Source organism: Homo sapiens, chromosome 19, assembly GCF_000001405.40.
Source record: "Homo sapiens chromosome 19, GRCh38.p14 Primary Assembly".
Lineage (NCBI taxonomy): Eukaryota > Metazoa > Chordata > Mammalia > Primates > Hominidae > Homo > Homo sapiens.
In genome coordinates, this window is record NC_000019.10 from 47,798,904 (window position 1) to 48,875,207 (window position 1,076,304).

At 50.3% G+C, this 1,076,304-nt stretch overlaps 40 protein-coding genes, 12 long non-coding RNA genes, 10 other non-coding genes and 3 pseudogenes across 191 annotated transcripts in view, besides 208 other annotated features; 36 read left to right on the plus strand and 29 right to left on the minus strand.

Moving 5' to 3' along the window:
- Positions 1-2,328: 2,328 nt before the first annotated feature.
- On the minus strand, positions 2,329-20,148 carry TPRX1 (tetrapeptide repeat homeobox 1). Of its 2 annotated transcripts, NM_198479.3 has the most exons (4): positions 20,069-20,148; positions 19,565-19,635; positions 4,601-4,770; positions 2,329-4,077 (listed from the first exon to the last, which is right to left on the minus strand). In NM_198479.3, exons 1-4 carry the CDS (start codon positions 20,146-20,148, stop codon positions 2,872-2,874), a joined length of 1,527 nt encoding a protein of 508 aa, NP_940881.3. In that variant the 3' UTR covers positions 2,329-2,871. The 2 variants fall into 2 exon arrangements, with proteins under 2 accessions (NP_940881.3, NP_001384275.1); NM_001397346.1 differs by lacking the exons at positions 19,565-19,635; positions 20,069-20,148 and adding an exon at positions 5,612-5,648.
- Positions 23,034-44,421, plus strand: CRX (cone-rod homeobox). The gene is made up of 4 exons (NM_000554.6): positions 23,034-23,107; positions 35,506-35,640; positions 37,340-37,491; positions 40,417-44,421. The coding sequence occupies exons 2-4, from the start codon at positions 35,541-35,543 to the stop codon at positions 41,062-41,064; spliced, it is 900 nt and encodes a 299-aa protein (NP_000545.1). The 5' UTR covers positions 23,034-23,107; positions 35,506-35,540; the 3' UTR covers positions 41,065-44,421.
- Positions 40,652-41,177: an enhancer, noted in NCBI's record as "H3K27ac-H3K4me1 hESC enhancer chr19:48342812-48343337 (GRCh37/hg19 assembly coordinates)". NCBI's record gives its function as "activates a minimal SCP1, AML or CMV promoter by ChIP-STARR-seq in primed H9 embryonic stem cells {active_cell/tissue: H9 hESC(primed)}" and the evidence as "EXISTENCE:reporter gene assay evidence [ECO:0000049][PMID:30033119]".
- Positions 50,194-50,996: an enhancer, noted in NCBI's record as "OCT4-NANOG-H3K27ac hESC enhancer chr19:48352354-48353156 (GRCh37/hg19 assembly coordinates)". NCBI's record gives its function as "activates a minimal SCP1, AML or CMV promoter by ChIP-STARR-seq in naive and primed H9 embryonic stem cells {active_cell/tissue: H9 hESC(naive and primed)}" and the evidence as "EXISTENCE:reporter gene assay evidence [ECO:0000049][PMID:30033119]".
- Positions 50,997-51,800: an enhancer, noted in NCBI's record as "OCT4-NANOG-H3K27ac hESC enhancer chr19:48353157-48353960 (GRCh37/hg19 assembly coordinates)". NCBI's record gives its function as "activates a minimal SCP1, AML or CMV promoter by ChIP-STARR-seq in naive and primed H9 embryonic stem cells {active_cell/tissue: H9 hESC(naive and primed)}" and the evidence as "EXISTENCE:reporter gene assay evidence [ECO:0000049][PMID:30033119]".
- On the plus strand, positions 60,332-62,818 carry TPRX2 (tetrapeptide repeat homeobox 2). Of its 3 annotated transcripts, none has more exons than NM_001397347.2 (3): positions 60,332-60,368; positions 61,210-61,379; positions 61,899-62,818. In NM_001397347.2, exons 1-3 carry the CDS (start codon positions 60,344-60,346, stop codon positions 62,607-62,609), a joined length of 906 nt encoding a protein of 301 aa, NP_001384276.1. In that variant the 5' UTR covers positions 60,332-60,343; the 3' UTR covers positions 62,610-62,818. The 3 variants fall into 3 exon arrangements, with proteins under 3 accessions (NP_001384276.1, NP_001384278.1, NP_001384277.1); NM_001397349.2 differs by having other exon boundaries at positions 62,503-62,818; NM_001397348.2 differs by having other exon boundaries at positions 61,305-61,379.
- Positions 62,819-64,386: 1,568 nt separating this feature from the next.
- LINC01595 (long intergenic non-protein coding RNA 1595) lies at positions 64,387-70,458 on the minus strand. Of its 2 annotated transcripts, XR_936006.3 has the most exons (4): positions 70,137-70,458; positions 66,368-66,552; positions 65,502-65,604; positions 64,387-65,123 (listed from the first exon to the last, which is right to left on the minus strand). It is a non-coding gene; the product is annotated as a long intergenic non-protein coding RNA 1595 (long non-coding RNA). The 2 variants fall into 2 exon arrangements; XR_936005.3 differs by lacking the exon at positions 65,502-65,604.
- Positions 64,773-65,274: an enhancer, noted in NCBI's record as "H3K4me1 hESC enhancer chr19:48366933-48367434 (GRCh37/hg19 assembly coordinates)". NCBI's record gives its function as "activates a minimal SCP1, AML or CMV promoter by ChIP-STARR-seq in primed H9 embryonic stem cells {active_cell/tissue: H9 hESC(primed)}" and the evidence as "EXISTENCE:reporter gene assay evidence [ECO:0000049][PMID:30033119]".
- Positions 65,275-65,774: an enhancer, noted in NCBI's record as "H3K4me1 hESC enhancer chr19:48367435-48367934 (GRCh37/hg19 assembly coordinates)". NCBI's record gives its function as "activates a minimal SCP1, AML or CMV promoter by ChIP-STARR-seq in primed H9 embryonic stem cells {active_cell/tissue: H9 hESC(primed)}" and the evidence as "EXISTENCE:reporter gene assay evidence [ECO:0000049][PMID:30033119]".
- On the minus strand, positions 71,564-87,412 carry SULT2A1 (sulfotransferase family 2A member 1). The gene is made up of 6 exons (NM_003167.4): positions 87,219-87,412; positions 84,674-84,882; positions 83,181-83,307; positions 80,133-80,227; positions 75,754-75,931; positions 71,564-72,664 (listed from the first exon to the last, which is right to left on the minus strand). The coding sequence occupies exons 1-6, from the start codon at positions 87,352-87,354 to the stop codon at positions 72,552-72,554; spliced, it is 858 nt and encodes a 285-aa protein (NP_003158.2). The 5' UTR covers positions 87,355-87,412; the 3' UTR covers positions 71,564-72,551.
- Positions 97,969-98,263: an enhancer, noted in NCBI's record as "tiled region #10552; HepG2 Activating DNase matched - State 5:Enh". NCBI's record gives its function as "activates a minimal TATA promoter and a strong SV40 promoter by Sharpr-MPRA in HepG2 cells {active_cell/tissue: HepG2}" and the evidence as "EXISTENCE:reporter gene assay evidence [ECO:0000049][PMID:27701403]".
- Positions 97,969-98,263: a silencer, noted in NCBI's record as "tiled region #10552; K562 Repressive non-DNase unmatched - State 23:Low". NCBI's record gives its function as "represses a minimal TATA promoter and a strong SV40 promoter by Sharpr-MPRA in K562 cells {active_cell/tissue: K562}" and the evidence as "EXISTENCE:reporter gene assay evidence [ECO:0000049][PMID:27701403]".
- On the plus strand, positions 108,775-108,896 carry SNAR-A12 (small NF90 (ILF3) associated RNA A12). Its single transcript, NR_004437.1, has one exon. It is a non-coding gene; the product is annotated as a small NF90 (ILF3) associated RNA A12 (small nuclear RNA).
- Positions 110,155-110,755: an enhancer, noted in NCBI's record as "OCT4-H3K27ac hESC enhancer chr19:48412315-48412915 (GRCh37/hg19 assembly coordinates)". NCBI's record gives its function as "activates a minimal SCP1, AML or CMV promoter by ChIP-STARR-seq in naive H9 embryonic stem cells {active_cell/tissue: H9 hESC(naive)}" and the evidence as "EXISTENCE:reporter gene assay evidence [ECO:0000049][PMID:30033119]".
- On the plus strand, positions 114,148-114,267 carry SNAR-C5 (small NF90 (ILF3) associated RNA C5). Its single transcript, NR_024219.1, has one exon. It is a non-coding gene; the product is annotated as a small NF90 (ILF3) associated RNA C5 (small nuclear RNA).
- A 5,258-nt stretch (positions 114,268-119,525) lies between these two features.
- On the plus strand, positions 119,526-119,647 carry SNAR-A1 (small NF90 (ILF3) associated RNA A1). The gene has a single exon (NR_004435.1). It is a non-coding gene; the product is annotated as a small NF90 (ILF3) associated RNA A1 (small nuclear RNA).
- Positions 119,648-124,875: 5,228 nt separating this feature from the next.
- SNAR-A3 (small NF90 (ILF3) associated RNA A3) lies at positions 124,876-124,996 on the plus strand. Its single transcript, NR_024214.1, has one exon. It is a non-coding gene; the product is annotated as a small NF90 (ILF3) associated RNA A3 (small nuclear RNA).
- A 4,918-nt stretch (positions 124,997-129,914) lies between these two features.
- Positions 129,915-130,034, plus strand: SNAR-C2 (small NF90 (ILF3) associated RNA C2). Its single transcript, NR_024217.1, has one exon. It is a non-coding gene; the product is annotated as a small NF90 (ILF3) associated RNA C2 (small nuclear RNA).
- A 5,243-nt stretch (positions 130,035-135,277) lies between these two features.
- Positions 135,278-135,399, plus strand: SNAR-A2 (small NF90 (ILF3) associated RNA A2). The gene has a single exon (NR_004436.1). It is a non-coding gene; the product is annotated as a small NF90 (ILF3) associated RNA A2 (small nuclear RNA).
- Positions 135,400-140,637: 5,238 nt separating this feature from the next.
- Positions 140,638-140,757, plus strand: SNAR-C4 (small NF90 (ILF3) associated RNA C4). Its single transcript, NR_024218.1, has one exon. It is a non-coding gene; the product is annotated as a small NF90 (ILF3) associated RNA C4 (small nuclear RNA).
- Positions 140,758-146,018: 5,261 nt separating this feature from the next.
- SNAR-A13 (small NF90 (ILF3) associated RNA A13) lies at positions 146,019-146,140 on the plus strand. Its single transcript, NR_024216.1, has one exon. It is a non-coding gene; the product is annotated as a small NF90 (ILF3) associated RNA A13 (small nuclear RNA).
- A 5,252-nt stretch (positions 146,141-151,392) lies between these two features.
- On the plus strand, positions 151,393-151,511 carry SNAR-C3 (small NF90 (ILF3) associated RNA C3). Its single transcript, NR_024221.1, has one exon. It is a non-coding gene; the product is annotated as a small NF90 (ILF3) associated RNA C3 (small nuclear RNA).
- A 5,267-nt stretch (positions 151,512-156,778) lies between these two features.
- SNAR-C1 (small NF90 (ILF3) associated RNA C1) lies at positions 156,779-156,898 on the plus strand. Its single transcript, NR_024220.1, has one exon. It is a non-coding gene; the product is annotated as a small NF90 (ILF3) associated RNA C1 (small nuclear RNA).
- An 11,456-nt stretch (positions 156,899-168,354) lies between these two features.
- Positions 168,355-193,267, minus strand: BSPH1 (binder of sperm protein homolog 1). Of its 2 annotated transcripts, XM_017026118.1 has the most exons (7): positions 193,106-193,267; positions 182,018-182,038; positions 180,667-180,696; positions 178,470-178,601; positions 177,807-177,951; positions 169,209-169,306; positions 168,355-168,499 (listed from the first exon to the last, which is right to left on the minus strand). In XM_017026118.1, exons 1-5 carry the CDS (start codon positions 193,176-193,178, stop codon positions 177,809-177,811), a joined length of 399 nt encoding a protein of 132 aa, XP_016881607.1. In that variant the 5' UTR covers positions 193,179-193,267; the 3' UTR covers positions 168,355-168,499; positions 169,209-169,306; positions 177,807-177,808. The 2 variants fall into 2 exon arrangements, with proteins under 2 accessions (XP_016881607.1, NP_001121798.1); NM_001128326.2 differs by lacking the exon at positions 168,355-168,499 and having other exon boundaries at positions 169,143-169,306.
- A 2,461-nt stretch (positions 193,268-195,728) lies between these two features.
- ELSPBP1 (epididymal sperm binding protein 1) lies at positions 195,729-226,251 on the plus strand. 3 transcript variants are annotated; one of them, NM_022142.5, is made up of 7 exons: positions 195,729-195,908; positions 209,748-209,834; positions 215,268-215,405; positions 216,990-217,136; positions 220,816-220,974; positions 223,267-223,431; positions 226,049-226,251. In NM_022142.5, the coding sequence occupies exons 2-6, from the start codon at positions 209,765-209,767 to the stop codon at positions 223,422-223,424; spliced, it is 672 nt and encodes a 223-aa protein (NP_071425.3). In that variant the 5' UTR covers positions 195,729-195,908; positions 209,748-209,764; the 3' UTR covers positions 223,425-223,431; positions 226,049-226,251. The 3 variants fall into 3 exon arrangements, with proteins under 3 accessions (NP_071425.3, XP_016882619.1, XP_047295169.1); XM_017027130.2 differs by lacking the exon at positions 195,729-195,908 and adding an exon at positions 208,179-208,438; XM_047439213.1 differs by lacking the exons at positions 195,729-195,908; positions 226,049-226,251 and adding an exon at positions 208,179-208,438 and having other exon boundaries at positions 223,267-223,473.
- Positions 219,844-221,043: an enhancer, noted in NCBI's record as "CDK7 strongly-dependent group 2 enhancer chr19:48522004-48523203 (GRCh37/hg19 assembly coordinates)". NCBI's record gives its function as "activates an origin of replication core promoter dependent on BRD2, BRD4, P300/CBP, MED14 and CDK7 cofactors, with strong dependence on CDK7, by STARR-seq in HCT116 cells {active_cell/tissue: HCT116}" and the evidence as "EXISTENCE:reporter gene assay evidence [ECO:0000049][PMID:35650434]".
- A 4,228-nt stretch (positions 226,252-230,479) lies between the features above and the next one.
- CABP5 (calcium binding protein 5) lies at positions 230,480-245,176 on the minus strand. The gene is made up of 6 exons (NM_019855.5): positions 244,957-245,176; positions 242,670-242,700; positions 241,702-241,845; positions 240,305-240,414; positions 235,312-235,459; positions 230,480-231,679 (listed from the first exon to the last, which is right to left on the minus strand). Exons 1-6 carry the CDS (start codon positions 245,017-245,019, stop codon positions 231,654-231,656), a joined length of 522 nt encoding a protein of 173 aa, NP_062829.1. The 5' UTR covers positions 245,020-245,176; the 3' UTR covers positions 230,480-231,653.
- Positions 248,943-311,914, minus strand: PLA2G4C (phospholipase A2 group IVC). Of its 8 annotated transcripts, none has more exons than NM_001159322.2 (17): positions 311,584-311,914; positions 307,619-307,658; positions 306,430-306,510; positions 305,685-305,821; positions 300,768-300,957; positions 299,236-299,356; positions 296,561-296,701; positions 291,461-291,514; positions 289,783-289,809; positions 286,156-286,209; positions 278,868-278,921; positions 275,864-275,971; positions 268,888-268,983; positions 263,095-263,249; positions 255,975-256,146; positions 254,094-254,244; positions 248,943-249,485 (listed from the first exon to the last, which is right to left on the minus strand). In NM_001159322.2, the coding sequence occupies exons 1-17, from the start codon at positions 311,610-311,612 to the stop codon at positions 249,440-249,442; spliced, it is 1,656 nt and encodes a 551-aa protein (NP_001152794.1). In that variant the 5' UTR covers positions 311,613-311,914; the 3' UTR covers positions 248,943-249,439. The 8 variants fall into 8 exon arrangements, with proteins under 8 accessions (NP_001152794.1, NP_003697.2, NP_001152795.1 ...); NM_003706.3 differs by having other exon boundaries at positions 306,430-306,541; NM_001159323.2 differs by having other exon boundaries at positions 254,051-254,244; positions 306,430-306,541.
- Positions 262,450-263,043: an enhancer, noted in NCBI's record as "OCT4-NANOG-H3K27ac-H3K4me1 hESC enhancer chr19:48564610-48565203 (GRCh37/hg19 assembly coordinates)". NCBI's record gives its function as "activates a minimal SCP1, AML or CMV promoter by ChIP-STARR-seq in primed H9 embryonic stem cells {active_cell/tissue: H9 hESC(primed)}" and the evidence as "EXISTENCE:reporter gene assay evidence [ECO:0000049][PMID:30033119]".
- On the plus strand, positions 262,468-266,042 carry PLA2G4C-AS1 (PLA2G4C antisense RNA 1). Of its 3 annotated transcripts, NR_132363.1 has the most exons (5): positions 262,468-262,575; positions 262,715-262,785; positions 262,981-263,136; positions 264,927-265,020; positions 265,847-266,042. It is a non-coding gene; the product is annotated as a PLA2G4C antisense RNA 1 (long non-coding RNA). The 3 variants fall into 3 exon arrangements; NR_132364.1 differs by lacking the exons at positions 264,927-265,020; positions 265,847-266,042 and having other exon boundaries at positions 263,010-263,352; NR_132365.1 differs by lacking the exons at positions 264,927-265,020; positions 265,847-266,042 and having other exon boundaries at positions 262,683-262,785; positions 263,010-263,319.
- Positions 263,044-263,636: an enhancer, noted in NCBI's record as "OCT4-NANOG-H3K27ac-H3K4me1 hESC enhancer chr19:48565204-48565796 (GRCh37/hg19 assembly coordinates)". NCBI's record gives its function as "activates a minimal SCP1, AML or CMV promoter by ChIP-STARR-seq in naive and primed H9 embryonic stem cells {active_cell/tissue: H9 hESC(naive and primed)}" and the evidence as "EXISTENCE:reporter gene assay evidence [ECO:0000049][PMID:30033119]".
- Positions 263,637-264,229: an enhancer, noted in NCBI's record as "H3K27ac hESC enhancer chr19:48565797-48566389 (GRCh37/hg19 assembly coordinates)". NCBI's record gives its function as "activates a minimal SCP1, AML or CMV promoter by ChIP-STARR-seq in primed H9 embryonic stem cells {active_cell/tissue: H9 hESC(primed)}" and the evidence as "EXISTENCE:reporter gene assay evidence [ECO:0000049][PMID:30033119]".
- Positions 311,730-311,889: an enhancer, noted in NCBI's record as "active region_14871". NCBI's record gives its function as "activates an Ori minimal core promoter by ATAC-STARR-seq in GM12878 lymphoblastoid cells {active_cell/tissue: GM12878}" and the evidence as "EXISTENCE:reporter gene assay evidence [ECO:0000049][PMID:35858748]".
- On the minus strand, positions 316,542-371,441 carry LIG1 (DNA ligase 1). Of its 13 annotated transcripts, none has more exons than NR_135500.2 (28): positions 371,338-371,441; positions 366,647-366,720; positions 362,469-362,604; positions 358,111-358,237; positions 354,969-355,064; positions 352,565-352,831; positions 352,329-352,436; positions 351,185-351,307; positions 350,860-350,938; positions 344,980-345,060; positions 344,640-344,696; positions 341,068-341,240; positions 338,619-338,785; positions 338,105-338,181; positions 337,131-337,222; positions 336,777-336,876; positions 335,078-335,163; positions 334,079-334,194; positions 332,173-332,268; positions 329,007-329,117; positions 328,374-328,445; positions 324,271-324,415; positions 324,031-324,113; positions 321,264-322,419; positions 320,234-320,287; positions 318,735-318,878; positions 316,970-317,062; positions 316,542-316,829 (listed from the first exon to the last, which is right to left on the minus strand). NR_135500.2 is itself a non-coding variant. In NM_001320970.2 (28 exons), the coding sequence occupies exons 2-28, from the start codon at positions 366,661-366,663 to the stop codon at positions 316,746-316,748; spliced, it is 2,757 nt and encodes a 918-aa protein (NP_001307899.1). In that variant the 5' UTR covers positions 366,664-366,720; positions 371,338-371,441; the 3' UTR covers positions 316,542-316,745. The 13 variants fall into 13 exon arrangements, 7 of the variants coding, with proteins under 7 accessions (NP_001307899.1, NP_000225.1, NP_001275992.1 ...); NR_110296.2 differs by lacking the exon at positions 352,565-352,831 and adding an exon at positions 363,359-363,448 and having other exon boundaries at positions 352,329-352,433; NR_135497.2 differs by lacking the exon at positions 352,565-352,831 and adding an exon at positions 363,359-363,448.
- Positions 323,064-323,253: a silencer, noted in NCBI's record as "silent region_10871". NCBI's record gives its function as "represses an Ori minimal core promoter by ATAC-STARR-seq in GM12878 lymphoblastoid cells {active_cell/tissue: GM12878}" and the evidence as "EXISTENCE:reporter gene assay evidence [ECO:0000049][PMID:35858748]".
- On the plus strand, positions 346,954-356,522 carry LIG1-AS1 (LIG1 antisense RNA 1). Of its 2 annotated transcripts, none has more exons than XR_007067281.1 (3): positions 346,954-346,979; positions 347,065-347,215; positions 356,439-356,522. It is a non-coding gene; the product is annotated as an LIG1 antisense RNA 1 (long non-coding RNA). The 2 variants fall into 2 exon arrangements; XR_007067280.1 differs by lacking the exon at positions 356,439-356,522 and adding an exon at positions 348,363-348,508.
- Positions 370,880-370,949: a silencer, noted in NCBI's record as "silent region_10872". NCBI's record gives its function as "represses an Ori minimal core promoter by ATAC-STARR-seq in GM12878 lymphoblastoid cells {active_cell/tissue: GM12878}" and the evidence as "EXISTENCE:reporter gene assay evidence [ECO:0000049][PMID:35858748]".
- Positions 370,880-371,582: a biological region, named in NCBI's record as "H3K27ac hESC enhancer GRCh37_chr19:48673083-48673742".
- Positions 370,923-371,582: an enhancer, noted in NCBI's record as "H3K27ac hESC enhancer chr19:48673083-48673742 (GRCh37/hg19 assembly coordinates)". NCBI's record gives its function as "activates a minimal SCP1, AML or CMV promoter by ChIP-STARR-seq in primed H9 embryonic stem cells {active_cell/tissue: H9 hESC(primed)}" and the evidence as "EXISTENCE:reporter gene assay evidence [ECO:0000049][PMID:30033119]".
- Positions 370,980-371,029: a silencer, noted in NCBI's record as "silent region_10873". NCBI's record gives its function as "represses an Ori minimal core promoter by ATAC-STARR-seq in GM12878 lymphoblastoid cells {active_cell/tissue: GM12878}" and the evidence as "EXISTENCE:reporter gene assay evidence [ECO:0000049][PMID:35858748]".
- On the plus strand, positions 371,777-398,717 carry ZSWIM9 (zinc finger SWIM-type containing 9). 6 transcript variants are annotated; one of them, XM_005259449.4, is made up of 4 exons: positions 371,777-372,492; positions 372,891-373,174; positions 383,552-383,864; positions 395,750-398,717. In XM_005259449.4, exons 1-4 carry the CDS (start codon positions 372,463-372,465, stop codon positions 397,922-397,924), a joined length of 2,802 nt encoding a protein of 933 aa, XP_005259506.1. In that variant the 5' UTR covers positions 371,777-372,462; the 3' UTR covers positions 397,925-398,717. The 6 variants fall into 6 exon arrangements, with proteins under 6 accessions (XP_005259506.1, XP_006723267.1, NP_955373.3 ...); XM_006723204.4 differs by having other exon boundaries at positions 371,777-372,125; NM_199341.4 differs by having other exon boundaries at positions 371,777-371,811.
- Positions 371,830-371,969: a silencer, noted in NCBI's record as "silent region_10874". NCBI's record gives its function as "represses an Ori minimal core promoter by ATAC-STARR-seq in GM12878 lymphoblastoid cells {active_cell/tissue: GM12878}" and the evidence as "EXISTENCE:reporter gene assay evidence [ECO:0000049][PMID:35858748]".
- Positions 387,840-387,899: an enhancer, noted in NCBI's record as "active region_14872". NCBI's record gives its function as "activates an Ori minimal core promoter by ATAC-STARR-seq in GM12878 lymphoblastoid cells {active_cell/tissue: GM12878}" and the evidence as "EXISTENCE:reporter gene assay evidence [ECO:0000049][PMID:35858748]".
- Positions 389,493-389,725: a silencer, noted in NCBI's record as "fragment chr19:48691653-48691885 (GRCh37/hg19 assembly coordinates)". NCBI's record gives its function as "represses an EF-1alpha promoter that drives an FKBP-Casp9 reporter gene in an ReSE screen in HepG2 liver carcinoma cells {active_cell/tissue: HepG2}" and the evidence as "EXISTENCE:reporter gene assay evidence [ECO:0000049][PMID:32094911]".
- Positions 397,611-398,123: an enhancer, noted in NCBI's record as "H3K4me1 hESC enhancer chr19:48699771-48700283 (GRCh37/hg19 assembly coordinates)". NCBI's record gives its function as "activates a minimal SCP1, AML or CMV promoter by ChIP-STARR-seq in primed H9 embryonic stem cells {active_cell/tissue: H9 hESC(primed)}" and the evidence as "EXISTENCE:reporter gene assay evidence [ECO:0000049][PMID:30033119]".
- Positions 404,245-457,043, minus strand: CARD8 (caspase recruitment domain family member 8). 21 transcript variants are annotated; one of them, NM_001351782.2, is made up of 15 exons: positions 456,889-457,009; positions 450,848-450,944; positions 450,620-450,730; positions 447,172-447,478; positions 442,059-442,160; positions 439,480-439,629; positions 435,500-435,640; positions 433,550-433,590; positions 432,757-432,907; positions 431,874-432,103; positions 431,535-431,797; positions 422,827-422,952; positions 419,968-420,109; positions 416,437-416,481; positions 409,183-413,072 (listed from the first exon to the last, which is right to left on the minus strand). In NM_001351782.2, exons 5-15 carry the CDS (start codon positions 442,115-442,117, stop codon positions 412,807-412,809), a joined length of 1,614 nt encoding a protein of 537 aa, NP_001338711.1. In that variant the 5' UTR covers positions 442,118-442,160; positions 447,172-447,478; positions 450,620-450,730; positions 450,848-450,944; positions 456,889-457,009; the 3' UTR covers positions 409,183-412,806. The 21 variants fall into 21 exon arrangements, 17 of the variants coding, with proteins under 17 accessions (NP_001338716.1, NP_001338711.1, NP_001171829.1 ...); NM_001184900.3 differs by lacking the exon at positions 447,172-447,478; NM_001351786.2 differs by lacking the exons at positions 439,480-439,629; positions 447,172-447,478; positions 450,620-450,730 and adding an exon at positions 434,926-435,077.
- Positions 405,187-405,356: an enhancer, noted in NCBI's record as "active region_14873". NCBI's record gives its function as "activates an Ori minimal core promoter by ATAC-STARR-seq in GM12878 lymphoblastoid cells {active_cell/tissue: GM12878}" and the evidence as "EXISTENCE:reporter gene assay evidence [ECO:0000049][PMID:35858748]".
- On the plus strand, positions 405,258-408,372 carry LOC124904734 (uncharacterized). Its single transcript, XR_007067282.1, has 2 exons — positions 405,258-405,319; positions 408,282-408,372. It is a non-coding gene; the product is annotated as an uncharacterized LOC124904734 (long non-coding RNA).
- On the plus strand, positions 452,852-453,199 carry VN1R97P (vomeronasal 1 receptor 97 pseudogene; annotated as a pseudogene).
- On the plus strand, positions 456,772-459,291 carry CARD8-AS1 (CARD8 antisense RNA 1). The gene is made up of 2 exons (NR_040599.1): positions 456,772-456,891; positions 457,448-459,291. It is a non-coding gene; the product is annotated as a CARD8 antisense RNA 1 (long non-coding RNA).
- Positions 456,878-457,117: an enhancer, noted in NCBI's record as "active region_14874". NCBI's record gives its function as "activates an Ori minimal core promoter by ATAC-STARR-seq in GM12878 lymphoblastoid cells {active_cell/tissue: GM12878}" and the evidence as "EXISTENCE:reporter gene assay evidence [ECO:0000049][PMID:35858748]".
- Positions 461,032-461,231: an enhancer, noted in NCBI's record as "active region_14875". NCBI's record gives its function as "activates an Ori minimal core promoter by ATAC-STARR-seq in GM12878 lymphoblastoid cells {active_cell/tissue: GM12878}" and the evidence as "EXISTENCE:reporter gene assay evidence [ECO:0000049][PMID:35858748]".
- Positions 461,204-461,384: a silencer, noted in NCBI's record as "fragment chr19:48763364-48763544 (GRCh37/hg19 assembly coordinates)". NCBI's record gives its function as "represses an EF-1alpha promoter that drives an FKBP-Casp9 reporter gene in an ReSE screen in phorbol 12-myristate 13-acetate-treated (for megakaryocytic differentiation) K562 erythroleukemia cells {active_cell/tissue: K562(+PMA)}" and the evidence as "EXISTENCE:reporter gene assay evidence [ECO:0000049][PMID:32094911]".
- ZNF114-AS1 (ZNF114 antisense RNA 1) lies at positions 463,997-472,929 on the minus strand. 2 transcript variants are annotated; one of them, XR_936008.4, is made up of 3 exons: positions 472,713-472,929; positions 471,242-471,330; positions 463,997-464,281 (listed from the first exon to the last, which is right to left on the minus strand). It is a non-coding gene; the product is annotated as a ZNF114 antisense RNA 1 (long non-coding RNA). The 2 variants fall into 2 exon arrangements; XR_936009.3 differs by lacking the exon at positions 472,713-472,929 and adding an exon at positions 472,318-472,480.
- Positions 468,190-468,239: an enhancer, noted in NCBI's record as "active region_14876". NCBI's record gives its function as "activates an Ori minimal core promoter by ATAC-STARR-seq in GM12878 lymphoblastoid cells {active_cell/tissue: GM12878}" and the evidence as "EXISTENCE:reporter gene assay evidence [ECO:0000049][PMID:35858748]".
- On the plus strand, positions 471,178-488,705 carry ZNF114 (zinc finger protein 114). 6 transcript variants are annotated; one of them, NM_153608.4, is made up of 6 exons: positions 471,178-471,316; positions 472,342-472,546; positions 472,824-472,925; positions 480,828-480,905; positions 483,468-483,594; positions 486,858-488,705. In NM_153608.4, the coding sequence occupies exons 4-6, from the start codon at positions 480,897-480,899 to the stop codon at positions 487,973-487,975; spliced, it is 1,254 nt and encodes a 417-aa protein (NP_705836.1). In that variant the 5' UTR covers positions 471,178-471,316; positions 472,342-472,546; positions 472,824-472,925; positions 480,828-480,896; the 3' UTR covers positions 487,976-488,705. The 6 variants fall into 6 exon arrangements, with proteins under 6 accessions (NP_705836.1, NP_001356740.1, NP_001318026.1 ...); NM_001369811.1 differs by having other exon boundaries at positions 472,384-472,546; NM_001331097.1 differs by lacking the exon at positions 471,178-471,316 and adding an exon at positions 472,000-472,212 and having other exon boundaries at positions 472,846-472,925.
- Positions 472,419-472,925: an enhancer, noted in NCBI's record as "H3K27ac-H3K4me1 hESC enhancer chr19:48774579-48775085 (GRCh37/hg19 assembly coordinates)". NCBI's record gives its function as "activates a minimal SCP1, AML or CMV promoter by ChIP-STARR-seq in naive H9 embryonic stem cells {active_cell/tissue: H9 hESC(naive)}" and the evidence as "EXISTENCE:reporter gene assay evidence [ECO:0000049][PMID:30033119]".
- Positions 472,926-473,431: an enhancer, noted in NCBI's record as "H3K27ac-H3K4me1 hESC enhancer chr19:48775086-48775591 (GRCh37/hg19 assembly coordinates)". NCBI's record gives its function as "activates a minimal SCP1, AML or CMV promoter by ChIP-STARR-seq in naive H9 embryonic stem cells {active_cell/tissue: H9 hESC(naive)}" and the evidence as "EXISTENCE:reporter gene assay evidence [ECO:0000049][PMID:30033119]".
- Positions 492,234-492,283: an enhancer, noted in NCBI's record as "active region_14877". NCBI's record gives its function as "activates an Ori minimal core promoter by ATAC-STARR-seq in GM12878 lymphoblastoid cells {active_cell/tissue: GM12878}" and the evidence as "EXISTENCE:reporter gene assay evidence [ECO:0000049][PMID:35858748]".
- Positions 492,304-492,353: an enhancer, noted in NCBI's record as "active region_14878". NCBI's record gives its function as "activates an Ori minimal core promoter by ATAC-STARR-seq in GM12878 lymphoblastoid cells {active_cell/tissue: GM12878}" and the evidence as "EXISTENCE:reporter gene assay evidence [ECO:0000049][PMID:35858748]".
- Positions 492,471-493,119: an enhancer, noted in NCBI's record as "H3K27ac-H3K4me1 hESC enhancer chr19:48794631-48795279 (GRCh37/hg19 assembly coordinates)". NCBI's record gives its function as "activates a minimal SCP1, AML or CMV promoter by ChIP-STARR-seq in naive and primed H9 embryonic stem cells {active_cell/tissue: H9 hESC(naive and primed)}" and the evidence as "EXISTENCE:reporter gene assay evidence [ECO:0000049][PMID:30033119]".
- Positions 496,399-496,900: an enhancer, noted in NCBI's record as "H3K4me1 hESC enhancer chr19:48798559-48799060 (GRCh37/hg19 assembly coordinates)". NCBI's record gives its function as "activates a minimal SCP1, AML or CMV promoter by ChIP-STARR-seq in primed H9 embryonic stem cells {active_cell/tissue: H9 hESC(primed)}" and the evidence as "EXISTENCE:reporter gene assay evidence [ECO:0000049][PMID:30033119]".
- Positions 496,901-497,400: an enhancer, noted in NCBI's record as "H3K4me1 hESC enhancer chr19:48799061-48799560 (GRCh37/hg19 assembly coordinates)". NCBI's record gives its function as "activates a minimal SCP1, AML or CMV promoter by ChIP-STARR-seq in primed H9 embryonic stem cells {active_cell/tissue: H9 hESC(primed)}" and the evidence as "EXISTENCE:reporter gene assay evidence [ECO:0000049][PMID:30033119]".
- On the minus strand, positions 497,549-523,068 carry ODAD1 (outer dynein arm docking complex subunit 1). 2 transcript variants are annotated; one of them, NM_001364171.2, is made up of 16 exons: positions 522,775-523,068; positions 521,869-521,908; positions 521,396-521,488; positions 519,810-519,909; positions 519,484-519,673; positions 513,091-513,213; positions 512,650-512,763; positions 507,353-507,420; positions 505,050-505,237; positions 504,747-504,881; positions 504,110-504,192; positions 503,791-503,959; positions 499,274-499,437; positions 499,097-499,194; positions 498,687-498,765; positions 497,559-498,615 (listed from the first exon to the last, which is right to left on the minus strand). In NM_001364171.2, the coding sequence occupies exons 3-16, from the start codon at positions 521,463-521,465 to the stop codon at positions 498,073-498,075; spliced, it is 2,124 nt and encodes a 707-aa protein (NP_001351100.1). In that variant the 5' UTR covers positions 521,466-521,488; positions 521,869-521,908; positions 522,775-523,068; the 3' UTR covers positions 497,559-498,072. The 2 variants fall into 2 exon arrangements, with proteins under 2 accessions (NP_653178.3, NP_001351100.1); NM_144577.4 differs by lacking the exons at positions 521,396-521,488; positions 521,869-521,908; positions 522,775-523,068 and adding an exon at positions 520,531-520,596 and having other exon boundaries at positions 497,549-498,615.
- Positions 498,237-498,754: an enhancer, noted in NCBI's record as "H3K27ac-H3K4me1 hESC enhancer chr19:48800397-48800914 (GRCh37/hg19 assembly coordinates)". NCBI's record gives its function as "activates a minimal SCP1, AML or CMV promoter by ChIP-STARR-seq in primed H9 embryonic stem cells {active_cell/tissue: H9 hESC(primed)}" and the evidence as "EXISTENCE:reporter gene assay evidence [ECO:0000049][PMID:30033119]".
- Positions 504,421-504,945: an enhancer, noted in NCBI's record as "H3K4me1 hESC enhancer chr19:48806581-48807105 (GRCh37/hg19 assembly coordinates)". NCBI's record gives its function as "activates a minimal SCP1, AML or CMV promoter by ChIP-STARR-seq in naive H9 embryonic stem cells {active_cell/tissue: H9 hESC(naive)}" and the evidence as "EXISTENCE:reporter gene assay evidence [ECO:0000049][PMID:30033119]".
- Positions 504,946-505,469: an enhancer, noted in NCBI's record as "H3K4me1 hESC enhancer chr19:48807106-48807629 (GRCh37/hg19 assembly coordinates)". NCBI's record gives its function as "activates a minimal SCP1, AML or CMV promoter by ChIP-STARR-seq in naive H9 embryonic stem cells {active_cell/tissue: H9 hESC(naive)}" and the evidence as "EXISTENCE:reporter gene assay evidence [ECO:0000049][PMID:30033119]".
- Positions 509,448-510,138: an enhancer, noted in NCBI's record as "H3K4me1 hESC enhancer chr19:48811608-48812298 (GRCh37/hg19 assembly coordinates)". NCBI's record gives its function as "activates a minimal SCP1, AML or CMV promoter by ChIP-STARR-seq in naive H9 embryonic stem cells {active_cell/tissue: H9 hESC(naive)}" and the evidence as "EXISTENCE:reporter gene assay evidence [ECO:0000049][PMID:30033119]".
- Positions 510,139-510,828: an enhancer, noted in NCBI's record as "H3K4me1 hESC enhancer chr19:48812299-48812988 (GRCh37/hg19 assembly coordinates)". NCBI's record gives its function as "activates a minimal SCP1, AML or CMV promoter by ChIP-STARR-seq in primed H9 embryonic stem cells {active_cell/tissue: H9 hESC(primed)}" and the evidence as "EXISTENCE:reporter gene assay evidence [ECO:0000049][PMID:30033119]".
- Positions 521,109-521,403: an enhancer, noted in NCBI's record as "tiled region #8297; K562 Activating DNase unmatched - State 5:Enh". NCBI's record gives its function as "activates a minimal TATA promoter and a strong SV40 promoter by Sharpr-MPRA in K562 cells {active_cell/tissue: K562}" and the evidence as "EXISTENCE:reporter gene assay evidence [ECO:0000049][PMID:27701403]".
- Positions 522,453-522,572: a silencer, noted in NCBI's record as "silent region_10875". NCBI's record gives its function as "represses an Ori minimal core promoter by ATAC-STARR-seq in GM12878 lymphoblastoid cells {active_cell/tissue: GM12878}" and the evidence as "EXISTENCE:reporter gene assay evidence [ECO:0000049][PMID:35858748]".
- On the plus strand, positions 522,565-524,619 carry LOC124904735 (uncharacterized). Its single transcript, XR_007067284.1, has 2 exons — positions 522,565-523,074; positions 523,887-524,619. It is a non-coding gene; the product is annotated as an uncharacterized LOC124904735 (long non-coding RNA).
- Positions 522,683-522,922: an enhancer, noted in NCBI's record as "active region_14879". NCBI's record gives its function as "activates an Ori minimal core promoter by ATAC-STARR-seq in GM12878 lymphoblastoid cells {active_cell/tissue: GM12878}" and the evidence as "EXISTENCE:reporter gene assay evidence [ECO:0000049][PMID:35858748]".
- Positions 522,929-523,223: an enhancer, noted in NCBI's record as "tiled region #73; HepG2 Activating non-DNase unmatched - State 8:EnhW, and K562 Activating non-DNase unmatched - State 1:Tss". NCBI's record gives its function as "activates a minimal TATA promoter and a strong SV40 promoter by Sharpr-MPRA in HepG2 and K562 cells {active_cell/tissue: HepG2 | K562}" and the evidence as "EXISTENCE:reporter gene assay evidence [ECO:0000049][PMID:27701403]".
- Positions 522,929-523,332: a biological region, named in NCBI's record as "Sharpr-MPRA regulatory region 73".
- Positions 523,043-523,332: a silencer, noted in NCBI's record as "silent region_10876". NCBI's record gives its function as "represses an Ori minimal core promoter by ATAC-STARR-seq in GM12878 lymphoblastoid cells {active_cell/tissue: GM12878}" and the evidence as "EXISTENCE:reporter gene assay evidence [ECO:0000049][PMID:35858748]".
- Positions 523,443-523,502: an enhancer, noted in NCBI's record as "active region_14880". NCBI's record gives its function as "activates an Ori minimal core promoter by ATAC-STARR-seq in GM12878 lymphoblastoid cells {active_cell/tissue: GM12878}" and the evidence as "EXISTENCE:reporter gene assay evidence [ECO:0000049][PMID:35858748]".
- Positions 523,513-523,572: an enhancer, noted in NCBI's record as "active region_14881". NCBI's record gives its function as "activates an Ori minimal core promoter by ATAC-STARR-seq in GM12878 lymphoblastoid cells {active_cell/tissue: GM12878}" and the evidence as "EXISTENCE:reporter gene assay evidence [ECO:0000049][PMID:35858748]".
- Positions 525,664-525,895: a silencer, noted in NCBI's record as "fragment chr19:48827824-48828055 (GRCh37/hg19 assembly coordinates)". NCBI's record gives its function as "represses an EF-1alpha promoter that drives an FKBP-Casp9 reporter gene in an ReSE screen in K562 erythroleukemia cells {active_cell/tissue: K562}" and the evidence as "EXISTENCE:reporter gene assay evidence [ECO:0000049][PMID:32094911]".
- Positions 526,473-526,522: an enhancer, noted in NCBI's record as "active region_14882". NCBI's record gives its function as "activates an Ori minimal core promoter by ATAC-STARR-seq in GM12878 lymphoblastoid cells {active_cell/tissue: GM12878}" and the evidence as "EXISTENCE:reporter gene assay evidence [ECO:0000049][PMID:35858748]".
- On the plus strand, positions 526,649-531,650 carry EMP3 (epithelial membrane protein 3 (MAM blood group)). Of its 3 annotated transcripts, XM_011526605.4 has the most exons (6): positions 526,649-526,707; positions 527,088-527,150; positions 527,927-528,019; positions 528,618-528,720; positions 530,449-530,589; positions 531,398-531,650. In XM_011526605.4, exons 3-6 carry the CDS (start codon positions 527,942-527,944, stop codon positions 531,565-531,567), a joined length of 492 nt encoding a protein of 163 aa, XP_011524907.1. In that variant the 5' UTR covers positions 526,649-526,707; positions 527,088-527,150; positions 527,927-527,941; the 3' UTR covers positions 531,568-531,650. The 3 variants fall into 3 exon arrangements, with proteins under 3 accessions (XP_011524907.1, NP_001416.1, NP_001300834.1); NM_001425.3 differs by lacking the exon at positions 527,088-527,150; NM_001313905.1 differs by lacking the exon at positions 526,649-526,707 and having other exon boundaries at positions 527,096-527,150.
- Positions 527,123-527,172: an enhancer, noted in NCBI's record as "active region_14883". NCBI's record gives its function as "activates an Ori minimal core promoter by ATAC-STARR-seq in GM12878 lymphoblastoid cells {active_cell/tissue: GM12878}" and the evidence as "EXISTENCE:reporter gene assay evidence [ECO:0000049][PMID:35858748]".
- Positions 527,463-527,532: an enhancer, noted in NCBI's record as "active region_14884". NCBI's record gives its function as "activates an Ori minimal core promoter by ATAC-STARR-seq in GM12878 lymphoblastoid cells {active_cell/tissue: GM12878}" and the evidence as "EXISTENCE:reporter gene assay evidence [ECO:0000049][PMID:35858748]".
- Positions 530,499-530,648: an enhancer, noted in NCBI's record as "active region_14885". NCBI's record gives its function as "activates an Ori minimal core promoter by ATAC-STARR-seq in GM12878 lymphoblastoid cells {active_cell/tissue: GM12878}" and the evidence as "EXISTENCE:reporter gene assay evidence [ECO:0000049][PMID:35858748]".
- Positions 531,651-533,452: 1,802 nt separating the features above from the next.
- Positions 533,453-565,037, minus strand: TMEM143 (transmembrane protein 143). Of its 5 annotated transcripts, NM_018273.4 has the most exons (8): positions 564,995-565,037; positions 564,388-564,628; positions 561,169-561,273; positions 546,257-546,451; positions 544,418-544,548; positions 543,627-543,906; positions 535,105-535,294; positions 533,453-534,530 (listed from the first exon to the last, which is right to left on the minus strand). In NM_018273.4, exons 1-8 carry the CDS (start codon positions 565,015-565,017, stop codon positions 534,316-534,318), a joined length of 1,380 nt encoding a protein of 459 aa, NP_060743.2. In that variant the 5' UTR covers positions 565,018-565,037; the 3' UTR covers positions 533,453-534,315. The 5 variants fall into 5 exon arrangements, 4 of the variants coding, with proteins under 4 accessions (NP_060743.2, NP_001290467.1, NP_001290468.1 ...); NM_001303538.2 differs by lacking the exon at positions 561,169-561,273; NM_001303539.2 differs by lacking the exon at positions 546,257-546,451.
- Positions 534,355-535,090: an enhancer, noted in NCBI's record as "H3K4me1 hESC enhancer chr19:48836515-48837250 (GRCh37/hg19 assembly coordinates)". NCBI's record gives its function as "activates a minimal SCP1, AML or CMV promoter by ChIP-STARR-seq in naive H9 embryonic stem cells {active_cell/tissue: H9 hESC(naive)}" and the evidence as "EXISTENCE:reporter gene assay evidence [ECO:0000049][PMID:30033119]".
- Positions 534,355-535,490: a biological region, named in NCBI's record as "H3K4me1 hESC enhancer GRCh37_chr19:48836515-48837250".
- Positions 534,481-534,570: an enhancer, noted in NCBI's record as "active region_14886". NCBI's record gives its function as "activates an Ori minimal core promoter by ATAC-STARR-seq in GM12878 lymphoblastoid cells {active_cell/tissue: GM12878}" and the evidence as "EXISTENCE:reporter gene assay evidence [ECO:0000049][PMID:35858748]".
- Positions 534,581-534,630: an enhancer, noted in NCBI's record as "active region_14887". NCBI's record gives its function as "activates an Ori minimal core promoter by ATAC-STARR-seq in GM12878 lymphoblastoid cells {active_cell/tissue: GM12878}" and the evidence as "EXISTENCE:reporter gene assay evidence [ECO:0000049][PMID:35858748]".
- Positions 534,971-535,490: a silencer, noted in NCBI's record as "silent region_10877". NCBI's record gives its function as "represses an Ori minimal core promoter by ATAC-STARR-seq in GM12878 lymphoblastoid cells {active_cell/tissue: GM12878}" and the evidence as "EXISTENCE:reporter gene assay evidence [ECO:0000049][PMID:35858748]".
- Positions 540,168-541,105: an enhancer, noted in NCBI's record as "H3K4me1 hESC enhancer chr19:48842328-48843265 (GRCh37/hg19 assembly coordinates)". NCBI's record gives its function as "activates a minimal SCP1, AML or CMV promoter by ChIP-STARR-seq in naive and primed H9 embryonic stem cells {active_cell/tissue: H9 hESC(naive and primed)}" and the evidence as "EXISTENCE:reporter gene assay evidence [ECO:0000049][PMID:30033119]".
- Positions 543,254-543,754: an enhancer, noted in NCBI's record as "H3K4me1 hESC enhancer chr19:48845414-48845914 (GRCh37/hg19 assembly coordinates)". NCBI's record gives its function as "activates a minimal SCP1, AML or CMV promoter by ChIP-STARR-seq in naive H9 embryonic stem cells {active_cell/tissue: H9 hESC(naive)}" and the evidence as "EXISTENCE:reporter gene assay evidence [ECO:0000049][PMID:30033119]".
- Positions 543,755-544,255: an enhancer, noted in NCBI's record as "H3K4me1 hESC enhancer chr19:48845915-48846415 (GRCh37/hg19 assembly coordinates)". NCBI's record gives its function as "activates a minimal SCP1, AML or CMV promoter by ChIP-STARR-seq in naive H9 embryonic stem cells {active_cell/tissue: H9 hESC(naive)}" and the evidence as "EXISTENCE:reporter gene assay evidence [ECO:0000049][PMID:30033119]".
- Positions 564,589-564,638: an enhancer, noted in NCBI's record as "active region_14888". NCBI's record gives its function as "activates an Ori minimal core promoter by ATAC-STARR-seq in GM12878 lymphoblastoid cells {active_cell/tissue: GM12878}" and the evidence as "EXISTENCE:reporter gene assay evidence [ECO:0000049][PMID:35858748]".
- Positions 565,119-565,238: an enhancer, noted in NCBI's record as "active region_14889". NCBI's record gives its function as "activates an Ori minimal core promoter by ATAC-STARR-seq in GM12878 lymphoblastoid cells {active_cell/tissue: GM12878}" and the evidence as "EXISTENCE:reporter gene assay evidence [ECO:0000049][PMID:35858748]".
- Positions 565,365-577,474, plus strand: SYNGR4 (synaptogyrin 4). Of its 4 annotated transcripts, none has more exons than XM_005258693.4 (5): positions 565,365-565,466; positions 566,833-567,032; positions 574,614-574,851; positions 576,710-576,849; positions 577,182-577,474. In XM_005258693.4, the coding sequence occupies exons 2-5, from the start codon at positions 566,940-566,942 to the stop codon at positions 577,413-577,415; spliced, it is 705 nt and encodes a 234-aa protein (XP_005258750.1). In that variant the 5' UTR covers positions 565,365-565,466; positions 566,833-566,939; the 3' UTR covers positions 577,416-577,474. The 4 variants fall into 4 exon arrangements, with proteins under 4 accessions (XP_005258750.1, NP_036583.2, XP_005258751.1 ...); NM_012451.4 differs by having other exon boundaries at positions 565,464-565,634; XM_005258694.2 differs by lacking the exon at positions 565,365-565,466 and adding an exon at positions 565,620-565,709.
- Positions 565,609-565,758: an enhancer, noted in NCBI's record as "active region_14890". NCBI's record gives its function as "activates an Ori minimal core promoter by ATAC-STARR-seq in GM12878 lymphoblastoid cells {active_cell/tissue: GM12878}" and the evidence as "EXISTENCE:reporter gene assay evidence [ECO:0000049][PMID:35858748]".
- Positions 574,222-574,722: an enhancer, noted in NCBI's record as "H3K4me1 hESC enhancer chr19:48876382-48876882 (GRCh37/hg19 assembly coordinates)". NCBI's record gives its function as "activates a minimal SCP1, AML or CMV promoter by ChIP-STARR-seq in primed H9 embryonic stem cells {active_cell/tissue: H9 hESC(primed)}" and the evidence as "EXISTENCE:reporter gene assay evidence [ECO:0000049][PMID:30033119]".
- Positions 574,723-575,223: an enhancer, noted in NCBI's record as "H3K4me1 hESC enhancer chr19:48876883-48877383 (GRCh37/hg19 assembly coordinates)". NCBI's record gives its function as "activates a minimal SCP1, AML or CMV promoter by ChIP-STARR-seq in naive H9 embryonic stem cells {active_cell/tissue: H9 hESC(naive)}" and the evidence as "EXISTENCE:reporter gene assay evidence [ECO:0000049][PMID:30033119]".
- A 6,197-nt stretch (positions 577,475-583,671) lies between the features above and the next one.
- On the minus strand, positions 583,672-598,509 carry KDELR1 (KDEL endoplasmic reticulum protein retention receptor 1). Of its 2 annotated transcripts, XM_047438095.1 has the most exons (6): positions 598,489-598,509; positions 595,152-595,221; positions 591,521-591,621; positions 590,650-590,808; positions 585,327-585,579; positions 583,672-584,424 (listed from the first exon to the last, which is right to left on the minus strand). In XM_047438095.1, the coding sequence occupies exons 1-6, from the start codon at positions 598,492-598,494 to the stop codon at positions 584,390-584,392; spliced, it is 624 nt and encodes a 207-aa protein (XP_047294051.1). In that variant the 5' UTR covers positions 598,495-598,509; the 3' UTR covers positions 583,672-584,389. The 2 variants fall into 2 exon arrangements, with proteins under 2 accessions (XP_047294051.1, NP_006792.1); NM_006801.3 differs by lacking the exons at positions 595,152-595,221; positions 598,489-598,509 and adding an exon at positions 592,365-592,648.
- Positions 591,475-591,614: an enhancer, noted in NCBI's record as "active region_14891". NCBI's record gives its function as "activates an Ori minimal core promoter by ATAC-STARR-seq in GM12878 lymphoblastoid cells {active_cell/tissue: GM12878}" and the evidence as "EXISTENCE:reporter gene assay evidence [ECO:0000049][PMID:35858748]".
- Positions 592,485-592,804: a silencer, noted in NCBI's record as "silent region_10878". NCBI's record gives its function as "represses an Ori minimal core promoter by ATAC-STARR-seq in GM12878 lymphoblastoid cells {active_cell/tissue: GM12878}" and the evidence as "EXISTENCE:reporter gene assay evidence [ECO:0000049][PMID:35858748]".
- Positions 594,765-646,028, plus strand: GRIN2D (glutamate ionotropic receptor NMDA type subunit 2D). Of its 2 annotated transcripts, NM_000836.4 has the most exons (14): positions 594,765-594,965; positions 595,755-596,033; positions 599,464-599,954; positions 605,831-606,450; positions 615,088-615,202; positions 615,470-615,681; positions 615,961-616,129; positions 617,099-617,252; positions 620,331-620,456; positions 620,682-620,911; positions 622,882-623,042; positions 642,866-643,053; positions 643,247-643,479; positions 643,697-646,028. In NM_000836.4, exons 3-14 carry the CDS (start codon positions 599,490-599,492, stop codon positions 645,032-645,034), a joined length of 4,011 nt encoding a protein of 1,336 aa, NP_000827.2. In that variant the 5' UTR covers positions 594,765-594,965; positions 595,755-596,033; positions 599,464-599,489; the 3' UTR covers positions 645,035-646,028. The 2 variants fall into 2 exon arrangements, with proteins under 2 accessions (NP_000827.2, XP_011525174.1); XM_011526872.2 differs by lacking the exons at positions 594,765-594,965; positions 595,755-596,033 and having other exon boundaries at positions 598,767-599,954.
- Positions 597,153-597,336: a silencer, noted in NCBI's record as "fragment chr19:48899313-48899496 (GRCh37/hg19 assembly coordinates)". NCBI's record gives its function as "represses an EF-1alpha promoter that drives an FKBP-Casp9 reporter gene in an ReSE screen in HepG2 liver carcinoma cells {active_cell/tissue: HepG2}" and the evidence as "EXISTENCE:reporter gene assay evidence [ECO:0000049][PMID:32094911]".
- Positions 599,592-599,691: a silencer, noted in NCBI's record as "silent region_10879". NCBI's record gives its function as "represses an Ori minimal core promoter by ATAC-STARR-seq in GM12878 lymphoblastoid cells {active_cell/tissue: GM12878}" and the evidence as "EXISTENCE:reporter gene assay evidence [ECO:0000049][PMID:35858748]".
- Positions 599,852-600,071: a silencer, noted in NCBI's record as "silent region_10880". NCBI's record gives its function as "represses an Ori minimal core promoter by ATAC-STARR-seq in GM12878 lymphoblastoid cells {active_cell/tissue: GM12878}" and the evidence as "EXISTENCE:reporter gene assay evidence [ECO:0000049][PMID:35858748]".
- Positions 601,781-602,322: an enhancer, noted in NCBI's record as "OCT4-H3K27ac-H3K4me1 hESC enhancer chr19:48903941-48904482 (GRCh37/hg19 assembly coordinates)". NCBI's record gives its function as "activates a minimal SCP1, AML or CMV promoter by ChIP-STARR-seq in naive H9 embryonic stem cells {active_cell/tissue: H9 hESC(naive)}" and the evidence as "EXISTENCE:reporter gene assay evidence [ECO:0000049][PMID:30033119]".
- Positions 604,729-605,023: an enhancer, noted in NCBI's record as "tiled region #12315; HepG2 Activating DNase unmatched - State 8:EnhW, and K562 Activating DNase matched - State 5:Enh". NCBI's record gives its function as "activates a minimal TATA promoter and a strong SV40 promoter by Sharpr-MPRA in HepG2 and K562 cells {active_cell/tissue: HepG2 | K562}" and the evidence as "EXISTENCE:reporter gene assay evidence [ECO:0000049][PMID:27701403]".
- Positions 615,485-616,206: an enhancer, noted in NCBI's record as "H3K27ac-H3K4me1 hESC enhancer chr19:48917645-48918366 (GRCh37/hg19 assembly coordinates)". NCBI's record gives its function as "activates a minimal SCP1, AML or CMV promoter by ChIP-STARR-seq in primed H9 embryonic stem cells {active_cell/tissue: H9 hESC(primed)}" and the evidence as "EXISTENCE:reporter gene assay evidence [ECO:0000049][PMID:30033119]".
- Positions 615,912-616,051: an enhancer, noted in NCBI's record as "active region_14892". NCBI's record gives its function as "activates an Ori minimal core promoter by ATAC-STARR-seq in GM12878 lymphoblastoid cells {active_cell/tissue: GM12878}" and the evidence as "EXISTENCE:reporter gene assay evidence [ECO:0000049][PMID:35858748]".
- Positions 619,764-620,530: an enhancer, noted in NCBI's record as "H3K4me1 hESC enhancer chr19:48921924-48922690 (GRCh37/hg19 assembly coordinates)". NCBI's record gives its function as "activates a minimal SCP1, AML or CMV promoter by ChIP-STARR-seq in naive H9 embryonic stem cells {active_cell/tissue: H9 hESC(naive)}" and the evidence as "EXISTENCE:reporter gene assay evidence [ECO:0000049][PMID:30033119]".
- Positions 620,281-620,520: an enhancer, noted in NCBI's record as "active region_14893". NCBI's record gives its function as "activates an Ori minimal core promoter by ATAC-STARR-seq in GM12878 lymphoblastoid cells {active_cell/tissue: GM12878}" and the evidence as "EXISTENCE:reporter gene assay evidence [ECO:0000049][PMID:35858748]".
- Positions 620,581-620,820: an enhancer, noted in NCBI's record as "active region_14894". NCBI's record gives its function as "activates an Ori minimal core promoter by ATAC-STARR-seq in GM12878 lymphoblastoid cells {active_cell/tissue: GM12878}" and the evidence as "EXISTENCE:reporter gene assay evidence [ECO:0000049][PMID:35858748]".
- Positions 625,909-626,203: an enhancer, noted in NCBI's record as "tiled region #8588; HepG2 Activating non-DNase unmatched - State 10:DNaseD, and K562 Activating DNase unmatched - State 5:Enh". NCBI's record gives its function as "activates a minimal TATA promoter and a strong SV40 promoter by Sharpr-MPRA in HepG2 and K562 cells {active_cell/tissue: HepG2 | K562}" and the evidence as "EXISTENCE:reporter gene assay evidence [ECO:0000049][PMID:27701403]".
- Positions 644,967-645,658: an enhancer, noted in NCBI's record as "H3K4me1 hESC enhancer chr19:48947127-48947818 (GRCh37/hg19 assembly coordinates)". NCBI's record gives its function as "activates a minimal SCP1, AML or CMV promoter by ChIP-STARR-seq in naive H9 embryonic stem cells {active_cell/tissue: H9 hESC(naive)}" and the evidence as "EXISTENCE:reporter gene assay evidence [ECO:0000049][PMID:30033119]".
- Positions 646,831-646,910: an enhancer, noted in NCBI's record as "active region_14895". NCBI's record gives its function as "activates an Ori minimal core promoter by ATAC-STARR-seq in GM12878 lymphoblastoid cells {active_cell/tissue: GM12878}" and the evidence as "EXISTENCE:reporter gene assay evidence [ECO:0000049][PMID:35858748]".
- Positions 647,071-647,160: an enhancer, noted in NCBI's record as "active region_14896". NCBI's record gives its function as "activates an Ori minimal core promoter by ATAC-STARR-seq in GM12878 lymphoblastoid cells {active_cell/tissue: GM12878}" and the evidence as "EXISTENCE:reporter gene assay evidence [ECO:0000049][PMID:35858748]".
- On the plus strand, positions 647,080-658,119 carry GRWD1 (glutamate rich WD repeat containing 1). The gene is made up of 7 exons (NM_031485.4): positions 647,080-647,289; positions 647,482-647,599; positions 647,778-647,940; positions 651,410-651,623; positions 651,763-651,905; positions 652,131-652,328; positions 653,805-658,119. The coding sequence occupies exons 1-7, from the start codon at positions 647,103-647,105 to the stop codon at positions 654,120-654,122; spliced, it is 1,341 nt and encodes a 446-aa protein (NP_113673.3). The 5' UTR covers positions 647,080-647,102; the 3' UTR covers positions 654,123-658,119.
- On the plus strand, positions 656,671-668,077 carry KCNJ14 (potassium inwardly rectifying channel subfamily J member 14). Its single transcript, NM_013348.4, has 3 exons — positions 656,671-656,955; positions 662,767-663,535; positions 665,278-668,077. Exons 2-3 carry the CDS (start codon positions 662,822-662,824, stop codon positions 665,872-665,874), a joined length of 1,311 nt encoding a protein of 436 aa, NP_037480.1. The 5' UTR covers positions 656,671-656,955; positions 662,767-662,821; the 3' UTR covers positions 665,875-668,077.
- Positions 662,686-663,644: an enhancer, noted in NCBI's record as "H3K27ac-H3K4me1 hESC enhancer chr19:48964846-48965804 (GRCh37/hg19 assembly coordinates)". NCBI's record gives its function as "activates a minimal SCP1, AML or CMV promoter by ChIP-STARR-seq in primed H9 embryonic stem cells {active_cell/tissue: H9 hESC(primed)}" and the evidence as "EXISTENCE:reporter gene assay evidence [ECO:0000049][PMID:30033119]".
- Positions 666,508-670,630, minus strand: LOC105372430 (uncharacterized). Its single transcript, NR_186576.1, has 3 exons — positions 670,108-670,630; positions 667,666-667,704; positions 666,508-667,035 (listed from the first exon to the last, which is right to left on the minus strand). It is a non-coding gene; the product is annotated as an uncharacterized LOC105372430 (long non-coding RNA).
- Positions 669,567-670,067: an enhancer, noted in NCBI's record as "H3K4me1 hESC enhancer chr19:48971727-48972227 (GRCh37/hg19 assembly coordinates)". NCBI's record gives its function as "activates a minimal SCP1, AML or CMV promoter by ChIP-STARR-seq in primed H9 embryonic stem cells {active_cell/tissue: H9 hESC(primed)}" and the evidence as "EXISTENCE:reporter gene assay evidence [ECO:0000049][PMID:30033119]".
- Positions 669,772-669,931: an enhancer, noted in NCBI's record as "active region_14897". NCBI's record gives its function as "activates an Ori minimal core promoter by ATAC-STARR-seq in GM12878 lymphoblastoid cells {active_cell/tissue: GM12878}" and the evidence as "EXISTENCE:reporter gene assay evidence [ECO:0000049][PMID:35858748]".
- Positions 670,125-671,118: an enhancer, noted in NCBI's record as "H3K27ac-H3K4me1 hESC enhancer chr19:48972285-48973278 (GRCh37/hg19 assembly coordinates)". NCBI's record gives its function as "activates a minimal SCP1, AML or CMV promoter by ChIP-STARR-seq in primed H9 embryonic stem cells {active_cell/tissue: H9 hESC(primed)}" and the evidence as "EXISTENCE:reporter gene assay evidence [ECO:0000049][PMID:30033119]".
- On the plus strand, positions 670,466-683,411 carry CYTH2 (cytohesin 2). 5 transcript variants are annotated; one of them, NM_017457.6, is made up of 13 exons: positions 670,466-670,623; positions 671,450-671,597; positions 671,700-671,766; positions 673,422-673,540; positions 674,395-674,475; positions 675,002-675,114; positions 675,279-675,427; positions 675,935-676,046; positions 678,814-678,816; positions 679,166-679,242; positions 679,372-679,443; positions 679,535-679,689; positions 680,220-683,411. In NM_017457.6, exons 1-13 carry the CDS (start codon positions 670,605-670,607, stop codon positions 680,305-680,307), a joined length of 1,203 nt encoding a protein of 400 aa, NP_059431.1. In that variant the 5' UTR covers positions 670,466-670,604; the 3' UTR covers positions 680,308-683,411. The 5 variants fall into 5 exon arrangements, with proteins under 5 accessions (NP_059431.1, XP_047295639.1, NP_004219.3 ...); XM_047439683.1 differs by lacking the exon at positions 678,814-678,816 and having other exon boundaries at positions 680,220-681,185; positions 681,847-683,411; XM_047439682.1 differs by lacking the exons at positions 670,466-670,623; positions 678,814-678,816 and adding an exon at positions 670,736-671,140 and having other exon boundaries at positions 680,220-681,185; positions 681,847-683,411.
- Positions 670,482-670,671: a silencer, noted in NCBI's record as "silent region_10881". NCBI's record gives its function as "represses an Ori minimal core promoter by ATAC-STARR-seq in GM12878 lymphoblastoid cells {active_cell/tissue: GM12878}" and the evidence as "EXISTENCE:reporter gene assay evidence [ECO:0000049][PMID:35858748]".
- Positions 674,716-674,916: a silencer, noted in NCBI's record as "peak3539 fragment used in MPRA reporter construct". NCBI's record gives its function as "represses an SCP1 promoter by STARR-seq MPRAs in K562 erythroleukemia cells {active_cell/tissue: K562}" and the evidence as "EXISTENCE:reporter gene assay evidence [ECO:0000049][PMID:32103011]".
- Positions 683,412-686,367: 2,956 nt separating the features above from the next.
- On the minus strand, positions 686,368-714,777 carry LMTK3 (lemur tyrosine kinase 3). Of its 4 annotated transcripts, none has more exons than XM_011526412.3 (16): positions 714,676-714,777; positions 712,598-712,710; positions 711,556-711,689; positions 711,120-711,270; positions 710,534-710,610; positions 709,948-710,066; positions 704,006-704,093; positions 703,530-703,678; positions 702,575-702,659; positions 702,380-702,501; positions 702,093-702,242; positions 698,490-701,014; positions 694,791-695,206; positions 692,501-692,636; positions 692,205-692,342; positions 686,368-686,886 (listed from the first exon to the last, which is right to left on the minus strand). In XM_011526412.3, exons 1-16 carry the CDS (start codon positions 714,681-714,683, stop codon positions 686,870-686,872), a joined length of 4,428 nt encoding a protein of 1,475 aa, XP_011524714.1. In that variant the 5' UTR covers positions 714,684-714,777; the 3' UTR covers positions 686,368-686,869. The 4 variants fall into 4 exon arrangements, with proteins under 4 accessions (XP_011524714.1, XP_011524713.1, NP_001073903.2 ...); XM_011526411.3 differs by having other exon boundaries at positions 714,643-714,777; NM_001080434.2 differs by lacking the exon at positions 714,676-714,777 and adding an exon at positions 714,237-714,259.
- Positions 691,065-691,636: an enhancer, noted in NCBI's record as "H3K4me1 hESC enhancer chr19:48993225-48993796 (GRCh37/hg19 assembly coordinates)". NCBI's record gives its function as "activates a minimal SCP1, AML or CMV promoter by ChIP-STARR-seq in naive H9 embryonic stem cells {active_cell/tissue: H9 hESC(naive)}" and the evidence as "EXISTENCE:reporter gene assay evidence [ECO:0000049][PMID:30033119]".
- Positions 692,152-692,331: a silencer, noted in NCBI's record as "silent region_10882". NCBI's record gives its function as "represses an Ori minimal core promoter by ATAC-STARR-seq in GM12878 lymphoblastoid cells {active_cell/tissue: GM12878}" and the evidence as "EXISTENCE:reporter gene assay evidence [ECO:0000049][PMID:35858748]".
- Positions 692,392-692,471: a silencer, noted in NCBI's record as "silent region_10883". NCBI's record gives its function as "represses an Ori minimal core promoter by ATAC-STARR-seq in GM12878 lymphoblastoid cells {active_cell/tissue: GM12878}" and the evidence as "EXISTENCE:reporter gene assay evidence [ECO:0000049][PMID:35858748]".
- Positions 694,051-694,260: a silencer, noted in NCBI's record as "silent region_10884". NCBI's record gives its function as "represses an Ori minimal core promoter by ATAC-STARR-seq in GM12878 lymphoblastoid cells {active_cell/tissue: GM12878}" and the evidence as "EXISTENCE:reporter gene assay evidence [ECO:0000049][PMID:35858748]".
- Positions 694,260-694,451: a silencer, noted in NCBI's record as "fragment chr19:48996420-48996611 (GRCh37/hg19 assembly coordinates)". NCBI's record gives its function as "represses an EF-1alpha promoter that drives an FKBP-Casp9 reporter gene in an ReSE screen in K562 erythroleukemia cells {active_cell/tissue: K562}" and the evidence as "EXISTENCE:reporter gene assay evidence [ECO:0000049][PMID:32094911]".
- Positions 694,260-694,760: a biological region, named in NCBI's record as "ReSE screen-validated silencer GRCh37_chr19:48996420-48996611".
- Positions 694,281-694,760: a silencer, noted in NCBI's record as "silent region_10885". NCBI's record gives its function as "represses an Ori minimal core promoter by ATAC-STARR-seq in GM12878 lymphoblastoid cells {active_cell/tissue: GM12878}" and the evidence as "EXISTENCE:reporter gene assay evidence [ECO:0000049][PMID:35858748]".
- Positions 694,951-695,000: a silencer, noted in NCBI's record as "silent region_10886". NCBI's record gives its function as "represses an Ori minimal core promoter by ATAC-STARR-seq in GM12878 lymphoblastoid cells {active_cell/tissue: GM12878}" and the evidence as "EXISTENCE:reporter gene assay evidence [ECO:0000049][PMID:35858748]".
- Positions 695,013-695,513: an enhancer, noted in NCBI's record as "H3K27ac hESC enhancer chr19:48997173-48997673 (GRCh37/hg19 assembly coordinates)". NCBI's record gives its function as "activates a minimal SCP1, AML or CMV promoter by ChIP-STARR-seq in naive H9 embryonic stem cells {active_cell/tissue: H9 hESC(naive)}" and the evidence as "EXISTENCE:reporter gene assay evidence [ECO:0000049][PMID:30033119]".
- Positions 702,664-702,773: a silencer, noted in NCBI's record as "silent region_10887". NCBI's record gives its function as "represses an Ori minimal core promoter by ATAC-STARR-seq in GM12878 lymphoblastoid cells {active_cell/tissue: GM12878}" and the evidence as "EXISTENCE:reporter gene assay evidence [ECO:0000049][PMID:35858748]".
- Positions 703,004-703,533: a silencer, noted in NCBI's record as "silent region_10888". NCBI's record gives its function as "represses an Ori minimal core promoter by ATAC-STARR-seq in GM12878 lymphoblastoid cells {active_cell/tissue: GM12878}" and the evidence as "EXISTENCE:reporter gene assay evidence [ECO:0000049][PMID:35858748]".
- Positions 715,473-715,619: a silencer, noted in NCBI's record as "fragment chr19:49017633-49017779 (GRCh37/hg19 assembly coordinates)". NCBI's record gives its function as "represses an EF-1alpha promoter that drives an FKBP-Casp9 reporter gene in an ReSE screen in phorbol 12-myristate 13-acetate-treated (for megakaryocytic differentiation) K562 erythroleukemia cells {active_cell/tissue: K562(+PMA)}" and the evidence as "EXISTENCE:reporter gene assay evidence [ECO:0000049][PMID:32094911]".
- Positions 744,665-745,204: an enhancer, noted in NCBI's record as "H3K27ac-H3K4me1 hESC enhancer chr19:49046825-49047364 (GRCh37/hg19 assembly coordinates)". NCBI's record gives its function as "activates a minimal SCP1, AML or CMV promoter by ChIP-STARR-seq in naive H9 embryonic stem cells {active_cell/tissue: H9 hESC(naive)}" and the evidence as "EXISTENCE:reporter gene assay evidence [ECO:0000049][PMID:30033119]".
- Positions 746,591-747,534: an enhancer, noted in NCBI's record as "H3K27ac-H3K4me1 hESC enhancer chr19:49048751-49049694 (GRCh37/hg19 assembly coordinates)". NCBI's record gives its function as "activates a minimal SCP1, AML or CMV promoter by ChIP-STARR-seq in naive and primed H9 embryonic stem cells {active_cell/tissue: H9 hESC(naive and primed)}" and the evidence as "EXISTENCE:reporter gene assay evidence [ECO:0000049][PMID:30033119]".
- Positions 752,689-753,213: an enhancer, noted in NCBI's record as "H3K27ac-H3K4me1 hESC enhancer chr19:49054849-49055373 (GRCh37/hg19 assembly coordinates)". NCBI's record gives its function as "activates a minimal SCP1, AML or CMV promoter by ChIP-STARR-seq in naive H9 embryonic stem cells {active_cell/tissue: H9 hESC(naive)}" and the evidence as "EXISTENCE:reporter gene assay evidence [ECO:0000049][PMID:30033119]".
- On the plus strand, positions 753,269-800,524 carry SULT2B1 (sulfotransferase family 2B member 1). 2 transcript variants are annotated; one of them, NM_177973.2, is made up of 7 exons: positions 753,269-753,420; positions 777,038-777,180; positions 788,326-788,534; positions 792,706-792,832; positions 793,819-793,913; positions 797,836-798,016; positions 800,232-800,520. In NM_177973.2, the coding sequence occupies exons 1-7, from the start codon at positions 753,350-753,352 to the stop codon at positions 800,501-800,503; spliced, it is 1,098 nt and encodes a 365-aa protein (NP_814444.1). In that variant the 5' UTR covers positions 753,269-753,349; the 3' UTR covers positions 800,504-800,520. The 2 variants fall into 2 exon arrangements, with proteins under 2 accessions (NP_814444.1, NP_004596.2); NM_004605.2 differs by lacking the exon at positions 753,269-753,420 and having other exon boundaries at positions 776,833-777,180; positions 800,232-800,524.
- Positions 755,002-755,940: an enhancer, noted in NCBI's record as "H3K27ac-H3K4me1 hESC enhancer chr19:49057162-49058100 (GRCh37/hg19 assembly coordinates)". NCBI's record gives its function as "activates a minimal SCP1, AML or CMV promoter by ChIP-STARR-seq in primed H9 embryonic stem cells {active_cell/tissue: H9 hESC(primed)}" and the evidence as "EXISTENCE:reporter gene assay evidence [ECO:0000049][PMID:30033119]".
- Positions 755,129-755,423: a silencer, noted in NCBI's record as "tiled region #788; HepG2 Repressive non-DNase unmatched - State 4:PromP". NCBI's record gives its function as "represses a minimal TATA promoter and a strong SV40 promoter by Sharpr-MPRA in HepG2 cells {active_cell/tissue: HepG2}" and the evidence as "EXISTENCE:reporter gene assay evidence [ECO:0000049][PMID:27701403]".
- Positions 764,489-764,783: an enhancer, noted in NCBI's record as "tiled region #10218; HepG2 Activating DNase matched - State 5:Enh, and K562 Activating DNase unmatched - State 5:Enh". NCBI's record gives its function as "activates a minimal TATA promoter and a strong SV40 promoter by Sharpr-MPRA in HepG2 and K562 cells {active_cell/tissue: HepG2 | K562}" and the evidence as "EXISTENCE:reporter gene assay evidence [ECO:0000049][PMID:27701403]".
- Positions 764,489-764,803: a biological region, named in NCBI's record as "Sharpr-MPRA regulatory regions 10218 and 12364".
- Positions 764,509-764,803: an enhancer, noted in NCBI's record as "tiled region #12364; HepG2 Activating DNase unmatched - State 5:Enh, and K562 Activating DNase matched - State 5:Enh". NCBI's record gives its function as "activates a minimal TATA promoter and a strong SV40 promoter by Sharpr-MPRA in HepG2 and K562 cells {active_cell/tissue: HepG2 | K562}" and the evidence as "EXISTENCE:reporter gene assay evidence [ECO:0000049][PMID:27701403]".
- Positions 790,265-790,314: an enhancer, noted in NCBI's record as "active region_14898". NCBI's record gives its function as "activates an Ori minimal core promoter by ATAC-STARR-seq in GM12878 lymphoblastoid cells {active_cell/tissue: GM12878}" and the evidence as "EXISTENCE:reporter gene assay evidence [ECO:0000049][PMID:35858748]".
- Positions 801,058-816,173, minus strand: FAM83E (family with sequence similarity 83 member E). 2 transcript variants are annotated; one of them, XM_024451561.2, is made up of 7 exons: positions 816,034-816,173; positions 815,809-815,936; positions 814,005-815,724; positions 811,777-811,944; positions 810,973-811,097; positions 804,591-805,008; positions 801,058-802,466 (listed from the first exon to the last, which is right to left on the minus strand). In XM_024451561.2, the coding sequence occupies exons 3-7, from the start codon at positions 814,467-814,469 to the stop codon at positions 802,206-802,208; spliced, it is 1,437 nt and encodes a 478-aa protein (XP_024307329.1). In that variant the 5' UTR covers positions 814,470-815,724; positions 815,809-815,936; positions 816,034-816,173; the 3' UTR covers positions 801,058-802,205. The 2 variants fall into 2 exon arrangements, with proteins under 2 accessions (XP_024307329.1, NP_060178.2); NM_017708.4 differs by having other exon boundaries at positions 815,805-815,936.
- Positions 807,839-808,811, plus strand: SPACA4 (sperm acrosome associated 4). The gene has a single exon (NM_133498.3). The coding sequence runs from the start codon at positions 808,076-808,078 to the stop codon at positions 808,448-808,450; it is 375 nt and encodes a 124-aa protein (NP_598005.1). The 5' UTR covers positions 807,839-808,075; the 3' UTR covers positions 808,451-808,811.
- Positions 815,108-815,284: a silencer, noted in NCBI's record as "fragment chr19:49117268-49117444 (GRCh37/hg19 assembly coordinates)". NCBI's record gives its function as "represses an EF-1alpha promoter that drives an FKBP-Casp9 reporter gene in an ReSE screen in HepG2 liver carcinoma cells {active_cell/tissue: HepG2}" and the evidence as "EXISTENCE:reporter gene assay evidence [ECO:0000049][PMID:32094911]".
- Positions 815,589-816,420: an enhancer, noted in NCBI's record as "H3K27ac-H3K4me1 hESC enhancer chr19:49117749-49118580 (GRCh37/hg19 assembly coordinates)". NCBI's record gives its function as "activates a minimal SCP1, AML or CMV promoter by ChIP-STARR-seq in primed H9 embryonic stem cells {active_cell/tissue: H9 hESC(primed)}" and the evidence as "EXISTENCE:reporter gene assay evidence [ECO:0000049][PMID:30033119]".
- Positions 815,657-815,706: an enhancer, noted in NCBI's record as "active region_14899". NCBI's record gives its function as "activates an Ori minimal core promoter by ATAC-STARR-seq in GM12878 lymphoblastoid cells {active_cell/tissue: GM12878}" and the evidence as "EXISTENCE:reporter gene assay evidence [ECO:0000049][PMID:35858748]".
- Positions 815,727-815,826: an enhancer, noted in NCBI's record as "active region_14900". NCBI's record gives its function as "activates an Ori minimal core promoter by ATAC-STARR-seq in GM12878 lymphoblastoid cells {active_cell/tissue: GM12878}" and the evidence as "EXISTENCE:reporter gene assay evidence [ECO:0000049][PMID:35858748]".
- Positions 815,857-815,916: an enhancer, noted in NCBI's record as "active region_14901". NCBI's record gives its function as "activates an Ori minimal core promoter by ATAC-STARR-seq in GM12878 lymphoblastoid cells {active_cell/tissue: GM12878}" and the evidence as "EXISTENCE:reporter gene assay evidence [ECO:0000049][PMID:35858748]".
- Positions 816,421-817,252: an enhancer, noted in NCBI's record as "H3K27ac-H3K4me1 hESC enhancer chr19:49118581-49119412 (GRCh37/hg19 assembly coordinates)". NCBI's record gives its function as "activates a minimal SCP1, AML or CMV promoter by ChIP-STARR-seq in naive and primed H9 embryonic stem cells {active_cell/tissue: H9 hESC(naive and primed)}" and the evidence as "EXISTENCE:reporter gene assay evidence [ECO:0000049][PMID:30033119]".
- On the minus strand, positions 816,428-820,275 carry RPL18 (ribosomal protein L18). Of its 3 annotated transcripts, none has more exons than NR_073022.2 (7): positions 820,238-820,275; positions 818,888-818,974; positions 818,413-818,512; positions 817,823-817,921; positions 817,176-817,299; positions 816,974-817,043; positions 816,428-816,544 (listed from the first exon to the last, which is right to left on the minus strand). NR_073022.2 is itself a non-coding variant. In NM_000979.4 (7 exons), the coding sequence occupies exons 1-7, from the start codon at positions 820,238-820,240 to the stop codon at positions 816,469-816,471; spliced, it is 567 nt and encodes a 188-aa protein (NP_000970.1). In that variant the 5' UTR covers positions 820,241-820,275; the 3' UTR covers positions 816,428-816,468. The 3 variants fall into 3 exon arrangements, 2 of the variants coding, with proteins under 2 accessions (NP_000970.1, NP_001257419.1); NM_000979.4 differs by having other exon boundaries at positions 818,413-818,520; NM_001270490.2 differs by lacking the exon at positions 818,888-818,974 and having other exon boundaries at positions 818,413-818,520.
- Positions 817,253-818,083: an enhancer, noted in NCBI's record as "H3K27ac-H3K4me1 hESC enhancer chr19:49119413-49120243 (GRCh37/hg19 assembly coordinates)". NCBI's record gives its function as "activates a minimal SCP1, AML or CMV promoter by ChIP-STARR-seq in naive and primed H9 embryonic stem cells {active_cell/tissue: H9 hESC(naive and primed)}" and the evidence as "EXISTENCE:reporter gene assay evidence [ECO:0000049][PMID:30033119]".
- Positions 818,916-819,746: an enhancer, noted in NCBI's record as "H3K27ac hESC enhancer chr19:49121076-49121906 (GRCh37/hg19 assembly coordinates)". NCBI's record gives its function as "activates a minimal SCP1, AML or CMV promoter by ChIP-STARR-seq in naive H9 embryonic stem cells {active_cell/tissue: H9 hESC(naive)}" and the evidence as "EXISTENCE:reporter gene assay evidence [ECO:0000049][PMID:30033119]".
- Positions 820,017-820,696: an enhancer, noted in NCBI's record as "active region_14902". NCBI's record gives its function as "activates an Ori minimal core promoter by ATAC-STARR-seq in GM12878 lymphoblastoid cells {active_cell/tissue: GM12878}" and the evidence as "EXISTENCE:reporter gene assay evidence [ECO:0000049][PMID:35858748]".
- Positions 820,603-831,502, plus strand: SPHK2 (sphingosine kinase 2). Of its 5 annotated transcripts, none has more exons than NM_001204159.3 (7): positions 820,603-820,786; positions 821,499-821,650; positions 826,988-827,459; positions 828,789-828,938; positions 829,072-829,166; positions 829,259-829,374; positions 829,778-831,502. In NM_001204159.3, exons 2-7 carry the CDS (start codon positions 821,612-821,614, stop codon positions 830,868-830,870), a joined length of 1,965 nt encoding a protein of 654 aa, NP_001191088.1. In that variant the 5' UTR covers positions 820,603-820,786; positions 821,499-821,611; the 3' UTR covers positions 830,871-831,502. The 5 variants fall into 5 exon arrangements, with proteins under 5 accessions (NP_001191088.1, NP_064511.2, NP_001191087.1 ...); NM_020126.5 differs by having other exon boundaries at positions 820,603-820,640; NM_001204158.3 differs by having other exon boundaries at positions 820,603-820,640; positions 827,165-827,459.
- Positions 820,857-820,946: an enhancer, noted in NCBI's record as "active region_14903". NCBI's record gives its function as "activates an Ori minimal core promoter by ATAC-STARR-seq in GM12878 lymphoblastoid cells {active_cell/tissue: GM12878}" and the evidence as "EXISTENCE:reporter gene assay evidence [ECO:0000049][PMID:35858748]".
- Positions 825,261-825,500: a silencer, noted in NCBI's record as "silent region_10889". NCBI's record gives its function as "represses an Ori minimal core promoter by ATAC-STARR-seq in GM12878 lymphoblastoid cells {active_cell/tissue: GM12878}" and the evidence as "EXISTENCE:reporter gene assay evidence [ECO:0000049][PMID:35858748]".
- Positions 828,429-828,723: a silencer, noted in NCBI's record as "tiled region #2382; K562 Repressive non-DNase unmatched - State 18:Pol2". NCBI's record gives its function as "represses a minimal TATA promoter and a strong SV40 promoter by Sharpr-MPRA in K562 cells {active_cell/tissue: K562}" and the evidence as "EXISTENCE:reporter gene assay evidence [ECO:0000049][PMID:27701403]".
- Positions 828,783-829,283: an enhancer, noted in NCBI's record as "H3K4me1 hESC enhancer chr19:49130943-49131443 (GRCh37/hg19 assembly coordinates)". NCBI's record gives its function as "activates a minimal SCP1, AML or CMV promoter by ChIP-STARR-seq in naive H9 embryonic stem cells {active_cell/tissue: H9 hESC(naive)}" and the evidence as "EXISTENCE:reporter gene assay evidence [ECO:0000049][PMID:30033119]".
- DBP (D-box binding PAR bZIP transcription factor) lies at positions 831,127-838,476 on the minus strand. Its single transcript, NM_001352.5, has 4 exons — positions 837,953-838,476; positions 836,677-837,087; positions 834,541-834,752; positions 831,127-832,149 (listed from the first exon to the last, which is right to left on the minus strand). Exons 1-4 carry the CDS (start codon positions 838,089-838,091, stop codon positions 831,934-831,936), a joined length of 978 nt encoding a protein of 325 aa, NP_001343.2. The 5' UTR covers positions 838,092-838,476; the 3' UTR covers positions 831,127-831,933.
- Positions 835,648-835,827: a silencer, noted in NCBI's record as "silent region_10890". NCBI's record gives its function as "represses an Ori minimal core promoter by ATAC-STARR-seq in GM12878 lymphoblastoid cells {active_cell/tissue: GM12878}" and the evidence as "EXISTENCE:reporter gene assay evidence [ECO:0000049][PMID:35858748]".
- Positions 836,538-836,847: a silencer, noted in NCBI's record as "silent region_10891". NCBI's record gives its function as "represses an Ori minimal core promoter by ATAC-STARR-seq in GM12878 lymphoblastoid cells {active_cell/tissue: GM12878}" and the evidence as "EXISTENCE:reporter gene assay evidence [ECO:0000049][PMID:35858748]".
- Positions 836,968-837,027: a silencer, noted in NCBI's record as "silent region_10892". NCBI's record gives its function as "represses an Ori minimal core promoter by ATAC-STARR-seq in GM12878 lymphoblastoid cells {active_cell/tissue: GM12878}" and the evidence as "EXISTENCE:reporter gene assay evidence [ECO:0000049][PMID:35858748]".
- Positions 838,064-838,183: a silencer, noted in NCBI's record as "silent region_10893". NCBI's record gives its function as "represses an Ori minimal core promoter by ATAC-STARR-seq in GM12878 lymphoblastoid cells {active_cell/tissue: GM12878}" and the evidence as "EXISTENCE:reporter gene assay evidence [ECO:0000049][PMID:35858748]".
- Positions 838,414-838,523: a silencer, noted in NCBI's record as "silent region_10894". NCBI's record gives its function as "represses an Ori minimal core promoter by ATAC-STARR-seq in GM12878 lymphoblastoid cells {active_cell/tissue: GM12878}" and the evidence as "EXISTENCE:reporter gene assay evidence [ECO:0000049][PMID:35858748]".
- Positions 838,694-838,913: a silencer, noted in NCBI's record as "silent region_10895". NCBI's record gives its function as "represses an Ori minimal core promoter by ATAC-STARR-seq in GM12878 lymphoblastoid cells {active_cell/tissue: GM12878}" and the evidence as "EXISTENCE:reporter gene assay evidence [ECO:0000049][PMID:35858748]".
- On the minus strand, positions 839,043-847,284 carry CA11 (carbonic anhydrase 11). 2 transcript variants are annotated; one of them, NR_136241.2, is made up of 9 exons: positions 846,663-847,284; positions 846,500-846,574; positions 845,524-845,666; positions 841,192-841,377; positions 840,885-840,980; positions 840,646-840,718; positions 840,402-840,556; positions 839,337-840,150; positions 839,043-839,241 (listed from the first exon to the last, which is right to left on the minus strand). NR_136241.2 is itself a non-coding variant. In NM_001217.5 (9 exons), the coding sequence occupies exons 1-9, from the start codon at positions 846,727-846,729 to the stop codon at positions 839,216-839,218; spliced, it is 987 nt and encodes a 328-aa protein (NP_001208.2). In that variant the 5' UTR covers positions 846,730-847,284; the 3' UTR covers positions 839,043-839,215. The 2 variants fall into 2 exon arrangements, 1 of the variants encoding a protein (NP_001208.2); NM_001217.5 differs by having other exon boundaries at positions 839,985-840,150.
- Positions 839,136-883,342, plus strand: SEC1P (secretory blood group 1, pseudogene; annotated as a pseudogene). The gene is made up of 5 exons (NR_004401.2): positions 839,136-839,243; positions 864,294-864,364; positions 868,424-868,560; positions 874,253-874,364; positions 881,122-883,342. The product of NR_004401.2 is annotated as a secretory blood group 1, pseudogene (transcript).
- Positions 839,524-839,693: an enhancer, noted in NCBI's record as "active region_14904". NCBI's record gives its function as "activates an Ori minimal core promoter by ATAC-STARR-seq in GM12878 lymphoblastoid cells {active_cell/tissue: GM12878}" and the evidence as "EXISTENCE:reporter gene assay evidence [ECO:0000049][PMID:35858748]".
- Positions 845,212-845,913: an enhancer, noted in NCBI's record as "NANOG-H3K4me1 hESC enhancer chr19:49147372-49148073 (GRCh37/hg19 assembly coordinates)". NCBI's record gives its function as "activates a minimal SCP1, AML or CMV promoter by ChIP-STARR-seq in naive H9 embryonic stem cells {active_cell/tissue: H9 hESC(naive)}" and the evidence as "EXISTENCE:reporter gene assay evidence [ECO:0000049][PMID:30033119]".
- Positions 845,914-846,614: an enhancer, noted in NCBI's record as "NANOG-H3K27ac-H3K4me1 hESC enhancer chr19:49148074-49148774 (GRCh37/hg19 assembly coordinates)". NCBI's record gives its function as "activates a minimal SCP1, AML or CMV promoter by ChIP-STARR-seq in primed H9 embryonic stem cells {active_cell/tissue: H9 hESC(primed)}" and the evidence as "EXISTENCE:reporter gene assay evidence [ECO:0000049][PMID:30033119]".
- Positions 846,615-847,315: an enhancer, noted in NCBI's record as "H3K27ac-H3K4me1 hESC enhancer chr19:49148775-49149475 (GRCh37/hg19 assembly coordinates)". NCBI's record gives its function as "activates a minimal SCP1, AML or CMV promoter by ChIP-STARR-seq in primed H9 embryonic stem cells {active_cell/tissue: H9 hESC(primed)}" and the evidence as "EXISTENCE:reporter gene assay evidence [ECO:0000049][PMID:30033119]".
- Positions 847,273-847,462: a silencer, noted in NCBI's record as "silent region_10896". NCBI's record gives its function as "represses an Ori minimal core promoter by ATAC-STARR-seq in GM12878 lymphoblastoid cells {active_cell/tissue: GM12878}" and the evidence as "EXISTENCE:reporter gene assay evidence [ECO:0000049][PMID:35858748]".
- Positions 847,493-847,902: a silencer, noted in NCBI's record as "silent region_10897". NCBI's record gives its function as "represses an Ori minimal core promoter by ATAC-STARR-seq in GM12878 lymphoblastoid cells {active_cell/tissue: GM12878}" and the evidence as "EXISTENCE:reporter gene assay evidence [ECO:0000049][PMID:35858748]".
- On the minus strand, positions 862,504-874,114 carry NTN5 (netrin 5). Of its 2 annotated transcripts, NM_145807.4 has the most exons (7): positions 874,029-874,114; positions 871,453-872,103; positions 865,676-865,864; positions 865,240-865,389; positions 864,858-864,911; positions 864,560-864,640; positions 862,504-863,138 (listed from the first exon to the last, which is right to left on the minus strand). In NM_145807.4, exons 2-7 carry the CDS (start codon positions 872,081-872,083, stop codon positions 862,774-862,776), a joined length of 1,470 nt encoding a protein of 489 aa, NP_665806.1. In that variant the 5' UTR covers positions 872,084-872,103; positions 874,029-874,114; the 3' UTR covers positions 862,504-862,773. The 2 variants fall into 2 exon arrangements, with proteins under 2 accessions (NP_665806.1, XP_011524745.1); XM_011526443.4 differs by lacking the exon at positions 874,029-874,114 and having other exon boundaries at positions 863,081-864,323; positions 871,453-872,894.
- Positions 864,761-865,262: an enhancer, noted in NCBI's record as "H3K4me1 hESC enhancer chr19:49166921-49167422 (GRCh37/hg19 assembly coordinates)". NCBI's record gives its function as "activates a minimal SCP1, AML or CMV promoter by ChIP-STARR-seq in naive H9 embryonic stem cells {active_cell/tissue: H9 hESC(naive)}" and the evidence as "EXISTENCE:reporter gene assay evidence [ECO:0000049][PMID:30033119]".
- Positions 865,263-865,762: an enhancer, noted in NCBI's record as "H3K4me1 hESC enhancer chr19:49167423-49167922 (GRCh37/hg19 assembly coordinates)". NCBI's record gives its function as "activates a minimal SCP1, AML or CMV promoter by ChIP-STARR-seq in naive H9 embryonic stem cells {active_cell/tissue: H9 hESC(naive)}" and the evidence as "EXISTENCE:reporter gene assay evidence [ECO:0000049][PMID:30033119]".
- Positions 874,243-878,675, minus strand: LOC105372431 (uncharacterized). Of its 4 annotated transcripts, none has more exons than XR_936016.3 (3): positions 878,124-878,675; positions 876,338-876,728; positions 874,243-874,884 (listed from the first exon to the last, which is right to left on the minus strand). It is a non-coding gene; the product is annotated as an uncharacterized LOC105372431 (long non-coding RNA). The 4 variants fall into 4 exon arrangements; XR_936015.3 differs by having other exon boundaries at positions 875,637-876,728; XR_936013.3 differs by having other exon boundaries at positions 874,243-874,638; positions 874,784-876,728.
- Positions 875,671-876,319: an enhancer, noted in NCBI's record as "OCT4-NANOG-H3K4me1 hESC enhancer chr19:49177831-49178479 (GRCh37/hg19 assembly coordinates)". NCBI's record gives its function as "activates a minimal SCP1, AML or CMV promoter by ChIP-STARR-seq in primed H9 embryonic stem cells {active_cell/tissue: H9 hESC(primed)}" and the evidence as "EXISTENCE:reporter gene assay evidence [ECO:0000049][PMID:30033119]".
- Positions 876,320-876,967: an enhancer, noted in NCBI's record as "H3K4me1 hESC enhancer chr19:49178480-49179127 (GRCh37/hg19 assembly coordinates)". NCBI's record gives its function as "activates a minimal SCP1, AML or CMV promoter by ChIP-STARR-seq in primed H9 embryonic stem cells {active_cell/tissue: H9 hESC(primed)}" and the evidence as "EXISTENCE:reporter gene assay evidence [ECO:0000049][PMID:30033119]".
- Positions 876,593-876,742: a silencer, noted in NCBI's record as "silent region_10898". NCBI's record gives its function as "represses an Ori minimal core promoter by ATAC-STARR-seq in GM12878 lymphoblastoid cells {active_cell/tissue: GM12878}" and the evidence as "EXISTENCE:reporter gene assay evidence [ECO:0000049][PMID:35858748]".
- Positions 883,807-884,081: a silencer, noted in NCBI's record as "fragment chr19:49185967-49186241 (GRCh37/hg19 assembly coordinates)". NCBI's record gives its function as "represses an EF-1alpha promoter that drives an FKBP-Casp9 reporter gene in an ReSE screen in K562 erythroleukemia cells {active_cell/tissue: K562}" and the evidence as "EXISTENCE:reporter gene assay evidence [ECO:0000049][PMID:32094911]".
- Positions 896,339-896,902: an enhancer, noted in NCBI's record as "H3K4me1 hESC enhancer chr19:49198499-49199062 (GRCh37/hg19 assembly coordinates)". NCBI's record gives its function as "activates a minimal SCP1, AML or CMV promoter by ChIP-STARR-seq in primed H9 embryonic stem cells {active_cell/tissue: H9 hESC(primed)}" and the evidence as "EXISTENCE:reporter gene assay evidence [ECO:0000049][PMID:30033119]".
- Positions 897,068-907,048, plus strand: FUT2 (fucosyltransferase 2 (H blood group)). 2 transcript variants are annotated; one of them, NM_000511.6, is made up of 2 exons: positions 897,068-897,186; positions 904,052-907,048. In NM_000511.6, exon 2 carries the CDS (start codon positions 904,054-904,056, stop codon positions 905,083-905,085), a length of 1,032 nt encoding a protein of 343 aa, NP_000502.4. In that variant the 5' UTR covers positions 897,068-897,186; positions 904,052-904,053; the 3' UTR covers positions 905,086-907,048. The 2 variants fall into 2 exon arrangements, with proteins under 2 accessions (NP_000502.4, NP_001091107.1); NM_001097638.3 differs by having other exon boundaries at positions 897,068-897,176.
- Positions 897,467-898,030: an enhancer, noted in NCBI's record as "H3K4me1 hESC enhancer chr19:49199627-49200190 (GRCh37/hg19 assembly coordinates)". NCBI's record gives its function as "activates a minimal SCP1, AML or CMV promoter by ChIP-STARR-seq in naive H9 embryonic stem cells {active_cell/tissue: H9 hESC(naive)}" and the evidence as "EXISTENCE:reporter gene assay evidence [ECO:0000049][PMID:30033119]".
- LOC105447645 (uncharacterized) lies at positions 903,547-904,945 on the minus strand. Its single transcript, NR_131188.1, has one exon. It is a non-coding gene; the product is annotated as an uncharacterized LOC105447645 (long non-coding RNA).
- On the minus strand, positions 906,815-920,822 carry MAMSTR (MEF2 activating motif and SAP domain containing transcriptional regulator). Of its 15 annotated transcripts, none has more exons than NM_001130915.2 (10): positions 920,776-920,822; positions 920,071-920,149; positions 917,802-917,840; positions 916,722-916,864; positions 916,359-916,543; positions 915,903-916,005; positions 915,463-915,657; positions 914,957-915,142; positions 914,813-914,867; positions 913,822-914,647 (listed from the first exon to the last, which is right to left on the minus strand). In NM_001130915.2, the coding sequence occupies exons 2-10, from the start codon at positions 920,126-920,128 to the stop codon at positions 914,364-914,366; spliced, it is 1,248 nt and encodes a 415-aa protein (NP_001124387.1). In that variant the 5' UTR covers positions 920,129-920,149; positions 920,776-920,822; the 3' UTR covers positions 913,822-914,363. The 15 variants fall into 15 exon arrangements, with proteins under 15 accessions (XP_047294596.1, NP_001124387.1, XP_047294597.1 ...); XM_047438641.1 differs by having other exon boundaries at positions 916,722-916,894; XM_011526808.3 differs by having other exon boundaries at positions 916,722-917,053.
- Positions 915,425-915,714: a silencer, noted in NCBI's record as "silent region_10899". NCBI's record gives its function as "represses an Ori minimal core promoter by ATAC-STARR-seq in GM12878 lymphoblastoid cells {active_cell/tissue: GM12878}" and the evidence as "EXISTENCE:reporter gene assay evidence [ECO:0000049][PMID:35858748]".
- Positions 921,463-922,408: an enhancer, noted in NCBI's record as "H3K27ac-H3K4me1 hESC enhancer chr19:49223623-49224568 (GRCh37/hg19 assembly coordinates)". NCBI's record gives its function as "activates a minimal SCP1, AML or CMV promoter by ChIP-STARR-seq in primed H9 embryonic stem cells {active_cell/tissue: H9 hESC(primed)}" and the evidence as "EXISTENCE:reporter gene assay evidence [ECO:0000049][PMID:30033119]".
- Positions 921,605-922,145: a transcriptional cis regulatory region, noted in NCBI's record as "genic|chr19:49223765-49224305 region (GRCh37/hg19 assembly coordinates) targeted for CRISPR interference". NCBI's record gives its function as "positively regulates FUT1 gene expression in K562 cells {active_cell/tissue: K562}" and the evidence as "EXISTENCE:mutant phenotype evidence [ECO:0000015][PMID:31784727]".
- On the minus strand, positions 921,682-941,707 carry RASIP1 (Ras interacting protein 1). The gene is made up of 12 exons (NM_017805.3): positions 941,618-941,707; positions 941,243-941,383; positions 940,057-940,742; positions 936,293-936,648; positions 930,034-930,687; positions 928,490-928,527; positions 928,104-928,255; positions 927,882-927,985; positions 925,814-926,057; positions 925,434-925,606; positions 922,951-923,098; positions 921,682-922,094 (listed from the first exon to the last, which is right to left on the minus strand). Exons 2-12 carry the CDS (start codon positions 941,377-941,379, stop codon positions 921,895-921,897), a joined length of 2,892 nt encoding a protein of 963 aa, NP_060275.2. The 5' UTR covers positions 941,380-941,383; positions 941,618-941,707; the 3' UTR covers positions 921,682-921,894.
- Positions 922,113-922,162: an enhancer, noted in NCBI's record as "active region_14905". NCBI's record gives its function as "activates an Ori minimal core promoter by ATAC-STARR-seq in GM12878 lymphoblastoid cells {active_cell/tissue: GM12878}" and the evidence as "EXISTENCE:reporter gene assay evidence [ECO:0000049][PMID:35858748]".
- Positions 929,241-932,612, plus strand: LOC124904737 (uncharacterized). The gene is made up of 2 exons (XR_007067286.1): positions 929,241-929,465; positions 932,363-932,612. It is a non-coding gene; the product is annotated as an uncharacterized LOC124904737 (long non-coding RNA).
- Positions 939,923-940,442: a silencer, noted in NCBI's record as "silent region_10900". NCBI's record gives its function as "represses an Ori minimal core promoter by ATAC-STARR-seq in GM12878 lymphoblastoid cells {active_cell/tissue: GM12878}" and the evidence as "EXISTENCE:reporter gene assay evidence [ECO:0000049][PMID:35858748]".
- Positions 939,923-940,499: a biological region, named in NCBI's record as "H3K27ac-H3K4me1 hESC enhancer GRCh37_chr19:49242120-49242659".
- Positions 939,960-940,499: an enhancer, noted in NCBI's record as "H3K27ac-H3K4me1 hESC enhancer chr19:49242120-49242659 (GRCh37/hg19 assembly coordinates)". NCBI's record gives its function as "activates a minimal SCP1, AML or CMV promoter by ChIP-STARR-seq in naive and primed H9 embryonic stem cells {active_cell/tissue: H9 hESC(naive and primed)}" and the evidence as "EXISTENCE:reporter gene assay evidence [ECO:0000049][PMID:30033119]".
- Positions 941,560-942,985: a transcriptional cis regulatory region, noted in NCBI's record as "promoter|chr19:49243720-49245145 region (GRCh37/hg19 assembly coordinates) targeted for CRISPR interference". NCBI's record gives its function as "positively regulates FUT1 gene expression in K562 cells {active_cell/tissue: K562}" and the evidence as "EXISTENCE:mutant phenotype evidence [ECO:0000015][PMID:31784727]".
- IZUMO1 (izumo sperm-oocyte fusion 1) lies at positions 941,949-948,006 on the minus strand. Of its 4 annotated transcripts, NM_182575.3 has the most exons (10): positions 947,532-948,006; positions 946,722-947,029; positions 946,311-946,385; positions 945,550-945,636; positions 945,272-945,292; positions 944,542-944,622; positions 943,306-943,406; positions 942,886-943,039; positions 942,398-942,575; positions 941,949-942,125 (listed from the first exon to the last, which is right to left on the minus strand). In NM_182575.3, exons 2-10 carry the CDS (start codon positions 946,954-946,956, stop codon positions 942,005-942,007), a joined length of 1,053 nt encoding a protein of 350 aa, NP_872381.2. In that variant the 5' UTR covers positions 946,957-947,029; positions 947,532-948,006; the 3' UTR covers positions 941,949-942,004. The 4 variants fall into 4 exon arrangements, 3 of the variants coding, with proteins under 3 accessions (NP_872381.2, NP_001308793.1, NP_001308794.1); NR_135832.1 differs by lacking the exon at positions 947,532-948,006 and having other exon boundaries at positions 941,985-942,125; positions 942,886-943,069; positions 946,789-947,029; NM_001321864.1 differs by lacking the exon at positions 946,722-947,029 and having other exon boundaries at positions 941,985-942,125; positions 947,825-948,006.
- Positions 946,205-946,725: a transcriptional cis regulatory region, noted in NCBI's record as "promoter|chr19:49248365-49248885 region (GRCh37/hg19 assembly coordinates) targeted for CRISPR interference". NCBI's record gives its function as "positively regulates FUT1 gene expression in K562 cells {active_cell/tissue: K562}" and the evidence as "EXISTENCE:mutant phenotype evidence [ECO:0000015][PMID:31784727]".
- Positions 947,501-948,286: an enhancer, noted in NCBI's record as "H3K27ac-H3K4me1 hESC enhancer chr19:49249661-49250446 (GRCh37/hg19 assembly coordinates)". NCBI's record gives its function as "activates a minimal SCP1, AML or CMV promoter by ChIP-STARR-seq in naive H9 embryonic stem cells {active_cell/tissue: H9 hESC(naive)}" and the evidence as "EXISTENCE:reporter gene assay evidence [ECO:0000049][PMID:30033119]".
- Positions 948,287-949,072: an enhancer, noted in NCBI's record as "H3K27ac-H3K4me1 hESC enhancer chr19:49250447-49251232 (GRCh37/hg19 assembly coordinates)". NCBI's record gives its function as "activates a minimal SCP1, AML or CMV promoter by ChIP-STARR-seq in naive H9 embryonic stem cells {active_cell/tissue: H9 hESC(naive)}" and the evidence as "EXISTENCE:reporter gene assay evidence [ECO:0000049][PMID:30033119]".
- On the minus strand, positions 949,108-956,455 carry FUT1 (fucosyltransferase 1 (H blood group)). Of its 3 annotated transcripts, NM_001329877.1 has the most exons (5): positions 954,745-954,757; positions 954,422-954,660; positions 953,989-954,219; positions 953,587-953,822; positions 949,108-952,380 (listed from the first exon to the last, which is right to left on the minus strand). In NM_001329877.1, the coding sequence occupies exon 5, from the start codon at positions 952,376-952,378 to the stop codon at positions 951,281-951,283; it is 1,098 nt and encodes a 365-aa protein (NP_001316806.1). In that variant the 5' UTR covers positions 952,379-952,380; positions 953,587-953,822; positions 953,989-954,219; positions 954,422-954,660; positions 954,745-954,757; the 3' UTR covers positions 949,108-951,280. The 3 variants fall into 3 exon arrangements, with proteins under 3 accessions (NP_001316806.1, NP_000139.1, NP_001371288.1); NM_000148.4 differs by lacking the exon at positions 954,745-954,757 and adding an exon at positions 956,387-956,455 and having other exon boundaries at positions 953,587-954,219; NM_001384359.1 differs by lacking the exons at positions 953,989-954,219; positions 954,422-954,660; positions 954,745-954,757 and having other exon boundaries at positions 953,587-953,738.
- Positions 952,095-952,734: an enhancer, noted in NCBI's record as "H3K4me1 hESC enhancer chr19:49254255-49254894 (GRCh37/hg19 assembly coordinates)". NCBI's record gives its function as "activates a minimal SCP1, AML or CMV promoter by ChIP-STARR-seq in primed H9 embryonic stem cells {active_cell/tissue: H9 hESC(primed)}" and the evidence as "EXISTENCE:reporter gene assay evidence [ECO:0000049][PMID:30033119]".
- Positions 953,775-953,824: a silencer, noted in NCBI's record as "silent region_10901". NCBI's record gives its function as "represses an Ori minimal core promoter by ATAC-STARR-seq in GM12878 lymphoblastoid cells {active_cell/tissue: GM12878}" and the evidence as "EXISTENCE:reporter gene assay evidence [ECO:0000049][PMID:35858748]".
- Positions 953,940-954,526: an enhancer, noted in NCBI's record as "H3K4me1 hESC enhancer chr19:49256100-49256686 (GRCh37/hg19 assembly coordinates)". NCBI's record gives its function as "activates a minimal SCP1, AML or CMV promoter by ChIP-STARR-seq in naive H9 embryonic stem cells {active_cell/tissue: H9 hESC(naive)}" and the evidence as "EXISTENCE:reporter gene assay evidence [ECO:0000049][PMID:30033119]".
- Positions 955,843-956,708: an enhancer, noted in NCBI's record as "H3K27ac-H3K4me1 hESC enhancer chr19:49258003-49258868 (GRCh37/hg19 assembly coordinates)". NCBI's record gives its function as "activates a minimal SCP1, AML or CMV promoter by ChIP-STARR-seq in primed H9 embryonic stem cells {active_cell/tissue: H9 hESC(primed)}" and the evidence as "EXISTENCE:reporter gene assay evidence [ECO:0000049][PMID:30033119]".
- Positions 955,843-959,763: a biological region, named in NCBI's record as "FGF21/FUT1 promoter region". NCBI's record gives its function as "regulatory_interactions: FGF21 | FUT1".
- Positions 956,224-959,763: a promoter, noted in NCBI's record as "3 kb promoter fragment in the pGL4-FUT1 construct". NCBI's record gives its function as "drives FUT1 transcription by reporter assays with c-Jun cotransfection in HEK293 embryonic kidney cells and SKOV3, OVCAT3 and HO8910 ovarian cancer cells {active_cell/tissue: HEK293(+c-Jun) | SKOV3(+c-Jun) | OVCAT3(+c-Jun) | HO8910(+c-Jun)}" and the evidence as "EXISTENCE:reporter gene assay evidence [ECO:0000049][PMID:25239830]".
- Positions 956,333-957,301: a promoter, noted in NCBI's record as "fragment used in the FGF21(-850/+117) promoter construct". NCBI's record gives its function as "drives FGF21 transcription stimulated by retinoic acid in reporter assays in HepG2 cells {active_cell/tissue: HepG2(+retinoic acid)}" and the evidence as "EXISTENCE:reporter gene assay evidence [ECO:0000049][PMID:23430257]".
- Positions 956,345-956,905: a transcriptional cis regulatory region, noted in NCBI's record as "promoter|chr19:49258505-49259065 region (GRCh37/hg19 assembly coordinates) targeted for CRISPR interference". NCBI's record gives its function as "positively regulates FUT1 gene expression in K562 cells {active_cell/tissue: K562}" and the evidence as "EXISTENCE:mutant phenotype evidence [ECO:0000015][PMID:31784727]".
- Positions 956,459-957,065: a promoter, noted in NCBI's record as "-521 to +86 exon 1 fragment used in the reporter construct". NCBI's record gives its function as "drives FUT1 transcription in reporter assays in K562 cells, with weaker activity in HEL cells {active_cell/tissue: HEL | K562}" and the evidence as "EXISTENCE:reporter gene assay evidence [ECO:0000049][PMID:9760178]".
- Positions 956,497-956,588: a promoter, noted in NCBI's record as "-90 to +1 fragment used in the pGL4.11/-90_+1 reporter construct". NCBI's record gives its function as "drives transcription of FUT1 in transfected DLD-1 cells {active_cell/tissue: DLD-1}" and the evidence as "EXISTENCE:reporter gene assay evidence [ECO:0000049][PMID:23533340]".
- Positions 956,534-957,301: a promoter, noted in NCBI's record as "fragment used in the FGF21(-650/+117) promoter construct". NCBI's record gives its function as "drives FGF21 transcription stimulated by retinoic acid in reporter assays in HepG2 cells {active_cell/tissue: HepG2(+retinoic acid)}" and the evidence as "EXISTENCE:reporter gene assay evidence [ECO:0000049][PMID:23430257]".
- Positions 956,540-956,552: a transcriptional cis regulatory region, noted in NCBI's record as "RARE sequence mutated in the mutRARE construct". NCBI's record gives its function as "mediates induction of the -650/+117 FGF21 promoter by retinoic acid {active_cell/tissue: HepG2(+retinoic acid)}" and the evidence as "EXISTENCE:site-directed mutagenesis evidence [ECO:0005528][PMID:23430257]".
- Positions 956,550-956,589: a protein binding site, noted in NCBI's record as "AARE1 probe that binds both ATF4 and C/EBP-beta". NCBI's record gives its function as "positive regulation of FGF21" and the evidence as "EXISTENCE:protein binding evidence [ECO:0000024][PMID:22233381]".
- Positions 956,550-956,589: a protein binding site, noted in NCBI's record as "AARE1 probe that binds both ATF4 and C/EBP-beta". NCBI's record gives its function as "positive regulation of FGF21" and the evidence as "EXISTENCE:protein binding evidence [ECO:0000024][PMID:22233381]".
- Positions 956,580-956,588: a transcriptional cis regulatory region, noted in NCBI's record as "region of the active -90_+1 promoter fragment that is missing in the inactive -81_+1 promoter fragment". NCBI's record gives its function as "important for activity of the -90 to +1 FUT1 promoter in transfected DLD-1 cells {active_cell/tissue: DLD-1}" and the evidence as "EXISTENCE:reporter gene assay evidence [ECO:0000049][PMID:23533340]".
- Positions 956,621-959,427, plus strand: FGF21 (fibroblast growth factor 21). Its single transcript, NM_019113.4, has 4 exons — positions 956,621-956,881; positions 956,988-957,568; positions 958,023-958,126; positions 959,027-959,427. The coding sequence occupies exons 2-4, from the start codon at positions 957,334-957,336 to the stop codon at positions 959,315-959,317; spliced, it is 630 nt and encodes a 209-aa protein (NP_061986.1). The 5' UTR covers positions 956,621-956,881; positions 956,988-957,333; the 3' UTR covers positions 959,318-959,427.
- Positions 956,709-957,572: an enhancer, noted in NCBI's record as "H3K27ac-H3K4me1 hESC enhancer chr19:49258869-49259732 (GRCh37/hg19 assembly coordinates)". NCBI's record gives its function as "activates a minimal SCP1, AML or CMV promoter by ChIP-STARR-seq in primed H9 embryonic stem cells {active_cell/tissue: H9 hESC(primed)}" and the evidence as "EXISTENCE:reporter gene assay evidence [ECO:0000049][PMID:30033119]".
- Positions 957,008-957,046: a protein binding site, noted in NCBI's record as "AARE2 probe that binds both ATF4 and C/EBP-beta". NCBI's record gives its function as "positive regulation of FGF21" and the evidence as "EXISTENCE:protein binding evidence [ECO:0000024][PMID:22233381]".
- Positions 957,008-957,046: a protein binding site, noted in NCBI's record as "AARE2 probe that binds both ATF4 and C/EBP-beta". NCBI's record gives its function as "positive regulation of FGF21" and the evidence as "EXISTENCE:protein binding evidence [ECO:0000024][PMID:22233381]".
- Positions 957,113-957,133: a protein binding site, noted in NCBI's record as "SP1 binding probe". NCBI's record gives the evidence for it as "EXISTENCE:protein binding evidence [ECO:0000024][PMID:23018034]".
- Positions 958,388-958,410: a protein binding site, noted in NCBI's record as "AP-1 binding probe". NCBI's record gives the evidence for it as "EXISTENCE:protein binding evidence [ECO:0000024][PMID:25239830]".
- Positions 958,396-958,402: a transcriptional cis regulatory region, noted in NCBI's record as "region mutated in the pGL4-FUT1-M construct". NCBI's record gives its function as "necessary for c-Jun activation of the 3 kb FUT1 promoter in HEK293 embryonic kidney cells and SKOV3, OVCAT3 and HO8910 ovarian cancer cells {active_cell/tissue: HEK293(+c-Jun) | SKOV3(+c-Jun) | OVCAT3(+c-Jun) | HO8910(+c-Jun)}" and the evidence as "EXISTENCE:site-directed mutagenesis evidence [ECO:0005528][PMID:25239830]".
- Positions 981,885-982,525: a transcriptional cis regulatory region, noted in NCBI's record as "intergenic|chr19:49284045-49284685 region (GRCh37/hg19 assembly coordinates) targeted for CRISPR interference". NCBI's record gives its function as "positively regulates FUT1 gene expression in K562 cells {active_cell/tissue: K562}" and the evidence as "EXISTENCE:mutant phenotype evidence [ECO:0000015][PMID:31784727]".
- RNU6-317P (RNA, U6 small nuclear 317, pseudogene) lies at positions 994,250-994,355 on the minus strand (annotated as a pseudogene).
- Positions 994,597-995,097: an enhancer, noted in NCBI's record as "H3K27ac hESC enhancer chr19:49296757-49297257 (GRCh37/hg19 assembly coordinates)". NCBI's record gives its function as "activates a minimal SCP1, AML or CMV promoter by ChIP-STARR-seq in naive H9 embryonic stem cells {active_cell/tissue: H9 hESC(naive)}" and the evidence as "EXISTENCE:reporter gene assay evidence [ECO:0000049][PMID:30033119]".
- BCAT2 (branched chain amino acid transaminase 2) lies at positions 996,161-1,012,126 on the minus strand. Of its 3 annotated transcripts, NM_001284325.2 has the most exons (12): positions 1,012,081-1,012,126; positions 1,008,853-1,009,333; positions 1,008,097-1,008,171; positions 1,007,614-1,007,814; positions 1,001,284-1,001,394; positions 1,001,078-1,001,197; positions 1,000,772-1,000,935; positions 998,288-998,430; positions 998,034-998,119; positions 997,675-997,815; positions 997,525-997,599; positions 996,161-996,561 (listed from the first exon to the last, which is right to left on the minus strand). In NM_001284325.2, exons 4-12 carry the CDS (start codon positions 1,007,791-1,007,793, stop codon positions 996,523-996,525), a joined length of 1,059 nt encoding a protein of 352 aa, NP_001271254.1. In that variant the 5' UTR covers positions 1,007,794-1,007,814; positions 1,008,097-1,008,171; positions 1,008,853-1,009,333; positions 1,012,081-1,012,126; the 3' UTR covers positions 996,161-996,522. The 3 variants fall into 3 exon arrangements, with proteins under 3 accessions (NP_001271254.1, NP_001181.2, NP_001158245.1); NM_001190.4 differs by lacking the exon at positions 1,008,853-1,009,333; NM_001164773.2 differs by lacking the exons at positions 1,007,614-1,007,814; positions 1,008,097-1,008,171; positions 1,008,853-1,009,333.
- Positions 996,330-996,399: an enhancer, noted in NCBI's record as "active region_14906". NCBI's record gives its function as "activates an Ori minimal core promoter by ATAC-STARR-seq in GM12878 lymphoblastoid cells {active_cell/tissue: GM12878}" and the evidence as "EXISTENCE:reporter gene assay evidence [ECO:0000049][PMID:35858748]".
- Positions 996,440-996,619: an enhancer, noted in NCBI's record as "active region_14907". NCBI's record gives its function as "activates an Ori minimal core promoter by ATAC-STARR-seq in GM12878 lymphoblastoid cells {active_cell/tissue: GM12878}" and the evidence as "EXISTENCE:reporter gene assay evidence [ECO:0000049][PMID:35858748]".
- Positions 997,217-997,852: an enhancer, noted in NCBI's record as "H3K27ac hESC enhancer chr19:49299377-49300012 (GRCh37/hg19 assembly coordinates)". NCBI's record gives its function as "activates a minimal SCP1, AML or CMV promoter by ChIP-STARR-seq in naive H9 embryonic stem cells {active_cell/tissue: H9 hESC(naive)}" and the evidence as "EXISTENCE:reporter gene assay evidence [ECO:0000049][PMID:30033119]".
- Positions 999,665-1,000,273: an enhancer, noted in NCBI's record as "H3K27ac-H3K4me1 hESC enhancer chr19:49301825-49302433 (GRCh37/hg19 assembly coordinates)". NCBI's record gives its function as "activates a minimal SCP1, AML or CMV promoter by ChIP-STARR-seq in primed H9 embryonic stem cells {active_cell/tissue: H9 hESC(primed)}" and the evidence as "EXISTENCE:reporter gene assay evidence [ECO:0000049][PMID:30033119]".
- Positions 1,000,274-1,000,882: an enhancer, noted in NCBI's record as "H3K27ac-H3K4me1 hESC enhancer chr19:49302434-49303042 (GRCh37/hg19 assembly coordinates)". NCBI's record gives its function as "activates a minimal SCP1, AML or CMV promoter by ChIP-STARR-seq in primed H9 embryonic stem cells {active_cell/tissue: H9 hESC(primed)}" and the evidence as "EXISTENCE:reporter gene assay evidence [ECO:0000049][PMID:30033119]".
- Positions 1,007,589-1,008,260: an enhancer, noted in NCBI's record as "H3K27ac-H3K4me1 hESC enhancer chr19:49309749-49310420 (GRCh37/hg19 assembly coordinates)". NCBI's record gives its function as "activates a minimal SCP1, AML or CMV promoter by ChIP-STARR-seq in naive H9 embryonic stem cells {active_cell/tissue: H9 hESC(naive)}" and the evidence as "EXISTENCE:reporter gene assay evidence [ECO:0000049][PMID:30033119]".
- Positions 1,008,466-1,011,934, plus strand: LOC105372432 (uncharacterized). 2 transcript variants are annotated; one of them, XR_936017.4, is made up of 3 exons: positions 1,008,466-1,008,496; positions 1,009,066-1,009,196; positions 1,011,441-1,011,934. It is a non-coding gene; the product is annotated as an uncharacterized LOC105372432 (long non-coding RNA). The 2 variants fall into 2 exon arrangements; XR_007067287.1 differs by having other exon boundaries at positions 1,008,466-1,009,196.
- Positions 1,011,706-1,011,775: an enhancer, noted in NCBI's record as "active region_14908". NCBI's record gives its function as "activates an Ori minimal core promoter by ATAC-STARR-seq in GM12878 lymphoblastoid cells {active_cell/tissue: GM12878}" and the evidence as "EXISTENCE:reporter gene assay evidence [ECO:0000049][PMID:35858748]".
- Positions 1,012,049-1,012,343: an enhancer, noted in NCBI's record as "tiled region #11839; HepG2 Activating non-DNase unmatched - State 18:Pol2, and K562 Activating DNase matched - State 1:Tss". NCBI's record gives its function as "activates a minimal TATA promoter and a strong SV40 promoter by Sharpr-MPRA in HepG2 and K562 cells {active_cell/tissue: HepG2 | K562}" and the evidence as "EXISTENCE:reporter gene assay evidence [ECO:0000049][PMID:27701403]".
- Positions 1,012,096-1,012,315: a silencer, noted in NCBI's record as "silent region_10902". NCBI's record gives its function as "represses an Ori minimal core promoter by ATAC-STARR-seq in GM12878 lymphoblastoid cells {active_cell/tissue: GM12878}" and the evidence as "EXISTENCE:reporter gene assay evidence [ECO:0000049][PMID:35858748]".
- Positions 1,013,205-1,013,745: a transcriptional cis regulatory region, noted in NCBI's record as "intergenic|chr19:49315365-49315905 region (GRCh37/hg19 assembly coordinates) targeted for CRISPR interference". NCBI's record gives its function as "positively regulates BCAT2 gene expression in K562 cells {active_cell/tissue: K562}" and the evidence as "EXISTENCE:mutant phenotype evidence [ECO:0000015][PMID:31784727]".
- Positions 1,013,392-1,013,701: a silencer, noted in NCBI's record as "silent region_10903". NCBI's record gives its function as "represses an Ori minimal core promoter by ATAC-STARR-seq in GM12878 lymphoblastoid cells {active_cell/tissue: GM12878}" and the evidence as "EXISTENCE:reporter gene assay evidence [ECO:0000049][PMID:35858748]".
- On the minus strand, positions 1,014,115-1,037,588 carry HSD17B14 (hydroxysteroid 17-beta dehydrogenase 14). Of its 3 annotated transcripts, NM_016246.3 has the most exons (9): positions 1,037,421-1,037,588; positions 1,036,902-1,036,940; positions 1,035,373-1,035,455; positions 1,033,763-1,033,829; positions 1,032,765-1,032,856; positions 1,016,134-1,016,238; positions 1,014,760-1,014,827; positions 1,014,553-1,014,649; positions 1,014,115-1,014,445 (listed from the first exon to the last, which is right to left on the minus strand). In NM_016246.3, exons 1-9 carry the CDS (start codon positions 1,037,506-1,037,508, stop codon positions 1,014,272-1,014,274), a joined length of 813 nt encoding a protein of 270 aa, NP_057330.2. In that variant the 5' UTR covers positions 1,037,509-1,037,588; the 3' UTR covers positions 1,014,115-1,014,271. The 3 variants fall into 3 exon arrangements, with proteins under 3 accessions (NP_057330.2, XP_005259026.1, XP_047294853.1); XM_005258969.5 differs by lacking the exon at positions 1,014,553-1,014,649; XM_047438897.1 differs by lacking the exons at positions 1,014,115-1,014,445; positions 1,032,765-1,032,856 and having other exon boundaries at positions 1,014,557-1,014,649.
- Positions 1,014,357-1,014,968: an enhancer, noted in NCBI's record as "H3K4me1 hESC enhancer chr19:49316517-49317128 (GRCh37/hg19 assembly coordinates)". NCBI's record gives its function as "activates a minimal SCP1, AML or CMV promoter by ChIP-STARR-seq in primed H9 embryonic stem cells {active_cell/tissue: H9 hESC(primed)}" and the evidence as "EXISTENCE:reporter gene assay evidence [ECO:0000049][PMID:30033119]".
- Positions 1,020,525-1,021,045: a transcriptional cis regulatory region, noted in NCBI's record as "genic|chr19:49322685-49323205 region (GRCh37/hg19 assembly coordinates) targeted for CRISPR interference". NCBI's record gives its function as "negatively regulates FTL gene expression in K562 cells {active_cell/tissue: K562}" and the evidence as "EXISTENCE:mutant phenotype evidence [ECO:0000015][PMID:31784727]".
- Positions 1,038,194-1,069,714, minus strand: PLEKHA4 (pleckstrin homology domain containing A4). 12 transcript variants are annotated; one of them, NM_020904.3, is made up of 20 exons: positions 1,069,180-1,069,714; positions 1,068,634-1,068,723; positions 1,066,600-1,066,707; positions 1,062,717-1,062,789; positions 1,062,498-1,062,598; positions 1,061,447-1,061,556; positions 1,060,566-1,060,781; positions 1,059,957-1,060,236; positions 1,058,519-1,058,593; positions 1,055,314-1,055,361; positions 1,055,104-1,055,184; positions 1,054,779-1,054,928; positions 1,053,325-1,053,423; positions 1,048,997-1,049,137; positions 1,046,614-1,046,713; positions 1,046,467-1,046,543; positions 1,042,246-1,042,407; positions 1,040,302-1,040,360; positions 1,039,114-1,039,226; positions 1,038,194-1,038,648 (listed from the first exon to the last, which is right to left on the minus strand). In NM_020904.3, exons 2-20 carry the CDS (start codon positions 1,068,715-1,068,717, stop codon positions 1,038,386-1,038,388), a joined length of 2,340 nt encoding a protein of 779 aa, NP_065955.2. In that variant the 5' UTR covers positions 1,068,718-1,068,723; positions 1,069,180-1,069,714; the 3' UTR covers positions 1,038,194-1,038,385. The 12 variants fall into 12 exon arrangements, with proteins under 12 accessions (NP_065955.2, NP_001425235.1, NP_001425237.1 ...); NM_001438306.1 differs by having other exon boundaries at positions 1,059,945-1,060,236; NM_001438308.1 differs by lacking the exon at positions 1,066,600-1,066,707.
- Positions 1,038,496-1,038,565: a silencer, noted in NCBI's record as "silent region_10904". NCBI's record gives its function as "represses an Ori minimal core promoter by ATAC-STARR-seq in GM12878 lymphoblastoid cells {active_cell/tissue: GM12878}" and the evidence as "EXISTENCE:reporter gene assay evidence [ECO:0000049][PMID:35858748]".
- Positions 1,039,955-1,040,155: a silencer, noted in NCBI's record as "peak3541 fragment used in MPRA reporter construct". NCBI's record gives its function as "represses an SCP1 promoter by STARR-seq MPRAs in K562 erythroleukemia cells {active_cell/tissue: K562}" and the evidence as "EXISTENCE:reporter gene assay evidence [ECO:0000049][PMID:32103011]".
- Positions 1,043,829-1,044,123: a silencer, noted in NCBI's record as "tiled region #3566; K562 Repressive non-DNase unmatched - State 5:Enh". NCBI's record gives its function as "represses a minimal TATA promoter and a strong SV40 promoter by Sharpr-MPRA in K562 cells {active_cell/tissue: K562}" and the evidence as "EXISTENCE:reporter gene assay evidence [ECO:0000049][PMID:27701403]".
- Positions 1,060,627-1,060,706: a silencer, noted in NCBI's record as "silent region_10905". NCBI's record gives its function as "represses an Ori minimal core promoter by ATAC-STARR-seq in GM12878 lymphoblastoid cells {active_cell/tissue: GM12878}" and the evidence as "EXISTENCE:reporter gene assay evidence [ECO:0000049][PMID:35858748]".
- Positions 1,072,463-1,073,075: an enhancer, noted in NCBI's record as "H3K27ac-H3K4me1 hESC enhancer chr19:49374623-49375235 (GRCh37/hg19 assembly coordinates)". NCBI's record gives its function as "activates a minimal SCP1, AML or CMV promoter by ChIP-STARR-seq in primed H9 embryonic stem cells {active_cell/tissue: H9 hESC(primed)}" and the evidence as "EXISTENCE:reporter gene assay evidence [ECO:0000049][PMID:30033119]".
- Positions 1,073,076-1,073,687: an enhancer, noted in NCBI's record as "NANOG-H3K27ac-H3K4me1 hESC enhancer chr19:49375236-49375847 (GRCh37/hg19 assembly coordinates)". NCBI's record gives its function as "activates a minimal SCP1, AML or CMV promoter by ChIP-STARR-seq in primed H9 embryonic stem cells {active_cell/tissue: H9 hESC(primed)}" and the evidence as "EXISTENCE:reporter gene assay evidence [ECO:0000049][PMID:30033119]".
- Positions 1,073,076-1,073,738: a biological region, named in NCBI's record as "NANOG-H3K27ac-H3K4me1 hESC enhancer GRCh37_chr19:49375236-49375847". NCBI's record gives its function as "regulatory_interactions: FTL | NUCB1".
- Positions 1,073,165-1,073,738: a transcriptional cis regulatory region, noted in NCBI's record as "promoter|chr19:49375325-49375898 region (GRCh37/hg19 assembly coordinates) targeted for CRISPR interference". NCBI's record gives its function as "negatively regulates FTL and NUCB1 gene expression in K562 cells {active_cell/tissue: K562}" and the evidence as "EXISTENCE:mutant phenotype evidence [ECO:0000015][PMID:31784727]".
- Positions 1,073,346-1,073,405: an enhancer, noted in NCBI's record as "active region_14909". NCBI's record gives its function as "activates an Ori minimal core promoter by ATAC-STARR-seq in GM12878 lymphoblastoid cells {active_cell/tissue: GM12878}" and the evidence as "EXISTENCE:reporter gene assay evidence [ECO:0000049][PMID:35858748]".
- Positions 1,073,516-1,073,625: an enhancer, noted in NCBI's record as "active region_14910". NCBI's record gives its function as "activates an Ori minimal core promoter by ATAC-STARR-seq in GM12878 lymphoblastoid cells {active_cell/tissue: GM12878}" and the evidence as "EXISTENCE:reporter gene assay evidence [ECO:0000049][PMID:35858748]".
- PPP1R15A (protein phosphatase 1 regulatory subunit 15A) overlaps positions 1,073,518-1,076,304 on the plus strand; it is a 3,638-nt gene continuing 851 nt past the window's right edge. Inside the window, exons 1-2 of the mRNA NM_014330.5 lie at positions 1,073,518-1,073,748; positions 1,074,322-1,075,995. Of these exons, the coding sequence (NP_055145.3) occupies positions 1,074,331-1,075,995 (1,665 nt within the window). The 5' untranslated portion in view covers positions 1,073,518-1,073,748; positions 1,074,322-1,074,330. The remainder of the gene's footprint in view (positions 1,073,749-1,074,321; positions 1,075,996-1,076,304) is intronic.
- Positions 1,073,925-1,074,425: a transcriptional cis regulatory region, noted in NCBI's record as "promoter|chr19:49376085-49376585 region (GRCh37/hg19 assembly coordinates) targeted for CRISPR interference". NCBI's record gives its function as "negatively regulates BAX, FTL and NUCB1 gene expression in K562 cells {active_cell/tissue: K562}" and the evidence as "EXISTENCE:mutant phenotype evidence [ECO:0000015][PMID:31784727]".
- Positions 1,073,925-1,075,524: a biological region, named in NCBI's record as "CRISPRi-FlowFISH-validated BAX, FTL and NUCB1 regulatory elements". NCBI's record gives its function as "regulatory_interactions: BAX | FTL | NUCB1".
- Positions 1,074,286-1,074,375: an enhancer, noted in NCBI's record as "active region_14911". NCBI's record gives its function as "activates an Ori minimal core promoter by ATAC-STARR-seq in GM12878 lymphoblastoid cells {active_cell/tissue: GM12878}" and the evidence as "EXISTENCE:reporter gene assay evidence [ECO:0000049][PMID:35858748]".
- Positions 1,074,301-1,074,911: an enhancer, noted in NCBI's record as "H3K27ac-H3K4me1 hESC enhancer chr19:49376461-49377071 (GRCh37/hg19 assembly coordinates)". NCBI's record gives its function as "activates a minimal SCP1, AML or CMV promoter by ChIP-STARR-seq in naive H9 embryonic stem cells {active_cell/tissue: H9 hESC(naive)}" and the evidence as "EXISTENCE:reporter gene assay evidence [ECO:0000049][PMID:30033119]".
- Positions 1,074,585-1,075,085: a transcriptional cis regulatory region, noted in NCBI's record as "genic|chr19:49376745-49377245 region (GRCh37/hg19 assembly coordinates) targeted for CRISPR interference". NCBI's record gives its function as "negatively regulates BAX, FTL and NUCB1 gene expression in K562 cells {active_cell/tissue: K562}" and the evidence as "EXISTENCE:mutant phenotype evidence [ECO:0000015][PMID:31784727]".
- Positions 1,074,756-1,074,805: an enhancer, noted in NCBI's record as "active region_14912". NCBI's record gives its function as "activates an Ori minimal core promoter by ATAC-STARR-seq in GM12878 lymphoblastoid cells {active_cell/tissue: GM12878}" and the evidence as "EXISTENCE:reporter gene assay evidence [ECO:0000049][PMID:35858748]".
- Positions 1,074,912-1,075,524: an enhancer, noted in NCBI's record as "H3K27ac-H3K4me1 hESC enhancer chr19:49377072-49377684 (GRCh37/hg19 assembly coordinates)". NCBI's record gives its function as "activates a minimal SCP1, AML or CMV promoter by ChIP-STARR-seq in naive H9 embryonic stem cells {active_cell/tissue: H9 hESC(naive)}" and the evidence as "EXISTENCE:reporter gene assay evidence [ECO:0000049][PMID:30033119]".
- Positions 1,075,465-1,075,985: a transcriptional cis regulatory region, noted in NCBI's record as "genic|chr19:49377625-49378145 region (GRCh37/hg19 assembly coordinates) targeted for CRISPR interference". NCBI's record gives its function as "negatively regulates FTL and NUCB1 gene expression in K562 cells {active_cell/tissue: K562}" and the evidence as "EXISTENCE:mutant phenotype evidence [ECO:0000015][PMID:31784727]".
- Positions 1,076,014-1,076,063: an enhancer, noted in NCBI's record as "active region_14913". NCBI's record gives its function as "activates an Ori minimal core promoter by ATAC-STARR-seq in GM12878 lymphoblastoid cells {active_cell/tissue: GM12878}" and the evidence as "EXISTENCE:reporter gene assay evidence [ECO:0000049][PMID:35858748]".
- Positions 1,076,274-1,076,304: part of an enhancer, noted in NCBI's record as "active region_14914", that runs on past the window's edge. NCBI's record gives its function as "activates an Ori minimal core promoter by ATAC-STARR-seq in GM12878 lymphoblastoid cells {active_cell/tissue: GM12878}" and the evidence as "EXISTENCE:reporter gene assay evidence [ECO:0000049][PMID:35858748]".

A 1,076,304-nucleotide genomic window follows, 5' to 3' on the forward strand; every position in this document is an offset into this window, starting at 1 on the left:
CCCCCTCAGTCTCTCCCTTTTCCCATCGCTCTGCCTCCCTTGGGACAGTCTCAGTGTGGTTTTCTGTGTACATCCCTCTCAGGGTCTCTCTGAGGAGCAGGAGCATTTTTCATTATATCCCGGCAGTCTGTCCCCACCTCCAACCACAGCCTGTCACATGTTTCCCCCAAATCCGCGCTAATTCTCCCTATGTTTTGCTGAGGCTGGCCTGACTTAAGAGGATTGAAGCATTTGCTAAATGAGACTGGGACAGGGTCAGAGAACTAGCTGTGGGAAGACACAGGGGCCAGGATGGCCACAAGGTGATGGCAGAAGAAGCAGGAGAGGAGAGGACAGAGGCAAAGGGTGGCATGCTATTGGTGCAAGGATATAGAGACCAAGAACCCAATAGAGACTTTCCGTAGAGCCAGTCATTGTGGCTCACACCCGTAATCCCAGCAATTTGGGAGGCCAAGGTGGGAGGATCACTTGAACCAGGAATTCAAGACCAGCCTGGGCAACATGGTGAGACCTTGTTTCTGCAAAAAGTAAAAGGAAATTAGCCAGGCATGGTGGTGTGTGCCTGTGGTCCCAGCTACTCAGAAGGCTGAGGTGGGAGGATCAGTTGAGCCTGGGAGGTTGAGGTTGTAGTGAGCTGTGATTGTGTCACTGCACTCTAGCCTGGGCAACAGAGTAAGATACTGTCTCAAAAAAAAAAAAAAAAAAAAAAAAAAGCCAGGTGTGGTGACACATACCTGTAATCCCAGCACTTTGGGAGACTGAGGCTAGCGGATCAATGAGGCCAGGAGTTCAAGACCAACGTAGCCAACATGGCTAAACCCTGTCTCTACTAAAAATACAAAAAATTAGCTGGGCATGGTGGTGCACGCCTGTAAAACCAGCTACTCAGGATGCTGAGGCATGAGAATCACTTGAACCTGGGAGGCAGTGGTTGCAGTGAGCTGAGATGATGCCATTGCACTCCAGCCTGGGCAACAGAGTGAAACTGTCTCCAAAAAAAAAAACAAAAAATAAAATACAAAAAAGTTTGTAGATACAGACTCATACATTAATGAACCCTTGATTTATGACAAAATACAAAATAAATTGCAAGCTTCTCAATAAATTGACAATTAGAAATCCATGAGAAAAGAAAAATCCTTACCTCACACCATAAACAGTCAATTATACATGTATTAAAGACCTAAATATGAAAGGTAAAACTATAAAAATTTAGAGAAAAAAATGGAATACCTTCATCATCATGTGATAATGCAAGATTTCTTTTTTTCCTGCTGTTTACCTGATCTTGGGGAAAGTTTTTTTTTTTTTTTTTTGGAGATGGAGTCTCACTCTGTCACCCAGGCTGGAGTGCAGTGGCACGATCTCGGCTCACCGCAACCTCCGCCTCCTGGGTTCAAGCGATTCTTCTGCCTCAGCCTCCTGAGTAGCTGGGATTACAGGCATGTGCCATCACACCCGGCTAATTTTTGTACTTTTAGTAGAGGTGGGGTTTCACCATGTTGGCCAGGCTGGTCTCAAACTCCTGGCCTCAGGTGATCCACCCTCCTCGGCCTCCCAAAGTGCTGGGATTACAGGCGTGAGCCACTGTGCCCGGCCTGGAGAAAGACATTTTAGACAAGCTATTAAAAAAAAAAAAAAGCATTACTCTTAGAAGGCAAAAGTGAGAAAATGTAGCAATTTTCGAAGCAGTAAGCTGGACACCTCAGACTGGTGCCACCTGTGGGCTTTGTCTCCAATTAGTAACAATTAGTAACAGAGGACTTTTAGAAACACCAGCTTTTAGAAGTTTTTCTGTCAATTTGAAAATACAGATATATTGAGATATTTTGTAAAAGTCATTTTATTTTATTTGATTATTTTATATTTTTTAGACAAGGTCTCAGTCTGTACTCCAGGCTGGAGTACAGTGATACGATCTCAGCTCACTGCAACATCCACCTCCTAGGTTCAAGTGATTCTCCTGCTTTAGCCTCCCAAGTAGCTGGGACTACAGGCACCTGCCAGCATGCCCGGCTAATTTTTGTATTATTATTATTTTTTTAGTGAAGATGGGGTTTCACCATGTTGGCCAGGCTGGTCTCAAACTCTTAACTTCAAGTGATCCACCTGTTTTGGCCTCCCAAAGTGTTGGGATTACAGGCATGAGCCACCGTGCCTGGCCCATTTTAATTTTTATTAATAACTTCATTGTGTTTTACAACATTATCAGTCTGCCACTGATGGAAATGAAAAATAAAACAAGACAAAACTGGTCCAAAACAATAGGTAATTTGAAAAGCAGTGAAATAGACAACATTAAAATCAAGAAATACTAATGAAACAAAATGCAAATAGGAAAGGTGTCTGCAGAACTTTAATTGCCAAGAGAATATAAGAATACATTCAAATAAATGAAGGAAAAGGGGTAAACAAATACACATTATGAAGATATCTAAGGTTCAATTAACATGTGAGGGTTTAACTTCTCAATCATCAGGGAAATGGATATTACAACCACAACAAAACCACAAGTCATTGGATCGACAAACATTAAAAAGTCTCACAATCCTAAGTGTTGGGGAAGATGCTGACCATCAGAAGCCCTGGGAAAAGCCCTTTAGAAAGCTCTCGAGCAGCATCCACTAATGCCAGATATCCCAGTGAGCAGCGACTCCAATCCCAGCAGAGAAACGCTCAGGCTCAATTCAAATGACAGGCAGGCACATTCACAGCAGAGCCACCTGTGATAGCTGCACAGTGAAGACAGCAAATGTCCACCTGCAGCAGGGTGGGTAAAGGGTGATGCATTCACTGCAGAAAGTCACCAGCAGTGTAGATCAGCCACTCCAGGCCCTCTGGGATCTGAAGAACTTTGCAGGCACAGGCCCCCTATAAATCCAGTAATAACCTGGGGCCTGAGTGATTTTCATTCACAGAGCCACCCTCCTCTTGGGGCTGAGACCCTGAGTGTTTTTTGCCCATAGAGTCATCCCCTTCTTGGTACTGAGAGGTCATGGTGGAGACTGAGGATCCCTCCAAGGGGTCTAGGGGTAGGAGCAGCTCTGTGAAGTGAGGGAATAACTGGGTGTCTGGCAAGAAGTCGGAGGCATCGGGGCTCTGAGGCCATAAGGGGGCTGGGGCTGGGAGTGATCCTGGGCCTGGGATTGGAGCTGGGACTGAGCCTGAGCCTGGGCCTGAGCCTGGGCCTAAAATCGGGGCTAGGCCTGGAAGTGAGCCAGGGCTTCGCATCCGGCCAGGACTTAAGATGGGACCTGGGCCTTGGAGTCTGCCTGGGCCTGGGATCTGGGCTGGGCTGGGAATCGGGCCTATAATTGGGCCTGGGCCTGAGATTGGGCCTGGGATTGGGCCTGGGATCAGGCCTGGGTTCGGGCCTGAGATTGGGCCTGGGATCGGGCCTGGGTTCGGGCCTGAGATTGGGCCTGGGATTGGGCCTGGGATCGGGCCTGGGTTTGGGCCTGAGATTGGGCCTGAGATTGGGCCTGGGATCGGGCCTGGGATCGGGACTGAGATTGGGCCTGGGATCGGGCCTGAGATTGGGCCTGGGATCGGGCCTGGGTTTGGGCCTGGGATCGGGCCTGGGTTTGGGCCTGAGAATGGGCCTGAGATTGGGCCTGGGATCGGGGCTGGGCCTGAAATTGGGCCTGGGATTGGGCCACGGAATGGGCCTGGGATCTGGACTGGGCCTGAAATTGGGCCTGGGATTGGGGCTGGGATCGGGCTTGGGATCTGAGCTGGGCCTGGAATTGGGCCTGGAATTGAGCCAGGGAGTGGGCCTGGGATCTGGGCTGGGCCTGGGATTGGGGCAGGGATCGGGCCAGGGCCTGGACTCAGGGCAGCTGGGATGCCCTTCTGGGCTCTGCACCCAGGGCCACCCCAGGCCTGGTGGAGGCTGCAGATCGTGGGTTCCGCCGCTGGAAGGATTCCCGAGGGGCCCCGCTGAGGTGCGGAGGCAGAGGCTGCAGGGACTAGGGGCGCAGCGCGGGCTCCTCGGCCTCTCTGCCCAGGGACGCGCTGGGGCTGCTGCTGGAGCCGCCGCTCCCGAGCTAGTTTGGCGCGGCGATTCTTGAACCACACCTGGGGGGCAGAGGGGACAGGGAGAAGGTGTGAAGGAGGGGCTCGCGCGGCCCAGTGAGCCTTTTGGGGTCGGGGCCAGCCTGAAGCCTCTCCCTGTGCTCAACAGCCCCCCATCCCCCACCCCACCAAAAGAGGGCCCCGGCTCCAAGGCCTGGAGAATGGAGGGAAGAGGGAGGGAAAAGTAGGGGGAGGAGGGTGGGGTGGGATGGGAGGAGCGGGGTCTGCCGCCCAGGTGCCCGGGGGGCCAGGGAGGGTTCGAGGGGAGGGACCGCGGGTTCTCACGGGTGCCTGAGGTCCGGGCACCGGGAGACCCCGTGGGGGACAGCCTGGGCCGATCATGTGGGCGAGTTTGGGCTAGCATAGAGTTGGAACAGGACTCAGGATGCAGCCCTGGTCTACACTGGCGGGACCCCTTGCGTGGCAGGGCGGGAGGTGGTCGGGCGGGCCAGGCCCCGGTGAGTGACAGCGGTGGGGAGGCTCCTTGGGGTGACTGGGGCGGGCAGGGTGGGGGTGGGGGTCAGACCTGCAGCTGTTGCTCCCTGAGGCTGAGCATCTCCGCCAGATTCAGTCGCTGGTCGTAGTTCGGGTACTGGTCCTTCTGAAAGTAAAATTCTAGCACTTTCTGCTGGCTTTCAGTGTAGACCGTGCGCTCCTGCCGCTGTCTCCTTGGAGGGTCCAGGGCCAGGGGAGGGCCTGGGGGTGGGAGGGAAACAGGTCACAGAAACCCCCAGGCAGCCCCCAGCCCCCCTAGGGACCCCGTCCCCTGCACCAGGCCAGGAGCCCAGGCAGTGTGGGCTGGGGCGGCACCGCGGATAGCAGCCTGGTATCCAGACCAGACCTTGCACCTCTCTGGGCCTCAGGGTCCACATCTAGGAAATAGGCGCGATAACAGCTCCTGGGAAGGCAGGCAGCGTAGGCGCCTCACCTCGGAGCAGACGGGGCTGCCTCAGGCCTGCTCAACCCTCCCCAGCTGCCCCGTCCCCTCCCATCCAAGGGTTATAGGGACCCTGACACTTGCAGGGGAGCCGCCACCTGCCCAGTCCTCTGCTCCACTCAACTGCATGGTTTAATTTCTTTCCTTCTTTCTTTTTCTTGGAGGGGATCTCGCTCTGTCACCCAGGCTGGAGTGCAGTGATGTGATCACGGCTCAAGTCAGCCTCCACTTCCTGGGCTCAAGGAACCCCCCGCCTTAGTCTCCCGAGTAGCTGGGACCACAGGTGTGCACCACGACCCCTGGGTAATTTTTGTATTTTTGCTAAAGACGGGTCTCCACTATGTTGGCTCGGCTGGTTTCAGAGTCCCGGGCTCAAGTGATCCTCCCACCTTGGCTTCCCAAAGAGCTGGGATCACAGGCGTGAGACGCTACACCCAGCTGCATGATTTTTCATTTCCCAGACACCACTAAGTTCTCCCCCGTCTGCAGGACAGGAAGCCGCCCGCACAGGCCCAGCCCTTCTCTGGCTGCCCAGATTTGCACTCTGCAGCCTCAGCCACAGGATCAGCCCAGACCCCTCACACCTCTGTCCCCGCTCACCTTGGAGATGACCAGGGTCTTGCATCCTGAGTCCTGATCTGTTCCCAAACACAAGTGTGTACTGACAAGGGCTTGGCTCTTAAATCACTTCTCTGCTGTGCCCACCCTGGCCCACCCTGCCGGGACCCTCCCTTTCCCACCCTGCCCTGCAGTCCCGCCCCCTGGAGGAGTTGAATGATGGATTAATCCTTCATCACTGATCAGGTACTGCCTGCTGAGCTGTGCTAGGAGCTGGAGAACCTCAGTGGACAACACAGCCTTGGTTTCACCCTCATGGGCCCTAGCCCAGGTGAGGTGGCATTCCATGCGGGTTTGGTTGGGGGAGTCAACATCGTGACCTGTGGTTGGGGTCCCCATCTCAGGAGAGGCACCGCCAGCCAGCCCCCAGGAGTCATCCTTGTTCCTTCCCAGGGCTGGGGCCCCGAGTGACCAATGCCGGTGAGTCTACCCACTCCTCCTGGCTCCTGGGCTGCCTGCCTTGTCCAGCCACTATCCCTCCTTCCTGGATGACCTTGCAACCTCCTCTTTGGTACCTCAAGGCCACTCTGGCCCCTACTATCCATTCCAAAAATTGCTCCCTAGGTGCCTATAGGTGTAAGCAGAGCTTAGTACACATTGGCCCTGCTGATAATGGTTTGGTTTCTGTAGTGGATTTGCCTATGGGGTGAAGTTCTGATAGGCATTCACATAGACCTCTGTTGGTTTCTCCTGGAGAGTAAATGACCTCAGTGCTGGTTTATTCCAGTTTATATACGGGGCTCGTGTGCTGGGTTCACATGAGCCCAGCCTCTCCAAGCTGCATAGACCTGTATCAGGAGGGGGCACAGGTCTGATGGACGTGCCCATGGACCGCTGCTGGTCTGCCCTTGTGAGTGAATGAACCTACTGCTGATGATACAGGGGACCCATGACCTTGGTCTACAGAGATCGGATCCCTCAGAGATGCGTCTTCTCTGTCAGACACCTGGCTGTCCTCATTTCCCCATGGCAGGACCCACGTGGGTTCAGGGATTAGAGAGATTGACAAGGCTCATGGTGCAGGGAACTAGAAATGACTCATGCAATCAATTTCAAAATTCAATAAAACGTAGACATTGTTACCACGGGCCTCGCTCATTGTTTTCACCTGCTACTTAGAGTTCTGCTGTAGAAAGCAGCATCCCCAGCAATGATTCCTCATCGCACACATTGTCCGGCTTCATCTACAGGACATGCTGGGAACACAGTAGTGACCACAGAGATTTTGCACCATGGCTATTTATTTGGTCAATAAAGACATAAACAGATGAACAAGCTCACTGGTACTATTTTGTGAAAATAGACATTTAAATATAAGCAAGTTCACGGCAGCATGATTCACTATCGCCCAAAAGGAGAAAATGCTGAAAACATCGATCCACTGATGCATGGATAAATAAAATGCTGCATGGCCAGGCGCGGTGGCTCACGCCTGTAATCCCAGCACTTTGGGAGGCTGAGGCAGGCAGATCACCTGAGGTCAGGAGTTTAAGACCAGCCTGGCCAACATGGCGAAACCCTGTCTACTAAAAATACAAAAATTAGCTGGGCGTGGTGGCCAGCACCTGAATTTCAGCTACTTGGGAGGCTGAGGCGGGGGAATTGGTTGAACCCGGGAGGCGGAGGCTACAGGGAGTGGAGATTGTGCCACTGTACTCCAGCCTGGGCAACAGAGTGAGACTCCATCTCAAAATAAATAAAAGTGGCTGGGCACGGTGGCTCACGCCTGTAATCCCAGCACTTTGGGAGGCTGAGGTGGACGAATCACTTGAGGTCAGGAGTTTGAGGCCAGCTTGGTCGACATGGTGAAAATCCGTCTCTACTAAAAATACAAAAAATTAGCCAAGCATGGTGGCGGGAGCCTGTAATCCCAGCTACTTGTTAGGCTGAGGTAGGAGAATCACTTGAACCCGGGAGGCAGAGGTTGCAGGGAGCTGAGATGGTGCCACTGAACTCCAGCCTGGGTGACAGAGGGAGACTCTGCCTCAAAAAACAAAACAACATCCCCCAAAAAAACCCACAAAAAATAGAAACCCAAAATGTCATATATTTACACAATGGGATATTACTCAACCATGAAAAGGAATAAAGCTCTGATACGTGCTACAACATGGATGAACCTTGCCAACATGATGCCGAGTGAAAGACGCCAGACTCAAAAGCACATATACGATTCTATTTATACAAAGTGTCCAGAATAGGCAAATCCATAGAGACAGAAAGCAGATTAGTGGTTGCTACGGGTTGGGGAGAAGGGAAAATTGGGACCAACTGGGAATAGCTATGGAGATAGCTATTGGGGACGGTGAAAAATGTTCTAAAATTGACTGTAGTGAAGGAGGCACAACTCTGCAAACAGACTAAAGACGATTTAATTTTTTTTTTTTGAGATGGCGTCTTGCCCTGTCACCCAGGCTGGAGTGCAGTAGTGGTGTGATCTCGGCTTGCTGCAACCTCCATCTCCCGGGTTCAAGTGATACTCCTGCCTCAGTCGCCCAAGTAGCTGGGATTACAGGCATGCACCACCACGCCCAGCTAACTTTTTGTATTTTTAGTAGAGAATGGGTTTCACCATGTTGGCCAGGCTGGCCTCGAATGCCTGACCTCAAGTGATCCACCCATCTCGGCCTCCCAAAGTGCTGGGATTACAGGTGTGAAACACCGCGCCCGGCCAAAACCATTTCATTTTGTACTTTATGATTATTCTTTTCTTTTTGTTTTGCCGTGTTGCCCAGTCTCGTCTCGAACTCCTGAGTTTAAACAACCAGCCCACCTTGCCTCCCAAAGTACTGATATTACAGGCGTGAACCAGCGTGCCCGGCCTGAATTGTATACTTTATTTAATTAAATTTATTTATGTATTTGTTTTGAGACAGAGTCTCTGTTGCCCAGGCTGCAGTGCAGTGGATTGATCTCAGCTCTGCCTCCTGGGTTCAAGTGATTCTCATGCCTCAGCCTCCTGAGTAGCTGGGATTACAGGTGTGTGTTACCACACCCAGTAAAAAATTTTTTCTATTTTTAGTAGAGATGGGGTTTCACCATGTTAGCCAGGCTAGTCTCGAACTCCTGGCCTCAAGTAATTCGCTCTCCTTAGCTTCTCAAAGTGCTGGGATTACAGGCATGAACCATGGCACCCAGCCCTGAATTGTATACTTTAAGTGGGTACTTTTATATTACGTGGATGACATATCAATAAAAAATATAAATTAATGCAAAACTCAGCATATTGCCCTGTGGATTGGCCAAGATCAAAGAGATGGATCAAGTGTAGACCCAGAGAATGTGGTTTTCTCTTGCCATTGATGAAGTGTAGGTTGGTAAAATATTTTTGGAGGTTTTTTTTTGAAATTGACTCTGTGACATCTATTAAAGGATGAAATGTGTATAGTACCCTTTGACTCAATGATTTTTTTTGAGACAGGGTCTTGCTCTGTTGCCCAGATTGGAGTGCAGTGGAGTCAATCGAAACTCACTGCAACCTCGAACTCTGGGGTTTAAGCGATCCTGCAACCTCAGCCTCCTGAGTAGGTGGGACTACAGGCAAGTACCACCATGTCCGGGTAATTTTCTTATTTTATTTTATTTTCTTTATTTGTTTTGAGATGGAATTTCACTCTTCTTGCCCAGGCTGGAGTGCAATGGCGCGATCTCAGCTCACTGCAACCTCCGCCTCCCAGGTTCAAGCAATTCTCCTGCCTCAGCCTCCTGAGTAGCTGGGATTACAGGCACCCACCATGATGTCTGGCTAATTTTTGTATTTTTAGTAGAGACGGGGTTTCACTGTGTTGTCCAGGCTGGTCTTGAACTCCTGACCTCAGGTGATCCACCCGCCTCAGCCTCCCAAAGTTCTGGGATTACAGGTGTGAGCCACCATGCCTGGCCAATTTTCTTATTTTATTTATTTATTTATTGAGACCGAGTCTCGATCTGTCACCCAGACTAAAGTGCAGTGGCTCTGCACTTTAATGCAGATATCGGCTCACTGCAACCTCTGCCTCCTGGGTTCAAGTGATTCTCCTGCCTTCCGAGTAGCTGGGACTACAGGCGCCTGCCACCACATCTGGCTAATTTTTAAATTTTTATTTAATTTTTATTTTATTTTTAGTAGAGATGGGGTTTCACCATGTTGGCCAGGCTGGTCTTGAACTCCTGACCTCAAGTGATCCGCGCACCTTGGCCTCCCAAAATGCTGGGATTACAGGTGTGAGCCACCGTGCCTGGCCTCAATGTTTTATTGTAAGAGACTTATCCTGGGAAAATACTTGCTCCGCTGTGAATAAGCGCAGATATCAGTGTTCAGTGTAACATTTCTTTGAAATATCAACTGAGTTAATTGGATTAATTCACGCCCACAAATTAGAAGATGATTAATTTGTGGCAGCCTCAGACTATGGAATGCTAATGAAAGTTTAAGAAAGGGATGAAGTGGTAACCAATTAGTAAGAAATGATGATCTTTAATGTATTTGTTGTTTTGTTTGCCTGGTGGATGTCTGCTTGCTGTTTGCTGAAATAAATGTGTCTTGAACACAGAGACTTTGTTGGGCTTTTTTTTCCCTCCCAAATCCCCATGTCTGTAATAGGAAAAGCTCAAAGGTGCTGAGTAATAATGTACTAAATGATTGAGTTTGTGTTTTCCATATCAAATGCTGTCTCAGGCACATTGTTTATTTTGAAGAATGTACACATTTAATAAGCACATACAAAAAATATATATTATACATATACATATTCTTTTTTCTTTTCTTTTTCTTTCCTTTTTTTTTGGAGACAGGGTCTCTCTCTATCACCCAGGCTGCGTTGCACTGTCATGATCTCGGCTCACTGCAACCTCTCCCTCCTTGGCTCAAGCCATTCTCCCACCTCAGCCTCCCAAGTAGCTGAGAGGACAGGCGCATGTGCCACCACATCTGGCTAATTTTTGTATTTTTTGTAGAGACGGGGTTTTGCCATGTTACCCAGGCTGACCTCTAACTCCTGACCTCAAGTGATCCATCCATGTTGGCCTCCCAAAGTGCTGAGATTACGGGTGTGAGCACAATATATTTGAATGAACAATAAATAACAACAAAGATAAAAACTCCTGCAAAAGTAATTACCCAGAGATGACGCGGAATGTCTATTTTCTCTATTTCCTGCTGTTTATAATTATTATTTTTTAATGGACAACCTGGAAAACAAGAAGCATTTCTGGCCTTGAATGCCACCCTAGGACTCGTCAACACCCTGCCCACAGAAGTCCCCATGCCTTTTCTCGTCCTGATGTGTCTTCAGGGTTGGATGGAATTTCTGGAGATTCCTCCTGGGGCTCCCCAGGCAATGGCCAAATTCCTAGAGTCAGGTGGATGGAGGGAGGTCTTCTGAAGCCTGGGGCAAGAGTGATGTAAGTGGGAATGAAGTCGGTGGAAAAGTGTGAAGAAGGGATTATGAAATCCATTCTTGGCCAGACGCAATGACTCACACCTGTAATCCCAGCACTTTGGGAGGCCGAGGTGGGCGGATCACCTGAGGTCAGGAGTTCAAGATCAGCCTGGCCAACATGGCGAAACCCTGTCTCTACTAGAAATACAAAAATGAGCTGGGTGTGGTGGAGGGCGCCTGTAATCCCAGCTACTTGGGAGGCTGAGTTAGGAGAATCACTTGAACCCCTGAGGCAGAGGTTGCCGTGAGCTGAGATTGTGCCACTGCACTCCAGCCCCGGCGACAGAGTGAGACTCCATCTCAAAAAAAAAAAAAAAAAAAAAAAAAAATCTATTCTTATTTGATTCCTTCAGAACAGAAACAGAAACAATGGCTCTCTCCTTATCCATCAATTTTTTTTTTTTTTTTTTTTTTGAGACAGAGTCTCGCTCTGTCGCCCAGGCTGGAGTGCAGTGGCCGGATCTTGGCTCACTGCAACCTCTGCCTCTCAGGTTCAAACCCTTCTCCTGCCTCAGCCTCCTGAGTAGCTGGGATTACAGGCGCCCACCACCACGCCCGGCTAATTTTTGTATTTTCAGTAGAGACAGCATTTCACCATATTGGCCAGACTGGTCTTGAACTCCTGACCCTGTGGTCTGCCCGCCTCAGCCTCCCAAAGTGCTGGGATTACAGGCGCGTCCAGCCTTCCATCAATTCTTCAATCTCCTCTTTTACCCTATGCCTGTGGGCTCTGATGGGGTTGACCTCTTGGTGGGGTTGACTCATCTTTGCTCCTGCCCCCAAGAGGCCCACAGACACCTCCCCATCCTCTGCATTGTGAGGGTATCTCTTGGTGCAGGGGGAGGGGGTTCAGGAGGGGCACATGGGCAACAAGGAGTTGTTTGGGCTTTGAAGACAATATTGGGGCAGATCAGAGTGGGGGTGACAAAGGCATGAGGTTGGCCTTTGCTTTCTAGAATCTTGTTGTTCAATGTCTTTCTGACATTGGGGTTCCTCTCGGTGTCTGGACATTCATTCTTGAAACACTGTCCTTGCTCTCTGTTTTTTTTTTTTTTTAATTTTATTTTTTGAGACAGGATCTCTCTCTGTCACCCAGGCTGGACCGCAGTGGAGTGATCTCAGGTCACTGCAACTTCTGCCTCCCGGGTTCAAGGGATTCTCCTTCCTCAGCCTCCAGAGTAGCTGGGATTACAGGCGCCCGCCACCATGCTTGGCTAATTTTTGTATTTTTAGTAGAGACAGGGTTTCACCATGTTGGCCAGGATGGTCTCAAACTCCTGACCTCAGGTGGTCAGCCCTCCTCAGCCTCCCACAGTGCTAAAATTACAGGTGTGAGCCACCGCACCTGGCCGGCCCTGAGTTTAATTTGAATGAATCAACAACATATATTCAATAAGGTGTCTTTAAACCGAAACACGCATGAACCAGGGTGAGGTATTGATCGATTGATGACAATAGTGTGAGCAGAGCCTTGTGGGACCCCAAATCTGTATTTCCCCTGGGAGCAGGGGTTCCTTATTGGCTGAGACCATGTTCATGGCAACTTTTTTTTTTTTTTTTTTTTGAGACAGCGTCTCACTCTGTTGCCCCGGCTAGAGTACAGTGGCGCGATCTCGGCTCACTGCAACCTCCGCCTCCCGGATTCAAGCGATTCTCCTGCCTCAGCCTCCTGAGTAGCTGGGACTACAGTCATGCGCCACCACGCCCAGCTAATTTTTGTATTTATAGTAGAGATGGGGTTTCACCATATTGGCCAGGCTGGTCTCGAACTTCTGACCTCGTGATCCGCCCACCTCAGCCTCCCAAAGTGCTGGGATTACAGGCGTGAGCCACCGCGCCCGGCTAATGGCAACTTCACAGAACATAACAAGTAAGAATGAGGAGAACTGCCTGTATTTATTTATTTTTAATTTCTTTTATATATATTTTTTGAGACGGAGTTTCGCTCTTGTTGCCCAGGCTGGAGTGCAATGGTGCAATCTCAGCTCCCTGCAACCTCTGCCTCCTGGGCTCAAGCAATTCTCCTGCCTCAGCCTCCCAAGTAGCTGGGATTACAGGCACCTGCCACCACGCCCGGCTAATTTTGTATTTTTAGTAGAGATGGAGTTTCTCCATGTTGGTCAGGCTGGTCTTGAACTCCTGACCTCAGGTGATCCGCCCACCTCGGCCTCCCAATGTGCTGGGATTACAGGAGTGAGCCACCCGTGCCCGGCCTGAGAACTGTCTGTATTTATTAAGTGCTCAGTACATTCAAGGGACTGATCTAGGCACCTCCAGAGAGTTAACGGGTGCAGTCCTTGTTCTCAGGGAACTCGTTGTTCAAGTGGGGGAAGGCAGGCGTTACTCAAAGAATCACAGAATAGGCTGGGCGCTATGGCTCATGCCTGTAATCCCAGCACCTTGGGAGGCTGAGGTGGGTGGATTGCTTGAGGCCAGGAGTTCGAGACCAGCCTGGGCAACATAGCGAGATCTTGTCTCTCTTAAAAAATATAAAGAAATGGCCAACCATGGTGGCTCATGCCTGTAATCCCAGCACTTTGGGAGGCCGAGTCAGGAGGATCAATTGAGGTGAGGGGTTCGAGACCGGCCTGGCCAATATGGTGAAACTCTGTCTCTACTAAAAGTACAAAAAATTAGTCGGGCATGGTGGTGTGTGCCTGTAGTCCCAGCTACTTGGGAGGCTGAGGCAGGAGAATCGCTTGAACCCAGGAGGGGAGATTGCAGTGAGCCAAGATCACACTGAGACAGAAATTAAAAGAGAGAAACAGAATAAAGCAAAGGTTAAGTGAGAAACACTGCACTTCATCCTGGGCCACAGAGTGAGACTCCATCTCAAAAAAACCCCCCAAAACCAAAAACTAAACAAAAAAAGCCTGGGCCTGGTGGCTCACGCCTGTAATCCTAGCGCTTTGGGAGGCCGAGGCGGGTGGATCACTTGAGGTCAGGAGTTCAAGACCAGTCTGGCCAACATGGTGAAACCCCGTCTGTACTAAAAATACAAAAAATTAGCCAGGTATGGTGGCACGCGCCTGTAATCCTAGCTACTCAGGAGGTTGAAGCAGGAGAATCGCTTGAACCCAGGAGGTGGAGGTTACAGTGAGATGAGCTCACACCACTGCACTCCAGCCTGGGCGACAGAGTGAGACTGTGTCTCAAAAATAAATAAATAAATAAATAAATAAATAAATAATAATAAATAAAACAACCCCCCCCACCCCGCCAAAATTAGCCAGGCGGAGTGGCGTGCTCCTGTAGTCCCAGCTACTTGGGAGGCTGAGGTGGGAGGATCGCTGGAGTCTGGGAGGTTGAGGCTGCAATGAGCAGTGATTCCCCGACCTGCACTCCAGCCTGGGCAACAGGGTGAGACCCTGTCTCAACAAACAAACAACAAACAAAACTCCCCAAAAGCCCACGACCCCCCCAAAACACACAAAAAACAAAAAGCCACATGCCAAGAATTAATAAGTAACTCTGGATGAGGGAATCGGGTCCTTGTAGAGAGGGGAGTTGTTCCAGAATTGCAGGTGGAGGCACTAGGCACTCCGGTGACCGTGGCGGCGAGAGTCAAGCTGGGAAGACACTTTCCAGGCGCGGGGAGCAAGATCTCTCAGCCTCCAGGTGCCCTCTCTGCCCCTTGGCATTCCCCCACCCTGCCCCTCTGTCTCCCCCTTTCTCTGTTCCTCAGTTTCCCCTCCTCGTTGTCCCTTGTGGGGTCCCAGTGTGTGAGTTGCTTTGTGTCTACCCCCTTCCAGGGTCTGACAAGCAGAAGGAGTTTTCATTATATCCTGGCAGTCTGTCCCCCAACCCCCAAATCGGATCTAATTCTGCTCTGCTGAGGCTGGCCTGGCCTGGCCTAAGAGGATTGGAACATTTGCTAAATGGGACTAGGACAGGGTGAGAGAGGCGTCGCTGGGGAGACCCAGGTGCCAGGACGGCCACCAGGGGGCGGCAGAGGACGAGGGAGACCAGAAGACAGAGGGGACAGAGAAGGGCGTGGTGGGGGCGGGGTGGGGGTGGGGTGGGGAGAGGCAGGGAGTGGATACAGGCATATTCCCTGGCTGTTTAGGGAACCACATTTAAGGGGTTAGAAGGGTGCCAACATTGCTGATTTTTTTTTTTTTTGAGACAGAGTCCTGCTCTGTCAGCCAGGCTGGAGTGCAGTGGTGTGATCTCGGCTGACTGAAACCTCTGCCTCCTGGGTTCAAAGGATTCTCCTGTCTCAGCCTCCCAATAGCTGGGAATACAGGCACCCACCACTACGCAGAGCATATTTTCGTATTTCAGTAGAGGCGGGGTTTCACCGTGTTGGCCAGGCTGGTCTCGAACTCCTGAACTTAAGTGATCTGTTCACCTCGACCTCCCAAAGTGTTGGGATTACAGGTGTGAGCCACAGTGCCCAGTCAACATTGTTGATTTTTAAGGTTTATTATGCGCTGTGGCTCACGCCTGTAATCCCAGCACTTTGGGAAGCTAAAGCAGGAGGATCATTTGAGCCCAGGAGCTTGAGACCAGCCTAGGCAACATAGCGAGACCCTGTCTTAAAAAATAAGAATAAAGTTTATCATTAACCTCTACCCTGACTTTCTACTCACTCTCCCCTCTCTGTTCCTTTAGGGATAATGGGGGCCTGGAGAGTGGGAAGGGGAGTGCAAGCATGGGGGTCTGGAGGTGTCTGATCAACGACCTCAGAGATGACCTGAGGTTTCCTGAGCTGGGAATGTTTTGGAAGGGTCTGAACTGCAAGGAATCTTTGCAGAGTCCTGGGGTCTACCTCTGATGTGAAGCATCTTGCATTTTGGAGCTGTCCAAGTAAAACATGAAAAAGAATTTGATACAGAATTAAAAATACATTTTTGTTTTTTCTGAGACTGAGTTTCGCTCTTGTCGCCCAGGCTGGAGTGCAATGGTGTGATCTTGGCTCACTGCAACCTCTGCCTCCTGGACTCAAGCAATTCTCCTGCCTCAGCCTCCCAAGTAGCTGGGATTACAGGCATGTGCCACCATGCCTGGCTAATTTTGTATTTTTAGCAGAGAGGGAGTTTCACTATGTTGGCCAGGCTGGCCTTGAACTCCTGACCACAAGTGATCTGCCCGTCTTGGCCTCCCAAAGTGCTGGGATTACAGGTGTGAGTCATTGTGCTTAGCTCAATAAATAGATAAATTATATATATATATATATATATATATATATGCAAATATATATATATATATTTTTTTTTTTTGAGACAGTCTTGCTATGTTGCCTAGGCTGGAGTGCAGTGGTGTGAGTTCGGCTCACTGCAACCTCCGCCTCCCGGGTTCAAGCGATTGTCCTGCCTCAGCCTCCTGAGTAGTTGGGATTACAGGCGTGCAACACCATGCCCGGCTAAGTTTTGTAGTTTTAGTAGAGATGGGTTTTTACCATGTTGGTCAGGCTGGTCTCGAACTCCTGACCTCGTGATCCACCCACCTTGGCCTCCCAAAGTGCTGGGATTACAGGCATGAGCCACCGCACCTGGCTCAAAGAATACTTTAAGTAAAATTCAAAATCTTCAAAAGTGTTTTTAAAATTCCACGCTTTTAATTTCTACTTCATGCCAGGCCCAGTGGCTCATGCCTGTAATCCCAGCACTTTGGGAGGCCCAGGCAGGAGGATCACTTGAGATCAGGAGGTTGAGACCAGCCTGGGCAACATAATGAGACCCCCGTCTCTACAAAAAAAAAAAAAAAAAAAAGCAGGTGTGGTGGTGTGCACCTGTAGTTCCAGCTACTCAGGAGGCTGAGACGAGAGGATCATTTGAGCCCAGGAGGTTGAGGCTTCAGTCAGCCGAGATCACGTCACTGCACTTCAGCCTGGGCAACAGAGCAAGACCCTGTCTCAAAAAAAAAATGTAAAAGAAATAATTTCCAATACAGTAAGTAGCAATAGATATATAGTCAATATCAACAAAAGCTCTTTGAGCCTTCGGTTACTTTAAATTTCAAGAGCTGGAGAGGACCCTGGAGTGTTTCTTTGGGACTTGGGACAAGTCTTATTTAGACTCTGGGTCATGTGTAGCGGGGTAGTTGAGGGCACGGTTTTGAGAGGCAAACACGGCTGACCCAAATATTGTTTTTCTGTTTATTTATTTATATTTATATATATATTTTTGAGACAGGATCTTGCTCTGTTGCCCAGGCTGGCATGCAGTGGTGTGGTGAGTCTCGGCTCACTGCATCCTCCGCCTCGCGGGTTCAAGCAATTCTCATGCCTCAGCCTCCTGAGTAGCTGGGATTATAGGCGCACACCACCATACAGCTAATTTTTTGTATTTTTAGTAGAGACGGGGTTTTGCCATGTGGGCCAGGCTGGTCTTGAACTCCTGAGCTCAAGCGATCCTCCCACCTTGGCTTCCCAAAGTGCTGGGATTACAGGTGTGAACCACTGTGCCTGGCCTTCTTTTTAATTTTTTAAAATTATATTTTTTTGGCCTCCTTCCCCTCCTAATATATTTTATTTTGTAGAGATAGGGTCTCACTATGTTGCCCAGGCTGGCCTCAGTCTCTAATCCATAGCCTCAAATGATCCTCCTGCCTTGGCCTCCCAAACCCCTGGGAATTTTTTTTTTTTTTTTTTTTTGAGATGGAGTCTCACGCCGTCGCCCAGGCTGGAGTGCGGTGGCACAATCTCGGCTCACTGCAAGCAACGCCTCCCAGGTTCATGCCATTCTCCTACCTCAGCCTCCCGAGTAGCTGGGACTACAGGCGCCCGCCACCACGCCCGGCTATTTTTTGTATTTTTTAGTAGAGATGGGGTTTCACCATGTTAGCCAGGATGGTCTCGATCTCCTGACCTCGTGATCTGCCCGCCTTGGCCTCCCAAAGTGCTGGGATTACAGGCGTGAGCCACCACGCCCAGCCCACTGTGAGCTTTTCTTTTGCATTTCCCTGATGATCAATGAATGTGAGCCCAGTTTTATACACTGGTGGATTATTTGCTATTCTCACTTTTGAAATGCCTGTATAAGTCTTCTGCAACCTGGTTGAATATCAGGCATTGATGTTTTATGATCTCAAATGGTGGAACAAGGGAGATCAGTGTCCTTGCCCTGGGGATCAGCCTGGGAGGCCCAAGGCTAGTTCTCAGAGCTGTGGAGTTCGGCACCCACTGGGTCCCAGGTTCCCACCTGAGCAGTTGTTCTCACAGGTAAGGCCTGAATGCTCACAGCCACCTTGTGGTGCAGACACACAGATAACTCCATTCTACAGGCAGGGAGACTGAGCCTGGGAAGGAGGGAGGTGCCCACAGGTCCCAGCTTCTCACACACTGCATGAACCACAGACCTTGGGAACAAGATCTCAGGGAACAATAACTCCATGGAAACTTCCTCCCAGGCGGCTTCTGGTATCATCCCCACTTTACAGAGGAGGAAACTGAGGCTGAGAGAAGTGTAGTCTCCAGTTCTGTCTCCCACGTCAGCGGCAGAGCCAGAGCTGGGCCAGCACCTGCCCCGGAGCCTGTGCCCTCCTGATCACCAGGTGATATGGCCTCTTAGGATGCTCGCCACAGCCCCACGGAGCTCAGAGGTCCCTTTCTCAGAGGAGGAAACTGAGGCTGAGAGAGGTTTCGTCAATTTCCGAGGTCACACAGGTGATGAGTGGAAGAACCAGGGGTAGAATTTAAATCTCTTTGGCCCCCGAGCCCCGCTCTTCACCCCCGAGTCTGCCTGGGATTCCTAGAAGATGGATGAGGTCAGCTTCCTCCCCTGCTCCCATGGGATTCCCAGGGCTCATTGTGACAGCTTGTCACTGTATCCACTTTGCAGAGGAGGAAACTGAGGCCCAGGAGCCCATATGAAGGGCCCAAGGCCACGCAGTGAGAAAACAACAGGATTTAAACCCAAACTCATGTGGCTCCATGCCAGCTCTTGGCAAGACCCTCCCGACTCAGCCATGTTCAGGGCCCTCCCTTGTTGGCCCTGCCAGCCTCTCTCTGCCGCATCCGTAGGCTCCTCTGTCCAGTGAGGACAAGGAGCTGAGTGGATGCACCCACTACCAGGCATGGGACCTGGTAGAAGCAGGGATTCATGGCACAGTTAGAGCCTGAATGAATTAACTCAGGAACAATATGATCCCTGAAGCATCCAGAGATTCAAACACTAGTGGGCAGCCCCACAGTCTGACCTCACAGTGCTGCAATCACAGACCCTTGGTCCTTTTGGGAAAACATCACACCACTTCTCTGTGCCAGTGTCTCTACCTGGTTCTGCCCCACCATCCATCCATCCATCCATCCATCACCCATCCATCCATCCATCCATCCACCCATCCATCACCCATCCATCCATCCATCCATCCATCCATCCATCACCCATCCATCCATCCATCCACCCATCCATCACCCATCCATCCATCCATCCATCCATCCATCATCCATCCATCCATCCATCCATCCATCATCCATCACCCATCCATCCCTCCATCCATCCATCCATCCATCCATCCCTCCGTCCATCCATCCATCCATTTCTTTCACATTTATTGAACACACACTTACTGCTGTGTGTCTGGGACAGTCCTAGGTACTGGGAATACAGCTGAGAACAAGACAGACAGGGCCCCATCCTCCTGACAAGGGCAGACAAGAAACAAGATGTCAGTAAGAGTTTTGCAAAAGATTAAATAGGATGAATGTGTTAGGGAGCTAAGGGGGTGCAGGTATGAGGAGCACCCCCATCCTGCAGTAGAGCCTGGAGTGAAACTCATCAACAACCTGATCCAAGGATCCTCCAGTATTCCATACATCTTCAGACTGTCCCCAGAATTTAACCCCACTTTTTTTGTTTATTATACTTTAAGTTCTAGGGTACATGTGCACAACGTGCAGGTTTGTTACATATGGATACATGTGCCATGTTGGTTTGCTGCACCCATTAACTCATCATTTACATTAGGTATTTCTCCTAATGCTATTCCTCCCCCTGCCCCCCACCCCACAACAGGCCCCTGTGTGTGATGTTCCCCACCCTGTGTCCAAGTGTTCTCATTGTTCAATTCTCACCTATGAGCGAGAGCATGCGGTGTTTGGTTTTCTGTCCTTGTGATAGTTTGCTCAGAATGATGGTTTCCAGCTTCATCCATGTCCCTGCATAGGACATGAACTCATCCTTTTTTATGGCTGCATAGTATTCCATGGTGTATATGTGCCACATTTTCTTAATCCTTAACCCCACTTTTTCCAGCTGCAATCATGTGCATTACAATAAGTCTCAAAGTCAGGTAGCGTAAGTTCTCCAACTCGTTTTATTTTTCCAAGACTGCTTTGATTATTCTAGATCATTTATATTCCATAGCAACTTCAGAATCAGTTTGACAATCAATTTCTACAGAAAAATCCTGATGAGATTCTGATTGGGATTGCAGTAAATCTAAAGATTAGTTTGAGAAGAATTGACCTCTTAATAACATTGAGTCTTCTAAACCATGAACATGGTATAGTTCACTATTGACTTGAGTCTCCTTTAATTTCTTCCAGCAGTGCTTTATATTGTTTCAGTAGGATAATGATCTGATAGAAGAGATGACAGGACTTATGGATGGATTGGATGTAAGTGGTGAGGAGAAAGGGGTTAGGGGCCAGGCTGAGTGCCCAGATTTCTGCCTGAGCCACTGGGTGGAGATGAGAAGGAAAGCAAGTTGCCTCAGAAGACCTAGCTCAGAGAAGAAGTGCTTGGATTTGATTTCAGCTTACTTGATCCCAGGGCCATGTGCAGGACCAGCTGAAACCCACCTCTCTGTACCCCCACCCCTGGAAGGACTCTGGATCCAGGAGCCAACCAGTACCCAGATTCCCCAGGGCAGGTGATTTAAGAGTTGCTGACACCTTCTCTGTCCCGCTGGAAGTTATTTTCTCCTCCCTCTCCCTGTACAGCTGACCTTCCTTCCCTGCTGCAGGGCCAGGGGGTCTGTTCCAGGACTGGATTCTCCCATCAGGAGCCTCTGGACTGGTCGCCGAGGGTCAGACGGCCCCTCCCTCTCTTGCTGTCATCCCTGGCTCTTCAAGCTAATGAGACCTGTCCTGATTCCTCAGCCAGGCCTGTAGCCTTAATCTCTCCTAGCAGGGGGTTTGGGGGAGGGAGGAGGAGAAAGAAAGGGCCCCTTATGGCTGAGACACAATGACCCAGCCACAAGGAGGGATTACCGGGCGTGTGTGTGTGTGTGTGTGTGTGTGCTTGCGTGCGTGTTTGGGTGCACGGGGAAGTGAAACAGACCCGTGTGGGACCCAGGAGCTCAGGGACATATTAATATCTAGAGAGACAGACGAGAGGAGAGAGACACAAAGAGGGCCAGAGACCAGGAAAATCAGAAATACAGAGCAACAGAGGTACCAAGACAGGGAGAAGGACAGAAATGAAAGGAAATCCTCCCAGCTACTCGGGAGGCTGAGGCAGGAGAATTGCTTGAACCGGGGAGGTGGAGGTTGCAGTGAGCCGAGATGGTGCCACTGCACTCCAGCCTGGGTGACAGAGCAAGACTCTGTCTCCAAACAAAAACAAAACAAAACAGAAATGAAGGGCAATCCAGGGAGAGGGGAAGCAAGAATCAGAGAGAGAGAGAGAGAGAGAGAGAGACAGGGAAAAAGAGAAGGAGGAACAGAGATTGGAGCTGCAGAGGATAAGCGAGGACAGAGGGACAGAGATGAGGCTGGAGTTACAGGGACAGGTGGACAGGCAGAAAGACAGCAAAGGGAGGGACAGACAGACAGGAACAGAAGGACATGGAGGCTGAGGGAGAGGGGAGAAAGAGCAAGATAGACAGGGAGACACAGAGAAAAAGAATAAGAGAGACCAAGGGGATAATGCAGGTTTATCAACAGAGACAGGGACGGAGAGGAGCAGATGGAGAATGAAAGAGTGGTATTCAGGAAAGTAGGCAGAAATGCCACAGCCTAAGGCCCACAGGAAAAGAAACTGAGGTACAGAGAAGCCAGACAAAGACCAATGGTGTGTAGAGAGATGGTGAGTGCTGGGTTTGTTGGCTCACGCCTGCAATCCCAGCACTTTGGGAGGCCGAGGTGGGAGGATTGCTTGAGGCCAGGAGTTTGAAGCCAGCCTGGGCAACATAGAGCGACTCCATCTCTACGAAAATAAAAAAATTAGCTGGGCATCGTGGTATGTGCCTGTAAAGTCTCAGCTACTGGGGAGGCTGAGGAGGGAGGATCCCTTGAGCACAGGAGGTCAAGGCTGCAGTGAGCTGTGATCATGCCACTGCACTCCAGCCTGGGCGACAGAGTGAGACCCTGTCTCAACCAAAAAAAAAAAAAAGGAAAAAAAAAAGAAAAAAATCCCAAACCCCAAACTCCACCAAAAACAGAAAAACAAAACACCCTTTCTAATAAGTCTGCCTATTTTCAGTGCTGGAAGCAGCCCCTGCCACCTCCGCCCCCAAAAAGAGGAGAATATCATGTCTGACAACACAGAGACAGAGAGGCCACAGACAAGACTTGACCAAGTCAAAGAGAGAGAAACAGGGGAAACTGAGGCAGAAACCGAGACCAATGAGGCACTACAGAGATAAACTAGCTGTCGGACAGACTGTTGTGGAGAGAAAGGGGGACCCAGGAGAGGGATCCCGAAAGCTCCGTGCCTCTCTTTTTTCAGACGATCTCTCAGGACCATCTGACAGTGCTCTCCTTCCTCTTTGATGCCTCTCTCTTGGGATACTAGCTGAAGCTGGAGAGACACCAGTTAGACCTAAGGAAGGACTTCCCTGAGGAGTAGGGGCTTATGGTCACCGGCAGGAGCTGGGGCCTCCCTTCCCCATCAGCCCTAATTGCCAAGATGTCATGGGGGGAAGAGGAGGGGATTAAGCAGACGGGTGCCCCTCCCCCTCCCAGCCAATGTCACCTCCTGGTGCCCAGTCGAGTCCCCCACCTTGGCCGGGATTACCCTCCGAGTTCCAGGCCATGACAAATGACATCACTCCCGGCCCAGGCTTAAAATCTCCCCATGTGAGGGGATGTGTTTCCTTCAGCCTCTGCTGTCTGGCCGCTCTGTCTAGGTCCTGGGCCACGGGAGAGCCCCGTCCCTCCTTTCTGAAGGTGAGCGTCTGCAGGAGAGGCGGAGGGGACCGAGGAGGGGAGAAAAAAGAGAGGGGAGAAGTTGGGTTTATCTTATTCGTGGCTGTGTTTGCCGTGCTCTGCAGGTGATGTTTGCTGAATAGTCACACACAAAACAGAGGTGCCGTCCTGGCATTTGTGGAAACGGGGCTAGGCTGTGATTGCAGCAGGAGGGAGTAAGGTTAGACAGCAGGGACTGGCTGATGGCACTCGGGGCATTGGGAGGATTCAGGGTGGCTTGTGGGCAAGGGGGTCCCCTCAAGCCCTGACGGCATCCGGGGTTGGGGGCTTCTCACCGTGGTTCTAAGGCAACTCCTCAGCATACCGCTCTGTTGGATGTTCTTTAAAACTCTTAGCACTGCCTGAAATTTTCATTTGCGCGATGATCCACAAATGGCCTGTCTCCCTCCCTTGTTGAGCACTGATTTTTCCCCAGTGCCCAGCGTGTGGTTGGGATTTGCCTAAATATGTGTTGCATAGATGGATGGATGAATGACAGACAAGGGACGGAACAGACATATACGCAGAGAGCCCAGGTCTGTGGCTGCAACAGGAAGAACTCCGGGTGGACTTGGGCCTGCCCGAGAGAGCCAGGAATGTGATGACTGGGGATCACTGTGCTGGTGAATTGATCACTTAGGGCCTCAATGCACCCAGAGGCTCTGGCTTTCAGCCCAGGCTCTACTTCGGGACTGGGGAATCCTCACGCCCCCGCCCTCTTAGCTTCCAGCACAGTCACTCTCTCTGATCTTCTTTCTGCAAAGTTTTTTTTTGTTTGTTTTTGAGATGGAGTCTTGCTCTGTTGCCCAAGCTGGAGTGCAGTGCCACGATCTCCACTCACTGCAACCTCTACCTCCTAGGTCCAAGGAGTCCATCCACCTCAGCCTCTTGAGTAGCTGGAATTACAGGCGCGTGCCCCCATGCCCAGCTATTTTTTGTATTTTTAGTAGAGATGGGGGGTCTCTCCATGTTGTCCAGGCTGGTCTCGAACTCCTGACCTCAAGTGATCAGCCCGCCTGAGCCTCCCAAAGTGCTGGGATTATGGGTATGAGCCTCTGCGCCCAGCCGGTCTCCTGCAAAACTCTTGATTGACACCTTGTTTCCCGTCTGCCCCTGTCAGGAGGGCTGAGGCCTTGTCTGTCTTGCTCTCGGCTGTATTCCCAGTGCTTGGGTCAGTCCTAGACACACAGTGAGTGCTCAGTGAATATGCAGGGAATGAATGAATGAATGAAGGGCAGAAGGGTAGAAGCAGGTAGACAGACTGCCACAGAGAGGAGGTGTGATGCGGTTTTCCCAAAAGGAACGAGCGAGGGCTGTGATTGCCACAGAGTGAGGTCCGACTTCAGGGCTGCCCACTGTGTGTGAATTTCTGGATGCTTCAGGGATCACATTGTTGATCACGGAGTTGATTTGCTCAGGCTCTAACTGTGCCGTGGATCCCAGCTTCCCCCAGGTCTCATGGCCGGCAGTGGGTGCATCCACCCAGCTCCTTGTCCCCGCTGGACAGAGGAGCCAACAGAGGCTGCAGAGAGAGGCTGGAGTGGCTGACAAGGGAGGGCCCTGAATGTGGCTGAGCTGGGAGGGTCTTGCCAAGGGCTGGCATGAAGCCACATGAGTCTGGTTTTTTTTTTTTTTTTTTGAGACGGAGTCTCACTCTGTGGCCCAGGCTGGAGTGCAGTGGCATGACCTCAGCTCAGTGCAACCTCCACCTCCCAGGTTCAAGCGATTCTCCTGCCTCAGCCTCTCAAGTATCTGGGATTACAGGCGTGCACCACCATGCCTGGCTTATTTTTGTATTTTTAGTAGAGATGGGGTTTCACCTTGTTAGCCAGGCTGGTCTCAAACTCCTGACCTCAGGTGATCCACCTGCCTCGGCCTCCCAAAGTGCTGGGATTACAGGCGTGAGCCACCACACCCGGCCGAGTCTGCGTTTAAATCTTGTTCTTTTCTCACTGTGTGGCCTTGGACCCCTCATGTGGGCTCTCTGGGCCTTGGTTGCCTCCTCTGCAAAGTGGGGACAATGATAAGCTGTCACCATGATCCAGCCAGATGAGCCATATTGCAGGCCTGGCCTGCAGTGGGAGCAGGGCAGGAGACCAGCCTCATTCTGTTTCTAGGGTCCCTAGGTAGACTTGGGGGTGAAGAGCGGGGCTCGGGGGCCAAAGAGATTTAAATTTTACCCCTGGTTCTTCCACTCATCACCTGTGTGACCTCGGGAATTGACGAAACCTCTTTCAGCCTCAGTTTCCTCCTCTGAGAAAGGGACCTCTGAGCTCCGTGGGGCTGTGGGGAGCATCCTAAGAGGCCATATCGCCGGGTGATCAGGAGGGCACCGGCTCCGGGGCAGGTGCTGGCCCAGCTCTGGCTCTGCCGCTGACGTGCGAGACAGAACTGGAGACTACACTTCTCTCAGCCTCAGTTTCCTTCTCTGTAAAGTGGGGATGATACCAGAAGCCGCCTGGGAGGAAGTTTCCATGGAGTTACTGTTGCCTGAGATCTTGTTCCCAAGGTCCATGGTGCATGCAGTGTGTGAGAAGCTGGGGCCCCCTGGAGGTCCTTAAGGTCATCAGCCACCTGAACTGTGGGCACCTCCCTCCCTCCCAGGCTCAGTCTCCCCCGCTGTAGAATGGAGTTATCTGCATGTCTGCCCCACCAGGTGGCTGTGAGCATTCAGACCTCACCTGTGGGAACAACTGCTCAGCTGGGAACCTGGGACCCAGTGAGTGCCGAACCCCACAGCTCTGAGAATCAGCCTGGGGCCTCCCAGGTTGATCCCCAGGGCAGAGACACTGATATTCTTTGTTCCACCCCTTGAAATCATAAAACATCAGTGTCTGGAAATTGTTGTCATTGTGAGATCTTGTATATAAAGCCTGGGCCAAGTGTCTGCCGAGTGATGAATTCCTGGACATTCTTTTTTTTTTTTCCTCCCCAGGAGACAGGTCCTCTTTCGATTGATTGATTTTTTTTTTTTTTTTTTGGGATGGAGTCGTGCTCTGTCGCCCAGGTTGGAATGCAGTGGTGCAATCTCAGCTCACTGCAGCCTCCGCCTCCCGAGTTCAAGAGATTTTTGTACCTCAGCCTCCCCAGAAGCTGGGACAACACCATGCCCGGCTAATTTTTGTATTTTTAGTAGACGGGGTTTCACCACGTTGGCCAGGCTGGCCTTGAACTCCTGACCTCAAGTGATCCGCCTGCTTCAGCCTCCCAAAGTGCTGAGCCACTGGCCTGGCCTGTTTTGTTTTGTTTTGAGAGAGGATCTTGCTCTGTTGCCCAGGCTGGAGTGCAGTGGCTGGATCATAGCTCACTGCAGCCTCCAACTCCTGGGCTCAAGCGATCTTCCCACCTCAGCCTCCCAGAGTGCTGGGATTACAGGTACGTGCCACCACGCCCAGCCCTCACTGGAGGCCCTTCTGTCATCAGCTGCCTCAGGTTGCTGCCAAACCCAGGGAAAGATTTCAGTGGATGTTCAATATTATTATTGTTATTATTCTCTGCTGACATCTTGTCTAGGCAGCACTTTATCATTATTATCAGCTGTTTGATCTGGGGCCCACACTTTCCTCCTGCTGAGCCTCCTCTCCCCTATCCGTTAAAAGGGATGATCCTGGCCAGGCACTGTGGCCCACGCCTGTGATTCCAGCACTTAGGGAGGCCGAGGTGGGCGGATCACCTGAGGTCAGAAGTTTGAGACCAGCCTGGCCAACATGGAGAAACCCAATCTCTACTAAAAATACAAAAAAAAAATTAGCCAGGCATGATGGCACATGCCTGTTGTCCCAGGTTGGGAGGCTGAGGCAGAAGAATCGCTTGAATCCGGGAGGTGGAGGTTGCAGTGAGCCAAGATTGCGCCACTGCACTCCAGCATGGGTGACAGAGACTCCGTCTCAAAATAACAACAACAACAAAAACAAAAACCCAGAAAGTGGTGATCGTAAATGTGAGCTTTCTTGGCTTTCCTGGAAGGTTAACTGCTTAGCCAGGCAATCTGACTCAGATTTGACGGCGAAGACAATGAAAGTGTGTGCTTTTGTTCCAGGCCCTGCAAATGGTCCCCAGTGGGGCAGGTTCACCAGTTTCCTTGTCTCCACTCTCTGGAGGTTCATATTTAACATTATTGGTTTTTGGAGAAGTGGGAGAGGACAGAGGGAACCCAGGTTAGGGGGCTGGGGGAATAGGACCTTCAGGAATTACTCTAGCCTTGAAATCCTGGATTCTCCACTGCCAGCCTGTGTGTGATCCCGGGTAAGTCACACTTTCGAGCCTGAAGATGTTCTCTAAACTGTAAGCATCAGGCAAAAGCAGTGTCTCATGCCTGTAATCTCAGCAATTTGGGAGGCTGAGGCAGGAGGATCTGCTCAGGCCAGGAGTTCAAGACCAGCCTGGGCAACATGGCAAGACACCTCTCTCTACACAAAAATTTAAAAAATTAGCTAGGCGTTGTGGCACACCTGTAGTCCCAGCTACTTGGGAGGCTGAGGTGGGAGGATGGCTTGAGCTCAGGAGGTCGAGGCTGCAGTGAGCTATGATTGTGCCACTGCACTCCAGCCTGGGTGACAGAGTGACATGCTGTCCCTAAGACCAAAACCAAAACCAAAATGTAAGCATCATAGTAATACAGTCTCTACCTCCCAAGGTTGTGCTGGGGATTTAATGACTACCTGTATAGAGAAGGCTTGTGTATTAGTTAACTATTGCTGGGTAACACTTATCCTAAAATTGAGCAGCTTCAAACAATAAACATTTCTGATCTCTTATAGTTTCCAAGGGACAGGAATCCAAGAGTGGCTTAACTGGATTATTCCGGCTCAGGGTGTTCCATGTGGTTGTGGTCAGATGTCGGCCAGGACTGAAGTCACTTAATGGCTTGGCTGAGGCTGGGGAACTAACCTCCATGGTAGCTTACTCTCATAGCTGTTGGCAGGAGGCCTCATTTCTTTGCCACATAGACCTCTCCGTGGGATGGCTTGAGCATCCTCACAACATGGCGGCTGGCTTTCCTTAGAGCTAGCCTTGGAAGCCACGCTCTGTCATTTCTGCAATATCCTGTTGGTTACACACGTCAGCCAGCTTGTTAGTAGGGACTACACAGGGCATGAATATCAGGGGGTAAGGATTATTGGGAGTTACCTTGGAGGCAGTTTGATTTTGGGGATTTAATGTAGCTGCTTTTGATTTTATTGTCAGCACTGAGCCTTCTCGTGACATTCCTACCAGGTTTTACTTGTTCTTTCTGCTTTTCTCCATGATCAATCTGCTATGGTCACACAGGGTGCCTTGTTTCTTCTCCAACAAGACCAAGTTGGAGACCCTGTCTTGCTCAGGGTGACGGTGTGAGATTCCAGCCTCCAAGCCTTTGCACCTGCTGTTTTTTTAATTTTTTTTTTTTGCCTGGAAATCTCTATTCCAGATCCACACAAATTCCTAGATGCCTCACCCACCCCAAATGCCTTCACTCTCATAACAACCTGTTTTATTTTCCTGGGAGTTCTTGAAACTTTCTGAAGGCTTTTTTTTTTTTTTTTTTTTTGACAGAGTCTTGCTCTGTTGCCCAGGCTGGAGTGCAGTAGTGCCATCTCAGCTCACTGCAACCTCCGCCTCCCGGGTTCAAGCGATTCTCAAGTAGTTGGGATTACAGGCACCCATCATCATGTCTGGCTAATTTTTGTATTTTAGTAGAGATGGGGTTTCACCATGTTGGCCAGGCTGATCTCAAACTCCTGACCTCAAGTGATCCTCATAACTCAGCCTCCCAAAGTGTTGGGATTACAGGCAAGAGCCCCTGCTCCTGGCCATGGCATCTTTATTAAAAAAAAAAAAAAAAAAAAAAAAAAAAAAAAAAAGGCAGGGCGTGGTGGCTCACGCCTGTAATCCCAGCACTTTGGGAGGCCGAGGCGGGTGGATCACATGAGGTCAGGAGTTCGAGACCAGCCTGGCCAACATGGTGAAACCCCATCTCTACTAAAAATACAAAAATTAGCCAGGTATGGTGGCAGGCCCCTGTAGTCTCAGCTACTTGGGAGGCTGAGGCAGGAGAATCACTTGACCCTGGGAGGCAGAGGCTGCAGTGAGCCGAGATCAAGCCATTGCACTCCAGCCTGGGGGACAAGAGTGAGACTTCATCTCAAAAAAAAAAAATTTTTTTTTCCTTGTTTGTTATTGGTTTCTCTAGGAACGGAACCAAGAAGTTCAATTCTATGAGAACAGAGAAGCTGCGGTCTTATTTCTTCCTATATTCCTAGTTCCTAGAGCAGGGAAGGCATTCAAAAAATATTTACTGAATGAACAGTAGAATCTCAACTTAAAATAAACAGAATCTGTCCCCCTCCTCATGTGAGGGATGAGAAGGAAAGGACAGTGAGAGGAACGGAAGAGTGGGAGCTCACAATAAACACCATCCATTTTTAATTCTTTTTCTTATGTTTCAAATATTTATTGGGGGTGCTGGGGACATGGCAGGAACCGAGATATTACCAGTCCCTGAACTCAGGTAACTGATAGAATTTGAGGGAGAGAGATAGATAAACAAACATATAAATATGTCGTTTAATACAAGCTGTGTCTTGAAGAAAAGGAGGTAGGGAGCGTGTGTGTGTGTGTGTAAAATCCAGTTTAGGGGCGTAGGTTGCTTTCTCTGGGGAAAGTAGCTGAGCTGAGACGTGGAGGAGAAGGGGTTAGCTGGTGAGAGGGGCTTTGGGGTGGGGGAGAGGCGTTCCTAGCCCAGGAAACGGCTTATGCAAATAGCTGTGGAGGGTGAGAGGTTTTCTGAGTCCATCCTAATGAGGGCAATGAGGAACCCTCAGAGGGTTTTCATGTTCTGTTTGCTTTTTTGAAGATTTTATTGTTGTTTTTGCTTTTGACAAGAACACACACACACACACACACACACACACACACACACACACACACACACAATTAAAAAGTAATCCAAACTATAGAGACAAGATATGGCTTTAGCATTCCTTCCCAGAGGCAGTCACTGGTGCCAGTAGCTTGCTTCCTTCCTGGGAATTTTCTACGCATATACAAGTGTATATTCTACACATGAGTAAAATCAATGCCTCATTTTGTTTATTAATTCATAATTATAATACTTATTATTTTTGAGATGGAGTCTCACTCTGCCTCCCAGGCTGGAGTGCACTGGCATAATCTCGGCTCACTGCAACCTCCACCTCCCAGGTTCCAGAGGGTCTCCTGCCTCCGCTTCCCAAGTAGCTGGGATTACAGGCATGCACCACCATGCCTGGCTAATTTTTGTATTTTTATTTTATTGTATTTTTATTTTTAAATTTACTTTATTATTATGACTCTTTTTTTGAGATGGAGTTTCGCTCTTGTTGCCCAGGCTGGAGTGCAATGGCGTGATCTCGGCTCACTGCAACCTCTGCCTCCCGGGTTCAAGTGATTCTCCTGCCTCAGCCTCTGGAGTAGCTGGGATTACAGGCGCCCACCACCACGCCTGCCTAATTTTGTATTTTTAGTAGAGACAGGGTTTTGCCATGTTGGCCAGGCTGGTCTTGAACTCTTGACCTCAGGTGATCCATCTGCCTCGGCCTCCCAAAGTGCTGGCATTACAGGCGTGAGCAACTGCACCTGGCCTATTTATTGTTATTATTGAGACAAGGTCTTCCTCTATTGCCTAGGCTGGTGTGCGGTGGCATGCTCATAGCTCACTGCAGTCTCCAAATCCTGGGCTCCAGTGATCCTCCTGCCTCAGCCTCCTGAGTAGCTGAGACTACAGGTGCGGACCACCATGCCTGACCAATTTTTGTATTTTTTTTTTTGTGGAGACAGCGTTTTGCCATGTTACCCAGGCTGGTCTCGAACTCCTGGGCTCAAGCAATCTGCCCACCTTGACCTCCCAAAGTGCTGAGATTATAGGTGTGAGACACAGCACCTGGCCATCTGCATTGTTTTAAAAATCACAAATGGTTGCGAGGTATACATACTGCCCAGCACCATACTTGTTTCCTTTGAATATATAAATATTATAATTTTATAATATTTATAATATATAATAACACAAATAATAATAAATATATATGGTTTGGTCATATACAATATATAAAATAACATTCACAAACACTTATTGTCAAAGTGCAATTAAATGGGAAAAAAAGAAAAACATTTGGCCAGGTGTGGTGGCTCATGTCTGTAGTCCTAGCACTTTGGGAGGCTGAGGTGGGAAGATCACTTGAGCCCAGGAGTTGGAGGCTGCAGTGAGCTATGGCAACGCCGCTGCACTCCGGCCTGGATGACAGAGGGAGACCTTGTCTCTTAAAAAACCCCAAAAAACAAATCTGATTCTCTGACGCATATATAATAAGCACAGGTCAAAGATTTATTTAAGTCATGAATGAAGGAACCAGCTGTTTCAAAGGAGAATTTGGGCCGGGTGCAGTGGCTCACGCCTGTAATCCCAGCACTTTGGGAGGCTGAGGTGGGTGGATCACGAGGTCAAGAGATTGAGACCATCCTGGCCAACATGGTGAAACCCCGACTCTACTAAAAATACAAAAATTAGCTGGGCGTGGTGGCGGGTGCCTGAGGTCAGGAGTTCGAGACCAGCTTGGCTAACAATGGTGAAACCTTGTCTTTACTAAGAATACAAAAAATTAGCTGGGTGTGGTGGCTCATGCCTGTAATCCCAGCTACTTGGGAAGCTGAGGCAGGAGAATAACTTGAACCCAGGAGGTGGAGTTTGCAGCAAGCCGAGATTGTGCCACTGCACTCCAGCCTGGGCGACAGAACAAGACTCCATTAAAAAAAAAAAAAAGGAGAATTTGATGAACAGAAGTTGATAGGTTTAGTCAGGAAAGACGGGCTGGAGAAAATTTGCCAGGTTAGATACAAAACTGGTTAAAGACCTACAGGACAATACAACTGTAACCTTTGAGGTTACCTTTTCTACCAGAGAGAAATCATTTGCAACCAAACTTCCTGGGGTTACCATTTACCTTGTCGAAGTCTAGACTCTAATCAATAATGAATAACAGACCGGGTGTAGTGGCTGACGCCTGTAATCCCAGCACTTTGGGAAGCCGAGGCAGGCGGATCACGAGGTCAGGAGTTCGAGACCAGCCTGGCCAACATGGTGAAACCCCGTCTCTACTAAAAATACAAAAATTAGCCGGGCATGGTGGCGCATGCCTGTAATCCCAGCTCCTCAGGAGGCTGAGGCAGGAGAATCGCTTGAACCCAGGAGGCAGAAGTTGCAGTGAGCCGAGATCGCGCCACTGCACTTTAGCCTGGGCGACAGAGCAAGACTCTGTCTCAAAAAAAAAAAAAAAAAAAAAGAATAGTAAATCAAATACAGGTACAGTCCCTTAGAATAGGGTCCCCAACCCCCGGTTTGTAGTCTGTTAGGCATGGGGTTGCACAGCTGGTGAGCAAGCATTACTGCCTGAGCCCCGCCTCCTGTCAGATCAGCGGTGGCTCTAGACTCTCACAGGAACGTGAACCCTATTGTGAACTGCACGTGCGAGAGATCTAGGTTGTACACTCCTTATGAAAATCTAAGGCACTGCCCACTCCCATCCATGGAAAAATTATCTTCTACGAAACCAGTTTTTGGTGCCAAAAAGGTTGAGGACTGCTGCCTTGGAATATGAAGCAAACTTTGGGTGGGTCTGTTAGACAAGACTCCCAGATGACTTGGAAATGGCATGCTGTCAGCTTTTTTTGTCTTATTGCCGAGCCTAGAACTTTTTTTAATTTTTATTTTTTTTGAGATGAAGTCTTGCTCTTGTCTCCCAGGCTGGAGTGCAGTGGCACGATCTGGGCTCACTGCAACCTCTGCCTCCCGGGCTCAAGCGATTCTCCTGCCTCAGCCTCCAGAGTAGCTGGGATTACAGGCGCCTGCCACCACGCCCGGATAATTTTTGTATTTTAGTTGAGACGTTTCACCATGTTGGCCAGGCTGGTCTCGAACTCCCGACCTCAGGTGATCCGCCTGCTTTGGCCTCCCAAAGTGCTGGGATTGCAGATGTGAGCCACCACACCTGGCCCCTAGAACAATTTTTTAAAACTATATAATGGAGATCTTTTAAAATCAGTTCAGAGAGCAGCCTTATGTTTTTTTTTTTTTTTTTTGAGACGGAGTCTCGCTCTGTCGCCCAAGCTGGAGTGCAGTGGCTTGATCTTGGCTCATTGCAACTTCTGCCTCCCGGGTTCAAGCGATTCTCCTGCCTCAGCCTCCCGAGTAGCTGGGATTACAGGCACGCGCCACCATGCCCGGCTAATTTTTGTATTTTCTGCAGAGACGGGGTTTCACCATGTTGGCCAGGCTGGTCTCGAACTTCTGACCTCTGGTGATCTGCCTGCCTTGGCCTCCCAAAGTGCTGAAATTACAGGCATGAGCCACTGCGCCCAGGCTTACTTTAAAAAAAAAATTAATTTTTTGTAGAGACAGGAGAGTTTCGCTATGTTGCCACCTGAACATAAATGCTATTTTCTTTTTCTTTTCTTTTCTTTTTTTTGAGACGGAGTCCGTAGCCCAGGCTGGGGTGTGGTGGCACCATTTTGGCTCACTACAGCCTCCGCCTCCCAGGTTCAAGCGATTCTCCTGCCTCAGCCTCCCAAGTAGCTGGGACTACAGGCGTGCACCCCTGTGCCCAGCTAATTTTTGTATTTTTAGTAGAGACGGGGTTTCACCATGTTGACCAGGCTAATCTCAAACTCCTGACCTCAAGTGATCTGCCTGCCTTGGTCTCCCAAAGTGCTGGGATTACAGGTGTGAGCCACTGCGCCTGGCCCATAAATGCGATTTTCATTCCCATTTTCCAACAAGGCGACTGAGGTATACATTGAAGGTGAATTACTAGGACAAAAGAAAGATGGCATTTTACTTCAATAACAGTTTGTTACAACCTGTACTGCTACCTATCTGCCATGGGAGTGTGCCTTTCCCCACACTGACACCAGTGCTGGAAGTTATCAACCTCCTTCATCTTTGCCAACCTGATAGGTCAAAAGTGATCATGGAAGATCCACACTCGCTTTTTTTTTTTTTTTTTTTTTGAGATAGGGGTCTATTTCTTTTTCTTTTTTCAGAGATGGGGGGTCTCACTATTTCTTTTTCTTTTTTTCAGAGATGGGGGTCTCACTATGTTGCCTAGGCTGGTTTTGAACTTCTGGGCTCAAGTGATTCTCCTGCCTTGACCTCCCAAAGTGCTGGGATTACAGGTGTGAGCCGCCTTGCTTAGCCCTTACTGTCGTTTTTTTGTTTGTTTTTGTTTTTGTTTTTTTGTTTTGTTTTGTTTTGTTTTTGAGACAGAGTCTCGCTCTGTCGCCCAGGCTGGAGTGCGGTGGTGCGATCTTGGCTCACTGCAACCTCTGCCTCCCGGGTTCCAGTGATTCTCCTGCCTCAGCCTCCCAAGTAGCTGGGATTACAGGCACCCGCCACCACACCTGGCTAATTTTTGTATTTTTAATAGAGATGGGGTTTCACCATGTTGGCCAGGCTGGTCTTGAACTTCTGACCTTAGGTGATCCATCCATCTCAGCCTCCCAAAGTGCTGGGATTACAGGCGTGAGCCACCTTGCCTGGCCCTTACTGTTGGTTTAATGCCACTCTCCCTTAGGGTGACCAACCAATCCAGTTTGCCTGGGACCATTCTGGCTCTAGCACTGAAAGTCCTGTGTTCCAAGAAACACCCACCTCTCCTCCAACCTGGGCAAAGAGGGACGGTTGGTCAACCTGCAGTCCTGGGTTATAAGTGAGGCTGAGCGTGTTTGCCCATGGTCAAGAAAGAAGGGATCTTGGATGAGGGTGTGTAACAGGATCAGATTTGTTTTGTTTTTTTCTTAGAGTCTTGCTGTGTCACCCAGGCTGGAGTGCAATGGCCTGAACACAGCTCACTGCAGCCCCAAACTCCTGGGCTCAAGTGATCCTCCCACCTCAGCCTCCTGGGTAGCTGGGATTACAGGCATGCATCACCACACCCAGTTAACTTTTTAAAGAACACTTTTTTTTTTTTTTTAAGAGACAGGGTCTTGCTATGTTGCTCAGGCTGGTCTCAAACTCCTGGGCTCAAGTGATCCTCCCGCCTTGGCCTCCCAAAGTGCTGGGATGACAGATGTGAGCCATTGTGCCTAGCCAGGACGAGATTTTTAGAGGGTAGAGTAGGAATAAGAGCTTGCACTTATGAGGCACATGATGGCTTCAGCTGTCTGCTTTGCAGAGTCTCAAGAAAGCTCTGAGAACCTTAAGCAGAGGCCATTTTACATGTGAGGACACAGAGGTACAGAGAGGTGAGATAAATGGCCAAGGTCACATACCTAAGAGGAGAAGGAGGCAGGATTTGAATCGCAGCCTGCACGTCACCCCATGGTGAGTAACTGGTAAGTGAGTGAGCATCCCTCCTCTTCTCTTGCAGGCCCCCTGACTTGGGCCTCAGTGTCCCCGAAGATCATGATGGCGTATATGAACCCGGGGCCCCACTATTCTGTCAACGCCTTGGCCCTAAGTGGCCCCAGTGTGGATCTGATGCACCAGGCTGTGCCCTACCCAAGTGAGTACAGTCGTTTCTCTTGGCACCCCAGGCTGGCCTCATCTCTTGGAGGACCTCTGGGGTCCCTTTGCCCCCAGGAAGAAGGCAATCACAGGGGCGACTTCAGGGCCATACACCAGCCCTCTGGGTTCATCTGAAATGTATGTCACTTAGAAAAACATTAGCAGTCCTAGAAATTCAGGACAGAGGTTCCTTTTGGGGTGAGGAAGAGGGGATGTAATCTGGAAGGGGAATCAAGAGGAATTTTCATCTGTTACCAAAACTTTATTATTTATTTATTTTTCAGAGACAAGGTCTCACACTCTGTCACCCAGGCTGGAGTGCAGTGGTGGTGGTCACGGCTCACTGCAGCCTCGAACTCCTGGGCTCAAGCAATCCTCCCACCTCAGCCTCCTGAGTAGCTGGGACTGCAGGTGTGAGCCATTGTGCCTAGGCCCGGGGGGCACTTTTTTTTTTTAATTTTATTTTTGAGACAGGGTCTCACTCTGTTGCCCACTCTGAAGTGCAATGGTGCAATCACAGCTCACTACAGCCTCGAACTCCTGGGCTCAAGCGATCCTTTTGCCTTGGCCTCCCAAATAGCTAGGATTACAGGTGCACGCCACCATGCCTGGCTAACTTTTTTAAGTTTTTGTAGATTTTGCAGGATCTGGATTATACAAAACATAGAAAAAATTATTATTATTTTTTTTTTTGTAGAGATTGGGTCTCCCTATGTTGCCCAGGCTGGTCTCAAACTCTTGGGTCCAAATAATCCGCCTGACTCAGCCTCCCAAAGTGCTGGGATTACAGGCATGAGCCACTGCACCTGGCCTGCAAAGCCTTATTTCTTTTTCTTTTTTTTTCTTTCGAGACACAGTTTAGACGGAGTTTCGCTCCTGCCCAGGCTGGAGTGCAATGGCGCGATCTTGGCTCTTTGCAACTTTTGCCTCCCAGGTTCAAGTGATTCTCCTGCCTCAGCCTCCCAAGTAGCTGGGATTACAGGCGCACACCACCATGCCCGGCCAATTTTTGTAAAGCCTTATTTTTAAGAGAAGTGAGTACTCAGTTATTTGTAGCATTATTCTTTAGCTCTTGTTTTTTTTTTTTTTTTTTTCAAGACCGAGCCTTGTTCTGTTACCAGGCTGGAGTGCAGTGGCATAATCTTGGCTCACTGCAACCTCTGCCTTCTGGGTTCAAGCGATTCTCCTCCCTCAGCCTCCCGAGTAGCTGGGACTACAGGCATGCACCACCACACCTGGCTAATTTTTTGTATTTTTAGTAGAGACAGGGGTTCCCCATGTTGGCCAGGATAGTCTCAATTTCTTGACCTTGTGATCTGCCTGCCTCAGCCTCCCAAAGTGCTGGGATTATAGGCGTGAGCCACCGCACCCAGCCCAGACTTGCTACTTTTATAGGCTAGAAACGGTTGAATGTCAGCAATGTCATGCTTCAACTGATTATGTCTTAGTGCATAAGAAAGTTTAGAAGAGGGAAAAACGACTCGCACACCTCCTTGTTGAGCTAAAGCCTTGGGGTCAGGCATGAGCCACAGAGTGCCAGGCACACAGTGAGGTGTAGAAGGGCAGGGAATGTGTATTCCATCCTTAGTTTAGGCAGATGGCAACCAGGATGGAATTCTTGGCATCCCACCCAGCCTCAGGGCCTCACACCAGCCCATGTGGATGACCTGAGGGTCCTGTTTCCCATCCCACCCCAGGCGCCCCCAGGAAGCAGCGGCGGGAGCGCACCACCTTCACCCGGAGCCAACTGGAGGAGCTGGAGGCACTGTTTGCCAAGACCCAGTACCCAGACGTCTATGCCCGTGAGGAGGTGGCTCTGAAGATCAATCTGCCTGAGTCCAGGGTTCAGGTGGGGTGGTGGGTCCCTGGACCCCTCCCGACACTTCCTGTGATCTCAGGAGGCCTGCCCGGAACAAAGAGTGATGGGAGGAGGGAGAGATCACAGAGTGACAGCCAAAGTTATAAAGGGGACAATAATCCCTCTCCCCACCATCCCACTGACCGCCTCATGGCTCTCATTGCCCCTCGCTCCTCTCCAGCTGCGCTGGCCCTGACCTGCCTGCCAAGCACCCTCCTGCCTTGGGCCTTTGCACTCAGTTTCCTCTATCTGGAATGCTTATTTCCAGATAACCACACAGCAGGCCCCATCGCCTTGTTCGAGTCTTTGCTTATCCATCAGTGAGACCCACACTGAACACAGCATTTAAAATTGCATATGATTTACATATGGTATCTCAGAGTCTGTTTATTTAGACTCTGTCTCTCCCAACTAGAATGTCAATTCCACTGACGGACACTCAGAGTAGTAGAAAATGGTTAATACATGTTTATTAACTGACTGAATAGACGGATGGATGGATGGGTGGGTGGATGCATAGATGAATGTATGTATGTGTGACTGTAGGTGTGCGTGTGCATGTATGACTGGAAGCATGGATGAGTGTATGTATGTGTATATATGAGTGTCTGTGTGTATGATGGGATGGATACATGTATATATGTGTGTTTGCATGAACGCACATAGGTATGATTAGATAGATGATGAATGTATGCATGCATGATATATGTATACGTGGTGTATGTGCACATGTATGTATACATGCTTGCATGATTGGATGGATGGGTATATTTATTTATTTGAAATGGAGTCTCGCTCTGTCGCCCAGGCTGGAGTGCAGTGGCATGATCTTGGCTCACTGCAACCTCCGCCTCCTGGGTTCAAGTGATTCTCCTGCCTCAGCCTCCTGTGTAGCTGGGATTACAGGCGTGTGCCACCACACCGGGCTAATTTTTGTATTTTTAGTAGAGATGGGGTTTCACCATGTTGGCCAGGCTGGTCTCAAACTCCTGACCTCAGGCAATCCTACTGCCTCGGCCTTCCAGAGCGCTGGGATTACAGGCGTGAGCCACCGCGCCCGGCCGGATGGGTGTATTTATGTATATATGAGTGTATGCATGTATATATGATTGGACTGATAAATAAAATGTGTGTGTTAGTATGATTGTATATAGGTATGACTGGATGGATTAATGTATATGTATGCATGATGTATGTGTGTATGATGTATGGGTGTATAATTGTATATTTGTATGTTTGTATAATCAGATGGATGGATGAACATGCATATGATGTATGTATGATTAGATAGATCCATTAATGCATGTATGATGTATGTGTGTATGACCTATGTTTATATAATTATATGTATAAGATGGATGAATCTATGTATGATGTATGTGTGTACAATTGTATGTATCATCAGATGGATAAGTCTATGTATGATGTATGTATGATCAGATGGACTGGTGAATGTGTGTATGACATATATATGTGTGAGGTATGTATATATGATCAGATGGATGTCTACATAATGTATGTGTGTATGGTGTATGTATGTATAATTGTATGCGTGTATGTTTGTATGCTGTAGGTATGATGTTACATATATGTGCATACACACGTGTGTATGATTGGAAGGATAAATGAAATATGTATGTTTGTGTGATTGTATGCACATATGATTAGATAGATTAGTGTGTAGCTATGTATGCTGTATGTGTGTACAATGTATGTGCCTATAATTGTATGTTTGTATGTCTGTATGATCAGATGGATGAATATGTATATGATGTATGTATGATCAGATAGCTGGATAAATGTATGCATGATGCATGTGTGTATGGTGTATGCATGTATAATTGTATGTATGTTTGCATTAGATGGATAAATGCCTGTAGGTATCATGTATGTACGCATACATGCATGATTGGATGACTGGATGGGTTTATTTGTGTATATATGAGTGTACGCATGTATATATAATTAGATGGATAAATGAAATGTGTGTCTGCATGATTGTATGTATGGATTAATGTGTATATATGTATGATGTATGTGTGTACAATGTATGTATGTATAATTGTATGTTTGTATGATCAGATGGATGGATGAATGTGTATGATGTATATATGTATGATCAGATGGCTCCATTAATGCATGTATGATGTATGCGTGTATGATGCATGTACACTTGCATGTATGATCAGATGAGCCAGTGAATGTATGTATGATGTATATGTGTATGATGTATGTATGTATGATCAGATAGATGGGTAAACGTATGCATGATGTATGTGCGTATGGTGTATGTATGTATAATTGTATGTGTGCATGTTTGTATTAGATGGGTGGATGAATATGTGTATGATGTATGTATGATCATATAGATGGGTAAATGCAGGCATGATGTATGTGTGTATGGTGTATGTATGTATAATTGTATGTGTGCATGTTTGTATTAGATGGATGGATGAAAATGTGTATGATGTACGTATGATCATATAGATGGGTAAATGTATGCATGATATATGTGCGTATGGTGTATATATGTATAACTGTACGTGTGCATGTTTGTATTAGATGGGTGGATGAATATGTGTATGATGTATGTATGATCATATCGATGGGTAAATGCAGGCATGATGTATGTGCGTATGGTGTATGCATGTATAATTGTACGTGTGCATGTTTGCATTAGACGGATGGGATGAATGCACATGGGTATGATGTATGCATGTGTTCATGCACACATGCAGGTATGATTGGATGGATAGATGGATGGATGGGTGAATAGACGCCCCACAGCTGGATGCAAAGTAGACAGATGTGAACCCAGCACCTCTCACCAATAAGTGTCCTCATCCCCGGGCACCCTGCGGCTCTCCTGGGCCTCTTCCCCACTTACCCACCCCCATCTCCGCTCTTATCCCCCAGGTTTGGTTCAAGAACCGGAGGGCTAAATGCAGGCAGCAGCGACAGCAGCAGAAACAGCAGCAGCAGCCCCCAGGGGGCCAGGCCAAGGCCCGGCCTGCCAAGAGGAAGGCGGGCACGTCCCCAAGACCCTCCACAGATGTGTGTCCAGACCCTCTGGGCATCTCAGATTCCTACAGTCCCCCTCTGCCCGGCCCCTCAGGCTCCCCAACCACGGCAGTGGCCACTGTGTCCATCTGGAGCCCAGCCTCAGAGTCCCCTTTGCCTGAGGCGCAGCGGGCTGGGCTGGTGGCCTCAGGGCCGTCTCTGACCTCCGCCCCCTATGCCATGACCTACGCCCCGGCCTCCGCTTTCTGCTCTTCCCCCTCCGCCTATGGGTCTCCGAGCTCCTATTTCAGCGGCCTAGACCCCTACCTTTCTCCCATGGTGCCCCAGCTAGGGGGCCCGGCTCTTAGCCCCCTCTCTGGCCCCTCCGTGGGACCTTCCCTGGCCCAGTCCCCCACCTCCCTATCAGGCCAGAGCTATGGCGCCTACAGCCCCGTGGATAGCTTGGAATTCAAGGACCCCACGGGCACCTGGAAATTCACCTACAATCCCATGGACCCTCTGGACTACAAGGATCAGAGTGCCTGGAAGTTTCAGATCTTGTAGAGGACGCAGTCTCCATCTCTCTCCATCGGGCCTCGGGACCCTTTCTCTTCTGAATCTGCTTCCCTGCAGTTTAGATCCCGGGATGGCATTCCTGAGAAAGCAACCCGAACCAGCTGTCCTTCTGACAGCTCGGTGTTCAGCTTACAGAGACCACCCCTTTCCTCCACAGGGAGAGGCTCCTCCCTCTCCTGGGACAGCTCACAGGTCCTAGTGATTCTCTCAACCCTAACACCGTCTGGCACGATTGTGACCGCTGAAGTACACCACGAGCTCCAGGCTTCAGAAAGTGGTGCTGAGAACTTGCTCCAAGAAGAAGTCAAACCAAACTTGCAGTTGATTTGGGGTCATGTTTAGGTCAGAATCACCGTGCCCTTGAACAAGCAGGTAGGGGGGCTTGATAACTTAACTTTCCACGTGGACAGAATTTTTTTTTTTGTTTTGTTTTTGTTTTGCAGACACAGTCTAGCTCTGTCGCCCAGGCTGGAGTGCAGTGGCACGATCTCAGCTCACTGCAAGCTCTACCTCCCGGGTTCACGCCATTCTCCTGCCTCAGCCTCCCGAGTAGCTGGGACTACAGATGCCCACCACCAGGCCCGGCTAATTTTTTTTGTATTTTTAGTAGAGACGGGGTTTCACCGTGTTAGCCAGGATGGTCTCGATCTCCTGACCTCGTGATCCGCCCGCCTCGGCCTCCCAAAGTGCTAGGATTACAGGCGTGAGCCACCGCGCCCGGCCCTTTTTTTTTTTTTTTTTTTTAATTGAGACGGAGTCTCACTCTTTTGCTTAGGCTGGAGTGCAGTGGTGTGATCTCAGCTCACTGACTGCAACCTCCACCTCCCGGGTTGAAGCGTTGCTCCTGCCTCAATCTCCCAATTAGCTGGGATTACAGGTGTGCTCCATCATGCCCGGCTAATTTTTCTATTATTAGTAGAGACAGGGTTTTACCATGTTGGCCAGGCTGGTCTGGAACCCCTGACCTCAAGTGATCCGCCTGCCTCGGCCTCCCAAAGTGCTGGGATTACAGGCATGAGCCATTGTGCCTGGCCCTACACGTGGACACTTCTTTAGCATATGGTTAGGGACCTTTCTAGAAATTCCAAAGACAGACTTTAAGAAGCCCCGTCGGGAAACCTTAGGCCAATGATGTGGTTACATTAAAAATAAATTATCTGGGAATTTCACAGACTTCACAAATGTCAGGCTTACATGGTAGGTTTAGGGGACCGTTTGAGAGACAAAGATCTACATTCATATATGTAGCTATACATATATGTACTTTTTCTTCTTAGTTTCTTTTTAAAGACATTTTATCACTCATTCGCTCATTAGCACATTGGGAATGTGTGTATTTGGTAGGGAAATGAAAGGCACCTTGCCTGTTCCATCTCTACTCCTTTTTTCTTTTGTTTTAGGATTTTCTAAAGGTGAGACACTGGTGGAACTGGGGTAGCTGCTTGGGACGTACCACCTATAGTTGTGGCTATTTCACAGAGAAGCAGCAGCTAGACAGACTCCCATCTGTAAATAAACAAGAGATAGGAAGAGGGGGAAATAGATTTGGAGGAGGCAGCCCTACATTTCAAACATACATTCCCTTTTTTAGATTTTTTTTTTTTTTTTTTTGGTTTTCAGTTTTGATGGTGGGATTGGAAAATAGAGCTTGGCTTGAGGACATTTTCCTGGGGTGGCACCATTATTTCTTGAAATAGAATCTTACTTATGGTGACACTGGCAAGCACTTGTGAGAACCTGAAGACGGATTGAGGTCATTTGATGCTCAGAAGTTGGGTGCTGGGTCCCTGCCTTCTCAGTCCGAGTTCTCCTTTCATTTTTGGGTGGGGAGGCGGGTTCCAAGAGCCCTTCATTGGTGGAGTTCACAAGGCAAGGTGTAAAAAAAAAAGTAGGGCAGGAAGACAGTGGTGTGCTGGCAGAGGTCTAACAATGGGCTCTCCAAGGAAGAGGAAAAGGTTGGTTGTGGAGTGTTTGTCAGTTTCCGTGGTGTAAATACTCCCACCACGGCTGACTTCAAGCTAGCAACCGGAGGTCACTGAACTAAGAGTTGGGAAGAGATAGGGCACAATATATGCTTACGAGTTGGTACACACCGTCAGCAGCAGCCAGGGTCAGGAGAAAGGCGAGATGTGAAGAGAGGCCGGGAGGTATCAGATGACGTTTCCAGCACTAGACCAGAAGAGGTGCACACAGCCTAGACCCCCTGAGGGGTACACCCTGATCTCTAGAGCCCACAAAGAGGTTTTTATTCAACATAAAACGTGTTCATCTCTCATAGGCCTGAGTCATGCTGGGTTCTGGGACATTAAGCCCAGGAGTGGGCCGGGTGCGGTGGCTCACGCCTGTAATCCCAGCACTTTGGGAGGCCGAGGCGGGTGGATCACCTGAGGTCAGGAGTTCGAGACCAGCCTGGCCAACATGGTGAAACCCTGTCTCTACTAATAATACAAAAATTAGCCGGGCATGGTGGCACGCGCCTGTAATCCCAGCTACTCGGGAGGCTGAGGCAGGAGAATTGCTGGAACCCGGGAGGCGGAGGTTGAAGAGAGCAGAGATTGTGCCACTGTGCTCTAGCCTGGGTCACAAGAGCGAAACTCCGTCTCAATAATAACAACAACAAAAATAACCCAGGAGTGGCTCAAGAGTCCAGTGTGGGATGAAAATATAAACAGAGGAAGACAACATATGTCACTGGGGAGGCTGGGGGAGCTAGACAAAATTCACACGGGAGGGGCAGGGATGAGACAATATTGTGCCCTGGGTCTGTGCAAACGTTGGGACCAGAATCCACTATAAGTTTCATTCTTCGGAGACACGGAAGCTCTGCACTGGAGGCCGGGACTCAGGCGTGGAAGAGAATCTTCTCCTTATTCACCGGGGAGGCTGTGTCTTGTGCAAACAAGTCATAGAAACTTGATGGGAGTTGGGGAGGGACTGAAGGATGCATGCAAGGTTCTGGGAAGGAGTGAGAAGTAGTGAAGGCCAAGGGGCCCCCATCACAGGCCGATGGGGTAAGACTTCGAGAGAGCCTGATCCTGGGGTCTTCTGAGACTCCACCAGGAGCCGGAGAGGGCAGGGAGCCAAATCCAGCTAGGAGGTTACAGATTGCTTTTCCTGGGCTGGGCTCCTGAGTGTTGGTTCTTCCAGCTGTGCACAGGGGATTTCAAACGTTCTACGTCCTAAAGCCAGGAAGAGTGACAAGGCAGGTGGGGACAGAAGGAAGAAGCCAGGAGCCTCCCTGAGAAGGTGTCACCTTATCTGTCCTCCTCTTCCCCACACACTGGCCTCTGGGTCCCCCTTCTCTGTCCACCCACAGAGTGAAACCAATTAAAATGTTGGATCTCATTTAAAGTCTGGGTGATTCTTTAGTTTCCGTGTTTTCTCCAGGAGGGGCAGGTAGAAACAGGAACTACTCTGTTCCTTCTGTCTGTGGGGCCTGGGTCCCTCCATGTGTTTCCTGTCTCATCACCCTCCTTTCCTTGACATCTCTCTAAAGCCAATTTATGAAGGATCAGGGGCTGGGTGCAGTGGCTCACGCATGTAATCCAGTGCTCTGAGAAGCTGAGGAGGGAAGATTGATTAAGGCCAGGAGTTTGAGACCAGCCCAGGCAACATAGCGAGATCTCTGTCTCTACAAAAAATTAAAAAAATCAACCGGGTGTGGTGATGTGTGCCTGTGGTCCCAGCTACTCGGGAGGCTGAGATGAGAGGATCGGTTGAGCCCAGGAGTTTGAGGCTGCAGGGAGCTATGATTGCACCACTGCACTCCAGCCTGGGTGATGCAACAAGAGACCCTGTCTCCAAAAACAAAAAATAAAAAAAAAAAAAAAAGAAGGAGGAGGAGGAACAGGGGTCCCCAGGGCCAGCCCCAGCCCCACCCATCTGTAACCTTCCAATGCCCCTCCCGAAAAAACAGGGGGGTGACGAGAATGCTCCCTGCCTCAGTGGCAGGATGTGAAGCTTAACGCCAGCATTTAGAGCCACGCGCAGCCTCTGGCCCGCCTTCCCTCTCAGCATCCAGCCTTCTGCAGCTTCAGCTCTTCCACCCCTTTGCTTTCCATCTCTTCCCCCGGATGCTTTTCAGTTTCTCAATCTCACCCTTGCTCTGTCATCTCTTCTCCTCTCTCTCTTTCCATTCTTCCTCTTGCCTTTCAGACTCCCAGCTCCTCATTTCATTTGGATGGATTTTCACCTTTTTCTTTCTTTCCTTCCCTCTTGTCTCTTTTTCTTTGCTGCTTACTTTTTTCTGACTTTCTTTCTTTCTTTCTTTTTTTTTTTGAGACAGGGTCTCCCTCTCTCACCCAGGCTCAAGTGCAGCAGCGTGATCTTGAATCCCTCCAGCCTCTGCCTCTTGGGTTCAAGCGATCCTGTTGTATCAGCCTCCCGAGTAGCTGGGACTACAGGTGCCTGCCACTACACCTGGCTAATTTTCGTATTTTTAGTAGAGACAAGGTTTTGCCATGCAGCCCAGGCTGGTGTCAAACTCCTGGGCTCAAGCAATCCACCTGTCTCGGCCTCTCAAAGTGCTGGGATTATAGGTGTGAACCACCATGACTGGCCCACCTCTGAGTTCTTGTTTTTCCAGCTCTAGGTCATTTTTTTTTTTTTTTTTGGAGACAGTGTCTCGCTCTGTCACCTAGGCTAGAGTGCAGTGGCTCGATCTCAGCTCACTGCAACCTCTGCCTCCTGGGCTCAAGCGATTCTCCTGCCTCAGCTTCCCAAGTAGCTGAGACTTACAGGCGTCCACCACCACGCCTGGCTAATTTTTGTATTTTTTAGTAGAGACGAAGTTTCACCATGTTTGCCAGGCTGGTCTCAAACTCCTGACCTCAAGTGATCCACCCCCCTCAGCCTCTGCAAGTGCTGGGATTATAGGCCTGAGCCACCGCTCCTGGCCTCTAGGTCATCTCTCTCTGCCTGTATTCCTCTCAGTTGCTGAATCCCAGGTTAAGATTTTTGTTGGGGGATGACTGGGAGTTATATACAGGAGGGAGGGTCAGGCAGACTTGCTGTCCGAGCTTGGCTTAGCCTCTTCTGGTCGTCTGACCTCGGGTGATTCATTTCTCCCAGCCTCAATTTCCCCACCTGTAGCATGGAGCATCTAAGGAGACCCATCTCAAGAGAACAAAATGATGTTATTCTATTAATTATGGACCTGAAGCCGGGTCCAGGGTAAGAGCTCAATAAATATTTATCTATTTTGTGGTAAAATACACATACTATAAAATGTACCACTTTTCCCATTGCATGATTCTTAATTCATTTTTTCCATTTTAAGTTACTTAATTCAGTGGCATTAAGTACATTCACAGAAGAAGCCAGACACAAAGACCATATATTGTATTATCCTAATTATATGAAATATTCAGAATAGGCAAATCCAGCCAGGCACAGTGGCTCATGCCTGTAATCCCAGCATTTTGAGAGGCTGAGGTGGGTGGATCACTTGAGGCCAGGAGTTTGAGACCAGCCTGGCCAACATGGTGAAACTCCATCTCTACTAAAATACAAAAATTAGCTGGGTGTGGTGGTGTGTGGCTGTAACCCAAGGTACTCGGGAGGCCGAGGCAGGAGAATCACTTGAACCTGAGAGGTGGAGGTTGCAGTGAGCTGAGATCGCAGCACTGCACTCCAGCCTGGCAGCCTGGGCAACAGAGTGAGACTCTGGCTCAAAAAAAAAAAAAAAAAAAGAAAAGGCAAATCCGTAGAGACAGAAAACGTAGTGGCTGCCAGGGGCTGGGGTGAGGGGTGCTGTGTGGTGGAATGGGGAGTGACTGCTTAATGAATATGGGGTTTCCTTTTGGGATGACGAAAATGTTCTGGAGCAATATAGTGACCTTACAATTCTGCTCTGAAGTATATGCCGCAAAGAACGGAAAGCAGGTGTTCAGACAAAAACTTGTACGCTCAAATTTATAGCAGGATGATTCACAATGGCCAAAAGATGAAGCAATTCAAATGTCTGTCCACAGAAACAAATGAGGTCTACCCATGCAAGGGAATATTGCTCAGCCATGAAAAGGAAGAAGCACTGATAAACACAACTTGGATGACCTTGAAATCATCATGCTAAATATTTATCTTTCTTTTTTTTTTTTTTTTTGAGACAGAGTCTCACTCTGTCACCAGGCTAGAGTGCAGTGGCGCGATCTCGGCTCACTGCAACCTCCACCTCCCAGGTTCAAGCAATTCTCCTGCCTCAGCCTCCCGAGTAGCTGGGACTACAGGCATGCACCACCACGCCCAGCTAATTTTTGTGTTTTTTAGTGGAGACGGGGTTTCACCATGTTGGCCAGGATGGTCTCCATCTCTTGACCTCCTGATCCACCCGCCTCAACCTCCCAAAGTGCTGGGATTACAGGTGTGAGCCACCACGCCCGGCTGCTAAACGTTTATCTTAACCTATTATTATTATTATTTTGAGATGGAGTCTTGCTGTGCTGCCCAGGCTGGAGTGCAGTGGCGCGATCTCTGCTCACTGCAACCTCTGCCTCCCAGGTTCAAGTGATTCTCCTGTCTCAGCCTCCCGAGTAGCTGGGATTACAGACGCGTGCCACCATGCCCAGCTAATTTTTGTATTTTTAGTAGAGACGGGGTTTCACCATGTTGGCCAGGTACTTGGGTCTTTATTATTATTATTTTTACTCAACTCGTACTTATGCTATTCCTGGCAGCTTTAGTCATAATGGCCCCAAGCTGAAAACTATCCAGACGTCCATCAGCAGGTGAAGGCAGAAACAAACCCTGATGCATCCATACAAAAGGATACCCTGAGCCAGGCACGATGGCTCACACCTGTAATCCCAGTACTTTGGGAGGCCTAGGTGGGCGGATCGCTTGAGGTCAGGAGTTCGAGACCAGCCTGGCCAGCATGGAAAAACCCTGTCTCTACTAAAAACACAAAAATTAGCTGAGCGTGGTGGCACGTGCCTGTAATCCCAGCTACTTGGGAGGCTGAGGCATAAGAATCGCTTGAACCCAGGAGGCAGATATTGCAGTGAGCTGAGATTGCGCAACTACACTCCAGCCTGGGCGGCAGAGCAAGACTCTGTCTCAAAAAAAAAAAAAAAAAAGATATTCCTCACTGATGAAAAGGAATGAACTCCCAGTAGTCAATACCCCAGGAAAAGAAACTAGGGCTGGGCACAGTGATTCACACCTGAAACTCCAGCACTTTGGAAGACTGAGGTGGAAGGATTGCTTGAGCTCAGGAGTTCAAGACCAGCCTGGGCAACAGAGTGAGACCCCATGTCTTTAAAAAAAAAAAAAAAAAAAAGAAAGACAGACAATTAAATCCAGGCTGGGCACGGTGGCTCACCCCTGTAACCCCAGCACTTTGGGAGGCCGAGGTGGGAGGAGGATCGCTTTAGCCTGGGAGTTCCAGACCAGCCTGGGCAACATAGTGAGACCGTGTCTCTACTAAAAAAATTCAAAAAATTAGCTGGGTATGGTGGCACATGCCTATAGACCCAGCTACTTGGGGTGCTAAGGTGGGAGGATCGCTTGAGCCCCTGAAGTTGGGACTGGAGTGAGCTGAGATTGCACCAATGTACTCCAGCCTGGGCAACAGAGTGAGACCCTGTCTAAAAAAAAAAAAAAAAAGAAAGAAACGAAACCAGAAACAAAGAAGCAAATACTGCTGAAATAAATAAATAAAAATAAAATTTTTTAAAAAAGAAGCAAATATTGTACAATTCCATGCCTATGAGATTCTAGAAAAGATAAAACTTATACAGGGCAGAGAGCAGATAGTGCTTGCCAGGACCTAGGGAGCAGCTGGTGAGATTTACTGCAAAGGAACAAATGAGGATCTTTTGGGGGTGCTAGAAATGTGCCCTATCTTGATTATGGTGATGGTTCTGGGACTGTATATAATTCCCCAAACTTATAACACCCTAGAAAACAAATGTATTTCAATAAGAGAGTGAACAGGGAGTCAGGTAGGCTGGGTGCGGTGGCTCATGCCTGTAATCCCAGCACATTGGGAGGCCGAGGAGGGCGGATCACCTGAGGTCAGAAGTTCGAGACCAGCCTGGACAACATGGTGAAACCCCGTCTCTACTAAAAATATAAAAATTAGCTGGATGTGGTCACGGGTGTCTGTAATCCCAGCTACTTGGAGGGCAGAGGTGGGAGAATCACTTGAACCTGGGAGGCAGAGGTTGCAGTGAGCCGAGAATGTGCCACTGCACTCCAGCCTGGGCGACACTGAGACTCTTATCTCAAAAAAAAAAAAAAAAAAAAAAAAAAAAGAGAGTTGGGGAAAAAACAGAATGGATTTTATAGGACATAAATTATACCTTAGTAAATCAGAAGGAAAAGAAAATAAAATTATTGAGCAGGCAGTGGTGTAAGCCGGTTCTAACTCTTTTAATCCTCAGAATGATACTATTTTTATGATCCCTATTTCACAGATGAGGAAACTGAGGCAGAGGGCGGCTGGGTGACCTGCCCAAGGTCCCAAGCTAGGAGGGGATGGACCCAGTCTTGATATTCATCTTGTCAGGTGGCCAGCCTCCTTGCTGGTCTCTGTCCCCTCCATTTTCTGTCCTTCATTTTATTCCTGTTCTCGAATTTTTATTTATGCATTTGTAGAGATGGGGTCTTGCTATGTTGCCCAGTCTGGCTTTGAACTCCTGGGCTGTAAATGATCCTCCTGCCTCGGCCTCTCAAAGCGCTGGGATTACAGGGGCAAGCCACTGCGCCTGACCGCCACTCGTGTTCTCTTCTCTCTTGTTTTCCCCTTCCTAGGTCTCAACGGTGAGTGATTCTCTCCCCTCGTTCCCTCTCTCCGTCTCTTCCCTCACCCCCGTATGTGTCTGTCCCTCCTGGTCTCCAAACACCCTCCCTTCCCCCAGCTGTTTCCTCTGCCCCTGACCAGGACTAATTTAGCAAATGCTCCAATCCTCTTATGGCAACAGCCCAGCCTCAGCAGAATGGCAGGGGAATTAGCGAGGATTAGGTTCAGACGCATGACCCGTGGGGGAGGGGACTTTGGGGAGTTTTAACGAAACGATGCCCCCTCCTCCTCCCCTCCTATCCCCTCCATGGAAAAGCACTCGTGCCTGGGGCACACAATGATGATAAAATCACGGCTAAACCCTTCACGGTGCGCCTCCTATGTGCCAGGCACTGTTAAGCCCCTTCACTCATTGAAACGTCGGTGCAGCTCCCTGAGGGAGGGGCCGTGCCCCTCCCTGGATTTAAGGATCAGGAGAGGTTAATTAACTTTCCTGAGGCAAATGGGATCCAATCTCAGCCTTCTTGGTGCTTCTCAGGTTAAAGATGAAAAAACACTGGAGGGAAGTAAACTGAATGGGCCTGGGGGTCACACCGCAAGGGGGCGCAGCTTCTGTTTGGGTAACTTCGGGACGATTTTTTATTTATTTATTTTTTTTGAGACGGAGTCTTGCTCTGTAATGGCGAAATCCTGCAACTTCCGCCTCCCGGGTTAAAGCGATTCTCTTGCCTCAGCCTACCGAGTAGCTGGGATTACAGGTGTCTGCCACCACGCCCGGCTAATTTTTGTATTTTTTAGTAGAGACGGGGTTTTGCCATGTTGGCCACGCTGATCTCGAACTCTTGACCTCAGGTGATCCACCCGCCTTGGCCTCCCAAAGTTTTAGCCTCCGTAAAGTGTGGAAGAGAGAAGAGAGAGAGAGAGAGAGAGAGAGAGAGAGAGAGAGAGAGAGAGAGAGAGAGAGAAAGAAAATGCATTTCAGAGGAGAAACGGAAAGCAGGGTGGAGGAAGAGATTAGGTGGGAACAGAACAGACAAAACAGACGCCAGGAGGAGCTGAAGGACGTTATCCACCGGCCACATTCATACCTCACTGTGCAATTTGCAATACAAAGGACACCATGGGAATCCAGCTCCTGACATGCACCTGGGGCGCTGGGAAAGACAATGACTGTGAGGGAGGGATAATTAAGGACAGAGTGAGGGGACGGGTGGGCACGGAGGCCGACACCTGTCATCTCAGCACTTTGGGAGGCCAGGCAGGAGGATCGCTTGAGGCCAGGAGTCTGAAGCTGCAGTGAGTCATGATCGCGCCACTGCCCTCCAGCCTGTGCGACAGAGCGAGATCCTGCATCTAAAAAAATAACAAAAAACCTCACTGTCAACAGAGTAAAGAGGCAAGTCACAGAATAGGAGAAAACATTTGGAAATCACACATTTTTTAAGGGATTGATAATCAGAATATACCCACTCCTAAAACTCAACAGTAAAAAAAACAAAAAACCCTGATTTAAAAATGGGCAAAGGACTTGAACTGACAGTGCTCCGAGAAGATATATAAATGGTGAATAAACACTCAACAGTCTGGCCAGGCACGGTGGCTCAAGCCTGTAATCCCAGCACTCTGGGAGGCTGAGGCGGGCAGATCACTTGAGGCCAGGAGTTTGAGACCAGCTTGGCCAACAGGGTGAAAACCCGTCTCTACTAAAAATACAAAAATTAGCCAGGCACGGTGGCGGGCACCTGTAATCCCAGCTACTTGGAGGGCTGAGGTGGGAGAATCGCTTGAACCTGGGAGGCGGAGGTTGCAGTGAGACGAGACTGCACCACTGCACTCCTGCCTAGGTGACAGAGCAAGACTCTGTCCCCCTCCCCACCCCCAACCCCTGGCAAAAACAAACAAACAAACAACAACATCAACAACAAAAACACACACAAAAAAAGACAGACCATGCCAAGTTTTGGTGAGGATATGGAGTAACTGAAAATGTAAACTGGTAAAACCGATTTGGAAATCTGTTCAGCGTTATCTATAAAATTTGAACAAATGGCTTCTCTGTGACCCCAAAATTCTACTTCTAGTATTGTACTAACAGAAATGCATACATGGCTGGGTGCGGTGGCTCACGCCTGTAATCCCAACACTTTGGGAGGCTGAGGAGAGTGGATTGCTTGAGTCCAGGAGTTTGAGACCAACCTGAGCGACATAGGGAGAGCTTATCTCAAAAAAAAGAGAGAGAGAGAGAAAGGGAGGGAGGGAAGGAAGGAAGGAAGGACACACCTGTGTAATCACTACCCAGAGTGAGAAACAGAATATTCCCAGCAACACCAAGCTGTATGAGCCGTGACTGCACCACTACACTTGGTTTGTGAAGTTTCCTCAACCAATGTTTTACTTCAGTGCCCCTATAGGTGGGCCAGAAAGGAGACATTTTCCAGAGAAAACCTGAGGCCCAGAGCAGTAGAGGAAAAAGCGGCTATTTTCTATGAATTTGGGAAAAAGAAACTCCATTCCCAAGACAAAGGGAATGTGGTCTAGAGAGATCAGAGAAAGGAACCAATTTTCTAAAAACAGGATAGACCTTATTTTATTTTATTACTTTTTTTTTTTTAGATGGAGTCTCATTCTGTTACCAAGGCTGGAGTGCAGTGGCACGATCAGGACTCACTACAACCTCTGCCTCCTGGGTTCAAGTGATTCCCCTCCCTCAGCCACCCAAGTAGCTGGGACTACAGGTGCACGTCACCACGTGTAGCTAATTTTTGTATTTTTAGCGCAGACAGGATTTCGCCTTGTTGGCCAGGCTGGTCTCAAACTCCTGACCTCAAGCGATCCGCCCACCTTGGCCTCCCAAAGTGCTGGGATTACAGGCATGAGCCACTGCGCCTGGCCTATTTTACTTATATTTTGCATCGTTAAAAACCCTGCACCGTGGGGAATTCACAGTGCATGCCATGAAAATTGTCCCCAGCCCCATGGCGGCCCTTCCATGGGGCTACCATTCTCAGCAGCTTCCTGTGTGTCACCCTTCATGCCTGCTGTGCATTTGGGAGCAAAACTGCCTATGTCTTGTTTTCCAATTTCTACACTTTCATATTATGTTTATTTTTATTTTTATTTTTTTGAGACAGAGTCTCGCTCTGTCACCCAGGCTGGAGGGCAATGGCGTGGTCTCGGCTCACTGCAACCTCTGCCTCTCGGGTTCAAGAGATCCTCCTGCCTCAGCCTCCTGAGTAGTTGGGATTACAGGCGTGTGCCACCACACCCGGCTAATTTTTGTATTTTTAGTAGAGACGGGGTTTCGCCATGTTGGCCAGGCTGGTCTCAAACTCCTGACCTCAGGTGATCTGCCCTCCTCGGCCTCCCAAAGTGCTGGTATCACAGGCGTGAGCCACTGCACCCGGCTCAGTTTCTACACTTTCTTATCTCTTTACTTTGTTCCTCAAGCATGGTTCAAGAAACTTCTGTGCTTTCTATTTTTATTTTTTTAATTTTTTGAGACAGGTTCTTGCTGAGTTGCCCTGGCTGGAGTGCAGTGATGCCACCACAGCTTACTGCAGCCTTGACCTCCCACACTCAAATGGTCCTCCCACCTCAGCCTCCCGAGTAGCTGGGACTATAGGCATGCACCACCACGCCCGGCTAATTTTTGTGTTTCTGGTAGAGATGGGGTCTCACTTTGTTGCCCAGGCTGGTCTCAAACTCCTGGGCTCAAGCGATCCCCACAACCCCCTGCCTCAGCCTCCCAAAGTGCTGGGATTACAGGTGTGAGGCATTGCGCCTGGCCTCCCTTTCTTTCTTTTCCTTCTTTTCTTTCTCTTCTCTTTTCTTCTCTTTCTTTCTCTCTCTGTTTCTTTCTTTTACTTTCTTTCTCTCTCTCCCTTCCTTCCTTCCTTCCATCCTTCCTTTCTCTCTCCCTCTCTTTCTTTCTTTCTTTTTTTAAATAGAGTCTCATTCTGTCACTTAGGCTGGAATGCAATGGCACGATCTCAGCTCACTGCCACCTCCGCCTCCCACGTTCAAGTGATTCTCCTGCCTCAGCCTCCCGAGTAGCTGAGATTACAGGCACCTGCTACCCACGCCAGACTAATTTTTGTATTTTTAGTAGAGATGGGGTTTCACCATGTTGGCCGGGCTGGTCTCAAACTCCTGACCTTGTGATCTGCCTGCCTTGGCCTCCCAAAGTGTTGGGATTACAGGCGTTAGCTACCGTGCCTGTCTTCCTATTTTTTTTTCTTCTCCCCGCTGCGCCCCCCCGCGACGCCCGGCTTCCCAAGCTCATGATGTCTTCCTACTTCTGCACCTCTCTCTTATTTTGTTTTCTGGGAATAACATTTGAGCTCCTCCAAGGTCTGATGCCATCCGGCCCTGGCTCAAGTCTCCATCCTTCCTGCCCTGGCTTGCCGCCCTCTTCCTGTCCCTAAACAAGGCAAGCTCTGAGACAGAGGCCAGGTGTGGGGCTGAGGTGGATAGAGAGGCTTGCCGCTGAGCTGACCATAGCCACTCTCAAAGTGTGGTTCCTGCTGCTTCTCAGTGGCGTCAGCATCACCTGCTAATCAGAAACTGAAATTCTAGGGGTGAGACCCAGGGATCTGGGTTTTAAGGAGCTCTTCAGGGGATTCTAATGCCAACTAGACCTTGAAAATTGCTGGCTTATGGCTGGGCGCAGTGGCTCATTCCTGTAACCCCAGCACTTTGGGAGGCTGAGGTGGGCAGATCACCTGAGGTCAGGAGTTTGAGACCAGCTTGGCCAATGTGGTGAAATCCTATCTCTACTAAAAATACAAAAATTTGCCAGGCATGGTGGTGGCCGCCTGTAATCCCAGGTACTCGGGAGGCTAAGGCAGGAGAATGGCTTGAACTCAGGAGGCGGAAGTTGCAGTGAGCTGAGATTGCGCCACTGCACTCCAGCCTGGGCAAGAGAGGGAGACTCTGTCTCAAAAAACCAAGAAACAGAAAACAAAAAATTAAAAAAGAAGATTGCTGGCTTAAACTTGGTGCATTGGTGGGGGCTGGGGAGGAGGCTGGTTTTCAAGGTAATAACGTTTGATCAGTATCTCTTGCAGGGAGGAGGTGAGGTGAGGCAGGGCCACTAGTGACATTGCCCTGGGGACAAACTTGCAGGGACTGGGGAGGATTCTCCAAACCAGGGGAGCCAGGGGAGGGATTAGGGAGAGTTCTCTGTTCCAGGTCCCCTCCTGAGCAGATGTCATGATAAGAGATGCCTGAATCCACCCAGGCCCATTGTATAGGTGGGGAAACTGATCCTGGAGGGAGGAAGGCTTTTGCCCAAGGTCAGACAGCTGATAATGATGAGGACCTCCAGGGCTTCCCAGCTGCTCTGAGACACTGTGCCCAGAATGTTCAGTACAAGGGAGTTGGTGAAATATCAGAAAGAGAAAAGCAGCCCCCAATGGCCAGGGGCTGGCCTTGCACTCACAGCCAGGCCTCCATGCTCTCTCTTTGGATAGAAGGGACTTCAGGCCGGGTGTGGTGGCTCATGCCTGTAATCCCAGTACGTTGGGAGGCTGAGGCGTGCGGATCACCTGAGGCTGGGAGTTCGAGACCAGCCTGGCCAACATGGCGAAACCCCATCTCTACTAAAAATACAAAAATTAGCCGGGCGTGGTGGCGGGTGCGTGTAATCCCAGCTACTCGGGAGGCTGAGGCAGGAGAATCGCTTGAACCCAGGAGACAGAGGTTGCAGTGAGCCAAGATCGCACCACTGGACTCCAGCCTGGGTGACAAGAGTGAAACTCCATCTCAATAAATAAATAAATAAGTAAACAGATAAACATTATTAAAAAGAGAGGATTTCATAAAACACAATGCATGGTGCAAGAACTGGATTTAAACAAAGAAACAAGGACAAACGGACAAGGTTATTCTTTGTGTTGCCCTGAGCTCTCTGTAATCATGTCTGAACCCAGAGAGTTCAAACCACAAAAACATGTTGTTCAAACCACAAAAGAGATCCGTGTCCTCCTATTCTGTCGAATACAAGTGACACTGTTTCTAGACAAAAACCCTAGTTCTGGGCACTCCTCATCCTCCTCACTTTCAAGGTAAGAGAATCAGAGTGACCCTCTTTTCCTGACAGCATCGAACCCAGAGCAAAACCACTTTTCTTATTTGTTAAAACTGCAGTAAAATAGGCATAACATACAATTTACCATCCTAACCTTTATTTATTTACTTTTATGTTTTTAGAGACAGGATCTCGCTCTGTCGCCCAGGCTGGAGTGCAGTGGTGCTACCTTGGCTCACTGCAACCTCTACCTCCCGGGCTCAAGTGATCCTTCTGCCTCAGCCTCCCGAGTAGCTGGGATTACAGGTGCCCGCCACCACGCCTGGCTAATTTTTGTATTTTTAGTAGAGACGGAGTTTCACCATGTTGCCCAGGTTGGTCTGGAACTCCTGGGCAAGCAATCCACTCGCCTCAGCTTCCCAAAGTGCTGGGATTACAGGCGTGAGCCAGGGCACCCGGCCCCAAACTGAAACTTTGTACCTATCAAATATTGAACTCCTCATTCTCCCCATCCCCAGCCCTTGGGAACCTCTAACTTATTTTCTGTCTCTATGAATTTGTCTATGTTAGATATTTCTTGGGAGTGGACTCATACAATATTTGTCCTGGCTTATTTCATTTAGCATAAATACTCTCTAGGTTCATGGAGGTTGTAGCCTGTGCCAGAACTTCTTTCTTAAGGCTGAAGAATATTCCATTGCATGGATAGACCACATTTTGTTCATTCATTTGATAGACATTTGGGTTGTTTCAGCCTTTTGGCTATTGTAAAAGATGCTGCTATGAACATTAGTGCACAAATATTTGTTCACTTCCCTGATTTAAATTCTTTTTTTTTTCCTGTTTTTAAACATTTTTTTTAGTTTGCATTCTTTTAGGTATAAAAGTCACTCTGTTTTGAATCCTTTCCAAAATTATCAAACAAGCTCAAATCCTATAACATTTGCCATTAAAAGCAAGGGCAGCCGGGCGCGGTGGCTCATGCCTGTAATCCCAGCACCTTGGGAGGCCAAGGTGGGCGGATCACTTGAGGTCAGGAGTTTGAAACCAGCCTAGTCAATATGGCAAAACCCCATCTCTACTAAAAATACAAAAATTAGCTTGGTGTGGTGGTGGGCGCCTGTAATCCCAGCTACTCGGGAGGCTGAGGTAGGAGAATCGCTTGAATCCGGGAGGCAGAGGCTGCAATGAGCCAAGATCGCGCCGGCAACAGAGCCAGACACCGTCTCAAAAAAAAAAAAAAAAAAAAAAAGCAAGGGCAAAAGCCACAATTCCTTTCACATCAATCTAAAACATCCTTTCAAACACCCTCTTACTGAGAGGCCCCAAAGGTTCCCTTTGTGTTCCTCCTTCTTGCAACAAGACAATAAACCCAACTTTGCTTGACTACTGGTGTCCCTCTGATGGTCTTCAGCTGATCAACATTGACAGGTTTCACCAAGTCAGTCTTAAAAACCAACCACCTGGGCATGGTGGTTCACACTTACAATCCCAGCAATTTGGGAGGTTGAGGCAGGAGGATCGCCTGAGCCTGGGAGCTGGAGATCAGGCTGGGCAACAGAGCAAAACCCTGTCTCTACAAAAAATAAAAGAAATTAGCCGGGCATGGTGGTGGGTGCCTGTAGTCCCAGCAACTTGGGAGGCTGAGGTGGGAGGATTGCTTGAGCCCATGAGGTCAAGGCTGCAGTGACCTTGACCTGTTGCCACTGTACTCCAGTCTGGGCAACAGAGCAGGACCCTGTCTCAAAACCAAAAATACAAAACAAAAACAAAAACAAACAACAACCTATGCTCCAAAACCATTTCTGGGGAAATAATCAGATTCCCTACCCGTTCACCTACGAAGCCCAGCTAGAGTCTCTCGTCTTAATCTTTGCCAATCGAATACACAAAGTTTTTTTTTTTTTTTTTTCACAGAGTCTCGAATTGTCGCCTGGGCTGGAGTGCAATGCTGTGATCTCCACTCACTGCAAGCTCTGCCTCCTGGGTTCAAGCAACTCTCCTGCCTCTGCCTCCCAAGTAGCTGGGGTTACAGGCGCCCGCCACCACGCCCAGCTAATTTTTTTGTATTTTTTTGTAGAGATGGGGTTTCACTATGTTGGCCAGGCTGGTCTCAAACTCCTGACCTCTTGATCCGCCCGCCTCAGCCTCCCAAAGTGCTGGGATTACAATCACGAGCCACCACGCCTGGCCTCAAATATGCAAAGTTTTACATTTAATTTATTTTAGAAATTATAGAGAGGGGGACCATCTACTCACATCTTATAGACCAAGAAAACTGTGAGATCATTCCTGTTGACAGCAGGGCCATCATCTGCTTTGGTGAATAATGTGTTCCCAGCCACCTAAAAGCCGAACAAAATGTGCAATTATGGTAAAATGTTTCCAGAAAGGAAGCAGAATATAGATACAATGATGGAAGAATGCCACAGTGAGATACTAAGCAACCTTTTAAGAGCGTGCAGGGAACTTGTAAACATACCATCTATTTGTTTTATAATTTATTTATTTATCTATTTCCAAGACAGGGTCTCTACTCTGTCGCCCAGGCTGGAGTGCAGTGGTTTGATCATGGCTCACTGCAGCCTCGAATTCCTGGGCTCAAGCGATCCACCCCCCTCAGCAGCCCAAGTAGCTGGGACTACAGGTGCATACCACCACACCTGGCTAGTTTTTTGTTTTTTTTTAAAATATATTTTGTAGCGATAAGGTCTCGCTATGTTGCCCAGGCTGGTCTCGAACTCCTGGCCTCAAGTGATCTTCCCCCCTTGACTCCCAAAGCCCTGGGATTACATGCATGAGCCACCATGCCCAGCCACTATTTGTTTTGTTTCAGTTTATATTTATTTATTTATTTATTTTGAGACAGAGTTTCACTATTGTTACCCAGGCTGGGGTGCAATGGCACGATCTTGGCTCATCACAACCTCCACCTCCTGGGTTCAAGCAATTCTCCTGCCTCAGCCTCCCGAGTAGCTGGGATTACAGGCATGTGCCACCATGCCCAGCTAATTTTGTATATTTAGTAGAGATGGGGTTTGTCTATGTTGGTCAGGCTGGTCTCGAACTCCCTACCTCAGGTGATCCACCCACCTCGGCCTTCCAAAGTGCTGGGATTACAAGCGTGAGCCACTGCGCCCGGCAGAACTTTCTTATATTTAAATGTCTATCTTCACAAAATAGTACCAGTGAGCTTGTTCATCTGCTTATGTCTTTATTGGCCAAATAAATAGCCACGGTGCAAAATCTCTGTGGTCACTACTGTGTTCCCAGCATGTCCTGTAGATGAAGCCGGACAATGTGTGCAATGAGGAATCATTGCTGGGGATGCTGCTTTCTACAATAGAACTCTAAGTAGCAGGTGAAAACAATGAGCGAGGCCCGTGGTAACAATGTCTACGTTTTATTGAATTTTGAAATTGGTTGCATGAGTCATTTCTTTTTCTTTTTTTTTGGGAGGGGGCCGGAGTCTCCCTCTGTCACCCAGGCTGCACTGCAACCTCTGCCTCTCAGGTTCAAGTGATTCTCTTGTCTCAACCTCCCAAGTAGCTGGGATTACAGGTGCCTGCCACCAGGCCCGGCTATTCTTTTTGTAGTTTTAGTAGAGACGGCGTTCTGCCATGTTAGCCAGGCTGGTCTCAAACTCCTGACCTCAGGCGATCTGCCCGCCTCGGCCTCCCAAAGTGCTAGGATTACAGGCGTGAGTCACCGCGCCCAGCCTTGCATGAGTCATTTTTAGCTCCCTGGATCATGAGCCTTGTCAATCTCCTTGACCCCTGAACCCATGTGGGTCCTGCTATGAGGAGATGAGGGCAGCCAGGGGTCTGACACAGCAGATGCATCTCTGAGGGACCTGACTTGTGTGAACCAAGGTAATGGGTCCCCTGCATACATCAGTAGCAGTCCATGGAAATGTCCATCAGACCTGTGTCCCCTCCTGGTTGGGGGAGCAGGAAACTTCAAGAATGACTAGTAGGGGCCAGAGTGGCCTCAAAGGACCAAAGAGGAGGCTGTGGGGTCATCCAGGAGAGAGGGATGGTGACTGGACAAGGCGGGCAGCCCGGGAGCCGGGAGGAGTGGGTAGACTCGCTGGCATTGATCATGTGGGGCCCCAGCCCTGGGAAGGAATAAGGATGACTCCTGGGGGCTGGCTGGCGGTGCCTCTCCTGAGATGGGGACCCCAACCACAGGTCATGATGTTGACTCCCCCGATCCCATGTGGAATACCACCTCGCCTGGGCTAGGGCCCATGAGGGTGAAACCAAGGCTGTGTTGTCCACTGAGGTTCCCCAGCTCCTAGCACAGCTCAGCAGGCAGTACCTGATCAGTGATGAGGGATTAATCCACCATTCAACTCCTCCAGGGGGCGGGACTGCAGGGCAGGGTGGGAAACGGAGGGTCCTGGCAGGGTGGGCCAGGGTGGGCACAGCAGAGAAGTGATTTAAGAGCCAAGCCCTTGTCAGTACACACTTGTGTTTGGGAACAGATCAGGACTCAGGATGCAAGACCCTGGTCATCTCCAAGGTGAGCAGGGACAGAGGTGTGAGGGGCCTGGGCTGATCCTGTGGCTGAGGCTGCAGAGTGCAAATCTGGGCAGCCAGAGAAGGGCTGGGCCTGTGCGGGCGGCTTCCTGTCCTGCAGACGGGGGAGAACTTAGTGGTGTCTGGGAAATGAAAAATCATGCAGCTGGGCGCAGAGTCTCACGCCTGTGATCCCAGCTCTTTGGGAAGCCAAGGTGGGAGGATCACTTGAGCCCGGGACTCTGAAACCAGCCGAGCCAACATAGTGGAGACCCGTCTTTAGCAAAAATACAAAAATTACCCAGGGGTCGTGGTGCACACCTGTGGTCCCAGCTACTCGGGAGACTAAGGCGGGGGGTTCCTTGAGCCCAGGAAGTGGAGGCTGACTTGAGCCGTGATCACATCACTGCACTCCAGCCTGGGTGACAGAGCGAGATCCCCTCCAAGAAAAAGAAAGAAGGAAAGAAATTAAACCATGCAGTTGAGTGGAGCAGAGGACTGGGCAGGTGGCGGCTCCCCTGCAAGTGTCAGGGTCCCTATAACCCTTGGATGGGAGGGGACGGGGCAGCTGGGGAGGGCTGAGCAGGCCTGAGGCAGCCCCGTCTGCTCCGAGGTGAGGCGCCTACGCTGCCTGCCTTCCCAGGAGCTGTTATCGCGCCCATTTCCTAGATGTGGACCCTGAGGCCCAGAGAGGTGCAAGGTCTGGTCTGGATACCAGGCTGCTATCCGCGGTGCCGCCCCAGCCCACACTGCCTGGGCTCCTGGCCTGGCGCAGGGGACGGGGTCCCTAGGGGGGCTGGGGGCTGCCTGGGGGTTTCTGTGACCTGTTTCCCTCCCACCCCCAGGCCCTCCCCTGGCCCTGGACCCTCCAAGGAGACAGCGGCAGGAGCGCACGGTCTACACTGAAAGCCAGCAGAAAGTGCTAGAATTTTACTTTCAGAAGGACCAGTACCCGAACTACGACCAGCGACTGAATCTGGCGGAGATGCTCAGCCTCAGGGAGCAACAGCTGCAGGTCTGACCCCCACCCCCACCCCGCCCGCCCCAGTCACCCCAAGGAGCCTCCCCACCGCTGTCACTCACCGGGGCCTGGCCCGCCCGACCACCTCCCGCCCTGCCACGCAAGGGGTCCCGCCAGTGTAGACCCGGGCTGCATCCTGAGTCCTGTTCCAACTCTATGCTAGCCCAAACTCGCCCACATGATCGGCCCAGGCTGTCCCCCACGGGGTCTCCCGGTGCCCGGACCTCAGGCACCCGTGAGAACCCGCGGTCCCTCCCCTGGAACCCTCCCTGGCCCCCCGGGCACCTGGGCGGCAGACCCGGCTCCTCCCCTCCCACCCCACCCTCCTCCCCCTACTTTCCCCTCCCTCTTCCCTCCCTTCTCCAGGCCTGGGAGCCGGGGGCCCTCATATGGTGGGTGCGGGGTGGGGGTGAACACCGGGAGAGTTTTGAGGCCGGCGCCGCCCCCGAGCGGCTCACCCGGGCCGCGCGAGTCCCTCCTTCACACCTTCTCCCTGTCCCCTCTGCCCCCCAGGTGTGGTTCAAGAATCGCCGCGCCAAACTAGCTCGGGAGCGGCGGCTCCAGCAGCAGCCCCAGCGCGTCCCTGGGCAGAGAGGCCGAGGAGCCCGCGCTGCGCCCCTAGTCCCTGTAGCCGCTGCCTCCTTCCCTGGGGGTCCTGAGTTCCCGCAGGGCAGGGGTTCCTGGATCTCCCCTCAGCCGGGCCCCTGGGGAGTCCTCCCAGCAGCAGAACCGAAGATCTACAGCCTCCCCCGGACCTGGGGTGGCCCTGAGTGTGGAACACAGGAGGGCCTCAAGGCTGTCCCGGCTCCAGGCCCTGGCCCAATCCCAGCCCCTATCCCAGGCCCAGCCCAGATCCCAGGCCCAGTCCCAGGCCCAGCCCCGAATTTAGGCCCAATGTCAGGCCCACTGTCAGTCTCGATCCCCGGTCCAATACCAGCCCCCATCTCTTGCCCAGGCCCAATCCCAGACCCAGTCCTAGGCCGAACCCTGATGCCAGGCCCAGGATCACTCCCAACCCCAGCCCCAGGCGCCTTGTGGCCTCAGAGCCCCTATGCCTCCAACTTGTCGCCAGACACCCAGTTATACCCTGACTTCACCAAGCTGCTCCCGCTCCTAGACCGGTTCGAGGAATCCTCACTCTCCACCACGACGTCTCAGTACAAAGAGGAGGATGGCTTCGTGGACAAAAATCACTCAGTCCCCAGGTCATTACTGGATTTATAGGGGGCCTGTGCCTGCAAAGTTCTTCAGATCCCAGAGGGCCTGGAGTGGCTGATCTACACTGCTGGTGACTTTCTGCAGTGAATGCATCACCCTTTACCCACCCTGCTGCAGGTGGACATTTGCTGTCTTCACTGTGCAGCCATCACAGGTGGCTCTGCTGTGAATGTGCCTGCCTGTCATTTGAATTGAGCCTGAGCGTTTCTCTGCTGAGACTGGAGTCGCTGCTCACTGGGATGTTTGGCATTAGTGGATGCCGCTTGAGAGCTTTGTTAAGGGCTTTTCCCAGCCCTCCTTCTGGTCAATGTCCTCCCCAACACTGAGGCTTGTGAGACTTTTTAATGTTTGTCGATCCAGTGACTTGTGGTTTTGTTGTGGTTGTAATATCCATTTCCCTGATGATTGAGAGATTGAGAAATTCTCATATGGGTATTAGGCATTTTCAAATAGTGACTATTTTTCGTTTTTTTTTTTGAATATTTTCTCATTTTTATTAAATAGTGACTATTCATGGTCTTTTTGGCCCATTTTTTGTAGTTGATTTCTTTACAAATGTTTATAATTTTTTTTTTTTGAGTCAAAGCCTTGCTCTGCCACCCAGGCTATCGTGCAGTGGCACGATCTTGGCTCACTGCGGCCTCTGCTTCCTGGGTTCAAGTGATTCTCTAGAGTCTCAGCCTCCTGAGTAGCTGGGACTACAGGTGCCCACCACCGTGCCTGGCTAATTGTTGTATTTTTAGTAGAGATGGGGTTTCATCATGTTGGCCAGGCTGGTCTTGAACTCCTGACCTCAAAGTGTTCCGCCTGCCTCAGCCTCCCAAAGTGCTGGGATTACAGGTGTGAGCCACTGTACCCGGCCACGATGTTTTAAAATAAAACTCCATTGGGAGTTAATATTCTGCGAGGATCTCCTATTATGTGGTTCGTCTTCTTGCTTTTGTTAAGTAGATCACTGTGCATAGCATTCAAAACATTCATCAGCAGATTCATTCTTCAGTAGAAGAAAAAACTCAATTTAAAAATCAGACTTGATGGACAAAAACTGTTATAAAAGTTTATTTTTTTTTTGAGACAGGGTCTCACTCTGTCATCCATGCTGGAGTGCAGTGGTGCCATCTTGGCTCACTGCAACCTCCGCCTCCCACGTTCAAGTGATTCTCCTACTTCAGCCTCCTGACTTGCTGGAACTACAGGTGTGGGCCACCACACCTGGCTAATTTTTGTATTTTTTGTAGAGACAAGGTTTCTCCATGTTGCCCAGACTTGAGCTTTCAAGTTTCTTCAAGAAAATTGTTGGAATTTTAATTGGAATGACATGAAATTTAGAAGTGTTTTTGGGAGAAATTGAAATTTTTACAAAGTCTAGTCGACCTAGTACTTATTTATATTCATTCAATCGGTGTTTTACAAAGGTTCTTCATGAAATGTTGTTATTGTTATTATTATTATTATTTTTCTGACAGAGTCTCGCTCTGTCGCCCAGGCTGGAGTGCAGTGGTGCAATCTTGGCTCACTGCAACCTCTACCTCCTGGGTTCAAGTGATTATCTTGCCCCGGCCTCCTGAGTAGCTGGGCTTACTGGGATTACAGTAGCACACCACCACGCCCGGCTAATTTTTGTATTTTTAGTAGAGATGGGGTTTCACCATGTTGGCCAGGCTGGTCTTGAACTCCTGACCTCAGGTGATCCACCCCCGTCGGCCTCCCAAAGTGCTGAGATTACAGGCGCGAGCCACCGTGCCTGGCTGAAATGTTATTATTTAATCACAGAGCTCTTGCATGCATCTTTCTGTAGATTTATTTCTTGCACTTCATTTTTATTATTGTCTGATATTTTACATGGTATTTTAAATTTCTTATTTTAAAAAAATGTTTGTCTTGCACATAGAATTCAGTTGATCTGTTTATTTTGTTTCCAGGAACCTAGTTCAATTCTTTTGAATTCTCATAACTTAGCTGGACATTGTAAATTTAAAAATGAATAAAACTTCATGGTTACTTTGTGGACATTGATTGCTGCTAAGCCGACGAGTGCCTCTCCTCAGCACTCCACACCCCTCTCCGCGTCTCGCTTCCTCTGCCGCCCCCTAGTGGCCATCCTGGCCCTGGGTCTCCCCACAGCGGGTTCTCTGACCCTGCCTGTCCTGGTCCCGTTTAGCAAATGCTCTAATCCTCTTAGGCCAGGCCAGCCTCAGCAAAGCAGAGAGAGAATTAGATCAGATGTTGGGGGAAGGGAGGACGGCTGTGCGTGTGTGCGGGGGACAGACTTCCAGGATGTAATGAAAGCTCCTCCTTATCTAGCCGACCCTGGTAGTAAAATACACACAAAAACACCGGAACTTCACACCAGTCAGACTCTGACAGTGTGGGAAGAGTAGGGAGGAATCTAATCCATCTATTGTAGGCGAGGGAGCCCCTGTGGACATTCTGGGGGCATGGGGGAGAGGTGGTCCAGTCTGACTGTAGATTCAGAATCACATCCTGGGCCTAGGGGAGGGACGGTGGTGCTCCAGGGCCCTGCAGGCATATCAATGAATGGAAAATGGATTAGTTTATTAATGAAGATGGAATTTGCATGTGCCCTGATTAGCTGAATAGAAAGTGAATGGATTAAGTAGAACAGAATTCCTCTCTTTTTCATCTCCTCAATTCTTCTTTTTTTTGGATACAGGATTTCACTCTGTCACCCAGGCTGGAGTTCAGTGACGCGATGTCAGCTCACTGCAACCTCTGCCTCCCCGGTTCAAGCGATTCTCCTGCCCCAGCCTCCCGAGGAGCTGGGATTACAGGTGCCCGCCACCACGCCCGGCTAATTTTTATATTTTTAGTAGAGATGGGGTTTCACTATGTTTGCCAGGCTGGTCTGGAACTCCTGACCTCAGGTGATCCACCTACCTCGGCCTCCCAAAGTGCTGGGATTACAAGCATGAGTCACCAGGCCGGGCCACGGATTAGTTTGTTAATGAATGAAGATGGAGTTTGCACATGCCCTGATTAGCTGAACAGAAAGTGAATGGATTAAGTAGAACAGAATTCCTCTCTTTTTAATCTCCTCAATTCTTCTTGTTTTTGGAGACAGGGTCTCGCTCTGTTGCCCAGGCTGGACTGCAGTGATGCAATCTCGGCTCACTGCAACCTCCACCTCCCAGGTTCAGGCTATTTTCCTGCCTTACCCTCCCTAGTAGCTGGGATTATAGGGGCTAGCCACCACGCCCAGCTAATTTTTGTATTTTTAGTAGAGATGGGGTTTTACCATGTTGGCCAGGCTGGTCTTGAACTCCTGACCTCAGATGATCCACCCACCTCAGCCTCCCAAAGTGTTGGGATTACAGGCATGAGCCACTGCTCCTGGCCTCAATTCTTTTTTTTTTTTTTTTTTTTGGAGACAGGGTTTTGCTCTGTCACCCAGGCTGGAGTGCAGTGGTGTGATCTCGGTTCACTGCAACCTCCGCCTCCCAGTTTCAAGCAATTCTCCCACCTCAGCCTCCTGAGTAGCTGGGACTACAGGTGCATGCCACTGTGCCTGGCTATTTTTTTTTTTTTTTTTTTGATAAAGACAGGGTTTCTCCATGTTGCTGAAGCTGGTCTCGAACTCCTGAGCTCAGGCAATCCTCCAGCCCATGTCTCCCAAAGTGCTGGGACCACAGGCAGGAGCCACTGCCCCCGGCTATATCTTCTCCATTCAATTTCCCTCCTTTTTCACCCAAGCAAGCAGCCCCCTTCACTCCCTTTGGAAACCGAAAATTCCAAGGGAATTTTACCATCTCCTAGGAAGCTCTCCCGCCTCTCCTCATCATCCCAGGCTGTGTTCTGGGCATCCCCAAGGGAAGCATCTGGACTTCTCACTGGACCAAGGAAGAGGGGACGAGGTGACGTTCAGAAGGCGGGCCTTCGAAATTCCCCATGTCTGTCTTGGCAAGAGCAAGAATTTCTCTTGTTTTCCTGCCTGTAGCCAAAAAGCATAACAAGAAAGGATTCAGGGTACGTATGAGAACAGTTCATTGTACCTTCGACAAATGGGTCAAGTTCAAGCTAATACTGCCCTGCATGCTCCGGGATGGAGATGGAGGCAGTGCAGGTAGAAATGTCATTGTCTTGTAAGGATCAGAGAGAGGGGGAAAAGGGCCAATTTTTTTTTTTTTTGTAGAGGGAGTCTCACTCTGTCTCCCAGGCTGGAGTGCAGTGGCTCGATCTTGGCTCACTGCAACCTCTGCCTCCCGGATTCAAGCGATTCCCCTGCATCAGCCTCCTGAGTAGCTGGGACTACAGGCGCCTGCCACCACCAAACCCAGCTAATTTTTTTATTTTTATTTTTATTTTTTGAGATGGAGTCTCGCTCTGTCACCCAGGCTGGAGTGAAGTGGCGTAATCTCGGCTCACTGCAACCTCCACCTCCCGGGTTCACGCCATTCTCCTGTCTCAGCCTCCCTAGTAGCTGGGACTACAGGCGCCCGCCACCACGCCCGCTAATTTTTTGTATTTTTAGTAGAGACGGGGTTTCACCGTGTTAGCCAGGATGGTCACGATCTCCTGACCTTGTGATCCACCCGCCTCAGCCTCCCAAAGTGCTGGGATTACAGGCATAAGCCACCAAGCCTGGCATTTTTGTATATTTTGTAGAGACAGGGTTTCACCATGTTTTCCAGGCTGGTTTTGAACTCCTGATCTCATGTGATCCTCCTGCCTCAGCCTCTCAAAGTGCTGGGATTACAAAGTGTGTGAGCCACTGTGCCAGGCCAGAACCTCTTGCTTTAACACCCTGCTTCATCCTAGGTCTCTGGATCTAGTTTCTGATTTTCTTTTTTTTTTTTCGAGATGGAGTTTTGCTCTTTTTGCCCAGGCTGGAGTGCAATGGCACGGTCTAGGCTCACTGCAGCCTCCACCTCCTGGGTTGAAGTGATTCTCCTGCCTCAGCCTCCCGAGTAGCTTGGATTACAGGCGCCTGCCACCACGCCCAGCTCATTTTTTTTTTTTGTAATTTTAGTAGAGCAGGGTTTCACCATGTTGGCCAGACTGGTCTCGAACTCCTGACCTCACCTGACCTCAGGTGATTTGCCCGCCTCGGCCTCCCAAAGTAGTGGGATTACAGGCGTGAGCCACCGCACCTGGCCTGATTTTTTTCTTTTTTTCTTTTTTTGAGATGGGGTCTCACTCTGTCACCCAGGCTGGTGTACAGTGGTGTGATCATAGCTCACTGCAACCCTGAACTCTTAGGCTCAAGCAGTCTTCTCATCCCAGCCTCCCTAGTGGCTGTGCCTACAGCCATGTGCCACCAAGCCAGGCTAATTTTTAATTTTTTTCCTGTAGAGATGGGGTCTTGCTATGTTGCCTGGGTTGGTCTCGAACTCCTGGGCTCAAGCTATCCTCCCATCTAGCTTCCTAAAGCATTGGGATTACAGGTTTGAGCCACAGCACCTGGCCTGCCCCATCTCTTAAAAAAAAAAAAAAATAGTGAGGTTGGTGGGGTGGGGCACCAGTATGTTTTAAAGCTCTGAGGCAATTCCAGTGTGCAAAGCTTGAGTACTGCTGTTCTCAGTCAAATCCCTGCCATGGAGTAGACAGACTCCTGGGAGTTGATGCCTAACTGTCATTATTAAGAAGACACCAAAGCCAGCTGTGGTGGCTCATGCCTGGCATCCCAGCACTTTGGGAGGCCGAGGTGGGTGGATCACCTAAGTTCAGGAGTTTGAGACCAGCCTGGCCAACATGATGAAACCCCCTCTCTACTAAAAATAAAAAAATTAGCAGAGCATGATGGCGGGTGCCTGTAATCCCAGCTACTCAGGAGGCTGAGGCATGAGAATCGCTTGAACTGGGGAGGTGGAGGCTGCAGTGAGCCAAGATTGCGCCACTGCGCTCCAGCCTGGGTGACAGAGCGAGACTGTCTCAAAAACAAACAAACAAACAAACAAAACTATTTTAGTAAAAGAAAACTCAAAATTGCCTTATCTGATTGTCCCTTTCACAGAAATCCACCTAGATAAAATCAAATGCCATAAAGAGAAAGATGTGAATGGTCATTATTTTATTTATTATTTATTTATTTATTTTTGAGATGGAGTTTTGCTGTTGTTGCCCAGGCTGGAGTGCAGTGGCTTGATCTTGGCTCACCGCAACCTCCACCTCCCGGTTCAAGTGATTCTCCTGCCTCCGCCTCTCGAGTAGCTGAGATTACAGGCATGAGCCACCATGCCCAGCTAATTTTTGTATTTTCAGTAGAGACGGGGTTTCTCCATGTTGGTCAGGCTGGTCTCCAACTCCCGACCTCAGGTTATCTGCCTGCCTCGGCTCCCAAAGTGCTGGGATTACAGGCATGAGCCACTGTGCCCAGCCTGCGAATGGTCATTATTTTTATACCAAATAAATATAGTAGCCACCAGTAAATTCATTAGTTAAAAAGGGTTTTCAGCTGGGCATGGTGGTTCACGCCTGCAATCCCAGCACTTTGGGAGGCCTAGGTGGGTGGATTACGAGGTCGGGAGATCAAGACCATCCTGGCTAACACGGTGAAACCCCGTCTCTACTAAAAATGCAAAAAATTAGCCAGGCATGGTGGCGGGCGCCTGTAGTCCCAGCTACTTGGGAGGCTGAAGGAGGAGAATGGCGTGAACCCGGGAGGTGGAGGTTGCAGTGAGCCGAGATTGTGCCACTTCACTCCAGCCTGGGTGACAGAAATTCTGTCTTAAAAAAAAAAAAGGGTTTTCAAGGCCAGGTAAGGAGGTGGCTCACGCTTTCTAATCTCGGGAAGCCGAGGTGGAAGGATGGACTGAACCCAGAAGTTCGAGACTGGCCTGGGCAACATAGTAAGACCCCGTCTCTACAAAAAATTAAAAATTTGGCCAGGTGTGGTGGCACTACCTGTGGTCTCAGCTACTTGGAAGGCTGAGGCAGGAGGGAGGATCACTTGAGCCTGGGAGGTGGAAGCTGCAGTGAGCTGTGGTGGTAGCACTGCACTCCAGACTGGATGACACAGCAAGACCCCGTCTCAAAAAAAATTTTTTTCCAGACTCCCATTTTAACAGACTGTTTCTGCCGGGTGCAGTGGCTCACGCCTGTATTCACAACACTTTCGGAGGCCGAGGAGGGTGGATCACTTAAGGTCAGGGGTTTGAGACCAGCCTGGCCAACATGGTGAAAACCCGTCTCTACTAAAAATACAAAAATTAGCCTGGCATGGTGGCTGGCGCCTGTAGTCCCAGTTACTCAGGAGGCTGAGGCAGGAGGATCGCTTGAATCCGGGAGGCAGAGGTTGCAATGAGCTGAGATCGTGCCACTGCACTCCAGCTTGTACGACAGAGCAAGACTCCATCTCAAGAATATCCCCCAAAAACAACAAAAAACCTCAGACTGCTTCCCTGAAATTCTTCTAAAGAAAATGCCTGACAGGAAATAACTTAAGGATATTGTGGGTTTTTATTGTTGCTACTTCGAGATGCAGTTGTATCTCTAGAGACACAGTGGGGTCAGATCAGAGATGGGGTTCATTCAGGGGCACCCCCAGAACTGGGAGAGTCCTCGGCTTCCACATACCCGTTATGGTGCTCCGTGGCCACCAGGGGGCAACAATACGTCACTGTTCCAGCCCAGGGAGCGGCCAACCAGAGCTTGGACCTGGGGTGTCCCAGGAGCCACCTAGACCGGCTGGTTCCTTCCATACAAAAGACCTCCAGGTGGGATGGGGGAGAGACACCCCACATTCGAGTGGGAGAAAAACATGGAAAAGACACAGAGGCAACATTATATTTCTTTCCACTTGTGTAATTTAAGCTAAAGCCAAACAGCTAGAAAATATACTTTTTTTTTTTTTTTTTTTGGAGACAGTCTTGCTCTGTTGCTCAGGCTGGAGTGCAGTGATAGGATCATAACTCACTGCAAGCTCCGCCTCCCGGGTTCAAGCCATTCTCCTGCCTCAGCCTCCCAAGTAGCTGGGACTACAGGCACCCGCCACCACGCCTGGCTAATTTTTGTATTTTTAGTAGAGACAGGGTTTCACCATGTTGGCCAGGCTGGTCTCAAACTCCTGAGCTCAAGTGATCCACCTACCTTGGCCTCTCAAAGTGCTGGGATCATAGGCGTGAGCCACCTTACCCGGCCTTCTTGTTGTGGTTTTAATTTATATTTCTCTAGAGGCAAATGATGCAAAACATCGTTTCATGTGCTGATTTGCCATCCCTGTGTCCTCTTTGGTGAAATGTTTGTTCAAATCTTTTATTCTTTTTTTTCTTTTAAAAGATTATTTGTTTAATGCTGGGTTTTAGGAGTTCTTTATGTATTCTAGAAACAAGTCCATTGCCAGATATGAGATTTACAAGTACTTCCTCTCCATCTCTGGTTTGTCTTCTTGTTTTCTCATTTTGTTTTGAGATGGAGTCTCACTTTGTTGCCCAGGCTGGAATGTAGTGGCACAATCTCGGCTCACTGCAACCTCCGCCAACACATCTGGCTAATTTTTCTATTTTTAGTAGAGACAGGGTTTTACCATGTTGGCCAGACTTGTCTTGAACTCCTGAGCTCAAGTGATCCACCTGCCTCGGCCTCCGAAAGTGCTGGGATTACAGGCATGAGCCACCGCACCTGGCCTATCTTTTCATTCTCTTTATAGGTTCTTTGGTTCTTTTGCGGAACAAGACTTTAGTTTTTTTATTTTTTATTTTTGAGATGGAGTCTCCCTCTGTTGCCCAGGCTGGAGTGCAATGGTATGATCTCAGCTCACTGCAACCTCCATCTCCTAGGTTCAAGCAATTCTCATGCCTCAGCCTCCCGAGTAGCTGGGATTACAGACATGTGCCATCATGCCCAGCTAATTTTTGTATTTTTAGTAGAGACAGAGTTTCACTATGTTGGCCAGGCTGGTCTCAAACTCCTGACCTCAAGTGATCCGCCCTCCTTGGCCTCCCAAAGTGCTGGGATTACAGGTGTGAGCCACCGCACCTGGCCTTATGAAAGTTTTAGAAGCCTCCATAAACACCGTTTATTGTATATGGTTTAACAACACAGAGTAAGAGGATAAAATTAGATTGCAAATTACACTCCTTAAGATCAGAGCAATAATAAATTGTGGAGATACATGTGATGAAAAGAAATGGAACCTTAATTGCTCCTGTAATTTTATTTCTTATTTTTATTACTAATTTTTGCTCTAAAATCTGTCACTGTAGCTATTTCTTATTTTTATTAACAAACATTTAGACATCCTTTTAGGTAGTACGTACATTATTCTTGTAGCATTCTGTAAACGGGAAACATTGCAAACATTTAAAAAAGTCTGGGATCCCATGACTCAACTCACTGCAACCTTTGCATCCCTGGGCTTTGAACCCTGGTTCTCTGAACCCTAGTCACTTCTTTCTTTTTGAGACGGTCTCGCTCTGTCACCCAGGCTGGAGTGCAGTGGCGCGATCTTGGCTCATTGCAACCTCTGCCTCCTGAGTTCAAACGATTCTCCTACCTCAGCCTCCCGAGTAGCTGGGACTATAGGCGTGCACCACCATGCCCGGCTAATTTTTGTATTTTTAGTAGAGATAGGGTTTCATCATGTTGGCCAGGATGGTCTCGATCTCCTGACCCCGTGATCCTCCCCCACCCCCCCGACCTCCCAAAGTGCTGGGATTACAGACATGAGCCAATGCGCCTGGCTAATTTTTTTTGGTTTTTGTATTTTTAGTAGAGATGGGGTTTCACCGTGTTAGCCAGGATGGTCTCAGTCTCCTGACCTCGTGATCCGCCCGTCTCGGCCTCCCATAGTGCTGGGATTACAGGCATGAACCACCGTGCCTGGCCAACCCTGGTAACTTTTAACAAGGAAGGGATCAGAGATGCAGAGGTTTGATATTTAAGGTTTCAGGATAAAATAATAAGTCTTACACAATGACCCCAGTCAGGTACATGTACAAGGACAGGAGAATCAATGTCATTCTCCATATAAGATCCAGAGTGTTTTGGACGTTATTCCCATGGGAACAGCTCTCGAGGAAGATCTGCCATCTTCTCTTGGAACAATTTATCAAAGTCTTCAGCTTGGGCCACTGTGAAGTGATTTTTCCAGTCCCCAGATACACCTGGAAACAAGAAGCAGAAACTCAGGTCAGACCACACATCTCCTTGACCTGTCTCCACCAGGCACCTGACATGGACATTGTAGCTAACATAGCAGAATGGCCGATGGTTCGTGGTGGGCCTTTATCCTGCCTGGTCACATAGTTATTCACCTAGCTGGAAACAATTTCCTATTTTCTCCTTTCTCCCATCCATCCTGTGTACAATTCCTCAGCAATAACGCCAGTATATCATCTGATATGTCCAGAATCAAGTCACGTCTCACCACCTCTGTTTCTACCACGTTGACTCAAGCCAACATCATTTTTCACCTGGATTATTAGAGTACACTTGTAACTGGTCTCTGCTTTTTTTTCTTTTTTTTTTTGTAGAGACGGAGTCTTGCTCTATCCCTCAGGCTGGAGTGCAGTAGCGCGATCTTGGCTCACTGCAACCTCTGCCTCCCGAGTTCAAGCAGTTCTCGTGCCTCAGCCTCCCGAATAGCTGGGATTACAGGTGCCTACCACCACGCCTGGCTAATTTTTGTATTTTTAGTAGAGATGGGGTTTTGCCATGTTGGCCAGGCTGGTCTCAAACTTCTGACCTCAGGTGATCCGCCCGCCTTGGCCTCCCAAAGTGCTGGGATTACAGGCGTGAGCCACCACACCCGGCCTGGCCTCTGCTTTCATAAGTTCTCTTTCATAAGTTAGTCTCAGCATGGCAGCCCTCATGATCCCAGATCATGCCACTTCTCTGCTCAGATTTTCCGAGGACTCTAGGTTTCACTCAAGTACAAGTGCTGGAGGCGCTTACAGGGCTCCAGGTGATCCAGCCCCTGTGGCTTCTCTGAGCTCATCCCCTAAAACTACCCTCTCCGTCACTCTACTCACACGGGGACTTCTGATTCTGCCTCAAACGTGGCAGGCATCCCCACTCCTCAGACTATTGGCGTCCCACGCTCCTTCTCCTTGGAACGCTGCTCTCTCAGATTGGCCCATGACTTGCCTATTTGCCTCTTTCAAGTCTTTATTCCAATTCAAGTTTCTCAGCGAGGTTCTCTCTCACCACCCAATTTAGAGGTCACTCCCCATCCTTGCTGTATTTCGCCTCATAACACATATCATGTAGGACAGGTTCTGTGTATTTTCTTTCTGTGGTGTATGTGTATGGTATGTATCCCTAATATAGATAAGTTATACAAAGTCTCAGCATTTATCTTTTTTTTTTTTTTTGAGATGGAGTCTTGCTCTGTCTCCCAGGCAGGAGTACAGTGTTGTAATCTCGGCTCACTGCAACCTCTGCCTCCTGGGTTCAAGCGATTCTCATGTCTCAGCCCCACCCCAAGTAGCTGGGACTACAGGTGGGCGCCACCACACATGGCTAATTTTTGTATTTTTAGTAGAAACAGAGTTTCACCATGTTGCCCAGGCTGGTCTCGAACTCCTGAGCTCAAGTGATACACTTGCCTTGGTCTCTCAAAGTGCTGGGATTACAGGCGTGAGCCACCGTACCCGGCCAACGTTTACTTTTACGATTGCCCAAGACTCTGGGTCTTTTGAAGGATTTAATTCTTTTCTTCCACGGAGGACTGTCCCAGATGTATTAGAACTGTAGGATTTTGGAAAAATGGATTTTTGTTTTGAGCCGGAGTTTCACTCTTGTTGCCCAGGCTGGAGTGCAAATGGCAGGATCTCGGCTCACTGCAGCCTCCTCCTCCCAGGTTCAAGTGATTCTCCTGCCTCAGCCTCCCGAGTAGCTGGGATTACAGGCGCCCACCACCACACTTGGCTAATTTTTTGTATTTTTAGTAGAGATGGGCTTTCTCCGTGTTAGCCAGGCTGGTCTTGAACTCCTGACCTCAGGTGATCCACCCGCCTTGGCCTCCCAAAGTGCTGGGATTACAAGCATGAGCCACCACGCCTGGCCCTGGAAAAATGGATTCTTTCACCCCATGCAATAGACATTTCCATTCATCTTGGCACCTTACAGCGTGTGATAGCAAAGTCTCTCTTCTCTCCCTTTTCCAGGTGAGGCATTCCTTCACACATTTCTTCATCCAGGACAGATCTCTTTTTTTTTTTTTTTTTTTTTTTTTTTGAGACGGAGTCTTGCTCTGTCGCCCAGGCTGGAGTGCAGTGGCACGATCTTGGCTCACTGCAAGCTCCGCCTCCTGGGTTCACACCATTCTCCTGCTTCAGCCTCCCGAGTAGCTGGGACCACAGGCACCCGCCACCATGCCCGGCTAATTTTTTGTATTTTTAGTGGAGATGGGGTTTCACCATGTTAGCCAGGATGGTCTTGATCTCCTGACCTTGTGATCCGCCCGCCTCGGCTTCCCAAAGTGCTGGGATTACAGGCATGAGCCACCGCACCCGGCCCATCCAGGACAGATCTCTATGCTAACTCACCAGTGGGGCAGCTGCACTGTGGCCATCCCCAACCCCGTCCTTGTCCTCATTTCTCAGGTGAATCACAGCTTGTAGGTCTAGCAAGGGTTGCTAGTTAACCTGCTCACTGTCTGTAGAATGGATAATGCTCATGTCACATTCTGAGGAAAGAGAATCTGAATGACCTCACGTAAGTCAGATAACCTTCCCGGGCGGAACCAATTTTCCCCACCCACCTACAGCCCACATCAGTACCACAAGAAGAGGCTCCCTGCTGAGGCCACGGGAGAAGTGTTCTGGGCGATGAGCAATTAAAGCTGATAAATTGGCCGGGCGCCGTGGCTCATGCCTGTAATCCCAGCACTTTGGGAGGCCGAGGTGGGCGGATCACAAGGTCAGGAGATCGAGACCAGCCTAGCTAAGATGGTGAAACCATGTCTTTACTAAAGATACAAAAATTAGCTGGGTGTGGTGGCGTGTGCCTGTAATTTCCAGCTACTCGGGAGGCTGAGGCAGAAGAATCACTTGAATCCTGGAGGCGGACGTTGCAGTGAGCTGAGATCGCACCACTGCACTCCAGCCTGGGTGATAGAGCAAGACTTCATCTCGGAAAAAAAAAAAAAAAAAAAGCACTCTTTCATCTCAACTGTTAGCGCCCAGTTGTGACCATAGGCATGCATGCCGTGTATTCTGGTATATTTGGAAACCAGAGGATTTTCTTTTACCTTTTCTCAGAAGTTGTGCTTTGTCCACTACATAATCAACACTCAGGAGGGAATAATTGGACATCTTGTTTTCTTTCATGCTCTGAAAGGAGCTGTTCTTGAGAATTAAGTTCAGTTCTTCGGGTTCTAACGTCTTTCCCAGGAATTGACAGATCTTCTCTATGGTTCTTCCTGTGTCCTAAAAAAGAAAAATCAAGAGAGAGGATACGAAAGAGAAAGACAAGGCTGGGCGTGGTGGTTCACGCCTGTAATCCCAGCACTCTGGGAGGCTGAGGCGGTTGGATCACTTGAGATCAGGAGTTCGAGACTAGCCTGGCCAACGTGGTGAAACCCCATCTCTACTAAAAATACAAAAATTGGCAGGGTGTGGTGGTGGGCGCCGGTAATCCCAGCTACTCGGGAGGTTGGGGGAGGAGAGTTGCTTGAACCCAGGAGGTGGAGGGTGCAGTGAGCTGAGATCACGCCACTGCACTCCAGCCTGGTGACAGAGTGAGACCTTGTCAAAAAAAAAAAAAAAAAAAAAAAAAGACAATAGAAAAAAGTAAGATGAGAAGGAGGGAACCGCAGAATGAGGAGGAGGAGGAAGAAGAGAGGAACAACATGCAGATGTGAGAAGGGATTGAGTTGAATGCAATTAGGAGAAAGAAAGAAAAAAGGTAAAGAAGAGAGGGCATGAAGTATGTAAAAGATGCAAGGATGGGTTGGGCGCCGTGGCTCCTGCCTGTAATTCCAGCACTTTGGGAGGCTGAGGCAGGCGGATCACTTGAGTCCGGGAGTTTTAGACCAGCCTGGGCGATATAGTGAGACCCTGTCTCTACAAAAAATACAAAAATTAGCCAGGCATGGTGGCGCACAGCTGTGGTACCAGCTACTTGGGAGGCTGAGGTGGGAGGATCACCTGAACCCAGGAAGTTGAGGCTGCAGTGAGCTGTGATTGCACCACTGTACTCCAGCCTGGGCGTTGGAGTGAGACCCTGTCTCAAAAACAAAACAAAGCAAAACAAAACAAAACAAAACCAACCAGAAAACCACAAAAGATGCAAGGATCATCGTGGATTTTCCCGTATGGTAGAGTTTAGGACAACTTAACAGTAAAACACAGAGCCTCGGGTTTCCTAAGAGACGTTTAGAGAGGCTTCTAGACAGTAATTAGGGTTAGCAAGGAGAGGTTCAGGGAGAATCTGATGGAGATTGAAGGCTTGATTTCAAATCCTGGCTGTACTGTCAGATAGTACTGTTTCCCATAACTAGCTTTTGAATAACACACAGAGTTTTACAATATCTTCTTATATTTCATCTCAATAATTAGGACTAGGTACATGATCCTGGGAGATTAATAGATTTTTATTTTTAAAATTTTATTTATGTATTTATTTAGAGACAAGATCTCACTCTGTCGCCCAGGCTGGAGTGCAGTGGCATGATCTCAGCTCACTGCAACCTCCGCCTCCCAGGCTCAAGCAATTCTCCTGTCTCAACCTCCCGAGTAGCTGGGGTTACAGGCGTGCGCCACCACTCCCGGCTAATTTACGTATTTTTAGTAGAGAGGGAGTATCACCATGTTGGCCAAGCTGGGTTCCAACTCCTGAGCTCAGGTGATCTGCCCACCTCAGCCTCCCAAAGTGCTGGGATTATGGATGTGAACCACCGCACCTGGCCAACAAAATGGATTATTGTAACCAGAAGGACTTTGCTTTGAATCATAGGCCTTACTCTTAGATCTATAATGCTTTAATTTTTTCCTCTATTTCATAAACCTTGGTTATCTAATAAGAAGATGTACAACTATGGAAATAACTAAAATAAGTTCATTGTGTGATCCGAAAGGAAGATCCCAGGAAGGTATGGGATCGTGTATCTGAGGTAGCCAACCAAACTTGTTACAAAGGGCTTCTTAACAGAAATGAAATTCATTCCAGCTTGGTCAACGTGGTGAAACCCCATCTGTACCAAAGATACAAAAATTAGCCAGGTGTTGTAGTGCATGCCTGTAATCCTAGCTACTTGGGAGGCTGAGGCACGAGAATCACTTGAACCGGAGAGGTGGAGATTGCAATGAACTGAGATTGCGCCACTGCACTCCAGCCTGGGTGACAGAGCAAGACTCTGTCTAAAAAAAAAAAAAAAAAAAAAGATGGCCGGGCGCGGTGGCTCATGCCTGTAATCCTAGCACTTTGGGAGGCCTACGGGAGGATTGCCTGAGCTCAGGAGTTCGAGACCAGCCTGGGCAACATGGTGAAACCCTGTCTCTACTAAAAATACAAAAAAAAATTAGCTGGGCATGGCGGCGTGCATCTGTAGTCCCAGCTACTCAGGAGGCTGAGGCAGAAGAATCGCTTGAACCCGAGAGGCGGAGGTTGCAGTGAGCCGAGATCGTGCCACTGCACTCCAGCCTGGGCGACAGAGCAAGACTCCACCTCATAAAAAAAAAAAAAAAAGAAATTCATGCCCAGACCATAGGCCATAGAGGATTGGAGAGGATGAGCCAGAGGAAGGTGTTGGGACGTGACGTTTCCCAGGTGGTACAAAATCCAATGTTGGTGTTATTTTCTCTTTTATGTGAGATATCACTAATAGGTCAAGTTCTTTTTTTTTTTTGAGATGGAGTCTTGCTCTGTTGCCCAGGCTGGAGTGCAATGGCATGATCTCGGCTCACTGCAACCTCCGCCTCCTGGGTTCAAGCGATTCTCCTGAGTAGCTGGGTCCTGAGTAGCTGGGACTACAGGTGCACAACACCACGCCTGGCTAATTTTTTATATTTTTGGTAGAGATGGGATTTCGCCATGTTGCCCAGGCTGGTATCGAACTCCTGACCTCAAGTGATCCCCCTACTTTGGCCTCCCAAAGTGCTGGGATTACAGGTGTGAGACACCGTGCCCAGCCTTCTTTTTCTTTCTTTTTTTTTTTTTTTGAGACAGGGTCTCATTCTGTTGCCCAGCCTAGAGTGCAGTGGTGTGATCTCGGCTCACTGCAACCTCTTCCTCCTGGGTTCAAGTGATTCTCCTACCTCAGCCTCCCAAGTAGCTGGGACTACAGGTGCCTGCCACCATGCCCGGCTAATTTTTTGTATTTTTAGTAGAGATGGGGTCTTGCTATGTTGGCCAGGCTGGTCTCGAACTCCTGGACTCAAGCCATCCACCTGCCTTCACCTCCCCAGTGCTGGGATTACAGGCGTGAGCCACTGAGCTTGGCCTCAAGTTGTTCTTTCAATACTTGCTGGTTCTGAGTATCATCGGACAGCTTTTCCTCTCCGTCACTATTCACTCCAGTACTTGGATCTCAGAATAGTGAGATAAATTGATTACATGCCTTCATTTCTGTTCATACCAGCCAAGCTGAGATGTCAGACACTCGGAACCATCTCAGGAACTAAATCACTTCTACCCAGTCCCATCCTCTCTTCCAGCGCCCTCTCAACGCTTGGTTATCAGCAGCACCATAGGTCTCACCCAGAGAAATGTTTACATACACCAGTGCTAGCAGGAGACATCACACTCTGCCTCAATGCATGGAATATGCTCCTTATTTTTATTTTTAGAGCCGGCGTCTTGCTCTGCTGCCCCAGGCTGGAGTGCAGTGGTGTGATCATAGCTCACTGCAGCCTTGAATTCATGGGCTCAAGTAATTCCCCTGGCCTCGGCTTCCCGAGTAGCTGGAATTAGAGGTGTGCACCCCCCACATCTGGCTAATTTTTTTTTTCCTTTGTAGACTGGAGTCTTGCTGTTTCGTAGACTGGAGTCTTGCTGGTCTCAAACTCCCAGCCTCAAGTGATTCTCCCACCTCGGCCTTCCAAAGTGCTGGGATTACAAGTGTGAGCCACTGCACCCGGTGCCAAAAAACCTCTCTAGATTTTTTTTTTTTTTTTTTTTTGAGACAGAGTCGTGCTCTATCGCCCAGGCTAGAGTGCAGTGGCATGATCTTGGCATATCGGCTCACTGCAAACTCCACCTCCCAGGTTCAAGCGATTCTCCTGCCTCAGCCTCCCGAGTAGCTGGGATTACAGGCGCTCGCCACTGCACCCGGCTAATTTTTGTATTTGTAGTAGAGATGGGGTTTTATCATCTTGTCCAGGCTGGCCTTGAACTCCTGACCTTGTGATCCACCCACCTCGGCCTCCCAAAGTGCTGGGATTACAGGCGCCAGCCAACGTGCCTGGCTTAGATGTTTTAAGATAAAATAAGGAGCGTGAAGCTTGGGCAAGGGTCAACCAGAAACAGGGCAATGAAGACCAGGGAGTTAATCCTGCTCTTTGTGACTCTTCACCAGGCTCCACTTTAACTGAGAGGGTGGAATGAAGACACAGCGGGATGGAGGGAATTTAAGGAAAGTAAGGATGGTGGTGAGAGGGTGTGCACTGACTCTAAAAATGATGGGATTACCTGTTTCAGCTCCTCATAACTCAGTAACAGGAAGTTTTTCTCCTCTCTCATGGGCATCCAGCCATGAATGTGGTCAAACCATGACCCATATAGCACTGCATGGGGTGGCAGAAAAAGTGATAGGTTACAAATTTTATGAGAGCAGGCATCCAGTCTATTATGTTCATCCCCCCACCGGCTTGTTAACGTATGATTGACAAATAAAACTTGAATGAAACTTGGTCGAAGGGGACCAACAAATGGTATATATTTACAGTATATAACAGATGTTTTGATGTACGCATACACTATGGAATGACAGTGTATTAGTCAGTTTTCACACTGCTGTGAAGAACTGCCCAAGACTGGGTAATTCACAAAGGAAAGTGGCCTAATTGACTCACAGTTCAGTGTGGCTGGGGGAGCCTCAGGAAACTCACAATCATGGAGGAAGGGGAAGCAAGGCAACTTCCTCACAAGGCGGCAGGAGGGAGGAGTGAGTGCCAGCAGGGGAAATGCCAGCCACTTATAATACCATCAGATCTCAAATGTGGCATGTATACACCATGGAATACAATGCAGCCATGAAAAAGGATGAGTTCATATCCTTTGTAGGGACATGGATGAAGCGGGAAACCATCATTCTGAGCAAACTATCGCAAGGACAGAAAACCAAACACCACATATTCTCACTCATAGGTGGGAATTGAACAATGAGAACACTTGGACACAGGGTGGGGAACATCACACACCGGGGCCTGTCATGGGGCGGGGGGAGGGGGAGGGATAGCATTAGGAGATATACCTAATGTAAATGACGAGTTAATGGGTGCAGCACACCAACATAGCACATGTATACATATGTAACAAACCTGTACGTTGTGCACATGTACCCTAGAACTTAAAGTATAACAATAAAAAAAATTAAAAAAAAAACCTAGGCCAGGTACGGTGGCTCACACCTGTAATCCCAGCACTTTGGGAGGCCGAGGCGGGCGGATCACGAGGTCAGGAGATCGAGACCATCCTGGCTAACACAGTGAAACCCTGTCTCTACTAAAAACACAAAAAAATTAGCCGGGTGTGATGGCGGGCGCCTGTAGTCCCAGCTACTCGGGAGGCTGAGGCGGGAGAATGGTGTGAACCTGGGAGGCGGAGCTTGCAGTGAGCTGAGATCGCGCCACTGCACTCCAGACTAGGTGACAGAGCAAGACTCTGTCTCAAAAAAAAAAAAAAAAAAAAAACCTGAAGCTGTAATAAATAAATAAAACCATCAGATCTCGTGAAAACTCACTCACTGTCATGAGAACAGCATGGGGGAAACCACTACTATGATCCAATCACTTCCCACCAGGTCCCTCCTACAACACGTGGGGATTATGGGGATTACAATTCGAGATGAGATTTGGGTGGGGACACAAAGCCTAACCATATCAGACAGAATCAAGCTAATTAACATATTCATTTCCTCATATACTTACCATTTTTTGTCGGGGCGGTGAGAACATTTAAGATGGTCTCTCTTAGCAATTGTCAAGTATGGAATACATTATTATTATTATTATTATTATTATTATTATTATTATTATTGACACAGAGTCTCACTCTGTCACCCAGGCTGTAGTGCCATGGAGTGATCTCGGCTCGCTGCAACCTCTGCCTCCTAGATTCAAGCGATTCTCCTGCCTTAGCCTTCCAAGTAGCTGAGACTACGGGCACATGCCACCACACTCGGCTAATTTTTTGTATTTTTAATAGAGATAGGGCTTTGCCATGTTGGCCAGGCTGGTCTTGAACTCCTGACCTCAGGTGATCCGCCTGCCTCGGCCTCCCAAAGTGCTGAGACCAGAATGAAGATATTAATCAAGATGGTAGGACTTAATTAATAATTAGAGATAGGAAAGTGGTGAGGGGCCTAGGGGAGTGGGATGGGAAAAGAGAATGCTTATGAAATATTAGACTCATGCTAGTCTTTGCATGAGGGGTGGAGTAAGATAAACCCCACGCAGTTAAGAAAGGTGTTCAAATGTTTTTATTTGAGATGGAGTTTTGATTTTGTTGCCCAGGCTGGGGTGCAGTGGCGTGATCTTGGCTCACTGCCACCTCTACCTCCTGGGTTCAAGCAATTCTCGTGCCTCAGCCTCCTGAGTAGCTGGGATTACAGGCACCCACCACCACGGCCAGCTAATTTTTCTGTATTTTTAGTAGAGACAGTTTCATTATGTTGGCCAGGCTGGTCTCGAACTCCTGACCCCAGGTGATCCACCTGCCTTGGCCTCCCAAAGTGTTGGGATTACAGGTGTGAGCCACCATGGCCGGCTAATTTTTTGTATTTTTAGTAGAGACGGGGTTTCGTTATGTTGGCCAGGTTGGTCTCGAACTCCTGACCTCAGGTGATCCACCCGCCTCGGCCTCCCATAGTGTTGGGATTACATGTGTGAGCCACCGCGCCCAGCCAGAAAGGTGTTCAAATTTGAGTGTACTGAATTAGAGGCATTGGTGGCTCTCTCTAATGGAGGTATCTGTAGCTGGTGTATTGCAGAGAGACACATCACAGCTGAGATAGAGGCTCATAGAGTTTTGAGATCAATTGCAAAATGGAAAGTACTGAAAAAGCCCAGGAATTCTGCATAACTAAATATATAGCGATCCTAGAGTCATGCAATCAGTTCTGAGACAGATAGAAACAGAATATTAAGAGGGTTTTGGAAAGAGGCATCAGAAAAAAATGGCGGAAGGTCAGGATTGTGTTGTCCCGGAAGCCAGTGAAAAGCTAACTTCCAGACATCTAGCATTAGGAGACTAGAGGAGAATATAAGTTTCCTGTGCTAGTATTGGAGGCTCTAGAGACTTAGAAAATAGCTAGGATGGTTTATCATGGGGCAAGCTGAGGGGCCGGCTAGAGTTCTGCTGCTATGCGGGAGAGTAAGCGAACTTAGCAGGTTTGGCCTCCAGGGGTGGTGGAGCCTTTCAACCCATGGGTTGGTGAGATGTAGAGATGTGAGGCTGGGTGTCAAAAGAGGTCGGCTAGAAGACTCCAAGCACCCCCATATTTTGTGAAACACTCACCAGTTCCTTGACAAAACCATTCAAAATATTCTTCCCATGACTTTGGTTTCTTAATAAACTTCATGTTTTTCCAGAAAAAATAACCAGACACCAAAACATCTCTGGGATTTCTCATGAGATAAATCACCTTAAATGGAAAAACGGGAGAATGAAAAATCAATACAGTCAATCCTCACTCTTTTTGATCTTCACAAAAATGGAGAAAAAGCCAATTCCTGGATAATGCCTAATAATATCAATGGATTCTTTTAACAAATTACTTACTGCACTCACTAATCAAATTTGATGTGCCTATGAAGTAGTCACTGCACTAGGAATATATCAATGGAAGAAGGAAGCATCGTTCCTTCCCTCTGGGATATTACAGTCTGCTCACAATGGGAAGAACATGGAAGGTTTCCAAAGGTGAGTGATGTATATTTGTGTACTATGGTTTAAAGATCATTAACAGGAGAATGAATTCATAAATTAAGCTACATTCATAGATATATAGCAATATTATCCATATACAACACCCAAGATCATGGACACATTTCAGAGACATTACTTTGTCCTTTGGGCCAGGCATGGTGGCTCATGCCTGTAATCCTAGCACTTTGGGAGGCTGAATCACTCGAGGTCAGGAGTTCGAGACCAGCCTGGCCAACATAGTGAAACCCTGTGTCTACTAAAAATACAAAAATTAGCCAGGCATGGTGGCGCACACCTCTAGTCCTAGCTACTCAGGAGGCTGGAGCAGGAGAATCACTTGAACCTGGGGAGGTGGAGGTTGCAGTGAGCCAAGATCGCACCAATGCACTCCAGCCTGGGTGACAGAATGAGACTGTGTCTCAAAATAATAATAATAATAATAATTCACACACCTATAAACACCTTCCAGGAAAGTACAATTCTAGAAGCAGTCTGAGCCATGCAAGGTCCTGGATATGCCTTGTCCCTCTTGTGATCACCCCTCTGCCCCATGGGAGATGCATGTGGCTGCTGATATCAACACATATTTACACACAGTAAGACGAAGTGTGTACAGAGCCCAGTCCTGGCCCCGGGGCAGTCAACCTGGATACAGGCATTGATTGATGAACATGCTGCTTCCCATAGGAACACCTCTGTGTCTTTTCTGTGGCAGGAGGCATTTGTTGAATTCAGATTGGCTAATTATTTTTTAGGGCAACCAAAGGCGGTTATCTAGTATATAATATGGCTATACATTCTGATTGCACTTAGAACCTAGTTTTCTAAGATTCTGGGTTAGTGTTTTCACCCTATCCCTGGTTTAAATCTGGCTGGGGTAATCTGTGGAATGGTCTATATCCTTGAACTCAAGGACAGTTCTGGGAGCAGCCACATAGGTGTCACCTAATACGGAATCTCAGGTCTCAACAACACAGACCTGTTGAAGGAGAATGCATTTCAGCAAGATCTCCAGATGACTTATAGGCATATCAGTGTTTGAAAGGCACTGATCAAACACGTCTTAACCATTATGCACTGACCTTGGCCTTGGAACTGAAGAAAGACTTGGGGAATAACTGGATGGGGAGGTGGGAGGAGAATAAACGTGGACTCTCCGTTTCACTGAGTGCTGTATACCCAATCTCACTCTCTACCCAGGGTGATCGCTCCCAGATGGGCACAGATTGGATCCACTTGGCATCCCCCTTGGAGTGCATCAGGCAGAGAATCTCAGCCAACCAGTTTGTTCCTGGAAAAAGAAGGAAAAAAATATATAAAATGTACCATCTCAGCCGGACATGGTGGCTCACGCCTGTAATCCCAGCACTTTGGGAGGCTGAGGCAAGTGATCATGAGGTCAGGGGTTCCAGAATAGCCTGGCCAAGATGGTGAAACCCCGTCTCTACTAAAAATACAAAAATTAGCCAGGTATGGTGGCGGGCGCCTAAAATCCCAGCTACTTGGGAGGCTGAGGCAGAGAATTGCTTGAACCTGGGAGGCGGAGGTTGCGGTGAGCCGAGATCGTGCCATGGCACTCCAGCCTGGGCAACAGAGTGAGACTCAGTCTCAAAAAAAAAAACAAAAACAAAAACAAAAAAAAGTACCATCTCAACCTTAATTTTTTTATTATTTATTTATTTATTTATTTATTTTGAGACAGAGTCTTGCTCTGTCACCCAGGCTGGAGTGCAATGGCACGATCTCAGTTCACTGCAAGCTGTGCATCCCGGGTTCATGCCATTCTCCTGCCTCAGCCTCCCAAGTAGCTGGGACTACAGGCGCCCACCACCACGTCTGGCTAATTTTTTTTTTAATATATTTTTAGTAGAGATGGGGTTTCACCATGTTAGCCAGGATGGTCTCGATCTCCTGACCTCATGATCTGCCTGCCTCGGCCTCCCCAAGTGCTGGGATTACAGGCGTGAGCCACTGCGCCTGGCTTTTTTTTTTTTTTTTTTTAGCGATGAGGTCTCCCTCTGTAGCCCAGGCTAGAGTGCAGTGGTGCAATTATAGCCCACTGCAGCCTTGAACTCGGGCTCAAGTGATCCTTGTACTTCGGCCTCCTGCTTCAGCCTCGCAAGTATCTGAGACCTCAGGCATGTGCCATCGCGCTGGGCTAATTTTTTGAAAAAATTTTATTGTAGAGATCAGGCCTTGCTATGTTGCCCAGGCTGGTCTTGAACGCTTGACCTCAAGCAATCTGCCTATCTTGCCCTCCCAAAGCACTGGGACTGTAGGCGTGAGCCACTGCAGCCAGCTCTCAACCACTTTTTTTTTTTTTTTTTTTTTTTTTTGAGACAGAGTCTTGCTCTGTCACCCAGGCTGGAGTGCAGTGGCATGATCTTGGCTCACTGCCACCTCCATCTCCTGGGTTCAAGTGATTCTCTTGGTCAGCCTCCCGAGTAGCTGGAACTACAGACGTGCGCCACAGCGCCTGGCTAATTTTTTATTTTTAGTAGAGACGGGGTTTTGCCATGTTGGCCAGGCTGGTGTCGAACTCCTGACCTCAGGCAATCCACCTGCCTTGACCTCCCAAAGTGCTGGGATTACAGGTATGAGCCACCATGCCCAGCCTGTCAACCACTTTTAAGCCTACGGTTTCGTAGTGTTAAGTGTTAAGTATATTCCCAGTGCTGCTCAACCAATCTCCAGAGGATTTTTGTGTTGCAAAACCGAAACTCTATGCAGAGCCAGCACCGACTCCCCATTTACCCTTCTCTTCAGCCCCTGGCAGCCGCCAGTGTACTTTCTGTTTCTATGGACTTGATGACTCCAGGTACCTTATGTAAGTGGAATCACACACTATTTGTATTTTTGTGACTGGCTTATTTCATTTAGCATAATGTCCTTGATGTTTATCTCTGTTGTATCATGCATCAGAATTTTCTTCCTTCTCAAGGATGAATAACATTCCATTATAGCTATATACCACATTTTGTTTATTCACTCACCTGTCAGTGGATATCTGGGTTGCTTCCATCTTTTGGCTATTTGCTGAAATCCCTCTTATTATGTTCCCATTGCTCTTGGCCTCTCAGGGCCATGCCACTTCCAATGTCTTCAGCCTCAATCCTCACCGCATCCGCAGTGCTCTTACCGCCCTCCACCCACAGCCCCACTCCCAGAGACATATGATCCTCATCTTTCAGCCCCTTGAGATTGCCTGGCTCTTTTGTGGTTCCTGGCCATTGCCCTGATGATTCTCCTATCTGAAAATAGCCCTCCCCCCAAGTAATTTCATACTCATTCTTTGCATTTCCATTTAAATGCTATTTCTTCTTTCAGGACATCATTGGTCATCCTCAGCCATCCTCCCTCCCACTGCCACCAAACAAACACCTGAATTTGCCTTGGGATTCACTCCTGTGGATTCTCCTAATACCTTAGATTACCCCTCTGAACACTCATCCTACTGTGTAATTTCCTGACTAAATCCTTTTCTCTGATTGTCAATGGTATTAGGCATTCCTCTCTTCCCCTTAAAGCATTGTACACTGTCTGACATAAAGGAAGAACTCCAATCATGCACTGAATGGACAGGAACACAACCACAGCCTTTCTCAGTTCACGATTCTGCCTCCTTACCTGATTTGGGGTAAGTCAATATTATTACATCTTCATCCCTTATCACGAACTCATCACGTACTTTTCTTAAGGTTTCGGATCTGAAACCCATAGTAGGGAAAGCTATGCCTTCAAACCATAAGAAATCGTCCGACATGATGATGACCTCTTCCTGCGTGGTGTGAGGGTTTCAACTGTAGCCACCGCTGGAGGCTGTGGCAGCTACAGGCAGATCAGCTTTTACAGCAAGGATAAAACGATCTTTAACCTTGTCCCAGCATGTCACATGTTTGTTGTAAAGTTTACTTGCTGATAAAGAGAGGTATAATGTGACCCATACTCAAAAGATTGAAGATGTTGAGCAATCATGAACTTATCTAGAGACCATTTTAGGGGTCATCTGAGCTTGCGTTCCTGAGAGTGAACTGCAAGATCGAATAACAAACACGAGGACAAATATTTTTTTTGATAATATGGGTGAATTTATTTCTTAAGGTTTGAGTGCAAACTTAAAAACAAGAACAAAGCTTTTCATCAAGCATAAACACAAAATCTAAATAATCCTGCAATCGTGCATTTTAACAGAAAGTACAAATATGAATACATTATAATTTGTAACTGCATTTAAAAATTAAAATATGTCTCTCCAAATCCAAAAGACCACACAGTCTTTATCTGTTCTCATCTTGTTACCTTAGAAACATTTGTCATATGCTCTCAGGAAAATATAGGCAAGAATTACTAATCAGTTATTCACGATCAAAGAAACATTATTCTCCCTGAGACTTTTTGAATCATTTATCTGTATTTCTGAAGTATCACACAATTATACCTCCACTCTAGAGAAAAAAAGAGTAAGTACAAATATTAGCAGTGTATATATTGTAGTAAATTTTTAAAGTACAACTTTAGTTGATGGCTGACGTGTATGTAATAATTGTGAACAATTTAAACGGTATAAAAATGTGAGATGAAAATCTTTAGACTCAAATACTTGAAAAGTCACTATGAATATGGAAAGATTTGTTTGCATAAACATGTATGTTTTTAGATGGAAAATCAAGAGGTAGTGGCATCTCCCTGTTTCCTTAATAATATTTGGATTTTCACAAAGAATTGGCAGCACCCAACCTTAAGTGTTAATTATGTGTTTGTTTGTTTTTTTTTTTTTTTTGAGATGGAGTCTCACTCTGTCGTCCAGGCTGGAGTGTAGTGGCGCGATCTCGGCTTGCTGCAAGCTCTGCCTACTGGGTTCATGCCATTCTCCTGCCTCAGCCTCCAGAGTAGCTGGGACTACAGGTGCCCGCCACCACGCCCAGCTAATTTTTTGTATTTTTAGTAGAGACGGGGTTTCACCGTGTTAGCCAGGATGGTTTCAATCTCCTGACCTTGTGATCCGCCACGCCCAGCCTAATTATGTGTTTCTAAAGGACCTATACAACAGATCAGTTGGCAGTGTTCTAGCTTTAGGGAGATGGGGGTGGATTGGGGGTGCAAATATCTGAGATAAGATAATGCATGCACTCACACATTTAAAATCACCATTCTAAATGGGAAAAAAAAATCACATATTGGGAAAGTCCAAGAAACTCATTCTTAAGGGATAAACAGCAGGGCAGGAGCAAAAGCTGAATAGAAGTCTACTTGATAATAATGTTTTTTCACTCTTCAAAGGCAAGTTGGGAAGAATGAGAATACTCACATACACATAACTTCAGGGAAAACGTGCCTAGAATTTTACCTTGCAAAACACTGAACAGAAATCTTTACAAAAACCTTCATTCTTGGTCTGGGCACGGTGTGGTGGCTCACGCCTGTAATCCCAGCACTTTGGGAGGCCGAGGCGGGCGGATCACGAGGTCAGGAGATCGAGACCATCCTGGCTAACACGGTGAAACCCCGTCTCTACTAAAAATACAAAAAATTAGCCGGGCGTGGTGGCGGGTGCCTGTAGTCCCAGCTACTCAGGAGGCTGAGGCAGGAGAATGGCATGAACCCGGGAGGCGGAGCTTGCAGTGAGCCGAGATCTCGCCACTGCACTCCAGCCTGGGCGACAGAGCGAGACTCCGTCTCAAAAAAAAAAAAAAAAAAAAGGAAAGAAAAAAAGCCTTCATTCTTGTTTATAATACTTGATTTTTCCCTTATTACCACCCTGTACATCACATTTAAGTATTTTCTTTATAAATATTTTAGAGCAAAAAGAATTTATTTTGTTGCAATGGTGGCCCACATCTGTACAAAACAACCTAAACAAGATATATATGTATATATATATGCATATATATATGCGCATATATATATGCATATATATAAAATGATTAAGAAAAAGTGCAAAGAATAACAGTATTAAGAATTTTTGCATTTTATAGTAACTGTGGTTCAAGCGTGAATATCTATCAGCGATATATAATCCCAGGTTTTACTTTTTAATTTTATTTATTTATTTATTGTTTTGAGATGGACTCTTGCTCTTGTCACCCAGGTTAGAGTGCAATGGCATGATCTCGGGCTCACTGCAACCTCCGCCTGCTGGGTCCAAGCGATTCTCTTGCCTCAGCCTCCTGAGTAGCTGGGATTACAGGCGCCCACCACCACGCCTGGCTAATTTTTGTACTTTTAGTAGACATGGGGTTTCACCATGTTGGCCAGGCTGGTCTCAAACTCCTGACCTCGTGATCCACCCGCCTCGGCCTCCAAAAGTGCTGGGATTACAGGTGTGAGCTACTGCGCCCGGCCAATCCCAGGATTTAATTAAAGATTCAAAAACAAACCACACTCCAAATTACTGCACAAACATCGGTCCCTTATCAAGCAAGTCTGCCCTTCTCCTGAATCTAGTATTTCCAGTTTCTAAACTCTTCCCAAACAGGAAAAAAATATTTTTAATACGCCTCATTTTTTAGGGCACTTTTAGACTTACAGAAAAATTGCAAAGAGAGTACAGAGAGTTCCCATAGTCCATACTTAATTTGGATTTCCTTAGTTTTTATCTCATGCTCGTGTTTTTTTTTTTTTTTTTTGACAGAGTTCTCTCTTTGTTGCCCAGGCTGAAGTGCAGTGGCATGATCCTGGCTCACTGTCTCATGCCCTTTTTTTGCCCCAAAATCCCATCCTGTATAGTACATGACATACACTCATCCTGTCTCCTTGGGCTCCTCTTGGCTGTGACAGTTGTTGCTCAGACTTTCCTCATTTTTTTTTTTTTTGAGATGGAGTCTTGCTCTGCTGCCCAGGCTGGAGTGCAGTGGCACAATCTTGGCTCACTGCAGCCTCTGCCTCCCCAGTTCAAGTGATTCTCCTGCCTCAGCCTCACGAGTAGCTGGGATTACAGGCACGCGCCACTACACCCGGCTAATTTTTGCATTTTTAGTAGAAACGGGGTTTCACCATATTGGCCAGGCTGGTCTCGAACTCCTGACCTCAGGTGATCCGCCCACTTTGGCCTCCCAAAGTACTGGGATTACAGGTGCGAACCACTGCGCCTGGCCGACTTTCCTCATTTTTGATGACCTTGATGGTTTTGAAGAACACTGGTGAGGCATTTTGTACAATGTTCCTCCTTTGGGATTTATTGCAGGTTTTCTCATCCAACAAATGAGTTCATGGGTTTTGGAGAGGAAGGTCACAGAGGTAAAATACCATGATCATCACACCATATCAAGGGGACTTATTAGCAACATGACCTGGCACTAATGATGTTGACCTTGGTCACCAGAGGTCACTTGACTTTTCTCCCTCTTCCCTTTCTATGTGGCCATATTTTAAACATAAACTCTAGGCCTGAATATATTAGTGAGATAACATTATATGAACCCCAAATGAGGGACAGTCTGCAAAATGACGGGCCTGTACTTTTTAAATTGTGAAAAAATTTTTTTTTTTTGAAACGGAGTCTCGTGCTCAGTTGCCCAGGCTGGAGTGCAGTGGCACGATCTCAGCTCGCTGCAAGCTCTATACCTCCTGGGTTCACGCCATTCTCCTGCCTCAGCCTCCCGAGTACCTGAGACTACAGGTGCCAGCCACCATGCCCGGCTAATTTTGTGTATTTTTTTAGTAGAGACGGGGTTTCACCGTGTTAGCCAGGATGGTCTCGATCTCCTGACCTCGTGATCCGCCCTCCTCGGCCTCCCGAAGTACTGGGATTACAGGCATGCGCCACTGCGCCTGGCCTATTATTTATTTTATTTTATTTTGAGATGGAGTCTCACTCTGTTGCCCAGGCTGGAGTGCAGTGGTGCAATCTCAGCTCACTGCAACTTCCGCCTCTCCAGTTCAAGTGAACCTCTTGCCTCAGCCTCCTGAGCAGCTGGGATTACAAAGGTGTGCCACCATGCCCAGCTAAGTTTTGTACTTTTAGTAGAGATGGGGTTTCACCATGTTGGCCAGGCAGGTCTTGAACTCCTGATCTCAGGTGATCCACCTGCCTTGACCTCCCAAAGAATTACAGGCATGAGCCGCCACGCCTGGCCATACTTATATCTTTTTTAAAAAGACAAAGGATATTATTATTTGACAGAAAAGGGAAATAAAAGGACCATTAAACCATACAATTGATTATTAATCATACCTGTAATCAGGGAAATACAAATCAAAATCACAGTAATGCATGTAGGTTGTCACTTCTTATACGTTAGAAGAAAAAAATGGGATGATACTACCTGTTGGTCAGGCCGTTCGAATTTGGGGGATCTGTTCATTTGCATGGTGGTATTGGAGGAGAGTTTCAGAAAGTAACTGGAGTTGAAACTTGCAGAGATATATGTCCTTGGAGACATTTTCATACATGGACAAGGAAACTCGAAAAAAAAATGTGTATTTCAACATTGCAACCGTGAAAAATGGGAAACCAGTTGAATTTGGGGATGAATGATTAATTTAAAACACAGGATAAGTTATAGAATATGTGGAAGATGACACTATAGTTGAATGAATGAATGAATGAATGAATGAATGGGACTTACATCTGTCAGCCTGCACACACTCAGCACAGAATGTTAGAGGAACAGGCAGATTCCTAATTATGAAGAGATGGTGCTCAGGCCACGTTCACAGGCACAGAGCAGTGGGGAGAGGTGCCATGATCGTAAACACCACGGGCAGGAAGTTGCAGAACAATTTCACCTCTGGAAAGGGGAGCAGAGCAGCAGACTCAGGAAAGACTTTAGAAGAAGCCTCAATTGTGTTTTGACTTTCTCACTGGAGTCTTTATCTGAAGCCATAGGGCAAAATGATAGCCTTAAAGAGTTTTGTTGACATGCTTTTCTTTTCTTTTTTTTTTTTGAGACAGAGTCTTACTCTGTTTTTCAGGCTGGAGTGCAATGGCGTGATCTCGGCTCACTGCAACCTCCACCTTCTGGGTTCAAGTGATTCTCCTGCCTCAGCCTCCTGAGTAGCTGGGATTACAGGTAGGCACCACCATACCTGGCTAATTTTTGTATCTTTAGTAGAGATGGGGTTTTGCCATATTGGCCAAGCTGGTCTCAAACCCCTGACCTCAAGTGATCTGCTTGCCTCAGCCTCCCAAAGTGCTGGGATTACAGGCCTGAGCCACCGTGCCCAGCCTGTTTACCTGCTTTTCTATATGTGTGAGACATTTCATTATAAAATGAATAGATAAAACCTAAACATGGCTCCACGTGGGCACTGGCAGATTGGCTGGGATGAGCTCCTGAGATCTTATCTCCAGCATCTGGTTTGGGTTCTTTCCATGTCTGGCAGTAATCTCTGGAGCTGGAAGAATCACTTCAGCTGTGGCCCAGAGTGAGGCCTCTGAGGAGCTGATCTGGGAGAAGATGTCAATGTCCCCCCAGGGCTGAGATCAGGGCTGTGGATAGTGAGAGAGGAGGTAGGAAGAAAGTGGTCAGACAGGCAGTTAGGGTGAGTCCTTGGTAAAACTCCTTCAAACGAAGAACAGCCTGAAAATCCAGCTGCAGGCCCCAGATAAGAAAGAGCTCACATCAGCAAAATTTCTTCAAATCAAGAACAGCCTGAATATCAAGCTACAGGCCCTAGATAAGAAACAGCCCGCGTCCTTGAATGGAAATGCCTGCTCTGTGAACCTAGATAAACAAATTCCACTCCTTTTTTGGACACATTTTCCTCCCTTTGATGCATGTTTGTCTCATTTCACATGCTTCCTCTGGATTGATCCTTACCTTTCACCTATTTTACATATACTTATCTTTCTGTGATTGGCCGTGGGCAAAATCCTCATTTGCATAAAGTGTAACATCACTCCAGCCCCTAATTGGTTGCAGGCCAAGCCTTCACCTCAGCCTCTAATTGGCTCTTTTCACTGTTGTGTGTCTTTCTGAGTGGCCCACAGACCAGTCAAGCACACTCCTCCCACTTCCCAGTCCATAAAACCACTGAACTTAGCCCTGCAGCCAGCAACTCTTTGTCGGGTCACCTCTCTTTGTTGAGAGCTTTTCTGTCACTTTCGCTTGATAAATCCCACTCTGTCCTACTCAGTCTCCAGTGTCAACGTTTCTTATTCTTCTTGGTTGTGGGACAAGAACCTGGAGCTTGCTGGTGGTGGGAGTAAAAGAACTACAACACTCCCTCCCATTCACTGAACATCAGTAGTGAAAAAGCTGCAACAGGGCTGGGTGTAGTGGCTCACGCCTGTAATCCCAGCACTTTGGGAGGCCAAGGTGGGTCAGGAGTTTGAGACCAGTTTGGCCAACATGGTGAAACTCCGTCTCTACTAAAAATACAAAAAATTAGCTAGGCGTGGTGGCGGGTGCCTGTAATCTCAGCTACTTGGGAGGCTGAGGCAGGAGAAACACTTGAACCCGGGAGGCAGAGGTTGCGGTGAACTGAGATCATGCCACTGCACTCCAGCCTGGGCGACAGAGTGATACCCTGTCTCAAAAAAAAAAAAAAAAATTGCCCCTAGTTGAGAACCACTGTCTTAGATGTAAAAGCTGTTATTCAGACAAAGAGGACGGGTGAATGCTGGTGTCATCAGCAGAGAGAAGGGTAGAGTTCATCTCCTGGAGGCACATTTAGAATAGATGCCATCTTTCACATGGGCACATACTTCCATTTCACATTCATTCTTTCTAAAAGAACTAGATTATAGGCCAGGCGCGGTGGCTCACACCTGTAATCCCAGAACTTTGGGAGGCCGAGGCAGGCAGATCATGAGGTCAGGAGATCGAGACCATCCTGGCTAACATGGTGAAACCCTGTCTCTACTAAAAATACAAAAAATTAGCCGGGTGTGGTGGCGGGTGCCTGTAGTCCCAGCTACTCAGGGGGCTGAGGCGGGAGAATGGCATGAACCCGGGAGGCGGGGCTTGCAGTTAGCTGAGATCACGCCACTGCATTCCAGCCTGGGTGACAGAGCAAGACTACGTCTCAAAACAAACAAACAAAAAACTAGATTATAAAATTCTAAAAGCAATCATATAAGCAATCATGTATTTTAAAGACAATTATAATAATACTGCCAACAACAAGATTATGTTATTTAGTTTTCACAGTGACCATGGGAAGGGTAAGAAATTATTTTACTTTATTTTACAGATGATGAAACTGAGACACACAGATCTTAAAGGATACTTTTGAACTTTTAAAGTCAGTATTTCTTTTGTTTTCTTTTTTTGTTTTTTTGAGACAGAGTTTCACTCTGTCTCCGAGGCTGGGGTACAGCGATGCGATCTCGGCTCACTGCAACCTCCACTTCCTGGTTCAAACCATTCTTGTGCTTCAGCCTCCCAAGCAACTGGGATTACAGCCCCCCACCATCATGCCTGGCTAATTTTTGTATTTTTGGTAGACATGGGGTTTCAACCATGTTGGCCAGGCTGGTCTCGAACTCCTTACCTCAGGTGATCTGCCTGCCTTGGCCATCCAAAGTGCTGGGACTACAAGGGTGAGCCACCACACCCGGTCTAAAGTCAGTATTTTTTCTTTTCTTTTCTTTTTTTTTTTTTTTTTTTTGAGATGGAGTCTTGCTCTGTCACCCAGACTGGAGTGCAGTGGCGTGAACCTGGCTCACTGCAAGCTCTGCCTCCCGGGTTCACGCCATTCTCCTGCCTCAGCCTCCTGAGTAGCTGGGACTACAGGCGCCCGCCACCCACGCCTGGCTAATTTTTTTGTATTTTTAGTAGAGACGGGGTTTCACCATGTTGGCCAGGATGGTCTCGAACTCCTGACCTCGTGATCCGCCCACCTCGGCCTCCCAAAGTGCTGGTATTACAGGCGTGAGCCACCGCGCCCGGCCATAAAGTCAGTATTTTTTCATCCATAAACATTTAGATGAAGATTATTTCGTGCCAGACATTCTAAGTACTTTACAAAACATTAAATGATTTGAATGTTTCTAAGAACTCTATGAAGCAGTTAATTTTTTTTTTTGAGACAGAGTCTCGCTCTGTCTCTCAGGCTGGAGTGCAGTGGCGCGATCTCAGCTCACTGCAAGCTTCACCTCCTGGATTTTACGCCATTCTCCTGCCTCAGCCTCCCAAGTAGCTGAGACTACAGGCGTGCACCACCTATGCCCGGCTAATTTTTTTTTTTTTTTGTATTTTTAGTAGAGACGGGGTTTCACCGTGTTAGCCAGGATGGTCTCAAACTCCTGACCTCGTGATCCTCCCGCCTCGGCCTCCCAAAGTGCTGGGATTACAGGTGTGAGCCACCGTGCCCAGCAGCAGTTAATAATATTTTCCTCATTTTACAGATGCAGGATCTGAACCACAGAGAGGTTAGGTTGTGGGCTCAAGAACACACAGCAAACAAGTTCCCACCTCAAACTGAAACCCAGAACATGTGCTCTTAATCACAACACTGTTAGGCTCCCTTTTCTCCCGCAGGAAAAAAATGATTAATTAACTCATCCTTAGTTACAGAGTTAGTGACCCAGCTGTGGCTGGGCATGTTGGCTCATGCTTGTAATCCCAGCACTTTGGGAGGCCGAGGCGGGCGGATCACCTGAGTTCGAGACCAGCGTGGTCAACATGGTGAAACCCTGTCTCTGCTCAAAATACAAAAATTAGCCGGGCATGGTGGTGCTGCACACCTGTAGTCTCAGCTATTCGGGAGGCTGAGGCAGGAGAATCGCTTGAACCTGGGAGGCGGAGGTTGCAGTGAGCCGAGATCGTGCCATTGCACTCCAGCCTGGGCACAGAGTGAGACTCTGTCTCAAAAAAAAGAAAGTGACCTAGTTGTGATTCAAACTCAGGTTTAGTCCTTTGAATTTGTGCTGAGTCATCATTCTGCTAATGGAATTGGAAAACTTAGAACATTTGTTCCAGGAAGGAATGTTAGGAAAGAAACAAGTGGTCCTGGCAACATTTTATAGTACTTAGTTTAGAAATCAATTTTTCAGTATCCTTCAGTTGCAAAATACAGATTGTGAAATTATTAATGTTCTGTTTTCTTTACTAGTACCTAACAAACCACCCCCAAACTTAGTGGCTTAAAGTAGAGATTTGGCAAACTTTTTTTTGTTTGTTTGTTTTTGGTGGAGGGAGGGAGTGAGGTGGCTCCCTGACCCAAGGTCTTCCATGGTCCAACCTCCCTCACCGCCATCCCACCTGCAAAGGGAGGGCACAGAACTGTTTTCTGTTCTATGACTCCATAGGGCAGACTTTTTTTTTTTTTTTTTTTTGAGAAGGGCTAGAGAATGAATATTTTCAGCTTTGAAGGCCATGTTTCTACTACTCTGCCATTACAGCATGAAAACATTATGGACAATACATCCATGAATGAGTGTGGCCGTGTGCCAACAAAACTTTGCTTACCAAACAAGGTAGTGGGCCCGATTTGGTTTGTATATGGTAGTTTGCTGACTCCTGGCTTAAAACACAATTCTGTGGTTCTAGGGCTTTACTGGGCTCAGCTGAGTGGTTCTAATTTGGAGTCTGTCATGATACTGCAGCCAGATAATATCTAGGGCTGGGATTGTTTGAAGACTTCTTCACTCACATGGCTTGCACCTGGGCTCTGAAGGTTGGAACAGCTTCGGGCTGGTTGGACATCTGTATCTTAAAGATGCCTCTCATACTCCTATTCCAATTTCTTTTATTCCCCCCATTCCGATTTCTAAAAATAAAAGAAAAAAATTAAAAGATGCCTCTCTGTGTGACTAGCTTGGGCTTCCTTACAGCATGGCCGTCTCCCAGTGAGGATGCTCCAAGAGACTTAAGGTGATACTTTCAATGTTTCTTAGGATCTGACTTTAGGAGTCACAGGCATCACTTCTGCTTTATTCTATTGGTTAAAACCTAGTCATAGGTCCAGTCCTGATTCAAGGGGAAGGAATGACACAGGGAATAAATACTGGTAGATCGCTCTTTGGGTACCATCTTTGGGAACAAGCCACCAGTTTGATTTTTCAGAGAACTTGCTGACTTCCAGATGCTAATATTCTTGTGGCCCAGTAAAGATCACACAAACCCAAATAACATGGCCAGGATGGAAATACATACCTTTATGTGATAACTGTTCATAGCAGAAGGTTTTATACCCTCCCTTTGGTAGACAGTTTACTGGAGAAATCTGAAAAGAATGCTATTGATAAAAATTCACTTTGACTGTAAGAATTGTGGTTATTTGATAGGTTTTTGGATGCTCACGTTGAAACAGAGTGGAGAGTTGATATGTAGGTTGAGAAATAAACATTTAGTCTGGACAATGTGTGTGCATTATGGGAAGATGTGTTAAGCCCTGGCCAGGCCTGCTAGCTTCAGAGAGCTAGCTCATGGGTCAACTTCAGACTCTGGAAGAAGGACTTTCACCCCACTTTCCATCTGCACGCTATGTCAAGTCAGGGGTCCCTGATATCTGTGGTCCAAGCTCTACAAATGCGTGTGTTCACTGTACAGCAGGGGAAGTGTGCCTTTGAGTTTCTGCTAAATAGGCTTAATTCCACCTGCCACAAGCTGACAAAGACCTGAGATCAGGGCTTCATGCTATCTAGTTATCTCCCTGTGTACCTTTGCCCTTTCCATTTACCTATAAACGGCATGCCTGGGCAACGCACCAGGATCTACTTCCATCAGGTTGGTGGAAAAGTAATTGCGGTTTTTGCCATTACATTTATGACATTGCAATTACTTTTTTTTTTTTTTTTTTTTGAGACGGAGTCTCACTCTGTTGACCGGGCTGGAGTGCAGTGGCATGATCTCGGCTCACTACAACCTCTGCCTCCCAGGTTCAAGCAATTCTCTGCCTCAGCCTCCCGAGTAGCTGGGATTACAGGCACCTGCCACCATGCCCAGCTGATGTTTGTATATTTAGTAGAGATGGGGTTTTCACCATGTTGCCCAGGCTGGTCTTGAACTCCTGACCTCGTGATTCACCCGTCTCGGCTTCCCAAGGTGTTGGGATTACAGGCGTGAGCCACCATGCCCGGCCTTTTTATTTTTATTGATTTTTTTTTTTTAGGTGGGGTCTCACTTTGTCATCCAGGCTGGAGTGCAGTGGCACGATCTTAGCTCACTGCAACCTCCGCTTCCCAGGTTCAAGCGATTCTTCTGCCTCAGCCTCCTGAGTAGCTGGGATTACAGGCATGTGCCACCATGCCTGGCTAATTTTTGTATTTTTAGTAGAGATGGGATTTCACCATGCAACCCCAGCTCACTGTAACCTCTGCCTCCCAGGTTCAAGCAATTCTCTGCCTCAGCCTCCCGAGTACCTGGGATTACAGGCACCCGCTGCCATGCCCAGCTAATTTTTATATTTTTAGTAGAGACAGGGTTTCACCATTTTGGCCAGGCTGGTCTGGAACTCCTGACCTCAGGTGATCCACCCATCTCAGCCTCCCAAAGTGGTGGGATTACAGACGTGAGGCACTGCACCCAGCCAAGAAACCGCAGTTACTTTTGCACCAACCTAATAGGAGCCATTCCTGGACATTGGTCCCGTTTTTATTTTATGATCCAGGGGCTCCATCTGGATTTGCAGGAAGAGAGAACAGAAGTTTCACACTGATTCCAGGCCAAAGCCTTGAGCGCTAGCACCCGTTGGCAGAGGACTCCTGCATTTGCAGGATATTTAGGAACGCCCTGGCAACAACAGAAGTGGAACATTCCTCATTTTTCACTGCCCTTCTGACGCTGTGCACGTAATTTTTTTGTAGAAGGAAATAGATCAAATTGTAGGAGTTAGGAAGCAAATGCCTGAGGTTGAATGCGCTCTGTATTTGGTATCTGCTGGATGATAGGAAATGGGTTTTTTTGTTTTGTTTTGTTTTTGTTTTTGTTTTTTTTTTGAGACAGAGTTTTGCTCTTGCTGCCCAGGCTGGAGTGCAATGACGCGATCTCGACTCACTGCGACCTCCGCTTCCCGGGTTCAAGCGATTCTCCTGCCTCAGCCTCCTGCGTAGCTGGGATTACAGGCATGCGCGACCATGCGTGGCTAATTTGGTATTTTTAGTAGAGACGGGGTTTCTGCATGTCGGTCGGGCTGGTCTCAAACTCCCGACCTCAGGTGATCCACCTGACTCAGGCCTCCCAAAGTGCTGGGATTACAGGCATGAGCCACCTCGCCCAGCCAGGAAATGGTTTTATTGTGGACTTCTATTTTAGTCCCCCACCCCCAGGAAGTATAATCCCTCTAACTGCCTGGATGGCTCCCATCCTGTTTATAAGACTCCAGGGAGGGAATCATCAGTCTCGTTTCAATCTATAGATTGGTGCAAAAGTAACTGTGGTTTTGGCCATTACTTTCAATGGCAAATCTGCAATTACTTTTGCACCAACCTTAATAGGGTTCCTAATTGTTAGGATGTATTGCAAGACACTATAGTGGCATAGCCCAGATGGGGCAAACAGAATATGTATGGTTTGTTTCCTGACTCTGAGCAGTCAGCAGTCGATGCACAGAACTCTGCACGCCCCTCCCCCCACAGTGTCTATTCCGGTTCAAGCATGCCTACTGAAACACTAATTTAAGTCCTTTAATTTCTACCGGTTGACCCTGATGATGTCTGTGATGTTTAGACTTTTGTGTCAGCTTGGCTAGCCTGCAGTACGCAGTTTTTTGTTTTTTTTTAACAGAATCTTGCCCTGTCGTCCAGGCTGGAGTGCAGTGGCACAATCTCAGCTCACTGCAACCTCTGCCACCCGGGTTCAAGCAATTCTCCTGCCTCAGCCTCCTGAGTAGCTGGGATTACAGGTGCCCGCCACCACACCCGGCTAATTTTTGTATTTTTAGTAGAGACGGGGTTTCACCATGTTGGCCAGGCTGGTCCTGAACTCCTGACCTCAGGTGATCCACCTGCCTCAGCCTCCCAGGCATGAGCCACTGTGCCCGGCCCAGTACCCACTTGTTTAATCAAATGCTAGCCTAGGTGTTGCTGTGACAGTATTTCGTAGACACAGTTAACATCTACAATCAGTTGATTTTAAATAAAGGAGATGAATGGCGATAACCTGGGTGGGCCCAAGCTAATCAGTTGAAGGCCTTAAGAACATAAAGAGGTTTCCTGTAGAAGAAATTCTGCCTGAAGACTGCAGCATCAAATCCTCTCTAAGCTTCCAAACTTCCAGCGTGCCCTACAGATTTTGGACTTGCCAGCCTCTACAACTGCATGAGTCAATTTCGTCAATTTCTTTACTCCTCCCTGCCGTGTTTTTTTTTTTTTTGAAACAGAGTCTCGCTCTGTCGCCCAGGCTAGAGTGCAGTGGCACGATCTCAGCTCACTGCAACCTCCGCCTTCTGGGTTCAAGCGATTCTTGTGCCTCAGCCTCCCAAGTAGCTGGGATTACAGGCGTGCGCCACCATGCCCAGCTAATTTTTGTGTTTTTAGTAGAGACGGGGTTTCCCCATACTGGCCAGGCTGGTCTTGAACTCTTGACCTCATGCAATCCACCCACCTCTGCCTCCTAAAGTGTTGGGATTACAGGCATGAGCCGCCGTACCCAGCCCAATTTCTTGAAATCAATCACTTTCCTGTTGATTCTGTTTCCCTGGAGAGTGCTAACTGTCCCCTTATCCTATGCCACAGATTTACTCTTCTGATCCTTTCATTTATTTGATACTCGGTGAATTATACGAACACTAACTATGGGCTGGGCCCCATCTTGTCCAATAATTTCCCCTCTGCATATAAGCCCAGACTCAATTTAAGATCCCTAAAACATGCACCAGTGCCCAGATGTCCTTAATGGAGCTAAGGTTTCAGGCTATTGAAGATGTTAGGAAGGGAGGACAGAAACCAAACACAGTAAGTTCTCAACACAGAATTCAGAATTTCTCTCTTATTCTATATGATTGTTCTTCTGACTACATATATACCTTTTGTGACAAAATACGAACACCTTTGGAGATTAAGTGCTTAACCAGTGGGATTGCTTCATATATCATTATCTGTAGCCTCACTCCCTCAATTATTTCTTTCTTTTTTTTTTTTTTTTTTTTTTGAGACAGGGTGTTGCTCTGTCACCCAGGCTGGAGTGCAGTGGCAGGATCTCGGCTCACTGCAACCTCTGCCTCCCGGGTTCAAGCGATTCTCCTGCCTCAACCTCCCGAGTAGCTGGGACTACGGGCATACGCCACCATGCCCGGCTAATTTTTTTTTTTTTTTGTAAAAAGAGAGGGGGTTTCACCATGTTGGCCAGGTTGGTCTTGAACTCCTGACCTCAAATGATCTGCCTGCCTCGGCCTCCCAAAGTGCTGAGGTTACAGGCGTGAGCCACCGTGCCCAGCCATCTACTCTTAAGTTTGGTTGAAGTTTGTTTATATATTGTTAGGTTACAGTTTGCCACATAAGGAGGCAGCTTTAGGCCAAATTTCACTTAATTTAAACAACTGGTTTTCTCAATGCTGCAGTGAGGTGAGGGCAGAAAGGCTTGAGCGCTTGATGTGTCGGGAGGGAAATATCTTCACTAACATAGAACAACCTGAAATTTCAATGGATCACATCTGAGAAATGAATCTGAGGTTGAGTTGAAATCAAATATATAAAGTCAGGTAGGAGTGAGGACAAAATGCCAATACTTGATGTTTCATAAATGCTTTCATACATACCAGGGAACTATTATTATCTCTATTTTAGAGTTAAAAAAGGGGGTGTTCAGAGTGGTTAATCATTTTACGAAGTCATGTAGCTCCTAAGTGGCAGAGCTGGGATTTGATCCCAGGCACTTTCATTCCAAGTCTGTGTTTGTAATCTGTGACTTATGGTCCCCAAAAGATACGTTCACGTCCCAACCTCTGGAACCTACCAATGTGACCTTATTTGGAAAAAGGGTCTTTGCAGATGGCATCAAGTGAAGAATCTCAAGATGAGAGTATCATTAATTACCTGGTGGGCCTTAAATCCAATAACAAGTATCCTTATGAGATAAAAAAGAGGAGAAGACACAGGCACACAGAGTAGAAGGCCACATGAAGTTGGAGGCAGAGACTGGAGTGTTGCAGCCATAAGCCACCGAAGGTCTGCAGCCACCAGGCGCTGGAAGAGACCAGGAAGGATCCTTCCCCAGAGCCTCCAGAGGGAATGTGGCCTGACCGATACCTTGATTTTGGACTTCTGGCCTCCAGCACTGTGAGAGAATAACCCACGATAGTGTGGTGGTTTGCTCTGGCAGGCACAGGAAGCTAATACAGTGCTCTTTAGTTCTACATGGCCCCGCTTCCTCCAGAGCTACGTGGGCCTTCCCTATTAGTTGATGTTCATCAGTTCTATTGCACAAAGCTGAAGATGTCCAACAACGGTACTCAAATCCCACACATCCTTGGGGACCTTGAGGGTTCTAGGCTCTCTAAGGTAAGGTGCCTGTTAGGGAGGACAGAATCCAGAAACAGTGAGTTCGTTTTTTTTTCTTTTCTTTTTCTGTTTTTTTTGAGAGGGAGTTTCACTCTTATTGCCTGGCTGGAGTGCAATGGCAAGATCTCGGCTCACTGCAACCTCCGCCTTCCGGGTTCAAGCAATTCTCCTGCCTCAGCCTCCCGAGTAGCTGGAATTACAGGCATGTGTCACCACTCCAGGCTAATTTTGTATTTTTAGTAGAGATGGGGTTTCACCATGTTGGCCAGGCTGGTCTCCAACTCCTGACCTCAGGTGATCCAACTGCCTCGGCCTCCCAAAGTGCTGGGATTACAGGCGTGAACCACTGCGCCCAGCCAACAGTGAGTTTTTAATACAGAACCCAGAACTTCTCTCCCATTCTGTACTCTTCTCTAACCATATAAACAAAAATTAATAAGCCAAACGTTTGTGGTGGGGCATGGTAGCTCACGCCTGTAATCCCAGCACTTTGGGAGGCCGAGGCGGGTGGATCACGAGGCCAGGAGTTCAAGACCAGCCTGGCCAAGATGGTGAAACCCCGTCTCTACTGAAAATACAGAAATTAGCTGGGCGTGGTGGCAGGCTCCTGTAATCCCAGCTACTCCAGAGGCTGAGGCAGGAGAATTGCTTGAACTCGGAGGGCGGAGGTTGAAGTGAGCCGAGATTGTGCCACTGCAATCCAGCCTGGGTGACAGAGTGAGACTCTGTTACACACACAAAAAAAAACAAAAAACAAAACAACAAACAAACGTTTGCATCTGAAAGAAATCTGCATACTTTTGTATCATTTTCGTTGATATTTCTCTCAGGTTCATCAATCTTGCCAGAAGATCTGCAGAATCTGCAGATATTCTTACTAGAGAAGCCGCAGTGAGTGTGAACATTTCAGCCGGGGATGGGAGGAAGGAAAAGCAGTCCTGGGGACATTTTTTGCTCCAGGGGACCAGTGATGCTCCATTAAGTGGCACTTGCAGATCAAGTTCTGTTTCTGCTTTGAACAGAATGTTCAGGCACCCGAGAGATAGAACAAAGTGCTGAACTCCGTTCTTCACGTCATTAACCTTAATGACCTTCAGACAGTTCCCATCCATACACAGAGTCCTACAGATTTTTGAGATCCAAAAGGTTATTTTACTATTGTCTTACCAAATTTCTAGGGGACTTGTCTTTAGAATTAGGTAGCGGCTATGTGAATCTTCCAGGGGTAAAGGTCCTCTGCTTCCTCACAGGGATTCTCCCACAATCCCTTCCTGCATGCCACAAACACAGCATGTCCCTTTCCCCTCAATCCCTGCACCTTCCAGGCAACATTTAATGCACCTTTTTTTTTTTTTGAGACAGAGTCTCACCCAGGCTGGAGTGCAGTGGTGCGATCTCGGCTCACTGCAACCTCCGCCTCCTGGGTACAAGTGATTCTTCTGCCTCAGCCTCTTGAGTAGCTGGGACTATAGGCACATGCCACCACGCCTGGCTAATTTTTCTATTTTTAGTAGAGACGGGGTTTCACCACATTGGCCAGGCTGGTCTACAACTCCTAACCCCATGATCTGCCCACCTTGCCCTCCCAAAGTGCTGGGATTACAGGCATGAGACACCGCGCCTGGCCTTTTTTTTTTTTTTTTTCTTTTTTTTTAGGACAGAGTCTCACCCAGGTTGGAGTGCAGTGACACGATCTCTGTTCACTGCAACCTCCGCCTCCCGGGTTCAAGCGATTCCCCTGCCTCAGCCTCCTGAACAGCTGGGATTACAGGCACCCGTCCCCATGCCCGGGTAATTTTTGTATATTTAGTAGAGATGGGGTTTCACCATGTTGGCCAGGCTGGTCTCGAACTCCTTACCTCAAGTGATCCATCCGCCTCAGCCTCCCAAAGTGCTGGGATTACAGGCGTGAGCCAGTGCGCCCGGCTTCTTGAATTAGTTTCTAGGAGAAGCCAAGAACCCCCCCGGGCTAAGCCTCAATTTTGGGGCTCGCCTGTGCTGCATCAGCTTCACACCTAGAGAAGAGAGTGAAAGAGAAGGGAGAGCCGTCCTTTTGGGCTGCCTTGAAATAAAGGTTGACCCATGGGTTCATGTATTGTCATTCATTCTCATTTTCTCTTCCTCTCTTTCTCTCTCTCCCCTGCCCCTTAAGTTAGCTTTTCTAAACCCTACCTGGATAAGGATAAGAAATAGAAGGAGGGGACACTTTAGGATGCTACAAAATAAAATACAACAACAACAACAATAACAGCAGCAGCAACAACAAAACAGCAACAAAAGGGGAAGAAACAAATCTGGCCACTGCACATTCCTCCTTGGCAACAAAAAGCCGTGGATGCAAAAAGCTGCCCTTCACTGCATAGACAGAACAGGGCGCGCTCGAGCTATGAATCTCGGAAATTACTCAAACCATCAGCCTCTGCAAGAAGCAAAGTGGACGGCCGGGCGCGGTGGCTCACTCCTGGAATCCCAGCACTTTGGGAGCCCGAGGTGGGCGGATCACGAGGTCAGGAGATCGAGACTGTTCTGGCTAAACCAGTGAAACCCCCTCTCTACTAAAAAAATAAGAAAAGCGAAGTGCATCTCCCATAAACGAGGTACTGCAGGAAGAAAGCAGAAAATGAGACCCGAGTACACACATGCACGCGGGCGCGCGCACACACACACCAGAAGAAATGAACCAAGAGGAAAGGAAACATTTTCAAATAAGCATTTGGAGATGGGAAAAACACGTTGAAACAGAAATTCATAAAGCACAGAATTTTTTTTTAAGTTAAAAAAGGAACAATAATAGACAGAAAATGAATGAAAAATTAAATGTCATATCAGAAGTGAAGATAAATTAAAAGTGGTCAAGGGAGAAGAGATCTAAATGCAAACTTAAGAAGGGGCAATTTTTTTTTTTTTTTTTTTTTTGAGACGCAGCCTCACTCTGTCGCCCGGGCTGGAGTGCAGTGGCGTGATCTTGGCTCACTGAAACCTCTGCCTCCTGGATTCAAGCGATTCTCCTGCCTCAGCCTCCCAAGTGGCTGGGATTACAGGCATGAGCCACCATGCCCGGCCTAGAGTCATCATGGAAATTAAACAACCTGCTTCCAAATGACTTTTGGGTAAAGACTGAAATTAAGGCAGAAATAAAAAAATTATCTGAAACTAATGAAAACAAACATACAACATCCCAGAATCTCTGGGACACAGCTAGAACAGTGCTCAAAGGAAGTTTCTAGTGCTAAAGGGCTACACTAAGAAGCTAGAAAGATCTCAAATGAACCGCCTAACATCACACCTAGAGGAATTAGAAAAACAAGAGCAAATCAACCCCAAAGCTAGCAGAAGAAAAAAAAAAACCAACATCGGAGCTGACCTGAATGAAATGGAGACGTAAAAAACCATACAAAAGATCAATGAAACCCAAAGTTGATTTTTTAAAAAAATTATTTATTTATTATTTATTCCATAAATTATTGGGGTACAGGTGGTGTGTGGTTACATAAGCTCTTTAGTGGTGATTTGTGATTTTGGTGCACCCATCACCTGAGCAGTATACACTACACCCTACTTGTTGTATTTTATCCCTCGCCCCCGCCAACTCGTCCCCCTAAGTCCCCAAAGTCCATTGTATCATTCTTACGCCTTTGCGTCCTCATAGCTTAGCTCCCACATATCAGTGAGAACATACGATGTTTGGTTTTCCATTCCTGAGTTACTTCACTTAGAATAACAGTCTCCGGTCTCATCCAGGTCACGGCAAATGCTGTTAATTCATACAAAGTTGATATTTTTGAAAGCATAAATAACATGGGAAGACCACTAGCTAGATTAATAAAGAAAAAAAGACAAGATCCAAATAAACACAATCAGAAATGACAAAGGTGACATTACCACTGACCCACAGATATACAAGAAACCCTGAGACTATTCCACATGCCTCTATGCACACAAACTAGAAAACTAGAAGAAATAGAGAAATTCCTGGAAACATAAAACCTCTCAAGATTGAACCAGGAAGAAATGGAAACCCTGAACAAACCAACGATGAGTTCCAAAATTGAGTTAGTCATACAAAACCTACCAACCAGCACAAAAAACCTTAGACTAGACGGATTCACAGTCGAATCCTACCAGATGTGTAAAGAAAAGCCGGCACCAATCCTACTGAAATTATTCCACACAATTGAGGAGGAGCAACTGCTCTCTAACTCATTCTATGAGGTCAGAGTCATTCTGATACTGAAACCTGGCAGAGACACAACGAAAAAAGGAAAATAGGTAAAGTAATACATATGTTAATGATCTTGATTTAGCCATTCTACGGTATATACATATTTCAAAACAATATGTACATGATAAATATGTACAATTTGTCAATTAAAAATATATAAAAGGAATAGGAAAAAATTCAAATGGCACAGAATTTGAAAGGAGAAGATACAGAACAAACTCCGGTGTCTTCTTTATTCAACTATATATACACACATTCAATGGACTGGGAGCAGTGGCTCAAGCCTGTAATCACAGCACTTTGGGAGGTCAAGGCGGGCAGATCACCTGAGGTCGGGAGTTCGAGACCAGCCTGACCAACAGGGAGAAACCCCAGCTCTACTAAAAATACAAAATTAGCCGGGCATGGTGGCGCATGCCTGTAATCCCAGCTACTCGGAAGGCTGAGGCAGGAGAATCGCTTGAACTCAAGAGGTGGAGGTTGTGGTGAGCCGAGATGGCACCATTGCACTCCAGCCTGGGCAACAAGAGCGAAACTCAGTCTCAAAAAAAGAAAAAAAAGGATTTAATGAATGAATGATGAGACTGTTGGTTACATCTCCCACCTTCTCCCTCTCACTCCACTGCAGCCACACGGGGCTCCTCACTGTTCCCGTAGCAGCAGGCATGTGCCCCCACTGGGCCTCTGTACTGGCTGTTCCCACTGCCCGAACACCCTCATGCACCATCTGCACTGTCCAATATGGCCGCCTCTGGCCACACATGGCTACTGAGCAGTTGAACATGGCTGGTCCAAACCAACATTTCCAAGACGTCGTATGGTAAAAAATAACATAAAATCTTGCAAAAATGTTTCTATTGATTATGTTAAAATTATGATGTTTTAGGTATATTAGGTTAAATCAGCTATTTTATCCAAATGAATCTCGCCTGTTTGTTTTTGCTTTTTTTTTTTTTTTTTTTTTTGAGATGGAGGCTCGCTCTGTCGCCCAGGCTAGAGTACAATGGCGTGGTCTCGGCTCACTGCATCACTGCAACCTCTACCTCCCAGGTTCAAGCGATTCTCCTACCTCACCCTCCCAAGTGGCTGGGATTACAGGCGTGTGCCACCACACCCAGCTAATTTTTGTATTTTTAGTAGAGACAGGGTTTCACCATGTTGGCCAGGCTGGTCTCGAACTGCTGACCTCGTGATCTACCTGCCTCGGCCTCCCAAAGTCCTGGGATTACAGGTGTGGGCCACTGCGCCGGCCATGTTTCTCGACTTCTGCTGGCAAGCATGTTCCAGTATTTGCATGGCTCCTAGCCCTCATCTCCATTTCTCTGCACAGATGTTACCTTCCCCATGAGGTCTGCCTTATACATGAGGCCTGTATTATAAACTGCAACTCCGCATTCCCCAACCCCGTTGTTTCTTCTCTCCAGAACACTAGGCACCATCTGATCTCCTATGCCTTTTCCTTATTGTCAGATACTGAACTCTCAGATACAGTTCCCCTTCCTCCCTCCAGGGGGCGCCATGGAACGCAGGGCCCTCACTGGCCCTGGGGACTGGGTGACGACAGGGGGGAGCCTCTGGTGATTGGCTCCCTCACCCTGCGTAAGATCAAAGGGACTAAAGGACAGCCCCGACACCCGGAGCCATTGTGGCTCAGGCAGGTTGCGCCTGCCCTCGGGCCCTCACGGAGGCGGGGGTTCCAGGGCACGAGTTCGAGGCCAGCCTGGTCCACATGGGTCGGAAAAAAGGACTTTTTTTTATCGTTCCCAATATAACGACAAAACATAAAGGGAGGACGCCTTGATAGGAAGAAATGACATCTTCCTAAGTGTTTTTAAATTACTTCCATGTGTCTTTTTTTTTTTTTTTTTTGGGAGACCGAGCCTTGCTCTGTTGCCCAGGCTGGAGTGCAGTGGTGTGATCTTCGCTCACTGCAACCTCCGCCTCGTCGGTTCAAGGGAGTCTCCTATCTAAGCCTCCTGAGTAGCTGGGATTACAGTCGCCTGCCAAGAGATGGGGTTTCGCCATGTTGACCAGGCTGGTCTTGAACACCTGGCCTCAAATGATCCACTCGCCTTGGTCTCCCAAAGTGGTAGGATGACAGGCGTGAGCCACCGCGCCCAGCCTCTTCTATTCTTTTAGAGACAGGTTCTCACTGTGTTGCCCAGGCTGGAGTGCATTGATGTGATGTGTGATCATAGCTCATTGCAGCCCTGACCATCCGAGCTCAAGCAATCCTTCTGCCTCAGCCTCCTGAGTAGCTGGGGCCGCAGATGTGCACCACTGCACCTGGCTAATTTTTAACATTTTTGTGGAGCCAGAGTCTGTATAAAATAAAGTGTAAATAGTACCATAAATAAAGAATACATAGTACCATTTTATAGTAGTATAAAACGGACATTAGAAACTCTGAACTTAAAGGTTAAAAAAATACACAAAAGTAGTTCTCAAGTTCTAGAGACTTGGAGAATCCAGGAATCAACAATGTCGTGGAACTCCTACAGCCTTTCATAAAGAATGGCCCTCGAGGAAAGTGGAATTGTCAGTGGGCATTGTGTTCGTGCCTCAGCTAAACACGGCAGGAATTTATTTATAACCTAGTGTAACATCCTCGAGGCACTGTTCAATTAGTCAAGCAATTGTAAAATTCTCCCAGTCTTAGAAAAGATACAGGTGTGTGTCCCTCTGCTGTGGCTGTGCACTGACGCTTCAGTAAAAGTTGCCGTCTAAAACCACCGGCCTGCCCTTGAATTGTTTTGTTTTGTTTTGTTTTGTTTTGTTTTTTTGATTCGCAGCCTCACTCTATCACCCAGGCTGGAGTGCAGTGACACGATCTCTGTTCACTGCAACCTCCGCCTCCCGGGTTCAAGCGATTCCCCTGCCTCAGCCTCCTGAACAGCTGGGATTACAGGCACCCGTCCCCATGCCCGGGTAATTTTTGTATATTTAGTAGAGATGGGGTTTCACCATTTTGGCCAGGCTGGTCTCGAACTCCTTACCTCAAGTGATCCATCCGCCTCAGCCTCCCAAAGTGCTGGGATTACAGGCGTGAGCCAGTGCGCCCGGCTTCTTGAATTAGTTTCTAGGAGAAGCCAAGAACCCCCCCGGGCTAAGCCTCAATTTTGGGGCTCGCCTGTGCTGCATCAGCTTCACACCTAGAGAAGAGAGTGAAAGAGAAGGGAGAGCCGTCCTTTTGGGCTGCCTTGAAATAAAGGTTGACCCATGGGTTCATGTATTGTCATTCATTCTCATTTTCTCTTCCTCTCTTTCTCTCTCTCCCCTGCCCCTTAAGTTAGCTTTTCTACACCCTACCTGGATAAGGATAAGAAATAGAAGGAGGGGACACTTTAGGATGCTACAAAATAAAATACAACAACAACAACAATAACAGCAGCAGCAACAACAACAACAGCAACAAAAGGGGAAGAAACAAATCTGGCCACTGCACATTCCTCCTTGGCAACAAAAAGCCGTGGATGCAAAAAGCTGCCCTTCACTGCATAGACAGAAGAGGGCGCGCTCGAGCTATGAATCTCGGAAATTACTCAAGCCATCAGCCTCTGCAAGAAGCAAAGTGGACGGCCGGGCGCGGCGGCTCACTCCTGGAATCCCAGCACTTTGGGAGCCCGAGGTGGGCGGATCACGAGGTCAGGAGATCGAGACTGTTCTGGCTAAACCAGTGAAACCCCCTCTCTACTAAAAAAATAACAAAAGCGAAGTGCATCTCCCATAAACGAGGTACTGCAGGAAGAAAGCAGAAAATGAGACCCGAGTACACACATGCACGCGGGCGTGCGCACACACACACCAGAAGAAATGAACCAAGAGGAAAGGAAATATTTTCAAGTAAGCATTTGGAGATGGGAAAAACACCTTGAAACAGAAATTCATAAAGTACACACATGTTTTTTTTTTTAAGTTAAAAGAGGAACAATAATAAACAGGCAGAAAATGAATAAAAAATAAAATGTCATATCAGAAGTGAAGATAAATTAAAAGTGGTCAAAGGAGAAGAGATCTAAATGCAAACTTAAGAAGGGGCAATTTTTTTTTTTTTTTTTTTTGAGACGCAGCCTCACTCTGTCGCCCGGGCTGGAGTGCAGTGGCGTGATCTTGGCTCACTGAAACCTCTGCCTCCTGGATTCAAGCGATTCTCCTGCCTCAGCCTCCCAAGTGGCTGGGATTACAGGCATGAGCCACCATGCCCGGCCTAGAGTCATCATGGAAATTAAACAACCTGCTTCCAAATGACTTTTGGGTAAAGACTGAAATTAAGGCAGAAATAAAAAAATTATTTGAAACTAATGAAAACAAACATACAACATCCCAGAATCTCTGGGACACAGCTACAACAGTGCTCAGAGGAAGTTTCTAGTGCTATATGGCTACATTAAGAAGCTAGAAAGATCTCAAATGAACCGCCTAACATCACACCTAGAGGAATTAGAAAAACAAGAGCAAATCAACCCCAAAGCTAGCAGAAGAAAAAAAAAAAACAAAATCAGAGCTGAGCTGAATGAAATTGAGATGTAAAATACCATACAAAAGATCAATGAAACCCAAAGTTGATTTTTTAAAAAAATTATTTATTTATTATTTATTCCATAAATTATTGGGGTACAGGTGGTATGTGGTTACATAAGCTCTTTAGTGGTGATTTGTGATTTTGGTGCACCCATCACCTGAGCAGTATACACTACCCCCTATTTGTTGTCTTTTATCCCTCGCCCTCGCCAACTCGTCCCCCTAAGTCCCCAAAGTCCATTGTATCATTCTTATGCCTTTGTGTCCTCATAGCTTAGGTCCCACATATCAGTGAGAACATACGATGTTTGGTTTTCCATTCCTGAGTTACTTCACTTAGAATAATACTCTCCGGTCTCATCCAGGTCACTGCAAATGCTGTTAATTCATACAAAGTTGATATTTTTGGAAGCATAAATAACATGGAAAGACCACTAGCTAGATTAATAAAGAAAAAAAGACAAGATCCAAATAAACACAATCAGAAATGACAGAGGTGACATTACCACTGACCCACAGACATACAAGAAACCCTGAGACTATTCCAAATGCCTCTATGCACAAAAACTAGAAAACTAGAAGAAATAGAGAAATTCCTGGAAACATAAAACCTCTCAAGATTGAACCAGGAAGAAATGGAAACCCTGAACAAACCAACGATGAGTTCCAAAATTGAGTTAGTCATACAAGACCTACCAACCAGCGCAAAAAACCTTAGACTAGACGGATTCACAGTCGAATTCTACCAGATGTGTAAAGAAAAGCCGGCACCAATCCTACTGAAATTATTCCACACAATTGAGGAGGAGCAACTGCTCTCTAACTCATTCTATGAGGTCAGAGTCATTCTGATACCGAAACCTGGCAGAGACACAACGAAAAAAGGAAAATAGGTAAAGTAATACATATGTTAATGATCTTGATTTAGCCATTCTACGGTATATACATATTTCAAAACAATATGTACATGATAAATATGTACAATTTGTCAATTAAAAATATATAAAAGGAAGAGGAAAAAATTCAAATGGCGTAGAATTTGAAAGGAGAAGATACAGAACAAACTCCAGTGTCTTATTATTCAACTATATATACACACGTTCAATGGACCGGGAGCAGTGGCTCAAGCCTGTAATCACAGCACTTTGGGAGGTCAAGGCGGGCAGATCACCTGAGGTCGGGAGTTCGAGACCAGCCTGACCAACAGAGAGAAACCCCAGCTCTACTAAAAATACAAAATTAGCCGGGCATGGTGACGCATGCCTGTAATCCCAGCTACTCGGGAGGGTGAGGCAGGAGAATCGCTTGAACTCAAGAGGTGGAGGTTGTGGTGAGCCGAGATGGCACCATTGCACTCCAGCCTGGGCAACAAGAGCGAAACTCAGTCTCAAAAAAAAAAAAAAAAAAAAGAAAAAGGATTTAATGAATGAATGATGAGACCGTTGGTGACATCTCCCACCTTCTCCCTCTCACTCCACTGCAGCCACACGGGGCTCCTCACTGTTCCCGTAGCAGCAGGCATGTGCCCCCACAGGGCCTCTGTACTGGCTGTTCCCACTGCCCGAACACCCTCATGCACCATCTGCACTGTCCAATACGGCCGCCTCTGGCCACACATGGCTACTGAGCAGTTGAACATGGCTGGTCCAAACCAAGATTTCCAAGACGTCGTGTGGTAAAAAAAACAACATAAAATTTTGCAAAAATGTTTCTATTGATTATGTTAAAATTATGATGTTTTAGGTATATTAGGTTAAATCAGCTATTTTATCAAAATGAATCTCGCCTGTTTGTTTTTGCTTTTTTTTTTTTTTTTTTGAGATGGAGTCTCGCTCTGTCGCCCAGGCTAGAGTACAATGGCGTGGTCTCAGCTCACTGCATCACTGCAACCTCTACCTCCCAGGTTCAAGCGATTCTCCTACCTCACCCTCCCAAGTGGCTGGGATTACAGGCGTGTGCCACCACACCCAGCTAATTTTTGTATTTTTGTAGAGACAGGGTTTCACCATGTTGGCCAGGCTGGTCTCGAACTGCTGACCTCGTGATCTACCTGCCTCGGCCTCCCAAAGTCCTGGGATTACAGGTGTGGGCCACTGCGCCGGCCATGTTTCTCGACTTCTGCTGGCAAGCATGTTCCAGTATTTGCATGGCTCCTAGCCCTCATCTCCATTTCTCTGCACAGATGTTATCTTCCCCATGAGGTCTGCCTTATACATGAGGCCTGTATTATAAAGTGCAACTGCCAATTCGCCAACCCCGTTGTTTCTTCTCTCCAGAACACTAGGCACCATCTGATCTCCTATGCCTTTTCCTTATTGTCAGATACTGAACTCTCAGATACAGTTCCCCTTCCTCCCTCCAGGGGGCGCCATGGAACGCAGGGCCCTCACTGGCCCTGGGGACTGGGTGACGTCAGGGGTGAGCCTCTGGTGATTGGCTCCCTCACCCTGCGTAAGATCAAAGGGCCTAAAGGTCAGCCCCGACACCCGGAGCTATTGTGGCTCCGGCCGGTTGCGCGGGCCCTCGGACCCTCAGAGAGGCGAGGGTTCGAGGGCTCGAGTTCGAGGCCAACCTGGTCCACATGGGTTGAAAAAAAAATTTTTTTTATCGTTCCCAATATAACGACAAAACATAAAGGGAGGACGCCTTGATAGGAAGAAATGACATCTTCCTAAGTGTTTTTAAATTACTTCAATGTATCTTTCTTTTTTTTTTTTTTTTTGGGAGACCGAGGCTTGCTCTGTTGCCCAGGCTGGAGTGCAGTGGTGTGATCTTGGCTCACTGCAACCTCTGCCTCGTCGGTTCAAGGGAGTCTCCTATCTCAGCCTCCTGAGTAGCTGGGATTACAGTCGCCTGCCAAGAGATGGGGTTTCGCCATGTTGACCAGGCTGGTCTTGAACACCTGGCCTCAAATGATCCACTCGCCTTGGTCTCCCAAAGTGGTAGGATGACAGGCGTGAGCCACCGCGCCCAGCCTCTTCTATTCTTTTAGAGACAGCGTCTCACTCTGTTGCCCAGGCTGGAGTGCATTGATGTGATGTGTGATCATAGCTCATTGCAGCCCTGACCATCCGAGCTCAAGCAATCCTTCTGCCTCAGCCTCCTGAGTAGCTGGGGCCGCAGATGTGCACCACTGCACCTGGCTAATTTTTAACATTTTTTGTGGAGCCAGAGTCTGTATAAAATAAAGTGTAAATAGTACCATAAATAAAGAATACATAGTACCATTTTATAGTAGTATAAAACGGACATTAGAAACTCTGGACTTAAAGTTTAAAAAAATACACAAAAGTAGTTCTCAAGTTCTAGAGACTTGGAGAATCCAGGAATCAACAATGTCGTGGAACTCCTACAGCCTTTCATAAAGAATGGCCCTCGAGGAAAGTGGAATTGTCAGTGGGCATTGTGTTCGTGCCTCAGCTAAACACGGCAGGAATTTATTTATAACCTAGTGTAACATCCTCGAGGCACTGTTCAATTAGTCAAGCAATTGTAAAATTCTCCCAGTCTTAGAAAAGATACAGGTGTGTGTCCCTCTGCTGTGGCTGTGCACTGACGCTTCAGTAAAAGTTGCCGTCTAAAACCACCGGCCTGCCCTTGAATTGTTTTGTTTTGTTTTGTTTTGTTTTGTTTTGTTTTGTTTTGTTTTTTTGATTCGCAGCCTCACTCTATCACCCAGGCTGGAGTGCAGTGACACGATCTCTGTTCACTGCAACCTCCGCCTCCCGGGTTCAAGCGATTCCCCTGCCTCAGCCTCCTGAACAGCTGGGATTACAGGCACCCGTCCCCATGCCCGGGTAATTTTTGTATATTTAGTAGAGATGGGGTTTCACCATGTTGGCCAGGCTGGTCTCGAACTCCTTACCTCAAGTGATCCATCCGCCTCAGCCTCCCAAAGTGCTGGGATTACAGGCGTGAGCCAGTGCGCCCGGCTTCTTGAATTAGTTTCTAGGAGAAGCCAAGAACCCCCCCGGGCTAAGCCTCAATTTTGGGGCTCGCCTGTGCTGCATCAGCTTCACACCTAGAGAAGAGAGTGAAAGAGAAGGGAGAGCCGTCCTTTTGGGCTGCCTTGAAATAAAGGTTGACCCATGGGTTCATGTATTGTCATTCATTCTCATTTTCTCTTCCTCTCTTTCTCTCTCTCCCCTGCCCCTTAAGTTAGCTTTTCTACACCCTACCTGGATAAGGATAAGAAATAGAAGGAGGGGACACTTTAGGATGCTACAAAATAAAATACAACAACAACAACAATAACAGCAGCAGCAACAACAACAACAGCAACAAAAGGGGAAGAAACAAATCTGGCCACTGCACATTCCTCCTTGCCAACAAAAAGCCGCGGATGCAAAAAGCTGCCCTTCACTGCATAGACAGAAGAGGGCGCGCTCGAGCTATGAATCTCGAAAATTACTCAAACCATCAGCCTCTGCAAGAAGCAAAGTGGACGGCCGGGCGCGGCGGCTCACTCCTGGAATCCCAGCACTTTGGGAGCCCGAGGTGGGCGGATCACGAGGTCAGGAGATCGAGACTGTTCTGGCTAAACCAGTGAAACCCCCTCTCTACTAAAAAAATAAGAAAAGCGAAGTGCATCTCCCATAAACGAGGTACTGCAGGAAGAAAGCAGAAAATGAGACCCGAGTACACACATGCACGCGGGCGCGCGCACACACACACCAGAAGAAATGAACCAAGAGGAAAGGAAACATTTTCAAATAAGCATTTGGAGATGGGAAAAACACCTTGAAACAGAAATTCATAAAGCACAGAATTTTTTTTTAAGTTAAAAAAGGAACAATAATAGACAGAAAATGAATGAAAAATTAAATGTCATATCAGAAGTGAAGATAAATTAAAAGTGGTCAAAGGAGAAGAGATCTAAATGCAAACTTAAGAAGGGGCAATTTTTTTTTTTTTTTTTTTTTGAGACGCAGCCTCACTCTGTCGCCCAGGCTGGAGTGCAGTGGCGTGATCTTGGCTCACTGAAACCTCTGCCTCCTGGATTCAAGCGATTCTCCTGCCTCAGCCTCCCAAGTGGCTGGGATTACAGGCATGAGCCACCATGCCCGGCCTAGAGTCATCATGGAAATTAAACAACCTGCTTCCAAATGACTTTTGGGTAAAGACTGAATTTAAGGCAGAAATAAAAAAATTATTTGAAACTAATGAAAACAAACATACAACATCCCAGAATCTCTGGGACACAGCTAGAACAGTGCTCAAAGGAAGTTTCTAGTGCTATATGGCTACACTAAGAAGCTAGAAAGATCTCAAATGAACCGCCTAACATCACACCTAGAGGAATTAGAAAAACAAGAGCAAATCAACCCCAAAGCTAGCAGAAGAAAAAAAGAAAACCAACATCGGAGCTGACCTGAATGAAATGGAGACGTAAAAAACCATACAAAAGATCAATGAAACCCAAAGTTGATTTTTTAAAAAAATTATTTATTTATTATTTATTCCATAAATTATTGGGGTACAGGTGGTGTGTGGTTACATAAGCTCTTTAGTGGTGATTTGTGATTTTGGTGCACCCATCACCTGAGCAGTATACACTACACCCTACTTGTTGTATTTTATCCCTCGCCCCCGCCAACTCGTCCCCCTAAGTCCCCAAAGTCCATTGTATCATTCTTACGCCTTTGCGTCCTCATAGCTTAGCTCCCACATATCAGTGAGAACATACGATGTTTGGTTTTCCATTCCTGAGTTACTTCAGTTAGAATAACAGTCTCCGGTCTCATCCAGGTCACGGCAAATGCTGTTAATTCATACAAGGTTGATATTTTTGAAAGCATAAATAACATGGGAAGACCACTAGCTAGATTAATAAAGAAAAAAAGACAAGATCCAAATAAACACAATCAGAAATGACAAAGGTGACATTACCACTGACCCACAGATATACAAGAAACCCTGAGACTATTCCACATGCCTCTATGCACACAAACTAGAAAACTAGAAGAAATAGAGAAATTCCTGGAAACATAAAACCTCTCAAGATTGAACCAGGAAGAAATGGAAACCCTGAACAAACCAACGATGAGTTCCAAAATTGAGTTAGTCATACAAAACCTACCAACCAGCACAAAAAACCTTAGACTAGACGGATTCACAGTCGAATCCTACCAGATGTGTAAAGAAAAGCCGGCACCAATCCTACTGAAATTATTCCACACAATTGAGGAGGAGCAACTGCTCTCTAACTCATTCTATGAGGTCAGAGTCATTCTGATACCGAAACCTGGCAGAGACACAACGAAAAAAGGAAAATAGGTAAAGTAATACATATGTTAATGATCTTGATTTAGCCATTCTACGGTATATACATATTTCAAAACAATATGTACATGATAAATATGTACAATTTGTCAATTAAAAATATATAAAAGGAATAGGAAAAAATTCAAATGGCACAGAATTTGAAAGGAGAAGATACAGAACAAACTCCGGTGTCTTCTTTATTCAACTATATATACACACATTCAATGGACTGGGAGCAGTGGCTCAAGCCTGTAATCACAGCACTTTGGGAGGTCAAGGCGGGCAGATCACCTGAGGTCGGGAGTTCGAGACCAGCCTGACCAACAGGGAGAAACCCCAGCTCTACTAAAAATACAAAATTAGCCGGGCATGGTGGCGCATGCCTGTAATCCCAGCTACTCGGAGGCTGAGGCAGGAGAATCGCTTGAACTCAAGAGGTGGAGGTTGTGGTGAGCCGAGATGGCACCATTGCACTCCAGCCTGGGCAACAAGAGCGAAACTCAGTCTCAAAAAAAGAAAAAAAAGGATTTAATGAATGAATGATGAGACTGTTGGTTACATCTCCCACCTTCTCCCTCTCACTCCACTGCAGCCACACGGGGCTCCTCACTGTTCCCGTAGCAGCAGGCATGTGCCCCCACTGGGCCTCTGTACTGGCTGTTCCCACTGCCCGAACACCCTCATGCACCATCTGCACTGTCCAATACGGCCGCCTCTGGCCACACATGGCTACTGAGCAGTTGAACATGGCTGGTCCAAACCAAGATTTCCAAGACGTCGTATGGTAAAAAATAACATAAAATCTTGCAAAAATGTTTCTATTGATTATGTTAAAATTATGATGTTTTAGGTATATTAGGTTAAATCAGCTATTTTATCCAAATGAATCTCGCCTGTTTGTTTTTGCTTTTTTTTTTTTTTTTTTTTTTTTGAGATGGAGGCTCGCTCTGTCGCCCAGGCTAGAGTACAATGGCGTGGTCTCGGCTCACTGCATCACTGCAACCTCTACCTCCCAGGTTCAAGCGATTCTCCTACCTCACCCTCCCAAGTGGCTGGGATTACAGGCGTGTGCCACCACACCCAGCTAATTTTTGTATTTTTAGTAGAGACAGGGTTTCACCATGTTGGCCAGGCTGGTCTCGAACTGCTGACCTCGTGATCTACCTGCCTCGGCCTCCCAAAGTCCTGGGATTACAGGTGTGGGCCACTGCGCCAGCCATGTTTCTCGACTTCTGCTGGCAAGCATGTTCCAGTATTTGCATGGCTCCTAGCCCTCATCTCCATTTCTCTGCACAGATGTTACCTTCCCCATGAGGTCTGCCTTATACATGAGGCCTGTATTATAAACTGCAACTCCGCATTCCCCAACCCCGTTGTTTCTTCTCTCCAGAACACTAGGCACCATCTGATCTCCTATGCCTTTTCCTTATTGTCAGATACTGAACTCTCAGATACAGTTCCCCTTCCTCCCTCCAGGGGGCGCCATGGAACGCAGGGCCCTCACTGGCCCTGGGGACTGGGTGACGACAGGGGGGAGCCTCTGGTGATTGGCTCCCTCACCCTGCGTAAGATCAAAGGGACTAAAGGACAGCCCCGACACCCGGAGCCATTGTGGCTCAGGCCGGTTGCGCCTGCCCTCGGGCCCTCACGGAGGCGGGGGTTCCAGGGCACGAGTTCGAGGCCAGCCTGGTCCACATGGGTCGGAAAAAAGGACTTTTTTTTATCGTTCCCAATATAACGACAAAACATAAAGGGAGGACGCCTTGATAGGAAGAAATGACATCTTCCTAAGTGTTTTTAAATTACTTCCATGTGTCTTTTTTTTTTTTTTTTTTGGGAGACCGAGCCTTGCTCTGTTGCCCAGGCTGGAGTGCAGTGGTGTGATCTTCGCTCACTGCAAACTCCGCCTCGTCGGTTCAAGGGAGTCTCCTATCTAAGCCTCCTGAGTAGCTGGGATTACAGTCGCCTGCCAAGAGATGGGGTTTCGCCATGTTGACCAGGCTGGTCTTGAACACCTGGCCTCAAATGATCCACTCGCCTTGGTCTCCCAAAGTGGTAGGATGACAGGCGTGAGCCACCGCGCCCAGCCTCTTCTATTCTTTTAGAGACAGGGTCTCACTGTGTTGCCCAGGCTGGAGTGCATTGATGTGATGTGTGATCATAGCTCATTGCAGCCCTGACCATCCGAGCTCAAGCAATCCTTCTGCCTCAGCCTCCTGAGTAGCTGGGGCCGCAGATGTGCACCACTGCACCTGGCTAATTTTTAACATTTTTGTGGAGCCAGAGTCTGTATAAAATAAAGTGTAAATAGTACCATAAATAAAGAATACATAGTACCATTTTATAGTAGTATAAAACGGACATTAGAAACTCTGAACTTAAAGGTTAAAAAAATACACAAAAGTAGTTCTCAAGTTCTAGAGACTTGGAGAATCCAGGAATCAACAATGTCGTGGAACTCCTACAGCCTTTCATAAAGAATGGCCCTCGAGGAAAGTGGAATTGTCAGTGGGCATTGTGTTCGTGCCTCAGCTAAACACGGCAGGAATTTATTTATAACCTAGTGTAACATCCTCGAGGCACTGTTCAATTAGTCAAGCAATTGTAAAATTCTCCCAGTCTTAGAAAAGATACAGGTGTGTGTCCCTCTGCTGTGGCTGTGCACTGAGGCTTCGGTAAAGGTTGCCGTCTAAAACCACCGGCGTGCCCTTGAATTCTTTTTTTTTTTTTTTTCTTTTTCAGACGGAGTCGCACTCTATCACCCAGGCTGGAGTGCAGTGACACGATCTCTGTTCACTGCAACCTCCGCCTCCCGGGTTCAAGCGATTCCCCTGCCTCAGCCTCCTGAACAGCTGGGATTACAGGCACCCGTCCCCATGCCCGGGTAATTTTTGTATATTTAGTAGAGATGGGGTTTTCAGCATGTTGGCCAGGCTAGTCTCGAACTCCTTACCTCAAGTGATCCATCCGCCTCAGCCTCCCAAAGTGCTGGGATTACAGGCGTGAGCCACTGCGCCCGGCTTCTTGAATTAGTTTCTAGGAGAAGCCAAGAACCCCCCCGGGCTAAGCCTCAATTTTGGGGCTCGCCTGTGCTGCATCAGCTTCACACCTAGAGAAGAGAGTGAAAGAGAAGGGAGAGCCGTCCTTTTGGGCTGCCTTGAAATAAAGGTTGACCCATGGGTTCATGTATTGTCATTCATTCTCATTTTCTCTTCCTCTCTTTCTCTCTCTCCCCTGCCCCTTAAGTTAGCTTTTCTAAACCCTACCTGGATAAGGATAAGAAATAGAAGGAGGGGACACTTTAGGATGCTACAAAATAAAATACAACAACAACAACAATAACAGCAGCAGCAACAACAACAACAGCAACAAAAGGGGAAGAAACAAATCTGGCCACTGCACATTCCTCCTTGCCAACAAAAAGCCGCGGATGCAAAAAGCTGCCCTTCACTGCATAGACAGAAGAGGGCGCGCTCGAGCTATGAATCTCGGAAATTACTCAAACCATCAGCCTCTGCAAGAAGCAAAGTGGACGGCCGGGCGCGGTGGCTCACTCCTGGAATCCCAGCACTTTGGGAGCCCGAGGTGGGCGGATCACGAGGTCAGGAGATCGAGACTGTTCTGGCTAAACCAGTGAAACCCCCTCTCTACTAAAAAAATAACAAAAGCGAAGTGCATCTCCCATAAACGAGGTACTGCAGGAAGAAAGCAGAAAATGAGACCCGAGTACACACATGCACGCGGGCGCGCGCACACACACACCAGAAGAAATGAACCAAGAGGAAAGGAAACATTTTCAAATAAGCATTTGGAGATGGGAAAAACACCTTGAAACAGAAATTCATAAAGCACAGAATTTTTTTTTAAGTTAAAAAAGGAACAATAATAGACAGAAAATGAACGAAAAATTAAATGTCATATCAGAAGTGAAGATAAATTAAAAGTGGTCAAAGGAGAAGAGATCTAAATGCAAACTTAAGAAGGGGCAATTTTTTTTTTTTTTTTTTTTGAGACGCAGCCTCACTCTGTCGCCCGGGCTGGAGTGCAGTGGCGTGATCTTGGCTCACTGAAACCTCTGCCTCCTGGATTCAAGCGATTCTCCTGCCTCAGCCTCCCAAGTGGCTGGGATTACAGGCATGAGCCACCATGCCCGGCCTAGAGTCATCATGGAAATTAAACAACCTGCTTCCAAATGACTTTTGGGTAAAGACTGAATTTAAGGCAGAAATAAAAAAATTATTTGAAACTAATGAAAACAAACATACAACATCCCAGAATCTCTGGGACACAGCTAGAACAGTGCTCAAAGGAAGTTTCTAGTGCTATATGGCTACACTAAGAAGCTAGAAAGATCTCAAATGAACCGCCTAACATCACACCTAGAGGAATTAGAAAAACAAGAGCAAATCAACCCCAAAGCTAGCAGAAGAAAAAAAAAAACCAACATCGGAGCTGACCTGAATGAAATGGAGACGTAAAAAACCATACAAAAGATCAATGAAACCCAAAGTTGATTTTTTAAAAAAATTATTTATTTATTATTTATTCCATAAATTATTGGGGTACAGGTGGTGTGTGGTTACATAAGCTCTTTAGTGATGATTTGTGATTTTGGTGCACCCATCACCTGGGCAGTATACACTACACCCTACTTGTTGTATTTTATCCCTCGCCCCCGCCAACTCGTCCCCCTAAGTCCCCAAAGTCCATTGTATCATTCTTACGCCTTTGCGTCCTCATAGCTTAGCTCCCACATATCAGTGAGAACATACGATGTTTGGTTTTCCATTCCTGAGTTACTTCACTTAGAATAACAGTCTCCGGTCTCATCCAGGTCACGGCAAATGCTGTTAATTCATACAAAGTTGATATTTTTGAAAGCATAAATAACATGGGAAGACCACTAGCTAGATTAATAAAGAAAAAAAGACAAGATCCAAATAAACACAATCAGAAATGACAAAGGTGACATTACCACTGACCCACAGATATACAAGAAACCCTGAGACTATTCCACATGCCTCTATGCACACAAACTAGAAAACTAGAAGAAATAGAGAAATTCCTGGAAACATAAAACCTCTCAAGATTGAACCAGGAAGAAATGGAAACCCTGAACAAACCAACGATGAGTTCCAAAATTGAGTTAGTCATACAAAACCTACCAACCAGCACAAAAAACCTTAGACTAGACGGATTCACAGTCGAATCCTACCAGATGTGTAAAGAAAAGCCGGCACCAATCCTACTGAAATTATTCCACACAATTGAGGAGGAGCAACTGCTCTCTAACTCATTCTATGAGGTCAGAGTCATTCTGATACCGAAACCTGGCAGAGACACAACGAAAAAAGGAAAATAGGTAAAGTAATACATATGTTAATGATCTTGATTTAGCCATTCTACGGTATATACATATTTCAAAACAATATGTACATGATAAATATGTACAATTTGTCAATTAAAAATATATAAAAGGAATAGGAAAAAATTCAAATGGCACAGAATTTGAAAGGAGAAGATACAGAACAAACTCCGGTGTCTTCTTTATTCAACTATATATACACACATTCAATGGACTGGGAGCAGTGGCTCAAGCCTGTAATCACAGCACTTTGGGAGGTCAAGGCGGGCAGATCACCTGAGGTCGGGAGTTCGAGACCAGCCTGACCAACAGGGAGAAACCCCAGCTCTACTAAAAATACAAAATTAGCCGGGCATGGTGGCGCATGCCTGTAATCCCAGCTACTCGGAAGGCTGAGGCAGGAGAATCGCTTGAACTCAAGAGGTGGAGGTTGTGGTGAGCCGAGATGGCACCATTGCACTCCAGCCTGGGCAACAAGAGCGAAACTCAGTCTCAAAAAAAGAAAAAAAAGGATTTAATGAATGAATGATGAGACTGTTGGTTACATCTCCCACCTTCTCCCTCTCACTCCACTGCAGCCACACGGGGCTCCTCACTGTTCCCGTAGCAGCAGGCATGTGCCCCCACTGGGCCTCTGTACTGGCTGTTCCCACTGCCCGAACACCCTCATGCACCATCTGCACTGTCCAATACGGCCGCCTCTGGCCACACATGGCTACTGAGCAGTTGAACATGGCTGGTCCAAACCAACATTTCCAAGACGTCGTATGGTAAAAAATAACATAAAATCTTGCAAAAATGTTTCTATTGATTATGTTAAAATTATGATGTTTTAGGTATATTAGGTTAAATCAGCTATTTTATCCAAATGAATCTCGCCTGTTTGTTTTTGCTTTTTTTTTTTTTTTTTTTTTTTGAGATGGAGGCTCGCTCTGTCGCCCAGGCTAGAGTACAATGGCGTGGTCTCGGCTCACTGCATCACTGCAACCTCTATCTCCCAGGTTCAAGCGATTCTCCTACCTCACCCTCCCAAGTGGCTGGGATTACAGGCGTGTGCCACCACACCCAGCTAATTTTTGTATTTTTAGTAGAGACAGGGTTTCACCATGTTGGCCAGGCTGGTCTCGAACTGCTGACCTCGTGATCTACCTGCCTCGGCCTCCCAAAGTCCTGGGATTACAGGTGTGGGCCACTGCGCCGGCCATGTTTCTCGACTTCTGCTGGCAAGCATGTTCCAGTATTTGCATGGCTCCTAGCCCTCATCTCCATTTCTCTGCACAGATGTTACCTTCCCCATGAGGTCTGCCTTATACATGAGGCCTGTATTATAAAGTGCAACTCCGCATTCCCCAACCCCGTTGTTTCTTCTCTCCAGAACACTAGGCACCATCTGATCTCCTATGCCTTTTCCTTATTGTCAGATACTGAACTCTCAGATACAGTTCCCCTTCCTCCCTCCAGGGGGCGCCATGGAACGCAGGGCCCTCACTGGCCCTGGGGACTGGGTGACGACAGGGGGGAGCCTCTGGTGATTGGCTCCCTCACCCTGCGTAAGATCAAAGGGACTAAAGGACAGCCCCGACACCCGGAGCCATTGTGGCTCAGGCCGGTTGCGCCTGCCCTCGGGCCCTCACGGAGGCGGGGGTTCCAGGGCACGAGTTCGAGGCCAGCCTGGTCCACATGGGTCGGAAAAAAGGATTTTTTTTATCGTTCCCAATATAACGACAAAACGTAAAGGGAGGACGCCTTGATAGGAAGAAATGACATCTTCCTAAGTGTTTTTAAATTACTTCCATGTGTCTTTTTTTTTTTTTTTTTTTGGGAGACCGAGCCTTGCTCTGTTGCCCAGGCTGGAGTGCAGTGGTGTGATCTTCGCTCACTGCAACCTCCGCCTCGTCGGTTCAAGGGAGTCTCCTATCTAAGCCTCCTGAGTAGCTGGGATTACAGTCGCCTGCCAAGAGATGGGGTTTCGCCATGTTGACCAGGCTGGTCTTGAACACCTGGCCTCAAATGATCCACTCGCCTTGGTCTCCCAAAGTGGTAGGATGACAGGCGTGAGCCACCGCGCCCAGCCTCTTCTATTCTTTTAGAGACAGCGTCTCACTCTGTTGCCCAGGCTGGAGTGCATTGATGTGATGTGTGATCATAGCTCATTGCAGCCCTGACCATCCGAGCTCAAGCAATCCTTCTGCCTCAGCCTCCTGAGTAGCTGGGGCCGCAGATGTGCACCACTGCACCTGGCTAATTTTTAACATTTTTGTGGAGCCAGAGTCTGTATAAAATAAAGTGTAAATAGTACCATAAATAAAGAATACATAGTACCATTTTATAGTAGTATAAAACGGACATTAGAAACTCAGAACTTAAAGGTTAAAAAAATACACAAAAGTAGTTCTCAAGTTCTAGAGACTTGGAGAATCCAGGAATCAACAATGTCGTGGAACTCCTACAGCCTTTCATAAAGAATGGCCCTCGAGGAAAGTGGAATTGTCAGTGGGCATTGTGTTCGTGCCTCAGCTAAACACGGCAGGAATTTATTTATAACCTAGTGTAACATCCTCGAGGCACTGTTCAATTAGTCAAGCAATTGTAAAATTCTCCCAGTCTTAGAAAAGATACAGGTGTGTGTCCCTCTGCTGTGGCTGTGCACTGAGGCTTCGGTAAAGGTTGCCGTCTAAAACCACCGGCGTGCCCTTGAATTCTTTTTTTTTTTTTTTTTCTTTTTCAGACGGAGTCGCACTCTATCACCCAGGCTGGAGTGCAGTGACACGATCTCTGTTCACTGCAACCTCCGCCTCCCGGGTTCAAGCGATTCCCCTGCCTCAGCCTCCTGAACAGCTGGGATTACAGGCACCCGTCCCCATGCCCGGGTAATTTTTGTATATTTAGTAGAGATGGGGTTTCACCATGTTGGCCAGGCTGGTCTCGAACTCCTTACCTCAAGTGATCCATCCGCCTCAGCCTCCCAAAGTGCTGGGATTACAGGCGTGAGCCAGTGCGCCCGGCTTCTTGAATTAGTTTCTAGGAGAAGCCAAGAACCCCCCCGAGCTAAGCCTCAATTTTGGGGCTCGCCTGTGCTGCATCAGCTTCACACCTAGAGAAGAGAGTGAAAGAGAAGGGAGAGCCGTCCTTTTGGGCTGCCTTGAAATAAAGGTTGACCCATGGGTTCATGTATTGTCATTCATTCTCATTTTCTCTTCCTCTCTTTCTCTCTCTCCCCTGCCCCTTAAGTTAGCTTTTCTACACCCTACCTGGATAAGGATAAGAAATAGAAGGAGGGGACACTTTAGGATGCTACAAAATAAAATACAACAACAACAACAATAACAGCAGCAGCAACAACAACAACAGCAACAAAAGGGGAAGAAACAAATCTGGCCACTGCACATTCCTCCTTGGCAACAAAAAGCCGTGGATGCAAAAAGCTGCCCTTCACTGCATAGACAGAACAGGGCGCGCTCGAGCTATGAATCTCGGAAATTACTCAAGCCATCAGCCTCTGCAAGAAGCAAAGTGGACGGCCGGGCGCGGCGGCTCACTCCTGGAATCCCAGCACTTTGGGAGCCCGAGGTGGGCGGATCACGAGGTCAGGAGATCGAGACTGTTCTGGCTAAACCAGTGAAACCCCCTCTCTACTAAAAAAATAACAAAAGCGAAGTGCATCTCCCATAAACGAGGTACTGCAGGAAGAAAGCAGAAAATGAGACCCGAGTACACACATGCACGCGGGCGTGCGCACACACACACCAGAAGAAATGAACCAAGAGGAAAGGAAATATTTTCAAGTAAGCATTTGGAGATGGGAAAAACACCTTGAAACAGAAATTCATAAAGTACACACATGTTTTTTTTTTTAAGTTAAAAGAGGAACAATAATAAACAGGCAGAAAATGAATAAAAAATAAAATGTCATATCAGAAGTGAAGATAAATTAAAAGTGGTCAAAGGAGAAGAGATCTAAATGCAAACTTAAGAAGGGGCAATTTTTTTTTTTTTTTTTTGAGACGCAGCCTCACTCTGTCGCCCGGGCTGGAGTGCAGTGGCGTGATCTTGGCTCACTGAAACCTCTGCCTCCTGGATTCAAGCGATTCTCCTGCCTCAGCCTCCCAAGTGGCTGGGATTACAGGCATGAGCCACCATGCCCGGCCTAGAGTCATCATGGAAATTAAACAATGAAACCCAAAGTTGATTTTTTAAAAAAATTATTTATTATTTATTCCATAAATTATTGGGGTACAGGTGGTATGTGGTTACATAAGCTCTTTAGTGGTGATTTGTGATTTTGGTGCACCCATCACCTGAGCAGTATACACTACCCCCTATTTGTTGTCTTTTATCCCTCGCCCTCGCCAACTCGTCCCCCTAAGTCCCCAAAGTCCATTGTATCATTCTTATGCCTTTGTGTCCTCATAGCTTAGGTCCCACATATCAGTGAGAACATACGATGTTTGGTTTTCCATTCCTGAGTTACTTCACTTAGAATAATACTCTCCGGTCTCATCCAGGTCACTGCAAATGCTGTTAATTCATACAAAGTTGATATTTTTGGAAGCATAAATAACATGGAAAGACCACTAGCTAGATTAATAAAGAAAAAAAGACAAGATCCAAATAAACACAATCAGAAATGACAGAGGTGACATTACCACTGACCCACAGACATACAAGAAACCCTGAGACTATTCCACATGCCTCTATGCACAAAAACTAGAAAACTAGAAGAAATAGATAAATTCCTGGAAACATAAAACCTCTCAAGATTGAACCAGGAAGAAATGGAAACCCTGAACAAACCAACGATGAGTTCCAAAATTGAGTTAGTCATACAAGACCTACCAACCAGCGCAAAAAACCTTAGACTAGACGGATTCACAGTCGAATTCTACCAGATGTGTAAAGAAAAGCCGGCACCAATCCTACTGAAATTATTCCACACAATTGAGGAGGAGCAACTGCTCTCTAACTCATTCTATGAGGTCAGAGTCATTCTGATACCGAAACCTGGCAGAGACACAACGAAAAAAGGAAAATAGGTAAAGTAATACATATGTTAATGATCTTGATTTAGCCATTCTACGGTATATACATATTTCAAAACAATATGTACATGATAAATATGTACAATTTGTCAATTAAAAATATATAAAAGGAAGAGGAAAAAATTCAAATGGCGTAGAATTTGAAAGGAGAAGATACAGAACAAACTCCAGTGTCTTATTATTCAACTATATATACACACGTTCAATGGACCGGGAGCAGTGGCTCAAGCCTGTAATCACAGCACTTTGGGAGGTCAAGGCGGGCAGATCACCTGAGGTCGGGAGTTCGAGACCAGCCTGACCAACAGAGAGAAACCCCAGCTCTACTAAAAATACAAAATTAGCCGGGCATGGTGACGCATGCCTGTAATCCCAGCTACTCGGGAGGGTGAGGCAGGAGAATCGCTTGAACTCAAGAGGTGGAGGTTGTGGTGAGCCGAGATGGCACCATTGCACTCCAGCCTGGGCAACAAGAGCGAAACTCAGTCTCAAAAAAAAAAAAAAAAAAAGAAAAAGGATTTAATGAATGAATGATGAGACCGTTGGTGACATCTCCCACCTTCTCCCTCTCACTCCACTGCAGCCACACGGGGCTCCTCACTGTTCCCGTAGAAGCAGGCATGTGCCCCCACAGGGCCTCTGTACTGGCTGTTCCCACTGCCCGAACACCCTCATGCACCATCTGCACTGTCCAATACGGCCGCCTCTGGCCACACATGGCTACTGAGCAGTTGAACATGGCTGGTCCAAACCAAGATTTCCAAGACGTCGTGTGGTAAAAAAAACAACATAAAATTTTGCAAAAATGTTTCTATTGATTATGTTAAAATTATGATGTTTTAGGTATATTAGGTTAAATCAGCTATTTTATCAAAATGAATCTCGCCTGTTTGTTTTTGCTTTTTTTTTTTTTTTTTGAGATGGAGTCTCGCTCTGTCGCCCAGGCTAGAGTACAATGGCGTGGTCTCAGCTCACTGCATCACTGCAACCTCTACCTCCCAGGTTCAAGCGATTCTCCTACCTCACCCTCCCAAGTGGCTGGGATTACAGGCGTGTGCCACCACACCCAGCTAATTTTTGTATTTTTGTAGAGACAGGGTTTCACCATGTTGGCCAGGCTGGTCTCGAACTGCTGACCTCGTGATCTACCTGCCTCGGCCTCCCAAAGTCCTGGGATTACAGGTGTGGGCCACTGCGCCGGCCATGTTTCTCGACTTCTGCTGGCAAGCATGTTCCAGTATTTGCATGGCTCCTAGCCCTCATCTCCATTTCTCTGCACAGATGTTATCTTCCCCATGAGGTCTGCCTTATACATGAGGCCTGTATTATAAAGTGCAACTGCCAATTCGCCAACCCCGTTGTTTCTTCTCTCCAGAACACTAGGCACCATCTGATCTCCTATGCCTTTTCCTTATTGTCAGATACTGAACTCTCAGATACAGTTCCCCTTCCTCCCTCCAGGGGGCGCCATGGAACGCAGGGCCCTCACTGGCCCTGGGGACTGGGTGACGTCAGGGGTGAGCCTCTGGTGATTGGCTCCCTCACCGTGCGTAAGATCAAAGGGCCTAAAGGTCAGCCCCGACACCCGGAGCTATTGTGGCTCCGGCCGGTTGCGCGGGCCCTCGGACCCTCAGAGAGGCGAGGGTTCGAGGGCTCGAGTTCGAGGCCAACCTGGTCCACATGGGTTGAAAAAAAAATTTTTTTTATCGTTCCCAATATAACGACAAAACATAAAGGGAGGACGCCTTGATAGGAAGAAATGACATCTTCCTAAGTGTTTTTAAATTACTTCAATGTATCTTTCTTTTTTTTTTTTTTTTTGGGAGACCGAGGCTTGCTCTGTTGCCCAGGCTGGAGTGCAGTGGTGTGATCTTGGCTCACTGCAACCTCTGCCTCGTCGGTTCAAGGGAGTCTCCTATCTCAGCCTCCTGAGTAGCTGGGATTACAGTCGCCTGCCAAGAGATGGGGTTTCGCCATGTTGACCAGGCTGGTCTTGAACACCTGGCCTCAAATGATCCACTCGCCTTGGTCTCCCAAAGTGGTAGGATGACAGGCGTGAGCCACCGCGCCCAGCCTCTTCTATTCTTTTAGAGACAGCGTCTCACTCTGTTGCCCAGGCTGGAGTGCATTGATGTGATGTGTGATCATAGCTCATTGCAGCCCTGACCATCCGAGCTCAAGCAATCCTTCTGCCTCAGCCTCCTGAGTAGCTGGGGCCGCAGATGTGCACCACTGCACCTGGCTAATTTTTAACATTTTTTGTGGAGCCAGAGTCTGTATAAAATAAAGTGTAAATAGTACCATAAATAAAGAATACATAGTACCATTTTATAGTAGTATAAAACGGACATTAGAAACTCTGGACTTAAAGTTTAAAAAAATACACAAAAGTAGTTCTCAAGTTCTAGAGACTTGGAGAATCCAGGAATCAACAATGTCGTGGAACTCCTACAGCCTTTCATAAAGAATGGCCCTCGAGGAAAGTGGAATTGTCAGTGGGCATTGTGTTCGTGCCTCAGCTAAACACGGCAGGAATTTATTTATAACCTAGTGTAACATCCTCGAGGCACTGTTCAATTAGTCAAGCAATTGTAAAATTCTCCCAGTCTTAGAAAAGATACAGGTGTGTGTCCCTCTGCTGTGGCTGTGCACTGACGCTTCAGTAAAAGTTGCCGTCTAAAACCACCGGCCTGCCCTTGAATTGTTTTGTTTTGTTTTGTTTTGTTTTGTTTTTTTGATTCGCAGCCTCACTCTATCACCCAGGCTGGAGTGCAGTGACACGATCTCTGTTCACTGCAACCTCCGCCTCCCGGGTTCAAGCGATTCCCCTGCCTCAGCCTCCTGAACAGCTGGGATTACAGGCACCCGTCCCCATGCCCGGGTAATTTTTGTATATTTAGTAGAGATGGGGTTTCACCATGTTGGCCAGGCTGGTCTCGAACTCCTTACCTCAAGTGATCCATCCGCCTCAGCCTCCCAAAGTGCTGGGATTACAGGCGTGAGCCAGTGCGCCCGGCTTCTTGAATTAGTTTCTAGGAGAAGCCAAGAACCCCCCCGGGCTAAGCCTCAATTTTGGGGCTCGCCTGTGCTGCATCAGCTTCACACCTAGAGAAGAGAGTGAAAGAGAAGGGAGAGCCGTCCTTTTGGGCTGCCTTGAAATAAAGGTTGACCCATGGGTTCATGTATTGTCATTCATTCTCATTTTCTCTTCCTCTCTTTCTCTCTCTCCCCTGCCCCTTAAGTTAGCTTTTCTACACCCTACCTGGATAAGGATAAGAAATAGAAGGAGGGGACACTTTAGGATGCTACACAATAAAATACAACAACAACAACAATAACAGCAGCAGCAACAACAACAACAGCAACAAAAGGGGAAGAAACAAATCTGGCCACTGCACATTCCTCCTTGCCAACAAAAAGCCGCGGATGCAAAAAGCTGCCCTTCACTGCATAGACAGAAGAGGGCGCGCTCGAGCTATGAATCTCGAAAATTACTCAAACCATCAGCCTCTGCAAGAAGCAAAGTGGACGGCCGGGCGCGGCGGCTCACTCCTGGAATCCCAGCACTTTGGGAGCCCGAGGTGGGCGGATCACGAGGTCAGGAGATCGAGACTGTTCTGGCTAAACCAGTGAAACCCCCTCTCTACTAAAAAAATAAGAAAAGCGAAGTGCATCTCCCATAAACGAGGTACTGCAGGAAGAAAGCAGAAAATGAGACCCGAGTACACACATGCACGCGGGCGCGCGCACACACACACCAGAAGAAATGAACCAAGAGGAAAGGAAACATTTTCAAATAAGCATTTGGAGATGGGAAAAACACCTTGAAACAGAAATTCATAAAGCACAGAATTTTTTTTTAAGTTAAAAAAGGAACAATAATAGACAGAAAATGAATGAAAAATTAAATGTCATATCAGAAGTGAAGATAAATTAAAAGTGGTCAAAGGAGAAGAGATCTAAATGCAAACTTAAGAAGGGGCAATTTTTTTTTTTTTTTTTTTTTGAGACGCAGCCTCACTCTGTCGCCCAGGCTGGAGTGCAGTGGCGTGATCTTGGCTCACTGAAACCTCTGCCTCCTGGATTCAAGCGATTCTCCTGCCTCAGCCTCCCAAGTGGCTGGGATTACAGGCATGAGCCACCATGCCCGGCCTAGAGTCATCATGGAAATTAAACAACCTGCTTCCAAATGACTTTTGGGTAAAGACTGAATTTAAGGCAGAAATAAAAAAATTATTTGAAACTAATGAAAACAAACATACAACATCCCAGAATCTCTGGGACACAGCTAGAACAGTGCTCAAAGGAAGTTTCTAGTGCTATATGGCTACACTAAGAAGCTAGAAAGATCTCAAATGAACCGCCTAACATCACACCTAGAGGAATTAGAAAAACAAGAGCAAATCAACCCCAAAGCTAGCAGAAGAAAAAAAGAAAACCAACATCGGAGCTGACCTGAATGAAATGGAGACGTAAAAAACCATACAAAAGATCAATGAAACCCAAAGTTGATTTTTTAAAAAAATTATTTATTTATTATTTATTCCATAAATTATTGGGGTACAGGTGGTGTGTGGTTACATAAGCTCTTTAGTGGTGATTTGTGATTTTGGTGCACCCATCACCTGAGCAGTATACACTACACCCTACTTGTTGTATTTTATCCCTCGCCCCCGCCAACTCGTCCCCCTAAGTCCCCAAAGTCCATTGTATCATTCTTACGCCTTTGCGTCCTCATAGCTTAGCTCCCACATATCAGTGAGAACATACGATGTTTGGTTTTCCATTCCTGAGTTACTTCAGTTAGAATAACAGTCTCCGGTCTCATCCAGGTCACGGCAAATGCTGTTAATTCATACAAGGTTGATATTTTTGAAAGCATAAATAACATGGGAAGACCACTAGCTAGATTAATAAAGAAAAAAAGACAAGATCCAAATAAACACAATCAGAAATGACAAAGGTGACATTACCACTGACCCACAGATATACAAGAAACCCTGAGACTATTCCACATGCCTCTATGCACACAAACTAGAAAACTAGAAGAAATAGAGAAATTCCTGGAAACATAAAACCTCTCAAGATTGAACCAGGAAGAAATGGAAACCCTGAACAAACCAACGATGAGTTCCAAAATTGAGTTAGTCATACAAAACCTACCAACCAGCACAAAAAACCTTAGACTAGACGGATTCACAGTCGAATCCTACCAGATGTGTAAAGAAAAGCCGGCACCAATCCTACTGAAATTATTCCACACAATTGAGGAGGAGCAACTGCTCTCTAACTCATTCTATGAGGTCAGAGTCATTCTGATACCGAAACCTGGCAGAGACACAACGAAAAAAGGAAAATAGGTAAAGTAATACATATGTTAATGATCTTGATTTAGCCATTCTACGGTATATACATATTTCAAAACAATATGTACATGATAAATATGTACAATTTGTCAATTAAAAATATATAAAAGGAATAGGAAAAAATTCAAATGGCACAGAATTTGAAAGGAGAAGATACAGAACAAACTCCGGTGTCTTCTTTATTCAACTATATATACACACATTCAATGGACTGGGAGCAGTGGCTCAAGCCTGTAATCACAGCACTTTGGGAGGTCAAGGCGGGCAGATCACCTGAGGTCGGGAGTTCGAGACCAGCCTGACCAACAGGGAGAAACCCCAGCTCTACTAAAAATACAAAATTAGCCGGGCATGGTGGCGCATGCCTGTAATCCCAGCTACTCGGAAGGCTGAGGCAGGAGAATCGCTTGAACTCAAGAGGTGGAGGTTGTGGTGAGCCGAGATGGCACCATTGCACTCCAGCCTGGGCAACAAGAGCGAAACTCAGTCTCAAAAAAAGAAAAAAAAGGATTTAATGAATGAATGATGAGACTGTTGGTTACATCTCCCACCTTCTCCCTCTCACTCCACTGCAGCCACACGGGGCTCCTCACTGTTCCCGTAGCAGCAGGCATGTGCCCCCACTGGGCCTCTGTACTGGCTGTTCCCACTGCCCGAACACCCTCATGCACCATCTGCACTGTCCAATACGGCCGCCTCTGGCCACACATGGCTACTGAGCAGTTGAACATGGCTGGTCCAAACCAACATTTCCAAGACGTCGTATGGTAAAAAATAACATAAAATCTTGCAAAAATGTTTCTATTGATTATGTTAAAATTATGATGTTTTAGGTATATTAGGTTAAATCAGCTATTTTATCCAAATGAATCTCGCCTGTTTGTTTTTGCTTTTTTTTTTTTTTTTTTTTTTTGAGATGGAGGCTCGCTCTGTCGCCCAGGCTAGAGTACAATGGCGTGGTCTCGGCTCACTGCATCACTGCAACCTCTACCTCCCAGGTTCAAGCGATTCTCCTACCTCACCCTCCCAAGTGGCTGGGATTACAGGCGTGTGCCACCACACCCAGCTAATTTTTGTATTTTTAGTAGAGACAGGGTTTCACCATGTTGGCCAGGCTGGTCTCGAACTGCTGACCTCGTGATCTACCTGCCTCGGCCTCCCAAAGTCCTGGGATTACAGGTGTGGGCCACTGCGCCAGCCATGTTTCTCGACTTCTGCTGGCAAGCATGTTCCAGTATTTGCATGGCTCCTAGCCCTCATCTCCATTTCTCTGCACAGATGTTACCTTCCCCATGAGGTCTGCCTTATACATGAGGCCTGTATTATAAACTGCAACTCCGCATTCCCCAACCCCGTTGTTTCTTCTCTCCAGAACACTAGGCACCATCTGATCTCCTATGCCTTTTCCTTATTGTCAGATACTGAACTCTCAGATACAGTTCCCCTTCCTCCCTCCAGGGGGCGCCATGGAACGCAGGGCCCTCACTGGCCCTGGGGACTGGGTGACGACAGGGGGGAGCCTCTGGTGATTGGCTCCCTCACCCTGCGTAAGATCAAAGGGACTAAAGGACAGCCCCGACACCCGGAGCCATTGTGGCTCAGGCCGGTTGCGCCTGCCCTCGGGCCCTCACGGAGGCGGGGGTTCCAGGGCACGAGTTCGAGGCCAGCCTGGTCCACATGGGTCGGAAAAAAGGACTTTTTTTTATCGTTCCCAATATAACGACAAAACATAAAGGGAGGACGCCTTGATAGGAAGAAATGACATCTTCCTAAGTGTTTTTAAATTACTTCCATGTGTCTTTTTTTTTTTTTTTTTTGGGAGACCGAGCCTTGCCCTGTTGCCCAGGCTGGAGTGCAGTGGTGTGATCTTCGCTCACTGCAACCTCCGCCTCGTCGGTTCAAGGGAGTCTCCTATCTAAGCCTCCTGAGTAGCTGGGATTACAGTCGCCTGCCAAGAGATGGGGTTTCGCCATGTTGACCAGGCTGGTCTTGAACACCTGGCCTCAAATGATCCACTCGCCTTGGTCTCCCAAAGTGGTAGGATGACAGGCGTGAGCCACCGCGCCCAGCCTCTTCTATTCTTTTAGAGACAGGGTCTCACTGTGTTGCCCAGGCTGGAGTGCATTGATGTGATGTGTGATCATAGCTCATTGCAGCCCTGACCATCCGAGCTCAAGCAATCCTTCTGCCTCAGCCTCCTGAGTAGCTGGGGCCGCAGATGTGCACCACTGCACCTGGCTAATTTTTAACATTTTTGTGGAGCCAGAGTCTGTATAAAATAAAGTGTAAATAGTACCATAAATAAAGAATACATAGTACCATTTTATAGTAGTATAAAACGGACATTAGAAACTCTGAACTTAAAGGTTAAAAAAATACACAAAAGTAGTTCTCAAGTTCTAGAGACTTGGAGAATCCAGGAATCAACAATGTCGTGGAACTCCTACAGCCTTTCATAAAGAATGGCCCTCGAGGAAAGTGGAATTGTCAGTGGGCATTGTGTTCGTGCCTCAGCTAAACACGGCAGGAATTTATTTATAACCTAGTGTAACATCCTCGAGGCACTGTTCAATTAGTCAAGCAATTGTAAAATTCTCCCAGTCTTAGAAAAGATACAGGTGTGTGTCCCTCTGCTGTGGCTGTGCACTGAGGCTTCGGTAAAGGTTGCCGTCTAAAACCACCGGCGTGCCCTTGAATTCTTTTTTTTTTTTTTTTCTTTTTCAGACGGAGTCGCACTCTATCACCCAGGCTGGAGTGCAGTGACACGATCTCTGTTCACTGCAACCTCCGCCTCCCGGGTTCAAGCGATTCCCCTGCCTCAGCCTCCTGAACAGCTGGGATTACAGGCACCCGTCCCCATGCCCGGGTAATTTTTGTATATTTAGTAGAGATGGGGTTTCACCATGTTGGCCAGGCTGGTCTCGAACTCCTTACCTCAAGTGATCCATCCGCCTCAGCCTCCCAAAGTGCTGGGATTACAGGCGTGAGCCAGTGCGCCCGGCTTCTTGAATTAGTTTCTAGGAGAAGCCAAGAACCCCCCCGGGCTAAGCCTCAATTTTGGGGCTCGCCTGTGCTGCATCAGCTTCACACCTAGAGAAGAGAGTGAAAGAGAAGGGAGAGCCGTCCTTTTGGGCTGCCTTGAAATAAAGGTTGACCCATGGGTTCATGTATTGTCATTCATTCTCATTTTCTCTTCCTCTCTTTCTCTCTCTCCCCTGCCCCTTAAGTTAGCTTTTCTACACCCTACCTGGATAAGGATAAGAAATAGAAGGAGGGGACACTTTAGGATGCTACACAATAAAATACAACAACAACAACAATAACAGCAGCAGCAACAACAACAACAGCAACAAAAGGGGAAGAAACAAATCTGGCCACTGCACATTCCTCCTTGCCAACAAAAAGCCGCGGATGCAAAAAGCTGCCCTTCACTGCATAGACAGAACAGGGCGCGCTCGAGCTATGAATCTCGAAAATTACTCAAACCATCAGCCTCTGCAAGAAGCAAAGTGGACGGCCGGGCGCGGCGGCTCACTCCTGGAATCCCAGCACTTTGGGAGCCCGAGGTGGGCGGATCACGAGGTCAGGAGATCGAGACTGTTCTGGCTAAACCAGTGAAACCCCCTCTCTACTAAAAAAATAAGAAAAGCGAAGTGCATCTCCCATAAACGAGGTACTGCAGGAAGAAAGCAGAAAATGAGACCCGAGTACACACATGCACGCGGGCGCGCGCACACACACACCAGAAGAAATGAACCAAGAGGAAAGGAAACATTTTCAAATAAGCATTTGGAGATGGGAAAAACACCTTGAAACAGAAATTCATAAAGCACAGAATTTTTTTTTAAGTTAAAAAAGGAACAATAATAGACAGAAAATGAATGAAAAATTAAATGTCATATCAGAAGTGAAGATAAATTAAAAGTGGTCAAAGGAGAAGAGATCTAAATGCAAACTTAAGAAGGGGCAATTTTTTTTTTTTTTTTTTTGAGACGCAGCCTCACTCTGTCGCCCAGGCTGGAGTGCAGTGGCGTGATCTTGGCTCACTGAAACCTCTGCCTCCTGGATTCAAGCGATTCTCCTGCCTCAGCCTCCCAAGTGGCTGGGATTACAGGCATGAGCCACCATGCCCGGCCTAGAGTCATCATGGAAATTAAACAACCTGCTTCCAAATGACTTTTGGGTAAAGACTGAATTTAAGGCAGAAATAAAAAAATTATTTGAAACTAATGAAAACAAACATACAACATCCCAGAATCTCTGGGACACAGCTAGAACAGTGCTCAAAGGAAGTTTCTAGTGCTATATGGCTACACTAAGAAGCTAGAAAGATCTCAAATGAACCGCCTAACATCACACCTAGAGGAATTAGAAAAACAAGAGCAAATCAACCCCAAAGCTAGCAGAAGAAAAAAAGAAAACCAACATCGGAGCTGACCTGAATGAAATGGAGACGTAAAAAACCATACAAAAGATCAATGAAACCCAAAGTTGATTTTTTAAAAAAATTATTTATTTATTATTTATTCCATAAATTATTGGGGTACAGGTGGTGTGTGGTTACATAAGCTCTTTAGTGGTGATTTGTGATTTTGGTGCACCCATCACCTGAGCAGTATACACTACACCCTACTTGTTGTATTTTATCCCTCGCCCCCGCCAACTCGTCCCCCTAAGTCCCCAAAGTCCATTGTATCATTCTTACGCCTTTGCGTCCTCATAGCTTAGCTCCCACATATCAGTGAGAACATACGATGTTTGGTTTTCCATTCCTGAGTTACTTCAGTTAGAATAACAGTCTCCGGTCTCATCCAGGTCACGGCAAATGCTGTTAATTCATACAAAGTTGATATTTTTGAAAGCATAAATAACATGGGAAGACCACTAGCTAGATTAATAAAGAAAAAAAGACAAGATCCAAATAAACACAATCAGAAATGACAAAGGTGACATTACCACTGACCCACAGATATACAAGAAACCCTGAGACTATTCCACATGCCTCTATGCACACAAACTAGAAAACTAGAAGAAATAGAGAAATTCCTGGAAACATAAAACCTCTCAAGATTGAACCAGGAAGAAATGGAAACCCTGAACAAACCAACGATGAGTTCCAAAATTGAGTTAGTCATACAAAACCTACCAACCAGCACAAAAAACCTTAGACTAGACGGATTCACAGTCGAATCCTACCAGATGTGTAAAGAAAAGGCGGCACCAATCCTACTGAAATTATTCCACACAATTGAGGAGGAGCAACTGCTCTCTAACTCATTCTATGAGGTCAGAGTCATTCTGATACCGAAACCTGGCAGAGACACAACGAAAAAAGGAAAATAGGTAAAGTAATACATATGTTAATGATCTTGATTTAGCCATTCTACGGTATATACATATTTCAAAACAATATGTACATGATAAATATGTACAATTTGTCAATTAAAAATATATAAAAGGAAGAGGAAAAAATTCAAATGGCGTAGAATTTGAAAGGAGAAGATACAGAACAAACTCCAGTGTCTTATTATTCAACTATATATACACACGTTCAATGGACCGGGAGCAGTGGCTCAAGCCTGTAATCACAGCACTTTGGGAGGTCAAGGCGGGCAGATCACCTGAGGTCGGGAGTTCGAGACCAGCCTGACCAACAGAGAGAAACCCCAGCTCTACTAAAAATACAAAATTAGCCGGGCATGGTGACGCATGCCTGTAATCCCAGCTACTCGGGAGGGTGAGGCAGGAGAATCGCTTGAACTCAAGAGGTGGAGGTTGTGGTGAGCCGAGATGGCACCATTGCACTCCAGCCTGGGCAACAAGAGCGAAACTCAGTCTCAAAAAAAAAAAAAAAAAGAAAAAGGATTTAATGAATGAATGATGAGACCGTTGGTGACATCTCCCACCTTCTCCCTCTCACTCCACTGCAGCCACACGGGGCTCCTCACTGTTCCCGTAGCAGCAGGCATGTGCCCCCACAGGGCCTCTGTACTGGCTGTTCCCACTGCCCGAACACCCTCATGCACCATCTGCACTGTCCAATACGGCCGCCTCTGGCCACACATGGCTACTGAGCAGTTGAACATGGCTGGTCCAAACCAAGATTTCCAAGACGTCGTGTGGTAAAAAAAACAACATAAAATTTTGCAAAAATGTTTCTATTGATTATGTTAAAATTATGATGTTTTAGGTATATTAGGTTAAATCAGCTATTTTATAAAAATGAATCTCGCCTGTTTGTTTTTGCTTTTTTTTTTTTTTTTTTTTTTTTTTTGAGATGGAGTCTCGCTCTGTCGCCCAGGCTAGAGTACAATGGCGTGGTCTCAGCTCACTGCATCACTGCAACCTCTACCTCCCAGGTTCAAGCGATTCTCCTACCTCACCCTCCCAAGTGGGTGGGATTACAGGCGTGTGCCACCACACCCAGCTAATTTTTGTATTTTTGTAGAGACAGGGTTTCACCATGTTGGCCAGGCTGGTCTCGAACTGCTGACCTCGTGATCTACCTGCCTCGGCCTCCCAAAGTCCTGGGATTACAGGTGTGGGCCACTGCGCCGGCCATGTTTCTCGACTTCTGCTGGCAAGCATGTTCCAGTATTTGCATGGCTCCTAGCCCTCATCTCCATTTCTCTGCACAGATGTTATCTTCCCCATGAGGTCTGCCTTATACATGAGGCCTGTATTATAAAGTGCAACTGCCAATTCGCCAACCCCGTTGTTTCTTCTCTCCAGAACACTAGGCACCATCTGATCTCCTATGCCTTTTCCTTATTGTCAGATACTGAACTCTCAGATACAGTTCCCCTTCATCCCTCCAGGGGGCGCCATGGAACGCAGGGCCCTCACTGGCCCTGGGGACTGGGTGACGTCAGGGGTGAGCCTCTGGTGATTGGCTCCCTCACCCTGCGTAAGATCAAAGGGCCTAAAGGTCAGCCCCGACACCCGGAGCTATTGTGGCTCCGGCCGGTTGCGCGGGCCCTCGGACCCTCAGAGAGGCGAGGGTTCGAGGGCACGAGTTCGAGGCCAACCTGGTCCACATGGGTTGAAAAAAAAATTTTTTTTATCGTTCCCAATATAACAACAAAACATAAAGGGAGGACGCCTTGATAGGAAGAAATGACATCTTCCTAAGTGTTTTTAAATTACTTCAATGTATCTTTCTTTTTTTTTTTTTTTTTTTGGGAGACCGAGGCTTGCTCTGTTGCCCAGGCTGGAGTGCAGTGGTGTGATCTTGGCTCACTGCAACCTCTGCCTCGTCGGTTCAAGGGAGTCTCCTATCTCAGCCTCCTGAGTAGCTGGGATTACAGTCGCCTGCCAAGAGATGGGGTTTCGCCATGTTGACCAGGCTGGTCTTGAACACCTGGCCTCAAATGATCCACTCGCCTTGGTCTCCCAAAGTGGTAGGATGACAGGCGTGAGCCACCGCGCCCAGCCTCTTCTATTCTTTTAGAGACAGCGTCTCACTCTGTTGCCCAGGCTGGAGTGCATTGATGTGATGTGTGATCATAGCTCATTGCAGCCCTGACCATCCGAGCTCAAGCAATCCTTCTGCCTCAGCCTCCTGAGTAGCTGGGGCCGCAGATGTGCACCACTGCACCTGGCTAATTTTTAACATTTTTTGTGGAGCCAGAGTCTGTATAAAATAAAGTGTAAATAGTACCATAAATAAAGAATACATAGTACCATTTTATAGTAGTATAAAACGGACATTAGAAACTCTGGACTTAAAGTTTAAAAAAATACACAAAAGTAGTTCTCAAGTTCTAGAGACTTGGAGAATCCAGGAATCAACAATGTCGTGGAACTCCTACAGCCTTTCATAAAGAATGGCCCTCGAGGAAAGTGGAATTGTCAGTGGGCATTGTGTTCGTGCCTCAGCTAAACACGGCAGGAATTTATTTATAACCTAGTGTAACATCCTCGAGGCACTGTTCAATTAGTCAAGCAATTGTAAAATTCTCCCAGTCTTAGAAAAGATACAGGTGTGTGTCCCTCTGCTGTGGCTGTGCACTGACGCTTCAGTAAAAGTTGCCGTCTAAAACCACCGGCCTGCCCTTGAATTGTTTTGTTTTGTTTTGTTTTGTTTTGTTTTGTTTTGTTTTGTTTTTTTGATTCGCAGCCTCACTCTATCACCCAGGCTGGAGTGCAGTGACACGATCTCTGTTCACTGCAACCTCCGCCTCCCGGGTTCAAGCGATTCCCCTGCCTCAGCCTCCTGAACAGCTGGGATTACAGGCACCCGTCCCCATGCCCGGGTAATTTTTGTATATTTAGTAGAGATGGGGTTTCACCATGTTGGCCAGGCTGGTCTCGAACTCCTTACCTCAAGTGATCCATCCGCCTCAGCCTCCCAAAGTGCTGGGATTACAGGCGTGAGCCACTGCGCCCGGCTTCTTGAATTAGTTTCTAGGAGAAGCCAAGAACCCCCCCGGGCTAAGCCTCAATTTTGGGGCTCGCCTGTGCTGCATCAGCTTCACACCTAGAGAAGAGAGTGAAAGAGAAGGGAGAGCCGTCCTTTTGGGCTGCCTTGAAATAAAGGTTGACCCATGGGTTCATGTATTGTCATTCATTCTCATTTTCTCTTCCTCTCTTTCTCTCTCTCCCCTGCCCCTTAAGTTAGCTTTTCTACACCCTACCTGGATAAGGATAAGAAATAGAAGGAGGGGACACTTTAGGATGCTACAAAATAAAATACAACAACAACAACAATAACAGCAGCAGCAACAACAACAACAGCAACAAAAGGGGAAGAAACAAATCTGGCCACTGCACATTCCTCCTTGGCAACAAAAAGCCGCGGATGCAAAAAGCTGCCCTTCACTGCATAGACAGAACAGGGCGCGCTCGAGCTATGAATCTCGGAAATTACTCAAACCATCAGCCTCTGCAAGAAGCAAAGTGGACGGCCGGGCGCGGTGGCTCACTCCTGGAATCCCAGCACTTTGGGAGCCCGAGGTGGGCGGATCACGAGGTCAGGAGATCGAGACTGTTCTGGCTAAACCAGTGAAACCCCCTCTCTACTAAAAAAATAACAAAAGCGAAGTGCATCTCCCATAAACGAGGTACTGCAGGAAGAAAGCAGAAAATGAGACCCGAGTACACACATGCACGCGGGCGCGCGCACACACACACCAGAAGAAATGAACCAAGAGGAAAGGAAACATTTTCAAATAAGCATTTGGAGATGGGAAAAACACCTTGAAACAGAAATTCATAAAGCACAGAATTTTTTTTTAAGTTAAAAAAGGAACAATAATAGACAGAAAATGAACGAAAAATTAAATGTCATATCAGAAGTGAAGATAAATTAAAAGTGGTCAAAGGAGAAGAGATCTAAATGCAAACTTAAGAAGGGGCAATTTTTTTTTTTTTTTTTTTTTTTGAGACGCAGCCTCACTCTGTCGCCCGGGCTGGAGTGCAGTGGCGTGATCTTGGCTCACTGAAACCTCTGCCTCCTGGATTCAAGCGATTCTCCTGCCTCAGCCTCCCAAGTGGCTGGGATTACAGGCATGAGCCACCATGCCCGGCCTAGAGTCATCATGGAAATTAAACAACCTGCTTCCAAATGACTTTTGGGTAAAGACTGAATTTAAGGCAGAAATAAAAAAATTATTTGAAACTAATGAAAACAAACATACAACATCCCAGAATCTCTGGGACACAGCTAGAACAGTGCTCAAAGGAAGTTTCTAGTGCTATATGGCTACACTAAGAAGCTAGAAAGATCTCAAATGAACCGCCTAACATCACACCTAGAGGAATTAGAAAAACAAGAGCAAATCAACCCCAAAGCTAGCAGAAGAAAAAAAAAAACCAACATCGGAGCTGACCTGAATGAAATGGAGACGTAAAAAACCATACAAAAGATCAATGAAACCCAAAGTTGATTTTTTAAAAAAATTATTTATTTATTATTTATTCCATAAATTATTGGGGTACAGGTGGTGTGTGGTTACATAAGCTCTTTAGTGGTGATTTGTGATTTTGGTGCACCCATCACCTGAGCAGTATACACTACACCCTACTTGTTGTATTTTATCCCTCGCCCCCGCCAACTCGTCCCCCTAAGTCCCCAAAGTCCATTGTATCATTCTTACGCCTTTGCGTCCTCATAGCTTAGCTCCCACATATCAGTGAGAACATACGATGTTTGGTTTTCCATTCCTGAGTTACTTCAGTTAGAATAACAGTCTCCGGTCTCATCCAGGTCACGGCAAATGCTGTTAATTCATACAAAGTTGATATTTTTGAAAGCATAAATAACATGGGAAGACCACTAGCTAGATTAATAAAGAAAAAAAGACAAGATCCAAATAAACACAATCAGAAATGACAAAGGTGACATTACCACTGACCCACAGATATACAAGAAACCCTGAGACTATTCCACATGCCTCTATGCACACAAACTAGAAAACTAGAAGAAATAGAGAAATTCCTGGAAACATAAAACCTCTCAAGATTGAACCAGGAAGAAATGGAAACCCTGAACAAACCAACGATGAGTTCCAAAATTGAGTTAGTCATACAAAACCTACCAACCAGCACAAAAAACCTTAGACTAGACGGATTCACAGTCGAATCCTACCAGATGTGTAAAGAAAAGGCGGCACCAATCCTACTGAAATTATTCCACACAATTGAGGAGGAGCAACTGCTCTCTAACTCATTCTATGAGGTCAGAGTCATTCTGATACCGAAACCTGGCAGAGACACAACGAAAAAAGGAAAATAGGTAAAGTAATACATATGTTAATGATCTTGATTTAGCCATTCTACGGTATATACATATTTCAAAACAATATGTACATGATAAATATGTACAATTTGTCAATTAAAAATATATAAAAGGAATAGGAAAAAATTCAAATGGCACAGAATTTGAAAGGAGAAGATACAGAACAAACTCCGGTGTCTTCTTTATTCAACTATATATACACACATTCAATGGACTGGGAGCAGTGGCTCAAGCCTGTAATCACAGCACTTTGGGAGGTCAAGGCGGGCAGATCACCTGAGGTCGGGAGTTCGAGACCAGCCTGACCAACAGGGAGAAACCCCAGCTCTACTAAAAATACAAAATTAGCCGGGCATGGTGGCGCATGCCTGTAATCCCAGCTACTCGGAAGGCTGAGGCAGGAGAATCGCTTGAACTCAAGAGGTGGAGGTTGTGGTGAGCCGAGATGGCACCATTGCACTCCAGCCTGGGCAACAAGAGCGAAACTCAGTCTCAAAAAAAGAAAAAAAAGGATTTAATGAATGAATGATGAGACTGTTGGTTACATCTCCCACCTTCTCCCTCTCACTCCACTGCAGCCACACGGGGCTCCTCACTGTTCCCGTAGCAGCAGGCATGTGCCCCCACTGGGCCTCTGTACTGGCTGTTCCCACTGCCCGAACACCCTCATGCACCATCTGCACTGTCCAATACGGCCGCCTCTGGCCACACATGGCTACTGAGCAGTTGAACATGGCTGGTCCAAACCAACATTTCCAAGACGTCGTATGGTAAAAAATAACATAAAATCTTGCAAAAATGTTTCTATTGATTATGTTAAAATTATGATGTTTTAGGTATATTAGGTTAAATCAGCTATTTTATCCAAATGAATCTCGCCTGTTTGTTTTTGCTTTTTTTTTTTTTTTTTTTTTTTGAGATGGAGGCTCGCTCTGTCGCCCAGGCTAGAGTACAATGGCGTGGTCTCGGCTCACTGCATCACTGCAACCTCTACCTCCCAGGTTCAAGCGATTCTCCTACCTCACCCTCCCAAGTGGCTGGGATTACAGGCGTGTGCCACCACACCCAGCTAATTTTTGTATTTTTAGTAGAGACAGGGTTTCACCATGTTGGCCAGGCTGGTCTCGAACTGCTGACCTCGTGATCTACCTGCCTCGGCCTCCCAAAGTCCTGGGATTACAGGTGTGGGCCACTGCGCCAGCCATGTTTCTCGACTTCTGCTGGCAAGCATGTTCCAGTATTTGCATGGCTCCTAGCCCTCATCTCCATTTCTCTGCACAGATGTTACCTTCCCCATGAGGTCTGCCTTATACATGAGGCCTGTATTATAAACTGCAACTCCGCATTCCCCAACCCCGTTGTTTCTTCTCTCCAGAACACTAGGCACCATCTGATCTCCTATGCCTTTTCCTTATTGTCAGATACTGAACTCTCAGATACAGTTCCCCTTCCTCCCTCCAGGGGGCGCCATGGAACGCAGGGCCCTCACTGGCCCTGGGGACTGGGTGACGACAGGGGGGAGCCTCTGGTGATTGGCTCCCTCACCCTGCGTAAGATCAAAGGGACTAAAGGACAGCCCCGACACCCGGAGCCATTGTGGCTCAGGCAGGTTGCGCCTGCCCTCGGGCCCTCACGGAGGCGGGGGTTCCAGGGCACGAGTTCGAGGCCAGCCTGGTCCACATGGGTCGGAAAAAAGGACTTTTTTTTATCGTTCCCAATATAACGACAAAACATAAAGGGAGGACGCCTTGATAGGAAGAAATGACATCTTCCTAAGTGTTTTTAAATTACTTCCATGTGTCTTTTTTTTTTTTTTTTTTGGGAGACCGAGCCTTGCTCTGTTGCCCAGGCTGGAGTGCAGTGGTGTGATCTTCGCTCACTGCAACCTCCGCCTCGTCGGTTCAAGGGAGTCTCCTATCTAAGCCTCCTGAGTAGCTGGGATTACAGTCGCCTGCCAAGAGATGGGGTTTCGCCATGTTGACCAGGCTGGTCTTGAACACCTGGCCTCAAATGATCCACTCGCCTTGGTCTCCCAAAGTGGTAGGATGACAGGCGTGAGCCACCGCGCCCAGCCTCTTCTATTCTTTTAGAGACAGGGTCTCACTGTGTTGCCCAGGCTGGAGTGCATTGATGTGATGTGTGATCATAGCTCATTGCAGCCCTGACCATCCGAGCTCAAGCAATCCTTCTGCCTCAGCCTCCTGAGTAGCTGGGGCCGCAGATGTGCACCACTGCACCTGGCTAATTTTTAACATTTTTTGTGGAGCCAGAGTCTGTATAAAATAAAGTGTAAATAGTACCATAAATAAAGAATACATAGTACCATTTTATAGTAGTATAAAACGGACATTAGAAACTCTGGACTTAAAGTTTAAAAAAATACACAAAAGTAGTTCTCAAGTTCTAGAGACTTGGAGAATCCAGGAATCAACAATGTCGTGGAACTCCTACAGCCTTTCATAAAGAATGGCCCTCGAGGAAAGTGGAATTGTCAGTGGGCATTGTGTTCGTGCCTCAGCTAAACACGACAGGAATTTATTTATAACCTAGTGTAACATCCTCGAGGCACTGTTCAATTAGTCAAGCAATTGTAAAATTCTCCCAGTCTTAGAAAAGATACAGGTGTGTGTCCCTCTGCTGTGGCTGTGCACTGACGCTTCAGTAAAAGTTGCCGTCTAAAACCACCGGCCTGCCCTTGAATTGTTTTGTTTTGTTTTGTTTTGTTTTTTTGATTCGCAGCCTCACTCTATCACCCAGGCTGGAGTGCAGTGACACGATCTCTGTTCACTGCAACCTCCGCCTCCCGGGTTCAAGCGATTCCCCTGCCTCAGCCTCCTGAACAGCTGGGATTACAGGCACCCGTCCCCATGCCCGGGTAATTTTTGTATATTTAGTAGAGATGGGGTTTCACCATGTTGGCCAGGCTGGTCTCGAACTCCTTACCTCAAGTGATCCATCCGCCTCAGCCTCCCAAAGTGCTGGGATTACAGGCGTGAGCCACTGCGCCCGGCTTCTTGAATTAGTTTCTAGGAGAAGCCAAGAACCCCCCCGGGCTAAGCCTCAATTTTGGGGCTCGCCTGTGCTGCATCAGCTTCACACCTAGAGAAGAGAGTGAAAGAGAAGGGAGAGCCGTCCTTTTGGGCTGCCTTGAAATAAAGGTTGACCCATGGGTTCATGTATTGTCATTCATTCTCATTTTCTCTTCCTCTCTTTCTCTCTCTCCCCTGCCCCTTAAGTTAGCTTTTCTACACCCTACCTGGATAAGGATAAGAAATAGAAGGAGGGGACACTTTAGGATGCTACAAAATAAAATACAACAACAACAATAACAGCAGCAGCAACAACAACAACAGCAACAAAAGGGGAAGAAACAAATCTGGCCACTGCACATTCCTCCTTGCCAACAAAAAGCCGCGGATGCAAAAAGCTGCCCTTCACTGCATAGACAGAACAGGGCGCGCTCGAGCTATGAATCTCGGAAATTACTCAAACCATCAGCCTCTGCAAGAAGCAAAGTGGACGGCCGGGCGCGGTGGCTCACTCCTGGAATCCCAGCACTTTGGGAGCCCGAGGTGGGCGGATCACGAGGTCAGGAGATCGAGACTGTTCTGGCTAAACCAGTGAAACCCCCTCTCTACTAAAAAAATAACAAAAGCGAAGTGCATCTCCCATAAACGAGGTACTGCAGGAAGAAAGCAGAAAATGAGACCCGAGTACACACATGCACGCGGGCGTGCGCACACACACACCAGAAGAAATGAACCAAGAGGAAAGGAAATATTTTCAAGTAAGCATTTGGAGATGGGAAAAACACCTTGAAACAGAAATTCATAAAGTACACACATGTTTTTTTTTTAAGTTAAAAGAGGAACAATAATAAACAGGCAGAAAATGAATAAAAAATAAAATGTCATATCAGAAGTGAAGATAAATTAAAAGTGGTCAAAGGAGAAGAGATCTAAATGCAAACTTAAGAAGGGGCAATTTTTTTTTTTTTTTTTTTGAGACGCAGCCTCACTCTGTCGCCCGGGCTGGAGTGCAGTGGCGTGATCTTGGCTCACTGAAACCTCTGCCTCCTGGATTCAAGCGATTCTCCTGCCTCAGCCTCCCAAGTGGCTGGGATTACAGGCATGAGCCACCATGCCCGGCCTAGAGTCATCATGGAAATTAAACAACCTGCTTCCAAATGACTTTTGGGTAAAGACTGAAATTAAGGCAGAAATAAAAAAATTATTTGAAACTAATGAAAACAAACATACAACATCCCAGAATCTCTGGGACACAGCTAGAACAGTGCTCAGAGGAAGTTTCTAGTGCTATATGGCTACATTAAGAAGCTAGAAAGATCTCAAATGAACCGCCTAACATCACACCTAGAGGAATTAGAAAAACAAGAGCAAATCAACCCCAAAGCTAGCAGAAGAAAAAAAAAAAAAACAAAATCAGAGCTGAGCTGAATGAAATTGAGATGTAAAATACCATACAAAAGATCAATGAAACCCAAAGTTGATTTTTTAAAAAAATTATTTATTTATTATTTATTCCATAAATTATTGGGGTACAGGTGGTATGTGGTTACATAAGCTCTTTAGTGGTGATTTGTGATTTTGGTGCACCCATCACCTGAGCAGTATACACTACCCCCTATTTGTTGTCTTTTATCCCTCGCCCTCGCCAACTCGTCCCCCTAAGTCCCCAAAGTCCATTGTATCATTCTTATGCCTTTGTGTCCTCATAGCTTAGGTCCCACATATCAGTGAGAACATACGATGTTTGGTTTTCCATTCCTGAGTTACTTCACTTAGAATAATACTCTCCGGTCTCATCCAGGTCACTGCAAATGCTGTTAATTCATACAAAGTTGATATTTTTGGAAGCATAAATAACATGGAAAGACCACTAGCTAGATTAATAAAGAAAAAAAGACAAGATCCAAATAAACACAATCAGAAATGACAGAGGTGACATTACCACTGACCCACAGACATACAAGAAACCCTGAGACTATTCCACATGCCTCTATGCACAAAAGCTAGAAAACTAGAAGAAATAGAGAAATTCCTGGAAACATAAAACCTCTCAAGATTGAACCAGGAAGAAATGGAAACCCTGAACAAACCAACGATGAGTTCCAAAATTGAGTTAGTCATACAAGACCTACCAACCAGCGCAAAAAACCTTAGACTAGACGGATTCACAGTCGAATTCTACCAGATGTGTAAAGAAAAGCCGGCACCAATCCTACTGAAATTATTCCACACAATTGAGGAGGAGCAACTGCTCTCTAACTCATTCTATGAGGTCAGAGTCATTCTGATACCGAAACCTGGCAGAGACACAACGAAAAAAGGAAAATAGGTAAAGTAATACATATGTTAATGATCTTGATTTAGCCATTCTACGGTATATACATATTTCAAAACAATATGTACATGATAAATATGTACAATTTGTCAATTAAAAATATATAAAAGGAAGAGGAAAAAATTCAAATGGCGTAGAATTTGAAAGGAGAAGATACAGAACAAACTCCAGTGTCTTCTTTATTCAACTATATATACACACGTTCAATGGACCGGGAGCAGTGGCTCAAGCCTGTAATCACAGCACTTTGGGAGGTCAAGGCGGGCAGATCACCTGAGGTCGGGAGTTCGAGACCAGCCTGACCAACAGAGAGAAACCCCAGGTCTACTAAAAATACAAAATTAGCCGGGCATGGTGACGCATGCCTGTAATCCCAGCTACTCGGGAGGGTGAGGCAGGAGAATCGCTTGAACTCAAGAGGTGGAGGTTGTGGTGAGCCGAGATGGCACCATTGCACTCCAGCCTGGGCAACAAGAGCGAAACTCAGTCTCAAAAAAAAAAAAAAAAAAAAAAAAAAGGATTTAATGAATGAATGATGAGACCGTTGGTGACATCTCCCACCTTCTCCCTCTCACTCCACTGCAGCCACACGGGGCTCCTCACTGTTCCCGTAGCAGCAGGCATGTGCCCCCACAGGGCCTCTGTACTGGCTGTTCCCACTGCCCGAACACCCTCATGCACCATCTGCACTGTCCAATACGGCCGCCTCTGGCCACACATGGCTACTGAGCAGTTGAACATGGCTGGTCCAAACCAAGATTTCCAAGACGTCGTGTGGTAAAAAAAACAACATAAAGTTTTGCAAAAATGTTTCTATTGATTATGTTAAAATTATGATGTTTTAGGTATATTAGGTTAAATCAGCTATTTTATCAAAATGAATCTCGCCTGTTTGTTTTTGCTTTTTTTTTTTTTTTTTTTTTTTTTGAGATGGAGTCTCGCTCTGTCGCCCAGGCTAGAGTACAATGGCGTGGTCTCAGCTCACTGCATCACTGCAACCTCTACCTCCCAGGTTCAAGCGATTCTCCTACCTCACCCTCCCAAGTGGCTGGGATTACAGGCGTGTGCCACCACACCCAGCTAATTTTTGTATTTTTGTAGAGACAGGGTTTCACCACGTTGGCCAGGCTGGTCTCGAACTGCTGACCTCGTGATCTACCTGCCTCGGCCTCCCAAAGTCCTGGGATTACAGGTGTGGGCCACTGCGCCGGCCATGTTTCTCGACTTCTGCTGGCAAGCATGTTCCAGTATTTGCATGGCTCCTAGCCCTCATCTCCATTTCTCTGCACAGATGTTATCTTCCCCATGAGGTCTGCCTTATACATGAGGCGTGTATTATAAAGTGCAACTGCCAATTCGCCAACCCCGTTGTTTCTTCTCTCCAGAACACTAGGCACCATCTGATCTCCTATGCCTTTTCCTTATTGTCAGATACTGAACTCTCAGATACAGTTCCCCTTCCTCCCTCCAGGGGGCGCCATGGAACGCAGGGCCCTCACTGGCCCTGGGGACTGGGTGACGTCAGGGGTGAGCCTCTGGTGATTGGCTCCCTCACCCTGCGTAAGATCAAAGGGCCTAAAGGTCAGCCCCGACACCCGGAGCCATTGTGGCTCCGGCCGGTTGCGCGGGCCCTCGGACCCTCAGAGAGGCGAGGGTTCGAGGGCACGAGTTCGAGGCCAACCTGGTCCACATGGGTTGAAAAAAAAATTTTTTTATCGTTCCCAATATAACAACAAAACATAAAGGGAGGACGTCTTGATAGGAAGAAATGACATCTTCCTAAGTGTTTTTAAATTACTTCAATGTATCTTTCTTTTTTTTTTTTTTTTGGGAGACCGAGGCTTGCTCTGTTGCCCAGGCTGGAGTGCAGTGGTGTGATCTTGGCTCACTGCAACCTCTGCCTCGTCGGTTCAAGGGAGTCTCCTATCTCAGCCTCCTGAGTAGCTGGGATTACAGTCGCCTGCCAAGAGATGGGGTTTCGCCATGTTGACCAGGCTGGTCTTGAACACCTGGCCTCAAATGATCCACTCGCCTTGGTCTCCCAAAGTGCTAGGATGACAGGCGTGAGCCACCGCGCCCAGCCTCTTCTATTCTTTTAGAGACAGGGTCTCACTCTGTTGCCCAGGCTGGAGTGCATTGATGTGATGTGTGATCATAGCTCATTGCAGCCCTGACCATCCGAGCTCAAGCAATCCTTCTGCCTCAGCCTCCTGAGTAGCTGGGGCCGCAGATGTGCACCACTGCACCTGGCTAATTTTTAACATTTTTTGTGGAGCCAGAGTCTGTATAAAATAAAGTGTAAATAGTACCATAAATAAAGAATACATAGTACCATTTTATAGTAGTATAAAACGGACATTAGAAACTCTGGACTTAAAGTTTAAAAAAATACACAAAAGTAGTTCTCAAGTTCTAGAGACTTGGAGAATCCAGGAATCAACAATGTCGTGGAACTCCTACAGCCTTTCATAAAGAATGGCCCTCGAGGAAAGTGGAATTGTCAGTGGGCATTGTGTTCGTGCCTCAGCTAAACACGGCAGGAATTTATTTATAACCTAGTGTAACATCCTCGAGGCACTGTTCAATTAGTCAAGCAATTGTAAAATTCTCCCAGTCTTAGAAAAGATACAGGTGTGTGTCCCTCTGCTGTGGCTGTGCACTGACGCTTCAGTAAAAGTTGCCGTCTAAAACCACCGGCCTGCCCTTGAATTGTTTTGTTTTGTTTTGTTTTGTTTTGTTTTGTTTTGTTTTTTTGATTCGCAGCCTCACTCTATCACCCAGGCTGGAGTGCAGTGACACGATCTCTGTTCACTGCAACCTCCGCCTCCCGGGTTCAAGCGATTCCCCTGCCTCAGCCTCCTGAACAGCTGGGATTACAGGCACCCGTCCCCATGCCCGGGTAATTTTTGTATATTTAGTAGAGATGGGGTTTCACCATGTTGGCCAGGCTGGTCTCGAACTCCTTACCTCAAGTGATCCATCCGCCTCAGCCTCCCAAAGTGCTGGGATTACAGGCGTGAGCCACTGCGCCCGGCTTCTTGAATTAGTTTCTAGGAGAAGCCAAGAACCCCCCCGGGCTAAGCCTCAATTTTGGGGCTCGCCTGTGCTGCATCAGCTTCACACCTAGAGAAGAGAGTGAAAGAGAAGGGAGAGCCGTCCTTTTGGGCTGCCTTGAAATAAAGGTTGACCCATGGGTTCATGTATTGTCATTCATTCTCATTTTCTCTTCCTCTCTTTCTCTCTCTCCCCTGCCCCTTAAGTTAGCTTTTCTACACCCTACCTGGATAAGGATAAGAAATAGAAGGAGGGGACACTTTAGGATGCTACAAAATAAAATACAACAACAACAACAATAACAGCAGCAGCAACAACAACAACAGCAACAAAAGGGGAAGAAACAAATCTGGCCACTGCACATTCCTCCTTGCCAACAAAAAGCCGCGGATGCAAAAAGCTGCCCTTCACTGCATAGACAGAACAGGGCGCGCTCGAGCTATGAATCTCGGAAATTACTCAAACCATCAGCCTCTGCAAGAAGCAAAGTGGACGGCCGGGCGCGGTGGCTCACTCCTGGAATCCCAGCACTTTGGGAGCCCGAGGTGGGCGGATCACGAGGTCAGGAGATCGAGACTGTTCTGGCTAAGCCAGTGAAACCCCCTCTCTACTAAAAAAATAACAAAAGCGAAGTGCATCTCCCATAAACGAGGTACTGCAGGAAGAAAGCAGAAAATGAGACCCGAGTACACACATGCACGCGGGCGTGCGCACACACACACCAGAAGAAATGAACCAAGAGGAAAGGAAATATTTTCAAGTAAGCATTTGGAGATGGGAAAAACACCTTGAAACAGAAATTCATAAAGTACACACATGTTTTTTTTTTAAGTTAAAAGAGGAACAATAATAAACAGGCAGAAAATGAATAAAAAATAAAATGTCATATCAGAAGTGAAGATAAATTAAAAGTGGTCAAAGGAGAAGAGATCTAAATGCAAACTTAAGAAGGGGCAATTTTTTTTTTTTTTTTTTTGAGACGCAGCCTCACTCTGTCGCCCGGGCTGGAGTGCAGTGGCGTGATCTTGGCTCACTGAAACCTCTGCCTCCTGGATTCAAGCGATTCTCCTGCCTCAGCCTCCCAAGTGGCTGGGATTACAGGCATGAGCCACCATGCCCGGCCTAGAGTCATCATGGAAATTAAACAACCTGCTTCCAAATGACTTTTGGGTAAAGACTGAAATTAAGGCAGAAATAAAAAAATTATTTGAAACTAATGAAAACAAACATACAACATCCCAGAATCTCTGGGACACAGCTAGAACAGTGCTCAGAGGAAGTTTCTAGTGCTATATGGCTACATTAAGAAGCTAGAAAGATCTCAAATGAACCGCCTAACATCACACCTAGAGGAATTAGAAAAACAAGAGCAAATCAACCCCAAAGCTAGCAGAAGAAAAAAAAAAAACAAAATCAGAGCTGAGCTGAATGAAATTGAGATGTAAAATACCATACAAAAGATCAATGAAACCCAAAGTTGATTTTTTAAAAAAATTATTTATTTATTATTTATTCCATAAATTATTGGGGTACAGGTGGTATGTGGTTACATAAGCTCTTTAGTGGTGATTTGTGATTTTGGTGCACCCATCACCTGAGCAGTATACACTACCCCCTATTTGTTGTCTTTTATCCCTCGCCCTCGCCAACTCGTCCCCCTAAGTCCCCAAAGTCCATTGTATCATTCTTATGCCTTTGTGTCCTCATAGCTTAGGCCCCACATATCAGTGAGAACATACGATGTTTGGTTTTCCATTCCTGAGTTACTTCACTTAGAATAATACTCTCCGGTCTCATCCAGGTCACTGCAAATGCTGTTAATTCATACAAAGTTGATATTTTTGGAAGCATAAATAACATGGAAAGACCACTAGCTAGATTAATAAAGAAAAAAAGACAAGATCCAAATAAACACAATCAGAAATGACAGAGGTGACATTACCACTGACCCACAGACATACAAGAAACCCTGAGACTATTCCACATGCCTCTATGCACAAAAACTAGAAAACTAGAAGAAATAGAGAAATTCCTGGAAACATAAAACCTCTCAAGATTGAACCAGGAAGAAATGGAAACCCTGAACAAACCAACGATGAGTTCCAAAATTGAGTTAGTCATACAAGACCTACCAACCAGCGCAAAAAACCTTAGACTAGACGGATTCACAGTCGAATTCTACCAGATGTGTAAAGAAAAGCCGGCACCAATCCTACTGAAATTATTCCACACAATTGAGGAGGAGCAACTGCTCTCTAACTCATTCTATGAGGTCAGAGTCATTCTGATACCGAAACCTGGCAGAGACACAACGAAAAAAGGAAAATAGGTAAAGTAATACATATGTTAATGATCTTGATTTAGCCATTCTACGGTATATACATATTTCAAAACAATATGTACATGATAAATATGTACAATTTGTCAATTAAAAATATATAAAAGGAAGAGGAAAAAATTCAAATGGCGTAGAATTTGAAAGGAGAAGATACAGAACAAACTCCAGTGTCTTCTTTATTCAACTATATATACACACGTTCAATGGACCGGGAGCAGTGGCTCAAGCCTGTAATCACAGCACTTTGGGAGGTCAAGGCGGGCAGATCACCTGAGGTCGGGAGTTCGAGACCAGCCTGACCAACAGAGAGAAACCCCAGCTCTACTAAAAATACAAAATTAGCCGGGCATGGTGACGCATGCCTGTAATCCCAGCTACTCGGGAGGGTGAGGCAGGAGAATCGCTTGAACTCAAGAGGTGGAGGTTGTGGTGAGCCGAGATGGCACCATTGCACTCCAGCCTGGGCAACAAGAGCGAAACTCAGTCTCAAAAAAAAAAAAAAAAAAAAAAAAAGGATTTAATGAATGAATGATGAGACCGTTGGTGACATCTCCCACCTTCTCCCTCTCACTCCACTGCAGCCACACGGGGCTCCTCACTGTTCCCGTAGCAGCAGGCATGTGCCCCCACAGGGCCTCTGTACTGGCTGTTCCCACTGCCCGAACACCCTCATGCACCATCTGCACTGTCCAATACGGCCGCCTCTGGCCACACATGGCTACTGAGCAGTTGAACATGGCTGGTCCAAACCAAGATTTCCAAGACGTCGTGTGGTAAAAAAAACAACATAAAATTTTGCAAAAATGTTTCTATTGATTATGTTAAAATTATGATGTTTTAGGTATATTAGGTTAAATCAGCTATTTTATCAAAATGAATCTCGCCTGTTTGTTTTTGCTTTTTTTTTTTTTTTTTTTTTTTGAGATGGAGTCTCGCTCTGTCGCCCAGGCTAGAGTACAATGGCGTGGTCTCAGCTCACTGCATCACTGCAACCTCTACCTCCCAGGTTCAAGCGATTCTCCTACCTCACCCTCCCAAGTGGCTGGGATTAAAGGCGTGTGCCACCACACCCAGCTAATTTTTGTATTTTTGTAGAGACAGGGTTTCACCATGTTGGCCAGGCTGGTCTCAAACTGCTGACCTCGTGATCTACCTGCCTCGGCCTCCCAAAGTCCTGGGATTACAGGTGTGGGCCACTGCGCCGGCCATGTTTCTCGACTTCTGCTGGCAAGCATGTTCCAGTATTTGCATGGCTCCTAGCCCTCATCTCCATTTCTCTGCACAGATGTTATCTTCCCCATGAGGTCTGCCTTATACATGAGGCCTGTATTATAAAGTGCAACTGCCAATTCGCCAACCCCGTTGTTTCTTCTCTCCAGAACACTAGGCACCATCTGATCTCCTATGCCTTTTCCTTATTGTCAGATACTGAACTCTCAGATACAGTTCCCCTTCCTCCCTCCAGGGGGCGCCATGGAACGCAGGGCCCTCACTGGCCCTGGGGACTGGGTGACGTCAGGGGTGAGCCTCTGGTGATTGGCTCCCTCACCCTGCGTAAGATCAAAGGGCCTAAAGGTCAGCCCCGACACCCGGAGCTATTGTGGCTCCGGCCGGTTGCGCGGGCCCTCGGACCCTCAGAGAGGCGAGGGTTCGAGGGCTCGAGTTCGAGGCCAACCTGGTCCACATGGGTTGAAAAAAAAATTTTTTTTATCGTTCCCAATATAACAACAAAACATAAAGGGAGGACGCCTTGATAGGAAGAAATGACATCTTCCTAAGTGTTTTTAAATTACTTCAATGTATCTTTCTTTTTTTTTTTTTTTTTGGGAGACCGAGGCTTGCTCTGTTGCCCAGGCTGGAGTGCAGTGGTGTGATCTTGGCTCACTGCAACCTCTGCCTCGTCGGTTCAAGGGAGTCTCCTATCTCAGCCTCCTGAGTAGCTGGGATTACAGTCGCCTGCCAAGAGATGGGGTTTCGCCATGTTGACCAGGCTGGTCTTGAACACCTGGCCTCAAATGATCCACTCGCCTTGGTCTCCCAAACTGGTAGGATGACAGGCGTGAGCCACCGCGCCCAGCCTCTTCTATTCTTTTAGAGACAGCGTCTCACTCTGTTGCCCAGGCTGGAGTGCATTGATGTGATGTGTGATCATAGCTCATTGCAGCCCTGACCATCCGAGCTCAAGCAATCCTTCTGCCTCAGCCTCCTGAGTAGCTGGGGCCGCAGATGTGCACCACTGCACCTGGCTAATTTTTAACATTTTTTGTGGAGCCAGAGTCTGTATAAAATAAAGTGTAAATAGTACCATAAATAAAGAATACATAGTACCATTTTATAGTAGTATAAAACGGACATTAGAAACTCTGGACTTAAAGTTTAAAAAAATACACAAAAGTAGTTCTCAAGTTCTAGAGACTTGGAGAATCCAGGAATCAACAATGTCGTGGAACTCCTACAGCCTTTCATAAAGAATGGCCCTCGAGGAAAGTGGAATTGTCAGTGGGCATTGTGTTCGTGCCTCAGCTAAACACGGCAGGAATTTATTTATAACCTAGTGTAACATCCTCGAGGCACTGTTCAATTATTCAAGCAATTGTAAAATTCTCCCAGTCTTAGAAAAGATACATGTGTGTGTCCCTCTGCTGTGGCTGTGCACTGACGCTTCAGTAAAAGTTGCCGTCTAAAACCACCGGCCTGCCCTTGAATTGTTTTGTTTTGTTTTGTTTTGTTTTGTTTTGTTTTTTTGATTCGCAGCCTCACTCTATCACCCAGGCTGGAGTGCAGTGACACGATCTCTGTTCACTGCAACCTCCGCCTCCCGGGTTCAAGCGATTCCCCTGCCTCAGCCTCCTGAACAGCTGGGATTACAGGCACCCGTCCCCATGCCCGGGTAATTTTTGTATATTTAGTAGAGATGGGGTTTCACCATGTTGGCCAGGCTGGTCTCGAACTCCTTACCTCAAGTGATCCATCCGCCTCAGCCTCCCAAAGTGCTGGGATTACAGGCGTGAGCCACTGCGCCCGGCTTCTTGAATTAGTTTCTAGGAGAAGCCAAGAACCCCCCCGGGCTAAGCCTCAATTTTGGGGCTCGCCTGTGCTGCATCAGCTTCACACCTAGAGAAGAGAGTGAAAGAGAAGGGAGAGCCGTCCTTTTGGGCTGCCTTGAAATAAAGGTTGACCCATGGGTTCATGTATTGTCATTCATTCTCATTTTCTCTTCCTCTCTTTCTCTCTCTCCCCTGCCCCTTAAGTTAGCTTTTCTACACCCTACCTGGATAAGGATAAGAAATAGAAGGAGGGGACACTTTAGGATGCTACAAAATAAAATACAACAACAACAACAATAACAGCAGCAGCAACAACAACAACAGCAACAAAAGGGGAAGAAACAAATCTGGCCACTGCACATTCCTCCTTGGCAACAAAAAGCCGTGGATGCAAAAAGCTGCCCTTCACTGCATAGACAGAACAGGGCGCGCTCGAGCTATGAATCTCGGAAATTACTCAAACCATCAGCCTCTGCAAGAAGCAAAGTGGACGGCCGGGCGCGGTGGCTCACTCCTGGAATCCCAGCACTTTGGGAGCCCGAGGTGGGCGGATCACGAGGTCAGGAGATCGAGACTGTTCTGGCTAAACCAGTGAAACCCCCTCTCTACTAAAAAAATAACAAAAGCGAAGTGCATCTCCCATAAACGAGGTACTGCAGGAAGAAAGCAGAAAATGATACCCGAGTACATACATGCACGCGGGCGTGCGCACACACACACCAGAAGAAATGAACCAAGAGGAAAGGAAATATTTTCAAGTAAGCATTTGGAGATGGGAAAAACACCTTGAAACAGAAATTCATAAAGTACACACATGTTTTTTTTTTAAGTTAAAAGAGGAACCATAATAAACAGGCAGAAAATGAATAAAAAATAAAATGTCATATCAGAAGTGAAGATAAATTAAAAGTGGTCAAAGGAGAAGAGATCTAAATGCAAACTTAAGAAGGGGCAATTTTTTTTTTTTTTTTGAGACGCAGCCTCACTCTGTCGCCCGTGCTGGAGTGCAGTGGCGTGATCTTGGCTCACTGAAACCTCTGCCTCCTGGATTCAAGCGATTCTCCTGCCTCAGCCTCCCAAGTGGCTGGGATTACAGGCATGAGCCACCATGCCCGGCCTAGAGTCATCATGGAAATTAAACAACCTACTTCCAAATGACTTTTGGGTAAAGACTGAAATTAAGGCAGAAATAAAAAAATTATTTGAAACTAATGAAAACAAACATACAACATCCCAGAATCTCTGGGACACAGCTAGAACAGTGCTCAGAGGAAGTTTCTAGTGCTATATGGCTACATTAAGAAGCTAGAAAGATCTCAAATGAACCGCCTAACATCACACCTAGAGGAATTAGAAAAACAAGAGCAAATCAACCCCAAAGCTAGCAGAAGAAAAAAAAAAAACAAAATCAGAGCTGAGCTGAATGAAATTGAGATGTAAAATACCATACAAAAGATCAATGAAACCCAAAGTTGATTTTTTAAAAAAATTATTTATTTATTATTTATTCCATAAATTATTGGGGTACAGGTGGTATGTGGTTACATAAGCTCTTTAGTGGTGATTTGTGATTTTGGTGCACCCATCACCTGAGCAGTATACACTACCCCCTATTTGTTGTCTTTTATCCCTCGCCCTCGCCAACTCGTCCCCCTAAGTCCCCAAAGTCCATTGCATCATTCTTACGCCTTTGTGTCCTCATAGCTTAGGTCCCACATATCAGTGAGAATATACGATGTTTGGTTTTCCATTCCTGAGTTACTTCACTTAGAATAATACTCTCCGGTCTCATCCAGGTCACTGCAAATGCTGTTAATTCATACAAAGTTGATATTTTTGGAAGCATAAATAACACGGAAAGACCACTAGCTAGATTAATAAAGAAAAAAAGACAAGATCCAAACAAACACAATCAGAAATGACAAAGGTGACATTACCACTGACCCACAGACATACAAGAAACCCTGAGACTATTTCGCATGCCTCTATGCACACAAACTAGAAAACTAGAAGAAATAGATAAATTCCTGGAAACATAAAACCTCTCAAGATTGAACCAGGAAGAAATGGAAACCCTGAACAAACCAACGATGAGTTCCAAAATTGAGTTAGTCATACAAAACCTACCAACCAGCACAAAAAACCTTAGACTAGACGGATTCACAGTCGAATCCTACCAGATGTGTAAAGAAAAGCCGGCACCAATCCTACTGAAATTATTCCACACAATTGAGGAAGAGCAACTGCTCTCTAACTCATTTTATGAGGTCAGAGTCATTCTGATACCGAAACCTGGCAGAGACACAACGAAAAAAGAAAAATAGGTAAAGTAATACATATGTTAATGATCTTGATTTAGCCATTCTACGGTATATACATATTTCAAAACAATATGTACCTGATAAATATGTACAATTTGTCAATTAAAAATATATAAAAGGAATAGGAAAAAATTCAAATGGCGCAGAATTTGAAAGGAGAAGATACAGAACAAACTCCAGTGTCTTCTTTATTCAACTAACTGAAGCACTTATTTAAATAATTAACTTGTTTAATTTATTTTAATTAAGTTAATTATTTAAATTATTTAAACAAGTGTTGAATTGCTTTAGTTTCTGCTAATTGTTCTAAATAAACAGACATAGAATACAAAAATCACAAAATGTCAGAATAAAATTTCTTTTCACAAACATACAACAAAAACTTAGCAATAATTAATGTAGTAACATAGACTGGTTTGGTGTCTTACATGTGTGAAGAACTTGTGAACAGAATTTGATTCCTCAGTTGAATATTGGTTCTAGAATTTGAGGATCATTATTCATTCTGAGCAATCAAAGTTTAACCTAAAATTAAACAGAAAAATATTTAACTTAAAGCTAGTCCCAGAATAGCACAGCTAACATCACACTGAACTGTGAAACCTTTTCCTCTAAGATCAGGAAGAAGACAAGGATGTCCACTTTTGCCACTACTGTTTAACAGAATAGTGGAAGCCCTTGCCAGAGCAATTAGGCAAGAAAAAATAGTAAGAGGCAACCAAACTGGAAAGGAAGAAATAAATTATCTCTGTTCACAGAAAACATGATCTTGTGTATAGGAAACTCTAAAGATTCTACATACAAAATGTGTTAGAACTAATACATGAATTCAGCAAAGTTGCAGGATATGAAATCAACTCATAAAAATCAGTTGCATTTATATACTAACAACGAAGAATCCAAAAAAGAAACAATTCCATTTATAATAACACCAAAACCTCCCAAAGCTTAGGAATAAATTTAACCAAGGAGGTAAAAGACTTGAAGTTAAATAAGATATAAATAAATTAAAAGACATTCCGTGTTCATGGACTGGAAGATTTAATACTATTAAGATGTCAGTATGGACCCAAAGCAATCTACCAATTCAATGCAATTCCTACAAAAGTTATAAAGGTTCTTTGCTTTGTTTTGTTTTCGCAGAAATAGACAAATCTATCCTAAAATTCATACGGAATCTCAAGAGACTCAGAATAGCCAAAACAGGCTGGGCATGGTGGCTCATACCATGTAATCCCAGCACTTTGGGAGGCTGAGGCAGGCAGATCACCTGAGGTCAGGAGTTCAAAATCAGTCTAGCCAACACGGTGAAACCCTGTCTCTACCAAAAATACAAAAATTAGCCAGGCATGGTGGCACATGCTTGTAGTCCCAGCTACTTGGGAGGCTGAGGCAGGATAATTGCTTGAATCCAGGAGACAGAGGTTGCAGTGAGCTGAGATGGCGCCACTGCACTCCAGCCTGGGTGACAGAGTAAGACTTTGTCTAAAACAAACAAAAAAATGAATAGGCAAAACAATCTTGAAAAATAAGAACAAAGTTGGAGGCTTCACATTTCCTAATTTCAAAACTTAATACAAAACCACAGTAATTAAAACAGTGCGGCGCTGGCATAAAGACAGCCACATAGACCAATGGAATAGAATACATTGAAATTTTCTAAAGGACAATTTTTTCAATTTCCAACTTTTATGTGGTTTAACATTCGTAAGCAAGTTTGTGTTCTTTGAATCACTGAGAGCTTTTGAGCATGTAGCAATATCCTGCACAAATTTTGCATGAGTGTGTTAAAGACGGGTAAGTATTAAATGTCTCATGCAGCCGGATGCAGTGACTCACACCTATAACCCCAGCACTTTGGGAGGCCAAGGCAGGTGGATGAGTTGAGGTCAGGAGTTCGAGACCAGCCTGGCCAACATGGTGAAACCCCGTCTCTGTTAAGAATACAAAAATTAGCTGGATGTGGTGGTGGGGGCCTGTAATCCCAGGTACTTGGGAGTCTGAGGCAGGGGAATCACTTGAATCCGGGAGGCAGAGGTTGCAGTGAGCCGAGATTGCACCACCGCACTCCAGCTTGGGTGACAGAGCAAGACTCCGACTCAAAAAAAAAAAAAAAAGGTCTCATGGAGGAAGTCAGTTCTGTAGAATGACCCCACTGCAAGATGCTCTTCCAGTGCCAGGAAGTGGATTATGTTCTAGGAGCCATGAAGGAGAGTTTACAGAAGCCCATTCTCCGCTTCATCATCATTGTAACACAATGAAAGCTGATGACATGGCTGCTTGGCTACACTGTGTTTATCAGCTTCTCCTGCATTTAGAATGGGGGCATGTAACTACACACTCTAAGTAGGTGCTTACCCAGGTCCAGAGTCTCCAGGAATAAGATCAATGTAGAAGAGCAGCTACAGAAGGAGTCGGTTGACTTGAATGACATAAAAATAAATCATGGTAATTGCTTAAGCCTCAGCATTTTTTTTGTACTGTCCCATTTAGATAAATGAATAGAGTTTGACAACAGTCTTTCATGTCTTTGTTGGTGCCACCAAGCTCTGAAATTCCCAAGGAACATAATGTTTCTTCACGCGCTCCATTCTCGTAGGAGGCTAACTACGATGACGTGCAATGTGACTTTTCCCTATCTTAATAGCTGGGCCCAAGGGTCTGGGAACCGATGTGAGTCATACGCCTTTCTGAAAATATTTTTTTCAAACTGTATTACTCCTGGGCCCTGCGGAAATCATTGCAGAAAGTATTTGGTATCACACTGAGCTAACAGAGAAGTGAACCTAACTCAGGACTCTGTCTCATGTTCCTATAATCTTCCACTCTAATCACTGGATATCAGTGGTATTCCTAGTCCTTGAAAACTAATCTTTGCTCAAAACCAGTATTCAGTAGGCTCTGGAAAGTTTATGTATTTACCTTTGTAATTTCTTTCTTTCTTTCTTTCTTTCTTTCTTTCTTTCTTTCTTTCTTTCTTTCTTTTTTCTTTCTTTCTTTCTTTTTTCTTTCTTTCTTTCTTTCTTTCTTTTTTTTCTGAGAGACTAGAGTTTCGCTCTAGTCTCTCACGCTGGAGTGCAATGGCGCGATCTCAGTTCACTGCAACCTCCGCCTCCCAGGCTCAAGCGATTCTCCTGCCTCAGCCTCCCGAGTAGCTGGGATTACAGGAATGCGCCACCATGCTCAGCTAATTTTTGTATTTTTAGTAGAGATGGGGTTTCACCATGTTGGCCAGGCTGGTCTCGAACTCCTGACCTCAGGGGATCCACCCCCCTCGGCCTCCCAAAGTGCTGGGATTACAGGCGTGAGCCACCGTGCCTGGTCCCTTTGCATTTTCTTACTGTGTCTGCCTATGGCCTTATAGCAGTGCCTGGTTACCCAGCCTTGCCTTCACTCAAGGGGCATTGAGTTGGTGAACTGTCTTGTGCCTGGAACTGGGAGAAAAGCCATGACTCTAGCGCGATGGTTCCAGTCTGGCTGTTATACTGTGGATCTTCTGTGCAATGAACGTCTTTTTTTTTTTTTTTTTTTTGAGACAGAGTCTTGCTCTGTCACCAGGCTGGAGTGCAGTGGTGCAATCTCAGCTCACTGAAACCGCCCCCTCCCGGGTTCAAGCAATTCCCCTGCCTCAGCCTCCCAAGTTGCTGGGGCTACAGGTGTGTGCCACCATGCCAGGCTAATTTTTTGTATTTTAGTAGAGACGGGGTTTCACCATGTTGGCCAGGATGGTCTCGATCTCATGACCTCGTGATCTGCCCGCCTCGGCCTCCCAAAGTGCTGGGATTACAGGCATGAAGCACTGCACCTGGCCACAATGAATGTCTTTAAGTGAACTGTCAGTTGAATTCATTTCTGAAAAAAACCTATGATTATCACCACCAGATGTCGCTCTTGCACCAGCCATTCTCTATGATCTGATTAGTAATTATACCCTGTTGCCTGGTATCACTTTGCTTCTTAGGGATTAATTGCCACCACCTGGGCTCAATCACACCAGGCTCTGCCTGTCTCCACTGGAACCCTGAAGCTCACTTCAAAAAGCATGGCTTTCTGCTAGCATTCCTAGAGCGGAAAAGCAAGTCAGCCATATTCTTTACAAAAGATTTCCTATGCTTTGTGAAAGATTAAGATGAGATTTATGGGTTCACAAAGACAATGTTTCCGTTTTTTTAACCATAATCTATAGAAAGAATAGACTTTAAAATATGAGCTGACTTCTATCTATCCATCATCTATATCTTTCTATTTAGGCATCCCTATCTATCTATACAATCTCTAAACCTTTTTAGAAATAACTCATGCCATACACATGAAACACTCTGTGTTTTTCCATCCACGTTTGCAGTATTTTTAATTTAAACAATGCTGGTTGTGCTTTGATAAATGGAAGATTATGACTCACCATTTGAAAAGAGCTGGCCTAAGTGTGTGTCTTTCTTTTCTTTTCTTTTCTTTTCTTTTCTTTTCTTTTCTTTTCTTTTCTTTTCTTTTCTTTTCTTTCTTTTTTTGATGGAGTCTCACTCTGTCGCCCAGGCTGGAGTGCAGTGTTGCTATCTCGGCTCGCTGCAGCCTCAGCCTCCCGGATTCAAGCGATCCTCCTGCCTCAGCCTCCTGAGTAGCTGGGATTACAGGCGCCTGCCACCACACCTGGCTAATTTTTGTATTGTTAGTAGAGATGGGGTTTCACCATGCTGGCCGGGCTGGTCTCAAACTCCTGACCTCAGGTGATCCACCCGCCTTGGCCTCCCAGTGTTGGGATTACAGGCTTGGACCACCGTGCCTGGCCCTAAGTGTTTTCTAACATAAGCATGGATAGGTTTAAGAGTGGAGGGTGGGCGTTTGTGTGTGTGTGTGTGTGTGTGTGTGTGTGTTTGTGTGTGTGTGTGTGTGTGGTCACAGGGCCTCTGGACATTGCCATCCCCCTTCACCTCTGCACCTGCCTAATTGTCATTAAACTATCGGGACCCAGCCTGGTTGTTGTCCCTTGTCCCTTCCTAGAAGTGATCCCTGATCCTGCAGGCTGAGCAAGGGTCCCGTTCTCTGGCCTCCTCTTACCCCTGGAGTCTCTGGTTTTTTTTTTTTTAAATTAGTTAATTAATTAATGTATTTTTGAGACGGAGTTTCACTCTGTCTCCCAGGCTGGAGTGCAGTGGTGCAATCTCAGCTCACTGCAACCTCCACCTCCCGGGTTCAAGTGATTCTCCTGCCTCAGCCTCCTGAGTAGCTGGGATTACAGGCAGGCACCACCACACCCAGCTAATTTTTGTATTTTTAGTAGAGACAGGGTTTCGCCATGTTGGCCAGGCTGGTCTCGAACTGCTGACCTCAGGCGATCCACCTGCCTCAGCTTCCCAAAGTGCTGGGATTACAGGCATTAGCTGCTGTGCCCAGGCATATACTCACTGTTTTCTTGGCCATTCATGAACACGTGAACAGCAGGGAAGAACTGGAGTTGTTCAATGCCCTCATGCCCTGCTGAGGTTGAACAAGGTGATGCTCCACCTTCTTGTTTCGGCTTTCAGTGTATACAAGGGTCCTTCAGGCTGGGCGTGGTGGTTCACAACTGTGATCCCAGCACTTTGGGATGCCGACACGGGCGGATCACCTGAGGTCGGGAGTTCGAGACCAGCCTGACCAACATGGGGAAACCTCGTCTCTACTAAAAAATACAAAATTAGCTGAGTGTAGTGGTGCATGCCTGTAGTCCCAGCTATTTGGAAGGCTGAGGCAGCAGAATTGCTTGAACCCGGGAGGCGGAGGTTGCAGTGAGCTGATATCTCGCCATTGCACTCCAGCCTGGGCAACAAGAGTGAAACTCTGTCTCAAAACCAACCAACCAACCAACCAACAAACAAAACACACACACACACACACAAACAAAACAAAAAATAAACAAGTGTCCTTGTGATCTATTTAGTCTCATGTTTTTCCCATTTTTGTATTTTTTCTTGGCGATGTCACTGTTTAAATGACTCCCAAGTGTAGTCCTAAAAGCAAGGGGTTATGGCGCACCTTATGGAGAAAATATGTGTATTAGAGAAGCTTCATTCAGACCTGCATTCAGCCCTGTTGGTCTTGAGTTCAGTGCTAATGAATCGACATTATGTATTAAATGAAACATCTTTAAACAGAAACACATATAAAAGAAGGTTATGTATTAGTCAGTTAACAAAAACATTGTGACCAGAGGCTCTCAAGAAACTAACCTTCTATTTCCCCTAAAAGCACCAGCTCGGTATTCACTAATTCAGTGTACATGGCTACTTTCTAGAACACATTTACCACATACAGCAAGAATTGACTGCATCAGCTTATTTTAGATTCACAAAGACCTATGAGACTTCTATCTCCACTTTACAGATGAGGAAACTGAGTCTTAAGAGAGATCAAGAAACTTGCCCTTCATCAATGATGCAGCCTGGATAGCAAACATATCCTTTGTCCTGTTGCTCAAAGAATACTCAAGAAAGGCCAGGCGTGGTGGCTCACGCCTGTAATCCCAGCACTTTGGGAGGCCGAGGGAGGGTGGATCACTTGAGGTCAGGAGTTCGAGACCAGCCTGGCCAAATCCCCATCTTTACTGAAAATACAAAAATTAGCTGGGCGTGGTGGCATGTGCCTATAGTCCTAGCTACTTGGGAGGCTGAGGCAGAACAATCGCTTGAACCCAGGAGGCGGAGGTTGCAGTGAGCCGAGATCACGCCACAGCACTCTAGCCTGGGCTACAGAATGAGACTCTGTCAAAAAACAAAAACAAAAAACAAAACAAAATAAACAAAAAAACTTAAGGAAGCTCACAAAGCTCATAGGTGTTTAGAAAATAAACGTCCTCTGCCACGTTAAAAAAAAAAAAAAAAGGTATACTGGCAGCTGGAGTAGGAGACAACCTGCAGGGGAAGTACCTGAGCATACTGTTCTCTTCTTGGGATGTACGAATGGGGTCGATCAAGGGGACTCGAGCTGGGGTACACACTGAGGTCACCAGGGGAGCTTTATTTAGAAGGTGTGATGCCTGGGCGCCACCCTAGGACTTTCTGAATGAATTGATATGGGCAGCATACTGGCCATGGAGACTTTTTAAAGTTCTACCGTTGAATGTAAACTAGATCAAAGTTCAGAAGCACTGGGGCCAGGCACGGTGGCTCATGCCTATAATCCCAGCACTTTGGGAGGCTGAGGCGGGCAGATCACTTGAGGTCAGGAGTTCGAGACCAGCCTGGCCAACATAGTGAAACCCTGTGTCTACTAAAAATACAAAAAAATTAGCCTGGCACGGTGGTGCACCCCTGTAATCCCAGCTACTCGGGATGCTGAGGTGGGAGGACTGCTTGAACTTGGGAGTTAGAGGCTGCAGTGACCCGAGATCATGCCACTGCGCTCCAGCCTGGGTGATAGAGTGAGACTCCATCTCAAAAGAAAAAAAAAGAAAAAAAAAAAAGCACTGGGATAAGCCTAGGGCTCAAGAGACCAGGCATTTCATTTCTTTCTTTCTTTTTTTGACTCGATGGATGTTTAATGATTTAAAATTTAATTTAACTTAATTTTAGATTCAGGGGATACGTGTGCAGGTTTGTGACATAGATATATTGCATGATGCTGAGATTTGGGCTTCAATGGATGCCGTCACCCAAATAGTGAACATAGCACCCCACAGGTAATTTTTCAACCCTTTCCTCGCACCTTCCCCCCGCTTTTGGGGTCCCCTGTGTCTATTGTTCCCATCTTTTATGTTCATGAGGTTTGTTTAGCAACCTCTTATAAGTGAAAACACGCAGTATTTGGTTTTCTGTTTCTGCATTAATTCACTTAGATGGCCTCCAGCTGCAATTATGTTGCTGCAAAGGATACGATTTCATTCTTTGTTATAGGAGACTGGCCATTTCTAGTAAGCTGCATGCTGCTGTCTTCTTTCTCCTTTGTCTTCTGTATTAGTTTGCTGGGGCTGCCATAAAAAAGTAACACAGATGGGGTGGCTTAAACGACAGAGATTTATTTTCTCACTGTTCTGGAGGGTAGAAGTACAGGATCAAGGTGACATCAAGGTTGGTTTCCTCAAAGCGTCTCTCCTTGCCTTGCAGATGGCCACCCCCTTAGTCCTCACAAGGGCTCCCCTCTGTGCACACACATCCCTGGCATCTCTCTGTCTGTCCAAATTTTCTCTTCTTATAAGGACACCAGTCATATTGGATTAGTGCCTACTCTGAATACCTCATCTTAGCTTAATTGCCTCTCTAAACACCCTTTCTCCAAAAACAGTTGCATTCCGAGGTCCTGGGGGTTGGGGCTTCAACATATGAATTTTGGAAAGGACACAGTTCAGCCCATAACAACATCTCTAGCCAATTCTGAGGTATTGTTTGAACATTACAGCCTACTTCCATCTGTGTTGCTTGGAAATAGAAGTTATATGTCAACCCATAGAAAGGATATTGAAGGGGAAGTCATTGATTCCTGTGGCCACCATGTTGGTAGGAACCACAGTGAATGTGAGGTGCCCGAAGGAAGATGCATCTTAGTGGATGGATGCCTGGACTCTGATGTCCACTCATCACTCTCCCTGCAAAGATTTCCCTTTTGCTAGAAATGCTGGAGAAAAAGAGTTTTATTTTATTAAGAAAATTGGGGGTTACTGTATATCAGACCATTCTGACCTGCTGAAGAATCCATGGCTTTCAGGAAGAAGATTATTACTGCTGGATGCATCGATCATGTTTTGTCTGTATCTGATAGCCAGCAGATGCAAGCAAACCTAACCCAAAGAACAGAAGCAGAAATCAGAAAGCAGACACAGATTGCCCCAACATTTCCTGCTCATTCTCTGCCAGGTACTAAAACATCTGATCTGGAGTCTGTGGAGACACACATCTTTTCTGCATATAAAATCAGTCTCTCTCTCTTTTTTCTTTTTTTTTTTTTTTTGAGACAGAGTATCTGTCTCCCACACTGGAATGTAGTGCTGCAATCTCAGCTCATTGCAACCTCTGCTTCCCGCGTTCAAATGATTCTCCTGCCTCAGCCTCCTGTGTAGCTGGAACTGCAGGCACGTTCCACCATGCCCAGCTAATTTTTGTGGCCTCAGCTACTTAGGAGGCTGAGGTGGGAGGATGACTTGAGCTTAGGAGTTTGAGGCTGCAGTGAGCTATGATGGCACCACTGCACTGCAGTGGCATGATCATAACTCACTGCACTCCAGCCTGAGTGACAGAGCAAGACCCTGTCTTAAAAAAAAAAAAAAAAAAAAAAGAAATCACTGATGGACCAGGCACAGTGGCTCATGCCTATAATCCCAGCACTTTGGGAGGCTGAGGTGGGCGGATTGTCTGAGCTCAGGAGCTCATGACCAACCTGGGCAACACTGTGAAACCCCGTCTCTACTAAAATACAAAAAATTAGTTGGGCATGGTGGCGTGCACCTGTAGTCCCAGCTACTCAAGAGGCTGAGGCAGGAGAATTGCTTGAACATGGGAGGCGGAGGTTGCAGTGAGCCGAGATCACACCATTGCACTCCAGCCTGGGCGACAGAGCGAGACCCTATCTCAGATTAAAAAAAAAAAAAAAAAAAGAAATCACTGACGGCTGCCTGGAGGGTGGATTTTAGGAGGATGTGAGTGGTAACAGTAAAAGTAGCCTGGAGACTATTGTTGTTGGGGCTGGTGCTGGTGACACCAGTGCACCTGCAGACAAGTAGATGGATTTGGCACGTTTTTTGAAGACAGTCTTGGTAAAACTTGTAAATTAGTTGGACGTGGTAGACATGGGAAAGAGAAGAGTAAAAACAGACTCTTAGGTTTGGGGCTGGGCAAATGGGTGGATGGTCATGAGATGGGAAGATTATCAGAGTTCCTGGCCTGGGGATATGAAGCAGAATTGAGATTCTATTTTGTTTTGCATGATTATTCAACATCCAAGTAAACAGATCCTTTATCCAGTTTGATATATGCTTTTGGGGTTTAGGAGATAACTCAGGACTGGAAATAGAAATTTGTGTGTCAATGATGTATGGGGGATATTCAAGTCATGAGGCTTTATAAGATTCCTGTGTCATTCAGGATTCAGTCAGGAGACAGAAACGACACCTGTAATTCAAATGGAGAAAAATGTAATATAAGGATATATTATAAATGGTGAAAGGGTATTAACTAGAAGGGATAAAGAGAATCTTAAGAACCCTAAGGAACAGCAGATTGTAGGAAGAAGCCACTACCTGTAAGGCAGGGAGAGGGGGAGAGAGAGAGAGAGAGAGAGAGAGAGAGAGAGAGAGAGAGACTTTAGAATGTATGTGTGTGTGTGAGAGAGAGAGACTTTAGAATTTATTTGTGTGTGTGTGTGAGAGAGACTTCAGAATTTATTTGTGTGTGTGTGAGAGAGAGACTTTAGAATTTATGTTTGTGTAAGAGACAGAGAGAGACTTTAGAATTTATTTTTGTGTGTGTGAGAGAGAGACTTTAGAATTTATGTTTGTGAGAGAGAGACTTTAGAATTTATGTTTCTGAGAGAGACTTTTAGAATTTATGTTTGTGAGAGAGAGACTTTAGAATTTATGTTTGTGTGTGTGTGAGAGAGAGAGAGAGACTTTAGAATTTATTTTTGTTTTATTTTATTTTTATTTTATTTTTGAGATGGAGTCTCACTCTGTCACTCAGGCTGGAGTGCAGTGGCACGATCTTGGCTCACTGCAACCTCCGCCTCCTGGGTTCAAGTGGTTCTCCTACCTCAGCCTCTGGAGTAGCTGAGATCACAAGTGCGCACTAACACACCCAGCTAATTTTCGTATTTTTAGTAGAGACTGGGCTTCACCATGTTGTCCAGGCTGGTCTCAAACTCCTGACCTCAAGTGATCCACCTACGTCAGCCTCCCGAAGTGCTGGGATCACAGGCATGAACGACTGCGCCTGGTCAACTTTAGAATTTATGAGACCAGTGTCTTATTCTTCTCTTTTTCAGATATGTGGGTTGGTTGTTGTTATCCTATTTCTGTCCCAACATTGTATCATGATATGTTGGGGAAAAGGACTAAAATGTGTATTTTTAGTTCAGAAGTCTCCAAATAAGGATAGTACAAAGGTTGACTTGATGCGGATCGCAAGATCCTAATGCTGTGTCCCGATGAGATTTGGGCACTCTTGGGATGTTGGCTAGATTGACTTGCATGTGGAATAAACATGAATAATAGTGATGAACAGGTGGGCTGTGATTATTTTGGTTATTGTTTACCAAATACCCTTCTCCTCTTCCTACCATGAGCAGAATTTACTTCCCTGTCCTATTAATAGTGGACCTGTTCATGTGCCGTGATGTGGCAATGGGATGTTAGCAGGATGGATACAAGCGGTCATTTTAAATGTGTTTCTTCAGTCTTTGTGCTTCTGCCTTTAGTCATGAGAAGAGGATGGCTCAGGTAGTCGCTCCTTATGGGAGGATGAAAAATCTGCATCTCAGAGCCGAACTAAGCCTAAATCAGACAAATCCTAGCTGACCCATGAATGCATGGTTACAAAAATAATGCTTATTATTTTGAGGGTGGTTTGTTATGCAGCAGCATTGTGAATAGCTAACTGATACAGGGAGAAAAATATGGTGGTGGCACCAATGGATTCAGCAGTGGCAACTTCCTGACTTCTGAACCACAGCCATGGTGTTGGGATCTCTAAAGCATTATCACTGGGACCGTCCCTGCTTTGGCTCTTCCTACCTTTCCAGCGATTTTGTGAGCCACTAATTCTCTGTATTTTATCGTTTAATTAATTAATTAATTATTTTTGAGATGGGGTCTTGCTCTATCTTCCAGGCTGGAGTGCAGTGGCATGATCTCTCGGCTCACTGCAACTTCCGCCTTTTGGGTTCGAGCGATTCTCCTGCCTCAGCCTCCGGAGTAGCTGGGATTACAGGCGCATGCCACCAAGCCCAGCTAGTTTTCGTATTTTTAGTAGAGATGGGGTTTCACCATGTTGGCCAGGCTGGTCTCGAATTTCTGACCTCAGGTGATCTGCCCGCCTCGGCCTCCCAAAGTGCTGGGATGACAGGCGTGAGGCACCGCACCCAGCCTGTATTCTGTCTTTTAAAATAAAGAGATTTTATTGTCTGCACAGACTCATCAAAGGTCTTCTTTGACCGAATCCCTCTCATTTTTTATAGTATAGCCATATTTCTCTTGTTCTAGTCCTCAATATGCCACACCTGTTCCTGCATTAGGAACTTTGACTTGATGTTCTCACTGTCCCCAGATAACCTTTCACTGGATCTTCACATAGCTGGCCTACCAATCTGAAACAGACTGTCTGTCACTTAATATTTTATTGCCCTAATTTTTAGCATAGCATCCATTCATACTAAATTCCTTCTTTATTAATTGAGAGCACTCCTAAGAACACGCGTCTTGTTTTATTGTGCAAGAAGGAGATTTATAATAACATTAATATCTGTTACCAATGTGTCTTGTTCATTGTCAAAGCCTTGGAAATATAATTTGAATAAAAAGGTTTTGGAATACTGAAAAGTCTTTAGAAATTTTTGTTCTGTCCTATGTTCATAGTCTTTGAAGAAAAAGTTATTCTGACTGTTTTTCATACTTGTTCATCTGCTTCGCTGGTTGTAATTGATGTCTCTGCATTCCTAAACAAGATAAATACCTGGGGTTTGCTCTATTAAATCGGAAGATAATTGGCACTTTCCTCGTCTTCAACATGTGTAAACGGTGAGTGGAATCTAAAATCTGCTAGATTTCACAATTTAACAAGGGAGTGGTGTTGAAAGTCTTACCTCATTGAGGTTGGCAGACTGAATGCTTGATTCCAGTTGTCCCATGCTAACCTTGATATTCTTTTTTTTTTTTTTTTTTAACTTTTAGGTTCAGGATACATGTGCAGGTTTATTATACAGGTAAATTGTGTGTCACAGGGCTTTGGCGCACATATTATTTCATCACCAACATAATAAACATAGTGCTTTATAGGTAATTTTTGTATCATCTCCCTCCTCCCACTCTCCACCATCCAGTGGGCCCTGGTGTCTGTTGTCCTTTTCTTTTCTCCATGTGTTCTCAATGCTCAGCTCCCACTTATAAGTGACAGCATGCAGTATTTGGTATTCTGTTCCTGCATTAGTTTGCTTATAACCTTGATATAGTTACGTGAACCAAATATCTTACTGTATTCTTTAAGGTAGTTATATAGAGCTGGATTTTAAATAGAAATTGGAAATAGAAAATTCTTCACAATGGTTACCTCGGATGTGTGGAATTAGAATATTGAAGCTGAGGTGGAGAGAGTGTTTATTTTAATATATTAAAATAGCATAGTATTTCTTTTTAATGTAATTTTTAAAAAATTAAAAAATTCCCAGTTTTATTTCCTTCCTATATATGCGTGTGTGTGTGTGTGTATACCCACACACACATCCCCACCCCCACCCCCACACGTACGTAATTGAGAGCATATCCAGATTTGGTAAATAAGTCTTCCTATAATAATGTAGGCGGCCGGGCGCGGTGGCTCACGCCTGTAATCCCAGCACTTTGGGAGGCCGAGGCGGGTGGATCACGAGGTCAGGAGATCGAGACCATCCTGGCTAACACGGTGAAACCCCGTCTCTTCTAAAAATACAAAAAATTAGCCTGGCGTGGTGGCGGGCGCCTGTAGTCCCAGCTTCTCGGGAGGCTGAGGCAGGAGAATGGTGTGAACCTGGGAGGCGGAGCTTGCAGTGAGCCGAGATCGCGCCACTGCACTCCAGCCTGGGTGTCAGAGCGAGACTCCGTCTCAAAATAATAATAATAATAATAATAATAATAATAATAATAATAATAATGTAGGCAGTAACATGCCAGAGACAGTAGTTTTTACATGATTCTGTGTTTTTCATAAAAGATTTGGAATATTTTACTCACTTCTAGGGAACAGTCTCCTGTCATTTTATTGGTACCATCTCATCAATCACCAGCACGCTCAATTAATTCATTTTAGGACAACTCATCCATCTCTGTGGTCCTTCCACCTCCATGGGGATCCATATGTGTGCACACAAACACATACACTTTTCATTCATAACGACAATAAAAAGTACAGCTCCCATTTTATTCTGCAAATATTTTGAGGTTAAGAGAAAGGGGAAGCTGGTTGAAATTCTGGTTCAACATTTGAGAGTTGCTGGTTGCTACAACAGTTGGTTGTTGAGAGATTGGACCCTTCCTTTCAGCCAGAAAAGAAAGATAATGTTTGCCTGGATATTATTGGGTATTACAAGAGAAATAAGCAAGCCAAGTACACGCGGGGAGGGCGCCATCTTGTTCTTGTTCCCGCCACTGCTCTGACGCAGCAAGAAGAAGTCAAAATCAGTTGGAGCTTCCAATCTACTGAGCCTCTACCTGCTTCTCCTTTCATTCACTGCCATCTTTTCTTTGCTGTTTGTTCACTTCTGGCTCCACGTTTATCCTTATGATCTTTCTTTTGCACATACTCTATCCTTAGCACTCTGTTCTTCTCCCACACCCACCAAACACCCACTTGGAAATAAACCCAAACATCGCCCTTCTCAGTGTGATCCCATGAGCAGGTATAGCTGTGGTGAAATCTCATAATTTAGTTTGGTGGGATTACAAACTCATGTTCCCCAGCCATGCTGAGTGCTATCTGCATGCACCTCCCGGCTCTCTCTCCACCCCTCATTCTGCTCTGAGCTCCTTTCCCTTTGCTTTCTACTTGGGCTTGACCAATGGGATGCACTGGCAGGAGATTAAAGGGAAGAAGGTTGAGGTATTAATTCCCTTGGCTCCCATGGATTGGTCACTTCCACAGCCACTTTCTCTCTCTCTCTCTTTTTTTTTTTTTTTTTTGAGATGGAGTCTTGCTCTGTCACCCAGGCTGGAGTGCAATGGCACGATCTCGGCTCAATGCAACCTCCACCTCCCGGGTTCAAGCGATTCTCCTGCCTCAGCCTCCCAAGTAGCTGGGATTATAGGTGCCGGCCACCACGCCTGGCTAACTGTTGTATTTTTAGTAGAGACAGGGTTTCGCCGTGTTGGCTGGCCTGGTCTCAAACTCCTTACCTCAGGTGATCCTCCTGCCTCAGCTTCCCAAAGTGCTGGGATTACAGGCGTGAGCCACTGTGCCCGGCCTCTCTCTTTTCTACCCGACCCTCTCTCCTCCCTCCTTTCCATTCTCTCCTATTCTGTCTCTCGCTTGCTCTCCATCTCTGTCCTTTTTCTTCCTCCCTTGCTCTCCCACGCTCTCAATTCCAGGAATTTCTCTTCCCCTCACTGTTTAGGTATTGCTCTTACTATCCCTGAATACTGCACTATTATCTATAGTTTCCAGTTTCCTCTAACTACCCAATTTGAGCGTGCAGTAAGCTTCCTGACTGACGCATTAACCTCAACCAAACCCCCTACACTAGCCAGACGTCTTCCAACATTTCTCTGGTCACCTCACTCTCCACTCTCTTCAATGACCATGACACACCTACCCCACTATACCCATCCCTCTCATTGTCACAAGATTACTTTTCCTACTACTTTCCTGATAAAATACAATTAAAAAAAACTCTCTCACATATGAATCCCCTCAAATCTACAAATCTGCTTATATCCACATGCACTTACATTTTCTTATACCTCGTAACAATGGAAGACCAGTTTCTACCGAAGGTGACTCCACTCCCTCCTCCTGGGATCATCCCATCTCTTCCTTTTTTCTCTGGGCCTTCTATCAGATATTTCCTCTCTACTATTCTTTGTTATTTCCTTTCATGTTTTTTTCCTTTTGAGATGAGGTCTTGCTATGTTGCCCAGGCTAGTCTCGAACTCCAGGGCTCAAGCAATCCTTCTGCCTCTGCCTCCCAAAGTGCTGGGATTACAGGCGTCAGCCACCGCTCCTGGCCTCTATAATCAAATTGGATTGTATCCAGATTCTGCTTACCGAACGATGCTCTGTGGCTTCTCTTTGGACTTAGCCAGCTCTCAAGTGCTGGCTTGCCCACTGCCTGGCTCCCAGGGCACTCACCATGGACCAGCCCCAGTGGCTTTCCCTCACTTTGTACAGCGCACCCATCTTTGTTGCCCTTGTTCGTGTGGTTCATATCTGACCCTTTTTAAACCTCACTCTGGTACTTTATCTCCACACCTGTATTCCTACCTCAGGTATCACCTCAGTTATCACTTTTTTTCTGTTTTAGAAATATTCTTTATTAAGGTAATGCATTTTTTTTTTTTTTTTTTTTTTTTGAGACGGAGTCTCGCTCTGACACCCAGGCTGGAGTGCAGTGGTGCGATCTCGGCTCACTGCAAGCTCCGCCTCCCGTGTTCACGCCATTCTCCTGCCTCAGCCTCCTGAGTAGCTGGGACTACAGGCACCCGCCACCACGCCCGGCTAATTTTTTGTATTTTTAGAAGAGACGGGGTTTCACCGTGTTAGCCAGGACGGTCTCGATCTCCTGACCTCGTGATCCACCCGCCTCGACCTCCCAAAGTGCTGGGATTACAGGCGTGAGCCACCGTGCCCGGCCAAGGTAATGCATTTTTAATACACGTTATTTTTTAGAGCAGTTTTAAGTCACAGAAAAATTGAGTAGTAGGTATAAAAATTTCCATGTACACATAGCCACTGTGTTATCAATATCCTCCACCAGAGTGGAACATTTGTTGCAATTGATGAATCTACATTGACACATCACTATCACCCAAAATCCATAAGCTTATTTTACTTCATTTATTTTATTTTAGAGGTGGGTCTCTCTTTCATCACAACTCAATGCAACCTTGAACTCTTGAACTCAGGTGATTCTCCTGCCTCAGCTTCCCGAGTAGCTGAGACTACAAGTGTGTGCCACCATGCCTAGTTACATTTTTAAATTTTTTCTTTTGTAGAAACGGGGTCTTGCTATGTTGGTCCAGGCTGGTCTTGAACTCCTGGCCTCAAGCAGTCCTTCCTTTTTGGCCTCCCAAAGCGCTGGGATTATGGGCATAAGCCACCACGCCTACCCCATAGACTTAATTTTTAAAAGGGACTAATTTTACACAGTTAGCAATTAAAGTGCTGAGGCTAAACTACAGATTTCCATATTAAAACCCCATAATCCTGAATCGAAAACCTCTAGTTATTTATAGTTAGATCACCTTCAACTCACATCCCAGAAAAAAAAAAAAAACAAAAAAAAACCCTCTCTAATGAGAAAGGGTTCTCCTCTGCCAACAAAAACTCTAGGTTCTTTCCAAGGAGAATGATTAAACGTCTTCATCCCCCTCCCCTGGTAAATCTCACCATCATTCACAGTATTTCCAAATTCGGTCCTTGTTAAAATTCTTGGTCAGTGAACACCATTTTTTCCCAAATGCTTCCCCATCATCAGTACACTCCCAGTAGATCAAGCGTCTGTACCAGAAGGGAAATACACAGTTTGCAAAATCTGCAGAGGAGGAAGAGGAAGAAGCAGAGTAAGAAACCTTTCTAATTTGCACCCACCTCCACCACACCATGCACACACATGCACACATATGCACACATGTGCATGCACGTGAACAAATGTGCACACATACACATGCACACTCACACAGACATACATGTATGCACACTGGTGCGCTCACACACACACGCGCAAATACACACTTTTGCTTCCTATTCAGTATCATCTGCTCTGCCCTATTTCACCAAAGGCACATGGGAACAATATTGGTGGGGGATTCAGATCCCACATCACTTTGCTGTTCTATTAAAAAGATTCTTTTCAAAATAATGTGGTTGAAATGCTCATAACATATCTATGGTGCAATGTGATTTTTATATCGTCAGAAATCGAACATCCTTTATTTTCACAACTTAATTGGCTATGGATTCTATTTTCAGAACCCTCTTGTGTTTTGCCTCAGATCCCAGCCTCAGAGACCAAGATTACTGCTCTGAGGTATTTAGAGACAGGACACTCACCTTCTGCACTGCAAAACTTCCAGTATCCTTCGTAGGTCTTGTTTAACGAGCACCACTTGTGTCTTGCCTTGGACTTGATGCAGTCATAATATGTTCCATTTTTATAGTGGAATGGAAAGACACACTCCCCATCTAGAGAAAACAAAATTCTTCCTCTGTTTCTGGGTGTGTTAGGAGAGAGGTTATCAAGCGACTGTCTTCCTAGGCGCTGTTGCCCTTTGAAATCAGAGTCATTGGCTGTGGCTGTAGTAAATGTTATTGTGCTACTCAATAGCAGAGCTTTGGCTCTCTAATGACAAAGCTCTTTTGTTTTATATTCCTGCCCCTGCCCTACTTCTTTTCCAGGTTATAAACAGTCTCAAAATTTTGCTTAGCATTTGCCCCAGTTTCAGAAATCTCTCCTAAGCGTAGAAATATAAATGTGGGCATTTATCTACCCAACAATTCTTCCCCCCTGCCCCTGGATCTCTTATTTTTACCTCTTTCCGTCATCTCTCTTTCTCTCCCTCTCCCATGCAACTATACATGTGTGTATGTGTGTCACCTGGGTATATCTGTGTTGTATGGTTTTATATATATACTTATATATGTTATATGGTTTTGTATATATGCTGTATGGTTAATACAGGATATATATATATATATATATATATATATAGTTATAGGTGCATACACACATACAGGCACACATACATAATTTTTTGCTACCCTTCAAAATGAATCATATTTTATACTTGAGTTTCCGACTTAACACATCACAGAAATCTTCTTAAAGTGATTGTGTAGCCCTAACTTCTTCATGGTTCACTGCAGCCTTATCCTCCTGGGCTCAAGCAATCCTCCCACCTCAACCTCTGGAGTAGCTGGGACTGCAGGTGCGTGCTACCATGCCCAGTTAATTTTTAAATTTTTTGTAGAGATGAGATCTCACTATGTTGGCCAGGGTGGTCTCAAACTCCTGAGCTCAAGCATCTTCCTGCCTCGGCTTCCAAAAATGCTGGGATTACAGTCATGAGCCACTGAGTCCGGCCTTAACTTCTTTCTAATGCTGATTCATGTTCTGTGATATGGATTCAACACAATTTATTCAGTATTTCCACATTCAGATTTTTCCTACTGTAAATACAGCTGTAGTAAACATTTCACATATTTAAGTCCTTATGTATTGAAGCATTTGTTTCTATAGAATCCCCAAAGCAAGGTTGCAAGGACACAATGTATATACAATTTTAACATTGATGAATATTGCTTTGTCAAAGGAAAATGGCAATTAGTCTTTCCCACCAATTGTGCTCCTTTACCTGAATTTTCATTAGCACGAAGCATTTACACACTTTAAAAATGTTTACCTGTATTACAGAAGATTTCTGCCTTGCTTTAAAAGATCTACTGGTCTTTAGGCCATACATATATTTTCCATTTTCTTCTTAAATTAAACAATTTTGTTCCTTTTACATTTAAAATTTGATTAAGCTAGAATTTAGTTTTGTATATGATGCCAAAGGGCAATGCAACTTTATTTTCTTTCAAACATATTTAGTAATGACAGATCGATGATGAAATAAATCACCTGTACATTTAAACAATCATGTTTAAAACCATGGATTATTCTAATATATCCTGGGATCCATTCTATATTTTCTATAAAGTTTCTTGAAATTATTAGAGAGGTAAGGAAGCATGGTGGTAAAATGAGCAGGCTCTGGAGCCAGCAAGCATCACAAAATATTTCTTCTTTTCTTCTCTCCTCTTCCTTCTCCTCCTCCTTCTTCTTCTTCCTCTTCTTCTTCCTTCCTCCCTCCTCCTCCTCCTCTTCCATTTTTCTAGGCTGATTCCATGTTGCTTATATTACAATATTTTAGTATGTCTACATATCTGATGAGACAAAATATTTCTCTACTACAGCACTTTGTTCATACTTCTAATTATTATTGGATGTTTTTCTATATAAATTTTAAAATCTATTATTTCCTGTTAGATTGGCAGAAATTAAAGAGTAGACACATTTAGTGCTGATGAAAGTTCAGAGTGACTTCTATACCTCTGTTTTCTTTATCTGTTTATGAGGCACTTATGTTACATTTTATATAAGGAGAAAAAATGATTTTTTTTACTGGAAAAACATTACTGATTTCCTCACTTTTACAAAATTAAAAGAAAATATACATTAATAATCAAAGTTTTCTGATCGACTTACCTGTAACTTCTGGAAAATGAGTTATAGTTTCTGAAAAATAAAATTTAGAGCTGACATTTATTTCACTATTATTAGGCTTTAAAATGGGCTCTTACGTAAAATAAAATTAAATAAAAATGTTAGTTTAGGAAAAAGTGATATTGTTATGGCATTATGTTTTCCATCCAAGAACATGGCATCTGCTCTTTTTCAAAATGTATTTTTTTGCTCTTCAATATGATTTTCTTATTTATTCTATATAAATCCTACACATTTCTCACAAATTTAATTCCAAAGTGCTTTTTTTTGGTCACTGATGTTAAACAGAATGTTTTCCATTTCCATCAATGTCCAGTTGGTTCTTATCAGTATAGAGAAAAACTATTGACTGTTGTATGTTTATCTTGCATCCAGCCACATAGCCATATTACTTTATTAAAACTAATAATTTTTATTCATGTTCTTAGGGATTTAAGGTATACAATCATAAAATAATTTTGCCTGTTATTTTATATAGAGTTTGTCCTTTCTACAATATCACTTATGTTAGAACCTAAAATAGTGTTAATGTAACACCCCTGTGCTTTCCTAGTTTTAATTGGTATGACACTTAGATTAAGAATGTTTATTTCAGCATGATTAGTATTAGATTAAAAATAATAATTAAAAAATATTCATCCCTGAGGGAATTTTAAAATGAAATTGGCTTTATAATATCAAGTAGGCATTAATAAAGATGAGTATATAAATAGATACGGAAAAATTTGTACTTCATTTTTAGGTGGCAAAAGGCATTTTCTATTTCCTTCTTTTCCAGAATACTTGATTTTTGCTAAAAATCACATTATGAAGTTACATGTAATGACATGTTTAATCACCCAAAAGTAAAATTAACAGTAAAATTATGATTTATCTCCTCTTCTTCTTTCTTTTTTTTTTTTTTTTTTTTTGAGACTGTCACCCAGGCTGGAGTGCAGTGGCGTGATCTCGGCTCACTGCAAGCTCCGCCTCCTAGGTTCACGCCATTCTCTTGCCTCAGCCTCGGGAGTAGCTGGGACTACAGGCGCCCGCCACCATGCCCAGTTAATTTTTTGTAGTTTTTTAGTAGAGACGGGGTTTCACCTTGTTAGCCAGGATGGTCTCGATCTCCTGACCTCGTGATCCCCCTGCCTCGGCCTCCCAAAGTGCTGGGACTCTTCTTCTTTTTTCTTAACATTTTTAACATGAAATTTACTTTATATATAAGTACATAAAATAGTAATCTTTAATGAAAAGTATGATTTCTTACCAGGAAAGGGAATACTCAATGGTTTCACATTTTATTGCAAAAATTTGAAAAGAAACGCTAATAAAAGTTTTTTGATCAACTCACCCACAGTTGATGATAATTCATCTGAAAAACACAATTTTGAACAAATATTTATGTCACTTTAAAATAAAAGAGATGAAAGGATTTCACCAATTTCTATTCTAGTAAGAATAATACTATTTTGAAAGTTAGACATCAAAGTTCAATAGAGCTTATTTTTAGTAGTGTGATTGTGGGTGATTTCTTACTTTCCTTTTGCTTTAATTGTATTTTTCAAATATTATTAAAGGATAGGAATGATTAAAATTATTTTTAAAACAAAAAATTCAGCAGGCAAAGGAAATGATTTACTTTTCTCACATTTTTCTATAAAATAAACCACTTCATCATAGGTTTCTGATATGAACACTATAGGTTTTTATTTCTGTCACCACTTCTCACTGAATACCTGAATTCTACTATTAGAGATTCATGTCTTTGGAGTTGCCACTTTCAAAATGGAAACCTCTTCCTCTAGGAGGGAAAAATAAGAATGATACCTCTGAGGTATGTAGGAAATGCAAATAAATGCTCTGAACGTCTTCTCTATCCTGGGCACTATATTTTATTTAACTTATCAGAACAATTTTGTGAGGCAGGCATTGTTTCCATCATCTTAGAGATAAAGTTCAGAAATGTTAGGTTCCATTAAATTAAAAAAGTTAAGCATATGGCAATTCAATTTGAATCCCCCCGGAGGGGTTGGTTCAGTAGGAAGTAACGGCCCAAACCCTGGCACAGGCTCAACCACTTACCAACCATCTGCCCTCAGTTTACTCTGCTGTAAAATGGAGAGAGAACATTAGGATGTCAAGTCCTCCCCAGTTTGAATATCCTAATATTCTTGGAATGAAGGAAACTGCCTGATAGCTTTACTTTTTTTTTTTCTTAAAGCAGCATTTTTCAACCATTGTTCCTTCATGAGCCATTCAACCTGTAATATTTACCTCCCCCTCCTTAGAACTTGAATTTTTTGTTTTGTTACTTTGCATGGTTCCTGATGAAGTGATTTTAGGCAAAGGCTATTTGATTTAAAACCAGCATGTTTTAGTTAAATATTACATAACTGTTACAAAGTTCATTTAATTGAGGCTTTAAGAACAGTCATAACTTTAGGATGAAATACAACATAGAATGAATTGTAGAATAAATATAGAGTGAAAAATTTGATTTTTTCCCAAATAGCCCGTAATAGATGATGCTTAATAACCATTAAGATGATGTCAGATAGAAAAGCACAATTTACCAACAAGTAAATTTACAAATGTCATGTTTGGTTAAGAGAACATCCACGTATTATAATGTAATTAGCAGATATCTCTCATATTAAAGCATTATAACTCGACATATTCTGTGTTCATAACTAGTTCATCAAATTTGTGGATTACACTTGAAAGAGCAATGACTTAATTTTTTATTTTTTGAAAAGATTTTTGCAAAAGCAATGATTTTAATTCTGAATTTGTTGTGTATATTTCATTTATTACTGACGATTTTGCTATTTGCTCGTGTTTATTCATTCCACAAGTTTGTTTTTCAGCTAAATTGTCCTGGCTGCCATTGTGGCTTGAAATTAAAACGTTTTTCCTTAGGCACATCTTATTTAAGAAATAGTCATAATGGACCAGCACAATGGTTCACAAGCTTTGTTGCATATTAGAATCACCAGCTGAGTTTTTAAAAACCCAGATCCCTTCCACTTCTGGGTATATATACAAAATAATTGAAAGCAGAGACTCAAACAAATATTTGTAAACCCATGTTCATGGTAGCATTATTCATAATAGCCAAAAGGTGGAAAGAACCCACATGTCCGTGAGCAAATGAGTAAATAAAGAAAATATGGTAGACACATACAATGGAGTATTATTCAGCATTAAAAAGGAACAAAATTTGAATAGATGCCACCACATGGATGCACTTTGAAAATACTAGGTTAAGTAAAATAAGCCAGACACAAAAAGACAAATATTATATGATTCTACTTATATGAGGTAACTAGAATAGTCAAATACATAGAGACAAAAAGCAGAATGGTGGTTGTTAGGAGCTGGAGGGAGGGAGGAATGGGGAGTTATTATTTAATGGGTGCAGAGTTTCAGTTTGGGACAATGAAAAGGCTCTGGAGATAGATTGCACAATTTGAATGCATTGAATGCCACTGAACTGTGCACTGGTTCCAGTATATAGGGAAGATCTCACGATGAAGGGATCTGCATTTATTCAGCCAGTCCATCAACCCACTCATGTAGACAACAAATATGGATTGAATGCCTACTATGTGCCCAGCCTAGTGCTAGGTTCTGGGCTACCCAAAAAGGGAGTGGCTGAAATGGTAGACTCTGGACTACAGAAACCATGAGATTCAGGTGGGAATCCAAGATCAATGGACTCATCAGGAGTTAAGCTTGTCTTTCTCTGAAATATGGGGATTATAATTGTTTCTACTTCCTGGATTTGTTGGGTTCATTCAGTATGCATTCCATAGTGAAACTATTAGGAAATGGATTTTGGTTTTGAGGATCATGATAGGCCTGATTTCATGAATGGGGAGATACAGACGAGTGATTCCAACATAGCCTGTCTGCTAAGCACTATGATCTTAGAACAGGTATCACCAGGTAAGCATCAGAATGCAACATCCCCATATCATAAACACAGTGCACCATCCTCGGTGCTATAAAATTATGAGTCCCCACTCAAACGTCCCACTCTGATTAACACCAGAAATTCTGCCATCCACCTGGTGGATCATTTGTTGTGAATGTTGGGATGTTATGTTTCAAAAAATACCTTGCAAGTACAATGCAACTGCAAAGCAAGTGGACTACAAAATGAAGCCGGTCACTTTGTGAAAGATGCAAGAATGTATGAATTTAATGACAGTGATACAACAAAGTTAAAAAGAGCACATATTGTAACTCCATAAGGGCTTTGAAGAGAAATTTTTTTTTTTTTGACACGGAGTCTCACTCTGTCACCCAGGCTGGAGTGTAGTGGCACGATCTCGGCTCACTGCAACCTCTGCCTCCTGGGTTCCAGGGAGTCTTCTGCCTCTGCCTCCCAAGTAGCTGGGACTACAGGTGTGCACCACCACCTGTATTTTTACTTGGCTAATTCTTGTATTTTTAGTAGAGACAGGGTTTTGCCATGTTGGTCAGGCTGGTCCCAAACTCCTGACCTCAGGTGATCCACCCACCTCGGCCTCCCAAAGTGCTGGGATTACAGGTGTAAGCCACCATGCCTGGCTTGAAGAAAAAAAAAAAAATATATATATATATATAATATAAATATATATAATATGTATATTATACATAAAATATAAATATATATATTATATATTTTTAAATTCAAAGGATTAAGAAGGGCCCCTAAAAATTAATATAGTCCTAGAATTAGTCTTAGAATACTTATACAAAACTGGCTTTCTTTATGACCCTTTGAGGAAAGTGTAGAATGGAAGAAGACAAAGCTATGCACTGGAAAATCGTAACAATTTTGTCAGGAAAGTCCTGCATCCCAATTCTTTTCATTCTCAAGAATTCACCTTTGGTCATAATTCAAGCTAAATTCTGTTATAATATATAAGGTTTTAAAAATACCCTTATTTGAAATAAAAATGAGTCTCATTTTTTCAGTTAAACCCAAATCGAAATTGTTTTATGCAGCCATAACAAAGAACAAAATCATGTCCTTTTTAGCAACATGGATGCAGCTGGAGGCCATTAGCCTAAGCAAATTAGTGCAGAAACAGAAAACCAAATACCACATGTTCTCACTTATAAGTGGGAACTAAACATTGGGTGCACAGGGACACAAAGATGGGAACAATAGGCACTGGGGATTACAAAAGTGGGGAGGTAAGGAGGGGACCCAGGCTTGGAAACCAACTATTGATGGCCGGGTGCAGTGGCTCATGCCTGTAATCCCAGCACTTTGGGAAGCTGAGGTGGACTGATCATGAGGTCAGGAGTTCAAGACCAGCCTGGCCAACATGATGAAATCCCGTCTCTACTAAAAATTAGCCGGACATGGTGGTGGGCGCCTGTAATCCCAGCTACTCAGGAGGCTGAGGCAGGAGAATCGCTTGAACCTGGGAGGCAGAGGTTGCAGTGAGCCAAGATCGCACCACTGCACTCCAGTCTGGGCAATACAAGACTCTGTCTGAAAAAAAAAAAAAAAGAAAGAAAAAGAAAAAGAAAACTGCCTACTGGGCACTATGTTCATTATTTGGGTAATGGCTTCAATTGAATCCCAAACCTCACCATTTATGCAACATACTCATGTAACAAATCTGCACATGTACCTCCTGCATCTAAAATAAAATTTTTTAAAAGAAAAATCTTTTGAAAGAAGCCAGAGGGGGAAAAATACCTTACCTACAGAGAAGCAAAGATAAGAATTATGTCCAACTTCTTTCCAGAAACCATGAAGATAAGAATGAAGCATTTACAGTGTTGAGAGAAAAAAAAGTCTTCAATCTAGAATTCTGTACCCTGCAAAATTATTCTTCAGAAGTGAAGGAGAAAGAAAGACAAAGATTCTCAGACAAACAAACATTGAGGGAATTTGCTACCAGAAAACCTGCCTTGAAAGAAATGTTAAAAGTTCTTCAGAGATATAAAGAGAGGAAGCACATTAGAAAAAGAGTAAGTAGGCCCGGCATGGTGGCTCACACCTGTAATCCCAGCACTATGGGAGGCCGAGGCGGGCAGATCACCTGAGGTCAGGAGTTCGAGACCAGCCTGGCCAACATGGTGAAACCCTGTCTCTACTAAAAATACAAAAATTAGCTGGGCATGGTGGTGTGCGCCTATAATCCCAGCTACTGAGGCAGCTGAGGCAGGAGAATCACTTGAACCTGGGACGTGGAGGTTGCAGTGAGCTGAGATCACACCACTACACTCCAGCCTGAGTGACAGGGCAAGACTTTGTCTAGAAAAAAAAAAAAGGAAAAGAATAAGTGAATGTAAATAAAATGAAAGCATGTGAAATGTGTTCAGGAGCTTATGAAGTCCCCTGAACCCGATCACTTTTCCAGAGGATGAGCAGTGAATTTCAGCATCGTCAACAGCATATATTGGCATTCTTGCAGTTGCCCGCAGGAGGATATAGTTTATCAGACTTTATTCTTCCAAGCTACGGAGCCCCAGAGGAGGGAGGAGTCTGGGGAAGCTGGTCGAACAGACTAGGGAAAAAAAGCTGCAGTGGCCTCCCTATCGTGGGGAATTGCTGTAGCCTGCTACATGGTAGTCCTACGATCCTAACTTGGCCAAGATTCTTGTTTGGGTTCAAGAGCTGGGTCAGGAGTCTTCCCAAAGTGCTGCACTTGCTGTTCCATTCTATGTTCAATGGAATACAGCACAAGATAGAAGACAAAACTTACGAATCTAGAGAATGTCAGAAGGCCTGGAAGAGCACTGGTGAAGAGCAATAACAATGAATGGGGAGGAGTTGGGGTCCTTGGGTACCAAACCATGGGAGGCTCATCCCCCAGACAGGAGAGCCGCGTGGCCTCTGTGATTGCTTCTTCCTTGGTTTTGTGCTGTAGAATTTTACTGGTCAGGCATGGTGATTTACGCTTGTAATCCCAGCACTTTTGGAGGCTGAGCCAGGAGGACTGCTTGAACCCAGGAGTTCGAGACCAGCCTGGGCAACATAGCAAGACCCCATCTCTGCAATAAATAAAGACACAAAAATTAGCTGGGCATGGTGGCGTGCACCTGTAGTCCCAGCTACTTGGGAGGCTGAGGCAAGAGGATCACTTGAGCCTGGGAGGTCAAGACTGCAGTGAGCCGTGATTGTGCCACTGCACTCCAGCCTGGGTGACAGAATGAGACCCTATCTAAAAATAAAATAAAATAAAATAAAAATAAAAAAAATCTAGACAAAGTACCATAGACTGTTTGGTCTAGAGCAATAGACATTTATTGTCTCACAGATCTGGAGGCCAGAAGGCCAAAATGCCAGGGTTGGTTCCTTCTTAGGAGCTCAGAGGCAGAAACTATTCCATGCCTCTCTCCTTGCTTTTGGTGGCTGCTGGCAAGCTGTGGCATTCTGTGACTTGTGGCAGCATCACTTTAATCTTTTCTTGTGACTATGCGTGCTTGTCTTCCCTGTGTGTGTCTGTTTCCTCTTCTTATAAAGATACCAGTCATTGGATTAGGGCCAACCCGTATCCATTGTGACTACATCTTAATTACCGACATCTGCAAGGACCTATTTCAAATACAGTCATATTCACAGATCTCTGGTAAACATGAATTCTGGAAGGACACTATGCAATGCAACCCCAGACAGTGAGGATGAAGACGAAGAATTTGAGTGTCACTAGACAATCCAGTTTGTGGAGGCTAAAACACCTCTGTCTTGGGTGCTAATTCGCCGTGTTGGTTTCTGATTAACCCCGTCCTCGGAATGTCCCTACAATTTCTATTTTATCTACTGTTCTTTGTGTAAGAACACGTACTACATGTACTTAGTACTTACTTTTTTTTTTTTTTTTTGGAGACAGAATCTCACTCTGTCACCCAGGTTGGAGTACAGTGGCGCTGTCATAGCTCACTGCAGGCTTGACTTCCCAGGCTCAAGTGATTCTCTTGCCTCAGCCTCCCAAGTAGCTGGAACTACAGGCACACACTACCATAGCTGGCTAATTTTCAAAAGTTGCTGTAGAGACTAGGTCCCACTATGTTTCCCAGGCTGGTCTCGAATTCCTGGGCTCAAGCAATCCTCCCACCTTGAACTATGCATGGCCAGAGCTTGTCTTTACTATTGATCCTGCCCTTAGGTCAAAACAACCTTGATCAAAGAACCTTTAGGCAGGGCTGGGTGTGGTGGCTCACAGCACTTTGGAAGGCGGAGGTGGGCAGATCGCTTGAGCTCAGGAGTTTGAGACCTGCCTGGGCAACTTGGCGAAATCTTATCTCTACCAAAATTACAAAAAAATTAGCTGGGCATGGTGGTGTGCTCCTGTGGTTCCCGTACTGGGAGGCTGAGTTGGAGGATTAATTACTTCAGTCCCGGGAGGCGGAGGTTGCAGTGTGCTGAGATCACACCACTGCACTCCAGCCTGGGTGACAGAGTGAGCCCTTGTCTCAAAAACAAATAAAATAAAATAAAAATAAAAATTACAAAATCAGAAAAATTTTAAAAATTAAAAAAAGAGAAAATCCTGCCGTTTTCAGTAACATGGATGAACCTGGAGGACATTATGCTAAGTGAACCAAACCATTCACAGAAGGACAAATATTGCACGATTCCACTTGTATGAGAAGTTTAAAGTAGTTAAACTCACTCTGTGAGTATCGACTACTAAATCCAAACCCTTATCCTGCCTCTTTAATACTGTAATAGTACTTTTGGTACTATAATAGTAGTAATAATGACTTAATGATAACAGTTCTGTTCTGAGCGTCACGCATGCTAACCCATTTAATCTTCCAGCAACCCTGGGAGTCAGCAAGAATCACGATCCTCCTGTTTCAGATGTGGGAACTCACAGACATCCAGGACTCAAAGTCTTGCTTGAGGCCACAGGCTAAGCTTGGTTGGAACCCGGAGATGCTGGAGGGAAAACTGGTCTCCTGAGCTTGCCAGGAGCAGAGTTGAGTGGGACAGAGGAGGCGAGAGGAGCCTTCAGTTCTTGGTGAGTGGGGGTGCATGAGAGCTCTTAGCCATGGTTCCTCCTCATCCTCTTTAAATAATAATGGCTCTTGCAATGCAAGATTCACATTTTAGCACAAACGTTTGTTGACATCAAACGATCGGTTGGTGGGCAGTCCTACCGCACCAAAGCCTGAACTGGCAAAAGTGAAAACCCCAGAGTTCTGGGTGCACGAAGCATGTCCGGGTCTACACACCTGGACAGTTCTCCCCGCAAGGGACCCCACTCCCATGTAATCCCTTAGGCAACCCATCAAGTTGGAATAGTAATTACATGTTGGACATGGCAAATTCCTAGCCCTGGAACAAGATCACTCAATCAAGTCCTTTGTGAAGTCTTGCCAATTCAATTATTTTTTCTTTTTCAGGCTAGGCGTATAGCTGATTTAGCATGTGCCATACACATGGTCTGTTTCCTCTTCTGTCTTCCCACTAGATCGTGCACTAGTGGGAAGAGGTGGGGGTGCATATCACATGCTCATGAGTGGAGATGCTCATGCTATTTAGTCTCTGCATCTGTGCATCCAGCAAACCTATCAAGTCACCGTTTTATTATTATTATTATTATTATTATTATTATTATTATTATTATTATTATTTTGAGATGGAGTCTTGCTCTTGTTGCCCAGGCTGGAGTGCAATGGCATGATCTCAGGTCACTGCAACCTCCGCCTCTTGGGTTCAAGTGATTCTCCTGCCTCAGCCTCCTGAGTAGCTGGGATTATAGGCACCTGCCACCATGCCCGGCTAATTGTTGTATTTTTAGTAGAGACGGGGTTTCACCATGTTGGCCAGGCTGGTCTTGAACTCCTGACCTTGTGATCCGCCCGCCTCGGCCTCCCAAAGTGCTGGGATTACAGGTGTGAGCCACCGCACCCAGTCTGTCACTGCTTCTAAAACACCAAAATGTAGTGCTCCTCTGATGAGGATGAGGAGGAACCATAGCTGAGAGCTCTCATACATCCCCACTCATCAAGAACTGGGACTCCCTTCACCTCCTCTGTCCCACTTGACTGCTCCTGGCAAGCTCAGGAGTCCAGATTTCCCTCCAGCATCTCTGGGTTCCAACGAAGCTTAGCCTATGGCCTCCAGCAAGACTTTGAGCCCTAGATGTCTATGAGTTCCCACCTTCCGCTTATTTGTGACGACATCTTATTATCTGCAAGCCGGATTGCTGTGGGGACCCAGCTGTTATTGTCTGTATTGAATTCGACCAGCATCAAAAACTTGCAGTTTGCTACTCAGTAGCTCAAAAGAAACTCTTAAGAGACAATAGGCTGTGTGCGGTGGCTCCTGCCTATAATCCCAGCACTTTGGGAGGCTGAGGTGGGTGAATCACCGAAGATCAGGAGTTCGAGACCAGCCTGGCCAACATGGTGGAACCTGGTCTCTACTAAAAATACAAAAATTAGCTGGGCATGGTGGCACGTGCCTTTAGTCCCAGCTACTCGGGAGGCTGAGGCAGGAGAATTGCTCGAATCTGGGAGGCTGAGGTTGCGGTGAGCCGAGATCATGCCACAGCACTCCAGTCTGGGTGACAGAGCAAGACTCCATCTCAAAAAAAAAAAAAAAAAAAAAAAGAGACAATAAGTCCAGGAGGCAGATGCTTGCAAGGGAGAGAGAGGGAGATAGTGAATAGGCAACAGTTCTGCAGATCAAAAGTAGACTAGCACCACATCATTTAAAATACAGGCTAACGAGCCCGGGGCCCATGAGTTTTTATTCTCTGATGCATTATTAAAAGAAATGCTTCATCAGTAAGGCTCTGAATAGCACAAGTATTATGTGGAAAAATATGACATCCATAAATTAGGAGACCAGACATTGACAGCGGAGAAGCTTTAGGATCGTCTTAATTTGCCTTTTTCCACTTATCTATATTCCTTTTTATGTATCTACAAACATGATGTCTGATTTAAAAAAAAAACCTGTGGCCAAGTACAGTGTTATTTTTCAGTAAGTATAAAATAATTCTAGTGGATAAGAAAGCAGTGGTCATAGTTACATTGGGAGTATATTTTCTTTTCTGTTCTTTAAAAAAAAATAGCAAGCAGTGTTATTTTTTTTTAATGCAAAGATGTCCTGAAGAATACTTAAAAGAAATATCTGCAAGATCATTCTTCTTGGTCATTCCATAAAAAATTGTTTTTGAAACTATGCTTAGTCCTCATCAAACGTTGTCAGATGCATCCATAGTGAATTCCCTTCTTATTTTTCTATTTCGCTTCATAATTGTTACAGGCAACACGACTTTGGAAAAGGAATAAAATCGACTTTATGAAAATTAGTCTCATTTTCAAAACCTCTGCAGGAGGCATTTAAAATCTCCTAGCATGAAGGGAGGAGACACATGGTTTTCAAGTAACATGTCACTAGGATTTTCCAATTTACATTCTTAGTCTTTCATTATTTTATTAGCCGAACTTTCTTATTTTTTAAAAAATCTTTACCTATGGATTGTGTTTCTGACATGGAAGGGAGAGTATCTTTTTCTTTCTTAAGGTACCTAAAGCAAGGGAGACTGTTGCCCTCCATGGCGACTGGGATTTGATTACATACAGCAGCCGATGTGCAGGACTCCGTCCCAGCCAGGGTCACCTGTCTCCTCACCTTCTTCCAGAACGTTAAATACAGCGCCGACCACACCACCGACCACACCGCGAATCAGGCAGACCCAAACCAGCAGGAGCCCCATGTGCCGGGCCATGCTCCTGTCAGACACTCGTGGTCGACCAGCTGATGTCCAAGATTTTATAGCCCCTGGAACTAACCACAACCACTTCCCCTCCCTGTCCCTCCTCTCTTTCCCTCCTCCCCACTTCTTCCTTGTCCCTCTCCTTTTTCACCTTCTCCTCCTCCTCATTCTTTTTCTCCCTTCTCCTTCTCCTCTCCTCCTCCTCCTTCCTTTCCTCCTCCTTCTTCTTCTCTTCCTTCTCCTCCTCCTCCCCCTCCTTTTCCTCCCCTCCTCCTTTTCTTCTTTCTTCCCCTCCTCCCGGTCATCCTCCTCCTCCCTCTCTTTCCCCTCTGTCTCCCCCTCCTCCTCCTCCCCCTCTTCCTCCTCTTCCCTCCTCCTCCTCCTTCCCCTCCTCCTCCGTCTGCTCCTCCTCCCCCTCCTCCTCTTCCTTCTCTTTCTCCCCTCCTCCTCTCCTCCTCCTTCTTCCTACTCTCCCTCATTCCCCTCCTTCTCTCCCTCCTCCTCTTCCTTCTTCACCTCCTCCCCCCTTCTCCCCCCTTTCCCTCTTTCTCCCCTCCTCCTCCTTCCTCTCTTCCTCCTCTTCCCTCTTCCACCTCCTTCCCTGCCTCTTCTCCTTCCTCCTCCTTCCCCTCTTCCCCTTCCTCCTCTTCTTTCATCTTTCATCCCCACCTTCTCCCTCCTTCCTTGCTCTCACTCTGCTCCAAAGTTAAGCTATCTACCTTGCATAGGAAGAAATATAGAAAAAGAAATACTTAAAATAACAGGGAAGATGCAAGCTGAGGAATTTCGCGTCGTTTCCACGAAGAGAAGCATCAGGGAGCCCATGGGCAGTCACAGGCTTCCCGGTATCTCAGATCTTCCTGGTCTTTGTCAGCCAGGGCTCAAGAATCCCCTGGAGAGGCCCAGGGAGGCTTCTTGGAAAAGCAGGTTTGCTTCCCTAATATAAGCACCTTTGTTGATGCTCCACAAACCTTCAGTGTGGGCCACTGTTCTCTGGAGGCCCTTGGTGATTAACCTAATGGGCTGCAGATGGCTTTGAAGTTCTGAGGAACAAGTGGTGCAGCCTTATGGACACCTACATTTCCAACTATGAAATAAATAAATAAATAAATAAAAGTATTTAAAAAAGAAAAATCAGATTAATCCTGAATTCTGAAACCCAACGTGTTCTTAGTTACTGTTCCTTTTTTTTTTGAGACAGAATTTTGCTCTTGTTGCCTAGGCTGTAGTGCAATGGTGCAATCTTGGCTCACTGCAACCTCCGACTCATAGGTTCGAGCGATTCTCCTGCCTCACCCTCCCGAGTAAATGGGATTACAGAAGCCTGCCACTACATCTGGCTAATTTTTGTATTTTTAGTAGAGACAGAGTTTCACCATGTTGGTCAGGCTGATCTCAAACAAGGTGATCCACCTGCCTTGGCCTCCCAAAGTGCTGGGATTACAGGCGTGAGCCACCACGCCTGGCCCTTAGTTACTATTCTTAGAAGAGGGGCTGGGCACAGCGGCTCACGTCTGCAATCCCAGTGCTTTGGGAGGTTAAGGTAGGGGGATCGTTTGCAACCAGGAGTTTGAGACCAGCCTGGGAAACATAATGAGACCCCCCATCTCTACAAAAAAAAAATTGACGAATTAGCCGAGCATGGTGGCATGTGCCTGTTGTCCCAGCACTTTGGGAGGTTGAGGTAGGAGGATCGTTTGCAACCAGGAGTTTGAGACCAGCCTGGGAAACATAATGAGACCCCCCATCTCTACAAAAAAAAAATTGACGAATTAGCCGAGCATGGTGGCATGTGCCTGTTGTCCCAGCACTTTGGGAGGTTGAGGTAGGAGGATCGTTTGAGCCCAGGAGTTTGAGGCTGCCAGGAGCTATCATCGCACCACTGCACTCTAGCCTGGGCAACAGAGTGAGACCCTGTCTCAGAAAAAAATTGTGGAAAACGGGCTATCTTTTCATCTCCATTTTTTTTTCTCAGTAAGATGGAATCTCCTTTGGAAAAAAGTGTCAAAAGAAAGCCCTCCCCCCAACTAAACTGTCAAAAATGTCAGCAACTATCAAATTAGAAACTCTTATGAAATAAAAGCCTATCCAAGACTTTAAAAATACCTTTGAGGAATCCTAGTTTTTGGAAATGACTGTTGCCTTCACTTATTTCTAACATTTCTTTTTTCTTTTCTTTTTTTTTCTTTCTTTTCTTTTTTTTTTTTTTTTACATGGAGTCTCACTCTGTTTCCCAGGCTGGAGTGCGGTAGCGTGATCTTGGCTCACTGAAACCTCCACCTCCTGAGTTCAAGCGATTCTCCTGCCTCAGCCTCCCAAGCAGCTGGGACCAGAGGCGTGTGCCAGCAGACCCAGCTAATTTTTGTATTTTTACAAAAATACAAAAATTTTATTTTTGGGGTGTGCTGGGGTGTGCCAGCAGACCCCAGCAGAGATGGGGTTTCACCATGTTGGCCAGGCTGGTCTTGAATTCCTGACCTCAGGTGATCCACCGGCCTCGGCCTCCCAAAGTGCTGGGATTACAGGCATGAGCCACTGTGCCTGGCACCTCTTTCCTTCTTGTTTGAACATCTTTTACAGATCTTGATTATATTCTACAACATAATGGGTGGTCTCTGGCACACTGCCTTTTTGCTATTATTATTGATACTTTATGAAGACCAAGTGTGCTAAGACATTGTACATTTGCGGAGCCACCCATTCTCCCCTTTAACATCTTTGTTTCATGTCACTCTTCACTGCATTGCATGTCATCAGTTTCCCATTCTGCAAGTATTTCTTCAATCAGTTTCCCTTTATTATTAGCCATACGAGATCCAAAAATCCCTTAGCAGGTTAATGTGGACTGGGTGCAGTGGCTCATGCCTGTAATCCCAGCACTTTAGGAGGCCAAGGTGGGTAGATCACCTGAGGCCAGGAATTTGACACTAGCCTGGCCAACCTGGTGAAACCCTGTCTCTCCTAAAAAATACAAAAATTAGCTGGGTGTGGTGGCATGTGTCTGTGGTCCCAGCTACTTGGGAGGCTGAGGCAGGAGAAAGGCTTGAACCCGGGAGGTGGAGGTTGTGGTAAGCCAAGATCATACCATTGCACTCCAGCCTGGGCAACAGAGCAAAATTCTATCTAAAAAAAAAAAGAAAGAAAGAAAAGAAAAGAAAATAGTAGGGCTTTTTCATTGTTCAGCTGAAACCTCTCCAGCTCCTCATAGCTGAATTTCTGGGAACGTTCCCTCCTCTGTTCATTGATATTCTTGTCCCTGACCCCAGCCCCCGCAAGGCCCCTTCTGTGTACACTTGACTGAATTTTATGGGCCTCGTGGATATGCATGGGCTTATCTCCAGACATCATAAATTAACCACAGCTGATCTCATCCAGACTGCCTTCTGACAGTAACCACTGATGAAGAACCCTCCTTTGAGAAGCTGCCTTTGTGTCCTACAGACAGGCTGGGGCCAAAGCCATTCAACCAATCCCCAGATAATCCAGAGCTCTTGGGAGCAGAACCTTAAAGAGAGATCGTGGAGAGAGCCAGGGCCCAGAAGAACTCTCTCAAAGGTACATTTTGACCCGGAAACTTGGGAGGGTGTGACAAGTGGGGTCTTAGGGCCCCCATAGCAAAGAAGGAAGGTCTAGAGCATCATGGTGCACTAGAAATATAATACGAGCCACATAAATCATTGTAAGTTTTATAGCAGAAGCACTTTAAAAAACTAAGAAGAGTGCAATTTATTTTAATAACATGTTCTGTGGAATCCATGTATATCTAAACGATTATCATTTCAACACATAATGAATACAAATAATTATTAATGAGATACTTTACATTTTTTCCCTATACTTTGTCTTCAGAATCAATAGGTATCTTACACTTACAACATAGAACAATTTGAACTTTCCCATTTCAAGTGCTCAAGAACCAGAAGTAGCTGGTGGCTGCCATATTGGTTCTGGAAGGGGACAGCCAGAGAAAGTAGGGAAGGTGGTCTTGTGGGTGAGGTCCTTTCTCTGTTAATAAACTCAAAGAAATGGGTTAAACCAGATTCTATGAATGATGTAATGCTAAGGAAGGTTGCCTGAATCCCAAGCTTAGGGAAGAAACTGAAGAAAAGGGAACAAGTTACCTGTTAAGAGACTGGGTGAATTACTTATTAAATTCTTGGTAGTGGATTAAAATCTTCATGGTTCTGTCAATGTTTGGACCATTTCTCCAAGGTAAGGCTTACTCTCCCTATTTTAGGAAAAAGAAAGTTGAGATTCAAAAAGAGCTTACTGAGATCCTGTTGCTTCTCCCTCCAAAGGCAGCCTAAATATGTAATAGAAGAGGTGTGTGTGTGCGCCTAGAGGTGGAGGGAAGGCTTACACTGAAGTTTTGTTTCAGATCTGGGGTCATTTGCTGCTGAGAAGCAGAAGGACTCATTATTTTGAAGGTACACTATACTTCAGTGACTTTACAGCCCCATGTGTGCCTGTAATTATTCACAATGGCTTCTATAGTTTAGGTTTTATCTCCACTAAACAGATAGGAATACTGACTTGGAGTTCAGAGAGGTGAAATGACCTTCCCAAGGCCACCCAGTTGAAACATGGGAGAGGTAGGATTTGAACCCTGGTTGGTTGGGTGCTATTATCTTCTCACCGCTCCACTGTGAAATTATTTTGGCTTAAGAGAACGAGAGGGCAGAGGCTGTGGGCTAAGCTGCCTCTTGGGCACCCTATCAGGGCCTTAATACTACCAGTTGTATCTGCCATTATTTTCCATGTTGGGTGGTAGATATTGGTGCCAATGTCTTATCTATAGCTGTTTGAAGACAGCTATCATATCTGGTTCCTCTTGGTACCCACCACATTTCCTTATAGATGATAGGGTTCTTGAATACTCATTGGATGGGTGGTGGATTGAAGGAAGATTAAAGAATGAAAGGAAGGATGGGTGGATAGAAGAATGGATGAACAGTGAAAGAATGGATGGATGGAAGGATGGATGAGAAGTGGATGAATAAACTGAAGGATGGATGAAACGATTTATCTCTGATTGTTGAAGGCAGAAATCATGTATGGTTCCTCTTGGTACTTGACACAGTTTCTTATGGATGGTGGGTTTCTTAAATACTTATTTGATGAATGATTGATGGATGGATGATAAGAGGATGGATTCAATGAATAATGGATGAATAGAAGGATAAATGAATGGACAGATGAGTGGATAGATAGATGGCTGGTGAAAGATGGGCAAAAGGATGGGAGAATTGATAGACAGATGGAAGAATGGGTGGAAGGATGAATGGGTGGATGAATTGATGGATGGATGTATGGATGATGGAAGAAGATAGATGAAAAGATGGATAGATGGAGGAATGGATGTAAGAATGGGTGGAAGGATACATGGGTGGATGGGTGGATGGATGGATGATGAAAGAAGAGTTGGTAAAGGGATGGTTGATGGATGGATGGATGAGGGAATATTAACAATGAAGAGTATCATTAAGCAGAGAAAAAATTTCTCAGAAGGTAATATTTTCAGGAAAGTTTGAAAGCCAATAAATAACAAAAGTAAAAGAAGAGAATTAGAACATTCTCAAAATGTTTGCTTAATTAATTAATTACTGCCGGTCTAGCATGGTGAATGAATGTTATCATCATCATCATCGTCATCATTAATGGCCAACATTTATTGTGAGTTATCTCTATAGCACGCATTGTCTTAAGCATTTTGTATCTTTCATCTAATTCAATCCTCCCAACAACTCTATGAAGTAGAACTGTTTATTAGCATCCCCATTTTATAGAGGGGTAAGCTGTGAAGTACCTTATTAAATGTCACTCTGCTAGGCACCACTGAAACATCCACACAGGTTTTTAATTACTGGCATGCCAGTGGAATTGGAATGCCAACACCAAGAGGCCCCGGCACAGCGCTTTGCTCTATAGATGTTCAATAAATTTGGTAAGTCAATAACTACCTCATAAAATTAATCCATTCCTAAGACAGCCATCTCATTGTTGCAGATTTTTCATTTTGTGATTTTAAACTGCCTCCTATTGCTTTACTCAGGGTGTTCTATCTTTTTTAAAAACCATTTTAACTCTGCATGTTTTCATGTGAGCATATGTGCATGCATATACCTGTATATGTGCACATATGATGTGTGTATATTACACATGCCTGTATACATATATACACATCTATAATGTATACAGGCATGTGCACGTATATGTATATACACATTATGTATGTGCATATACATGTATAATTACTGTTTCTAAAATGTTTTATTGATACACAACAATTGTATATATTTATTGAGGTACGCGTGATTTTTTTTCTTTTCCTTATTTATTTATTTAATAGACATGGTGTCCCACTCTGTTGTCCAGGCTGGTCTCAAATTCCTGGTCTCAAGTGATCCTCCCACCTCAGCCTCCCAAAGTGCTGGGATTACAGGTGTGAGCCACTGATGTGATATTTTGATACATGCAGACAGTAATGATCAAATCAGGGTATTTAGGATATCCATTACTTTCAACATTTATCATTTCTTTGTGTTGGGAATATTGCAACTCTTCTCTTCTAGGTATATACATAATTAAATTGTTTTTAAAGACATAAGTCACACATCTGTGATAAAAACTTAATTGGAAAGAAGTCTCCTATTTACCCCTGGTTCCCACTTCCAGAGGTGATTGATATCAGTGGCTTCTCACATGCCCGCTCAGGAAAACACTCTGTACATGTATGTGCATGGGGAACACAGATGCAGTGTCTTGCTGAGAACTACAAGGCTCTGACCTAGGTTTGCTAGTGTCACCATCTTTTCGTTCCTCTGCACTTACTCCAAAATTGGTAGTCAGCAGCTTCCAGTAAAATCTCAAGGATGGCCTGGGCGCGGTAGCTCAATCCTGTAATCCCAGCACTTAGGGGGGCTGAGGTGTGTGGATCATGAGGTCTGGAGTTCAAGATCAGCCTGGCCAAGATGGTGAAACCCCGTCTCTACTAAAAATACAAAAATTAGCCGGGTGCAGTGGCAGGCGCCTGTAATACCAGCTACTCGGGAGGCTGAGGCAGGAGAATCGCTTGAACCGGGGGACAGAGGTTGCAGTGAGCTTAGATCGTGCCACTACACTCTAGCCTGAGTGACAGAGTGAGACTCCATCTCAAAAAAAAGAAAAAAAATCAATCAATCAATCAATCAATCTCAGGGATTGGGCTAATGAGCCCGGGCATGCGCATTAAGAGACAAAATGGCAGAGTCCGGGGCGCGGTGGCTCACGCCTGTAATCCCAGCACTTTGGGAGGCCGAGGCGGGCGGATCACGAGGTCAGGAGATCGAGACCATCCTGGCTAACACAGTGAAACCCCGTCTTTACTAAAAATACAAAAAAATCAGCCGAGCGTGGTGGTGGGCGCCTGTAGTCCCAGCTACGCGGGAGGCTGAGGCAGGAGAATGGCGTGGACCCGGGAGGCGGAGCTTGCAGTGAGCCGAGATCGCGCCACTGCATTCCAGCCTGGGTGACAGAGCCAGACTCCGTCTCAAAAAAAAAAAAAAAAAAAATGCAGAGTCCAACCTTTTGGGGGACATTTCACTGGAAAGGGAAGAAAGTCTCAGACGAGCTTGTGTACAAGTCCAGTAAACACACCGCGCATGCTCACTTCCCAAGCCTAAAGGAGGCACTGCGCATGCGGGAGGCCCACCCTAAGGGGAAAAATGAAGGGTCCAGCCATGTGGCCCTCCCTTCTGTGCGTCAGAACATGTCACATTGTTTCCCACATCAGCAGCTTTGCCCTCACTGATCCCTGTGCCTGGAATGCTTGTTCCTCACACTGTGTGTGGCTGACTCTAGGTTTTGGTTCAAACATCACCTGCTCAGAGAGGCCTTCCCTGACCACCAAAGGAGACATCTGTCAGGCATGATTGTTTACATTCCCCTGTTTATTATTTTTTTTCATTGCACTTTTCATATTCTGAAATGATTTTGGTTTTGGTTACTGTGGTAGAATACACATAAGATTATGATTTTAACTATTTTAAAGTGCACAATTTAGTGGCGACAAGCACATTCACAATGTTGCACCATCATCACCATTATCTATTTCCAGGAACTTGTCACCACCCCATACTGAAAGCCTCATTTCTTTTTTTTTTTTTTTTTTTGAGAAAGAGTCTCGCTCTGCCACCCAGGCTGGAATGCAGTGGTGTGATCTCGGCTCACAGCAACCTCCACTTCCTGGCTTCAAACAATTCTGGTGCCTTAGCCTATGGAATAGTTGGGATTACAGGCATGTGTCACCACGCCTGGCTAATTTTTGTATTTTTAGTAGAGATGGGGTTCAACATGTTGGCCAGGCTGGTCTTGAACTCCTGGCCTCAAGTGATCCACCCACCTCGGCCTCCCAAAGTGCTGGGATTACAGGCGTGAGCCACCACCCTGGTCAGAAAACCTCATTTGTATTTTGTCTTTCCCACCCTAGTAAAATATTAGCCTCATGCAAGAAGGAATTTCACCTGTCCAGTCTACCGACAACTCCACATAGTAGGAGGAACACAACAAATATTTATCACATACGTGATTTTTTTTTTTTTTTTAGGAAATGGGGTCTCGCTCTGTCATTCAGGCTGGAGTGCAGTGGTGCAATCATAGCTCACTGCAGCCTCAATATCCTGGGCTCAAGTGATCCTTCCCCCTCAGCCTCCTGAGTAGCTGGGACTACAGGTGTGCACCATCTTGCTCAACTAATTTTTAATATTTTGTAGAGAAGGAGGGGGTCTCACTACGTTGCACAAGCTGGTCTTGAACTCCTGAACACAAGTGATCCTCCCACCTTGGCCTCCCAAAGTGCTGGGATTACAGGCCTGAGCCCGCACGCCCAGCCTATGTTTACCATGATTATTTGTTGAGCACTCAGCATGTGCCAAGAACTCTGCTTACATTGTATCATTTCATTCTTCCCCCACCCCGGCCGCCCCCCAAAAATCCTGCCCCCTCCCCCATCCCCCATAGATGGAGTCTCACTCTGCCCAGGCTGTAATGCAGTGAGCCAAGACTGGCACGATCTTGGCTCAGTGCAACCTCTGCCTCCTGGGTTCAAGCAATTCTCCTGCCTCAGTCTCCTGAGTAGCTGGGATTACAAGTGCGTGCCACCACGCCCAGCTAATTTTTGTATTTTTAGTAGAGACGTGGTTTCACTATGTTGGTCAAGCTGGTCTCTAACTCATGACCTTGTGATTCGCCCTCCTCGGCCTCCCAAAGTGCCGGGATTACATTCATTTCATTATTAAACAGTCCTACGGGATAGATTTCAGTTGTCTCATATATAGAAAAGAAAGCTGAGAGTCAAATACATTCCATAACACTCTGAAGGTCACACGGATGAGCAGAAATTCGTATACAGGCTACCCTTTTCCGAAGCCACAACCACTTACGTATTTCTCCATTGTGGAGATGAGGACTCCGAGCTGTGCGTGTGTCCATGGAGCCACACAGCTGGCTTGAGAGGGAGCCTAAGGTTAGACACCTTTGCTCCGTACCTGTTCCAGGATGGCTGATTCAAATGGGACAGAGATAATGAAAATGATAACGATTAATATTTACAAAGCACGTTTTATGTGGCAGGCAGGGTTTTCAGCCCCCTGTGTGTGCATTAGTTTTCTGCAGTGGCTGTAACAAATCCCCACACACCTAACCGACTTGACACACATTTGTTCTCTTACAGTTCTGTGAGTCAGTCTCACTGGGGCTAAGATCAGGGTACCAGCCAGGCTGCATTCCTTCTGGAGGCTGTAGGGAAGAATCCGCTTCCTGGCTTCTTCCAGCTTCTAAAGGTCGCCTGCATTCTTTGGCTCGTGGCCTCTTCCTGGCATAACTCTAACCTCTGCTTTCTGTTGTCACACCTGGTTTTCTGACTCTCCTGCCTCTCTCTCTGTTTTTTTTTTTTTTGACACAGAGTCTCGCTCTGTTGACAGGCTGGAGTGTGGTGGTGCAATCTTGGCTCACTGCAACCTCTAACTCCCTGGTTCAAGAGATTCTCCTGCCTCAGCCTCCTGAGTAGCTGGGATTACAGCTGAGTAGCTGGGATTACACCACACCCAGCTAATTTTTTTTTTTTTTGTAGTAGAGACGTGGTTTCACCATGTTGGCCAGCATGGTCTCAATCTCCTGACCTCATGATCCTTGTGATCCACCCGCCTCGGCATCCCACCACCTCTCTTTTATAAGGGCCCTTGTGATGACATTGGGTCCATCTGGGGAATCCCGGATCATCTTCCCATCTCAAGATCCTTAGCTTTATGACATCTGCAAAGTCTTCCACACTCCTTTTTTTGAGACAGGGTCTGGCTCTGTCACCCAGGCTGGATCATAGCTCACTGCAGCCTCAAAACCCTGGGTGCAAGTGATCCTCCTGCCTCAGCCTCTTGAGTAGACAGGACTACAGGCATGTGCCACCATGCTAGTTTTCTTTCTTTTTTTTTTTAAGATTGTTTGTAGATAGGGGTCTCACTGTGTTACCTAGGCTGATCTCGACCTCCTGGGCTCAACCAGTCCTCCCACCTCAGCCTCTCGAATAGCTAGGACTGCAGGCATGTGCCACCATGCTGGCTGTTTTTTTTTAATTTTAAGATTTTTTGTAGATACGAGGTCTCACTATGTTGCCCAGGCTGATCTCAAACTCCTGGGCTTGAGTGATCCTCCTGCGTCAGCTTCCTGAAGTGCTGGGATGACAATTATGAGTTACCATGACTGGCCCGCAAAATCCACTGTGCCATGCAACCTAGCATATTCGTGGACTCTAGGAATTAGGACGTGGACAGATTTGTGTTGGGTGGGTATTATTCTACCCACCAAGCGTCTATGAACGACACTAACATTCTGTAGCAGCAACAGTGATCACCATCCCTTCCACTGTGCGGATGAGGACTGAGACCCAGGAAACTCAGTACTTTGTTGGGGTCACAAAGGTAGTAAGAGGCAAAGCATGGAAACCCAGGTGGTTGGGCTCCAGGGCAGGCTCTTTCTGGCATTATAACCTTCTGCCTGTCTGGATCTTAGCATCTAAGCCAAAAATTATTCATTTGAATCTTGAGGAGAAGGGTCAAAATGAAAGCTTGAGGTTAATGAACCAATTAAGGTGTAGGAATTGGGGTTTTGGGCCAGGCAGGAATATAAGCATGACACTGCAGGTAGTCAAGGGTTTAGAGGAGGTGGCAAAATTTGTCTCTCCCCCATCTCCATAAATAGTAATTAAAACATCTCGCTTGGGCCGGGCGCAGTGGCTCATGCCTGTAATCCCAGCACTTTGGGAGGCCCAGGTAAGCAGATCACTTGGGGTCAGGAGTTCAAAACCAACCTGGCCAACACGGTGAAACCGTGTCTCTACTAAAAAGACAAAAAAATAGCTGAGCGTGATGGCTCGTGCCTGTAATCCCAGTGACTCAGGAGGCCGAGGCAAGAGAATTGCTTGAACCGGGGAGGCGGAGGTTGCAGTGAGCTAAGATCGTGCCACTGCACTCCAGCTTGGGGTGCAGAGCAAGACTTCATCTCAAAAACAAACAAAAATTCTGGCTTGTATGCTGTCTTCATAAATAGTAATGAAAATATCTGGCTTGTATGCCCCCTCTGACATTTACACAGTGCTTTCCAGCATCTGCTGCATGTATAAGATCCCAAGGTGGAGTTTATTCTCCCTCATTTGATGATTGGAAAAACTATCCCCATATTTTCCTGTGGTTTGACTCCATAGCCACAGCAACCCTTTTTCCGACCAGCCAAGAAACAGCAGCGGTGGCAGGATGCTGGTCCCAACCACCCCGGGGCTCAGGACAGAGGGTTCTCCAAGCATCTGAACCTGCCAGTGCCCAAAGCATAACTTGGTCCTCACCTGGATGTTCCAGACGAGACATGGGTGTCTGGCTATTAGGGCTTGTTTTACAGTTGAATAATTATTTTGAATGGCCCCTAAAATATTTTCTATGAATATCCATAACTTGGTCTGTGCAGAGTCATAAACCTTCCAGACCATCAGTTGCTACCAATTCTTCGAATTTGCACAGAACTCTTTATTGCACAAAGAAGCAAGCCATGCAAATAGCTGGGGTCAAGGGATCATCCCAGGCAAAGAGAAGAGCGAGTGCAAAGGCCTTGAGGTGGCTTCTGCAGGAAACAACTAAAAGGCAGATCGAGGGAGGGGAAGGAAGATAAGAAATGAGTTTGAGGGAAGGCACAGTATGGACTAGGGATTGTATTCTAAAGGTGATGGAGGATTTTGAATGAATAAATGCCACCCCTGCTCTTTTTTTTTTTTTTTTTGATGGAGTCTTGCTCTGTCACCCAGGCTGGAGTGCAGTGGCACGATCTCGGCTCACTGCAACCTCCGCCTCCTGGGTTCAAGTGATTCTCCTTCCTCAGCCTCCTGAGTAGCTGGGACTACAGGCACCTGCTACCACGCCCAGCTAATTTTTTTTTTTTTTGTATTTTTAGTAGAGATGGAGTTTCACCATGTTGGCCAGGCTGGTCTCGAACACCTGACCTCAGACGATCTGCCCACCTCATCCTCCCAAAGTGCTGGAATTATAGGCATGAGCTACCGTGTCCGGCCCACTCCTCCTCACTTTAACCCCTCCCGTGGCTTCTGGTTGCTTCTATTCTATTCTATTCTATTCTATTCTATTCTATTCTATTCTATTCTATTCTATTCTATTCTATTCTATTCTTTTGAGACAGTCTTCCTCTGTTGCCCAGGCTGGAGTGCAGTGGTATGATCTCGGCTCACAGCAACCTCTGCCTCCTGGGTTCAAGCGATTTTCCTGGCTCAGCCTCCCGAGTAGCTGGAATTACAGGCACGCACCATCATGTGGAGGGAATTTTTGTACTTTTAGTAGAGATGAGGTTTTACCATGTTGACCAGGCTGGTCATGAACTCCTGACCTCAGATGATCTGCCCGCCTCGGCCTCCCAAGGTGCTGGGATTACAGGCATGAGCCACCACACCTGGCCTTCTGGTTGCATTTAGAATCTGAGGGAGGCTCTACAGGGTCCGGTCCCATCCATCTCACCATGCATCTCTGTGGCCTTGCTCCTCCTCACTTGTTGTAGAGACGAGGTGTCACTGTGTGGCCCAGGCTGGTCTCAAACTCCTAAGCTTAAGCCATCCTCCTGCTCAGCCTCCCAAAACACTGGGATTATAGGCATGAGCCACTGTGCCCAGCCTGGGCCTTAGCCATGCGGGTCCCACTTGCTCCTTGAGCACATCTAGCTTTTTCCATCTCAGGCAGTTTCCACGTCGGCTTCTCCTGCCTGGATGTATCCCCCACCCCCATACCTCCAGCTCCTCTCACGTCTCCCTCCTCCATCTGTTCCTCCAGGTGTCAGCTTACCTGTCATTTCTCAGAGCACCCTCCCCTCACCTCTCAATCAAAAGTGACCTTGTCCTAGTTGTTCCTGAGACTCGTCCACAGCAATGATCACAGCGAAGAGTTGTATTTGTTTCTGGTTTCTTCGCTTCATATCTGTCTCCTTGGTTGACTCTCAGCCCCACGAAGGCAGGGCCTATGCCTGCTTTACCCACTGCTGCATACTCATCGTGTAGCCCTGGCCCCACATCTTTTAAATGCTCAATAAATACTCATTCCTGAGTGGATGCATAAAGCATGCATCAGGAAAGGGCCCATACTGGGCACAGTGGCTCTTGCCTGTAATCCCAGTGCTTAGGAGGCTACGCAGGAGGATGGCTTGGGCTCAGGAGTTTGAGACCAGCCTGGGCAACATAGCAAGACCTCGTCTCTACAAACAATAATAATAGTTTAAAAATTAGCTGGGTGTGGTGATGCGTGCCTGTAGTCCCAGCCACTTGGGAGGCTGAGGTGGGAGGATCACTTGATGGGAGATGGAGGCTGTAGTGAGCCATGATGGCGCCACTGCACTGCAGCCTGGGTGACAGAGCAAGACCCTGTCTCAAAAAAAAAAAGAAAAGAAAAAAGAAAAAAACAAAAAGAGAAAAAGAGCTCAGCCTTGTAGAGGAGAGAGGCTGGAGGCTGCATATCAGTGAGGCAACAGGACAACAGTTGAATAGTTGAGAAGAGAAATGAAAAAGGCCTTCCTTTAGTCTTTAACAGCAGAGGCAGGAAAAGCGGATAGATTCAGGAGCTCCAGAAAGTAGAACCAACTGACTGATAGAACACAGCAAGAGACAGGGACAGCAGATCTACACTGGGGGCTACAACTCAGGTGGTTGAGAAGAACATAGTGCAATTAAATGAAGTAACATGGGGGAAGGATAGCATATTTTGGGCTGTATCTCAACAGCCAAAGCTTGGAATTTGAGATGCTTGAAGGACATCTAGGTGGACATGTCTGGGAGGCAGTTGAAAATACAGTTCTGGCTCTCAGAAGTGAAACAATACTATATGAACAATACTATTTTGGATGATATTTATGAGTTCTTAGCACATGTCCGGTCCCATGTTAAGCCTAGAGGCAGCATCGTACATTGGTTAAGAGCTCAATTACTCTGAACTGAGTCAGATTGTTGGAGTTCACTTGCAAGTTCTCCAACTTGCATGATCTGTAACCCTCAGCAAGGTGCTTAAGCTTACTGTGCCCCATCTGTGCATATCTGGGGTAGTAATGGTACCTACCACGTTGGGCTACTTCCTATCAGGATTACAGTGAATTTAGAATAGTGTGTAGCACTCAATGAGTTTTATCTGTTTTTTGTTTTGTTTTGTGTTTTGAGACAGAGCCTTGCTGTGTCGCCCAGGCTGGAGTGCAGTGGTGCGATCATAGTGCACTGCAGCCTCGACCTCCTGGGCTCCAGTGATCCTCCCACCTCAGCTTCCTGAGTAGCTGGGACTACAGGCATGCACCACCATGCAAGGCTATTTTTTTTATTTTTGTAGAGATGAGGTCTCACTATGTTGTCCAGGCTGATCTCAAACTCCTGGCCTCAAGCAATCCTCCCATCTTGGCCTCCCAAATCTGTCATATTTTTATGATTGTCGTTAATCATCATAACAAGGCTGAGTGGTAGATAGGATTAGCATCCTCATGTTTTGACACGACGAAACTGAGGCTTAGAAAATTTAAGGTTGGGCCCAGTGGCTCACGCCTGTAACACTAGCACTTTAAGAGGCCGAGGCGGGTGGATCATTTGAGGTCAGGAGTTCAAGACCAGCCTGGCCAACGTGGTGAAACCCTGTCTCTACTAAAAATACAGAAATTAGCCAGGCGTGGTGGCACGTGCCTGTAATCCCAGCTACTTGGGAGGCTGAGGCAGGAGAATCGCTTGAGCCTGGCAGATGGAGGTTGCCGTGAGCTGAGGTGGTGCCACTGCACTCCAGTCTGGGCGTCTGGGCGACAGAGTGAGACCCTGTCTCAAAAAAAAAAAAAAAAAAAAAAAAAAGAAAAGAAAAAGAAAATTTAAGTAATTTCCCTGAAGTCACCCAGCTGGTAAACGGTGGAGCTGGGATTTGAATCTGACTCATTCATCCTGCATTGTCAGGTCTAAGTCCTGACTGAGCCACTAGCCAAAGAGAATGAGAGTCCTTCACAAGTAGTGAATGAGACATCACTCAGAAAAAGCCTGTTTGAGGCATGGTGCTGGGGTTAAGAGTAAAAGGCTTCAAGGAAGAACGACAAGAAAAAGGGAGAAAGACACTTTGATGTGTAGCGGGAGAGCCAAGCACTGTTGGGAGAGGAAAAAAGTTTGGGGCGTGTTGTGTGGCTCAGATACTCAGTGGTGCCACCTACCTGTGGGAGGACTTAAATCAGTAACTTTGGGATTTTGATTCCTGGCGGTATCTGGGTTTCTTGCTAAAAGTTGGTTCCATCTGATGCCTTCCCGAGCTATCCTGACCTTGGCTTTAATAATTCATAAATGCCACTAACGATCTACAAGTGAAAAGCATTTTCACATCAAGGTCTAATTGGACCCTCGTGGCCACCCGGAGACACAGGAACGACTAAATACATTCTGCAGATGAGGAAACAAAGGCTCATAGAGGGGAAGGGGTTTACGTTGCCTAAGAACTCTGACACTAGTATAGACAGGCCCGCACTGACTCTGAGATACATCACGTACCAGCTGTGGTCCTTTGGTAAGTTACTTAACCTCCCAAGCCTCAGTTTCCCTTTTCTGTGAAGTGGAGATGATCATGCCTGCCCTTAGATTTTCAGGAGCAAATTGGATTGTGGATACAAAGCTTAGGACATCCGGTATACAGTAAGCAGTCAATAATTGGGAGCCAGCCGTAGAAGTGGTGATAGTAGCTGAGACTCAAGTCAAATCCAGACCACCAATTCCAAACTGTGGGTTCTTGTTGCTGCTGAGAATGGCATGGTCATCTGTCATCAAGGAAACGGCACGAAGGAAAATAGAGCTAGTAATAACTATGGTTAATGAGGACGGTAAATGCTAATCACTGAAGGACTTTCGTCTCCAGCTAAGGAGATGAGTGTGATTCATGGGGAGGATTTAAGGCTATTGTTAAGGTTCCAACAATGAGAAGGGCCCTTGCAGCCATTAATATGGGTTAGAACCCAGACCCTGCCCTTTCCTCCCTGGGTGACCAATCCAGGTCTGAGTGTTAGTTTCTGCATCTATAAAATGGGGGTTAAAACATGTATTACTTGATTTATGAAAGCCAAGTGACATAAAGTGTGTTGAACATCGAGCCTGGAGTACAGTAAGTGTTCAACAAGTGTTTCATTTTTTTCTTTCCATCACACTTTCCTAAGGACAGTACATGACAGTAGAGTTATGCATCAGGAATACAGTCTGAGAAGTGCATTGTTAGGCAATGTCGTCCTTGTGTGAGCATCATAGAGTGTACTCACACGAACCTAGATGGTAGTGCCTGCTACACACCTGGGCTATATGATACAGCCTGTGCTTCCAGGCTACAAACCTGTACATACACACATGTAGAAACACACACACATATCACACACACATATGTAGAAACATATGTGTGTGTGTGGTATATGTGTGTGTATGTGTGTATTTAGAGATAGGGTCTCACTCTGTTACTGAGGCTATAGTACAGTGGCACAATCATAGCTCACTGCAGCCTTGACCTCCTGGGCTCAAGTGATCCTCTTGCCTCAGCCTCCTGAATAGCTGGGACCACAGGCATACACCACCATGCCTGGCTAATTTAAATGAAAATTTTGTAGAGGTGGGGTCTCACTATGTTGTCCAGGCTGGTCTTGAACTTCTGGCTTTAAGCGATCCTTTGTCTTGGTCTCCCAAAATGCTGGGATTACAGGTGTGAGCTACCATGCCTGGTCTATTTTTTAAATTACTGTGGATGGAAAGAAAAATGGCATGTATGACGTCAAATCTAGGAGGTAATGGGAAGAGGAAGGGGACGTGTGGGATGAAAATTTTTGTCTTCTTTTCCACAGAGAAGAGGGCAGCCAAGATGACCCGATGGTCCAGTTACCTGTTGGGATGGACAACCTTCCTTCTCTATTCCTATGAGTCAAGTGGAGGTAAGGACACTCAAAGCAACAGGGAGGATTTAGAAGCTGGAGAAGAATGAATGGGGCAAAGCAAAGATTCCTGGAACTAAGTAGGCAGGAGATGGCTTAGCAAAAATCTCAGAAGAAGCTGGGCGCGGTGGCTGACACCTGTAATCCCAGCACTTTGCAGGGCTGAGGCAGGCAGATCACTTGAGGTCAGGAGTTCCAGAGCAGCCTGCCCAACATGGTGAAACCCCATCTCTACTAAAAATACAAAAATTAGCCAGGCATGGTGGTGAGCGCCTGTAATCCCAGCTACTTGGGAGGCTGAGGCAGGAGAATCGCTTGAACCCAGGAGGTGGAGGTTGCAGTGAGCCGAGATCGTACCACTGAACTCCAGACTGGGAGACAAGAGCAAAACTCCCTCTCAAAAAAAAAAAAAAAAAATCTCAGAAGACCTGGGGTTTGGACCCTGGATCTGCCACTTCTTTTCTTGGTAACTTTGGTCAAGCAACATAAGCTCTCTGAAGTCAATTTCCAGACTGTAAAAGAGAAGTAACGGCATTTATCTCACGGGGTTATTTTGAAGATCAAATAAAATAATGGGCACCAGCATCTTTCATAATGCTCAGCACATGGTGGGGGTAAAAGGCAGGCTATATAATTCCAGTGAACAGAACCTTCAGACCCCAACCTGGACAACCTAATTATATCTTAATATATCTCAGAATCTAAATTAACCACTAAAAGACTGTAAGGTAAGCATGGAAACAGAACAAGAGGAAACCTTGCTTACATGTCATTCACTCAAGCCTTGGTGAGTCATTCTTCACAATTAGAATCCTTTTCTGCCTGATAAATCGTTCTCCTCTGGATAAGGCTCAGGAACCATTTGCATATTGATGCACCTTGATCCCACATTCTTTATTCCAGAGATTCCTAACCTGGGGTCATTGAGTGAGGATTAGAGTCCATGAAAACTGGAATTTACGTTTTAAAAAAAGTGTGTATTTATGAGGGTAGTGAGAATAGCTATTGTAACAAACAAAATCCAAACTATCAGCTGCTTGACACAATAACATTTTTTTTTTCTTGGTTCTGCAAAATCCCAGAAGGGTGCATCTGGTCAGGAAACAATGCTCCACATGGTCATTCAGGGATCCAAGCTTCTTACATCCTGGAGCCCCAACATCCCCTACGGTTTCAGAGTCTGCTGAGGTTTCTTTGCTTTTAGCTTGTAGACAAGTATCAAGAGAGTCTGGAGGACCTTGGAGGAGAGGGTTTTTTGTTTGTTTGTTTTCTTTTGGCCAGGACAGGAAGTGACATTCATCCCTTTCTCCTGCTTCCACTGGCCAAAACTGATATGGCTCTTAACTGCAAGCAAGTCTGGGAGATGCAGTGTAGCAGTGCATTTGGGAGGAAAGTGAAACTGATTTCGGTGAACACACAGCCATCTCAACCATAAGGGCATATGAATATTCTCCTAGAGAGAAGTTCTGGGTTCTCAAAGAACTGACAAATTCCTGAAAGTTTAGGAACTCACAGTTTATTCAGACAAGGAACAATGTACTTGATGGGGTATCCACTTTTCTAGTTATAATCTCATTTTTGTCATGCCTCCCTGAGACCACACCCACATACTTGTGGTGAAACTCAGTATTCCAAGTTCCCTTTGCGTGTATTTACAGATAAATTATTCAGTATACACTTACTGAGTGATCTTTAAGTTCCAGACATTGTGTTATGGACCAGAAGTGCAGAAATAAACAAAACCTAAACCCTCCACTCAGAGAGTTCACAGTAATCGGGAGTTATAGACACATAAATGAATTATTTTTAAAAAATTGGCAACTGCATTCATTTATAGAGATTGACTCTGAGTATTATAAGTGTGAGGAAGAGTATTGACCCAGACTGAGCCAAGTCTTCATGGATGAATAGCAGGGACTAAAGCTGGGAAGAGAGGAAAGGCATTCAGGACAGGGTGAAGGGCAGGACCAAAATCTCAAAGACGAGAAAGAACATGGAATAAGGTCAAGGGAATGTTAATCAGGGAGTGAGAACAGGCAGGTCAGCAGGGTCTGGATTATAGAGGATTGTAACTCAGTTAAGAAGATTAGGCCATCTGCTGGATTACTTTGCAGATGGCTAATAGTATTCATTATGTGCTGATTCTTACTAACGACTCCCAAAGATAACCTTAATTCCACCTACAGGGGCATCTGCCCTCTCCCTCAACACAGTATCCTATATACTCAGTGGTGTTCGTGACTGAGGCAAAGCATTGATAATGACAATAATGACAGTGAAGATGACAATGATAATGATGAGGATGATGATGATATGACGATGATGACAATGATGACGGTAATGATGACAACAATAATAGCGACAATGACAATGATGATGGTGACAGTGATGATGATGACGATGATGATAATGATTATGACAATGATGTGATGAGGAGGAAAATAATGATTACAATAATGATGACAATGATGATGAGAATGACAATAATGGGGTTGATGATGATGATGACAATGATTGATAATGATGATGACAATGACGATGATGATCACCATGATAATGACAATAATGAGGTTGATAATGATGGTGACAATGACTGATGATGATGACAATTATGACGATGATGATGATGATGGTGACAATGATGATGACGATGATAATGATGATGTCAATAATGATGTGATGAGGAGGAGAATAATGATCACGATGACAGTGATGATGATGACAATGACAATAATGAGGTTGATGATAATGACAATGACTGATAATGATGATGACAATGATGATGACAATGACTGATAATGATGACAATGATGATGATGACAATGATGATCATCATCACATGATAATGACAATAATGAGGTGGATTATGATGACAATGATGATGACAACGATGATGATGATCATCATCCTGATGACAATGACAATAATGAGACTGATGATGGTGACAATGACTGATGATGATGATCATGACAATGATGATGAGCATTATGATGATGCCAATGACAATAGCGTGGAGAATGATGATGATGACAGTGATGGTAATGATGATGATGATGACAATGATAATCATAGCTAATATTTATTAAGCAGCAGCCATGCTCCAGGTACTCTTCTAAGCACTTTCCAGATTTAAACTGGTTTAAGTTTCACAAAAATAAATACCAAACAGTTCTGAGAAACAAGGTGAAAAATGCAATGAACTAACAGTTGAGCAAGTTGAGCTCTCATCCCAGGTCTACAAAAAAAAAGCAATCAACTTTAATTAGTCCTTATTGTACGTGGGTTTTCATGTAATGAGGAATTTGGGATAGAATAGCATTTCTTTCTTTTTTCAAAAAAATTTACACATCAAAATTCTGCAGAACACCGTTTTTGTTTTTTGTTTTGTTCTGTTTTGTTTTGTTTTCAGACAGGGTCTCACTCTGTCACCCAGGCTGGAGTACAGTGGTGCAATCATGGCTCACTGTGGCCTCAACTACTCAGGCTCAAAGGGTCTTCCCCTCAGCCTCCCAAGTAGCTGGGATTACAGGGGCACACCACCATGCCCGGCTAATCTTGTTTGTTTGTTTTTTTGTAGAGATGGGGGTCTCACTTTGTTGCTCAGGCGGGTCTTGAAGCGATCCGCCCACCTCAGCCTCCCAAAGTGCTGGGATTACAGGCATGGAGCATTGTGCCTGGCCGAGAACAGCATTTTTTGATATATTTCAGGGACCATTAGTCTCTAGTGCCATTGAATTTTGAAAAAAAAGAAGGACAACTCGATATACTGTATTCATCAATTCTCATTTTCATATTAACTTTTCTGTTGAGTCCTTCATTAAAGAAACCTGTTTAACTTTATTTCACGTGGCATTTTTCCAAACTTATTTTATTGTTTCTGTTGTTTCTTGAGCAAATAATTATTCTAGGTTCTGTAGATACACTGCACAAAAAACAAAGTTCCTGTACTCATTGAGAAGAATAAGGACGTCGAAAGTTGTCCCCTCAATATTTGCCACATCTGGGTACCACCAGTACTATTATTTACTCAACATTTTTCTTTAAATTTGCTTACTTTTCTTCACTTTAAAAAATTCATTTTGGGAGATTGGTTAACATCAGTATTATAATATAAAAAAGCACTACCACTTTCCATAAATAGGAAGTACGACCAAAAAGAAATACTGTACTATGAAAACAAAATCCCATTATTAAATTCTGCTAGACTATCGTCCGAATAAAGCTTTGAGTTTGAGTCCTGCTCCCCACCCCCCTCTCTTTTTTGTTAAAATGGGAGATTATTAAGTATTAGAGATGCAGTAGAGAAATACTACTATTAAATTGAAGCTTTCTCTTTTGCGTAAGCAGAAGGACTAAAAGGACCACTGGAAAATGATTTTTTTCTAGTCTATATTTCAAAATTATTTAATGTGTGTCCTTACATAACCTAATGTGATCTTGTGATCCACCAAAAAGTATTTTGTGTAATGTCATTGGCCCCCCATTTTATGCTCTGAGAAACAGTGGTCTCAAGGAACAACACACCACGGTTGTCTTGGTTGTGTATGAAACTCTTCCCCAGTGCTCCTGGCCCCAACATGAACTGGATATGCTCTGACATGTCATTAGGAAATTGGATGCTAAGCCTAGGTGTGTAGCCTTCAGGCCACCATGAGAACTGTCTCAGTCCATTTGGGTTGCCATAACAAAATACCACAGGCCAGGCATGGTGGCTTACGCCTGTAATCCCAGCACTGTGGGAGGCCAAGGTGGGAGGATCACCTGAGGTTAGGAGTTTGAGACCAGCCTGGCCAACATGGCAAAACCCCGTCTCTACTAAAAATACAAAAATTTGCTAGGTGTGGTGGCGGGCACCTGTAATCCCAGCTACTTTAGAGGCTGAGGCAGGAGAATCTCTTGAACCCAGGAGGTGGAGGTTGCAGTGAGCTGAGACCAGACTACTGCACTCCAGCCTGGGTGACAGAGTAAGACTTCATCTCAAAAAAAAAAAAAGTAAATAAAATAAAATTTAAAAAGTACCATTGACTGCGTAGCTTATAAACAATATAAATTTCTGTCTCCCAGTTCTGGAGGCTGAGAAGTCCAAGGGCAAGTCACCAGCAGTTTCAGTTGCTGGTGAGGGCCTGCCTCCTGGTTCACAGATGGTGCCTTCTTGCTGTATCCTCACATCGTAGAAGGGGCTAGCTAGCTCTCTGGGGTCTCTTATAAGGGTTCTTATCTCAGTCATGAAGGCTCTGCCCTTACGACCTAATCACCTTCCAAAGGCCCCTCGTACCATGACCGTGGGGGTTAGGATTTTAACATATGAATTTTGCGGCGGGGGCAGGGAGGGAACACGGACATTCATATTAAAGCAAGAGCCAAACCAAGACTCATCCTTTGCTAATTCATCGTGATTCTTCCCCACTCCTGTTTTCTCCTTCTGCCCTTCAGGGATGCATGAGGAATGTGTCTTTCCTTTCACCTACAAGGGATCTGTTTACTTCACTTGCACCCATATTCATAGCTTATCCCCTTGGTGTGCCACCAGAGCCGTGTACAACGGCCAGTGGAAGTACTGCCAGAGTGAAGGTGAGTGGTATCACATTGTCCCTGCCAGTGGCCTTTGAATAGGGTGGATCACAAAAGAGAATGTGTGACTGTCTATGACATGATCACATTTTTGCAGACAAACGGTAATACGTATGCGTGCGTAGAAAAGGCTCTGGGTTTTAATGATCGCCATTCTAACTTGTGTGAGAACACATGGACACAGGAAGGGGAACATCACACACCGGGGACTGTTGTGGGGTGGGGGGCGGGGGGAGGGATAGCATTAGGAGATATACCTAATGCTAAAGACGAGTTAATGGGTGCAGCACACCAGCATGGCACATGTATACATATGTAACAAACCTGCACATTGTGCACATGTACCCTAAAACTTAAATTATAATAATAATAAAATTTAAAAAAATCAGTGATAATGTAATGGGTAATAAATGATATATAATTACTGTTTTTAATTTCCACAAATAAAAAAAAAAGAAAAAGAAAAGGCTCTGGGATGCCTGACAATGAATGCTAATAATGGGTAATAATGTTAATAATGCTAGTGTTAAAAATAGTGCTCTCTGGATGAGGGTCTTGTGATACTGTAAGACTAGTTGACCCAATAGAACCATCCCATCTTTATGCCTTTCTTAATTTTCTAAGTTAATAAGGAAAAAGGAAACGAAGTGTAAGAAACGGGATTTGAGGCTGGGCGAGGTGGCTCATGCCTGTAATCCCAGCAAAACTTAACTACTAATAGCCTGCTATTGACGAGACGGCTTACCAGTAACATAAACTGTCAATTAACACATATGTTTTATGTCTTATGTATTATATACCGTATCTCATAATAAAGGAAACTAGAGAAAAGAAAATGTTAATAAGAAAATGGTAAAAAGGAGGAAATATGTTTGCTATCCATTAAGTGGGAATGGATCAGCATAAAGGTCATTAGCATCATCTTCATGTTGAGGAGGAGGAGGAAGAGGAAGGGTTGGTCTCACCATCTTGGGATGACAGAGGCAGAAGCAATGGAGGAGGTGGAAGGGGAGGCAGGAGAGACAGACACATTCAACATAACTTTTTTTGAAAAACACCCATGCCCACTGGGCACAGTGGCTCATGCCTGTAATCCCAGCACTTTGGGAGGCCGAGGCGGGTGGATCACCTGAGGCCAGGAGTTCGAGACCAGCCTGGGCAACATGGCGACACCCCATCTCTACTAAAAATTAAAAAAAATTAGCTGGGTGTGGTGGCAGGCATCTGTAATCCCAGCTACTCGGGAGGCTGAGGCAGGAGAATTGCTTGAACCCAAGAGGCAGAGGTTGCAGTGAGCCAAGATCTCGCTATTGCACTCTAATCTGGGCAACAGAGTGAGACTCTGTCTCGAAAAAAAGAAAAGAAAAGAAAAGAAACTCACATATAAGTGGACCCGAGTTCAAACTTGTGTTGTTCAAGAATCAGATGTATATGGCATAGGCAAATGCTTGATGAAATAATGCATAAAGTCTCTTCTGAACCTTATGTCTGTCCTGTCCTATGATGGTTGATTGATGATTAAATGACTCTGTCCTGTGAACGACTAGAGGAAGTTAAGACACTCACGAACTCTGTTCCTAACAGATTACCCACGCTGTATCTTCCCTTTCATCTATCGAGGAAAGGCTTATAACAGCTGCATCTCCCAGGGCAGCTTCTTAGGCAGTCTGTGGTGCTCAGTCACCTCTGTCTTCGATGAGAAACAGCAGTGGAAATTCTGTGAAACGAATGGTGAGCCCCTGTAGCAGGGATGGGATGTGTGGTGGGAGGGAGAGTGGACAGCATGGATCCTCCTGAGGGGAGGCTGGGCAAGGTAGAGACCAGAGCACCCAGGGGGAAGTACTTACAGGAGCCAAGTGTCTGCTCAGAGAGTTCGCTATGACAACGACAGACAGGGGTATCCCGAGGCCATTCGCCCAGTCCCCAGTCCAGCATGAAAAGACAGGAGTCCTGAGAACTGAAACAATGAGCTGAAGTCCTGATATTGGCTTCTGAGTATTTCTGTTTCTAGAACTGACAATAGTGAGATTCACCCACTGATGGACCCAAACTGCCTTTTCTTTCCTTCCTTCCTTCCTTGCTTCCTTCCTTCCTTTCCTTTCTTTCCTTTCCTCCCTCCCTTCCTCCCTCCCTCCCTTTTCTCTTTCTTTTCTTTCCTTCTTTCTTTCTTTCTTTCTTTCTTTCTTTCTTTCTTTCTTTCTTTCTTTCTTTCTTTCTTTCTTCCTTCCTTCCTTCCTTCCTTCCTTCCTTCCTTCCTTCCTCCCTTCATCTCTCTCTTTCTTTCTTTTTCTCTTTCTTTCTTCTGTTTTTTACAGGGTCTTGCTCTGTCACTCAGGCTGGAGTGCAGTGGAATGATCTCAGGTCACTGCAACCTCTGCCTCCCAGGTTCAAAGGATTCTCCTGCCTCAGCCTCCTGAGTAGCTGGGATTGCAGGCGCCCACCACCACACCCAGCTAATTTTTGTATTTTTAGCAGGCACGGGGTTTCACCATGTTGGCCAGGCTGGTCTTGAACTCCTGGTCTCAGGTGATCCATCCGCCTCGGCCTCCCAAAATGCTAGGATTACAGGCATGAGGCACTGTGCCTGGCCCTGACCTGCATTTCAATGCAGCCTAACATCATATTAAGTCTACACATAATCTTAGGTGAATAATGACCAAAATTCATTGAATGTCCTCTCTGTCCTACACTGATCCAAGAGCTTTGTATACAATATCCTGTTGAATCTTTCCATAGCAGCTCTATGAGCTGCTGCTCGCCACCACCTGTTCAATAAATGGTCCCAGTATAACTGAGCCCTTCCCAAGGTCACAGTCCTACACTATATTAGAATTAGAGCTTGAGTTCTAGTCCATATAGTTCCAAAGCCCATGCTCTCTCCTTAAGCATTGTTGCGTCCACAGAGACAAAGATGTGTGAAGGCAGTTATTCGTAGGCATGCTTACTCTTGCGTAAAAATCTTAATTCTGTTGTTCCCTTAGCACTCAACAAATCCTAATTCCATCTAAACCTTAATTTTATTCTAGCCCTAATCATCCACCATTTGTGTTCTTTACTATAAACAAAACTTAACCTTAAATCTCACTATAGCTTTGTCCTAGTAGTTAACCTAATCTTTCATCCCAAGTCCAACTCTTTCTCCATTTCCATTCCTAACTCTAAATTGTATCATTAATACATACATTCCATCATTAATAAATACATTAATAATATACTCTGTCATTAATACATCATTAATTCATAACCTTAGCCATTTCTTAACCCTAAACCAAATAGATGAATTAGGAAAGGTATCAGTGAGACCAGGCTCAGTGGCTCATGCCTGTAATCCCAAAAGGGATTGGGAGGCTGAGGCAGGAGAATTGCCTGAGGCCAGGAATTTGAGACCAGCCTAGGCAACATAGGAAGACCCGCTCTGTAAAAACAAGAATTAAAAAATTAACTGATCATGGTGGTGCGTGCCTGTAGTCCCAGCTACTTGGGGAGGCTGAGGTGGGAGGATTCCTTGAGCCCAGGAGTTTGAGGCTGCAGTGAGCTATGATCACATCATGGCATTCCAGCCTGGGCAACAGAGTGAGATCTTGTCTCAAAAAAAAAAAAAAAAAAAAAAAAGGAGGAAAAGAAACATCACTTTTGTGGTAATATAACCTTAATATCTAAGCTCCTGTTTATCCTTAAAACTATCCAATCTCCTTAGACCCAGTTTTGATGGAGTAACAGATTCAAATTTGCATAAATCACCAAACGGATGTCCAAGAAGAGATACCTTTTAGCTTTGGCTTCCCCATTAGGTTAAGAAAGTTGTTGATTATTTCCTTTCTATGGATAAGTGAGAACCAAGACCACCCATGGCTGCATGCTACTGTCTCCATGAACATAGCTTTACCGCTTCACAGTCATCATCAACTTGACTCTACTAACCCAGGAAATTCGTGCCTGGGAAGTCACTTTTATTATCTGCAAAATGAGAATGCTAAGGCTGGCATCACAGGGTTTTTGTAAAGACTGGAGTTTATTTTCATGCAGGATTGATGGTGATGCCATACCAGGTACCCAAGAAATGTGAGCTTTCTTCTGCTATCATCTGAGACACTAGGCAAAAAAATGGGCTTTGAAGTTAGACCCGAGTTGGAATTCTGTTGTTTCCCTTACCATCTATGTGATCTTGGACACATTAGATCATAGAAGTAATAATTATCATAACATAATGAACTTTTAATAAGCATTTTCTATGTGCCAGGCAGTATTTTAAGTGCTTCACATGAAATAACTCATCTATTCCATACAATAATCTCTATCAGGTAAATGTGATTATTAGCCCAGTTTTACACATGGACAAACTGAGGTTAATAGAAGCAAAGCTGTGATTTTGATCCCAGGAAGTCTAACCTTCAGAATTTGTGCTCTTAATCACCAGTCATTACTGCCTGAAAACCCCAACCCCTTAGTCAAATTCTAGCTCCCCATGAAAGACCACCAAAGGAAATTAAAAAAAAAAGCCTGCTAATTAGGCAAGACTGAGTTTATTGCTCACTTCCTTGACAGCATCTTAATAACGTCTTGGGCTGGGCGTGGTGGCTCATGCCTGTAATCCCAGCACTGTGGGAGGCCGAGGCAGGTGAATCACCTGAGGTCAGGAGTTCAAGACCTGCCTGGCCAACATGGTGAAACCCCTTCTCTAATAAAAATAGAAAAATTAGCGACGCATGGTGGTGCATGCCTGTAATCTCAGCTACTCGGGAGGCTGAGGCAGAAGAATCTCTTGAACCCGGGAAGTGGAGGTTGCAGTGAGCCGAGATCGTACCACTGCACTCCAGCCTGGTTGACAGAGAAAGACTCCATCTAAAAAAATAAAAAATAACGTCTCGAAGTGGGGAGGGAAAACTCAGCATATTGATGGGGTCTTGGAGTCTCGTCTAAGGTGGGTCTTTCAATGGGGGATGTGATTTGGATTGTGTAAGGATCATGATATAATAGTTAGGATTGGTGTTCACAGCAAGGTGAAATGACCAAAGATGGGGTTTTAAAGAGTCTAGGAGAGTAAATAGTGTTTTGACACAATCGATATTTATGTAACTAGCTTTTCTGGAGGCTTCTGGAATGAATAATAGGGCTATTCGCAACTCTTATCTTCCTGGGCAAGAATTTCCTAGCTTAGTAGAGTCAAGGTGATGGCGACCGCAGAACCGTGAAGTCGTGTTAATAGAGACAGTAAGCTGTGCACGAGTTGATAGTTTTGGTTCTCACTTATCCGTAACATTGGGATAATAACGTCATCCGGAAGTTGCTTGGAGAATCCAATGTGACGTTGCCTTTAATGGGATAAAGCGTGGCACAGTTTGTGTGTCATAAATGGAAGCTCTTTTCATCTCCTCTTCTTGACCCGTAACCTTTCCATAATCCTTTTCAGAGTATGGGGGAAATTCTCTCAGGAAGCCCTGCATCTTCCCCTCCATCTACAGAAATAATGTGGTCTCTGATTGCATGGAGGATGAAAGCAACAAGCTCTGGTGCCCAACCACAGAGAACATGGATAAGGATGGAAAGTGGAGTTTCTGTGCCGACACCAGTAATCTGGGGATGGGGGTTGGGTGGGTGTGGGTGGAGTCTTTCTTTCATTTGCTCAACAAACACCTCCTGAAACCCCACTGTGAGCCAGGCACTGAGTTGGGCACTGAGGATCTGGTGATGAATCCGGCAGACAGAGTTCTGGCTCACGAATAATGTCAATGATGTGATATGCCACAGGCTTTAAAATCCAAGAGAAAGGTGCCAAAATGAAATGCTCAAAATGTTAAACACCTAACCATGATGCAAATACAGAGTAAACACACGCCAGGGTTTTTAAAAACCCCAGTGTGAGCCACGAATGGTGGCTCACGCCTATAATCCCAGAACTTTGGGAGGCTGAGATGGGAGGATCACTTGAGCCTGGGAGGTTGAGGCTGCAGTGAGCTGTGATCACACCTCTGTACTCCAGCCTGGGTGACAGAGTGAGACCTTGCGTCTAAAATAAATAAATAAGCAAACAGTGAAATCACCCAACAAAAGGCTCAAACATTTGGAAAACATAATACTATACTGCTAAAGTGCACCTGTTCACAGTACAAGAGCTGAAGTGAGCCAAAAGAGCATCCCCTTGTTCCCCCTTGGGTGAGAACATGTGTGTTGGGAGACTCAGACTCAAATTTCCTCTCCTGTGTGTGTCCACAAATGACCACAGAAGCGTCATGAGTGTCGATTTCATCAGTGACAAAGTTTAGCGAGTTGACGCATTTGCACCTGTGGAATCCATGAAAGATGAGGACACTGGAATTAGTCCTCTGAGACAAATCCTCCATCCACCAGGTGCTCCTGGTGACCAGCATTCTCCTTCTCCCTCCTTCCTCCAGGGCCCTCTGTGCTTCCACTCTGCCCTTCTTCCCTATTCCAGTGCCTGCCCTATCTTCCAGCCTTTCTCATGTCCTACACTCTTGATAGCTTCTGAGGGAAGAAAATACCCAAGACCCAGTGGAAAGGAAAGGGAAGTCCTTGGGCAAAGAGGAACTAGAAGGAGTTATATTTCTGCGCCACTCCGGGCAAGGGGTCAGTCCGAATAGCTGTGGGTGGGGGGGTGTGTTGTTCCAACAACTTGGGACTTTCCTAAATAAAATAAATTATTTCTCAGCTGGTCATGGGAGATGTGACAGCAAAAATTGAGACCCATTTACCCTCTGTTGCCTCAAGCTGCTGTGGATAGAGGCTTCCAGTTTGTACTATTTATGGGGTCATCTTTCATGAGGACATCATTTACGTCCTCATCTTTCATGGATTCCACAGGTGCAAATGTGCCTACTCGCTAAACTTTGTCACTCAGAAAATTGATACTTGTGGTGCTTCTGTGGTCATTTGTGGACACACACAGAGTTAGGAAGTTTGAGTTTGAGTCTCCCAACACTCATGTTCTCAGCCAAGGGGGAACAAGGGGGTGCTCTTTCGGCTCATTTCAGCTCTTGTACTGTGAACAAAATTCTTCTTTGGCTTAGGTTTAGGTCGGCATTCTGAGCAGTGCCCAGGCAGTGTCTTCATGTGTAGGGTTTACCCAGATTTTATTTTTTAGTTTTTTTTTTTTTTTACTTTTTATATTTTGTTTTATTTTATTTTATTTTTGAGACGGAATCTCACTCTGTCGCCCAGGCTGGAGTGCAGTGGCGTGATCTCGGCTCACTGCAACCTCCGCCTCCTGGGTTCAAGCGATTCTTCTGCCTCAGCCTCCCAAGTAGCTGGGATTACAGGCGCTTGGCACCACACCTAGCTAATTTTTGTATATATGTATTTTTTTAGTAGAGATGGGGTTTCACCACGTTGGCCAGGCTGGTCTCAAACTCCTGACCTCAAGTCATCTGCCTGCCTCAGCCTCCCAAAGTGTTGGGATTACAGGCATGAGCCACAAAGCGCAGCCACATTTTATATTTTAGAGACCGGATCTCCATCTGTCACCTAGGCTACAGTGCAGTGGTGCAATCATGGCTCAATGCCGCCTCGACCTCCCAGGCTCCAGCAATCCTCCTGCCTCAACCTCCCGAGTAGCTGGGACTACAGGCATACACCACACCCAACTAATTAAAAAAATTTTTTTTGTAGGGACGGGGTTTCACTATGTTGCCCAGGCTGGTATTGAACTCCTGGCTTCACATGATCCTCCTGGCTCAGCCTCACAACTGAGCTGGGATTAAATGCGCGCGATTAAATGCTGGGATTAAAGGCGCGAACCACCACACTCAGCCCCAATTTGAAATCTAGGGTGGGCCTGAAGCCCACGCCTCTACGACAGTGTGAAGCCTGAGGAGTAACCTTTGTTTTATCCCCTTCTGCTTCCTAGGAATTTCCGCGTTGGTCCCTGGCTTTCCTTGTCACTTTCCGTTCAACTATAAAAACAAGAATTATTTTAACTGCACTAACGAAGGATCAAAGGAGAACCTTGTGTGGTGTGCAACTTCTTACAACTACGACCAAGACCACACCTGGGTGTATTGCTGATGCTGAGGTGAGAGCAGGGACCAACAGTGGTCATTTCACGGATGCAGAGGTGAGACAGGTGCACAACTGGTGTGTCACTGATGCGAAGGCGAGATCTGCTTTTTCAAGCGTGTCTGATTAGCGTCGCTGATGTGAAGGCGAGATCTGTTGCTTTTCCAGCATGTCTGATTAGCTGAGGTTCCCAGCAATGCGGGCTCCTGTTGTCAAAGATAAGGTGGAGTTGGGGAAGACTGGAACAACTCCCCAGATTAGAAGGATGAAAGAAATTGGGATTTCCCCCAGAAGCAGGAGAGCAGAGGGGGATTGGCAAACTTTTTCAGACCCAGGAAGGTATCATTCCAAGTTTCAAGTCTGGGAGGCTTTGGCTGTTGATGATTAGAAAAGTGGAATTTCTCAAAGTGGAGCATGGTATGAAAAAACAACCCAGAAAAGGGGATAACTGACCAGCTGTGGTGACTCACACCTGTAATCCTAGTGCTTTGGGAGGCCAAGGCAGGAGGATCAGTTGAGGCCAGGAGTTTGAGACCACCCTGGGCAATGTAGCAAGACCCTGTCTCTACAAAAAAAAAAAAAATTAGTTGGGTGTGATAGCACACATCTGTAGTCCCAGCTACTCAGGAGGCTGAGGTCAGAGGATCCCTTGAACTCAGGAGTTGCAGTGAGCTATGATTACACCACTGTACCCCAGCCTGGGGAACAGAGTGAGACCTTGTCTAAGAAAGAAAAAGAGAAAGATGGACGAAAGGAAGGAAAGAAGGAAGAAAGATGAAGGAAGGAAGGAAAGAGAGAGGGAGGAAAAGAGAGAGGAAGGGAAGAAAGGAGGGAGGGAGGGAAGGAAGGAGGAAGGGAGGGAAGAAAGAACGGAGGGGAAAGGAAGGAAGGAGGGAAGGAAGGAGGGAGGGAAGGAAGAAAGAGGAAAGAAAGGAGGTAGAGAGAGGGAGGAAAGAAGAAAGGAGGGAGGAAAGGAAGGAAGGAGAGAAGAAAGGAAGGAGAGAGGGAAAGAAGGAAGGGAGGGAGGAAGGAAAGAAGGAAGGGAGGAAGGAAGAGAGGAAAGGAGGGAGGAGGGAGGGAGGAAGTGAGGGAGGAGGGAGGGAGGGAAGGAGGAAGGGAGAAAGTAGGAAAGGGAGGAGGGAAGGAATGGAGGAAGGGAGGAGGGAAGGGAGGGAGGGAAGGAAAAGAGGAAGGAAATAAGGAAGGAAGGGAGGAAGGAAAGAAGGAAGAAAAGGGAAGGGAAAGGAAGGGAAGGAAGGGAGGGAGGAAGGAAGGAAGGGAGGGAGGGAGGGAAGAAAGGGAAGGAGGGAAGGAAGCAAGGAAAGGAAGGATAACCCAGAAGCCAAGACACCATGGTGTGCATCCATTGCCCCCATCACTGAGTAGCTGACCAAGGGAAAAATGGGGTTTATTTCTCTTCCTTCACCATTTGGGCCTCCTGCCCCACCTCAGCCCGCTGGTCATCAAGTACCTCCACAGAACCAACTTTATCCCTCTTTTCTTTTTTTCTTTTTTCTTTCTTCTTTCTTTATTTTTTTCTTTTTCTTTATTTTATTTATTTATTTTTTTTGAGACGGGGTCTCACTCTGTCGCCCAGGCTGGAGTGCAGTGGTGCAATCTCAGCTCACTGCAGCCTCTGCCTCCTGGGTTCAAGAAATTCTCCCACCTCAGCCTCCTGAGTAGCTGGGATTACAGGGGTGTGCCACCATGCCCAGCAATTTTTTTTTTTTTTTTTTTGTATTTTTAGTAGAGACGGGGTTTCACCATGTTGGCCAGGCTGGTCTCAAACTCCTGACCTCAGGTGATCCATCCAACTCGGCCTCCCAAAGTGCTGGGATTACAGGCGTGAGTCACTGTACCTGGCCTATCCCTCCTTTTCTTCTAGTCTTTTCCTCTCTCTACATTCTTCACAAAGGACCAGCTGATTGAAGCAGGTGGTGCAGAGGGTATTTCTAAAGGTGGTTATTTAAGCTTGAAAGATGTTCTCCAGCCTGTAGAAATGGTCTCTAAATCTCCCGCATGGATCAACTGACCTCACTGCTCTGTGACTTCTGGAATCTAAATAAAAAAAGAGAAGCCCTTTCATCAGATGTGTAGACAAAACCCCATCCCTCCTCCCTTTGGGGTGGAAAACCCTGGTGGTTCTAGCAATGTCTGTCCTTACAATGCATGTGGCTTATGGATGACACTAAATTAGCGGGCCCTTCCTGAATTTTGCCTTGGTAATGAAAATCATCTTCCTGGAATAGAGGAGAGGGAAAGGAGGGGGTTTGGAACTCTGGGCACCATCTTAACAGGGTAGATATTAAAAAACACCCACAGTGGCGTTCAGTCTGTGGCTAGGACTAGGAACAGCGTCCAGCCTCTGACTTCTGTCCATCACAGCAGAACTGGCACTTTGCAGGTCCCCTTCCCCTTAGCATAGAGGTGAGATTGAGGAGCTCATTGTTCATTGATCTCCTTGCTCCTATGAGCTAGGCAGGGATGTGGGGGTGGGGGCGTCTGATTCCTCTCAGCTCAGCTGCTTCCGACTAAGTCTGGAAAACCAATACAAAGTCATTTTTAATTCACCTTCCTCTTTGAGTCAATGCCTACTTATTCATTAAACTCAGATCTTTGCTTCTATTTTCAAGGAAAGGAGAAATATCTTCAGAGGAAGACTGCCGCCATACTGAGGCTGAGCACAGATTTGTCTTTTTCATTGCATCTGTCAAGCTTAAATAACCACCTTTAGAAATACCCTCTGCACCACCTGCTTCAATCAGCTGGTCCTTTGTGAAGAACGTAGAGAGAATGCGGCATAACCACCAATAAAGGAGTCTTGATTTAACCCTGGGATCTGCCTTTTCTGCTTCCTAAGATGAGACCGATGGTGAATGTGTGGGGAAGGAAAGATTGGTAGCCAGGCTGTCGAGTCTCATAGTGTGGAGAGGTCAGACTCTCAGGCCAGGGACCTCTAGGAGTCATTACAGCCTGCTCTGTCTTCTGAGGGAAATCACAGATTTGGGTGGGGTGTTTGTAGATACATATTAAATTATTAATGAATAAATTAGGAAGTAAACAGAGGGTAGAAAATTCACCACAAGACTGCCTCAACCATTCCCTCCCTGTGCCCATGGCAGATATCAAGAACTGATTACAGAATCTGATTCCCTCTCAGCCCAGATGGAAATTCACATTGTTGTTCTTGTTCTTTCTTCTTCTTCCTTTCACTCTTCTTCTCCCTCTCCTCCTCCTCCATCTTCTCCTCCTTCTCCTCCATGTCTCCTCTTACTCCTCTCCTACTCCCTCTTGTCCTCCTTCTTCTACTCCTCCCTCTTCTCCTCCTCCCTCTCCACCTCCTTCTCCTCCTCCCTCTCCTTCTCCTCCTCCTTCTCCTCCTCCCTCTCCTTCTCCTTTTCCCTCTTCACCTCCTCCTTCTCCTCCTCCCTCTCCTTCTCCCTCTCCTCCTCCTCCCCCCGCCTCCGTGTCTTCCTTGTGCTGGAATTCTCTTACCCCTTGTCTTCCTGCAGTCTCCTCCTCCCTTCACTCATTGTCCGTGGAATTGCCCCTGTGATGGAGATAGACGTGGGCTTCCTAGATCCCCCTTCAAGAAAGGACTTGCTGCCCAGCTCCAGTGAGTGCTGTCTGCAGGCAGCCTTTGGTGTTCAGCCCAAATCAGAGATGGTCTCAGCTTCAAAATGGCCTCCCTCGCCCAAACCATGCCCTTCCCAGGGTAGGCCACAACTAACGAATGACCAATGCTGGGTTTAAAGGCCTGGCTATTCCAGTCCAAGTGAGATAACTCAAAAAGAGCTACATCCAGAGCTCCCGTCTGTTCCGCTGAGGTTGTAGAGCCTGCACCGTGGCTCAACCTCTCCCTCTGTCCAATCCCAGTTCCTTCCCTTCCCTTCCATAACTGATCCCAAGGAAACTCCCTGATAAGCCTCCTGCCTGCTGTCTCTGCTCTTGGACAGAGGAGGAGCCCTGGGGAACCCAACCTGAGACAGCTCATCTTTAAGAGATGCCCATTCTGGCAGGGCATGGTGACTCATGCCTGTAACCCCAGCACTTTGGGAGGCCAAGGCAGGAGGATCACTGGAGGCCAGGAGTTTGAGACCAGCTTGGGCAACATAGCAACACTCTATCTCCACAAAAAAATACAAAAATCAGCTGGGTTTGGTGGCTCACACCTGTAGTTCCAGCTACTTGGGAGACTAAGGCAGGAGGATTGCTTTAGTCCAGGAGTTTGAGGCTGCAGTGAGCTGTGATTGCACCACTGCACTCCAGCCTGGGTGACAGAGCAAGACTCTGTCTGAAGAAAAAAATAGAGAGATGTCCCTTCTGACCACTCTGATTAAGCCCCTTCCCCAAATTATCTTTGTATCCAACCATCCCAATTTATCCTCAAAGTATTTGTCCCAATCTGAGCTGCTTCTGATGGATTTAATTTTTTACTCCCCTGGCACTGGAATGTAGCCTGCAAGAAACCAAAAGACCTTATTGCTGGGCACATTCCAGGACCTAGAATAATCCCAGGCATATAACATGAAATTGTGATGTCCAATATAGTAGCCACTAGCCATAAGGAGCTAGTTACATTTAACTTAAGTAATTAATAACATTCCTTACCGATATGGTTTGGCTATGTCCCCAACCAAATCTCATCTTGAATGATAGCTCCCACAATTCTCATTCCATCTACACATTCACCCATCTTCCCCTTCATTTCTTCAGTCACCCATTCAAAAAAGATTTTCTAAGTACCTGGTCTATGCCTGGCATTGTTCCAGGTAATGGAAATAGAGCAAGGACAAGGTATTTGGCCTCAACAAGCTTATATTTTGAAACATGCAATTCAATAGAATCTTCTGCGAGGATGGAAATATGGTTTGGCCATGTCCCCACCCAAATCTCATCTTGAATTGTAGCTCCCATAATTCCCATGTTACCTATTGATGTGGTTTGGCTGTGTCCCCACCCAAATCTCATCTTGAATCATAGCTCCCGTAATTCCCACATGTTGTGGGAGAAACCTGGTGGAAGATAATGGAATTATGGGGGAAGTTTCCTTCATACTGTTCTCATGGTAGTGAATAAGTCTCACAAGAGCTGATGGTTTTATAGGGGGAAACCCCTTTCTCTTGGCTCTTATTCTATCTTGCCTGCTGCTGTGTAAGACGTGCCTTTCACCTTCCGCCATGATTGTGAGGCCTCCCCAGCCACGTGGAACTGTGAGGCCATTATACCTTTTTTTCTTTTTCTTTTTCTTTTTTTTTTTTTTTGAGATGGAGTTTTGCTCTTTCACTCAGGCTGGAGTGAAGTGGCATGATCTCGGCTCACTGCAACCTCCACCCCCTCAAGTTCAAGTGATTCTCCTGCCTCAGCCTCCTGAGTAGCTGGGATTACAGGCATGCACCACCACACCCGGCTAATTTTTTTATTTTTAGTAGAGATAGGGTTTCACCATGTTGATCAGGTTGGTCTTGACCTCCTGACCTGAGATGATCCACCCACCTCGGCCTCTGAAAGTGCTAGGATTACAAGCATGAGCCACCATGCCTGGCCTCTTTTTCTTTATAAATTATCCAGTCTCGGGTATGTCTTTATCAGCATCATGAAAACAGACTAATGCACTTATGTATTCATTAATAAAACTGTTCTCACTTGATAAAAATAAAATAAAATTTAGTTTCTCAGCCTTGCTCACACATTTAATACTCAGTAGTCACATGTGGCTACCATAATAAACAGCGCGGGTCTGGAATATTTCTATCCTCGCAGAAGATTCTATTGAATTGCATGGTTCTAAAATATGAGACTGTTGAGGCCAAATACCTTGTCCTTGCTCTATTTCCATTACCTGAAACAATGTCAGGCATAGACCAGGTACTTAGAAAATCTTTTTTGAATGGGTGACTGAAGAAATGAAGGGGCGGATGGGTGCATGTGTGGATGGAATGGGATGGAGCTGAGGAAAGAGCTTGAGATTAGGAAATAACATTATTCTGCTTCCACTTTTTCTTTTTTAGAGACAGGGACTCACTCTGTCACCCAGGCTGAGTGCAGGGTGCCATCTTGGTTCACTGTAACCTTGACTTCTGAGTTCAAGCTTTCCTCCTGCCTCAGTCTCTTGAGTAGCTGGGATCACAGGCACACACTGCCATGCCTGGCTATTTTTTTTTTCTTTTCTTTCTTTCTTTTTTTTTTTTTTTTTTTTTGTAGAGATAGGGTCTCATGTTGCCAGGCTGGTTGTGAACTCCCAGCCTCAAGTGACCCTCCCTCCTCGGCTTCCCCAAGGGCTCCACTTTTTCTTAATTTTTTTATTTTATAAAACAAAGCTATTGGCTGGGTGTGGTGGCTCACACCTGTAATCTCAGCACTTTGGGGGAGCTGAAAAGGGTGGATAGCTTGAGCCCAGGAGTTTGCAACCAGCCTGGGCAACATGGCAAAACCCTGTCTTTACAAAAAAAAAAATACAAAAATTAACCAGGCATGGTGGCATGCACCTATGGTCCCAGCTGAGGAGGGTGAGGCTGAGGTGGGTGGATGGCTTGAGCCCGGGAGGTAGACGTTGCAGTGAGGTGAGATCACTCCAGCCTGGACAACAGAGTGAGACCCTGTCTCAAAAATAAATACATAAATAGGCTGGGTGCAGTGGCTCACGTCTGTAATCTTAGCACTTTGGGAGGCTGAGGCAGGCAGATCACATGAGGTCAGTTCAAGACAGCCTGGCCAACATGGTGAAACCCCATCTCTACTTAAAAAAAAAAAAAAATTAGCTAGGCATAGTGGCACACGAGTGCACGCCTGTAATCCCAGCTACTCTGGAGGCTGAGGCGTAAGAATCGCTTGAACCCAGAAGGCGGAGGTTGCAGTGAGCCGAATTCGCGCCACTGCACTCCAGTCTGGGTGACAGAGTGAGACTCTGTCTCAAAAATAAATAAATAAATGCATGCATACATACATAATACATAAATACAAAAATAAAATAAAATAAAATAAAACAAAGCTATTGAACCAGATGACTCATTTTAAACATCTAATTCATGGACTTCAAAGCAAGAAAAAGTTGGAGGAAGGCATGAAGTTAATTCTTTATTTTGACTTTTATTTTAACCTTTGCATTGCTGGAGTGTCTTGCTTTGGGCGGAGGTCAGGAGGAATCTCTCTTTTCTGTTTCATGGCACAGATCGATGTCAGGACGTGAGGGACGGAACAGACGACCCATCTAACAGAGACACAGCCTCTGGGTGGTCCAGGACAGACCAGCGCGGAGGTAGGAGGCTTCTAGGAAAGACTTTGCAACAACCTGGCTGAACTGGGGATTTGGGGGATCCTGTCATCTCTCTCTTTGCATGATGACATTTTTTCAGGGGATTAATTCCCCAAGGATCAGCTAGCTCTAAACCTTGATAATCCAGATTTGTGGTTTAATTCAGTCCCCTGAGTATCTTACACAAAGGAAGGGATGTGGGAGGGGAGACAGAGACAGACAGACAGAGAGAGAGAGAGAGAGAGAGAGAGAGAGAGAGAGAGAAACCAGACAGTGCTTCCAGGAAATCAGGAAAAGGAAGGAGTTGACTTTGAATGCCACTTGCACGAGCCATTTCCAAGCCCAGCCTCAACAACAACTCTGTTTCCAGCTCTGTGACTGATTTGCATCCTTTTTATTTCATTTTGTATTTCTATAGATTTAGGGAGTACAAGTGCGGTTTTGTTACATGGATATATTGCGTAGTGGTGAAGTCTGGGCTGTTCATGTAACCATCACCTGAATAAAGTATAATTTGTCCCCTTACCGGGAGAGAGAAACGGGATTTGCAACAGTTGATGCAGGCAGGGGAAGAGTAGAGACTACGTTCTGAACCTTTTGATACCCAACAGGAGAAGAGACTATTTTCACCCAAGGGGAAGCTGGGGAAGAGACTCTGGCAGGTCACAGGGACTTAGGACTACGTGAAGTGAAAAGATGTCAAGAATCATTGGAATTTTTGGGGGTGGCAACTGGACCCTCCCACGCTTCCTATTTCCATCCACAGACTCTTCCTTCTTAATCTAGTTCTGCAGACGCCCCCATCCTGGCAAAGATACCGCTCTGGGTCTCACCCCATGCACAGCGCCGCATGCCAATGCCCTCCCTCCCGCCTGCCCTCCCTCTCTGCTTTAAGGGGATCTGGGGCTTTTGGGCTTTGGTTCTCCACAAGCGCTTGCTCCATGTTGACCAGGTGGAGAGGGTCTGGAGCTTCCAGGACCTCCTCAGCGAGACATCATCTTCACAAACTCTGCAAAGAAAAAAAAAAATCCCCAGTAAGGCATCTCGTTGTAAAAGCCCCCAACATTATTTTTTGAGCCCTTCCTATGTGGCAGGCACTGCTGGTGATCCCTGGGAAATTACTTAATCCCTCTATGCTTCCATTTCTCCATCTATGAAATGGGAATCAGATCTCTGTGGCAAGTTACTTAACCCTGTGCCTCAGTTTCTCATCTGTCAAGTTGGCATGTTTAATAGATCTACCTCATGAGGTTGAGATAAAATTGGCTTACAGGCTGGGCTCGGTGGCTCACGCCTGTAATCCCAGAACTTTGGGAGGCCGAGGTGGGCAGATCGCTTGAGCCCAGGAGTTCGAGACCAGCCTGGGCAACATAGCGACACCCCCAACTCTACAAAAAAATTAAAAAATTAAATAGGTAAATAAAATTTGCTCAGAACCGTGCCTGCCATCACAGTCACCCCATGTAAACTACTGTGGTTATTATTATGCTCCTACTTCTGAAAGACTAATTTCAGTATGTTGCAGTTTCTTCATTTCTGTTATGAAAATAATCTTGCATGTAAATAAAACATTAAATTTAAAAAATGGGAATCCTAGTATTGCTATTTCCTTATATGGTTTTTAAGACCATTAATGGCATAATGCTCACAAAACAGATTAAGTATCCCATAAACAGCTATTGTTGGCCGGGCGCGGTGGCTCATAACTGTAATCCCAGCACTTTGGGACGTCAGGGAGGGTGGATCACTTGAGGTCAAGAGTTTGAGACTGGCCTGGCTAACATGGTGAAACCCCGTCTCTACTAAAAATACAAAAATTAGCTAGGCGTGGTGGCGGGCGCCTGTAATCCCAGCTACTCCACAGGCTGAGGCAGGAGAATTGCTTGAACCCAGGAGGTGGAGGTTGCAGTGAGCCAAGGTTGCACCACTGTAGTGCAGCCTGGGTGACGGAGTGAGACTCCATCTAAAAAACAAAACCCAAAAAACCTGTGATTGTCACTATGAGATTTCATCATCTCAACCATCCTGGAGGGATAAGTGTCACTTTACAGATAAGGAAACTTACGCCAGCGAGGGTCACCAACATACCTGAGGCCACGTGGATAGTGAATGGTGAACCCTGGAAGGAATGCAGGTTGCACCTGACTTTGCTGTGGCTCAAGACGATCTTGCTGCCCACCCGGGTCTTGAGGTCATCCTGACCTTCCCTTGCCTTTGGTTGGCCTGAGGATCATCTCCCACCCCCACCCCACCTTCTCCAGATGTCACTTGATGTCCACTGCACACCTAATCCTGGCTAGATCTAGCAGGTGTCCAACCAGCCTCTACTGTGTTTCCATACTGGGACATACAGCATATATGGTTTAGAGAATGGCCCTTCCTCCTCTCTATCTAGGATGGAGGCCTTGGAAGCTAATACAACTCAACACAGCAAGGTCTGCTGTGATAACTTCCATGGAGAGGAACAGAAAAACTTCTGTAAGACTTCACAGCTGGGAGGAAGACATGAGGGAAGGATGGAGAGAAGCTTCCTGACAAAGGTTGCCTTGATGTGAGTTCCTGAGGGATGGATGAGACTGAAAGATGTGGTAAGTGGACGGAGCATCTGATGCCTAGGAACGGAGGTTGGAGAACATAAAGCAGGCACCAAGTTTGTGCCAGAACTTAAAAGTTCAGAGAATAGCTACAGAAGATACAGGCTGGGTGGGTGGGCGAGGCCAGATGATGGATAGACTTGCATATCAGACAAATAATTTTGGACTTTTTTTTTTTTTTTCTGGAGACGGAGTCTCGCTCTGTCACCCAGGCTGGAGTGCAGTGGGGCGATCTCACTGCAACCTCCGCCTCCCAAGTTCAAGCAATTCTCCTGCCTCAGCCTCCCAAGTAGCTGGGACTACAGGCACATGCCACCACCCCTGGCTAACTTTTTGTATTTCAGTAGAGATGGGTTTCACGGTGTTGCCCAGTCTGGTCTTGAACTCCTGAGCTCAGGCAATCTGCCTGCCTTAGCTTCACAAAGTGCTAGGATTACAGGTGTGAGCCACGCGCCTGGCCTTTTTTTCTTTTTTTCTTTTTTTGAGATGGAGTCTCACTGTTGCCCGGGCTGGAGTGCAGTGGTGTGACCTCGGCTCACTGCAGCCTCCACCTCCTGGGTTCAAGCAATTCTCCTGCCTCAGCCCCCGTATAGCCTGGGACTACAGGCGTGCACTGTCACTCCTAGCTAATTTGTATATTTTTAGTAGAGATGGGGTTTCACCACGTTGGCCCCCCTGGTCTCGAACTCCTGACCTCAGGTGATCCGCCAACCTTGGCTTCCCAAAGTGCTGAAATTACAGGCATGAGCCACTGAGCCCGGCCAGAATTTTGGATTTTTGTCCATAAGCAGCAGATAGGTGCTGAGATCTTTGAACCAAAGAATGTCACAATTAGAACTTGACATGCTTTTTTTTTTTTTTTTTTGGACGGAGTGTTGCTCTGGAGTGCAATGGCGCGATCTCAGCTCACTGCAACCTCCGCCCCCAGCGTTCTAGCAATTCTCCTGTCTCAGCCTCCCAAGTAGCTGGGATTACAGGCACCTGCCACCACTTCCGGCTAATTTTTTTGTATTCGTAGTAGAGACAGGATTTCGCCATGTTGGCCAGGCTGGTCTCAAACTACTAACCTCAGGTGATCCACTCGCCTCGGCCTCCCAAAGTGCTGGGATTACAGGCGTGAGCCACCATGTCCGGCCGACATGCCTTCCTATGCCTCACATAAAAAAGAACCCCACGTCTCATCCATGTAGAACCCCAATCCTTTTCACTTATTCAGTGATCCAATATACTCATGCTGGGCTCAGTGCTAGGATTTGGGGATATAGTGATGATGAAGGAATTGGTCCATGGTCTCAGAAGGAAATAGGCAATAAACTCTAGAGATGCCACGAATCCGTATTACTGCAGAAGCAAGCGGGAGGTATTACTGGGGAGCCAGCAGAGGGACACGGAGCCCAGTAAGAGAGGTGGGAGGTACCTTCCAGGAACATAACTAGGAGTTAGCCAGGGGAGAGGGGAAAGGGTATTCCAGACGGAAGGACAACTTGAGCAAAGACAGGGAAGGAAAATTTAAAAATACAGTGGTGCTTTGTGCATGATTTCTTTTAGTTTTCTCCAAAAGGTGTCATCATCCACCTCATTTTACAGATGGGAAAACTGACCCTTAAAGAGAAAAAGGGAGTAGCATAAGCCACATGCTGAGTCAGCGATGATCCTGAATTTGAAGCCCCTGAACCTGACCCCAGAGCTCCAGCTGCTAGCCAGTCCAGTCTCTTTCTGATGGGACAAGTTCTTCCTAGGATAAAAGGTGCCCTGCAAACTAACAAGGAATGGGCAAGGCGGAAGGGCGTCCTGAGCATGGGAAGGAAAGGGCCTTGGCTGAGGTGTTCCTCGGAGCCACCAGAAGTGAGCGACACCCAGCTCTTTGAAATGAATAGCCTGGGAAGAAAGGGACAGAACAAATGCTTCCAAAACCTGCCACCCGCTTCCATTCTCAAACTTGGAGAGGAGTGAGAAGGAGTGGCCAACTTGGAAAATCTGACAGTGAGTTGGAAGTGGATTCCTGCGGTGGCTGCCCCCGCTCCCCACCACGCCCCGTCAATGTCACCTTCAAAGTCAACTGTGCCGTCTCCATTAACATCAGCCTCCCGGACAACCTCAGAGATCTCCCGGGGGGTGAGCCGCTCCCCCAGGAGTCTCTGCATGGCCTGCTGTAGCTCCACCAGGGTGATCTCCCCATCTCCATTCGTGTCAAACTGAATAGAAGCAGAAATAGATTATATCAGCAATGACAATGATGATAGCCACGAGATGATGGAGTTTACCTATCGCTTACTGTGGGTCAAGCACTGAGATAAAAGCTTTGGGAATGTGAGCCACTAGAACGTCAGCTCCAAAAGACAGTTTTGTTCTGTTTTTTTTTTTCTTTTTTTCTTTCTTTTTTTTTTTTTTTTTATTTGAGACAGTCTCACCCTGTCACCCAGGCTGAAGTGCAGTGGTGCAATCTCAGCTCACTGCAGCCTTCACCTCCTGGATTCAAGCGATTCTCGTCCCTCAGCCTCCCGAGTAGCTGGGATTACAGGCGCGCACCACCAAACCTGTTTAATATTTGTATTTTTAGTAGAGACAGGGTTTCACCATGTTGGCCAGGCTGATCTTGAACTCCTGACCTCAGTTGATCCACCTGCCTCAGCCTCCTAAAGTGCTGAGATTACAGGCTTGAGCCACTGTGCCCGGCCGAAACTTTTTTTTAATGAGACGGGGTCTCACTATTTTGGCCAGGTTGGTCTTAAAATCTTGGCCTTAAGCAACCCTTCCACCTTGTCCTTCCAAAGTGCTAGGCTTACAGTCCTGAGCCAAAGTGCCCAGCGATACATTTAAAACTTACTTTTTAGGTGATTTTTGAAACATACATTATTATTTACTATAGTTATCCTGCTGTGCAATAGATCTCAAAAGTTATTCCTCCTGTCTAACCAAAACTTTGTACCCTTTGACAAGCAACTGTCCATTCCTTCTCTGTGGCTCCCCAGCCTCTGCTAACCACCTTTCTTTTTATTTGCATGAGTTCAATTTTTTAAGATTCTGCATGTAACATCATGTGGTATTTGTCCTTTTGTGCCTGGCTTATATAGCTTAGAATAATGTGCTTCATGTTTATTCATGTTGTTGTAAATGATAGAGTTTCCTTCTTTTTAAAAGCTGAATATGCCGGACTCAGTGGCTCATGCCTGTAATCCCAGCACTTTGGGAGGCCAAGGCGGGTGGATCACCTGAGGTCAGGAGTTCGAGACCAGCCTGACCAACATGGAGAAACTCCGTCTTTACTAAAAATACAAAATTAGCCAGGCGTGGTGGCGCATGCCTGTAGTCCCGGCTACTCGAGAGGCTGAGGCAGGAGAATCGCTTGAACCTGGGAGGTGGAGGTTGTGGTGAGCCAAGATTGTGCCATTCTACTCCAGCCTGGGCAACAAGAGCAAAACTGTCTCAAAAAAAGAGAAAGAAAATTTTAAATGACCCATGCTGCTTACATTGTATTTATTTTGGATGACACAGCTGTAGGCTGAGGAAGCTGCAAGTTAACAAGTGCCGTAAGGCAGGAAGGTGTACTTGAGGAAGAGGCAGAAGTGGGGAGTGTTTAGGGAGGCGTGAGCTGGGGAGAAATGAGCATGAAATAGACAAGGTCTCAGTGTTGCAGAAGGCAGGGCCCAAGTACGTAGGGGCTTGTGTGTCATGGGACGTTGTCAGGATTTGGTTCTGAGTAAGACAAGAAGCCACTGGAGAATTTTAAGCAGGGGAGTGACCAGATCTGATATACATTTTAAAAGAATGTGAGCATGAAACCCTGTTGTGTAGAGAACAGACCACAGTAGGACCACGATGGGAGCCAGGAAACCAATTAGAGGGCCGCCATGATCATCCTGGTAGGAGATGGTTGTGGTTTGAGCCAGTTAGCACCAGCAGAGCTCAAGAAGGAGAGTTCACTCCCCGATGTTTTGGAAATTGAACGTACTAGACTTTCTGGTAGACTAGTTAAGGGTGTGCAGGGCAGAGCTTTGGAGGCAGTTCATTAATTCAACACATATGTATCCATATTGCTAAAAAAAAATGTGTCAGTAGTGCCCATGTGGAAGGCACCGTTCTTGGGACTGAGCACGGAGCAGCAAGCAAGACACTTAGAAATACTTGTCTTCTGTACCTGGCTTATTTCACCCAGCATACTGTCCTCCAGGTTCATTTGTGTTGTTGTGTGGGGCAGGATTTCCTTCTTTTGTAAGGCTGAATATTGCATTTAAATATATACCACGCAGAAGGAGAAATACTGCATGATTCCACTTACATATGAAGTACTTAAAATAACCACACTCATAGAAGCAGAGAGTAGAAGGATAGTTGCTGGGGGTTAGGAGGACAGGGAAATGGGGAGATATTGTACCATGGGTATAAAGTTTCAGTTACGCAAGATAGGTTCTAGAGATCTGCTGTGTGGCATTGTGCCTATAATTAATAATACTGCATAATGACAAATATTGCTTTTAATGGCAAAATCACAATTACTTTTGCATCAATCTAATAACTATGGGCAAAAGACGTGAACAGCCATCTCTCTAAAGAGGACAAATGGGCAAAAGACGTGAACAGCCATCTCTCTAAAGAAGACAAATGGGCAAAAGACGTGAACAGCTATCTCTCTAAAGAAGACAGACAAATGGCAAACAAGTTCGTGAAAAAAATGCTCAGCATCACTAATCATTTGGGAAATTTAAATTAAAACCACAATGAAATATCACCTCACATCTGTTAGGATGGCTACTGTTAAAAAGATGAATAATAACAAGTGTTGGTGAGGATGTGGATAAAAGGGAACCCTGGTACACTTTTGCTGGGTATGGAAATTAGCACAGCTATTATGGAAAATGGTATGGAGGTTCCTTAGAAAATTAAACCTAGAGCTGCCATATGACCCAGCAATACCACTTCTGGGTATGTATCTAAAGTAATTGAAATCAGTATATCAAAGGGATGTTTGCACTCCCCTGCTCATGGCAGCACTATTCACAATAGCCAAGGTATGGAAGCAACCTGTGTCCATCAAAACAGAAGAGTGGATAAAGAAAACATGGCATAAGTACACAATGGAATACTATTCAGCTTTTTTTTTTTTTTTTTTTTTTTTTTGAGGTGGAGTTTCGCTCTTTTTACCCAGGCTGGAGTGCAGTGGTGCGATCTTGGCTCACTGCAACCTCTGCCTCCCGGGTTCAAGCGATTCTTCTGCCTCAGCCTCCTGAGTACTTGGGATTACACGCATGTACCACCACGCCTAGCTAATTTTGTATTTTTAGTAGAGACGGGGTTTCTCCATGTTGGTCAGGCTGGTCTCAAACTCCCGACCTCAGGTGATCCACCCACCTCAGCCTCCCAAAGTGCTGGGATTACAGGCATGAGCCACTGCACCTGGCCTTAAAATTTTCTAGTAGTGACGTTTAAAAAAATGTTAAAAGGAACAAATGAAACTAATTTTTAATATTCTCTTTTATTTGACACAATATATCTAAAGTGTTATCCTTTCATCATGTAATCCACTTAAAAATTATTAATTTAGCTATGTAAGTAGCATTCTTTTTATACACACTGGATTTCATAAGGCAGTAAGTTCTAAGTTCTTAGTAGGTGCTTAGCATGCTTAATTAGGATACTTAGCCTAGAAGTTTACTTAAGTATACAAGTACGTTATGCTAATTATATTAGCATACTAAGTCTTAATACAGTGTTCACGTTACACTTACAGCACTTCTCAATCCAGACAACTTTTTCTTTTTGTTTTGAGATGGAGTTTCACTCTTATAACCCAGGCTGGAATGCAATGGTGCGATCTCAGCTCACTGCAACCTCTGCCTCCCAGGTTCAAGCAATTCCCTGCCTCAGCCTCCCAAGTAGCTGGGATTACAGGCGCCCACCACCATGTCTGGCTAAATTTTTTTGCATTTTTAGTAGAGACGGGGTTTCAGCATCTTGGCCAGGCTGGTCTTAAAGTCCTGACCTTGTGATCCACCTGCATCGGCCTCCCAAAGTGCTGGGATTATGGGTGTGAGCCACTGAGCCCGGCCAGCTGTAGATCTTTATAAGAAGCTGGGGGAGGCACTTGCACAGCCAATAGGTGGAGGCCTCCTAGGATTTGAACCCATGTTTGCCTGGTTCCAAATCCTTTGCTCCCAAACACTCTACTACTCTTTATTTTCACCTTGTGTTGCTGAAAGCTCTCAGAACGAGAAGGTATTTTATCAGGGGATATAAGCAAGTCTGTTATTCTCACTGGGTCTGATATTTTTTAGTATGTCTGCAGCAAGTGGTTCGTACCAGATGACCACTTTGCATTCCCTTCTGGGATCTCAAATTCTTGGATTCTTCCTGTTACAGGCACTAAGAATAGAGGCCCTGGCCAGGCACGGTGGCTCATGCCTGTAATCCCAGCACTTTGGGAGACCGAGGCAGGTGGATCACTTGAGGTCAGGAGTTCGAGACCAGCCTGGTCAACATGGTGAAACCCCGTCTCTACGAAAAATACAAAAATTAGCTGGGTGTGGTATCGCGCACCTGTAATCCCAGTTACTTAGGAGGCTGAGACAGGAGACTGGCTTGAACCCGGGAGGCAGAGGTTGTAGTGAGCCGAGATTGCACCATTGCACTCCAGCCTGGGGACAACAGTGAAACCCCGTCTCAAAAAAAAAAAGTCCTAACATTTATTCTAGAGATGGCAGGATCTTGGATAAGATTTATAATCTTCATGAGCCTCACTTTTCTCATCTGTTTAATTGGGATACATGACTGCTTGCTTACTCCTAATGTGTTTGTGTGCGTGTTTTTGTTTTTGTTTGTTTGTTTTTTTGAGGATTAAATCAGATAAAGTATACAGAGGCATTGATCCATTGCAGGTGTTTGGAATACGTTATTTTTCTTCCCTATTTATTGATCCCACCATGGCTGGAAAAAAAAAGGTGGGGGCCTGGTTGGTGGGTGCTGTCCATGGCATTGGCTAATTACAGGCAGACCTCAGAGGGTCTGCCTCTACCATCACCAGCACCATGACACTGTTAACTCACCTCCTTGAAGGCATCCCGCATCTCCTGGACACCGATCATCCCAGCTGTTTCTGCAAGCAATTTGGGGGTCATCAGCTCCACAAAGTCATCAAAGTCTACACGGCCACCCACTGAGGAAGATGGCACAGGATTAGCGAGACCCCACAAGCCCTGGCCTTCCATTACCTCACTTTGTGCTTCGAGTCAGTTAGATCAGCTCCCTTCTCCCTGCCCTATAAGAGCCGTCTTTGACTTCCTCCCTCCAGCAGCTAACTCCAAGCTCCAAACTCATGTCCCTCTAGCCTGAACAGGAGTGGATAGGGTGTGGTATGGTGGAAGTAACTGCCTGTGTGACTTTCAGACAGTTGGTTAAGATGTTTCTCCTCCTCTGTAGACCTGTACAAAGAGGAGCATGAATTAAATGAGCATACAATTTTTTTTTCAGATATGAATACTATCATTACCTTGAATTCAACCTTGTTTAGTTCGTTACATGCCCAGAAGCAAACCCAATAGCTTTTTTTTTTTTTTTTTTTTTTTTTTTTGAGACAGAGTCCCACTCTGTTGCCAAGGCTGGAGTGCAATGGTGCGATCTCGGCTCACTGCAACCTCTGCCTCCCGGGTTCAAGCGATTCTCGTACCTTAGCCTCCCGAGTAGCTGGGATTACAGGTGCACGCCATCACGCCTGGCTAATTTTTTGTATTTTTAGTAGAGACGGGGTGTCACCATGTTGCCCATGCTGTTCACAAACCCCTAACCTCAGGTGATCTGCCCACCTCAGCCTCCCAGAGTGCTGGAATTACAGGTTACAGGTGTGAGACACTGCGCCCAGCCTCAATAGGAATTTTATTCTAGCTAAAATCTAAAAATCAGTTATGATCTCCATCCAAAAATCCATCCATCCTTTTTGCAGCTGTATTCACCAACATTAGCTCCAGCTCCAAGTTTGTTTCCAACATCCAATACAGCTCCAATCTCGTGCTCCACTGATGAATCTTAGTGGTGATAGTAATAACTACCTTTAATAAGAATTTACTGGAGGCTAAGACTTTAACTGCATCAGCATCTTTATCTCTTCCTTCTCTTCCTTTCCACAGTCCCATGAGGTAAGGAGAGAGGCATCTTCCTCTATAGATGAGGAAATGGAAACTGAAGAGTAGCGGATAACTTCACTTTTCAAAATGACTGTAATTAGTAAATAATAGAACTGAGATTTGAACCCAGACCTATCTCTAAAAGCTTTTAACCACTTCAAATGCTGCCTTCCTGAGTCGAATCTGACCTGTTTTCTTCCAGACTTCTAGTCCCTCTCATCCTCCTCTCCACCCCCAACTCTACTCTTAACCTCTACATCCTTCCCAATTCTGCCCTGATCCCTTCCCTAACCCCGGCCATCCCTCCCATTCCCTGGACTCACGGTTCATGCGGATTTGCTGGCCGAGCTCAATCAGTTCCATCTCCGTGGGCATGTAACCCATCGTCCTCATGAGATTCCCCAGATCCTTACAAGAGATGAACCCATCTCGGTCCTTATCGAACTCAAGAAATGCTTCCCGCAGCTCTGAAAGTTAAGAGAGAACTTTGGGGGAACTTGAAGCAGTCAGTGGGGAAGAGTGGCATCTCTTGAAGCTATCAATGAGGCTCCAACTAGAGACTCCTTAAAGGAGCGTACATTAGAAACAAAACAAAACAAAACAAAAAAACCAAGGCCGGATGTGGTGGCTCATGGCTGTAATCCCAGCACTTTGGGAGGTCGAGGTGGGTGGATCACCTGAGGTGAGGAGTTTGAGGCCAGACTGACCAACATGGCAGAACCCCATCTCTACTAAATACAAAAAAATTAGCTGGGCATGGTGGCTCATGCCTTTGATCCCAGCTACTAGGGAGGCTGCCTCAGCCAAGGCAGAAGAATCGCTTGAACCTGGGAGGCGGAGGTAGCAGTGAGAGGAGATCGTGCCATTGCACTCCAGCCTGGCAACAAGAGCAAAACTCTGTCTCAAAAAAGAAAAAAAAATTCAAAAAGGAGTGATGTATGAAATGTGTTAGCAAAAGAGGCATCATTCCTGAGACCACTAAATGAGAGCACTGGCGTCCTTCAGATTCCTGGATGAAGTTATGGGGAACCTCAAAGTCACCAAGAGAGAAACTCATTTGTTTTCACTCCTGAGTCTTGGAGATACTTGAGGATGGATATGCCTTCGAAATACTTTGGGAAGTCCTTCAACTGCCACGAGAAAGAGTTCTACAAAATTACAGTTGAGTGGGAAGAGAGAGGGATTGTAAAAATTCCATGTAATGGAATTTATACGGAAATGCACAAAGGGACTGAGGGCAGGTCAGGTGGGTGGATGGCAACGTGGAAGCAACTGGGGAAGACGGTGTTACCTTCAATCTCATCTTGTCCCAGTGGTCTTTCCTGGAAAGGAATGCAGATGAGAGGGAATTTGGAGAGAGGGTCACCCATTCTCCAAAGGGTCTCCTTGTTCTCCCAAGCTCCTCCCCACGCTCTCGTGGTTCTCTTTCCATTCTCTCTCTCCTCCTCCATCCCTCCCATTCCTTTTCCCATCTCCTGACTCCTGTTCCACAGTTCTTGGCTCCCCACCCCCCTCTCGATGTCTCTCTCCCACCCACGAATCCCAATCTCCCTTTTTCTCCCTTTCTGAGACAAACACCCATCACATTGTGTCAAAGGGGGTCTTAAACACTGGGGAGTCCAATCTCCAGATGAAAAAAGTGAGACTTCACAACCACAGCTAACTCATTCAGAGTGGTGACTCTGTGCCAGGCAGTTTCCACAATCATTTCATTTAAACCTCAGTACTGCTCTGTGATGCAGATCTACATCTCGTTTCCATCTTACCCATGAGAAAGCTGAGGAACAGAGAGGTTAAGGAACCTGCACAAGGTCACACAGCTCACAAGCAGCAGATCCCCTCCCAAGGGAGGAAGGCATTCACCTGCTCCCTGGAGGTCATGGGGCAAGTCAGACACAGTATTGGGATTTGAATTCAGGGCTCCTGACTCCCAAGTCAGAATTCTTCACACTAGCCCCCATTCACTCCTTTCTCACCTGCCTCCAATCTTCCTGCCAAAGGTTAGAATCTCTGTGCATGGAAACAGCATTCAATGGCTTTCAGGCAGGAGGGTCAGTGCCAGCATGACCAGTTCCTAAACACTCTGAGAATGTCCAGTTATTGCTGCCCCACCTACTCCTGCACATACCTGAAGGGTTGGGCTTACATATACATGGCATGTTAACAAGGAAATTCTACTGACCTCTGGTCTCTTTAGCCTTCCCATCTCCCTTTATCCCTGGAGCCTTTCCCTCAGCTTCTCTTTCATCTGATCCCCTCCTTGCGGTCCCTTATCACCCTTTTTTTCATTCTCTCTCTCTTTTTTTTTTTTGAGACACAGTCTCGCTCTGTCACCCAAGCTGGAGTGCAGTGGCACGAACTCGGCTCACTGCAACCTCTGCCTCCCGGGTTCAAGCGATTCTCCTGCCTCAGCCTCCCGAGTAGCTGGGATTACAGGCGCCTGCCACTGCACCCGGCTAATTTTTGTATTTCTAATAGAGACAGGGTTTCACCATCTTGGCCAGGCTGGTCTTGACCTCCTGACCTCGTGATCCACCTGCTTTGGCCTCCCAAAGGGCTGGGATCACAGGCGTGAGCCACTGCCTGGCCTTTTTTATTCTCTTTTTTTGGTGATCTTAAAGCCTAACAATGAAAAGTATGCCCACATATCTGGACAAGTTGGTATATATGGAAAAATAAAAAAATTTTAAAAAGCATGCCCACAGGAATCAAGCAAACCCGACCCTGCCACTTACTTTTTTTTAACGAGACAAAGTCTCACTTTGTTGCCCAGGCTGGAGTGCAGTGGCATAATCAGGGCTCACTGCAGCCTCCACTTCCTGGGCTCAAGCGATCCTCCTGCCTCAGCCACCTGAGTAGCTGGGACTGCAGATGCATGCCACCATGCTGAGCTATTTTTTTGTATTTTTAGTAGAGATGGGGTCTTGTGTTTCCCAGGCTGGTCTCAAACTCCTGGACATAAGTGATCCTCCCGCCTCTGCCTCCCAAGATGCTGCGATTCAGGCATGAGCCACTATACTTGGCCGACCCTGCCACTTACTAACTGTGTAAGCTTAAGGCAAATGACTTCATGACTCAGAGCTTCACTTTCCTCACCTGTAAAATGGGAATGAAAGTCACTGACCTCATGAGTTGTTCTGAGGTGTAAATAACATCAGGTGTGCAAATCCCTTTGCACAGGGCTGGGCACAGAACAATGACTTAATAAGTGGCAGCTATTGTTATTAACGTCATCATTATCATCACCACCACCACCATCATCACCACCATTATCACAATGAGCATCCATAGAAAAGAATGATGGTAATCTCAACAATGACATCATCCCACTTTCCCTTTTCATTTTTCTTCCTTTTCTCTCCTTCTCTTTGCTCCTGACTTTTGATTTTACCCCCACCCATTTATCTCACTGGCTTACATGACCCCACCAGGGTCCTTGGAATTTCTTATACCTTCTCAGCTCCTGCTCTATCCACCTGTTCCCCTGGTTCTGTGGCACCATCATGTCCCCTTCTTTGTCCCACACCCCTGCTCCCTTTGCCCCGCCCACCGCCCTTCCCCCTCACTCCCCACCTCACCCGCTGTTTCTCAGCAATGCCTTTCCTCAAGAAGATGCAGGCGGGGCCCATGGGGAACTGCATGGAGGGGTGGGGTGGAGCTCGCAGGGCACCAGTCTCAAGATGGCCCCTCCTCCCTGCTCCCTGTCGGAGCTCAGCCTCCTTATCTTCTCCAGCACTCCTTTGCCACCTCTTCCTGCCTCTCTTGGCTTCTCCTTCGGTCCCGGTGTCTTAGAGCTGTGACAGCTGGGCTGGAAATCTCTACCCGGGTTGGGGAGGGACCAGAGCTGTCCCTGCCTCCCCATCTGGCTTGAATGATATGGGTGGGGAAATGCAGAGTCAGGTTCTGTGACGCCTTTATCCCCAGAGTGGAATTGGAAAGTGCATTTTATAAATGGGGATTAGAGGCTGGATGTGGTGCTCATGTCTGTAGTCCCAGCGCTTTGGGAGGCTGAGGTGGGAGGATTGCTTGAGCCCAGGAGTTTGAGACCAGCTGAGCAACATACGGAGAGGCTGTCTTTACAAAAAATAAAAAAATTAGCCGTGCATGGTGGCACACACCTGTAGTCCCAGCTGCTCCAAAGGCAGAGATGGGAGGATTGCTTGAGCCCAGGAGTTCAAGGCTGCAGTGAGCTATGATTGTACCATTGCACTCCAGGCTGCAGTGAACTACGATTGCACCATTGTACTCCAGCCTGGCTGACATAGTGAGACCCTGTCTCGAAAAAAAGAAAAAAAAAGAAAAAAAAGAAAAGAAAATGGAGGATTAGAGCAGACGGCATCATTTATTCAATGTTCCAACAAGCATGTGAAGGGTCACTCCAACACTGGCCTCTGGGCAGTGAGATGGAGAGCTCAGCACCCCTGGCCTCAGGGAGTTTTCCTGGGTGAGTCGGGAATGTGTGAGAGTGAGCAGGATGCAAGCATGGACTTCAGGAAGTGGGCGTACACGGTGACTAAGAGCATGGCATTTGCTCTTCCTCTGTTCATCTCTTTCCTTCTGTCTTTCCTGAATGATTTAGAGGGAAAAAGCAAGGTGGGGGTGTCAGGGAGGGTGTGAAGTTATGGTGGTGTCAAAGCCCAAAGGGGTTTTGCGACTCCACACTAGGTAGGGTTAGGGGAGGAGGGGGCTGGGGGCCATCTGGCGTGGAGAGCCAGCATTCCAGTGGGGTAGTGGGGTGAGGAGAAGTCCACATAGAGGGGCAGCATGACCCAGGGTGTTGGGGCTGGAGATGGTGGGGATAAATCCACAGATGGGCAGCTTGGTGTGCAGTGTTGGAACATGAGCTGAGTGGGGCGGGGGCATTTATATGCAGGCATTGTCTGGGGTGGAGGTTTGCACTGTAAGGCAATTAGGAAGGAGGCCACATAGAGGGGATCTGGCATGGGTTGTCATAACCCAAGCAGAGAGAGAAATGTCCACTCATGGGAATAGCATGGTGTATGGTGTTGAAGCCAGACTAGGCTGGGAAAGACATCCCCACAGGGGTGAAATGGCAAAGGAAAAGGGAAATTGGCTACACACAGTGAGTAAGGGGAATGGGGGCCAGGTCTCCTACTGTTGGAAAAGGGAGTTACTAAGACAGAAAGGAGGAAAGTCGAATGAGCCCTGTGGTGTTGGACTATAACTGGAGGCGTTGGTATGTCCTCATGGATCTCAATTATACATAGAGAGATAAAAATAAACACATAGTTTCAGTGTGTATAGGAACATTTGTACACATATTCTCTAGCTCTCTCCACTAAGAGAACATAGAAACAATGATGGCCCATATGAATGAGCACCACTAGCATCCAAATCTTGACTTCTATATACCATTCTCCACCAAATGGAACCAGAGTGCCTAGGAAATTTGGCTGATTCCATGTCTAGAGCAAAAAAAGAACAAGATGAGCCTACAAACGTCCTATGCTTAAAGCAAGAAATTGCTCAAAGTGTTGTGAGAACATGTGGAAAGAACACAGGAGTCTGCTTGAAGAAGCTCCATTGGCCATACTGGGCAGTTTGAGAGTCAAAATAAATAATGATAGTAACAAATTATACAGGACCACAGAAGAAACCAGGAGTCCATACTCAGATAAATAAAAAGCTAAGTGAGAAGTTTGATATTTACAGAGCTCAAAATACCTCCCTACAAAATACCAATTTCAAAGGAGTTACGTTATAGTGGAGAAACGTGGCAAACACCATCTTAGTCAATGAAAGTGGACATCATCAGTAATGTGACAAGTTGGAATTTCACACCACCTGACAGGATGTCACGAGAACAGCATCGCTTCTGTAAGATTCCTGAATCTCATCATAATCAGACGTCAGACGAACCCACATGGAGGGATGGTTTACAAAATAACTGGCCTGTAAGCTTCAAAAATGTCAAGGTCATGAAAATCAAGGAAAGATTGAGGAACCGTTCGAGATTGGAGGAGACTAAGAAGACATGGCCGAGGCTGGGCGCGATGGCTCACACCTGTAATCCCAGCAATTTGGGAGGCTGAGGTGGGCAGATCACCTGAGGTCAGGAGTTCGAGACCAGCCTAACCAACGTGGAGAAACCCCGTCTCTACTAAAAATACAAAAAAATTAGCCCGGCATGGTGGCACATGCCTGTAATCCCTGCTACTCGGGAGGCTGAGGCAGCAGAATCGCTTAAACCCAGGAGGCGGAGGTTGCAGTGAGCCCAAGATCGTGCCATTGCACTCCAGCCTGGGCAACAAGAGCAAAACTCTGTCCAAAAAAAAAAAAAAAAAAAAAAAAAAGCTACGACTGAATGCAACACAGAATTCTGAACAGGATCCTTCTGCTATCAAGGTCTTCTTTCGGATGACTGGTGGTTTGCTGGCAATAGTTTGGCGGCCCTTGGTCAGTAGAGCCTCACCCCAATCCCTGCTTCCATGTTCACATGGTTTCCTCTCTGTATACATGCCTGTCTCTGTCTTTAAATCCCCCCCCCTTTTTTAAAAGAATTTTATTTCAAATCTGGGATACATGTGCTGAACATGCAGGTTTATTACATAGGTATACATGTGCCATGCTGGTTTGCTGCACCAATCAACCCGTCACCTAGGTATTAAGCCCTGCATGCATTAGGTATTTGTCATAATGCTCTCCCTCCCCTAAATCCCCCCTTTTCTTTCCTTTTTTTTTTTTTTTTTTTTTTTTTTTTGAGACAGAGTCTTCACTCTGTCACCAGGCTGGAGTGCAGTGGCATGATTTGGCTCACTGCAAGCTCCACCTCCTGGGTTCAAGCGGTTCTCCTGCCTCAGCCTCCCGAGTAGCTGGGACTATAGGTGTGTGCCACCATGCCCAGCTAATTTTTGTATTTTTAGTAGAGATGAGGTTTCACCATGTTGGTCAGGATGGTATCAATCTCTTGACTTTGTGATCCACCTGCCTCGGCCTCCCAAAGTGCTGGGAGTACAGGCGTGAGCCACTGCGCCCGGCGAAATCTCTCCTTTTCATAAGGACACTAGTCATTGTGGATTAGGGTCCACACGAGTGACCTCATCTTCACTTGATGACATTGGTAAAGACCTTATTTCCATGCAAGGTCACATTCACAGGCACTGGGGGTTACAATGGCCACATCTTTTGGTGGGGGTGGGACACACAATTCATCCCATAACAGTCCTGCTTTAATTCTGGAAAGCCTGTATGAATAATAATTGCTCTGGAACTCCGTCGGTGCCAGACTAACTATTCTAAGGTCTTGAGACTCATGAACTCATTTAAGCCTTTCTAGGATACAGGCTCCGTGATGGTCTATTCTACAGACGATGGAACTGGGGCATGGAGGCGAAGGCTCTTGCCCATGTTCTCATGGTAAGCAGATAACAGAAGTAAGATCCAAACCCAGCTGTGGAACCACCATGCTTAATTGCTGAGATATAGATGGAAGAAGATGGAAAGGAAAGGGGGAAGGGAAGAAAGGAACAAGTAAAGGGTACACAGAGGGTGAAAAGGGCCGCAGCAGGGGTGGTGGCAGACCAAGACACACACACACAGCTAATCCATCAGTCAATCAGCAAGCATTTATTGAGCACTTGTTGTATTCTCAGAGCTCCACTTGGCTGTGGAGAGATAGCCCATGATTTAAGCCCAAGTTCTTACTTCTACAGAGCTAACTTGTGCAGAGCTACTGGCTAGAAGTGCAGTCATAAAGGAGCAGTGGAAGGCATTGGTCTGAACTATCACATTCATTCTGGCCATCTGGACATTGGACATGATGCTTCTGATTGTCAGACACTCATGCTCCAGCTCCAGGATCTCCCGAGGGACCTGCAGGACAAATTTCACCACCTTCAGCTCCTTGGACGCCTTCTTCTGAATGACGCTATCAAAATCACAGTCTAGCTGGTCACTGGTGATTGGCCCTGTTAGGACAGCCAAGGTGAACTCAAGGCCATGAAGCGTGTGGCTGAAGGGAGTGAAGAACAGGAAGGCCAGGTGGACATCAGGGCCCTAGTAGACCAACAGGCCCACAGTGCCCTGGAAGCTGAGGCTCATCTATGCCAAGCAGCAACTTCGGGCACTATCCTTCGGGTAGTAGAGCCTGGGGAGAAAGGAAAGTTAGAAGTTACCACTGTGCTTTGTAGGCAGTGTTGCACACTGGATAAGATTAGAAGACCTGGAAGCCTCTACAGGTCATACATGACTTAGGAGAAAGACATTCATCCATTCTTTCATTCATTGAGAAGACCTGGAGCTCCACCACCTCCTCCTGTGGAGCTCTTGTGATCTACTTTTACCACGTAAACGTTTATTTATCCAACACTACGCTTATTAAGCATGTATCAGGAGCTGGGCTAGGAGGTAACTCTTTGGCCTACATCGAATGTCATGATACCTGCCAGAATTCACAAGATCTGATCTCTGTCCATCTCTCCAATCACATTTCATTCCGTGCTTCCCCTACCCTGATCCAGCAATAACAGCTTTCCTTCTGTTCCTCGAATAGACTGATATAGTTTGGAAATTCGTCCCCTCCAAATCTCATGTTGAAATGTGATCCCCAGTGTTGGAGGTGGGGCCCAGAGGGAGATGTTTGGATCATGGGAGTGGATCCTTCATGAATGGGTTGGTGCCTTCCCTGCGGTAATGAGTGAGTTCTTGCTCTATTAGTTCACTTGAGATCTGGTTGTTAAAAGGAAACTGGTGCTTTCCTCCCTTCTCTCTCTCTTGCTCTCTCTCACCATGTAACACGCCAGCCCCCCTTCCCCTTCCACCAGGATTGGATGCTCTCTGAAGCCTTCACCAGAAGTAGATACAGGCGCCATGCTTCTTGCACAGCCTACAGAACCATGAGCCAAATAAACCTCTTTCCTTTATAAATTACCGAGCCTCAGATATGCCTTTATATTAGTACAGAATGTTATAGACATAGGTAAGACACAGATCAAGGTCTTTCCCACTCCAGACACTTTGCATTTACTTTTCCTTTGCACAGAATTCTGTTCCCCAAGACTTCCTCATGGCCACCCCTTCTCAGTATTCAGCCCCAGGTGAAAGGTCTCTCCCTCAGGATGCCTTCCCAGACCCCCAGACCCTTTCCTAAAAAGCTTTCACTTTACTCCTCAGCACACCGCACGTTCGGTCGTCTCCATGGCACTTACTCTCCATGGCCATCCTGTTGACTTCTTTGTTTACCTGTTTATGTCATGTTGCCCCCCGGGAGGAGGTACATTCTACAAGAGCAAGAGCCTCATCTGACCTGTATGCAGCCACGGCTGCAGGACCTGGGCGGACTGGATCTAGCAGGCATCCAGGAAATGTTTGTGGAATCAATGAATGAAAGAATGAACACCATGGTGAGCAAAGTGATGTGGTTCCTGACCCCACACTGCTGCACACCTTATTATGAGGAGAGAGAGTCAACAAATAAGCATAAATAAGCCCTGAGTTCTACAGGTGAGAAGGTGGGGAGTGGACAGGCACAGAGGAAAATCATGTGTAGACACAGGGAGGCACCATCTGCAAGCCAAGGAGAGAGGTCTCAGGAGAAACCACCCCTGTTCACACCTTGATCTTGGACTTCCAGCCTCCAGAACTGTGAGACAATAAGTGTCGGTTGTTTAAGCCACCTGATCTGTGGTACTTTTTTCTTTGAGACGGAATCTCCCTCTGTCAGCAGGCTGGAGTGCAGTGGCATGATCTGGGCTCACTGCAACCTCCACCTTCTGGGTTCAAGCGATTCTCCTGCCTCAGCCTCCCAAGTAACTGGGACTACAAGTGTGCACTACCATGCCCATCTAAGTTTTGTATTTTTAGTAGAAATGGGGCTTCACCATGTTGGCCAGGTTGGTCTCGAACTCCTGACCTCATGATCTGCCCACCTCGGCCTCCCAAAGTGCTGGGATTACAGGTGTGAACCACCATGCCCGGCCTCTGTGGTACTTTTTAATGGCAGCCCCAGCAAACTAATATACAACCCCTCATTAGAAGACAGATGAGCAGCAAATAACCGCCCTGCCCCATGCCAGGCAGGGCTTTTGGGGAAACTCTCTGGGGAACATAGACTGGTCCAGAGGCCCAGAATGGCTTTCTCTTCCCTCTACCTTGCGACCCTGAGGTCATTGACCCAAACTGCTCCTCAGGGTGCTAATTATCTCACCTAGGGACCAACCGCACAGGAGCTAGGGTGGGCCTTTGAAAAGGTGACTCAGATAAAGCTACTTCCCTGCTCAAAACTTAACAGCAGCTTCCCACCATATTCAGAATAATATTCCAACTCTTCCCCTGGCTTCTGTCATCTGGTTGTGTCTGTGTCTTTGTGGCAGGTTGAATAATGTCTCCTAATGATGTCCCTATCCTAATCCCTAGAGCCTGTGAGTATGTGACTTTTTTTTTTTTTTTTTTTGAGACAGGGTCTCGCTCTGTCATCGAAGCTGGAGTGCAGTGGTGTGATCTGGGCTCACTGCAACCTCTGCTCCCCAGGGTTCAGCAATCCTCCTACCTCAGCCTCCTAAGGAGCTGGGACCACAGGCATACACCACCATGCCTTGCTATTTTTTTGTACTTTTAGTAGAGATGGTGTCTTGCCATGTTGCCCAGGCTGGTCTGAACTCCTGAGCTCAAGAGATCTGCCTGCCTTAGCCTCCCAAAGTGCTGGGATTACAGGTGTGAGCCACGGCTCCTGGCCAGTACATGACTTTCCATGGCAAAAGGGACTCTGCAGATGAGATTAATCTAAGGATCCTGAGATGAGGAGAGGATCCTGGGTATCTGGGTGGGCCCAGTGGAATCCCATGGATCTTTCCTTATAAGAGCAAGGCGGGAGGTCAGAGCAAGGAGGAGATGAGATGATAGAAGCAAGAGGCTGAAGGAGGGGCCATGAGCCAAGGAATGCGGGTGGCCCCTAGAAGCTGAAAAAGGCAAGGAACAGCTTCTCCCCTGGAGCCTCCGCAGGAGTTGGCCCTGCTAACGCTTTGGGTTTTGCTCCATAACACTCGTTTCAGATTTCTGACTTCTAGAACTGTATGAGTCCATTCTCACACTGCGATAAAGACACTGCCTGAGACTGGGTAACGTATAAACAAAAGAAGTTTAACTGACTCACAGTTCCATGTGGCTGGGGAGGCCTCAGGAAACTTATCAGGTTGGCGCAAAAGTAGTTGTGGTTTTTGCCATTACTTTTAGTTGCAAAACCGCAATTACTTTTGCACCAACCTAATACAGTCATGGTGGAAGCAGGGCACCTTCTTCACAGGGTGGCAGGAGAGATGAGAGAGAGAGATCGAGAGAGAGAGAGCAGGGGAAACTGCCACTTAAAAACCATCAGATCTCGTGAGAACTCCCTCACTCTCACGAGAACAGCATAAGGGAAGCCACCCCCAAGATCCAATCACCTCCCACCAGGTCCCTCTCTTGACATGTGGGGATTACAATTCGAGATGAGATTTGGGTGGGGACACAGAGCCAAACCATATCGATAGAGTAAGTTACCTGTGGAGATATCTGTGGCCTTTTATCTGTGGCTTAGGAACAAAAGGAAAGACAGTTTCTTGCATGACTCAGCTTAATTAAGCTTTCAGCTTAATTTTTTTTTTTTTTTTTTTTTTTTTAGAGGCAAGGTCTTGCTCTGTCGCCCAGCCTGGAGTGGGGTGGTACCATCATAGCTCACTGCAGCCTCAAACTCCTGGGCTCCGGCAATCCTCCCACCTCAGCCTCCTGAGTAGCTGAGACTATAGGCTTGTGCTACCACACCCAGCTAATTTTTAAAATTATTTGTAGAGACTTGGTCTCACTATGTTGCCCAGGCAGATCTTGAACTCCTGGGCTCAAGCGATCCTCCTGTCTTGGCTTCCCAAAGTGCTGGGATTACAGACATGAGCCACAGTGCCCAGCCACAGCTTAAGTTTTTCCTTTTGGCATAGTGAATTGGGGTCCTGAGATTTCATTTTCCTTTCACAGAGATATGGTTTGGCTCTGTGTCCCCACCCAAATCTCATCTCAAATTGTAATTCCCATGTGTTGGGGTAGGGGCCTGGTGAGAGGTGATTGATGGGAGCGTACTTCCCCCTTGCTGTTCTTGTGATAGTGACGGAGTTCTCATGAAATCCGGTTGTTTGAAAGTGTGTAGCACTTCCCGCTTTGCTCTCTCTCTCTCCTTCTCTGCCATGGTAAAGATGTGCTTGCTCCCCCTTCACCTTCCACCATGATTGTAAGTTTCCTGAGGCCTCCCACCCATGCTTCCTGTTAAGCCTTCGGAACTGTGAGTCAATTAAACCTCTTTTCTTCATCAATTACCCAGTCTCAGGTAGTTCTTTACAGCAGTGTGAAAACGGACCAATATACACGGAGACAAGCGTGGAACAAATTCTCCCTCACAGATCCCAGAAGGAACCAGCGCTGCTGATACCATGAATTCACACTTCCAGCCCCCAGCACCATGAGACCATCAATTTCTGTGAAGCCACCCAGCTAGTGGTATTTTGTTACAGCAGCCCTAGCAAACGAACACAGCCTGCTTCACTCTTCAGAAAACCATTCACTCCTGACCCTGTTCATGGTCTGTCCCCTGCTGAGACGCAAGCTCAAGTAGGGGAGACACTGCCTATCTTTTTTCACCCATGCAACCCTCCTGCCTGTTGCAGAGAAAGTTCTCCAACAGATACTTACTGAACGAGCATAGGCATCAGAGCGACTATGGTCTCCCACCTACCCGGCCACGTTCATCAACTCTCTAAGGATCTTCTTCTTGTTTTCCCTGACATTCTTCTTGGCTAATGCCAAGAGTAGCACCACCACATCTAGAGTGTAGGTGTCAGCAAGCTTGAATGTGTCGTATGTGTCACTCCATGCCTCAATATCACCTGAAGCATAACCAAACCAACAAAGAAAAGGCATCATGAGTTTGGACAATTAATTCTGCAGATTTTTGTCTATTTACATCAGGGCTTGGCAAACTACAGTTGTGGACCAAATCCAGTCGGCCCACTACTTTGGCTTTATAAATAAAGTTTTATTGACACATGAGGTTATGGATTTATCTATATTTTTATGATCCATGCCCCTTCCGGTCCTTTTTTCTTTTTTTTTTTTTTTTTTTTTTGAGACAGAGGCTCGCTCTTGTCTCCCAGGCTGGAGTCCAATGGCACAATCTTGGGTGACTGTAACCTCCACCTCCTAGATTCAAGCGATTCTCCTGCCTCAGCCTCCCAAGTAGCTAGGATTACAGGCGTGCATCACCACGCTTGGCTAATTTTTTGTATTTTTTAATAGAGACGGGGTTTCACCCTGTTGGCCAAGCTGGCCTTAAACTCCTGATCTCAGGTGATCTGCCCCGGCTTGGCGTCCCAAAGTGCTGGGATTACAGGCGTGAGCCACCGCGCCTGGCCCCCTGCTTCCTGTCTTCTTTACTACTCTAGCCTGCCTCTCCTGGAACCATGGCTGATGCAGCATAGGTAACCAATAAATGTTCGTTAAATGAAGGAAGAAAACAGACACAATTTATCCCTAATGGGAGTCTCATCGCAGGAGACACGATTGACAAGCTAAAAGGAGCCCACTGTGGGAAGTGGCACAATCAGGCCCCGGAGGACCACCCATCCTGGATGCTAGGCCTTCCAAGCAGCTGCTCACCTGAGACTGGATGAGGAATGTGGGATGCCCAGGTGGAAGGGGTTGGATATTCAGGTAGGACAAGAAGGCTGCAGAGAGAGGCAGCAACATGCATAAACATGCAAGACCGAGAGAGGCAGCCTGGCATCCTCCAGGCCCAAGGGTGGACAGGATGACTCACTCAACCATCAGATGTTGGAGCGTAACAAGATGTCCCCAGGGCACAGCACAGCTCCATTCGGCCTGGCCTGGTGGTGATATGGTTTGGCTGTGTCCCCACCCAAATCTCATCTTGAATTGTAGTTCCCATAATCCCCAAGTGTCGTGGGAGGTAATTGAAGCATGGAAGTGGTTACCCTCATGCTGTTCTCGTGACAGTGAGTTGAGTTCTCACGAGACCTGATGGTATGTATTTATTTATTTATTTGAGAAGGAGTCTTGCTCTGTCCCCAGGCTGGAGTGCAGGAGCGCGATCTCAGCTCACTGCAACCTCCGCCTCCCAGGTTCAAGCGATTCTCCTGCCTCAGCCTCCTGAGTAGCTGGGATTACAGGCACGCACCACCAAGCCCAGCAATTTATTTTTTTTTGTTGTTGTATTTTTAGTAGAGATGGGGTTTCACTGTGTTAGCCAGGATGGTCTCAATCTCCTGACCTTGTGATCCGCCCGCCTCAGCCTCCCAAAGTGCTGGGATTACAGGCATGAGCCACCGCGCCCGGCTGATCTGATGATTTTATAAGCATCTGGCAATTGCCCTGCTGGCACTCACTTCTCCTTCCTGCCGCCTTGTGAAGAAGGTGACTTGCTTGGCCTTCGCTTTCCACCATGACTGTAAGTTTCCTGAGGCCTCTCAATCCATGCTGAACTGTGAGTCAATTAAACCTTCTTCCTTTGTAAATTACCCAGTCTCAGGTATGTTTTTATTAGCAGTGTGAGCATGGACTAATACAGGTGGCTTCTCACCTGCTCCTCCCCTGCACCTACCTCCACAGGCATCTATGTTGAACAGGGGAAAATGCATCACCACTGGTCCAGTTTCTCCTTTCAGGATGTAGCAGCTGGCGGGGGCCTTGGACCACAAATCCAGCTCAGCCTCTTCTACTTGGGGAAAGGGGATCTTGTGGCGGCGGCAGTAGTCAGTGGTAGCCCGGATGGTCTGAGAAGGAGGCAATAAGAAATGGTTGCAAGACCTCTCCAGAAGACCCCTCCAGAAGACCCCTGGGGCCTGGAGACCCAATGGGACCTCAGCTAACAGCCCAGACACACAACAGAGCAAGGGTCAGCTTGGACAGGGACAACATCTTCTGTAAGGGAAAGAGTAAGCCTCTGCCATCACCCGCACTCCCCAGCCCACCTAGAGACAACATTCGCGAGGTTAGAGAGTAACCTTTGGGGCTGGGGGCTGCGGGACTCAGAGGGCAAGGAAAATGGTGCCTAGATGAGGCTTTGAATCCCAGCTCTGCCACAGAAAGATGTTGGAGACCTCATCTCTACAGTATATATATATATATATATATTTCAATTAGCCAGGCATGGGGGCGTGCACCTGTAGCCCTAGCTACTCAGGAAGCTGAGATGGGAAGATCATTTGAGCCCAGGAGCCCAACGAGATATGTGGTATGGGTGCATCTCATCACCTCTGCAAAGGATCTCTGTAATAGCCACCTCACAGGGGTATTTGGAAGATAAATGAGATATTCTCCATCATCACTGTGTAACAGAAATATAATGTCACCGTGAAGGTACTTTTCTTTTCTTATTTTTGAGGCAGAGTTTCACTCTTGTTGCCCAGGCTGGAGTGCAATGGCATGATCTCAGCTCACTGCAACCTCCGCCTCCCTGGTCCAAGCGATTCTCCTGCCTCCCGAGTAGCTGGGATTACAGACATGCTCCACCACGCCCGGCTAATTTCATATATTTAGTAGAGACAGGGTTTCTCCATGTTGGTCAGGTTGGTGATCCTCAGGTGATCCGCTCGTCTCAGTCTCCCAAAGTGCTGGGATTACAGGCATGAGCCACCGCGCCCGGCCGTAAAGGTACTTTTCAATTGTCTACTTGCTGCACTTGAAGAAAGTAAAAAGAAGTAGGAGAAATTAATTTTAAAAATAAATATTAAATAAAGGTGACACCATGGGGAAACTTAATGAGAAGTAGTTTCTCAGTTGTAACAAGTTTCATTTATTCTCTTTCCTGTGGCCTCCTTCCGTGCTGTCCTGAACCAGAGCAAAAGGACACTGCATGTCTCATTACTGTAGCACTGAGGTTACTAAACTTACATAAAACACATCTCAGTCTCTGTGTCTTAGAAAGGCATCTGTTAAGTCCTGCAAGCTGACTGACAAAACTAAGCAAGGAGAATTAAGATCAATGCGGGCCAGGCGTGGTGGCTCATGTCTGTAATCCCAGCACTTTGGGAGGCCAAGGCGGGCAGATCACCTGAGGTCAGGAGTTTGAGACCAACCTGGCCAACATGGTGAAACCCCGTCTCTACTAAAAATACAAAAATTAGCCAGGCATGTTAGCAGGTGCCTGTAATCCCAGCTACTTGGGAGGCTGAGACAGGAGAATCGCTTGAACCCGGGAGGCAGAGGTTGCAGTGAGCCCAGATAGCGCCATTGCACTCCAACCTGGGTGACAAGAGCAAGAAAGAGGCTGGGCATGGTGGCTCATGGCTCATGCCTATAATCCCAGCACTTTGGGAGGCTGAGGTGGGTGGATCACGAGGTCAGGAGATCGAGACCATCCTGGCTAACACAGTGAAACCCCATCTCTACTAAAATTACAAAAAATTAGCCGGGCATGGTGGCACATGCCTGTAGTCCTAGCTACTTGGGAGGCTGAGACAGGAGAATCGCTTGAACATGGGAGGCAGAGATTGCAGTGAGCCCAGATAGCACCACTGCACTCCAGCCTGGGCAACAAGAACGAGACTCTGTCTCAAAAAAAAAAAAAAAAAAAAAGATAAATGTATAAATGTGTTTCCAGGAACAGAAAACCAAATACTGCATGTTCTCACTTCTAAGTGGGAGCTGAATGATGAGAACACATGGACACACAGAGGAGAACAACACACACTGGGGCCTAGTGTTGGGTGGAGAGCGGGAGGAAGGAGAGGGTCAGCAGAAATAACTAATGGGTACTAGGCTTAATACTGGGGCGATGAAATAATCGGTACAACAAATCCCCAGGACACAAGTTTACCTATGGAACAAACCTGTACTTGAACCCCTGAACTTAAAAGTTAAAAAAAGATCAGTGTGTTTGTGTTTTGCACACAAATGCAGAAGTTGCATAAGCATATGACTTCATAGTTGTGATCTCAAGAAAAAGGGCATTTCTCCTTTATCTTGTTCTTGCAGTTAACGTAAGAATATTTTAAATTTCTAAGTTTCTGAAGTGTTAGAGGAAGAGATGGCCCAGTAGAGATGTCGGAGTAATGTCTTATCCTTTTAACATGTGGTTATTTTTCCTTATGTACTCAAAGGTGGCTTCTTTATTCAGAGGAGTGATATTACAACTAGAAACCACTCATTAGCAAAAGGAGATGCAGTCTCAACAAGTGTTTCTTCTTCTTCTTCTTCTTCTTCTTCTTTTTTTTTTTTTTTTTTTTTTTTTTGACAGAGTCTCGCTCTGTTGCCCAGGCTGGAGTGCAGTGGCGGGATCTTGGCTCATTGCAACCTCCGCCTCCCAGATTCAAGCGATTCTCCTGCCTCAGCCCCACTAGCAGCTGGGATTACAGGCACGTGCCACCATGCCTGGCTAATTTTTGTATTTTTAGTAGAGACAGGGTTTCGCCATGTTGGCCAGGCTGGTCTCAAACACCTGACCTCAGGTGATCCACCTGCCTCTACCTCCCAAAGTGCTGGGATTACAGGTGTGAGCCACCGCACCCGGCTTCTTCTTATTTTATATTGAGTTGAATATTTGAGTCTAACAGTTTTCTACATATACTTATCTTTAGAGACAGGATCTTGCTGTGTCGCCCAGGCTGGAGTGCAGTGGTGCAATCATGGCTCACTGCAGCCTCAAGCTCCTAGACTCAGGTTATCCCATCTCAACCTCCTAAGTAGCTGGGACTACAGGCGTGAGCCACCATGCCCAGCTAATCAAAAAAAATTTTTTTGGCCGGGTGTGGTGGCTCACGCCTGTAATCCCAGCACTTTGGGAGGCTGAGGTGGGCAGATCACCTGAGGTCGGGAGTTCAAGACCAGCCTGACCAACATGGAGCAATCCCATCTCTACTAAAAATACAAAAATTAGCTGGGTGTGGTGGCGCATGCCTGTAATCCTAGCTACTTGTGAGGCTGAGGCAGGAGAATCGCTTGAACCTGGAAGGTGGAGGTTGTGGCAAGCCGATATCGTGCCATTGCACTCCAGCCCGGGCAACAAGAGCGAAACTCCGTCTCAAAAAAAAAAAAAATTTGTGTGGAGATGGGGTCTTGCTATGTTGCCCAGGCTGGTCTCAAATTGCTGATCTCAAGTGATCCTCCCACCTTGGCCTCCCAAAGCACTGAGATTACAGGAGTGAGCCACCGTACCCAGCCACTTTTCTACACATAAAACAGAAATATCATGAAGGTGCTTCATACCTGTATTACAGAGGAATTTACTGTCATAAGTACCTTCTAAAGATTTGACATTCAGCTGGGCACAGTGGCTCATGCCTATAATCCCAGCACTTTGGAAGGCTGAGGTGGGCGGATCACCTGAGGTCAGGAGTTCAAGACCAGCCTGGCCAAAATGGCAAAACCCCGTCTCTACTAAAAATACAGAAATTAGCCGGGCATGGTGGCGGGCGCCTGTAATCCCAGCTACTCAGGAGGCTGAGGCAAGAGAATCACTTGAACCCGGGAGGCGAAGGTTGCAGTGAGCCAAGATCGCACCACAGCACACCAGCCTGGGCGACACAGAAGACTCCATCTCAAAAAAAAAAAAAAGATTTGACATTCAACTATAGTAGCTACATGTTGGTTAGTTTCCTTATAAGCCCCATCATGGAAAGAATTAAAGATGAATTTGAGAAAAATGAAAAAAAACTTAGACAATCAGGTTCTGTTAAATTGTTACAGATATGTCTTGCTTAAATTTCTGTTTATTGGCCGGGCGTGGTGGCTCACGCCTGTAATCCCTGCACTTTGGGAGGCCGAGGCGGGCAGATCACAAGGTCAGGAGTTCAAGACCAGCCTGGCCAACATGGTGAAACCCCGTCTCTACTAAAAATACAAAAATTAGCTGGGTGTGGTGGCGCATGCCTGTAATCTCAGCTACTCGGGAGGCTGAGGCAGGAGAATTGCTTGAACCCAGGAGGTGGAGGTTGCAGTGAGCCGAGATTGTGCCACTGCACTCCAGCCTATGTGATAGAGCGAGACTCTGTCTCAAAAAAAAAAAAAAAATTCTGTTTATTACTTTGTAACCACCCAATTTGTAGGAAAAAGTTTCATCTCATGCAATATGTCAAAAGTGTGATTGCCTCGATGTGTAATCAATTGTGATGGTGAATATTAGGTGTCGACTTGATTGAAGGGTGCCTGGAAAGCTGGTATTGTTTCCGGATGTGTCTCTGAGGGTGCTGTCAGAGGAGATGAACATTTGAGTCAGTGGACTAGGAGAGGAAGACTCACCCACAGTGTGGGCGGACACCCTCCAATTGGCTGCCAGTGTGACTAGAACAAAGCAGACAGAAGAAGGTGGGAGAAGCTGGCTTGCTGGGTCCTCTGGCTTTCATCTTTCTCCTGTGCTGGATACTTCCTGCCCTTGAACATCACACTCCAGGTTTTTTGGCCTTTGGACCCTTAGACTTACACCAGTGGCTCGCCAGGGGCTCTACGGCCTTTGGCTACAGACTGAAGGCTGCACTGTGGGCTTCCCTACTTTTTTTTTTTTTTTTTTTTTGAGATGGAATTTTGCTCTTGTTCACCAGGCTGGAGTGCAATGGCACAATCTTGGTTCACTGCAACCTCCGCCTCCTGGGTTCAAGTGATTCTCCTGCCTCAGCCTCCCGAGTAGCTGGGATTACAGGCACCTGCCACCACGCCCAGCTAATTTTTTTGTATTTTTAGTAGAGACGGGATTTCACCAGGTTGACCAGGCTGGTCTCGAACTCCTGATCTTCTGATCCACCCGCCTCGGCCTCCCAAAATGCTGAGATTACAGGCGTGAGCCACCAGGCCTGGCTGGGCTTCCCTACTTTTGAGGCTTTCGGACTCGGACTGAGCCACTATTGGTTTGTTTCTTCCTCAGCTCGCAGACGGCCTATTGTAGGACTCCACCTTGTGATCCTGAAACTCCCTTTCATCTAGACATAGATCCTATTGGTTCTGTCCCTCTGGAGAGCCCTGCCTAGTATGTCAATATACCAATTACGAATAAGGTCTTTGACATGCATTTTCCATACTCGGTCATTAAAATCCGAGGTGTATTTTATCTTCATAGCACACTTCAACTTGGGCCAGGCACATTTCAAGTCCTCAAGTGCCACATGTGGCCGGCAACCACTGTAGTGGACAGCTTAGGTCTCTGAAGTCGTCTTTGATTGAAGTTTAACAAATGCTGCCGGTTTTCTTCCTATTACTCTTGCTATTCTCATCATCACCAGATAAGCATTGTTGTTAATCCAGAACACCAGCTATGGACCAGGCATGGTGCAGAGACTCTGCAGATCTCCTGCGAGCCAGATGATGTGATTCCCATTTTCAGGATGAGAAAACTGAGGTTCAGAGGTTAAGCCTATCGCTCGGGGTCATGCAGCAGAGATTTGGCAGAAAAGGACTCCCAAGACCTTGATATCTCATTCCACCTTTATCATATTGTCTTGGGATATTTATTTCAGCAGAAATCCTAAGACCAGAAAGCCTGGGTATTCCTGGGCCAAGGGTCTAGAAAGATGGTGACAAGTTGGTTCTGGATCATGGTATGGGGAGGAGGATGGATGTTCCTAATTCATATTACAGAATGTAAACTGATAGAAGTGTGTGAATATAAATATATATTACATTACACATAAATATAATAGATGATATGTTTTACCATGATTATTTTATATATACTACTATGTATTGGTATGTATCATGTAATAGATATAGTTATATATTATGTAGGTGTATATATTTTTTAATAAAATAGCTGGGCAGGGCGGCTTGTGCCTGTAATCCTAGCCTTGGGTGGTGGGAGAATCGCTTGAGGCCAGGAGTTCAAGACCAGCCTGGGCAACATAGCAAGACCCTGTCTCTAAAACAATTTAGAAAACTAGCCTGGTGTGGTGGTGTGTGCCTGCAGTCCCAGCTACTTGGGAGGGTGAGGTGGGAGGATCGCTTGAGCCCAGGAGGTTGAGGCTGCAGTGAGCTATGATCACACCATAAGACCCAGTCTCGAAAGGAGGCCATGAGGGGAGGGGAAGGGAGGGGAGGAAAATGTTTATAAACCCCACAGTAAGTGGCAGATACTGTGCTAAGCACTTCACATGTATTAACAAGTATTAATTTAATCCACAGAACAACTCCTGGTGGAGCCATCGTTAGCCCAATTTTACAGCTGAGGAAACCGACATGCACAGAAGTTACGCACATTGGATCAGGCCACACAGCTGGTAAGTGGCAGAGCTGGGATATGAAGGCAGGGAGAACGGATCCTAGTGGCCACTGGGAAGGTGCAATATGTACTAAGACAAATATACTTGCATATGTTCTCACTCAGCAAACATTTATTGAGGGCCACTATTTGCCCAGGAAACCCAGATGAGCAGGAAGACACGCGCTCGGGGCTGGAGACGTGCACACCCGGGGAAGGAGGTGCACAGGTGAGGAGCTAGGCTGTTGCAGTTCAAACTGGTATGAATGGGCAGGCAGGACGCAGAAGCGGGGAGAGTCATCTGCCAGGAAGAGGGGCCCGGGAAGGTCTGGGATGGCTTTGGATCAGAAGTTCGTTGGATGTGGCCGACCGCGGGTGCTTCGGGAGCGATGGGTGAGTTGATTTGGCTCTCTGGACTTCCCAGCCAGCACCTCCCCATTGCCCGCTTCCCAGCCCGCGTCCTCAGTTCCTCCGCAAAGTCAGCTTCGCCGCAGCCCACCTCCCACCCAGGACCGGCCCCAAAGCCCTTCTCGATTACCTCGAAAGGATCTCCGGCACTGAAGTCGAAGGAGAGGATGAGGTGAACCTCCCGCGTCGGGGGCAGCACGAGTGGGAAGGGAGTGTTGATGGCTAAACCAGCATCCACCAGGTGGAGGTGCTTCCGGCTGCTCATTATCTTGTCCCGGATGCCACCTGTGGTGCCCAGGAAGAAAGAGGATCAGCTGCTTCTGGGGACTGAAAGCAAGACTTGGAAATGGAAGGCAGAGAGGGGGATGGGAAAATGATCGTTGTCAGTGTAGACAGCAGTTGTGAGGTTGCCAACTAGGAGCTGACTTCTCTCTCTTCCCAGATTCATATGTTGAAGCCCTGGCTGGGTGCGGTGCCTCACACCTGAAATCCCAGCACTTTGGGGGCTGAGGCAGGTGGATCACTTGAGGTCAGGAGTTCAAGATCAGCCTGGCCAACACAGTGAAACCCTGTCTCTACTAAAAATATCAAAATTAGCCAGGCGTGGTGGCGGGTGCCTGTAATCACAGCTACTTGGGAGGCTGAGGCAGGAGGATCACTTGAACCCATGAGCCGGAGGTTGCAGTGAGCTGAGATCGCGCCACTGCACTCCAGCCTGGGTGACAGAGCGAGACTCTATCTCAAATAAATAAACAAATAAACAGACAAACACATGTTGAAGCTCTTACCTCCAGTACCTCAGAATGTGACTGTATTTGGAGACAGGGTCTTTAAAGAGGTAATTAAGGTAAAATGGGGTTTTTGGCGTGAAGTTCCAAATGAAGCTGCCTTCTCAGCAGCAATATGTGAGAGTGTTGTTAACCCAATGTTTCTGAGACAGGTCTCGGTCAGTGTAGAAAGTTTATTTTGCCAAGGTTAAGGATGCACAACCGTGACACAGCCTCAGGAGGTCATGATGACATGTGCCCAAGGCGGTTGGGGCACAGCTTGGTTTAGACATTTTAGGAAGACCCGAGATGTCAATATATGTAAGATGAACACTGGTTCGGTCTGGAAAGGTGGGACAACTCAAAGCAGGGAGGGGGCTTCCAGGTCACAGGTAGATAAGAAGTGAATGGTTGCATTCTTTTTTTTTGAGAAGGAGTCTCGTTCTGTTGCCCAGGCGGGAGTGCAGTGGCGCAATCTCCACTCACTGCAACCTCCACCTCCTGGCTTCAAGTGATTCTCTGCCTCAGCCTCCCAAGTAGCTGGGATTACAGGCACCCGCCACCATGCTGAGCTAATTTTTGTATTTCTAGTAGAGACAAGGTTTCCCCATCTTGGCAAGGCTGGTCTTGAACTCCTGACCTCGTGATCTACCCGCTTCTGCCTCCCAAAGTGCTGGCATTACAGGCGTGAGCCACGGGCCGGCCAACATTCTTTAGAGTTTCCATTAGCCTTTCCAACTGGAGGCAATCAGATACGCATTTATCTCAGTGAGCAGAGGGTGACTTTGAATAGAATGGGAGGCAGGTTTGCCCTGGGCAGTTCCCAGCTTGACTTTTCCCTTTAACTTGGTGATTTTGGGGTCCCGAGATTTATTTTCCTTTCACAGCGTAAACCAAAAATAAAATGATAAGCCCCTCCCCCCCACCCCCATCCCTCCCGTCCCCCCGCCAACACCCTCCCCAACTCCTACCCCCCCACAACACCACCCCAACCATCTGAATGAACCCTTCCTCTTGGCCAGGGCACCCCAGAGTTAACCTGAAAACCTAGTTCTGGCCGTGACAGGAAGGGAGGGTCAGACATGCCTCACGATGCCCTCCTCCCTTTGGGGATTTAAGGAAAGCTGACCAGCATTTAATATCCACCCAGAGCTTAAGTCTGACAAGAATCATTTACAATCTATTCTCTCTGAAGCTTGCTACCTGGAGCCTTCATCAGTTACTGGAAAGGGGTCCTGATCCAGACCCCAAGAAAGGGTTCTTGGATCTCATACAAGAAAGAATTCAGGGTGAGTCCACAGTGCAAAGCGAAAGCAAGTCTGTTAAGAAAGCAAAGGGGTGAAAGAATCGTTACTCCACAGAGTAGGGTGTTACGGAAAGTAAGAGGAGAAATGCAACCACCTCCTCCTTTTGTTATATATAGGAAAACAACAACAACAAAAAAACATGGGGAGATGTGCTCTGCTACAAGTATTTGTGATAAAGGATTAATTTTCATAATTACTCTATTTTGGCCGGGCACGGTGGCTCACGCCTGTAATCCCAGCACTTTGGGAGGCCAAGGTGGGTGGATCACCTGAGGTCAGGAGTTCAAGACCAGCCTGACCAACATGGTGAAATCCTGTCTCTACTAAAAACACAAAAATTAGCCAGGCGTGGTGGCACCTGCCTGTAATCTCAGCTACTCGGGAGGCTGAGGCAGGAGAATCGCTTGAACCCGGGAGGCGGAGGTTGCAGTAATCTGAGATTGTGCCACTGCACTCTAGCCTGGGCAACAAAGAGCAAAACTCTGTCTCAAAAAAAAAAAAAACCAAAAACCATAATTACTATATTTTACAAGAACTTATATTATTATTTTTAAAGCAAAATTAGGAATGCGTCTGTTCTCAAGATATCAGGATATCAGGACATTCCTGGGTCTGAGTCTGTTTAGTAAACATTATGAATCTGTTCCCTTAACCATAACCATCTAGAGGCTAGGAATGCCTAACTTCCTGGGGATACAGCCCAGCAAGGCTGAGCCTCATTTTTCCTAGCCCTCATTCAAGATAGAGTCACTCTGGTTCCAATGCCTCTCACACATCTGCATGATAAAACTTTGAAACATTCCAATAGAATGACTAGTGCTCTTCTAAGAAGAGGGGATTAGAACAGAGACACACATGGAGCAAAGACCATACGAGGATATGAGAAGGTGGCTGTCTGCAAATCACAGAGAGAGTCCTCAGAAAGAACTCACCCCACAGACAACTTGATTTTGGACTTCCAGCCTTGAGAACTGTGAGAAAATAAATGTCTGTCGTTTAAGTCACCCAGTCTGTGGGATTTTGTCACAGCAGCCTGAGCAGACTAAGACAGTACCTCTGGGAATGGTTCCTCTTGCTGATGAAAAGAGTCAAACTCTGGAAAATATTTGAAGAGGTTTATTCTGAGCCAAATGTGAGTGACCAATGGCCCGTGACACAGTCCTCAGGAGATCCTGAGAACATGTGGCCTAGGTGGTTGGGGCACAGCCTAGGTTTATACATTTTAGGGAGATATGAGACATCAATCAAATATATCTAAGATATACCTTGGTTCGGTCCAGAAAGGTGAGACGACTTGAAGTCATGGAGGGGTAGAGGTGAGGGGTGAGGAGGGGTCGGGGGGGGGCTTCCAGGTTATAGGTAGATTTAAAGTTTTCTGATTGACGGTTGGGCACAGTGGCTCACACCTGTGCACCTATAATCCCAGCACTTTGGGAGGCCAAGGTGGGCAGATCATTTGAGGTTAGGAGTTTGAGACCAGCCTAGCCAATGTGGTGAAACCCTGTCTCTACTAAAAATACAAAAATCAGTTGAGCATGGTGACATGTGCCTGTAATCCCAGCTACTCAGGAGGCTGAGGTGGTGGTTGCAGTGAGCCAAGATTGTACCACTGTACTGCAGCCTGGGTGACAGAGCGAGACTCCATCGCAAAATAAATAAATAAATAAATAAAAATAATTAATAAATAAATATATGGAAAATAAAATAAAAATATCTGATTGGCTATTGGTTTAAAGAGTTATTAGCAATAGAAAGGAATGTCTGGGTTATGACAAGGGGTTGTGGAGACCAAAGTTTTATCACGTATATGATGCCTCCAGGTAGCAGGCTTCAGAGAGAACAGAATGTAAATGTTTCTTATCAGACTTAAAATCTGTGTTGAGGTGGCTCACGCCTGTAATCCCAACACTTTGGGAGGCCAAGGTGGGTAGATCACGAGGTCAGGAGTTTGAGACCAGCCTGACCAACATGGAGAAACCCTGTCTCTACTAAAAATACAAAATTAGCCAGGCGTGGTGGCGCATGCCTGTAATCCCAGCTACTCGGGAGGCAGGAGAATCGCTTAAACCCAGGAGGCGGAGGTTGCGGTGAGCTGAGATCGCGCCATTGCACTCCAGCCTGGGCAAAAAGAGCAAAACTCCATCTCAAAAAAAAAAAAAAAAATTTGTGTTGACATGACTGCTAGTCAGCTTTTCCTGAATTCCAAAAGGGAGGAGGGTATAAGGAGGCATGTCCGACCCCCACTTCCCATCAGGGACTGAACCCATTTTTCAGGTTAACTTTGGAGTGCCCTGGCTGACAGGAGAGGTCTATTCAGATGGTTGGGTGGTGGGGGGCTTAGAATTTTATTTTTGGTTTACACTCTCATATATTGCTACTGAGAAAGCGACTTCATCCAACCCCTTCAGGGAGAAATTTGATGCTAAAACACTCATCGCCATGATCCAGTGACTTGATGCTTGATGGTGTATTCCGAGGCCATAAGACCCGGCAGCTGCATGGCATGGTGCGCAGACACAGCTGAAGTCCTGTGTGCCTTGTAGGAAGCACCCCAGGAGAGGTGAGCAGGACTGACATCCAGCCAGGGTTCCCTTCCCAGGCCACACACAGCCCTGGCCAGGGGGGCACATTTTGGAATTCACCCCCCTGGAAGATGCACCTTTTCTCGATTTGCACAAGGGCAACAGGACCACAAACATAAAGATGTTCACGATAGTCTTGTAACAAAAGAGTGGGGAAGGCCAGGTGTGGGGTGGCTCACACCTGTAATCCCAGCACTTTGGGAGGCTGAGGTGGGAGGATCGCTTGAGCCCAGGGGTTCAAGATCAGTCTGGGCAACATAGTGAGACCCCATCTCTATGAAAAAGAAAAAGAAAAATTAGCCAGGCATGGTGCTGTGTGCCTGTGTTCCCAGCTATTCGGGAGGCTGAAATGGGAGGATTGCTTGAGCTGGGGAGGCTGAGGCTGCAGTGAGCCATGATTGCACCACTGCATTCCCACCTGGGCAACAGAGCAAGACACACACACACACACACACACACACACACATACACATACATGAGTGGTGCAGGGATTGGCATGGTCATAGGAGAGGATCTCCACCAGCTATGAACATTGGAGCTTATGGAGACTATTAAATGGCCTCAGTGTGAGTTCCCAGGAGTCTGACATCAATTCCACCTGAATGAGAGGGTCAGTCCCCTGAAGGGAAAACCCATACAAATGTGTGTTGTTTTTTTTTTTTTTAGATGGTGTCTCGCTCTGTTGCCAGGCTGGAGTGCAGTGGGATGATCGCGGCTCACTGCAACCTCTGCCTCCTGGGTTCAAACGATTCTCCTGCCTCAGCCTCCTGAGTAGCTGGGACTACAGGCACCCGCCACCCTGTCCGGCTAATTTTTGTATTTTTAGTAGGGACAGGGTTTTACCATGTTGGCCAAGCTAGTCTTGAACTCCTGACCTCAAGTGATCCGCCCGCCTCAGCCTCCCAAAGTGCTGGGATTACAGGCATGAGCCACTGCGCCCAGCCCATACAAGTGTTTTTGAAGACCAGGTCCTAGGACTAGCTGACAAGAAATTAGGGTTTTTTGCATTTTTGCAAAACCAGAGAAAGCCATCAGTGAGGCTTTTCACGATGACTGGGACTCGCAGCGAGGCCACACATTTTTCAGTATGGACCACACCACTGAGCGAAAGTTCCCCTAATCAGATCCCTGGGCCCTTTGACACCACCCCCCTCCAAAGCTCTGGGGAAGGACCAGCCTGGGATTGTTTCAGGCCCACCCCCTTCCCCTACTCCAGCCCATTCACACGCAAGGACAGACCAGGGCGGTGGGAAGAGGGTCTTCTCACCGTGTTTGTACAGGAAGTTGTGAGTGGTCCCCCATTCCCACTTTGAAGCGCAAATGCCTGTTTTCTTCACAAAATCCATCAAGTTACTGAGTGAGCCTAGGGAAAGAAGCCGAGACAGCCAAGGTGAGTTCAGGAGACTGAGTGGTTTCTGCCCCCACCAAAGTCATATGTGGAAGCCCTCATCCCCCATGGGGTTGTATCTGGAGACAGGACTTTTAAAGAGGTCATTCAGGGCCGGCGCGTTGGCTCACGCCAGTCATCCCAGCACTTTGGGAGGCCGAGGCAGAAGGATCACCATATCAAGAGATCGAGACCATCCTGGCCAACATGGTGAAACCCTGTCTCTACTAAAAATACAAAAATTAGCTGGGCGTGGTGGTGGCGCATGCCTGTAGTCCCAGCTACTGGGGAGGCTGAGGCAGGAGAATCGCTTGAACCTGGGAGGCAGAGGCTGAAGTGAGCCGAGATCGTGCCACTGAACTCCAGCCTGATGACGGAGCGAGACTCCATCTCAAAAAAAAAAAAAAAAAAAAAAGTGGGGGGGTCATTCAGGATAACTGAGGTCATGAGAGTGGGATCCTAATTCAATAGGACTGGGGTCTTTATGAGAAGAGAAAGAGTGCCAGGCACCAGAGTAATCCCAGGACTTAGGGAAGCCGAGGTGGGAGGATTGCTTGAGCCCAGAAGTTTGAGACCAGCTTGGGCAAGAGAGCGAGACCACATCTTTACAAAAATAAAATAAAATAAACAAATTAGCTGGGCATATTAATGCATGCCTGTGGTCCCAGCTATTCAGAAGGCTGAGGCAGGAGGATCACTTGAACCCAGTAGTTCAAGGCTGAAGTGAACTATGTATGATTGTGCCACTGCACTCCAGCCTGGGCATTCCAGCCTCACTTGTATCACTCAGATCATTTAGATACAAGGGAGACCTTGTATCTAAAAAAAAAAAAAAAAGAAAAAAAGGAAGACACCAAGAATACCAAGAATGCGTGTGCACTGAGGAAAGGCTGGGCTGAGAGGATGCGGTGAGAAGGCGGCCATCCCTCTGCAAGCCATGGAGAGAGGCCTCAGGAGAAACTGACCCCACTGGCACCTTGATCTTGGACTTCCTGCCTGCAGAATTGTAAGAAAATAAGGCTGGGCACAGTGACTCACATCTGTAATTCCAGCACTCTGGGAGGCCCAGGTGGGTGGGTCACTTGAGGTCAGGGGTTCGAGACCAGCCTGGGCAACATGGTGAAACCCCATCTCAAAAAAAAAAAAAAAAACGGTGAGGAAATAAAAGCCTATAGTTGAAGCCACCCCACTTCAACTTTTGTTAGGGCAGCAGAGCTGACAAATCTGGTGAGCTGGGAAAGGTTGGCATACAGGGGCCTGGGGGTCCTGGCCGTCAGATCCAGCATCTATCATTGAGCCACAGGTGAGATGACTTTGAGCCATTGGGGTTGGGGGAGTTGGCAAGGAAAAGATGGCGATTTAATGACTGTATGATCACCTGTGTATCTGGGGAAATGAGCTTGTTCTCTTTAGGTTCATGGGGGAGAACGACGCAGAATGTTCCAGGAGCTGTTCCAAAATGCCCAGCACACTTTCCCGTGCTCCCTTCCCCAGCCCAAGAGGCTGCCAAGTCAGTCAGGGATAAACCAGGTCATTATCCCAGACGCCTGCCTCTTCCTCACCCTCACCCTGGACTATCACCAAGACCTGCCAATTCCACCTCCTCTTCAGTGTCTCTGCTCCTCCCAATCTCATCTGCCAGTACCTTATGCAGCATCTTTTCCATCCAGGATGCAACACTGCCTCCCCCTCTGATTTCCCTCTTCCTGGTTTTTCAGCTCCAATCCTTTCTCTGAACAGCAGGGGCAGAGTGGCAAGAGAGCAAAGCTAGTAGGGAGGTGGGTGCTTGAGCTAGATGCTGATTTGAATTTGACTTCATCACTCATTAGCTGTGTGACCCTGAGCAAGTTACTTTTATTTATTTATTTTTTCTTGAGACAGTCTTGCTCTGTCACCCAGGCTGTAGTGCAGTGGTGCAATCTCGGCTCACTGCAACCTCCGCCTCCTGCGCTCAAGTGATTCTCCTGCCTCAGCCTCCCAAATAGCTAGGACCACAGGCACCCACCACTACGCCCGGCTAAATATTTTTTTGTATTTGTAGTAGAGACGGGGTTTCGCTATGTTGGTCAGGCTGGTCTCGAACTCCTGACCTCAGGTGATTCACCCACTTCGGCCTCCCAAAGTGCTAGGATTACAAACATGAGCCACTGCACCGGGCCCCTGAGCAAGTTACTTAACATCTCTGTTCTCATCTGTAAAACCAGGAAGAGAGTAACACCTATCCCTTATAGATTTATGAGGAATAAGTAAGAGCCTGCCTATAGCACTTAGGATGTTGGGAGGATGGTTTAACATGTCAACTAGGCTGGGCCACAGTAACCAGTTATTTAATCAAACACTAGCCTAGATGTGGCTGTGAAGGTATTTTGTAGATGTGGTTGACAGCTAAAATCAGTTGACTTCAAGAAGATTATTCTCAGTAATGTGGGTGGGTCTCATCTACTCAGTTGAAGGCTTTGAGGGCAAAACAGTTTCTAGAGAAGAAGAAATTCTACCTCCAGACTGGAGCGTCAAATTCTGCCTCATGCATGCGTATGCTCATTGCAGCACTATTCACAATAGCAAAGACATGGAATCAACCAAATATACCCATCAATGGTAGACTGGATAAGGAAAATGTGGCACATATACACCATGGAATACTATGCAGCCAGAAAAAGGAACAAGATCATGTCCTTTGCAGGGACAGGGATGGAGCTGGAAGCCATTATCCTCAGCAAACTAATGCAGGAACAGAAAACCAAACACCACATGTTCTCACTTATAAGTGGCAGCTGAATGATGAGAATATATGGACACAGGGAGGGGAACAACACACACTGGGGCCTGTTGAGGGGGCGGTGGGAGGGAAAACATCAGGGTAAACAGCTAATGCATGTGGGGCTTAATATCTAGGTGATGGGTTGATAAGTGCAGCAAACCACCATGGCATACGTTTACCTGGGTAACAAACCTGCATGTCCTGCACATGTATCCTCAAACTTTAAATTAAATTAAATTTTAAAAAATCCTGTCTCGGTTTCCGCCTGTTGGCCTGCCCCATGGATTTTGGACTTGTCATCTTCACAATCCCATGAGCCAATTTGTTAAAATAAATATCTCTAGTTAGATAGATAGAGATAGATAGCTATAAATACATAGATATAGATGCATAGATTTGGGCAGACAGAGACATAGATAGGTAGATATAGATAGATAGATATCTTATTGGCTCTGTTTCTCTGAAGAAACCTAACACATCCAGCAAATAGTAGGCACTTAATAAATATTAACTTCTACAAGAGTTTAGCAGCAGAAAAGCAAATCACACCTACATTGCTTTGATAGCCCTTTAATATTTAACATGTTAAAGAAAACTAAATGTGGCCTGAGGACTCCATACTTCTTCTTTTTTTTTGAGACAGAGTTTCACTCTTGTTGCCCAGGCTGGAGTGCAATGGCGTGATCTCAGCTCACTGCAACCTCCGCCTCCCGGGTTCAAGCGATTCTCCTGCCTCAGCCTCCCAAGTAGCTAGGATTACAGGCATGTGCCACCACGCCCGGCGAATTTTGTATTTTTGCATTTTTAGTAGAGACAGAGTTTGCCATGTTGGCCAGGCTGGTCTCAAGCTCCTGACCTCAAGCGATCCGCCCACCTTGGCCTCTCAAAGTGCTGGGATTAAAGCCATGAGCCACCACACCCGGCCATTCTATCTTATATTTTTATTTATTTATTTTAGAGAGGAGGTCTCACTACGTTGCCCAGGCTTGCTGGTCTTGAACTCCTGGCCTCAAGCGACCCTCCCGCCTCAGCCTCCTGAGTAGCTGGGACTACAGGCGTGAGCCATCACACCTGGCTTTTTTAAATGTTTTATCTATTTATTAATTTTGTTTAAAAAAGATGAGGTCTCACAGTGTTTTCCAGGCTAGTCTTGAATACCTGGGCTCAAGTATATCTTATAGTAAGTTAAGAATTGGCCGGGCACAGTGGCTCACATCTGTAATCCCAGCACTTTGGGAGCCTGAGGTGGGCGGATCACAAGGTCAGGAGTTCAAGACCAGCCTGGCCAATATGATGAAACCCTGTCTCTACTAAAATTACAAAAATTAGCCGGGTGTGGTGGTGCATGCCTGTGGTCCCAGCTACTCGGGAGGCTGAGGCAGGAGAATCGCTTGAACCCGGGAGGCAGAGGTTGCAGTGAGCCAAGATTGCACCACCGCACTCCAGCTTGGGTGACAGAGCGAGACTCCATCTCAAACAAACAAACAAAAACAAAAAACAAAACAAAAAAAAGTACGTTTTTTAAAAGAAAACTTTTTAAGGGATGGGGGTCTCACTCTGAGTGCAGTGGTGCATTCATAGCTCACTGCAGCCTCCAACTCCTGGGCTTAAGGAATCCTCCCACCTCAGCCTCCCCGAATAGCTGGGACTACAGGTGCACGCACCACCATGGCCGGCTAGGATGCATGTTCTCATTTCAGCACAGGAGCCAGGCATTATAGAAAGTCATAGTGAGGCTTCGTGTGGCACATTCCATCTCTCTCCATTACCCACCGGAGGGGTAAACCCAAGCCTCTCATCTGCCAGACTGAAGTCAGTAGATGAACTCTGGCTGACTTTCCCCACATTTCCACTTGGTAGGCTCATTGTCACTCATTCTTCAAGTTGCTTCTGAGCTATCACCTTGGAAAAGGAGGCTTCTTCATTAATCCCATCTAAGGGGAGCTTGGCCAACAATAGCTCAGAGACATCAAGTTAATAGTCGGCTCCCTCTTTAAATTGTAGACAAAGGAAACCAGAGAATAGACTGATTTCATCCAACAGAGATAAAAACAGGAATTTATGTAACATGAATAAAAGGAGGAGGAAGGGAAATCTAGAGTCTGAAGAGAGTACACCTTGATTTCCTTTCCTTGGTGAGCTGCTGATGAGCTGGTCAGGAGGACTCTGGGTGTGTCTGTGCCTGGACACCGGGTCATCACAGAGGTGAGAGGTTGGATGTCTGGGGGTGAGACTGGCTGTACCTGGGTCATCTCAGGAAGGCAGTGGCTTCAGCGACCAACTGTCTTCATTGTCCCTCATCCACGCTACTTCACTCTCAGAATTTTTCACCGGATACCTGCTCTCGCCTCTCCTTGTCTCTCCATATAATTTACTTATTTATTATTTTTTCGAGACAGGGTCTTGCTCTGTCACCCAGGCTGGAATGCAGTGGCACAATCATAGTTCACTACAGCCTCGACCTCTTGGGCTCAAGTGATCCTCCTGCCTCAGCCTCCTGAGTAGCTGGGACCATGGGAACGCACTACCATGTCCAGCTAATTTTTTACAAAAAATTTTGTAGAGATGGGGTCTTGCTATGTTGCCCAAGCTGGTTTTGAACTCCTGGGCTCAAGTGATCTTCCTGCCTCAGCCTCCCAAAGTGCTGGGATTACAGGTGTGAGCCACTGCACCCAGCCCTCTCCATAGAAATTAGCCCAGTCGGGGATGGACTTGCCTGTGGTTGGCTTACCTGTCTATTCTCCATCTCGTCCTCTAGACCATGAGTCCTCCAGGCAGGCACTTGGTCTGACATTTCCCCTTTGTCACCCCTACCCCCAGCCTGCTAGTAGGAGAGTTATTATTTCATGCTAATGACTCAAGACATCCTAGATGGATGGATGGCCGGTTGGGTGGATAGAGGGTGGGCGTATCAGTCCATTCTTGCATTACTATAAAGAAGTACCTGAGGTTGGATAATTTATAAAGAAAAGAGGTTTAATTGTCTCACAGTTCTGGATGCTGTACAGGAAGCGTGGTGCTGGCATCTGCTTCTGGTGGGGCCTCAGGAAGCTTCCAATCATGATGGAAAGTGAATGGGGAGCAGGCACATCACTTGCCGAGAGCAGGAGCAAGAGAGCGAGGGGGAAGGTGCCACACACTTCTAAACAACCGTATCTCACATGAACTCAGAGCAAGCACTTACTAATCACCAAGAGGATGACGCTAAGCCATTCATGAGGGATCCGCCCCCATGATCCAATCACCTCCCACCAGGCCCCACCTCCAACACTGGGGATTACATTTCTTTTTCTTTTAATTTAATTTAATTTAATTTAATTTTAAGTTCCGGGACACATGTGCAGGACGTGTAGATTTGTTACACAGGTAAACATGTGCCATGGCGGTTTGCTGCACCTATCAACCCATCACATAGGTATTAAGCCCCACATGCATTAGCTAATTTTCCTGGTGCTCTTCTTCTCCCCACCCGCCCCCAACAGGCCCCAGTGTGTGTTGTTCCCCTCCCTGCGTCCATGTGTTCTCATCATTCAGCTCCCACTTATAAGTGAGAACATGTGGTGTTTGGTTTTCTGTTCCTGCAATAGTTTGCTGAGGATAATGACTTCCAGCTCCACCCATATCCCTGCAGAGGACATGATCTTGTTCCTTTTTCTGGCTGCATAGTATTCCATGGTGTATATGTACCACATTTTCTTTATCCAGTCTATCACTGATGGGCATTTGGGTTGATTCCATGTCTTTGATATTGTGAATAGTGCTGCAGTGAACATACATGTGCCTGTATCTTTCTAACAGAATGATTTACATTCCTTTGGGCATATACCCAGTAATGGGATTGCTGGGCCAAATAGTATTTCTGGATCTAGATCCTTGAGGAATTCCACACTGTCTCCTACAATGGTTGAACTAATTTACATTGGGGGATTACATTCCAACATGAGATGTGGAAGGGAACAAATATCCAAACTGTACCAGTGGGACATCTGGTCATGTCCCCTGCAGGACTGGCCCACAGGGGTGGGGAAGAGCAAGAGGGGGGAGAAGGTTGGTGGCACTTACTGTTGATGACACTTATCACACTACACATGGTACCTTTCCTTTCGGGGTCCTCATGGGGCTGCTCCTGCTTTTCCAGGGAGGTCCTGGTCCAATTCTCGAGCATCTCAGTCAGCCAGGTGTGTTCAGGCTCACCGCCTTCATCTACGTCAAGAAATCCAGGTGGTCTCAGACACTGTCCAAGTACCCTACCAAGAACATCACAGACCCTGCTCTGCCTCATCTTCTGCAATGCCCTGCGGTTCCTCCTGAGGTGACCTCCTTCTCCAGGTGACCCTCTCTCCCCTTGCCTTCTGCTGACCCCCATGTTACCTCACTCTCTCTGACTTTCTGGCCTCTTTTTTCTAGCTCCTTCATCTCTGCCTCCACCTCTACTCATCTTTTGCACGCTTATTTTCTTCAGGGTTGGAGGCAAAGTCTCCCATTTATTTATTTATTTATTTATTTATTTATTTATTTATTTATTTATTTGAGACAGAGTATTGCTCTGTTGCCCAGGCTGGAGTGCAATGGGGCAATCTCAGCTCACTGCAACCTCTGCCTCCCAGTTTCAAGAAATTCCCCTGGCTCAGCCTCTGGAGTATCTGGGACTACAGGCACGCACCACCACCAGGCCCGGCTAATTTTTGTATTTTTAGTACTGATGGGGTTTTACCATGTTGGCCAGGCTGGTCTCGAACTCCTGACCTCAAGTGATCCACCCCCCTCAGCCTCCCAAAGTGCTGGGATTACAGGCATTGAGCTATCATGCCTGGCATCCCCTCTTATTTTTATCCACACTCATGAATTAGATGATGTTCAACTCTCTCTCTCTCACACACACACACTGATAATAGCTCTGCTCACGTTTGCTGAGAACGTCACCTGCCAGGCTCATCTTGGCATTTTGCATAAATTCTACACTTCAACCTTCACCGCATTCCTTGGAGTGAGCTCTCTGAGGCTTCTTTTATAAGGGATTAATCCAAATCAAGAGGGCTCCACCCTCATGGTCTCAACACCTCCCAAAGGCCCCATCTCTTAATACCATCACCTTGGGGTTGCCATTTCTTTTTTGTTGTTGTTGTTGTTGAGACAGGTTGTCGCTCTGTCACCAGGCTGGAGTGCAGTGGTACAATCACCAGCCTACCATCCCACAACATTAGTTAGCCATTTGCAGGTTGGAGATAGATTCTCCTTCCAGACTTGTCTATAACCAGCATATGGTGAATGCTGATGTCAAAAAACAACATTAAAGCCCGCCATGTGGCAAGAAGTTGGCTCTCTGCAACCCAGAAGAGGGTTCCCCAGAATCCAACCCTACTGGTACTCTGATCTTGGGCTTCCAGCCTCCAGAACTGAGAAATTAATCTCTGTTGTTGCTAAGCCAGCCAGCCTATGTATGGCACTTTGTTCTGGCAGCCTTCACAACTAAAACAGGGAGGGAGGCATGAAGTGGATGAAGGGCTGTGCTCAGGACCTACCTTCACTCTGTACCTGACTGTTGACCTGTGAAAAAGCCACACTTGCATCTTCCACAACTGGAAGGAAGACCATCTTTGTCAGCCTCTGCTGTAGTTAGGTTGGGGCCATGTGACTGATCCTGGCCAACAGGAGGTGTGTGGAGCTGGTGCCCAATACTTCCAGGCCTGGCTACAAAAGGCCTTCTGTGGCACTCCAGCTCTCTCCTCTCATGGAACAGACAAGGAGACCTTGTGCCAAGAGGAGAAGCAACGAGATGCAAGCAGCTTGGCCCAGCGCGGTGGCTCACACCTGTAATCCCAGCACTTTGGGAGGCCCAGGCAGGCAGATCACTTGAGGTCAGGAGTTCGAGAGTAGCCTGGGTAATGTAGTGAAAACTCGTCTCTACTAAAAATACAAAAATTAGCCAGGTGTGGTGGCAGTTGCCTGTAATCCCAGCTATTCAGGAGTCTGGGGCAGGAGAATAGCTTGAACCTGGAAGGCAGAGGTTGCAGTGAGCTGAGATTATGCCACTGCACTCTAGCCTGGGTGACACGGCTAGACTCTGTCTCCAAAAAAAAAAAAGAAAAAAGAAAAGGAAAGGAAAAAAAAGACGCAAACAGCTTGGATGCCTAAGTCCCCACATGGAGCCAAGTTGCCCTGGAGGAACACTCAACCCATATCGCTTTTTGGGTAAGCAAAATATAAACCCTTTGTGTCTTAAGCTATAGCAATTTGTGGTTTCTTTGCGCAGCATAGCCTCTCCTGAACAAATATAGTCTCCTCCATAATATAATCTAACTTCTCCATACAGAATTCATCTGATACTTTGTTCTTGTTCTCCGTACTCCCACCATGGGTCAAGTCTGATTCCTTCATGACTCCCAACCTATGTAGTTTTGGGAAGTATTTTTCCTCTCAATTTGCTAATTGCCTCAGGCTGTTCCCATTTTCTGCCTCTGACACTTGGATCCTAGGCATACCTAGGGTATATCTGACGACTATGTACATGGATCCTATGGTTAGACTCATCCAAAAAGCTCCTAGGTCTAATGAATGAATTCAGTAGAGTTTCAGGATACAAAATCAATGTACACAAATCAGTAGCACTGCTATACACCAACAATGACCAAGCTGAGATTCAAATCAAGAACTCAACCCCTTTTACAACAGCTGCAAAAAAATAAAATAAAGTACTCAGGAATATACCTAACCAAGGAGGTGAAAGACTGCTACAAGGAAAACTACAAAACACTGCTGAAAGAAATCATAGATGACACAAACAAATGGAAACACATCCCATGCTCATGGATGGGTAGAATCAATATTGTGAAAATGACCATACTGCCAAAAGCAATCTACAAGTCCAGTGTAATTCCTATCAAAATACTATCATTTTTCACAGAGTGTCAGTTTGAACTCCGATCCTGCCCCTCCTGGCTGCGTGGCCTCAGGCACCTGGGAGAGTCCATGCTCCTCTCCATTCCCAAAGGAGCACCACATGAATCAGACACGTAAAGTTTTTAGGACAATGGCTGGCTTCAAGCCAGTGTGCAGTCCACACTATCATTAGGGATTCATGGCAAAGTAGGATGCTTACCTTCTGGGGGAGGATGTTCCCCTTGTGAACTTTCTTGCAGCCTCAGTAATCGGGCTGCAAAAGAGCAGAGGCAGGGGGAATGTTTAACTGTAAAGTCACTAGTTATAGAAAATACAGATTACCTGCAGCGACGTCTCTTTAATAGAAATGGCAGCCATGGGTTGGAGTCTGTTGATACGGGTTCTGGAGAGCTAATTTTGTACCCGTCTTCCAACTCTGTGCTCGCTGACCTCATGTTGGTAGCTTGAAATTTGCCATGATGTGATCAAGTGGGTTTCATACTAGGAATGCAGGGATGGCTTAACATATGCAAGTCAACAAATGTGATATATCACAGAAACAGAATTAAAAACAAAAATCATAGGAGATGCAGAAGCATTTCACAAAATCCCACATCCCTTTATGATTAAAGCCCTCAACAAAATCGGTATACAAGAGACATACTTCAATGTAATAAAAGCCATCTATGACAAACCCACAGCCAACATTACACTGAACAGGGAAAAGTTTAAAGCATTCCCCCTGAGAACTGCAATAAGACAAGAATGCCCACTCTTATCACTTGTATTCAACATAGTACTGGAAGTCCTAGCCACAGCCATCAGACAAGAGAAAGAAATGAAGGGTATCCAAACCAGTAAAGAGGAAGTCAAACTGTTAGTGTTCACTGATGATATGATTGTACACCTAGAAAACCCTAAAGACTCATCCAAAAAGCTCCTAGGTCTGATGAATGAATTCAGTAGAGTTTCAGGATACAAAATCAATGTACACAAACAGTAGCACTGCTATACACCAACAATGACCAAGCTGAGATTCAAATCAAGAACTCAACCCCTTTTACAACAGCTGCAAAAAAATAAAATAAAATACTCAGGAATATACCTAACCAAGGAGGTGAAAGACTGCTACAAGGAAAACTACAAAACACTGCTGAAAGAAATCATAGATGACACAAACAAATGGAAACACATCCCATGCTCATGGATGGGTAGAATCAATATTGTGAAAATGACCATACTGCCAAAAGCAATCTACAAGTCCAGTGTAATTCCCATCAAAATACTATCATTTTTCACAGAACAAAAAATCCTAAAATCCTTTTTTTTTTTTTTTTGAGACTTAGTCTCGCTCTGTTGCCCAGGCTGGAGTGCAATGGCCAATTTTGGCTCACTGCAACCTCTGCTTCCCAAGTTCAAGCGATTCTCCTGTCTCAGCCTCCCAAGTAGCTGGGATTACAGGCGCATGCACCATGCCTGGCTAATTTTTGTATTTGTAGTAGAGATGGGGTTTCGCCATGTTGGCCAGGCTGGTCTCAAACTCCTGACCTCAGGTGATCCACCCGCCTTGGCCTCCCAAAGTGCTGGGATTACAGACGTGAGCTACCATGCCCAGCCACAATCCCAAAATCCATATGAACCAAAAAAGAGCCCTCATAGCCAAAGCAAAGACTAAGCAAAAAGAACAAATCTGGAGGCATCACATTACCCAATCAAATTATACTACAAGCCTATAGTTACCAAAACAGCACGGTACTGGTATAAAATTAGGCATGTAGAACAATGGAACAGAATAGAGAGCCCAGAAATAAAGCCAAATACTTATAGCCAAGTGATCTTCGACAAAGCAAACAAAAACATAAAGTGGGGGAAAGGACACCTTATTCAACAAATGGTGCTGGGATAACTGGCAAGCCACATGTAGGAGAATGAAACTCGATCCTTATTTCTCACCTTATACAAAAATCAACTCACAAATTCAATGTGAATTTGCATCAAAGACTTAAATATAAGACCAGAAACCATAAAAATTCTAGAAGATAACATCAAAAAAACTCTTCTAGATGTTGGCTTAGGCAACGAGTTCATGACCAAGAGCCCAAAAGCAAATGCAACAAAAACAAAAATAAACATATGGATATATGGGAACGATGGCTCACGCCTGTAATCCTGGCACTCTGGGAGGCCCAGCTGGGCGGATCTTCAGGTCAGGAGTTCCAGACCAACATGACGAAACCCCATCTCTATTAAAAATACAAAAATTGGCCAGGTATGGTGTTGGATGCCTGTAATCCCAGCTACTCAGGAGGCTGAGGCAGGAGAATTGCTTGAGTCTGGGAGGCGGAGATTGCAGTGAGCCGAGATCGTGCTGCTGCACTGAAGCCTGGGTGATGGAGTGAGACTCCGTCTCAAAAATAAACAAATATATGGGACCTGAGTAAATTAAAAAGCTTCTGTACAGCAAAGGAAGTAATTATCAGAGTAAACACACAACCCACTGAATGCGAGCAAATATTTGCAAACTAGGCATCCACAAAAGACGATTATACAGAACCTATAAGGAACTCAAAGAAATCAGCAAGAAAACGAATAATCCCACCGAAAAGCATCCCAATGATATGAATAGACATTTCTCAAAAGAAGATATTCCAGTGGCCAAGAAACATATGAAAAAAATGGTCAGCATCACTAATCATTAAAGAAACGCAAATGAAAGCCACAATGAGATACCATCTTACTCCCACAAGAATGGCCATTGATAAAAATTCAAAAAAAACCATAGACGTTGGTGTGGATGCGGTGCAAATGGAACACTCACACACTGCTGGTGGGAATGTAAATTAGTACAACCTCTATGGAAAACAGTATGGAGAGTCCTCAGAGAACTAAAAGTAGATCTACCGTTCGATCCAGCAATCCCACTACTGGGTATCTACCCAAAGGAAAGGCAGCCATTATATGAAAAAGACACTTGTGGGCTGGGTGCAGTGGCTCACGCCTGTAATCCCAACACTTTGGGAGGCTGAGGAGGGGAGATCACTCGAGGTCAGGCGTTCAAGACCAGCCTGGCCAACATGGTGAAACCCCATCTCTACTAAAAATACAAAAATTAGCTGGATGCGGTGGTGCACATCTGTAGTCCCAGCTACTTGGGAGGCTGAGGCAGGAGAATCACTTGAACCCACGAGTTGGAGGTTGCAGTGAGATTGCACCACTGCATTCCAGCCTGGGCAACAGAGCGAGACTCTGCCTCAAAAAAAAAAAAAAAAGACACATGCACATGTATGTTTATAGCAGCACAATTCACAATTGAAAGATATGGAACCAGCCGAGCATGGTGGCTCATGCCTGTAATCCCAGCACTTTGGGAGGCTGAGGCGGGTGGATCATGAGGTCAGGAGATCGAGACTATCCTGGCTAACACCGGTCTCTACTAAAAATACAAAAAAAAAAAAAAAAAAAAAATTAGCTGGGCGCAGTGGTGGGTGCCTGTAGTCCCAGCTACTCAGGAGGCTGGGCCAGGAGAATGGCGTGAACCTGGGAGGCGGAGCTTGCGGTGAGCCGAGATCGCGCCACTGCACTCCAGCTTGGGTGACAGAGTGAGACTGTCTCAAAAAAAAAAAAAGATATGAACCCACCTAAGTGCCCATTGACAAATGAGTGGATACAGAATATGTGGTATATAAACACCATGGAATATGACTCAGCCATAAAAAAGAATAAAATAATGTCTTTTGCAGAAACTTGGATGGAGGCCATCATTCTAAGTAAAGTAACTCAGGAATGTAAAACCAAAAACCATATGTTCTCACTTATAAGTGGGAGCTAAGCTATGGGTACGCAAAGGCATACAGAGTGGCATAACGGACTTCAGAGATTCAGAAAGAGGAGGGTAGGGAGGTGGGGATAAAAAACTACACATTGGGGCCAGGAGTGGTGGGTCATGCCTGTAATCCCGGCACTTTGGGAGGCCGAGGCAGGTGGATCACCTGAGGTCAGGAGTTCGAGACCAGTCTGAGCAACATGGAGAAACCCTGTCTGTACTAAAAAAATACAAAATTAGCCAGGCATGGTGGTGCATGCCTGTAATCCCAGCTACTCGGGAGGTTGAGGCAGGAGAATGGCTTGAACCCAGGAGGTGGAGGTTGCGGTGAGCAGAGATCGCTCCATTGCACTCCAGCCTGGGCAACAAGAGTGAAATTCCGTCTCAAAAAACAAGAACAAAAACAAAAAAACACTACACATTGGGGCCAGGTGTGGTGGCTCATGCCTGTAATCCCAGCACTTTGGGAGGCTGAGGCGGGCAGATTGCTTGAGCTCAGAAGTTCGAGACCAGCCTGACCAACATGGCAAAACCTCATCTCTACTAAAAATATAAAAATTAGCCGGGCATGGTGGTACGTGCCTGTAATTCCACCTACTAGGGAGGCTGAGGCAGGAGAAGCACTTGAACCCAGGATACAGAGGTTGCAGTGAGACGAGATCTTGCTACTGCACTCCAGCCTGGGCAACAGAGTGAGACTGTCACAAAAAACAAAACCAAAAAACTACATATTGAATGCAACATACTCTAAAACATACACTGATGGGTGGACTACAGTCTCAGAATTTACTACTACATAATTCATCGTGTAACAGAAACCACTTGTACCCCAAAAGCTATTGAAGTAAAAATTCAAAAAAAAACAAAAAAATCTTAATATTTAAAAATATTATTACCTAATAGTAGCAGTGTTGATCCTTATAATTAAAATATTGTACATGTTATAACTTTTTACTTGAGACCAAATCAAAATTCAATTTTTCCACATGTGCTGAAAATGCGATAGAAAGCTAAGTCCTGATACACGTCGGTTAGGTCAAGCTTCTGCTTCATCTTTTTCAAATTTTTGAATTGTCAATAAATAAATTTTGTCTGCTTTTTTTTCTTTTTCTTTCTTTCTTTCTTTTTTTTTTTTTTTTTTTTGAGACACAGTCTCGATCTGTTGCCCAGCCTGGAGTATAGTGGTGCGATCTCGGCTCACTGCAACCCCTGCCTCCCGGGTTCGAGCAATTCCCCTGCTTCAGCCTCCCGAGTAGCTGGGGTTACAGGCGCCCGCCACCATGCCCAGTTAATTTTTATATTTTTAGTAGAAACGAGGTTTCACCATGTTGGCTGGGCTGGTCTCGGACTCCTGACCTCAAGTGATCCACCCACCTCAACCTCCCAAAGTGCTGGGATTACAGGCGTGAGCCACTGTGCCCGGCTTGCTTTTTCTTTCTTTCTTTTTTTTTTTTTTTTGAGACGGAGTCTCGCTCTGTCGCCCAGGCTGGAGTGCAGTGGCTCGATCTTGGCTCACCGCAAACTCTGCCTCCCAGGTTCACGCCATTCTCCTGCCTCAGCCTCCCGAGTAGCTGGGACTACAGGCGCCCGCCACTACGCCCGGCTAATTTTTTGTATTTTTTAGTAGAGACGGAGTTTCACCATGTTAGCCAGGATGGTCTCGATCTCCTGACCTGGTGATCCACCCGCCTCGGCCCCCACAAAGTGCTGGGATTACAGGCGTGAGCCACCGCGCCTGGCCCTGGCTTGCTTTTTCTAACAATACAAGACATAATAAAAATAATATTGACATTTAAGAGGACACTCCCATGTGTCAAGCTTTGCTCTAAGTACTTTACATACATGAGGTCATTTAAACCCCACATCAAATAGTACATAGTCCCAATCTTGTATATTTGATGTATATTTACATTTATTTGATATAAATATACAAGATTGGGGCTATGCACTATTGTATCCATTTTACAAAGGAGAAATTGGGTCACAGAGAATTTTGTTGTTGTTGTTGATTTTCTTTTCTTTTTTTTTTTTTTTTTGTTTGTTTCATTTCTTTTTTTTCTTTTTCTTTTTCTTTTTTCTTTTTTTTTTTTTGAGACTGTGTTTCACTCTTGTTGCCCAGGCTGGAGTGCAATGGTGTGATCTCAGCTCACTGCAACCTCCACCTCCTGGGTTCAAGCGATTCTCCTGCCTCAGCTTCCCGTGTAGCTGGGATTACAGGCATGTACCACCACGCCCGGCTAATTTTGTATTTTTAGTAGAGATGGGGTTTCTCCACGTTGGTCAGGCTGGTCTCAAACTCCTGACCTCAGGTGATCTGCCCACCTCAGCCTCCCAAAGTGCTGAGATTACAGGTGTGAGCCACTGCGCCCGGCCCCTCATTTCTTTATTTTTTAATTTTTTTCACAGAGAATTTAAGCAGCTTTCTAGGGTCACTAACGCATGAGAGGTGGAGCTGGGATGTGGATTCAGGCAGACAGGCTTTGGATCAGAACCACCATACGATTCCCCTATAGATCCCTGTGTCTGCACTCACCAACCAGTTACATAGGTGAGTCACGCATCCTTTCCATGACCCGGTGGCTCTCAGCAAAATGGAGGGGACAACAGCATCCACTTCTTCAGGTCATTCAAAGGGTTAAATGATGAACAGGTAACGAATGCCAATTTTGTGTGTGTGTGTGTGTGTGTGTGTGTGTGTGTGTGTGTGATGGAGTCTTGCTCTGTTGCCCAGACTGGACTGTAGTGGTGTGATCTTAGCTCACTGCAGCCTTTGCCTCCTGGTTTCAAGCGATTCTTGTGCCTCAACCTCCTGAGTAGCTGGGATCACAGGCGTGCACCACCATACTTGGCTAATTTTTGTATTTTTAGTAGAGACGCATTTTCACCATGTTACCCAGCTTGCACTCGAACCCCTGACCTCAAGTGATCTGTCCGCCTGGGCCTCCCAAAGTGCTGGGATTACAGGCATGAGCCACTGCGCCGGGCCAGGCTGCTTGCATCTTGTTGCCCAGGCTGGAGTGCAATGGTGTGATCTCAGCTCACTGCAACCTCCGCCTCCTGGGTTTAAGAGCTTCTCCTCTTGGCACAAGGTCTCCTTGTCTGTTCCATGAGAGGAGAGAGCTGGAGAGCCACAGAAGGCCTTTTGTAGCCAGGCCTGGAAGTAGCAGGCACCAGCTCCACACACCTGTTGGCCAGGATCAGAAACCTGAACTCCTGGCCTCAAATGATCCGCCCGCCTTAGCCTCCCAAGTGTTGCGATTACGGGTGTCAGCCACTGCATCCAGCCAGATTGCTAATGTTTACTGAGTGCCTTTATCTACCAGACACTGTCCTATGTGCTTTTGATGAATTAACTCATTTAATCCTCATAACTACTATTATTATCACCCACATGGCACAGAGGCAGAAACTGAGGCACAGAGAGGTTAGGTAACTTTTCAGAGGTCACAAAGCTCACATGTACCACAGCAACATTCCTTCCAAGGGTGTCTGTACTCTCATCCACTCTGTGGTCTTCCTGGCTGCCCATAATCAATGTTCAGTGTATGAGAATAAATGTCAGGAAATGTGGTTGTTAGAACCATTATACACAGGCCTCTTTTCTGCCACATGCAGGAAAAGTACTGTGAATCTCCTTGCATAAAATATCTCTAGGCTTTGACCTTTCTGTTCCCCAAATACTCACCAAAAATAAGGTGTCCAATGCTTTTAGCATTAGCAACAGCCCTTCTCCATAAACCTGCCAAGAAAATAGCAATAAAATTCAAACATTCTCCATCACATGACTGTCATGTTTGATATTCAAAGCACCAGCAGACTGGCATAAAGCACTGCAGGGATCTGCAGCAGGAAGAAAGATCATTCTTCCATTCCATAAATATTTATGAAGCAATCAGTGGGCACCCGGCACTCTTCTGACTGTTGGAATAGAGCAGTAAACAAGACAGATTTGTCCTCAGGAACCTTCTATGGGTGGAGCCAGCCGGGCACTGTAGACTGGCTACCCCAAGGCCATTTCAAGCTCCCTTCCATGCCAACGTTTCTCAGCCCACAGGCAGGAAGGGCAAATATTTCCCAGCCTCCCTTGCAGCTAGAGGGAGGTCAAGCTCTGGCCCATGCAGATTTATGGGGGCACTTCTGGAAAGTCCTAGCTGTCCTACTATGAAAGAGCAGGACAGCAAACATGTTGGATTAGAGGCATTGCTGGCATACCCCTCCCACTTGGAAGGACAAAACACTGTGTAGAGATTCACACTGTGAACTTTTTTTTCAAGAAGTGATTCAGGAATTAGACAGGAAATCTGAAGGAATCCACAGTCCCTTTGAAGGAAGTGACGGGCTGCAGCCTATACTGTGACTCAAGTGAAGGGCTGCGAGTCCCCAGGGTGTGAGATGGGGAAAGACTGTTTGCAGGACACACGCCCCCACCACACCAGGGAGCCTGAAAGTCCAGTCTCTGGGGTAAGGCCTTAACCCTATTCAGTGCAGGATATGACTTGGGGAGGTTCGTGGAATATAAGTAGGAGCTGTGGGAAGAACCCTGCATGCACTCCCAGATCCCAGTATGGACCCAGGGAAGCCATTCCTTATTGTTCCTCACAGGGCACCCTGCAGTGGTCAGCCAAAAAGTTCAGGTGGGTGGTCGCAGGTTGAAAGAAGCCCCCAGCTGGGTTTCATGAGATAACTGTGGGTGGAGGTGAACTTCTCCACCCACATGGGGTGAATGAAAAGCAAGCTGCAGACACGTGTGCAGGACCCTGGCACATGGCTAGGTGGGATAGATGGGGAGGGGCATGGCCTGAGAGCAGTGGTTGCTATCTCTGCAGGGAAAGCTTATGACTTGGGGGCATTTGCAAGTTCTGAGCACAGGCTGCCTGGAACTTAGCTCACCACTGCCAGTGGAACAGGGTGGGAGGGGATCTGCCTCGCCAAGTGTGTGGGATCCGCGTGGGGCTTACTGCCACCTGCCACTCCCCACTCCCTACACAAACTCTTCTGTGCAGCAGAGGCAGAAACATTCCTCTCTGGATTATCAGCACATGGGTCTGAAAACCACCCCCACCCCCTGATACCCACAGGAGCTGCTGCTTGCCCTGCACAGGGAGAGTTAGAGCACAAAACTGCCTGACCCAGCCCACACCTGGCTTTGCCCTGCCACCCGCCCTGGTGGCTTTAATACAAAGGACGGAAACTTTTGGGAACTCTGTGGCTCTGCCCATTGCCTGAGAAACAAGAGTAGCCACCCTGGGCAACATAGGGCAAGTGAATATCCCACTGCTACTACTGCAGCTGGTGCTCCACCTGCTGGGTGGAGGCCAACCAACACAGTCCATGACAGCATCTCCTGGTAGGATAACACTGGGCCCAGGAAGGAGAAAATGGCTCTATGTCCTCAGCTATCACCACTGCATGCACCACTCTGGCTAACCAGGAGGTCCTGAGTCTGTCCACATGATCAGTTCATTACTACTATAACTAGCATTCAAGGAAGCCAACCTACTAAGGCTGTCCATCAGCAAGGAATCTCACAGAGCCTGTGTCTCTCTCCTGCCACCCCCATTAGAGCTGGTGCTGCTTCCCATTGCTGGGAGTCTCGAGGACAGGGGACATTACCGGATTCCTTGGAGACATTCCCAAGAACCAGCCTGAAGTGTGGCAGCTTCACTGGGTGGCTAGACCCAGAGGAACAATAACACTCACTGTAGTCTGGTGCTCAGTGACTCCTATCCTAGGGGAATGGGGAGTGCACCACATCAAGGGAACACCCCATGGGACAAAAGAATCTGGACAGCAGGACTTGAAAATCAGATCTTTCTGCTGGTGGGAAGTTTCTTTCAGCAGGGACACAGTTTCAGTGCTGGGCTCAGCACGGAAAGCCCACAGCTCTAACCCAACCATCAGACAGCCCTGGTGTGCATGAAGGGTCTTGGATAAGGGGATGTCTTTCCCCTCTCTTCCACTGCCACAGGCACAGTTGGGGTTTCTCCCATGGGAGCTCAGCATGGGTACAACTATAGACAGCCTTTCTGGAACATATCAGGGCGACTGCATCCCCACAGGAGGAGCCCCTCTAGGTTTAGGCTTGCATAAGAGACAGATTCACAGTTCCTCTCTACTCAGAACACCAACATTCCTACAGATGAAAAGAGGTGCCCGTCTGATCTGAATAGCTGGAGCACTGGATCACGAGTGTGTCTGAGAGATGGATGGCTTTCTGGCTGACCTGGCAGGGGAGCTGAGGTGGCTCCAACCCTTCTGCCTGATAAGACCACGGTGCACAGCCAGGCATGGTGGCTCACGGCTGTAATCCCAGCACTTTGGGAGGCCGAGGTGGGCGGATCACCTGAGGTTGGGAGATCGAGACCAGCCTGACCAACACGGAGAAACCCCATCTCTACTAAAAATACAAAATTAGCTGGGCATGGTGGCAAGTGCCTGCAATCCCAGCTACTCAGGAGGCTGCGGCAGGAGAATTCCTTGAACCTGGGAGGCGGAGGTTGTGGGGTGAGCTGAGATCATGCCATTGTATTCCAGCCTGGGCAACAAGAGCCAAACTCTGTCTCAAAAAAAAAAAAAAAAAATCTCGATGCAACTCACTGAGAGCTCCTCCAGCCACCTCTGTCAAGGCTGGGACCTTTGCTCACCATTGGGTGTTGCATTTACTCACATGTTTTGGCCACAATCACTTCCTATGCACTCCCCTACAGACCTGAAGCCTGAACCATCAAACCAGTCAATAAAATACTGGGGAAAAAATTGCATGCCTTGTGGGGAATGAGTTAAGCTTCAAGAGTCTTCTACCATTCCAGCCCTGTAGGCAACAGTGAACTTGCTCACACAGTGAGCACATCGCTTCTACAACCAGCATATGAGAAAGCCATCACACGAAGACTCCCTATATCCAAGGAACTCTTACAATCTTCACCCCTGAAAGCACCAAGGACCAAATTAGGCTATAATTAGCTAGGGACATTAAAGTCACATCCTTAAGCGGAAAAAAGAAAAAAAAAACACAGTCAAATCCAACATAAATTCAAGAATAATTAAAAGAAATAGTCTACTCAAATGAGAAGGAATCAGAAAAGTAACTTTGGTAATATGACAAAACATGGTTCTACAGCACCCCCAAAAGATCACACTACCTCTCCAGCAACAGATCCAAATCAAGATGAAATCTTTGAAATACCAGATAAAGAATTCAAATGGGCACCAAATGAATCATACATGTAATGTTCCTAGGACAATGGCTGGCCTCAAGCAAGTGTGCGGTCCCCATTATCATCAGGGATTCATGATGAAGTAGGATGCTTACCTTTCAGGGTCAGATTCCTTAACTGGTCTGCAAAAGAGTAGAAGCAGGAGGAATGTTTATCTGTACAACAAAGTCCCTAGTTATAATATAAAAAATACAGATGACCTGCAGGGATATTTCATTAATAGAAATGGCAGCCATGGGCTCCAATGGCAGCCAATGGCTCTCGAGAGCCAATTTTGCACCTCTCTTCCAACTCTGTGCTCAGTGACCTCATGTTGGTAGCCTGAAGTTGGCCACGGTGGGAACATTTACACCACAGGAATTGGCAAACACTACATATCAGGAATTTTGTTTTTGTTTTTTAGAGAGAAAGCTTAGCAGACCCACTGGAGAAGTAACACTCAGACCCATCTCACACCTTTAGTTAGCCATTTGGAGGTTGGATATAGATAGATTCCCTTTTTAGTTTTGTTTTTAACCAAGCTATGGTGAACACCAATGTCAAAGAACAACATCAGCCCGGGCGTGGTGGTTTATGCCTGTAATCCTAGCACACTGGGAGGCTGAGGCAGTGAATCACTTGAGGTCAGGAGTTCAAGACCAGCCTGGCCAACATGGTGAAATCCTGTCTCTACCAAAAATACAAAAATTAGCCAGGCACGGTGGTGCGCGCCTGTAGTCCCAGTTACTCGGGAGGAGAGTTGCTTAAGCCTGGGAGGTGGAGGTTGCAGTGAACTGAGATCATACCACTGCACTCCAGCCTGGGCAACAGAGCAAAACTCTGTCTCAAAAAAACAAACAACAAAAAAAGTCAAAGTGTAAGAACTAGGACAGTGCCTGGCACACAGGAGGTCCCATGAATATACATTAAATGAATGACGAGTGGTTTAGGGTGTGAACTCAGTAATGATCCTAAAAATAAGATTAACATGTAATGAAACACTCCCATGTGTCAGGCTTGGCTCTAAGCATTTTACATACATGAGGTCATTTAAACCCCACATCAAATATACGAGACTGCGACTACGTACTATTGTCTCCATTTTAGGAAGGGGAAATTGGGTCACAGAGAATTTAAGCAGCTTTCCAGAGTGAGCAGTGCAGGAGAAGCAGAGCCGGGATGTGGATCCAGGCAGACAGGCTTTGGATCAGAACCACCACACTATTCCCCTAGAGATCCACCACCCAGTTCTCCTATAGATCCCCGCGTCTGCACTCACTGACCAGCAGTGTGGGTGAGTCACGCATCCTTCCCACGACTTGGTGGATCTCAGCAAAATGGAAGGGACAAAAGCGTCTGCCTCTTAGGGTATTAAAGGGGTTAAATGTTAAATGAGGGACCAGGTAATGATTGCTAATGTTTACTGAGTGCCGTTATCTACCAGGCACTGTCCTACAAGCTTTCAATGAATTAACTCATCAAATATTCATAACTACTGTTATTATCACCCGCATGGCACAGAGGCAGAAACCGAGGCACAGAGAGGTTAAGTAACTTTTCGGAGGTCACAAAGCTTACATGTACCAGAGCAACATTCCTTCCAAGGGAGTCTGTACTCTCATCCACTCTGTGGTCATCCTGGCTGCCCAATTATATGAGAATAAATGTCAGGAAAAGCAGTTGCTAGAACAATTACACACAGGTCTCTCTTCTGCCATGAGTAGGAAAAGTACTGTGAATCTCCTTGCATAAAATATCTCTAGGGTTTGACCTTTCTGTTCCCCAAATACTCACCAAAAATGTATTCCCTAATGACTTCAGTGTTACCAAGAGCACTTCCCCATAAACCTGCCAAGAAAAGAGCAATAAAATTCAAACATTCTCCATCACGTGACTGTCATGTTTGATATTCAAAGCACCAGCAGACTGGCATAAAGCACTGCAGGGATCTGCAGCAGGAAGAAAGATCTTTCTTCCATTCCATAAATATTTATGAAGCAATTAGTGGGCACCCGGCACTCTTCTGGCTGTTGGAATAGAGCAGTAAACAAGACAGATAAAGTCCTTGTCCTCACGAACCTTCTATGGGTGGAGCCAGCCGGGCACTGTAGACTGGCTACCCCAAGGCCATTTCAAGCTCCTGTCCATGCCAACCCTTCTCAGCACACAGGCAGGAAGGGCAAATATTTCCCAGCCTCCCTTGCAGCTAGGGGACGGTCAAGCTCTGGTCCATGCACACTGCTGGGGGGACTTCTGCAAAGTGCTTGTTCTCCTTCTCAGAAGGAGCAGGCCAGGTATGGTGGCATGCAACTCTAGTCTCAGCTACTTGGGAGGCTGAGGCAGGAAGATCACTTGAGGCCAGGAGTTCAAGACCTGTATTGGGCTATGACTGTGCTTTTGCACGGCAGCTTGAGTGACAGAGAGAGACCCTGACTTCAAAAAAAAAAAAAAAAGTTGCAGCTTCATTGGATGCAGCCGCCATCCCGTGGTGTGGAGGAGTTCAGCATGAGGGTGACTTAATATGCTAAGGATGGAGGAGCAGAAAATCTAGAATAAACCTGGGTCCTTCTGCTTAATGTTGCACAGCTAAACCAATGTCACCAGCCACCTAACTTTGTATTATTTATTTATTTTGAGATGGGATCTCGCTCTGTTGCCCAGGCTGGAGTGCAGTGGTGTGATCTCGGCTCACTGCAACCTCTGCCTCCCAGATTCAAGTGATTCTCCTGCTTCAGCCTCCCGACTAGCTGGGATTACAGGCATGCACCACCACGCCCTGCTAATTTTTGTATTTTTTAAGTAGAGACGGGGTTTCACCATGTTGGCCCGTCTGGTCTTGAACTCTTGACCTCAAGTGATCTGCCCGCCTCGGCCTCCCACAGTGCTGGGATTTCAGCTGTGAGTCACGGTGCTCAGTCTGTCTTTTTCTTTTGTAAGAAAATTAATCCCACATGTCCTCGGGGCACTGTGGTTGGTTAGTGACTTTTAGCCAAACACATTTGTATATGATACAGGGAGACATAAAAAATGAATAATCAGCCAGGCACGGTGGCTCACGCCTGTAATGCTAACACTTTGGGAGACTGAGGTGGGCGGATCAATTGAAGTCAGGAGTTTAAAGTCAGCCTGGCTAACATGGTGAAACCCTATCTCTACTAAAAAATACAAAAATTAGCCAGGCCTGGTGGTATGCACCTATAGTCCCAGCTACTTGGGAGGCTGAGGCAGGGGAATAACTTGAACCTGGGAGGTTGCAGTGAGCAGAGATCACACAACTGCACTCCAGCCTGGGAGACAGAGTGAGACTCCATCTCAAAAAAAAAAAAAAAAAAAAAAAAAATAGACACACCCATTAGGATGGCTGGTATCCAAAAAACCCCAGAAAACAATAAGTGTTGATGAGGACGTGGAGAAATTGGAAACCTGGGACACCATTGGGCAGAATATAAAATGGTACAGCCACTGTGGAAAATGGTATGGTCGTTCCTCAAAAAAAAAATTTTTTTTTTTTTTGAGATAGCCCAGGCTGGAGCGCAATGGCGCGATCTCCGCTCACTGCAGCTTCCGCCTCTCGAGATCAAGAGATTCTCCTGCCTCAGCCTCCTGAGTAACTGGAATTACAGGCATGCACCACCATGCCCGGCTAATTTTGTATTTTTTGTAGAGATGGGGTTTCACCATGTTGGTCAGGCTGGTCTCCAACTCCCAACCTCAGGTGATCCACCCGCCTCGGCCTCCCAAAGTGCTGGGATTACAGGCATTAGCCACCACACCTGGCCTCAAAATTTTAAAAGTAGAATTACCACATACATGATCCAGCAATTCTACCTCTGAGTATATACCCAAAAGAATTGAAAGCAGGGTCTCAAAGAGATATTCATAGACCCATGTGCATGGCAGGTTCCTTCACAACAGCCAAAAGGTGAAAGCAATCCATGTGTCCATCGATGGATGAATTGATAAGCAAAATGTGGTATATTCGTACAATGGAATATGATTCAGCCATAAAAAGAAAGGAAATTCAGACACATGGTACAACATGGATGAACTTCGAAGTCATTTTCCTCAGTGAAATCAGACAGACACAAAAAGACAAGCACTGCATGATTCCATTTACATGTCATACTCAGAGTAGTCAAAATCGTAGAGGCAGAAGGTAGCATTGTGGTTGTCAGGGGCTAAGGGAGGGGGTGACAGGGACTTAGTATTCAATGGGCGTAGAGTTCCAGTTTTACAAGATGAAAAGTGTTATGGAGATGGATGGCAGTGATGGTTGCACAACATTATGAATGTATTGTATTTATACCACTGTACTTGACACTTTAAAATGGTTAAAATGGCAAATTTTATGTTATGTTTATTTTATAATAATAAATAAAAAGCACCCTGGTGTGTGAGGGGAGGGATAAAATACACGTACAGAATCCCTTCAGTAGGTGATACATACATCTAAGGAAATAATAATGTTATAGGGAGTACCTGGGAGTGACAATTTCAAAATCTCTGATGCCCAAGACCAGATTTAGCAAAGAGATGGTGGGGATAGGAGACAGGAGCCAGGCTTGGCAATGTGAAGGACCCCGTCTGTCCAGACCAGAGAAAAGGGGAAGATCCCCTTCATCCTACCTTGTTCTCCTCCCCTGAGAACACCCCTCCATCTACCAGGTTGCAGAAGCTGGAACCTTTGATGTCATCTCTGATTCTCCTTACTCTCCACATCCAATCCAGGTGTAATTCTTCTTCATCCATCTCCAGGTTTCCAGAGTCCATCCACTTCCCTCCCATATCCATTCTGGTACCCAACCTTAAACTGCCATTATCTGTCACCAGGACCATTAGCTTCTCAACTGCTCCCAACTTCTAAGTTTACACACCCACCCCTAATCCATGCTCAGAGAGAGAGAGAGAGAGTGAGATGTTTTACCATATAAACTGAATCGGTCACCACCCTAATTAAACTGCCTCCCTGGCTCTCCTATCGCACTTGGAATCCAAACTAAACTTCATCTGTGTCCTTCAGGGTCCCATATGATCTGGACCCTGCCTACCTCTCTAGCCCTCTCTCTCAGCCTCATTCAGGAGGCTCCAGCCTCACTGGTCTTCTCATTGGTTCTAGAGTAAGACAAACTTGGTCCTGGCTTAGGGTCTGATATGGTTAAGCTTTATGTCCCCACCCAAATCTCTCGAGTTGTAATCCCCAGATGTTGAGGGAGAGACCTGGTGGGAGGTAATCAGATCATGGGGGCAGATCCCCCCATGCTGTACTCGTGATAGCGAGTGAGTTCTCACGAGATCTGATGGTTTGATAAGTGTTGGGCAGCTCTTCTTTGGCTTGCTCTTCTCTCTCCTGCTACCACTTGAAGAAGGTTCTTTCTTCCCTTTCACCTTCTGCCATGATTGTAAGTTTCCTGAGGCCTCCCCAGCCATGTGAAACTGTGAGTCAATTAAACCTCCTTTGTCTACAAATTACCCAGTCTCGGGTAGTATCTTTATAGTAGTATGAAAACGGACTAATACAGGGTCTCTGCATTTGCTCTTCCCTCTGTCCATGATGCTTTTCCTCTAAGATATCTGCATGGCTTCACTTTTCATCAGGTCCATGCTCAAAGGCCATCTCCTGTCAGAAGCTCTGACCACCAATTAAAAATAATACTGTAGTCACTCTCCAGTCCCTTACCATGAATTATTTTTCAAGATAGCATTTACTATGATCTGACATTATAATACATACTTATTTTTGTGTGTGTTCATTCATCATCTCCTTCCCTGGAGTGCAAACTTCATTAGGGAATGAGCCTTCACTGTCCTGCTCATGACTGAATCCCCTGCATTTAAAATAGTATCAGGCTCCTAGTGTGTCTCAAAAGTGTATGCTAAAATCATGGAGAGTCAACCATCCTTAATTTCCTACCATGTGCTGGACACTGGGCTGAGTGTTTTATTTGTGGATCATACCTAACTCTCACACCCACATTTTGAGGTAAGTACTTTCCCTATGAGAAAAACGAGGCTCAGGTAACATTAATGACTTTCTCAAGCTGGCATGGTTGGTCCTATGTAGGGGAGCTGTCTGCCCAGCAGGGTAATGCCTTCAGACCCTGAATGCTGAGAAGATTATGAAGCCACAACTAAAAGTGATACCAGTGTGTAAGCTACAGTCAAGGACATTTAATCAAGTTCTGATTTTACTCACTATGACTGTTTTGTTTTTGGTTTTTGTTGTAATTTTTTCTGGAAATACCCCATTTAAAAAAAATTGTATGCCCCTTGCTTTGCTGGTGCCCAAAACACATTCTAGTTTTTTGTTTGTTTGTTTGTTTGTTTGTTTGTTTTGAGACAAGATCTTTCTCTGTCATCCAGGCTGGAGTGCAGTGGGGCGATCATAACTCACTGCAGCCTTGAACTCCCATGCTGAAGTGATCCTTCCACTGCCTCAGCCTCCTGAGTAGCTGGGACCACAGGCACATGCCACAATGCCTGGCTAATTTTTAAATCTTGTGTAGAGACACAGTGTTGCTATGTTGCCGAGGTTGGTCTCAAACTCCCAGTCTCAAGGGATCCTCCCAGGTCAGCCTCCCAAAGCACCATGTAATCCCAAACACATTCTGAATCTGCTTATTGGAAGCCACAGCCCTGGACTTGAGCCCCTCTATTAAGCTCCCTCTCCTGGATTGTTTGATAGGATATCAGGTATCTGCCGCATTAAGGAGACCTTTGAGAGACACTGAAGACTCAGCAGAAGGAATACACCATTCCTCTTTCTGGAAGCCTACCAAGTCCTTTTCTTTCCCCCAAGAAATTTAAGAGCTGGGCAAACTAGACCCTCAGAAGGAAAATTCTTGCCTCTCCTCCACTTCCCACCCCCTTTTAATCCCCTCTGACCCCAGCGCTGACCTCTCAGGAAAGTCAGGTCTCTCTCAGGGTGAGTTCTGACCAGTCTTCCCTTCTTGAATTTGCTTCCGAAGTGGGTTATGGAAACAAAGGCCCCCAGTGCAGAGAAGCCAGCGTGGTGAGGGGTGAACTCGAACCAGGTCTCTGCAGAGGAAATACAACGGCAAGTGAGTCCCAGCACAGAACCAGGAATGTAGCAGGTATGCAGGAAAAAGAAATCTATTAATGAGGAATTACAACCATGACAGGAGAATGTTAGAGATGGACTGTGTGGTATCAGAAACCACTGGGGATCTCATCCTCAGACCTGAGTCTACGCTGCTGGTGGCAGCTCATAACTTCCACAGCAGCCTGTTTCCAATATTTTCCAGAGCTTGAACCCTCAGCCCTGCCTCTCTCTTCCATCTCATTGTGGCTGCAACTCCATGGAATCCTGGAGTGCAAGGGAAGAGTGTAGCCACACGATTGCATGGAGGATTGTCTGTGGGCATAAATCTAATGCATGATTCCAATGTGAGTCATTAGAATATTCCAGGGAAGAAAATGACATGATCAGATTTTCATCCTGGAAACTTCCATCAGGTAGCCAGGGAAGGAGGTGGACAGCTTGGGATGGGCGGGCCAGTGAGGAACTAATTACAAGAGTCTCCCAGGAGACTGGGAGACCTGGTCTGGGGATGATGTAGAAGAGCACAAAGGATGAAAATGAGGAGGGGGTGATTTCTAGGTCTGGGAATGACTGAATTTGTGGGGCTTATGGAAAGGACGGAGTCAGCTGTATCTGCTCTGGTGAGAAAACAGCACAAGGATCCACACCGAGGAGAGAGATAAAACATTCATGGCCGGGCGTGGTGGCTCACGTCTGTAATCCCAGCACTTTGGGAGGCGGAGGTGAGTGGATCACCTAAGGTCAGGAGTTCGAGACCAGCCTGATTAACATGGTGACACCCCATCCCTACTAAAAATACAAAAATTAGCCAGGCGTGGTGGTGCATGCCTATAATCCCAGCTACTTGGGAGGCTGAGGCAGGAGAATCACTTGAACCTGGGAGGCAGAGGTTGCAGTGAGCCGAGATCGTGCCATTACACTCCAGCCTGGGCAACAAGAGCAAAACTCTGTCTCAAACAAACAAACAGACAAACACCATTCACACTGGGGGCTTCTGAGCCTTGAGATGCCAGGAGACGCCCAACCACAGGTAACTGGTAACATTGCCTGATGTATCGTGAGAACTTACCAGGACACAGTTGCTGAACAAGTGAGTGCATTTTATGCTTAGGAAATAGGGTAAGGAGGTCTGGATCTCAGGAGAGAGATGAGCTCAAAAGAGAAACTGGAATGTCTGGAGAGCTGCCAGCATTTGGGTGATAATCGGACCTATGGAGAAGGAAGACATCTAAAAAGTGAGAGATGGCCGGGTGCGGTGGCTCATGCCTGTAATCCCAGCACTTTGGGAGGCCGAGGCGGGTGGATCACCTGAGGTCAGGAGTTCGAGACCAGCCTGACCAACAGGGAGAAACCACGTCTCTACTAAAAATACAAAATTCGCTGGGCGTGATGGCGCATGCCTGTAATCCCAGCTACTCGGGAGGCTGGGGCAGGAGAATCGCTTGAACCTGGGAGGCGGAGGTTGTGGTGAGCCGAGATCGTGCCATTGCACTCTAACCTGGGCAACAAGAGAGAAACTCCGTCTCAAAAAAAAAAAAAAAAGTGAGAGACAGCCCCACCCACCCACCCCGCCATCCTTCAAACATCCCTTATTACAGTTTTCTTTACTTTTTTCTTTTTTCTTTTTTTTTTTTTTTTTTTGAGACGGAGTCTTGCTCTGTCGCCCAGGCTGGAGTGCTGTGGCGCGATCTCAGCTCACTGCAACCTCCGCCTCCCGGGTTCACGCCATTCTCCTGCCTCAGCCTCCCGAGCAGCTGGGACTACAGGCGCCCGCCGCCACGCCCAGCTAATTTTTTGTATTTTTAGTAGAGACGGGGTTTCACTGTGTTAGTCAGGATGGTCTTGATCTCCTGACCTCGTGATCCACCCGCCTCGGCCTCCCAAAGTCCTGGGATTACAGGCGTGAGCCACTGCGCCCGGCCCCTTTTTGTCTTTTGTCCCTCCTCTCCTCTGTTTTCTTTTTTCTTTCTTCTTTTTGGGGGGACAGGGTCTCACTTTGTCACTCAGGCTGTAGTACAATGGTGCAATCACAGCTCACCGAAGCCTTGAATTCCTGGGCTCCAGTGATCCTCCTGCCCCAGTCTCCTGGGTAGATTCTTCAGGTTCCTGCCACCATGCTTGGCTAATTTATTGTGTTTTTTTGTTTTGTTTTGTTTTTTAATGTTGTTGTTTTGAGATGGGATCTCACTATGTTGCCCAGGGTGGTCTCCAACTTCTGGTTTCAGGCGATCCTCCCACCTCAGCCTCCCAAACCACTGGGATTACAAGCGTGAGCCACCATGTTGGCCTCTTAAAGGTTTTCTTGATCCATGCAAAGCAAGTGCATGTCCTCTGGTCACTTCTGGGACTTCCCTCTTCTCTCGTCTAAGCTGAGCACCCTGTTTTCTGCAATCCTGAGCCCTTCCCTCTTCCTGGGCTCCCCAAGGGGAGGGCAGGGAAACATTCTTCCATTCCACTCCGTGCTGTTCCATCCCTTACTACCTCTCCCTCCCTCTAAATGTTTGCTTACCTGGTGCTCTTGCCTCCTGCCAGGAAGGTTGCAGGTCATTGTCAATGGCTGCAAATATTGGGTAGGGTAGTGTCCCTTCTTCCACGGGCTTCTTCATATTGGACAAATGAGACTCCGGCAGCTTTGGGAGAAGGTGCCAAGACAGTGTGAGGGAGGCATGTGGGTCCCACAGGGTGGAACCTCTGCACGTAGGCCACATTTTTTTTTAGAGGGGTCTCAGTCTGTCACCCAGGCTGGAGTGCAGTGGTACAATAATGGGCCACTACAGCCTCAACCTCCTGGGCTCAAGCAATCCACCCACCTCAACCTCCCAAGTAGCTGGGACTACAGATGCATGTCACCATGCCCGGCTAATTTATTTTTTGATAGAGACAGGCTTTTGCTATGTTGCCCAGGCTGGTCTCGAACTCATGGCTTCAAGCAATCCTCCCGCCTCAGCCACCCAAAGTGCTTGGATAGGCTAGGTGCTGTGGCTCATACCCATAATCCCAGCACTTTGGGAGGCTGAGGTGGAAGGATCACTTGAGCCCAGGATTTGGAGACCACCCCGAGCAAAAAAGCGAAACCCTATCTCTAAAAAAAAAAAAAAAAAAAAAAAAAAAAAAAAAAAAAAATTTGTCAGGCCCAGTGGTGCGTGCCTGTAGTCCCAGCTACTTGGGAGGCTGAGCTGAGAGGATTGCTTGAGCCCAGGAGGTCAAGGCTGCAGTGAGCTGTGATTGCACCACTGCACTCCAGCCTGGACGACAGAGTGAAACCCTGTCTCAAGAATAAACAAAACAAACAAAAAACAACAAAAACCCGATGTGTTAGGATAGGCTGGATGCAGTGGCTCATACACGTAATCCCAGCACTTCGGGAGGCTGAGATAGGAGGATCACTTGAACCCAGTAGTTGGAGGATTGCTTGAGCTCAGGAGTTTGAGACCAGCCTGGGCAATATAGCAAGATCCCTGTCTCTACAAAAAAAAAAATAATTAAAAATTAGCCAGGCACGATGGTGCATGCCTGTTGCCCCAGCTTACTCAAAAGGCTGAGGCAAGAGGATTGCTTGAGCCCAGGAGGTCGAAGCTGCAGTGAGCCATGATCTCGCCACTGCACTCCAGCCTGGGTGACAGAGCAAGACCCTGTCTCAAAAATAAAATGAAATAAAATAAAATAGTGAATTCAAGACATCAAATGGCCAAGCAGAGATGGAGAGGAAAGTTGTCTTGGGTCTGACACTTTCCCTATTTCTGCCTTATTCCATCATAAGTCCTCATTGTTCTTCTTGCCCTGGATGTCTGTGTATCTTTCTAGTAAATCATATCACTTTATTTGTTGCATAAACGAATCAGAGTCAATTTCTGTCACTTGCAACCACAGTAATCCTGATATACTTTAGTTTTGAGGCATCAACCGAAGTGCCCAGATTTTGATGACTTGAAAATCCTGAAGGACTTAAAAGGTGGTGCTGGTCAGCATCTTTGGTAACCCCACACCCTGAGACCCCTTGCTCCTACCCCCACCCCAGGTCCCCAGCTGGGAATGACTTACTTCTCTGGTTTGCTTAGAGATAACCATGTAGGCCCAGAAGTCGGTCAGAGAGTAATTCTCAGACCTCGCTGCTTGGATGGTTTTCTGTAGGCTCTTAGCCAAGTCCCACTCCTGTCGGGTAAATCGATGTTTCAGGTCAGCCTCGAGAGCTTCCATGTCACCATCATTGGTGTAGAGAGAAGATATTGCCCTGGAGGACAGAGGAAGAGAGTGAGTTGGGCATTTTAAGTGTGGACGATGAAGACTGGGGAAAGATGTGTGCAAGGAGGTCCTTCACAGGAACACCTGCCTCATGGAGAGGGCGACACACAGAGGAAACGGAAAATTTCCATTAAATAAATACAACTGCAGAACGATCAAGTTCGAAGGAGGACTCAAAATCATCTGGGACAATCCTTCCATTTCACAGGCAGGAAAATGAGAGCACGATGGGAGAAAGGCCTCATCAGAGTCAAATGTTTTTTGCAGCCAGCACTTATTAAAAGGTTTATATGTGACAGCAACAAACTGTCTTTAGTCTTTTATACCTATTAACTCACATAATCCTAGAAAATCAATGAACGGGGCCAGGTGTGGTGGTTCATGCATGTAATCCCAGCACTTTGGGAGGACGAGGCGGGAGGATTGCCTGAGGTCAGGAGTTCGAGACCAGCCTGGCCAACATGGTGAAACCCCGTCTCCACTAAAAATACAGAAAAATTAGCCAGGCGTGGTGGCATGCGTGGTGGTGGGTACCTCTAGTGCCGGATACTCAGGAAACCCTGTCTCTACTAAAAACACAAAAATTAGCCAGGCATGGTGGCACACGCCTGTGGTCCCAGCTGCTCAGGAGGCTGAAGCAGAGGAATCGCTTGAACCCGGGAGGTGGAGGTTGCAGTGAGCTGAGATTGTGCCACTGCACTCCAGCCTGGGCGACAGAGCGTGACTCCATCTAAAAAAAAAAAAAAAAAAAAAAAAAGCTGGGCGTGGTGGCTTACGCCTGTGATCCTAGCACTTTGGGAGGCCAAGGTGTGCGGATCACGAGGTCAGGAGATCGAGACCATCCTGGCTAACATGGTGAAACCCCGTCTCTACTAAAAATACAAAAAATTAGCTGGGTGTGGTTGCAGACCCAGCTACTATAGTCCTAGCTACTCGAGAGGCTGAGGCAGGAGAATGGCGTGAACCCGGGAGGCTGAGCTTGCAGTGAGCCGAGATCGCGCCACTGCACTCCAGCCTGGGCAACAGAGCAAGACTCTATCTCAAAAAGAAAAAAAAAAAGAAAAAAAAGACTTTATATTCATTTGTTCACTCAATAAATATATATTATATATATTAATTTATAAAGAAAAGAGGTTTATTTAGCTCACAGTTCTGCAGGCTGTACAAGAAGCATGGTGCAAAAAGCTTCTACTCATGGCAGAAGGCAAGGGAGCTGGTGTGTCACATAGAGTCTATATATATATATATATATATATTTTTTTTTTTTTTTTTGAGACAGGTCTTGCTCTGTTGCCCAGACTAGAGTGCAGTGGCATGATCTTGGCTCACTGCAGTCTCAAACCCCCAGGCTCAAATGATCCTCCCACCTCAGCCTCCCAAGTAGCTGGGACCACTACCCACCAGGTGCATCACCATGCCCTGCTCATTTTTAAATTTATTTTCTGTAGAGATGGAGTCTCACTATGTTGCCCACGCTGGTCTCAAACTTGTGGCCTGAAGCAATCCTCCCACCTCAGCTTCCCAAAATGCTGGGATTATAGGTGTGAGCCACCGTGCCCGGGCTCAATAAAAATTTTTGATGTTCTTAATGCTGCTTATCGGGTGCTATCTACCCTCACACCATCCAATGTATTAAACATACATCATAGCTCTTGAGCCCCTGAAGTGTGGCTAGCATGATTTAAAATATTTATTTCATTTTAATTAGCTTAAATTTAAACACTGGTACTCCATTCAGTTATTGGGAAACTCTGAAGTATGTTTGGAACAAGCTGGGTATGAAAAGTTCTTTCCTTTAATATCTTTTTTTTTTTTTTTTTGAGATGGAGTTTCACTCTTGTCACCCAGGCTGAAGTACAGTGGTTCGAGCTCGGCTCACTGCAACCTCTGCCTCCCGGATTCAAGTGATTCTCCTTCCTCAGCCTCCCAAGTAGCTGGGATTACAGGTGCGTGCCACCACACCCAGCTAATTTTTGTATTTTTAGTAGAGACAGGGTTTCACCGTGTTGGCCAGGCTGGTCTCAAACTCCTGACCTCAGGTGATCCACCTGCCTCGGCCTCTTGAAGTGCTGGGATTACAGGTGTGAGCCACTGCCCCGGGCCTCCTTTAACATCTAATGAGACTTCTGCATCCAACTTGGAATGCGCTCAGTATAAAACGCCCAGCAGCTTTCAAAGACCTAGTCTGACAAAAGGAATGTCAAATATCTCATTAACAATTTTTTTCTTAACGATGTGTCAAAATGCTAATGTTTTGGATATATTGGGTTAAAGAAAATGGATCATTTCACTGTTTCTTTTTACCTTCTTGAAGAGGCTACTAGAAAATTTAAAATGGGCCGGACATGGTGGCTTACACCTGTAATTCCAGCACTTTGGGAAGCCAGGGCAGGCAGATCACCTGAGGTCAGAAGTTTGAGACCAGCCTGGCCAACACGGGGAAACTCCGTCTCTACTAAAAATACAAAAATTAGCTGGGCATGGTGGCACGCGTCTGTAATCCCAGCTAACTGGGAGGCTGAGGCAGGAGAATCACTTGAACCTGGGAAGTAGAGGTTGCAATGAGCCAAGATCGCGCCACTGCACTCCAGCCTGGGCGACAAGAGCAAGACTGTGTCTCCAGAAGAAAAAAAGAAAAGAAAAGAAAGAAAGAAAATTTAAAATGATAGAATAGATGTGGCTCATGTTACATAGCTCTACTTGATAGCTCAGGTTGGGACGATTTGCATGTGTTTCATCATTTAATTCTCAAACAGCCCTGTGAGATCAGCACAGTTTGTTGCTGTCACATGTAAACCTTTAATAAATGCTGGCTGCAAAAAACATTTGACTCTGATGAGGCCTTTCTCCCATCGTGCTCTCATTTTCCTGCCTGTGAAATGGAAGGACTGTCCCAGATGATTTTGAGTGCTCCTTTGAACTTGACCGTTCTGCAGTTATATTTATTTCATGTAAATTTTCCATTTCCTCTGTGTGTCGCCCTCTCCATGAGGCAGGCGTTCCTGTGAAGGACCTCCTCACACACATCCTTTCCCAGTCTTCATCGTCCACACTTACAATGCTCAACAGCGGAGGAAACCAAGGCACAAAGAAGTATGTCTGGGCTCGTAACAGCCCACAAAGGACAGCTCCAGGAACTAACCCAAAGCTGTTGAAATATAAGGCTTTCGTTGTTGTTGTTTGTAGAGATGGGGTCTTGCTATGTTGCCCAGGCTGGTCTTGAACTCCTGGGCTCAAGAGATCCTCCCACCTCGACCTCCCAAAGTACTGGGATTACAGGTGTGAGTCCCTGTGTCCAGCCAGGCCTGCCTTTTTAACCACAGCAGTCTCGGAAAGATTCCAGAAGAAATCATGGGGTTCCTATCTCAATAGCGCCCCCTGGAGTTCTGCAATGTGCAGTACAGCTAAACCCCCACGCCATGTCACTCAACATGTTAGATGAGCCTTGGAGGAATAGAGGGGTCCGGTGTGACTCTGCAGGACCTTTCCCACTCCCAAGCTCTGCAGCTCTGCTCTTCATGCTGTCGCCTCCAGGAACCTCATCCTCCACATCCAGCTCAGAACCCAGCTCCAGATCAAACTTTGAGCACAGAAATGAAAACAAATCAGGCCAGCCAGGCTCAACATTCATGCCTCTGCCCTGCCTATCTCACACTCGAGCCTCTGCTGCTCTGCCTAGCCTTACCTCCTGCTCTGAAAATGTGCCAAGATCGATTAGTCATGTCTGCCCTGGGCTTGGCAACAAACATGCAGACATGAGTGTTTCATACCTGCCATCTGGGGCCTCCTGAATGAGACAGTCCTACACGGATTAATGCAATACTTTATCATAGAGGCTGATAAGTTAAAAGGGCTGTATTCTATCCACCTGCAGTGTGAAAAGTGCACCTGAACATGTAAATCCTCCTTTAATGTCAGAAGGTAGTATTATTATGCTTTGTCCATGGCTTTGTGTAGCAAAGAAAGATACTTGGTGTTTTCCCCTGCTTCCTGGTGCAGAGTTCCTAAAACCCTTGGAATTTTCTTTTTTAGAAAAAAAAAATTTTTTTTTTGAGACAGGGTCTCTCTGTCACCCAGGCTGGTGTGCAGTGGTGTGATTGTAGCTCAATGCAGCCTCAGCCTCCCAGGCTAAAGCAATCCTCCTGCCTCAACTTCCTGAGTAGCTGGGACCATAGGCATGCACCACCACGCCTGGCTAATTTTTTCACTTTTTGTAGAGATGGGGTCTTGCTATGTTGCCCCGCCTGGGTCTCAAACTCCTAGACTCAAGCGATCTTCCTGCCTCAGCCTCCCAAAGTTCTGGGATTACAGGCGTGAGCCACCACACCTGGCCCATCTTTTGTAATACACCAGCAATTGTAAGTAAAGTGTGTTCCTGAGTTCTGTGAGCTATTCCAGTAAATTATTGAACATGAGGCGGAAGCTGTGGGAAACCCCAAACTATTGCCAGTCGGTCAGAAGCACCAGCGGCTAGGTAATTGCAACTCGTGTCTGAAGTGGGAGCAGTTTTTTGGGACTGAGCCCCTTTCACCTGTGGAATCTGATGTGAACTCCAGGTAGCCAGCGTCAGAATTGCTCAGAATTGTAGGACACCCAGCTAGTACCAGAGAGCTCGAGAAGCAGCGTTGGAAAAAACCACACACATTTGGTGTCAGGAGGAAAAAAATAATCCCATTTATGTGTCAGAAAGCAATCTGAAACATGAGTGATGCTTACCAAGTGGATCCAGAGACCCCTGCGAGGTACGTGACGGCATCCAACAGGCCCTGTTCTTTCATCTCACTCAGGACCCCAAGGCAGGCAATGTGAGCCCGCAGTCCTCCGCCTGAGCCCAGCACAGCAACAACTGGGGCCTAGGCATTGGGGAGAAAATCGATCAGAGGTTTAGAGCCTGAGGATGGAGGTGGGAACAAGAAGAAGGGTACCTGGGGCCGGGCACCGTGGCTCACGCCTGTAATCCCAGCACATTGGGAGGCCGAGGCAGGTGGATCACTTGAGGTCAGGAGTTCAAGACCAACCTGGTCAATGTGGTAAAACCCCATCTCTACTAAAAATACAAAAATTAGCTGGGTGTGGTGGCACACACCTGTAATCCCAGCTGCTCAGCAGGCTGATGCAGGGGAATAGCTTGAACCTGGGAGGTGGAGGTTGCAGTGAGCCAAGATCATGCCACTGCATTCCAGCCTGGGTGACAGAGCGAGACGTTGTCTCAAAAAAAAAAAAAAAAAAAAAAGAAAGAAAAGAAAAGAAAAAGAAAGGAGGAGGAGGAGAAGGAGGAGACCTAGGATCTCCCTTAGGCAGGGGCAATGCCTGTCCCATAGAAGTTCATATCCTTCTATTTCTATCCCATAGAAGTTCATATCCTTCGGTCCAGCTCTCCCTGGCTGAGTTGGGCCCTGGACACTGGGCACAGAGGGGGCGATTCTGGGATCTCTGGGGCCACCCTCCTCCCCTCACTTACCTCATCAGCCTCAATCCTTAGCTTCTTCAGAGCTTTCAGCACATGAAGTCTTCGTCTCTCCACGGCCGCCTTTTCTTCTTTCTGGAGCCCAGGAATTATGGAAACTTCAGAGCTTCCCAGGAGAAAACACAAAGAAGTCCAGAAAATTCACAGGGAAAAGGGATAAAACACAGAATTTGACCTAGAACTGGGCTGTCCAAGCAGGTAGCCACCAGCCCACGGGTACATGGTTTCCTTTTGGGGTGAGGAAAATATTCTGAAACTAGATAGAGGTGATGGTTGTACAACACTGTGAATGCATTGAATGCCAGTCAATTATTCACTTTTCAAAATGGTTAATTTTGGGGCCAGACGCGGTGGCTCACACCTGTAATCCCAGCACTTTGGGAGGGTGAGGTGGGTGGATCACTTGAGCCCAGGAGTTCAAGACCAGCCTGGCCAACATGGTGACATACCTCCCTCCCTCCCTCCCTCCCTCCCCTTCCCTCCCCTCCCTCCCTCCCTCCCTTCCTTCCATCCTTCCTTCCTTCCTCCTTCCTTCCTTCCCTCCTTCTTTCCCTCCCTCCCTCCCTCCCTCCCTCCCTCCCTCCCTCCCTCCCTCCCTCCCTCCCTCCCTTCTTTCTTTCTTTCTTTCTTTCTTTCTTTCTTTCTTTCTTTCTTTCTCTTTCTCTCTCTCTTTTTTGAGACAGAGTCTCGCTCTGTTGCCCAGGCTGGAGTGCAGTGGCGCAATCTCAGTTCACTGCAACCTCCACCTCCCCGGTTCAACAATAAGACAGGGTCTTGCTCTGTTGCCCACCACCAGTGCGGTGGTGCAATCATAGCTTACTGCAGCCTTGAACACCGGGACTCAAGTGATCCTCATGTCTCAGCCTCCTAAGTAGCTTGGACTACAGGTGTGTACCACTATGCTTGGCTAATTTTTAAAAATATTTTCTTTTATTGTAGAGATAGGGTTTCACCATGTTGCCCAGGCTAGTCTCGAACTCTGGGGCTCAAGAGATCTTCTTGCCTCGGCCACCAAAAGTGCTGGGGTTACAGGCATGGGCCACCATGCCCAACCTTCAGCTCTTTCCATCTATCTCCACCAAGCGAGAGGAACTGTCACAGCCCTCACCTCTTGACACTCACTATGCATTCCATTACACAAATGCTCTGCTTCCCCATAGTGGTCAGCTCTAAGAGGACTTACCTTCCCATGGTGCACTGCGGTCAGAAAATTCTCAGTCCTCCTGCCAAAGAAATGGCTCTTCTTAGTCCTGTGCCCACTGTTGGGCTTAGCAAAGACAGTGGGGGAGGGCTGGGACTGTCACGGGCTCATGGGTTCTCCTTGTCCACTGCCCAGACAAAACCAATGCGAACAGCAGGTGTTGCAGCAAAGAGAGAGAGTTTAATAATCTCAGGGGCGGCCAAGCGAGGAGAATGGGAGAAATATTTCAAGCGCGTCTCTCTGAAAATTTGGAGGCTAGGGTTTTTCCTCGCTCTTTCTCTTTCTCTGCCTCTGTCTCTGTCTCTGTCTGTCTCTCTCTCTTTAGATGAAGTTTCCCTCTTGTTGACCAGGCTGGAGTGCATTGGCATGATCTCGGCTCACTGCATCCTCCGCCTCCCGGGTTCAAGCGATTCTCCTGCCTCAGCCTCCTGAGTATCTGGGATTACAGGCATGCACCACCATGCCCGGCTAATTTTTGTATTTTTAGTAGAGATGGGGTTTCTCCATGTTGGCCAGGCTGGGCTTGAACTCCCGACCTCAGGTGATCCACCCGCCTTGGCCTCCCAAAGTGCTGGGATTACAGGCACGAGCCACCGCGTCCGACCTGAGACTAGGGTTTTTTAAGGAAACTTTGGTGGGCAAGGGGCTGAGGGAACAATTGATCGGCTATGGATGAAATCACAGGTGTGTCCAAAACTATCTTTGTATAGCTGAGTCAGTTCCTGGGAGCGGGTCTCAGGACCAGGTGGTAGCTCTTGGTCTGCCAAAATGCTCACTCTGAAAACTATCTCAAAGACAATTTCTTTTTTTTAAAACAAAAACAAAACGAAACATTATTGCCAGGAGCAGTGGCTCATGCCTGTAATCCCAGCACTTTGGGAGGCCGAGGCAGTCAGATCACTTGAGGTCAAGAGTGACCAGAAGACAAGTGTGAGCCCTCTGTCATGCCCGAATAGGGCCACTAGAGGGCCCCTTGGTCTTGGGGTAACGCCAGCGTCTGGGAAGATGCCCATTGCCTAGCGGACCTTGGTCTAGCGGTTGCGTCAGTGCCTAGAGACCAGGAAAGGGAGTCTCCCTTTCCCCGGGGGAGTTAGGGAAGACTCTGCTCCACCGCCTCCTGTGGAGGGCCTGAGTGATGTCAGGCCCGCCCGCAGTTATCCAGAGGCCTGACCATCTCCCTGTGATGCTGTGCTTCAGTGGTCACACTCCTGTTTCACTTTCCTGTTCCACTCTGTATACCTGGCTGCACCCTCTAGATAGCAGTAGCAGAATTAGTGAAAGTATTAAAATATTAAAGTCTTTGATCTTTCTGAAAAGAACATAAAAGAAATAATGACATAAGCTATCCTCTCTCTCTACGCCTTGGCTACCTAACATAGAAGGGCTCCCTGTCCAGTGGACACGTGACTCACATGACCTTATCAATCATTGGAGATGACTCACACTCCTTACTCTGCCCCTTATTATCCAATAAATAACAGCGCAGCCAGGCATTTGGGGCCACTATCGGTCTCTGCGTCTTGGTGGTAGTGGTCCCCCAGGCCCAGCTGTCTTTTCTTCTATCTCTTTGTCTTGTGTTTTTATTTCTACGATCTCTCGTCTCCGCACATGGGGAGAAAGACCCACAGACCCTGCAGGGCTGGTCCCTACAGTGGCGCAATCATAGCTCACTGCAGCCTCCAACTCTTGGGCTCAAGCAATCCTCCTGCCTTGGCCTCCTGGGTTGCTGGGACTACAGGCATGCACCACCACGTCTGGCAAAGTTTTAATTTTTTTGTAGAGATTGAGGTCTCACTATGTTGCCCAGGCTGGTCTCATTCTCCCGGGCTCATGCAATCCTCCTGCCTCAGCCTCCCAAGAAGTGGGGATTACAGGTGTTAGCTACCACACCCCACTAAAAAGCTGAGTTCTGTGTTTCACGACAGTGATATTATTTATAGAAGTAGCTGGGGAAGTTATAAATCATGCGACCCCTGGTTACGTGACTCTGGAGCACATATAGAAAAGGAAGCTAAGGGATGGCAGGTCATTCTTCAACCCACGACTGTTCTTTAGCAAAGTTCCAGCACCTTCATGATTCTAACCTTGTCTTATGAATGTGACTTCAGGCCAGGCACAGTGGCTCATGGCTGTAATCCCAGCACCTTAAGAGGCCGAGGTGGGAGGATCACTTGAGGTCAGGAGTTGGAGACCAGCCTGGCCAACATGGTGAAACCTTATCTCTACTAAAAGTACAAAAGTCACCTGGGCATGATGGCGGGCGCCTGTAATCCCAGCTACTCAGGAGGCTGAGGGAGGAGAATCACTTGAACTCAGGAGGTGGAGGTGCCAGTGAGCAGAGATCATGCCATTGCACTCCAGTCTGGGCAACAAGAGTGAAACTCTGTCTCAAAACTAAATAAATAAATAAAAAGTAAATGAATGTGGCTTCAATCTCTCAACAAGGACTGGGGGTCAGTTTTCTTTGTCTCAAAGTTTAACTATGAATTAAATTCCTCTCATGGTAATTTTGGCCTCTGCACTAGAATAAGAAAAAAAAATCTAGCCTGTGAGGTTAGAAACAAGATGGTCAGTCATGTTAGCTTTCTCTCATTACTTACATTTCTGCGAAGGCAGTTTCAAGACCCCCCTTATGAAATTAATCAGCTTCCCCCCACCACCTCCAAATTCATATGTTGGACTTGTAACCCCCAGAACCTCAGAATGTGACTGTATTTGGACATAGGATTCTTTTTCGTTGTTTGCTTTTTGAGACAGGGTCTTGCTTTGTCACCCAGGCTGGAGTGCAGTGGTGTGATCGTGGCTCACTGCAGCCTCAGCCTCCTGGGCTCAAGCGAGCCTCTCACCTCAGCCTCCCGAGTAGCTGGAAGTGCAGGTACATGCTACCATCTCCAGCTAAATTTTTTATGTTTTGTAGAGATCAGGTCTTGTTATGTCACCCAGGCTGGTCTTGAACTCCTAGGCTCAAGAGAGCTTTCCACCTTGGCTTCCCAAAACGCTGGGATTATAGGCATGAGTCATCGCACTCGGCCAGACATAGGCTCTTAAAGGGGTGACTAAGTTAAAGTGGGGTCCTGAGGGTGGCCTGGAATTTGGTTTGATTGGTTTATTTTATTTTATTTTTTTTTGAGATGGAGTCTCGCTTTGTGCCCTAGGCTGGAGTGCAGTGGCGCAGTCTCGGCTCACTGCAAGCTCCGCCTTCCGGGCTCACGCCATTCTCCTGCCTCAGCCTCCGGAGTAGCTGGGACTACAGGCGCCCGCCACCACGCCCAGCTAATTTTTTGTATTTTTAGTTGAGACGGGGTTTCACTGTGTTAGCCAGGATGATCTCGATCTCCTGACCTCAGGATCCGCCCGCCTCGTCTTCCCAAAGGGCTGGGATTACAGGCGTGAGCCACCGCGCCCAGCCTGATTGGTTTTATAAGGAGAGATTAGGGCCTCTGCAAGAGGCTTCAGGAGAAACCAACCCTGCCAACACCTTGATCTTGGACTTCTAGCTTCCAGAAGTGTTAGAAAATAAATTCCTAGCCGGGCGCGGTGGCTCACGCCTGTAATCCCAGCACTTTGGAAGGCCGAGTGGGGTGGATCACGAGTTCAGGAGTTTGAGACCAGCCTGGCCAACATGGTGAAACCCCATCTCTACTAAAAATACAAAAATTAGCCGGGTGTGGTGGTGTGCGCCTGTAATCCCAGCTACTCGGGAGGTTGAGGCAGGAGAATCGCTTGAACCCCGGAGGCGGAGCTTGCCGTGAGCCGAGATCGCGTCACTGCACTCCAGCCTAGGCGACAGAGCGAGATGCTGTCTCAAAAAAAAATAAATAAATAAATAAAATAAAATAAAATAAAAAAGAAAAAGAAATCCTGTTATTTAATTGCACCCAATCCCTGGTACTTGGTTATGGCCGCCCCAGCGGGATGAAACAGCCCTCCCTGCCCCCACGGCTTGCCTGAGCCTGGGTCTGGGGCGTGTGCGCATGCGCGGTGGAGCTTGTGCTCCGGAATCCGGTGCGGAGGCTTGGGCTCCCTGCGCTTAGCGGTGTAGTCGCTGGACAGCTCCTTCAGCCGGAATCTCCGCGGGTGAAGACTGCGGGGATCCTCGGTGCCAAAGCTTCTGTGGTCCTCCTGCTTTCCTTTTCCCCCTGTGGGAGGAGGTCGCGGGCTGGAGGTGTTTCCTCCTGGTCCTGAGCAGGGCCAACCTGGAGGTAAAATGGCCCCTGCGCCTTTAAACAGCCCTCCTCGGCTTGTAGGCCCTGCTTGGTTGCTCCAGCTTTTTCAGCTGTTCCAGAGCTCACCCGGAGCTATTTTCATCCGTGGGATCACGTGGAGGGCTGGGACTTTCCAGGCTTCCTTAGTGATGTCACCCTTCTGTCATTAGGCACCCGAGACCAGTATTCAAAAAAAGAATGTTGTCGTTATATAACTATATTGGAGATAAGTATTCCTCAAAACAGATTAGCTAATCCTCCTATGCATCTGGCTGTCTAATAACCATCATATATAATATCATACTCAAATACCCAGAAAAAGAAATATTGAGGCCAGGCGTGGTGGCTTACGCCTGTAATCCTAGCACTTTGGGAGGCTGAGGCAGGCGGATCATGTGAAGTCAGGAGTTCGAGACCAGCCTGGCCAACATGGTGAAACACCTTCTCTACTAAAAATACAAAAATTAGCTCGGTATGGTGGCGTGTGCCTGTAATCCCAGCTACTACTCGGGAGGCTGAGGCAGGTGCTTCATCCTGGGAGGTGGAGGTTGCAGTGAGCCAGATCCTTAGGGCCAACTCTGGTTCATTTAATGTCCATTTTTAGAAAACCTGTGAGCTCCATTCACAGTGAAGGTTTGAAGCCCAGAAGTGGCCTCCCAACAGGGTACCACATTTCCCAGCACCTTTGCAGCTAGGTGTGGTCATGTGAGCGAGTTATGTGGTCATGTGACCGAGTTCCAGTCAGTGCAATCGGGCATCTGTGGGGAGCACCGCTTCCAAGAGTGGCTCCTAGAAACCTCCCATACTACCCTCCTGCCTACTCTTCCTGAAGCCCAGCACTAAGCGTCATCCCAACTCGATGGGTTTTGAATTTTTTTTTTTTTTTTTTGAGATGGAGTCTTACTCTTTGTCGCCCAGGCTGGTGTGCAGTGGTGCAATCTCGGCTCACTGCAACCTCCGTCTCCTGGGTTCAAGCGATTCTCCTACCTCAGCCTCCCGAGTAGCTGGGAACATAGGCATCTGCCACCACGCCCGGCTAATTATTTTTGTATTTTTAGTAGAGACAGGGTTTCACCATGTTGGCCAGGCTGGCTCGAACTGCTGAACTCAAGTGATCCACCTGCCTCGGCTTCCCAAAGTGCTGGGATTACAGTTGCGAGCCACCGCACCCAGCTTGAATTCTTATTTTTTAAAAATAGATATGAGGCCATAATCCTAGCACTTTGGGAGGCCAAGGCAGGAGTATCACCAATTTTAGAACAGGATTTCACCAGGGGGAAGATGGTCTCCCCTGCTCCCCCTAACGCCAGGCTCACCTCTTCAGTGCCCGCAACTCCAACCATCGCAGGATCTTTTCACTCCTAGACCTGACCATGCCACTGCCCCGCCTGCGGGATAAGGTTCTACACCTCGCAGGAGCTCATGAGGCTCTCCACAGTATAGTTAGTAGTTATAGATGCAGGGTCAAGGAGCTGACAGCATGGACCAAACCCTGGCCCACCACTTCCTAGATAGTGGACCTAGGGAAGGTAACTTACATCCCTGTGCCCCTCAGTGTCCTCACCTGTTAAATGGGGAGAATAAAAGTACCTACCTGGTGGAGCCATCATGAGGGTCACTGAGGAGTGAGGATGACCCTGACTAGCTTCAGCAGAGGGACATGGCGGCCGTGTGTGGCAGATGTGTTCCTGGGGCCCTGCACTGGTGCAGGGAGGAAGAGCCAAGCCCAAAGGAACCATGGTCTCCACACAAAGCCAGTAATGTGGGGATCCCCTGACATACAACATTTACTTTTTTTTTTTGCCTTAAACATTTTATTTGAAATTGAAACACAAATGCACACTAATTTGCCAGTTCTTTAAGGCAGAGCTGTATCAGGAACTCTTAGCTATGAGAAACAAGTCTTTTTTTTTTTTTTTTTTTTTTTTGAGACGGAGTTTTGCTCTTGTTGCCCAGGCTGGAGTGCAATGGCTCGATCTCGGCTCACTGCAACCTCCTCCTCCCGGGTTCAAGCGATTCTCCTGCCTCAACCTCCTGAGTAGCTGGGAGTAACAGGCATGTGCCACTACGCCCGGCTAATTTTGTATTTTTAGTGGAGACGGGGTTTCTCCATGTTGGTCAGGCTGGTCTTGAACTCCCGACCTCAGGTGATCTGCCCGCCTCGGCCTCCCGAAGTGCTGGGATGACAGGCATGAGCCACTGTGCCCGGCTGAAAGCCATGTTTTAGAGTGGCATAATCGCCCTGGGGCTTATTCTTCCCCTACTCCCATGAACAAAAGCCCACAGTTAGGCAGCTGCTGCCCTAGGTTCGCCGGTTTAGGGTCGTCAGGAGAGTTTGTTACTCTTTTTCCTCATCATTACAAGGTGGTGACTTGGCTCCAGCCATCATCTCTAGTCAAGGCAGGAGGAGGGGAGGAGCTGCCACAACCAGGGCTGTCCTTTTTGGTCAGGAAAGATGTTTCTCCAGAAGTCCCCAGCAGCCCCTGTGCTTATGTCCCCTGGGTCTGCCCACACAGGGCTACAGGGCCACTGCTAGCCCCAAGGAGACTCGGAAGGCAATGTTGTCTTCTTGGGCTACAACAAATAGAAACAGAATGCCCAAGAGATTGTGTGCACAAGAGACCATGATGGAGACACAGGAAGAGAGACAGGGAGGCTGAGTCACAGTGACAGACAGCAAAGTAAGCCTGGCACAGACTTGCACGGCAGAGAGCAAAGCCTCGCAGATAGAGAAGGAAGGGGAGAGAGGGCGGGTGGGAGACAAGGGCAGAGGAACCTGATGAGAGAGAAGGGAAGGAGGGAGGGCAGATGTGAGAGGCAGAAACAGAGTGTGAGGGGCAGGGGACAGCTGGGAGCCCTGTGTCCCCCCTGCGGGAGTATCAGGACACCCTGACACTCTCATGCCCGGAAGCTCCTGTTCCACGCTGGGCCCCGGGGTTAGAGGCCTCCTGCTCTGGAAGACCCGAGCCTGGGCCCCGCTCCGCGTGCAGCCGTTTTCCCCAAGCCAGCCCCGTGGTGCCCAGGGCTGGGTGGGTGTTCCAGGCATCCTGCTTGCCTTGTCTGACCATTTCCCGATGGTTTTCCTCTAACATATCATCCCATGTGGGGTGGCTGCAATAATAACAGCCCCCATAGATATCCAGGTCTTAATCGCTGAAACCTTTGATGTGACCTATTTTTTTTTTTTTTTTGAGATGGAGTCTCGCTCTGTCGCCCAGGCTGGAATGCAGTGGCACGATCTCGGGTCACTGCAACCTGTCTCCCAGATTCAAGTGATCCTCCTGCCTCACCCCACTAGTAGCTGGGATTACAGGCACGCGCCACCATGCCCAGCTAATTTTTGTATTTTTAGTAGAGACGGGGTTTTGCCATGTTGGCCAGGCTGGTCTCGAACTCCTGACCTCAGGTGATCCACCTGCCTCAGCCTCCCAAAGTGCTGGGATTACATGCGTGAGCCACCGCGCCTGGCCCTTTTACATTTTTATTAATTTTATTAATAAAATTAGAGGAGATGAAGTCTGGCTGTGTTGGACAAGCTAGTCTTGAACTCCTGGCTTCAAGTGATCCTCCCACCTCAGCCTCCCCAAGTCCTCCCCAAGGCGTGAGCCACTGTGCCTGGCCTCTGTGAATGTGTGATCTTATGTGACTAAAGGGACTTTGGGATTGAGTTAGGATCCTGAAATGAGATTATCCTGGATCATCCAGGGGGCCCTAAATGTAACCACTTGAGTACTTGGAAGAGAGAAACAGAGATCTGATGGAGGAGAGGACGTGACCTGATGACCTCAGGAGAGAGATTTGCAGGTGCGATGCTGCTGGCTTTGAGGACGGAGGAAGAAGCCATGAGCCTAGGAACCAGGTGGCCTCTGGAAGCTGGAAAAAGGACACAGTTTCTCTCCTGGAGCTCCCAGAAGGAACCGGCCCTGCCACCACTTTGATGTTAGCCCAGTAAAACTGATTTTGAACTTCTGACCTCCGAAACTGTTTAGGGAATACATCTGTGTTATTTTAAGACACTGCATTTGTCTTCCTTAACAGGGCTCACGATGGTGCCTCCCTGTGGGATGGCTGGAAGGTTAAACAAGTTAAAAAATATATGTATGTAAAGATTTTAGACTACTGCTGTCCAATACAATTAAATAAAATATTTGGTATGGCTGGGTGTGGTGGCTCACGCCTGTAATCCCAGCACTTAGGGGGGCTGAGGAGGGTGGATCGCTTGAGGCCAAGAGTTCAAGATCAGCCTGGCCAACATGGCGAAACCCCATCTCTACTAAAAATACAAAAATTAGCCAGGCGTGGTGTCACATTCCTGTAATCCCAGCTACATGGGAGGCTGAGGCAAGAGAATCACTTGAACCCGGAAGGTGGAGGTTGCAGTGAGCTGAGATCTCATCATCGCACTCCAGCCTGGGCAACAGAGCGAGACTCTGTCTCAAAACAAAATCAAAACAAAACAAAACAAAACAAATTCGCATCCTCTGTCATGCTGGCCACCTGTCAAGGGCTCGGGCATTGCAGGTGGCCAGTGGCGGTCACACTGCACAGAGCAGATAGAGAAGACGCCCACCACTGCAGGCAGTTCCATGGCTGGCACTGGCTCTGGCAGTTCCTAGGCCATGGCTACATGGCTACATGCTATGCAGGTGACACCCATGACAGCTTTGCCCCCAGAGCCCAGCACAGACCCTGTCACAAAGTAGCTATCCAATAATTATTTATTGAAAGAAATGACGGGATGAATCCCAGACTCCGGAGTAAGCCACCCCCTCACACACACACCCCTCCCCTGACTCTCAAAATCCACAGCCTGCCACAGCAGATTTGCTAAAAAGCAAAGGCAATAATAACCCTGGGGTCCGTCCAACTCATGCCCTGTACCCAGGCCCTAGGAGGGCGAGGGCTTAGTAGGTATCTTCAGGGTCAGAGCCTGAGTCCTCGCCTTGTTGGTTCTGAATCTGACTTTGCTTCCGGTACAAACAGGCCACCTGCGGAGAGAGGGTGGGACGGGGTGGTCAGAAGCTCCCTGGCTGCTCCCACCTCCACAAGGTTCCAGAGAGGCCACCACGCTAAAAAGCTGGTAGGGCCAAGCAGCTGGGCGGCCCACCCCTGCTTCCCAGGACCTCACCTGAGCACTGGTGGTGGCCTGCTCCGGCTGCTTGTCTTCACGGACTCGAATAAACCGAGGGAAGCGAAGGGAGATGCCCTTGTCACTATCCACCTGCGGAAGCGGGATGGAGACTCCTGCGGTCCAGCCCCAGCGACCCCCTGCTCAGTCTCCTCCCTCCTCCACTCTGGACTGTTTCCTGATCCACATGACGGGGCCGAACGATGGGTTGTCATAAGGATTAAACAAGTTGACAAAGTGCTTGGAACAGTACCCGGGCACAGTAAGTGCTCAAGAAATGCTGCCTGTTGGCCGGGTGCGGTGGCTCACCCCTGTAATCCCAGCACTTTGGGAGGCCGAGGCGGGTGGATCACGAGGTCAGGAGATGGAGACTATCCTGGCTAACACGGTGAAACCCCGCCTCTACTAAAAATACAAAAAGAAATTAGCCAGGTGTGGTGGCGGGCGCCTGTAGTCCCAGCTACTCAGGAAGCTGAGGCAGGAGAATGGCGTGAATCCGGGAGGTGGGGAGCTTGCAGTGAGCTGAGATTGCGCCACTGTACTCCAGCCTGGGTGACAGAGCGAGACTCCAACTCAAAAAAAAAAAAAAAAAAATGCCACCTGCTACAGCCGTTACGATAATGACGGTAATTCGGGCTGAGAGGCTGAACTACGGCGCCAGGGTATGGGTTCTAGAATCTGACTGTGGGATTCCAATCCCAGCTCCCAACTCTCAGGAGCCGCGTGATGCAGGGGCAGTTACTCAGGCTCTCTAGGGCTCTACATCCTCACCGTAAAATGGAGATGTTTGTGTCACTACGTCTTACGGATTTTGAGAGGATTAAATGAGTGTCTATGAGTGACACGCTGATGACCACACAGTGCCCACTGCACAGCAAGGGCTGGATACACACCGGCTCCTGTGCCTTGTTACTAAGGGTCCCTGGCTGTCTAACGTGCAGCATGGTAAAACATTTTTAAAAATTAGATCAAAAATGTAAGTTCTTGGCTGGGCATGGTGGCCCACACCTGTAATCCCAGCACTTTGGGAGGCCGAGGTGGGCGGATTGAGGCCAGGTGTTTGTGACCAGCCTAGTCAACATGGTGAAACCCCGTCTCTACAGGCACGGGTCACCATACCCAGCTAATTTTTCTATTTTTTGGTAGAGGTGGGGTTTCACCGTGTTGGTCAGGCTGGTCTTGAACTCCTGACCTCAAGTGATCTGCCTGCCTCGGCCTCCCAAAGTGCTGGGATTACAGGCATGAGCCACTGTGCTTGCCCTGGGAATTCTTTTATTTAAGAAAAGAATTTTCTTTTCTTTTTTTGAGACAGAGTCTTGCTTTGTCACCCAGGATGGAGTACAGTGGTGTGATCTCGGCTCACTGCAACCTCCGCCTCCCAGGTTCAAGCGATTCTCCTGCCTCAGCCTCCTGGGTAGCTGGGACTACAGGCACCCGCCATCACACATGGCTAATTTTTGTATTTTTGGTAGAGATGGGGTTTCACCATGTTGGCCAGGCTGGCCTTGAACTCCTGACCTCAAGTGATCTGCCTGCCTCGGTCTCCCAAAGTGCTGGGATTACAGGCACGAGCCCCCATGCCCGGCCCATTTTTAAAGAAAAAATGTTTTGATCTTTTTATCTGACACTCAAATAAAATGCAAGCTCATCTTCCTGATCCTTACCTGGAAGAGCAGATGTGAGCCAAGGTCCCCTCCCTACTCTGCTCTCTGTGTGCCCGCCCAGAATCCCACACAGGGCCACGGCCAGGTCCTCTGCCACTCACCAGGCCCCGCGCAGCAGGGTAGATGGGAGAGAGGGAGAGGTCAGCGCACTTCACCTCCCACACAGCGCTGGGGTCCAGCCAGTGGTCGGGAATCACAGCGCCATCTATCCGCACGTAAGGGCGTGGGCTGGGCAGCACCAGCGCCTGCAGTGAGCAGAGGAAGAGAGGAACAGAGGGTCTGGAATCTCAAAGTCAAGGCCAAGTGTTGGAGGGCTGGGGAGAGGGAGGAAGGGAAAAAAACAGGCACCCCCTTGAAGTAAACAGAAATAGGAAGTGAAATAAGGGAAAAGAAACAAGACACCCCCTTGAAGTAAACAGAAATAGAAAGAGAAACAGAAAGTGAAAGAAGGGAAAAGAAACAAGACCCCCTTGAAGTAAAAAGTTGAGAAAGGTGGGAGTTGGGAGGAATGGGAGATGGAAAGAAATGAAAGGCCCTGGGGGCTGAGGCAGGACATTAAAGACAAAAAGAGGCAGAGAAAGGGCCAGAGACCTGGAGGAAGGAGACAGAGACACAGTGGGACAGGGACAGAGATGTAGAGAGAGAGGGCAATGGAGAGAGAGAACCAAAGAGTGGGACAGAGATGGTGTCAGGGTCCGTGTGTCCCCACCCACATCTTGTCTTGAATCATAGCTCCCAAAATCCCCATGTGTCGTGGAGGGACCTGGTGGGAGGTAACTGAACGATGGGGGCAGGTTTTTCCCGTGCTGTTCTCGTGATAGTGAGGAAGTCTCACGAGATCTGACGGCTTTATAAAGGGCAGTTCCCCTGCACACGCTCTCTTGCCTGGCGCCATGTAAGATGTGCCTTTGCTCCTCTTTCGCCTTCTGCCATGACTGTGAGGCCTCCCCAGCCGTGTGGAACTGTGAGTCCAGGAAACCTCTCTTTATAAATGATCCTTTTTTTTTTTTTTTTTTTTTTGAGACAGAGTCTCACTCTGTTTCCCAGGCTGGAGTGCAATGGCATGATTTCAGCTCACTGCAACCTCTGCATCCTGGGTTCAAGCAATTCTTCTGCCTCAGCCTCCCAAGTAGCTGGGACCACAGGCATGCGCCACCACGCCCGGCAAGTCTTGGGTTATTTCTTCATAGCAGTATGAGTATGAAAATAAACTAATACAGATCCAATATGTAGGACAGACACTCATGCCTGAAATGCCTGTGACCATGACAACATTCATTCACATTGATCAGGGCTCACAGGCACTTCACAAGGAGCAGCTATGGCACCTGCTGTGTCCTTTGGCTAACCCCTGGTGTGAATGAGGCACAGGGCTTGGGGAGGTGAGGCTGCTTGAGCAGGGTCACCAGCTAGTAGCCGGCAGTGCTGAGACATGAACCTGGAGATGCTGGACTCCAAAGCCAGCTCCACTGCCTGCTGCCCTCCTGCCCACACCTGGAGCCCCAAGATGGTGGAAGCCAAGAGCCCTGCATGGAAGGACTGTGCTGTCAGGGGCAGGGGGGAGAGGGGTGGAGGCTGAGGCGCAGCCGCCATGGCTCACCTTGAGGCTCTGGTGATGCTCCTCCAGCTCCTCATCACTGAAGCCAGTTCCAAGCTGCAGGGAGGAAGCGGGAGGTCAGAGGCTCAGCCAGCCACAGGCCCAGCACTTGCTCCTGCCATCTAAAGCTGTGTACACTCATGGCCCCCACCCCACTCTGGTCTACGCAGTATCCACAGAAAACCAGGGAAGTAGGGAGCTGGGGGTGCGGAGCATCCATCCAGAGACTCCCGGGTGGGAATGTTCTCCCAGCAGGCCTGCCGTGAACCACTCCCTGTCTTCTGCTTTATGGAGAAACTCTTGCTGCTTCCACTGTCTCCCTGGCCCCAGGAAGTCACTCCCTTATGCTCACCCACATCCTCACTGCCCAGTAACTGGCTGTCCTCACTTCCAGTCTTTTTTTTTTTTTTTTTTTTTTTTTTTGAGACAGGGTGTAGCTCTGTTATCCAGGCTGGAGTGCAGTGGTGCAATCTTGGCTCACTGCAACCTCCACCTCCTGGGCTCAAGCAATCCTCCTGCCTCAGCCTCCCAAGTAGCTGGGACCACAGGCATGCACCACCACGCCTGGCTAATTTTTTAAAAAAGTTTTTGTAGAGGTGGGGTCTCACTATGTTGCCCAGGCTGGTCCCGAACTCCTGGGCTCAAGTGATCCTCCCACCTCAGCCTCCCAAAGTGCTGGGATTACAGGCGTGAGTGGCCATGCCCAGCCCATCTCCAATGTTAACACTGCCAAGAGCTTCTTTCACCTACCAAAATAGGAAAGGCTAAAAATTAGCAGTAATGCTGGATGCTGGCAGATACGCAGCAAGTGGGCAATAATCACCAATATAAACGTCACCTGGAAAGCCCCTTTTGCATTGAGAGTCTTAAGGATTCTTTTTGCCTTTTGTCCTGACAATAGCTCATTTAAAAATCTATTCTAAATAATGCAAAATGGTGACAATGTAGATTGGTGGCCAAAACATTTGTGATTTATAAAAGTCACTTCTGTCACTGATCGTTTAGGTTAACGGACACTAAGTAATCACATTACCCATCAGAACAAAGCCGGCAACAACTTCCCCACACAGCCACGGGGAGCTGGTTCAGGACACAGCACTATGTGCTATGGGGCACAGCACTTGAAAACTCTTGTGCGGGCATTCAGGTCCTGTTGCCATATTGCTTAAGGGCATATACAACACTGAAAACAAAGTACTTCCAGGGTAAAAAGGCAGAAAAGAAAATTACTCATAGAGAAGGATCACAACTTTGCAAAAATGTAAATAAAACATTCCCTCAAATGTCACTACTGCGTGTCTCTGGGTGGTACGATTCTAGGTGATATTTTGTTCTGTTTCTGTGGCAAAAGACCCAAATTTGTTGGAGAGGGGAATATAGGAAATACGTAAGAAAATCTAGTCCAAAATGTGCACAGCTTTAAGAAAAACTTTAACTTGAAAAAAAGTAAATCACTTTACATTTCCCAGAATTCCTTGCAGCTAGGGGTGAGCCATGGAGCAAAGTGATGAGCAACAGAACTTGAGCAGAAGGTGTTCACTGGCTGAGGCTGACTCAGGGTCCAACCCCCTTTGCTCTTCCCTGGTGCGTGGAGCAGGCATGGCCATGAGGGCTGGAACTCCTGCAGCCACATTGTGATGATGAGGCCAGAGGCACATGGCAGAAAAAAAAAATGTGGGGACAAAAAAAAATGTGGGGAGAGGAGGAACCTGAATCCCTAATGGCATCAGACTGCCCCCTCCACACTTCTCATTTCATAACAAAAAAATTCTTTTCTTATGTGAGCCACCACTATTTGTAGCTAATCTCAATCTCTCACTGACACACATTCCTGACATCTTTCTATCCCAGCCTGTTTTTCTATATGAAGCAAGAGTTGCTCATAGAACCAGAAAAAGTAAATAAAAACTGGGGAGAACGGATCCTTCACAGGGGGATGTGAGCACCCCTCGGTCTGGGTTGTGCAATAGGAAATACCCCCGGGAGTCTAATCTCCTTCCCTCCTGCTTCTGCCATCAGCCCCAGTTCCCCAGGACCTTGCATATGGCCTGCAGCTCCTCACTGTCCTCGTCGTAGGAGGCCAGCAGGAAGCCCCCGTACCGGCCGGCCCGCTTCCCCCGGCCCAGGTAGGCGCCGATCACCACCAGGTCCAGGGTGTCACCCACGCCATCAAGGTAGTCCTTCTTCAGCTGGGAGAAGGGGAGGCAAGAGATGAGAAGGGGGAGCGCCCAAGGCGGGGCCCTCACTGCTGGGGAGGGGCTCCTCAGTGGACTGAGGAGGGACTAGAAGTAAGTCTGAAGGGAACTTCCAGAAGGAACCCCAAGGATGGCCCCTGGGAAGAGACTGGACATGGGAAGGGTTTCTAGGTTTAAATAAGAACAAATGGGGCCGGGCACGGTGGCTCATGCCTGTAATCCCAGCATTTTGGGAGGCCGAGGCGGGTGGATCACCTGAGGTCGGGAGTTCGAGACCAGTCTGACCAACATGGAGAAACCCCGTCTCTATTAAAAATACAAAATTAGCCGGGCGTGGTGGCGTGTGCCTGTAATCCCAGCTACTTGGGAGGCTGAGGCAGGGGAATCGCTTGAACCCGGGAGGCGGAGGTTGCAGTGAGCCAAGATCGTGCCATTGCACTCCAGCCTGGGCAATGAGAGTGAAACTCCGTCTTAAAATAAATAAATAAATAAATAAGAACAAATGGGAAACGCAGGCGGGATCGATGGGACCTCAGGAGTCAGCCTTGCCGCCGTCTTTCCCTCAGGACAGAGACGTGGCCAACTCACTCTGGCCACTCCTCCAAAGGGAGAGCATTTTCCCATTCGTTCAGAAACGTTCACTAAGTGCTAACCATGTGCCAGGCAGAAGCTCAGCCCTGGGGGCACAACAGTGCTATTTCCTGAGACAGGAAAGGTCTGTGCTGGAGGGAAACCAGCCACAGACAGACATAAGTACACAGGAAGAGCTAGTCAGCAGGCCTGGCCGGCTCAGTGCCACAATGCCTCCCGCTCCAGTCCCCTTGTCCACCCCTCACTGCCCCTCTCCACTCAAACATCCATCAACTCTTACTGATGACAGGCTCCTGCTCGCTGGCCCTCAACACACCCGTCCTCCACTCGAGGGGAAACCCCAGGAGCTTCGCACAATGACAACCTGTGACTCCCGGCACGGAACCCCCACTGACTTCCTGAAACCTTCAAGAGGAAGATCCAGTTTTATCTCACAGTGGCCCCAGGTGCTGCCTCATCTGGGGCCTGCTCCCCACTCTGAGCTCACCTCCCGCCTCGCCTGCCCTTGCTCCCTGCACACGCAGAGGCTGCTCCTCCCTCAGGGTCTCTGCACCGGGGGTTTTCCTCCCTAGTGCTCTGTCCCTCACTTTGGGAAAGACTCTTCCTGATCATCCGGGGCACTCCCAGCCCCGCCTTGCTGGCCCGGAGCTGACTTGCTTTTCTTCATGGCGCCCACTCCTGCCTGACTTTCTCTTATTCATGTCCTGGCTTAATTCCTGCCCAAGAGCCTGGCCCGACACGGGCGGCAGGCTCAGGAGAGAGACACCTCATCACGCTGCACCTCGTGGGATGTGCGGTGCTTGGGCTGGGGCTGTTCTCCATCAGAACTCGTGAGCAAGGGCTCGCAGCAGGGAGAAGGTCTGAACTCAGTTGCAGCAGGGGGCTGGGGTGGGATTGTGAAAAGGGGCCCTGAGCTCAGACAGGGTACACAGTGGAGGCTCGAAATCCACTGCCTAGCTGGGACAGACCTCCAGACCCGGGGTGGAGAAGGCCCAGTTGGGGGTCGAGAATCACCTTGAGCCAGTTGTGCGATCTCTTGGCGATCTCGTAGGTGGCATCAACATCCAGGGTCTTCACCATCAGCCCCTCGCAGGAGTCTGAGGGAGACACAGAAGCGTGGTCCTTGGGAAGCCCTGGCTCACAAGCGCCGGAGCAGGCAGGATTCTGGTCAAACGGTCCAGGACTGGGGACAGGCTGGGAGGCCGGGGTCAGCGCAAGCTGCAGACCTCAGGAGAGAAAAGTGAGCACCCTCACCTTTCACTGACTGCTCCAGGAACTCGGCGATCTGCTCGATGTCCTTGGTGTCCAGGGAGGTGGCGAAGACAAACTCGCCCTCTGTCTCCACAAAGTTCTCCCGGAGCAGCTGCCGGCGCCGGGAAAGGGGCTCACGTACCAGGGACTGCAGGGCCGGCAGGGAGAAGAGAGATGAGACATCTTTGTGAGAATAAAGACAATAAGCCCTAAATGTGAGGCGAACAGGACATGTGCGGGTCACAACTAGTGACAGGGTTCGTGGAAAGCCTTGAGAGGGAAGAACCCTGATGTCAGAAGGATTCTGAGAGCTTAAAGCATGGGGCTAGTCACTGGCAAGAGGGCCCGACACCATTTAGAGTCGGTGACTTCAGGAGCATCAGACGGGGGGCTGCGGCCTTGCTGGAGCTTGAATTAACACTTTACGGGCATCTCATCAGTTTTGTTTTTTGTTTTTGTTTTTTTGAGACGGAATCTCGCTCTGTCGCCCAGGCTGGAGTGCGGTGGTGCGATCTTGGCTGACTGCAGCCTCCGCCTCCTGAATTCAAGCGACTGTCTTGCGTCGGCCTCCCGAGTAGCTGGGACTACAGGTGCACATCACAAGAGATCCACCCACCTCAGCCTCCCAAAGTGTTGGGATTACAGGCGTGAGCCACTGCATCCAGCCTCATCCCCAAGATAATTAAAAAAAAAAAAAAAAGTCCTCCTTTCCTTAGAATTCCAAAAGTTTTCACTGAGTTTTTCCAGCACATTTACAGTTTTGTGTTTTGCTTTGAAATCAGTTCCAGCTGGACCTTGCAAGAGTGTGTGTCAGAGAGGAAGGAGGTGATCTGAGTGTTTTTAAACAAAGGACAAAGCAGTTGTCTCCACATGTCAACACTGACTAATCCGTCTTGTGGCTTTGAATTGCTTTTCTCTTTTGTTCGATCGGTCCCCACCCACGCGCAGTGTTTCTGGTCTGCCCTTTGCTCAGGGCTTCTCTGTGATGATGTTAAACTACCTTCACCACTTGCCCTCCAGGGGGACATTCACGTGTTTTCCATGGACAGCTTTTTTCTGTTGTAAAATTGTGCTCATGAACATTTTGTATGAAAAGATGAGAGAGAGGAGCCACAAGGGTTAAGCAGGTACAATTTATCTGGGGTCAGACCATTTCAGGTTTACATCCCAGCCACACGCTTCCTAGCTGGTGACTTCAGGCAAGCGTTTCCCTCTGTGTACCTCAGAGCTCCCATCTGTAAAATGCAGCAATACCTACTCAGGGCACGTCTGGGAAGATCAGCTGAGCCCGTGCTACCCAGTGTAGCCGCCACCAGCCATGTGTAGCAATTGAGCCCTTGAAATGTAGCAAGTTCAATCGGAGATGTGCCAAGGGCAAAACAGTCACTGGCTTTAGAAGACTTAATCCAAGAAAAGAGTGTAAAATTCCATGTTAATAATTTCTTATATTCATCACACATTGAAAGGATAATATCTTAGACATTGGATTAAAGAAAATATGATTTTATCTGTTTCTTCTTACCTTTTAATATGGCTACTAGAAGCTCTAAAATTAGAAATGTAGGCTACTGCAGTGGCTCATGCCTGTAATCTCAGCGCTTTGGAAAGCGGAGGTGGGTGGATCACCTGAGGTCAGGAGTTCAACATCAGCCTGGCCAACATGGTGAAACCCCGACTCTACTAAAAATGCACAAATTAGCTGGGTGTGGTGGTGGGTGCCTGTAATCCCAGCTACTTGGGAGGCTGACGCAGGAGAATCACTTGAACGCCAGAGGCGGAGGCTGCAGTGAGCCAAGATCACACCACTGCACTCCAGCCTGGGCGACAGAGACTGTGTCTCAAAAAAAAAAAAAAAATCATGGGGATGAGGACACATTAAACAGAAAAAAAATGATATACTTGACTACATAAAAATAGTTCATCCATGTTCAACTACTACTAATAAAAAAATTTGTAAAAGTAATAGCTCAAACAAGTCCTATACAACAAAATAGGCCATCAATAAATTTTAAAGAAGGAATATTTGAAGGAATGAGAAGAAATATTTGAAATGCTCATGGGAGACAAAGGAACCAGCTGAGCAGGGATGATCAAATCCTGCAGAAAAACCCACAAAGTATCCAGTGTTTGGAAAGCACCTGATACTTGACTTTCCTCTCCCCAGACATCACGGGAAACAAAAATCAGACTCTGACTGTCTTCCTACAGTAATTTCATGTAGTGAAACATCAGTCTGCATCATGAAATTGGGGGTTTGAGCATCAAAGGCATCTCTGCATTAGAACCACTACCAGCTCCACCTGTCCCGGCGAAGGACAGATGGGCCTAACGGAGAAAAAACGTTTACAGACCAGGAAGACATGAGTGAGAACCCACCAGACAGGCAGGCAAAAGACACGCGGAGGCAAGTCACGGAACAAATGCACGCGGCCAACAAACCTGAAAAGATGATTGATCATCAATATCCATTAATAAGACAGAAGTGACCAAGTTACCACAAGATCGTGGTTCATCTACCAGATGATCATCTGGGATGGGCCGGGCGTGGTGGCTCACGCCTGTAAATCCCAGCACTTTGGGAGGCTGAGGTGGGCAGATCACGATGTCAGGAGATCAAGACCATCCTGGCCAACATGGTGAAACACCGTCTCTACTAAAATACAAAAAATTCGCCAGGCGTGGTGGTGCACGCCTGTAATCCCAGCTACTCGGGAGGCTGAGGCAGGGGAATCGCTTGACCCCAGGAGGCGGAGGTTGCAGTGAGCTGAGATCATGCCACTGCACTCCAGCCTGGGCAACAGAGTGAGACTCCATCTCAAAAAAAAAAAAAAAAAAAGATTATCTGGGATATTGATGATTGCAGCTAATTTTTTTTGAGAGCTTCCATGTACTAACTACTGAGTTCCACACCCCTATCCCACTGTTTAGCCCTCACCCTAACAGATAAAGCACCTGCCACTGTTAGCTCCTTACTGTAGATCAAGAAACTGACACACAGAGAGGCTGAGTCATTCATCTGTAGCCATGCCGCTAGGAAGGTTAGGGCTGGGATATGACGGCATGTGGCCTGGCTCCAGATTCCTGACATCCTAAAGCAAGCTGTTCTCAAACTGTTGTCTTGAGGCCTCTTTAACACTCTTAAAAATTATTCAAGGCCAGGCGTGGTGGTTCACGCCTGTAATCCCAGCACTTCAGGAGGCCAAGGTGGGCAGATCACCTGAGGTCAAGAGTTCGAGACCAGCCTGGCCAACATGGTGAAACCCCGTCTCTACTAAAAATACAAAAATTAGCTGGACCTGGTGGTGCACATCTGTAATCCCAGCTACTTGGGAGGCTGAGGCAGGAGAATCACTTGAACCTGGGAGGAGGCAGTTGTAGTGAGCTGAGATCTCACCACTGCACTCCAGCCTGGGTGACTGAGCAAGACTCTTATCTCAAAAAAAAAAAAAAAAATTCAAGACTCACTCCATAGAGCTTGTTCATGTGGGTTACATAATATTATAGTTACACCTATTAGAAATTTAAAATGAGAAATTAAAAAAATAAATCCAATATGCTCACCCAAATAATATTAATTTTTTTTTTTTTTTTGAATAGACACAAGGTCTTTTCTATATTGCCCAGGCTGGTCTTGAACTACTGGGCTCAAGCGATCCTCCCACCTCCCAAAGTGCTCTGATTACAGGCGTGAACCACAGTGCCTGGCTCTAAATAACATATTTTGATGAAACATAACCCAAGTTTTGAGAAAGTGGTGAGACTAGAGGCATTATTTTACACTTTTGCAAATCCTCTAATATCTGGCTTAACAGAGGCTGGATTCTCCTGCGTGCTTCTACGACACACTCTTCTCGTTGCAGGACCTGAGGAAGATCCACCTCACGCCAATGTGGAGTTGGAAAGAGAGGGACCTTGAAGATGTCCTTGAAAGAATCTTAAGGAACCTCAGGGGTCCTCAGACCACACTTTGAGAACTGCTGCCCAAGTGTGGCTTCCTGGCCATGTGAAGTGGCAGAGTCGGAAATGGAAGTCAGAGGGGCAGCTGCCAGGCTCACACCCCACCCCGTCACCCCTCAGCTGCCCCTGGACAGGAAGCTGGAACTCACCTCTCCATTGAGGTAGATGAGGTCGAAGGCGTACAAACACACCTGCACCTGGATCTCAGACGCATCCACCTCCTGGGTTGGGGCACAACGGAGTTCGTGAGTGCAGGAAGGTGAGACGGGGCACTGTGCCTGAGGCCGACAGCATTCATCTACCGGTCTCCCTCTCGCCCCACCTAACTGGCTGCCCATCTGTGAGGGCGGCCATGCTGCTGGCTCCAGGTGCTGGATCGTTAACGGCTCTCAGCTAATTCCGACAACCTCATTCCCCTTCACCAGATATTTGCTCTCCTAGACTTTTCTGCAGCTAATGGCAGTGACATGGCACAGTTCTGGCCAATGAGATGGAAAAGGGGAAACCTGTGGGGTGCAGGTTGTGGGGTTTTCCAGAACAGATCTTCTTTCATAGTAAAACAACAGAGATGCCCGAAAAGGGCCCTTCCCCTCTTCCTACTTGGGATGCTGGGATGAGAATGCGATGGCTGGAGCTGTGGCAGCCATTCTGCAGAAGGCTGAGAGAAGTGCATCCAGACTGACACTCTGCCCTTCTGGGCACTGGGCAGGACCCACAGCCAGGACTGGGTGGAAGATGAGGAAGTACGGGGCCTTGGCAGGCAGTGGAGCGGGTGATGCTACCTTGCGTTTGCGGGTGGTGAGCACTTGGAATGGCTGGATCTGCTTCTTTTCCCGGTCCCAAGCCACGGCTTCGGTGTCCAGGATGAAGGATGTGACCGATGGGAGTTTAATCTGAAAAGTGAAGGGAGAGACCCAGGGCCTGAGAGAGGTGGAAGATGAGGTGGAAAGACAAACACGGGGAGATAAATTCCCTTTTCCTTCTGCAGCTCTCAAGATGCACTAACAAAGAGGCAGGTGCACACAGATGCTTTTCTTTTATTCCCCACCAAGAGGAGACAGAAACTAATGTCTCTGAGAATGTAATATTTGGTCTCACAAGCTGGAAACCTAGGAGCTCTTGTCATCTCCCTCCTCCTGTCACCCACATTCAGTTCCTCAGTGAACCTGATGATTTCCTAAGCCGTCCACTTCCCACCAACTCCCTGCTCAGCCTCGCCTACTGGGCTTCCCTGTCCTGCACCGATCCCCTCCAATCCAGCTTCCCCATAGCAGCCAGGGTGACACTGGCAAGCCCCAAATCCGATCACAGCACCTCCCTGCTAAAAACCATCCCCATGATTCCCCAAAGCTGGGGGGACTCTCCCGGGTCAGCCTGGGTCGTCCCTCGCCTCACCTGGCCCCCTGAGCCTCTCTTCACCCCAGCACGTGAGCCTCTCTGTTTCTCAAATAAGTGGGCAATGCCTCTTCCACTACTGGGCCTTTGCATGTGCCGTTCCCTCTAGAACCCCTGCCCCTGTCTGTCTCCTCCACTGGCAAGCCTTCTTTTCCCTCAAGGGAACACTGTTGCCCAAGCCGGGGGCAGCATTCATGTTGTATCCTGGAGCCAGGTAGCTTCCCTGACACCAAGTCTAAGCCACACCTATTTCTTTTTGAGTCAGAGTCTAGCTCTGTCGCCCAGGCTGCAGTGCAGTGGTGCGATCTTGGCTCACTGCAACCTCTGCCTCCCAGGCTCAAGCAATTCTCCTGCCTCAGCCTCCCGAGTAGCTGGGATTACAGGCACATGCCACCATGCCTGGATAAATTTTGTATTTTAGTAGAAACGGTTTCACCATGTTGGCCAGGCTGGTCTCGAACTCCTGACCGCAAGTGATCTGCCTGCTTTGGCCTCCCAAAGTGCTGGGATTATAGGCGTGAGCCACCACGCCTGGCCTCTTTTCTTTTTTGAGACAGTCTCCCACTGTTGTCCAGCCTGGCGTGCAGTGGTGCAATCTCCGCTCAGTGCAGCCTCTGCCTCCCACGTTCAAGTGATTCTCCTGCCTCAGCCTCCCAAGTAGCTGGGACTACAAGAGCACGCCACCACATCCAGCTAATTTCTGTATTTTTAGTAGTCAGGGTTTCACCATGTTGGCCAGGCTGGTCTCGAACTCCTAACCTCAAGTGATTCACCCGCCTTGCCCTCCCAAAGTGCTGGGATTACAGGAGCCACTGTCACCGGCCAGGCCTGTTTGTTACATAGGCTCACAGAATGCTGGTCCTTTCCTGTGGAGCCCGGATCTCCACATATAATTTACAGAGCCAGCTGCAGGACTCTCTGGTGAAGGTCTGCCTGCTCTGCTGGGCTGTGAGCTCAGTGAGGGCAGAGACCATGGCAGGCCTGTTACACTCCCAGCCTCCAGCATGGGGCCTAGCTCGGAGCAGATGCCCAGTAAATACTTGCTGAACGAATGAGCAAAAGCAGCCAGATGCAAGAGACTAGTGCCATATTATACCACCAACAGGAAGCTCTAGAACAGGTAAAACCAACCTGTGGCGACCAAAAAGCAGACCTGGGGTTGCCTCTGGTGGATGCATGGTGTTGGACAGAGGAGGGGGCCTTGCTTGGCCAGGGACACAAGGAAATATTTGATTTTTTATTTTTATTTTTTTGAGATGGAGTCTTACTGTCACCCAGGCTAGAGTACAGTGGCCCGATCTCAGCTCACTGCAACCTCCGCCTCCTGGGTACAAACGATTCTCGTGCCTCAGCCTCCCAAGTAGCTGGGACTACAGGTGCGTGCCACCACACCCAGCTAATTTTTGTATTTTTAGTAGAGATGGGATTTCACCATGTCAGCCAGGCTGGTCTTGAACTCCTGACCTCAGGTGATCCACCCGCCTCAGCCTCCCAAAGTGCTGGGATTACAGGCGTGGGCCACTGCGCCCAGCGGAAATATGTTAGAATGATGAGAATGTGGAAATATTTTATACATTCATTGGGGTGTCGGTTACTTGGGTGTATGAACTTTTCAAAACTCATCAAACAGCATAGTGCACACTGAAAATCACTAACTTTTAGGGAAATTACATCTTAAGAAAATTGATTTAAAGAACAGTGCTTGGCACGGAACAGGAGCTCCCCTAACACGTGCACTGAACTGTGCCTCTCTCTGTCACTGTCTCTAACAGGCAGAATGATGGGCACCGTGCCCCCTGCTTTCTTAAATAACTTATTTCCTATTTAATTAGGGGCAGGCAAAGAGAAAGGCTCTTTGATAGGGGACTCCTCGAACAGGCACGAGACCCCTACTGGGTGCAGAGAAGTCCCCAACTCTGGGGCCTGTGAGGCCCAGCCCTGTATGACTCTGAGCTGCTATTTCTGAGGCTTGGGGCCTATCCACAGGCTGGCCCCCTCCAAACTCGTCCTGACTCCTCCTCCCCGCGTTCCTGGCTGGAGAGGCTGCAGAGTTAGACTCTGGCTTTCCGAGGCTTTGTTGCACTAGGGTGGCCATGGAACCCAGTGCTGGACAGTGACTCCCAGCTGCAGTCCACGGCGGGGGAGGGGTTGTGGGTGGGAGGTGTCCAGGAAAGTGTTAACTCAAGCTAGAATCCCTTTTCCCTCTTTCTGTCTGGAAGAATGACATCTGTTTGGGAAACTCTAAGGGGACAAGCATTGGCACTAAAAGCCAACCAGCCAAGGACAGCAGGGGATAGAGGTAGCGATAAGCTTGGTTCAGGGGGACATCAGTGCTCAGCCAAGTCGGTGCTGGGGTGCCCACCTCTAGATGTGAGAAAAAATCATATGGGCTTACACCACGCAGGACTGAGTGCTCTGTCATTTGCAGCCAAACGCAACCTGATCTCCTCCCAATAAACCCCGCACTGTGCCACACTGGCCTAGATGGGCCTCAGGCCTTTGCACCCCTGACCACAGACCCTGGCAGAGTGCAAGTGTGTGGCAGACGCCCACCTTGGGGATGCGGCTGATGATGTCCGGGTACTTCCCAGTGTTGTCTTCCTGATTCCTGCTGAAGATCTTCACCTCCCCGCCTTCCAGGGCGTGGATCTGTCACGATGGGAGAAGGGAGGGGAAATCAGCTGAGTCCCCTCATGTGGCCTCAGCTTTCTCTTCTGACCCCACCTGCACTGGTAGAAGGTTCTGGAAGCTCTGGAGGAGGAACTGGTGCAGAGACTTGAGCGAATCATCTCCTCAGTTCCAACAGCACCTCCCAGCCCTGCTCTGGAAGGCCCTACCATCATTTTCTTCTTCATTTCCAATCCCTACACCTCTCCCCATGTAGGCACATGCACCTTGCTGCATGTGGGTGCTGATTTGTTTAAATGTCATTATGCTCTAGATCTCATTCTGATTTTTTTTTGAGGCGGAGTCTCGCCCAGGCTGGAGAGCAGTGGTGCAATCTCTGCTCAATGCAACCTCCACCTCCCGGGTTCAAGAGAGCCTTCCGCCTCAGCCTCCCAAGGAGCTGGGATTACAGGCGCCCACCACCACACCTGGCTAATTTTTGTATTTTTAGTAGAGCCAGGCTGGTCTTGAACTTTCGACCTCAGGTGATCCGCCCACCTTAGCCTCCCAAAGTGCTGGGATTACAGGCGTGAGCCACTGCGCCCAGCCTCTATGTCTATTTATTTTAAGACAGTCCGGTCACAGCCCTTGAGCAGGGCGGCATATATAGCATCTTATATGTTTGTTATTATTTCCAGGAACAGTTGTCAAGAAATCATTGTCACTATCGTAAATCATCTTGTGTCTTTTTTCTCAACACTATTTTGGAGATCCATCTCTGATCCTGTGTCTGTTGGATCCACCCTTTTTTTTTTTTTTTTTTTAAAAGATGGAGTCTCACTCTTATCGTGGAGGCTGTAGTGTAGTGGCACGATCTTGGCTCACTGCACCCTCTGCCTCCTGGGTTCAAGCAATTCTCCTGCCTCAGCCTCCCGAGTAGCTGGGACTACAGGCACACGCCACCACACTGGCTCATTTTTGTGGTTTTAGTAGAGATGGGGTTTCACCATGTTGGCCAGGCTGGTCTCCTCAGGGGTCCACTTCCTGTAACTGCCCCGAGCCCTGTGGCTCCCACCCACTTTGCCTGCTTACCTATCCCCAGGTGAGAAGGCCCCACACTTGCCAGGACAGAAGAGACACAACACATTCTTACAGACCCCAGGACCAAGGACGCCTGAGGCCCTGGATCACAGGACACACATGCACGTCACGGCATGAAGGGGTCATGTAGGCACCTCCCAGAACGGCTGTTAAAATGAACACACCCACCAGCAGCATCAGCGGAGCCCACGTTTCATGAGCTCCCACTATCATCGGTCAGGACTCTGGAGGATTGTAGCTTCGGATAAGCTGGTGAGGTAGTTAAGACCACACCCTAGAGGCCAGGCACGATGGTTCATGCCTGTAATCCCAGCACTTTGGGAGGCTGAGGTGGGTGGATCATGAGGTCAAGAGATCGAGACCATCTTGGCCAACATGGTGAAACCTCGTCTCTACTAAAAATACAAAAAATTAGCCGGGCACGGTAGCGGGCGCCTGTAGTCCCAGCTACTTGGGAGGCTGAGGCAGGAGAATCACTTGAAGCCAGGAGGTGGAGGTTACAGTGAGCCAAGATCATGCCAATGCACTCCAGCCTGGATGACAGAGTGAGACTCTGTCTCAAAAAAAAAAAAAAAAAAAAAAAAAAAGAACACACTCACTGCATGGAGGTGGATGCTGAAGCCCAGAGAGATGAGCGAGGGCTCGGCAGTCTGTGGCGCAGGCCGGCTTGAAGCTCAGGCCTCAGTGACCCCACACCCCTGCTCTTTGACGTTTTCCTGTCTGTGGAAGGGACATGTCCCACTCCCCATACCTGTGCCCTCTGCCCGTCATATTTGTATTCGCAGGTGAAAGCTGCCTCCTCAAAGCGTTTCAGGACCTCGCTGATGCCCCGGGTGGGATGGGCCAACATTGGTTTCAGGGGAATCCCTGGGAAAGGAGGAGAGTGAGTTAGAGGAGAGGGAAGGCAATGGATTAGAGGGGGAACATGGAGAGGAGAACTGCTAATGGGCCCCAGGACCATTCTGCTTTCTTGCTATTCAGTCACGAAGCCTCCCACGTTTTAGAAGGGGACCTAGCCTCCCACTGGGGACTACAGCCCCCGGCCTTCCTTCCAGGTGGGAAAGGCCATGTGATTGGAACCCACGCAGCATGTGCAATGTCTGGCTCACATCCTTGCAAGGAATCTGGTTGCCTCCCCTCCCTCCTCTGCGTCCCTCCTCCCACAATTAGAACAGGGAAGTGAGCCACATTTGATCACAGACATTGGGGTGACAACCTTTGGAGGGCAGAGGGACACAGGAACCTGGGTCCCCGGGTCATCCCTGGGACACAGCTGCACACCTGTACCTTCCCTGGCCACCTCCCTTGCTCTGGACACTTCTGTGTGACAGAAAGAAATTCTATCTGGCCTGACCCACTGCCTTCTGGCCCATTTTTATTTACTTATTTATTGTCTCACTCTGTCGCCCAGCTGGAGTGCAGTAGCGCGATGACGGCTCACTGCAGCCTTGAACTCCTGGGCTCAAGCGATCCTCCCACCTCAGCCTCCCGAGTAGCTGGGATCACAGGCACACGCCACCACGCCCGGCTCCTGTTTATCACAGCAGTGTCACCTACACCCTATCTACTCCACAAGGGGAAATTCCAAGGAGAAAAGCAGTGGGTTTCAGCACCAGGGAGGAGCATTTGGTTTTGGTGGGGGAGAGGACTCTGCAAGTTCTGAGAGGGGCGCCTACGATGGCCACCCTCACGCCGACTCAGGAGGGAGCAGGGCTGCTGCCAGGCTGGTGAGCGCCCCTGGGGCCTGTACCTGGGCTCAGCTTGCAGTGCTCCGGGAGACGTTCCAGGCCGTGCTCCAGCAGCACGGGGATAATTCGGTCCAGGTCGGGAACCTCGCTGGGGTGGCGGGTGAGAACAAGATAGGGGAAGCCTTTCTAGAACTCACACAGTTTGGAAAGAGAGCTCGGCCTGCTCCCAGAAGCCTGGGCTCCTGGATGCCTCTGCCCACTGAGTCACCACCTGCCAAGCTCCTCTTGCCACCCTGTCTCTGTGCTCTCCCTTCGTGTCACTATCTGTTGCTTTGTCTCCCTTAGTCTGGCCTTGCCCCTGTTCCCTATCTGTCACCACGAGACCAGCGATTCTCTACTCGGCTACACAGGAGACCACTCAAGAATACAGTTTTTAAAAAAAGGTTTTTGGCCGGGCATGGTGGCTCATGCCTACAGGCATGTAATCCCAGCACTTTGGGAGGCCGAGGTGGGTGCATCACTTGAGCCCAGGAGTTCAAGACCAGCCTAGCCAACATGGTGAAATCCCATCTTTACTAAAAATATAAAAGTTAGCTGGGGGTGGTGGCACGCGCCTGTAGTCCCAGCTACTCAGGAGACTGAGGCAGGAGAATCACTTGAACCCTGGAGGCGGAAGTTGCAGTGAGCTGAGATTGTGCTGCTGCACTCCAGCCTGGATGACAGGGCGAGACTCCGTCTCAAACAAAATAAAAATAGACAAAGGTTTTCAAGGCTAGGTTCCACCTACAAAGATTTTGATGTAGCTGGTGTGGGGTAGGCCTGAGGTCAGCAGCTGATAGAGCCCCACGTGCAGGCAGAGTTGAGCTTGCTGCCCGGGCCTGTTCACCACTCTCTGCTCAGCACCCAGTGGGGGGCCCTGGCCCAGAGCAGGTGCTCTGAGGCCATCTGTGGAACTGCCATCGGCCCTCCTGCCTCTGACATCCTCTCTGGGGCAGTCATGATCTTGGAGTCACCAGCCCTGGGTCAGCTGCTGGCCTAGGTCCCTCCACATGGCTCTCTCTGGAGCCCTCGTGGCCGCTCCACGGATGTCCTCTCCATGACTGTCAAGACCCTTCACCATGTGTCAGTCACCTGCTCCTCTCTGGGTCCCTTAAGGCCTTTCTGCATGCACAGCCCTGTCTGGCACTCAGAAACCTCATGTTGCCGGCTGCCCTCCCTTGCTGTCAGCGTCTTTCTTTTTTTTAAGACAGTCTCACTCTGTTGCCCAGGCTGGAACGCAGTGGCGTGATCTCAGCTCACTGCAGCCTCCAACTCCTGGGTTCAAATGATTCTTGTGCCTCAGTTTCCCAAGTAGCTGGGATTACAGGCTAATTTTTGTATTTTTAGTAGAGACAGGGTTTCACCATGTTGGCCAGGCTGGTCTCAAACTCCTGACCTCAAGTGATCTGCCTGCTTCAGGCTCCCAAGTGCTGGGATTACAGGCGTGAGCCACTGTGCCTGGCCGCTGCCAGCGTCTTTCTATACCTCTCCTGGGGTCACTGACCCTTCACTGTTTGCCACCTTCCTGATCTTTGTCACCATCCTTGTGTCAAGCACCAGCCTTGTCTAGATCACCACCTCTGCTCTCAGTCACCCCGTGACCGGCACTCGTGATGCCTGTCCGTCACTTCACTGGCCCCACCCACTGCTCCTCTGGCTCCACCCCCACCCTGGCACTCTGCCCACAGCCCCTGGCAACTCCACCCACTGCCCAGCTCTCACCAGAACGTCTGCTTCAGGATCATGCCTTGCTCCTCCAGCCACGTCTTTCTGGCCTCTGCTGTCTTGCCCTTCCCAGCATCCACCATGGCTGGTGGGAATTCTAAGAAAAGACCCACCAGAGGCTTTGGAAGGCACCCACATCCTTGGCTACACCAGGGTGCAGTGGGTGGTTTGCTGTATGGCAAGGAATGCAGATGCCGCGGCCCAAGACGCCCCCTCCCCCCCACCCAGGAGAGAGGAGCCTGGTATGGCAGGGGCCCGCTGGGGAAGGGGCGGGCATGGGCCTCTGAAGAGGAGGGGGGAAGCCTGAGGTAACTCCAGCGAGGGATGCAGAGACGGGCCACAGGAGCTCACCTTGGCCCGGGGGCGTGAGGCTCACTGCCTGGGAGAGGGCAGCCAGCACCGACTGCTCTGCCAGCCCAAGGCGCAGCCGTCCGCTCAGGGACCTGGGGAGAGAGCAGGCCAGGGAAGGGGGCTTGTCTGCACCTCCCCAATCTTGCCTCCTCCCTTCTCTGATCTCCTCGACCTTGATGTATGTAGACCCTCTCCTCAAAAACCAGAAGAATCTTCAGAGCCTGGAAGGGACCCCAGATATCACACAGCCCCATGTGACAGATGAGGAAACTGAGCCAGGCAGTAATGATCCTGCCCACTAGCATAGACTGGGGAGGGGCACAAGTAGGTGCACCAGCACCTCCCATCTCAGCTGCCCTGAGGGGTTGGCGAGGCTTGAGGAGGATGAGTCAGGGAGAGAACTGAGCCTGGCGCCCGCCCTGGTGACTGTAATGGTCAGGACCCCAGCATGGTCCTTGCTTTGAGCCAGTGGCAGGAGACAAGTGGCTTAGTTTGCCTCCCCATGTCTCCATTTCCCCTTCTATAAACTGGAGGTGAGGGTAACAAGACCAGTCTCACAGAGTTGCTGGTAGGAACTGATGAGGTAAGGCACGGGGCACAGGGCAGGGCTCCCAAGAAATGCTCCATGATGTGAGCCCTCAATGGATTTGCTCTCACTGTCATGGCAAACAAACCCTGGCTTCCTGCTGCAGGGCCCGCGCCCAAGCCGAGGCAGACCTCACCAATCAATCACAGCATGCTTCACCCACAGGGGCCCAGGGGCCTTCTCTAGACAGCACTACCAAGGGACAGAAGCTGGCCTGTGAAAGGAAATGGTGTCCCTTCCCACTCTTTAGGGGCTGGGCCTCCTGCTCATGCTTTTCTCATCCAAGGATGGTCAGGGCATTTGTGATGATTCCAGCTGCCAGTCCCTCCCTCCTTTCACCTCCGAGCCTGCAGTCCCCCTCTGTAGCCTCACAGGCCCACACGCTTACCTAGCGATGAACCGGGCTTCTGAGTGGCGGCAGGCCACAAAGAGGCCTTTGATGATGTCTATCTTCTTGGCTGTGGACTGGAGAGTCAGGGGAAGAGCCGTCAGTGCCTGGTGAAGGCAGGGACCACACCTCCACCCCACCAGCCGTGCTGCTGCCCTGCATTTTGGAATACCTGCCCTCCTTCCCTCACCCCATCCCCATGTCCCAGCTCCCATGGCCGCCCACTCTTAGGGCAGTAAGAACGAGCTAGCTCTCCTCCTTGCCTCCCTCTCCCTTTATCCAGGAAGTATTTACTGAGTCCTGTCATGTGGCAGCCATGGCATTAGGTCTGCTAGACTCTGAAGAGGAGACTCCCCTAGGATTGGGTGCAGGAAGGAGGAGAGGAAGCTGTGCACCCCATGAGAAGGACTGATGCGACCCAGCTGATGGTCTACCCAGAAGCCTTCCTGACACACGCGTGGCCTCAGGTCCCCAAGATGTCTGGGGTCCGGGATGAGCGGCCCGCCCCACTCACAGCACTGCCAGTGAGCCTGGCGATGTCGCGGAACTTGCTGAAGACCCCGGAGGCAGTGAGCGGAGGTGGTGGCAGCATGAGCCTCTGGGTGCTGCGGCTGTTCTCGGCCACCAGCCCCACGTCGCCTTTCTCGGCTGCCTCAGCCCGGACGGACTCCAGCTGCCGACCTTCAGGGGAGAGCGCGGGTGGGGGTGTCGAGGGTGACAGTTGTGGCTGCGTGTCTCCCTTCTCTCGCGGCCTGGATGAATTTTCTCCAGCTGTGTGTGCTTGTGGCGAGTCCCTGCACCTCCCTGTGTCTAACGCTCACCCACTTGGTAGAAATGGCTTGGGGAACGTGCCCCCAGCCACGCTGGCTGTAGGAAGTCAGCAAACATGCACGTGGAGCCAGGAAAGCGGTGGATGAACGAGCATGACCACACTCAGGGGAGACATCTGGGCCGGTGTCATCAGGGCGCGGATGGGATTTAAAGCCACAGGCGGGACAAGGTCACTAGGGAAGTGAGTGTGGACAGAGCAGAGAAGGCCAAGGGACCCTTTCCTCTGGCGGGTCATGAACATCTCTGGCAGTGACCAAAGACCCTTCGGCTTGTTTTGGAGCCACCAGCTTACACACGTGGGATGTGCTCTGGCCCCACTTACTGTCCAGAGCTGGGTCCCATGGGCGCCTGGGTGTAAGAGCTGGGGAGATGGAGCCTCAAGTCACGGTGACAGCTGTGACAAGCAGCTCTCAACCTATCAGAACCAACACACCCTTGTCACCAGATACTGTGTGTCACCTCTTTTCTGGTCTGAAATAAAATGTGGAGATAACATAACCTGCCTACACCTATCGAGATAACGCCCTAACCCTAACACAGAAAAGAATGAAAGGGAAAGCAATCCGTAATGAACGAACAAGTGCGCGTTTCAGTCCACAGATGCTCAGCCGCGGCACAGAGCACATGAAGGTGGGCCTCGCGCCTGAAGCGAAACTGCCACAAATGGGAGAGCCGACAGTGTGAGCCTCACCAATGGGATGTTATCGAATCACACATCAAAGGGGACGGGATTCTCCAAAGTGGCCAACAACTCACAACAAACCCGGGACTTGGACAGCCACGGGGGCCACAAGGCGGCACGGAGAGCAGTGTGAGTGTGAACACGACCCATCAAGGGTGGAGGCATGAGACAGTGGAAGAGGCCCCAGCTGCCATGGATTGTTGGGCAGGAAAGCCAGCATCTGCAACTTCTTTTGTGAGAAAAACAGATCCTTCTTTGTCCAAGCCAATGTAGTTGGGTTTTCTGTTACCTGCAGCTCAGAGTATTCTTAACCGACCCCGTGTGTGCTGGGTCTGGTATGACGTCAGTGCTCCCGAAACACATCTTGAGTGAATGAGTGAGAAAATCTTGAGTCTCATCTCCTCTGGCTCCCATAAGCCCGTAACTCTTTCCTGATCCAAGTCAACCTTTCTCAGTCCCTCTGTCCTCTCATGAAAGCCTGAAACCCCTGCCTTCCCTAAATGTTGGTGCCCATGGCCCTAAGCCAGCTCCAGTGCTCCCAGCACATCCTCTCCCCAGGCGGATGAGAACCCACCAGTGGGTGGTCATCCCTCCTACACTGACCAGCCCGAACCCTGGGCTCTGAGCCAGACCTGGTGAGCCTCAGACCCGTTTCCAAACTTCCTGGATGGCCCTGGGGGCCCACAGATAGAGGTTGCTCATGCCTGCCCCACGCTGGGGTGATTAATGCCCCCTGCAGGTGCCTGCCCCTCACCAGGGTCCCAAGCTGCCGACGGCTTTGTCATCCATCCAGTCACCCAGGGAGATCCTGGAGGCATTCCTCCTGCCTCCTCACCCTGACATCCACTGTCTGCCAGATCTCTCCTGCCCTCTTCTCTCTTCTCTACAGCTGGGGTCCAGCTCCTCTTCCCCCTGGATGCTGCCCCTTGCCTGCTCACAATCCTTCCATGGCTCCCCAGTGTCCTCATGATAAGCACCGAGCACTCCAGGCCCTTGGCAGGCGGGCCATCCGCATCACCAGCCTTTCCACCCAGCACTGGCGGCTGGGCCCCTTCAGGCTGCTGGCCCCCCACACACCATGTTCTTTCCTCCCACTCCTTCCAATCCCTCCAGTCAAAGTCCTTTCAGACCTCTCTAAGCCCCAACCTTCCATCTCAGCCCCCAAATCCTGCTGTCTCTGCCTCCAGCATCTTTCCCCAGCCCTCCCCTTCCCTGCACCCCACACCCCCTGTCCCAGCACATGCCTGGTCCTCCCTCACCTGAACTGCTGCCCCTGTGTTCTCTCCCACACCCCTGCAAATCTGTCCCCATCAGGCTCTCCTCCCTCTCAGCCTTCTCCTCAACCCTGTTTCACAGCCTCTCTCCACCATCTCTCCGATCCACCTGACCTCTGCATTTTCTCTGGCTGAGCTCCTGTCCTTCTGGTCCCTCCAACCACAGTCCCCCTTACCTGTGGCCTGGGCCACTGCCTTGAGAAGGACACCATCACCCACGCCAAGCTCCAGGCCCTGCTGGGGTGGCCCAAGGTGGTTGAGGCTGAGGTAGAGGACAGGGAGGAGGTCTGGAGGCGACAGGGCCACCACGGAGCGCAGCAAGTTGCTCAGCGTCTCCACCATCCGGAGCCTGGAGGAGGGGACGGGGGTATGAACACGTGGTTCCTCAAGGTCAAAGTGTGGTGTCGGGGTGGGGTGGGTTTAAGGGGGTGGACACTAGAAAGAAATGGAGAAAGAAGAGGAAAGGGCTCAGAACAGTCCCAGGCTCTGGGGCCTGGAGCCATGAGGACAATCACAGATTGCTGGAGGTGAAACCGCCTTTGCAAAACCGTAACTGAGGAAATTATGACAGTGGAAAGAAATCACACCTAACCGATTCCATCTTGCTTCTAACCTTTAAGCTGTCCTTGTTCAGTCCTGGGCATAGGCAGAACTAACTTTGGGAAGGAATTTGGTTCGTGGCTTGACTCTGAAACGAAATTGGTAATAGCCCTTTCTGGAAAAGACCCCTTTTTGCCTAAGGACCTGCCTTCGCAAGACTCACAAATTAGCTACAAGATTAGAAATTTAGGTTTAGGGGTCACGCAGCCTCTGGCTTCCCCGATTGCTCCTGGGGATAACATCACTACTGTAAAACCTAAGATGAGTGCTTAAGATAGTTTGCAGACCCTGCACTCAGTCTGACGCCACCCAGACTGTAATCTGGCTCAACAAGTTCTGCCATCCCACCCAGGAACAGAAGACAGCAAGAAAACCTCCCTTCGACCCCCTGTGAGTCCATCTTCAACCTGACCAATCAGCACTCCCCACTTACCAAGCCCCTACACGCCAAATTATCTTTAAAAACTCTGCTCCCCACATGCTCAGGGAGACTGATTTGAGTAAAAATGAAACTCCGGTCTCCCGCACAGCCAGCTCTGCGGGAATGACTCTTTCTCCACTGCAGTTCCCCCGTCTAGATAAATCGGCTCTGTCTAGGCAGCGGGCAAGGTGAACCCACCGGACGGTTACAGTGGGGGAGTAACTTGGTGTGACGGTAACAATGATGAAGATGGTGATGATCAGCCCAGAGAAACGACAGCTGATGCTACGGAGCATTTTCTAAATTCAGGAGCTGGCTTTGAGCACTTTGCACCTTTTTTTTGAGACGGAGTCTCGCTCCATCGCCCAAGGTAGAGTGCAGTGGCACGATCTCGGCTCGCTGCAACCTCCACCTTGTGGGTTCAGGTGATTCTCCTCCGGAGTAGCCGGGACTACCGGTGCGCACCACCATGCCCGGCTAATTTTTTTTAATTTTTAGTAGAGACGGGGTTTCAACGTGTTGGTCAGGCTGGTCTCGAACTCCTGACCTCAAATGATCCGCCCGCCTCGGCCTCCCAAAGTGCTGGGATTACAGGCGTGAGCCAACACGGCCAGCCCTTTGCACCTTTTAACTCATAGAATCTTCACAGCTCCCCTCTGAGGTAGGTACCATTATTATTTCCATTTTACGGATAAAGAAACAGAGGCACCGAAAGAGTCCGTGGCTTGCCCAAGGTCACAGAGCGAGTAAGTATGAAGCTGAGATGTACACCAAGGCCGTGTGCCTGAGGACTGTGCTCCCAGCCACCAAGCTGCACCACCTCTAAAACGAAAACCGTGTTTCTGTCTAAAACTTCAAAGCTGGAAAGAATGGCTTTGTTACTGAAAAACTTAGGGGGCCTCATTAGAAACAGAAGCTGGGTTTTTCCTACAGAAGTCTCATTACCGAGGTTTTTAAGGTGCAGAGAAGAAATACAAAAACCAACATCAGGGAAATCCCTCAGTAATCATTGTAGGCAAAAGCCACCATTGGATGGTGCAGTGGATGGAACAGCCCCCCCAAAATTCAGGTCCACTCAGAGCCTCACAACATGACCTCATTTGGAAAGAAGGTCTTTGCGGATGTACCTGTAGATTAAGATGAGAGCATAGTGAATGAAGGTAGGCTCTGAATCCAAAAAGCATCCTTACAAAATACAGAAGAGGGCCGGGTGTGGTGGCTCAGGCCTGTAATCCCAGCATTTTGGGAGGCCGAGGCGGGCCGATCACTTGAGGTCAGGAGTTCAAGACCAGCCTGGCCAACATAGTGAAACCCCATCTCTATTACAAATACAAAATTAGGGCCGGGCGCGGTGGCTCACACCTGTAATCCCAGCACTTTGGGAGGCGGAGGTGGGCGGATCACGAGGTCAGGAGATCAAGATCTTCCTGGCTAACACAGTGAAACCCCATCTCTACTAAAAACACACACACAAAAAATTAGTTGGGCATGGTGGCAGGTGCCTGTAGTCCCAGCTACTCGGGAGGCTGAGGCAGGAGAATGGTGTGAACCTGGGAGGCGGAGCTGCAAGTGAGCCGAGATTGCGCCACTGCACTCCAGCCTGGGCAACAGAGCAAGACTCCATCTCAAAAAAAAAAAAAAACAGAGTGCTGGGAACAGCCTGAAATGCTCCACTCATGTTGGGGAACTGAGAAATGGCATGTGCCATGTGAGAACGAAGGGACACTACAGAGCAGTCACAACAGGCTCGAACCACTCAACCAACATGGACACATGTGGAAACGGGTTTGATAGTGAAGGCAAGCAGAATGAGCCGTACCCATGATAATTTTGTTTGTTTGTTTTTGAGACAGAGTCTCACTCTGTCACCCAGGCTGGAGTGTAATAGCGTGATCTCGGCTCACTGCAATCTCTGCCTCCTGGGTTCAAGTGATTCTCGTACCTCAGCCTCCTGAGTAGCCGGGATTACAGGCACCCGCCACCATGCTGGGCTAATTTTGTGTTTTTAGTAGAGATGGGGTTTCACCATGTTGGCCAGGCTGGTCTTGAACTCCTGACCTCAGGTGATCCACCCACCTTGGCCTCCCGATGTGCTGGAATTAAGGCATGAGCCACTGCACCCAGCCTCCATGATAATATTTATATAAACTAAATACACAGGGGCGAGTGCTGGGGGTGAGGAGGACAAGGAGAGAAGAGGAAATGGGGACAGAGAAGGGGGCTGGCAGGGACCAGCGATGCTAACATGCTGCTGAGAAGGACCAGGGTGGGGCAGTGCTATGCACTGGGCATCACTGGGGTGGGACGCTCTGCAGGGAACCTCTGTGAATGAGTAGGGGGTCCTCGCTATAACTGAGACCTCACCTTCTTTTGTGAATATGGAGACATGTAAGCAAGACTGAAGTCACTTTTGATGACTCAGGGTGGACTAGAAGTAATCACGGACTGTGTGCAATGGTGCCAGTCATCCCGAGATGGAGCCTGTCTCCTTACCCTGCACATCTGGGCTCGCCCCTTGTGTCTTGCTCTGACCATGAGAATGAGGCAGAAAGTCAAGAGGACCTGCAGCCGCTTTTGTGACCATGTCTGACATCCATGATCATACGCCCGAGCGGGGTCAGAGGCCAAGTTGACAGGGTTTGGCGGAACAAGGCAGCACAGACCGCCATGCAGAGGACAGACCCAGAAGCGACCCCGCCCCCCACCCAGGCAGTCCTCATTAGTTACCGAGCAGACACCTCCTCGATCTTCTCAAACGTCCGGGCCACAGCCAGGTAAGGAACCCTAGGGAAGGAAAAGAGACGCAAGAGTGACAGTGGTGCAGGCTATACCATGCTGCCCGTCTGCACCCTTGCTTCCTCACGCCTCCTCGGGACACCCTTGCCAATACCCAAATGCATGAGCTCACTTCCCAGGGCTGTCTCTCTGTCCCTTTCAATGCTGCTGATTGTCGCCAAAACACAGGAGGGAGAGACTTGACCATTTCTCCCAACCAAGACTCTGCTTAGAGAGCCTCCGGTGGCAACAGGGACCGGAGGGGGACAGTCTGAAAAGGGAGAAACCTCACTTCTGGCCCGGTTTCCAGCAGGCATCTTCCACGGGATGATAGTTGTTCTTGGCAGGATTGTAACCAGATGGATCCAGGGGTCTACGGAGGCAAAACGGAGATTGAATTGCATAGAGCCCTGGGTCAAAGCAAAGTCATTCCTTCCAACTGTGATGTGCCAGGCTCTGTTCAAGGCACACGGTGCAGAGCTGGATGAAAACAAAGTTTGCTAACCTGGAGCTCACATTCCAGCAGGAGAGTCAGAGGAAAGTGGGCAAAAAGCCCCCACATAAACACATCATTAATTTTAGGTGTTAAAAAAATCTTTCAGAAAACAAAAGAAAGCCGAGTAGAGGAAGAGGATGAGATGAGGGTGCTGCTTCACAGGGTGGTCAGGGAAGGCCGGAGACATCTGGGCAGAATGAGGGAGGGGTTAGCACAGTGGGCAGCAGGGGACGAGCATTCCAGGCAGAGAGAATAGCGTGTGCAAAGGCGCTGAGGTGCAGACAAACTTGAGAAACAGAAAAGGGATTGCGTAGCTGAGCTGGGACAGAGGGAGGTGCGTATAGTCCCGGGTGTCGCAAAGTGCCAGGTGCCATGCTAACACCACATCGATTAACAATCAGACATGGGAGGAAGGGACCTTTCCTTTTTTCTTGAGACAGAGTCTCACTCTGTTGCCCAGGCTGGAGTGCAGTGGCATGATCTCGGCTCGCTGCAACCTCTGCCTCCTGGCTTCAAGTGATTCTTCTGCCTCAGCCTCCCAAGTAACTGGGATTACAGGCGTACACGACCACACCTGGCTGATTTTTTTGTATTTTCAGAAGAGACGAGGTTTCACCATGTTCGCTAGGCTGATTTTGAACTCCTGACCTCAAATGATCTGCCTGCCTTGGCCTCCCAAAGTGCTAGGATTATAGGCGTGAGCCACCGTGCCTGGCCAGAAGGGACCTTTCTAACTTCCTTTTCCGGATAAGGAAACTGGGGCACAGAGTGATTAACTCACCCATGGCCACACAGCTGGTAAGCAGCGCAGCTCTAGAGACAGTTCCCAACCTCTATTTTTTTTTGAGACAGGGTCTCACTGTCGCCCAGGCTAGAGTGCAGTGGAGCAATGCGCACTGCAGCCTCAACCTCCAGGGCTCAAGGGATTCTCCTACCTCAGCTTCTTGAGTAGCTAGGACTACAGGTGCAAGCAACCATGCCCGACTGATCTTTGTAGAGATGGGGTTTTGCCGTGTTGCACACGCTGGTGTCTCACTCCTGGACTTAAGCGATCCTCCCACCTCGACCTCCCAAAGTCCTGGGATTATAGGCATGAGCCACTGCGCCCGGCCTCAACCTTTATATCGTAAGTAGCTCACACTGACCCCAGCCAAACTCTGCATTCAGACTCATCTGGGTTCCAATCTGCTCTGCCCCGGCCAGCTGTACCTGCTGAGGAAGCAGCTTCCCCTCTCTGAACCACAGCATCTCCATCTGTCTGGGGAGCTAAGGGGTCCCTACTATGACAGGTTGTCCTGAAGGTTACATAAAAAATGACAGTGAGGGTTCCCACTCCTGGGTGCACTTCATGGAACAATGAGGACTCCCCAGCCCCAGGCCTACATCTGTACCAAAATGGGGACAAGGGTTGGGGGGGAGAAAGAGACCTCAGGATATTTTTCAGCTCTTCAGCTGATTCTGATGCTCACACAGGGCATGGATGGCCAAGACAGATAGTGCCACTGCAGGGCTGTGCATGGCCTTTGGTATGAACTTGGGGTTTAACAAGCGGTGGCCGGCATTACAATGAGGCAGCAGAGTGTGGTGGGCAGGGGAGTCTAGAGCCAGTCAGCCTGGCTAGAACCACAATGCTGCCACTCCCCACCTGTGTGGCCTGAGCATGGCATTAAAAACAAATAAGAATAGTAGCAGCAGTTACCGTGACAACATGCTGGTCATAATCAAGGCCAGACCCTGGGCTAAGTGTTTCACATCCTCAGAAGAGAGACACAGAAAGGCTAAGTCACTTCCTCAAGGTCACACAGCTGAGAGAGGTGGAGCTGGGATTCCTAGCCAGTCCTCAATACTGTCCCACCTCCCCGCTTTACTTTTCTCACCCAGGAAACCAGGATAACAACAGAATCTACTCCCAGCAGTGTTGTGAGGATTTGGAGCATTGCGTCAGGGAAAGCCCGTTGCTGAGTGCCTGGCACGTGGGGAAGAGTGGGTGGAAGAACATGCTTCCTCTCATCACTGTGCCCCCATCTGAGAGGTGAGGAAATTGGAGAGTGGGAAAGTTTGCCTGTCTCTTGGAGGCAGCCATTGGAGACAGAGGGGAAGTGACCAGGCTAGGAATGGTGCAAGAAAAGCAGTCATGCCTGGCGTGGTGGCTCACGCCTGTAATCCCAGCACTTTGGGAGGCCGAGGCAGGCAGATCACTGAGGTCGGGAGTTTGAGACCAACCTGGCCAACATGGAGAAATTAAAGGGGTTTGGAATAATCCCTGCTGTTCAGCAGAAAGGACAGGTGGGTTAAAAAGTATGACGCAGTGAGTCCAAAATCTCTTTGATGTCATGCCTCTACAAATGAAACAGATAACGACAAGAAATTCTTTCAGCTTTAACATTTCATGATTAAAGTTTAAGTCTAACAAAAAAGTGTCTGTCTCTATTAAAAATACAAAAGTAGCCGGGCATGGTGGCGCATGCCTGTAATCCCAGCTACCTGGGAGGCTGAGGCAGGAGAATCACTTGAACCCGGGAGGTGGAGGTCGCGGTGAGCTGAAATCGTGCCACTGCACTCCAGCCTGGGCAGCAAGAGCAAAACTCCGTCTCAAAAGAAAGAAAAGCAGTCGTAGTATCACTTGAAATAGAAAACAGAACTTTATATACAGTAGGACACTGATTTTATTTGGAAAACATATTTATAAATACACAAACACGGACACACACTCAGGAGGCACGATATGGCAATGGGGAAGAAATAACTGCTAGGAATCAAAAACATTCCTTAGGGTCCCAGGCCTGGCCCTACCCCCACCTCCCTGTGTGACCTGGCGAGGCCCGACCTAACCTCTCTGGGCTAATCATGTCAATGTGTGTAAAATGGCTAAAGTGCTCCCTTCCTCCACAGGAATACTGCAGAGAGGACGTTAACGTGCTATTTAACCTCCTTGATAAGGTCTCAATTGGGGGTACAAAATTGATGTCAAGAATCCTCCGAACACTTTTTTGTTAGACTTAAACTGTAATCATGAAATGTTAAAGCTGAAAGAATTTCTTGTCGTTATCTGTTTCATTTGTAGAGGCGTGACATCAAAGAGATTTTGGACTCACTGCGTCATACTTTTTAACCCACCTGTCCTTTCTGCTGAACAGCAGGGATTATTCCAAACCCCTTTTCCGTTAATTTTTTTTTAGCTTTCAGGACATCAAGAATTCAAGAGGGGATGAAGTCCACGCTGCTAACACCATCACATTGTATTTGAAAACACAATCTTTAGAGGAAAAAAATAACTTCAGATGGATATATGATTATGTAAGAAATCAGGCTGGCCGTGGTGGCTCATGCATGTAATTCCAGCATTCTGGGAGGCTGAGGTGGGAGGATCACTTGAGTCCAGGAGCTCGACCTGGGCAATGTAGTAGGACCCCATCTCTACAAAAAGTAAACAAAAATTAGCCCGGCATGGTGGTACATGCCTGTAGTTCCAGCTACTTGAGAGGCTGAGGTGGGAGGATCCCGAGCCCAGGAGCACCACTGCACTCCAGCCTGGGTAACAGAGCAAGACCCTGTCTTTAAAAAAAAAAACAAGAAACAAAAAACAAAAAACCCAAAAAACCTAAGTTCTATAAAGAGGAATTTTTGTCTGATTTGTTTCCTACCAGATCTCAGGCACCTAAAATCCAGTAGCTAACACGTAATCAGTCCTTTGTAAATACTTACTGAGTAAATAAATGAGTCCATGATTGACTAGTGAAAAAAAAAAATCTGAAAGTGCTCATTTAAATTTCTTTCATGGCAGATTTCCTGGGCTTCCTAGGGGCCAGCCCCAGTGCTGGGAGCTAGGCAAGAAGACTAAGAAGGCTGGGACCTCCCACAGCCCTGGCTCTGTGGGAAGGAGCTTATGTCTGGTTAGGGAGGCTCTTTACCATGTGACAAGACATAAAAGACAGTCTGACTCAAGTGCTGGGGACACGCACCTCCTCTCACACATGAAGGGAGAGGCACCCGGCTTCCCTAAGCAGGTGCAATAGGAGTTGGGGCCTGAGGGAAGCCTGCTGGGCAGGGTGGGTTAGGGACAGTGTTGTAGGCCGGGGTCAAGCATGTTCAGAAGCAGGGAGGAGGCTGGGTGTGGTGGCTCACGCCTGTAATCCCAGCACTTTGAGAGGCTGAGGCGGCCAGAACACCTGAGATTAGGAGTTCGAGACCAGCCTGGCCAACATGGTGAAACCCGGTCTCTACTAAAAATACAAAAATTAGCCAGGCTTGGTGGCGAGGCACCTGTAATTCTGGCTACTTGGGATGTGGAGGCAGAAGAATCGCTTGAACCTGGGAAGTTGAAGGTGCAATGAGCTGAGATCGTGCCACTGCACTCCAGCCTGGGCAACAGAGTGAGATTCCATCTCAAAAAAAAAAAAAAAAAGCAGGGAGGAATGACAGCACGTGGGGACATGGTGTGCAGAGGGAGCAGGAAAAGGCTGCAGATGCCAGGAGGCTGCAATGTAAGGTGGACAGGGCTGGCTCATGAGGGCACTGGGAAGCCCAGCATATCCTCTATGCTGGGGAGAATCGCAGATGGGTTTTGAGCATGGCAGAGATGGGGGGGTGACCTCATTACTTTATAGGATATTTATCCACCCACGCATCCAATCATCCATTCAGCCAGTCTTCAGTGCGGCCTCCTGTGTGCATGTTAGATGTCGTGGGAATCAGCCCAGACATCTCTTCAAATAATTAACAAAATTACAGTGAAGCAATTAATTGCTTAACAACCTATTCAGTGTCCCACAGCCCCAGCACACTAAGCACATCACGAGGGCTGGGGCAGGGCGGCCGGCTCTCTATGGTTCATCCTCGTGGGCCGCCCAGGGCTGGCAAAGAAGGGGTGTTCAGTGAATTTTAAGGCAGAGTAGACGCGCCTGCAGGCTTCCAGCACATACACTAAATCTGGTGAGTTCAGGCCAGGTGTACTGGCTCACGCCTGTAATCCCAGCACTTTGGGAGGCCGAGGTGGGTGGGTCACCTGAGGCTAGGAGTTCAAGACCAGCCTGACCAATACGGTGAAACTGTGTCTCTACTGAAAATACAAAAATTATCTGGGTGTGGTGGCATGCACCTGTAATCCCAGCTACCTGGGAGAATCGCTTGAACCTGGGAGGTGGAGGCTGTGGTGAGCTGAGACAGCACCACTGCACTGCAGGCTAGGCGACAGAGCAAGACTCTGTCTCAAAAATAAAAAATCTGGTGAGTTCAGAGCCAGAGGAACAGAGAGGTAGGAAGTGAGGCCAGAGAGGGAGGTGGCAGCCAGTGGCCAAATGGGCTTAGATTTTCTCCTGACGGCTCTGGGGAACCCTAGAGGGGCAGAGTCAACTCTGGGTGTTAGAAAGATCCCCCAGGCTCTACGGGGATCAGACTGAGGATGAAAGACTGGAGGCAGGGTCAGAGGGTGGCTGGGGCCACGGTCAGCAAACTCCGACCCTGGACCGTTTCTACAGGTTCTGGGATCTAAGAATGGTTTTGCAACAGGGGCCAAATGTGTCCCATAAAGCCTAAAATATTTACTCTCTGGCTCTTTATAGAAAAGGTTTGCCAAGTCCTGCAAGAGGAGGAAGCCTGAGCTGGGGGTGGGGCTGTCGGAATGCAGAGAAGGGAACACATCCCGAAGAACCTTTCCAGACCTGGACACTGACTCACCCCTCAGCAGCTCCCTCCTTTCCTGGAGCCCCTGGCTCCTCTTCCTTCACTTCTTTTTTGACTGCTGGCTTCCGGGGGGCTAGGAATGAAGACAGAAAACAGTGGGTCTTTTCTCCTTCCGGTAGCCCCCACCTCCCATCCATTCTGCACCCAGCACCACCCCAGTGCTCAGGGAGATGGGAGACAGGCTGGTAGAGACAAGGCCGACTTTCCAACCAGCAGGAAAGGAAGAAGGGTCTTCGCAGCATCTCAGGCCTCTGGAGAGAGGCTCACCAGCCTCCTGCCTGTACAACCCCGGGAGGTGGGGTGAGCAAGGGAAACTCACTGAAGAAGCTGCTGAGCGTCTTGGGAGCTCTGCGGGGAGGCTTGGTCTGCTCTTCCTCCTCCTGCAGTTCCTGCTTCGTGGCCACCTCAGGCTCTGAAACGCTTTCCGTCGGGGTCTCTGCTTCTGCGGTGAGAGAGCTCAGACGGTGATGCAAACTCTTTGACCCTGAGACTTTTTTTTTCTTTTTTTTTACCCCCAAGATCATTCTGACCCTGCAGATGGAAGATATAACTACACCTACCCTTTTCCTTTCTGTTAGCTTTGAGCTGAGATCTCAGGCCTGCTGTCTACTCCTCAGTGCTAACTAGCGGAATTCTAGCACTTGGCCTGAAATAGGAGACTTAGGAATAGTGGTAAAAAGAAATCTCATCGTCATGAGAAGAAAATATTCCCACTCCTCCCAGCAGCTGCAGAAAATCAGATACAACTCTGTATCCCTAAAATTCTCCCGGCAAGTGTTGTTTCTAACACAGGGGCCTCATGGACACTTGGACCACCCTGAGAGGGTAACTTCAGCCTCTAAAATCCTGTAACTCAGTTTGGTTGTCTAACTTAATTAATAACATTTAATTTACACCTATGACTTCTGAAAGCTATGAATACTTTTTATCTTTTACTTTGTCTGAGGCGGGGGAGTTCTTGCTCTGTGGCCAAGGCTGGAGTGCAGTGGTGCGACCATAGGTCACTGCAACCTCCACCTCCTGGGCTCAAGCGATCCTCCCACCTCAGCCTCCCAAGTAGCTGGAACTACAGGTACGTGCCACCACACCCAGGTCATTTTTGTATTTTTTTTGGTAGAAATGGGGTTTCGCCATGTTGCCCAGGCTGGTCTTGAACTCCTGGGCTCAAGTAGTCCACCCACCTCAGCCTCCCAAAGAGCTAGGATTACAGGTGTGAGGCACCGTACCCGGCCTAGGAAGATTTTTTAAAGAATGGCTGGCTCTTTCCTCCTTTCCCACATGCATGGGGAAAAATAATAATTAAAAAAAAAAACCCGAGTAATAAAAACTATTATTCTTCTAGATTCGGCATTTAAGCAATAAGTTTGAGAATCTATGCCTTGTTTAAATTAATCATCCTCCAAAGACTTCTGACCCCAAAATCAGGAGGTGGGGCAGGGCGGAGGAGAGGACCAGAAACTCACTGGAGGTCTTTAGGGGCTTGGGAGGCGTGGTGGGCTGGTCCCCGTCTTCTCCTTCCTTCTCTGTGGCCACTTCAGCCTCTGTGAGGCTTTCTTTCGGGGTCTCCTCTTCTGACGATAGACAGAACGGTCAGATGGCAAAAAAATCCCATTGAACCTACAAGGGCATTTTGACTCTGGAGACAGTCTGCCCTCATCTGTCATCTGTTCTTTTTTTTGAGACAGAGTTTCGTTCTTACCGCCCAGGCTGGAGTGCAATGGTGTGATCTTGGCTCACTGCAACCTCTGCCTCCTGGGTTCATGCGATTCTCCTGCCTCAGCCTCCCGAGTAGCTGGGATGACAGGCGCCCACCACCACATCCAGCTATTTTTTTGTATTTTTAGTAGAGATGGGATTTCACCATGTTGGCCAGGCTGGTCTTGAACTACTGACCTCAGGTGAGCCACCCGCCTTGGCCTCCCAAAGTGCAGGTCTTACAGTTCTATCTTGTGCCAATCCAATGTGCCTGTAAAGCAGTGGGCCACGTAAGACCCTGCTCCTTGTCAACCCCAAGCAAGGCAGCGACCTTGAGGGGGTCCAGCCCGTTTGCCTATGTAGCCGAGACATAAATGGTGTGTCTTTCCTTACCAATGATTCCTTTAGTGTTATTCACCCCAAAATAGAATCTGAAAGGGTTAAAAATGCAAATGACAGCCTGTTATAGACAAAAATAAAAATCTTCAAAGTTAAAAAAAAAATCTTACCTCTAGGGTCACAATACAAACTACAAAAACCAACTTGGGAAAAATCTGCCTTAGTAGAAAGAGGCCACCCCCGCCACCCCTCACTGGACACTGACAGTGGCTAAAAGTGTAGTTTACAATAAAATTTGTACTAAAAATTGTCAATAAGAAATCAAATCTTTTTTTTTTGAGACACAGTCTCCCTCTGTCGCCCAGGCTAGAGTGCAGTGGCACAATCTCGGCTCACTGCAACCTCCACCTCCCAGTTTCAAGGGATTCTCATGCCTCAGCCTCCTGAGTAGCTGGGACTACAGGCGCATGCCACCATACCCAGCTAATTTTTATAATTTTGGTAGGGATGGGGTTTCACCATGTTGGCCAGGCTGGTCTCCAACTCCCGACCTCAAGTGATCCACCCGCTTCGGCCTCCCAAACTGCTGGGAGTACAGGCGTGAGCCACTGCACCTGGCCAAGAAATCAGATCTTAACCAAATTTAAATCTGCCCTGGAAAATGGACCTTTTATTTGTTTGCAGAAACAAAAAACCAAATGACGTTAAAGGCTGCAATTGGTGTAATCTCATGCAGGCCCCAGATGATCAATCGATCAGATCTTTATGGCTGTTTTCGGTGGGTTCACCAACATGCAGGGAACTCACTGGGCGCTGCAAGATATTTTAGATTTTTCAAAGGAAACCCAGCGACACCTGCTGGCCAGTGTGTGAACTACTAGTTCGAGGTATTTCAGTTTTCAGTATTAAATCACATTCCTTGCAATGACATTGCATCTCTGCAAAGCTGGGTTTTCATAGGTTGCTGCTATAAAAATCAAGTACTGTACAAAAATCAACATAGAACAGGAAATGACGTTGGCAGTTTTCAATTGAATTCCACTGTTTAAGATGTTACAGAGTATCCAAGGCATTTCCCACAAGTAATTATGGTTATTTAAGAACAAAATACAGGCTGGGCGCAGTGGCTCACGCCTGTAATCCCAGGGCTTTGTGAGGCCGAGGTGGGCAGATCATGTGAGCTCAGGAGTTCGAGACCAGCTTGGTCAACATAGTGAAACCCTGTCTCTACTAAAAATACAAAAATTAGCTGGGCGTGGTGGTGTGTCTGTAATCCCAGCTACTCGGGAAGCTGAGGTGGGAGAATCGCTTGAGCCTGGGAGGTGGAGACTGCAGTGAGCCCAAACTGTGCCACTGCACTGTAGCCTGAGCGACACAGTGAGACTGTCTCAAAAAAAAAAAAAAAAAAAAAGCACAAATATTACTTTTTTTCCAATGTATGTATAGTATCTAATAGTTGTTTGGACATAACTACTTAATAGAACTGATAAGGTATTGGCCTAGGAGCATCATAAAAAAATTACTAAGACATCAAGGGTGCTGTGAACTAAGAATGTTTGGGAACTGCAACTTTATGGTAAAATTTACAAGGAAAAGGAAATCATTTAGAGGAAAAATAGTTTCCATTAAATAAATATAAAAATAGCAAATAAAAATGGGAAACTGTGCCTGAATTATTACTAAATTAAGATGTCCAAACAAATATATCCCACAATGTTTTCAGAACAAAAGTTCCCATATTGGTAGGTGGAATTCCTGGATGCCTGGACACAGGCATCAAATCGGCAGGGTCCAAACATCCTGAGCTCTCAGGCCCCTGCCCTTGCAGATCCAAAACACACACACACACACACACACACACACACACACACACACACACACACACACACCTCTCCTTCTGGGGGCTCACCTTCCTCCTCCTCCTTCCTCTTGGCTTCACACACACACACACACACACACACACACACACACCTCTCCTTCTGGGGGCTCACCTTCCTCCTCCTCCTTCCTCTTGGCTTCACACACACACACACACACACACACACACTTCTCTCCTTCTGGGGGCTCACCTTCCTCCTCCTTCTTCCTCTTGGCTTCTCTGTCCTCGTCCTCACTCTGCTCTTCCAGGACTTCCTGAATGGTCCGTTTCGGGAGCTGCTTCCGAGCTGGGGAGGCAAAGGGCTTGGTGTATCTGACCTCGCTGGCTCGTGTGCTCCCATCCCGGAGAGCTCACACCCACTGATGTAGCCTCTGGAAGGCTCTGGGCCCTCTCCCCTTCTCTGCCTGCACACAGTCACTGCCCCAGTGCAGGCCGCACCCTTCAATCCCTCCTGCTTCCTGGCTGTGTGACCTTGGGCAGGTTACTTAATTTCTCTGTGCTTTGCTCTCTCACGACTGCAGAATAGAAATAATCCCCACGAGTAAACAATGATGTAATGTACTTGGCACAGTACCGATTCCAGCAGGTCCCCTGAGCTCCCCACTGCTCCCCTCAGATCTTAACTGCCTCCAAGTGTTCCAGACAGCTTCCCCGGAACCTCAGAAGTCTGGAAGTGGCAGGGAATAAACTAGCCCCAGGAGAGGCCCTCACCCCACGATCGGCAGGAGTTGGTGTATAAATACCCCAGCTGCCTCGCATCTCGGGGGTCACTCTGGAGCATTTACACCGTTCCCCAGAGAATCCCACAAAACTAAGCTCCAGCTGCCCAACACATAGCAGACCCAACAGCACATCCTGTGTTGGCTGCTCCCCTGTCCTGAATCACCCTCTGTTCCCTGCACCTCCTAAACAAACCACTTGCACTTGAATCCCTGTTTCAGAGCTTCAGAACCTGCTTCTAAAAGCCTCTAAACTCAGATACTAACCCATGATGAAGAGCTCACACAAAGGCAGTTGTACCCATCTTCACTGTTATATCTCATGTTGGCCATTGCGCCACCTGGTCCCCGGTCTCCCGGCCCCCAGTGGCTCCTTCACGTGGCCCCAGAGGGACCTTCTATCAGCATGGCTGGCACTGTCTCTCCCTGCTCAAAACCCTTCCATGACTCCACATTCTCTGCTTTATCCAGGATAAAGTCTTTTGATGTCTACCCCGATCCTACCTAATCTCTCTCCATCTGACCTTCTAACCCTTCCCACACCACATACTCCACCTTCTTTTATATCACTGCTAAACTGGGGTGTTTCCAGACACACCAAGCTGTGTCACCCCTCCAGGCCTCAGCATGTGAGGTTTGGGACATAGCTCAATGTTGCTCCCTCTGAACAAGATCCCCTGACACACCCCCAGGGCCAACCTCAGCGTCCACCTGGAGCTCCCAGCATGCCCTCAGCCACACTGTGACTTCCTTATGGCCACCTTTCATTCAGGGATGAACCTGCCTCCCCACCTCACAGCCCTTCCATGGCTCCCAGGACCCACAGCACGAAGCCCAGGCTCCTTAGCTGGGAGTGCAAGACCTTTTGAGATCCAGCCCCCACTCTCCTCTCTAGCTCACCTCTCACCACGTGCTATCCTCAAACTCTCCCTGCTTCCCAGGTCGCATCCGATTCTCCAGAAACAAGGAAGTAGATGAGAGGCCCCAAACATCCCATGCTGTTCCCATCTCGAGGCCTCTGCACGTGCCCTTCTTGTCTGAAATGCATGCATCTGTCCTTTCTCAACATGGCCAACCCCAACCCATCTTCTAAGACTCGGCTCAGCCATCACCTCCCCTGGGCTGCTTGACTTCTGAGCTCCCAGAGTACCCTGCGTCACCCAGCATCGTCCGATGGAAAGATCTGGCAAGCCACGTATGTAACCTTAAACTTTCTTGCAGCCACGTTAATAAAAAGGGGGAAAAAACCAGGTTGAACTTGGTTTGAAGAGTCTATTTTGCTCAATACATCTAAAACAGTATGATTCCAACATTCTGTTTTCATGCTAGGTCTTCAAAATCCAATGAACTCACTGCACATCTCAAGTTGGACACCAGATTTTCATCGGCAACATGATCTGTGTAGGTTTCATAAAATGTACAGCTATTCACATACCAAAGCTGTTCCAAAATGATGTGGAAAAAGTGCAAAGTCTTTACGCACTGAATCACATATTAGCTTTCAAATGTAAATTCAACTGAAAGGATCTAACATGAAAGATTCAGCTCCCCTGTCACACTCACCACGCTAAAGCGCTCAATAGGCTAGACCGGACGGCAAGGGCTCACACTGCCCCGCATTACGAATGGGTCTCTCGCCCTGTTCTTACCCCACAGCAAACATTCCAAGTCCCCCTTAGGACAAAGACGCTGTTCCCCAAGCTGGTTTTCCAGGACCTTCTCACCTCATTGCTCACCATCCCCAATCCTGCGCTCTACACGCCAGCACACCAGGCCCTCAGCAGCCCCCAGGCCTTCTCAATTTCTATGTTCCCCTTGCCTAGCATGCTCCCCTCCTCCTTTGCTTGTTGCCTCTTCTTTGTCCTAAAGGGCTCAGCTTGGTTAGCCTCTCTTCTGGAAGTCTCCCTTGAGCCATGGCCCCGCGCTTGTGTTCCCACATGAGCTGTGAGGCCTCCATCTCAGCGCATAACTACAGTCACAATGACCCACAATGACTGAGCCCCGACTGAGGGCTGGGCCCAGTTCTGAGCAGCGTACACGTGTTATCTTCTAACTCAGATATTTCTGTGCGGTAGGTGCTATCATTATCATCATCTCTACAGATAAAGCAACCTAAGCTCAGAGAAGGTCAGTCATTTGTCCCAGGTCATACAGCCAGTGGATGGTGGACCCGTGCTCTTAACCACAACACTAAGACCAGAGCTGTTGTAAGGATGACTACCTTGGATGGGAATCCAAGTGGGGAGAAAGGCAGGCGACTGGCTGGGTGCGGTGGCTCACGCCTGTAATCCCAGCACTTTGGGAGGCTGAGGCAGGCGGATCACGAGGTCAGGAGTTTGAGACCAGCCTGGCCAACATAGTGAAACCCCGTCTCTACTAAAAATACAAAAATTAGCCAGGCATGGTGGCGGGCTCCTGTAGTCCCAGCTACTCAGGAGGCTAAGGCAGGAGAATCGTTTGAACCCGGGAGGCGGAGGTCAGTGAGCCGAGATCATGCCACTGCACTCCAGCCTAGGCAACAGAGCGAGACTATGTCTCAAAAAAAAAAAAAAAAAAAAAAAAGAGAAAAAGAAAGGCAGGCGACTGAAGGGGCAGGGGCCCGTGTGTTCTCACCTGTGCGACGCTTCGGAATCCCTGATGGGGAACTGTCCATGGGAGAGGTGTCAGAGAGGGAAGCATTGTTCTCAGGAGATGTGGCAGGACGGGGCGGGGAGACCTGTGAGCAGTCCAGGGCAGGCTTCTGGAAGAGGAAAGAACAGTTCTAGAGTGAGCGGGGGAAGGAGGGACTCCATTTTCCAAAAGTTGAGAGTAGAGGGGACTGAAACCTCTCTGTCTACCCTCCTTTCTGACCCTATGGTCTCAGCCCTAACTCAGGGGTGGCCTCTTCTCACCTGGGCCATCATCCCGCCCTCCAGTGCAGGATCATGGTCCCATCAAGGACCCCCATAGCTCTTCTGTTTTCTACAGTAACAGAATCTTCGATTCTCCTGCTTCAGCCTCCCAAGTAGCTGGGACTACAGGCCTGCACTACCATGCCTGGCTAATTTTTGTATTTTTAGTAGAGACGGGGTTTCACTATGTTGGCCAGCTCTACACAATGGGATGTCAGGGGAAATGATGTACACCTCTTCGTATAGTTTTATTTTTATTTATTTATTTATTGAGACAGGGTGTCATTCTGTCGCCCAGGCTGGAGTGCAGTGGCGCGATCTCGGCTCACTGCAACCTCTGCCTCCCAGGTTCAAGCAATTCTCCTGCCTCAGCCTCCCGAGCAACTGGGATAACAGGCGCCCGCCACCACGCCCAGCTAATTTTTGTATTTTTTTTATAGAGATGGGGCTTCACCACGTTGGCCAGGCTGGTCTCGAACTCCTGAGCTCAAGCGATCCTCCCGCCTTGGCCTCCAGAGCACTGAGAATACAGGCGTGAGCCCCCGTGCCCAGCCTTCTCTCCATACAGTTTAGATGTTTGTTCCCTCCAGATCGCATGTTGCAATTTGGTCTCCAATGTTGGAGGTATGACCTGGCGGGAGGCATTCAGGTCACGTGGGCAGATCCCTCATGAATGGCTTGTACCCTCCTTGTGGTAGGAACCGAGTTCTTCCTCTCCTGGTTCACATGAGAGCTGGTTGTTTAAAATTCCTCTCTTGCCATGTGACACACCTGCTCCTCCTTCACCTTCCACCATGACTGGAAGCATCCTGAGGCTCTCACCAGAAGCAGATGCTGGCACTATACTTCTTGTATAGCCTGCAGGACCGTGGGCCAAAATAAACCTCTTTTCTTTATAAATTAACTGGTCTGAAGTATTCCTTTATAGCAATGCAAAATGGACTAACATGCATTTCCTGGTTCAAATAACATCCACTTAATGTTGAGTGGGGTGCCCTCCTCTTCCTGTTGGCAGAATATGGATGTTCACAGGGACAAGGGCATCTACAGAGAGCAAACGACAGCACAGAGGAAGCCTGGGCCTCTGACCCTGTGAGACGGTCACATGAATCCCGGACTCTGCACTCAGGAGAGAGAAAAATAAGTTTGCGTCTTGCCTAAGCCACTGCTACCGTGTCTCGGTTTCAACCACTCACTTATCTTCTTACAGGGCCCTGTGCCAGTTATTAAGTGATTTTCTCTCAGCTCCAAACCTGTCACTGTCCAGTCTCCTTCATGCTGCCAGGACCGGGACTCCACAAATCTTCTTCTTGCTCTGGCGCCACCTGGGCATCAGGCAGTGCCAATGGAGGGAAGCAGAGGGCACTGCATGACTGGAGGCACAGCCGGCTTGCCGGGGGCAGCTGCTGGATCCCACTGACAGTTTTTTCTAACATTCACGGGGCTTGCCACGTGGTACCTGATCAGAGACCCTGGCATCTCCCACCCAGTGCTCCCTTCCTGAAAGATCAGAGTTGCAGGCTCTCGGGGCACCTTCTCTAAGCTCAGAGACCTGCCAGCAGTCCCACCACAGAGGTGTGAATTTCAGCTCAAAAGCCACAGGGATGGTCACTGCACCCCACAGTTGCTACCTCCATGATGCCTTAGAGTTAGTTCTCTTTTTAGCCCTTCAGTTACCTATTTAACAACTGCATACCTAGTGACCATCCTTTAAACTCCCTCTGTTCAAATCACTGGTATGGTTTCTGTCTCCCATTGAGACCCTGATGGAGATACAGGTCTCAGATAATTTTTTTTTTTTTTTGAGATGGAGTCTTGCCCTGTTGTTCAGGCTGGAGTGCAATGGCACGATCTCGGCTCACCACAACCTCCATCTCCCAGGTTCAAGCAATTCTCCTGCCTCAGCCTCCCAAGTAGCTGGGACTACAGGCCCGTGCCACCATGCCCGGCTAACTTTTGTAGCAGAGATGAGGTTTCACTATGTTGGCCTGGCTGCTCTCGAACTTCTGACCTCGTGATCCACCCGCCTTGGCCTCCCAAAGTGTTGGGATTACAGGCGTGAGCCATCATGCCTGGCCAGATGAATATTTTAAACACTGCCCAGGACTAAATGATCTCTGCCTCTCTTCTGCCCAAAACTCTTCCTAGCTCCCCAGAAGCCTCAGGGTAAAGTCTAAGCTCCAAAAGAGATCTCTATTCTAATACCTGGAACCTGGGAATATGTTAGGTTACATGGCAAAGGGTAATTGAGGTTGCTAATCAGCTGACCTTCCGATAGTGGGATTACCCTGGACTATCCAGGTGGGCCTGATATAGTCACAGGGGCCTTCAAAGTGGAAGAGGGTGGCAGGAGAGGAAAGTCAGGGTGAGATGTGGCCACAGAAGAAAGGCACAGAAGGAGGCAATGCCACTTGCTTATTTATTTATTTATTTATTTATTTTTTGAGACAGAGTCTTGCTCTGTCACCCAGGCTGGAGTGCAGTGGCACGATCTTGGCTCACTGCAAGCTCCGCCTCCCGGGTTCACGCCATTCTCCTGCCTCATCCTCCCGAGTAGCTGGGACTACAGGCGCCCGCCACCACGCCCAGCTAATTTTTTGTATTTTTGATAGAGACATGGTTTCACCATGTTAGCCAGGATGGTCTCAATCTCCGGACCTTGTGATCTGCCTGCCTCGGCCTCCCAAAGTGCTGGGATTACAGGCGTGAGCCACCACACCCAGCCACTTGCTTTGAAAACGGAGAAAAGGGGATCTCTAGCAGCTGGAAAAGGCAATTCCTGGATTCTCCCCCAGAGCCCCCAGAAATGAACGCAGACCTGCTGACACCTTGAGTTTAGCCCAGTGCAACCCATTTGAGACTCACGACTCCCAAACTGTAAGACAATAAACTGACACTGTTTTAAGCCACTGCGTTTGTGGTCAATTGTTATGGCAGCAAATGGGAAGCTAACATAGGTGGTGAGGAAAGTTTCGCTGAGGAAGTGATATCTGAGCAAAGCATGGAAGAAAGCAGGGGACTGAGCCAGGCGTGTATCTGGGAAAGAGAGTTTTAGGCTGGGAAAGAAGGTAGTGGCCCAGAGGTGGAAGTGCACCTGGTGGGTGTGGGAAGCCAGGATGGAGCGAGCTGAGGAGGAGCTGTGGATGCGGCTGCAGATGTGATGGGCGGGGGAAGAGAGGAGCAGCAGGAGGGGCCTGGGAGGTTTCCACAAGGCCTGGCTTTGGCCTGTGGTGGTAATACCAGGGGGTTTGGGCAGGGAGTCACAGGACCTGACCTCACCACTGACAGAATAAGCAGCACCACGCTTTGGACATCATCCACAAAGCAATGAACAAGCATTAAATGACTTAAACAGGGGAAGAGAGTGGTCCAATGTATTTGGAGAAGTTAAAAAGCCCTCTGACCACAGGAGAGGCTAGATATACTTTTGAACCCTTATTTTTTTGCTTTTTTTTTTTTGAAGCAAGGTCTTGCTCTGTCACCCCGGCTGGAGTACAGTGGTACAATCACAGTTCACTGCAGCCTTGAACACCCGGGCTCAAGCGATCCTCCTGCCTCAGCCTCTCAAGGAGATAGCACCACAGGCATGCACCACCACACCTGGCTAATTTTTAAAACATTTTTTTGTAGAGATGGGGTCTCGCTATGTTGCCCAGCCTGGTCTCGAACTCCTGGCCTCAAGTGATCCTCCCACGTTGGCCTCCCAACGTGCTGGGATTACAGACGTAAGCCATTGTGCTGGGCCTTGAGCCCTTGTTTTACCATCAGGCATTATTCTCAGATCTGTATGTAAATCGACTCATTTCATCTTCCCAGTCACCCTATGAGGAAGGTGTTACCAGGAGCTGCATGTTACAGTTGAGGCATCCAAGACCTAACGTGGTGAAGGAGCCCACCCGAGGTCCTAGGGCAGGGGCAATTAGGACCAGGTTGTGTCTGCCCCCGACACAACCAGGAAACACATCTACCTCTCCCGGGCAATTTCTCCAGAATTCTCCTGAACAGCTGCTGCACTCTGTTCCAAAGGTTAATGGGAATTAGTTTCTTCTGGTAAAAATGGGCAGGGTGATGGGGACCTACCTGGCCTTTAGCAGGGCTAAGGGCTTCATCCTCCTCTTCCCCTTCGCTGCCCAGGACCCGGGCCGCCTTCCTCCCTGGCCTCTTCACCGGAGAGTCACTCTCGGACACCACTCCATTCCACTCCTTCAGTGCCGCCCTGGAAGGTGGGGAAATGGGGGTGTAAAGGGGCGACTACAGCAGGCAGAGTGGGGGCACTGCCCGCAAACACTTTGGTTTCTTTGCTGTTTCCTTCCCTTCCTTTCAAGCATCCAATGAACATTTTCTGGTTGTCTCCTCAGCAAATCTCATCATTTCATCCATCAGTGCATTAATCCACCCGCCCACTCATCCACTCACCCACCCATCACACATCTCTGGAAGTCTCCAGAGTGCCTGCCCTGTGATGGGTGATGCTGAGGAGCAAATGGAGTCCCTGCCTAAGGTTGCCATTGGTCTCCAGCATCTATTGGGATGCCTTTTTTTTTTTTTTTTTGAGATGGAATCTTGCTCTGTCGCCCAGGCTGGAGTGCAGTGGGCCGAGATCACACCATTGCACTCCAGCCTGGGTGAGAGTGAGACTCCATTTCAAAAAAAAAAGAGTACTGTTGTCTTCTACTTAGATGAGACAGCATCAAGACGTGGCCAGTGGCCAGCGGCCAGCTTCTCTGCATTATGGAGAATGTCTGGTTCTAGAACGAGGCCAAGACCTGCAGAAACAGAGACGTACAGACAACTCCGAGGCCCTGGATCCAGCTGTGCCTGCAGCTGCTCTTGCTCTTGGACTTCTGGCCACCTGGCTGAAAAAGTTTTTTGGGCCCCAAGACATTTTGCATTAGGTTTGAACACTTGCAACCAAGACAATCCTGACTGCTAAAGGAAAAAATTCACCATATCCCAGCCCTGTGACATACTTTGGAGGGGGCTCCGTCTCTCTGCTGCTATTGGATGCCTCCTTCTCAGGCTTCTTTGCTTTACCCTCTTTCTTGGGGTGGAAAAATGACCTAGAGGAGCATAAAAGGGGGTAAAAAAAGGAGAATAACAGCACCAATACCCTGCCTATCTATGCTGTATCCTATAACTTCCTTTTTTTTTTTTTTTTTTGAGACAGAGTCTCGCTCTGTAGCCCAGGCTGGAGTGCAATGGCGCAATCTCAGCTCACTGCAAGCTCCGCCTCCTGGGTGCATGCCATTCTCCTGCCTCAGCCTCCCAAGTAGCTGGAACTACAGGCACCCGCCACCATGCCCAGCTAATTTTTTGTATTTTTAGTAGAGATGGGGTATCACCGTGTTAGCCAGGATGGTCTCGATCTCCTGACCTTGTGATCTGCTTGGCCTCCCAATGTGCTGGGATTACAGGCATAAGCCACCGCGCCCGGCCGCATCCTATAACTTCTAACACCATTTCCATCTCAGCACATAACAGAGAATTTCAAATAAGCCCTTTAACTTAACTGATAAGGAAACTCAGACTCAGACAAAGGAGGCAACACTAATTTTTCTGCCCTAACGCACCTGCAAGATATGATACATCCCAAGTTTTATTCAACAAATATTAACTATGCACTTTTTAAATCTTTTTTTTTTAGACAGACTCTCGCTCTGTTGCCCAGGCTAGAGTGCAATGGTGTGATCTCGGCTCACTGCAACTTCTGCCTCCCAGGTTCAAGCGATTCTCCTGCCTCAGCCTCCCGAGTAGCTGGGATTACAGGTGCCCACCACAACGCCCAGCTAATTTTTTTTGTATTTTTGGTAGACACGGGTTTTCTCCATGTTGGCCAGGCCAGTCTCAAACTCCTGACCTTAGGTGATCCACCCACCCTGGCCTCCCAAAGTGTTGGGATTACAGGCATGTGCCCCCGCGCCCAGCCTAAAAAAATTTTTTTTTTTGAGATGGAGTTTTCACTCTTGTTGCCCAAGGGTGGAGTGCAATGGTGCAATCTCGGCTCACTGCAACCTCGGCCTCCCAGTTTCAAGTGTTTCTCCTGCCTCAGCCTCCTGAGTAGCTGAGATTACAGGTGGCCGCCACCACGCCCGGCTAATTTTTTTCATTTAGTAGAGAAGGGGTTTCACCATGTTGGTCAGGCTGGTCTCGAACTCCTGATCTCAGGTGATCCTCCTGCCTCCCAAAGTGCTGGGATTACAGGTGTGAGCCACTGCGCCCGGCCTACCTAAGCACTTATTATGTGCCAGGGCCTGTTCTGGGCCTGAGGGGTTTGGCAGTGACCCAGACACACGAAGTTCCTGCCTTCAAGAAGCTAACACTCTGGTGAAGGGCAGAAATATTAAGCAAACAACTAAATATAAAATGTTGGGGCCTGGCATGGTGGCTCACACCTGTAATCCCAACACTTTGGGAGGCCGAGGTGGGCGGATCACGAGGTCAGGAGATCAAGACCATCCTGGCTAACACGGTGAAACCCTGCTTCTACTAAAAATACAAAAAAAATTAGCTGGGTGTGGTGGCAGGCGCCTGTAGTCCCAGCTACTCAGGAGGCTGAGGCAGGGGAATGGCCTGAACCTGGGAGGCAGAGCTTACAGTGAGCCAAGATCGCGCCACTGCACTCCAGCCTGGGCGACAGAGCAAGACTCTGTCTCAAAAAAAAAAAAAAAAAAAATGTTGGAAGGCGTGAACATTAAAAAAAAAATCTGGTGAAATCTGAATAATAAAGTATGGAGTTCAGTTAAGAGTAATGTACTGACATTAGTATCTCAGTGGTGAGAAACGGATCATAGTAATGTATGATATTGACAATGGAAACTGGCCAAGGGTATACAGGACCTCTCTGTACTGTCTTTGCAACTTTCCTGTACCTCTAAAATTATTCCAGAATAAGAGGTTTATTTAATCTTCAAAAAGAAAAGGAAAAATCATGCAAAAGCCAGTGGACAGAAAGCAATCGAAGGCACCATCAGCCCTGGAGAGACAATCCCCAGATTCCTCATCACGGGAGAAAAACGGAACCCAGCATTTGTGTAAGCCACTACCGCCCAGGTTTCTGGGATGGATGCCCTTGTCTGGGTCTCTCTACCATCCATTTTTTCCTCCTGGTAACAGCCCCTCCGTTTTCCTCTTGGGATGCTTCTTACCCCACATTCTCTCAGTACACACGATTTGAGTGGGCTGGCCCTTTTGCCTGTGACCAGGGGTGGACACGTGATCCAGGCTGCATCCCTGTGGCTGGTTCAGGGATAGGTATGTGGCCCAGGCTGGGCCAGTGAAACTGGGCTCTAACACCCTCTTTCCAAGGGGACCGCTAAGAGGGGAGAGCCCGCCTGAGGGTGAGGACAACCTCAAGGACAGTAGAGCTGAACAATGGAGAGAGACAGATTCCCAGGGAGGAAGTTTTGGCAACTGGATCGAACCAAGCCTGAGGCTGTTTACTCCAGCAGGTTTCAATGATATAAGTCAAGTCATGCCCTTTCTTGTCTTCCTGAAGCCGGACTGCATTAACACGAGGTTTCTCAACCTAGACACTATTGACATGTTGGGCCTGATGGTTCTGTGTTGTTGGGGGGGCTGTCCTATGAATTGAAGGATGTTTAGCAGCATGCCTGGCTTTTAGCCACTAGATGCCAATGGCAAACCCTCTGTCCCTAGGTTGTAACAACCAAAAATATCTCCAGACACTGGCCGGGCGCCGTGGCTCACGCCTGAAATCCCAGCACTCTGGGAGGCCGAGGTGGGCGGATCACGAGGTCAGGAGTTTGAGACCAGCCTGACCAACGTGGTGAAACCCCGTCTCTACTAAAAATACAAAAATTAGCCAGGCGTGGTGGCACGTGCCTATAATCCCAGCTACTCAGGAGGCTGAGGCAGGAGAATCACTTGAACTCATGAGGCGGAGGTTGCAGTGAGCCGAGATTGCGCCACTGTACTCCAGCCTGGGTGACAGAGCAAGACTCCAACTCAAAAAAAAAAAATCTCCAGACGCTGCCAGATGTTCCCTGGGGAGCAAAATTGCTGCTGACTGAGAACCACTGCGTTAGGGTTTCTGCTCCTTGCAACTAAAAACTGTTGTTCAATACACTGTCTTCCATATCCCACGGCTCATTTTCCATACTACTTGACTCCTGGAAATTCCAACTCAAAATCTAACGTAAGAGTTTTTGTTTGTTTGTTTGTTTTTTTAAGTACAGATTTAGAGAAAGAAACAGAGGACTTGGAGAAGGAAAGACTCAGGGGCAAGGGAGGGTGCTCACATGATACTTCGCTGCATGTTGGCGTCAGAATTCTCCCTTCCTGTCCAGCACTTTTCTTCGTCTGTCAGCTGCTCCTGGAACAGAAATCCAAACACTTGTTGAGGTGATTGGTTGTGCAGAGATCTAAACACACATAAAACCCTTTCTTTAAGAAAGAAAGAAAAAAAAAAACAGAAACATGAATTTCCCCTTCAAAAAGAAACTCCTGTTTTTATGAACCAAAATAATTTGCTGGTGAGATTTACTGGTGCAGAATAAAAGCTCCAAATCAGAGAAAAAGATAAGAGGCCTCCTTTACCATAAGAAGACTGTTTTTCATCTAATATGAGGAATAGACTGAGGACCTGAAATGGGTTTTTTTGGAGTTAAGTTTAAAGGTTAGTGAAAAATTGTTTTAAGGTGATGACATAATTCCGTGAAACAACTGTGGAAGCTTATAAAATTGTACCCGCTGGTCTACATAAATTAGCTCTTGGGCAGTTTCTAAGGTATGCTGTTATTTCAAACAAAGGGCAGAATATCACAGAGTGTGTGCTACTGAACTGTGTAAAAGAGAAAGGCTATAGGTCAGGCACAGTAGCTCACGCCTGTCATCCCAGCACTTTGGGAGGCCGAGGTGGGTGGATCACTTGAGGTCAGGAGTTCAAGACCAGCCTGGCTAACATGGCAAAACCCTGTCTCTACTAAAAATACAAAAATTAGCCAGGTGCGGTGGCACGCGCCTGTATTCCCAGCTACTCTGGAGGCTGAGGCAGGAGAATCGCTTGAACCCGGGAGGTAGAGGCTGCAGTGACCCGAGATTGTGCTACTGCACTCCAGCCTGGACAAGAGTGAAACTCCATCTCAAAAAACAAAAACAAAAGAAAGACTATAAATGTATCCACATATCTTGTATATGTACAGAACATCTCAGTTGGAAGACAAAAAACTGGTAATGCTGTCGCCTCAGGAGGGACAGACGCTGGAGGGAGATTTTTTAATATGCATGCTTTTGCAGGCAGAACAATTGGAATACGTTACCCCTTCACAATATATTTTTAAAAATTAAATACTTTTTTAAAAAGTCTGTTATTTAATGAAATCAATAACAGTCACTGGGGCTTCCACAGTTTAGAGTAACTCTAATGAAAGGGTTCCTAGGCCGGGCGTGGTGGCTGCTGCCCATAATCCCAGCATTTTGGGAGGCCGAAGCGGGTGGATCGCCTGAGGTCAGGAGTTCGAGACCAGCCTGGCCAGCATGGTGAAACCTCATCTCTACTAAAAATACAAAAATTAGCCAGGTATGGTGGTGCACACCTGTAATCCCAGCTAGTGGGGAGGCTGAGGCAGGAGAATCACTTGAACCCAGGAAGTGGAGGTTGCAGTGAGATCATGCACTCTAGCCTGGGCAACAGAGTAACACTCTGTCTCAAAAAAAAAAAAAAAGAAAGAAAAAGAAAGAAAAAGAAAAAGAAAAGAAAGGGTTCTTAATCTGGGGTCCACAAAACCCAGGAGTCCAAGAGCAGAACTCAAGTGGTCTATGAAATTTGACAGGAAAGAAATTACGACTTTATTCTTGTAAACTTCTAATTGGAACTGAGCCTTTCCTTCCATTATAAATATTAAAGATATAAAAAATTATAAATTTTCTATATCTTTAATATTTATAATGGAAGAAAATAAATTACACATTATAATTATGTAATTATAATTATTTACATTATATTTCCTTCCACTATGAATATATTTTTTAAAAAAGGACTAGCAGGACCTCTGCGTGGATTGCTTGAGTTGAGACCAGCTCAGACCAGCCTGGGCAACAGAAATGGTTTTCTTTGACTTTCCCTTCCTTTGCACAGAAATCTTCTTCAACCCATGGGGTCCCCTTTCGTTTTCTGGAATCAGTACTCTCTGTCCCGCACCACACGCCTCTAAGTCTCCACTACTCTCTACAGCCTTGGCCGCCACATGTTGGCACCACAACTCAAACTCAATTTTGGAATCAAAAAACTCAGTAGGCCGGCACTGTGGCTCACGCCTGTACTCCCAGCACTTTGGAAGGCTGAGACAGGCGGATCACGAGGTCAGGAGTTCAAGACCAGCCTGGCCCGCATGGTGAAACCCCATCTCTACTAAAAATGCAAAAAATTAGCCAGGCATGGTGGTGCCAGCCTGTAATCCCAACTACTCAGGAGGCTGAGGCAGGAGAATCACTTGATCCCAGGAGGCAGAGGTTGCAGTGAGCTGAGACTGCACCACTGGACTCCAGCCTGGGCGACAGAGCGAGACCCCGTCTTAAAAAAAAAAAAAAAAAAAAAAAAACAAACAAAAAAGAAACTCAGCAATTTCCAAACAGAGTTTCTCAGGGCCAGTTGGGGAGCAGGAAGTAAGCAATGCTTCAACCAAACAGTTCACACAGAAAGCAGGTTAGGGACTTAGCCACCAAAATCCTGAGGGCAAAGGAGAAAACTATTACGATCCCTCCTGAGTGCTCAACTGCCTAGGTACTTGACATTCTCAATTATACTGACTCTCCACAACAACTCTGTTACAGAAACTAAGGCACAGAGGGGTTTTCAAAGGAACTTAACCTGCATCTATAGTACGTTCCACCCCAGGTCGGCCTGCTCCACAGCTCACCTCTTAACCACCAGACTGAGTTGCAAGGGAAGGAGAAATACATAAGCGTTTACTGGGAAGCCTACTCTATGCCTGACAGGCTGATCACATTCTCAAATACCCTCAATCCTCAAGTCAGCCCTCCAAGACAGGTGAGATCATCCCCACTTTATAGATGAAGGTAATGAGGACAGAGGAACATAGCTGGGGTTCAGGCAAGGCTTCAAAACCCGGTGTGGCTGGCTCCAAAGCCCACGTTCCTTTCTCCTTACCACGGTACTCAAGGCTGGCTTCTCAACTCTGTGTACTGCTGAGTTGGGGGGAACAAACTGGTTGATGCCTCTGGAGGACCACCTGGCGTCTCTATCGGAACGGCAACCCCACTTCTGTGTATTTGGCCCACAGAGACCCTCACAGGTGGACCAAGTGAGGCACAAAGTTACCTGCTGCAGCACTAACTGTAATGAGAGAAGACTGGAAACTGGTGGAATGTCTACCCTTAGGGAACTGGTTCCCTCATTACTGGAATACCATATGGTAGAATATTGTTCAGGGTTAAAATTAAATGAATGATGGATAAAAGGTATAGGAGTTTTTTGGGGGGATGATAAAAATATCCTAAAATCGATTATGGTAATAACTGCACAACTCAGCGCATACACTGAAAACCACTGACTTGTACACTTTAAATGGGCACTTTAAATACACTGAAATACACTTTAAATACACTGAAAACCGCTGACTTGTACATTTTAAATGGGCAAAATTGTACACTTTAAATGGGCAAACTGTATAATTGTGAATTATATCTCAATAAAGCGGTTACCAAAATGAAGAGATAATGACAGGAAAAATATCAAGTAAGGATGAAACAGTACTCAGTAATAAAAAGAAACGAAGCACTGATACAAGCAACAACTTGGGTGGACCTCCAGGGCATTGTGCAGAGTAGAAAAAAGGTAACATCCTAATAATATATGATTCCATTTACATAACAATCTCCGAATGACAAAACTAGAGATGGTGAACACATTAGCGGTTGCCAGGGGCCTGGGGAGGAGTTCTTATGTGGAGAGGGAACTGTTCTATATCACAATTACGATGGGGGTTACACAAATCTATACAAGGAATCAAGCTGCACGGGCACACAGATGCACAATCACACTCACACCACACAAACTGGTGAAAACTGAACAAGGTCTGTAATCTAGTTAACAGAACTGTATTGATGTCAATTTCCTGGTTTCGATATTGGGACTACATAAGATGTCACCATTAGGGGAAGATGGATATACTCTTTTCACAACTTCCTTGAATCTATAATTATTTCAAAATAAAAAGTAAAAACAAGAGGTAAGCTCCATCCCTTTATCAAGCATACATTAGGCCAGACGTCTCCCCATTCAGATGATTCTCCATCTTTTACGAGCCCTTTACCTAGACCTGGACCTTACCACTGACCTCTCCCTGACACCACCCATCTCCCTCCAGTAGGGCCCACTCCTTCCAGGTGATGCTGCTGCCCGCGATTTACCTTCTTCTAGCCCCGCCCCCTCAGCACTTCCAGGTGGCCCCCGCCCCCTCAGCACTTCCGGTTCCCAGCCAGCCCCACCCTTGGCACCTCCCCCTTCCAGGTGGCCCCGCCCACACGCAATCTTTTCCCCGGCCCCGCCCCTTAGCTCCCTTCAGCCCCTCCCCCTCCCAGATAGCCCCGCCCCCTCGGGGGGCCTTCCGATTTCCAGCTGGCCCCGCCCACACAGTTTTCCCCCCCCCGGCCCCGCCCCTCAGTTCCATTTGGCCTCTCCCCTTTCCAGGTGAACTCGCACCTCAAGGCCTCTTCTCAGAGGACCTGTCCAACTGTCTCTGTCTCTCGTCTACCCTCTACCTGGCCCCCCTCCCTCTGGGAGACACCTCTCTGCACTCTCCGGCGGCCCGCAGCCCGCGCTCTTCCGTCTCCACCGCGCTCTCGGCAGCCTCAGCGTCCCCACGCCCACTCCTCTGCAGACACCCCGACATGGCGAAGCATAGGCCCCAAGCATTCGGCGCACCCGCCGCCCTCCGCCTCCCATCTGCTTGCGGACGGCCCCACTTGCCTTGCGTTGGTCCCGCGCGCCGCTGCCCGGGCAACACACTCAGATCCGCCAGGCGCGCCTCTGCAGTCCCAAGTTCGCGCCACGGCATTCGCGCGCAGACGTCTGCGGGCGGGGGCGGGGCAGAGCCTAGGGGCGGGACCTGGGCACCGTCCGCACCGCCGCCGTCGCGCGGAGGACACTGGGAGTCGTAGTCTCCCGAATGGGAGGAGGGCGGGAAAAGGGGTGAAGTGGGGCGAGCCCTCCCGCAGAGCACACTGGGAAAATGCCCGCGCTTTCCCTCGCCCTGGATGAGCGGGTGTGGCTGAGGGTCTGAGGAGTGACTGGCAGGGAAAGAGGAGGAATCGGTGGAAGCGCCCCCGCGAGGCACGGCGGGAAGAGAGGCGGGAGACCGCGCGGGGCATCCCGGGAGCAAGGGCCGGGCCAGGCCTGGGCGCGGGGCATTGTGGGAGGTGGACGCCGCTCCGGGGCGGGTAGGTGAGTGGGGAGGGGCGGGAAGGGTGCACATCTTGGGGAGGGGAGAGGCACAGCTAGGTGGGACGGCGGGGCTGGAAGGTGCCGCAGCGGGCGGGGAGGGGGGGAGTAGGAGGGTCGGGAGCGGGCTGGATGGGGCTGCTCGAGGGGAGACGCGCAGCTGGACGTGGGGGGAGCATCTGGGGTGAAGGAGCCCATCCGAGGACGAGGGGCCATGTCTAGAACGAAGATGCATATTGCGGGGGATGGTGGATGTAACTGGGAGGAGGGGCCCACAGCTGGACTGGGGGCCGCATCTGAGGAGGAGGGGACCACAGGTGAATACTGGTGACACTTCCGAGGAGAACTAGCCACAAGTGGGGCACACACCTGTAGGCGAAGCGTGGATAACTGCATGTGGGGAGTACATCTGGAGATGAGAGTGTCTCAGGGAAGCCCCAGCTACAGCTGCATGTGGCGAGCCATAGGGTCATAATCGGGGGAAGGGGCAACAGCTGCACGCCAGAGGCACATCTGGGGAGTGCGGAGCCACAGGTGCATGAAGCATGTGACCGGGTGAGGGGTCCGTGGCCTGGATGTGGGAGCACATCTGGAGATGGAGCGTCTTTGGAGGGGTTACAGCCAACTGTTGGCACATGGAAGGAGGAGTTCCAGATGAATACGAGAGTTAGAAGTTACTCTTGGGTGAGAGACACAGCTGGAAGGGGAGGAGGTTTTAGCTGGAATTTGAGAACACATTTGAGGAGATGTCCTTAAGGGACATCTGAGCTTAAGGGTCGTATTTTGGGAGGAGAGATTCCAACTGTACCTAAGGGTCACATCTGCGGAGGAGGAGACGAGTTGGAATTAGGAATCAAGATGACAGGCTCCAAGTGAACCAGGGATAAGGCGGTGGGAGGAGGCCAAAGATAGGATGGAGGTTGATATTTATATATTTGGAGAAAAACAGGCACGTCCGACCCCGGGCTACCCACCTCGATAGAGGCACCAGCAACCGACGGGGCAGGCCAAGAATGGAGTAGATGAGATACCCCGGGTGGGAATGGGTCTGATATCCACCTGTTCTCCCCTCCTCCACGCAGGCCCCCAGGATGGAGCGGCCGGAGCCCCCACCCGGCACGGCTGCGGGGCAGGAGGAGCAGGAGCTGCGGGAGCGGGCCTTCTTCTCGTGGGCCGAGTTCAGCCGCTTCTTCGACGCGTGGTGCCAGCAGCGGCTGGCGCTCTTCTTCGTCAAGAGCTCCATGCACCTGGCGCGCTGCCGCTGGGCCAGTGCGCCCCCGCTCTACACGCTCATCGACGTGCTCAAGTACAGCTACGTGCGGCTTGTGTGCAAGGACGTGCGTGCGCCCAGCCGGCCCGCCGTGGGGTGCGTGAACCTGAGCCGCTGTCCTGCTGGGGGGAAGGGGAGCACCGGGGGTGGGTGTGGGTGGGAGACGGGCAGAGAACACCCCACCCAGAGATGCAGAGGGGGAGAGGCCAACTGAGGCAGCCAAATACACCTTGCAGAGAGGCGGGAGTCAAGGAGGGACATGTACTGAGAGAAGAAGAGGAGCTAGAGAGACAAAGATACTCACGGAGCAAGAGATGGTGTGGGCCCGACTTACAGACTTTTTTTTTTTTTTCGAGATGGAGTCTCGCTCTGTCGCCCAGGCTTGAGTGCAGTGGTGCCATCTGCAGCCTCCACCTCCTAGGTTCAAGTGATTCTCCCGCCTCAGCCTCCCGAGTAGCTAGGACTACAGGCACCTGCCATCATGCCCGGCTAATTTTTGTGTGGTTTTTTGTTTTTGTTTTTGTTTTGTTTTGCTTTGTGTTGTTTTTTTGAGACAGAGTCTTGCTCTGTCACTCAGGCTGGAGTGCAATGGCACAATCTCGGCTCACTGCAACCTCCACCTCCCGAGTTCAAGCGTTGTTTCTCCTGCCTCAACCTCCTGAGTAGCTGGGATTACAGGCACGCGCCACCACGCCTGGCCAATTTTTGGATTTTTGTAGAGATGGGGTTTCACCATGTTGGCCAGGCTGGTCTCAAACTCATGACCTCAGGTGATCTGCCCGTCTTGCCTCCCAAAGTGCTGGGATTACAGCCGCGAGCCACTGTGCCCGGCCTGACTTACAGAATGTAATAGAGACTTCGAGAGGCAGAGCGTAAAACACACACACCCCAAGAGGAGAAAATAGTCACGGAAAATTCCAGAAACATGGAGACATGGAGGCAGAGACACCAGAGACAGCCAGGGAAACAGAAGAGCCAGGTTTTGTACACGTGACAAAGACTGGGAGACAGAGACTGGGAGACTGAACTGCAGAGAAGCCGCAGGATAAAGAAAAGGATCCATCTATTCAGTGAATAAGGGGCCAGGTCCCATGCTGTGGGCTGGGGATATTCTAGTTGGAGCGATGGAGTTGGGCAAGAGACAAAAATCCCTGCCCTTCTGGTACTTTCTGACTGGACAGAAAGATTGACGTTAAAAGAACAAGCTCACAGGTAGTTCCCTACAACTGTGCAAAGAGGGGCAGGTGAGAAATCCAGGAGAGCCAGAATCACACCCAGGTGGCCAGGGGTATTTTAATGGACCCCAATTGTATTTTATTTAGTCTTTATTTTTTTGAGACAGGGTCTTACTCTGTTGCCCAGGCTGGAGAGCAGTAGTGCGATCTTGGCTCCCTGCAACCTCCAACTCCTGGGTTCAAGAGATTCCCCCACCTCAGCCTCCCAAGTAGCTGGGACTACAGGTGTGTGCCACTATGCCCACCTAATTTTTGTATTTGTAGTAGAGATGGGGTGTCACCATGTTGGCCAGGCTGGTCTCGAACTCCTGACCTCAAGGAGGCTGAGGTGATCTGCCCACCTCGGCCTCCCAGAATGCTGGGATTACAGGCATGAGCCACCACACCCAGCCAAATTGACCCCAATTTTATTTTACTTTATTTTATTTTATTTTATTTGAGACGGAGTCTTGCTCTGCCATCCACACTGGAGTGCAGTGGCACAATCTCCACTCACTGCAACCTCAGCCTCCTGGGCTCAAGCAATTCTCCTGCCTTAGCCTCCCCAGTAGCTGGGATTACAGGCATGCGCCACCATGCCCAGCTAATTTTTGTATTTTTAGGGTTTCACCATGTTGGCCAGGCTGGTCTTGAACTCCCGACCTCAGGTGATCTGCCTGCCTTGGCCTCCCAAAGTGCTGGGATTACAGGTGTGAGCCACGGTGCCTGGTCTGACCCCAGTTTTAAACAGGGGTTGTTCCCCACACAGTTAGGTTTCCAGCTTCCACTGGAACACCGGAAGAGGTGAGCCCATGTTTCCATTGGCAGACGGCCACCCCTCTTGGATGGGGCTTTGCTGCCCAGGTTTGCCCCAAACCCTGCCACTCTCTGCTGCCTCATCCCTAGCACTGTCTTTTGCTTGTTTTGCCTGCCTGGTCCCAGTAGGTGTGTGAGTTTGAGACCCTTGGTTGGGGAGCTGTAGACAAGAACAGAGTGCTTAAGAACACAGGCTCTGCCTTTAGGCTGCCTGAGACATGCTCCACGACTTCCTGGATGGGTGACTTTGGGCAATGGACTTCACATCTCCAAGCCTCAGTTTTCTCATCCTTTGAAATGGGGTTATCACGATACCCGCCTCATGGGGCCATTGTGAGGATACTGTGAGATCATACATGAGAAAAACACATAACCCTGGTGCCTGGAACATGGGGTGGCTGGTTAAGTGATAGCTGTTACAGGATTCGAGAGCATGGACTCTGGGCCATTGTGCTGCTGATGCTTGGTGGATGCTGTTGAGTGAGTGACTTCACCTTTCTGTGGCCTCAGTTTCCTCATGTGGAAAATGGGAGACATAATAGTGTCTATCTCATAGGTAAATTATTCAGAAAGGCATCCAGCACAGAGTAAGCACACTCTTAACAGCTCTTTCACCGGTAGTTATTTAAACATGTATTGTGAAATACATTCTTGCAACTTCTTTCTCACTACTTATTCTAGAAACAGAGACTCGGAGATCTGAAAGTGGAACAGCATCAAACACACACATCACCCAGAAACCTAGAACGTTAGAGCTTGCAAGAAGCTCAAAGAAGCTCAGGCCTAATCTGAAACCTATTAACAGAACCCAGTTCCAATGTAACAAATGCTTATTGAGCACCTACTATGTGCATGCCCTTCACTGGACGTTTAGAATCCGAGACTGATCTCGGCTCTTGAACAGTTCAGAACTTAATGGGGTAGACAAAGACCAAAAAACAAAAAAAAATTATAGATAGTGGCCCATAGTAGTGAGAGTGAGATTGAGGGGGAGATGAGAGGAGGATACAAAGGGAGTGGTCAGCTCCACCTGAAAGCTTACTGGGTGGTTCTGGAAGGCTTCCTGGAAGAGGTAACCAGTAAGCAGAACCTTGAAGAATTTTGTTGATATGTTTATGTATGTATAGTATGTGAGCTAACAGACACACTAGGTTTACTATGTGCAGGTACTGTCCCAAGTGCTCTACAAATATCAGAGACAGCCAAGGAGCAGGAGAGACAGGACTATGGAGGGGGCGAGGACAGGGCCCTGGGTACACTCCTGGGACTGGGTAGATGATGAGATGGTCTCTGAATGGGGAGTGCGGGAGCAGGTGGTTGATGAGCCGGTTCAGGAACGATATCTTGGAGCCGTCATGTCTAGCTCCCTCACTCTCTCGAGCTGCTCAAAGCAGAGCCTCTCCAGTGCCACAGCCCAGGGACAGCCCATGGGCCGAGGTCAGGCTGGAGAAGTTAGTGTGTAAGGAAAGGCAGGACATGAGGCTGCAGTGGTGTCAAGGGCTGGATCTGGCAGGGCTGAGTACAGGAGTTGGGACTTTATCTGGGGGTGGTGGGAGCCCTAGAAGGCTGTGAGTAGGGTCAGTTCTGGGTGGAGGAAGATCCCTCTGGGGCCGTGTGGGAGACGATGTGGGGGAGAGAGAAGGGATATGAAGGAGGAGGCTGGGGCTGAGGGTGCAAGGAACCAGACAAGAACTTTCTTCCTGTCCACTCCTTCCCCCTTGCCAGAGGTTACACAGTGACTCTCTTGAAGTCACCACTGCTGCAGCTTCAGCTCTCCAGCTCCAGTTCCTCCCCCATCCCTCTCTCTCAGCACTTCCCTCCCTGGAACAGAATTGCTCAGCCTTTCTCAATACACACCGGCCGTTGAAAACATAAAGATCTTGAAAACCTGAACGATCAAGAATAAATGGGTAGTCGGGTGCGGTGGCTCTCGCCTGTAATCCCAACACTTTGGGAGGCCGAGGCGGGCAGATCACTTGAAGTCAGGAGTTTGAGACCAGCCTGGCCAACAGGGTGAAACCCTGTCTGTACTAAAAATACAAAAATTAGCCGGGCCTGGTGGCAGGTGCCTGTAATCCCAGCTACTCGGGAAGCTGAGGCAGGAGAATCACTTGAACCCAGGAGGCGAAGGTTGCAGTGAGCTAAGATTGTGCCACTGCATTCCAGCCTGGGCAACAGAGCGAGACTCTATCTCAAAAAAATGAATAAATGGGTAAGTGGAAGGCAAATCAAAGCAAAGCAACGGGTCCTTGAAAAAAAGTTTAAAAAAATAGCAGGTACTATTTCTGCATTGTTTACTATGCACTAGCCCATTTCTAACCACTTTACATAATTTAATCCTCTTATTTAGCCCTCTCTACAAGCCTGAGAGACTAGTATTACTATTGGCCCCACTTTCCAGGTGAGAAAACTGAGGCACAGAATGCTTAAAGATTGTTCCCAGGATAACACAGCAGCTAAGAGGGAAAACCAGGGTCTGGACCCTCATTCTGGTTACTAAGCCCATGATTTTAATTACCACCCTCCCGCCTTTCTTTCTCACTTTCTCTTTCTCTCTCCTTCCCTCATCTTTATTTCAATCATTCAACCCTCAGTGTGAGGGTTGACCGTGCCATGGATCCCCTAAAGATGTGTTGTTTCTGGGCACCAGCCTATCCATCCCTTCACCCAAGAGGTTTTTGGGAGCCCCTGCAATGTGCAAGGTGGTGGTTTTAGATGCTGGGATTTCTGTGGGGAGCGTACATTACAGATGGACATAAATAAAAATCCCAGCCGGGTGCGGTGGCTCACACCTGTAATCCTAGCACTTTGGGAGGCCGAGGTGGGTGGATTGCCTGAGCTCAGGAGTTTGAGACCAGCCTGGGCAACATGGTGAAACTCCGTCTCTACTAAAATAAAAATTAAAAAAAAAAAATTAGCTGGGTGTGGCGGCGTGTACCTGTAATCTCAGCTATTCAGGAGGCTGAGGCAGGAGAATTGCTTGATCCTGGGAGGCGGAGGTTGCAGTGAGCCAAGATTGTGCCACTGGGGACAGAGTGAGACTCCGTCTCCAAAAAAATAAATAAATAAAAATTAAAAAAAAATAAAATTCCCTACATGTGATGGACCATGCCCTAGCCAGGATATGGTCAGGGAAGACTTCCTGGAGGAGGCGATGCTGGCTGTGAGGCCTGAAAGATGAGTAGGAGTTGACTAGGTGAAAAGGGAGAGGAATGTTTTATGAAGGAGGGAAGAACTTACGATAGGTTGTGGCAATGGAAAAAATGTGGATGGGTAGGACGTGGTGATGGATGGTTTTGGTGGAATGGAGACCATATCCCAGAGTAGGTGTGCCAGGGTTTGTAGGTTACATCGTGGGATTTAGTCACTGAATCATCACACACTTACTGAATACCTCCAGACGCCAGGTACTATTCTAGGTGCTGAGGATACAGAGATAAACAAAATAGACAAAAATTCCTATCCATGTGGAATTTACATTTAGCGGGGGGATGACATTATTCCTCCAGACAGGTGGAGAGAAATTGGAAAAATGGCGTGTTGAAGCACCAGTAGGTGGTTATGTGAGATTCTGGGCCCCTGCAGAGGAGATGCCCTATTCTCTGGCAAGATTCATGGCTTCACAGAAGAGGTGACCTACCCGGAGCAAGGGGCTGTCCTAGGGCCTGAAACACCTAGGCTGAAGGAAGTCAGACAAGGGTTTCACAAAAGCCCACGAATTATTCTAGAAAAATGTACGGGGTGGCATACCGTGAACTTGCAATCTTGATAAATCAAACATGGCTGCACGCGGGGATTTCCTTTGCTTCCACCTGATACCACATGGTGGCTGTATGTTTATTTTATTCATATTTATTTGTACATTGAATAATTTTCTAAATGTGCATTATTTTTGTATTTTTTGAGATGGAGCTTCGCTCTTGTCGCCCAGGCTGGAGTGCAATGGTGTAGTCTCAGCTCACTACAACCTCCATCTCCCAGGTTCAAGCGATTCTCCTGGCTCAGCCTCCTGAGTAGCTGGGATTACAGGTGCCCGCCACCACGCTCAGCTAATTTTTGTATTTTTAGTAGAGATGGGGTTTGCCTATGTTGGCCAGGCTGGTCTCGAACTCCTGACCTCAAGTGATCCGCCCGCCTTGGCCTCCCAAAGTGCTGGGATTATAGGCGTGAGCCACCGTGCCCGGCCTTGTTACTTTAAATGAGGCATAAAGTCTCAAACTCTGTATGTTGATTCTTAAAATCTAGCAGGCTCCTGCGTTTTTCTTCACCTCGTGCATGTAGGAAAAAAGGGGTGTGTCAAGGATGCCCTTCTGGTTTAACAAAGAAAATTTTTAAGCATTTATACTGGTGGATTTAAGCATTTCTCTGGGTGGATCCTGGGGAGAATCACCCAGTTGGGGGGCCATTTGGAAAAAGCATAGGAGGGCTTTTAGGGGGTGTGTTACTGGGGTATTTACTACCTGGGAGCCAGGGTTTCTTAACTACATACCAGGCCCCGGGCAGTCTGTGTTACAAGGGTCAGCAAACTAGGAAGCCCTTGGACCAATCCCAACCTGCAGCCTACTTTTTTTTTTCTTCTTCTTGAGACAGAGTCTCGCTCTGTCGCCCAGGCTGGAGTGCAGTGGCGCGATCTCGGCTCACTGCAACCTCCACCTCCTGGGTTCAAGCGATCTCCTGCCTCAGCCTCCTGAGTAGCTGGGACTATGGGCGTGTGCCACCGCACCTGGCTAATTTTTGTATTTTTAGTAGAGACAGGGTTTCCCCACGTTGGTCAGACTGGTCTCGAACTCTTGACCTCGTGATCTGGCCACCTCAGCCTCCCAAAGTGCTAGAATTACAGGCGTCAGCCACCACGCCCAGCCTGTAGCCTATTTTTATAAATGAAGTTTTATTGGAACATAGCCATGCCTGGTCATTTACATACGTCTATGGCTTCGTTTGCAATATAGCAACAGAATATATTAAACATTTACTACCTGGCCCTTTGCAGAAAATGTTTGACAGCTCCTGCTGTATAAACATAAAATCTGCCAAAAAATGCTGATATTACCCCACATGGAGAAACACTGAACCCCTCTTCAGAAATCAGATGCCAATTTAAATATTACTATCAGAGAAATACACTCTGATTTTTTTTTCCTATTCCCTTTCTTTTATTTTCTTTTTTGAGACAAGGTCTTGCTCCGTTGCCCAGGCTGGAATATGATGGTGCCATCATAGCTCACTATAACCTCGGATTCCTGGGCTCAAGTGATCCTCTTGCCTCAGCCTCCCAGAATAGCTAGGACTATGGGTGTGTGCCACAATGCCTGACTACTTTTTTATGTTTTAATTTTTTGTAGAGAAGGGCTCTTGCTATGTTGCCCAGGCTGGTCTTGAACTCCTGGACTCAGGTGAAGTGATCCTCCTGCCTCAGCCTCCCAAAGTGCTGGGATGACAGGTGCTAGCCACTGCACCCGGCCCTATTTCATTTTCTACAGTGTTGGTTGCAACTCTCTACATTAATTTCATGTAATGGGCTATGCTGTGCAGTCTGAGAACCGCTGTCCTAGACAAACTCTTGCTCACACACATAAAGAGATGTATAAGAGAGTGTTGTATCACACGTTGGGGTGATTGAAGCATCATTCGTAACAGAGGAGAACTGGAAACACCATCATAGATGGCAGAGCCGTGGAGTGGAACATTCGGCAGCAGTAAAAGGAATGAAACTGAACAGTTTTGAAAATCCGAGTGAAAAGCCAGCTGCAAAGGCATCTGTAAGGTGGGATGATTGTCTTAGTCTCAATTGATGTAACAAACTACCACAAATATGGTGGCTTAAAACAATACCAATTTATTTATCTCACAGTTCTGGAGGTCAGGCGGCCAATATGGGTCTCAGGGCTAAAATCAAGACATTGGCAGTGCTGTGTTCTGGAGGCTCTAAGGAGAATCTGCTTCCTTATCCTTCCAGCTTCTAGAGACCACCCATGCTCTTTGGCTTGGAGCCTCTTCCTCCATTTGTTTTATTTATTTATTCTAGACGGAGTTTTGCTCCTGTTGCCCAGGCTGGAGTGCAGTGGTGCGATCTCGGCTCACCGCAACGTCCGCCTCCTGGGTTCAAGCGATTCTCCTGCCTCAGCCTCCCAAGTAGCTGGGATTACAGGCATGCACCACCACGCCTGGCTAATTTTGTATTTTTAGTAGAGACCGCGTTTCTCCATGTTGGTCAGGCTGGTCTTGAATTCCCAACCTCAGGTGATCCGCCCACCTCGGCCTCCCAGAGTTCTGGGATTACAGGCATGAGCCACCGCGCCAGGCCATTCTTCCAATTTTTTTTTTTTTTTTGAGAGGTAGGGGTCTCACTAGTCTCACTATGTTGCCCAGGCTGAACTCAAATGATCCTCCCAGCTCAGCCTCCTGAGTAACTGGGACTATAAGCAAGTGCCACTGTGCCTGGCTCTTCCTCCATCTTTAAAGCTAGAAGGTAGCATCTTTCAATCTCTCTCTGACTTTGATCCTCTTACTTCCCTCTTTCCCTTATAAGAACCTTTGTGATGACATTTGGGCCTACCTGGGTAATCCAGACTCTCCCCATCTCAAGACCCTTAATTTCATCACACCCGCAAAGGTCCTCTTGCCATGGAAGGCAGCATATGCACAGTTTCAGTGACTATGATGTGAATATTTTGGGGAACCATGATTCTTGCTACCGCAATGCTCGGAAACAAAGAGTTTTCTTTTTCTTTTTTTCTTTTTTCTTTTTTTTTTTTTTTGCTTTGAGACAGGGTCTCGCTCTGTCACCCCAGGCTGGAGTGCAGTAGTGCGATCTCGGCTCACTGCAATCTCTGCCTCCCGGGTTAAAGCCATTCTCCTTCCTCAGCCTCCCAAGTAGCTGGAATTACAGGTGTAATCCCATTAGCCTATTATTAGCCAGCACGCCTGGCTAATATATATATATATATATTTTTTTAGTAGAGACAGGGTTTCACCATGTTGGCCAGGCTGGTCTCAAACTCCTGATCTCAGGTGATCCGTCCCCCCTCAGCCTCCCAAAGTGCTGGGATTACAGGCGTGAGCCACCATGCCTGGCCAAAAACAAAGTTTTTTCGAAGTAGACTTTTAAAAAATGTAACACACATCCAGAAAAGTACACACATCATATGTGTGAAACTGAATGAATTTTCCCAAAAAAAAAATCAGAGGTAACCAGCACCCAGAACAAGAAACAGAATATGTCCAGTCCCAAGAAACCTCCTGGTGCCCCCTCACAGGGTTAACCACTTAAGGGTAACCACTATCTAGCCTCCTAACGATAGAGGTTAACTTTGCCTGCTGTTGAACTTTATATAAATGGGAATTATATCAGTTTCTCTTTCATGTCTGGCTTCTTTCACTTGGTAGGTTTGTGAGATTCATCCGTGTTGTTGGAGGTTGTAATGGTGTGTTCATTCTTGGTGCTGATTAGTGTTTTATTTTAGGAATATACCACAACTTATTTTCTCACTCTATTGTTGGATATTTAGGTTTCAAGTATTTGGCGAATACACATAGTGCTGCTATGAACATTCTCGTACACAGCTTTAGATGCCCATTTGTCTTGAGTGGCACCACTGGGTCACAGGAGAGACATAAAATTTGCTTTAGTAGATACTGCCATGAAGTTTTCCAAAGTGCTTGTGCCATTTCACGTTCCCATCAGTGATGGGTGAGAGTTCCAGTTGCTCCACGTCCTCATCAACACTTGATGTTATCAGTCTCTTTTGTTTGACCATTCTGCTGATGTGTAGTGGCATTTCCTTAGGGTTTTAATTTGTTATGTCTTTGATGACTAATGAGTTTGAGTCCTTTTTCACGTATACAATGCTTTTAACACACAGAAACATACCTCCCATTGTTTATGGGTGCATAAAAATATACATGGAATGCTAATAGATAATTTTGATAGTGGCTGCCTCTGGGGACAGAGGGAAGGAAGATAATCTGTTAGGGCAGCGTTCACAGAAGGCCTCAACTTTTGATGTTATTGCTAAACCAGAAGCAGATACAGGACTATCTGAAATTTTTTATTTCTAAAAAAAGTTAAGGTAAATACAATAAAACATTCACTCACTTTTGACAGAACTAAGGGTGGTAGGTATAGAATTTTAGTGAACACTTACTGCTTGCCATATTCCAGACACTGTGTAGGTGCTTTACCTATATTAACTCTTTTCATGCTCATGACGATCCTATGAGGAAGGTATGATGAGTAGGACCTTCCTTGTAACCTATGAGGAAACTGAGGCATAGAGACTTGAAGTGACTTGCCCCAGGTCACACAGCTGGCATATTCTTAGGGCCCTCTACTCTTCTCTATGCCTGAAACAATTCTTAGTTTAAAAAAAAAAAAAAGGTGAGTGGAAAGGAAGAAGAGGGCAGCAGAGTGATGTGACCAGGGCGGTGGTGGTTCCTCCCACAGGCCTCCCCAGCCCGGCTGCCCCGCCTTCATCATCGTCAAGCTGAGCCCGCTGCGGGACCGCCTCGTGGTGACGGAGTGCCAGCTGACCCACTCACACCCGGCCTGCCCGCTGGAGTTCGCCTACTACTTCCGCCCGGGCCACCTGCTGGCCAACGCCTGCCTGCCGGTGCGCACCACCAACAAGATCTCCAAGCAGTTCGTGGCCCCAGCCGACGTGCGCCGCCTGCTGTCCTACTGCAAGGGCCGCGACCACGGCGTCCTGGACGCCCTGCACGTGCTCGAGGGCCTCTTCCGCACCGACCCCGAGGCCAAGGTGGGGTCTCGAGAGAGGCAGGCCGGGGGAGGGGGCGGGGGAAAGCCGCGCTGAAGACTCGTGGGTCATTCATGCCTTCATCCGCCCTCTCATCCCTTCACTCCTTTCCTCCATTCATCCGTTCATTCATTCAATAAGTACTTACCGAGGCATTGGGGATGCAGCAGCAAACCAGACCCACGTGGTCTCTGTCCGCAGAGAGCTTACCTTCTAGGGTAGTGCTGCCCAGTAGAACTTTCTTCCAGGATGGAAACGTTCTGTGATTCTGCACCCCCAGCCACAAGTGGCTACTGAGCACTTGAAATGTGTCCAGTACACTGAGGAACTGAATTAATTAATTAATTAATTAATTTTTTTGAGACGGAGTCTCACTCTGTCACCCAGGCTGGAGTGCTCTATCACCCAGGCTGGAGTGCAGTGGTGCGATCTGGGTTCACTGCAACCTCCGCCTCCCGGGTTCAAGCGATTCTCCTGTCTCAGCCTTCCGAGTACCTGGGACTACAGGGCGTGCCACCACGCCGGCTAATTTTTTTGTATTTTTAGTAGAGACGGGGTTTCACCATGTTAGCCAGGATGGTCTCGATCTCCTGACCTTGTGATCCGCCCGCCTCGGCCTCCCAAAGTGCTAGGATTACAGGCGAGAGCCACCACGCCCGGCCTGAATTTATTCTAATTAATTGAAATTTAAATAGCCACCTATGGCTATTGGCTGCCTTGCAGAGGTAACTGCCAGAACGCCCCTGCAGTTCTGGCGGGAAAAACCAACAACTGACAAACATGTCCAAATATGATGTAACATCACTAGGGGCTGGCTGGGTGCTAGCAAGAAGGGGAGCCACAGTGATGACAAATGCTATGTAAGTTTTTTTTTTTTAATCTTTTTTTTTTTTGAGACAGGATCTCACTGTCACCCAGGCTGAGTGCAGTGGTGCAGTCATGGCTCACTGCACCCTCGATGTCCCAGGCTCAAGCAATCCTCCCACCTCATTCTCCCGAGCAGCTGGGACAACAGGCGTGCACCACCACACCCAGCTAATTTTTTAGTTTTTGTAGAGATGTTTGGCGGGGGGGGGTCTCCCTATGTTGCCCAGGCTAGTCTTGAACTCCCAGACTGAAGCAGTCCTGCTTCGGCCTCCCAAAGTGCTGGGATTACAGGCATGAGCCACCACGCCAGGCCTACTTAAATTTTTTTTTTTTTAATTGAACTGCACAAACAGAAAATGCACAAATGATAAATACTTAGTTTGATGAATGTTCTCAAGGGGAGAACACACCTGAACCCACCATGCAGATGGAGAATTAGGAGAAGGAAGAGTGCTATGTCCTGTAATGTGATGGAGCGATAAGTTATCATCAAGGAGAAAAAGGCCGGGGCCTGGAGCGGGACAGTTCTAAGGGTGCTGTTTGAATTGGTCAGGGAAGGTCTCTTTAGCAAATGATGGTGAAGCAGAGGAGATGGAACAGAGGCAAGGGACCCTCATTCTGTCATCAGAGGGAAGAGAATTCTAGGCAGAAGGAACAGCCAGTGCAAAGGCCCAGAGGCACGAGCAAGCTTGTGTTGGAGGAACAGTGAGGATGGCTGCTGCTCCATAAGGAATCTCTGCGGCTTTAATCCAACTTCAAGTTTGGGGTGAACTTGAAGTTTAAAGAGGAAAGAAAGATGAGAAAGTAGGGGAAGAACTGGTTTCTCCTCCTGGCTGTGCCTTTGTCTCCCTTGTGTGTGGAAGAGGTCCCAAGGCAGGGTAAAGTCGAGATTCAGCTCTGGCACACTCTTCCTGTCTTCATCTCATGCCCAGTAAGAAGCCCTGATTCAAGCCACCAGCCCAAGCCCAGGCCTCTGTCCCGACATAATAATAATTTTAGCTAATGTTTATCAAGCACTTACTATATGCCAGGCACTACCCTAAGTGCTTTACATACTATAACTCATTTTCATCTCACCTGAGCCCTATGAGGAAATAGTCCACCATTCTCATCCCCATTTTACAGACAAGGAAACTGAAGCACAGAGAAGTCAAGTAACTGGCTCAAAGTCACACAGCTATTTAGTGACAGAGCTGGGCTTCGGACCCACACAGCCTGGATCCAGACCCATGACCTTCACCATGGGGACAAACACACATGCACTTCCTACTCCACTGGTCTTTGCTGATCTAGTAACTCTCCTCCACTACCCACCATGACATAAATAAGCCTCAGCTGTTCTTCCCTGAACCCACCCTCTGCAGGATTGTCCCTGTGCAGAACAGCTCATTCATAGATCAGAGCCTTCCCTGGAAGGGGAGTTGTCTTTTCATTTTGAAGGCTGTCTTGGAATCTCGGCTAAACCACGGTTGGCTCCTGCGTCTGTGTTTTGACCTGCTTTCATACTTTTTTTTTTTTTTTTTTTGAGACGGAGTTTCGCTCTTGTCACCCAGGCTGGAGTGCAATGGCGGAATCTTGGCTCACCGCAACCTCCGCCTCCCGGGTTCAAACGATTCTCCTGCCTCAGCCTCCTGAGTAGCTGGGATTACAGGCATGCGCCACCATGCTAATTTTTGTGTTTTTAGAAGAGACGGGGTTTCTCCATGTTGGTCAGGCTGGTCTTGAACTCCTGACCTCAGGTGATCCCCCCGCCTTGGCCTCCCAAAGTGCTGGGATTACAGGCATGAGCCACCGTGCCCAGCCCCTTAATGCTCTTGAAAGAAAGGAGGAAGAAGTTCTAGGACAGGAGAGACAGATTAGTGAAGCAACATTTAAATATTTACTTTTTGAATATGTCATACATTCACATGGTTCTAAAAAAGGTATGTGGTGAAAAGTCTTATCACATCCTGTCCCCCAGGTCCCCTCCCCTGCAGAGTTATTAGCAGCTTATAAATCATATCTCGCTTTCTATCCTATGGACCAGCACTGCCCGGTGGAACTTTCTACAATGATAGAAATGTTCCTTATCCAGGCTAGGCATGGTTACTCACACCTGTAATCCCAGCACTTTGGGACTCTGAGGCAGATGGATCACCTGATGGCAGGAGTTCGAGACCAGCATGGCCAACATGGCAAAACCTGATCTCTACTAAAAATTCAAAATTAGCCAGGCATGGTGGCAGGTGCCTGTAATCTCAGCTACTCGGGAGGCTGAGGCACAAGAATCGCTTGAACCCAGGAGGCAGAGGTTGCAGTGAGCTGAGATTATGCCACTGTACTCTGGCCTAGGTAACAGAGTGACACTCTTGTCTAAAAAAATAAAAAGAAAGAAAATGGTTCTTATCTGTACTGTCCAATCCAGAGGCCACTGGCCACACATGGCTACAGAATGCTTAATGAGGCCAGTATGACTGAGGAACTGAATTTGTCATTTAATTTATCGAAATGTAAACAACCTAATGTAGCTAGTGGCTTCTGGATTGGACAGCGCAGCTCTGCACATATACAGGTCAATTTGCATGTCTGTATGTTTAACTTTAATTTTTAACTTTATTTCCTCTTTCTGCCCCGCCACCCCCCACCCCCAGCAAGCAGGGCAGCCTAGTGTACACGCTGTTTTTGTTTGTTTGTTTGTTTGTTCTTTGAGACAGGGTTTCACTCCTGTCACCCAGGCTGGAGTGCAGTGGCACGCTGTTGGCTCACTATAACCTCCACCTCCTGGGCTCAAGTGATTCTCCTGCCTCAGCCTCCTGAGTAACTGGGACTATAGGCATGCACCACCATGCCTGGCTAATTTTTGTATTTTTAGTAGAGACGAGGTTTCACCATGTTGGCCAAGCTGGTCTCAAACTCCTGACCTCAAGTGATCCACTCACCTTGGCCTCCTGAAGTGCTGGGATTACAGGTCGGGGCCACCACACCCGGCCTGTACATGCTGTTTTGCATCTTGCTTTATACGTTGGGGAGTGCCAGATGTCACCATCTTTCGTTCTTCCTCTGGGGCTGGTCAAATCCCCCTGAGAAAACTCCTCTGGCCTCCTGGCGGGGGGTGAAGGCCAGGCTGCCAGGGCCAGGCTGCCAGCTTCTGGGAGCTGCAGGGGCAGAGGCAGGGAGCTGTCAGGCATTCAGCCAGCAAGACGCACTCAGTACCCACTTGGGGTTCAGAATCCCCCTCCCTCATCTTCAGATGGGCCAGATGTCCCCAAAGCCAGCGGCCCCTTTCTGTTTCACCCTGTCTACAGAATAAACCCCCAGTCACTGGGGGTGGGGGAAGAGTAAGGGGAGAGGGGAAACGAGATTTGGAGGTCTAGCTGCTGCTGAAACAGCCCTCAGTTCGTCTTTATTTTGCCTTCTGCAAAACTGGCCTGGTGTTGCCAGCTCCTTTTGAGGACTTTGCTACCGGTTCTCAGCATCCCTCAATTGCTGGCTTAGGATTCATGGGTTTTTAGGGGTGGGGTGGGATTAGCATGTCCAGCTGCTTTCCAGTTTCCAAAGTTCTGTCCCTATCATATTGCCTCTGATTTAAAAAAAAAAAAAAGCCATTTTAAAAAAAAGATGTAATTGAGGTTCAAGAGAGAGTGAAACTAGAGAGGTGTTCAATCCATCACTTTTACACAGAAATTTCACCTTTTTTTCACTTATAAAATCTAATGAAAGAGTTCTATATTATTATGTTAATAATACAGTAGTAATATAACAGTATAATGTAATAATTAATATATTATATTAATTATATATTATAATTATATATTATATTATATTATATATATTATATATTATATATTAATTATATATATTATATATATTATATATTATATTATAATATATTATATTATATTATATATATTATATATTATATTATTATTATATTATATTATATATATTATATATAATATTATATATATTATATATTATATAATATAATATTATATATTATATTAATATTATAATATGTAACGCATAACATGTAATATTGATAATATAATAGGTGCGATGGCTCACACCTGTAATCTCAGCACTTTGGGAGGCCGAAGCGAGAGGATCACTTGAGCCCAGGAGTTCAAGACCAGCCTGGCCAACATAACGAGCACCTGTCTCTACAAAAAATTAAAAAAAAAAAAATTAGGCATGGTGGCATGCATCTGTAGTCCCAGCTACTCAAGAGGCTGAGGCACGAGGGTTGCTTGAGCCCAGGAGCTTCAGGCTGCAGTAAGCTATGATCACACCACTGTACTCCAGCCTTGACAACAGAGTGAGACCCTTTAAATAGATAGATAGATAGATAGATAGATAGATAGATAGATAGATAGATAGACAGACAGACAGCAAGCTTTAAATTTTCATCCCAAGCCTAGGTCAAGCAACAATCAGTCTTTCCACTTCCCAGCAGTCTTCCAAAGGAAGGATTATTTGTAAAAAGTGCCTGCACTTCCTGAGTTGGGTTGCTCTCTTGATCTTTGGAGGGGATCAGACAAGAAGGATGCGCCCAAAGCCACAAGGCATGATTTAAGGGCAAGACTGGGGGGCGACTTCACCCAGGGAGGTGTTAATACCTTTTTTTTTTTTTGAGATGGAGTCTCGCTCTGTCTCCCAGGCTGGAGTGCAGTGGCGCAATCTTGGCTCAGCACGACCTCCATCTCCCAGGTTCAGGTGATTCTTGTGCCTCAGCCTCTTGAGTAGCTGGGACTACAGGCGTGCGCCACCAGGCCTGGCTAATTTTGTGTGTGTGTGTTTTAGTAGAGATGGGGTTTCATCATGTTGGCCAGAATGGTCTCGATCTCCTGGCCTGGTGATCTGCCTGCCTCGGCCTCCCAAAGTGCTGGGATTACAGGCGTGAGCCACCGCACCCAACCTTTAACACCTTTTATCACCTGCCCTGCCTGATGATGATGGGCTTTGGGGTCCAGTCACATCTCCATTCCCTCACTTGTGGCAGGCACCAGGGTAACCAGCAAGCAAGCCCTGAAAAGAGAGACCTTGCCCGGAAACGTTGCAGCGTTCTCTTACGTGTATGCTTTGCCTTCTGAGAATGGCGAGCATTGATGCAAGTGTATCCCTTTTAAGAATACTCAATGGGGCCAGGCGTGATGGCTCACACCTGTAAGCCCAGCACTTTGGGAGGCTGAGGCGGGTGGATCACGAGGTCAGGAGATCGAGACCAGCCTGGCTAACATGGTGAAACCCCGTCTCTACTAAAAATACAAAAAATTAGCCAGGTGTGGTGGCAGGCGCCTGTAGTCCCAGCTACTTGGGAGGCTGAGGCAGGAGAATGGCGTGAACCCGGAAGGCGGAGCTTGCAGTGAGCTGAGCTCACACCACTGTACTCCAGCCTGGGTGACAGAGCGAGACTCCATCTCAAAAAAAAAGAATACTCCATGGGAAGCTGGTATGATCTCAGTGGAGGGCAATTTAGCAATATCTATCAAAATGACAAGAACACTCACCCTTAGGCTCACAATCCCACTACTGGTGATTTATCCTGCAGATGTAGTTGCACAGCTGTGGAAGGACTTACTTACAAGGTTAATCATTGTTGTTTGTGAAAGCAGCAGATTAGAAACAACCCAGACTCCACCAACGGGTAATGGTTACATAACTTGTGGTATATCCATCCATGGATTACTACACAGCACTAAAAAAGAATGAGAACTTTGGGAAGCCGAGGCGGGCAGATCACAAGGTCAGGAGATCAAGACCATCCTGGCTCACATGGTGAAACCCTGTCACTACTAAAAATACAAAAAATTAGCCAGGCATGGTGGCAGGCACCTGTAGTCCCAGCTACTCGGGAGGCTGAGGCAGGAGAATGGTGTGAACTCAGGAGGCGTAGCTTGCAGCGAGCCAAGATCGTGCTACTGCACTCCAGCCTGGGCGACAGAGTGAGACTCCATCCTAAACAAACAAAAAAAAAAGAATAAGAACAAGTCTAGGAACTATTTTGAAAGATCTCTCAAACACATTTTTAAGTTAAAAAAGCAAAATGCAAAACTGTACATAATATGCTGTATTATCTATAAAATAGAGCAAATAAGAATTATAGGTATGCTTACTTGTACTCATATAAAGAAACTCTAGAAGAATACCAAGAACTGTGGATGAGGGTAGAATAGTGAATGGAAACTGACTGATTAGACTAAAGAGGTGGGAGTAAGACCTTTTATGTATCGCTTTACATTATTTGACTTTAGGACCATGTGGATGTTTGCATATTCAAATAATTAATTCTTAAAAAGAAGATGAAAATAGAAGGTGGGCGCAGTGGCTCACACCTGTAATCCCAGCACTTCGAGAGGCTGAGGTGGGTGGATCACTTGAGGTCAAGAGTTTGAGACCAGCTTGGCCAACATGGTGAAACCCCGTCTCTACTAAAAATACATAAATTAGCCAGGCATGCTCGTGGGTGCCTGTAGTCCCAGCTACTCGGGAGACTGAGGCAGAAGAATCACTTAAACCTGGGGTGGCGGAGGTCGCAGTGAGCCGAGATCATGCCACTGTACTCCAGCCTGGGTGACAGATTGAGACTCCATCTCAAAAAAAAAAAAAAGAAAGAAAATTAAGCAATAGTCCCAACATACTAAACGCATTTGTTTCTCTCCTCAAAGGAAAAATTAGAGGGCGAGTTATAGAGGGTCTTGAGGTTGTGTGAGTCAGGATGGCCTAGGTTTTGCTGTAATAATGAACAGCCCTCAAATCTCAGTGGCTGAACTCATTGAATTTTATTTCTTGCTCACTTACACAGCCACCACGGGATGTTGGGGGAGTACTGTTTATCTGAGTCATTCTGGGACCCAGGAGGATGGGCATTCAGCCCAACGTAATTACCATATCTGGCAGCGGTGGCTGCGAAGGCTTCTCCTTGGATGCGATGCCGCAGCTCCCTCCCACTCACACTTGATTGGCCAAAGCAAGTCACATGACACTGCTTACCTGCAAGGGGGCAGGGAGGTGCAACGCTACTAAGTGCCCGGGAGAGGGAGAACTGCAATTTCTTGGCAAGCGGCAAAAGATAACCACAGGGTACTGTTTCATCAAGGGCCGCCCAAAGCCCTGTCTGAATATGGGGCTCGTGTTTCCCCTGCTATGTAGTTACACAGGCCTCCTGCAGCTTAGTTTCAGCTTTTCTAGTTTTTCATGGCTCCCAGAGGGAATATTTTCTATGCCGTATAGCCTGTTTTCACATGAAGCCATTTTGGGGTGTTATAGTAACAGCTGGTGACTTGATTTTATTTATGTTGCTATGTGCTGAAAGCTTTATGAATGTTCTGGCTGTGCCAGTTACTAGCTGTGGGACATGGAACAAGTTATGAACAACCTATTTACCTTCTCCAACCCTTAGTTCATTTATCTGTAAAATGGGGATAATACTATCTTATAGGGCTGTTGGGGTTGTTGTGTGAGAAAGTGCAGTGTGTATGTGTATGTGTGTGTGTGTGTGTGTGTGTGTGTGTGTGTGCAGAATGGGTAGAACCGTGCCCAGAAGTAGGAAGCCCTGCATATGTTCAATATTTAGCTATTATTTTGTTGTTGTTGTTTGTTTGTTTGTTTTTTTGAGATGGAGTCTCTCTCTGTCGCCCAGGCTGGAGTACAGTGGCACAATCTCGGCTCACTGCAGCCTCCGCCTCCCGGGTTCAAGCAATTCTCCTGTCTCAGCCTCCCAAGTAGCTGAGATTACAGGCGCGCACCACCACGCCCAGCTAATTTTTGTATTTTTAATAGAGGTGGGGTTTCACCATGTTGGTCAGGCTGGTCTTGAACTCCTGACCTCAGGTGATCCACCTGCCTCGGCTTCCCAAAGTGCTGGGATTACAGGCGTAAGCCACTGTGCCCAGCCTTAGCTATTATTTTTATTCCTTCAATTTTTTCTTTGGGGCAGTCTGGAGAACAGTTTCATGTGAACATTCTGATCACATGGAAAAGGGAAGGTTTACTCACGTGTCGGAAGAGGTGTGAATGGAAAGTAGTAAAGGCATGGTTTCTGATGTTCATGTTTGTGGAATCTGTCGTCTATGGCAGATGCTTCCCCGTGCTACCAATTTGTGTGTCTGAAAGGACACCCGTACATTCATCTGCATCCTCAAAATCTGTTCCTCCGTGGGTTTCTCCATCTCTGCAAAATGCACTGCTGTCCACTGTGTGCCTAAGCCAGCCCTGTTTGGTCAATTTTTTGAAGGCTGTAGGGTAGAGTGGTCAGGAACAAGAAGCCCTGGACCCAAGCTGTCAGGGTTCAAATCCCAGCTCACCTGGTATTGCAAATCGCATGGGTGACTCCAGGCAAGCAACTGAAGCCGTGTGTGCCTCGGTGTCCTCATCTGAAAAAGGGGAATGAGAATCATAGTATCTATCTTACAGGGATATTGTAAGGATGAAAGATTAGCTGTTGGAACTGTGCCTGGTGCAGAGAAACTACTTCATGTGTGCTTTGCACACCCGAAACCTTCTTTTTTATATTTATTTATCCTTGGCCTGGGGGCTGTCTCCTCTCACTCAGTGGTGTGTCTCATTTGTTCTCCTCTGTGCCTGAGCCAGCACATGGCACATCATATTTTCTCAGTAAATATCTGGCAGAAAAATGTATTCATCAGCCTGGCCAACATGGTGAAACCCCATCTCTACTAATAATACAAAAATTAGCCAGGCGTGGTGGCGGGCACCTGTAATCCCAACTACTTGGGAGGCTGAGGAGGAAGAATCGCTTGAACCCGGGAGGCAGAGGTTGCAGTGAGCCAAGATCACGCCACTGCACTCCAGCCAGGGCGACAGAGTGAGACTCTGTCTCAAAAAAAAAAAAAAAAAAAAAAAAAAAAAAAATATATATATATATATATACACACACACACACACACACATTTACATAGCCCCGCCTTCATCAAATGTCACCCTGCCCCTTAAAATGCCGCCCATGCATGTTCTCCCACCTACTGCTTTTGTTTCCAATCATTCCTAATGGCCCGGATCTATTGGATCCCAGCATCACTGCTTGTTAGCGCAGTGGCCTTGGGCAAGTCACTCCTCTGGTGCAGATGGGGGTCCCTAAGACCACCCTCAGTTTCCATGATTCACTAGAAGGAATCACAGAACTGAGAAAAATTGTTATAGTCAAGGCTACAGTTTATTACAGCAAAAGGATACAGAGTAAAATCAGCAAAGGCAAGAGCCACACAAGGCGACCCCATCAGTCTCTCTGATTCCTTAATTATCTAACAGCAGCACATAGGGCAGAGGCCAAGAGAGACCAGCATGAGCTGCCAGATGTCGTCTCTCAGTGAAGTCCCATGGACAGTGCTCAGTTCTCCCAGCAATGACATGTGACAACAATGATGTATTGCTAGCCAGGGACACTTACTTGGGCCTTGGTGTCCAGGGTTGTTATTGGGGTCAGCCATGTAGACTTGTGCTGAATACTGCTGAGAGATCGAGACAGACGGTAAGAACGGCTGAGAGCTGATGCACGCCAGGTGTCCTTCCATGCGTTGGCCAGGAGTGATCTCATTTTAGCCCATCCATGACCCTGTTAAATAGACATCTCCATTTTTCCAGACAAGGAACCAAGGCTCATTGAGGAGAGGTCACTTGCCTGAAGTCCCACGGCTAATAGGCAAATCCAGGAGTCTGATCCTTAAACCTCCACCCTTACAGATGTGGCCTTGGACATGGCTGCACACCCTCGCGTGAGTTCACTCACTCAGGATGTATTGAGCCATTGTTCCAGGGCAGGTAGCATTCAAAGCATCAGGGGTGCTGTTATAGCCAAGGCTACAGTTTATTACAGCAGAAGGACACGGAATAAAATCAGCAAAGGGAAGAGCCACATAGGGCAGAGGCCAGGAGAGACCATCCCGAAGGGGAACATCCCTGTGCTTGTGGGGCTTCCATCTTAAGGAGGGCAAGCAGGCAATGGGCAGATCAGGAAACGAAGATATGACTTGCCAAAGGGTGGTAAGTGCCATGGCCAAAAGGAGGCAGAGAGAGATGGGGTGTCTGCTTAGTTGGGAAGTCACAGAAGAGCGGGACGTGATGTTTGAACAGAGACGATAATTATAATGGCCACTTTCAGAACACTTACTATTTGTTGGATAAGTAATAACAGTAATATATGTACCAGGCAATGTTCTAAATGCTTGAATGCATCTCATCTTTCCAATCACAGAGATGCTCTTATTATCATCACTTTACAAATGAAAGGGAGGTTAGGGAAGTTGGCAGAAGGCACACAGCCAGGAAGCAGGGGCTCCAGGATCTCAGCCCAGGGATCTTGGCCTCAGAGGCTATGCTTTTCACCACTGTCCTGCCTCTCAGTGCATGGAGAAATGAATGTTCAGTGCCTAGAAGGGATAATCAGGGAATATGGAGGTTAAGGAGGCAACTGAGGCACAGAGAGGTTAAATCGCAGGGTTCAGAAGTGTTGGGGGTGGGACTCAAAGCTAAATGATCTGCCTCCACAATCTAAGCTCATTACCACCAGACCAGTCATCCTTAAGCATGCATAGGAGTCCCCTGGAGGGCTTGTCAAACTAGATTGCTGGGGCCCGCCCCCAGAGTTTCAGACTCAGTGGGTCTGAGGTGGCCCCGAGAAGGTGCATTTCTGTCCAGGTCCCAAGAACCGATGGTGATGCTGCTGGTCCAGGGCCCACATTTTGAGACCCACTGCCCTAGACTGCCTCTCAGCACACGGAGGAATGAATAGCCAGCTTCCGGCGGAGGAAACTGAGGCTCAGAGAAGCTAAAAGTGTCATGTGGAAAAAATCACATAGCCGTTAGACTGTGGTACCTGGATCTCAAACCCAGGCAATCCGGCTCCAGAGTGTTTTTAACCATTTCCCTGCACTGCCTCCTGCCGGTCAAAAGAATAAATGCATATGCAGGCAAGAATGAATGGGTGGTCCCATTTCCGTAGAAGGGGAAACCGAGGTCGGGGAGCTGGGCGGGGAGACCCCAGCATCCTCTGACCTCTTTCCTTGCCTCCCTGCCCCCGCCCGCAGGTGAAGCTGGTGTTCGTGGAGGACCAGGCTGTGGTGGAGACGGTGTTCTTCCTGACGTCGCGCACCAGGGCGCTGCTGCGGCGCTTCCCTCGCATGCTGCTGGTGGACCGGCTGCCGGGGCTGCAGGGCGCGCTGGATCTGCTGGCCGTGCTGTGCGTGGACGGCTCGGGCCGTGCGCGCCAGGCTGCCTGCTGCGTGGCGCGCCCGGGCACACCGAGCCTGCTGCGCTTCGCGCTCGCGTCGCTGCTGCAGAGCGCGCCAGACGTCAAGGGCCGCGTGCGCTGCCTCACCGCCGGGCCCGAGGTGGCGGCGCAGTTGCCTGCAGTGCGCCAGCTGCTGCCCTGCGCGCGCGTGCAGATCTGCCGCGCGCAGGGCCTGGAGACGCTCTTCAGCAAGGCGCAGGAGCTGGGCGGCGCCGGCCGCGAGGACCCGGGCCTGTGGTCGCGCCTGTGCCGCCTGGCTGGCGCGTCGTCGCCCGCAGCCTACGACGAGGCGCTGGCCGAGCTCCACGCCCACGGCCCAGCCGCCTTCGTGGACTACTTCGAGCGCAACTGGGAGCCCCGCCGCGACATGTGGGTCCGCTTCCGCGCCTTCGAGGCGGCCAGAGACCTGGACGCGTGTGCCCTGGTGCGAGGCCACCGCCGGCGACTGCTGCGTCGTCTCAGCCCCTCGCGTGGCGTGGCGCAGTGCCTTCGCGACCTGGTGGCCATGCAGTGGGCCGACGCGGCCGGGGAGGCGGTGCCCGAGGGGCCCGATGGCGGGGGGCCTTGGCTGGAGGATGAGCCAGGGAGGGGAGCCCAGGGGGAGAACGAGAGGGTGAGGGGCCTGGAGACAGGCGACTGGGGAGGGGCTCCGAAAGAAGGAAGTATTTGGAGGGGAGCCCAGATGGAGAAGGAGTGGGCAAGGGCACTGGAAACCAGAGACTGGGGCGGGGCTCAGTTCGAAGGTGAGAAGGGGAGGGCACTGCAGATCAGAGATTGGAGAGGGGGTCGGTTGGAGAATCAGAAGCCGAGGGGACTGGAAGGGGGTGTCTTGAGAGGGTCGAAGTTAGAGAAAGGGCACCTGAGAGGGCCAGAGATTAGAGACTGGAGGGGGCCCCAGTTGGAGGGTGAGAAAGATTGGGGACTGGAAGGTTATGTCTGGAGGGGGTCCCAGTTGGAGGACCAGGCGCTAAGAGGATTGGAAGGGTATACCTGGAGGGTGGCCCAGCTGGAAGATCGCAGGAGTACCACCGACCTGAGGGGGACCCAGTTTGACTATGAGAGGGTCAGGAGTCTTGAAGGAAGCCCCTGGAGGGGGGCGCAGCTGCACGATGAAAGGGCAGGGGGACTGAGAACTGCAGAATGGAAGGGGCCACAGTCAGAAGTAGAGAAGGGGAGGGGGCTGGAGGTCAGAAACTTGAGGGGGATCCCCTTGGAGAAGTCCCTGGAGTTGGCCCCTGAGAACGGAGACCAAAGGGGACCCCAGTGGGAAGATGAGAGGAGGAGAGGGCCAGAGATTGCAGAGGAGAGGGGAGCGAGGGTGGGGGTCAAAAGAAGAAGGGGCCTGGAGGATATAGTTCTGGTCCAGCTGGGAGACACGAGGGTCACAGGCATGGAGAATGGAGATGGAGGGGGAGCCCGGTCCGTGGGCCCCAAGAGCCGAGCCGGACGAGGGATGGAGTGGGGAGACGCAGGAGGGCGGTGTCTAGGGCTGGGGAATGGAGTCGTGTCTGGCACCCCGGTGGGGACTGTATTGGAAGGCAGCCCAGAATGGGCAGCGGCGAGGAGTGAACACCTGGCTGCAGGTGACGGCCTGCAGGAAGGAGGCGAAGATGGCCCCAGGGAACCAAAGAGGCTTTGCCGACCCCCGGGAGAGGAGGAGGTGGACTGGGAACCCCTGGCCAAATTCCGAGCAGCCTGCGGGCCAGAGCTGGCAGACCTGGTGGCTGAGGAGTTGGCCTTTGCTAGGCAGCATGGGACCCGGGGTTTCCACTGGACCGGAGCTGGCTTTGCCCTTAAGGACGGCACCTCGGACTTCTTCCTGGATGGGGCCCTGACACGCTGCAGCTGCTCAATTCACGCCGCCCGCCGTCTGCCCTGCAGACACCTCTTTGCAGCGCGCCTCCTCACTGGGGCTGCCTTATTCCACATGGACCTGCTCAGGGATTGCTGGGGGAGAGCCCCAGAGCCCTGACCCTTCATGCCTCTGCCCACCACCCTCCACCAGGAGGGTCGGAGGGCATTCTTCGATCCCAAAGATAATAGGGCTGAGGCCAAGGAGACCGTTGCAGTCCCCCTGGCCACCTTCTGGGTCATCCAGGGACCTCCTCATGGCAGTTTGCCTCTCTGGGTCCAAGGGCAAGCTGTAAGTGGTCTCTGAGGTCCTGGAGCCACAGCTTGGGAAGGTGTTGATGGGCAGGGTGGATTCTGAGGGCTTCCCTCTGGAGAGGAAGCATGTGATGAGAGGTGTAGACAGGGTCAGGCTGGGACAGAAGGAAGGAAAGGGGCAGAGCTGGGGGGAGGGGGAGGAAGCGATCATATGGGGAGTGTCTGGCAAGAGTAGACTGGCCAGTCTAGGGAGTGCAGCGGGGAGAGGGGAAAGGGAGAAAGTACAGAAGACAGATGAAGGAGAGGAGGTAAGCGAGAAAAAATGGAAAGGGGAGCCGGAAATGGAGGAGAGAGGACAAGCAAAGAGACAGAAATGAAGACATGAGGAAAAGCTGGGGGAAGCAGGAGAGGAAGGGACGGGATGTAGGAGGGGGAAGAAAAATCGGAGATGAGACAAAAGAAATGTGTGGGAGACGGGTAGAGACGAAATGCAAGGGGCGTGGTTTTGGTTTTTCTCCAAGACCTGGAGACATCGACCCCCATCGCCTTCTGAAGAGAGAGGGAGGGCGGGCACTGGGGGTCAGGAGAGTCTCCAGCAGGGGAGGGGAATTGTTTGGACTATTGTTCTTCAGGATTGGAATAAAACAATCTTATTTTGGTTTCCGTGATGAGTTCTTGGCTTCTGGGGTTGGTTGGGAGTCCCAGATCCAGGGAACAGTTGAGATGGTCCAGCGTTCCTTCATTCTTTCTACCGACAAGGCCTCCTGGGGCCAGATGGATAGAGGAGCCACAATGAATTCATCTCCATAGCAACTCAAGCTTCCTCCTCCATCATCTGGACCAGTGCGTCCCAGTGGCAACTTCTTGACATGAGTCGATTCTACCTTCAAATGACTGACTCATGCCAAATGTCCTGGCCACAGAATGGGCCTGTGACCCAGTCCTGGTCAACGAGTCTGCTCAGGTTGAGGTGGGAGGCTTTTTTATTTTTATATTTTTGTAGAAACAGGGTCTTGCTATGTTACTCAGGCTGGTCTTGGACTCCTCGGCTTAAGCAATCCTCCTGCCACAGCCTCCCAAAGTGCTGGGATTACAGGTGTGAGCCACTGTGCTCAGAACTAGGAAGCTTTTTTTTTTTTTTTTTTGAGTCTTGCTCTGTTACCCAGGCTGGAATGCAATGGCACGTTCCCGGCTCACTGCAACCTCCACCTCCCAGGTTCAAGTGATTTTCATACCTCAGTCACCTGAGTAGCTGGGATTACAGGTGTGCGCCATCACACCTGGCAAATTTTTGTATTTTTAGTAGAGACGGGGTTTCACCATGTTGGCCAGGCTGGTCTCAAACTCCTGACCTCAGGTGACCTGCTCGCCTCAGCCTCCTAAAGTGCTGGGATCACAAGCGTAAGCCACTGCGCCCGGCCTAGGAGGCTTCTAATAAAGATTCTATCACTCCTAAGAAGGCCTAGAGACATGATCAGGCCTAGACCTGCTGATGATTACCTTGGTATGGTGTGATAATGAAGTCCACACTGAGGATGACAGAGCTGAGATGAAGAAAATCTGGATCTTTGCTTGGCTCAGTTGAGTCTCTCGAGTCTGCTCTACCATGGGGCTTCTTAAGTAAAATATATCCTTTTTTGTTAGAGACAGTGTCTCGCTCTGGCCCAGGCTGGAGTGCAGTGGTGCAAACATAGCTCACTGCAGCCTTCCAGCTCTTGGGCCCAAGGGATCCTCCAGCTCAGCCTCCTGAGTAGCTAGGACTATAGGCTCGTGCTACCACCTAGCTAATTTCTTTTTCTTTTCTTTTCTTTTCTTTTTTTTAACTTTTTGTAAAGATGAGGTCTCTTGCTACGTTACTTGGGCTGTTCTCAAACTCCTGGCCTCAAGCGATGCCCCTGCTTCAGCCTCCCAAAGTGCTAGAATTACAGATGTGGGCCATTGCACCTGGCCAATCAAAGATACCCTAATGATTTAGGGAAGTTTGAGTTGGGGTTTCTGTTGTCGCAACTGATGAAGGGGATTTAATTCTATTATAGGTGACAAAGTCCAGGTTGAAGTAGCTCAGCATTTTTCAAACTTTAGCGTGGACGTGAGTCACGTGGGCACCTTCTTAAAATACAGAGTCTGACTCAGTAGGTCTAAGATAGGGCCCAACATTCTAGCAAGCTCTCCGATGATGTGGCTGTGCTGGGTTGTGGAGCACACTTTGAGTAGCAATGAAGGAACTTGAGATAAAAGACAATTCAGGCCGGGTGTGGTGGCTCACACCTGTAATTCCAGCACTTTGGGAGGCTGAGGTAGGTGGATCACTTAAGGCCAGGAGTTCAAGACCAGCCTGGCCAGCAAGGCAAAATCCTGTCTCTACTAAAAATACAAAAATTAGCCAGATGTGGTGGCGGGTGCCTGTAGTCCCAGCTACTTGGGAGGCTGAAGCATGAGAATTGCTTGAACCCAAGAGGCGCAGGTTGCAGTGAGCCAAGATCGTGCCACTGCACTCCAGCCTGGGTGACAGAGCGAGACTCTGTCAAAAAAAAAAAAAAAGAAAAAAAATGATTCAGTGGTTCAAGTCATGCGAAGTCAAAGGCTTTGATGGCAGCTGACTGCAGGGGCTCAAACAATGTCAGGTTTCCCCTCTCTCGCCTGCTTTTCGTGCGATGGATTTCTTCAAAAGACAGCTCTCTCCTGAGAAAGGGGGGGACTAGAAGTTCCCATATCACACCCTCCTATCTTGATCCAAAAATACCATTCTATCAGCATTCGTATATTAAGTCTCAAGGAAGCAGCAGGTTGGATTTATGGAGGTTATCAGTTATCCATGGCTACATAAATGCTGTGTTAACAACTATAAAACTTCCTAAGTATATAACAATAAACATGTATTTGGAATCAACCTAAATGCCCATCAATAATCATAAGCTAGATAAAGAAAATATGGTACATATACACCATGGAATACTATAGAGCCATTAAACAACTAGATCATGTTCTTTGCAGGGACATGGATGGAGCTGGAGGTCATTATCCTTAATGAACTAACACAGGAACAGAAAACCAAATACTGCATGCTCTCACTTATAAGTGGGAGCTAAATGATGAGAAGAAATGACACAGAGAGAGGGGCAACACACATGGAGACCTACTAGGGGGTGGAGGATGGGAGGAGGGAGAGGATCGGGAAAAATAACTAATGGGTACTAGGCTTAATACCTGGGTGACAAAATAATCTGTACAACAAACCCCCATGATAAAAGTTTACCTATACAACAAACCTGCACATGTACCCCTGACTTTAAAAGTTAAAACAATAATAAAAATGAACACGTATTGCTTATGAGTCTTGGGTCACCTGAGGGGTTGGCTAGACCCTTGCTTTTCAGTGTGGTGCATGCAACAGTGTCATGAACATTCCCTAGGAGCTTGTTAGAAATGCAGATTCTCGGCTGGGCACGGTGGCTCACACCTGTAATCCCAGCACTTTGGGAGGCTGAGGTGGGCGGATCACCTGAGGTCAGGAGATCGAGACCATGCTGGCCAACATGGTGAAACCCTGCCTCTACTAAAAATACAAAAATTAGCTGGGCGTGGTGGCGCACCTGTAGTCCCAGCTACTCGGGAGGCTGAGGCAGGAGAATCTCTTGAACCCAGGAGGCGGAGGTTGCAGTGAGCCGAGATCGCTCCACTGCACTCCAGCCTGTGCGACAAAGTAAAACTCCATCTCAAGAAAAAGAAAGAAAGAAAAAAGAAAGAAATGCAGATTCTCAAACCCATTCCAAAACTACAGAATCAGAATCTCATTCTAACAAGATCCTAGTATGCATGTTATACTTTGAAAAGCAAAGCAACTGATCATAAACCTACAATTATCGGAAATAGGCTTATTTAAAAAAAATGAAAGCAGCTAATCTTGATAAAGTAGCTGATCTTCGTTGGGCTTGCCCACATATCGGGAGTCATCTGGCTTTTGGGTGAACTAAAAAGGCCTTGGCAGGGCTTGGTGGCTCATGTCTGAAATCCCAGCACTTTGGGGGGCCAAAGTGGGAGGACCGCTTGAGCCCAGGAGTTCAAGACGAACCTGGGCAACATAGGAAGACCCCGTTTCTACAAAAATAGAAACAAAATTAGCCTGGTATGATGGTGCACGTCTGTGATCTCAGCTACTCAAGAGGCTAAGGTGGGAGGATCTCCTGAGCCTGGGAGGTCGAAGCTGCAGTGAGCCATGATTGTTCCACTGCACTCCAGCCTGGGTGACAGAGTGAGACTCTGTCTCAAAAAATGCCTTGGCCGGGAGGACTAGGGTAACTCGTTCAGCACGTAGACCCCTCCAGTACAACCCTATGAAACTTCCCTGCAGCCCCTGCCTTTGCAGACAGCTCTTCGTCTGCTGTGCTGCCCATTGCTTTCTTGCAATGTACTATCTGTCTAATAAATCTGCCTTTCTTTCCCTACGACTGTCTTGATAAATGCCTTTACCTCCCATGATACTGGCCCCAGCTAGTCACACCCGTGATGCCCATCTCTTTTTTTTTTTTGAGATGGAGTCTCGCTCTGTCGCCCAGGCTGGAATGCAGCAGCACGATCTCGGCTCTCTGCAAGCTCTGCCTCCCGGGTTCACGCCATTCTCCTGCCTCAGCCTCCCGAGTAGCTGGGACTACAGGTGGCCGGCACCACACCCGGCTAATTTTTTCTATTTTTTAGTAGAGACGGGGTTTCACCGTGTTAGCCAGGATGGTCTCGATCTCCTGACCTCATGATTCGCCCACCTCGGCCTCCCAAAGTGCTGGGATTACAGGCGTGAGCCACTGCGCCCGGAGATGCCCATCTCTTAAAATAAAAAATAAAAAAAAAAAAAGAAAGAGAGAAAGGAAAGGAGGCAGGAGGGATCCTGGGAAGGCAAACAACAGCTATTGAGCGCAAACCAAATCCAAAACTTCTCCACTTGCCTGTTTTATCATTAGATTCTTAGATGTGGGCTATCTGGTTAGTGACGGGAAGCTGAATTAATTCATTAATTGATTCACCAAATAACACACAGAACCCTGGGGTGGAAAAGAGCTCAGCCCATAAGGTAAAGAGAAGATGGGCCAGTGTAGATGGGTCAGAGTGTGAAAGAGGGAGAGATTTGGACAGTGAAATCCGCAAGCCCTTAAAGATAGAAGATGAGGTGAGTCTTTATCCTGGGAGGTATGGGAAGCCTTCAAAAGGTTTTAAACAGAGAGTGGCTTGATTGGATGTACATTAGAATAACCACCTCCCCTACCCCAGAAGCTTTACTGTGACAAATGGATTGGATGAGTCCAGACCAGGAAGAGACGTATGTGACCATAAACAAACAAATAAAAATAAATTTTAAAAAACAGGCAGAAGGATCTTCACAGAACTGGACCTTGAAGAATGTGTTTGCCAGGAAAAGAGAATGAAGAAGTACGTTCCTATTGGAGGGAACTGCACGTATTACAGTATTTGGCCCTTCAGGAAGGCAAGAGGAAACTAAAGGTTAGTAAACCTTAACCCTCTATATGCCCCACATATATAGCTCACAGTGTTAAATCAAGTTTAGCCTAAAGCTGCCTCCTTACATATTTTAAGTTCGGCCTGAAGGTTTTTCTGTACGTCGTGAACTATAACAAGTGGAGGTGTAAACAGAAGGTGGCCTACGCTTGTGCCAATCACCGAGTTTTGGGCAATCAAATGTAGCCAACTGTTCGAACTGTGTACAGCAAACGCCGAGCTGTAATCAATCCAGCTGTTTCTGTACCTCACTTACGTTTTCTGTATGTCACTTTCCTTTTTCTGTCCATAAATCTTCCACCACATGGCTGTGCTGGAGTTTCAGCCTACTCTGGCCCGAGGCTACCTGATTCGTGGATCCTTCATTGCTCAATTAAACTCTATTTATTTATTTATTTAGAGATGGAGTCTCGCTCTGTTGCACAGGCTGGAGCACAGTGGTGCGATCTCAGCTCACTACAACCTCCACCTTCTGCGTTCAAGCAATTCTTGTGCCTCAGCCTCCCGAGTAGCTGGGACTACAGGTGCCCACCACCATGCCTAGCTAATTTTTGTATTTGTAGTAGAGACAGGGTTTTGCCATGTTGACCAGGCTGGTCTCAAGCTCCTGACTTGAAGCCATCCGCCCTCCTCGGCCTCCCAAAGTGCTGGGATTACAGGCATGAACCACAGTGCCTAGCCAATTAAACTTCTTTAAATTTAATTCGTCTGAAGTTTTTCTTTTATCACAAGTCACATCAATCCCTCGGGCCCCTGCTCAAATGCCACCTCTTCCTGAAAGCCATCCCTAAGTAGTCTCTCTAAAGAGCCATCCCTGCCCCTTTCTTTGCTTTATCCTTCACAGCACTTATCACTACCTGAAATTATGCCACACAGCTATTTACCACTTTGGCATTGTGATTAAGCTTATCAAGTATGAAGCCAGACTGCCTGGGTTCAAATCCCAGCTCCACTACTTCCTTGTCATGTGACCTTCCAGCCTATGTTACAGTTGAGGGGTCATAATAGTACCTGTCTATAGGGCTTTGTGAGGATGAATGAATTAGTGTGTGTACCAGTGTTCTAACATCGCCTGCATTTCCATTTTTCCCAAAGCAGCCCAGTTACTTATTAACATACTGCTTTTTCCAGTGACACGTGTTCACAGTTATTAAGTCGATCTCCCGCCAAAATAGAAGCTCTATTTTGTTTTCCATTGTATCCCCAGTGCCTAGAACAGTGCCTGTTGCAAAGTAAGCTTTGAGTTAAAAAAAAAGATGAAAGAATGAAAATGGCAGACTGCCTAGCAGAACTAGCCCTTCCCGATGTTTCATTGTTGCTATAGTGACGATCCAGTCTGCACGAAGATCCCAGCTTCCTTAACCTTGTTCCTACCTCCAGCCAGCTCACCCATTGGCCACCTGTATCTCCTGCTGTAGCAGCCAGAAAGCTACAACTCCCAGCCGGCTGAGCGCCACCAGCGCTTTCGCGTCCAAGTCCCTTTGCTGAGTGTGAGGGCCTGCGCAGTAGAACCCGCGGGCCCAGAGCTCCATCTGAGCATGTGCAGGCTGCGGGGTGTTTCCTTCGTCTGCTGGCGGGAGAGGAGTGGGGAGGAGCTCTTTACCCGCTGAGCATTGTGGGGCCCGCTTGGATCTCCTTGTCCAAAGGGTCTGGGCGCCGGGGCTGCAGTCTCTGGGTGAGGAGGCGGACGCGGGAAACCTGCTTCGGTCTCCATGGTTACGAGCCGCTCAGCGCGCAGGAGGGGGATTCAAAGGTTGGCGTTGCCACAGTAACCCTGGAGTGGAAGGAGACGGGGATTAGAGACCTCGCGGGAGAAATTAGACTAACAGCCTGGGAACTGGAGGGATGGAGGGTGTGCCGGAGGAATCAGTCTGCAGTAAGGGGAGTTGGGGTGATATTAGGGGAAATGGGATGTTTTCAAGGACAGGGAGTGTTTTGGTGAATTCCTATGTAATAAGGAGATTTGGGGAGATCATTGAAATCGACAAGTTACTAGATACTTGGGATGCTCAAGGGGAAGTGGAAACGCAGTAGGATCCGCCCGCCTCAGCCTCCCAAAGCAGTAGGGAAAATTGGGGTATTAAGCTCTTTTGCCATTCTGCAGTTATTATAGAGCTCCTGCTGGAAGCCAGGCACAGTTGACAGTACTGGTAAACAGGACAGATGTGACTATAGACGGAATTGGGGTTTCATGGAGAAGGGGAGGTATAAGAAAAGGGGACTGTTGTCCTCTATGGGAGGGACTGGGAGGCGATTGGGAAGAACTGGCGCTGTAAAGAGAAGCTGGAAGTTTTATAAGGGAATTGAGGTATTATATAAGTTAATTCTGTTGTTATTTATAGAAGGCCAACTCAGTAGCAGCCTCTAGGAAGCACTGAGGATTCCTCAGTATGCAAAGGCATTTAGTGATAGAGTTACCAGATTTAGGGGGAAAGCAATGGCCAGTTAAATTCTAATTTCGGAAAATGCATAATATTGTAGTTACTCTCTGTTGTTTATCTGAAATTCAAATTTAGCTGGGCATCCTGTATTTTATTTGGCAGCTCTCATTATGGTTAATTTAAGTGTTTGTGAAGAGTGGGTTATTATAGGGGAAACAGGTATTATAGAGTAATTGGGTTGTAGGAGGAGCTGGGGATAGTCAGGAAAAGTCGGAGTGTTGAAGCTAACGCCAAGATCAGCACTGACTGTGTGCCAGAGACTATGCTAAGTACTCTTATTTTTAAAAACGTTTTATTATGGAAAGTTTCGGCCATATACAATTGTTTGCTTGTTTTTGAGATGGAGTCTTACGCTGTCGCCCAGGCTGGAGTGCAGTGGCATGATCTCTGCTCATTTCAACCTCTGCTTCCCGGGTTCAAGCGATTCTCCTGCCTCAGCCTCCCGAGTAGCTGGGATTACAGGTGCGCACCACCACGCCCGGCTAATTTTTGTAATTTTAGTAGAGAAGGGGTTTCACCATGTTGGCCAGGCTGGTCTTGAACTCCTGACCTCAAGAGATTCACCCACCTCAGTCTCCCAAAGTGCTGGGATTATAGGCGTGAGCCACTGCGCCTGGCCCATATACAATTGTTAAACAGATAATATATAATAAAGCTACTTGTACCCATCTCTGCTTTACATGAGTGCTGTTGAGGCATCCCAACATTCCTATGAGGTAGCGTTACTGTCACACCCCCATTTTACAGATGAGGAAACTGCACCACAGAGAGGTTAAATAACTTGGCCAGAGGTGTTAGAACCAGAATTTGGACCCACACAATCGGGCCCCAGAGTCTGGGCTCTCAGCTGCCATATCACATGTAACCTCCGTCTGGGAAATGTGAGTAGGGAGTGAGGCATGATGGGAGCAACAAGAGAGTAGTAGTAAGGTATAAAAGGAAAGGTAGGGAATTGGGCCGTTTGAGCATTGTGCAGTTGTTATAGGATTTTTATTTTTATTTTTTGAGACAGAGTCTCACTCTGTCACCCAGGCTGGAGTGCAGTGGTGCAATTTTGGCTCACTGCAACCTCCACCTTCTGAGTTCAAGCAATTCTCCTGCCTCAGCCTCCCAAGTAGCTGGGATTACGGGTGTGCGCCACCATGCCTGGCTAATTTTTGTATTTTCAGTAGAGACGAGGTTTCACCACGTTGGCCAGGCTGGTCTCGAACTCCTAACCTCAAGTGATCCACCCGCCTCAGCCTCCCAGAGTGCTGGGATTACAGCCGTGAGCCATCGCCCCCAGCCAGTTGTTCTAGGATTTTTATAAGATGTTTTGGGAGACTGGGGGAGTTACAGAAGAGTTTGGTGTTTTGAAACATTATGGGAAGTTGTATAGTTGCATTTCAATAGAACAGTAGCAGCTAGCCACATGTGGGTGCATTACATTAATTATAATGAAATAAAACTCAGCACATTTCAGGAAGCGCCTACCGTATTGGATAGTGAAGATCTAGAGCAGTCCCAATGAGTCTGGATAACAGGGATTTAGGGTAACCAAGGGTTAAGGCACAAGCAGGTGCAGCCAGTTCTAGGCAAGATTGGGCAGCATCCAGGCCACATCCTCACTCCTGTGATAACAAGACAGAAGTCTCCACTTCAGCCTCTTGATTGGTCACGGGCCAATCCTTCATAGGGTGTAACCAACTGGAGGCCTCTAAAGGGCACCTAGGGGTGTTACCAAATTCTTTTAGCTTAATGAAAACTCTAAAGAGCACTGCAGTCAGGGGCTCTTGAGCTACTTGCTCAAGCCCACTCCGACTCTGGAGTGTACTTTCACTTCCATAAATCTGTGCTTTCGTTACTCCGCTCTTTTGTTGCTTTGTTTGTGCATTTTGTTCAATTCTTTGTTCCACACACCAAGAACCCTAACAACTCACAGTCAGGACCTTCCATAGGGTAACACCATCACTGCAGAAAGTTCTGTTGGACAGCCCTGATGTGTGGGGTGACAAGTGTGGAGGCTTTCCTGGCTCCTAAAGTTCGACCTTATCTCTTAGCGATTGCTCTCGTACTTCCTCTGACTCACCCCTAACCTTCTCCTCTCTGTTCTACTAAAAATACAAAAATTAGCTGGGCGTGGTGGTGGGCACCTGTAATCCCAGCTACTCAGGAGGCTGAGGCAGGAGAATCACTTGAACCCGGGAGGCGGAGGTTGCAGTGGGCCGAGATCACGCCACTGCACTCCAACCTGGGCGACAGAGAGACTCTGTCTCAAAAAAAAAAAAAGAAAAGAAAAGAAAAAAAAAACCATGCTGAATTGGCCAAATATTTATCTAGGACTTCCCAGCCTGAGAACTGTAAGAAATAAAATTTTACTCTTTAAGCCACTGAGTCCATGGTATTTTGTTATGGCAACCTGAGCAGGATAAGGTAGTATACATACCTTTAACTTCACTGTGTAACTTCAGATTAATTTCCAAAATCAAGCATTACCTAACCAACAGCAGAACTTACATTTGTGCTCCATATACTCACCAGTAGTAGGCATTACTGACTTCTTAATAAATGGAAGTTTGATGAATATAAAATGTAGTATTTTTATGGCTTTTAATGAGGTTTCTGATAACTAGACGTATGAAATTCTACTTTTGTTCATTGTCCATTGCGATTTACAAACTGTAACATTTTACTCATAACGTTTGCCCATTTTTCACAAGGAGTTTTCTGTTTGTTTACTCATGTTGAATCATTTTTATGTATTATAAATATCACCTGATATTTACATCTTCTTCTTAGTAGCTTCATTCTAATGAACTTCTTCTTTTTTATTGTTGTTTTTCTGTTTTTTTTTTTTTTTTTTTGAGACAGAATGAGACTCTGTCAGCCAGGCTGGAGTGCAGTGGTGTGATCTTGGCTCACTGCAACCCCTGCCTCCCAGGCTCAAGTGATTCTCATGCCTTAGCCTCCCGAGCAGCTGGGATTACAGACATGCACCACCATGCCCGGCTAATTTTTGTAATTTTAGTAGAGACGGGGTTTCACCATGTTGGCCAGGCTGGTCTCGAGCTCCTGGCCTCATCTGATTCACCCACCTCGGCCTCCCAAAGTGTTGGGATTACAGGCGTGAGCCACTGCATCCGGCCTTCTATTTTTAATTTAGCATCCTCAAATAAATCAATTTAACTTCTAAAAATGTGTGCCTTTTTGTTTTAATAACATTAACCTATTTTTTTATTTTTGTAAATTTATGAAGTACATTCTTCAAATGTAACAATTTAGTTCTACTTCAAGATAAGGTATAGACAACTGCAAAATTCCACTGTCCTTACGATCACAATCATGAAGAGGATGGAGCTGCAGAATCTGAGCATATAAAGACTTTTATGAATTCTAACGCCCAACCCCAACTTGAGCATTCATTGCGCTGGTCCTAATTCACATTCAAACGCCCTGAGAATGGAGCTAACAGGATACACTGCACCCAATCTCATAGGCACACACAGGATAGATCCGAATACCACTGCAAAGACTTTTAAAATGAGCTGATATTAAGACCTCAGTTCACAGAAAGCCAAATAAATAATAAACATCTTCTGTTGGATACAAATAAAACAGAGTCTCATAAGATAACATTCACATTTCGAGGGTACATATCGGAACTACTGAGAATACAAGGATGAGCTGCAAAAATCTCCACTTGTCTGGCAAATGACAACTCAGTGGACACCAAACACTGAATAACATGTACAGTGAAATTATCTGACAAAGACTTTAAAAGAGACATTATAAAAATACTCAAATGAGGCCAGGCACGGTGGCTCATGCCTGTAATCCCAGCACTTTGGAAGGCCGAGGCGGGTGGATCATGAGGTCAGGAGATCAAGACCATCCTGGCCAAAATGGTGAAACCCTGTCTCTACTAAAAATATTTTTAAAAAAAAATTAGCCGGGCGTGTTGGCATGCACCTGTAGTCCTAGCTACTCAGGAGGCTGAGGCAAGAGAATCGCTTGAGCCCGGGAGACAGAGGCTGCAGTGAGCTGAGATCACACCACTGCACTCCAGCCTAGATGACAGAGCGAGACTCCATCTCAAAAAAAAAAAAAAAAAAAAAAAAATACTCAAATGTGCCAGGTGTAGTGGCCTGTAATCCCAGCACTTTGGGAGGCTGAGGTGGGTGGATCACTTGAGGCCAGGAGTTCAAAACCAGCCTGGCCAACATAGCAAAACTCTGTCTCTACTAAAAATACAAAAAATTAGCTGGGCTGTGGTGGTGCATGCCTGTAATCCCAGCTACTCTGGAGGCTGAGGCACAATAATCGCTTGAACCAGGAGGCAGAGGTTGCAGTGAGCTGAGATCGCACCACTGCACTCCAGCCTGGGTAACAGAGTTGAGACCCTGTCTTGAAAAAAAAAAAGCTCAAACAAGCAAATGCTGACACATTTGCAGGAAAATAGAATATAAGGCAAGAAATTTAAAATATAGAGAACAAAATGGAAATTTTAGAACTGATACATACAGTGACCAAAATTTAAAAGGTGGTGAATGCACTCAGTGGGACGACACAGATAACAACAGGTGAACACTCCAGCAAATTTGAAAATAGACAAATTAAAATTACCCAATCAGAATAATGGAAAAAATGAAAAGATGTTCTAAATAAGTAGAATATCAGGGACATTTAGGAAAACATAAAAGTCTAACATTTCCACAATAAGAGTCTCAGAAGAGGAGGAAAAAAACAAAATATAATATTGATTGATTCAACATAAATACTATGGTTTATTTCTAGATGGCAAGGAAAATCACATGTAAGAGGTTTCCATTTAAAAGAATTCCACTATTCATCAAAATTTTCATCTATTCTCAAGACTGTTGATTTCAAACTAGGTTTAGAGTAGCAAAGCATATGAATTTTACAGTAGAAGACATGAGAAGGATATAAAAGTTTGTTTTCTGTATTCTTTCAAAATTCTTATTTTGAAGGCCTTCTGGGCATATAAGCTATTGGAACTTGTCATCACTTAAACTATTTCCTATAAAGATGAAAATCAGGCTAATAAAAAGTATTTTTAGAAATTAGGCTGAAAACCTCTAAGTTTGGTAAAAGACATAAAACTGCAAATTTATGAATTGGAGCAAATTCCAAAGGGAATAAAACAAGGAAACTCATCCCCAACATAATGAAATGGCTAAAAACTAAAGATAAATACCTTGAAATCTGACAGAAAAATGACACACTACATACAGGGAAACAACAATTTGAATGACTGCAGATTTCTCATCAGGAAATACGGAAGCTAAAAGGAAACTGCTGAACAGAAAACAATGTCAACTAAAAATACTACAAGCAAAAAACATCACTGAGAATGAAGGTGAGAAAAAGATGTCCTCAGAGGAAGCAAAAAATAAGAGAATCTGTACCTATCAGAACCACTCTAAAAGAACTAAAAAACGTCTATCAGAGGAAGTGGAAATTTGCAGAACGAAATTTGGAAAATAATGAAGGAAGAGCAACAGAAATGGTAAATATCTGGAAAAACATAACAGATTACTCTTCTCATGAGTTTTTTAAATCTTCTGAGTGATTAAAAGTAGAAAATATATAATAATTTATTGATGGGTTTTAAGATACAGAAAGATTATGTAGAAGATAACTATATCCTAGATGAGAAAAGGTAATAGGATCTAAATGGTGATAAAGTGCCTAGATTCCACTTTAAGTGGTACAAATGTGATAACAGTAGAATAGAAAAGACATAACAAACTGGCTGACTGAGGATAAATCCTAACATATTAATAATTACATTAACGTAAGTAATTGAAATCTTCCAGTTAAAAGAGACTATCAGAATGGGTTCAAAATACACCATAAAAAAAACTGACTCAACCAGATGGTGTCTACTAGGAACTTGTTTTAAACAGATTAAACATAAAAGGATGGAAATATGTGTGCCACGAAAACATTAATCAAAAGACAGCTGAAATGGCTACAAAATGACAGAGTCTATGGTAGAATCCAAATGTCAGAGTTGGCTTATTTTTTGTATGGTACATTGCCAGGAATGTCTGTCTCAGAATAAGCTGAATTACCCTCATTTTCTTTTTGGTGGTTCTGTGGAGTTGATTTACCACATTTCATCTCAGTATTCCTTGGAGTTGACCATGAACATTTAACCCAACAACTCCTTGTAGCAGGCTACACACCAGTGGGAAAATATTTTCTGCTCATGTTTGCATTTTCTCCCATTTTTGTGCTCTCTTTCAGCAAATACATTTACATTGTTCTAATAACAGTAGCCATAGATAAAGTGTTAAAGTCCTAACATACAAAAAAAAAAAAGACTGTCATCATGTATGCCTTGAGTGTCCTCAGCTGAGAAGCTTTTGTTAGCTTTTCTGCTTTTAGTTATGAGAAGGTGATACTTCAAACGGAGTGTCCATAGGAATTATTTTTCACATTAATCAGGAAAAGTTGCCTTTCCAGGCCCCATCCTTCATAAACACACCTATCCGGATGTCCTTTATCCTGGGTCTTCAAGAATCATGTCAATGGATAAAATAGTGATATATCAAGCAATGGTTGGAAAAAATTTAAAAGGAATATTACTACCTTCTTCAGACATTCTTGAGGAAAATGCATGAGGATACAGTCAATAGGTACATGCCAGGTTACAAGTCTGTCCTGAAAGCCTGTGTGATAGATGTTACCCAGTCTTCTTCTGTCTTGAACACTGAAATCAATGATCACATTTCTGTTTATCCATTTCCAATGAGAACGCTGGATTCTCTCTTCCAGACTACCTAACTGACTCATTTTACAAATTCTGCTGTCTAAGATAGGACACGAGGTAAGGGTCCCTTTCACTAATGCTTCTGAAGAGCACGTCCAGGGCCAGGTCCCCTTTCTTCTCCACCATGCTCAGCAAGGCCTCATTCTTGCTCTGCCGTGTCTTTTCCTGCTCCACCAGCTCCTTCTCATTCTCAGTAAGAACCTCATTGTCTTGGAGATCATCGAGCACCCCTTTCAGGTCCCCCATCCTGGCTTGGAGTTGCCGGTGGTTCTCCTTCACAAAGGCTGCACCTGGATGAAAGGGGGAGTTTCAGACTTTGAGAATCGTTCACTTACAGGATTCAGGATCTATACCAAGCTTAGAGTCAAAATTCAGGGGTGGGAGATTGCTCCTTGTGTCTGTAGCTTAATTTGTGGACATACAAAATCACACACATTCACAGAGCAAATATACCCTTTGCAGTATCAAATGCATTGAGGTGTCTCAAATAATGTATCTTCCTCAGTCCTACTCCTCTCATCCATTTCTTGAAGCCTGTTTCTTCCTAGTTGGTGTTTTTCATTGAAATCCTAGACAGAGCTCTATCTTGCTGTACATACATTTATATATAAATCCCTCTAACAACGAAACACAAATCTTCTAGTTCATACATTGTCAGAAACTGTGCATGATGCTAGAGGTATGGAGAAGGATTCAGCTGGATCCCCAAAGCTTAGCTGGCAGAGCTATGAAAGAAGAGATTTAACTGGAGACATACAATGCATAGAAAAGGAAGAACAGGGGAAAAGATACAGACTTTTTTCCATCATGTAGACTCAGGGTTTACGTTGTGCCCCATATAATGTCTGTATAAACTTGGCCAAATCATATTACTTCCATATCACGTGGTTTAGAATGCATGGAGGTTGAGGTGTGATTTTGACTCAAGACATGTTCTGGACCAGCTTCCTGTAGACTGAGCTACTAAGCTTTGATTTCAACGTGCAGGCAACAGGTGCTATATTTTGCTCCACATCCTAAACATTATATTTAGGAAGGGTAGAAGCCTTTTGTTGGTGCTGCTCAGCCTGCAGTCACCACCTACAGAGATGTTCTTTGATTTATTTTAGGACGTCACCTTTATCTGATTCTTAACCAAGCTCCTTAGCTGATCCTCATTGCACCTCCAGATGTGAGGCATGATTTCTTTTTATTTAATCTGCCTCAATGGCCTTCCAGGCAACAACAGCTAGGAAATGGCATGATTGCCATCTCAGAAGGTGCTCTCTTTTTTCTCCCAGTGGTCTGTTTTGAGACATGAGTTCGGAAACTTACACTGTGTGGAGCCTGACAATGAAGCCAACAATATGGAAGGCGGGACGAAGACATGGAGAAACATTCCTCCCTTGTGATGTTGTTTGAGCCCATGAATCAGCCTCCCTGGAGTCAGTCCCACATCTCTTCCTTGAACTCGCCTGAGCCATGACACTCTTGATAATTTCACTCCATTTAAGTTGGACTTTCTGTCATTTGCCACACAAGACTTTACACAGATCCAGAGGACATTGCAGATTGCTGCCTTGGGTGATTTTTAAAATTAACGTGGACATGAAGTCATCAGGAGACAAGGAGTTCCAAACCTGGATTTATTGCTTACTAGATGATGGAAACTTGGTCCTCTCAGTGTTAACTCTATTTTATTTATTTACTTATTTATTTATTTATTTTGAGACAAAGTCTCACTCTTGTCCCCAGGCTGGAGTGCGATGGCACGATCTCGGCTTACTGCAATCTCCGCCCCTGGGTTCAAGCGATTCTCCTGCCTCAGCCCCCCGAGTAGCTGGGATCACAGGCATGTGCCACCACGCCCAGCTAGTTTTTGTATTTTTAGTAGAGGCAGGGTTTCACCATGTTGGCCAGGCTGGTCTCAAACTCCTGACCTCAGGTGATCCACCTGCCTCGGCCTCCCAAAGTGTTGGGATTACAAGTGTGAGCCACTGCACCCAGCCAACTCTTTATATTAAATAATGTAAATAATTTTTTCTCTGCTATATACTAATTCCAGTGTCCTTAACAGATCCTTGGCTGATATCTGCTCTTCACTTTTACAACAGCCCCACCGTTCCCCACTTCCTATTCATTCCCAACCCACACTCAATCATCCACGCTGTTTTGAAGAGCCAACACATTGTTATCCATCCTTTAATAGTTACTCTTGCCTTTCCGTCTAAAGTCCAAAATATTTCAACTTTTATTCTTGGACTTTCAACTGCCAGCTCTTGACTATCCTTCTCATGTCACCTTTACTCTGTCCCTCTAACAGTTTAATTCACAGCCATATCAAACTACTTTAACTTAGAGTTCCCCAGACGCAAGATATTAAATATTTACCCCCAATAATTTGCTGTTGTATGCTCTTTTGTGTCTACATGATGTCCTCACGCCCTTCTGGGACTAAATCATACTCATTGTCTGTATTTATGACATCAGTCATTCTTGGCAGATGACAAGGATGGAAGGAATGGAGCCTTGCTGAGAGATGCTGTTACAGCAGGCAGCTCGTCAGATATGAGCAGGGCAGGAGAGGACTCCTCACCCCACCAGAAATGTCAGGCAACCATCAGGTGATGGTCAGGCAGTTGTTACACCGTCTCTCTAAAATAATAATTGGTTGCAGCCGGCACCAGGGAAAGGCCGTCTCCTGACAGAGAGAAAACACCTGAAACTGGTGATCAGCAGCTTCCCAATAAGATCTCGGGAACTGGGCCAGTGGGCTCAAGAATGTGCATTAAGAGCAGAGTTTAACTGGCCTATAACCTCTTACGGAGGTTGAGCTGGTAAGGGAAGAATGCCTCAAGTGAGCATGCGTATGACTCCAAGAAACACACTGCGCATGCTCCCCTTCCAAGCCCCTGCGGGCCACTATGCAGGCGACCAGCCCACCCCAGGGGAAGAATCAGGGAAGAAGGGATGCAAGACCCCGGAAGTGTGCCAACATATTAAACCCCAAGTCAAAAGGTCAAACCGTGCACTTGTCTTTCAAGTCACCCCCTCGGCCGTCTTCCAAGTGTACTTTCCTCCTTCCTTTCATTCCTGCTATAAAGCTTTTTTTTTTTTTTTTTTTTTTTTTTTTTTTTTTGTAGACCGAGAGTCTTGCTCTGTCGCCCAGGCTGGAGTGCAGTGGTGCGATCTCAGCTCACTGCAACCTCTGCCTCCCGGGTTCAAGCCATTCTCCTGCCTCAGCCTCCCGAGTAGCTGGGACCACAGGTGCCCACCACCACGCCCGGCTAATTTTTTGTATTTAAGTAGAGATGGGGATTTCACTGTGTTGCCCAGGCTGGTCTCGAACTCCTGAGCTCAAGCAATCCACCTGCCTCGGCCTCCCAGAGTGCTAGGATTACAGGCGTGAGCCACTGCGCCTGGCCTCTTGCTGTAAAGCTTTTTAATAAACTTTCTCTCCTGCTCTAAAACTTGCCTCGGTCTCTCCTTCTGCCTTATGCCCCTCAGTCAAATTCTGTCTTCTAAGGAGGCAAGAATTGAGGTTGCTGCAGACCTATACGGATTTGCTGCCAGTAACGTTCTGGTGCCATGTCACTTGGATACCTTCCACTGTCACTCAAAGACCCCTTGATGTCTCATACATACCCTTGGCTTTAATGTAAACATTTCACTTACCTGAGAAAGGAGGAGGGGCTGATGCAGCTACAAGCTGGAGATCCACTACAAAAGAGGGAAAAATTATATGATGAGATGAGATAAATCATGTACCCTTATTTAGCTTTTCTAGTCTTTGATGCAACCAACTGAAATAATTTAATTCTACATATGTCATAAGGCTCTTGTTTTGCACACTAATACACTGAGGAAACCCCATTAAGTTGTGGGTCACTCACTGACAATTCAGAAAAGGCATCGGAGGAAGAAACACATTTTTCCAATTTCTTTCAACTTGCAGGCCAATATCTTAGGAACTATGGGGCTACAAAAACATATCATACAGTGCTACATAAATTACAGTCAAAGTGTTTTAGACATGAAATAACAACATTACATGAGTTAATTAAAACACGTGTTTTTTGGATGTGATTGTACCAAGACTGTTGATGGTGCAGAAATTTGGGTACCCTTATAAGTTGATAGAAGATTTGCTAATTGGAGCTACCATTTTGGAAAATAATTAAAAAAATTTCCCATGATGCCTTCAATGTGGTTTTGCACTTTCATCTAGACTCCTTGATGTTTTCAAAGTTCAGATGAATTTTGCAACATGCCCCCCCCACCCCACCTTTGGCAGCAGCTCAGTCACCATGTCACCAAGACAGAATAAATATGAGCTTCCCATCTCCTGTGAGGTCTCACAATTGAGTTTCTGGTCATTTGACTTCTGGGCAGAACATGAGCTGCCTTGAACCAGCATACTCATCCAAGACCCAGCCATCCACAATCTCCCCCATTTCATCTAGAATTTGCTATCAAAAAAAAAAAAGCATGATTGTGACACCTGGAAAAAATCTTTTTTAAATAAAAAAGTAAACAATGTAAAAATATTCTGATGTTTACAGAGAAATGGAGAGTGTGGTGGCATTTGCTTACTCAAAATATGTATTGCATGTTGGCTGTGAACTAGATTGCATTCTAGCCACTGATAATGCAGGCAATGGGGAATCCGACATCTGCACGGCTTCTTCGCATATTAAACATCACAAGGAGAGCTAAGAAGTTGCACAAACAAAACTCTGACAATCTGAGATGCTAAGACATTTTACCGACTGGAGGGAGGAGGCGGGGAGGGTGCATGTGGAGGTGCACTCATGAGATGCTACTCATGTGGAGATGAGGCCTGGGTCGGCTGAGCATCATCCAACCCTGCAATGTGCCTGGAAACTCCAAGTGCAGTCCCAGCTCATGTGCACCGCCTCAACAAGAGGGCAGTTTGCCCAGAGAAGGGGAGGCACAGCCATGAAGCTGATCTTGAACTCTAGACACCATTGCAGGGAAAGGAAGGTGATGGGATTGTGAGGATTCAGTGGAGGAAGGAAGATCAGTGACTGAGGACCACAAAGAGCAGACAGTCTACACCAGTGGTCCCCAACCTTTTTGGCACCTGGGACCGGTTTAGTGGAAGACAATTTTTTCCACGGACTGGAGAGGGAGGGGATGGTCTCAGGATGATTCAAGTGCAATACATTTATTGTGCACCTAAGTTCTATTATTACATTGTAATGTATAATGAAATAACTATACAAACAACTCACCATAATGTAGAATCAGTGGGAGCCCTGAGCTTGTTTTCCTGCAACTAGGTGGTCCCATCTCGGGGTGATGGGAGACAGTGACAGATCATCAGGTGTTAGATTCTCCTAAGGAGCATGCACCCTAGATCCCTCGCCTGCACAGTTCACAATAGGGTTCGCGCTCCTACGAGAATGTAATGCCACCACTGATCCGACAGGAGGCAGAGCGCAGGCGGTAATGCAAGCAATGGGGAGCAGCTGTAAACACAGATGAAGCTTCGCCTGCTCACCGTCCACTCACCTCCTCTGTGCAACCCGGTTTCTAACGGGCCACAGACCGGTACCAGTCCCTAGCCCGGGGGTTGGGGACTCCTGGTCTACACAGTCAACACTGTGACAATATTGCCCCAAACTACTAAAATACAACAGCAGCAACAGGCAAAACTCAGTTGAAATTGTTGAAAACCATTCCACAACATGTACTCACACATTTGTTCAACTATGTCCTTCTTCCTGGGCATTCAGTTTGGTTTCATTTTTTTCCCACCACAGACAATGCCTCAAATAATATCACTGCATACAACTTATCTTCATATGGGTGCTTTTATGTTATAGTATGGAATTCTAAAAGTGACTTTTTGTTCAAGAGACTTGTTTTAAAATTAATCTGTGCCCATACAACTACATAAAAGGTTAAAGCGATTTATAGCTCCTATGCAAATGTTAATATCCTTCCCTTCATAGAGCTTCATTGAAATTTTTCATGCTGTGTTACCCAAGACAAGGATCTGCTACTATTGAAGATACTGATTTCTGCATCATTGTAGTTATTCAAACAGAGCATGGCATTTTACAAATGTATTGGAGATATAAATGTATCTCCAGAGATTCAAGGAACTATCAGGAGATCTTTGGCAAATTGTCTGGGAGTTTCTAAACTTTAAAAAATTGTGTTTATGATGTTGAGCTTCTGTGAATGGATAAAACATTTTCCAGAACTTTTTAACAGATTACCTCAGGGAATATGACACCCCGAAAATGAAAAGCATGAGTATGGAAGAAATGATTAAATTGTGAAGAAAGTGGAACTAAATAGTCCTTATGTTTCTTCTGACTCTTAGAATCTTCTGTTCTTTACCCCCTAGGTTCGAGGGTTTCCACCCCTCTCCCAGGCCCCTTGAGCATTTCACTTCCTAGAGATGAACAAATGCCACCATTGTTGTGTTATCACACTGATAATACACTGACAATAGATTTCTCTTTTTTTTTTCTTTTTTGGCAAGAACATTTTATTTTATTCAAACTATTTTTTTTAATTTAATTTAAGTTCTGGGATACATGTGGAGGACATGCAGGTTTGTTACAAAGGTAAACATGTGCCATGGTGGTTTGCTGCACCTATCAAATCATCACCTAGATATTAAGCCCTGCACGCATTAGCTATTTATCTTCTTCTTTTTTTTTTTTTTTTTTTTTCAGATGGAGTTTCGCTCTTATTGCCCAGGCTGGACTGCTGTGGCACAATCTTGGCTCACTGCAACCCCCTCCTGGGTTCAGGTGATTCTCCTGCCTCAGCCTCCCACGTAGCCAGGACTACAGGCATGTACCACCACACCTGGCTAATTTTGTATGTTTAGTAGAGACAGGGTTTCACCATGTTGAGCAGGCTGGTCTCGAACTCCCGACCTTAGGTGATCCTCCCCCCTCGGCCTCCCAAAGTTCTGGGTTTACAGGCATGAGGCACCGTATCTGGCCTTTTAGCTATTTATCTAGATGTTCTCCCTTCCCACATCACCCAAAAGGCCCCAGTGTGTGTTGTTCCCCTCCCTGTGTCCATGTGTTTTAACACTGACAATAGATTTCTTTTCTTCTCTGGGAAAGAACCATAAACAAGATTTCTTCTTTGAAATCCAAGGATAGAGGTACATGATGGATCCCTGTCTAAAAATGCCAGCCTCGCCCACTCACCTACCTGGCTTCACCTCAGTATCCCACACCAAAGTCCCATGTCTTTTTTCAGTAATCTCAAGTTGAATGGGTTCCTTCATCTGCCCAGCATAGAATTTTGAGAAGTGCTGAATTTCTCCAGGGCTCCTGTAGGACAATTTCAACTCCTAGAGGAAACACATCAGTTGACTTGAAGCAGTGGAGGGTGGAAAGGCCCGGCTCCCTACAGTGAACTGGCCAATGGAACTTAACCCGTTTCCTGTGCAATGTCATGGCTGGTTGAGTGGGAAACAGAGGGAGAGAGGTAAACAGCTCTTTACATTTACAATGTTAGGAAATGCTTTTATACCAGGAAGGGAAGAATAACCTAGCTGTCAACACCACATGAGTCAGAGAAAAACTATCTGAGCTACCAACTGAATACAAACGTCTTAGATTTTGAGGGTTTTGAGGCCCCTCATTAATGATGCGACCAGCTCAGAATCCGAGATTCTATAGAGAAGCAAGAAAGCTTCCAAAGCAGCCCCATCAGGTCTCTCTGAGCCTCGCTGGGAAGCCGGGGTCAGATAAGCCATTTCAGGTCCCTCTCTGTTTTGCACCCAGTCTCCCCAGGATTCCTAAAAAAAGCTGCCCTGGGGAGCAAGAAAGCCCCTTATGCAGGACAGAATTAGGAAAAGCTTAGCTCATGCAAATCTCTAGTTTCTTCAGAAAACAAGCCCCCCGACCCAGCTCTTGGAAAATAGGGATTTAAAAAATTACAAAGGGTGAGATTGTTGGCTGGAATCTTTTTAAATGGAAGATGACTCTGAGGAGAGTTTACCTCGCTCAAGATCATCACCTCTAGGGCGGGCGCGGTGACTCACACCTGTAGTCCCAGCACTTTGGGAGACTGAGGTGACCGATTGCTTGAGGTCAGGAGCTCAAGACCAGCCTGGCCAATATGTTGAAACCCCCATCTCTACTAAAAATACAACAATTAGCCAGGCGTGGTGGCAGGTGCCTGTAGTCCCAGCTACTCAGGAGGCTGAGGCAGGAGAATCGCTTGAACCCAGGGAAAGAAGGTTGCAGTGAGCAGACATTGCGCCACTGCACTCCAGCCTGGGCGACAGAGTAAGACTCTGTCTCAAAAAAAGATTATCACCTCAGGTTGCAATTGCCACTTCTTATCTCACATTTACTATGTTGTATCATTCTGGATGAAATACCCTGCATTTTATTTATTTATTTCTATATCAGCAATGTTTATGGAAGGTTCTGCAACAGCCAAGAATGTATCTTGCCTGAAGGACAACCAAACTTCTGGGGAAGGCAGTCCCTGCTTCATATTAATTGCTGTGGAGTTTATCAAGGAAACTGGGAACTAAAATCAGAGCAAGGTTGGGCACTTTATTAAATTCTTATGCTCTAGTATACTTAGAAAAAGATCACTGAACTGATGTCTGCAATAAGCTTCACATCTTGTTGTCTATATGGCTGGAAAAATCATTTTTCCTATTTTAGCCTTAGTGTCCAAAAAGGAGACATGTAAATACTGACACCTAACCCTCTTGTTTCTCACCTCTTCCAAGGTCCGCAAACAGGAAAAAGCCATCTACGCCAAAACAATAACATTGGTCCGTCCCATTCTGAATTAAAGACCTTGAAATCACTGGGATGTGTTTTCCCATTAAAACTGGAAAACAATTAAATCTTGATACTTTGTTCTAGAGATGGTATATTGTGCTGGACAACCTCATCTTTATTTTAGAGAACATATGCTGTGAGACATCTTTGAAAATCTATTTGGGGCCAGGTGTGGTGGCTCGAGCCTGTAATCTCAGCACTTTGGGAGGCCAAGGTGGGCAGATCACGAGGTCAGGAGTTCGAGACCAGCCTGGCCAACATGGTGAAACCCCGTCTCTACTAAAAATAAAAAATCAGCCGGGAGTGGTGGTGCATGCCTGTAATCCCAGTTACTCAGGAGGCTGAGGCAGGAGAATCACTTGAACCTGGGAGGCGGCGGTTGTAGTGGGCCAAGACCACACCACTGCACTCCAGCTTGGGCAACAGAGCGAGACTCCATCAAAAAAGAAGGAAAGAAAGAGAGAAAGAGGGAAAGAAAGGAAAGGAAAGGAAGGAAGGAAGGAAGGAAGGAAGGAAGGAAGGAAGGAAAGAAAGAAAGAAAAAGAAAGAAAGAAAGAGAGAAAGAGGGAAAAAAGAAAGAGGAAGGAAGGAAGGAAGGAAATCTATTTGGAAATATACTAGCTTTAAGTTGGTTAATACTCTTTGAATCAGTAATTTCATTTAGGACACTCTAGCCCTGCAGGAAAAATGTAAAACCATATGAATGGAAAGACTTCTTGCCAGGGCACTTCTTGGGAGAAATTACATGCGACTAAATGTTGAATAATCATGAAATAATGAAAAAAGCTCTAGGGATTTCGCTACATGGCATATCATGTCCCAGTAAATCTGTATGTAGGAATAATTTAAATTGCACAGAATTATATAGTAATCTCCATTTAAAAATATATAAAATGAAATATATAACATAAAATCAGCTCTTCCTTCAACTACCTTAACAAATACATATTAAGTGCGTTAGTTAGGCAAGACATCAGGACTGAAGATAATTATAACAGGGAAATGGAAATTTCAGTTTGGGAAACTCAATGTGTAGTTTTAACCTAACATAAGTATGTCAAATACTAAAATGTTACCTCTGCCTTAGGGTCTTGGAAATATGCAATATGATTAATACTATTTTTCTATAATTTCAATTTTTTTAAAGGGCATATTTGTGATTAATAAAAGAAAAATGTTGCATTTTGCTAAGATTCTTCCATTTGTTTCAGAAATATAAAACACTCTGAAACCTGCTGAGTTGGGTTTGAATTCTACTAACCTTGGGCATTACTTTCAGGTTAGCAGAATTAGACACAATATAACTGGAACCAAAGTTCAGGGGTTCCATTGGGGGCGAAGTCTGCAGGCGCACACCATGGAAGCGATCTTCCTCATCATCTATCGCCTAAGGAAGAAGGGGCAGAAACATTAGAGAGCACAAAAAATAGTAAAGCAAGTAGTGGCATAAAAAGTTATTTATATGGTATATTAAGTAGCACGTAGGCTATGATTCAATTGATATAAAGATTAAGGTATTCAACTGATATAAAGATTGTGATAGGTAGATACACAGATATGAATGAATATGTCTCTATGCACAAAGAGACATATTGATGAAATTTTACTGAAAGATATCTCAGGGCCAAAGGATTTCTTGTGAATGTGAACTTATAAATTCTTGTATAGTTTGCTTTTATTTTTACACTGTGGAAAGATTGGCTGCGTACTTATGAAAGCACAGGACAGAAGGACTTCTTTTTGGTGCCTCAGCAGAGAACTGGTAGCTCAGCTGTGTCTGTGAACACGTCTATGATGGACAAGGGTAGAGATGTTACTTCTCTCCGTCACAGGGCTGCTGTGAGATGCTCAATCACCTGACCACCAGCGAGCAGAAACAGTCACCTCTGCGAGGCCCAGCAGCCACAGCAGAAAGCGAGACCTCAAAACTATCTCTAAGCAGCCAGGCACGGTGGTTCACACCTGTAATCCTAGCGCTTTGGGAGGCCGAGGTGGGCAGATCACAAGGTCAGGAGTTTGAGACCAGCGTGGCCAGCATGGCGAAACCCCGTCTCTACTAAAAATATAAAAATTAGCCGGGCGTGGTGGCGGGCGCCTGTAATCCCAGCTACTCTGGAGGCTGAGGCAGGAGAATCACTTGAACCCAGGAGGCAGAGATTGCAGTGAGCCGAGATTGCGCCACTGCATTCCAGCCTGGGCGACAGAGCGAGACTCTGTCTCACCAAAAAAAAAAAAAATCTATCTGAGCAGCCATCAAAGACACAGAATGGAATTCAAACAAAACCTTTCTACCTTTGGGAAGTCTCAGGTACAACTCAATAGAGACTTTGTAGAATTAATGAGCAAGGAATTTATGCTAAAAACAATGACTGTCAGTGATATTATTAGTCCAGCTGATCGACTCCCTTGCAGGATAATGACCAAGAGGGACACAAGGGGACTTTGGGGAAGCTGGTGATGTCTTGTTGCCTGTTCTAGGTGCTGCATATGTGAGTGTGTCAACTATGAAAATTATGAAGCAATAAATTATGTACATATTTCATTAAAAGTAGAGGCCAGGTGCAGTGGCTTATGCCTGTAATCCCAGCACTTTGGGAGGCCGAGGCAGGCAGATCACCTGAGGTCAGGAGTTCGAGACCAGACTGGACAACATGGTGAAACCCCATGTCTACTAAAAATACAAAAATTAGCTGGGCGTGGTGGTGAGTGCCTATAATACCAGCTACTCGGGAGGCTGAGGCAGGAGAATCGCATGAACCTGGGAGGCAGAGTTTGCAGTGAGTCGGGATCGCACCACTGTACTCCAGCCTGAGCGACAGAGCAAGACTCTGTCTCAAAAAAAAAAAAAGAAATAAAGAAATGTCAGCAGATCTCTATGAAGAAAAGGATGGCCCATGGAGAAAACCTGAATTGGGCCTGGGAAATCAAATAAAAGAAAAATTTCATATTGTATTGAGCAAAGAGATGAAACTATGATGGGGGTAAGGCAGAGAAGGGATGTGGAGAACTATCCAGGAGGCATCACATATATGTTTAGAAAAAGAACCAGTTTCCGAAGGGTCAAAAGAAACTGATGGGGGAAAGAAATAACATATCATACCATCTCTGATGAACAATTCTTTTACATGAACAGATATGTTTAAATTAAATTATAGTAATAACAGATTAGAACTAAATCACCAAATAAATCCATATCACATTGCTAGGGTTATGATTACGGACAGATTTCTGTAGGTGTTGAGAGACATACCACTGGATTAATTTTCTTAACCTTCTTTATTTGTTATAGTTCTTATCATATGCACATATATTTTTCCTATAGCATTCCATGTAATATCTTTGGTTGTCATGTTTTTGCCTCTTTTGTTCACTGATGTATCCTCAGCCTCTAAAATAGTGTCTGGAATATATAAGGCACACAACAAATATTTATTGGATGAATAAATGGGTTTCCCTGGAACAGTACTGTTGAATAGAAATGTACTGCAACCCCCAAATGCAATTTTTTTTTGAGATGGAGTCTCGCTCTGTCACCCAGGCTGGAGTATAGTGGTGTGATCTCAGCTCACTGCAACCTCTGCCTCCCAGGTTCAAGCGATTCTCCTGCCTCAGCCTCCTGAGTAGCTGGGATTACAGGCGCATGCCAGCACGCCCGGCTAATTTTTGTATTTTTAGTAGAGACGGAGTTTCACCATGTTGGTCAGGCTGGTCTCGAACTCCTGACCTCAAGATCCGCCCACCTCGGCCTCCCAAAGTGCTGGGATTACAGGCGTGACCAAATGCAATTTTTAATTTCATAGCAGCCACATTTTTTAAAAACAGCAAAGAGAGGCAGATGAAATGGCTTTTAGTAATGTATTTCATTTAACTCACAATATCATTTAGGCATGTAACCAACACAAAAAATAATTGCTATTTATGTGCTTCCCTTCATATTGTCTTCCAAATCTGTGTATGTGTATTAATATGTGTATTAAAACTTAAATACTTAAGTTTTAGAGTACATCTCAACTCACATACTCAATAGCCACATGCTATTGCCGGCCATTCAAGCCTATAGCTGGCCAGTGGTTATAGAGTTGAACTGTGCTGCTCTTGAAATAGGGCAGGGAAGTTCTCAGTGCAACAATAGATATTTAGAGTTTGATTATGGTTTGAAGTGAAGAAGAGGTTTCTCCTCTCTTCTTCCCTTATCCTACCCTGAATAGGGAAGAAGCAGACAGACCACTTTTCATTCAATGGGTCAACAAAATTTCAAGAGGTACCTACAACAGGCCTCACCTTGTGCTTTTTTTTTTTTTTTTTGAGATGGAGTCTCGCTCTGTCGCCCAGGCTGGAGTGCAGTGGTGCGATCTCGGCTCACTGAAGCTCCACCTCCCAGGTTCAGCCATTCTCCCACCTCAGCCTCCCGAGTAGCTGGGACTACAGGCACCTGCCACCGTGCCCGGCTAATTGTTTGTATTGTTAGTAGAGACGGGGTTTCACCGTGTTAGCCAGGATGGTCTCGATCTCCTGCCCTCGTGATCCGCCCACCTCGGCCTCCCAAAGTCCTGGGATTACAGGTGTGAGCCACCGCACCCGGCCCTCCTTGTGCTTTTAACTAATTTATGATTAAACAGAAATGGTCCTGCCCATGATATAGAGTACACAATTTACAGAGAAGCAGATCATAAATAAATAGACATGTGACCACAACAGAGGGAAAGAAGAGGGTACAGTGATCAAGAACAATGGGAGAACTGGAGGGCACGGTGGCTCACACCTGTAATCTCAGCACTTTGGGAGGCTGAGGTGGGCAGATCATTTGAGGTCAGGAGTTTGAGACCAGCCTGGCCAACATGGTGAAACCCCATTTCTACTAAAAATACAAGAATTAGTGGGGTGTGGTGGCGCATGCCTGTAGTCTCAGCTACTCGGGACGCTGAGGCAGGAGAATCGCTTGAACCCGGTAGGCAGAGGTTGCAGTGAGCTGCGACTGTGGCACTGCACTCCAGCCTGGGCGACAGGGCAAGACCCCTTCTCAAAAATAAATAAATAAAGGGAGGGATGGACCAGACTAGAGGGCCTACTAAAGGCTTTCGGAAGCAGAAATCTTTAGGCAAAGACTAGAAAGAGACTAGAAAGATGAGCAGGAGCCAGTCTTGCAAGGGAAACACAAAGGGTAAGAGCCCAGAAGCAGGAATTCTTGGAGTATTTGAGGGATGAAAATTCAGGACAGAAGTGCTGGAACATAATGAGTGAGAAGAGAGTGATAGGAGATGGATAACTGAGATGTTCTAGGGTCACAAGAAGTCATGGCTTCAGCTGGGCACAGTGGCTCACACCTGTAATCTCAGCACTTTGGGAGGCTGAGGCGGGTGGATCACCTGAGGTCAGGAGTTCAAGACCAGCCTGACCAATATGGTGAAACCGTGTCTCTACTAAAAATACGAAAATTAGCCGGGCATGGTGGCGTGCGCCTATAGTCCCAGCTACTCAGGAGGCTGAGACAGGAGAATTGTTTGAACCTGGGAGACGGAGGTTGCAGTGAGCTGAGATCACGCCCACTGCACTCCAGCCTGGGGGACACAGCAAGACTCCGTCTCAAAAAAAAAAAAAAAAAAAGCCATGGCCTCTAGGCCATAGTAAATTATTTGATTCATGTTCTAAGTGTAACGTGAATCCATTAAAGAATCTTTGGCCAAAGTGTGATGTAGTAATGTATTTTTTAAGTGTATTAGAATTAAAAAATTTTAATTTTTTTTCTTTCCAACATTTATTTTATTTATTGATTTATTTAAGACAGAGTTTCGTTCTGTTGCCTGGAGTGCAGTGGCAAAATCTTGGCTCACTGCAACCTCTGCCTCCTGGGTTCAAGCAATTCTCATGCCTCCACCTCCCAAGTAGCTGGGATTACAGGCATGTGCCATCACATCCAGCTAATTTTTTGTATTTTTAGTACAGATGGGGTTTCACCATATTGGCCAGGCTGGTCTCGAACTCCTGGCCTCAAGTGATCTGCTTGCCTCGGCCTCCCAAAGTGCTGAGATTATAGGCATGAGCCACCATGCCCAGCCCCATCATTTATTTTAGGTTCAAGAAGTACATGTGCAGATTTGTTGTATGGGCCAATTGCATGTAATGGGGGTATTACTTATTTTGCAAAAAATCTCCCTGTTCCTAGATTTTAAAAATAGGTGGTAAATGAAAAACAATGGAACCAGTGAGATAAGCTTGAAGACTTTATCCATATTTCTAGCAAAAATGGCAGTGGATGGCACTAAAGCTGGCAGTGAAGCTGAACGGAGTAAAACTGGTTCAAGTTATGCTATGAAAATGAAAAGAATCAAAATTGATGAGATGCTGGATGTGGGAAAGAAAAGAAATCGAGGCCGAGGGGGGCAGATCACTTGAGGTCAAGAGTTCAAGACCAGCCTGGCAAACACGGTGAACCCTGTCTCTACTAAAAAATAAATACATAAATAAAATAAAAAAATACAAATAGCTGGGCGTGGTGGCAGACACCATAATCCCGGTGAGGCATGAGAATCACTTCACTTGAACCTGGGAGGCAGAGGTTGCAGTGAGCTGAGATTGCACCACTGCACTCCAGCCTGGTGACACAGCAAGACTCCGTCTCAAAAAAAAAAAAAAAGAAAGAAAAGAAAATAAGTGGAGGAATTAAAGATGAACACTAGAGTATGGCTTGAATGACTCAATGAAATTTAGTCTCTACCCTGAATGGGGAAGAGAGTTGAATAAATCGCTTAAAGGGAGAAAGTTGAGTCAATATATACAATTAGATATGCCAAATAAACACTCATATGGAGAGGGGAGGTTGGCGGTTCCAAGTTGGAGCTCTGGAGAATGTTCAGGACTGGAGATATAGACTGAGAAATCCTCTGCTTGTGGGGAATTCAGTTACGAGACGAAGAATTCATCAAGTCCGTCAGTGAAGACAGAAAAGAGAAAGGAGAGTCCAAGATTCAGCCCTGGAAACTCAATATTCAGAGAAGGTTTCAGAGCAAGAACCTGCAGAGGCGATTTGAGGAGAGACTCAGAAAAGTCACGGAGATGCCAGGAGCAGTGGTCCATGCTTGTAATCCCAACACTTTGGGAGGCCAAGGCGGGCAGATCACAAGGTCAGGAGTTCAAGACCAGCCTGTCCAACACTGTGAAACCCCATCTCTATTAAAAATACAAGAATTAGCCAGGTGTGGTGGTGTGTGCCTGTAATCCCAACTACTCAGGAGACTGAGGCAGGAGAATCACTTGAACCCAGGAAGCAGAGGTTGCAGTGGGCCGAGATCACACCACTGCACTCCAGCCTGGGTGAGAGGGCTAGACTCCATCACAAAAAAAAAAAAAAGGAAAGAAAAGAAAAGTCACAGGGAAATTGGGATAATATGGTGTCGCAGGATCATATAGAGCAGAGATCCCCAACACCCGGGCCGCAGACCAGTACCAGTGTGTGAGCTGTTAGGAATCGGGCTGCACAGCAGGAGAGGAGCAGTGAGGGAGCAAACCTTCATCTGTATTTACAGCCACTCCCCATCACTCACATTACCGCCTGAGCTCCTCCTGTCAGATCAGCAGTGGCATCAGATTCTCATACGAGCGTGAACCCTGCTGTGAACTGCCCATGCAAGGGATCTAGGTTGCACGCCCTTTATGAGAATCTAATGCCTGATGATCTGTAAGTGTCTCCCATTACCCCCAGATGGAACCATCTAGCTGCAGAAAAAGAAGCTCAGGGCTCCCACTGATTTTACATTATGGTGAGTTGTGTAATTATTTCATCATATATTACAATGTAATAATAATCGAAATAAAGTGCACAATAACTTTAATGTGCTTGAATCATCCCAAAACCATTCACCACCCTGGTCTGTGGAAAAATGGTCTTCTGCAAAACTACTTCCTGGTGCCTAAAAGGTTGGGAACTGCTGTTATAGAAGAGTGTTTCCAAGGAAGAGCGTGGTCAGTGGAATAGCATTCCACTGAGACCCCAGGTAAGAATGAGTTGACACAAAGTCACTGACTGGGTGACGCTAAACAGAGCCATTCTAAGGAAGGGTGGCAAGGTCATCCACACAGAGAGATCTGGGAACAGAGTGAGAACTGAGGAATATGGAGACTTCGGGTACATGGAGCTGTTGATCCATTCATTGAGAAGCATAAGGGAAAAATTGGAAGTATGACTGCAGGAGGGAGAGCAGTCAAGGACAGCATTTCCAATGTGGGGGCCATTCTAGATTTTGGCGGGTGGAAGGGAGTGATGCCCTAGGGTAGGAGAGATTGACGGTGGAGGGGAAAGAGGATGCCTCGGGTGTGGCTCCCACATAAGGGAAGAGGGAAAGGGACCCAAGACTCATGTTAAGTAGTGTCCTTGTGTACGAAGAGGGAGGCGGCCGGGCGCGGTGGCTCATGCCTGTAATCCCAGAACTTCGGGAGGCTGAGGTGGGTGCATCACTTTAGGTCAGGAGTTCAAGGCTAGCCTGGCCAACATGGTGAAACCTCACCTCTACTGAAAATACAAAAATTACCAGGACGTGGTGGCACACATCCGTAATCCCAGCTACTCGGGAGGCTGAGGCAGGAGAATCGCTTGAACCCGGGAGGCGGAGGTTTCAGTGAGCCGCAATTGCCACTGCATTCTAGCCTGGGCAACAGAACAAGACTCTGTCTCAAAAAAGAAAAAAAGAAAAGAAAAGAAAAAGAACAAGGAGGCTTCTTGGGTTTCAGAGGAAAGAAATAGGTGAAGACGGGCCAGAAACAGGCTCACAGAGCTGACAGTGAAACAATGAGGTTTTTCCATCCCATTTTGTTTCTAGTATATCAATAAGGTATGAAGCAAGTAAGCATATGAGATTTGGGAATGATGAAAGAAGAGGCACTAAGTGAAGGATAGGAAAAGGGTGGGCTCAGAATGAAAACAGAAGTTATGCAAGAATTCACTGGAATGTATGTATTTCTGGCCCACTCTAGGAATAGTCATCTTTATCATTCAGATTAAAATGTTTTCTCCTGTATTTAAGTACCCACAGTTACTCACCACCCTAAGTCCTGACAGGCAGGCACCTGCCTCTCATTCTTGGGATGTTGGAGCATTAGACGGGGGGACGATACAATTTAATGTAATCTTTCTGGCATAATCGCCCCACCTAGGCTGGAAGGACAGAAGTGGGACTTTATCCAGGTGCACAGCAGCTACAGCAACCAGCACGTCTGCTTCATCACTAACTCAGAAGAGAGTGTGGGAATATGAGCCTTTAATAAGTGCATTAGAGGGAGATGCTACTGAACAGGAGGAGGGTTACTCCAGAGATGTGAGTGTGCCTGTCAGTGTAATTCACATATTATCCATTTAAAATTTGGTGAGAGGCCAGGGGTGGTGGCTCACGCCTGTAATCCCAACACTTCGGGAGGCCAAGGCAGGTGGATCACCTGAGGTCAGGAGTTCAAAACCAGCCTGGCCAACATGGTGAAACCCCGTCTCTACTACAAATACAAAAATTAGCCAGGCATAGTGGCGGGCACCTGCAATCCCAGCTACTCAAGAGGCTGAGGCAGGAGAATCGCTTGAACCCGAGAAGTGGATGTTGCAGTGAGCCAAGATTGCGCCAGTTCACTCCAGCCTGGGTGACAGAGTAAGACTCTGTCTCTAAAAAAAGAAAAAAACAACCTGGTGAAAAAATCTCTGCATCTTCTCTGTCAGCTGGTCCCCCAAAATCACTAACTTTCTCCTTCTTGAGAGCCAGAAAAGGGAATTTCCTTTTTCAGTAGCACTGAATCACTACTGAAGATGGTTAGGGAAGCACATAGCTCCAGAGTCAGCACCTTGGATGAACCTCAGGAAGGGTGACTCCTGCTTCTGTCCATGAAAACCATGCCTTGCCCTTTCTGTTCCACGAGGAACTGGAGGGGCCAAGGGGATAACCTGGAAATATAATCGTCATCTTCTCTGGTCTCCTAAATCACTCAGCTTACCTTTGTTAGCAAGGCGTCGCTGGGGACAAGGTACAAGTGGAACTTAATATCTTCGGGGTGGGGGTGATAATAGATCAATGTGTTGGAAGTGATGGGGATGGAGAGGCGAGTCCCACTGGCGATCCGCAGCAGGATGCCCATCAGAGAGAAGCTGGGGCTTTCCAGGACAGCATAGAAAGGCTCCACCCGGGCTGGATGCTCCAGGACCATCCCTTCATTCTTAAAATGGGCAACGAGAAACCAGGAGACGTCCACCTCACCTGCTGCAGGAGAACCACAACAGCAGTGAGACGGCACGCACCCCAGCGGCCCCCACAGCCTCCGCTCACCCCACATTACCTTGGAGGGAGATGAAGTGGGGGAGGTGGATTTCGGCGACAGCCTCCTCTGGCTCTGCAGTGACATCAAACAAGGGGCCGCCCACCAGCCACTGTTCATGGTGCTGCAGGTCCAGGGCCAGGTGCTGACTCCAGGAACCAAACGCAATCGTCACTGTGACCTCATCCCTTACCAGGAAGCCGAGGCCTGTGGCTGACCACAGATACCAGCCAGCAGTGGGGAACCAAACGCTGAAAGGAGCCAGAGTGATGTCATGACGGGAGAACCCCAGGACTTGGATTTAAGCAGCGATGTGCAGAGGGAGGTGGGATTTGAAGTGAGGCAAGGTTCAGGACCCATCTGCGACTTTCACTACATTAGAAAACGCTGGGGAGTTCATTAACCTCTCTGGGCCCCAATTTCTCTGCATTCTATATATGTTGAAATTAAAATACCAACTTCACAGTGCATGAAATAAACATATTATTGATGAAATTTTAGCTATCATAAGGGATGGAACCGATACGCTTCCTTTTGTATTTATATTTTTATTTATTTATTTATTTTGAGACAAAGTCTCGCTCTGTCTCCTAGGCTGCAGTGCAGTGGCGAGATCTCATCTCACTGCAACCTCTGCCCCCTGGGTTCAAGAGATTCTCCTTTCTCAGCCTCCTGATTAGCTGGGACTACACGCGGGTGCCACCACGCCTGACTAATTTTTGTATTTTTAGTAGAGACAGGGTTTCGTCATGTTGGCCAGGCTGGTCTCGAACTCCTGACCTTGTGATCCGCCCTCCTCCACCTCCCAAAGTGCCGAGATTACAGGCCTGAGCCACCACGCCTGGCCTACACACTTCCTTTATATCAGAGTGGTTTTCAAATCATCAGCATCTTCCATTCTTACCTGTATCTGTTTGTGCTCTTATCAATCAACTCAACATCCACATTTCCTTCAGGCCCCAGAAACTGACGATTTTTATAATCTTCTTCGATCTCAAAACAGACTTTAGAAGCATAAGAGGAAACTATTTGATTCTCTTCTGAGCAAATGTCTCCTGAAAAGAAAATACTAGACATGTAAGAGGTAAAGGGTTGGAAGAGGCATGGCCTGAAGGACTCCTGGAGGCTGAATTGCACAGGTGCTGTTGGGATACAGATATCGAATGAGAGCTGAGAGTGACCAGAATATGCAGTTTCGCTTCTTTGAATCCAGACAAAGAAAGGCACAAGAATGTTCCTTGTCATGACTAAACGTATACACCAAATTCCATAAGACTTTCTGGGAAGCCAGGCTGGACAGCTTTGGTGGGAGGCACCATTTGCTGAGGACTGGAACCAATGCACCTACATTTCTACTGGTCCGAAATAGCAGAAGACACTTTCTGCTGGTGAGGAAAGTCCAGGTCAGAAAAGTATCGAACTCCAAAGATGCAGAGGCGAAAGAGCGTGCATCCTTCCTAGGCCCTGCTGCTGTCCCCAGCCACCAGGACCACCCACTGACTCCCCTGAGCATTTCCATGCCCCAGCAGTGACAGGCTTACATGTCCCCATTTAAACTGCACAGTGCACTGTGGCAAAGGTAAGGGAAAGCACTCCTGATCTGCACAAAAGACTCTAAATTGTCTTCTTCACATAAAATCACAGAACATTTCCATCAATCCACACGCCCTTCACTCCTCTCCCTATTAGCCCATTACCTGAATCTTGTCCCTCTGAAGATTCCTGCTCTTCTGATACACTGGAGGTTGGGATCCCCATGTTACAAAAAGATGAAAAACATCAAGAATCAGTTGATGAAGATGAAGACGATGTTATTGAAAACTAGAGCTGCACTGTCCCGTAGAGTAGCCGCTACCCGGATATGCTATTTAAATTTGTATGAATTAAACTTAGGTAAACTTTAGTTTCTCAGTTGCACTATCCATATTTCAAGTGCTCAACAGCTACATATCACTCACGGCTATAACACTGTGTAGCAGAGAATGGAACACTCCCGTCATCACAGAAAGTTCTCTTAGACTGGGCGGATCTAGACTATCAAGAAATAGAAGACATTTTGAATGAAGATATTTTTATCCACATTTATAAATAATAGAGATAACACACTCCCTTGAGCCAAATGTGTCTTGACATCTCTCCTTCTTCTCTTTGTATTATGCCCACGTTCAATGTGGACACAGCCAGATTCTCTGGCTTAAATTGATTGCTCCGATTGGTATCATACGATGTCGGAATCAAAGACTGAAGCAGTAATTCACCAATGCGTAAAATGTATGCATTTATATTCCAAGGTAATTCCAAACTTGACCACACCTGGGAAGCTTTAAAAACCACCCAATACCAGGTCACAGCCCACATCAATTGAATCAGAAGTCTGGAGGTGGCACCAAAGCATCGGCGCTTTCAAAGCCTCACAGGTGATTCCAATATTAGCCAATATGGGTTCTATGACATACAGCGTGAGCCAATGGTTCGTCATGCCTCTGGAGAGAAACCTGCCCTAACACAGGTGATACCTTCTGGAGCAAGGCAACCAACTCCATCAAATTCTCTGCCTTTGATCCATTCCTTGAGATATCTGTTTATTTCGACGTGAAAGAGACCAGCAGAGAAACTGACACGTGGATTAGGTTTAAAAAGAACAGGTACCTAGAGAAGTGGGATGAAGAGAAAGGCTTTACAGCGCTTTTCTCGGAAGGATTCTGTGGGCAAGCCAAGCATGGAGAGACCCCTGGGCTGACATCCTAAGACTGGTTGCTGTCTGCGGCTACACATTTTGCTATGGATTCGGGTAGCTACAGGCAAAGCAGCAAGAGTAAACATGCCATTTTATATTCTCTTTCCTGGTGCATGTGCATGCTGGAGTCTGCCTGCTGAGGAGGGGTTTAGAAAGTGGGAGGAACCCAGCGCTGAACTGCAGACAGCGCATCCCAGATCATGAGAGCTGACGGTTCCATTTTCAGGGCTTTTGCAACCAAGTTGTTCAACACAACCATTAGTCTAAATTAAATGATACAAGCTAACATTTAAATAAATCATATTAAAAACAAAAGTAATACATATTAAAACATACCAATTTCCAGTCATTTTTCTACACTTTTCAGCAGTCTATGCCCTTGAGGTTATTTATGTCTCTTGTATCTGTGTGGTGAAAGCAGGATGACAGACTTCTGCATGTGTTCTTTCAACTCCCTCATCAGGGGCTTCACGTTGGTAGTTTGAAATCTGCCATGATGGGGATATTCAACCCTTGGAAATTGGCATACCCTACAAATAGACGCATTCTCCCCTCCCCGGTGTTAAACCTCAGGACCCCACTGTGGCCTTCAGCCTCATCATCAGCCAGTTTCCTAGAGAATTAGGTTGGTTTTATGTATTGAGTAACAGCTTAACCAATAACCCACTGGTCTTCGATTGCATTGCTCATTGCCTTTTTGTGTATAGGTTCTCTAGACACCTCCATGGAAGAAAACCTCATTGCTTAAGGTTTGTTTCAAAAATTTCTGGATTCATTGCTAGTATTGCATAAGCTCATTCATTCTCCCCTGAGTTCGATGAAAAACACCCAAATTCCTCTAATTCTCATGTTCCTCTGTGATATTGAGACACAGCGTCCAATAGTTTTCCAACGGAATAGCTTTTCTTACCTGGGAATGTCCCCCCCAGATAGTTGACACTCAGGAACAGCACGGAACAATAATGGCTCTGCCTCTGTCTCATCATCTTCTTGGAAAAAATGTGAGATGTCACAAAGGGTCTCAGAAACACAGGGTAGCTCCCTGTATACCCTGGAAAACAACAACAGAATTTTTACTATGAATATAAGGTAGGTGCCTGATGATAGCATAGGCTGTGCAGGAAGATTTTATGTTAATAGCCATAGACTCAATATTTTATCTTAGGGAAGTCATTCCTCAGGCCCCTACGACTCCATCTCACCTCTCAGACTCCCATGACTCTTTCTTACATCTCATTATGTTAAATTTAACTGGCTCTCTGTTTCCCACTATATGCTGCTCTTTCCATCCTAGGAAGCAGACGTCAGTCAGTTCTCAACATCTAGCATTTGCCACAAACATTGGTTTCATAATAGGTCAACAAGTATGTTGACCTATATAACCTTGCTAAGAATTTTAGGGAAAGGATGAGATTCCTAATTTGTAGTCTCCCTTCATCCATAATTGGTGCCCGAGAGAATAGGACCCTAAAATGATTGGGATTGCAGGGCATTAGTGAGATTGGGCATGTTTTATAAGAACCCATGGAACAGTTATCTCCTCTTCTCCCTTCTGCCTGCAAATGGTGAGAGGGGTTGCATAAAGCAACAAAAATGCTCACAGAAAAAGAAAATTATGGATATTGTACACACTTTCTTTTCCCATCAAGGATCCTTATTCAGATATGGAACATGAGAGTCCTATGCTAGATCCTTTTCTCTTCTTCATTTTTGAAGGCTTGGTGCTGTCCTCCTATGGCTGGCAGGAATCAAGATTGAGGTTAGGAGTGATGGAGTGTCCTTTATGCCAAGATATTCAATGGCCAATATGACAGCCACTAGCCACACCTGCCTATTTACATTTAGTTTTAAATTGTTAAATGTGAAAATCAGTTCCTCCTTTGAAGTAGCCATATTTCAAGTGCTCAAAAGCCACACGTGGCTCTTGCCTGCCACCATGTAAGACATGCCTTTGCTCCTCCTTTGACTTCTGCCATGATGGTGAGGCCTCCCCAGCCACGTGAAACTAAAAGAATTTTTCTGGGTAATGGACATAGGCATAGGACGTCTGGCAACAAAATCTGCTTTGAAGAGGACTCCAGGGAATAGAGATGAGGTCTCAGGCTGGTCTTGAATTCCCGGCCCCAAGAAATCCTTCCACCTTGGCATCCCAAAGCACTGGGATTACAGTCATGAGCCACCGCACCCAGCCTGAGCATTACTGTTTGATAGATATTCCCAAATCACTCTCCACAAAAGGTTACAACAGTGAACACTTCCATCAGCTGAATATCTGTGAAAGCAATTGTTGAGAGATTTTGAAGTAAGTTCAAAACCAAACTGTAGAAAAAAATCATTGACAAAAAAGGAAAGCAAAAAAAAAGAAAGAAAATAACTGAGGAATTATTACTGAAGACAACTTTTGTCTAAAAAAAAAAAAGAACATTTGTTTGCAATGTAAAATCGGGTTTCAGCTGGAAAATTAAGCCTGTTAAAAACATCAACAACAAGAGCAAAAATCCTGAATATTTTTTCAGCAATTCTGATTAAAGTATGTATGTTAAAAAAAGAAAAAGCCATGTGAGGCCAGTGGCTTTCACACTGGACACCACAGACAGGGAACATTTCCATCCTGGGTGAGAACTCTATTGGACAGCATTGACTTTAGAACCTCTGCTGTAGTCCAGTTGACCAGAGGGTCCTGCCTTGGGCTATCTGCCATTGGTTTCATTTCTATTTTTATTTTTATTTTTTAAATTGAGACAGAGTCTGGCTCTGTTGCCCAGGCTGGAGTGCAGTGGCATGATCTTGGCTCACTGCAACCTCTGCCTCCCGGGTTCAAGCTATTCTCCTGCCTCAGCGTCCCCAATAGCTGGGATTACAGGCATGCACCAGCACACCCGGTTAATTTTTTATATTTTTGGTAGAGACAGGGTTTCATCATGTTGGCCAGGCTGGTCTCCAACTCCTGACCTCAAGTGAACCACCCGCCCTGGCCTCCCAAAGTCCTGGGATTACACCTGTGAGCCACCGCACCCAGTCTGGGATAGGTTTTATTAAACAAAGTAGTTCTTTAAGCTCTACCATCCATGGTCCCCGGCGTGCAGCACTGCTTTTAAAATATCCCATGTTAAATGGGTGCATGGACCAAGCAAGACTGAGGAATTCCTGTCCTCATTAGCAGTGCTTTTCAGCCTGTGAAATATCACCCTGAAATAAAATCTATACCTGAGTTAACAGTACTGTATCAACATCAGTTTCCTGGTATTAGCAATGACTGTTTGTATTGGGTCATTCTGGTTTTTTTGTTTTTTGTTTTTTTGATGGAGTTTTGCTCTTGTTGCCCAGGCTAGAGTGCAATGGCGTGATCTTGGCTCACTGCAACCTCTGCCTCCCGAGTTCAAGCAATTATCCTGCCTCAAGCCTCCTGAGTAGCTGGGATTACAGGCATGCGCCACCAAGCCCGGCTAATTCTGTATTTTTAGTAGAGATGGGGGTTCCTCCATGTTGGTCAGGCTGGTTTCAAACTCCCGACATCAGGTGGTCCGCCCCTCTCAGCCTCCCAAAGTGCTGGGATTACAGGAGTGAGACACCGCGCCTGGCCTGTATTGGGTCATTCTTGCATTGCTATAGAGGACTGTCTGAGACTAGGCAATTTACAAAGAAAAGAGGTTTAATTGGCTCATGGTGCTGCAGGATGTACATCATGGGACCAGCTTCTGCTTGGTTTCTGGGAGGCCTCAGGGACGTTTAACTCATGGTGGAAGGTGAAGTGGAACAGGCCTGTCATATGATGTCAGCAGGAGCAAGACAGTGAAGGGGGAGGTGCCACACACTTTTAAAGAACCAGATCTTGCATGAACTCAGAGTAAGAAGCCACTTATCACCAAAGGAATGGTGCTAAACCATTTATGAGGGATATGCCCCCTTGATCCATTCACCTCCCTCCAGGCCCCACCTCCAACACTCCATCACATTTCAGCATGAGATTTGGAAGGGACAAACATCCAAATCATATCGCTATTGTTACAGGAAGTATTATCGGCTGGGTGCAGCGACTCACGCCTGTAATCCCAGCACTTTGGGAGGCTGAGGCAGGAGGATCACTTGAGGTCAGGAGTTTGAGACCAGCCTGGCCAACATGGTGAAACCCCGTATCTACTAAAAATACAAAAATTAGCCAGGTGTGGTAGTGGGCACCTGTAATTCCAGCTACTTGGGAGGCTGAGGCAAAAGAATCGCTTGAACCCCAGAAGCAGAGGTTGTAGTGAGCCAAGATCGTGCCACTGCACTCCAGCCTGGGCAACAGAGCAAGACTTCGTCTCAAAAAAAAAAGAAAAAAAGTATTATCGTGAGGGGAAACTTGGTGAAGGCTACATGGGAACTCTGCCCTTCTCTCCCAACTACTTTATCATTAATATTGTTATTATTTTTTTTGAGACAAAGCCTCACTCTGTCTCCCAGGCTGGAGTGCAGTTGCACGATCTCGGCTCACTGCAACCTCCGCCTCCCAGGTTTGAGCAATTCTCCTGCCTCAGCCTCCTGAGTAGCTGGGATTACAGGTGTGGGCCACTATGCCCAGCTGATTTTTGTATTTTTAGTAGAGATGGGGTTTCACCATGTAGGCCAGGCTGGTCTCAAACTTTTGACCTCAGGCGATCCACCTGCCCTCGCCTCCCAGTGTGCTGAGATTACAGGTGTGAGCCACTGGGCTCAGACCTTTTTTCCCTACTTCTTATGAGATACAAACTCTTTTGAAATAAAAACTTAAGATAACAAAGAAGAAAAGTAACATATATACTAATTTTTATGCAAATAACCTGCATGTCTTTGCTTCTTATGAATGTACATAAACCAATGGAGCAAAATTCCAAATCTTTAATTTTTTCCCAACAAATAGATGTCCCTTACGTATCATTTGTCACACAGGCCTCAGCCTGAAAAAAAATTCCAGTTTTTGTGTATTGCAGTTCCCGTATGCTATTGTCAACCAACAGTTTCCGTGATCCTTGTAGTCTAATGAGTTTGGATGCATCTATGTTCCTACTGGATCCACTGTCCCTGGGAAAACACAAATGGAATTGGAATGTGAGCATGTCAGAGGAGCTCGATGGTGGGACAATCTCCTCACTGTGATGTAGCGAAAGTAGCCCGATCCTTAGAGATATCCATCCTTAGACATGCCCATCCATAGAGATGCCATCCTTAGAGATATCCATCCTTAGACATGCCCATCCATAGAGATGCCATCCTTAGAGACATCCATCCTTAGACATGCCCATCCATAGAGATGCCATCCTTAGAGATACTATCCTTAGAGATGCCATCCTCAGAGATGTCTTAGAGATGCCCATTCTTAGAGACACCTTCTTCGATGCCCATGCTAGAATAAAATACCATTCCTCCACATTTTTATTGAACTAACTGCATTGCTGTTACCACTTCGTAGACAATGATCTTATCTCAGGAGGCATGCCTCCTTTGATTCTCAATCCCTGATGTTCATCACGGTCTGTCACACTTGGTGATGCTCGCTACTGGCTTCTGAAAGGATACTGTGTTTTTGTAAACTATAGGAGCATAACAAGGGCCCCACTCTTCTATCCTTCGTTGGTCCTAAACAGGAGGGAATGTTAACCAGATGAAGTTGTTTGCACAACACTGAATGGACTGAGCTTATTTGAAGGTAGGATCTCTTTATTTAGTGTGAGCGTGTCAGGGATGATGGACACTAGAGTGATCTGCATTCACTGCCTTTCACAGACATCACTCAGCAGTGACAGACCTGTCAAAGTTGTTGCTTAACCTCTCTGAGTATCAGCTTTCTAATTTGTAAAATAAGGATACAGTACTCTCGTCACAAATCCTTGTGGTGATTAATCATAGAAGGCTAAAATTACTTAGCGCAAGAGTTGGAAACACTGGGTTCCCAAAGCAAACAATTCGTCCTAGTCCGTGGTCTTTTATGCATGCCAGATCATCTGTCTCAGTCATTTCAGACTTTTTTTTTTTTTTTTTTTTGAGACAGAGTTTCACTGTTGTCGCCCAGGCTGGAGTGCAATGGAGCGATCTTGGCTCACTGCAACCTCCACCTCCCAGGTTCAAGCGATTCTCGTGCCTCAGCCTCCCGAGTAGCTGGGATTACAAGTGCCCGCCACCATGCCCAGCTAATTTTTATATTTGTAGTAGAGATGGGGTTTCACCATGTTGGCCAGACTGGTCTCGAACTCCTGACATCAGGTGATCTGCCCGCCTCCGCCTCCCAAAGTGCTCGGATTACAGGCGTGAGTCACCATGCCTGGCCAAGGTTGCTATTTTTAAAACCTATGGACTGAGAAGCTTGTGAACAATATAAATGTATTTGTCACAGCTCTGGATGCTGGAAAGCCCAGGATCAAGGTGCTGGTAGATCAGTGTCTGCTCCTGATTCATAGAGGGCAGACTTCTTGTTCTGTCCAAGCATGGGGAAAGAGAAAGGAGCTCTCCAGGGTTCCTTCATGAGGGAACTAATTCCATTCATGAGGGCGCTACCTTTATCACCTGACACCTCTCAAAGGCCCCATCTCCTAACAACATCACATTGGAAGTTAGGATTTCAACATATTAATATTGGAAGAACACAAACATTCATTCTGCAGCAGTGTCTGAATTGCATACATGAAATATTTGGTCAGATTAATTTGTTTTGAGTTCCAAGACAATGTAAAACAGTGCATTCATTTTCTACAAATGAGACATAAACCTGGTGCTGATGAGGAGCCACTGAAACACACAGAGGGAGGGCTTAGTGAGTCAGGCTGCTTGGTTCTGCTCTGATCTGGGCGCCATGCTATGGGATTGTCAAGAGCGTGGTCAAGGCCATAGGCCCATGCATCAAGGAAAGAGCTGGAAGAACAGCCCTAGACTCGCTTTTGCTCAGGTATGAAGTTGCCATGGTCAGAATCAAGGAAGGAGAGAGAAGGTCTAAAAAGGTCAGAAACAGGGAAGGAGAGAGAAGGTCTAAAAAGTACACCTGGGCCAGGCGCAGTGGCTCACTCCTGTAATCCCAGCACTTTGGGAGGCCGAGGTGGGTGGATCACCTGAGGTCAGGAGGTCCAGACCAGCCTGGTCAACATGATGAAACCCCGTCTCTACTAAAAATACAAAAAGTAGCCAGGCGTGGTGGTGCATGCCTGTAATCCCAGCTACTTGGGAGGCTGAGGCAGAAGAATCGCTTGAACCCAGGAGGCAGAGGTTGTAGTGAGCTGAGATGGTACCAGCGCACTCTGGCCTGGGCAACAAAACAAGACTCTGTGTCAAAAAAAAAAAAAAAGTACACCTGGGTGCCCATGGGAGTTTTCCCTTCATTCATGCAGAGATGGGTGAATGAATAAAATGTGAGCAGAACCTTTCTTCCAGAAAACATCCATGGTCCTCTGTATCTCATGAACTATAACGAAACACAGAAGAATCAGCCATCAGGAGCCCTCACAGAGCGCAAAGTCACTCACCGTCTCGGCAGCTCTTCCTCACTGCTGCTACTCTTTTCTGGACACTCCTTTTTTTCCATTTGTCAAATGTGGTATTTATGTCTTTACTGTATCTTTTTTACCCTGAAAAAATAAAAGGAGGTTGTATTTAGGTACTTGGGAAGAACCATCAGATAAATCTTAGCTTCTGTGTCTCTCAAAGGTTGACAAAAGCGCTTATTGCTCATTCACAAGAGATGCATCAGTGGAATTGCTCCTAGTAGTGGTAGGTACTTGGGACAGAGGCCGAAACAGGAGAGTTGTAAAACAGAAACTAGAAACTTCCTTTTTTTTTAGATGGAGTCTAGCTCTGTCACCCAGGCTGGAGTGCAATGGCGAGATCTTGACTCACAGCAACCTCCACCTCCCGGGTTCAAGCGATTCTCCTGCCTCAGCCTCCTGAGTAGCTGGGATTACAGGCATGCGCCACCATACCCGGCTAATTTTTCTATTTTTAGTATAGACAGGGTTTCTCCATGTTGGTCAGGCTGGTCTCAAACTCCCAACCTCAGGTGATCGGCCCGTCTCGGCCTCCCAAAGTGCCGGATTGCAGGCGTGAGCCACCGTGCCCTGCCGGATTTTTCAAATTCTTTTATTTTTGATGTGGCCCTGGGTCTGCAAGTTAAGTTATGCAGAACAGGAACTTCTAAAGATTCCAACCTGACAGAGGCAAAAGTGTGATTATTTTCCTTGCCTTCCATTCTTCTCTCGTACAACTCTAATCGTTTTTCTTGCCTAAATTGTCACCTTGATTTCTTTAAAATACTTGGGTTTAGGAACCGTTGTCTAATCCATTACCTTCACCGGCTCTGCTATGACATTTTTTAAAGATTAGATTTTTAAAATAATGGCTTTATGGATATATAGTTCACAAACCACACAATTCACCCACATAAGTCTACAATTCAATGTTGTATATATAGTAATGAAGTTGTACAACCACCACCACAATCAGTTTTAGGACAGCGTCATCACCTCAAAAAGAAACTCATTAAGCGGCACTCCCCATTCCCCACAGGCACGCACACCCAGCCACAGGCACCCACGCATCCACCTTCTGTCTCCATAGGTTGACTCATTCTGGACATTTGATTTAATAGGAGTTGTTATGGACCGAATGTATGTGTCCACCCTCAAGTTCATGTGTTGAAATCCTAACTCCAAATGTGATGATAGGAGGAGATGGGGCCTTCGGGAGGTGATGAGGTCATGAGGGTGGAATCCTCATGAATGGTCTCAACGCCCTTAGCAAAGAGACCCCAGAGACCTCGCTCCCGCTTTCTACCGTGGGAGGGCGCAGCAAGAAGTCAGCCGTCTATGAACAAGGAAGCAGGTCCTCTCCAGGCACTGAATGTACCAGTGCCTTGATCGTGGACTTCCCAGCCTCCAGAACTGTGAGAAATAAATTCTGTTGTTTAAGCCACATAGTCTATGATACTTTTGTTAAAGAAGCCCAAAGTGACTAAGACAGGCATCAAACAATATATTGTCCTTTGTGATGGATTCTTTCACTTCCCGTATGTTTTCAAGGTCCATCCATATTATACCGCATAACAGCACCTCCTTTGCTTTCATGGCTGAATAATATTCCACCGTATGGAGACATCACATATTCTCTTATCCATTCAGCAGACGATAGACATTTGGGTGAGTTCCACTTTGGGGCTGTTATGAAAAATGATACTGTGAATATTCAGGTACGAATTTCCATGTGGACAGATTATTTCCTTCTCTTGGGTACATACTTAGGAGTGGAGTTGCTGGGTCATATGGTAACTCTATGTTTACCCTTCAAGGAACTGCCAGACTGTTTTCCAAAGCGCCAATTTCCGTGCTCGCTTCGGCAGCACATATACCAAAGCGCCAATCTCCATTCCCACCAGCAGTGTAGGAGGGGGCCAGCTTCTCCATATCCTCACCTATAATTGTTATTATGGGCCTTTTGAAAATGGCCATTCTAGTACATGTAAAGTGATAAGTTATTGTGATTTTTGAAGATTAACTTTTATATAATAATAAAAATACATATTATTAATAGCATTTCAGAGACTCTGGATAACAGAAAAGATAATTAGTGAAATACAAATCATTAATTTGTAATTAGTCACCAGGCTGCTCCACCTCCCAGGTTCAAGCGATTTTCCTGCCTCAGCCTCCTGAGCAGCTGGGACTACATGCGTGAGCCATGACGCCTGGCTAATTTTTTTGTATTTTTAGTAGAGACGGGGTTTCACCGTGTTAGCCAGGATGGTCTCGATCTCCTGACCTGGTGATCCTCCCGCCTCAGCCTCTCAAAGTGCTGGGATTACAGACGTGAGCCATTGCCCCTGGCCCAGAGAAATAATCTAAAGATTTGAATTCCAAAACCCTATACAAATGTTTTATTTTACCACCACTGAATTTATCTGCAATAACTGAATGTCTATTTATATGCATAATAATCACTCACAGGTTCCAACTAAACAAATATTTCTATCCAATTTTCAATAAAAATATTAAAATCTGCATATTTAATTTATTCATGTTTAATTATTATGCTTCTCACAGCCTGCGAAAAATTTAATTTAGCTATCCTCTGAACTACAAGCTTTTCCTTTGTTATAACGAACACTTTTCTTTTACTTAAGTATCGTTATTCCAGAGTTAATATAGTATGCATTCAAATTACTTCTTATTTAGTATTATTTTACCTAGTACCATTATATATTTAATTTTTTCTCATGAAGCCAGGCACAGTGGTTTGTGCCTGTAGTCCCAGCTACTCAGGAGGCTGAAGTGACAGGATCCCTTGATCCCAGGAGATTAAGGTCGCAGTGAGCTATGATGGCGCCGCTGCATTCCAGTCTGGGCGACAAAGCAATACCTCATTTCAAGAAACGAAATGGAATTTTTTCCTTATAAGAATCTTAAAGAAGGTGTACATTATCTTGGCTAACTTTCTATAGGATTAAGTAGAAGTTATTGAGACTTGGTCTACAGTCTTCTTTTTTTCATGAGTCAAAAAGCATCTCTCACTTTAGTTACACCTGTATTAGGAGAGTTATGATCAATTACAGCAGTTGTAGTTTCTGAGAACTTGGATAAATACAAACCTGAATTACACAGAATTTATGTAAATCCAGATATTCAAAAATGAGAAATAATGTAATATATGACCAAAGTAATATCAAGACAACATACAATTAAATCACTCAACAATTACTGGGAATATGTATCAAGGCAAGAATTGTAAAATTCTACCTGGTACTTCTGAAATGAACAAGGCAATGAGAAATAACAGTTTATCTTGTCTATTACTGAGTATCAATGAAAGCAATAAGGTGAACGGAAAAGTCCATGAAAACTCCATTTTCAGAATAATGAGGAGACAGATTTAATTCACAGATCCAAATGTTTCTCACCGGCTGACAAAACTGTGTTAAGTCAGGGTGAAGCATGGCGGAGGAACAGGGAGGAAGTGCAGAGTGAGAAAACATAAAGAAGTCAGGAAGTGCCAGAGGAGTAATTTCCTGTGAGTAAAGCCTCATACTCGGTGATTTATCTATAGAGTTTGAATACAAGAGCTGTGAGGTCTGGGCAGGTAGAGTGGAGGCTGAGCAGGAGATAAATGTGGTAGAGGCGGTGTGGATCCTTGAAAACAGAGAAATGCCCTAATGTGACAGAGTACAGAAATACTACAAAAACACACTTGTAGAAAGAACATTCTGCATATAATCAGGCATGGAACGGTCCCATGCATTCCATAATAATTAAGAAAAAGATATTACCAGAGCATTGCTTAAAGGCACTACAAGAAAATAGGTGAGAAGACCAGGAAGTTGTTGTTTTTTGTTTTGTTTTGTTTTAGATAAAGAACAATCAAAGGAAAATGATGGACCCAAGTTAACAATCACTCTTGGGGGGAAAAAAACTCCACCCACAATTCCTAAGTAAAAAGGATTACACACATTCTCGGCATAATATGTCTCTCTCAGGCCAAAGGATAACCTTGTGCTTCATGTGGACACTATGAAATCATTCCAGCTGAAGTCAGGAAAATACCAAGACCTTCCCTATTTAAGTTAAAATATCGGAAGCTTATTCCAAAATATTGGACAAATTCCAAATACAGTGATTGAAAGGAAGGAGATTAAACTATAACTCACTACACGTTATTTTCCTCTATAGAGAAACATAACGAATCACCTGAAATAAGCTACAAAAGTAAGATAAACCAGTAAGTTAGAGAAAGAATCTTTTTTTTTCTTTGAGACGGGGCCTCCCTCTGTCGCTCAGGCTGTAGAGAAGTGGCACAATCTCGGCTCACTGCAACCTCTGCATCCTGGGTTCAAGTGATTCTCCTGCCTTAGCCTCCCAAGTAGCTGCGATTACAGACATGCACCACCATGCCTGGCTAATTTTTTTTGTATTTTTAGTAGAGATGGGGTTTCACCATGTTGGATAGGCTGGTCTCAAACTTCTGACCTCAGGTGATCCGCCCACCTCAGCCTCCCAAAGTGCTGGGATTACAGGTGTCAGCCACCGCACCAGCCAGAAGAATCTTAATATACAAAAGTGAATAGCTTCTTAATATAACAGACTATCCCAATTCCATGAAAGAAGAAAATACACTCATTAAAATAGCAACTATGGTACCTAGAACTAAACTATACAAAAAAACTACATGACCCATATAATGCTTTTATTTTGAAATAATTTTAAACATTGAAAAATAGCAAAGATTCACATAAATCCTCAACCAGCTTATCTGAATGTTAGCTATATATAATTGTATTATATATAAAATAATTGTTATATATAAAATAACTAATTTATTGTATTGTATATTGTATTATATATACATTTATTGTATTATATATAAATAATTGCATATCTACATTTAATATATTATATATAATATACAATTGTATATGCAATTGTAATATGATAATTACATATATAATAGTATATATAATACAATTATCCAACCAGGAAATTGATGTTAGCATATCATACCATTACTTAATGTGCAGACCTTATTTGAATTTTATCAACATTTGTCTGAATGTCCTCTTTGTTCTCCAAGATCTAATCGAGGATCTCACATTGCACTTACTTGTTATCCCTCCTTAGATTCCTCCAGTCTGTGACCGTTTCTTATTCTTCCCTTGTCTTTTGTGATTGTGACATTTTTGCGGAACATGGTCAACTATTTTACAGAATGTTTATCAATTTGGATTTCTTTGATGTTTTCTCACGATTAGGCTGAGGTCATGCATGTTTGTCTTCTGTGTTCAGTCAACATGCCCCGTCCTTTTTGGAATATTTCTTCATGTTCTGGAGTCACAATTTGTTCCAATGTTATCCTATATACTCCTGCCCCAGCCCTGGAAGTAACCACTTCTCCACGGATCCTTGGCTCCCTTGTATTCAAAAACAGTATTTAGAAACCAAGATCTGGAAACTATGTGTGTTTACAGCTACTAAGATATCTTTGTCCTAATCTCTCTCAGTGGAAAGACCTGGGGAATCCATGCATGTATACCGAACTGTGCCTACACATGCCTGTATTTACTTCTCGATAGATAGACTGACAAACAGATAGACAAATAGAGCAGAGCAAAGAGCTATTCTGATACATGAAATAGAAAATCAATAATAAAAAAAAACATTGCTCTAGAAATAGGTAGACAAAGGATATGAACATGAAATTCACAGAAATGGAAAAATAAATGGTTCCCAAGCACGTGCTGAATGAAAAAACACCATGCTGAATGAAGATTAAAGCTACTCTTGAATATTTTTTCTCCATGAATTTGGAAATCATGCGAAAGTCTGAAAACTCATCTACTGACAAGGCTGTGGGAAATCTGACATTCTGATATTGCTGATGGGAGTGTCACCTGCTATTCATTATATGGATGGCAACTTTATGGACATCTTTGAACGCATAAATGACATCCCATTTGGAATGGTAAATCAATTTTGAGGAATTGATATACTCCTATACAAATATACTTACCTATGTATGAACTCATGCTCACATGTTTACTCACTGTGGCACTCTTCATAAATACAATTGAGGCCAGGCGCTATGGCTCAAGCCTGTAATCACCACACCTTGAGAGGCCAAGCCGGGTAGATCACTTGAGGTCAGGAGTTCGAGACCAGCCTGGCCAACAAGGTGAAACCCCGTCTCTACGAAAAATACAAAAATTACCTGGGTGTGGTGGCATGGGCCTGTAATTTCAGCTACTCGGGAGGGTGAGGCAGGAGAATCGCTTGAACCAAGAAGTCATAGGTTGCAGTGAGCCAAAATGGTGCCACTGCACTCCAGCCTGGGTGACACAGCAAGACTCCATCTCAAAAATTAAAAGTAAAATAAAATAAACTAAAATTTGAAACAACTGAAATGTTTTTCAATAGGGGAATGAATAAAGACATCATGATACATCCGATGATGAAATAATATGCAATTTTAAAAGAATGTCAAAGTTCACTAAAAACTGATACTGAATTATCACTAAGATCTATTGTTAATGAAGAAAGGCATAGTAAACAACATGTAAACTTTCTACTCTTCAAGTAAAGAGTAAAAATTTGTATATGCATAAAGAAACTCTGGATATATATATATACAGTAACACCACAGTACATATTCAACTGTGTTTGGGGAGCAGACTATGTGAATTTATTACCCTTTATAAAGTAAACAAATGGTTTAAAAACCTCCACCTAAAATTTTCACACGCAAAATTTTATATATATATACTATACTTTCATGACACTATGTTATTGTATATATATATATATATATATACACACACACACAATGCTTCCATTTGTTTTGATGTCACACAAGCAAAATTAAATTACACTAAATTTTAAATTTTAACATTAAAATACACATGATTTTTACCATTTGTGATACACATTGTATCATATGTATTCTCAATTGAAATTTCAATTAAAATTCAGTTACCACTCATCAAATTTTACTATGACTATTTCAACTGAAAACATTTTCATATTGCATTTAAAAAGTTTTGACGGTTTACTTTTATTTTAGAAATCAAATTATTTCATGAAAACCAAATACTCTTCACCTTAAATTGTCTTTTTTACTCCCATGAAAATCTGTATTCATCTTCACAAGAAAAAAATGCAAAATTACATTCTTTAAAGTTCAAATACTAAAATTCTTGTATAGTATTTTATGTGACATTGGAAATTTTAAAAAACATGTAATAAAAATCCCAGTCACGCATGAAGTTATAGCCTTGCCTGCACGTATTGCCTGTAGCCCCAGCCACCCGGAGGCCGAGGTGGGAGGATCACTTGGGTCCAAATGGCTGAGACCAGTCTGTGCCACACAGCGAAGCCCTGTCATTTAAAAAAAATTCCTAAACTTCCAAAAATTGGAATAAAATTCATTATTCCTTGACATATTGAAGAAACAAACAACAGAGAAATGAATTAATGATATAAATAAGGAATCAAAAGGATAAAACACAAATGTCCTGAAAAGATGTTAAAATTCACTAGTAATCAGGGGAATGTGCATGACAACCACTATCAGTTATCATTCTCACCCACAATACTGATGGAAATAAGAAAAGCTGACAAAATCAAGTGTGAATATGAATGTGTAGCAATGGAAACTCGTAAACCAGTAGTGGAGATGACTGAAAACACAGCCGCTTTGGAGAATAAACTGGCTGTATCTAGACTTCAAGACACACCTACCCTTGAAATTATGTGTGGACAAGAAAATGCATATAAAAAGTCCATTGTATTATGGTTTGCTATCAGAAAACAGGGTAACAAACTGAATGTCCATCATCAAAGAATGGATACATTGATTATAATATCATCATTGCATTAATACTGTAGCGCAGTTAACATAAATTATTAAAACCACATGTAAACATGGATAAATATTTAAAATGTACTATTGGGCCGGGCACGGTGGCTCACGCCTGTAATCCCAACACTTTGGGAGGCCGAGGCGGGCGGATCACCTGAGATCAGGAGTTCGAAGCCAGACTGGCAACATAGTGAAACTCCGTCTCTACTAAAAATACAAAAATTAGTCGTGCGTGGTGGCGGGCGCCTGTCACCCCAGCTACTCGGGAGGCTGAGGCAGAAGAATCGCTTGAACCCGAGAGGTGGAGGTTGCAGTGAGCCGAGATCACACCACTGGACTCCAGCCTGGATGACAGAACGAGACTCCGTCTCAAAAAAAAAAAAAAGTAATATTGATTAAAAATCAAATTGCATGAGACTGCACAGCACGATACCAAGCAAATACAAGTTTTAAATATTACAGAAAATAATATTTAAAATACAAACCAAATACATAAATCATGCAGGGGGATTAAGACGTTTCTGGATAGTGGCAACAGCCGAGAGTGGCTGGATGAATTTCAGAGAAATTTCATATATTGCTTCAATTTTATTTAAAATATATTATTACCTATGTTTTAGATATTTTATTGTAAATAATGGGCAAGGATATTATAAACTCTGCAGAAGTAAGTGTAGTCGTGTTTTTTCCTACTCACATTGAAGATGGCCCAGATGCTTGCACTAACCGCGTTTACCGCCCACAGCCATCATGGCGACCGGAAGTCCTGAGAGCTTGTTTCCCTCGAATCTCAGACAGCCCTCCTTCTCTATGAACATTATTTCAAAAGAAGTTGAGAACTAGAGAAACCGAAGCTTAAGGGGATTCTCCCATTTGGCCTGTCCTCCCCTAAAGTCACCACCTGCTGCGTTTCTGCAGCGCTTACCATGTGAGTTTCAGGAGCCCCAGGGTGCAGGAAGGAGGAGCGGAGGCTTGTTGCTTGGACACTGCCAGGCTGCTCTGTGTTCTGTTCCTCTTGGTCACTTGAGAAGAAAGGGAGAAGTTCCTATGAGGCTGTCGGAAAGGGAAATGGGGCCCTCCGCTTGTTGAAAACAAAACAAAACCCTCAGGAAGCTTTGCATCCTGTTAGTCATAGCTTAAATTTATGACTTCAATGACTTGGCTGGGACAGTCTTAATCTCTCCATACTCAAGTTGTTTTAATTTCTGTAATAATAATTTTTATACCAATGTTTGTGTTGTTAATACTAATAATTTTACATTGTAACTGTAATCCTTTAATTATTACAAGTGTTAACCTAAATAACAAACATATGAAAGCTTCCTAAAGGAAACAGTGTTTATTTGGGAATAGAGCATTGCAATTGGGAATAGATATGCCATATTAAACTATGTATATATTCAGGAAGATAAAGGAAGACAGAAATGGGGAGGATTGCATATTGTTTTGACAGGATTTTCCTTGGCCACAGGATCAGGCACAAAGGTGACATTAGTCTGAGGTTGGACAGGCAGTTGCTGGGCAGCATTCCTTGCAGAAATATTTTTTGTTTAAGGTTGCAATGACCTTTATGCAAGGTTGTGGGTTTTGTAGAGTCTTTTTCATTTTCAAGCATACAAGGATAAGACCCCCCCTCTTCATGGCTTTCCTGGCTTTATTTGTCAGGGTCATCTTAACATTAGTGGCTCCATTTTGTTCTGACAACTTTCAGATTTCTCCTTGTGATCAAGAACTTTCTCTAAAAGCATTATTGATCAATCATTCTGTAATTAAGATTTGATGTCCCCTGATGCCAGCATGGACCTCTCCCAGTTTGCTGGTCTCATCCCATGTTGTGGGGAGTGACTGGTGACTAGGAATCGATGTCAAAAGCACATTTGAGCAACAAAAGAGATTTGAAGGATGTGGCTCTCAGGCTAAGTCTCCCTGGAGTCCATTAGTAAGTTCAATTTTGTCTGTTCTACAGTCTTTTGCTATCCCTTTAAAGTGCTGATTCAGTATTATTTTGTTAGGAGCTGCACCTCTGAAAAAATTTAACAAGTAACACATACAAAGTTTAAAAAGGAGAAATACAAAGTAAGGGGAAATACAAATTAAGAGCAATATGAGATTTTCAGTTTGCATATGGTTTTGAGCCATAAACCTAGGTTTAAAGACAACTAATTGAAGAACTCAAACAGTTATTCGAGACAGCAGGGAGTTAGGTGAGACCTGGGGTAACCACATGGCCTGCTTTCTTATTTTGTGTATAGGAGCCTCAACTTTTCTCAGAGGAATTTATTCAGGTATAGCATGTCGTATTAGCAACATCACAGACAATTTCTTGCTTAACCAATGGATACTAAAGAATTTTGTAGGTTGGGTTCTGTTAAGTTATAAGCAGAAGGAATTGATCATAAAATTTAAGTTACACCATTATTCTGCTAAGTAGAAAAGGTCGAATTAAGTGAGATGAAAGTCTCATTATGATATAGAGTCTTGTTTCAGCATCTTGCAGAAAGTTATACAGTGTGAAAACACCAACTTTTTCTCCTGGTTTGTAGTGTGAACGTCTCTGGTTATGATATTGGGCAGTTTGGTAAACTATTGTGTGATCCGCATATCAGCCTTGAGGTTTGTTCCCTCTTTCATTTTCCTCTGGATCACCAACATGCTAATCTACGTTCACATCACTGAAACCGTAGAGGCCAATACCAATTTCACCATTTCTGGTCCTGGATATTTGCAAGACTGTTGTCAAACTAGGCCATACATACAATAATTTAATATACATTTGGGGCTTGGATTATATTTCTGTTAAATTGCACTGCTCTATGGGACTTATTTTATTCATTCCACAAATATATTTTGCACATGTTCCTTATTCTTGGTACTATTTAATGGATTTGGCATACATCCGTGATCTAAACAGATAAAACTCCCCCAAGGATCATTTATAAATGTCATGGTGATTCGCCATGTCCTGTTTGTGTTCCTCATGGTCTGGACCAGCATCAACATGGCCAGTCTCCTCTGCAGACACCGGCGGAGAGCCCAGCGTCTGCACAGCCCTAGCCTCTCTTCCCAGCCATCTCCTGAACACAGAGCCACCCATACCATCCTCCTGCTGCTTGGTTGCTTTGTGTGCTTTTATTGCTCAAACAACTTCATCACTCTTTATTTCTTTTATAAATCTGAGAAAAAATCAAGACTAGAGATGATCACTGGAATTATTTCATCATGCTACCCAACCATCTGCCCTTTTGTGCTAATAAAAAATAATAAAATTATTTCCTAATTTACCTCTTCCTCTCTAAGACAAGAATGATCAGCTCTCAGGGAGCATTCAATGGCTGATCTCAAACCCCATACTTTCTTCTGCAGCTGGGAAGTCTCCATGATGACTTTTGTGGAGAAAAAGTCATGCAGTTATTGAGCAATTGAATTAGGGCTAGTTTGAATTGAGGTGTATCATAAATTTAAAAAGCATTCAGGTTTTGAAGTCAATATAAATAACAGTATATAAATATTATCTTAATAACTTTCACATTGCTGACAAGTTTAAATTATGACATTTTGGGTAAAACGTATGTATATGTTTTGTTATGTTTACATATATATGCATATTTAAATAAAATACATATACACAAATATGTAAGTAAAACATATGTAAGAATATATATAATATATATAATTTTTTTTTTTTGAGACAGAGTCTTGCTCTGTCACCCAGGCTGGAGTATGCAGTGGTGTGATCTCAGCTCACTGCGGCCCCCACCTCCTGGATTCAAGCAATCCTCCCACTTCAGCCTTCCGAGTAGCTAGGATTATAGGTGTGCACCACCATGCCTGGCTAATTTTTTTGTATTTTTTAGTAGAGACAGAGTTTCCCCACGTTGGCCAGGCTGGTCTAGAACTCCTGACCTCAAGTGAACCGCCTGTGTCAGCCTCCAAAAGTGCTAGGATTGTAGGTGTGAGCCACCGCACTGGCCTTATCAGTATATACACACACACACACACACACACACACACATATGTGTATACATATACAACTACATAGGTATTTTTAAACTAACTGTATCTGCTTGTTTTTGCTTTTTTAAATGCAGTTGCTAGAAAATTTAATATACATTTGGGGCTTGGATTATATTTCTGTTAAACTGCACTGCTCTATGGCACTTCTTGTATTCATTCCACAAATACATTTTGCACATGTTCCTTATTCTTGGTACTATTTAATGGGTTGGACATACATCCATGATCTAAACAGATAAAACATAATAGCACAAGAGATTATACAGAATGTTTGTGGTACAGGAAAACGTATATGTACACATGATAGGAGCTAAAAAGAATAGGACTGGTTAAGAGAATGTGGTGTGTGAGAGTACAGGTGCAGGGAGCTGCAGTGACTGGGATTACAGGTATGCATCACCATGCCTGGCTAATTTTTGTATTTTTGTAGAGACGGGGTTTCACCAATTTGGCCAGGCTGGTCTCGAACTCCTGGCCTCACGTGATCCACCTGCCTCAGCCTCCCAAAGTGCTGTAATTACAGGTGTGAGCCACCGTGCCTGGCCAACATTTATCATTTTAAATACTCATCTGCAAAAATGTTTCCAAGTGGGGCCACTTCCCCACCCCTCATATGACAGTGGCAGTGATATACCATATACATGGTTATTAAAAAGAATCTGGAGCAACAATATGAATGTCAGACAAATTAGGCTTCAAGAGCATTTCCCTCCATCTTACAGGGGATAAACCCAAAGAAGTTATATTAAGATTCCAATAAAAGAATGCAAGATGACTATCTGTGTAAAAATGTAATCAATGGGGAGCAGGTGCACCTCCAATAATATTAGACAAAATATATTTTACCTAAACAGCATTACTAAGTATAAAGTAGATCACTTCAATAAGAATAACAATTTTAATTTTGTGTATACATATTCACACTTTCAATATGTATATAGTATACACGGGTAGAATGATAAACAGATATAGAATAATCCTCCACTCTTGTGGGAAATCTGTTCAATAGTCTTTCAGCAATTAACAGAATAACAGAGTATCAGTAAAGATATAAAAAATTGACCAAAGCAATTCATATTCTTGACTTAAGTGCCCTAGAATAACAACTCACACAGCCATTGAAGAATCCCCATCATCCTATCTCAAGCATAGAGGAAACACATAGCATACATATGTAGCCACATAGCAAACACAGAAATGACTATCAACAAAGTGGAAGAGTTTAATGCACAGATTAAGTTATCTGAATATATGTACAATGAGTTATAAATAATAAATAATTGAGCCAGGTGAAGTAGTACATGCCTGTAATCCCACCTACTTGGGAGGCTGAGGTAGGAGTTTGAGCCCAGGAGTTTGAGTCTGGTCTGGGCAGCATTGCAAGATCCCATCCCCCAAATAATAAATAAACTAACTAAGTAATCAATAATTGAATGAGAAAAGTTAGCTCATATTTCAATATGTTCAATCTTAGGATATATACTTCTAGGCAACCACTTAGTGACAAAAATTCTGTAGAAATCCATCATTGAAAGTTCATTATGTAAATAAATGTGAAGACTAGATAAGAACCACAGAACACAATGACATTGGAAAAAATGCCACAGTAATTCTTTGAAAAAAGAAATGCAGGCCTGGTGCGGTGGCTCATCCCTGTAATCCCAGCACTTTGGGAGGCCGAAGTGGGCAGATCACAAGTCAGGGGTTCGAGACCAGCCTGGCCAACATAGTGAAACCCCGTCTCTACTAAAAACACAAAAACAATTAGCTGGGTGTGGTGGTGGGCACCTGTAGTCGCAGCTACTCGGGAGGCTGAGGCAGGAGAGTGCTTTCAGAGAAACTTCTTGATCACAAGGGGAAATCTGAAAGTTGTCAGAACAAAATGGAGTCACTTATGTTAAGATAACCCTGACAAATAGAGCCAGGAAGGCCATGAAGAGAGGGCTCTTATCCTTGCATGCCTGAAGATGAAAAAGACTCTACAAAACCCACAACCTTACATAAAGGTCTTCACAACCTTAAAAAAATATATATTTCTGCAAGGAATGCTGCCCAGCAACTGCTGGTCCAACCTAGGACTAATGTCACCCTTGTTACTGATCTTTGTAGCCAAGGAAAATTCTGTTAAAACAATATGCAATCCTCCCCATTTCTGTCTTCCTTTATCTCCCTGAATATACACATAGTTTAATACGGCATGTCTATTCCCAATTGCAATGCTCTATTCCCAAATAAACATTGTTTCCGGCTGGGCGCAGTGGCTCACGCCTGTAATCCCAACACTTTGGGAGGCCAAGGCGGGCTGATCTCGAGGTCAAGAGACGGAGACCATCCTGGCCAACATGGTGAAACCCCGTCTCTACTAAAAAATAAAAAATTAGCTGGATGTGGTGGTGCACGCCTGTAGTCCCAGCTACTTGGGAGACTGAGGCACGAGAATCGCTTGAACCTGGGAGGCAGAGGTTGCAGTGAGCCAAGATCATGCCACTGTACTCCAGCCTAGCCACAGAGCGAGACTCCATCTCAAAAAGAAAAAAAAATTGTTTCCCTTAGGAAGCTTTCATATGTTTGTTAGTTAGGTTAACACTTCTAATAATTAAAGTTATACAGTTACAGTGTAAAATTATTAGTATTAACAACATAAACATTGGTATAAAAATTATTATTACAGAAATTAAAACAAATTGAGTGTGAGAGAGATTATTAAGACTGTCCAAGCCAAGTCACTGAAGTCATAAATTTAAGTTATGACAGGATGCCGAGCTTCCAGAGGGTTTTGTTTTTAACAAGGGAGGGGCCCTATTTCCCCTTCTGACACGCTCATATGAACTTCTCACTTTGTCGTACTCCTTCCTTGCTGACTAAGAGGAACAGAACACAGAGCAGCCTGGCGGTGTCCTACCAACAAGCCTCCGTTTCTCCTTCCTGTACACTAGGGCTCCTGAAACTCACCTGGTAAGCGCTCCAGAAAAGCAGCAGGTGGTGACTTTAGGGTAGGACGGGCCAAATGGGAGAATCCCCTTAGGTCGGTTTCTCTGGTTCTCAACTTCTTTTGAAATAACGCTCGCAGAGGAGGTGGGCTTTCTGAGAACTGAGGGAAGTAAGCTCTCAGGACTTCCGGTCGCCATGATGGCTGTGGGCAGTCAATGGGGTCAGTGCAAGCATCTGGGCCATCTTTAATGTGGGCAGGAAAAAAACACGATTACACTTACTTCTGCAGAGTTTATAATATCCTTGTTCATTATTTAAAATAAAATATCTAAGACATAGGTAATAGTATATTTTAAATAAAATTGAAGCAATATATGAAATTTCTCTGGAATTCATCCAGCCACTCTCAGCTGTTACCACTATCCAGAAACGTCTTAATCCGCCTGCATGATTTATGTATTTGGTTTGTATTTTAAATATCATTTTCTGTAATATTTAAAAGTTGTATTTGCTTGGTATCCTGCTATGCATTCTCATGCAATTTGATTTTTAATCAATATTACTTTTTTTTTTTTTTGAGATGAAGTCTCCGTCTGTCACCCAGGCTGGAGTGTAATGGAGCAATCTCGGCTCACTGCAACCTCTGCCTCCCAGGTTCAAGCGATTCTCTTGCCTCAGCCTCCCGAGTAGCTGGAATTATAGGTGCATGCCACCACGCTCGGCTAATTTTTTGTATTTTTAGTAAAGACGGAGTTTCACCATGTTGGTCAGGATGGTCTCCGTCTCTTGACCTCGAGATCAGCCCGCCTCGGCCTCCCAAAGTGCTGGGATTACAGGCGTGAGCCACTGTGCCCGGCCTTGGTTTCTAAATACTATTTTGAAGTATCTGTGGAGAAATGGTTACTTCGAGGGCTGGGGCAGGAATATATAAGATAACATTGGAACAAATTCTGACGCCAGAACATGAAGAAATATTTGAAAAAGGATGGGGCATATTGACTGAACACAGAAGACAAACATGCATGACCTCAGCCTAATCGTGAGAAAACATCAAAGAAATCCAAATTGATAAACATTCTGTAAAATAATTGGCCATGCTCAGCAAAAGTGTCACAATCACAAAAGACAAGGGAAGAATAAGAAACGGTCACAGCCTGGAGGAATCTAAGGACATAACAACTGAGTGCAATGTGAGATCCTCGATTCGATCTTGGAGAAGAAAGAGGACGTTAAGAGAAATATTGACAAAATTCAAATAAGGTCTGCACATTAGGTAATGGTAAGATACGTTGACATCAATTTCCTGGTTGGATACTTGTATTACATATACTATTATGTATATAATTATTATATTACAATTACATATACAGTTGTATATTATATATAATACAATAAATGTATATATATGATTATAATACAATAAATGTATATATACAGTTTTATATATAACAACTATTATACATATAATACAATTATATATATAGCTAACATCAGGATAGGCTGGTTGAGGATTTATATGAATCTTTGCTAATTTTGCATGTTTAAAATTATTTCAACATAAAAAAATTATATGGGTCATGTAGTTTTTTGTGCAGTTTAATTCTAGGCACCATAGTTTCTGTTTTAATGGGTGTATTTTCTTCTTTCAAGGAATTGGGATAGTCTGTTGTATTAAAAACCTATTCATTTTTGTACATTAAGATTCTTCTGGCCAGGCGCAATGGCTCAAGCCTATAATCCCAGCACTTGGGAACCTGAGGCAGGCAGATCACCTGAGGTCAGGAGTTCAAGACCAGCATGTCCAACATGGTGAAACCCCATCTCTACTAAAAATACAAAAAAAATTAGCCAGGCATGGTGGCACATGCCTGTAATCCCAGCTACTTGGGAGGCTGAGGAGGAGACTCACTAGAACTCAGGAAGCAGAGGTTGCAGTGAGCCAAGACTGCGCCACTGCACTCTGGCCTAAGCAACAGAGGGAGACTCCATCTCAAAAAAAAAAAAAGATTATTTCTCTAACTTACTGGTTTATCTTTTATAGCTTATTTCAGGTGATTTGTTGTGTTTGTCTATAGAGTAAAATAACATGTCTAATGAGTTATAATTTAATGTCCTTCCATTCAATCACTGTATTTCAAATTTATTCCAATATTTTGGAATAAGCTTCCAATATTTTAACTTAAATAGGGAAGGTCATACTTGGTATTTTCCTGACCTCAGCTGGAATGCCTTCATAGTGTTCACATGAACACATTTGGCCTGAGAGAGACTTATTATGCCGAGAATGTGTGTAACCCTTTTTACTTAGGAATTGTGGGTGGAGTTTTTCCCCCCGCCCAAGAATGATTGTTAATTTCCGTCCATCATTTTCCTTTGATTGTTCTTCATCTCGAAAACAAATAATAAAATAATAAAATAAATAAATAAAACTTACTGGTCTTCTCACCTATTTTCTTGCAGTGCCTTTAAGCAATGCTCTGCCAATATCTTTTTCTTAATTATTATGGAATGCATGGGACCGTTCCATGCCTGATTATATGCAGAATGTTCTTTCTACAAGTGAGTTTTTGTAGTATTTCTGTACTCTGCCATACTAGGGCATTTCTCTGTTTTCAAGGATCTCCCAACCACACCGCCTCTACCACATTTATCTCCTGCTCAGCCTCCACTCCAACTGCCCAGACCTCACAGCTCTTGTATTCAAACTCTATCGATAAATCACCGAGTATGAGGCTTTACTCACAGGAAATTACTCTTCTGGCACTTCCTGACTTCTTTATGTTTTCTCACTCTGCACTTCCTCCCTGTTCCTCCGCTATGCTTCACCCTGACTTAACACAGTTTTGTCAGCCAGTGAGAAACATGTGGATCTGTGAATTCTATCTGTCTCCTCGTTATTCTGAAAATGGAGTTTGCATGGACTTTTCCGTTCACCTTATTGCTTTCATTGATACTCAGTAATAGACAAGATAAACTGTTATTTCTCATTGCCTTGTTCATTTCAGAAGTACCAGGTAGAATTTTACAATTCTTGCCTTGATACATATTCCCAGTAATTGTTGAGTGATTTAATTGTATGTTGTCTTGATATTACTTTGGTCATATATTACATTATTTCTCATTTTTGAATATCTGGATTTACATAAATTCTGTGTAATTCAGGTTTGTATTTATCCAAGTTCTCAGAAACTACAACTGCTGTAATTGATCATAACTCTCCTAATACAGGTGTAACTAAAGTGAGAGATGCTTTTTGACTCATGAAAAAAAGAAGACTGTAGACCAAGTCTCAATAACTTCCACTTAATCCTATAGAAAGTTAGCCAAGATAATGTACACCTTCTTTAAGATTCTTATAAGGAAAAGATTCCATTTTGTTTCTTGAAATGAGGTATTGCTTTGTCGCCCAGACTGGAATGCAGCGGTGCCATCATAGCTCACTGCGACCTTAAACTCCTGGGCTCAAGGGATCCTCTCACTTCAGCCTCCCGAGTAGCTGGGACTACAGGCACAAACCACTGTGCCTGGCTTCATGAGAAAAAATTAAATATATAATGGTACTAGGTAAAATAATACTAAATAAGAAGTAATTTGAATGCATACTATATTAACTCTGGAATAACGATACTTAAGTAAAAGAAAAGTGTTCGTTACAACAAAGGGAAGCTTGTAGTTCAGAGGATAGCTAAATTAAATTTGTTGCAGGCTGTGAGAGACATAACAAACATAAACACATGAAATATGTAGATTTTTATATTTTTATTGAAAATTGGATAGAAATATTTGGTTTGTTCAGTTGGAACATGTGAGTTGATTATTATGCATATAAATAAACAGACATTCAGTGTAGGGGCCAGCCCTACAGGGTCTGTGGGTCTTTCTCCCGTTGTGCGGAGACGAGAGATCGTAGAAATAAAGACACAAGACAGAGAAATAGAAGAAAAGACAACTGGGCCCGGGGGACCACTACCACCAAGATGCGGAGACCAGCAGTGGCCCCGAATGCCTGGCTGTGCTGATATTTATTGGATACAAGGCAAAAGGGGCAGGGTAAGGAGTGTGAGTCATCTCTAATGATTGATAAGGTCACATGAGTCACGTTTCCACCGGACAGGGGGCCCCTCCCTGTTTGGCAGCCCTGGTGGAGAGAGAGAGGAGACAGCTTATGCCATTATTTCTGCATTTCAGAGACTTTTAGTACTTTTACTAATTCTGCTACTGCTATCTAGAGGGCGGAGCCAGGTGTACAGAGTGGAACATGAAAGTGAAACAGGAGCGTGACCGCTGAAGCACAGCATCACAGGGAGCCGGTTAGGCCTCCGGATAACTGCGGGCGGGCCTGACTGATGTCAGGCCTTCCACAAGAGACGGTGGAGCAGAGTCTTCTCTAACTCCCCCGGGGAAAGAGAGACTCCCTTTCCTGGCCCACTAAGTAACGGGTGCCTTTTCTAGGCACTGACGCTACCGCTAGACCAAGGTCCGCTAAGTAACAGGTGCCTTCCCAGACGCCGGCATTACCGCTAGACCAGGGAGCCCTCTAGTGGCCATGTCTGGGTGTGACAGAAGGCTCGCACTCTCGTCTTCTAGTCACTTCTCACCGTGCCCCTTCAGCTCCTATCTCTGTATGGCCTGGTTTTTCCTAGGTTATGATTGTAGAGCGAGGATTATTATAACATTGGAATAAAGGGTAATTGCTACAAACTAATGATTAATGATATTCATATATAATCATATCTATGATCTAGATCTAGTATAACTATTCTTATTTTCTATATTTTCTTTATTATACTGGAACAGCTCGTGCCCTCGGTCTCTCGCCTCGGCACCTGGGTGGCTTTCCGCCCCACAACTCAGGTGTTGCAGATAAATTCATTGGTGGTAAAATAAAACGTTTGTATAGGGTTTTGGAATTCAAATCTTTAAAATCACTTCTCTGAATTTCCATTAGATGATTATTGCTACCAATAAAATTTTAGTAGGTAAACACAACCACCTTCTAAGAACTTAGAACTCTCAGACTGGGCACGATGGCTCACGTCTGTAATCCCAGAACTTTGGGAGGCCAAGGCAGGCAGATCACCTGAGGTCGGGAGTTCAAGACCAGCCTGAGCAACATGGAGAAACCCTGTCTCTACTAAAAATACAAAATTAGCCAGGTGTGGTGGCGCATGCCTGTAATCCCAGCTACTCAGGAGGCTGAGACGGGAGAATTGCTTGAACCTGAGATCGCGCCATTGCACTCCAGCTTGGCAACAAGAGAGAAACTCCGTCTAAAAAAAACAAAAAAGAACTTAGAACTCTCCAATATTAAATGGCCAGTTCCCTCAGAATAAAAACAAACCAAAATATTGCAACCAAAGTGAACTTTGAATAATTAATTCAATTGTTACACTTTCTTCTTAAGTTGTGAAGAACTTCAAAATGACGTGACTATATAACAATAGTGAGATGCAAACAAAGAACAAAAACTACCACAAAAGAAATTGTGAATTTCATTCAGCAGCTTTACTGTTAGTCTTAATATGGTGCTTATTAGGAGTTGGTTTTGCATTGCTCAGTAGCAGAGATATAATTACAGCTTGTTTTATGTGGTAATATAATATAAAAGTATACCCTCTCTAGCCTTGTCTACTGACAGAATTACGTGCAATGTCACAGCAAGAGCCTGATGTATCTGCCCAGAATTCTTGTTTTGATCTGTAAATCTCTAATAGTAATTGTGAAGAGCTCAACTCAGTATGGAAACTGATCTGGTCACGCATTTTTTTTCAGCATCTTAAATAAACAGCACAGAGTCTGAGGCCACACTATGCTGGACACACTGTAATCGCACAAACAAAATTGTAGGGCTTTGTTCCAAGATGGTGTTAAGACTTGATCTATGGATAAGATCAACTTGTGGGTGATTCAGAGGTGCACCCACTAGTTCCCTGCAACCAGAAATGGTAAACCTACTTGTCTGTTTAAAGATGCTTGAAACAATATTGCAGAGAGAGGATGGTGAGACAGTGGAGTGCTGTATGATGGTGAGTGTTAAACACAATTTGATTTATTAAAATTAAGTTGCATTCCTTGGATACAAATAGTTCGTTTTAAAAAATAGGCAGAGTATTACACTATTTTTTTTATTTATTTTTTGTTCTGAAGACAGAGTCTCACTCTGTCACCCAGGCTGGAGTGCAGTGGCAAGATCTCAGCTCACTGCAACCTCCGCCTCCTGGGTTCAAGCAATTCTCCTATCTCAGCCTCTGGAGTAGCTGGAATTACAGGCGTGCACCACCATGCCCGGCTAATTTTTGTATTTTTAGTAGAGATGGGGTTTCGCCATGCTGACCAGGCAAGTCTGGAACTCCCGGGCTCAGGCTATCCACCTGCCTCAGCCTCCCAACATGCTGAGATTACAGGCCTGAGCCACCGTGCCCGGTCACCCCATTTTAATATATTTAATAAAACCAAATAGTCAAAAAGTTAAGATGGATTATTTATGGGTGTTTGGATTTTGAGCAATTTGTAATTCACTAATTTTCTTTTCTGTTATCCAAAGTGTCTACAATGCTATTAATAATATCTATTTTTACCACTATATAAAAATTAATCTTCAAAAATTACAATAAGATATCACTTTACACGTACTAGAATGGCCATTTTTAAAAGGCCCATAATAACAATTATAGGTGAGGATATGGAGAAGCTGGCCCCCTCCTACACTGCTGGTGGGAATGGAAATTGGCGCTTTGGAAAACAGTCTGGCAGTTCCTTGAAGGGTAAACATAGAGTTACCATATGACCCAGCAACTCCACTCCTAAGTATGCACCCAAGAGAAGGAAATAATCTGTCCACATGGAAATTCGTACCTGAATATTCACAGTATCATTTTTCATAACAGCCCCAAAGTGGAACTCACCCAAATGTCTATCGTCTGCTGAATGGACAGAGAATACGTGGTGTCTCCATACGGTGGAATATTATTCAGCCATGAAAGCAAAGGAGGTGCTGTTATGTGGTATAAAATGGATAGACCTTGAAAACATTATGCAAAGTGAAAGGATCCATCACAAAGGACAATATATTGTTTGATGCCTGTCTTAGTCACTTTGGGCTTCTTTAACAAAAGTATCATAGACCATGTAGCTTAAACAACAGAATTTATTGTCATAGTTCTGGAGGCTGGGAAGTCCAAGATCAAGGCACTGGTACATTCAGTGCCTGGAGAGGACCTGCTTCCTTGTTCATAGACGGCTGACTTCTTGCTGCATTCTCCCACAGTAGAAAGCGGGAGCGAGGTCTCTGGGGTCTCTTTTCTAAGGGCGTTGAGACCATTCATGAGGATTCCACCCTCATGACCTCATCACCTCCCGAAGGCCCCATCTCCTCCTATCATCATATTTGGAGTTAGGATTTCAACACGTGAACCTGAGGGTGGACACATACATTCAGTCCATAACAACTCCTATTAAATCAAACGTCAGAATGAGTAAACCTATGGAGACAGAAGGTGGATGCGTGGGTGCCTGTGGCTGGGTGTGCGTGCCTGTGGGGAACGGGGAGTGCCACTTAATGAGTTTCTTTTTGAGGTGATGACGCTGTCCTAAAACTGAGTGTGGTGGTGGTTGTACAACTTCATAACTATACTATATATACAACATTGAATTGTATAGTTTAAGTGGGTGAATTGTGTGGTTTGTGAACTATATATCCATAAAGCCATTATTTTAAAAATCTAATCTTTAAAAAATGTCATAGCAGAGCCGGTGAAGGTAATGGATTAGACAACGGTCCCTAAACCCAAGTATTTTAAAGAAATCAAGGTGACAATTTAGGCAAGAAAAATGATTAGAGTTGTACGAGAGAAGAATGGAAGGCAAGGAAAATAATCACCATTTCACTTCCAAAAGTCCTTTTCGGAAGATAGCCTTTTAATTAATTTTAACACAAAGTGTACAAAATATATTAGTTTACTAACTCTAGTTTTGTCTTATATTGACAAACTCTTTAATATCTAGATACTAGATATTATAAAATTAGGACCCATTTGTCCAGTACCTACACAACATATACAGTGTAGCAAAGTTAAATGAAATGCAGGCTGGGCACGGTGGCTCATGCCTATAATCCCAATACTTTGGGAGGCTGAGGCTGGCGGATAACCTGAGGTTGGGAGTACGAGACCAGCCTGACCAATATGGAGAAACCCCGTCTCTACTAAAAATACAAAATTAGCCGGGCGTGGTGGCCCATGCCTGTAATCCCAGCTACTTGGAAAGCTGAGGCACGAGAATTGGTTGAACCCAGGTAGCGGAGGTTGCAGTGAGCCGAGATCGTGCCTCTGCACTCCAGCCTGGAAGACAGAGTGAGACTCTGTCTCAAAAAAAAAAAAAAAAAAAAGTAAATTTCCATTAACTGGCAAGTAATGGATCCAGGTCTACAATGCTCTATCTCCTAATGTCATCTCCAGATTAATTTTTTAAATCACCCAGGGCAGCAATCTGCAATGTCCTCTGGATCTGTGTAAACTCTTGTGTGGCAAATGACTGAAAGTTCAACTTCAATGCAGTAAAAATATAAAGAGAGTGTCCTGGCTCCGTTGAATGCAAGGACAGAAGGTAGGACTGACCCTAGGGAGGCTGATCCATGAGCTCCAAAAACACCACAGGGAAGGAACGTTTCTCCAGGTGTCCACCTTGCCTTCCATGGTGTTGGCTCCACACAATATTCACATGAAGCTTCACATCTCACAAGAGACAAAAGGGAGAAGAGCAAGGGCAGCCTCTGATCCCTCCCAATGAGGAGAAGTCTCCTCGGGATGTCACAATGTCTCGCAAGCCCATTTCCCAGCCAGCTTATGTTTCCAGGAAGTCAGGGAACAGATTAAATTTTCAAAATCATGCCTAGAGGAGGGTCAAGATGCCTGACTGGACACAGCCCAGAAGCACCACTCCCACCAAGAGAAACCAAGATATTGGATAAACCAACAGACTTAGAGAAGATCTTCGTAGGAAAAACACCAAGAGTTGATACAGAGGCATGCAGACAACAGGGCTGAAGAGCTAGGAACCTGGGAATGTGGTGTGGGGTAGCTGAACGCTAGGGCCAGTTCCCAGCACTGAAAGGCTCCTAGGGGAGGGGTTAGTGAAGGGACAGAGGGATGACAGGCTGTCACCACAGACCGCTGATGTCCCAGCTATGGGAGACTGCCCACCTCCCATAGACATTTTTTTTTCTTTTGAGATGGAGTTTCGCTCTTGTTGCCCAGGCTGGAATGCAATGGCATGATCTCAGCTCACTGCAACCTCTGCCTCTCAGGTTCTAATGATTCTCTTGCCTCAGTCTCCTGAGTAGCTGGGATTACAGGTGCCCACCGCCACGCTCAGCTAATTTTTGTATTTTTAGTAGAGATGGGGGTTTCACCATGTTGGCCAGGCTGGTCTTGAACTCCTGTCCTCATGACCCACTCGCCTCAACCTCCAAAAGTGCTGGGGTTACAGGCATGAGCCACCGCGCCCGGCCTCCGTAGACATTTTGTCAGAGGCATTTGAACCAGAGCAACTCCATCTTGAGTAGGAGGTGGAGAAAATGAGGCTGAGACCTACCGGGCTGCATTCCCAAATGATGAAGGCATTCTAAGTCACAGGATGAGATAGGAGGTCGGCACAAGATACAGGTCATAAAGACCTTGCTGATAAAACAGGTTGCAGTAAAGGAGCCGGCCAAAACCCACCAAAACCAGGATGGCGACGAGAGTGACCTCTGGTGGTCCTCATTGCTACACTCCCACCAGCTCCATCACAGTTTACAGATGCCATGGCAACGTCAGGAAGTTACCCTATGTGGACCAAAAAGGGAAGGCATGAATAATCCACCCCTTGGTTACCATATCATGAAGAAATAACCATAAAAACAGGCAACCAAGGCCGGGCACAGTGGCTCACGCTGGTAATCCCAGCACTTTGGGACGCTGAGGCGGGCAGATCACCTGAGGTCAGGAGTTCGAGATCACCCTGGCCAGTATGGTGAAACCACGTCTCTACTGAAAATACAAAAAAAATTAGCAGGGCCTGGTGGTGGGCACCTGTAATCCCAGCTACTCGGGAGGCTGAGGCAGGAGAATGGTGTGAACCCAGGAGGCGGAGGTTGCAGTTTGCCGAGATCACGCCATTGCACTCCAACCTAGGCAACAGGAGCGAAACTCCGTCTCAAAAAAGAAAGAAAGAAAGAAAGAAAAACATGTTAAATGACAACACAAGGATCTAATTGGCAAAACTGAAACCAAAGAAAATTTTACAGAAAAAATGACCTACTTTCTACAACAATAGCAATGTTTGAATGGGGGGATGGAATTAAATAAGTGGCAACTTAGATTAACAAAGAATTAACACACACACACAAAAACCTATTATAGTGGATGATTTGTATCTCTATGCAAAGCAATAAAGTAAAAATAAGAACCAGGGAAATGACAACATTAACGGGATATTTTATGATGTCCTGAATGATGATTACTTTTCATTGTAAGGGAGTATTCATGTAAGACAGTAAAGCATTTTTTAACTCTTCATCTTTTAAACATACATAGTGATATTTTTATTTTTTATTTTTTATTTATTGATACAGAGTCTCACTCTGTCACCCAGAGTGGAGTGCAGTGGCAAGATCTCAGCTCACTACAACCTCCACCTCCTGAGCTCAAGTGATCCTCCCGCCTCAGCCTCCCAAGTAGCTGAAGTAGCTGGGACTACGTGCACCACACGCCTGACTAATTTTTTTTTTTTTTTTTTTAGAGACAGGGTTTTGCCATTTTGCCCAGGGTGGTCTCGAACTCCTGAGCTCAGGCAATCCACCCACTTCGGCCTCTCAAAGCATGAACCACTGTACCTGGCCATCGTAGTGATATTTTTACAGGTGAAATAATATAATGTTCCCAATTTTCTTTAAAAAGATCCACCTAGCAGTGAAGGCATAGGTGAAACGGGATATTGAGGATACCAGAAAAGAAGCAGGTTTTTTTGTGGTTTTTTGTGGGTTTTTTTTTTTTTTTTTTTTTTGAGACAGAGTCTCGCTCTGTCACCCAGGCTGGAGTGCAGTGGCGCAATCTTGGCTCACTGCAACCTCCGCCTCCTGGCTTCCAGCGATTCTCCTGCCTCAGCCTCCCAAGTAGCTGGGATTACAGGCGTCCACCACACCCAGCTAATTTTTGTATTTTTAGTAGAGACTGGGTTTCACCATGTTGGCCAAGCTGGTCTCGAACTCCTGATCTCGTGATCCGCCCGCCTCAGGCTCCCAAAGTGCTGGGATTACAGGCGTGAGCCACCGCCCCTGGCCAAGAAGCAGGTTTTTGAAGGGAGAGGATGAGAAAACAAGGGAAGGGAAGCACTGCTGGAGATGAAGACCCAGAGAAAATAGAAGGGAATTGGACACCTACAACCACTAGAGGTCGCAAGAGGAATATCCTTTAGTGCCCTGAGCCCAGACCTGAACCAAGGTTTAACAGGGTTCTTCTCAAGTCCTTGGACTCCTTCGGTCATAATTTGGGAGCCTCCAAAAAGGAGAGCCTGAAATGAGGGCTTACGTGCAGGTAGTTTATTTGGGGAAGAGGTCAGAAATTTTCTTTTTTTTTTTTATGGAGTTCCGCTCTTGTTGCCCAGGCTGGAGTGCAATGGCACACTCGGCTCACCGCAACCTCCGCCTCCCAGGTTCAAGCGATTCTCCTGCCTCAGCCTCCCGAGTAGCTGGAATTACAGGCATGCGCCACCACGCCCGGCTAATTTTGTATTTTTAGTAGAGACGGGGTATCTCCATTTTGGTCAGGCTGGTCTTGAACTCCTGACCTCAGGTGATCCGCCCACCTCAGCCTCCCAAAGTGCTGAGATTACAGGTGTGAGCCAACGCCCCCAGCCCGAGGTCAGAAATTTTCTTATGTCACATTGTACTTTTTTTTTTTTTTTTTTTTTTTTGAGACAGAGTCTCACTCTGTTGCCCAGGCTGGAGTGCAGTGGCACGATCTCGGCTCACTGCAACCTCTCCCCGTCAGGTTCAAACAATTCTCCCGCCTCAGCCTCCCGAGTACCTGGGACTACAGGCATGCACTACCATGCCTGGCTCATTTTTGTATTTTTAGTAGAGACGGGGTTTCACCATGTTGGCCAGGCTGGTGTTGAACTCCTGACCGCAGGTGATCCGCCCGCCTCAGCTTCCCAAAGTGCTGGGATTACAGGTGTGAGCCACCATGCCCAGCCATACATTTTACTTTTGAACACTACATACCGTGGAATACTTTTCAGACTTTAAAAGGAATGAAATACTGATACATGCTTCACCGTAGGTGAACTTGGAAAACATTGTGCAAAATTAAATACGTCAGACACAAAAAGGCAAAGGCCGAGTGATTCCACTTCTAGGAGATTCCTAGAACAGTCAAATTCCTGGACACAGAAAGTAGAACAGAGCTTACCAGGGACTGAGAGAAAAAGGGAATGGGGTGTGATTATTTAACGGGTACGGAGTTTTAATTGGGAAAGATGACAAAGTTCTGGAGATGAATCGTGATGATGGTTACACAGCGATGTGGCTGTACTTAATGCCACTGAAGTGTACACTTTAAAATGGTTCACATGGAGGCCGGGCACGGTGGCTCATGTCTGTAATCCCAGCACTTTGGGAGGCCGAGGTGGGTGGATCACGAGGTCAGGAGATCGAGACCATCCTGGCTAACATGGTGAAACCCCATCTCTACTAAAAATACAAAAAAAATAGCTGGGCGTGGCAGATGCCTGTAGTCCCAGCTACTCAGGAGGCTGAGGCAGGAGAATGGCGTGAACCCGGGAGGCAGAGCTTGCAGTGAGCCAAGATCGTGCCACTGCACCTCAGCCTGGGTGACAGAGGGAGAGTCCGTCACAAAAAAAAAAAAAAAAATGGTTCACATGGAAATGTTTGTGATGTATATTTTATCACCGTAAAAAAATGTAACTGGGGTAAGTATGATCAATATTTGGCAATTTAAGCTTTATGGTAGAATTTCATTACTAGAGTGAAGAAAGACAGTCCATAAAAAATAAATTATTTAGGCCGGGGTGCAGTGGCTCATGCCTGTAATCCCAGCACTTCGGGAGGCCGAGGCAGGTGGATCACCTGAGGTTGCGAGTTCGAGGCCAGCCTGACCAACATGGAGAAACCCCGTCTCTACTAAAGACACAAAACTTAGCCAGGCATGGTGACGTGTGCCTGTAATCCCAGCTACTCGGGAGGCTGAGGTGGGAGAATTGCTTGAACCCGGGAGGCAGAGGTTGTGGTGAGCTGAGATTGCGCCATCGCACTCCAGCCTGGGCAACAAGAGCGAAACTCCGTCTCAAAATAAATAAATAAATAAATTATTTAATTGACCAGATAGGGACTCCCAGCCCTTCCTTCCTGGGGAGCTCCAGGAGCTGGCTGGGCTGGGCTTAATCTTTCCTCCCAAAGAACCAAAAGAAAAAGAGATGCACATCAAGGTTTGCTGGGGACCCTCAAAGGAAAAGAAACGATGTAACTCGAGTAGAGGATAAACGCTTTGTTCAGCTGATTTGCATCAGGGGCACCTGAAGATCAAGCGACTCCCCAGTTAAGCAGAGTCAGGGTGGGAAACTGAGTCTGTGTCCTAGAGGTCTGGGTTTAGGCAGTCATTTTGGGTTTTGTTTTGTTTTGTTTGTTTTGAAACGGAGTCTTGCTCTGTCACCCAGGCTGGAGTGCAATGGCGCTATCTCAGCTCACTGCAACCTCCTCCTCCCAGGTTCAAACGATTCTCCTGCCTCAGCCTCCCGAGCAGCTGGGATTACAGGTATGCACCACCATGCCCAGCTCGTTTTTGTATTTTTAGTAGAGACAGGGTTTCGCCATGTTGGCCTTGAACTCCTCGCCTCAGGTGATCTGCCCACCTCAGCCTCCCAAGGCCAGAGGATCACTTTAAGCCCAGTGTCAGGCCTCTGAGCCGAAGCTCAGCCATTGTAACCCCTGTGACCTACACATATACGTCCAGATGGCCTGCAGGAGCCAAGAAGTCTGGAGCAGCCGAAAAACCACAAAAGAAGTGAAACAGCCAGTTCCTGCCTTAACTGATTAACCCACCTTATGACATTCCACCATTATGACTTGTTCCTGCCCTGCCCCAACTGATCAGTCGACCCTGTGACATTCTTCTCCTGGACAATGAGTCCCATGATCTCTCCACAATGCACCTTGTGAGCCCCTCCCCTGCTGACAACAAATAACCACCTTTAACTGTAACTTTCCACTGCCTACCCCAGCCCTATAAAGCTGCCCCTCTCCTATCTCCCTTCGCTGACTCTCTTTTCCAACTCAGCCCACTTGCACCCAAGTGAATAAACAGCCTTTGTTGCTTACACAAAGCCTGTTTAGGTGGTCTTCTATACGGACACGCGTGACACCCAGGAGTTCGAGACGAGTCTGGGCAGCATAGTGAGTTTTCATCTCTAAAAAAAAAAAAAATTAAAATTAGCCAGGCATGCCTTGTACGTGCCTGTGGTCCCAGCTACTTGGGAGACTGAAGTGGTAGGATCGCTTGAGGCTGCAGTGAGCCAAGATTGCGCCACTGCACTCCAGCCTGAAGGACAGAGCAAGAACTTGTCTCAGAAAAAAAAAAAGAAAAAAAGAATAAGAAAAGGAAAAAAATAAAAAAGGAAGGAAGGGAGGGAGGGAGGGGCAGAGAGGGAGAGAGGAAGGGGGGAAGGAAGGAAAGAAAGAAAGAAAGAGAAAGGGAGGGAGAGAGAGAAAGGAAAGAAGGGAGGGAGGGAAGAAAGAGAAAGAAAAAAGAAAGAAGAAAGAAAGAAAGAGAAGAAAGAAGGGAGGGAGGAAGGGAGGGAGGGAGAAAAGGAGGAAGGGAGAGAGAGAAAGAAAAAGAAGAAAGAAAGAGAAAAAAGGAAGGAAGGAGGGAGGGAGAGGAAAAGAAAGAAAGAGAAGAAAGAAAGAGAAAAAAGGGAAAGAAAGAAAAGAGAAAAAAGAGAAAGAAAGAAAGAAAGAAAGAAAAGAAAAGAAGGGCCGGGCGCGGTGGCTCACGCCTGTAATCTCAGCACTTTGGGAGGCCGAGGCGGGCGGATCACGAGGTCAGGAGATCGCTGAAACCCTGTCTTTACTAAAAATACAAAAACTTAGCCAGGGTGGTGGCGGGCGCCTGTAGTCCCAGCTACTCGGAGGCTGAGGCGAGAGAATGGCATGAACCCGGGAGGCGGAGGTTGCAGTGAACCGAGATCGCGCCACTGCACTCCAGCCTGGGCGACAGAGCGAGACTCCGTCTCAAAAAAAAAAAAGAAAGAAAGAAAAGAAAGGAAGGAAGGAAGAAAAAAATCATTTCAAGGGTAGGCGACGGGAGCCTTGCGGTTTAGCCGCTAGTCAACGGATGGGGGGGAGTGGTAGCAAAAACATAAAAATGGGGACAAGAGAGAAACTGGAGACTCCCCAACCTGTCTGTTTCCGCCCTTTTACAGTACTGAGGGGAAAAAAAAGCCTTCTTTCCTTGGGAAATGCAGGAAGCCAGCAAGCGGCCGGAGTCTCCGGAGCCCGCAAGGAGGCGCGTTGGCTGCGCAGAGAGCGCGCTTCCCAGCTGGAGAGCCTAGGAACGGTGGCGCGGGCGGAGGCGACAGCGAGGACCCAAGGCTGGGGTTTCCTGCTTGGATCAGGAGTGCCTGGGGAGTAAGTTCTACAGGAAATGTCAATCTACTGGTCGTGGGGGTCAGACTCTGGGGTCGGGTCGATCGGGTCCCGGGGGCGGGGGGTGGGACGGGGGTGGGCAGGCAGGAGTGCGGGCGCTGGGATCCCCTGCCTGCTCGGCTCCCCTCTCCTCCCCCTGGTCCCTTACACCGTCCATTTTGAGGAAGGGGTCAAGAAGCGAGTACAAAATGTCTGGGCAGGACGAATCTCTGTAGTCGGTCCTTCCTGGCGGCCTCGTTAGGTTGATTTATTTCAACAGTTTGATCCCCATCCTGGTGCAGCTCCGAGACGCTCCTGGGCTGCGCGCGCTTTTGGGCTGCGCCACCGACAGAGACATCTGGAAGCCGGAGCTAGTGGAAGAGTAAGTGTGCCTGAGTGTCCGTACTAAGGGCGGGACCGGGCCGGGGCCCAGGGACTTGAGAGTTGCTGTCTGCAAAAGCCTCATTGTCTCTACCCTTCCGGGAGGAAAGGGGAAGGCACGAATGACCCACGTGTTCAGACCCCGAGCGCGCCCTTCACCTTGGCCCAGGGAGAAGGGCGCTTCCCCCATACCGTGCTGCAGCGTTGCGAAAGCGCCTGTCCCCGGGCTTGGGCAGCAGAGATGCCCGCATGCAGCGGTTGCAGGGGTTGTGTTCTTTGCATCCATGAAAGTATTGGAGCTGGCCGGGCGCGGTGGCTCACGCCTGTAATCCCAGCATTTTCGAAGGCCGAGGTGGGCGGATCACCTGAGGTCAGGAGTTCGAGACCAGCCTGGCCAACATGGTGAAACCCCCATCTCCACTAAAAATACCAAAATTAGCTGGCCGTGGTGGCATGCGCCTGTAATCCCAGCTACTCAGGAGGCTGAGGCAGTAGAATCGCTTGAACCCGGGAGGTGGAGGTTGCAGTGAGCCGAAATCGAGCCATTGCACTCCAGCCTGGGCGACAGAGGGAGACTCTGTCTCAAAAAAAAAAATAAATAATAATAATAATAATAATTAGCCGGGCATGGTGGCGGGCGCCTGTGATCCTAGCTACACGGGAGGCTGAGGCAGGAGAATCGCTTGAACCTGGGAGGTGGAGATTGCAGTGAGCCGAGCGCCTGTAATCCTAGCTACTTGGGAGGCTGAGGCAGGAGAATCGCTTCTACCTGGGAGGTGAAGGTTGCAGTGAGCCGAGATCGTGCCACTGCACTCTAGCCTGGGCGACAGAGCAAGACTCTCTCTCAAAAAAAAAAAAAAAAAAAAAAAAAGTATTGGATTGGAGCCTGTTGTGATGAGGGTGAACTGAAAAGTCCTGGGCAGGGCCAGACGTGCAGGATGCACTGGTTTCTTACGAGAAAGAGCTTTTTTTTTTTTTTTTTTTTTGAGAGGGAGTCTCGCTCTGTCACCCAGGCTGGAGCGCTGTGGCGCGATCTCTGCTCACTGCAAGCTCCGCCTCCCGGGTTCACGCCATTCTCCTGCCTCAGCCTCTCAAGTAGCTGGGACTACAGGCGCCCGCCACCGCGCCCGGCTAATTTTTTGTATTTTTAGTAGAGACGGGGTTTCACCGCGTTAGCCAGGATGGTCTCGAGCTCCTGACCTCGTGATCTGCCCGCCTCGGCCTCCCAAAGGGCTGGGATTACAGGCGTGAGCCACAGCGCCTGGCCAGATAAAGAGCTTTGAGGGTTTGAGTTCCGTGTGCTGAACATGGTCTTTTATGGGAACTGAGACCTCAGCAGAGGAAATATATAAAAAGGACAAGCTGCAAGGAGAGTGGTGTGAAGGTGTCAGGATCAAACCCCACGGTCGGAACAAGATGCATTTTTATCACTAATCCGCTCCGGTGAGGTCTGATTTACTGGAACTCAGGGCAAAGGTGGGAATGTGTTTCATCAGCCAGGTATATCTTCGTCATGGACAATCAGGCAAAAGCCAACCTCAGCCTGCTCACCTGAGCTGACTCACAATGATGCGTTGTTTTTCTTTTTCTTTTCTTTTCTGTTTTTTTTTTTTTTAAACTACTGTCCTGAGCTGATGTGTCTGAGGTTACTAGGGTCAGAACCGGCGCTCCAATTGTATTGGGGAAAGGACGGAATTCAGGGAAACTTAAATTGAAATAGGCGGTTTTATCTTCTTAGGTAGGCTTACAGCTGAGATGCGTGTAATGGGGTTATCATCAGGTGTGGCTGTTTCCTTGGGAACTATAAGGTCAAGATAGACGTGGAATGTTGTGTCTCAAAAACTCTTATTTACAGCTCAGCCCCTGAGTTGCACAGGCTTGCTTCTGTGTCAAAGTGACTTGGATCCCCCAGGCAACAGTGGGGCTTTTCTTTTTTTTTTTTTTTTTTGAGACGGAGTCTCGCTCTGTCGCCCAGGCTGGAGTGCAGTGGCGTTATCTCGGCTCACTGCAAGCTCCTCCTCCCGGGTTCTCGCCATTCTCCTGCCTCAGGCTCCCGAGTAGCTGGGACTACAGGCGCCCGCCACCACGCCCGGCTAATTTTTTGTATTTTTAGTAGAGACGGGGTTTCACCGTGTTAGCCGGGATGATCTTGATCTCTTGACCTCGTGATCCGCCCACCTCGGCCTCCCAAGGTGCTGGGATTACAGGCGTGAGCCACCGTGCCTGGCCAATATATATGTATATATATTTTTATACATGTATATATATAAATGCATACACACACACATATATATAAATATATACACACATATATTTATGTGTGAGTGTCTATATATAAATTCAGCTTTTTCTCATATGATTAATTTAATTTTTAAATTATTAATGGTTTAGAAAAGTTTTGAGTCCGCAATTCATTGCTGACAGTGTCATGTAAACGTTTAGATTTGTCCTCAAATTGAGGGAACTTGCCATCAAGTTTCTTCCAAATATCATGTAAGTTGTAGATTTTATGGCATTCTAACATTTTATGAACAAATGACTCATCTTATACTATTTAAGTTGACCACAGTCATTAAACGGTCATCAGATGTCACATTTGGAGCAGGAAGAGTTTTGGGGGTTTGTTTTTGTTTTGTTTTAATAGAAAAAAACTTTTATATATATATATATATATATATATTTTTTTTTTTTTTTTTGAGACAGAGTTTTTCTCTTGTTATCCAGGCTGGAGTGCAGTGGTGCAATCTCGTCTCACCGCAACCTCTGCCTTCCAGGTTCAAGTAATTCTCCTGCCTCAACCTCTCTAGTAGCTGGGATTACAGGCATGTGCCACCATGCCGGGCTAATTTTGCATTTTTAGTAGTGATGGGGTTTCTCCATGTTGGTCAGGCTGACCTCGAACTCCCAACCTCAGGTGATCTGCCCGCCTCGGCCTCCCAAAGTGCTGGGATTACAGGCGTGAGCCACCACGCCTGGCCTAGAGTTATGTTTCTTTAGGCAGGATGCAAACACATTGTGTGCGTTTCTCTTCCAGGGCTCACACCCTCGAACTTGCCTCCCTTTGTTCATGACATTTACTAGTTGGAGTCCCTGGGTAGTCAGAATGGCAGAACGTCCACGCCTGTGCATTTGTGTGGTTGTTCCTTGTGTCGTTGAAAGTTAGACCTGGCCAGGCACGGTGACTCACGCCTGTGATCCCAGCACTTTGGGAGGCTGAGGTGGGAGGACTGCTTGACCCCAGGAGGTCAAGGCTACAGTGAGCTCTGATCACACCACTGCACTCCAGCCAGGGCAGCAGAGTGAGACCCTGTCTCAAAAAAGAAAGAAAGAGAGAAAGAGAGAGAGGAAGAGAGAAAGAGAGAGAGAAAAAGAGAGAGGAAGAGAGAAAGAGAGAGGGAAGGAAGGAAGGGAGGGAGGGAGGGAGGGAAAAAGAGAGAGGAAGGGAGGGAGGGAGGGAGACAGAAACATCCTAGGTTGGTCAGGCTTCGTGGCTTTAATCCCAGCACTTTGGGAGGCTGAGGCAGGATGATCGCCTGAGGTCAGGAGTTCAAGACCAGCCTGGCCAACATGATGAAGTCCTGTCTCTACTAAAACACACACACACACACACACACACACACACACACACACAAAATAGCCAGGCGTGGTGGTGGTCGCCTGTACTCCCAGCTACTTGGGAGGCTAAGACAGGAGAATCTCTTGAACCCAGAAAGCAGAGGTTGCAGTGAGCCAAGCTAGTGCCACTGCACTCCAGCCTGGGTGATAGAGCGAGACCTTGTCTTGAAACATATATAATAACAAAGAAAAATTTAAACAAAATAAAAATGAAAGATACATCGTAGGTGGTGTGTTCATCACATCAGTGTAACTATAATGGCTGTTTGTTGCCGGGCGCGGTGGCTCACTCCTGTAATCCCAGCCCTTTGGGAGGCCGAGGCAGGCAGATCACGAGGTCAGGAGATCGAGACCACGGTGAAACCCCGTCTCTACTAAAAATACAAAAAATTAGCAGGGCGCAGTGGCGGGCGCCTGTAGTCCCAGCTACTGGGGAGGCTGAGGCAGGAGAATGGGGTGAACCCGGGAGGCAGAGCTTGCAGTGAGCTGAGATCGCACCACTGCACTCCAGCCCGGGTGACAGAGTGAGACTCCATCTCAAAAAAAAAAAAGCTATAATGGCTGTTTGTCCCTGTACAAGTCAAGCTAACATTGGTGGGGTAGTTTCTGGAGGTGAGAGAGCCTCTTACCTCTTTTTTTTTTTTTTTTTTTTTTGAGATGGAGTTTCGCTCTTGTTGCCCAGGCTGGAGTGCAGTGGTGCAATCTCGGCTCACCGCAACCTCCGCCTCCCAGGTTCAAGTGATTCTCCTGCTTCAGCCTCCCGAGTAGCTGGGATTACAGGCGTGTGCCACCACACCCGGCTAATTTTGTATTTTTAGTAGAGACGGGGTTTCTCCATGTTGGTCAGGCTGGTCTCAAACTCCCTACCTCAGGTGATCTGCCTGCCTCAGCCTCCCAGAATACTGGGATTACAGCCTTAGGCCACTGCACCTGCAGAGCCTTACCTCTGAAAGTTGCATTCCTTTACGCCCAGCAAGTCCTGAGTGATGCCTCCGTACCCTGCTAATGACTGCCTCCCCTTTCTGTGTCCACCGACGTGTCTTATTTCCTGAATCAGTTGTTTTATTAAGGTTGCAAAATGATGATTTTTTTTTGTTGAGATAGGGCCTCATTCTGTCACCCAAGTTGGAGTGCAGTAGTGCAATCATAGTTCACTGCAGCATCAACCTCCTGGGCTCAAATGATCTTCCCACCCCACAACCTCCTGAGTAGCTGAGACTAGAGGCGCACGCCAGCGTGCCCACCTAATTTTTAAATTTTTTGTAGAGATGGGGCCTCGCTATGTTGCCCAGGGTGGTATCAAAATCCTGGGCTCAAGTGATCCTCCTGCCTCAGCCTCCCAACATGCTGGGATTATAGGTGTGAACCACCCAGCCCAGCCCAAAATGGTGATTTTTAAAAATATTCAATTGTCCCAACTAAACATGTAGCTGGGACTGGGCGTGGTGGCTCACGCCTGTAATCCCAGCACTTTGAGAGGTCGAGGCAGGCGGATCACCTGAGGTCAGAAGTTGAGACAAGCCTGGCCAACATAGTGAAACCCCGTCTCTACTAAAAATACAAAAATTAGCTGGGCGTGGTGGCCCAAGCCTGTAATCTCAGCTACTCAGGAGGCTGCTGAGGCAGGAGAATTGCTTGAACCCAGGAGGTGGAAGTTGCAGCGAGCTGAGATCGTGCCACTGCACTCCGGCCTGGGCGACAGAATGAGACCCTGTCTCAAAAAAAAATTTTTTTTAATATATATATTTTTGTTATATTAGCTGGGCGTGGTGGCAGGCGCTTGTGGTCCCAGCTACTTGGGAAGCTGAGGCAGGAGAATCACTTGAACTCAGGAGGCAGAGGCTGCTGTGAGCCGAGATCTCCCCACTGCACTCCAACCTGGATGACAGAATGAGACCTTGTGTCAAAAAATAAAAATAAAAAAATGAATATGTAGCTGGAATTCTGTAGTTTTCCGTCATCCGTAAGGCTATTCCGTTTCTTTTCTTATTGGAAAGGCAAAGTAAAGGCTTAATTTTTCCTCTTTATTAACCAAGGCTTGTGTTTTTTTCCCCCTCTGGTTTTCTCTGTCTGGGTATCATTATGAGCGCAGGTATTTTTAGTGTTCAGTGTGTTTCCATCAATTGCAATGATTCACTTTGTAGTTCAAATCCGGCCGCTGGGAGACGTTTCCAGCCGCTGTGCATCCTCCTAACGCGGTCTAGGGCAGCTCCCCTGCCATCTGGCACCGCAAGGCTCACACTGGGAATTTTCTGTTCCCAGATCAGCCATGTTTCCGAGGGTGTTCATTGCCTCCTGCTTCTTAATTCTTCTAAGCATTTTCTATGAATAGACTGACCAGGGAGGCATTGGGTGTGTGTGTGTGTGTGTGTGTGTGTGTGTGTGTGTGTGTTCGTGACGATATGAAGCCTTTTCATCTTATATTTGAAACTTTTTCCTCTTACACTAAAAATCTGACTTCCCAGTAACATGAACACTTTTCATCTTATATTTGAAATTTTTTTTTTTGAGACAGAGTCTCGCTCTGTTGCCCATGCTGGGGTGTGCAGTGGTGCGATCTCAGCTCACTGCAACCTCCACCTCCCAGATTCAAGTGATTCTCCTGCCTTCAGCCTCCCAAGTAGCTGGGATTACAGGTGTGCGCCACCACGCCCGGTTAATTTTTGTATTTTTAGTAGAGACAGGGTTTCGCCATGTTGGCCAGGATGGTCTCAAACTCCTGACCTCAAGTGATCCACCTGCCTCGGCCTCCCAGAGTCTTGGGATTACAGGCTTGAGCCAACGCGCCCGGCCCAATTCACCTTCTTAAAGGGTGCAATTCAATGGCTTTTAGTATATTCACAGACGTGTACGTCCCTCAAATTTAGAACATTTCCATCACCCCTGAAAGAAGCCCTGTATCCTTCAGTGGTCATCTCCCAGTCCCTCATCTCCCCCAGCCCTGGACAACCTCTGATCTGCTTTCTGTCTCTATAGATTCGCCTATTCTGGACATTTCATTTTCAATGGGGTCATACACTGTGGTCTTTTGTGTCTGGCTTCGTTCACTCAGCATCCTGTTTTCAGAGCTCACTGGGTTGTAGTGTGTGTCAGTGCCTCAGTCCGTTTTATGGCTGGGTAATATTCCATGGTGCGGATAGACCACGTTTGCTTTCTTTGTTCATGCATTGATCAGTATTGGGTTGTCTCTACTTTGGGCTGTAATGAATACCGCTATGGGCCAGGTGCGGTGCTCACACCCCTAATTCCAGCACTTTGGGAGGGCGAGGCGGGCGGATCACTTGAGGTCAGGAGTTCGAGACCAGCCTGGCCAGCATGGCGAAATCCCATCTCTACTAAAAGTACAAAAAATTAGCCAGGTGTGATGGCAGGCACCTGTAATGGCATCTAATCGGGAGGCTGAGACAGGAGAATCACTTGAACCAGGGAGGCGGAAGCTGCAGTGAGCTGAGATCGTGCTACTGCACTCCAGCCTGGGCAACAGAGTGAGACTCCGTCTCAAAAAAAAAAATTGCAATTAGATTAGCGGCTGCCAGCAGCTGGGTGAAGGGGAGAATGGGAAGTGACTGCTAAGGGGGATGGGGTTTTATTTTGCGGTGATGAAAAGTATTTGGAACTAGGTAGAGGTGACGTTTGTACAACATTGCAAATGCACTAAATGCCACTGCATTGTTCACTTAAAATGGTTAACTTCATGATATGCAAATTTCACCTCGATTAAAAAAAAATGCTGCTTGAGGCCAGGAATTTGAGACCAGCCTAGGCAACATAGTGAGACCCCATCTCTATGAAAATAAATATGAAAAATTAGGAGGCATGGGGGCCCATGCCTGTACCTTCAGCTACTCAGGAGGCTGAGGCAGGAGGATCACTTGAGCCCAGAAGTTTGAGGCTGTAGTGAGCCATGATTGCACTACTGCACTCCAGCCTGGGCAACAGGACAAGTCTCTGTCTCTAAAAAATTAAATTAAAATATAGGTGTGTGTGTGGGTGTCTGTGTGGGGGGCGGGGGTGGGGGGATGGGGGTGTGTGGGTGTGTGTGTGAGTGTGTGTGTGGGTGGGGGGATGGGGTGTGTGGGTGGGTGGGCGTAAGGGGGTTGGAGTGAGGGGATGGGGGTGTGTGGGTGTGTGGGTGGGTGGGTGTAGAGGGGGTGGGGGTTGTGGGCTGTGGTGGGGAAGTGTGTGCACACGTGCATTTATATGCTGAGATTAATGTCAGGCAGGATCCACATACGAGTGTGGGGAAGGCAGGGTGCCTGGATTCTCATAGCTCCATTCTTCTCCCAAGCTCTGCCTCACCTGCCTCCTTGAAGGAAACACGGGGAAGCCAGGACTGGCCGTCACGTTGGTGACAAATATGTCCCAGGTAAGTTGGCAGCTCACCCTCTCCCAGAAGCGTGTTGTCGTTCCCACGAGTCAATGTGCCTCTGCCTGTGGCTGGGAGTCAGGTAAAGCACATGGAGCCAGGCAGGGCCCCCCGCCAGCCGTGCTGCCCTAGGTCTCTGCACCTCTGCTTGGAGAGAGATGCTGCCCTGGGGATTCTCCTGGGACCACCCCCACCCCAGTACTGACTGGTCCTTTCCACACCTCATCCTGGCTGCCAGTGGGCTTCACGTTCTGCTGCAAAGCACACTAAGAAAGGAGCTGAAAGTGTCTTTGGTGGGGTGCAGTGGCTCAAGCCTGTAATTCCAGGACTTTGGGAGGGTGAGACAGGAGAATCATTTGAGGCCAGGAGTTCAAAACCAGCCTGGGCAATGTAGCAAGACCACCGTCTCTATAAATATAAAACAAATTTGCCTGGTGTGGTGGTGCACGGCTGTCGTCCCAGCTACTTAAGAGGCTGAGGTGAGAGAATCGCTTGAGCCCAGGAGGTTGAGGCCACAATGAGGAGTGATCACTCCACTGCATTCCAGCCTGGGTGACAGAGTAAGACTGTCTCTAAAAATAATAATAAAGTAAAATAAAAAGAAAGTGTTTTTGTCTTAAGGAACTCAGGGTCTCACAGGGGACACTAGGCGTTTATGGAGCGGGCAGTGGCAGCATCTCCCGCAACTGTCATGACCTGCAGATGACAAGCAGTGGACTGAGACGTGCCCCACTCCAAATTTTTTTTTTTTTTTTTTTTTTGAGACGGAGTTTCACTCTTGTTGCCCAGGCTGGAGTGCAATGGCATGATCTCGGCTCACTGCAACCTCCGCCTTCCAGGTTCAAGTGATTCTCCTGCCTCAGCATCCCGAGTAGCTGGGATTACAGGCACCTGCCAGCACGCCCGGCTAATTTTTGTATTTTTAGTTGAGATGGGGTTTCTCCATGTTGGCCAGGCTGGTCTCGAACTCCTGACCTTAGGTGATCCGCCCACCTCGGCCTCCCAAAGTGCTGGGATTACAGGCACGAGCCACCATGCCCGGCCAGGGTTTAAGGAGTAGCCACCCCTCTGTGATAGTTTGTTATAACAGCCTGAACAGGCTAATGCATGAGAAAGACACACAGTTGGTCAACTGGTAGAGATTGAAGTCCGGTCGCGTGACTCAGGTACTCTTTTTCCTGAGACAGGGCCACAGGTGATGGTGTGTGCTGGCTGTCCCAGCTACTTGGGAGGCTGAGGTGGGAGGATCGCTTGAGCCCAGCAGTTCGAAGCTGCCGTGAGCTGCATTTGCACCACTGCACTCCAGCCTGGGTGACAGAGCAAGACCCTGTCTCAGAAGAAAGAGCACCTGAGTCATACGACCGGACGTCAGTCTCTACCAATCGACTGTACCTCTTCCTGTTGCATTAGGCTGTTCAGGCTGATGAAACTATCACAGATGGGGTGGCTTAAACAACAGACATTGATTTTCTCACAGTTCTGCAGGCTGGAAGTCCGAGATCAAAATAGCGGCAGAGTTGCTTCCTTCTGGAGGCTCCAAAAAAGAATTTGTTCCATGCTCTTACCTAGCTGCTGGTAGTCACTGGCGTCCTTGGCATTCCCTGGCTTGTGGACCCATCACTCCAGTCTCTGCCTCCCTCACCAAATGACATTCTTCCCTCTGTTTCCCTCCCTCTGTCCACATTTCCCCTTCTTTTTTTTTTTTTTTTTTTAATTTATATTTTGTTTGTTTTTTTGAGACAGGGTCTTGCTCTGTTGCCCAGGCTGGACTGCAGTGGGAGGATCATAGCTTATTGCAACCTCCACCTCCCAGGCTCAGGCAATCCTCCCTCCTCAGCCTCCCGGGTAGCTGAGACTACAGGCACCCGCCCACACTCACGGGTAATTTTTTTATTTTTTGTAGACGGGTTGTCACTGTGTTGCCCAAGCTGGTCTTGAACTCCTGGCCTCAAGCGATCGTCCCACCTCAACCTCCCAAAGTGCTGGGATTACAGGCATACGCCACTGCAGCTGGCCAGATTTCCTCTTCTTATAAGGACACCAGTCACTGGATTAGGGCCCACCCAACCCCCAGTACAACCTCATCTTTTTTTTTTTTTTTTTTTTTTGAGACAGTCTCACTTTGTAGCCCAGGCTGGAGTGCAGTGGTGTGATCTCGGCTCACTGCAACCTCCACCTCCCAGGTTCAAGCAGTTCTCTGCCTCAGCCTCCTGAGTAGCTGGGACTAAAGGCACCCGCCACCACCATGCCCAGCTAATTTTTTGTATTTTTAGTAGAGACGGGGTTTCACCATGCTGGCCAGGCTGGTCTCGAACTCCTGACCTTGTGATCCACCTGCCTCAGCCTCCCAAAGTGCTGGGATTACAGGTGTGAGCCACCGCGCCCGGCCACAACCTCATCTTAATTCATTGACATCTGCAAAGACTCTAGTTCACAAATCAGGTCACCTTTGCAGGTACCAAGGGTTAAGACCTCAACCTACCTTTTTCTGTGGAGAAAGGGGTCACAGTTCAAACTGATAACAGGACACCCCTCCGAGCCAAACTGCATGTGTTATTTTAGGACTCGGTGACCTTCGCAGACGTGGCTGTGAACTTCACCAAAGAGGAGTGGACCCTGCTGGACCCAGCTCAGAGGAATCTCTACAGAGACGTGATGCTGGAAAATTCTAGGAACTTGGCATTCATAGGTAAGGAGGCCCCCTTCCTGCACTTAGTCCGTGATGGGACCAGTGCTGGTTTGGAACCGTGTTCTGGGAAGTGCATTGGAAAATGGGAACTGGGTTAAATTCCAGAGACACAGCTGCTGCCCCCCAGGTAGTAGGTGTAGGGTTCACCATGAAACTGGAAGTCAGTTTGTTGCATTACTTTATTTATTTTATTTTATATTTTATTTTATTTTATTTTATTTTATTTATTTTTTGAGACAGGGTCTCACTCTATCTCCCAGGCTGGAGTGCAGCGGCATCATCTCAGCTCACTGCAACTTCCACCCCCCAGGTTCATGCAATTCTTCTGCCTTAGCCTCCCTAGTAGCTGGGAATACAGGTGCACACCACCACACCTGGCTAATTTTTGTTTGTATTTTTAGTAGAGGCAGATTTCACCACGTTGGCTAGGCTTGTCTTGAACTCCTGACCTCAAGTGATCCTCCCACCTCGGCCTCCGGAAGTGCTGGGATTACAGGCGTGAGCCACCACACCCAGCCTTTATTTTTCTTTTCATTAAGATGGGGTCTCACCCTGTCACCCAGGCTGGAGTGAAGTGGCACCATCTCGGCTCACTGCAACTTCCGCCTCCTGGGCTCAAGCAATTCTCCTGCCTCAGCCTCCTGAGTATCTGGGATTACAGGCATGCTCTACCACCCCCAGCTAATGCATTACATTTTTATTCTCTTCGTGATTGAACAGAATTTGGGGGATCCTTATGTAGGTGAACATGGTGCACAGGAAAAGGGTCGTTTTGAGCCCTTTTGGCAGAGTTTTAGTGCATTGATGAGAAAAGTAGAGGGACCACTGTTGCACTTCTATTCACACATCATCAGCTTCAGAACCCCAGCAAACCAAAGCCTGTGTCCATTTGACAGAAAGTCTCGGCACAGTTCCTTTATACCACATGCTTGCCCAGTGAGCAGGATTTCAACTAGGCAAACCCAGTCTGCCCTCTCATTTGGAGCAAGAAGTGGTCTGAAAACAGTGCAGGGCAGTTTTGTCCAGGCATTTATGCATCTCAGTACCAGGTAGATGTGAACATTACAGGACCAACAGGTTTGTAAGCCAGCAGCATGGTAACAGAGCAACAGGCTCGCCACTGAGACAGCAGGGTTTGCAACAGAGAAAAGAGAAAGTTGCATGATTACATGGTGCCAACCGAGGAGATGGGAGGAGACGCTCAAATTCTTCTCCCTGGGGGGTTCTGGGGTTTTTGTTTTTTTTTTGTTTTTGAGACTGTGTTTCACTCTTGTTGCCCAGGCTGGAGTGCAGTGGCGCGATCTCGGCTCACTGCAACCTCCACCTCCCGGGTTCAAGCAATTCTTCTGCCTCAGCCTCCCGAGTAGCTGGGATTATAGACATGCACCACCATACCTGGCTAATTTTTGTATTTTTAGTAGAGACGGGGTTTCACTGTGTTGGCCAGGCTTGTCTCAAACTCCTGACCTCAAGTGCTCCGCCCACCTCGGCCTCCCAAAGTGTTGGCATTACAGGCATGAGCCACTGCTCTCATTTTTAAGGGGATCATGGAGGATAAGGGACTGGAGAATTGGAGACGTTGATTGGTCAGAGGAAGGGGGATGAAATCATCGGGATGAGGAAAGTACATTCTTTGGTGCGTCAGTTTCTCACGGCATTCCTCAGATCAGTGAGCATAGTCATTTCATCAGAATGCAGGACCTGAAGGAATATCTCAAAGAGAAAACTTAATGTTTTATAATTTTCAAGTTGTTATCTACAGAGCAGCTAAGGAGACCTATAGGCCAGGCACAGTGGCTCACACCTGTAATCCTAGCACTTTGGGAGGCTGAGGCAGGAGGAGGATTACTTGAGGCCAGGAAGTCGAGACCAGCCCAGCCAACATGGCAAAACACTGTTCTTTTTGTCTTTAAAAACAATTTTTTTTTAATTAAAAGGAAAAAAAAAGAAAGAAAAAAACAGGCACTCTGTTGCCCAGGCTGGAGTGCAGTGGCTCAGTCTCAGCTCACTGCAATCTCTGCCTGCCGGATTCAAGTGATTCTCCTGCCTCAGCCCCCTGAGTAGCTGGGATTACAGGCACACGCCACCATGCCCAGCTAATTTTTCTATTTTTAGTAGAGACGGGGCTTCACCACATTGGCCAGGCTGGTCTCAAACGCCTGACCTCTGGTGATCCACCCACTTCAGCCTCTCAAAGTGCTGGGATTACAGGCGTGAGCCACTGTGCCTGTCCAAGCTTATGTTTTTTGACTTTTATCCATCCTCTCATATTTTCATTTTTCCCTGCTAAAGGCCTGTTCCTTTTCTCCTTAAAATTGCACATGGAGCCAGCTACTCGGGAGACTGAGGCAAGAGGATCACTTGATCCCAAGAGCTCAAGGCTGCAGTGTGCTGTGATCACACCTATGAATAGCCAGCCACTGCACTCCAGCACCTGGGCAACCTAGTGACACCCTCATCTCAAAAAAATAAAAATTTCACATGGACTCTCTGTCCAATTCTCTTCCACTTAGAATTCCTGATCGTTTCCTTGATCTCTGCAGAACTGTTCCTCAGTAACATGACACTCTCCATGTTGAACCCCTGACCTTACCGTCATCACATTCCTGACACTGCAGAATCTCTGATGTCTTTCTCTGCTTCCTTCCTCTTGCTTTCTTCCCCTTCACATTTTTATCATACATGTTGAGTGAACATTTAGAAAGAAATCCACACAGAGGCCTGGCGCGTTGGCTCATGCCTGTAATCCCAGCACTTTGGGAGGCTGAGGCAGGTGGATCACATGAGGCCAGGAATTCAAGACCAGCCTGGCCAACATGGTGAAACCCCATCTCAACTGAAAACACAAAAATTAGCCAGGCATGGTGGCACGCACCTGTAATCTCAGCTACTCAGGAAGCTGAGGCCAGAGAATTGCTTGAACCTGGGAGGCGGAGGTTGTAATGAGCCAAGATCATGCCACTGCACTCCAGCCTGGGCCACAGAGTAAGACTCTGTCTAAAGAAAAGAGAGAAAGACAGAGAGAACGAGAGAGAGAGAGAGGAAAGAAGGAAGGAAGGAAGGAGGAAGGAAGGAAGGGAAAGAAAGAGAAAAGAAAGAAAGGAAGGAAGGAAGGAAGAAAGAAAGGATGGAAGGAGCGAGGGAGGGAGGGAAAGAAAGAAAGAAAGAAAGAGAGAAATCCACACGGAGATTGCCTATGTCATCATCTCTAACCCACCTTTACTTTCAACAAAGAATTTAACTTTTGTGCCACTGTATTTCAGATTGGGCAACTCCATGTAAAACCAAAGACGCAACCCCTCAGCCGGATATTCTTCCTAAAAGAACATTTCCTGAAGCCAACAGAGTGTGTCTCACGAGCATCAGTTCCCAGCACTCCACATTAAGAGAAGACTGGAGATGCCCCAAAACAGAGGAACCACACAGGCAGGGGGTGAATAATGTGAAGCCACCTGCAGTTGCCCCTGAGAAAGATGAATCTCCTGTTAGCATTTGTGAAGATCATGAAATGAGGAACCACTCTAAACCTACCTGCAGGCTTGTGCCTTCACAGGGAGATTCCATAAGACAATGTATCCTAACACGTGACTCAAGTATTTTCAAGTATAATCCTGTCTTAAACGATAGTCAAAAAACACATGAAAACAACGAAGACGATGGAGTCTTGGGGTGGAACATTCAGTGGGTTCCGTGTGGGAGAAAAACAGAGCTGAAATCAAGCACATGGACTGGCAGTCAGAACACTGTGCATCATATACGTGATGAAATTGATACGGGGGCCAACAGGCACCAGCGGAATCCATTTGGAAAAGCTTTCCGTGAAGACGGATCCCTTAGGGCACACAACACTCATGGTCGAGAGAAAATGTATGATTTTACTCAGTGCGAGAACACCTCCAGAAATAACTCAATTCACGCCATGCAGATGCAGTTGTATACCGCAGAGACAAACAAGAAGGATTGTCAAACTGGGGCAACCTCTGCCAACGCTCCAAATTCCGGTTCACACAAGAGTCATTGCACTGGAGAGAAAACCCATAAATGCCCCGAATGTGGGAGAGCCTTTTTTTATCAGTCATTCCTTATGAGACATATGAAAATTCACACTGGAGAGAAACCGTATGAATGTGGGAAATGTGGGAAAGCCTTTAGATATTCCTTACACCTTAATAAACATTTAAGAAAGCATGTTGTGCAGAAGAAGCCCTACGAATGTGAAGAATGTGGGAAAGTCATTCGGGAGTCCTCAAAATATACACATATAAGGAGCCACACTGGAGAGAAACCCTATAAATGTAAGACATGTGGAAAAGACTTTGCAAAGTCGTCAGGACTTAAAAAACATCTTAAGACTCACAAAGATGAGAAGCCCTGTGAATGAAAGGAAGGTGGAAAATTTTTCATTAATTTTCTGACTGTACCAAACATGTGAGGAGGACATATTGGAAGGGAGCTCAAGGGGTTAGCATGAGTGAGAACATCTTCCCTGAACTCTCGTATCTTACAGAAATGTGAAAAAAAACCCTGTGAAGGTAAAGTCTACAGAAAGCCTTTCATCTTCATTCATCTTGAGTAGACATTTGTTCTCACCCTGGAGAGAAACTGCGAATCTAAAAGGAATATGACAAAGCCTTCAGCGTGGTCTCAAATTCATGGTTCATACAAGAACTCACACTGCAGAGACTCCTTACGGAAATAAAAAATGTAGGAAAGACCTGCCGGCCGCGGTGGCTCATGCCTGTAATCCCAGCACTTTGGGAGGCCGAGGCGGGCGGATCACGAGGTCAGGAGATCAAGACCATCCTGGCTAACACGGTGATACCCCGTCTCTACTAAAAATACAAAAAAAATTAGCCAGGCGTGGTGGCAGGTGCCTGTAGTCCCAGCTACTTGGGAGGCTGAGGTAGGAGAATGGTGTAAACCTGGGAGGTGGAGCTTGCAGTGAGCCGAGATGGAGCCACTGCACTCCAGCCTGGGGGAAAGAGCGAGACTCCGTCTCAAAAAAAAAAAAAAGTAGGAAAGACCTCTTTAAACACTTACCACTCATGTTGCATGTGAATCCACATCCTGAAGGGAGGCTACAACTGGAATAAAAATAAGAAAGCTTTCAAGGCCTGGTGCAGTGACTCACACCTGTAATCCTAGCACTTTGGGAGTCCAAGGTGGGGGATTGCTTGAGTCCAGGAGTTTGAGACCAGCCTGGGCAACATGGAGAAACCCCATCTCTACAAAAAAAAAAAAAAAAATGCAAAAATTAACCAGGAGTGGTAGCACATGCCTGTAGTCCCAGCTACCTGGGGAGCTGAGGCAGGAGGATCGCTTGAGCCTGGGAGCTTGAGGCAGCAGTGAGCTGTGTTTGCACCACTGCACTCCACCCTGGGTGACAAAGTGACACCCTGTCTCAAAAAAAAAAAGAAAGCTTTCAGGTCCAGCCTTTCACTTAGGCACAATGAGCGCACAGTAGGACTGAAACACTGTAAATGTTCATGATTTTCCAGTTTTTCCTTTCTAAAAAAAAAAATGCTACAAGATGAAGGATATCCCTCTTTGCACACTCCCAGCTCTGCCACATAAATGTTGGTATATAGCAGGTTCATTATAACTCACATACACGTGGTCTCATTTTCAATGTGAAGCCTTCTTTGAGCCTCATTCAATTTAGACTTGGGATTCATATACTCCATGATACCATTTTTGTCTTATTGGTCACTGTTCAACTGCATTATGGTCAGAGTATGTGGTCTTTCTGGTACCAACTTGGGTTACTTGTTATGACTTTGTCAGTCTAATGTGCCCTATTCTGTCAACTTCCCTGCCACCTCCATTCTTCTCATCTTCTTTACTAAGGGCACATAGATTCACTTTCCACAATGAGCACTATTTAATGTCTTATTTTTATTTTTATTTTATTTATGTATGTATTTATTTTGAGACAGAGTCTTGCTCTGTCACCCAGGCTGGAGAGCAGTGGGGCAATCTCGACTTACTGCAACCTCTGCCTCCTGGGCTCAAGTGATTCTCCTGCCTCACCCTCCCGAGTAGCTGGGATTACAGACACCCACCACCACGCCCAGCTAATTTTTCTATTTTTAGTAGAGACGAGATTTCACCACGCTGGCCAGGCTGGTCTCAAACTCCTGACCTCAAGTGACCTGCCTGCCTTGGCCTCCCAAAGTGCTGGGATTACAGGCATAAGCCACTGTGCCCGGCCTCTTTTCAATCTTTTAAAAGTTGGGAAACGGCCGGGCATGTTGGCTCATGCCTGTCACCCCAGCACTTTGGGAGGCCAAGGTGGGCGGATCGCCTGAGGTGAGGAGTTCGAGACCAGCCTGACCAACATGGAGAAACCCCATCTCTACTAAAAATATAAAATTAGCCAGGTGTGGTGGCTCACGCCTGTAATCCCAACTACTCAGGAGGCTGAGGCAGGAGAATTGCTTGCATCTGGGAGGCGGAGGTTGCGGTGAGCCGAGATTGTGCCATTGCACTCCAGCCTGGGCAACAAGAGTGAAACTTATCTCAAAAAAAGTAAAAATAAAAATAATAAAAAATAAAAGTTGGGAAATATGACTACCTGAAAATGCATGAAAATGTACATATACATTTTTTTTTTCGAGATGGAGTTTTGTTCTTGTTGCCCAAGCTGGAGTGCAGTGGCGTGATCTCCGCTTACTGCAACCTCTGCCTCCCAGGTTCAAGTGATTCTCCTGCCTCAGCCTCCTGAGTAGCTGAGATTACAGGCACCTGCCACCACGACATTTCAAAGTTAATAAAGTGATCACCCTTATACCCACCATCCAAGCCCGTAAACAGCTCATCATTAAACACCAGGCAATTCACGTCTGTGCCTCACAGACGACATCTCCAGCCCCAAGAGGAAACCGCCATGGTTCATTTTGTATCATTCGCCCCCCTCGCTCATCTTTATGTTTGCAGCTATGCAGAAATCCCCAAATACCCTGTTTTCTAGTTTCGATGATGTTTATGCTGCGTATGATGGCATGGCATAGAATATTTCTTTGTGCCTTGCTTCTTTCAGGAAAAGAAAAGCTAAGCAGGTAGGGTGCAGGTGGCATTCATTCTTTCTTAGTTATATTCATTCCAGAGACCCTGGATCTGTATCTCACTTTAGAGATTATAAACATGCTGCTAACACCAATTTTGCAAAGCCCTCCCAATGAGCATTTTATGAAAGTCATTCTTGGCCGGGCGTGGTGGCTCACGCCTGTAATCCCAGCACTTTGGGAGGCCGAGGCAGGTGGATCACTTGAGGTCAGGGTTCAAGACCAGCCTGGCCAATGTGGTGAAACCCCGTCTCTACTAAAAATACAAAAATTAGTCAGGCATGGTGGCATGCACCTGTAGTCCCAGCTACTCAGGAGGCTGAGGCAGGAGAATTATTTGAGCCCAAGAGGCGGAGGTTGCAGTGAGCCGAGATCGTGCCACTGCACTCCAGCCTGGGCAACAGACAGAGTGAGACTCTGTCTCAAAAAAAAAAAAAATAGGCCGGGCGCGGTGGCTCATGCCTGTAATCCCAGCACTTTGGGAGGCCGGGGTGGGTGGATCACTTGAGGTCAGGAGTTCGGGACCAGCCTGGCCAACATGGCGAAACCCCATCTCTACTAAAAATACAAAACTTAGCCAGGCATGGTGCAGACATCTGTAATCCCAGCTACTTGGGAGGCTGAGGCAGGAGAATCACTTGAACAAGGGAGGCAGCGGTTGCAGTGAGCTGAGACTGCGCCACTGCACTCCCGTCTGGGCGACGGAGCGAGATTTCGTCTCCAAAAAAAAAGGAAAAGAAAAGAGAAACGCCACTGGTAAGAGCAGAGGTCCTCCTAGGCGCGCATTCTGCATGGCCCCAGCACTGTTAAGTTCAGCTTTCAGTGTTTGGGGAAGACCTGCAGGTCAGGGACCCCCACTGTGGCTGAGGGGGCTCAAGCTTGGCCCTTTCTCCCGGACCCCTGCTGCCTGCGTTTCCCAGCAATCTGCTGCTTTATCCTAGAATCTGGGTGACTCATGGCCCTCCCCATCCTGGAAGGAATGAAGAGGAGGAGGGGAGGCTGCTATGCCAGGACAGTCCCAGACCTTGCCAAGGGGCCTGGGTCCACTCCCACCCCCAGGGAGCGCTGTGCGGAGGAAAAGGACCATGGCTGAAATCAGAATCCCTGGATTCAACCGGGGGTGGAGGGGGCCGGGGCGGGAGGGGGGAAACATCTGTAGCTGAGGGAACACCCCTCCCGCCTCCAGTCGCTGAGGCTGAACTTAGCCGACTTTGGGGATTCCCCACCCTCTACCCCCAACTGGTCCTCAATTCTCACAGATGTAAACTGAGAATTTTCAACAATCGTTTTGGCAAACATACGCCAGGCCCCCTTCTGAGCGCTTTGCACCTATTAACTCATGCAACGCCTGCAACGCTATGAAGTGGCTGCTGTTATCACTACCATTTTACAGTGGGGGGAACTGAGGCACAGCGAGGCCAAGCACGATGCCCAAGATCACACAGCCAGCAGGTGGCCGGGAGGGGCTCGACCCCGTGCTGTCAGGCACCAGAGACTCGGCTCTTCAGCCCCAGGCCAGAGCCTCCCTGCACTGACGGGGTCGCGAATTCGGGCAGGAGGGTTCGTGTGTGTCCTCACCTCTGGGACGCGAGCTCCGGGGACGGGGGACCTCGTCTGGCGTGGGAGGCATTTAGTGAGCGCCGTGGACTGAAGCCGGGACGGTCTTAGGAGAACCACTTCCCTTCTTGGCCGCCTGAAACCCCCTACAGGGTTCTGCTTCTGGAACTGCATTCGAGGTCAGAGTTTCTAGTACGAGTAAAGCGGATCCTCGGGAAGAGACCCGACCAGAAGGAAATCGCCGTCTTGGAAGATCTAAGTCCGGGATGGAACAAAACCCACTCCGGGCGGGGGGAGCGCGCCACCTGGCGGCGGATCCTGCTAAGGCAGCGCCGCCCGGAGACCAGAAACGTTGGATTTGGGCAGTGGGCCGAGGTGGTTGGAATTGGCGAATGGGCAGTTGTCTGAAAATCATTGTGTGAAACTAAGGACTGTCTACCAGTGGCTTCCAAAATTCTGACGCACAGTAAGAAATCATTTTGCGTCAGCATTTTTTTTTTTTTTTTTTTGAGACAAGGTCTTGCTCTGTTGCCCAGGTTGGAATGCAGTGGCACGATCTCGGCTCACTGCAAACTCCACTTCCAGGGTTCAAGCGATTCTCCTGCCTCAGCCTCCTGAGTAGCTGAGATTACAGGCGCCCGTCACCGCGCCTGGCTAATTTTTTATTTTTAGTAGAGATGGGGTTTTACAATGTTAGCCAGGCTGGTCTCGAATTCCTGGCCTCAAGTGATCTGCCCGCCTCGGCCTCCCAAAGTGCTGGGATTGCAGGCATGAGCCACCGTGCCTGGCCGCATCAGCATACTTTTACAAAAGAATACCACCCTCTATAGCCAACAACAATGGATTGTATACTTCAAAATAGCTAGAACATTTTGCATGTTTCACCGCAAAGAAATGGCAAGCATCTGGGATGATGGATTTGCTAATAACCTTGATTTGATCACTGCACAATTTATATATGTATCAAAACATCACGCCGCATCCTATAAATATGTACAATTAAAAACAAAATTTAGGCCGGCTGCAGTGGCTCATGCCTGTAATCCCAGCACTTTGGGAGGCCGAGGTGGGTGGATCACCAGGTCAGGAGTCCCAGACCAGTCTGGCCAAGATGGTGAAACCCCATCTCTACTTAAAAAAAAAAAAAAAAAAAAATTTGCTAGGTATGGTGGCGGGCACCTGTAATCCCAGCTACTAGGGAGGCTGAGGCAAAGAACTACTTTAACCCGGGAGGCAGAGGTTACAGTGAGCCGAGATCGCGCCACTGCACTCCAGCCTGGGTGACAGGGCGAGACTCCGTCTCAAAAAAAAGAAAATTTTAGTTTTAAAAATACCACCCTGTATTACACGGCCCTGTATTACACGATGCTTTATATTCCACTCTATTCCTTTTTTTTTTTTGAGACAGAGTGTCACTCTATCACCCAGGCATGATCTCGGCTCACTGCAACCTCTGTCCCCCAGGTTCAAGCAATCCTCCTGCCTCAGCCTCCCTCAGCCTCCTGAGTAGCTGGGATTACAGGCTCCCGCCATCATGCCCAGCTAATTTTTGCATTTTTAGTAAAGACGGGGTTTCACCATGTTGGCCAGGCTGGTCTCGAACTCCTGTCCTCAGGTGATCCGCCTGCCTCAGCCCCCCAAGGTGCTGTGATTACAGGCATGAGCCACCAGGCCCGGCCTATTCCTATTTTTAAATGCTGGTCAGGTCACCTTAAAATGGTTTCCTGACTCTCTAAGGGTCTGGGATAGGGTTTTCCACTGTTCTAGATTATCCCCATGTTTTTTCACTTGACAGAGATTATGATGAGGAACCGGTTACACCCACGCTACCTCCCAGTGAGCCTTCCCCACCACACAAAGCTGCCTCCAGGATTCGCTGCCAGCTCTGATGTCAGGATGAGTAACAGCTCAGGATGCTGAAGACACTGGCCCAAGACCACACAGCCTGGATGTGGCAGTGCCTGTTTCTGCCTCACTCCTGGAGGAGGAAAATGATTAAATACCCGTAATTTCACTGCTATTGAGTACAATTTAATTCATCCTTCCTCCACTTTGGCTGATAAGATTGAGCTGCACTCACCTGCTGTTCTCTTAGGCTGTAGCATAAGGCATTCCAGAGGTCAAACTTTAAAATGTCTTTTTCACTTTGGGAGGCCAAGGCGGGAGGATCACTGGAGGCCAGGAGTTCGAGACCAGCCTGGCCAACATGGTGAAACCTCCATCTCTACAAAAAATACAAAAATTAGCCGGGCGTGGTGGCACACATCTGTAGTCCCAGCTGCTCAGGAGGCTGAGGCATGAGAATCACTTGAACCTGGGAGGTGGAGGCTGGAGTGAGCCAAGATTGCACCACTGCACTCCAGCCTGGGCAACAGAGCAAGACCCTGTCTCAAAAAAATAAAAAATCAAAAATCTAGGTTGAATTCTCAGGTGTCTCTAAAGTGGCCTTCGATGTATTCTGCGCTGGGTGCTGCAGGGTTGACCATCTAAAAGTGGCGAGCCCAGCCCCAGTCCAGGGGAAGGTAGAGGAAGTGAACCTGCTCATTGTAGGACTAGGACCCTTGAGGTGACAGAGAGCTGTGGTTAGCCTGAGTCCATCGCACTGTGGTGGTCTATGAGGCCGCTTTGCAGGGGCAGCAAATCAGAAGGCTCGGTCTGCTGTGCTTACTCTGCTATCTTTGGAAGGAAAGAGGAGGAAATCGCTCCGAAATGGGAGATAGGGCTGGTGGTCACGACTCAGCTCCACACCAAGATGAGACTTCCTGGGCCCCCAGGGAGGAAGAATAGCAGTTCCACTGCCAGGAGCCACGCCTCAGAGGAGCTGCCTTTCCACCTCCCTCCTGAAATGCCATTTTCAAATTTCTCCTTTACTCTTCCATCCCCAGAACCTAGTACAATATATGGCACATAGTACATGCTCAATAAATATTTATCAAATTAATGAGAAAAGATATGTGGATGTCCCCTCCTGTGCAGCTGTAAGGGGAGAAATAGAGTTCTTTTTTTTTTTTTTTAACTTTCCTACACCAGTTTTATTTAAAACACAAAAATAAGTATTTCTCTTTCTGTAAGGAAAAATGGCTCAAATATTGCTGAACACAGGCCAGACTCAGTGGCTCACGCCTGTATTCCCAGCACTTTGGGAGGTCGAGGTAGGAGCACACTTGAGGTCAGGGGTTCGAGACCAGCCTGGCCAACACGGTGAAACCCCCATCTCAAATACAAAAAAAAAAAATTAGCCAGGCATGGTGGCAGGTGCCTGTAATCCCAGCTACTTGGGAGGCTGAGGCAGGAGAACTGCTTGAACCCAGGAGGCGGAGATTGCAGTGAGCTGAGATTGTGCCACTGCACTCCAGCCTGGGCGACAGAGCGAGACTCCGTCTCAAAAATAAATAAATAAATAAATAAATAGAAAGAAAACACTACACTCCTTTCCATCTTTATCGCTGTCCTGCTAATAGTCACATGTAGTTCTGAGCATTTACTACTTGCCAGGTACTGTTCTGAGGCTTTCTGTGTATCAGTTCATTTTATTCTCACACAAACAAGTATGTACTATTATCAAGCCATTTTATTTATTAATTTATTTATTTTCTGAGATACAGCTTCACTCTTGTCTCCCAGGCTGGAGTGCAGTGTCATGGTCTCGGCTCCCTGCAACCTCCGCCTCCCAGGTTCAAGAGATTCTCCTGCCTCAGCCTCCGGAATAGGTGAGATTATAGGCATGTGCCACCACACCCGACTAATTTTTGTATTTTTAGTAGAGACGGGGTTTCACCATGTTGGCCAGGCTGATCTTGAACTCCTGACCTCAGGTGATCCGCCAACCTTGGCCTCCCAAAGTGCTGGGATTACAGGCGTGAGCCACCACGCCCAGCCACTGTTCTAAGGCTTTGTGTATAAATTCATCTTATTCTCACACAAAAAAGTATGCACTATGATCAAGCCATTTTAAGGGGAGGCTCAGGGTGCTACCTGGATTAGGAAGGTGGATGATAGATTATCTGTTTGGATTTGAACTTTTTTTTTTTTTTGAGACACTCTCACTCTATTAACCAGGCTGGAGTGCAGTACCATGATCTCGGCTCACTGCAACCTCCGCTTCCCAGATTCAAGCAATTCTTGTGCCTCAGCCTCCCGAGTAGTTGGGAAGACAGGTGCACATCACCATGCTCTGCTAATTTTTGTATTTTTAGTCGAGACAGGGTTTCGCATGTTCACCAGGCTGGTCTTGAACTCCTGGGCTCAAGTGATCCACCCACCTCGGCCTCCCAAAGTGCTGGGATTACAGGCGTGAGCCACCACGCCCAGCCTGAATTTTTAGAAGTTTTTATATAGCTTTGATACCAATGGATTAAATTTTGACAGGGCATTTGGCATGACTCAACTACAGGAAAGAGTTATCAAGGTGTTCTAAGCCCTCTCACTCCTACACCCACCCCCGCTGCAGGAAAGGGCCAAAGTCAGCTTTTTCTCTGTGACCCTGTGGCTGGAGTTAGGGCTGTCCATAAATAATCCTTCCTTTCTCTCCTTCCAGGCACATGAAAAGACTGCGCTTCCCGGCGACCCTTTGAAGTTCGGCGTAACCTGCTGACCCGCTCTGGCTGAGTGTGAGCTAAGAGGACAGGTGTCATATCAGGTCCAAGCCTCGAGAGTCACTGCCTGCTGTGCCATCCTCTCTTCTTCCCGTGCCAAAGGACTGGCAGCACTCCAGTGATGGCTGTGCCATGGGCCCGGGGTACACGAGTGATATGGAGCGGAGCGCTCAGCTGGCCCACAAAGGAGAGAAAACTCTGCTGCCTGAGGACCACAGAGAATCTGCAGCTGTGACTGCAGCACAGCCCAGCCTGCCCTGACCAACATAGCTCCAAGAGAGCCAGACACGTGGATCTCAGAGAAATGGATGAATAGGCTGGGTGCGGTGGCTCACGCCTGTAATCCCAGCATTTTGGGAGGCTGAGGTGGGCAGATCACCTGAGGTCAGGAGTTCAAGACCAGCCTGGCCAACATGGTGAAACCCCATCTCGACTAAAAATACAAAAATTAGCCGGGCGTGGTAGTGGGCACCTGTAATCCCAGCTACTCGGGAGGCTGAGGCAGGAGAATCACTTGAACCCAGGAGGCGGAGGTTGCAGTGAGCCGAGAACGTGACACTGTACTCCAGCCTGGGCAACAAGAGGGAAACTTCATCTCAATAAATAAATAAATAAATAAATAAATAAATAAGAACGCTGAATGAGTGAGTGAATGAATGAATGAATGAATGAATGGCAGGGAATCGGGACAGGGTCACAGATTACCCCCAGGCTGGAGGTAGAGGAAGCAGCCATGGCTGAAGCCAGCTCTCCACACATATACTTTATTTCCACAGTCCCATTTTCCCATGCTGAACCTGGCGTCTTCGCCCTGACTTTTCCCACACCTGTCAGCACTGGGGGGCTCTTGGGGAGTAAGGAGCTACAGAGACAGGGACACAGGATGCGTGGAGAGCCTGGGAGATGGAGATGAGGAGAGAGAGCCGGAAACAGGAGGTGGGGGATCCACAGGGGGCCAGGGCTCAGCAGACAGGGAAGGGGCAGATATGGAGACAAGACGGACAGACACTGACCAGGAAGCCCAGAGAACAGGAGATCAGGAGTCAGAGGGAAAAGCAGTGTCAGGAGCAGAGAGAAAGGAACCGGGAGACACAGGTGAGGCGGTGATGAAGGGCAGATGAAAACAGTTGAAGGGGCAAAAAGACAGAGGCCTGCCACTGGGAGAAAAAGACAGAGACCCACAAGGCAAACAGGGGAAGTAGAGACACAAAAAAAGACCCCACAGAGAGCCAGGGCAGGGTGGGGGCTGCGTGCCCCTCGTGTTAGCCCCGGGAGTCTTTGCTGGTGGAGGAGCCCGGGCCAGTGCTGGAGGCAGGGCCGGTGCTGGAGACGTGGTCTCTGCTGGACCCGAGGCCTCCGCTCGAATCAGACGCTGTGCCTCCGCTCTCCACACCACCCTCTGTGTTTTCTCCGCCCCTGCTGGACCCCACGTATCCAGTGGAGCCCAGGTAGCTGCTGGCGCTGACGGGTCTGAAGGTCACGTGGCCCCCACTCGAGGCACTGGTGGAGCCGAAGGTCACGTGGCCAGTGTTGGGGTCACCGTGCGTGATGTGGCTGGGCAAATGCCCAGTGCTGGAGCTGAGGCCGCCAAAAGTGACGTGGCCAAGAGAGCCACGGTCTCTGCTAGTCTTGTGGCTCAAAATGGACCCGGGGATGGCATGGGGGTGCCTGGTGGGCACCAGGACGGTACTGGAGCCGGCCCTCTGGGTGCTGGCCAGGTCCACGCTCAGGGTGCCGTCCAGCTTCGCGGCGGCGGCGGCCAGGTCCTTCTGGCGCTGCGCCTCCGCCTGCTCCTGGAGCTCCACCTGCAGGGAAGGTGAACTGGGCCCCGACACACACTGAGGCCTGGCCCCACCCCCGCAGGCCCCACTCTCACCAGCTTCTCCACTTGGCTCAGCAGCTCCTCCCTGCTCATGGGGTAGTCATCGCTGGCCTCAAAACCCGGGGGGTCTTCTCTGGGGAGGGGAAGGAAAATTGGAAAAGACTAGACCTCAGCCCTCAAAAAGGCCAGCGGCCCTTCCTGCTAAACCCCGGGAGCCTCAGCCATTCTCCCACCAGCCCCGAGTGCCCTTCCCTTCTGGGGCACCCGGGGCCCCATCCTCCCACACAGGTGCCAAGCCCCTACTCCTTCTGGCTGCCTCGAAGCACATACTTCATATTCTAACCCCCCAGGGCCACATCCGCCAGCCAGTCCCCAAAAGCCCCCCAAAACTCTCTATCCTGTGTGTTCCCTCTGCCCCCATGGAAGCCCCGTCCCCTCTGCGTCCCTCCTGCCCTGCGCCTCACAGAGTGTCAGGGGGCTGAAGTGGGGCCATCTTCTTCGGAAGGTCCTCCAGGCTCTGGCCCAGCACTAGGAGGGCAGCGTCGGCCAGGGAGGTGAAGCTCTGGAGAGTGTGGGAGCCTGCGGTCAGCTGGGCCACCCCCGAGACCGGCCTCCTGTCCCGGCTCCCTGCCGTCTCCCACCTGGGCATGTAGGAAGGCCTGCACTGTCAGGAGCTCCACCAGCCGCTTCTCAATGAGGCTCAGGAAGAGGCCCATGTCCCGGTCTCCCATGCTGGTCTTGACCCCAAGGAGGTCATCGATCATGCTGCTGTCGCAATGGGCCTTGGTGAAGAGGAGCTGGATATCTGCGTCATGGAGGGCCGGTTGTCAGGGATCTGGCACCGCCAGCTGGGTGCCAGCCCTCTCCCCACTCAGGTCCTCACTGCCCCATTCTACAGAGACTGCGGTCAAGGCTCAGAGACCAAAAGGGAGTCACCCGAGCTCAGCCAGCCAGGCAGGGGGACGGCACTGCTGTGCATCCCTCTCTCCCTGACTTGTCCTTCAAAGTCAGCCTCAAGTGTCACTGCCTCCAGGAAGCCTTCCCAGTGACCCCAGCAGAGCCAGCCTCATGAGTGTGAGATCCAGGCAGTGGTGAGGGGCCTGCACTTGGCTTGACACGCTGCTGCTCTTCCTATCTTGAAAATCTCAGCAATTTTTTAACAAGGGGCCCCTCATTCTGCACTGGGCCCCACAAATTATGGTCTTGCACCCCAGACTGAGTTAGGGCCTTCTCTCGCCCCCAGTGCCTGGGCGTCCTCTGTCCTAGCCCCTGAGTGATGAGTGCCCAGTGCGCAGGTCAGTCCCCTCCAGGGCCTCTCCCCACTGTGCCCACATCACCTAGCACAGGGCTCGGATCAGCCATCACGACAGCAGGAAGGAGGACCTGCCCATATCTGAGCTCCTACGGTATGCCCCGAGGAGGCTCTCCAGCTCGCTCCCCACCACCCCCCACCTTTCTCTCCATCCGTCATCCCTTCTAATTCTCATGACAACCCTGCAAAGTAGGCACTGCCATCCCCATTCCCAGAGCGGAAGGAGGAAGCCACACACCAAGGTTCACAATTGGTGGAGCTGAGATTCAAACCCAGGACAGGCTGGGTGCAGTGGCTCACGCCTGTAATCCAGCACTTTGGGAAGCCAAGGCAGGCAGATCATTTGAGGTCAGGAGTTTGAGACCAGCCTGGCCACCATGGTGAAACCCTGTCTCTACTAAAAATACAAAAAAACTAGCCGGGCATGGTAGTGCAGGCCTGTAATCCCAGTTACTGGAGAGGCTGAGGCAGGAGAATTGCTTGAACCCGGGAGATGGACGTTGCAGTAAGCCCAGATCACACCACTGCTCTCCAGCCTGGCTGACAGCGTGAGATTCCATCTCAAAAAAACAAATAAAAGCTAACAATAAATGTTTTAAAAAAGAGAAAAGAAACAGGACAGCCTGACTCCTGAGTGCTCTGCATGGCTACTTCCTGAAAAATAAGAAAGATGAGGCCCGGCGCAGTGGCTCACACCTGTAATCCCAGCACTTTGGGAAGCCAAGGCGGGTGGATCACCTCAAGTCAGGAGTTTGAGACCAGCCTGACCAACATGGCAAAACCCCCCTCCACTAAAAATACAAAAATTAGCTGGGTGTGGTGGTGTGTGCCTGTAATCCCAGCTACTGGGAGGCTGAGGCAGGAGAATCGCTTGAACCAGGAGGGGGAGATTGCAGTGAGCCGAGATCGTGCCACTGCACTCCAACCTGGGGAACAGAGCGAGACTTTCTCAAATTTTAAAAAATAATAATAATAATAGAAAAAAAGGATGCACAGGTGGATGCAACATACCCACAGAAGGGATTAAAAAAAAAAAAAAGAAACTCAGCCAGGAGTGGTGGCTCATGCCTATAATCCCAGCACTTTGGGAGTCCAAGACAGGAGGATCACTTGAGTCCAGGAGTTCAAGACTAGCCTGGACAACATAGTAAAATCCTATCTCTAAAAAAAAAAAGGGCCGGGCACAGTGGCTCATGCATATGTAATCCCAGCACTTTGGGATACTGAGGCGGGCAGATCACCTGAGGTCAGGAGTTTGAGACCAGCCTGCCAACATGGCGAAACCCCGTCTCTACTAAAAATACCAAAATTAGTTGGGCGTGGTGGCGGGCACCTGTAATCCCAGCAACTCAGGAGGCTGAGGCAGAACTGCTTGAACCTGGGTGGCAGAGGTTGCAGTGAGCCGAGATTGTGCCACTGCACTCCAGCCTGGGCAAAAGAGCGAAATTCCTCTCAAAAAATAAATAAATGAAAAAAATCTAAAAAAATTTTTAAAAAGGAAACTCTAGACCCCTACCTCATACCATAATGCAAATCAATTTGTCATAAGTCACAGACTTCAATGTGGGAGTTCAAACAATGAAACTTCTAGGAGAAAACACAGCATAATGCCTTTGTAACCTCAGGACAGGCAAAAATTTCTTAGGCAGGCCACAAAGTCATTAACTACAAAAAGAAAATTTCATAAATTAGATATCCTCAAAACTAAGAAACTTCAGTTCATCACCAAAAAAAATGAAAAGGCAAGCTACAGTATAAGAGAAAATATTTACCAAAAGTCTAGTATCTAGAATATACAAAGAACTCCTTCAACTCAGTTATAGCAAGACAAACCCAATTTTTAAAAAAACAAGTGCACAAGATTGAACAGGAACTTTACAAAAACATCTGAATGGCCAATACGATGCTCAATATTATTAGTCACCAGGGAAATGCCAATTAAATTAATAGAGAGAGTACGGCACACACGTTAGATGGCTAATATTAAAATGGCTGACGGCCAGGCACGGGGGCTCACGCCTGTAATCCCAGCACTTTGGGAGGCCGAGGCGGGCAGATCACGAGGTCAAGAGATCGAGACCATCCTAGCCAACGTGATGAAACCCCGACTCTACTAAAAATACAAAAATTAGCTGGGCGTGGTGGCGCACACCTGTAGTCCCAGCTACTGGAGAGGCTGAGGCAGGAGAATCGCTTGAACCCAGGAAGCGGAGGTTGCAGTGAGCCGAGATCATGCCATTGCACTCCAGCCTGGTGACAGAGCAAGACTGCATCTCAAAAACAAAACAAGATAAAAAATGGCTGACACTAGGAAGTGGTGGAAAAGGTGTGGATCATCGGGGACTCCCATATGCTCGCATAGGTGAGAGCATAAAATCTTGCGACCAGTGTGGAAAACTGTTCGGCATTTTCTAATAAATATCAACATATACCTACCCTAAGACCCATCGGTCCCACTGCTAGGCATTTATAGACAGAGATGTACATGGATGATCCATGGATGAATACTGGGTAGATGGATGGATGGGTGGATGATGGATATGGGACAGTTGGAGGGACAGCATCTGTTTTTTAGTGTTTTGTGAAACAAGTGGAATAATGCATAAGTGCCTTGCACAGTGAATGACACATAATAAACATTGCTATTATATTTTATCATCATTTTCTTTACAAATAATAACATTTTTGGTAACTAAGACTAAGAAGAAATTTGGTAACTAAGACTAAGAAGAAATTTGGTAACTAAGACTAAGACTAGGAAGACAAAAGTCAAATGTCATTGCAGATAGATGGATGAACAGATGGATGTGGGGCTGTTGGAGGCAGATGGACAGATAGACAATGGATGGATTGATGGACATGGGACAGATGGAGGGATAGACCCTGGATGGATGGATGGACATGGGACAGTTGGAGGGATAGACCCTGCATGGATGGATGGACATGGGACAGTTGGAGGAATAGATCCTGGATGGATGGATGGATGGATGGATGGATGGATGGATGGATGGATGGATATACGGACAGATGGATATAGGACAGATGAAGGGGTAGATCCTGGATGGATAGATATGGGACAGATGAAGGAATAGACCCTGGATAGATAGATGGATATGGGACAGATGGAGGTATAGAACCTGGATGGAGAGATAGATATAGGACAGATGAAGGAATAGATCCTGGATGAATGATGGATACAGGACAGTTGGAGGAATAGACCCTGGATGGATGGATGGATGGGTGGATGAATGGATGGATGGATGGATGAATGGATGGATGGATATAGGACAGATGGAGGGGTAGGTCCTGGATGGGTAGATAGATATAGAACAGATGAAGGAACAGACCCTGGATAGATAGATGGATATGGGACAGAATGGAGGGATAGACCCTGGATGGAGAGATAGATATAGGACAGATGAAGGAATAGATCCTGAATGGATGATGGATATAGGACAGTTGAAGGGATAGACTCTGAATGGATGGATGGATATAGGATAATTGGAGAGACAGACGTTGAATGGATGGATGGATGGATGGATGGATGGATGGATGGATGGATGGATATGGGACAGTTGGAGGGATCAACCCTAGATGGATGGATGGATGCATTGATAGATGGATGGATGGATGGGTGTAGGACAGTTGGAGGGACAGATGATGGATGGATAGATGGACATGGGACAGTTGGAGGGATAGACCCTGGTTGGAAAGATGGACAGATATGGGGCAACTGATAAGCAAGTGAACCAGGTTGTCCATGCAATGCCTCCAAGCCCCGCGGGCTGATGGTGTCCTTCCAAGTGGAGAAGCCAGGCTCGGGAGGGGGCGCCCATGGGTGCTCACCAGCCTTGAGCTTCTCCAGCTGTCCCCGCACATCCTGGAAGCGGGCCTCAAGGCGCTCAGCCTCCGAGTGCACCTTGTCCATGCGCTGCTGCAACACCTTCTGCTGCTGCTCCTGCAGCAAATGCTGGTCATCCTTGCTGGCACGTGCGCTCACCAAAGCCTCCTGCATCTGTGGGGACAGGGCTGAATGCTGGGCCAGATGGCAGCCTCGGGAGTTGGGGGTGTGGAGCTAGGAAGAAGCAGGAGGCAGGCTGAGGGAGGGAAGGGGGCGGGGAGGCCGGGAGGAGAGGAGGAGATGGAGAGGGCAGGCCTCACTCACCTCCTTGATCTCTTCCTGCACATGCTCCAGCTCCAAGTTCTGCTCGTTGATGAAGTTGAACTCAGCAAAGTTGCGCTCCTCGACTGGGAGAGTTGGGCAAGGCGGGGCCCAGAGAGAGGGAGACAGAGAAACAGAGACAGAGAGAACAGAGACAGAGAGGCATACAGAAGGCCAAAGAAAGTGAAGATGAGGAAGGCCACACAGAAACCAAGGCAGAGAGACGAACAGAGAGGAGTCACAGAGACAAAGAGGTGTGGGAAGATACGGCAGGTGGGACACAGAAATACACAGCAAGGCAGAGAGGGAAAGCCAGAGACTCGGCAATAGCAAGGGAGATGGGGAGATGCAGGCGGGGAGAACGGTAGATATGGGTAAGGAGAGAAACAGAGAGGGACAGGGTTGAGGGAAGGATGTGGAGAGTGACCCCAGGCCCAGGAGTTAGGAGGGGGTGGGGAGGGGCAGAGACAGGGCCACGGTAAGACGCCAGTGGACGCGGGCGGCGGGTCCCAGGCATGACGCCTTGTTCCTCCAGCACAGATGGAGGAGTTCCCCAGGGCCAGAGCTGAGGCCAGCCTGCACTGGACTCAGGGGGTGCCGGGGTCCCGGGCCTCCTCCCTCCACCCAGGGCCCCACTCACTCTCCAGATACTTCTGCACCAACAGGTCAGGGTCACTCTCCCCCATCAGCTGGGACAGTTTATTCAGGGCGTCCTCGTAGCAAAGCACCAGCCTCTCCTGGGAGGTCTTCCAGACGCCCTCGGCCACCTCCCCGGCTAGGGGAAGAGAGAACAGCAGGTCGGCCTCCTGGGTGGCCTCCAACACAGAGACCTCCTGGGTGAGGGGGAGCGAAGTGTGGTCCCACCTGGGGCACGAAGGTGTGCTGCAGGTGCCCCAGGGGCGGCCAGGCCCTTGAGATGCAAAGGCAGCAGCCCCAGCCTCACCCTGCTTTTCACGCTTCTCCAGGACATCGGGATCCGGCTGCCGGTCGTTGTTCTTGAGCTTGAGGAAGTGGTGCAGCTGCTCCAGGTGCAAGATCTGCCGCTGCAGGACCTGCGCCTCCATCTCGCTCTGGGCCTCCTCTTTCTCCGCGCGCTCCCGCAGCAAGCCCATCTTGGCCTTCGCCTCCTCCCTGCGGGGGTCAGCCGGGGTCAGGATGACTGGAGGCTGGACTGGGGTCGGCCTGGGGTCCTGGGGATGGGCGGGGTCAGCCAGAGGTTGTGGGGGGTGAGGTGGAGTCAGCTGGTGTCCCAGATGGGCAGGGCCAGCCTGGGGTCACAGGAATGGGGCTGAATCAGGTTGCAGTTATCCTGTGGTCACAAAAAGCAGAGAACTGGCTGGGCACGGTGGCTCAGGCTGTAATCCCAGCACTTTGGGAGGCAGGAGGATCACCTGCAGTCAGGAGTTTGAAACCAGCCTGGCCAACATGGTGAAACTCCATCTCTACTAAAAATACAAAAATTAGCCAGACCTGGTGGTGCATGCCTGTAATCCCAACTACTTGGGAGGCTGAGGCAAGAGAATCGCTTGAACCTGGGAGGTGAAGATTGCAGTGAGCTGAGATCGCACCACTGCACTCCAGCCTGGGTGGCAAGAGCGAAACTGTCTCAAAAAAAAAAAAAAGACAGAAGCAAGAACTTCAAAAGAGTGCGACATCATATTAGAAACACAACACAAAACTCTCGGTGTGCTGCTGGCTCACGTTCTTTCAGCAGCCTGCTCTCCTCATCCTTCAGAGTGTACTGTCTCTCTCTAGGTAAACTCTCTGTTCTCTATTTGCCTTCAGTAAATTCTCTTTGTTGGCTAAATCAGTCTCTTGGCAGAATTCTTTCTCCCAAGTAAGACTAAAAAGCGAGGATTCCTGTACTTCCCGGTGGCAGGTAGTTTTCCTTTTGGAGTGATGGAAATATTTCAGATCTAGACAGAAGTGGTGCGGTTGCACGGCCCCGTGAATGTACTAAATGCTGCTACATTCTACGCTTTAAAATGGTGAATTTTGCCACGTTTGTTTTAACAGAGAGAGAGAAAGAGAGAAATCACAGAGACCCTAAGGCCGACCCAGGCCACAGCTGATGTCGATCAGGGACCATGAGAAAACAGAAGCCAGAGAAGAACTTAGTAGAAGGTAAGAAAGCATTTGGAGCAAAAGAAGAGGGCGAAGCTGAGAAAGAGACAGGGATGGAGTGAGAGAGAGAGCATGGAGCTCATGAGAGCCCCAGAGAGGGAGAGAGAAGCCAACACCTAAAGCAGCTTCAGCTCCTCAACTCCTTACAGTGTGCCTCTATCTGAAGGTGGCCCGAGAGGATCTCTGTCCCTTGCAACCAATGCTGACGAATAACAAATTCGCCAGATGCTTCCAGGAACCCTGCTGCACTATATATGTGCTAGATGCGCTTTTTTTTTTTTTTTCTCCTGAGACGGAGTCTCACTCTGTTGCCCAGGCTGGAATGCAGTGGTGCAATCTCGGCTCACTGCAACCTCCGCCCCCAGGGCTCAAGCAATCCTCCCACCTCAGCCTCCCAAGTAGCTGGGACCACAGACACCCGCCACCATGCCCAGCTAAGTTTTTATATTTTTGGTAGAGATGGGATTTCACCATGTTGGCCAGGCTGGTCTCGAACTCCTGAGCTCAAGCAATCTGCCTGCCTTGGCCTCCCAAAGTGTTGGGATTACAGGCGTGAGCCACCTCGCCCAGCCAGTAGATACATTCTTATGTGCTAGATGGGGTCAGTAGAGGTTAATTTACATGCCCAAGAAAAAGAACAGGGCCGGTGGGGTGCAATGGCTCATGCCTGTAATCCCAGCACTTTGGGAGGCAGAGGCGGGTAGATCATGAGCTCAGGAGTTCAAGACCAGCCTGGTCAAGATGGTGAAACCCCATCTCTACTAAAAATACAAAAATTAGCCAGCCACGGTGCCGGGCACCTGTAATCCCAGCTACTCGGGAGGCTGAGGCAGGAGAATTGTTTGAACCTGGGAGGTAGAGGTTGCAGTGAGCCAAGATAGCGCAACTGCACTGTAGCCTGGGCGACAGAGCCAGACTCTGTCTCAAAAAAAAAGACAGAACAGGACCTTGCCAGTGGAGGTGGGGAACTGGTGGCGGGGAGAGAGAAAAAGGGGATATTATGGGAGAAAAAATAGGTTCTGACGTGTTTCATGAGTCCTGAACCTTCCCATCACTGCCTTATGGAAAGGTGCGTCCTGAGTCATCTGGGTCCCGCCATCCCAGGATACCCGCAGTCTCTACCTGACGGCGTAGGCAGAGGTGGAGGAGAGGATAAGGGTGCTGACCAGGTGATGCAGGTGGTGGATCTCCTGTGGGGGGAGGAGAAAAAAATCAGTGCCACTTCTTACAACCCCATTGCTCGAAGTCTTTCCTTTTGGCCCCGTGCTTCTCCAATAAGGAGTAAAGCTCTTGAGCCTTCCAAATGTGGACCCTCCTCATTAGCGACTGCCCATGAAAGGGATTTTAAAGAGGTGTGAAGTCAAATTGATAAGCTGGATCAAAAGGCTCTTTCTGTAGATAAGCAGAAACTAAGAAAATATTTAGTAACCTACGGGGACTGGGTGGAAATGAGGTGGAGGAGATGGAGAGGAAATGACGTTTCCCTAGGAGACCTTTTGGAATAGTTTGATTTGAGAACCTTGTTAATGTTTTACATATTCATAAAGGAAATTAAATCAATAAAGAGAGGAGAGAAAACTAAAACTGAATGCAAATGGAAGCAAGTGAACTTTATTTAAAAATAATAATAGGGCCAGGTGCGGTGGCTCAGGCCCATAATCCCAGCAGTTTGGGAGGACGAGGCGGGCAGATCACCTGAGCTTGGGAGTTCGAGACCAGCCTGGCCAACATAGAGAAACTCCATCTCTATTAAAAATACAAAATTAGGGCCAGGCGCGGTGGCTCACGACTGTAATCCCAGCACTTTGGGAGGCCAAGACGGGAGGATCACCTGAGGTCGGGAGTTTGAGACCAGCCTGACCAACATGGAGAAACCCTGTCTCTACTAAAAATACAAAAAATTAACCAGGCGTGGTGGTGCATGCCTGTAATCCCAGCTACTTGGGACAATGAGGCAGAAGAATAGCTTGAATCCGGGAGGCGGAGGTTGTGGTGAGCCGAGATCGTGCCATTGCACCCTAGCCTGGGCAACAAGAGTGAGACTCCATCTCAAAAGAAAAAAAAAAAGAAAGAAAGAAAGAAAGAAAGATGAAATGAGGAATGCTCAGGAAAAAGCTGGTGATATTGGAATGGAATCAGAGGTATCAATGTGAACTCACTATTGTAAAATATGTCAGCCAGGCGCAGTGGCTCATGCCTGTAATCCCAATACTTTGTGAGGCCAAGGCAGGAGAATCACCTGAGCCCAAGAGTTTGAGAGCAGCCTGGACAACATAGTAAGACCCCATCTCTACAAAACATAAATAGAATTTTAAAACATATAAAATATGTGTGCTTCCTAGCTCTCTCCAGAGGAAGGGCCTCAAAGCAATGACACCCAAGTAGCAACAGAGTCTCTTAGTGCCAGGCTGGTGGTTCACGCCTGTAATCCCAGCACTGTGGGAGGCCGAGGTGGGCGGATCACGAGGTCAGGAGATCGAGACCATCCTGGCTAACACGGCAAAACCCCGTCTCTACTAAAAATACAAAAAATTAGCCGGGCGTGGTGGCAGGTGCCTGTAGTCCCAGCTACTCGGGAGGCTGAGGCAGGAGAACGGCGTGAACCTGGGAGGCGGAGCTTGCAGTGAGCCGAGATCATGCCACTGCACTCCAGCACTTTAGCCTGGGTGACAAAGCGAGACTCCGTCTCAAAAAAAAAAAAAAAAAGAAAACGGTCTCTTAGTGCCTCAACACCTACTCTTCCCTAGAAAGAACCGGGACTCCTCAGAAAAATGGCCAACCCCAGGGATGGGGCAGAACAAGGTCCAGATTACCCAGACTATCTTCGTGTGCCAGAAAGTGAGGAAGTACTCCCAAAAAGTGATGGGGTATGTCCAAAGGCCACAGAAGCCAGCTTGAAGGGGCTCCCACTAACCAAATCTGGGGCAATTTGAATATTAAAATGAATGGCAGTTACGGATCATCATCTATAAAGTCAGAATACACTAATGCTCACTGACAACACTCAAATATACAGGGGGAGAAAGAGAAGTGTTTCCTTTTTGCTTTTTTTTTTTTTGAGACAGAGTTTCACTCTTGTTGCCCAGGCTGGAGTGCAATGGCACAATCTTGGCTCACTGCAGCCTCCAGCTCCCTGGTTCAAGTGATTCTCCTGCCTCAGCCTCCCAAGTAGCTGGGATTACAGGCGTGCACCACCACACCTGGCTAATTTTTTGTATTTTTAGTAGAAACGGGGTTTCACCATGTTAGCCAGGCTGGTCTCGAACTCCTGACCTCAGGTGATCCGCCTGCCTCAGCCTCCCAAAGTGCTGGAATTACAGGCATGAGCCACCACACCCAGCCGAGAAGTGTTTCCTTAAGGAAAATGCGATCTTATAAATGTGGGAGAAATGACAGAGTCTTTTAAATTACCCTGTTGCAGCCATTACAGTAATAACCATTCAGGGAAGAATCATTCATGGATGATAAAATTGATGGCAGTAGCTGCTGGCTGTGGCTGCACACTCCATGGAGCCGGTAGGAGCCCTGACCCTTCTGAGTTGGGATGGGAGCTCCCCGTGTGCAGCTGCAGCCACCAGAACCACAGCTGCAGACCCAGGCCTTCTGCTCCACAGAGCAGGCAGGATCCCCGCCCTCCTGGGCGGGACTACAGCTGCCCAAACTGCTGCTGTGGATCTGAGCCTCTCTGTGCTCTTGCAGGGAGCCAGGAGCAGGCAGGATCTGCCCTCCCGGGTGCAGCTGCAGCTGCCCAACCCGCAGCTACAGACCCGGGCCTCCCACTCCAGGGAGCAGGCAGCAGCCGGGGACAAGCGAGGGTCCTGCCCCTTCCGAGTTGGTGGGGTGGGAGCTCCCAGAGTGCAGCTGCAGCCACCCTCCCAACCACAGGACCTAGGCATCTCTGAAGTTCTCTGCAGCCTGTACCCTGAACGGCCCAGGAAAGCACCACCGCACCCCCCTCCCCACCCCGATCCCTGCAGGCTCGAGCGTGTCTGCTCCTGCTGCTTGGCCTCTCTCCTCTCTCACACCCACTCTGATCTCAGAGAGGGGTTGGGGTCCAGCCCAGTGCCATGAATGGCAGCAGGAGGCAGGCAGATTCCTGGGCAGAAGAGGGCAAGTACCCGGTAAGGTCCCTCCTTCAAGCCAGGGAGGGCCTGAAGGCTGGGGGCCAGGTTGCCAGTACTGCAAAATGAGTGGGGACTTGCAACGTCTCCTCCAGGCCTGCCCATGGCCACCCATGGAGCTACCCTCTCTGCTGAGAGCTTCAGAGGCCTGCAGAGACATCTGAACAATCTGCCTGCGGAGAGGAACCACCCTCTCCAGGGCCTCCTCACTGCTGATAGCTGAACACTGGACGAGACGACCTGCCTGCAGAGGAGCTGCCCCCTGCAGGTCTCCTCTGAGCTGTCCTAACACTCGGTAAAGCTCCTCTTCATCTTGCTCACGCTCCACTTGTCTGCCTACCTCCTTCTTCCTGGACACAGTACAAGAACTCGGGCAAAGGCACCACTGGCCAAGGAGGTTTCCAGCCAGAAAAGTGACGCCGTAAATATCCCGTAACAAAATGATTGAGTGAAGGTGTGTCAGGGGACAAGATATTTACACAGTCTCAGAGAATCTCCCCACAGACCACTTATTCACTACAAAAAGGAAAACTCTTCCTGGCTAGCCAAGTGATCAAAGACAACATCACTAGTCATGGGACAAGTTGACATCAGGTGCCTCCTGAGATCTTGCACAGGAAGGACACACTATCACTGCTGTGACATTCCCCCCAAAGTGCAGATGCCAAGTCTAATCATGAAGAAAGATCAGATAAACCGGCCGGGCGTGGTGGCTCATGCCTGTAATCCCAGAACTTTGGGAGGCTGAGGCGGGTGGAACACCTTAGGTCAGGAGTTTGAGATCAGCCTGACCAACATGGAGAAACCCTGTCTCTACTAAAAATACAAAATTAGCCGGGCATGGTGGTGCATGCCTGTAATCCCAGCTACTCAGGAGGCTGAGGCAGGAGAATCACTTGAACCCGGGAGGTGGAGGTTGCAGCGAGCCAAGATCACGCCATTACACTCCAGCCTGGGCAACAAGAGTGAAACTTAGTATCAAAAAAGAAAAAAAAGACCAGATAAACCCATGTCAGGGGACATCGCACAACACAAACGGCCTGGATGCTTCCAAAATGTCAACGTCATGGAGAAAAAAAAGCCCAAGGGACTGACCCAGATGAACAGAGCCAGAACAACCAAATGCAACGTGAGATTCTGGACCGGAGCCTAGAGTAGGAAAATCAAGTTCACTGTAAAGGACATCACTGGGACAATCAGTGACCTTGACATATGGACGGTTTAGAATTCTAACAATGTTAACCTCCCTGACTTGGATAACAGCACTGTGTTTATGTAAGGAAATGGCGTTGTTCTTAGGAAATGCTCTCTCAAGTACTTAGGAGCATAATGTCTACAACATATTGTCAAACAGTTCAGCATTCAGGATAATAAATTATTCTCAGCAAAACAATAATTACACACACCAATAGTAAGAGTGGGGGAGAAAGAGAAAATAAATGTGGCAAATTATCAAACTGGGTGAAAGATATATAGGAGTTCTTTGTATAATTCTTGCACCTTTTTCTGTAATTTGAAATTATTTCCAAATGAAAGTCAAGACCGGACGCAGTGGCTCACGCCTCTAATCCCAGCACTTTGGGAGGCCGAGGCAGGCGAATTGCCTGAGCTCAGGAATTCAAGACTAGCCTGGGCAACATGGTGAAACCCTGTCCCTACTTAAAAAAAAAAAAATCGGCCGGGTGTGGTGGCTCACGCCTGTAATCCCAGCACTTTGGGAGGCCGAGGAAGGCGGATCACGAGGTCAGGAGATCGAGACCATCCTGGCTAACACAGTGAAACCCCATCTCTACTAAAAATACAAAAAATTAGCTGGGCGTGGTGGCAGGCCCCTGTAGTCCCAGCTACTCGGGAGGCTGATACAGGAGAATTGCTTGAATCTGGGAGGCACAGGCTGTAGTGAGCCAAGATCACTTCACTGTGCTCCAGCCTGGACGACAGAGTGAGACTCATCTCAAAACAAAGAAAGAAAGAAAGTCAAAAGAGAGGGGACAGGGCTGGTTCTTCAAAGATCCCCGTGGAATGTATAATAAATGGTCTTGCTTGCTCATAGATTGCCCTGGGTGATACTATTCAGAATGACATTCTGCTTTCTACAACTATAAATGAGGCCACTTTTTTGTTGGAAATGTCCTCCAACATTTCCCAGGCCTCCATGCCTTTTGGACTAAAGCAAGCCTACCGCTCTAGTCAATCCCATACTTGAGGCCTGAGTGCTAGAGCAGGAAGGGCAAACAGCTGTGGGGAGGACCTGCGCAGGGGTCCCTGTCTCCTCCCCTGGATTTCAGGGCCACTGACCTTCTTCAGCTTGCGGTCCACGTTCAGATAGCGGTTCCTGTCGATCCGCAGCAGATCCAGCTCCTCCCGCAGGGCCGCATTCCGTACCAGCTGGTTGTCAAAGTGACAGGTGACCTGGGAGTAGAAAGGTGGATGGAAGAGTGGGTCTGAAGCCAAGTCTGCCTGCCTCCTCCAAGCTCAGCCAAGGAGGAGACACTTATCAGAGGTTGGGCCGGCCTGTTTCCTGAGAAACAGAGGTTCTTTGGGGTTCCCGAAATCAATGTCCACTCCCCTCTAAGGACCCATCATTCTCCTTTCCTTGGGAACCTCCATCCCTCCAGAATCCTGTGTCCTGACACATATGTGCACACACTGCCCAGCATTTCCAGAATCCAATGACCATGCCCAGTTCTTCCCATAACCGCACAATTCAGGTCGAGGGACCAGGAGTTTGACCCTCACCCTGTCCAACTGGTTTTCTAGGATCCTGATCCTTCGCCTGATCTTGACCTTCTGATCCAGGATGAATCCCGGGGACCTGACATTCTTACTGTGGGTAAAGATCCGCGTCTCCCACTCCTGGATCTACAAGAAAGAGGATGGTACCTGTTTTTGGTTGCCTGAATGTGGGAGAGATTGAATGGCCCAGGGAAAATGAGTCACTAAGCATGGCAAACATCTGCTGTCCCTGTCACCCCAGAATAACATCTACCCTTCTGCTGACACTATCCAGCCCTCCATGTGGTTCTGGTGGGCCTTCCAACCACAGTGTATCACCCTATCAGCCACATGACCCAGGTCTGGACACTCACAGGGATTGGCCTAGAGATGGGAATGTGACCCCATGGAGCTAGCCTGACTCCTTTCCGTTTTTTTTTTTGTTTTTTTTTTTTTTTTTTTTGAGACAGAGTCTTGCTCTGTCTCCCAGGCTGGAGTGTGCAGTGGCGCGATCTTGGCTCACTGCAACCTCCACCTCCCAGGCTCGAGCAATTCTAGTGCCTCAACCTCCCGAGTAGCTGGGATTACAGGCACGTACCACCACACCCAGCTAATTTTTGTATTTTTAGTAGAGATGGGGTTTCACCATGTTGGCCAGGCTGATCTTGAACTCCTGACCTCAAGTGATCCACCCGCCTTGGCCTCCCAAAGTGCTGGGATTACAGGCAAGAGCCACTGCACCCGGCCCTGACTCCTTTCCTGATAGTCTGGGGGAAGCACATGAGATGGAAGGATGGGATTCCAGGACTTCTCCTGTCATGGCCCCACCACAGGGAGGGTCCTGGGAGAATGAGGCCAGTGGACAGAAGTGGAGATGAGAGTCGGAGAGACGGTGAGAATGAACTTGATGACATTAGTAGCCCTGGGTCTGCTTATGCCTAAGACCAGCTTCCAATCTGTCCTCATTTCTGTATTCATCTGTACTTATTGGGGTGTGCTCTGTCTCTCCCAGCAAACTGGGGGTTCCATGAGGACACAGAGTCTTGTGTTTTCTCCCTGTCCGAGACAAAGAAGGTATTCAACATAACATGCAGACTAAATAGATAAATGAATTGCTCAACACTTCAATTTGTGCTCTGTTATGGGTTGAATCATGTCCCATAAAAACTCATATGTTGGCCGGGCACGGTGGCTCACACCTGTAATCCCAGCACTCTGGGAGGCAGAGGTGGGTGAATCAGCTGAGGTCAGGAGTTCAAGACCACCCTGGCCAACATGGCGAAACCCCACCTCTACTAAAATACAAAAATTAGCAAGGCGTGGTGGCAGGCACCTGTAATCCCAGCTACTCGGGAGGCTGAGGCAGGAGAATTGCTTGAACCCAGGAGGAGAGGTTGCAGTGAGCTGAGATTGTGCCACTGCACTCCAGCCTGGGGAACAGAACAAGACTCCATCTCAAAAAAAAAAAAAAAAAAAACCAAAAAAAAACCTCACATGTTGAAGTCTTAACCCCCAGTACTTTAGAATGTGACCTTATTTGGAGACAGAGTCTTCATAGAAGTAATTAAAATGAGGTAATTAAGGTGGGCCCTAATCCACTACGACGAGGTGTTCTTAGAAAAATGGGAAATTGCTGGGTGTGGTGGCTCATGCCTGTAATCCCAATACTTTGGAAGGCTGAGGCAGGATGATCTCTCGAAGCCAGGAGTTCAAGACCAGCCTGGGCCACAAAGCAAGACCCCATCTCTACAAGATACAAAATAAATTAGCTGGGCATGGTGGTGCACACCTGTAGTCCTAGCTACTTGGGAAGCTGAGGTGGCAGATCCCTTGAGACAAGGAGCTCGAAGCTGCAGTGAGCTGTGATTGAGCCACTGTACTCCAGCCTGGGTGACAGAGGGAGATCCTGTCTCAAAACAAAACAAAACAAAAAAGGAAATTTGGACATAGATACGCACACAGGGAGAATGCCACGTAAGGATAAAGACAGAGGTCAGGTGTGGTGGCTCACGCCTGTAATCCCAACACTTTCGGAGGCTGAGATGGGTGGATAACTTGAGGTCAGGAGTTCGAGACCAGCCTGGCCAACATGGCGAAACCCCATCTCTACTAAACATACAAAAATTAGCCAGGTGTGGTGGCACATGCCTGTAATCCCAGCTACTTGGGAGGCTGAGGCAGGAGAATCGCTTGAACCCAGGGGGTGGAGGCTGCAGTGAGCTGAGAGATTGGGTGACATGTCTACAAGCCAAAGTACCCAAGACTGCCAGCAAACCGGCAGAAGCAGAGAGAGAGAGGCATGGAACAGACAGATTCTCCCCCACACTGCTCAGAAGGAACCAAACCTGCCTACATCTTGATCTTGGACTTCTGGCCTTTGGAACTATGAGAAAACATATTTTTGTTATACGAGCCACCCAATTTGTGGAACTTTGTCATAGCAGCCCTAACAAACTAATCCACGTACCAAAGATACCCCAGAAGGCTGCAGCAAACTTAAGACTCAGCATGAGGATGTTTTAAATTTTTGAGGAAGACCTTGATATTGGTCAGATACCACATGAACTGCTAGCTTAAGGCAGTTCACAAGTTCAACATGAGAGGGCGCTATCATCCTTTTGAAGATGTCACATCTTTGTGAGACTGGATTTTCAGCAGTTGCTGCAATAAAAGCCAAATACCCAATTGTTGGTGGGCGCAGTGTCTCACGCCTGTAATCCCAGCACTTTGAGAGGCCGAGGCGAGTGGATCACCTGAGGTCAGGAGTTTGAGACCAGCCTGGCCAAAATGGTGAAACCCCATCTCTACTAAAAATACAAAAATTAGCTGGGCGTAATGGCACGTGACTGTAATCCCAGCTACTCGGGTGGCTGAAGCACGAGAATCACTTGAGCCTGGCCTGGGAGGTGGAGGCTGCAATGAGCCGAGATTGCACCACTGCACTCCAGCCTGGGTGACTGAGCGAGACTCCACCTCAAAAAAGAAAAGAAAAAGAAATGTCCAAAATGTTGACACTGGGGGAAAATGCAGCAAAGTGTACAAGGGATGTCTCTGCATTATTTCTTTCAACTGCACATGAATCCCAACAAAATTTTCTTTCTTTCTTTTATTTTTTCTTTTTTTTAGAGACAGGGTCTCACTCTGTCACCCAGGCCGAGTGCAGTGGCACCATCATAGCTCACTGCAGCCTCCACCTCCCAGGCCAGGCTCAAGCAATCCTCCTGCCTCAGTAATTGCTTTATGAAAGAAGAGATGACATACGGTAAAACTGCACATATTTAGTGTTCAATGTGGGATGGGCACGGTGGCTCACGCCTGTAATCCCAGCACTTTGGGAGGCTGAGGTGGGCAGATCCCCTGAGGTCAGGAGTTCGAGACCAGCCTGGCCAACATGGCGAAACCCCGTCTCTACTAAAAATACAAAATTAGCCAGGCATCGTGGCAGGCACCCGTAGTCCCAACTACCCAGGAGGCTGAGGCAGAAGAGTTGCTTGAACCCAGGAGGTGGAGATTGCAGTGAGCTGAGACTGCGCCACTGCACTCCAGCCTGGGTGACAGAGCGAGACTCCATCTCTAAATAAATAAATAAACTGTGTAATTGTTATGTTTTGACATAAAATAGTGAAAATATCCATCGCCCCTAAAAGTTTCCTCATGCCCTTTTGTATTTCCTCACCTCATCCTCTTCCTGCAGTCGAGTCTCCCCCCAGCAATCACTCATCTGTTTTCTGTCACTATAGATTGGTTTGATTTTCTAGAATTTTATATTAATGGAATTGTATAGTAAGGACTCTTTTGGGGATCAAAGGGGTATCTGGTTTCTTTCACTCAGAGTAGTTATTTTGAGATTCACCCATGTTGTGTGTATCAATAGCCGGTTCCTTTTATTCATGAGTCACATTCCATTCCATGTATAGACCACAATTTGCTCGTCCACTCGACCACCGATGGACATTTGGGTTGTTTCAGTTTTCGATTTTACAAATCAAGTTGGGTTGTTATGAATATTCATGTACAATTCATTATATGGACATGTGCTTTCTTTCCTCTTGGCTAAACATCTAGGAGTGGAATGTCTGAATCATATTGTCAAGTATACGTTTTGTTTTTTGGCAACTGCCAAACTGGGCCAGGCACGGTGGCCCACACCTGTAATCCCAGCACTTTGGAAGGCCGAGGCAGGTGGATCACTTGAGGTCAGGAGTTCAAGACCAGCCTGGCCAACATAGTGAAACCCCCCATCTCTACTAAAAATATAAAAATTAGCTGGGAGTGGTGGCACACACCTGTAATCCCAGCTACTCAGGAGGCTGAGACAGGAGAATGTTTGAACCCAGGAGACAGAGGTTGCAGTGAGTTGACATTGTGCCATTGCACTCCAGCCTGGGTGACAGAGCGAGACTTCGTCAAAAAAAAAAAAACAAACCTGCCTAACTGTGCAAACTGTGTACCAAAAGTAGTGTGCCATTCCACATTCCCACCAGTGGAGTATGAGAGTTCTGCTTCCTCTACATCCTTCCCGCAACACTTGGTATGGACCGTCTTTTTAATGGAGTTTGGGAAAGTTCTTAATATATTCTGGATACAAGTTCTCTATCAGATACGTGCTTTGCAGATATTTTCTCCCAGTCTGGACCTTGTCTTTTCATTCCTTGCCTTTGCCAGTTTCTGCAGATGGGATTCCTTGACTTGGGGACTCCTTACCTGTGGCCGCATCACTGGTTTTTGTTTTTTAAAGGGGTTCCGAGCCAGGCACAATGGCTCACGCTTGTAACCCCAGCACTTTGGGAGGCCACGGTGAGTGGATCACCTGAGGCCACGAGTTTGAGACCAGCCTGGCCAACATGGCAAAACCTCATCTCTACCAAAAAATACAAAAATGAGCTGGGCTTGGTGGCACGTGCCTGTAATCCCAGCTACTCAGGAGGCTGAGGCAGGAGGATCGCTTGAACCTGGGAGGTGGAGGTTGCAGTGAGCCAAGATCCTGCCAGCCACTGCACTCCAGCCTGGGTGACAGAGCGAGACTTTGTCTTGAAAAGAAAAAGAAAGTGGGTCTCTCTCTGTTGCCCAGGCTGGAGTGCAACGGGGCAATCACAGCTCACTGAAGCCTCAAACTCCTGGGCTCAAGTAGCTCTGCCCCCTCAGCCTCAAGACACGCACCACTGTGCCCAACTGACAAATTGGTTTTTTCAATGAAGGCTAGACCAGAATTTAGCAGAATGAATCCCACATTAAAAAATGTATATATATATATATATTATTTGCTGAAACTTCTGTTTCAGATATATTAATATATGTGTGTGTGTATATCTGTATGCATCTTGGTGTGTATGAACTACACCTCATGAGTCATGGTCATAAAAACTTGACAGATCACTGGCCTAGAAAAATCACATTGTTTGCAAGGTCAAATAGCAAGGTCCCAAAACAGATGGGATTCGCAACCTGTCTAGACTGTGGCATTACCACCGTCCTTGTTTGCAGATGAAGAAACTAGGGCCCAGAGAGGGGAAAACCTGCCTGCCCCCGATCACAGAGCTCCGATGGCAGAGCCAGGACTCTAATGCAGGTTTTGGGGACTCTAACATGCGAACCTTTCCTGCTTAACCACACCAGTCCTGTTTTTGAATGCCTGGGACTGTGCTAAAGCAGCAAACATCTATGTTTCCACTGAACACAACTCTACCAGATGGATGCTTTCAATAGCCCCGATTTTTTTTTTTTTTTGAGACAGAGTCTTGCTCTGTCAACCAGGCTGGAGTGCAGCGGCGCGATCTTGGCTCACTGAAACCTCTGCCCCCCGGGTTTAAACGATTCTCCTGGCCGAGCACAGTGGCTCACGCCTGTAATCTCAGCACTTTGGGAGGCCGAGGTGGGCGGATCACAAGGTCAGGAGATCAAGACCATCTTGGCTAACACAGTAAAATCCTGTCTCTACTAAAAATACAAAAAAAGTAGCCAGGCCTGGTGGTGGGCACCTGTAGTCCCAGCTACTCGGGAAGCTGAGGCAGGAGAATAGCATGAACCTGGGAGGCGAAGCTTGCAGTGAGCCGAGATTGTGCCAATGCACTCCAGCCTGGGCGACAGAGCAAGACTCCGTCTCAAAAACAAAACAAAAGAAAAACTATTCTCCTGCTTCAGCCTCTCGAGTAGCTGGGATTACAGGCATGTGCCACCATGCCTGGCTAATTTTTGTATTTTTTGTAGAGATGGGGTTTCACCACGTTGGCCAGGCTGGTCTTGAACTCCTGACCTCAAGTGATCTGCCCGCCTCAGCCTCCCAATGTGCTGGGATTACAGGCATGAGCCACTGTGCCCGGCCTAATAGCCCCAATTTCACATGAGGAAGCTAAGGCTCAGGGAGGTTACAACACTTGCCCGTAAGCAGGATCCGTAGAACCACCTCTCAAACCCCACCTGCTTGTCCAGGGCCCTGGTCTGCTCCTGCAGCTCCTCGATCTCCGCCTGCACCTGGGCCCGGCCCTTCAGCAGGCGGTCCATGTTCTCCAGCCGCTGACTGTCCCGAAGCCGCTTGACCTGGTTCTGGGCTGCGCTGATCTGCACCTGGAGATCGCCCCGTACCTCCTCCAAGCGCCGGATCTCCTCACTACCCAGGCAGGGAGGTGGAAGAGGGGCCAGTAAGGGGGCAGAACTCAGCATCACTAAAGGCAGGACCCAGGAGTCCAGTCTTCAGCCCCTCTGACCCCCTCCTCCCCAGCTCAGGGCCCAGGCGCCCAGCTCACAGTTGCTTGTTGATGCGCTGGTGGACTTCCTTGCTGTAGGCCCGCCTCTCCCCTTCCATCACTTTGCATTGTCGCTGCAGCCTACTCAGCTCCCAATCCACTGAGAACAGGGCCAGCCAAGGGACTCAGCAGGGATCCTGGCCACCAGCTCCTCCCAACCCAGGACCTAGGAATTCTGCTCCCTTTGGGGTCTCACAAACTGCAACTGAACTGCAGATCCAGCCCCCAACACCCCTCTAGGAATGCACCTCAGTTCCGGGATCCCTCGAGCTTCCTCATCCCTTCATACCCAAAACTGAACTCAGGGTTTTTTTCCCCTAAAACCCACTCCCATCCCACCAGAGGGCACTTCTGGAAGGCCTCTGGGTCTTCTGGGACCTGGGCACACCACCTGGAATTGGGAAGGCTCTTGCTCCCTCCCTCCTTTTCTGCCCCACCATCAGCAGCCCTCAGCCCCATCCTCTTGCCTCCTCCCTCTCTCAACCCATCCCCTGGGCTCAGCCTCATCCTCTCCTACCTGGACCATCACCCCAACCTTTCTCTCAACTTCCAGCCTTCCTGCACAGTCCCAGAGGGTCTCTCTACACCCACAGCCAACCCTACCCCACCCACAGCAGACCCTACCCCTCATAGGCCTCCCATGATGCCCCAGTACCTGCAGGACAAAGTCTCAGCACCTCAGCCTGGGATCCCAGACCCCAAGTGACCTGACCTTACCCACCTCTCCAGTCTTGCCCGTATGCTCCCCATCTCCAAAGGCCCAGTAGTTTTCAATCAGCGGGTGATTCTGCCTTCCAAAAACATTTGGCAATGTCTGGAGACTTATTTTTTTCTAGACAGGGTCTCGCTCTGTCCCCCAGGCTCTAGCGCAGTGGCACAATCTCAGCTCACTGCAGCCTCCACCTCGCAGGCTCAAGTGATCCGCCCACCTCAGCCTCCCGAGTAGCTGGGATTATGGGTGCACGCCATCACACCTGGCTAATTTTATTTTATTTTTGTAGAGATGAGGTCTCACTGTGTTGCTCAGGCTGGTCTTGAACTCCTGGGCTCAAGTGATCCTCCTTCCTCAGCTTCCCAAAGTGCTGGGATTACAGGCATGAGCCAGCATGCTCAGCCTAGAGACATTTGTCATTGTCATGACTTGTGGAGAAGGGAGGGGGCTACTGGTATCCAGTGAGTAGAAGCCATGGACACTGCTTGGCATCCTACGACACACAGGACTGCCCCCACAACAAAGAATTATCCCACCCCAAGAGTCAACAGTACCAAGGTTGAGAAAGCCTACTCTAGCCACATTCTGTCATCTCTGTAGAAACACCCTTCCTTCCTTCTCCCCTTGGCAATTCCTACAGGGAGTTCTGGGCCCCACTCAAACTTCTGCTGCCTGAAGTCTCCAGCCTGCCCCACTGCCCAGGCTTGGCCCACCCACCGTGGTGCCCGCCCCGCCTCCCTTAGGGCGCATGTCTGTTCCCACCAGAGGGCGCTCCTGGACAGACACTCTCCCTCCCTCCCTACAGGACCTGGAACTTGGGAAAGCTGGGGGCTGGAAAAGAATGGGTGAATGATATAAAGAATGAATGAATTACCCATTCCCTCCAGAAATGCCTCGCTTCCCTCCTCGGAGCGGGCGCTCCCTGCCAAGCGTCCCAAAGGCATCCTGGCCAAACAGGGTGGGGCTCCTGTAGGGATGGACATATAAGACCCTTCAGACAGCAGGCGGGCCAGGGCCCAGAGAGGGTGGACAATGAACTGCGAGGGACTGGGAATTGAAAGGGGGTGACCCTAGAACCACGCTGGCCTCATTCCTCCAAGAGGGGTTGGAGGGGGACCTCTCTCAGGCCTCTCCCACACCTCTCCAGCCCTCCCACCTCTCACACTCTGGGTCTTGCGTCTAGGCTCCGATTCTGGCGCGGGTTTGGCAGGGGACAGGCCTCCTGGGCTCTCAGGATATCTGAGGCCAGGCTGTTTGGTCGCAGGAGAGGGGGAAACCCCGGCCTGCTGTAGTGGGGGTTGGGCAGGGTCGGGGGAGTCCTGGGCCCTACCTGCCGACGGGCCTGACCTGTTCTTGGTGCTCCAAGTTCAGTGTTGTGGTCTGGTTACTGGGGAGATAAGGGACCAATGAGGACTGAGGACAGCGGCCAGGGAGGGACTGAGGCCGCGGGAGAAACTATGGGAGGAGGGGCGGAGAAGGATGCGAGGCGTAGACCTGCAGGGTTCCCACGGACTGAGAACTGATGGGCAAGGCCAGGCGCGGTGGCTCACGCCTGCAATCCCAGCATTTTGGGAGGCCGAGGCGGGCGCATCACTTGAGGTCACGAGTTCGAGACCAACCTGGCCAACATGGTGAAACCCCGTCTCTACTAAAAGTACAAAAAATTAGCCGGACATGGCGGCTCGTGCCTGTAATCCCAGCTACTCAGGAGGCTGGGGCAGGAGAATCGCTTGAACCCGGGAGGCGGAGGTTGCAGTGAGCCGAGATCCCGCCACTGCACTCCAGCCTGGGCGACAGAGCGAGACTCCGTCTCAAAAAACAAACAAACAAACAAACAAAACTGATGGGCGGCGAGGTCCTGAAAGGGGCGGAGCCGGGAGGGCCTGTGGAGCGGTGCTGCGGAGCCCTGAGAGGTGCACGGCTGTGAGGCCTGAGAGGGGCGTGCCGTAGGGAGCTGTGATGGGCGGGGCTGAGACCTGTGAGGAGAGTGAGTGGGAAGAACTTCGAGGGGCGGGGCTTCGGGGCCGGCGAGGGGAGGGGCACGGACACCAGTACAGGACGGGGCTTCGCAGACAGCGAGCGGAGGGGCTTCCCCGTAAGGGGCGGGCTTCGAGGGTCGCGTTTGGAAGGCCTTACGAGGGGCCCGGTGGAAGGGCGGTGAAGGGCGGGCTAATCGGGAGGCGCTCAGGCCTTGAAGGCCTGCGGGAGGTCGAAATGGTCCTGGGGAGGTCGAGGCTGAGGTCTCACTAGTACCGCGGGCCTGGAAGCGGCGGGAGTTGAAAGAGCCTGCGGTGACCTGTATGGAAGCCCTCGAAGCCAGGCCGAGGTCCTACAAGACGGAGCCCGAGAGGTGCCGGTCTTAAGCTGACTGTGACCACGTTAAATTAAGGATTCATAGGAAGGAAGGCGGTGTCGAAGCCGGGAGTTGCGCGGAGAAGGAGCGCTCAACACAGCCTCAGCGGTTCACTACGCAAGCGCGACCAACGGCTTCCCGGGAAGCAGCCAAAAACGCTTGGCCGCCTACCACGTCCGCGCGCTGGAGGGCGGAAGTGGGTGAGACCTCGGGCACTCCATACCGCCCCCCGGTTTCTGGCCACGCCCCCTCTGGTTACACCCACTCGCTCTGTAAGGCACGCCCCCTCCGCGGCGGCGGCTGCTGCCCACGTGGGCCTCCCCGGGCGGGCGGGCAGTGGGCGCCTCTCCCTGCAGGCTGGGTGTGCCCGAAGCCTGCGGTTTCCTGTGGGAGGAAGCGGCCTGCGTACGCTCAGCTCAGCTCATAATCTCGGAGGCCCAGGATGGGGAGATCCCGCCGCCACCCTCAGATCCTTTGATTCTTCCCCTTCTACATAGCCATAGTGCGGGGACCCCCCTAATATCCCCAGGGTACCCAAGCCTGGCGCCGATCCCACTCAGGGAACTTGATTCTGAGTCCTAGACTCGTGTTTTTCACCTCCCCGGCTCAAGTTTCCATCTTCCTAGCCCCTGGCTCCCCCTAGTCCTCTCAAGAAAGTGGAGCCCTCTTTTCCTGCTCCCCAAGAGGAACGTATGTCTCCCCAGCCCCTAATTTTTCCTTCAGTGACCCAGACTTTGCAACTTCCTTAGGGATCTGAGTGCGGACCCCAGTTTCTGTCTCTCAGGCACTTAAGTTTGAGACTACTTATTCTCCCCCAGGGACCCTCATTTTGGATTCCCAACTTTAGCCTTGAGACCCAATGGACCCAAGAATTTGCCCCTTCCCCAACTCCTAGAGATCCTGAATCAGGGTCCCCCAGTACTGACTCCACTCAGAGCCCCAATGCCTGATATGACTAGCACTACCCTAAGAACTGCCCTATAATGTATTTACTATTATCTCTATTTTTCAGATGAAGAGACTGAGGCATAGAGAAGTTATTAGTAACTTGCCAAAAATTACACAGCCATTGAGTAAAACAGCTTGGATTTTGAGTCCAACCAGTGTGGCTCTAGAGTCTGTGCTATACTGGTATTCCAGCTTCCAGGTCTTGGGGTACCCAGCCAAGCACTGAACTGTCCATCCCTCACCCCCTCAGGGAGCCCGAATCACCAACAGCTATCCCAAACCCAGCTCTGGCCCATCAGATACCCAGACATCCCATCATCCAGTTCCCTTCCCTGGATCCAGGATTTGAATTCCCCTGCTCTCAATTTATCAGAGTTCTGGGCACCTGGTCCCCTCCCAAGAGACTCGTGTACATAGTAGTCATCACCCCGACCCTAATTTAATATCCCCAAAATTAATAATAATAGTTAACAGTAAACCTTTGGGGCCAGGCACAGTGTCTTACGCCTGTAATCCCATCATTTTGGGAGGCCAAGGCAGGCAGATCACTGGAGGTCAGGAGTTCGAGGCCAGCCTGGCCAACATGGAGAAACCCCCGTCTCTACTAAAAATACAAAAATTGGCTGGGCGTGGTGGCGGGCACCTGTAATCCCAGCTACTCAGGAGGCTGAGGCAGGAGAATCGCTTGAACCGGGAGGTGGAGGTTGCAGTGAGCTGAGATCATGCCACTGCACTCCAGCCTGGATGACAGAGCAAGACTCCATCTCAAAAAAAAAATAAAAATCTTTGGTACTACACTCTGTTAAAACCTAATGGCTTTCCACTGCACTTAGAATGAAATCCAAGCCCCTCCCCTAGTCTTCAAGGGCACCCTTTGATTTCCCTTCTCACCACTCCCTCTGTCTCCCTGTGCTCCAGCCACACTGGCCCTTCTGTCTGCTCCCTAAACAACCTGAGCTTGTTCTCAAAAGCTTTAAGAGCTTTTGCACTTCCTCTCCCCCCGACGCCCCCCCACCACTCCCCAACCCCAGCGTTCAAATGACTCCTGTCTTCAGCTCAAATGTTACCTCCTCCAAGAGGCCTTCCCTGATTTTCCTGTTTCAAGTAGTCTTCCCTGCACTCTGTCATTATCTCCATCACTCTGTTTGATTTATTATTGTATTTATTTTTCTTTTCTTCTTTTATTTTTTTTTTTCTTTAAGATGGAGTCTTGCTCTGTCACCCAGGATGGAGTGCAGTAGCGTGATTTCAGCTTACTGCAACCTCCGCCTCCCGGGTTCAAGCAATTCTCCTGTCTCAGCCTCCTGAGTAGCTGGGTTACAGGCGCCCACTACCATGCCTGGCTAATTTTTGTATTTTTAGTAGAGACAGGGTTTCACCATGTTGGCCAGGCTGGTCTTGAACTCTCGACCTCAGGTGATCCTCCAGCCTTGGCCTCCCAAAGTGCTGAGATTACAGGCATGAGCCACCACGTCCAGCCTATTGTATTTATTTTTCAAGTCACTTATCCTTATCTGAGATTTATCTTCATCATTGATGTTTTCTCTTGTCTGTCTTCCTCTACTAGAATACAAGCTCCATAATACCAGCAGGGCTCATGTCTGTTTTCATTATTAACTCCCAGATCAGAGTACATGTTCAATAAATGTTTGATGAAGGAAGGAACAGGTTAGGTGTGTGAGTGTGCCAGTATTACCTTATTCATTCAGCATAAGTATCAGAATTATTATTATCAGTATTAGTATTTTGTCAGCATTATTATACTCTCAACATAGACTAAGATACTGGAGCCCAGGTGGGTGAAATAATTGGCTCAAGGTCACTGAACCAGGAAATGATGGCGCTGGGATTCTTAGCTTCCGCTTCCTCCCCGCTTCCAGAGTTTCACAAGGTTTTTTTTTTTGTTTGTTTGTTTTTTGTTTTGTTTTGTTTTTTTTTTGCGACAGAATCTCACTTTGTCCCCCAGGTTGGAAGGCAGTGGTGCAAACTCAACTCACTGCAGCCTCCACCTCTCGCGTTCAAGCGATTCTCATGGCTCAGCCTCCCAAGTAGCTGGGATTACAGTCGCCCGCCACCACGCCCGGCTAATTTTTGTATTTTTGATAGAGACGGGTTTCCACCATGTTGGCCAGGCTGGTCTCGAACTCCTGACCTCAGATGATCTGCCCGTCTCGGCCTCCCAAAGTGCTGGGATTACAGGCGTGAGCCACAACGCCCTGCCGAGTTTCACAAATTTCATCTCCCATCCTCTGACCCCCCACCACGGGGCCAACTTCACCAGCCCAATCTCAAGTCCATGCCACAGAAATCTGGCCTCTTTTCCCAGACTCCTATCCAGCTCCAAGCTCCATCAGGGAAAGCAGACATCCGGCCCCAGGGCAAGACCTCAAAACTCAAGGGTCCTGAGAATCGGGCCCTCCCACCCCTGACGCTTGCCCCCCCCAAGAACCCCATTCCAAGAGTTTCTCATCTCAACCCTGGGAGGGAGCCCCAGATGATGTCTGTCTGGAGGGATTGGGTGGGGGCCCAAAGAAAGAGGAACCGGAGTGCCTGGGCCCTCCCACTGGCAGCCGACCTCAGCTGGGTGCGGTGAGGGTGGGTTTATAAAAGGGTCAGTATATATTGAGAGGAGGAGAGAAAGAGAAACGGGAGCAAGAGAGAAGGAGGCCCAGACAGTGAGGGCAGGAGGGAGAGAAGAGACGCAGAAGGAGAGCGAGCGAGAGAGAAAGGGTTCTGGATTGGAGGGGAGAGCAAGGGAGGGAGGAAGGCGGTGAGAGAGGCGGGGGCCTCGGGAGGGTGAAAGGAGGGAGGAGAAGGGCGGGGCACGGAGGCCCGAGCGAGGGACAAGACTCCGACTCCAGCTCTGACTTTTTTCGCGGCTCTCGGTAAGTTTCCAGTCCGTTATTCAGGGCTGGGACTTCTTAATTTACTTGGGAATGTAGCAGTTTGGGAAGGACACCCCCAGGCTGGGAGAGACGTCCCTGACTCTTGGAAATCCTTTTAATTTAATAAGTGATCTCTTAGCACTTGAGGTGGGGATATGGGAAGGGGTGGGGCCCGGCAAAGTTTTGGGGTCCCAGCAGAGCCCTCCACTGGAAAACTTCCTGCAGTTTTTCCCTCAGCGGTGTCCACTGTCCTCTGGGGTCCCTGAGATCAGGGCATTGCATGAGAACACCCCAAATCTGGGAGACCTCTAGGTCCCCTGTTCCTGGGCACCAAAGAGTCCTGGGAGGCTAACTCCTTCTTGGGCCTCTCTTCCCCCCAGCGCGAATCCTATCCATTTCCTCCAGAAGATGTCCAACAGTCACCAGTCTGGCAGCAGGGTGGGGTGAGGACCTCGTGGACATAGCCAGGGGCTGGGGTTTCCCTGGTGCTTAGAGATGGGGGGGGGTGGGGATGAGTCACCAGATGACTCACCAGGTCCCCCTCCTCCCCTCAACCCAGGAGAGGAGTGGTGTGAGTCAAGAATGCCTGTTGCTGGGGGCAGCTCCTCAATCCTGATGTCGGGGTGCAGGGTGGGGTCTCAACTTGAATTTTCACTATCTGGCCTGTATGTAACCCAGAGTCAGGGTTCTGGGGAGAGAGGAGCCACATTGCTAGTCCTCCTCATTCAAGGAACCCAAGAGTCCATCTTTGGCCCTCTCCACCCCTCCAGCCAATGGGGATCTCAGGAATCCAGGCCCCAGCGGTCTCCTCCCTGAGAGACCCAGGAGTCTGCACCCATGCCCTTCCTCCATCAGGAGACATCTCACCTGCCTTTATGCCAAATTTTTTTTTTTTTTTGAGACGGAGTCTTTCTCTGTCACCCAGGCTGGAGTGCAATGGCATGATCTTGGCTCATTGCAACCTTTGCCTCCTGGATTCCAGTGATTCTCCTGCCTCAGCCTCCCGAGTAGCTGGGATTACAGGTGTGCACCACCACACCCAGCTAATTTTGTATTTTTAGTAGAGATGGGGTTTCACCATGTTGGCCAGGCTGGTCTCGATCTCCTGACCTCAGGTGATCCTCCCGCCTCGGCCTCCCAAAGTGCTGGGGTTATAGGCGTGAGTGTGCCTGGCCTGTGCCAACCTCTTGAGACTCCGTCCCCTGCTCCCCCTCCCCAGGCTTCCACTGCAGCCATGTCACTCCTCTTGCTGGTGGTCTCAGCCCTTCACATCCTCATTCTTATACTGCTTTTCGTGGCCACTTTGGACAAGGTAAGCCTACTTGGAGCTCAGGGCCCTTCTGTTCCCCTTTGGAATCTTGCCACGCCCCTCCTCTAAAGGCATTCTGGCCCCACCCCCTTTACCTAGTATTTCTTTTTTATTTTATTTCATTTATTTTGAGACAAGGGTCTCACTCTGTCCCCCAGGCTGGAGTGCAGTGGTGCGATCTCGGCTCACTGCAACCTCGGCCTCCCGGGTTCAAGCGATTCTCCTGTCTCAGCCCCCCAAGTAGCTGGGATTAGAGGCACCTGCCACCAAGCCCGGCTAATTTTTTTATTTTGGTAGAGACGGGGTTTCACCATGTTGCCCAGGCTGGTCTCGAACCCCTGGCCTCAAGTGATCCACCTGCCTCGGCCTCCCACAGTGCTGGGATTACAGGCATGAACCACCAGGTTAACCCTTTTAGCTCTACCTCCGATGCCTCCTCCCTGTCCTGACCCTACCCCCTCTCATATTAAATCCTAACTCTCCCCAGTTCTGCCCCATCCCAGATACCCTGCCCTTTTCCCAGCCCTTCCCACAGTCTGCCTGACCCTATCCCCTCTCCTTTCCTAACCCTGCCCCTTGTTTCGTTCTCTGTCCATCCCAGTCCTGGTGGACTCTCCCTGGGAAAGAGTCCCTGAATCTCTGGTACGACTGCACGTGGAACAACGACACCAAAACATGGGCCTGCAGTAATGTCAGCGAGAATGGTGAGGGGTGAGGGCGGCGGGACTGGTCTTCAAAGGGGAAGGTAAACCCTTCGTGTCCTCATGGGACTGAGAATTGGGAACCCTCCCCCAACAAAGTTGGAGTGGGCGGGGTCCAGGCCTGAGTGGCTGAGTGCCTAGGGCTAATGCATGTCCCGCCTGTCTGGATGTACCTACCTCTTGTTTTTTTTGTTTTTGTTTTTTGAGACCGAGTTTTCCTCTGGTTGCCCAGGCTGGAGTGCAGTGGCGCAATCTTGGCTCACTGCAACCTCTCCCTCCGGGGTCCGAGCAATTCTCCTGCCTCAGCCTCCCGAGTAGCTGGGACTGCAGGTGTGTGCCACCACGCCTGGCTAATTTTGCATTTTTAGTAGAGACAGGTTTCACCATGTTGGCCAGGCTGGTCTTGAACTTCTGACTTCAGCTAATCCACCTGCTTCAGCCTCCCAAAGTGCTGAGATTACAGGCGTGAGCCACCACATCCAGCCAGTACCTCCTGTTCTGAAGAGGCCATATAGATAAAAGCATGCTATAGGTTTAAAGAATAGAGAGGGGAGGCCAAGGCGGGTAGATCACGAGGCCAGGAGTTCGAGACCAGCCTGGCCAAGATGATGAAACCCCGTCTCTACTAAAAATACAAAAAAATTAGCCGGGCATGGTGGCGTGCGCCTGTAGTCCCAGCTACTTGGGAGGCTGAGGCAGAAGAATCGCTTGAACCCAGGAGGTGGAGGTTGCAGTGAGCTGAGATTGCACTACTGCACTCCAGCCTGGGCAACAGAGCAAGATTCTGTCTCAAAAAAAAAAAAAAAAAAAAAGAATAGAGAAAAATCTCCCAAGATTCTGAGAAGACAAGAGTATTTTTCCAAAGCTCTAAGGAGATGGGGCTGGTGCTCTGAATGGATGCCTGGGACCATTTCATCCAAATTCCAAGGGGATGGGGCTGAAACCACTTAAGGTTCTAAAGGGGTGGGGCCAGGTGCATTGGAGTTCTAAAGGAATAGAGCTGCATCTATCTAAAGTTCTGTGTGAAAGATTTAATGCAAAACTAAGATTAAAGGAAGTGGTCTGCTCTCACCACTTCTATTCAACCTTTTACTGGAGTAGCCAATGCAAGAAGGCAAGAAAAAGAAATAAAGGGCATGGGAAATAAATTAGGAAAAAGTGTCTCTATTCCCAGTAAACATGTTGTTTATGTAGAAAATCCATTAAAATTCTGCAAAGCAGACAGACACAGTGGCTCACACCTGTAATCCCAGCACCTTGGGAGGCTGAGGAGGAAGGATCACTTAAGCCCAGGAGTTCAAGACCAGCCTGGACAACATAGGGAAACCCTGTCTCTACAAAAATTTAAAAATTACCCAGGTTGTGGTGGCTTGTGCCTGTGGTCCCAGCTACTCAGGAGGCAGGGGTGAGAGAATTTCTTGAGCCCTGAAGGACGAGGCTGCAGTGAGCCATGATTATACCACTGCACTCCAGCTTGGGCAACAGAGCAAGACCTGGTTTCAGAAAAAAAAGAAAAAGGAAATTGGCAAAGCAACTACTAGAACTGAGAAGGGAATATAGCAAGGTAACAGGGCTCAAGGTCAAAATAAGTGATACATCTAAGTATCTAGGCTTGTATGGGCCTAAACGGGAGCAGGGATGGGGCAGAGAAGGGTCACATGGTGAGCAAGCAGGTGAAGCTGGAACTCTGGACCCACGGTGATGTCCCCCTCTGTGTCCTCCTTACTGCAGGCTGGCTGAAGGCGGTGCAGGTCCTCATGGTGCTCTCCCTCATTCTCTGCTGTCTCTCCTTCATCCTGTTCATGTTCCAGCTCTACACCATGCGACGAGGAGGTCTCTTCTATGCCACCGGCCTCTGCCAGCTTTGCACCAGTGAGCACTGCCCCTCCCCAACCCTAATCCCCCAAGAATTGAGCAGAAGGGAGTGGGGTGTGTCAAGATGCTGGGGGCCCTGAGAATGGGCCTCTCGTAGAAAAAAACAACTTTCAACACCCCACGAGCCACAAGAGGTGCCTCCGTGGGCTACATCTCTGCCCCCAGGGATTGCTGGGACTTGTAGTTTTCAGTGGCTAATGATAGTTATGGCTTGTGCGTATGAGTCATCAGGGAACTCAGAGTTTCAGGGAGCCGGGGCTGGGGAAGGAGGTATAGGTAAATAGTTTTGGTCCCAGGGATCGGCCGTGACGTGGGGGGATAAACTAATTAGTACCTCAGTAGAGAGCTCTAAATCATAATAATAATGGTATTTATATCAGCCAACCGCTGTTTCTTGCGTGCCTATTGTGCATCAGATACTTCAAGAAGTTTTGCGTACTTTTTAATTTTTTGACTTAAGGTGCAAAGGGCTAACTTAATCACAGTCAGTTTGGGGAACATTATAGGTTCTTGCAAAGCTTCTCTCTTGGTTTATGAATTTACTACTGCATGTTTGGCTTATAGAAACACACTCAAAAATATTCCTTGGATGGATAGAGAGATATTATTGGACCTAGAGAGATTAAATCAGTTACCTAAGGCCGCGCTACAGTTGCACGGCGCTGGGCGGGGGGGAAAGAACCACAACTCCCAGCAGGCAGCGGCGCTGCCCACGGGCCCTCCGGCGCTTCTTTGCCCCCATGGGATATTGGGAAATGTAGTCTTGAGGGGGCACTGCATGACGTGTGGTTTTCATCTTCCGCAGGCGTGGCGGTGTTTACTGGCGCCTTGATCTATGCCATTCACGCCGAGGAGATCCTGGAGAAGCACCCGCGAGGGGGCAGCTTCGGATACTGCTTCGCCCTGGCCTGGGTGGCCTTCCCCCTCGCCCTGGTCAGCGGCATCATCTACATCCACCTACGGAAGCGGGAGTGAGCGCCCCGCCTCGCTCGGCTGCCCCCGCCCCTTCCCGGCCCCCCTCGCCGCGCGTCCTCCAAAAAATAAAACCTTAACCGCGGGCTCTGCCTTGATCTTCCTTCCTTCCGCCTCCAGGGACCCAGGCTGCGCACGCTTGACCTCTCCTGAACCTAACATGGTCCCCACCGCCAGCTGCTCAGCCCTCAGAATGCCCATCTCCCAGCCCCCAACCCCTTCCTCCCGAGGACACAGGAGCCGGGACCCCAGGCACCTTTTCCCTCCCACAGACCCAAGAGCCTGGGCCTTCCCCGCTCAAGGCCCAAGAGACCTCTGTGAGGCACCTGAATCTAGACCTTCAGACACTTCTGGGAAGAACCTGGATTCTGGGTCCCAGCAGACCCTGTTAGGATAGGAAGCCTGCAGTGACCAGTCCTGTCTCCTTGCTCAAGCTTCTGTCACTCTGTTGCTCTCTCTCTCTGAACCCCGGGCATAGTGTGTGTTTCTAGATTGTCGGACTCTTTTTTTCTTTCTGTCCAGGTTGGAGTGCAGTGGTACGATCTCAGCTCACTGCAACCTCCGCCTCCCGGGTTGAAGCGATTCTCCTGCCTCAGCCTCCCGAGTAGCTGGGACTACAGGCACGAGCCACCACACCCGGCTAGTTCTGGACTCTTTTTTCTTTCTACTAACTTTCCATTTGGGAAGACAGCTTTCTTTTTCCCTCTAGGAAACCAGTCTCCCTCTCTCTCTTTTTTTTTTTTTTTTTTTTTTTTGAGACGGAGTCTCGCTCTGTCACCTAGGCTGTAGTGCAGTGGTGCGATCTTCACTCACTGCAACCTCCGCCTCCCGGGTTCAAGCAATTCTCCTGCCTCAGCCTCCTGAGCAGCTGGGATTACAGGCGCCCACCACCACGTCCGGCTAATTTTTGTATCTTTAGTAGACACGGGGTTTCACCATGTTGGCCAGGCTGGTCTTGAACTCCTGACCTCAGGTGATCCACCCACCTCAGCCTCCCAAAGTGCTGGGATTACAGGCGGGAGCCACCGCGCCCAGCCCAGTCTCCCTCTCTAGGGACTGAACATTTGGGGTCCTAGAGAGGGAGACTTCCCCTGTCTCCCCAAAGGCTGCCTCTAGCCCATATGACACGTTAGCAAAAATTAGGAGGCACCCCTTCTTCTGGCTGACCCAGCCCCACACCAGGATACATGTAGGGGTATGGGCTGGGTCTTACAGCCACCCACCCGTGGCTGTGTTCCTTTGTGCAGTTAACAATCTGCACAGGCCGGGTGCGGTGGCTCACGCCTGTAATCCCAGTACTTTGGGAGGCTGAGGCAGGTGGATCACCTGAGGTCAGGAGTTCGAGACCAGCCTGGCCAACATGGTGAAACCCCGTCTCTACTGAAAATACAAAAAATTAGCCAGGCGCGGTGGCAGGCGCCTCCCAGCTACTCGGGAGGCTGAGGCAGGAGAATCACTTGAACCCAGGAGGCGGAGGTTGCAGTGAGCCAAGATCATGCCATTGCATTCCAGCCTGGGCAACAAGCGCGAAACTCCATCTCAAGAACAAAAAAAAATCTGCAAATCTGCACAATCGCACATGGCTACGCTATCTCCTCTGTTCATCAGGCCCTGGGACTCCTCTGGAATCAGATCCTTCTAAGATCCTCTTCTATGACTGTCTTTGTTTCACCGACCATGAACCCAGCCTCTTTTTAGGACTACAGCTTTCTCTGTCTGGGACCCCAAGACCTAGCTAGAGTCCCTCCCCTCTTTCCAGGATTCAAATGCTTTCCTTCCCTCCAACTCCTGCAGCCATCCCACTCATCTAGATTTTTAAAAATAATTTTTTAACCACTCCTACAGAGCAGGGTTACCCTAAAGGCAGTGCGTTAAGAGTAGCCTCATCCAGACTTATTAAACATGATTTATTACTTTGGGACAGGAGACGGGAGAAATTGATAGACCAATAAATATTGCACAGGCTGCTGGTGGTGGGGAGATCCAGACCGAGGTAGTTTCTGTAGAAAGGGTGAAAGACCTGGGCGAGGAAGGCACCTGAGGTTGCCGGGAGCCAGGTTGGGAGCGAGTCTTGGTGGCGAGGGTGGTTTCTGGTTCACCTACCTAGCACAAGGTCTCCAACTCCTTCAGCCTAGACACCCTGATCAGCAGCTGACCAGTTGGCCTGCCATTTAAGCAGCAGCAATTGATAGCAAGATCAGGTTTCCTTTAGAAATTCTTATTGGTTCCTTCCCTGCAGCGACAACCGGCTGCCCAAAGTTGATGGAACCCAGCAGCTGTCACTGGACGTTTGCCAGGAGGCAGGGCTAACGGCCTTGGTGCACATGATGGGCAGTTTGCCCGGAGCGGGCTGAAAAAGACAATGATATATAGTCTCGGGAGGGCGCAGCTTTAACTCTTCTACCTGGCGGTTTACAGAAGCCAGAGCTGAGCAGCTGTGATTGGCAGACACCCTCAGCTCCTCAGCCAAACCACACTTGGATGTTTATGGTGAGGGTGGGACTAAGAAATGGAACAGAAGCAGAGCTAAATCGCTTTGATTGGCTGTTCATCGAAGGGGCGGGGAAGACTTAACAACTGCTAGCTGCTTTGATTGGCTGCTTTGCTTAAGCACACAGTGCAGCAAAAATAATCACCTGTCAGTTATTGGAAGTTGGAGTGAAAAGTATAATAACCGTAATTGACAGCCTGTCGTGAAGGAGGCGGGGCTTAGTTCCTAGCCTGCTGACTGGGCAGGGAGGTAGGTTCTACTCAGGAGATGTTACTGCTGGGCGTGGCTTGCGGGGGCTCGGAAGTGATCGGAGCCACTGGGTCTAGTTTGGGGAAACCCGGGGGTGGGTACAATCCCATGCTGGGGGTCAGGGCCTGCAGATGCGCCAGGGCCCGAGTTCCGTTGAAGGTCACCTCACAGCCTGACTTGGCTAGGAGCCAGTTCTCCACCTCCGACCGGAGCCACCTGGAGGTCTCTGCAAGGGGAGAGGCAGGTGTTCTGAGGTCACACTGAGATCGGGGAAGATTCGAGGGAGCAGCAAGGAGGGGCGTAGGGCAAAGAACAGGAAGGGCCTGGGTTTGGGAGAAGCCTAGGAGTGATCTTGAGGCTTGGAGGGGAGCGGAACAAGGCCCAGGAGGGTCGAGAGGGCCAGAAGGCCCAGCTCTGGGGCTTTCGTCTGGGGACCAGTCAGGGGCTCTTGGGCAGGGAAGGTGGGGGCTCCTGTAGGCAAGGGGACCACCTGGAGCCCACACAGGGAGCGCGCAGGATCTCTTGTAGGGAGAGTGTCAGCTCAGGTAGAGGAAAGAATGACAGGAGGGGGCCGTGCCATGGAGCCAAGACTCCCAACCAGGCTGAGGTTAAGAAAGGGCTGTCACATCAGGCACCAAGATCGGAGTCTGGATTCGGAGGTCCTGTCTGCTGAGGGCCGGGGTCTCTTCGCAAACCCGTCAGGTTCACCCGTGGGAACTGGGGGTGGGGACGCATCTCGCTGGGGCGGGGCCTCGCGGGGGTGTGGCCCCTGGGGGCAGGGTCCCAGGGCCACGTCCTACCTTCGGGCGAGCCTTGAGTGCCCCCTGGCCGCCGGGCCAGGAAGCTGTGAGCCAGCAGCGCCTCCTTGGTGTGCTCGTCCTGCGCGCGCAGGGCCAGGGCGCTGAGCAGCTCCGAGTTGTTGGACGTACTGCGATAGTACAGCATGTGCGCCAGCTCCAACGCCTGCGCGCTGCGCCGCTGCCCGAACATCTGCAGGCGGGACAGCGCCCCGTGGGCTCAGTTCGGGGTGCGCCCCCACCCATACACAGCCCCCGGGGTCACCCCCGCTGGCACGGCCCACGCCGCTTACTCCCCTGAGGAGGCGGGGAGGTCCTACCCAGACCTCTTCAGTACGGGTCCCCAGAGCTCAGTCGAGGGATCTATTTGGGGATTTTTGGGGTCTGTCTTTTCTTTTTCTTTCTTTTTCTCTCTTTCTTTCTTTCTTTCTTTCTTTCTTTCTTTCTTTCTTTCTTTCTTTCTTTCTTTCTTTCTTTTTCTTTCTTTCTTTCGTTCTTTCTTTCTTTTCTTTCTTTCTCTTTCTTTCTTTTCTTTTCTTTCTTTCTTTTTCTTCCTTCCTTCCTTTCTTTCTTTTCTTTCCTTTTTTTTTTTTTTTCGACAGGGTCTCGCCCTGTAGCCCAGTCTGGAGTTCAGTGGCTATTCACAGGCAAACTCATAACGCACTGAAGCTTTGAACTCCCGGGCTCAAGCGATCCTCCCGCCTTGGCCTCCTAAGTAGCTGGGACTACAGGTGTGCGCCACCAAGCCCGATATTTTTTGTAGAGACGGGATTCTCCCTGTGTTGACCAGGCTGGTCTCAAACTCCCAGCCTGGAGTGATCCTCGCTCCTCAGCCTCCCATAGTGCTGGGGTTACAGGCGTGACCCAAGGCACCGGCTGGGGATCTGTATTTTTAACACACGTGCCCTCATTCCAGTGGCTCCAAGACCACCAGCCCCATCTGGCCTACAGTTTTCAGCAACCACTGCACTGGTTTGCTCATCTGAGCCATGTATTAATGGATTTACCCAAAGGTTTGCAGATGATAGGAGTTTTAGCTTTGAAAGATTTTGTTACAATACATCCTTATGTTTTAGAGACATAATAAAGTATTTCCAAATAAGTCTAGGTAGGATTTACTTCAAAATCATCCAATAGTAGGACAGTGGAGGTCTTCAGGGGAAATCTGATTAACTATTGCTAATTGTTGATGCTAGGTGCTGGCTAGTGGAGTTTATCATACTATCCTATTTCTGTGTTTGTTTGAACTTTTCTATAATGAAGGAAAAAATGGTTTAAAATATTAAACTGTAGGCCAAGTGCAGTGGCTCAGGCCTGTAATCCCAACGCTGAGAGGCCAAGGTGGGTGGATCACCTGAGCCCAGGAGTTCAAGACCAGCTTGGGCAACATGGCAAAAGCTTCATCTCTACAAAAAATTAAAATTAAAAAACAATAGCAGGCTGGGCTCAGTGGCTCACGCCTGTAATCCCAGCACTTTGGGAGGCCAAGGCAGGTGAATCACCTGAGGTTGGAAGTTCGAGACCAGCCTGACCAACATGGAGAAACCCGTCTCTACTAAAAATACAAAATTAGCCGGGCATGGTGGCTCATGCCTGTAATCCCAGCTACCCGGGAGGCTGAGGCAGGAGAATCGCTTGAACCTGGGAAGCAGAGGTTGCAGTGAGCCGAGATCATGCCATTGCACTCCAGCCTGGGCAACAAGAATGAAACTCTGCCTCAAAAAATAATAATAATAATAATTAGCTGGGTGTGATGGTGAGCACCTGTAGTCCCAGCTACTCATGAGGCTGAAGCAGGAGAATCACCTGAACCCAGGAGGCTGAGGCTACAGTGAGCCATGATCATACCACTGCACTCCAGGCTGGGCAACAGAGTGAGACCCTGTCTCAAAAAAAGAAAAAAGTTAAATTGTAAAGAGAAGAGGAGAGGGGAAGGATGTTGGGGGGAAGAACAGGTCTGGGCCCAGCTGTCTACTGGCTGCCCACTTCCCCACCGTTAGTCTCTTTGCTTGGACCCCTCTTCTCATCCTTGATATTGGTAAGGAGAAATGAGGGCATCAGTGCCCTCTGGGCTCCCACTGAAAAACTGTGCCCAGGCCAGATGCAGTGGCTGACACCTGTAATCCCTGCACTTTGGGAGGATGAGGAGGGCAGATCACTTGAGGTTAGGAGTTCGAGACCAACCTGGGCAACATGGTGAAACCCCATCTCTACTAAAAATACAAAAATTAGACCTGGCACGGTGGTTCATGCCTGTAATTCTAGCACTTTGGGAGGCCGAGACGGGCAGATCACTTGAGGTCAGGAGTTCGAAACCAGCCTGGCCAACATGGTGAAACCTTGTCTCTACTAAAAATACAAAAAAAAAAAATTAGTCAGGTATGGTGACAGGCACCTGTAATCCCAGCTACTTGGGAGGCTGAGGCAGGAGAGTCGCTTGAGCCCGGGAAGTGGAGGTTGCAGTGAGCCAGGATTGCGCCACTGCACTCCAGCCTGGGCAACAGAGTGGGACTCTGTCTCAAAAAAATAAATAAATAAAAATACAAAAATTAGTCAGGTGTGTGTCATGTGCCTGTAATTCCCGCTACTCAGGAGGCTGAGGCAAGAGAATCTCTTGAACCCGGGAGGCAGAAGTTGCAGTGAGCCGAGATCGTGCCACGGCACTTTAGCCTGGGCGACAGAGTGACACTGTGTCTCAAAAAAAAAAGCGGTCGGGCGCAGTAGCTCACGCCTGTAATCCCAGCACTTTGGGAGGCCGAGGCGGGTGGATCACGAGGTCAGAAGATCAAGACCACGAGGTCAGGAGATCGAGACCATCCTGGCTAACACGGTGAAACCCTGTATCTACTAAAAATACAAAAACAAAATTAGCTGGGCGTGGTGGTGGGTGCCTGTAGTCCCAGCTACTCAGGAGGCTGAGGCAGGAGAATGGCGTGAACCTGGGAGGCGGAGCTTGCAGTGAGCTGAGATCGCACCACTGCACTCCAGCCTGGGTGACAGAGCAAGACTCAGTCTCACAAAAAAAAAAAAGAAAAAAGAAAAAAAAGAAAACCTGTACCTGTACCCAGATTCCTCCATTCAGCCACAAAATGAGCTCAGGGCCACTGGACCCTGTAGCTGGCAGGCCTGGCTGCCTGACCCACTAAACCCTTACCGGCTGCCCCTGGTAAGACCTAAGTCCTCAGTCAGCACTGTCTGTACAACAATGCCAATGCCAGGGAGGGTTCAGGAAGTCAATACACGGTTAATAAAACATTGGGACAGCCGGGCGCGGTGGCTCACGCCTGTAATCCCAGCACTTTGGGAGGCCGAGGCGGGCGGATCACGAGGTCAGGAGTTCAAGACCAGCCTGGCCAACATAGTGAAACCCCGTCTCTACTAAAAATACAAAAAATTAGCCAGGCATGGTGGCGGCGCCTGTAATCCCAGCCACTTGGGAGGCTGAGGCAGGAGAATGGCTTGAACCCAGGAGGCAGAGGTTGCAGTGAGCTGAGGTTGCACCACTGCACTCCAGCCTGGGGGACAGAGCGAGACTCCATCTCAAAAAAAGAAGAAAAAAAAAAAACATTGGGACAAAGCCTGGCCCCTCAGAAACACTTACCAAACATCAGCTACTATGGAACAGTCACCCACACCCTGTGCTGGGTGCCCATAGGGTGTTCCCATCTCACACCGAGGCCTGAGGTGAAATGCCTCTCAAGTCAGCGCACCCCAGAAAATCGCTGAAATGGCCTGCAAGGTACCAATGACACGCTTGCATGTGGACTGTACCCTCTTCTCACCAGGCCAGCACAGTCAGTTTAGGTGCCTGCATTGGAACGAATCGCCATTTCTTCGGTTGAGGGCAAGATGCAGGAATAGCATGCGTTAGGGACCGTGTGGTATGAAAAACACATTGGGTTTGTGTCAGTATCTGCCAAGCCGATGGAGCTGAATTCTAGTTAAAGGAGCAGGTCACTCTGTGGCACACAGATGAAGCCAGAGTCTCCCTGGAGAGGGGTCCCCCTGCCACCCGGAGGGTCCCTTCAGCACTACCGCTGCCCACAAGGAATACAGCACTCGCTCCTCCTACCCTGGGGTCTATGTCTTGGGCAGCCCCTCCACCTACTCAGTCACAGGCCAGGCCCCTGGCACCATCCTTGCTCCCCCTTCGCCAACCTGTCAGTCCCAACCCCATTCTGCAGTCCCCTGACTCTCTCTGCCCGTCTCCTCCTCTGCAGCTCCCCAGCTCATCCTTGGCTCAGACTTTATCCCCGCCTGCATCACTCCAGCCTCCTCCCTGGCCTCAGTCTCCCCGTCCAGTTTGTCTGCACATAGGTTCAGAGCTGCCCCTGCCCCTCCCCTGCTCATGGTCCTCCCATGGCTCCCCAGTGCTCTCAGAGTCCAAGCTCCGTGGCCCGGCACACGAGGCCCTCCCTGTCACCTCCTGCTCCTCCCCTGTGAATGCAGCGCATGCTGAAAAAGCCGGTTTACCCTGAACAGGTCCTGCTCTCTCAGGCCTCCAGGCCCAGGCACAAGCCAAACCACCCCTGGTGTGTTCTTGGAAAATGTTCACTGCCTCATCCTCAAGGCTCAGGATGGACATCACCTCTCGCGGACGAGCAGATGCAGCCTCGGGCTCCTGCTGTGCCAGCTGCCGCCTCCATTACAGACCGACTGCCTGTGTCCAGGGACCCCACACCTCTCCCTCCAGGGCAGGATCGGGCTGCTGCATCTCAGGGGCACCAGTTCAACATCCCTCCCCAGGCTGCCCCATGGGCCTGCTTGGTGCTGGGCTAAGGGGCTTCACAGTAGAGCCCAGGGTATGGAGGAACCCACAGGGGCACCACCCCAGCCTGGGACATCCGGGAAGGCTTCCCAGAGCAGGCAGCCTCTGAGCTGAGGGTGAGGGGTGAGCAGGGGTTGGCCAGCCCAACAAGAGGAAAGGGCATTTCAGTCCAAGGGAACAGCACAGGCAAAGGCAGAGAACGAGGGATGGCAGGGTGGGGGCGCCGCAAGCATGCAGGAGGAGCTGAGGCGCAGATTCGAGGGGAAGGATTGTGTCCAGTGAGGCTGGGAAGCAGGGTCCCTGGTGCCAGGCTGTGCCCAGAGGAGGGGCAGGGCAGGACTGGGTAGAATGGGGAATGGGCTGGAAGGGACCAACTGGAGGCTGGGAAGAGGGCCTGAGCAGGGGGCACAGAGGTGGGACAGGAAGGGTGGGCTGGGGGTCTAGCCAGTGACTGGCGGGATGACAGGTCATCCTTAGATGCGGAGCCCAGAAGAGAAGATGTCAGGGGAGACGCTGTGCTTGGCCTACAGTGAGAGTGAGGGCCCCAGCCGGGAGGCTGAGCCTGGAGCTTCTTGGTTGATCTGATCATGGACAGTAGAGAGCTCCTGTGGAAACCACAGAAGCAGAGCAGCCCTGTGTCTTGGAAGAAAGAGGGCCCCATACTCCGCATCCCGCACCTTGCTCCCCGCACCCCTTATCCCGCAGTGGGGCTCTGAGTGCCTGTTCCAAGGTGAGATGGGGAACTTGAGAGGAGCAGGAGGGTTGAGGCAGCTGGACTCTGGGCTCATGGGGACACGCTGCACATGGGCTTGGGTGTGTCCAGGGAACAGGAGAAGCCAGATTAGGGGACTAGGGGAGGGGCTTGCAATGAAGACAGAGATCTGGGAGCAACTGAAGCGCAGGAGGGGACCAGCCAGGAGGGAGTCTGGGAGGGCCAACTGTTTTTTTGTTTCTTTGTTTGTTTGTTTGTGTTGGGATGGGAGTCTCGCTCTGTCACCGAGGCTGGAATGCAGTGGCGCAATCTCAGCTCACTGCAACCTCCACCTCCCGAGTTCAAGTGATTCTCCTGCCTCAGCCTCTCAAGTAGCTGGGATTTCAGGCATGCGCCACCACGCCTGGCTAATTTTTGTATTTTTAGTAGAGATGGGGTTTCACTACGTTGGCCAGGCTGGTCTCGAACTCCTGACTGCATGTGATCTGCCTGCCTCAGCCTCCCAAAGTGCTGGGATTACAGGTATGAGCCACTGCACCCAGCCAAGGGCCCACATGTAAAGGCTGGGCCTCACCCCAAGGCGTGGGGAAATACCTCATGAATTCATGAATACACTAAATTAACTTGTCAACTGGGATTTTTTTTTTTTTTTTTTTTTTTGAGATGGAGTCTCACTGTGTCGCCCAGGCTGGAATACAGTGATGCCATCTCAGCTCACTGCAACCTCTGCCCCCTGGGTTCAAGTGATTCTCCTGCCTCAGCCTCCAGAGTAGCTGGGATTACAGGCATGTGCCACCATGCCCAGCTAATTTTTGTGTTTTTAGTAGAGATGGGGTTTCACCATCTTGGCCAGGCTGGTCTTGAACTCCTGACCTCGTGATCCACCCGCCTCGGCCTCCCAAAGTGCTGGGATTATAGGTGTGAGCCATTGCGCCTGGCTGGGCTTTTTTATTGTTATTTTTTGATTTGGGGTTTCACTATGTTGCCCAGGCTGGACTCCCAACTCCTGGGCTCAAGCGATCCTCCCACCTTGGCCTCCTGAGTAGCTAGGACTACAGGCATGTGCCACCATGCCTGGTGTGAATTGGGTTTGAAATAGGGTCTTTCAGAGCCTGACAGGCTCCATAGCACCCCAAGGGCCAGCAAGGGGTGAGGCAATAGTCACCGTGGGCTGGGACTCAGTGTCTTCTCCCCAGAGGCACCGGGCCTCCCTGCCTCTCATCTCGCCCCTCCCCTCTGCCCTCCATGGTTGCAGCTTACAGCCATTCCACAGCTCCCTGCGGCTCTGAGGATAAGGCCTTGGGTACCACTCTGGGCATTCAAGGCCCTCACCACCCTCTGGGACTTCCCCTCTCTACCCTGCTCACTGGATCCAGCCCCATGAGATACGCCAGGCTGAGCTCGTGGGCTCTTTCTCCACCAGGCTCAATTCCTGTCTTCCAGAGCTTTCCTCAGATCCTACCTGAGCCCTGGTCCCAAGCAGAAATTGCTCCCTCCCCAGCCCCTCTGTTGGCCCAAGTATGCCAGCACCCTCTCAGGCGGCACAGCCTGGCTATTATCTGCGGGATTTATTACCAGCCTTCCTAAGAGCCTGTCAGCATGGCTGAAAACAGCTTGAAAACCAATGAGCCAGCAGGTGAATGATCGCGTACGACAGATGCTTCACACCAGTCTACACTCCTGGGGCCGGTGCCAACCCTGGGAAGAATCAGTAAAAGGCAGCTCCCCTCTGGGCTGACTCAGCCTCGAGACAGGACACGCATTTTGGCAAGCGGAGCACAAGTTGGGTGTCAGCCTCCACCTGGCCCCTGGGCCACGAATCCTTGGATGGTGAACAACCTGTGCAACTGTTCAAGGCAGCCCGGCACTCACATGTAGCAGAATCAAAAGGGAGCTTGTTAAAAATATAGTTCCCTGGGCCCCAGTCCCAGAGTTTCCAATTCAGTCCACTAGGACTGGAGCCCAGGAGGCTGCATTTGTCAGCCAGCTCCCCCAGTGATAATGATACCCAGTCAGGATGGGGACTTGGAACAAACAGCCCAATTAGTAATGATAATAATCATCATCCTGGTAATAGCTAACTCTCACATAGCACCTCCTGTGCCATGTGGGAGGCTCTATTCTCAGCACTGTGCATGTTAATTCATTTAATCCCCACAACACCTCTATGAGTTAGGTCCCACCATCATCCCTACTTTGCAGATTTTGAAGCTGAGACACAGAGAGGTTAAGCAACTTGTTCAAGATCACACAGCGAGAAGAGAGTAGAGTCAGATTCAAATCCAGGAAGTCTGCTTCCAGAACACACCCCCTTCACCGCATCACTAAAGCGCCCCTAAAGCCGGCACTCAGTGAGCGGCTGTCAACCCTTATGTAGCCCCTACCACGAGCCGAGCACTGCCCAGTGCTTCTCACAGACTCACTCATTTCATGCTCACAACCCTACAAGGCAGATCTCGCTATCATCCCCATTTTCCAGATGAGAAAACTGAGGCTCAGAGAGATTAAGAAACCCCCCTAAGGGGTGTTGAGTAAATGAAGTAGGGAAGGGAAGGGGAAGGGAGGGGAGCGGAGGAGAGGGCAAGAAGGGAGGGAAGGGAGAAAGGGAAGGGGGGAGGAAGGAGGTGGGGAGAGGGAGGGAAGGGAAGGAAAAGAGGAACAGGAAGGAAGGGAGGGAGGGAGGGGAAGGGGAGGGGAGGGGAGAGGAGGGGAGGCGGAAGGAAGGGGAAGAAGGAAGGGAAGGGAAAGGGGAAAAGGAAGGGGAGGAGAGAGAGGGAGAAAGGAAAGAAGGGAGGAAGGGAGGGAGGAAGGAAGGAAGGACAGGGAGGGAAGGGAAGGGAAAGAAAAGAGGAAGAATGGGAAGGAAGGAAGGACAGGGAGGGAAGGGAAGGGAAAGAAAAGAGGAAGAATGGGAAGGAAGGAAGGGAGGGAGGGAGGGAGGAGAGCATGACGCAGGAACAATGCATGAAACAGAGACAACTACAGGGGGCCTGACCTGGTCCCCACAGCGCAGGGCCGCAGGAGGCGTGGCAGGCGCATGCTCACCTTGGAGGCCCGCAGGCCCATGAAGATGGCGAAGAGCAGCAGCAGCAGGGAGGTGGCCACCTTGAGGTCGGTTAGCACCACCATGCCCACGTTGACGAAGATCGCCACGCCGGAGACTACCAGCATGAGGTTGAGCAGGGCGCGCTGCAGGGTGGGCGTGCGCACCTTCAGCTCCGGCAGCAGCTGCTCCAGGCCTTCCAGCGGCGTGTCCTTGAAACTCTTCAGTACCAGGTGTCCCCGTTTGGTCCGGGCTGCCAGGACCACCCGCTTAAAGTATCTCCTGAGGGACAGAGACAGAGGCAGGAGCAGGATCGGGACTGCACTGCCCGGGGAGCCCCCTCCAATCCTAGGACGCTCACTCTGGCTCTACAGTCGCACAACCATCTTAAAAGCGACTCAGTAATCATGGGGAAGAAACCAGGGATCAGCTGTGTCCAACCACAGGGGATCGGTTCAATCGCGCCATCGATCCCTGGTATTGGACGTGCAGATTGTTTGTTGGAATCCTGGCCGTGCCGCATCTTCAGAATGTGGACCTCCCTCTCCGAGCCTCAGTTTTCCTTATTGGAAAATGGGGAGAACTGTCCCCATCCTTTCTCTTCCCCTGGGAATCAAGTGTAGTACTCACTTTCCCTTGAGAAGAAAAGACAGCATTTGGATGAGTCACGCCTCCCATTTCTCAACTTCCCGCCTGGGGCCCAGACACCCAAACCAGACACTGACCTGTCAGTCCCCTCTTGACTCTAACCTTGCTCCCTCTTGCTGCAGCTGGGGAACAAGGGCCGCCTCACCTCTCCGCAGGGGGCAGCTTGGTGAAGAAGCCACGCCTGGAGCCCACGCTGGACTTCAGGGGCATCTGCCCGACTCGCTGGCCCAGGGCCCAGAAGTGAATGTAGACATACTGATCCAAATTTACTGTCACCTGCCGGGGGGATGAAGGAAGCAGTGGCGGGTGAACATGGGCAGGAGTGTTGAGGGCAGGATACCAGAATCAGATGTCCTGCCCCTAAATAATTCCCCCGTTTCCCACTTATCCCCATTCACCATCTAGGCAGGGCTGTCACATATGGTTGTCCATGTCGTATACTGCACAAGGGCTCATGATCTAACACAGTGCCATTCACGTAGAAGTCATCTTTACCATATTTCCTAGAATCTAAGGTGCCACTGACTCTACCTGATTATTTTATGAAGCAACTAAAAACAAAATACGTTGCCAATTAAATGATGTCACACCACCACCTGTAAATTACATCCCAATTTCAGAGATGACAAAACATGACTTTGGAAAAACTGCAGTTTAAAATCACTAAAATGTGGAATTTGGGGAGATTTTAGTATTTTTTATTTCTGTTTTTATTTTTATTTCTATTTTGAGATATTGTCTCACTCTGTCACCCAGGCGGGAGTGCAGTGGCACAATCTCAGCTCACTGCAGCCTCCACCTCCTGGGTCCAAGTGATTCTCGTGCCTCAGCCTCCCAAGTAGCTGGGACTACAGGCACCCGCCACCATGCCTGGCTAATTTTTGTATTTTTAGTAGAGATGGGGTTTCACCATGTTGGCCAGGCTAGTCTCAAACTCCTGACCTCAAATGATCTGCCTACCTCAGCCTCCCAAAGCACTGGGATTATAGGTGTGAGCCACTGCACCCAGCTGATTTTAGTATTTCTTATAATTTTGTTAGCATTTTGCGTGCTTTTAGGGGCTTGGTTTTTTTTTTCTTTTTTAATGTGTCTCTCTGTGTGTGTGTGTTTTGTTTTGTTTTTTTGAGACAGGTTCTCAATTTGTCATCCAGGCTGGAGTGCAGTGGCAAGATCATGGCTGACAGCTCACTGCAGCCTTAAACTCCTGGGATCAAATGATCCTCCCACCTCAGCCTCCCGAGTAGCTGGGACTGCAGGCCCGCACCACCATATCCAACTAATTTTTGTATTTTCTGTAGAGACGGGGTCTCCCTGTGTCGCCTAGATGAGTCCGGAACTCCTGGGCTCGAGCGATCCTCCTGCCTCGGCCTCCTGAATGCTGGGATTACAGGAATGAGCCACTGAACCCGGCCTTGTATTATATTATTTATTATTACAATTTTGGCAGATGGTGCTAAGTCTCTTGCCCTAAGAGAGCCATATCATATGATACTTTTCCAACAGATGGCAGTGAAGTGACCTGAGACAGCAGCACCTCCTTTTTTTTTCCAGATGGAGTTTCACTCTTGTTGCCCAGGCTGGAGTGCAATGGCACGATCTCAGCTCACTGCAACTTCCACCTCCCGGGTTCAAGAGATTCTCCTGCCTTAGCCTCCCCAGTAGCTGGGATTACAGGCACCTGCCACCATGCCTGGATAATTTTTTATATTTTTAGTAGAGATGGGGTTTCACCATGTTGGCCAGGCTGGTCTTGAACTCTTGACCTCAGGTGATCCACCCACCTTGGACCCCCAAACTGCTGGGATTACAGGCTTGAGCCACTGCATCCAGCCAAAAGTAGCCCCTTCTCTGAGTTCACCAAGTGCGCCATATGGGCCACAGTCCCAGGCTCAGGACTACAACTCCCAGCAGCCCATGCCTCTCAGAGGCTCTGCCCCACCCTAGAGGCCTCCTGGGAGTTTTGTTCTCCTAGGGAGCCAAGTACCTGGACCTCATCCTGAGGGTGGTGGACCACCAGCGCGTAGGCCAGGGTGTCCTCAGACAGCGGGGAGAAGTTGGCCTGGGCCAGCAGGGGCTCCAGAGCCCGAAGCACCTCCTGCTCATTAGACAGACGCTGGGGATCCGTTAGTGATGGCTGATCGAGGGTCTCCCTGTCAGGGTTGATGGGGTCATATAAGGCCTAAGAGGAGAGTCAGAGAGAAAAAGATGGGATAGGTCTCTGCATGAAGGATTCTAGGGACATCTAAGGACATCCCTCTCCAGATACTTTCATTTATTTATTTATTTATTTATTTATTTTATTGAGATAGAGTCTCGCTCTGTTGCCAGGCTGGAGTGCAGTGTCACGTTCTCCGCTCACTGCAACCTCCACCTCCCGGGTTCAAGCAATTCTCCTGCCTCAGCCTCCCAAGTAGCTGGGACTACAGGCGCACGCCACCATGCCCGGGTAATATATATATATATTTTTTGTATTTTAATAGAGATGAGGTTTCACTGTGTTGCCCAGGCTGGTCTTGAACTCCTGAGCTCAGGCAATATGCCCGCCTCGGCCTCCCAAAGTGCTAAGATTACAGGCATAAGCCACCGTGCCCGGCCTGTGTTTTTTTGTGTTTTGTTTTTGTTTTTTTGAGACGGAGTCTCGCTCTGTCGCCCAGGCTGGAGTGCAGTGGCACAATCTCAGCTCACTGCAACCTCCACCTCCTGGGTTCAAGCGATTCTCCTGTCTCAGCCTCCTGAGTAGCTGGGATTACAGATGCACGCCACCATGCCCGGTTAATTTTTGTATTTTTAGTAGAGAAGGGGTTTCACCATGTTGGTCAGGCTGGTCTCGAACTCCTGACATGTGATCTACCCACCTCGGCCTCCCAAAGTGCTGGGATTACAGGCATGAGCCACCTTGCTCAGCCCTTTTTTCTTTTTCTTTCTCTTTTTTTTGAGATGGAGTCTCGCTCTGTCACCCAGGCTGGAGTACAGTGGTGCAATCTCAGCTCACTGCAACCTCCACCTCCCAGGTTCAAGCAGTTCTCCTGCCTCAGCCTCCTGAGTAGCTGGGATTACAGACACATGCCACCACATTCAGCTAATTTTTATATTTTTAGTGGAGATGGGGTTTCACTATGTTGGCCAGGCTGGACTCGAATTCCTGACCTCAAGTGATGCAACCACCTCGGCCTCCCAAAGTGAGATTACAGACATGAGCCACTGTGCCCAGCAGATTCTTTTCTTATCACACCCATATCCAATCCTCTGGCAAGTTCACTTGCTAAACCCCTGAATCTTCTTGAATCCACCCTCCTCTCTATCTCCTTTGCTGCTATCTTCTCACTGAAGCCACCTTCATCTCTCACTTAAACAATTATGTAGGGCTTCTGTTCCCCAACTTTTACTCTTACTACTTTCTTTTTATTTATTTATTTTTTTGAGACAGAGTCTCACTCTGTTGCCCAGGGTGGAGTGCAATGGCATGATCTCAGCTCACTGCAATCTCCACCTCCTAGGTTTAAGTGATTCTCCTGCCTCAGCCTCCCGAGTAGCTGGGACTACAGGTGCCCACCACCACGCCTGGCTAATTTTTGTATTTTTAGTGGAGATGAGGTTTCACCATGTTGGCCAGGCTGGTCTCGAACTCCTGACCTCAAGCGATCCCCCCACCTCAGTCTCCCAAAGTGGTGGGATTACAGGCGTGAGCCATCGCACCTGGCCTACTCTTGCTACTTTTCAACCAGTATCCACATGGCCATTGGGAAGAACTTACTGAGGCTGTAAACAGCTCCCACAATCCACCCCTCCAACAGCTTCCCACTGTATTTAGAATAAAATCTAGAAGCTTTCCGTGATGTTCAAGTTCCCTCACAAACTGGCATCTAACCTGCCTGCCTCATCTTATGTCCCTAAACGTCCCCCCTAAAAAACTCTTGGAATGAATGTCGCGTGAGTTTCCAGTTGCCTAGCCTATTTTGCTCACGGAGAGACTGAGTCTCAGGATGACATATAACTTGTCCCAGACTCTACAACAGCCTCCAAGGAAATCACCCCTCTATAAAACCAGATCATAAACCTAACCCTCCATGTGTCTCTTGGGAGCAGGGGTCCTATGAAGCAGCTTGTTCAGGCCAGGTGCGATTCTGAATTAGTGGAAGGAGAGAGGGCCGGTTCTCCAAGTGGGAGGAATGGCCTAAGTGAAGGTTTGGTCATGGGGAAGCCCAGGGCCTCAGAAACAACTGAGCAAGGAGACTGGGATGCAGAAGAGATTCAAAGGCCGGCACAGTGGCTCACGCCTGTAATCCCAACACTCTGGGAAGCCAAGGTGGGAGGATCACTTGAATCCAGGAGTTTGAGACCAGCCTTGGCAACACGGTGAAATCCTGTCTCTACAAAACTTTTTTTTTTTTTTTTTTTTGAGACAGAGTCTCGCTCTGTTGCCCAGGCGGCAGTGCAGTGGCATGATCCCAGCTTACTGCAACCTCTGCCTCCCAGGTTCAAGCGATTCTCCTGCCTCAGCCTTCTGAGTAGCTGGGACTACAAGCGAGCACCACCATGCCTGGCTAATTTTTTGTATTTTTAGTAGAGACGGGGTTTCACCATATTGGCCAGGCTGGTCTCAAACTCCTGACCTTGTGATCCACCTGCCTTGGCCTCCCAACGAGCTGGGATTACAGGTGTGAGCCACCGCATCTGGTCTTTTTTTTTTTTTTAATTAGCCAGGCACAATAGTGCATGCCTGTGGTCCCAGCTACTTGGGAGGTTGAGGTTGGAGGATAACTTGAGCCCAGGAGGTTGAGGCTGCAGTAAACCATGATCGTGCCACTCCACTCCACTCCAGCCTGGGTGACAGAGCGAGACCCTGTCTCAAAAAAAAAAAAAAAGAAAAAGAGAAAGAGTCAAGCCAAGAAAATCCTCCTCTGAAGTAAGCCCTAGGGCTGTGCCCACATCCTCCAGCCTAGGCTGGTCGAGCAGTTCTGGGACTTACAGAGTGACCTTGAGAAATTCCATTCCCAGGCTGAGCTGCAGTTTGAAAGCTGGAGAAAGAAATCTGCATTGATCAAATGTCCACTGTGAGCCAGATTCTCTTCTGGAAACTTCACATCCTCCCAGGGCTTTGGGCCAAAAACCTGGACATTGCACGTGATCCCTGTTGCTCCCTTCCCTGTCACAATAAATCCTGCCGATTCCACCTTCAAGCAGACCGCACTTCACCCAGCTCTCTCCTCCCCACCCGCCTGGTCCCAGTCCATGCCAGCCACCACCATTTCATCCTGCCTGGGTGAGCCCAACAGCCTTCTCAATAGTCTCCCCAAATCCTGTAACACACACCATCCCCTGCCAATCGGTTCTTTACACAGCTTCCAGGGAGATCTCGTCAAACAATAAAATAACAACAATCATCATCAATGATAATGGTGCACATTTACATAGCACTTACTGTGTGCCAGGCACAGATTGAAGTATGTTACACGCACATTCTCACAGTGTGAAACTCCTCATTTACAGATGTGGAAACTGAGGCACAGAGAGGTTAAGTAATTGCCCGAGGTCACATGGCCAGGAAGTGGTGTAACCAGAATGACACATTTGACCATGTCAATCTCCTGCTAAAACCCTCCCAAGGCTTCTACTGCCCTCGGGAATCAGGATCACACTTCCTAGTAGGGCCTGCAAGGCCTCACAGGACCGTAAATCCCCTCGGTCACTCCATACCATCCAGACTGTCTTTAGGTTGGCTGGGCGCGATTGCTCATGCCTGTAATCCCAGTAGTTTGGGAGGCCGAGAGAAGAGGATTGCTTGAGCCCAGGAGTTTGAAACCAGCCTGGGCAACACAGCAAGATCCCATCTCTACCAAAAAAAAATACATTTATATATATAAAAATTAGCCAGGCGTGGTGGTGCACACCTGTGGTACCAGTTACTCAGGAGGCTGAGGGAGGTGGATTGCTTGAACCCAGGAGATTAAGTCTATAGTGAGCCATGATCACAGCTTGGCACTCCAGCCTGGGCAACAGAGAAGACCCTGTCTTCAAAACAACAACAACGACAAACCAGATTGGTTTTAGTTCCTCCAGCCACAGAGACTTTGCACATGCTGTTGGAAGACTCTCTCTACACCCTTCCTGCCTCCTTCCCTTTTCACCATTGAAGTCTTACTCTCTGTCATATTCTAGGTCCATCATCACTATCAAAAAGCCTCGGACAGGGGCAGTGGCTCACGCCTGTAATCCCAACACCTTGGGAGAACAAGGCAGGAAGGACTGCTTAAGGCCAGGAGTTCAAGACCAGCCTGAGCAACGCGGTGAAACCCCATTGCTACTAAAAATACAAAAAATTAGTTGGGCATGGTGGCGGGCGCCTGTAATCCCAGCTACTCCGGAGGCTGAGGCATGGGAATCACTTGAACCCTGGAGGTGGAGGTTGCAGTAAGCTGAGATCGCACCAACTGCACTCCAGCCTGGACAACAGAGTGTGTCAGTGTGTGAGTCTCTGGCTCAAAAAAAAAAAGCAGCAGCCTTCCTCTACTCATCAAACTGAGCAGGGCCACCCTGTGTGGTTGGGCAGGATGTACACTGCACAAAGATACCAGATCTAAGGGCAGACCTGTCCATTTATCATGACAGCCACCCTTCAGATGGAAATAAAGGAACAGAATAGCACCATCCACTAGAACTCCCTGCAGTGAGGGAAATATTCTAGATCTGCACCATCCAATAAGGTCGACACTGGCCATAGGTGGCTACTGAGCACCTGAAACATGATCAGTATGCTGAGAAACAAAATTTGTAATTTTGTTTTAGTTATGTTAAATTTTAACAGCTAGTGTCTACATTTAATTTTTTTTTTTTTTTTTTTTTGAGACAGAGTCTCACTCTGTCACCCAGGCTGGAGTGCAATGGCGCAATCTTGACTCACTGCAACCTCCGCCTCCCGGGTTCAAGTGATTCTCCTGCCTCAGACTCCGGAGTAGCTGGGATCACAGGAGCCCGCTACCATGCCAGCTAATTTTTTTTTTTGTTGTACTTTTTTTTAGTAGAGACGGGGTTTCACTATGTTGGCCAGGCTGGTCTCGAACTCCTGACCTCATGATCCACCCACCTCGGCCTCCCAAAGTGCTGGGATTACAGGCGTGAGCCACTGCGACCAGGCTACATTTAAATTTAATGAAGTTCGTGGCTACTATAACGGACAGTTCCAGGCTAGAGAAAGAGGCACCTTTTTCTAATTTGCACATGGACCCCAGTATAGCAACCAAGGTTCAGGTTCACTCTGTTATCCCCCTGCAGGGCACCATGCCCATCGCCCTCATGGTCTGAACTTAACCATCACTGGGGAGAGCATCTGATTCATGACCGTCCCCACCACCCACGTTCAGCTCCCAGAGCGCACGATGCAGGCCCAGTTTCACTCCTCAGTGAAGACACAGCACCTGGCACCGGGCCTCGCACAAACATCTGCTAAAAGAATGACTTAATTGGTGCCGGGCACAGTGGCTCACGCCTGTAATCCCAGCACTTTGGGAGGCTGAGGCAGGCGGATCATTTGAGGTCAAGAGTTCGAGACCAGCCTGGCCAACATGGTGAAACCCCGTCTCTACTGAAAATACAAAAATTAGCCAGGCATGGTGGTGCGCGCCTGTAGTCCCAGCTACTTGGGAGACTGAGGCAGGAGAATTGCTTGTACTCAGGAGGCGGAGGTTGCAGTGAGCCAACACAGTGCCACTGCACTCCAGCCTGGGAGACAGTGAGACTACATCTCAAAAAAAAAAAAAAAAAAAAAAAAAAGAATGACTTAATTGGGTCTTTGTGGCAATTGCTGCTGCCATATTCCACCATCAAGCATTCCCTTGTGGCTGTCACATGCCATCTGTCTACTGAGGACTCCCAGATTTCCATCTGCAGTCCAGATATCTCGCTTGAGCTCCAGATTCACACGGCTGGGCGTCTACTCAATACTTCCATACAGATGCCCCATGGGCCTCTCAACACCTCCGCAAGGGCATCCTCTCAAACCCACGATGCCCCAAACCTGCTCCTCTCAGCCTTGTCCCCATCTCAAAAGATGCAACTCCATCCTTCCAGGTGCTCAGGCCCAAAGCCTGGGGGTCATCCTGGAGTCTTCCCTTTCTCACACATCCAACCCATTGGCAAATCGTGATGGTAACACATTCAAAACAGATGCAAAATCTAACTGCTTCTCAACCCTTGGTCTCAGCCACCCTCCTCCCTGGCCTGGGAGCTGTTCTCCCCGCCCCGTCCCCATCCCCAGTGGGTTCCCCAAGCAGCCACCAGAGGGCGCCAGTTTGCACCTACAGCAATTCCAGTCTTTGCTTAGAACACTCTGCTTAGCCACCGACCCACTCAGTCAAAGCAAAGTCCTCACCACCGCCCAGGGGGGCCCTGCAAGATCTGGCCCCAGGTCCCCCTCCCTCTGCCCTCACCTCCTCTCTCTTCCCTGGGTCGCCAGGCTCTAGCCCCGCAGGCCTCCTGGCTGTTCCTCCACACACCATGCACACTGCTGCCCCAGGGCCTTTGCACGTGGAGTTCCCTCACATCTCCATAGGGCTTGCTCCCCTCTCCTTCAGGTCTCTGCTCAAATGTTCTCTGCTCAGTGAGGCCTTCCTGACCACCTTACCTGAAACTGAAAAACACCCCCTCCCTTGCTTTCCTTTTCTCCTTATTAGGTTTTGAAAAAAAGAAAAATACAGTCATCCCTTGGTATCCATAGGACATCAGTTCCAGGATGTCCCATGGATACCCAAACCTACAGATGCTCAAGCCCCTGATATAAAATGACATGTCTGCAGCCGGGCGCGGTGGTTTACGCCTGTAATCCCAGCATTTTGAGAGGCCGAGGCGGGCGGATCACGAGTTCAGGAGATCAAGACCATCCTGGCTAACATGATGAAACCCTGTCTCTACTAAAAATACAAAAAATTAGCTGAGCGCGGTGGTGGGCGCCTGTAGTCCCAGCTACTCGGGAGGCTGAGGCAGGAGAATGGTGTGAACCCGGGAGGCGGAGCTTGCAGTGAGCCGAGATCAAGCCACTGCCCTCCAGCCTGGGTGACAGAGTGAGACTCTGTCTCAAAAAAAAAAAAAAAACACCATATCTGCATATAACCTCTACACATCCCCTCATATACTTTATTTTTATTTTTTTAGAGACAGGGTCTAGCCCTGTCCCCCAAGCTGGAATGCAGTGCTGCAATCATGACTTACTGCAGCTTCAACCTCCCAGGCTCAAGCGATCCTCCTGCCTCAGCCTCCCAAGTAGCTGGGACCACAGGTGTGTGCCACCACGCACAGTTAATTAAAAAAAAAAAAATTATGGAGGCCGGGCACGGTGGCTCACACCTGTAATCCCAGCACCTTGGGAGGCCGAGGCGGGCGGATCACTTGAGGCCAGGAGTTCCAGACCAGCCCGGCCAATATGGTGAAACCCCGTCTCTACTAAAAATACAAAACCTAGCCAGGCATGGTGGTGCACACCTGTAGTCCCAGCTACTCAGGAGGCTGAGGCAGGAGAATCACTTGAACCCAAGAGGCAGAGGTTGCAGTGAGCCAAGATCACACCACTGCACTCCAGCCTGGGCGACAGAGCAAAAATCTGTCTCAGAAAAAAATATATATATATTTTGTGGAGACAGAGCCTTACTATGTTGTCCAAGCTGGTCTCAAACTCCTGTCCTCAAATGATCCTCCCACCTCAGCCTCCCAAAGTGTTAGAGTTACAGGCATAAGCCACTGTGCCTGGCCACGTATACTTTAAATAATCATCTCTCTCTAGATTACTTATAACACCAAATACAATGAAAACATTATGTAAATAGTTGTAATGCTACATTGTTCAGAGAATAATGACAAGGGAAAAAAAGAGTCTGTACATGTTCACTACTGATGCAATTTTTTTCCCAAATATTTTTTATCCACAGTTGGTTGAATTCACAGATGCAGAACCCATGGATATGGAGGGCTGACTGTGCAGGACACCACTTACATCTGAATTTCAGATCAACGACAAACTTTTTTTTTTTTTTTAAACGGGGTCTCACTCTGTTGCCCAGGCTGGAGTGCAGTGGTGTGATCTCGGCTCACTGCAACCTCTGCCTCCTGGGTGCAAGCGATTCTCCTGCCTCAGCCTCCACAGTAGCTGGGATTACAGGCGCCAGCCACCATGCCCAGCTAATTTTTTTTTTGTATTTTAGTAGAGACGGGTTTTCACCAGGTTGGCCAGGCTGGTCTCGAACTCCTGACCTCAAGCAATCCACCCGCCTTGGCCTCCTAAAGTGCTGGGATTACAGGTGTGAGCCACCATGCCCGGCCCAACAACAAACGATTTTTTTAGTTTAACTACATCCCATGCAATATTGGATGACTGTATTGCATAGGACACACTTCCACTGTACTAAAAAATTACACATAGTTTATCTGAAATTCAAATTTACTGGGTATAATGAGTTGAATGTTGTCCCCTAAAAATTTACATCCCTTTGGAACCTCAGAATATGATCTCATTCGGAAATAGGGTCTTTGCAGGTAGAATTAAGGTAAAGATACAGATGAGATCATACTAAATTAGGGTGGAACCTAAATCCAATGAGAGTGTCCTTATAAGAGACAGAAAAGGACACACATAGGACACCGAGAAGGCAGCCACAGGAAGATGGAGACAGGGGTTGGAGTGACTCATCTACAAGCCAAGGAGCACCAAGGGTTGCTGGCAGCTACAGGAAGCCAGGAGAGACACCATAGATGCTTCCCTCTCAGGGCCTCCACAAGGAAACATCTTTTAATACATTTCACTTCTTTTTTTTTTGAGACATAGTCTCACTCTGTTGCCCAGACTGGAGTGCAGTGGTGCGATCTTGGCTCACTGCAGCCTCCGCCTCCCGGGTTCAAGTAATTATCCTGCCTCAGCCTCCGGAGTAGCTGGGATCACAGGCATGTGCCACCACACCCAGCTAATTTTTGTATTTTTAGTAGAGTCGGGGTTTCACCATGTTGGCCAGATTGGTCTCGAAATCCTGACCTCATGTGATCCACCTGCCTCGGCCTCCCAAAGTGCTGGGATTATAGGCGTGAGCCACCGCGCCCAGACTTTTTCTTTTTTTTTTTTTTTTTTGAGACATAGTCTTGCTCTGTCACCCAGGCTGGAGTGCAGTGGTGCGATCTCAGCTCACTGCAGCCTCCGCCTCCTGGGTGCAAGTGATTCTCCTACCTCAGCCTCCCGAGTAGCTGGGACTATAGGCACCCGCCACCACACCCAGCTAATTTTTGTATTTTCAGTAAAGATGGGGTTTCACCATGTTGGCCAAGCTGGTCTCGAACTCCTGACCTTAAGTGATCCGCCCACCTCGGCCTCTCAAAGTGCTGGAATAACAAGCGTGAGTCACTGTGCCCGGCCAAATTTCACTTCTGTACCTTGTTGCTGGTCTCTTCCTCAGTAGAACAGAGCCTGTGAGGTACATCTCTCATGCTGTCCACTGTCTCCCAGAGCCTCAAGCCATTCCAGAGACACAGTAGGTGCTCAATAAATATTTACTGAGCGAACTCAATGAATGAATGAATCAGCGAAAAAAGATCAGAGAGAGGTCACCCGCCAAGGTCACCCGCACCACTAGTGAACAACCAAGCTATTGTTTGAACCGAGGCTATGCTGCTTCTTTCCCTGCCCAGGCCACATCTTCAAAGGACTTAAGTCATCAGCAAATGGTCACCCAGCGGGCCTCACCCGCCTCTGCCACTTCTACCCTGCCCCTGCCTCTGTTTAAAATCTCCTGCCTGGGAGATATATGCTTATTCACTTATGTTCTTTCTACATTTCTATATATTTATACATTTCTATAATAAAATAGGCTTTTTTTAACTTTTTTTTTTTAAGAATCTTGCTCTGTCACCCAGGCTGGAGTGCAGTGGCGTGATCTTGGCTCACTGCAACCTCCACCTCCCGGGTTCAAGTGATTCTCATGGTTCAAGTGATTCTCATGCCTCAGCTTCCTGAGTAGCTGGGACTACGGGCACCCCCCACCACAACCGACTGATATTTATATATTTAGTACAGACAGTTTCACCGTTTGCCAGACTGGTCTCGAACTCCTGGGCTCAAGTGATCCGCCTACCTCGGCCTCCCAAAGTGCTCAGATCACAGACAAGACATACCAAGCCCAGCCTTAACTTTTAAAAAAATAGAAAAAGAAAAAAACAACCGTGGCTCCAGAGGCCATAGGTGCCCTGTGGAAGAGCTTGGAGGCAGGCAGACGGGGGCTTGATCTCGACTCCACCAATTATGAACTGTGTGATCCTGGGCACAACCCGGGCCCTCTGAGACATTCAGTTTCTCCATGTATGAATGGGCTGATGGCGGCTGTCTCTCCGCACTGCAGGAAGGAGTCAATAAGCCAGACACAGCAAGCGCTCAGCAACAAGGGGCTGTGATGGCCACTGTTGCTGGGGTTGTTATTATTCAAAGCAAAGTGCGGAGCTGCAGAAGGCAGTGGTGGGATGTGGCGAGGGGTGAATGCAGCAGGCCTGGGTTGTCCAAACCCCGCACATTCCAAAGAAAGGACCGGCCCTGGACCAGCTTCTGGGAGGGAACCTCTAAGCCCTTGGAATGTCCTGACTGATAAGAGTGTCTTGGTTTACCTGGGGCCTGGGGCCACACTGGATGCTGTGTGTTAATGTTGTCATCTATGGTCAGGGCCTGGAGCCACTGAGCATCAGTTTGACCTCGGAGGGGCTGGAGTCTCAGGTCAGCCACCATGCATATGTGACTGACCCCCAGTAAAAACCCTGGCCACCCAGGCTTACAGGAGCATCCCTGGTTGGCAGTACTGCTTGCGTGTTGTCACACATCTTGCTGGGAGAATTAAGTGCCGTCCATGACTCCACCGGGAGAGGACAGCTGGACGCTCACGCCTGGTCTGTCTTGGATTCTGCCCCATGTGCCTTTTTCCTTTTTTTTTCTTTTTTTTTTTTGGGATGGAGTCTCACTCTGCTGCCCAGGCTGGAGTGCAGTGGCACAATCTCAGCTCACTGCAACCTCCGCCTCCTGGGTTCAAGTGATTCTCCTTCCTCAGCCTCCTGAGTAGCTGGGATTACAGCTACTGGGATTACAGCGCCACTATGCCCAGCTAATTTTTGTACTTTTAGTAGAGACAGGGTTTCACCATGTTGGCCGGGATGGTCTCGATCTCCTGACCTCGTGATCTGCCAGCCTTGGCCTCCCAAAGTGCTGGGATTACAGGCGTGAGTCACCACGCCCGGCCCTCCTTTTTTTTTTTTTTTTTGAGACAGAATTTTGCTCTGTCACCCAGGCTGGATAGTGCAGTGGCAAAATCTCAGCTCACTGCAACCTCCGCCTCCTGGGTTCAAGCGATCTCCTGCCTCAGCCTCCCAAGTAGCTGGGATTATAGACATGCGCTACCAGGCCCAGGTAATTTTTTTTTTTTTTTTTTGAGATGGAGTTTCACTCTTATTGCCCAGGCTGCAGTGCAATGGTGCGATCTTGGCTCACTGCAACCTCCTCCTCCCAGGTTCAAGCAATTCTCCTGCCTCAGCCTCCCGAGTAGCTGGGATTACAGGCATGCACCATCACACCCAGCTAATTTTGTATTTTTAGTAGAGACGGGGTTTCTCCATGTTGAGGCTGGTCTCGAACTCCTGACCTCAGGTGATCCGCCCGCCTCGGCCTCCCAAAGTGCTGGGATTACAGGCGTGAGCCACAGCACCTGGCCTTTTTTTTTTTTTTTTTTTTTTTTTTTTTGAGATGGAGTCTCACTCTGTCACCCAGGCTGGAGTGCAGTGGCGCGATCTCGGTTCACTGCAAGCTCCGCCACCTGGGTTCAAGCGATTCTCCTGCCTCAGCCTCCTGAGTAGCTGGGATGACAGGCACATGCCACCACACCTGGCTAATTTTTGTATTTTTAGTAGAGACGGGGATTCATCATGTTGGTCAGGCTGGTAATTTCTGTATTTGCAGTAGAGACAGGGTTTCGTCATGCTGGCAAGGCTGGTCTCGAACTCCTGACTTCAGCTGATCCACCTGCTTTGGCCACCCAAAGTGCTAGGATTACAGGCGTGAGTCACCGCGCCCGGCAGTACTACCATCTATTAATAGATCCTCCCACAGCAGTTTCTCAGCCCAGACCTCTCCCTTCACCTCCAGATCCACATATTCAAGTCTATCTTTCTTTTTTTTTTTTTTTTTTTTTCTGAGACGGAGTCTCACTCTATCGCCCAGCTGGAGTGCGGTGGCGCAATCTTGGCTCACTGCAAGCTCCGCCTCCCGGGTTCACGTCATTCTCCTGCCTCAGCCTCCCGAGTAGCTGGGACTACAGGCGCCCGCCACCACGCCCGGCTAATTTTTTTTTGTATTTTTAGTAGAGACAGGGTTTCACCGTGTTAGACAGGATGGTCTCGATCTCCTGACCTCATGCTCCGCCTGCCTTGTCCTCCCAAAGTGCTGGGATTACAGGCATGAGCCACCACGCCCGGCCTCAAGTCCATCTTTCTACCTGCCTTTCTAAAAGGCAGCTCAATGGATAAAGAAAATATGGTCTATATACACCATGGAATACTACTCAGCCATAAAAAGGAACAAAATAATGTCTCTTGCAGTAATTGGATGGAGTTGGAAGGCCATTATTCTAAGTCAAGTAACTCAGGAATGGAAAACCAAATAGCCGTATTCTCACTTTATAAGTGGAAGCTAAGTAAGCTATGAGGGTGCGAAGATACACAGAGTGATATAATGGAATTTGGGGACTCAGGGAGGGGGGTTGGGATGGGGGTGAGGGACTACATATTGGGTATAGTGTACACTGCTCTAGTGATGGGCACACCAAAATCTCAGAATGCACCACTACAGAATTCATCCATGTAACCAAAAAGCACATGTACCCCAAAAACTACTGAAATAAAAAATGTTTTAATTAAAAAAGAATGGGCCAGGCACGGTGGCTCACGTCTGTAATCCCAACACTTTGGGAGGCCAAGGCAGGTAGATCACGAGGTCGGGAGTTTAAGACCAGCCTGAGCAACATGGTGAAACCCCATCTCTACTAAAAATACAAAAATTAGCCAGGCGTACTGACACACGCCTGTAATCCTGGCTATTCGGGGGACTGAGGCACAAGAATCACTTCAACCCGGAAGACAGAGGTTGCAGTGAGCCAAGATCGCACCATTGCACTCTAGCCTGGGCAGCAGAGTGAGACTCTGTCTCAGAAAAAAAAAAAAATATATTAGAATAAATAAATTCATAAATAAATGGTAGCTCAAATTCTTAAGTCCAAAACTGAGCTCTCAGTCCTCCCTGCAGATCTTTCTCCCCATCCCACCACGGTCTCCCCCATCCCAGTAAATGGCAGCTCCATCCTCCAGGAGGCTCAGGCCAGAACTGCTGGAGACGCACCCCTACTCCTCTCTCTTCCTCCCCAGAACACCCCCACAGCCAGCACATCAGCAAAACGCTGATGCCTTCCAACATAACCAGCATCTGACCGTTTTTCACCATTTCCATCGCTATTACCCTTGTCGGAGCTTCCATTATCTCTCCCCTAGACAAATATAATAGACTCTTTCATAGATGTCCCTGCCTCTGATAGTCTGTTCCCTACACTGCAGCCAGAGAAATCCTGTTAACACCTAAATCCGCTGCTCACATCTCTCCTCAGCTCAGAGCCCTCCCATGGCTCCCGGCTCACTCAGAGTCAAAGCAAGGTCCTCGGCCTGGCACAGTGGCTCACGCCTGTAATCCCAACACTTTGGGAGGCCAAGGCGGGTGGATCACTTGAGGTCAGGAATTCAAGACCACCCTGGCCAACATGGTGAAACCCAGTCTCTACAAAAAGTACAAAAATTAGCAGGGGGAGGTCGTGGACGCCTGTGGTCCCAGCTACTCAGGAGGCTGAGGGAGGAGAATCGCTTGAACTGGGGAGGCGGAGGTTTGCTGTGAGCTGAGATCGCACCACTGCACTCCAGCCTGGGCAACAGAACAAAAACTCCATCTGAGAAACAAAAACAAACAAACAAAAAAACAAAGCAAGGTCCTCACAGTGGCCCACAAGGCCCAGTACGATCTGTCCCCATCCCCTCTGCCCTCATATCCCACCCTCCCCGCACATTCACTCTCCTGCAGCCACAGTGGCCTCCTCACTGTTCAATACTCCAGGCCTCCACTCACCTCAGGGCCTTTGCACTTGCTCTTCCATCTGCCAAGAACATCCTCCCCCAGGCATTCATCAGGCTCGTTCCCCCTCTTCACTAAGCCTTTAGCCCACATGTCACCTCCTTGGGGAGCCCTTCCCCACCCACCCCGTCTGAAACAGGCCCCATCTCACCCCTCTTTGTTTTTTTTTTTTTTTTGAGACAGAGTTTCCTCAGTCGCCCAGGCTGGAGTGCAGTGGCGCAATCTTGGCTCACTGCAAGCTCCGCCTCCCGGGTTCATGCCATTCTCCTGCCTCAGCCTCCCGAGTAGCTGGAACTACAGTCGCCCCCCACCACGCCCAGCTAATTTTTTTGTATTTTTAGTAGAGACGAGGTTTCACCGTGTTAGCCAGGATGGTCTCGATCTCCTGACCTTGTGATCCACCCGCCTCAGCCTCCCAAAGTGCTGGGATTACAGGCGTGAGCCACCGCGCCCGACCCATCTCATCCCTCTTTATCTCACTACTCCGCCTCATTGTTCATGGCACTTATCACCACCAGGCATCATATTTTATATTTATTTGATTCCTTGTCTCCCCACTTGGAATGTTGGCTCCATGAGGGCGTCACTTCACCTGTCATGTTCACTATTGAATCCCCAGCACTTAAAATAAGGGCCAGGCTCCAAGAAGGTGTCAGGGAATGTTTGCTAAATGAGCGGATGCTCGAACAAGCACCACAGGGCTGGAAGGGCCCCGTCCTCACCTGCAGCCGGGCCAGGATTTGGTGGTAGTGGAACAGGGTGCAGAAGTCCACGTGGGCCGAGAACGCCTCCAAAGCCGCCTTCTCTGCCGGACTCGAGTGGAATTCCTGTTACCTCAGGAAGCAAAACTTCTCTGTAGGCCTTTTCCCCTTCCCCGAGGGAAAGAATTCTTTCCCTGGCTGCCTAACTACACAATCAGAGCTCTGGACTTTGAAGTTTTGTTCTGGGGCTGGGCGCAGTGTCTCGCACCTGTAATCCCAGCACTTTGGGAGGCCGAGGCAGTGGATCACTTGAAGTCAGGAGTTCAAGACCAGCGTGGCCAACATGGTGAAATCCTGTCTCTACTAAAAATACAAAAATTAGCCGGGCGTGATGGCATGCACCTGTAGTCCCAGCTACTCAGGAGGCTGAAGCTGGAGAATTGCTTGAACCAGGGAGGCGGAGGCTGCAGTGAGTCGAGATCGTGCCACTGCCCTCCAGACTAGACAACATCAAGACTCTGTCTCAAAAAAAAAAAAAAAAAAAGTTTTGTTTTGGTTGGGTGGGGGCTGACCAATTTTACTGAAACTGAGGCAGCCAAATATAGTGAAAAACTATACTGGGCTTAAAAAGCTGGAGGTTCAAGTTTTTGCTTTGACATTTCCTAGCCAATACACACACACACAATTCCAGGAACGGTTTGACAGTGTAATATCATCCTCCAGAAGTAGATGGAATTATTATTATTATTATGTTGAGACAGAGTCTCGTTCTGTCACCCAGGCTGGAGCTCAGTTGTGCAATCTCAGCTCACTGCATCTTCAACCTCCTGGGATGAAGCGATCCTCCCACCTCAGCCTCCTGAGTAGCTAAGACTACAGGTGCCCACCACCATGCCTGGCGAATTTTTTTCAATTTTTTGTAAAGGTGGAGTCTCACTATATTGCCCAGGCTGGTCTGAACTCCTGTGCTCCAGCAATCCTCCCACCTCAGCCTCCCAAAGTGCTGGGAGGCTGAGCCACCATACCCCCAAGGTTGATGGAATTATAACTCCCATTTGTCAGTGGGAGAAACTGAGGCTCTGGAAAAGTCATTTGGTAAGGGCTGCAGTGTCTGTGGGAAATGACTGCTATCTAGGCCTGTCTGACTCCAGGGTACACATTGAACCATTTCCTTTTTTTTTTTTTTTGAGAAGGAGTCTCACTCTGTTGCCAAGGCTGGAGTGCAGCGGCCATGATCTCAGCTCACTGCGACCTCTTCCTCCACGGTTCAAGCAATTCTGCCTCAGCCTTCTAAGTAACTGGGATTATAGGCGCCTGCCACCACGCCTAGCTAATTTTTGTACTTTTAATAGAGACGGGGTTTCACCATGTTGGCCAGGCTGGTCTCAAACTCATGACCTCAGGTGATCCACCTGCATCGACTTCCCAAAGTGCTGGGATTACTGGCGTGAGCCACCATGCCTGGCCTTGAACCACTTCTTCTTCTTTTTTTTTTTTTGAGATGGAGTCTTGCTCTGTTGCCCAGACTGGAGTGCAGTGGCACGATCTCGGCTCACTGCAAGCTCCGCTTCCCGGGTTCACACCATTCTCCTGCCTCACCTCCCAAGTAGCTGGGACTACAGGAGCCTGCCACCTCGCCCGGCTAATTTTTTGTATTTTTAGTAGAGACGGTTTCATCGTGTTAGCCAGGATGGTCTCAATCTCCTGACCTCGTGATCTGCCCGCCTCGGCCTCCCAAAGTGCTGGGATTACAGGCGTGAGCCACCGCGCCCGGCCTTGAACCACTTCTTTATGTTTCCTATGTCAATGTCCTGGGTAATTGTCTTCACTTCTCTGAGCCTCAGTTTCCTCACTGGCAACAGAGGATTACACGCTCTTTCTTGGAGGGCTACGGTGAGAATTTGATGAGATTACACATGTCCTATATACACATGTGTTTACATATATGTGCATATATTTGTATATTTATGTGTGTATATTTGTGTACTTTTGTGTGCATATATTTGTGTGTGCGTGTATTTGTGTGTGTGCATTTGTATGTGTATATTTGTGTATTTGTGTACACATATTTGTGTATTTGTGTGTGTACTTGTATGCATATACTTGTGTGTATTTGTGTGTGTGTATTTGTGTGTGTATCAAGTCCAGCACAGAATTGAGTACATACAGTAGGTGTTCAGTAAATAAATGTTAAATTAATGAATGATGGTGAGGTGTGGTGGCTCATACCTGTAATCTCAGCACTTTGGGAAGCCAAGATGGGCAGATCACTTGAGGCCAGGAGTTCGAGACCAGCCTGGCCAACATGGCAATACCCTGTCTCTACTAAAAATACAAAAATTAGCCAGGCAAGAGTCCCAGCCTCTCGGGGGCTGAGGAAGGAGGATCACTTGAGTCTAGGAGGCAGAGGTTGCAGTGAGCTGAGATTGTGCCACTGCACTCCAGTCTGGGCAACAGAGTGAGACCCTGTCTCACAAAAATAAATAAAGAAAAATAAATGAATAATAATCCTCAAAATCCTCAATAATGACAATGATGATGATGGTGGCAATAAGACCTCAGGTTCTAGAGTGAGACCAAGACTAGGATGAGGTGAATATGGCACCCAAGGGTGCAAAATTTAACGGGGCACTCACTCTTAGGGTCAAGCGAGTGCCCTACTTGCCTAACCCTAGTCCTGGGCCAGCTCTGGAGTCAGACCACTTTGGTTCAAATCTAAGCCACTATGTTGTGGCCTTGGGTAAGTCACTTTCCTTCCCTATGCTTCCATTATCTCATCTGTAAAATGGGGATGATGGTGGTATCTCTCTTACTGATGATTCAACAATACATGAAAAATGTCTGGCACAGTGCCATGGAGTCAGAGCTCAAATTGTGTGATAATAATTATGATTACAGCGTTGTGACTTTATAGGTACAATTATTATCAGGTAGTAGAAATAGTAATGATGAGGATGATTACTATACCCATCTTAAAGAGGGAAAAACCATGCCCCAGAGAGTGCCTGTTCAAGCCCTCAGAACAAGCCAGAGTTGGGAATGGATGCTGCGTCTGCATCTCGGAGACCTGGCTCCTGCATTCCAGCTCATCTCCCGCCCACTAGGGAAACACGAAGGGACCCGGGAACTACAACTCCCAGGAGGCGCCAGGGCAGCTCTCTGCAGCAACTAGGGCCCTGCCGCCGCGAAGCCTGCTGGGAGCCGTAGTCCCCAGGCTCTTGGGCCTGGGACAGGCGGTACCTGTATTAGGAGGCGGAGCAGCTGCTCCTTGGAGAAGGGAATGAAGCGCTCGCGGTACTGCTGGGCCCAGTCGCGGGGCTCCCTGGGGTTCCACATCTTGCGATACTCCCCCATTTTGGCTGCCAGCGATGAGAGGGCCCGGGGGGGCCCGAGGAGCGCGGGCAACAGTGGCCATACTCGGACCCTGGACCCCCAGACCCCCCGGGTCACATGCAGCATGGCTAGACCCTTTCCCCGGAGCCTAAACAGAGGAAAATGGGCAGGGGTCAAAGGCCATCTAGAGGAAAAGCGCCCTCTCCACCTCCACGTCCCACCCTCCAGAAGCCGTCTCTACCCCAGGCAGGGCGCAGAGCCCATCCGCTCGCCTCAAAGCCCCTGTTGCCTGTCCCCTTCCCACACTGCTCAGTTGGCCTGGGTCCCAGACAGGGGTCAGAGGTCTTAGGTTCTGGGGCGTTTTTCAGGCCCAGAGACCCTGTAGTGGTACAACGTTTCTTTGGGGTCTAGACAGCGAGGTAGATCTTAGGAGAGCAGGAAATGCTCGTAAAGGTTACCTAGGGGGTGCAGGGCCGCCCTCCCTGGCCATGCAATCCCCCGATTTCTCCCTCACCTTAGCCAAAGCTCGACTGTCATTGAGCCTCCTGCGCATGTGCAGGAGGGCGTCCTGGGCTCCCGAGGTTCGGCTTCACCCAGCAGTAAAACGCATGCGCAAAGCTTCGGTCAATGCGGGCTGTCCATTTCTCACCGCCGACTCCCTACATCAACTACGCATGCGTTGCCTGCCTTTCTCCACCGCCGGCCTCGTTTGGGCGCGACGCATGCGCCGCAGGAGTGTCTCCTTGTCAGCTTGCTACAAAGGGAAGGGGCGGTGTGGACGCGAGACTCCCTAGAGGGATGGGGCGGGGTAGGGCTCCCGCGCGCAGTCCGCCAACGGCGCGCAGTCCAACGTTCGCCGAGGCCACGCCCCGGCTCGTGTCAGCTCCTGAGTAGGCGGAAAGAGGGAGGGGGCGGGACTTGGGCGCAGCCAATCAGCTGTGGAGGAGCGAAAAGGCGGGAAAAAGCGGAACCAAAAGAAGGCTGAGGTGGCGCTAGGGACCAGGAGGGGTGGGGGTGGCGAAAGGAAGGGCGGGCCCTCAGGTGACGCAGATTGGCCCTCCAGAGAAGGGGCGGCCCCTTCTCAGGTGCCGTCACCCCCAAACCTCAGCACTGCCATTCCAGGTCCTTAAAGGGGAGACCGCGATTCTAAGAAGGTAGCCCAGTGCCGGGGCGTGGCCTCATTCTGAGGTTCCCCACAAATCCGAGGTCCCGACTCCCAGCTTGAGGAGGTGCACTTCCGTGAAAATGGAGCTGAATTCGAAAGGGAGGCCCTTATTCTGGGAAATGGCCCCAAGTGACAAGGACAGCCTGAAATATGCCCTGAGATACCTGGGTTCTCCACGAAGGGTGCTGTCACCCCCAAACCTGAAAGGGATTATTCGGTTTCAGACCTCCCAGGGGCTCTGATCTCAATGGCCGCACCCCCTAGTCCCCAGAAAGTCCCACCTGTGTCCTCTCACAGAAGGACCCAGTCCCTCTGCAGGCCCTTCAGCTCCTGGGTCACAAGACGTGGTCCCCAAATATCCCAGCCCTCCCCTGCACTCCACCTCTGGGATCCCTGACAGCCCTCTCGCCCAACAACCCCCTCAGCCCACATTCCTGACTTCTGGAACCTGAAGCAGCCCCTTCACTTATGTCCCCCACTCCTGGGACCCCCAGAATCACCCTCACCCCAGGCCCTCACCTCTCTGGAATCCTCCATAGACCCCCTTAACCCACACCTCAACCCAGGGGACCCTTAGCGACTCTCTCATCCTGCACCTCCACCTCTGTGACCCCTGGCAGCCCTCCCCACACGACACCTTGCCTGGGACCCCTAGTATCCCCATCCTATGCCCCCCTCTCCTGGGACCCCCAGAAAGCTCCCTCACCACACACAACCCCATTCCTGGGAACCCCCAGCACCCGCATCCTATGTCCCCCACTTCAGGGACCCCTAGCAGCCCTCTCCACACAACACCTTTCCTGGGACCCCCCAGAACCCCCATCCTATGCCTCCCACTTCTGGGACCCCTAGTAGCCCCCTCACCACACAACCCCATTCCTGGGACCCCCAGCACCCCCATCCTATGCCCCCCACTCCTGGGGCCCACAGAAGCCCCCTCAGCACACACAACCTCATTCCCTGGGACCCACCTGCACCCCCATCCTACGTCCCCGACTTCTGGGGCCCCTGACAGCCCATTCACCCCACACCCTGACTCCTAAGAGGCTCAGCAGTCCCCTCACCCCACACAACTCCATTCCGGGGACCCCCCCCATCCCCACCCCATGTCCCCCAATCCTGGGGCCCCCAACAGCCCTTCCACCCCGTGCCCCTGACTGGCATCCCCCATCTGTGTCATCCCACAGCAGCCAAGCCCAGGGCTGGCCTGAAGCCCCCGGACGGCAGTGCCCAGCAGGCAGCGCCCAGCACCCTGGCTCCCACCTCCCAGTGGCCCCAAAGGAAAACAGCTGCCATGCACATCCCCAAAAGCCTCCAGGAGCTGGCCAACAGCGAAGCCGTGCAGTTTCTGAGAAGGCCCAAGACCATCACGCGGGTCTTCGAAGGGGTGAGGCCCTCCCATGGCCCGACTGTGCCCCTGGGTGACAGGAGCCAGGAGCTCTCAACTCCCAGACACAGTGCGGGAGATGGGAGGACAAGGAAGGGGTCAGACGGGGAAACAAGACAACGGAGCAAATGCTGACACCACCTTTTCCTGAGCACCCCACTATAGGCCCTATGCTATTGAGGCACTGATGGACTCTCATAGTAAGGAACAGCCCTCACAGTAGGTGCTGCAAGTCCCATCTCTGAGATAACAAAACTAGGGCTTAGAAAAGTTAAGTAAATTTTTTTTCTTTGAAACAATCTTAATTAGCCAGGCATAGTGGCACACACCTGTAATCCTAGCTACTGAGGAGGCTGAGGCAGGAGAATCACTCGAACCCGGGTGGTGGAGTTTGCAGTGAGTGGAGATCATACCACTGCACTCCAGCCCAGGCAACAGAGCCAGACTCCATCTCAAAAAAAAAAAAAAGAAAAAAGAAAAGAAAGAAACAGTTTCGCTCTGTTGCCCAGGCTGGAGTGCAAAAAGCAGTGGCGTGATCTCCGCTCACTGGAACTCCACCTCCTGGGTTCAAGCGATTCTCCTGCCTCAGCTTCCCAAGTAGCTGGGATTACAGGTGTGCGCCACTGCGCCTGGCTAATTTTTGTATTTTTAGTAGAGATGGGGTTTCGCCATGTTGGCCAGGCTGGCCTCAAACTCCTGACGTCAAGTGTTCTGCCCACCTCAGCCTCCCAAAGTGCTGGGATTATAGGTGTCAGCCACCGCGCCCAGCCTAAGTAAATTTTTTAAATCTGGGATGTCCAGTGGGGTAGCCACAGCCACATGTGGCTACCTCACTTTGCACTAATTAAAATAAAAGTCCATTCTTCACTCACAGTGGCCACATTTTAGGTGCTCAACAGCCACATGTGGCTGGGGACTCTCATATTAGACAGTACAGGCTGGGTGTGGTGGTTCATGCCTGTAAAACCAGCACCTTGGTAGGCCAAGGCAGGCAGATCATTTGAGGTCAGGAGTTCGAGACCAGCCTGGCCAACATGGCGAAAACCCATCTCTACTAAAAATACAAAAATTATCCAGGCATGGTGGCGCAAGCCTGTAGTCCCAGTTACTTAGGGGGCTGAGGCTCAAGGATGGCTTGAGCCCATGTGGCGGAGGTTGCACTGCAGCCTCGGTGACAGAGTGAGACTCTGTCTCAAAAAAAAAAAAAAAAATTGTGGCTGGGCACGGTGGCTCACACCTGTAATCCCAGCACTTTGGGAGGCCGAGGCGGGCGGATCGTGAGGTGAGGAGATCGAGACCATCCTGGCTAACACGGTGAAACCCCATCTCTACTAAAAATACAAAAAAATTAGCTGGGTGTGGTGGCAGGCGCCTGTGGTCCCAGCTACTCTGGAGGCTGAGGCAGGAGAATGGCGTGAACCCGGGAGGTGGAGCTTGCAGTGAGCCGAGATCACACCACTGCACTGCAGCCTGGGCGACAGAGCGAGACTCCATTTAAAAAAAAAAAAAAATTAGTGCAGATATGGGACATTTTCATCATGCCAGAGAGTTCTATTAGACAGCATTGGCTAAGGTCACGCAGTAACAGGCAGGGGCAGGATTCAAACTCAGATCTGTGAGATGCCAGAGCCCATTTATTTTCCACCTCCCAGTTGAGGGAGGAGGAGAAGGAGAGGAACAGGGGCTGGGGCTTCTAGGAAGAGAATAAGGAGTGCAGCCCTGAAGTGCCAGATGTTGGGTGGTAACCGTGTGCCAGGCACCATGCCACCGTTCATTTCATCATCCCCACACTCCTGAAGAATCTGGACACCTGGAGTCAAATCCTCATTCAGCCCAGACTTTGCTGTGTGATCTTGAACCAATCACTGTTCATCTCTGGATCTCAGTACATGAAGGGTTAGGGCTGTGGCTCTGACCTTTAACCTGTGCTGCTTCCACCACTCCGCTTTAACAGAATTGGAAACTAAGGCCCAGGGAGATGTTGAGACTTGATCGAGGTCTTAGGAGTAGGTGGAGTTCCCCGGCTCAGACCCAGGGTCTCCACCCCCAGAGTGCTAATCCAGAGTATCTCCTCTCTGCCCCTTCTAGAGCCTGAGCTTGGAGAAGGAACAAACAGGCCTGGAATCCTGGCTCAGGCACGTGCTGTCCATGCAAAGTGGCATACTGCCCAGTTTACCTGGGCCAGGCCTGATGTCCTTACCAGCAGCAGCAACTTTCTTTCTCAAAAGTGCCCCTTTGGTTTGATGGCTTGCCTGGTCACCCTGTGTCCGTGTGACCCTGAGCAAGCTATGTGATTTCTCTGAACATCTCCTTACTCTCGTCTGTAAAAAGAGGATCCTAATAATCTACTCCTAGGAAGAATCATTGTGAAAATGTAACAAATTAATGCCTATAAACTGATTAGCATGGGCCAGGCAAGTAGTGATCTTTCCTTAGTGATTTTTTTTTCTTTTTCTTTCTTTTTTTTGAGACAGACCCTTGCTCTGTCACCCAGGCTGGAGTACAGTTGGTGCAGTCTCAGCTCACTGCAACTTTCGCCTCCTGGGTTCAAGCAATTCTTGTGCCTCCGGAGTAGCTGGGATTACCAGCGTGCACCACCATGCCTGGCTAATTTTTGTATTTTTAGTAGAGATGGGGTTTCACCATGTTGGCCAGACTGGTCTTAAACTCCTGACCTCAAATGATCCACCCGCCTCGGCCTTCCAAAGTGTTGGGATTACAGGCGTGAGCCACCGCACCCAGGCTTAAATAGTGATTATTATCAAAACAAATCATTACCGTGTGTGAGGAGAGGGCCTAGGATGATTGAGATTTGTGTCCGTTGTCCTCCCCCAGGGAAAGAGGGGAATCTTGAAAACCGCATCCCAGCACCAGATCTTTCGCTGGTGTTAGTTTCTCTACTCCTCACCACAACCCTGTGACACAGGCATTATGATCCCTGTTTAACCCAAGGGGAAACTGAGGCTCACAGAGGTTGAGTGGCATGCCCAAGGACATCACCCAGCTGGTGAGCAAGTCCAACTCGGATCCACCCACCTATCTGGAAAGCCTCGGAAGGCAGGGCGGGTGGCAAGGAGACGGAAGCCCAGCTGGTGTGGACTGGTGCGGGGAAGGAGGAGGAAGAGCCGCCAACCATGCCAGACGTTCTGGTCACGGACTTTGCCCGCCGCCTCCTTCCACCGTCCCTACCCCCCCGCCCTCTCCTCCTTCCCCCCTGGCCTGGCTCCTCAGTAGGGAGTCTCTGGGCAGCTGGTGCTCTTGTCCTCGCTGCCGCCTGCCAGCTGGTGCCTTAACTGATAAATCTTTGCTCCCTCCCTAGGGACAGGCCAGGGAGGGCATGGAAGGAGTTTGGACTGAAGCTTAAGAGGGATAGGGTCCCTCTAGCCCAGATGAGCCCCTGCTCCTCAAATCTCCAGTGTCCCGGGCTCATGTCACAGCCCAGGGTTTTGGGGGTCAGTGGACAGACAGCCCACCGGCCTAGATGTCAGGAGGGCTAGATTCCAATCCCCCTTTCACCACTTACTGACCTTGAGAGGACGCCTTCCCTCTCTGGGCAAATCACAAGAATGACCATTTTCCTGAGCACCTACTAGAGCCAAGCCCCTACCCCCACATTCCTCCTTTTCATAGCATAGAAACAGACCAGGAAACTGAGGCTCCAAGAGATGAGTGATTTGCCCCAGGCCATACAGCTGGCACAGTCAGAAGCATCTGGCTCTTTCCACTCCACCAAAATGGCTTCGATTTATCACCTGTGAAACAGAAATGAATTAATAATCTCCACCACGTGGGGCCGGTGTGAGGTTCCAGGGAGGTAACGCAGGTAAAATGAATATGGGCTCAAAAATGATCAATGTGCTTTCTTGTCCTCGACCTGACTCTGCCTCAGACCAGCAGGGCCAGACACACCCCCTCTACAGTCAGTTCTTCTGCTCCAAAATAGGGAGAATCATCTTACAGCCTCCCTCCAAGGGTTGCTGTGCAGATCAAGTGAGATGATGGATGTGAATACCCTTGGTTATTGCTGAAGGGCTAGGCAAAAACAGGGAGTCAGGGTGTTGCTGCTGTTGTTGTTCACAGAAGGCAATTAAGGCAAAGGAGAAGGGAGGATGGACGGAAGCTCAGGAGTTTAGGGGTCCGTTCTTTGCCTCCTCCATCTCCACTCTGAAGGGCAGGGCAAGAGTCAAGACAAGCCAAAGCCATTCACTCTTTCAACACACATTTGCTGAAGTCCAGTCTAGCGCTGGGTGCTGGGGATAGAGAGCAGGGGCCCGGCAAGGTGGCTCACGCCTGTAATCCCAACACTTTGGGAGGCCAAGGCAGGAGGATTGCTTGAGGCCAGGAGTTTGAGACCCACCTGTGCAACATAGCAATACCGTCTCTACAAAAAATTAAATATGAGTGAGGCATGGTATTTCGCACTTGTAGTCCCAGCTACTCAGGAGGCTGAGGTGGGAGGATTGCTTGAGCCCAGGAGGTCGAGGCTGCAGTGAGCCGTGATCACGCCACTGCACTCCGGCCTGCAAGACACAGTGAGACACTGTCTCAAAAAAAGAAAAAAGAGAGAGAGAGTCCTGTGTGGAGCCTATCCAGGAAGAGTTCCAATTCTAACGAAGGGGAGATTTTCTTTTTCTTCTCTTTTGAGACAGGGTCTCACTCTGTTGCCCAGGCTGGAGTGCAGTGGTGCGATCACAGCTCACTGCAGTCCAGACCTCGTGGGTTCAAATGATCCTTCCGCCTTAACCTCCCAAAGCACTGGGATTACAGGCATGAGCCACCACACCAGACCAAAGAGAAGATTTTCAACAGTCTGTTTCCCTTAGCCTACCCCCGCCATCCCCAACCCCTATCGCCAACACTGCCACTTCCAATCAATCACCAAGTCCTATTTTACACGCTAAATATTACTGAATTCCCCAGGGCTCTGGCCTCAGCCTTTCTCACCTGGGCCTCCCCGCCTCCTCTCAGGTATGTTGGCCTCTTGTCTTGCCCACCTCCGATCCATCAGCCACGTGACCCCAGAGGGCTTCTCTAACCCCAAGGCTGACCCCAGCTGTCCCCTGCACAGAATCCTCCCATGCATAATATTGAATGCTTTCCATGGCTCCCCAAGTCCGGCTCCTGGCCCTGGTGTTCCGGGCCTCTTAGAGCCTGGCTCCCACCCACTTTTCCAGCCTCATCTCACACCAGAACCCTCCAGTGAGTTTCTCTCTTATCTCTGAAACTGCCCGCTCTGCAGCATCTGGCTTTTCCACATGCCATCCACCCTGCCGGGAATGCCCTTCCTCCTCTTGTCTGTCTGAGAAACTCCTTGTTCTTTAAGGTCCAGTTCAGAACTCACCTGAAATCCAGCCCTCAATCTGGCTTCCACCTTGACTCTCTCCCCCACCCCAGGCCCCAGCCTCCTCCCCACCACCCCATCTACACACCAGCTCGTCTTTGTCTGGCACAGACCTGCCCTGCTGCATTGTGACCATCTGGGACAAATCACTGGGGCTTCAAATTTTCACCGAATTTCGTTGATAGGAGCCCCCGCCCTCAAGGCGCGTGGTCCAGTGTGAGGAAGAAGAGCAAGAGGTCAAGGGCAGACTCAGAAGCCAGGCTACTTCTGTTCAAATCCAGGCTCTGACACTGACCAGCTGATTTTTTTTTTTTTTTTTGAGACAGGGCCTCACTGTGTCACCCAGCCTGGAGTGCAGTGGCACAATCAGGGCTTACTGCAGCCTTGACTTCTGGGTCTCAAGTGATCCTCCTACCTCAGCCCCCCAAGTACTTGGGACTACGGGTGCATGCCACCACACTGAGCTAATTTTTTTTTTTTAAGAAGTTTTGGTAGATACTAGGTATCACTCTGTTGCCCAGGCTGGTCTCCTGAGCTCAAGCGATTCCTCCCACCTTGGCCTCCCAAGTGTTGGGATTACAGATGTGAGCCACTGTGCTTGGCCTTTTGTTTGTTTGTTTTGAGACAGAGTCTTGCTCTCTCGCCTCGGCTGGAGTGCAGTGGCATGATCATGGCTCACTGCAGCCTCAACCTCCTGGGCTCAAGTGATCCTCCTGCCTCAGCCTCCCAAGTAGCTGGGACTACAAGTATGCACCACCACACCCAGCTATTTTTGTTTTTAATATTTTTGTAGAGACTGGGTCTCGCTCTGTTGCCCAGGCTGGTCTCAAACTCCTGGCCTGACACGATCCTCCCATCTCAACCTCCCAAAGTGCTGGAATTACAGTCATGAGCCACCTCGCCCAGCCACTGGCCAGCTAATTGGATTCGGCCAACTCCTTATCCTCTCTGTGCCCCAGTTCCATTATCTGAAACACAGGGCTGTGAGTAGTGCCCGTGTCCTAGGGTGGCTGTAAGGATGACCTGGGTGAGTGTTTATAGAGTGTTTCCGTGGTTTTTTTAGCAAATACACATAGAAGACAGGCATGGCCGGGCGTGGTGGCTCACGCCTGTAATCCCAGCACTTTGGGAGGCCAAGGCAGGCGGATCACGAGGTCAGGTGATCGAGACCATCGTGGCTGGCATGGTGAAACCCCGTCTCTACTAAAAATACAAAAAAAAAAAATAGCCAGGCATGGTGGCGGGTGCCTGTAGTCCCAGCTACTCGGGAGGCTGAGGCAGGAGAATGGCGTGAACCCCGGGGGCCGGAGCCTGCAGTGAGCCGAGATGGCGCCACTGCACTCCAGCCTGGGTGACAGCCAGACTCTGTCTCCAAAAAAAAAAACAGACGAGAGGGACAGGGTTACCAGATCAGTGTCGTAGTATTTGTCTAAAACAAAATCCCGAAGCCAAAAAACAAGGCAAAATGTTAATATGTGTTAGTTTGGCCAGGTGACACTGGGTGTTTCTTATGTTTCTCTTCGTATTTTTCTGTATGCTTGGACTATCTTGCAAATGAACCTAAGAAATTAATAGGAATTAGTGAGGCCAGGAGGGAAGAGACAGAAGTCGCAGAGGGAAGGGCTCTAAGTGCCTCCTCTCGTTTAGTCCTCAGAACCACCCCAGAGGGAAGAGCTGAGAGGCAGAGAGAATAATCACGACTGCAAACACTGATTCAGCTCTTCCCATGTCCCGGGCACTGTGCCAGGCATTTTATATGGGTACCTGGGTTTGGTGGCAGAAGGAGAGTGTGGGGGAGGCAGGGGTGAGTGAGGAGAGATGAAATTGGAAGAGTGAGGGAAGCGGAGACTCTGCAGGGCCTCCAAGGCCAGGCTTCAGGGCTGGGACTCAGTCCTGAGGCACTGGGGAGCCATGAGGGGCTGTGGCAGGGAGGGGCAGGGTGTGGAAAGACTCCCCTGGGGCCATGGTGGAGATGTGCTGAGGTGGGGAAGACTGGAGGTGGGGAGGCTGGGAGGAGGCTGGGGCAAGGGCCAAGGAGAGCAGACGAGGCCTGAGCCAGGATGGAGCAGAGGGGACGAGGGGCAGGAAGCTGAGGGCTCTGACACTGTGACAATGTCAAAGAGGGAGAGGTCCAGACGGACCAGTGACTGGGTATACGGAAAGACCGACAGCACCAGGGAGGAAGGAGGAGCAGCTTCAGGGAGAGACTGAGCTCTTCTCTGGCCCCTGGAAATCCACAGGTCTTCTCCCTGATCGTCTTCTCCTCCCTGCTGACCGACGGCTACCAGAACAAGATGGAGTCTCCGCAGCTCCACTGCATTCTCAACAGCAACAGCGTGGCCTGCAGCTTTGCCGTGGGAGCCGGCTTCCTGGCCTTCCTCAGCTGCCTGGCCTTCCTCGTCCTGGACACACAGGAGACCCGCATTGCCGGCACCCGCTTCAAGACAGCCTTCCAGCTCCTGGACTTCATCCTGGCTGGTGAGCCCCCAGGACCCCCAACCCAGAGCTGCCCCTCCTCCCGCTCACAGCCCTCCTGGCTCCCCAGGGCCTCCCGGGCACAACCCTTCACCACCTAGCCGGCCTCCACCCTGACTGTCCTCCCAGTAGGAGGCATCTGACCACAAGTGGCCCAGAGCTTCTCACTGTGCCTGGCACCTGCTGTCTCCTCCTGGGGAATTATTTTTATCCTTCAGACCCTGGGTAAGGGTCACCTCTTCTGACCCCCAGACAAATTATAGCAGCCTCCCTTCTGCCCCGTGCCTTCTTTGCATTTGCTTCCCTCATTTACAGAAAATCTCTCTTTTTTTTTTTTTTTTTTTTGAGATGGAGTCTCACTCTGTCGCCAGGCTGGAGTGCACTGGCACAGTCTCGGCTCACTGCAACCTCCGCCTCCCGGGTTCAAGCGATTCTCCTGTCTCAGCCTCCTGAGTAGCTGGGATTACAGGCGCACACCACCACACCCGGCTAATTATTTTTTGTATTTTAGTAGAGACGGGGTTTCAGTGTGTTAGCCAGGATGGTCTCGATCTCCTGACCTGGTGATCCACCCACCTCTGCCTCCCAAAGTGCTGGGATTACAGGCGTGAGCCACCACGCCCAGCCAAAGTCTTGCCTCCTAACCACTGCCAAACACTCCCGATGGAGCCTGGCATAAGCAAGCACAAAATGTGTGTCCTTCTTTGGGGCCTGACCTCCTTCCTCTCAGTCTGTTTGATCTCAACTCCTCCCCACCCTGCCGCTCCTCCTCCCTACTGGGCCAGTCCCAGTGACTTAGGGCCAAGGGAGCCTTAGAAGGTCATCGAATCTAGTGCTGTGCAGGAGAACTCCCTGTGAGGGTGGAAATGTTCTGTCCCTGCGCCTTCTCATGCAGGAGCCACTGACCACCCGTGGCTATTAAGCACTTGAAATGCAGCTGCTGGCCGGGGACGGTGGCTCACACCTGGAATCCCAGCACTTTGGGAGGCCAAGGCAGGTGGATAACTTGAGGCCAGAAGTTTGAGACCAGCCTGGCCAACATGGCGAAACCCTGTCTCCACTAAAAATACAAAAATTAGCTGGGCAGGGAGGCGAGTGCCTGTAGTCCCAGCTACTCGGGAGGCTGAGGCAGGAGAATCGCTTGAACCCGGGAGGCAGAGCTTGCACTGAGCTGAGATTGCGCCATGGCACCCCAGCCTCGGCAACAGAGCGAGACTCTGTCTCAATAACAACAACAACAAAAAAAGAAATGTGGCCAGTGCAGCTGAGAAACATTTTTTTTTTTTTTTTTTGAGACAGAGTTGCGCTCTGTCGCCCAGGCTGGAGTGCAGAGGCGCAATATCAGCTCACTGTAACCTCCGCCTCCCAGGTTCAAGCGATTCTCCTGCCTCAGCCTCCTGAGTAGCTGGGACTACAGGTGCCCGCCACCGTGCTGGGCTAATTTTTGTTTTTTCAGTAGAGACGGGGTTTCGCCATGTTGCCCGGGCTGGTCTCGAACACCTGGCCTCGAGTGATCCACTTGCCTCAGCTTCCCAAAGTGCTGGGATTACAGGCGTTAGCCACCTCGCCTAGCCTAAAATCCTGTGTTAATGAATAGAAATTTAAACCGCTGCATGAGGCCGGCGGCTCCTGTATTAGACAGCGCAACTCTACTCCAGCAGCTCACTTTAGGGAAGGCTAGGAGGGACTGGGGAATGACTTGTGGGAGATGTGTCAACATAGAAGCTAATAAAAAAAGTATTTTTCAATACCTCGTGGAAGTTCGTGCAGCAAGACCACCAGCCCCATCCTTCCCATGCCTCAGCAGCCCTGCCTGAGTGAGCTTTCCCCCTGCCCCTTTTCTCTCCCTGTGACGCCACAGTTCTCTGGGCAGTTGTCTGGTTCATGGGTTTCTGCTTCCTGGCCAACCAATGGCAGCATTCGCCGCCCAAAGAGTTCCTCCTGGGGAGCAGCAGTGCCCAGGCAGCCATCGCCTTCACCTTCTTCTCCATCCTTGTCTGGGTGAGGACAAGCCCCTCCACCACCCCTCCCTAGGAGGGCACCCTCTGCAGGGTGGGGTTGAAAGGGCTAGAACATTCCTGCTCTCACTTAGCTCCCCTGGGGGTCAGGGGTCGGGGGTTCCCCCAGGACTCCACTGGTCCCTTCCAGGTGCCGCTTCCTCTGAGCAGCCACAGCCCAGCATCAGGGCCTGTGCTTTGGCCTAGGGCTCCTGGGCAGTGAGCAGTCCAAACACCGGTATCTTTTGTCTCCTTCCCAGGCCAGTCCCCAGCCCAGTCCCTCTCCTGACCTGCCCAGCCCAAGTCAGCCTTCAGCACGCGCTTTTCTGCCCACAGATATTCCAGGCCTACCTGGCATTCCAGGACCTCCGAAATGATGCTCCAGTCCCTTACAAGCGCTTCCTGGATGAGGGTGGCATGGTGCTGACCACCCTCCCCTTGCCCTCTGCCAACAGCCCTGTGAACATGCCCACCACTGGCCCCAACAGCCTGAGTTATGCTAGCTCTGCCCTGTCCCCCTGTCTGACCGCTCCAAAGTCCCCCCGGCTTGCTATGATGCCTGACAACTAAATATCCTTATCCAAATCAATAAAGAGAGAATCCTCCCTCCAGAAGGGTTTCTAAAAACAGCCCTCAGTCCTTCTCATGTCTGTTCCACTCTGGTTGCTTGAGTGGCGAGGGTGGGTAAGAATCCCACAAGGTCACCGCTGGGGTCTCTGCACTGGGTCACATTTCCATACCATCTCCTGGAACCATCACTGGGGCACCACCTTGATAGTGACGGATGGGAGGTGGTGAGAGGCGGGAAGCACTTTTTTTTTTTTTTTTTTTTTTTTTTGAGACAGAGTCTCGCTGTGTCGCCCAGGCTGGAGTGCAGTGGTGCAATCTTGGCTCACTGCAACCTCTGCCTTCCAGGTTCAAGCAATTCTTCTGCCTCAGCCTCCCTAGTAGCTGGCATTACAGGTGCGCACCTGTAATGCCCACCACCACGCCTGGCTAATTTTTGTATTTTCAGTACAGACGGGGTTTCACCATGTTGGTCAGGCTGGTGTCGAACTCCTGACCTTGTGATCCTCCCACCTCGGCCTCCCAAAGTGCTGAGATTACAGGCCTGAGCCACCGTGCCCGGCCAGGAAGCACTTTCTTCAGGCCTGTTACACACTAAGTCCTGTCAAGTCACTACTCCTTGAGTCCCCACACTGGCCAGGGGAGGGAGGCACAAGGAGCCTCCTCTTACAGTTGAGGAAACCAAAGTTCAGAGAGAAAATGCTTCCACCCGTGGAGAGAGCACCAAGAGGAAGGGCCAACAAGGGGACCCAGCCCTGTCACTCAAGCCCAAGCCCTTTCACTCCTCATGGTGACCAAAGACTAAAAACCATGGCGTGTGAGGAGTCAGTGAAGGAACGGGGTGCTGAGTCCGCGAATGAGATTCAAGGGAGACCCTTGTCTTCAAATATTTCAAAGAATATCTTTGGGGAGGAGGAGTTTTCATTCCAGGAGAACCCCAGTGGTAAGCGGGGGACTCAGGCACGGGCCACAAACGTTCCTACCTGTAGGAGCCAGGCAGGAAACCCCAGTGGGTGAAGCGCCTATTAAGGGAATAGTGGGAACAGGGCCACATCCAGGAGGGGCAGCCTTCACTCAGCGCACATTCAGTAACGGGGCCTGGAGTTTCTTTTTTTTTTCCGAGATGGCATCTCGTTTTGCAGCCCAGACTGGAGTGCAGTGGTACAATCATAGCTCTCTACAGCCTTGACCTCCTGGCATCAAGCAATCCTCCTGCCTCAAGCCCCAAAGTAGCTGGGACTACAGGTGTGTGCCACCACTCCCAGCTAATTTTTCAATTTTTTTGAAGAGATGGGATCTCACTATGTTGCCCAGGCTGGTCTTGAACTCCTGGGCTCAAGCAGTCCTCCTGCCTTGGCCTCCCAAAGTGCTGGGATTATAGGCATGAGCCACCACGCCTGGCCAGCCTGGGGTTTCTAGAACAGTGCTGTCCACTTGAAATCTGATGTGACACCCAAGGGGAGTTTAAAATAGTCTAGTGGCCACATTAAGAAAAGTAAAACAAGGTGGATGCGGTGGCTCATGCCTATAATCCCAGCACTTTGAGAGGCTGAGGTGGGCAGATCACTTGAGGAGGCCAGAAGTTCAAGACCAGCCTGACCAACATGGTGAAACCCCGTCTCTACTAAAAATACGAAAATTAGCCGGGTATGCCTGTAATCCCAGCCACTTGGGAGTCAGAGGCACGAGAATCACTTGAAACCAGGAAGTGGAGGTTGCGGTGAGCCAAGATTATGCCACTGCACTCCAGAATGAGACTCTGTCTCAAAAAAAAAAAAAAAAGTAAAATGAAACAAGTGAAATTAATTTTAATATTTTATTTATGTCAATATATCCAAAATATCATTTCAACATGTAATCAATATAAAAATTATTAGTGAGGCATTTTCCACTCTTTGGTACTAAGTTTTTGAAACCCATCGTGTATTTACACCAATAGCACGCCTCAGTTTGGACTCGCCAGGTTTCAGGGGCTTGACAGTCACACATAACCACTGGCTACCCTACCAGACAGTGCAGCTACAGAAACTCTGGTTTTTCTACGACAGTTTGGACATCCATTCTGTGGCAGGTTTTAAAATGTGAAATCAGGCCAGGTGCGGTGACTCACACCTAAAATCCCAGCACTTTGGGAGGCCCAACTGGGCGGATCACGAGGTCAGGAGTTCAACACCAGCCTGACCAACATGGTGAAACCCCGTCTCTGCTAAAAATACAAAAATTAGGCCGGGTGCAGTGGCTCACGCCAGTAATCCCAGCACTTTGGGAGGCCAAGGCAGGCAGATCACTTGAGGCCGGCAGTTCGAGACCAGCCTGACCAACATGGAGAAACCCCATCACTACTAAAAAATATAAAATTAGCTGGGCGTGGTGGCGCATGCCTCTAGTCCCAGCTACTTGGGAGGCTGAGGCAGGAGAATCACTTGAATCTGGGAGGCGGAGGTTGCGGTGAGCTGAGATCGTGCCATTGCACTCCAGCCTGGGCAACAAGAGTGAAACTCTGTCTCAGAAAAAAAAAAAAAAAAAACAAAAATACAAAGATTAGCCAGGTGTGGTGGCGTGCGCGTGTAGTCCCAGCTACTCAGGAGGCTGAGGCAGGAGCATCGCTTGAACCCAGGAGGTGGAGGTTGCAGTGATCCGAGGTGGTGCCACTGCACTTCAGCCTGGGTGACAAAGCAAGACTCCATCTCAAAAAAAAAAAGTGAAATCGGTGGGTAACAAATACAAAATAAACGTTGGGCAGTCCAAACGAAACACACCTGCCTGGGGCCATCGTGGCCTGCAGAGCACTAGTTCACAAACCGGACGAAAGGATATGAGATGTGGGGAATCAAATTTGGGTTCCATTAGTCCTTTTTTGGAGGCTTCCTGTGTGGCTGGCCCTGTACCTGGAGGTGTAGAAATAACTATGTGGTCCTGCTGGGTATAGAGAGAAAACAGCAGCAGTGCAGTGAGACAGGAAGTGTTCTGACATGGAAATGAGAGGACTCAGCACTAGACGTCCCTCTGGATAAGCATGGGTGTGTCACTTACTGTCTCTGGGCCCAAGTTGTATTGGCTATAAAACTAAATAATTAGACAGATTTTTTTTTTTTTTAAAGACAGGATCTCTGTTGCCCAGGCTGGAGTGCAGCAGAGTCATCATGGCTCACTGCAGCCTCAACTTCCTGGGCTCAAGCAATCTTCCCACCTCAGCCTCCTGAGTAGCTGGGACTATAGGTAAAGGCCACCATGTCCAGTTAGTTTTTTGTTTTTTATTTATTTTTTTTTTTGAGATGGAGTCTCACTCTGTCACCCAGGCTGGAGTGCAATGGCTCGGTCTCGGCTCACTGCAACCTCTGCCTCCCAGGTTCAAGTGATTCTCCTGCCTCAGCCTCCTGAATAGCTGGGACTACAGGCACATGCCACCACACCCAGCTAATTTTTGTATTGTATAGTAGAGACGGGGTTTCACCTTGTTACCCAGGATGGTCTCGATCTCCTGAACTCGTGATCCGCCAGCCTCGGCCTCCCAAAGTGCTGCGATTACAGGCATAAGCCACCGTGCCTGGCCTTTTTTTTTTTTTTTAAAGAGAGTGTCTCACTCTGTTGCCCAGTCTGGTCTTGAACTCCTGAGCCCAAACAATTCTCTCACCTCCACTTCCCAAAGTGCTGGGATTACAGGCGTGAGCCACTGCACCCAGCTAAAGAATTGAACCGGATTTAGATGGATGCTTTTCAGACTATTCAAAGAGATGCCGGCCGGGTGCGGTGGCTCACGACTATAATCCCAGCACTTTGGGAGGCCAAGGCGGGTGGAACACCTGAAGTCAGGAGTTCAAGACCAGCCTGGCCAACATGGTGAAACCCCATCTCTAAAAAATACAAAAACTAGGCTGGGCACAGTGGCTCACGCCTGTAATCCCAGCACTTTGGGAGGCCAAGGCAGGTGGATCATGAGGGCAGGAGTTCAAGACCAGCCTGGCCAAGATGGTGAAACCCCGTCTCTACTAAAAATACAAAAATTAGCCCGGTGTGGTGGTGGGCGCCTGTAATCCCAGCTACTTGAGAGGCTGAGGCAGAGAATTGCTTGAGCCCAGGAGGCGGAGGTTGCAATGAGCTGAGATTGCGCCACTGTACTCCAGCCTGGACCACGGAGCGAGACTCTGTCAAAAAAAAAAAAAAAGAGAGATGCCTTGGGGCTGGGCACGGTGGCTCACGCCTGAAATCCCAGCACTTTGCGGGGCTGAGGCAGGAGGATCACTTGAAGTCAGGAGTGTTTGAGACCAGCCTGGCCAACATGGTGAAATCCCATCTCTACCAAAAAATACAAAAATTAGGCCGGGCGCGGTGGCTCACACCTGTAATCCCAGCACTTTGGGGGGCTGAGGCAGGTGGATCACCTGAGGTTGGGAGTTCAAGACCAGCCTGGCCAACATAGTAAAACCCCGTCTCTAAAATACAAAAATTAGCTGGGCGTGGTGGCGGGCACCTGTAGTCCCAGCTACTTGGGAGGCTGAGGCAGGAGAATTGCTTGAACCCAGGAGGCGGAGGTTGCAGTGTGGTGAGATTGCACCACTGCACTCCAGCCTGGGCAATAGAGGGAGACTGTCTCAAAAAAAAAAAAAAAATTAGCCAGGTGTGATGGTACACGCCTGTAGTCCCAGCTATTCTGCAGGCTGAGGTAGGAAAATCACTTGAACCAAGGAGGCGGAAGTTGCAGTGAGAGAAGATCGCGCCACAGCATTCCAGCCTGGGAGAGTGAGACCTGTCTCCAAAAAAAAAAAAAAAAAAAAAAAGAGGTGCCTTGGGCTGAGCAGGCAGCAACACAACCCCCTTCCCCAGTCAACCCCAGCGAGCGAGCAGCCCCGCTCCTGTGTTTTCCATATCGGGCTTCCAGGCACAAATCTAAACAGAAGGTCCCTTGACTTAAGAGAAAGAAACAAAAAACCGGCTGAAAAACCACACAGCGTTGGTTAAACACACAAGCTCTGGCATCACGAAGTCCAGGTGCAAAGCCCACCTTTGCCACTCACCCCTCTGAACCTGTTTCCTCATCCACAAAGTGCCCCCTCTGTAGGGATGCTGTGAGGGTTGCAGGAGTTCATCTATGTAACACACAGTACCTGGCACATATCAAGTGCTCAGGAAACGCCAGCTCCCTGCCTCCTCAGGCTTCCAGAGCCAGCCTCCAGGGAAGCTGCAGACAGTTAGGAAGGTCTTAGAGGACATCTAGGAAGTTTGACCTAGTCAAGGGTCAAAAATCCAAAAGCCAACAACAGCCAGGCAGGTAACGTAAGTGAAGAAAATAGGCCAGGTGTGAGGCCAATCTGGAGAGAGACAAGGAAAATATTTCACTTTCCTCTTAACTTCGCAAACAAACAAAAATAACCACACGGCATCAGCCCAATAATAAATGTAACAAGCCTGCAGCCAAGTCCTGGGGACTGTGGTGAAAAGAGCTGCGTCCCATCCATTCAGATCCAGCCATCTGTTGCCACCCAGAAATGAGGACCCAGCATTGTTAGACTGATGGATTTTTTTTTTCAAGAGAAGCCAGAAATGTGAAAATCTGGTTTTTAAAGGCTAGCGACCCATTCTCTTTTTTTAAGGAAACAGAATGCCTCAACAAAAAATGTCAAGTGAGGGTAGGACGGGGGCTGCCCATGTGTGGTCCCTGACATACATGCTCTTTTTTTTTTTTTGAGATGGAGTCTCACTCTGTTGCCCAGGTTGGAGTACAGTGGTGTGATCTCGGCTCACTGAAATATTCGCCTCCTGGGTTCATGCAATTTTCCTGCCTCAGCCTCCTGAGTAGCTGGGACTACAGGGGCACACCACCACGCCCAGCTAATTTTTTTTTGTATTTTTAGTAGAGACGGGGTTTTGCCATGTTGGTCAGGCTGGTCTCAAACTCCTGACCTCAGGTGATCCGCCCGCCTCAGCCTCCCAAAGTGCTGGGATTACAGGCATGAGCCACCATGCCCAGCCAATTCTCCTGAAGGTCCTCTGCAACCCTGAGGGTTTGGAGAACCATCAGACAAGTTCTGTGCCAAGGTAAGAAGACTCTTCAAGATTCTCTCCAAAACCTCTTCCCAGCAGCACGGCGAGGAACTGCACAGCTGAGAGTCTTGGGAGACCCAGTTTCTCCTCTTCCTGCTCCTCCTAGGCCTCGTCGCCTACAGATAGTCAATAAGGCAAAAGCAGAAGCAGAAAGAGGGGCGGGGGCGGGACCCCATACACACCAGGGACAGAGTGGCAAGGAGCAGCAAAAGAAAGGTTTCATTTTCTTCTGTTTATTTCAAGAGAACAAAGATTCAACCATCAGTTCTGTACAAAAACATGGTGTGAGAGCCATGGGATCCTCGGGCCAGCCCCCTTCCCGCACTTGAGCCCCGGGCCCCCCTAATTTGCCAAAAAACCAGGAGAAGACCAAAAAATTCAAACTCTGGGGAAAAAAATTACTATGAAAAAAAATCAGGGGAGACCTTCCTGGGCCTCCCTTTCTCCCTATCCCCAATCTAGAAATTTAGTGGGGGTCGCGGTTCATGGCCATGGCAGGAGGTGGGGCAGATGGGTGTCGGCAGATTTAGTGTTTGGCAACCAGTGGGGCTGGGGGTGGGATCTGGGAGGGAGCCGAGGGGCCTGGGGAAGGGAAAAGATCTTGGACCCTGCCCCGGCCCATAGGACACTCAAAAACACTTTATAAAAATTGGGGCCACAGAGTAGAAGAAAAACGAGTCATCAGAATCAAAAACTAAAGAGTGGAAAGATTTTTTTTTCTTGTCTAAAAGGCAAAAAACTACAAACAGCCCAAGTCCTGAGCTCCCCAAGACCTGGATCCTCCACTGTCCCCCTGAAACCCGGCAGGAGGCGGGATGGGGAGCACAAGAGGTGGGTTCTTAAAAAAGTCACCCCTGGATGGGAAAGCTCTTCATCTTCTGCCGCCTTCCTCTGCCTCCCGCTGCTGCCGAGGAGAGAGATGGAGAGGACCGGGGCTATGCCGGCAAACTCAACTTCTTCCCCTTTAGGACTGTGAGGAGAGAAAACAGGGAGGGCATTACCGCTGGGGCCCCTGCAGGGAGGGGACAGCCTCCCACAGCCAGAGCAGGGCAGGCACGCTAGATGGGCAGATCCACAGGGAGGGAGGTCCCCCAGGACTCACAGATACATTCCTGGTTTCTTTCCTTCCTACCCTTTCTCACTACTGGCAATTTTCTTTCTTTCTTTTTTTGAGACAAGGTCCCACTCTGTAGCCCAGGCTGGAGTGCAGTGGCATAGTCACAGCTCCATGCAGCCTTGACCTCCTCAAGCAATTCTCCCACCTCAGCCTCCCAAGGAGCTGGGACCACAGGCGTGCACCACCATGCCCAGCTAATTTTTTTATTTTTTTATTTTTTATAGTGACAGGGTCTTGCTATGTTGCTCTGGAACTCCTAGGCTTAAGAAATCTCCCTGCCTCAGTCTCCCAAAGTGCTGGGATTACAGGTATGAGCCACCATGCCCAACTAATTCTTTCTTTACTTGTTCATTCACCATCTCCCCCACCAGAATAAAAGGGAAATGGAGGCCTTTGTCTATCTTTTCTCCTCCTAATGTATCCCCAGAGCCTAGCACCTGGCTGGGGACATAGAAAGTACTCAATACATTTGTTGCATGAATAAATGAATGAATTTCAGTGGGCTGAGTCCCTGCCCTGCCTGGCCTACGCTCCAAGTGACATGGGGGCTAAGGACAGAAACTCCTTAGCCCTTAGGGAGGCAGAGGCTAACGGTCTGAATTCCTAGGAGGATGGTAGGCCTGCCACCCCAGAAACCCGGCGAAGAAATGCTCCCTTCTTTGCATAATACAGGGGTAAGGAGACCCCAGTCCCCAGGGAGGGCAGGAGCTGCAGAAATAGGAGGTTCCCTTCCAGCCGTCCCACATTCCAGCTACCTTTGGTGATATAGAGGTAGAAGAAATCGCAGTAGAGGACTGTCTGGACCAGGCCTGCCACAATGGCGATGAGGTCGAAGAAGCCCTCGAAATGGTAGCGCCAGATCCAGTTGAAGAGATAGAGCGTGCGGTAAACGCCTAGCGCAAACAAGTAGTGGCTGGTGATGGTCTCCGCCTCGCCGGTCTTGCTCACCATGAACAGCTGCGGCAAGATGGCCACTGACTCCAGGTAGATGGAGAAGGTCCAGAGGATCTGCAGAGAGGCCGGGGACATGATGAGGTGGGAGGGGACAGGGCGGGAGAAAAGGCAGAGGACAACATTGCAGTTACAGGTGCCGCGAAGGTGGAGAGAAGGAAGGTGATCCAGGTGCTGCCAAGTGCCAGACACAGTTCTGCCCGAGTTACTGGTACCTCTGATTTAATCATCACCATGGCCCGGCGAGGAGATCCTATGATTAGCACACTTATTCTACAGATGAGGAAACTGACACCAGAGAAGGTAAGATACTCGCCCAAGACCATGTAGCCAGCAAGCAGCAGAGCAATGATTCGAACCAAGGATTCGCAGTCCGTTCTCATGAACACTTTGCAATTGCGCCTCTCTGAAAGGCAGGCTGGGTTGGAATCTTGCCTTGGAAATTTCCCTTCCTTTTTCTTTTTCTTTTTTTTTTTTTTGAGATGGAGTATCACTCTGTCACCCAGGCTGGAGTGCCATGGGGTGATCTCGGCTCACTGCAACCTCTGCCTCTTGGGTTCAAGCGTTTCTCCTGCCTCAGCCTCCTGAGTAGCTGGGATTACAGGTGCCCACCACCACACCCGGCTAATTTTTGTATTTGTAGTAGAGACAGGGTTTTGCCTTGTTGGCCAGGCTGGTCTCGAACTCCTGACCTCAGGTGGTCTGCCTGCCTTGGCCTCCCAAAGTGCTGGGATTACAGGCATGAGCCACCGTGCCGGGCCCACATGCCATTTCTTGTGGCAGGCTGCATATGCTGTTCCCACAGCAGGAAAAGCTCTTCCCCTACACTGTCACACATCTGCCTCCTCCGTATTCTCCCAGCCTCAGCTCATTAGTCACCTCCCGAGAGGGACCCTCCCTGGCCATCCTTCCCCCAGGACTGTCACATCACCCCATCTTATCTCCTTCCTGGCCACTCGCACCAGCAATTGAGCTCTGTGAGGGCTGGGATCCTACTTCTTGTTCACCCCGTGGCCCTAGCACCTAGCACAGTTCCTGAATGAGTGAGGAAATGGGAGTTAGCATCTATAAAGGGGTCCCCATGTGCTCAGCACAGGCCACCATTTAGGGAGCACTGACAACCATCATTCATGAGCAGGACAGGACATCATGGGACAGGGAAGAAGACATCTGCCAGCCCCCTTTCAGTCCCCAGCTCCCTGAAAGTGCCACCTGGGGTGATCTGTGATCTGCAGACACACTGAAACCTCAGAGAGCAAAGCCAGGTGGCAGGTGTGGCTCCTTGGTTGTCTTGGTTTGTGGAAGGAAGGTGGGGGGCACCAGGACCTATTCATAACAACTCATGCTTTTCTAGCATTTACGACATCCAAGGCATCGCTCCTTAGGGTGTTAACTGGCCTGAGCCTTAACCCCATGAGGTAGGTACTGTTGTCATTCCCATTCTACAGATGAGGAAACTGAGGCCCAAAGGATAAGAAACGTGTCCAGATTCCCACTGAAGCACGTAGAGTCCAGGACCTGCTCCCAGAATCATCCAGAATCCTCCAGGGAGGCTCTCGTGAAGCCAGGTTAGTTGATGCTGCTGGGAAACGAACCCATTAAATTGATGCCCATTCAACTCTCACCCCTGGGGTTGCCCTTAGGGAACAGAGTCACCGTTTAAAGAGAGACAGAAGGTCTGTTGCTTTTTTTTTTTTTTTTTCCTGAGGCCGAGTTTCACTCTTGTCACCCAGGCTGGAGTGCAGTGGCGCGATCTCGGCTCACTGCAAACCTCCACCTCACGGGTTCAAGTGATTCTCCTGCCTTAACCTCCCAAGTGGCTGGAATTATAGGCACTCACCACCACGCCCTGCTAATTTTTGTATTTTTTTAGTAAAGACAGGGTTTCACCATGTTGGCCAGGCTGGTCTTGAACTCCTCACCTCAAGTGATCCACCCACCTCACCCTCCCAAAGTGCTGGGATCACAGGCGTGAGCCACTGCGCCCAGTCTTGCATTTTTATCTATTCCATGCTGTTTGAATTTTTTTTTTTTTTTTTTGAGATGGCGTCTTGCTCTGTCACCCAGGCTGGAGTACAGTAGCACGATCTCAGCTCACTGCAACCTCTGCTGCCCGGGTTCAAGTGATTCTCCTGCCTCAGCTTCCCGAGTAGCTGGGATTACAGGTGCATGCCACCATGCCCGGCTAATTTTTGTATTTTTAATAGACAGGGGGTTTCAGCATCTTGGCCAGGCTGGTCTTGAACCCCTGACCTCGTGATCCACGATCCACCTGTCTCAGCCTCCCAAAGTGCTGGGATTCAGGCGTGAGCCACTGCGCCCAGCCTGATGTCTGAATTTTTAAAGAATATTTTCCTTAGGTCAGGCACGGCAGCTCACACCTGTAATCCCAGCACTTTGGAAGGCTGAGGCAGGTGGATCACTTGAGGCCAGGAGTTCAAGATCACCCTGGTCAACATAGCAAAACCCTGTCTCTCCTAAAAATACAAAAAAATTTTACCTGGGTGTGGTGGCTCATGCCTGTAATCCCAGCTACTCGGGACGCTGAGGCACGAGAATTGCTTGAACCTGGGAGGCAGAGGTTGCAGTGAGCAGAGATCGTGCCACTGCACTCCAGTCTGGGTGACACAGCAAGACTTAAAAAAAAAAAAAAAAAAAAGACGCCTGGGTTCTGGTCTGGCCTCCTCCACCTTCAGCAAGCCGCACTACCTCCCTCAGCCTCAGTCTCCCCATCTTCAAAATGGGTCTAGTAATCCCTAGTCAACAGGGCAGTTATGAGCTAAGTCAAGGGCTTGGATAAGTGATCCAAGCAAGGTGGTAACAATATGTTTGCAAAGTCCAGGGCCTGGAGCCAAGCCCAGGATTCCCACCACAGCATGATGCAGCCTCCCTCTGATATCTCTGACCCATGGGCCAAAGTCACCCTCTGTTGGATTTGTCTGGCCTATACAGTGCTTTTAGAGATATGTTTTGAAGGCCAGGCACGGTGGCTCATGCCTGTAATCCTAGCACTTTGGGAAGCTGAGATGGGAGAATTGCTTAAGACCAGGAGTTCAAGACCAGCCTGTCAACATGGTGAAACCCCATCTCTACTAGAAACACAAAAATTAGCCAGGCGTGGTGGCAAGCACCTGTAATCCCAGCTACTCGGGAGGCTGAGGCAGGAGAAACGCTTGACCTGGGAGGCAGAGGTTGCAGTGAGCCAAGATCGTGCCACTGCACTCCAGCCTGGGCGACAGAATGAGAGTCCATCTCAAAAAAGAAAAAAAAAAAAAAAAAAGAAATATAGTCTGAATCTGTGGCTAAAATTTTAAAATGAGACATCTTGCCTGAAAACTCCTGAATTATGGCTTCTGTTGAAAAGATCAGCACATCTGGCCACCCAGGCCTATCTTCCTATAAGGCAGGAGTGGGCACAGGTAAGAAAAGGTTACCCTGAATTTATGATTCCTGCCAGGCCCCAGGAGGCAAGAGATCGCAAACTTAGCACTGGCTCTCGCAAAATTCCTCCCAGGAGTTTGTACAGGTCCCAGCAAAACACCATGGAATAAAAATCATTAACAGCGAACATTTAAAAGTAAAAGTATCAGAGATGGGACTAAACACTTCAGTCATTGAACATTGATTGACACAGCACTTCCTACCTCATCCCAGATACTGTGCTTTATTAATACCAACCTCTCATTTGAACCCTATGACATAGGAACTGATTATCTCCATTTTACAGATGAGGAAACTGAGGCACAGGGTAGTTATGTGATTTGCCCAGAATCCCATAGCTGCTACATGGTAGAGGCAGGGTCCAAATCCTTACACTCTGATTCTAGAGTCTTTATGTGTTTTGACACCAGGCAGTGCTGCAAAGTCTCAGTAAATTCTCACAATGACCTGATCACAACTTTACAAATGTGGAAACCGAGGTACAGAGAGGTCAAGTCACATGCACGGGATCATGCTAATAGAAACTAGCAGATTTGGAGCCGGGCGCGGTGGCTCATGCCTGTAATCCCAGCACTTTGGGAGGCTGAGGAGAGTGGATCACCTGAGGTCAGGAATTCGAGACCAGCCTGGCCAATATGTTGAAACCCTGTCTCTACTAAAAATACAAAAAATAACCTGGCTTGGTGGTGGGCATCTGCAATCTCAGCTACTCGGGAGGCTGAGGCAGGAGAATCGCTTGAACCTGGGAGGTGGAGGTTGCAGTGAGCCAGAATCATGCCACTGCCTCCAGTCTGGGCAACCGAGCGAGACTTTGTCGAAAGAGAAAGGAAAAAAGAAAGAAAGGAAGAAAAGGAAGAAAAGGAAGAAAGGAAGAAAGGAAGGAAAGAAGAAAGAAAGGAAAGAAAGGAAGAAAGAAAGAAAGGAAAGAAAGAGAAAGAAAGGAAGGAAGGAAGGAGGAAAGGAAGAAAGGAAGGAGGAAAGGAAGAAGGAAAGGAAGAAAGAAAGGAAGGAAGGAAGAAAGAAAGGAAGGAAGAAAGGAAGAAAGGAAAGAAAGAAAGAAAGAAGGAAAGAAAGAAAGAAAAAAGAAACTAGCAGATTTGGAATTCAAATTCAAGAAGGCTGGGCCAGGAATGGTGGCTCACGCCTGTAATCCCAGCACTTTGGGAGGCCAAGACAGGCAGATTATTTGAGCCCAGGAGTTCAAGACCAGCCTGGTCAACATGTGAAACCCTGTCTGGACTAAAAATACAAAAATTAGCAGAGCATGGTGATGTGCACCTGTCTTCCCAACTACTCGGGAGGCTGAGGTAGGATAATTGCTTGAACCTGGGAGGCGGGGGTTGCAGTGAGCCGAGATCATGCCACTGCACTCCAGTCTGGGCAACAGAGCGAGACTTTGTCTCCAGAAAAAAAAGAATCCCTAAGCCTCAGTTTCCTCATCTGTAAAGTGGGGCTGCTGAGAAAAGTAAGTAGGTGAAATGCTTAGGGTAGTGACTGACACATAGCGAGTCTTGCTGCTGTTGTGTTAATTTCCTCTGACCCCAGAGCCCATGCACTGAACTTATGCATCCTAAAATAAGGCAGTTTGGGCACACCCTGCAGAAGGAAGCCTGTGAGAGGGTCTCCTGTCATAGCTACTCTGCCACAACCATCCCCCCAAATAAGGAGTCACAGCAAGGCGCCTACCTCCAGAGGGGTGAAGTCATGATTGACCAGGAACGCCAGAATGGCTGTGGGAACGACCAGGAACTCCACTCTGAACGTGTCATGGTTCCCATCGTAAGTAGCTTTGAACTTGCTATAAATCAACCAGACCGTGGTGAAGGAGCAGGCTATGTAGACCACCTGAGGAGGGGGATGATGAGAAGGGGCCTCAACTCACAGGCCTGTGCCCCAGTAGGCTCAGAGCCCGGAGTCCAGGCCCCTCCCTCAGACGCAGGAGTCCAGACCCCCAACCCCTCCTCCCTCAGACCCAGGAGTCCAAGCCCCCAGCCCCTCCTCCCTCAGACCCAGGAGTCCAGGCCCCCAACCCCTCCTCCCTCAGATCCAGGAGTCCAAGCCCCCAGCCCCTCCTCCCTCAGACCCAGGAGTCCAGGCCCCCAACCCCTCCTCCCTCAGACCCTGGAGTCCAGGCCCCCAGCCCCTCCTCCCTCAGACCCAGGAGTCCAGGGCCCCATTCCCTCCTCCCTCAGATCCAGGAGTCCAGGCCCAGCCCCTCCTCCCTCAGACCCAAGAGTCCAGGCCCAGCCCCTCCTCCCTCAGACCCAGGAGTCCAGGCCCCAGTCCCTTCCTCCCTCAGACCCAAAAGTCCAGGCCCCCGGCCCCTCCTCCCTCAGACCCAGGAGTCCAGACCCCCAACCCCTCCTCCCTCAGACCCAGGAGTCCAGGCCTCAGTCCCTTCTTCCCTCAGACCCAAGAGTCCAGGCCCCCGGCCCCTCCTCCCTCAGACCCAGGAGTCCAGGCCCCCAGCCCCTCCTCCCTCAGACCTAGGAGTCTGGGACCCACACCCGGCTCCTCTGCCTCAGTGGGGGCCAGAGAGGTGGGGTGGAGCCTCTACCTTCATACACGTGTTGTAGAGTGAGATGTAGTTGGTGAAGAGGTCCAGATATCGGGCAGTGAACACCACAGCAAACAGGACCTGGCTCTTCCCTGAAATTCCTGTGGTCCAGAGACAGAGAAAGAGAGAGAGAGAGAGACAGAGAGAGAGAGAGAGACAGACAGACAGACAGACAGACAGAAGGAGAGAGGAAGCTGGGGGTGGGCTGCATGGGCAATAAACTAAGGCAGGGCGCCCGGGACCAGCCTGGAGGCAGCTCTGGAGTGCAGCTGTCCCCGGAGGCCTCCCCAGCCCGCCCCGCCTGAGCAGGGCCCTTTCCCACGGACCACAGCCAGGGGGCAGCCCAGGCCCCCGAAGCTACTCCAGCCCGAGGCTCCGTCCCAGACTAGGCCTCATGGCTACCCCTGGCCCCTCAGGGTCCTCCCGCAGTCTGGACCTGAGGTGAGGCCTAGGGAGGACCTTCCCTGACCTCAGGCCCCGGATCCGGTCACCTCCCTCCCGTTCCCTTCCTGGCCGCCACGGTCCACGTCACCAACTCACAGCCACCTCCCCGCCTGCCATGGTTCCCTGTTCCCGGTCCATGAACCCTCGGGCTGCCCAGATTGGGGCTGGGGGTGGCTGAATTGGGGGCCTAAAGCCATTCACATGAAACTGTATGCACCCCCGCCAGTCTGGGGAAGGGAGCTGATCCCCTGGAGACCCAGAACCTAGAAGAGAGATCCCCAGCAAGCAGTGGGGGTGGAACCTGTGCCCCTAGTGCCCCCAAACCCTTCCTGAGTCCTGCGACGTCCCCCAACCCCCGCCCGCAATCTCTCTCCTTCGCCAGCCCTGGTGGGCCTCTCACCGGCGCACGAGCGGGACTTCCAGATTTTGAGCAGTAGCAAGATGATGGCGAGGAGGTGGGAGAGGTCTCCCAGGAATCGGAAGAGATTCATGGCTGGGGAACCCTGGCAGGGCTGAGCGGGAGGGAGGCAGGCTGGCGGGGGGGTGCCCCCCGAGGCTGCTGGTCTGAACGGGTAGCTGGGCTGGGGGGACGGAAGAGGGACCCTAGGTGCGCTCCGCTCCGGGGAGGGGACTTTGGGAGGGGGAGCAAAGGCTGGAGCTGGCGGCGGAGCTGGAGCCGGGAAGAGGGAGGAGAGCGAGAGGGGGAGGAGTCCGGGAGGAGAGGCTCCGCCCCCGAGGGCGGGGCCTGGATCCCCGGCGCCCCCTATCGCCCACCTCCTGCTTTGCCGTGGCGGCGCTAAACGCACCCCCAAAGCTGCCCCATAGGAACTTGGGAGGGTCGCAGGGTTCGGAAAGTGCCAAATCCAGCACCGGTTCGCCCAGGCAGTCTGTGTCTCTGGAAGAGACGCAGTCCAGTACACCAGCCTCAGCCCTTGCAGGGATGTAGAGACTGCCCTCTGAGCTTGAAAAATCCTGCAGGGACCCGGAGGCTCAGCTGCTAGCTTTTGCAGCTTTCAGGCACTCTAACTCCAATCCCCCAGAAGACAAGAAAGATACCCCACCTACTTCCTCCCCTAGACCCAGGACTCAAGGCCCCAGCCCGTTCGTCAAACCCAGAAGTCTGGGTCCCCAGCCCCTCCTCCCTCAGACCCAGGAGTCCAGACCCCCAGCCTCTCCTCCCTCAGACCCAGAAGTCCAGACCCCCAGCCCCTCCTCCCTCAGATCCAGGAGTCCAGGCCCAGCTCCTCCTCGCTCAGACCCAGGAGTCCAGGCCCCCAGCCTCCTCCCTCAGACCCAGGAGTCCAGGCCCCCAGCCTCCTCCCTCAGACCCAGGACTCCAGGCCCCCAGACCCTCCTCCCCCAGATCCAGGAGTCCAGGCCCCCAGCCCTTCCTCCCTCAGACCCAGGAGTCCAGACCCCCAGCACCTCCTCCCTCAGACCCAGGAGTCCAGATCCCCAGCCCCTCCTCCCTCAGACCCAGGGGTCCAGGGCCCCAGCCCCTCCTCCCTCAGACCCAGGGGTCCAGGGCCCCAGCCCCTCCTCCCTCAGACCCAGGGGTCCAGGGCCCCAGCCCCTCCTCCCTCAGACCCAGGAGTTCAGGGCCCCAGCCCTTTTCCCTCCTAGGACGCTGTTCCTTGGAACTTAGGGTCCCACCCCCACCATCTTATGGATCAAACATCCTAACCTTAAGAATCTAGATCTACAGTTTCTCCCTTTACGACCCACAGATTTAGGCCCTGATTCTCTTCTTTTTCAGGAATGTGCACCTCACCCTGTTCTCCCAGACCTTGAGGATGAAGGAAACAGGAGCCTCACCCAGGAGGCTCAAGGCCAAAACTCTGACCCAAACTACCTCAGGAGCCCCTGGCCCTGGCTTCCCCCCTGCTCCAGAGTTTCTGCCCTGCCCACACACACACACCCTCTTCCACCCTCAGAGGCCCCGGTGTCCTGCCCCACGCTCTACCCCAGAGCCCCACGGGTGGCTTTATAAAAGTGCCGGGCCCAGCCCTCTAGCAGGAGGGGAATGCTGGGCATCTGGGTGTGGGACCCCCGGGGAACAGCCTGTGGTCTGGACTCCTGCATCTATGAGGGGACAGACGTGGCTTCCCTTCCGGATGATGGGGTACCCACAGATGATGGAGGCCAGGGTCCCTCAATAAAAGAAGGGGTGCAGGCGTGTTGATTTCTTCAGAGGGCTGGAAGGACGGGGTGCCCAAGGGTGACATCCACGAGTCTTGGGTCCCTGAGGGTGGCTTGTACGGGGGAGAGTCGGGATGACTGAGTCCTTAAAAGAGACTCCGACTTGGAGGCGGTCCCCAAATTCCTGGGTCCCAGTAGAGAAGGGGACTCCTGGGTCTGAGGGAGGAGGGGCTGGGGGGTGGGACTCCTGGGACCAGGGTCGAGACCTGGTTTTCAGGCCTGGCCTTCTGGGGCAATAAAAGCCACAGCTTGGGTCTTAGTGTGGCGAACACTGAAGTCAGGGAAAGGCCTCCTGTTTCCAGAGCCTCAAGGCAGGGCGGGGGCAGAGGGCAGCAACCCCCAGCCCTGGAGTCTAGCTCTGAAGCTGGTGTCTCCATACCGGGTTCTGAGTCCCTGCCTGCCTGTCCCCAGCCTGACTTCTTCCTCCCTTTTTATTTTCAGCCCCTCACTCCCTTGTCCCAGGAGGAAGGCAGAGGCTGGTAGCTAGGGGTGGGGGGCGGCCCCCTCCCCAAGCCTGGCAGGAGAAGGGGTCCCCAGGGAGGCCAGGAGGGGGGGCTGTGGGTCTCCCGGCAGTGGCAGACGGGGACTGAATGTTAATCGCATCCCGAGTGAGTGTGTGTGTGCGAGAACACAGCGAGTGTGTGAGTCCCTCCCGCTCCAGCTCCTCCAAGCCGCGGCCGCCGCCGCCACCCTCGCCCGCAGCCTCCCGCAGCCTCCCTCGGCCACCGGTGCCTGCTGGGGGTGTTGCCTGGGTAGGTCGGCCCGGCCCCCAGGGGTCTCTCGAGCGTCTGCCATCTGCCCGGTGAGGATCTGTGTGTCCGGGTGTCTGGGGCTGGCTGGTGGAGGGGGGGTGTGTCTGTAAGCGCTGCGGCGGCGGAGGGAGGGAGGGGTCTGTCTGTCTGTACCGACCCTGAGCTGCCTGCCTGGGTGTCGTGGGGCTCCCGCTCCTTCCCCCCGGCCCCCCCAAACCCAGATGGATGGTGTGTACCTGGGTTCTGTGCCTCCTGCCTGCGTCCGGCCAGGCGTCTGGGCGTCCCCGGCTGCCTGTGTCCTCCTGTCTGTCCAAACAGCCCCTATCAGCAGTGGCAGCCTGGCCCCCATTAGACCCCCCACTCTGTGTGTGTGTGTCTGTGTGTGTGTCCCTCCTCAAGCTCTGGGGGTGTTGAGGGGGAATCCCAGGGAAGTGAGATCGTGCGTGTGTGCGTGAGTGTATGTGTGTTTCTGCCTGTGTTTGAGAGTGGGGGAGTCAAGGGGGGGTCTAGAGGTGGCCAAGCGAGGAAGGGGCAAGCAGTTCCCCAAGCAGGCAATCTCCCGCTCCTCACACGCACACACCAGCCACTAGCTTCAGAGGTGACCCAGACAGACAGATAGACACAGACGCTGGAAGGGGGGGTGGGGGGGCTGAGGGCACAAAGCGGGGGTGCGAGTGAGCCAGGGAGAGGCGGGACTGGACACATGGAAAGGGGGGAGGAGCCGGGGCTGAAGCGGCAGAGGGGGGCACCCCGGGTGGGCGGAGGGGGGATCCCCACGGGGTCGGGGCGGCAAGAGGACACCCCGACAGCCTCTGCAATGTCCGGGGCCCAACTTCCAGAGCAACATGTGTAGCCACGTCCTCGCCTAGTCCAGGTGGCCGCAACCTTGGGGGAGAGACAGGGCAGGACAGGACCAAGGAAGAGGAAGGAGAGACGGAGCCAGGGACAGACAGGAGGTCCGGGCTGCCGCTGCTGCCGCCACCACCACTGCCGCCGCCCCGGGGCCTGCCCCCCGACATCGGCTCTCTGAGCCCTCCTCGGAATCTTGGGGTCGCTGGACGCCGGGTTCCGGTCCTGGCCCCCCCGCCATCCCCCCAACAGAACAGGGTCATGAAAAGGTAAGGCGGGGACAGGGGATGCAGGGATGGTGGTGGGAATGTGGACCCCCAAATCTAGGACAGAGGAAGTTGGCAAGAAGCCTCGTGGAGGGAGGGGGTTTGAACGGTGGGCAGGGGTCTTGACCCCCACCTAGCTCCCCTGTCCCTCAGGGACTCTCCTCCACCCTCTCTCTCTCCCTCTCTGAGCCCCTTTTTCCTGAGTCCCTACACCTCAGACCTTTCACGCCCCCATTTCTCTGACACTTGGCTCCCTCTCCCCATCCCCACATACCTGATGCCCCATATCCCTGTGCCTCCATCTCTCTATCTCACCTTCTCCCTGTACCCCCCTCCCTGCATCAGTCCCCCCATCGCGAGCCGGTCCTCTCCCTCTCTCCTCTCGCTCTCCCCTCCCATGTCAGAGCTATGAGTCTGCTATTAATACCCCCGCCAAGGACCTTGAGGGCATCCAGGCCCCCAGCACCCCTCGCCCCAAGCTCCCACCCCTTCCTCAAGGTTCTGGAACACCCTTCCAGCCTCTTCCAAGCATCAGGATTCGGGTGGGGAGAGACCGATGTTGTGTGTGTGTGTTGGGAGGTGAGGGGGGAGGAAACGGGATGCCGTCTGCAGCACAACTCGAGGTTGTGGGGGGAGCTGTTGATCGAAGTGGCCGCTCCTCTCTTCTCTGTTGGATGCTGTGGGGGGCAATGAAGACAGGGACACCCTAGGAATTTCTGGCACCCTCCTCCTCCTCCCCGCTTGGGGACAGGCTGTGCTATGTACAGGATCTAAGTGGGGTGACTAGGGAGGCCAGAGCTCGGTGGGGGGGCACCCAGGATGTTGGGAAGGATAGGGTTTGAAACCAAAAGGGGATCCTTAAGGGAGGACAGGAGCCGGAACCCGGACTCCTGGGTCCTTGGGGGAAGAGGGGAGCTGGGGACCTGGACTCTTGGTTCCTGCAGGGAGAGGAGGCTGGGCACTGGAGTTCCAGAGTCTTGGGGCAGGAGGGGCCTGGCCTCCTGGGTCCTGGGAAAGAACAGGACCGAATGCCCAGACTCCCAAGGCCTGGGGGAGGAAGGGGCTGCCAGAAGGACTCCTGGGTCTTTACGGGAGGAGGTAGGGGATAGCGCTTCCGTCTGAGGAAGGCAGGCTGGGAGCTCAGTCTCCTGAGTCCCTGACAGGGCAGGAGATGAGTGTTGGGGACTTTAGCCCTATGCAGATGGAAGTGGAAACGGAGGCTCATGAGGAGGTAGAGATGGAGGCGGGGGGAGCGGGGGGTTGTCCAGAGGCTGGACTCTGTGATCCCTGAGGGCGTGGGTTCTGGGGGTTGGGCCTTCAGAGTCCTGGAGGACTGGGGATGCCCCTCCTCAGGCCCTGGAGTGGGGGAGGCTGCTCTCCCTAATCCCTGTGGTTAGGAACTGAGCATGCAGCCCCCGTGAGAAGGGTGGGGCCGGGGGCTGCCCTCCTGGGCCTCAGTAGGGAGTGGGACGCGGGGTCCCTAAGAGCAGAAGCCAGGTAGGGGTGGGTCTGGGAGAGGCAGAGGAGGGGCTGGAGGGTGAGCAGCCACTGGGAATGGAGGGGAGCGTGAGTGTTAACCCCGCGGGGGCCAGGCCACAGCTGTGGGTTATTTTGGGGCGGAGTGGGGGGGTTATTCTGAGCGCTGATTGAGCCAGCTGCTTGGGGAAGGGCAATGGAAAGGAGGAGCGAAGAGAAGCCAGGATCGGGGAGGGATGGGCATACTAGGAGCCCCCAACCCCTTCCCTGGGGAGACAGGGGCCCGAGATCTCTGGGAAGGTGAGGTGGTGGGCAGAGGGGACGGGCTGTGGCCTCGAGGCAGGGGAGGGGTGGTGGACCTTTCCCCCGCCCTGGCTGTCTGTGGGGTGGACGAGGCCTGCGCTACCATGGCAACCAGACAGGAGCATGACAGCCAGGAGAGAACCCTTCCTTGTCTGGACCCTCACCCCTTCTGGAAGCCCCTAGTGCGGACTCCAGTCCTTCTCTGGGAACCAGGAGTCCAGACTCCCAGTGCCCTCCTCCCTCAGTCCCAGGCAGGACCCAGGAGCCTGGCTCCCAGCCCAACCACCCCAGGCGGCTAGTATTCAACAGGGGGCACAGGAAGAGAGGCTGTATTTCCTCTAATTTACCAAATTGCTCTGGGCTGGGTGCCAGGGACCCCCACACCCACCCCACCCAGCTCTCCACAGCTGTGCCCCCCAACCCCACATCCCAGATGGGGCCATGACTCCCTTGCTTTGAGAATGAGGGGATGGGGACAGGACTAAGGGGACAAAATGGGTTAGGGGTTGTGGTCAGGGTGAGGAGTAAGGTCATGTGGGGATTTTCTCTCCTTGGGGTGCCCCACTAATTTCTCTCTTTCTCTCCCCACACACCTGACCCCTTTTCCCTCTCATTTTTTCTCTCCCTTTTCCTCCCTTTTATTTCTGCTCCCTCCTGCCACTCGCCTTCCCCGCCTTACTTTCATGTCTGTACTGGGCACCTCCCTGGTGGGGGTCCCGATCTTGGCCTTGCTTCGCTATTTCTGTCCTCCTGTTTTCGCTCCGCTCTGCCTGCCTCCCTCAATCTCAATTGTTTCCCCATCCTTTATGTGCGCGTGTCTCTTGGTGGCCTTGGGGTCTCTGTCTCCCTCTTCCTGCCTTGCTGTCTTCTTCTCTGTCCAACTTTCTTGCCTCGCTTATCTCTCCCGCCTTCCTGCATCTCTTCCCGCCTCTATCATCCTCTCCCTGGGCCTCCCTCATTCCTGTTTCTGTCACTCCGTCCTCTCTCTCTCCGTCTTCTCCCCGTCTCTGCTGCTTCCGTCTCTCTCCTTCTTCCTGCCGCTCTTTCCCTCCCCGTCTCCCTGGGCCTCTCTCTGCTCCTATCTTGATCCCATCTCTGTGGGTGTCCCCATCCCCACCTTGTCTATCTTCCTCTCTCTCCCCTCTTACCTCTGTATCTTCCCCTGACCCCATTATCCACCCTCGTCTTTGCGTCTCCCCCAATCCCATACTCCACTTCTTCCTATCTCTGTCTCGCCCTATCTCTGCGTCTCTCCCTGTTTCACCTCTTCCTCTGGTGTTTCTTCCCCACCTCTCCCTTCCACCTCCCTCTGCTGTGTCTGTCTCTCCCTCTGTCTCTGCCTGTCTCTCCTCCATCTCTCTCTCTCCGTCTCCCCCTCTCTCTCCCCTCCATCTCTCTCTACCTCTGCCCGTCTCTCCCTCTGTCTCTCCTCCATTTCTCTCTCCCTCTGTCTCTCTCCCTTCCATCTCTCTCGTCCTCCGTTCCTGTCTCTCCCTCTGTTCCATCACCCCGACCGCTCCCTGTCCTCCCCATCTCGGCGCCTGTCCCTCGCTGCATCTCCTCCTCTGTGCGTCTCTTTATCTCGTCTCCCTGTCCCTGCGTCTCCCGTCTGTGCCTCCCTCTCCTCCCCGTCTCTCCCGGCCCGGGCGCTCAGAGGCCGCCCGGCGGGGCCCGCAGGCGATGCGCGGCGCCGGTGGCCCCCGCGGCCCTCGGGGCCCCGCTAAGATGCTGCTGCTGCTGGCGCTGGCCTGCGCCAGCCCGTTCCCGGAGGAGGCGCCGGGGCCGGGCGGGGCCGGTGGGCCCGGCGGCGGCCTCGGCGGGGCGCGGCCGCTCAACGTGGCGCTCGTGTTCTCGGGGCCCGCGTACGCGGCCGAGGCGGCACGCCTGGGCCCGGCCGTGGCGGCGGCGGTGCGCAGCCCGGGCCTAGACGTGCGGCCCGTGGCGCTGGTGCTCAACGGCTCGGACCCGCGCAGCCTCGTGCTGCAGCTCTGCGACCTGCTGTCGGGGTTGCGCGTGCACGGCGTGGTCTTCGAAGACGACTCGCGCGCGCCCGCCGTCGCGCCCATCCTCGACTTCCTGTCGGCGCAGACCTCGCTGCCCATCGTGGCCGTGCACGGCGGCGCCGCGCTCGTGCTCACGCCCAAGGTGCGCGCGACCGGGGCGGGGCGGGGCCACAGGAGGGGCGGGGACAGCCGCTGAGGGGCGGGACTGGGACAGCCAGCGGGGGCGGGGCCTAGAGGGGGCGGGGACTGTCCTGTGGGTCCGAGTCTGGGACAAGGTGGGCCCAGATGGTAGGCAGGGCTTAGGGCTAGATTAGAGGCGGGGCTGACTTGGAGGGGGCTGGTCTATAGGGTAAGCTGGGCCTTTAGGGTCAGAAAGAGGCCAGTCCTCGATGATCAGAGTATAGGGAGGACGTGGGCCCATTCATTGCAGGTAAGGGTCTGTAGTAAAGGCGAGTCGAGGGAAGGGTTAGGGGCTGGGAACGAAAAGGGACTAGCCCCAAATGGCAAAATCTGAGGGAGGGGTGGGACCTAGGATCAGCACAGGAAGAAGTCAGTTGAAAAGGAATGGGCCTGGGCGCGGTGGCTCACGCCTGTAATCCCAGCGCTTTGGAAAGCCGAGGCCGGCGGATCACTTGAGGTCACAGGAGTTTGAGACCAGCCTGGCCAACATGGTGAAACCCCGTCTCTACTAAATATACAAAAATTAGCCGGGCGTTGTGGCGGGCGCCTGTAATCCCAACTACTCGGGAGGGTGAGGCAAGAGAATTGCTTGAATCCGGGAGGCGGAGGCTGCGGTGAGCCGAGATCGTGCCACTGCACTCCAGCCTGGGCGACACAGTGAGACTCTGTCCAAAAGAAAAAGAAAAGGAATGGAGTTCAGAAAGAAAGGGGCGAAGTCTAGTGGAGAGGTGGCAGCTAGGAAGTATCAGAGGTATCAGGTACCAAGGACAGAGTTTGGGGAGGCGTTCGGCCGGTAGAGCATAGGGTCTAGAAGTCAGCCAGGGATGGAGGAGCCATCTTCTAAGTGGAAGTCGGAAAAGAGGAAGAGTCATTAGAGAGAGGAGGACGGGCAAGGGGTAGAACCAGGAAGCAAGGAATTGAGATTTGGTGCGAGGCCAGTCAGGGAAGGAGTGAGTCAGAAAAGGGGGCGGGGCTAGCCAGTTGGGGGCGGGGCCAGCGAGGGGCGGGGCCTAAGCACTCTAATAAAGGGGTGGGTCTAGGGAGGAAGCCGGTCCTGAGAGTAGGGTTTGAGAAGGGGCATACCCCGCTGTGAGGTGTGGAAAGCGAGAGTCCAGAGGATGGGCAGGAGGATGAAGGCTTATGGTGGAGGCCGACCCAGCCAATGACAGATCAAAGCCAGGAGCCTGCTGGGAAGGGATGGTAGAGGCTGGAGCTGGCCAGAGCCTGGAGAAAGGCCTGACTCCCAAGGGCACAGAAGGGGCCAGTTGTAGCGGACCTCTGGTAGAGAAGGAGAGAATTGGACCAAGCCTGCTCTGTGGATTGAGAATGGGTCAGCTAGGAGGTGGGGCCTGAGAAGGGGCGGGGCCTCTCCAGAGGTGGGGCCAGCGCAACCCAGAGGTGGAGCTTCATTCAATCTGCCCATTCCCTGCTGTGCGGGCCTGTGGCTGTGTGACTGCATCACTGTTGTATGCAGAGGCTCGTAGTCCTCTCCTGTCCAGAGCATTCTGGGAAGGACCTCTGTCCAACTTTCTTGTTCTCCTTGGCATGGTACTTTTCAGAGATTTGTAGGTAGATGCCCTGGGAGGCGAACTTATTTCTTAACTGCCACTTCCAAGGCATACTCAAAAGACGTGATCCCTCGTGCCTTCATTGCTGCTGAGAAGTGTGGTCCTCTCTGTTTCATTGTCCGCTGGGCACTGCGGTCGGCTCAGTGTACGCCCATAGCATTCTGGGAAATGTAGTCCCCGTGCTGCCCCTGGATGGAAGAAAGAATGATCTTCACAGCTCCATCTGTGCCCCACTGAATGCTGGGAATGTGGTCCCCTCAGCACACCTCCACCTGCTGAAGGAAGAGGTTCTCCTTGCATTACAATAAGACCTCATTTCCGGCCAGGTGCACTGGCTCACACCTGTAATCCCAGCACTTTGGGAGGCCGAGGCGGGCAGATCACCTGAGGCCAGGAGTTTGAGGCCAGCCTGGCCAACATGGAGAAACCCCATCTCTGCTGAAAATATGAAAATTAGCCGGGCATGGTGGCGCATGCCTGTAATCCCAGCTACTCAGGAGGCTGAGGCAGGAGTAATCGCTTGAACCTGGGAGGCGGAGGTTGCAGTGAGCCGAGATTGCAGTGAGCCGAGATCTTGCCACTGCACTCCAGCCTGGGGGACAGAGTGAGACTGTTCTCAAAAAAAAAAAAAAAACAATAAACAAAAAGAACTCATTCCCTCAGGACAACTGCAGTATCCCCTGTGCGCCTAGGGAGAAAGCCCACTTGCTGTTCTCATTGCATTACAGGAAGATTTATTGAGAGCTGATTCTGTGCCAGGGCTGTTTTAATTCCTAGGGAATACAGTTCTAGAGGGGGGGGGAAAAAAAGAGAGGGAGACAAGGTCCCTGCCTTATAGAGCTTGCATTTTAATGGTGAGACAGACAAAACCAGTAACAGTAAAATCCGGCTGTCCTGGAGGAAATCAACACAGGATGTTGTAATGACTGAGGATGGAGTTTCAATAGATGGCAGTCAGGGGAGGCCTCCCTGAGGCGGTGACACCTGAGCTGGAGGTGTCAGGTGGAGGTCTGGCATGGAGGAGGTAGGGAAAAGTGTCCCCAGGAGAGGCAACAACAAAGGACAAAGCCCTTGAAGCAGGAAGGAGCTTGATGTATTTGAGGAAGAGCAAGAAGGGAGTGTGGCTGGAGCCCACTGGGGGATTGGGGTGGCAGGAGATGAGGTCAGAGAAGCAACGGGGGCCAGTTCACGCAGGGCCTTGGGGCCACGGTGAGGACTTTGGCTTTGATTCTGAGGTAGAATCACTGGAAGGTTTTCAATTGAGAAGGGATGTGATCCAATTAATATTTTGAAACAATCACTCTGGCTGCTGTTTGGAGAATAGACTGGAAGATGCAAGATTGAAAACAAAGATAGGCTGGGCGCAGTGGCTCATGCCTGGAATCCCACCACTTTGGGAGGCCAAGGCGGGTGGATCACTTGAGGTGAGGAGTTTGATACCAGCCTGGCCAACATGGTGAAACCTCCCTCTACTAAAAATACAAAAATGAGCTTGGCATGGTGGTGCATGCATGTAATCCCAGCTACTTGGGAGGCTGAGGCAGGAGAATTGCTTGAACTCAGGAGGTGGAGGTTGCAGTGAGGCGAGATCTCGCCACTGCATTCCAGCCTGGACAACAGAGCGAAACTTGAAAGAAAGAGAGAAAGAGAAGGAAAGAAAGAAAGAAAGAAAGAAAGAAAGAAAGAAAGAAAGAAAGAAAGAAAGAGAGAAAAGAAAACAGAGATGGGTGGGAAAGTTGTAGATAGCTGGGCAAGAAAGGGTGACAATGAGAGTTGTGACAGTGATGGCAGTGAGGAGTGGACAACTGGAGCTATCTTTGAACGTAGAGCTAAGAAGACTTGGAGATGGCTGAATGTGTGAGGGAAAGAAAGGGAAAGGATGATTTAGGTTTGGGGCCTGAGCATCAGGGTGAATGAGAGAGAGAGGAAAAAAAAGGCAGCTGCTCTTTATTCCTTAAGATTCTTTACTCCTGGCCGGGCGCGGTGGCTCATGCCTGTAATCCCAGCACTTTGGGAGGCCGAGGCGGGTGGATCATGAGGTCAGGAGATCGAGACCATCCTGGCTAACAAGGTGAAACCCCGTCTCTACTAAAAATACAAAAAATTAGCCGGGCGCAGTGGCGGGCGCCTGTAGTCCCAGCTACTCGGGAGGCTGAGGCAGGAGAATGGCGTGAACCCGGGAAGCGGAGCTTTCAGTGAGCCGAGATTGCGCCACTGCGGTCCGCAGTCCGGCCTGGGCGACAGAGCAAGACTCCGTCTCAAAAAAAAAAAAAAAAAAAAAAAAGATTCTTTACTCCTTTACGAGAGAGAGAGAGAGAGAGAGAGAGAGAGAGAGAGAGAGAATAGGGAACAGTCTTGAGATAGGGGAAAGATCGAGCAATCTGTTTTTGACATGCTAATTTTGAGACACCTTGGAAATCCAAGAGGAGATATTGAATAAAAAGGAGGATAGGGGCCAGGCATGGTGGCTCACACCTGTAATCCCAGCACTTTGGGAAGCCGAGGCAGGCAGATCACTTGAGTTCAGAAGTTCGAGACCAGCTTGGCCAACATGGTGAAACCCTGTCTCTACTAAAAATACAAAAATTAGCTGGGTGTGGTGGCATGTGCCTGTAATCCCAGCTACTCAGAAGGCTGAGGCAGGAGAATTGCTTGAACCCAGGAGGCAGAGGTTGCAGTGAGTGAAGATGGTGCCATTGCACTCCAGCCTGGGCAACAGAGGAAGACTCTGTCTCAAAAAAAAAAAAAAAAAAAAAAAAAGGCTGGAGGATAGATTTGTCTGGAGCTCACATGAGAGGTTGTGACTGAGGACAGGAGCCATTAACATATCCAGCACTGTTCAATAAAACTTTCAGCAAAGATGAAGCTGTTCTATAGCTGCTCTGTCCGATTTGAAAGCCACAAGCCACATGTGGCTGTTGAGTACTTGACAAGTGGTTAGTGCACCCAGAAAACTAAGTTTTAAATTCTATTTAACATTTTTTTCCTCTGGTCCTTGATTCAGGATAAATTTTATTTAATTTTAATTTGAATAGTTATGAGTGGCTAACAGCCACCCTATTGGATAGCATGGGAGACAGTATTTAAACTCATGGGCCTGGTTGAGATCACCAGGGAGAGAGGAATAGAGAAGAGAACAGTAAGGCACTCCTAGTGTTTAGAATTTAGAATTCTGGCTGAGGAAGAAGGGCCAGCAAAGGAGGCAGAGGAAGAGGTGACAGAGAGGTAGGAGGAAAACCAAAGAAGGGAAAGGACACTCTGCAAAGCTTCTTCCAGTAGGGAAATACCATCAGCACCCTCATTGCATGCTGGGAGATGTAGTCTCCTCACTGCCTTCAGGGAACCAGTCCCTCTCAGTGGCTGCTGGGGGCTGTAGTTCCCTTACCGGATGCTGGTTGTATTAATGACAGTGATGTTAGCTGCTGGAACGGATGAACCCCCAAATCTCAGTGGATCACCCAACAGGAGGTTGTTTCTCATTCATATAAAATCCAGGCCAGGCACAGTGGCTCACGCCTGTAATTCCAGCACTTTGGGAGGCCAAAGCGGGTGGATCATCTGAGGTCAGGAGTTCAAGACCAGCCTGGCCAACATGGAGAAAACCCGTCTCTACCAGAAATACAAAAATTAGTTGGGCGTGGTGGCGCACGCCTATAGTCCCAGCTACTCGGGAGGCTGAGGCAGGAGAACTGCTTGAACCCGGGAGGCGGATGTTGCAGTGAGCCGAGATTGTGCCATTGCACTCCAGTCTGGGCAACAAGAGTGAAATTCCATCTCAAAAAAAAAAAAAAAAAATCCAAACAGGTGTTCCTGATTGGAGGTGGCTTTCCTCCGTATGGTGACTCGGGGTTTCAGGCTCTCACCCTCTTGTAGCTCTGTAATCCCCTTCAGAGGACTAAGCTTCAAGAGTAAGGTTTTATTAGGCTGGGCACGGCAGGAGAATCACTTGAACCCAGGAGGCGGAGGTTGCAGTGAGCCAAGATCATGCCGCTGCTCACCGGCCTGGGCGACAGAGCAAGATTCTGTCTCAAAAAAACAAAAAACAAAAAAACAAAACAAAAAACTAAGGTTTTATGGATGAGTCTAGAATAACTCATCACGTGGCTAAACCTAATCCAGATCTAGCCCTGTGCCCCAGGAGGAAAAGGAGATGGGTTTAGTGAACCTGTCGAGTCAGTCTGCCATATTGGGAGCTGTGGTCCCCTTATTCATTGCTGAGAAATAAGGTCCCCACATCGGCAGGCCTGACATCCTCCTCCCTCCCTGGCAGGAGAAGGGCTCCACCTTCCTGCAGCTGGGCTCTTCCACCGAGCAACAGCTTCAGGTCATCTTTGAGGTGCTGGAGGAGTATGACTGGACGTCCTTTGTAGCCGTGACCACTCGTGCCCCTGGCCACCGGGCCTTCCTGTCCTACATTGAGGTGCTGACTGACGGTAGTCTGGTGGGCTGGGAGCACCGCGGAGCGCTGACGCTGGACCCTGGGGCGGGCGAGGCCGTGCTCAGTGCCCAGCTCCGCAGTGTCAGCGCGCAGATCCGCCTGCTCTTCTGCGCCCGAGAGGAGGCCGAGCCCGTGTTCCGCGCAGCTGAGGAGGCTGGCCTCACTGGATCTGGCTACGTCTGGTTCATGGTGGGGCCCCAGCTGGCTGGAGGCGGGGGCTCTGGGGCCCCTGGTGAGCCCCCTCTTCTGCCAGGAGGCGCCCCCCTGCCTGCCGGGCTGTTTGCAGTGCGCTCGGCTGGCTGGCGGGATGACCTGGCTCGGCGAGTGGCAGCTGGCGTGGCCGTAGTGGCCAGAGGTGCCCAGGCCCTGCTGCGTGATTATGGTTTCCTTCCTGAGCTCGGCCACGACTGTCGCGCCCAGAACCGCACCCACCGCGGCGAGAGTCTGCATAGGTGAGTGGGGCTGGAATGGGAGGGGTGTGGGAGGGCTCCCAGAGCCTAACTACCTCAGTATTCACTGAATGAGTGGCTCAAATGGGCCACATCTGCTCTTTGAGCCTCAGTTTTCTTTTCTGTAAAGTGGGTGCAATTGGGTCTCTTTTCTGAGGTTAAATCAAGTAATTTGGAAAAAGCACCTGAGATAAAGTGAGTGTATTACTATATTTCATGACTCTAAGATGCATAATGTTTCACATTTTAATGTCTTTGAAAACGAGATGTGTCTTATAATTGATGACTTATCATGGCTTAATTGGCAGCACTTTTGTCTTTCTTTGTGGTACATCTTATAATTGAGAGCATTTTAGATTTAGTCTAAATACCTAGACTATAAACTGAGCTTCAGTAGCAAAAAAGACCCAACAATCCAGTGGCCCAGATGAGGTCGAAGTTTGTTCCTCTCTCACGTAACAACCCTGATAAGGAGACTGCTGTTCCATGTGATCATTCAGGGACCCAGGATTCTCCCACACTGTTACTCTGGCATCTCTGCATGGTCGAAGTGGGTCGTGGGGATGTCTGAATTGTAGCTCATGAGAAGGGGAAAAGAGAGGAAGTGGACAGCAAGCACTTTCCTTTTGAGTAAGTGAGGCAGAAAGGACACGCCTCATACCTTACTGTTGAGAACGTAGTCATATGGTCAGGGCTGGCTTACTGGTTGTTGACAGTGGTGTCCATTCTGATTGGTTGGACGTCTATTGGAATTAGCTAGACGTCTATTCTGATTAGCTAGACGCCTATTCTGATTGACTAGACGTCCATTCCGATAGGCTAGACGTCCATTCCTGGCTAGACGTCCATTCTGATTGGCTAGTGCCTGTGCAGCGCCGATTGCTACATATTTTGAATATTACTCCTGCACATGGCCTGGCCAACTGCAAGGAAGAGTGGGAAATGTCAGTCCTAGCTGGACAGGTGTGTGCCCAACTTACGCACTATTATTTTAGAAGAGGCGAACAGAGTTTGTTGGAAAATAGCATCTCCACGGTAGGAAGCTCTGGGAGTGGAAAAATTGGTAAGTTTGGTGACAGAACAGTGAAAAGAGAGACCTTTAATCCTGAACGAGGATGGGGTGAATTTGGGAAGAGATGATGGTTGGGGAAGAAGACCTAAGAGAGGGTAATTGAGAACTGGTGACTTGGGAATCAGGATCCCCGAAAAAGAGGATGAGAAAAGCATCCCTTCTTCATAAATACTTACTGAGCACCCGCTAGGAACTAGGGCTCATGCTGGGCGCTGGGAACATAGATGAATAAGACCATGAACTTATTCTTCAAAGAACGCAGGGTCCTGTAAGAGTGGCAGACAGGGACAGGGATAATGGCAACGCAGCATGATGCTTGCAGTAATGGAGGTCATGCGGGCATGGCGGGGGCACGGGGAGGAGCACTGGCTAAGCCAGGAGATTTTCGGATGCATGAAGCAGAGTCTCACTGGAGTTTCCTTAGGGAAAAGGGGGTTTATTGGAAAAATAAACACACAGAGGAATTAAAGCCAGGAATTGAGGCTAAGCCTGGGGCCAGCTACTCTTTCAGCTCTTTCTGGTTCTTTCTTTTTTTCTTTTTCTTTCTTTCTTTTTCCTTTTTCTTTTTTTTTTTGAGACGGAGTCTCACTCTGTCGCCCAGCTGGAGTGCGATGGCGTGATCTGGGCTCACTGCAACCTCCACCTCCTGAGTTCAAGCGATTCTCCTGCCTCAGCCTCCTGAGTAGCTGGGGTTACAGGCACGTGCCACCATGCCCGGCTAATTTTTTTTGTATTTTTAGTAGAGATGCCATGTTGGTCAGGCCAGTCTCGAACTCCTAACCTCAAATGAACTGCCCACCTCGGCCTCCCAAAGTGCTGGGATTCCAGCCGTGAGCCACCGAGCCCAGCTGGTTCTGTCTTTCTTATTCTATGCTTTCTCCCTCCCTCCCTCTGTCCATCTCCTTCCTCTCTCTCTCTCTTTCTCTTTGTTTCTCAGGCTTGCCTCTCCCAGACGCTGTTCAGTTCTTTACCCAGAATTTCTTCTCCCTCATAACTTCAGCTCTTGCTGGTCACAACTCATCCCTCCAGATCTCATAGCAAAATGTCATCCCAAGAGAGGAAATGTATTAGCCTCAGTCTGCCTTCCAAACCAGGTTGCACAAGTCACAAGTCAGCCTGTGGAGTCAGGAAGGTTTCTAGGAGAAGGTATCTGAGCTGTGACCTGAGGGATGAATTGCTCATTGATTCATTTATTGATTGAAACGCCCTTTATTGAAAGTCTGCTATGTGCCAAGCATTGCTTTAGGCACAGGGTGTATATAGTGTTAAATAAGGTCCCTGCTCTCTCAGAGCTTACAATCTGATAAAAGAGAAATGCAATGAGCAAATAAGTAAAGAAAAGGAAATATCAAGCAGGCAATAACTTCTGCTATGAAAATCAAACTGGGGAATGTGATAAGAAATGCATAGGGGGCTATGCTAGGTGGGGTGGTCAGGAAAGGCCTTTCTGAATAGGTGAAATTTGGAGGTTAAAAAACATGGATAGGCCGGGCTGTGGCTCATGCCTGTAATCTCAGCATTTCGGGAGGCTGAGGCAGGAGGATCGCTAGAGGCCAGGAGTTCCAGGCCAGCCTGGGTAACATAGTGAGAACTCCATCTCTACAAAAAATTTAAAGATTAGCTGGGCGTTGGCCGGGCGTGGTGGCTCACACCTGTAATCCCAGCACTTTGGGAGGCCGAGGCGGGCGGATCACAAGGTCAGGAGATCGAGACCATCCTGGCTAACAGGGTGAAACCCTGTCTCTACTAAAAATACAAAAAATTAGCCAGGCGTGGTGGCGGGCGCCTGTAGTCCCAGCTACTCGGGAGGCTGAGGCAGGAGAATGGCATGAACCCGGGAGGCGGAGCTTGCAGTGAGCCGAGATCGAGCCACTGCACTCCAGCCTGGGTGACAGAGTGAGACTCCATCTCAAAAAAAAAAAAAAAAAAATCTGGGCGTGGTAGTGTGTGCCTGTAGTCCTAGCTACTTGGGAGGCTGACATGGGAGGATCACTTGAGCCTTGGAGATCGAGGCTGTAATGAACTGTGATCTCTTCACTGCAGTCCAGCCTGTGCAACAAAGTGAGACCCTGTCTCTAAAATAATTTAAAAAATTAAAATTTAAGAAATAGGTAGGCAAGGTGTGGTGGCTCACACCTGTAATCTCAGGGCTTTGGGAGGCTGAGGTGGGCGGATCACTTGAGGTCAGGAGTTCAAGACCAGCCTGGCCAACACAGGGAAACACCATCTCTACTAAAAACTACAAAACTTAGCCGGGCGTGGTGACAGGCACCTGTAATCCTAGCTGCTTGGGAGGCTGAGGCAGGAGAATCACTTGAACCTGGGAGGTGAAGGTTGCAGTGAGCCGAGACCATACCACTGCACTCCAGCCTCAGTGACAGAGCAAGACTCTGTCTTAAAAAAAAAAAAAAAGAGAGAAAGAAAGAAATGGATAAAGCGAAGGAGCCAAGTATTGGAAGATCTCAGTGAAGGGAGAGGGAACAGCAGGTGCAAAGGCTCTGGGGCTGGAACTGCCTTGTCTTAGTCTGTTTTGTGTTGCTATGACAGAATATCATAGGCTGGGTAATTATAATGAATGGAAATTTGTTGGCTCTTGGTTCTGGAGGCTGGGAAGTCCAACATCAAGATGTCACCGTCTGATGAGGGTCTTCTTTCAGCATCATTACATGAGGGAAGGCATCACATGGTAGAAGGGCAAAGAGAGGAGTGAGGGAAGATCAAGCAAACCCACTCCTGCAACCACAGCATTAGTCCATTTGTGAGGGTACTGGAGCCCCATGACCTAAATGCTTCTTAAAGTTTCCACCTCCTAATTCCCAATACCATCACAATGGCAATGGCAATTAAATTTCTTTTTTTTTTTTTTTTTTTTTTGAGATGAAGTCTCACTCTGTTGCCCAGGCGGGAGTGCAGTGATGTGATCTTGGCTCATTGCAACCTCCACCTCCTGGATTCAAGCGATTCTCCTGCCTCAGCCTCCGAGTAGCTGGGACCACAGGTGCCTGCCACCACACCTGGCTAATTTTTGTATTTTTGTAGAGATGGGGTTTCACTATGTTGGCCAGGCTGCTCTCAAACTCCTGACCTCAGGTGATCCACCCACCTCAGCCTCCCAAAGTGTTGGGATTACGGGCGTGAGCCACTGCACCTGGCCGTAAATTTCAATATGAGTTTTGGAGCGGACAGACATCCAAATCATAGCTTGCCTGTTCGGAAGCCTGTTTGGGAGCCTGCACTGCTGGTGTGGCTAGAACATAGTGGGCAAGGGGAAGGAAGGTATGAGTAGCGGATGGAGAGGGTTGCAGGGCCCAGCTTGTGAAGGGCCTTTAGGCCAGGGGGCAGGGGTTTGGACATGATTCTTTTTTTTCTTTTTTTTGAGATACAGTCTCGCTCTGTTGCCCTGGCTGGAGTGCAGTGGCACAATCTTGGTTCAGTGCAACCTCAACCTCCCTCCCGGGTTTAAGTGATTGTCCTGCCTCAGCCTCCTGAATATCTGGGATTACAGGTGCCCGCCACCATGCCCGGCTAATTCTTGTATTTTTAGTAGAGACGGGGTTTCACCATGTTGGCCAGGCTGGTCTAAAACTCCTGACCTCAAGTGATCTGCCCCCCTCAGCCTCCCAAAGTGCTGGGATTACAGGCGTGAACCACTGCGCCCAGCCTGGACTTGATTCTGAGAGTAGTGGGGAGTTCACCGGAAATAGTATTCCAGTCAGGGGAAACGAGCATATGCAAAAACCCAGAGGGGAGAGAAACTTGGGCAGATGGTGGGACCACAATAGTTCCAAGCAGATGAAGGCCACAGAATTAGGAGTCAGAGTGACAGGCCAGGCGTGGTGGCTCACGCCTGTAATCCCAGCACTTTGGGAGGCCGAGGCGGGCGGATCACGAGGTCAAGAGATTGAGACCATCCTGGCCGACACAGCAAAACCCCGTCTCTACTAAAAATACACAAATTAGCTGGACATGGTGGTGCACGCCTGTAATCCCAGCTACTCGGGAGGCTGAGGCAGGAGAACCGCTTGAACCCAGGAGACGGAGGTTGCAGTGAGCTGAGATCGTGCCACTGCACTCCAGCCTGGGCAACAGAGTGAGACTCTGACTCAAAAAAAAAAAAAAAAAAAAAAAAGCAGTCGGAGTGTGGGTGGCACCAGGCCTTTGCCTTCAATGCAGGTTGAGAGGCCTGGATCTGTTCCACAGCACTGGTGAGCCAGGGGTGGGTTATGAGCAGGAGACGGGTGGCGTGAGTTTTGGGTATAGAAAGACGCCTCTGGGACCTGGTGGGGAACAGACTGGAGTAGAGAGATTGGAGGCTGGAGGCCAGGCAGGAGGCTGGGATGAGGGCCTAGGAGGGCTGTGGGGAGGCACAGAAGAAGACAGGGCAGAGAGAGCCCCAGGCCAGGAAGAAGGAGACTTGGGGACCGATAGGCTGGGTAGCGGGAGGGAGGAAGGCGGCTAAGAGTCTAGTCCAGTGACTGGGTGGATGACATGAGAGACAGTCAGAGTACCCAGGGTGATGTTGCATAGTGAAGATATTGAGGAGTCCAGGGACACCCCCGGCCATCCCCAGCCCTGGGCACTTCTAACCAGAGGAAGAGACATTTGAGCTCAGTCTTTAAGACACATGGAGTTGGTCAAGGCTGGGTACAGCGGCTCGTGCCAGTAATCCCAGCACTTTGGGAGGTCAAAGCAAGTAGATCATCTGAGCTTGGGACATGGCGAAACCTCGTCTCCACCAAAAATACAAAAATTAGTTGGGCATGGCGGTGCACATTTAAAGTCCCAGCAGCTTCACAGGAGGCTGAGGTGGAAGGATCACTTGAGCCTGTGAGGCAGAGGTTGCAGTGAGCCAAGATCACGCCATTGCACTGCAATCTGGGTGACAGAGTGAGACCCCGTCTCAAAATAATAATAATAATAATAATAATAATAATAATAATAATAATAGGCCGGCAGTGGTGGCTCACGCCTGTAATCCCAGAACTTTGGGAGGCCGAGGTGGGCAGATCACAAGGTGAGGAGTTCAAGACCAGCCTGACCAACATGGTGAAACCCTGTCTCTACTAAAAATACAAAATTAGGCAGGCGCGGTGGTGCTTGCCTGTAATCCCAGCTACTCAGGAGGCTGAGGCAGGAGAATCGCTTGGACCTGGGAGGCGGAGGTTCCAGCGAGCTGAGATTGCACCATTGCACTCCAGCCTAGGTGACAGAGCAAGACTCCATCTCAATAATAAATAAATAAATAAATAAGAAGAATAGTTGGTCAGGATAAGGGGTGGTATAAGGTTTTTCAGGCAGAGAGAACAGCATCTGCAAAGTCCTAGAGATAAGAAATCACTTGACATGTTTGGGAGACACCTTGAAGCCAGTGTTGATAGAGAAAAAAAAAAAGAATTTTGGGGTGAAAAGAGTTTGAAGTTTGAGGGTGGGAACTCTCAGAGATGCGGCTTCAGAGGAAGGCAAAGCCAGAACAAAAACAGACTCTAGGGGCCTGGCACAGTGATTCACACCTGTAATCCCACTATGTTGGGAGGTTGAGGTGGGAGGATCACTTGAACTCAGGAGTTCAAGACCAGCCTGGGAAAAGTAGTGAGACCCTATCTCTACTTAAAAAAAAAAAGAGGCTGGGCGTGGTGGCTCATGCCTGTAATCCCAGCACTTTGGAAGGCCGAGGCAGGCGGATCACAAGGTCAGGAGATCAAGACCATCCTGGCTAACACGGTGAAACCCCGTCTCTACTAAAAAAAATACAAAAAATTAGCTGGGTGTGGTGGCAGGTGCCTGTAGTCCCAGTTACTTGTGAGGCTGAGGCAGGAGAATGGCGTGAACCTGGGAGGTGGAGCTTGCAGTGAGCCAAGATCGCACCACTACACTCCAGCCTGGGCGACAGAGCGAGACTCTGTCTCAAAAATAAATAAATAAATACATACATACATACATAAAAATTTAAAAAAAAGAAAAGAAGAAAGAGAAAGAAAAGAAAGAAAGAAAGAGAAAGAAAAGAAAGAAAGAAAGAAAGAAAGAAAGAAAGAAAGAAAGAAAGAAAGAAAGAAAGAAAGAGAGAGAAAGAAAGAGGCGGGCCAGGCCAGGCGCGGTGGCTCACGCTTGTAATCCCAGCCCTTTGGGAGGCTGAGGCGGGCGGATCACCTGAGGTCATGAGTTCGAGACCACCCTGGTCAACATGGTGAAACCCTGTCTCTACTAAAAATACAAAAAATTAGCCGGGCATGGTCGTGGGCGCCTGTAATCCCAGCTACTCGGGAGGCTGAGGCAGGAGAATTGCTTGAACCCGGGAGGCGGAGGTTGCAGTGAGCTGAGACCACACCATTGCACTCCAGCCTGGGCAACAAGAGCAAAACTCTGTCTCAAGAAACAAAAACAAAAACAAACAAAAAACCACACATTAAAAAAAAAAAAAAAAGAAAGAGGAGGGCATGGTGGCTCATGCCTGTAATCCCAACACTTTGGGAGGCTGAGGCAGGTGGATCACTGAGGCTGAGGTCAGGAGTTCTAGACCAGTCTGGCCAACATGGTGAAACCCCATCTCTACTAAAAATACAAAAATTAGCTGGACATGGTGGTGAACACCTGCAATCCCAGCTACTCAGGAGGCTGAGGCAGGAGAATTGCTTGAACCCGGGAGGCGGAGGTTGCAGTGAGCCGAGACCATACCATTGCACTCCAGCCTGGGCAACAAGAGCAAGACTCTGTCTCAAAAAACAAAAACAAAAACAAACAAAAAAACCACACATTAAAAAAAAAAAAAAAGAAAGAGGGCATGGTGGCTCATGCCTGTAATCCCAACACTTTGGGAGGCTGAGGCAGGTGGATCACTGAGGCTGAGGTCAGGAGTTCTAGACCAGTCTGGCCAACATGGTGAAACCCCATCTCTACTAAAAATACAAAAATTAGCTGGACATGGTGGTGAACACCTGCAATCCCAGCTACTCAGGAGGCTGAGGCAGGAGGATTGCTTGAACCAGGAGGCGGAGGTTGCAGTGAGCGAAGATCATGCCACTGCACTCCAGCCTGGGTGACAGAGCAAGACTCTGTCTCAAAAAACAAAACAAAAACAAAAACAAACAAAATATTAGCCAAGCATGGTGGTGCATGTCTATAATCCCAGCTACTTGGGAGGCTGAGGCAGGAGAATCACTTGAACCCAGGAAGTGGAGGTGGCAGTGAGCCAAGATCATACCACTGCACTCCAGCCTGGGAGACAGAGCAAGACTCTGTCTCAAAAAAAAAAAAAAAAAAAAAGACCAGCCTGGGAAAAATAGTGAAACCCCATCTCTACTTTAAAAAAGAAGGAAAGAAAAGGGGACTCTAGGGCCTCAACACCAAGCTGAAAGAGAGTCTGGAACCTTATCCTGGGGGGCACTGGGCAGCCAAGGGGAGGGTGCTGAGCAGGGAAGGGGTATATTCGTGTTTTTGAGACCTTGGAGGTAAAAGAAGAGAGATTCCAGCTGGGGGCTGGGGCTGGTCTGCAGAAAGGGGACTTTCTCTGCCTTCCGCTGCCAAGGTCCAGCCCAGGCCCCAGCATGTCCCCTTTCCCTCCTCCTGGGCAGGTACTTCATGAACATCACGTGGGATAACCGGGATTACTCCTTCAATGAGGACGGCTTCCTAGTGAACCCCTCCCTGGTGGTCATCTCCCTCACCAGAGACAGGACGTGGGAGGTGGTGAGTCGTAGCCCCAGACCTCAGGCATGGCAGAGGGTGTGGACTCCTGCATCCTGGCAGAGGGGGGGCTTGAGGTCGTGGACTAAGAGGGAGGAGGGGACAAGGAGCCTGGACTCCTGGGTCCTGGGATCTGAAGGTGGGAGGGGCTCCTGGGTCTTGGAAGAAGCTGCTGCCCACACACCTAGGTCTGAGGGAAGAGGATCATGGAGGCCAGGATACACCGGGAAGTCTTCCCAGGAAGCCTGACTCTCTTTCCCTTTGGCCAAGGTGGGCAGCTGGGAGCAGCAGACGCTCCGCCTCAAGTACCCGCTGTGGTCCCGCTATGGTCGCTTCCTGCAGCCAGTGGACGACACGCAGCACCTCACGGTGGCCACGCTGGAGGAAAGGCCGTTTGTCATCGTGGAGCCTGCAGACCCTATCAGCGGCACCTGCATCCGAGACTCCGTCCCCTGCCGGAGCCAGCTCAACCGAACCCACAGGTGACAGCTCGGGATCCAGGAGTTCCGGCTCCAAAACCCGCCTCCCGTGAAGCCCAGTAGTCTGGGCCCCCAGCCCCCTCCTCCCTTGGGACCCAGGACCCACAAAGCCCTCCAGCTTGGTGACCTTAGGCAAACCTCAGAATTCTTTGAGCCTGAGTTTCCCCTGAAAGCGCTAACCATAGTTTTAGCTGCCGCCTATCCCTTCCTCCATATCCTCTCTTCATGAGAGAGTCTAAGGAGGGGGTCCCCAAACTCCCCAAGCCTGGTCACTGCCCGCAGCCCTCCACCGGATGCCCCCCGCCCGGAAAAGCGCTGCTGCAAGGGTTTCTGCATCGACATTCTGAAGCGGCTGGCGCATACCATCGGCTTCAGCTACGACCTCTACCTGGTCACCAATGGCAAGCACGGAAAGAAGATCGATGGCGTCTGGAACGGCATGATCGGGGAGGTGAGGGGGCGGACGGGAGGCGGGGAATCTTCGGGGCGGAGTCGAGAGGCGGGCACAGCCGGGCGTGGTGGCTCACGCCTGTAATCCCAGCACTTTGGGAAGCCGAGGCGGGCGAATTGCCTGAGCTCAGGGGTTCGAGACCAGTTTGGGCAAAACGGTGAAACCCCGTCTCTACTAAAATGCAAAAAATTAGCCGTGCGTGGTGGCGGGCGCCTGTAATCCCAGCTACTCGGGAGGCTGAGGCAGGAGAATTGCTTGAACCCGGGAGGCGGAGGTTGCAGTAAGCGGAGATCGCGCCACTGCACTCCAGCCTGGGCACAGAGTGAGACTCAGTCTCAAAAAATAATAATAAAAAAAAAGAGGTCGGCACCCTGGGGCAGGGGCGCGGCCAAATTGAGGAAACACCTGATTGGGGCCTGGGGCGGGGTCGCGGGAGGGACATGCCTTGGAACAGGGGGCGGGGTCAGGAGGTGTCAGGGGCGGGGTTTGGAGGAGGGACTTTGGAGCAGAGGAGGCGGGGCTAGGAGGGTGGGACTCCTAGGGGAAGGGGGCAGGGCTGGGAGGAGGGACTTTGGGGCAGTGGAGGCGGGGCTAGGAGGGTGGGACTCCTAGGGGAAGGGGGCGGGGCTGGGAGGAGGGACTTTGGTACAGAGGAGGAGGGGCCAGGAGGGTGAGAATCTAGGGGAAGAGGGTGGGGCTGGGAAGATCTGGACCAAGGCCTTGAGGTCTTGCTGGGAGCAGCCGGGTAGGACGCGGGCTACCAATTCCCAATCTTGTTCCCCATTTCTCACCTCCGCCCTTCCCTGCCCCACTCTTCGTCCCCCTCCTCACCCACCTCGCAATCCCTCTTGGCCCCTTCCCTCACCCTGTCACTGGTCTGCTCCCGGGGCCCGTCTCTGCTCGCCGTCCGTGTCAGTCTGTCCGCTTGAGCCGGGTTCCCCCGCCCACTCCTCATCGCCCCCACCCCAGGTGTTCTACCAGCGCGCAGACATGGCCATCGGCTCCCTCACCATCAACGAGGAGCGCTCCGAGATCGTGGACTTCTCCGTCCCCTTCGTGGAGACCGGCATCAGCGTCATGGTGGCGCGCAGCAATGGCACGGTGTCCCCCTCGGCCTTCCTCGGTAATCTGGGGCCCTGGGACAGGGAGCTAGCCCTAGGCAAAGTAGCCGTCCCCAACCGTGTGGGCCCTGGGATCAGAAAACCTGGGTTCCCGGTATCATCGGTACTTGAACCCGCTGTGCAACTTCGGTGAAGTGACATCATTTCTGAACCTCAGTTTCCTAATCTACAAGATGGAAGAAATAATTTCCCTACCCAGAAGACATTTCATCAAGAGGCTAAAGAAGCTTGAGCTCAGGAGCCTTCTCTTGCACTGCAGCTTCCAAGCCCTGCACCTGGTTTTGTATTCATAAGGTTGAATTATTTTTTCTCAAAGAGAGCCCTCCAAATTGTGCAAGCTTCAGGCCCCACAAAACCCAAGTGTTTTCCTGTACTAGGTATGAGATGAAGAGAACAAATTAGCATGGTACCAATACCTTGTAAGCACTTAAGTCACCATCAGTGTTTACTGAGCATCTACTATGTGCCAGGTGGTGGGCTCCACACTGGGAACACAGTGGCAAATGAGGAAGACACAAATCCCTGTCCAGTAGGATCTCTCAGCCTTGTGAAGGAGGCAGAAGATAAGCTTCTACTTCTCTCTCTCTCTCTCTTTTTTTTTTTTTCAGACAGAGTCTCACTCTGTCGCCCAGGCTGGAATGCAGTGGCACCATCTCGGCTCACTGCAACCTCAACCTGCCTCTCAGGTTTAAGCGATTCTCCTGCCTCAGCCTGCCAAGTAACTGGGATCACAGGCATGCACCACCACGCCTGGCCAATTTTTGTATTTTTAGTAGAGACGGGGTTTCACCATGGTGGCCAGCCTAATCTCAAACTCCTGACCTCAGGTGATCTGCCCACCTCAGCCTCCCAAAATGCTGGAATTACAGGCGTGAGCCACTGCACCCGGACAAGGGTTTTAACTACAGAAGATGGTGTGGGGATATATAATCAGATTTAAGTTTTTAAAATATCCAGCTCTGTGTAATCCCAGCTACTCCGGAGGCTGAGGTGTAAGGATGGCTTGAACCCAGGAGGCAGAGGTTGCAGTGAGCCAAGATGGCACCACCGCACTCCAGCCTGGATGACAGAGCCAGACCCTATCTCTAAAAAAGAACAAAGAAAAAAATCCCACTCTGTGGAAGCAAGTGGCTGGTGGGGATGCTACTGCAAGGTTTATGCCAGAGACAGAGTGGGGGTGTGCAATAGGAAGGTGACAGCAGACAGATGCAGGGTGTGGTTAGAGAGCTGCCCACCAGATGGGCTGGTGGCTTTGAGATGGATTGGGTAGAGGGACCATTGCTGAGCTGGAGAAGCGTACATCGGCCAAGGGCAACAGTGCTTGTCAGTTCCCACTTGCTCTCTGAAGTGTGAGCAAAGCTCCTGGGAGAGGGGAGGGGCTGGAAGAAGAGCCATCCCTTCCTTTGTGTTTTGTTTTCTGTTTATTTCGCCCAGTGGTGTCTCCTGTGGCCTCCCCTTTGCACCAAGGTCTCTGCAGGGCACACTGAGAAGCACCACGTGGGGCCCCTGCTTGCAGGCAGCACACTGCAGAGGAGTGACAAGGTCCTATTTATGCCCCACCAAGTTGCCCAGCAGAGGTGACAGGCGTGTCCCCAGCTGCCGCAGTGACAGTCCAGGGTGCTGACCTTGCTGTGACGGGGGCAGTCCTGACAGCTCACACTTGGCCCTGGAAAGTTGAATCACCTGGTCCTAATCTCAATGAAATGGTGATTTGGGTTTATTGTTGGTGAGCTCCCAGGGGCTAAACACAGTTATCGAATGTGAGGAGGGGACACATGAATGGGAGGTTGTCTAATGGACAGGGCAGGGTGTTAACTCTAGCAGGGACACCTAGGAGACAAGGAAGAGAGGGTGTCGCTGATTCAGGCACCTGCGAGTTCTTTTTTTTTTTTTTTTTTGAGACAGAGTCTTGCTCTGTCACCCAGGCTGGAGTGCAGTGGCACGATCTCAGCTCACTGCAACCTCCACCTCCTGGGTTCAAGCAATTCTCCTGCCTCAGCCTACTGAGTAGTTGGGACTACAGGCGCCCACCACGACACCCAGCTAATTTTGTATTTTTAGTAGAGATGGGGTTTCACCATGTTGGCCAGGCTGGTCTTGAACTCCTGACCTTAGGTGATCCTCCCACCTCGGCCTCCCAAAGTACTGGGATTACAGGCGTGAACCACCACACCCAGCCACCTGTGAGTTTTGAGTAAAGCATGGGTGCTTGAGAGAGTGATCAGGACAGAAAGGAGAGTGTGACAAGGCTGAGTGGCAGGGACTTTGTCCTGGGGGTGCTAGGGAGCCTGGGGAGGGCTGTAAGCAGGGGAGGGGCCAGGTCCTCTCTGTGCTGTGTGGGGGATAGGCTGTAGGGGACAGACAGGAGCTCAGGAGGCTGGGGAAATGGTTGGTGGGAGGAGATGAGGCCTGAGCCCTGTTGGCCATGAGAATGGAGAGGAGAGGCCCAAGTAGCATCAGGGGCAGGAGCGTGGGGCTGGATACTGACAGGCTGTGGCCAGCGAGGGAGAAGGAGGGAGGAAGGGAGGACGGCAAATGAGGTTTGGGCCTGTGACTGGGTGGATGGTGGGGCTCCCATCATGAGGAGCGTGGGAGCTGGTCTGGGCTCAGCATGGGACATGATGAATGGCCTGAGGAGATGGCTGGGGTAGGTGGAGGCTTGGGCCTGTGACTCAGGAAACATTTAGGAGACAGTTTCTATTTGGTGGCTGAAACCACAGAAATGCCTGCGACGGCTCTCTTTGAGAATGGCTGCCTCCTAGGGGTATGGGTGTGCCATAAGACTATCTTGGAGATGGAGAAGCAGAGATAGGGCCAGAATAGGATGGGGTCAGATCTGGGCTGCACCTTGTTCCCTGCTGGTAGTACCCTAGGGTTTTTTTTCTTTCTTTTTTCTTCCTTTTTTTTTTTTGTAGAGACAGGGAGTTCAAGGCCAGTCTGGTCTTGAACTCCAGGCGTCAAGTGATCCTCCTGCCTCAGCCTCCCAAAGTTCTGGGAGTACAGGCGTGAGGCACCGCCCCAGCCTGATCCCCGAGTCTTTTGCTTGGCTGAGCCATAACCACGCACTCCCTTGTCCCCAGAGCCCTACAGCCCCGCCGTGTGGGTGATGATGTTCGTCATGTGCCTCACTGTGGTCGCCGTCACTGTTTTCATCTTCGAGTACCTCAGTCCTGTTGGTTACAACCGCAGCCTGGCCACGGGCAAGCGTGAGTCCCCCTTCCTCCATCCCCCGCCTCGGAGATCCCGAACCACAGAGACAGAGAACTACATTTCCCAGCAGCCCCTGGAGGGGGGGCGGTCAAGCTAGGGCCTCTCGGGAGGTGCCAGATGCCTTGAGGGCCACTGGGAATTGTAGTTCTTTCTTTTTTTTTTTTTCCCTTCCTTATTGAGAAGGGATTTGGGGTCCATGTCCACGTCCTGGCCCCCTGCAGGCCCTGGCGGTTCAACCTTCACCATTGGGAAATCCATCTGGCTGCTCTGGGCCCTGGTGTTCAATAATTCGGTGCCCGTGGAGAACCCCCGGGGAACCACCAGCAAAATCATGGTGCTGGTGTGGGCCTTCTTCGCCGTCATCTTCCTCGCCAGCTACACAGCCAACCTGGCCGCCTTCATGATCCAGGAGGAGTACGTGGATACTGTGTCTGGGCTCAGTGACCGCAAGGTGTGTGTGGGCCCAGGGCTGGGCTGGAGCTGGGGCTGGGGCTGGAGGTCACAGAGCTTGTCATGTGGTAGATTAGAGGGGATTCTTGCGGGGGGCGGGGGTGAGAGGGGTGGGGGGAGGGCGGGAAGGGGTCTCTTCCCAAGGAGAATTCCAGAATGGTAGAATGGAATGTTGTGGATGAAGAAAGAACACGGTTCACGATGAGCTATTTAAAATATTCCTAGGGAAGAGGGTGTCCCTGAATGTTCTAGGGGCAGTTGTGTCAAATAGGATATTCTAGAACCAGTGCTTCTCTCAAACTGTGAGGAAGGATTAATTTTTGAAACTTCTAAGGCTGGGCGCGGTGGCTCACACCTGTAATCCCAGCACGTTGGGAGGCCGAGGCGGGCGGATCACGAGGTCAGGAGATCGAGACCATCCTGGCTAACACGGTGAAACCCCGTCTCTTCTAAAAGTACATAAAATTAGCCGGGCGTGGTGACAGGCACCTGTAGTCCCAGCTACCCGGGAGGCTGAGGCAGGAGAATGGCGTGAACCCAGGAGGCAGAGCTTGCAGTGAGCCGAGATCGCCCCACTGCACTCCAGCCAGCGCGACAGAGTTAGACTCTGTCTCAAAAAAACAAAAAACTGCTAGTCCATTGCAGACAATGCTTTTGTAAAATTCAACGGAAATGAATTATTAGAAAAGTAAAATAAGATCTAAAACCAAGACAGACAAAAGTCAAACCTGGCCAGGAACGGTGGCTCACGCCTGTAATCCCAGCACTTTGGGAGGCCGAGGTGGGTGGATCACCTGAGGTCAGGAGTTCGAGACCAGCCTGGCCAACATAGTGAAACCTCGTCTCTAATAAAAATACAAAAATTAGCCAGGCGTGGTAGTGGGTGCCTGTAGTCCCAGCTACTTGGGAGGCTGAGGCAGGAGAATCGCTTGAACCCGGGAGGCGGAGGTTACAGTGAGCCATGATTACGCCACAAATAGAACTGATTCCTAGCCTGGGTGACAGAGCGAGACTCTGCCTAAAAAAAAGCCAAACTCACATTTTTATTTATTAGATTCAACAGACGAAAAAGAATTCTGTCAAATCACTCTAAATGCTCACTCTCTCCATTCCTGTACACATCTCACTGCAATCACCGTTTGTTGAGGGACTGGTGGTTTGCAGAGCATACTTTGAGACTAAAGTGATTAACTAGCTGGGTGTCATGACCTATTAGAGGCTTGAGAAATCAGTTTGATGGGTTGCAATAAGCATTTTTTAATGGAATGGAGTAGAATAGAATAGTTGCCTGCATCTTATGTATAAGTTTGGTTTTACAAAACTTGTTTTAGTTGTCTGGGCGCGGTGGCTTATGCCTGTAATCCCAGCACTTTGGGAGGCCAAGGCGGGCGGATCACCTGAGGTTGGTAGTTCGAGACCAGCCTGACCAACATGGAGAAACCCCATCTCTACTAAAAATACAAAACTGGCTGGGCATGGTGGTATGTGCCTGTAATCCCAGCTACTCGGGAGGCTGAGGCAGGAGAATCAGTTGAACCTGGGAGGCGGAGGTTGCAGTGAGCTGACAGTGTGCCATTGCACTCCAGCCTGGGCAACAAGAGCAAGACTCCGTTTAAAAAAAAAAAAGTGAACTATTTCTGAACGGATTGGTAAATAGCAACAGCTCCCAGCTCCTGCCATGCCAGCCTCTACTCCCAGGACCTCCCGCGATTCAGTAAGTGAAGACTTAACACCTGGCACATCAGGGGCCTCAGGGAGGCTTCTCGTGAACTTTTGGATCACGTGTCTGCAACCGTGTGTGCTGGGTGGGAGTGGAAAAGCATTCCCTAATGTAGTGAGCGAGTGTTGAGAAATATTGAACACTCCTGGGACTGGGGTGTCTGCCAGATAGCGGGTGTGTCTCAGAATGGGTGATTTATGTTAGGGATGTCCCTGCGGAGGGTGCCCTAATCACTCCCCATTCTGCCCCAGTTCCAGAGGCCCCAGGAGCAGTACCCGCCCCTGAAGTTTGGGACCGTGCCCAACGGCTCCACGGAGAAGAACATCCGCAGCAACTATCCCGACATGCACAGCTACATGGTGCGCTACAACCAGCCCCGCGTAGAGGAAGCGCTCACTCAGCTCAAGGCAGGGTCAGCGCAGACTCGGGCCGGGGGTGGGGGTTGGGCCGCTGGGGACCTGAGGATGCTCAAAGATGGCAAGGGGTCCAGGTTCATTCATTCAGTCCCAGAGGTCAGCCCTGGGTGGGTCAGCTTGGAGGGCGGAGGTCACTGAGGGTGGAAGTGGACTCCTCCTCCCAGGAGCAGGCTCCTTGGGATATTTTCTGGGATGCAGTATTTCTGGATTCTGGGGTGAGACTGATGGGGCTCAAATCTTTGCTCTTCCCCTTCTTGGCTTTGTGACCTTGGGCAAGTTACTCAGCCTCTCTGAACCTCTGTTTCCTCCTCTGTAAAATGAGGATAACAAGAGTATCCCCACTGTAATGATCATAAGGTTGTTACAAGAATTATACTAGTAAGCCGGGCACGGTGGCTCATGCCTGTAATCCCAGCACTTTCAGAGGCCAAGGCAGGCGGATCACAAGGTCAGGAGATCGAGACCATCCTGGCCAACATGGTGAAACCTGGTCTCTACAAAAAATACAAAAATTAGCTGGGCGTGGTGGCACGCGCCTGTAGTCCCAGATACTTGGGAGGCTGAGGCAGGAGAATCGCTTGAACCTGGGAGTCGGAGGTTGCAGTGAGCCGAGATCATGCCACTGCACTCCAGCCTGGCGACAGAGCGAGACTCCGTCTCAAAAAAAAAAAAAAGAATTAAACTAGTTAGTCCACTCAGAACATTTATTTATTTATTTAGAACAGTGCCCGGTGCACTATAGGTGTTTGCTGATATTATCATTATCATTAGACCTGAACTCACTGGAATCAATGCTTAGATTGTGTTTCTTATCTTTTTACATCCCTTTCCCAAATCATAGGGATGAAGTTAAATTCAGAGGCCAGGCGCAGTAGCTCACGCCTATAATCCCAGCACTTTGTGAGGCGGAGACGGGCAGATCACTTCAGGTCAGGAGTTGGAGACCACCTGGCCAACATAGTGAAACCCCATCTCTACTTAAAATACAAAAATTAGGCTGGGTGCGGCAACAGGCTCTTGGGAGGCCGAGACGGGCAGATCATTTGAGGTCAGGAGTTTGAGAACAGCCTGGCCAACATGATGAAACCTTGTCTCTACTTAAAATACAAAAATTAGCCGGGCGTGGTGGCGGGCGCCTGTAATCTCAGCTGCTTGGGAGGCTGAGGCAGGAGGATCGCTTGAATGCAGGAGGCGGAGGTTGCAGTGAGCCGAGACTGTGCCATTGCACTCCAGCCTGGGCAACAGAGACAGACTCCGTCTCAAAAAGAAAACAATACAAAAAAAGTTGAGTTCAGGCCCCAAAGTGCAGCCCACGAATACAACAAGGCTGAGCACAGTAACTCTCTCCCCGTCCTGCATTTACTCAGTCCTTCCGTGTGCATTTTTCTTATCCTCTGCTGTACGCTAAGCGGTGAACAAATAGACCCGATTCCTAGGTCTAGAGGTGGGAAATGAACAATAAACATGCAAACAGAAAAATCAAGATCTCTTCAGAAAGTGATGGTGAGCTAGAGGGCGGCAGGGCTGGGATATTTTCACCAGGGTGTTCAGGGTGGGCTTCTCGGAGGAGGTGACATTTGTGCAGAGCCCTGCAGGAGGTGAAAGAGCTAGCCAGGTGGACTTCCGGAAGCAGAGCCTTCAGACGGAGGGAACAGAGTGTGCAAAGGGCCTGAGGAAGGTGCAGTGTTGGTTTACTGGAGGAACAGCAAGAAGGCCAGTGTGGTTGAAGGGCAAGGAGCTGAGGTGAGAGAGTAGATGAGGGGAGGATTCTGGGCATGAGGCCAAGGTCAGGGCTGGACTTTATGCTAAAGGCGGTGAGAAGCCTTGAGGTGTGGAGATTTTACGTAAGGAAGGGTATGATCTGATTTCTGTTTTTGTTTGTTTTGAGACAGGATCTCACTCTGTTGCCCAGGCTGGAGTGCAGTAGTTCGATCTCAGCTCACTGCAACCTCCGCCTTCCCTGGGTTCAAGCAATTCTCCCACCTCAGCCTCCTGAGTAGCTGGGATTACAGGCGTGCACTACTATGCCTGGCTAATTTTTGTATTTTTGGTAGAGATGAGGTTTCACCATGTTGGTCAGGCTGGTCTTGAACTCCTGACATGAGGTGATCTGCCTGCCTCAGCCTCCCAAAGTGCTGGGATTAGAGGCGTGAGCCACCATGCCTGGCTTAAAAAAATTTCTAATGCCCAATGCAGTGGCTCACACCTGTAATCCTAAAGCTTTGTGAGGCCAAGGTGAGAGGATCACTTAAGACCAGGAGTTCAAGACCAGCCTGTGAAACATAGTGAGACCCCCTTGACTCACAAAAAAAAAAATTTTTTTTTTTTTTTTTTTTTTTGAGACAGAGTCTCGCTCTGTTGCCCAGGCTGGAGTGCAGTGGCACAATCTCGGCTCACTGCAAGCGCCGCCTCCCGGGTTCACGCCATTCTCCTGCCTCAGCCTCCCGAGTAGCTGGGACTACAGGCGCCCACCACCACGCCCAGCTAATTTTTTGTATTTTTAATAGAGACGGGGTTTCACCGTGTTAGCCAGGATGGTCTCGATCTCCTGACCTCGTGATCCACCCGCCTCAGCCTCCCAAAGTGCTGGGATTACAGGCGTGAGCCACCGCGCCTGGCTGGAAATTACTTTTAATAATATATTTTACCTAACTATGTCCAAAATATTATTTTGACACGTAATCAGTATAAACATGGGTGAGACCGTTTACATAATTTTTTTCCCCACACGCTGTCTTTGATATCTGTGGCATTTTACACTCACAGCACATCTAGGTTCAGAGTGACCACATTTCAAGTGATCCACAGCCCTAGTGGCGTGTCACTGCTGCACTGGACCGCCCAGGTCGACATCACCCAAATGCAAAAAGTTTCCTAGTCAACATAATGAACAGAAAATATAAAAGGGCGCTGGCCGCCCCCCAGGACCCTGGGACTTTTTCACTTCCTTACTCACCCAGAGCATTCTCCCCAGCCAGCCTGCTGACTCATCTCTCCCCCTTCCCCCTTCTTCCGTTTTCTTCTCGCCAGCCCTTCCCTCCAGGAAGGACCCTGAGAATTCCAGATTCTCTCTTCTCTCTCTCTCTCTCTCTCTCACACAAAACAGGGTGCCTTTCCAGGCTGCCACCTCCCACCTCTGCTTCACTTGCGCCTTCCTCAGAAGGCAGGGATGGCTGCAAACAGAATCACTTTCCTCTTTTACCCCTTCAGGGATACCTCACACTGCCAGCCTGCTCAGTCCTTGCAGTGGGAGAGCAAGAATTCAGAGACTCTCAGTGGGCGGGCGGGGGGGATCCCATTTTCTTTTTTTGAGATGGAGTCTCGCTCTGTTGCCCAGGCTGGAGTGCAGTGCTGCAATCTCGGCTCACTGCAACCTCCGCTTCCCGGGTTCAAGCGATTCTCCTGCCTCAGCCTCCCGAGTATTTGGGATTACAGGCATATACCACCATCCCCGGCTAATTTTTCTATTTTTAGTAGACATGTGATTTCACTATGTTGGTCAGGCTGGTCTTGAACTCCTAACCTTAAGTGATTCACCTGCTTCGGCCTCCCAAAGTGCTGGGATTACAGGCGTGAGCCACCGTATCCAGCGGATGGCACTTTCCAAATCTACTTGGTTCCCAAGTTTTGGATAGCAAGTGGTGAGAATGTGACTAGCAAGACAGACCAGCCCCATCTCTCAAAATGAACCTAAATCTGTCCCCGCCTTGAGTTCAGAGAAAGCAGGATACCTGTATTTTTTTTCCCATACAAATGTCAGCCACATCACCAGCCTTTAATAAGTAAAAATAGCTGAGGCCTCATCCCGTGTCTTTTTATAGATATTTTTCATCTTTTTTTTATTGAGATATATACATAGATACAGTGAGGTACAGTGAGGTACAAAAAGCGTGCAACTCATTATTTATACATTCATAGACATCCATGTGACCAGGTCCAGATTAAGGTATGGTGAATTTCCCGGCTTCTCATAAAGCTTCCCCTGCCCCTCCAGTCACCATAGAATATCATATAATTAGTTTTGCCTGATTTTGAACGTCCTCTAAACAGAATCAAACAGTGCATATAATACCTTCCTGTCTGGCTTATTTTCCTCAGTGTTATCACCAGATTGTTCCTTCATTGCTGAATACCGTTGAGTATACCATTATATAAATATACCATAATTCTTTCATTCTACTGCTGGTGGACATTCAGGTTATTGCCAGTGTTTGGCCATTATGAATATTGCTTTTTTTCTTTTCTCTTCTTTCTTTTTCTTTCTTTCTTTCTTTCTTTTTTTTTTTTTTTTTCTGAAACAGAGTCTCTCTCTATTGCCCAGGCTGGAGTGCAGTTGCGCGATCTCGGCTCACTGCAATCTCCGTCTCCTGGGTTTGAGCGGTTCTCCTGCCTCAGCCTCCCAAGTTGCTGGAATTACAGGCGCCTGCCACCACGCCCAGCTAATTTTTGTATGTTTAGTAGAGATGGGGTTTCACCATCTTGGCCAGACTGGCCTCAAACTCCTGACCTCAGGTGATCCAACCGCCTTGGCCTCCAAAAGAGCTGGGATTACAGGCATAAGCCATCATGCCTAGCTGAATATTCTCTTTTTTAAACATGTGTAATTGCCTCTTTTTTTTTTATTTTTTATTTTTATTTATTTATTTATTTTTTCAGACAGAGTTTTCCTCTGTTGCCCAGACTGGAGTCCAGTGGTGCAATCTCTGCTCACTGCAACCTCCACCTCCCAGGTTCAGGCGATTCTCCTGCCTCAGTCTCCTGAGCAGGTGGGATTACAGGCACACACCACCATGCCCGGCTAATTTTTGTATTTTTAGTAAAGACGGGGTCTCACCATGTTGGCCAGGCTGGTCTCAAATTCCTGACCTCAAGTGATCTGCCCACCTCGGACTCCCAAAGTGCTGGGATTACAGGCGTGAGCCACCACACCTTGGCCCATTATGAATATTCTACTATGAACATTCTTGTACAAGTGTTTGGGGGACATACACATTCCTTTTCCTTGGTTGTATTCCCATAGGTGGAACTACCCGGTCATAGGGAGAGTATGCTTAGCTATAACAGATACTGTCAGACATCTTCCAAAACAGTTAGGCACAGTGGCTCATGCCTGTAATCCCAGCACTTTGGGAGGCTGAGGCAGGCAGGTCACTTGAAGTCAGGAGTTCGAGACCAGCCTGGCCAACATGGCGAAACCCTGTCTCTACAAAAAAATACAAAAATTAGCCAGGTGTGCTGGCAGGCACCTGTAATCCCAGCTACTCAGGAGGCTGAGGTAGGAGAACTGCATGAGCCCTGGAGGCAGAGGTTGCAGTGAGCCAAGACCACACCACTGCACTCCAGCCTGGCTGACAGAGTGAGACTCCCTCTCAAAACAACAAAACAAAACAAAACAACAACAACAAAAATCCAAAGTGGTTGTACCAATTTACACTCTCATCAGCAATGCAAGAGAGTTCTACTTGTTCCATATCCTTCTTGCCTCCTTGCCAGGGCTTGGGATCATTCCTATATCTTCTTTTCTTTTTTTTTTTTTTTTTTTTTTTTTGAGACAGAGTCTCACTCTGTTGTCCAGGCTGGAGTGCAGTGGCGCGATCTCGGCTCACTACAACCTCCGCCTCCTGGGTTCAAGCAATTCTCTGCCTCAGCCTCCTGAGTAGCTGGGATTACAGGCATCTGCCACTATGCCCGGGTAATTTTTGTATTTTTAGTAGAGATGGGGTTTCACCATCTTGGCCAGGTTGATCCACCTTGAACTCTTGACCTTGTGATCCGCCCGTCTCGGCCTCCCAAAGTGCTGGGATTACAGGCGTGAGCCACCCTCCTTGGTCTACTCCTGTATCTTTTTAATTTACTTTGATGTTTATTATATATCAAGTCCTGTTCTAACTAATTTAAGTTCACAATTAGTTTGCAAAAAATTAATCAAATCAATGTTTTGATTCATAGTCCTGGAGGCTAGGCATCCTCTTGGCTCCTTCAGAGGGCTGTGAGGGAAGGATCTGTCCAGGCCTGCCTCTCCTTGGCTGTTGACTCTTGATCCCTGTATCTCTTCCCATCATCTTCCCTCTGTTTGTGTCTCTGTGGCCAAGTTCTTTTTTTTTTTTTTTTTTGAGATGGAGTGTTGCCCAGGCTGGAGTGCAGTGACATGATCTCGGCTCACTGCAACCTCTGCCCTCTGGGTTCAAGTGATTCTCCTGCCTCAGCCTCCTTAGTAGCTGGTATTATAGGCATCCGCCACCACGCCTGGCTAATTTTTGTATTTTTAGCAGAGATGGGTTTTTGCCATGTTGGCCAGGCTGGTCTCGAACTCCTGACCTCAGGTGATATACCCACCTCAGCTTCCCAAAGTGCTGGGATTACAGGTGTGAACCACCGAACCCAGTCAAGCTCCCCCCTCCCCCTCCCCGCTTTTTTTTTTTTTAATTGAGACGGACTTTCACTCTTGTTGCCCCGGCTGGAGTGCAGTGGCACAATCTCGGCTCACTGCAACCTCCACCTCCCGGGTTCCAGTGATTCTCTTGCCTCAGCCTCCCTCCTGTAGCTGAGATTACAGGCGTGTGCCACCAAGCCCCGCTAATTTTTGTATTTTTAGTAGAGACGGAGTTTCACCATATTGCTCAGGCTGGTCTCAAACTCCCATCCTCAGGTGATCCGCCTGCCACGGCCTCCCAAAGTGCTTGGATTACAGGCGTGAGCCACTGCGCCCGGCCCAAGTTCCCCTTTTTATAAGGACACTAGTCATACTGGATTAGAGCCCACCTTAATGATCTCATTTTAACTGGATTCCCTCTGCAGAGGCCCTATATACAAATAAGGTCGCATTCTGAAGTACTAGGGGCTAGGACTTCAATATGTGAATTTGGTGAGGGAACACAACTAAACCCTTAAGACCTCATAAAAAATCTTAGGTGGGTATGATTGGAAACATGAGGAGCAGCAAGCTTCTTGCATCTGCTAAGTGGCAGAACTAGGACTGGAACCCTGGCAGCCCAGTTCTACAGCCCAGGTTCTCACCACTAGGCTATATTGCCTCACATGTGCACTGAGTAACCCAGAATCACTCCTTTTGTCCCCCTCCCTAGAAGCTTCATGATTCACAAAGGACACCCCTGTGTTTCTCATTGTCATCTCTTGCTCTAATTTCCTGCTTCTGCTGAATTCTTTTTCTCCAGTATCCCTTGTTACTTTTTCTTTTTTTTCTAATTTTTAGTTCTATATTTATCAGAGTTCTCCATCCACATAGTTTGGAGAGTCAGATACAAGAATTTCAGTTTAGTTTAGTTTGGTTTGGGAGTCAAGGTCGCACTCTGTCACCCAGGCTGGAGTGCAGTGGCATAGTCACAGCTCATTGCAGCCTCAAGCTCCTGGGCTCAAGTGATCCTCCCGCCTTAGCCTCCCAAGCAGCTGGGACTACAGGTGTGCACCCCCACATCTGATTAATTTTATTTTATTTATTTATTTTTTTGAGATGGAGTCTTGCTTTGTCACCCAGGCTGGAGTGCAGTGGCGTGATCTTGGCTCACTGCAACCTCTGCCTCCTGGGTTCAAGTGATTCTCCTGCCTCAGCCTCCTGAGTAGCTGGGATTACAGAAGCCTGCCACCACGCCCAGCTAACTTTTGTATTTTCAATAGAGACAGGGTTTCGCCACGTTGGCCAGGCTGGTCTCGAACTCCTGACCTAGGTAATCTGCCCACCTCGGCCTCCCAAAGTGCTGGGATTACAGGCATGAGCCACCGGGCCCGGCCTAATTTTAATTTTTTAATGTGTGTGTGTGTGTGTGTGTGTGTAGAGATGGGGTTCTCACTATGTTGCTTAGGCTGGTCTTGAATTCCCAGGCTCAAGTGATCCTCCTGCCTCAGCCTCCCAAAGCACCAGGATTACGGGCACGAGCCACCGTGCCTGGAAAGAATTTTATCTTTAAGGAAAAAAATGGCACCCTCCATTTCTCTCAGCCCAGAGGAATCTACTTTCACCTTGTTTATTGTATCACTTTGTGATTTATCTCCCTATCTCTAAATACCATGTTTGCATGACTACCTCTTGATTTTTCAATTTTAGGCATTTTTCCATCCGCTTCTCACTATGGAAGACATACTCATACTCTTATTTAAATCAATTCAGCCTCCCACATTGTGACTCTGACAGATGAATATTCAGTGTTTACATGTTATGACTATGTAAATGCTCTCACAGCTGCCACAGTAGTAAACCGTGATTACTTTCCTCTCCTACACAATTCTTTGTTTTTCTTTCTTTTTTTTCTTGAGACAGGGTCTCACTATGTTGCCCAGGCTGGAGTGCAGTGGCGTGATCTTGGCTCACTGCAATCTGTGCCTCCCAGGTTCAAGTGATTCTCCTGCCTCAGCCTCCCGATTAGCTGGACTACAGGCGTGCGCCACTGCGCCTGGCTAATTTTGGTAATTTTAGTAGAGGTGGGGTTTCACCATGTTGGCCAGGCTGGTCTCAAACTCCTGACCTCAAGTGATTGGCCTGCCTCAGCCTCCCAAAGTGCTACGATTACAGGCGGGAGCCATAGCTCCCAGCTGATAGGGGGTTTCACCATGTTGGCCAGGCTGGTCTCAAACTCCTGAGCTCAAGGGATCTGCCCACCTCAGCCTCCCAAAGTGTTGGGATTACAGGTGTGAGCCACCATGCCTGGTCTATTTTTCTTGAGGTTAGTAACTGTCTTTTTTCTTTTTCTTTCCTTTTTCAGTTGCTTCATGGCTGTGTTTTCTTTGTGGTTAACTAATTCAAACCCAAATTATCTGTTTACTGTCTAAATCTCTTCTTGGTATGTTCAGAAGTATATTAATATACTTAATATGTTAGAAGTATCAGATACTCTGTTAATTTCTTTTTTCTTTTTTCTTTTTTTTTTTTTTTTGAGACAGGGTCTCTCTCTGTCACTCAGGCTGGAGCACAGTGGCACGATCTTGGCTCACTGCAGCCTCTGCCTCCTGGGTTCAAGCGATTCTCATGCCTCAGCCTCCCAAATAGCTGGGATTACAGTCGTGCACCACCACGCCCAGCTAATTTTTGTATTTTTTGTAAAGTGGGGTTTCGCCATATTGAAGAGCTTGGTCTCAAATTCCTGGCCTCAAGTAATCTGTTCACCTCGGCCTCCCAAGTGCTGGGATTACAGGTGTGAGCCACTGTGCCTGGCCTTGTCAATTTCATCTTATTGAAGAAGTTGCTCTTATGGCCTTCTGGCCTGCTCCAGCCTGGGCATAGCCGCCATCTTGGGATCACCTTTCACCTTCATCCCTTCATCTCTGGTTTGGATCCTGTTGTAGCACAAATTCTAACTCTTTCTGGGTTTTGCTTCCTTGTTCTTTTGAGCTTCCTGACAGAGGCACATAGCGGGTATATTTTTGGAGACATTGCAAATCTGAAAAGTCTTTTTTTCTGTCCTTGTACTTGATGGACAGTCAGGCTGGGTATAGAATTCTGCATTAGAGCTCATTTTCCTTCAGAATTTGGAAGAGTCACTCTATTGTTTTCTAATATCCAGTGCTACTGTAGAGAAATCCAAGATCATTCTGATTCCTATGCCTTTGTATGTAACCTGTTGTTTCTTTTCCTTGTCCTTGGTGGACTGACATTTATCAGTGACATGCCTTGATCTGTTTCCCTTTTTTTTTTTTTTTTGAGACGGAGTTTCACTCTTGTTGCCCAGGCTGGAGTGCAATGGCACGATCTCAGCTCACTGCAACCTCCACCTCCCAGGTACAAGCAATTCTCCTGTCTCAGCCTCCCAAGCAGCTCCGATTACAGGCATGTGGCACCATGCCCAGCTAATTTCTTTGTATTTAGTAGAGATGGGGTTTCACCATGTTAGTCAGGCTGGTTGCAAACTTCTGACCTCAGGTGATCCACCCGCCCCAGCCTCCCAAAGTGCTGGGATTATAGGTGTGTGCCACCGCGCCCGGCCTGCTTTCCTTTCTTTTCTTTTATCTTTTCTTTATTTTTTATTTTTTTGAGACAGAGTCTTGCTCTGTCACCAGGCTGAAGTGCAGTGGCGTGATCTTGGCTTACTGCAACCTCTGCCTCCCGGGTTCAAGCCATTCTCCTGCCTCAGCCTACCGAGTAGCTGGACTACAGGTGCCCACCACCAAGCCCAGCTAATTTTTGTATTTTTAGTAGAGACGGGGTTTCACCGTGTTGGCCAGGATGGTCTCGATCTCCTGACCTTGTGATCCGCCTGCCTCAGCCTCCCAAAGTGCTGGGATTACAGGCGTGAGCCACCGCACCCGGCCTTCTTTTTCTTTCTTTTTTTTTTTTTTTAGAGGCAGGTTCTCATTATGTTTTCCAGGCTGGTCTTGAACTCCTGGGCTCAAGCGATCCTCCTGCCTTGGCTTCCCAAAATGCTGGGATTACAGGCATGAGCCATGCGCATGGCCATTGATCTGTTTCCGTTGCTGGGTCTTTCAATCGTATTCTCATGTCATTTGTTCTGAGAAAATTTCTTGAATTTTCTTAAATTCTTTTATGTACAATATCTCCCTCTCCTTCATTTCTCTGTTTGTTTATTTATTTATGTTTAGAGACAGGGTCTCACTCTGTTCCCCAGGCTAGAGTGCAGTGAGGCAATCATAGCTCACTGCAGCCTTGACATCCTGGGCTCAAGCAATCCTCTCGCCTCAGCCTCCCGAGTAGCTTGGACTACAGGTGTGTGCCACTTTCGTGTAGAGACGGGGGTCTCACTATGTTGCCCAGGCTGCTCTTGAACTCCTAGGATCAAGCGATCCTACCACCTTGGCCTCCAAAAGTGTTAGGATTACAGGTGTGAGGCACCATGCCTGGCCAGAAACTGGACTTTCTTTTTTTTTTTTTTTATTTCATTTTGCTTTTTTTTGAGACAGAGTCTTGCTCTGTCACCCAGGCTGGAGTGCAGTGGCACGATCTCTGCTCACTGCAACCTCCACCTCCCGGGTTCAAGTGATTCTCCTGCCTCAGCCTCCCGAGTAGCTGGTTCTACAGGCGCCCGCAACCATGCCCAGCTAATTTTTGTATTTTCAGTAGAGGTGGGGTTTCACCATGTTGGCCAGGCTGGTCTTGAACTCCTGACCTCAAATGATCCACCCACCTCAGCCTCCCAAAGTGCTGGGATTACAGGCGTGACACCACCTGCAATACAGGTGCAATGGCTCACACCTGTAATCCCAGCACTTTGGGAGGACGAGAAGGGCGGATTGCCTGAGGTCAGGAGTTCAAGACCAGCCTGACCAACATGGTGAAACCCCATCTCTACTAAAAATACAAAAATTAGCCGGGCATGATGGTGGGCGCCTGTAATCCCAGCTACTCGGGAGGCTGAGGCAGAATCGCTTGAACCCGGGAGGTGGAGGTTGCAGTGAGCTGAGACCAGCACATTGCACTCCAGCCTGGGCAACAATAGCATAACTCTATCTCAAAAATAAAAATAGAAAATAAAGAATAAATAAATAAAATTTAAATGCAAATAGCCATATGTGGCGAGCTAGTGGTTGCCATAGAGGACAGCACTAGAAAATTCCATCTTTACAGTGAGGCACAAGGGAGAGGCAGCTCCCAGGGCTCTGGCCGGCTCGCAGGCCAAACGTGGGCTCACCCTACCGCTTCCGGCAAGTAACCCCACAGGGGGAGAAAGGAAATGCACGTCCTAAAAAGAAATAGAGAAACACAGCTTCTCCTCCCAGCCAGTTCTTGGTGCCCTTTCCATGAGAGATGTGCAATTTCTCACTCACTCAAGAGGGGCAAAAAAGGAAATATCAAGGCCCCTTTCCGTAATGTAAGCATTATTTTTTTTTCTTTTGGATCAATTAAAATATGGATGCATTCACACTCACACATTCCAAACTAACAGTACACACTGTTCTCATCTTGCCTTTTTCCACGGAGAAAGCCCTTTTGGCATCTTTTCTGTGTTAATGGAATCCTACTTCTCAGCTCCAGTGTCTGGGCCATGGAAGGCCTCCCTTGGACCAGTCTGAGTTTACTCATTTGGCCGCTTCTTTTCTTTTTTTTTTTTTTTGAGATGGAGTCTCGCTCTGTTGCCCAGGCTGGAGTGCAGTGGCGCGATCTCGGCTCACTGCAGGCTCTGCCTCCCGGGTTCATACCATTCTCCTGCCTCAGCTTCCCGAGTAGCTGGGACTACAGGCGCCCGCCACCTCATCCAGCTAATTTTTTGTATTTTTTTAGTAGAGACGGGGTTTCACCGTGTTAGCCAGGATGGTTTAGATCTCCTGACCTCGTGATCCGCCTGCCTCCGCCTCCCAAAGTGCTGGCATTACAGGCACAAGCCACCGCGCCTGGCGGCCGCTTCTTCTATTTTCTTTTGAGATGCAGTCTCGCTCTGTCACCCAGGCTGGAGTGCAGTGGTGTGATCTCAGCTCACTGCAACCTCCACCTCCTGGGATCAAGTGATTCTCCTGCCTCAGCCTCCCGAGTAGCTGGAACTACAGGCACACGCAACCACACCCAGCTAGTTCTTTTTATTTTTAGTAGAGATGGGGTTTCACCATATTGGCCAGGCTGGTCTTGAACTTCTGACCTGAGATGATCCGCCCACCTCAGCCTCCCAAAGTGTTCTTGGGATTACAGGCGTGAGCCACCATGCCTGGCCCACTTCTTTTCTTTTCTTTCGAACTTCTTTTTTAAAAATTTTTAATTGTATTTTTTTTTTTACAGATGGTCTCACTATGTTGCCCAGGCTGGTCTCAAACTCCTGGCCTCAAGCAATCCTCCCACCTTGGCCTCCCAAAGCGATGGGATGACAAGCTTGAGTGACCACTCCCTACCTGAACTTTTGTTAAATTTATTCCTAAATATTTTATTTTATTTTATTTTTTATTTTTTTGCCAGTGTCAAACTCCTGACCCCAAGGAATCTGCTGGCCTCAGCCTCCCAAAGTGCTGGGATTATAGGCATGAGCCACCGCACCCAGCCTGGAATTGTTTTAATTTCATTTTAATTGTTCATTGCTAGTATATAGGAATATAATTTATTTCACATATTTTGTAATTTATTTCGTATATTGATCTTGTATCATGAACCTTGTTGAACTTCTATTAGCCATAATAATTTTTATTGTGGATCCTTTGGGATTTTTCTATATACAATTCTATTAATTCGCTAGGGCAGCCATAACAAAATACCATAGACTGAGTGGCTTACACAACAGAAATGTATCGCCCCACAGTTGTAGAGGCTAGAAGGTCAAAATCAAGGTGTCGGCAGTGATGGCTCCTTTTGAGGGCTGTGGGAGGACCTCTTCCAGACCTTCCTCCTTGGCTTGTAAAAAGCTGCCGTCTTCCTCTGTCTCTTCACCTTGTCTACCCTTTAAGTGCCCATTCAGCCACTTGTTTTTTTTTTTTTTTTTTTGAGACGGAGTCTTGCTCTTGCTCCATTGCCCGGGCACCATCTCAGCTCACTGCAACGTCCGCCTCCCAGGTTTAAACAATTCTCCTGCCTCAGCCTCCCAAGTAGCTGAGATTACAGGCGTGTGCCACCACACCTGACTAATTTTTGTATTTTTAGTAGCAACAGGGTTTCGCCATGTTGGCCAGGCTGGTCATGAACTTCTGAACTCAGGTGATCCGCTCGAGGTTCAAGCAATTCTCCTGCCTCAGCCTCCCGAGTGGCTGAGATTACAGGCACATGCCACCACACCCGGCTAATTTTTGTATTTTTAGTAGAGATGGGGTTTCACTATGTTGGCCAAGCTGGTTATGAACTCCCGACCTCAGGAGATCCGTGCCCCGGGCGGCCTCCCAAAGTGCTGGGGTTAGAAGCATGAGCCACCACACCCAGCCGTCCAGCCATTTCTTAGTAAGCACCTAGTGTGTGCTAGGCACTGTTCTAGACCCTGTGGATACAGTGGTGAATCAGACGGGCAAAGTCCCTGCCTCATGGAACTTAAATTCCAGTGAAGGGAGACGTGCAATGCACGGAATAAATGAGAATATTCTATAGTGCATTCCAAGGGGATACGCGCTATGGGTAAAAATAGGGCAGGGTGAATGCATTTGGAAAACTGGGGCGGGAGACTGGAGGTTGCAGTATCAAATAGGGTGCTCAGGAAGGTGTCTTTGGAGCAAACACCTGACGGAGGTTGTAACTGCCCAGTGGGTTCACGTTGCCCGCTGCCTAGACAGAGCCGATTTATCAAGACGGGGGGTCTGCAATGGAAAAAGAGTCATTCACGCAGAGCCGGCTGTGTGGGAGACCGGAGTTTTATTATCACTCACATCAGTCTGCCTGAGCATTTGGGAACCAGAGTTTTTAAAGATAATTTGGCGGGTAGGGGCTTGGGAAGCGGGGAGTGCTGATTGGTCAGGTTGGAGTTGGACTCACAGGCGGTCGAAGTGAGGTTTTCTTGCTGTTTTCTGTTCCTGGGTGGGATGGCAGAACTGGCTGAGCCAGATTACCAGTCTGGGTGGCGTCAGCTGATCCATAGAGTGTAGGGTCTGTAGAATATCTCAAGCACTCATCTTAGGTTTTACAGTAATGATGTCATCCCCAGGAGCAATCGGGGGAGCCAGAGGCTGCATGGCCCCTAACCTTAATTTCTAATCTTGCAGCTAATTTGTTAGTCCTGCAAAGGTAGACTAGTCCCCAGGCAAGAAGGGGGTCTTTTTAGGAAAGGGCTAGTATCGATTTTGTTTCAGAGTCAAACCATGAACAGAATTCCTTCCCAAAGTTGGTTTGGCCTATGCCCAGGAATAAGCAAGGACAACTTAAGGGTTAGAAGCAAGATGGAGTCAGTCAGGCAAAGGCACTTTCAAGGTGAGAGAGTGAGTCAGGCAGCTGTCTAGGAGAAGAATGTTCCAGCAGGCAGAACAGCCAGTGCAAAGGCCCTGGGGCAGGAGCGAGCTGGAGAGGTCCAGGTGCATCTCCCAGGCCAGAGTGAGGGGGGGCTTGGGAGATGAGGGCAGATGGGTAAGGAGGGATGGGGTGTCAGGTGGCACAGGGCCTCTAAACTCGAGGTGATCCAAGTCACTCTGAGTGACGAGGGGAGCCAAGAGGGGGTGGTGAGCTGAAAAGGGACAGCGCTGACTCAAATGTTAAGATCCCTCTGGTGACAGAGTGGGAACAAACAAGAAAGAAAGGACGGATGCAGGGAATTTTAATTTTTCCCCAACCTACACCCAAACAAAGGCTGTAGGAAATGGCTGAGGTCTTTTTGTTTTGTTTTGTTTTGTTTTCGAGACAGGGTCTCCCTCTGTAACCCAGGCTGGAGTACATGGCACAATCATAGCTCACTGCAACCTCATCCTCCTACCCTCAAGCGATCCTCCCACCTCAGCCTCCCAAGTAGCTGAGATGACAGGCATGCACCACCAAACCCGGCTAATTTTTAAAGTTTTTGTAGAGACAGGTCTCCCTTTGTTGCCCAAGCTGGTCTCGAACTCCTGGACCCAAGCAGTCCTCCTGCCTCAGCCTCCCAAAGTGCTGGGATGACAGGCATGAGCCAGGGCCCCTGGAATGGCTGAGTTTTAATAGATATTTAGGGACCATGAAGGGGTGGTGGATGCGAGAGGGGAGGGAGACAGTATATCCCAGAAAAACTGAGCAAACCATTGAAAGTGAATGCTGTTAGAGCTCCTCTTTCTGAAATCTCTCAAATATTTCCACCACTGGAAGCCTTGACTTTTAGCTTTCTCCAAAATGTAACTTGAGTCTCTCCTTCCACTCCCGCTTGTCCTCTGAGGACCCCTGGAGACACTCCTCCCATCTTATCCCAGTCCCAGCCCTTCTATCCCTAACTCTAGAAACTCCACATTCTTCCCACTTAAACATCAATAGCACTTCACCTTTCACCCCCAAGGGCATCTTCCTAAACAAAGAGAAACGTAGGGAAAAATTACAGTTTGCCTACAAGGCAGAAGTGCCTGCAGGCAGTGGTGGTATTTTTCTCGCCTATACTTATATTCCAGATGTCATATGGGAACTCCCTGTTAGGATCTATATAAAATTAATTCAAACCCCATTCTCCAACGGTGGGATGATGAATGTCCTCCCCACGTTTCTGCTAATTCTCCGGAGCTTCACATTCTCCACCCCTGAGTCTTTGCTTCAGCTAGAGACATTCAATTTGGGGGATCCACTTCCTGTCTGTTTCCCCACTTAGCATGTATGGACTAATTCAGTCCTTTTCTCTAATTTCCACGCAAACAACCACACACACACGGCATTTATATGTGAGCCTGTGAGTGCGTGGACAGGGTTTTTCTGAAGGTTTGGGGACATAGGAGGACTTAAATCAACAGACAGGCTAACTACTCAAGACTAGAGGTTAAGTATTCTTCTCTGGAAGATCCTTTGGCTTCTCTTCAACTCAGCATCCAGCCGCCTTTTTTTTTTTTTTTTTTTTTTTTTTTTTGAGACGGAGTCTTGCTCTGTCGCCCAGGCTGGAGTGTAGTGGTGCGATCTCGGCTCACTGCAACCTCTGCCTCCCGAGTTCAAACGATTCTCTTGCCTCAGCCTCCTGAGTAACTGGGACTACAGATGCCTGCCACCACGTCTGGCTAATTTTTTGTATTTTTAGTAGAGACAGGGTTTCACCGTGTTAGCCAGGATGGTCTCGATCTCCTGACCTCGTGATCCGCCTGCCTCGGCCTCCCAAAGTGCTGGGATTACAGGCATTAGCCACCGTGCCCGGCCTAATTTTTGTATTTTTAATAGAGACGGGGTTTCGCCATGTTGGCCAGGCTGGTATCGAACTCCTGACCTCATGTGATCCGCCCGCCTCAGCCTCCCAAAGCGCTGGGATTACAGGCGTGAGTCACTGCGCCCGGCCAATATGAACTCATATTCTATATAGGATTCTGGGAGTAATTTTTGTGTTCATTTGTTTTGTTTTTAGAGACAGGGTATCCCTCTGTCACCCAGGCTGGGGTGCAATGGTGTCATCATAGCTCACTGCAGCTTCAAACTCCTGGGCTGAAGGGATCCTCCTGCCTCAGCCTCCTGAGTAGCTGGGAATATAGGTGCATCACCACACCTGGCTAATTTTTTTTTTTTTTTATAGAGGCAGGGTATCACTATGTGGCCCAGGCTGGTCTCAAACTCCTGGGCTCAGGCGATCCTCCTGCCTTGGCCTCCCAAAGTGTTGGGATTACAGGCATGAGCCATCATGCCCAGCCTAACTTTTTAAAAAATACACCCCATAAGGTCAGGTGTGAAAGCTCATGCCTGTAATCCCAGCATTTTGGGAGGCTGAGGCAGGAGGATTGCTTCAGCCCAGGAGTTTGAGACCAGCCTGGGAAACAGAGTGAGACCCCATCTCTAAAAACAAACAAACAAACAAATAAATAAATAAATATTTAAAAAATATATAAAATACACCCCATACATCCTTACCTGTCAGAGCATAAGCATTTATCTCATACCACAGAAGAGTTACACAGTATTCCTCTGTGTGGATTCATTTATTCATTCATTCATTTATTCTGCAAATATCTATCAACCCCGTCCTACATGCCAGGAACTATGCCCCAGCCACAGATGAGAATAAGACCAACTGGGACCCTGGGGGTCTTGCAGTCTCATGGGGAAGGTTGAGATTAATCAAACAACCACAGAAATAAATGTAAAATGACAGCAGTTGTAAATGAGAGTGATAGCAGCATGTGCCATAACAAATGCATCCATGAGAACTAACTCCACAGCCCTGCCCTTCTTCCCACCAAGTCTTAGAAATCAGGGCCTAGGCTGGGCACGGTGGCTCATGCCTATAATCCCAGCACCTTGGGAGAAACCCACTTTGGGAAGCCAAGGTGGGACGATAACCTGAGGTTGGGAGTTTGAGACCAGCCTGACCAACATGGAGAAACCCCATCTCCACTAAAAGTACAGAATTAGCCAGGCGTGGTGGCACATGCCTGTAATCCCAGCTACTCCGGAGGCTGAGACAGGAGAATCGTTTGATCCGGGGAGGCGGAGGTTGTGGTGAGCCCAGATCGCACCATTGCACTCCAGCCTGGGCAGGGCCTAGGCCAAGTGTGGTGGCTCACGCCTGTAATCCCAGCATTTTGGGAGGCTGAGTTGGGTGGATCAACTGAGGTCAGGAGTTCAAGACCAGCCTGGCCAACATGGTGAAACCCCATCTCTACTAAAAATACAAAATTAGCCGTGTGTGGTGGTGCATGCCTATAATCCCAGCTACTTGGGTGGCTGAGGCAGGAGAATCCCTTGAACCTGGGAGGTGGAGGTTGCAGTGAGCTGAGATCACGCCTCTGCACTCCAGCCTGGGGGACAAGAGTGAAACTCGGTCTCAAGAAAAAAAAAATAAATAAATAAATAAATCAGGGCCTAGTGGGAGAACCCAAGCAAGTTATGTGTCTGGGTCTGTGTTTTCCCATCTGAAAAGAATGGTTATCTCCCTACAGGCTCACACCTGTAGTCCCAGTACTTTGGGTGGCCAAGGCGGGAAGATCACTTGAGCCCAGGAGTTAGAGCCCAGCCTGGGCAACATGGAAAAACCCTGTCTCTACAAAAAATACAAAAATTAGCCAGATGTGGTGATGTGTGCCTTTAGTCCCAGCTACTGAGGAGGCTGAGGCAGGAGGTTCGGTTGAACCGAAGAGGTCAAGGCTGCAGTGAGCTATGATGGTGCCACTGCATTCCAGCTTGGGCAACATAGTGAGACCTCGTCTCAGGAAAACAAAAAAAAAGTGTCCTTAGACTAGATAGAACAATGCTTGGCACAATATAACTGATCATTCACTTGCATTATTTTTTTCCCTCAATCTTCCTCTTTATTTGTTTTGAGATGGCATCTCTCTCTGTCACCCAGGCTGGAGTGCAGTGGCTCGATTTTGGCTCACAGCAACCTCTGCCTCCCAGGTTCAAGCAATTCTCCTGCCTCAACCTCCTGAGTAGCTGGGATTACAGGTGCCTGCCACCACACCTGGCTAATTTTTGTATTTTCAGTAGAGATGGGGTTTCACCATGTTGGCCAGACTGGTCTGGAACTCCTGAGCTGACAGGTGATCCACCTGCCTTGGCTTCCCAAAGTGCTGGGATTACAGCCATGAGCTACCATGGCCAGTCTCAATCCTCTTTTTTAAAATGCAAGAGTAAATGGACTCTTTGGAGGGCTATGGTGAGGAGTAAAGGAATAACTATTTCATTAACAGTCACAGCTGGCCAGGTGCGGTTGCTCACGCCTGTAATCTCAGCACTTTGGGAGGCTGAGACAGGTGGACCACAAGGACAGGGGTTCGAGATCAGCCTGGCCAACATGGTGGAACCCCGTCTCTACTAAAAATGCAAAAATTAGCTGGGCGTGGTAGTGGGCACCTATAATCCCAGCTACTTGGGAGGCTGAGGCAGGAGAATCGCTTGAACCCAGGAGTCGGATCTTGCAGTGAGCCGAGACTGTGCCACTGCACTCCAGCCTGGGTGACAGAGTGAGACTCTGTCTCAAAAAAAAAAAAAAAAAAAAAAAGAAAGAAAAAGTCACAGTTAACACTTCTCCAGCACCTCCTTTGCATGAGGTACTATCTAAGCTTTCCCTATAGTCCCTGCTACTGGGGAGGCTGAGATAGGAGGATCGCTTGAGCCCAGGATTTCTGGTCCAGCCTGGACAACATAGCAAGACCCTGTCTCTTAAACAACATACTTTTGCAACAACTCTGAAGGGAGATACTGCTGCCATGCCCATTTTACTGATGTTGAAACTGAGGCACTGAGAAGTGCAATGATTTGCTCAAGAGCTCAGGGCCAGTTAGGATTTGGAGCAGTTGGAGGTTACAGGTGAGGAGGTTCCAGGCCTGGCGGCCAGGGCATCTAGGTGGGACTGACCCTACCCTCCATTCCCCCTCCCCCCAGGAAGCTGGACGCCTTCATCTACGATGCTGCAGTGCTCAATTACATGGCCCGCAAGGACGAGGGCTGCAAGCTTGTCACCATCGGCTCCGGCAAGGTCTTCGCCACGACAGGCTATGGCATCGCCCTGCACAAGGGCTCCCGCTGGAAGCGGCCCATCGACCTGGCGTTGCTGCAGTTCCTGGGGGATGGTGCGGCTGCACACAGGGATTTCCACAGCGGAGAGGGGGAGGGCGAGGCCCCTGGGTTCCGGGGAAGAAAGGGACAAAGACCCGGACACCAGGGTCTGAGGGAGGAAGGGGCTAAGGGCCTACATTCCCACATCACAGACAAGGGTCCTCAGAGGGTACTCATAGCAGGTGACTTTTGACCGCCCCTCCCTAGATGAGATCGAGATGCTGGAGCGGCTGTGGCTCTCTGGGATCTGCCACAATGACAAAATCGAGGTGATGAGCAGCAAGCTGGACATCGACAACATGGCGGGCGTCTTCTACATGCTCCTGGTGGCCATGGGCCTGTCCCTGCTGGTCTTCGCCTGGGAGCACCTGGTGTACTGGCGCCTGCGGCACTGCCTGGGGCCCACCCACCGCATGGACTTCCTGCTGGCCTTCTCCAGGGTATGGGGCAGAGAGGGAGGCAGAGAGGGGGAGATGGCAGGGGCGGGGACAAAGGTAAAGCCGAGCAGAGACAAGGAGATGTGGGTCGAGATGTGGATAGTGGGGAAGAGAGCGGGAAACACAGGCGGGTAAATGGAGAGGAGAGAGGGACTGAGGGGAGGCGGGCAGGCGTCCTGGGCATCTCGCGCTGACCCCCGTCCTGTCCCCGGACCCGCAGGGCATGTACAGCTGCTGCAGCGCTGAGGCCGCCCCACCGCCCGCCAAGCCCCCGCCGCCGCCACAGCCCCTGCCCAGCCCCGCGTACCCCGCGCCGCGGCCGGCTCCCGGGCCCGCACCTTTCGTGCCCCGCGAGCGCGCCTCAGTGGACCGCTGGCGCCGGACCAAGGGCGCGGGGCCGCCGGGGGGCGCGGGCCTGGCCGACGGCTTCCACCGCTACTACGGCCCCATCGAGCCGCAGGGCCTAGGCCTCGGCCTGGGCGAAGCGCGCGCGGCACCGCGGGGCGCAGCCGGGCGCCCGCTGTCCCCGCCGGCCGCTCAGCCCCCGCAGAAGCCGCCGCCCTCCTATTTCGCCATCGTACGCGACAAGGAGCCAGCCGAGCCCCCCGCCGGCGCCTTCCCCGGCTTCCCGTCGCCGCCCGCGCCCCCCGCCGCCGCGGCCACCGCCGTCGGGCCGCCACTCTGCCGCTTGGCCTTCGAGGACGAGAGCCCGCCGGCGCCCGCGCGGTGGCCGCGCTCGGACCCCGAGAGCCAACCCCTGCTGGGGCCAGGCGCGGGCGGCGCGGGGGGCACGGGGGGCGCAGGCGGAGGAGCCCCGGCCGCTCCGCCCCCGTGCCGCGCCGCGCCGCCCCCGTGCCCTTACCTCGATCTCGAGCCGTCGCCGTCGGACTCGGAGGACTCGGAGAGCCTGGGCGGCGCGTCGCTGGGCGGCCTGGAGCCCTGGTGGTTCGCCGACTTCCCTTACCCGTATGCCGAGCGCCTCGGGCCGCCGCCCGGCCGCTACTGGTCGGTCGACAAGCTCGGGGGCTGGCGCGCCGGGAGCTGGGACTACCTGCCCCCGCGCAGCGGTCCGGCCGCCTGGCACTGTCGGCACTGCGCCAGCCTGGAGCTGCTGCCGCCGCCGCGCCATCTCAGCTGCTCGCACGATGGCCTGGACGGCGGCTGGTGGGCGCCACCGCCTCCACCCTGGGCCGCCGGGCCCCTGCCCCGACGCCGGGCCCGCTGCGGGTGCCCGCGGTCGCACCCGCACCGCCCGCGGGCCTCGCACCGCACGCCCGCCGCCGCCGCGCCCCACCACCACAGGCACCGGCGCGCCGCTGGGGGCTGGGACCTCCCGCCGCCCGCGCCCACCTCGCGCTCGCTCGAGGACCTCAGCTCGTGCCCTCGCGCCGCCCCTGCGCGCAGGCTTACCGGGCCCTCCCGCCACGCTCGCAGGTGTCCGCACGCCGCGCACTGGGGGCCGCCGCTGCCCACAGCTTCCCACCGGAGACACCGGGGCGGGGACCTGGGCACCCGCAGGGGCTCGGCGCACTTCTCTAGCCTCGAGTCCGAGGTATGACGCGGCCCCGGGGGCCCCACCGCCCCCTTGGTCAGCGCAGGCCACGGCCCGAGGGGGCGCCCGCAGTGGACAGGACCCGCGTGGGTTGGGAAGGAAAGCAGTGGAACTGGCCGGACCCCGCCTGGAGCAGCGTCCTGCGCCCCCTGGTTCTGGAGGAACCGCAAGCCGGAGAGGATTTGGTCCCTCAACTATCACCCAGCCTGAGAACGAGGGGGCGGGGGCCTTGGAGCCCACCGGACTTTTTTTTAAACCCGACAAGGGCTTTTTAACGTCACCAGATGGGGCGGGAGGTGGGGGGTTCACGCCACTCCCGCGTCCCACCTCCACGCCCGGGGCCGTGGCCCCCACATCACTGTGCAGCTCCCCGGCCCCAGCCGCGCCTCCGGGGAAGCCCGTTTTTAACCTTTCATCCATTGGGACTCAAAACTGTGAGACGCGTTCGCCAAACTGTGACCCCAGACCTTGGCCCCGCCACACAGAAACCCCTGACCCAGACTGTGACATCCGACTCCTAAAATGGTCATCCGACTCCAGACTGTGACCCCTGACCCCAAACTGTGACCCGAACCCCAGACTGTGCCCCGACCAGACTGTGACCCTTGACATCAAACCGTGACACCCCCTCCTCCTCTTCCACCCTCGGTCGCTTTTCCCTACTCTGACCTAGGACACGTCCCCAACGGAAGCCCCGCCTTCCCTTGCACCGCGATGAACCCAACCTCCCTGAAGCCAAAACTTCCCACCCTGCCGCACCTCCGGACCACCCCACTTGCCACCAAGCACATCCTCTCCAAATCCAACCCTTATTTGCGACCCTTCAGTGATGACCCAGCAGACCTCCAAAAAGCCTCCTCTGCCCAGATCTCCAGCCGGGTCTGGGGCTGGGTTGCGGAGGGGAGGGTCTGGGAGTCCACACTTCTCCACCAACTTCCCTTCCCACTCTCTTATTCCACATTGCAGTGTTTGGAATAAACCATGTTTTTATGCCTCCTCAGTCCAAGCCTAAGCTCCGTATCTGTTAGCCCCCCTCAAATTCTCTGGAGGAAACAGAAACACAAAAGTCCCACAGGGGAAGAGGAGACAGAATTAGAGAGAGAACAGAGACTCTGAAAGGAGGTGCCTGGGGAGACAAAGACCAAGAAAGAGGAGGTGGGAAGAGACCCTGAAAAGAAAGTCGAGAGGGTACTGGGGCAGATAAGAGACCCCAAGAGAGTGGTGAGATAGATCCCGGAGACAAAACATATTAAGATCAAAGGTATGGTTTTATTTCCTATGGCTATAGGTACCAAGGCTTGCTACATTCTCAATATCCTGTTCATGCAAGCTAGGAGAGTGTCTGACATATCCCAGCCAATCCGCATTATCTTGAATGCTGTTAATCTCACCAATGAGAATCTATTTCTAACATTTCATTATGTCAATTAGCCAAACCGCTGGTGCTGATGGGCGATAAAGAGAGACGAAGCACTTGTAATAGCTGCCTCCAGAGGGTGGACTTTCTGATTAAGTGCTCGCTGACCAGAGCTGAAATGTGAATGTCTGGTTAGGCAATTGACTGCCCCTAGAGGGTAGATTGAACCGCCTAACTTACAGATAATATCCATCCTGTCTACAAGAAAGCATTTTTGAAACAAATGAAAGCCATCACAACAGAGAGAGGAAAAGAAACCGGCCTTATGGGTCCTCGGGGAGTAGAAACTCAGTCTCCTTGCCAGTGAAAGAGCAAATTTGCATATATGAATAATTAATTAACTGGAAAGAACGCTCTCGGAATCAAACTGGACAATGGGGAAAACAAGCCTCCCGTAGAACTACAACTCCCAGAAGGCCTTGCCACTACCGCGAGGAACAGCGCCCAAAGTCACGCGAAGATGCAGTTTCTCCGTATCCGCAGGCTTCTTTCGCTGGCGCCATTACCTGAGTTCTCCTCCAGCGTTTCCGCACCCTCTCCGATTAGCGGTCCCAGGAGTTTCCAAGGTAACCGCGCAGTAGGGCGGATCTCATTAGGCGGAAAGCGAAACCCGGAAGTGACGCTCTTACCGGGTGTCAGCAGCGAGAGGGTTCGAAGATGGCGGCGCGCAAGGGTCGGCGGCGCACGTGTGAAACCGGGGAACCCATGGAAGCCGAGTCCGGCGACACAAGTTCCGAGGGCCCGGCCCAGGTCTACCTGCCCGGCCGGGGGCCGCCGCTACGCGAAGGGGAGGAGCTGGTCATGGACGAGGAGGCCTATGTGCTCTACCACCGAGCGCAGACTGGTAGGGCTGAGTCCGGACTCCAGGGTCCTGAGGTGGCTGATCCCGAGCCTTTAACCTGAGAGGTGCTCGGGAAGAGAAGGCTGGGGTCTAAGAGAAGTGATTTCATACCGGAGGCGGTTGATCCATGAGGGAGGTGGGGACTGAGCTCTTACTGTCCCGTCTTAACTCGTAAACCCCGCCTTCCATCCCCAGGCGCCCCCTGTCTCAGCTTTGACATAGTCCGGGATCACCTGGGAGACAACCGGACAGAGCTTCCTCTTACACTTTACTTGTGTGCTGGGACCCAGGCTGAGAGCGCCCAGAGCAACAGGTAAGACCCGAGGCTTTTCCAGGACCAGGAGGCTCAGTTTCCAGCCCCTTCCTCAGCACCCAGGAGTTAGGGCTTCCAGTTTCTGCCTCTCGCAGATCCAGGAGTCTGGGTTTCCAGCCTCTCTCCTTCCTAAGAATCCTGGAATCTAGTGCCTAACTCACCCCACAATTTCTCCCAGACTGATGATGCTTCGGATGCACAATCTGCATGGGACAAAGCCCCCACCCTCAGAGGGCAGTGATGAAGAAGAAGAGGAGGAAGATGAAGAGGATGAAGAAGAGCGGAAACCTCAGCTGGAGCTGGCCATGGTGCCCCACTATGGTGGCATCAACCGAGTTCGGGTAAGTATGGTCCCAGGAGCCTGCTCTGCATACTCTGAAACACATCTGACCCATCCCCTGTGTCCATAACTCCCAACACCTCCTCATGTTCTTTTTTTTTTTTTTTTTTTTGAGACGTAGTCTCGCTCTGTCACCCAGGCTGGAGTGCAGTGGCGCAGCCTCGGCTCACTGCAACCTCTGCCTCCCAAAGTGCTGGGATTACAAGCGTGAGCCACCGTGCCTGGCCCATTTTTTTTTTTTTTTTTTTTGAGATGGAGTCTCGCTCTGTTGTCCAGGCTGGAGTGCAGTGGTGCGATCTTGGCTCACTGCAACCTCCCCTTCCCAGGTTCAAGGGATTCTCCTGCCTCAGCCTCCCAAGTAGCTGGGGCTATAGGCGCCTGCCACCAGGCCCTTCTAATTTTTTGTTTTTTGGTTTTTTTTTGAGATGAAGTCTTGCTCTGTCGCTTAGACTGGAGGGCAATGGCATGATCTCAGCTCACTGCAACCTCTGCCTCCCAGGTTCAAGCGATTCTCCTGCCTCAGCCAAGTAGCTGAGATTACAGGTGCGCGCCACCACGCCCGGCTAATTTTTGTATTCTTAGTAGGGACGGGGTTTCACAATGTTGATCAGGCTGGTGGTGAACTCCTGACCTCGTGATCCGCCTGCCTCGGCTTCCCAAAGTGCTGAGATTACAGGCGTGAGCCACCGCATCTGGCCAATTTTTTGTATTTTTAGTAGAGACAAGGTTTCGCCTTGTTGGCTAGGCTGGTCTCAAACTCCTGACCTCGAGTGATTGATCCGCACGCCTCGGGCACCCAAAGTCATGGGATTACAAGCGTGAGCCACCACACCCGGCCTCCTTCAGTTTTTAGAAAAGTACTTGTCACATAGTTTTATACAATTTAGCTATTATGATCAGTGTCATTACATGTTAGGTACTGTTTTAGATTATGAGGATATGGTTTATGTTCTTCACTTTTCTCTTTGGTAACATAGTGAGTTATAGAACTTATCTGATGGGGCTGGCATGAGGTCAAATGAAATAACATATAGTGCCTAGAATAGCACCTGGTTGTAATATGAGGTATGTATTTTCTGTTACTATTCAGGAACTGTTTTTGGTTGTGGCTGTTTGTTTTGTTTTTGAGTCATGGTTTCACTCCCATTGCCCAGGCTGGAGTGCAGTGGCGTGATCTTGGCTCACTGCAACCTCTGCCTCCCAGGTTCAAGTGATTCTCCTGCCTCAGCCTCCCGAGTAGCTGGGATCACAAGTGCACACCACCATGCCCAGTAATTTTTGTATTTTTAGTAGAAATGGAGTCTCATTATGTTGGCCAGGCTGGTCTTGAACTCCTGAGCTCAAGTGATCTGCCCACCTTCGCCCCCAAAATGCTGGGATTATAGGCATGAGGCACTGTGTCCAGCCTGTTTATTTGTTTTTTGCTTCAAAGCTAAAACATCTTCTGATCAGGTAGACTTGTAAGTACAATGATACGGTATATGAAGAGCACTTAGAGCAGTACTTGGCTGATAGCTGGGGCTGTCTGTTTCCATGAAATTATTTTTACTATGTTTCAGTACTGTTCTAGATGCAGAGGATTTAGCAGCAAGCAAAAGGTCTCTGGCTCCATCAACTTACACACTAGTGGGGGAAGGGAACGAGATGAAACTAAGTAAATGTGTACCATGTCCAAAGGTGTTAACTATCCTGGAAAAAATCCAATGAAGTAGGGGAAGAGGGTTAGGGTGCTCCAGGAGTGGGGTGCTATTTTTAAACAGTGTGGTTAGGAAAGTATTCTGTCATAAAATGCCATTTGCATAGATACTCACAGGTAGTGGGGCAGTGAACCCTGTAAAAGAATTTGCAGGCAAGGAAAAACACAAGTTCAAAGGCCCTGGGGTGAGCTTGGCATGTTTGAAGAGTTTCAAGTGAAGCGGGAGTGTCCAGTCTGTCTGGAGCAGAATGAACAAAAGGGAGAATGACACAATTTGGGGAGCGGGCACAGAGAAGACATTGTTCAGAGCCTTGTCGGCCACTGTAAGGACTCCAGCTTTTAATTGGGAGACGTTGGAGGGTTTCAGGCAGAGGAAAGACAGGGTCTGACTTCTGTTTTAAAGTGGTCCCTCTGGCTGCTGTCCTTAAATATCAATTGCAGAGAGGTAAGGGTCGGAGGAAAGAATCCTGTGGGGAGACTTACGGTATTCAGGGGAAGGATGACATCAGTAGTAGTGTGACAGCAATAGACATCATGAGAAGGGGGTTGGAAGTGAGCTTTTTTTTTTAGATGAGACAGAGTCTCGCTTTTGTCGCCCAGGCCGGAGCGCAATGGTGCGATCTCGGCTCACTGCAACCTCTGACTCCTGGGTTCAAGCGATTCTCCTGCCTCAGCCTCCTAAGTAGCTGGGATTACAGCCACCCACCAGCACGCCCGACTAATTTTTGCATTTTTAGTAGAGGCGGGGTTTCATCATGTTGGCCAGGGTGGTCTCGCTCCTGACCTCAGGCAGTCTGCCCTCCTCGGCCTCCCAAAGTGCTGGGATTACAGGTGCGAGCCACCGCGCCTGGCCCTGGAAGTGAGCATTTTTACTGTAGTCAGCATAGGTGCTGGGCATGAGGACCAAGAATGAGTTCTGAATTTTGGGGCCTGAGGTGGAGAGAGAGCAGTTGCAGGTGGCAATTAGGAGCTTGGCTTTGGTTGTATCAAGTTTGAATGGTCAGGCTGGCACAGTGGCTGATGCCTGTAATCCCAGCACTTTGGAAAGCTGATGCAGAAGGATCGCTTGAGACCAGGAGTTCCAGACCAGCCTGGGCAATAAAGTGAGACCCTGTCTCTACAAAAAAATTTTAAAAGCCAGATGTGATGGTGCTTACCCATAGTCCCAACTACTTGGGAGGCTGAGGTGAGAGGATCACTTGAGCCCAGGAGGTTGAGGCTGCAGTGAGCCATTATGGCATCACTGCACTCCGTCCTGGGCAACAGAGCGGGACCCTGTCTCAAAAACAAAAAAGTTTGAACGGTCAATGCAGTAAGAGTCTGGAGCCCAGGGGAGAGGTCAGGGCTAGGGGTATTGGAAACCTCGTGGCTGGACTGGGTCTCCTAGTGAACAAACACAGAGGCAAGGAGATCCGAGGACTGAGTCTTGTGGCCTTCTAGCATTTAGAGGGTTACCGAGACCAGGAGCCTGAACACCCTCCCAAGGGCTGGTGGGAATTGCAGCCTCAACTCCCAGGCATCCTGGGGCTCTATCCTCCCACCTCAGCTCCCCCACCCACTCCCACCCCCTGTGGAGAGCTGTCCCAGTTACCATGCTGGTTTTTGCAGGTTGTGATTTTCTTCCCACAGAGGTTTCAAGGAGCTGTAGTCCCAGGCCTGGGAGATCTGAGGAAGCGCACTTCTGGTTCTCTGGGATATGGGGAGCGTGGGGTCAGTGCCTTGATCCTCCTCTCCCCTCGCTTCACATCACCCTTCCCCCACCGCTCTTCTGCAGGTGTCATGGCTGGGTGAAGAGCCTGTGGCTGGGGTGTGGTCAGAGAAGGGCCAGGTGGAGGTGTTTGCGCTGCGGCGGCTTCTGCAGGTGGTGGAGGAGCCCCAGGCCCTGGCAGCCTTCCTCCGGGATGAGCAGGCCCAAATGAAGCCCATCTTCTCCTTCGCTGGACACATGGGCGAGGGCTTTGCCCTTGACTGGTCCCCCCGGGTGACCGGTGAGTCCCTGGGGTGTTCAGGAGTCCCGGGAGGTCGGGGGAGCAGGGTCTGCAACAAGGGGCCGGGCGCTTAGACTCCAAGGAGGGGAGCGAGCTGCGGCCAGGTGGGGCGAGGTCATTTCCTGACTCCCTTCCCCAGGTCGCCTGCTGACCGGTGACTGTCAAAAGAACATCCACCTCTGGACACCTACGGACGGCGGCTCCTGGCACGTGGACCAGCGGCCATTCGTGGGCCACACACGCTCTGTGGAGGACCTGCAGTGGTCACCGACTGAGAACACGGTGAGGGAGGGTGGGGTTCTGGTCGTTTAGTTCTGATGGATTCTAGGCCAGGGACCTAGAATCCTAGGTCTGAGGGAAAAGAGGGCTGGGAGCCTGACGGAGGTTTAGTTTCCAGGCCAAGTCATAGTAAGGGGAACAGTGAAAGAGAGAGTAGCCCACCGCTGGCGCTTGGGCTTCACTGCGGGCTGGGGGGCATTGGGACCACTCAGACTCCGCCTCCCCCAGGTGTTTGCCTCCTGCTCAGCTGACGCCTCCATCCGCATCTGGGACATCCGGGCAGCCCCCAGCAAGGCCTGCATGCTCACCACAGCCACCGCCCATGATGGGGACGTCAATGTCATCAGCTGGAGCCGCCGGGAGCCCTTCCTGCTCAGTGGCGGGGATGATGGGGCCCTCAAGATCTGGGACCTTCGGCAGTTCAAGGTATTTTCCCAGCCGGACACCTGGGGGCTAGAGAAGCTTGCTCCCAGCAGCCCCTGGGATTTGTAGGATTTTTCCTCCTTGAATAGTTTTACACAACCAGAGCTGGAGAGCCCTTAGAACTAGACTCCTGCCTCTTCAGGGTACAGAGGAGGAAACTGAGGCTCAGCAAGAGGAAGGGTGGCGGGTCTCCACTCTTGGGGTCACTCACTCTACCAGGGGAACAGCTGACAAGAGATGGAAGGGGCTGGGGCAGCAGAGACTAGGACTCTCATCTGCCTGTGGGCAGAAGTACAGGTGTCTGTACGGCCAGTGCTGAGAGCTTCAGAGAGTTGTAGATTTCTAGATGCAACTGAGAATCGGGGCCCAGCCTGCTCGTTGTAGGAGAAGACTGAGGCACAGAAAGGACAGGAGCCGCTGTGACATGACAGCCAAGCTAGAGGTTGACATTGTGGAGCTGGGAGGGTCCCTGTGCAGGAGAAGTTGCAGCGTCCGGCATCCCTCTGGACAAAGCCGCAGCTTTGTGTGGCTCTGCCTTCCCGGGCTGCCATGATGTCATCCTTTTTCTCCTCCAGTTTGATCGTTTCTATAGCGTCAGCCCTGGGGAGGAGGCTGGAGACGGATTCCAGCCTCCCAGGCCCACCAGGTCACACAGGGCCCAGCTTGTTGACCATTGGAACTTCAGAGCAGCCTCTCCTAATGAGAGAGACGCCAATTGAGCGGGGCCTTTGCTGTAGTGAAAGTGCTGTCATTCTTAGTCTTTCTTTGGGTCGGCTTCCGGGGATTGTGTTTCTGCCTCCTTTGAGGCCTTTGTAGAATCTGCTGGGAGAGCTCTGGGAGAGCCATGCCCTCCTTTTTTTCTTTTTTTTTTTTTTTTTCTTTTTTTTTGCGATGGAGTTTTGCTCTTGTTTCCCAGGCTGGAGTGCAGTGGCGCAATCTCGGCTCACTGCAACCTCCCGCTCCTGGGTTCAAGCGATTCTCCTGCCTCAGCCTCCTGAGTAACTGGGATTACAGGCATGTGACACCAGCCCGGCTAATTTTGTATTTTTAGTAGAGATGGGGTTTCACCATGTTGTTCAGGCTGGTCTCCAACTCCTGACCTCGGGTGATCCACCCGCCTTGGCCTCCCAAGGTGCTGAGATTACAGTCGTGAGCCACCGCACCCAGCCCATGCCCTCCTTTTACAAGGAAGAAAACAGGCAGGCAGAGGGAAGAGCAGGGGCGGGGGTTTTGCTACCTGAGCTGGGAGGGGCTTCTTTGCAGGTGAATCACAGTTCCCAGCAACCCCTGGGCTGGTCAGCCTTCTTAGCAGCCAGAATTACCCTGTGTCCCTTTCCTGGACTCTGGGCTTGTGAGGGCTTAAGGGGTGGGGCCCTGGCTGAACCCTGAGGCTGGAGAAGGGTTGGGGCTTCTGCCTGGGTCCTCCCCAGAGTCAGGCTGAGGCATTCAGAGCCCGTTCCTCCCATCCTCTCCCTCTAGTCTGGTTCCCCAGTGGCCACCTTCAAGCAGCACGTGGCCCCCGTGACCTCCGTCGAGTGGCACCCCCAGGACAGCGGGGTCTTTGCAGCCTCGGGTGCAGACCACCAGATCACACAGTGGGACCTGGCAGTGGAGCGGGACCCTGAGGCGGGCGACGTGGAGGCCGACCCCGGACTGGCCGACCTCCCGCAGCAGCTGCTGTTCGTGCACCAGGGCGAGACCGAGCTGAAGGAGCTGCACTGGCACCCGCAGTGCCCAGGGCTCCTGGTCAGCACGGCGCTGTCAGGCTTCACCATCTTCCGCACCATCAGCGTCTGAGGCGTCCCACTGGCTCTGATCTTGCTTCCTGCTTGGAAACTGAAGTCGAATTGGGCTCCCCTGGAAGGGGTTCATTCAGGTCTGTTGACTGAGACTGGCCGGCCTGTGGGCTGCCGTGATGGATTCTGTTTGACGTATTGTTCTCTAGAAGGCCTGGCTCTGATCCAGTGACCCCTCTCACCAAAGAACTCGGTTTAACCAGGGCTCTGTAAGACCACTCCCACCCAGAGACTTGTGTGGCCTGGTGTGGCCTGTGTGTCGGATTCCTTCCTGTCAGCTGTGACCCATTTGACCTGTGTCCCCAGAACCCAGTTTTTTGTTTGTTTGTTTGAGACGGAGTCTTGGTCTGTCGCCCAGGCTGGAGTGCAGTAGCACGATCTTGGCTCACTGCAACCTCCGCCTCCTGGGTTAAAGTGATTCTCTCAGCTCAGTCTCCCAGGTAGCTGGGATTACAGGCATGTGCCACCACACCCCGTTAATTTTTGTATTTTTAGTAGAGACGGGGTTTCACCATGTTGGCCAGGCTGGTCTCAAATTCTTGATCTCAAGTGATCTGTCCGCCCCGGCCTCCCAGAGTGCTGGGTTGGGATTACAGGCGTGAGCCACCGCGTCCGGCTCAGGACCCAGTTTTGGCTGCTGGTTCCCAGCAGGGGACTCGGGGGATATACAGTGGCTGCACCAAATTGGAGGTGTGGGTTCCTCCAACACAATTTGCTTCTGCCCGTTGTCTTCCTGCCAGCTGGGTTTGGCCAGGATTTCTCCGTGTGGGGGCTACATGCGACCCTCTCCCCTCCTCCCTGACTTTAGAGGCTGGTGCTGTGTCGGGAGGAAGGTCAGGGCTCCTGAGCAGCAATAAAGGACCAGGAAGAGGCCTGAGGTGTATTTGAGACTCTGGTCCTTTGGCCACAGCCCTATGAGGAAACGGGGTGTGGGGGGAGTTTGGGGGTGGGGAGGAATTTGGCACCAGCTGCCCCCAGGCCGCTAGGCTGGGGGAGGCCACTGGGAGTCCAGTGCAACCCAACCTTCCGCCCACTGGGTGCCGCCGCGTTCTGCCTTCTCTAAGTGTCCTTCCATCTGGAACTCACTCTGGCTTAGTGAAAGGGGCCTCATCCCTGACCCCCACCAGCTTATGAAGGCTTCATCTCAGGGAACTCTGGACCCCCCATTTCTCCCTCCGTCCATCTCCCCTTTATCACGTTTCTTTCTTTCTTCTCTGTGTCCCCCTCTTTCAGAGTCTCCCGTCCCCCACTGCCAGTCTCCCTGCCCCCTAGTCGCTGTCTCGCTCCTCCGCCGCTGTCTCCTGTCCAGCCTGCCTGGGCTGTGGCCCAGCCGCTCTGCCTGGCTGGCCTCCCTGGCTCCCCCTCTGCGGCTCTGAGCTAGCCCCACCCCCGGCCCCCCTCCATCCAGCCTCTGATCCATCTGTGGACTCCGAGGTCGGGTGCCCGTCACACGGCCCCTGGGACCAAGGACAGACTACAGCCCCTCAGCACCCACAGAGGCTTCCCCTCAGCCCTAGCCGAGGAGCCCCCAGCGGAGGGCATGGGGGTGGGCCGCCCCAACAGGTACGTGCCTCCATGCAAGGCACCGCTGAGCCATCCCCTCCTGCTCTGCTGCGTCGCCCCCATCCACCCCTGCCCCAGCATCCCTGTCCTCAGCTTGTCCCCTTCAAGAAGGCCTTGTCTTCCCATCAGTGACAGGCTCAGCGCCAGGAGAATCCACCCCCAGGTTCAGTGCCTCCAACTCTCACCCCATCCCCATTTTATGCATTTTCTCACTGGCTTCCATCCTTTCAGAGAAACCCTCTCAGTCTGTCTGTCTCTGTCTCTGTCTCTCTCCCCCATCTCTGTCTCTCCCATCTCTCTCTGCCTCTCTCTGTCTTCACAATTTCATCTCCCCATGTCGCCATTTCTTAAAACATTTCTTTTCTCCTTTTCGTTTTCCCAATTGCCCTGTCCGCCTCTATCTTCTCTGTCCCCCTCCATCTAGGTCTCTGTCCCCCCCTCTCTCTGGGTCTCTGTCCCCCTCTGTCTCTGAGTCTCTATCCTCTCAAGGTCTCTGTTCCCCTCTCTCTGGGTCTCTGTCCTCTCTCAAGGTCTCTGTCCCTTTCTCTCTGGATCAATGTCCCTTTCCTGCTGCCCTCTCTGGGTCTCTGTCCCCCTCTCTCTCAGGGTCCCTGTCCTGCTTGGTCCCTGTACTTTTTCTTGGGGCACCCTCTCAACACCCCTCCTCCTGCCTATCTCTGCATCTCTTTGTCTTTCTGTAGTCTCTGCTTTCCAACCTGCTGTCCAGCCCCCACCAGTAGGTGGGGAGTGGTGGGGAACACCCCTGGTTTCGGAAGAGTGAGAGTGTTGATTTGGGAGGGTGAGGGTGGGGCCTGGGGGCGGGGCTTCTTGGCCTCAGATTAGACAGTGACTTTGACACGAAGTTGAAGCACCTTAAGCCCTGTATCTCCTTTATATGGAAACATTAAGCTGCTCTCGCAGGTCAGGTGGAGGATCCCTTTCCCTCCCGCCCTGCTTTTGCTAGGGGAGGGGGGTGCCCTGAGCCTGAGTCGCAGCCAGCCTGGGAGCTGGGCCATGTTGGCCGCAGATGGCCCCCTGGTGAAGGTTCCCGTTGGCTTTGGGAAGTAGACAACGGGTCTGCCTCACGGGGCTGAGGTGGGACTGGAGGATTTCGAGGGCAGAACTCTGGGAAGGAAAGAAAGGCTTAGGACCCAACCAGCATTCCCCCTGGCACTGCGGGGGCCTGGCCAGCTCATGGCGTTCCCTGAGCCTGTTCCCCAACTGTGAAAGGGGGTGATGATCTTCACCTCCCGGCATCCTGAGCGGCCAAGGTGAGCAGTGGGGTCTGAGAGTCCAGTGGGGGCTGTGGGCATGTCGGGAGCTCATCACGAGGCCTCGTACATACCAGGTGTGTTTGAAACCAGAGTGCTCTTGAGAAGACTGTGGTTTGTCACTCGGGCCGTGGCTCCCAGGAGGCCTGGGTGGGAGGCTAGCTTTTGCCACTCCTCTCCCCACTGGCTGAGAGACCTGCGACAAGGGACTAACCTCAGCCCCAGTTGGCTTTTCTGTGAAAAGCCAGGTCCCTTCATCAAAGGGCTTTGGTGAGAGATGGGCAAGTGGGGGTGAGAGGCCCAGGCTGGGGCCTGGGGAGCACAGGTCAGTGTCAGTGCCCACCTGCCCCCCCAGCCCACGGGGGTGGTTCCTGAGGGTGGAGTCAGTGCTGAGTGGGGATCCCCAGGCTGGGGAGGGCTGCAGGTGTAGATGCTGCATCCTGATGTTGACCTCCAGGCCGCCCCCTTGGGCAACGAGCCTATTTCCCCTTTTTGGGAGAACAGTCTCTAACATGCAGGGTTGTCAGGGGTGAGATAGAGTCAAGGTTGGGGTACACTGTGGGCACTGGACACAGCCAGGCTGGTCCCCTCACCTCAGCCTTGCCTCTGTCAAGTGGGCCTAATGAACCCTCGCGAATGGCCAGGCTGCCTGCGTGGTTGTGGGAAGCAGGTGCAGGGCTTTGGGAGACCCAGTTGGTGCCAAACTTGACATTGTCTCATGGTCTTCTTTCCAAATGGAGTGTGCCAGGCCCTGCCAAGAAGCCCCTGAGGATCCCCAGGTTCCAGCACAAATTATTTAACCCCTGGAATGGTTTGTCCTGATCCAGCCAGTTCCTGGGAAGTTCCCCACCACAGGGCCAAGCGTTTGGTAACGTTGCAGTGAACCCTGAAGGCAATGAGGGGTGCGGGTCCATGCCCAGCCCTTTCCTTTGGTCCACCCTGACAGGCTGCTGCGATTCCCTCCATTTCTTTTCTTCCTTTATTTTTTATTTTTAATTATTTATTTATTTTTTAGAGACAGGGTTTTGCTGTCTTCCCCAGGCTGGTTCTCAAACCCCTGGCCTCACGCATTCCTCCTGAGTTGGACTCCCAAAGTGCTAGGATTACAGGTGTGAGCCACCGCACCTGCCCTCTTTTTTTTTTTTTTTTCTTTAAGAGATAGGGTCTTGCTCTGTTGCCCAGGCTGCAGTGCAGTGGTAGAGCATCATAGCTCACTGCAGCCTTGAACTCTGGGCTCAAGTGATCCCCCACCTCAGTCTCCACAGTAGCTGCATCACCATGGCTGGATACTTTTTGTTTTTAAGATAGGGTCTCGCCATGTTCCCTAAGCTGGTTTCAGACTCCCGGGTTCCAACAGTCCTCCCACCTTGGCCTCCCAGAGTGCTGGGATTACAGGTGTGAGCCACCATGCCCAGCCCCCAGGCCTCCTGCCTTTCACAGATGAGAGCTGAGGCTCAGGAAAGGATTTGACCTGTCATCCATCACACACCTAGTAAATGGTTGAGCAAACTGAGTCTCTGGAAAAAGAAGCCAGAGATCCCAGGGGACATGGTGGGTGAGCAACTAAGCCAGGACTGGGCCCTCATCCATATGGTAAGAAGGCCCTTCCTGGTCTTTTAAGAAGTCCCAATTTCCCCACCTTACAATGGAGGAAACCGAGACTCAGAAAGAGTTGCCAAAGATCAGAGGGTCGGGCATGAGGCCCATTTCATTTATTTTACAATAGCTTCATTGAAATCTAATTCACATATCATATCATACACTCACTACAGGGTACAATTCAATGGCTTTTAGTGTATTCACAATTGTGCAGCCATCACAATTAATTTTTTTTTTTTAAATGGAGTCTTGCTTTGTCGCCCAAGCTCGAGTGCACTCGTGCACTCTCAGCTCACTGCAACCTCCACCTCCCGGGTTCAAGTGATTCTCCCACCTCAGCCTCCCGAGTAGCTGGGATTACAGGTGCGCGCCTGTAATCACCATACCCGGCTAATTTTTGTTATTTTTAGTGGAGACGGGGTTTCACCATGTTGGCCAAGCTGGTCTCGAACTCCTGACCTCAAATGATCTGCCTACCTTGGCCTCCCAAAGTCCTGGGATTACAGGTGCGAGCCACCGCACCTGGCCAGCATAATGTTTTCAAGGTTTATCCATGTTGTTGCATCTATCGATACTTCATTTCTCTTTATTGTCAAATACTATTCATTGGATGAATATACCACATTTTATTTATTCATTAGTTGGTTGATACTTGGGTTTCCACCTTTTGGCTATTATGAGTAATGCTGCTGTGAACATTTGTGTACCAGTTTTTGCATCTGTTTTCATTTCTCTTGGGTACATAAGTAGGAGTGCAATTGCTGGGTGATGTGGTAATTCTATGTTTAACCATTTAAGTAACTGCCAGACTGCTTCCTACAGCAGCTGCAATTTTTCATTCCCCACAGCAGTGTATGAGGATGCCAATTTCTCCACATTCTCGCCAACACTTGTTTTTTTTATTATAGCCATTCTAAGTGGGTGCAAAATGGTATTCCTTTGTGCTTTTGATTTGCATTTCTCTGATGGCTAATGATGTTGAGCATCTTTTCATATGTTTATGAGCCATTTGTATACCTTCTTTGGAGAAACGTCTGTACAGATCCTTTGCCTACTTTTTTTGTGCCTCAGCCTCCAGAGTAGCTGGGACTACAGATGTGCACCACCAGGCCCGGCTAATTTTTGGATTTTTAATAGAGACGGGATTTTGCCATGTTGGCCAGGCTGGTCTCAAACTCCTGAGCTCAAGTGATCCAGCTTCCTCGGCCTCGCAAAGTGTTAGGATTACAGGCGTGAGCTGCTGTGCCTGGCCCCCTTTGCCCACTTTTAAATTGGGTTATTTGGCACTAGCCCACATCGTGAAACCCTGTCTCTACTAAAAATACAAAAATTAGCTGGGATGGTGGCATGAGCCTGTAATTCCAGATACTCAGGAGGCTGAGGCAAGAGAATCTCTTGTACCCAGGAGGTGGAGGTTGCAGTGAGCTGAGATTGCGCCACTGCACTCCAGCCTGGGCCACTGAGTGAGACTCCGTCTCAAAAAAAAAAAAAAAAAAAAAAAAGCCGGGGGTGGTGGCTCACGCCTGTAATCCCAGCACTTTGGGAGGCCGAGACAGGCGGATCACGAGGTCAGGAGATCGAGACCATCCTGGCTAACATGGTGAAACCCCGTCTCTACTAAAAATACAAAAAAAATTAGCCGGGCGTAGTGGCAGGCGCCTGTAGTCCCAGCCTCGGGAGGCTGAGGCAGGAGAATGGCGTGAACCCAGGAGGCGGAGCTTGCAGTGAGCCGAGATGGCGCCACTGCACTCCAGCCTGGGCAACTAAGCAAGACTCCGTCTCCAAAAAAAAAAAAAAAAAAAAAGTTTGGGGGGTGTTACTTATCTTTTCATGATTGAGTTGCAAGGGCTCTTTATATAGTCTAGATACAAGTTCCTCATCAGGTATATGATTTGCAACTACAGTATCTTCTCCCATTAGTGGGTTGTCTTTTCCCTTTCTTAAAAAGCTTTTTTGAGACATGGTCTTGCTCTGTCGCCCAGGCTAGAGTGCAGTGGTACAGTCGTAACTCACTGCAGCCTCAAACTCCTGGGCTTAAGCAATCCTCCCACCTCAACCTTCCAAGTAACTAGGACTACAGGTTTGCATTACCACATCTGGCTAATTTTTTAATTTTTTTGTAGAGCAAGCCCCTTGCTATGTTGTCCAGGCTGGTCATGAACTCCTGGGCTCAAATGATCCTCCTGCTTCAGCCTCCCAAAGCGCTAGGATACAGGTGTGTACCACCTCGCCTGGCCTCTCTTCACTTTCTTGATAGTGTCTTTCGGAGCACAAAAGTTTTTTAGTTCTGGCCGGGTGCAGTGGCTCACGCCTGTAATCCCAGTACTTTAGGAGGCCAAGGCAGGAGGATCACTTGAGGTCAGGAGTTCAAGACCAGCCTGGCCAACATGGTGAAACCCCATCTCCACTAAAAATACAAAAGTTAGCCAGGCGTGGTGGCATGTGCCTGTAATCCTGGCTGCTCGGGAGGCTGAGGCAGGAGAACCCAGGAGACAGAGATTGCAGTGAGCCAAGATCGCGCTACTGCACTCCAGTCTAGGTGACAAAGTGAGAGTCCATCTCAAAAAAAAAAAAAAAGTTATTTAGTTCTGATGCAATTCAATTGATGGATTTTTTCCTTTTGTTACTTTGTGAGCCTGTTTTTGAACCACAGCTGACCTCAGAGCCCTGAGGCATCTCTCCATGCTGAGAAGCAGTTACACCTTACGATTATGAGCATGGACCCTGGAGCTGGATGGCTAGCATTCAAATCCCAGTTTACTTACCTGTGGTCTTGGGGAAGTTTTATTTATTTATTTTTTTTGAGACAGAGTTTCACTCTTGTTGTCCAGGCTGGAGTGCAATGGCACGATCTCGGCTCACCGCAACCTCCACCTCCCAGGTTCAAGCGATTCTCCTGCCTCAGCCTCCCTAGTAGCTGGGATTACAGGCATGTGCCACCATGCCCGGCTAATTTTGTATTTTTAGTAGAGATGGGGTTTCTCCATGTTGGTCAGGCTGGTCTCGAACTCCTGACCTCAGGTGATCCGCCCGCCTCGGCCTCCCAAAGTGCTGGGATTACAGGCATGAACCACCACACCCGGCAGTCTTGGGGAAGTTGCTTAAACTTTCTGTGCTTCAGTTTCCTCATCTAGAAAATGGGGATAATGATGTCTGCCTCATAGGCTTGCTCTGAGGTTCAAATATGTAAATTCATGTAAAGTACTTACAACAACCTCCAAATTGTATAAACAGTATAATTGATAGAACACAAATTATGAATTCAGTACATAGATTTAGCACTGTATAAATGCATGCTGTAATTATTGTGGCACTTGCTATAATATCGTTATTGTTATAGTATTTTCCGTTGTTGTTGTACAAGTATCTTCTATAGTATTGTTGCTGTTTATCTTCCAACTTGGAAGGTGAGTATGGGCCAGGTGGGGTGGCTCAGGCCTGTAATCCCAGCACTTGGGAGGTTGAGGAGGGAAGATCGCTTGAGGCCAGGAGTTTGAGACCAGCCTGGGCAACATAGTGAGGCCCCTGTCTCTATAATATAAAAATTAAATTAAAAAAAAAATTTAAAAAAGAAGGTGGCTGGCCAGGCGCGGTGGCTCACGCCTGTAATCCCAGCACTTTGGGAGGCCAAAGCAGGCGGATCACGAGGTCAGGAGATCGAGACCATCTTGGCCAACATGGTGAAACCCCATCTCTACTTAAATTACAAAAACTTAGCTAGGCATGGTGGCCCGTGCCTGTAATCCCAGCTACTTGGGAGGCTGAGGCAGGCGAATCACTTGAACCTGGGAGGCAGAGGTTGCAGTGAGCTGAGGTTGCGGTGAGCTGAGATTGTGCCGCTGCACTCCAGCCTGGCGACAAAGCACGACTCCGTCTCAAAAAAAAAAAGAAAAGAAAAGAAAAAAGTTAAAAAAAAAATTACCCAGGAGTGGTGGTGTGCACCTGTAGTAATCCCAGCTACTCAGGAGGTTGAGACAGGAGAATCGCTTAAACTTGGGACGCGGAGATTGCAGTAAGCCAGGATCATGCCACTGCACTCCAGCTTGGGCGACAGAGCGAGACTCTGTCTCCAAAAAAAAAAAAAAAAAAAAAATGCGTATCGTTCCACCTATTTGACAGATGAGGCCACTAAGCCCCACCAGAAAGCATGCTTGGCCGATGAGCTCATCCATTCCTGTTGCCCCTGACGTTTCTGCCGGTTTCTTGTCCCAGCAGGTTGGGGGCGCCTGCCCCCCACTAGGCCAAGTGGAGGGGGTCCCTCCGTCCAATGGGCCTGGCCAGGGCCCTACGCCGCCTCAGCGGCGCCCTGGATTCGGGAGACAGCCGGGCGGGCGATGAAGAGGAGGCCGGGCCCGGGTTGTGCCGCAACGGGTGGGCGCCGGCACCGGTGCAGTCACCCGTGGGCCGGCGCCGCGGTCGCTTCGTCAAGAAAGACGGGCACTGCAACGTGCGTTTCGTAAACCTGGGTGGCCAGGGCGCGCGCTACCTGAGCGACCTGTTCACCACATGCGTGGACGTGCGCTGGCGCTGGATGTGCCTGCTCTTCTCCTGCTCCTTCCTCGCCTCCTGGCTGCTCTTCGGCCTGGCCTTCTGGCTCATTGCCTCGCTGCACGGCGACCTGGCCGCCCCGCCACCGCCCGCGCCCTGCTTCTCACACGTGGCCAGCTTCCTGGCCGCCTTCCTCTTCGCGCTGGAGACGCAGACGTCCATCGGCTACGGCGTGCGCAGCGTCACCGAGGAGTGCCCGGCCGCTGTGGCCGCCGTGGTGCTGCAGTGCATTGCCGGCTGCGTGCTCGACGCCTTCGTCGTGGGTGCTGTCATGGCCAAGATGGCCAAACCCAAGAAGCGCAACGAGACGCTGGTCTTCAGCGAGAACGCCGTCGTGGCGCTGCGCGACCACCGCCTCTGCCTCATGTGGCGCGTCGGCAACCTGCGCCGCAGCCACCTGGTCGAGGCCCACGTGCGTGCCCAGCTGCTGCAGGTGCGCCCGGGAGGAGAGGCGGGGACTTCCGTGAGCCCTGGGGGATTGTGGGAGATGTAGGCCCGAGGGCGAGGGGCGTGCGGTCCTGGAGGGGGCGTGGACTACAACTCCCAGCAGCCTCTTGGGCCTGGGGCCTGCGAATGGGTCACTGGGCAGCTGGGGATGTAAACCCAACAGAAAGGTATGTGACCAGCTCTTCCTGGAGGCCTGGATTTGGGGCATACAGAGCTTCCTGTGGCTTGAGGATTGCCCGCCTGTGGGTAGACCCCAAAAGGGCCACGCCTGGCCTGTCAAGGCTCTGGGCCGTAATTCCCAGAAGCCTCTGGGTCAAGGGACCTGTCCAAAGATGGGGTGGCCTCAGATGCAGCTTTGCGAGGGGGTGGTGGAGGGCCTGCGTGACCGTTCTATTACTCGGGTGTACAATTCCCACTGGACACTGTGGCACAGTCGGAGGCCTGTGACTTGAGGCCCCCGGGAGAAGCAGGCCCTGGAATGGGTGCAGCTCATCGCTGTGGAGCACAGTTCTCCAGGCCTCTAGGTGTGGGGTCCTGCGGCATCTGTGGGAGAATTCATTCCCCACCTCAGTGGCCCATTGTGTCCCACCAGCCTCCTAACCTCTGAGAGCAGGGTGGAGGTGGCAACGAAACGAAACTGCACCTCCCATTGGCCCCTGGGGTACTGGCTCCCTCCCTGCCCTGAGGAAGGGGCCTTAGCGTTCCTAGAATTGTGGTCAAATTGCTCAAACATCTCCGTTCCCAAGAAACTCTGGGCCGGCAGCTGCCGTGGCCCAAGTAAAGTGACTTTAGGACTCTGGGCTGAGGCTGGACTTGGAGAGGATCGGGGGTGGTGGGAGCTGCAACTCCCAGCCGCCTCTGGGGTTCCTCTACTTGGGGCTTCCAGAGACACTTACAAGAGGAGGATAGATGCCCACCTCCCACTTCAATCTCCTGCCTGAAGCTTTGAGATACCAGGATTCATGAATAGGAGGGACACTGGCTCTTGCAGAAGTCGGTGGGGCAGTGACTTGGCCTGGGAGGTGGCTATGGAACCAGCGGGTAGGCGGGGGTGAAATACCCACACCCCCACAAAGCGTGCTCACACACAGAATGACATGGAAGGGTTTGCAGTTGCCCTGACAGCTAGGATAGCTCAGGGGAGAGCCCAGGGATAAGCCTGAGGCAGTGGTGGGTGCAGAATGTTGGACCTAGGTTGCCCTAACTCCCCCTTCTTGTCATCTGATTTATCTTTCTCTGGCCACATACTAAAAGCCATTTTTCTCTCCCGCTCCTTCTCCAATTCTCTGTTGAATGTCATCCTTATTTTCCGTTGTCGCTTTGATTTCATCTCTGTCTTGCTGATTTCTGTGTCTCTATGCCAATATCACTCTGTCCCTCTCTCCTCTTCCCCCACCACGCCCCTCTTCCCGTTTTCTACCCCCAAACCCTGAGTCTCTTTCCTCTCTCTTTATCTCTGGGTCTCTGTCCCATGTCCCATGTTTTCTCTGGACCTCCATCCTCCCCTCCTGGGTCTCTGGCTCCCTTACTGGGTTTCTGTGCCCTCCCCTGCCTCTCTGACTTCCTCTCTCTCTGGGTTGCCGGCCCCATCTCTTGATCTGTGTTCTCACCCTTTTCTTCACTCCTGTGGTCTTTGCCTTCTTTCTCTGCATCTCTTCCTCTCTCTCACTTCGTCTCTGCCCGTCTCTGTGCTCCCTGCTGTCTTTGGCTCCTCGCCTCCTGCTGCAGCCCCGTGTGACCCCAGAGGGTGAGTACATCCCGCTGGACCACCAGGATGTGGATGTGGGCTTTGATGGAGGCACCGATCGTATCTTCCTCGTGTCCCCCATCACCATCGTCCATGAGATCGACTCTGCCAGTCCTCTGTATGAGCTAGGACGTGCCGAGCTGGCCAGGGCTGACTTTGAGCTGGTGGTCATTCTCGAGGGGATGGTTGAGGCCACAGCCATGACCACACAGTGTCGCTCGTCCTACCTCCCTGGTGAACTGCTCTGGGGCCATCGTTTTGAGCCAGTTCTCTTCCAGCGTGGCTCCCAGTATGAGGTCGACTATCGCCACTTCCATCGCACTTATGAGGTCCCAGGGACACCGGTCTGCAGTGCTAAGGAGCTGGATGAACGGGCAGAGCAGGCTTCCCACAGCCTCAAGTCTAGTTTCCCCGGCTCTCTGACTGCATTTTGTTATGAGAATGAACTTGCTCTGAGCTGCTGCCAGGAGGAAGATGAGGACGATGAGACTGAGGAAGGGAATGGGGTGGAAACAGAAGATGGGGCTGCTAGCCCCCGAGTTCTCACACCAACCCTGGCGCTGACCCTGCCTCCATGATGCAAACTGATGTCCCCTTCCCCGTGTATGCCCCCTTCCCCAAGGTAGCAAGATGGAGGGATGGGGCTCTCTCCTGGGATGGGGGCAGGTGTTCCTGAATACCGACAGGCCTGCTGGGTAAATGACTAGGTGGTAAGGTTCTGCCATGCCTGGTGACCCACCATGGACATACTGGACCTTAATTCCTCTGCTTCTGTGCTCCCTCCTGAGAACCCTTTATGAGCCTGATTCCTCAGTCTCACCAGAATTCTGGATCACCCAAGAGGAAAAGACTGGCAGTTCTAGATTCCTCTATATGGGGAGACCTGGATTGTTGACCAGGGTGAGAAGCCAATGGTATAGACTGCCTCTGGGGAAGCAAGTTGGCAGTTCTTGAACAGCATCAGATATCAAGAGTTTGTAGGTCTGGATTCACCTAAGATTCAAGGGAGTGTTGCTTCTCAACTCAGCCAACTGAGTAGCAAATCATTTGTTCTAGACCACCTAAGGAGGGAAGGTTATGGAATGCCCCAAGTATTCAAGATCATCTTGATTGACCAAAGACCAAAAAAAAAAAAAAGACCTGTGGTTCCAGAAAGCTCATTAGTTGAGATTCTGTGAGTCTAGGTTGACCACAGAGGCAAGCACTGGTGAGTCTAGGACAGATTTTACGTGGAGAGTTGAACTACTCCAGAAACTAAAGAGTAATGTTTCTAGAATGCACAAAACATTGTTAGTCTGTGGGTTTAGAAAGACTGAAGTGACAGATTAAGAGTTCTTGATATTAGATAACTCCAACTTCTGGCTGTAGAGCACCCAGCCAAGAGAATAAGCAGTGCTTTGAAAGGATCCACTGGGTGGGTTGTTTTTTTTTAAAGTGCCATTCTAGAATGTCCAAAGGGAATCAGGATTCTGTGGCTGTAGACTGATCACAGAGTCAAGGAAGCAGTGGCAATTCTAGATATCTGAGATTTTGCTGGTTCCAGTTTGCCCAATGGAGTTGAGAATCTCAATGATTCTAGATGACTTCTTGTGGTTCTGTAATGCCAAAAGGAATGAAGGCTCCAGGGATACAGAGTTGTCCATTACCAAAGCCTGGAAGTTCTCATCACCTCCAGGTGGACTGCTTGGCAGTGCTAGGAGGTGGACTCAGGACTTCAGAAGCAACATTTCTGGCCTGACCTGGAAGGTGAAGGTGAAGGTGAGACCCTGTAGGGCACAGGGCTAATTAGTGGACAAGGGAAGGGGGAGGCCCAGGGCTGGTGAGTCTAGAATGCTCTGGAACCCTACACCTAGTGATGTGTGTCTATTTCTTTTTCTTTTTCTTTTTTTTTTTTTTTTGAGACTGAGTCTCGCTCTGCCGCCCAGGCTGGAGTGCAATGGCGTGATCTCAGCTCACTGCAACCTCCGCCTCCCGGCTTCAAGTGTTTCTCCTGCCTCAGTCTCCTGAGTCGCTGGGATTACAGGCATGAGCCACTATGCCTGGCTAATTTTTGTATTTTTAGTAGAGACGGGGTTTCGCCATGTTGGCGAGGTTGGTCTTGAACTCCCGACCTCAGATGATCCACCTGCCTCGGTCTCCCAAAGTGCTGGGATTACGGGTGTGAGCCACCATGCCCAGCCGTGTGTCTGTTTCTTAAAGATATTATACATATGTATATTATATATATGTAATATAAATACAGATATCTATCTATTTTTTCCCTTGGTCCCTACAACAGGCTTAGAGATGGAGTGCTAGCTAATTGGAATGAGGTCCTTTTCAAGGACCCCAGAAGCTTTGCTCTAAATCCCAATGCTGCCCCAACTTACTGTGTCACTTTGGACTCCTCTTCATGTCAGTTTCCCCATCTGTAAAAACGGGATATTGGAACTTGAAGTTCTTCAGGGGCCTTTCCAGCAGGATGAGTCCTCACTACACCAAGGGTGGGATGGGCATTCGAGTCCTGGGGATTTCCCTCCTCTCCCCAGTGCTGGATCATACGGCCTTCCAGGAGACGCTGGGATGTAAGATACTCTTGGAGGCTGGCTCTGAACTCGGGTGTCTGAATCACAGGGCAAGGGTAGGCGTGGGCTGTGGCTAACAGCCAGAGTCACTTCCCTGGCCTAGCTTGGGGACCTGGGGAGGAGGAGGTAGCTCTGGACACCAGGGTTCTTCCCATTGTGGGAGAGTGAGTGTTTTAGGGGGAGACCTGTCCCCCAGATTAAAGAACTGGGAGCCCTAGCGGATGTGTCTGCGAATGTGTTTCTCGAGCATGGGTCCTCCGACCTGGCCCCCTGCCCATGCTACCATCTACCTAAGTGCCCCGCAGGCTGGGAGCCAACTGCAGAGGGAGCCAGTGACAGTGAGGAGGACGTGTTCCCACCCCGTGTTCTGGACCGAGGGCAGCCACTGTCATTGCCATTCAGCCTTCACAAGTGCTGCATCAACCCAAATGCCCCCTCCAGCTTCTCCATCTCCCTTTATCCCTCAGAATCCCCATGTAATAACCGGATGGGATTAATTAGCTGGCTGCTCTCTCAGCTCAGGGTGTCTGGGGTAGGTAGGGATGGGGGCAATGGAAACGCAGGGTTGGGGAAGGATGTTAAGTTGGAAGTGAAGGGGCAGGGAGGGGGTTTCGTTTGAAAGGAGTATGGGAGCAGGGCAGCCCAGCCTGGGTTTCCACTGGGGAGGGCAGGGCCTGGGCCACTCATAAAGGTCAGTGAGGGGATTAGGAGCCTCCATGTCTAATCCGACAGCTTAACTAGGTCCTGGCCCTGAATCCGTCTCCACCTGCCCAGCCCAGGGACAGCAAATGAGGACGAGGCCCAGACACCACTTCAGCCCCCATTACGGCTTCCCTCTTTACAGGGGTGCCTGGGTTCCCTATTCCAGCCAGTCCCTTGACCACATTCCGTTACAAATAATGGGACATAGAGGCTGGGGAAGGGGAAGGGGAAGGGGCCTCAGAGGAGGGAGGAGTTTAAGAAGGGCAAGGGTGGCTGGGCACGGTGGCTCACGCCTATGGGCACGGTGGCTCACGCCTAGCACTTTGGGAGGCTGAGGCGGGTGGATCACCTGAGGTCAGGAGTTTGAGACCAGCCTGGCCAACATGGCGAAACCCCGTCTCTACTAAAAATACAAAAATTAGCCGGGCATGGTGGTGGGCGCCTATAATCCCAGCTCCTTGGGAGGCTGAGGTAGGAGTATCGCGTCAACCTTGTGGGTGGAGGTTGCAGTGAGCTGAGATCATGCCAGTTCATTCCAGACTGGGCAAAAGAGCAAAACTCTGTCTCAAAAAAAAAAAAAAAAAAAAAAAGGGCAAGAGTATGAGAGGACAAGGGGGACCGTGACGTGAGGGGAGCCAGAGAGGAAAAAAGGCCTCTGAGATGGGAGAAGGAATCAGAGAGGTGGGAGGATGCTGAGGAAAGGGGAGTTGTCTTAGCAGGAGGATGCTTGGGGAAGGGAGGAGTCTTAGGAGGATGCTAAGCTAAAGGAAGGAGTTTGGAGAAATGAGGGAGGAGTCTGAGCGGCAGAAGGTGCCAGGAAGGCCGAGCCTGTGCTTTCACTAAATTTCACCTTCCCCTGTTCCATTCCCCATGACCGATACCAAATAGCATAGCATTTAGAAAAAAGTAAATCTTGGCCAGGCGCGGTGGCTCACGCCTGTAACCCCAGCACTTTGGAGGGCCAAGGTGGGCGGATCATGAGGTCAGGAGTTCGAGACCAGCTTGGCCAACATGGTGAAACGCCCGTCTCTATTAAAAATACAAAAAATAGCCAGGCATGCACCATCATGGTGCAACCCTGTAATCCCAGCTACTCGGGAGGCTGAGGCAGGAGAATTGCTTGAACCCGGGAGGCGGAGGTTGCAGTGAACCGAGATCGCGCAACTGCACTCCAGCTTGGGCGACAGAGCAAGACTCTGTCTCAAAAAAAAAAAAAAAAGAAAAAACGAAGAAGTCTTTTGTTTCACCACTCCACGACTCCGAAGAGGCTGAGGGGGATGGGGAGGGCATAGATGGTGATAAAGAAGGAGTTCGGCGGTAAGAAGGGGCTGAGAGGAGGGGAAATACGCGGAGAAGAAATGCAAAAGAAAAGGAGGCCTAAAGCCGCTCCCGGTTGCATGGCAACCTTTGCGGTCAGAAGCCAGCATGGCCTGCTAGGAGGTGTGGCTTACGGAAACAAGCCAGTTCTAGCCCCGCCTCCTAGCAACAAGACTAACAAAGTACCGCCCCCTAGCAACGTATTATCGGAGGCGGGGCTCGGTTTACCTAGACTCCAAGTGTCCAGGGCCTTTGAGCAGGCGCAGAGGTGGCTGTACCGCGTGGCTCCGCCTCCGCGCGACACTTTTCCGGGGCTTCTCATTGGAGAGCAAGCCTGTCAAGTGCTTTCTGTTGTTTCGGAGGCGGGGCCTGCTGCCCTGCCTGCACTCCGATTGGCCCCGCGGGCCGTCTACCTCTGGCCGGACATACCTACACCGGCTTTTTGTACGACTGTTGGCCCTGGAGAACGATCCTTTGGTGGCGAGGGCGGGGAGGACGAAAGCGCCCACTGTGGATTGGACAGTGTCAAAAAGAGGGGCGGTCCCTACTGAAGGGGCGGTTGGGCGACGAAGGGAAGAGTCTTTTCAGCGCTGAGGACTGGCGCTGAGGAGGCGGCGGTGGCTCCCGGGGCGTTTGAGCGGGCTCACCCGAGCCCGCGGGCCAACGCGGATCCAGGCCCGACTGGCGGGACCGCCCCGGATTCCCCGCGGGCCTTCCTAGCCGCCATGGAGGACGGCGTCTATGGTAGGTCGGGGAGGGGCGGGGTCGGCTGGGAGTTGCTGGAGCGTTTTCTCCTGAACGTTCCGCCGCGAACGTTTCCCCCTGGCGCGCGGCGCCCAGAAGCGTTCGGCTCAGTCGTAGACTTGTCGCGCCGCTTTTGTTGGGCGCTGGACGGGCTTCCGGCGGGGCCCGAAAGCCGGGCGTTCCAGGCCATTGTTTGGGCTGAGCCTGTTTCCGGTGGCGGCGGGAGGGGCGGGATGGAGTGGTGGAGGCGAGGCCGGGGCGGAACCATTCCCGCTGGAGGGGCGGGCGAGCCCAGCGCCTGCCGGGGCCGGGGAGGGGCGCTTGGGTTGCGGGGAGGGGAGAAATCTTGGGGGGCGGGGGCCTTCGATGTCCCGCCCCACCTTCCCAACTCTCCTGAGCTGTCATCAGTTCCCCCGGCTGTAGTGACTTTTCATGGACCCAGTAGTCCGGATAACCAGGTCCCCAGCTACCTCGCCAGTAATGGAGTCAGAAAACCAAGGCCTCAGTCCCCTTCCAAGTAATGGACCTAGAAGCCGAGGCCCCCAGCCCTTTCTTCCCTCAGATCTAAGAGCTCAGGCACCCATTCCCCTTCTCCCTCAGACTCAGGAATCCGGGCCCCAATTCCCCTTGTCCCCCAGGACTCAAGAGTTTAGAGCCCCAGCTCTTTCTCCTCTGCAGGGAGGAATCCAGGCCCCCAGCCCATTCTTCTGTGCAGACATAGGAAGCCCCTTACACATCCTCTCCCAGCTCTGTCCGCCCCCAGATTGCAGGAATTCAGGCTCACGGCCCCTAGCACTGACTTTTAAACCTTGACCCCGATCCCTAGAACCCCCAGACCTGACTCCGGAGGAGCGGATGGAGCTGGAGAACATCCGGCGGCGGAAGCAGGAGCTGCTGGTGGAGATTCAGCGCCTGCGGGAGGAGCTCAGTGAAGCCATGAGCGAGGTGGAGGGGCTGGAGGCCAATGAGGGCAGGTGAGGGCTGGGGCGGATGACCTAGGGGGCGTGGGGTTGGCTGAGGCCAGGGATGCCCAGGCATTGACCCTCCACCCCCAACCCTGCTCTCTGCTCCTGCAGTAAGACCTTGCAACGGAACCGGAAGATGGCAATGGGCAGGAAGAAGTTCAACATGGACCCCAAGAAGGTGCTTGGGGCCACAGGACTGGGATCAGCTGGGCAAACATCCAGGCAGGGGCTTCTGGCACCTCCGGGTTCCAGAAGCGTGATGGTGCCGGGTCTATTCTAGGTGGACAGACTTGGTCCTAATCCCTGGATTCAGATACTGGCTGTCCATTTGTTTTCTGAACACTGAACACTGACCAAGTGTTCCAGCCCTCCTGACTGTTTTGTCCCCTGCCTGGAAGGTCGTCTTCCACTTTCTACTTGTATGGGCGCATTTCTGGTCCCAAGATGAGCTCGAGTCTTGTAGGGGCTGTGGACAAAGTGACATGCACAAAGGAGAGTTGACCTCTCTCCCACAAAGGTGCCGTGACGGAGGAAGGTATCAGGGTAGTGGACCTCTGGAGGAGGCAGGCTGGTGGAGTCAGGGAGGGCTTCCTTGAGGAGGAGACATTCAGGTCGGGTTTGAAGGATGAGTAGGTGTTCACCAGGTGGAGGAAAGGCTTTTGTTCACCTACTCTTTGTGTGTGTGTGTGAGACAGAGTCTTGCTCTATCACCCAGGCTGGAGTGCAGCGATGTGATCTCGGCTCACTAACCTCCGCCTCCTGCGATTCTCCTGCCTCAGCCTCCCAAGTAGCTGGGCTTACAGGCTCCCACCACCATGCCCAGCTAATTTTTGTATTTTTAGTACAGATGGGGTTTCACCATGTTGGCCAGGCTGCTTCCAAACTCCTGACGTCAGGTGATCCGCCCGCCTCAGCCTCCCAAAGTGTTGGGATTACAGGCATGAGCCACCGTGCCTGGCCTGTTCACATACTCATTTAACACCCATTTTCTGAGGCCTCTCAAGAGTCTGATCCTGTGTAGGGCAATGCTGGGGACCCAAAGAAGAATTAGATGCTGCCTTGTGCTCAGAGAGCCCTTGGACACCGATACCACAGTTCACAGTGAGATAAAGCAGTAGTAGAGAGGTCTTCGTAGCACAGAGAGTGAGAGAAACCTCCAGTCTAGCCAGGGCTTCGAGTTCACAGCCCTTGAAGGACTGCGTCTGCTAACAGGTTGTCACGTTATTCTTTCCTGAAGCAATTGGAATTCTGTTCAGTCATTCAACAAACATTGATTGGCTGGGTTCGGTGGCTTATGCCTGTAATCCCAGTGCTTTGAGAGGCCGAGGAGGGAGGATTGCTTGAAGCCAGGAATTTGAGACCAGCCTGGGCAGCATAGTGATAACTCATCTCTAGAAAAAATATAAATAAATAAATTAGCCAGGTGTGTTGGGGCATGCCTATAGTCCCAGCTTCTGAGGAGGCCGAAGTGAGAGGATCCCTTGAGCCCAGCAGTTCGAAGCTGCAATGAGCTGTGATCACGCCACTGCACTCCAGTCTGCAATAGAGCGAGACCAGGTCTCAGAAAAAAGAGAAAATGTACTGAGCACCTGTGCCTTGCCAGACCCTGTTGTTGGTGCTGGAATTAACCAGGCAAAGGCAGAGAGGGTAGGCCATGAAGTGCAAAGGCCATGAGTTGGGAAGAATGCTATTTAAGACCTGTGAGAAGGCTGAAAATGAAACCTGGCCCTGGTCTGTTGAGGGTGGGGGTAGGTCTGGATGCTGAGGTTCCCAGGGAGGTGAGTGGGGTGGCTTTCTGGCCCTCAGCACTGAGACCTTGTCCCCACCCACCAGGGGATCCAGTTCTTGGTGGAGAATGAACTGCTGCAGAACACACCCGAGGAGATCGCCCGCTTCCTGTACAAGGGCGAGGGGCTGAACAAGACAGCCATCGGGGACTACCTGGGGGAGAGGTACGGTCACCACTCAGCTCCTGTGGGGCCCCTCCCTCCCACCCCCCAGACCCAGCTCCTGCCCTCACACTGGCAGCTCACAGGTGGAACAGCCCTGCAGCCTCCCCGCAGAGGGGCCCTGGCAGATCAGCCTTCTGACTGGACTGTGACAGAATGGACTGACATGGGCTAGGGGAGCCTGCGGCCAACCGAGAGCATCTGGGGATGTGGGGCCTTCTGGAATTACCTGGCAGTTGTGGGGAAGCATCCATTTATGTCTGAGAAGGGTAGAGAACATCTCTCAAGGATCATGGGAGCTTGAGAACCGTGGGTAGACCATGGCTGTGCATAGGCACTGGGTGGCCATCTGGGAGCTGTGGGGACCGCTGGGCCCTTGTGGGAGCTTAGGAGTTGTGGGGGTCATTTGGAAGCCTAGGGTGCACAGGACTGGACATCAGATGATTGGAGGCCATCTGTGGACGTCTGGGAATCAGGGATTTATAGAGATCTGGGGTGCTTGGGAAGCATCTCTGGATGTCTGGGGGATGTGGGGGCTGTGTCTGGATACCTGGGGAGCATGGGGATCATTTGAGAGAGGTGACAGTAGGTAGCATACATGTTTGCGGCATTTCTCCCAACTGTACAAAGGTCTGGCCTAAGCAGGGTTCCCAAGCCAGATATTCCTCCCAAGAGTGTGTTCTGAGCATCCCCCACCCTGGGGGCAGGCCTGTGTGGGAGTCCAGCAGGAAACTTCACCCTCGGCAGTGGGCAGCTGTGGTGCAGTAGAGGGGGCACGACTTCCCCAGGGCATTGCCCTTTGCCCATTCCTGCCCCATCCTTTCCAAACTGTATGTGTCTTTGTCCCATCCTTCCAGGGAAGAACTGAACCTGGCAGTGCTCCATGCTTTTGTGGATCTGCATGAGTTCACCGACCTCAATCTGGTGCAGGCCCTCAGGTGAGTGAGGGGGAGGGGTTTGGAACGCCAGGAATGTACCTGTCAGGGCCTTCCTAGTTACAAGTGACAAACCTTACTCAAGAAAAAAACAGAAACAAGCAAAACAGAAACAAAAACTAGGGAACTGAGTGTGTCCTGCACCATAAAAGTTCAGGGTTATGGCCTCCTTCAGGTATGGCTATATCCAGGAGCTCAAATGGTGGTCAGAAAGTCGACTTTCTTTGCCTCTTGTATTTGCCACTGTGTCAGCATTGCTCTCTGCAGACCCGCTTACCTGATAACAAGCCTCAACCAACCCCCAGACCTGTCTAGCGAACTTAGCAGAAAGAGGCTATTTCTGTAGGGATTCACAACACTCCCGTGGCCAATGCCCATTGGTGAGACTGGATCATGTGACCATACCTGAAACAACTGCTGAGGCCGGAAGGTCGGGATTCCTCGTGGACCAGTTCCTAACACAGGGACTGAGAGTGGGGACAGGCTCCCACCAGCCCTGGCATCCATTCCTGGCCCCTCCCCAACCCAGGCAGTTTCTATGGAGCTTTCGCCTACCCGGAGAGGCCCAGAAAATTGACCGGATGATGGAGGCCTTCGCCCAGCGATACTGCCTGTGCAACCCTGGGGTTTTCCAGTCCACAGGTGCGGGCCCCAAATCCTGGGTCCTGGGAAAGAGGAGACTGGGGCCCAGACTCCTAGGTCTGAGGGAGGGAGGGGGCTGGGAGCTGGGAATCCTGGGTCCTGGGGAATGGGGGCACTGGGGACTGACATGCCTGGGTCGTCACCACCTGCCCTGTCCGGTGCAGACACGTGCTATGTGCTGTCCTTCGCCGTCATCATGCTCAACACCAGTCTCCACAATCCCAATGTCCGGGACAAGCCGGGCCTGGAGCGCTTTGTGGCCATGAACCGGGGCATCAACGAGGGCGGGGACCTGCCTGAGGAGCTGCTCAGGGTCAGTCCCCCTTCCCTGCCCCTCAGCCCTGCCCCTCTTCCTGCCACAGACACCCCCGCCCCACCTGTGGTCTCCTAGTGCCCAAGCTGTCTGCCCTCACCCCCAAGATGGTGCGATCATGCCAACTCGTGTGTGATCTTTTTCTCTCTCTCTGGGTGCTTCTCTTCTTGACTGTCTCTCTCAGGCTTTGGCCCTGACAATTTTGGCCTGTCTGTCTTCTCTGTCTCTGGCTGTTGGGCTTTCCGGCCCTCGATTGGCCTCATTCCCCATCTGTCTGTTTCTCTGAGGACGTAGCCGGCTCCTCCACCTATCACCAGGGCATCTCTTCTTTCCTCCGCCACCTCAGCCTCCCTCCACTTCTCTGCCTTTCACTTCCCTCTCCTCCCCACTACCCCTCTCTCTTCCCCACTATGAGTCATCCCATCCCTGGTCTCGCTGCCCCCCACCCTGAGTAACCCTGGGGGGCCCCAGGGGGCTCGAATGGCTAATGCAGCCTTTACTCCTCAGAACCTGTACGACAGCATCCGAAATGAGCCCTTCAAGATTCCTGAGGATGACGGGAATGACCTGACCCACACCTTCTTCAACCCGGACCGGGAGGGCTGGCTCCTGAAGCTGGGTACGTGCCCTCCCGACCCCGCTGGTCCCTCCGCAGGAGGACATTTGTGGGCCTGGGCCCTGGACTCAGCTTCCGCACACACCTGCTGCCTGAACTGAGGCAAATGATTCGACCTCTCTGAACCTCAGTTTTCCACACCCAAAAAATGGGGCTGAAAATAAAATCAGGCCTGTGTGCTGGGCCTGGCCTGTAGTAAGTACTTCCCAACCCCTTCTCTTGACCCACAAATGTTGATGGAGCCCTTCTGTGCCAGGCCCTGAGCTGGGCTGAGGAGGCAGTGAGAGGCAGCTGACATTGTCCTTTCGTGGGAGAAGAGTTCACTCAGGCTTCTTTCCACTGCGTTAACCCAGCCCGAGGGAGCCAAACCCCTGGAATCTATTCCCCTTGGCAAGAACTCCCAGGGTTCCAGGCAGGACTGACCCCGCACTCCGAGGCATCAGGCCCAGAGCACTTGGCTGATCCAGGTGCCATCCTTCCCGAAACACCACCCACAGGCAGAAAAGAGCCAAACAGGCCAGGAAACCTGTCCCAGATTCTGGCTTCCAGCTGTGGAGGGAATAGCCAGGGCTGGTGCAGATGAGTCGGGAAACCCAGCAGAGATGGAGGGGGGAGTCTTCGTCATAACACGTGGCACTGGCACATTCAAGGTCGGTTAGCATGGATCAGACAGGATCGTAGCATGATGAGGGGTTAGCACAAGGACTAGAGTGGTTCTCAGCCCTGGCTGTACATGAGATTTGCCTGGGCAACTCGAAAACTCCGGTGGCTGGGCCATAGACTCCTGAAGTCAGGCTCTCAGGAGCAGAAGGGCCATCAGTCATCGTTTAAGCTCCTCGGGTGCTCCCAATGCATAGTCAAGGTTGAGAGCTACTGGCCTGGAGCCGTGCCTGGTAACAGTAGGTGCCACCTGCGTGTTAGATGTGGTTTATAATGGAGACACGGTGCACAGCTGCTCCAGAGAGACACATCTGGGCAGTTACAGTCCAGCACAGCAGTGGAGGCTTCCCGCGGCAGCAGGAGAGCCCACAGGAAGCTTTCAGCTCAGTGAAGGGAGTCAAGGTCAGGCTTCTTGGAAGGAGGTTGGACAGGGCAGCTTTGGCCTCTGAGTCTTGGGGGCCTCCCCATGTGGAACTGTGCTCTTAAACCAGGGCATCACCACCTCAACAGATGCCAGGGTTTCCTGGTAAATGTAAAATACACAAGTCAGGCAGGGCACAGGGGCCCACCCCTGTAATTTCAGCACTTTGGGAGGACAAGGCAGGAGGATTGTTAGAGGTCAGGAGTTTGAGACCAACCTGGGCAATATAATGATACCCCCCATCTCTACAAAAAATAAAAAAATTAGCCAGGCATGGTGATGTGGGAGGATTGTTTGAGCTCAAGTGGTCGAGGCTTCAGTGAGTCATGGTTGCGCCACTGCAGTCCAGCCTGGGCAACAGAGCGAGACCCCGTCTCTATAAAATAAAACATGCAAATCACTGTCCAGCCAACACCCCAGTCCAGATCCCTGCATTCGATCCAAGGGAGGCAGACTGCTGGGGGAAATTGAGAGTCCTCGAGGTGCCCCTGGCAGTGAGCGGGCCAGAAAGAGAAGCAGGAAGGCGCCAGCATCACGAGGAACTGCTTCCCTCAAAACTGCTGTCAGGCCAGGCACGGTGGCTCAGGCCTGTAATCCCAGCACTTTGGGAGGCTGAGGCAGGCAGATCACTTGAGGTCAGGAGTTTGAGACCAGCCTGGCCAACATGGTGAAACCCCGTCTCTACTAAAAATACAAAAATTAGCCGGGCGTGGTGGCAGGCACCTGTAATCCCAGCTACTTGGGAGGCTGAGGCACAAGAATTGCTTGAACCCAGGAGGTGGAGCTTGCAGTGAGCCGAGATCACACCATTGCAAATCCAGCCTGGACGACAGAGCGAGACAGTCTCAAAAAAACAAAACAAAACAAAAACTGCTCCTGTGAGCAGTAACTTTCCCATTTCCCAGAGGCTCACGCCTCAGTTTGGTTCTGAGCCCCACCTAAGGCTGCCCAGCCCCAGGGACATCTCTGACCAAAGGGCCTCTGTTCCCTTTGTGCCAGTTAGAGGGACCCCTTCCTTAAAAGATGGAAATACAGGAGTGGAGATTGGTGATGGTGGTTGCTACTCCATGCCTAATAAAAGCCATTCTTACTGTCATTGTTTAACCCTGGGCCCACAAGGAAGCCAGCAGCAGGTCATTTTGCCACAGGAAGGTGTAGGCCCGAGTGAGTCTCCAGGCTGGAGTCCAGAGAGTCCAAGAGAGTGCCCTGAGGTCACACAGCCAGTTTGTGCAGGAGCTGAGATGGGCCCTCACACCCACCTCAGACCAAGGGCTGGGGGTTTTGCCTTCTGTCCTGTGGGGGCCTCCTCCAGGGCAGAGGCACTTTTACCATGTCAAGGGAGGATGCTCCTGGCCTAGGACAGACCCTAGGGGGTAGGCTGGGGCCCTGTACCGAAGCAAGGGGTTTTCAAGGCTGCCACCCGGGGCTCATGGCCCTTGGCCTCTCTGGGAGGGAGGAGCCCCGGCCATCCCCACCCTCGTGGATGTAACTGGTTTTCTTCCCTCTCTCTCCCTCCCCTCCTCTCTGCGTCTTTCCCTCTCTCCTGTGTTTGCCTCTCTGTCCTGCCCCTGCGCACCCCTCCCTGTGCCCACCCTGTTTCTGTCGCCTGCGGCTCTTGGGGGTGCTCCATTCTCCCGCCTTCCCTTCTCCTGCACCTGGTCCTGCCTGCTTTCTCGCTGTCTGCCCCAGGAGGTAGGTACACGACCTGTCTTTGTCTCCCATCACTAGACGAGGGGAGGGGGCTGCCCTGGCGCCCTGGCGCCCTGGCCTCCTGCCCACAGGAGGAGGGGGCTGGGGGCTCAGGCTCCTGGGCTGGGACTGACAGACTCAGAAAATGTGGAGCCCCAAGCTGGGGGTGGACGATTCCTGGAGCCCCAACATGCCTGGCCCTGCTTGTCTGTCTCCCCCAACGCAGCGGCTTTGTCTAGGCCCCAGGAGCCCCACCTCTACCGCTCTTGCTCTGCTTCTCACGCCCCTCCCATCTCCCAGAGGCCCTGTCCCCCTGTTGAGCCCAGGCCCCCTCCCACCCCTTCCCTTTCAGGGGGCCGGGTGAAGACGTGGAAGCGGCGCTGGTTTATCCTCACAGACAACTGCCTCTACTACTTTGAGTACACCACGGTGAGCGTGACCCGACCCGGGCTCTGGGGTCCTGGGCGGAGTGGCTGGGAGCCTGGACTCCTGGGGCTGAGGGAGGTGGGGTGGGGTGAGGACTTGGAAGTCTGAGTTCTGTCCACCTTGCTTCTTCAGGACAAGGAGCCCCGAGGAATCATCCCCCTGGAGAATCTGAGCATCCGAGAGGTGGACGACCCCCGGAAACCGGTAAGACCCTCTCTGTACACCTTCCTGCCAGGGCGGGGCCTCCTCTGCCCAGGGCTGGTTCTTACCTGCGCCCTTCCTCTCTCGTCCCCAGAACTGCTTTGAACTTTACATCCCCAACAACAAGGGGCAGCTCATCAAAGCCTGCAAAACTGAGGCGGACGGCCGAGTGGTGGAGGGAAACCACATGGTGTACCGGATCTCGGCCCCCACGCAGGAGGAGAAGGACGAGTGGATCAAGTCCATCCAGTGAGCCTGGACTCCTGGGCCTGATGGAGGAGGGGCTGGGGCCTGGACTCCTGGGTCTGATGGAGGAGGGGCAGGGGCCTGGATGCCTGGGTCTGATGGAGGAGGGGCTGGGGCCTGGACGCCTGGGTCTGACGGAGGAGGGGCTGGGGCCTGGACTCCTGGGTCTGACGGAGGAGGGGCAGGGGCCTGGACACCTGGGTCTGACGGAGGAGGGGCCGGGGGCCTGGACCCCTGGGTCTGACGGAGGAGGGGCCGGGGGCCTGGACTCCTGGGTCTGACGGAGGAGGGGCCGGGGGCCTGGACTCCTGGGTGTGAGGGAGGAGGGGCCGGGGGCCTGGACTCCTGGGTCTGAGGGAGGAGGGGCCGGGGGCCTGGACTGCTGGGTCTGAGGGAGGAGGGGCCGGGGGCCTGGACTCCTGGGTCTGAGGGAGGAGGGGCCGGGGGTCTGAGACTCCTCCTGGGTATGAGGGAGGAGGGGCTGGAGGCCTGGACTCCTTGGCCCTCATCCTGGGACCCCTCCCCTTCTGCAGGGCGGCTGTGAGTGTGGACCCCTTCTATGAGATGCTGGCAGCGAGAAAGAAGCGGATTTCAGTCAAGAAGAAGCAGGAGCAGCCCTGACCCCCTGCCCCCAACTCCATTATTTATTACGGAGCTGCCCCGCCTGGGTGGCCGGACCCCTGGGCCTTGGGGCTGTGGATCCTGGTTCCCTGTTTGGAAAATTCACCACCTCTAGCTCCTCACTGTTCTTTGTAATTAACACGCTGTTGGTAATCTTATTAATTATTTAACCACTTGGCCTGCTGACCCCCTCATTTCTTGGGGTTGACAGAGTCGAGGTGCTCCGTGGAGCCAGCCTGTTTCCCTGGACAGGGGCCTGGACCCGCCTGTCTCTGGGTGCTGCCTGGGCTGTCCCGGTGGGTCTGTTCTGGTTTCACCCCGAGCCCAGCAGGAGTGGAGTAAAGGGAGAAGGTTAATATGGTGGGAGTCTGGAGTTGGAATTGGCCGGGGACAGAGTTTAGAATGCAGGGATTCAGGGTCAAGGTCTAGCATTCATTCTAGAAGTTACTTGACAGCCATCAGCCAGTTACGCTACAGCCATCAGCTAGTTCCCATCGTTGCTTTCATGGGGCTTGAGGTCTTTGAGGGGCAGGAGATGAAGCTGGTGAGGTTGTGAGCTGGGCCAGGGCTTTGAGGACAACCTGGAGCTGGAAGAACATGCGACCACCTCAGGGAGGGTCAGGGAAGGATGAGTGGGGAGGTGGCCCATGTCCTGCAAGGGCCTTGCTGATGGGATGTCCTGAAGGGCTGGGCAGCCTTAGATCGGGCTAAGAGGGCAGGACTGTGGGCCAGTGCCAGAGCCAGGCTTGTCTGTTCTCAAAGGATCAGCCTCCTTTGGAGGACATTTTGTGTCAAGGATAGGGCTGAGGACCTGCGTTCTGAACGTCTTTCCTGGGATTCTTGACAGCCAAAGAAATTCGAGGATCGCCTCTATGAAGGTGAAGTCTTGGCATGTGGGGTACCCCTGAATCCTGGGCTAAGGTCTGTGACCTTTTGCCCTCCAGTTGGGGTATGTGTGGTGTCCCCAAAGAACAAGGGCTCGTGGATCCCGAGCAGGGTGCGATGGCGGATTGGGAGGTCCCATGTCACTCTCCCATGCCCGCCTTTGAAGCTGAGGCGCTCTTTAGTTAACAAACTACAAGTCCCAGCAGGGACCGGGACGCGGGTGGGAGAGGCGCCTGTGGCCCCGAGGCGTGCCGCGAGTTGTAGTCCCTCCTGCCCGCTGTGTTCGCTTTTGAGCTCTCCGATGGGATGCGGCGCTTCGGAATTTCGGGCTTTGATCCCTGTCCCGCCCTTGGCCACAGGCACCTGCCGGCCTGAAGGCCCCCGCGGTGGGGGTACCCTGCGCCCCTCCGCGGGAAGGTGGACTACAGTTATCGGCAGGCTGTGCGGCGCCAAAGCCACGGTGACCCAGACCCGAGGTTTTTCCGGGCGTCGCAGTTTCCCGAGACTCCGTGGCGGCGTTTGTCTTCTTTTTCTTAGTCAGATCCCGTACTTTTGTGGAGGGTAGAGGAGGCTTTGACCGCCGCGGCCCCGGGGGCTGGTGGGAAATGGAGTTCCAAATGAGAAAATAGAATTCCCCACTTCTCTTTCCCACAGGTGCCAGGGAAACGGAGTCATCGACCCAAGAAGGTCGTGGGAGATGAGGTCCCAGGGTAAACAGCGGGTCCCGCCACTATGTCACCCTTTCCTGCCGCCTCCCCGGATGAACTGCATGCAGGGCGGCCGGCTCCGTGGCAGGCAGAGGCAGGAAGAGGCGCGGAGCCCGCTGGTGGCGAAGAGGGGAGTGCGGCGGGAGGGGAGGGCAGAGGCAGGCGGCCGGTCGCGTGGGGCCTGGGCCGCCCCAGGAGGGCCTCTGGCTGGATTCTTAGCAGATGGAAGCCGTGCAAGGGCAGGAGGCAGGGGCCTGACGTGTTTGGATTGAGGTTGCAGGAGGGGCCCCTGGCTGCTTCAGGGAGAATAATTTGGAGGCGAGCGGGGAGGTGAGAGGAAGCTGTGCGGTGCAGGATGGCGTGGCTGTGGAGGTGGAGAACGTTGGGCCACGCTAGGAGTCTTGAAAGAGGAGCCAAAAGGACTTGCTGAGAGCCGCCGCAGCTGGTGAATGACGGTGCCATGACTGAGGTGGTCGAAAGGGAGTATTTAAGGGGAAATCAGGCATTCCGTTTTGACCAAATTAAGCTGGAGATGCCTGTGGAACATTCCAGCCAGGCTGCATCACGTCACACTGACCTTCAGCATTGCCCACAGTCCATCTTCCCCCAGGACCTGAGGATTTTGCGTCCGGCTCCCTCCTCGCCCAGGACCCCCAAGCTCCCAGCACGCTTCTGATTTTTTTTGTAGGTTTTTTTTTTTGTTTTTTGTTTTGTTTTGTTTTGTTTTTGAGAGGGAGTCTCACTTTGTGCCCTAGACTGGAGTGCAATGGCGCCATCTCGGCTTACTGCAACCTCCACCTCCCAGGTGCAAGCGATTCCCCTGCCTCAGCTTCCCGAGTAGCTGGGATTACAGATGTGAGCCACCGTACCCAGCTAATTTTTGTATTTTTAGTAGAGACGGGGTTTCACCATATTGGCCAAGCTGGTCTCGAACTCCTGACCTCAGGCGATCCATCTGTCTCAGCCTCCCAAAGTGCTGGGATTACAGGTGTGAGCCACCGCGCCAGGCCTCAGCCCACTTCTTTTGGGTGGCAATGGTTTGGATATCGTTTGTCCTCACTAAAATTCATGTTGAGATTCGAGCCCCAGTGTGGCAGGTGTTGGGATGTGGGGCCTCATAAGGAGCTGTGTGGTCTTGGAGGTGGAGTCCTCATGGATAGATTAATGCCTGCCTTAAGGGGTGAGTGAGTGCTCACCCTTGGGAATTTGGGAATTTGGTTTTCTCTCCCTTGCTTCCTTCAGCACCATGTGATCTCTGTGCACACAGCTGCATCCTTCTGCCCTCCCCCAGAAGCAGCAGCAGCCTCAGGGATGAGGGAGGTCCTCAGTGAGTGCACCTGCCCAGTCTTGAACCTTCCAGCCATCAGAATCTGAGCCAAATCAACCTCTTCCTTTATAAAGACCCAGCCTCAGGTCTTCTGTCAGAGCAACACAAAATGGACTCAGCACGGATCAAATTGTGTCTCCCCCACCCCCACAAAAAACTTTATATTAAAATCCTAACCCCCAGCATCTCAGAATGTGATCTGATTAGGAAATAAGGTCATTGCAGATATAATTAGTTCAGATGAGGTCATTCATGTGGGCCCTAATCCAATAGGATGTGTGTCTTATAAAAGTTTGTACAGAGACCCAGACACACAGAAATGACACCATGTGGAGGTGAAGGCAGAGATTGGGGTGACGCCTCTACAAACCGAGGAAAACCAAAGCTGCCGGCACACCCTCAGAAGCCAGAGACCGGGGACTCATCCTCCCTCACAGCCTCAGGAGCAGCCAGGGCTGACACCCTCATCTCAGACTTCTGACCTCCAGCACTGGGAGACCTTCAGTTTTTGTGATTTAAGCCACTAATTTTGAGGTACTTTGTTATGTCAGCCCTAGATAACTAACCACTCCTCCCTCAGACCCAGGAGTCCAGGCCCAGCCCCTTCTTCCCTCAGACCCAGGAGTTGGGGACCCCGGCCCCTCCTCCCTCAGACCCAGAAGTCCAGGCCCCAGCCCTTCCTCCCTCAGACCCAGGAGTCCAGGCCCCCATCCCCTCCTCCCTCAGACCCAGGAGTCCAGGCCCCCATCTCCTCCTCCCTGAGACCCAGGAGTCCAGACCCCCATCCCCTCCTCCCTCAGACCCAGGAGTCCAGGCCCCCATCCCCTCCTCCCTCAGACCCAGGAGTCCAGGCCCCCATCTCCTCCTCCTTGAGACCCAGGAGTCCAGACCCCCATCCCCTCCTCCCTCAGACCCGGGAGTCCAGGCCCCCATCCCCTCCTCCCTCAGACCCGGGAGTCCAGGCCCCCATCCCCTCCTCCCTCAGACCCGGGAGTCCAGGCCCCCAGCCCCTCCTCCCTCAGACCCGGGAGTCCAGGCCCCCAGCCCCTCCTCCCTCAGACCCGGGAGTCCAGGCCCCCAGCCCCTCCTCCCTCAGACCCGGGAGTCCAGGCCCCCAGCCCCTCCTCCCTCAGACCCGGGAGTCCAGGCCCCCAGCCCCTCCTCCCTCAGACCCGGGAGTCCAGGCTTCAGCCCCTCCTCCCTCACACCCGGGAGTCCAGGCCCCCAGCCCCTCCTCCCTGAGACCCAGGAGTCCAGGCCCCCAGCCCCTCCTCCCTCAGACCCAGGAGTCTAGGCCCTGGTCTTTCCTCCCTAAGGCCCAGGAGTCCAGGCCCCCAGCCCCTCCTCCCTCAGATCCAGGAGTTCAGGCCCAGCCCCCTCCTCCCTCAGACCCAGAAGTCCTGCCCCCAGTCACCAGCCCTTCCTCCCTCAGACCCAGAAAGTCCAGCTCTCACCTTCCCCCCGCTGCCTTGGTTCATGCAGCACCCACCCACCCTGTGGCAGGTGTCTCAGGATCACTTCAAGCACCACCAAGTCTCCCAGCAGGACTTATTGGGAAGAAGCTAAAACCTTATCCTCTCTCTCCCTTTCCCCAATCCCCCAGGACTCACATGTGACCCTAATGCCGCCATCACCTTAACTCCGAGGCCAGAGTCTACACTACAGCCTCCCTAACAGAGGGAAGGGGCTGGGTTCCCACCCCTTGCTCCTTCCCTCTCCCCGCATCCAGACTACATCCCGCAAATACACCAGTGAACCTGGTACCAAGGTGATGGGGGACAGGTCAAGGCCAAGAGATCAGAGCCACAAAGACAAACCCGGTCAGAGGGAAAAAGACAGAGTCAAAACAGAATCCGGGAGAAACCGAGAACAAGAAATAGAGACAGCCTGGCGTGGTGGCTCACGCCTGTAATCCCAACACTTTGGGAGGCCAAGGCAGGCAGATCACTTGAGGTCATGAGTTCGAGATCAGCCTGGCCAACATGGTGTAACCCCGTCTCTACTAAAAATATAAAAATTACCTGGGCCTGGAGGCAGGCACCTGTCATTCCAGCTACTTGGGAGGCTGAGGCAGGAGAATCACTTGAACCCAGGAGGACTGCAGTGAGCCAAGATCGCCCCACTGCACTCCAGCCTGGGTAACAGACTGAGACTCCGTCTCATAAAAAAAAGGAAATAGAGACAAAAGCACAAGGCAGAAGGACATAATCGAGACAGGAGGAGGTGACAGGGAGACACAGACAAGGAGAAAAATGTGGAGGCAGGGAGGAACTCGAGACAAAAACATCGAAATAGAATTAGACAGGGAGGAGGAGGCCAAGAGCAAGAGACTCAGATGGGGAGACAGGAAAACTCCAGATCAGTTGGAGACCAAAACTGGGGCAGGGTGAGACAGGGAGCCAGAATGTTGGAAATGAGAGAGAGCCACACAGATAGGTGCGGTTAGGGTAAAGACAAGGGATGAGAATGTCAGCGAGGTGGGCGGTCGCATGGAAAAACAGGTAAACTGAGGCAGCACCACGCTGGGTGGGGAGGTAGACCCTGAACTTCAAGGAACAGGCAGTGCCGACCTGAGGTGGGTGGGATGTGATCGTGATCCAGTGTGGGCATGAGCAGCTCATTTCTGAGCCCCTGCCCCACTAGCCCCTGGCCCTGGGATAGCGTCTGGCCACCACCGCGGGCCACCTTGCAGAAACGTGGCTCTGACCGCAGCCTGCACCTTCCCACCCAACCCCAGTGGGCTCCTTATGGTTTTTTGTTTGTTTGTTTTTTGTTTTTTTTTTTTGAGATGGAGTCTCACTCTGTCGCCCAGGCTGGAATGCAGTGGCACGATCTTGGCTCACTGCAACCTCCGTCTCCTGGGTTCGAGCGATTCTCTTGCTTCATCCTTATGGCCTCTTGAGCCAGCAGTGCTGCTGCTGCAGCGGCCAAGGTTGGGCGATGCAAACCCCAGGCGCAGAGCCGGGATCTGGAGAAGCAGAGAAGCCGGGCCTCCGCCACTGTGCGGGAGTTTCCGCTTCTCTGAGCATCCGATGTCCCATCTGCCATGCGGGCCAGGCTGTGAGGATGGGACTTCTCAGGGTCGCACTCGCTCCCTGCATCCTCCCCTCCTCACCTCGCGAAATACGCACAGGCCCCGTGTTCCTCCAAAAAGTTGTTTTTGTCTTTTTTAAATAATGTGAAAATGCCACGCGAAGGTTTGAACCAGAGGCCCCTCCAGGGGCCGGGCTGGGGAGGGAAAGGGGAGACGCGAAATGGGGGGTCCGGGTCCCCGAAGCCTGCGGCCCCTGTCTTGGGCCAGGAGTGGGTGAGGAGGGACCTCCGCTGTGTCGAGGGGCTCCAGGCCCAAAAGAGTTCAGTTCAGTTCCGAGAAAGGCGGCTCTCTATGGAGGGGCGGGGGGATTCCTGCCTCATTTGGCTCCGAGGGGGTCAGGGGGGTCAGGGGAGCCATCTGGGGGGCTGGGGGGCGGGGGCCCGGGGCCTCCCGTTTGGCACATGGTAGGGGAGTGGGAGGGGGAGGGCCCAGCCTCGGGGGCCTCCCCAGAGGCGGCGTCTGCGGTGGTGGCAGTGGCGCCGTCATCCACAGAGGATTCCATTCTCAACCCCTCTTCTGAGGGTGCAGCGGGGTCGGGTCTTCGGGGAATCAATTCTCCACGGGGCCTGAGGATGGACAGAGGAGACAGAGAAATGAAATTACTAGGGGGACAGCCTCATGGCTTCTAGGTCACTCAGCGGAAAAGCAAAGCCCTCACCCACCATGGCCCAAAAGATCTGCTCTGTTCCCTCTCTGTCCTCACCTACCCCTCTTCTCCCCTCTGCTCCAGCCACTGGGCCTCCTGCTGTTCCTCCAGTGCTCCCAGCACGGTCCGACCCCTGGGTCTTTGCACATGCTGTTCCCGCTGCCTGGAACATTCTTCCTTTTTTTTTTTTTTTTTTTTTTTTTTTTTTGAGACGGAGTCTCGCTCTGTCGCCCAGGCTGGAGTGCAGTGGCGCGATCTCGGCTCACTGCAAGCTCCGCCTCCCGGGTTCACGCCATTCTCCTGCCTCAGCCTCCCAAGTAGCTGGGACTACAGGCGCCCGCCACTACGCCCGGCTAATTTTTTGTATTTTTAGTAGAGACGGGGTTTCACCGTTTTAGCCGGGATGGTCTCGACCTCCTGACCTCGTGATCCACCCGCCTCGGCCTCCCAAAGTGCTGGGATTACAGGCGTGAGCCACCGCGCCCGGCCTTTTGGAACATTCTTCCTACGTGACTCAGGCCCCACCTGCAACGTCCCCTCCACAGAGTCCTTCCCCAACCATACTGAATCAAGCAGTCACCCCTGCACGCTCATCTTTCTCACTCATTTCCCTCTGACTGGTTTGCATTTGTCACTCTGGGATGACCCTGTCCTTGGTTTTGTTGTTGTTGTTGCTGCTTTGTTTTGAGATGGAGTCTTGCTCTGTTGCCCAGACTGGAGTGCAGTGGCATGATCTCAGCTCACTGCAAACTCTGCCTCCTGGGTTCACGCCATTCTCCTGCCTCAGCTTCCCGAGTAGCTGGGACTACAGGTGCCCACGACTACGCCCGGCTAATTTTTTGTAGTTTTAGTAGAGACGGGTTTTTACTGTGTTAGCCAGGATGGTCTCAATCTCCCAACCTCGTGATCCACCCACCTCAGCCTCCCAAAGTGCTAGGATTACAGGCGTGAGCCACTGAGCCCGGCCGAACCTGTCCTTGTTTGTTTTTTGGGGGGGTTTTGCTTGTTTGTTTTGAGATGGAGTCTCACTCTGTTGCCCAGGCTGGCATGCAGTGGCGCAATCTTGACTTGCTGAAACCTTCGCCTCCTGGATTCAAGCAATTCTCCTGCTTCAGCTTCCTGAGTAGCTGGGATTGCAGGTGCCTGCCACCACACCCGGCTATTTTTTTTTTTTTTTTTTTTTAAGACAGAGTCTTATTCTGTCGCCCAGGCTGGAGTACAGTGGCACGATCTTGGCTCAATGCAACCTCCACCTCCCAGGTTCAAGCAATTCTCCTGCCTCAGCCTCCCAAGTAGCTGAGATTACAGAGGTGTGCCACCACACCCAGCTAATTTTTGTATTTTTAGGAGAGATGGGGTTTCACCATATTGGCCAAGCTGGTCTCGAACTCCTGACCTTGTGATCCACCTGCCTCGGCCTCCCAAAGTACTGGGATTACAAGTGTGAGCCACGCGCCCAGCCCACCTGGCTAATTTTTGTATTTTTCATACAGACGGGGTTTCACCATGTTGGCCGGCTGGTCTCGAACTCCTGACCTCAAATGATCTGCCCGCCTTGGTCTCACAAAGTGCTGGAATTACAGGTGTGAGCCACCATGCCTGGCCTACCCTGTCCTTGTGGAAAAGCTTCCTGTCTGCTTGTTCCTATAAAATGTAAGCTCAATGATGACAGGAGCTGCGGTCACTGCTGTGTCCCCAGCATCCCGTCTGGCACAAAGCACACCTTTTCCCTGTGGAAAGAGCTCTCCCCAGGAACTCCGACCAAACTTTCCTATGACTCTAGCTCTGACTTCCCTGGGCGAGCAGAATGAAAGCCCCATCCATTGTACAGACCAGAAAGCTAAGGTCCAGGAGGTGCAGGTTCTCGTTGGGGGCCTCATATCAGGCTCCCTCATGCTCCACCCTGTACTTTGTACCTGGGAGGCCTGGGTCAAGTCACTGCCCTCACTCCCAGTCCCTGAGCTTGAGTTTCGCTCTTTTAATGGGAAGCATGACCTTCATGCTTCATGGAGACTTTGGGGTATGTGGCATCTCTTGGTACCCAGTAAATGTTTGCTAAGTGGACAGAGCCACATTGAGCAGGGCAGAGGAGAGGACCCGCCTCAGGCCCCCACACCATGGTCTTGGGAGCCAGACAGGCTCAGCAGCTCGCAGCCCACGCTGCCGCAGGAATATTTGTCAACTGAGCGAAAGGATTTGGGGTTTGGCACAATTGCACCCTCCGTCTCCTCTCCTGGTGATTAAAGGTGAAGCCATTCTCGCTTGCCAGCCCTGCCAGCTCAGCCCTGACTCACCACTTGGCAGTGTCCCCATACCCTGGAATGCACCCCCACCCTGTCCTCACAGAGGCCCTGCGATGATGGCCTAAGGGAGAAAGTGACATTCAGAGTGAAGCCTGAGGATGCAGCCAAGTGAAGGAAGAGTCAGCCCCCAGACCTGTCCCACCTGCCCTTGACTCTCTGCCCTGTCCAACCTCTCCATTCCCACAGCCCTGGCTCACTATCCTCTCCTCAGCCTTTCCCCAGCCTCCCAGCTCCCACTCTTGCCCTTCTGCCCCCAAGAGACCCCAGAGCAGTCTTCCTACACCCAACATTGACTTCCCTCCCTTGCTTATAGTCGTCCGTGGCTCCCTGGCACCCCCAGGACAAAGTCCCAGCTCCTCAGTGCACCCCCTGCCATCTCTCCTCAGCCCTCCATGCACTCTAAGTAACCCTGAAGCCACACCAGTGTCCTTCTGTTCCTTGAGCGGGCCAAGCTCTCTCCTGCCTCAGGCCCTGTGTGCAAGCTGTCCCCTCTGCCAGCACGCCATCCCCTTCCCCTTCACCTAGTTAATGACAACCAACCCTTCCAGTTCCCAGTTAAATTACACTTTTTTTTTTTTTTTTTTGAGATGGAGTTTTGCTCTTGTTGCCCAGGCTGGAGTGCAATGGCTTGATCTCGGCTCACCGCAACCTCCACCTCCCAGGTTTAAGCGATTCTCCTGCCTCACCCTCCCAAGTAGCTGGGATTACAGGCATGCGCCACCATACCCAACTAATTTTGTACTTTTAGTAGAGACAGGGTTTCTCCATGTTGGTCAGGCTGGTCTTGAACTCCTGACCTCAGGTGATCTGCCTGCCTTGGCCTCCCAAAGTGCTGGGCTTACAGGCGTAAGCCACTGTGCCTGGCCTTAAATGACACTTCTAAGGGGAAAACAAAGCCCTTTCCTCTTGTCATCTGCTTTCTCTGCAAGCCTGAGTTTGCAGTTCTTCATTTGTCATAGCAGTGTGTGGTCAGTGTCTGCGGGGAGGGCCAGGCAGGCTCACCCGTCTTGCTCCACATTGAATCCCCTGTGCCCAGCATGGCGCCTGCACGCAGAAGATGATCAGAAAACATTGACTTAATTAAGTGCAGTAATAGCTAATAATAATAATAATAGCTAATGGGGCCGGGCATGGTGGCTCATGCCTGTAATCCCAGCTGGGAGGCCAAGGCGGGCAGATCGCCTGAGGTCTGGAGTTCAAGACCAGCCTGTCCAACATGGTGAAACCCCGTCTCTACTAAAAATACAAAAGTTAGCCAGGTGTGGTGGTGGGTGCCTGTAATTCCAGCTACTCAGGAGGCTGAGGCAGGAGAATCGCTTGAACCCGGGAGGTGGAGGTTGCAATGAGCCGAGATCACACCATTGCACTTCGGCTTGGGCGACGAGCAAAACTCCGTCTCAAAAATACTAACTAACTAAATAATAATAATAGCTAATGGTTAGAGACTGCTGCTGCACAGGCGCTGTGCTGCATACTCGGGAGGATTAAGCCATTTAATTCCCTCAGCAATCTCATGAGTTAGATCCTGTTATCATTCCCACTCTACAGATGAGGGAACTGAAGCACAGAGAGGGAAAGCGACTTGCCCCAGGTCACACAGCTAAGAAATGGCAGGGACAATATCTGGACTCAGGCAAGATTGGGGAAGTAGGAGTGAAACCCTCCAGTGGCGTCTTCTACCTTAGCTCTGATACCGGGGAGCACCACCTGTCCTGCCGAGCTGGGCACAAGCCCTGGGTCCTGGGGGTGTTCCCTGGCTCGGCAGCAGAGGGCAGCAGAGAGCCCAGTCCCGTTCCAGTCCTGCGCTGGGACCTGCCCGTGTGCCCTGCTCTCCCAGAGTGGCCTTAGCATCGCTAAAAGTTGGAAACTAGGGGCGGCATGACCCCTCTCCCAAGGTGGCCACGAGGATTAGCGATATGGCGCATGTGAAACGCCAGGAAAGAAACCTGACCAATGTTCACTACTGGAGAGGGCACAGACTCAGAGGCCGCGCAACTGTGGGTTTGAATCCCAGCTCCTCACTTCTCTCCGTGCCTCAGTGTTCTCTTTTGTAAAATTGGGACCAGACTGGCCAGGCCCGGTGGCTCACGCCTGTAATCCCAGCACTTTGGGAGGCCGAGGTGGGTGGATCATTCCAGGTCAGGAGTTGGAGACCAGCCTGGCCAACATGGTGAAACCCTGTCTGTAGTAAAAATACAAAAAAAGTAGCTGGGCGTGGTGGTGCACTCCTGTGAACCCAGCTACTTGGGCGGCTGAGACACGAGAATCGTTTGAACCCAGGAGGCAGAGGTTGCACTGAGCGTAGATTCCACCACTCCCTCCAGCCTGGGCGACAGAGCGAGACTCCGTCTCAAAAAAAAAAAAAAAAAAAAAAAAATGAGGACGAGGCTAGAATCCACCCCATGGGATCGCAATGAACATTAAATGGGTTAAACTGTGGTGAGGCACTGCAGGGTCCACGCGAGAGCAGCGGTGCCGCTGTGACTGCTCTCTAACCCCCAGCTGTGTCCTCCCTGCTCTGGTTCACACCAACCGGCTTTGAGCACTCTGGGTTTCTCTCTCCTTGTCTGCCCCTGAGCACCGTGTTCCCCAAACGGAGGTGGGATCAGGATCCGGCAAGTGCCAGGCCGGAGTCTGAGCCCAGAGATGGGACAAAGATGGGCAAGAGTCGGGGGTGGGGGTAATCCCCACAGAAGGTAAAACTGAGGCTCGGGGGTTGGGGACGGCCGGCCTGCCTGCCTACGACCGTCTGATGGACGTCGCCTGGTCTGAGCTGGTTCCAGAGCTGGGTGGGGTGTCTGTTGACTGAGAGGGGAGAGAGAAGAGACTGGGAAGAGAGAGGCAGGGACATTGAAAGATGGTCACAAGAAGTTGGCAGTGGAACATAGGGGGACAGAGATGGGCAGAGGAGGGGGCAGGGCCGAGGATATGGTACCTGCGGGCCGGGCGTCGGGGGCCCGGGCGGGTGGCCCCGGGGTCTCCAGCGCAGGCGAGACGGAGAAGCGGGAGAAGCACAGCGGGGGGCCTGGAGGGGGGAGGAGGGGGAAATCCTCCGCCCACTCGAAACTGCCTCCTGCGGCAGAAGGAAAGACCGCGGTCAGGCTGCAGACACCTGCGGCACTCCCGCCCTCTGGTCCCGCCCCTCCCGACCAAGCCCCTCCCACCCCATAGACCCCGCCCCGTCCGCCCCATGGCTCCCGCCCCCTCCCGCCCCATAGGGCCCGTCCTCACCAAAGCCGCTGTCGTTGCTGGGAAACCCATCTCCGGGGGTGGCGGGGTGGGGAGGTGTCGGGGGCGCTGGAGGCGTTGACGGGTCCGTGTCCCCCTCGGGGGGGGCCTGGACGCTCAGCTCGTTGGTTGGCGTCTCCTGTGAAGGCAGATTAGGGGGAAGCCAGAGGGGACAAACCTTCACGTCCCATTTACCGCATCCCCCAAAAGCAACAAAACCGGCTAATATTTCTGGGGCTCTAGGAATCCCAATTTGTAATCACTGACTCGCACGCTCTGGAGAGGTGGCTGGAGCCCCTAATCTGGCTTCGAAGCCTTGGGCCAGCCTTAACCTCAACCTGGCCAGAGGCTCCTTTCCTGACAGCGGAGCCCCGCGCACAGCTAAGTAGCCCAACGCAGGGATTCTCTCCTGGCTCATTAACGTGAGGCCTCCACCGGATCCCCTAACCCAAAGCGATCTCCATAAGCCCCACCCCGTCCACGTCAGTCCCACCCACCTCTGAGATCTTGACCTGCTCCAGTGGCCCTCCCAACCCCTGCCCCATCCTGAGCGCATGCCGTGCTGGATGCTGTGACCCTGCCCCTGAGCCCTCCCTCAGAAGTAGACCTGCTCCCGCCCTCCAAGTCCCACCCCTCTGAAAACATTTCAGTGGCCCAGGCCCCAGTTCTTGGCCTTGTTTCCATTCCTTTCATAATCTCAGCCCAGTATGCCCGCCCCAGGTTCATCTAGACAAGGTCCCAGTTCCTCAGCACCACTCGCCCTCCCTTTTTCTCTTCAACACCATATCCTGTGTTTTTCTTTTTGTTTTAGACAGAGTCTCACTGTCGCCCAGGCTGGAGAGCAGTGTTGTGATCATGGCTCAATGCAGCCTCAACCTCCTGGGCTCAAGCGATCCTCCCACCTGAGCCTCCTAAGTAGCTGGGACTACAGATGCGCACCACCACACCAAGATAATTTTTTTCTTTTTAAGAGACGAGGTCTCGCCATTTTGGCTAGGCTGGTCTCGAACTCTTGACCTCAAGTGATCCTCCCGCCTCGGCCTCCCAAAGTGCTGGGATTACAGGCGTGAGCCACCCGGGACAGGCCTAACTCTTAACACATTCCTCAACCCATCTCTCTAAAGACCCGTCCCAGTCGTTAGGTTCGCTCATCCCTGACCTCACCCCAGAATACGTTAAGACTGCCTGCTCCATCTCTGAAGCCCACCTGCAGCCTAGCCATGGCCCTTCCCTAGTGGGTAAGATCTGCTCCAACCCGAACCAGCCTACAGACACTAGAACTCTAGTCAACAAACCATGCCCAAACTCTCACTAGGCCCCTTCACCATCCAGGCCTCTTCTCAACACTTCCTCCCTAGCCTCTCCAGGATCCCATACTTGACTACCCAGTACCCCCTCTTTCCTTCCAGACCCACACTCTCTCTCCAGACCTCTCCTCGCCCTCTAGACCACGCCCCCGTCACAAGCCCTGCCCTCACCCTAGGTCCCGCCCCAGCTCTAGGCTCGGCCCATACTCCTGGCCCTGCCCCATTGCCAGGCCCTGCCCTCACACTCAAAGCCTCCTCCCATCTTCCTAGTCCCGCCCCATTTCCCTGACCAGTCTCTCCCCAGACCCCGCCTTCACCCCTCAGGCCCTTCCCGCGCCCTGCTCCATCCGCCCCGCCCTAGGCTCCGCCCCCATTCCAGCCTTGGATTTTCTCCAGGCCTCCTCTTGCCGCGCCACAGACTTGGCCTCCCTCAGGCCCGGATCCAGACTCTGTCCCGATCCTAGGCGCGGTCTCCTTCCAGGCCCCGCCCCCGCTCTAGGCTCAGCCTGCCTTCAAACCCTGCTGTAGACCCCGCCCCACCCTAAGCTCAGCCTTCGTCTAGGCCCCGCCCCAGGCCCTGCACCTCTAGGCTCGACCTCCCTCCAGGCCCCGCCCTGGGCTCCGCCCCCCAGCCCGCCCTCTCCCTGGGCCCCGCCCCACTCTAGCTCGGCCCCGCCCCAGGCCCCGCCCCACTCTAGATTGGGGCTCCCCTTAGGTCCCACCCCAATTCAGCTTGCCCTCCCTCCAGGCCCCGCATCACTCCAGCTCGGCCTCCCTTCAGGCCACGCCCCACTCTAACTCGGCCTCCCTCCAGGCCCCGCCCCACCCTAGCTCGGCCTCCCTTCAGGCCCCGCCCCACTCCAGCTCCGCCTCCCTCCAGGCCCCGCCCAACTCTAAGCTCGGCCTCCCGCCAGGCCCTTCCCGGCTCTAGGCTCCTGCTCCCTCCAGGCCGCGACCCCGAAACCGCGCCCTCTCGGGTTCCGCACCTGGTCGAAGAGGTAGACGGTCACGTCCCCGTGGAAGGAGACCATCTTGCGCTTCCTCTCCAGCTCGCTGTCCTCTGGCTCGTCGGCCCCGCGCGGAGACTTGAGCAGCCCCCGCAGCGGGCGGGCCGCGTCCGCGTCGGCGCTGCTCACCACGACGGGCACCGGGGCTGCTCGCGCCCTCCCGGGGCCCCGCGGCCCCGCCGCCGCGCCCGGCGCCGCCGCCTCCTCGTCCTCCTCCTCGTCCTCGTCCTCGTCCTCCCCGTCCTCCTCCGCCGGCCCCGGCGCTCCCGCCCCGCCGGCCTCCCCGCCAGCCGCCCCGGCGTCCGCGCCCTCCCACGGGGGCCGCCGCGGGCCCGGCCCCGGGAATGGCGTGAGCGTGAGCGGCGGCAGCGCCAGCGAGAGCCGGGAGAGCCTGGCTGCGAGGGGAGAGACCTGGTGAGCCCCTGTCCCGGTGAAACTGAGGCAGGCCCTCCCACCTAGCTGTGTGGCCTCAGATAAGACCCCCGCACAATCTGGGCCTCAGCACCCACTTTGTGAACGGAAGGGCTGCACCAGGGCTTCTCCAGGCAGGGTGGGAAAGGTCCTCTCCAGTGCTCAACCTCCCCAGAGCTCCCCAGTGCCAACGGCTTTAAGCCGCAACTTCCCACAGCCCACCAGGCCCTCATGCCCTGGCCTACCTGATTTCTCTGGCCTCTGTCCCCACCTCCTCTGGCCTGACCTCCATCTAGCCACATGGGCCACCCCACCATTCCTCCCACCGAATAGCTGGGACTACAGGCGCACGTGCCACCATGCCCGGCTAATTTTTTGTATTTTTAGTAGAGACGGGGTTTCACCATGCTGGCCAGGCTGGTCTTGAACTCCTGACCTTATGATCTGCCCTCTTTGGCCTCCCAAAGTGCTGGGATTACAGGCATGAGCCACCACACCCGGCCAGATCCACCTCTCTGAGCCTCTGTTTCCTCACTGGCAAATGAACAAGGGTCACTTAGCCCTCCATTACTGCATAAGTGAACTGCCCTTTCTGAGCTGATGGCAGGGGCAAGAGGAGGGTGGAGGTGGGGCAGGGAGAAAGATGAATGCAGACGGTCCCTCTCAGGTCCTCGTTCTCTCTACTCAAGTTTTACTACCTTTTGCTATTCTCTAAACATGGTGAGCCAGTGCACATCTCAGTGCCCTCTCTAGAACACTCTCCCACCGATGTCCACCTGCCTCACTCCCTCCTTTCCTTCACATCTGCTCAAAAGTCACACTTTTGTTGACCAGACATCTCAGGGTGATGGGGTTATGGGCGATGCTTCATAGAGGGAGTGTTTTTTTTGTTTTTTTTTTTGAAATGAAGTCTTGCTCTCGTCGCCCAGGCTGGAGTGCAGTGGTACGATCTCGGCGCATTGCAACCTCCGCCTCCTGAGTTCAAGCGATTCTCCTGCCTCAGCCTCCCGAGTAGCTGGGATTACAGGTGCCTGCCCCCACGCTCAGCTAATTTTTGTATTTTTAGTAGAGACAGGGTTTCACCATGTTGGCCAGGCTGGTCTCGAACTCCTGACCTCAGGCGATCCTCCCACCTCGGCCTCCCAAAGTGCTGGGATTACAGGTGTGAGCCACCGCACCCAGCCTAGAGGGGGTTTTTCTGGAGTTATGAGTACCCAGATGAAGGTCAGGTTGACAACCTTTAAAAATTAGGGAAGGCTTCCTGGAAAGGGGAAATTTGGGGTCTTGAAGGATGAGTAGTTCACTTGGGAAAAAGCGGGCCATTCTCTGCCTCTTTTCACCCCCCAATCCTAATCCAACCCAGATCCTCTGACGCATCTTAGCTGCTCATCTCCCAACATTTTCATGCAGCCTGGGCTGTTTCCTGATACAGCTGTTCACAAACTCCCTACAACAATCTCAAGGAAGTGACAGTGTTCGAACACCACAGGCTATGAGGAAGAAACGTCCTCTGTCCAGCCCACTTCCTGACCCTTGCCCACTGAGCCACAGGCTCCTCTATGGAGATGATAACTGTTTCCTCAAGTGTGGCTGTGAGGTTGCCAATATAAAACAGGACCCAGCCACTTATAACTTTCATACCCGTATTTAAAGAAGTTGCGCCTCCCAGAGATTCTGCTGGAACTGTATTTCCTATGTCCACATCTAAACAAGGGCTATTTATTTTTACCCTTCATTTATCTTAAAGAGTTTTCTCTGTGGCAAAATACTTCCTGCATTCCTACCAAAACTTAATTTTCAGAAAGGCATATCTGTGCCTTCCAGCTCACTAGTCCTATGGTGGTGGAGTTGTCAGGGCAAGATCTGAAGCTCCCTGGGTCCCAGCCTTGGGCAGCTCAGGGCCTCGAACACAGGAGGCCTGGCACACTGGATAGATGCCTTAGCTTACTGGAAAGTTGTTGTTTGTTTGTTTCTGTTTGTTTTGTTTTGTTTTGTTTTGTTTGAGACAGAGTCTTGCTCTGTCACCCAGGCTGGAGTGCAGTGACGTGATCTCGGCTCACTGCAATCTCTGACTCACAGGATCAAGTGATTCTTGTGCCTCAGCCTCCCAAGTAGCTAGGACTACAGGTGCATGCCACCACGCTGGCTAATTTTTTCTTTTTTTCTTTTTCTTTTCTTTTTTTTTTTTTCTGAGACAGAGTCTCGCTTTATCGCCCAGGCTGGAGTGCAGTGGCACAATCTCGGCTCGGTGCAAACTCCGCCTCCTGGCTTCAAACGATTCTCCTGCCTCAGCCTTCCGAGTAGCTGGGATTATAGGCGCCTACCATAAAGCCTGGCTAATTTTTGTATTTTTAATAGAGACAGGGTTTTGCCATGTTGTCCAGGCTGGTCTTGAACTCCTGACCTCAGGTGATCCGCCCACCTCGGCCTCCCAAAGTGCTGGGATTACAGGCATGAGCCACCCACCATGCCCGGCCCATGCCTGGCTAACTTTTGTATTTTTAGTAGAGATGGGGTTTCGCCATGTTGGCCAGGCTGGTCTCAAACTCCTGACCTCAAGTGATCCTCCTGCCTCAGCCTCCCAAAGTGCTGGGATCACAGGCATGAGCCACAGAGCCCAGCCAGCTTATTAAGTTTAAATCAGCACACGCTGGCAGCCTGGGGCCCTTGAGCCATCCACAGACAGGCTTCCTTTGAACTGGCTGCAACCATAAAAACAAAAGAAATAAAAACCAGAGCTCTAGTTTAAAAGGGAAAAGTAGCAGATTCGCCAACACCAGGTGCACATTCCTGAGAAGTGGCTGCCCCTTCTACACAGGGCATTTTCTTCTGAAGCCCCACTCTGCCTCCCTAGCATGCTTCATCCGTTTCCCTATGTCGTCTGGCCCCTGTGGGCATGAGTTTGAGACCCCTGGTCTAAGTGAGTTGCAATAATAAAAGCAGGTGCTTACTGAATCCCTTGCTCTGATTAAGTGCCTTGGATGTCCTAATTCATTTAACCTTCACAGCAACCCTATGACGTAGGTTCTATCCCTGCCATCCGTTTTTGGCAGATGGGTAAACTGAGGCACCGTGCAGCAAGGACATTTGCCCAAGGCCAAAGAGCTAGAGAGGGGGCTGAGCCACGATGTGAGCCCAGGTGGTGCAGGCTTCAGGACCTGCATTCATCACTGCCAGCCCGACCCGACATGTTTACCCACACTCACCCTCCGCACGCCTCGGAAACAGCCGGACCTCAGCCCTGACTGTGCCCCGCAGCCTCCTCACCTTTGATCTGCTCGCTGTTCCCCTGAGGGGGTCCCAAGTCCAAGAATAGTCGTGGCATCTCGGGGCCCTTCCTCTCGGGCTTGGGGGGGTCCCCGTCTCCGCTGAGTGCCGTGTCTCCGCCGGCCCTGCTGTCTGGGGCCCCGGGCTCTCCCTCGGGGGCCACCTCCGGCCTGGCTCTCGGGGGCGCTGGCTCCAGCCTCCTCGGCTGTGCCTCCGGTGGCGGTGGCAGCGGTGGCGGCGGTGGCTGCGGCCTCGTGTTGTCTACCCATCCGGCCTTTGCGTCCACGCCGCTTCCGGGGCCGCCGCCGGGGGCCGTCCCCGTGCCCACTGGGGCTCGGCCCCCACTCCCGAGGTCCAGCCTCCCAGCCCCTGGGGCTCTCGGCGCCCCCCCAGTCTCGGGGGCTCTCCTCTCGGTCCCGGGTTCCAGCGTCCCGTTCTTGGGGGCTGGGCCAAGGGGGCCAGGGGCTGTCTCCCCGCCGTTCCGGGAGGAGACCACTGCGCTGGGTGCAGGGGCTCTCTCCAGAGAGGTCTCTGGGGCTGGCTCCCCGATCGTGGGGGCTGGACCCCAACTCTCGGGCGTCTTCTCCCAGGGCCCTGGGGCTCTCCAAGGCCCAGTCTCTGGTGGCCTCTCCGTGTTCCTGGGGAATCTCAGGCCCCCATTCTCTGACACCTTGTCCTCGCTCTTTGGGGGTGTCAGGCCCCCATTCACCAGCACCTTCTCCCCGGCCTCTGGGGACCTCAGCTCCCCATTCTCCAGCGCTTTCTCCTCCCTCCTTGGGGGTGTCAGCTCCCCATTCTCCAGCACTTTCTCTTCTCTCTCGGGGGACCCCAGGGCCCCATTCTCCGCCGCCTTCTCCTCGATGCCTGGGGCTCTCTGGTCCCCGTTCTCCAGCACTGTCACCCCGTTCACTGGGAGGCTCAGGCTTGGGGCTTGTTTCCCGTTGCCCAGGACTGTCGGGTCCCTGTTCAGGCCCGGGACTTTCTCTCTGTTCCCGGGGCCTCTCCCCGCCTTCCTGGGTCCTGTCTCCCGGGCTGTCGCCCCCTTCTCCCCCAGGAGGTTCCTTGTCACATCCTCCCGCAGGGACATCAGCAGCTGTTCCGTGCTCACTTGAACCACGAAGGTCGGCTTCTCCCGGGGCCCCGGGAGTGGGAGCGGACCCGGGTCTGGAGGTGGCCGGGGCGCTCCTGGGTCGGGTGGCTCGGGGGGAGCCCGCGGCCGAGGGACCCCTTCCTCCTCGGCCGCCCCCCCACCTGGGAAGGCTCCCTCTGGGGAAAAAGGGGTCTCGGTCTCGTAGCCGCTGTCCCCCGGCTTGGGGCCCGGCGACGAGAGGCCTGAACCGGGACTGGCCACGGCCGAAGGGGGGTCGGGGGACGCGGCCGGGTCCGCGGGGGCCCGAGGAGGTGGCGGCGGGGGGGGGGGAGCGGGAGGTGGCCCCCGCCCGGGGTACTGGGGCGCCGCCGCCCCCATGAGGGGGTCCAGAAACTCGGGGGGGGCCGAGGCGGGGGGGGCCATGGGCAAGTCGGCCAGGGAGCCCCGCTCTGCCCGCAGCGAGGAGTCGTCCTCGGGGGGGTGGGGGCAGCCAAGAGCAGGGTGGCCTCCCCAGCCTGCTACGGCGTCCCCCCGCTCCAGTGGCAGGCAGGAGCAGGCCCCCTCGCGGCTGCACAGGGGACAGGGTAGGGGACCCCGGCGGCTTGGGCCACCTCCAAGGCTGCTGCTGTCTTCCCCTGGGGAGCTGCCCTCCTCCTCCTCCTCTTCTTCTTCCACCCACGGGGCGGTCCCCCGCTCCCCCAAGACCTCGGCAGGGTCTCCCGCCAGGGTCTCCCCGGCGCCCCGGCCCTCGGGGTCCCAGCCGCTCAGCAGGAAGCTGCCTGACGCTGAGGACTGGGCTGGGAAGGGCCGGGGCGCAGGGAAGAGGGGGGAGGCCCAGGTCTCGGACACCAGCTGGGGGACCTCGGAGGGGGCCTGGGGGGCCTGAGGGGCGGGCACTCCTGGGTCCAGGGGGTCCCAGTCGTTGGGGAAGAGGGGCTCAGGAGGGGAGCCGTGCTCCTCCAAGCGGATGTAGTACTCGCTGCTCACGGAGGGGCTGCGGGCGCTGATGACAGGCAGCACGCTGGGCGTGGACAGCGCCTCGTAGAAAGGGTTGGAGGGGTTGGCGTGGGGGGCCGGGGGGGCCGACGCCGGCTGCCAGGCAGGTGCCCCCCCACCCCGGCCGGCCCCACGCCGGGCCTTCTCCCACAGGCACTCGAGGTTGAGGCCGCGGCTACTCTCGGTGACCGTGAGCACATCGTCGGGGTCGGCTCCAGGGAAGCCATCCAGTAGGGGGAACGGTGAGGAGAGGGTCCCCGGGCGGGGCGCACTGTGTGCAGGGGGCCAGGGCCAGGGGAAGGGACCGTCTCGGGGTGGGGGTGGCGGCGGTGGGGGCCGGGGAGGCCGCTCGGAGAGCAAGTAGGTGAGCTGCAATTGGAGATCAGAGGCTGAAGGGCGCTGGGCAGGTGGCCGCCAGCAGGACTGAAGAATGTCATACCTGGGGAGAGGTGGGGCAGAGTGAGCAGGGCAGAGACCCAGGGAGGGGAAAGAGACCCAGGGAGGGGACAGACAACCAGAGAGAGGGGGACAGAGACCCAGAGGGTAACAGAGACCCAGAGAGAGGGGGACAGAGACCCAGAGAGAGGGGGACAGAGACCCAGAGACAGAGGGACAGAGATCCAGAGACAGAGGGACAGAGACCCAGAGAGAGAGGGACAGAGATCCAGGCGTGGTGGCTCACGCCTGTAATCCCAGCACTTTGGGAGGCTGAGGCCGGTGGATCACCTGAGGTCAGGAGTTCAAGACCAGCCTGGCTAACATGGTGAAACCCCGTTTCTACTAAAAATACAAAAAATTAGCCTAGCGTGGTGGCACCTGCCTGTAATCCCAGCTACCTGGGAGGCTGAGGCAGGAGAACCGCTTGAACCCGGGAGGCGGAGGTTGCAGTGAGCCAAGATCGTGCCATCGCACTCCAGCCTGGGCAACAAAAGCAAAAATCTGCCAAAAAAAAAGAAAGAGAGAGAGGGACAGAGACCCAGAGAGAGAGGGACAGAGACCCAGAGAGAGGGGGACAGAGACCTAGAGAGAGAGGGAAACATAGACCCAAAAAGTGGGGCAGAGATCCAGGGAGAAGAGGGGACAGCAGACGGTAGAGATTCAGAGGAGGTAACTGGGCTGGGGAGCTGGGTATTGAGACCCAAAGAAGCAGGGGTGGGGGGAAGATGCCCATAGAGAGAGGCTGACGGGACCTGGAGGCAGAGGGGACACAGCAGCAGATGGGAACGGCTGGTGAGGGTAGTGGTGTCCCTGTTTGCGCTGTGAGCTCTGGAATCAGACAGGTAAGAAGCAGGGACCTCTTAGGGTGAAGTGGGTTCAAATCACAGCTCTGCCATCCCCTGCCTGTGTCCCCCTGCAAGTAGCAGATGCTGGCAGAAAGGGTGGGGACAGCCCCTCTTCACTCTTGAGGGGTATGGAGGGCAAACGGGATGTGGGTGATGTGGGAAACGAGGGGGGATGCTGGGACCATCCTGGGTGGGGTGCGGCAGGCCAGGAGCCCCGGGTGGGCTAGCCCTCACCAGTAGTCCGCGTAAGGCAGCTTGAGCCTCGGCCGGGCCAGCTTCACATGCTGCTGGCGGACCACGAAGGCGAGGACCTCCTCGTCTGACAGGTGGCGGTAGGGCTGGGCCCCAAACTCAAACAGCTCCCACAGGGTCACCCCCAGGGACCTGCAGAGAGCAGAGAGAGGTCAGAGCCCAGCCCTGACCCACCCGGGCCTCATTTTCCCCATCTGTAGAACCGGTGGCATCTAGTAACCCTTCCACCTTCCTGGCCTGCCTCGGCCCCCGCGGCCCGTGGTCCTCACCAGATGTTGCTCTCGCGGCTCTGGTCCACCACCATGAAGGTCCCGTGGAGCTCCCCGAGGAGCTCGGGCGCCGCCCAGCGCAGTGGGATCCACAGGCGCTCTGGGGTCAGGTAGTAGTCCTCCTGAGGGAACCAGGGCGGTGTCAGGCGGGTCAGGGCACCCCACAGCCCCCATCCCGACGGAAGGAAGCCCTACCTTGTAGTTGCTGTGGGCCAGCCCGTAGTCTCCGATGCGCACGGTCAGGTCAGAGGTCAGCAGGCAGTTGCGCAGGGCCAGGTCGCTGCGGGAAGAACGCGAGGAGGTGAGCGCAGGGGCAGCCCTCCAGCCACGCCCTGACCCCGCCCTTTCACACTGACTCCACCCCTCCCATGACCCTGCCCCGCCACACTGACTCTGCCCCTTCCCTCTGATCTGTCTCTCCCCTCTGACTGCTTTCACTCTCCCCTGCTGTCTTGTCTTCTCCCCACCCCTGGTTCCTCCAAGTCTCCTCTCCTTTTCCTCTGCACTGGCTCCTCCTCTTATTCATCTGACCCTTCTGGCTTCTCCTGCTTCTCTGTTGACTCCTCCCCCTCCTCTCCCAGCCACCTCTCCTCATCACGTGACCCTGCTTCCCCCTCACCTGGCTCCTTCCGTTCCTCTCCTGGACCCTCCTCCTCTCCTGACTCCTCCCCCTCCCCTGCCCCCCTCCCCTGGCTCCTCTTCCCTCTCCTGGCTCCTCCTTCTCTCCTGGACCCTCCCCTATCCTGGCTCCTCCTCCTTCTCTCCTGGCCCCTCCCCTCCCCTGGCTCCTCCTCCCCCTCTCCTGGCTCCTCCTCCCCCTCTCCTGGCTCCTCCCCTTATCCTGGTTCTTCCTCCTCCTCCCCTGACCCCTCCCCCTCCCCTGGTTCCTCCTCCTCCTCTCCTGACCCCTTTTCCTCTCCTGGCCCTTCCCCTCATCACCTGACCCCGCCTCCCTCTCACTTGGTTCCTCTCATTCCCCTCCTGGTCCCGCCTCCTCTCCTGGCCCCTTCTCCTCCATACCCTCCTCGGTTCGTCCCTATTTTGTGTCAGCCAGTCATGGGTCCGCCCCCCCTCTAGCCCCTCCCCTGAGGCCTCACCTCCTTCCCCCTTCCCCTTAGTAGCTCCTCCCGCGGCTCCCCGGCCCGCCCACCTGTGCACGTAGTTGTGGGAATGCAGGTGCGCCAGCCCGCGGGCGATCTCCAGGCCCATCCTCTGCAGCGTCCGCAGGTCTCGAGGGGGTAGCTCAGGGGACAGGCCCTCGGGGGGCCGCTGGGCTCGGAGGTAACGCTTCAGGTCCCCCTGGGAGGGAGGCAAAGAAGGTCAGCACCACCAGCCGCTCAGGTCTCCAGCTAGTCGGCCCGGAGGCTGGAATGGCTTCTGCTGTCACTGGGTAGCCCCTCTGAGCCTTAGTTTCCTCTGCTGCTTGCAGCAGGTAATAACACAGCCCATCTTGCCTGCTTGTTCAGGCCAGCCCCCAGGACAGGCAGCACTCATGAAATGTTAGCGCATGCCACACATCATCTACGATGATGATGATGATGACGACGAAGCCCAGGGGCACCAGGCTTGGCCCCGGCCTTGTCCAGCTGCCCCCTCTGCCCTTCCCCAACCCCCCAAGACCCTCACCAGTTGACAGAACTCCATAATCAGCAGAAACGGCAGCGTCTCCACGCACAGACCCAGGCACTGGAGGACATTGGGGTGCTGCAGGCTCCTGTGGAGTGAGGAGGTGGCTGAGTTGGGAAGGCAGCCCCTTCCTCTTCATCCTGCCCCAACCCCCAGCAGAACCAAACTGCTGCCTCCACCCTTTTTTGTTGTTTTTGTTTGTTTGTTTGTTTTGAGACGGAGTCTCGCTCTGTCGCCCAGGCGGGAGTCCTGCCTCAGCCTCCTGAGTAGCCAGGATTACAGGCATGCGCCACCACGCCTGGCTAATTTTTGTATTTTTAGTAAAGATGGGGTTTCACCATGTTGGCCAGGCTGGTCTCGAACTCCTGACCTCAAGTGATCCACCCTCCTCAGGCTCCCAAAGTGCTGGGATTACAGGCGTGAACCACCGCACCCGGCCCACTCTACCTTTTTGATCTCAGTTTCCTCACCTCGGAGTCTCTCTCCTCGACCACACCCCACTCCTTCCCCAGGTCCCCATCTCTGGATGGCCCTCACTGGCCTGCTCCTGGGGGAGCAGGTCCCCAGGGACCCCTTTACCTCTCCTTCCTCCTTACACCTCACCTCCACCTTCATTCCTGCCCCAGACTCTTCTCAGTCTTCTCCTCCTCGTCCCCACAGCCTCCTCCCAGCCTCCCTGGCTCTAGTCTCTCCCCTTCCCTTTGCCTCACCTGCTTTTCACCACACACAGCCCTCTGTCGATCCCCAGCACCCCAGGATAGAGCGCCGGCTCTTTGATTCCTCCTGCTCCTCCGGCTGGCCCAAGAGTCAGCTTTATCCCATGTGGGTTTTCCCAAACCTGCAGGCCCTTGCTTAGGCCCGGGCCTTTGCACCTACAGTTTTCTCTCTCTCTCTCTCTCTCTTTTTTTTCCTTCCTTGCTTCCTCCCTCCCTTCCTTCCTTCCTTCCTCCCTCCCTCCCTCCCTTCCTTCCTCTTTGAGAGGGAGTTTCATTCTTATCACTCAGGCTGGAGTGCAATGGAGTGATCTCAGCTCACTGCAACCTCCACCTCCCGGGTTCAAGCGATTCTCCTGCCTCAGCCTCCCGAGTAGCTGGGATTACAGATGCCCGACACCAAGCCTGGCTAATTTTTGTATTTTTAGTAGAGACAGGGTTTCACCATGTTGGCCAGGCTGGTCTCAAACTCCAGACCTCCGGTGATACGCCCGCCTCAGCCTCCCAAAGTGCTGGGATTACAGGCGTGAACCACCGCACCCTGCCTGCACCTACGGTTCTCTCTCTGCAGAACGCCCTCCTCTCATCAGAGTTCTCTTGGCCCCTCCGGGCCTCTGCCTCAACATCATCTCCCCGGGAAGCTTTGCTGCCCCCCCAATGCCAGGTTGGATACCCTCCCCTTTACCCTCACGCTGTGGGAAAGAGTCAGACTCGGGGGTTTGAACCCTGACTCCCACTTTCCTAGGTGTGTCATCTCAGGCAAGCCACTTCGCTGCTCCCTGCCTCAGTTTTCCTCATCTGTAAAAATGGGACAGCGATAACAACTTCCTCTGAGGAATTACATGAGATCTGAGAGAAGCTGGTATGTGCTGAGATCCTAGCAATTACTGCTGTTTTAATGGCAACATATTATTTGATTTTATTTTCACCCTGCATTCTTTTTTTTAAGACAGAGTCTTGCTCTTTCGCCCAGTCTGGAGTACAGTGGTGCAATCTCGGCTCACTGCAACCTCCACCTCCCGGGTTCAAGTGATTCTCCTGCCTCAACTCCGAGTAGTTGGGATTATAGGTACACACTACCACACTCGGCTAATTTTTGTATTTTTAGTAGATAATGGGTTTCACCATGTTGGCCAGGCTGCTCTTGAACTCCTGACCTCAAGTGATCCACCCACTTCGGCCTCCCGAAGTGCTGGGATTACAGGCATGAGCCACCGTGCCCAGGCTTCACCCTGCATTCTAAATGTATTTCCAGGGCTGCTCACTCTCCATGAGCTTCTTCCTGTCCTACATCCTTTGTACCTGCTGTTCCTTCTGCCTGGAATGTACTTCCCATGGTGCTTTGCATGGCTGACTTCTCCAAGTCAACCCGGCCTCCCTGATGGTCCTATCCAAGGTGGCCCCTGTCTCTGTCACATACTGCCTCATTTTCTCATGGTATTTGTCATTCTCTGACAGTTTCTCTCTCTCTCTCTCTCTCTCTTTTTTTTTTTTTTTTTTTTTTTTTTATGAGACAGAGTCTTGCTCTGTCGCCCAGGCTGGAGTGCAGTGGTGCAATCTTGGCTCACTGCAACCTCCATCTCCCGGGCTCCAGCAATTCTCCTGCCTCATCCTCCTGAGTAGCTGGGATTACAGGCATGTGCCACCATGCCTGGCTAATTTTTATATTTTTATTAGAGACGGGATTTCACCATGTTGGCCAGGCTGGCCTTGAACTCCTGACCTCAGGTAATCCGCCTGCCTGGGCCTCTCAAAGTACTGAGATTACAGGTGTGAGCCACCACGCCCAGCTGACAGTTTCTCTTTTTAAAATGCATTTCTGGCTTGGTCTGGTGGCTCTCACCTGAAATCTCAGCACTCTGGGAGGCCGAGGCAGGAGGATGGCTTGAACCTAGAAGTTTGAGACCAGCTGGAGCAGCATAGTGAAACTCCATCTCTACAATTAAAAAAAATATATAGTCTGGGTGCAGTGGCTCATGCCTGTAATCCCTGCACTTTGGGAGGCCGAGATGGGTGGATCACCTGATGTCAGGAGTTCGAGACCAGCCTGGCCAACATAGTGAAACCCTGTCTTTACTAAAAATACAAAATAAGCTGGGCTTGGTGGCACATGCCTGTAATCCCAGCTACTTGGGAGGCTGAGGCAGGAGAATTGCTTGCACCCGGGAGGCGGAGATTGCAGTGAGCTGAGGCCCCGCCATTGCACTCCAGCCTGGGCAACAAGATTGAAACTCTGTCTAAAAAAAAAAAAAAAAAAGTCTGTAATCCGAATACTTTGGGAGGCCAAGGTGGGTGAATCACCTGAGGTCAGGAGTTCGAGACCAGCCTGGCCAACATGGTGAAACCCCGTCTCTACTAAAAATACCAAAAATTAGCCAGATGTGGTGGTGGGCGCCTGTAATCGCAGCTACTCTGGAGGCTGAGGCAGGAGAATCGCTTGAACCCAGGAGGCAGAGGTTGCAGAGAGTTGAGATTGCGCCACTGCACTCCAGCCTGACAACAGAGCAAGACTTCATCTGAAAAAAAAAAAAAGATAAATAAATAAAAATAAAAGTTAGCCAGGCATGGTGGCTATGCAGGAGGCTGAGGCAGGAGGATCACTTGAGCCCAGGAGCTCAAGGCTGAAGTGAGCCTTGAAAAAAAAAAAAAAAGTATTTATTTATCTATTGTGTGTCTTCTCCACTAGGGGGTGAGCTCTCCTAGGATAAGAATTTGGTGTGTCTTCCTGCCTGTGTCCTCAGTGCCTAGACTAGTAGTAGATGCTCAATAAACACAGGTGGAGAGAAGGACTGGCTTGGAGGTCTGCAGGAGGATGAGAACATTTCAGGCTTGCAGCCCAGGGTCTGGCCAGGAGTAGGTGCACAGTAACTTACTAGTTATTTTCCTACTGGGGCCTGGCGGGAGGCAGAGCCACTTGTGTGCTGTGGGGCCACTGCCAGTACCCAGCCTTCTATTGCCTGTGTGTAACCGCGGCTCTGCTGTTTATGCTGTGTGTCCTCAGGAGAACAGGGTCTCTTGCTTCTGTTTGGTGGAAGAATCGTGTAACAAAGTGTTGTTATTGTTGTTGTTTTCTCACGCTGTCTCCCAGGCTGGAGTACAGTGGTGTGATCTTGGCTCACTGCAACCTCTGCCTCTGGGGTTCAAACAATTCTCCTGCCTCAGCCTCCTGAGTAGCTGGGATTACAGGCGCCTGCCCACCACACCTGGCTAATGTTTGCATTTTTAGTAGAGATGGGGTTTCACCATGTTGGCCAGGCTGGTCTCGAACTCCTGACCTCATGATCTGCCCACCTCAGTCTCCCAAAGTGCTGGGATTACTGGTGTGAGCCACCGTGCCTGGCCAATTTTTTTGTATTTTTGTAGAGATAGGGTTTAGCCCAGGCTGGTCTCCAAGTCCTGAGCTCAGGCAGTCTGCCCGCCTTGGCCTCCCAAAGTGCTAGGATTACAGGCAGGAGCCCGACAAAGTGTTCATGAAGCTCCTGCCATGTGTGGGGCTTCAACAGTGGCTGGAGTTCCCAGCATGGGAGACTTGGGGTGGCTGGTGTAGAAGGAAGCCAGGATTCACTGCACACCCACGAATCTGGCCAAGGCCGGCCGCTCTGCTCTCAAATCCTCCCAGCAACGTGCTAGGCAGGATGATGATCCCCATTTGATCCAGATGGAACAGAGGTGAAGCGACTTGCCTAGGGTCACACAGCTGGTAATGATGGGAACATTGGGATTTGATCTCAGGTCTGTGGCTCGCCCAGCAAACGTCTACTGAGAGCCAGCAGCACTTGTGCTCGGGTAACGAGACAGACCCTGAGCTGCTGCTAGTAGAGACCTGCACTGTCCAACAGAGCTTTGCGAAGGTGGGAATCTTCTGGACCAGCCCTGCCTACCAGGGGAGCCACTGGCCACAGGTGGCTATTGAGCACTTGAGATATGATGAGGGTGGCTGAGGAAATGTGTTTTTAATTTGATTGCATTTTAATTAGCTTACATTTTATTTATTTATTTATATAATAGAGACAGGGTCTCGCTCTGTTGCCCAGGTGGGAGTGCAGTGGTGCAGTCATAGCTCACTCCATCCTCCAATTTCTGGCCTCAAGTGATCCTCCCACCTTGGCCTCCCAAAGTGCCGGGACTACACGAGTATACCACCGTGCCCATCTTAGCTTAAATGTAATAGGCATATGTGGCCAGTGTTTGCTGGCACAGGTTTAGGGAGAGACAGGCAATAAGCAAGTAAGCAAATGATATAGTGACAACCTGGGGTATGGGTTATGAAGAAAACACATGCCATGACGGGGTGAAGCACCCCAGGACCCTCTTTGGAAGGAGGGGAGGAGTAAGGGAAGATGTCTCTGAGCTGAGGCCTGAGGAAGGGAAGGGGCCCCATCCACACCTGGGGATGAGCAAGGAGTGATATTCTAGAGAGGATATAGCAAGGTCCGATGCGCTGCGGCAGGGAATTGGCTTCCGTGGGGAGGGTCAGTGAAGAGGCCAGCGTGGCTGGGGTGAGGGGGACATTGGAAGGAAGGGACAGTGTCAGACTGCGCAGGGCCTGTGGGCTGTCAGGAGGACCAGATGTGTCCTGTAGGCAGTAGGGAGCCATGGGAGGTTTTGGAGTGAGGGAGTGCCAAAACCCAATGTGTTTCTCAGGGTAAAGCCCACCTTTACAACTGTTCTGATAAGGGGTCTCTGCGAACACACCCTTTCCAAAACAGGGAACTCACTACCTCACAAGGAATTTATCTGGCAAATGGATACCTAGACCCCATCCTAGAAGCACTGAGAGTGGAGTAGAGACCAAGAAGGGCAGGGATGGAGCTCCACAGTGGCCTGCTCGGGCACCTGCTCAGGGACCTAGTCTGTGGCCTGGGGAAGGGAAGTACCAGCTGGTACCCAACATTGGACATGGGAATCTCACATCCTCTCAGCTGCCCTCTTCATGAGGACACTAGGGCTTCCTGGACTCACTTTCCAGATGAAGATCCGGAGGTTCAGAGGGGAGAGGAGCAGGCCTCTAGCTCAGCTTCTGTGCTCCCGCCTCCTCCACCATCCTGCCTCTCACTTCCCACCCTTAGCTCGGTCCAGAGGAAGAACCTGAGGTTCAGGGAGGGAAGTTCTCCTGCCAGAGCTGCACAACCGGAAGAGGTAGATTCCAGGTGTGACCCCATACAGCACTCCTTCCACTCCTGAATGTCACCTCAACAAGGCACACACCCACTGAGAAACCCTCAGTACCTGTACGGCTGTGCTTCCGAGATGAACTTGCGTTGCTCCAGGGGCCCCGCGCTGGCTCGGAGCTCCTTCACCACCACCTGGGCGGGGGTGTAGTCGGAGAAAATCTCTCCCAGGATCACCTGGTCAAGGGGCACCCAGGAGTCAGCGAGTGCCGTTTCCCCAGCCCCGTCCCCTGGGACCAGCTCCACTCCACCACACAGCTCCCAACCCCCGGCTCCTTCCCAGCTTCTCCCTCCACATCCCACCACCCTTGACCCCCACCAGACATGGGGTGAGACACTCACGGGCCCAGAATCCGATGGACGCAGGGACGGATGGAAGGATGGACAGACGGACGGACGCGTGGAGAGCCGGGTGGCGCGGCGGAGTGGTCAATGGAGTGAGGAGGGAGGCGCTGACTGACAGATGTCGGGGATGGGGCGGGTGGGAGCCGGTGAGAGGTGGACGGAGGGGGGATGGGAGGCTGAGGGGGCATGGGGAGGAGGCGAGGGACAGATGAGAAGTGGTGAGAGCAGGGGTGTGGACACAGAACAGGAGGACAGCTCGGGATCCATGGAGCCCTGCCTCCCCTCCCCAGCCCACTCACCTTCCCAAACCAGCCACTCCCAATCTCCTGCAGGTAGCTCAGGTGCTGCCGGCTAAGGCCCAGGGGGGTGGTCATGTCTGGGGAGGGCAAGAGGGGAAAGCCCCTGAGTCTCTCCCCCTTCCTGAGTGCTACCAACACACCCCAGGTCAGTGGGGACTGAGACAGAGCAGACATCACTCTCTTTTCATTGGCTGCCACCCACATTCCATGTCAGAATCTCAGCTTCCTCATTGGCTGCTCACAAGGCTCCAGCATCCAATCAGTCCTTCCTTTTGGCATCCCAAGCTCCTATGATGTGATTTCAGCCTCCCATTGGCTGCCTCTGAGACTGTGCTCTATGGTAATCTCACCACCGCTTGCCCCTTAAAAATCCCCAAATCTGGTTTTGGATTAAGCAATGGCTTCCACCAAGATGATCTTTGTCTGCCTCCCCATAGGCTGCTTCCAAGATTCCAGCGCTCCCACCTATGCCTTTCCCATTGGCTGCCGCTGGTCTCAACCGCCCCAGCCCCTGAAGGAACACACTCAACATCTTCTGGCCTTTCCCGGGACACCATGGGATGCTGGTCATGGCGTGGGGCAGTACCTGAGTGTGAAGGCTGCGGGGCAGGCATTGGCAGGGAGACCTCAGCCAGCGGGAGAATGTAGACATCAGGCAGCGACTGTGAGGAGGAGGTCTCCTCCGCAGGGGGAGTGTACTCCCCGGAGCAGTCCTCCCCTTCAGGGTTCTCAAATTCCTGGGGCCAGGAGAGGAGAAGAGGGGTGGGAGAACGCAGGGCTGAGAGACACGCCATCGTCTTTCTCTTAAGTTTGTCTCCCCTTCATTTTTGTAACTGTCTCCCAGTCCCAGCCCAATTTCCATCCCCCATTTCCCCATCCCAAGGCTCCAGATCTTGCCATAGCTTCAAGCTGGAAGGTGCTCTCGGATTTACTGCCCCCTTCTCCCCACCAACCACCTGTGTAGGGGGTAAAGGCCTTGCTGGAGTCTTCCTCCCCAAGTTGAATCCCCTCATGCACCTCACCTTGAAGCCGACATCGCCCCGTTTGCAGCACAGACAGGTGAGGAGGAGGAAGATGAAGGCCAGCAGGCCGGAGCAGGAAATGAGGACCACAGCGTAGGGAGGAGCCAGAGGAGCCCGGCCCAGGGCGAATCCATCTGTGGGCACAGGGCTGGGCTGGGGTCCCAGCTTCAAGTCCCTGGATACCGGAATCATGCCCCCTCCCGTCCCGGCACGTCTTGGACTACAACTCCCGTGATGCTCTGCGACCAGGGTCCCTTGGCAGAGGTGCAGAGTGGCCCAAGGCATTGTGGGAGTTGTAGTTTGGGGCCTTCCCAAGTGGTTGGATTGGGGGTGGGGTCTCTCTTCTCGTCCCAAACTGGGACCCCCGCCACCTCATCCCACCCCATCCCCTCACCCCAGGCTTGGATGAATTCCAATGAGGGTTGAAGGAAAGAGGAGTGATAGTGAAGTCTGGAGCTTGCAGAATTTAAAATACGCTCCCGTGGACAGCCTCATTACCCCTCGTTGGGGAGGAGGACTAGCTCTCAGCTGCAGGCTGGGAGAAGATTCTTGCCCCATGCTGGAACCCCCCAGTTTGTGGGGTTGAGATCTGTCTCTTTTAGGGACGCTTGGCGCACACCGATGTTCTCTATCCCCAGCCCAAGACCCAGAGAAGGGAACTCCGCAAGCCCTGGGTCTCTCCAGAAGCCAGAGACAGCCTCCCGTGTTGTGTCCCCCTTAGAAATAGTATTCCTGTCCTCTGCCCCCAATTCTCCCAGAGGCCCTGTCCTTCCCCTTCTTCCTGCACACACCAGCACAAACACATGCGTGCACGCATACACACATGTTGCCCAAACGGAGCCCCCTCCCCACCCAGCCCCCAGCCTCCCTCCCACAGGCCCTGCTGACAGAGGCACCGTCCCCGCCGCTCCGGGCCCTGCTGGGCTGCGGGAAGACGCGCACCAGGTGACGGGGCAGGACCCGCAGACAGACCCCTGGGCAGACAGCGAGGCCGCCGCGGGGGTGGGGGCCACCGGACAGACTGATGGCCCGACAGACTCACCGGGGTGGGCCGGGGACGCCAGGCAGCCGGAGGCGGAGACGGCCGCAAGGAGGATGAGGGCGCCGGGGGCAGGCATCTTGTCGAGGATGGCAGGGAGGTGGAGGTGGTGGCGGCTGGGGAGGAGGGGGGGGCGGGCCCTCAGCCCCCAGCCATGGGGACCCGCGCGACCCTGGCCTCCTCCCGGCCCAGGAGAGGGGCAGGAGACGCAGGACAGGGGGAGGGAGGGGCTGCTTGCTGGCTCAGGTACCCCCCTCCCCCTCTTTGAAGGGACAGACGGATGAAGGGATGGAGAGGCGGACAGAGGAGAGATGCTGGGGAGCCGGGGTTGCTGGGGTGGGGGGGAGAGGGTAGGATGGGGGGGGCGAGAAAGAGGGCCCCGCCCCCGAGGGCAGCCAGGATTGGGGGAGCAGAGAGCCTGTCACAGGAAGGGTGGGAGGAGGGAGGATGGAGCGTCGTCATGGCAACTGGCTCCCCCGTAGCATTGGCTGCCAGGAGGGAGGGGAGGAAATGGGAGGGGGAGGGACAGACAGGGACCGGCACACACTTGCAGCGGGGGTGGGGGGGCAGGGCCCACGGGTGCCTGGCCCGGACACCGCTGTGACATGCCACCAGCATGGACACATGTGCTACACGCTAAGATGCAGATGTCAGGCACGCGCAGCCCACACACAGCTGACACACGTCGCAGGGACCCTCATAGACAAGCGCATCACATACAAAGGTGGACAGCCATCAGCAGACGGGGACACGTACACGTCACACACAAAGACGCAGGGACCGCACTGGAAACGCACAGGCAGGCCAGCTTCCAGCACAGATGCACCCGGCCACGCAGGAACGTCAAAGCATCACAAAGACCCACACATGCCCCGGACAAAGTAAAGCCCCAGATCCACAGACGCACACGCCACAGACAAAGATCCCCACGGACACCACTGTGACATGCTGACACTCATAGTCACAGCCACGCAGACAGTCCCTAGACAAATGGGCAACAAAGAATACCCACAGACACAAGTATCACATACATGCACGTCACACAGACATGCACAGACAGCAATTGCACAGACACACGCAGACACACACATCACATGAACTAACATAGACACGGACACAGCAGCTACACAGAGACAGGCACATCACATACATGAGTACACAGAAACATAATACATGCATGTATACGGACACGTAACATGCATCACTCACACGGACACAAGCTTCACTCACATGGATACACACAGACACACTACATACACATGCATGCGGGCACACACAACTCATACATACAGGGCTACATAAATCACATGCAAAAATACACATAAATACACCACACACTGATACATACAGACACATATAACATGCACATATACACAGTCACACATACATAAGCACAGACATAGGCACACAGATCAAATACACAGACACACAGAGTTGCACACATCACATACCTAAACAGACATGGACACACACATCACAAATACACACACCTTTCACACAAGGTTACAAAGACACAGAACCCCACCACAGTCACACATCACATACATAAACACACACTGGCACACATAACACATACAAAGAGTCACACACCCACAACACAGACACAGACACGCGCACAGACACACGGGTCGCAAATACCCACGTTTCCCGTGCGGTTACGCAGACATTACACAACCACAGCACTTGCCTCATACAAAAGATACATGATCATAGTTTATTTAATGTATTTATTCTTATGAGTATTTAGTCTGTGCCAGGTATCGTCCGCAGCGTTTTACACGTACAGAATTACCTCTCAATCCTCACAACCGCCCTCTGAGACAGGTATTTTTTAATCATGCCCATTGTACAGATGAGGCAACTGAGGCACAGCGCGGGGTAGTCACCTGCCCCAAGGCACACAAGCCGGGGAGTGGCAAAGCTGGGACTGGAACCCGGTCCATCGGGGACACCGACACATCAGACAAGGACACACATACATCACGTGCCAGGCCGCCGCCGTCTCGGGGTCACATCCCACCCTCCAGCGCCCCGAGCTGCAGACACACCCGGAAGCGCGGACTCCCACCCTGGGCGCGGACCTCTCCATCGTCCGTGAGCACCTGCGAGGCGTTCCCCTGGGTGAGGCTGGGCCGGAGCTGCGCACCCAAGACGCAGCCTCAGCAACACTCGGCGCAGGCGACCCAGCCCCCAACCCCAACCCCCAGCAGGGGCCCAGGGCTTTCCACCAAAACGCGCAGCCGTGGCGCACACCGGCCGGGCAGTGCACACTCCCCGCAGAGCGCAGCCGTCCTCATCGGGGGGCTCAGGGGAAGGGGCTGCCCTCAGGGTGTCTCATTGGAGAAACTGAGGCAGGTTCATCGCGGGAGGGAGGGGGCGCACGGCCTAGGCTGCAGGGTGGAGGGGATGCAATCGGGGGGCGGGGAGTGAGAAAAGACGCAATTCGCTGCCCGGGTGGCTGAAGGGCACAGAACCTGGCGGAAGCAGAGGCTTATGGGAGGTGTAGTCCTGGCCTTGAGACTTGTAGGAAATGTAGTCCTGCTCGACCCAGCAAGGAGGCTCAGATTAAGCTGCGGTTGGATGCGGGTAGCAGGAGCCGAGGAAGGGTCCGCTGCCTGGGTCTTTGGAAGTGATGTGGGCAGAATTATCAAGTCCTAGGGAGCGGCACAGGCGGGGCTGCAGTCCTGACTCTGGCCCCAGCTCGCTTGTTCATGTATTCACTCAACGAACGTTTACTAGGTGCCCACTATGTGATTAGGCAGGCGCTGGGCCAGAAGCTGGGGCTGCAGCAGGAAGCAAGTGAGACGCGTTCCCTCACCTTCTGGGAGTCTCGGGGGTTCAAGGAAAGCAGCCACGAGTGGAATAATTGCACATCAGGACTTAGCACTGCCGGGCACCACTGAGTCAGGGTGGGGATGGAGTGGGTCTTGTCTGGGGAGTAACAGAGGGTTCCCTAGAGCTTTCCAAACTGTGAGCGCCCAGCCATTAGCAGGGGTGATATCAAGATCCTCGGTGGTCTCAGAAACAAAGTCACTCTCTGAAAAGAAAGAAAGACAAAAAATCCTCCGTGGCAATCAGCACTTTTTTTTTTTTTAATGGGGGCCGGGCGTGGTGGCTCATGCCTACAATCCCAGCACTTTGGGAGGCCGAGGAGGGTGGATCATGAGATCAGGAGATCGAAACCATCCTGGCCAACATGGTGAAACTCGGTCTCTATTAAAAATACAAAAATTAGCTGGGCATGGTGGTGCGTGCCTGTAGTCCCAGCTACTCAGGAGGCTGAGGCAGGAGAATCGCTTGAACCCAGGAGGCAGAGATTGCAGTGAGCCGAGATCGCCGCGCCACTGCACTCCAGCCTGGTAACAGAGCGAGAGTCTGCCTCAAAAAAAAAAAAAAAAAAAAAAAAAAAAAAAAAAAAAAAGAGTATCAGTCTGTTTAGGTCAGTTTTATCACCAAACTTGCCCTAAAACTTTTTCCTTTTTGACACTTTATTGATTTCAAAACTGAAACTACATGTCAGTGGTTCTCAAAGTATGGTTCAGAGTCGCTTAGGAGTCCCTGAGACCCTTTCAAGGGGTCCATGAGGTCAAAAGTATTTGTATACTACCCTCCTGAGATGTTAACTGCCTTTTTCGTTCTCATTCACTCATAAGTGGACAGTAGAAGTTTCCAGAAGTTGCCTGACATGTAATGAATGGCTGCACTGAAGACAGACACAGATGCAAGGATCCAGCCAGACATTAAAGAGATGTGCGGCCGGGCGCGGTGGCTCACACCTGTAATCCCAGCACTTTGGGAGGCCAAAGCCAGCGGATCACTTGAGGTCAGGAGTTTGAGACCAGCCTGGCCACAGAGTGACAGAGTGGAACTCTGTCAAAAAAAAAAAAAAAAAAGATTTTCAAAATGACACAAACAATGCCACTCAATGCACTGAATTTTTTTGGAAAATAGTTTTTTTTTTTTTTGAGATCGAGTTTCACTCTCGTTGCCCAGGCTGGAATGCAATGGGGGCGATCTTGGCTCACTGCAACCTCCAGCTCCCGGGTTCAAGTGATTTTCCTGTTTCAGCCTCCTGAGTAGCTGGGATTACAGGTGCCCGATACCAGGCCTGGAAATTTTTGTATTTTTAGTAGAGACGGGGTTTCACCATGTTGGTCAGGCTGGTCTCGAACTCCTGACCTCAGGTGATCCACTTGCCTTGGCCTTCCAAAGTGCTGAGATTACAGGTATGAGGAGCCACTGCCACTGGCTTTTTTTTTTTTTTTTGAGATGGAGTCTTGCTCTGTTGCCCAGGCTGGAGTGCAGTGGTGCAATCTCAGCTCACTGCAACCTCCTCCCAGGTTCAAGTGATTCTCCTGCCTCAACCTCCCGAGTAGCTGGGACTACAGGCGCTCGCCACCATGCCTGACTAATTTTTTGTATTTTAGTAGAGACGGGGTTTCACCGTATTGCCCAGGCTGGTCTTGAACTCCTGAGCTCAAGTGATCCACCCGCCTTGGTCTCCCATAGTGCTGGGATTACAGGAGTGAGCCACCACGCCCTGCCAAATAGTTATTATTTTTATAAAAATAGGTTTATACGTTAACTTGCAATGGAAACCCAGTGCTTTGGGAGGCCAAGGTGGGAGGATCCCTTGAGGTCAGGAGTTCAAGACCAGCCTGACCAACATGGCAAAACCTTGTCTCTATAAAAAATACAAAAATTAGCTAGGCATGGCGGCGCACGCCTGTAGTCCCAGCTACTCAGGAAGCTGAGGCACAAGAATCGTCTGAACCCAGGAGGTAGAGGTTGCAGTGAGCTGAGATGGTGCCACTGCACTCCAGCCGGGGTTACAGAGCAGGACTCTGTTTCAAAAACAGCAACAACAACAACAAATTGGCTGAATGAAGGAAAGAACGAGGTTATTTCCTGCAGGTGCATTTGATGACTGATTCAAGCCAGGACCACTCCCCTGTTGCTTGGGTGTTGTCCACTCAGCACAAGTTTCCAGCCGATGGGTTATGACTGTCCATTCCAGGGAAGAGGAAGAGCAAGCTGTCATGAGGACGCAGAAGGGTGCACTGCACTGAACCAGGGTTCCTTGCAGAGAAGCCTCCAGAGAGGATGACGTTTAGGCCCGGCTGTGGCTGGGAGCAGGGTTGAGTCTGAGGCTGGGGGTGGGGAGCTGAGCAGGGAGGGCATTCCAGGCAGGGGCCACAGAGGGCACAAAGGCCTGGAGCTGTGGAACTGCTTGGGACCTTTGGGAAACCTGCACCTGCCCCGCCCACCACCTCCCCAGCGTGGTGGCTCCGACCCAAACCTTCCAGTCACTGCTGACTGGCTGTCTTTTTCCCACACCTCCACGTCCAGTCCATTAGCTGACTCTATTTTCAAAATATTCCCAGAATCTGGCCACCTCTCACCACCTCTACTTCCACCCTCGTTGTTTGCTTGGACTATTGCAGTAGCCTCCTTGATGATCTCCACACTCGGCCCCTCACCCCATGGTCTCTTCTTGCTACAGCAGCCGAGGAAGCCTCTTAACTCCGAAGTTAGCCCATGTCCCTCTTGTGCTCTCAACTCTCCCACGGCTCCCATCTCATTTGGAGTAAAGGCCAGCATCCTCCCCACGGCCCACGCAACTCCAAATTATCTGGCCCCCCGAGTCTGTTTGCCCTGTTCGCTGGTACACTTTGCCTTGTTCATTCCCTTCCAGCCATGCTGGCCTCCTCCCTGTTCCTCCAACACTGCATGGGCAAGAAACAGCTTTGGGGCCTTTGTACTCGGCGCCCCGCGTTCTCTGGGGACTCCCCGTTCCCCAGGTCTGCACCTGGCTGACGTCTTTCTTTCAGTTAGGCTTCTGCCCACGTGTGGCCTCCCCAGAGATGCTTTCCTTGGCCACCAATGGAGCAGCCCTGACCCTTACCCCCTTCTTGTCCCTTAACCCATTTCATTTTTCTTTCTTTTTTTTTTTTTTTTGAAATGGAGTTTTGCTCTTATCGCCCCGGCTGGAGTGCAATGATGCGATCTCAGCTCACTGCAACCTCTGGCTCCCCGGGTTCAAGAGATTCTCCTGCCTCAGCCTCCCAAGTAGCAGGGATTACAGGCACCCGCCACCATACCTGGCTAATTTTTGTATTTTCAGTAGATACTGGGTTTCACCATGTTGGGAGGCTAGTCTCGAACTCTGACCTCAGGTGATCCACCTGCCTCGGCCTCCCAAAGTGCTGGGATTACAGGTGTGAGCCACTGCACCCAACCTTTTTTTTTTTTTTTTTTTTTGAGACAGAGTCTTGCTCTGTCACCCAAGCTGGAATGCAGTGGCACGATCTTGGCTCACTGCAACCTCTGCCTCCCGGATTCAAGCGATTCTCCTGCCTCAGCCTCCTGAGTAGCTGGGATTACAGGTGCGTGCCACCACGCCCCGCTAATTTTTCTATTTTTAGTAGAGATAGTATTTCACCATGTTGGCCAGGCTGGTCTCGAACTCCTGACCTCAGGTGATCCTCCAGACTCTGGCACTCAAAGTGCTGGAATTACTGCAGCTGGTCCCTGTTTCATTTTTCTTCATTGCAATCAGCTCCACCTGACTTGGGGCCGCATATTCGTGCATAGAGCCCTGGAGAACAAGGATCTTTGCTTTTGTTTCCTGCTGTGTCCCCAGTGCCGGGTACACAGAAGAAGCTCAGTGACTGTGACTGCAGGAATGAAGCTGGGATGATAGGGAGAGACAGCCCCAGCAGTGGGCAGAGGTTGCCAGAGGCTCTGTCTGCAGAGCCAAGGAGTTGAGTCTCCACTTGGAAAGCGAGTGTGTGCGCAGCAGGGTAACCAGGGTGACCAGGCTGCAGGATGGCGGGGACACAGCCTCCTCCTCTTTTATGAAATTGAAGCACCATTAGGGTATGAGAGGCTGGGGGAGGAATATTCCATGAGCCCAGGATGCTGCCTCAGACTTCATTCACTAACTCATTCATTCATTCATTCATTCATTCATCCATTCAGCAAACAAACAAGCCTCCATTCCAGCAGCCTGGTTGGGTGGACAAAAAGAAAGAAGCTGAAGGGACAGCAATATCAATAATGATATTTTATTTCACCTTTTTTTTTTTACTTTTAAAATTTTTTCTTTTCCCACACCTGCCAAAACAGCATTTATTTCACTCTTTGTTTTTTTTTTAGACAGTGTCTCTCTGTCGCCCAGGCTGCAGTGCAGTGGTGCAATCTCGGCTCACTGCAGCCACCACCTTCTGGGCTCAAGCGATTCTCGTGCCTTAGCCTCCTGAGTAGCTGGGATTACAGACACGCACCACCACGCCTGGCTAATTTTTGTATTTTTAGGAGAGGTGGGCTTTCGCCATGTTGGTCAGCCTGGCCTCAAACTCCTGACCTCAAGTGATCCGCCTGCCTCGGCCTCCCAAAGTGCTGGGATTATAGGTATGGGCCACCACAGCCTGGCCTATTTCACTATTAATGGAGGTATAATTTACAACAATAACAAGCAGAGATTTTTTTTTTTTTTTTTTGAGGCAGAGTCTGGTTCTGTCGCCCAAGCTGGAGTGCAGTGGCGCGATCTCAGCTCACTGCAAGCTCCGCCTCCCGGGTTCACGCCATTCTCCTGCCTCAGGCTCCTGAGTAGCTGGGACTACAGGCACCTGCCACCATGCCCGGCTAATTTTTTGTATTTTTAGTACAGACAGGGTTTCACCATGTTAGCCAGGATGGTCTCGATCCACTCGCCTCGGCCTCCCAAAGTGCTGGGATTACAGGCGTGAGCCACCGCACCTGGGCTTTTTTTTTTTTTTTTGAGACGGAGTCTCGCTCTATCACCCAGGCTCTATCACGATGGCGCAGTCTTGGGTCACTGCAACCTCTGCCTCCCGGGTTCAAGTGATTCTCCTGCCTCAGTCTCCCAAGTAGCTGGGATTATAAGCATGCACCACCACACCTAGCTAATTTTTTTGTGTTTTTAGTAGAGATGGGGTTTCACCCCATTGGTCAGACTGGTCTCGAACTCCTGACCTCAAGTGATCCACCCTCTTCAGCCTCCCAAAGTGCTAGGATTACAGGTGTGAGCCACTGCGCCCGGCCAACAAGCAGAGATCTTAAGGGTACAATTTGAGGCCAGGCATGATGACTCATGCCTGTGATCACAACACTTTGGACTTTGCACTTTGGTGCAAAGTTGGAGAGTTTGAGACCAGCCTGGGCAACATAGTAAGACCCTGGTTCTACAAAAATAAAAATTAAAAAATAATCTGGGCATGGTGGCGCACACCTGTAGTCCTAGCTACTCAGGAAGCTGAGGCAGGAGGATCACTTGAACCCAGGAGTTGGAGGCTGCAGTGAGCTATGATCGAACTACTGCACTCCAGCCTAGGTGACACAGTGACACCCTGTCTCTAAAAAAGCAAAAAAAAAAAAAAAGCTGGGTGTGGTGGCTCACGCCTGTAATCCCAGCACTTTGGGAGGCCAAGGCAGGTGGATCACTTGCGGTGAGGAGTTCGAGACCAGCCTGGCCAACATGGTGAAACCCCGTCTCTACTAAAAATACAAAAATTAGCCGGGCGTGGCGATGCATGCATGCATGTAATCCCAACTACTAGGGAGGCTGAGGTGGGAGAATTGCTTGAAGCCGGGAGGCAGAGGTTGCAGTGAGCCAAGATCACGCCACTGCATTCCAGCCTGAGAGACAGAGTGAGACTCCATCTCAAAAAAAACAAAAAACAAAAAACAGAAAACAAAAAACTGGAGAACACGATGGCCTGGGAAGAAAAAGCTCCAAGAGCTCCAAGATATAATGTGAAGTGAAAAAAATCAAGTCACAGAACAATGAGAATAGTGTGATACAATTTACATAAGAAGAAAACAAGCCGGGCGTGGGAACATTTCTTGTAGTTCCAGCTGCTCAGGAGACTGAGGCAGGAGGATCCCTGGAGCCTAGGAATTTGTAGTGGCAGTGAGCTATGATCATGTCACTGCACTCCTGCCTGGGCAACAAAGGAAGATCCCATTCCCATCTCTAAAAATAATAAAAAAACAGAAAGCAACAACAATCCCAAGCTGCTTTTTTTTTTTTTTTTGAGACGGAGTTTCGCTCTTTCGCCCAGGCTGGAGTGCAGTGTGCGATCTTGGCTCACTGCAACCTCTGCCTTCTAGTTTCAAGTGATTCTCCTGCCTCAGCCTCCCTAGTAGACGGGATTACAGGCGCCCACCACCACGCCCGGCTGATTTTTGTATTTTCAGTAGAGATGGGGTTTCACCATGTTGGCCAGGCTGGTCTCGAACTCCTGACCTCGTGATCCGCCCCTCTCGGCCTCCCACCAAAGCTGCTTTTTTCTGTGTGTGACTGAGTCTTGCTCTGTCACCCAGGCTGGAGTGTAGTAACGCGATCTTGGCTCACTGCAACCTCCGTTCCCTGGGTTCAAGCAGTTCTCCTGACTCAGCCTCCTGAGTTGCTGGGACTACAGGCATGCACCACCATGCCCTGCTAATTTTTGTATTTTAGTAGAGATAAGGTTTCACCATATTGGCCGGGCTGGTCCTGAACTCCTGACCTCAAGTGATCCGCCTGCCTCTGCCTCCCAAAGTGTTGGGATTGCAGGTGTGAGCCACTGCACCTGGCCCCAAAGATGCTTTTTGATATATGTACACACACACACACACACACACACGCCCAGCAAAAGATGTGCAAGGATAGTATAGTAATGAAACTCGGGGTGCACATGAAATGTGAGGTCTGTATCACTCAATATTTTTGTTGTTTGAGATGGAGTCTCTCTCTGTCACCCAGGCTGGAGTGCAGTGGCATGATCTCAGTTCGCTGCATCCTTTGCCTCCCAGGTTCAGGTGATTCTCCTGCCTCAGCCTCCTGAGTAGCTGAGACTACAGGCATGCGCCACCACGCCCGGCTAATTTTTTTTTTGAATTTTTAGTAGAGACAGTGTTTCCCCATGTTGGCCAGGCTGGTCTCAAACTCCTGACCTCAAGTGATCTGCCCACCTTGGCCTCCCAAAGCCCTGGGATTACAGGCATAAACCATTGTGCCTGGCCTCAAATTTTTAAAAAAGAAGACTATATTCATACATACTAAGTATCCCTATATTTTTATTTGTTCATTTTTATTTATTTATTTTTTAAGAGACAGGATGTTGTTCTATTGCCTAGGCTGGAGTACAGTGACACCACCATGGCTCACTGTAGCCTTGCCTTCCTGGACTCAAGCAATCCTCCTGCCTCAGCCTTCTGAGTAACTGGGACTACAGGTGGACACCACCATGCCTGGCTAATTATTTCATTTTTGTAGAGACAGGGTCTCACAATGTTGCCCAGGCTGGTCTCGAACACCTGGGCTCAAGCAATCCTCCCACCCAGGCCTCTCATAGTGCTGGGATTACAGACATGAGCCACCACGCCTGGTCTCTCTCTCTCTCTCTCTCTCTCTCTCTCTCTATATATATATATATATATATATATTATTATTATTATTATTATTTTTCCTCTTTTCTTCGAGACGGAGTCTCACTCTGTCGCCCAGGCTGGAGTGCAGTGGCATGATCTTCACTCACTGCAACCTCTGCCCCCTGGGATCAAGCAATTCTTCTGCCTCAGCCTCTGTAGCAGCTGGGATTACAGGCATGTGCCACCACGCCCAGCTAATTTTGTATTTTTAGTAGAGACAGGGTTTCACCATGTTGGCCAGGCTGATCTCAAACCCCTGACCTCAGGTGATTGGCCCACTTCAGCCTCCCAAAGTCCTGGGATTATAGGCATGAGCCATCGCGCCCTGCTTTTCTTTTTTTTTTTTTTTGAGACGGAGCCTGGCTCTGTTGCCCAGACTGGAGTGCAGTGGTCGATCTCGGCTTGCTGCAACTTCTGCCTCCCGGGTTCAAGCGATTCTCTTGCCTCAGCCTCCCGAGTAGCTGGGATTACAGGGACGCTCCATCACGCCTGGCTAATTTTTGTATATTTAGTAGAGGTGGGGTTCCACCATGTTGGTCAGGCTGGTCTCAAACTCCTGACCTCGTGATCTGCCCACCTTGTCCTCCCAAAGTGCTGGGATTACAGGCTTGAGCCACCGTGCCTGGCCCCGGGCTCCATATATTTTAAATTGTCGTTTAAAACTTAGGTGGTCAGGCGCAGTGGCTCTTGCCTGTAATCCCAGCACTTTGGGAGGCCAAGTCGGGTGGATCACCTGAGATCAGAACTTCAAGACCAGCCTGACCAACATGGCGAAACCCCATCTCTACCAAAAAAATACAAACATTAGCTGGGTGTGGTGGCACGCATCCATAGTCCCAGCTACTTGGGGAGGCTGAGGCAGGAGAATTGCTTGAACCCTGGTGGTGGAGGTTGCAATGAGCTGAGATCGCGCCACTACACTCCAGCCTGAGTGACAGAGTGAGACCCTGTTTCAAAAAAACAAAAACAAAAACAAAACAAAACAAAAAAGAAAAGGAAGGAGAAGGAAGAGGAGAGGTGGATAATTGATGTTGGGTATCAATAAGGAGGATCTGCATTTTAAGTTAGGCCTGTTCATAAAATATCTTGAATGCCAGGACAGTTGCTTGGATTGTATTCTCTGGGCAGTGGTGAGTCATGGGAAGTTTTGGAGCAAGGTAGAACATCCATACCCCAGCACAGCAGTTAATCTTTTTCTTTTTTTCAGGGACAGGAGTCTTGCTATGTTGCCCAGGCTGGAATGCAGCGGCTATTCACAGAATAATCATACCACACCACACCCTTGAAACCCTGAGCTCAAGCAATCTTCCCACCTCAGCCTCCCAAGTAGCTGGGACTACAGGCACCCACCACCATGCCTGGCTTAGCAGTCACTTTTTAAGAGATGACTTCCTTGGCACCACAATCTAGATTATTTCCTTTTCTATATGCTCTCAAAGAACTTGGCTCCTTTATTTCATAGCATCTTGTTTTATTAGCATATTATATTGAGTAATATAATTAGGTAGTGTAATTATAAATACTTGACTCCCACTGCAATGCTGGTGTCAGGCAAGCAGGGACTGCCTTGGTCTTGATTGTAGTTATAGATCTGGAAGCTAGCTTAATAATTATCTGCTGAACAAATGAATGAATACTCTAGAGCTGTTGTTTAAAAGATAGCAACTCTTCCATCCTTCCAGAAGTTCTCATGACTGAACCCACCTAACTGTGGTTCAAAGGTTCTTGGCCGGGGGTCCAGGGACCCTCAAAAGTCTTGTGGATATAATTTATGGGGTCTATGGCCTTAGATAAGAAGAAAAATCACAAATCACATTTTCCTTTTCCCCAAGCTCTAATTGATATCTAGTATTTCTTCGTTTTTTTTTTTTTTTTTTTTTTTTTTTTTTGAGACGGAGTCTCGCTCTGTCACCCAGGCTGGAGTGCAGTGGCACGATCTTGGCTCATTGCAAGCTCTGCCTCCCAGGTTCACGCCATTCTCCTGCCTCAGCCTCCCAAGTAGCTGGGACTACAGGCGTCCGCCACCATGCCCGGCTAATTTTTTTTTTTTGTATTTTTAGTAGAGACGGGGTTTCACTGTGTTAGCCAAGATGGTCTTGATCTCCTGACCTCGTGATCCACCCACCTCAGCCTCCCAAAGTGCTGGGATTACAGGCTTGAGCCACTGCGCCCAGCTATTTCTTCCTATTTTCATGTCAGATTGTATTTTCCAAAGATAGCCTCAATAATATCTCCCATTCCATATGCTCTTCCAGATCTTGCCACTTCCCCATTGGGAAGTGAAGACTATGGGAAGTGAAGACTATGTCTCCACACCTTGAACCTGAAGGGACTACCTCAACCAACAAGGATTCAATAGAAGTGCTTCTGTGTGACTTCTGAGGTCAGGTTGTAAAAATGCCATGCCTTGTTTTCTTAGTACAAACACTCTTACAATTCAGCTTCCATGATGTGAGGAAGCCCAAGAGTCTGTGAGGAGGCCCACATGGAGAGGAAATGAAATCCCCAGCCCTCAATTCCCTCTGAGCTGCTAGCCAACAGCTAGCACCAATTCTTAGAACTCAGCCTCCGTGCTGTGAGGAAGCTCAAGAGTCCACGAGGAAGCCCACAAAGAGAGGAAATTATGTCCCCAGCCCTTAGTCCCCACTAAGTTGCTAGCCAACAGTCAGCACTAACTTGCCAGCCATGTGAGCCATCTTGAAAGTGGTTTCTTATTAGATGCACTGAAGACATGAATAGAAAAATAAAAATAAAATACAGAAAGTGGGTTCTTCAGCTCCCAGAGGAGCTGCCTCAATTGTTGCCTCATTGATCAGAGATGAGCTGCCTCTGCTGAACTCCACCCAAATTGAAGACCTACAAACAAAATAAATAACTACTATTGTCTTAAGCAATTAAGTTTTGCAGTGGTTTGTTACACAGCAGTAGATGACTCATACAATTATGAATACAGGTAACATTAGCAAGATCTGTGATTTTGTTTATTCTGGAATTTATTATTCTAGCAACATAAATCACAGATATTTCCAAATCACATCATGGTTGTTGCAAATACTTGAAATATTCTTTTGCTTCCTCACTGTTTTGAAATATCAGTTATAGGCCAGACGCGGCGGCTCACACCTGTAATCTCAGCACTTTGGGTGGCTGAGGCAGGCAGGATCACCTGAGGTCGGGAGTTCGAGACCAGCCTGACCAACATGGAGAAACCCTGTCTCTACTAAAAATACAAAATTAGCCTGACATGGTGGCATGTGCCCGTAATCCCGGCTACTCAGGAGGCTGAGGCAGGAGAAATCCTTGAACCTGAGAAGCAGAGGTTGCAGTGAGCCAAGATCGCACCATTGCACTCCATTCCAGGCAACAAGAGCAAAACTCTGTCTCAAAAAAAAGAAAAGAAAAGAAAAGAAAAAGAAATATCAGTTATTAGACTTGCTATTAGATCTGCTAGATTTTTTTTTTTTTTTTTTGAGATGGAGTCTCACTCTATTGCCCAGGCTGGAGTGCAGTGGTGCAATCTCGACTCACTGCAATCTCTGCCTCCCAGGTTCGAGTGATTCTCCTGCCTCAGCCTCCCGAGTAGCTGGGATTACAGCCGCACACCACAACACCCAGCTAATTTTTGTATTTTTAGTAGAGAAGGGGTTTCACCATGCTGGCCAGGCTGGTCTTGAACTTCTTACCTTGTGATCCGCCCACCTCGGTCTCCCAAAGTGCTGGGATTACAGCTGTGAACCACAACACCCAGCCTGATTTTTTTTTTTCTTTTTAAATAGTGACAGTGTCTCCCTATGTTGCCCAGGCTAATTAAACTCCTGGGCTCAAGCGATCCTCCTACCTGGGCCTACCAAAGTGCTGAGATTATAGGCATAAGCCACTGCACATGGCTGGATCTGCTAGATCTTGTTATTTAATGTTAATAAAGAAGCGTATATATTATATAAAAATGTGACTTTTGAATATTTTGAAAACTGTTTTAGTTGGTTTTGTAAGCCTATGAATTTTCTTTTATACACTTAACTTTTTTGAGAAGGTATTGTCAGGGTATAATATTCAAAAAACAGTTAAAAACATGATTCATACAAATATATAGTAAGCACACATCTAGGATTTATTTAATACATTAATGGGAGAACCAAAAGAATGACAGACTTGTTCAAAGGAGGATAGGACAGGCCAGGCACAGTGGCTCACGCCTGGAATCCCAGCACTTTGGGAGGCTGAGGCAGGCAGATCATCTGAGGTCAGGAGTTCAAGTCCAGCCTGGCAACATGGCAAAACCCTGCCTCTATTAAAAAAAAAAAAATTAGCTGAGCATGGTGGTGCGAGCCTGTAGTCCTAGTTACTTGGGAGGCTGAGGAGAATCACTTGAACCCAGGAGGTGGAGGCTACAGAGAGCTGAGATTGCACCACTGCACTCCAGCCTGGGTGACAGAGCGACACTCTGTCTCAAGAAAAGAAAAAGAGAGAATTCTAGATGAAAATGATGAATTTATAGAGAAAAACAGTTAATAACATTCAGAACAATAACTTTTGGGATTTTATGTCTACCCAAAAAACAATAATTTCGATGCATTGGTTCTGAACAAGTTAACATATAACTTTACAGAGTTTAGACCCTTAATCAATAGAAAGTCATACAAATTCCCCCAGAGTAGTGGTTGGCAAATTGTGGCCCACAGATCAAATTCTGCCCATTTTTGTAAATAAAGTTTTATGGGAACATAGTCACATACATTCATTTATGTGTTATCTTATTATCACTTATGAGCTTTTTGCATGACACCAGTAGAGTTGAGTAGTGGTAACAGAGACCACATGGCTTCAAAGCCTTAAATATTTATCTGACCCTTTATAGAAAAAAATTTGCCTCCCCATTCCTAGAATATCAGATGCTACTTAAGTGGTCTTGTTAGACAGTGCCCTTAGAGCCCTAATGTCCAATAAGGTAGCCACCAGTCACTTAGCTATTTAAATTTAATTCAGATGAAATAAAAAACAAAAAATTCAGTTCTCAGTTACACTCTCTATTTCAAGTCTTCAATAGCCACATGTGGCTAGTGGCTTTTGCACAGTTCAGGTGTGTTGCAAAGTGTTACCCTGGGAAGCACTGATGTCGAATAACATAGGAAGTATACACTGTTTGCATTATATCCAGAGTTCAGTTAATCTTTCTCAACAAGGCCCAAGGCCTGCTAAAGAAATATTTCAGTTATTCATTACTGCATTAAAAAAAATCCCCCCAATATGTAGTGGCTTAAACAACGATTTATTATTTTTCATGATACCATGTGTTGACTGGGCTCTGCAAGGCAGTTCTTCTGTTCATCTCATTTCTCTTGGAGTCTCTGGTCAAATTGGAGTCAGGTAGTGGCACGGACTGGAACTTTTTTTTTTTTGAGGCGGAGTCTCACTCTGTCACCCAGGCTGGAGTGCAGTGGCATGATCTTGGCTCACTGCAACCTCCGCTTCCTGGGTCCAAGCGATTCTTCTGCCTCAGCCTCCCAAGTAGCTGGGACTACAGGCATGCACAACTGCGCCGAGCTAATTTTTGTATATTTTTTTTAGAGATGGGGGTATCACCATGTTGGTCAGGCTGGTCTCAAACTCCTGACCTCCTGATCTGCCCACCTTGGCCTCCCAAAGTGCTGGGATTACAGGCGTGAGCCACCGTGCCCGGCCCCCAGGGAATGGAACTTCCCAGATGGTTTTATTTGTACATCTGGCGTTGTGGTGGGGTAGCTGGGAGGGTTGCAATGATCTCTCTCCATGTAGTCTCTTCACATGGCTGCTTGGACCCCAAAAGGGAGAGTTTCAAGAGGACAAGCCCAAACATACAAGTACTTTACCAAACTTCTGCTTGCATCATGTTTGATAATGTTGTACTGGCCAAGCCCAATATCCCATGGAGGGGACTCCACAGGGTGCAAACATCTGGAGGTGTGGTTCACTGAGACCCTTCAGGGTCCATGGTGCAAGAACAGGTTGAAGACCCCCCCTTGAATTTCCACCTGTTGTATGAGTCCCTTTCACCCATCCTGAGCAGCCACCACATCCCACTGAGTCTACGTAGCTCCTCAACCTAGGTAATGCCTGGTGCTCAGTGTGGGTCCTAGTGCAGCTGCTGCAGGCTCTCTGCCCTGGTGACAGGCTGGCTTCCCTCCATCAAGATTTGGAAGGGAGGGCTCTACCTGGTGACTTCTCTCTTGTCCAAGGGGGTCTCTCCAGATCTGGGCTCCTTGCCCCAGCACCACCAGTCCCACTTTTTTTTTTTTTTTGAGACAGAGTCTCACTCTGTTGCCCAGGCTAGAGTGCAGTGGCGCGATCTCGGCTTACTGCAAGCCCCGCCTCCCAGGTTCACACCATTCTCCTGCCTCAGCCTCCCGAGTAGCTGGGACTACAGGCACCTGCAACCACGCCCAGCTAATTTTTTGTATTTTTAGTAGAGATCGGGTTTCACTGTGTTAGCCAGGGTGGTCTCGATCTCTTGACTTCATGATCCACCTGCCTCAGCCTCCCAAAGTGCTGGGATTACAGGCATGAGCCACCGCGCCTGGCCTACCAGTCCCACATTTCTAATGTCCTATCAGCTCCTCCAGTCTCCCTGGAATCTCTTCCTCTAAATCTATTGTGTCTGCCCTGCCCAGGGCTTTTGAAATTCAAAAGCCAAAAATGGCCTTCTTTGTCGTCTGCATTCTGCCTTTTCCTGTGATATGGCCTCAGAAAGCTAGAGCTGTTGCCTGAACGAATGGGTGAACAACAGTAAACATTTGTGTATTCAGTTACCTATTGCTGCATTAAAAAATCATCTCCAAGCTGGGTGCAGTGGCTCACGCCTGTAATCCCAGCACTTTGGGAGGCCGAGGTGGGCGGATCACATGAGGTCGGGAGTTTGAGACCAGCCTGACCAACATGGAGAAACCGTCTCTACTAAAAATACAAAAAATTAGCCAGCTGTGGTGGCAGGTGCCTGTAATCCCAGCTACTAGGGAGGCTGAGGCAGGAGAATCACTTGAACCCGGGGGGTGGAGGTTGCAGTGAGCCGAGATCGCGCCATTGCACTCCAGCCTGGGCAACAAGAGCGAAACTTCATCGCAAAAAATAAATAATAAATAAATCAATCATCTCCAAACTCAAAACAATCATTGTTTATTATCTCATGATTTCTGTGAGTCCAGAGTTTGGTGTTTCATGTGGTTACAGTCAGATATCAACTGGGGCTGTGGTCATCTGAAAGCTTGACTGAGGCTGGATGATTTGCCACCTGGGCTTGTTCACATGGCTGGCATGTTGGAGCTGGCAAGATGGTTCCTCTCCACAGAGCTGCTTGAGTGTCCTCACAACATGGCAGCCAGCTTCCCCCAAAGCAAGTTATCTATGGTGGAAGTTGCAATGCCTTTTGTGACCTAGTCTCAGATTTCTTTTACTGTCACTTCTGTTACATTCCTTTGATCCCATAAGCCAAACCTGATTCCATAGGGAGGAGACTACACAAAGATGTGACCACTGGGTGGCGGGAATCATTAGGCGCCATCTTGGAATCTGTCTGCTGCAATCTGGGGCTGATATCACATGCAGTTAAAATAACTGAAACTTGGCCGGGCACGGTGGCTCACACCTGTAATCCCAGCACTTTGGGAGGCCAAGGCAGGCAGATCATGAGGTCAGGAGTTCGAGACCAGCCTGACAGACATGGTGAAACTGCATCTCTACTAAAACCATAAAAATTAGCCGGGCATGGTGGTGGGCTCCTGTAATCCCAGCTACTCAGGCTGAGGCAGGAGAATTGCTTGAACCCAGGAGGCAGAGCTTGTAGCGAGCCAAGCTCGCACCACTGCACTCTAGCCTGGGTGACAGAGTGAGACTCCCTCTCAAAAAATAAATAAATTAAATAAATAAATAAATAAATAAATAAATAAAACTCATCCATCTCCAATTGTCTAGGACACTCTGATCTTTCCTTCCTTCCTTCCTTCCTTCTTTCTTTTTTTTGACACAGTTTCGCTCCTGTTGCCCAGGCTAGAGTACAGTGGCGCGATCTCGGCTCACCACAACCTCTGCCTCCCCTGTTCAAGCAATTCTCCGGCCTCAGCCTCCCGAGTAGCTGGGATTACAGGCATGCACCACCACGCCGGGCTAATTTTTGTATTTTTAGTAGAGACAGGGTTTTTCCGTGTTGGTCAGGCTGGTCTCGAGCTCCTGACCTCAGGTGATCCACCCACCTCAGCCTCCCAAAGTGCTGGGATTACAGGCGGGAACCATCGTGCCCGGCCGATTTATCTTTCAAAGCCGTGGCTGAAACGTTCCCCACTGACCAATGACACTGCTGCCAGCCCCTGGGGGGACCACGTTGCTCTGTTCCCGGTGACGTAGCTGCCTTAACGCGTCCAGTGGGTCGTCCCAATTCCCCTCTGGCTTTGCACTTGTGTGTTTGCACATCTGCTGTTAATTTAAATGAGACAAAAATCCTCACTCTCTTTAAATGCAGAGAATACAGAGTTGTGGGTTTTATTTTACCTTTTTTTACAAAGAGAAAAGAGCGTGATGCATACTAAGGATCCTCTGTTGGCTCCACAAAGGCGTCTTCTAAGTATGCCTTTGGAATTCAGAGCCGGCAGTTAAATTCTGATGACCAAATCTGAGAAGTAAGAGTCGTGGTTTTCTTGGGGATGGAGGGAATGGGAATGAGGGCTCCCGGGATAAGGGATGGGGATGGGCTTTTGGGAGGCTGGGAATGTTCTTTTTTTTTTTTTTAACCTGGTTGCAGCATAACTGATGTGTTCATTTGGAATTAATTCATCAAGCTGTACACTTTTGAAACGTGTTGTCTCTTTTTTTTTTTTTTTTTTTGTGACAGAGTCTCACTCTGTCACTCCGGCTGGAGTGCAGTGGCACAATCTCAGCTCACTGCAGCCTCCGCCTCCCGGTTCAAGCAATTCTCCTGCCTCAGCTGCCCAAGTAGCTGGGATTACAGGTGCCGTGTTATCTTATGTTTGTACAGTATAACCCAATAAAAACTATAAAAAATGTTATTGACAGGGAAACAAATAATCAAATAAGATAACAAATCAGAGTCAAAGACTGTTTAGAAACAGGATTGTCCAGTGGTTAAGAGCCTGGGCTGTTTATATTTGAATCCCAGTGTGCCACCAAGGCTGTGTAGCTTTGGGTAAGTTACTCAACTTCTCGGACCTTAAAGTTGTATATCTGTGAAATGAAGACAACACCTACGTCTACCTCAATGAGAAGCAGGAAATATGATTAAGAATTGAGTTTAGGACTGGGCCTGGTGGTTCACACTTGTAATCTCAGCACTTGGGAAGCCGGGGAGGGCGGATCACGAGGTCAGGAGATCGAGACCATCCTGGCTAACACAGTGAAACCCCATCTCTACTAAAAATACAAAAAATTAGCCGGGCGTGGTGGCAGTCACCTGTAGTCCCAGCTACTTGGGACGCTGAGGCAGGAGAATGGCGTGAACCCGGGAGGCAGAGCTTGCAGTGAGCCGAGATTACGCTACTGCATTCCAGCCTGGGTGACAGAGCAAGAATCCGTCTCAAAAAAAAAAAAAAAAAGAAAGAAAGAATTGAGTTTAAGACTGGGTGTGGTGGTTCACACTTGTAATCTCAGCACTTTGAGAGGCCGAGGCAGGAGGATCACTTGAGTCCCAGAGTTTGAGACCAGCCTGGGCAACATAATGAGACTCCCATCACTATAAATTTTTTTTTTAATTAGCTGGGCGTGGTGGCATACACCTGTGGTCCCAGCTATTTGAGAGGCTGAGGCAGGAAGATAGCTTGAGCCCAGGAGGTCGAGGCTGCAGTGAGCTATGATTGTGCCACTGTACTCCAGCCTGGGCCTGGAGTGAGATCCTGTCTCTAAAAAACACCAAAACAAAACACCACAACACCAAAACACCAAAACAAAACACCAAAACACCAAAAAAAACCACCAAAACAAAACAACAGGGTTTACTCAAGCACAAAGTTTGAGATAGCCAGACTCTGAAAGAATGTGGTGATTCTTAAGTGGGGAAGAAAAGGTTTCACTTATGTAGGCAGAAACAGAGAAGTTTAACAGCATTTAACATGTTCCATACAAAGCCAGTACACAACGTTCTGTGATATGATCGGTGGCAGTTTGCTAGATTTTAACGAAGATTTATTTTTTGGTTTTTTTGTTGGTTTGTTTTTGAGTCTCACTCTGTCGCCCAGGCTGGAGTGCAGGGGCGTGATCTCGGCTCACTGCAGCCTCTGCCTCCTGGGTTCAAGCGATTCTCCTGCCTCAGCTTCCCAAATAGCTGGGAGCACAGGCACATGCCACCACGCCTGGCTAAATTTTATATTTTTAGTAGAGACGGGGTTTCACTGTGTTGGCCAGGCTGGTCTCAAACTCCTGCCCTCCGGTGATCCGCCTGCCTTGGCCTCCCAAAGTGCTGGGATTACAGGCGTGAGCCACCGCGCCGGACTAAGGAAGATTATTTTAACATTCCAGGAAGAGGGATAGTGATCTGAGGGGGTCTCATCTCTGACGCCATTCCATTACTTCTCATCATTTCCAGGAAGAAGCAGAAGTTGCAGTTGCTGGCTGCATGACTCAAGCCACTTAGATTTCTCTTGAGGCTCAAAATAATGTAATGTTCCAATAGCTTTAAGTTTGAATGATTTAATTTCACACCTACCGGGCAGAATTACCTGAGATAAATAGAACAAAGCATCTAGCCAGGTAGTTGTCACAGAGCAGATGTTCAATCAATGACATTCATATCGTTTTGGTGGTAGATGTGATACATGGGTAAAGAAATAGAAAATGGGCCGGGAGTGGCGGCTCACGCCTGTAATCCCAGCACTTTGGGAGGCTGAGGTGGGCAGATCACTTGAGGTTAGGAGTTCAAGACCAGCCTGGCCAAAATGGTGAAACCTGTCTCTAGTAAAAATACAAAAATTAGTCAGTTGTGGCGGCGTGTGCCTGTAATCCCAGCTACTCAGGAGGCTGAGGCAGGAAAATCACTTGAACCTGGGAAGCAGAGGTTGCAGTGAGACAAGATCATGCCACTGCACTCCAGCCTGGGTGACAGAGCGAGACTCCAGCTCAAAAAAAAAAAAAAAAAAGAAAAGAAAGAAAGAAAGAAATAGAAAATGCAGAACTGTCATGCCAATAAAAAATGGACAAGGACGTGAACAGACAAGTCACAAGGCAGAATGACAGTAGATTACAAACTGGTGGGAAGGTATTTATCCTCAGTACTCACTGTTTTTAAATTTCTTTGTGTGTGTGTGTGTGTGTGTGTGAGAGAGAGAGAGTCTCACTCTCTTGCCCAGGCTGTAGTACAACAGCTCAATCTCAACTCACTGCAACCTCCATCTTCCAGGCTCAAATGATCCTCCCACTTCAGCCTCCCGGAAAGCTGGGGGACTACAGGCGACCGCCACCACGCCCGGCTAATTTTTTTTTTCTTTTTTTTTTTTTTTGAGACGGAGTCTTGCTCTGTCGCCCAGGCTGGAGTGTAGTGGCGCGATCTCGACTCACTGCAAGCTCTGCCTCCCGGGTTCATGACATTCTCCTGCCTCAGCCTCCCGAGGTAGCTGGGACTACAGGCGCCCGCCACCACGCCCGGCTAATTTTTTGTATTTTTAGTAGAGACAGGGTTTCACCATGTTAGCCAGGATGGTCTCCATCTCCTGACCTGATGATCTGCCCGCCTGGACCTCCCAAAATGCTGGGACTACAGGTGTGAGCCACCACACCACGCCCGGCTAATTTTTTGTATTTTTAGTAGAGACAGGGTTTCGCCATGTTGCCCAGGCTGGTCTTGAACTCCTGGACTCAAGCGATCCGCCCACTTTGGCCTCCCAAAGTACTAGGATAAAAAATTTATTATTATTGTTATTTTTCATTTTTTATAGAGGTGGGGTCTGGATATGTTGCCTCAGGCTGGTCTTAAACTCCCGGGCTCAAGTGAGCCTTCTGCCTCTGCCTCCCAGTGTGTCGAGGTCACAGGCGTGAGTCACTGCACCGGCCAGTAGTAACTGTCTTCAGAGCGTGTATTGTTCTCTGAAGTAATCAAGTCCACTTATTTGTCTGTATGTTTACCGTCCATCTCCCCTCTTCTCATCCCTTAGAAAATGAGGTCCCTGCCAGGCACAGTGGCTCAGGCCTGTAATCCCAGCACTATGGGAGGCCGAGGTGGGCAGACCACGAGGTCAAGAGTTCGAGACTAGCCTGGCCAACATGGTGAAACCCCGTCTCTATTAAAAATACAAAAATTAGCCTGGGCTGGGCGCAGTGGCTCACACCTGTAATCCCAGCACTTTGGGAGGCTGAGGCAGGCGGATCACCTGAGGTTGGGAGTTGGAGACCAGCCTGACCAACGTGGAGAAACACCATCTCTACTAAAAAATACAAAATTAGCCGGGTATGCTGGCACATGCCTGTAATCCCTGATACTCGGGAGGCTGAGGCAGGAGAATCACTTGAACCCGGGAGGCGGAGGTTGTGGTGAGCCGAGATCATGCCATTGCACTCCAGCCTGGGCAACAAGAGTGAAACTCTGTCTCAAAAAGAAAAGAAAATGAGGTCCTCGAGGGCAGTGCTTCTGTGTCAGTCTTGCTCACTGCTGTCTCCCAGTACCTAAAACACAGGCTACCATACAGCAGGTGCTCAAGAAACTATTTGTGGACTCAATGAGTGAATACATAAATGAAAATGAGAGCCAACTCTTCACTTACCAAATTAGCAAAGCTCTCTAAAAGGCTTATATTCAGTGCCAGCGAGGATGCCGTGAGTGTGAATGAGTGGAGATTATTTTAACTTTTCTAGATGCCAACTTGGTACTCTTACCGAGTAATTCCATTTCTGGGACTCTGTTCTAAGGAAATAATATAAAATGTGCACAAAAGTTTATGCACGAAGATTTTCTCTATAGCATTATTTGTAGCAGTAAAAATAATAGAAACAGGTTTAATATTTGTATAATAAACATTATATATTTCTAACAATAAGGTCTAGAGAAAGGCTTTGTAAACTACAGAACAGCAATATTGTGAAATATCATGTAATTATTTTAATTAAAATGAAAAAAAGGTTTTATGATACATTAAGTAGAAATACGCAGGGCCGGACATGGTGGCTTATATCTGTAATCCCAGCACTTTGGGAGGCCAAGGTGGGTGGATCACCTGAGGTCAAGAGTTTGAGACCAGCATGGCCAACATGGTGAAACCCTGTCTCTACTAAAAATACATAAATTAGCCGGGTGTGGTGGTGCGCACCTATAATCACAGCTACTAGTGGGGCTGAGGCAGGAGAATCACTTGAACCCCGGAGGCAGAGGTTGCAGTGAGCCGAGATTGTGCCACTGCACTCCAGCCTGGGCGACAGAGTGACACTCCATCTCAAAAAAAAAAAAATGTGTAATACAGCAAGATATAAAATGATATACGGTCATCCATTGGAATCCATAGGGGATTTGGTTCCAGAACCCCACCTACCCTACAGATACCAAAACCTGAGGATGCTCAAGTCGCTGATATAAAACGGCATAGTGTTTGCATAGAACCTGCGTGTATTTCCCCTGTTTATTTATTTATTTATTTATTTATTTTTTGAGACAGAGTCTCTGTCACCCCAAGCTGGAGTGCAATGGCGCGATCTCGGCTCACTGCAACCTCCGCCTTCTGGGTTCAAGAGATTCTCCTGCCTCAGCCTCCTGAATAGTTGGGATTACAGGCATGTGCCACCATGCCTGGCTAATTTTATTTCATTTTATAATAAAATTTTATTAATTTAATTTAATTTTATTTTATTTATTTATTTTGAGACGGAGTTTCGCTCTTGTTGCCCAGGCTGGAGTGCAATGGCACAGGCTCCGCTCACTGCAACTTCCACCTCCTGGGTTCAAGCAATTCTCCTAGCTCAGCCTTCCAAGTATCTGGAATTACAGGCACACGCCACCACGTCCGGCTATTTTTTTTTTTTTTTGAGATGGCGTCTCACTCTGTCATCCAGGCTAGAGTACAGTGGCGCAATCTTGGCTCACTGCAACCTCTGCCTCCCGGGTTCAAGCGATTCTCCTGTCTCAGCCTCTGGAGTAGCTGGGACTACAGGCGCATGCCACCATGCCTGGCTAACTTTTTTGTATTTTTAGTAGGGACGGGATTTCACGGTGTTAGCCAGGATGATCTTGATCTCCTGACCTTGTGATCTACTTGCCTCGGCCTCCCAAAGTGCTGGGATTACAGGTGTGAGCCACCATGCCTGGCCTAATTTTTGTATTTTTAGTAGAGACAGGGTTCCACCATGTTGGCCAGGCTGGTCTTGAACTCGTGACCTCAAGTGATTCACCCACCTTGGCCTCCCAAAGTGCTGAGATTACAGGCGTGAGCCACCGTGCCCAGCCTCCTCCCGTGTATTTTAAATCATCTCCACATTACTTGGAATGCCTAACACAGTGCAAATACTAAGTAAATAGTTGTTATACTGTATTGCATAGGGAATAATGACAAGAAAAAAAGTCTATACACATTCAGTACAGACACAATTTTTTTCCTGAATATTTTTGATTCACTGTTGGTTGAATCCACGGATGCAGAAACCCACGGAACTGGTACGCAGTAGCACCTCCTCTCTCTCACACTATATATAGAGAGAGGGGATTTTATTTATATATGTCAACGTAGTGTAAATGTAAGTTTTCATATATACATGTGAAATTGGTAGGACAACAACAGGATGCTAACCACACAATTTTACAAAGATAAAACCTGGAAATACTGGAAGTAGATGTATCGGAATGCTATCACTGGTGGGAGAAATGTGACTCCTTGCTGGGGGACATACTGTTATCTGTGGGATGTATCTCCTCGCAGAGTTTTTTTTCTGTATATTTTTCCCACATATTTATTTATGTATTTTTTTAAATTTTTATTTATTTATTTATTTTTGGGTGGGGAGACAGAGTGTCGCTCAGGCTGGAGTGCAATGGCATGATCTTAGCTCACTGCAATCTCTGCCTCCGGGTTCAAGTGATTTTCATGCCTCAGCCCCCACCAGTAGCTGGGACCACAGTCACCGGCCACCACGCCCTACTAACTTATGTATTTTTAGTAGAGACGGGGTTTTGCCGTGTTGTTCAGGCTGGTTGGTCTCAAACTCCTGACCTCAAGTGATCCGCCCACCTTAGCCTCCAAGTAGCTGGGACTACAGATGTATGCCACTATGCCTGGCTAATTTTTTTATTTTGTAGCGATGAGGTCTCACTATGTTGTCCAGGCTGGTCTCCCACTCCTGGCCTCAGGTGATCCTCCCACCTTGACATCCCAAAGTGCTGTGATTACAGGCCTGAGCCACCGTGCATGGTCCTATTTATTCATCTATTTTGTAGAGACAGGGTCTTGTTCTGTTGCCCAGGCTGGAATACAGTGGTGTGATCATGGCTCACTGCAACCTTGACCTCCTGGGCTTAAGCCATCCTCCCACCTCAGCCTCCAAGTAGCTGGGACTACAGATGCATGCCACCATGCCTGGCTAATTTTTTTATTTTGAGGTCTCACTATGTTGTCCAGGCTGGTCTCCCACTTCTGGCCTCAAGCGATCCTCCCACCTTGGCCTCCCAAAGTGCCAGGATTTCAGGTGGGAACCACCGCACCCGGTCTCGGTTTGATCACTTTAATTGGCTGCATTGCATTGCAAGAATGACTGTATCTTGGTTTATTTAATTTTTCCCTTATGCACGGCATCTGGGTTGTTTCCAGCTTCTTTCCCATGACAAACATAAACAACACTGCAGTAAACATCACTGAGTTCACGTGATTTGGAGATGTGGAAATTCAGGAACGAAGGGGGCCCTTATCTAAATGTCAACCGACCTGTCCCATGGCCTCCAGAGAGACTGCATGTCCCTCCTCCTCCATTGTTTTGCAATTCTCAGCTTTTCTATTTTGAGCTTGTGTTATTTTTCTTATTTATTTATTTTTATTTTAATTGAAGTTCTGGGATACATGTGCAGAACACGCAGGTTTGTTACATAGGTATACATGTTTCATGGTGGTTTGCTCTATCTATCAACCCATCATGTAGGTTTTAAGCCCTGCATGCATTAGGTATTTGTCCTAATGCTCTCCCTCCCCTTGCCCCCCACCCCCCACCGACAGGCCCCGGTGTGTGATGTTCCCCTCCCTGTGTCTATGTGTTCTCATTGTTCGACTCGCACTTATGAGTGAGAACATGCGTTGTTTGGTTTTCTGTTTCTGTGTTAGTTTGCTGAGAATGATGGCTACCAGCTTCATCCATTTCCCTTCAAAGGACATGAACTCATTCTTTTTTATGACTGCATAGTATTCCACAATGTATATGTGCCATATTTTCTTTATCCAGTCTATCATTGTTGGGCATTTGGGTTGGTTCCAAGTCTTTGCCATTGTAATGTTTATTTATTTATTCTTTAAGATAAGAGTTTTGCTCTGTCGCCCAGGCCTGAGTGCAGTGGTGCATTCTCGGCTCACTGCAACCTCCACCTCCCGGGTTCAAGCAATTCTCCTGCCTCAGGCTCCCAAGTAGCTGGGATTACAGGTGACCACCACCACACCTGGCTAATTTTTGTACTTTTGGTGGAGATGGGGTTTCACCTTGTTGGCCAGGCTGGTCTCGAACTTCTGACCTCAGGTGATCCTCCCACCTTGGCCTCCCAAAGTGCTGGGATTACAGGCGTGAGCCACCTCGCCTGCCCTAAATGAGGCTTTATTAAGTTTGGGCTCAACATGTATGATGTGAATTCTTCCCAGTTTGTTGAGAGAGCTGTGGGTCTATGGTGCTGAGGGGAGTAGACAAAGCCCCTCCTCCTGACACCCCAAACCAATGGGGGAGACAGACAGAGCTTCCGACTTCCTTAGCTTGGGGACTGGCTTTTAAAAACCGCACAGGGCTGGGTGCGGTGGTTCATGCCTGTAATCCCAGCACTTTGGGAGGCCAAGGTGGGCAGATCGCGAGGTCAGGAGTTCAAGACCAGCCTAGCCAATATGGTGAAATCCCATCTCTACTAAAAAATACAAAAAGTACAAAAAATAGCCACGTTTGGTGGCCTATGCCTGTAGTCCCAGCTACTCAGGAGGCTGAGGCAGGAGAATCACTTGAACCTGGGAAGCAGAGGTTGCAGTGAGCCGAGATCACGCCACTACACTCCAGCCTGGGCGACAGAGTGAGGCTCCATCTCAAAAAAAATAAAAATAAAAATAAATAAAATAAAATAAAATAAATGAAAGTAAAAATTGCCCAGGAGCCAGGTGTGGTGGCTCACGTCTGTAATCTCAGCACTTTGGGAGGCCGAGGCGGGCGGATCATGAGGTCAAGAGTTAGAGACCAGCCTGGCCAACATGGTGAAACTCCGTCCCTACTAAAAATACAAAAATTAGCTGGGCGTGGTGGTGGGTGCCTGTAATCCCAGTTACTCAGTAGGCTAAGGAAGGAGAATTGCTTGAACCCGGGAGGCGGAGGTTGCAGTGAGCTGAGATTGTGCCATTGCATTCCAGCCTGGGTGACAGGGCAAGACTTTGTCTCAAAAAAAAAAAAAAAAAAAAAAACAAAACTGCCCAGGAAATTCTTACGCGCAGTCCTACGTGGGGACTAGCGGCCCAGAGCTACTGCTTATTAAGCATTTATTATGAGCCAGGAAAGGTGCAAAATGTTTTATCCTTGAGTCTAGTTCATGCCTCCAGCAGAAGCCCAGGCCCCTGGGTTCTAGCATGGTCTTCTGCCAGCTTCGACTTGGACAAGTGACGTCAGTGCCCTGTATGTTGGTTTTCTCATTGGAAAGATGGAGATAATAATAGTGCCTACTCATAGGATCATCATGAGGCTGAAACGCGTAGCTGTGCAGATCTCTTGGCACTGTGCCAGGCACTGAGTATGTTCTACACAAGTGTTTGACAAATATAATAAAACTGATGGCTGGGCACCTGTAATCCCAGCACTTTAGGAGGCCGAGGCAGGTGGATCACTTGAGGTCAGGAGTTCAGGACCAGCCTGGGCAACATGGTGAAACCCCCTCCCTACTAAAAATACAAAAATTAGCGGGGCATGATGGCGGGCACCTGTAATCCCAGCTACTCGAGAGGCTGAGACACGAGAATCGCTTGAACCCGGGAGGCAGAGGTTGCCGCGAGCCAAGATCGCACCACTGCACTCCAGCCTGGATGAAAGAGCGAGACTCCATCCCAAACAATTAACAAAAATAACTGACTGTGTATCTTGGAGTGACAGAGCTGTCCCTGCTTGTGTAATGTGCCTATCCATGCATTGGCGAGGCGTGTCGATCCTGCAGCTGGGAGAGAGTTTGCATGGGAGGAGGCAGCGTGAGAGATCAGTCCCCAGGCACAGAGGAAAACCGAGCTGGGACTCAGCTCTCACGGTCCTGCCATTCAGCCAGCTGAGAGGCACAGTCCCACATCCAGACCCTTACTTGTGCTGTCTCCTCTGTCCAGAACACTCTTTCCTTTCCTCACCTCCTTCAAAGGCTTGTTCCAATGTCATCATCTTGGTTTAAAGTGGAGATTCAGCTTAACCCCTTCCCCACCTGTGCCTACTGTCTCTCGATTGGCCTTATTCTTCTCCATGGCCCTCAATGTACACGTTTACCTGGAAAGTGCTCCCTGCAAGGCAGCTGCATACCATTATTAAGACTCTGTGACAGGCCGGGCGTGGTGGCTCATGCTTGTAATCCAGCACTTTGGGAGGCCGAGGCGGGCGGATCACTTGAGGCCAGGAGTTCCAGACCAGTCTGACCAACATGGTGAAACCCCGTCTCCACTAAAAATACAAAACTTAGCCTGGTGTGGTGGTGAGTGCCTGTTATCCCAGGTACTCGGGATGCTGAGGCAGGAGAATCGCTTGAACCCGGGAGGCGGAGGTTGCAGTGAGCCGAGATGGAAACACTCCACTCCAGCCTAGGTGACAGAGCGAGACTCCGTCTCAAAAAAAAAAAAAAAGAAAAAAGAAAAAAAAAAGACTCTGTGACTACATATATACACACACACACACACACGCATATATATATATATATATGCGTGTGTGTGTGTGTGTGTATATATAGGTGTGTGTATATATATATATATATATATATATAATTATACACACACACACACACACACACACACACACACAGAGATGAGGTCTCACTATGTTGTCCAGGCTGGTCTTGAATTCCTGAGCTCAACCGATTCTTCCACCTCACTCCCCCAAAGTGCTGGGATTACAGGCGTTAGCCACCACACCTGGGCTACTAATATGTATGTATGTATATATATATATATATATATTTTTTTTTTTTTTTTTTTGGATACAGAGTGTTGCTCTGTCACCCAGGCTTGAGTGCAGTGGCGCGATCTCGGCTCACTGCAAGCTCCTCTTCCCAGGTTCACGCCATTTTCCTGCCTCAGCCTCCCAAGTAGCTGGGATTACAGGTGCCCGCCACCATATCCAGCTAATTTTTTTTATTTTTAGTAGAGATAGGGTTTCACCGTGTTAGCCAGGATGGTCTCGATCTCCTGATCTCGTGATCTGCCCGCCTCAGGCTCCCAAAGTGCTGGGATTACAGGCGTGAGCCACCGTGCCCAGCTGATTTTTTTTTTTTTTTTGAGATGGAGTTTCGCTCTTGTTGCCCAGGCTGGAGTGCAATGGCGCGATCTCGGCTCACTGCAACCTCTGCCTCCCGAGTTCAAGCAATTCTCCTGCCTCAGCCTCCTGAGTAGCTGGGATTACAGGCACCTGTCACCACGCCCAGCTAATTTTTTGTATTTTTAGTAGAGGCAGGGTTTCACTATGTTGGCCAGGCTAGTCTCAAACTCCTAACCTCAGGCGATCCACGTGCCTCGGCCTCCCAAAGTGCTGGGATTACAGGCGTGACCCACCGTGCCCGGTCAATATTTTTGAAGGTCATTTTCTAACTGACACTAGGTGTGTGGGCCACCAGCTCCTCCCCCATGTTCTCTGCTCTGGCCGCACTGGCCTCCTTTACATTCGTCTATCACACCAGGCACCTTTCCACCACAGGGCCTTTGCACTGGCTATTCTCAATGACTGCAATACTCTTGCCCCAGATATGCACCCAGCTTGCTGCCTCACCTCCATCAGGCCACCTCCTCTGAGAGGCCCACCTTGACTGCCCACCTAAAGCATCTCTTAGTTTAGCCAGGCATGGTGTTGAGCGCCTGAAGTCCCAGCTATTCAGAAGGCTGAGGCAGGAGGATTGCTTGAGCCCAGGAGTTTGATACCAGCATGGGTAACATAGCCAGACCCCATCTCTACAAAAATAAAACATAAAAAATTAAGGCTGGGCGCAATGGCTCACGCCTGTAATCCCATCACTTTGGAAGGCCGAGGCGGGCGGATCACCTAAGGTTGGGAGTTCGAGACTAGCCTGGACAACATGGAGAAACCCTGTCTCTAGTAAAAAAATCCAAAATTAAGCCAGGCACGGTGGCTCACGCCTGTAATCCCAGCACTTTGGGAGGCTGAGGCAGGTGGATCACCTGAGGGCGGGAGTTGGAGACCAGCCTGACCAACACGGAGAAACCCCGTCTCTGCTAAAAATAGAAAGTTAGCTGGGCATGGTGGTGCATGCCTGTAACCCCAGCTACTCGGGAAGCTGAGCAGGAGAATCGCTTGAACCCGGGAAGTGGAGGTTGCAGTGAGCTGAGATGGCGCCATTGCACTCCAGCCTGGGCAACAAGAGTGAAACTCAGTCTCAATAATAATAACGGTAATAAAATAAAAAATTAGCTGGGTGTGGTGGTGCATGCCTGCCTGTAATCCCAGCTACTCGGGAGGCTGAGGCAGGAAAATCGCTTGAACCCAGGAGGCAGAGGTTGCAGTGAACCGAGATCGCGCCATTGCACTCCAGCCTGTGCAACGAGAGCAAAACTCCATCTCAAATAATAATAATAATAATAATAATAATAATAATAATAATAAAATAAAATAAAATAAAAAACTGGCTGGGCATGGGAGCACGTGCCTGTAATTCCAGCTATTCAGGAGGCTGAGGCAAGAGATTCACTTGAACCCAGGAGGCAGAGGTTGCAGTGAGCCAAGATGACACCACTGCACTCCAGCCTGGGCGACAGAGCGAGACTCTGTCTCAAAGAAAAAAAAAAAAAAACCTCACTCCATTACATCTACAGTCTCTTTTGTGGTGGGAGGTCACATGTTCGCACTTTCTAGGATTAGGACCCGAACATCTCTTGGGGGGGCAATGTTCTTCCCACCATGAGTCCGTTCTCACTTTTTTTTTTTTTTTTTTTGCCACTCTGTCTCCAGCGCCTGGAACGGTGCCTGGCATGCAACAGGTGCTGGGGAATGAATGAACGTGAATGGATGGGGCCCAGCGGCAGGAAGGGCTGGAAGCATGTGTCATGGAGCATGTTTTCAGGGACTGAGGGCCAAGGAGGAAGCCAGGCCCCTGGAGGAAGTGGGGGCAGTGCCCTGGCCCGAGGCAGGAGGAGGAGGAGCCGAACAGGGATGAGCAAGATGAGGGTGGGAGGTGGAAAGATGAAGCAGCGATTGGGGCGTCCTGTTCTCCTGTAATCCGGCCTCCTGCCCACCCATGCACCACCCTCGGGCTGGGCGCAGGCCTCCCTGAAGCCACTGCAGGGAAGGGGGGTATCGGAGGGTGGTGGTGCACGGTGATTCCCAACTGGCACAGCTGGTTTGACTGGTCCTGGCGTTTGGCAGAGGAGAGCGCCGGGGACAGGTGAGGATGGTGCTGGGAGCACCCCAGGCCCAAAAGACACAGGGGAGGAGTGGCTACCGTGCTCACCGGTGTACCCCTATAGACCCCAGACCCCCCAACACAACACTCCCACCGCACACCCCTCACTTGGCTCAGTCTGTCCCAGCCCAGGAAACCAGAAACCCAACCTCCCTGACCCCCAGTCCCAGCCCTTCCTCCCTCAGACCCAGGAGTCCAGCCCCTCCTCTCTCAGACCCAGGAGTCCAGGCCCCCAGACCCTCCTCCCTCAGACCCAGAGGTCCAGGCCCCCAGCCTCCTCCCTCAGATCCAGGAGTCCAGGCCCCCAGCCCCTCCTCCCTCAGATCCAGGAGTCCAGGCCCCCAGCCTCCTCCCTCAGACCCAGGAGTCCAGACCCCCAGCGCCTCCTCCCTCAGACCCAGGAGTCCAGACCTCCAGCCCCTCCTCCCTCAGACCCAGGAGTCCAGGCCCCCAGCCCCTCCTCCCTCAGATCCAGGAGTCCAGGCCCCCAGCCTCCTCCCTCAGACCCAGGAGTCCAGACCCCCAGCGCCTCCTCCCTCAGACCCAGGAGTCCAGACCCCCAGCCCCTCCTCTCTCAGACCCAGGAGTCCAGACCCCCAGCGCCTCCTCCCTCAGACCCAGAATTCCAGGCCCCCAGCCCCTCCTCCCTCAGACCCGGGAATCCAGGCCCCCAGCCCCTCCTCCCTCAGACCCGGGAGTCCAGGCCCCCAGCCCCTCCTCCCTCAGACCCAGGAGTCCAGACCCCCAGCGCCTCCTCCCTCAGACCCAGGAGTCCAGACCCCCAGCCCCTCCTCTCTCAGACCCAGGAGTCCAGACCCCCAGCGCCTCCTCCCTCAGACCCAGAAGTCCAGGCCCCCAGCCCCTCCTCCCTCAGACCCGGGAGTCCAGACCCCCAGCGCCTCCTCCCTCAGACCCGGGAGTCCAGACCCCCAGCGCCTCCTCCCTCAGACCCAGGAGTCCAGACCCCCAGCGCCTCCTCCCTCAGACCCAGGAGTCCAGACCCCCAGCCCCTCCTCCCTCAGACCCAGGAGTCCAGCCTCCAGCTCTGGTTCCCTGACACATTGTCACTACAGCCGTGGCCTGTTGGGCCCCCTGCTCTGTGTGCACCTGCCTCTCTCCCCACCCTGTTCCCCTTTTGTGACCATGCAGCCAGTAAGGACCCAGGTTCTGGCCTTCAGTCCCCCCACCCCACTCCCCCAGCATCCCTCCCCAGTCTCTGTCACCTTGGGGACCCAGGAGCCGGCACTCTCAGTGGCCCCCTCCCAAGAGAGGAGCCTAGGCGTGGTGTGGGGCCCACCCCAAGTGGCCTCCAGCCCAGCCCCAGCCCAGCTCAGGGCAGGCGGGGCATGAGTGTGAGTGTGAGTGTGCGGGGTGGGGCGGGCGGTGGTATCGGCCCTGGGGGCCTGTGCCGGCACATCGTGGGGATGGAGTAATCAGGGTGGGGTGGGGAGCAGACAAGGAGGTTTCGCTGCACCCCAAGATGGACCCAGTGATTAGAGGGGACGGCTGGGGGGAACCAGCGTGGCTTTGAGGTGTCAGCCGCCATCTCTCACCCCACCCATCTGAGGTTGCCTGAGCCTCAAGGGGGCATTGCGTGGGCTTGGGGACAGGGGTGTCCTCTACCACCCGTAACCTCCCCCCAACCCCCTTCCCCAGGTCCACATGTCTAAGTGTCCCATTTTTGTCTGTCTGGGTCACTGGGGTCTGGCCCAGGCCCCTCCTCCATCAAACCCAGGAGCCTGGTCCCCCAGCTCTGGACCGTGCCCCCTTCCCACCCCATTCGGGTTCCTCCTTGGATCCTTCCTGACTTGGGATTTGGACGCCCCGCCCCCAGCCCCTGCCCCCTCGGGAACCCAGCCTCTAAGCAGCCAGGGCTGGCTGTCCTCGGGCTCCCAGAACTCCCGGCAATGACTGGCTTTTAATGGAAAGGTCGGGCTCTGGAGGTGACAATGGCCTCGATTCTGTGGAAACGTGACCTCATGACCCAGTGACCTCCCTTTGCCTATGTCTGAGCTCCAAGAGCAAAATGGCACATCCCAGGGCTTGGGGGGCAGGTGGGCCCCCCCAAGAGAGGCCAAGGAATTGCTCCACGATGGGAGTCCCCTGCTGTCCACCCTCAGCCCATTGGCAAGGCCACTTCCAATGCCCCCTTCGCAATCAGCCCAAGGTGTAGAACAGGAGACAGCCTCCTTGTGGTCGGTGGCACACAGGTGACGTGTCCATCGTGCTTTGGGTTTATGGGAGTGGAGGGCATGTCCTGAGTGGCCCAGCCCATCCCCACCTGCCACCCTTAAGCCCCCAGGGATGGGTGTGAGTGTCCCTGGACGCCCTCACTGTCAACCCCTACCCAGGAACCCAGGACTACCTCCCTATCCCCAGTGCTATTCTTTGTTTTGGGGGCTTTTGTTTTGTTTTGTTTGTTTTGTTTTTTGAGATGAAGTTTCCCTCTTGTTGCCCAGGCTGGGGTGCAATGGCACGATCTCGGCTCACCGCAACTGCCGCTTCCCGGGTTCAAGCGATTCTCCTGCCTCAGCCTCCCGAGTAGCTGGATTACAGGCATGCGCCACCACACCGGGCTAATTTTGTATTTTCAGTAGAGACAGGGTTTCTCTGTGTTAGTCAGGATGATCTCAAACTCCCGACCTCAGGTGATCTGCCCACCTTGGCTGCCCAAAGTGCTGGGATTACAGGCATGAGCCACCGCGTCTGGCCTGTTTTGTTTTCGTCACCCAGGCTGGAGCACGGTGGTGCAATCATAGCTCACTGCAGCCTCAACCTCCTGGGCTCAAGTGGTCCTTCCACCTCAGCCTCCCGAGTAGCTGAGACCACAGGTGCACCGACACCATGCTCAGATAATTTTTAAATTTTTTGTAGAGATGAGGCCTTGTAGCCCAGGCTGATATCAAACTCCTGAGCTTCAGCGATCCTCCTGCCTCAGCCTCCCAAAGTGCTGGGATTACAGAGGTGAGGCACTGAGCCTGGCCCCCAGAGGCCCCCTCTTTGGCCTGGAGGAAACACCTCCCAATGTCTTTCCAGCCTCTAGGCCTTTGTCTCTGCCAGGCTTTCTAACAAGACGCCTTTTCCACCACTCAAGTCCCACTTACCCATCTGGTGAGTTCCTCTGTCCTTGGTTTTGCCTACTGGGGCATCCTTTTCCTGGGAAGTCATTCCTGGCCTCCCAAGAAGGTCCTGGCCTCTACAGCCAGGGTATCAAGCACATGGAACTTAGCCCAAGCCAGCAGTCAATACAAATAGCCTCCAAGCACACACCACAAGTTGCCACATTTTTTAAAAAAAGCAAAAAGAAATAGGTGGCCAGGCACGGTGGCTCACGCCTGTAATCCCAGCACTTTGGGAGGCTGAGGTGAGCAGATCATTTGAGGTCAGGAGTTCAAGATCAGCCTGACCAACGTGGTGAAACCCCATCTTTACTAAAAATACAAAATAATTAGCTGGGCATGGTGGTGCGCCCCTGCAACCCCAGTTACTCAGGAGGCTGAGGCAGAAGAATCACTTGAACCTGGAAGGCAGAGGTTGCAGTAAGCCGAGATGCACAGATCGTGACAGAGTGAGACTCTGTCTCAAAAACAAAAAAGAAACAGGTAAAATTAATTGTAGTTTTCTCCAGCTTTAAGACTGGAAGGGCCAGGTGTGGTGGCTCACCTGTAATCCCAGCACTTTGAGAGGCTGAGGCAGGAGGATCATGAGGTCAGGAGTTCGAGACCAGCCTGGCCAACATGGTGAAACTTCATCTCTACTAAAAATACGAAAAAAAAAAAAAATTAGCCGGGCATGGTGGTGGGCGCCTGTAATCCCAGCTACTCAGGAAGCTGAGGCAGGAGAATTGCTTGAACCTGGGAGGTGGAGGTTGCAGTGAGCCAAGATTATGCCACTACACTCCAGCCTGGGTGACAGAGCAAGACTCCGTCTCAAAAAAAAAAAAGACTAGAAGGAAAAAAGAAAAGAAAATAATTAATTGTAGGAATAGATTTTATTCAATTTGATGTATCTAAAATATCACCACTTCAGCATGTAATCAATATAGAAATTACCCATGAGATGTTTTATATGCTTTGTATCTCAATTTTGATGCTCAATTTCGAAAAGGTACATTAAAATGGAATTAATTAAATGAAAATTTAATTTCATTTAAATTAATTAAAATGAAATAATTTTTTATTTTTTAAAAATTTTTAAAATGAAATAAAATTAATTCATTTTAATTAATTTAAATTAATTTTAATTTTTTTAAATTAAATTTATTTAAATTAATTAAAATGAAATAAAATGGAAAATTTTCACTTTCTCAGTCACATTGCACATAGGTGCTAAATAGCCACCTATGGCCAGTGGCTTCTGGGATGGACAGCACAGATGTAAGCCATTTACTTACATGTCTTGTTTGTGGACACAATATCAGAGACTGACCCAGAGGAGGTCTCTACAGATATTAGTTGGAAAAATAGACTATTGGATGCCTGGATGAATGGATGAGTGGATGCATGGATGGATGGATGGATGGATGGATGGATGGACGGATGGTCGAATGGATGGGTAGATGGTTGGATGGATGGATGAATGGATGGAGGATGCATAGAAAGATGGATGCATAGATGGCTGGTTGAATGGATACCTGGCTGAGTGGATGAATAGAGGATGGATGGATGGATAGAAGGATGGTTGAGTAGATGCTTGGATGGATGAATGGATAGACAGTGATGAATGGATGGCAGGATGGATGGATGAATGGATAGATGAAGGAATGGTTGGGTGATGGATGAATAAATGGCTGAATGAATGCAGGATGGATGGATAGATGGATGGTTGGATGGTTGGGTGGCTAGATGAATGGATGGAAAATGGATGGATGGGTGATGGATGGCTGGATAGATGGATGGTTGAGTAGATGGTTGGATGGATGAATGGATGGATAGATGATGAATGGATGAAGAGGTGGATGGTTTGATGGCTGATGAATGGATGGAGGGATGGATGGTTGGATGGGTAGATAGATGGATGTTGAATGGATGATTGGATAAGTGGTTGGGTGGCTGAATGAATGGTTGGGTGGATGGTCGGGTGGATGGATGATGGATGAATAGAGGGACAGGTGGATGCATAGATAGAGGGATGAACAGCTGGAGGGATGAATGGATGTATAATCCTTGCTCCTCTCACTACCCATGACCAAGTGGCTCTGGGTTTTCCACTTGCATTTTCCCACACTCTTCATCTTTTTTTTTTTTTTTTTTTAATTGAGACCGAGTCTTGCTCTGTTGCCCAGGCTGGAGCACAGTGGCACAATCTCGGCTCACTGCAATCTCCACCTCCTGGGTTCAAGCAATTCTCTGCCTCAGCCTCCTGAGGAGCTGGGATTATAGGCACCCACCACCACTCCCGGCTAATTTTTGTATTTTTAGTAGAGACGGGGTTTTACTATGTTGGCCAGGCTGGTCTTGAACTCCCGACCTCGTGATCCACCCGCCTGGGCCTCCCAAAGTGCTGGGATTACAGGCATGAGCCACCAAGCCCAGCCCACTCCTTCATCCTTCTGGTCTCGTCCTTGTCTCCCAGATGTCCAAGACCCTCAGATTCATTTCTGGGGGTTGATGGTCTCCACTAGTATCTCTGCACTCTCACAATTGGCTAAAATGTCACTCTGGTGTCTTCTGGTTCCTCCTTGCCACCTCTGTAGGAGTCTGGACCCCTCGCCTTCCAGAATCAGGCTTTTGCATCTCCTCAGCTCCCTCCTCATTCTCCACAGAGATTCAGTGGACTTCTCCTGGCACCACCATGACCTTCACTCATTCCATCACGTCTTCCTGTGACAATTCATTCATTCCATCAACAGGCACTTATTGAGCATTTACTATATTCCAGGCTCTTCCCTTGGGAAATAACCGCAGATTTGACATAGAACAAGCCCTTCTTTCATGGGGTTGACAGTCTAGTGGGGAGATAGATGGTAAACAAGACAAAGAAGCAAAACATTTAGGAGGTCAGATGGTGACGAGTGCTATGGGAAAAAGTAAAACAGGAAAGAGGAATGGAGAAGTTGGTGGACGAGCCTGGGGGAGGTGACACTGGGCAGAGTCAGACGATAGGAGCCCACGAAGCTCCCAGGTATCAGGAACATGCGGGAATAGCAAGGGCAAAGGCCCTGCAGTAGGAGCCTCCCCTGGGTCTTAGGCCGCCTAGTTTGGCCAGTTTCTTTCCATTGCCCACTCAGGCACAACCTCAGGCCCTACTGCTCCCCAACCTTCCTGTGCCCCGGGGATGCCTCCGCACCTGCCTGCGAGTTTCCCTCTCAGGATCCCTAAGGACCTGGGCATTCCCTTCCCCAGACTCTCCCTAACCCCCCACCCCAGCAGCACACAGAGCCAGGGACAAAGGGTCATTGAATAGAAAACAAAGGTGAAGACAGCCCAGCCGGAGGCCTGGTGGGGTGTCATGGTTCAGTCCCCCACCTCCGACATCAGAGGGGTTCACTCAGCCTCAGAGGGGGATGCCTGGCCCTCTCACCCTTCCACCCACCCTGCAAGAGAGCCTTTTTATCAGCAGGAACATCAAGGCTTAACACTGAAAGTATCAAGGCAGAATGTTGAGGATGTGGACTCGGTAGTGGCTGGGGGCAGGGGCGGGTGCTCCCACAGCTCAGCCTCCTGGAGACGGGTCTTGGGGTGGTGAATTGAGAGATGGGATACCCCAGAACCCTCCTTTTCTGCTTACCATCAGAGTGAAGGCGGGCAGTGCTGTGTGCCCTGGGGGAAGCCACATTACCTCTCTGGGCCCCCTTCCTGCATCTGTTAGGTGAGTCTGACGTCTTCCATCCCCCTCACCTATGCAACAATAATTGGTCAGTATATACAATTTTATTTGTTTTGGCTTTTTTTTTTTTTCTTTTTGAGATGGAGTTTCACTCTTGTTGCCCAGGCTGGAGTGCAACAGTACAATCTTGGCTCGCTGCAACCTCTGCCTCCAGGGTTCAAGTGATTCTCCTGCCTCAGCCTCCCGAATAGCTGGGATTACAGGCACCTGCCACCATGCCCAGCTAATTTTTTGTATTTTTAGTAGAGATGGGGTTTCACTATGTTGGCCAGGCTGGTCTTGAACTCCTGACCTCAGGCGATTCACCCGCCTCGGCCTCCCAAAGTGCTGGAATTACAGGCGTGAGCCATTGCACAGGCTTTCTTTTGGCATTTTTTTTTTTTTTTTGAGATGGAGTCTCTCTCTGTCGCCCAGGCTGCAGTGCAGTGATGTGATCTCAGCTCACTCCAACCTCCACCTCCCAGGTTCAAGCGATTCTCGTGTCTCAGCCTCCCAAGTAGCTGGGATTACAGGCACCTGCCACCACTGGTGGGGAGACTGGCTTCATGACTCCAGGACTCTGAGGGGTCAGGGACCAACAGCTGGGGAGGGCCAGGGTTTGGGGTGGGGGCAGAAGAGAAGAGAACACCGTCTATGCTGAGCTCACTGTGTACCAGATCCTCCACCAGCAGCTGAGAGTGTCTCCCTCAGTCCTCACAACAGCCCGATGGGTGCCATTCACAGATGGGGAAACTAAGGCAAGATGAGCCTATGAGCAAGATGGTTCCCGGCCCCACAGCTGGGAGGCACTGGAGCTGGGATTTGAACCAGGGCTGTGACCTTCAGACTCTCACGCCCAACCATATCTGGCAGTTGTCTCTCATATCTGTGTCTCTCCCTGTCCCTGACCTTTCTATGTATCTCTGTCTCTGCCCTCTGTATATCGCTGCTGGGTCTCTCAGGGTCTCTGACCCCTGTGTGTCTCTGTCTCCTCTGGGTGTCCGTGTGTCTCTGTCTCCGCCCTCCGTGTATCTCTGTTGCGTCTCTCAAGGTCTCTGGCCCCTGTGCATCTCAGTCCCCTCCTGGTCTCTGTCTCCCATGCCCTCTGCCCTCTCCCTTTCTCCCTGGCTCCCGCCCTGTCTGTGCTGCCGTGGTCCTGGCTGTGCCTCTGTCCCTGTGTCTGTTTCCAGGGTGCCCCTTACGCGTCAGCCCGTGAGGGCAAGTTTCTGTCTGCCCCTTCCCCAGCGGTGGCCTAGTGCTTGGAACAGCGCCTGGCAGACAGGAGATGCTCAGTAAATATTTCTCAAATGAATAAAGGAATGAATGAGTGAATGAATGAATGAATGAATGAACTCGCTGAGATGGGCGAGATCAGCGCCATTTCCCAAATGAGCAACGTGGGCTCCAGGTGGGTGCCCACAGGCCCAGAACTGCCAGCCCGGAAGGTTCTGGCGTGGGCTTGGCACTGACCCCCTGGACTCTGCCCCCAGCTGAGCACCAGACGCCAGGACGTGCCCATCACTGCTCCTCCCCGCCCTCAGAGCAGGGTGGCTCCCTCTGGCCTCTCCCCGCTGTTGGAGGCGTGGGTAGCAGCTGGGAGAACCGGCTGGGTGCTGCCCCTCCCCTTGGGCCGGGCACGGAGTAGGCACCTGGCGGGCTCCCCAGGTGGCAGACGCTGTCGCTGCGCACACCTGGCCTCTGTGCCGCCTGCTCCCTGCTCGTCCTCCCCTCCCCACCCTCACCCACCTGCCATGGACGGGCCCGCCGAGCCCCAGATCCCGGGCTTGTGGGACACCTATGAAGATGACATCTCGGAAATCAGGTGAGGCCCAGACCTGGGCAGGAGCCAGGAGATCCCAGGGAGGAGGTGGCTGTTTGGGGGAGCCGGGGACTGTGGCAAGGGTGGCCTCCAGCCACCCGCAGCCGCAGGCCTGGCCCAGACTTAGCTGGAGGGGCTGGGCTGGGCTGGGGCATCCAGTGTGGTGTATAGGTCCCTCCTGAGAAGGGAGTGAGGACCCGACCGTGTTGAGTCACCAGTGGGGATGCCTGGGGTGTCCCTGTCGCTCTCCGGGCCTCAGTTTTTCTGTCTGTCAAAGGGGCCCACAAGCCCTGTGTCTCCCTGATAGAGCAGTGGAAGAGAGCAGGCAGCTTGGTGCATAGTAGTTGCTCAGGAAACACAACAGCCTGTAGTACCCAGGACACCCCATGCAAGCCCTGAAATAACGGGGGTGCTTGGGGGTGAAATGGGAGAGACTGGGATGCTGCTGAGACCCCCAGAGGGAGAAGCTGTGTTCTAGGGCACTTGGGGCGGAGAGGGCAGGCTCTGGACTCTTCAGGTCTCCTAACAGTGGTTAGGGCAGAGCACTGCCCACTTCCATGAGCTCAGCGTGACTCCCTCTTCCTGGGGATGAGTCAGACACTTTGACAGTACCTGCTTTCCAGATGGGGAAACTGAGGCTGGGAGGGAACGCGACATGACCGCAATTACGCAGCTAGAAGCAAATCTGAACCCGGTCTGTCTCACGCCAGAGCCTGTGGTTTCTCCTGCTCCTCACAGCCTTGGTGATGTCCCCTTTACACCCCTCCCCGTGGCTCCATCTTTTAGGGGAGCGCAGAGGCCCAGAGAGGGCAGGCAGCCTGCCCCAGATCACACAGCAAACTGCTGAGACAATCTCCAACCCCTCGTATCTTGCACTCTTGCCAAGTGAGACCTTCCTGGCAGCCTGGGCCCCTCCAGCCACCGTGGGCTGTGAGGAGGGAGACAACCAAGACCTGTTCTCAGCCCAGTTGCCTCATTCCTTTCTTATTTTATTTTATTTTTTTGAAATGGAGTTTCGCTCTTGTTGCCCAGGCTGGAGTGCAATGGCACGATATCAGCTCACTGCAGCCTCCGCGTCCTGGGTTCAAGTGATTCTCCAGCCTCAGCTTCCCAAGTAACTGGGATTACAGGAGCCCGCCACCATGCCCGGCTAATTTTATTTTTGTATTTTTAGTAGAGAAAGGGTTTCACCATGTCGGCCAGGCTGTTCTTGAACTCCTTGCCTCAGGTGATCCACCTGCCTCGGCCTCCCAAAGTGCTGGGATTACAGGCGTGGGCCACCACGCCTGGCCGCCTCATTTCATTCCACTGTTTCAGGCCCTCCCCTCCCCTCCCTCAGCCAGAAGCTGGGGCATGAAGAGGCCTTCCTGGGTGCCTGGGACTCCAGAGACAGGAGCAGTTCAATCCTGATTGCTGTGTGACCTAGACAAGCTTCCTGATGTCTCTGGGCCTCCTGGGCTGAGAGCTGTGACCAGGCTGGCCCAGTTCTGCGTGAGGGAGGCCCCAGCATTCTTTACTCAACATTGTCTAATCCAGGACTTCTGAGTTCTGCAATTCTTCTCTCCAGAGATAAACAGATAAGCCAGCTCGCCTCCAGGGTTCCCGCCTCTGGGAAGGCCTCACCCCCACCCCAGCCAGGCACCTGGGAGCCTTTTTTTTATCTCCGCGACGGCTCTGCCAGCTGGTCATAAAACGCCCTGAGTGACCTCGCTAAGTGGGTGACCTTGGTTTAGTCACTGACCCTCTGCGAAGCTCGGTTTCGTCATCGTGGGGGAGAATAGCCCTCCCCTGCAAGACTCCTCCAGCCCTGATGGCTGCAGAGCCCTGGGGGGGTGCCCTTAGGACCTCAAACTTCCAGGCACTTCTGGAATCCCCCAGGCCTGGAAGCGTGCCTCTCCCCAGCGAGCCTGCTGGAGCATCCCCCTGGGGCCCACTTCCTTCGGGATGTGCCCCTCCCAGACCCCCTCAGATACGCCACGTACCCCCCCAGATTCGCACCTCCTCCCAGGTTGCCCATCTCAGGGATGTCCCCTCCCCATCACTGGCTCAGATCCACAGGGCTTCTCCTGGCCCCGACTTCCCCCTCTGCTCGCCCCCAGCCTGTCAGTCCCCAACCCCCACCCCTGTCCCCTGACTCTCTGCCCTGGTTCTTCCTCTCGGTTGCCACAGCCCCAGCTCAGGCCTCCTCATCTCCCCCCAACCTCACCACTCCAGCCTTGGCTGTCCCAGGCTGCTCCTCCCCTCCTCCCAGCCATCCAGTGAATTCCTCAGCGCCCAGCCCTCACCCACCCCGCCCCCCCAGCCTCCTCACCTGCATTCCAGCTACTCTACTGCTTTTTTTTTTTTTTTTTTTTTTTTTTTGAGACTGAATCTGGCTCTGTCACCCAGGCTGGAGCACAGTGGAACGATCTCGGCTCACTGCAACCTCCGCCTCCCAGGTTCAGGTGTATTACCTCATCTAATCCTCACAGCCATCTGAGATGAACCCACTTTGACTGCTGTCATCCTGTGTCAGAGATGAGGCCCAGAGAGGTTGAGTAACTTGCCTAGGGTCACACAGCTGCCAAGCAGGGCACGGCCAGGATTTGAACCAGGGAAGCCTGACTGTTATCATGCCCTGGACAGGGAATTTAGGGATGATGAGCAAGACCAGGAAGGAGCGAGATCCAGGAGGTAGACTCAGCCCAGATGGGAGGTGAAGCGGGCGCTCTGAGGTTCTAGCCTCCGAGTAGCTGGGATGACAGGCGCGTGCCACTGCGCCCAGTTAATATTATTACTATTATTTTTTTGAGACGGAGTCTCACTCTGTCGCCCACGCTGGAGTGCAGTGGCACGATCTCGGCTCACTACAACCTCGGCCTCCCAGGTTCAAGCGATTCTCCTGCCTCAGCCTCCCAAGTAGCTGGGATTACAGGCACCCGCCACCATGCCTGGCTAATTTTTATATTTTTAGTTGAGACAGGATTTCACCATGTTGGCCAGGCTGTTCTCGAACTCCTGACCTCAGGTGATCCACCCGCCTTGGTCTCCCAAAGTGCAGGGCTTACAGGCGTGAGCCACCGTGCCCGGCCTATCTACTCTATTACTTTGAATTCCCTGGCCACGCTTGTTCCCTGCCACAGTGCCTTTGCTTATCTGGCTCCTTCCATAGGGATCCCAGAGACATCTTCTCTCTCTCTCTCTCTCTCTTTGCTTATCTGGCTCCTTGCATAGGGATCCCAGAGACATCCTCTCTCTCTCTCTCTCTCTCTCTCTCTCTCTCTCTCTCTTTTGAGACAGAGCCTTGCTCTGTGGCTCACACTGGAGTGCAGTGGCACAATCTCGGCTCACTGCAATCTCTGCCTTCTGGATTCAAGTGATTCTCTTGCCTCAGCCTCCAGAGTAGCTGGGATTACAGGCATGCGCCACCACACCCAGCTAATTTTTGTTTTTTTTTGGAGATGGAGTCTTGCTCTGTCACCCAGGCTGGAGTGCAGTGATGCGAACTTGGCTCATTGCAACCTCCGCCTCCCAGGTTCAAGCGATTCTTCTGCCTCAGCCTCCTGAGTAGCTGGGATTACAGGCACACTCTACCATGCCCGGCTAATTTTTTGTATTTTAGTAGAAACGGGGTTTCACCATGTTGGCCAGGCTGGTCTTGAACTCCTGACCTCAGGTGATGTGCCCACCTCGGCCTCCCAAAGTGCTGGGATTACAGGTGTGAGCCACCGCGCCCGGCCTAATTTTTGTATCTTTAGTAGAGAAAGGGTTTCGCCACTTTCGGGACTTTGCGTGCACCAGCGCAGTGTCCTTTGCCTGGGCTGACCTCTGCCCTCTCTCCTTCCTTTGCCAAACTTCTCAGGCGTTAAGATTCAACACGGGCAATTTAGGATTTTTGGCCAGGGGAATGAGAGAATGCAGGCAGACACCCACGCCAGGTCCCAGGTCCCTGATCACGCTGGTCTAGCTTCAAATCTGCCCCGTGGCACCAAAATATTGGCCTGTTCGTGGATAGGAAATGAATGTAGGAAATCTGTGAAAAGGACGTCAAGAATGAATGAATGAATGGAGGCTCCATTAAGCAACCTCTGAGCCGGAGCTTCCAGGATGAGTCAGGGTTAGCAGACGGGGAGGAGGGGCAGGGAGTGCTGGGAAAGGGAATGGTTGGGGCACAGGGACACAGGTGGCTTCAGGAGAGTAAGGGGCAGCTGGGTCAGGAGAGGGCCAGCTGCCGTGGAAACTCCCCGTGGTGGGCCATCCTGCAGCAGACCTGAGTGGCTCTCAAATGGTTCGTTTTTTAAGCACCTCCAGGGAGAGAAACTATTGTTTTCAGAATACACGCATATGTGATTTAAAAAAAAAAAAAAAGTTGCCAGCTCAGTGGCTCACACCTGTAATCCCAGCAGTTTGGGAGGCCGAGGCAGGTGGATCCCTTGAGGTCAGGAGTTCAAGACCAGCCTGGCCAACATGGTGACACCCCATCTGTACTAAAAATAAAAAAATTAGCCAGAGTTGTGCCACACACCTGTAATCTCAGCTACTCAGGAGGTTAAGGCAGGAGAATCGCTTGAACCCAGGAGGCGGAAGTTGCAGTGACCTGAGATCCTGCCACTGTACTCCAGCCTGGGCAACAGAACAAGACTCTGTCTCAAAAAAAAAAAAGTTGTCCTAGGCCAGGCATGGTGGCTCCTGTCCATTGCAGTACTTTGGGAGGCCAAGGCAGGAGTATCATTTGAGGCCAGGAGTTCAAGACCAGACTGGACAACACAGCAAGACCCCGTCTCTAAAAAAATAAAATAAAAACCAAACAAGGAATTGACCAGAATTTAATTCAGGATAGCAGCTCAAGGGACGGGTAGATGCCACAGGAAGGGGCCCAGAGATATCAGCAAGATGCATCGCTCAGAATGTTCTAGTTTATGGGGTTCATTATGAATTATGAGAAATTTAATATGTGAGATCGGGCTCTGTGGCTCATGCCTGTAATCCCAGCACTTTGGGAGGCTGAAGTGGGCGGATCACTTGAGGTCAGGAGTTCAAGACCAGCCTGGCCAACATGGTAAAACCCCGTCTCTACTAAAAACACAAAAATTTGCCAGGCGTGGTGGCACTTGCCTGTAGTCCCAGCTACTGGAGAGGCTGAGGCAGGAGAGTTGCTTGAACCCAGGAGGCGGAGGTTGCAGTGAGCTGAGATCGCATACTGCACACCAGCTTGGGTGACAAGATTGAAACTCCATCTCAAAAAAAGAAAAAAGAAATTTAATATGTGTTCCATGTGGTCTTGTATGTAAAAAGGACTTAAAAGGATAATAAGGGCTAAATTAAAATCGTAAGAGGCCGGGCACGGTGGCTCACGCCTGTAATCCCAGAACTTTGGGAGGCCGAGGTGGGCGGATCACCTGAGGTCGATAGTTGGAGACCAGGCTGACCAACATGGAGAAACCCCGTCTCTACTAAAAATAGAAAAAAGTCAGCCGGGCATGGTGGTGCATGCCTGTAATCCCAGCTACTCGGGAGGTTGAGGCAGGAGAATCGCTTGAACCCAGGAGGCGGAGGTTGCGGTGAGTCGAGATCGTGTCATTACACTCCAGCCTGGGCAACAAGAGTGAAACTCTGTCTCAAAAAATAATTAAAATTAAAAAAATTAAAAAAAATAAAATCGTAAGAGGAAAACATTTGGCACAGGCGGTAGGCAGGATGGGCTGCTGACCCAGTAGGCTGACAAGCCCAGGATGTTATAATCCCTGTAACATCCTTGCAGTTGTTCTCAACCTGTTGAGTGCTGTCTGTATTACCTCATCTAATCCTTACAGCCGTCGGAGATTAACCCATTTTAACTACTATCATCCCCTGTAAGAGGTGAGGCCCAGAGAGGTTGAGTGACTTGCCCAGGGTCACACAGCTGCCAAGCAGGGCGTAGCCAGGATTTGAACCAGGGAAGCCTGACTGTATCACGCCCTGGATGGGGAACTTGGGGATGAGCAAGACCCGGAAGGAGCGAGATCCGGGAGGGAGACTCAGCCCAGACAGGAGGCGTTAGCAGGCGCTCTGCGGTTCCAGGCGTTTCCTTGCATTCCCTGCGTGCTGGGCTACGGAGAGTGTCAAGGCCAGAGAAGCCACGCCGGCCTTTGGACCTGGGGCGCCTCGGGCAGCCAAGGAGAGCTGCGGTGGCCGCTCCTCCCCGCGCTCTGATCTCGGGAGTCCCTGGCGCCGGCACCTTCTGATCTCTGCCTCTTATTGACGGGGAGGGCGAGGAGGGGCCAGCTCTGGTTTTACAACCCCGGCCCCACCTTCCTTAGGGAGGGCTGAGCCACATGAATGATTTTATGGCCAAAGCCCTGCCAGTCATGAGGCTGCTTTTTCTTTTTTCTTTTCTTTTCTTTTTTTTTTTTTTTTTTTTTTGAGACAGAGTTTCACTCTGGTTGCCCAGGCTGGAGTGCAGTGGCACCATCTCGGCTGACTGCAACAGCCGCCTCCGGGGTTCAAGCGATTCTCCTGCCTCAGCCTCCTGAGTAGCTGGGACTACAGGCGTGCGCCACCACGCCTGGCTAAATTTTTGTATTTTTAGTTGAGACAGGGTTTCACCATATAGGTCAGGCTTGTCTCAAACTCCTGACCTCGGATGATCCACCCGCCTCGTCCTCCCAAAGTGCTGGGATTACAGGTGTGAGCCACCGCGACTGGCCTGAAGCTGCTTTTTCTGAGACGGGCTGATCAAGGGGTTTCAAACAATTAAGAAATAATAAGGCATTGCCTCCCCGCTGGGTGAGATTTGGGCAGGCAGACTAGGGAGAGGGGCTTCGGGGCCAGCACTAGCGGATGCGGGGACTTGGGGAGAAGTGGAAAAAGATGCTCACGGTTCCCTCCTTCTCCACCCAGCCCCTGACGAGGGACTCAGCCTTGAAGAGTGAGGGACAGGATGCGTTTTCCTTTCCACTCGCTCTTTGGGGTGGGGGGAGGCAGTTGTGCCTGGTGGGCCTGTGTACGGACTGGCAGAGGAAAGGTTGGAAGTGGTGATGTTCAGAGTTCAGGACCCATTTGGTTTTGTTTTTTGTTTTGTTTTGTTTTGTTTTGTTTTGTTTTGTTTTGGAGACAGAGTCTTGCTCTGTCGCCCAGGCTGGAGAGCAGTGGCGTGATTTTAGCTCACTGCAACCTCCGCCTCCTGGGTTCAAGCGATTCTCCTGCCTCAGCTTCCCAAGTAGCTGGGATTACAGGCATGTGCCACCATGCCTAGCTAATTTTTGTATTTTTGATAAAGACAGGGTTTCGCCATGCTGGCCAGCTGAGTTCAGGACCCATTTGGAAAGAACTAAGCAGCCCAGTTTGCCACCCAGAGGGTCTGGAGGAGGAACTGTGGGACCCAGTGGGTCACCCATGACATGGAATAAATGCCAGGCTGAGAAGGGAGACCCTCGCCTTGCCCGGAGGCCTGGAGTGGAGGCCCTAAGAGAGGTGTGGCCAGTTACTTACGTGGGGACCAGAGCCCCAAGGATCTGGGAAAGTGGGGACCGTGACACCGCAGGCAAGAAAGCCTGCAGGGGCCAGGTGCCACAGCTCACGCCTGTAATCCCAACACTTTGGGAGGGCAAGGCAGGAGGATTGCTTGAGGCCAGGAGTTCAAGACCAGCCTGGGCAACATAGCAAACCCTCATCTCTCTTTAAAAAAAAAAAAAAAAAATTAAAAAGAAAAGAAGAATGCCCACAGGAAGGCAGTCCTGGGTTCGAATGCCGCCCCTATGGCTCAGGAGCTGGGACCCTCCTGGTAGAAAGGACTGCCCTCAGGGTTGAGCGTCTGTGAAACGGGCAATGACCGGGGAAGGGCCTGACCTGGGCTCGCAGCTGACTCAGCATTTGTGCTGTTTCTCTCTTTCCTCCTTCCCCAGTTCTGAGACCGCTGCTGAGCCAGAAACTCGAATGCTAGCAAGGGAGGGGATGGGTGAGGAATGATAATAATGATGAGCTTCCTGAGCATCTGCCCTGAGCCAGGCCCTGTGCTGAAGGCTGTGTGGGGATGAGCTCACTGAGTCTTCACAACAGCCCTGTGTGGTCCCAGTGTTACAATGCCCATTTTACAGATGGGAAAACTGAGGCCCCACTCATAACCCTCATGCCAGAGAAAGGAATCCAACAGGGGCTTGGAACTGCAGTCAGAGGCTGCCCCTCAGTGGCCATTTCTTCTCGGGGGGACTTGTCACCCTTATGGTTTCCATGACCCTGGCCACCCTCCATAGATATATACCGTGAGCCCATAGGAAAACATTTTCTCGTAGCCACCTTTTTAAAAAAACAAAAGAAACAAGTGAAATTAATTTTAATCACATATCTAATCTATCTGAAATATCATTTCCACATATAGTCAATTTCAAAAACTGTCAATGAGGCTGGGCGTGGTGGCTCATGCCTATAATCCCAGCACTTTGGGAAGCCGAGACGTGTGGATCCCTTGAGGTCAGGAGTTCGAGACCAGCCTGGCCAACATGGTGAAACCCCATCTCTAGTAAATATACAGAAATTAGGACAGCCGTGGTGGCTCACATCTGTAATCCCAGCACTTTGGGAGGCCGAGGTGGGCCTATCATTTGAACCCGGGAGGCAGAGGCTGCAGTGAGCTAAGATCCTGCCATTGCACTCCAGCCTGGGCAACAAGAGCAAAACTCCGTCTCAAAAATAAAAAAAATAAAAATTAGCCAGGTGTGGTGGTGGGCGCCCGTAATCCCAGCTACTCGGGAGGCTGAGGCAGGAGGATTGTTTGAACCCAGGAGACGGAGGTTGCTGTGGGGCTGAGATCGCACCACTGCACTCCAGCCTGGGAGACAGAGCAAGATCTTGTCTCAAAAAAATAAATTCGGGCCCGGTGTGGTGGCTCATGCCTGTAATCCCAGCATTTTGGGAGGCCGAGACAGGCGGATCACCTGAGGTGGGGAGTTCCAGACCAGCCTGACCAACATGGAGAAACCCCGTCCTACTAAAAATAGAAGAGTAGCTGGTCGTGGTGGCACATGCCTGTAATCCCAGCTACTCTGCGAGGCTGAGGCAGGAGACTCGCTTGAACCCGGGAGGCAGAGGTTGCAGTGAGCCGAGATCGTGCCATTGCACTCCAGCCTGGGCAACAAGAGTGAAACACTGTCTCAAAATAAATAAATAAATAGATAGATAAAATAAATAAATTAATTAAGATAAAATAAATAAATAATAAAGGTATGCTGGAAGGGAGAGAGAGAGGAGGTGTTTGAGAGAAAGGAGGAGAGAAAAAAAGTGAAGAGCCCCAGGCGACAGGCGTCGTGCAGGGTGCGGTTCCACGGTGTAGTGGAGCATGCGACATTCAGGGAACAAGCCAAACTGGACAGTGAGAACGGAACACTGGCAGCCCAGCTACAGTGGGACTCGGATGGGCAGGGCCTGCGGTGAGACTGTCAGGCTTCAAGGGACAGAGCCAGGGACCTCGAACCTAACGTGTGTTCCCCATCAGGCAGATGTGGGTGAGATGCTCTACATCCCAGAGCCCCACTCCCCTCTTCTCCAAAATGGGCCTTGGCTGGGTGCAGTGGCTCATGCCTGTAATCACAGCACTTTGGGAGGCTGAGGCAGGTGGATCACCTGAGGTCGGGAGTTCAAGACCAGCCTGGTCAACATGGCAAAAACCCCATGTCTACTAAAAACACAATAATTAGCCGGGCTCATTGCTCACGCCTGCAATCCCAGAACTTTGGGAGGCCAAGGCAGGAGGATCACTTGAGATCAGGAGTTTTGAGATCAGCCTGACCAACATGGCGAAACCCTGTCTCTACTAAAAATACAAAAATTAGGTCAGGTGTGGTGGCTTATGCCTGTAATCCCAACACTTTGGGAGGCTGAGGCGGGCGGATCACCTGAGGTTAGGAGTTCAAGGCCAGCCTGGCTAACATGGTAAAACCCCGTTTCTACTAAAAATACAAAAAATTAGCCAGGCGTGGTGGCACATGCCTGTAATCCCAGCTACTCGGGTGGCTGAGGCAGAAGAATCACTTGAACCCTGGAGGTGGAGGTTGCAGTGAGCTGAGATGGCCATTGCACTCCAGCCTGGGCAACAAGAGCGAAACTCTGTCTCAAAAAAAAAAAAAAATTAGCAAAGCGTGGTGGTGTACACCTGTAATCCCAGCTACTGGGGAGGGTGAGGCAGGAGAATTGCTTGAACCCCGGGAGGTAGGGGTTGCAGTGAGCCGAGATCACACCATTGTACTGCAGCCTGGGTGAAGGAGTGAGACTATGTCTCAAAATAAATACATAAATAGAAATAAAAAATCATATGCATGTTTATATGGATTTTTATTATTATTATTTTATTTATAGATCATAGTTTTACTTGTTTTGAGGATATATGCAATATTTATATAGACTTTATTTATTTATTTATTTTTTGAGACAGAGTCTCACTTCCTCACCCAATCCAGAGTGCAGTGGCGCGATCTCAGCTCATTGCAACCACTGCCTCCCAGGTTCAGGCAATTCTCTTGCCTCAGCCTCCCAAGTAGCTGGGATTACAGGCATGTACCACCATACCCAGCTAATTTTTGTATTTTTAGTAGAGATGGGGTTTCACCATGTTGGTCAGGCTTGTCTTGAACTCCCAACCTTAAGTGATCCGCCTGCCTTGGCCTCCCAAAGTGCTGGGATTACAGGCGTGAGCCACCATGACCAGCTGATATTTATATAGACTTAAAGTGTGCAGGAATTGGCAAGAAAAAAAAAAGTTAAGCGGGAACTTTCCCTATCAGATCTTTTTTTAAAATATAAAATTTTATTAAAATAGATTTTTTGTGGAGACAGGGTCTTGCTATGTTGCCCAAGCTGATTTTGAACTCCCGGGCTCAAGCCATTCTCCCGCCTTGGCTTCCCAAAGTGGTAGGATTACAGGGGACTGAGCCACCGCACCCAGCCTCCTATCGGATCTTAAAACCTACTTTACAGCTACTACAATGCAAATCATATGATATCCACTCTGTGACCTAGCAATTCTGTTCCTAGTTATTTGCCCAAGAGAAATGAGAACGCCGGTTCCCACAAAGACAGGAACAACTGTGGCAGCTTTGGGAGTAATAGCCTGACCTGGAAACCGCCGAGGTGTCCATTAACAGAGGACTGGATCAACACATTGTGAATTTATTTATGCAGTGGAATTCTACTCAGCCGCAAATGGGAACAAGCTCTAATGTATACACAGACACGGAAAATGTCAGAAACATTATGCTAGGCAAAAACAACCAAAACACCAAAGAACCTCTTGTGTAAGATGACAGTTCCAGAACATGCAAGACTGGGCTGATGCAATCTGTACGGTGGGGGACGTAGAGGGGTGGCCTCTGGGGACAGGGCAGGGACTGATTGAGACAAGATGCAGGCTGGGGCGCAGGCACCGTGGCTCACACTTGTAATCCCAGCACTTTGGGAGGCCGAGGTGGGTGGATCACTTGAGGCCAGGAGTTCAAGACCAGCCTGACCAACATGGCGAAACCGCATCTCTACTAAAAATACAAAAATTAGCTGGGCGTGTTGGCACATGCCTGTAATCCCAGCTACTCGGGAGGCTGAGGCAGGAGAATCGTTTGAACATGGGAGGCAAGGTTGCAGTGAGCCAAGTTGATGCCATTGAACTCCAGCCTGGGCAACAGAGACTTCCTCTCAAAAAAAAAAAAAAACAAAAGAAGAGGAAGAAGAAGAAGAAGACTGGGCTGAGGTGGGTTGATCACGAAGTCAGGAGATCGAGACCATCCTGGCCAACATGGTGAATCCCCATCTCTACTAAAATACACACAAAAAATGAGCCAAGCGTGGTGGCAGGTGCCTGAAGTTCCAGCTACTTGGGAGGCTGAGGCAGGGGAATCGCTTGAACCCAGGAGGTGGAGGTTGCAGTGAGCCGAGATAGCACCACTGCACTCCAGCCTGGCGACAGAGCAAGACTCTGTCTCAAAAAATAAAAATAACAATAAAAAATAGGTCGGGTGCAGTGGCTCACGCCTGAAACCCCAGCACTTTGGGAGGCCGAGGCGGGCGGATCACGAGGTCCAAAGATCGAGACCAGCCTGGCTAACACGGTGAAACCCTGTCTCTACTAAAAATACAAAAAATTAGCTGGGCGTGGTGGCAGGTGCCTGTAGTCCCAGCTACTTGGGAGGCTGAGGAAGGAGAATCGCTTGAACCCAGGAGGCAAGGTTGCAGTGAGCCGAGATCACACCACTGCACTCCAGCCTGGGCAACAGAGCGAGACTCCGTCTCAAAAAAAAAAAAAAAAAAAAAAAAGAAAGAAAAAAAGAGGAACTTACAAGAACAATGGAAAGATTACCCCATGAACACCCCTATGCCCACCACCACTAAAATTTGGGGTTTTTTAAATTTTTAAAATTTTTTTCTTTTTTACAGTGTCCCTTTCAGGATACACTTAAATTTTATTATATAGTACTTGTTTTATCACAGATCTTTGCATCCCTCTAGCCATCTATCAATCCTTCTGGGTTTGTTGTTGTTGTTGTTTTGAGATGGGGTTTCACTCTGTTGCCCAGGCTACAGTGCAATGGCTTGATCTTGGCTCACTGCAACCTCTGCCCCCCAGGTTCAAGCGATTCTTCTGCCTCAGCCTCCCGAGTAGCTGGGACTACAGGTGCGTGCCACCACGCCCGGCTAATTTTTGTATTTTTAGTACAGATTGTGTTTCACTATATTGGTCAGGCTGGTCTTGAATGCCTGGACTGATGATACACCTGCCTCAGCCTCCCAAAGTGCTGGGATTACAGGAATAAGCCACTGAGCCCAGCCTAATTTTTGTTTTTTTTAGTAGAGACAGGGTTTCGCCATGTTAGACGGGCTGGTCTCAAACACCTGACCTCAGATGACCCGCCTCCGTAGGCCTCCCAAAGAGCTGGGATTACAGGCATGAGTCACGGTGCCCGGCCTAATCCTTACTTTTGATGCATTTCAAAGTAAGTTACAGACATCTGAATGTTTCACCCTAAACATTCCAGGCTGCATATTATTAACTACTTCAGTATTTGTTTATGGGGGGGTGTGTGTGTGTGTGTTTGTGTGTATGTGTGAGAGAGAGAGACAGAGAGATGGAGAGAGAGAGAGATGGAATCTCCCTCTGTCACCTAGGCTGAAGTGCAATGGCTAGATCTTGGCTCACTGCAACCTCCACCTCCCAGATTCAAGCGATTCTCCTGCCTCAGCCTCCCGAGTAGCTGGGATTACAGGTGTGCACCACTACGCCCGGCTAATTTTTGTATTTTTAGTAGAGATGGGGTTTCACCATGTTGGCCAGGCTAGTCTCAAACTCCTGACCTCTGGTGATCTGCCTGCCTCGGCCTTCCAAAGTGCTGAGATTACAGATGTGAGCCACTGCACCTAGCTAGTGGTTTTGTTTGTTTGTTTGTTTTAATAGAAGTTTACCTACAGTAAACCACACAAATCTAAAGTGTGCTAGTTTTTTGTTTGTTTGTTTGTTTGTTTTTGAGACAGGATCTTGCCCTGTCACCTAAGTGGTACAACCACAGTTCACTGAAGCCTCGACCTCCCCAGCTCAGGCAATCCTTCCACCTCAGCCTCCCAAGTAGCTGAGAAGACAGGCACATGCCACCACACCAGGCTATTTTTTTTTTTTTTAGACGGAGTCTCACTCTGTTACCCAGGCTGGAGTGCAATGGCATGGTCTTGGCTCACTGCAACCTCCGCCTCCTGGGTTCAAGTGATTCTCCCACCTCAGCCTCCCAAGTAGCTGGGACTACAGGCGCACACCACCACACCCAGCTATTTTCGTATTTTTAGTAGAGACGGGGTTTCACTCTGTTGGCCAGGCTGGTCTCAAACTCCTGGTGTCGAACTCCTGACCTGGTGATCTGCCTGCCTTGGCCTCCCAAAGTGCTGGGTTACAGGTGTGAGCCACCGCACCTAGCCTAAATATTTTATTGTTATTTGTAGAGACGGAGTCTCACTATGTTGTCTAGGCTGGTCTCAAACTCCTAGGCTCAAGTGATCTTCCCACTTTGCTTCCCATTTTGGGAGGATTTGGGCTCCCAAAATGCTGGGATCACAGGCACGAGCCACCGCACCCAGGCTAAAGTGTGCTCATTTTGAGAAATATATGTACGGCTGGGCACAATGGCTCATGCCTGTAAAGCCAGCACTTTGGGAGGCCAAGGCTGGTGGGTTGCTTGAGGCCAGGAGTTCGAGACCATCCTGGCCAAAATGGCAAAACCCCATCATTACTAAAAATACAAAAATTCGAGGGATGTGCCAGGCGTGGTGGCTCACACCTGTAATTCTAGCATTTTGGGAGACTGAGGCGGGTGGATTGCTTGAGCTCGGGAGTTCCAGACCAGCCTGGGCAACATGGTAAAACCCCGTTTTTACTAAAATATAAAAAATTAGCTGGGCGTGGCAGTGTGCTCCTGTAATCCCAGCTAGTCAGGAGGCTGAGATGGGAGAATCACTTGAACCCGGGAGGCAGAGGTTGCAGTGAGCCAAAATTGTGTCACTGCACTCCGGCTTTGGTGACACAGTGAGACTCTGTCAAAAAAAAAAAAAATTAGAGGGACGTGTTGGCACACACCTGTAATCCCAGCTTCTTGGGAAGTTGAGACATGAGAATCACTTGAACCTGGGAGGTGCTAGTTGCAGTGAGCCGTGATTGTGTCACTGCACTCCAACCTGGGCGATAGAGCAAGACTCTGTTTTAAAAAAAAAGAGAGGGAGAGGGAGAGATGCAGAGATGCATGTATAACCCAAGTCCCTGTCAAGATGTAAACTCCTTTTGAGTGGCTGAATTCCAGCGTTTTTCCAGGTCCAGACTCATTTACCCCGTCCCCTGTTGTTTCTGGCCTCTCTTGGAACATCATTGCCATGATCGCCCTGGGATATATTTCACTGCGCGCTTCCTCAAGGGCATCTGTCTATTCCTTATGTTTCTAGGGGGTCAGGTTCATTCGGGGATCTGGCAAATAGAACACAGTATTTAACCAGGCACGGTGGCTCACACTTGTAATCCCAGCACTTTGGGAGGCTGAGGCGGGCAGATCACGAGGTCAGGAGTTTGAGACCAGCCTGACCAACATGGAGAAATCCCGTCTCTACTAAAAATACAAAAATTAGCCAGGCGTGGTGGTGCACGCCTGTAATCTCAGCTACTCAGGAGTCTGAGGCAGGAGAATCGCTTGAACCCAGAAGGCAGAGGTTGCAGTGAACTAAGATCATGCCTGGGCGACAGAGCGAGACTCTGTCTCAACAACAACAAAAAAAGAACACAGTGTTACCCGTGTGTCGGACATTGGCTTTGAAGGTAGGAAGGACATAGCACAGGGAAAAATTCTGCCACTTCCCAGCTCTCCTGCTAGTGAGGAAGGCAGATTTAAAGAAGGCAACAGACCAGGTGCGGTGGCTCACGCCTGTAACCCCAGCACTCTGGGAGGCTGAAGTGGGAGGGTCGCTTGAGCTGAGGAGTTCAAGACCAACCTGAGCAATGTGGTGAGACTCTATCTCTACAAAAAATGTAAACATTAGCCAGGTGTGGTGGTGTATGCCTGTAGTCCCAGCTACTCAGGAGGCTAGGCTGAGGCAGGAAAATCACTTGAGCCTAGGAGACTGAGGCTGCAGTAAGCTGTGACCGCATCACTGCACTCCAGCCTGAGCAACAGAGCAAGGCCCTGTATCCAAAAAATAAAAATAAGCAGGGCACGGTGGCTTATGCCTGTAATCCCAGCACTTTGGGAGGCCAAGGCAGGAGAATCCCACGAGCCCAGGAGTTCAAGACCAGTCTGGGCAACATAGCGAGACCCCTGTCTCTACAAAAAATTTAAGAATTAGCTGAGTGTGGTGGCACACACCTGTAGTCCCAGCTACTGGGGAAACTGAGGTGGGAGGATCGTTTGAGCCCAGGAGCCGGAGGGTGGAGGTCGAGGGTGCAGTGAGCCAAGATCAAGCCACTGCATTCCAGCCTGTGCAACAGAGTGAGACTCCATCTCAAAAAAAAAAAAAAAAAGTATTAAAAAGGGCCGCAAAGGAGGCCAGCAGGATGCGGAGATGGGCAGTAATGTGCACGGGGTGGGAGGTCTCTTGCTTTAGCCAAGGTGGTCAGGGAAGACCCAAGCCCTGAAGACAGAGAAGGAGCTGGCCTTGAATCCTGTAAATGTTCCCAAACGATCTCCCTAAGAGGTTATGCCAGTCACACTCCTGCCAAGAGAGTATCTCTGCGCCACGGCCAAGGGTGAGTCATCCTGCTGAGAGGTTGAGCTGGGGACGCCTGCCCAGATGGGCTCCAAGTGAGGGAGAGCCTGGCGGGGAGAACAGCCCGGACAGAGGCAGGGCAGGGCGCCGGGACACTGCTTGGCGCGTCCTGGGAGTGAAGCGCATTGAACCCAGCTCAGGCTGGTGGTGGGGGAGTCTTGGCAATGCTCTCTCTCCAAAGGCGAGTTGATCACAGACGCTGGCAGTGAGTCAGCGGCACCGCCAGGGCTGCTGAGAAATCCCTCCTGCTGTCCGATCGCATTCCTGGAAGGGTGGGCCGCTCAGGGCCCCCCAGCTCCAGTCCCACTCAGGCCCCAGAATCCCAGCAGCCCACCACTCACTTCTTTGCGCTCACTCTTCCTTCTGGTCCCCACACACCGCTCCCTCTCTCGCTACCTTCAGTCTTTGCTCAGATGTCGAGTTCCCAGAGGGGCCTCCCTGACGCCACCGTTCTAGCAGCATTTAGCATTTAGATAAATGACAAATTTTAGATTAAATGTTAGATAAATTTTAGGCTGGGCGTGGTGGCTCACGCCTGTAATCCCAGCACTTTAGGAGGCTGAGGCAGGCAGATCACAAGGTCAGGAGATCGAGACCATCCTGGGTAACATGGTGAAACCCTGTCTCTACTAAAAATACAAAAAATTAGCAGGGCGTGGTGGCGGGCGCCTGTAGTCCCAGCTACTCAGGAGGCTGAGGCAGCAGAATGGCGTGAATCCAGGAGGCGGAGCTTGCAGTGAGCCAAGATCGCGCCACTGCACTCCAGCCTGGGCGACAGAGAGAGACTCCGTCTCAAAAAAAAAAAAAAAAAAAAACATATATATATATATATATATATATATATATATATATGATAAATTTTAGATAAATTTTTATCTAAAATTGTAACTCACTGGATTCAGTGACATCTATCTGTAATCCCAGCACTTTAGGAGGCTGAGGTGGGAGGATCGCTTGAGCCCAGGAGTTTTCTTTCTTTTTTTTCTTATTTTTTAAAGAGATTGGGTTCTCACTCTGTGTAGCCCAGGCTGGTCTTGAACTCCTGGCCTCAAGCAGTCCTCCCATCTAGGCCTCCCAAAGTGTTGGGATTACAGGCATGAGCCACCATGCCTGGCCTCAAGATTGGTTTTTTGTTCTGAGACACAGACTCACTCTGTCACCCAGGCTGGAGTGCAGTGACATGATCCCAGCTCACCATGACCTCCGCCTCCCAGGTTAAAGTGATTCTCCTGCCTCAGGCTCCTGAGTAGCTGGGATTATAAGCATGCGCCACCACGCCTGGCTAATTTTGTATTTTTAGTAGAGATGGGGTTTCGCCATGTTGCCGAGGCTGGTCTCAAACTCCTGATGTCAAGTGATCCACCTGTCTCGGCTTCCTAAAGTGCTGGGATTAGAGGCATGAGCCACCTCGTCAAGATTGTTAATCACATCTGCAAAGTCCGTTTGGCCATTTGTGGAACACAGTCTCAGATTTCAAGGATTAGGACGACAACATCATTGGAGGCTGTGATTTGGCCAACCACAGTCACAGAGATGGAATTACACAGAGTTTACCTTCCAAGTCTGGCTCTTTCACTCAGTGCAATGCCTGGGAGAGCCTTCCCTGTGGCTGTGGGAACCGCCGGTTTGTTCTTTTTTTTTTTTTTTCTGAGGCGGAGTTTCACTCTTGTTGCCCAGGCTGGAGTGCAATGGCGCGATCTGGGCTCACTGCAACCTCCACCTCCCAGGTTCAAGTGATTCTCCTGCCTCAGCCTCCCAAAAAGCTGGGATTACAGGCGTGCACCACCATACCCAGCTAATTTTTGTATTTTATTAGAGACGGGGTTTCGCCATGTTGGCCAGGCTGGTCTCAAACTCCTGACCTCAGGTGATTTGCCTGCGTCAGCCTCCCAAAGTACTGGGATTACAGGCGTGAGCCACCGAGCCCGGCCAGTTCTTTTTCATCGCTGAGTAGTATCGCATGGCACAGAATACTGCTGTTTATCCACTTACCCATGCAAGGACGTTTGAGCTGTTCCCAGGGTTTGGCAATTATGAGTACAGTGGCTATAAACATGAGTGTAGATGAGGGTCAAGTGTAGATGTTGGTTTGAACATATAGGCTTCCATTTCTCTTGGACAAACACCCAGAAGGGAGAGTGACTCTGGTTTTTGCTGGTTTTTGTTTTCCGTTTTTGTTTTTGTTTTTTTTTTCTGAGACAGAGTCTCACTCTGTTCCCCAGGCTGGAGTGCAGTGGCGCGATCTCGGCTCACTGCAACCTCTGCCTCCCAGGTTCAAGATTCTCCTGCCTGAGCCTCCCGAGTAGCTGGGACTACAGGCGCCCGCCACCACGCCCGGCTAATTTTTTGTATTTTTAGTAGAGACGGGGTTTCACCATGTTAGCCAGGATGGTCTCGATCTCCTGACCTCAGGTGATCCGCCCACCTCAGCCTCCCAAAGTGCTGGGATTATAGGCATGAGCCACCACACCTGGCCTATTATTATTTTTAGAGATGAGGTCTTGCTTTGTCACCCAGGCTGGAGCACGCAGTGGTGAGATCATAGCTCCCTGTAGCCTTGAACTCTGGGCTCAAGTGATCTTCCCACCTCAGCTTCCTGAGCAGCTGTGACTACAGGTACAGGCCACCATGCCTGGCTAATTTATTTATTTATTTATTTATTTATTTTGAGATGGAGTTTCGCTCTGTCCCCAGGCTGGAGTGCAGTGATGTGATCTCAGGACACTGCAACCTCTGCCTCCCGGGTTCAAGCGATTCTCCTGCCTCAGCCTCCCGAGTAGCTGAGATTACAGGCGCCCACCACCGTGCCCAGCTAATTTTTGTATTTTTAGTAGAGATGGGGTTTCACCATGTTGGCCAGGCTGGTCTTGAACTCCTGACCTCAGGTGATCCGCCCACCTCAGCCTCCCAAAGTGCTGGGATTACAGGCTTGAGCCACAGTGCCCAGCCTGCCCAGGCTGGTCTTGAATTCCTGGCTTCAAGCGATCCTCCTGCCTGGGTCCTTCAATAAATATTGACAAGCACCTCCCTGCTGCCAGGCTCTGCTGAGAGTACTTTAGGTACATTGGCAAACAAGACAGAACAATAACAAAAGAAAAAAACACCAGATTTTTTTAAATTCCCAGGCTCATGGAGCTTACATGCAAGCGGAGAAGATGGTCAATAAACCATCAATGTCATATGTCAACTGTAGAGTAGCTCAGGAGTGAGTGACAGGTGTGATGGTAGGCAGAGCAGGGGAAGAGGGTGCAGGGGGTCTAGCTGTAAACAGGATGCTGTAGGGTAGCCCTCATGATAAGGGGTGACATTTGGAACAAAGACTTGAAAAAGGTGAGGACAAGAGGCATGAGGCACCATGCCCGGCTGCACTTGTGTTTAATGAAAACTATGATGGCTGCTGTGTGACCTTAGGGGACTATATTAACCTCTCTGGGCCTCCATTTCTTGGAGCATGAAGTGGTCCTTTCACTACTCACTTCCTGAGGTTCTGGGAGAAGTCTAGGATCATGCATGTTCTTGGCATAGAGTTTCTGTACGGGTGGCTCCCCTCCTGGTGCCAGGCCCTTTCCTGGGATTGGAGGGGGATGGACAGAGGGAATTCAGAGGTTTAAGGAGGCTGTGGCCCCATCTCCTGGGGCAAGGAGGCTATTGGTCTAGAAGGTCTGCATTTAGAGGGTGACATCTGTGCTGGGAGCGGTGGCTCATGCCTGTAATCCCAGCACTTTGGGAGGCCGAGGTGGGCGGATCATGAGGTCAGGAGACCGAGACCATCCTGGCTAACACAGTGAAACCTCGTCTCTACTAAAAATACAAAAATTAGCCAGGCATGGTGGCATGCACCTGTAGTGCTAGCTACTAGGGAGGCTGAGGCAGGAGAATAGCTTGAACCCAGGAAGGCGGAGGTTGCAGTGAGCTGAGATCACACCACTACACTATAGCCTGGGCAACAGAGCAAGACTCCATCTCAAAAAAAATTAAAAAAAAGAGGGTGATATCTGACCTGTGTCGAGGTGGAAGGAGGAGATGGGAAAGGCACTCAGAGAGTGGAAAATGGGCGTGCCTGGAGCTGGTGTCTGCAGCAAGGAGGCCAGAGGAGGAGGCACTGGCCTAGGCTTTGACCTGAGGGCACTGAGGTGCCACAGGAGGGCTGGGAGCAGAGGAGGGGCAGCGGAGAAGACCTGGAGGAGGCTGAGTCGAGGGCCCACAGGGAGAGGAGAAGGCCTGAGGTGGGCAGGAATGCAGGGACAGAGAAGGAACCAGGACCCAGTAGTCCATGGAGGAGGGAGGCAGGAGGGCTGGGAAGTTGGGCCTTTAAGAGTTGCATGTCTGCTGGGCACGGTGGCTCATGCCTGGAATTCCAGCACTTTGGGAGGCTGAGGCAGGCAGATCACCTGAGGTCAGGAGTTTGAGACCAGCCTGGCCAACATGGTGAAACCCTATGTCTACTAAAAATACAAAAATCAGTTGGGCGTGACGACAGGCACCTGTAGTCCCAGCTAATCAGGAGTCTGAGGCAGGAGAATCGCTTGAACTTGGAAGGCGGAGGTTGCAGTGAGCCGAGATCGTGTCACTGTACTCCAGCCTGGTGACAGAGCAGGACTCCATCTCAAAAAAAAAAAAAAAAAAATTTACATGTCCAGGGGGCTTGCAGGCAGAACCATTCACCCTCCAGGAGGCTGAGTCATTCCCGGGGATCACCTGCCTGCTGTGGCCACCCACCCGGAGGAGCTCTGTCTGCTGTCCCTGTCCCTGGCCTCTCGCTGGCTTAATTGTCCCTTTCATTCCTCCACTCAAATCGAGCGATATCAGCACGCCAGGCCCTGGACGTGTTTTGTGGGAACAAACAGGCCTGTTTGTCTACGTCCCAGGCGTAGAGAAGTTCGTCCCGGGGCCAGATTTGTTTTACAAGGTGGACAGCAGGCACAGGGTACCTGTTTTAGGAATGCGAGAATGCAGCCACGTAGGCATGTGGGTGGGGGACAGGGGGGTCCTGGCTCTGCGCTCAGGCCCAGAGAGTGGCAGGGTCGGGGGACATTTCCAGGAGCGGGAACAGCAGCTCCAGGGGCCCAGAGGTAGGACTACTGCTCGGTGCATTTGGAGGTCTTGGCTGGACTGTGGCGTTCATGGGGAAGGAGGGACTGAGTCTACAGGGCTGAGAGGCCACCACAGCTTGGGTTCAAATCCCAGCTCTGTTCAGCTCTTGTGTGGCCACAGTCAAATCGCTTCCCTCCTTGAAGCTCCATGTCCTCTCTGTAGCAATGGAAGCTACAGCGGAGCCCAATTCTACCCCACCCACTGCACGACAATTGGTTTGTTTCTATGTTTGTTACTAGAGTCAGGGTCTCACTCTGTCACCCAGGCTGGAGTGCAGTGGCGCAATCTCAGCTCACTGCAGCCTCAAACTCCTGGCTCAATTGATCCTCCCGCCTCAGACTCCCAAGTAGCTGGGACTACACGTGTATGCTACCACAGTCGGCTAATTTTTTATTTTTAAACAGAGACAGTGTTCTCGCTATGTTGCTCATGCTGGTCTCGAACTCCTGGCCTCAAGTAATCCTCCTGTCTTGGCCTCCCAAAGTGCTGGGACTACAGGTGCAAGCCACTGCGCCCAGCCCTTGAGGAGTTTTCAAAGTATCCACAGCACCCAAGGCTGAGAACTGCTACAGCAGCTGAAAGCCATAAGTGTCTTTGACTTTCCTTTTGTCCTGGTAAACCCCTTCATTCCTTCCTTCCTTCCTTCCTACACTCATTCAATCAAACACTGGTTGAACACCAACAAGTCCCAGCACTGTGGGCTCCACCCTGGCCTCTGGGGAGTGGGGGAGGGACCCCCGATTTGGAGATTGTAGGTGCCAAGAGGAACGGGCAAGATGCCCTCCTATTCATTCATTTATTCCTTCAGGGCCTCTCCAAGGGCACAGGGTCTTTTCTTGTTGGCATCTGGGTTTTCCTCTCCTGTAAGCTGGGAAGGAGATTTCTCCCTCAAGGAGCTGTTGGCCAGATCAAAGACTAAAATAATGCTAAACAGAGCTTCCGTTTCCTGATAAATGTATCAGGAGCCAAGCACTTAAAATATATTATCCCGTTGAATCCCCAAGTAGGATTAAAACCTCAAAGCAGAGATTGCTCTTATCCTCACATGACAGATGAGGAAACTGAGGATCAAAGAAGTGAAGTCCGCTGCCCAAGGCACAGAAAGGACAAGTAGGACCTATGGAAGCCCAGCCAAGGCCCAGCAGGCGCTCAGTGGCTAATCCTCCTGAAAACTAATTACCTCACTGCGCCTGCCCACTGGACTAAATTTGCCTGGTAACCGATGACATCATCACTAATTCCGCGCCCACGCTCAACCTATGGGATAACTGATGACATCACTGAACAAACAAAGTAACTGCAGTTTATTGAAGGCCTACTGTGTGCGCAAGGCTGTGCTAGGCAGGCCTCCTCTGAGTTCACATAAGGCCCCGTGGTGCCTGCTACTGCATGAAATAGCCATAATAATTTTAACTCAAAGTTATGGAATGCAGACTATGAGCTACTCTCTGTTTTAACCTTTTTTTTTTTTTTTTTTTTTTTTTTGAGACAGAGTCTCGCTCTGTCCCCTGGGCTGGAGTGCAATGGCACAGTCTCGGCTCATTGCAACCTCCACTTCTTGGATTCAAGCAATTATCCTGCCTCAGCCTCCCGAGTAGCTGGGATTGCAGGTGCCCACCACCACACCTGGCTAATTTTTGTTTTTGTTTTTGAGATGAAGTCTCACTCTGTTGCCCAAGCTGGAGTGCAGTGGCGCGATCTCAGCTCACTGAAACCTCCACCTCCTGACCTCGTGATCCACCCGCCTTGACCTCCCAAAGTGCTGGGACAACAGGTGTGAGCCACCGCGCCTGGGATCTTTATTAACTTTTTAAAATTAAAAATATATATATATATATATTTATATATATTTTGAGATGGAGTTTCACTCTTGTCGCCCAAACTGGAGTGCAATGGTGCCGTGATCTCGGCTCACTGCAACCTCCGCCTCCTGGGTTCAAACGATTCTCCTGCCTCAGCCTCCGGAGTAACTGGGAGTACAGGCATGCGCCACCACGCCTGGCTGATTTTTGTCTTTTTAGTAGGGGCGGGGTTTCACCATGTTGGCCAGGCTGGTCTCAAACTCCTGACCTCAGGTGATCCACCCACCTCTGTCTCCCAAAGTGCTGGGATTACAGGAGTGTGCCACTGCGCCTGACCAGCTTTATAAAGTTTATAGGGACAGTGTCACCACTTTACAGAAGAGGGACTGAGGCTCTGAGGAGGAAGTTCCTTGCCAGGGTCCGAGTGTCGCCACCCTGAGAACTCCAGCACCCACCTCCCTACTCTCCCTCATGGCGTCTCCCCCACCTTTCCACAGCCAGAAGTTGCCAGGTGAATACTTCCGGTACAAGGGCGTCCCCTTCCCCGTCGGCCTGTACTCGCTCGAGAGCATCAGCTTGGCGGAGAACACCCAAGATGTGCGGGACGACGACATCTTTATCATCACCTACCCCAAGTCAGGTACCTGCCGGGCTGCGGGCGTCGGGGGCTGGGGAGAGTGGGGAGGGGGTGCGGCAGAGGACAGGAAAGGCACATAGAGAAGGAGGGGAGGAGGAAAAGTGGGGCCGGGTCTGTTCAGAGCGGTGCCCCTGCCAGAAGTAGCCTCCCAGGGATACCCACCCGGTGCCCAGCCTCTCCCCTCCAGGTCAGTTCTCAACACTTCACCTTCCCTGACCTCCCTGGCTGAAATAGCGTCCTCGTTCTGTTCCTCCCTTTCCCCTTTACCCTCTACTTCTCTTTTTTTTTTTTTTTTTTGTAGAGATGGGGTCTCGCTACATTGCCCAGGCTGGTCTTGAACTCCTGATCTCAAGTGATCCTTCTGCCTTGGCCTCCCAAAGTGCTGGGATTACAGGCGTGAACCACCACACCTGACCATTTTTATTTTTATTTTTCGAGACAAGGTCTTGCTCTGTCACTCAGGCTGGGGTGCAGTGGTGCAATATCAGCTCATCAAACCTCCCACCTTGGCCTCCCAAAGTGCTGGGACTACAGGTGCTGGTCACCACCAAATTGTATACTTTTTTTTTTTTTTTTTTTTTGGAGGTCTTGCTCTGCTGCCCAGGCTTCAGTGTGATGGTACAATCTCGGCTCATTTCAGCCTTGACCTCCTGGACTCACATGATCCGCCCAACCTCAGCCTCCTGAGTAGCTGGAACCACACGTGTGCACCACCATGCCTGGCTAACTTTTGTGTTTTTTGTAGGGACAGGGTTTCATCATGTTGCCCAGGCTGGTCTTGAACTCCTGGGCTCAAGCGATCTTCCTGCCTCAGCCTCCCAAAGTGCTGGGATTACAGGCATGAGCCACCGCGCCTGGCTAAATTGTATACTTTAAAGTGGTGAATTACACACAATTTGAGTGTTTGAGTTTGAGACCAACCTGGGCAAAATGGCAAACCCCCCTCTATTTTTTTTTTTTTTTTTTTTTTTTTGTGACGGAGTCTCTCTGTCGCCCAGGCTGGAGTATAGTGGCATGATCTCAGCTCACTGTAACCTCTGCCTCCTGGGTTCAAGCAATTCTCTGCCTCAGCCTCCTGAGTAGCTGGGATCACAGGTGCCCGCCACCATGCGCGGCTACTTCTTTTTATTTTATTTTATTTTATTTTTGTATTTTTAGTAGAGACAGGGTTTCACCATCTTGGCCAGGCTGGTCTTGAACTCCTGACCTCATGATCCACCAGCCTTGGCCTCCCAAAGTGTTGGGATTACAGGTGTGAGCCACTGAGCCGTCTTTTTTTTTTTTTTTTTTTTTTTTTTTTTTAGAGACAGAGTCTTGCTCTGTTGCCCGGGCTGGAGTGCAGTGGCGTGATCTCGGCTCACTGCAATCTCTGCCTCCTGGGTTCAAGCGATTCTCCTGCCTCAGCCTCCTGAGTAGCTGGGATTACAGGCGTGTGCCACTACACCCAGCTAATTTTTGTATTTTTAGTAGAGATGAGGTTTCACCGTACTGGCCAGGATGGTCTTGATCTCTTGACCTCTTGATCTGCCCACCTCGGCCTCCCAAAGTGCTGCGATTACAGGTGTGAGCCCGGTCAATAAGTAGCATTTAAATGACCAAAGGGAAATAACAAAAACTCTTCCTTCCCTTTTTTCTCCTCTCTTCCCCACCTCCTCCAACAAGTATTTATTAAACACATATTATGTGCCAGGCAGTGTTCTAAGTACAAAGAAGGCTGCAACTCTCCAGACAGACTGAAATGTCTCCCTTTATGGAGCTCACATTGTACTGGGGCAACCCAGAAAATAAATCAACAAATAAAAATATGACACTATGATTGGTGGCAATAAATGCTGTGAAGAAAAGTAGAGGGTAGGCGGGGCATAGTGGCTCATGCCTGTAATCTCAGCACTTTGGGAGGCTGAAGTAGGAGGATCACTTGAGGCCAAGAGTTCAAGCCCAGCCTGGGCAACATAGCAAGACCCCATCTCTAAAAAAAAAAAATTAGCCAGGCGTGGTGGTGTGCGCCTGTAGTCCCAGCCACTTGGGAGGCTGAGGCAGGAGGATCACTTTAGCTAGAGAGGTCGAGGCTCCAGTGAGCTGCGATCACACCACTGCACTTCAGCCTGGGCAACAGAGTGAGACCCTGTCTCAACAAATAGAAAAAGGTACAATTCAATGACTTTGCCATGTGCGTGGAGCTGGTCATCCATCACCACAATCAATTTTAGAATATTTTCAGCCGAGCACAGTGGCTCACACCCATAATCCCAACATTTTGGGAGGCCGAGGCAGGAGGATCTCTTGAGCCTAGGCGTTCGAGAGCAGCCTGGCCAACATGGTGAGACCTCATCTCTACAAAACATACAAAAATTAGCCAGGCACGATAGTGTATGCCTGTAGTTCCAGCTACTTGGGAGGCTGAGATGCGAGGATTGCTTCAGTCTGGGAGGTGGAGGTTGCAGTGAGACGCGTTCACCCCACCGCACTCCAGCTTGGGTGGCAGAGACTGTCTCAAAAACAAAAAACTGAGTGGGCCAGGCACGGTGGCTCATGCCTGCAATCCCAGCAGTTTGGGAGGCTGAGGCGGGTGGATCATTTGAGGTCAGGAGTTCGAGACCAGTCTGGCCAACATGGTGAAACCCCGTGTCTACTAAAAATGCAAAAACTATCCAGGCGTGGTGGTGCGTGCCTGTAATCCCAGTATTCGGCAGGCTGAGGCAGGAGAATTGCTTGGAACCGGGGGGTAGAGGTTGCAGTGAGCCAAGAGTGCACCACTGAACTCCAGCCTTGGCGATAGGGCAAGACCCTGTCTCAAAAACCAAAAACAAATAAAAATAAAAATAAAGAACATTATCATCATCCAACAAGAAACTCTGGACCTATAAGCCATCACCTCCCAATCCTCATATCCCCTCCCCCCTGGGCCCTGGTAACCACCAATCTCCGTTCTGTTTCTATGGATTTTTCTATTTTGGGCATTTCATGGAAATGGAATCTACACTATGTGGCCTCTTGTGTCTGGTTTCTTCCTGAGCATCACGTTGTCAAGGTTCAACCACATTGTAGCATGTGTCAGAGTCTCATTCATTTTTATGGTCCAATAATATTTTATGTTATGTATAAACTATATTTTATTTATTCATCAGTTGATAAGCATTTGGATTATTTCCACTCTGGGGCTTATTATGAATGAAGCTGCTACGAACATTGCATGCAAGTTCTTTTTTTTTTTTTTTTTGAGACGGAGTCTCGCTCTGTCGCCCAGGCTGGAGTGCAGTGGCGTGACCTTGGCTCACTGCAAACTCCGCCTCCCGAGTTCACGCCATTCTCTTGCCTCAGCCTCCCAATTAGCTGGGACTACAGGCGCCCACCACCATACCCAGCTAATTTTTTGTATTTTTAGTAGAGACGGGGTTTCACCGTGTTAGCCAGGATGCTCTCCATCTCCTGACCTCATGATCCACCCGTCTTGGCCTCCCAAAGTGCTGGGATTACAGGCACGAGCCACCGCGCCCGGCCTTTTTCTTTTCTTTTCTTTCTTTCTTTTTTTTTTTTTTTTTTGAGACGAAGTCTCGCTCTTGTCCCCCAGGCTGGAATGCAATGGCGCAGTCTCGGCTCACTGCAACCTCTGCCTCCTAGGTTCAAGCGATTCTCCTGCCTCAGCCTCCTGAGTAGTTGGAATTACAGGCACCTGCCACCACGCCCAGCTAATTTTTGTATTTTTAGTAGAGACGGGGTTTCACCATGTTGGCCAGGCTGGTCTCGAACTCCTGACCTCAGGTGATCCACCTGCCTCAGCTTCCCGAAGTGCTGGGATTACAGGCGTGAGCCACTGCTCTCGGCCTTGCATGCAAGTTCTTGTTTCTATTTTTATTTTTTGAGGCAGGGTCTCGATCTTTCGCTCAGGCTGGAGTGCAGTGGTGCAGTCTCAGCTCACTGCAGCCTTGACCTCCTGGGCTCAAGCTATCCTCCCACCTGAGCCTCCTGAGTAGCTGGGACGACAAGTGCACACCACCACGCCCAGCTAATTAAAAAAACTTTTTTTTTTTTTCACAGACGAGATCTCACTGTGTTGCCCAGACTGGTTTCAAACTCCCGAGCTCAAGCAATTCTCCCTCCTTGGCCTCCCAAAGTGTTAGGATTATAGGAGTGAGCCTCTGCACTGGGCCCTGCACACAAGTTCTTACGTGGACATATGTTTTCTTTGTTTTTTATGGAGACAGGTTCTCACTGTTGCCCAGGCTGGAGTGCAGTGGCGAGATCTCTGTTCACTGCAACCTCTGCCTCCACAGGTTCAAACAATTCTCCTGCCTCAGCCTCCGGAGTAGCTGGGACCACAGACATGCACCACCACGCCCAGCTAATTTTTGTATTTTTAGTAGAGACGGGGTTTCACCATGTTGGCCAGGCTGGTTTCAAACTCCTCACCTCAGTCAATCTACCCACCTCAGCCTCCCAAAGTGCTGGGATTATAGGCGTGAGCCACCGTGCCAGCCCGAAGTGGCTTTATCTTTTTTCATTCTTCCCAGCAATAGATGATCCTCTATTGCCCCACATCTTCTCCAGTGATTAGCATCAACAGAGATTTACTTATTGGAGACAAGGTCTTGCTCGGTTGCCCAGGCTGAAGTGTAGTGGGAAGATCATGGCTCACTGCAACCTCGAACTCCTGGGCACAAGTGATGCTCCCACCCCAGCCTCCCTAATAGCCACCACACCCAGCTAATTTTTGTAGCGATAAGGGTCTCTGGTTGGTCTCGAATGCCTGGGCTCAAGCGATCTTCCTGCCTCAGCCTCCCAAAGTGCTGGGATTACAGGCATGAGCCACTGTGCCTGGCCAGTTTTTTTCTAAAGCTATTTTGATAGGTGCCTACTGGTGTTTCACTGTAGTATTAATTTGCATTTCCCTAACAGCTAATGGTGTTTGAGCATCTTTTCATGTGCTCATTAGCCATCATATATATTCCTTTTTTTTTTTTTTTTTTTTTTTTGAGATGGAGTTTCACTCTTATTTCCCAGGCTGGAGTGCAATGGCGCGATCTCAGCTCACTGTAACCTCCACCTCCCAGGTTCAAGTGATTCTCCTGCCTCAGCCTCCCTAGTAGCTGGGATTACAGGCATGTGCCACCATGCCTGGTTTTTGCATTTTTTTTTTTTTTTTAGTAGATCGGGGGTTTCTCCATGTTGGTCAGGCTGGTCTCGAACTCCCAATCTCAGGTGATCCGCCCAACTCGGCCTCCCAAAGTGCTGGGATTACAGGCATGAGCCACCGCACCTGGCCATATATTCCTTTTTGTTTGTTCTATTACTTGCCACTGACTTGAAGCTCACAAATGTATTATTTGGTAAAGTGTTGAAATATTTTTCCTCTTTTGAATTGGATTGTTTTCTTATCATTGAGATTTGAGAGTTTTTTTTTTTTTTTTGAGACAGAGTCTCGCTCTGTCACCTAGGCTGGAGTGCAGTGGCGCGATCTCAGCTGCCTCCCAGGTTCACGCCATTCTCCTGCCTCAGCCTCCCGAGTAGCTGGGACTACAGGCGCCCACCACCACGCCCGGCTAATTTTTTGTATTTTTAGTAGAGACGGGGTTTCACCGTGTTAGCCAGGATGGTCTCGATCTCCTGACCTTGTGATCCACCCGCCTCGGCCTCCCAAAGTGCTGGGATTACAGGCGTGAGCCACCGTGCCCGGCCGAGAGTTCTTTATATGATGTGAGTACAGATCCTTGATCAGATACTTGTTTTGCAAATATTTTCTCCCAATCTATGGCTTGTCTTTTCATTTTCATATCAGCGTCTTCTCAGAGTATGTTTTATTATTATTATTATATTATTATTATTATTATTATTATTATTATTAGAGATGAAGTCTCGCTCTGTCGCCCAGGCTGGAGTGTAGTGGTGCCATCTTGGCTTACTGCAACCTCCGCCTCCTGGGTTCAAGCGATTCTCCTGCCTCAACCTCCCGAGTAGCTGGGATTACAGGTGCCCGCCACCATGCCTGGCTAATTTTTGAATTATTAGTAGAGACGGGGTTTTGCCATGTGGGCCAGGCTGGTCTCGAACCCCTGACCTCAGGAGATCCACCTGCCTCGGCCTCCCAAAGTGCAGGGATTACAGGCGTGAGCCACTGTGACCAGCCTTGATTTTGCTTATGTTTTTCTTTCTCCTTATACCTTGACATTGTCCCATCTTGGAACTTTAAACAAATAAGTTTCTGGTTTTTTTAAATAGTTCCGTGGTATTTCATAACATAGGATATACAATAATTCTTGCTTAACCAGTTTCCTAGTGACTGATATTAATGTTCAATCTTTTGCCTATGTATATACAATGTAAACTTTAAACACAATGCCTTGTACATGCAGTACTTGGCATTGAACACACTTACCTCTAGGACAAATATCTGGACAAAGAATTGCTTGGTCAGAGTCTGTACATTTGTAATTTTGATATGTAATGGCTACATTTCCCTCTATAGAAATTGTGGAAGCTTGTTCTCTGAGCCGGGGGTGTGGTTAACACCTGAAATCCCAGCACTTTGGGAGGTCGAGGCAGGCGGATCACTTGAGGCCAGCAATAGGAGACCAGACTGGCCTACATGACCCCATATCTACTAAAAATACAAAAATTAGCTGGGCATGGTGGTGCGCGCCTGTGGTCCCAACTACTCGGAAGGCTGAGGCATGAGAATTGCTTGAACTGGGGAGGCAGAGGTTGTAGTGAGCCAAGATCGTACCAATGCACTCCAGTCTGGGCAACAGAGCGAGACCCTGTCTCAAAATAAAATGAAAAAAGAATTATTTGCAGTCAGGCACGGTGGCTCATGCCTGTAATCCCAGCACTTTGGGAGGCCAAGGCAAGTGGATAGCTTAAGCCCAGGAGTTCAAGACCAGCCTGGGCAACATGGCAAAATCCTATCTCTACAAAAAAAAAAAATTAGCCAGGCGTGGTCGTGCATGCCTGTAGTCCCAGCTACTTGGGAGGCTGAGGCAGGAGAATCGCTTGAACCCTGGAGGTGGAGGTTGCAGTGAGCCGAGATCACTCCATTGCACTCCAGCCTAGGCAACAAGAGCAAAACTCTGTCTCAAAAATAAAAAATAAAAGAAAAAACAGAAGAAAATACCAAGTGTGGCAAGGATGTTGAGAAAATGGGGCCCTTGTGCACTGTTGGTGAGCATGTAGAATGGTACAGCTGCTATGGAAAACAGTTTGGCAGTTCCTCAAAAAATTAAAGATAGAATTACCATATTAACTCAGCAGTTCCACTTCCAGGAATATGCCCAAAAGAACTAAATACTAGGTGGGGGCACTCTGACAGATATTTGTACACCAATGTTCATAGCCACATTATTTGCAATGACCAAAAGCTGAAACTATCCAAATATCTGCCGTTCATGAATGAATGGATAAACAAATTATGCTATATTCATACAATGGAATATTATTCAGCTGTAAAAAGGAAGGAAATTCGTCCGGGTGCAGTGGCTCATGCCTGTAATCCCAGCACTCTGGGAGGCCGAGGCGGGCGGATCACCTGAGGTCAGGAGTTCAAGACCAGCCTGGCCAAAATGGCCAAACCCCGTCTCTACTAAAAATACAAAAATTAGCCGGGCCTGGTGGTGCGCGCCTGTAGTCCCAGCTGCTTGGGAAGCTGAGGCATGAGAATGGCTGGAACCCAGGAGGCGGAGGTTGCAGTGAGTGGAGATTGCGCCACTGCACTCCAGCCTGGGCGACAGAGCCAGACTGTCTCAAACAAACAAACAAAAGGCCAGGCACAGTGGCTTACGCCTGTAATCCCAGCACTTTGGGAGGCTGAGGCAGGCAGATCACGAGGTGAAGAGATTGAGATCATCCTGACCAACATGGTGAAACCCTGTCTCTACTAAAAATACAAAAATTAGCTGGGCATGCTGGCGTGCGCCTGTAGTCACAGCTATTCGGGAAGCTGAGGCAGGAGAATCACTTGAACCCGGGAGGTGGAGGTTGCAGTGAGCTGAGATCGCGCCACTGCACTCCAGCCTGGAAACACAGCAAGACTCCGTCTCAAACAAACAAAAAACACCACACACAGGAATAGCTAAAATAGGGTGCAGCCACTTCCTCTAGGGCTGAAGCCAAACTCCCAAGAAAGAAAGAAATTGGGAAGAAGGACTTCCCTGCCCAACCGGCTCCCCACACAAGATTAGAGTTTCGCTGCAGAGGTATGGTCATGACCCACTGGGTGACTGAGAAGTTCACTGAAGTGCAACAGGCCACTGAAATTTGCTAGGGGGAGGGGTAAACGTCACTGCGTGTCTAGTGCAGGGCTGGCCCCTGTCCATCACAAGATCCCGCTAAGAGGAGCTCGTGAGAATCAGGAAGAGCCCCATCCTCATTCAGTGTTCCTCCAGCGCCCTCTGCTGACAAGGTTTAACACTGAGCTAGCTGGCAGAGGAGAAATGTTTACAGGGTCCAGCTCCAATATCACAAAAACGGCAGAGAGGCATGAAGTTGGAGCCACCAGCCTGTAAACTGATAACTGGTACAAGGTGGTTGTTAGAATGAAATCCAGTGAATGGATTGGATGTGGTGGCTTACGCCTGTAATCCCAGCACTTTGGGAGGCCAAGGCAGGAGGATCGCTAGAGGCCAGGAGCTCCAGACCAGCCTGGGCAACACAGTGAGACCCCATCTCTACAAAAATTTTAAAAATTAGGTGGGCGCAGGCTGGGCATGGTGGCTCATGCCTATAATCCCAGCACTTTGGGAGGCCAAGGCAGGTGGATCACCTGAGGTCAGGAGTTTGAGACCAACCTGGCCAACATGGCAAAACCCCATCTCTACTAAAAATACAAAAACTAGCCAGGCGTGGTGGCACACTTCTAGTCCCAGCTACTTGGGAGGCTGAGGCAGGAGAATTGCTTGAATCCAGGAGGCAGAGGTTTCAGTGAGCCGAGATAGAGCCACTGCACTCCAGCCTGGGCAACAGAGTGAGACTCCTTCTCAAAAAAAAAAAAAAAAAAAAAAAAGCTGGGTACATGTGGTCTAGCTACTCCAGAGGCTGAGGTGGGAGGATCACTTGAGCCTGGGAGTTGGAGGCTGAAGCTGAAGTAAGCTGTGACTGCAACAGTGCACACCAGCCCAGGTCACAGAGCGGAATCCTGTCTCAAAAAGAATTAAATGCAATGAATACTAACAGAAAGTAATTTTGAACGTAATTGTTTCTCTTCTGAACAGCCTGTGGTCTCCTGAAATTCAAAACTGTGAATTGGGTCCTTGATGAGGTCCCTTTCCACTAGGTAACATTCTGTGGCTCCCCACAGAAATAAAGAGGTGAACCTCAGCCGGGCGCAGTGGCTTACTCCTGTAATCCCAGCACTTTGGGAGGCTGAGGCAGGTGGATCACTGGAGGTCAAGAGTTCGAGACCAGCCTGGCTAACATGGTGAAATCCCATCTCTACTAAAAATACCAAAAATTAGCCAGGCGTGGTGGTGCATGCCTGTAACCCCAGCTACTAGGGAGGCTGAGGCAGGAGAATCACTTGAAACCGGGAGGCGGAGGTTGCAGTGAGCCAAGATCGCGCCATTGCACTCCAGCTTGGGCAACAAGAGCAAAACTCCGTCTCAAAAAGAAAAAAAGTGGGGGTAGGGGGGAGGGATAGCATTAGGAGATATACCTAATGTTAAATGATGAGTTAATGGGTGCAGCACACCAACATGGCACATGTATACATATGTAACTAACCTGCACGTTGTGCACATGTACCCTAAAACTTAAAGTATAATAAAAAAAGGGGTGACCCTCAAAAGTGGGCAGTGAAAAGTGAAAAGAGCAGAGATTTTTATGTCCAGACACCTGGGTTCAATTCCAGCTTTCTCCATGTATTAAAGGAGTGCCTGCTGGGCATGATGCCTCTGCTCCCAGCACCTTGGGAGGCTGAGGCAGGAGGATTGCTTGAGCCCAGGAGTTCAAGACCAGCCTGGGCAACATAGTGGGACCGTATGTCTTCTAAAAATAAAAATAAGAAATTAGCCAGGTGTGGTTGTGTGCACCTGTGGTCTCAGCTACTCGGGAGGCTGAGGCAGGAGGATCTCTTAAGCCCGGGATTTCAAGGCTGCAGTGAGCTGTGATCACACCACTGCACTCCAGCCTGGGTGACAGAGCAAGATTCTGTCCCCAAAAAAATAAATAAGTAAAGCAATTCTGGCTGTACTAATAGATCAGCCTCAGAATTTCAGCGGCTGAAGCCAAGTTTGTTTCTTTTTCCTATAAACTGTAGTTGGTGCAGGAAGGGTGGAAGGAAGTTGGTGGGGGGATATCCATGCATTCCCAGACATTTGGTTCCTTCCATCTTATGGCTCTGCCATCCCCGGGAGTCCCAGATTCTCCCCTGGAGTCTCTGTATCCAGAAGCAGAGAGGGAGTGGAGAGTCACGTGGCGTGCGTTTATGGGCCAGGCCTGGAAATAGCCGCACATCACATCGCCGCCACCTATACTTCCTTGGCCAGACCCAGTCTCTTGGCCCCACACATAGCAGCAGGGGAGAAGAGAAAAGGTCATCACGCCATATTCCCAGCAGAAAAATGAAATGGGGTTGGGTGGACAGCTCACCAGTCTCTGCCCTGCACCACTTTCCTAGCTTTGTCCCCTTGGACGAGCGACATGGTTTCTGTAAGGCTCAGTTTCTGGCTCCGAAAATGAGGTTAAGCAACCTTGCCTTCTCTGCCAGCTGTAAGGAATCAGTGTGATAAAATAGGTGGTAAATTGCTCAATAAATGCTGTCAGGCAGGGCGTGGTGGCTCACAGCTGTAATCCCAGCAGTTTGGGAGGCCGAGGTGGGCAGAGCACCTGAGGTCAGGAGTTCGAGACCAGCCTGGCCAACATGGGGAGACCTCGTCTCTACTAAAAATACAAAATTAGCCAGGCGTGGTGGTGGGCGCTTGTAATGCTAGCTACTCGGCTGAGGCTGAGGCAGGAGAATTGCTTGAGCCTGGGAGGTGGAGGTTGCAGTGAGCCGAGATCGCGCCATTGCACTCCAGCGTGGGCAACAGAGTAAGACTCTGTCTTAAAAAAAAATAATAAAAGGTGGCAAATTGCTCAATAAGTGCTGTTGTGATTATTCTGATGATATCTCCCTCTTCAGCCCTCCCACACCCAATTAATCTGCTCGATTTCTCCCAACAGGCACGACCTGGATGATCGAGATCATCTGCTTAATCCTGAAGGAAGGGGATCCATCCTGGATCCGCTCCGTGCCCATCTGGGAGCGGGCACCCTGGTGTGAGACCATTGTGGGTGCCTTCAGCCTCCCGGACCAGTACAGCCCCCGCCTCATGAGCTCCCATCTTCCCATCCAGATCTTCACCAAGGCCTTCTTCAGCTCCAAGGCCAAGGTTGGGAGGAGGGGTGTGTGTCAGTTGGGAGGGGCTGCATGGGTGTATGGGGTAATGGGGGGACGGAGCATAACTCATTGATTCATTCAGCACCTATTTGTTAAACACCTACTATGTGCCTGACTCTGATCTAGCACAGTGGTCAATATACACACAGAAATGCCTGCCCTTTGGCAGGGAGTGATGGCTCATGCCTGTAGTCCCAGCACTTTGGGAGGCTGAGGCGGGAGGATCACTTTGGGCCAGGAGTTTGAGACCAGCTTGGGCAACATAGTCAGACCACATCATTACAAGAAATTTTAAAAATCAGTCAGACGTGGTGGCACACACTTGTAGTCCCAGCTACTTGGAATGCTGAGGTGGGAGGATCACTTGAGCCCAGCAGGTCAAGGCTGCACTGAGCTGAAATCACCTTACTGCACTCCATCCTAGGCAACAGGGCAAGACTGTCTCAAAAAAAAAAAAAAAAAAAAAAAAAAAAAAAAAGCCGGTGCTGGCATGGTGGCTCACGCCTGTAATCCCAGCACTTTGGGAGGCAGAGGCAGGCAGATCACTTGAGGCCAGGAGTTCAATACCAGCTTGGCCAACATGGTGAAACCATGTCTCTACTAAAAATACAAAAATTAGTCGGATCTGGTGGTGGGTGCCTGTAATCCCAGCTACTCAGGAGGCTAAGGCAGGAGAATTGCTGGAACCTGGGAGGTGGAGGTTGCAGTGAGCTGAGATGGCACCACTGCACTCCAGCCTGGGAGACAGACCAAGATTTCATCTCAAAAAAAAAAAAAAAAATTACAGCCAGGCGCAGTGGCTCACGTTTGTACTCCCAGCACTTTGGGAAGCCAAGGTGGGCAGATCACCTGAGGTCAGGAGTTTGAGACCATCCTGACCAACATGGAGAAAACCTGTCTCTACTAAAAATACAAAGTTAGCTGGGCGTGGTGGCACATGCCTGTAATCCCAGCTACTTGGGAGGCTGAGGCAGGAGAATCGCTTGAACCCAGGAGGCGGAGGTTGTGGTGAGCCGAGATCGCGCCATTGCACTCCAGCCTGGGCAACAAAAGCAAAACTCCGTCTCAAAAAAAAAACCCCCATATATTATACTACATATTATAATAATTTAATAGTATTACAATATACTTTAATTATATTTAATATTTATATGTTTAACATATAATAACATAATGCAATATAATATAATACATAAAATGTCTGATGGGATAAATTTACATTGGGGGGAGAGGGCTGGAGATAGAGTTAGAGGTGGGTGTGGGGCTGCAATTATAAATAAGGAGGTCAAGGGGGCCCCCAGTGAGTAAAAACCCGGGAGGTGATGGTGGGAGCCACAGAGGTTTCTAGAGGAAGAGCATTTCAGGCAAGAGGGAAAAGCAGGTGCAAAGGCCCTGAGGTGGGTGTATCTGAGGTGCAAGAGGGAGGTCGGTGTGGCCGGAGCCAAGTGAGCAAGTGGGGAAAGGAGTGGAGATGAGGTCCGGGTGGGGAGGCAACAGGGGCCAAAATGTGCAGGGCCGCGTGGGCCCGGTGCGGACTTGAGCTCTGACCGAGTGACGAGGCAGCGCGGCAGGGATCGCAGCAGAGGAGGAGCCCGAGCGGGCTTAGGCTTCACCGGCGCCCTCTGGCGGTCAGATGGGGACCGACTGTCGAGAGAGCAGAAGCCGGGAAGCCCGAGAGGCGGCGCTGGCCGGGGTCCAGGGGAGGGGACGGTGGCTGGACTAGGGTGATGGTCACGGAGGTATTTTGAAGGTGAGACCGGGAGGATTTGCTGACAGACTGGATGTGGGTGTGAGAGAAGGGGATGAGTCAAGGGTGACTCCAAGGTTTCGGCGGAAGCAACTGTCAGGGTGGGGCAACTGGGAAGGGGAGGAGGGAGGGGAGCAGGCGGGGGAGGAAGACACGGGCTCTGCGGCGGCCCATCCCACGTCCAGCAGAGGCTGCCGGTGGGCACAGAAATGCACCCATCGGGATCTGAGGGGAGAGACTTGGGCTGACACGTCCATTTGCAATTCCTTGGCACATATATTCTGTAATTAATCGAAGCTCCAGGACTGGGTGATATCGCCAAGGAATTGAGCGTGGACAGAGCAGAGAGGGGGGGCTGCAATCAGGAAGTCCCCAAGACCACCCTCAGGCTCAACGACTTAGCAAAACTCATAGTGTTCAGCAAAGCTGCTGGACTCCCGGGTTATAGTCAATTACAATGAAAGCAAACGTGAAAATCAGGCAAGGGGGCCGGGCGCGGTGGCTCACGCCTGAAATCCCAGCACTTTCAGAGGCCAAGGTGAGCAGTTGATTGAGCCCAGGAGTTCAAGACCAGCTGGGCAACTTAGAAACACCCATCTCTACAAAAAAGTTTAAAAATTCGTCACGTGTAGTGGCATACACCTGTAGTCCCAGCTACTTGGGAGGCTGAGGTAGGAAGATCACTTGAGCCTGGGAGTTTCAGGCTGCAGTGAGCCATGATTGTGCCACAGGCACTCCAGCCTCAAGGACAGAACAAGACCTTGTTTCTTTTCTTTTTTCTTTTTCTTTCTTTTTTCTTTTTTTGAGACAGAGTTTCCCTCTTGTTGCCCAGGCTGGAGTGCAATGGCACGATCTTGGCTCACTGCAACCTCTGCCCCTCTGCCTCCAGGGTTCAAGCGATTCTCTTGCCTCAGCCTCCCAAATAGCTGGGATTACAGGCGCCCACCACCATGCCCAGCTAATTTTTTGTATTTTCAGTAGAGACGGGGTTTCACCATGTTGACCAGGCTGGTCTCGAACACCTGACCTCAGGTGATCCACCCGCCTTAGCCTCCCAAAGTGTTGGGATTACAGGTGTGAGCCACAGTGCCTGGCCGACAAGACCTTGTTTCTAAAAAATAAGACTAGGCTGGGCATGGTGGCTCATGCCTGTAATCCCAGCACTTGGGGAGGCCGAAGCAGATGGATCACTTGAGGCCGGGAGTTTGAGACCAGCCTGGCCAACATGGTGAAAACCCGTCTCTACTAAAAATACAAAAATTAGCCAGGCATGGTGGCACCCACCTGTAGTCCCAGCTACTCGGGAGGCTGAGGCAGGAGAATTGCTTGAACCTGGGAGGCAGAGGTTGCAGTGAGCTGAGATCGTGCCACTGCACTCCAGCCTGGGAGACACAGCGAGACTTCGTCTAAAACAAAACAAAACAAAACAAAAAAATCCAAGGGATTAGGAAATACCTCTCAGGACCTAGGGGCAAGGGCCAGGCCTTTCTCTGGGCAGAAAGGAATCCTCTACAGCACAGGAATCAGGAAGGAGCCCTGGAAAGCACCAATGTTATTACAAGACCTCACACCAGCAGCCACGTTTCTCTAAGTCTGTTTTCATTTAGTTTTTGGTGGATCTGGGGGTGTTTTGTTTTGTTTTTTGGTTTATTTGTTTTTGAGGCAGGGTCTCGTTCTGTCATGTAGGCTGGAGTGCAGTGGTGTGATCACAGCTCACTGCAGCCTCGACCTCCCGGGCTCAAGTGATCCTCCTGCCTTAGCCTCCCGAGTAGCTGGGACCACGGGCACGCACCACCACATCAGCTAATTTTTGTATTCTTTGTAGAATGGGGGTCTCATTATGTTGTCCAGGCTGGTCTCAAACTCCTGGGTTCAAGTTATCCTCCTGTCTCGTCCTCCCAAAGTGCTGGGATTACAGACATGAGCCACCGCAGCTGGCCAAGTGTTCTTTCTCAGCCTCCCTCCCTTTATGCCTTTGTCATTCCCTCAAGCAATTTCCAGAACCTCCTGTGTGTGGGGCTCTGGGCTAAGGCTCTAGGAACGTGTAAGACCTTGCCTGTCCTCAAGGGGTTCCTCAATCTGTGAGTAACCAACATGGTAAAACCCCATCTCTACTAAACATACAAAAATTATCCTGATGTGGTGGCACGCTCCTGTAGTCCCAGCTACTCAGGAGGCTGACACAGGAGAATCGCCTGAACCCAGGAGGCAGAGGTTGCAATGAGCTGAGATGGCGCCACTGCACTCCAGCCTGGGCGAAACAGAGTCAGACTCCATCGCAAAAAAAAAAGAGTCTGCCCTGAGTCCTTCCTGCTTCAGGGTCAGAAGAGAGGGGTCTCCAGGGCAGGAGGCCTCAGGGGCTGGGGTCTTGCCTGTGTCTGACGCCTTCTCCCCTCTCCTCACCATCCGCACACAGGTGATCTACATGGGCCGCAACCCCCGGGACGTTGTGGTCTCCCTCTATCATTACTCCAAGATCGCCGGGCAGTTAAAGGACCCGGGCACACCCGACCAGTTCCTGAGGGACTTCCTCAAAGGCGAAGGTGGGGACAGGGTAAAGCGGGGCAGGAGGGGTGGGGAGGAGCCCCAGAGGACCCTGATGGGCAGAGGGACAGAGGAGGGGTAAGAAAGGGAGAGAGACAGAGACACAGGGCATCAAAAGGGGCAATAGAGACAGAGAGCAGGTGGCCAGGAGAAGAGACGGAGGGAGAGAGGCTGAGAGACCGAAAGACACAGGACAGGCAAAGGACAGAGGAGACAGAGACAGGGAGAGACACAGATACAAAAAGACTGAGAGAGAGGGCAACAAAAGAGACAGGGGCCCGGCATGGTGGCTCATGCGTGTAATCCCAGCACTTTGGGAGGCTGAGGCAGGCGGATCACAAGGTCAGGAGATTGAGACCATCCTGGCTAACATGGTGAAACCCCGTCTCTACTAAAAATACAAAAAATTAGCCGGGTGTGGTGGCGGTGCCTGTAGTCCCAGCTACTTGGGAGGCTGAGACAGGAGAATGGCTTGAACTTGGGAGGTGGAGCTTGCAGTGAGCCAAGATCGTGCCACTGCACTCCAGCCTGGGCGACAGAGTGAGACTCCGTCTCAAAAAAAATAAAAAATAAAAAGAGATAAGGAAATAAATGCAGAAAGAGAGATGGAGTCAGAGAGAGACAGGGAGAGACAAGGAAACAGGAGGAGACAGGCCCCTGGTACTAAGAAAGGCAGCGCCCTTTGGCCACGTGTTCCTTTCTCTGCTGCTGTCAGAGACCCTGGCTTTGGAGGGAAATCCAGGTGTGTGGAGGCGGACTGGATGGACAGATAGACAAAGGCCCCCCAAGATGGGCAACCAGGGGAGAAGCAGGTTGGAAGAGCCCCAGAACTTGGTGGAAATGTGGGGGCTCTGGGGGAGGGCATCCAGCTCTGGGGGCTGGACCTGGGGGTTTGTGGGGCACAGCTAGTTAGACCCATGAGCCCCAGTGGGGCTGGGGGAACCCCGCCACTCAGCCCTCACCCCACTTGTCCCTCTGCCCACAGTGCAGTTTGGCTCCTGGTTCGACCACATTAAGGGCTGGCTTCGGATGAAGGGCAAAGACAACTTCCTATTTATCACCTACGAGGAGCTGCAGCAGGTGAGTCCCCACCTCCTCCAGGTGCAGCGTCCCCCCCATACCCTCTGCTCACACCCCACACTCTCCCCTTCCCGAGGGTCTCAGGACCCCTCCGCTTCCCCATGCAATGCGCCAGCCCCTGGGGATACTGCAGGAACAGAACAGAGGCCCTGAGCCTGTGAGCAAGACCACAGACAAAATCCCTAAACCACACAGCAGGCTGGCGGGGCAGAGGAGCTGAGGAGCAAAGGCGAGTGGGAAGGAAGATAAGGAATGGTCAGGGGCGAGATTTAACCCAGGAGGGTTGGCCGGACACAGTGGTAGTGGCTCACACCTGTAATCCTAATGCTTTGGGAGCCTGAGGCGGGAGGACCCCTTGAGCCCAAGAGGTCAAGGCCACAATGAGCTATGATGGTGCCACTGTACTCCGGCCTGGGCAGCAGAGCAAAACCCTGTCTCAAAAGAGAGAGAGAAGGCCAGGTGTGGTGGTTCACACCTGTAATCCCAGCACTTTGGGAGCCCAAGGCAGGTGGATCACTTCAGGTCAGGAGTTCAAGACCAGCCTGGCCAACATGGTGAAACCCCATCTCTACTAAAAATACAAAAATTAGCCGGGCACAGTGGCACATGCCTGTAGTCCCAGCTGCTCAGGAGGCTAAGGCAGGAGAATGGCTTGAACCTGGGAGGTGGAGGTTGCAGTGGGCTGAGATCACACCACTGCACTCCAGCCTGGGCGACAGAGCAAGACCTTGTTCCAAAAAATAGAAAGAAAAAAGATTGAACCACATGAAATGCCTGCATTCAACCAGTTTTTATTTATTTTTATTTATTTTATTTAATTAATTTATTTATTTTTGAGACAGAGTTTCGCTCTTGTGGCCCAGGATGGAGTGCAATGGCATGATCTCGGCTCACCGCAACCTCCAACTCCCACGTTCAAGCAATTCTCCTGCCTCAGCCTCCCAAGCAGCTGGGATTACAGGCATGCGCCACCACGCCCGGCTAATTTTGCATTTTTAGTAGAGACGGGGTTTCTCCATGTTGGTCAGGCTGGTCTTGAACTCCTGACCTCAGGTGATCCACCCACCTCGGCCTCCCAAAGTTTTTATATTTGGACCAGTTATATATTTATATAACTGGTCGGCCCCGCCAACTAGTTTTTATTTTAAGATGGTAATTTTGGCTGGGCACGGTGGCTCACGCCTGTAATCCCAACACTTTGGGAGGCCGAGGTAGGCAGATCACCTGAGCTCAGGAGTTCCAGACCAGCCTTGCCAACATGGTGAAACCCCGTCTCTGCTAAAAATACAAAAAAATTAGGCGGCCATGGTGGCGGGCGCCTGTAGCCCCAGCTACTCGGGAGGCTGAGGCAGGAGAATCGCTTGAACCTGGGAGCTGGAGGTTGCGGTGAGCCAAGATCGCACCATTGCACTCCAGCTGGGTTATAGAGCAAGACTCTGTCTCCAGAAAAACAAAAACAAAAACAAAAAGGTAATTTTATATGGTTTTCCCAAATGTTGTTATTATCCCTATTTTATCGACGAGGAAACTGGAGGTTTGTAACTTAAGAGAGGGTTGATAATTTGCCCAGGGCACATGGCTCTTGCCTGCAGACTCCATGTTTATTTTTTCCCAACCTGGTAACTTTCTTTTAATGGAAAGCTCCAGAAGAGGTGTCGGTGCTACTCCTCCCCCTCTTTTCCAGCAAGCATTCTTCTCCAAACCCAGAACTGGGCCACAGAGCCTAACAGCTTCTGGGCTGCCCCTGGGTGTGAGGCGCCGCCCACATGTTAGAATTTCTGGGACACGTCAGTGGTTCAAGAAGGTAAAGAGAAGGAAGGTTATGAAACCAGGAGTGACCTGGAAAATCGGAGCCATGGGGTTGGCGGAGCTGACCAGAGGGCTGACCATGCTGGGTGCTGCATATCAGAAGGTAGTGATGGCCGGGCATGGTGGCTCATGCCTGTAATCCCAGCACTTTGGGAGGCCGAGGCAGGCAGATCACTTGAGGTCAGGAGTTCGAGATCAGCCTGGCCAACGTGGTGAAATCCTGTCTCTATTAAAAATACAAAAATTAGCCAGGCATGGTGGTGCATGCCTATAATCCCAGCAGCTACTTTGGAGGCTGAGGCAGGAGAATCACTGGAACCCAGGAGGTGGAGGTTGCAGTAAGCTGAGATAGCACCACTGCACTCCAGCCTGGGTGACAGAGCCAGGCTTAGTCTCATTGTAATCCCAGCACTTTGGGAGGCCGAAGTGAGCAGATCACCCGAGGGTGGGAGTTCGAGACTACCCTGACCAACATGGAGAAACCCTGTCTTTACTAAAAATACAAAATTAGCCAGGCGTGGTGGCACATGCCTGTAATCCCAGCTACTCGGGAAGCTGAGGCAGGAGAATCGCTTGAACCCGGGAGGCAGAGGTTGCGGTGAGACGAGATCATGCCATTGCACTCCAGCCTGGACAAAAAGAGCGAAACTCCGTCTAAAAAAAAAAAGGCAGAGGGGCACAGGGGAGGACTAAGGGCTCCAGGGACCTGAGCTCCTCTCTGGCTGTGTGGCCTTGGACAAGTGTCTCTCCCTCTCTGGGCCTCTGTTTACCAATTGAGATAATGACACTTCCCTTGCAAAGCTGATGGTGGGATCGGCACAAATGTATGGGGGGCTTGGATCAGAGCTTGGTACATAGTAGACACTCAGAAAGGAAGGTGATATTTGAGCTGCAGCCGTGGCAATGGGCCCTTCTGGAAGCCCCATGCCAAGGCCCAGAGGGAGGAATGTGTAGGGAATGGTGAGTCCCAGAAGGAGAGGGTGGGAAAGGTATTGGAAGAGCTGTGACCAGACCACATCTGTTTTTTGGGTTTTTTTTTGTTGTTTTTTTTTTTTTTTTTGAGATGGAGTCTCACTCTGCCACCCAGGCTGTAGTATAGTGGTGAGATCTCGGCTCACTGCAAACTCCACCTCCCAGTTCAAACGATTCTCCTGCCTCAGTCTCCCGAGCACCTGGGATTACAGGTGCCCGCCACCACACCCAGCTAATTTTTGTATTGTTAGTAGAAACAGGGTTTTACCATGTTGGCCAGACTGGTCTCGAACTCCCGACACCTGTCTCAGCCTCCCAAAGTGCTGGGATTACAGACATGAGCCACTGCACCTGCCCCACATCTGTGCTTGAAAGCCGGGTCTGGGTCTGGGACTGTGTCCCAGGGCACTCGGGAGCCACGGAAGAGTTGGGAGCCAGTGAGGAGCAGGGTCAGCTGGGGTGTGGGGGATGAGCTGGAGGGGGATGGAGACTGGAGGCAGGAAGGCTGTGGAGCAGCCGGCTGCTGAGGCATGGATCCAGGAAGGGGAGGATGAGGCCTAAGCAGTTCTAGGCTACAGGGACACAGAGGAGGGGATATGGCAAGGGGAGGCAGGTGGGGAGGGACAGGGCTCATGATGGACAGGTTTTGGGGGTGAGGGGTACCCAGAGAGGGAGGCCAGGCTCCTGGGTGGATGGTGGGGCCATCCTGCAATGGGGGCCTGGGGGAGGAGCAGGTTTGAGATGTAGACCAGCCAATGCCTGTCTCTAACCTGAAGGAGGGTGATTCCAGGTAAGGTGATGCACTGACCTCTGCCCCCGGATGTGACCTCTGCCCCCCACTGTGACCTCTGCCCCCGGCTGTGACCTCTGCCCCCTGCTGTGACCTCTGCCCCCTGCTGTGACCTCTGCCCCAAGCCCACCTATTCCCTCCCACCTAGAGAACCCTCCAAAGACAGAAACTGCAAAAACCCTTAGAGGCGATATAGCCCAACCCCTCAGTTTGGAGTTGGGGAAACTGAGGCAAAGAGGCAGCGTCCCTCAGGCAGCCCCAGGTTAGGACCCAGACATGCGGATCCCAGGTTCCACGCTCCTTCCTTGGCCGAGTGCCCTCCCTCCGCTGACCCCTCTCCCCTGCCTGCAGGACTTACAGGGCTCCGTGGAGCGCATCTGTGGGTTCCTGGGCCGTCCGCTGGGCAAGGAGGCACTGGGCTCCGTCGTGGCACACTCAACCTTCAGCGCCATGAAGGCCAACACCATGTCCAACTACACGCTGCTGCCTCCCAGCCTGCTGGACCACCGTCGCGGGGCCTTCCTCCGGAAAGGTGCGGGGGTTCTGGGGTTCAGAGCCCACTAGGCCACTGCCCGGCTGTGTGACCTGGGAGAGTTACTTAACCTCTCTGGGCCTCAGTTTCTCACCCAGCTGTAACATTGGGTGAACAGGGTCACTGTGGCCCCAGGGTTGATCACGCACGGGGCTTAGCACTGACTCAGCACACGTGCCAGCCACCCGAGGCGTCCCCATCCAGAGAACTCCCAACGACAGCAAAACATCCAGGAGTACTGCCAACGCCAGGTTTACCCGAGAGAGATTTAGAGTCTTCATGAGTCCTCCTCGACGGCCATGTTCACGGCAGAAATACTCAAGCCCTGGGTTACGGGGCGCAGGCGGTAGCATAGTTGTTTCCTCTTCCTGCTGTAACAAAAACACCGCAAACTCCATGACTCAAAACACGTTTACTCTTTTTTTTTTTTTTTTTTTTGAAAGAGTCTCGCTCTGTCGCCCAGGCTGGCTGGAGGTTGCAGTGGCGCGATCTCGGCTCACTGCGACCTCCACCTCCCAGGTTCAAGTGATTCTCCTTCCTCAGCATCCTTAAGTAGCTGAGACTACAGGCACCTGAAACCATGTCAGGTTAATTTTTGTATTTTTAGTAGAGATGGAGTTTCACCATGTTGGTCAGGATGGTCTCAATCTCCTGACCTTGTGATCCACCCGCCTCGGCCTCCCAAAGTGCTGGGATTACAGGCGTGAGCCACCGCGCCCGGCCTTTTCTTTTTTCTTTTTTGAGACGGAGTTTCACTCTTGTTGCCCAGGCTGGAGTGCAATGGCGCGATCTCGGCTCACTGCAACCTCCGCCTCCCAGGTTCAAGCAATTCTCCTGCCTCAGCCTCCCAAGTAGCTGTGACTATAGGCACCCACCACCACGCCTGGCTAATTTTTTGTATTTCTAGTAGAGACAGGTTTTCACCGTGTTAGCCAGGATGGTCTCGATCTCCTGACCACCCGCCTCTTCCTCCCAAAGTGCTGGGATTATAGGTGTGAGCCACTGCGCCCGGCCAAGTGAAGCATCTTCTAATCTCTGACCCTCCTCCCTTCTATAGGGACCCAGGTGATGACACTGAGCCCACCCAGATACTTCAGGGTCCTCTCCCCATCTCCAGATCTTTAGCTTAATCCTATCTGCAAAATCCCTTTTGCCACATAAGGTCACATATTCACAGGTTCCAAGGATTAGGACGTGGATATGGAGGGAGTCTTTATTCAGCCCACCCCAGGGAACCCCTCCCCACAACCTCATTAAGGGTGCTGGGTAACATGGGGCACGTGCACTTGCCAAAAGGCAAACTACGGTCCTCTGAATGCCATGAGCCCCAGGTTTCCAGGTGAGGGGTGATGCCCCTGTGATAGCCCCACAATGAGAAAACTGAGGCTTGGGAGGGGTGCCGTGGCTCACACCTGTAATCCCAGCACTTTGGGAGGCCGAGGCAGGTGGACCACCTGAGGTCAGGAGTTTGAGACCAGCCTGGCCAACATGGTTAAACGCCATCTCTACTAAAAATATAAAAATTAGCCGGGCGTGGTGGTGCGTGCCTGTAATCCCAGTTACTCGGGAGGCTGAGGCAGGAGAATCGCTTGAATCGGAGGTTGCAGTGAGCCGTGATCACACCACTGCACTCCAGCCTGGGCGACAGAGCGAGACTCCATCTCAAAAAGAAAAAAAATGGAAAACTGAGGCTTGGAGGGTTCCTGAGGCTCGCTTGCTGCGCCAATCAGCAAATTGTTTGCAAGCCCTGAGCACAGAGCCTGCAGAAGGGGGTCCCTTCCATGTCCAAGCAGTAATGGCTGCAGCATGGAGCGTTGTGGGGGCATTGAGACAGGAGGCCTTGTTCTAGCAGGGGAGGTTTGGGACTGGTCGCAGAGGAGGTGACACAAGCTGTAAGGTGGGCAGGAATTCAGGGTTGGAGGCAGAGGTTCTGGGCAGAGACTTAAAGGGTCCGGGATAAAGGGGAGGACTGGCAGGAATCCTGCAGTAGCAGAGGCAGTGAGGGCGGAGGTGAGAACGGCGCCAGGTGACAGGCCAAGACTCTGCCACCATAGGACACAAAGGGGGCAATGTGGAGGGTAGGGAGGACGGTGTTTCTGGCAAAGGGAACACCTCGCCAAAGGCCGGGAAGGGGAAGGAGGTTGCTGGAATGTTGGAGGTAGGGGCGCAGTGCTCCCCAGAGGCTCCTCACCCCCTGGTGCCCCCTCTTCTCCAGGGGTCTGCGGCGACTGGAAGAACCACTTCACGGTGGCCCAGAGCGAAGCCTTCGATCGTGCCTACCGCAAGCAGATGCGGGGGATGCCGACCTTCCCCTGGGATGAAGACCCGGAGGAGGACGGCAGCCCAGATCCTGAGCCCAGCCCTGAGCCTGAGCCCAAGCCCAGCCTTGAGCCCAACACCAGCCTGGAGCGTGAGCCCAGACCCAACTCCAGCCCCAGCCCCAGCCCCGGCCAGGCCTCTGAGACCCCGCACCCACGACCCTCATAATAAACACGTCGATTCTGTCCAGGTTCCTTGATGCGCTGTGGCAGGGCAGGCAGCGGGGCGTGGAGAATCCTCACCACACCAAGGCTTCCAGAGGCCGGGGTCCCCGACTCAGAGTCCCGCCCAGAGGCAAAGGTGCTGCAGGAACCCAGCGCTGGGCATCTCACTTCCCGGGGTGGGGGCCTGACTCCCCAGTCTGAGGGAGGAGGGGGCTGGGGGCCTGGACTCCTGGGTCTGAGGGAGGAGGGGCTGGGAGTCTGGACTGCCGGGTCTGAGGGAGGAGAGGGCTGGGGGTCTGGACTCCCGGGTTTGAGGAAGGAGGGGCTGGGAGGCTGCACTCCCGGGTCTGAGGGAGGAGGGTCTGGAGGCTTGGACCCCTCAGTCTGAGGGAGGAGGGGTTGGGGGCCTGGACTCCCGGGTCTGAGGGAGTAGTATCTGGGGGCCTGGAGTCTCGAGTCTGAGGGAGGAGGAGCTGGGGGCCTGGACCCCTGGGTCTGAGGGAGGAGGGGGCTGGGTTGTGGACTCTTGGATTCAGAGCCAGTCTTTAGTAACGCACGTTTTTGGCATAAAGTGGTTTTATTCCGAGCAGAGGTAAACGGGAGCTCCGGCAGACCCGCCCTCTCAGCGCCCACAGAAAGTCCCACCACCCACCCTGTTCCCCTGTGGCTGTACCACATTCCACTCCCTCAGTATTCAGCTCCTTGCCTCAGTTTCCCCACAGCTCCTGAACACAGTGTGCCTGGCAGCGACTCCCCATCTTCCCCTCCACAGCTCTAGCAGCTCTAGCTCGGGGCCTCACCCGGGCCCCTCATCAGGAAGGCCTGACCCTCGGGAGCTGTGTGTGTCTTCTTTAGGATCCGCTGCCTGGGGACGCTGCCAGCCCATCTTCTGGGTTGTGACACTGAGGTCTGGTGCAGGCAATGGGCTTGCCCAAGTCCTTTTTTTTGTTTGAGATGAAATCTCGCTCTGTCACCCAGGCTGGAGTGCAGTGGCGTGATCTCAGCTCACTGCAACCTCCGCCTCCCGGGTTCAAGCAATTCTCCCGTCTCAGCCTCCTAAGTAGCTGGGATTACAGGCGCCCGCCACCACACCTGGCTAATTTTTGTATTTGGTAGAGATGGGGTTTCACCATGTTGGTCAGGTTGGTCTTGAACTCCTGACCTCAGGTGATCCACATGCCTCAGCCTCCCAAAGTGCTGGGATTACAGGAGTGAGCCACCTCGATCAGCCTTTCTTTTTCTTTTTTCTTTTTTTTTTTTTTTTAAAGAGATGGCCTCTCACTGTGTTGCCCAGGCTGGAGTGCAAGGGCATGATCTTGGCTCACTGCTGCCTCCACCTCCTGAGCTCAAGGGATCCTCCCACCTCAGCCTCCTGCGTAGCTGGGACCACAGGCGTGCGCCACCACACCCAACTAATTTGTTTTTTTAATTGTAGAGATGGGGTCTCACTATGTTGCCCAGGCTGGTCTCCAACTCCTGGCCTTAAGCAACCCTCCCACCTTAGCCTCCCAAAGTGCAGGGATTACAGGCATGAGCCACCACTCCCGGCCCAAGTTGCAGAACAAGTGACAAACATCCCTTCTGCTTGACAGACGCCGAGGCCAGAAGCCTTGTCCAAGGCAGGGCATTGAGGCAGAGGGCTCTGAGCCGACAGTTGTCCGGCACTGCTCCTTGGGTGGGCCAGCAGATTTGGCTTGGGCTCCTGTTCAGGGTTGCCCCCCAAGTCCTGCCCGGGGGGCCCAGTCTGACGGCCTGACGCCTCTGGGCTCTTGAAGTTTGAATGTAGCATCCCCACCGAACCGCCTTCGGGCTGGGGACAGATAGCGGAGGCGGTGGGCGGGGGGCAGGGGCAGGGCACCGCCCCACGGAGGTCGGGAGTCCACTTCCCCCCAGGGGCCTCCTCCAGTGCCCCGCTGCCTCATCAGAGCCTTGGCTGGAGTGTCCTTGGAGCCCCAGGATTTCTTGAGCTGTGGAGGGAAAGAGAGGGAGGTGAGAGGAGGCTGGGGTGGGGCCCTGGGGGCATCCCAGATCCAGGGAAGGCAGGAGGTGAGGCAAGAGAGAAGCAGCGAAAGTGACAGACGGCCAGGCACGGTGGCTCACGCCTGTAATCCCAGCACTTTGGGAGGCCGAGGTGGGTGGATCACCTGAGGTCAGGAGTTCAAGACCAGCCTGGCCAACATGGTGAAACCCTATCTCTACTAAAAATACAAAAATTAGCCTGAGGTGGTGGTGGGCGCCTGTAATCCTAGCTACTCGGGAGGCTGAGGCAGGAGAATCGCTTGAACCCGGAAGGGAGAGATTGCAGTGAGCTGAGATAGCGCCACCGCACTCCAGCCTGGGCATCAGAACAAGACTCAGTCTCAAAAAAAAAAAAAGGAAGTGATAGAGGATTTGAGGGAGGTGGAAGGAGATGGTGGAGGAGGGAAGGGAGGGAAGAGAGGAGAGAGGGAGGAGAGAGATGGAGGCCGGACGCGGTGGCTCACACCAGTAATCCCAGCACTTTGGGAGGTGGGAGGATTGCTTGAGCTCAGGAGTTCGAGACCAACCTAGGCAACACAGTGAGACCTCATCTCTCCAAAAAATACAAAAATTAGCCAGGCGTGGTGGCGTGGGTCTGTAATCCTAGCTACTTGGAAGGCTGAGGTGGGAGGATCACTTGAGCCCAGGAGGTTGAGGCTGCAGTGAGCCGAGATCATGCCACTGTACTCCAGCCTGGGAGACAGAGCGAGACCCTATCTCAAAAAAAAAAAAAAAAAAAAAAAATGGGTGGAGGAGGTAAAAGAAGAGGAAGGGGTAAGGGAGAAGGTGAGGGAGGAGAAAGAAGGAGAGGAGGGAGGAGGGGAGCCAGGAAGGAGAGAGAGGAGACAGAGAGGGTGAAAGGGGAAGGATGAGGTGAGGAAGAGGCAGGAAGGCAGCAGCAGGAGGAGGGACAGAAAGGAGAGGGATGCAGAGGAGGAAGCAGGTAAGGAGGACGGTGTGGGGAGCCCGAGAGGGAAGGGGGGAAGTGAGAGGGCAAACCTGGGACCCCCTAACCTACAGAGGGACAAGGAGCTGGGTCCCCACCTCTGCAGCTGGGGAGGAACCGGAAGCGCCGGCATCTGCCAGCCGGGATCAAATATTTGCCAAGGGAGGGGATGCTGGGTGAGGGTGCTCAGGACCAGGTGAAGGTAAGGACCTTGCCCCTGCCCATCCCCCGTCTCCTCTCCAGCTAGGAGCCTTCCTTGCCTGGGACGGAGGGAGATGATTCCTGATTCCCAAGGCATTGCAGAGCAAGACCCTATCTCAAAAAAAAAAAAAAAAAAATATATATATATATATATATATATATATATATATATATATATATATATAGCTTTCTTTGGCCTGGGATGAGGATGTCACAAAATAAATAAATTCCACTTCAGGAATGTATTTATTTATTGTTTATTATTATTATTATTATTATTATTATTATTATTATTATTATTTTGAGACAGCCTTGCTCTGTCACCCAGGCTAGAGTGCAGTGGAACGATCTCAGCTCACTGCAACCGCCGCCTCCCTGGCTCAAACGATTCTCCTGCCTAAGCCTCCGGAGTAGCTGGGACTACAGGTGTGCACCAACACACCCAGCGAATTTTTTTGTATTTTTAGTAGAGATAGGGTTTCACTATGCTGGCCAGGCTGGTCTCGATCTCCCTGTTTCAGGAATGTATTGTTGTTGTCATTACTACTCTATTTCATTTAGCCAAGTGGATTCCTCCCCCAACCAAACTCGGAATGAGTGCCCTTGCTCTGCTCCTTCCTAGATGAGGATACCGAGGTTCAGAGAATTCAAGTCCTCGGCTTCCCCCCACCTAGTCTGTCATGCCAGGATTTGCACCCAGGGCTCTCCTGTCTCTGCCCCATGCCACCCAGCGCCCACCTGCCCAAAATGCAGCAGGCGTGCAGGAAATGAACAAACGATGCCATTATGAATTTAGGGGTGCAGGCCCTCAGGAAACGCCTGCTCTGGCTGGGAGCAGGGCCCCTGGAGCCTGGCTTGCACCACCCTGGGCAAACGCCTTCCCCTTCCTGGGCTCCATCTTCTGGCACCAGCCACAAGGTCTCACCTCGTTGTCCCCATCACTGGAGCCAGACAGCTGGGACAGGCGGCTTAGGTCCCACATGGAGCGGCTGGGCCGGGCCGGGGGGCCGCTGGGGGTCCGGGCGCGCTGCACACTCCTTAGAATGTCACTGAGTGCCGGCCCCGGGGTAGCAGGGGAGACGCGGCAGGCGGCCAGGCGGTGGGCCAGCGGGCCGTCAGGCGGCGGAGGCGACGCGGGGGCCACGGAGCGGCGGCGGGACACGCGGTGCGGGCTGCGGCCCCGCTGCAGGCCACCTATGACCGAGGGTTTCTGGGGGGGCGCAGGTGGGAGCGGGCAGGAGGCCGCGTACAGCGTCCGGAACTCAAGGCTGAAGGCGTCAACAATTTCACCAGTCAGCAGGGTCACCAGGCCTCGGTGCAGGCGTGCGTCACTCCACGTGAAGCTGGGGGTCGGGGAGTAGGGGGTCAGAGTCTCCAACCCTGAGGGCCCAGCCCGGCCCCCATCCTCAGCCAGGTCCCAGGGGAGACCGTAGGACCTCAGGCGAGTCCTGACCTCTCCAGCCTCAGCTTCCCTGTCTGTAGAATGGGCACAACTGAAGTACCTACTCGGGAGGGGTGGAGTGAAGACAGCCCAAGTTAAGACACTTATATAATCAGGGCCAGGTGTGGTGACTCACACTTTGGGAGGCTGAGGCAGGAGGGTTGCTTGAGCCCAGGAGTTTCAGACCAGCCTGGGCAACATGGTGAGACCCTATCTCTACAAAAAATCAAAAAAACTAGCCAGGTGTGGTGGCGCACACCTGTACTCCCAGCCACTTGGGAGACTGAGGCGGGAGGATCCCTTGACCCTGGGATTTTTTTTTTTTTTTTTTTTTTTGTGAGACGGAGTTTCGCTCTTTTTGCCCAGGCTGGAGTGTAGTGGCATGATCTCGGCTCACTGCAACCTCTGCCTCCTGGCTTCAAGCAATTCTCCTGCCTCAGCCTCCTGAGTAGTTGGGATTACAGGCACCTGCCGCCATGCCCGGCTAATTTTTTGTATTTTTAGTAGAGATGGGGTTTCACCACATTGGCCAGGCTGGTCTCGAACCCCTGACCTCAGGTGATCCACCCGCCTCGGCCTCCCAAAGTGCTGGGATTACAGGTGTGAGCCACCCGTGCCCGGCTGAGCCTGGGAAATTGAGGCTGCAGTGAGCCGTGATAATACCACTGCATTCCAGCCTGGGCAGCAAAGCAAGACCCTGTCCCCCTCGCCCCCCTCCCAAAAAAAAAAAAGCCAGATGCGGTGGCTCACTCCTGTAATCCCAGCACTTTGGGAGGCTGAGGCGGGCAGATCATGAGGTCAGGAGTTTGAGATCAGCCTGACCAACATGGTGAAACCCCATCTCTACTAAAAATACAGAAATTAGCTGGGTATGGTGGCACATGCCTGTAATTCCAGCTACTCAGGAGGCTGAGGCAGGAGAATTGCTTGAACCCGGGAGGTGGAGGTTGCAGTGAGCTGAAATCACACCACTGCACTCCAACCTGGGCGACAGAGCGAGACTCTGACTCAAAAAAAAAAAAAAAAAAAAAAAACTTATCTGGAATCAGACTGGAGTTTAAACCCAGGCTCTGCCTGGTCCCCACTTAGGAACACCTCAATGCCTCAGTTTTCCCCTTTGGAAAGAGACGGAATTCACTTCCGGACACTAACAGGGATTGTTTTAAGACCCAGCTGCTTCCTAGAATGACTGCCATTTAGTCAGTCCTGGCTGTGCACCAAGCTCTCCACGTTGCTGCTCCCTGCAGTGCTCATCTGCAATCTGGAGCAAAAACCTAGGAAGGCCGTGTGCAGTGGCTCATGCCTGTAATCCCAGCACTTTGGGAGGCCGAGGCAGGAGGATCACTTGAGGCTAGGAGTTTGAGACCAGCCTGGGCAACATAGCAAGACCCCATCTCTATAAAAAATTTTACAAAATTAGCCGGGCATGGTGGTGCACGCCTATAGTCCCAGCTACTCTGGAGGCTCAGGGAGGAGAATCACTTGAGCCTGGGAAGTTGAGGCTGCAGTGAGCCAAGATCGCGCCACTGCACTCCAGTCTAGGCAACAGAGCAAGATCCTATTTTTTTTTTTTTTTGAGATGGAGTCTTGCTCTATTGCCTAGGCTCAAGTGCAGTGGCACAATATTGGCTCACTGCAACCTCCACCTCCCAGGTTCAAGCCTCCCAAGTAGCTGGGATTACAGGTGCACACCACCATGCCCAGCAAATTTTTGTATTTTTAGTAGAGATGGGGTTTTACCACGTTGGCCATGCTGGTCTTGAACTCCTGAGCTCAGGTGATCCACCCGCCTCGGCCTCCCAAAGTGCTGGGATTACAGGCGTGAGCCACTGCGCCCGGCCAATTTTTTAAAATAAAAAATAAAATTAAGAAATAAATACAACATAGGAATATTCAAATGACTGAATTTGAATCAAGCCCCCTGCACGTAGCTGGCCCTGAGAGCCTGTGAGCTGTGGGGGCCGGTGCCCTAACACTTCCTGTCATCACAGTAGTTGTTATTGAAAGCACCAAGTGCCAGGCGTGGTGTGGTGGCTCACGTCTGTAATCCCAGCACTTTGGGAGGTCGAGGCGGGCAGATCACTTGAGCTCAAGAGTTCGCAACCAGCCTGGCCTACATGGTGAAACCCTGTCTCTACTAAAAATACAAAAATTAGCCAGATGTGGTTGCATGCGCCTGCAGTCCCAGCCACTCGGGAGGCTGAGTTACGAGAATCGCTTGAAGCTGGGAAGCAGAAGCTGCAGTGAGCTGAGATCACGCCACTGCACTCCAGCCTGGGTGACAGAGTGAGAGACTCCGTCTCAAAAAAATAAAAGCAAGCAAGCACTGAGCATGAATCCTGGCACACAGCAAGTGCTCAGTTAATACACCCTCTTCTTTCCCAGCCTCTTTGGAATTCAATGAACCTGGCTCTCATCCTGGCTCGGGGACCCTGGATACATCACTTTCCCCAGCCTTAGTTTACCCATCTGGAATATGGGGTCACTATGGGAGGTGTGAGGCTGAAGTCAAGCCCTTGGCGGGTGTACAGCACAGAGAATGCGGACAAGCTTGTGGCCAGCGTCCTCTGGGTTCAGGGCGTCTTCACCTTGGCAGGGATGGCAGAGCCCTCTTGCGCCCCGGCAGGTCGGCGGGGCAGGCCACCCCTTGGATTGTGACACCCACTCCTCTCACCTATGACCTCATCCCCAGAGCGGCCAGTGGGAACCCTGAGGGATCTGTGAGATCACTCATTCCATTCACAGACTCTTGTTGGGCAGCAGCCACCCGCTCACCTCCATCCCCAGGACTTAGAGGGACGCAGGGCGTTGGGAACAGAGGACACTCCAGGCGCTGACCCTGGGAGGCCAGGACCAGGGCCAAAGTCCCGTGGGCAAGAGGAGTCCTCAGAGGTCCTTCATTCAGCGGTTCCGGGAGGTCTGGGAAGCCCACGGCCTGGCTGGGGCAGGGTCAACGCCGCCAGGCCGCCATGGTCCTGTGCTGGCTGCTGCTTCTGGTGATGGCTCTGCCCCCAGGCACGACGGGCGTCAAGGACTGCGTCTTCTGTGAGCTCACCGACTCCATGCAGTGTCCTGGTACCTACATGCACTGTGGCGATGACGAGGACTGCTTCACAGGCCACGGGGTCGCCCCGGGCACTGGTCCGGTCATCAACAAAGGCTGCCTGCGAGCCACCAGCTGCGGCCTTGAGGAACCCGTCAGCTACAGGGGCGTCACCTACAGCCTCACCACCAACTGCTGCACCGGCCGCCTGTGTAACAGAGCCCCGAGCAGCCAGACAGTGGGGGCCACCACCAGCCTGGCACTGGGGCTGGGTATGCTGCTTCCTCCACGTTTGCTGTGACCAACAGGGAGGACAGGGCCTGGGACTGTTCTCCCAGATCCGCCACTCCCCATGTCCCCATGTCCTTCCCCCACTAAATGGCCAGAGAGGCCCTGGACAACCTCTTGCGGCCCTGGCTTCATCCCTTCTAAGGCTGTCCACCAGGAGCCCGGTGCTAGGGGAAGCATCCCCAGGCCTGACTGAGCGGCAGGGGAGCACGGCCCGTGGGTTTGATTGTATTACTCTGTTCCACTGGTTCTAAGACGCAGAGCTTCTCACATCTCAATCAGGATGCTTCTCTCCATTGGTAGCACTTTAGAGTCCATGAAATATGGTAAAAAATATATATATATCATAATAAATGACAGCTGATGTTCATGGAGCATTCTTTGTTTTCTTTTCTTTTTCTTTTCCTTTTTTTTTTTTTCTTTTTGTAGAGATAAGGTCCAGCTATGTTGCCCAGGGTGGTCTCGGATTCTTGGGCTCAAGTGATCCTCCCACCTCAGCCTCCCAAAGTGCTGGGATTACAGGTATGAGCCACGGCACCTGGCCAAGCCTGTCTTACGTTACGTGCCACTGAATCCTCACACCAAGCTGGGAAGGTAAACACTCTTTCAAACATTTCAAACATCCTGGTCTCAACTCCAATCATTCTCAAAGTGTGGTCCCTGGACCAGAAACAGCAGCAGCAGCAAGTGGGAACTTCCTGAAAATGCAGATTCTCAGGTCCTGTTCCAGGCACGATGAATGGCAGTGGGGTCCAAAAGCTGTGTATTGTTCTCTCTTTTTCTTTTTGAAACAGGGTTTTGCTCTGCTGCCCAGGCTGGAGTGCAGTGGTGCAATCTTGGCTCATTGCAGCCTCTACCTCCTGGGCTCAAGCAATCCTCCCACCTCAGCCTCCTGAGTAGCTGGGACTAGAAGCATGCTCCATCATGTCTAATTTTTATTTTTTTAAATTTTTGTAGAGATGGGGTCCTGCTATGTTGCCCAGGCTGGTCTTGAAGTCCTGGGCTCAAGCGATCCTCCTGCCTCAGCCTCCCAAAGTGCTGGGACTACAGACATGAACCACCACGCCTGGCCTTTTTCCGTTTTCTTTTTCTTTTCCTTTTTTTTTTTTTTTTTTATTTTTTGAGACAGAGTCTCGCTCGGTCACCCAGGCTTTAGTGCAGTGGCGCGATCTTGGCTCACTGCAACCTCCACCTCCCAGGTTCTAGCGATTCTCCTGCCTCAGCCTCCCGAGTAGCTGGGACTAGAGATGCATTCCACCAGGCCCGGCTGATTTTTTGTATTTTTAGTAGAGACAGGGTTTCCCCATGTTAATCAGGCTGGTCTGAAACTCCTGACCTCGGGTGATCCACCTGCCTCGGCCTCCCAAAGTGCTGGGATTACAGGTGTGAGCCACCACGCCCAGCCCAAAAGCTGTGTTTTAACAAGCGCTCCCAGGGATTCTGGTGCATGCACAGGGTTGAAAGCCACTGTTCCTGAGCAGTGTTCTCAGCTGGGCACCTGTGCTCCCCAGTGGGCATCTGCGCTGTCTGGAGAGGTTTTCGGTTCTCTAATTGGCAGGGAAAGTCGGGGGTATGGGGCGTGTGATGCTACTGACCTCTGCTGGGTGGAGGCTGAAGATGCCGAGGAGCCTCCCACAATGCACCCAACAGCTCCTAAAACAAAGACTTACCCAGCCCGAGCGTGGGTGCCACCCCTGTTGAGGGACCTGGTTCTAGAGGCTCTAACCCTATCAGCCCATGACATAGAGGGGGAAACTGAGGCACAGAGAGGTGAAGTAAGTTGCCTGAAGTCACACAACGAGGAACTGAGAGAGCTAGAATTTGAATCCAGGCCGTCTGGTCCCAGAGGCCACACCCCTCTCCTCCCTAGCTGTGCTGTGACCCTGTGAGGTAGGTGCTGTTATTATTTGCAGTTTCTTTCTTTCTTTTTTTTTTTTTTTTTTTTTTGCTTTTTTGAGATGGAGTCTTGCTCTGTCTCCCAGGCTGGAGTGCGACAGCGCGATCTCGGCTCACTGCAACCTCTCTCCTGGGTTCAAGCAATTCTCCTGCCTCAACCTCCCAAGTAGCTGGGAAGACAGGGTTTCACCATGTTGGCCAGACTGGTCTTGAACTCCTGACCTCAGCCAATCTGCCCGCCTCAGCCTCTCAAAGTGCTGGGATTACAGGCGTGAGCCACCATGTCCGGGCATTTTCTTAGATGCTCAGAGAGGTGGAGTTATTTACCCGAGGCAGAGCTTAGATCCCAATCCAGGTGCTCCTGATTTTGAACAAACCCCACCCCCAAACTGTTTGCCCAGTTTTCCAGATAAGAAAACACCAGGTCAAAGAGAAGCAGACTTACCCAAGACCACTAAACAGGCCAGCACCAGGTCCGGCCGCGGCACCAACCTCCTCCGCAGGGAAGAGTGTTTTGCCCCCATTACACAGATGAGAAAAGAGAGGCCTGGGCAAGGGGATGCCAGCTGTTCTCTGAGCACACTGAGGGAAAGTGGGGTATAGGACGCCGGGAGGTGGGGGGCGGGGCGGGGGCTACACCTGTAGGATCCTGAGATGACCCTCTCGCCGTCCAGCAGCACAAACTTCTCCCGCACGGTGCCGCTCACCTGCCGTCGCCAGCGGCTCTGGAAGCTGCAGCCCCGCACGACACGGACATCCACGTTCTGTTGGTGTGGGGAGTGGAGGGTACACCCTTGCTGAGGCCCACTGCATGGATTCAGGCTCCCTCCAGACTGGTTCTAACTGGGGGACCCATGACTCCATAGAAGTATCTGTCCAAGGCCAGGCGTGGTGGCTCACACTTGTAATCCCAGCACTTTGGGAGGCCGAGGCGGGTGGATCAGCTGAGGTCAGGAGGTCGAGACCAGCCTGGCCAACATGGCGAAACCCCGTCTCTACTAAAAATACAAAAGTTAGCCAGGCATGGTGACACATGCCTGTAATCCCAGCTACTGGGGAGTCTAAGGCAGGAGAATCGTTTGAACCCGGGAGGTGGAGGTTGCAGTGAGCCGAGATCACGCCACTGCACTCCAGCCTGGGCGACAAAGCAACACTCCGTCTCAAAAAAAAAAAAAAAAAAAAAAAAAAGAAGTATCTGTCTCAGCTTCCTTAGAGCCACTGATATCAACCCTCAGGCGTTTCTTGGGGATACCCAAACTCAGTGACTCAAGATTCCTTGGGAATGCCCACCCCCACCTCCCCAGTGCTGTGGGCATCAGATCCCAGGGGACCATCCCTGCTAGCATCCATCTCAATGACCCGGAGCTCCATGGAAGGGTCTGCCCCCACTGCCCCCATGCCAGGGGAATGGGGACTCACAGGACCCCCTGGCCCGGCCCCTACCTCCGTGTTCCAGGGGTTCACCCCCAGCTGCTGGGCCAGTTCCAGGAAGGCAGGCAGCTGCTGGCGGTCCAGGAGCAGGTAGACAGGTACCCAGCGGCGCGTGGCAGCATCCACCAAGTCCAAAAGCAGGTCTGGGTCAGTGAAGACGTCCATGACCACGGCCACCAGCTGGGCATGGGGAGAGGGGCGGTGGGCTTGTGAACGGAAGCTGGCTCAGGGGACACTCAGAGGGTGTGGGAAACCTGACATCTGGAATCTGGGAGTAAAGTGCTCTGGGGGCTGGGAGTTTAAAGTTCAGGTGGGCTAAAGGGGAGACCCCCAGACATACACTGCTGCTCAAACAGCACCTACGTGTGAATGAGCAAAACGCTGCCCCTCCATGAGATCCCCAGCCCCTCCTCGAGATTCCCGGCCCCTAAATGCTGGAAAACTGTAATCATAAATCATGTTTGCTTGTTTTTTTGTGTTTTTGTTGTTGTTGTTGTTTTTTGTTGTTTTTTTTTTTTTGAGACGGAGTCTCACTCTGTCTCCCAGGCTGCAGCTCAGGGGCGCAATCTCAGCTCACTGCAAACTCCACCTCCCGGGTTCAAGCAATTCTCCTGCCTCAGCCTCCCAAGTAGCTGGGACTACAGGCGCCCACCACCACGCCCAGCTAATTTTTTGTATTTTTAGTAGAGATGGGCTTTCACCGTGTTAGCCAGGATGGTCTCGATCTCCTGACCTCGTGATCCACCTGCCTCAGCCTCCCAAAGTGCTAGGAGTACAGGAGTGAGCCACCACGCCCGGCTTTTTTTTTCTTTTTTTAAAAGACGAAGTCTTGCTCTGTTGCCCAGGCTGGAGTGCAGTGGCGCAATATCAGCTCACTGCAACTTCGGCCTCTGGGACTCAAGCAGTTCTCCTGCCTCAGCCTCCAGAGTAGCTGGGATTACAGGCACCCACCACCACGCCCGGCTAATTTTTGTATTTTTAGTAGAGACGGGATTTCGCCATCTTGGCCAGGGTGGTCTTGAACCCCTGACCTCAGGTGATCCCCCAGCCTTGGCCTCCCAAAGTGCTGGGATTACAGGCCGTGAGCCACCGTGGCTGGCCTACAAATCACGTTTATAACACAGAACAGCGTCCCCTGAGCTGCGACACTGCGGTACCCAAATGTCCACGGCAGTTTGGCTGTAGGATCAGTGGTGGATGTCCCGTAGGGCACTGTGGGCAACTGCATTTCTGGGTCCTGTGGAATTTTCTGGGTGCTGGGTGCAGGACGGCTGACCTGCTAGGCCACCGTGGCGAACTTGGGGGACACGGAGGTGCTGAAGGCCTGGATCTTGCAGGCAGCATAAAGCAGTGGAAACCCTGACTCAGCAGCCAGACAGCCTGGGTTCAAATCCCCACTCGGCCACTTACAGGGAAGAGATTTAACCGCCCCCGTGCCTCCGTGGGCACAATAGTCCCTCTGGCGGTACAGGGTTCCGGGACGATGATGCACATTAGTCCCTGAGAAACCCTTCACGTGGGAGCTGGCGGACGCTAAGGCTGTGAAGTACACAGCAGGCTTTCCAAGGGCTGCAGTGTGGACATCTGGGCCTTCCTTGGAGGGAGAGTGGAAACCCCTGGCTTGGTGATGAGGGGATGGGGGAATGACTGAGACTGGGGGTGTCATAATTAGGTTCAAGGGGCATCGATACCTAAGGGCATCCAGGTCTTGGGGGAGGGTAGGGGCCCCCATTTCTTTCTTTTTTTTTTTTTATTGAGATGGAGTCTCGCTCTGTCGCCCAGGCTGAAGTGCAGTGGCTTGATCTTGGCTCACTGCAACCTCCGCCTCCCGGGTTCAAGCAATTCTGCTTCCTCAGCCTCCCGAGTAGCTGGGACTACAGGCGCCCACACCATGCCCGGCTAATTTTTGTATTTTTAGTACAGACGGGGTTTCACTATGTTGGCCAGGCTGGTCTCAAACTCCTGACCTCGTGATCCGTCCACCTCGGCCTCCCAAAGTGCTGGAATTACAGGCGTGAGCCACCGCGCCCGGCCGGGCCCCCCTTTCTGAGAGTAAGGATGAGGTCTGGGGTTGTAGGCACCTGAGTCCTGGGGCTGGAAGGTGTGCACTCCTGGGTCCCAGGGGTATAGGTCCTTTAGGGTAGGGGTGTGCGCTTGCAAGTCCCAGGAGGACAAGGGAGAGAATGCCTGGGTCCCCGTCCCAGTCTGGTGAATGGACACAGGGCCCCCGCGACACCCACCTTGTGGGCAGCCTGGATCTCCAGCCGCACCAGCTCCTTGAGGGGCGGCTGACCCTCTCCAGGAGGCTGGGTGTACAGCTGCGCCCGGGTGATGCCTTTCCACGCAGAGTCCACTGGCCAGCCCAGCCGCAGGACGGGCGCCGGCTGCTCCGACTGCCCAGGCCAGTAGCTCAGGCTGCCCGCGTCCACATCGGTGGTGGTGGCTCCCTCTGCCATCCCGCTGGGCTCCTGCTTGGCCACTGTCCAGTCTTCAGCTGCCGCTGCCAAGCCCTGAACCTCATCCGCACTGAGGAAGGGCCACAGCTCCTCGCGCTGCACGCAGGTCTGGAACGCCTCCGCGCCCTTGCTCAACAGAGCCTCCAGTGCCAGCCGCTGGCCCTCGGAATATAGAAAGCCGGGGCTGGCCCCGGGCACCCTGGGACCGGAGTCCACTCCTTCCAGCGCCGCCAGCTGGGAGGCCGCCATCGGGGTCACTCGGGTGGGAGGACTGACTGTGAGAGGCTGGGTCCCCGGGGGTCTGGCTGTCTCTGGGGACTGTGATCATCTGGGGGTTCTCCTGATAGGCAGACCCTACGTGGCCATCCGAGGCCTCCGGCGGGGCCCTGCAGATGTCCAAATGGCTCCCTGCAGCAGCCCCTGCCACACTGTTCTGACAATCACGCTGCCCAAATAAGCGACCATCCAATGTGTCAGGCCACTCAGATCCGCCACCTGCCTGCACCCAGTGGCACCATGCCTGGCTGGCCTTCCGTGACCTTCCTGCCAGCCGTCTCTGCTGGTCAGGTTGACCTCCTGACACCATCCCCAACTGTGTGACCCATCAGCTGGCCATCTCTGCTCAGCCACACGACAGCCTCCAACCCACCAGTCACACAGTGCCCAGTCAGACCCTTCAGCTGTCCTGAATTTGGTCAGGCTGACCACTTGATCATTTCCAGGCGGCAAGCTGCCTGCCTGTCTCTAATCACCCAAAGGTCCTTAAAGGCACGACAGGTTGCCTGCCTGCCCCCGGCCAAGAGCACGACGAACTGACCCTCTCCTTCCACTGTCTGGCAAACGCCAATGGCTTCCGACTGACAGTCACAGTATCTGCCTGTTGGAGCATCTGTCTCTGGCCAAATCTGACAGCCCCCACGAGTTTCTCCTGCTCATCAGCTCTCACCCGCAGACCAGCCAGGATGCCTCTCCACTGGGCCTGCTCGCTCAGCCTTAAAGGCCGAAGGCTTGGCAAACCCTTCCCTACCCTGTCAATGGGGGACCCTGCTCCCTGGACCCTCCTCACACTCCTTCCAGCTGCTGCAGTGGAGGGTGAAATGCGCTACAGGGGTCTCCATTACTATGGGACAGGTCTATGATCTTCACAGCCCATCTAGGTGTGAGTGCCACCTAACCAGCCACCCTCCTCAGGCTGGCTGCCCCTGCCTGGGGCCTGGCCCTGGGACCTGTTCCAGGCCGTCCTCTGATCTGCGGGGAGCCCTACCCAAGCTGCCCCCAGCCTGGTTTCTGCCTAAATGCTATCTCCTGCCAGCTACCCGGACGCTTCTTCCCGGACAGGGGCCAGTCTCTATCTCGCCCTGTCTCCCTCCCAAGCCTCAGTTATCCCCTTGAGGCTCCTGACCCAACCTCGGGGACCCTGGACCCTTGATCCCTGCAAACCAGAAGCCCTTCATTCCAATCCCACCAACCCAGGCCGCTGCTTCCTCCAGACCACAGCAGGGAGCTGCAAAGAGAAGAAAGGAGTCAAGGCAGGCCAGCCTCCCCGCCCCACCCTCACCCATCCCCCCCATCGCCGGGGCTCACCCACACCGGCTAGTGCCGGGCTCAATGGCCTCCCTTCCAGTGCCTGCTTTTTCCGAGAACGTAGGCTGTGGCTCCCCGGCTTCTACTTCTGCGGTGCTTCCCGGCTTCTGGCCTCACTCATCAGGCCTCGACCTGGAATCCAGGGAGCCCGGCCCCTTGTGTAAACACAGGAGGGCCCCCACAGGCCCCTGGAGGAGGTCCGGGGGTGCGGCTCACACGCTTTCTTTACCTGTGCTCTCCCAGGGGGTGAACGCCCCTCTAGACTCAGGCTTCCCGGTCCCCGGGGGGTTGAGATTGCCTCACCTGTTCCCAGGCAGTCTCTCCCTCCCCACAGCCCTGCCAGCCTGCACCCTGCACTTCCCGGTCCACGCCCCACCCGCCATCCCAGCACCAGGGAGGGGCACAGGATCCTTTAAGAGGGGCGGGCGTGGCTGACCCAAGGAAGCCGGTGTGGGAACACCTGCCACCTGGCTGTTGGGAAGGAGGCAGGGAGCTTCCGGGGCAGTGGGGGCAGGAAGAGGGCTGGTCTTCACTGGCATGACGTCCCTGTCCCCAAACCAAATGCATTCTCACCCGCAGGAACCAATTCTCCAACCCATCCCCCAATAACACACACAGAGCACTGTCAGCAAAAATCTTTTTAATAAGAGAGTAGGATCCAGGGTTAGTTTTTGTAGCCTCGGCTGGCCCGTCGGCCTCTGGCACGCTCGAACTTCCGGCCCTTGGAGCGGACGTAGGGTCTGTGGGGAGAGGAGGGAGTGAGAGGGGGGCCCTCTTAAAGGAGGCCATTGTGGAGTGGCACAGGAACACCACAAGCCTGTCACATTCAGCCCCAGGAGAGTCAATGCTGCTGGAAAAGCTTGGCAGAGTGGGAAGCCAAGGAGCCAGGAGGGGCTATGGAAGCACCTGCCCCACCACCTGGAGGGTCCCAGCCTGGGCTGGCAAAGGCCGGTGAACTGCATGCTCCCCAGGAGATGCCTGCTCAGGCCCTGGAAAACACAGCTCCAAGCAGTGTTGAAGGGAAAAGCAGGCAGGATGAGGCAGCTGAGAGTTCCAGAAGGCCTGGGGCTGGCTGGTACGAGGGATAGGAGAAGCAGCCCAAGTGTGGCCAGGCCTGGCCCTGCAGGCTGAGTCTGGGGAGAGGGCAGGGCTGGGGGCCTGATACTCACTTGGTGTGGCTGTGCGGGGTTCCTGGGGCCTTGCCGAAATGCCGGTACACCTCTCGGCCCTTGCGAGGACCTAGGGAAGGGGAAGGAGAACCGGGTGAGACAGGGATCTGGCGCCCAGCTTCTGGCCTCCCAGATCCAGGAGGGTGAAGGCTGCCAGTAGCCACACAGCTCAGTCCAAACCCGTCGACCACGTATCACTCACCGGAGAGCAGGACAGTGCCACAGCCCTTAGGGGAGTCCAGGGCCAGCTGGTCGAAAGTGAGGATCTTGCCCCCTGCCCTGAGGATGCGGCTGCGGGCCCGGCTGGTCACGCGCAGTGCACATACCTGGTGGAGAGGACAAGGCTGGCGGGTCAGACCCCTGCGTGGTCACCCAGGGGCTGCCAGGACTCACCCTCCACTGCCTTGGCGCAGCAGAGCCCTGGTAACCAACACTATCGTTTACTACCCGGAGCACCCTGGGCTGACAGCAGCAGTTCTCAACACTTCCGGAACTTTCACCACCACATCCCTGGTGTTATGCTAGAAACTACAGCAAGGAAGCTGGGCCAAAAAAAGACCTGTGCAGAGGTGACAAAGGAGTCTAGACTTGAGCCCAGGCTGTCTGGCTCTAGGGGCCAGCACTAACAGTTTACAACTTGCCCCAGAAGAAGCTTGCCCAGGGGACCCCACCATCAACCATGCCAGAGACGACCCACACCAATCCTCAAAGCCACTCAGACAGGCAGGATGCTTGCCTCACCAGCGGTGGCAAGACTGAGGATGGACCAGCACAGCACAGCACAGCACAGCACAGCACAGCACAGTACAGCAAGGGTCTGATGGGTCTGCCCAGCCCCCGCCAGCTCACCTTCAGTTTGGGTACCTCCTGAACCCGCACATCATCAGTTATGGTCCCCACAACCACGGCCGTCTTGTTTTCCCGGCCAGGAAGCTTCATCTTCCGGATCTTAGGGTGGGGAGGATGTACGTCGTAAGTTGTTCTGGTGTTTACATTCAGCCCCGCTTGAGGCATCCCCAGGCCAGGGCAGCTGTGCCCTCTAACGGGACCCCCCACTCACACCACACCCCTTAAACCCCACAGGCCTCTCCTCAGGTCCAGCTGGGGAAAGCTCCAGATAAAAAAAAAAATGCAGACTGTTCAATAGGGCCTCCCTCAGCAGAGCCTTTGACATAAAACTCAGTTATGACTTGGGGCAATCTCCTGAAGCCACCAGGACACCTCCACCTCACAAAGAGAAGGAGAGGAGGACCAGGAGACTTGCCCACTGCCCATGGACACTCAGTTCCAACCAACAGTCCAAGCTCTACGCTCGCGACTGGCTGAGACAAACCCTTGATGCCCTGGTTGCTCCCAGAGCTCCAAGTCCTGCCTCCCTTCCAGACAGACAAGACCCAGCGGCTCCCAGGTCTACCGTGCTCTCTGGACCAGCCACTCACCATCCGGGAAAGGGACAGAGGCGGCCGGTTGGTGCGACTCATAAACAACCTCTTCAACACAACCTGGTTGAATGTGGAGTTGGTTCTTCTGGCCAGAAACCTGTATAACTGGAGGGACGGGAAGACAGTGAGAAGCTGGGACAGCCTGCTCCCCCGCAGCCTTCCAGTGAAGGGGCAAACACATGATGATCTGGACTAAAATAATCTTTATCCCTTTCCCCCAACCCACCGACCTAGAGGGAGAAAGCTGGCCCAGGTCCTTCCTGGCCAAGGACCTAGAAAATCCTGGCTCCACTCCCGAGCTGTACACAGCCTAGAGGCTGAAAATACAAATGCAGGAGACCCTGGAACAGAACCAGAGACCCGAGACTGCTCTGCAGGCCCCTGGGAGGAGCTTGGTGCCAGCACTAGAATGGAGGATCTGCAAGTCAGACCTGGGGTGACCCTTCCCAAAGACCTCAGGGCCCAGCCTCACCTTGACCAACAGCCTCAGGTAGATATCCTGGCTCTTGGGCTCCTTGCGCCGAACCTTTCGGTCCTTGTTATGGCGGATGTCCACTCCCTGTGGGGGTGAAGAGGCAACCATGGACCCAATTACCCCCAACCATAGCCAATTATTACTTATTTCTGAAACTGAGAGCTGGGACACAAGCCCAGGTCTGAACACACCAGCTCAAATCCCAGGCCCACCACCAGGAGACCTGTGGGCTGCCACTGATCCCTCTGTAAAAAGGGGCTGTTTACAAAGCCTTCAGCCCATGGCACACAGAACCCTGAAACATCGTAACACAGCAATCATATTAACTTAATACAAAAAGGTCAATTCTTTACAACTTGTATTTTGCAACAATGTTATCAAAACTGGTTCCCATACCCGGAGGGATAACCAAAAATATCAAACCAATGGCAGTAATGATGAAAACGAATCCTTATTCAGAACCTAGCAATACTACTAGAACCACCTCTCCTACAGCATCAGTCAATCCAACAACCCTTACCAAATAGTGTCTTTTTAAAACATCGTTTTTAAAGTGGAGACAGGGTCTCACAATATTGGCCAGGCTGGTCTTGATCTCCTGGGCAAGGAATCCTCCCGCCTCGGCCTCCCAAAGTGCTAGGATAACAAGCGTGAGCCGCCTCGCCAGGCTCCTACCGCCCTGCTGCCTTTCTGAGCAACTTAAGTTTTTCAGACTGTGTTGACAATTACAAGAACTATTTAATAGCTCCACTTATGCAGCACTTACTGTGTGCAAAACCCCGTGATGAGCATCTCCTGTGAATTATTTCTTCCCAAATTCACAAACTTGTCAGATGAGATTACTGTGTACCCAACGAACAGCCAGACACTGGGGCAAAGGCTCAAAAACCATCACAAGGTGGGAAGGGGCCTGAGACTCAGAGACCTGCCTGGTCCCCAAATCCAGTTATTCGGCTCTCGATCCTCTCACCCGCCGCGGCCCCCATCGAACCCGACTTTTCATACTAGAAAGTGACAGGTCCAGATAAAGGCAGCAAAGCCAAATAACTAAGAGTGGCTGCGGGTCCAGCCACCTGGGTCGGAATCCTGGCTCTGCCACTTCCTGGCTTTGTAAACCCAGTCATATCAGCCTCCGAGTACCTCCACTTGGTCATCTACTAAGTGGGGGCGGTAGGCTATGACTGACCCATCCCTGCTTTCCTGGCCCCCAGAGTAGGTCCCCAGTATCGGGAATTGCTCCCTCCGGGCAGCCGCAGACCCCCTGCCGCCCTCCAGCGTGCCCCTAGCCCAAAACCACGGCGGATGGCAGCGGATTATCCAGCCCCGAACGCCGCAAAGCGAGCTCACCATGATGGCGCCTCCTGCTCGGCCAGGTCCGGAAAGAGAGAACGGGCTGGGGTGGGCGGGGAAAGCCTCAAGCGAGTGGCGCCGCCGTGACGTCACATGGGTGCGACGCGGCGCTCTACCACGATCCGGACTTCTCTGTGGTGAGTTGGACGACTGACTAGCCGGGCGATAACGGCAGAGAGCATAGAGCGCAGGAACAAGCGCAACGTCCAAGAGGGAAGGGCCAGCACGTCGGGGGCCTCTCTGGCCCTACCCAGGCCGTGTTCTCGATAGCTTTCCGGAAGAAAGGGATCTGGGAGCGAGATGCGTGTAGCTAGCACGATGCGTCGCGCGGTGACGCTCTGGCCCGACGCCGACGGCCTCTCAGTGGCTCCCGGAGGACCCGGCGGGCCCAGTGTTGGAGGTGAGGAGGCGGGGCTGGCAGGGCTAGTCGGGGCATCTGGAAATTTCCGACCCCACGCTTCGGGCGTTTCCTTATCAGGTTCACCGCTCCCTGATCTCGCGCTGCACTTCGTAGGCGCAGCCGCTGCTTGGGAAGTCCTACTTAAGGTCTAACCCGAGATGATCTTGCTGCACCTCAATCTATAGCATCCTGTATTCCCATCCTTTGAGTTCCGCTTCTCCTTCTCCCCCGGCCCCTAGATGGCCCTTCCCTGACCTAGAAAGAGGGAGACAGAGTTTCATAGGGGAGGCAAAATGGAGACTCCGTGGCTTGGGGGTGGGGGGAATGGAGGCCCAAAGGGTAGGAAGGAGACCTAGAAAGAGGGGTGAGATGGAGACCCAGGGAGAAGTAGTGGCAAAGAAAGATGGTGAGATGGGGCCTTGCAAGGCTATAACCAAATTCAAATCCTGGCTCTGCTAGTTACTAATGGGGTGATTGGGCAAGTCATTTAACCTCTCTGTGATCTTGGGAAAATCACTTAACTTCTTTGGGCCTTACTCTCCTTATGGACAAAAAGGGGATGACAACAGGCCTGGCACACAGGGGTGTTTTTCAGGATTATGAAAGTTAATAAAACTGCTGAGGTCAATATTTTGCACATAATAAGTGCTCAATAAAAATTAGCCTTCACTCCTATTATAGCATACATATTGTGTGCAACCAGATGGACTGGCTGGGGCAGTGATTAAAATGACTTATCTACTCTTCCCCCCACCCGCCAGGGAGGCCCCTGCCTCTTGGTTCTCAGGCACATTGAGCCTGGAAGGGCCTCCTGCAGTTGGCTGTCAATGCTGCTCCTCACTTACCTCTCCTCCACAGAGCTGAAGGTCAGGCCAGGACAGTGAGACCTGACTCCTTGCTCCTACCAGCCTACTATGGCTTAAGACCCAGGGCCAGGGTCCCGTTGATGTAACAGAGCAGAGGACCAGCAGATGAATGGACACCTTGAAGCAGAGGAGCAGCAGGACCAGGTAAGGGACCATCTAAAAGCCAAGATCCTCATACTGTGGAAAGACAAAATCTGAAGCTTTTCTTTAAAAAAAAAAAAAAAAAATTGGAGGCCAGGCGTGGTAGCTCAAGCTTGTAATCCCAGCACTCTGGGAGGCCAAGGCCTGCGGATCACCTGAGGCCAGGAGTTCGAGATCAGCCTGGCCAACATGGTGAAACCCCATCTCTACTAAAAATACAAAAATTAGCCAGGCATGGTGATGCGCACCTGTAATCCCAGCTACTCGGGAGACTGAGGCAGGAGAATCATTTGAACCCGGGAGGCAGAGGTTGCAGTGAGCCGAGATCGCGCTGCACTCCAGCCTGGGTGACAGAGTGAGACTCCGTCTCAAAAAAAAAAAAGAAAAAACAGGGTCTCACTCTTGCCCAGGCTGGAAAGCAGTGGCACAATCACAGCCTACTGCAGCTGCAACCTCCTGGGCTAAAGTGATCTTCCCACCTCAGCTTCCCAAGTAGCCTCCACCATGGCTGGCTAATTTTTTTATTTTTATTTATTTATTTATTTTGAGGTGGAGTTTCGCTCTTGTTGCCCAGGCTGGAGTGCAATGGCACGATCTTGGCTCACTGCAACCTCCGCCTCCCGGGTTCAAGCAGTTCTCCTGCCTCAACCTCCCAAGTAGCTGGGATTACAGGCATGCGCCACCACACCCAGCTACTTTTGTATTTTTCATAGAGATGAGGTTTCTCCATGTTGGTCAGGCTGGTCTCAAACTCCCGACCTCAGGTGATACGCCGGCCTCGGCCTCCCAAAGTGCTGGGATTACAGGCATGAGCCACTGCACCCGGCCAATTTTTTTATTTTTTCTAGAGACTAGGTCTCCCTCTGTTGCCCAGGCTGGTCTTGAACTCCTGAGCTCAAGGGATTCTCCCACCTCAGTCTCTCAAAGTGTTGAGCTTACAGGCATGAGCCACCGCGCCCAGCCTGGGAGCCCTTCCATAAGTGATTTCAGACCTTCTCTCCAGGCAGGTGTTCCAGTGGGATAATTTAGGAATCAGAGAAACTGAGGGGTTGAGGAGGATACTTATTATTTATTATTTAGGTGCACTGGCCCAGTCAGATTAACATCGAAAAAGACTGAGCACCGAACAAAGAGTCAAGTTACATTTTAAGTATTTCGTGGGGTAGGGGGAGATCTGTGCAGGGGGAAGCATATTATAGCAGCGAGAAACAAAGACAGTTATTCAATTGAGACATGCATTACATTATTTCTTACTTTTCAAGGAAAAACATGTTTTAGGACTTGAGTTTATCCTGTCTAGTGACCTTGCAGCTGCACAGTTAGAGAAACAGGGTCTTCACGATGCCTGGGAAAGGGAGTTAGATAAGGCTCACTAGCCACAAACAGAAAAACAGGCAGTTAATTTTTAAAGGACTCAATCTCGGGCCGGGCGCAGTGGCTCACGCCTGTAATCCCAGCACTTTGGGAGGCCGAGATGGGCGGATCACGAGGTCAGGAGATCGAGACCATCCTGGCTAACACGGTGAAACCCCGTCTCTACTAAAAATACAAAAAAAATTAGCCGGGCATGGTGGCGCGCGCCTGTAGTCCCAGCTACACACGGGAGGCTGAGGCAGGAGAATGGCGTGAACCCGGGAGGCGGAGCTTGCAGTGAGTCGAGATCGCGCCACTGCACTCCAGCCTGGGCGACAGAGCGAAACTCCGTCTCAAAAAAAAAAAAAATAAAAAAAAATAAAGGACTCAATCTCTTTCTCTTCCTCAGGGGGAATTGGGTTTTTTACATACAACTGAGTTTTTGCTTACACATTCTTTAATTTCTTTTAATTCCTGTTTCAGTGTGAATAGCTTTCTCCCTACTTCCCAGACAGGACAGCTGAGGCCAAGAATTCAGGGGCTTCCCAGCAGTCACACAGCAAGTGTGTGTGAGCTGCAGGGTCCTTTCTCCTTTTCCTCCTCCCTGTCCTCTCGTCTGTGTGACTTAGGCTCTATGTTTGAATCTCAGCTTCTTTGCCCAGTGTCTCTGCCTTTCCTTCTCCCAGGGCCCCAAGCTCAGTTGCTGTGCCCCAGTCTCAGTCTTACTGGGTTTCTGTTCCCCCTTCTCTCCGTGTCATTCCTTGGCACATACTATCTGGTGCTGTTGCTACTGTGGGTTGGATGCTAGGTACATGATTTGGCAATAAGCAAACTTCTTCCTACATTTGTCTCTCTTTTTTTTTTTTTTTTTTTTTTTTTTGAGACAGAGTCTTGGTCTGTTGCCCAGGCTGGAGTGCAGTGGCATCATCTCGGCTCACTGTAACCTCCGCCTCTTGGGTTCAAGCGATCTCCTGCCTCAGCCTCCTGAGTAGCTGGGATTACAGGTGCGTGCTACCACACCTGGCTAATTTTTGTATTTTTAGTAGAGATGGGGGTTTTGGACCAGTGAGGTGGCTCACGCCTGTAATCCCAGCACTTTGGGAGGCTGAGGCGGATGGATCACGAGGTCAGGAGATCCAGACTATCCTGGCTAACACGGTGAAACCCTGTCTCTACTAAAAATGTAAAAAATTAGCCGGACGTGGTGGCACGTGCCTCTAGTCCCAGCTACTCAGGAGGCTGAGGCAGGAGAATCGCTTGAACCAGGCAGGCGGTTCAGTGAGCCTAGATCGTGCCGCTGCACTCCAGCCTGGGTGACAGAGCCAGACTCCATCTCAAAAAAAAAAAAAAAAAAAGAGAGAGAGACGGGGGTTTCTCCATGTTGGTCAGGCTGGTCTCGGACTCCTGACCTGGCGATCCACCCGCCTCGGCCTCCCAGAGTGCTGGGATTACAGGCGTAAGCCACCACGCCTGGCCTACAGCCTACATTTGTCACTTTCTAGTGAGCTCTGTCCTTGTCTCCTAATGCATATCTCTTTCTCTCTATGCAATTCTGTTTCTAAGTCTCCTAATATATACTTGCCTTTCTTTCAATTTCACCATGTCTTTGCCTCGGTGCATCTGTCAACATCTTCACTTTCTGTCCCAGTTCCTCCCAGCCCCTGGGCTTCCAATATTCTCTCCCTCCCTCACCTTTGACCTAGAGATACTGTCCCCATCTCTCTGTCTCTGTCTTGCCATGTGACTGGTTCATTCACTGGGCAGATGTTTATCTCATGCCGCTTCCATTCTGGTTTGAGCCTGAGATAAATAAGTCTGAATTAATGAGCCTCTCCTTCGCGGCTTCCATTCCAGAAGTGTCTGTCTCCATCTGTCTCCGTGTCTGTCATTTTCAGGGTTTTCTTGTATCCTTACCTTGCACATTCTCAATCCCACTGTTTTGGTCTCTTGTTTATATCTCTGCTTTTCTCTGGGTCTCTCTGACTCTGTAACTGTCCGAAAAAAAAGTATCCTTCACTTTCCCCACTCTCCCTCTCCTCCCAGCTCTCTTATTGCCTCATCCAACCTCTGTGGGTCTCTGCCTTGCTCTGTGTCTGGATCGGATCTCTGGGCCTTTGTTACGCGTGTTAGAGTCTCTGTCTTTGCAGCTAAAGACCTCCTCCCTCACGCCCCTTTTCTTTTGTGAATTCAATGGATGAGACAGGCCCACTCTCCCTTAACAAAGATGGCGACAACGGCGCTGTCTATGGGGCCGCGACGTCGTCTCCGCTGCGCGTCGGCCCTCACCCACGATGGCGGCCAGTCTCCCGAAGCGCGAGGCCCCGCCCAGCTCTCGGCCTCTCCCGCGGCCGGTCCCTGCACCAAGCTCGCGAGCTGACTGGCTCCACCCCCCGCGCCCTCGTATTGGTGCGGCCCAGGCCGGCTGCACGGCCATTGGCTGAGCGGATGCACACCCTCCCCCCACCCCTAGGTCTGATGGGGGCTGTTGGTGCTGACTTGCGGGACCGCCTGGAGGAGGACCCGGCGTGTGAGGAGGGTGCGGGGGTCGGGGCAGGGACCGGAGTCTAGGGGACTGAGGGACCAAGAGGAACAGAGACTCAGGCCCGGGACTGGGGCACCGGGGTGGGAGATGGAAATGGAAAACCTGGGCCAGGACTGAACCCAGCCAGGCCTGGGACTGGGTTCTGGAAATAAGAGTGCGGATGGCGGTTTGGGGGCCCAGGGCCAGACACGCAGGCCTATGGATTGGGGACCAATGGATGGAGACCCAGGTCCAGGTCTCGGGGACCCAGGGACAGAGACCCAGGCCCAAGACTGGAGGACATCTAGGGCTCTGTGCTTGAACCTGATTTGAGGTTCCCATAATGGGGCCAGGGCAGGTTTGGGGGTGAAGCAGACGTCCTGGACCCGAGAGAGCCGCTGGGGATAGGGGGGCAGATGTAGTTCCTAAGGGTGAGTCCACAGGCGGTGGGGGGTGGGGGGCTGTCCTGGCGCTCTGGGCCTGGGGAATGTGAGGGGCAGGACTGGCAGGTGGCTGGGCGGGGCAGTGGGGAACAAAGGTGAGCGAAAGGAGGAGGCAGAATCCGGGCAGAGGGCAGGGAGAGGGCCTGTGGGGAAGGGACCTCAGTCCTGCTCCCACCCGCTCCCTGGAGAGCAGGCGGCCAGACACCCAGGTCAGTGCTCAGGGACCAGCTCTTGGCCCCTGCCCCTTGCAGGCGCTCGCATGTGGCTCCTCTCGGACCCCGTAGTCCCTGTCATATCCCTTCTCTCCAGCTGTCTCCATGCCTGCCTCGTACCCCTCCTATTTGCTCTCCCTTCCACTCTGTCTTGCCTTTCTCGTTGGGGTGAAAAAGTCTTACTCTCTTAAGTATCTTTCATCGCCTGAGTTTCACCTCATTGACCCTGTTTGTCTCCTCTCAGTGTTTCTCTGGCTCTCAGACCCTATCTCTATTGCGTTTGTGATTGTTTTGCTGTTTTACCCACTGCACCGTATGGGGGGTGGGGGTGTCGGGGAGGTGTGTCTTTCAGTCTTTGCATGTCTGTTTCTGCATATCCAATCCCACTATCCATTCCCCTTCCTGTGCCTTCTTTTCCCCCAAAGCCCGTTATCATCACCCAACCACCTGTATATTTCAATCCTTTCTCTTGTTTATCTATTCCTATGAAGGCAAGGATTTGGGGCTATTTTGTCTCCTGCTGTGTTTGCTAGGCCTAGCACCGTGATTGGCACATAAAGGGTACTGAATACTTACTGGGGAATAAATGATTGGATGTTTGCATGCCCGGGTCTCCGGCCCCCTCTGGGATGCTGGCCTCTGTCCCGCATCCTCAAGGTCTGCCCACACCTGTCTGAGCCTGTCTGTCTCTGATGCTCCTGTCTCACCTGCCACTGCCCCTCATTGTCTCCTCCTGTCCACAGCCCCTGCCCCTCCCTGCCCCTGCCATGGGGTCCTGAATTCTCACCCCTTCTCTCCTCCCTTCCCACAGAGGCCAGACCAGGAGCTGACCGGGAGCTGGGGCCACGGGCCTAGGAGCACCCTGGTCAGGGCTAAGGCCATGGCCCCGCCCCCACCGCCACTGGCTGCCAGCACCCCGCTCCTCCATGGCGAGTTTGGCTCCTACCCAGCCCGAGGCCCACGCTTTGCCCTCACCCTTACATCGCAGGCCCTGCACATACAGCGGCTGCGCCCCAAACCTGAAGCCAGGCCCCGGGGTGGCCTGGTCCCGTTGGCCGAGGTCTCAGGCTGCTGCACCCTGCGAAGCCGCAGCCCCTCAGACTCAGCGGCCTACTTCTGCATCTACACCTACCCTCGGGGCCGGCGCGGGGCCCGGCGCAGAGCCACTCGCACCTTCCGGGCAGATGGGGCCGCCACCTACGAAGAGAACCGTGCCGAGGCCCAGCGCTGGGCCACTGCCCTCACCTGTCTGCTCCGAGGACTGCCACTGCCCGGGGATGGGGGTGAGGTGCTGGGCAGCTGCTCTATCCTGGAGCCACCTTGGTGTCTCTGCAGAATTTCCTCCATAGGCAGCTGTGTCTTTATTTTTCTGTGTGTCTGGGTGATGTATCTCTCTGGATCCGTTAGGAGTGATACACAGGGATGGGCTACAGAAGGAACAAAAAGACAAGAGGACCGGATGTGGTGGCTCATGTCTGTAATCCTAGCAATTTGGGAGGCTGAGGCGGGTGGATCACCTGAGGTCAGGAGTTCGAGACCAGCCTGGCTAACATGGTGAAACCCCATGTCTACTAAAAATACAAAAAATTAGCCGGGTGTGGTGCTGCGCACCTGTAATCCCAGCTACAGGAGGGTGAGGCAGGAGAATCGCTTGAACCCAGGAGGCAGAGGTTGCAGTGAGCTGAGATCGTGCCATTGCACTCCAGCTTGGGCAACAAGAGCAAAACTCTGTCTCCAAAAAAAAAAAAAAAAAAAAAAAAAGCACAGGCAGAGGTCGCGTGCAGTGGCTCATGCCTATAATCCCAGCACTTTGGGAAGCCAAGGCAGGCAGATCACCTGAGGTCGGGAGTTCGAGACCAGCCTGGCCAACATGGCGAAACCCTGTCTCTATTAAAAATACAAAAATTAGCCGGGCATGGTGACGGATGCCTGTAATTCCAGCTACTCGGGAGGCTGAGGCAGGAGAATCACTTGAACCCGGGAGGCAGAGGCTGCAGTGAGCCGAGATTGCACCATTGCACTCCATCCTGGGCGACAAGACCGATACTCCATCACAAAAAGCAAAACAAAACAAAAACGCAGGCAGAGAAAAGTGATTTACATCTGCTGTTCTCTTGCTAGATTTATGTTTCTGTCTCCTATCCTCTTCCCCTTTGCATGGGTCTTGACCACAGGTGAGTCACCCAGGGTGGTGAGAGCAGCAGCCTGAGACAGGACCAGGTACCACCCAGAGTGATGGGTGCCAACAGAGGTCTAGGGCTTCCCTGGAGTTCAGAGGTGGCATCTAATCCTGCCTGGGGCCCCTAAGGGCTGGAAGTAACCTAATCCTGGGTAATAGGTGTTTGGGGTGAGGAAAGTGGGAACCACAGCTCTGAACTACAGCTCCTCCCACACATGGGGACAAAGGGCATTTGGTTTCACACCTAAGCCCTGCCTTTGTCTCAGCAGCTAGGAGTTGGGGCAGGGCTGCATACCTAGGCCTGGCCACATGAGAGCCAGCAGGTCCCAGGGGCCAGCCCTCCACCAATTCCGTTGGGGGCTGATGAAGGGACTGTTTCCAAGGTGGGGGGCCTGGGTCACTGGCCTCTGCAGACCCTAACCTCTCTCCACAGAGATCACCCCTGACCTGCTACCTCGGCCGCCCCGGTTGCTTCTATTGGTCAATCCCTTTGGGGGTCGGGGCCTGGCCTGGCAGTGGTGTAAGAACCACGTGCTTCCCATGATCTCTGAAGCTGGGCTGTCCTTCAACCTCATCCAGACAGGTAAGGGCCAGTGAGAATGGGAGCTGGGGGCTGGGACAGCTGAGTCCTAAGGGAGCAAAGTGGTGGGTGGGACTCCTGGGTCTATGGGGCTGGGGTGGGACAGCCTGCCTAACAGCCCGGTATCCCACTTCAGAACGACAGAACCACGCCCGGGAGCTGGTCCAGGGGCTGAGCCTGAGTGAGTGGGATGGCATCGTCACGGTCTCGGGAGACGGGCTGCTCCATGAGGTAGAGCAGGAGCACCCTGCCCCTAGCCCTGGGCCCTGGGGGACTATAGAGACTGCCACCAGGACCCAGGCTTCTGGTCTCCCACCCTCCAGGTGCTGAACGGGCTCCTAGATCGCCCTGACTGGGAGGAAGCTGTGAAGATGCCTGTGGGCATCCTCCCCTGCGGCTCGGGCAACGCGCTGGCCGGAGCAGTGAACCAGCACGGGGGGTAGGTTGAGGATACCACGAAGGGAGGGATGAGCCCCTCCTGGGGTGATAGGGACCCCTATATCTCCCACTCAGCCAAACCCACAGTCAGTCAAGTAAATCAGCCTGCCTGTGGGATGCTCACCCCCAGCTCCTGGACATTTTTGCCTGCCTGCTTCCCAGCTGTATCCCGAGCGCCCAGAACTCTGCCTGGCATGGGAGGCACTCAGTGAATTGTAGGGAGCAAATGAAAGATGACCAGGAACCTGGCCCCGTAAGGAGTCGCCTGGAGGTGGCCCCACGGCTGTGGTGGGCCTGGGCCATGGCCTTCGTGGTCTCATTGCCAGCTGCTTTCCTACCTGTCTCTTTCCCCAACCCCTGTTTGCTCCTTCCTTCTGTGTGTCCGTCCATCTCCGGCTGTGAAGATTTGAGCCAGCCCTGGGCCTCGACCTGTTGCTCAACTGCTCACTGTTGCTGTGCCGGGGTGGTGGCCACCCACTGGACCTGCTCTCCGTGACGCTGGCCTCGGGCTCCCGCTGTTTCTCCTTCCTGTCTGTGGCCTGGGGCTTCGTGTCAGATGTGGATATCCAGAGCGAGCGCTTCAGGGCCTTGGGCAGTGCCCGCTTCACACTGGGCACGGTGCTGGGCCTCGCCACACTGCACACCTACCGCGGACGCCTCTCCTACCTCCCCGCCACTGTGGAACCTGCCTCGCCCACCCCTGCCCATAGCCTGCCTCGTGCCAAGTCGGAGCTGACCCTAACCCCAGACCCAGCCCCGCCCATGGCCCACTCACCCCTGCATCGTTCTGTGTCTGACCTGCCTCTTCCCCTGCCCCAGCCTGCCCTGGCCTCTCCTGGCTCGCCAGAACCCCTGCCCATCCTGTCCCTCAACGGTGGGGGCCCAGAGCTGGCTGGGGACTGGGGTGGGGCTGGGGATGCTCCGCTGTCCCCGGACCCACTGCTGTCTTCACCTCCTGGCTCTCCCAAGGCAGCTCTACACTCACCCGTCTCCGAAGGGGCCCCCGTAATTCCCCCATCCTCTGGGCTCCCACTTCCCACCCCTGATGCCCGGGTAGGGGCCTCCACCTGCGGCCCGCCCGACCACCTGCTGCCTCCGCTGGGCACCCCGCTGCCCCCAGACTGGGTGACGCTGGAGGGGGACTTTGTGCTCATGTTGGCCATCTCGCCCAGCCACCTAGGCGCTGACCTGGTGGCAGCTCCGCATGCGCGCTTCGACGACGGCCTGGTGCACCTGTGCTGGGTGCGTAGCGGCATCTCGCGGGCTGCGCTGCTGCGCCTTTTCTTGGCCATGGAGCGTGGTAGCCACTTCAGCCTGGGCTGTCCGCAGCTGGGCTACGCCGCGGCCCGTGCCTTCCGCCTAGAGCCGCTCACACCACGCGGCGTGCTCACAGTGGACGGGGAGCAGGTGGAGTATGGGCCGCTACAGGCACAGATGCACCCTGGCATCGGTACACTGCTCACTGGGCCTCCTGGCTGCCCGGGGCGGGAGCCCTGAAACTAAACAAGCTTGGTACCCGCCGGGGGCGGGGCCTACATTCCAATGGGGCGGAGCCTGAGCTAGGGGGTGTGGCCTGGCTGCTAGAGTTGTGGTGGCAGGGGCCCTGGCCCCGTCTCAGGATTGCGCTCGCTTTCATGGGACCAGACGTGATGCTGGAAGGTGGGCGTCGTCACGGTTAAAGAGAAATGGGCTCGTCCCGAGGGTAGTGCCTGATCAATGAGGGCGGGGCCTGGCGTCTGATCTGGGGCCGCCCTTACGGGGCAGGGCTCAGTCCTGACGCTTGCCACCTGCTCCTACCCGGCCAGGATGGCTGAGGGCGGAGTCTATTTTACGCGTCGCCCAATGACAGGACCTGGAATGTACTGGCTGGGGTAGGCCTCAGTGAGTCGGCCGGTCAGGGCCCGCAGCCTCGCCCCATCCACTCCGGTGCCTCCATTTAGCTGGCCAATCAGCCCAGGAGGGGCAGGTTCCCCGGGGCCGGCGCTAGGATTTGCACTAATGTTCCTCTCCCCGCGGGTGGGGGCGGGGAAATTCATATCCCCTGTTCGTCTCATGCGCGTCCTCCGTCCCCAATCTAAAAAGCAATTGAAAAGGTCTATGCAATAAAGGCAGTCGCTTCATTCCTCTCAGACCTTCTGCCCTTCCTCCATCCGACAGCCCGCGGGAGGACTCAGACTCCAGCACTTCCAGCAGCGCCTGCCCTCTATGGACGACAGCCCGGAGCTGCCCACGGGCTGCAGCCAGTATGCCAGGGAGCTGCCCTCTTCTTCCACAACAGCTGGCTCTGGGGTTCTCAAGATTTATTCAGGATCGTGTTAACGGAGGCGGTGGGAGGATAGGGTCCCTGACGTGCCGGGGACACACACAGAGAACCCTCCCCGCCCCCGCAAGGGAGGGGGGAGGCTCGCTTTTTCTTAAAAATATAAATGTATTTATCTGCATTATCACGTCCCTGGGGCACCCAGCTGGCCGGCCCGTGGGCCACAGGGCAGGAAGGGAACAGGGCGTAAGTCTCAGCAAGGCGGAGGAGAGCTCCGCCAGGTGGGGATGTGGGGCAGCCTCACAGGGCCCCGTGCTGGGCCTGGTATCGGGACAGCACGGCGCGGTAGTGGGACAGCTCCTGGCGCACGGCCACAACTTCCTGCCGCAGCAGGGCGTTCTCCTTCTCCAGGAAGGCCGCCCGCACCGATATCTGGTTCTCCTTGAGCCGCCGGGCGTCACGGGACCGCTTGGCTGCCTCGTTGTTCTTGTACCGCCGGCTCCAGTATTTCTCATCCTGCAGGAGAAGAGGGGGAGAGCACTGAGGTCCAGAGGGACCCAGGTCCCAGCGAGAGAGGAAGGGAGCCCCAGCAGCGGGGCCTAAACCACACCAGGTCTCTGCTGGGATAGGTACCCAAGGGTCTGCCTTTCTAGGGCCCTGGTTGCTAAGGAGATTGGGCCCCTAGCAACAGTAAAGGCATGAGATAGACCCCCCACCCTCAAGCAACTCGCTTCAAGTCTCCACTCTGCAAAGCGGACCCCAGCCCTCCCCACATGATAAAGGCCTGCATGCAGTTAGCTCTTGCTTGCTAAGGATGCTTGTTCCCTAGCAACAAGGCCTTCATGGTCTGAGGGCTTCTCCCAATGAAGAGCACTGCCCTGCCCTGCACATTGCCTTTCCAGATCCTGGTTGCTAAGGAAAGCTTGGTGCCCTGGTGATGGGGTTTGGTGTCCCATAAAATCCTCGCAGAGCTGGGGCCTTCTGACCTGGTTGCCAAGGCAACCTCATCCATCCTTGGCAAACAAAAGTGAGGTCTAAGTGGTTTCAATGACTGTGGCCAGCCTCTGACCTGCTGGCCTTGAACTGAGGCCAGAGAATAGCCTCCTCCCCAGTAGGACCTGACTGAGAGAAGAGCTGTCTCTTAGGAAAGGGGACTATCCTGAGACCTCCCCAGAGGATTATACCTAAAGTCCTCCCATCCTGGAAGTTGGTTCCTAAGGAAGACTCCTCCTTAGTAACCAAGGACCACGGGGCTCAGAAAGATGCTCTCTACTCCACTATTTAATTAAAGCCCAGTTCCTGCTTGTGAGGGTAAATCCAGTCCCTAGCAACAGGGCCCTCTAGAAGGAGAAACCACTGGTGTAGATCTGACTTCCAGGCCAGTCCTAGGTGCTTCAAGTAGCTATGTGTTACGCAAGGGTATGGCAAAGTCTTGTTTGTTTTTGAGATGGAGTCTCGCTCTGTCGTTCAGGCTGGAATGCAGTGGCATGATCTCGGCTCATTGCAACCTCCACCTCCCAGGTTCAAGCGATTCTCCTGCCTCAGCCTCCCAAGTAGCTGGGATTATAGGTGCCCGCTACCATGTCCGGCTAATTTTTGTTCTTTTTTTTTTTTTTTGAGATGGAGTTCTCACTCTGTCGCCCAGGCTGGAGTGCAGTGGCGCGATCTCGGCTCACTGCAACCTCCGTCTCCTGGGTTCAAGCGATTTTCCTACATTAGCCTCCCAAGTAGCTGGGACTACAGATGAGTGCCACCATGCCCAGCTAATTTTTGTATTTTTTTGTAGAGACGGGGTTTCACCATGTTGGCCAGGATGGTCTCCTGATCTCGTGATCTGTCCGCCTCGGCCTCCCAAAGTGCTGTGATTACAGGTGTGAGACACCACACCCGGAACATTTTTGTACTTTTAGTAGAGGCGAGGTTTCACCATGTTGGCCAGGCTGGTCTCAAACTCCTGACCTCAAGTGATCCGCCCACCTCAGCCTCCTAAAGTGCTAGGATTACAGGCGTGAGCCAACGCGCCTGGCCCGGAATGACAAAGTCTTGTAACAGAAGCCCAAGCAACTCTTGCTAGGGAAGACTCCAGTAATGGCAAAAAACAAAATCATGCAAAGATGCAATGACTGCTCAAATCACCCCAAATCAGAAAGTGGCACTGGCTGCTAACAGAAGCCTGAAGTCTCCCACCAGTGAGAAGTCCAGGCCCAGGAAACAAGGCCTAAAGGGGCTGGCACAGTCTTCATCCTAGCCAAATGCAATCACTCCAAAGGAAGTCCCACATCAGAGATCAAAGGCCTGCTGAGTAAGGAGAGACAGGCCACAGGCTGATATCCCATTGCCAAAGGAAGACTGTCCTTTGCAAGTGTGCCTGGTGGAGCTCTGGACCCAAGTAATAGGAGAAGCTCCAAGTCTCTACAAGTAGACCTAGCAGAGCTGGCTGAGTCAGCACCCCACAGTGACACTGTCTTTTGTTTTAAGACAAGGTCTCCCTCTGTTGCCCAGGCTGGAGTGCAGTGGTGTAATCTTGGCTCACTGCAGCCTCAATCTCCCAGGCACAAGCAGTCCTCCCACCTCAGCCTCCCAAGTGGCTTGTAGAAATGGGGTTTTGCCATGTTGCCCAGGCTGGTCTTGAACTCCCGAGCTCAAGAGATCCTCCTGCCTCAGCCCCCTAAAATGCTGGGATTACACGAGTGAGGCCCCTCGCCCAGTTGACACTGTCTTTATAAACCTCAGGCCCCTGCCCCCTTGTGCCCCGTGGCCAAGGAGGACTAATCTGTGGCTGCAGGCCAGGAGAGGCTGAGCACTAATCCCAAGGAGAAGCCCAGGCTTGACTGTGAGAAAAGGCCCCTCCCTGGCTGTGGGGCATGTCTCCAGCCAAGTCTATCTCCCACATCCAGCTCTGCTCACCTTCTGCTCCTCCGGCACCTGGATTTTTCTTGCCTTCTTCATGATTGGCTGGGGCTTAAGTTCCTCTTCTGAGAAGCGATGTCTTCGAGGGTCAAAGGTCTCGTGGCCAGGAATGCTTGATAGGGCAAGATCAGCTGGGTCGGGTTCAAAGGTCATCAACACCTCCACGGTGTCTGGGTCCACAGGGCTGGGTGTGTCCCGAGAGGTCAGGCCTTGGGGAAACAGCACGTGTCAGCTGAGTGTGTATTTTAAGGAGGGGGTTTCCTGAAGCTACTTTTTGCTGTGGTATCATAGCCACATGGAAAGTCCTTCTGGGATCTAGCATAAATTCGGCCAGGGATTAATCTCCCTAATATAAAATATGAAGGTTCCCTTGGCCAGGCGCAGTGGCTCACGCCTGTAACCCCAGCAGTTTGGGAAGCCGAGGCGGCGAATCACCTTTAGTCAGGAGTTCAAGACCAGCATGGCCAACATGGAGAAACCTCATCTTTACTAAAAGTACGAAAATTGCCCAGGTGTAGTGGCGGGTGCCGGTAAGCCCAGCTACTAGGGAGGCTGAGGCTGGAGAATTGCTTGAACCCGGACCCTGGAGGTGGAGGTTGCAGTGAGCTGAGATCATACCACTGCACTCCAGCCCGGACAACAGAGCGAGACTCCGTCTCCAAAATAACGAGAAAAATGAAGGTTCCCCTAAGCCATAAAGATGCTTAGAGATCATGGAGCCATATCCACCTTTACAAACAAGGAAACTGAGTCCCAGTCATAACTGACTTGCCCTAGGTAACACACGAATCAGGGCTATTGCTTCTACACTTGATCTTAGCCAAAAGGCCGAGAAGCGATGGGGCTATTGCTTCTAAAACCTCAGGACTTCAGATGCACAGTCTAGCCTGAATCCTACTTACCGAATCCACGACCTAAGCTTAGACCCCAGACTGTCCAGAGAAAAAGAATCTACTGCACTGAAAAGCTCTCAAGTTAGAGTCTAAGAGCTACTCGCTGGAAAGAGGAGGAGAAGCTGCTCTAAGGTTCCAGAAGATTGGTTCGAAAGGAGGCGCCTGTACCTTTAAGCACCAGCCAGCCGGGGCCAGCTAAGGACACAGGTTCAGGGCCGAGTCACGTGCTGACGCCTGCTTCCCTCCTCCTCCCTTCCTCCCAGGCCCCCGCCATCGGCGCCCTCACGTTCCCCCGGCCCCGCCCCCCTCGCGCTTGAAGGCGCCTGCGCGAAGCGCGGAGGAGGGATGGGAGGACTCACGTGGCGCAGGAATGTGCCGCTGGGAAGGGTAGGGCCCTGGTTCGGCCCGGAGGTCGGACCTGGAGCAGGTGTGCCCAGGAATCCCCGACCTGCAGTCCGTCCCTGGAGACCTCAATGTGCCCAAAGGGAAACATCTTTCCTCTTGCTCTTCCAGTCACTTAGTTCCACTCAACCTCCAAAGATTCCCAACCCCCTGCTCTCCGGGGAGCATCGGCCTCCTGGACCTTCCCAGAACCCCCGCCACTGGGCTACCACGATTCTGGGATCCCAGGCCTCTCCTAGGAATATAGGAAGCTTGGCCCCAGCCCCAATTGGAGGATCCAGAAACAACATCCCTAACGTTTTCCCTTCTGAAGAACTCTGGGACCCGGGGCTGCAGCACGCCCCACTGGGGGACCCAGGGACCTGGGCTGCCAGTCTCTTATGTCCTGGGTAAACAGAATTCTGTGCCTCTCCTTTGCCTTTGCCCCTGTAAAGGACCTAGGGGCTCCAGTCCTATCCCAGTTCCATCGATTATGGGCCCAGATTCGGGGGTCAGTCCACTCCCCAGTAAATAACTCTGGTGTTCCGGACTTCCAGTTCTGGCTTCACGAGTATCCACATCGTTTGTCCCCAAGTCCCACAGAAAAACCCACAAAATCTCATTGGGCAGGCTTCCTGGAATTTAGGGTTCCAAGTCTCTCCTCCCCCATGGATCCATTGGTCCCTGACCCATTAAGAGACACCGAATCTGGCCCCCTCCCACGACACCTCTCGACAACTGGACACAGAATTCGAGGCCGCAGCCAGGTCCCACGGTCCCAGCCCCCAGCGTCGCACAGCCCCGCCCCCTGAGTCCAAGCCCCGCCCCGTCAGGACCCGCCCCGCCCCCTTCGCCGCACCTGCGCGGTGGCCGCTGGCGGTCCCGAGGGCAGCCCGGGCGGGGGCGTGCCCAGGAGAGGAGCGGGGGGAAGCCGAGCCGCACGAACCCGGCCCTGGGGAGGGTGCGGGCGTCCGCGCGGGCGACGGCTCCGGCGACGGGCCACCGGGGGGCGGCGGGCTGGGCGGGAGCCCGTGCTCCAGCAGGAAGGCGTCCAGGTCTACGTACTCCACATCGCCGAACGGCAGCGTGCGCTCCCACAGCAGTGGCGCCAACAGACCCGGGGCGGGCACCGGCCCCGGGCGCCCCCGCGGGGACCCTCCGCCCACCACTGCCCCAGCCGGGGCATCCGCCGGGCCCGCAGTCTCCAGGCCTGGCCCAGGGGTTGTGGCTGCAGGCAGGGCCGCCTTGCGCTCCTTTTCCTTCAGGAGACCTGCGGGCCGGGAAAGACGGGTTGGGATGAGGGTGAGGTGGGGGAGATAGAGATGGAGAAGAGACCCCGAGTCCGAGAGGCACAGGGCGGAGATCCAGAGAAAGAGGGGACGGGGGGTCGGAGAGGAGAGACGGGAGAAAAAGGGACGGAGACGCAGAGTGGGAGAGAGACCCAGAAAGAATGGAGACGGGGGTGGCAGAGACAGGTGGACAGATTCACAGAGATGGGGACAGAATGCCGGGAAGGAATAGACACACAGAAAGACAGCGAACCAGAGAAAGAGAGACGGAAGTTCAGGAATAGGGGGGCAGGGACAGGGTAGGTGGAGGGTTGGGCAGGTGAGAGAAAAAATGACAGCTCTGTAATTTCACTGTAATTACCCAACCCCCATCCCCTGCGCGCTGTACCCCCTTCCCCTCCCCCACCATCTGTAAGGGGCAGGAAGGGGCTCTATTCCTGGGGCACATCCCTCATCCCTAGACTCCATGTGACCCCATGACGCCCCGCCCAAGCCCGTGTCACCACCGTGTGAGCACCCGACACACCCCCTCCCTGGGACCCCAGGGGTCCAGACTCCCGGACCAAAAGGAAGAGGAGGCTGGGGCCTACACTCTTGTGAACTAAGCGGGGAGGACGTTGGGGACGTTGGTGCCTGGGTCCTTAGGGTGGACGGGCTTCAGAGCCGGCGCTTTTGGGTCCTGGGCGCTAAGGGATCTAGGGGCCTAAACACCTGAGTAATTGAGTAGATTAAGGTTGGGAAGATGGACTCCCCGCACGCAGGTTTCTATGGGACCCCACCCCACGGCACCTGAGTCCCTAAGGGGGTAGGGTGTCCGAAGTGGGTGAGATGGGGGTTAGAACTCACAGCTGGCCGGCTCTTTGGGCTTGCTGGTCCCCTGCAGAAGGCTCCGCAACCCAAGCAGCGCTCCCCCGCCAGGGGGTGTCCCGGCCGGGCCGCCCAGCAGCAGAGGGGCCGGGGTCCTGTCGCTCACAGGCCGCGCCATCGCCTGGCACCTGCCCCCAGGCTCACGGGTTCATGGAGAGGCGAAGGGCTGGCCTGCCAGTCACCAGCACACTCCAGTGGTTTGGACGAGTGTCTGCCCAGGGGCGGGCGAGTGTAGCCTGCAACCCTCCAGTATCCAGAACGCTGCAAATCCTAGGAGCGACGGGGATTTGAGGTCCTCGGTGCAGAAACGTGCAACTCAAGAGGGTCCCGGGAGATCATGCAATCTGGGCGAGGGGGTGTCCAGATCAAGCGGTCGGCTCTTTGCAACCGAGGGTGAGAGGGGACTCAAGGCGCTCCTTCTACAAGGTGGGCGAGCCTGGCTCTTGCAAAATCTGCAGCTCTCGCAACGGAAGGCGCTTTGCAATCTGCACCGAGAGGTGTGCGCGGAGGGGCGGAGGAGGGGGCAGGAGGAGGCGGCCGCCTTGAGGCGTGGCCAAAGCAAACTTCTTTCGCGGAAAAAAAAATCCAAACCAAAACACCCGACGCCACAGCGCGCGCCCCTCCTCCGGGTCCCCGCCCGGCGCGTCCAGCCCCGCCAGCCTCTATGGGCATGCAACCCAGCCGCGTGCCTCCCTCCGGCTGCAAACACGGACCAATCGTCTCCGACACCTTGAGACGCACAGCCAATGGGGCCTCTGGGTCCGCCAGGGCCCAGGAGGGCGCGTGAGGGGCTCAGCGCGTGAAGTTGCCTTGCCTTTCGGTGGGAGGCGGGACACTGACCTACATTTGCCCAATGGGAGGCGGTACTGGGGGGCGGGACCGTGACCCAGTTTGGGCCAATGAGGCAGGCGGGAGGGGGAAGCACATGGCTCTGCTCGTGCTGCCTGATGGCGAGGGGGGTGATGGGGGGAAAAGGGGCGCCGCTTAAAGGGGCCGCGGTCCTAAAGATGGTTTTGAGAAGCAGGAAGCCAAAATACCGAGAGCGGAGGTTTAGAAAGAGGAAGATTGGTTTCCGGAAGAAGTCTGTTCTTTAATACCCAAATGTTTCCCCACCGCGCCTAGAATCAGACCACTGAGAAAACAGGAAGTATTCTGTCCCTTTAATAGCTTTGTTTTAGGGGTAACTCCCCTCGCCTTGTGGGGAGGCTTAGGACGGGCGGGTGCAATCCTCGAAGGGGAGTCTCAGCGACCATGGGGGACACCATCCACTGTAAGACAGAGAACAACGGCAGGGGGCGTCAGTATAGGATGGAAGGGGCGGGGGGTGTGCAGGGGGCGTGGGCTGCGCCGCGCTGGGCCCTACCGTCGGAAGTCTGCGAGCGGGGAACCAGAATGTACTAGGTCGAGAAGCACTGGGCTGAACCACAAGAAGCCAATAGGAGGGGGGAATCGGGACGTCCAGATTCAGCAGTAGGCTGAACTACTTGAAGGTCTTCATGGGGGGGGGGGGGTGTGGACTGTACCATGTTGCGAAGCCGGGGGTGTGTGAGATTCCTGGGCTAAACCACAGGGAGGCAGAGGTGGAGGGAAGGGGTTGTACCTTGTAGATTCTCAGTAAGGGGGAAGGGAGCATCAGATTGTGGAACAGCGTAAGGTAGTACGACTTGGAAAGGGAGAGAGGATCCAAATTGTACCATTTTGGAAATTCACAGTAATAGGAAGCACAGAACAGTAGGTAATTGGACCATAGGAAGGCAGGGGTCAAGGGTTATAGACCAAGTTACAAAGCAGTGAAGAGGAAAGACAAATCGTGGGCTAGCAATGGCCTAGGGCTGGCAGGTGGACTGTACCACATAGACATGTAGGGAAAGAGAGAAAAAGAGACAGCTCACGAGGCTAGACCATATAGACGCAGGAAGGAGGATGGGACTGAATCACACTGAGACACCAAGGGGAGACACATATAAGAGGGTTAGCCCAAGACTTAGAGGGGGTGCAGACTGGACCATACCATGCAGGCGGTAGTTGGGGCCTCGGCAGCGCCTCTCGGGGTGCCGGGGGTCCCTGTTGCCCCTCAGTGCCCTGTGGGCCAAGGGCTGCAGGGGCCGGCTGTTACCGCTGAGGCTCTGGAAGATCTGAGATGGAGGATTCTGGCTCAGGAGTCTCAGGGAGTGCATCTGCAGTGGAAGGAGGGTGGGAAACTGGGAGTGAATAGTGAATGGTCTTGGTGACGTCACGCAGGAAACCCCGCCCCTGGGAGCAGGTGGGCGGGGTCTGTTCTCAGCCCCACCCACCCCCAAGGTGGTCTGACCCTCTTACCTACTTGAGTTCAGTCTATGAGGAGAGGGAGGGCAGGTGAGCAAGGGGATGCCCAGGCCAGTGAGTGGAGTACCCAGGCCTAGGAAGGGCGGTGCGGACAGAGGGTCACCTGAAGGGAGGTGATATTGAGGGCCCGGTCAATGAGGATCCAGGTGACAGTCTCGGAGCAGGGCGGGGTGCTGAGAGAGCCCTGATAGGTGATGAAGCCGAAGGATTCAGGGAACAGGAGCTCCAGGCTCAGGTCTTGAAGAAAGTAGGCATCATCTGCGGGAATATCAGGCCAGAGTAAAGAGGGATGGCACTCTTGAACCCCCTCGTGTGTGACCACTGCCCCCAGCACGCCAGGGACTTACTCTTGTAGGAGATGCGAGTGATGGTGTCGCGGTTAAGGAGGCGACTGAGGAATGGGTTAGAGGTACTGGCAACCTGTGTGGGGGTACGAGGTGAGGACACAGGAGCCCAGAAGTCCAAGCCCTCAACCTTCTCCTCCCCCAGGACCCAGGAGTCTGGGCCTCCCAGCACCCCGCTTCCCTCAGACCCCGGGTTCCAGGCACCCAACTGCTCCCTCCCTCTGAATCTCGCCTCCGCTCACGTTGACAAAGAGGCTGAGAATGGCCAGGCCATTGGGGCCGCGGGAGGCAGCGCTGAAATTCCCGTAGAGTTCCTGGTTGAAGTGAATGAGCTGCACCTGGGGGTAGCACAGAGCATGGGGTCCCCCAGCAGAAGGGGAGGAGAGCATGACCCCAGCTTTGGGGGCCCGAATCAGGCTGAGGATTAGTGCTTAGGGTGGGAGGCCAGTTCTGTGGAGGAGGATGGGGTGAGACACTAAGAGGGTGAGGTGGGAGGAATTGGGGTGACTCAGGGCGGAGGGTGGCGGGTAAACAATCAGTGGCCACTACCTCAGCAGAGAAGCCCTGGTGGTTGATCTGATGTTCCGAGCCGGCTCCGTCGCGAGCTCCAAACAGCAGCCGCAGTTCACTGAGTCGGTGGCTGTAAAGGAGGGGACCTCCAGACACATTGACCACAGGTCGGGGTGCAGGCAGGAAGGAGACATGTCGGCCGGTGTTGTACAAGGTTCCCCGGAGCTGTGGGAGAGGCGGGAGCTGTCAGGGGGCAGGGAGAGATCTTTTATCTCTCGTTTCCCACGCCTACATTTTCTGATTCCAACAGTCTTTTTTTTTTTTTTTTTTTTTTTTGAAACGGAGTCTCGCTCTTGTTGCCCAGGCTGGAGTGCAGTGGCGTGATCTCGGCTCACCGCAACCTCCGCCTCCCGGGTTCAAGCGATTCTCCTGCCTCAGCCTTCCGAGTAGCTGGGATTACAGGCATGCGCCACCATGCCCGGCTAATTTTTTATTTTTAGTAGAGACAGGGTTTCTCCACGTTGGTCAGGCTGGTCTCAAACTCCCGACCTCTGGTGATCCACCCGCCTCAGCCTCCCAAAGTGCTGGGATTACAGGCGTGAGCCACCGCACCCGGTCTTTTTTTTTTTTCTGGGGGGAGACGGAGTCTCGCTCTGTCGCCCGGGTTGGAGTGCAGTGGCGAGAGCTCCGCTCACTGCAAGCTCCGCCTCCCGGGTTCACGCCATTCTCCTGCCTCAGCCTCCAGAGTGGCTGGGACTACAGGCGCCCGCCACCACACCCGGCTAATTTTTTGTATTTTTAATAGAGACGGGGTTTCACCGTGTTAACCAGGATGGTCTGGATCTCCGGACCTCGTGATCCGCCCGCCTCAGCCTCCCAAAGTGCTGGGATTACAGGCATGAGCCACCGCGCCCGGCTTTTTGTTTTTGTTTTTTTTTTTTTTAAATAGAATCTCACTCTGCTGCCGAGGCTGGAGTGCAGTGGTGAGATCTCGCCTCACTGCAACCTCTGACTCCTGGGTTCAAGCGATTCTCCTCCCTCAGGCTCCCGAGTAGCTGGGACTACAGGTGTGTGCCACCACACCCAGCCAATTTTTGTATTTTTAGTAGAGACAGGGTTTCACTGTGTTGGCCAGGCTGGTCTCAAACTCCTGACCTCAGGTGTTCTGCCCACCTTGGCCTCCCAAAGTGCTGGGGTTACAGGCGTGAGCCACCGTGCCTGGCCTCCAACAGTAATTTAATCATTCAACATAATTTGAACACTGACCACTTTCCAGGCTCTGTGCCAGTTTGTAAGTTGGTGCCCAATATTGGTGAATTTGTTTGATTAACAAATATTGACTGAGCTGGTGCTATGTGCCGTGGATGCAAGAATAGAGCAATAAACAAGTAGACAAAAGTCCTGGGCCTTATGGAGTTTATGTTCTAATGAAGGCAAGACAGACAATTGTGAATCACATAAGTAACTGCTTAATTAACTACATCCTGAGCTCATGTTTGGGGGAACTGGGAGCTCTGAGGTGTCATGGGGAGCTCAGCTTAGATGGGGGATGTCAGGAAAAGCTTCCCTGCAAAGGTGACATTTTATTTTTATTTATTTATTATTTTGAGACAAAGTCTCATTCTGGCACCCAGGCTAGATTGCAGTGGTGCCATCACAGCTCACTGCAGCCTCAAACTCTTGGGCTCAAACGATCCTCCTGCCTCAGCCTCTCAAGTAGCTGGGACCACAGTCACATACCACCATGCCCAACTAATTTTCAATTTTCTTTTTTTTTTTTTTTTTTTTTTGGTAGAGAGGGTTCTCCCTATGTTGCCCAGGCTGGTCTTAAATTCCTGGGCTCAAGTCATCATCCTGCCTTAGCCTCTGAAAAATACTGGAATTACACGCATGAAGCACTGCACCTGGCCAAAGGTGACATTTTAATGGGGACCTGAAGGATAAGCAGGGGTGACTTGCAAAAGAACAAAGAGAAGGGCATTCCAAGAAGAGGGAACAGCAAGTGCAAAGGCCCTGAGGTGGCCTGTTTGAGTAACAGCAAAGAGACTTCATCAAAGTCCAGTGAACAGAGGAGAGAGAGGTTATGGGGGCTGAATGGTGCAGGACCTTGTGGAAAACAGTAGAGAGTTTTGTATTTTTATTTAAATAAACTGCATATATAGGCTGGATGTGGTGGCTCACGCCTGTAATCCCAGCACTTCGGGAAGCTGAGGTGGGCAGATCACCAGAGGTCAGGAGTTTGAGACCAGCCTGGCCAACATGGTGAAACCCCATCTCTACTAAAAATACAAAAACCAGCTGGGTGTGGCGGTGGGCGCCTGTAATCCCAGCTACTTGGGAGGCTGAGGCAGGAGAATCGCTTGATCCTAGGAGGCGGAGGTTGCAGTGATCTGAGATCATTCCATTACACTCCAGCCTGGGCGACAGAGCGAGACTCCGACTCAAAAAATAAAATAAAATAAAAATAAATAAACTGCATATATATAACACATTTGCCAGAATGCCAAACATATAGTAAGTGCTATGTAAATGTTTGCTGTTATTACATATCCTAATAGGAGGATTTTGAGCAGGAGTGATATGATCTTATTTGTGTTTTAAACATCTCTCTAGCTGTGGGGTGAATAGATTGCAGGAAGTTGAGAGGCAGGCCAGTGAGGAGGGTACGCCACCAGTCCAGGTGGGAGATGATGGTGCCTACATGAGACTGGGGGCAGTAGAGGGCGTGATAGGTGAAAGGATTTGAATAATATTTAGCAGCAAGGCTAGAAAGAACATGGATTGGAAATGGACATGAGGGAGAGAGGATAGGATGGGGAATGGCTTTGAGGCTTTTGGCTGGGGCAGCTAAATGAAAGGCAGTGCCGGCTCTTATAAGAAATGGTATTGGCCAGGCGCGGTGGATCACAGCTGTAATTCCAGTACCTTGGGAAGCCAAGGCAAGGAGGATCACTTGAACCCAGGAGTTCGACATCAGCCTGGACAACATAGTGAGACCCCACCTCTACAAAAAACTTAAAAAGTTAGCCAAGCATACTGGCATGTGCCTGCAGTCCTGGCTTCTTCCTTCCTTTCCTTCCTTCCCTTCCTTCCTTCCTTCTCTCTTTCTCTCTTTCTTTCTCGCTCTCTCTCTTTCTTTTCTCTCCCTCTCTCTCTGTATTTATTTCTTTCTGAGATGGAGTCTTGTTCTGTCACCCAGGCTGGAGTCCAGTGGCGTGATGTCAGCTCACTGCAACCTCCGCCTCCCGGGTTCAAGCAATTCTCCTGCCTCAGCCTCTCAAGTAGCTGGGATTACAGGCACATGCCACCACACCCGGCTAATTTTTGTATTTTTAGTAGAGATGGGGTTTCACCATGTTGGCCAGGCTGATCTCGAACTCCTAACCTCGTGATCCACCCACCTCGGCCTCCCGAAGTGCTGGGGTTACAGGCATGAACCACCACACCCAGGCATGTCCTAGCTATTTTTGAGGCTGAGGTAGGAAGATCACTTGGGCCCAGGAATTTGAGGTTACAGTGAGCTATGACTGGGCCACTGCACTCCAGCCTGGGTCACAGAGTGAGATCCCAATTCCAAAAAAAAAAAAAAAAAGTATGGTTCCCAGCATGGTACTATAAAGCAGGTCCCAGCATTCATGCTACGCTGCTTGGTTTGAATGCCAGTGCTGGCTCTCTGTGTGATCCTAGGCAAGTAACTTAACCTCTGTGTGTCAGTTTCTGCATGTATATAATAAGGTTAATAATTGTACCCATTTTGGCTGGACGCAGTGGCTCATGCCTGTAATCCTAGCACTTTGGGAGGCCGAGGCAGGTGGATCACCTGAGGTCAGGAGTTCAAGACCAGCCTGACCAAAATGGAGAAAACCCATCTCTGCTAAAAATACAAAAAATTAGCTGGGCGTGATGGTGCGCATGCCTGTAATCCCAACTACTCGGGAGGCTGGGGCAGGAGAATCGCTTGAACCTGGGAGGTGGAGGTTGCAGTGAGCTGAGATCACATCATTGCACTCCAGCCTGGGCAACAAGAGCAAAACTCCATCTCAAAATAATAATAATAATAATAACAATAATAATAATTGTACCCATTTTGTGGGGTGGTTATGAGATGAGAGGCTTATCAAGGTTTTAAATCTGCCTGGCACAGGAAATGTTCTGCTTTTCATTGCTTCTGCAGAGATGGGGAGACTAGGGGACCATGCTTGGGATGGGAAGAATGGGTGATCCATTTTACAGTGTAAGCAGCCTCCTCTCCACCCACTGGGTGTCCCCTCCTCCCCCAAGGCTGCTCTCCTACCTCAGCACCCCATTCCCCAGCCTCTATTCATGCCCATCCCCAGTGGGTTCAATAGCTCCTCCCTCCAAGCCCCTTACCTTCTCTCCTCCAGTGCTGAGCCTTAATGGGGGCAGAAAGGGGTCATAAAGAACCCTCTTCAGCTCCACATCCACGGGGCTCTGCCGCTTCCCCACAGCACACAGACTCCACGCTGCATTCACCAGGCCCCAGAAAGGAGGCCCTGGGGGTGGGGTCGGAGTAGGAGGACAAGGAGTCAGAAATAGAGACTGGATCCCAGGGCTGGTATCTGCTGAGTGGGCTGTGGTCTGGACTCCCAGATCCCAGGGGAGGAGGGGCTAGGGACCTAGACTCCTGGGTCTGAGGGAGGACTGGGCTCAGATCCAGAATTCTGGGTCCTAGAAGAATCTTGGAATAGTTTCCAAGTTTAGCAGAGACGGGTTTCACCAAGTTGGCCAGGCTGGTCTTGAACTCCTGACCACAGGTAATCCACCCACCTCGGCCTCCTAAAGTGCTGGGATTTCAAGCGTGAGCCACCGCGCCCAGCCGATCAAACCCATCTTAAGCCACTGTAGATGGAACTACAACTCCCAGCAGGCCCCAGTGCTACCAGCCTACCCCTCTGCTGCCTACCTGCCCCAGAGCCCCGTGGGAGTTGTAGTTCTTTTTTTTAATCGCTCTTATCCCACAGCTGGATTATTATTAATGTGTTGGGGAGAGGAGCTGCAAGAGAAGGCTGGACAAGGTGGGGGACGGGGCCACCCAGCCTCTGGTTCCTAGCAGGAGCCAGGACCTTCCTCTCCCGGCAAACACACACATAATCTCCACCCCCACACTTTCCTTCCACTCACTCCCACTCACTACTTGAAATGCGCATGTATAATGTCCCATGGTGAGCCCCTGGGGTTCAGAAGCTGGCCCGACTCCTGAGGGACAGAGGAGGGGGCTGGGACTCCTGGTCCTGGGGGGGAGGAGGGAGCTGGGAACCCAGGTTCCTGAGTCTGAAGAAGGAGGCGCCGGGAGGGCCGGACTCCTGGGTCCCCGCCTTGGCGGCACCTGGCACGAAGTTTCCCTGGAGATTATCCTTGTAGCTCCACCAGTCCTCGGGGTCAGGTGCTGGTCCGATGTGAGCTGGGAAGAGAGCAGCCTGAATCCCTCTCCTTGGCATCCCCACCTCCACCCTCCCTCGGGGGCTCCTCCCGGGAACCCCAGGTCTTACCTGCTGCCCCCAGTGCAGCCCAGAGTACCAGCGCTCGAGGGGCGCTCAGACGAGCTGCAGCCCCCATCCCCAGGAGGCCTCCGAGGGACCCCTGCCCAACGCCCTGCCCCCCTCTCTCAGCTCCTCTGTCCCCTCCTTCTGGGACCCTGTCCCTCCAGGACTTCCAGCTTTCCTCTCCTCCCCACAGGGAGTCCCAGTTCCCCAAATGCCAAAGCAGCCAGGGACTGAGATCCGCCCTTCAAACCCACTCTTCTTCTCTCTCCCGTCTCTCTGTGTCTTTCCTCTTTCCTCTGCTCTTTTCCCGGAACCCTCCAGTCTCCCTCTAGCTCCTGATCTTCCTACTCCTCTCAGCCTTCTGCTGCCCCCAGGGCTACCTCTTGGTTCCTAACCCACACCTCCTCTCCGTTCTCTTTTCATTAAGCTCTCCCAAGCCACCTAACTCCAGGTCTCCATCCCGCATCTCCTCCTCCTCCTCCCTCTCTCCTTTCCAGCTCCTGCCTCTTCTCCCCTCTCTCCTTCTTCACCTCCTCCCGCCCTCCCTCAGTGTCGGCCTCCAGCTTCGTGCTCTCCCCACCTCCTCCTCTCCTGCCTCTTCTCCCTGTTTCAGTCTCTCTTCTCTCTTGTCCCTTCCTCCCTCCTCCCCCTCCCTCTCTCCTCTCCCGTGGTGTTATTTAATTTTGTTGTTGGGCTGGGGGAGCAGGTGATCTCATAGCGGCAAACACTCCTCGGGTTGGCTTGGGGTGGGATGTGCGAAAGGGCAGGATTCGGAAGGAGGTAGGGGGCTGGTCCTCGGCTCCCAGCCGCGCTGGGGCCACGCGGGCGGGGGTGGCCGGGACACCTGGGGCCGGGAGCAGGCTGTTTCCATCCTCCGCAGCAAGGGGAAGGGGGGGCGCTTAAGGTGGAGCTGGGAGTGGCTTCGGAAGTCTCCATGCTGGGGGCCGCCGGCCTTGGCGGATGCAGGGTCCCCCTGCTCGCTGGGACCCAGGTTGGAGCCGCCCCAGCGCCCGCAGCCCCCCTTCCCCGCCCCAGGGCTCCACTGGGTCTCTGCCTGGGGCTGCCTTAACGGGGCCGGGGGATCCCCTAGGAGCCTGAAGTGCAGTGAGGGCTGCTCGCCTGGAGGGGGAGGCAGAGACCTGGCGAGGGAGAGAGGGGCGGGGAGGAGGAGCCGGGAGGGCAGAGGCGGAGAGCGGGAGGTGAGGACCCACATCTGCGTAGGCTGGGGAGGGGAAGGGAGCCTGAGATGGATACGGAGAGGAAGGGCGGAGGGACAGAAGGTTAGAGAGGCAAGAACAAACCGCCAGGCAGGAGTGAGGAGGAGGGGGAGGAGGTGAAGGAGGAGGGGGAGGAGGGAGAGGAGGGGGAGGGAGAGGAGGGGGAGGAGGGAGAGGAGGAGGGGGAGGGAGAGAGGAAGGAATGAATGAGAGAGATACAGATAGAGGCAGAAAAGGAGATACAGAGACGCAGCGAGACAGACATGGAGACATAGAGACACACACTTAGAGATAGACAGAAACTCAGAGACCAAGCAGCAGATGGGGTGGGGAGAGACAAAAAGAGAGAAAGAGCGATCCAAAGACAGAGAGAGACACCACATTTTTGTATTTGGGGAGAAGAGATGGGGTCATGCTATGTTGCTCAGGCTAGTCTCAAACTCCTGTCCTCAAGGGATCCTCCCACCTTGGCCTCCCAAAGCATTGAGATTACAGGCATGAACAACCATACCCAGCCTCAGAGAGACCACATATTACTGTTGTTGTTGTTATTTATTATTTTTCACCCCGTCTAATGGTAGTGAAACTGCTCATTGTCTTCTTTTATTTTCTTTTTTGAGACAAGCCTTGCAATGTCACCCAGGCTGGAGAGCAGTGGTGCGATCATGGCTTGATCCAGCCTCGACCTCCTGGGCTTAAACACTCCTTCCACCTCAGCCTCCCAAATAGTTGGGACTACAGGCACATGCCACCATGCCAGGCTAATTTTTAAAAATTATTTTTTGTAGAGATGTAGTCTTGCTATGATGCCCAGGCTGGTCCGGAACCCCTGGGCTCAAGGGATCCTCCTGCCTTGGCCTCCCAAAGTGCTGGGATTACAGGTGTGAGCCACCTTGTCCAGCCTGACACCAAACATTAACGAGACAGAGAGACATAGAAAGAGACACACATACATCAGTACAGGTGGAGAGAGACACAGAGAGGGAGAGACATAGAAACACACACACAGACTGAGCATGGTGGCTCACACCTGTAATCCCAGAACTCTGGGAGGTCAAGGTGGATGGATCACTTGAGGCCAGGAGACTGAGACCAGCCCGGCCAACATGGCCAAATGCCATCTCTACTAAATACATAAAAACTTAGCCAGGCATGGTGGCTCACGCCTGTAATCCCAGCACTTAGGGTGGTCGAGGTGGGTGGATCACCTGAGGTCAGGAGTTCAAGACCAGCCTGACCAAAATGGTGCAACCCCGTTTCTACTAAAAAATACAAAAACTAGCTGAGCGTGGTGGCACACACCTATAATCCCGGCTACTCAGGAGGCTGAGACAGGAGAATCGCTTGAACCGGGTAGGTGGAGGCTACAGTGAGCCGAGATCCCAACAGTGCACTCCAGCCTGGGCAACAGAGTGAGACTCCATCTCAAAAAAAAAAAAAAAAAGAAAGAAAGAAAGAAACACACACACAGAGCTAGAGACAGAGACCTGGGAACAGGCACACACACATCTATAAATAGAGACACTCGTGCAGAGAAAGAGACATCAACAGAGAGGAACAGATGGACAGAGATAGAGAGACCCAGATAGAGGGAGAGAGGACCAGAAGCAGACCAACTGACATGATGGGAGAGACTACAAAGGAATCAGAAAGACAGAGGTATTCAGAGATAGCAAATTGGGATGGACATTCAAAGACCTAGAGATGGAGAGAGACACCCAGAAAGAAACCCAGAGAGTCAGGGGTGGAGAGAGACACGAAGAAAAAACACAAGAAGGAAAGGTACATACTAATAATTTATTGCTGGCGGGGCTTGGTGGTTCATGCCTGTAATCCCAGCACTTTGGGAGGCTGAGGAGGGAGGATCACTTGAGATCAAGAGTTTGAGACCAGCCTGGGCAACATAGTAAGACCTCGTCTCTATTTTTTATGAAAAAGAAAAAAACAGGCCGGGCACAGTGGCTCACACCTGTAATCCTAGCACTTTGGGAAGCTGAAGCGGGCGGATCACGAGGTCAGGAGATTGAGACCACGGTGAAACCCCATCTCTACTAAAAATACAAAAAATTAGCCGGGCGCGGTGGCGGGCGCCTGTAGTCCCAGCTCCTCGGGAGGCTGAGGCAGGAGAATGGCGTGAACCCGGGAGGTGGAGCTTGCAGTGAGCTGAGATCACGCCACTGCACTCCAGCCTGGGCGACAGAGCGAGACTCCGTCTCAAAAAAAAAAAAAAAAAAGAAAAAAGAAAAAGAAAAAAATAGTTGGGGAACGGCAGCTCACGCCTGTAATTCCAGCACTTTGGGAGGCCGAGGAAGGCAGATCACTTGAGGTCAGGAGTTTGAGACCAGCCTGACCAACGTGGTGAAACCCCGTCTTTACCAAAAATACAAAAATTAGGCTGGGCGCAGTGGCTCACGCCTGTAATCCCAGCACTTTGGGAGGCCAAGGCGGGCGGATCACAAGGTCAGGATTTCGAGACTGGCCTCACCAGCATGGTGAAACCGTGTCTCTGCTAAAAATACAAAAATTAGCTGGGCATGGTGGCACACGCCGAGATTGCGCCACTGCACTCCAGCCTGGGCGACAGAGTGAGACTCTGTCTCAAAAAAAAAAAAAAAACAAAAACAAAAATTAGCCGGGTGTGGTGACGCATGCCTCTAGTCCCAGCTGCTCGGGAGGATGAGGCATGAGAATCACTTGAACTCAGGAAGTGGAGGTTGCAGTGAGCCGAGATCACACCAGTGCCCTCCAGCCTGGGCAAAGAGTGAGACTGTCTCAAAAACAACGACAAAACAAAACAAAACAACGACAAAAAAATCTGTTGTTGTGTGACAAATTACCCTAAAACTCAGTGGCTTAAAACAACAAACATTTATTGTGTTCACAGTTCCTGAGGGCCAGGAATGTGGGAATGGCTTCATTGGGTGGTTCTGGATCCTTCTTGAGGGTGCAGTGAAACTGTTGGACAGGGCTGCAGTCATCTCAAGTCTTTTATGACCTAGTCTCCCAAAGTCACACACCTTTTATTCCACGCATCAGAAATGAGTCACTAGATCTAGCCTACACTCAAAAGGAAAGACGTTAGGATCCTCTGCTCTTGGGCCGGGAGCGGTGGCTCACGCCTGTAATCCCAGCACTTTGGGAGGCCGAGGAAGGCAGATCACTTGAGATCAGGAGTTCAAGAGCAGCCTGGCCAACATGGTGAAACCTCGTCTCTATTAAAAATACAAAAATTGGCCGGGCGTGTTGGCTCACGCTTGTAATCCCAGCACTTTGGGAGGCTGAGGCGGGCGGATCATGAGGTCAGCAGATCGAGACCACGGTGAAACCCCGTCTCTACTAAAAATACAAAAAATTAGCCGGGCGTGGTGGTGGGCGCCTGTAGTCCTAGCTACTCTGGAGGCTGAGGCAAGAGAATGGCGTGAACCCAGGAGGCGGAGCTTGCAGTGAGCTGAGATCGCGCCACTGCACTCCAGCCTGGGTGACAGAGCAAGACTGTCTCAAAAAAAAAAAAAATACAAAAATTAGCCGAGCATGGTGGCGTGTGCCTGTAATCCCAGCTACTCAGGAGGTTGAGGCAGGAGAATCGCTTGAAGCTGGGAGGCAGAGGTTGCAGTGAGCCAATATCGAGCCATTGCATTCCAGCCTGGGCGACAGAATGAGACCCTGTCTAAAAAAAAAAAAAAAAATCCTTTGCTCTTGAAAGGAAACGTATCACAGAATTTGGGGATTAATTTTCAAACCACCACAGGTGGGGAGAGGAAGAGAGACACAGAGTTGTGGAGAGATGGACCCTTAAAGACTTGGGAGGGGCCGGGTGCAGTGGCTTATATCTGTAATTCCAGTGCTTTGGGAAGCTGAGGCAGGAGGATCACTTGAGCCCAGGAGTTTGAGACCAGCCTGGACAACACAATGAGAACCCATCTCAGCAAAAAAAAAAAAAAAAATTTTTTTTTTTTGAGACAGAGTCTAGCACCATTACCGAGACTGGAGTGCAGTGATGCAATCTCAGCTCACTGCAGCCTCTGCCTCCTGGGTTCAAGCGATTCTCCCGCCTCAGCCTCCCAAGTAGCTAGGATTACAGGAGCCTGCCACCAAGCCTGGCTAATATTTTGTATTTTTAGTAGAGACAGGGTTTCACTATGTTGGCCAGGCTGGTCTCGAACTCCTGACCTCATGATCCTTCTGCCTCGGTCTCCCAAAATGCTGGGATTACAGGTGTGAGCCACCGTGCCTGGCCTCTGCAAAAAATTTTAAAAACCTTGTCAGGCATGGCAGTGCACAGTTGTAGTCCCAGCTACTTGGGAGGCTGAGGTGAAAGGATGACTTGAGCTCAGGAGGTCGAGGCTGCAGTGAGCCAAGATCACAGCATTGTACTCCAGCCTGGGCAACACAGCAAGACACTATCTCCAACAACAACAAAAAAGTTAAGGATCTTGAGACGCAATCATCCTGCATTATCTGGGTAGACTCTAAATCCAATGACAAATGTCCTTATAAGAGAAAAAAAGCCATAGGGAGATTGGGAGAAGGCCGTGTGAAGATCGAGGCAGAGGTTGGAATGAGGCAGCCACAAGCCAAGGAATGCCAGGAGCCACCAGGAGCTGGAAGAGGCATGAAACATTCGCCCCTGGAGTCTGTGGAGGGAGTATGGCCTTGCCAACACCTTCATTTTGGACTTCTGACCCCGAGAGCTGTGAGACAATACATTTCTGTTGTGATAAGCCATCATGTTTGTGGTCATTTTTTGTGACAGCCAGCCTGGGGCTGGGGAGAAATTAAGACATGGAACCTGGCTGGGCGCGATGATTCACACCTGCAATCCCAGCACTTTGGGAGGCTGAGGCAGGCGGACTGCTTGGGCTCAGGAGTTCGAGACCAGCCTGGGCAACATGGCGAAACTCCATCTCTATTTGTATTTAGTAAAATTTAAAAAGAAAGAAAGAAAGAAAGACATGGAGTCCGACAGAGGCAGAGGCAATGAAGGAACTAGAGCTATACAGAAAGTGAAAGGCTGACTGATACTGCAAGAAGAGCAGACTCTACCTAAAATGTAGGGCTTTCCTCCTCCAGGAAGCCTTCCCTGACCGCCCCCCCCCCCCCAGGCTGGGTCAGTGCTTGCTGTGAACATTCACAATGTCCTGTGCTACCTCCATGAGAGCATACATCTTGTTAGAAAGGGACTGTGTCCCCATGTGTTCCACCGGAGGGCCCAAGCCTGACCCGTCTCTGAGTCCCCAGCCTCACTGCACACAGAGCCTGGTGTACGGGGTCCTCAGGAGAGAACTCAGGCATTATTGAATGAAACCATGCTCATGATGTCTTTCCCTGGAGAGTCTGCCAGTTCCCATGTGCCTGGGTGACACTCGGGTTTTCTGCAGTGCCCATGGAGGGCCTTGCCTCCTCCAGGACGTCTTCCCTGAACTGCAAGACATGGCCAGGTGCCTCTTCTAGGCTCCCACAGTGCCCTGCGCTGCCTCCATTGTTGAATATCCTACCAAATCTCATTGTACCAAGGTCTCCCTCCTACCCCACCCTCCCAGACTAGGCAAGTCCCTAGTCCGACTCAGGTCAGGGTGTCAGAATTTTCCAGGGAGACCACAGGAGAATATGTTGAATGAATAAATAAGTGAGTGAATGAAATAAAAACACAGGGACTGTGGCACTGAGAGACAGGTGAGAAAATAATGTTTTTGTATAGGGCTTAAGAGGAAGGCTTTGGCCGGGTGTGGCTCCCGCCTGTAATCCCAGCACTTTGGGAGGCTGAGGTGGGCAGATCACGAGCTCAAGAGATCGAGACCATCCTGGCTAACACAGTGAAACCCCGTCTCTACTAAAAATACAAAAAATTAGCCGGGCATTGTGGCGGGCGCCTGCTGTGGTCCCAGCTACTCAGGAGGCTGAGGCAGGAGAACCTGTGAGGCAGAGCTTGCAGTGAGCCGAGATAGCGCCACTGCACTCCAGCCTGGGTGACAGAGCGAGATTTTGTCTTTAAAAAAAAAAAAAAAAAAAAAAAAAAGAGGAAGGCTTCCTGGTCCTGGTGTGATCTGGTGTGTTAGAACATTTGACTTTCTTTTTTTTTTTTTTTTTTTTTTTTGTGAGGCAGAGTCATTCTGTCACCCAGGCTGGAGCACAGTGGTGGCAGAGTCTCATGATCTCAGCTCACTGTAACCTCCACCTTAGGGTTCAAGCGATTCTCCTGCCTCAGTCTCCCAAGTAGCTGGGATTACAGGGGCCCACCACCACGCCCAGCTAATCTTTGTATTTTTAGTAGAGACGGAGTTTCACCATGTTGGCCAGGCTGGTCGCTGGTCTTGAATTCCTGACCTCAGGTTATCTGCCCACCTTGGCCTCCCAAAGTGCTGGGATTACAGGTGTGAGTCACCGTGCCTGGCCAACATTTAACTTCCTGACTATCTCCATAATCCTAACCAGTGCTCAGGATGCATCTTTTCCCCTCAAGTCCTCCCCACAGCCTCCTTCTCAGCTTCTCCCCCTTCCAGTTTCCCTCCCCTTGCAATCCATGCCCCACAGATCCCAGAGGGTTTTATTTTTATTTTTATTTTTTTTTGAGATGGGGTTTTGCTTTGTCACCCAGGCTGGAATGCAATGGCGTGATCACAGCTCACTGCAACCTCAACTTCCTGGGTTCAAGTGATCCTCTCATCTCAACCTCCCAAGTAGCTGGTACTACAGGTGTGTGCCACCACACCCAGCTATTTTTTAATTTTTCTTTTTAAACTGTATTTACTTATTTATTTATTTATTTAAACAGGGTCTTGCTCTGTCACCCAGGCTGGAGTGCAGTGATGTGATCATAGCTCACTCCCAGGCTCCAGGGATCCTCTTGCCTCAGCCTCCCAAGTAGCTGGGGCCACAGGTGCATATCACACACCCAGCTAATTTCTGTTTTTTTGTTTTGTTTTGTTTTTGTTTTTGTAGAGACAAGGTTTCACCGTATTGCCCACACTAGTAATTTTTTTTTTTTTTTTTTTTGAGACAGGGTTTCGATCTTGTTGCCCAGGCTGGAGTGCAATGGTACGATATCGGCTTGCCGCAACCTCCGCCTTCTGGGTTCAAGCGATTCTCCTGCCTCAGCCTCCCGAGTAGCTGGGATTACAGACATGCGCCACCACACCCGGCTGATTTCGTATTTTTAGTAGAGACAGGATTTCTCCATGTTGGTCAGGCTGGTCTCGAACTCCTGACCTCAGGTGATCCGCCCGCCTTGGCCTTCCAAAGTGCTAGGATTATAGGCGTGAGCCACCGCGCCAGGCCAACACACTAGTCATTTTTTATTTTTTTGTAGCGATAGAGGTCTCACTATGCTGGCTGGGCTGGTCTTGAACTCCTGGCCTCAAGCAGTCCTCCCACCTTGGCCTCCCAAAGTGCTGGGATTACAGGCGAGAGCCACCCTGAGTGGTTGTGTTACATTCAGAGTGGACCCTGCCTCTCCCACGGCTCCCCTGCACCTCTGGACAGAGTCCCCCTCCTCAGCCTTTCTTGTCGTGACCAGATTCTTCTAATGTCCTTGAAGATCCACCTGTGAGAGAAGTTTTCTGACCTGTAGGCTGGGTTTGGGGTACTCTCTGGGCTCCCCCAGTGAGCTGAGCCACCTCAATGATGATGATGATTGCCCGTATCACTCTGTTTTAACACGGTTTGTCTCTCACACAAAGCTGATTCTGCCCCTCCCCTGCTCACAGACCTCCCATGGCTCCTCAGTGCCCTGGGGGAAAAAAACCCAGGTCCTCAGCCTGGTCTGAGAGAACCCACATGCCCTGGCCACCCCCAGTCCCCAGCCTCATCTCTTCTCTCACCACAGAGACCTCCTGCCCTGGGATCTTTGCCAAACTGTTTCCTCTAACTGGGCTCCCTTTCTCCCTTCTCTGCTGGGCAAATTCCTACTCAGACTTCTGCACACTTCAGGAGTCCCCTCCTCCAAGAAGCCATCTGGCAATGCCACGAGGTGGGCAGGGGCCTCCTCAGAGCTCTGGAAGCCACCTGTGCTGCCTCCATTATAGCGCAAAGACAGACTGGGCTCGGTGCCCAGAGGGGGAGGGAACGACCAGGCCGGAGGTGGGTCCCAGATGTGGATTTCATGCCTATTCGTCTCGGGTGCTGGGAACAAAGTTTGGGTCATGAGGAACATATGGGGCCTGCTCTGCACCATGCTTTCATCTCCTATCTCCCCAGCCCCTGAGTGGGAGGCGGCAGCGCCAGGCCTCTACAGGCCTGGGTGGTTCCCACAGCCCCTCTTGGCCTCCTCACTGCTATCTCTTTGCCTTCAACTCCCACTGCCCCTGGGAGCCTAGAAAAATCCTCCTTGATCTATACTCTCGCCTTCTGGGTTCCAGTCTCCTGGAGGAGGTGTGGACTGTGGACTCTGGGTGTTTAAATTTTATATATATATATATATATATATAGAGAGAGAGAGAGAGAGAGAGAGAGAAAGAAAGAAAGAGAGAGAGAGAGAGAGACAAGAGTCTTGCTCTGTTGCCAGGCTGGAGTGCAGTGGCGCAATTTTGGCTCACTGCAACCTCCACCTCCTGGGTTCAAGCGATTCTCCTGCCTCAGCCTCTAGAGTAGCTGGGACTACAGCTGTGCACCACCATGCCTAGCTAATTTTTCTTCTTTTTCTTTCTTTCTTTTTTTTTTTTTTTTTTGTTGTTGTTGAGAAGAAGTCTTGCTCTGTCGCCCAGGCTGGAGTGTAGTGGTGTGATCTCAGCTCACTGCAACCCACCTCCCAGGTTCAAGCAATTCTCCTGTCTCAGCCTCCCGAGGAGCTGGGACTACAGGCGCACGCCACCACACCCAGCTACTTTTTGTATTTTTAGTAGAGACAGGGTTTCACCATGTTGGTGAGGCTGGTCTCGAACTCCTGACCTCAGGTGATCTGCCCACCTCGGCCCTCCAAAGTGCTAGGATTACAGGCATGAACCACCGTGCCCAGCCTATTTTTTCTGTGTTTAGTAGAGACGGGGTTTCACCATGTTGGCCAGCATGGTCTCGAACTCCTGACCTCAAGTGATCTGCCTGCCTTGGCCTCCCAAAGTGCTGGGATTACAGGCGTGAAAGACCACGCCCAGCCTAAATAATATTAATAACAAACTCAAGGCCCTGAGCAGTGGCTCACGCCTGGTGATGGGATTACCCAGCACTTTGGGAGGCTGAGGCAAGAGGATTGCTTGAGCTCAGGAGTTCAAAGCCAGCCTGGGCAACAGCAAAACCTTGCCTCTATTTAAAAAAAAATAAAAACAAAAAAAAACCTAGCCTGGTGGCTTGCGCCTGTAGTCCTAGCTACTTGGGAGGCTGAGGCAGGAGGATCCCTTGAGCCTGGGAGGTTGAGGCTGCATTGGGCTGCAATTGTGTCACTGCATTCCTGCCTGGAAGACAGAGTGAGACCCTATCTCAAAATAAATAAATAAATAATAAACTCATACAGCTGTCAGTCTGCACTAGGCACTGTTCTAAGCCCATTATATATATTAACTCATTTAATCCTCAAAACGTACCCTGTAGATTATTTTCTATTATTTTATTATCATCCTCATATTATAGATGAGAAAACTGAGCGATGTGGCTCAGCAGGGCTGGGATTTGTGGTTTTGTTGTTTGTTTTTTGTTTTTTTTTTTTTTGAGATGGGGTCTCGCTGTGTTGCCCAAGCTGGAGAGCAGTGGCATGATCTCGGCTCACTGCAACCTCCACCTCCTCGATCCAAGCGATTCTCCTGCCTCAGCCTCCCGAGTAGCTGGGATTACAGGTGTGCACCACCGGGCCTGGCTAATTTTGGGGGGATTTTTTTGTTTTTGTTTTGTTTTGTTTTTTTCTGTTTTTTGTTTGTTTGTTTTGGCTTTTTGTTTGTTTTTTTCTGTCTAGCGGAGGTTGCAGTGAGCCGAGATCATGCCACTATACTCCAGCCTGGGCAACAGAGCGAGAATGTCTCAAAACAAACAAACAAACAAGAGACCTTGAGATGGGGAAGAGATTATTCTGGATTATCTGGGTGGCCCCATCTCCCATCCAAGAACTAACAGGGTCTGACCCTGCTTAGCTTCTGAGATCAGACAAGATCGGGTTCATTCAGGGTGGTATGGCGGTAGACCGGGTGCCCCTCGTCTAATTACAGGAGTCCTTAAAAGCAGAGAACCTTTCCCAGCCATGGTCAGAAAGAGATGTGAGGATAGAAGAGGCAGGAAAAATCTGAAATGTGAAAGGGACTCGACCTGTCGTGGTTGGCCGTGAAGATGGAAAAAGGGGTCATGAATCAGGCAATGTGGGTGGCCTCTAGAAACTGGGAATAGAAAGGAAACAGATTCTCTCTTAGAGGCTCCAGATGGAATGCAGCCTCGTTAGCACCTTGATTTTAGCCCAGTGAAACCCATGTGAGGCTTTTGATCTGTAGCGTGTAAGATGATAAATTTGTGTTGTTTCAGCTGCTGAGTTTATGGTAATTTGTTATGGCAGTAACAGGAAAGGAATTCGACAGTTCTCTGTTACTGAGCACGTGAGGGAATTCTACGTCCCCACCTTCATACAACTGAGTGGAACCACATGAGTAATCCCGATGAATGAGCTGTGATTGGAAGGGCCGGGAGTCGTTCCTGGACCAAAGCTGTTTTGCTTGCATAAGACCATTCAGTGCTTTTCCTCTTTCCTTGTCTCAGTGATCAAGGATGCCCTGGGTTACGGGTGGTGCTACAAGGTGGTGAACATCTCTCAGCCTGGGTCCTTGACTGTGTGGAAAACCAACCTTTGCCAACTTGCATGGAACATGTATATGAACAAGAAAGAAACTTTGTGTTTTCTTTTTCTTTTTCTTTTCTTTCTTTCTTCTTCTTCTTTTTTTTTTTTTTTTTTTTTTGAGACAAGGTCTTGCTCTGTCAACCAGTTTGGAGTATTGTGGCCCAATCATAGTTCCCTGCAGTCTGGACCTCCTGGACTCAAACAATTCTCCTGCCTCAGCCTCCCAAGTATGAGGACTACAGGCAGGCACACACCACAATGCCCAGCTAATTTTTGTATTTTTTGTAGAGATGGAGTATCACCATGGTGCCCACGCTGGTCTAGACCTGGGCTCAAGTGATCACCAGCCTCAGCCTCCTAAAGTGCTGAGATTACAGGCATGAGCCACCACACCCAGCCAGAACTCAATAAACTCCATAGAGCCAACAGAGCTAGCCTAAGCTGCCTAATGGAAGGTCTCAATGAAGTAAGGAAACTGGCTTGCCATAACATGAAAAGGTGTGTTCCAGGAAGAGAACAGCAAGTGCAAAGGTCCTGGAGCAGAGTGTGCTTTTTTTTTTCCTTTGAGACGGAGTCTTGCTCTATTGCCCAGGCTGGAGTGCAGTGGTGTGATCTCAGCTCACTGCAAGCCCCACCTCCCTGGTTCACGCCATTCTCCTGCCTCAGCCTCCAGAGTAGCTGGGACTACAGGCGCCCATCACCACGCCCAGCTAATTTTTTTGTATTTTTAGTAGAGACAGGGTTTCACCGTGTTAGCCAGGATGGTCTCGATCTCCTGACCTCATGATCTGCCCGCCTCGGCCTCCCAAAGTGCTGGGATTACAGGCGTGAGCCACCGTGCCCAGCAAGTGTGCTTTGTTTTTAAAGGAATAGGAAGAAGACCAGTGTGGCTGCAGTGATGTGAATGAGGAAGACTTATAAGAGGTGAGGTCGGTGATGTGGTGGAGGTAGATCATGCAGGGCTTTGTGGGGCAGGGCAGGGACTTTGGGTTTTATTTTGAGAGTGATGGGAAGCCATTCAAGAGTTTATTTTTTGTGTTTTGTTTTTTGTTTTTTTCTGCATTAAAAAATGCAGAAGAAAAAAAAGAGTTTATTTTTAGCGATGGGGTCTCACTCTGTTGCCCAGGTTGGAGTGCGGTGCCACGATCATAGCTCACTGCAGCCTCCGACTCCTGGATTCAAGCAATCCTCTGCCTCAGCCTCCCAAGTAGCTGGGACTACAGGTATGCACCACCATGTCCAGCTAATTTTTTTTTTTTTTTTGTAGAGATGGGGTTTTGCTATGTTACCACGTTTGCTGGTCTTGAACTCCTGGCTTCAAGTGATTCCCACCTCAGCTTCCCAAAGTGCTGGGGTTACCGGCATGAGCCACCATGTCTGTCCTGACATGATTTAAAGTGATCATCCTGGCTTCCATGTGAAGAAGACTTTCAGGGGGTAGTGATGAGAGTAGTGTGGGGACTATTGTAATAATCCGGACGAGCAGTGATGGTGGTTTGGACAAAGGTGGTAGCAACAGAGATGGTAAAAATGGTTGAATTATGGGAGATATTTTGTGGATGTGGACAGGATTTGCTCATGGATTGGATATGAAGGTGGAGTATGGGGGCAGTGAATGCCCAACTGAATTGGCTTCAAGAGAGGATGAAAATAACAAAGATAAGGAATATAGTTTTTCTGGAACAGAGGACCCTTCTTAGAAAATTCCTTGGCCGGGCGCGGCGGCTCACGCCTGTAATCCCAGCACTTTGGGAGGCTGAGGCGGGTGGATCACCTGAGGTCAGGAGTTCGAGACCAGCCTGGCCAACATGGGGAAACCCGTCTCTACTAAAAATACAAAAATTAGCCGAGCATGGTGGCTCGTGCCTGTGATCCCAGCTACTCAGGAGACTGAGGCAGGAGAATCGCTTGAACCTGGGAGGCGGAGACTGCAGTGAGCCAAGATCACTCCACTGCACTCCAGCCTGGGTGACACAGTGAGACTCCATCTCAGAAAAAAAAAAAAAAAAGAAAGAAAGAAAAGAAAGAAAAGAAAAGAAAAGAAAATCCCTTAAGACTGGTCGCAGTTGCTCATGCCTGTAATCCCAACGCTTTGGGAGGCTGAGGCAGGAGGATTGCTTGAGCTCAGGGGGTCGAGACCAGCCTGGGCATCATAGTGAGACCCCATCTCTACTAAAAAAGAAAAGAAAAGAAAATCCCTTAAAAGACTCCTACTTCAGAGATGACCCCACCCTGGGTTCATCGGGAGGCTAAGGGCAGGTTCTCCCAGATTATGTAACATTTTATTGGTGGCATGGGGGTCAAATAGTCTCCCTGGAGGCAATTTCTTGCCTTTTTCCATCTAACCAAGAGCAAACCCAGAACGTTTGCTGGAAGGCACCTTTCTCCCTACCTGGTATCCTGTGACATCATGGCATATCCTGACTCCCCATTGGCTGAGAGGCCCAGCTTTCTCTCAGAGAAGGAAATTATTAGGCAACACAAATCTGACTAGCACCCAGTTACATCATAGGAGTGTGCTTATTGTATTGGCCACTTTGTTCCAGGTCCAAATGGACCTCAGGACAGCGCGGTGGCTCACGCCTATAAACCCACCACTTTGGCAGGCCAAGGTGGAAGGATCACTTGAGCCCAGGAGTTCGAGACCAGCCTGGGCAACATAGCGAGACCTCGTCTCTACCAACAACAAAATTAGCCAGGCATGGTGGCCTGCGCCTGTGGTCCCGGCTACTTGAGAGGCTGAGGTGGGAGGATTGCTTGAGCCCAGTAGGTCAAGGCTGCAGTGAGCTACCATAGAGCCACTGCACTCCAGCCTGGGCAACAGAGTGAGACCCAGTCTCAAAAAACTAAATAATTAAAATAAAATAAAATAAAAAATTTTGGCTGGGCACAGTGGCTTATGCCTGTAATCCCAGCACTTTGGGAGGCCTAGGTGGGCGGATCACCTGAGGTCAGGAGTTCGAGACCAGCCTGAGCAATGTGGTGAAACCCCATCTCTACTAAAAATACAAAATTAGCCAGGCGTGGTGGCACGCACCTGTAGTCCCAGCTATTTGGGAGGCTGAGGCAGGAGAACTGCTTGAACCGGGGAGGTGGAGGTTGCAGTGAGCCGAGATCATGCCATTGCACTCCAGCCTGGGCAACAAGAGCAAAACTCCATCTCAAAAAAATAAGTAAGTAAATATAACTATAAATAAAATAATTTTTTTAAAAAAGAGTTAGAAACAAACAAATGGACCTTAAATCACATCCCTTCCTCTAAGACTCCCTGAGTACCCCCTCAGTGACTCTCCTGAAAAGATCACCCAAATTTGAGATTATGTTGTTTGCTGTGGGTGCAGGGGCAGGGGTCAGGGTGGCAAGGAAGGTCCCAGGCTGTGGCAACCTTCCATTCCGTGGTACTTACCGCTTCCTGCCTTTTGCGCCCCTCCCCTCTGGCGTGCAGGCCAATTGTTGAGTGGGAATACAATTCTGCTTAGCACCAAGTTATGTCATACCACTCTGTGGCTTCCGATTGGCTATTCTTTCAAAAATGAGTCACTCAAAGTATCTCAATTCCTTTCTCAGAGCCTATCCTGAGGCCCATCAGAAACCAACAGTTCCTACGTCTGGAATTTTCTAGAAATCTGGAACTGCTGTCCCTCCCTTTGTGAGATTTCCCGCCTTTTCCAACCAAGCCCCGCCCATTGGCCTTCGGCCTATCGTCAGGCAACACCAATCTGACTAGCACCCAATGACGTCATAAGAGCGTTCTTATTGGATTGGCCACTTTGTCAGGGTCCCGTTGTGCTGTGGTCCTAACTTCAGCTCCGCGTATTGATTCAAGGCCTTGTTCGCTTCCCTCTAGAGAGTGTGCCAGCATCGATCAGGGGTCTGTAGACAAAAATTCCCAAAGATTTGAGACTTTATTGGGGGAAACAGATCACTGGCGGGGAATAAGCCACAGGCCAAAGGAGGAAATGTTGGGACCAGAAGTCCCGCTTGCCGCCTTTTGCTAAAAGTTCCGCACGCCTGCTCGGCGTGGGCGCAAGCATAGTGTCGTCGGGGCTCTGCGACGTCTGATTGGCTCTCTGCAGTGCACCGTCGAGGTAGAAGGCTCAGCTCCTAGTCGCTCCCAAATTACTTTGTTGGTGCTCGAGGCAGCCCCATCTCACGTCTAGTGCTCCGGCCTGGGACTGGGTGTGGGTGCCCGCACGCCGCGGCAGCCTCCGGCGCGCTCCTCCTGCTGCAGCCGCTTCAGGGGCCGGGCCCAGCGCGGCCTCCATGGCAGCGCGAGGCCGTGGCGGTCGAGGATGAGGCGCGTGGGGTCGGGGTCGCCCACGGCGCTGCCCAGCAGCAGGTAGTCGGTGCCTGGCTGCAGGCGCAGGCAGCCGCAGGTCAGGTCGGCGCGGGGCACCCAGGCGTCCTGGTCGCCGCGTCGCACGGGCTGCGCCCGCTGCTTGTAAACGGCCAGCACGCGCACGGCCAGCCGCTGCCATGCCGGGCCCGCCGCCTCGGACGCTAGCACCTGCGCGCGGAGAACTGTGGGGAGGGGAGATGTCAGCCCAGGTCGTGGGGAGCTTCCAGGGTACCTCTGGGTCCCGTGGGGTCAGTCACAGTGGGCAGGAGCCCGAGACCGGTGGGTGGGCTTCTGGTATCGCAGTGGGGAGAGAAACCTTGAACCTTGGAGAGTTTGACCCTAAATCGTGAGGGGTAGAGCCTGCTGGAGGAAACATCTTTGAGATAAGGAGTTAAACTATAGTAGGTGGGGCTGGGGACAGGGCAGAAGAGGCAGGTCCAGGGTCTCTAATGCAGTGGAGTCAGAAGGTATCAATGGTGGAATTCTTGGGAAGGAGGGGTCACATTGCCGGGGGAGGGGCTCTGGGATAAATTTCGAGGACCAGAAGAAGGAAGAGACTGGTCCCTGGAATGTGAGGGCTGAGGTCATACTGATAGTGATTCAGAAAAACATAAATTTTTTTTTTGAGACGGAATCTTACTCTATTGCCCAGTCTGGAGTGCAGTGGTGTGATCTCAACTCACTGCAGCCTCTGCCTCCCAGGTTGAAGTGATTCTTGTGCCTCAGCTGGGTTTACAGGATCCTGCCACCACGCCTGGCTAATTTTTGTATTTTTAGTAGAGATGGAGTTTCACCATGTTGGCCAGGCTGGTCTCGAACTCCTGACCTCAAGTGATCCGCCCACCTCGGCCCCCACAAAGTGCTGGGATTATTAGCATGAGCCACCGCGCCCGGCCAGAAAAATGCACTTTCTGAGAGGCTGGGTGGGACTCTGACTAGCCAGCTGGGTCTGCGGGGCAGGAGATCCCTGTGGAAGGTGGGGAAAATCTTTCCACCTGTGAAGGCCTAGAACACTAGTGACCAGATGAGGTTCCTGAGGGAGAAGTCTGCGGTCCTATACATTGAGAGAAATAGCTGGCGTTGGTCTAGATTTGTTGGCTGGGCCGAACTCCTGAGTGTCTTAAGAGAGCTGAATAGCCTGAGGTCATAGACCCCAAGGTCATGGAGCAGGTGTGGACTGGGGATTAGGGAACCGTGGGACAAGTCTTTATGGGAAGTGGGGCTAAGGCTCAAATATCTGGGACCATGAAGGGAAGCAGAAAGGGTCTCTGAGATAGGGAGGACAGGGCAAGAGTTCATTCCACTCAACCAGTTCCCCTATCTCTTCCATCCCTCAGAGATGTCAGGCTGAAGGAGATGATGAAACTCTGTAAGCCGAAGAACATGGGGAAAGAGGAGACACAGGAAGGTAGTGAATGCCCCCTCCCCACTCCCCTCCCCATTTGTCTTCTGCCCCATCAATTTCTAGATCAGGAAGGGGTTTGGAATCCAACACTCCTTCCCATTTAAGATGAGAAAGTGGAAGGCCAGAAAGGGGGTGGCTTAGAAGCAGTCATCAGAACCAGCTGTGTAGCCTTCAGCTGTCTGTCTCCCCAGCACTCACCATGGTCCTGCTGGCAGTACCTCCGAAGGCTCATGTGTACCCTGGTGTCCGACATATTGCAGTAGTTTTGACACTGAGGGTCTGGGGAGGGTCAGGCTGTCTGCAGTGGGCTCCTGGGGCCTAGACCACAGCCTTCTGCCCCTGCCCATCCCTCCGTTCCATCTTGATGGCCAGCTGGGGTACCCAAACCTTTGGGACTGGGCTCAATGGGTGACCCATGTATCCCCATCTGGGGACCCAGTCAGCCCATCCTCATTCCCACTTGCCACTCAGGGACCTCCGTGCCAGACTGTCTTACCAGAGCTATAAGCACCAGGAGTAGTGGCAAGGGTGGTTGTTGCCTCTGGAATTCCTGTGAGACCAAAGGAGAAATTAACCTCTTAGTCATTTCCCCCAGGATCCCCTCGCCCCTGCCCCGGGAATCCAGGCACCCAAACTCTTAAGTGTTTATTCCTTTAGGACTCAAGAGTGCAAGCATCCCTTGCCTTCAGGCCCCAAGCCTCCTTTTCCTCAAGAGTCCAGAATTTCAGTCCCTGCTTATCCGAGGGCCCAGAGTCCAGCCTCCAGCCTTGGGCTCCCAATTCCCAAGGCCCCAGCCCTCACTGCAGCTGTGCACTGGAGACCTGGGATGTCTCCTTCCCGCTCTACTCAGGCTTGTGGCCTGGCCCCTCAAGACTTACGCTGGCAGGGCATCCTGGGGGAGCGGCTCTGCTGGTAGCCAGGGCCACAGCGGTTGCAGGTCAGGCCTGTGACCCCTAACTTGCAGGTGCACTGCCCACTGGTCTGGTTGCAGGTTCCTCCTGTTGCCCCAATAGGGTGGCACTGGCAGGCTACATGAGCAGAGGAGCTGGGGGCATGGGGTATCAGGGCCCCAGATGCCCCTCCCAATTCCACAGTGCCTCCTCCCTCAGCCTGGGGAGTCCAGGCCCCCAGCCCCTCTTCCCTCAGACCCAGGAGTCCAGGCCCCCAGCCCCTCCTCCCTCAGGCCCAGAGTCCAGGCCCCCAGCCCCTCCTCCCTCAGATCCAGGAATCCAGGCCCCCAGCCCCTCCTCCCTCAGCCCCAGGAGTCCAGCCCTACCTCTGCTCCCCCCAGGCCTGTCTGCAGGCCACACTCACCTCTGCAGGCCCTGCGGCTGAAGATAGGCTGGCTAGGGTCCCTCCAGAACCCAGGTTGGCAGTAGTGGCAGTGCCGCCCAGCTGTGTGGTGGCGGCACCGCTCACAAACACCCCCACTCCGGCCGCCCGACAGTCTGAACAGCTCAGAGTTGAACCGGCAGCGTCGGGCGTGCTGGTTGCAGGAGCAGGCTAGGAGCAAAATGGGGTGGGGGCGCATCAGGGCCGAGTGTGCTGCTCCCCAGTCCTCAGCTTTCTTCCCATGGCCCTGCCCTCATGAAAGGAAGCCGTGAGTGTCCAAGGTAGAAGAGAATGCCTGGGTCCCAGGACATCTCTATTATTATCTTTTTTTTTTGAGACGGAGACTCACTCTGTCACCCAGGCTGGAGTGCAGTGGCGCGACCTCAGCTCACTGCAACCTCCACTTCCCAGGTTCAAGCGATTCTCCTGCCTCAGCCTCCCAAGTAGCTGGAACTACAGGCACGTGCCACCACACACAGCTAATTTTTTTTTTTTTTTTGTATTTTTAGTAGAGACGGGGTTTCACCGTGTTAGCCAGGATGGTCTCACATCTTTTAAATGGGTAGGCCGGGCTCATGCCTGTAATCCCAGCACTTTGGGAGGCCAAGGTAGGTGGATCACCTGAGGTCAGGAGTTCGAGACCCACATGGCCAACATGGCGAAAACCCATCTCTACTAAAAATAAAAAAATTAGTTGGCTGTGATGGCTTGTGCCTGTAGTCCCAGCTACTCGGGAGGCTGAGGCAGGAGAATCTCCTGAACCCGGGAGGTGGAGGTTGCAGTGAGCCAAGATTGCACCACTGCACTCCAGCCTGGGCAAAGGAGCAAGACTCCATCTCAAAAAAAAAAAAAAAAGGTACATTGGACTGGAGCTGGTAAGTCCGGGGGGACTCATGAACCTCCTGAACATCTGTGAAACTGGGCCTCTAAAGAGTAGGCTGCATCCAGGCACGATGGCTCGTGCCTGTAATCCTAGCACTTTGGGAGGCCAAGGTGGGCAGATCACCTGAGGTTAGGAGTTCAAAACCAGCCTGGCCAGCGTGGTGAAACCGTCTCTACTAAAAATACAAAAATTAGCTGGGCGTGGTGGCACGCGCCTGTAATCCCAGGTACTCAGGAGGCTGAGGCAGGAGAATTGCTTGAACCCAGGAGGTGGAGGTTGCAGTGAGCCGAGATCACGCCACTGCACTCCAGCCAGGGTGACAGAGCAAGACTCCATCTCAGAAAAAAAAAAAACAAAAAGAGTGGGCTATGGCCTGTGGAATCAGACCCTTTTAGCCTTGTCGGTCTCTCTGACCGTATTCCCTGGACAGGTAATTTATCCCTTCTGTAGTTTGATTGGCTGTGAAATGGCATTTATAATGTTTACTTGAGGCTTAAATGAGATAAAGTGGATAAAAAGTGCATAGCCCAGGCCTGGCGGAGAGCAAGTACTTGGCTGTCTAGCATTCGTACGTGCAGGACACCCTGCACTGTGTTTGATGTATTTCATCTCCACAAGGGCTCTGTGAGGCTGGCACTATTATCATCCCCATTTTACAGAGGGAGAAAGCTGAGGCACAGAGAGGTACAGCTAGCGGGTAGTTGGAGGCAGGACTTAAACACAGGTCTTCTAGCTTGACAGTCTGAGCTCTTAGCTCACTCCAGTAATACACAGCTCCCGTGAGGATTATTTAGCATGTGCATTATCCTGGGAGCGTTTGTCAGGTGTTTTAAGGTGGCTCTCAAACCTTACTGCTCATCAGAATTACCAGGGAAATGTTTTGTTGTTGTTTTTATTAAAAATACATTAACAGGGCATAGTGGCCCACACCTGTAAGTCCCAGCTACTCTAGAGGCTGAGGTGGGAGGATCACTTGAGCCTGGGAGTTGGAGGCTGCAGTGAGTTATGATTGCACCACTGCACTCCAGCCTGGGCAACAGAGTGAGACCTTGTCTTTAAAAAAGAAGCAAAAATCCAAAACAACAACAAAAGCCAGATTGCAAGGCTCCTCCCTAGGCTTTCTGATGGGCCCAAGGATCTGTATTTCCAGCAAGCACTGCAGAGTGAGATGCTGATACAGGGGGTTCACAGACCACTCTTTTTTTTTTTTTTTTTTTTTTTTTTGAGACAGGGTCTCACTCTCGCCCAGGCTGGAGTGCAGTGGCACGATCATAACTCACCACAGCCTCCAACTCCTGGGCTCAAGGGATCTTCCCACCTCAGCCTCCTCGGTAGCTGGGTCCACAGGCATGCACCACCACACCAGGCTACTTTAAAATTTTTTTTTTAAAGACGGGGACTCATTATGTCTCCCAGGCTCATGGACACTCTTTGAAGAGACTTGGACTGCAGGGTGTTTTGACACTAAGAGGTTTGAGAGCCCTGGACTGGCAGGTCCCTGAGAGCCCGGAAGAGTTGTGGGATAATCAGGGAGCTCAGACGGCTGCATGTTCTTGGAAAAACAACTCCCCCTCTCCCAGCCTCTGTTTTCTCCCTGTCCAGAGAGAATCCAGATCCCTCTCTCCCAGGGTTTTTGTGGGCATTCAAAGTGGCAAAGCTATTCAGATGATCAGTGAGTTGAGTCAGGTTTTGGATTCTTTCTGACCCAAGGGTAATCGTTTTGCCTCACTTCCCCTGTGGAGAACTCAGATGAGGGAGAGGAGATGCAGACCAGGATGTCTGTGAAGCCCATAGCTCTGCCACAGGCATTAGTCTCACCTGGCCACCCTGACCTTTCTCCACTGCAGCATTGTCAGTCTCTTACCCGGGTTTGGAGGGCACTGCCCTGCTCAGTCTGGGGGGATGTGGTGACCCTCAGGACAGCCTCCCCAGCGCCCAGGCCCTGTCCAGGCCCAGGATGAAGGCTGCCTCATCCTCAGGCCTGGTGAGTCTCACCCCTCACTCCCCTGCTTAGGTAAAAGATTTGGCCAAAGAATGGGGATGGTCTGTAAGTTAGCCCATGTGATCTTCATGTATGAAGAAATAGAGGGGCAGAGGCCGGGCGCGGTGGCTCACGCCTGTAATCCCAACATTTTGGGAGGCCAAGGCTGGCAGATCACCTGAGGTCAGGAGTTTGAGACCAACCTGGCCAACATGGCGAAACCTCATCTCTACTAGAAATACAAAATTAGCCGGGCGTGGTGGCACACACCTGTAATCCCAGCTACTCGGGAGGCTGAGATAAGAGAATGGCTTGAACCCCAGAGGCAGAGGCTACAGTGAGCCGAGATGGCGCCACTGCACTCCAGCCTGGGTGACAGAGCAAGACTCCATCTCAAAAGAAAAAAAAAAGAAATAGAGGGCCGGGAGGCAAAGCGCATGGGAGGTGGAGAGGGAAGGCCAGGGTACACTTGCACACGTGTGTATATGTCTGTGTCTGTTGGTAGAGTTACCTCCCAGGACCTCAGACCCTGTACCAAGTGTCTCAGGCTGGAGGAGGGAGGGGGTCAGGGCCGGAAGGAGCTGACACCGGCTGTCTCTGAGGAGGGGCTGTTGGAGGGAGGTAGGGAAGGCCTGGTCTGGAAGCACCTGTGGGAAAGAGGGCATCGCATGGGACATTCCTGGGGGGCCCCTGTCCAGCTGGATGGAGCAGCGGATTGTTGCAGCATCTAGGAACTCAGGGCTCCCTGGGTTAAATCCCTTGCTGGCAATGAGACTTAGGGCAAGTGACCTCTCTTTGAGCCTCACCTTCCTCAGCTGGGGAGTGGCGACTTTGGCAGGTGCTCAGGAAGCCGTTCCTTTGTGCCAGGTACCACATTGGGCTTTATTTAAAGGCTTTATGTGTATTAATGCATTTAATTTTCACTACAGCCTGTAAAGGATGTGCTGTTACTATCCCCAATCTATGGTGGAGGAAACTGGGGCACCAAAAGATTAGGTCACTTGCCCAAGGTCTCACAGCAGGTAAGCAGAGGAGCTGGGATTCAAGCCCAAATAGTCTGGCTGCCAGGCCACCAAGGCCGTGCTCCTGTCTGTTGCCTCTTGTCTGCCACGTGGTGTGACAGTACCCAGCAGGAGCCTGGCAGGGACAGGCTGAGACCCCAGAACTTGGCTTCCTGAGCTCAGATCCTGGCCCTGCCACACGCAGCCACTGTGTGTCCTTGTGCAGGGGACTTCTGAACTCTAGGCCTGAGTCTCCTCATCTGTAAAATGGGCCTGATGACATCCCTGCCTGGCACACGTAGGTGACTGATAAATATGTGTTTAATGACCGAATACTTTCCCCCTGTGGTTGGTTTGAGGAGTCAGGTACCATCCAGCTGTCCTGTTCCCCTACAACTGTTCAATAAATATTACCCAAGTACCTGCATCCAGCCAGGCCCTGGGATGGGTGCTCGGAAACTGTTATTACATCATCATCACCACCACCATCATCATCACCACTATCACCACCATCATCACCACTATCACCATCACCATCATCACCACTATCACCACCATCATCACCACTATCACTATCATCACCACCACCATCACCATCACCACCACCACCACTATCACCATCATCACCACCACCATCACCACTATCACCATCATCACCACCACCACCATCATCATATCACCATCATCACCACCATCACCACCACCACCATCACCACCATGACCACCATCATCACCACCATCACCATCACCACCACCACCACCACGACCATCATCACCACCACCACCATCACCACCACCACGACCATCATCACCACCACCACCATCACCACCACCATCACCACCACCACCATCACCACCACCATCACCACCACCACCATCACCACCACCACCATCACCACCACCATCACCACCACCACCATCACCACCACCATCACCACCACCACCATCACCACCACCATCACCACCATCACCACCACCACCACCATCACCACCATGACCACCATCATCACCACCATCACCACCATCACCATCACCACCACCACGACCATCATCACCACCACCACCATCACCACCACCATCACCACCACCACCATCACCACCACCATCACCACCATCACCACCACGACCACCATCACCACCACCACCATCATCACCACCATCACCACCACCAGTCATCACCATCACCACCACCAACACCACCACCATCACCATCATCACCACCATCACCACCACCATCATCACCATCACCACCATCACCACCACCACCACCATCACCATCACCACCACCATCACCATCGTCACCACTACCATCACCATCACACCACCACCATCACCATCACCACCATCATCACCATCACCACCACCACCATCACCATCACCACCACTACCATCACCACCACCATCACCATCATCACCACTACCATCACCATCACCACCACCATCACCACCACCACCATCACCATCATCACCACTACCATCACCATCACCACCACCATCACCATCACCACCATCATCACCATCATCACCACCACCATCACCATCACCACCATCATCACCACCACCATCACCACCACAGTCATCACCATTATCACCACCACCATCACCACCATCATCACCATTACCACCATCACACCATCATCATCATCATCACCATCATCACAGGCTGATGAGTGTTGGGGAGAGGCTGAGCCCCTCATGAGCAGACAGGCCCATGTGTGGCTGAGATACAGGACTGGCTGCAGGGAGGAGGTATGAGGGGACCGAGTCTGAGACTGGGGTGAGAGGCAAGGAGCACCCAGTTCCAGCGAGGGAAGGGAACATCCTGCTCCCGTAGGGACAAAGGACCCAGTGGCAGGCAGGCAAAGGCAGGGAGAGTGAGGGGCGCAGGACTCACGTAGGCAAGGGTGGGGGTGCCGGGGCGTGGCAGGCCGCCAGGGCCAGTCTCGATGGGACGGGCGGCAGCTCTCGCACCCCGGGCCAGTGGTATGGTGGCGGCAGTGGCAGCGGGGGGGCCGGGCACGGGCGGCACAGCGGGCAGCGTGGCCATGACACTGGCAGCGGCCTCTCAGCCCAGCTGCCGCTAGCCCGGCCTGGCCCCCAAACTCCACACGGAGGTGGCTGGCCGCCACAGTGGCCTTAGGACCTGGTGTGGAGTGGAAGGTCACCCTTTCAGGGCCCCCTAAGGCCCCAGGCCAGGCGGGCCTGTGCCACAGCAGCCTCCAGGGACCCCCTGAGGCCCAGGCAGCAGACAGGATGAGGGCTGGGGGTCCTGGGGTACAGAAGCGCAAGCTGACAGATGTCAGGAGGAAGGGGCCACCCAGGGCCAAAGTCAGGCTGCCATTGCAGGTTTCCCTGGCGCCAAGGTGGTTTCCTGGGGACAGGGCACAGGCCTGAGGGCAGGAGGCCGCCACGGCAGCCAGCTGTGTCACTGGCGGGAGGCAGAATTGGGGGCGGCCCTGTGGATCGTAGCATGGGTCCGCAGTGGCCTGGCCCAGGAGGAGCAGGAGGGCAAAGGTCACGGGCATGGTCACAGCAGAGCCAGCACCTGGAGGGAAGAGAGGTGGCTGGGCTGGGGATCTCAGCCGCAGCCTCTACCCCTCCTGGAGGTGTCCTGTGGAACTGGGGCATTCCACCCCCAACCCGTCCAGGCCCCCTCCCCGGCTGCATGGAAGCGAGGAAAATAGTTCCATCTGGGGAGAATTACTGTTTACATAACCCAAAGGGGAAAGAACGCAGACAAAATCGAGAATTTTGCCTGAACTAATCCGTAGCTTAACACCCCAGAGTTATCCGTCAGTGTCGAGGGGCAGGGGGCCCTGGGGAGCGGTGAGCGGCTGGAGCAGAGGGGCTGGCCAAGGCCAGCAGACGTGGAAACCTAGAGAGGGACACAGAGACAAGCAGGGCTGGGCAGGAGAGGGGGCTTAGGGACAGATGAAGACTCAGTCACAAAGAAATAGAGGACAGGACAGAGGCAGAGAGAGGACAGTCAGCCTAGGGGAGGCGCTCGGCACAGAGAAGTTGCTGCAAAGACAGAGGAACAGACAGGAGGCTGAGAGGCTGAGACAGAGGCCAGGCACCCAGAGGCCACAGGGAGCTGGGAGACTGAGGCTCGGACTGCCTGGGGGCTGGGATAGGTGGGCAGGTGGGCTCAGAGACACCCAGCCTGGCAGGCCCTGGGGAGGGGAGGGAAGGGGACAGGCTAGGGGTGTCTGGCGGGGGATCAGAAGTGAGAGACCGAGGCCCAGGCCTGCAGGGATCAGAGCCATTGCCTTTCCCACATGGGGCCCTAACCTTGTTCTCCACACCCTGGGCACGGAAGGGGATTATCACCAAACAACCCAGCCTCCCTGCCACCCGCCCACCCACCCCCAGCGCCCCACCCTTAACCCTTTCCCACCCGAGTGCAAAGCCCAGAGAGCTGAGCTGAGGAAAGGGATGCTGGGAGCTGGAACCTGGGTGGCTCTGGGGCTTGGGAGCGGGACAGTGGGATCCCCATGGGGTCAGGGGAAGCAGACACCTGGGTTCCCTTCAGAACTCAGGGTGTGGGGACCGGAAGTTAGCGTTCTGGGACTTTCTGCTCACCTCAACCCTGCCCTCTATTCTGGGCCTCAGGGCCTGGAGACCAGAGTCCCCACATTCTCCACCCATCCAGAGTTCCCCAGAGCAGATGGGGGAACAGATGTTGGGGGCGGTGGGTAATGAGGAGGAGAGAGGCAGGAAGGCAGGAGCTGGGACAGGGTGGGGTGCCAGATGCCAGGGCGCCCGTGGGGGCAGAAGCCCAGACCCTAGGAATGGCAGGAGCTGGGAAGGACTGGACTCTGAAATGCCCCCACTTTCCCCTTCCAGGGCCAGCAGCCTCTGGTGAGGAGCTCACTGTGGACTGGGGGCCTCGGAGCCTTTCCAGGCCCTTGGCTCTGAATCTGCGCCCAGGAATGTCCCTGGGCTGGGCATCTCTGGGGCACCCTGGCGGTTGAGGTGGGCCACACCTGCCCCAGCCTGGCCTCACTGCCCATGTCCCCACTGCTGTTGGCCACATGCAGACGCTGCCTCCCCTGGCCCAGATGACAGGCCTCGCCCTCCGCCCTCCCAAGGAGCCTGGCGCCATTTTGCACCCACTCAGGTGGCAGCCGCCTGCCTGGCCCTCAGCAGCATCCTGTTAAGGGCCAGTCCCCCATGTCCCCTTTCTCTCTGGATAGTTGCTGGATAGTTCAGGGGGTGGCACCCTCTGGCCCTTAGCACCTTGAGGAACCAGGCTGTGAGTTCCCTAGTGTTCCTGGGGGATCCAGAAACCAGTCGTGGCCCACAGAGAGCCCATACCCCTCTTTAAGAAAGAGTCCAGCCATGCTCCCAGCAGACTCATAGGAGGCCTGCCTGGGCGGCCTGGGGTCCATCTGGGACCCAGGCTTCCTTTCCCTGGCTCTTGGCATGCACCCCCCAACCCGAGCCCTGAGGCCCCGACATTGGCCAAACCTGCACTCAAGAAGAGAGCGTCCTGCAGCCAGTTCCCCGCAGGCTCTTCCTCCAAGCTGTGGCGCGGTGGGCTCTCAGGAGGGAGTGGCGTGGCTGTTCTCAGGCCCCAGGCTAGTGGGGTTTCTGGGCTGGGCGGGGGCTCAGAGCAGAGCCCGCAGAATCTAACACCGCCACCCCCCTCCCACCCCAATCCCTCACCAACCGCAGCCACGCTATCCCCACAGGGACCCCTGCCAGCCAGGCCACCCGCAACGGTGTGGGACGTGAGTGCCGTTGCCCCCGGCGGTCCAGCAGCAGGACAGCCCCGAGCAGCCTGGCCTAGGAGGCTCACCGCAGGTAGGACGGGAGGCTGTCAGTCGGGGGTCCCGCTCCATCCCACTCCACCCCTGCCCACTGGCTCAGCCCCGCCTTGTGGTGGCCGCCATCGCGATCGGGCAGGGGCTGACCTTTGGGAGACAATCGCTGTTGGAAACTTTGCTCAGCCCCTGCCTCTGGCTGCGTGACCCCAAGCCAGCCCCTCCTCCTCCTCTCTGGAACCTTTTGTCAGCTGTGGGTTCACCGAGCCTTAAGGTCAGTAAAATCTGTGCTCTTGGAAGGTTCAGACCAGCCCCTGGAATTCAAAAGACCTCAGTCGCTTTCTAAGATGGTGGGGAAGGCGACAAATGAGCTGAGAACACCTGGGCCCCAGTGTTTCTCATGCGGCAGAGGGAGAAGGCGGGGACCCCCGGGGTGCGGGGGACCAAGCTCAAAAGCACCTCCCCAGTGCCGCTGGTGTCCTGCGAGTCCTCAGTGCTTTCATCGTGACATTTTCATGCGAATGTTGCTGTCTGTTCTATTCCATCTCCGAATGGGTTGACTAGAAAAATAATGTTTTCTGTCACTTCCCGCTGAGAAAAGCAAGGGCCTCATGGAGTTGGGGCGCGGCACCTGCTGCCCTGGGTGGCCCCAGCGTTTATCGTGGTGTAGCGTGGGCCCAATCCTGACAGGCTTGGGACCCACTGCCCCAGGCCCGCCCCCAGGGGGTGCGAGGGCACAGCAAAGGCGACCCTCGACTCTGGACCCTTAGGTACCACGTTGGAGGGGGCCAGATTTGGCAGGAGCAGGACAGGGACATCGGATTTGAAAGAAGGGAGTCACTCCGAAAGCTGGGAGGTGCATCAGCTGCAGGAGGATGGAATGGGGCTGAGACGCCCCCCATCAGAGGGGGCATGTCAGAGCTGGGGGCCCAGGCTGTGTGAGTCAGAGTGGAACTTCGGGATTCAGGCGCAGGTCCCTCCGCTGACCCTGCCTGAGCTCCCCCTGTATGGGACTTTGCCGGGGGTTCGCGCTGGGAACACAGACCCCTGCCCCATCAGGCTCAGTGTCCAGAGAGGGAGGGGGAGACCCCAGCAGCGCAGGTCCTTCTGTGCTCTAGGTTGTTGGAAGGTGCCAAGTGCCTTGGAGCAAAGCAAGTGGGGGGGGCGGCCACGGGGGCCCGGGGATTGCAGATGTAAGTGGGGTGATGCGGAGGGGCATTTGTGCTGAGCCCACCGCCAGCACAGAACCCAGCTTTGCTGCCACACAAAACTGAGGAAGAAGGCTTAGGTCTCGCTGCGTCTTCCTCCCCACCTGGGCGAAGTCTCAAGCTCCGGCTCCTGGAGGGAAGCTTTTGTTCCTTGCAGCTTGAGCTGCCTGAGTTGATGGGCGCCCCTGCGGGTGCCCGGGGGCAGGCGGGGAAGAACAGACGGAGCTGCCACAGCCGAGCACATAGTGCCCCAAGCTGGGAAGGAGACTGTTTTTTTTGTTGGGGAGAGTTCTTTAAGGGCTGGAGACCTTCACCCTCACAGCTTCTACAGAAGGCCAGGCCTGCCCAAGGCACATCTCTGAGGTGGGTTCAACCCAGAGAGAACCTCAGTGCTGGGCTCACACAGACCTCTAACCCCTGCCTTGGTGGCCCAGATATAACGGAGTCTCCACGAGGCAGGGCAGGTCACCCGCAGGAGTTACTGGGCATTGTGTGGCTGGGTAGGGCCTGCCCTCCCGGACATGTTCAAAAAGGCCAGGATGGTAACCCCAGCCATACTGCCTGGGTTCAAATCCACCTCTGTCCTAGCTGTGTGACCGAGAACAAGCTTCTTAACCTCTCTGTGCCTTCATTTCCTCATCTGTTAAATGAGGAAGAAAGAATGGACCTTCCTCATGGTGGGCGGAGGGGGTCATGAGGACTGAATGAGCTGACATGCCCACGGGTTCTTATCTGAGCTCTCTGGGAAAGTCGTGTTCCGGAACCTTCTGCTTCCTGGCCCTGTTGTCGGATGCATAGTACGTACGTGACATGGCATCCATGGTAGGTCTGGGCCGCATCACATTGTCAAACATGTTATGTTTTAGGCAGCAGAGCACATGGGTGTTCACAGTAAGAGAAGTAAAGTCTGCAAATAGCCACATGACCCTCCTCCAAGCCAGGGTTGTCCCCAGATGAGTTCAGTCCAGGTTGGCGTTTGCCGCTCCCCCTGAGGAAAATGGCTGACAAGGAATCGCGGACCAGGACAGCCAGCCCCGTGATGGGCCTGCCCGCCAGCACCCTCGCAGCCTCGGCCTTGGCTGGTGCTTTTCTGCGGCTTTCTGGTTGTCTAGGCTGAGAACAGCCACAAGAGGGAGCACCTGAGATTCCAGGAGAAGCCAGAGCAGCCGCGGTACCCACTGCTTGATCTGCAGGGCCTGGGGGAAAATGCAGACACAGGACCCCTTGTTTAGAATTTATGAAGGATTTTAAGACGGCAACACCAGATCATTAAAGCAAGCGTGGGGCCTGTCTCAGCGCAACTGCACGAGTCACACAAAATGAAGGCGGACCCCGCGGGGGGCACCCTTGTCCTGAGCTGGTTTCCCTTGGCCAGTGACCCAGGCTCCTGTCCCTGCCCTGCACCCCCACTGACCCCAGCTCTAGCCTTGGGACCTGCCTGGGGGCTCCAGCTGGGCTCAGAGCTCAGCTCCTTCTCCGTGGGGCAGGACCCTGAGTTGAGTGGATGGCAAGATCATGTTTGGGACACAGTTTTCACCAGCTCAGTGAAAAAAGGCTTGGGCAGATTTAATTCACTTTTTGCAAACTAAAGCAGCACCAGGAGCATTTTTCTTAGGCCTTAGGCCAGCTGGCCTTGCTGGGGACCCACACGAGACTTTCAAGGAGGGCCCCAGAGTGTTCAGGCTTCTCAGAAGGGTCAGATGAACCAAATGAGGAGCCCTGGAATAGAGGAGGATGACAGCTGAAGAGGCCTGGAGGGCCCCAGATTGTTCAGGCTTCTCAGAAGGGCCAGATGAACCAAATGAGGAGCCCTGGAATAGAGGAGGATGACAGTTGAAGAGGCCTGTAGGCCCCCGATGTTTAAGAGGACAGGCGGAGGGAGAGATGGGGAGCCGGGAGGGGTGAGGCAGAAGCCAGAAGTTTTAGGGGTGAGCCCATGCCAACCAGGGCTTCAGCAGGAATGGGGTGGGAGGGAGGGGGTGAAGGGATGACTGCTGAGCTGTAGCCATTGGAGTGGCCACAGGGAAACCATAGGACATTGGTCAGAGGAGTGGACAAGGGGAGAAGAGAAAGCCGATCAGGACATGGTAGAGGCTGGGAGCAGAGGACCTTCTGGGAGCCCTGGGGAGAGCTGGAGGAGACTCGGAAAGAGCAGCCCCCGGAGAAGGGACCATCCATCCCACGGCGAGGACCGGGACCGAGGTCCTTGGAGCCCAGTCAGGCCCAGTGGTCAGGGCTGGACCTGGAGGTGAATAGGTGTGGGCCCCACGGTGAGATGGCCCTGCACACCCACCACAACCAAACACGACGGCGAGCGAGGCTGGGAAATGGGGCCTTCCCGTACTGCTGGTGGAAACGGAAACTGGGGCAGCCACCTGGCAGCTCCCAAAACGATTCAACGTAGAGTTCACCCTGTGACCCAGCACACAGGTTCGTGGCAGCACTATTTGCAACAGCCGAAAACTGGAAACAACTCCAGTGCCTATCACCTGATGAGTGAATACATTGTGGTCTACCTGGACAATGGGACTTTCAGTCTTGAAAGGAGTGAGGCAATTATCTGGGCGTGGTGGCTGTACCTGTAGTCCTACCTGTAGTCCCAGCTACTCGGGAGGCTGACGCAGGAGAATCACTGAAACCCAGGAGGTAGAAGTTGCAGTGAGCCGAGATTGCGCCATTGCACTCCAGCCTGAGCGACAGAGTGAGACACCGTCTCAAAAAAAGAAAAAGAAAAGAAAGGCGTGAGGCTGTGACACGTGCTATAGTGTGGATGGACCTTGAAACACGGTGCCGAGTGAGGAAGCCAGACTCGGAAGGCCATGGAGTGTGTGATTGCAGTCACATGAAAAATCGAGAATAGGCAAATCCATAAAGACAGAAAGGAGATTACTTGGTGGGGGGACAAGGAACAGGGAAGATTGTGGGGAGATGGTTAAAGGGTGTGGGTTTTTTTGGGAGGGGGGCTATGCAAATATTCAAAAATTGATTGTGCTGGTTGCACAGCTCTGTAAATATACTAAAAGCCATTAAATCGCACACCTTACGTGGGTGAATGGTAGGGTATATTAATTATATCTCAAAGTGGTTGCCAAAAAAGAGCTGGCTGGACGTGGTGGCTCACGCCTGTAATCTCAGCACTTTGGGAGGCTGAGGTGAGTGGATCACCTGAGGTCAAGTGTTCCAGACCAGCCTGGCCAACATGGTGAAACTTTGTCTCTACTAAAAATACAAAAATTAGCTGGGCGTGGTGGCGGGTGCCTGTAGTCCCACCTACTTGGGAGGCTGATGCAGGAGAATCGCTTGAACCCAGGAGGCAGAGGTTGCAGTGAGCCGAGATCACACCACTGCACTCCAGCAAGGGCAACAGAGCAAAAACTCCATCATAAAAAAAAAAAAGAAAAGAAAAGAAAAGAAAAAAATGAATAATCATAACCCTACATACAAAAGCTAAAACTGGCCCATGCCTATAATCTCAGTACTTTGGGAGGCCAAGGCAGGAGGATTGCTTGAGCCCAGGAGTTCAAGACCAGCCTGGGAAACACAGTGAGACCCCATCTCTACAAAAAATGTAAGAATTAGCGGGGCATGGTGGCACATGCCTGTGGTGCCAGCTACTGGGGAGGCTGAGGTGGAAGGATCCCTTGAGCCCAGCTGTGATCAGACCACTGGCACTCCATCCTAGGTGACAGAGTGAGAACCTGTCTCAAAAAACAAAAGCTGAACTCTCCAGCTTGACACGATAGTGCAGAGGGAACATTCTCAAGGCAAGACATGAAAGCTGTTAGTTCTTTAAGTCCTGGGCCAGAAATGGACACAATTTCACTTGCACTATATTAAAGTGGTCAAGGCAGTCATGGGCCCGCCCAGATCCAAGGGAAAGGGAGTCCAGGAGTCTGTGGTGGCTTGAACCCACCACACCCACTAATAGTATCAGGAAACGCTTAGCACTTATCAGTGCAGGGGTGTGGCAGCCCCATTTCTTGGAGGAGGAGAGGAGGAGTTAAATAACACCTCCAGGTCACCAGCCTGCAGAAGGCAGAGCCTGTCCATGAACTTGGGCCCACCTGTGCTCTTTCCCAAACTCTGCACGGGCACCAAAGATTCTTACCTGTTTTTTCCTCTGCTGGCTTCCTGGCCCTGAGCACCGTGCCTGGCATTGTAATAAATACTCTGCAAGTATTGATTTTATTTATGTTATTTTTATTTTTTTTGAGACAGTCTCGTTCTGTCACCCAGGCTGGAGTGCAGTGGCACAATCTCGGCTCACTGCAAACTCCACCTCCTGGGTTCAAGCGATTCTCCTGCCTCAGCTTCCTGAGTAGCTGGGATTACAGGCACCCGCCACCATGCCCGGCTAATTTTTGTATTTTTAGTGGAGATGGGGTTTTGCCATGTTGGCCAGGCTGGTCTCAAGCTCCTGACCTTAGGTGATCCGCCCACCTTGGCCTCCCGAAGTGCTGGGATTACAGGTGTGAACCACCGTGCCCAGCCACTGCAGGTATTGATTTTCCAACACATACAGGGCATTTCCTGTGTGCGAGGCACTGCTTTACAAAATCATCACATTTAATCTTCAAGCAACCCCATGAGGTAGTTCTGTGAGGTAGAATCATAGAAATGGCCGTGAGTAGGCCAGGCACGGTGGCTCATGCCTGTAATCCCACCACTTTGGGAGGCTGAGGCGGGTGGATCACGAGGTCAAGAGTTCGAGACCAGCCTGGCCACCATGGTGAAACCCCGTCTCTACTAAGAATACAAAAATTAGCCAGGGTTGGCAGTGCATGCATGTAATCCCAACTACTCAGGAGGCTGAGGCAGGAGAATCGCTTGAACCCGGGAGGCGGAGGTTGCAGTGAGCCAAGATCGTGCCACTGCACTTCAGCCTGGGTGACAAAGCAAGACTCCATCGCCAAAAAAAAAAAAAAAAAGAAATGGCCATGAGTGTAGGTAAAATCGGGTTAAATATTGGCACTTTCAAATAGTTCCATCTACTCATCCCCATTTAACAGGTGAGGAAACAGACTCAGAGAAACTCAGTAACTTCTTGTTGTTTTTGAGACAGGGTCTTGCTCTGTTGCCCAGGCTGGGGTGCGGGGGCACAATCACAGTTGACTGCAGCCTCAACCTCCTGGGCTCAAGCAATCCTCCCACCTCAGCCTCCCAAGTAGCTGGGACCACAGGTGCATGCCACCATGCTTGACTAATTTTAAAAAAAATTTTTTTTTTTTGTAAAGATAGGGTCTCACTTTTTTTGCTCAAGCTGGTCTTGAACTTGGGCTCAAGTGATCCTCCCATCTCAGCCTCCCAAAGTGCCAGGATTACAGGCACAAGCCGCTGTGCTCAGCGAGGTGCAGTAACTTGACTGAAGTCACAAGGTGCTGGTGAGGCTGGGACTTCCAGCAGGAACTCAGCCTCAGGTGGAAAGACCCCAGGGTCTGTGCTCTGAGGCCTCTCCCATGCACTGTGGTGCTCAGGACAGAGGCTTGGATGGATTGAGTGAGTGAATGAATGACTTTGGCAGGGGGTGGGTGAAGAGACTCCTGTCCCCCCAGCCCTGCCTCCTGACCATGTCCTCTCTCCTCCCCACAGCCGTCAAGGGATTCTGGGCCACCCGCCCTTCCTTCTCCACCTTCTACTTCGTCTTTGCCATTTTTGTGGTGTCCACCATCTTTCACTGCCACCAGCACCTGGCTCTGGTGCCTGCGCCCTGGGCATACTCAGCCCGTGTGGTCCTGGCCCCCAGACACCTGCCCCGGGAGGACCTGTTCACTATCAACTCCAAGGGCCGCCTGGGGAACCAGATGGGCGAGTACGCCACGCTGTACGCCCTGGCCAAGATGAACGGGCGGCCCGCCTTCATCCCGGCCCAGATGCACAGCACCCTGGCCCCCATCTTCAGAATCACCCTGCCGGTGCTGCACAGCGCCACGGCCAGCAGGATCCCCTGGCAGAACTACCACCTGAACGACTGGATGGAGGAGGAGTACCGCCACATCCCGGGGCGCTGTGTCCGCCTCACGGGCTACCCCTGCTCCTGGACCTTCTACCACCACCTCCGCCAGGAGATCCTCCAGGAGTTCACCCTGCACGACCACGTGCGCGAGGAGGCCCAGAAGTTCCTGCGGGGCCTGCAGGCCAAGTGGGCAGGGCAGGCGACCTTCGTGGGGGTCCACGTGCGCCGGGGGGACTATGTCCGTGTCATGCCGCGCGTATGGAAGGGGGTGCTGGCCGACCGGCTACCTGCAGCGGGCCCTGGACTGGTTCCGGGCCTGCTGCCGCCTCCCGGTCTTTGTGGTCACCAGCGATGACATGGCCTGGTGCCGGGAGAGCATCAACAGCTCCCTTGGGGACGTGGTGTTCGCTGGCAATGGCCTCCAGGGCTCACCTGCCAAGGACTTCGCACTGCTCACACAGTGCAACCACACCATCATCACCGTGGGCACCTTCGGGGTCTGGGCCGCGTACCTCGCGGGCGGGGACACTGTCTACCTGGCCAACTTCACCCTGCCCAACTCCCCTTTCAACGTGGTCTTTAGGCCGTAAGCGGCCTTCCTGCCAGAGTGGGTGGGCCTTGCGGCTGACCTTGGACAGGCTGGACAGAACGGCCTCTAGCCAGCCCTGCATGTGCCTGGTCCTCATCCTGTGACCCGAGGGGCAGTGAGTGGGGCGTGCGGGGCATGGACTCACGGTCCCTCATGCAGTTTGGATCCAGGCTTATCTACTTCATAGCTGAGTGAGTTTGGACAACTGACTCAACCTCTGTGCCTTAGTATGTCAACCACAAAATGCACAAACCACAGAACTAAACACCAGTAGCAGCTGGTGGGAGCTGAGCAAATTCGCTTAGAGCCAGTGCCTTGTGACCGTGTGGGAGGTGTCGGCTGCTCACATGTATGCAGCACGTCAGGAACACTGGCATTGCTTTCCAATGGAAACGCAGTTTTGCCCTCTCCTTCCTGGCAGCACTGGTAGCACAGAGCCCAGATATTTTGCACTCACGTCCCAGGACGAAGCCATCCCTGCCCTGAAGGATAGGGGAACTCGATTTTCTGGGCAACTAGGAATTTTGGCTTTGGAGTTAGTGGGCCTTATCACAAAAGAATGTGAGGGAAGGGCCGGGTGCGGTGGCACGCCTGTAATCCCAGCCCTTTGGGAAGCCAAGGCTGGTGGATCACTTGAGGTCAGGAGTTCGAGACCAGCCTGGCCAACATGGCGAAACCCAGTCTCTACTAAAAATACAAAAAGCCAGGCACGGTGGTGCGTGCCCCTAATCCCAGCTACTCCGGAGGCTGAAGCAGGAGGATAGCTTGAATTGGGAAGCAGAGGTTGCAGTAAACCGAGATCATACCACTGCACTCCAGCCTGGGCCACAGAGCGAGACTCCATCGCAAAAAAAAAAAAAAAAATAGAATTCCAGGGAAGACAGGATTTGCAGGGACACACCTATGAGGAGGGATTCCCCTGCGATGGACAGGGGAGGGGTTTAGGTGCAGGTAGCACCCTGGGCGCAGGGAAGAAGGCGTCACAGTGAGGGCAGAAAAGACACTCCTCAGATCCTGGAAGCAGCAACCTGACCCCCAGGGGCCACTAAGACCAAATCATGGCCATCTCAGCAGCAGCGTGTGTGACAGTTACTGGAAAAAGATACCTCACACCTGGCACTGCCTAACCCCCGAGAACCTAATGCCACTCTGAGAAAGCTCAGTACGGGTGCAAGTTGGATTAAGTAATTGCAGTGCGAGTTTTCCTGTGTTTTATTGGTGTAATGCTCCTTTTGGACATTAAAAAAACTTGACATATACAATGATCATTTACATGCATTAAACATTTCCACCAAATGTAGGTGCAGTGGTTTAGAAAACATTCCAATCACATCTCTTTCCCATTTGAAACCTTTTCAAGGTTGGGTGCAGTGGCTCATTTCTGTAATCCCAACACTTTGAGAGCTGAGTTGGAGGGGGATCCCTTGAGCCCAGGAGTTCGAGACCAGCCTGGGAAACATATTGAAACCTCATCTCTACAAAAATTAGCTGTGCCTGGTGGCACACACCCATGGTCCCAGATAATCAGGAGGCTGAGGTGGGAGGATCACCTGAGCTTGGGAGGTTGAGGCTGCAGTGAGCCATGATCACACCACTGTACTCCAGCCTGGGCAACAGAATAAGACCCTGTCTCAATAAAATTAAATAAATAAATAAATAAATTGCTTGCAGCTGGTGCCAAGGAATGGTAGTCTCCCAGTAGACAGAAAACACCCGAAGCTGGCCAGGTGTGGTGGCTCACGCCTATAATCCCAGCACTTGGGGGCCCGAGGTGGGCGGATCACCTGAGGTCAGGAGTTCAAGACCAGCCTGGCCAACGTGGCGAAACCCTGTCTCTAATAAAAATACAAAAATTAGGCCGGGCACGGTGGCTCATGCCTGTAATCGAGCACTTTGGGAAGCCGAGCCTGGCGGATCACGAATTCAGGAGATCAAGACCATCCTGGCTAACAAGGTGAAACCCCGTCTCTACTAAAAAAAAGAAAAAATACAAAAAAATTAGCCGGGCGTGGTGGCGGGCGGGCTCCTGTAGTCCCAGCTACTCGGGAGGCTGAGGCAGGAGAATGGCGTGAACCCGGGAGGCAGAGCTTGCAGTGAGCAGAGATCGCGCCAGTGCACTCCAGCCTGGGCGACAGAGTGAGACTCCGTCTCAAAAAAAAAAAAAATTAGCCGGTGTGGTGATGCGCGCCTGTAATCCCAGCTATTTGGGAGGCTGAGGCAGGAGAATCGCTTGAACCTGGGAGGTGGAGGTTGCAGCGAGCTGAGATCGCGCCATTGCACTCCAGCCTGGGCAACAAGAGAGAAACTCCATCTCAAAAAAAGAAAAAGAAAAGAAAACACCCGAAGCTGGTGATCAGCAGCTTCCCAATAAGATCTTGGGAGTTCGGCGAGTGGGCACAAGCATGTGCACTAAGAGGCAAAATAGCAGAGTTTAATTGGTACATGACCTCCTGGGGACATTCAGTGGGTAAGGGAAGAACGCTTCAAGTGAGCACGCGTATAACTTCAGTAAACACACTGCGCATGCTCCCCACCCAGGCGCTGGTAGGCCACCGCCTAAGTGAACAGCCCACCCCAAGGGAGGAACTGGGGAGAAGGGACGCAAGACCCCAGAAGTGTGCCAACATATAAAACCCCAACTCAAAAGGTCAAACTGCACACTTGTCTTTCATGTCGCCCGCTTAGCCCTCTTCCAAGTGTACTTTCATTCCTTTTGTCCCTGCTCTAAAGCTTTTCAATAAACTTTCTCTCCTGCTCTAAATGAGAGCCTATTGCCCAGGCTGCCTTGGTCTTTCCTTCTGCCTATTCCCCTCAGTCGAATTCTTTCTTCTTAGGAGACAAGAATTGAGGTTGCTGCAGACCCACACGGATTTGCTGCCAGTAACAGGGTTTGGGCTTGGGAGGTGTTAAAGAACACAGGAGGGGCCAGGCACGGTGGCTCATGCCTGTAATCCCAGCACTTTGGGAGGCCCAGGCGGGTGGATCACCAGGTCGAGAGATCGAGACCATCCTGGCCAACACGGTGAAACCCCGTCTCTACTAAAAATACAAAAATTAGCTGGGCGTGGTGGCAGGTGCCTGTAATCCCAGCTACTCAGGAGGCTGAGGCAGGAGAATCGCTTGAACCCAGGAGGCAGAGGTTGCTGTGAGCTGAGATCGCGCCACTGCACTCCAGCCTGGTGACAGAGTGAGACTCCGTCTCAAAGAAAAAAAAAAAAAAACTCAGGAGGAGGGCTGAGTGCGATGGCTCTTTCGCCCAGGCTGGAGTGCAGTGGCGCCATCTCAGCTCACTGCAACCTCCGCCTCCTGGGTTCAAGCAGTCCTCCCACCTCAGCCTCCCAAGTGGGATTTTAGGCACCCGCTGCCACATCCAGCTGATTTTTGTATTTTTAGTAGAGATGGGGTTTTGCCATTTTGGCCAGGCTGGTCTGACCGCAAGTGATCCTTCCACCTCGGCCTCCCAAACTTCTGGGATGACAGGCGTGAGCCACTGTGCCCAGCCAACAGCTTTCACATTACAAAAGCCCAAGCAGAAGCTGGCAAGCTGCCAACAAGCTGCACTAATTCATCAATAAATATTTACTGAGTTTCTTACTGCATTTGCAAATTCCAAAGCAGAAGTTGGACAGACACCTAAAAGCCCGCCCTGTCCCTCACCAGAAGGGGACAAAAGGAAGCTGAGCAGGACAGGGGCCACTTAAGTCCCCTAAAGAAGGGGATTGCATACCCCAGCACCTCAGACAGTATCCAGTGCACAGCACATGTTCCTTATGGTTTGACTTGTGACGAGTCCCCGGCCAAGTTTCCTTGTTTCATTTTTTTGAGACAGAGACTCTCTCTGTCACCCAGGCTAGAGAGCAGTGGTGCGATCTCAGCCCACTGCAACCTCCGCCTCCCAGGTTCAAGTGATTCTCTTGCCTCAGCTTCCTGAGTAGCTTGGACTACAGGCACCTGCCACCACTCCCTGCTAATTTTTGTATTTTTAGTAGAGATGGGGTCTCACCATGTTGGCCAGGCTGGTCTCGAACTCCTGACCATAGGTTATCCTCCTGCCTCAGCCTCCCAAAGTGCTGGGATTACAGGCGTGAGTCACTGCACCCAGCCTCCCTTGGCCAAGTTCATATATTAAAGTCCTAGCCCCAAGTAGGACCTCAGTCCGTCACCCAGGCTGGAGTGCAGTGGCACAATCTCGGTTCACTGCAACCTCCGCCTCCCAGGTTCAAGTGATTCTCCTGCCTCAGCCTCCTGAGTAGCTGAGATAACAGGAGCACACCACCATGCCTGGCTAATTTTTTGTATGTTCAGTAGAGATGGGGTTTCACCATGTTGTCCAGGCTGGTCTGGAACTCCTGACCTCAAGTGATCCGCCCACCTCGGCCTCCCAAATTGCGGGGATTACAGGCATGAGCCACCGTGCCCAGCCCTGGTCAGTCTTGAGGTCTGTGTTGATGTTAAACACTGGTCAGCTGAGCCTGAATTACAATGGCAGGAGGGTATAATGAGGCATGTCCAGCCACCCAGTCCCATCCTGGGCTGAACTAGTGTTTCAGGTTTACTTTAGAATGCCCTTGGTCTAGAGGGAGGGTCCATTCAGTTACCTGGGGGACTGAGAATTTTATTTGTGGTTTACAGTAAGATAATTGTAGGTGTAACTGGTTAAGTCCAGGTTATACTGGAGTAGGGTGTGTGGTGTCCCTAATCCGTTATGACGGGTGACCACACAGACACCAAAGAAAGGAAAGCCACATGATGACAAAGGCAGAGATTAACTCTGGGCCTCCAGAACTAAGGGAGAACGGGCTGGGCGTGATGACTCACACCTGTAATTCCAGCACTTTGGGAGGCCGAGGCAGGTGGGTCACCTGAGGTCAGAAGTTTGAGGCCAGCCTGCCTAACATGGCGAAACCCCATCTCTACTAAAAACACAAAAATTAGCCGGGCGTGATGGTGTATGCCTGTAACCGCAGCTGCTTGGGAGGCTGAGGTGGGAGAATTGCTTAAACAGGAGGCGGAGGCTGCAGTGAGCCAAGATCACTCCAACCTGGGAGACAGAGTGAGACCCTGTCTCAAAAAAAAAAAAAAAAAAAGAAAAAAGAAAAACTAAAGGAGAATGATTTTCTTTTGCTTTGAGGGACCCAGTTGTGTGTTACCTTCTTAGAGCAACCGGGGAAACACATAGAACGTCTAATGCATATTAATTGAATGGATTGTACAAACAGAGCGAAAAGAGAACCCCATGGCTTAGCAGGAAAGCAGCTTAGAGATGAAAGGTTTCAGTGTCCTTGGCACAGGGCTAGTAGTCCTGGAGATGATTTCATGGACACTGTCCCAGGAAGTAAAATTCTGGAAATACTTTCATTCATTCAACAATATGGTCATGGGTCACTTAACAATAGGGATGTGTTCTGAGAAATGTATTATTAGGCAATTTCATGTTGTATGAACATCATAGAGTATATTTACACAAACCCAGATGGGGTGTGTGTGTGTATATATATATTAAATTCATTTTTTTTAATATGGAAAACGAAATCTCCGAGCACCATTATTGAATATCAGTCATCTCCTGTACTTCATCTGCAATGCCAATACAAAGTGCCAGAGATGAGGTTTCTATATATGCTCTATTATAATATTTTATTCGTTTATTTTTGAGACACAGTCTCGCTCTGTCACCCAGGTTGGTGTGCAGTGGTGCAAACACAACTCACTGCAACCTCTGCCTCCCGGGCTCAAGTGCTCCTCCTGCCTCAGCCTCCCGAGTAGCTGGGACCACAGGCACTCACTGCCACACTTGGCTAATTTTTGTATATTTTTTTTAAAGATGGGGTCTCACTATGTTGCCCAGGCTGGTCTTGAACTCCTGGGTTTAAGGGATCCTCTTGCCTCAGCCTCCCAAAGTGCTGAGTTATAGGCGTGAGCCACCGCACCCAGCCTATTTATTTATTTTTGAGACAGAGTCTTGCTCTGTCACCCAAGCTGGACTGCAGTGGCTCGATCTCAGCTCACCGCAACCTCTGCCTCCTGGGCTCAAGAGATTCTTGTGCCTCAGCCATCTGAGTAGCTGGGATTTACAGGCGTGCTCCACCATGCCTGGCTAATTTTTGTATTTTTAGTAGAGATGGGGTTCACCATGTTTCCCAGGCTAGTCTCAAATTCCTGGCCTCAAGTGATCCACCCTCCTCTGCCTCCCAAAGCGCTGGGATGACAGGCGTAAGCCACCGGGCCCAGCCAAATTTTAAAGAAAACAGGATATCAATTTATATCTCAAGGCAAAGAGAAAGAATGTAAGTTCTTTTGTTGTTTTTGAGATTGGTTCTCCCTCTGTTGCCCAGTCTGATCTCAAACACCTGACCTCAAGAGATCCTCCCACCTCCAGCCCCCAAAGTGTTGCGATTGTAGGCGTGCTGGCCTACTTTCTGTTCTGGTTTTCTTTCTTTTCTTTTCTTTTTTTCCTTTTTTTTGAGACAGTTTCACTCTTTTTGCCCAGGCTGGAGTGCAATGGCACGATCTCGGCTCACCACCACCTCCGCCTCCCGGGTTCAGGTGATTCTCCTGCCTCAGCCTCCTGAGTAGCTGGGATTACAATCACCCACCACCATGCCCGGCTAATTTTGCATTTTTAGTAGAGATGGGGTGGTGGGGGGGCAGGGGGTGTTTCTCCATGTTGGTCAGGCTGGTCTGGAACTCCCGAACTCAGATGATCCGCCCGCCTCGGTCTCCCAAAGTGCTGCGATTACAGGTGTGAGCCACCGCTCCCGGCCCTACTTTCTGTTTTTTAACTGGATTACTGAGTCCATTTACAGATAAAGCCGAGAAAGCACGTGGAGTTTCCAGGACTGGCCTAAGCCTCACCTATAGAAAAAGCAGGCACAGCTGGAAGGCAGAGCTCTTGGATCCCAGAAATCACGGATCCCATTCCTAGGCTGAATCCCTGATCCCCTAGACCAGTGGCAAAGCCCAAGAGGGAAATGCCCAGGGACAGGCTGTTAAAAGCTCCCACACTCAGCCTGGGCTGCAAGGCACACTTTACTGTCAGTTCTGCTTGGCTCAGTCAGAAATCTGAGTTTTTTCTTATCTCAATGCATGAAGAAATGAGGAGGATAAAATTTGCCCACTGTGGTAATAACCATTCATTCCAACCTTGTCAGTTATCTTCAAAATTGTAGCTATTGACAGTAACTACTTAGTTATCCCATGACCAAAGGTCAAGTGTTTTCTTACCTTAGAAAGTAACCCTCCTGGGCCCGGTGTGGTGGCTCACGTCTGTAATCCCAGCACTTTGGGAGACCAAGGCGGGTGGATCACCTGAGGTCGGGAGTTCAGAACCAGCCTGACCAACATGGAGAAACCCCGTCTCTACTAAAAATACAAAATTAGCCGGGCGTGGTGGCACATGCCTGTAATCCTAACTACTCGGTGGGCTGAGGCAGGAGAATCGCTTGAACCCGGGAGGCGGAGGTTGTAGTGAGCCGAGATTGTGCCATTGCACTCCAGCCTGGGCAACAAGAGCAAGACTCTCTCTCAAAAAAAAAGAGAAGAAAGTAACCCTTGGACCTTCAAAAGCCAAAGAGATCAGGGAGTTTAGTGCAAAAGAGAGCAGAGGATTAGACCCCACCCTCGACTCTTGGGGCTCCGTGAGGAAGACAGAAGACCCCAAAAAGGAAGTCTGTGGTGCTTTGGCTGAGCTCCTCAAGGAGGCTCAGAATCACTAAAAGTCTCTTTTTTATTTTATATATATTTTTTATTATTATACTTTAAGTTCTAGGGTACATGTGCACAACGTGCAGGTTTGTTACATATGCATACATGTGCCATGTTGGTGTGCTGCACCCATTAACTCGTCTCTTTTAAATCTCTTCATGTGCTATTGAAGGAGACAAAAGGAAGAAAGAGTGGAGGTAGATGGGGAAACAAGTCTTTTTTTTCTTTTTTTGAGACAAGGTCTTGCTCTGTCGCTCAGGCTGGAGTGCAGTGCCACCATCGTGACTCACTGCAGCCTCTATCTCCTGGGCTCAAGTGATCTTCCCACCTCAGCCTCCAAAGTAGCTGGGACCACAGGCATACACCACCATGCCCGGCTATTTTCCACATTTTTAGAAGGCTTGGCGTGGTGGCTCATGCCTGTAATCCCAGCACTTTGGGAGGCCAGGACAGGTGGATCACCTGAGATCAGCCTGACCAACTTGGTGAAACCCCCGTCTCTACTAAAAATGCAAAAATTAGCCGGGCGTGGTGGCGCACGCCTGTAATCCCAGCTACTCGGGAGGCTGAGGCAGGAGAATCGCTAGAACCTGGGTGGCAGAGGTTGCAGTGAGCCGAGATTGTGCCATTGTACTCCAGCCTGGGCAACAAGAGGGAAACTCTGTCTTGGAATAAATAAATAAATAAAAATAAATAAAATAATAATAAATAAAATTTTGGCAGAGATGGCTCTTGCTGTGTTGTCCAGGGTGCTCTTGAACTCCTGGCCTCAAGCGATCCTTCAGCCTCAGCCTCCCACAGTGCTGGGATTACAGGCATGAGTCACCACACTCGGCCCATCAATTTATTTTATAAGCAAACTGGTTCACATACGTTTTTTCCCGTTAATCCAGTTTTGGAAAGGGAAAAAAACCAAGACTTTTACCACCTTTACTGGACCGGGTCCCACAGGCAGAGATCCAAGGAGCTGGTAAGAAATCTCACCTTTTTCTGCCAGCTATTTATCATTTGTCCCAGAAAACCATCTGTAGGCTCCGAAACAAGAGTGATTTGATTTGCATCCTGCTCACAGTGCCAGAACTGCGGGGAAGTTAAAATGTTTCCCCTGGAGGTTAAAACATTTGAGTCTATATAAATCAAACTAATAATAGCCAGATAGCAGGAGAAAGGAATACACATTTTATCATGTGCACACAGGACTCACAGAAAATACGCAAACTCAGAGAAAGGGCCAGATAGCTGAAGTTGTTTTTTGAGACAGAGTTTCACTCTTGTTCCCCAGGCTGGAGTGCAATGGTGCGATCTCGGCTCACCACAACCCCTGCCTCCCGGGTTCAAGCGATTCTCCCTCCTCAGCCTCCTGAATAGCTGAGATTACAGGCATGCGCCACCATGCCCGGCTAATTTTGTATTTTTAGTAGAGATGGGATTTCTCCATGTTGGTCAGGCTGGTTTCGAACTGCCGACCTCAAGTGATCCGCCCGCCTCAGCCTCCCAAAGTGCTGGGATTACAGGCGTGAGCCACCGTGCCTGGCTGAGCCACCGTGCCCGACGAAGTTTTTATATCACTCTGAGGTTAAAGAAGAATCAGGACTTGGAGACTGGTGAGACAGGTTATGGAAGAGAGAGAAGAAAGGCCTGGCTACGGAGGGCTGTCTTTTAATGCAGATGAAACCCTGATGGGTAGGGGCTCTCAGAAAGAATAAACTTTCTTTTCTTTTTATTTGAGATGGAGTTTCCCTCCTGTTGCCCAAGCTGAAGTACAGTGGCATGATTTCAGCTCACTGCAGCCACCCCTCCTGAGTTCAAGCGATTCTCCTGCTTCACCCTCCCAAGCAGCTGGTATTACAGGCGCATGCCACCAAGCTCGGTTACTTTTTTGTATTTTTAGTGGAAGACAGTTTCACCACGTTAGCCAGGCTGGTCTTGAACTCCTGACCTCAGGTGATCCGCCTGCCTCGGCCTCCCAAAGTGCTGGGATTACAGGCATGAGCCACCGTGCCAGGCCTTTAAAAACATTTTTTTTGAGACCGAGTCTTGCCCTGTCACCCAGGCTGGAGTGCAGTGGTGCGATCTCAGCTCACTGCAACCTCTGCCTCCTGGGCTCAAGTGATTCTCATTCCTCAGCCTTCTGAATAGATGGGATTACAGATGTGCACCACCATGCCCAGCTAATTTTTGCATTTTTTGTAGGCACAGGGTTTTACTATGTTGCCCAGGCTGCTCTCGAACTTCAGCCCTCACATGATTCACCTGCCTCGGCCTCCCAAAGTGCTGTGATTATAGGCGTGAGCCACCTCACCCCGCCCGTCCAGAAAGAGTAAATTTCTTTCTTTTTTCTTTTTCTTTTTTTTTTTTTTTTTTTGAGACAAGTCTCGCTCTGTAGCCCAGGCTGGAGTGCAAGTGGCTCGATCTTGGCTCACTGCAAGCTCTACCTCCCGGGTTCACACCATTCTTCTGCCTAAGCCTCCTGAGTAGGTGGGACTACAGGCGCCCACCACCACGCCTGGCTACTTTTTGTAGTTTTAGTAGAGACGGGGTTTCACCATGTTAGCCAGGATGGTCTCGATCTCCTGACTTCATAATCTGCCCACCTCGGCCTCCCAAAGTGCTGGGATTACAGGCATGAGCCACTGTGCCCGGCCTACAATTTTTTTTCTTTTTGAGACGGAGTCTCGCTCTGTCGCCCAGGCTGGAGTGCAGTGGCGTGATCTCAGCTCACTGAAAGCTCTGCCTCCCGGGTTCACGCCATTCTCCTGCCTCAGCCTCCCGAGTAGCTGGGACTACAGGTGCCCGCCACCATGCCCAGCTAATTTAAAAAAATTTTTTTTAAATTTTTAGTAGAGATGGGGGTTTCACCATGTTAGCCACGACGGTCTCGATCTCTTGACCTCATGATCCGCCCACCTCAGCCTCCCAAAGTGCTGGGTGGGATTATAGGCGTGAGCCACCGTGCCCGGCCTTTTTTTCGTTTTGTTTTTTGAGATGGAGTCTCACCCTGTCACCCAGGCTGGAGTGCAATGGCACGATATTGGCTCAGTGCAACCTCTGCCTCCCAGGTTCAAGCAATTCTGCTTCAGCCTCCCGAGTAGCTGGGATTACAGGCACAGCCACCATGCCCGGCTAATTTTTTGTATCTAGTAGAGACAGGATTTCACCAGGGTTGGCCAGGCTGTTCTCAAACTCCTGACCTCATGATCAGCCCGCCACCCTCTCAAAGTGCTGGGATTACAGGTGTGAGCCACTGCACCTAATCTAATCTTTTATAACTGTCAATCTAATCTTATAACTGTATGTTAGCCTTTGTATGCAAAATGCTGTCATTCTGCTCACGATCTCCATTTTTTGTTGTTGTTGTTGTTGGTTTTTTGTTTGTTTTGTTTGTTTGTTTGTTTTAGACAGAGTCTTGCTCTTTTGCCCAGGCTGGAGTGCAGTGGTGCGATCTCGGAACACTGAAACCTCCACCCCACCCCGCCTCTGCCTCCCAGGTTCAAGCAATTCTTCTGCCTCAGCCTCCCAGGTAGCTGAGATTACAGGTGCTCACCACCACACAGCCAGCTAATTTTTGTATTTTTTTTTTTTTAGTAGAGACAGGGCTTCACTATGTTGACCAGGCTGGTCTCAAACTCGTGACCTCAAACGATCTACCTGCCTTGGCCTCCCAAAGTGCTGGGATTACAGGCATTAGCCACTGCGTTTGACCTCTCCATTTTTACCTGTATAAATGAGTTCCACTTTTCCCCATACTGGAAGCACTGATCACCATTCTTCGGTGTCCTTGTGTCCCTGGACAGCCACCCTCACACACTTGTGTTTAAAAAAACTTTTCTTATTTTTTTCTTGAGATGGAGTCTCGTTCTGTCACCCAGGCTGGAGTGCAGTGGCGTGATCTCAGCTCACTGCAACCTCCACCTCCCAGGTTCAAGCAATTCTCATGCCTCAGCTTCCCGAGTAGCTGGGACTACAGGTGTGCACCACCACACCCAGGTAATTTTTGTATTTTTAGTAGAGACTGGGTTACAGCATGTTAGCCAGGCTGGTCTCGAACTCCCGGTCTCAAGCAATCTGCCTGCCTCAGCTTCCCAAAGTGCTGAGATTACAGGCGTGAACAACTGTGCCCAGATTTATTTTTTAATTTTTCAGAGGCAGGGTCTTTCTCTGTCACTCAGGCTGGAGTGCAGCGTCAGGATCATAGCTGACGCTGGACCTCCTGGGCTCCTCTTGCCTCAGCCTCTCAAGTAGCTGGGACTACAGACATGTGCCACCATGTCTGGCTAATTTTCTTTATTTTTTGTAGAGAGACAAGGTCTTGCTATGTTGCCCAGGCTGGTCTTTAACTTCTGGCTTCAAGCTATGCTCCTGCCTCAGCCTCCTGAGTAGCTGAGATTACAGGTGCATGCCTCCATGCCTGGCCACCACGGCCAATTTCAAGCTACCAATATGAGATCATTGAACATGCAATTGGAAAGAAATGCACAGTATTACATTGTTCTATAGCAAGCCTATTACACAGACATAATAAATGTAAATAGGCCAGGCAAGATGGTTCATACCTGTAATCCCAGCACTTTGGGAGGCTGAGGCAGGAGGATCGCTTTGAGCTCAGGAGTTCGAGGCCAGCCTGGGTAACATAGTGAGACCCCATCTCTACAAAAAAACACAAAATTAACTGAGTGTGGTGACGGGCACCTGTAGTCCCAGCTACTCAGGAGGCCAAGGCAGGAGACTCATTTGAGCCCAGGAGGCGGAGGTTGCAGTGAGCACATACATTGATTGGCACACAGATTGGCAGATACTAACATACAGTGTGTTTTTTTCTCCAGAGAACTGGCTGGTAAGTGTTTACCATAGTAAGAAGACTTACTATAGAACAATGTATTACTGTGCGTTTCTTTCCAATTCCATGTTCAATGATCTCTTATTGGTAGCTTGAAATTGGCCGTGGTGGCCAAGCATGGGGGCGTGCACCAGTAAGGGAAAGCTGAAATGGAAAACAGAGGGTTTAGGGCAACAGTCCTGAATTCCGGAGTGCTGTCCCCCTGGGGGAGTTATGGGAATCTGTGGGGGTTGTTTTTAGTTGTCACAGTGGAGGTCCTAGGATGCTACCACAGCGTTTACGCGGCTGGGGTCAGCGACAATAAAAGTTACGCAATGAAGGTTTGTCCTGCATTCTCAGGACTTTGTTTTATTTTTGAGACAGAGTCTTGCTCTGTCACCCAGGCTGGAGTGCAGTGGTACCATCTCGGCTCACTGCAACCTCTGCCTCCCAGGTTCAAGGAATTCTCCTCCCCTAGCCTCCTGAGTAGCTGGGATTACAGGCGTGCACCACCATGCCCAGCTAATTTTGTATTTTTAGTAGAGATGGAGTTTCACTAAAAAAAAATGTTGGCTAGGCTGGTCTCAAACTCCTGACCTCAGGTGATCCTCCTGCCTCGGCCTCCCAAAGTGCTGGGATTGCAGGCATGAGCCACTGCGCCCAGGTCATTCCCATGACTTTGGAACATCTGTGGGACATTCATGGAGTTGGAAAGTCTAAGCCTCTGAGCCCCAAATCTGTTTTGCGTTTTTTTTTTTTTTTTTTTTTTGAGAGGGAGTCTTGCTCTGTCGCCCAGGCTGGAGTGCAGTGGTGTGACCTCGGCTCACTGCAAGCTCCGCCCCCGGGGTTCACGCCATTCTCCTGCCTCAGCCTCCCAAGTAGCTGGGACTACAGGCACCCACCACCACGCCCGGCTAATTTTTTTTTTATATATATTTTTAGTAGAGACGGGGTTTCACTGTATTAGCCAGGATGGTCTCAATCTCCTGACCTCGTGATCCGCCCGACTCAGCCTCCCAAAGTGCTGGGATTACAGGCGTGAGCCACCACACCTGGCCTGTTTTGCATATTTTATGACAGCTCACCTCCCCACTTCCCCGCCCCACCCTGTTTCTTTTTTCCTTGTCGCTGAATCACAGGGAAACAGGTCGTTTGTCCTGTGGACGGGCTCACATTCTGGACTGGGCTGATTGCTGCCTCATGGTGTCGTTTCACTGGGAACTTTGTCCTCCTGTTTTCTGCAAACTGGTGGTTAGAGTGGGAAGCTTGATCTGATTTTTTTGTTTGTTTGTTTGAAGGGAGCTCCGTAGCTGGTAGGTAGCCTCCTGCTGCTTAGCTGAAGCTGGGGAGTGGCTGCTGGTTTCTCTTTCCTCCTGTTAGGACTGCTGGGAGCTCTGGTGGTGCCTGCCTCTTCTCTCAGTAAAATTCCTCATCCATCTTTTTTTTTTTTGAGACAGAGTTTTGCTCTTGTTTCCCAGGCTGGAGTGCAATGGTGTAATCTCAGTTTACTGCAACCTCCGCCTCCCAAGTTCAAGCGATTCTCCTGCCTCAGCCTCCCAAGTAGCTGGGATTACAGGTGCATGCCACCACGCCCCACTGATTTTTGCATTTTTAGTAGAGACAGGGTTTCACCATGTTGGCCAGACTGGTCTCAAACTCCTGACCTCAGGTGATCCACCTGCCTCGGCCTCCCAAAGTGCTGGGATTACAGGCATGAGCCACTGTGCTGGGCCATGGCTAATTTCTGTATTCTTATAAGGACGGGGTTTCACCTTGTTGGCCAGGCTGGTCTCTGACTCCTGACCTCAGTTGATCCGCCTGCCTCGGCCTCCCAAAGTGCTAGAATTACAGGTGTGAGTCACCACACCGGGCCCATTTGTATTTAAAAATTTTTTTGAAATAGGCAGGGCGAGGTGGCTCACGTCTGTAATCCCAGCACTTTGGGAAGCTGAGGCAGGAGAATCCCTTGAACTTGTGAGGCGGCGGTTGCAGTGAGCTGAGATCACGCCATTGCACTCCAGCCTGGGCAACAAGAGCAAAACTCTCTCAAAAAGTAATACTACTAATAATTAATTAATAAATAAATATAAGACTCTGAGGGGACTCAGAGTCAGCGAGAGCCTGGCCTAGCAGGACTCTGTCCCCCGCCTCCATGCTGCCTTCCTGGAGGCCTTCCTGGCTGCCTGGAGGAGCGGAGCAGAGTGGGGGCCCCTTTCTGTTGGGGCATCACAACAGTTCCCCAAGGAAGACCCTCGGGGACCCGGATGGGGGATGCGACCTTGTCCTGCCTCTCTCCCCCACCCTTATGGCCAGGCTTGGGGTGCCTGGTGCAGGTGGAGGAGCTAAGGGTAGATAACAAGATGGACTTTGTGGCCGGCAATGGGGAGGGAGGAGGGGCTACGGGCTCACCTCCCTCCCGCAGCCCAGCCACACCTGCTCTGGAAAGCCCTGTAGCTCCTGGGCGGGGTTTGCCAGTCACCGATGCTGGAAGGGTTTCTTTGGCCCTGAGTGAAGAGAGACCCAGAGGGAACACTGAGGTGCCTGCCCAACCACTCTGTCCCGGTTTCCTTCAGCAGGACCAGGTGAGAGAAGGTGAGGGGGCTCCTCTCCCACCCTACAACACGCACACCTCTGCACACACGCCCAGGCGGAGAGCAGGGATTTGGGACGTGGACCTGTGTGCCCTCGTGGGTCCCTGGTGCCCTCTGGGAGGCACCCCCAACTCAGGACCTCCAGGAGAGGAGGGTCCCTCCCTCGGCAGCCAGGACCCCCCTCCCCAGCCAGCCGCCCTCCTTAGCTCCCTCCCCACTTCCTTCCAGGTGGATCTGTTTCTAGAGCTCCAACCACCAGCTCCCTCCCCTTCTCCACCCCGGGCCACCAGGTCCTTCCTTGTCTCCTTCCCCTCAGCAGTTTCTATGAACCACCCTGGCAGTAATGGTGCAGATGGCTCGCGCACAGCTGGTGGTGACCCGACTTTCCTGCCTCCACCCTGGGGCTCCTCAGAGGCTTCATGGAACCCAAACTGCTGGTCTCACCTCCGAGCCCTGCCGTCGCCCAGGGAGGGCGGCTCCGTCCCTCCTGCACTCCCTAATCCCGCTCTGAATCACCGCTTCTGTTCTGGGTCGGAGAATAAAGGTGGGGTTTCCAAGTGATGGCCCTACGTTATTGTCTGAAGCTCCCTTCTCCTCCCCAGGGTGGAAGTGATAATGCCGGGAATCCGGGAATCCCGGGGAGGTGCAGGAAGACAGCGAGCTCGAGGCAGTGGGGTGCGACTGAGCCGGATGTGCTGAGCTGCCCGGGGCACGGGGCGGTTGGGGTAGAGAAAGGCTTTCAGAGCTGGGGGACAGGACGGGGCCCCGGGTGAGCGGAGAGCTGGGTTATTTCACGGGAACAGCTGGTGACAAAGCCGGAGGGGTGTGCGGGGCCGGCGAGAGACTGGGATTGTGTCTTAAGAGGCATAGGGAGCCCTGAAGGGGCTGCGAGCTGGGAAGGGGCAGGGCCGGCGCTGGGTGTAGGGGACAGAGGGGAGAGGAGGAAGCCGGGCCGCAATAGAAAGACGTGGACGGGGCTGGACGTGGTGGCTGACGCCTGTAATCCCAGCACTTTGGGAGGCCGAGACAGGCGGATCACTTGAGGTCAGGAGTTCGAGACCAGTCTGGCCAACATGGAGAAACCCCGTCTCTACTAAAAATACAAAATTAGCCAGGCGTGGTGGTGCATGCCTGTAATCCCAGCTACTCGGGAGGCTGAGGCAGGAGAATCGTTTGAACCCGGGAGGCGGAGGTTGTGGTGAGCCGAGATTGTGCCATTGCACTCCAGCCTGGGGAACAAGAGCAAAACTCCGTCTCAAAAAAAAAAAAAAAAAAAAAAATCTCAGTAAGATAGACCAGGTGTGGTGTCTCATGCCTGTAATCCCAGCACTTTGGGAGGCTGAGGAAGGAGAACAGAGGACCTCCTGAGGCCAGGAGTTTGAGATCAGTGTGGGCCACATAGCAAGACCCCCTCCCCACCATCCCTACAAAAAAAGCAATTCAAAAAAAATAATGCCTTCAGGCAGAATGGGAGTGGTGCTTGGTTCAAGCCTGACATAAGTGTGAGTTTGGGGCACAAATTCTGCTCTGAATACCAGGGACAGCCCATGTAATACAGCATTTCCCTTTGTGCCCACGCAGCCCTAAGGGAGGTGTGGTTTGTTGTTGTTGTTGTATCTTTTTGAGATGGATTTTTGCTCTTGTTGCCCAGGCTGGCATGCAATGGTACAATCTCGGCTCACTGCAACCTCCGCCTCCCAGGTTCAAGCGATTCTCCTTCCTCAGCCTCCCAAGTAGCTGAGATTACAGTCATGAGCCACCATGCCTGGCTAATTTTTTGTATTTAGTAGAAATGGGGTTTCACCATATTAGTCAGGCTGGTCTCGAACTCCTGACCTCAGGTGATCCACCCGCCTCAGCCTACCAAAGTGCTGGGATTACAGGCATGAGCCACTGCACTGGCTCTTTTTTTTTTTTTTTTTTTTTTTTGAGACGGAGTCTCACTGTGTTGTGCAGGCTGGAGTGCAATGGTGTGATCTCAGCTCACTGAAACCTCTGGGGAGGTGTTGTTTTTATCCCTCCCCACAACCCCCTGTTGATGGACAGACAAGGACAATGAAACACAGAGAGGTAAAAGCCCTGGGTTAAAGTCACACAGCACATAAAAGGTTCCTGATCATGCCGTGCAGGGCATCTCGCCAAACCTCAAAAATTCACAATCTCATAGCGCAGCTTGCTCTGTGAGGCCTCCCCACCTCTTCCTTCTCTCCTTCCAGGCTCCAGTCAAGGTCAGTGCCCAGCTTCCTGCTCTGGGCCACTCAGCAGCCACCTTCCTCCTTCCTGGGTAAGGAGGTAGGGAGCTACCAAGGAGGCAGGGACATCCGTGTAGAACATTCTGCTTTTCTTTTTTCTTTTTTTTTAAGATAGAGCCTGACTCTGTCGCCCAGGCTGGAGTGCAGCTGTAGTGTAATGGCACAATCGCAGCTCACCACAACCTCCATCTCCCAGGTTCAAGTGGTTCTCCTGCCTCAGCCTCCTGAGTAGCTGTGATTACAGGCATGTGCCACCACGCCTGGCTAATTTTTGTATTTTTAGTAGCGACGGGGTTTCTCCATGTTGGTCAGGCTGCTTTCAAACTCCTGACCTCAGGTGATCCGCCCCCGCTTGGCCTCCCAAAGTGCTGGAATTACAGGCGTGAGCCACTGCGCCTGGCCTAATTTTCTCTAAAATAGAGACAAGTTCTCACTATGTGGTCCAGGCTGATCTCGAACTCCTGAACTCAAGCAATCCTCCCAGCTCAGCCTCCCAAAGTGCTAGCATTACATGTGTGAGCCATCATGCCTGGTCCCTGTCTGTTTCATTCTCCCTGTCTCTCTAGTCCTGCCTCTCTCTGTGTCTTCTGGTCTTTTTCTCTATTTGTCTCTTCCTCTGTCCCTTTTATCATCTCTGTCCCTTCCCTCCCTCCCTCCCTCCCTTCCTTCCTTCCTTCCTTCCATAGGTGAGAAAAAGTAGCATCTTTTCCTCACCTATCACAAAGTTTGCAGCTGGGGCACCTACAGTAAAAGGTTAACAGACACAAGCATAACAAATGTATTTAAGGCAAGTGTTGACATGGGAGCCTTCAGAAATGAAGGCCTAAAGAAACAGGGAAACCTGGGTGGGTTTTTTGTTTTGTTTTGTTTTTAGATGGAGTTTTACTCTGTCGCCCAGGCTGGAGTGCAGTGGCGCGATCTTAGCTTACTGACTGCAATCTCTGCCTTCCATGATCAAGTGATTCTCCTGCCTCAACCTCCCCAGTAGCTGGGATTACAGGTGCGCGCCACCATGCCCAGCTAATTTTTGTATTTTTAGTAGAGAAGGGGTTTCACTATGTTGGCCAGACTGGTCTCGAACTGCTGACCTCAGGTGATCCACCCACTTTGGCTTCTGGAAGTTCTGGCATTACAGGCGTGAGCCACTGTGCCCGGCTACCTCCCGTTCTATGATCTATGGTTTAAACGCTACATTTGACCACTATCAATACTCCCAGTATCAAAACTGGGAAACCTGGGTTCTTCACCCAGAGCCTAAAACGAACAGCATTCTTTGCCTTGTGGGTGACAATAGCAAACATTTACCGCCTGTGTATATGTGCCAGACACTGTTTTAATCCTCAGAGAGGTGATGTCACTTGCCCAAAATCACACAGCTCGTGACTGTGAGTCTGAAATTGGCCAGAGCTTGTGCACCTAGCCACTGGTGGTGATGTGTCTTTGAGTCATCGAGTCCAGCATTCTGTGTTGGACTTAGTGAAAGGATATACTTTTGTAGTGATGAGAAAGGAGCTTTATCTAGAATTTGTGAGGCCAGGCATGGTGGCTCACGCCTGTAATCCCAGCACTTTGGGAGGCTGAGGTGGGTGGATCACTTGAGGTCAGGAGTTTGAGACCAGCCTGGTCAACATGGTAAAACCCCGTCCGACTAAAAATACAAAAATTAGCCAGGTGTGGTGGTGCACACCTGTAATCCCAGCTACTCAGGAGGCTGAGGCAAGAGAATTGCTTGAACCCAGGAGGCGGAGGTTGCAGTAAGCCAAGATGGCGCCACTGCACTCCAGCCTGGGTGACAGAGCAAGACTCCATCTCAAAAAAAAAAAAAAAAAAAAAAGAAAAGGAAAAGAAGTGAACTGGTTCAAAGACCATAATCATACATATCACACAAGACTGCAAGCGGACCAGGGTCAGTTAATTTAGCGGCTCCACAAAGTCATCAGTCACCTGAGCTCCATCCATCTTCACATGCTGTGCTACCATTTATTTTATTTTATTTTTTTTTTTGAGACGGAGTCTCGCTCTGTCTCCCAGGCTGGAGTGCAGTGGCGCGATCTCGGCTCACCGCAAGTTGCGCCTCCCAGGTTCATGCCATTCTCCTGCCTCAACCTCCTGAGTAGCTGGGACTATAGGCGCCCACCACCACACCCGGCTAATTTTTTTATATATATTTTTAGTAGAGACGGGGTTTCACCGTGTTAGCCAGGATGGTCTCGATCTCCTGACCTCATGATCCGCCCGCCTTGGCCTCCCAAAGTGCTGGGATTACAGGCGTGAGCCACCGCGCCCAGCCAGCTACCATTTCTTAGCTGTATCATCTCACGGTCCCAAAAGGGCTGCTACACATCCAGCCATCACATGCAGATAATTTCTTTCAAAAACAGCAGAAAGAGGCTCGTTCTTGTCTTGGTCCCTTTTGAAGAATGAATGAAACCTTCCTAAGCCTTCCAGCAACTCCCCCCACAACTCCGATGGGTAGGAATTGTCACATAACCATGTGGCCCGATAGGAGGCAAAAGAAATGAGACTTCTGGGATTAGTTTAGCCTCAGATTCTGCAGCTGAGAAGTTGATCAGCCACCTCTGAAGGACAAGCAGCTTGCAGAAAATTAGGGTGGTGTTACCAAGGAGAAAAGGGGAAATGGCTTTAGAGTAGACAACAGGGATGCCCTGAGGGGTTGTGTAGGTTGTTCACTGCACGAAGTCCCCTGGTCAAGAAGGTAAGCGGGGTTTAAACAGACCCACAGTCTACTCATCAAACCAGGTGTCCTTGGCATTGTGTCCACCCAGAGAGCTCACTATTTTCTTTTCTTTTCTTTTCTTTTTTTGAAATGGAGTCTTGCTGTGTCCCCCAGGCTGGAGTGCAGTGGCATGATCTTGGCTCACTGCAGCCTCCGCCTCCCGGGTTCAAGCAATTCTCCTGCCTCAGCCTCCCGAGTTCAAGCAATTCTCCTGCCTCAGCCTCCCGAGTAGCTGGGATTACGGGCGTCCGCCACCACACCTGGCTAATTTTTGTATTTTTAGTAGAGACAGGGCCTTGTCATGTTGGCCAGGTTGGTCTCCAGCTCCTGACCTCAGCTAATCTGCCCACCTCGGCCTCCCAAAGTGCTGGGATTACAGGCGTGAGCCACCGCGCCCGGCCACAACTCATCTTTTAGAGCCAGCCTACACTTGTCATAGGCCATGGCCGATGAATGGGAAGTCCACGGTGGAGCTGGGTGTTCCTCTCAAGTTCAACTGGCTGCGGCCAGGAGGGCAGGCAGGCCAGGTGGACAATTTCCCTTCAAAGTGGATACAGGCAGGACATGCAAAGATGAATATCTCTGGCACTGGACTCTGGCAAGTAGGAAAATAAAAACAAAAGATGAACATCTTGGGCCGGGCGCGGTGGCTCACATCTGTAATCCCAGCACTTTGCGAGGCTGAGGCAGAAAGATCACGAGGTCAGGAGTTCGAGACTAGCCTGACCAACATGGTGAAACCCCGTCTCTACTAAAAATACAAAAGTTAGCCAGGCGTGGTGGCGGGCGCCTGTAATCCCAGCTACTCAGGAGGCTGAGACAGGAGTATAGCTTGAACCTGGGAGGCAGAGGTTGCAGTGAGCAGAGATCGTGCCATTGCACTCCAGCCTGGGTGACAGAGATTCCATTTCAAAAAAAAAGAACATCTCTACAAACTGGATCACCAGTAAATAATAGCTACATATACTTGTACTCACCATATGTGGACACCCACATATGTACACTCAGTCGATAAACACCCACATTTAAACATACCATGTGGGCCAGGTGCAGTGGCTCACGCCTATAATCTGAGCACTTTGGGAGGCCAAGGTGGGAAGATCACTTGGGCCTAGGAGTTTGAGACCAGCCTGACCAACATACTGAGACCTTATCTCTACAAAAGAGAATTTGTTTTTAGTTAGCTGGGCGTGGTGATGTGCACCTGTAGTCCCAACTACTCGGGAGGCTAAGGCAGGAGGATTGCTTGAGCCTAGGAGGTCAAGGCTACAGTGAGCCACGTTCTCACCACTGCACTCCAGCCCAGGTGGCAGAGCAAGATCCTGTCTCAAAAAATAAATAAAAAATTAATAAACAAAAAATGCATACAATGTATAGATACACAAAGTGTATATATATACATATATATGTATACACATTCACATATACACACATGCTGTGTTCACAATCACCTAGATGACATATGTATGTGTATACATACTTACACATATACCCTTACATGTACACGATATATCTCTACCCATACACTACCATGTACACATGTCCATTTGTACACAGCTGTATATGTACACACACAATTTTGCACACACCTGTATATGTATACAATGTATGGATCCCCATATCCACATTACACACAATGTGTACGCATCTACCTGTGTACACACACCCACCTATGAACACAATGTAGACACATCTGTATAAACACACTTGAGATACATGCCTGTGCACATAGGCAAGTATGTGCCAAGTATTTACACACCTGAAGTAGAAGCACACACACACCCACACTATGCCTGCACACCACCGCATGGCCACGTTCACCAGCGCCCCGGGCCTCCATCTCCCAGCTAACGTGTCCCGTTTTCCTCCCCTGACAGCCATGCTGGTCGTTCAGATGCCTTTCTCCTTTCCCATGGCCCACTTCATCCTCTTTGTCTTTACGGTTTCCACTATATTTCACGTTCAGCAGCGGCTAGCGAAGATTCAAGCCATGTGGGAGTTACCGGTGCAGATACCAGTGCTAGCCTCAACATCAAAGGCACTGGGACCCAGCCAGCTCAGGGGGATGTGGACGATCAATGCAATAGGCCGCCTGGGGAACCAGATGGGCGAGTACGCCACACTGTACGCCCTGGCCAAGATGAACGGGCGGCCCGCCTTCATCCCGGCCCAGATGCACAGCACCCTGGCCCCCATCTTCAGAATCACCCTGCCGGTGCTGCACAGCGCCACGGCCAGCAGGATCCCCTGGCAGAACTACCACCTGAACGACTGGATGGAGGAGGAATACCGCCACATCCCGGGGGAGTACGTCCGCTTCACCGGCTACCCCTGCTCCTGGACCTTCTACCACCACCTCCGCCAGGAGATCCTCCAGGAGTTCACCCTGCACGACCACGTGCGGGAGGAGGCCCAGAAGTTCCTGCGGGGCCTGCAGGTGAACGGGAGCCGGCCGGGCACCTTTGTAGGGGTCCATGTTCGCCGAGGGGACTATGTCCATGTCATGCCAAAAGTGTGGAAGGGGGTGGTGGCCGACCGGCGATACCTACAGCAGGCCCTGGACTGGTTCCGAGCTCGCTACAGCTCCCTCATCTTCGTGGTCACCAGTAATGGCATGGCCTGGTGTCGGGAGAACATTGACACCTCCCACGGTGATGTGGTGTTTGCTGGCGATGGCATTGAGGGCTCACCTGCCAAAGATTTTGCTCTACTCACACAGTGTAACCACACCATCATGACCATTGGGACGTTCGGGATCTGGGCCGCATACCTCACGGGCGGAGACACCATCTACCTGGCCAATTACACCCTCCCCGACTCCCCTTTCCTCAAAATCTTTAAGCCAGAGGCAGCCTTCCTGCCGGAGTGGACAGGGATTGCCGCAGACCTGTCCCCCTTACTCAAGCACTAATGCTGGCCCATTCTTTGAGACCTTTTCTCCTTCTCTGCCTCCCTCAAGATGAGTGCCCGGGCATGAGAAGCACATGGTTCCATGAGCAGGACCCATCTCTCTTCTGTGAAGATGCGTTGGGCTGCAAGTAACAGAAATCTCAGTGAACAGTGGCCTGGCGTGGTGGCTCATGCCTGTAATGCTCGCACTTTGTGAGGCCAGGGTGGGTGGATCACTTGAGGTCAGGAGTTCAAGACTAGCCTGGCCAACATGGTGAAACCCCATCTCGACTAAAAATACAAAAATTAGCCAGGCGTGGTGGTGCACACCTGTAATCCCAGCTACTCGGGAGGCTGAGGCAAGAGAATCACTTGAACCCAGGAGGCGGAGGTTGCAGTGAGCCAAGATGGTGCCGCTGCACTCCAGTCTGGGTGACACAGCAAGACTCCATCTCAAAAAAAAAAAAAAAAAAAAGAAAAGAAAAAGAAATGAATGGGTTCAAAGACCATAATCATGCATATCACATAAGACCAGAAGTGGCCCAGGTCCAGGGTCAGTTAATTTAGCGGCTCCACAAAGTCATCAGTCACCTGAGCTCCATCCATCTTCACATGCTGTGCTACCATTTCTTAGCTGTATCATCCCATGGTCCCAAAAGGGCTGCTACACATCCAGCCATCACATGCAGATAATTCCTTTCAAAAACAGCAGAAAGAGGCTCGTTCTTGTCTTGGTCCCTTTTGAAGAATGAATGAAACCTTCCTAAGCCTTCCAGCAATTTCCCCCCAACTCCGATGGGTAGGAATTGTCACATACCCATGTGACCCGATAGGAGGCAAAAGAAATGAGACTTCTGGGATTAGTTTAGCCTCAGATTCTGCAGCTGAGAAGTTGATCAGCCACCTCTGAAGGACATGCAGCTTGCAGAAAATTAGGGTGGTGTTACCAAGGTGAAAAGGGGAAATGGCTTTAGAGTAGACAACAGAGATGCCCTGAGGGGTTGTGTAGGTTGTTCACTGCAGGAAGTCCCCTGGTTAAGAAGGCAAGTGGGGTTTAAACAGACCCACAGTCTACTCATCAAACCAGGTGTCCTTGGCATTGTGTCCACCCAGAGAGCTCACTGTTTTCTTTTCTTTTTCTTTTCTTTTTTTTTTTTTTTTTGAGATGGAGTCTTGCTGCATCCCCCAGGCTGGAGTGCAGTGGCATGATCTTGGCTCACTGCAGCCTCCGCCTCCCAGGTTCAAGCGATTCTCCTGCCTCAGCCTCCCGAGTAGCTAGGATTACAGGTGCGTGCCACCACGCCCAGCTAATTTTTATATGTTTAGTGGAAATGGAGTTTCACCATGTTGGTCAGGCTGGTCTCAAACTCCTGACCTCATGATCCGCCTTCCTCGGCCTCCCAAAGTGCTGGGATTACAGGTGTTAGCCACTGCGCCCGGCCCTAGAGCTCACTGTTTTCTAGTTAGTCCATCTGGAAGTGGAGCCTTTTTCCAGTTTGCACAAATGTGCCATATTGGCTTGTAGCTGGCATGCATCCAAGTCCATAGGTCCTGCCTCTTCAATCCTGGCTTTCTAGGGCCTGGGATGATCATTGCTAGAACTGAGAGACCAGCCTGGCTCAGTGAACTTCAGGGCGTTCCGTTCATTCTTTCAGTAAATGTTTGCAGCACATGTGTTACATGTCAGGCAGTGAAACCCCCCACAGCAGCCTTCCCTCTCAGAGGATACATTTGTAACCATTACACAGTCATCAAAGGAATAATTTTTTTTAATCACCAGTGTGCATACAGTCATGGAGTTGGGTATTCCCAGCTACCAGGGAGGCTGAGGTGGGAGGATTGCTTGATGCCAGGAGTTAGGGAATATAGTGCACCGTGATTGGACTTGCGAATAGCCACTGCACTGCGGCCTGGACGACGTAGTGATACCCTGACTCTTATAAATAAATAAATGAATAAACACAATTATGACTTTGCGGATGGGAGAAAAGGTTCTCTGAGAGCGTATTACATAAGTATCACATGAACTCCAAAATACATCTTAGGCCAGGCATGGTGGCTGTAATCCCAGCACTTTGGGAGGGTAAGGCGGGCGGATCACCTGAGGTCAGGAGTTCGAGACTAGCCTGGGCAACATAGTGAAACCCTGTCTCTACTAAACATACAAAACATTAGCCAGGGGTGGTGGTGCAGACCTGTAGTCCCAGCTACTTGGCAGGCTTAAGCAGGAGAATCGTTTGCACCAGGGAGGCAGAGGTTGCAGTGAGCCAGGATCACACCATTGCACTCTAGCCTGGACAACAGAGTGAGACTCCATCTCAAAAAAAAAAAAAAAATTCTTAAGAGTAGATGGAATCCTATTACAAGTCTGGATCAAAAAGGCAGCTTTGGCTGGGTGCAGTGGCTCACACCTGTAATCCCAGCACTTTGGGAAGCTGAGGCAGATGGATCACTTGAGGTTAGGAGTTCAAGACCAGCCTGGCCAACATAGTGAAACCCTGTCTCTACTAAAAATACAAAATTAGCTAGGCGTGGTGGTGCATGCCTGTAATCCCAGCTGCTAGGGAGGCTGAGACAGAAGAATCGCTTGAACCTGGGAGATGGAGGTTGCAGTGAGCTGAGATCACACCATTGCACTGCAGCCTGGGCAACAAGAGCGAAACTTGGTCAAAAAAAAGAACAAGGCAACTTTTACAACGATTTTTTAGATCTCAATATTACAGTATTTTCTCCAGACTACCCACAAATACATACTGTGCACCTATCATGTATCAGAAAGCAATCTAGGAGATACGATCCCTGCTCTCAAGACGGCATTAACAAATCACTTCAAAATATAATTGGTACAGGCCAGGTGCAGTGGCTCACGCCTGTAATCCCAACACTTTGGGAGGCCAAGGTGGCAGGGTCACTTGAGAGCAAGAGTTCAAGACCAGCTTGGGCAACATAGGGAGATCCTGTCTCTACAAAAAATAAAAAACTAACTGGGTATAGTGGAATACAACTGTAGGACCAGCTACTCGGAAGGCTGAAGTGGGAGGATCAATTGAGCCCAGGAGTTTGGGGCTTCAGTGAGCCACAATCACACCTGTGCATAGCCACTGCATTCCAAAGTCGCAACATAGCAAGACACCATCACTAACAAAATTTTTAAAAATCGAAAAGATACAGGCCAGGCGTGGTGGCTCACGCCTGTAATCCCAGCACTTTGGGAGGCCGAGGCAGGTGGATCACAAAGTCAAGAGATCAAGACCATCCTGGCCAACATGGTGAAACCCTGCCTCTACTAAAAATACAAAAATTAGCTGCTGTGGTGGCACGCACCTGTAGTCCCAGCTACTCGGGAGGCTGAGGCAGGAGAACTGCTTGAATCCGGGAGGTGGAGGTTGCAGTGAGCCGAGATTGTGCCACTGCACTCCAGCCTGCCAGTAGCGCGAGACTCCGTCTAAAAAAAAAAAAGATAATTGAAAAGATACAATTAGATCCTGAGGCAAGCAGGTGCTATGGCTCACATCTGTAATCCCAGCACTTTGGGAGGCCAAGGTGGGTGGATCACTTCAGATCAGGAGTTTGAGACCAGCCTGGCTGACATGGTGAAACTCTGTCTGTGCTAAAAATACAAAAATTAGCCAGGCGTGGTGGTGCACACCTGTAATCCCAGCTACTCGGGAGGCTGAGTCAGTAGAATCACTTGAACCCAGGAGGTGAAGTTTGCAATGAACTGACATATCGCCACTGTACTCCAGCCTGGGCAAAAGAGCGAAACTCAAGAGAGAGAGAGAGAGAAAAGAGAGAAAGAAAAGAGAAAGAAAGAAAAGAAAGAAACAAAGAAGGAAGGAAGGAAAGAAAGAAAGAAAGACAAAGAAAGAAAGGAAAGAAAGAAAGAAAGAAAGAAAGAAAGAAAGAAAGAAAGAAAGAAAGAAAAGAAAGAAAGAAAGGAAGAAAGAAAGAAAAAAGAAAGAAAGAAGGGGAGGGGAGGGGAAGGAGGCCAGGTGTGGTGACTCACGCCTGTAATCCCAGCACTGTGGGAGGCCAAGACCAGTGGATTACCTAAGGTTGGGAGTTCAAGACCAGCCTGACCAACGTGGAGAAACCCTGTCTCTACTAAAAATACAAAATTAGCCAAGTGTAGTGGCGCATGCCTGTAATCCCAGCTACTCAGGAGGCTGAGGCAGGAGAATCGCTTGAACCCAGGAGGCAGAGGTTGCGGTGAGCCGAGATCATGCCATTGCACTCCAGCCTGGGCAACAAGAGTGAACTCCATCAAAAAAAAAAAAAAAAAAAAAAGAAGAAGAAGGAAAGAAGGAAAAAGAGAGGAAGGAGGAGGAGAAATATTTTTTCCAGTCTACACAATGAACATGACTATATCCTTTTGGGGAGGGAGTACGTTTATAATATAAATTAGTAATTTTTGGTATTTTGATGTTGGTGGTCTTTTTCAGGCCTCATGATGTAAATATCCACCTTCTGTTGAGATCAGAGGAAAGAAGGAAGGTGCTGCTTGGGGTTCCCCATCTGATCCCCCTTGGTCCAGCCCTGGTTTTCCTGAGGCAGGAGGGAGGGATGAAGTCTTTGGAGAAGAGTTGGGTGTTGGGCGCTCGGCAGTGCCGGCAGTGCAGGAGGCAAGCCTTTCAGTTAGGCTGAAGGTTCAGACAGGCACCCCACCAAGCCGGCTTCCTGGCCCTGACTCCTTGGGGCAGTGCAGGGACCACGTGCACCCTCAGCTCAACAGAGCCCACTCTGGATGCAGGCGAGATGCGGAAGGTGCAATGGAGGCAGGTGGGGGGCCTGGCAGAAGCTGAAAGACGAGTGCCCGAGACACAGAGAGATGAGCGCAGAGACTGACAGGGATGACGGATGCAGCAGGGATAAAGGGCAGGAGGGAGTTGGAGACAGAGATAGGGAGGAGAGAACAGCCAGAGGGCAAATCAGACAGAGAACAGAGAAGAGATATGAAGACAGAACCAGGACAGAGTGACCTGAGTCAGGCAGAGATGGGGACACATTGATATGGAGAGTGATACAGTCAGAAAAGTCTCTGGGCCAGGTGTGGTGGCTCACGCCTGTAATCCCTGCACTTTGGGAGGCTGAGGTGGGAGGAGCACTTGGGGTCAGGAGTTCAAGACCAGCCTGAGCAACATAGTGAAACCCTGTCTCTATAAAAAAATGCAGAAATGGCTGGGCATGGTGGTGCACACCTGTAATCCCAGTACTTTGGGAGGCTGAGACTGGAGTGCAGCGGCGTGATGTCGGCTGACCACAACCTCCGCCTCCCGGATTCAAGTGATTCTCCTGCCTCAGCCTCCCGAGTAGCTGGGATTACAGGCATGCACCACCACACCCGGCTAATTTTGTATTTTTAGTAGAGGCGGGGTTTCTCCATGTTGGTCAGGCTGGTCTCGAACTCCCAACCTCAGGTGATCCGCCCGCCTCGGCCTCCCAAAGTGCTGGGATTACAGGCATGAGTCACTGCGCCCAGCCTGGTCTACTGTTCTTTTCCACCTGCAGTGGACAGTGCTGGTGGCGCACCCAGGTGCCTTCAGATTCCTCTTGCCAGTTCTGTGCACCCAGCCCCCAGCTTGTGTGCTTGGTGTATTAATCATGCCTTTGTATTTTCTGAACTTCTGCTGCTTTGACAAGTGCGGGCCTCGATGACTCTGGAGGGACTGACCCTCCCAGGGATAGCCAAATGCTAGAGATAGTTAACTACTCACCTTTCCTATGTAAACCAGCCAATCCAGAGCCCACACCCCATCCACACCTTTATGAGCACAGGCTCCCTGAGCCAGGCACCAAAAACTCAGGACAGCCTCTATGCTCCAGAGCCTGCTGAAATTCAAACTAGGTAATCTCAAACCCACTTACCTTGCCTCTTCTGGTCTTTTTTGTTTTGTTTTGTTTATTTTTATTATTATTTCTTTGAGACAGAGTCTCACTCTTTCGCCCAGGCTGGAGTGCAGTGGCGTGATCTCGGCTCACTGCAAGCTCCACCTCCTGGGTTCAGGCCATTCTCCTGCCTCAGCCTCCCCAGTAGCTGGGACTACAGGCGCCCACCACTGCGCCTGGCTAATTTTTTGTATTTTTAGTAGAAACGGGGTTTCACCGTGGTCTTGATCTCCGGACCTCGTGATCCACCTGCCTCGGACTCCCAAAGTGCTGGGACTACTTTTGTTTTTTTAAGATGGAGTCTCACTGTGTTGCCCAGGCTGGAGTGCAGGCATGATCTCATCTCACTGCAAGTGATTCTCCTGCCTCAGCCTCCCGAGTAGCTGGAACTACAGGTGTGCACCACCACACCTGGCTAATTATTTTTTTTTTTTGTATTTTTAGTAGATATGGGGTTTTAGCACATTGGCCAGGCTGGTCTCGAACTTCTGACCTCAGGTGATCCACCCGCCTCGGCCTCCCAAAGTGCCAGGATTACAGGCGTGAATCACTGGGCCCAATCTTTTTTTTTTTTTTTTTTTTTTTGAAACACAGGATCTTGATCTGTTGCCCAGGCTGGAGTGCACTGGTGCAATCATAGCTCACTGCAACCTCAAACTTCAAAGCTCAAGTGATCCTCCTGCCTCAGCCTCCAGAGTAGCTGGGACTACAGGTATGAACCACGGTGTTTGGCCCTGAAACCTATTTTTTTTTTTTTTTTTTGAGATGGAGTCTCACTCTGTCACCCAGGCTGGAGTGCAGTGGCGCGATCTTGGCTCACTGCAACCTCCACCTCCCAGATTCAAGCAATTCTCCTGCCTCAGCCTCCTGAGTAGCTGGGATTAAAGGCGCATGCCCAGCTAATTTTTGTATTTTTACTGGAGACTGGGTTTCACCATATTGGTCAGGCTAGTCTCGAACTCCTGACCTCATGATCCACCCGCCTCGGCCTCCCAAAGTGCTGGCATTACAGGCATGAGCCACCGCGCCCGGCCAAAACCTACATTTTAAAACATTTTGCTGCTAACAACTTACCCTATGACGTTCTTCCCAGGACTGCCCTTGGGCTGGAGGTTCCTGGGAGTTTATGTCATTCCTCCCTCCCTCTGTGACCCATGGCTCATGGCTGACTAGGGGTGGTATAGTGGCAAGTCTCCAGATGTAGCCCCTAGTGAGCATGTCCCTGATATTCACAGATTTGTATAGTGCCCTCCCGTATTTAACGTGGGCTTGCCTGACTTGCATTAATTATAAAATACAGTGGAAGAGAAATTGTGCCAGTTTCAAGCCTAGTCTTTAAGAGACTGGTAGCTTCTGCTCCTGGCTCTTGGAATACTCACTCTTGGGAGCCCTGAGCTATCATGCAAGAAATCTAGTTATCCCGGGGGAGAGGCCACAGAGGAATAGTGCTGACACTGCATGGAGTGTCACACTGCACAACCCAGCTGGGCCCAGCCTTCATGCTATCCCCACCACGGTGCCACACACATCTGATGTGCCATCTTGTATGTGCTAGCCCAGGTGGGCCCTGAGATGACTGCAGCTCTAGCCAACATCACATGGAACTGAAGAACTGCCCTGCTGAGCCCAGTCAACCCATGCATTTGTGAGCAGTCATAGATAGTTATTGTTTTACAACTCTAAGTTTTGGGGTGGTGTGGGTTTTTGTTGTTTGTTTGTTTGTTTGTTTGTTTGTTTTGAGATGGAGTAGCACTCTGTTGCCCAGGCTGGAGTGAAGTGGCATGATCTCAGCTCACTGCAGCCTCCACCTCCTGGTTTCAAGTGATTCTCCTGCCTCGGTCTCTCACGTAGCTGGGATTACAGGCTCCCACCACCATACCTGGCTAGTTTTTTTTTTTTTTTTTTTTTTTTGAGACGGAGTCTCGCTCTGTTGCCCAGGCTGGAGTGTGGTGGCACAATCTCAGATCACTGCAAGCTCCGCCTCCCGGGTTCACGCCATTCTCCTGCCTCAGCCTCCCGAGTAGCTGGGACTACAGGCACATGCCACCATGCCCAGCTAATTTTTTTGTATTTTTAGTAGAGACAGGGTTTCACCGGGTTTCACCGTGTTAGCCAGGATGGTCTCGATCTCCTGACCTCGTGATCCGCCCACCTTGGCCTCCCAAAGTGCTGGGATTACAGGTGTGAGCCACCGTGCCCGGCCCAGTTTTTATGTATTTTTAGTAGAGATGGGTTTCACCATGTTGGCCAGGCTGGTCTTGAATTCTTGGCCTCAAGTGATCTGCCTGCCTCAGCTTCCCAAAGTGCTGGGATTACAGGCGTTTGCCACTGAGCCTGGTTTGTTGTTTGGCTATAATAAGCTCAAACAGGGAGATACAAAGGCCCAGTTCCATGTGTCCCAAGACAGGAAAGACTCCACAACTTAATTTGTGCTCTGGAGCTCCCTGCAGGATTAGGCTGAGGTTGGAACTTCACCTGAAGTCACCTCTTGCTCCTCTTCCCCTTTGCTGTCCTGTTTTCCCCACTCTTCTGCTGGTTTCTCCTGGGAACATTTCTTTCTTTTTCTCTCTCTCTTTTTTTTTTTTTAAGATGGAGTTTAGCTCCTGTTGCCCAGGCTGGAGTGCAATGGAGCGATCTTAGCTCACCACAACCTCCGCCTCCCGGGTTCAAGCGATTCTCCTGCCTCAACCTCCCAAGTAGCTGGGATTCCAGGCATGTGCCACCATGCCCAGCTAATTTTTTTTTGTGTGTGTGTGTTTGGTAGAGACAGGGTTTCACCATGTTGGCCAGGCTGGTCTCGAACTCCTGACCTCAGGTGATCCACTTGCCTCAGCCTCCCAAAGTGCTGGGATCGCAGGCGTGAGCCACCGCACCCAGCCAGAACACTTCTTTAATAAATGACTGGCATTTATATCTTGTCTCAGGCTCTGCTTCCAAGAGAAGCTGATCTTAGACCTGATGCTTCTAATTTTTTCATCTCCAACCAGAACCCAGGGAGGTCAGGGTCCGGCTCCCCCATTCTCCCTCTCCACTCTTTCTTGCTCCTCTCCTGCATCCAAAAGGCATAACCACCTTCCAGGCTCCCCAAACAACAGGGAGCCATCTACCGGGGTCGGGGGCATGTAAGAACATCCATGAGGTCTCTGAAGGAAGCAGCAAGCAGCTTGTTTGCCGTGGCCAGCAGCAAAAGAAGCCCCCCAACCATACCACGCCGGAGGGGGATCATAAGGAGGCCAGGTAGGCAAAGTTAAGGCAGTTGCATGTCAGCAGCACTTCAGGAGGCAGGTGGGGTTGGAGGTTGTCTCCGATCCTGTGTCTGCGGTAGGAGGGGCTCTGCTGGTAGTTCCCTCTCCTCCCACAAGGAGCTTCTCTCCACCCCCATCAGTTCTCTGTCTCTGTAAATCCTAGAATCCATCACCATGGATCCTCCAGCAGGTCCCACAGCCGGCTGCTGCTGGAGTCAGATAAGTCAGCGGAGAAGATGCTGGGGGGTGGGGGACCAGAACCCAGAGGAGGACCCCCGCTCAGGGCCTCCAGCCAGTCCAGGGAGTCCGTGGGGTCCCTGGGAGAAGGGGAGGAGGAGTTCGTGGGAGACGGGAGTGAAGAGGAGAAAACAGATGAGAGGCCTTCAGAGTCCGGGGAGGGGGACAGCACGTCGAAGGAGCCAGGGAAGTCCAGGGGAATAGGGGGCAGGGGGTCTGCGGGATAAAGAATGGTACATGAGCTTGGAAAGTCAGGGGTCCGGGCGCCAGCCCCCCATACCCCATTTCCAGGATCCAGCTCCCCAGCTCACGCCTCCCTTGGACGCAGGAGTCCAGAACCTCAGCCCCCACCTCCCCTAAATCTAGCAGTTTGGATCCTACCATCAGGCTCCACCTGATCCTCCAGGATGTCATCGATGCCCCGGTTAGGAAGCAACTGCGGATGGAGAAATTTGGCGTGAACTCGGGACTGCGACCTGGACCTGACTGGAGAACCCTAGCCGGATTCAACCCACACCCTCTTACCTGCGCCCTCCGGATCGCTTCCTGCAGCTCCTCCTCCAGAGTCAGAGCCGCTGAGCCCGGCCCTGAGGAAGGGGTCAGGGCTGGAGCTGCAGCAGGAGCCGGAGTGGGAGTTGGAGCCGGAGCCGTCCCCGGGGTATCCGCGGCACGTGGAAGAGGTGGCCTGTGAGATGCTGCGCTGGGCTTGACCTAGAGCAGCCAAGAGGGCGAGCGCCCATAAGCCATGCCCACAGGGCGCAACCCCACCCACTCGCAACGTGTGGCTCCACCCCTTGATCCTCTCGCGACCCCTCGCTCATCAACCCCTTTGGCCTCGCCCCCTATTCTTTCATTGGCTCCTCTTCTCTAAAGATCCGCCCCCTGTTAGTCTGAACCACGTCCCCTCGCCTTCAAGGCTTCCTACCGCTGGTCCTCGCCCCCACACTTCATTGGCTAGTTTTTTCGACACCCCGCCCCGGCCCACTTTGCTTTCTCTTCATTGGTCCGCAAGCTCATAGCCCCGCCCTCACCGAGCCCTGACGCCGGGCGGCTGCCAGGGCCTTGGGCTTGAGGCGCGGCCAGGGAGCACCCGCGGGACTGTCCTCGCGCCGCGGCTTCGGCCGCTCGCGGGGCGGCGCGCCGCCGCGCATGCGCTCCAGGAGCATAGACTTGGTCCCCGACACTGGGAGGCCCCGCAGGCGCAGCTGCTGCCGGAGCTCTGAGACCTGGGGAGGGGCGGGGCGTGGGAAGAGGCAGTGCTGGGCGGGCTCCCGGGCGCAGGCAGGAGCTGGACAGGATATTTGGAAACCGAGAAAGGAGGCACTGGGGGTCCGGACTCCTGGGACCCTAAAACAGGATGGGACTGGGTACCCGATCTCCTGGATTTCCAGAGGGCAGAGGCTGCGGGGTTGGAATTCTGGGACCCCACCGAAGGAGAGAGAAGGCCTGGAAAGTTACACCCCAAACTCACCGTCAGCTCCTCCAGTTTAAGGGTCTGAAGTTCCAACTTGTGTGGGGGGGGCGAGGGGCTAGGGACTCCTGGTGGGCAGGGAGTGAGGGGAGAGGGCTTCATCCTGGTGATAATCGTGAGGGGCGAACAAAGGTTAGAGAGGTAGAGGGGGAAAAGGCGTTCTGGGGTCCTCAAAGACGGGGAGCTGGGGAAGATGCAGAAAAGTGAGGGTCCAGAATTCTGGGTCTCCAAGGGCGCAAACATGGGGCTAGATTTCTGTGCATGGGGGAGGAGGAACTAGGCGTTCAGACTCGGGTCTGAAGGGCGAAGGGAGGGGCTGGGATCCTGGACTCTTAAACCCTGGGAGAAGAGAGGGTTGGGGGCCCCAATCCCCTAATCTTGGACTCGAGGTTTGAGGGAGGAGGATGCTGGGACCTGAATTTCTGGGTCCCGGGAGAACAGAAGTGGGTGTCATACCTAGGATGTGGCTGCTGCGAGTCTGTCCCTTCCCACAGAGATGGCCCAGGAGGACCCAGGGCGGACCCCTCGGCTTGGGGGTCCGCCCTGGATCCCTGTCTCGGCTCTGGGGGCATGTACTGGTGGTATGTCAAGTTCCCCCTGGGCTTGGACTCCCTCCAACGTTGGGAGATCTTGGGAGACTCCTGAAAGAGCAGGTGTGATGTTTTAGGCTTCAGCGCGGCTCCCACCTTCCGGCCCCAGGACTACATGCAAAGTATGGGGTCAGCTCGGTGCCACCGAAGAGGAGCAAAAATGGCAGCAGCAACAAGGGAGACAAAGACTAGGCTCTCAGAGGGACCTCTCCCTCCAGTCGAGACTCACCTTCTTTGGGGACCTCCAAGGAGGACAATATTCTGGCTCGGGGAGCAGGACCCCAGGGCTGAAGAGGAAAGGGGCCGTGCCCGAGGGCAAGGCCGGGGCCAGAGGAGGGTCTGAGGCTGAGATCCACGGGTCCGGATCCGAGACTGGAGAGACGGTGAAGGACCCTGAGAGGCCTGCAGGCAGCAAGCCAGGCCGGGAGGAGCAAGGCTGTGTGGAAAGCGGGGCTCCAGGGTGCCGGAGGGCAGGCCAGGGAGCAAGACTTGATTGCTGGGAGATGGGCGCCTGAACTGGATCTGAGGGCGGAGGTGTGGGGGGGCTCCGGTTGCTACATTCTCAAGTAAAGCAGGAATTTTCTATCACAAAGGGGTGTGGTAGCTGAGGATCACAGATGTCTGAGGTTTTGCTAGGACAGGGGTGGGGCCTGCACTCCTGGTTCTTGGGGAGAGGGAGAGGCTGAAAGCTACATCCAGGCCGGCCGCGGTGGCTCACGCCTGTAATCCCAGCAGTTTGGGAGACTGAGGCGGGCGGATCACTTGAGGTCAGGAGTTCAAGACCAGCCCGGCCAACATGGTGAAACTCCGTCTCTACTAACAATACAAAAATTAGCCAGGCGTGGTGGCACGTGCCTGTAATCTCAGCTACTCAGGAGGCTGAGGCAGGAGAATCGCTTGAACCTGGGAGGTAGAGGTTTCAGTGAGCTTAGATTGAGCCATGACACTCCAGCCTGGCGACAGAGCAAGATTCCATCTCAAAAAAAAAAAAAAAAAAAAAAGCTATATCCAGAGCTTCTCATGTATACCAAATGTGGAGACCAGGATGCCTGTCTTCTCCAAAGAAGCAGGATCCAAGTTCAAGCATCTCATTAGGGTGGAGAAGCAGGAAGCAGAGCTCCTAGGGGTGGGGTGGCCAGAGACCTGGACCCTGGATCCTTGGGAAAGGACAGGATGGGATTTTGGTCTGTCCCAGGGGATGGAGACTGAGCTGCAGGAACCAATGAGGGGTATCTGGCAGCTGTATTCCAGGATATCCCAGTGGGGAGTGGGGGGTCACCATCCCCTCCCTTTTGGGGCCCATACTTACTCTGCTCCTGATTCCGTCTGTGGATCCGAAGCTGGAGGACTGTGGAGGGAGGAGGGAGGTGGGAGGAGGAAGGCGGGAAGGGAGTGTCCAGGAGCCTGGCCTGGCAGGCTGGTGGGAGCTGCAGTTGTTGGCGGGATATGCGTGCCCAGCCCCCTTACACAGCCTGTGCAGGCGGGTGGGCGGGCAGCAGGCTCCCTTCCTCGGGCCTCCCGCCTGCTCCCTGCCAGCGCAGCGCCGCGGGCCAGCGCCATTCTGGGGCTACGAGCCAGCCAGCGTGCAGGCTGGAGGCAGCCCTGCCCCCGGCTCCACCTGCCCCCTCCATGAGCAAGCGTGTGCCCACCCCACCCCCTGCGCAATCGCTATCTTGGCAGCCTGGCCCCTTTGCACCTCGCCTCCCTTTATCCATGCACTCCTGCTACTTTCTGTGCTATCTCGGGGCCTTCCCACAGTCAACACTCTCCGCATATCCACATTTTCAGTATGCATCTCTCTGGGCTCTAGTTTTGCACACATGCCATTTTTACGCACTTGCATGTTTTTGCAGACTCTTCATCCTTGACTCACTCTGCCTCAGCATCCATGTTAACACTGTTTTTTTTTCCTTTTTTTAATTTGTTTTATTTTTTTAGAGACAAGGTCTCACTCTGTAACCCAGGCTGGAGTGCAGGGGTGTGATCATAGCTCACTGCAGCCTTGAACTCCTGGGCTCAATCCATCCTCCCACCTAAGTCTCCTGAGTACCTGGGACTACCTAAATTTTTTTGTTTTGTTTTTTAATTTTTTGTAGAGACAGGGTCTTGCTGTGTTGCCCAGGATGAATGTTAACTATCTTTTTTTTTTTTTTTTTTGAGACAAAGTCTCGCTCTGTCACCCAGGCTTGAGGACAATGTCACAATCTCAGCTCACTGCAACCTCTGCCTCCCAGGTTCAAGCGATTCTCCTGCCTTAACCTCCCAAGTAGCTGGGATTACAGGTGCTCACCACCACACCCGGCTAATTATTATTATTATTATTTTTTGAGACAGAGTATCGCTCTGTCACCCAGGCTGGAGTGCAGTGGTGCGATCTCAGCTCACTGCAACCTCCACCTCCCGGGTGCAAGCAATTCTCCTGCCTCAGCCTCCCCAGTAGCTGGGACTAGAGGTGCACGCCGCCACACCCGGCTAATTTTCTGTATTTTAGTAGAGATGGGGTTTCACCGTGTTGCCCAGGCTGGTCTCGAACTCCTGAGCTCAGGCAATCCGCCCGCCTTGGCCTCCCAAAGTGCTAGGACTACAGGCATCAGCCACCTTGCCCGGCGTCATTTTTTTGTATTTTTAGTAGAGACATGGTTTCGCCATGTTGGCCAGGCTGGTCTTGAACTCCTGACCTCAGGTGATCCACCTGCCTTGGCCTCCCAAAGTGCTGGGATTACAGGTAAGAGCCACCGCGCCCCACCTGGATGAATGTTCACTTTCTTATGTGCACAGTCAGGGTTTGTCCCCCAATTTGGGAGCAAGGATCTCTCTGCACATTTCTGCTTTTCTCTGGACATATGCGCCTTTTTGTATACTCCTTGCTCTTTGATTGCTGGTGTCTTTGTACCCATCCAACCACATAGGCACGCTCACGTGCACACTCAAGTACCCTTTGCCTTCTCAGGAACTGATCTGTAGTTCGAAACACTTGCACACTTCTTTTTTTTTTTTTTTTTTTTTTTTGAGATGGAGTTTCGCTCTTGTTGCCCAGGCTGGAGTGCAATGGCGTGATCTCGGCTCACCGCAACCTCCTCCTCCCGGGTTCAAGCGATTCTCCCGCCTCAACCTCCCAAGTAGCTGGGATTACAGGCATGCGCCACCACACCCGGCTATACTTGCAGACTTTTTGCCTGCCCTGGGACCTAAAACAAGACCTTTGACACTTTCACAGCTTGACAGCTCATTGTCCCCTCACCCAAACTCCCACACTGGTCCTCTGAGGTCCCTCCTCTGCTCTTCTGCCCCTGCGTGTGCGCCAGTATAAGCCTTTGTTTCTCTTCAGTGCTTGAGCCCTCTGCACGCCTACCCCTGGCCTCCAATCCCCATTGCTCCCCCCGTGAGCATGCTACTAGCCATTTGCACACTCGTTGATCCACCACAGCCGGACCCCTGTGCTTGGGCCTCCTTTATGCAACATGACCTTTTGCACAAAAAACACAGGCCTCATGGGACCTACCACCCCTCCCTTCCCACCCCAGAGTACAGCATTCTCAGGATCCCATCCCCCACGCATAAAGAGAGCCCTCTCTCACCAGATCGGAACTTGGAGCGAATGATTTGGGAACGCTGGGAGGAAGCCGCCAGGGTCATTGCCAAGGCCGGGATGGGGACCTGGACGGAGAGGGGGCAGGGCAGGGGCCCCATAGAGGGCTGGCTCAGAGTGGAGGTCAGGAGGCCGCCCCTGAGAGTGAATTCAGCAGGGAAAGGGCCCGAAGGAGGTGGGAATAGGAGCAGCCTTGGGCCATAACTTCCGGATCCCAGGGGCTGTAGAGGAGGGGGCTGCACACCCGGACACCTTGCTCCGAGGAAGGAGGAAGCTGGGGACCCAGACACCTGGTCTGAAAGACAGGGCTGAGGGTCTCAACCCTGGGATCCTGGGAGGGGAGGGACCTGGAATCTGGGACTCCTGGGTCCTGAGGAGGAAGGGTTGCGGGTTGGGACCCCTGTGTCTAGGAAAGGGAGGAAGCAGAGGGGCCTGGAGTCTGGAATCTTGAAGGAGAAGGAGGTTAAGGGCTGGAACTCAATACTCTTAGGAGATGAGAATCCAAGATCCTGGGTGGAGAGGGGAACGGGGCCCTGACAGGTTTCTGAGGAATAGAAGGGCCCCTGTGACCTGCATCTGAGAAGGAGTGAGTAGGGTGTCAGCCACCAGGTTCTCTGGGGAAGGGACTGGGACCAGAGAGGGGATAGAACCGTTGAGGAGTGCGCCCCCCCCGTCCACCCCAGGGGCTTCTCACCAGGTGGGCTCGGCGAAGCTGTGCTCTGGGGCGGGTTGAGTCTAGAGGCCGAGGCTGGACACCACAGGCTCCGCCCCACCAGCCTGGGACCGCCTCCAACCCACCTTCCTGGGGTGTGACGGGAGCCCCGCCGGGGACCCTGAGAAGGGGTGGGAGCACCCGCTGGGAGGGCCTGTGCGGGCCTTGGGGGATGCTGGGGGGTGAGAGCGGGGACGTCAGGGTTCCCCGGCTCGCTCCTCCTGCACGTCCTGGGGTTGTGGGGTCGGGGGGAACGGTGGCAGGCGGACTGACAGAAGCAGGTGCCCGGAGAGGGGCGCCGGGTGAGCAGCAGCGGCAGGTGGTCGTGTCCTGGCCCTACCGGCAGGTGCCACCTGTCGCCTACTTTTTCCCTGACGCAGCAACTGGAGTCAAGTTCAGGGGAGTGAAAAGTTCAAACGGGGGGCCCAGATTCCTGGATCCAAGAAAGGAGAGGGATGGGGACCTGGAGTCCTGGGTTTAAAGAAAAAGAGGCAGGGGCCTCTGGGGTGTTGGGAACAGGGACAGAGGTGTTCGGATTCGGCGGTGTGCCCGGCAGGCAGAAAGGTCCAGAGGGGGCTGGGGACTTAGATTCCTGGGTCTGAGGGAGGAGGGGGCTGGAGTATGGATTTGGGGGGGTGTCGAAGGGAGAATCGCTGGTTCCCACTGGCAGGACTGAGGGCCTTATAATCGGCAGAGCAAGCTTAGGGCCGTGTTCTGAGGGGTGTGGGAGGCTCCTCTGCTCTTGGGTTGGATTACATGCAAAAGGGCGAGCCAAGGCCGTGGCTATAAATACCTCCTCAGACTCGGCAGGGGCCCAGACAAGGGCCCTGCAACCTTGTTCTGCAGAAAATCATCATTAGCGCCCCTGAGTCTTAACAATCGAGGCGCTGCCGATACCACGGATACCTTTATTGCTCCCTGGCATTCACATCCTAAGCCCATGCTCCCACCGTCCCATCCGCTACTTCCCGAAAACTCAATCTCCCAACATTCCACGCGGGATAAGAACTACAACTCCCAGAAAGCTTTGCGCTCAGGCGGGCTCCTGTCCGTAGAAGCCCGTGACATTTCAAGGTTCGCGCGCTCGTTTGGTATTGGTTCTCAAGGAGACGTGGCCACGGGAGGCCCATGGCGATAATTGGCTGGCAGCTCCTGCTGCTCAAGATCCCAGAGGAGGCGGCGGAGCCTACGGAGTTCACGGTGCAAGGCATCGTCCGTCACTGGACCAGTGAGGCGCAGGCGCGAGCTCCCCAGGGGGAGGATGAGGGGCGGGTGCGAGGAGAAGCTTTCGAAGATGTCCCCTGTGAGGCCGAAGGCGGCGCGGTTAGAGTCTGAAAGTGGGAGTGAGGTAGTTGCATCGGGAAGAGCCGAGGCTGCGTCACACCCAAAGGAAGAAAAAAACTACAAACCCCAGCAACTCCTGGGGCGGGGTCCGTTCACACGCTACTCTAGGAGCCCCTGGGCATGATGGAAGTTGTAGTTCAGACGATGGAAGGCCACCGTTGCCTGGGAAACGGCTTCCCAAATCCCCGAGAAAGGGCTGGGAACTTGCCTTACAGATTCCTAAAGGTGGAGGAGTCAAGTTCAGGGGAGTGAAAGTCCCGAGACCTGGACTCCTAGGGGTGGTGGGTGGGTGGCTGGTGGAGGGAATGGACTAGGGATGCGAACCCCAGAGAATAAAGGGAGCTGGGGGCTTGAACTCCTGTATCTTGACGGGGGAAGGGGCTGGGTCCTGCACTTATGTCCTGGTGGGGAGGGACAGGGGTCCAGAATCTGGGGTTAGAAGGAGACTGGGGATCTGGACTCCAAGATCCTGAGAAAAGAAGAAAGGTGAGGTGGTTCACGCCTGTAATCCCAGCACTTTGGGAGGCCGAGGCGGGCGGATCACGAGGTCAGGAGTTCGAGACCAGCCTGGCCAACACGGTGAAACCCCCGTCTCTACTAAAGATACAAAAAATTAGCCAGGCGTGGTGGCGCATGCCTGTAATCCCAGCTACTCGGGAGGCTGAGGCAGGAGAATCGCTTGAACCCGGGAGGCAGAGGTTGCAGTGAGCCAAGATCGCGCCATTGCACTCCAGCCTGAGTGACAGGGCGAGACTCCGTCTCAAAAGAAGAAGAAAGCTGACAGCCCCAATGCTGTATCCCATTGCTCCTCACCTGTGTCCACAGCCTCCCGCTCTGCAGGGGGAGGGTCCCACGCGGCTGGCGGCCCGCGGCCAGGGCCCAGCTGATAGTGGCTGAGCAGATGGTGCAGCTGGGCGGGGGTCAAGGTGGGGTGGTCGGTTCTTAGGCTGCTCCATGAAGCCTGGTGGGAAGACCAGGTGAGAGGTTGATGGTCATTACGGGGCAGTTAAGAAATGAAATGGAAGGGCTTCCATAAGGGGAGTGGGTGTGGTGGGAAGATAATGGCATCTCTGCAGTGTCTTCTGGGCACTGTGAAGTCTGTTTATCACCAAAGTGATGGTGGGGAAGGGTGTGCTCCCAGCAATTTGTAAAAATGTGATGTGCCTCAGGATAATTGAGGATACAGGAAATGAGTAGGGTGGAAATAAATAAGATTGGCCATTCGTTTATATTATTGAATCTGGCGATGGTACTTGGGGATTTTTTTTTTTTTTTTTTTTTTTTGTCCTTAAAGAGACAGGGTCTCACTCCGTCGCCCAGGCTGGAGTGCAGTGGCTCGATCGTGGCTTGCTGCAGCCTCAAACTCCCGGCTCAAGTGATCCTGGGCTCAAGTGATCCTTGGCCCCAGCCTCCAGAGTAGCTGGGACTACAGGCACACGCCACCACACCTGGTTAAGTTTTTGTAGAGATGGGATCTCACTATGCTGCCCAGGCTGGTCTCAAGCTTCTCAAAGTTCTAGGATTACAGGCATGAGCCACTGCGCCCAGTTGGGATTCATTATTCTATGGCGGCCACTCTATATCTGTTTGACAATGTCTACACCTGATGTAGCTGACGTCAGAACCATCAATGTGCTTAACATCAGAGACTCCACCTAGACTGCCTGAGTTCAAAAATCCCAGGTGGGTCACTTATTACCTTCCGGCAGGTCACCGTCCCCTAGTCTCCTCATCCATAAATTTGGAGAACAGGAACTATCTAATAGAGTTGGTATGAGGATGCAATATGGCAAAATTGTAAAGTACTTGGAACACTGCCTGGGGCTTATTAAATGCATGGTAAACTTTCTTTCTTATTGTTTTGAGACAGGGTCTTGCTTTGTCACCCATGCTGGAGTACAGTGGCATGACTGTGGCTCACTGCAGCCTCAACCTCCTGGGCTCAAGCAGTCCTTCCACCTCTGCTTCTGGAGTGGCTGGGACCACAGACGTGTGCCTCCACACCTGGCTAATTTTTAAAATTTTTGGTAGAGATGGTGTCTCCCCTATGTTGCCAACTGGTGTCAAACTCCTGGGCTCAAGCGGTCCTTCCACCTCGGCCTCCCAAAATGCTGGCATTACAGGCATTAGCCACTACGCCCAGCCCATTATAAACATTTGATATAAATAAATAAATGTCTATGGGGAACAGTTTTTGTAAGATATTTAAGAAGAAAGGAAAATAAATAATTGAAATTGGCCGGCCATGGTGGCTCACGCCTGTAATCCCAGCACTTTGGGAGGCCGAGGCAGGCGCATCCCCTGAGGTCAGGAGTTCAAGACCAGTCTGCCCAACAAGGTGAAACCCTGTCTCTACCAAAATTACAAAAATTAGCCGGGTGTGGTGGCGCGTGCCTGTTATCCCGGCTACTCAGGAGGCTGTGGCAGGAGAATCGCTTGAACTCGGGAGGCGGAGGTTGGAGTGAGCCGAGATCATGCCATTGCACTCCAGCCTGGGTGACAGAGTGAGACTCCGTCTCAAAAAAAAAAAAAAAAAAAGGAAAAATAAGTGAAATCAAGCGACCTGTCCTACCTGATTCTGTTTCCTCATCCAAAAAACAGTCAGTCACCTACTTCGATGGGGCTTTGTCAGCATTAAACTAGAAGTGCTAAACAGGGTGCCTGGCAGGTAGTTCATGTTCAATGAATGTTTTAATCATCATGTTCCTTTGTCTCATACCACACTTTCTGACTCAGCATGTCTGAGTGAGGGACCCTGGAAACTTTTTTTTTTTTTTTTTTTCTGGAGACAGGGTCTCGCTCTGTCGCCCCGGCTGGAGTGCAATGGTGCAATCTTGGCTCACTGCAGCTTCTGCCTCCCAGGTTCCAGCGATTCTCCTCCCTCAGCCTCCAGAGTAACTGGGATTACAGGCGTGCGCCATCAAGCCTGGCTAATTTTTGTATTTTTAGTAGAGACAGCGTTTCGCCATGTTGGCCAGGCTGGTCTCAAACTCCTGGCCTCAAGTGATCCACCTACTTAGGCCTCCCAAAGTGTTGGGATTATAGGCGCGAGCCACTGCTCCTGGCCTGGAAACTATTTTTAATAAGTTCCACCAGGATTCAGACACAGCCGAGTTTAGTCATTGTTGGTGCTGGCTTCCTTCTACCTGCCAATGTGTTACCCACAGTGTCTGAGCTGGGGCTGGGGATGGCATGGGGTTCAAGGGGAGCTCTGACGGTGAGCTGAATATAGAAGGTGGCTGAGGGGGGTTGAGGAGTCAGAGGTCAGGGGTCAGGTATAGCTGACCAGGAGTCACCTTGAGCAGGGAAGTGCGGGGCACACAGAGCAGGTTCACAGCCATGGAGAGTTTCCGGAAGAACTCAGTGGCAATGTCGCCCAGCCCAGCTCCCTGTAGCCAGTCCAAGACGAGGTCCAGGTTGGTTCGGATTTGAACAGCTCGGGACCATTGATAGAAAGGCCGGCCTTGACCTGTGGGTGTTAAAGGTATGAGAGGCAGTTGGTTGGCTGGACTCTGTGCTCCTGCCTCCCAGACTCTTCCTATCCTTCAGCCTGGGATCTGGAGCTTGTTCTCCAGGGTACCCAAAGGTGAGGCTTGAGCCCGTGGTGTGTCTAATATGACCTGAGTCTCAGTGGCTCCTGTCTTTGCCTCCCTGACAGCTCCCAGCCAACCTTCACCTCGTTCCATCAGCGAGTTGAGAAGGGATGCGTTGGAGAAGAAGAACAAGTAGCCAAAAGTCTGAGACACGAGGTCAGGGTGCAGCTCGCACTGGCTGGTCAGCTCCAAGGCTGCCTGGAACACGCCCAGGGTAGGTCTCAATCCTGGAGGCATGGCCCCCAGCTCCGCGCCAGGCCCCGGCAGCTCTGCACCAGCTGTGAAAGGGTTACTATCCAGGAGAGCAGGCAGCGTTGAATAGAGAGTCTGAGAAAATAGAGAAGTGGAAACAAGTGATTGGACTACAACTCCCAGGAAGCTTCAGGGTAATAGAGCATGAAGATAGTGGGGAGCTCCACCAAAGTCTTCTGGGAGTTGTAGTCCATTCTACAGTCAACACCCAAAGGGTCTCCGTGAGCAAATCCCTACTTGATAGAAGGGTATACAAGTTTCTCGAGTATTTTAAGATCACCTCTTGTGCATTGTGGGACTTGTAGTTCTCAGCAGAGACAGCTCAAGGAGGACAAAGGATACTGGACAAAGAGTTCCCTTTCAGTCAAAGAATTATTCATCCTGAATTCCCAAAGGAAAGAAAAAGAATGGAGAGTCAGGAAGTGGGAGTGGGATGGCAGTTTGCCAGTGGAAAATGAGATCAGGCCAAGGACAGGAAATGAGGTCAGAAACAGAAGAAATAAACGCACACTTGGCAGGAATGTACAGGAAGTGAAGGAGGAAAGGGCTTCACAATCCAGGCTGCTAGAGGAACTTAGAGACTGATAGTTAGCTGTCCCAAAAGATCCTCTCTCATTCTTGCACATAGGGCATCAAGCCCACCATAAGCCAGAAACCCTGAGAATGCCAAGAAGTGGTGTTAAGGTCAAGGGTAATGGGGGGGAAACTGGGGCAGAAAGCAGGCCCTTCCAGGAAGGGCACTCAGAGAAAAAGATCTGTCGTTCTGAAAGGGAAGTGAATTCAGAGCTGTAGGAAGTGAGGTCAGCAAGCGAAGGAAGTGGGGCCTGATGAAAGAGGATCTTCAGTTTAAATCACAGTTCCTGGCACTATTTGATCTCTAGCTATCTATCAATCATTTATCTATCTATTATATATGAAACTTAACAGTGACTGAAGAGTAGACTTAGAAAGTGGGAGATTCAGAAGGTGGTAATGGTGATGTTACCAAGTAGTGAGGTCAGCCTGTCAAAAGTGGTGATGATTACTTTTTTTTTTATTTCGTTTAATTTTATTTTACTTTTTTGAGATGGAGTCTGTCTCTGTCGCCCTGGAGTGCAATGGTGCGATTTCAGCTCACTGCAACCTCCGCCTCCCGGGTTCAAGCGATTCTCCTCCCTCAGCCTCCTGAGTAGCTGGGATTGCAGGCACGCGCTACCATACCCAGCTAATTTTTGTATTTTTAGTAGAGACGGGGTTTTACCATGTTGGTCAGTCTGGTCTCAAACTCCTGACCTCGCGGTCTGCCCACCTTGGCCTCCCAAAGTGCTGGGATTACAGGCGTGAGCCACTGCATCCGGCGTTATATTACTCTTTTGAGACAGAGTCTCGCTCCATCTCCCGGGTTGGAATGCAGTGGCATGAAGTAATCTTGGTTCACTGCAACATCCGCCTCCCAGGTTCAAGTGATTCTTGTGCCTCAGCCTCTCCAATAGCTGGGATTATAGGCGCAGGCCACCATGCCTGGCTAATTTTGTATTTTTAGTAGAGATGGGGTTTCACCATGTTGGCCAGGCTGCTCTCAAACTCCTGACCTCAAGTGATCCACCCGCCTTGACCTCCCAAAGTGCCGGGATTACAGATGTGAGCCACCGCGTTTGCCCAGGTGATGATTACAAAGGAAAAGAAGCCAGAAAGGCAGGAAGTGATGTAAGCTCTAACAAGTGGTGTCAGAACAGCAAAGTCCTTGGGTGAGATGGGATGTCATGTCAGAGAAAAGCAGAAAATCTTGAGTCAAATAGTGACATCAGAGCCACACAGTGTAGTTCAAACAAGAAGTGATGTTACCACAAACAGGAAGTGATATTACGTGAAACAGGAAGTGATGCTATGTCAAACAGGAAGTAAGAGGCAAGGGCCAACCTTGGTGAGGTAGTAGACAGACTGCTGGAAGGTACACATGATGACCTCATCCAGGAGGGCCATGGCCTCATCACATAATTCCAAGTCATTGCAGAGCTGTGGGTCTGAGGACAGGCTTGGGGTTAAGAGGGAGAACCAGAAGTCGGCAGCCAGGAGCCCAGGTCCCCAGGTGCAGGGCATGATGGGAGACTTGGACAAGCCTGAGCCTGAGTCAGAGCTCACCCTCTTGGTCAGCCTCCTTCTCCATTTCCAGCACCTTCTCCTGCACAAAGCTAAGCAGCTCCGTGGTGTTGGCCATCCACAGCATGAGTGGCCGCAGCTCCACAGACACAGCTTCAGGAGTCAGGGGCACCTCGGGGACCCCCTCAGGGTGGCTTGAAAAAGAGGAAGGAATTTGTGATCCCTGCCCAACCCTCATCATAGTTTACAAACCCCAAGATCTAAGTCTAAGTGGGAGAGCAAGACCAACTCCCATTGCGCAGCTGGAAAAGTTGAGCGCAAGGAGAAGCAGAAACTTGCACTGGGGCATGCATGGGGTGAACACAGAACTAGACGCAAAACCCAACCCCTGCATCCCTCCAGACCACTCTGCTCAGAATTTCTCTTACTTTTCTGGCTGACGGTCTCCAATTTCCTTAATCTTTTCCTGTGGAACAGTAAGATCAGAATCAAGGTGAGGGGGATCCACTGAGGGGCTTAAGAGTTAATACCCTGGTTTTTATAGAAGCACAACTCTCATAGAGACTGGTCCTACTTTTCTTAGAGATGGGGTCTTACTATGTTGCCACCGGTGGTCTCCAACTCCTGAGCTCAAATGATCCTCCCACCTTGGCCTCCCAAAGAACTAGGATTACAGGCATGAGCCACTGCAACCGGCCTTCACTCTTCATACGGATTCTTTTTTTTTTTTTTTTTTTTTGAGATGGAGTTACCCTGTTGTTGCCCAGGCTGGGGTGCAATGGCTCAATTTTGGCTCACTGCAACCTCTGCCTCCCAGGTTCAAGTGATTCTCCTGCCTCAGCCTCCCAAGTAGCTGGGATTACAGGCATGTGCTACCATGCCCGGCTAATTTTTTGCATTTTTAGTAGAGACGGGGTTTCACCATGTTAGCCAGGATGGTCTCGATCTCCCGACTTCAGGTGATCTGCCCGCCTCGGCCTCCCAAAGTGCCGGGATTACAGGCATGAGCCACCACGCCTGGCTCTTGAGACAAATTCTAATCCCACAAGCTTTAGAATGGTCTCTCCTTACTTTTTAAAACATACACACCCTATGATTATGAGTGATCTAGCTCCTTCAGGTCCTCTTCTCCAATTTTTACCCCCAAGAAACTCCTTAAACCTCTCTGGTTAGGCCCTAGCTCAATAGGATGGAACGTTTCCCCCACTCTGAATGGTTTCTTTCTGGAACTTCCATCTGTAGGTCCAGTGGATTTGTGCTTCCTCGCCTCCAAGAATGAACTCGCTCACTGCTATCCAAGCTCCAAGCCCAATGGGCTGCGGTGAATTCTCACACTGATCTCTGTCAACTTCTCATCCAGTGGGATCTCTCCCCCACCATCTCCCATAATGGTTTCTTCCTAAGGTGAGTTCGTGCTTAGGTGAGCTCTCCTAAGGTGAGTTTGGGCTTCCCTCTAAGTGCAGTGGATCTACATCTCCCAGCATTCTATGGGGGGGCCCCTTGCTTAATAACCCCAAAACACCGGGTGTGGTGGCTCACACCTGTAATCCCAGCACTTTGGGAGGCCGAGGCGGGCGAACCACGAGGTCAGGAGTTCCAGACAAGCCTGGCCAATATGGTGAAACCCCGTCTTACTAAAAATACAAAAAATTAGCCGGGCGTGCTGGCAGGCGCCTGCAATCCCAGCTACTCGGGAGGCTGAGGCAGAAGAATCATTTGAACCCCGGAGGTAGAGGTTGCAGTGAACCAAGACCGCCACTGCACTCCAGCCTGGGTAACAGAGCGAGACTCCGTCTCAAAAACAAAAGCAAACAAACAAACAAACAAAACCCAAAACCCCAAATCCTTCCCGAGGCGTCATGGGAACAGTAGTATCCAGCCCAGCTATGAAAAGGGTTGAAGGTAGGGAAGGGAGGCTGGAGAAGGGACTTGGGGCGCTGGTGGGGCTGGACGGCGATTGGGGGGCGCTCACCCAGACGGCCTCCTTGATGAGCCGGGCCAGGCGGCCCAGCAGTCGTGGCAGGTGGCCCAGCTCCAGCTCACGGGCGGAATGCTGCACGCACAGCGCCAGCAGCGTGGCGGGCCCGAGGGGCGGCAGGTCTCCCGAGCCGGCGGCTGCGGCGCGCACGATCTCGCCCAGCAGCGCCTCCTCCTCGCGCGGCCGGAAGCGCAGGACTGGCTCACGGCCGTCCAGGTAGGCGGCCAGTGCCTCGCCGCGCTCCTGCAGGCCGCGGCCGCACAGGCGACAGGAGAAGGCCCAGCCAGGGCCTGGCGGCGTGGCCCCGGGGCGCGCGGGCAGCCACGGCGGCCTCGCAGGCCCCGAGCCCCCAGTGCGGGGGTCCTTGTACATGAACAGGAAGTGCTCGCCCAGCCCCAGGAGGTCGCCCGGGTGCAGCTCAGCCTCCCGCAGCAGGAGGCACCCGTTGTGCGTGACTGGGGCGCCCCGGGACGGGCGCACCATGGCCGGGTGCTCAGGGCCCGCGCGCACTGTGCAGTGACGCGGCAGGATGTCCGGGGCGTTGAGGAAGGTGTCCACATAGGGAGCCGGGGACCCCCCGCGGCCAGACGAGTTCCCACCTCGCCCAAACACGTGCTGCTCTCGCGTCATCACATACACCACAAAGTCCTGGAGGGGAAACGAGGATGCACTAAGGACATCACTTCAATCCATATCTTCAGATCTGTTCTCTCTGTTTTCTACAACAACTTTTCTATTCCCACCAACTTTTTTTTTCCTTCTTCTTCTTTTTTTTTTTTTTTTTTTTTTTGAGATGGAGTCTCGCTCTGTCCTCCAGGCTGGAGTCCAGTGGCACGATCTCGGCTCACTGCAACCTCTGCCTCCTGAGTTCAAGCAATTCTCCTGCCTCAGTCTGTTGAGTAGCTGGGAGTACAGGCGCCTGCCACCACACCCGGCTAATTTTTGTATTTTTAGTAGGGAAAGGGTTTCACCATGTTGGCCAGGCTGGTCTTAAACTCCTGATCTCAGGTGATCCACCTACCTCGGCCTCCCGAAGTGCTGGGATTACAGGCGTGAACTATCGCGCCCGGCCCCCCACCGACTTTGAATAGACACTCCAAGGAGATCTGGATCTCAAAGGACTCTCTAAGCACCCGCAACGCCACTGAGTGGACTCTTCCCAGGCACTTTGTATGGTGGATGGTCCCATAACACCCATCCCGAAGACCGGCTATGTACAAGGAGACCCCCCTTTTTTTCTTTGAGACAGAGTCACGCTCTGTTGCCAGGCTGGAGTGCAGTGGCACGATCTCGGCTCACTCCAACCTCCGCCTCCCGGGTTCAAGCGATTCCCCTGCCTCAACCTCCCGAGTAGTTGAGACTACAGGCGCGCACCATCACGCCCAGCTAATTTTTGTATTTTTAGTAGGGACAGGGTCACCATGTTGGCCAGGATGGTCTCGATCTCTTGACCTTGTGATCCGCCTGCCTTGGCCTCCTAAAGTGCTGGGATTACAGGTGTGAGCCACCACACCCAGCCAGAGACCCATTTCTTAACATGGGCTCTACCATTTCTTTCCCTCAAGCATTAGATGCTTTCAAGGAGATCCCTATTTCTAAAATGAACTGTGCAACTACCCTCACCCTCAAAGAATGGACCTTTCCAAGGAAATCTCCTTTTCCCCATCCCTGGTCCCACCTGTCCATTATTTCACCCCCACCCCACCATGGTAAAGGCTTCCAGATATATTTCCCCTTCCAATAATAGTTTTTCTCAATATTCCTCAAGCAATGAATGGGTACTTTTAAAGAGATTCCCTTGGACTGGGCATAGTGGCTGACACCTGCAATCCCAGCACTTTGGGAGGCCGAGGCAGGTGAATCACCTGAGGTCAAGAGTTCAAGACCAGACACGGTGAAACCTGTCTCTACTAAAAATACAAAAATTAGCCAGGCATGGTGGCGCATGACTGTAGTCCCAGCTACTTGGGAGGCTGAGGCACAAGAATCGCTTGAACCCAGGAGGCAGAGGTTGCAATGAGCCAAGATCAGGCTACTGCACTCCAGCCTGGGCAACAGAGTGAGACTCAAAAAAAAGAGGCCGGGCGCAGTGGAGACCAAGGCCGGCAGATCACCTGAGGTAGGGAGTTCGAGACCAGCCTGACCAACGTGGAGAAACCCTCTCTCTACTAAAAATACAAAATTAGCCAGGTGAGGTGGCTCATGCCTATAATCCCAGCTACTCGGGAGGCTGAGGCGGGAAAATCGCTTGAACCTGGGAGGTGGAGGTTGCAGGAGTTAAGTCCTGCAATGGACTCACCTATTATTCCCACCCCCCTAACAGAGGATTTCAAAGAGATAATCCCCCTTCCATCAATGGATGTTCTCAATATTCCTACAATGGACTCCTACAATGGACTCACCTATTACTCCCACTCCCCCAACGGAGGATTTCAAAGAGATAACCCCCCTTCCATCAATGGACGTTCTCAATATTCCAATCCCCAAAAAGGACATCTCCAAAAAGATCTCCATACAGTGGGCTCTTCTGGTCATTCCACGGATAAATAAATGCCTTCACGGACAACCTCTTACCATGGAGTGTTCCATCTCATTTATCAAATGAAGACAGGCATTCCAGAAGACCTCGTCCTAAAAAATGGACTCTCATCTCCATTCCATAAATGTAGAACCACTCAATCTGACCCCCTTCCATTCGCCAACCATGTCTGAGACAACAGGCATCTTGATATGCATAGATCCCCCTTCTACACTAAATTCTACCATTACCCCTACCCCATGAATGGGTGTTTCCAAAAAGACTCCTACCTCCAAAAGATTTGCTCATCTACCCTTGTAGAAAAATGGGTCTTTCCAGTCTTACCACCTTCTGAAGGTAGACTCTCCTGTTCTTCATTCCTGTCTGAAGGAATGGGATGACCCAAAATAAAAGCCCCCTTTCTACAATGGGCTCTCCTGCTCCCTAACCCAGGAAGGGATGCTTTCTTGGCACCTACAGTGAACTTTCACTTCACAGCCACTCCATGAATCGGCAAACCAAATGAATTCCTACAATAGATTCACCTGGTATTCCTGCCTCCAAGGAATGAACAATTCAAATGAAACCTTTTTTTTTTAATCTCTTTTTTTTTTTTCTTTTTTGAGACAGGGTCTCTCACTCTGTCATCAGACTGGAGTGCAGTGGCATTATCTTGGTTCACTGCAGACTTGCAGACTCCACCTCCTGGGCTCAAGTGATCCTCCTACCTCAGCCTCTCAAGTAGCTAGAATGACAGGCATACACCACCACACCTGGCTAATTTTTGTTTCTGTTTTTCTTTTTTTTTTTTTTAAGACGGAGTCTCTCTCTGTTGCCCAGGCTGGAGTGCAGTGGCGCGATCTCGGCTCACTACAAGCTCCGCCTCCCAGGTTCCCGCCATTCTCCTGCCTTAGCCTCTTGAGTAGCTGGGACTACACGTGCCCGCCACCACGCCCAGCTAATTTTTATATTTTTAGTAGACATAGGGTTTCACCGTGTTAGCCAGGATGGTCTCGATCTCATGACCTCGTGATCCGCCTGCCTCAGCCTCCCAAAGTGCTGAGATTACAGGCATGAGCCACCGCGCCCAGCCTGTTTTCCGTTTTTTATACAGATGAGGTCTCACTATGTTGCCCAGGCTTACTTTGAACTGCCACCTGGAAGAATATGTCCTTCCAATTTGACCACCTTCCCAAAAGAGACCTTCGTGTTCTCCAGCCTTGTCCAGAGGAATGGCTGTTATAATATATGCAATCCTCTTACTACAGTGAGCTCTCCCCATCTCCTTGCCCCCACAAGGAGGAATGAATTCTTCCATACAAGCTCTTTCCTGAAGAGAGTCTTACCTTCTCACCCATATACACAGTCAAGCTGCCTAACCCAATTGGATCTTTCTGTGACCGTAAAAATGGAACTGTCGAATAAGCTACACCACCTTCTTTTTGTTTTTCATTTTTTATAGAGACAAGGTTTTGCCATTGGTCCCAGCTGTACTTGTTTAGCTTGGCTGTACCATTGTTAACCATCAGTTGGCCACACCATAAGGATAATTCACCCGATCACTGCACATAAATGAATATTTCCAATAACACATTACTCACTCTCCCTCCTGGAGTGCAGTGGTGTGATCACAGCTTACTGCAGCCTAGACCTCCCTGGGCTCAGGGGATTCTCCTGCCTCAGCCTCCTGGGTAGCTGAGACTACAGATAGGTGCCACTACATCTGGGTAATTTCTTGTCCTTTTTTGTAGAGACAAGATTTCACTGTTGCCCAGGCTGGTCCCAAACTTCTGGTCTCAAGTGTTACTCCTGCTTTGGCTTCCCAAAGTGCTGGGATTACAGGAGTGAGCCACTGTGCCCAGACAACATGTTACATTTCTATTAGTGCAGTAACTTCCCACTGATCCTCAACCACCAATCCTTTCTTCCTCTTTTGTACCAATCAAGTTCTGTTGGTACCCAGCTATGTAAAATAGATAGAAGGATCAATACCACCTGCCTCCATCAATAGTGGTCAAATTGTTCCAATGTAAAGCATCACCTTCTAAAAATGGGTCAGTGCTGGCCGGGAGCGGTGGCTCACGCCTGTAATCCCAGCACTTTGGGAGGCCAAGGCAGGTGGATCACTTGAGGTCAGGAGTTCAGAGACCAGCCTGGCCAACATGGCGACACCCTGTCTCTACTAAAAATGCAAAATTTAGCTGGGCATCATGGCAGGCGCCTATAATCCCAGCTACTCAGGAGGCCGAGGCAGGAGAATTGCTTGAACCTGGGAGGCAGAGGTTGTAGTGAGCCAAGATCGCACCACTGCAGTCCGGCTGGGTGACAGACTGAGAATCCATCTCAAAAAAAAAAAAGTGTGGGGGGGAGGGGGCAGTGCACTCCTACGAAGAAAACACAGGCTTATCCAGAACGTGATCCCAGGCAACAAATGACTTCCCTGCCCTAGAAGGTGGACTCCCCTGTTACTCCCTCTCAAGAAATAGATTCAAGAAATAGATATTTCCAAGGGGATCTTTCTTTTAAAAAATTTTTCATTAAAAAATTTTTTTAGGCCGGGCACAGTGGCTTACGCCAGTAATCCCAGCACTTTGGGAGGCCGAGGCGGGCGGATCACGAGGTCAAGAGATTGAGACCATCCTGGCTAAACGGTGAAACCTCATCTCTACTAAAAATACAAAAAAATTAGCTGGGCATGGTGGCGGGCGCCTGTAGTCCCAGCTACTCGGGAGGCTGAGGCAGGAGAATGGCGTGAACCCAGGAGACAGAGCTTGCAGTGAGCCGAGATCGCGCCACTGGAGTCCAGCCTGGGCGACAGAGAGAGACTCCGACAAAAAAAAAAAAGTTTATTAAAAAAATTTATTTTGGAGACAGGGCCTTTGTGTGTCACCCAGGCTGGTGATGGTACAGTGGTGCCATCATAGCTCACGGAAGCCTCGACCTCCTGAGCTCAAGAGATCCTCCTGCCTCAGTCTCCCGAGTAGCTGGGACCACAGGTGCACACCACCACGCCCGGCTTTTTTTTCTTTCTTTTTTTTTTTTTTTGAGACAGAGTCTTGCTCTGTCTCCCTGGCTGGAGTGCAATGGAACGATCTTGGCTCACCGCAACCTCTGCCTTCCGGGTTCAAACGATTCCCCTGCCTCAGCCTCCTGAGTAGCTGGGATTACAGGCGTGCGCCACCACACCCGGCTAATTTTGTATTTTTAGTACATACAGGGTTTCTCCATGTTGGTCAGGTTGGTCTTGAACTCCCAACCTCAGGTGATCCACCCACCAAGGCCTCCCAAAGTGCTGGGATAACAGGCGTGAGCCACTGCGCCAGGCCTAATTTTTGGTAGAGACAGGATCTCACTATGTTGTCCAGGCTGGTCTCGAACTTTTGGCCTCAAGCAATTCTTCCACCTTGACCTCCCAAAGTGCTGGGATTATGAGAGTCAGCCGCACGCCTGGCGGGGATCTTCTTTCTACAATGGAATCTCCTTAATGAAGACAGTGCTTTCCTCCAACTTTGAATAAAGTGAACTATTCCCTATTTCCTCCTCCATTGGACTCTTTCTCAGCCATCTACTCTCCCTCTCCTGTGAATCTCTACTCTGGAACCTTGAGGGACCACGCCCCACTAGAGTACTTGAGGCTAGCGCGCCCCGGGCCTTCTGGGAGTTGTAGTTTTGTTGCTCACCCACCAACAGATGGGGTATAGGGCTCTGGGCGTGCGGGGCTGGGGCGGCGGTTACCTGGGCGTCCTGGTAGCCCTGGAGCAGCAGGAAGTAGGGGCGGTTGCTGGGGGCCTGGATGAGGCACTGAGTCAACTGATCGAAGTCCCCGGGGTCTGCAGTTCCGATTTGGGCGTCGGCTGCCCCTGGGGCCATGCTAAGTGCCTGCTGTCTCCGCTCCTGCTGCCGCCGCCGCCGCCCCTGAAGGCTAAGCTCCGACACGCTGCGCCGCAAAGACAAGTTTTCTGAGCGCTCCTTGCCTCCAGACCCAGCTGGGGCCCCTGATCCGGTCCCCGGGCCAGGACTGGCCAGCGCTGCCCCACCCGACGCCGCCCGGGAGCGGTTCTTCTGTGGCCGCCACGAAGGGGCGCCGGTGCCTGCGGAGAGATGGAGAACAGTGAGGCTGAGCCTGGAAAGACAGGGATAGACACAGAGCTGCAGATTATGAGACAAAGAACTGGTTGCAGAGAGGTGAGGCTGCTTCCCACATTTAGGATTTAGGCTTTTGCATATTCTGTTCCCTGTGCGTGGAACACCTTTCTGTCCTGATTAATACCCATCTTGCAGTTTTCAGCTCAGGAATTTCATTCATTCTTTTCCATTGAATCATTTGTTCTTCTTTTTTTTTTTTTTTATTTCAATACGTAGTCTCGCTCTGTCGCCCAGGCTGGAGTGCAGTGGCACGATCTCGGCTCACTGCAACCTCTGCCTCCCAGGTTCAAGCAATTCTCCTGCCTCAGCCTCCCAAGTAGCTGGGATTACAGGCGCGCACCACAACGCCCGGTTAATTTTTGTATTTTTAGTATAGATGGGTTTTCACCATGTTGGCCAGGCTGGTCTCGGACTGGTCGGTCTCGAACTCCTGACCTTGTGATCCTCCCGTCTCAGCCTCCCAAAGTGCTGGGATTACAGGCATGAGCCACAGCGCCCAGCCCATTTGTTCTTTTAACAAGTATTTAGGCCGGGTGCGGTGGCTCACGCGTGTAATCCCAGCACTTTGGGAGGCTGAGGCGGGCGGATCACAAGGTCAGGAGATCGAGACCATCTTGGCTAACACGGTGAAACCCCGTCTCTACTAAAAATACAAAAAATGTGGCAGGTGCCTGTAGTCCCAGCTACTCGGGAGGCTGAGGCAGGAGAATGGCGTGAACCCGGGAGGCGGAGCTTGCAGTGAGCCGAGATCGTGCCACTGCACTCTAGCCTGGGCGACAGAGCAAGACTCCGTCTCAAAAAACAAAACAAAACAAAACAAGTATTTATTGACTACCTACTACATGCTTAGAACTGTTCAAGTCACTGGATAACAGAGAAGACCCTGCCCTCCAGGAGATTGAAACCACCTCTTCCTAAACACCCTTCCCTGACAGTCCAAGTTGAAGCAGGTGACTGCACCACTGGGTACTCTGAGCTTTTTCTGGACCCAGCTGGAACCCTGGCACACAGTAGGCACCAAGGGGAAATGAGCTGAATGAATGGACTGATGTGTTTCCCACTAGGCTTGTGAGATATGGGAGGGTGGAAACCTCATCTGTCAACGTCCCCACTGTATTCCCCAGTGCCCCGAAAACTGTGTGGCCAGGCTGGGCGCGGTGGCTCACGCCTGTAATCCCAGTACTTTGGGAGGCTGAGGTGGGTGGATCACTTGAGGTCAGGAATTCGAGACCAGCCTGACCAACATGGCGAAACCCCCATCTCTACTCAAAATACAAAAAATCAGCCAGGCGTGGTAGTGGGCACCTGTAATCCCAGCTATTCGGGAGGCTGAGGCAGGAGAATTGCTTGAACCGGGAGGTGGAGGTCGCAGTGAGCCATGATCGTGCCACTGCACTCCAGCCTGGGCAACAGAGCAAGACTCCATCTCGAACAACAACGACAACAACAACAAAAAAACAAAAAGGAAAATGTGTGGCCTACACCAGGTGCTCAATGGATACTTTGTCGAGGGGGTGGCGGAGACAATGCTTATAATCGTCATTCTTTATTAAGCACCTACTCTGTGCCAAGCCCTGTGCTAGGCCCTTTATATACATTGAATATATTATCCCATTGAATCCTCACCTAGGATTTTACTGAGATTAACTGGCACAGAATGGGTTGGAATTCAAACCCCAGTTCAAAGCCCATCAGTTGAATTGCTACAACATTCTATCTCCCAAAAGGAAGCTCAGATACAGAAAAGCGTTTAGAAGGCTCCCTGAGCAGACCCGTGCTTTCAATGCGCCAGGCCCCACCCCTGCCAGGCGCGGTCCACCACCAGCTGTTTGACCATTGACTCTACCTTCTGTTCCAGGCCTTCCTTCGCCTCTACAGTGATATCTTCCTTCAGCCCCTTCCTTTCCCATGTGATCCCACTTGGCAGCCAACCCAGCCTAAGGCCGTCTTATCCAAGGCCGGCCCCTCAGCGGCTCCGCCCATCTTAGTCCCAGCAGGCCTGATCTAGGAACCTGTATTCACTCACTCTGCAGGTGTCGCCCCCTTCTATACTCCACCCACATAGGCCCTGCTCAGTAGCCACCTCAACCTACTTGGCAGAGCTGCCTCCTACCACAGAGACCCATGCTCACCACATGCCACCACTCCTCGCGGGACCCAACAGTTTTTGCCCCAGACCACGCTTTTCCACAAGCCCCGCCCCACCACAGGCCCCGCCCCACAACATGCCCCGCCCATCTGCTCTGCATCGCTCCCAAGAACATTGTCCGTGCTTACTCTTCCGGCTCCTAGGTCTCCAATTCCTTTTTCTTTTTCTGGAGGACAGTTTTTTGTTTGTTTGTTTGTTTGTTTTTTCGAGACGAAGTCTCGCTCTGTCCCCCAGGCTGGAGTTCAGTGGCGCGATCTTGGCTCACTGCAGCCTCTGCCTCCTGGGTTCAAATTATTCTCATGTCTCGGCCTCCCGAGTAGCTGGGATTACAGGCATGCGTCACCACGCTCGGCTAATTTTTGTATTTTTAGAAGAGACAGGATTTCACCATGTTGGCCAGACTGGTCTCGAACTCCCAACCTCAGGTGATCCGCCCGCCTCAGCCTCTCAAAGTGCTGGGATTACAGGCGTGAGCCACCACGCCCGGCCAGGACTAGTTCTTTAATTCAAAAAGACCCTTGTCAATATTCAGTATCAAAACAGTTGCACTATTGATTTCTCTTTCTCCTAATTGGCCCCAAGAGACCACATCAAAGGAGAGTACAGTTTAAGCCATTAAGCTGCAGGATGTACACCTAACAGACCTCGCAGAAACCTTACCAGAAAGTGGGGATTGGTTAGAGAAAGGAACTTTCAAAGATCAGCAAATTGCTAGTGTCCTCTAACCTACCACACAGGGCGAATCCCTTAGGCCCCTGCGGACTCCTGCCCATTCCACTGGACTCCACAAACGCTCCTCAGGATCTACTACTCCGCAGACCCCGCTACACACCCCACCTCCTCCAAGGCAGTCTGAAATGCCTGCAGAAGGCCCTAACCCCAATTCGGAGCCACTTCAGGCCACTCCAAGCCACCACCAGCAACCAGCCCCCGTCCCGCCTAAGCCCCAAGCTTGGCCCCTGTAAAACTCCTGCTCAATCAACAAGCCCCACCCAACTCTCAGGCCCGCCCATCTGGCCGCCCCCGGCCCTGCTCTAGCTCTGCCTAGAGTCCAACACGCACCGTCCAGTCCCCTCCCAGTCCCCTCCCGCGGGCCCCGCCCCCAGCCAGCCCGCGAGTCCCACAAGCCCCGCCCAGGCCCCGCCCCACGGACCCCGCCTCTCTGGCACCGAGTCCCCGCCCCAGAGCCCCGCCCGCCGCTCACCTTCGCTGTCCGCGGCCCCGAAGGCCTCCTGCTCCAGGCGCCGCGCCTCCTCGCGGCCGCGCAACTCGAAGCGCCGCGCCCAGCCGGGCCGCGCCCGCCACAGCTCCTGCACCAGCAGCGGGCGCTCGGAGTCGCCCAGCACGCGCAGGTGCTCCGCCCGCCACTCGCCGCTTCCCACGCCCGCCGCCGCGGGCCGGCCCAGAGCGTCGCACAAAGCGAAGGCGTCCACGCAGCTGCTCTCGCCGGGGCCACCGCCGGGGCTGCCTGCTAGGCCGTAGCGCTCTAGCGCCTCGGCCACGAGCTCGCGCGCCGTGGAGCGCGCCGTGGCCAGCACGCTCTTGTAGTTGGCGCCCGATGCCAGTCCGGCGCCGAAGATCTTGAGGACCCCCGGAGGCGCCGTGGCGCGGGTAGCCAGCGGGGGCTCGGGGGCCACGCCCGCCGCCAGCTCCGGCAGCTTCTTCTCGCTGGCCCAGCGCTGCGCGCCCCCCGGGGTCCCAGGGCCTCCTGCGCCGCTGGACCCCGTGGTCCCGGTCCCCGAGCCCCGGAAGAGCTGGGAGATGCGCTTGGCGCGGCTACCGGAGGCTCCCCCGGCCGCCTTGACAGCGCCCACTCGCCGCAGCTCCACGTGCGGCGGGGGCGGAGGTAGCGGCTCGCTGCTGCGGCTCCCCGTGTCCGACGAAGAAGACCTGGGAGTCCGCCGGGGAACAGAGTCGCGGGAGAGAGACCCAGGACGACACGCCAAGACGGGGGTGGGGGCATATTAGGAGGGAAGTGGGCAGAGACCCAGAGGGAGGACAGGGACCCAGGGTGGATGGACGGGGCGGGGGTGAGGGTGGGGACAGACGCGAGGCAAAGAGAGAGAGAAAAAATAAATAAATAAAGGCAAGTCCCACAGTAGGAAATTCCAAGAGGTGAGCAGGGAGGGGAGGAAGGAAGGTGAATCAATCCCCCTGCTCCTTCTGTCCCCGTCCCCGTGCCCATCCGGCCTCACTCCACCTCCTAGCCTAGCTCTTACTCCCACCGCGCCCTGGTATCACTGTGCCCCACCGTCTCCCCCTGCCCACCAGCTCGTTTGCCCAATTCAGGATGAGGACCGGAGCCAACACTTTGCAGGGACTGGGCAGTGAACAGGGACAGATGGGAAGCAGGTGTGCAGGGGCAGGAGTCCTGCAGAGATGGCACTCACTTGACAGAGGCTGCGCTGGGCCAGCGCCGCCCCAGCTTCGCCAGCTGCTTCCTGGGGGAATTGATCCACAGGCCCACGGGGAGATGAAGCTTCCCGAAGCGGGGGCTTCCGCCCTCCTTCCGTTCACCAGACAGCATGGCCCTAAGGGAAGGCGGGTAAGGCCCCAACTCCTAAGGCATTCTTGTGGGGATGGGGTGGAGGGAACCTGGACTCCGAGTCAGAGGGAGGAGGGGGCTGGGGCTCAGACTTGCGAGTCCAGGGGGAGGAGAGGGATGGTACCCTGGATTCCTGGGTCCTGGGATGGAAGATGGCTGGGGGACTGAGTCTTGGGGCCCAGGGAGGAGGGGTTTGGGCTGCTGGGTCCCTGGCTCTTACCCTGCTTCGGGTCCGGCACACCCGGAGGCCCTGGCTCCACTGGCCTGGGTCAGTTCCACTGCTCTTGCCTCTGCCACGGCTCCCAGCACTGGGTGGGGGACAGGAAAAGGCAAGAGGAAACCCGGCAGGAAGAGCGGGGAGGGGGCGTCCTGTGAGGAGACCAGGCCTGGGGGAGGAGATCTGGGTAGGGTTGGCCCTGCCCCATTCCTTGATTCTGGAATTACATCGCAGTCAGTTGGTCCCCTCCAGGACCCAAGGGTCCCGGTTTTCTGCCCTTCCTCCCTCAGGCCGGAGCCCATCCCCAGACCTCTCCTCTCGGGGAACCAAAGGCTAGAATCAGTCCCGTCCCGGGGAGTGAGTCAGATGCTTAGACAACAAGATAAATCTTTATTGTTGCCTCGAATCTGTGGCCTTTTCTTTTGGGACCTGGGTTTGCTCGGCCGCTCCACTGCCAAGGCCAAACAGTGAGGATTTGATGAAATCGATCACCTTCCTTCGACGAAATATCCTAGGGGTGGGAGTGGGGTGCAGATCATGGAACCGGTTTGGGTACTAATTGTGTGGGGGACACCCCTCCCAACCTCCCCCTTTGTGACCTTATTCTAGCAATTACCTAAGCCTCGCCCTTCGAAGTCCTCCTATTCAAGCCCCCCGCACTCCATCCCCAGGAAAGTCCTGCTCTCAGGCCTCAGTAGCCCCCAGACCAGCTTCTGTGTTGGGTTCCTGGAAGCCCCGCCCCTTACTCCAAGCCAAGCCTGTCTTCTTCAATGGGTTGCTTACGCAAAGGTAAGGCCGGTTATCAGTGCTAGGGAGCCGCAGATCAGCAGCCCCAGAAGGCGGCTTGCCAGCATTTTCTCGGGCTGCAGAGGCTGGAGGCTTATGGACGACTCCGTGGTCGCCTCCCCCGGGGTTACGATATTTGGAGAAGGTTTTTCCTCCTTGATCATTTTGGGCAACACTGTTAGAGAAAGCGTAAAGAGCAGTCCTGGCAGGGCGTGGAGTTCCTGCCCTGGCAAAGACAAGCCCGTCCCAGTAGCCGGCCATCCCAGAGATAATCACGCCTTCAACAGTGTCAAGCCTGAACACACCCAAGGGAACCCCTGTCCTCGGGGCCAGAGGCCACGCCCCCGGCAGGAAGCCACACCCCGTGCCCCGAAACCACACCCAACAGGAAGTCACGCCCCCATCGCCAAGGCCACGCCCCCGCCGCGGACCCCAGCTTTCCTGGGCCCTGAATCCTACACTTCTCTCAGCCCCACAGCACTGACCTGTGACGTGAAAATTGATGATCGTGGCTGGGCTGGAATTCACAGAGCCCAGCTCGCAGCGGTAGCTGCCTGCATCCTCTGGACCCACCATGGGCTTGGTCAGGGTGGCCTCTTTCCCCTTGGACACCAAGGTCTCCGTATTGTTCCCCCAAACCTAGACCCAAGCTCAAGGGGTCACTGAGGCCTGAGGAATTCAGGGGTTGGGGGAGTACAGGGGTGAGAAGATCACAGGGCCTCAGTGTGGGAGGTGAGTGTCCAGGGTGTCACTGGTCAGGGCACGGGGTCCCCAGAGGTCTGTAGAGACCACACCTAATAGACCACCCTCCTGGGTCATGAGAATCGTGGGTGCAGGCCCATAGATCCAGAACACAAGTATTGTAGTCTAGGGAGTTCAAGGGTTACAGAAGTTGAGGCCCTCACCCTGTAAAAGCTGTAATCAGTGAGGCCTTCCGAAGCCTGATGCCAGTTTAACTCACAGTCCAGGATCATGTCTTCCATTTGAGGAACTTCCACATTCCGCTCTGGGGGTGGGGGATGACCATGGGACACTCATGATTCTGTTTTTGTTTTTGTTTTTGAGATGGAGACTCGCTCTGTCGCCCAGGCTGGAATGCATTGGCGCGATCTCGGCTCACTGCAACCTCCGCTTCCTGGGTTCAAGCGATTCTCTTGCCTCAGCCTCCTGAGTATCTGGGACTACAGGCGCTTGCCACCACGCCTGGCTAATTTTTGTATTTTTAGTAGAGATGGGGTTTCACCATATTGGACAGGCTGGTCTGGAACTCCTGACCTCAGGTGATCTGCCTGCCTCAGCATCCCAAAGTGCTGCGATTACAGGCATGAGGCACTGCGCCGGGCCTCCTTCACGGTTCTTTACCCTCCCCTAATCCTTTACATTTGTTGTAACCTCGTCTTTTCTCTTTTCTTTCTCTCTCTCTTTTTTTTTTTTTTTTTTTTTAGATGAAGTCTCACTCTGTCACCCAGGCTGGAGTGCAGTGGCGCGATCTTATCTCACTACAACCTTCGCCTCCTGAGTTCAAGCAATTCTCTGCTTCAGCCTCCTGAGTAGCTGGGATTACAGGTGCCCACCACCATGTCTGGCTAATTTTTTTGTATTTTTAGTACAAAAACGATGGTTTCACCATCTTGGCCAGGCTGGTCTTGAACTCCTGACCTTGTGATCCACCTGCCTCGGCCTCCCAAAGTGCTGGGACTACAGGCGTGAGCCAGCGCGCCCGGCCTCTTTTTTTTCTTTTTAGACAAGGTCTCACTCTTTTGCCTGGGCTGGAGTGCAGTGGTATGATCATAGCTTACTGCAGTCTCCAACTCCTGGGTCCAAGCAATCCTCCTGCCTCAGCCTTCCAAGTAGCTGGGACTACAGGAACGCAACACCACACCTGACTAATTTTTAAATTTTTTTGTAGAGATAGAGTCTCGCTATGTTGCCCAGGCTGGTCTCAAACTCCTGGCTTCCCAATCCTCCCGTCTCAGCCTCTCGAAGTGCGAGACTATAGGTGTGAACCACTGCACCTGGCCTAAACCCTACCTTTTCTTGTCTACTGCCCCCACACCCCCATCTAGGCTCTCTCTAGACTGCCTCTCCTCTCGCCCCACCCCACCTGCACCAATTCCTCCTGCTGGGTCCAGTTCTCTCACCCCCGCAATCGTAGGACTTTCGACAAGCGTGAACCTCCTTTTTGCAGTTCTTGCACCAGATCAGAGTTTGCAACATCACACCTGGAGGGGCAGGGTCAAGGCTTGTATTTGCCCACTAAGGGGCATGGCTAAAAGGAGAGGTCAGGGCTAAGGGCTGGGGCCAGATCATCTATGACATTCCTAGATGGTCAGACGAAGGCACAGGACCAGGACGCAGGTAAGTAGTAAGTGGGCTCCAACAAGGCTCAGTAAAGATTGTAAGTAGAGGCCGGATGCGGTGGCTTACTCCTGTAATCCCAGCACTTTGGGAGGCCGAGGCGGGCGGATCACAAGGTCAGGAGTTCAAGACTAGCCTGACCAACATGGTGAAACCCCGTCTCTGCTAAAAATACAAAAATTAGCTGGGTGTGATGGCGGGCACCTGTAATCCCAGCTACTCAGGGGGCTGAGGCAGGAGAATAGTTTGAACCTGGGAGGTGGAGGTTGCAGTGAGCCGTGATCGTGCCACTGCACTCCAGCCTGGGTGACAGGGTGAGACTGTCTCAAAAAAAAGAGTGTAAGTAGAATATGACCTGCTCCCCAAGAAATCCATGGTGCAGAAAGAATACTGGAGACCCAGGAACCTCTCCAAGGCAGAGAATGACAAAACCACCAGGATCCAAAAAGGCGAGTGGGGAGGTTGACTATTCAGAGGGCAGGATGAGGGTTAACTTCTGTAATCCAGACTCACCACATTTGTTGGGACAATAAGCTGTGTCAAAAGAGAAAAAAAGAGAGCAAGAAAGAGATGACAGAGTCAGATTTCTAAATGAAAGACGATGGAAGAGGGGGTTGGGGGAAGAGCTGGGCTTTGGGCTTTTGGGTTCGAGGGAGAAAAGACTTGGGTCTGAAGGAGGAGGCAGTTGGGGAAGCTGAGGAACTGGGCTTGGAGAAGTAAGGGGCTGGAGACAAGGACTCTTGGATAGTGGAAAGAGGAGCTGGGGGACACCGACTCCCATCTTCTCTCACCCTCTTTTTGGAATCGAGCAACATAGGTGGCAAAGGTTTCCTTTTGCAAGTGCAACATCCAAAATAGCTCCTTCACGAAGAGATCGCCTGGGAAGACACAGGAACCCCCAATCCCACGTGTGAGGTGTTGGAAGTTTACTTCTGCCTGCAGAGTCTGGCAGTCTACTTCCTGGCCTTCTCAGGAAAGGGCGCTACAACTGACCGTCTAACATAATGCCAGCTGCTGGGCTAGGCAATGCATATTTTGGGGGATGGGGGAGGGTCTTACCCTGCCACCCAGGCTGGAGTGTGTGGTGTAATCGTGGCTCACTGAAGCCTCAAACTCCTGGACTCAAGCAATCCCCCCGCCTCAACCCCCCAAGTAGCTAGGACTACAGGCACACACCACCATGCCCAGCTAATATGTATACATATGTCTATTTTTTGTAGAGACAAGGTTTCACCATGTTGGCCAGGCTGGTCTTGAACTACTGAGCTCAAGTAATCTGCCTGCCTCAGCCTTCCAAAGTGCCAGGATTACAGGCCTGAGCTACCGTGCCCGGCCAGCAATACACATTTAAACTGAACAACTGAGGAAGCATTTTAGAGCCAAGGGAGCTTCAAAGTCCTTTGCTCAAGGCCGTACAGCTAGGAAGTGGCAGAGCAGGCATTGGAATCTAGGCGGTCTGGGTCCACAGCCTAGTATCTGACCAAGAGACCAGGCATCACTAACGCTGGCTTCTCTGAGAGATTCGGGACTCCCACCCCCTTGATGCATTTACCTTTTACATCACTGTCTGTGATGCGTTTCAGATCCTTCAGCAAACTCCAGGACCCCTTTTGCAGTGTGGCCTCATCTGTCAGAGGAGATATAACCCCAGATTCCAGCCTTACTGTCTCATTGGCGCGCCTAATCTTAGAAACTACAATACCCATGAGGCCACTGGGCAAAGATAGGCCTGGTTAAGGACTCAGCCGCCCGTTGCCTTCTGGGAGTTGTAGTTTTATTACATAAAATTGCCAGCCGAGGATAGGGAAAACGGTATTTACTAGCCTCGGGGAACCTCGGAATCTGCATCTCAGCCTTCTCCATTCCCGAATCCCGGAGACCCTGCTGTCAGCCTCTTCCTTCCCCTGGTCTTATCTCCCTCCTTTCCCAGGACCCAGGGGTCCGTGGTCCCCCCTGCCCTCACCAACGACCCCCATATAGGCATCCTCATTAAGCGACAGTTCCTGGAAATCCTTCACGGCATTCTCTACCCTTTCCATCATGGCTTTGTGATGCTTCGCATCCAGGTGGCCAGGCAGGTAATCTTTCTCCAGGGACTTTAGCGCCAGCACGACAGACGGGTCACATATAACACACCCCTCGGCAGGAAGCAAGCAACCGGCCAGCGCCGCACACAGGAGGGTAAAATGCGGCCCCATTGCAGCCGGCGCGCACAGTTCCCGAAGACCGTTAGGAAGGGTGCTCTCACCCCAAACCGAGAGCAGGAGAACGCTAAACGGAGAAAAGCCAAAATCCATCTTAAGAAATCCCACTGGGCCGCCTATCCATGGGGTCCGCAAACCTCGAAAAGAGGATCTTCAGGAAATCTCCAAATAAAGAGGACCTATGTCCTTCATCAAATGCCTCCGAAGTGTGAAACTGAGCCCCAATCCAGGGGACCCAAAATTTAGGGTTCTCACTGAATCCCCCAACTGAGAGATCAGAAAAACTATTAAACAGGAATCACTCATAAGTCCCCAAACTCAGAACCTGGAATCTCCCAACCCCATGCGCCCCTTCCCAAAATCCCAAACTGTGGAATTTTCCAAGTCCCCAGATTGACGTGAGCCTGAACTCCAACCCTTAAGAGCAACACCGAGGCACTCCCCCGCCAGCCCCCCAAAACCTGTTGAACCTCAAGCTGAAGATTCAATGCCCAAACCAATAAACATCTAACACAGACCCAACCACGATATTATCAAACTCGGAACTCCTTCAAAACCAAAACACATACCAGATTCCTAGAACTGAGGACCCCACTAACACTTAAGCGAGACTCCATGCGGTCCTCTAGACCTAGGGGGCCCTTGTTCACCCTTCCCCAAAACTAACGGGCTCCCAATTTGCAGGGCGCACCCTTCCGCTTAGAAAAAGGAGCCCCGATGCATCCTGAACAGTGATGCACCCTAAACAGCCGCTCCCCGACCTTGGTTCCCGATTTGTGGCCTCTAACACTAGGGTTCATTGAGGAGCCCGGTCCAGGTTCTGAGGGCTTTTAAAGAGGAAGCCGGGGTCATGACCACCTACGCTAATTTTCCCAGGGGTAAAATCAAGGATTGTGTTGGGGACGAGGGTAAGGTTGGTTGCGTGAAATCGAGAGCTTTTCGACGGGGTCTGAGTCACGGACGATCCCCTCTCCACAAGGAACTCCTGAAACCACCCCCTCCGAGCTTCTCACGTAGGGGCCCGAATTCCTTTATAGATATTCCTTGGGGTTTTCCTCGGCCCCACCCAGAAACTCAACTCTGTCTGATTGGACTGCAACAAAGGGAGGTCCCGCCCATCGCTCCATGACGTCACAGAGGCTGCAGCCTTTTTGGACTAGAATTTTCCCAGCATCTAGGGAAGAGGAAGCCTCCTGACTACTCTGGCTTCCAGAGTCAAGGACCGGACTCAGGCCTTCAGTTTCCTCCCCTCCCCTTGCCCCAGGACCCAGGCTTTGGGCTAGATCCGGCCCCCCAGGCCGCTGCCGCCCCCACCGCGGTCCTTGGAAACGGCTGTCGAGCCACGAAGTGGACATTTTAGCCCTAAGACTACAACTCCCAAAATGCCCTGGGGCCTCTTTCTCTGTAGCTGACTGACGCTGCCAACCTCATAGCTTTCCGGGAAATGTAGTTCAGTGATAATCCGCTCCCTCCTCCGCCTCTTCTGCCCACGCGGAGGTCCCAGTGGGAGGAGAGGACTGGGGGCCAATACTGACAGTCCAGGAGTGAGCAACTGGGGGCTCAGACGTTAGGGTCCTGGAAGGTCTCTCTCTCCTGTGTGATAGAAACAGGGAACCAGAAAAACAGGGACCACAACTCACACAAGTCCAGCAACAAGGGGCTGTCAGATCTAAGTAGGGACAGTACTCCCAATCACGAGTAATAAAAATCCTCAGGGCCCGGCGCGGTGGCTCACGCTTGTAATTCCAGCGCTTTGGGAGGCCGAGGCGGGCAGATTGTCTGAGGTCAGGAGTTCGAGGCCAGCCTGGCTAACATGGTGAAACCCCGTCTCTACTAAAAATACAAAAATTAGCTGGGCATGGTGGCGAACGTCTGTAGTCCCAGCTACTTGGGAGGCTGAGGCACCAGAATCCGAGAGGTGGGAGTTTGCAGTGGGCCGAGATCACACTACTGCACTCCAGCCTGGGCCACAGAGCAAGACTCGATCTCTGAAAAAAAATAAATTAATTAAAAAAAAATAAAAGTCTTCAGAAGTACCCCACCTTTTCCTCCACTCTCTTACACACACACACACACACACACACACACAAACCCACACACACATACACAGTGGCTCTGGCTCCAAAAAAGCTACAGAGACACGGGTTAGTGCTGTAGACTTTTAATTCATACCTCCTGCTCTCTCACCCGTGGCAGCTGAGTTGGGAACAGTACTGTAACAATTGTAACTGTAACTCCCTGATAAGCCTACAGGCATGGGGTCTGGATGAGTAGACAGGGGATGTGATCAGAGCTGACTATGTTTAAGGTTTCTTCTTTCACCCTCCAAAAAACAGCAAGGGGCTCCTGAGATCTCGACAACCCCGTCCACCTTGGCCAGACCTCGTGCTCCTGCCTGGATCTGAGGCTGGGTCCAGGGTCTGCCTACCTTTAGATCGTTTTATCTCAGACCTGCCCAAAGCCAGATGTAGTGGTTCTGGGAGTTCAGGGACAGACAGTGGTTAGCAATGAGCACGGTACCTGCCAGTTTGTCACAAGCACAGAGGGTGTGTTTATACCTGCACACTTCCAGAAAACAGATCCCAGACCCTCAGCAGCCCACCTGCAGACAAAGACCAACTTCCTTCATTGTGAGAGGCAACCTGAACTCACACCCAATATATGGAGCTCTTGGCAGTTTATGAGCTTTAAAAAAAAGTGTCCCTGGATCCCTGGAAAGTTCTGCTCCAGAAGCTGTACCATTTTGGCAGTGATCCCTCACCCCACGTTCACATTTTAGCCTGTCTGCTCAAAACAAACAAAAAAAAGTCTTTGAGGGGCTGTGGGGCTTGTTGGACAGAGTCCCGCTCTGCTCACCAACTACCCCAGCTTTTCCAGAGACTGTGAACAGAGCAAGACGCTGGCCAACTAGAGATGGTTTGTTTTCCATCTCAATTTTTCCAGCAATGGTGGAACATTCATTAGATGCTACAATTAGGTTGCACATTCATTAGATTCTTCACTTGGCCCGGTGTGCTGGCTCACATCTATAAACCCAGCATTCTGGGAGGCCAAGGTGGGAGGACTGCTTGAGCCCAGGAGTTGAAGAACAGCCTGGGCAATATCACAAGACCTCGTCTCTACAAAAATTAAAAAAAATTATCCGGGCCAGGCATGGTGGCTCACGCCGGTAATCCCAGCACTGTGGGAGGCCGAGGTGGGCAGATCACGAGGTCAGGAGATCGAGACCATCCTGGTTAACACGATGAAACCCCGTCTCTACTAAAAATACAAAAAAAATTAGCCGGGCGTGGTGGCGGGCGCCTGTAGTCCCAGCTACTCAGGAGGCTGAGGCAGAATGGCATGAACCCGGGAGGCAGAGCTTGCAGTGAGCTGAGATCGCGCCACTGCACTCTGGCCTGGGCTACAGAGCAAGACTCCGTCTCAATAAATAAATAAATAAATAAATAATTAAAAAAAAAATATCCGGGCTGGGCACAGTGGCTCATGCCAGTAATCCCAGCACTTTGGGAGGCCAAGACAGGTGGATGACAAGGTCAGGAGATCGAGACCATCCTGGCCAACATGGTGAAACCCTGTCTCTACTAAAAATACAAAAATTAGCCAGGCATAATGGCCTGTGCCTGTAGTCCCATCTACTCAGGAGGCTGAGACAGGAGAATCGCTTGAACACAGGAGGCGGAAGTTGCAGTGAGCCAAGATCACGCCACTGCACTCCAGCCTGGGCAACAGAGCGAGACCCTGTCTCCAAAAAAAAAAAAAAAAAACTAAAAAGATTCTTCACCTTAGTTATCTGGATTTCCAGAACCCCATCCTGTCCATAAGGGCCCTGCAGGGTTCTTCACAGGCATCAAACCTGGTCCTCTCTAGAACAAGTCTCCCTCTAGAATCACTCCAGAAACACAGAAGGGGACTTGGTGAATGCTTGCTCTGGAGCAATCATATGCTCCTTCAGTCTTTGGAGGACCCAGGGGAGAAGTAACCCCTCTTCTAGAGTAGACCAGAGGGAGAGTTCCCCATTCCTGGGGGCAGCCATCTGGAAGTACTGTAGATATGGGCTGGGAAGAGCAGGTGGGCACTGTGGCTTCTAGAACTGCCTGCCAGCCATCAGGAAAAGATGTTTTGCTAGTTCTAGAATATTCAGACAGTTCCAGAAACGTCCCCCTTCTCTCCAACTCTCCCAACTAGAATCACTCTGGATACGGGCACCCATTTGCTTCAGGAACACCACAAGCTTCTCCAGAAGATGCCAGGCCTCTGAAGCCACGTACTGCTGGCTCTAGAAAGATCAGGCTACTTCAGAAAGTCTCCCTGGCTCTCAAGGCTTAGCCAATGTCCAGAGTGGAGACAAGTCTGCATTAATGCCCACCCACTCGGGCAGGAAGGCCGCCTCCGGCTTAAAGATCTTCAGGAACTCAGAGTCTGGCAGGGTGAAGTTGGCCAGGTAGACAGTGTCTCCGCCAGCCAGGTAGGCAGCCCAGAAGCCGAAGGTGCCAATGGTCATAATGGTGTGGTTGCACTGTGTGAGCAGGGCAAAGTCTTTCCACGGTGTAGCCTCCTGTCCATCGCCAGCAAACGTCACATCGCCCTGGGAGGTGTCGATGTTTTCTTTACACCACTCCATGCCGTTGCTGGTGACCACGAAAACGGGGGCTTCGTGCCGTGCCCGGAACCAGTCCATGGCCTGCCGGAGGTAGGCGCTGTCGCCCACCACACCCTTCCAGCGCTGAGGCATAACCTGCAGATAGTCCCCACGGCGCACGTGGACGCCGACAAAGGTGCGCGGGCGGTCCCCTGTGCGGCCCAGGCGGAGCTGACCCAGCACACTCTGCGCCTCTTCCCGAAGGTGGTCGTGCAGGGTGAACTCTCTGCGGATCTGTTCCCGGAGATGGTGGAAGAAAGTCCAAGAGCAGGGGAAGCCAGAGAGCTTCAGGAAAGGATCTCTCAAGTCCGCGTACTCCTCCGACATCCAGTCGTGAAGCTGCAGCTCCCGCCACGGCGTGCGGCTGTCCACTTCTGGGGCCAGCACGGGCAGGGTGATGCGGAATACCGGGGCCAGGGCGGCATGCATGGCAGGCAGGATAAAGGCCCGGCGGCCGTTGAGCTGGGCCAGAGCCAGCAGCGTGGCATACTGTCCCATCTGATTACCAAACCGGCCATTGGGGTAGACAGTCCAGGTGCCGGAGAGGGAAGCAGGGTGCTGGGGACAGGAAGAGGAGGCGTTGGGGCCCATCGCAGTACCCGGCAGGCAGAAGATGGCCACTGGGGGTGTCACCAGGCGGCGGTCTGGACACAGGATCGACAGGCCTAGGCCATGTGGAAAGCTGTCTTGATGGATATGGAGGAAGAAGATTACAGAGAGGACACAGACTAGCAGGAAGGCCAGGCAGAGCTGACGATGGCTCCGGAGCCACATGGCTGCAGGGGAGGAAAGGCGAATTAGCAAATGCTCTGAGGCTGAGGAGGGGAGGCTGAGGAGGGATGTGGGGTAAGGGAGGCGCCTGGGGTGCAGCACTCCTTAGTCCCAGGGAAAGAGGAAGTTAAAGGTTTAGACTCCTGGGGCTGAGGTAGGGAGAGCCTGAGTCCTAGGTTTCAGGGATGAGAGCCTTGGAATTTCGGGGCATGGGGACTGGAAGACAAGTGGTTTTCAAGATAGCCATGGTTTGGCTGGGCACTGTGGCTCACACCTGTAATCCCAGCATATTGGGAGGCTGAGATGGGAGGATCCCTTGAGCCCAGGAGTTCAAGATCAGCCTGGGCAACAGAGCACTCTTACAAAAAAATTTTAAAATTAGCTTGGCATGGGCCAGGCGCGGTGGCTCACACCTGTAACCCCAGCACTTTGGGAGGCCAAGGTGGGTGGATCACCTGAGGTTGGGAGTTCGAGACCAGCCTGACCAACGTGGAGAAACCCTGTCTCTACTTAAAATACAAAATTAGCCGGGCATGGTGGCGCATGCCTGTAATCCCAGCCACTCGGGAGGCTGAGGCAGGAGAATCGCCTGAACCCGGGGGGCGGGAGTTGCGGTGAGCTGAGATCATGCCATTACACTCCAGCCTGGGCAACAAGAGTGAAACTCCGTCTCCAAAAAAAAATAAATAAAATTAGCTTGGCATGGTGGCACATGTCTGTGGTCTCAGCTACACCGGATGCTAAGGCGGGAGGATCCCCGGAGCTCACAATGAGCCGCGATAGCACCGCTGACTGCACTCCAGCTTGCGCGACAGAGAGGGACCCTGTCTTAAAAAAAAAAAAAAAAAAAAAAAAAGAAAGTGGTCCAGGTTCCTACACCTTTCCTGAAGGAATCTCGAGTCTCCCCTCCTGTAAGTTCCGCTGATACTGGACTCTTCCACCAGCCTGTTTCTCAGGAGTACCTGTCTGTGAGGCGCAAAATCCACCACAGAGGTGGTGATGGGAAACGATAGTTCAAGTAAAACAAGAGAGGCTGGAGGGTCAGGAGCGGAAGGAGCATCTTGGTTCCTGGAGGAGTAATGGCTGGGGAGGTGGCGGAGATTCCTAGGGCCTTAGGAAGACCTGGAGAAGAGGTTGGGGGTGCACCTCCTGGTTCTGAAGGAGTTGTTCCTGGGTCCCAGGAACAACTGAGTGGGGCAGTCCCCACTTACCCGAGCTGCTTGCAGGTGGCAGATCCACAGTCCGCTTTTCGTGGCCGGAGCGCACCCTCCGCAAAGGCAGGCCACATCCGGCCGCCCCTGGAACGCCAGGCGTCCGGCTATCCGGCCCGGCAGCCCTCCCCTCCGCGCAGCCTGTCCGGACTGGCAGCGAGGGCTTGGGGAGGAGAGGAAGGAGAGGGCGCGGCCGGGAGTCTCGCAGCGTCCGCCCTCCCGGGCCGGGCGGATGGCTGGAAGGTGGAGCCCCGCCCGTCACTTGGCGCCGAGCCCCAGCGCCAGGGGCTAAGGCGATGGCCCCTGGGCCCACCGCTCCCCAGATCGGGGATGCAGGGGACCGCGCCCTGCCCCTCCGCCCCGTCATTGACCTGCGCGAAGGCTTCACCCAGGGCAGGCTACCTGGCTTCTGAGCAGCCGCAGCATCATTGCGTGGACCAGGAGACGGAGCGCCCAGTTGCAATGCTGGAGCCGGGAGGTCCAATCCGCCGCCCTCTCTCTTCCGGTGCCAGGGCTTAGAGTCGGCCCCCGACACCTGGGTGCTTCGAGCCTGGCCACGCCCCAGCGGCTGGGCAGGGCCCCCGCACCTGGTCCCGGCGAGTGGAGCGATCGTCCGCCCTCTGCCGCGTCCTCCTGGGGGATGGAGAACCTGTTTGCCAGGCTGCCGCCGGAGCGCGCGAGGGCCTCCAGCCTGCAGGTGCTCCCGCGCCCACCAGGGTCTCCGATCTCCCACACCCCCCGCCTCACCGTCCACACTCAAATTCCAGAATCCCAGCCCCTAGTCACTCCTTTTGGGGAATTCTAGGGTCCCGTGCCAAACTGCTACTTTCCAGACCTGCACTGCACGAAGGCAACCATTCCAAGGCTGGAGACCGGAGTGGAACAGGGTCTGTTTCCCACGCCGTCAGCGGGGGCCGTGGCTGCCGGCGCCAGAGACAAAGGCCTCTGCCCGCTTGTCACCTAATTAAAGCATTTTCTCTGGTCCAAGGCCCACCTCCAGCATCGCCAACCCCGAGCAGGGCAGGCTAACGTAGGGTCCAGCCCTACGGGGCTTTGCGGGTGGGTGTTCTTCCCCTGTGAGGAGAGGAGAGATTGTAAGAAATAAAGACACAAGACAAAGAGATAAAGAGAAAACAGCTGGGCCCGGGGGACCACTACCATCAAGACGCAGAGACCGGTAGTGGCCCCGAATGGCTGGGCGCGCTGATATTTATTGTATACAAGACAAGGGGGGGCAGGATAAGGAGGGTGAGTCGTCCAAATGACTGATAAGGTCAAGCAAGTCACGTGATCATGGGACAGGGGGCCCTTCCCTTTTAGGCAGCCGAAGCAGAAAGAGAAGGCAGCATATGTCAGCGTTTTCTTCTCTGCACTTATAAGAAAGATCAAAGACTTTAAGACTTTCACTATTTCGGGCGGGCGCGGTGGCTCACGCCTGTAATCCCAGCACTTTGGGAGGCTGAGGCGGGCGGATCACAAGGTCAGGAGGTGGAGGCCATCCTGGCTAACACGGTGAAACCCTGTCTCTACTAAAAATACAAAAAATTATCCGGGCGCGTGGTGGAGGGCGCCTGTAGTCCTAGCTATTTGGGAGGGTGAGGCAGGAGAATGGTGTGAACCCAGGAGGCGGAGATTGCAGTGAGCCGAGATCACGCCACTGCACTCCAGCCTGGGGGACAGAGCGAGACTCCGCCTCAAAAAAAAAAAAAAAAAGGCTTTCACTATTTCTTCTACCGCTATCTACTACGAACTTCAAAGAGGAACCAGGAGTACGGGAGGAAAATGCAAGAGGACAAGGAGCGTGACCATTGAAGCACAGCACAGCAGGATGACTGCGGGCAGGCCTAGATAATACCCAGCCTCCCACAAGAAGCTGGTGGAGCAGAGTGTTCCCTGACTCCTCCAAGAAAAGGAGATTCCCTTTCGTGGTCTGCTGAGTAACGGGTGCCTTCCCAGACACTGGCGTTCCCGCTTGACCAAGGAGCCCTCAAGAGGCCCTTATGCCGGTGTGACAGAAGGCTCACCTCTTGCCTTCTAGGTCACTTCTCACAATGTCCCTTCAGTACCTGACCCTATACCCACCGGTTGTTTCCTGGTTATATTAGTTATACAACAAAGAATAAAAGTAATAGCTAATGATTAATAATGTTTACACTAATGATTGATACTGTCCATGATCATCTCTATATCTAATTTGTATGATAACTATTCTTATTCTAACTATTTTCTTTATTATACTGAAACAGTTTGTGCCTTCAGTCTCTTGCCTCGGCACCTGGGTAATCCTTCCCCACAGACTGACCCTCCCATTCAAGATACATCAATGTCAAAGACTCAGGAGTTTGACTTGATTCCCAGAAGTTTAACCATCATCTCCCCAGGCTCGGGACTCCCAGCACCCAGACCCTTCTGCTCACACCCAGCAGTCCAGGCCCCCAGACCCTCCTCCCTCAGACTTAGGAGTCCAGGCTCCCGGCCCCTCCTTCCTCAGACCCAGGAGTCCAAGCCCCCTGCCCCTCCTTCCTCAGACCCAGGAGTCCAGGACCCCAGCCCCTCCTTCCTCACACCCACGAGTCCAGATCCCTAGCCCCTACTCCCTCAGACCCAGGAGTCCAGACCAAAGCTCCCTCCTCCCTCAGACCCAGGAGCCCAAGTTCCCCAGCCCCTCCTCCCTCAGATCCAGGAGTACAGGCCCAGACCCTCCTCCCTCAGACCCAGGAGTCCAGGCCCCCCACCCCTCCTCCCTCAGACCCAGGAGTCCAGAGCCCCAGCCCTCCTCCCTCAGACACAGAAGGCCTACCCTTGCACCCTTAGGGGCTCCAGGAAATTAGCCAACCTGTCTTCCCTCTGGGTGCCCACTCCAGGGCCTGGCTTGGCTGCCAACTCCAGTCAGGGACTTTCAGCCACCCCTCCCCCCAGGTTATTTCAGGAGCACCTGCCTGGGCCTGGGATGGCTTCTCTGGTGAAAGAAACACCAGGATTGCATCAGGGAGGAGGAGGCTGGGATGTCCAGGGTCTGAGCATCTGAGCAGGGACAGATGAGGTTGAGGTTGGCCCACGGCCAGGTGAGAGGCTTCCAAGGCAGGATACTTGTGTCTCAGATGCGGTCGCTTCTTTCATACAGCAATTGCCGCCTTGCTGAGGATCAAGGAACCTCAGTGTCAGATCACGCCCTCCCCCCAAACTTAGAAATTCAGATGGGGCGCAGAAATTTCTCTTGTTCTGCGTGATCTGCATAGATGGTCCAAGAGGTGGTTTTTCCAGGAGCCCAGCACCCCTCCTCCCTCCGACTCAGGTGCTTGAGACCCCAGATCCTTCTCTCTGAGACTCAGGAATGTGGGCCCCCAGCCCCTTTCACCTGGGTCCCAGCTAACCCGATCCTCCCCTCCCTCATCCCCTAGACCCAGGAGTCTGGCCCTCCATTGAAAGGACCCCAGGTTACATCATCCATTCAGGCTGCCCTTGCCACGATGGAATTCTGTAGCTCCTGCCAAATGGGTCAAATATCATGGTTCAGGCGCAGGGAGGGTGATTGGGCGGGCCTGTCTGGGTATAAATTCTGGAGCTTCTGCATCTATCCCAAAAAACAAGGGTGTTCTGTCAGCTGAGGATCCAGCCGAAAGAGGAGCCAGGCACTCAGGCCACCTGAGTCTACTCACCTGGACAACTGGAATCTGGCACCAATTCTAAACCACTCAGCTTCTCCGAGCTCACACCCCGGAGATCACCTGAGGACCCGAGCCATTGATGGACTCGGACGAGACCGGGTTCGAGCACTCAGGACTGTGGGTTTCTGTGCTGGCTGGTCTTCTGCTGGGAGCCTGCCAGGCACACCCCATCCCTGACTCCAGTCCTCTCCTGCAATTCGGGGGCCAAGTCCGGCAGCGGTACCTCTACACAGATGATGCCCAGCAGACAGAAGCCCACCTGGAGATCAGGGAGGATGGGACGGTGGGGGGCGCTGCTGACCAGAGCCCCGAAAGTGAGTGTGGGCCAGAGCCTGGGTCTGAGGGAGGAGGGGCTGTGGGTCTGGATTCCTGGGTCTGAGGGAGGAGGGGCTGGGGGCCTTGGCCCCTGGGTCTGAGGGAGGAGGGGCTGGGGATCTGGACTCCTGGGTCTGAGGGAGGAGGGGCTGGGGATCTGGGCCCCTGGGTCTGAGGGAGGAGGGGCTGGGTCTGGACCCCTGGGTCTGAGGGAGGAGGGGCTGGGGGTCTGGACTCTTGGGTTTGAAGGAGGAAGGGCTGGGGTCCTGGACTCTTGGGTCTGAGTTGGGAGGGGGCTTTGGCTTGGGCTTCTCCTGGGTCTGAGGGAGGAGGTAGGCTGTGGGCTTGGACTCCCAGGGCTGGGACAGAGCCGGATGGTGGGACAGAGTCGGGTGGTGGGACAGTCCCGGGTGGGAGAGGTCCTCGAACCACCTTATCGCTTTCACCCCTTAGGTCTCCTGCAGCTGAAAGCCTTGAAGCCGGGAGTTATTCAAATCTTGGGAGTCAAGACATCCAGGTTCCTGTGCCAGCGGCCAGATGGGGCCCTGTATGGATCGGTGAGTTTCCAGGACCCTCCTCACCACCCACCATGCTCCTCCTATATGTCGCCCTCACAGCCTGGGGTGCCTTGTCTTGCTCATCCCCCCCGGAGCCAGACTTGATTCTATTTGCTCTGCACGCCCCCAGCTGCAACATTTGGAGGTTGAAGTTGTCATCAGTGTTTGCAAGATGAGGAAACTGAGGCCCAGGCCGGGGCGCCAGTGACCTCAATCATGTGATGTGTGGATGCTGGAGCGGCCTGAGGCTCAGGTTATTGGGAGTCTCGTGATTCAGTAACCCCTGCTCCTGCCCACACGGCCCCTGTGTGCACGGCTCATGCTGGGCACAGGGACACTCGGGGAAGCCATGGCCAGTAAAGTGACCAGGACCTTGAGTGCTAGGGAGACACCCCGCCTGGCCTGAGAGAGCACTGATGGCTCCGAGGGCTGGAATGTTCTCTGTGAAGTCTGAACTGGGAGGCAGGTCCCTGCAGGAGAGCCCTGGGGTAAAAAACAAAACCTGCCTTGCTGTTTTGTTTCCTAGAGGAGGGGCTGGGGGCCTGGACTCCTGGGTCTGAGGGAGGAGGGGCTGGGGGCCTGGACCCCTGGGTCTGAGGGAGGAGGGGCTGGGGCCTGGAACCCCGGGTCTGAGGGAGGAGAGGCTGGGGCCTGGAACCCCGGGTCTGAGGGAGGAGAGGCTGGGGCCTGGAACCCCGGGTCTGAGGGAGGAGGCGCTGGGGGCCTGGACTCCTGGGTCGGATGGAGGAGAAACTAGGGTCTGGACCCCTGGGTCTGAGGGAGGAGGCGCTGGGGGCCTGGACCCCTGGGTCTGAGGGAGGCAGGGCTGGGGCCTGGATCCTGGGTCTTACATCAGGAAAACAGAGGAACCCTGTCTCTGATCCTGTTTTTGTCCCCTAGCTCCACTTTGACCCTGAGGCCTGCAGCTTCCGGGAGCTGCTTCTTGAGGACGGATACAATGTTTACCAGTCCGAAGCCCACGGCCTCCCGCTGCACCTGCCAGGGAACAAGTCCCCACACCGGGACCCTGCACCCCGAGGACCAGCTCGCTTCCTGCCACTACCAGGCCTGCCCCCCGCACTCCCGGAGCCACCCGGAATCCTGGCCCCCCAGCCCCCCGATGTGGGCTCCTCGGACCCTCTGAGCATGGTGGGACCTTCCCAGGGCCGAAGCCCCAGCTACGCTTCCTGAAGCCAGAGGCTGTTTACTATGACATCTCCTCTTTATTTATTAGGTTATTTATCTTATTTATTTTTTTATTTTTCTTACTTGAGATAATAAAGAGTTCCAGAGGAGGATAAGAATGAGCATGTGTGAGTGTCTGAGGGAAGACATGGCAGCTGTTTTGTCTCCCTTGGCCCGGACAATCCCCTCTACACCTCCCCTCACGTGGTCCGAGGGTCCTGGCTTCCCACTGGGCCTCACTTTTTTCTTTTCTTTTCTTTTTTTTTTTTTGAGACGGAGTCTCGCTCTGTCACCCAGGCTGGAGTGCAGTGGCGCGATCTTGGCTCACTCCAACCTCCGCCTCCCAGGTTCAAGCAATTCTCCTGCCTCAGCCACCCGAGTAGCTGTGATTACAGGCGTGCGCCACCACACCCAGCTAATTTTGTAATTTTAGTAGAGACAGGGTTTCGCCATGTTGGCCAGGATGCTCTCCATCTCTTGACTTCATGACCTGCCTGCCTTGGCCTCCCAAAGTGCTGGGATTACAGGCTTGAGTCACTGTGCCCAGCCCAGCCTCACTTTTCTACTCTGCTAAAGTGTCCCCAGGGACTGTGGACTATCCCTGCTCTCTGAAAGGACAAGACTGGCCGGGAGTGGTGGCTTACGCCTGTAATCCCAGCACTTTGGGAGGCCGAGGCAGGTGGATCACGAGGTCAGGAGATTGAGACTATCCTGGCTAATACGATGAAACCCCGTCTCTACTAAAAATACAAAAACAAAATTAGCTGGGCGTGGTGGCGGGCGCCTGTAGTCCCAGCTACTCCGGAGGCTGAGGCAGAATGGCGTGAATGCGGGAGGCGGAGCTTGCAGTGAGCCGAGATCGCGCCACTGCACTCCAGCCCAGGCCACAGAGCGAGATTCCATCTCAAAAAAATAAATAAATAAATAAATAAATAAATAAATATAAAAATAAAATGAAAGAGCAGGACTTCTTTCTACAACCCCTCAACTTGTGTGAGCGTTGTGTAACTATTTCATAGAGCTACCTCGATAACAGGGGAGCTTTTACGAGGTGACACAGCACACTCACATCCTCATGGGAGATGTAGTTTTCTGGCATCATTTAGCAGCAGGAATGAGATCTGTTGGGCCTCAAATCTGGGACAAGGACTCCTGGGTCCTGGAGTAGGTTTGGGGCTAGTGTAACACCCAAGTTCTGGGGAATCAGTGGGCTGGACATCTGGACACCTGGATCACAGGAGAACTGGGGACTGCAGACTTAGGCATCCTGGTCTGAGAAAAAAGGGGCTGGAGGGTGGGAGTTTGGGTTCTCAGGAAAAGGAGCTGAAACCTGGAATTCTTCCATCTGGGTCCTTATGAACTTTTTAATATTTATTTATTTATTTATCTTATTTTGTTTTTTTTCTGAGATGGAGTCTCGCTCTGTCACCAGGCCCAAGTGCAGTGGCACAATCTCGGCTCCCTGCAACCTCCGTCTCCTGGGTTCAAGCGATTCTCCTGCCTTAGCCTCCCGAGTAGCTGGGACTACAGACAAGCGCCACCACACCCGTTTGTTTGTTTGATTGCTTGTTTGTTTGTTTTGAGACAGAGTTTCCCTCTTGTTGCCAAGGCTGGAGTGCAATGGCACAATCTCGGCTCACCACAATCTCCGCCTCCCGGCTTCAAGTGATTCTCCTGCCTCAGCCTCCCGAGTAGCTGGGATTATGGGCATGCGCCACCATGCCCAGATAATTTTGTATTTTTAGTAGAGATGGGGTTTCTCCATGTTGGTCAGGCTGGTCTCGAACTCCCCACCTCAGGTGATCCGCCCGCCTCAGCCTCCCAAAGTGCTGGGGTTATAGGCGTGAGCCACCACGCCTGGCTGCTTGTTTTTTGAGACAGAGTCTCGCTCTGTTGCCCAGGCTGGAGTGCAGTGGCACAATCTTGGTTCACTGCCACCTCTGTCTCCTGGGCTTAAGCGATTCTCAGCTCTGGAGTAGCTAGGATTACAGGCACCACCACTATGGCCAGCTAATTTTTGTGTTTTTAGTAGAGACGGGGTTTCACCATGTTGGTCAGGCTGGTCTCAAATTCTTGACCTCAAGTGATCTGCCCACCTTGGCCTCTCAAAGTGCTGGGATTACAGGCGTGAGATACTGCACCCGGCGTTTACTTTTATTTATTTGTTTGTTTGTTTGTTTATTTTTGAGACAGAGTCTCTCTCTGCCACCCAGGCTGGAGTGCAGTGGTGCAATCTCAGCTCACTGCAACCTCCACCTCCTGTATTCAAGCGATTCTCCTGTCTCAGCCTCCCAAGTAGCTGGGATTACAGGTGTGTGCCAACCCTCCCGGCTTGGACTTCAGCTGGGACTCCTTCCATGGGGGTCCTTATGTAATGAGCGTCATAGATTCCAGTCCCGGCAAGCAAGTTGCCCGGTCTCGCTCCCCTCACGCAACCGAGATTTCCATATTGTTCTTCAAGCCACTTCCTGGTAGGAAGGAAGCTGGCCTGGGCCAGCCCCAGTTGCTGCAGCCGGGTGGGAGTTGTCATCCTGGACCCTTCATTTTAAGTCCAAAGTTCAAGTGAGAGAAATATCACAGTCAAAAGGACCTAACTGTGGGTGGCCGAGGGTCACTGGAGGGACTTGATGCCCAGAAAAAATGAAAGTCACCATTTGTAGAAAGGGTAGTTTTCAACTCTGATCACACAAGCCTGGCTCAGTCAAGGGAAGGAAATAGAATTTGAAATTTCACAAAGCTCCCGAGCAGTGGTTTAGGTCCTGGGGGTGACTCAGGTGACACGTAAGTTCCTTGTCAGAAGAGACCGCATACTGCTGTCAAGGAAAGGCGAGGTGGCCAGTGTGGAAAGAGGAGGGAGCACTGGGCACCATCCTGACCCGGTTCCCACCCGCCCGCCATGCCAGGCTGGAGACCAGGAGACACAGACCCAGAGGGAAGGTCAGAGCCCAACATCCAGAGAGAAGGGGGGACAGGGACCTGATGGGGGGGTCAGAGACCCAGAGATAGGGAGACAGAGACCCAGAGAGAGAGGGAGAGTCCCAGAGAGAGGGAGACAGAGACCCAGAGAGAGAGGGCAACAGAGACCCAGAGAGAGAGGGGGACAGAGACCCAGAGAGAGAGGGAGACAGAGACCCAGAGAGAGAGGGGGACAGAGACCCAGAGAGAGAGGGGGACAGAGACCCAGAGAGAGAGGGGGACAGAGACCCAGAGAGGGGGACAGAGACCCAGGGAAAAAGGAAGACAGAGACTCAGAGAGAGAAGGGGACAGAGACCCAGAGAGAGAGGGAGAGTCCCAGAGAGAGGGAGACAGAGACCCAGAGAGAAAGGGGGACAAAGACCCAGAGAGAGAGGGGGACAGAGACCCAGAGAGAGAGGGGAACAGAGACCCAGGGAAAAAGGAAGACAGAGACTCAGAGAGAGAAGGGGACAGAGACCCAGAGAGAGAGGGGGACAGAGACCCAGAGAGAGAGGGGGACAGAGACCCAGGGAAAAAGGAAGACAGAGACTCAGAGAGAGTAGGGGACAGAGACCCAGAGAGAGAGGGAGAGTCCCAGAGAGAGGGAGACAGAGACACAGAGAGAAAGGGGGACAAAGACCCAGAGAGAGGGGGGGACAGAGACCCAGAGAGAGAGGGGGACAGAGACCCAGAGAGAGAGGGGGATAGAGACCCAGAGAGAGAGGGGGACAGAGACCCAGAGAGAGGGGGGGCAGAGACCCAGGGAAAAAGGAAGACAGAGACTCAGAGAGAGGGACAGAGACCCAGAGGAAGGGGGGGGACAGAGACCCAGAGAGAGAGGGGGACAGAGACCCAGAGAGAGAGGGGGACAGAGACCCAGAGAGAGAGGGGGACAGAGACCCAGAGAGAGAGGGGAACAGAGACCCACAGAGAGGGGGGACAGAGACCCAGAGAGAGGAGGACAGAGACCCAGAGAGAGAGGGGAACAGAGACCCACAGAGAGGGGGAACAGAGACCCAGAGAGAGGAGGACAGAGACCCAGAGAGAGAGGGGGACAGAGACCCACAGAGAGGGGGACAGAGACACAGAGAGAGAGGGACAGAGACCCAGAGAGAGAGGGGGACATAGGCCCAGAGAGAGGGGGGACAGAGGCCCAGAGAGAGGGGGACAGAGACCCGGGGGATGACAGAGGCCCAGAGAGAGAGGGGGACAGAGACCCAGAGAGAGAGGGGGACAGAGGCCCAGAGAGAGGGAGACAGAGACCCGGGGAGTGGGGGACAGAGACCCAGAGAGAGAGGGGAACAGAGGCCCAGAGAGAGGGGGACAGAGACCCAGAGAGAGGACAGAGACCTAGAGGGAGGAGAAGACCCAGGGAAAAGGGAGACAGAGACCCAGAGAGAGAGGAACAGAGATCCACAGACAGAGGGGGACAGAGACCCAGAGAGAGGAAAGGCAGGCAGGGAAGCTGAGAAATGTGTTCAAATGGGGACACTTCACTGTACCTGAGGACCTTGAACTCCCAACCCTGTTGTACCCACTTCCTGTAGAAGGAGCCGCTTTCCTCATCTGGACAGTCTGGGGTCCCCTGTCTGCAAAGCCTGTCCTAGGTTGCTGTCTCGCAGGGAACCACGGATCCTCCGCAGGGTCAAGCCCCCCAGCTCTGGATGCTTCCAGACCTGCGTCCAGACTCAGCTCCCGGCAGGTTGTACAGGATGAGCTGCAGGGTGTGGGCGGTGAGGGCTGCCATATGCACCCGGAGAACTGCAAGACCTTGCTCACTGATATTGACAGAACCCACACTGAGAAGCCGGTCTGGGACGGGATCACTGGGGAATGATGGGGCATGATGGAAGCAATTGAATGTTGAATTGGGATGAATTTATTGACAGAGATTCCACACTCAAGCATTGGCTATAGGGGCTGGGAGTGACTCTAGTTCGCTCTTTGGTTGAGTGAAATCTGCATCCCAAATCCTTTGCAAACGTTGGCCAGGTGCAGCGGCTCACGCTTGTAATCCCAGCACTTTGGGAGGCTGAGGCAGGAGGATAACTTAAGGCCAGGAATTTGAGACCAGCCTGGGCAACATAACGAGACACCATCTCTACAAAAATTAAAATTTCGGGCCAGGCACGGTGGTTCAAGCCTGTAATCCCAGCACTTTGTAAGGCCAGGGTGGGCGGATCACAAGGTCAGGAGATGGAGACCATCCTGGTCAACATGGTGAAACCCCGTCTCTACTAAAAATACAAAAATTAGCTGGGTGTGGTCGCGTGTGCCTGTAATCCCAGCTACTTGGGAGGCTGAGGCATGAGAATCGCTTGAACCCAGGAGGCAAAGGTTGCAGTCAGCCGAGATCGTGCCACTGCACTCCAGCCTGGCGACACAGCGAGACTCCGTCTATTTAAAAAAAAAAAAGAAAGAAATTCAACTACCCTGGAGCCTGAGGTGTGAGGATCACCTGAGCCTGGAAGATTGATGGTGGCTGTGCCACAGCACTACAGCCTGCACGACACAGTGAGATCTGTCTCTAAAAAATAAAAAATTAGACCAGGCATGGTGGCTTACACCTGTAATCCCAGCACTTTGGGAGGCTGAGTGGGGAGGATTGTTCGAGACCAGGAGTTTGAGACCAGCCTGGGTAACATAGCGAGATTCCCGTCTCTACAAAAAATAGAAAAATTAGCCAGGTGTAATCCCAGCTACTCGTGGGGCTCAGGTGGGAGGCTCACTTGAGCCCAGGAGGTCAAGGCTGCATGAGGTATTACGGCTCCACTGCACCCCAGAACAAGCAGGCTACAGAGCAAGACTCCACCTAAAAAAAATTTTTTTTTCCTCTGTTGTGTCTATTTCCTCTCATGCTCTTTCTAATAGAGCCTTCACTTATGATTTTTTTTTCTTTTTTTTTTTTGAGATGGAGTCTCACTCTGTCGCCCAGGCTGGAGTGCAGTGGCATGATTTCGGCTCACTGCAACCGCCGCCTCCCAGGATCAAGCAATTCTCCTGCCTCAGCCTCCCAGGTAGCTGGGACTACAGGCGCGCACCACCACACCTGGCTAATTTTTGTATTTTTAGTAGTGACGGGGTTTTGCTTATTGACCAGGTTGTTCTTCAACTCCTGGCCTCAGGTGATCCGTCCACCTCAGCCTCCCAAAGTGCTGGGATTACAAGCGTGAGCCACTGTGCTTGGCCCTGGCTAGTTTAACTTTTACTTTTGTACAGACAGGGTCTCACTATGTTGGCCAGGCTGGTCTTGAACTCCTGGGCTCAAGCCATCCTCCCACCTCGGCCTCCCACAGTGCTGGGATTATAGGTGTGAGCTACTGCGCCTGACTCTTTGTCTTAATTTCCCTCTTCCTATAAGGACGCCAGTCACATAGGATTTAGCACACACCCCAACCCAGTATGAGCTCACCTGAACTTGATTCCATCTACAAAGACCCTATTTCCCAGGAAGATCACATTCAGAGGTTCCAGGTAGACCTGAAGCTTCCAGGACACTATTTTCCCTCAGTGCACAGCTCTACATAAATTTGGTCACACTCTTCTTCTTCTTCTTCTTCTTTGCAGACAGAGTTTCACTCTTGTTGCCCAGGCTGGGGTGCAATGACACAATTTCGGTTCACCGCAACCTCCGCTGCCCAGGTTCAAGCGATTCTCCTGCCTCAGCCTCCGGAGTGGCTGGGATTACAGGCATGCACCACCAAGCCTGGCTAATTTTGTATTTTTAGTAGAGATGGGGTTTCACCATGTTGGTCAGGCTGGTCTCGAACTCCCGACCTCAGGAGATCCGCCCGCCTCGGCCTCTCAAAGTTTTGGGATTACAGGTGTGAACCACCACGGCCAGCCTCACACTCCTCTTCTTTTCCTCACATTTAAGTGAGCTGTACCCTTAGGAGAAAGTTGCACAGTTAGCACTAGGGTGGGCCAGGATAGCTTTCTGAGCCTTAAAAATCTTAAAGTTTGGCTGAGACCAGCCTGACGAACATGGAGAAACCCCGTCTCTACTAAAAATACAAAAGTAGCTTGGTGTGGTGGTGCATGCCTATAATCCCAGCTACTCGGGAGGCTGGGGCAGTAGAATCGCTTGAACCTGGGAGGCAGAGGTTGTGGTGAGCCAAGATTGCGCCACTGCACTCCAGCCTGGGCAACAAGAGGTAAACTCCATCTCACAAAATTAAAAAAAAATTTCTTTTAAGTTTGGCCAGGCACGGTGGCTCACGCCTGTAATCCCAGCAGTTTGGGAGGCTGAGGCAGGTGAATCCCCTGAGGTTAGGAGTTCAAGACCAATCTGGCCCACATGGTGAAACCTGCCTCTACTAAAATTAAAAAAATTAGCTGGGTGCAGTGGTGTGCACCTGAGGTCCCAGCTACTCGGGAGGTTGAGGCACAGGAATCTCTTGAACCCAGGAGGCAGAGGCTGTAGGCAGCTGAGATCGTGCCACTGCATTCCAACCTGGGCGACAGAGCAAGACTCTGTCTAAAAAAAAAAAAGAAAAGAAAAAGAAAACTCTCTGGGCATGGTGGTGGGCACCTGAGGTCCCAGCTACTCAGGAGGCTGAGGAAGGAGAATCGCTTGAACCCAGGAGGCGGAGGTTGCAGTGAGCCAAGATCATGCCACTGCACTTCAGCCTGGGCGACAGAGCGAGCCCGTCTCTCTCTCTGTCTATATATATATATACACACACACACAATAAATAAATAGGTTGGCTCTTTGCTGTTTCCCCACAGTACTGTATTCAATATATAACCACTCAGCACAGCCACCTCTCCAATGTTCAGGAGCAAACTCTTATCTCCTTGGTTCTTGCCCCCACCATTATCAGAACCTTCCCTCTGTTTTACTCTCTGAGCGCCTGCCAAGATCAGTTTGGGTTTTGTTTCTCTATTAGTTTTCACCCGTGTGGAGCTTCGTCCTTCCAAGAGGGAGGTTCTACTGAGTGAGCACTTCCCAGATCCCTGGGGAGCCAGGCTATTTAGCATCTTTCAGCTTCTCCACCGCACCCTATCCTCACCTACTCACTGGAGCCCCTAGAGATTTGACTACTGTTCTTGTTTTCTTTTCTTTTTTTGGGGGGGTGGGGGAGGGGGACAGGGTCACTGTCGCCCAGGCTGGAGTGCAGTGGCATGATTTTGGCTCACTGCAACCTCTGCCTCCCAGGTTCAAGCAATTCTCCTGCCTCAGCCTCCTAAGTAGCTGGGATTACAGGTGCCCCCACCTCGTTAATTTTGGGGGGTTTTTGTTTTGCTTTTTTTTGAGAGAGAATCTCGCTCTGTTGCCCGGGCTGGAGTGCAGTGGGCTCACTGGAACCTCTGCCTCCCGGGTTCAAGAGATTCTCATGCTTCAGCCTCCCAAGTAGCTGGGACTTCAGGTTTGCGCCACCATGCCCAGCTAATTTTTGCATTTTTAGTAGAGACAGGGTTTCGCCATGTTGGCCAGGCTGCTCTCCAACTCCTGACCTCAAGTGAACTGCCTGCCTTGGCCTCCCAAAGTGCTGGGATTACAAGCGTGAGCCACTGCACCTGGCCCTGGCTAGTTCTTTTAACTTTTACTTTGGTACAGACAGGGTCATGTTGGCCAGGCTGGTCTTGAACTCCTGGGCTCAAGCAATCCTCCCACCTCGGCCTCTCAAAGTGCTGGGGTTATAGGTGTGAGCTACCACGCTTGGCTCTTTGTCTTAATTTCCCTCTTCCTATAAGGACACCAATCATATAGGACTTAGCGCACACCCCAACCCGGTATAACCTCACCTGAACTTGATTTCATCTACAAAGGCCGTATTTCCAAGTAAGGACACATTCAGCGGTACCAGGTAGACATGAAGCTTCCAGGACGCTATTTCCCCAATGCACACCTCTACACGGAGTTAGTCACACTCCTCTTCTTCTTCTTTTTTTTTTTTTTTTTAAGACAGTTTCTCTCTTGTTGCCCAGGCTGGAGTGCAATGGCATGATTTCGGCTCACTGCAACCTCTGCCTCTCGGGTTCAAGCAATTCTCCTGCCTCAGCCTCCCAAGTAGCTGGGATTACAGGCATGTGCCACCACATCTGGCTAATTTTGTATTTTTAGTAGAGACAGGGTTTCTCCATGTTGGTCAGGCTGGTCTCGAACTCCTGACCTCAGGTGATACGCCTGCCTTGGCCTCCCACAGTGCTGGGATTACAGGCGTAAGCCACCGCACCTGGCCTCACACTCCTCTTCTTTTTCTCTCATTTAAGTGAGCCGTACCCTTAGGAGGAAGTTGCACAGTTGACATTAGGGTGGGCCAGGATAGCTTTCTGAGCCTTAAAAATCTTAAAAGTTTTGCCGGTCACAGTGGCTCACGCCTGTAATCCCAGCACTTTGGGAGGCCAAGGTGAGCGAATCCCCTGAGGTCAGGAGTTCCAGACCAGTCTGCCCAACAAGGTGAAACCCTGTCTCTACTAAAATTACAAACATTAGCTGGGCGTGGTGGTGCACACCTGCGGTCCCAGTTACTTGGGAGGTTGAGGCACAGGAATCTCTTATTTATTTTTTATTTTTTATTTTTTTTGAGATGGAGTCTCGCTCTGTCGCCCAGGCTGGAGTGCAGTGGAGCGATCTCGGCTCACTGCAAGCTCCACTTCCCGCGTTCACGCCATTCTTCTGCCTCAGCCTCCCGGGTAGCTGGGACTACAGTCACCCACCACCACGCCCAGCTAATTTTGTTTTTGTATTTTTAGTAGAGACGGGGTTTCATCATGTTAGCCAGGATGGTCTCGTTCTCCTGACTTCATGATCCGCCTGCCTCGGCCTCCCAAAGTGCTGAGGCACAGGAATCTCTTGAACCCAGGAGGCAGAGGCTGCAGTGAGCTGAGATCACGCCACTGCACTCCAACCTGGGCAACAGAGCAAGACTCCATCTCAAAACAAAACAAAAAAACTATCTGGGCATGGTGGTGGGCACCTGTAATCCCAGCTACTCGGGAGGCTGAGGCAGGAGAATCGCTTGAACCCAGGAGGCGGAGGTTGCAGTGAGCCAAGATCACACCACTGCACTCCAGCCTGGGTGACAGAGCGAGCCCCTGTCTCAAAAAATTAAATATATAAATAACAAATAAATAAATAGGCTGACTCTTTGCTGTTTCCCCACAGTATTGTATGCAATATATAACCACTCAGCACAGCCACCTCTCCAACGTTCAGGAGCAAACTCTATCTCCTTGGTTCTTGCCCCCACCATTATCAGAACCTTCCCTCTGCTTTACTCTCTGAGCGCCTGCCAAGATCAGTTTGGGTTTTGTTTCTCTATTAGTTTTCACCAGTGTGGAGCTTCGTCCTTCCAAGAGGGAGGTTCTACTGAGTGAGCACTTCCCAGATCCCTGGGGAGCCAGGCTATTTAGCATCTTTCAGCTTCTCCACCACACCCTATCCTCACCTACTCACTGGAGCCCCTAGAGATTTGACTACTGTTCTTGTTTTCTTTTCTTTTTTTTTCGGAGGGGTGGAGGGGGACAGGGTCACTGTCGCCCAGGCTGGAGTGCAGTGGCACAATCTCAGCTCTCTGCAACCTCTGCCTCCCAGGTTCAAGCAATTCTCCTGCCTCAGCCTCCTAAGTGGCTCAGATTACAGGTGCCTCCACCTGGCTAATTTTTTGGAGGTTTTTTGTTTTTGTTTTTGTTTTTTTTGTTTTTTTTTTTTGTTTTTTTTTGAGAGAAAGAATCTCGCTCTGTTGCCCGGGCTGGAGTGCAGTGGGCTCACTGGAACCTCCGCCTCCCGGGTTCAAGAGATTCTCGTGCTTCAGCCTCCCAAGTAGCTGGGACTTCAGGTTTGCGCTACCATGCCCGGCTAATTTTTGTATTTTTAGTAGAGACAGGGTTTCACCATGTTGGCCAGGCGGCTCTCAGAACTCCTGACCTCAAGTGATCTGCCCGCCTCGGCCACCCAAAGTGTTGGATTACAAGCGTAAGCCATTGCACCTGGCCGAAAACCAATCTGTATCATAACCCCACGGCACCTGAATCATTTCTAAGTGTACAGTTAAGTCGCGTTAAGTATATTCACATTGTTGCACAACCAATCTTCAGAATTTTTTCATCTGATAAAATTGAAACTCTCTGCCGCAATTAAATCCCACTTCCCCAATTCTCCTCCCTTCAGCTCCTGGCCACTTTTTCCAGCCCCATTTGTTGAAAACATGGTGGTGAGCTCCTTGAATGACTGAGAAGCTTTTGTACATGGACAGGAAAATTCACAACAATTTGTTTTTTTGTTAATGATCAATGAATTTTTAAACAATTATCTTTCCTTTAAACATTCACAGACTACTTCTACAGCTAAAAATAACAAGCCACAAATTTCACAATTGTAGATTTCGCCTAAATATTTGAACAGTGATTGCACATTTAATCAGTGAACTTTTCACAAATCTGATATTGTGGTTTCCCTTAAATGCCATGAATAGGAGAAAAACAGTAATACACTCTGTCATACTTTTCACAAGTCTGATATACCAGATTCTTACAAATGCTTTAAATATTTTCGAGAAGGCTGGGCAAGGTGGCTTACACCTGTAATCTCAGCACTTTGAGAGGCCAAGGTAGAAGGATCACCTGAGCCCAGGAGTTCTAAACCAGACTGGGCAACATAGCAAAAGCCCATCTCTACCAAAAAAAAAAAAAAAAAAATTAGCCAAGTGTGGTGAAGCGCACCTGTAGTCCCAGCTAGTTAAGAGGCTGAGGTGGGAGGATCACTTGAGCTGGGGAGGTCAAGGCTACAGTGAGCTGTGATCACACCACTGCACTCCAACCTGGGTGATAGAGAGAGACCTTGTCTCAAAAATAAATAAATATGGCCGGTGTGGTGGTTCACGCCTGTAATCCCAGCACTTTGGGAGGCCGAGGTGGGCAGATCACCTGAAGTCATGGTGAAACCCCGTCCCTACTAAAAATACAAAAATTAGCCGAAAGTAGCCCAGTATGGTGGCGCATGCCTGTAATCCCAGCTAATTAAGTGGCTGAGGCAGGAGAATCACTTGAACCTGGGAGGCGGAGGTTGCAGTGAGCTGAGATCACGCTATTGCACTCCAGCCTGGGCGACAAAAGCGAAACTCCGTCTCAAAAAATACCCTCCCAGAGAGCTCCCTTACCCTTTCACCAAGTGGAAACACAGCAAGAAGGTGCCAGCAATGAACAAGGAAACTGGCCCACACCAGACACAGAATATGCTGCTGCCTTGATGTTGGACTCCACACCCTCCAGAACTATGAGAGATACATATTTGTTCCTTAAGCTACACAGTCTGTGGTATTTTTGTTACAACAGCCTGAATGCCCTCTTCCAAGTCAATTCTCACCAAGCCGACATTCCAGGGCAAAGCCCGTGTTATCTTAGAGTTTGTCGTAACCACATGAATTGGGTTATTTATTTATTTATTTATTTATGAGACGCAGTTTTGCTCGTCACCCAGGCTGGAGTGCAATGGCAAGATCTCGGTTCACTGCAACCTCCTCCTCCTAGATTCAAATGATTCTCCCGCCTCAGGCTCCCGAGTAGCTGGGATTACAGGCACCCGCCACCACGCCCAGCTAATTTTTTTGTATTTTTAGTAGAGACGGGGTTTCACTATGTTGGCCTGGCTGGTCTCAAACTCCTGACCTCAGGTGATCTGTCCGCCTCGGCGTCCCAAAGTGTTGGGATTTCAGGCGTGAGCCACCGCGCCCAGTCGACTCAGAGTGTCTTATTTTTATAATACAGCCTGAAAAACTTGTTCTAAGTCATAGTATTGTAATAGGTTGGGACATGAGATGATTTCACGGCTGTTTGTTCCAGGACCTTCTCCGGGAAACGTGTGGGGCATTTCCTCTTTGTTACACACTCAGGGTGAGCCCATTTTTCCTCTACTTGTTTGGGTGAAGCTTCGCCGCTGTCTCTGCCACAAAGCTGACCCTCCAGCTCTGTGACCCCCTTGGCAGCTGGCACCAGCAGCACGGGGCCCTGGCAGGGCGCTGGCTGGCAGGAGGAGGGGTGTAGGGATTTCTCACAAGACCCTAGTTCCACACTGCGTCTTGCCAGGAGCCAGGGACAGCAATGGCTCCAGCTTCCTGTTACTTTCTGCTCTTCCGGAAGTAGATTTCCAGGCCCCTCAGAGAGAGGTCCCAGACTCCATTAGGCCACACCCTCTTGGAGGTGAGAGACCCGCTGCCTGCAGCCCACTCCCTAGAGGTCTATTTGGTTTGCATAGTCGCCGTTTTTTCATAATAAAACTTAAAAAAAAAAAAAAGACCAATTAAAACCTGTAAAACAGGTGGCAGGTGATCAGGATTAGAATGCTTTGAAATCTTTTGTTATTCTGGAATATGACAGAATGATTATATTTAGATTTGGTCACTTTAAGGATGCATGTTAAAATTTCAAGAGTGGGCCAGGCGCTGTGGCACACCCTTGTGATCCGAGCACTTTGGGAGACCGAGGCAGGAGGATCGATTCCTTGAGCCCAGGAGTTCGAGACCAGCCTGGGTAACATGGTGAAACACCGTCTCTAAAAAAACATACAAAAATGTGCCGGGCATGGTGGCACACACCTACAGTCCCAGCTACTTGGGAGGCTGAAGTGGGTGGGTCGCCTGAATTCAGGAGTTTGAGGCTGCAGTGAGCTATGATTGCACCATTGCACTCCAGCCTAGGTGACAGAGCAAGACCCTGTCTCTAAAAATAAATAAATAAATTTTCTTAACTTGGAAACAGTCACAAACATTTAAAAATTTGGAAGTACAGTACAAGCAATTCTTATTTTCCAGAACCATTTGAAAGTCACATGTGCCCTTGAAACCCCATCACTACATTAACACATACTCCAGTGTGTACTTTCTGCAAACAAGGACATTCTCCTACACAACCACAGCAGGGCCGCCAAAATCAGGAAAGTAGCCTTGACCCACGACTACTCTGGAATCATCAGACCTCCTTCATGTTTGCCACATGTCCCAGTGATGCTTTTTATGGCAAAAGAATGCAGTTCAGAGCCGGGAGCGGTGGCTCACGCCTGTAATCCCAACACTTTGGGAGGCCAAGGCGGGCGGATCACCTGAAGTCAGGAGTTCGAGACCACTCTGGCCAACATGGCAAAACCCCGTCTCTACTAAAAATGCAAAAATTACCAAAAATGGATGCCTGTAACCCCAGCTACTCGGAAGGCTGAGGCAGGAGAATCACTTGAACCCTGGAGGAGGAGGTTGCAGTGAGCCGAGATCGTGCCACTGCACTCCAGCCCAGATGACAAGAGTGAAACTCTGTCTCAAAAATAATAATAATAATAATAATAATAAAATAGCCGGGCGTGGTGGCGGGCATCTGTAATCCCAGCTACTCAGGAGGCTGAGGCAGGAGAATCTCTTGAACCCGGGAGGTGGAGGTTGTAGTGAGCCATGATTGCACCACCGCACTCCAGCCTGGGCAACAAAGCGAGACTCTGCTCTCCCCACTGCCAAAAAAAGAATGCAGTTCAGGGTCATGCACTGCTTCTGAGGGCAGGTCTCTTTGAAAGTCAGGAAGGACAGTTCCTCAGTCTTCCCTGGTGTTCATGACCTTGGCATTTGGAACATTACAGGCCGGTTATCGAGTCGTCTCTCCCTCCATGTGGATTTATTTGATGTTTCCTCGTGATCGGATTCTTTGGCAGCACAACGACTGAGATCATGTTGTGTGTTTCTCACTGGAAGTCAGGTCACTCGCGGCGTCCACCTCTCCAGTTTCTGATGACATTTGCTTCAGTCACATGATGCAAGTGGCATCAGCCGGACTTGTCCTTGCCAAGCAATGAGAGCTTTGAAACTATACTAATATCACATTCCTCAGGAAATCTTCAGGATTTTTTGTTTTCTTTTTTTTTTTTTTTTTTTTTTTCAGACAGAGTCTCACTCTGTCGCCCAGGCTTGAGTGCAATGGCGCGATCTTGGCTCACTGCAACCTCTGCCTCCCGGGTTCAAGCAATTCTCCTGCCTCAGCCTTCTGAGTAGCTGGGATTACAGGTACATGCCACCACAGCCAGCTAATTTTTGTATTTTTAGTAAAGATGGGGTTTCACCATGTTGGTCAGGCTGGTCTCGAACTCCTGACCTCATGATCCACCCGCCTTGGCCTCTCAAAGTGCTGAGATTACAGGCGTGACCCACTGCGCCTGGGCCATTTTTTTTGTTTTTTTTGAGATGGAGTCTTGCTGTGTCGCCCGGGCTGGAGTGCAGTGCTACAATTTGGCTCACTACTTCAGTCTCCCAGCCTCAAGCGACTCCCACCTCAGCCTCCCAAGTAGCTAGGACCACAGGCACACGCTATGACACCCAGCTAATTGTTTGTCTTTTTGGTAGAGACGGGGTTTCATCATGTTGCCCAGGCTGGTCTCGAACTCCTGACCTCAAGTGATCCACCACCTCGGCCTCCCAAAGTGCTGGGATTACAGGTGTGAACCACCGTGCCTGGCTCAAGTTATTATTTTTTTAATTATATTTTTTAGAGACAGGGTCTTGCTCTATTGCCCAGGCTGGAATGCAGTGATGCAATCACAGCTCACTGCAGCCTTGACCTCACTGGACTCAGTGATCCTCCCACCTCAGCCTCCTGAGTAGCTGGGAACAGAATGCCATCACTGCAGGATGCCATGCCTGGCCCTTCCAGTTATTAATGGATTTATTTATGTCTGTGTGGACTCATGGTTTCCTATTTTATTCCATGAGTTATAATCAGTTATATCATTCTCTATTTTTGGTGTTCAAACTCATTTATTTTGATGCTCTTTTTATTTACTTTTTTTTCTTTCAAGACAGAGTCTCCATCTGTCACCCAGCCTAGAGTGCAGTGGCGCGATCTCGGCTCACTGCAACCTCCACCTCCTGGGTTCAAGTGATTCTCCTGCCTCAGCCTCCTGAGTAGCTGGGACTACAGGCGTGCACCACCACACTCGGCTAATTTTTTTGTATTTTTAGTAGAGACGAGGTTTCACCATGTTGGTCAGGCTGGTCTCAAATCCCTGACCTCGTGATCTGCCTGCCTCAGCCTCCCAAAGTGCTGGGATTATAGGCGTGAGCCACCGTACCCGGCTCTTTATTTACTTTTTGGGGTACTCTGTATTTAGTCCTCTATTTTCCCAATGGGAGCCCCCTCAAGCTGGTGGCTATGTGCTTTGTTTGTTTGTTTGTTTTTGAGACAGGGTCTTGCTCTGTCACCCAGGCTGGAGTGCAGTGATGTGATTCGGCTCACTGCTACCTCCGCCTCCCAGGCTCAAGCCTTCCTCCCACTTCAGCCCCCCAAGTAGCTGGGATTACCAGGCATGCGCCACCACGCCTGGCTAATTTTTGTATTTTTAGTAGAGACGGGGTTTCACCATGTTCCCCAGGCTGGTCTTGAACTCCTGGCCTCAAGTGATCTGCCTGCCTCAGCCTCGCAAAGTGCTGGGATTGCAGATGTGAGCCACCGCGCCCAGCCTGTTTGTTTGTTTTAATCAGCTCTCAAGGGCTTGGAAACCATGCGTTTTTGACAGGCCTCCATTAGTCACACTTGAGTCGTTCCTGATTTCTGGTACAGCAAAATGTTCTAGGCTCATTTTTTTTCTTTCTCTAAACCAGCTCTAGAATCAGCTGTTTCTCCAAGGAGCCCTGGTTCCTTTTAGAATGGGAAGCCAAGATCCAAACACTAACAGGGCTCGTTGCTTTTGTTTTTGAATTTTGTCTGCTAATGGATCCTCTCAGGGGACGGATTACATATACACACACACACACACACACACACACACACACACACACACACACCACGCACATATGTGGGGCCAGGCACAGTGGCTCACACCTGTAATCTCAGCACTTTGGGAGGCTGAGGCAGGAGGACTGCTTGAGCCCAAGAGTTTGAGACCAGCCTACGCAACATAGTGAGGCCCAGTCTCTACTAATAATTTAAAAATTAGCCAGGCGTGGTGGTGCACACCTGTGGTCCCAGCTACTCAGAAGGCTGAGGATGGAGGATCGCTTGAGCCCATGAGGCAGAGTCTGCAGTGACGCATGATCGTGCCACTGCATTCCAGCCTGAGCAACAGAGAGACACTCCATCTCAACGAACAAATATATACATGTATGTGTGTAGTATATTGTATATATCACATTGTACCTCATATATTACATTATATACTACAGATATCACATTGTATATTATATATCCACCATGTAATATGTCTATTATATCTATTTTGTGCATGTTATGTATATATGTGTATATATATCTACATAGGAGGTATGTATACATAGACACACATATATTAGGTATGTATACATTTGTATATTTCCATATCTATTTCTGCATATTGAGAACGACACATCCAATTCAAATCCAATATCTGGCCAGGCATGGTGGCTGATGCCTGTAATACCAACACTTTGGAAGGCCGAGGTGGGTGGATCACTTGAGGTCAGGAGTTTGAGACCAGCCTGGCCAACATAGCAAAACCCCATCTCTACCAAAAATACAAAAATTAGCTGAGTGTGATGGCAGGCGCCCACAATCCCAGCTACTCAGGAGGCTGAGGTGGAAGAATCACTTGAACCTGGGAGGCAGAGGCTGCAGTGAGCCAAGATGGTGCCACTGTACTTCAGCCTGGGAGACAGAGTGAGACTCCATCTCAAAAAAAAAAAAAAAAAGAAATCCAACACCTAGACTGGGTGCCGTGGCTCATGCCTATAATCCCAGCACTTTGGGAGGCCAAGGCGGGCAGATCACTAGAGGTCAGGAGTTTGAGACCAACCTGGCCGATATGGTGAAACGCTGTCTCCACTAAAAATACAAAAATTAGCTGGGTGTGGTGCTGGAGGCCTCTAATCCTAGCTACTCGGGTGGCTGAGGCAGGAGAATCGCTTGAATCCAGGAGGTGGAGGTTGCAGTGAGCCAAGATTATGCCACTTCACTCCAGCCTGGACAACAGAGTGAGACTCTGTCTCAAAAAAATAAATAAATAAAGACAAATTCAATACCTCTAGTTCTCTCCCTTTCCATATTTATATCTGCCTTTTCTGACAGTGAGAAATATGACTTCATTTTCTTAATTTCCTTATCGGTCAATTCTCCTCTATGTTAGCCATCTCTCATCTCCACAGCTGTCCCCTCCTTCCACCTCCCCTGTGCCCTCTGCACCCAGCTTGGGCTGACTTCCCGAGCTACAGCCCCCCATCCTATTAGCCTAGGGGACTTACGTTTCCTACTTGGGTGCCCCCCACTGTGCTGAGCTGCTCACATCAGTAAATGCCTCCTTCACCCCACTAAGGCCCTGACACCCCACTTCTGGGCCACTGTGCCCCCAACACCCCAAGCTGGCCTTGCCTGCCCCACCTCAAACCTTAGAACTTTATCGTTCAGGAAGACAAATTTAGGGAAGGGGAAGAATGCCGATTTCTATTTAATGTATTTGACCATATCAATGTTTTCTTTTCTGGCCTCTGAAGTTTGAGTCACGGTCATGCCCATGTTATAAAATAATTTTCCAATGCTTACTTCTCACTCGTTATGGTTTCCTATCTGATACTGAAGACTTTGATCCATCTGGAGTTTATTCAGTGGGTTATTTTTATTTTTTTATTCCTTCCTTCACTTGGATTGAATGGGTTTTCTGTATTCCCGCTTTTTCATATTTACTTTTTTAATCAAAGTTATATATGTACACAGTAAAGTCACACAGTGCTACGTGTTCAGTTTAACCTTCCCCATGCTGTCCCATTGGTAACTGATCTCTGAATTAGTTATAGCAATGTGAAACACTGGGACGGACCCACACTAAAATATCAGTGGTTTGAACAATTGTTTTTTTTTTTTTTTTTTTGAGACGGAGTCTCACTCTTTCATCCGGGCTGGAATGCAGTGGTGCGATCACTACAACCTCTGCCTCCCGGGTTCAAGCGATTCTCCTGCCTCAGTCTCCGGGGTAGGTGGGATTACAGGCACCTGCCACTATGCCCAGCTAATTTTTTGTATTTTTAGTAGACACAGGGTTTCACCATGTTGGCCAGGCTGGTCTGGAACTCCTGATCTCGTGATTTGCCGGCCTCGGCCTCCCAAAGTGCTGAGTGGCCGTGAGCCACCGTGCCTGGCCTAATTGATTTTTTTTTTTTTTTTTTTTACAGAGAGATGGGGTCTCACTATGTTGCCCAGTAGTCTCAAACTCCTGGGTTCAAGCAACCCTCTTGCCTTGGCCTCCCAAAGCACTGGGATTACAGGTGTGAGCCACTGCACCTGGCCCTACAGTTGATTTTTGTTTCTATTCATGTAAAGTCTAACTAGTAGAAAGACAGAGGGTCAAGGACTCAGGCTGATAGCAGCTCTGTCATTTTCTTTTTTTTTTCTTCTTCTTCTTCTATTTTTTTTGGTGAGATGGAGATTTACTCTTGTTGCCCAGGCTGGAGTGCAATGGCGCGATCTCGGCTCACCGCATCCTCCGCCTCCCGGGTTCAAGCGATTCTCCTGCCTCAGCCTCCCAAGTAGCTGGGATTACAGGCATGTGTCACCACGCCCGGCTAATTTTGTATTTTTAGTAGAGACGGGGTTTCACCGTGTTGCCCAGGCTGATCTCGAACTCCTGACCTCAGGTAATCCTCCCGCCTCGGCTTCCCAAAGTGCTGGGATTACAGGCGTGAGCCACTGCGCCCGGCCAGCTTTGCCATTTTCACACGTGGCCTCCAAGGTCTCTCTGGATGTGGGACGCAGGCTCCCAGGTGAACCGCAATGATCCCCACCTCTTGGTATCTATGCCATGTGCATTCCTTTCCCACATTACACTAGGGTTGGCCTTTGTGATGGATATCACAGGGCAGAAGTGGTGGGATGGGCCAGGCAGTCGCTCACACCTGTAATCCCAGCACTTTAGGAGGCTGAGGCAGGAGGATCACTTGAGCCCAAGAGGTCAAGACCAGCCTGAGGCCCCCATCTCTACAAAAAATTTAAAAATTAGGCCGGGCGCAGTGGCTCATGCCTGTAATCCCAGCACTCTGGGAGGCAGAGGTGGGCGGATCACCTGAGGTCGGGAGTTCGAGACCAGCCTGACCAACATGGAGAAACTCTGTCTCTACTAAAAAAATACAAAATTAGCCGGGCGTAGTGGGATGTAATCCCAGCTACTTGGGAGGCTGAGGCAGGAGAATCGCTTAAACCCGGGAGGTGGAGGTTGTGGTGAGTTGAGATCGCACCATTGCACTCCAGCCTGGGCAATAAGAGCAAAACTCCGTCTCAAAAAATTAAAAAAAAATTTTAATTGGCTGGGTGTGGTGGCGTGTGCCCATGGTCCCAGCTACTTGGCAGGCTGAGGCAGGAGTATCACTTGAGCCTAGGAAGTTGAGGCTCCAGTGAGCCATGACCGCACCACTGCACTCCAGCCTTGATGACAGAGGGGGACCCTGTCTCAAGAAAAAAAAAAAAAAGGAATGGTGGGATATGACATCTGAGACTAGGCTACAAAGACTGCGGCTTCCATCGTGGTCTCTCTCTCACTCTCTCTTTCATCACTTGCTCTGGGAGAAGCTAGTGGCCAAGACACGAGGAATGCCCAAGCAGCCCATGCAGACATCAACAGCCAGCGAGGAACTAAGGCCTCCAGCCAACAGCCCTGTGAGTGAGCTCGGATAGGCCAGGCTCAGTGGCTCACACCTGTAATACCAGCATTTTGGGAGGCCAAAGCAAGTGGATAACTTGAAGCCAGGTGTTCGAGAACCAGCCTGGCCAACATGGTGAAATCCCGTCTCTACTTAAAAATACAAAAAATTAGCTGGGTGTGGTGGCACGTGCCTGTAATCCCAGCTACTCGGGAGGCTGACGCAGGAGAATCACTTAAACCTGGGAGGCAAAGGTTTCAGTGAGTGGAGACTGTGCCACTGCACTCCAGCCTGGGCAACAGAGTGAGACTCTGAGACTCTGTCTCGAGAGAAAAAAAAAAAGAGGGTTCTCCAGCCTCTGTCGAGCCTTCACATGACTGCAGTCCTGGCTGACAAGCTTGACTGAAACCTGAACCAGGAACACCCAGCCGAGCTGCTTGGGATTCCTGACCCTCCAGAAACTATGTGAGAAGGCCAGGCACCATGGCTGACACCTGTAATCCCAGAACTTTGGGAGGCCGAGGCAGGCAGACCACTTGAGGTCAGGAGTTCAGGGCCATCTCTACTAAAAATACAAAAATTGGGAGGCCGAGGCAGGTGGATCACGAGGTCAGGAGATCGAGACCATCCTGGCTAACACGGTGAAACCCCATCTCTACTAAAAATACAAAAAATTAGCCAGGTGTGGCAGTGGGTGCCTGTGGTCCCAGCTACTTGGGAGGCTGAGGCAGGAAAATGGCGTGAACCCAGGAGACAGAGCTTGCAGTGAGCAGAGATCATGCCACTGCACTCCAGCCTGGTGACAGAGCGAGACTCCGTCTCAAAAAAAAAAAAAAAATTAGCCAGGTGTGGTGGTAGGTGCCTGTAATCCCAGCTACTAAAAAAAAAAGAGAGAGAGAGAAGGGAAAAAAAAAACTATGTGATACAATAAATATTTGTTGTTTAAGCTGTGAGGAATTAACTCAGGGGTAATTTGTTAGACAGCAATAGATGACTACTACACTGCTATCTGCATCCAACCGGCAGGTAGAGAAAAGAGAGAGGGCACATTAGAAGTTCCCTAATGGGTGTGGCTGGAAGTGAGGCAGGGCTCTTCTCATTGGCCAGAACCACTCACATAACCCCAGTGACTTGCAAGGGGTGCTGGGAGATATAATCCCCCCAGGGGCACTGTCACACAATAACAAATATATATTTGGTCTCTGTCCCCCCAGTTTCTGGGACAGAGCTTTGAAACCCCTTATAATTTCCCCAGTGTTAGGGATGCCAGCAGCATCTTTTGTTCTAATATTTGATCTTTGACCCCAGTTCCCGACAAAGGGCTCCTAAATCCCTTGGAATTTCCTGAGTAATGGGAGCATCATTTTTTCTTTTTTCTTTTTATTTTCTTCTTCCCTTTTTTTTTTTTTTTTTTTTTTTTTTTTTTGTTTGAGACAGCGTCTTGCTCTGTCACCAGGCTGGAGTGCAGTGGTGCAATCTCCACACACTGCAACCTCTGCCTCCTGGGTTCAAGCAAGTCTCCTGCTTCAGCCTCCCAAGTAGCTGGGACTACAGGTGCCCGCCACCATGCCTGGCTAATTTTTGTATTTTTAGTAGAGACGGGGGTTTCACCATGTTGGCAAGGTTGGTCTGGAACTCCTGACTTCAGGTGATCTACCCCCTTGGCCTCCCAAAGTGCTGGGATTACAGGCGTGAGCCACCACACCCAGCTGAGAGCACCTTTTTTTCTAATGAGGTGACTCTTGGTGGGCTCCTGATGGGGGCTGATCACCAGCAAGACTCAGTCAATATTAGAAGCATGGAACCTGTAGCCCCATCCCACTCCACATCTTTCCGGAAGAAGAGGGAACTGGAGCTGGAATTACTAATCTATCCTACTTATGCGCTGAAGTCTCCATAAAAGTCCCTAAAGTATGGGGGTGGGAGAGGTTCCTTGTAGCGTCCAGCCCTACAGGGCCTTGTGGGTTTTCTCTTCGTGTGTGGAGATGAGAGATTGTAGAAAGAAAGACATGAAACTAAGAGAGAGTATGAAAGACAGCTGGGCCCAGGGGGCCACTACCACCAGTGCATGGAGTCCATTAGTGGCCTCGAATGCCTGGACTGCTGCTATTTATTGTATACAAGGCAAGGGGGCAGGGTAAGGAGTGTGAGTCATCTCAAATGATTAATAAGGTCAAGCAAGTCACGTGTCCATGTGACAGGGGGCCTTTCCCTTTTTGGTAGACGAAGCAGAGAGGGAAGACAGCATACGGTCAGCATTTTTTCTATGTACTTATCAGAGAGATCAAAGACTTTAATATTTTCACTATTTCTGCTACTGCTATCTCCCAGGAACTTAAAAGAGGAACCAGGTGTACAGGCGGAACATGAAAGTGGACAAGGATCATGACCACTGAAGCACAGTACCACAGGGAGATGTTTAAGCCTCCGGATGACTGTGGGCAGGCCTGGCTAATGTCCGGCCTCCCACAAGAGGCTGGTGAGGCAGAGTGTTCTCTAACTCCCCCAAGGAAGGGGAAACTCCCTTTCCCGGTCTGCTAAGTAACGGGTGCCTTCCCAGGCACTGGTGCTACCACTAGACCAAGGCGTCCTTAAGCCCTTATCTGGGCGTGGCGGAGGACTTTCACTCTTGTCTTCTGGTCACATCTCACCATGTCCCTTCAGCTCCTGACTCTGTATCGCCTGGTTTTTCCTCAGTTATAATAATAAAACAGAGATTAATACTAAAACTAATAATTGATAATATCCATATATAATCATCTCTATATCCTATTGCTAGTATAACTTTTCTTATTCTAAGTATTTTCTTTATTATATTGAAACAGTATGTGCCTTCAATCTCTTGCCTCAGCACCTGGGTGGCTCTCTGCCCACAGTTCCGGGCGGGGAAGCACCCCAACTCCATGGAGACGCCCAACCTGGAAGCTCCCCCAAACCCATCCTTTGCTCCCGTGCTCGGGAGGCGTTCAGATGTTGCCCTTTGCACCTCTTTATCTGACAGGTTTTATTTAATTATATGATAAACTGATAAATGTGTTTTCCTTAGTTCTGTGAGGCATTGTAGCAAATTTCTGAGCCTAAGGAGGGAGTCATGGGAACCCCCATTACTAGCAAGTCAGAAGCTCGGGTGAGACCACGTGGACTTGTGATTGGCATCTCCCAAGGGGCAGCCTCGTGGGACTGAGCCTTTCACCTGTGGGATCCGATGCTATCTCCAGGTAGATAATGTCAGAGTTGGATTGAATTGTGGGACACCCAGCTTGGGTAGGAGAATTTGTCAGCGTGGGAAAAACCCCACACACCTGGTCACAGAAGTGTTGAGTGTGAGCCTGAGAAAAACAGGTGTTTTTTTCTAGATAAGATCCATGGAAGGGGAACACAATTTTTTTTTTTTTTTGAGACAGCTCTCTGTCGCCTAGGCTGGAGTGCAGTGGCGCGATCTCGACTCACTGCAAGCTCCGCCTCTCGGGTTCACGCCATTCTCCTGCCCCAGCCTCCCTCCTCCCGAGTAGCGGGGACTACAGGCGCCCACCACCACGCCCGGCTAATTTTTTGTATTTTTAGTAGAGACGGGCTTTCACCGTGTTAGCCAGGATGGTCTCGATCTCCTGACCCTGTGATCCTCCCGCCTCGGCCTCCCAAAGTGCTGGGATTACAGGCGTGAGCCACCGCGCCCGGCCAGGGAGCCTTTAATGAGTTTAAAAGTTGTTGCATTCTTTCCTTTGCTAAATTTGGTTTCACGGGGAACACATTTCCTGGCCCCTGGGATTTGGGTGTGTATCCTGGTCTGTGACGCAGGCCAGGGGCTGGCATGTGACGCGAACCGGGGGCCACTTCCCGAAGCAGGTCAGCGAGAGGCACTCTGGAGCTGTTGCCCAGCCACTAGTGACGTCATGGGCTTTCAGTCATTCCTATTGGGTGCTCTTAGTGCTCTATCCTCAAACTCCGCAACCGGCCCTTGGAAAAGACTCTGAACTGAGGCTTCTGGAAAAAAGAATCCGAGCTTCCACGTCATTTCAGAAATACCCCCCTCACCTTATTTATTTATTTATTTATTTATTTATTTATTTATTTATTTATTTATTTATTTATTGAAACAAGGTCTGACTCTGTCGCCCAGGATGGAGGGCAGTGGCGCGATCTCTGCTCACTGCAACCTGGAACTCCTGGACTCAAGCGATCCCCCACCTCAGCCTCCCGAGTATCTGGGATTACAGGTACTCGCTACCACGCTCAGCTAATTTTTAAATTTTTTGTAGAAATGGGGTTTTGCCATGTTGCCCAGGCTGGTCTCGAGCTTCTGAGCTCAAGCGATCTGCCCGCCTCGTTCTCCCAAAGGGCTAGGATTACAGGCGTGAGCCACCGCGCCTGGCCCCCAAATTCTTTTATGTTTATAAATTTAAACTGTACGCCGGGCGTGGTGGCTCACGCCTGTAATCCTAGCACTTTGGGAGTCCAAGGCAGGTGGATCACCTGAGGTCAGGAGTTCAAGACCAGCTGACCAACATGGTGAAACCCTGTCTCTACTAAAAAATACAAAAAATTAGCTGGGCGTGGTGGCACACGCCTGGAATCCCAGCTACTCGGGAGGCTGAGGCAGGAGAATGGCATGAACCCAGGAGGCGGAGGTTGCAGTGAGCCAAGATCGCACCACTGCACTCCAGCCTGGGCGACAGAGCGAGACTCCGTCTCAAAATAATAATAATAATCATCATCATCATCATCGTCATCATCATCGTCATCATCAGCCAAGGGAAAACGTGGATGGGGCAGAGTCCAGGAGACACCAGGCGTGAGCTTTCAGATGTCCTCCCCCAGTGGAGTTCTAGACAGTGCTCAATTCTCCCGGTAATGACGTGTGCCAAAACGCATGCAGTATTGCCAACCAGGGAGTCTCACCCCAGATCTTAGGATGAAAAAAAAATTTTTTTTTTTTTTTTGAGTCTTGCTTTGTCACCCAGGCTGAAATGCAGTGTCATGATTTCGGCTCACTGCAGACTCAACCTCCCAGGTTCAAGCTATTCTCATGCCTCACGAGTAGCTGGGATTACAAGGGTACGCCATCACACCTGGCTAATTTTTTAATTTTTATTTATTTATGTATTTATTTATTTTTGAGACGAAGTCTTACTCTGTCACCCAGGCTGGAGTGCAGCGGCGTGATCTCGGCTCATTGCAGCTTCCGCCTCCTGGGTTCAAGTGATTCTCCTGCTCCAGCCTCCCAAGTAGCTGCAACTACAGGCGCCCGCCACTCTGCCTGGCTAATTTTTGGTTTTTGTTTTTTGTTTTTTTTGAGACGGAGTCTCGCCCTGTTGCCCAGGCTGGAGAGCAATGGCGCAGTCTCGGCTCACTGCAACCTCTGCCTCCTGGGTTCAAGCGATTCTCCTGCCTCAGCCTCCTGGGTAGCTGGGATTATAGGCACCTGCCACCATGCCGGGCTACTTTTTGTATTTTTAGTAGAGATGGGGTTTCATGATGTTGGCCAGGCTGTTCTCAAACTCTTGGACCTTGTGATCCGCCTGCCTCGGCCTCCCAAAGTTCTAGGATTACAGGCGTGAGCCACCACCATGCTGGGCCTAATTTTTGTATTTTTAGTAGAGACGGGGTTTTGCCATGTTGCCCAGGCTAGTCCCGAACTCCTGGGCTCAAGGAATCTGCCCGCCTCGGCCTCTCAAAGTGCTGGGATTACATTCGTGAGGCACCGTGCGCAGTCCGGGGGACAAAATTTTAAACAAGTGTTGGTCATGTAAGCATGGCAGACTGCACGTGTGACTGACCTCAGATACTCCAGCTGCCTCCTCCTGAGGGGTGGACTAGAACAGGGACTGGTAACCAGGGGTTAAAGGATCGGGACCTGACGCCTAAATCTTTTGAATTTACATGCAAAATATGGGCATATAACATGAGCAGTGGTTCAGGATGTGGGCAATGAAGAGAGAGAGCCTGAGTTCCCCCACCTCTTACTACTGGAGTAACCAGGGGCAGGAGACTTCTGAATTTCAGTATTCTTATCTGCACAAGTGGAAACGAGAGAAATACTGTAGGGCAGTGCCTTCTAGCGGGCTTAGAGGAAGCCTCTGGACATGGTAGCTATTACTTATTTGCTTAGTCTTTAGCATTCTGCACGTTTTGTTTGTTTGTTTGAGATGGAGTCTCTCTCTGTCACCCAGGCTAGAGTGCAGTGGTGCGATCTCAGCTCACTGCTACGTCCACCTCCCGGGTTCAAGTGATTCTCATGCCTCAGCCTCCCAAGTAGCTGGAATTACAGGCATCATCATGCCTGGCTAATTTTTGTATTTTTAGTAGAGACGGGGTTTCATCATGTCGGCCAGGCTGGTCTTGAACTCCTGACCTCAGGTGATCCGCCCACCTCAGCCTCCCAAAGTGCTGGGATTTACAGTTGTGAGCCACCCCGCCCAGCCAGATGTTCAAATTTTGATATGGATTAAATTCAGTTACTAGATCACTTTTTTTTTTTTTTTTTGAGACAGGCCCTTACTGTGTTGCCCAGGCTGGAGTGTGGTGGCACGACCCCATGGCTCACTGCAACCTCGACCTCGTGCTCAAGCAATCCTCCCACCTCAGCCTTCTCAGTAGTTGGGACTGCAGGCAGGTGCCACCATACCCAGCTAAGTTTTTGTTGTTGTTGTTGTAGAGACCAGGTGCATGCTGTTAAAACTAACTACCCGAGACTGGGTAATTTATAAAGAAAAGAGGTTTAATTGACTCACAGTTCCACAGGGCTGGGGAGTCCTCAGGAGACTTACAATCATAGCAAAAGGGGAAGGGGAAGCAAGGCACGTCTTATATAGTGGCAGGAGGGAGAAAGAGCTAGAGGAGGGAACCACCACAGTTTCAAACCATCAGATCTTGTGCGAACTCACTCATGACTACGAGAACAGCATGGGGGAAACTGCCCCCACGATCCAGTTACCTCCCACCATGTCCCTCCCTGGACCCGCTGAGATTATAATTCATAATGAGATTTCAGTGGGGACACAGAGCCAAACCATATCAGTTGCCAAGGCTGATCTTAAACTCCTGGGCTCCAGCAATCCTCCTGCCTCAGCCTCCCAAAATGCTGGGATTATAGGCATGAGCTACCGTGCCCAGCTGCATCGTCATCTTAATACTATTGTCTTCCAGTCTATAAACTTGGGATGTCTTTCCATTTATGTCTGTTACGAATTTCTTTCTTTCTTTTGTGTATTGTCAGTCTTTCACCATTGAGTAGGATGTTTGCTGTGGGTTTTTCATAAATGCCTAAGCCAGTGTTTCTGTTTTGTTTTGTTTTCTTCTTTTTTGAGATGGAGTCTAACTCAGGCTGGAGTGCAGTGGTGTCATCTTGGCTCACTGCAAACTCTGCCTCCTGGGATCAAGCGAATCTCTCGCCTCAGCCTCTCAAATAGCTGGGATTACAGACACCTGCCACCAAGCCTGGCTAATTTTTGTGTTTTTAGTGGAGGCAGGGTTTCCCCATGTTGGCCAGGCCGGACTCGAACCCCTGACCTCAAGTGATCTGTCTGCCTCGGTCTCCCAAAAAGCTGGGAATACACATGTGAGCCACCGCGCCCTGCCTAAGCCAGTGTTTCTATTTTTTTTTTTTTTTTTTTTTTTGAGATGGAGTCTCACTCTGTCGCCCAGGCTGGAGTGCAATGGCACAATCTCGGCTCACTGCAACCTGTGCCTCCGGGGTTCAAGTGATTCTCCTGCCTCAGCCTCCTGAGTACCTGGGATTACTGCCCACCACCACACTGGGCCAATTTTTGTATTTTTAGTAGAGACAGGGTTTCACCATGTTGGCCAGGCTGGTCTCCAACTCCTGACCTCAGGTGATCCACCCGCCTCGGCCTCCCAAAGTGCTAGGATTACAAACTTGAGCCACTATGATCAGCCAGCCAGTGTTACATCACCTCAGGGGAGTCTTTCCAAACACTCATCCCTTGAGATGTTTGTAAACTTGTATAATGCCCTAAAAATGGTTTTAACCACTCACACATTTGTTAGAAATGCTTATTCCTTGGTGCCATAAAGAAATAGCACTTGAGGCCGGGCGCGGTGGCTCACGCCTGTAATCCCAGCACTTTGGGAGGCCGAGGCGGGTGGATCACAAGGTCAGGAGATAGAGACCATCCTGGCTAACACGTTGAAACCCCGTCTCTAATAAAAATACAAAAAAAAATTAGCCAGGCGTGGTGGCAGGTGCCTGTAGTCCCAGCTACTTGGGAGGCTAAGGCAGGAGAATGGCGTGAACCTGGGAGGCGGAGCTTGCAGTGAGCCGAGATCGTGCCACTGCACTCCAGCCTGGGCAACGGAGTGAGACTCCGCCTCAAAAAAAAAAAAAAAAGACATAGCACTTGAACATTAATTTCCTCAGCAAGGCCATTTTTATTTTTATTTTTATTTTTTGAGATGGAGTTTCGATCTTGTTGCCCAGGCTGGAGTGCAATGGCACAATCTCAGCTCACTGCACCCTCGGCTTCCGAGGTTCAAGCAATTCTCCTGTCTCAGCCTCCCGAGTAGCTGGGATTACAGGCATGCACCACCACGCCCGGCTAATATTGTATTTTTAGTAGAGACGGGGTTTCTCCATGTTGGTCAGGCTGGTCTCAAACTCCTGACCTCAGGTGATCCGCCCGCCTTGACCTCCCAAAGTGCTGGGATTACAGGCATGAGCCACTGAGCCCGGCCAGCAAGGCCATTTTTACTTTCTGCAGAAAAGGTACACTCGCCAGCAGTTTTGCCACAAGAGTACAACGAACAAAGGAGACAGGGTCATTTATAACCTGACGCATCCACTCTACTGCCGTGTCGGGTTTCCATTGGCTGGAACGGGACCTCACATTCTGTATTTGTCCCAACTGGCTAGCAACTTGGAACTTTTTAAAAGAGGCAAAGGCAGAGGAGAACAAAGGAAGGGGGAAGTGACTTGTGGAATGCTGAGAAAGGTAAAAACACCTTCAAATAAGGAAGAGGAACAGGCTGTGACCTAATGCTTGCTTGGACCAGTATAAGCATGCCAGGGCAAATATTTAGGGTAAATTGTGGGAGCTAAAAACATAAAGTACACTGATTTCTTTATTACGGCTAGCAGATATTTAAGAATGTTAGCACAGGTCTTTGAATACATTTTGCGTCTAAGAGAAGTTACTATTTATTCCTAAGTAGACGAGGAGGAAAGTCTCTTTGAAGAGGAAGCTCTACTTTAATTTTTACACATTGCTAACTGATGAAATTGTATTTGGAGACTCACTCTGTAAATTGCCTCTTTCCTTAGTTTTCCATTTTTTATTTTTAGTTTACTTATTTATTTATTTTGAGACACAGTGTCACTCTGTCACCCAGGCTGGAGTGCAGTGGCTCAATCTTAGCTCATTGCAAACTCTGCCTCCCGGGTTCAAGGGATTCTCCTGCCAGGCTGGCTTCACTATGTTGGCCAGGCTGGTCTCAAACTCCAGACCTCAAGTGATCTTCCCGCCTCGGCCTCGGAAAGTGCTGGGATCACAGGTGTGAGCCACTGCGCCCGGCCTTCTCCTCTTTTGGCCTTTGACTTTATACTCAACACTGACCACCAGATGGTGCTGCAGGCACACCACAGCGTGGCCTGACACACAGCACGCTGTGGCTGGGTTATTACAGCTGAGATGTATTTACCTGGATTTATTATTTTATTTATTTATTTATTTTTCAGTAGGAAAGGTAGGGCCCGCTATTTACCAGGTTTTTTTTTAAGTGACAGAGAAAGACTGTCTTAAGCACACACACACACACACACACACACACACACACACACACACACACAGAGCTTATAAAACAGTTTAACGGCCGGGCGCAGTGGCTCATGGCTTAATCCCAGCATTTTAGGAGGCTGAGGCAGGAGGATGACCTGAGATCAGGACTTCAAGATCAGCCTGGCCAACATGGTGAAACCCCGTCTCTACTAAAAATACAAAAATTAGCCCGGTGTGGTGGCTCACACCTGTAGTCCCAGCTACTCGGGAGTCTGAAGCAGGAGAATTGCTTGAACCTGGGAGGCGGAGGTTGCAGTGAGCCGAGATCACGCCATTGCACTCTAGCCTGGGCGGCAGAGCGAGACTCCATCTCAAAAAAAAAAAAAAAAAAAAACAGTTAAAAAAAAAAAACAGTTTTTAGGCCCCATTATGCCTGTGTGATTCTTTGTGTCCTAATCTTGGGCGCACACACACACACACACACACACTTATTTATTTTTCTTGAGACAGAGTATTGTTCTGTTGCCTAGGCTGGAGTGCAGCGTTGTGATCTCAGCTCACTGCAGCCTCCACCTCCCAGGTTCAAGTGATTCTCCTGCCTCAGCCTCCAGAGTAGCTGAGATTACAGGTGCCCGCCACCACACCCGGCTAATTTTTCTATTTTTAGTAGAGACAGGGGTCTCGCCATGTTCACCAGGCTGGTCTCAAACTCCTGGCCTCAGGTGATCCACCCACCTCGGCCTCCCAAAATGCTGGGATTACTGGCGTGAGCCACGGCGCCTAGTCCTGTTTGTTATTTTAAAATGAAGACATCCTTAAGCATGAAAATGTCTTTAAATATTTTGAAAAATGTTTTCTAAAGCCATGAAGGCCTATAGTACCCTAAGTCTTATATAATTAAATTATAATTAAAGATTTAATCTGGCTGGGCCTGGTGGCTCACACCTGTAATCCCAGCACTTTAAGAGGCCGAGGCTGGAGGATCACAAGGTCAGGAGATCGAGACCATCCTGGCTAACATGGTGAAACCCCGTCTCTACTAAAAATACAAAAAATTAGGCAGGCGTCGTGGCGGGCGCCTATAGTCCCAGCTACTGGGGAGGCTGAGGCAGGAGAACGGCGTGAACCCGGGAGGCGGAGCTTGCAGTGAACCGAGATGGCGCCACTGCACTGCAGCCTGGGTGACAGAGCGAGACTCCATCTCAAAAAAAAAAAAAAAATTATTCTTTGCAGATATTCATTTTCTCACAGAATTGGACTCTTTTTTTTCTTTTTCTTTCTTTCTTTCTTTCTTTTTTTTTTTTTTTTTTGAGACAGGGTCTTGCTCTGTTACCCAGGCTGGAGTGCAGCGGCATGAACACAGCTCACTGCAACCTGGAATTCTTGGCCTAAACCCATCCTCCTATCTCAGCCTACCGAATAGCTGGGACCATAGGCACACGCCACCACATGCAGCTAATTTTTTTATTTTTTGTAGAGGAGGGGGGGTCTCACTATGTTGCCCAGGGTGGTCTCGAACTCCTGGGCTCAAGTAATCCTCCTGCCTTGGCCTCCCAGAATGCTGGGATTACAGGCATGAGGCACCAACACAAAGTTATTTTCCAAAGTGAGCTGCAGCGCCAACACTCACACCTACTCACTGTGTGCCCAGCACTGCTCATGGATAGCAGTTCTTGAACCCTTTGGTCCCAAGACCCCTTCACATTCTCAAAAATCACTGAGGCTGAGCACGGTGGCTCACGCCTGTAATCCCAGCACGTTGGGAGGCTGAGGCGGGCGGATCACCTGAGGTCAGGAGTTCCAGACCAGCCTGGCCAACATGGTGAAACCCCATCTCTACTAAAAATACCAAAAAAAAGGCCGGGCGCGGTGACTCACGCCTGTAATCCCAGCACGTCGGGAGGCCGAGGCGGGTGGATCACAAGGTCAGGAGATCGAGACCATCCTGGCTAACACGGTGAAACCCCGTCTCTACTAAGAATACAAAAAATTTAGCTGGGCGTGGTGGCGGGCGCCTGTAGTCCCAGGTACTCGGGAGGCTGAGGCAGGAAGAATGGCGTGAACCCTGGAGGCGGAGCTTGCAGTGAGCCGAGATGGCGCCACTGCACTGCAGCCTGGGTGACAGAGTGAGACTGCATCTCAAAAAAAAAAAAAAAAAGAAATTAGCCGGGCTTGGTGGCGGGCACCTGTAATCCCAGCTACTCGAGAGGCTGAGGCAAAAGAATCGCTTGAACCCAGGAGGCAGAGATTGCAGTGAGCTAAGATTGCGCCACTGCACTCTGGCCTGGGTGACAGACTGAGACTCCATCTCAAAAATCATCATCATCATCATAATAAATTGATGGCCAGGCACGGTGGCTCACGCCTATAATCCCAGCACTTTGGGAGGCCGAGGCAGGTGGATCGTGAGGTCAAGCGATAGAGACCATCCTGGCCAACATGGTAAAACCCCTTCTCTACTAAAATAACAAAAAAAAAAAAATTAGCTGAGTGTGATGACACACAACTGTAGTCCTAGCTACTCGGGAGGCTGAGACAGGACAATTGCTTGAACCCAGGAGGCAGAGGTTGCAGTGAGCCAAGATCATGCCTCTGCACTCCAGCTTGGTGACAGAGCAAGACTCGGTCTTAATAATAATAATAATAATTGATTACATTGTACCTGCTCTAGAAAAGAAAAAAGAAAAAAAAATCATTGATGATAGTCTCTTAGGCTGGGGGTGGTGGCTCGTGCCTGTAACCTCAACACTGGGAGACCAAGGTGGAAGGATCGTTTGAGATCAGCCTAGTGGGACCTTGTCTCTACAAAAAATAAAAAATAATAAAATTAGGCTCAGTGCAGTGGCTCATGACTGTAATCCCAGCACTTTGGGAGGATAAGATGGGCGGATCACTTGAGCGTAGGAGTTTGAGACCAGCCTGGGCATTATATTGAGACCTTGTCTCTACAAAAATAAAAATAAAAAATTAGGCAGGCATAGTGGCACATGCCTGTGATTCCAGCTGCTTGGGAGGCTGAGGTGAGAGAATTGTTTGAGTCTGGGAGGTCGAGGCTGCAGTGATTACTGCAGTACACTGAATGCGTCACTGTACTCCAGCCTATAGATATACATGTGTGTATATATATATGTAGGGGTGACGCTTGTGAATTCTTTTTTAATTTTATTATTTTTATTTTCTTTTTGAGATAGAGTCTTGCTCTGTCACACTGGCTGGAGTGCAGTGGCACGATCTCATCTCATTACAACCTCTGCCTCCTGGGTTCAAGTGGTTCTCCTGCCTCAGCCTTCCAAGTAGCTGGGATTACAGGCATGCGCCATGATGCCTGGCGATTTTCTGTATTTTTATTTCATTTATGTATTTATTTAGAGATGGAGTTTTGCTCTTGTTGCCCAGGCTGGAGTGCAATGGCGTGATCTCGGCTCACTGCAACCTCTGCCTCCCGGATTCAAACAATTCTCCTGTCTTAGACTCCCGAGTAGCTGGGATTACAGGCATGCGCCACCACGCCCGGATAATTTTTGTATTTTTAGTAGAGATGGGGTTTCACCACGTTGGCTAGGCTGGTCTCGATCTCCTGATCTCGGCTTCCCAAAGTGCTGGGATTACAGGCGTGAGCCACCTCACCCAGTCTATTTTTTGTATTTTTAGTAGAGACAGTGTTTCCACATGTTGGCCAAGCTGGTCTGGAACCCCTGACCTCAGGTGACGAGCCTGCCTTGGCCTCCCAAAGTGCTAGGATTACAGGCATGAGCCACCAAGCCCAGCCTTAATTTTATTTTAAGTTCTGGGGTACATGTGCAGGACATGCAGGTTTGTTACATGGGTAAACGTGTGCCATGGTGGTTTGCTGCACCTGTTAACCCATCACCTGGTATTAAGCCCCGCATCCATTAGCTATTTATCCTGATGCTTTCCCTCCCCACCACCCTGCAACAGGCCCCAGTGTATGTTGTTCCCCTCCCCGTGTCCTTGTGTTCTCATTGTTCAGCTCCCACTTATAAATGAGAACATGCGGTGTTTGGTTGGTTTTCTTTTTTTCTTTTTTTTTTTTTTTAGATGGAGTCTCGCTCTGTCACCCAGGCTGGAGTGCAGTGGCACGATCTCGGCTCACTGCAAGCTCCACCTCTCAGGTTCACACCATTCTCCTGCCTCAGCCTCCCGAGTAGCTGGGACTACAGGCGCCCACCACCATGCCCGGTTAATTTTTTTTTTTGTATTTTTAGTAGAGACAGGGTTTCACCATGGTAGCCAGGATGGTCTTGATCTCCTGACCTCGTGATCCACCTGCCTCAGCCTCCCAAAGTGCTGGGAGTACAGGTGTGAGCCACCGCGCCCGGCTTCTTTATTTTTTTGAGAGAGGGTCTCACTCTGTCACCCAGGCTGGAGTGTAGTGGTGTGATCTTGGCTCACTGCAACCTCCATTTCCCAGATTCAAGCAATTCTTGTGCCTCAGCCTCCCGAGTAACTGAGAGTACAGGTGTGTGCCACCATGCCTGGCTCATTTTCATATTTTTAGTAGAAATGGGGTTTCACCATGTTGGCCAGGCTGGTCTCGAACTCCAGACCTCAAGTGATCTGCCCACCTCGGCCTCCGAAAGTGCTGGGATTATAGGCGTGAGCCACTGTGCTCAGACCGGTGTTTGGTTTTCTGTTCCTGTGTTAGTTTGCTGAGGACAAAAAAATATGGAATGCTTTGCGAATTTGTGTGTCATCCTCGCACAGGGGCCATCCTAGTCTTCTCTGTATCATTCCAATTTTAGTATATGTGCTGCCGAAGTGAGCACATGGATTGTTTTATCAAGGGAAGAAAGCTTCCCAGAGGCCTCCAGGCAAGTTTCCCTTAGGATCCCCTTGGCCTCTAACCTTTCCTTGAGGGATCATTGACAATGGGAAATGAGAGGATGTGGTAATGGGTCTGCTGACGCCGTAAAAAACTGGACTTTCAGTGTCAACGCCGATGGCTGCTGGATAGGCCACAGATCATGTTTGCCAGAATAGTCCCACAGGGTGTCCCTCCAGCAAATTGGATCAAGGAGATTAAGCACCACACCTGAGGTCACACAGCCAGCCGATAACCAAGGCAGTCTGTGAATTCGAATCTGCAAGAGGATGTGCCTCGTCCATCCGAATGCCTGGCTTTCTCTACACCTCCACATAACAATTATAATATGAAAAGGTATATGTGGGCCAGGTTGGGTAGCTCATGCCTATCATCCCAGCATGTTGAGAGGCCGAGGCAGGTGGATCACCTGAGGTCAGCAGTTTGAGACCAGCCTGGCCAACATGGCAAAACTCCCATCTTTACTAAAAATACAAAAATTAGCTGGGCATGGTAGTGCACGCCTGTAGTCCCAGCTACTGGGGAGGCTGAGGCAGGACAATCGCTTGAACCCAGGAGGCAGAGGTTGCAGTGAGTCGAGATCATGCCACTGCACTCCAGCCTGAGCGACAGAGCGAGACTCTGTCTCAAGAAAAAAATAAAATAAAGTGTGTGTGTGTGTCTGTGTGTGTGTGTGTGTGTGTGTGTGTGTGTTGGAGTGCAGTGGCATGATCTCTGCTCACTGCAACCTCTGCCTCCTAGGTTCAAGCGATTCTCCTGCCTCAGCCTCTCAAGTAGATGGGATTACAGGCACCCTCCACCACGTCCAGCTGGTTTTTTTGTATTTTTAGTAGAGATGGGGTTTCACCATGTTGGCCAGGCTGCTCTTGAACTCCTGACTTCAGGTGATCCGCCCACCTTGGCCTCCCAAAGTGCTGGGATTACGGGCATGAGCCACAGTGCCTGGCCTTTTTTTCAAGACAGTCTTGCTCTGTCACCCAGGCTGGAGTGTAGTGGCACAATCACAGCTCACTGCAGCCTCAACCTCCCGGGCTCAGGCAATCCTCCCACCTCAGCCTCTGGAGTAGCTGGGACTATACTCACATGCCACCTCACCTGGTTAATTTTCTGTATTTTCTGTACAGATGGGATCTCACTGTGTTGCCCAGCCTGGTCTCAAGCAATCCTCCCGCCTCAGCCTCCCACAGTGCTGGAATTGCAGGTGGGAGTCACCATACCCAGTCTAAACTCTTCCACGTTTAATCCCTCCAGCAGGTGAGAGTATCGTGCCTCACTCCACACCCACTAGGGTCCCGTGACTACAGTCCTGGCTGAGGGCACTGGGCCACGTCTGGGTGTAGAAAAGACCCTTTGGGCCAGGTAGCAGACTGCAGGCTGGAACAAGGGTGCCAGTAGAAGACAGCAGCTGAGCTGAGGCCAGGGCCTAGGGGACAAAGAGGCGGGGGAACGGACAGCAGAGTCGGGGGCAGGAGGAACAGGGATCGGGGCCTCGTGGGCTTTGAGAGAAAAGGATGCAGCACCTAGGGGTCCGGCCTAGAGACTGGGAGACGGGAAAGTAGGGGAGGAGCTGGTTGGTGGGGGGCAGATAGTAAGTTCAGTGCCGGAGACATGAAATGCTCCCCCAGGTTGGAGAAACCATCAGAACACTGGGGGCTCGGATGACTGAGTCCTTCAGAATAAAATGGGCTGAGGAAGCAGGATTCCTGGGTTAAAGCCCCAGAGTCACGTCACTGAAGAAGCCCGACAATGTGTGTTCTTTGGCATTTTATTTCAAAATTGCAGCAAAGACAGAGAAAAAAAAATCAACGGCAGCACCAGGGGTCTGGCCTGAGAACGGAGAGATCCGGAATCGGGGCCAAGGTGTATCCTTGACCGCACGACAAGGAGTAATGGGCGGACCTGAACCCGCGACGAGGGGCTGGGGGCCAAGATGCCTGGGTCGGCCCTTACGGCTTTGGGAGTGTCGCAACCACATGGGGGCGCCAGAGACCCAGACGCCGCCCGCTGGCCTTTTATTTCGTATTGCACTTCAGGTGAGTCATTGGTAGGGAGGCGAGTGCTGGCGTGACGAGATGCTACGGGTCGGTGGATCTGGAGCACAGCCTGCAGCTTCACACCGGGAACATCCACTCGTGGGCTCTGATTCCGTACTGCGGAACAACGGAGGCAGTGCGTGAGGTGGAAGCTGCACTACAACTCCCAGTAGGCCCTGGGGTGTTCCAGGCCGAGTGCCTACGGAGCTGTGCCCCAGCGGCTCACGGGAAATGTAGTCCACTTCCCAGAGGGCCCCAACAATGATGGGAACGGGGAATCAAGGCTAAGGCGGCGCAGAGGCTTCCGGGAGATGTAGTTCTGAAGACAGGAATTATGGCCAGGCCTCTAAGGCTCTTGGAAAAAGTCACTTTCAGCTCAGAAAGCCCAGATAGTCAGAGGATGTGTAGTTCTAGGTCCTGATGCACAAAAGTTTACAGAAATGTAGCTCTAGGTCTGGGAAAGGAGCCCAGAGATTCTTGGGAAAGAGATCTTGGCCCAGAAGATGGGAATACCCCCAGAGATTTATGGGATTAAACAGTCTGGTGCCAGAGAGGGGCCAAGGTCCAGAGGCTCATGGGAGGAAGCTTTCTCCGGCCAAAGGGATAGCCCAGGGCTCCAGGGAATCTTGGGAGGCCAACCTCTGAGATGGCCAGAGGGCTGGCTAAGGTCTCAGTGATTCATGGAAAGGGCCTTTCTCCCACCAGGGCACCCGGGGCAGCAGAGGATCACAGGGAGGGAGTTTCTCCCACCAGGGCACCCAGGGGCCTCAGAGGCCCACGGAGAGGGGGTTTCTCCTACCAGGGCACCCAGGAGCCGCAGAGGATCACAGGAAGGGGTTTCCAAAGCTGAAGACATATCCAGGGCTCCGGGAGCTCCCAGGAAAGGGTGATTTAGCCCCAAGGGGTTTTCCAGGCCACAGAGCAGCACAGAAAGCCCACTCTCCAGGGCCTCAATAAGAAAGGCCATTATCTGTTCCTGGTACTACTGAAGGAGGCTGGCTGTTAGTCCAGGGGCTCATGGGACACCAACTTCTCCAGGGAACAAGCTCCCAGCCCATTCCCCAGCTCCCTGCAGCTCACCTGGATCTCCTTCAGCTCCTTCTGGAAGCGGAGGATCAGCTCAGGCCCATTTTCCATGGTGGGAATGTGGAGGTTCTGGGACAGAAGGTGCGGTGAGGACCAAGCCCCTCCCCTCCTTCCCTCCCACCCACAATGGCAGCCCCGCCTCACCCTGTCTTTGTACAGGATTCGGTGCACTGGGCAGACCTGGCAAGCGGTGCCCGAGCCAAAGACTTCCCGCACGCGGCCCTCCTCCAGGGCCCGCAGCAACTGCTTCATGGTGATCGTGCGCTCCACCACCCGGAACTCACCCTGCAGGGCAGTTGGCAGAGACACGTGTCCCCAGAGGGTTGCCCTGCTGCAGACCTCCACCTCTCCCTCCCTGAGGATAGTGAGAAAGACAGAGGCCCAACGGGAGAGACAGACCCAGGAGAAGGGGCAGAGACATGCCAGTGTGCCCCAGTCCCAGCCCTCTGATGCCCTGGCCCCTGGCACATGGCGCCCATCACCAGAAGATGCCATGTCCTCACCCAGGTCTGAGCCATGTCCAGTAGACTCTGTCTGACCACTCCAGGCAGGATAACACCATTCAGCGGGGGCGTCACCAGCTCCAGCACTAGGGCAGGTGTAAGGGGTGGAAGATGTTACCTCTCACCCCCTAGCACCGCCGTCTTAAGAGCCACCCCCTTCCCCCATCCCAGAATCCCTGGGGCCTGTAACCTGCCAGGAATGATGGTGCCACCCACTTCCACCAGGGTTCGGGCTGGGTCATGGGTGGGCTTACCCCCATCTTCGTGGGTCCAGTAGACAAAGATGTTCATGGTTCCCACCTCGGTGAGCTGGTGGTCGGGCCCATACAGCCAGAGGACCTGTTCACAGCCCCGCTTGAGTGCCTCCTGTTGCACTAACACGGTGGGCCCATAATTCCTGGTGGAGGGCAGTCTGGTTGGGTGGGGCAAGGGAGCCCCATCCTTCCCCAGCCCAGCCCCAGAGGAGGCTCATCCTACTCTCTCCCGTCTCCCTGCTCACAGCTCTCACAGGGCTCCCCAGTTCCCCTGAGATGGAATCCTTGACTTTTCATTTGGCATCAGGACCCTAAATGGTTATGTCCCCTCTCTCCTGTCTCTTCCCACTTTTCTTTCTTTTCTTTTCTTTTTTTTTTAAGACGGAGTCTCGCTCTGTCACCCAGGCTGGAGTGCAGTGGTGCGATCTTGGCTCACTGCAACCTCCGCCTCCCAGGTTCAAGAGATTCTCCTGCCTCAGCCTCTCTTGACCTGGTGATCTGCCCGCCTCAGCCTCCCAAAGTGCTGGGATTACAGGCGTGAGCCACCGCGCCCAGCCCTCACCCATTTCATACTGACCAAATCCTCAGCTGTCATTCAAAACCATTTCTTTTTTTCTTTTTTTCTTTTTTTTTTTTTTGAGACAGAGTCTTGCTCTGTCGCCCAGGCTGAGGCTAGAGTGCAGTGGTGCGATCTCAGCTCACTGCAACCTCCGCCTCTCGGGTCCAAGCGATTCTCGTGCCTCAGCCTCCTGAGTAACTGGAGTAACTGGGGCATGCAGCACCATGTCCGGCTAATTTATATTCACATTTATATTTATATGCCCGCCTCAGCCCCCCAAAGTGCTGGGATTACAAGAGTGAGCCACAGCGCCCGGCCTTACTTTTTATATTTTTAGTAGAGACGGGGTTTCACCATGTTGGCCAGGCTGGTCTCAAACTCCTGACCTCAAGTGATCCGCCTACCTCGGCCTCCCAAAGTGCTGGGATTACAAGCGTGAGCTACCGCGCCTGGCTCCAAAACCGTTTCTGTTGTCACCTCCTCGAGAGGTGTTTCCAGACCTCCAGGCTGGGTGCTGGACCTTCCCTGGACTCCCCCAGTGAACTGGGCTACCTGGATGACTTTCTGAGTCTCTCTCCCAGAGATAGCCTCTCCCCTCAGCTGCTAACAAGCCTCCCATGGCTCCCCAGTGCCCCAGGACAAGACCCTAGCCTCCTTCCGGCATTCCAGGCCTGCCTGGGTCTAATGAATACTTGCTAAGCATTTTTCAAAACCCAAACTTATTTTTGTAACCTGAACATCTTCTGTGATCCTATTCCTTCTGTCCCTGTACACATGGTTCCCAGGACTGGAAACAGTTTGCTGACTTTTGTACCCAGGAAACCCCCTCCTCCCTCCTCGTCAGACCTAGTTGAAGGGTCGCCTCCTCTGCGAAACCTTTCTTTTTTTTTTTTGAGATGGAGTTTCGCTCTGTCGCCCAGGCTGGAGTGCAGTGGCGCGATCTCGGCTCACTGCAAGCTCTGTCTCCTGGGTTCTCGCCATTGTCCTGCCTCAGCCTCCTGAGTAGCTGCGACTACAGGCGCCCGCCACCAAGCCCGGCTAATTTTTTTTTTTTTTTTTTGTATTTTTAGTAGAGATGGGGTTTCACTGTGTTAATCAGGATGGTCTCGATCTCCTGACCTCGTGATCTGCCCGCCTCAGCCTCCCAAAGTGCTGGGATTACAGGCGTGAGCCACCGCCTCTGGCCTCTGTGAAGGCTTTCACAATGCCCTGGGTCACCTCACCAGAGAACATGCAGCTCCGAATACTGGGGCTCCCACCAGCCTGGGAGACCCAGGAGAGCAGGGCTCGGGGCTGACTCATCTGTGTCCCCAGCTTCTGCCAGCACAGGGCCTGGCCCTCAGGAGACCTCACAGGATGTGGCTGAAAGGACCTGAATGCACCCCCAGCTGGGGCCACATTCCTGTCCCAACACGCCAGTGCCCACCCTCTGCCTTGGTTGCCCAGGAGACCCAGCTGTCTCCTTCCTGCCCTGCTGAGCTGAGGCCACTGGGAGACAGATTTACACAGAAAGTCCACACGGGGGTGAGGGGCTTTGGAGGCTCAAACGACTGTGGGAGCTGGGTATGGGGAGCGCAGCCCAGCCTGGGGGATCAGGGGAGGCTTCTGGGGCGAGAAGCCAATGAGCTGAGTGTAAGCTTCACTCCTGGAGGCTTCCAGGGACCAGTCCTGGTTTCCCCACTGACCTCCACCCAATGCCTTCCCATCTGTGAGCCTTTTTGTCCATCTGAAAAATAATCCCCTCCTCCTTCCTTCCATGGTTTGTTTTCAGGGACCAGGGAGGTCACTTAGCACTGAGCCCTGCACGGTGCTGATGATGTCACCTTCATGTGACATCCAGAGGCATGGCCGAAAGCACGCACGCTGGTCCCTGTGTCTCCAACGCCCAGTGCGCCAGTCGTTCTGGGGATGGGGGTGCTACTTACCCACCTAACTTGTAGTTGCCGACCCCGCCCACCCAGGCCCGGATGAAGGCTGGGTCGGCCAGGAGGGAGACCGGGGTCACGGAGCCTCCAGGGAAGTAGGCACCCACTGGGCAGAGAATGACGAACAGGAGCGCGCGCGTGGGCTGGCTGACACCCAGCGAGGGCTGCGACGGGCAAAGGGACAGCGTCAGGAGTCCAGGCCCCCAGTCCCTTCCCGTCCCCAGGCCCAGGCCTCCAGGACCCCACCCCTGCCCTGCAGAATCCAACCCCCGCAGCCCAGCTTCCCAGCCCTGGAGTTGGGCCCACCTCGTTCCCAATGAGCACAGGCCGCACATAGAGGCTGGTGCCGGCGGCATCGGGGACCCAGTCCTTGTCCACTTCGATGAGCCGGCGGATGCACTCCAGCAACTCCAGCTTGTCGAAACTCTGGGTGGGATTCTGAATGAGTCAAGGGGCCCTTGCTGCCCCGGCCCCAGCCCTCCTCCCCACCCCGGTGGACCGGGACCCCTCACCGGCAGGCACAGGCGCATGGCTGAGCGCAGCATCCGGTCCATGTTGAGCCAGGGGCGGAAGAGGCGCACCTGCTGGTCTTTGCCTTTGAACGCCTTCATGCCCTCAAACAGCTGCGGGGACACGCGGGTGGGGAGGCTCAGAGACTTCTCCAGACAGTCATGAGAGACACCAAGACAGACAGAGACAGATACACAAAGACACAGACAACTGAAAGATGGAGGCCAAGAGGAGAGCACCGGGGAGATTTAGCAGCTGGGTCAGAGAGATGGAGAAAAAGAGAGACAGATATAGACAGGGAGACAAACAGGTAGAGACACACGGAGACTCTAGAAAGCAAAGGACACGACCGGGCTCAGTGGCTCACTGTAATCCCAGCACTTTGGGAGGCCGAGGCAGGAGGATCACTTGAGTGTAGGAGTTCGTGACCAGCCCAGGCATTATAGCAAGACCCCATCTCTACCAAAAAATACGAAAATTAGCCAGACGTGGTAGCACGTGACTGGAGTCCCAGGTATTTGGAAGGTGGTGGGAGGATCACTTGAGCCTGGGAGTTTGAGACTGCAGTGAGCCACGATCATGCCACTGCACTCCAGCCTGGGACCTAGTTTTTTTTTTCTGGAGACTCTGTCCCTGATCACTGCCCCATGGTTCCAAGTTTGCTTGTTCAGCATCTGCTCCACTGCAGAGTGGAAGAGCCTGGAAGGCAGGGATTACCCTTGACACGTTTACCAGACAGCCTCTCCTGCAGTCCCATGCACCAGGGTAGGCAGCGCTTGGCACAGAGTGTTTTTTTGTTTTGTTTTGTTTTGTTTTGTTTTGAGACAGGGTCTCACTCTGTCACCCAGGCTGGAGTGCAGTGGCGTGATCTCTGCTGATTGCAACCTCCGCCTCCCAGGTCCAAGTGATTCTTGTGCCTCGGCCTCCTGGGTAGCTGGGATTACAGGCGCCCACCACCACGCCCAGCTAATTTTTGTATTTTTAGTTGATCCACCCGCCTCAGCCTCCCAAAGTGCTAGGATTACAGGGGTGAGCCACTGCACCCAGCCAGACTTTTTTTTTTTTTCCCATAGTGGGTTTTTGATGAATGAATAGATAAATGAATGGAAGACAAGCAAAACTAGCTACAATATTTTGGGGGGATAAAAACCACCACCACAAAAATGAGGGGCAAGATGGGGCAGGGGCAGGGAGTAGCCATATCAGGTAGTAAAACATTATAAATCTACAATACTTAAAACAGAGTGACACTGCTATATGAGTGGACAGACTGAATAATGGAATAGATAACCAAATATCCATCTAGAGAAAAACTACGTTGAATCTCTATTTCACACCTCACACCAGAAAAAATTCCAGGTGCATTAAAAGTCTAAACAAAATATATATATATATATTACACCATAAAAGCTATAGAAGGAAACAAAAATAACTGTTTTATATCTTGGATTGGGAATTTTATTTTTTATTTTATTTGAGATGGAGTCTCACTCTGTTGCCCAGGCTGAAGTGCTCTATCTTGGCTCACTGCAACCTCTACCTCCCAGGTTCAAGCAATTCTTTTGCCTCAACCTCCCAAGTAGCTGGGATTACAGGTGCCTACAACCACGCCCGGCTAATTTTTGTGTTTTTGGTAGAGACGGGGTTTCACCACGTTGGCCAGGCTGGTCTTGAACTCCTGACCTCAGGTGATGCGCCCACCTCGGCCTCCCAAAGTGCTGGGATTACAGGCGTGAGCCACCACGACTGGACTTTTTTTTTTTTTCCAATTTCTTGTACAGATAGGGTCTTACTATGTTGCCCAGGCTGGTCTTGAACTCCTGAGCTCAAGCAATCCCCCTGCCTCTTCTTCCCAGCCCCAGATGAATTTTTTAAAACCTAACCTGATAGAAAAATCAGCCTAGCAAATGGACAGTTCACACAAAAGGAAATACAGGTGGCCCTTAAGCTCGTGAGAAGATAGTCAATTTCATTAATCACTAGGGAGAAAAATGCAAATTAAAATTAGTTTGAGATACCTTTAAAACCACATGGGAGATTGGAAAAGATCTAAAACTTGGACAAGGGTTGTCCAAGGTATGGAAACAGGCTCTGCTGGTGGGTGTGGAAACTGACACACCCTGTAGATGTAGATGTGGCGATACGTATCAAGATTACAAGCATACATATCCTTTGACCTACAGTTCCCGAAATTGAGCCTCTAGATACATTTGCACTTAAACAAGTGACTAAAGAAGGGACGTGTGTACTGGATTCCTTTTTTTTTTTTTTTTTTTTTTTTGAGATGGAGTCTCACTCTGCCACCCAGGCTGGAGTGCAGTGGCGCAATCTCGGCTCACTGCAACCTCCGCCTCCCGGGTTCAAGCAATTCTCCTGCCTCAGCCTCCCGAGTACCTGGGATTACAGGCACCCGCCACCACACCCAGCTAATTTTTGTATATTTAGTAGAGATGGGGTTTCACCATGTTGGCAAAGCTGGTCTTGAACTCCTGACCTCAGGTGACCCACCTGCCTCAGCCTCCCAAAGTGCTGGGATTGCAGGTGAGCCATCACAGCCGGCCCTGTACTAGATTCTTTATTGCAAAATTGTTTATAATAGACTGGAAACAACCTAAGTGTCCAACAGTAGGGGATTGCCTAAGGAGGTGCATTGTTAGGATGATACAGCATGAGGCTGCAAGAAAGATGGAAAAAGCTCTTTAAGCTTTAAGGTATAGAGAAGAATTTCCAGGCCCAGTATGATGGCTCATACCTGTAACCCCAGAACTGGGAGGCTAAGGTGGGAGAATTGCTTGAAGCCAGGAGTTCGAGACCAGCCTGGGCAACAAAGTGAGATCCTGTCTTTGCACAAGATTTAAAAATTAACTGGGCAAGGTGGTGTGTGCCTGTAGTCCTAGCCACTCGGGAGGCAGAGGCAGGAGGATCACTTGAGCCTAGGAGGCGGAGGTTGCAGTGAGCTGAGACCATGCCACTGCACTCCAGCCTGGGAAACAGAGCAAGACACCGTCTCAAAAACAAAACAAAACAAAACCCAGGTAAAAGAGCCCGGATACACCGGATATAGTGGCTCATGCCTGCAATCCCAGGACTTTGGGAGGCTGAGGCAGGAGGATCACTTGAGCTTAGAAATCTGAGATCACCCTGGGCAACATAACAAGACCCCATCCCTAAAAAAAAATAAAATAAAATAAAAATTAGCTGGGCATGGTGGTGCACACCTGCAGTCCCAGCTACTTGGAAGGCTGACGCAGGTGGATCGCTGGAGCCTGGGAGGTCAAGGCTGCAGTGAGCCAAGATCGTGCCACTGCACTCCAGCCTGGGCTACAGAGCAAGACCCTTTCTCAAAAAAAGAGTCATAACAACAACAACAAAAATGCAGGTGGCCAGGCTTGGTGACTCACGCCTGTAATCCCAGCACTTTGGGAGGCCGAAGCAGGTGGATCACTTGAGCTCAGGAGTTCAAAACCAGCCTGGGTAACATGGTGAAACCCCATCCCTATTATTTAAAGATAATAAATAAACAAATACAGGTAGACAAAGACAGAAAGCAGACTAATGGTTGTCATGGGCTGGGGTGAGGGACAATGGGTACTGATTAATAGGTATGGGGGATTAAACAGTTCTGAACCTTGATGGTGCTGATGGTTGCATAACATTGCCTGCCACTGAATTATGGGCTTTAAAATGGTTGGAGGCTGGGCGCCGTGGCTCACGCCAGTAATCCCAGCCCTTTGGGAGGATGAGGCGGTGGATCATCTGAGGTCGGGAGTTTGAGACCAGCCTGGCCAACGTGGTGAAACCGTGTCTCTACTAAATATACAAAAATTAGCCAATAGTGGTGCATGTCTATAATCCCAGCTACTCAGGAGGCTGAGGCAGGAGAATCACTTGAACCTGGGAGGCAGAGGTTGCAGTGAGCCAAGATTGTGCCACTGCACTCCAGCCTGGGCAACAAGAGTGAAACTCTATCTCATAAATAAATAAACAAACAAACAAACAAATAAAATGGTTGGAATCCCACATTTGATGCTGTGTGTTATTATGTATGCGTATTAGTACCACAATAATAAAAAATAAGGCCAGGCATGGTGGCTCACGCCTGCAATCCCAGCACTTTGGGAGGCTGAGGTGGGCAGATCACTTGAGGCCAGGAGTTCGAAAACAGCCTGGCCAACATGGTGAAACCCTGGCTTTACTAAAAATACAAAAATTAGCCGGGTGTGGTGGCGGGCGCCTGTAATCCCAGCTACTGGGGAGGCTGAGGCAGGAGAATCACTTGAACCCGGGAGGCGGAGGTTGCAGTGAGCGAGATTGTATCATTGCACTCCAACCTGGGGGACAGAGTGAGACTCTGTCTCTAAATAAATAAATAAGAAAAAATAAAATAAAAAATAATACACGTGGTCGGCCTGCAATCCACACATGCCCTGGAGTGTGGGTGACATAGGGACAGCATTGTCCTACTCCCTCATCCTCCCCCTTCCGCCCCCTGGACCCGCGGGATCACAGCAGTGCGTTCTGTCTGCCAGGGCCACAGGCTTCCTCTGCTCTCACTCAGCTGAAGAAAAAGTACTGGGTCCCCAGCCAGAGGACAACTGCTGTGCTGGGCTGAAGGGAGAAGTGTGTGGTGGTCTCCAAGTAACCAGCTTCCTGGGGGCTCAGCAGGCGGAATCCTGCCCATCACGCTTATGTACTGGCAGGAGTGTCTGGCTGTGATTGGAGGTGTGTGTGCTCTGTACAGAATCGACTGGTGTTGCTTAGATGTCCAGAGTGGGAGGGGAGAGGGGAAAAAACAAAACCTTAAAATTCTGGAAAGGAAGGAAGAAAGGAAAAAACAGAGGGAGGGAGGGAAAGGAAAGAAAGGAATGGAATAAAAGTCTTCATGCCACAGAACTGTGCCCTGGAGGACTAAAATCAGCCAACCTGCTAACCAGTTACTGGAGCTGTAAGATGCTCACTTAAATCTTGTCTCAACCAAAGTTTCCTTCTGAAGACCTTGCTTTCAGCCGCAGCTATAAGTCCTAAAACCAAATGCCTCCTGGATCTGTCTCCTAGAAACTTCACAGTATCTCAGGCTCACCAGGTGCCACAAAGCCGCTCCTCCTCCTGGGTCCCCATGTGGGGACAGGCCCAAGGTCTACCTGGTCACCAGCCCGGCTTCCTAGCCTGCAACTCTTGCCCTCCACATGGCCTGAGAGGGCTCTTACTATACCCAGACATGGCCCTGCCCCTCCCTTCCTCAGAGCCCTCAGTGGCTCCCAGCACCCTTGGACAAGGCCCCAGCCCCTCAGCTCCTCCATGGCCCTGACATTTTCAGCCTCCTTAACCATGCTCCAACACCGCAATTTCTCCCAAATGTACCAGGCTCTACTCCCGTTTGGGGTTTGGATTGGCTGTCTCCACTCCTGCCATCCCCCACCGACTGTCCCCCTTCCCGCCATCTCCAACTGTCCCCTCTCCCGCCATCCCCCCTGGGCTGTCTCCTCTCCTGCCATCCCTCCCCCGGCTGGCCCTCTCCCACCATCACTTCCCCGGCTGTCCCTCTCCCGCCATCCCTCCCCCGGCTGTCCCTCTCCTGCCATCCCTCCCCCGGCTGTCCGTCTCCCGCCATCCCTCCCCCGGCTGTCCGTCTCCCGCCATCCCTCCCCTGGCTGTCCCCTCTCCCACCATGCCTCCCCTGGCTGTCCCCTCTCCCGCCATCCCTCCCCTGGCTGTCCCCTCTCCCGCCATCCCTCCCCTGGCTGTCCCCTCTCCCGCCATCCCTCCCCTGGCTGTCCCCTCTCCCGCCATCCCTCCCCTGACTGTCCCCTCTCCCGCCATCCCTCCCCTGGCTGTCCCCTCTCCAGCCATCCCCCTGGCTGTGCCCTCCCCCACCATCTCCCCCCCCAATGGCTGTCCCCTCTCCCGCGATCATCCTGGCTGTCCCTCTCCCGCCAGCCCCCCGGCTGTCCCCTTTCCTACCATCACCCTGTCACCTCTCCCACCATCCCCCTCTAAGCTTCCCTCTATGCCAGAAGAAGCCATGCTTTCTTTCAAGTGAGGCTGGGGGTCTCTACTGGCCTCCACAGGGCCTCCATCAGAGCACAGATCATACTGAGTTATGCCCACAGCATGGGGTTTTCCAAGTGAAGGAACCGGGTCTGCTCATCTCGGGGAACCCAGCATCACCAAGCATGAGCCTGGAGCATGGAAGGCCTCAGAAAACAAATGGTGAATGCACAGAAAGGAGAAACACACAACAAACAAACCAAGAGAGGTACACCTGGCAAGAGACACAGCAAGGAGGAGGAGATGCAGACAGGGACAGGGAGAGAGGCCGGCCGCCATGCCACCTGCAGGGAGTAGTGGAGGCTGGAGGAGGCTGGGTGCAGCGTGAGGTTCTGGAAGGGCTGGATTCGGGGCTGGCCCCAGCCCTTGTCATTCCATTCCACCATCAGCATGTGGTCGGTAAATGTCTTCCCAAACACCAGGGGCTCGCCGGGGCCAGGCTTCTTATGAGGCTTCTGTGTCATTTCCAGCTGCAGGTCTGCAGCCTGAGGAAAGACAGGGGTATCCTAGAATCTGGCCACAACCTCCCAGCTGAAAAACTACAACTCCCATGAAGCCCTGGGCCTCAGACCCATAGAGAAGAAGGACCTGTCACCCTGGAGGATTCTGGGACATGCAGTTTCATCCCTTGTCTGCGGCCCAATGGCAGGCTGTTAAGCTACCACCACTCACTGCCATCTCTGGGCTGTGGACCTTTTGGAGATGCCCAAAACCAGCTGCCAGCCCCCTCCTCTCTCAGAGCCAAGCATCGAGTTCCCTCCTTTCACCTTGAAACTGGAGGAGGCATATCTTCTGGGACCACACAGAAGCCAAGGGACAGAGAGAAGCTTTCGTGCCCAGATCTGGGTGGAGAAAGAAGTGAGAGAGGGGGTGAGTGGGGCACAGCAGGGGCCCTGGCAGCTCGCTCGCCACCTCCTGCACTTGGAGGTCCCACTGGCCTGCCTGTTCTGTCCCAGTTTCAGTCCATTCTAGACGGGGCAGGTGGTCCTGAAGGAGGCCAAGTCCCCTCCCTGCCCTGACGAGGGCTCGCTGGAAAGAGCTGAGTCAGCTCCCGCCCCCTCCTCCATGCTGCGGCAAAGTCAAACGCAAGCGCCTCCCACCCCAGAGACCTTTGGTCGCAGCCTGGAGATCAGCTCAGACAAGAAAACAACCAGGGAAGGCACACAGGTAAGTGAAGGCCTCCGGGTACCCAAGTGCTGACAGGCCTTAGAAGACCAAGGACCGACAGGTCCTGCTCCCCCAGAGCTCAGGGGTGCAGACCCCAGGCCCGCCTCCCTCAGACCTAAGTAAGAGTCCAGACTCTAGCTGCCTCCTCCCTCAGACCCGAAGTCTGGGCCCCCAGCCCCTCCTCCCTCAGACCCTGGAGTCCAGGCCTCAGACCCTCCTCCCTTACATCCAGGAGTACAGGCCCCACCCCTCCTCCCTCAGACCCAGGAGTCCAGTTCCCCAGCCCCTCCTCCGCCAGACCCAGGAGTACAGGTGCTTATTCTCTGAAGGTATTCGATCAACTGGGCTCTGATTACCTGAAATACAAACCCATTTTGGCAGTGACTCCAATTCCCTTCAGCCCCTGGGGCTGAGGGGCAGCTACAGGGGCCTGGGGAGCCACTGCAGTCCTCACTGCATGAGGCTCAGGCGGGTCCTCCCAGAGGGGAGTAGGAAGAGCAGGTCTGGCTGTGTCCAGCAGGCTGGGCCCTCTCTGGTGACCTTTGACCTCACAAGGCCTCTTTCCCCAGCCCTGTGGGGAGGCGTTGGGGCGTGAGGTTGAGAGAGACAGAGTGGCCTGGCCTGGCCTGCCCTGTGAGCTGGGTGAGTTGGCACTGATTCTGGAAGATGGACGTGAATGGGCGTGGTCACTTGTCGCTAGGTGAGTTGCTGGGAGATGGGCCTGCAGCGTGGTCTTGCTGGTGTGAGGCTCCAGGGATTCCGGGGTGATCAGAGCGTGGGTCCCCAGATTGCCTTTGGGTGGCGACATCTAGACTGCTCAGCCTTGCAGCCATGCTTCTGCCCAGAGGGATAGGACACCCACAGTATGAGAGACACAAACACAGTGCGACAGCCAGCCTGTGGGCAGGAGAGCTGCCCTCAGAGCCAAGATGAAAAAAAGAGAGTAAGAGATGGAAGAGGAAGGATGAGAAAAAGAAACACAGAAAGGGGCGCACAAACAGAAAAAAAAAAAAACAAAAACAGAAATTGACGCCAAGAAACAAGAGATGCCAAAATAGATCTAATCATAGAAAGAGGCCACACGCAGTGGCTCGCGCCTGTAATCCCAGCACTGTGGGAGGCCGAGGCAGGAGGATAGCTTGAGGCCAGGTGTTCAAGACCAGCCTGGGCAACATAGGGAGACCCTGTCTCTACAGAAAATACAAGTTAGCTGGGTGTGGTGGCGGGCGCCTGTAGTCCCAGCAACTTGGGAAGCTGAGGCAGGAGAATTGCTTAAACCCAGGAGGCGGAGGTTGCAGTGAGCCGAGATGGTGCCACTGCACTCCAGCCTGGGCGACAGAGCAAGACTCTCTGTCTCAATTAAAAAGAAAAAAAACAAAGAAAGAAAGTAGGCAGCTGGCTCAGTAGCTCATGCCTGTAATCACAGCACTTTAGGAGACAGAGGTGGGAGGACTGCATGAGGCCAGGAGTTCAAGATCAGCCTGGGCAATATAGCAAGACCCTGTCTCTACAAACAATTTAAAAATTAGCCAGGTATGGTGGCACACACCTGTAATTCCAGTTACTCAGAAGGCTAAGGTGGGAGGATCACCTTGACCTACTGGTCAAGGCTGTGGTGAGCTACGATCACACTGCTACACTCCAGCATGAGTGATAGAGTGTCTCTCAAAAAAAAAAAAAAAAAAAAAAAAAAAAAAGACCAGCATGGTGGCTCATGCCTGTAATCTGAGGCAGGTGGATCGCTTGAGCCCATCTACTCGGGAGGCTGAGGCACCACAGTCACTTGAACCCATGAGGCGGAGGTTACAGTGAGCCGAGATCGTGCCACGGCACTCCAGCCTGAGCAACAGAGCAAGACTCGGTCAAAAAGAAAAGACGAGACAAAGAAATAAAGTACGTTTGGGGGTTCACAGGGCAGGTCTCTATAATGTGATAGAACCTCCATTATGTCCCATACAGCCCAGGAGTATCACCATCAAAGACCAGGAGTGTCACTGTCAAAGCCCAGCAGTGCCCTCCATACTCCAGGACTGTCCCCATATCACGGCCCCGGAGAGACCCCATCATACCGCAGTCTGCCCTTGTCACAGCCCACACATGACCCCATCACGTCTAGAACTGCCCCCTTTATAGCCCAGGACTCTCCCCCATCACAGACCAGGGCTGTTCTATGATGGCCCAAGATGCTCCACATCACAAGTCCAGATTGTGCCTGTAACTTATCAGAACTGGTCCCCAGCAGAGCCAAGTACTGTCCCAAACAGCTCAGGAATGTCCCCTATCCAAAGCCCAGCACTTTTCCCCATTATAACCAGCATTGTCTCTGCCAAATATCAGGGCTTATTTCCTATTCACCAGGTCTGAAATTAAAAAAAAAAAAAAAATCCCATTGTTGTCTTTTTCAATCCCCAGGACTATCCCTATGTTGCTGTCTAGGCCAGTACCTTCCAGACTGTCCCTACCATGGTCCAGCACTGTCCTCTCCACACCCCGGGACTGTCCCCATCACAGCTGAGGACTCAGCCCAATTATCTCCATTACAGGATATCTCTATCTTCATCAGAGCCTAGGAATGTCCCATCATGAGTTCAGGGCCATTCTATGACACCAGAACTGTGCCATGATGAGACGGTCCACATCAGTCCCAAGTGGACCTGTCAAAGCCCAGTACTGCCCCACCACAGTCCAGGAGTGTCACCACTAAAGCCCAGATTGCCCACATACCCCAGGTATCCCAGGACTATCCCTATCAGTCACTAAGAGCCGAAAAAAGTGAAATTCTGCCCTGACATTCATCAGCTAGGATAAGAGACTCAAATAAAGTCAGGTGTAAAGTTAACAGACAGTTCTCCCAAGGTTACACCGCAGCTGTGAAGGCTTGTAATGACCCCTTTCTTTGGCTGTTTCCTTCCTCACTGAGAAACCTTGTTCTCTGAAATCATAGACTCTGGGAAACGCTGCTGCTGTTTGACATCGCACAGTCAGAAGGGATCGTCTCAGCCAGCCTGCAGCATCTGTCACTTTGACCATGAGACGCTGCCTCGATTTCCAATCCAGGTGCAAAGCTTCAGATAGGAGTTTGGGAAGCACAGCAATCCCCATCTCTTATTTTTTTCAACTTTCATTCCAAGAAAATAGGACCTTGAGTCCAATTCCCAGAGCTGAGACTTGAGGTCCAACTCTGCCTTCACCTGCACCCGGCCCTGGAGGTCTGGGCCCCTTTATTCCAGCTCCCGCACAGGCTGATGCCCCACCGCACCCCAGGGCTCCGCTCCCCAAATCACAACCTCCCCACCCCCACGCCTCCCTCATTACAGGGTCCTCCACCATGTTTCCCTTTTTTTTTTTTTTTTTACCTCCCCGCCAATTACTTGCCCCACCTCATCCGCGTCTACCTGCTCCCCCTCACCCCATTAAAGCCTCGTGCTCCTTTCCAAAGGGCGCCATCCTCCTCCGCGCCCTGCAGCGGAACCCCAGGGCGGGAGGAGCGGCGCCGAGTCGGACCGGCTGCAGGCCAGTGGTCTTCCCGGAAGTGCGCCTCCCCCGGTTATTTCCCAGACCCCGGCGCGGGGCTGCGAACCCACCTGCCCCAGAGCGGCTGCGGCCATGATCCGTGCGGCGCGTAACTGTGCCCGCCCGGGGCGCGGCTCCGAAGAGAGACGTTCCGGCCACGCCCCGCTCACGCCTCCTTCTGGGGGAAGGCGGCCGACCAGCGCCCCAGGCCGTCCCAGCTCCAGGGCGTCGGCAGGGAGCCGGACACTGCTGCGGGGCGCAGGCGCTGGTGGGAGGGCAGGACTTGAAATACGGTCCCTGCCAGGCGAAGTGGCTCAGGTCTGTAATCTTAGCACTTTGGGAGGCCGAAGCGGGCGGATTACCTGAGGTCAGGAGTTAGAGACCAGCCTGGTCCAACATGATGAAACCCCGTCTCTACTAAAAATACAAAAAATTAGCCGGGCGTGGTGGCGGGCGCCTGTAATCTTAGCTACTCGGAAAGCTGAGGCAGGAGAATTGCTTGAATCGGGGAGGCAGAGGTTGCAGTGAGCCGAGATGATGCCACTGCACTCCAGCCTGGGCGACAGAGTGAGACTCCGTCTCAAAAAAAAAAAAAAAAAAAAGTCCTGGCTTGGTGGCTCACACCTGTAATCCCAGCACTTTGGGGGCCAAGGCGGGTGGATCACCTGAGGCCAGGAGTTCAAGACCAGCCTGGCCGACATGGGGAAACCCCGTCTCTACTAAAAATACAAAAATTAAGGCCAGGCACGGTGGCTTACGCCTGTAATCCCAGCACTTTGGGAGGCCGAGGTGGGCGGATCACAAGGTCAGGAGTTCAAGACCCGCCTGACCAACATGGTGAAACCCCGTCTCTACTAAAGATACAAAAATTAGCCGGGTGTGGTGGTGTGCGCCTGTAATCCCAGCTACTAGGGAGGCTGAGGCAGGAGAATCATTTGAACCCTGGAGGCGGACGTTGCGGTGAGCCGAGATCGCGCCACTGCATTTCCAGCCTGGGTGACAGGGTGAGACTCCGTCTCAAAATAAATAAATAAATAAAAATAAATACATAAAAATACAAAAATTAGTCGAGCGTGGTGCCGGGGGCCTGTAATCCCAGCTATTCGGGAGGCTGAGGCAGGAGAATCGCTTGAACCCGGGAGGCGGAGGTTGCAGTGAGCCGACATTGCACCACAGCACTCCAGCCTGGGCGACAGAGTGAGACTCCGTCTCAAATTAAAAAAAAAAAAAAAAAATCGTATCCCTCGGCCATCGTGTCTCGGCAATCCTACCCTGGGACACTCTGTCTCCAAATTCTACCCCCACAGTGCCCCCAAGTCCTGTCCCCGGGTCACTATCCTGCCACCCCTAACAGCCACAGGCCCAAACAGCCAAACCGCGGGACCCTTCCCTCACAGGGCGTCGCCCTGTTTTTCTGCGCTCCGCCCCAGTCCTCCTGCCCCACCCGCCAGCCCCGGGCTGTAGGGTCGGGGCCCACTGACAGCTCCCGCCCCCGCCGCGGCCAATCAGCGGTTGGTGCACACGCCCCCCCGGCCACAGCCAATCCGCAGCAGCCCTGCAGCTCCACCCCTCACCTGGGGGACGCCAGCGCACCCGGGCCCTGCCCCCCCCCTGGGTCCAGCTGGGGAGTCTGCGTCCCCCAGTGCCCTGCGGACCAAAACCCAGGAGTTTCAGCCCCTCCTCCCTCTGATCCAGATGTCTCAACCCCCTACTTTCTCTTCCCTTTGGACTTTTCTTGCCAGCCACCTTCCTATTCTACAGGCAGTGAGAGGAAAACTCCTTTTCCCTGAGGGCCAAGAGTAAGAGGGCCTTCTGCGTCTCCCCCTCCATTACCTCCTAATTAGCGCTTAATTTACTCTCCCCTGCGGGCCTTTAGTTAGCGCGCTGGTGAAGCCAAACCGCTCTACCCTTCCCAGGAGCCCCTGGCGACAGCGACAGGGCTAGCAACATCAGGCACCTGCTTGCTGCAAGGCCTGGGGTTGGGGGGCGGGGGGAGCTGCAGTCCTTCAGGGTCGAGGCAACTTGTGGGTCTGGGGTGCAAGGGCTAAGTGGGGCAGAAGGACTCGTCTAAAGGATGGGAAATAAATATAACGATATCCTCCTCCTTCTGGCTGCAAATCGTTTTTATGGGAACCTGCAGGGTGACCCGGCACCTTGCTAACTGGGCTTAGAGTCTAAGGGCTTGGGGGCTGCATCTGATACAGGTTGGAGTTTGGGGTGGGAGAGTCCTAGGAAGGGGGCCCCAAGTAGAAATGAGAGAAATCAGGAAGGGATATCGGGGGCGTCCACGGGGGTGCTCCGACTGGCCTTGCACCCGTACCCCAGCTCTGCACCCCCCGTCACGAGCAGTTCAATGCCCGTGCAGAAGTTGGCTTCGGAGGCCAGGAACACTGCCGCAGCCCCGACCTCAGCGGGCTGGCCCATGCGGCCCAGTGGCTGGGGAGAAAAGAGGGGGGAAGGAGGTCAAGAGGAGCCCCACTTGATCGCCATGCCCCCCACCCCCATGCCACCTTCTACCACCTGGATCTGAACCCCACTTCTACCTGGGCCAGCATGCCCTCTCGGATTGTGGCCCTAGGGTCTGGCATTAAGGCTGCCAGCTCCTCCCACAGCGGGGTCCAGATGTTTCCTGGGGAGATACTAGAGGAAGGGAGAGGGGGGATCAAAGCAATCTGTCTCGAACCACTTGGGATCACTCCCAGTCACCCCAGTCCCCCCAGGAGGCTCTCCGCCTGCTCAGAGCAGCTCACCAGTTGACTCGGACACCATATGGACTTTCATCCAGGGCCAAAGCTTTGGTCATGGCTGTTACTGCCCCCTGCAGGAAATGGAGCGGGGAAGAAAGTTCAGTCCCCGGGACATGGGGTCCCTGCCATCCATTGTCTCCTGCCAGCCAGGGGGGCATCAGAATGGGGAAGTCATGCCCTCCTTGAAGGCTGCCTTCAGAGGCACCAGGCTTGGTTTCTTGGGAGAAACTTGGCATAGAAATCTGTCACAGGAAGGCCAGGTGCAGTGGCTCACACCTGTAATCCCAGCACTTTGGGAGGCCGGGATGGGTGGATCACTTGGGCCAGGAGTTCGAGACCAGCCTGGCCAACATGGCAAAACCCCATCTCTGCTAAAAATACAAAAATTAACCGGACATGGTGGTGCACGCCTGTAATCCCAGCTACTGGGGAGGCTGAGGCGTGAGAATCGCTTGAACCCATGAGGCAGGGGTTGCAGTGAGCTGAGATCATGCCACCACACTGCAACCTGGGTGACAGAGTGAGACCCTATCTAAAAAAAAAAAGAAGAAAAGAAAAGAAAAGAAAAAAAGAAAGTTAGCCGGGCACAGTGGCTCATGCCTGTAATCCCAGCACTTTGGGAGGCCGAGGTGGGTGGATCACCTGAGGTCGGGAGTTCGAGACCAGCCTGACCAACATGGTGAAATCTCGTCTCTACTAAAAAATACAAAAATCTAGCTGGGCGTGGTGACAGCCACCTGTAATCTCAGCTACTTGGGAGGCTGAGGCAGGAGAATCACTTGAACCCGGGAGGCGGAGGTTGCAGTGAGCCAAGATCACACCATTGCACTCCAACCTGGGCAATAAGAGCGAAACTCCATCTCAAAAAAAAAGAAAGAAAGAAAAGAAAAAACAGAAATCTGCTGGGTGCGGTGGCTCATGCCTGTAATCCCAGCACTTTGGGAGGCCAAGGCAGGCAGATCATGAAGTCAGAAGATCGAGACCATCCTGGCTAACATGGTGAAACCCCGTCTCTACTAAAAAATACAAAAAAAATTAGCTGGGTGCGGTGGCATGCGCCTGTAGTCCCAGCTACTCGGGAGGCTGAGTCAGGAGAATCCCTTGAACCCAGGAGGCAGAGGTTGCAGCTGAGATTGCACCACTGAACTCCAGCCTGGTGACAGAGCGAGACTCCATCTTTAAAAAAAAAAAAAGAAAAGAAAAGAAAAAACAGAAATCTGTCACAGGCAGTTATGCCTGGGTGCTGCATCTGGGAGTTAGGTGTGAGACTTTCTAGGGCCAAGATCTTGCTAGGTCTGGCTCCTAAGTTGTCTGGACTCAAAGCCAAGGCCCATGGGAAGGAGTAGGGAGGGAAGGAAGGGGTAGGGGCTGCCATACCTTGGTGGCCACATAGGGAACTGCCTGGGCCTGGCCGATTGCCCCCACCAGGCTGGAGATGTTGATGACATTCCCTTGACTCTTCCGCAGGTAGGGGAGGGCGAGCTAGGGAGACAAGAGGCCAAGTAAGCTACACAAGCCCTGCATCTTCGCAGACCACTGAAACACAGCCACAGCCATCCTGATGTCTGGGATGACGGCCACCTCCCTGGCATGTTTCTAGTTGATCTCAGTGACTGCTAGAGACGGCATCTAACATAACACCCTCTCTGGTTTGCCCTGGGGTCGCTGGGTCTCAGCACTCAAGGAGTCTCTCCTTGGTGGGAAGGGATTTCTCTCTCTTCTCCTCGGTCTCTGACTCTGTCTTTGTCTCTACCTCTGTCCCTTCTCCCTTGGTCTTTGTATGTTACTCAAATTCCTGTCCATATCAAGACAGGAAAATGGATGAGAGATCCAGAAGGCTGCATATTTTTCAAAAATGGGATGAAGTTATTTTCCGGTGAAGTCTCTGTGGCCCAGGCTGGACTGCAGTGGCACGATCATAGCTCACTGCAGCCTCGAACTCCTGGGCTCAAGCAATCCTCCCCGCTCGGCCTCCCAAAGTGTTGGGATTACAGGCACGAGGCATCACACCCAGCCAGGAAGTTCTTTTATCCATGGAGGGGGAGATGGTTTCTATGAGGCCTTCATGAAAGGCACTCTAGACCAGGCACAGTGTCTCACACCTGTAATCCCAGCACTTTGGGAGGCTGAGGTGGGTGGATCATCTGAGGTCAGAATTTTGAGACCAGCCTGGCCAACATGATGAAACCCCATCTCTACTAAAAATACAAAATTAGCCAGGCATGGTGGTGCATTCCTGTAATCTCAGCTACTTGGGAGGCTGAGGCAGGAGAACTACTTGAACCCGGGAGGTGGAGGTTGCAGTGAGCCAAGATTGCGCTACTGCACTCGAGCCTGGGCAACAGAGCAAGACTCCGTTTCAGAAAAAAAAAAAAAAAAAAAAAGAAATGCACTGTTTCCTGCCACCGTTTCTCCTGCAATTCAACTCCCTGGCCACCTGGGAAGTCCCTAAATACTCTCTCTGTGTGTGTGCGTGTGTGTTCGTTGACTACACATGACCTTGGATAAACTCAAATTCTATCTTTGATCTCGCTTGCCTTAGAAAGCTGAGCTGGCCAGGCAAGGCCTGTCCCTGCCACTTAAGACTAATTGGTACAAGGCAGCACCCCTAGCAGGCTCTCCGAGTGGGAATCTAAATGAGCTCCCTGCCCGGTTCCCCCCACCAACTCTTTCAAGCCATTTCTGCTCCCCTCCCAAACGACCTCCACCCTTTTCCGTGCTGTATCTTCGACACACCCTGCGTGTTCAAACCTCAGGGCCTTTGAACTTGCTGTTCCCTCTGCCTGGAGTGCCTTTTCCTAAGAGAGCCACATGACCCACTCTTAGGGTGGCCAGCCATCCCAGTTTGCCCAGGACTGAAGGGTTTTTGGGGACATGGTATTTTCAGTCCACAGTGTCAATGCTAAACGGGGACTTTCCTGGGTAAACACTCCCTCAGCTCCCTCAAACCCTGATCCGAGGTCACCTCCTCAGTGAGGTCTTCCCTGGCTATACTGTTTAAAGCTGCAAGCCAGGATCACTAGCTCACACCTGTAATCCTTGCACTTTGGGAAGCCGAGGAGGGAGGATTGCTTGAACCCAGGTGTTTGAGGCCAGCATGGGCAGCTTAGCAAGACCCTTTTTCTTTCTTTCTTTCTTTCTTTCTTTCTTTCTTTCTTTCTTTCTTTTCTTTCTCTCTCTCTCTCTCTTTCTTTCAGATAGGGTATCACTCTGTTGTCTAGGCTGGAATGCAGTGGTGCAATCTCAGCTCATTGCAACCTCCACTTCCCAGGTTCAAGCAATTCTCCTGCCTCGGCTTCCCGAGTAGCTGGGACTACAGGCATGTGCCCCCACACCAGGATAATTTTTTTTTTTTTTTTTTTTTTTTAGTGGAGACAGGGTTTCACTATATTAGCCAGGCTGGTCTCGAACTCCTGATCTCACATGATCTGCCTGGCTCGGCCTCCCAAAGTGCTGGGATTCCAGGCTTGAGCCACTGTGCCTGGCCTGTCTTTATTTTTTTTAACAACAAAAAAATATTTTTTGTTTTATTTTTTGAGACAGAGTCTCACTCTGTTGCCCAGGCTGGAGTGCAGTGATGTCATCTTGGCTCACTGCAACCTCCTCCCCCCAGGTTCAAGCCCTTCTCCTGCCTCAGTCTCCTGAGTAGCTGGGACTACAGGCATGTGTCACCATGCCTGGCTAATTTTTGTATTTTTTAGTAGAGATGGGGTTTCACCATGTTAGCCAGGCTGGTCTTGAACTCCTGAGGTCAAGTAATCTGCCTGCTTCGGCCTCCCAAAGTGCTGGGATTACAGGCGTCAGCCACCACGCCTGGCCCCAAAAAATAAAATAATAAAATAAAACTGCAGTTCCCACACCCCTGGGTCCCCTTCCCTCTTTCAGATGTCTTTTCTCTGTGTCACACACTCCCTTCTGACAGGCCATATATATTTTACTTGTTTGTTCATGTTCTGTCTCTCCCACCAGCATGCAGAAACCTATGAGGGATGGTCAAGATTTCTTATTTTGTTTCTTCCCCAGCACTAAAGGTGCCTGGCACATAGCACATGCTTCATAAATATCCTTTGAATGAATGAATGGGTGAATTAATGAATGAATGGAGGACCTGGTATGTGTCCAGCCCTGTCCTCAGCAATTTACATGGATTAGCTCATTTCATCCCTCTAACATTCTCCTGTACCTACAAGAAGGAGGTACAGCTGAGAGTCCCATTTCACAAGCGAGGAGACTAAGGAATGGAGGGATGATTGACGCCCGCAGGGCATCACGTGACACCTGACAGCACCAGCATTTGCTGCTGGACAGGCTGAGACCCAAACCCATAAACAAACAACAATTTCTCACAATTCTAAGTATTAAGAACTTTAGGCCAGGCACAGTGGCTCACACCTGTAATCCTAGAACTTTGGGAGGCTGAGGCGGGCAGTCACCTGAGGTCAGGAGTTCAAGACCAGACTGGTCAACATGGCAAAACCCCATCTCTACTAAAAATACAAAAATTAGCCGGGTGTGGTGGTGCGTGCCTGTAATCCCAGCTACTCGGGAGGCTGAGGCAGGAGAATCTCTTGATCCCGGGAGGCAGAGGTTGCAGTAAGCCACAATCGCACCACTGCACTCCAGCCTGGGCAGCAGATAAAGACTGTCTCAAAAAAAAAGAAAAAAGAAAAAAGAAAAAGAGAAACCATGCTCTAATATGAACGTGAATGATGTGGGCATTGACCAGCCTCTGCCCTCCTCCTCAGGGAACCTCTCATCCTCGCCTCCTCTCACTCCCACCAGCCGTGACACCCTCCCTCCCTCCCAGTGCCCACCCCACCTGCCTTGCTCCATTTCTCTCTCAGTCTGTGCACCTGCCCTGCTGTTTAATCTCCTCCCCCACCTGACCCTGCAAACATGAGTCTCACCAGGGCTGAGACACGGATCTTGCCACCCTCACCCCAGCACGAGGCACACAGCTGGAGCTCAGTAAATATTTGTCCCACACTCCCTGAGTGTCCTTCTCCCCACACCCCTCAAGGTTGCTAAGCACCTGCTCTATATCAAGGACCCGCTGGGGGCCAGGTGCAGTGGCAGGTACCTGTAATGTCAGTGCTTTGGGAGACTGAGGTGGGAGGATCGCTTCAGTCCAGAAGTTCAAGGCCAGCCTGGGCAACATACTGAGACCCCAGTTCTTAAGTGCCAAGGTTCTGAGACAGGAGCAGGCCTGTTGTGTTTGGGAGCAATGAGGCCAGTGTGGCCGGAGGTGAGGTCAGAGAAGAACAGGGGCCAGATCACGAGGCCTTGAAGGCCCCCACTTCTCCCTTGGACAAATGCAATCAACTCCTTTTTTTGTTTGTTTGTTTCAGAGACAGAGTATTGCTCTGTCACCCAGGCTTGAGTGCAGTGGCACGATCTCGGCTCACTGCAACCTCCACCTCCCAGGTTCAAGCAATTCTTCTGCCTCAGCCTCCCGAGTAGCTGGGATTACGGGCGCCTACCACCACGCCTGGCTAATTTTTGTATTTTTAGTAGCAACGGGGTTTCTCCATGTTGGCCAGACTGGTTTCGAACTCCTGACCTCAGGCAACCTGCCCACCTCGGCCTCCCAAAGTGCTGGGATTACAGGCGTGAGCCACCATGCCCAGCTCAAATGCAATCAACTCCTAATACTGGTTCTCCCACTCTCACGCTTAACCCTCAGATTTGTCCCTCATACCTACAGGAGCCAGAGCCTATGATCTGTTAATAATACTAACAGGATCACATCACTCCCTTGCTCAAATACCTGCCACAGCTCCCTATTGCTCTTGACATAAAGACCAGATGATTCAGCATGCCCTTCAAGGCCCTGCCTGATCTGGTTCCCACCCCAATCTCTTCTTGCAACATCCCGTTCTCTCACTGGGCCCAGCTGGCAGCAGCACCAAACCCTGTCTCGCTGCCAGGCCCTCGCCCTGCCATCTCTTTCTCCACCTCCTCCACTGGTCAATGCTGCTCAGATTTCATTACTTCCAGGAAGTTTGGCTACATTCCCTGAACGGGCCAGCCTCCAGGTCACACTCTCCCAGAACCACACCCATCCCCCTCATAAAGCAAAACACACTCTTCTGAACTCATGTCTCTGTTTAGGAAGACCTGGCTGCCCAGGACTGTAAACTCCCCAAGGACAGAGCCTACATGTACCTGGCTCCCTGCCCTATCTCCAGCACCTATAACACTGCCAGGGCCAGGTGTGGTGGCTCACGCCTGTAATCCCAGCATCTGGGGAGGCTGAAGTGGGAGGATCACTTGAGCCCAAGGAGTTTGAGACCAGTCTGGACAACATGGTGAGACTCCCTCGCAGCCATCTCAACAAAAATACAAAAATTAGCCAGGCATAGTGGTGTGCGTTTATGGTCCCAGGTTTTCGGGAGGCTGAGGTGGGAGGATTACTTGAGCCTGGTAGGTCAGGGCTTCAATGAACTATGATCACACCATGGCACTCCAGCATGGGCAACACAGCAAGACCCGATCTCTAACAAAAAACAAACCGAAAAAGAACGTTGCCTGAGGCTGGGTGCAGTGGCTCCCGCCTGTAATCCCAGCATTTTGGGAGGCCAAGGCAGGTGGATCACCTAAGGTCAAGAGTTCGAGACCAGCCTGACCAATATGGTGAAACCCTGTCTCTGCTAAAAATACATTAGCCAGGCGTGGTGGCACATACCTGTAATCCCAGCTACTTGGGAGGCTGAGACATGAGAACTGCTTGAACCTGGGAGGTGGAGATTGCAGTGAGCCGAGATTGCACCACTGCACTCCAGCCTGGGTGAAAGAGTGAGACACCATCTCCAAAATAAAAGAATGTTGCCTGGCTTGGTCAGTACTTGACTAAATAGAGGACTGAATGGATAGATTTTTTTTTTTTTTGAGATGGAGTCTCGCTCTGTCTTGCCCAGGCTGGAGTGCAGTGGCGCAATCTTGGCTCACTGCTACCTCCGCCTCCCAGGTTCAAGCAATTCTCCTGCCTCAGCCTCCCGAGTAGCTGGGATTACCACCATGCCCGGCTAATTTTTATAATTTTTTAGTATAGACAGGGTTTCGGCCGGGCGCAGTGGCTCACATCTGTAATCCCAGCTCTCAGGGAGGCAGAGGCGGGAGGATAGCTTGAGCCCAGGAGTTCGAGACCTGCCTGGGCAATATGGCGAGACCCCATTCTCCACAAAAAGTAAGAAAAAAAAAGACAAAAATAAAAAAAAATAAATAAGTAGAGACAGGTTTTCACCATATTGGCCAGGCTGGTCTCAAACCCCTGACCTTGTGATCTGCCTGCTTGGGCCTCCCAAAATGCTAGGATTACAGGCGTGAGCCACCCCACCCAGCCAGGATGGATAGATTTTTTTTTTTTTTTTTTTGACAGAGTCTCACTCTGTCACCCAGGCTGGAGTGCAGTGGCGCGATCTCAGCTTACTGCAACCTCTGCCTCCCAGGTTCACTCTATTCTCCCATCTCAGCCTCCTGAGTAGGTGGGACTACAGGCGCCCGCTACCACGCCCAGCTAATTTTTTGTATTTTTTAGTAGAGACGGGGTTTCACCATGTTAGCCAGGATGGTCTCGATCTCCCGACCTCGTGATCCACCCGCCTTGGCCTCCCAAAGTGCTGGGATTACAGGCATGAGCCACCGCGCCTGGCCTCAGAATGGATAGATCTTTAAGGAACAATCCAGCTCTGAGAGACTACAACTGAAACCCCTGTGTTCAACACCTTCTGTGGATCCCTACTGCCCACAAAATATAATTTCCTTGACTATCTAAATATCCTTAATCCCGCCCTTGTTTTCCCTAGCCTAGGGAGTCACAAACTTTGGCTTGTATCAGAATCCACCAGGAAGGCCAAAGACCTGGAGATTCTAATTCAAGGGATCTGGGCAGGGGCCCCAGAATCAACATTTAAAGAGCTTCCAAAGTCACGTGGCTGAGAGAGAAGAGAAAAAAAGAGAGCTTCTATGGGATTTTGATGGTGATGGTGATGATGGTGATGATAGTGATAATGATGATGATGGTGATGATGATAATGGTGGTCATGATGGTGATGGTGAGTATGGTGGTGATGAGGATGGTGATGGTGAGGATGGTGATGAGGATGATGATAAGGATGACGGTGAAGATGCTGATGATCGTAGTGATGATGATGGTGACGGTGATGGTGAAGATGGTGATGATGGTGAGGATGATGATGATAATGATAGTGATGATCATGATGGTGATTTTGGTAATGATGATGGTGATGATGATAATGGTGATGTTGGTGAGGATGGTGACGTGGTAATGATGGTTACGATTGTGGTAATGATGGTGATGATTGTGGTAATGGTGATGATGATGGTGATACTGGTGAGGATGGTGATGGTGGTGATGGTGATGATTGTGGTGATGATGGTGATGATTGTGGTAACAATGGTGATGGTGATGATGGTGGTGATGATGGTGGCAATGATGGTGATGCTGATGTTGATGGTGATGGTGATGATTGTGGTAATGACAGTGTTGATGGTGATGATGGTGGTAATGATGGTGATGATGATGATGGTGAGGTTGGGGATGGTAATGATGGTGGTGATGTTGGTGATGGTAAATTTTAGTAATGACGGTGGTGATGATGATGAGGATGGTGATGGTGGTGATGGTGATGATTGTGGCAATGATGGTGATGGTGATGATGGTGGTGATGATGGTGGCAATGATGGTGATGCTGATGTTGTTGATGGTGATGGTGATGATTGTGGTAATGATGGTGGTGATGATGGTGATGGTAATTGTAGTGATGGTGGTGATGATGGTGAGGATGGTGATGACGGTGGTAATGGTGATGGTGATGATTGTGGTAATGACGATGGTGATGGTGATGACTGTGGTAATGATGGTGGTGATGTTGGTGATGGTAAATTTTAGTAATGACAGTGGTGATGATGATGAGGATGGTGATGGTGATGATTGTGGTAATGATGATGGTGGTGATGGTGATGATGATTGTGGTAATGATGGTGATGATGATGGTGGTGATGATGGTGGCAATGATGGTGATGCTGTCATTGATGGTGATGCTGTCATTGATGGTGATGGTGATGATTGTGGTAATGACAGTGTTGATGGTGATGATGGTGGTAATGATGGTGACGATGATGATGGTGAGGTTGGGGATGGTAATGATGGTGGTGAAGATGGTGTTGATGGTGATGGTGGTGATGGTGAAAATGGTGATGGTGAGGATGACGGTGAGAATGATGGTGAGGGTGGTAACAATGGTAATGATGGTGATGGAAATAACGATGGTGATAATGGCAGCGACACAAGTGTTCACAAGATTCCTTTGCAACAAGTGCATGAACAAGCAGACAAAAGTCTTTGCCCTCAGGGAAAACAAAGGCAATATGCAAATGTTGTCGGGATCCTGGTGTGAACAAATCAGCTGTAATAAAACATTTGGGAACTTCTGGGTGTATTTAAATAGAGTTAAATATGAGATGGTATCAAGACATTTCTGTTAATTGTATTAGGTGATATAATGGTATTTTTGTTATGTAAAAAAGGCCTGAGCCTGGACAAAATGGTGAGACTCTGTCTCTACAAAAAAATAAAAGATTGGCTGGGCGTGGTGGTGCATGTCTGTTGTCCCAGCAACCTGAGAGGCTGAGGTAGGAGGATCACTTGAGCCTAGGAAGTCGGGACTGCAGTGAGCCATGATCATTTCACTGCACTCCAGCCTGGGTGACAGAGCAAGACACTATCTCAAAATAATAATAATAATAATGCTTTATTTTTAGGAGATGCTTACTAACGTGTTTGGAAATGAACTGTCATTGTGTCGTAATATACTTTATAATACTTTGACAAAAAGAAATATATACATTTATGTATATACAGACACATATATATGGTGTACAAAATGTGAATTAATGCTAATACAAATGATGGGCATATAGGTATTTATTATACTACTATATTTTTCTTTTCTTTTTTCTTTCTTTTTTTTTTTGAGACTGAGTCTTGCTCTGTTGCCCAGGCTGGAGTACAGTGGTGCAATTTCAGCCCACTGCAACCTCCACCTCCCTGGGTCCAAGTGATTCTCCTGCCTCAGCCTCCCGAGTAGCTGGGATTACAGGTATGCGCCACCCTGCCCCGCTAATTTTTTTTGTATTTTCAGTAGAGACGTGGTTTCACCATGTTAGCCAGGCTGGTCTTGAACTCCTGACCTCAGGCAATCCGCCCGCCTAGGCCTCCCAAAGTGCTGGGATTACAGGCATGAGCCACTGCATCCGGTCTATTTTTCTTTTTTAAAAATGTTTAACATTGAGGCCAGGCATGGTGGGTCACACCTGTAATCCCAGCACTTTGGGAGGCCGAGGCGGGCAGATCACTTGAGGTCAAGAGTTCAAGACCAGCCTGGCCAACATGGTGAAACCCTGTCTCTCCTAAAAATACAAAAATTAGCCGGGCATGGTGGTACATGTCTGTAGTCCAGCTACTTGGTAGGCTGAGGCAGGAGAATGGCTTGAACCCAGGAAGGCAGAGGTTGCAGTGAGCCAAGATCATGCCATTGCACTCCAGCCTGGGCAACATAGCAAGACCTCCTCTCTACTGAAACTAAAAAAAAAAAAAATTAGTCGGGTGCTGTGGCATGTATCTGTAGTCCCAGCTACTCGGCGGGCTGAGAGGATGAGGTGGGAGGATCCCTTGAGCCCAAGAGTTCAAGGCTGCAGTGAGCTGTGATGGCACCACTGCTCACCAGCTGGGAAGACAAGGAAAGGAGGAAAGAAGGAAAGAAAAAAGGGAGGGAGGGAGGAAGGAAGAAAGAGAGAAAGAAAGAAAGGGCCGGGCGCAGTGGCTCACACCTGTAATCCCAGCACTTTGGGAGGCTGAAGCAGGCGGATCACGAGGTCAGGAGATTGAGATCATCCTGGCCAACATGGTGAAACCCTGCCTCTACTAAAAAAAAAATTAGCCCGGTGTAGTGGTGCGTGCCTGTAATCCCAGCTACTCGGGAGGCTGAGGCAGGAGAATAGCTTGAACCCGGGAGGCAGAGATTGCAGTGAGCTGAGATCGTGTCACTGCATGCCAGCCTGGCGACAGAGCAAGACTCTAAAGAAAGACAAAAAAAAAAAGAAAGAAAGAAAGAAAGAAAAGAAAAGAACAATGGGGAGTTTCAGTACACATGAATTATCTGTACTATTCTAGGAATATTTTGTAAGTCTTAAATTATGTCAAAATAAAAATAAAAAGCATTCTAATACACTGGTGGTATGGTACGCATGAAGTTCCTACTGATAAAATTGTATGATCTGGGCTGGGTGCGGTGGCTCACGCCTCCCAGCACTTTGGGAGGCCGAGGCAGGCGGATCACTTGAGGTCAGGAGTTCCAGACCAGCCTGGCCAACATGATGAAACCTCATCTCTACTAAAAATACAAAAATTAGCCAGGTGTGGTGGCGTGTGCCTGTAGTCCCAGCTATTTGGGAGGGTGAGGCAGGAGAATCACTTGAACCCAGCAGGTGGAGGTTGCCATGAGCTGAGATGGTGCCACTGCACTCCAGCCTGGGCGATAGAGCGAGACTCCGTCGCAAAAAAAAAAAAAAAAAAAATTGTATGATCTGGGTGGTGGTGGGGGGCAGGAGTCAACGGGTAGAGCAAGTTATTCTTGCTTTGTTTTGTTTGAGACAAGTTCTTACTCTGTTGCCCAGGCTGGAATGCAGCGGCACAATCATAGCTCACTACAGCCTCAACCTCCTGGGCTCAAGTGATCCTCCTCAGCCTCTTGAGTAGCTGCGACTACAGATGTGTGCCACCCTATCTGGCTAATTTTGTTTATTTTTGGTTGAGATGGGGTCTGGTGCTATGTTGCCCAGGCTGGTCTTGAGCTCCTGAGCTCAAGTGATTTTCCCACCTCAGCCTCCCGAAGTGCTGAGATTGCAGCATGATAAATATTGATAAGAGTTTCATGGGTATTTAATCTAATCTCATTAAATCCTCAGAACAACTCTGTCACAATTGGCCCCATTTCACAGGTGAGAAAACAGAGGAGCAGAAATGTTGCGTAACTTGCATGACGTTGCAGGTAAGAAGTGGCAGAGAATTTAGGCAAACAAGCCACTTGTTATTTCTGCCTCCCTGCCCCGCAGGTCCTGTTGACCAACTTGACCAACTTTATTTATTTATTTATTTTGAGATGGAGTCTTGCTCTGTCACCCAGGCTGGAGTGCAGTGGCGCGATCTCGGCTCACTGCAAGCTCCGCCTCCTGGGTTCACGCCATTCTCCCACCTCAGCCTCCCGAGTAGCTGGGACTACAGGCACCCGCCACCGCGCACAGCTATTTTTTTGTATTTTTAGTAGAGATGGGGTTTCACCGTGTTAGCCAGGATGGTCTCGATCTCCTGACCTCGGGATCCGCCCGCCTCAGCCTCCCAAAGTGCTGGGATTACAGGCGTGAGCCACCGTGCCCAGCCCAACTTGACCAACTTTCTAAGAGAAACAAGAAATGTGGTGGTTTATGTGAAATCTGCCTTGTGAAATGTTGGCAATGAATGAAAAAAGATAGGCCGGACATGGTGGCTTACGCCTGTAATCCGAGCACTTTGGGTGGCCGAGGCAGGCAGACCGCTATAGCTCAGGAGTTTGAGACCTGCCTGAACAACATAGTGAGACCCCCAACTCTACAAAAAATACAAAAATCAGCTGGGCGTAGTGGTGGGCACCTGTAGTCTCAGGTCCTCGGGAGGCTGAGGCAGGAGAATTTATTGAGCCCAGGTAGTCAAGGTTGTGGTGAGCCGAGATCCTGCCACTGCACTCCAGCCTGGGTGATGGAGCAAGATTGTCTCAAAAAAAAAAAAAAAAAAAGTAAAAGAAAAGAAGAAAATATATATATATATACACACACACACACACACACACACACACACACATATATTAACTCTTCATGGGCTGAGGTGTAGGTGTGTTTTATGTGTGGAGGTGTTTTTAGTGTTGGGTTAATCCTAGAAAGTCAACACAAATTTGGAACAGGAGCCAGGGTTCACTGGTTAAGCAGGGGATTGCCCAACCTCCCGGGAACATTTCACCTGGATCTTGGATGCGACCTCAGAGTCAGCACCTGAAGCTCCCTGGACACTGGGCCCGCCCCCAGGCCTCTCCCCTCTTTGCCTACTCTTGCTCCCCTGAGTTCCTCCAGCCTCAAACTGGTCAGCTGCAAGCTGGTATCTCCAGAGCCCCACCTCCACGATCTCATGCCCAATGCCCATTCCCACCAGGACGTCCACCAGGCAGTTCATGTTCAACAGCGCCCCCGCCAGGCTTTCCTGCCACAGTGAATGGCAGCTCTGTCCGGTCAGTTGCTCAGTTGCTGGAGGTGGGGAGAACAAACCTAAAACCCCACTTTTTTTTTTTTTTTGAGATGGAGTCTCGCTCTGTCGCCCAGGCTGGAGTGCAGTGGTGTGATCTCAGCTCACCTCAACCTCTGCCTCCTGGGTTCATGAGATTGTCCTGCCTCAGCCTCATAAGAAGCTGGGATTACAGGCGCCCACCACCACGCCTGGCTAATTTTTGTATTTTTAGTAGAGACGGAGTTTCACCATGTTGGCCAGGCTGGTCTCGAACTCCTGACCTCATGATCTGCCCGCCTTAGCCTCCCAAAGTGCTGGGATTACAAAGACATGAGCCACCGTGCCTGGCAAGGACAGGGATTTTCTTCTGTTGTGTGTTCATAGCTGTATGCGCAGGGCTCCGCATGTTGCTGGTGCTATATAACTATTTGTTGAGTTAATTAATTAAAAAGTGCTATGCGGAGAATAAAGATGTTATGGAGAGTGGATGTTTGTGTGCAGCTGTTGCATAAGCAAGGGTGAGGGAAAGGCTTTGATGTGTGTTCTTCTCCTTCGTTTTTTTTTAGATAGAGTCTTGCTCTGTTGCCCAGGCTGGAGTGCAGTGGTGCAATCTCAGCTCACTGCAACCTCCATCTCCCAGGTTCCAGCAATTCTCCTGCCTCAGCCTCACGAGGAATTGGGATTACAGGTGCTCACCACCATGCCCAGCTAATTTTTTGTGTATTTTTAGTAGAGACGGGGTCTCACCATATTGGACAGGCTGGTCTTGAACTCCTGATGAGTGATCCACCCGCCTTGGCATCCCAAAGTGCTGGGATTACAGGTGTGAGCCACCGTGACCAACCCTTCTCCTTCCTTTTTTTTTTCTTTTTTTTTTTTTGAGACGGAGTCTCGCTCTATTGCCCAGGCTGGAGTGCAGTGATGCAATCTCGGCTCACTGCAACCTCCGCCTCCCGGGTTCACGCCATTCTCCTGCCTCAGCCTCCCAAGTAGCTGGGACTACAGGAGCCCGCCACCGCGCCCAGCTAATTTTTTGTATTTTTAGTAGAGACGGGGTTTCACCGCGTTAGCCAAGATGGTCTCGATCTCCTGACCTCGTGATCCGCCGGCCTCGGCCTCCCAAAGTGCTGGGATTACAGGCATGAGGTGCCGCGCCCGGCCAAAGGCTCAACTTTTTAAAGAAAAAAGGACGAATCAAGAGAGGCGGTGATTACAAAAGTTGTTCATCAGGAATTGTCATTGGTTTACAGACATCACATTGATTAGTGATTGGCTATACATGTTTGAACTATAGAGTGTGTGACACTCTAGAGCTACTTGGTATCAGGTCGTCTAGAGTCCAGAAACCAAGTAGCCTCAAAAGGTAATTATTGGATGGGTGCAGTAGCTCATGCCTGTAATCCCAGCTTGAGGCAAGGAGTTCGAGACCAGCCTGAGCAGCATAGAAAGACCCTGTCTCTACAAAAAAGTTAAAAATTAGTCAGTCATAGTGGTGCACCCCTGTGGTCCCAGCTGCTCAGGAGGCTGATACAAGAGGATCACTTGAGCCCAGGGGTTCGAGGCTGCTGTGAGCTATGATGGTACTCCAGCCTGGGCAACAGAGTGAGTCCCTGTCTCAAAAAGTAATTAAAATACATTTTTATAAAGTCCCTCTGAGCCAGGTGCGGTGGCTCACACCTGTAATCCCAGGAGTTTGAAAGGCTGAGGCAGGAGAATCACTTGAGCCCAAGAGTTTGAGACCAGCCTGGACAACATAGTGAAACCCCACCTCTATTAAAAAATAAAAAGGCCAGGCACAGTGGCTCATGCCTGTAATCCCAGCACTTTGGGAGGCTGAGGTGGGTGGATCACGGGGTCAGGAGTTCAAGACCAGCCTGGCCAACATGGTGAAACCTCGTCTCTACTAAAAATACAAAAAAATTAGCCAGGCGTGGTGGTGAGTGCCTATAATCCCAGCCACTAGGGAGGCTGAGGCAGAGAATTGCTTAAACCTGGGAGGCAGAGGTTGCAGTGAGCCGAGATTGTGCCACTGTACTCCAGCCTGGGTGACAGAGTAAGACTCTGTCTCAAAAAATAAATTAATTAATTTTTAAAAAAGTTGTTAAAAAGCCCCTCTGGGCCTGATCCTGATCATCTAAAGGGGCTCTCCTTTCTCAGATAAAAAAGTTTGTTTTCTTTCTCATTCCCTCCCCAGCTCTCCCCCAATTCTTGTTTAAGACAAGGACTCGCTCTGTTGCCCAGGCTGGAGTGCAGTGGCACAATCACGGCTCACTGCAGCCTCCAGCTCCCAGGTTGAAGTGATCCTCTCACCTCAGCCTCCCGTGTAGCTGGGATTACAGGAGCACCACCATACTCAGCTAATTTTTTTTTTTTTTCTGAGAAAGAGTTTCACTCTGTCACCCAGGCTGGAGTGTAGTGGCACAATCTCAGCTCACTGCAACCTCCACCTCCCAGGTTCAAGCAATTCTACCGCCTCAGCCTCTTGAGTAGCTGGGATTACAGGCACCTGCCACCACGCACAGCTAATTTTTGTATTTTTAGTAGAGATGGGGTTTCACCATGTTGGACTCCTGACCTCAAGTGATCTGTCCGCCTTGGCCTCCCAAAGTGCCAGGATTACAGGCATGAGCTACCAGGCCTGGCTTTTTTTTTTTTTTTTTTTTTTGTGAGACGGAGTTTCCGCTCTTATTGCCCAGGCTGGAGTGCAATGGCACGATCTCAGCTCACTGCAACCTCTGCCTCCCAGGTTCAAGTGATTCTCCTGCCTCAGCCTCCTGAGTAGCTGGGATTATAGGCATGTGCCACCACACCCGGCTAATTTTGTATTTTTAATAGAGATGGGGTTTCTCCATGTTGGTCAGGCTGGTCTCAAACTCCCGACCTCAGGTGATCCGCCTGCCTCGGCCTCCCAAAGTGCTGGGATTACAGGCGTAAGCCACCATGCCTGGACTCCATGCTCTTTTTAAAAATTAATTAATGAATTATTTTTTTTTTGAGACAAGGTCTCACTCTGTCACCTAGGCTGGAGTGCAGTTGCACGATCTCAGCTCACTGCAACCTCCGCCTCCTGGGCTCAAGCTGTGATACCCTAACCTTGTTTTAACCTGAATTGACTCTCCCTTAGGTGAGCGAGCCAGACAGACTCCATCCTGGCTCCTTCACTTGCAGCCCCTTAACCCAACCCCCCTTTCTTCAAGGACTTAACTTGTGCAAGCTGACTCCCAGCACATCAAAGAATGCAATTACTGATAAGATACTGTGGCAAGTTATATCCGCAGTTCCCAGGCAGTCGCCCGATTAATAGTACCCTAAGCCCCCGCGTTTCTGTCTGGTTGATAGCGCCCAACGTCCAGCGTCTATCACCTTGGGATGTGTTTAAAGCCCCTGCACCTGGAACTGTCTGCTTTCCTGTAACCATTTATCTTTCTAACTTTTTTTGCCTGCTTTACTTCTGTAAGATTGTTTTAACTAGACTCCCCCCTCCCCTTTCTAAACCAAAGTATAAAAGAAAATCTAGCCCCTTCTTCGGGGCCGAGAGAATTTTGAGCGCTAGCCGTCTCTGGGCTGCCGGCTAATAAAGGACTCCTGATCTTGTCTCAGAGTGTGGCGTTTCTCTATAACTCGCTCGGTTACAACAAAGCAATCCTCCCGCCTCAGCCTCCCAAGTACCTGAGGCGCACCACCATGCTCAGGTAATTTCCGTATTTTTTGTAGAGACGAGGGTTTCACTATGTTGCCCAGGCTAGTCTCGAATTCCTGGGCTTAAGGGATCCTCTTGCCTCGGCCTCCCAAAGTGCTGGGATTACAGCTGTGAGCTACTGGACCTGGCCTATTTATTTATTTATTTATTTATTTATTTATTTTTGAGACAGCATCTTGCAATGTTGCCCAGGCTGTATGCAGTGGTGTGTACATAGCTCATGGCAGCCTTGACTTCCTGGGCTCAAACGATCCTCCCACCTCAGCCACCTGAGTAGCTGGGACTACAAGGGCACCACTACGCCTAATTTTTTAAACTTTTTGTAGAGATGGGGGGTTTCGCTGTATTGCCCCAGCTGTCTTGAACTCCTGACCTCAAGTGAACCTCCCACAAGGACCTCCCAAAGCACTGGGATTAAAGGTGTGAGCCACTGTGTCTGGCCCCAATATGTTCTTAACATCCCCTCCTACCACCACCAGTCTGGAAGGTTCTAGAAGGTTCCTAAGACTGGGCTATGTAGCTACAAAGGTAGATTTGCTGGATGTAGAGATTCGCAGTCATTTATCTTCCTTTTGGAATAAGGAGATTAAACTAAATAACAGAAAATAGATGGCCAGGCGTGGTGACTCAAGTCTGTAATCCCAGCACTTTGGAAGGCCAAGGCAGGCAGATCACTTGCAGTCAGAAGCATAGCTACCAAAAATTATGAAATTTAGCTGGTTTTGTGGCCCGCACCTGTAATCCCAGTTACTCAGGAGGCTGAGGCACGAGAATCGCTTGAACCCAGGAGGTGGAGGTTGCAGTGAGCTGAGATCACACCACTGTCCTCCAGCCTGGGCGACAGAGAGAGACCCTGTCTCCAACAAACAAACAAATAAAAAGAACGGAAAACATTTTGCTCTTAGACAAAATGCATCACACAATCCACCTATCAGGAGGCTGCTCGGGCCTGGCGGCAGGGTCGCCAGCCCTCACCTTGGTCAAGGTGTACGTCCCCAGTAGGTTCAGCTCCAGCAGCTGGCGGAATCCCTGGGCAGAGGTCTCCTCAGGCCTCTGTGGGGGTGGGTCTAAAGTGGGGGGTGAGAGAGAGAGGAAAAGTGACGGGGGCTGGACACAGTTGCCCACGCCTGTAATCCCAGCACTTTGGGAGGCTGAGGCAGGCGGATCATGAGGTCAGGAGTTCAAGACCAACCTGGCTGACAGGGCAAAACCCTGTCTCTACGAAAAATACAAAAATTAGCTGGGTGTGGTGGCGGGTGCCTATATTCCCAGCTACTCAGGAGGCTGAGGCAGGAGAATTGCTTGAACCTGGGAGGTGCAGGTTGCAGTGAGCCTAGATCGAGCCACTGCACTCCAGCCTGGGCGACAGAGTGAGACCCCATCTCAGAAAAAAAAAAAAAAAAAAAGCCGGGTGCAGTGGCTCATGCCTGTAATCCCAGCATTTGGGGAGGCCGAGGTGGGCAGATCATCTGAGGTCAGGAGTTCAAGACCAGCCTGGCTAACATGATGAACCCCATCTCTACTAAAAATATAAAAATTAGCCTGGCGTGCTGGTGGGCGCCTGTAATCCCAGCTACTTGGGAGGCTGAGGCAGGAGAATCGCTTGAACCCAAGAGGCAGAGGTTGCAGTGAGCTGAGATCACACCACTGCACTCCAGCCTGGACGACAGAGTGCGACTCCATCTGAAAAAAAAAGAAAAGAAAGAAGAGAAGAGAAGAAAAAAGAAAAGAAAAGAAGAGAGACATGGCCAAGTGAGGGCACAGCCCTGGGGACACACAGGAGGGATGGAACAGGGCCACAGTTTCAGCACAGGCCTGGGGGGCTTCCATTGCTTTACTCTCCTGTCCAAGTGGCTAGAAAGAGGTATGAGGCAGGATGAGGGAATCAGGGGCAGGGAGTGGGGAAACTGACGTGCAGGAAACAGAGTTGGGGGGCAGGAGGTGGAGAATGGCCCTGGGGTCTCACAACTCACGGTGGCCAGCGTTGTTGACAACACAATCCAGGCGGCCAAATCGGCGGATGGTCTCAGAAACCAGGGTCTGAGGAGAAAGGAAATGTCCTTTGTTTTTTTTTTTTGGAGACGGTGTCTCCCTCTTGTCACTCAGGCTGGAGTGCATTGGCACGATCTTGGCTCACTGCAACTTCAGCCTCCTGCGTTCAAGCAACTCTCCTACCTCAGCCTCCCAAGTAGCTGGGATTACAGGCGACTGCCACCACGCCCGGCTAATTTTTGTACTTTTTAGTAGAGACAGGGATTCACTAGGTTAGCCAGGCTGGTCTCAAACTCCTGAGCTCAAGTGATCCACCCGCCTCAGCCTCCCAAAGTGCTGGAATTACAGGTACCACGCCCAGCCCAGGAAATGTCCTTTGAATGAGCAGTAGATGGGGTGTCCAGCCATAAAGAAGACAGGGCTCCCAAATGCAAGGCAGGAGGGGGAAGCTGAACTCCCAGGTCAGGGGACAAGAGCTAGAGGAAGAGGGGACTCCGAGATCAGCAGACACAGCAGGCAAGCAGGAGACAGGAAGGAGACAGGGGGCTGGTCAGAGCCACACTGCAGTCGTCACACCCAGGGTCAGGGGGTGGGGCAGGGGGGTGACAAGGATTCAGAGAGCGCGTAGGGGACAGTTGCCCAAGGGGGGCAGATAACAGAGAGATACTGATTAAAAGGAAGAAATAGGAACCCAGAAATAATGGAGAAAAAATCAGTTACATACAGGCCACGTGCAGTGGCTCACACCTGTAATCCCAACACTTTGGGAGGCTGAGGTGGGCGGATCACCTGAGGTCAGGAGTTCGAGACCAGCCTGGCCAACATGGTGAAACCCTGTCTCTACTAAAACTACAAAAATTAGCCAGACACGGTGGCTCATGCTTGTAATCCCAGCACTTTGGGAGGCTGAGGCGGGCGGATCATCTGAGGTTGGGAGTTCGAGACCAGCCTGACCAACATGGAGAAACACCGTCTCTACTAAAAATACAAAATTAGCCAGGTGTGGTGGCACATGCCTGAAATCTCAGCTACTCGGGAGGCTGAGAGAGGAGAATCACTTGAAGCTGGGAGGCAGAGGTTGCGGTGAGCCGAGATCACACCATTGCACTCCAGCCTGGGCAACAGGAGCGAAACTCTGTCTTAAAAAAAAAAAAAATTAGCCGGGCATGGTGGCGCACACCTGTAATCCCAGCTACTCGGGAGGCTGAGATAGGAGAATGGCTTGAACTCGGTAGGCTGAGGTTGCAGTGAGCCGAGATCACACCACTGCACTCCAGCCTCAGTGACACTTACAAAAAAAAGAGACAGAAAAATCAGTTCCAGTTGACCCACTTTGAGGGACTTATTCATTTCCATCCACATGTTAAATGTGCTAAGAGCCTTGGAGAGGTGTGACAGAAGGAACATGTGACCTGCCCATCAGTCACAGAAGACCTTGTGTGTGGAGTGACACTGGGTGGAAACCTTTGACGAGTCCAGCGGAGCCAGGAGAGGAAGGAAAAGTAGAGGGAAAGGCATATGCAAATGGCTGGAGGAGAACAAAGAACTGGTCATTAGCGGAGATGGGGGTAGGAACAGGAACTCGGCTTACCTTCACATCATCTTCCTGAGTCACATCACAGAGGATAAAGACAGCTCCAGGGAGCTCCTGCTCCAGGGCCCGGCCCCCAGACTCTGCAGGGAGAGAAGAGCTGGGAGCCTGGACCCCTGGGTCTCAGGGAGGAGGGGTTGGGGACTTGGACTCCTGGGTCTGAGGGAGGAGGTGCTGGGGGCCTGGACTCCTGGGTCTGAGGGAGGAGGGGCTGAGGTCTGGACTCCTGGGTCTGAGGAAGTAGGGCCTGGGGGCCTGGACTCCTGGGTCTGAGGGAGGAAGGGCTGGGAGCCTGGACTCCTGGGTCCGAGGAAGTAGGGCCTGGGGGCCTGGACTCCTGGGTCTGAGGGAGGAAGGGCTGGGAGCCTGGACTCCTGGGTCCGAGGAAGTAGGGCCTGGGGGCCTGGACTCCTGGGTCTGAGGGAGGAAGGGCTGGGAGCCTGGACTCCTGGGTCTGAGGGAGGAGGGGCTGGGAGCCTGGACTCCTGGGTCTGAGGGAGGAGGGGCTGGGAGCCTGGACTCCTGGGTCTGAGGGAGGAGGGGCTGGGGGCCTGGACTCCTGGGTCTGAGGGAGGAGGGGCTGAGGTCTGGACTCCTGGGTCCGAGGAAGTAGGGCCTGGGGGCCTGGACTCCTGGGTCTGAGGGAGGAAGGGCTGGGAGCCTGGACTCCTGGGTCTGAGGGAGGAGGGGCTGGGGGCCTGGACTCCTGGGTCTGAGGGAGGAGGGGCTGAGGTCTGGACTCCTGGGTCCGAGGAAGTAGGGCCTGGGGGCCTGGACTCCTGGGTCTGAGGGAGGAGGTGCTGGGAGCCTGGACTCCTGGGTCTGAGGGAGGAGGGGCTGGGGGCCTGGACTCCTGGGTCTGAGGGAGGAGGGGCTGAGGTCTGGACTCCTGGGTCCGAGGAAGTAGGGCCTGGGGGCCTGGACTCCTGGGTCTGAGGGAGGAGGTGCTGGGAGCCTGGACTCCTGGGTCTGAGGGAGGAGGGGCTGGGGGCCTGGACTCCTGGGTCTGAGGGAGGAGGGGATGGGGGCCTGGACTCCTGGGTCTGAGGGAGGAGGGGCTGGGAGCCTGGACTCCTGGGTCTGAGGGAGGAGGGGCTGAGGTCTGGACTCCTGGGTCTGAGAAAGTAGGGCCTGGGGGCCTGGACTCCTGGGTCTGAGGGAGGAGGTGCCAGAGCCTGGACTCCTGGGTCTGAGGGAAGAGGGGCTGGGAGCCTGGACCCCTGGGTCTGAAGGAGGAGGGGTTGGGGACTTGGATTCCTGGGTCTGAGGGAGGAGGTGCCGGAGCCTGGACTTCTGGGTCTGAGGGAGGAGGGGCTGGGGACCTGGACTCCTGGGTCTGAGGGCAGAGGGGCTGGGGGCCTGGACTCCTAGGTCTGAGGGAGGAGGGGCTGAGGTCTGGACTCCTGGGTCTGAGGAAGTAGGGCCTGGGGGCCTGGACTCCGGGGTCTGAGGGAGGAGGTGCTAGGGGTCTGGACCTCTGGGTCTGAGGGAGGAAGGGCCAAGGTGAGGGCTGAGGGACCGTCACTCACCATCCTTGTCGCAGATAACCACTCGGGCCCCGCTGTTCACTGAGAATAGGAAGGGAACAGGTTACTCTCCGAGCCTTGGTTAAAGCCTCTGCCGCCCTCTTGTGGCCACCTGGATTGGGGCTGATCTCCCTCTCCCCTCGTGACCCCAGTCTCATGATCACCCATAGGACAGAGGGCAGACGCCTTGACACATACTCTCCTTGCCTTGTTTCTGCTGAGGCTCCTGAACCCCCGTTCGTGGCTTCCGGAGCAAACTCCACGACTGACAGAGCCATTCCTCAAACCACTGGTTTTGTAGCTACACCAACAGACCCAGAGAAAGGGGCCACTGCCTTCGGAGACCCTGCCAGACTCAGCCCTAGCCTACAGCGCCACACGCTTACTTTAGCCTGCAAATTGGCTTTTATAATATCAGAATCCTGGCTGCAGTACTGGAGTCCCTATTTTCCGCCCCCATCACCCCGCCCCCATCCTTCCTTTCTCACACTCCACAGCTCCCAGCAGTCAGACCCGGCTCACCGAAGGCGCGCACGATCCCAGCTCCGATGCCGCGCCCGCCCCCGGTCACGACCACCACCTTCCCGGCATAGCGCGTTCCCGTAGCCATCCCGTGTACGTCGGTCTCTCTCTCTCTCTACTCTGGGCCTCTTTCACCTCCAAAGCCCCGTGAGGCCGTCGCATCAAATCCTCAATAGAGGCTGGATCCTGGAAGTCCGGCCTCGGGGGGCGTTGCCAGGAAGGCTAGAGACCTGGAAGTTTGTCCCCAGCCCCTCCTCCCTCAGACACTCCTCTCTTCCCACAGACCCAGGAATCCAGGAGCCCCAGTCCCTCCTCCCACAGACCCAGGAATCCAGAAGCCTCAGTCCCTCCTCCCTCAGACTCGGGAGTCCAGGCCCCCAGCCCCTCCTCCCTCAGACTCGGGAGTCCAGCCTCCCAGCCCCTCCTCCCTCAGACCCGGGAGTCCAGCCTCCCAGCCCCTCCTCCCTCAGACCCAGGAGTCAGGGTCCCAGCCCCTCCTCCCTCAGACCCGGGAGTCCAGCCTCCCAGTCCCTCCTCCCTCAGACCCAGGAGTCAGGGTCCCACCCCTTCCTCCCTCAGACCCGGGAATCCTGGCCCAGCCCCCTCCACTCTCAGACCGAGGGATCAGGTTCTCTATCCCTTCTTCCCAGAGACCTATAAGTCCAAGCCCCCTGTCCCTTCCTCTCTCAGGACCCAGGAGTCCACGACTCCAGCTCTGCCCCTCAGAGACACCAGTGCCACAACCCCAGACAGACAGAAAGAAAGCTATTGACTAAAAGTTCAAAGTTTTAATCCAAATTTAGACAGTGTTGAGAAAACCAAACTTTGGCCATAGAAACCATTCCCCTCCCGGGCCCGCAATGGGGACCAGACCACGCCCCCTGATGCCCTGAGTGGTCCCAGATCTCCGGCGGTACCTCCAGACCACGTCCTCGCGCTCCGATTGGCTGCCGCTTTTGGGCGGATTAGAAGCTGGATTGTAGCAGAGTGACTCGCAGAGGCCATGCCCCCTCGTCTTGTGGCAGGACCGGAGGGGCGATCCCGGCATCCCACGCGGGCCCCCAGGGGGTGGGACCTCCTCCACGCCCACTCCCTCGGCGAGAGAACCCCGTGGAACCCGAATTAGCCACCGGGGGAGATCTGGGGGGAGGGGTCTCCTGGCGCGTGGGGTCCGAAGGAGGCAGCGGCACACCGGGAAGAGGGTCTCCCTGGGAGTCCAAATTTCCACCTGGAGAGGATGAGTGGGACATGAGAATGGCAAACCTCAGCGCTAGGACCCCGGATTCCCAGCCCCTCCTCCCTCAGACCCAGGACTCCGGATTCCCAGCCCCTCCTCCATCAGACCCAGGAGTCCAGGCCCCCAGCCCCTCCTCCCTCAGACCCAGGAGTCCAGGCCCCCAGCCCCTCCTCCCTCAGATCCAGGAGTCTGGATACGCCAGTCCAGTCCTCTTTGAGACTCAGTTGTCGGCCCTCTCCCCGCCCCCTGACCTCTTCCTCCCCTCCTCCCAAGTGTCCCGGACCCCAGTCACCTCTTGCCTGAGACCTAAAACTCCCAAACCCTGCCCAACTCTTTACTCACCAAGATAAAAAATTCTCACCGGCCCCCAGACCCCTCCTCTCCAGGACCTGGGATTCCAGGTCTCCAGCTCTCTCCTCCCTAAAACCCAGAAGTCCAACATCCCCAGCCAGTCACCTGTCATCATTCTGTGCCACTGCGACGCCTCAGTAGCCAGGGCTTGGGAGAGGCTGAGAACCCGCTCCCGGTGACCTTCGGAAGTCGGCAAGTAAGGGGTGGTGTTCCTTGGACTAGAAAAAAAAAGAAGATTGGGGGTGGGGGTGTGTACATGGGGGAGAGGTGGGGGATGGTTAATTGGTACAAAAAGAAAAGGATGAATAAGACCTACTATTAGATAGCACAACAGAATGACTATAGTCAATAATAATTTAATTGTACATTTTTAAATAAATTAAAGGGTGTAACTAGATTGTTTATACATCAAAGGGTAAATCCTTGAAAGGGGATGGATACCCTATTCCCGATGATGTGCTTATTTCACATTGCCTGCCTGTATCAAAACATCTCAATTATCTCGTAAATATATGTATACCTAGTATGTACCAACAAAAATTAAAAATTAAAAAAAAAAAAAAAAAAGCAGGCCAGGTGCGACAGCTTATCCCTGTAATCCCAGCACCTTGGGAGGCCGAGGCGGGCGGATCACTTGAGGTCAGGAGTTCGAGACCACCCTGGCCAACATGGTGAAACCCAGTCTCTACCAAAAAATACAAAAAAGTTAGCCAGGCATGGTGGTGGGTGCCTGTAATTCCAGCTACTAGGGAGGCTGAGGAAGGAGAATCATTTGAACCCAGAAGGCGGAGGTTGCAGTGAACTGAGATCACGCCATTGCACTCCAGCCTGGGAGACAGAGCAAGACTCCGTCTCAAAAAAAAAAAAAAAGTAAAAAATAAAAATAAAAATAAAAAATAAACAGCTGGCACAGTGGGGACCCGGGTACCGCACGTGCCTTTCTGGGAGTTGTAGTTCCTAGCACGTGTCTCTAAAATACGTTAAACATGGCACCGCCCTCATACCGCCCACATGCATTACGGGATTTGTAGTCCACTCGCGCGTCACTATCACCCAATTTCCTTGATGCAGAAGTAGGATCTGCTATTGACCAAGGGAATTTGAGGAACTAAAGATATCACTACGGATCTAGGGCTTTCTGGTTTTGTTGCAGATGCCCCGGGAACTTAAGCATCTCTAGAAGGGTTGCGATTTGTACTTCCATATTCAGGAGACTTTAATAATAATGCTACTCCCCTTTGCTTTTGCAAATTTTTTTTTCCTGCTCCCTTGATACGCCCTCCAGTTCCTTACCTACTCCAGGACCCAGAGCTTCTGAGCCATTTCTGGGCTCCCGAGTGTCCTACGACAGGCTGGAAAGGAATTGGGGCATTAGAACTCCTCACCTGGAAGCCCCACGTTCTCATTTTGAGGGTGAAGTGAAGGGGGCTCCAAAAGAGAATGAAATTGCCCAAAAACACTGGCAATGTTTTGTTTTGTTTTTCCTATGCTTCTGTAGGCACTGAATTTTTAAAAATTAATTTATTTTATTTATTCATTTTTTAGAAAGGATGGAGTACAGTGGTGTGATCATAACTCACTGTAGTCTCGACTTCCCAGGCTTGGACTAATCCTGCTTCAGCCTCCTGAGTAAATAGAACTACAGGCTCGCACCACCATGCCTGGCTAATTATTTTTATTTTTATTTTTAGTAGAGACAGAGTCTTGCTATGTTGCCCAGGCTGGTCTCTTACTCCTGCCTCGGCCTCCCAAAGTACTGGTATTACAGGGGTGAGCCATAGCACCCAGTGACTGACAATGTTTAACTTTACCTGTGTTCCTATAAAGCAGCACATGAGTTCAGAAATCCCACCTCCACCACCACCACCTGTGACTTGTCTAAATCCTTTCTATAAAAGTCTAAGGGGCCGGGTCTGGTGGCTCACACCTGTAATCCCAGCACTTTGGGAGGCCGAGGTGAGCAGATCACTTGAGGTCAGGAGTTTAAGAACAGCCTGGTCAATATGGTGTAAACCCCGTCTCTACTAAAAATACAAAAAAAAAAAAATTAGCAGGGTGTGGTGGCATGGGCCTGTAATCCCAGCCACTTGGGAGGCTAAGGCAGGAGAATCGTTTGAACCTGGGAGACAGGGGTCGCAGTGAGTCGAGATTCCACCACTATACTCCATCATGGGCAACAAAGGGAGACTCTGTCTCAAAAAAAGAAAAAAAAAATCTAAGGGGAGGTTAGGTGCAGTAGCTCACACCTATATTCTTAGCACCTCCTTCCAAGGCAGGAGGATCACTTGAGCTCAGGAGCTCGACACCAGCCTGGCCAACGTGGTAAAAATCTGTCTCTACTAAAAATACAAAAATTGGCTGGATGTAGTGGCATATCCCTGTAGTCCTAGCTACTCGGGAGGCTGAGGCATGAAAATCACTTGAACCCAGGAGGTGGAGGTTGCAGTGAGTGGAGATCGCACCACTGCACTCTAGCCTGGGCGACCTTGTCCCTGAAAAAAAAAGAAAACATCTTTTTTTTTTTTTTTTTTGAGACAGAGTTTCACTCTTGTTGCTCAAGCTGGAGTGCAATGGCAAAATCTTAGCTCACCACAACCTCCACCTCCTGGGTTCAAGCGATTCTCCTGCCTCAGCCTCCCAAGGAGCTGGGATTACAGACATGTGCTACCATGCCCAGCTAATTTTCTATTTTTAGTAGAGACGGGGTTTCTCCATGTTGGTCAGGCTGGTCTTGAACTCCCGACCTCAGGTGATCCGCCCTCCTTGGCCTCCCAAATTGCTGGGATTACAGGCGTGAGCCACCATGCCCGGCCGAAAAAGGAAAACGTCTAAGGGGAAACCATCCTGAGATATCTGAGACACTCTGATGTTCAGATCTGGGACGTTCTTCCTATTGAAAGGGCATGAATAAAATCAATTTTCTTCCTGGCTTACATTTTCTTTTTTGCTTTCTTGCTATTGACAACACATAGCAACTGAGAAGAAAAACTAGGCTTCCAATCCAGATGTGTGACCCCCGCCCCCACCCACTGTCCTCCCCTCACTGCCACTCCTGTCCACCCACCACTATCCAGGCGAGGAAGCTGACTCTAGCACAAGTACAAACTGGGGTAAATTCGGAAATCCAGTTTGGAGGAAGGAGGTAGTGATTATCTCCATTTTACAGAAAGGGACTCAAAGTAGGCGAAGAGGACCTACTACCACCCCACCGCCCAGCCCCAGCCCTCCTCCCCTCACCCTTTGCTCCACGTCAGGCTGGCGTCTGGCTGGGGACAGTGTCCTTCCCAGGGTGAGAAGCCGGGGGGAGGTCGGGCGAGGGAAGGGCCGTCCACATTCCTGGTTTCTGCGCATCCGCTCCAGCTGCTCCTGGGCACTCATCCGGGGCCGGGCCACCGGGGCCTAGGGAGGCGAGAAACGTCCCAAGACCCAACCTTTAGGCCAGGCACAGTGGCTCGTGTAATCCCAGCACTTTTGGGAGGCTGAGTAGAGAGGATCACTTGAGGTCAGGAGTTGAAGACCAGCCTGGCCAACTTGGCGAAATACCATCTCTACTAAAAATACAAAAATTAGCTGGGCGTGGTGGCAGGCACCTGTAATCCTAATTACTCAGGAGGCTGAGGCAGGAGAATTGTTTGAACCCCAGAGGTGGAGGTTGCAGTGAGCCGAGATCACGCCACTGCACTCCAGCTGCACAACAGAGCAAGACTCTGTCTCAAATATATATATATATATATGTTGCTTAAACAAGGAGAGAGGGAGAAGGCCGGGTGCAGTGGTGGGTGACTGTAATCCCAGAGCTTTGGGAGGCTGAGGTGGGAGGATCACTTGCGGCCAAGAGTTTGAGACCAGCCTGGGCAACATAGCAAGACCCCATCTCTACAAAAAATAAACTTGTTAGATGTGGTGGTGGATGCCTGTCAGCTACTCAAGAGGCTGAGGCAGGGGGATCACTTAAGCCCAGGAGTTCAAGGCTTCAGGGAGCTATGATCGTGCCACTGCACCTCACTCTGGGTGACAGGGCAAGATCCCGTATCTAAAAGTAAAAAGTAAAGACAGAGAGAGCACTCATTGCTGAAGCTTCCAGTTAAACATCCCAGTGAGATAGCATGGATCTGTGCTTATTGTAGAACCAGTCCCTGCAGTTTCCTCTGCTTTGACCAATCCTGAGTCCTGTTTATATAAATGATGGCCAGTGGCCACTGTATATTACCCTATGTTGTTAATTTATTTTCTTTTTTTTTTTTTTTTTTTGAGACAGAGTCTCGCTTTGTCACCTAGGCTGGAGTGCAGTGGCGCAATCTCTGCTCACTGCAACCTCCGCCTCCTGGGTTCAAGCACTTCTCTGCCTCGGCCTCTCAAGTAGCTGGGATTGAGTAGGTGGCACCCGCCACCACGCCCAGCTAATTTTTTTGTATTTTTAGTACAGACAGGGTTTCACCATCTTGGCCAGGCTGGTCTTGAACTCCTGATCTCGTGATCCACCTGCCTCGGCCTCCCAAAGTGCTGGGATTACAGGCGTGAGCCACCGCGCCCAGCCAATGTTGTTAATTTCTTCACAGCAGGCCAGACCATTGGCCTAAAAGCTTGGTAGCAGCACACTCAGATTTCTACACATCCAATTGTTTTAAACATAGTCTTAATAAGCAGGTATTTTTAGCTATGCAGTCTGCCTGCTTTGTATACCCTGAAACTGTGCCCAACATCTGCTACCCATAGATAAGATGAGCCCCAAGCCCCTGCTGCTCTTTGGACCTCTCTGATCCAGAGAAACCTCCACATGCTGGTGGCTGGCATCACCCAGAAGTAAGCCCCTTCTCCAGTCCCTTTCTCTTGGGAGCTCCCTTGCCTTCCTCCCTTCCTGTGCAGTGGTCCTCACCCTCACACAGTAACCTCTGGAGGGTCTCACACTGGGTGTGACTCCCCCATAGACAAATCTGTCAGTGTCCACCAAATAAAGCTCCTGTGTGCTACTGCCATCTGGTGGTCATAGCTTTTTCTTTGCTAAACCCTGAAATCCCTGGAACTCACTAGACCACCCCTGTGCTCTGGACCTTGGCAGCCCCTGAAACCACCCGGTTGGGGTGAGGGAGGAGCATGTCCCAAGATAAGTGATGTTCCCAGCAGGCTCCAATCATCCATGCCCATGACACACCACTGAGAATCAAAAAGTGCCTCTCCTCTCTTCCTAGGAAAGGCTCGATTGCTTTTGTATCCATGATAACAAGTAAGCACAAGAAATGCCTTCTTTTTTTTAAATTATTTTATTTTATTTTATTTTATTTTTGAGATGGAGTTTCACTCTTATTGCCCAGGCTGGAGTGCAATGGCACGATCTTGGCTCACTGCAACCTCTGCCTCCCAGGTTCAAGCGATTCTCCTGCCTCAGCCTCCCGAGTAGCTGGGATTACAGGCATGTGCCACCACGCCTGGCTAATTTTTTTGTATTTTTAGTAGAGACGGGGTTACACTATGTTGGTCAGGCTGGTTTCGAACTCCTGACCTTGTGATCCGCCTACCTTGGCCTCCCAAAGTGCTGGGATTACAGGCGTTAGCCACCGCACGCGGTCTTTTTTCTTTTTTTTTTTTAAAGACATGGTTTCCCTCTGTTGCCCAGGATGGAGTGCAGTGGTGCAATCATGGCTCAGTGCAGGCTTGACCTCCTGGACTCAAGCAATCCTCACGTCTCAACCTCCCAAGCAGCTGGGACCACAGGTGGGCACCACCACGCACAGCTAACTTTTTATTTTTTATTTTTTTATTTTTTGAGATGGAGTCTTGCTCTGTCACCCAGGCTGGAGTGCAGTGGCGCAGTATCAGCTCACTGCAATCTCAGCCACCCAGGTTCAAGCGATTCTCCTGTCTCAGCCTCCTAAGTAGCTGGGATTACAGGTGCGTGCTGCTACACCCGGCTAATTTTTGTATTTTTAGTAGAGATGGGTTTTTGCCACGTTGGCCAGGGTGCTCTTGAACTCCTGACCTCAGGTGATCCACCCGCCTCGGCATCCCAAAGTGCTGGGATTACAGGTGTGAGCCACTGCACCTGGCCACAGCTAACTTTTTATTATTTTTTTGTAGAGATGGGTCTTGCTACGTTAGCCAGGCTGCTCTTGAACGCCTGGACTCAACTGATCCACCTACCTTGGCCTCTCAAAGTGTTGGGATTACAGGCATGAGCCAATACCACTGGCCAAGAAATGCCTTATTTATTTTATTATTATTATTATTATTATTATTATTATTATTATTATTATTATTATTTTCGAGACAGAGTCTCGCTCTGTTGCCCAGGCTGGAGTGCAACGGTGCAATCTTGGGTCTTTGCCACCTCTGCCTCCTGGGTTCAAGCGATTCTCCTGCCTCAGCCTCCCAAGTAGCTGGGATTACAGGCACCCGCCATCACGCTCGGATAATTTTTGTATTTTTGTAGAGACAGGGTTTTCACCATGTTGGTCAATCTGGTCTCAAACTCCTGACCTCAAGTGATCTGCCTGCCTCGGCCTCCCAAAGTGCTGGGATTACAGGTACGAGCCACGGTTCCCAGCCCCAAGAAGTGCTTTTAAATCTATTTGATCAAGTAATCCCAACAGGTACCCCAAAGACTTCTGAAAGCCAGCCAATCAGTGATGGAGCCAAGCTTCTGAAAATCAGCCAATCAGTGATGGTCACATGCTTCTGAGGGCTGGCCAATCAGTGATGGATCCGTACTTCTGAAAATCAGCCAATCATTGATAGCTCCATGCTTCTGAAAACCAGCCAATCAGCAACAGACACAGAGCACAGAGCTTCCACAGCTTAAAGTCAACCAATTCCTAAACATTCCTGCCACTAGAAGTCAACCAGTTTCTGAACTCCAGGGCCACATGAGATCAGCATTCTGCTCCACTCAGGGTGTCTTTTTTTTTTTTTTTTTTTTTTTTTTTGAGACAGATTTTTGCTCTTGTCGCACAAGCTGGAGTGCAATGGTGTGATCTCAGCTCACTGCAACCTCTGCCTCCCGAGTTCAAGCGATTCTCCTGCCTCAGCCTCCCGAGTGGCTGGGATTACAGGCGCCCACCACCACGCCTGGCTAATTTTTGTACTTTTAGTAGAGACGGGGTTTCACCATGTTAGCCAGGCTGGTCTGGAACTCCTGACAAAGTGCTGGGATTACAGGCGTGAGCCACCGCGCCTGGCCTCATTCATCTAGTTTTCATCTTGATGTCAGCTCTAGGTGGTAGGTTCTGCTATTAGCCCCATTTTAGAGAAGAAAAAATGAAGGCACAGAGAGGTTTAATAACTGACCCAAAGTCACACAGCTTAGAAGCGACAGAGACAAAAATCAATCTCAATGCTCTTAACAAGCAGTGCTCTCTCTGCTCTGAGTATGGCCTTAGAACGCTCTACTCCTAGCTGTTTCCCAGAAGTGTGGGGGTCCCTGATGGTCAGATGCAAGGATTACAGGATGGACCTACAGCTTACCTTGGTTCCTAGCTGTGGGGAAGGGAGGTGGCGACCCTCAGGGCTGGAAGCCCGGGAGACCCTCGGAGACCCAAGACCTGGAAAGACAGAACGGGACTTGGTGAGGACGGGAATTTCCGTAAAGTCCCACCCAACCAGGATGCTCACCTAAGTGAGGGCTGGCGAGGTCTTTGTCGCCTCCAGGAGGCCGCCCCCAGTCAGTCTCGGGGGACCTAGGGGAGCTCAGTTCCAAGGACTCTGGCAGGCTCTGCGGGGATTAGAAAAGGGGGATAATGATGATCATTATAATAATTATTATTATTACCATGTTGCAAGCATTTAGGCATTGGAATACAGTCTGAATAGGATTCAGACCATAAACCAGGCCGGGCGCAGTGGCTCACACCTGTAATCCCAGCGCTTTGGGAGGCCGAGGCAGGCAGACCACCTGAGGAGTTCCAGACCAGCTTAGTCCAACGTAGTGAAAACCCGTCTCTACTAAAAATACAAAAATTAGCTGGGCGTGGTGGCAGGCGCCTGTAATCCCAGCTACTTAGGAGGCTGAGGCAGAAGAATCGCTTGAACTCGGGAGTTGGAGGTTGCAGTGAGCCGAGATCGCACCACTGCACTCCAGCCTGGGCGGCAGAGCAAGACTCTGCCTCAAAAAAAAAAAAAAAAAAGACTATAAACCAGATCTGAGCATGGAGGCTTGTGCTTGTAATCTCAGCCCTTTGAGAGGCCAAGGTAGGAGGCTCACTTGAGGCCAGGAGCTAGACACCAGCTGGGCAACATAGCAAGACCCCTTCCCTTAAAAACTTTTTAAGGCTGGGCGCGGTGGCTCATGCCTGTAATCCCAGTACTTTGGGAGGCCGAGGCAGGCGGATCACAAGGTCAGGAGACCATCCTGGCTAAAACGGTGAAACCCCGTCTCTACTAAAAATACAAAAAAAAAATTAGCCGGGCGTGGTGGCAGGTGCCTGTAGTCCCAGCTACTCGGGAGGCTGAGGCAGGAGAATGGTGTGAACCCGGGAGGTAGAGCTTGCAGTGAGCCAAGATCGAGCCACTTGCACTCCAGCCTGAGCAACAGAGAGAGACTCCATCTCAAAAAACAAAGCAAAACAAAACAAACGTTTTAGGCTGGGCACAGTGGGTTCACGTCTGTAATCCCAGCATTTTAGGAGGCCGAGATGGGAGGATCACTTGAGACCAGGAGGTCAAGACCAGCCTAGGCAACATAGGGAGACCCCGTCTCTACAAAAAAGTTAAAGAATTCGCCGGGCATGGTGGCAGACACCTGTAGTCCTAGCTACTTGGGAAGCTGAGGTGAGAGAATCACTTAAGCCCCAGAGATGGAGGTTCCAGTGAGCTGTGATGGCACCACTGCACTCCAGCCTGGGTGACAGAGCAAGACCCTGTCTCCAAAAAAACAAAAAAACTGTAAACCAGGAGCCAGATGTCCTGGCTTCAAATCCCAACTGTGCCATTTATTAGCTGTGTGACCTTCGGCAAGCTGCTTTACCTCTCTGAGCCATATTTTATTTTATTTGAGACACAGTCTCGCTCTTTCAGCCAGGCTGGAGTACAGTGGTGCAATCTTGGTTCAGCTTACTGCAACCTCTGCCTCCCTGGTTCAAGCGATTCTCCTGCCTCAGTCTCCCAAGTAGCTGGGATTACAGGTGTGCACCACTGTGCCTGGCTCATTAACATTTTACTTTTTGATATTAGGATTGAGTCCATATATATGTGGCACTTAGAACAGTGCCTGGTGTCTAAGTGCATTATATATATAATCATATTAGGGCTGGGTGCGGTGCCTCACTCCTGTAATCCTGGCGTTTTGGAATACTGAGACTGGAGGATCATTTTAAGCCAGGAGTTTAAGACCAGACTTGGCAGCAAAGTGAGGTTCCATCTCCACAATAAACAAACAACCAAAAATTAGCCAGGCATGATGGCACGAGCCTGCGGTCCCAGCTACTCAGGAAGCTGAAGCAGGAGGATTGCTTGAGCCCAAGAATTCGAGGCTGCAGTGAGCCATGATCACACCACTGCAGTCCAGCCTGGGCGACAGAATGAGATCCCATCTTAAAAAAAAAATCCTGGTTGGGCGAGGTGGCTCACGCCTGTAATCCCAACACTTTGGGAGGCCGAGGCAGGCGGATTACTCAAGGCCAGGAGTACATGACCAGCCTGGCCAACAAGGTGAAACTCCGTTTCTACTAAAAATACAAAACTTAGCCAGGCTTGGTTGTGGGCACCTGTAATCACAGCTACTTCGGAGGCTGAGGCAGGAGAACCACTTGAACCCAGGAGGTGGAGGTTGCAGTGAGCCAAGATTGCACCACTGGACTCCAGCCTGGATGACAGAGTGAGACTACGTCTCAAAAAAACCCCCGAAAAAAAAGAAAACAAAGGCTTCCAGAGGTTAGGACACTTGTACCAGGTGGGTTAGCTGATCAAGGAAGAATTAAAGAGGTGGGTGGGGAATAGACTGAGTCAAGGACAGGTGGGACATGAAGCTTGGGGTGGGGAGGAATTATGTGCGTCTTACCTCCCTCTCTGAGGACTCCTCGCCCTGGAGCACGGGAGATGGGGAGTCAGGCTCAGTGTGTGGGGGCGGTTTCTGGGGGCCACCCAGACCTGCCAGCGTGTCTTCCACCATCCACAGCTGCTGCTGAGCAGACACTCTGTCCTGCAGGGAGGAAAGGAATTTGTTACTTAAAGGTGGGAAAACGCAGGAGGGTTTCAGCTAATAGGCCCCTGCAAAGGTCTGAAATCAGCTGGGCTATATTTATGGAGTTGGGATTTATTTTTTTTCCCATGTGGTTATCCAGTTGAATTGAAAAAAACTGTCTTGGCTGGGCGCGGTGGCTCACGCCTGTAATCCCAGCACTTTGGGAGGCCGAGGCGGGCGGATCACGAGGTCAGGAGATCGAGACCATCCCGGCTAAAACGGTGAAACCCCGTCTCTACTAAAAATACAAAAAATTAGCCGGGCGTAGTGGCGGGCACCTGTAGTCCCAGCTACTTGGGAGGCTGAGGCAGGAGAATGGCGTGAACCCGGGAGGCGGAGCTTGCAGTGAGCCGAGATCCCGCCACTGCACTCCAGCCTGGGCGACAGAGCGAGACTCCGTCTCAAAAAAAAAAAAAAAACTGTCTTTTGGCCAGGCGTGGTGGCTCACACCTGTAATCCCAGCATTTTGGGAAGCCGAGGCGGGTGGATCACCAGAGGTCAGAAGTTCAAGACCAGCCTGGCCAACATGGTGAACCCTCGTGTCTACTAAAAATACAAAAAAAAATTAGCCGGGGGTGGTGGTGCATGCCTGTGATCCCAGCCACTCGGGAGGCTGAGGCAGGAGAATTGCTTGAACCCAGGAGGTGGAGGTTGCAGTGAGCTGAGATCGTGCCACTGCACTCCAGCCTGTGCAACAGAGCGAGACACTGTCTCAAAAAAAAAAAAAAGAAAAAGAAAAAACTGTCTTTTCTTTCTATGTTGTTTTACTGTGTTACATCTATTATAAATAGGTGACCATACGAATATGAGAGTCTGTTCTTTTTGTTTGTTTTTGGAGACAGTCCCTCCCTCTGTCACCCAGGCTGGCGTGCAATGGCTTGATCATAGCTCACTGCATCCTCGAACTCTTGGGCTTAAGCGATCCTTCCACCTCAGCCTCCTGAGTAACTGGGACCACAGGCGTGCACAACCAGGCCCAGCTAATTTTTTCACTTTTATTTTTAGTAGAGACAGAGTTTCACCATGTTGCCCAGGCTAGCCTCAAACTCCTGGGCTCAGGTGATCCACCTGCCTCATCCTCCTAAAGTGCTGGGATTACAGGTGTGAGCCACTGCAGCTGGCATGGGTCTGTTCTTGCCAAGTCTGGATTGTAGATCTAGTGGGAGCAGCTTAGAGTGAGAAGATGCATTTAAAACTAGGCATCAATGGTTTTTTGTTTTTTGGGGTTGTTGTTGTTGTTTTTTAAGATGGAGTCTCTCCCTATCACCCAGGCTGGAGTGCAGTGTCACGATCTCGGCTCACTGCAACCTCCGCCTCCCGGGTTCAAGCGATTCTCCTGCCTCAGCCTCCTGAGTAGCTGGGACTACAGGCGTGCACCAGCACACCCAGCAAATTTTTCTATTTTTAGTAGAGACAGGGTTTCACCATGTTCGTCAGATTGGTCTCCAACTCCTGACCTCAAGTGATCCACCTGCCTTGGCCTCCCAAAGTGCTGGGACTACAGGCGTGAGCCAACACGCCCGGCCGTGTCAATGTTTTTAAAGATACATGATTTAGAACTTGATGGCTAGATTTAGAGTGAAAAAGCAGGTCTGAGGCTAAGCAATGAGGTTTATATTTTAGGAGCAGAGCTTGCACTAAAGGAATGGGTTCAGAACTGGAACTCCAGAGGATAAATTTAACAGCAAAAGTCAGGATGCAGGATGCAAGAGATGAACTTGCAAGATGGAAAAAAGGCTGAGGGTTGGAGTTTTGCTGGTGAGAGCATGGCTTCAACAAGAGGAGAGATTTAGAACCAGGGGAGAGAGCAGCTCTGGATCTGAAGTAGGTATTAAAACGAAAGGCATTGGCCGGGCGCAGTAGCTCATGCCTATAATCCCAGCACTTTGGGAGGCCGAGGCAGGCGGATCAGAAGGTCAGGAGTTCAAGACCACCCTAATCAACATGGTGAAACCCCGTCTCTACTAAAAATACAAAAATTAGCCAGGCGTGGTGGCACACGCCTGTAGTCCCAGCTAGAGGCTGAGGCAGGAGAATCACTTGAACCCGGGAGGCAGAGGTTGCAGTGAGCCGAGATCACACCACTGCACTCCAGCCTGGGCAACAGAGCAAGACTCCATCTCATAAATAAATAAGAGGGCGGCCAGGCGCCGTGACTCACGCCTGTAATCCCAGCACTTTGGGAGGCCGAGGCGGGTGGATCATGAGGTCAAGAGATCTAGACCATCCTGGCCAACATGGTGAAACCCCATCTCTACTAAAAATACAAAAATTAGCTGGGCATGGTGGCACACACCTGTAGTCTCAGCTACTGGGGAAGCTGCGGCAGGAGAATTGCTTGAGCCTGGGAGGTGGAGGTTGCAGTGAGTCGAGATTGTGCCACTGCACTCCAGCCTGGCGACAGAGCAAGACTATGTCTCACACACACAAAAAAAGAAAATAAAAAATAGAAGGGCTGTGTGCGGTGGCTCACGCCTGTAATCTCAGCACTTTGGGAAGCTGAGGCGGGTGGATCACCTGAGGTCAGGAGTTCAAGACCAGCCGGACCAACATGGAGAAACCCCGTCTCTCATAAAACTACAAAATTAGCCAGACATGGTGGTGCATGCCTGTAATCCCAGCTACTCGGGAGGCTGAGGCAGGAGAATTGCTTGAACCTGGGAGGCGGATGTTGCGGTGAACCGAGATTGCACCATTGCACTCCGGTCTGGGCAACAGAACGAGACTCTATCTCAAAAAATATAATAAAATAAATAAAATAAAAATAAAAGAGTAGGCCAGGCACAGTGGCTCACACCGGTAATCCCAGAACTTTGGGAGGCCGAGGTGGGTGGATCACCTGAGGTCAGGAGTTCGAGACCAGCCTGACCAACATGGTGAAACCCCCCTCTCTACCGAAAATAGAAAAATTAACCGGGCATGGTGGTGGTCATCTGTAATCCCAGGTACTTGGGAGGCTGAGGGAGGAGAATCGTTTGAACCTGGGAGGCGGAGGTTGCAGTGAGCCAAGATTGTGCTACTGCACTCCAGCCTGGGCAATAAAGCGAGACTGTCTCAAAAATAAAAATAAAAAATAAAAGAGTATAATGGATTGTTTGTAACACAAAAGATAAATGCTTGAGGGGATGGACACCCCATTTTCCATGATGGGATTATTATACATTGCATGCCTGTACCAAAATATCTTATGCACTTCATAAATATATTCATCTGCTATGTACCCACAATACATTTTTTAAAAAGAATGTTGTAGGCCGGGCGCAGTGGCTCACGCCTGTAATCCCAGCACTTTGGGAGGCCGAGGCAGGCAGATCACCTGAGGTCGGGAATTCAAGACCAGCCTGACCAACATAGAGAAACCCCGTCTCTACTAAAAATACAAAATTAGCTGGGCGTGGTGGCGGGCACCTGTAATCCCAGTTACTCAGGAGGCTGAGGTGGGTGAATCGCTTGAGCCCGGGAGGCAGAGGTTGTGGTGAGCTGAGATCGTGCCATTGCACTCCAGCCCGGGCAACAAGAGTAAAACTCTGTCCCCCTCCCCCTCAAAAAAAAATGTTGTAAAATTATAGCCAACTTTACAGCAGAAATTAGGTCTGGCGCAGTGGCTCATGCTTGCAATCCCAGCACTTTGGGAGGCCGTGGCAGGCAGATCACTTGAGGTCAGGAGTTCAAGACCAGCCTGACCAACATGTCTCTACTAAAAATATAAAAAGTAGCTGGGCATGGTGGCATGTGCCTGAAATCCTAGCTACTTGGGAGGCTGAGGTGGGAGAATCACTTGAACCTGGAAGGCAGAGGTTGCAGTGCGCCAAGATTGCGCTACTGCACTCCAGCCTGGGCGACAGAGTGAGACTGTCTTAAAAACAAACAAATAAACAACTTTACAGCAGAAATTAGATAACAGCTCGAGAAAACGGCATTCAAAATTGAAGCTTAATTAAAATTTTAATGAGAGAATTTAAAAAAAAACCCCAAAGGGCATGGTCTTAACTAAAATAAGGGGCTTAGATTGAAAGGACAGAAAGGAGGCTAAGGGTCAACTGGGCGGGGCCTCGATTCTGTGGGCGAAGATTAAATGCTAAAAGGATTTCCAGGCAGAACTTGGAGTTGGGGGTGGGTCTTGGGGTCTCCAAGCAGCGATTTACCTGGGGAGAACCAAGGTGCAGCAGGTACTCCAGCGTCTCTCTTAAGGTGCCCAGCTCCTGCTCCAGGCCACTGTACGTGTCCCAAACCCTCTCTCGCTCCTCAGGTTGCATAAAGGGGGAGACATAGGTTAGGTCCCTCTCCCACCAGATCCTTCCCCACCCCATCATTTGTCAGCTAAGGAGGAGATAAGGGAGTTTGGTCCCTGGAGCCCTGCAGGCGTATGGACTACAATTCCCATGGGCCTCTTTGCTTGGACTACTGGGAACCCCAAAGTCTGTATGGAACCTGCAATTCCAGTACACTGCTAGTGTAGACAAATAACAGCATTCCCTGAATCCCCAGGATTACTTCTGCTCTCTCCTAGGTAGCAGAGTCTACAGATCTAATGAATTTCATTAGACAGTTAAAAGACCACAGCACCCAGCCAGACACGGTGGTTCAGGCCTTTAATCCCAGCTATTTGGGAGGCCAAGGCGGGCGGATCACTTGAGGTCAGGAGTTCGAGACCACCCTGGCCAACATGGTGAAACCCCGTCCCTACTAAAAATACAAAAATTAGCCAGGAATGGTGGCGAGGGCCTGTAATCCCAGGTATTCGGGAGGCTGAGGCAGGAGGATCACTTGAACCAGGGAGACAGAAGTTGCAGTGAGCCTGGATCCAGGCGCTGCACTCCAGCCTGAGCAACAGAGCAAGAATCCGTCTCAAAAAAAATAACCACAGCACCCACTCACCCTGGGGCAGCAGAAACTTCCTTGCCAATACCAACAATAACAATGATAATATCAGCTAACACTTATTGGGCACTGATCATGTGCTAGGCATTGTTCTCAACTCTCATTTAATTCCTATGAGGTAGTTACTATTATTGTCTCCATTTTACAGATAATAATTATAGCTGACACTTAAGTATTGCTTTACCAAGTACCAAGTACCTTAAGTGTTAAATATTCATTCATTCATTCATTCATTCATTCACTCATTTTCACGTATCACATATAATAATTCTCAGAGTTACTTAAGGCCGGGCGCAGTGGCTCATGCCTGTAATCCCAGCACTTTGGGAGGCTGAGGCAGGCTGATCACCTGAGGTTAGGAGTTCGAGACCAGCCTGGCCAACATGGCAAAACCCCATCTCTACTAAAAATACAAAAATTAGCCAGGTGTGGTGGCACATGCCTGTAATCCCAGTTACTCAGGAGGCTGAGGTTGCAGTGAGCTGAGATGGCACCACTGTACTCCAGCCTGGGCGACAGAGCAAGACTCTGTCCCCCCCAAAAAAAAAAAAATTAGAGTGGTTACAAGACAATGAGGAGAGAGAAAAAATAATAAAATTTGGAGTGTAGACTTCTGAAGAACGATCTTCCTATGAGCCCTCTGGGGCAGGTCCCCTTCGTAACGACTTGCATAGTCCTGGGGCCTCCTAGGAGGGCAGGCCCCTTCCCAGGTGCTCACCTGAGTCAAGTGACAGAGGGTGGCCCTCACACTGACCAGCCGGTCCTGCAAGAGGCGCTGGCGACCCCAGGCCCTCCCGGGAGCCCCAGCCTCCCTGGTGGCTTGGCCCAGCTGTTGCCGGGTCAACTCCAGAGCTGCTTCTAGTTGCTCCTGCACCAAGACAGAAGGTGGTTAGACTTCAGAAGCCATGCCTAGCCCCAAGAAGAAAGAAAAGATGTCCTTTCACGTCCTGGACGTCCAGTCAGCATCCTGACTTCCGCATTCAGGAAGGGCTCAGGGCAGGCAGAGAGGCCAGGCGCCCTGTCCTTGGCCCAGGGCCCCGCACCTTCTCCTCCTGCTTCTGGTCTATCTCCTCCTGCAGCCTCCGCAGAAGCCGGTCCTGCCCGCACAACTTGGTCAGCAGCGTCTGGAGAAAGGAGAGCGGGAGCTACTGATGGTCCAGATCTGGCTCTTCCCCTGCCGCTCCTCCCATCATCTAGAACATTCTCTCCCCAACTCTGGGAACTCAGCAAGGATTAGATCAGTGACAACTTACATCTGTCTCCAAGCTTTGGTGGAAAGTTGACTCCAGGGGAGGACCCGGCTGAAGAGAAGGAAAAAAGTCAGGGGTCAAAGGGGACAGGCTGGTCATTCTTGTAACTCAGTGCTGAGCCACGCCCTGTCTCTACTGATAGGTACTGCACTATTTATTTATTTATTTATTTAGAGATAGGGTCTTGCTCTGTCACCCAAGCTGGTGTGCAGTCGTGCGATCATGGTTCGCTGCAGGCTCAACCTCCTGGGCTCAAGCAATCCTCCCACTTCAGTCTCCTGAGTAGCTGGGACCACAGGCGCACACATCATGCCCGGCTAATTTTTGTAGTTTTAAAATTTTTGTTGCTGTTGGTTTTGGTAGCGATGGGGTTTTGCCATGTTGCCCAGGCTGATCTCAAACTCCTGGGCTCAAGCAATCCTCCTGCCTCGGCCTCCCAAAGTGCTGGGATTATAGGCATGCACCATCATATCATGCCTGGCCTTTTTTTTTTTTTTTTTTTTTTTTTTTGAGTCAAGGTCTGTCACCCAGGCTGGGGTGCAGTGGCATGATCATGGCTCACTGCAGCCTTGAACTCTTAGGCTCAAAGGATCCTCCCACCTCAGCCTCCCAAGTAGGTGGGACAACAGATGCCAGCCACCGGTGCCAGCTAAGGTTGTTTGTTTGTTTGTTTTCAGGGCTGGGGTCTCACTATGTCACCCAGACCAGTCTTGAACTCCTGATCTCAAATGATCCTCCTGCCTTGGCCTCCTGAAGTCCTGGGATTACAGGCATGAACCACCAAGCCTAGCGACCCCTCTCCTTATCAGCTTCCTTCTAAGCATTAGCAAATTTCAGTAGACCAACTTCCACATTCTTGGCTTCAGAAAGATCAATAATGGGCTCTTGATCAAGCAGCCATGGCAAATATTATAATTAATGGAGAAATTTAGACATTTTATTTATGACTAAGAATAAAACAAAGTGCAGGGCACAGTGACTCACTCCTGTAATCCCAAAGCTTTGGGAGGCCAAAGAGGGAAGATCACTTGAGCCCAGGAGTTAAAGACCAGTCTGGGCAACATAGGGAGACCTTGTGTCTGCAAAAAAAATAAAAATAAAAAAATAGGGCCGGGTGCGGTGGCTCATGCCTGTAATCCCAACACTTTGGGAGGCCGAGGCGGGTGGATCACCTGAGGTCAGGAGTTCGAGACCAGCCTGACCAACATGGTGATACCCTGTCTCTACTAAAAATACAAAACTTAGCCAGGCGTAGTGACGGGCGCCTGTAATCCCAGCTACTTGGGAGGCTGAGGAAGAAGAATCACTTGAACCCGGGAGGCAGAGGTTGCAGCGAGCCGAGATCGTGCCATTGCACTCCAGCCCGGGTGACAGAGTGAGATTTCGTCTCAAATAAATAAATAAATAAATAAATAAATAAATAAAATAAGCTGAGCATGGTGGTACATGCCTGTAGTCTCAGCTACTAGGGAGGCTGAGGTGGGAGTATCGCTTGGGCCCAGGAGACTGAGGCTGCAGTGAGCCATGATTGCACCACTGCACTCCAGCCTGGGTGACAGAGTGAGACTCTGTCTCAAGAAAATAAATAATTTTTTTTAATTTAAAAAAAAACAAAAAACAGCCTGGGTAACATGGCAAAACCCTGTCTCTACAAAAAGTAGAAAAAGTTAGCTAGGTGGCCAGGCGCAGTGGCTCATGCCTGTAATCCCAGCATTTTGGGAGGCCGAGGCAGGCAGATCACCTGAGGTCGGGAGTTCAAGACCAGCCTGACCAACATGGAGAAACCCTGTCTTTACTAAAAATACAAAATTAGCAGGGCGTGGTGGTGGGTGCCTGTAATCCCAGCTACTCGGGCAGCTGAGGCAGGAGAATCGCTTGAACCCAGGAGGGGAGGTTGCGGTGAGCCGAGATCACGCCATTGCACTCCAGCCTGGGCAACAAGAGTGAAACTCCTTCTCAAAAAAAAAAAAGAAAAAGGAAGGAAAGAAGGAAAGAAAGAAAGAGAGAGAAAAAGGAAAGGAAAGGAAAGAACGAGGAGGGGAGGGGAAGGGGAAGGGGAAGGGGGAAAGAAAGAAAGAAAGGAAGGAAGGCCAGTCGCGGTGGCTCACGCCTGTAATCCCAGCACTTTGGGAGGCCGAGGCGGGCAGATCACAAGGTCAGGAGATCGAGACCATCCTGGCTAACACAGTGAAACCCCATCTCTACTAAAAATACAAAAAAGTTGGGCCAGGCGCAGTGGCTTACGCCTGTAATCCCAGCACTTTGGGAGGCCGAGGCGGGAGGATCACGAGGTTAGGAGTTCGAGACCAGCCTGACCAACATGGTGAAACCCCGTCTCTACTAAAAATACAAAAATTATCCAGGCATGGTGGCACGTGCCTGTAATCCCAGCTATTCAGGAGGTTGAGGCAGGAGAATTGCTTGAACCAGGGAGGCGAAGGTTGCAGTGAACCGAGATCGCGCCACTGCAATCCAGCCTGGGCGACAGAGCGAGACTCTGTCTCAAGAAAAAAACAAAGAAAAAAATACAAAAAAATTAGCCGGGCGTGGTGGCGGGCGCCTGTAGTCCCAGCTATTCAGGAGGCTGAGGCAGGAGAATGGCATGAACCCGGGAGGCAGAGCTTGCAGTGAGCCGAGATCGCACCACTGCACTCCAGCCTGGGCGACAGAGAGAGACCCCGTCTCAAAAAAAAAAAAAAAAAAGAAAGAAAGAAAGAAAAGAAAAGAAAAAGAAAGAGAAAGAAAGAAAGAAAGAGGTTTTTGCGGATTTAAGTTAAGTTACGACGATGTCATGGGGTGTCCTAATAGGAGGAGATGGACAGCAACAAAAACACAAAGGAAGATCATCATGGGATGATGGAGGCAAAGATGTGGCCATAAAAAAAACCACAGAACCTCAGGAATTGCTGGCAACCACCAGAAGCTAAGAGAGAGTCAATAAAAGCTCCTCCTTAGAACCTTCAGTGGAAGTATAGCCCTGCCAATCCCTTGACTCCAGGCCTCTGGCCTCCAGAACCGCAAGATAATCCATTTCTGTTGTTTTCGGCCATGCGCTTTGTTACAGCCACCACATGAATCTAATACCTACCCAGGGTCTTTGAAATATCTACAGTTCTCTAGGCACCCTAGGCCAAGAGATGACATTCCTCATAGAGAAGAAAGGAAGGGAGGGGGCTCCGGTAGATTTAGGGTACTCCAGGATACCTACCAATAAAACCATGGAGGCCCGGGTCCCAGGGGGCCGCGGGGGGAGCTGGAGATAAGTGGGGGAGCCAGAGTGTGCCTGGGAGGAACGTTGAAATGGAGATGTTTAGAAACTGGCATGTCTGGGAGACTTTTCATTTTGTTCTGTACTAAGAAAAATTCTTCTGCCTTGGGATCCTGTTGATCTATGACCTTACCCCCAACCCTGTGCTCTCTGAAACATGTGCTGTGTCCACTCAGGGTTAAATGGATTAAGGGCAGTGCAAGATGTGCTTTGTTAAACAGATGCTTGAAGGCAGCATGCTCGTTAAGAGTCATCACCACTCCCTAATCTCAAGTACCCAGGGACACAAACACTGCGGAAGGCCGCAGGGTCCTCTGCCTAGGAAAACCAGAGACCTTTGTTCACTTGTTTATCTGCTGACCTTCCCTCCACTATTGTCCTATGACCCTGCCAAATCCCCCTCTGCGAGAAACACCCAAGAATGATCAATAAAAAAATAATAATAATAATTAAAAAAAAAAAGAAACTGGCATGTCTTAGTGACAAATAGTAGAGTGGGCATGTCCATAATTGAAGTGCTTTAGGAGATATTTTGAGGTTCAGAACTGGGCCCTCTCAACTTCCTCAACTACCTGCTCTCCAGCTGTGTGCCACTGTGGGGACACAGAGGGTGATAATAAATGCACCAGCCTGGCAAAACAGCCCCACAAGATGATGGAATTTGCTACTCTCATTCTCAGACTTGCAGTCAGCTGTGGATATTCTGAGCTACCGTCCCATGATGCTCAGACAAAACAGCAGGCAACCAACTTGCAAGGTGAACTGGGGACACAAGGGAGATGCAAACCTCTCACCGCACTGTCTTGGCACAGAGTATCCAGGACTACAATCCCCATGATGCTTAAAGAGCAATGGCTGGGCCAGGCGCGGTGGCTCACGCCTGTAATCCCAGCACTTTGGGAGGCTGAGATGGGCAGATCACCTGTCAGCTGGTCAGGAGTTCGAGACCAGCTTGGTCAACATGGTGAAACCTCATCTCTACCAAAAATATAAAAATCAGCCGGACGTGGTGGCAGGTGCCTGTAATCCTAGCTACTCGGGAGGCTGAGGCAGGAGAATCGCTTGAACCCGGGAGACAGAGGTTGTAGTGAGCCGAGATCGTGCCACTGCCCTCTAACCTTGGCGACAGAGCAAGACCTCAGTCTCAAAAAAAAAAAAAAAAAGCAATGGCCGAAGACCAGCCTAGAAAGACAGCCCAGACACCTGAGAGGAGCTGGACACCTGATAGGTTCAAGCTCTCTCTCACCTGAGCCCAGCTGAGATCATTATGGACTACAATACCCATGACACCCAGGGAGCAATGGCCTTGAGAATACGGAAAGACAGCCCTGAGGCCTGATGGGAAACGTAGTCCCCTCCTTCTCACCTCTCTGCTCACCTGTGTTCTGGGCTCCTGACTCCAGTGCTGGGGACTCCTGGGGGGCTTTCCTCCCCCAGCCTCAGAGGGAGGTCCTCGGCGGGGAGTAGGGGGTCGGGAGAGGGTCTGGCGTTGGGGGCCCCAATCCAGAGGAGGTCGGACATCAATGCGACTCAACGGGGTGTGAGGTCGGGCAGGGGGTGCTGTGTCTCCTGAGGGGGCAGGGGGTCGCCGCGCAGGGGCAGAACGGGGACGGGGGAGGCTCAGAGGCGAGGGAGGGCGAGAGAGGGGGGTGAACAGGCTGTGGGAAGGAGAGAATCGGGGAACTGAGTCAACTAGAGCCCTCTCCATCCACCTCCTTACCCATCAAGTCAGCCTCAAGGACATGTCTCACTTCACTGTGTCTTACTGTCCCACTGGGTTAGAATCCTCCTCTACTGTCCAAATCCTCAGTAATGTCCGCTTTGTGGCATCTTCCCCTCCAGTCTTCTCCCCGACAGGCTGTGACCCCCACGGGAGCCCCAGCAAGTCACACACACTCAAGCAGAAAGCGCTAAGGCCCGCCCCCAACCAGTTTCCGGCCCTGCCCTTCTCTTAGGCCACGCCCACAACCATGTCCTCCCTACTCACTCGGGGCTCCTCGCCCTCCGCATCTGGAGTCCAGAGTGGAGGTCGGTTGTGGGGCTGGGAGTGAGCAGCCTGGGTCTACCACGACCTCTGGAGAGTCGAGTCACTTCCGGTGATTCTGAGATGCGCCCCTCTTCCCCTCTGCTCACCTCCGGGGGACCACCGGGGCCGCCGGGGCCCTCCCCGGGCTGGGGTCGTGCAGGTGACCTGGGTTGCCCACTAGCGAGTGGACATAGACAAGATATCACTCCTTCGAACTTCATAACAGCCCTATTCTCTTGTCACAGGTGAGAACACAAGGATGCACCCAAAAAAGGAAAGTTGTGCACTATAAATCATCGTCCCCCTTCTTCAGAAGGGGAAACTGAGGCCTCCAATGTGAAACTGACCTGTGCGCCAGGCCACAACGTCTATCCAGGTTGCTGGACCCAATGCCCCGGAATATGGGATAGACTCAGCCAGGTAGTCCAGTTTCCAGCCTGATAATTGGCGCAGGCCATGTCAGAGCCTAAGAGATAGTCTGACATTTTTTTAAAATCTGATACTATCTTTTACCTGGCATTGTTTAGGTGGCAGCTCAGGGGACTTCAGAAGGAGCCAATCAGAGAGTGTGCAATATTGATCATTCCTGGAGCAGAGCTGAGTGCGTGACTGAAGGGTCAGCTTGGGGGCGGGGACGGACAAGGTGGTGGGCGGAACTTAAGGGAGAAAGACTTTTGCTGATTGGAAAAGTTCCCTGGAGGTGGGGCCTAGAAGACGAGGCGCCTTAGCTAGAAGACTGGTGATTGGACACTCAAGGGGGCAGGGCCCCAAAGGGGAGGAGTTGGGATGACGAGACTGACTCAGGGTGGAGGGTCAGGAGCATGGCTTGGACCTCTACTCACTAGTCGTCCCCCTCCGCACGGGAGGCCCGGCCCAGCGCCCGTAGCCAGCCCCGCAGGTCTTCTAAGGTGTCAGCGGCCAAAACGTAGGTCCTCATGCCCGGGTGCTCTGCCTGCGGGAAGAGAAGGCTTGGAATCCGGACTCCCGGGCCTTGTAAAAAGGAGGACAGGCCGGACCGGTGACTCATTCCAGTAAACCCAGTGCTTTGGGAGGCCGATGCGGGAGGATGGCTTGAGACCAGCCTAGGCAACATAATGAGACACCCCCCTCCACCTCCTTCCGCCCCCGTCTCTACAAAAAAATCAAAAAATTAGCCGGACGTGGTGGAGCGCACCTGTAGTCCCAGCTACCGGGGAGACTGAGGCAGGAAGACTGCACTTTGCGTCGCTGCACGCCAGCCTGGGTGACAGAGCAAGACCGTCAAGAAAGAAAGGAAAGAGGGAAAGAGGGAAGGGAAGGGAGAGAAAGAAAGAGAGAAAGAGAAAGAAAGAAAGAGAGAGAGAGAAAAAAAAAGGAAAGGAAAGGAAAAAGGAAAGGAAAGGAAAGGAAAATGGAAAGGAAAGGAAAGGAAAGGACTGGACAGACGCGGTGGCTCATGCCTGTAATCCCAGCACTTTGGGAGGCTGAGGTAGGCGGATCACCTGAGGCCAGGAGTTTGAGACCAGCCTGGCCAACATGGCGAAACCCCATCTCTACTAAAAATACAAAAAATTAGCCAGGCGTGGTGGCGTGCGCCTGTAATCCCAGCTACTCCAGAGGCTGAGGCAGGAGAATCCGTTGAACCCAGGAGGCGGAGGTTGCAGTGAGCCGAGATCGCACCACTGCACTCCAGCCTGGGTGACAGAGAGAGACTCTGTCTCAAAAAACAACAAAACAAAAAAACAAACCAAAACAAAACAAAACGAGGATGCAATTGACGCTTGTCAAGACCTTTTATCTCCAGTAATGGATATTCCAGTGCTTGTTAGGACTTGGAGTTTCCTCGACAGATATCTACCCGCCCTCATCTCCAGTTCCCATCGCCTGGTGCACAACATGGATGGATGGACTCACGGTGAAGGTGAAGCGCCGCCCTCGGGGGGCTCCCGGCCCATCTGGTCTAATATTGTAGCTGGGGAGCAGGACGCTGCCTAGGACACTCTCCTCGCGGCTGTCTGCAAAGAGGGGCTGGGGTCAAGGATCACACAGGGATCAGAAGGCCAAGATGCTAGAGAGAAGGGCAGACTGGGCGGGGGGGCCCTCCCACCCCAAGCCAGCCAGCCAGCCACTGACCCTTGTAATAAAAGAGGCAATGGCCGGAGAGGACGAACCAGCGGCGTTTCCAGAGACGGAGCCCCGAGCTGTCCTGGGGAGAGAGATGGGAGGAGGGGCCTGAGTAAAGGGAAACAGAAAAAGGGGATGAAGGCAGTGACGATGGGGACAGAGAGCCAGAGAGAGAAAGAAACTTGGAGAGAGGAGAACAGAGACATAAAGTAGGGATCAAGAGAGTGGGGTGAGGCCGAGCACAATGGCTCACGCCTGTAATCCCAGCACTTAGAGAGGCCAAGGCAGGTGGATCACTCAATTCCAGGAGTTTGAGACCAGCTTGGGTAACATGGCGAAACCCCATCTCTACTACTAAAAAAAAAAATTAGCCAGGTGTGGTGGCGCGTGCCTGTAGCCCCAGCTACTCCGGAGGCTGAGGAGGGAGGATCACTTGAGCCTGGGAGTGGGGTGGAGGCACAGGAGAAAGACCCAGAGAGACAGAAGAGACAGAGACACATGTTTGGGGCAATGGAGTGGATAAGAAGGAGAGCTGGAAGCCCTCTGAACATGATAGAATAGAATAGTAGCCCTACTTCTTTTCTTTTCTCTCTCTTTTTTTTTTTTTTTTGACAGAGTCTTGCTCTGTAGCTTAAGCTGGAGAGCAGTGGCATGATCTCGGCTCACGGCAACCTCTGCCTCCCAGGTTCAAATGATTCTCCTGCCTCAGCCTCCCGAGTAACTGGGATTACAGGCACGCACCACCACACCCAGCTAATTTTTGTATTTTTAGTAGAGACAGGGTTTCACTATGTTGGCCAGGCTGGTCTTGAACTCCTGACCTCAAATGATCTACCCACCTCGGCCTCCCAAAGTGCTGGGGTTACAGGCGTGAGCCACTGCGTCTGGCCTCCCCCACTTTCTTTTTTTGTTTTTTGAGATGGACTCTCGCTCTGTTGCCCAGGCTGGAGTGCAGTGGCACGATCTCAGCTCACTGCAAGCTCCGCCTCCCGGGTTCACGCCATTCTCCTGCCCCAGCCTCCCGAGTAGCTGGGACTACAGGCCCCCCGCCACCACACCCGGCTAATTTTGTTTTTGTATTTTTAGTAGAGACGGGGTTTCACCGTGTTAGCCAGGATGGTCTCGATCTCCTGACCTTGTGATCTGCCTGCCTCGGCCTCCCAAAGTGCTGGGATTACAGGCGTGAGCCACCGCACCCAGCCCCCACTTTCAAACTATGCTCTGGAACAAGTCATTTCCGCCTAGAATCCACCTTCATGTTTTCTCGTCTATCCGCTGGAGATTGAGAAGTTTTAGGGAGGTTTGGATGAGACATGGACCACATATGGGCAGACTTTAGCTGCAGAGACTTAGTCCAATTATTCTGGAGCCTGAGACACAGAGAGGCCAGGAAGGTGGCAATGAGCCATGACCCAAATGCAGCGTCTCCACCTGCCTGAACTACTCATCGCCTCTGCCTGAACTACTCCACTAACTATCTCCAACCTCGTGTGCCTCTTCTCCTCAACCCATTCCCATAGAAGCCCACATGATCTTTTAAAATTATAAGTTAGATCACGTGAGTCCCCTTTTCAAAACAGAGAATTAAGAACACTTGAAATTCAGTCTCAAATTCCTTACCATCACTTACTGTTTTTTGTTTGTTTGTTTTGTTTTGTTTTGAGATGGAGTCTCGCTCTGTCACCCAGGCTGGAGTGCAGTGGCACAATCTCGGCTGACTGCAATCTCTGCCTCCCGGGTTCAAGCGATTCTCCTGGCTCAGCCTCCTGAGTAGCTGGGACTACAGGTGCCTGCCACCATGCAGGCTAATTTAGGTTTTTTGTTTTTTTTTTTTTTTGAGACGGAGTCTTCGCTCTGTCACCCAGGCTGGAGTGCAGTGGCATGATCTTGGCTCGCTGCAAGCTCCACCTCCTGGGTTCACGCCATTCTCCTACCTCAGCCTCCCAAGTAGCTGGGACTGCAGGCGACCACCACCACGCCCGGCTAATTTTTTTTTTTTTGTATTTTTTAGTAGAGATGGGGGTTCACCGTGTTAGCCAGGATGGTCTCGATCTCCTGACCTCATGATCCGCCCACCTTGGCCTCCCAAAGTGCTGAGATTACAGGAGTGAGCCACCACGCCCAGCCTAATTTTTGTATTTTTAGTAGAGATGGGGTTTCACCATATTGGCCAGGCTTGTCTCGAACTCTTGACCTTGTGATCCACCTGCCTCGACCTCCCGAAGTGCTGGGATTACAGGCGTCAGCCATCGTGCCCAGCCCATGTACTGCTTTGCAGAGAGTTTTGAGTTTGAAGGTGCATAAGAATCACCAGGAAGGTGTGTTAAAACACAGATTCTGGGGCCCCATCCCCAGAGTTCCTGATTTGGCAAATCTATGATGGTACCTCATCATTTGCCTTTCTAGCAAGTCCCCAGATGACGCTGATGCTGCTGGTCTGGGACCACACTTTGAGAACCACTGCTCTGCTGCTCCTCCTGGCTTCTTCCCCTGGCCTCACTTGACACCAAGGTTTTGCCTGCTGCAGACCTTTTCCTTTTGGATGCGATCTGCCTCCAGGTCTTTTTTTTTTTTTTGACATGGAGTCTCACTCCATCATCCAGGCTGGAGTGCAATGGCGCAACCTCGGCTCACTGCAACCTCCACCTCCCAGATTCAAATTTTCCTTGTCTCAGCCTCCCAAGTAGTTGGGATTACAGGCACCCCCAAGCTGGCCCGGCTAATTTTTGTATTTTTTAGTAGAGCCAGGGTTTCGCCATGTTGACCAGGCTGGTCTTGAACTCCTGACCTCAGGTGATCCGCCCGCCTCAGCCTCCCAAAGCGTTTGAATTACCGGCATGACCCACTATGCTCAGCCAGCTCAAATGTCACCTCAGAGATAATTTTCCCTGACCAAATGTCAAATTGAAGTTCTCCTCTCTCAGCCACGTTCAAGCACATCATATTCCGTTTTTTTGTTTTTGTTTTTGAGACAGGGTCTCACTCTGTCACCCAGGCTGGTGTGCAGTGACATGAACACAGTTCACTGCAGCCTCAGCCTCCTGGGCTTCAGCAATCCTCCTGCCTTAGCCTCCCGAGTAGCTGGGACTATAGGCGCACACCACCACGCTCAGCTAGGTTTTGTGTGTGTGTGTATTTGTTGTTGAGATGAGGTTTCTTCATGTTGCCCAGGCTGGTCTAGAATTCCTAAGCTCAAGCGATCTTCCCGTCTTGGCCTCCCAAAATGCTGGGGTTACACCACTGAACCTGGACCCTATGTTACTTCTTCATAGCCCATCCTGCGATCTGAAATGACCAAGTCCATTTATTTATTTACTAATTTATTATCCACCCATGCTCCACCCAATCTGGAATGTAATATAAATACTTTTGTGTTATTTGCATGGTGTGTGCCCTGGGATTGGGAACACTGTAAGTGTTCAAGAAGTAGTCAAGAAAGAATGAATGAATGGGCCAGGCACGGTGGCTCACGCCTGTAATCCCAGCATTTTAGGGAGCCGAGGCGGGTGGATCACTTGAGGTCGGGAGTTTCAGACCGCCCTGGCCAACATGATAAAACCCCATCTCTACTAAAAATACAAATATTAGCTAGGCATGATGGTGCATGCCTGTAAGCCCAGCTACTCGGGAGGCTGAGGCACGAGAATTGCTTGAACTGGAGGCCAGAGGTTGCATTGAGCCGAGATCATACCACTGCCCTCCAGCCTGGGCGACAGAAAGAGACTCTGTCTTAAAAATAAATAAATAAACAAACAAACAAACAATGACGGACTAAGGGGAGGGGCAGTGATAGCAAGAAAAAGAAAGCCTATTTGGGGACTTGCAAGGAGAGAGACAGAGGACAGCCGGGGCACAGACTTCAGTGTCCTTTTCCTTCTCCTACTGACCCCACCTGCTTATGAAGCCAGCCTCGGATGTGCACGGGAAGGTTGGGATCCCTCCTGAGCGCATTGCCTCTCTTCCCAAAGGCGTGGATCTTGTTTACTGCCCGGGTGGGCTTCTGAGGAGAGAAGGGGACAGAAGTGAACAGGGAGAGCCTAGGATGGTCCTGGGAGGGGGTGAGGGTGGACACAGGCAACCGTAGGCTCTCGCTTGGCTGCCCTGAGAAATGGGTCAAGGACCAGCCGGGCGCAGTGGCTCACACCTGTAATCCCAGCACTTTCGGAGGCTGAGACGGGTGGATCACGAGGTCAGGAGATCGAGACCATCCTGGCTAACACGGTGAAACCCCGTCTCTACTAAAAATACAAAAAATTAGCCGGGCGTGGTGGCGGGCGCCTGTAGTCCCAGCTACTCGGGAGGCTGAGGCAGGAGAATGGCGAGAACCCGGGAGGAGGAGCTTGCAGTGAGCCGAGATCGCACCACTGCACTCCAGCCCGGGAGACAGAGTGAGACTCCGTCTCAAAGAAAAAAAAAAAAAGAAAGAAAGAAAAGGGTCAAGGTGGGGGCTGAAGTTGGAGATCAGAATTGGGAGGTGTTCTTATTGCAGAGTTAAGAGACTCTTTTTTTTTTGACAGGCTCTTTGGAGTGCAGTAGCCTAAACACTGCAGCCTTTACCTCCTGGACTCAGGTGATCCTCCAGCCTCAGCCTCCCATGTAGCTGGGACCACAGGCATGTCCCACCATGCCCAGCTAATTTTTTTACTTTTTGTAGGGGACGGGGGTCTCACTTTGTTGCCCAGGCTGGGAGAGACTCTTTTTTTCTTTTTCTTTTGAGACAGAGTCTCGCTCTGTCCCCCAGGCTGGAGCACACTGGCACCATCTTGGCTCACTGCAACCCCTGCCTCTCGGGTTCAAGTGATTCTCCTGCCTCAGCCTCCTGAGTAGCTGAGATTGCAGGCACGTGCCACCACGCCTGGCTAATTTTTGTATTTTTAGCAGAGACGCGGTTTCGCCATGTCAGTCAGGCTGCTCTTGAACTCCTGACCTCAGGTGATCCACCCGCCTCAGCCTCTTAAAGTGCTGGGATTATAGGCGTGAGCCACTGCGCCGGGCCGAGACTCTTTTTTTGATGGGCAGAGGGAGGTGTTCAGAGGCAAGGAAGAGGCTGTAGGGAAGCAATTTGGGGATCAAGCATCCACTGCCAAGAAGCAGATGCCCTTGGCCACCAGAGCCAGAGCTGTAGTAGGTCCTTTGGGATCTGAACTGGGACTATGGGCTGGGAGGGCCCCATAATCAGGGGGAACTCTCACGCTGAGTCTCCAGTGAATCAAAGGATGCCCTGGTGCCCTGCGGTCACACCCCTTAGCAACCAAGTACAAGGAGAGGAAGCCTCAAATCCCTCCATCCTGCCCGGATGGAGCCTCATCTCCTGATGCCCACAGATATCTCAGGCATCCTTAGCCAGGTCCCGACAATATGCCCTTCCTTGGAAGCGGTGGTACTGACCAAGGCTGAGATCAGATCTCTGGGCTCTGAACTTGAGAAACAATATGTGTGGAACGGCAGGAGGAAAAAGAAATGAGTGTCTCCCTAAGCTTTTGGCTGGGATGCCGATTTGGGATGCAAGTATCTGGAGGCCCCTTGGGTCTTATTGTCAGAGAAGGGTCTCTCCTTATAGGATTTCATTAGTGGGTAGATTGGATGGCGAGAGATAGGACAGCAAGTTCTGGCACTAATCAAGAGCAGCCACTACTTCTCAGAACTCGAGGGGCCTCATGGCTGGGGAGCGGCTTTATCTTAGCAACCAGGGTCAAGGGAGGTTGTTACTCTGGTTTAGAATTAGGAAAATACAAAGGGTGGGGACAGAGCTGGGAGTGCCTCTGAATTCCTAGCTGCGGTGTGTAGGCAATTTGGGACCTTACTATGTCTGGCAGACCCCGTTGCTAAGGATCTTTGTCCTTAACAACCAGAGTCCTTGGGGAAACAGAAGGATGGGCGGCCCAGAGCCCCACCTTCCTCCCCATCCCCGCCAGGAAGCTCAAACCTTGGGGCTCAGGCTGCTGAGCGAGGAGATGGTGGAGGCGCTGCTGGCCAGGCTCAGGCTGCTGCGAGGTCGGCTCCCCTCCATCAAGGGCTGGGGGAGAGAAAGAAAGGGGCTGTGTCTCTGCAGTGACGGGTGTGAGACAGAGATGGGGTCAGGGGCTTGGAGGTCGGAGGAGGCTGCAGAGAAAGAGCCTGTTGTTTCGGGACTTGGGGGGCTGGGGGAGGCCATGGCCCGTGACCACATACCAAGAGTGGTGCCAAGAGAGGTAGGCGGCCCTGGCAGCTGCGGGAGGGGGCAGCTGTCTGCAGCCCAGGCCAGAGAATAGGGGCTTCTTTATTCCTGCCCACTGCACTCAGGCCAGGAATTTGACCCTCTCTGTGCTTAGGGACTCCCCATTCCCTGCCTCCTTCCGGCTGCCCCAGGCTACCTGTCTCCCGCCCTCCCACATGCACCCCCAAACCACCCCTGCCAACTCCCCAAGCCAAGCCCTGCGGCACCAGGAATGTGAACCCAGAGAGCCCCTCCCAGCCCAGCCAGGGAACTTACCCAGCTCTGGGGTCCCAGTGACGGGGGGGCAAGAGGACGGTGTGGGTGCTGCGGCACCTAGGCAGTCTCCCGCCTCCTTTGTCTCTTAGCTGCTGTCTCTCATAGTTCTCAATCTCTCTCCTCACCTGCTCACTCACACTTTTTGTCTCTTTGTCTCCTGTCTCTTACGGTCTCTCTCTCTCTCTCTTCCTTTTACACTACCTCTCTCCCCACTCTCACTTTCTGTGTCTCCCTCTGATCTCTGTCTCTTCCAGTCTCTCTCTCACTCATTCTCTCCCTCTCTCTCTCTCTCCAATCTTTCTGTTTCTGTCCAAATCTTTTATTGTCAGACTCACAGGGTCTCTTCCTTAAGTCTCTGTCTCATTCTCTCTCTCTCTCTCTCTCTGTCTCTCAGTCATCCCCTGTGTCCTCTCTCCTTCACACTCAGTCTCTTCCTCTTTCTCTCTGGCTCTGCCGTTTCCTCCCTTTTCTCTTTCCGATTTCCCTTCTCACTTTCTCCCTTCCTCCCTCTCCCAGTTTCTCTTTCCTCTCTGCTGGTCTTTCCCTGCCTCTGCCAGCCGCCCACGCTGCTGTTCTCCCCTCCCAATCCCGGCTGTCCCCGCCCCTTCTGGCCTCCCCACTACAGCCTGACCTCTGGCTCAGCTGCCCCCATAGCTGAAGGGAGGGGCTTGGGCCCCCCAATTCCCAGGTCCCCTAAGGACCAAGGTTGGGACTTCTCAGTGTTTGGAGAGTTGGACTTGAGGCCTGCACTCCAGGGCCCCCGTGGGTTTGCTGCTGTGGTTGGGGGCCTGAGCCACTGGTGTCCTAAACGGAGGAGGCTTGTGTCCTGCAAGGGGTGGGGACTCAAATTTCCAAAGCCCTGGAGGGAATGGGTTAGGGATCCAGACTCCTGGGTGCCCGAGAAGGTCTGAGCTAGGATCAGGACTCCTGAGTCGTGAAAGAGCTGGGGGTCTGGAAACATGGCTGTGCTTGGAAGGGGCCAGGGACGGTTTGTCCAGGTCCCCTAGGGAGAAAAGGGGATGGTCCCAGTAGGGCAGGGTGAAATGGAGAGTTCCAAACCTCCACCTCAGATCCAGGTGAGAATTCTCTTCTAGACTGAGGACAACTCCCTCAGGAGAGAGACATGATTCCTTGGTATATTTTGAGGAACAAGATTATGCATCCGTAGGCAGGGGAGGAGAGCGGGGGGCTGGAACTGTCACCCAGGGCCTGGAACTTGTAGCAGAAGCGCCCCCACCCGCACAAAGAGTGCCACCCAGGCAGAATCGCGGCTTGTGGGGGCAGAGCTACTGCCTAAGTCTGAAGCAGATGACACCCAGGAGTGGAGCCTTGTGCCTGTGACCGGGAAGGAATCTGAGCTTTCGGTTTAACTGCCATTCACCATGCACCTGTTGAGCACCTACTGTGTGCAGGCACTGTCTGTTGCAGCCACTGAGAAGAAAGCAGTGAGCCCTGGCTGGGTGCAATGGCTCACGCCTGTAATCCCAGCACTTTGGGAGGCCAAGGCAGGAGGATCGCTTGAGACCAGGAGTTCAACACCAGCCTGGGCATCATAGCGAGACCTTGTCTCTATTTAGAAAATGAATTTCTTTTTTTTTTTTTTTTGAGGCGGTGTTTTGCTCTGTCGCCAGGCTGGAGTGCAGTGGCGTGATCTCGGCTCACTGCAACCTCCGCCTCCCGGGTTCAAGCGATTCTCCTGACTCAGCCTCCTGAGTAGCTGGAACTACAGGCACATGCCACTGCACCCGGCCTAAATTAATTATTATTATTATTTTTTTGAGACGGAGTCTCGCTCTGTCGCCCAGGCTGGAGTACAGTGGCACGATCTCAGCTCACTGCAAGCTCTGCCTCCCAGGTTCACGCCATTCTCCTGCCTCAGCCTCCCGAGTAGCTGGGACTACAGGTGCCCACCACCACGCCCGGCTAATTTATTTTGTATTTTTAGTGGAGGCGGGGTTTCACCGTGTTAGCCAGGATGGTCTTGATCTCCTGACCTCATGATCCACCTGCCTCAGCGTCCCAAAGTGCTAGGATTACAGGCGTGAGCCACCGCGCTCAGCCTAATTACTTTTTTTTGAAAAGCATTGAGCCCAGCAAAGTGCCTGATCTCATAGTGCTTACATCCTCATTCTCATTTGCAAGGAATCTGGACCCTGCTGTGACTATCTTGGTCAAGTGGCTTCATTTCCAAGCCTGTTTCCCCATCTGTGAAATGGGAACAATGACACCCTCGCACTCGGGGAGGAAACCAACCACATGTGAAAATAGGAGACTCTAGCCAGGCGTGGTGGCAAGCTCCTGTACTCCCAACTACTCAGGAGGCTGAGGCAGGAGAATTGCTTGAACCCGGGAGGCGGAGGTTGCAGTGAGCCAAGATCATGCCATTGCACTCCAGCCTGGGTGACAGAGTGAGACACCGTCTCAAAAAAAAAAAAAAAAAAAGAAAGAAAAAGAAAAAAGAAAGAAAAGAAAAAAAAAAGAAAATGGGAGACTCTAGGCTGGGGCCTGTGGGCTAAATTGGGGTAGGAGGCCAGGCACAGTGGATCACAACTGTAATTCCAGCACTTTGGGAAGCCAAGGCGGGCAGATCACCTGAGGTCAGGAGTTCAAGACCAGCCTGGTCGGCCGGGTGCGGTGGCTCACACCTGTAATCCCAGCACTTTGGGAGGCCGAGGCGGGTGGATCACAAGGTCAGGAGATCGAGACCATCCTGGTTAACACGGTGAAAAACCCCGTCTCTACTAAGAATACAAAAAAAATTAGCCGGGCGTGGTGGTGGGCACCTGTAGTCCCAGCTACTAGGGAGGCTGAGGCAGGAGAATGGCGAGAACCAGGGAGGAGGAGCTTGCAGTGAGCCAAGATCGTGCCACTGCACTCCAGCCTGGGCGACAGAGCAAGACTCCGTCTCAAAAAAAAAAAAAAAAAAAAAGACCTGCCTGGTCAACATGGCGAAACACTGTCTCTACTAAAAATACAAAAATTACCCAGGCATTGTGGCACATGCCTGTAATCCCAGCTACTCCAGAGGCTCAGGCAGGAGAATCGCTGGAACCCAGGAGGTGGAGGTTGCAGTGAACCGAGATGGCGCCACTGAACTCCAGCCTGGGCGACAGAGTGAGACGCCTACTCAAAAAATAAATAGGCTGGGTGCAGTAGCTCACGCCTATAATCCTAACACTTTGGGAAGCCGAGGCAGGCAGACTGCCTGAGCTCAGGAGTTCGAGAACAGCCTGGGCAACATGGCGAAACACTGTCTCTACTAAAAATACAAAAAATTAGCTGAGTGTGGTAGTGCGTGCCTGTAATCCCAGCTACTCGGAGGCTGAAGAGGGAGAATCGCTTGAACCCGGAAGATGGAGGTTGCAGTGAGCCGAGATCACGCCATTGCACTCCAGCCTCGGTGACAGAGCGAGACTCCATCTCAAAAAAAAATAAAAAAATAAAAAATAACAAATAAATAAATAGGCCTGGAGTGGTGGCTCACGCCTGCAATCCCAGCACTTTGGGAGGCCAAGGCAGGCAGAACACCTGAGGTCAGGAGTTCGAGACCAGCCTAGCAAACATGGTGAAATCCCGTCTCAGAAAAATAAATAATGAATAAATAAATAAATAAATAGGCCGGGCGCGGTGACTCACGCCTGTAATCCCAGCACTTTGGGAGGCCAAGGCGGGAGGATCCCCTGACGTCGGGAGTTCCAGACCAGCCTGACCAACATGGAGAAACTACGTCTCTACTAAACAAATACAAAATTAGCCGGGCGTGGCGGCACATGCCTGCAATCCCAGCACTTTGGGAGGCCAAGGCGGGAGGATCCCCTGACGTCGGGAGTTCCAGACCAGCCTGACCAACATGGAGAAACTACGTCTCTACTAAACAAATACAAAATTAGCCGGGCGTGGCGGCACATGCCTGCAATCCCAGATACTCGGGATGCTGAGGCAGGAGAATCGCTTGAACCCCGAAGGCGGAGGTTGCGGTGAGCCGAGATCGCCCCTTTGCATTCCAGCCTGAGCAACAAGAGCAAAACTCCGCCTCAAAATAACTAACTAAATAAATAAATAAATTGGGGTGGGAAGGCATTGACCCTGAGCTGAGAGAGAACTGGCTCGCTGTTGAAGCAGGGCCACGCATTTGATTGACAGTTCGTTTGTTGGAGGGGCGTGGTCACGCTCGGAAACTCCGCCGTGACGTTGCAAAAGCTGGAATCTCCGCGAGAAGTCCTGTCTTACTTCCACTTCCCACCCTTCGGGTTGCGGTCTCGAAACCCCGCCTCTCTTCGTGACGTCAGCACGCCGGGCGCGGTAGGCTATAAAAGCCTAGTGGCCATTGTGTTCGTTGCTCTTATCGGTTCCCATCCCAGTTGTTGATCTTATGCAAGACGCTGCACGACCCCGCGCCCGCTTGTCGCCACGGCACTTGAGGCAGCCGGAGATACTCTGAGTTACTCGGAGCCCGACGCCTGAGGGTGAGATGAACGCGCTGGCCTCCCTAACCGTCCGGACCTGTGATCGCTTCTGGCAGACCGAACCGGCGCTCCTGCCCCCGGGGTGACGCGCAGCTCCCAGCCGGTGAGTAAGGGGTCGGAACGCCTGGGTCCCCACGGGGCTGGGGGCCCGGATTTAGAAAGGAGAAGGGGTTGGGAGCCTGGAGTCCTGAGCCTGAGGGAGGAGGGATCTGGAAGCCAGATTCTTGGGTCCCCCGTGAAGGAATCATCTGCCAAGTAGGGGGTCGGGTCAGAATGTTTCAGTCTGCGAGGGAGGAGGGTGTGAGGGTTTGATTTGTCAATCTTCAGCAGAATGAGAGAGCTAGGGACTATGACTTTGTCGCCAAGGGAAGCAAGTAAAGACTTTTGTTCTTGGTTCTTGGGACTGGGAGTTCTGCGTCTGAAGAAAGAGAGGGCTGGGGGCTTGGACCCTTGGATCTAAGGCAGAACTAGGGGCTCAGACTCCTGGCTATTGAGAGATAAGAACAGAGCCAAGGGACAGAGATGGGCGTGGCCGAGATCAGAAAGGAATTTGGGACTCTCGCGTTGCTATTTACAATAGTTGTGTTACTATTTCCGTTGCTATGACTCATAGTCACGCCCGGATGCCATCCTCTAAATGGCCCCTAAACTTTATTTTTTTCTCCCCCTTTTCCAGCCCAGACACATGGCCCCAGGCCAAGCACCCCATCAGGCTACCCCGTGGAGGGATGCCCACCCTTTCTTCCTCCTGTCCCCAGTGATGGGCCTCCTCAGCCGCGCCTGGAGCCGCCTGAGGGGCCTGGGACCTCTAGAGCCCTGGCTGGTGGAAGCAGTAAAAGGAGCAGCTCTGGTAGAAGCTGGCCTGGAGGGAGAAGCTAGGACTCCTCTGGCAATCCCCCATACCCCTTGGGGCAGACGCCCTGAAGAGGAGGCTGAAGACAGTGGAGGCCCTGGAGAGGACAGAGAAACACTGGGGCTGAAAACCAGCAGTTCCCTTCCTGAAGCCTGGGGACTTTTGGATGATGATGATGGCATGTATGGTGAGCGAGAGGCAACCAGTGTCCCTAGAGGGCAGGGAAGTCAATTTGCAGATGGCCAGCGTGCTCCCCTGTCTCCCAGCCTTCTGATAAGGACACTGCAAGGTTCTGATAAGAACCCAGGGGAGGAGAAAGCCGAGGAAGAGGGAGTTGCTGAAGAGGAGGGAGTTAACAAGTTCTCTTATCCACCATCACACCGGGAGTGTTGTCCAGCCGTGGAGGAGGAGGACGATGAAGAAGCTGTAAAGAAAGAAGCTCACAGAACCTCTACTTCTGCCTTGTCTCCAGGATCCAAGCCCAGCACTTGGGTGTCTTGCCCAGGGGAGGAAGAGAATCAAGCCACGGAGGATAAAAGAACAGAAAGAAGTAAAGGAGCCAGGAAGACCTCCGTGTCCCCCCGATCTTCAGGCTCCGACCCCAGGTCCTGGGAGTATCGTTCAGGAGAGGCGTCCGAGGAGAAGGAGGAAAAGGCACACAAAGAAACTGGGAAAGGAGAAGCTGCCCCAGGGCCGCAATCCTCAGCCCCAGCCCAGAGGCCCCAGCTCAAGTCCTGGTGGTGCCAACCCAGTGATGAAGAGGAGGGTGAGGTCAAGGCTTTGGGGGCAGCTGAGAAGGATGGAGAAGCTGAGTGTCCTCCCTGCATCCCCCCACCAAGTGCCTTCCTGAAGGCCTGGGTGTATTGGCCAGGAGAGGACACAGAGGAAGAGGAAGATGAGGAAGAAGATGAGGACAGTGACTCTGGATCAGATGAGGAAGAGGGAGAAGCTGAGGCTTCCTCTTCCACTCCTGCTACAGGTGTCTTCTTGAAGTCCTGGGTCTATCAGCCAGGAGAGGACACAGAGGAGGAGGAAGATGAGGACAGTGATACAGGATCAGCCGAGGATGAAAGAGAAGCTGAGACTTCTGCTTCCACACCCCCTGCAAGTGCTTTCTTGAAGGCCTGGGTGTATCGGCCAGGAGAGGACACGGAGGAGGAGGAAGATGAGGATGTGGATAGTGAGGATAAGGAAGATGATTCAGAAGCAGCCTTGGGAGAAGCTGAGTCAGACCCACATCCCTCCCACCCGGACCAGAGGGCCCACTTCAGGGGCTGGGGATATCGACCTGGAAAAGAGACAGAGGAAGAGGAAGCTGCTGAGGACTGGGGAGAAGCTGAGCCCTGCCCCTTCCGAGTGGCCATCTATGTACCTGGAGAGAAGCCACCGCCTCCCTGGGCTCCTCCTAGGCTGCCCCTCCGACTGCAAAGGCGGCTCAAGCGCCCAGAAACCCCTACTCATGATCCGGACCCTGAGACTCCCCTAAAGGCCAGAAAGGTAGGTGCTGAGAGCCCAGATTCTATTTTTTTTTTTTTTTTAATTGAGTTGGAGTCTTGGGCTGTCACCCAGGCTGGAGTGCAGCGGCATGATCTTGGCTCACTGCCAACCTCTGCCGCCCAAGTTCAGGCGATTCTCGTGCCTCAGCCTCCAGAGTATCTGGGATTACAGGCGCATGACACCACACCCAGCTAATTTTTTTTGTATTTTTAGTAGAGACGGGGGTTTTGCCATGTTGGCCAGGCTGGTCTCAAACTCCTGACATCACGTGATCCACCCATCTCAGCCTCCCAAAGTGCTGGGATTACA

Coding starts and splice junctions, on each gene's coding strand:
- TPRX1 (NM_198479.3), bottom strand. CDS start 20,148: ATGGATGAAGCTGGAAACCATCATTCTGAGCAAACTATCACAAGGACA. Junction 19,636..20,068: donor CCGCATGCTCTCGCTCATAG/GTGAGAATTGAA, acceptor TGCCCTTGTCAG/GAGGATGGGGCCCTGTCTGT. Junction 4,078..4,600: donor TCAGGGAGCAACAGCTGCAG/GTCTGACCCCCA, acceptor TCTGCCCCCCAG/GTGTGGTTCAAGAATCGCCG.
- CRX (NM_000554.6), top strand. CDS start 35,541: ATGATGGCGTATATGAACCCGGGGCCCCACTATTCTGTCAACGCCTTG. Junction 35,641..37,339: donor CCAGGCTGTGCCCTACCCAA/GTGAGTACAGTC, acceptor ATCCCACCCCAG/GCGCCCCCAGGAAGCAGCGG. Junction 37,492..40,416: donor TGCCTGAGTCCAGGGTTCAG/GTGGGGTGGTGG, acceptor CTTATCCCCCAG/GTTTGGTTCAAGAACCGGAG.
- TPRX2 (NM_001397347.2), top strand. CDS start 60,344: ATGCAAGACCCTGGTCATCTCCAAG. Junction 60,369..61,209: donor AGACCCTGGTCATCTCCAAG/GTGAGCAGGGAC, acceptor TCCCACCCCCAG/GCCCTCCCCTGGCCCTGGAC. Junction 61,380..61,898: donor TCAGGGAGCAACAGCTGCAG/GTCTGACCCCCA, acceptor TCTGCCCCCCAG/GTGTGGTTCAAGAATCGCCG.
- SULT2A1 (NM_003167.4), bottom strand. CDS start 87,354: ATGTCGGACGATTTCTTATGGTTTGAAGGCATAGCTTTCCCTACTATG. Junction 84,883..87,218: donor ATTGACTTACCCCAAATCAG/GTAAGGAGGCAG, acceptor TTCTTTTTCCAG/GAACAAACTGGTTGGCTGAG. Junction 75,932..80,132: donor GTTATGAGGAGCTGAAACAG/GTAATCCCATCA, acceptor TTTCTTTTTTAG/GACACAGGAAGAACCATAGA.
- BSPH1 (XM_017026118.1), bottom strand. CDS start 193,178: ATGGGCTCCCTGATGCTTCTCTTCGTGGAAACGACGCGAAATTCCTCA. Junction 180,697..182,017: donor TGAATTATCATCAACTGTGG/GTGAGTTGATCA, acceptor TTTATTTTTCAG/AAACTATAACTCATTTTCCA. Junction 178,602..180,666: donor TCATTTTCCAGAAGTTACAG/GTAAGTCGATCA, acceptor TGTTTTCTCTAG/ATGGGGAGTGTGTCTTTCCA.
- ELSPBP1 (XM_017027130.2), top strand. CDS start 208,321: ATGAGGAAACAAAGGCTCATAGAGGGGAAGGGGTTTACGTTGCCTAAG. Junction 208,439..209,747: donor GTACCAGCTGTGGTCCTTTG/GTAAGTTACTTA, acceptor TCTTTTCCACAG/AGAAGAGGGCAGCCAAGATG. Junction 209,835..215,267: donor TTCCTATGAGTCAAGTGGAG/GTAAGGACACTC, acceptor TCTGCCCTTCAG/GGATGCATGAGGAATGTGTC.
- CABP5 (NM_019855.5), bottom strand. CDS start 245,019: ATGCAGTTCCCCATGGGCCCCGCCTGCATCTTCTTGAGGAAAGGCATT. Junction 235,460..240,304: donor TGCGGGATGCCTTCAAGGAG/GTGAGTTAACAG, acceptor GCTTCTATTCAG/TTTGACACGAATGGAGATGG. Junction 231,680..235,311: donor CGGCACAGTTGACTTTGAAG/GTGACATTGACG, acceptor TTTTCTTTGCAG/AGTTTGTGAAGATGATGTCT.
- PLA2G4C (NM_001159322.2), bottom strand. CDS start 311,612: ATGCGCACACGCCCCAGACCCAGGCTCAG. Junction 307,659..311,583: donor CGCCCCAGACCCAGGCTCAG/GCAAGCCGTGGG, acceptor TTTCTTTGGCAG/GAGGACTGAGAATTTTCTGA. Junction 296,702..299,235: donor GCAGGAGGCAAGAGCACCAG/GTAAGCAAACAT, acceptor TTTCCTCTGCAG/AGACCTGGTTCGAGTTCACC.
- LIG1 (NM_000234.3), bottom strand. Junction 335,164..336,776: donor ATCCTGAAGCAGACGTTCTG/GTGAGAGCTGGG, acceptor CCGCCACCCCAG/CGAGGTTCCCGACCTGGACC. Junction 316,830..316,969: donor AGGCCACCACCAGTGCTCAG/GTGAGGTCCTGG, acceptor CTCTCTCCGCAG/GTGGCCTGTTTGTACCGGAA.
- ZSWIM9 (XM_006723204.4), top strand. CDS start 372,054: ATGGTGGATGTAACTGGGAGGAGGGGCCCACAGCTGGACTGGGGGCCG. Junction 372,126..372,890: donor TGAGGAGGAGGGGACCACAG/GTGAATACTGGT, acceptor TCCTCCACGCAG/GCCCCCAGGATGGAGCGGCC. Junction 383,865..395,749: donor GCACCGACCCCGAGGCCAAG/GTGGGGTCTCGA, acceptor CCCCGCCCGCAG/GTGAAGCTGGTGTTCGTGGA.
- CARD8 (NM_001184900.3), bottom strand. CDS start 442,117: ATGGAAAAAAAGGAGTGTCCAGAAAAGAGTAGCAGCAGTGAGGAAGAG. Junction 432,104..432,756: donor AAGAGCACAAACAGATACAG/GTAAGAATGGAA, acceptor GGCTCCTTTCAG/CGTTTGGTTCCCCACTGCTG. Junction 422,953..431,534: donor GCGACGCCTTGCTAACAAAG/GTAAGCTGAGTG, acceptor CTTCTTCCTTAG/GCGATAGATGATGAGGAAGA.
- ZNF114 (NM_001331098.1), top strand. Junction 482,787..483,467: donor GCACCCGCCCACACTCACGG/GTAATTTTTTTA, acceptor GTGTTATTTTAG/GACTCGGTGACCTTCGCAGA. Junction 483,595..486,857: donor TAGGAACTTGGCATTCATAG/GTAAGGAGGCCC, acceptor ACTGTATTTCAG/ATTGGGCAACTCCATGTAAA.
- ODAD1 (NM_001364171.2), bottom strand. CDS start 521,465: ATGCCTTTGGGACGCTTGGCAGGGAGCGCCCGCTCCGAGGAGGGAAGC. Junction 507,421..512,649: donor TGGACCGCAAGCTGAAGAAG/GTCAGTGGCCCT, acceptor CTCCCCCCACAG/GAGATCCACCACCTGCATCA. Junction 498,616..498,686: donor TGAGCCAAGTGGAGAAGCTG/GTGAGAGTGGGG, acceptor CCTTCCCTGCAG/GTGGAGCTCCAGGAGCAGGC.
- EMP3 (XM_011526605.4), top strand. CDS start 527,942: ATGTCACTCCTCTTGCTGGTGGTCTCAGCCCTTCACATCCTCATTCTT. Junction 528,020..528,617: donor TCGTGGCCACTTTGGACAAG/GTAAGCCTACTT, acceptor TGTCCATCCCAG/TCCTGGTGGACTCTCCCTGG. Junction 528,721..530,448: donor CAGTAATGTCAGCGAGAATG/GTGAGGGGTGAG, acceptor TCCTTACTGCAG/GCTGGCTGAAGGCGGTGCAG.
- TMEM143 (NM_018273.4), bottom strand. CDS start 565,017: ATGACAGTCGAGCTTTGGCTAAG. Junction 561,274..564,387: donor TGCTCCGCCTCCTAATACAG/GTACCGCCTGTC, acceptor CTGAGGTAACAG/GAATTCCACTCGAGTCCGGC. Junction 544,549..546,256: donor ACCCTCAGGATGAGGTCCAG/GTACTTGGCTCC, acceptor TCCCCCCGGCAG/GTGACAGTAAATTTGGATCA.
- SYNGR4 (XM_005258693.4), top strand. CDS start 566,940: ATGCACATCCCCAAAAGCCTCCAGGAGCTGGCCAACAGCGAAGCCGTG. Junction 567,033..574,613: donor TCACGCGGGTCTTCGAAGGG/GTGAGGCCCTCC, acceptor GGAAATCCACAG/GTCTTCTCCCTGATCGTCTT. Junction 574,852..576,709: donor CCTGGACTTCATCCTGGCTG/GTGAGCCCCCAG, acceptor GTGACGCCACAG/TTCTCTGGGCAGTTGTCTGG.
- KDELR1 (NM_006801.3), bottom strand. CDS start 592,455: ATGAATCTCTTCCGATTCCTGGGAGACCTCTCCCACCTCCTCGCCATC. Junction 591,622..592,364: donor GAAGTCCCGCTCGTGCGCCG/GTGAGAGGCCCA, acceptor TCTGGACCACAG/GAATTTCAGGGAAGAGCCAG. Junction 590,809..591,520: donor TCTACAACACGTGTATGAAG/GTAGAGGCTCCA, acceptor CCCCCTCCTCAG/GTGGTCTACATAGCCTGCTC.
- GRIN2D (NM_000836.4), top strand. CDS start 599,490: ATGCGCGGCGCCGGTGGCCCCCGCGGCCCTCGGGGCCCCGCTAAGATG. Junction 615,682..615,960: donor CAGCTCAACCGAACCCACAG/GTGACAGCTCGG, acceptor CACTGCCCGCAG/CCCTCCACCGGATGCCCCCC. Junction 623,043..642,865: donor CTCACTCAGCTCAAGGCAGG/GTCAGCGCAGAC, acceptor CCCTCCCCCCAG/GAAGCTGGACGCCTTCATCT.
- GRWD1 (NM_031485.4), top strand. CDS start 647,103: ATGGCGGCGCGCAAGGGTCGGCGGCGCACGTGTGAAACCGGGGAACCC. Junction 647,600..647,777: donor GAGAGCGCCCAGAGCAACAG/GTAAGACCCGAG, acceptor AATTTCTCCCAG/ACTGATGATGCTTCGGATGC. Junction 652,329..653,804: donor GGGACCTTCGGCAGTTCAAG/GTATTTTCCCAG, acceptor CTCTCCCTCTAG/TCTGGTTCCCCAGTGGCCAC.
- KCNJ14 (NM_013348.4), top strand. CDS start 662,822: ATGGGCCTGGCCAGGGCCCTACGCCGCCTCAGCGGCGCCCTGGATTCG. Junction 663,536..665,277: donor TGCGTGCCCAGCTGCTGCAG/GTGCGCCCGGGA, acceptor CTCCTGCTGCAG/CCCCGTGTGACCCCAGAGGG.
- CYTH2 (XM_006723472.3), top strand. CDS start 671,056: ATGGACCCAGTAGTCCGGATAACCAGGTCCCCAGCTACCTCGCCAGTA. Junction 671,141..671,449: donor AGGCCTCAGTCCCCTTCCAA/GTAATGGACCTA, acceptor CCCGATCCCTAG/AACCCCCAGACCTGACTCCG. Junction 679,690..680,219: donor GAGTGGATCAAGTCCATCCA/GTGAGCCTGGAC, acceptor CCCCTTCTGCAG/GGCGGCTGTGAGTGTGGACC.
- LMTK3 (XM_011526411.3), bottom strand. CDS start 714,683: ATGGAGAGGTCCGCGCCCAGGGTGGGAGTCCGCGCTTCCGG. Junction 710,611..711,119: donor CCCGCAGCCTTCACACTCAG/GTACTGCCCCAC, acceptor TGCCCTCCCCAG/ACATGACCACCCCCCTGGGC. Junction 703,679..704,005: donor TTATGGAGTTCTGTCAACTG/GTGAGGGTCTTG, acceptor CCTCCCTCCCAG/GGGGACCTGAAGCGTTACCT.
- SULT2B1 (NM_177973.2), top strand. CDS start 753,350: ATGGACGGGCCCGCCGAGCCCCAGATCCCGGGCTTGTGGGACACCTAT. Junction 777,181..788,325: donor CATCACCTACCCCAAGTCAG/GTACCTGCCGGG, acceptor TTCTCCCAACAG/GCACGACCTGGATGATCGAG. Junction 793,914..797,835: donor CCTACGAGGAGCTGCAGCAG/GTGAGTCCCCAC, acceptor CCCTGCCTGCAG/GACTTACAGGGCTCCGTGGA.
- SPACA4 (NM_133498.3), top strand. CDS start 808,076: ATGGTCCTGTGCTGGCTGCTGCTTCTGGTGATGGCTCTGCCCCCAGGC.
- FAM83E (XM_024451561.2), bottom strand. CDS start 814,469: ATGGCGGCCTCCCAGCTGGCGGCGCTGGAAGGAGTGGACTCCGGTCCC. Junction 811,945..814,004: donor AGATCCAGGCTGCCCACAAG/GTGGGTGTCGCG, acceptor CCCCATGCCCAG/CTGGTGGCCGTGGTCATGGA. Junction 811,098..811,776: donor TGAACCCCTGGAACACGGAG/GTAGGGGCCGGG, acceptor CCACACCAACAG/AACGTGGATGTCCGTGTCGT.
- RPL18 (NM_000979.4), bottom strand. Junction 818,521..818,887: donor ACCTGAGGCTGTTGGTCAAG/GTGAGGCTGGGC, acceptor CCGTCCCTCCAG/TTATACAGGTTTCTGGCCAG. Junction 817,300..817,822: donor AGGAGGTACCCAAACTGAAG/GTGAGCTGGCGG, acceptor CCTCTCCACCAG/GTATGTGCACTGCGCGTGAC.
- SPHK2 (NM_001204159.3), top strand. CDS start 821,612: ATGAATGGACACCTTGAAGCAGAGGAGCAGCAGGACCAG. Junction 829,167..829,258: donor GAGACGGGCTGCTCCATGAG/GTAGAGCAGGAG, acceptor CCCACCCTCCAG/GTGCTGAACGGGCTCCTAGA. Junction 829,375..829,777: donor GCAGTGAACCAGCACGGGGG/GTAGGTTGAGGA, acceptor CCGGCTGTGAAG/ATTTGAGCCAGCCCTGGGCC.
- DBP (NM_001352.5), bottom strand. CDS start 838,091: ATGGCGCGGCCTGTGAGCGACAGGACCCCGGCCCCTCTGCTGCTGGGC. Junction 834,753..836,676: donor CGCCAGCGGCCACCGCGCAG/GTGCGGCGAAGG, acceptor TGTTTCCCCAAG/GCCTGACCTCTCGGGACACA. Junction 832,150..834,540: donor AGGTGCCGGAGGAGCAGAAG/GTGAGCAGAGCT, acceptor CTTCTCCTGCAG/GATGAGAAATACTGGAGCCG.
- CA11 (NM_001217.5), bottom strand. CDS start 846,729: ATGGGGGCTGCAGCTCGTCTGAGCGCCCCTCGAGCGCTGGTACTCTGG. Junction 840,981..841,191: donor ACCAGGGCTTCTCTGCTGAG/GTAGTGGCCACT, acceptor TGCTACCCCCAG/GTGCAGCTCATTCACTTCAA. Junction 840,719..840,884: donor TTCTCAGCCTCTTTGTCAAC/GTGAGCGGAGGC, acceptor ACCCCCACACAG/GTTGCCAGTACCTCTAACCC.
- NTN5 (NM_145807.4), bottom strand. CDS start 872,083: ATGCCCGTGACCTTTGCCCTCCTGCTCCTCCTGGGCCAGGCCACTGCG. Junction 864,912..865,239: donor CCCCAGGATGCCCTGCCAGC/GTAAGTCTTGAG, acceptor TTGGTCTCACAG/GAATTCCAGAGGCAACAACC. Junction 864,641..864,857: donor TCCTGGTGCTTATAGCTCTG/GTAAGACAGTCT, acceptor GACCCTCCCCAG/ACCCTCAGTGTCAAAACTAC.
- FUT2 (NM_000511.6), top strand. CDS start 904,054: ATGCTGGTCGTTCAGATGCCTTTCTCCTTTCCCATGGCCCACTTCATC.
- MAMSTR (XM_017026640.2), bottom strand. CDS start 920,182: ATGGGGCCCCTGCCCTGCCCCCTCTCCGTCCAGGTCCCCATCCCGGCC. Junction 917,841..920,070: donor TCGCTCCAAGTTCCGATCTG/GTGAGAGAGGGC, acceptor CTCCCTCCACAG/TCCTCCAGCTTCGGATCCAC. Junction 915,658..915,902: donor TTAAACTGGAGGAGCTGACG/GTGAGTTTGGGG, acceptor GCCCCTCCCCAG/GTCTCAGAGCTCCGGCAGCA.
- RASIP1 (NM_017805.3), bottom strand. CDS start 941,379: ATGCTGTCTGGTGAACGGAAGGAGGGCGGAAGCCCCCGCTTCGGGAAG. Junction 928,528..930,033: donor TCATCAAGGAGGCCGTCTGG/GTGAGCGCCCCC, acceptor ACTGTTCCACAG/GAAAAGATTAAGGAAATTGG. Junction 927,986..928,103: donor GAAGGAGGCTGACCAAGAGG/GTGAGCTCTGAC, acceptor GCCTGTCCTCAG/ACCCACAGCTCTGCAATGAC.
- IZUMO1 (NM_182575.3), bottom strand. CDS start 946,956: ATGGGGCCGCATTTTACCCTCCTGTGTGCGGCGCTGGCCGGTTGCTTG. Junction 944,623..945,271: donor TTATTGTCCCAACAAATGTG/GTGAGTCTGGAT, acceptor CTGCCCCTCCAG/GTGTGATGTTGCAAACTCTG. Junction 942,576..942,885: donor CATCAATTTTCACGTCACAG/GTCAGTGCTGTG, acceptor TTTCTCTAACAG/TGTTGCCCAAAATGATCAAG.
- FUT1 (NM_000148.4), bottom strand. CDS start 952,378: ATGTGGCTCCGGAGCCATCGTCAGCTCTGCCTGGCCTTCCTGCTAGTC.
- FGF21 (NM_019113.4), top strand. CDS start 957,334: ATGGACTCGGACGAGACCGGGTTCGAGCACTCAGGACTGTGGGTTTCT. Junction 957,569..958,022: donor TGCTGACCAGAGCCCCGAAA/GTGAGTGTGGGC, acceptor TTCACCCCTTAG/GTCTCCTGCAGCTGAAAGCC. Junction 958,127..959,026: donor ATGGGGCCCTGTATGGATCG/GTGAGTTTCCAG, acceptor TTTGTCCCCTAG/CTCCACTTTGACCCTGAGGC.
- BCAT2 (NM_001190.4), bottom strand. CDS start 1,012,104: ATGGCCGCAGCCGCTCTGGGGCAG. Junction 1,007,815..1,008,096: donor ATGCCTCCTCCAGTTTCAAG/GTGAAAGGAGGG, acceptor GTCTTTCCTCAG/GCTGCAGACCTGCAGCTGGA. Junction 1,001,198..1,001,283: donor CCATGCGCCTGTGCCTGCCG/GTGAGGGGTCCC, acceptor AATCCCACCCAG/AGTTTCGACAAGCTGGAGTT.
- HSD17B14 (NM_016246.3), bottom strand. CDS start 1,037,508: ATGGCTACGGGAACGCGCTATGCCGGGAAGGTGGTGGTCGTGACCGGG. Junction 1,016,239..1,032,764: donor GGACGTACACCTTGACCAAG/GTGAGGGCTGGC, acceptor TTGTCTCCCTAG/CTCGCCCTCCCCTACCTGCG. Junction 1,014,828..1,016,133: donor TTCCCTATGTGGCCACCAAG/GTATGGCAGCCC, acceptor CATTTCCTGCAG/GGGGCAGTAACAGCCATGAC.
- PLEKHA4 (NM_001438306.1), bottom strand. CDS start 1,068,717: ATGGAGGGGAGCCGACCTCGCAGCAGCCTGAGCCTGGCCAGCAGCGCC. Junction 1,053,424..1,054,778: donor CCCTCTGTCACTTGACTCAG/GTGAGCACCTGG, acceptor ATGCAACCTGAG/GAGCGAGAGAGGGTTTGGGA. Junction 1,038,649..1,039,113: donor GTGGCACAGAATGATGACAG/GTGACTGGCTGG, acceptor CATCCTCTCCAG/GTGGAAATTTGGACTCCCAG.